This window comes from Rissa tridactyla, chromosome 13 (genome assembly GCF_028500815.1).
Source record: "Rissa tridactyla isolate bRisTri1 chromosome 13, bRisTri1.patW.cur.20221130, whole genome shotgun sequence".
NCBI classification, from domain to species: Eukaryota; Metazoa; Chordata; class Aves; order Charadriiformes; family Laridae; genus Rissa; species Rissa tridactyla.
The window spans coordinates 9,706,067-10,859,499 of NC_071478.1; the positions used below are offsets into that span (position 1 = coordinate 9,706,067).

At 44.2% G+C, this 1,153,433-nt stretch overlaps 7 protein-coding genes across 46 annotated transcripts in view; 4 read left to right on the forward strand and 3 right to left on the reverse strand.

Moving 5' to 3' along the window:
• The first annotated feature begins 323,394 nt into the window (after nucleotides 1-323,394).
• FBRSL1 (fibrosin like 1) lies at nucleotides 323,395-867,249 on the forward strand. Of its 27 annotated transcripts, none has more exons than XM_054218996.1 (20): nucleotides 323,395-323,767; nucleotides 469,656-469,856; nucleotides 563,758-563,859; nucleotides 575,088-575,123; nucleotides 684,902-684,931; nucleotides 767,013-767,066; nucleotides 808,446-808,491; nucleotides 838,939-839,335; nucleotides 840,859-841,112; nucleotides 845,073-845,560; nucleotides 847,708-847,758; nucleotides 848,690-848,785; nucleotides 852,190-852,261; nucleotides 852,836-852,874; nucleotides 853,762-853,833; nucleotides 855,143-855,275; nucleotides 859,315-859,392; nucleotides 861,184-861,267; nucleotides 862,268-862,508; nucleotides 864,271-867,249. In XM_054218996.1, exons 1-20 carry the CDS (start codon nucleotides 323,471-323,473, stop codon nucleotides 865,502-865,504), a joined length of 4,005 nt encoding a protein of 1,334 aa, XP_054074971.1. In that variant the 5' UTR covers nucleotides 323,395-323,470; the 3' UTR covers nucleotides 865,505-867,249. The 27 variants fall into 27 exon arrangements, with proteins under 27 accessions (XP_054074971.1, XP_054074977.1, XP_054074972.1 ...); XM_054219002.1 differs by having other exon boundaries at nucleotides 845,073-845,233; nucleotides 864,271-867,248; XM_054218997.1 differs by having other exon boundaries at nucleotides 845,325-845,560; nucleotides 864,271-867,248.
• Nucleotides 867,250-905,750: 38,501 nt separating this feature from the next.
• Nucleotides 905,751-934,100, forward strand: CHFR (checkpoint with forkhead and ring finger domains). 2 transcript variants are annotated; one of them, XM_054219533.1, is made up of 18 exons: nucleotides 905,751-905,819; nucleotides 906,286-906,436; nucleotides 908,601-908,700; nucleotides 915,678-915,787; nucleotides 918,218-918,277; nucleotides 918,433-918,645; nucleotides 919,639-919,854; nucleotides 920,423-920,579; nucleotides 920,830-920,984; nucleotides 921,544-921,706; nucleotides 922,606-922,748; nucleotides 923,156-923,275; nucleotides 923,577-923,660; nucleotides 924,391-924,461; nucleotides 925,461-925,548; nucleotides 925,725-925,832; nucleotides 926,924-926,996; nucleotides 929,315-934,100. In XM_054219533.1, exons 2-18 carry the CDS (start codon nucleotides 906,298-906,300, stop codon nucleotides 929,355-929,357), a joined length of 2,043 nt encoding a protein of 680 aa, XP_054075508.1. In that variant the 5' UTR covers nucleotides 905,751-905,819; nucleotides 906,286-906,297; the 3' UTR covers nucleotides 929,358-934,100. The 2 variants fall into 2 exon arrangements, with proteins under 2 accessions (XP_054075508.1, XP_054075509.1); XM_054219534.1 differs by lacking the exon at nucleotides 905,751-905,819 and adding an exon at nucleotides 905,822-905,946.
• A 1,966-nt stretch (nucleotides 934,101-936,066) lies between these two features.
• Nucleotides 936,067-970,805, reverse strand: LOC128917033 (mucin-17-like). Its single transcript, XM_054219532.1, has 7 exons — nucleotides 970,706-970,805; nucleotides 951,532-952,526; nucleotides 945,227-945,278; nucleotides 945,024-945,126; nucleotides 943,583-943,746; nucleotides 939,382-939,627; nucleotides 936,067-938,723 (listed from the first exon to the last, which is right to left on the reverse strand). The coding sequence occupies exons 1-7, from the start codon at nucleotides 970,781-970,783 to the stop codon at nucleotides 937,986-937,988; spliced, it is 2,376 nt and encodes a 791-aa protein (XP_054075507.1). The 5' UTR covers nucleotides 970,784-970,805; the 3' UTR covers nucleotides 936,067-937,985.
• A 7,790-nt stretch (nucleotides 970,806-978,595) lies between these two features.
• GOLGA3 (golgin A3) lies at nucleotides 978,596-1,007,935 on the forward strand. Of its 5 annotated transcripts, none has more exons than XR_008469082.1 (25): nucleotides 978,596-978,749; nucleotides 980,622-980,977; nucleotides 984,401-984,682; nucleotides 985,253-985,365; nucleotides 985,693-986,384; nucleotides 987,660-987,771; nucleotides 988,392-988,698; nucleotides 989,322-989,524; nucleotides 989,900-990,037; nucleotides 990,999-991,160; nucleotides 991,961-992,329; nucleotides 993,508-993,585; nucleotides 994,521-994,784; nucleotides 995,296-995,390; nucleotides 996,052-996,268; nucleotides 996,969-997,112; nucleotides 997,764-997,961; nucleotides 998,520-998,636; nucleotides 999,134-999,273; nucleotides 1,000,059-1,000,191; nucleotides 1,000,417-1,000,539; nucleotides 1,000,962-1,001,126; nucleotides 1,002,119-1,002,282; nucleotides 1,003,274-1,006,034; nucleotides 1,007,821-1,007,935. XR_008469082.1 is itself a non-coding variant. In XM_054219090.1 (25 exons), exons 2-24 carry the CDS (start codon nucleotides 980,848-980,850, stop codon nucleotides 1,003,479-1,003,481), a joined length of 4,554 nt encoding a protein of 1,517 aa, XP_054075065.1. In that variant the 5' UTR covers nucleotides 978,596-978,749; nucleotides 980,622-980,847; the 3' UTR covers nucleotides 1,003,482-1,003,517; nucleotides 1,004,236-1,007,754. The 5 variants fall into 5 exon arrangements, 4 of the variants coding, with proteins under 4 accessions (XP_054075065.1, XP_054075063.1, XP_054075066.1 ...); XM_054219090.1 differs by lacking the exon at nucleotides 1,007,821-1,007,935 and having other exon boundaries at nucleotides 1,003,274-1,003,517; nucleotides 1,004,236-1,007,754; XM_054219088.1 differs by lacking the exon at nucleotides 1,007,821-1,007,935 and having other exon boundaries at nucleotides 1,003,274-1,007,754.
• Nucleotides 1,007,936-1,008,740: 805 nt separating this feature from the next.
• On the forward strand, nucleotides 1,008,741-1,029,823 carry ANKLE2 (ankyrin repeat and LEM domain containing 2). 2 transcript variants are annotated; one of them, XR_008469083.1, is made up of 14 exons: nucleotides 1,008,756-1,009,005; nucleotides 1,013,395-1,013,883; nucleotides 1,014,691-1,014,882; nucleotides 1,016,120-1,016,313; nucleotides 1,017,321-1,017,509; nucleotides 1,017,807-1,017,929; nucleotides 1,018,302-1,018,368; nucleotides 1,019,022-1,019,203; nucleotides 1,020,677-1,020,783; nucleotides 1,021,663-1,021,856; nucleotides 1,022,783-1,023,491; nucleotides 1,024,068-1,024,199; nucleotides 1,026,740-1,027,066; nucleotides 1,027,424-1,029,823. XR_008469083.1 is itself a non-coding variant. In XM_054219092.1 (13 exons), the coding sequence occupies exons 1-13, from the start codon at nucleotides 1,008,756-1,008,758 to the stop codon at nucleotides 1,026,975-1,026,977; spliced, it is 3,066 nt and encodes a 1,021-aa protein (XP_054075067.1). In that variant the 5' UTR covers nucleotides 1,008,741-1,008,755; the 3' UTR covers nucleotides 1,026,978-1,029,823. The 2 variants fall into 2 exon arrangements, 1 of the variants encoding a protein (XP_054075067.1); XM_054219092.1 differs by having other exon boundaries at nucleotides 1,008,741-1,009,005; nucleotides 1,026,740-1,029,823.
• Nucleotides 1,029,824-1,030,596: 773 nt separating this feature from the next.
• PGAM5 (PGAM family member 5, mitochondrial serine/threonine protein phosphatase) lies at nucleotides 1,030,597-1,040,302 on the reverse strand. 2 transcript variants are annotated; one of them, XM_054219094.1, is made up of 6 exons: nucleotides 1,039,978-1,040,302; nucleotides 1,037,268-1,037,446; nucleotides 1,035,736-1,035,861; nucleotides 1,034,437-1,034,525; nucleotides 1,033,992-1,034,122; nucleotides 1,030,597-1,032,087 (listed from the first exon to the last, which is right to left on the reverse strand). In XM_054219094.1, the coding sequence occupies exons 1-6, from the start codon at nucleotides 1,040,256-1,040,258 to the stop codon at nucleotides 1,031,937-1,031,939; spliced, it is 957 nt and encodes a 318-aa protein (XP_054075069.1). In that variant the 5' UTR covers nucleotides 1,040,259-1,040,302; the 3' UTR covers nucleotides 1,030,597-1,031,936. The 2 variants fall into 2 exon arrangements, with proteins under 2 accessions (XP_054075069.1, XP_054075068.1); XM_054219093.1 differs by having other exon boundaries at nucleotides 1,033,992-1,034,125.
• An 8,506-nt stretch (nucleotides 1,040,303-1,048,808) lies between these two features.
• ZDHHC8 (zinc finger DHHC-type palmitoyltransferase 8) overlaps nucleotides 1,048,809-1,153,433 on the reverse strand; it is a 122,818-nt gene continuing 18,193 nt past the window's right edge. Inside the window, exons 2-14 of one of the 7 annotated variants that reach the window (XM_054219372.1) lie at nucleotides 1,110,905-1,110,961; nucleotides 1,110,788-1,110,815; nucleotides 1,106,258-1,110,261; nucleotides 1,082,044-1,082,165; nucleotides 1,077,662-1,077,819; nucleotides 1,074,309-1,074,481; nucleotides 1,073,548-1,073,650; nucleotides 1,070,130-1,070,221; nucleotides 1,068,341-1,068,473; nucleotides 1,067,340-1,067,457; nucleotides 1,066,508-1,066,617; nucleotides 1,062,508-1,063,544; nucleotides 1,048,811-1,059,566 (exon numbers count right to left, since the gene is read on the reverse strand). In XM_054219372.1, coding sequence (XP_054075347.1) covers nucleotides 1,059,395-1,059,566; nucleotides 1,062,508-1,063,544; nucleotides 1,066,508-1,066,617; nucleotides 1,067,340-1,067,457; nucleotides 1,068,341-1,068,473; nucleotides 1,070,130-1,070,221; nucleotides 1,073,548-1,073,650; nucleotides 1,074,309-1,074,481; nucleotides 1,077,662-1,077,819; nucleotides 1,082,044-1,082,110 — 2,163 coding nt within the window. In that variant the 5' untranslated portion in view covers nucleotides 1,082,111-1,082,165; nucleotides 1,106,258-1,110,261; nucleotides 1,110,788-1,110,815; nucleotides 1,110,905-1,110,961 and the 3' untranslated portion in view covers nucleotides 1,048,811-1,059,394. Of the gene's footprint in view, nucleotides 1,059,567-1,062,507; nucleotides 1,063,545-1,066,507; nucleotides 1,066,618-1,067,339; nucleotides 1,067,458-1,068,340; nucleotides 1,068,474-1,068,785; nucleotides 1,068,828-1,070,129; nucleotides 1,070,222-1,073,547; nucleotides 1,073,651-1,074,308; nucleotides 1,074,482-1,077,661; nucleotides 1,077,820-1,082,043; nucleotides 1,082,166-1,106,257; nucleotides 1,110,262-1,110,787 lie in introns of all 7 variants that reach the window. The other 6 variants (XM_054219374.1, XM_054219373.1, XM_054219371.1 and 3 more) reach the window with 6 other exon arrangements.

Consider the following 1,153,433-nt stretch of genomic DNA (forward strand, 5'->3'; position numbering starts at 1 on the left):
GTAAGTATTTTTTTCCTGGCAGGTTTTTAATTCCTTTTCTTTAGCTTAATGATAGTACAGCTGTTGGCATCTGGTTTAGATGTTCAGCCAGTTTGGCCTCTATTATCCCTTTTCCCACTGTCTGCACATTCAGGTGTTTTCATTCAATTGTGTGGTGTTTATTCAGCCAGACCCTCAGCTGGTGTAAATCAGCACAATTCTGGTAACATTAGGGGAGCAGTGCCAGCTCACACCAGCTTCAAATGGGCTTCTGAGCTTTTGGAGCACTTGGAAGCAGGGAGTCAATGAAGCAAGATAACGGGAAGAACATCCTTAAGGTGTCCAGTGACCTGTGTCTGCACTCTCTGAAACTGCGGCTTGAACTTCAGCCTTGAATCATGAATTAGGAACCACTCGCAGCACATGTTTTTTCTTGTCAAGCACCGCATGAACCCTGCAGTTTGCGGGCAGCATGGACGTCTCTACGCTGCTCCACTCGTGCATGCTGCTCACACAAGCTTTTGAAACCGTACAACTGTGCCAGCACCCAGTCCTCTCCAGAAGGCATAAATAATCTCAAAAATATCCTGGTTTATTGATATTTTTCCAGCAGGCTGGTCAGAGTATTTTAAAAGTTACAAATATTTTTAAGCACTAAATGGGACGTGGCTTAACGTCAGTAGAAGTACAAGCACAGCGTTACCCGGAACCCTGGCAGGAGGCAGCAAATGCTGCCTATCATGATACAACGCTATCTTACCTAAGATGACAGGGATCTTCCTTGAGAAGTGGTAGAAGTGAGAGAACTAAACATCTATGTTTATCTATAATATTTTTTTTTTATGTGTACATCAAGTATTTGGTATTTCTGGCCTTCTAACCTTAATACACATTTTGTGTCGTTACTTTCTATAATACAACACTTTGTTAAGCGTTATTAAGTCTTTTCCTGAGGTATCTAAGTTAGAAGTGTAATCATCCAAAACTCCCTCAAGGACAGGGAAAGAGAGAGTAAAGATACAGAAACAGCAGCAAATTACAACTTTGGCATTTTCTAATACCTGAGCCAGATGCCCTGTAAATCTGGCATAACAGACGCAAAACAACCTTGTCAGATAGGCCCAAAGGATTACTCACTCTGCTTGTTCACTTTGTACCTGGGTACTTTCCACCACGTGAGGGATCACCCAAACTGAAACGACAGGCAAGGAAGAGCAAAGTTGGCATTAAATCCCCATCATGTGCTCCACTTCTTAAAAAGGAAATGAAAGCACATGCCCACACCTGACTGGGGCAAGACGATCTGGCAGGGCACAGATCTGATATTAACGGCTGTGGAACCACATTTTTCATTGTAAAGGAAACCTGAGAACTGTTACAGGTTTAGCAGTCGTGGATGGGATCCTGCTTCTTCAAGAGCCCTGCTAAAAAGAAACAGAGAGATTAACATCTCTGGTGGATTCAGGTTGCTGGGAAGCCTCTTCAACAGGCATAAAAATGACTCCAGAAAGCGTTGTTTAAAATATTTGGTTTACAGTCCATTTCTTTCTATAGATTTAAGAGTGGATGGAGGCACAACAGGTACCCAACATTGGCGTCGTTCCCCAGAAGCCTTTTGAGGATGTCAGAGATCCACTGGCTGTTAATGGCAAAGCATGTAATTATTTCCACACTATTCTGAAATGCTGTGTTACCAGGATACGTTTCCTATTACTTTCGTGTTACCATCTCCATTTAAGTTCTTAATTGGGCAGAATCATTTCACTCAAGCATGGAGAAGAAAACCCACACGCGTTCTTTTATTTTTTTTAAACAATAATTAAAAGGCAGGGCGAGCAATCCTTCAGCACAAGCTCAATACAACAACAACAAAAAAACCATATTACAGCCTTTCTTGAAAACTACCCCATGCGTCGGAACTGCCGTATGAGGTGTGAGCAGGTCCCACGTTAGGAGCCTGCAGGGTGGGATGGGGAGGGAAGGGAAGAGGATGGGAAGGTGTTGCACAGCCCCGCTGGCGAGGTGGGGATGCTAAGCGCCTCGGTGATGGCTGTTAAGAATAATGAACTTGACCTTGTCAAAGGCCGTCATTATTGATAATAACAAAGTTCAACAGCATTATTATAGGATTTCACAACTGTTAACCTTTATTGCCAGAGGGCTAATTGTGACCTTCCTTGTGTCTCCTTCACACCTAATTAGGTTCCCATTGTAAAGAGATAAAAGAGTGTTTGTATCAGTGGGGCATCTTTTTCTGCAGCTGAACAAATTCATGAAAGAGTGAGATTGTTACGAGAGAGACAGAGAGGGGCGGGGGGAAATACAGAAAAAGGCAGGAGGCATTAATAGACTTCAGAATAAAATCCTGACAGATTCAAATTGATTCTGCTGCCTGAGAAAATTGAGTGCGGAGGGAATTAGATTTATGCACTGTTAAATGTAACTGCCTGGCAGTATCCATACAGAAAGCTGTTAAAATGGTAATCTTTAGAGATGTATGAAAATTGTGTGTGAATAGACCAACGAACCATCACTCGGAGCATGCCTCTTCTAGCTGAATAACACAAGACAGTATTATTATTATTAATAATGTATTACAAACACTATGCATTATGTATGTAATTTAATCACAGTATCTAAATGTATAAACAACAGCACAGGCACCCAGTAACTTTTTTTTGTGCTTGCAGTTATATATATATTAACTTTCTCTCTTCTAGGACCCCCTGAGGAAATGGAAAGCGCTGCTGGAACCCGGTACAGCTTGTGACCAGCTGAGCCAGGGTCCCCTGCACCCCACCTGGGTGCGAGGGGCTGCCCGTGATGGGTGTCCACGGGTGTTTGGTCCTGCAGCCCATACTCGGGGCAAGAAAGCAGCAGATGGCCTGGGAAGGGGCTCCTTTCAGACAAGACGACTGGGCAGATGTGGGCAGACAGTCAAAGTACCTCTGATGGGATTTTTTTTGTTGATGTTTTAAACTTCTCAGCTAAAAATACCTGGTTGATGAGCCTCCTAAAGGCTAATTTCTAGAAAGAGGCATGGACAGCACACCAGGTCAATGGGAGTTTTGAGTTACCACCAAGGAAGCTGGGAACAAGTTTCTAATAAACATATCCATAGCTCACATTGGGGAGAAAAATCAAGCTAAAAATAACTTCTTGATTCCCCCATTTAAATTCAGATCTGTGGTTCTCATGTCAGGCTTATCTCTGGCATCGAGGCAACTCAGAGCAAGAGGACGTTATCACTGATGATAGGGACAATCGCTGATTGATCTTTCAAGATCTGATTTAGATTAGATGCTGCCATAGGCTCTTTTTATAACTCTAATGATTGTAACTTTGCTCTACCCATATTTGGAAGTGCACTTGGTAGTAACTCAGCTATTTCAGAACATTGGTTCTTGCTTCATCCCATCAAGTACAGGGGAGCTGTGAGAAGTTGTAAATCCAGAAATACTGCCAGGTGAGTCAGATAGTTACTTCCTTTAGACGTCTCTGGTGCCAAGCTCGAGCTCCTCACATACTTTCTTCTATTGAGAAAATTTAATTTCTACACAGAACTATTAATTTACTGAAGCTTTGCAAAGCGGCATAGCCATTTCCCAGGTCCGACCCAATAAACCATCAGCTAGTGCCCAGTGCAAGGGTCTGAACAAAGCCCCTCACATTCCCAGCAACTCTCTTTGCCAGCTGTGTGGTTATCTTGAGAGGCGCGCTTCATGTTATTTCATTAACTTTATTCCAGTTTTGTTCCAGTGCAGATACCAACAGAGTTAGTCATGTGGAACTTCTGTTTTTCAGTCACCCTGATGATGGCACTGATGCACTAGTCAAGAAGTGAGACAGCGTTCAGTGCTCCAGCCTGAATGCTGTGTCCCTATCCCTGCCTTGCACGTAGGAGCACGTTGCACTTAACATTCACAAGGAGTTACACTGCCAAATGGCTTCTCCTGAGACAGCTGGTTGGAGTCAGATGGAATCCCCCTTACTTACATCTATATCTCGCATCACCACAGCAAAACACAGTAAACTGGCATTTGACCAAGGCACTGAGGGGGATCTCAGCATCTACCCGTAGGGCCACCACATCCCACATGTGCACCACACCGGTTCCTCTGTGCTTTCCACTCTGTTTGGTGTTGGAGGTTCACCTCCATCCTAACAGTGAACAGGTACCAAAAAGTAGAGCATAAAACCACATAAACAGGGCATTTGATAAAACAACATGGACCAGCTGAGGGCGGTTCACTTGCCATGGCTTCCCAGACTGCCTACCACCAACAGCATAGTGAAGCCACACAGATGTGCCCACCGCTGAAACACAGGACTGCGGACAAAGTTTCAGCTAGCGTGACATCATTTTCCCTCCCTGGTTGCTATAAGTTTCTCTAGTTCTTACCTTTGGTCTTTTTGAGGCAGCACTGAAAATAACTTGCCCAACTTGTAACTGAGTCACCTAGAGCGGTTTTCTTCTGTGCCTTTGAAAAACAGGTGTAGCCCTGAGCGTTTAGCTAGGAACGTAATTCATGGGTATCTTTCCAGCTGAGCTAAAACGTGATTAATCTGTGTTGAGTTCACACAAACTAGTAGAGGATTTAATTTCTAGCAGACGGGTTTTTCATTCTACTGTGTCTTAGTAAAGGACAATCCTCTATGGTTGCAGAGTCGTTGCAATATTGGGAATTCCTTTTATGAGAGCTTTTGGAAGCTCTGAATGTAGAAATATCATAAAAGCCACACATTCATTAGATATGAATTGAGACACATTAATTTTGAAAGGAGGTTCTTTGTTTTAAACTATTCAAAGAGCTTGAAACAGTTAAAGCACTCACCGATTATCTGGGAAAGCAAAGCACCAAGACTGCGCAACAGCCGTCTTTTCTTGGAGAGAGTTATTCTCCCAGGCTGGCCCAGCTCCTCGTAAGGGAGTTTAAAGTGCAGGAAGAGCCCGTGATCCTCCCATATTTGAATGCCATACGTCATACAGGACTTCAAGAAAATCTGGTCAAGACAGCCGCATGCACCTCTGCTTTTGAATTCCCTGAATTTAGGTGTAAATCCCAGGAAAGCCAGTGGGATTATTATCTATGATGATTGTAAGCAAATTCATATTTATTCTTAGACACAACAGGAATCAAAGAATACCAGTTCTGGAGTATTAGCATTGCCAAAATTGACAATGTAGGAGGGGCCTGTGTAATTTCATGTCTCATCTCTGAAAAACGCTGGCGTAAGGAACTGAACAGACGGAAATAACAAAAATTATAAAACCAGGCAACCTACAGAGGAAAGCCATTCCTGCCCAGCTCCCACCCTAAGCAGCGGCTGGAGTATGCCCTGAAATAAGGTTGTTTATATCGTCCTCTGGGAGATAAGATACCTTATCTACCACATCTGGTTCCATTCCAGTAACTCCAGAGTCAACACACTCCATCACACTTCCTGAAGCTGCTAAGCGAGAGAAACAGGAGTAGACTATCCACACTTTGTCAGATAAAGAAAGAGCTTAATAAGCAAACAGAGAAAGAGTTTTGTTTTCAAAGATCTTGGAGAGAGCTACTAAATGCTTATTATAAACATAGAAAACTATCAAAAACTCTTATCGGTTTCTTACTTCAGAAGTACCCGAGATGCTTTCCTCGTATAAAAAGCTGGACGAGCTGATAAAAGTCTGTCTTTTATGGGCTATAGACTTTACTAAAGATATATTTTCATGCATATTTGTGGAAAAAGTTTCAGAAGAGCACAGAGAATTAGGGTCACAAGTACTCACAATTACTGGGATTTTCTGCATAGGGATTTTTTTTACTCTTGCTGTAGACAGCAATCAGGTGTTCCCCACAGCTGTCCTGGTTACACCTTGGGGGAGCACTAACCAGGTGCAGTGTAGCCCATCTGATGACGGGTCTAGATATGCAAGTTCATTGTCTTGTTTCATTCGCAAATAAAAGGGAAAAAGTCCCAAAACTAATTGCATTAACAGTTTTTTAAACAATCAATAGCAGGGACCTTTTAAATGTATTTCAGATCAGCAGCAGAAGGATGGTTTGAAGGAACAGCTGATACAGATCCTGGCCACACAGTAGGATTCAATTTTGAAATCTCAATGCTCACTGCCGCAAAAAAAACCCAAACCGGACAATGGGAGAAGAAACTCAAAATACACAAATGCGAACTGGAAGTAGGTCCCAGAACTGAGGTTAAAACCAACACATCCACTAAAAGAAAAACTGCCTCCACAAACAGGGTGATGGAGTGCTCGCTCAGAGGGCAGCATGCACCCTTTTTCAGGTGAAAATGCCACTGTTCAGAACAGCTTAGGAAAGGAAAAGGGAGTCAAAACCAAGGTCAAAACATGACTGTGAAGTCACAGTGCACTGAAAGCTACCCAGCCTCTGGCTTACACCGTCCCACTCCAGCGCGTAGGGCTGGGCACGGCACAACACGGCAAACCACCACACAAAGAGCATCTGCCCTGTAGGTACCACACCGGTGCTCTCACCGGGGGCGAGGGCAGCCGCCCCAGACCTTCCCGAAGGCAGGCACGGCCAGATGAAAACAAACCACAGAGGGGGTCCATTGTGTTTAGTGTTCCATTTTTGTTGAGCAGATGTTTTCTGGGCACCACAGACTCCTGCTTTAATTTGCTTTGTTAATAACGTGGAGCGGAAAGCTCTGATTAACAAAATAATTAACAAGCATTTGAAGTCTTTTTTTTTTTTTGGGGGGGGGGGGGGGGGGCGGGGATAGCATGTTTCATTGTAGCAGATACTATAGGTTGATGTTGTGGTTTGGGCCGGGTTGGCCAATGTCAAGACAACAGACACTCTCCCCCACCTCTCTCACTCCAAGAAGAGAGAGAAAGAGATTTATGAGTTTAGAAAAAAGTAAACTACTTTAATTAAATATCAATAATAAAATAAAAAGGAAATAATGAAATAGATACAACATACATAAATACACACAAAACCATATCAAGCTCCCAGGGGGATGTCACTGGCAGGCACTGGGGAATTTCCAGACTGGACTCAGAGACAAATGGGAACTGGAATACACTGACCAGGATCAAAAGGCAGATGAGTTGACAGGGTCCTCCTCAGACATCAGCCACTGAAGAAAGAGGGACATCAGAGAAGCAGCCCATTGAAGAAAACATCGGAGAAGCAGCCATCAAAGAACCAACCTATGCCCTTTCATCCCTCAGCTTTTATACTGACCATGGCAGATGGGATGGAGCACCCTATTGGTCCGTGTGGGTCACCGGACCTGTCCACGCCTCCCCACAGGTGCGACCCCTCCATGGGGCAAACACCCAACTCAGCTGGCCCTGGTTGCCACAGTCACAAGTGTGAGCAAGAGCCTCTCTCCCTGAACAGAAAGTTGTCTCTGCTTTACCCCAAACCAGGACAAATGAGCCTTTGAACTGGAGGAAAAATTGAAGTATGGTTGAAACAATAATATGTCTTGCTCAGCAAAGCTGGTGATGCACTTAAAGATGTACCCCTAAAGTGGGGAACCCCTCCAAACTTTGCTTTCTGCTTCCTCTGCATCAAGTCCAGTTGGACTCGATGATATTAAAGGTCAATTCCAACCTAGACGATTCTATGATTCTCCTCCCAGTCCATCCCAAGGGACCCATGCTTTTAATGCCAGCCCTGCACGGGCCACACATCCAAAATGAACCCCAAACCCATGCTCTGGCTCCCAGGTCTCCCATCAGCTGCTCCACAGCACAGCTCACCCAGCAGGGCCATGGCCGAGACTGGCCTCCTCCATCTCCTCTTACAACCTACCTGCATGACCCCACAGGCTCTGCTGCTGCCCCATAGAATCATAGAATTGTTAGGGTTGGAAGGGACCTTAAAGATCATCTAATTCCAACCCCCCTGCCATGGGCAGGGACACCTCCCACTAGATCAGGTTGCTCAGAGCCCCATCCAGCCTGGTCTTAAAAACTTCCAGGGATGGGGCTTCCACCACCTCTCTGGGCAACCTGTTCCAGTGTCTCACCACACTCATGGTGAAGAACTTCTAACGTCCAGTCTGAATCGTCCCATCTCTAGTTTTAATCCATTCCCTCTAGTCCTACCATTACCCGACATCCTAAAACGTCCCTCACCAGCTTTCTTGTAGGCCCTCTTTAGGGTACTGGTAGGCCACTATAAGGTCTCCTCAGAGCCTTCTTTTCTCCAGACTGAACAACCCCAACTTTCTCAGTCTGTCCTTGTAGGAGAGGTGCTCCAGCCCTCTGATCATCCTCGTGGCCCTTCTCTGGACATGTTCCAGCATGTCCATATCTTTCTTGTAGTAGGGGCTCCAGAATTGGACGCAGTACTCCAGGTTGGGTCTCACGAGAGTGGAGTAGAGGGGGCGAATCACCTCCCTTGACCTGCTGGCCACGCTTCTCATCCTGCAGGAGCAGTAACCTTGGTGCTTGGTCCTCATGCAATGTCTGGAGAAGCGCGCCATGGCACGAGGGTGGACCTGCCAGCGCTGCCTTAGGCAGGAAGAAGATTTGGTGCCAGTGGGATGGGACAGAAGCAGCCTCTGGCCCTGCATTGCCACCAAGACACCCAGCTGAGCCTCTTCTGTGGGGTGGGGAGCACCGCTGCACCATCTCGCACACACCATGGCCTGAACCAGCATGAAACAGCTCCTCAAAGCTCTTGCCCTGATGCAGTTCAAGGACTTGAGAACCCAAGCAGACTCTTGGGCTGCCTAGGAATATACGGGGAATAAATTTCCCTTCTCCCCTGCATGTTCCCCCCTGGACTTTGGGGTCAGGAATTACCCAGCGCTGCCGGCTCATGACTTCTGTAATCCCCACCGCAAACCGATAGGACAACCAAGTACTCTGGGAATGTACTCAAACTGGTTTACTGCTTAAACAGGCATATGCAATAACATGTTGACAAAAACGTATGGGGAAAATATTCTTCAGTATATTGCTCTGTGGAGATAAGTATACTAGCAAAAGCAAGCGTTATGTTTTATTTACCACGTAGCCTCATTTTCAGACTAGCTTTCTATAACAAAAGAATTTAATAATATTGTTGAAGGCAAGAAAGATACCTATAAATAGGACCAAGACCTGCCTGTAGAACTTTTACATGAAACTTTAATGGCAAGAGAAATAGCCTTAATGTATCGCACTTGGCAAATTCTTTATTGCATTTCTGCCTACACTAATTTAGTGTGAAAGTAGGTAGCAGAATCAAGGAAAGATTTCTTTATGTGTTCATGACTCGGTTTTCTTAAGGCTTCTCTACCCCAAAGCCTGGGTACTAGCCCCTGTATTACCCATCTTGCTCTGCCCTTGGATTCTGGGAACGGGACAGTAACAGCATTGCTCTCCAACACTGGCAGTTATCTTGTTGACTCAGTTCCCGTCCTTATCCAAGCACCTCTGCCTTCCCCGAGATCAGGGACAGTCAGACACTCCAGCCAAGCAAAAGGCAGTATTTTCTTCAAAGAAAAACAAAACAAACCAAAACAAACCCCAAACAGCAAACAAGCCAGCTCACAGCTTTCTCTAGAAACCTTCGCTCCCACCACAGTGACCAGCTGTAGGGCTCACCAAAGGTCTACCTCAGGATGAGGTTTCCAGCAGGATGAAGGATGCAGCTGCCCTATAGAAGTATAAGTCTCAAGCCCAAGCCATCCACTATTTCTGTATGTCGTCAAACTTTGGCCACACACAGGAACTCTTGAAATAAACGACCCATTCATTTCCCTTCATCTGTTCAGGTGGCCTTTGCTGTATCTATTCACTACCGAATCTCCAGTCTATCGAAAATGCAATCTATCTTCCAAGACTTTAAAGATTTTATCTACGTGCCCTCTACACATATACTGCTACATGAAAACAAGAGGGATTTAATTCTAGGCAATGCAAATGTTACGTGTAGCCCATTAGGAATTTCAGATGAAAAAATATTTTTTCATAAGAAATGGCAATTTCTAGAACTAATTTCCATTTTAATAATTTTATTTATGTACATTACATACCAATTACCAAATATGGATAACCAGTATCACTGTTTTAATTACTTACGACTAATAATTATTTTAAGTGTGATATTGTAGATTGCAAAGCCCTTTGTCTCTCCTTCCTCTTCAATCCCTCCCGCTTGAAATCTTTGCAGTGCATCTAATAAAAAAAGCAGCGTGCCCAGCCTGAGATTGCTCAGAAAGAATCCAGAACTGCATTTCTATTACTGGCTGCTGTGCATGTTTATATGGACATCTGAGAAAGATTATAAATATCTCTATCTTTTAGTCATTTGGCTTCCTAGAACTATACAGGAATATTTCTGGTTGGTGCCACCGCTCATCTGTCAAGCACCTCGGTGTCTTTATGGTTTGTGCGCCTCTAGTCCCGCAAACCTCCCAGAGGTTTTATTTTCCTTTAGACGCGCCCCTAGAGAAGGCAGGAGAAAACGTCACATATCACAAATTGCTTTTACTACTCCACAGTCCTGTAAAAGACTGGAATTTGCAATGGGAGTCTAAGGGAATTCGGTACCCAAATCCTATCGATTTCACATGGGTTTGGGACACCGCATTCACAGCCTAAAGGAAGACTGCGGTGTTGCTGAATTCCCAAACACTTCAGAGCAGAGCCAGTAATATTATCATGTCAATTAATAACTAGCAAGGGAAAGGGCTGGGCAAAGCATGTTTTCAGCTGGAATTTAAAAACCACTGGAAGCCCATTGCAGAGGGGGTGGGAGGGCTGTTCCACGCAGGAGCCGCAGGTGTTACACTGCCAGGGATTTACACTGCCAGGGATTCGCGTGTGAACAGAGACACCGGGAAAAGGCCAGGGAGGGAGAGTATGCCCACCCGGCCTACGGAGAAGAGACTTGCAACAGCTAATGTAAATGTTGACGATGAGAGCTCAGATGAGAATTCCTCCTACCTCTCCCTCATTCATGATCTTATTTCATGATCAGAATTACAGACTGTCACTACGCCCACAGTGTTTAAAAACCAGCTCATGTTTCAAGGAAAACCACTTCTACAGCAAGTACACAAACAGACGCTTTGGATCGCACGCAGCCTGAGAAGAGGCAGCCGATGGTGATGGCTTGCTTAGTTCCAGAGGTGCTTGAACCTTGTGGCCAGAGAAACAAACCCCTCGGGTGCCTCTCTGCAGCATCCTCCGCAGAGTTTTTCCTCTCAAAGATGACTTCATTTTACAAGTGCAAAATCACCTGGTAGTTTTGATGTCCTCGCTCTCTGAGGACTATGCCACTAATGGCTGTTTCCTTCTGCAAGGAAAACCAGCATTCCTGCTCATTTTAGCAACACCGCTTATGCTAACACCCACCCAGTTTCATTTCCCCAGCCGTTCAGTTAGAGCAAAACCTCATACTCCAACTCTCTGTCAGGTCCTGAACTCATAGAATCATAGAATGGTTTGGGTTGGAAAGGACCTTAAAGCCCACCCGGTGCCACCCCCTGCCCTGGGCAGGGACACCTCCCACCAGACCAGGTTGCTCCAAGCCCCGTCCAGCCTGGCCTTCAACCCCTCCAGGGATGGGGCAGCCACAGCTTCTCTGGGCAACCTGGGCCAGGGGCTCACCACCCTCACAGCCAAGAATTTCTTCCTCATATCTAGTCTAAATCTCTCCTCCTTCAGTTTGAAGTCATCACCCCTCGTCCTGTCACTAGAGGCCCTGATCCAGAGTCACTCCCCGTCTCTCCTGCTGCCCCTTTAGGGCCTGGAAGGGGCTCTAAGGTCTCCCTGGAGCCTTCTCTTCTCCAGGCTGAGCCCCCCCAGCTCTCTCAGCCTGTCCTCACAGCAGAGGGGCTCCAGCCCTCACAGCATCTCCTCGGCCTCCTCTGGCCCCGCTCCAACAGGTCCATGTCTTTCTTGTCCTGATACTCCACCTCCACCGTTGGTGGGTATCTCCGCAGCACTATAGCTATAGCGTTTGGTATAGTCATAGCTGTAACAGTCCTACACCCGAGCGCATCCCCAGCCGGTGAGGGTAACGGGGCTGGCTGCTGTCCCGACAGCCTCCCGCTTCCACGGCTTGACAGAAACGCCTGGCTGGAAACCATCAGCCGCTGCTGCACACCAGGGCCAGGCGGCCTTTACCTAATCTGCAGACCAGGCACATCCACTCCGGGAGAAAAAAAGAAAATCACAGGCAATTTGTCAGAGCATTAGCTGATAATTCAGACAGAAATGTTAGATCTTGAGGCACAGCTCGGGGCTGCAGGGGAAATGTTATTGACTCTGACAGATCCCTGATGACATCTCCACTCCCTCTCCCAGGGGCAAGGCTACATTTAGATACACTTAACTTTTCATTCAAATTCCAGATTAACACAGCAAGTGGACGGCAGGGAAAGAAAGGGAGAGAAGGTTAGCGGAGGAAGAGGGAGCTTGCGTGGTTGGGGTTTGGCTTTTCTCCCCACCTCTGTAATCGTGGCCTAATTATTTCCTTTAAAACTCATTGACTTCACCATGGTAATTATTACTCAAGCTTAGAAATAAATATTCCTTCTGCTCAGAGGCAGCCATTCCTGCCTACTTAATGCTACTTATTCGCCGTAATAGCTCAGAGTCCAGATTTAGACAACACTGAATTCTTTTGAGACTTGATCAAATGTTTCACAGCTATCTTCCCATCACCTCTGGCTTCCCAGCCAGCCGCGCTTATTCATTGTCTCTCAGGCAGAGATTTTAAGCGCCTTCAGGTCATTTTTTTTTCTTTTTATACGTACTCACAGCATCCGGCACAAAGCTGTCCTGAGCCTTCAGTGACAGCTGTTAAGTAGCAAATAATAGTAATAATTGGAGCATATCTAATGGGGCTGCAGTTTTCAAATTGGGGCGCCTAAGGAGGTGCATTATGGTTGAGCATGGCTCTGCTCCGAATTCACTCGAGTTGCCTTGAGACTGCCACACTTGCAGTTGCATTTAAGCACCTAAGGAAACATCTTCATTTTTGGAGAGGCTGAATATTCGTTTTGGTAGAGCTTGGGTCTGACATCTCCAAGCATCAGGATAACCTCTACCCATCTTTAAGTGTATATCCTCAATTAGACGGCTTTCTTGGACATCTGCATACAAAAATATCGACTGTTTCTACCTGGAAATGATGTTCATGTGTTTCATTTCCCTTTATCCCTGTTTCCACACCGTTCAGCACTAACCCTCATTTCTCCGAGTGCATTTAGTATTTCTCAGCTTTTGCTTAATGATTTACTTCAGCCAACCATTCTGCTTCTGCGTGGCAATGTGTGTGATCCCAGATTCAGCTGCTCGTGCATCCAGGAATACCCCTCCGCAGCCTCCTGGGGCACGGCGTTCACTCGTGCCACTGGTCCTCGCTTGCTGCCCGCCGGCAGCAGGAGCAACCCCCCAGAGATCAGGGCAAGGGCCGAGTTTGAAAGCACACACCTCCGGGGAGGGCTCTTCTCCTGCTTTCCCTCAAGACAGGGAGACGGCTGCGTAATTTCTAAATGGCTCCTCAGCTCTTCCACATTGTACTAAGCCCATCGGCTACTGGGTTCATGAGGAACGTGGTTGTCTTCGCAGTTCTCACAGTGGCTTTCAGGTGGCTTCTTCCTCAAAAATTAGGGGCACCAGTAATTTTTTTATTTGACGCCTTGGAGAAAATCTTCTTGTTTGATTGTGGGGTTTTTAACTGGACTTTCCTTTCTTGATTTATGGGTTCTGGGTTTACACAACACCAATATCTTAGTGGGGAAAAAAGCACGTGTCATTTGACTTTTTATCAGAATTGGGCAAAATTTTGCACACAATTAGTTTTTCAAACGCATGGTTTGCCCCTCAGTTTGTCAAAATTGAGCCTGGTTATCACCAAAACTTTGCAAACTTTAGCATGACCTTAACTAGGCTTGCTGCACAGTGGTTCTGGTATCACTGAAGGCACCTGCCTTGCCCCACCTCACATTTCATCCCTTCCCATAGACTACACTACCTTTAAGTCTCTGTATTCCTCTCACTCCTGCCCAGGTATTTCCACTGACTTTGGGAATGCTGTACATGGATTCAGCTAAGAGCCGCTTGACTTTTGGCAGGTGACCAGACCCAGCTGCTCCGGTGGCTATTAGTGTGTTTACAATGGCATAAAGACTCTGCTGAAGCAAGCACAACTGCTCCCAAAGCATCATGTACCCGATGAATCAGGGCCACAATAAGCACAAGGGAAACAGGATCCCATTTAATCCTGGACACGTGCAATAATTTAAAGAAGACCCTCTTACGTCCCGGCTAGCATACAGGATGCAGCTGTTAACTTCCAAGATGCTAAAGGCCAAAGACAATGAAAAATCCAGACACTGCGGAGGTTAAATCAGTGCATCATTTGACAGGGAACTGTGAGCCATTAACCTTTCCACTGGCACTCGCAACGAAGAGCTGGAAGATAAACACGTTGGGTAGGAAACAAATTGGTTCATTCGAACGCTATTAACGTGCGTGCCCTTGGAGGCCACGTTTATGCTTTTGGAAAATTACACGTTCATGCATAATGAAGTGAGATATAGCTCACCGATTACCAACAGGGTGCAAAGCCCACGATAAGGATTTATAGCAGGTGCCTAATTCTCTAAACATTTGCAAATTAAGTATTTACAAGCGCAATGCTGGCTATTTTATTGCCAGTTTAAGTTACCATCATTTGAGGTTTTTATTTCGCACTGAAACTGAGCTGAGCATTTAATATCCGTGATGTGTAATTTATTCAAGCATAATTTGGTGATGTTATAGAGGGAATTAGGGCAATACCCAGAGACACAACTACACGTAAACAGGAAGAAATCTTCTCTCCTAAAAAACTTGCCGCCAAAACCAGATAAAGATTGTCATACACACTGCAGAGTGGAGGAACGTTGTAAAAAGAAATTGAATGACTTGCCCAATGCCACATGAACTGTCTGTTATAGCTGGAAAAAAAATCCAGGCCTCCTTCCCTACGCACCTGCGGCATAAAAGTAGATTCTTTTACCTGCTCATGGATGACGTGCAACTCTCCCAGCCTGGAGACCCTGGGCCCGTGTTGCTGAATACAATCACAAAGTACCATCCCCAGCTATTGAAATAACTTGTTTCCTTGGGAAGCTGCCACAGCTTACAAGTGAGCAAATATAAAGATTTCAAGGAATACTGAATAGAGAGATCATGCATAAGAGGTGAAAGCACAGCTAAAAGAGAGTATGCCGGCTAAATATTCCTATTGTAGCTATTTCCCATGGAACATTCAGGGAGAGTACAGGGATTTGCGCTGTGTTTAGTTCATGAGAGATTTTGCACAGCCACAAAGGAACTAGATTTCATGGCCCAAGAGATGCCTTTCAGGCTTATGTTACTGTGAAAACACATTTTACAGTCTATGTAAATGAACATAAGCGTTTCTGTAAGTCACACAAGCAATTTACACAACTTTTTTCCATAGAAAGACTGGTTTTCATACTGCACCATTTTGCTAAGCGATTTCAGTGGGGAAACACTCCTGTGACCTCTGCTGAAAGACCACCCCCAGGTCAGAGGTGAAGGATCAACCCAAGGCAACTCGTAGCCCCTCCTTGCAGGTGGAACAGGTCATAAACAGCCCAAAGCCAGAGAGATGTCGCAGCCACCAGTCTGGATGATGTATGGTGATATTCGTACCCTCATTCATTCCCCACTAGTTGGGGGGGAATATTTCGTTTAACCATTTCCTGCATGCCACACCACGTGCGGATCAATGGGCGTACTTGGAGGAGCATCAGCTCATCCCCAAAGAGGAACTACCAGTGCTCTACCAAAACCCAACTTGATGTCTTTAATATTTCCCTGCTCCCACCTCCCACCGCAGCTGCTGCAGCCTGGCTGGGCCACGGGAAGGGGCTGTTTGCTTTGGAAGGCACCCAATTCCCCCCGCAGCTCCGTCTACAGCCAAAGGAGAGGATGGACAGGTGGTTGAGTTTCAGTCGTGAAATGCCTTTAAAATTCAACATAAATGACTCCCAGGGGCAGGAAGGGATGAAATGATTCACATTGGTATTCTCCTCGCAGGTGGAGGGAGCACATCTGTGTTTCTGGAAGGGAAGGAGCAGGATCTCTCTCCCTGCCTGAGCGGCCGGTGACATATTCAACCTGTCAACCAGAGTAGGATCCTCCTACTCTGGATTCACTGGTCAGCCCTCCGGCTGGAAGGCAAATAATTTCCCTGCCTCTCCCCTTTGTGTTTTGAGGAGCTAACAGTTTAGAAAGAGAGGAAGAGAAAAGATTAGTCATTCACTAAAAATGTGGCTTTGAACCAGGCGTAAAGTGTTATTCCAGGACTCTTATAATGAAACACGTAAAGTCCACTGCTTTTTCGCTCTGCTGAGCAGCCCTGGCGTAAGGAGCTATTGCTCTTCAGGAGATGTCTGTGTATGTGACAGACACCACTGCACGTCCAGAGAAACATTCTGCCCTGTGGCATCTAATTTGGCACCTCTGGTGTAGGTCATAGCAGGGACTACACGCCATTAGGTATGTGGAGAATGAAACTGCAGTGCATTTCTTGGATACATAATTCCCCAGTTACGTTTCTCTCCTTAGCGAGGTCTCCACGTGCCCACAGGAGTTTCCCTGACAATGAACACAGGTTCTGGGATGAAGTGGGCTGTGTGAAGACACTTTCTCAGGCAACATTCGGAGGACCTTACTTGATGTAAGGCCTCCTCCCACCAACTCCCATGCCAGTACCCACTGCTGCTGGATGCCAGCAGTATCCTAAGCAAATTAACTTAAGAGTGATGACTTAAAGAATCAGATCTTGAGATAAGAAATTTCTCTTGGCCAAGTCACCTCTTAGTCCAAACCAAAATAGCAGTTGCCTTTTGACATTGCCCAGACACACGTGAAAGGAGCAGACTAGTCTTTGCTGCACGTAAATACAGGTCCCGTGAATCAAGATAGAAAAATCTCACACCTTGCCTAAGGTAAGGTTTTTAAAGATGAGGATCAACTAATCCAGATGAATTCATGCCATACCCTGGGAGCCACTAAACACATTAAGTATTTCTGGTCTGCTGGAAAGTGGATAAAATGATATCATTTTGGGAAAACTGTTAATGCACAGTTCAATGGTTCAAGAAAAAGGAGAGGAGGGGAAGAAACCAGATAGGACTGGAACAACTACGAAGTACTTAAGCTGTTTTCCAGACAACACTTATTGAGAATGTATTTTCAAGTGTAGCAAAGGATGCTGTTAATAATTGGTGGGTAAGGCCTGATGCTAAGTGCTGCATATAGGTTTAGAACAATTGACATTTGTAGAGGTTAAAATGGAGATTCTTCATCCATAAGATGCTACTTCAGTTTCTTCCGGAGATGGTGAATGAAACACACATAGGTACAATGACAGATTCAGAAGAGCTGTTAACAGCAGAGCAGCATTTGAAAGCACCTATTTTCGCGCGAGAAGCTAAGTGGGGAAGCACACATAGGTCTCTAATTGTTTTCCTTAAACCAATAGTGCTGCTTTTCCGTTCATTCTCATCAATTCCCCTCTCCCAGGAAAGGCAGAAATAGAAGGGCAGGCAGAACTCGCAACGTTTGAGTTGAATTTGGTGACAAAGTGAACAGGTCAAGGCTGTGTGACTTTGAAAATCCCATCCTTTATCTGGGGCTGAAGCAATGACAGGAAAACAAGGGGAAATGGAAGACACAAAGTGCTGTTCCACTCTCCTGAGATCAAAACATATCTCCATCCACTAGCAGAAAGCTCATCACTATTAACAGGCCTCACGCACCTTTCCATATTGATTCAATATGAAGCGTGTCATTCCCTCTCTTTAAATCATTCTCGGTTTGAAATTGTTCTTACATTACTTCTTCAGACTGCTTGTTTTCCCTTCTGAAGGCATTGTTCTCATCTTCCTCTCATTTTATACATATGTAAGCTTGGAATGGTAAAGAGCTTGATTTTTAGCTACAGTGCGCTATAAAGACACAGGGAATTCTCTTATCTCCCCATTTTTTACCTTATTAATTCAGATTTTCATGGAACTTCTGTATGAATTTGTGAAATCATCTCATTAAACAACAAAACATTGATCTGGGGGAAACACTTGAAGTTAGAAGTGTTAAGTGAAGTATGGGCCATGCATCAGTAGAAGAGTTCTTGCAGCTCGTCTAGGTCAGGTGCGACAAAAATGAAGGATCCATAGCAGAAGTGCTCGTGATGGAGTTATCTTCACTTTCAACATCTTTCTTTCATCCTTGTGATGTTTGAGGATCTTCACAAACTGAGGACACACTGAAGTCGAAGACTTGGTTTTGGCATTATTTCAAACCACTTTGCTTGTTTTATTTTCAGGGTAGATACAAGCCAAGATAACCAGCAGTACCCAACGATTTTGCATATTTTCAGTTCTAAAAAGCCTTATTTGTCAGAGACAGGGTGCTCAACATTTGTGACATACAACCCTGACAAGATGATTGAGCTGGGCAACTGAAATCACAACTACAAATCATATTTGAAAAGGGAAGGAAAATCTTACAGACGACACCACGCTAGCAAGTGGAGGAGGAGACTTCCTTCCCCTCTAGAGCAACTACTTAAAACTGAGCAGCATATTGATGGCTACAATCAGACATTTTTATTAAAGCTCTCCTCCCTTCAACTACATGAGTGTGCGGTCATGGCCTATCACCTGTACAAATATTATTTCTGAATGTAGTTAAGCCCATGCTGGGATTCCCTTGCGAAATAAGCCTAGAGGAACCAGTGATTTGTCACGCATGTCCTGGATTTATGTGTTTATAGGGAGTCTACACGTGAAACAAAAGTCATGAATAAGCACATGATTTTCCATACAGATCTGAGAAGATGTGGCCAGACACCCATAAAAACAACACAGGATTGGAGCAGACAAGCACTATAAAACTTCTGAGGAGGTAAGGATGCGATCTTGGAAAGACTGACAGAAAACTGTCACAGAAAGAACCTTTTCTCCTAAAATACAACTTATTTGAGACTTGTGACCATTCTAACCTTCCAGACTAAAAAGATGGGAGCTTTGAGGCTGGCAGAAAATGTGGTCTACCCTGTATTATTCTTTGCAATACAAACCTTTGCCTAGTGAGAAAGATACCTTTCTCAGAACAAGGAGAGATACACTTATTCCCAGTCATACTATGTACTTGGACTTTTCTTGTGAATTTGTTAAAGAAACCTTCGTTGTAAATTACAAAAGCAACCTGAGTGGAGGAGGGACACTCATAAATCAGAGTGAGCACGCATTGAGGTGATCAGACAGAAAATACCCTAGGCTGAAGATAAAACAAATGATATCTGGTGATCCATCCCCACGCGGTTCTGGACCGTGATCCATCTGTGGGCGATCACACAAGAGAGGTTATTTGTCCTGCCCATGGAGGGACACAAATGCCTGTCAATCTCAAAAGCTGAAAACAAGCTTCCCTGAGAGCAGAGGGAGAACAGGTGAGTCTTGACCCAAACATCCAGCCAGGGAATGCCAGCTCCTACCACAGCCTGCTGGGATTTCTCCATTAGGAAGCAGTGCCCCAGTTCAAACCTGCTGATGGGATCCCAGCACCAAGCTAAACACAGAGCTGCCCGGGGCCAGGACAGCACGTGGAACCTAAGTGTCTCCTCCTCCTTAGCATCATCTGAGATGAGGGCCCCATCACAGCCCTCTCCGGTGGCCTCGTTGCCATCAAAGAAAAGCATTTGCTGTCAAATTGTCAAGAACCGAAACCAGCATTGGCTCACCTACCATCACCTGGCACCCCCTCCCTTTGGCTGCTTCGTGCTTGCCCCCACCCAGCACACTTCAGCTCAGGACACGGGTGTTGTTTTTAATTGCCATTTTCATCCTTTAGTTCAAAAGCAGCTGAAGGAGGAAGTACAGTGCTGGGGCGTGCTTCCTCCGGCGGGTGCAGGTCGCCAGCCCTGCCCCGGCACAGCCGCCGCCACTCGTCCAAAACCCCTCAGCCGCGCTGTGACGGTCATTCTGCAGTGACGCGCAGAATGCAGGGATTCGGTCAGGATGCCGGACAGCACGCGGGAGCGCTGAAAGGTGCTACTGACAAGTGGGGGGACCCCCTCCTCTCCAGCGTGCACGCTCCTTCCCCTCCAGCTGAAAAACAATGGAGGAAACCTGTACCAGCCTGAATACAGACCAACCCCGCGCCGCTGAAACAAAGCTGGATGTGTTCCTGTGAAACCCAGACAGTCGTCAGCCCAAGCGAGGCTCACGACAGCAGAATTACATCTCTTAATTATTACCAGCCTGGCTCCCCGAATGTTCGCATTTTTTCACAGTTACTAAATAAGTTAATCACTTCACGAACAAGGAAATCTGCAGATGCCTTTGAGGCTTTGTTAACATAGTGCCTAAGCCAGCTTTACACTCTCTTCTAATCCTCTTTAAGACAGTATGAGGCAGTGAAGTAGCCTATAATCAGTTTTTAAGGTTATAGACAATATCCCCACTCAAGCTGGTTGCCTAGAGCAACAGTGCAGGAACTGAATGCTAGCAATGAGATTGGATCACTTGCCTTGTTTATTCATCCATATATATTTATCCTCTGCTCTGCCTACAGCCGAAGCAGGGATTTTTGTAGCCTGTGCCATACACGTCCAGATGCAGAGCAGAATTTATGTAAAAAAATGCAGACAGGCTTCAAGAATTAATCTCTTTCCATTTCTGTTTCTCTGCTTTCCCTCTCCACCTCAATACCTGAAAGTTCACAACGCTCCCAGAATTGAGATTGCTCGCGCTGCCTCGGCAGCAATAACAGCCTTCCCACTGCTTCGCATCTACACGGAGGTGGAAAGCCCTCTTTCAGGAGTGCTGGCGTCACCAGCAACATTTAGGCACCCTGCACCGCCTCCCCAGCAGGCAGGAGCTGCTATTTCACCCTCGCCGAGGAGCCGTCCCAGCCTGACCTACGGGAAGCCCCAGCTACCGTTTGCATAAAGCAAATTGCTCTGTATTTGAAATCCACTGACGAACACTCAGCCCACGTCCCTGTTTCTCTCAATTCCAAGCATTCTAACTTCATCTTCTTTCCTTGAAAAGCTGGATTTTTCCTCTGGCCAAAACCCACTTCCCTTTTGTACGTTAAGCTTAGGAATAGTTTTAACCGGAGTCAGAACAACTTGTCTATCTGTTCTTGCCTGCAGTGGTTCTTCAGATTGACCCGATGTAACTGGTGTTAAATCCAGGCTCTTCCTTAGAAAACAGGGTGATACAAAAACCCCATTACAGACACAAGACTCCTAGCAAAGACACTAGGACTGCAGTCAGTGACCGCCCAGTTGTTACCAACAAACTTCAGAGCTAGCAGATGGCCAAGGAGAGATTCCAGCAGCATCCTGAACAGACACAGCCCATGGGCTTCCCCACACCTGAAAAAAGGTACAGTGCATGGGTTTAGAGCGACCTACAAGAAGGTCGAATCAAGCTGCTGTGTGTTGGCTTCAGGAAGACCTACTACTCCTACTGCAACAATGAATTTCAGTGGGGTTTTGGTATCCCATCGGCCTCTGAAAATCTCAAAGTGCACAGAGAAAGTATATCCTACAGCTGCCACACTTCTCCTTGTCTGGCTCTTCTTGGAGTTCACATCTTCTGTATCAAACTTAACCAGTTTCTCTTATGCATAGGCAAAAAATACCTTCTTGGAGCTTTCTCTAACCTCAGCCAATATAGAAACCTCAAGACCAGACATCAGCAGTAAAGCTGAAAGGATCTTCTTAACCTCTCGCATTCCAAAACTTCCCTGGAGCTCGGCTGCGTTCAGTGGCCAAACCGACCTACAGAGCTGACCTCTGCTGTGCAGTGAACATCATTTATCAGAGCAGCTTCTCAAAGAAAAAATAATTCACCCAATTTCCTCCCACAATTGGAACATCGCATCCTTGTGCAGCCCCGTTACATGACAGCTATGTTTTATTGCACGTCAGCTCGCTGGGGCGCTGGCGCTTCCAGCTCTTGAGGGAAGAGGGGCTGCGGGAAGGTAGGACGGAGAGACCGGGTCTCAGGGGAACCACCACACATTTTTTAACGTAATCTGGGAGATGTCACTTTGTAACTCAGTTCTTTACCAGTAAAGTGGTGTATTCATTCAAGAAAAGAGATTAGAGGCTTGACAGATAATAAATTTGCTGAGAAACTGAGTTTTAAAAGATCTAACTGAACAGCAGATGAACTTGGCAAATGGTTGTCACTGAAGCAAAGAGGATGAGGGGCAGGAAGGTTGCTGCTAGGGGGGAAAACCTAAAAAAAGAGTTGAAGATTCAGCATTTCAGGACACCATTAAAATGAAAGGCCTCATTTTGGGAAGGATGAAGTGTATTCCTTCGATATTTTTAAGAAAAAAAAACTTTCCAGCTTTTCAGTTTGAAATGTTTTGGTTTTTATCACATTAAAACTCACCTAAATTAAGAGGAAAGAGGAGAAGGAGGAGTTAAATGACACCAAATCAAACCAGAACATTTCATTTTGGATCTAACGGGACGTTTCAGGTTGACCCAAAATGAAGGTTTTGTGGGTTTCATTTCACTGAAAAAACTGAAACCAAAAAACACTGGTCTCAAACTGACACAGATCATTTCCCCCCACACCTCCTGCCTTGAAACCCGTCTTCAGTTTCTCAGCTAGCAGAAAAGACCAGTAATTCTCACATATTATTGCTTGATTTCTTGCACCGTTCATCCAGCTGGTGATGGACAGACTAATCTGTTCGGGACACTCCACTGTGTGTCTGTAAAGTGTCTCCCACGGGGGGCTCCTATGTCACATGCAGTCTTCTCTGCTTTTCCCAAATCCTCAGAAAATGAGCATCTAATGGTGGGAGACCCCCTCTAGCCCCAGCCCCTCCCCCGGGGCTCCCTTGCAGATGGCACTGCAGGAACGTCTGAGCCCCCCGCCGCCGGCAGGAGCCTCCGCTCCCCGTGTTATCCCCTGCCCTCAAATCATTGCCTTGGCCTACTTTCTACTTGGTGGTGGTGTTTTTTTTTTCTCCCAGAGAAATTATTTATCGTAGGGATTGCCAGCGCTTAATAAACATCCCTCCAAGAATAAATTTGTTTATCTAAGGTATTTTATTATGCTGCCTCAGATAAAAGAGAGGGGGGTGGTGAAAAAGTCCTCCCCAGAATATTTTTGACTGTGCAAACAGTGGAAGAGCAGTGTCCTTGAGCACAATTTTCAAAGGAGAGATTTGTCAGAAGCCATTTCGGCTGTTAAGGAGTGAGTTATCTTCCAAATGAACAAAAAGAGGTGGCGGCGTAGGCCCTGGCAATTGATCCGGTGCGACAGGGACAGATTTAGGAACCTCAAAGCATTTTGTTCCAAGGGCTGCGCTGGTTGTCCTCCTGTTTCACCTTCTGTTGTCATCCAGACCGGGCGGCGGGGGGAGGAAGATGGAAGCATTTTAAATTCAGGTTGCGCAGGTTCGAGTAGCAACACAAGACAGCAGGTCATGGAAAATCAGGGCTTCTGTCACTCAGTCCCACGGCGGTTTCTGCCTCTGCCTCATCCCCCTCCTTTCGCTGGTGGAGCAGCCTGTGTCTCTGTGCTGATGAGCATCGCACGAGCGCGCAGATCCGCTACGCCAGCCAGGCTCCCCACGCCACAAAGTCATCGAGTAACACCAGCTGGGTCCCTGGCAAGAGCAGCCCTGGGCTGTGCGAGGAGATAATCCAGTGAAAGGAATGCTTATTAGAAGCAGGAAGCCTGGCAGTAGGATTTCTCATCCCAAATACGAGGTTTGCAGCAATATAAATAATGCATGTCAATTGCCAGCATCCTGAAAATTAGTTAAAGTAGGTTAGGGGGGAAAACAAAAGAAAAAAAAAAAAATAACCACACTCCAATGCTCCCATTCAAAAGGAGTTAGCTGCTCGTAATGGGCCAGTACAGAAAGAGGGGACAGTAATGAAAACCTCAAAAAACCCCTTTTTTTGCATGAGACTGTGCTAAGAAGAGACAGAATATTTTCCAAGTTGTTAGACTCAACCCTTCAGCTTCTGGCCCAAACTGCATGGCGTTGTTCTGCTTGTCACACGTATGGCAAATCACCTATGTTGGGTTGGAGCTGATCACCCAAACGTGTGCCTGGCCCTCCCTCCAAGAAGACACCTGGAAAACTGCTGCCCACAGCTCCTCGGGCTCCAGCGCCTGCTCAGGAACAGGGCACTGCTGGCCCCTTTCCCTGAGGATCCACCCTGCTTCGGGTGCCCAAACCACTCACAAGTCACGGTCAGGGAGCAGGAGGTGGTCTTCCAAAGCTCCAGAAAGTCTTCACTGAATTGGCCCTTTCAGCCTCCAAGGTTTTGAAAATTTGCCATAACTGGACACTTTTCCCCTCGGTATCCGAAGGAGGAGAGAGCCCTCGGCTGCCCCCCGGGGGACTCCCGCCCCAGCCCAGCACTGCGCACCAGCGTCCCACAAAGCCAAAAGCCAAGGTGACAAGATTTGCCAGTGAAGTCTTCAATGCCCGGAACGTCGCTGTTAGGCATCGACTTTACTTTCCGCACGTTGTTGCTCAAGTATAACCAACCTACAGTCTAAGCAAAAACAATTAAGATGGAGCCTTTAGAATTTCCTAGCTCCATCCAATAGCAACCTGAGCACCGCAGATATAATCGCCTACCGGACGCCAGCGGCTCCCTCTGACTAGTCAAAAGCAATTTCATTACCAGCAGCAATTCAAGCAATGAGTCGTCCCCTTCAGATCTATCCAAATTCCGGCTCCCATTGAACTCCCCCCTCCCTCAGCTGCAATCTTCTTCCTAATCTAATAATAATTCCACCAGCAATAAAACACAGCCACGCTGGTAGAATACTTCCTTGCTAAAATGCCTCTGTGCACATCAACGATGATCTTCGTGAAACTGTTACAGTAAAAAGAATATCCTAAAAAAAATTCTGAAAACCCCCACATCTTTTTCCATCTAATTTTGATCCCCGTGCCTGACTTCCAGCTCCCCCGTCTAAGTGCCTGGGCCTTTAGAAAACAGCAGATATCATGAAAAAATGGTCCCCAAGGAAAGCTAAGCATTAAGCCAGTGATTGTCTCAAATAATCACCCTATACGTGAAAGCATACATCTTCCTACATATGGCACCAAACCTTTCACTCCTGCTGGACCACACATATGGCTTCACAGAAGTTTTCCAGGAATGAATGCCCATCCAAACACGCAGGATACCACTGTCTGCTCCACCAGGCAAGAACATGTCTTCAACACAGCGGCTGGTAGATCTGTCAGCATTACAGGAATTAAAAGCTCTGACTCCATCGCAGCTGGGGTCTCCAGAGACTAAAACTCCTTATAGCATGGGAAGCAATTTGACGTGGAAAACAGAGAAACATCCCCATCTGGGTTCCTGTCTATCCTGACCCAAACTTTGGATGCCGTTCAAAAGCACATCAGGGATTCAGAAAACTGCTGGGGCTGCCTCTTTCACATTGAAACAAAGCATCCATTCAAAACACGGTGCTTCCAGTGCAGATCCTGGGAAATAAAACATTTTCCACGTTACTCCTAGAGGATAAAGTTCCATGAAAAACAAATGGGACCCAGGGAGCTTTTATTTAAATGAGAAACCTATGGTTTTCTTCTTCATAACCCAAATGATTCGGCATGAGAGAGGAGAGAAGATGTGCCACACCTTTCTCCCAAACTAAGTTATCACCACTTTGGCTTTTTTCCTGGCTGTAGGTGTTCACTGGATCCCAATCCTTTTTGTAGCCAGACTAAAAGCATTACGGTTGGGAAGCTCTTTTCAACTGAAGCACATCCTCTGTGGAGTTAACCCATTCAGGCTGTACTTCGCTTAAAGACCAAGGCACTCTTAATGAAGACTGCATAAAAACGGGGCAAAGCCCCTCCAGGTTTTGCTGTACGTTTCCAGCGAGAAAGGAGTGAATAAGTCACAGAGTCGGAGGATGCACTCGATGTCGGCAGCGTCAGGCAAGGGTTACAAACCACCTTGTACGTATTTTTGAAGATTAGCTGGACTCTGGCATTAACATAAGATAAATGTCTAACGAATGTGGTCAACAGAACAACCCAGCCACGCCAGTGTGAGACATCGCAGGTGCTGGTACAAACCATCAGCAGAAGTACTAACTAGAATACAATAAAAACCCAACAAACCCCTATGTATACAGCTAAAGAGAAGCAGCTGATTTAGTTTTTTCACTGAATCAAGCCCTGTAAGACTAGCAAGACGAAGGCATGTTTTAGGATGTATTCACTAACTTCCCTAGATGTTTAGATTAGTCCCGAACGTGCTGCAGTTCCTACCCTTCAGGTGAGGCTGCACTTCCATTTGTATGGCTTGTGTCACGAAGCAGAGCTCCTGGACCACAATTAAATCCACACAGAGTGCTTTGCAGTCATCTCTCCTGGGGCGGGGGTGTGTGTGTCTGTGGGGACGGGGACTTTGCCTGTGTCTCGTTTTTGGACGGCACTCAGCACAGTGAAGCCTTTTTCCAAACCGGAGCCTTTTCCCGGGGAGGAAAGCACCTGGATCGCATCTCAGGAGGCTGCATTCAGTTCCTGTTGTGTCAAGCCTCAAAAGTGGCTGTGAGTAATTGTATGTCTATGTTACCTCTCAGTAAAATAGCAATAATAATTCCTCCTGTGTCCTTTGCCCGTTTCTGTTCAGACTGAGCTGTGCATGGCAAAAAGCATCTCTCACAAAGGGCAGATTCAGCATCTGCAATAATTCGCCTTCCCCACTTCTCTGTTGAGATGCTTTTAAGATAAAACTGAATCACAACAGCATAACTGAGTTCATTTTCCACTTAAAAGAGAGGTCTCTCATCACAATATGGTAAAGTTTTGTAATGAATGTGCTTCCTATGCTGTTTTTATAAGAACAGGGAAATTCATATCATAATAAACACATGTTAAAATGCCATTCATGCCATTTGTGACAAGTTCAAAAGCAGAGATCCTAGCGTTGGGAGCGGACACATTTCATAGCATAGACTATATTTAATGCAGTTGTAATCAGAAGATAATTTTGCGGGATTTGGAACAGAATACAGTTTACCTCCTACAGGTAAAGAAGAAACAAGACCAGCTTAGTCTGACCGTGCTCCCCATTGCCAAGCAGCCACTGTGAGCTGAGCAGGCTCTTTTAAGTTTTTTTTCCTTATTTGCTTAGGAAGCCTGGTTTGAATTTTTGATTTACAGTGGTCAAGTGCAGCTTTTTTTGCTTAAGCAGAACAAATAAAACAGTAATACGAAAATTGCTCAGCCAGTAGAGTCTCGCAGTCAGCAGAGGTGTAGGATTGCTCCTCGCTGGCTGCAGACCGGTTGCCTTACGTGCCCCTACAGTGCTCTGTATTGAGTACAGTAATTACACCACTTCCTTCCCATCTGGGACTCAGGCCAAAGACATTTTACCAAGTAACAATGCTTGCTCTATTCGCCCTCTTCAGAACAGAATAGTATTGTTTAGTTTAAGTGGGCTTCCAGCCAGAAGAAGGTCAATCATAACAAAGCACTGACATTAAGATAAAGGCTAAAACTATGCTTTATGAAAAGTATCCAACTCTTGACAGTTGGCACTTGAGTGACAAGTTTGCACTGGGGGCGTTTCATGTACTTAGCTTTTGTAATGTGGGTAGTGTTCGATTTCACATTTGTGTTTATTTATTGCAAACCACAGAATCACCCTCCAGGTTTTCTCAATTTTCTCTTAAGGAAAATACAATGTTCTATTGCAATTAAGTAAACAAAGTCGGTTTTAACATACACTTTAAAAAAACATTGGTTTTTAAGCCTGCCAGTGGCTCAGCTTGTTTACAGTTCGCGGTCTCAGGCATTTTCCCTGTGGTTCTCTATATGGTAATTTTGCTGTAGAAAATAGCTGGCATTGTCTAGTCTCCTTTTTTGGTGATAATTCCAAGGAAAGCTGTAAGGGTGAGAATATCTTCCCAGCTACCACACACCTACAGATAAATACTGCTTCTTTTATTTCTATTTTTCTCCCCTAAACCAGCCCCCCTTGACATTTGGTCTAAACAACCCCCCGCGTTTCCCCTCTGCGCTTTGATCCGCACTGCTTTCCTATCAGTGCTCCAGCAAGTCTCTGATATCTAGCTCGTATCCTCTAGAGTACTTGTTTGAAGTTTTGCTGTGTCTCATCTTTCAGTCTCTCCATAACTGAGCGTTTTTTGCTCTTTCAGTGTAGGACTAGATAACCCTTCTTGGGTAATTTTCCATCCACTTTAATATAATGGCTTTCAAATTGAGATCGAAGAGGGGAGGTCAGTTATGCGTTTAAGGCCCTAGACCAGAGCTGGAGAGATGCACAGTCTCTACTTTCTCGTTCAACTTTATGATCAGCACATGACGACACCATGCTTCCATTCCCATCTATAAAAGAGGACAATCCTTTCATTTTTTCCACTTTTTTTTTTTTTTTTTTTGTTTTCCTCTTTCCTGGCTATTTAGAAGGTGGGGGTTACACAAAGCCCAGCGCAGTAGAGCCCCAGGGCGATCTGGGGTTTCCAGCTGTCAGTGCAATAAAACTAAGACAGTCCACTTGCCTCTTGCATCCTTCCACTGATGTTATGTAGCAGTTATGCTTTCCGATAAACACTCCTGCAGACAGACGGAGCCTGTGTCAAGTTCAAATGTTCACGAAGGACGCCTTCACTGGTTACCACGTTGTCACTGCCCCCCTACTGCCAAAAGGGCTTACATTAAGAACGAGAACCTATTTTTGAAAGATGAGAAGGAGATTTTGTGATACACAACATACTGGCCAAACATTTAATAGATGCCCCAGGCAAAAATTCCTCCCTTGCCTTTCATATAATCCACATTTAACTACTCCCTACGCACTACATCGTCTAGCTAATTTTTAGTTAGACATCATCTAATTAATTTTTCCCTCCACAACCAGTAAAGGAAGAATTAACATCTCAACATTACAGTCGAAGACACACTGAGGTTGCTAAAAAGTTGAGGGGCAAAGTCCCACTCATGTCAACTGCCTTGCCCAAAAGCTGCAGCTAAGCAAGAAAACGATAACAGGTCCCAGGCGTCCCCTGGACTGTCACTTTATGAACATTTCTCCTGCCCCTAGCTAGTTCTGCCTTGAAATATTCCAGGGTCTAGTACTCAAACCAAAGCTGTTAAGGAGAGAGAGGTACTGCTGCTCGTTATGACAAGACAGGAGAAAACAAACAAACTTCCAGGCACCGAGTCTGTTCAAACCTGTCAGATAAAGACATTTTTGTGAGCTTGTCAGATTTTGGTAGCTGCTGTCAGCTGATTTAATGTAGGACGGTATGTTTCCCCACAAACCTTGCATCTCGTACGCGCTCAAACCAGTGTACTAATAATTCATTTTTAATAATTTATTCCTCCCCCTTCCTGGAAACCTAGAAATATATTAAAATATTCATTTAAAGCATGTGTGCTGAGGGAGGAGGGAAGAGAGGAGAGGAGGATGAACACGCATGCACTGGGGACGTCAGACAACCCTGGGAACTGCAGTCTTGGGAGAACTGCACTTAGATTCTGTCTTGCACCCCCCTCTCATCAGCCGTCTCATTATCATCAATAGCCATTGTGCAGCCTGCTGCGCCACCAGCGTTCACTGGTCTCTGCTCACTTTCAAGCAGACACAAACCCTCATCACAGAAGTCACCCTCGTACTAACCAAAAGCCCTGTTGACAGCATGCGCTATATGCAATCTGGGGAAATTAAATCACCCTTCATCTCTGCGTGTGGATCCCTCCAGAGGCTGGGCAGGAGAGCGTTAATGAGGCTGTACGTGATGCCTGGGATAATTGCAGCTTGTGGCACGCTGTGTGTTGTCTGCTGGCTTTAGTCTCTAAGCTAGTTACACTGGTTTCATTTGTCAGAACTAAAATTAACTCACGCACAGTCTCAATGTTATCTTAATTTGCTAAATTCTACAGTTCAACCTAGATTACCCAAACTTCAATTATCCAAAACTCCCCGGTATTCAAAACAGGGTCAAGTCTCTTGACATCCATTAAGTACATTGAAAATTCCCTCAGTTATCAGAGACCTCATTTATATGAACATACTCCATATCCCCAATGGTTTTTATATAATTGAGGCTGAATGTCAGTAAGGTTTTGATTTCAGGATATTTTGACTGATAATTGAAATTTCCAGAGATAGCACTTATTTCACCATATTATTTTTTGCCTCTGGTTTTTTTTTTTCCCTGTCCTCAGAAACTTATTTTATTAAACGTTCAATTTCTGACTAAAAACTCCTTCCGACACCCCACCACCAGGCACTTCCAGACCCTGAACATCACCTGATTGCAGCACGCTGCACTGCAGGAGCTCCCCGAGGCCCCACACGAGCTGGGAGTGAAGCAGAAGACGACGGCGCCTCGAGGGTCTCCTCCAGTGCTCCTCCTCCTCTGGGCAGCGAGGTGGGAGTTGGGGGTGGGCTCAGATCGATCACAAAACTTACAGCCGCGCTCGAGCTCAGTCTAACGAGCTGATCGCACGCGGAAGCACACCTAGCAACGTCAGCTAAGCACCAGGGACATAGTTAAGGTCTCAAACATGGGTTTGATAATTGGACCTCAACCCCAGGAGTATTAGGCCAGTGCCTTGCCAAAGACCACTCTTCTCTGTGCTTAACTGAGAGGCTTCCCAGTGCGAGCAGAGGGTAACGGCCGGCTCCTGTGTCACATTCTCTGGAAGAAGAGGTTCCACAGATGCCAAAACAATTTTTTATGCAGCTGAATGTGGACAGAGACCACCTCTGTGGTTTTGACCAGTGAGACAAATCGCACTGGATATACATCAAAATGTGTTCAAAGCTAAAATCAACAGCAAAAAAAAATTCAATTAATATGAAATTCAATTACTTACGACATATGAGGCTGACATAAATATTGCAAGTCAACTACTTCGTATTACATCTTCTTAAAATTTACATTCCATACTTATTTAATTAAAATAAGATACACTGCAATCAGTAAAGGTAATGCAAACTGTACGTTTTGCGCAAAATTCAAATGTTTTCAGCTGTTTTAGCATTTCACTGTTGCAAACAATTTGCATAATGTATGAACTAGAGATATTGATGTGGCGAGCGCATCCCTGGCAGGACTTTTCTGCGAATGTGAATTTTGGAGCCACTGGCAATGAGCAGAGCACGTCACTCACTGAACCTGCCCTGCTCCTCGCACGTGATGCCATCAGGTCTGGAAGGCGCCTGCAGAGCCGGGAGTGAGCATGGTGACAATGCTGGGGAAGGGTTATGTGCAGGTTTGAGGGGCGCCAGCTCTTCACCATCTCCTCATCTATGTGCCTAGGAAGGAATGGCTGTTCTATGGATCTACCAGAATTAGAACGTGCACTCCCTCTCAAACTGGCTCATGATTATGCAGGCAGATGTCTTTCTTCATAACATATCATACAATGTTTTTAGGCTTCCAAAGCTTAAACACACCAGCTGTACATCTCTGAGTGAGCAGAAAGGCCGTTTGACTTGTAACACACAGAATAATTACAAAGAATAATCTCACAGGTGGTACGATGCTGACCTGTAACCGTTGAAGGGATTAGGCTGCACCCCCGGTCACCATGCAGAGAGTTTGTGCAAGCCCACCAGGTACACACCACACACAAAGGACATGCAAACATTGTACAGGAGCGGTGATGAAACACTTGAATACACTTTATAAACTATTCATATACGGAAGCATAATCTAAAGCACTAACAGAAAACGAATGGCTGCACTAATAAATTCAGGTCGCAAGGCAGAAGATGCAAGAGGTTGCTCATCCATTTTCCTTTCCCCCTACCTGCTCCTGATGCTTAGAGCACTTGCATTGCCTTATCTGTAAACATCAATAATATTTCTTAATTGGTTATTATTCCATCCTCACTGGAACCTTTAGGAGTGAGCTTAAGTATTTGGCGAGTGAAAGATGCCTCCACAGTTATTGGGATGGAACTGTGCTCTGGAAACTGCCTTTTTCTTTTTATAGCATGCTGTGTGCATGAAAAATATGTTCCACAGCAAACTGAACTACGGCTCCAAATACTAATCCATACGCTTAAACACACACATCTGTGTACTATTTAACTAAGGGCTAGCTTTGGCAAAAGCAACACAATATGAAGATACAAGAGCTGGTAAGAGAAGGTGGTGGTGTCTCAGCGTGAAACGACTGGATGTGCAGAGCACAGACTGGAGGTGATTGCACAATGTGACAGAACATGTCACCACCCCTCGCATCCTGATGCTCGTTATTTGTTTGCCCTGTATCCAGGTTGAGAAGGGATGCGAAGAGCAGAGCAGCAGAGCTGTGCTATCCATGAGCAGTCCGGGCTATCTTTCAGCTCACAGCGATCCCAGTTGATACGAAGTTAGTACGCACTGACAACCACAAAAATGTCCTCGTTAGCACTGTCCTGGAAGACTGATATTCTCTTGGCTTACAAAATCTTTGGTTAAAAATGGCTGCCTCGTCTAAGCAAAAAGTCTTGGGATTGTAAATTTGCTTGCATTGTGGGAGGACAGCTCATCCTTCAGTATAAAAAAAAAAAAAGAAAAAAAAAAGAGAGGAGAATGTAGGAATGAGAAAGGAAGCAATAAAAGTAGAATATCAACAGCAACAATAAAAAACAGACAAGGAAGGTTGAAAAAGATCTCATGAGGGAGCCAGGCCCAGTAAGTTTTGTGAAGGAGAAAAAAGGACTGTAAGAATCAGACCCCTCTTGAACATTGAATCAACCAGCGTCAGAAGAAACAAACCATAATGCGTCCTGCTTCTTGGGCTTCAGGTAGAAGGCTTTGGGGTCTTCTGTGGATTTGTCTAATTATTGTATTTCTTATGCTTTAAATAAAACTGAGATATATTCAGAAATTCTGGGAAGGTCCATGAAAAGGATCCCAGAGCTACACCTGCGAATTCACTCCTTCAGAAGTATTGCAGGAGAAGGTACGTGTTTTGGTATTATCCTGAGGAGTCAAGCCTGGGTCTCTGGGAGGAGGAAACACCAGAAATCAAGTTCTCGTGCAGTTCTAGCAGCTGAGAATCCAGACTTCATCATGTACCCAAAGTCACAAATTTCCAAAAAGCAAGCGATACAGAGAGGAGAATTTTCCTAAATTTGCACATTTCAGACAACATGAGACATTCATTACTCACAGGGGAAAAAAAGCGTTCTGGATTATTTTCAAGACGTGGTGTCAGGAGGGGAATCCCAATCTGTCCCTTTCAATCGGAAAACACCCTTGCACTCAATAGCGCTTGACTACAGAGAAAGGATTACAGAAACAGATCCTGGCAGACCACGAATCTGGTTTGGATACAAATTACACAGCAGGGTGGCCGGGGAGGCAGGGATACTTTCCTCTACCCTAGGTCAGTCTTCAGCACGTTACCCTGATAAAGCTAAAATATACCTTGAATTGCCTGCTTTCATAGGCTTTATCAAGCAAAGTTATTTTCCGCCGATCCGCAGCTGCACCAGCAGGAAGTGAGCAGCTCTCCTCACCGGCCCCATGTGCATGCCTACGGTAACCACATTAACCGCAAAGCATGTTTTTATCTTGTTAAGCCGCTAAGCTCTGAAGTGTTCCGTTTAGTATGGTAATAACAAGGGTGAGTGATAAAGCTTTTAGTGGGTAGAGAAATAGCAGCCAAGATCTCCTGTGAAGGGGACATGCAGTTTGTTTTCTTTACATGGATTCTTCTGGACATGCCAGCACAGAAATAAATCAAATTCCATACGCTAGATAACACCCTGGCTATGAGAGAGACCAACAAAAGCTGGGAATTCAGCACTAAAGAGACGCTGTTAAGTAATTCAGGCCAAGAAGTTGACCTGCCAAACCTGATAAGGAGTGTCATCTAGATATTAGCCAACTCATAAAATAAACCACACTATTTAGGTACTCGGATGTTTTTAAATAAAGCCAATGTATTGTCAGTATCTGCAGAAATAAGTTATTATTTTCCTGTCTTGGTTCTGCATCAGTAGTCCCCTAATGAACATGGGAGCAGTAAATGCACCCACCCAAGGTTCTGCCCCCACCCTGCTCTCTGCCGCACGCAGAAAACAGTCACTCCCTCCACCCAAAATACTCTCATCATTCAAATTAGGAGACCGTTCAAGACCCTCTCACTAATGATTTAGACCTGGAATGAGGGTCATGTGAAAGAGTTCAGGGCTCGAATAACCTCAGTGGTGTCGCTGCCTTTCCCTGCGCTTGGGCAATCCACATCAGTTCTCTGACCCTCGGCTCCTCTTGCCTCCCAAAGATCCACCTCCACTTTTCTTTTCTCCAACAAAGCTGGAGCAGGTTGTTCTTCAGGATTCAGGTCTTTCTACTGGCCGCATCAGTGTAAATTGCTTTTTGTTTTTTGGGCTTAGGCCTCACTGATTGGAAAGTCCCAGTATAGATCAAAGGTGATGTTCATTTGCAACCCAGTTTAAACTAATGGAAAGTTATTCGAGTGTCTACAGATGAAAGAAACCAGACTTTAATCACTTGAATTGCTATCGCACCCCTCCACTTCAACCAGCCTGCTTCATCCCGAGGCAACTACTCTCAGACAGCTGTAGTTCAGCGGTTCGTTTTTCACCACCACACATTTCTGCCCTCTCTCCAAAAGGTAGTTTCAAGTCTAGCAGTCTGTTTGTTTACGACCATGTCCTGCACTTACAGAGCCGTTTCAAACGAAGTTTAAAAGAACAATTTTTGCAGTGTTTCTTTGTTACGATCACTTACAATAGAAAAACAAAACAAAACAAACACATGGAAAAGGCTCTGGTTGCCAGCTCCTAATCCTTACAAGCCATGTGAATAGTGCTCCTCCAGGCTGCCGTGCAACAGGACCCAGACCAGCCATGTGCACGGAAAGACCAAGCTCACCGTCAGCCTGCTATTAGTGATGGGACAAGCGTGTGCAGTGCCTGCGCCACGAAAAGAGGACCTCATGAATATGCCCCTTGGCAAAGACCCTTCTATTTCGCACATCTGAGGACCATCATGGTCCCAAAAAATGCATGATCTTGCTTCAAATTCCTGCTGGAGTTTGGGTAAGGAATAAGATTGCAAAGAGTGGAGCTCTTAGCACTTGGAATCAGCTCCCGGTAGTCTGCATTTTGGTTCATTATTTTATTGTCTCGCTATCTTGTCACAAACAGCAGCATCAGTTGCTAATTTGCAGATAACTGTTCCTGTCACAGAAGCCAGTGCCTTCCATCTCCAGTATCACTGGCCTCTGCCTTTTAAGATAAGAGAATTTTATTTTTTTTTTAGTTTAATCACAGTGAAACAGTCTTTTGGAGACATACTTTACACCACTTCTGACTTGCCAACTTTCTGTTCAATGCAGTTTTGCAGCAATGCACGTTTCCTCCATATCACTACTCCTGCAGAAAACAGACGTTCAAATAACACAACGGTAGAAATATTTTCAGATTTAAATTAACCGTGTTCTCCTGCAGACAGCAGAGCTCTCATCAAGTATATGGCCTACTGCTTGTATGAACGTGCTTCCCAGAAGTTGAAGCTTTGCAATACCAGAGAGTGAGGCTTATAAATTCAGTATTCACATCCTTAGAGACCAGGAACAAAGGAGCTGAGATCCGATGCCAATAACTACACCTGTCCCTGCAGACAGCATACGCATATCTGCAGAATATCATTCATACAAACAGTGTGAGGTGCTTGGTGGGAAACTGGAGTTCACATAGTGGGAGACCTAAGTGAAGAAAAATAAGTCTCATGTATGTGCTTCTGCCTGATGCTTTTCCAGACTTTATAAAAAAAAAAAAAGGAGGTTTTACAGCCCCCAGCAGTCTGCCTGCCAAGACAACTGCCTATTCTGCCCATGCCTCGTGCTGCCTCTGAATGGCAGGGACAGACCAGAAGGAACAAAAAGGGAGAACAGGAAAACATCAAGTAGATCACCAAAGCCAGGCTCTTGCTGCAAACGCATGCCGTAAAATTGTCATGGCTCTTCAAAGACTAGCAAATCTGGGGCACGCTCCAAACCAAATGCTCCAATGGTGGCGCGAGGCTTGGGGACGTCACCGCTCTCTGCCATGCCCAACCAAGGATTTGGCTGCTTTGCAAATCAACAGGATGAAAACACTCAGAAGGGTCAAGTGCCTTCATCTTGTTTGTCAAGTGCCATAGGATCTTTGGCTGAAAGCAAAGGCTGGGATGCAAAGAATAAAAAGAGCAAAGAATAAACTAGGCTTTTAAAAATTATTTTTTAAGGAGAATTGGGGCCCACAACCCCCTTCAGAAAACCCATCGATACTGCCGCCCCTCAGAGCTGCAGGTACTTGACTGGGAGAGCAGCAGCTGGTGTCGAACTCGCTAAACTTGAATTATCACAGTCTGATCGGCAGATTAGGCTGGATCACAGCTCAAAGCCGTATTTGACTGTTAGTGCTCGCAAGGGGCTGCATCTCTCTAAGCAGCTCCGTATGGCACGGCTGGTACCTTGGCCGCAGACGGCTGTGGATTAAACCCTGCAGAGTCCACTCAGCTACCTAGGAGATACTTTAATCTTTAAGAAAACTGACTAAGCACTTGGAGCGACCGCAAGGGACATTGCTTGGTGGTAGTTTTGGAAGTGTTTGGTTAATGGTTCGACTCGATGACCTTAAAGGTCCCTTCCAACCTAGAAGATTCTACGATTCTAAGAGAGGCCTGTAGCTTGGGCTCTGCAAGGAGAGCTTTCAAGCCACCACCCAGACGCAGATGTGCGTTTCCATGTGGAAGCAGGTGGGCTCCATCCTGCTGCAAGCCAGCTGGGTGAGGAAATGAATCTCCTCGGTCTTTAACAGGCACAAAGAGTCAAAGTGATTTCCAGCCTCCCCCCTGCATAATTCCCCATGCAAAACTAGAAAAATAAAGAAAACCACCGGTCAAAACACTAGCAATTCTCTGCTGCAGCTGCTTTAAGCCACCACTTTTGCACATGAAGAGTTCAGCAGGAACATGGCAGCTCGCTGCAAACCACCCAACGGCAACTTCTTCAGCTGTACTAACAAGTAGATTTGAGGTGTCTCAGCTCCTTCTTCACACTCACGACTGCTCTGTTCAAACACCATTTAGCAGACTGTTTCACTTCTGCTCACCCAACAGACTTTCCAGCACCCTGTCTGACTCCACACTCACTGAGATGGGTGCAAACACGTGGTGACCAGGTTCTGGCCATAGTCTGTTCCCTGATACCCAGTGCCTGACATTTCTGGTAGTTTTATCAACCAGCTCTCTTTGCACGTGGCTTTTTAACTTCATTCCCCACAAATATTTTTGTTTCCATTCCCTTACTATTCATCTCCATATGACATACTTACTCTTTCTGACCTTACCATCTTGCACCCTTTCTTCTTGACATTTTTTTAAGCATATACTGCTCTTCCCGAGGCTGCGTTTTAAAAAGCTGTGAGTTACTAACAGTGACCTGTGCTGAAGTTGCAGAGGAGTTTATTGGCATCACCTGGTGAGTAGCTGACAGCCGATGACAAACTGCAGAAGACACTCTGAGGGTCTCCAGCACAGTGCCATTCCAACTCCTGCCCAGACCAACACCTACCCACTTAGATTGGGAGAGCTTATAGAGCAAGGAAACACATTAATCAGCTTGCAAAAACAGCAGCAACGCACACTCCTGTCTCACATTCCCCCTTCATAAATGATACCTTGGAGCTTTCTGCCCACTCTGTGAACAGGCGAAGGCGCTGAGGCAATGACCAGTAACAACCCCTCCATCACCTGCAGTGGGCTTGGATAAGGACTGCCCTGAAATAACAACCGAAATGTGAGTAAAGCCCACGGGTATGTTATAAATTCTTAGACAAACAGTAACTTTACAGACTATACAAGAACATTTCGGCGCCTGTAACTTATGAGGCAGATATTCCAGTATTCTCTTTTCCATAATATTTTAACTGCCATTTAAGCTCACCGGAATGCCTACCCCGCCAACGCAAAGCACAGAAACAAAGGAAATAAGCAGTTAAGTCAGTCAAGCCCCAAGTCCCACACAGTCACCAGTTCCCTATCGTAACCTCAATTACCTCCCTCTCACCACCCACAGCCCACATCTCCCCACCCTCACCCCGAGGAGCCAGCACGCACGCTTCATTCCCCTCCCGACTGCGATTGCTCCCTCTTACAGCTGCTTAGATGCAAAGGGGTTGATGTGGCTTTCTTCAGTTCGGCTGTAGAAGATTAGGGTTGCCTCACACAAGGGTGACGCAGAACTAGGGTTACTGCTCAGGTTTGCCCTGGTGGGGATTGGATGGGGTTGGACGTGGACAACCCCTTCAGAACAATCTCCAGGTGCAGCATGTGAATTCCACCAGGAACTTCAGCCTGAAAGTAATCTTAAGCCTGTGATTTTGGCTTGGTCTTTTTGCAATGACTGGGCTGCTGCAATCCAGTAGCAGTCTGTAGGAGTTCAGCTGCTAACTCTTTTTAAAAGATGAGTGTCTAGTGGGCATTGCTCTCCTGGTCGAAGCCTTGCACAAATCAAGCACTCGGCTAAGCCTCGGGGGATGCGCACACTGCAGGCCACTGTGGATTCAAGAACGAAGACAGCATGAGAAAGTGGAGAGAAGGGAAGAGAGGAGGAGAAATTAAGATCTTGGGCATCAAGATCTGACTAACTGGATGAGACAAGATTATTAAAAAAGGGGGGAAGGCAGACAATTTTCCCTAACCTGCCCCATCCTGCCATTAACATTTAAATTAAAATGATGAATTGCTGAAATAGCCGTGGTCAAGGCCTCCGTATCCTCCCCCATAGTAAGCACCATGATGCATTGTCATGTGCAAACAGGTCCTTCATGAGACACCAAAGGGCTCTTAATAATGGATATTACACTTCTGCAATGATCGCAGTGGAAAGCACCCAAAATTACCAGCTTTCTTTGCAGAGTAATTTGTTATTTTAATGCTGTCAACCTGCAGAAATAGATTTATTGTTATTAATAACAGTGATTTGCCACATTTTGCTAGTTAAATTACAGTGCTGTATAGTTAGTTCCACAATAAAGGACTGGAAGTGTGCCAGGAGATTGCTCATAGCTCAGTGTTACAGCAGTTGGCACTGTTCCCATTAAGGCATTAAAATTTGAGTCAGAAACATAACAGATGCAAAACAAAACATGAGGTCGCTCGCGGGGATTATATAAAAACAATTAAAACAAATTAATTACCAGTTATGTTAGTGTTGCTCGGTGTACACGTAGAATGATTACAAATCCATGCAGAGGTCTTTTAAAGACCATAAAAGTCAATAAGGATCCCTGAGGGACTACGAGGGAACTTTTGGTTTCCAGCGTAGCGGTGGGCTTAGGGAGATGAAATCCTGGGAGGCACAGGCTGTGGGACAGGCACAGCTTCCCAGGAGCAGAAGCAGCTTCTGGAAGCTCCCGAGGAAATCCCAGCATAGGGATACAAGTGGAGAGCTAGTCTCAGTCCCTGGGTGCTACAGAGGGTAGAGGAGCCCAGGTGCACGAGGCTATGAGCTCTTTGGGGCAGCCCTGCCAAAGCACCTCGACCCCAGCCCAGAGAAACAGAGCTGGAGCCAGTGGGATAAACCAGAATCAAGGGGATGCTCAAGAGCACGCAGCAGGATAGACTTCATATAAATGAGCCGTTTGTTGAAAGAGGCTGCATCGATTTTCTCTCCATCTTCCCCTAAGCAAGCCTGAAGGTTTCTAGTCCTTGCATAAAACTCACTGGAAAGTCCTTATGGGGAATCTGCCCATCGCTGTACTTTGTTTTCCAGCCATGTGTGCCTCCCTTTGCAAAAAAGGGAAATTGCTTTTAGTATGTTACTACTCCTCATCATTACCCTTCAGTCGGGGGGAGAAGTTACAGTTTCCCGTAGAAGGAGGGATCAGCCACTACCATGTACTGCTGAAGACCTTCTCCAAAGCACTCCCTGTCCTCTTGCTACTTCAGAAATAAAACAGTAAGGGAACCCTGAGGGCCTCAACTACTTCTTATACCTGTACAGCCCCACCGACTTCAGTATTGTCGCTCCCAGCAATCACTGTCGATTCGCTCCCTCCTTACCGTCTCCCCACATCCCACCTCACCAGCAGACCAGCCCAGCTCAACAGAACACAAGTGTCAGAGCTGTTTGGCTGTCCTTTACGTACTAAACCTGTGACATGGTTGTTATAATCCTTGCCTCCCTGAAATCAGTGGGGAAAAAATTGCCTTTGAGTTTTCCATTAATCCTTTAGTCCTTGGGCAGTACAATCTCAAGTCATGTCAGCCCCCTCCATCCCAATGCACAGGCAGAACATGCCTTTTCTCAAAATGAACAATTTATCTGGCACCACGGATTTATTTGATGTGGTCTGACCAGCACAGAGTCATTTTACCAAAATCTAGCAGCTGGGTTTGAATAAACTGTCTCTTAAAAACTAAAGAGTGTTGAACATGGTGTATACTTCTGGTTTCTCAATAGGATTCTCAAACCACTTGTCCATCCATATGGATGTGTTTTTACCGACGGGGTATCTTGTCTACTTCTTTTTGGCACCATGGGGATTATCTGCTTTTCAATACATCCAAACCTAAGCTTTTCCTCTGGAACATTTACTGGTATTTTGTGAAGGTATAAAACACAGTGTCACATCAGAAACTCCAGGCACACACAAACCAGAGAAAGCGGCAAAGAGGTAAAGATTTCCTTAACAGAACCAGGACTTTCTGGAAAAAAAACATACAGCGGCTGCCACTTTCAATTATACCAAAGTTTCCAAAACTGAAAGAAAACTCCTTGGGCAGCATACGAGGTGTTACCCTCCTGTTTGATTGTTGTTTCTAGTTTTATATTACCAGGGAGAAGAAAAAGTGCATTGGTATTTTAGCATCTGACTAATGGTGTGAAAACATTATCTCACTATTACTCTCCGAGGGGTGATTCAGTTCATATTCTATCCTTTGTAAAGAGACAGGTATGGAATAATCACACTGACTCTGCTTATAGCGCGTGTATAATACCTAATATTAAAGAAATCAAATTGAACCTCACTACAGGCCTCTCCCTCTGTCCCCCATGTTTGCACATGCGAACCATCATTTTTCTTATTAGTTCTTTGTTAAGCATCATTTATATGTTGATGCGGCACAGGAGAGTACCCAGCCCCTGCCCCAGCAGCACAGCTGTCTCCTTCCACGGGACGTAACAGCAGGCACCGAGTGTTCACGTAAGCACTGATCCTGGGACCTGGTCGAGATGCACTGCCAGGATTTAGGCCTAAAGCCATTTCTAATCCCTTGAAGGTGGAGAATAACCTGATTTCTTCCCACCACTCCCAGTATTTGAATTAATCTATAGAAACCTCTTTTTCTGAATTGTTTTAATCGGCAAGAATACTGTGGAGGAGGGGGAAAAAGAGGCAAAGTACAACTCTATGGCACTACAAACGCATATTTCAGGGTCCCGAGCCAAATCTTCCAAACACTGTCTGTTTTCCCCCCCCCCTCCTGTCTCTCCTCTCTTCCCAGCAAACACACAAAGGTCTGAGCTGAGAAGCCCTTTGCCAAGATTCACCTTTATTACTCATTTCCTGACTTGAATAGATTAAAATACCCCAAATCCCTCATCCTACTCCCCTTCTTTCTGCTTTCCTCTTCCATGAAAGAAGGCTGCTAAAATAATGGCTGCAAAGCTTTTTTTCCCTATAGTGGGGGTGAATGACAGGTCAGCAAACGTCCTCCACCACCGTTTAGTGGAAAGGTGCCCTTTTCCCCCAGATCACATCCCTGGGTGCAAACCAAGCAGCAAGGCAGGGAGAGACCGCATGTGGAAAGGTACGTTATCACCTCCCGCGGGACATTCAGGAAGGGAGAAGGAGGGAGACCAGAAGTGATGGTTCTTCTCCCTCTTCTCTCCTTCACCGTGAGGAGGCTGTGGTCAGCAGACAACCTGCCCGTGCCAATTCCCCTGATGACAGAAGGACCCACAGGGAATAAACTGTGGCTTTAGCCATACACTTTCTGCTAACGTTTCGCTATTTGACTTTGGAGCATTGACAGAGAGATCGGCAAAATACGCTCCCTTGATAGAGAGCATTTTCAATCTCATTTAAACAGATTTCCCCTAAGGTTGAATCAGTTTGGATAAAAGTAAGGCCTAACCAAGACTCGAGGTCTGCAATGAGAATAACGTGCTTCCAGCAGGGATTGCAATCCCTGCGCGTCAGGATGCATTAACGGGAGATGCAAGAGGGGCTCAAGAGGAGTCATGGAGATTTATGCCCTTTCTTCTCACCCGAATAGCACAGGGCATCTTGTCACACAACCCACACAGCAGCACGGCACCCTTCCCTGCCTGAGACATCCCTCTGCATCCAGCCTTTGCCCACCAAACCTCAGCAGACCGTAGCAGCGACATACCCAAACCAAATGGAGCAAGCTGGCTGCCAGGCGCAGCCCTGGCAGGTCTCAAGTCGTATCCAGGTGCTTTGCTCTAACTTACTTCTCAAGAAATAAGGGATTTGCAGGCTCTAACTCCACCCTCTTAAAAAACAGGTGGAAACAGTAAATATTGATGGGTATCACCAGATGTCACTGTTGTACAAAGTCATCCAAGTTGCATTTCTTGGAGAGCTCATGGTAGACTCGAAAAGGCGCCTTGGGCTTTCCCCTCGCCTGCCCCCTTGGCCTCTCCTTGCCCGCAGCGGTCCAAGAAAAGCTTCTACAAGAGGAGCAGCAGCAAAATTTGCTCTCTGGCATGGATAGTTTTAAAGCCAGTTTATTAAAACAGAGGCATGCCAGGCTGTGGTTCGGGGAAGGAACCCCAGTGCACCACGACAGCTTTTGTTTCAGGTCTGATATGTTTATATCGAGCTTTATTTTCTAGTTTTGTTCCAATACCTTTCTTTCTGCTGGAAAGCTAAATTGCAGGGCTGCAACCACTGCTATCAGCTAGCAAAGAGATAACAATAATTAATACTTGGTAATATTGAGCCTAGAATGTCTTTTGCATGATGCTGCCTTATTAGTTTCAGCAGGGATTCTCTGAGATAATCAAACCCAGGATTTTAGAGTTCATTTGCTTAAAGTCTGTTTCATACAGATTTTGATGTGCTGCTAAGATGGCTGGGATATGAGCATTTGCTTTCCACTAATAAAGTTTTATTCCCTACCTGCCAGATATCTATCGGAAGAGCGGAGCAGTAGCTAGATGAGCTTAGGTTTGAACAAGATATGCACACAAGCAGTGTCCTTTCAAAAGCAAATCTGTTGAGGAAATAATTTCAGCTAAGAAAATAAACATAACTGGCATCGCATCAGAAGAGCAACACAATAATGTTGATCCGCTAAAGGAACACATGATGATTTAAAACAAAACAGATCTGCGCAAGGAAGTGCTTGCTTAAAATATGTGTGTATTTTTATTCTTCAAGACACATTTAAAAACAAAAAGAAGACAAAACACACGCACATAAAGCCCTTCAGCCCAAGCGTGCTGCTGCTGGCTTGTTATGTATCGTTAGCTATTCCCAAGGTGACAAGTGTTATCTGAACGCGGTTTGTGCAGTAATCCAGAACCAATTATGTATAATAGTTCTTCAGCAAAGTACATTGAAAAAAAATAAAGAAAACATGCTGATTGACAAATGCATTTCCCAGCACTCAGGTCGCACAGTGGCACAGGCTCATCAGTTCCCTGCTTGCCCCCAGCTCATGAGCAAAACCCGCAGCCGCAGCTCGTGCTGGCAGCAGGGACGAGGAGAGGTGGCACCAAGGGGACCCACCACCAAGGAGCAAGGGGACAGCAGCGTGTCACCCCCCAGCCTGGTGACAATCTCCCCCAGCCCACCAAGGAATACACGTGCTGGTGTCTTGCTGAGGAGAGGGTGATGTTAGGAGAGATGGGGATAGAGGGTCCCCACCGGTGCCGCCGGGGCACTGGCCAGAGGGACTAGTCACGGTATTCCTAGGACAAGCAGTAATGGCAATTAGCCAGGGCGCTGCTTTCCACTATCAAGGCATTTAAAAGACAGTTCTGTCTGCCACAACTCCTGCTGGGAAATTCTCTGCCGAGTTTGACTTTGGCACGGTGTAGACTGTACAGTAAGTACATTTGTGGTTAGAGGCAACTGCTAATGAACCTTCAGTTATCGTCAGCCCTCACTCCGGTACGTCAGCTCCGTGCTTCTTGCAGCAACAACAATTTTTTACCAGTGTAAGGCTCCTCCTCCTCCCCGCAGCTGGGCGGTGAGGGATGCACACACCTATGGCTAAGGTACCCCGGCACCGGCCGGTCCCACACCTCGCTCTGGCTCCCGCTGTCACACCATCCCCGTCTGCTCTGTGCCACCACAGCGACTTGCAGCCAGTGATCAAGAGACAGGATTCGCTTAATCCAAAGATCACAGCATCCGAGATGCGTACCTTCAGTACGTATCGACATTAACATCAGCCGTCCCCTCTCCTCACAGCTGGGTTTTCACAACATCAGGCTATTTTACCCCGCTCCTCATTTCACAAATGTAGAGCAATTTTTTATTACTCATCAGCTTCCAGTTTGGCTCAGCTATACACGCCTCCATCCCTGTTTAATGCTGCCTTAAGCGTAATGAACAAAGGAAAAATAAGGACTAGAAATGCATCAGCTTGAAGGAAGATACTCATGGGATACTACAAGGATTTGTCTGTAGCCTAGTACAATTTATATTGTTTTATTAATGTGCTGAAAGTAGAGCGCAGAGCAAAAGATACAGGAATTAAGTTCAGATCATTCCAGAATGAAAAGCGTAGCAAAGAGAAATAAAAGAAAAATAGCAGACCTGGAGAAGTTCACAAAATACGGGCAAGAAGTAGCAAAATGGTATTCCAGCCAGAAAAATGCAGAGCTAATGTGTACTGTGGAGGCTGGAGAAATAAATCTCACGTGCAACAGTTTGAGGAGAAGGAAGATGCTGGTGAGGCACGATAAGGGCGATGCTCAGCCCCTTCTCCCCAAGGGCCAGCACAACACCGCTGCTAAGCCCCCTCCCTCTTCCCACCGCCCCCAGCTTTTCTAAGGGTCATATTGCCGGACACGGAGGCAGTTCAGACTTTTAACGAGAAAGCATAAGGCAAAGGGCTTTGGGAGAAAGACTCCTTGTTTCAGGATATAAACCAAGAGCAAACTACCCGAGGTTAGGTGGTAGGCAGCCTGCCATTGGACTGTAATTGCCTGCTGCAGGATTTCTGACATTTTTGTCTCGTACAGCTGGTAGCACAGTGGGAGACAAAATATTGTACTCTGATCCAGCCCATGAGTAGACTTAATCTCTCATGCTCTCTCCCCCTGCCATCCTTCCACAGTATTTTCTAATAAAATGGAAGCACTTGTGCCCCAAGTACAAAAAACCCAATGCTTATTTTTGAAAGTCTCAAGCTGAAGCTCAGCGATGGCAGCAGCAGGGTCAGCTGCAGGAGCTAGCCCAAGGTCACCCAGGCAAGCCAAGGCTAAGTCAACAAAGCAATCTAGACCTCCTAAATCCCAGCCCCACCTGCCTGAACTTTTGAAAACTCTGTCTCAGTCTGACTTTTTAACATCTGCCGAGGGCTCGCTGCAGGGCAAGTTCTGCTGGGACCCTGGGTATCTTCCCCCTTCCCTCCCTGGAGAGCAGAACCCATGCGAACCCAGCTGGCAGGGGGGATGCTCAGGGCTGGTGGCACTGTGGCTGGATGCTCTTTCTCTAAAAGCATGTCAGTCACACTCGTCTTGCTGCCTCCCTCCTGTCCCCACCTCCAGCCTGCTTCTTCCTCATACATCCCGCATCGCCAGACGCACACAGAGCCTTTATCCTGCATCACCAGACACACACAGAGCCTTTCCAGCTGCCGCCCTGGGAAACCACCATCGTCACCGTCGCTAAACACAGGGGTGACCTCAGAGCCGTCCTGCAGATTCATAACTTGAGGAGGAACCTACCAAGCGTGTCTCAGCCCAGCTGCCTCCCACTCCCACTGACTCACTGCCGTCTCGGTTGCCAGCTCTTGGCAGCAATGACACCAATGAGACAGGGAAGAAAAAAAATGACAGTGGAGGAATGGAGGAGAGCCCAAAACTGAAGAGGAACAAGCCCTTTGGCATTTGCTCTTGTGCATCTTGCAATGCATCAGTCTGCGAAGGATGGGGCTCACCAAAGCCTCCGTGCAAAGGGGAGAAGAAAGAATGTGATGAGGTGCCCTGCATTAATTTGTAAGCCATTTTTGGCTACTTCTCCGATTACAGCAGCATGAAGGGGTCTTAGACTATTAGATCTCAAAACGCAGCAAACACAAAGCAGTGAAAGAGCGTGCTGCATTTTCACTCTTTACACAGGCAGAGGCTCTTTCAAAAGGGGTACAGTTAACTGTAGGGCCCTAAAGACAGAGAACTGGGTTTACTCCCTCATATCCATACGTTCAGCTCCAGAATCGTTAGTGCAAAGTACGTTCTAAAAAGCTGGGCAGAAATATGGGACATCACGCACAAAAGCTCAGCCATAACATGCAAATTGGTCCTATAGGAATCAACAGAAAATCTCATAGGCTTTGAGAGGATGAGAGCGTACGCTAGACTGCAAAAAATCCCCTCTTTCAGCCATTACCAGTTCACAGGCAGGTATAGGACTGACAGGGTGAAGGCACCACATCCAAAAAACTGTGAGACCATTTGCGGAGACTTCAAATCACTTCAACTCTCAACTAGGTCACAGGAGGAGCCTGAAAAATCCCCCCAGATTTTCCCCAGCCCACCAGTGGCTCCAGCTGAGGGCTCTCCCCAGCACTAACGCACCGGCACTCACGGCAGGTTTGGCTCTGCAAGAGCGTGGGCCACTGCTGGCCAGCAGGGCTGGGGGAGAGGGCTTTGAGGCTGTTTGCGTGGGAAATGACAATCTGGGACAGGGGTAGGAGGGGGAAAAAGAGAGGAAGAAAATTCCCTTCCTGAACGCTTGCACACATAGAATCATGTAATTGTCTGGGTTGAAAGGGACCTTTAAGATCATCGAGTCCAACCATTAACCTAATACTGCCAAAACCACCACTAAATCATGTCCCTAAGCACCACATCTACCCATCTTTTAAATATCTCCAGGGATGGCGATTCAACCCCTTCCCTTGAGAACAATGCTCACCTGAAGCTGATGCTTGAAGAAATTTCCCCCCGGCAACTGCACAGATTTTATTTTGCTCTCAAAAGAGGCCACTCAATGTCAGTACAGATGAGCAGCACAAGTTAGAAAAACACTAAACCAAGAGGCACAGCAGCAATGCTGCCGGCTCCAGCTGCACTGGAGGGTTCCTCGAGACAAATGGGTGTTACAGAGCCCAAGCAGCTGCTTGTCTCTGCTCCTGTGGCCTTAACCCCTGCAGCAGGTTGGAGGGCAATTACAGACTTCCAGAGCTGGTGGTTGGACCCTCACTCTGCTGCCTGCCTGCTCCTGGCCCCCCACTCCCAATTCCCCCCCGACTGCAACCAAAACAGCCCCTCCACAGGAAACCCCAGCCTCGCTGTTCTTAGGAGGCACCGGGGACAGCTTGGCCTCGGAGAGAACAGCCAAGTGCTGCTGAACGGCTGGAGCCCTGACACTGGATAAACGCTGTCACCCAGCCAACAGCAGAGTCATTGGGAGCTAAAGAAAAGAGCAAATGTTTGTCCTCAGAGCTGCTGCAAACTTACTGGGTCCTTGCTAAGCCCTAAGAAAAACAAGGAGATGAAAAGTTGGCTTCTGCTCTCTTTAGTAGGCACTGGAAATGCCTTGGCTCGGTGCGAACCGATGGTGTTTACACAGGCTCCCCCTTGCCTCCTGCCTGCGTTCCCTCTGTGAGCGGCTTCTGTTTACAGGCAGCGGGGAATGGCATCTCTGTCCACGAAAATGGATGATGTCAGGGTTAATTAATCCGACCTGAGCTGACACAGCCAGGAGCAGCCACTACGTCTCCCGGCAGGGAGAAGCTATATATAGTGCCGTGACACGATGAGACGTATCAATCACAGAGCAAAGAAAATAAAAAGGCACTTTGATTTAACAGCAGATTCTGCCTTGCGATCCCGGGAAGGCTGGCCTGCTGAAACGGTGCATGACAGTCGACTACAGCGCAAAACGTATTTTCGGAAGTGGCATTTACTGGTAGCGATTTGCACCTTTGCAAGAGGAGACGGTTAGAAGATCTGTGCATCTCTAACAGGGAAATTTCCTTATTAGTCTGGAGGTCACAGCTGTGTAAAACACCCAGCGGCTTTGCTCCCCGAGGGTGTGTGAACATCGCGACCAGTTCAAGCTGCAGACTCTGCCTCCCCCTAATTTATCTTGCAAATCTGCCTGAGCCCAGAATGCAAAGCAAAATTCAGTCAAATACCCAGACAAAGCCACACACGGCCATGAATTTCCCATGGATCTTGTTGGGAAGCTATAAATCCATCTAGGGTTGCCCCCAAATGTTTCCCAAACCTTCAGGGGACTTTTCAGCCATTTATTTCTGGGATTTCAAACACAGGTCACAGCCGAGCTAAGGTGACTCTCTGGGGGTGCTGGGATTGCTCCTGAGCCATTTTCAGAGCTGAAGGGGAAAAGCAAAAATCCTCTTCACTTTCTCTTCCCTCTCACCAATTCCCTGACCATAAATCCAACTCGCCGATCAGTGTCTGCAGGGCCCAGTTCAGGAATCAGTTGACGTTGTTGAACAACGCAACAACTAGAAGAGGTTGAAATTTCCCTTTAACGCAACACAACGTGATTTGAGTGCGTGCATTGTAGACATACCCAACAGCCCCAGTAGGTACCATCAACAAACACCAAGAAGAGTTGACCACCGCCCTGAAAACCTACGCTCCAGCATCAAAGGACCAAAATTAAATAAATGAAAAAAAAAAAAAAAAAAAAAAGGCAAACAGGGAGAAAGGGCTGGTGGCAGTAGAAAAACAAAGTCTGGAGAAGCAATAGCCGCAGTATAAGGCAGGGTAAGCAGATGTTAGTTTTCCATTCCAAAAGTATCCTTACTGGGTGCACCAGTGCATTGGCAGCCATTTGGCTCAGCTCATAATGCGCCGGACAAGAGAACTGGGAGTTCAGATGTGGTCTTTAGCCCCCAAACTGAGCAGAGAGCCAATGTGAGGTGCGGGAACAGGTGGACCAAAGAGTGGATACTCAAAACCGAGGGGGTCCTCACGAGGCAGCGACTTTAATTTGGCTGCAGGTCATTGCTGCTCTCTGGGAAGAGTTAGCAGCTCAGAGCAGTGTTGGGACAAGCAGCCTGATGTGGGATGCTCCTGCAGGAAGGCAGCTTGCCTGCATCACACCTAGGGCTTGTAGGCACCTTAAATTCAGAGATATCCCACCAAGGAAACACCTGCCCTTGTTGCTGGTTCCTGCTCCGATAAAGAAACCGATCCCTGTGCCCTGAACTGCAGTCAGGATCGACAGCAGGTATGATTTTGTTGGCACCGCCTGCAGGCACTGGCAGACAGCTGATGCTGTTCTGCAGCCTACGGAGGACAGAGCGGATAACGATAAACGCTCCCTCTTGGCCTTCAAACAGATTAATCTATAAATATTGATAGCCCTGAAGATTTAAGTGCTCTGTTTATCCACAAAACAGGTGAAATCTTGGCAACAGCCAAGTATCTTCCTGGAAATGGCTCCTTTTTATGTGCTTTCCCAGCCTGGGGAGAAGAAATCTGCAGCGCGGTGCATTACCGGGCTACCCAGAGATTGCCACCTAGCACTAACAGCGCTGCTGCCTGCTACAGCAAATCCCAAATGAAGAGCCAATTTGTGTTACAACAAAACCAGAGCTGTGGGATGAGGGATTTTTCTGCCTTAGCTCGGGGACAAGAAGGAAAATTATAAAAAAAATAAATAAACTCAACAACCCTCTGTCTCTGAAGTAAGACTCAAGTGACTGAACACAGTAATGACATAGTGCAGGTGCAGCAGGGATTTGTCAATGACAAACACGTGCGAGAAGACTGTATGTTTATCCTGTACATACACTGTGAAAAATATAGCCCCCCATCGGTACCACGCCTGAGCGCAGCCCTGCTCCGCACAGCCGCGGATCCGGACAGCCTGACAGCTGGGTATTATTTATGGCAGCTTTTCCAACTAGGTAGACATTTACAAATCAAAATAACTGTCATCTGTGTTGTCTGAATGCAATTTTTGGTGTGTTTTATCCTCCGCTTTCCCCCACCTACTGTATTATTAACGGCCCTCGGCCTCTCCCTGCCAATCTCTTTGTCTCCCTACGGATGTTTTCCCAGCACGCCGCAGCCCCCGGAGCAAAGCGCCTCACCCGGCAGATGGCACTCAGCGATTCCTGGGAAGCCCACACGCTTCCAGAAATCCCTGCCCGCCGAGCAAATGATGGGGTAATTGAGATTTTGTTCTGGTTGACACAGTCTCAGGGATGCAAAGCCCGAGAGTCCCCCCAGGGTTATCCAGGGAAACCTGGAGTGCAGCCCCCTCCCTGGCCAGGAGTGCTGCTGGATGGGATGGGTGCTGTGCAGTCATCCCAGTGCCTGGACTAGGAGTTGGGCACAGCACCCACATTTCCAAAGCACGTCAGCCCACGGCGTGCGGCTGCAAGGGAAGCAGCCTTCCAGTCCCTAAGGGGCTCCAGGAGAGATGTGGAGGGACTCTTTGTCAGGGAGTGCAGCGACAGGACAAGGGGTAATAGCTTTAAACTGAAAGAGGGGAGATTTACATCAGATATCAGGAAGAAATTCTTTACTCTCAAGGTGGTGAGCCCCTGGCCCAGGTTGCCCAGAGAAGCTGTGGCTGCCCCATCCCTGGAGGGGTTCAAGGCCAGGCTGGACGGGGCTTGGAGCAACCTGGGCTGGTGGGAGGTGTCCCTGCCCAGGGCAGGGGGTGGCACTGGGTGATCTAAAGATCCCTTCCAACCCAAACCATTCTATGATTCTATGAAGGAATGGGGCAAATTTTGTACTGTCCTTTAAAAGCTGCCAAGAGGGGAGGGAGGTGTTACTGATGCTTAATTACTAGGAGGGCTGCAGGTCCAGCCCACAACCACCTAACACTGCTTCTTCCCTCTGGGATGTTTTCCCTGCAAAACCAAGCATGGGGCAAGTCATGGTGCAAACCCGGAAAACACCCGCAGGGAATGTGCCCCAGGAGCAGAGTTTGGGCATCAGCTTCTCAAGAGAGGGAACAACTTCCACCAGTGTGCGGCAGCTGACTGGTGTTCACCTTCTCCCCGGGGTTTTCTGTGCAGCCACACAGGAGCAAGACCTGGTGATAACAAAGCAAACTCTGCCCGCAGTTCTGCTTTCCCCCGTGGCAGTTTCATTATGGGAATATAAATAAATAAAAAGATAAATAAATTAAAACCCCTCCTTACTTCCACTCTCCAGAATAATAATCACCCAAAGGCTGCATAGAAAATTTATTTTTATTCCTTCCCTGCAATGGGGACAGGCATTTGTTTCCTAAAAAATTGCATCTCTTGCATCATGACCTGCCTTTAAGCGGGTCCCTGCCCCGAGCGGAGCGTGGCACAGTGGTACGTATGGCTGAGGAGCTGCCGGGGGTGGATTAACAAGGGCTTAAGGAGGCTGCAGCCCTCCCCATTAGCTCTCTATCATGTGCAATAAGAGCAGCCGTCCTACCGTGCAGCCCTTCCCATTCCCATGGAAACCACTGGTGCATCCAGCCAGGAGTATAAATAAACCTCTCGTATGAACTTCATCCTGTGTGTTATTTTACAACCGCAATGTCTAACAGCCTTATCTGGGGACACGGGTGCCTCTGTGTTTGCAGTGCACGGGCACACTGCTCTTCCCCCTGGTCCCTAAATACAGGCCAAGGGAGGACAAGCCTCTGCCTAGACGCATGGGAGCCCAAGGAAGTGAGGGACCATATCAGGGAATATAACAAGATGTGGTCAGACACCACATCTCACAACCATGTAGAAAAAATAGTCCTACCATTAATTTTAATTGCCCTGTGTGAATTTTTAAAGTGTCAACAGAGAACAGTGCTAAGAGACACCTAAAATGCATACAATTAAGGAGCCGTGCACGAAATAGCCCAGCATCTTCCATTCCTACTGTGCTCTTTTGGTAGGGGAGCACAGGCTCACCTCGAACATTACGACTCCTGTCGGATACTCAAGATGGTTGGGAATATCTGCTCTGAACCCACTCGCAAAGCAAGCCAGGGACCTTCAGGCAGTGAGTCCAGCACTCACTTGTACAACTGTAGCGCTCAGCGAGCATTTTTTGTTTCATTTTAAGGGTGGTTGGAATAACTTGCAGATGATTTTAAAAAGTCAAGTCCTGCGGGACGCACAATACCCTTAACTCTAGTTACAGTGGTCCATCTTTTATCTACACACATCACCTGCTCACGCACACCCCCTTTCCTGTCTCTCCATAACCATTTTTTCCAGGGAAGGAGGTCTGTCCAACCAATTTCCGTGTTTGCTTTACAGCAAGGATCAGACACTGCACAGCATAAGATCACCTGCTGCTGCACCTCAGCACAAAAGCCATAAGTGCTATCAGCTGCCAGGCGGTACTCCTCATCCAGACTCTACCCCTTACACACAGGCAGAATTAAACATTAGAAAGAACAGCGGCAAAGAAAACATCAAACCTTTCCAGGGTTTTTTTTGCTAGGTCCCCAAAGCCTGCTGCCACCTCTACTTTATCACTTATTATTATTATTATTGCTAATAGTTATCAGATTAAACTCCATGCAGAGGAACTTCTCCAATTAATTACAGCCCGAAATAGTAACAAAAGCATCGCCAGACCTAGATCGAACTCCTCGATGGCTCTGTGAACCTGTGTTACAGCAGTGAGCCTCTGACAGCAAGGGAAAAAGCCCTGCTTGACTTTGTTGGAGTAATCTTATTAACTCTGGCTGGTTCTGTTAGTTGACAAAGTGACAGGATCCTGGGGAAAATTTCTGTGTGTGTTTAGTACATCTTTGGCAGGTGTCAAGGTATATTCTCTGGCTTGTCACTCACTGTGCTGCCCTTTAGATAGTTATTATTTCATGTAATTATGATTATTACATACTGAGATGCCACCCTTATGAATAGCCTCTGGTTGCTGTCACTCACTACAATGTGATGCGGGAGGATGAGTTGTCAGGAAGGAACTGCAGGCTATGAAATTGCCACATTTCTCTATTTTAAAACGAATAACCCCACGCTTTTGCTGGTCATCCCATTCCACTTACGGAGCGGCACGCTCAGGACAGAACCACTTGGGCAGCACGGACAGAGAATGATCTGCTATGAAGTACCCGTGCCAGAGTCACACAGGAGCAGCCGCCACAGCCCACCCACAGGATACTTGCGACATGAAGCCATCAGGAGAAGGAAAAAGGATAATAACCCTCGAGCTGCACACCACCGCTGTCTTGTGAATTCTCTGTGGCATTTCTCTTCCAGAGATGCTTTCTCCTCAGCTGCTTAATTCGAAATAGCTTCTGCAGTTGCCCACGCCTAACCTCCGGGTGGGATGCAGTAGGGCATCCCAGCTTTATCCATCCCAACTCCATAGGCTTATCTGACAGCTGAGCTGCCTTCTGGAGGTGGACCCACGTTTCATTTCCTACAGAGACGGCAAATCACACAGGATTTCACACCACCTCCCCAAAACTCAGATAAAATCCTCAGTTTTGCAAAGGTGAAGAGTCTATAGCAGGCATACGTAACGTTTACACCAACTGCCCATAATTCCTGCTCTGGGACTGTTTCACACAAACCAAAGCATTTCATTTGGACTAAGTCAACTTCGATTCTTTCCCAAAGCCTGCTACAGGCTCTAGTTGACCTTGGGCAAGTCATTTCGTACTTCTGTGGCCCTGCTGTAAAATGGAAGTCACGCTATTTTCTGACAACTCTTTGGACCAAGTGTTCCTTCATGCAGTAACATCTGAAAAGTGCAACGCAAAAAGTCTGTAATCGTGACTAAAGCCTTTTGGAGAAACTGCAATATTAAAAAAAGGCACTTTTTCAGTCTATTTCTGATACCTAACACTTTGTATGGTACACAGCTTCCACAGGGAGATATTCACAATTACAAAGGGGTCGATATTCATAAATCATCTCCCTACAACAGCTGAACAAATCATTTGTAATGATTCATTTCCTTGATGAATTTCGCCTCTTTTTCTGTTTGCAAATTACACGTGAACAGAGTGGGATTTTCCCAATGGATTTTTTCCAAGCCTTTTTCCATCCCGCGTAATTTCTGAGAACAGCTTTCAACCCGCAGCCCTTAAAAGAACTCCAGACCCAGCATCGTTGCCTGCCCAGAGCTCGCAGTCAGACCATAGCCATCGTTAGCAGCGACCAACTCATTACAGCCACGGTTACCCTAACTGCAAAATTGAACTTGGCTTAAATGGCTCAAATGCTCGTGCTTCTTGCCAGAATGAGTGCAGCAGTCACCATCAAGTTTCTAGTGCAAATACTTAGAATATCTAGGTTTGCGGTCCTCTTGGAGATTAATTTGAACAAATATTTCCCTTCCCCATGAACACTCCTGCCTTTAAACGTGCTCGCTAAAATACTCACAGAAAGCTAACACAAAAAGGACAAAGCAAAGGTAATGCTGAAGCCAGGCCTGCTGAACGTTTGCTCAACTTAATACCTGGTCCAGCTCGGACACAATTCTCTTTTTCCGTATCTGGAGCGACGGATGGCACACTAAGCATCCCAACTTGTGGATGCTCCCCTTGATGCCATCTCTGTGCATCGCTCCCTCCTCCCCAGCGTGCAGAGCCATCACTAGCCACACCAGAAAGGACGAAGAGGCATCTCTTAGCGCTGCAGTTAAACATTTGCATCTCATCCAGACTTACCGCTTGAGCAAGGCCTGCAGCCTACAACCCAAGGAGCCATCGGCTTAAAAAAAAAAACACGGAAAAACACAATCAGCTACAATTCCAGTCCGAAGTAGCACAGATAAGTCCGCAGCACAGATATATCTGCAAGCACAGGGCAGGGTGAGCTGCCCTAAGCCAAGCTGTTTGCACGGATGCTGGGTGGAGCCCTCCCGGCCCTGCCTGCCCAGCCGGGACGTCAGCACGGGGCACTGCTCCAACGCAGGCTCCAGCCAGTGTGGGAAGGACCCCTGCAACGGGGGGATGGCGGAGCAGATGCTTGCAGGTGCTTACAGCCCTCCCTACACCTCGGCTGCCTCCATGTCCATGCACCTCGACACCACGCTTGCTGATAAAACAAAGAGCAGCAGCAGCACAAAATTGCAGGTTGTGAGCCCAGACAATAAGTCTCACATCTTCCTTCCAGTGCCAGGAGCCATCTCCCTCCCCTGCTTAGCGAGCCCACCTCCCTTTCTCAGGAGCATCCTCGGGTTTATTTTAAGCCCTGGCCACCCCAGCCGTGCTGCTGGGGTTACCCGGCTCCCCCCAGCTCAGGGACCTGCTCTCTGGCCACCTCCGCACCTCCATGCTCGCCCCCCGCAGCCAGCAGGCATCCTGGTTCCACTTCACCGGCACCAAGATCTGCTCCGCTCCACAGGGGCAAGGCGGATTGATAATTAAATCCGCTATTGAGATATTCACATTCTGTTCCCTTGCCATTTAAGCAGACATAAAACATTTTATTATTCTGCTGATTTAGGAACCTGAATTTAAATATTAGAGTATTAAAGCAATACTTAATTAGTTGACTGAATGTTCTCCCTTTTATCAGTGTTGACAGATCTTAATTATAGCATGGGCTGTGAAAGCTGATAGAACAGCTGATGGCAGCAGCACCGCCAGGAATACTAAAGTGTGTCAGAATTACTTGTCTGTGTTCCCTCTTCCCTCTCGCTCTGTTCTTCAGGCACGCTCTGAAGTCCTTGGCAAATAAAGCCAATGCCGCAGCCAAGCCTGAGCAGTTTGGCATTTACTCTCAAGGACATGAGAAACTGCTCACCCTTGAAAGCGCCAGGATAATCCACAGGCCCAGACTTTCAAAAGAAACCCCAAATGATGGGAAATTATCTCACAGTTAATCACTTTCCTATCCACTAATCAAGCGGACACGGGGCTTACCGTGGAACAAGAGTGCTCAGGTTACTTTCTCACTTAAGCCCCGCTTTAGATACGTGGGAACAGTTCTCCCAGTGAAACCTGACCTTAAGATTTTTCCATTGTTGTCATCCATGGCAAGTCCCTGCTCCAGTGACAGCAGGGGTGGCTCTGAGGACCAGCCATGGCAGGTAGATCAGCGCACACCCCTGGCTGCTATCACCTCTGCCAGAGCCAGCCCTTCCCGTCTGCCAGCACAGAGCCACCGCCTTGGCACTGCGCCGTTTCGACGCCACCCAGAAGAGGCTGACAGTTCAGTCAACCTATTCACAGCCAAGGGCTGTGCTCCATCCTCCGCCGTGCCGCAGGGATGGATGGCTCTGGCAGGAGGCCCCCACCGGGGTGAATTACATCTCACAGTAGCACATCCTTCACCTTCCTGGGATAATAACAAATGTCCCACCTCGGGGAAGGTGGCTGGCAGCAAGCGCGCTTTGAACAACATATATTTTACCTGCCCCCTGCAGAGGCCAAGCCATTCCCTCTGAAGCAGCAGTATTGAGCACCGCTTTGCAGCAGTAGCAGTGACAAAGCACAGCACAGGCAAGAGGAGGGAAGAAGTTGTAACTTGGTTTTGGGCTACAAGCCCATGAAGTTGGGCTAGTCACTTGTCCCAGATTCCCGACTCACCAACCCACCCTAGGGCAACACCAGTGTGTGACTGACTTCAATTTTCTTTTCCTATCTTTTTTTTTTTTTTTTTTAAACACAAATTAGGAGATCTGCAGCCTTGTTTAGATCCTGGTGTCCCACAAGGCACTAGCAGAAAAACCCCACGTCACCCAGGAAACTACAGGAAAGATGAGGACCCTTTATGAGGGAGTGGAGTGATAGGACAAGGGGGGGACGGTTTTAAACTGAAAGAGGGGAGATTTACATTAGATATCAGGAAGAAATTCTTTACTCTCAAGGTGGCGAGACCCTGGCCCAGGTTGCCCAGAGAAGCTGTGGCTGCGCCATCCCTGGAGGGGTTCAAGGCCAGGTTGGACGGGGCTTGGAGCAACCTGGTCTGGTGGGAGGTGTCCCTGCCCAGGGCAGGGGGGTTGGAACTAGATGGTCTTTAAGGTCCCTTCCAACTCTAACCGTCTATGAAAGACATTCAGCCCTGTTCAGTCCCCAAAAGCTCTGAGTACATCAAATACTGTCCCTTAACTGCTCAGGCAGGGATGGGGAAGGACCACGGTACTCCAGCCTCATTTCTGCAAGTCTGCTCCTTAGGAGCTAGCGTACTAGAGTCTGCTTATGTTATGTTGTTTGCAGAAAAAATTGGTATGAAAAATGTGAGGTAAACAGGGTAGAAGCAATGTGTTGGAGCCAATTGTCTAATCAACTAAAGTGACAATCCTAAAACAGTCCCTAGGCACCAGCGTGGTTCTCCAAAGTGATGAAGAACGCTGACTACATTTCAGCTCTGCATCCCCACCCAGAATACTTAAGGATTGTTAAATTATCCAGATCCAATTTTATTCTGGGAAAAAAATGTGGTAAAAATAGTGAATAAAATCAGTAATTTTCATCAGTTTGTGCATCCTGCCTTTCACTCCTTCCTTTTAAGGCTGCAGAGGAGGAGAAGTTTAAATCCCTGTGGTACATTGATGCTTTATAAGTTATTCCAGCATGAATGATCTCAACCTCAGGAATGATGTGTGCAAACCCTGCCAGAGCGGAGAAGACAGGCATGGAAGAAGAAACCCTCTGTTGTCACGATTCAAGCATGTGATGGGTTGCAACACCTTTTCTCCGAGTACCATCCATCACTCCCAGATGTTCAGCACAGAGCCATGGTACCTCCTCGCCAAAGGAGCATTTGATTTCCACTGCCAATTACAGCCTGAAAAAAGCCCTTTTTCTTCCCATTATCCAATGAGGTAAGAAATTACTTGGCACTTAGTATGCGCATCACACTGGGCAGGCAGAGGATCTCTGCACTGGCTGAAGGCTCCTCTCTGCTACCCTATGTCATGGCCACTGCTCCTTTGAGTATAGCCATGTCCCCATGAGGACAGCAGGACACTTGTCCCCTCTCCTCCAGGAGCTCAGTGGGGGATGCTGCATGCAGTCTGGGCTCCAGGGGATGCACCATCAGCAGGTTCCCGTAGACACCCATGTCCTTTACCAAAGTAACGGGATTATTTTACTCAGGCTGGAAAAGAGACGAGGCACAGTTATTGTAAACAGCTACAACAATCCAGCCATTCCTAAGCCAGACACCCAGACCACATCCAGGAAAGCAGAGACTGGGAAATCTGGGAATTAGCATCAGAAGGAGAAAAAACAGGCGCACAGTCACTTCCATAAGACTGTTTTCCATTTAGCATCCAGCCCTAATAGGAACACTAGTTCTTCCATTACTTGTGCCACAAGCCCAGCAAAGCAACAAACACTGGCTGTTCTTTAGGAACAGCTTTACAGCAGCCTAGCCAGGCAGTCGGTTTTGCAAGAGTAGGTGTTCCTCAGACATGGTTTCTTACTGCCTTCTGCCTCTGATGGGGCTGGAAACCCAACTTCTTACCTTGCGGTATCGTCAGCATTTCTGCTGCTGGCTGGTACCCAAATAAACTAGAAGATAATGGCTTAGAGGGGAAGGGTGGCGTTTACTCAGCTTCTACTAATAGTCCCCAAAAGTTCAAGTGGCAGCTTTGACTTGAAGCCAAATGATTTTTCCAGACGGGGCCTTCCTCCACGAAGGAGCAAAGCTGGCGTTGCCATTTCCCTCCCCTCTGCCCACAGCTAATTCCAACCTCAGCTGGGGCTGGGCTGGGAGAACACCATGATGCACTCAAACACCACACAGAGTGGTTGATACAGACACGTGGGTTTCTTTCAAAGTCTCCTTCCCACTCTCCCAAAACCCCTGCTGCTAGTCCCTTTAGAAAACCTAGGAGCAGGATAGCGGGAAAGGTTTTGTTCTTGCCAAGGCTGGGGTTTTTTTCTCCAGTGTCACCACATCTAATCGCTCTGGCCTTTGGGCCAAAGGAACACTGAAACCAGAGCAAGTTCATGAACTTCTGAGAGCAGGTGCTGGCTCCCTTCAGAGCTTTTCCACCCAGATGAGCAGCGCCGAGAGCCCATTGTGGAGCACGTTGTCCGTGTCAGTGGCAGCAGATGTCAACAGCAGCGTGACAACAGCCGGCAAACTGGCTGCCGTGCCAGCTCCCAGCTTCCCGGAGCACGTGCTGTGCGGAGCAGCCACGCTCGGATCCCCAGGAGCCCCCCGTGCCGCTGCTCGCTGCCCACCCGGAGAGCCCGCACCCCGGCGCTGTGGCTGTCTGTACAGCAGTGCAAAGCCTCTTGCAATTAATTTAGTGGAATTAAAAAAAAAAAAAAGTTATCCTGGTAACAGTTCAGTCTGCAGCACGGTCCATGCTAAAGGAAGGATTACTCTGCAAAGGCTGCTCCTGTCAAAGACCCAGCGCCTGCCTGCACCCAGCTCCCCAGCCATCACATCGCTCTGTGCATGAGTGGGTACTAGCGAGGACGTTCCTGTCCCCAGACCCATCCCTCCGCTGCAGGGCAAGTGGCAGCTCTGCTGCCCTGGGGTCGTCCCGGGGCAAAGCACCCAACCCCAGGGAGGGGAACCCTGTCCCCCTGCCCACCGGGCACAACACTCTGGGTCACCACCATGTTGCGGCCAGCAAGGCACGCAGCCAGTCCTCGGACCTGCCTCGCATCGGGCATTTTTAGTTTAAAAGTTAATCTAGCTGGGAGCAGAATTCCCCACGCCGCATCCCCCTGCTGCTGGCTCAGCTACAGCAGCTGGACTGGATCAGTGGGGCCCTCCTGGCTCCTGGCCTTGCCTTTATAAACACACTTAATGATCAGCAATGATGGCTTGGCGGCTTCACCCGCTTACACTAATGCCCATGTGCTAGAAGGGCACTTTGCCTGCTCGCAAACAAGCCAATCCCGTTTAACAGGGCAGAGATTTAAGAGAGGCAGCCTGCACGGCGCAGCCGAGTGCCAGGCAATGCTCTCCCCGCAGCAGCCCGGCTCCCCGCTGCCACAAAGCTTCTGCGCTTGATGAACCTGCCTCCGCCGAGGAGGGAAAAGGCGTCAAGGGGAGGGAGCGTTTCTGGAGCTCTGCCGATGCCGTTTCACGGCAGCCCTCCCGGGCAGGCGAGGAGACGCTTTGCTCCCCCATGCAGCGACTGGGACACCGACCAGCAGGGACAGGCAAAGAGTTAATTTATCTAGTTGAGGTCTGCAGGGCTAAATGCCACGGTAGCATCCTGCCCAAGACGATAAATCCGCCCGTGCTTGGATTCAACACGCCGCGTAGACTCTCCAAGGCAAGAGGAGACAGGCAGGCAGCGAGGGCAGGGGTCTGCCTGCCCTCCAGCCCCCCTCTCTCCACCAAGGGTACCCTAGTGCTTAGGTGCTATTCTCCATCAGCTCCTCCGTGACTCCCAGCCCCAGACCGGTAAAAAGGCAGCAGGAGGCTGTTACACCTGGGCTGAGTTTGTTGGGCTGTCACCGGTTTGCGCCGCCAGCATGGGATTTCTGTTTCTCCCCCACCACTCCCCGTGCAGCCCCCCTGGTTTCGCTCGCGTGAGGGCAGCCCCCGACGTCCTGCCTGGAGGGTGCTCAGGGAGCGCAGCTGCTACTCAAGGACTTCCTTGAGCAATCCAGCCCTGCGCGCTTCAGAGGATAATGTCATTTTTCTCCAAGGTAGCCCATTACACAGTCATCCAAAGCAAATCCGGCATGTTACAGAAGAGCACGTTTCAGAGGTCTGCACACCTGGGCAGCTGCCCACAGGGGGAGGGGGAGAAAGAACCATCTCAGAATTGGACCGTGCTTGACAAGCCATCTCTCATCACTGACCTCAGCAAGCTTTTCTCGCACCATCAGTGTTTTTCTGCTGTTACAATTACGCTGAATGAGTTGTAGCATCTTCCTGGTGTATATTGCCTTTCTTTGGCCACCATCCAGCGCTTGCCCCATGAGTTCCCTTTCTGTCTCCAAGAAGCTGTCACAAATGGAGCCACAATAAACGTAATACACAGACCACAGCTTTCCAAAGAGTTGGCAGGCACAGCCAGCAATGATAAAAGATCAACAAGAATTTCAAGTGTTGTTTTAAACGCCTGTTAGGCTGCGAGCTCCCTACCTTTGATCACCAGCCACACACAGTGGGGAGTTTTTTCTTATTTAATTTACATGCAGATGGTGGCCAAGAGGTTTAGGGTACCACGGTGACAAGAGCACTAGAAACAAAAAGTGCTGCCCATGGAGTCCTTCCCGCAACCATGCACAGCCTGAACTGGAAACACGGAGTGGGCAGCTCAATGGACAGGCATGGAATAAATAGGCTCCTCCGTGAACCCCAGGAGAGAGAACCTCTACTGAACAAAATACTGTCACACGAAAGAAACACAAATGCCTCTTCCTCCAGATTTCTTTGCATCTAGGACAATATTTTTCTTGAATATCCATCAACAAAGAGGAGCTGCACCCAATTTTCTCAGCGCACAGCCTGCAAGTGTGTCGTGTTAGCGCAGGGGACTTCTCACCCCGCACAAAAGGGGCCAGATCCCTCCACCGCAGCACGCCAGGCCTGGGTGAACACCAACACACGTGGTGCTACCCTGGCTTACGCCAGCTGAGGCTGTGACCCCTTCTTTTTGATTGCAGCTGGCATTTCTCAGCCTCCCGCTGGCATCGCTCTCGGCGAGCAGCGATAGCTCCTGCGACACCGACGTTACGGCAGCGCACTGCCAGAGGATGTAAACCAGTTTGCAGCCAGCTGCAATATCATTTCGGCAAGCAGCACAATAAATCAATGGCTGTAAATTAAGCATTTTTTTTACGCTCTACACAGCAAGGCTCTTCCCTGGACATGAAGCCAGCATCAAAGAGCGCTGCCCTTGGATTTCATCATATCCAGCCTCAACCGTGCCCAGAGGAGCTGCCTGGCACGACGAGCTGGCGAGCAAGCTGTGCCACCCTGCGAGCTATAGCGACATGGAGACACACATCCAAGGGAGTGCTCCCGTCCTGCTCTGCTCGGGCTCCAGGCAATTAGCAGTTTGCTGATGGCTCATGCCTTTTTCAGCATTGTCTGTGCCGGCTGGAAGGCTCCCAGGGACAGCGAGAGGTCCGCTGCTTCCCTGCCTGCCCCCAGCTGCCCCTGGGAGGTGACAGGAAAGCACGCAGGATCCCCTGCACGTGTCAGTGGGACAAATGGAAAGGCAAAAGGCGAGAAGCTTCTGCCATCGAGTCCCAGGCTCGCTTGCTGTCACTGCCGAGGCTGCGACAGACAAGAGACTCCCTCACCATCACCCCCAACCCGGTCAGACGCAGCGGGGACGCTCCAAGCATGAAAAGGAGGAGAAACAGTGGAGACCCACAGGCTGCACCTCCCACAGCCTCCACACTCAGCTGTCCGTGGTGCGGTGGTTGGCACGAGGCTCGCCTGCGTGGCATCCACCCCCAACACTCCTAATACTGGTACCAATGAGTCCGATCCTCCAGCCGCCTCCCTGCTGGCCCAGGCATTGCTGTGTGCCGCCTCTGCCCCTCACACCCTGCTGCCACCTCTTCCTGGGACTAGTGCCCCCCGCCTTGGGCCGCTCCCCACAGAAAGACCTTCAGCCCCGGTTCAGCCCGCACCATAACGATGCTTCCCCTTGCTCCCACCCTCCTGATGTGTGAGCAACGAGCCCTTTATTGGCGTTTTTTATGATTTCCTGGTAACGTGTATATGTCTCCCTTTTGGCACTTTACTGCAGAGGTGAGACTTCAACTCCTATAAACCACCAACACCAAGAAGTCGAACAAGTCCCTCTCCCCACACAAACGGCACAAAATAAGCACGGCAATAATTCACCCACACTTTCAGGGATTCCCCCCACCACCACCTTTTCCTTTCATCTGAGCTTCTGCTTTCCCCCTCCCTCCCTCCCAGTGCCCACTCCCCCTTGTCCCGCCTGTGCTATCCATGGCGTTCCCAGGCAGGCACTGGATTAAGGGAAAAGCACGTCAGGAGCTTTGCTGCTATTGTCTGTCTCACAGTCTGTCTCTACACAGTTTAACCATTCTAATCCCTGCTTCTGGGTCAGAAGTGGCTCCAGTCACACAGGAGACAGGTTTGAAAGATCTTACGTGGCTGCTTTAAGCTACAGCTTTAATAGCGCTTGGGTATCAGGGACATCAGAGGAGCACGGTATGAGATGCTGCATTGACACAAACAGGGGTAGCCCCAAAGACGCACTGTACAGGTGGACACAGGGACAGGCTGGGAGAGGAAACAGAAGCACAAAAATGAGGAGGGGAAGCAATTTACATGGCAAGTCAGGGGGAACGACACCCCAGACACAGCTTGGCCAAAAATCAGCACATCACCATCCTGTCCTTGTTCGGTGAATGAAAGAAAACATCCCAAACCAAAGGACCAGCGATCCGGAGGACAGTGCTACAGCAGCAAACAAAACGCACACGTGCACGCACGACTGTACCTTATTGCCAGAATAGGTTGTTGCCTGGAGCAACGAATGGCTCCGGTGCAGGCAGCGGAAGGACGATCAGAGGCAGATGCCTTCTGCCTTGCCAGAGGCAAGAGAGGCTGCGCAGCCTCCTGGCAGGGTGCTGTGGACAACCGGAGTTAGCATGGTGAGAGACTTAGGAACCACACAGGGATGACTCTGCCTCCCCCTCCCTCCACAGAGGGTCTTTTGGACATGGGCCCCGCAGGCAAAAGCCCTTCTGCTCCATGGTTAACACTCGATGCCCATGAAAAGCAGGCCACTGCAGCTTTCCCGCTGAACTGTGGGCTTATCTCTGGACAAGCAACCCTGAAAATATCAATGTGTGCGATTTGTCTTTCCCCTGCACGTTGGTCCAGGAAGCATTACTTGTATCCTTCCCCAGACGTGCCTTGAAAGTGACCTGAGCAGCGATAAATGTTATTTCCCAAATCCCAGGCTGGGGAATTATAGGGTTACAGCTAATGCCCTGGCACACAGGGCTGTGCCAGCCATTTAGATCTGTCTGTTCCACCGCGTTGCCCTTGTCCCCAGGCCTGCCTTCTGCCCAGGAGAGCGAAGGGGATCCCTGTCTGCCTGGGACAGGACGGCCGGTTAAAATAGGAGAGGGGGAAATGAGGTTAAGGGATCTAGATGCAGCCTTTTTCTTCTGAGTGGCCATCCCTGAATCTGCTGGCAGTGCCCATTAGGATGGAAAGCCTGTAAAAGGAGTTGTTTCTCCCATCGCTGACCAAAAGCTGATCGTCTCCCCCAAGAAACGGGCAAAACAGTGTTTGCTGGTAACTTAGCCATGCAGCTCCTTCTCAATACTCAGGAGACACTTGCGTTTTTAACAGCAAAGCAATCCTTGCACTTATTTGTAGTTAGCACAGTTGTTGCAGACCCTTTGGGACTGGGGACATTACGTACGTGAATGACAGCAATATTTCAGAGGATGACAGTGATAGCCAATACAGACTGCTGAGCTCCCGGTGAGGAGGTATTATGAAGCCCATAAAAGCTGCAAAGGACTTTGCAATTGCCATCAATTTAATGGAGAAGATGCTGCGGTGATGGGCAACAGGCAAAAACCTGAAAAGAGATTACCCAGCTGAGCCAGGAGGGAAATGGAGCATCTCGGCTAAAGACCACAGGAGGAAGGGAGCGGAGCTGAGGATTGAACGCTGATTCCTGCATATCGAATCATGGCCATAGGCTATAACATGATAGGATTTCCAAGGGAATTCATTCAATAACTTACTGTGAGGGCTTTGTGGGGTGTTGAGTTTTTTTGTTTGGGTTTTTTTTTTGGTTTTGGTTTTGTTTCTTTTTTCCCCTGTGGACTGTTGAAAATTGACTACTATATAAGTATTTGTGAACACATCTTTTCCACATTTTCAGCCAGCTCCGGCTCTGAGAAGGCGAGAAAGCTATATTTACTCTAGTTCAAGGGCTTTGACTCTCAGCAGAGCGAGTGTGGAACAGGTCCCCAAGCCTCCCAAAGGGAGTGCGTGGACCACGCTGAACTCCTCGAGCCCTCTGCAATATTAGCCCTCGGTTGCTCCTCGCATCCCAGCCCCAGCAATACAGCTACACCGCTTCACGCGAGCTCAGAAAATATCTGGGAGCCTCTAAACCTTTGCTCATATCTCAGATAACGCTTTCATTTCAGAGTGAGGTGGGCACAGGTACCCTGGGATGAATTCAACTGTAAATATTCAGAGTGATTCATTGTTTGGCTTTTCTCTCCAATCTAAATAGTCGGAGCTGTCAAAATTGATCTGAGTTTTTACGGTACAATACTTTAGAGAGAGAACAAACCGTGGATTAAATTTGCTGTTGTGGCCCAAAATAGCTTTCAAATATCAACACAGGCTAGATACACATAAAAGAGACTATTTCCTTGTGAAGCAAGGCAAGTCCTCACATCTCCATTTAACTGCCTTTCTCCCTGGAGGCGCACAGCGGAACACTGAACATTTGAGCTGCCTCCCTCTCCCCTTCCCCATCACTGGATTAACTGGAGCCATGGAAAAATCTCTTTTACTCATGAAGAGTCCCAGCTTGGGCCCGGTAAGCTGTCCAGGGTGGGAGCAGAGCTGAAAATAATGAAGAGTGGCCCTTACTTTCTTATTATATCATTAATGTAGTGCTTATCAGAACAAAAGATTATTTTTCTTCGGTGCGTATAAATGCTTGGACTTCTATTTCTGTACACTACACCCTCCCTACCCCCCAGTAAAGAATAAAAAGGAGTATGGATCATCCACCTCTCGGGTCCAGGGATGTTCGCGCACCCCTTTGCAAGCACGCTGGCCTCCTTATGGGGTCAATGATCCTCTTTCCCCCTTCCAGTAGAAAGAGCCTGACCCTGCTTCCCCCTCCACTGCAGGGAAGCTGCAGGCAGAGGAGACTGATGGCATGTTGAAGATGAGTATCCATAACAAGATAAAAATTAGCTACTTAGAAAAATAAAGAACAGATAAGATCTTGTCTGGTAATTCCCAGATCCCCAGAATCTGAAGATCTCTCTAAATGATTTTCTTCTGAGGCTGCCCCAACACCTCCAGTAGATGTGTCAAGATACACATAGATTGGCCTAACTGCCATATTCTGATGGGATGTGTCACTCATCTTGGGGCTTAATCCCAAGACCCTGCAGATGACAAAATGCTGCCCCACTGAGCCTGTCCGGATGGCGTCCATCGCTTGGTTTCCACCACCTTTCTTTGGGGTGACCCTTTCTCCACGGACACCCGCTCCCACCAGATCCCCCTCTGGCTGCAATTCTGCTACAGGCAGACAGGATGCAATTTGTCGCTTCATGGGGAGAAAGGAGCACAACAATGAAAGAAAAGCCCTGTCCAGAGCGGAAAAATGTTCTAAAATTAAAAAGACAGAAGAAGAAAACAATTTTTTTCCAGCTGGAAAAAATCCATGGGTGCTCATCACTAAAGCTTTCTAAACGCGAGCTATTGCTGAGGTGAGAAGCAGTCAAAAATGCAGGTGGATACTAGTTGTAATTCAAGGCAGTCCACATCCCACCATGAGCACAGAAACATTCCAATTACACGAAGTGCTAGAGGAAAAGATAACATTTTCTTTTGTTGGTTTCACTTAAAAAAACAGAACACGGCAGTTTCTTGAAAGAAGGCCAGCTTTCGCAGGAGGCACCTTCCAGCGTTTCATGCAAAAATCACCAAGCAAGCCACTGTGAGGCGATATTATATTGGAAAAAGTAAAGAAAAAAACGAAGAAAGCACCACTGGCAGGTGAAATTTTGTGGAAAGGAAATTACGAATTCCTCACACAAAGTTACCGCCATCATCAGCTCAGGGGTTGTGGAAAGCAAAAAAAAAAAAGAACACAAGAAAAGAAAAAGCCAAAGAACACTCTCAGTTTTTACAACTAGTTTTCATTGTTCTGTTTGGACATCTAGAAAAGCTTTTTCTTTGTTTGAGGACATAGTGTAGAAGTCACCAAATGTGTATTTTGACCTTTTAATTCAAAAATTAAGCTCAGTGTTGGAGTCACAGACTCCACTGTGTGACTCACGTACTTGGTCAAAGCAACCACGCTTTTAAATCAGGTGAGCACGCCGTGTGCCCACACACAGGTTAGGGACAGAGGCCGAGGCACACTCCTTGGTTGGAAGCAATGACTGTTTCAAGATAAACAGAGAAAGCAATTAGCATTCATTATGGATTGGAGATTTGAAATAAATTTGCTATCACCTACGACACAACCGTATTGTGGGTCAGACCAAGAATTATCTGTGCAGCCAACGCGATCTACTAAATACCGGGCGCGGGAGCAAGAGATGGAGCAGAAAACCTAGGTGACAACAAGAAAAACACTGACCAAAGAAAGAGCTCTGTTGGCTGGAAGAGGCCTGGAGCTGTAAGCAGGGAAACAGTTTCCAGTTTGAAAGTGTGGTGAAAGAACCGGGACATGGTGCATCTCTGCTAAAGAACACACTGTGACAGCGACCCACCTCCATCTTCAGACTTCCACCCAATGACCAGGATAAGCTCTGGCTGTAAGAAATGCTATGAGAAGATTTTTGTTGCACTTCCGTGGCCTTTTTATCCTCTGTGCCTCAGTTTCCCCTGCACCGGATGAGGCTGCAGCCTTTGCTTTGCCCAATTCCTCTCTGAGGCGGAGAGTGCCTTTTACTGTGGGTTTTTGCACTGTGATGCACAGAGCAGGCGAGGTGCTACAGTGACACCGTAAATCAGGAAAACTGAACAAACTCCCTGCCTCGAGGCTGCAGCGCTTGTGACCACAGCCACATGGACACCACACTACGAAGAGGGGTTTCCAAGGGAGACAGACACATTTATAAATGAGAAATCTAGAGGCAGGAGGAAGAGGCTGCTTCCCAAAGCACCAGGCTCCTCTCCAGAAGCCACGCTGCATCCCGCTGGACTCCCAGCAGCAGACAATTAATAATGCAGTGTCTGCCTGCTCCTGCGAGGCACCCGGGGGAGGCAGGCCAGCAGCTGCCTACTGCTCCATTATTGAGCAGATCTGAGAACAAACGTAATCTGTTTTTCCATTTACTTTCCAGGGATTATTGCATGCTGTCTTTGTCTAGAAACTGTCTCCACCTTGCAAGCCTTCTTCCATCCATTTGCATATCCCTGGTCAGTCTCTGGCTTCTGAGGGGCTCCTGACTTCATGGCACATCTCTAGATCTCAGACCTTGTAGCCAAGCCACGCTGCAAAATTAAACTATGACCGTCCAAGAACTGGGAGAGGAGGACCCAGTTTCGCTGGGTTCCTCTGCGGAGCAGGTGAGGAGGAGAGGAGCTGTGGGTGCAACAGTCTGGGGAAGGCTTAGAGATATAGTCTCATGTTCTTTAAATTAAAATCAAACAACCCAAAAGACACTGATTTTTATTTATCGTTGGACCGCAGCCACCTCTCCTCACTACCAGTAACAACCGAGAGGAGACGCTACCACACCGCGGGATGCAGCCAGGGCTCCAGTCAAACCGGGGCAGATCGGTCACTTTACTCACTCCTGCTTTGTTGGCTTTACAGTAGCATTACCTGAGTCACCAAGGAAAGACGAACATTTGCCTTTTGATTCACCCAAGACTACATGCTGTGGCAAAGGTTCTCTAACAACCCTCAGATCACAACCGCAAAGTAAACCCCATCTCTGCATGTACCCAAGAGGGATGGGTGGAAGACAGAATAACAGGATCCCTCTGAAGTGGCTCAGACCGTATCTCTAGCACCAAGAAGAGCAAACGTCTTCCCACAGATCATCTTCAACTGGATCCTTAGGGCTGTCCCACGAGCAGATCTACAGAGCGGTGCCACTCCTACAGTTTATAAACAAGGTTGGTCAGAGCAAGGCTCAGATTTGTTATTGCACTAAGGACAGATGGATGATAAGGGTGACTAATCCCTGATCGCCATCCAAGAGGCTTTTCTGCAAGATCTGGAGCAGAAACATGAAATTACCGTTCCCCAGGCTATTTCTACACAGTTCCCATTTGCGTCTGTCAGCAGGTGGCACGGGAAAGAGAATCTCATCTCTGCTGCCAGAGGCAAGGAGACCATGGATGACTCTTATGGATACAAGATTTTCTGAAAGCAAGCTGTAACTTTTAGGTCTACTGTTTTTCCCTCAGTCCCCCAGCACTCAGTATACCTTTTCTACATGAAGAAACAGCTTAAAGTGTTGTCATGAGCTAATAGACAAGTCTTAATGGGTCTGCACATCACTGCCCAACCTGCAGGCAAACGTTCCCCTGCATTAGAGCAGGGCTATTAAAGGAAGAGACACCCTTTGGAGTATCAGCTGGCACTTCCAGCACCACATAGTGCTTTCCCTGCAGAGAGATGAAAACTTAAGAGGAGAGGAGGAAGACAAGCAAGATGAGACAAAAGAGAAGAAAAATAGATGGAGCCTGCCAGTGTTGCAAGATGTGCTGGCGAGTGGGGTCTCAACTTCTCTCTGCTCGACAAAGGACGTGTTATCACAAGTTCAGGCCTCAAGAATTTGGTTGTTGTTTCTGGTAAGCACACGTTCACTTTCTCAAAGTTACCGGGCTTCTCTGTAATCACTGCTGGCTGCCAGTGTTTCACTACAGACTTAAGTCTCCATCTGAGCACGTGCTGCCCCAGAACAGGACCCCGGCATTACAGTAAGGTGCTGTTACTTTCAGGTCTAACCTTGGAGCTGAAGGAGTCAGAAGAGCTTGTTTGCCAATGACACACCAGAGACCATTTTAAGAGCAACTCAAAGAGGCTTCGCAAAGGCCAGTGGTGAGAACAAAAGCCCTTTTGGTAAAAATCGGTGACAACACTAAGGTATATTAACCCACGGCACACAAACCCCTTAAACAGCATGAAGAAACCATTAAGCAAAACCCATCAAAAACATATAAAACCCGTGCTTGCAGAGCAGGAAAGGGATGGAGGGAAACGTACAGTGCTTTGTGAATGTCTGGCTGGGGAGGAAACGTTTGCAAAAAGAATGCAAAGACCCCAAGGAATTCATTAAATTCAGCATCACCAGAATGCATTGCTAGTGTGGAAGGCCTAATTACACTCTAATCATAGCCTCTAAGCCAAAGTGCAGACCTGCTTCACCGAAATTTGTAGCTGGAGAGGATACGCGGTACTTCTTTTCGGAGATATTTGCCTGCTACAAACTCTTGCTCTAACACAAGAGGATATTTGATGTCCACATGCAATGCACTGAACCAAAATGCACTCCCATCTCAGCATCTTGAAATAATTGAGAGTCCAAACACAGAAGTGCCTTAGCAGCCACAAGACAGTAGCACTTTGCTCCCACGCTGTGTTTTCATATGAAGACCTCAAAGCTCTTTAAAAACATCCCAGTTTCACAAGGACCTTGATGGAGCCATTATTAAACTCATTTAGCTAGTGGGTAGACGGAAGCCCAGACAGGATAAACAATCCTTCCACTCAAGAGTCATCAGCTCTGCAATGGCAGCCCAAAATGACCAACTCTTATTTTCCTTACTTATCCCAAACACTTCTCCCTTCCACTGGTAAGGCAAGGGGACGTTATTGCAAACTTTTCCCTCTCCATCCTAATTCACTCTTCACCCCCGTCTGCAGTGAAACAGCAGTGGCAAGAGAGTTACCATGGCTGCTTTTACCTCTGTGCTACTCTAACAAATGCAGTCACAACTGGAAAACTCTACTTTCAATCTACAATTGCCATGCGCAGAAGACCAGCCTACAGCATAACAACAGGTTCTGGTAAGCAAGAGCGCTTGCCACACACCCAAGTGCTCGGTTAGCAAGGCTGGGTACATAGAAGTAATGAAAAATTTGAGCCATCCTTCTGCTACATTAAGGACACTGATCAATAAAAATGCTATATTGAACAGCGTAATAGAGTTGTTAAAGATCATTGCTGCTTTTTTAGCTACCAAGTCAGCTTCTGAAAAAAATCAGTTTTAGATGGAACCTAAGAAGATCTATAAACATTGGCTGAGATCACCAGCAGGTGTAAATTGATGTAGTTCCACAGATGGCAGTGGAATTGCATTGATTTAAAACCAGCTCAGGACTTGAGCATGTAGTATTATGCAGTGGTAAATAACACCCATAAAAATTAGGCAGGACCATGAACCGGGGTGGGTGTAGGTTCAAAAAGCAGGGGTAATTTGTGAAGGAAGCGCCTGCTAAGCACACAGCATCAGCGATCTGCAGAAGCCCTAATTTGATCAGCTCAGATTAAACCCAGCAAAATCATTAAGATTAGCAGGATTCCAAGGCGTAACATCAAACTGACTTCCCACGGGAGTTCGTCAACTCTTTGATATCTTTCTCTTAGGCTCAGGCACTATATTTCAGCTGCCGCAAGCAAACAAAACCGGAGAGAATACAATCAACACAATAAAAAACAAGGTAAAAAAATTGAACGATTTCCTGCAAAAGTCCCCCATATACTTTGCCTGGAAGTGGATTCTGAGGACATGAGTAATACCAATCCCAGAAGAATAAAAGAAAAGGCAACGCGACTGCAGCACAGGGAAGGAAAGCATCTCCCATGAAACACTGCGGGGAGGGGACCAGCATCCCACGGAGCAGCGCCCTGCATTTGCCAGCATGCTGCGTGAGCACCAGCAGCTCTGCCCATGGGTAGCTGAGCTGGTACCACCCATCCAAGGCAGGTACTTTGGTACCAGCCCAGAGGTGAGAGTCCGAGATCAGACTCCTGCCCCCAGCCTCGGCCAACTAAGCTGTGCGTTCATGGCTGGTCAGCAGGCTCAGGAGCTGAAACTGCCCTCACTTGACCCTTCGGGCACCATTGGCTCTCAAATATTGTCCTCTTTTAACCCCATGAGCTCCAGAGCTCAAAATAGGCTTTTTCATCTTCCAGAGGAAACCACTTCACCACAGAGGCCAACAGATTAGAGGGAGTTCTATCAGGGTCTGACCCTTTATACCGAACAGGTAAGCGGGGAGAAAGAGGTCTCCCATCTTTCCTATCTATTTACTTCTCTAACCACAGCAGATGTGTCTTCAGACTCCTCTGTGGCCACCGAGCACAGCAGAGCAGCACGCAGCCTTTGCTGGCATCGTTTGCTGTGCTGCCTTCCAGGTGCTTGGCACTCAGCAACTTCCCCAGACCATAAATCACACAGGACTCAAAATGAAGTCTCCTGCCTCCACTTCTGGTTTATTAACCCCACGAGGTGTTAGGGGACCTTTTAGAAGCGGAATGGCAGATAAAGGGAAAGGTAATAAAGCAGGAGTGGCTCCCAGACAAACAAGCTTTACTCCTCACAAAGATGCTCTTGGTCATACATTTGAAACATTAATTCTAGGTATGGCTCTGCCACCAGCCTGCCTCATCTTCACGAGCTCTGCAATAGAAATGTTCTTCGTTACCAGCAGCCGATGATTTTCTAAAGACCCTGGCATAACCACGAGGGAACAAGCAGCAATGCACCGTGTCATCTTCAGCAAGATGTTTCAGGAGCATTGGCACCTTGCCCACAAAACTCAACTCACGTCTGTCTGGTCCAACAGCTTTGAACACCACTCCAGGTGCAGGGCTGCCAAAGAAGCCCCTTCTCCCCGGCTTTTAGGAGGAAAATCTCCAACAACTTCACAGGCAGCGACTTTTTCACCTTATGTGAGCAACAGCTGCGCAGGTGCAAAACAAAGATGCTCATATCAGCTGATATCACTTGGCATAAAGGACAGCACATGGGAGGACCTGGTGTCGCTTCTGTCTCATTCCAGCTATGGTCTCCAGGCAGAGAAAAGTACCGTGACACCCAGACCGGGGCTCATCCACCTCCTTAGCACCAGAGTCCTGTCAGCACAACAACGACAGGGGATGTTACGGCGACCTGTATCACTAATAAGCTGCAAGGTCTCGGCATTTCTTCACCGTGCTGCCCCCGTCTAGTGAGCGGCATCGCACTAATCTGCTTATTTCACCTCGCCTCTGCCTGAAGTTTCCTGCCAACAATGACAAAACCCATTCTGTGTATTAGGTACGCCTCTGATCGCAATCACCCAGCCCCGTGTTACATCCCGCTCCCTGGAGAAGAGAGCCTGCCGTGTTTTCCAATTCCGTGCCCCAATCTCTTTAGACAGATTTCACAGTAATTGTAAAGCCGAGCCGCCCGGGTTGCACGCAGCGCCTTTGCCTCAATGTTTATCCAAGGTGCCACACATTTCCAGCTGTGATCTGTCAGCGATTATTTCCATACCCTTCACTTCACCCTTGTATGCAAGCATGTACTGAGGAGCGAGCAGTAATTAAAAGAATTGGGGCCTATTTAATTACCTTCTGACACAACAGCGCAACGGCTGCCTTCAAAGCAGCGCGACTCCCAGCAAATCGAATCGAGCGGCAGCCGAGCCACAGCGTGGGACCTGCATCCCATTAGCGCAGGTTGCCTCCGCTCGCAGGGCGGAAAAAAAGCTGCAAGCCTCTCATTTCCAGTAACGAAAGGAATGTGCCACTTTCAGACCAAAACCTATCACAGAAGCCAATGAAATTCTGAAAGGGAAACTCTGAGCGTGGCCTTTAGGCTGTGGCAGCTTTTGGCCCCGGCAGGTTCGGCGGGCAGCAGGCTGGGGTTGCTGCAGAAAGGAGGTGGGGGTTGCCCACATCCACCCACACGAGCCAGAAAGATTTGGTTTCACGCAGATTCACGGTAACTCATTCCTCCAGCAGAGGAAAGGTCTCGTCCCACACAACTTTCCCCTCACTCCTTAGCAGCGGTGCCTGTTTTTAAGAAGTTAATAGCAGCCCAGGAAAGCAATGGGGAGAGAAGGTAAAACCCGCGTCTCCTCCAGCCCAGATACCTTTAGAGGGCTCTGGGGAAGGATCCAGACTGTTCACCCACAGCCTCTTCCATGGGAGAGATGAATTGTGAAAGTTTACCACCATGCAACCTCAGGCGAGGCACCTGAAAGGCCCATGGCACGAGTAGTCCCTAAAGGATGCTCCAGTGGCCTGCAAGTCCCAGTGTGAACACACGCATTGGGATACTGGGACTGAGCAATTCCACCTCTGCCTGATCCCAGCTTGCCTTTGTGTCAGGACGTAATCGCTTCTCCTCGTCACCCTTTCACCCTGGATCCCATGGGCTGCGTCTACGTGAGTTTGTACTTGTGAAGGTCACGGTCCTGCAAAAGGCGTCTTATTTTTATCTCCAGTTCAGGCAGAGGGCACGGAGCCTCGGGGAAGGGTGCCCCGCTGCCCTGCCTCCCAGCAGGTGACCGCAACCCTCCTGCTGAAGGAGATGGCTTTTAGCAGCTCTTCTTCCCTAACAAGTGTCACCTCTGAGCTGTACCCTTGATCCTTTCACACGCTTTCTGCCTTAGGGGAAGATATAATTATCTTCAGAGATCTTTGGAAATTAAGGAAGCCTGAGTGATGGCTCAAACACCCCTGTGCCGGGACCACCGCAGCAGCTTCAGGCTCTTTCAGTCCTGCCTTTGGGGCTGCTGGCTCCCCACACCGATCCGTTACAAACCTGCGGTGAAGAGACAGGATGTAGAACCCACAAACTGTTCCTCTGCAGAAAGGAAATGAAAACCAAGTAGAAAAATCTAACCACACGCCCTCGAGCTTGTCAGGAGACAACGAGAAAGCGAGCAAGGAAGGGAGATCCTTCAAGTCCGTGCCACCAGCCTGATTCACACCAGCTCCAGAAGGAGCCGCAGGTGCAGAGCACCTCTGAAAACAACATGCTTTTAGTGTTGTAAGTCGCCTAGGAACTCACAAATACAAGCCAGATGTTCCTTGAGAAAGACATGCTATCATTTCCTCTTTAACAGAAAGCCCTTCCAGAAACCGTCAGGATATTAAGAGAGGCTTTTTCATGACAAAAATTGAGTTAGGTGAAAATCTCTTCCCAATAAGCCATTAAATTAGTTCTGTCCCCAATTCTTTTTTGTTTTCACTAGTGCAAAACAAGGGAAGAAGATGCCTGTCTTCTCCTAAGCTGTTTGCTGGACATAGTCAAAATACAGGATGTTCTGGTTGATTTGGGATGTAAGAATCGATGTCACGTCTCTGTTCTGCAAAGGGCAGTTTCTCTCAGAACCCAGTGAGAATATTCACATTTATGACTTGAAATTCATTCTCTGGAAAAGTTCTCCACGCTTTGTTTAAAATTCATTGTTTCTTGTAAACTCATTCTCTAGAATATTAATAGAAGGAAAACATATAAAAGGAAGAAATGCAGCTGACAGGGATTTGGTTAAAAATTCAAACCAGTGTTCACAGGACTTTTCAATTTCCCAGCTCTGGGTTGCATAATTTTCAGCGCACAGACCCTGAAACAGGCCTGAATTCTAATGCTATTTTAAAAAGAAAAGACATGATGAATGCTTTGGCAGATTCTTGATTTTCTTTTTAGCTCACTGTGAGGATACGATTGAAAATGCAAAGAAACATCACGAAAATAAGAAAGAAAGGAGAGAAAGGACAGAACGTTACGCAGGAGGAAAGAGCCTGCGTAACCAGAGAGGCCAAAAAATTATGTTTCTCTTACTACAGGTTTGGGTCCAAAGTAACCACAGTCAAGACCGAATGGCGCACAAAACCACTTGCCTTTGGGGGTGCTCCACAGGGGTGAGGAGACTGCTGAGGGAGGTGATTGATAAGACCAGTAGCGTGGAAAACACCCGTGGGCTCCTCTCACATAGCTGTGATTTCCGTTTGACTCCGCACTCCGGGGGCAACTGTGACTGTCCCAGTGACCACCCCATTAAAAGCATTCAGCTCCCGTAACCAACCTGCATACCTTTGTATATATTTCCCTTAGACAAAATAAATACTTAACGACAGAGTAATACCACTCTAAGTTGCAGAATAAAAGAAATTGGTGGGGAAGGCGGGAGGGAGAAATGACTGAAGTAGTTATTAATGAGCAACTAGCCTGTAATTACACAGATCACCAATACCTCGTCAAAAGGCAGCAAAGCCACATTGAATTAGCACCCGAACACTTCCAAGAGGCATGAACTATTTCATCGCCGGAGCTCTCCTTACCACAGACTGCGAGCAGCAGAAGAGCGGGCCTCACAGATGGCATCTGCTCTTTGTCCACCCTCTGTTTCTCTCTGGCCTTAATTGAGAAAATCACCAGCCATCCGAGGAAGTCAGCTGCTCCCAGCCCATAATGAAAGGAGGGCCGGAACAGCTGTGCCGCATCTTTTTACAATTATCCTTCCTCACTAACTAACAGCAGTTTCGTGCAGAATAAACCTTGCTACACCTGAAATGCTTCAAGATAAAGGGATGCCCTGGCTCTGCTTTGTCAGTAGCAATGAGGGGACAGCACCAGAGCACGCTGCCTTACTGGATCCACTCGATCACCGCTACGGGTGTTAAAATACCACCTGTAAGAGGAGCTGAGACGTGAGCTGGCAGCACTGGTGCAGGGGAAAATATCGCATACCTAGGGAGACAGAAAAGAGCATTTGAAGATGCAAAGGCAGCAAGGTAGAAGCAAAATGAGAAAGGCGACGCACCCTACTCTATAGGAGACATATACTCCAGGGCGTCCCTGAATTATTGCTTGAATTAAAGGTGGGTGGAGGGGGGACATTTAAAGATATTAATAAGGACAGAAGTGAAACAAGCAGTGTACTAAGGCTAACTCAAGGCAATTTCATATGTAAGGAAGACAAATGGAGGGAAAACGGTTGCCAAAGGGAACTAAATGACAGTGTATAAAGTACTAGAAGGACTAACAATGACCAAAAAACATGTTGTGAACTGCAAATAGAGGCTTTAAAATAGTTATTTCTCCTTCTGCACTGTGGAACGTGAATGCAGAGGCTTGATGTGACCATGTCACACCAAATAAAGGAAAGATGGTGAGGGAGAGTATCAGGTGTTCCACACACCCCCCCACAAGACCACACATAAGACAACCTGAAAAAACCCTACACACAGTAAACAACAGTAACCAAGAAAATAGATAGCAGAGGATATTTCACTCAAACAACAGTAACCAAGAAAATAAGTAGCAGAGGATATTTCCCTCGGTCCTTATGCAAGGACAAGCGCTTAACCAAGATCACTGCAACTGTTTTGGGGCTGGAACATGACCTGCAATAATTAAGCTCAGCAGCATAGGCCAGAGGAGCGAATATCCCTCGTGGAAATTGCAGCTGCAATTTCAAATGAGCAGAGCACCACCATCTGCGCTGGACTCCGGCGGTGACAGCTGCCTTTCAGGACTTCTTCAGACTTCCAACGTCCTTTTAGCCATCTTTTGTCTACTGTGCAAATCCCCTCCCAGAACTCAGCCCCTTGTGAGAGCGCAGGAAAAATGGACTGTCGAGCATTGACTTAATGCGGGGAAAGAGTGGGGCCAAATCCAGCACATCCTCCAGGCAGGGCACGACCAGAGAGGAGCAGGTGGAGGGCATTTGGTGAGCTCCTGCAGCAGTGCTTCCCCCACTGTACAATTCAGAGCAAAACTGGGGACCACGACAGCCCTCTTCCTTGCTAGCTGTGGTCCCTCCTTGCACATGGGCATCTTGTACCATCCGTGCCCTGGCATCCTACTCCCTTTCGGCAGCATAAGATGAGCACAAAGAAGTAAAGGAGGAGTTCACCCATAGAAGAGTGGGCCACTGGTGGGCAGCCGAGGCTGGGGCTAATCCTCGGTGTGTACAAACAGTGGCTCACGGCGAGTCCTGGCATCGTACCACACTAGCGATGTACGGGTCATAGCTCCCAAAGGAGGTCACAGCGGTGTAAAATACCCCCCGGAGCACTGCTTGGTGGTGCTACTGAATTAGCCTTTCAGCGCCATCGCCACGGTACGTGCCTGCGCTACCCAGAAGTCCTCCCTGCTGGGCTGACGGCAGCATCGCTGCCTGGGTGCCAGGGGAATCCTCCCACCAGAAAAGGGACCTGAACCCCATCCAGCCCGCTCACTCCCCCGCGCTGCTGCAGAAGGCAAAAGGCTCTTCACGGAAAACCCCAACATCGCTCTCACTTTAGTTGTGCGCTGGGAGGGAATTCTTCACTGGTGAGAAGCTTTTGCACAGACTCTTCCCAGGATAAAATTTTTCCAGCACAGGGCGCACGCTCCCCGGCAGCTAAAATCCCCACTGCCGAGCACGGTGCAGCGCCGAGCTGCGCGCAAGCAGGATGGGCCCCGGGGTACGTGGCTGCACCAGCAGAGCGAAGTCTGTATAAACCACAGAGCCATTATCAGGGGTAAAATTAGCTCCTGTTACTGACAGCATCTATCACTCATTCCTACTCTAATCTCTACCAAGGGAAGGATTTACAAGCAACAATGATGAAAGAGAAAAGGGAAGGGGGGGCGGAAATCAAAGCGATACAGAGGGGAGAAAAAAAATCAAAGCAAAGATAACAAAAGCATTTGTGAGGCTGGAAGAAACAAACTACATTATATTACAGGGACCAAGGGATCCTTATCACGCCCAGATAAGATTTTCATTCAACGTGTTGGGAATTTTTTTTTTTTAACAGCTTAAGAAGATTCAAATACATTGCCACGTACCTCCAGCGCTATAAGGGTTTTCTTTTAGCCATGCACTATTGCAGCAGCTTGCCTCAATAAAAAAACATATACAATGGGAAGCACATCAAAGGAACACAGATGTTGTAAGAATCTTACCGAACAGGTACAAGAACTAAAGGTGGGAAAAAGATATAGCTCAGATTTTATGCCAATGTTATTCTTTAAGAGGTTTATTAACCCCTTAAAATGGGTTTATTAAAAACCTATGAATCACAGAATAATTGGTTGTGATGAACCTAACCCACAGATCAATGAATAGCGTGCTATCAGATAGAATGTAATAGTAAATGACTACATAACGCAGAAATTAATGAGCCATTATGAAAATTATTCTTAAAATAAAATATGACCAAGAGAAGAAAGCCAACCACCAACAGTGCCGCTTGCTAGCTCTCAAATAATCTTTGCTTTGTTTGCCCTTAATAAACCTCTTCATTTCTTGGGAGAATTAATCACTGCAAATCAATGAAACTTCTGGATGCACTATTCACTGAGGAGCCTACGGGACAGCCCTCTGCCTCCCCTGAAAGCACGCAGCTGATGCTAACTCCACCGGAGTCAAAGGTACCTCAGTTCCCCGTACCAACATCCTCCAGAAGAACAGCGTGATTAAAATGTGCCTTTTATGCGCAGGTCTCAGAGCACCTGATCAGGAATTATTAATGGAGCCGTACAGCAGCCCATTCACACGGCTACTGCTGGAATTATGCTGCTCCTTTCGCCATCGCTGCACCAGAGGGAGAAGCCAGCCCTGAACTTCCAGCCTGACTTAATTTCACGTAGCCAGCTGGAGGTGTCAGGGGCCTGTCTGAATCACATTATAAAAGAGAAGAAAAGAAAAAAAAAAAAAAAACAGAGTGAAGAGCCTGCCTATCTTTAGAGCTTCACCATAGGCAAGCCTCCCACAAGGTTTCTCTAGCGTTATATGGGACTTCTGCTCCTGAGCACCCATTTGGATGGGAATGCCTGTAGGATACAACCTCACGGGAGGTAGGAAGTAGAGCCCAGCGCTCACAAACCATACCCGCTGGAGCTGCTGCCACGCAGGGCCTCACGATGAAGAGCAAAGAGAGGACGCGGGGCTGCCTTGCCTCCCAGTAGCGTTCCCCTCGTTCTCTCCCTCCCCTCCTGGAGAAACGGGAGGCAGCAACATCTCTCTTGAAACAACATTGAAACGAACGTGGGGAAATTACCCATTTGCTAAGAGAGGCTCTATGTATGTGTGTGTCTTTTGGGAGGTCTAATTTGCATTTCTGGGCCTCAGAGTGCCCCTAATAGAATTTACAGTGGGTTGTGAAGATTGCCATCCCAGCTAATCAAATATAATAAATAGCTCTGACTGAGCAGATGACTCTCCTACAGCACTGTGGTTATCAGAGGGATCGGTCTTAATTTGAGACTCCATTCATCAGCCCTGCTAACAGGATTGTGCAGGGAGTGATATTTGACAGAAGCGTTTTCGAAATTCCTAAATGGAGAGTGCGCATTGAGGGAGACAAGACGGATGATTCCATTACAGTGACCGCGCAGGATGTCTCACCGCCCCCCGCTTCCCACCCAGCAACCAACTACTGACGGACACATGCCATTACGGTCAATATGGTAGCCACAGATTCCTTCTTGGTTTGTTTATCTAAAGAAAAATAATGAATTCAATTCTAGGGATGAAGGGTGGCAGGAACCTGGTGGTAGCTTGTGCTCCCAGCTGTACATCACACTGACACACAGCTCTCAAGCTCTACCTGGAGAAGGCGGTGAGGGCAGGAGAGCCATGAGCTCCTACAGCACCTTCCTGCAGCCCTGGGCAAAGGGGTTATCAAGGATTAAAGGCCAGAAAGGACCTCCTGATTTAGAGGTCCGTGTACGCTGCAGGCAGAAACATGATATAATCCCTTTCTCCAAGTTATCACGTATCATCTTAAAACCACTCTCACCAGACACCCTCACCACTCCATGTTTTGTCTTCATCTTAGCCCGCAACAATGGTTTTCCCCCATTTTTTATCCTTCTCCATGTGTTCCAGGAGCAGCAGCAACCCCCCTCAACCTTTGCTTTGCTAGGCTGAAAGTCCCAGTCTCTTTAACCTCCACTCATAACTAAAAACCCAGTGACTTCTTGCATGCTCACCTCCCCTGGTCACCTGGGGCAACATCTTTGTACAGCGGCATTAACGCATCTCTGCTTCTACTAGAAACACGACAGTGGATATATTTCAGATTTGCATTGGCATATTCCCCGCTTTGGTAACTCTTCCCTACTCGTCGGTAATCCCCAGTTTCTCACATGGCTGTGGCAGCGAAGGGAGGGATGCCAGTCTGATTTGGACTGCAAGAGGACTGGGGGTGCGTGGCAGCCCACAGCCATAGCACAGCATGGGTTTTGGCGCAAGTCCTGCTGCAGGTGGGTTTATCCCTTACAAATGCTTGCCCTTCCCCACCCTCTCAGGAACCTCCAAGGCCACCGAAGCTCTGTTCAGTTTGCCTCCACTTCACAGGGCCACGGGGGGAATTAACTCATGCTGGGAAGAGCTGTGATGAAACAGGCGGTTTAACAGGGAGAGGCAGAACTGGCCACAGTAACGCCAGTTACGCAGTAACCTATTTGCTTTGAGAAGGCTCTCCCACAGCAGGTTAAGCCTGTGATGAGGGGGTAATGAAAGACGCGTTAATTAACATCACCACCACCCCCCTAGACCCGCTCATTTTTTGAGATGGGGCTGAGAATAACTTTCGGCACAACAATATGCTCTTCCACTTCCTGGGAGAAGGATAATGCAAAGCCATTTTCTCCTTCTGTCAACAGCACGGGCTGAGGGGCTGATCGGACACAGCAAATTGCTGAAGGGCGGCGTGAGAAACCCTGTCCCTGGCCCGGCCGTGCAGCAGGCAGGTCCCCAAGTCCCCATGGCACATTGGGGGCAGCCAGTGCGCCTCCCTGCAGCAGCCTCCTCCCTCAGGCCCGGGGGGCTGTGGGGGTTGGTGGCTCCTGGCAAAGAGCGGGGCAGAGGGGCAGAAAGGCGCAAGACAAAAAAAAAAAAAAAAAACAGAAGGAAGAAAAAACAGGAATGAACAAGTTATCTCTGACCCCGCCATCCAGGCAGAATATTTTGCCCCACGTTTCATAAACAACACAGTAGAAAATGGTAAATCATAAAATTTAAAGTGATCCCCTGTATTCTTCCCACCTTCCTTTTCATTCTCTTTATGTGGAGCCATTTCCTTTGGCAGAAACAAAGTGGACATGAAACACACTGGAAAAGGCTTCTCAGGTCATGCCTGCTTGTTCCAGCGAAGACCTGGAATAGCCACAGGGCTGAGAGCTGCCATCCCGGTGTGAAACAAGAAGAACTGTGAATGCTCAGAGCCAACCCCATGCTCGTGGGACAGGGGAGCAGGGACAGGTCAGCAAGGAACAGGGGAAGGAAAAAAAAAGAATGTAAAAAAAAAAAAAAGGAAAGAGGGAAGCTTATTCTGCAAGTCAAAAACAGTTTGGCATTTCCAAGTTAAATACAAGCGAAGCCTCTGTCCGCATGCTTCATTGTAACACTGTTGCTCTAAATCCCCTTTTATCCCTTTAATTATGCATGAAAAAACCACACGACCTCCCTGCTCGTACGCTCAGCCGAGCGGTGGCTCACAGTGCAGAAGGCTCATTATACAGCTTTAGCGGGGCTGAGTGCTCTGAATTATTTAAATCTCCATTAAGCCTCCACTATGGCATATCTATGTGATAAACGGATCAGGTGCCACTGGATTTCTCCCCTGGCCAACCCGCTCTCCCTTCTCCTTCCCCCTCTCTCTCCTTCCTCCTGCAAAACTCAGTAGGAAGGGAGATAATTGCCAAGAGGGAAGGAGTTTGCACTCGTGCTATCAAGTGTTTCGTTGTCATTTAAAAAAGGCCAACTGAGCCAAGTAATAAAGACACTTAATCAGGATTAGTGCTAGAGGGCATGGTAAGGTGGTCAATGCATAACTTGTTTAATGGCCATTTTATTGTTTAAATTAAATAAAACTTAAATCATTATGTTTTACTTAAGCAGCGTGAATGCACTGTCCCTGTTCCCACAGCAGCAGCACATGGAAGAAATGGTGCGTTACCGGAGACAGGGGTGGTTGTGATGATGGGGCTCAGTGTACGGAACGTGGGGGGTCATCTCTTTTGTCCTCCCCATCCCTTTTTCACGTGCCCACTGTTCTACAGGCCAGTATCATGAGGAGAGCAATGGTCCAAGGAGAAGCTAGGAAAGGTGGACTGAGGGAATCTCAGAGCACAGCCAAAGTGTGCGGGATTTGTGGAACAGTCTTCTAGCTCCAAAAAAGGGGGAAGAAAAAGAATAATCCCAGGAAAACATAGCAGTCCCTGCAGCTTCTCTTGGAGCAAGGGAGGTCATCCCAGATCAAGGAGAGGCTCCTAATCCCTGTGAAGCGAAGGGCAAGATCATTTCTCCTTAGAGAGAGTTTCCTGCTGCCACAGATCTCTTCAAGCAGGAAGGGATGGGGGAGACAGAGGCAAAACAATCTTCATACTGCTATTCAAAACACCTCTTCACGGCATGGGCAGACCTATCAAACAGCACCCTAAGGGCCACAGCAGGGAAAGCTCAGGTTAACACTTTTATTTTCCTTGGTTTCTTGCTGCCAAGGACAAGCAGGCACAGGTCATATCGAGTCTGGGCACCTAGCTGCCACAAAGTCTGGAAAACAAATAACAGAAGTCTCGTGTAGAAACAGTTTCAGAATACTTTTGGTTTGGGGTGAACATCCTTTTTCACAGAAAACATTGACAGCCCCTTATATACTTCCTTGCCCGTCTCAACACTGGGAAAGAGAAAGGATGCCATGGTCCTTCCATCGCATCCCATCACTAGGGACCAGGACAAGTGGATGATGAGCTTGGTAACCACTGGCCTCAGTGCCCCTGAGAGTTCATCACCATGGCACACGCAGCTCCCCAAGAGCTGTGTAGCACCTATGCACCACCAAAAGCCACCTGAGGTACAGACAGCCATACAAACACAGCCCAGTAAAACAAACCTTCAGAGAACATCAGCCCACAGCGGCTGGTAAGGGAAGAAACAACCCAAAAATACAGTTATTACATCAAATTCACAATTCCCTACCCCCCCAAAAGAGTGAACTGGATTTAGCTCCTGTTCAACCACAAGTTTCCTGAATGAGTGTGAATAAGTCCCAGATCTCCACAGGCTTTGGCTCCTTGGCTGCAAGGTGGAGATAAGAGTCTATCTGTTATCCCTCATGGCTGCGGCGAGGCCGGAGCATCGCGAGGGGCTTTTGGAGGCTGCGATAAATGGGTAGCTCTCCCCACGGCCTCAGGAAGCACTTGCTGATGGGGGCAGGAAGCAGGCGGAGAGAAGGAGGTGCATTAAGTTATTTATTTGTGAAAGCAACTGGAGAATGTGCTGAGGAGGAAAGAAAAAGTCTTTGGTGTTAAAAATAACCTCTGCCAGAAAAAAAAAAAAAAATTAAAGGCCTCTTATTTTATAAGTTTGTCTCCGTATTTACTTGAGATAAATGGAGGCAGCACAGTGGCAGCATTTTCTTAAGACTTGAGAAATAGATGGCAGGACTCTAGAGACAGGTTTCGCTCATATATCATTCCCTTCCCCTCCCAGTCCCTGGGGGACACGTGTTGCTGTGACATCTTTTACTGAGATTTACAGAGCAGTCATCCTGTCAGGGATGTGAAGGCAGCCTTGCTGCCACAAAGCCGCTGTCAAGCCTGCACCATGTTCAGGAGGCAGCACTTAACCTTGCTCCAAGCCATGGTTTCTACCTAGAGAGGCAACAGAGACAAAGCCCAGTCTGCCCCACTTCAAGCTGCTTCTGCAAGGGGACTACTTGCTGTCTGCTTAAACCACCAGTTTTTAAAAACAGTATTTATTTTGCTGCTCTGGCAGGGCTTATCTCTTCAAGATGCAGGAAAGCGATTAGAGCCGGGCATCCTGTTCCTGGCTCCTGGTTCCCTCTGTGCTACCTTTGGGGACGGCGGCGGGGGAGAGCCTGACCTTGTCTGCCTCAGCTGGGCTGCCCTTGCCCTCCCTCCGTGCCTCAGTTTATCTCGCTCTTGCCAACTCCCATCTGTACTTTTAAAAACAGCATGAGTCAGGCATGAGTCAAGGTCCAAAAATGTAAAGGAACCGGCTTCAAATTCAGGCTGCATTTTAAAGAGCAAGGTGCCATTTTTTTTTTCTTTTTTTGTGTGCGAGACCTCCAGCAATGACCTCTAGGTGCTGATTTTCTTTTAAAAGTCTGAGATTGACAGTAAATATACAATATTTACAAGCATGAATCATCTAGGTTTACACAATAAGTGTCCCTCTTGCTGACAACTCTCAAACTAACTTAACTATATCAAGACGACCTTTCCCAGGGAAAAAAGCATTGCCTCTCATTAATCATAAAGCAGGATAATAACGATCAGGCGAGGAGGGGCATTCAAGCCTCAGGGCTTCACTGGGTGCCCCCATCCCCGGTGGCTGCCCAGACCAAAGCTCAGGGGCTCTGCCAAGGAGAGGGGCCACCTCGGCAGCCTCCCAGCGTCCCCGTACGCCCTCCTGGGGAGCCAGCGCGCCCATGTGCTGGTCCCAGCAACTGATGGCACGTCAGTGCCTCGAGATGGATAACCAGAGAAACTTTCAGTATTAAAAGAAAGCCACTATCAGTTTCTAATGCAATTAACAGCCCCCTGCCAAGAGAGCCAATAAGAGCACTTCATCAGACCATTATAACCCTGGAGGGTATAGAGAGGCTGCCACGGTAACTTCTTTAATTGCCCTTAATGTTTCATTAAACACAATTACATTTAAACCTAAACTGTGCCATTTGTTGTGGTTTTAATTAGACAAAGGGCAAGATAAAAGGATTGGATTAACCCTCCTCTTCCCTCCTCCCCTCCACCAGCGGCTGGCTAGTCTGAGACTGGACTGACCCAGGGAGAAGAGCAGAGAGGACCGACCGACGCACATCCACAGACCCGCACACACGGTGGAGAACAGCTGACTTCACGGAGGGCAGAAGGTGACACTGGACTTGAACTCATCGGGCTCTCCCTGATGGATATGGCGAAGCAGTGGACGTGCCCCTCCACAGAGCTCGCAGCCCCCGTCCTGCTCTGCCACCCGCCTGCGAGGGTACAAGCCGCTCCTGACACCCCTCCCGGCCGTGCCAAGTTGGTGCTGACGTTAGAGATCAGAGATTGGCAGGTAATTAATCACCTTTGGTTAGTGCAGCTCAGGCTGGGTGTGGGGCTCCCGCTCCAGCTGAACCCGAGCTCCTGCTGGGGCAGAGCGGAGGAGAGTCTTGGCATGGGTGGGAGCTCCAGGCGGACACTGGCCTGAAGGAAAAGCATCCTCTATTTCCATAATCACATTGCTAAAAGCCAACAACACACCATGAACTTGTGTAGGCTGTATTTCCCCATTTTATCCATTTGAAATCACTTCAATAATTTCCCTTATGTATTCCCCAGTTTACACCTCTTACACCATTGATTAAAGTCTCTCCAAGATTACCAGCTCGTTTCCATGACCTGCTCTGGTAGCTTTGGAGCTGGCAGCACTCCTCTGCTCTGGCCTTTCTTCCACATCCAGTGCTCCTTGCTACAGTTGCAGACTTTTCTTTTTATTTTTTTTTTTTCAAATACAATTCTGCAGTTTCTTTGGCACAATCAGTAATTCCCATGGCCACGTAGCCACACTCCTTACCGATGCCCTTCCCCAAGATGTGTCAGCCCAACACTTCTAAAGGGAGGTTACTATGCTGGGTGTACACTCGGACCCAGATGCTTGTTAAGCCATTCTTGAAACATACACCCCAAAAAAAGCATGCAAACACCTATTTCAGCCTAATAAAAAGGAAAACCATTTTTTTCTTTAAGAATATATTCAGTTCTTGCTTAAGTATTGCTTTTAAATTAGGTCTAAGGCTTAAATGCTGAAACTCTGTACCCCTGTATGATGTTGCATATAGCTTTGGCAAACCGGGCTGTCTCCCTCCGTCTTTTCGGAGCATTTCAGTGGCTTAGAGGAAAAAGAAAAGCAGATTCAGCTGCAGTGCCACACACCCAAATCAGAATAAACTACCGAAATGCTGCTCTGTTCAGAGATTTATGACACAATTAACATTTTCGTTGGTTTCTAATGACTTCTTTCTTCCTTTTTGAAGCTGACAAGAGAGTAGGAATAGCCACGGGGTATAATCAGACTGTCTGCGAGGTGGAAGGGAAATGAAGCAGAGCAGAAAGGGACCCTCTGAAGCAGGTGGGTATCATTATTATCTCTTTGTGGGAGCATTAGCACCATTGGAGGGCACTCAGGCACCACTGGAACAAGAGCAGCATAAGAACTTGAATGGAACCGAGGAGAAGATGAAAAGAATGAAACAGGCAGTCGGTGACAGGTCTGAATAGTCTCCTTTGTGCCACAAGGCTAGCTGACATTGTGCTATCGCTTGACAACTGCCAAAACTCCACAAGTGTTATCCAAAGACTACATGTGTCAACAGGAAGCCTCCCATTAACTCCAGGGAAACTTAGCCCAAGCCAAGGTGTAACCGATCATGTACCACCATTACAGGGAAATAAGTGAAATCCATCTTAGAATTCTCACTGCTAATTCTCCGCGGTTTTTCACAATATATCTCATCATCACAGTGTCTACTCACACAATAAATCAATGCTTTTGCAGAGCTGTGAGTAAAATGAGGGGATGGGGCAGATGGGAAAGTTAGCAGGGAAAAATGTGTGCCATTGCTGAGGAGGAGGTAATTGCAGCAAGAACAAGCTCCCCGTTGGTCCATCGGCCCCATTAACACAGCTAACTACATGGTGCAATGGCACATGGTGGCCTCACCAGTCGTAGAGACAAAGCCTTATCATCCCCACTTGAGAGGGAACCGAGGCACGGACTAGGAGGTTAATCAACACTGCAGGAAGGCAAGAGCTGTACACGCAGACGGGTCAGCTCATATACAAAGCAGAGGTGGGAGACGTGCGGTGGAACCTGCCTGTGTAGAAAAAGCCACCGGTCTTACTAACTACTAGGAGAAAGAGCGTCATTGCTCAGCGTGGGGAAAAAGTGCCACCAGAAGGAAGGGAAACCAGTGTAGCCCAGAGACGAAACGCTGGACTTCCACTCGGAGGCTGCGGACAGAGCGGAGCACATCAGCCGGGGAACCAGAGTGCTACGGGGTAGAAACACAGGACTTTGAAGCAGTCAAACATGGCAGAGCAGATTGCAAACTGGCAACTATCTGTTACTAGATGTGCATTTCAGAGCTATTTAAAAAACAAAACAAAACAGATTCACAGGGGAAACATATTAAGATATGTGACTTCCAGTTTACTCCACCATTCTTTCAATTCTCCACCCAGCAATAAAGCTGCAAGTGGTCCAGTCAGAGCAATGCTGCCTCTTCACCTCTCTGCAATCCCCGCGGGCAGCTCCTTTCCTCCCTGCCGAGGTACAGAGAAAGGAACACCTCTTCTGATCATCGCCGTGGCCAAGACAAGCCAAGATCAGCACAATGCTGCTGCTCAACAGGAAAAATTGTAGGAGCAGGGGACTGCATCAGTGAAGGCTGCCTGCCTACAGTAAAGCTCCACCTGGGAAAGCACACGCACATCGCTGCTTCTACCTCCAGAATTAAGGGGTGACCCTTAGGTTTGAGCTTTGGGGAGAAAGAGGGAGGGAGGGGCAGGGGGGTACGAGGGAGTGGGGAGAACAGCTGTTAAGCTCTTAGAGATAATAAATTGAATAGCTCTGAAATTGGACCCACAAGGATAAAAGTGTTTTTAGTGCCTATAAGACCGACTATAAACTCAATCTGTCAGACAGCAGCAGCTGTTAAAGATAATGGTCCTGGTAAATTTAACTTCTGAACTGCCACAAAGGGACTAGTGTGATGTTAAGTTTCTCCCTTCTTTAAAAGGGGGTGGTGAGAAAGAAAAAAAAAAAAAAAAAAGGCATCAGAAAACACAAGATCTTAGACATGTATCTCCAGTCAGCTAATCAAAAAACCTGCTTTGAAGAGCAAGGATGGGCTGTGCCCCCACGGGGGAAAAGAGATCCCCCAGAGGCTTTTAGGCAGATGAATACCTCTGGGCTGCTTTGATAGGATTGCACAAACGATACCAAATATTTGCTAATCAGCCAAGGTCAGCAGAGAAAGAAATGACTCTCTGCTCCAAAGCCAGACATCTCCTAATTATTTAAGTCCACGCTGTGACTTTATTATAGGCTCTAGGCAAAGAAAAGCATTTAGCTGGACTACCCCTGAGCAGACGGTGACTCAGAAGCATTCCCTGTCCCTCCGTCCTCCCTTGCCCCGGCAGGGAACGGTCTTTCATCCACACCAGGCCCCTTTGGGACTGGATCCTTCCCTTGGGAGCTGCCCCCGGCACAGGGTGCAGCAGAGAGCGTGAGACCAGCCCCAGCCCCTGGCACCGCACAGGCAGGCAGCGCCCGCCCCGGCTGCTCCTTGCCACGGACGCACATACCAGCTCACAGCAAAGCGTTGCTTGTACCAAACGTCCCACCAAAAACGCAGGGAATTTAATCATTGAACCCAGCGGCGTCAGGGTCCGGCCCACAGAGATCAGATAGAAACCTCTGGATCGGCGGTGTAATTCTTCAAAACCTCTTTTCCCTGCCAAGCAGGTAATACAGCATGATTGAGAACGCGTCTTATACAGACCACTGTTCCAAATAAGCCGCTCGCAGCAAGTGTTTTTAATATGCCAATCAGAACTACTTACGCAATTTTGAAAAGGCAGCAGGATTTGGCTACAAGAACAGAAGACAGTCGAGTTAACTTCACCTAACAACGCAACCATTACAACCACATAGCCATCATCGCCTTTCTATAGAGTAAAGCAAATAAGACCTGAATGGTCGCGGTGAGAAGTGAGGAGGAGGGCTGGCCTCTGCACCGCCTCCTCATCCCTGCTCAGCTCCATACGACCACACCTCCGGCACGGCTTGCAGCATGCCCGCTTCTCCAGCCCCAGCCCTTCCCAGGGCACACTGCAGGGCCATGAACCTTTCCTTAGCACATATTCCCAATATCCTGCTTGCTTCAGGATCAGAGGAGGGTTTCATCTCGAGAGGGTTTCTTCACAGCTCATTTTTCAGCTGCCTGAGTGGTACTCTTGGACTCTTGCCACTCTGAGGGAAACCTATAGGTGACCTTTACCAAGGAGACAGAGAAGAAGTGGGTCCTTTGGAAATGTTTTTACCCCAATGGGGATGAGATTTCTCATGTGCTTAGCATAACATCTGTGCCTTGATGGATTTGGGTTTCAGTGGAGTGAAGGATATGGTGTCAAACACAGCAAAGCTTCCAAGCAAGTCCTTGGGAGAGGACCATGCAACTACTTTGGAGCAATATCCAAAAATTACTTCCCAAGACAGGGATATTTTTCAAGGGGTTGGAGGACTGACTCCTTTTGGATGCATTTCAGCAGTAATCATTATTTCTAACCAGCAGTTAAAGAGCACTGAAGGTCTCGAGTCAGGAGCAAATGCAAACTAGCTTTAAGCTACTTTGAGATTAAGACTCCCGATTTTATTCAACACTAGATAATTTATCATTGTTATTACCCAAGGATGTAAGAAGAGTCCAATCAAACTTAAATACATAGAATATCTGGGAGGCATTTACATATACACTAATGAAAGAAGAGAGCAACCCCAAAGCCCAGTGTTCACACATCGCATTGCCACCAGAAAGCCCCGATTCAAAAGCAGCTCCTCCAGCCTTTATCTCATCAGTGGTATGTAAGGACAGTCCAGAGAGGATGTAGGATTAAGCCCTGTGAAATGATTTGTCACTGCAGCCATGTGCTATACAGTTTGTCACAGTTGTCCGTCGCTTCCCAGCAATGAACCTGGGAACTTTATTCCCAGGAATATCCAAGTTTGCAGTTGGAGTTACCCTAAAGCGATTCCCCAGTCATCAGCAGCCCCGTGCACATGGCACACACTGGCCATCTTCTCCCTCCCTCCCTCCACATTTCTTCGTGCTCTCAGAGGGGAAAGAAAGGAAAAAAAAAAAAAAAAAAAGGGGGTGTGTGTGTGAAAAAAAAAATAGCCTCTCCAGGCCTCCAGGTTAAACTGTGACCTACTTCAATCCACACTGCTGTCCATTACTACCAATCCAATTATTCCAGACAGGTTAACTCAGCTTTAATTTATGTCAATCCAATTACTTTTTTTTTTTATTAAATAAAAAGATCACTTCATGCTTCAAATGATTTATGAACACTGTGTCAGCATCCAAAGGAAAGGACTCGGGAATGCTCAAGGTCAAGGTTGGCCTCGTGCAGGAAATCCCTCCCAGCATTTGTGGGGAGAGCTTTACTCACCTCAACTCTCTTTTTTTTGTATTTTAATTGGATCTCTCACACAAGAGCCTATGGCTTCCAGGACTCTGCTCAGTGAGCAGGAATGGTATTCCGATTCCAAACATGTTTCAGCTGAAGTAAGAGGCACTTAAATTAACTAGATCTCCTTGTCTGCTGCGGTATAATGGGACAGCTGAGCACAAAGCTTTCCCCTTCAGGGGGAGAAAAGGAATCCAGGATGGAGATTTTTCAAAGGCACAAAGGGGAGACGGGTGTCTAATTCCCACAAACATCCACTCAATTCCCTTTTGCCAGGGTTCTGGCAATCTTCTCTGAGCTTGTACTAGAGTGGTGTTAAGGCACACTCAGCAGCTCCTCCTCAGCTGGCTGCAAAGCCTCAGCCTCTGCCACCAGTGCCAGGGCTGAGGCATCACTGTCTGCTTTATTACACCCTTAGAGCTGAGAGATATTCCACCTCCCACCAAGAAAGGGCTCCAGACAAATCAGTTCAACTCCCACTTCTGCCACTAACCCACCTTACAACCGTGGCAAACTCCTTTTGACTTACGTGCCCTGGTTTCCTCTCCCACAGAGCCACCCACCCACTCTGCCTCCTACCCACCCACAACTCAGGCCGGTCACTACAAATGAATTTGAGACCCAACGGCCTTTTGACAGGCTATCTCCCTGGCTCCTAGACAGGCCACAAGCAGAGCTGGTTAAGTTTGTAACATATATTTCTCAATTATTTTTCCCCAGTGTTTCTAATTAGGACCAAAAAAGTTTTTCTTCATTTTTTTTTTTCCTCTCTCCAGCTAAACTTTCCAGATTATCTCAGCTGCCATGGCAGCAGAGCCAGTTCTGCAGATAACTTGGATTCCAAACCACTTCCAAGGCTTTGAGTTAAACCTTGACAGGTACCTTGAAGAAGGGACAGCTGCTGAAGTTGGTGAGACCCAGCTTGCCAAGCCCAATTCCAGGAGCTAGGAAGACACACTCTATAAGGGATGGTGCTTCCAAGGGAGCCCTGGAGCAGAGCACCAGGGGTTAGGGCCACAGAAGCAAGCTGAGTCACGGGAAAAGGATGTAAAGCCTAACTGCATCCAGATGGGGAAATGAAGGGAAGAGAGATTTCAAGGATGAGCACTCAAATCCCTTCCAAAAAATCATCTTTCTTTTGGAAGAAGAAAAGGGAAACAGCATCTCAAATCAAGAATGCAACTATAACGGTCTCCTCAAAGTGCTCCCTTCACCTCCTTACCTGAATGAACCAAGGATTACCTACATCTCGGCCTTAGCCAGGCAGTTGGACAACAGGGCTATCCAAAACCATCTCTGTCAAGAACAACACAACAAATCCCCTGCCTGAAACGCTGTCCAGACATCCAAACACTGAGTCACTTCAGTATCCCAGCCAACGTGTCCTTAAGGGAGAAAAGCCAGACACTCAGCTGGGACACCCCGCAATGCCAGACACCCTCCTCGGGGGCAGAGTCACTTCAAAGCAATGCCATTCAGAGTGAGGATCCCTTGAGAAGAGGTGGGATGCTGCCTCACCCTTTCTCAACTTCTCTCTTGGCTTTTCATCCCCACACTACCCAGCAGTAACTCCAACAGCCTGGGCAGCATCTGTTCCCCATCCTTCCCGCATTACCTTGGGAATGGGAACGTCCCTTTTCCTCCAAATACAGCTTTTTATCTATTATCCTAAGAATAATCATCTGTGTGCACACATAACTTGTTGACTAGACATTACCACCCTACCCCAATTTTAGATGAGGGCACAAGAACCGGCCAGTAGGCTACTAACAGGGTACTCGGTTCCCAAAGACGCCAACATGCACAAGCCTCTGACATTATTCCTTTCCTTAGCCTCAGTCTCTGCCATTAAGAAAGTACATGAGAAACTGGAATTTTGCTGTACGGCTGTAATAGATGTCCACATGCTTCTCTTGAGGACTTTTTGGATGCTGTTTTGTGGAATGCACAGCCCAAATTCATTACGTTCTGAAGCAGTTGTTGAGTTGTCTGAAAACAGACAAATGAAAACACAACGCCAACCAAAAATAATAGCTTTTGCAAAGAGGGATTGCAATTCAGGAAATGCATTACTAAAGCCAGAGAACTTAAAGCTCCCATTTTGCATGCCACCAAGGCAATGCAGATGGGCTTGCGGAGAGAAAAACAAAACAAAACAGAACTAAAAAGAAAAGTCCATGCCCAACAAGTGGCTGTGAGATTTCCATCCCAAACACCAAGGTGACCCCTTAGGCTGGGACAGCATTGTTTCAATTAGTGCTGTTCTCTAATTGTAAGGGTTGGAAACAGCCAACATTCCCAAAGGGCCACGAGCTCTTTCCCCTATTGTTTTAGGCTCAGCATCGAGAGCAAGTGAAGGAGGACTAACAGTGACAAACACGAGGGAAGCAGCTGTATTCACTTTCCCTAGGGCTATTTCTGCCAAGTCTTAAAATAACACTGAGATCCTTCACCGTCCTCCCTCTGTGCTTTCTGTCACGGACACCAGGTTTCTCTCAAGTTGTCTGTGACCTGGCACTGTATCTCCTAAATGGGAGCCCTCCTGTTGAGGGCAAAGTCTAATATGGGCAGGTGAAAGAAAAGAAGCCTCGTAGCTCCTGCTGTGAGAAGGCTGCCTTCGGATGAAGGCGGGGGAGAGTTTGCTCTCTGCCATCAAGGGCTGGAAACACTTTCCATTCCAGCCTGAGTATGCGCTGAGGGGAGCCAGTCTTTCAGGATCCCATCTCTGCCCTTCGTTTTGAAACCAGTCCCTGAGCAGGCTCCAGCTCAGCATGTATTTTCATTTCACTCCTGACACGTGCTAGTGTTGGTTTTCTGCCCAACCTCTTCAAAAGCAAGAAAGAGAAGAGGAGACAAAGGAAAAAGTACGGCAAAAAATGATGCCACTCTCAAGAAATGGCACTTTAGGCAGTCTCCACTACATCAGTAATGACAGTCAATAGTGCCTCCAAGGACTTGCTTTCTTCACGTCAATACTACATTCTGACAGCCAGTTTATTCCTGGGATCCATGAGCCTCTCTTCCAGATTCAATCTCGCTCAGACAATCATTCCTCTGAGGCTTTTATCCAGCTTACGGATAGTGCAGCGATACAAGAGCCAAACAGCGAAGAAATCTTCCTGCTGCTCTGCAGAAATGCACTTCTTCACTAAGTGGCTTTTCGTACCCGCCAGGGTCACCCGTGGCACTACGGAAGTCAGAGGTCATTAGAGATAAAGCAGAGATGCTTAAACAAATACCTCATCCTGGATTCTGCATGGCTTAGGCTTCAGGCGATCCTCTTCTACAGCTTTCCCTCTTAAGAGATTCACCGCTGTACTGGCTTGCGTACACATGCACAAGAGGGAAGTCAGGCAGAGAACGTGACCTTCTAAGAAGAAACCACAATTTAAAGTCTGCAAAAGCTCATTTCACCGACTTGGCTGCCTGAGACAGAGCTGAGATGGTACCCACTGACATCTATCACCAGTTTTGGTGTCTCAGCAAGGAATCCATCTTTGTTAAAGAACTGCCCACCTGCATCACTAAAACATCTTTAGCGGGCAGTCCTTTTCCTCAGGCACTAAGGAATAAAAACATAGTCATCTTTAAAGTAGGCTTAGAGGAGTGAAACCATGTACTAAAATAATTAAGTTCACTGCAGCAAGCCCCTGGCCTTCACCTGCAGAGACACAAGTATAATTGCAATATTAAATGGGCACATGAAAGGCCTCCGGGACATAACCGGGTTTTGCAGAGATCAACAGCAAGGTCTGTGCCTTGGCAAGGGCAGCCTTAGCAGCTTCCGCACCAAAAGGTAGGTGCTTTGTGTTCATCTCCATTGCTGTCCCAATTTTCCTCACATCCTTGTATTGCAGGAAAGCCCATCTCTGCTGTAAACCCTGGACGGAGCCTTGTTTTTAAGACACACTCTGAAAGGACTTGTTCCTGCAGCTGCAGAAGTCTGTTTTCAATGTGCCTGCCTGTTGTGGGAGGGGATTCCTTGCCAGCTGGTGAGCAGCACGGGCAAAGAGAGTCACAGCAGGTTAACCCGCTGCTCCCAGCTTTGGAAGACCACAGTGGGAATGTCATGCCACAGTTGCAGCAGTGTCCTCGGGGTGCTACTCCTTTCCTTTCTTATATGCCAAAAGCCTTAGATGAAATGAAAGCTGTCTATCAAAGAGTATCTCTCCCATCAGCTAAACTTAGCTCTGCTTTACACGTCACCATAGCCCCTGCCCTCCTCCCTGCACATCCGATGCCTGCAGTGAAGGCGTTAACATGAAGCTCACGTGCGTTACAGCGAAGCCACGCAGTTGGTGGCGTTCAGTGAGTAGATGAAGACAAGACTGGAACAAGATTTTTTCCCAGCACCCTACACCTTACGCCTACCTCTGGAGCACCAGTCACAGACCATTACACTCCTCAGGGCAAAACCTTCCAGTGTCACAGAAAGTTCACCAGTTCGACCTGAGAATTTGAGGCATGGTTGGTGACTAATTAGATCCAGGGAGGTATGGATTACTGCCGTTTGTACAGCTTTATAGAGGAAGCTGTAAGAGTGCTCTGTGATGAAATCAGTACATATTTGCACATTAACGTAATTTAACCTGAACTCATCCTACCTTTTAAACCTCTGGAGTGGCAGGAAAGACCCATGAGCAAACAGGCAAAGGATGTCTTTATTACAGAAAAGCTAAGGTGACAGTCGATAACGTGTCAGACAACTAAGGCTAGCAGGAGGCTGTAGACCCAAGCAAGAGCAAAGAAGATTGCAGCGAAGAAATACCTCAAAGGTCTTCTCCACTACACACACAGAAAAAGATAATTTTGCCTGGTATACACAGTTAAAGTGGTGTAAACCTACACACTCACATATAACTTGTTTGTATGGCTGTAGTCTTAGAAGGAGCTGCTTTACCAAAACCAGATGTTTGCACAAAATATCCAGAGGCTTCTGAAAAGGCCCTGCAGTTAAGAGCTGTCGCAATCAGCATTTTTTATAAAATAATGCCAAGGACTGGTCAGTTCCCCACTGGGCAAGGTAACTCTTTTAGAGGCTTTTGTTACCTCAGCCCTCTTCTGCTTGTTCCGCTGATCCAGGACAAACTCACCTTGCTGTCCCAAAGCAAGGGTGACAGGTTGACTATACTGCTTGGCTTCGTACCATCTCAGCCTGTCCTTCCACAGATGGTGCAGAAGCTCAACAAGTCACCTCCAGCTAATTCATCAAATATGAATATAGACTGGGTGAGCTTGCGGCATGCAGAGCCTCAAATACCAACTGTGGACCTATGACCCCTCACAAAACCCCCATGGAGGTGGCACTTCAAGTGCAGTGTATTTCAGGCAGGCTTGTACCTCCAGCCCAGCCATGGCCACCCTGTAGCATAGTCACACCCTGAGCTGGCTCACACACCAGCAGCAAGACGGGGCTCAGTAAGGGCTATCCGTGCAACCCAGGCAGGTGTTCCCAGCCATGCTGAGCTCCTTCCTGTCACCCCTGGGCAAATCCCAACATCTGGCCCAGGTCCCCCCCCTGCTGTTATCACAGCCCTGACAGCATGACTCCAAGCCTAAACCTGCCAGCTTTGCCCAGCTGGAGTTAAAGAAGGTCTTTAAAAGTAATAATGAACATGGGAGTCCCAGGAAGGGACTGAATCAGAACAGACTGAGTAGTGGGTAGAGCTGAGTCAGACTGGATAAACTCGTAACATAACCCACTTAGAAGCCAGTTTCCTCCCGAGCGCATCTTCCTCAGCAAGAAGAGGAGGAGGAGCAGGAAAAACAAAAAAAAAGTATCCTGGGAAGTGATTAAGGACATTGCTGAGGAAAGTGTCATGAGTTGTAGGATTTTCCATCACACCTTCAGGGTGAAACCGGACCAGGCAGGATGCAGAGCTCTCTCCTACACAGCCCCTTTATTCTGCATGCAGGGGAAGCACTTCTCCCGCTCTTGTTAGCCACAGGACTACTGTTACCCAGCCTTTCGAACAGAGCTACCCAAGTCAGAGAATTCAGAAACTATCTGAACCTTATGTACATGTTGCCTGGACCCCACCAGACTCTCAGATGTGTGGCATATCCCATACGCTTGTGATCCTGCGCTGCTCCCCTCGTCCCAGCCACAGTTCCCTCCAGCTGAAGTACAGGACGGAGGCCAGCTGATCCACCAAAGCAAGGGAAGCACGCTGCTGCCTGCCAGGCTGAGCGCAATACAATTACACAAGGAGCTTCAGTGAACACAAGCAGCCTCTGGTAAATACCGCACAGGCTTGTTTAGCCTGTGGCTCTTTACACGCACCCACCACACTCTTTCTATGTCCCAACATAGTGTTTCTTATGGAGGATAGTGTTATGCAAGGCTGAGCAGTGAAAGCAGAGATTGTTACCAGCTTTACCAGGCTTTGGATCCTGCCAAGAACAAGTCCCACTCTGTTTCAGTTGCTTCAGTATGATATCCCACATCTTTTCTATAATAATCAGATGCTCCTACACTGCAATCGGGAGCAGAAGAGAAACGACTAGTAAACAGACAAGCAACAATCGCTTTAGAGAGCTGACAGTACTGCCAAGAATATTTGTAATCTGATTTCATCCCTGCCTCTTCGCCTTCCCTGACCTGTCACTGGGCCCCAGTGTGATCTACCCGGCGGTTTTCAGGCTGCGGTACACAGATTACTTCTGAGCAGACCAAGAAAAGCAAACTGATTGGCAGGCTGAGATTCATTACAGACCTACATCCCTGACCTACACCAACCCATTAGCTCATTTATGAAGGAGTTTCGCTTTGTTACAGGTCACTGAAAAAATTTAGTCTAGACGGGTGATGTATTTATTTTAGGAAACAAATCCACTTAGTAGACTTCTGACCTGAACATAAGTTCCCTGCTATCTACAATGCCAAAGACATACTCGAGACTGAAACAAACTTCTAATCGCTTCTTTGATGCGGAGAGACTTCTGTTGAACAACATCCTGGTGGTGCGGTCCCCTCCTGGGCAAGAAAAAAATAAAATGTCTATTTACCATTTGCTGTCGGACGTAGCAGAGATGAACTGTAGGAACACATCGTGCCCTGCTCTGTGCAGGAGAGCGAGAACTGCAGCCACTTGTCACCTCCTCCCCTGCTAGCTGCAATTCCAAAGTGACACATGCAGCAGATTTCTTTGAGGCAGGTAATATAACACACGCAGAAAAAAAAAAAAAAGCAAAAAGCAATCAGTCTAAGAAAAGGGCTTGAACAGCATACCTCGCTGGGGAACAGCAACCCTAGGATCTCAGCTTGGGGACCGAGAGTAATTGCTAGCGCATCAGACTGACCCGGACAACATAATAGGTGTCACGCTACTACCCCACACGCCTGTGAACAGCCATCCAGGAACCCAGCTGCTATCTGCACCCCTCCGCTATGTCCGGCTTCACAGATAACCATCCAGGTTTAAAGGTGCCCAGCTATAAGGGATGTAAGTTTGCAGCGGCATTTCCGCTACCCCCGCTAAAATGAAATGACTCTGGTTCTGCAGCTGAATAAGTTCGCCCCCACCCTAATTTAGTGCTCCAGGCTGCTGCTCTTGGCAAGCTGTGCCAAATCCACCATTTCCTTTGAGTTTTTCCTCGGGCTGACTTAGCTCTCTTTCAGAAACGGCCAATGGAAAAGGAAAGAAAAAAGACACTGCCCCCAGATGCAGCCCCAGTCTGAACAAGTGCTGTAAAAAATAAATGATGTGGTTCAGCAGGTTGCCTCCTGCTCTGGCACTGCTATTAAAATAGGTATGGTCAGGGTGGGGAGGGAGCTCAACAAAACAGCCCCTGTAGTCACACCAGTTAGTTCCTCCTACAGCGCTCAGCTACAGCCGCTGCACACTTTGTACCTCCACCGAGAGTCCCGGGAGCGCGCAGCACAAGGCAGCTTGTGGGTCAAGGGGGAGGAAAAGTAGGAGGCAGAGGGCAAAGGGTTAATTTACACCTTTCTGTTGGAAAATAATCACTGGCTTTAACAGCTTCCTGCAGAAGATGGGGAGGAAAAGGGAAACCTACCACAGCCCATAGGACGCCTAACAACTCCTACACCTCAAAGGCTCTTTCTAATATCACTCCAAACTCAGCCACATCCACGGACTGATAAATACAGCAGCAGCAGACAATTAAAGTACAATTAGAGGAGACTGCTCCCTCCCTGAGCACTACAGGACTCAGACTGGGTGGTGGTACGCAGCTGTGCATGAGCAATCCCCAACACACACACAGCGAAGCCATAGTGTGACTCCAGTAAATTCTGGCAATAAATTCCTCCCCTCTTACCTCTGAGGAAGGAGGTCAGAGCAGCTGGGAGAGAATGCAAACGAGATATAAGCATTGCTCCGGGTCGGGAGGGATTAGTTAATTAGGCAGCACTTACTACAGTGAAACACAACTTAACTTCACTTGGCCCAACTGCTTAAGGCTTTAAAGGGACAAGAAGACCCATCCTCTTGGGCAGATTGCCACAACCACACAAAACAGCCGGTTTCAGAGGGACTCGGCACTAAGCCAGCCACGCAGCCACAAAAAGATTAAGCAAGAGCAAAGTCCCTGCCTCTGGGGTTCTGCTGTGGGGTTCGGGTCCACAGGGAGAGACGGGTGTGGAGCTTCCATCAACTGCCCCCTCTGTTCTTCCAAGAGGACATGAAGTTGGGCTTGCCGCTCCTTTTCTGGCATGTAACTTGGAGATCAGTTCAGCAAACTTGTTCAGTTCCTCCAGTTGTCCCTCATGGGGCTGGAGCAAATGTTTCCTTGGGCCTGGCCTGACACTGCTCTTCAATTTAGGCATTTCCTCTTTGCACATTTGCACATGGTAGTCACCAGGGAAATATATAGTTCCAGATGAGGCAAACCAAAATGAAAAGATTCTTTTTTTTTTTTTTTTAAAGTTAAGTTAGAAGAAAAAAGAAAAAAAAAAAAGAACTACCATGATGTACTCAGTTTTGGTCTTACTGAGGTTCTACATTCAATTTCAGGAGGGATAAACTCACAAATGAAAGGGCATAAAATTAAAAATAGAGTCTGTGAGCTGTGGCTTACCCCTGAGTAGAAAATGGGGCATTTCTTTCATTCCTACAGACTGGTGGATGCTTTTGTCCCTTCTCTCTTCAGAAATGAGCAATCATCCCACCCCTTGAGCACACAGACCTTACTGTTAAGAGGAGACAGAAAATGGCATAATCTTCACAGAGATGCAAGGGAATTGCCGTGTTCAAAGAGATGCAACCACCCCAGGAGGAACATCAGAGAACCTCTAGAAGGGCAGAGCGGTCAAAAGAGCGCAGGGCTGGGTATCCAGAAGCACACACATTTCAGAAAACTCCCAGCCTTCAAAGCCTCCTGGAGCCCTCTGACTAAGCACAAGCCTGTGAGCAGGTCCCAGAAATTGCCTCTCCAGGCCCTTAGGCTGCTTCAAACACAGAGCCAGCACAAGACACCGACAGCACAAGTCTTTCTTCAAGCTCTCAACCAAACCCCACCATTTCTTCAAGTTTCTGCTCCTCTACTCTCTGCTGGGGAGCTGTCAGCAGCCTCCTGAGATTCATGGCAGAGGGCACCCAAATACATCTACACATAGGACAGCTTCCTCCACACAGGCAAGCCAGAGAGACAAAAACCAAAGTGTTCCTACAGGTAGATTCCCCTCCGACCCCCCAGCAAAGCTACAAGATCTTTTCCATGCTGCTTTCATCTTTAATTCTGCTCACCACCACTTTGTCCAACAGGTTAAAAAACAAAGGTATTTATTAGCAGTCAAATGGTCAGACTGCATCATCATCATCATCCTCCTCCTCCCCTAGATTTACATCTGTAAGCCTATTCTGTATTGAATGTTTGTGTTTACTTCTTTTTTGTTTTTAAAAATCTATTTGTAAGGAAGCAAGAGACCACAACAATGACCAATGGCTTTCTTAAAGTATTAGAAGAGAGTAGGCAAGCTACATAATGAACTCATATGGCAACACAATTCCAAGCCAGCAGTCACAGTACTTTACATTTAAATTGGTATTTGGCAAAGAAATACTCCCTTAGTCAATGTAGGTCATCAAGTTGATCAGGCCCCATAAAACGCCCCATAAAAATTAGCAGATCCTGGTTCCCAGGAACTTAGAAAAAAACATCATCACACACTAGAGCAGACATTCAAAAATTTGTTATGTATCAGTACAAAGTGTCCCTCAAACTGAAGGCAGAGGGCACACAAGACAGAGAGAGTCCCTGAACTTGTCACTGTGGCACATCACGCTCTGGAGTCAGGACCTTATTTTGGAGCCAGGGACATGCAGTGGAAAGCAACCACCTTGCTAAAGGAACATCTGCACCTTCAGGTTTTGGGGAAATATTTCACCTTAAGTGGTCTATATTCACTTAGGACTAGCATGAGAAGGGGTGTGTAACTTTTGAGTGAGAGATGCCCCAGTGACAAAGGGCAGGCTTGACATCTGTTCTTTGGTCTGCGCCATCAGGCAGAGTAAGTACATGCCAATTAATAAAGGAGAGCAAGCTTTCCATAGCCTTATCAACTAGCAAGGCCCAGAGAAAATTAAGGTTTATCTAGTGCTTACTAGCCTCATAAGACCTACAGAAGAATGAAAGTCTGGTTTATTGAAGACACGCCATGATCTCAGTGGCAGCACCGTGGCTGCCTTGCCCTGCACAGGACTCTTCTGCTCAGCCAGGGACCTGCTCTACAGGATGCAGAGTAAAACAGCTGCAACAAGTGACTCGATGCCTTCAGAGGGATAATATTCCTGACAATAAAAATATGAAACCAGCACAGTTATTCATGCTCATTTGCAAACAAGACACTGCACTAACTTACGCTTGTTTGCACGTGAAAATTACTTAAGCAGTTACTGTACATTGGGGTGATCAGAACAGCTTTGGAGCTGCTGTTCTGTGGCCATCATACCGTACAATTAAATGCATTTCATTACTCATTTCAGGAAAAGCAACTGCAGTTGCAAGGGAGAGGCTGAAGCGGATGACAGGAGCGTTACGTAAATGTTATTGATTTTGTATCTCCCAACGCTTATGAAATAAGCCAGATAAACACGCCAACAGGTTTTGCTCAACAATATAATGCATCGTTCAGCTTTTCAGCAGCACGTATCAGACATCAGCTGTGCATGGCGTGTACACTTGATGCTGCCACAAAGGACTGAGGAAGGGGGAAGTGGTGATCAGATAAAGGGCGCGCTCGCTCCTCCGGCGGCGATGCTGCAGCAGCTAAATTGCCCAGAGGGGGCAGAAATATAGCAGCATTTCTCATATAGACCTAACATTTAAAACTATATCTTAAATCAGCCTATTTCTTAACAACTTCTGGAACAACACAGGGGTCCTGTTCATCAACACAGCAAGAAAAATCTCCCCCCTAACGCTCGAACCAAAAGCAGTCACAACAAAGGATGAAGGAGAAGATATCTTGTTCTTTCCACTTTACAGATGGGAAGTGAAAGATCCAAATGCTTAATGTGGTCACACACACGCACAAAAAAATCTTAGCATTTTTGTGTTAGAGGCAGAAAAAACAATGTTGGGGAGGAAATATCACCAAAAAGCGCAGCAGATACTTATGGGCAGATCATCTGCAAGAGAGGGTGTTCCAAAAAAACAAACCAACCCATGCGGCCGAGTACAGGGATAATGTTGTCCTCATTTCACCCACACCTTCTTTCCCAATATGTCTCTTTCTTCATCAGCTAGAGATCCGATAAAAATTTTACATTTAAAAAAAAAAAAAAAAAAAAAGAGTAAACCGATGTAACTCACAATTCTCCCATCTGCTCAGTGCCTGTTAGCTCACAAATCATGGAAGTGTTTTAACAGACATGTCAAGGGGTGGAAGGACACCAGAAAAGCAACTACAAAACCCGGTTTTGGTATGTAGACCCTCTTGGTGATGATGAAGTCTGCTGCTACGTGTAATTAGCTTTTAAAGCCTAATGGTTTACCTTTCTTTTTTGGACAGGGGGGAAGAAGAGGGTGCTGAAGACATGAAATACTAACCGCTCTAATCTTTCAAGGATTTGGGAACAGAGTTTGCTCTTTGATACATCTAGTCCCATAAATCTCAAAACACGAGGACGGAAAAATCAATGAGTAAGAGAGATGGATCACTCACCTGAGCTGAGAGAGATGAGTCAGCTTGTATCCGATCTGCCGACGAGGCCCAGGCAATCTGTCAAAACGCATTTTTCAGGGGGAATAATCCCTTTAACAAGGGGAGAAAAGCCACAAGTGGTAAGAAGGCGAAAACTTGGTGGGGGAAGGTAAGAATTCCCAAAACATTTTAGGTGATTTTTTTTATTTTAACTCTGAAGTGTTGTTCTTAACTCGAGTCTCTCACTGCATTCAAAAAGGACAGGACAGCACAGACAGGGCTTCTCAGCTGTATCAGCACACACCAAACGGATCCCCCACGGTTAACCAAAAAAACAGACCCTTGCATTTCATCTGTTACAGCAGGTAAAACTCAGCATCAGTAAACACAAGATCAGAACCAGCATCAGGGTTTCAGCTCTTAATTTCAAGAGCTTCCTATCTGAGCCTTAGGGTGGGACATTCATAAGCATTTCATTTGTTCCCATTAAAGTCAGATGCAGTTTCATTCATGTATTCAGAGTGTTTAACTTCAGAACAGACCAAACCCTTGTCCTGCTCTGTGTCTACTTAGCAGTTTTTGGAAAAACAGAACAAACAAAACAAATACAAAAACATACTGGAAGACCCATCAGGTTCCTCAGGTCAAGCCAAGGGAGCCCACAAAGGAAGAAAGAAAATGCCACACAAGCTGCCTGGCCGCCTGCAGCACCCATCTCCGGGGGCAAGGGCAGGATGGCATGTGCTACAGCGCTGCCACCCAGCCACACCATCCCAGATGTTACCAGCCCATGGAGAAAGGGAACAGCCAATGCTTTGGCAAGTCACACTGAAACCATTTATATTCAATCTTCTTCGTGGACCACATGTATCTCAAGTTTCCCCCCTAGTGACTCAGCTGCCTCACCCTCATATATTTTTAGCAAGCTTAGTTAAGACTTTTCTGCTGTTTCCTCACGCTGGAATTTCACCTGTTGCATCAGTCTGGGTTGGCTTTTTCTTCTCTCTCATTTTCCTATCAGTGCATTTTGTGGGCAATTACTTCGGTGTCGGATGGGGGCTACAAGGAGGGAGGAGAAGCAGGTGGTAAAGGAACTAGAGATGCTTCTTCCCCCCCCCCCCCGCCCGAGTTTCTTCTGTGCTGGCAACAATTACTGAAATGCCACACCAAAGCCACCCTCTCTGAGAAACTTCAGCGGGTACAAAGGCAGCAGCCCATCTGCTTAGCAACACATGGTGCCAGCAAACACTGTTTCCAAGCCTCAGGCTGAGCTTTGCGGATATGGCGAAGTCACATTGGGTTCCCAACCCCAAAGACAGGCATTTGGATAGGGATTAGGGCAAGAGTGCCCTTCCCTCGGTGCAATCAGCAGGACACCCCTATCTTCCCCTGCTGGCAAAGGGCAACATCACACATGAATAACCACCTGCTTTAGGATTTTATACCTTTTGTAATGATATTCAGATGCACCCTCTTCCTCTGGTCCTTCAGTACAAGGATGCTCTGTGAAAGCACACGCTTCCTAGAGCACAAGAAAGTCTCTAATCGGACACTAGCTTCTCCCTCCTCTCCTCACTGGCTATCCAAAACGTGCCTTCAAATTTTCCCAAATGTATTTTGACACCCACTCTCCAAAAACAACTCTGTAAGAAAGGAGTCTCTATGGCAGGAGCTACACCTTGCAAACCCCCAGCTGCTGGGGTGCCACCTGATTTCACGTTCTCCTCCTTCCCATCGTCCCGTGAGCCCCTTTTGTCTTTCTAGTGTCAAGCTGTCCCCAAGTGCTCAGCTGACAGCAGCTTTACATCTCGTTCCCATAGCTTCTTTGCTGTGCTGGGCAAGGGATGAGACTCACTGGGTTGGCCCACACCGGTACTCTGCTGACCTGACACGCTCAGGGGAGCACTGGTCACGGTCACGCGTGGGAAGATGATGGCTCTGCCGTGTCAGACAGGTGGACACGTGTATGGAGAGGGGCACAGCACAGGGTGACAGCACTGCAGAGAAAGAGGCACCCAGTGGCTTTATGGGACCTGACTGGAGGATTTCTGATGCGTGTCATCCTTGATGCCAGTAGCTGCAAGAATTCCTCGCATTAGCGAGACACAATGAAAGCTGCCCTGTGGGTCACCCTGCAGGTCAGGGTATTGGAGCTGTCTCGCATGACATGAGTCAAAGCACTCCAGGGGAACCTAGTAGAAGATTAGCTTCGTTTGAAGACATGCCTTAGATAAAATCCCACCCTGGGGACTGGGTCTGAACACTTTGCTCAAAAATCCGGCCCCAGGACAGATATCCCTGGTGTAGCCCAAACATAGTATCCCATTGCCCTGCTTTGGCCTGGGAAAATGCAGGACAGGTGAAGCTCTTGAGCAAAAGAAACCCTGATTTTTGACATTTCAAGTGCAGAGAGGGATCAGTCCAAAAATCAGTATAAATAGATGCAAGTGAAGTCAAAGGAGCTACGGCTCCTCCAGCCAACACCAGGCTGCTCTGCGTGGTGACAGAGTTCTAGCACTTGAATTTCTTTGTGGGTCAAACGTGACTTCAGAGAGGTTTCTAAAAGAGAAGAAGGAGACACTTGGTAGAGAGTTAACCGAAAACCTGCAACAAGCACTAGAAACTCACACAGAAGGCCAGAGAAAGTCAAGAACAGGCAGAAAAAAAGACAAAAGAGACAGTTAGAAATGCTTGAGTGATCATAAGAAAATGCTGTTTTGTTATGTGATCCAAAGCCCTCTGCCATGGGTGCCATATAAATAATTATTAATTATGTTGTTGATTATCTGTGTGAGCAATAGAGCTAATGAGCTGGTTCTTACAGGAGATAAATACGGCTTCTAAAGAGCAGGGCAGCCATTCTGCCAAAGGCAAGTAATTAGAAGCATTTCTTCTCTGCTGAAAGTTTGCTTTTTTTTTTTTTTTTAACCTAAGGACAACTAATACACACTGTAGATATTTGCTATTAAAAAACCCACTCCCTTCACAGTCCCAGTAGACATAAACTGAATTTCCCTTAATGACTGTGCCCAATTAACTGGAACCTGGAGCTCCACTTTGTAAGCAGCAGGGTTCCTCTTTAGAGGCTTGGCCCCGATGGGCAGGAGACATCCAAAGGCTGAGGATTAAAGCTGCTTTGTTTCACTAAGCGTGTACACCATATTGCAGGGTGGTTGGCATGGGAACACAGCGATGGAGGAGCCTGTAGTGCACAATAAACAGTCTCCATAAAATACGGAAGCAAATAACTGGGGAGATGAAGGGTAAACCCTTCACCTATCATCTGGGAGAGCTCAGCAGATGGAGGAAGGGGGCAGCCCTTCCAATTCACAGTTCTTCATCCATCTGAGAAATGCCTTCTCCCAGGATTTTTGTTTTAACATTACTGCTTTAAGCCTTCAGCTCACACGCATACTCAACATATTTCACCGTCCAGTGTCCAAACCATGGGGATCCAAAAGGAAGAAGTTCCACTTTAGCTGCTGTCATCATTTATAGCCTTGAATTGCAATGTCTCAAGGTGCTGGTTAATCCCAGGACAGAATTTGAGAAGGGCTGGCCTGAAGGGGCAGGATTAGACCGTCAATATTACATGGGTTTCTTTGTGAGAGCTGTCAGCAAAATCCTAAAGCTACTTTCTGGCAGTGGATGTTCAGGCCCTGATCCAGCTAACTAATTAAACACAAATAGCTCTATTCTAGTCAACAGAAGTGCTTCTGCAGGTTAAGGAGGTACATAAATACCTGTTTGGCTCAAATACTGAACAGGCAAAGCAAGGAACAGTACCGGTTAAGCTGCTTGATCAGCAAACGCCACGCGTCAGGTACCTAACCGCAGGTCCATAGACCTCATTGCATCCACTGTGAGTTTTTATCTGGACGGCTGGGCAAGCACCACATCAGTCACGGCACCTCACACACCACCACCTAGCTATGTGTTCACGAGGTGACATGAGATGGCCCATCCAGAGGCACCGGAGAGGACAACCACATGTTCCAGCAGGGAGAGCGGAGTGCGCTGACCCACCGACCTCAGCCCAGGTGCCCCACAGGCAGGCTGGCATGCCTCTGGCAAGACCAAGTCCTCACTGCCGTCGCCTCACCTTACCTTGCAGACCCAGAGACACCTGTGCGAGCAGCGAGCACCTTACAGCCAAAGCGAGGGGCTTCAGCTTCGCCAGCATCGCAACCTCACTGCGGGCAACCACCCAAAACTGGAAAACCTGGAGACATTCTAGTGCCTGTCTTATGAACTGGAATTTAACTCTGCCAACACTGAGCTCTGGGAACGATCTACAAACATGTCTGGCTGCACAGACAGCCACTGCCGCCGCCGCCTCCTCCCCGGGGCTGCGAGGCGGCTCCTGGAAGGCTCTCCCAGCTGTCATCCTCACCAAAAAGCAGCGTTAACCCCCTTCACTTCAAACCGGGCTGCGATTCATTCTCCCACACAACCCAAAAACCTGACGCTCATCCAGCCCTCCTAGTACATCTTTAATACAGTTACATAATGATTTAAGAGACAATTCTGTTATTTCACATGGAAGAGTTTGGCTATTTTACATGTTTAAAACGATCGCTACACAGTAAGTAATAAAAATGGTGTTGTCTCAATAACTGGGAAAGTCACCCTGGTGCCATCTTGCTGGTGCAAGACAAATTCTCCGCCCTATCTACCTTTCTAGCACAAAGCTAGTTTTCCTTTACTTTCTGGACATCTCTGAACATCTATCAATAACAGGGAAAGGGTAAGTTTCCTCTACAGAAAAATACTCCTTTTTCTCAAAGTCACAGGTGTAAATTAAAAGTAGCTGGACCCCAAAGACACTGAAGTGTCCCCTGCCAACAAGTGCAGCAGCAAATCAGAAATAAAACTCATAACCCTGCTTCTGCATAAGAGGGGAAACAGAGGGAAAGGGAAAAGAGGAAGACGATCAACAAACCTTGGAAACCTACAACTTTTCTCCTCACACTTCATTTCGCCTATTCTTTTACAGCAACATGATCTGCAGGGGAAAAACTACAAGCATCTTCTGGAAGTTCCTCCTTTTCTGATCTCATCCAGGGCTGCTGTTCCAGCACGCTGACCTTCAATCTGTAGAAATGTCCTGCTCCCAGCTGAAGCACTAGATAAAACTTACAAAACGCTGACCCTGGGGATTTGCTCAAGAGGCAGGAACGCAGAGAGTCAAGTAGGCAAAGCTGAAATTTATGGGCTGGCTGGCAGTCTGGCTGCAGGACGGACACTGGTCTTCTGCAAGGGCTGCGAAAAGGCATTCTTTGTTATATGCAAGACAGAGCAGAACAGACAGGCTCTCCTGTAGACCCAAAACTGGGAACTCTAAATACTTTCTGTTTCCCCCCCACCCCCAGCAAAAGCAGAGACACCTTATGCCAACCTAGCCTGAAGGCCTTCTGATACAGCTTTGTCCACGGATTTGAAGTGTGCAGTAAGGGATTAGTGTGTATTTAGGCCTTCAGGGAACATTTTTTTCTTAGTCTAAAGAAGAAAGCCCAAGGTGCACTAAAGTAGGAACTTTAAAAATGTAGCTTTAAAAATTAGCACCCTGGGCACTGACCTACACAAGCTGCTTCTCTCAGCCAGGCCATCCACTGCTTTATTAGACGTGACCCAGAGCGCCTCACGTATTCCCCTACGCTTTAAAGGGGTCAGACGAGCTCCCAAACAGGCTCAGAGCTGCCAAAGAGACCTTGCTTCTTCCTCCTGCTTTTGTTCTTCAGTAGCCGCGTGCTGGGAGCAGGACTGTGCATCCTGAGGTTATTACACATTTCTCTAATGGATTCCCATGCATAGTAGATTAGCTCATTAACGAATTGATTTGAAAGAAGAGTTCACTGCAGGGGCCAGGAACCCAAAGGCACACACCTACAACCAAACAAGTCAGTCGCTTCTGCGATATTGCATCGTGTGTCCTGCTGGTGAAGGTCCCGTTAAATCACCTTGCACTCCTGCCGCTTGTTCTCCATCCCTACCATTATTAAAGATTTATGGGAACTGCTTTTGCCCTCACAGCTACTTATTTGTGGAGGTCTGGTCTCATTCCTTACAGGCCTTTTCCATTTGGGACCGTCATGTTTGTTGTTCACATTAAGGGAGTTTGTGATTCTAGCAGTAACTTTTGCAGTGCTTGAATTATTTGGCTTGCAGCTCATTTGGATGCAACTGGGGACTGAGGGTTATTACCAGTCTGCAAAATCCCAAGACCATGGTGTTTGCTTGCTATTGCTGTCCACAAAGAGGGAATCGAGTCTGGAAACAGCTGCCCTGAGCTGCTAACTGAATATTTCCAGATGAACCCAGGAACGTACCTCCATGCTCCAGCACCCAGCGCTACCTTGTAAACAAATGCCCTTATATAGGTCTGTGTGGGCAAAGTTAATTATCTCCAAATAGCTTCCAGAAGCCTCAAATCAATTTATGAAAACAAAAATTAACTTTCCATATAAACATAATTACAGTGAGACAACAGTATCCAGCCTGGTGCTAGTGCTGTTTTGGGAAGCTGGGCAGAAAGCCAAATGAGTTCATTAGGCAGTGTAATTAATAATGGTTTTCCCCTGCTTTAGGAAGCCATTTATGGTCCTAAGAGGCACAGGTACTGGGGGAAAAACCCACAGCTGACAAGTTTTAAAAGGCGCTTCTGCAACAATGATTTATTTTAGAGCCTCCACGTGAACGTATATCATTTAATGAACATAAAGAGAGGAGGAAAAAAAAGAAATAACACTGCAGCAAGATTGGTTCACTCTGCTCAAAAAGGTGCCTAGGAAGACTTTTCTTGAGAAGGAGCACCAAGTTTCTCCTCATGAAATGAGCATCTCCCACTTCACAACACAAGAGGAATCAATGTAGCACCACATAACTGGCCTCCCCTGTTCAATCCCTCACCTCCACTGTGCCGTGAGCCTAGAACAACGCGAGATCCTCAAAATGCAAGAGGAGCCCACAAGCAAACGCTGTTTCATGGTTCTGATCTCAGCAAAACACTAAGAAGTCGTTTCTTTGGGTTTTAAGCAAATCTGCTTATTTCCTGTCACCTCTGGACTTCAGTCTCTTATTCTCAGGCTACAGACAGACATGCCTGTTGCAAGCACTGATCATTTTGTCTCCCGAAGGGCTTACTGGCAATGTGCAATCTGAAATGGAGGTCTTCCATGGGTGAGAAACCCACATCCGTCATCTTCTGTCTCAGTGAGCCCAGAAAGCTCCTGCTGATGCTACCAAGAAAGTGCCAGTCAGTGTTGATAGATACTGCCCTGGATGATAAAGATACAAGAGTACAAAAGGCGAGCCGTGTTTCAGTGTGCAGTCATTTCCGTGGAAGCAGAAGGTCGGCCACCAGACATCTAGTTAACAGGACAAATTAAGAGCGGAGAAAGACAGCATCCATCTCAACCTCAATATCTAAATATCTGGACTTCTCACAGCACAGCCTAAATGCTATTACCTTTCTCTGCGTTTCTCTGACCAGAGCTCCCTTGGAGCCGTGCACAGCTTGCAAACCAACACGCTGCAGCAAAGAGGTGCTGCCTCAGCAGCCGTCAGGTCACCAGCTGCTCCGCTGTCACCCATCGCGCAGCAGCAAAGCCACAGGAACCCACTCATGCAACGGAGCCGCAGGATCTCCGAGCGGCCACCCTCACTTCCCACCTGCCAGCTATCCCTGGCACTCCCTCATGGCCCCAGCTCCTGACGGATGCAGGATGCGTTTGGTGGCTCTCAGCCAAGGGAATATTTGGGCATGCGTGCCCTAAAGCCAAGCAGGTTGCCAACTCTCACCCTCCAACACCCCAACTCAGCTCCTTGCTCGGTTGCTCCACTTCCCTAGAGCAGAGGGGAAAAAAAACCCCATTCTGTATTACCTGGTGGAATACACAAACCCACCGCTCAGTCGAGCGGCCCGCCTCGCAGCACAGCAATGTAATCTGTTTATGAATGGCAGCGGAACCCCTAGATTGAATTACAAGGCAGGTATTCAATCAGGCAGGATGTGTAGCTGCTTTCTCACAGACTGGAGGATTAAGAGAGCGATAGAATACACGCTTTCCTTCCACATGACAGCATCTCCCTCTTCTCCCCTCCCCAACCGAGAAACTAGCAGAGCCTGTACTTAAAGAGAAGAGGATTTGCAGCGCTCAGGACCCACAAGAAGGATTAGAGAAAGGTTACAGAGAACATGCGTACAAAGACAACTCTCCTGTATCATCCCCAGCAGAAGGATTATACAACAACCGTCTGCGCAAGACAGGGCAAACACACCTGAGCCGCCAGGAGGAGGAGGAGAGGGTGCAGCTGGAAGAGCTGGCAGCTGCCGCCGCCGCGCAGCCAGGCATTCGCCCAGGGTCTAGTGTAAGACTGCAGCACCCGCTCCCAGCGGAACTCGAAGACAGGCTTCACAAATTTTAGGAGGCAACTGCAAGCAAGGGAGGCTGCAGTCAGCTATTTTTTATATTCCAGTAGCACCCAAGGTTTATTATCTCCAACTGTGCTAAGTCCCGCACACGCAGTAGCCCCTACTGGAAGGAGCACGTCCCGTGCAACGTAGCGATTCCCACTTCACCCATTGCTACCGTTCCTAGGGCCAGATGTTGTAGCAGAGCATGACAGGGAAATAAGGGAGTTTATTGCTTTGAGCCTAGAGAAGAACCACAGTGCGCGGCTGTGAAAGTCATCTGATGGACAGAGAGTGCAGTCTAGCACAAGAAGGCAGAGGACAACATTTCACGTGATGTAGGGAAGAAATTCTCTATCTGATGCAGCAGGATTACATCATGTCTGACGGCAGAGGCCCATTGTGCTCTCACTTGTAACGGAGGATTACCATATATCTGATCTGCAAGAAGGATTATTGTGTTTGAAGTGGGTTGAGTACAATCAGGATAAACTGAAAGACAGCAGTAGGCTGGTGGAAGGTTTCACTGGATTTGTGACGGGGTAGACGGAGAGCAGCGTATCACAGGCACTAGCAATGGTGCATCCACACGTTGAGAGAACACCCTGGACCTCCGAGAGATGATTTCAGCGTGGGACACAGGTCCACTTCACCACCAGCCCCCAGCTCACTTGACAGCTTACTGAACAAACTCATGCCTGAGTTTATAACAGAGGTCCACGCGGGACTCGGGGAAAAAAAATGCCAACCTCTTTTAATTCTCCTCGTGGTTTCAGCTTTTTTCAGTCCCATCTGACCCAGTACCTGTTTTCAGCCCTTCCCTTGCACATGCTTTCCTGTGCTTCAATGACCACTTCTTTTTATTATAATTAAAAACTTAATTGAATGTGACAGTGATAAACATGCAATGTATGCTTTAATGTCTTACAGTATATTAACTCTGGGACATGTACCTATTGCATTCTCTGTTATCAATACTCCAATAAACTTCCCATTAAACCTTGTTAACAAGAAAATTGAGTTTTCATTGAAATCCACATTCTGGTCTATTACTGCAGGAATCATATCAGGGAAGACATCACAGCCACCCTAAGACAACACAAGCCAGACAGCACTTAACGCACCGGATGGCATTTATCAAGATATTGACCGTAAATCATTGCAATTGGAACTGCAGGAGAAGGCAAGGCCTGGCTGCCTGCTGGCATCACGCAGGCCTTATTTTACTTTATGCTGGGTCATCCCTAGATTTGTCTTCAAGAATTTTTTTTATTTATTTTTAAAATACCATCCCATCAGCAGGGGAGAGCCCTGTGTCTCATCGCCTGACCTAAAGGTTTTGCACTAGACAACACTTTCAACTGAGGAGTAACGGCCACGGGGATTTGGTGAGACTCATGCCAGCTGCAGAGTGTGCAGCCTACAGACTGCAGATAGCCCACATGGCTCCTCATCTGACCTACGAGGAGGTTCATACCCGGGTTTGGCACAAAAAGGCACCTCTTGATTAATGTTCCCCCACAAAAACCACATTTCATTCTTTCCTCTTTCTCACCAAGTCCTCCTGCTAGAATCCATCCTTCAGGAAAAAAAAATAATACTCTGCCGCAAAGCAAGCAGATTTGCTGCACTCTCAGTATTTGACAGACGGGAGAACAGATTGGGACTCCATGAAGAGTGACTCATTATCAGCAAATAGTTTTAAGTGATGATTGTTTCATCACCACCCACCCAGCTCTTCCCTCTGTCTGCAGGCTAGAGCAAAAACTCACTGCAAGAGGATGACAAAAAAGAAAAATTAGGCAGACAACCTTACCTCTTGCTTCCTCTCCCAGGATCAAGACCAGAACAGTCTAAAAAGGGAACGTGCAACAGGCTCTGAAAACCTTGGGTTACAGACTGGGGGCTTAAGGGTTTTCTTTTCTTCCAAAAGCAGTACGTAACATCGTTTCCCTTCTTAACCTATCCAAGAAAATGCTGAAAAACACTTTCAGACATCTGCCCTTTCCCTGCGCAAACATATGCTGAGCTAACCCTTAGGGACGCTAACACCCTTGCAGTCGTTTAGCAGATAAGCCCTTGCTGTAGGATCAAAGCTCAGTTGCGATGTGCCAATTGATGTTGCTGTAAATGAGCATTAGCGCATTTGGGATCCAGCAGGACTGGTGCCTGAAGGTGAGGAATCCTATACTGCCAGTCAAACACATCAAAACTCTATCAATAGCAGGGTACAGAAGGTTACGGCAGCAAAAATGAAACCCTTGCCGTATCACGTTGCTCTCGGCAACTACTTCCAGCAGTGAGCCACATTTATGAGAATAGCTGCAGAGCAAATCTAGAGAGAGAGAGAAAGGGAGGAAAATAATCACACACACTCTACCTAGAGAGGATTTTTGAATCAGGATGGCTCGAGGGCAACAATACAAGTAAAACGGAGTTGTCTTGTTCCAGGCATGATACCCTGGCTTCTCCTGGCACAAGGCAAGGGAGAAGGTTAGAGAGAGAGGGAGACAAGACACAAGAATGGAGCAAGCCCCTCCATGGCGTTGTTCCTCCCACCAAACAGCAGCCTCTGAGCAGAGGCGGCAGGTTCATACATTGGGCTTTCCAGGACCACGACCCCTCTTGTCCAGTTCTCCGTACAACAAAAAGCTGCTTCAAGTTCCCAATCGCCCTCAGAAGGATCCTCTGCGGGGGAACCCACTCACCACAAAGCTGTGTCCACCACCTCCCCAACCCTTGCCAGGCAGAGAGGCGCATGGGGAGTTTTGTTATCAAGAGATAATCACGTCCCCGGAGCATTACCAAGCATAAAATACAGCTGTGCCTCTGATCCTCTGCGTGCAGTCACCGCCTCATAGACCGTGCTCCCACCTGCCCTAAAGCTGCCTTCAGTGCTATCATGGAATTGTTTGTACTCTACATCGCTGCAAATTATTGAGCAGTACCTGAAGCCCTGGAAGGCATTACTTCATGTAGCCAAAACAAGTGAATAAACAAAACCACTTTCCATCAGAACATTCACTTAGACCTGGATATCCCAAGAACAACCAAAATTGCCACAAAGTCTTAAAAAATTCCTTGCGATATTAAACACAAACCCACACCATGAAAAATGGCTCACAAAGCCTATCATTTGAATATCCAGATGAGCCTGCAGGCATTTTGCATCTCAGCTACCAGCGTGGGTTGTATTTTGCAGGCTTCACACAGCTACCAAAGCTGCAGACAGCCATCATTGACTAGTTTGCCAAGCAGTCATACAAACTTCCAATGTTCTTCAGTTGCTCTTTTGGTTGGTTCTGAGGGCTACTAGCCTCATCCAGTTCTTTTGCTTTCTTCCAAGACTCTGAGAAATATAAAACCAGGTACAGTAGAAAGGAAGAATTCTGCATACAGTTTCTCCTCCAGAATTCAGCAGTAGGAAGAATTCAAAGCCAGATGCATTTTTGAGATGATCCCAACTATCCATTGTCAGGCAGGAGCAGATCAGGTGGTGAGTTCCCCCTCCTCCCATGACCTTCTTCAAGATTTGACCAGAAAAAAACCACACTGCCATGCTGGCACTTGCCACCACTTTGTCCAAAGGGACTTTAGAGGGGAACGGAAGATTTAATGGCTTTCTGTTATTAGCTCTCTGCCACTATCCCTTAAAACATCTCTACAACATGGAGGTAGGAAGTGAGGAGAGAGAAAAACTTCAGTCAAAACGACATCGCTGACCTCCCTGTCTGACAGAGGTAGAGTCTGAAAGTCTCCATTATCCAAGAACTCAACCCCTATAGGATCATGCAAATCACCACACAGGACAAGGTCACCTTTAATCGCCATTAACGTTAGCCCTTGTTTATTTTCCGACCTTTATTCCCACGAATTTGAAAGCCCAAAGCACGGTGAGAGATACAATTCCTTTCACTGGACATTTACTGCATTATTAAACATGGATTTAAACAAGGTTTTCTATCTGTATGCCAAAATGCCTTTTTTTTTTTTTTTTAAAAGACAACTTTGCCTGGGGGAAGCCACTCTTTGTTTTGGCTTAACTGAATACCCATTAATTTACAAGAACGGGAAGGGGGAAGGGGCTTGTGTCTCTACAGATTTATAGCCTTTTCATGCCAACTGGGAAGGAAATTCTCACATGCTCGTGTAGCATCAGACTTCTCCCACAAAGCTCATATTTACAGAAGAATGCAGAGTTGCCCAAGGGAGTCTGGGAGCTGATGAGACCATGAGGATCTGTTATTTATATTATAGCAGCGCCCAAGACTTTTGGACATTGCACACATTCAGGGGAAGGCGCAGCCCCTCCCTGACAGGGTTCACGCTCCCAGCAAATTATTCACTTTCATGGAAATCAGCGGGAGTTTCACGTGTTTTTCTGGAACAGGACTATTAGTTCACACAACCCAGAGGCAACCTGATGCCTACGCCTGGCCACTCCAGCAAACAATGAGCTACTCATTCAGATCAGAGCTGCTGTGCCCGAACTTGCCAAACAGGATTGTGGTCGAGCAACAGAAGAGCCAGGCTGTGCCAGATGCACCATGATACCCTGGATGCAACTCCACTGAAGTCACTGGAGCCGATTGTGAAAGAAATTTGTGTGTAATCTGACTGATTTTTTACGAACTTGTTGAATTCCTGAGAGGACGCTGAATCAACCAGCTGCCGACAGAGCTGGTGTCATCACTTCTCCTTCAAGCCACAAGTGATTCATCGTAGTTAATGAAACCCATTTTCCACTGTCTTATGCTGGGGGCACAGAGCGAAGGAAAGCTGCAGCATGGTTTGCCCTAAAGCCAGAGAACACTTTTTTTCATAAGAAATCTTTTACCGAAGGGGAAAAAAGTTGTTCCACACACCTGAAGGCACCCACTGAACCTACTGAGCCTTCCAGAATGAAAAAGGCTTATATAGACCTTAAATTTCCTTTAATTCACTTTGGATTTGCCCAGAAGCATCTGGTGCAGGTATAATGAGAGCTTTCTAAAATGTCTACCTAAAGAGAAGGAAGGGGGGAGTGTGGGGAAGGGGGGGACAGGGACGACCACACAGACTATTCACCCTAAGGAAAAGACCGGGATGGGTGTGGAAAGAAGAGAAAGGACAGTAAGAGTCAAATGCATAACAACCTGCTGCAGGCTGGAAAGTCCTTATCCTATCTACAATGCATCTACAGAACGGAGAAGTGATGGACTTGCAATTAGAGAAAGAAAAACGCGGATTAGAATTAAGAAAACCCTTTCTACGAGAAAGAAACAAATTTGTGAGTAGGAAAGACCATGGCACCTCAGCTTTGGAGGGCTGCAAAACATTGCTCAAGTGCAGATGGCCCCACACAGGCTGGGAAGAAGGACTAGACAGCTTCGTGGGATCCCTCCCACTCCTACAATCAACAGGGAACTCCTGGAAAAAAAAAAATAGTAAAGAAATTTGAAATATTTTCTGACGGTAGAGCTCTGGGCTAGGCAAGGGGAGTGTCACCACTACATCCAAATCCCTCAAGCACATACCAGACAGGCTGCATCCGAATGATGGAGCTCCAGGAGACAGCTGGAGCCCGCTCAGAGGACCGGCAGCGCCTTCCCATCCTATCACCAGATTTGAGCACGTCTGTGCCTTGAACACGGACCAGAGGCAGCAGAAGCAGAAACAACTGTATTTTCCAAATCTTGCCCAGGGCAACACCACGCACAGGATTTAGCTGCAAGTGCTCTCGCTCCCAGAACAAATCTTCACACGGCTCAGGTTCTCCTGGAGGTGATCTGAGCATCTCTGCCCTCAGGGCAGCAGGCGAGCGCCTACCAATTCCCTTCCCACATCAGTTTTGACTTTTTCTTATTGCTTTTAACTTCTGATAGGAAGCAAAGCCTGTTGTCATGCAGAGGTTTGTAAGTGATGAACATTTGTCTTTCTGCCTACGGAAAGCTGCCAAATCATAAAGCTCCATCCTGTTTGTAAAGCAAGCCCTGGGGTATTATTTTTCCTAAAGTCAATGATGTCACAGAAATACTACTTGAAAACAGCATCTAAAATTACACTCTTGAGTGCAACACATTCTGGAGTTTTTGTTGGCACTGCTAAAATTGTTCTGTTGTGTTTTTCTGGCACAGGCCACAGTCAGATAATTGCTTGGGGCTAATCTTGAGAAGGCAAAATATACACAACCAGCACAATTTCATTTCTGCTCCATCTTCTATTAAGAAACAAATATTCTCCACAGCACGAAGTCGGGTTATCTTTGCCAACAAACTCTACTAAATGGAGCAGAGTGAATTTGGGGAGTGGGGGCAGAGAGTGCAATTTTGGCAGGGCCAAAAGCTTTTGTGAATTATTGCATAGCCAAGTTGTTAATTTTTTCTTTTTTTTTTTTTTTTTTTTTTTTTAAGGGGGGAAGAGAGGCTATATCAAGAGGTCAAACAGGTTTGTTTAGTCTGAATGATTTCTGATTTTTTTTCCCCCCAGAAATACATGTGAACGAGGGATAAAAGGGGATACCTAGGCTACTTACCCTGCTCTGGCTCCAAGCAGAATTTCATAACTGTTCCAGACAAGTTCAATCAGCAGTTTAAAGACCTTTCCACCTCCTAAATTTTCAGGGTTATAAAAGATTTGCTGCCCAGCATTATTCCACCCTATTTCCAGTAGGAGAAACTCGGTGCCGAGAGCCAGAGCACACGAAGTCACCGTGGTGAGGTGGTAATAAGCAGTGCCGAGTCTTCCTTTCAAGAATATGCTTGCAACACCACCACCGTGATTAGGCCAGATATTGTGTAATACAACCAGATATTCACTTTACCGTGTCTGGCAGAAATAACCGTTGTTCCCAGAAGGCTGGTGTTCTCCCCCCGACTTTGCTGTTGAGTGAGCTACAGCAACTTGCTTCACCTCCTGTGAGCATCCAGATACTCGTTCACATGAGTGTCTTAAGATACATGGTTGAACAGCCTTGCTTAAGCAAAGCAACACACGCAATTTGATTCAATATAATGTTTTCAAAGGTCTTCCAGAGGCTAATACAGCTTTAAAGGCATAGTTAGCCTCTATCCGTAAAGAATAAGAGTATGGGAAGAACAAAAAAGCACACATGACCACCAAACCAGGATATTGCAAGGGTCAATGAATTTGAGAACCTGAGCACCTAACTTGGGTCACAAAAAGTCATCTTTAGTATTTAGTCTGTCAAAACAATACAAGCTGAGACAGCTATAACAAAGGCCAACCTCCTGGACTTGGGGTGAGAAAACCAAAAAGTTTGGCAAAACCTGGCAGCTTACACCAAACCAGTATTTCTGGTTTTGCATGGCAAAGTTCACATTCATTTTTGAACAGAAAGCAAAAGCCTGCAGAGGAGAAAAGCTGGGGAGAAATACAGAGGACGCCACCTCCCTTTGTGCTCAATATCACAAGATATTTCTAAATCGGTGCATTTAATATCAACGGTCATCTCAAACGTAGGATGCTAACTTGCTCCAGCTTCTGTAAGTAAGCACGCTGAACTAGCCGGCGAGTCCCAAAGCTGAGCAGCCCATTTTCCAGGTGGTAGCCAGCAGATACCAGTCTTCGGCATAACCCAGCTTCCTACCTCTGCAGCAAGACACTCCCGTATATACCAGCACAGTAACTAACAAAATCCTATAGGGGCAAACAGCAGGATGTAAAATTTGCTTATTTAGGTGCACTGCCAATGCTTCCAGTGAAACTGTCCCATCCTCCAGCCAGCCAAGATTTCTAATTAGAATATGAGGAAATTCAGCTTCAGCTGACAGCGAAATGCTTGAAATAGCCATAAGCCATGGTAGTTTGGGATTCTGGTTTCTGTCATCCCCTGCAAAGCTGACACTACGGTATGCAATTTCTGCAAAGGAGAAAAGTTGAGTTTGTTCAAGATAAGGCCCTAACACGGTTTATTTATTTGCAGTCTTTAGGGACTCTTTAGCAAGTTCTAGAAACAGACAGAATAGAGAGTTGTATGATGGATTTCAATGATTTAGTCCATCAAGGAGAATTTGCACACAAACCCATCTTCCCAACACAGCACTCTTCAGATAACGCTAGTCAAGGCACAGCCAGTGGCGGGGGGGAAAGAAAGTCTGCTTAGGGGCCCAGAGAAAAGCGAGTGAAAAAGCTGAAAGTTCTTTTTAACTCTAAGCACTGAACTAAAACCAACCCAAAAAAAAAAAAAGTCAGCTTCCTACCCATCAAGGGATGCTGTTATAATTTAACCCAGAGAAATGTTGCTTTTCTTTATGGCATTTTGTTTGCAAATATTCTAGTAGCGCAGTGATGTATGTTTCTCGAATGCCAATAGCTATTATCGAGGTTTCTCCTGAGCAACATCTCTCTGAGCTGGGATCTTCCTTGGGAGCCACGACAGGTGACATCTCTTTCAAAGCAGTACAACTCAGTGGCTATTTCAGTGTCTCTCCAGAGAGAACGAGGAAAAACAGATCTTAATGTGCACCTTCCTCAGCAATTTATCTAAGGGGCCCAATGCCTCCAAGACAGAGATTAATATTTCAAATAAAGCCCACTGATTATCCTCACAAAGCTTCCCGAAAGGGCTGGAAGGAAAAAGATGCTCTGTGCTGATCTTGACCGCTGGATTCTCTCAAGGCAGATTGTTACACCATGAGGTCAAAAAACACTCCAGCTAACAACAGGCCCTCTTGCTTTCTTATTTTCTTTGTCAGGCGTGGAAAAGCCCAAAACCAGCCACTCCTGCTTTATTTTGGCACCTTCGCTATTGATCCCAGCTGCAGCCAGATACCACAGAGCTGCGGAAACGTTCAAGAGAACTGCACCGCACTTCATCAAAACACAACCCCAAATCTTCACAGTTTGGGCAAATACTCAAGTCAGTTTTGTTTCGCCTAAAGGTTGATCCCGACTAGAATAAGCAGATGTGTAAGAGAAAAGCCTGAGTGTGCAGACCCTGGGGGAACACAGAGGTCAGACTTCAACCACGCACTCAATCACTTATTTATTTTTGCCCATCTTACCCTTCTGGTTTCAGATTAGGATAGGAACATGATGCTGAAAATAAAAGTGAATACCTGGAGCTCAGCCTCAGCTCAGGAGCAGAATTTTGAGGAGCCTCTCAGGAAAGCCAGAGCTCGCATGCTTTGGATTCCCACCCTCCAGGTTCAGATCAGCCTCTGAATTTGATGCCGATCCAAACAAGAATCCCAGGCCTCCAAGGCTAGCTCAGATCTAGCTTATTATAATAGAGTGCTCATCAGCTGTATTCATACATGTAGGCACCTAAGAGTTGCTCTGGTGGAACTTGGTCAACAGCACTCAGACTTGACATTATTTAGATTATTATGGCATCAAACCAAAGGGAAAAAGGCTCCTACAAGTGTGGAGCACGTCCCTCCTTCTCCCAGCCTGTTAAAGGGTACAACCTGATCTTGGTCTAGCATGTGTTACTGTTGGTCCCCAAAAGCCAGGGCTAAGTACTCTAGTCAGTGCTGAGAACGTATTGCCACAGCAGCACAAGCTGGTAAATCCCAGGGTGCTGTAAGTCTCAGTTCCACGCTCAGCAACGTGCTGGGCAACAAAGGTTTCCAAACAGGAGGCTGCAAATCCCGAGAGGCCACACATCCCCTGTAGCACAGGTTGCAGAAGAGGAGTATGTGGCAGTTTCAGGGACGCGGAGCATCTGGAGGGCTCCCCATCCTCACTGGAATGGTTTTAGAGATCCTCAAAGAGCATGAAAAGGTGAAGGGAATACTCTAGTGTGGAATACCCATCTCAATGAAACTGGGAAAGTGAGTTGAGCGTCCCTGCTCCAGCAGCTCACCGATATCCAAGAGGCACAATGAGTGGTCACAGCCAAGCGACAGCCCTCCTGACAACGCCGGCTTGCCTGGGCAGGGAAGGCAGGGCAAGCAAGAAGGGTTTGCATCCCACAGCTGGGTTTAATCACTGCCCCGAGGCCCCATGGCATAGATAAGAGCCCTGTTAAGCCTCAGGCTATACAAGTACAAGACAGACAGGTAGCTCCAGGCCCAGGACACAGGTTATTTCAGCTAAAGATGAGGCAACAGGGGAACAAAGTAAAAAATGAAAGTGGGTAGTGTGAAAGGAGCAGTCCTAGGATACCAGCCACTTATTTGCAGATTGCATTATCTCAAGAATAGGTTTAAATCTGAACTCTCACTAGTGTCGGAGATCCTGGCCTTGCTACATCCCTTGAAACAGCTCTAAGGCTTGTGCAATCATTCACCGAGCAAAAATAGACTCCAACTAAACACCCACTCCCTCTTCTAGCACCAAAGTAGCTGCCAGAAAGGGACCAAAAATGCAGAGGCTTGCAGGAGAGCAGGAAAGCTGCTCTTCTGGTTTTGGCTTTAAGATAATACTGTGGACAAGAGAGGTCGTCCTGCAGGCATTCATTGGCTGACAAAATTTTGTTCCTGAAAGCAAATGGTGAAGATGTTCTACTTAAATGTGGCAAACAGGCAGTGAAAGCTGCAGCTCTGACCGGCAACGGGGAACAGAAGATGTAGAAGAGGGGTGAGAAGGCAAGCAGCTTATGATAGAGGATTGGAAAAAGACGAGGCAATCAAACAGTGACTCTCAACTTTTCGCAACAACATCTGGGCACACATTTGTGGAATGCACTGGTGACTAGTGTGGAAATCCCAGGAAGACGCAGGGAGCTGGAGCGACAATGGAGCCATGGTGCCTAATCTGGGGTGACAACTGCCTCTGGCTAGGGCAGCGAGATTGTTTTGGCCACTACTGGAAAGAAGATTGCTGTAGTCAGGAACAGGGCTGCTCAGGGGGGGAGAAAAAAAAAAAAAAAAAAAAAAAAAGAAGTAGTGTGGAGAGAAAGCAGAATTCAATATTTGGAAAGCTGAGGCACAGATTAGACATGGTCTGAAGACAGAGTAAAGAAAATGCTAGACTGTGATCCTCATGGGTTACACATAGCGACTAAGGAAGGAGGGACATGGTTTGGGGAGAACGGCCAAGTACCTTTAGTTTGTCATACTGCTATTCAAGTTGTGGTAAGAGCCATTTGGCACAGATGCCCTCCCGAAGTGGGAAGATGCAGCTGCAAAAACTGGAGACCACTTCCACTAACCCAACGCGCAGAGTGTGAAATCAAGAGAGAAGGAGGATGGGCACAAGCAGAGGCACAGAATTAGTACGTCAGATCAATTTGGGCTTAAAACGAAAGACACCTTGGAAAGTCAAAACGAAACATGTCTGTTTATTGATAGATCTTTGAGACGGAGCTAAATTTAAGAACCCTCGAAAATGAAACATTCTGCAGAGATGCGGTTATTTGTACAGCTTTGGTTAACACCCTTCCTGGCAGTGAAAGGTGCTTTAATGTGGTAAAGGCAGCGCAAGAACATTGCTCTCTTCTCACCGCACCTTGCACAGGTTAATCTCTGCAGATTTTTGCCTGGTGTGTCTCCGTGCAGCCCCCACCCCCACAGTCAGAGACCCTAGAAGGTCACCCAAGTACTAGAAGGTCTAAATCATCAGTTGCCAGCACTACGTCACATCCCAACGGCCACCCAAAACAGAGCAACCGGAGCAGTCTGCGAAGCACGGAGACAGACAATCGCAGAGCTCCCTCGGCAGCGCCCGAGTCTGAAGAAAAGAATGCCCCTTTCCAATAAATCCCAAGCCTGTCATTGCAGAGGGTCAAGACAGACTCCTGAGAGAGTCACAGGCTTCATGCTGTCACTCATATTAATGATGCAATGCTTTATTAATTGGAGTTTTCCTGAACAGCATGTGTAGTATCAGTGACACTCATAATTAAATAGGCAGGCAGCATTTTTTTTTTAAATGAGCAGAGAGTTAATTGAATTCTGGAGTCCCTGTGATCAGCTGTGAAATTTATACCTGCAATTTGTGCAGGCAGCAAGAACTAGAGCCTTTGGGGCCTTGTTATTCATCAAAAATAGGCTGATTTATTTGTGCCAAGTATCTCTGTAGGAGGCTCTTGGGCCCGATGTACAGTCACTTTCCTCCAATTAACCTCCCTGGCCTAGAGGGAAAAGAGAATTAGACATCTGTTAAAAGCACAAACCTAGTCTTGAGAAAGTAGGCACATTTCGGTGGAAGCCAGCTCTCATCTGAGTTAACCTCTGGCCACCAGGAGTTGAGGAGTTCCCAGCATGAAAAATGTCGAGAGCAGCCGAGACAAACTACAGAGCGAAAGTTACTCACAGACGATGGGAGGTGGAAGGGACCTGGCATGAGTCAGCTGGACCAGTCTGCTTCAAAGAGAGCAGGCTTCACACTCATCTTGGCTGTGAACATCTCTAATGGATGTTTCAAGGCTTCTGCTGCCATTAGTAGCAGTAACTGTTACCCCTCCAAACATCTGATTTTCCTTTCTCTTGACTGGCCCCACAAGTAACCTCTGCAGGCATACCGCTAGTTTGTAAAAATAGTTCTTTATCACCAAGATATATGTTGCTTCTCCTTTTATTTTTAGCACCGGTCGTGGTTCACAGCTTCTGCAGCCCAGAGACCTGTGTGCCGCTCCAGATTTGGAAAGTCAGTTTACATCCCAAGTACTAAATTTTGGGTTGAGTCAATAGGTCACATCAGATCCCAGCAGGGGCATGAAGGAGGTCATGGAGATAAACAGAGTCAAAGGCGCTAAACCCTGTGAGCTCACCAGCAGGCAAAGAGCCCCAGGACCCCAGACCTGACAGGGCAGGGAGTCCCTGGCTCCTGAGACCCCTCCTTTGGTTAACAAGTCCTACAGTGCAGGACACTCTCCTCACATTCCTCTCCTGTTTTATCTCTCATCTGTGCAAAATTCAGTTCCCAGAAGACTGTGCTTTGGTCAGCCACTTTTCATGCCACCTTTCTTCCAGTTACTTGCTCGATTTGGGTAAGTCCTTGTAAAAGGGCTGGAATTGCTTCACTTTTTTAGGTCCCTTAGGTTGGGGTGCAGCACAAAGCTGCTGAGCCTGGTGAAAGTAGGCATTTCTTAGCGTGAAGAGTTTGTATGCGCTTTCAAGAGACTTTCCAGCTGCAGGTCGCTTCGTGTCAGGATCTCAAGGACCAGACAAGAAGCTGAGCAGAGGTCTCGAGGACTGCAGCTGTGTCTCCATGCTGTGTAAGGCCTTTTTGGACCTCCTCTTAGGACCAATCATCACTCAAGAGCACTCATGAAGCCTTACGTTAGAGCCAGGAACCAATAATATCCTTGCTCAATGGAGTTTCCAGTCCAAGGCTAACTCTGCCAACAACATGACAACATTGTTCTTCATCACTGAAGCACTGCACCAACGTGCGTTAGCTAATCCCCCCTCGGTGTGTGGGAAAGAGTTTGGAGTTCTGCAGTTGGCTTTTATAAAATCTTCTGTCAGAAATGGCTCCAAGGCCTAGACAGATCTGCCACGTGGACATTCTGGAGAGCCCACAAAGTAACTAGTTTTGCATGGGAGAAAAATAGGCCAGCATTTGTTTAATAACGTTTGCTTTTACAGAGAAAATCTGAGATCAAAGTGGCACCTGCTAGTCTCAAAAGTACACCAGAACAGCACAGCCAAATTTTCCACCCTGCCTTTTTCCAGAGTAGATTGCAGCATCAGGTTTTTATCTTCACCATGCTGTTTATAGCTGTAGGACCTGCGACTTTGGGTTGGGGTTTTTTGATTGTTGTTGTTGTTGTTCTTATTTGGTTTTTTTTTTTTTTAAGTTTGATTTCCTTTAAAAGGCTGGAGTCTGGTTTCCAATTTATTTTGACTGTGTTGGATATAAAGTTTGCTCTGTCCACCAGCCAGGAAAGACTATTACATACCCAAGTCTATTGCAAATTGTGGGTGGCCAACACAACACCTAGCTAGAACATTTTTTTCCTCCCTCGTCCAGTATCACTGGTTGGGTTTGGAAACAGTCATCCAGGGGGTAAACAAACAAAACCTGAACACACAAACCACAACACATACACCGTATTGACAGCCCAATTAGCTGTTAAAAATCTATCTTTCCTCATGGCTAAATGCAGCCATTTAAAATGAGCAGTCAAGACTTGTTAATAGCTCTTGTAAAGATCTTCAATGATGCCCTAGGACATCAACACGACAAGAATCTATGTAAAAACTGTTTGTATAGAAACTGGTTTCAATGCAAACTGTTTTATAAACAGTTAGAAATTCCTTTTTGCATTTCAACTGGTATTTCTTTATAAACGAGCTCAAAGTCAAACGCAACTCAACCACCAAGCAGCTTAGGTGGCTGCTTACAAAAAGGCGGCAACGGCAGTGGCTGCTCCCAGAGGCTATCCTGGGAACCTCTTAACAAGGACATTTAGTTCCCTAGGACGCTCATCCCTTTGCAGAAATGCAACTGCCATACAATAGCTGTAGCCTGCCTGCATTAGACAGGATCTCCAGTACATTAAGAATCGCTCCAGTGATTCTGGAGCTCTGCAGCGATCTCACGGCAAGAGTTTCTCCCAGGAGCACTCCACAGGAGTTGAACCATGCTTTAAGGCAGGCTGCTTTCAGCAGAGGTCTCAGCAGCTACCTTTGCTCATTAAAGCAGACAACAACAGCCCAGGTTATTTTCGCTGATCCAGGAAGTTTCCCGTTGGCCTGCTACTACATATGTGCCAATCCTCAGGAGCACATAGCTTCACATCTAACCACCACCTACAGTGTGCAAGTTCACCGAGTGGTGGAAATGCCACAGTGTATTCTCAGGAAAAGAGAGAATACAAGTATAACTGCAGAGAAATACATGACAGGAGTCAAATGCTTAAGAACACGAGATTCCCAGTTGCACGATTAGGTAAAATAAACCCCCATAGGAAGCAACCTGCTACTGCCCAGACAGGGCTGCTAACAGTCTTCGACTTGAGGCATTTAAGCAGTATTTGAATGCACTTGCCTTAATAAAGCTCCATTAGTAAACGTGAGCTGTTTGCACCAGGGAACTGGGTACCGGTTATCAGATTCTGCCAGCCAGGGAGAGGAACATGCCACCCATGAGTCACCCTCCCACCCCAAGCCAGCCGGCTGGGACAGCAAGCGTCACTGCTGGCACACAGAGCTCTCCTGGATCTCTACAGACAATAGGCTGGAATCAGTTTGGTCTTTGGAGCTGCCTTCCAGAAAGCCTCAGACAGCTCATGGACCACAGGCTGAATAATGCACAGATACATTTGCTACAGTCACTCCAGAGAAGTCAGGGCACAGCTGCAAAAAGCATAAGGTTTTCAAAGCAGTTCACAGCACAGAATCCTCAGGAAGATTTTCATTGTTTTTTTAAAAAAAAAGTATATCTACACCTACATGGAAACACACTAACAATGAAATCAGAACATTTACTATGAAGTTATTTATGCAACCTCTGTAGGTTTAGTCATAGACAAAAAAATTGCATCCATCTGTCGTGCTGGATCACATAACCAATCCATCAAACCTAATAACTACTTCTGGAAAGCAGGCAAAAAACACACTTACTTAATTGTGCTTCTTAAAGACACAGCCTCTCTTCTCACTCTGGGGGCTGAGAGGAGCAATCAAGGTCCAAAAGGCCTACAGGAGAGCAAAGGTCTGCTTCAGGTCTCTTGAAAAGTCTCAAGCAGCAAGAGTCATAGAAGGATGAAACTCCAAGAGGCTCTCCTGGTGAACCACCCAGAAGTCAGCCATCAAGAACTGACCTTAAAAAGAGAGGTCATCTCCAACGCAGTTCTTCGTTCATCATCCCAGATTAGTGATAGCACGGCAAAGCCTCTCCAGCTCTCTCCCGGAGCACTGGGCAGCACCAGCCCCAGCACAAGAGCAGCCCCAGGGCTCGTACCCCCAGCACAAGAGCAGCCCCAGGGCTCGTCCCCCCGAGGTACCCCGCATCTGGAGTACGCGCATCTGCCTCCGCGCATCTTCAGCCCGAGCGAAGCTCCCGGCGCCTTCTCTCGCCATCAGCTCGGCAGCGGGTGGCTCTGGGGGCAGATGGCGCCGATGCCCTGCATGGCAAAGAGAAACCCTAAATCTGCTTTTTCTGGGTATAAACGTGCCTGCCAGGGAGGCAAGCTCCGACAGAAACTGCGCTGCAGGGGGAGGGCCCCTGCCACAAGTGCCTTCGATGCGCTCATTAGCCAGCGCTAATGGGGCACAGGAGCGCAGGTTGACGGGGGTTAACCGCCGGGGCGAACCTTTCGGAGAAGGGCAGGGGAGTGTTTTGCAGCCGGGGGGAGAGGTAGGGAGCACCCCCAGCCCCCTTGCACACGGGGCATCCCTGCTGCGGGCGAGCTGCGGGGGGGAGCCCTGGGGAAAGGGACGGACGGACGGACGGACGGACGGACGGGGGGGTCTCTCCAGGTGCAGGAGCACACACACACATCCCCCCTCCTTGTTCTGGCCATGCTGGTGGGACCCCCCCCAGGCTGGTCCAACCGCCCAGCCCTGCTTGCACCCTGCAGCAGCGCCTGGCCCGGCCTGGCTCGCTGCCACCAGCAGCATCCCATGCCTGCTTGCCCCCCTTTCAGCATCCCATGCCTGCTTGCCCCCCTTTCAGCATCCCATGCCCGCTCGCCCCCTGCAGCAGCCCCCCCTCCACCCCCAGCCCGCTCGCTGCCGGCAGCAGCGCCTCAGCCCGCCGTACCCGGCTCGCTTGCCACAAGAGGGGGACCGAGCACTGCTCTCTGTGGCCTGGCCTCGCCGTGCCTGGCAGCCAACACACCCCTCCTTCCCCCCCCCGAGCCCGTCCCCACGGACCCTCACTCACTGGGGTCACCAGTGCCAGGCGGGATGCTCCCAGGTGCCGCGTTAGTTCAGCCGCCTCTCCTTCCTACCCTACAATCATCGAACTGTCCAGGTTGGAAGGGACCTTTAACGTCATCGAGTCCAACCATCAACCTAACGCTGCCAAAACCACCACTAACCCATGTGGTGGCCCCTCCGCTGTGACCCGGAGCCAAGGGGAAGGATAGCATGAAAGCCGCTGAAAGGCGGCGAGGAGGTTCTCCTTGCTCCCCCCACTGCCCCTTCCATATGCTTGGGGACGTTGGATGTAGGGGCTGTCCCCTCTGTTGGCAAGCTGCCTGCCAGCTGCATGGGCTGCAGCGAGGTGGGAGAGCATGGTGTGGTCCCACACATCACCCACAGCTGCCCCCAGTCCCGGCCTCTCGCTGCTCCAGCATGGCACGCTGCGGTTCTGCATCGCCATCTGATCAACCACCACAAATAAAGTTGTTCGTTTAAAAGATATTTGAGCAGCTCTTTACCATAAGTGACAAATCATTATTTAATTCCTTCGGTACTCATGGAAATAACATCAATCAAAATGAATGCATCTGCTAGCTAAATATGAATGTAATCATCCATTAAAATGTTAACATTCATGAAAACTGTTTATTAAAATAAAGTGATAAGAATCTCATTGTGATTTGACAATCAGCTAAAGTCCCCTTAAGGCAGAATTTGAACGCTTGATGTTTGGAACCAAAAAACATTTTAAATGCCCCATCAGTTTATAACTCCAGTTATTCTAAAACATGATTAAGCCTTTGCATTGCAGCCCTAGAAATGGATATCCTTTTTTATCCTTGTGCACATACATTGTGACACGGGCCTTCCCCTCCAGCCAACCCAAATTCAGATAAACAGAAGAGGTGAGCACATGGGCACAAACTGAAATCAAAACTGGGTGGTTTTACCCTGCGTGATCTCGTAGGGCTCATGTGACAGCAAGAATTGCTGGAGTCAGGAGTCAGCTTTCCTTCAGGTGTGGTGATACTGGGGAGGGTTGACAAAGGAGCATCCTTGGTACCCAGCAGTTGTGCCCAGGGAGACACTGATGGGACCAACAAGCCATCCATCTACCCAAGTGTCCACACAACGTGTGGCCCTGCAGCCTGCACGCTGTTCTTGTCCTTGTGTACATCCCAGCTGGTACATCCACCTGGACACGCGCGCTGGCATCCTCTACCTCAAACCCAACCCTTTTTCCTTTTCTAAGAAGTGAGGAGTTATACGTGTAATTAGATAACATTTTGCTGACAACTATAGGCAGGTTTCAATTTGAGTCATACTTTTAATTAAGCACGTGTCGGGTCTGCTGCCTTGTCCACAAGCCTCAGCCCCCCACGCAGCTTGCGGCGCGCCCAGGCTGGCACGCAGGAGCCATGCAGTGCATTCGTGTGCGCAGAGATTTTTGGCCTTCCCTGTTCTGGTAATTCTTCAATTTAGATTCAAACATGACTGCGACAAATTCAGTTGGCATCTGTTTGCTACATCTAGCATTTCACCAGGCAGCTCTGAGGGGATCCAGGCTCTGAATTCCTACTGTGCTTTAATCTCCGGACTCGCGCTAGCTCAGGCCCATCCCCATAGAAATCTCATATATGCCGTTGTCCTTTGACAGGTGCAGTTTCATCCTAAAGTACTATTTCCACCGCAATTAATAATGAACCATAACACATATATCTTGCGAGAACGTACTCAAGGACTAAACTATTTCAGCTGTCCACAAAATTGGTAAACTTAGTCATAAAGTTCTATGTTGAAATATCAAATTTCCAGTACTGTGTGGGAATAAGGGGGCTTTGTATCCTCATCTGTTTTGCTCTGTACTCTAAAAATCCGGAGGATTCTTAACATATAAATAAGGACCTTCTCTACAAATTTCTGTATTTTAGCTATTTCAATTGAATATAGTAAACAGTGGTTTCATACTTGCCAAGCAGTTCAGCTATAAACCCCCAGTCACCAGCTATTCATCGCGTATTAGCTTTAAAATGATAGATCCAAATTCCTTTGATAACCACAAGGAAATTGTGAGAGCTGTCTTTGTCCTGGAGAATTTCCACTATCATTCAGCATTAGTCAATCACTAATGGACATTAAAAAATAAAGAATTGCTGGAGACTGTAAAAAATACATCATTTTGACTTTCCCATGTGACTGAGGCCTTGAGAAATTGACTGGCAGAGCTATAACAAAATAATTATCCTGTTACAGCTGTGCCTGTATAACTTCTCCACATGGACAGTCTATTCTAAAATTTAAGTGACTTTATTACAGAATAATTACTCAAGGACTTTAGTCCAGAATGAGGTTCTGCACAGGAGAGTTTTGTCAGCGTGGCTCTGGTGATTTAAATTCACCATACTAAGCAGGTGACTCTCAGGAGTGTCTGCCAGCAGTACTAGATAAGACATCCCAATTCCGTATTATCTGAAAATTGAACTTCTGCAGTGTACAGGGCACAGCATCCTATTTTGCACGGACTCTCAAACAGGCAGGGCATTTGCCTCCCAGGGGAATGTCCTCTCACGGCTCAGAGGGAAGGACAGACAGACATCTCGCAGTTGTAGAGAAAGAAGCGGGATTTGGTAAACCTAGGGTTGCATTTTTCAAGTGCACTATCAGTTCCATTTGCAAATACGAGCTCTGGACATCCAGCCTTCCCACCCACTTGCCTATGCTCTTGGCTAGAAAAATACACCTCAGATGCCAAATTCGCTTTCCTGACTGGTGTTCCACTAATGGGCTTTCAGAAGTATGCAGACGTTGCATGGGTTACAGCTGACCTTTCGAAAATGCTATGCTCTTAGCACATGCTATCTATACGTGCCGTCAAGCCTCTGCCTTCAGCAGCCGCCTCTGACCAGCTGCTGGCTGCCTGCCCGATTGGGCTGACTCACCCCGGCCACAAATCATTCATTAAAGCCACCGAGGATCATCACAAGCCGCATTCTTTTACCGAGACTTCACATGCCTCTGTTAACAAACGTTGTCACGGTTTGGAGACACAGGGAGAACCTCAAACCTGGAATGCACAAGGGACTTGTAACTTCCTCATCATCCTCATCCTGCTCCTCGCATCAACCAGCTTCCCGAGGACACGGTGGGAACGAGGAGCTGTGTCTTGCCTGATCTCAGCAGCAGCCCCGGTCTCTGCAGAGAGACCACCCGGGAACCTCGGGTGCTCCAGGCGCAGAGTCATTTACCACGTGTTTGAAATTGAACTAGTGGAAAGATCTTGTTCAGCCCCAAAACGCAGCTGAGCTAACACACAGGAATCAAAGGAAACAAGCAGTCCTACTAACAGCAGAATCAGTGAAGCCTGCTTTGCTGCGCATTTGTCTCTCAAAGTTGAGCTCCTCTGTGGATTCCCTCATGCCTCAAAGACTGAGTTTGTGCCTGTTCTTTGATGGACAAGGGTTGAGCCGGGTCTCCTTTGCCTACACAATGCGGTACATTTTCTTAATTGTAAAACCTCCGCCCCTCTCAAATCGAATTTGCGCAAAATTAAACAAGAAGCTGTGTCTCTGTTGGAAACAGTAAATGTTACCCATTGGTGAAGGCAAGCAGACTCAGAGGACAAGAGCACAAAAAAGGACTGATTTATACAAGTTCAAGGCCTTTGACTCATGCAATTCCTGGATCAAAGACTTTCCAGGTACAAGGGCAGGTGAATTATAGGCTGTTCTAGCATTTCCCCATCTGTCAGACAAGGATGGTATCGTCTCACTGCACACCAGTATCATGAAATTTGAGTATAATAATCATAAAGGCATCTGCAGACCAAGCTAGGCAATTTATGTTCAAATCAATTTTTAATGGTCATAAATCTTCTCATTTTAGCCCCATTTGAGAATGAAAAAAATATTCAGGGAAATGTATGTCTCCTTAACAAATTAAAGAAGTAAATAGCTCTACCTGTTTAGCAAGAAAAACTTTGAAATTGCCCAATTGCTTGAATTCGGAGCAGGTGACCAGTGGTTTTGTTTGCCCTTCAGTAACACACTGTCACCTCTGTTGCTCTACAGAGCAACTCCAGCTGTGAATGCCCTTCTCAGGTCATTCGGAGCCCAGTCGCTGCCCCACACTTTCTCTGAAAGCCATCTCTGGTACTCCAGATGAAGTCTGTTTGGTGGGAAGAGCATGGCCGTGTGCTGTCCCAGGCTGCACGAGAGGGATGGAACCACTCCAGCGGGCGGCTGGGGAGAGGATTTGGCTGGAGGGAAGGGATGAACTGTTTTTCTGCACAACTCCCTTCTTAGTCTGAAATCAAGAGGAGTAGTCATACACGGAGCTTCTGATTTCTAAAGAGCTTTCTTGAAATCACTCCCATTTTCCTCAGATTTTTTGACATTTCCCATTCTGGATTCCAACTCACACAATAACTGGGTTTTATTGTCATGGAAAAAAAGGAAAATGCAGCATTAGAAAGCAAGGAAATAGTGACTAGTTCAAGCCTTGCAGCTAAGTATGATCCAGGCTCCAACGCAGACAGAGCCAGGAGACACCAGCGGGGCAAGGACTTCACTCCTGGAGGCTTGGTTTTTATTTTGTGTTAGAGCGCCTGGGAAGCCGTGCTTGATAAGGTCGAGCAAGCCTAGCAGGGGTGACACAATGCTCTTCTCCCCTTTCAAATCGCACGCCCAGCCCAGACCACGGCGTGTGTGTCTGCGCCTGAATTATTGAACTGCCCAGCTGGTTAAAAATAGCGCACCAGCAACTCCCTTTCCAGCCTTTGACTGTTAAACGGACCGTCAGAGCCCAGCCAAGCGCCGAGGTCGTGGCCCGGGCTGCACATGTGGATGGGGCGAGCTGGGTGCCAGAGGGAGGGAGAAGCATGTCGCCACAAAACCTAGTTCCAGCACGATGATATCAGCCTGCGAAAGAAAAGCAAGGCAAACTCGGAACATTATGAAGCTGCCAAAGAAAATACTGTCTTCACAATGAACAAAAGTCTGATTAATTATTAATTGCCTGCCAGCTAATTAGCATTCCCTTGGGCAGCTGTCTACAGAATGCCTTATATTTCCAACCCACCCCAGGCCAACATCATCTATGCAAATGGCTTCGGAGCAGAGTTAGCAACTGATTTGTTGCCTGAAACAAGTTGTTCTCCTCCCCTCTCCCCATCTCCTCCTGTCACCCCTCTTCTCTCCACCCAGGGACGTGAGCTCATTACGGTGTCAGCTAAGCAGAAAACATCCCTTGCCGATGAATCTCTTTCCCTGCTCTGGCGCAGCTTTTCCAAGGAAGCCGGCCACCTCCCACAGCCACCCGAGCGCGCAGCCCTCAGCCTGCGTAAGGGGGGGGACGGCTGCAGTGCCCCAGCCCAGGGAAAAGCCTTGGTTTGTGGCCAGAGAGGAGGGGGAGCAGGTCCGGGCTGCCAGCAGCTGATTAGCTGCAGAGGCAGGGACCGAATCTTGGCTTTAGAACTGAAGGCAGCATTTAGGGAATTCGTCGTCAGCTAATGCTTGCGTTCAGCTCCTATTAACGCTAATGGGACTTACGCACATGCATCAAGGGCAAGCAGACCCCTTACGAGAGCAGAAGCATAAATTACAGCTAAGTACAGGCAGAGCAAGCCTTCAACTTGCTGTTTTACCATGCTAAGAAAGATGCACTTTCCATTTTAAGAACTCAGCAGCTTTAATTTTATTTTTTTTTTTTTAAATGGAACAAGCCAATGCAGTTGGTGAAATACTGCAACAGAACACGAAAGCATCTCAGTTTACCATCACGCTGCTCCGCAAAGGCTATCCACAAACCTATGCAAACTAGGATACTAGTTTAGGATTACTAGTATCCCTAAGATGCACCTCTCTGAGACTTAAGTATGTCTCATGCTATCCCTGCAGTACAGGACAAATCCCAAAGAGGGTTTGCTGTTTTCCATAAGACCTTCACCCGGCCTCTGTATTTCACACCTGACACCTGAATGTACCTGTCACACTTATTCACTAGATGAAAACGTGCTTGAGAACTTAACACGAAAGCAGGCAAATTTTCTAAGGAAAGATGGTGAAGGAAACAAGGATCAGCTCCAGAGTGGTCTCAGGTGTCAAGTCTGACCAAAAGCAGCCAGGTGTACCAGAGAAGGTGAGCTGAATCCAGCAGTGGTAATGGACATCTCTCCAACAGCTTCACCAGAGCTCAGACTGATGCTCCAGAGATTTCAGAAAAGATCACTTCCCTTGCAGACAAGGCCAGGGGGTGAAAGCTGCCATGGTGATCAGAAAAGCCCTCATTAACAGGAGCACAGGATCGTCAGGCCAAAGAGCAGTTTCCTGATCTGTTGACATATTTTCTAGCACAAGGAGTCCTGCGTCTAAGACTATGTGTCCTGGCTGTTACTGCAATATAAACATCATAAATGGACTGTTTTCCTACCCCAAAGCCATAAGACAAGTGCTGATGCAGCCACACAACTGAGATAAGAAGAGTTGTTTTCAGAGTGGAGGGACATAATCTGTGGGAAATTCTTTGTTTTGGAGGAAGGAACTTGATCTTCCAAGTGAAAAATAAAAATGCCCCAATTGCCACACTCAAATTCTTATTCTCATCCTACAGGTTTATGGTGCCTGCTGCCTAGCTCTAACATGCCACCGCTCCAAGAAGGTAGCACATTAGTCAAGTATGAGACCGTTAAGTTACATCTCTATAGATAAGGGATATAACCCCTTGAAATATATACGCACTGCAGAGGAGCAGAACATGGTTTTGTAGTACCCTGGTTAACAGTTCTGCAAAGAACTTGCAGCCACGATGCACAGCCAGATATTTTATTAGACTACATTTTCTCGCGTACAGGAGTCATATAAAGTACATAAACTCATGAAGTCCGACTAAGACTAGCATAAATCAAGGACACCACCACTGGAGCCAATAGAGTTGCACTGGGGTGAAAGTGGCATAAATCAGAGGCTGATCAGGTACACATTTTCTTTAAGGTAGACAGACCATTAAGTGGCTTACATAGACTCCTTATCACATTACAGTTCTGTAAGGTAAGTAACAGTCACCATTCACTGTATATAATGAATTGCAGCCTGCAACATACAGCAAATGGCCATTTTTCTCAGGGAATCTCTCAGCTCAGAGCTCTGGGACCAAAAATAATGGGCAATATTCTCCAGCATTCATGTGTGACATTCCCATTAGCATTAACAGGAGGTATGTGCCCAAAGTCAGGATGTATTCATCAGCAATCTGAATTGGGTATTACTGAGGCTCCCGATGAACATTCCGGTTTCATCCCCAGCAATGATCCTCCGAGGGAGCAGCCACGGCTCTCAACTCACCTTTGCACAGCACTGGCACAGGAAAATATTTACTCAGTGGCAGGTAGGGCTGGAATCGGAGGAAGCAGGGCAGTCCTGTGTCGCTTACCTCGAGCATCAACCCCCAAAGCAGCCCTTGCCCAGCCTCACGCTGATGGCCCAGCTCAGGCCAGGGCTCACTGGTGCATGCACTGGGTGCCCATCACCGCCCATGGCCCATCAGGGCTCGAAGGCTGGGTGGCAGTTGAAGCCTGAAGAAGGAAAGAGAAGTGAAGTGACCACAAAGTCACAGGGCAGATGAGCAACAGAGCCAGTGAAGGCAAGTCTCTGACCTTGTAGTCCAATATTCCACGCTACCACCTTCCTCCATTTGCCCTAAAAGGCTGTAACACCTCTCTCACTTTCCCATAAAGCTGAGTCTATTGACTTCAGAGAAGTTTGCACCAAGCTTATATTGGAGAGGTGGAAAAAAAATAATCTGATCTTCAAAGTGCAACAGAAATATAATTTAGTAAACTTACTGATGAATTTTACAAGATAAATTTCTAACCTGACTGTTTTCCTCCCAATGAAGCCTACCTTCTGCCTACGTACACGTGTTTTACCATTCTCTAATTTTTGAATTACATTTCGAGACGACTTGAATACAGCGCTAAAGCTGGTTTAACAGGCAACCAAACTGTAGCAAACACAGGCAGCGCACGTGTACACAGCTTTGTTAACAAGAACAAACTGCTTCCTGCCCTGAATTGCACCTTAGAAGAGCCATAAACTGGTTCAAAACGAAATATACACCACAGCCTATGTGCTTGCTAAGAAGGTCATTAGAACAGAGAGCCTGGGGAGAGCGGTGTGGCAGGGGAAAATAAATACAAAAATAAGATGCAGTGGAATCTGCGCAAGAGAAAAGCAGCGAAGGACACAGAAGGCCAGGGAGCACAGCTGCTTCAAATAATTCTTTAGAAAAGAAACAGTACAGCTGCACGCCTTATCCTAAATCCCTGCCTCTGAAAGTATGAACCTTGACAACGCTATTCCTGCCCTACCCCAGCGTAAGGACCTGGCACCATAGAGCACCATACGGAGAGCCAAAGGGGAGCCTGACCACCCAGCCTAAAGCATTAGGGCCCAAGGTTTTGGAAGTGTTGACTGTGCAATTTAAAAAAACCCTGTGTTTTGCAAAGACTTTCTTCACTGCAGTAATACAGAGCGCTTGCAGGCCTAAACGCAAGGACTTAATCCCAGAGTTACTGGCCTGTAGATAAAGCGTCCAAGAACACCGTCCATACCTTTGACATGCTGTAATTAGTATAATAGAACAATGTAAATAGTACCCTGACTTAAAGATGACTGACAGCGATACAATAGAGGGGTCAGGGGGAAGCTAATCCAGAAATTCAGCGTGCACCCCCTTAAGCAAGGAATTTGAGTGCAACTAAAAATAGGAGGTGAGACTATCTGACAGCTAAATTGCCAGTGGTAGCTTAGCATGGATTCAGTTACACTGCTCAGCGACCCTCAGTGAATTAAATAGATTGAAATGCTAATGATAGAGTGAATTCCCAGTACAGAGGTAGAATAAAGTAGTCAGATTAGGTTTCAGACAAGGTGAGTTCAATGGCAGCGGAGAGATCAGAGTTTGTTTAGATCAAGGCACAAAGGTAATTTGTCTAGATCAGGGTAGAGAGATGCTTCTTTAAAGCTTAGGGGCTCCCCCATGTTAAGTAACACGTCGAAAACAGCGCAGGACCTGACAAGCTATTTCAGTGACTGTAATTTTATGTGATTTCTATCAACATTGGAACATTTTTCACTGGTCTCAATATACTCTTAACGGCATTGTCATTTATCTCCTAATTAGTTAAATGCTACTCTGATGACAGATGTGTGACGGGTCACCTGGGCTATCACTCAGACAGTACTCGCTTCTTCTCATCGGGTACTCTAACCGGCGTACAGCTTCCGTGAAACCATAACTGTGGCATTTATTCCCTTTGGTATTTACAGGCTCACTTACACCACGGCATCGCAGCTTCAGAAGCACCCAGGGGTTCATCCTCACTGCTTGTCCTGAAGCTCAGGAACCAATATTGCCACAGAAAGGAGACACAGCACTGATCAAGTGTCTTACCTGCCTTACACAGACTGAGCCCGGGCCACCTGCTTAACAAAATTTAAACCCTAGGCTAATGATACTGCAAAGCAATACCCACAAAGCACACGCAAAAAATAAGAACTGAGACTGAAACTCCATCCAGGGTTCACCCATTTAAAACAACCCTGGAGGCTCTCCAGAGTGGGTATATTACTACATAAATTCCAAGATCAATTTAGCCTTAAACAACCGATCCATACCTTCTCATCCAAGGTCACACAGCAAGTCAATGCCATTAGATTTAAAAAAAAAAAAAAAAAAAACAAAAAAAAACCAACACATACACCTTGAAATAAGATGCATTATCCTAGCAGTAAAGGGCAATTAAAGACCTTACTTGACAAGATAGGCTCACCATCACTTCGAGCTTTAAAAATGAGATTAGGCATCTTTCTAAAGGATGTGTTTCAATTCACTACCCTTGTAATACGGGATAGTTATTCTCGTAAGAAAGTGACATTGCAACTTGTCATTCGACTATCAATCAGTGGTGTCATAATACTTCAGTGTCAGTTGTCTGTTTCCATTACAATAAATAAATAAGAATTATGTATTCTAGTGAAGAAAAAGCAATGTAAGCCTACATAAGGTTGGAGGAGGCATAACATGTCATGCCTATAAGAGGTTCTTTTGCTGTAGTGCTTATGAAGCTGCAAGCAGGAAATCCGAGCTCTGACACCCACGTATTTGGTCCAAGCACCAGACCTCATCATCTGGTCATTGGGTTAATTACTATATAAGAAAAAATACAAGAAAATAAGATTTTTCCAGAGTGATAATTCGATTTAGGTTGCTCTGTTCCAGTGCTGAGATACAAACAGGACTGGTTTTGAGACGGCAGCTGACTCCGCGGGAATCAGTCCCTCAGCCAGACAGGCTGCATTTTGAGCAGTCAGCTTCTCAGACGCCGCATATGGGATGGGACTCACTTCTGCCTTCCTCTTCACTGAGGTCAGTTCTTGGTTTAGTCTCAGTATTACTACAGGAAAAAGACCATGTGGCCAGTATTTGGGAACTGCGCGAGACAGCTTTGATGACTGCCCACGAACCATCATCCTCAGCATCAAAGGTTAACGTGAGCCTGGGACCAATTCTCCCCTGCTATACCAGTGAAAAGCTGAGTAACTACAGTCGCTCAAGCACAGAGAGGTTGACAGCAGTCTCACCCCTGGTGGTTCCAGGCCTAAATGAGATTCAGCAAGTGGAAATAATTCTTGAGACGCAGAGCCCCGATGTGCTCTCTCCATTCATAGTAACAGTCCACTTTATGCCAAGTGACTCATTACCATGAGTGGAGGGAACATGATTCAACCAGAAAAGTACATGTAATTTGCATAGATTACTTTCCCACTTGGTTTCCATGCTGTGGAGTAAGAGCGACTGCCTTCAAGACAAAAAAAAAAAAAAAAAAAAAAAGGATAGTCCCAACAGTAATACTTTGCTTAAGTATTAAGAGATAATAGACTAAATAGACATTTGCATATGGCAGTCTAGAAAAAAAAAAACCCACACATTGTGAAGAAGGAAGCCTTGTGTTCCAGTTATTTCTAGCGTTGTGGAAGTGATATGAAACTGGTGTTTGGAGGATGCGTCAAACACCACTTGCAAAGTAAGGAATAAGTGTTTCTTTGCAGCCCATGGAAGTCGGTGCTGGAAGAAAGAAAGAGGAGGCGCCTCAGGCCTGAGTTGGCTGGATTTCAAGATTTGGTGGGTGCGGCTTGTGTTTCTGCTCAGTGGTGACACCACCCTCCACATCCTCTCTGGAAAGACACACCACTGCAGAGCTGGGGGCTCACTTCTGAAGAGGAGGTGGGCTGCCTCAGGCTCGCACCTTGCTCTGGGTGCTGCAGCATTTCACAAGACGAAACTCAGAGAGAGCTTTTGGCATTCATGTATCAGACCGTTAACCTAAAACGAGGATGTGATTTCACTTATAACTCTGCAGTAAGACGTAGTAGCTGCAGTGGGTAGTTTATCACTTCTTTTGCTGAAGCACTTGCTGGCAGAACCATGGTAGAAATAAGCAACTGGTTCCAGTAAAGTCAGAAGGACAAACCCAAACTGCTTACTTTGTGCATAAATGGTTTAATGTGACAGGGCATGGGGGAAGCAGAAGATCCGTCAGGGAAAATAAACAGGAAAGAAAATATTACTTCAGAATAACTCATCCCAAGTAAACTGAGCTTTCTGAAGAAGCAGCATGCAAACTTCTGGGTTTCAAGGGTTTCATCCTGGCTCCAGGCAACGTATGATGCTCCACTTGACAAACAAGCCAAGCTCAAGAAAAATAACCTCGGTAGATTAAGAGAGCAAGGAGGGGTCGGGAAGAACTGAAGTGACACACGGCTCACCAGATACAGAACTTATTTTCCTGTAAGAGAGCAGTCAGGCTTCAGATGAGGCAGATAAGCATACAGACCTGAAACCCACAAAACCTTTGCCCACACTTTGAACCAACTGCAAAGTCAATAAGGCTATATTTTAAGAAGCGTGCAGAAGCAAAGTTGCACCTCCTTACAGCAGCACAAAGCAGACACGCAAATCAGCATCCAACTACAAACTTGTGGCTTTACTCAGCTTTCCGTCCAAAGGCTTATATCTCATAAAGTCTGCTCCCTTTGCCTTGCATTTCTTGCCTTTCTGACCCAGGGGCTCAGAGGTGGTTACCTACCTAAAATTGTGGCAGAGGAAGAGGAGGTTCACCTCTGCTCTCCTGAAGGATGTGTCACTGCAGGGGTGGGTGAAATTGCACCCTCTACAAGGCATTCCCTCAATCTTCCAAGTCACTTTTCTTGAACCACATATAAGAAACCAGCTGGAAAATAAAGAGGAGACAGGTAATAGGAGGGCACTGCAAAAATAAACAGAATTCAGCATTACAAGAGCACAAATTAAATCCCTGTGACATGTCTGAAAATCAGCTTCACGTTTTGATGTGGTTCAAGGTAGGGATGCATCACGTTACTAGGAAAACCAGGACTCAGGAGAGGATAGAAAATACCAAAGTCAGGAGTATTCCCAGTTCCCGCAGCCCAGATAGCCCCAGAAATCCTATTCCTACCCTTCCCGTTCTTACCACGTAGTTCAAACTCTTTTGCTTTCCCACAGCACTTTGGCTGTGCTCCCAGCCATACTGGACATGTTTGTTTGTAGATACAGTCCCATGAGCCCACTCTCAGCAAGAAACCTTACCCAGGACCCAAGCACAGAACTAAGACATGGAAAGAGCCACAGCTGCTTGAGAGCTTCCTTTTAAATGGGAGAGTGACGCCCATTCTGGGAGACCTTGCAGCAGGAGAGACCACGCAGGTGACGAGACCATTGCTTCCAGCTGACACCAAAAGGGTGCGGGCTCTCTTTAGGAGCTGGAAGAGGATCAACAGCTGTTTGGGGATCTGCTTCATTCTGGCTGCAGGTAAATTTCAGCAGACCCACTTCCAGAGTGTGTTTAATAGCATGCACTAAAACATCAGATGATCCACATCAGACAAAGCAAACTGGTGGACACGGGCTATTTTAATGTGAAATAAACTAACCTGCAACTAATTCCTGGTATAGGTAATCTCTGCTGCAACCACCTCGCCAGGATTTTGGGGCCAGCAGATCCATCCTTAGCAATTTGCTCCCATGTTTTGGCCTCCTCCTGCTTGTTCCACCTCCCATGCCAGGGAGATGGCCGATGCTCAGGGTCCATGGGATGTTCTTGCCCTTGGGGGTCCTTTTTTAGAAGGGGGATGAATCAGGTCTGTCCTATCTCTTTTGCAGAAGGGTGCTATGGGGTACTGTCAAACAAGCACATGGCATTTCTTGTGCTACAGCTCCTTAGCTTTCCCTAAGGAAAAGGTTTGCTAGCTAATATTTTTTTTTTGTCCCTTTCAGAAGAGGGGAGGGAGGAGGGGAAACCAGCAACAAGCCCTTGTAAGCACTGATACGGCCCTAAGGGCTTCTCCACATTAAAGCCGATACAGCAGTGTAACTCCTACAGGCTGCTGTTGTGGTTTGTGTTTGCACTCTCTGCTCTTTAATTACGACTGTTGCCGACAACTGTTTACAAGACCACTTGCAGCTCTGTCTTGGAAATCAATTCAGATGTCAACAGTTACACCGTGAATGGGCTTAAAGCAAATGGGTAAAGGCCATAAACTTGACACCAGAAAGCGTAAATGTCCAAAAAAGGAAGAGCTGGACTTCTCAGTGCACATGACAGGGGCCCCTGTGACCAGAGAAGACATCGGGGGACACCAGCGCCTGGTCACCGAAGGGGTGCATACAGAGCGGAGTGCGTGCACCCAGCGGGTAGGTAGCTTTATTTTCTTCTGCAACAATTATATGAACACATAACGTTAAAAATAATCTGCTTTGTAGATAGGATTAAACCCTCCAAAACATCAAAACTGTGGCTTCTCAGCACTTTCCAGGGTCTTCTGCGAGTAGGACATGGTTACAAGTGGCAGGAGCTGGAGAGCTTGTCTACAACCAAGACCACCTTGTGCAGAGCTCCATGAGGAAATGGGAGTTAAAACGTACTAGGTGAGAGTTTACAAATGGGGAACCAAGGCACAGGAAGATTAATAATAATGATACTTAGCATTTCTTTATTGCTTTAAATGGTCCCCACCCTTTACAGACGTTGACCCTCACAATACCCTGGGGAGAGCTGACTGACTATTATTATCCTGTTTTTCACAGATGGGGACAAAGAGGCTAAAGTGTGGCATTCCCCTGGCCAAAAAGTTACAACTGGTGTACATAATTCTGGGCTTCAAGTCCAGCTCAAGCACTCCACATCCCTCATGAAAGAAAAATATCATAGTAATTCTCCTTCTGACCAACCTTGTCTTATTGCTCCCCATAGCTGCGGAGATGCAGAGCATCCCTAGCCCCTTTGTGGGAACAGTTGGTTCGAGGCCAAGCTCCAACAGTTGGTTCGAGGTGGCTTCACCCGGCGAGGAGAGACGACTCCTGTTCCTCGGACAACCCTCTCCCACATCCCTGCCGGCCACCAGCGCTCCAAGTGTGTGTCCTTGCTGGGCTCGCTCCTCATACACATTTCACCGCACCACCAATTTTATTGCTCCAGTGCTTCCCATAACAATCTCCTCCGTTTCCAGCTGAAGGGGGACCACACAGGGCTGGGAATGGGGCTGAGCAATGATTTCTAGGAGGATAAATAGAAAGAAGGGAAACAGCTACCAGGCAATGTTGACATAAGACTGAGTGGAAATTAAACAGTTTCTCACCAGCAGAGTGAGCTTCTGGAACAGACCGGGAAGAGCAGCAGAGGGGGGTAAAAATCAAGGACAAAAAACCCACGCAGCCAACCTATGTAGTTTTAAGATGGAGCTTGATGAATCTTTAGGGGTGACTACCTTGGATGCGTGGGATCAGACCTGCTGATGGAGTAGGTCTCTCCAGCCTGGTGCTCCCTCCAACTTCCTTGAAAGCACTGAGCTGTTCAGCTCGCAGCTGCCAGGGTTCATTTCTTTAAAACCTTGTCTGCCAAACAAACAAAGCTGGGACAGTGAAGTGGTAATCAAGAAAATTGCCTTGCAACACTCAGCTCCAGCTCTGGTCCTGACACTTTGGGATTTTGTGTCTCTATTTCCTGACGGCGTGCTCCCTTCCCTGCTGTGGCAGGGGCTGCACTAGGACAGTCCCACCTTACCAAGGCCCTGGGACACTTCGCCGTAGCCGGCGGCCCCTCGCTCCAGCAGCACTCAGCCTGCCTCCCTCTCACACCCAACTGCCCCAATTCATTTGGCTCGGCTGCCGAAATAAATTAATAGCCAGGGTTTCCTGTGGTCGGCGTGCTCTACGGACATGGATCACGGCCTCGTTTTGTCAAGCTCGTGAAGAAGGTTGTAACGACAGCCATGGGAGTTGGTGCGACTGAGTAAAATGCTGGGAACTTCAGCTGAAGGAGGCAGACCTTCCTCATCCCTTCCTGCTTTCCCGGGGGTGCAGACAGTCCTTGTCCCCCCCCAAAATTGGTGTGGCGGCGGGCACGCTTCCAGCCTGAGGGGATGAAAGGGACGGGTCAGAGGCCAGGTCCTCCCTCCTGACCCATGGGGTGTCAGAGGCAGCGAAAGCCCATCCATCAAATGTAAGTGCTCGGTTACCGCAGAGGGAGCGCTTGGGGCTTTGTCTCCATGGGAAGATTGCATCGGTATCGTTCAGGGTACGAACACAAATTGCTGCAATCCCTTGGGGCCCTTCTTCACTAGAAAAATGTGAGTCCTTAATGCCCATTAATTAACTCAAAGTAGGCTTTGCGGGAAATGTGTAGTTTTCACATGAATCAGTAGATTATATTAAAGACCAGCTCTGCATATTTTATTTGCTGTATGATTCAGCAAAACTCAAGCATGCACTTAAGTTTAAACATGCTTGGAGCTCAGTGAAGTCAATGGAAAGCTGCTAAAGTGCTGCAGTGAATTGGAGCTTATTTAGACAGCCTGTGATTTAGGGATAGGCATCAGCAATCGAAAATTTCCAATTCTTTACCTTGTACTGTAGTGCCAAGTATATCCTCCTTTCCTTTTGGGAAAACTGCTAGCACTATAAGAATAAATAAGACTCCAACTTATAGAATATTCGAGTTCGGCTTGCTTAAAACTCAGTAGAGCTTTGTGGTCACGGTGCAGAAATGCGTCTTTTTTTCTGCAGGTCTAATTCAGCCTTTCTACAGTAGGGACCAATATCCTGGTTTTCTGCTTTCCTGAAAGCTGTTGCACCAGCAGACGGAACTGCTTTGTGCCAAGAGGCTACAAGGCACTGCCCAGATATGTTGGGGAGCTTGTGAAACTGCTGTGTGCTTTTGGGAAGCACTGGCAGCCTCGGAATGACAAGCTACTGCTATAAAGTTGAGAAGAGCATCTCCGGATCATCTGTGCTCTTCTGCCTGGAATGTAGCAGGCATAAGGCACGAAGCACAAGGCGGCAATCTCCCATAGCTCTTTTCTCCCGTCATAAGAAGATGATATAGGAGGGTCCCAGAAGCAGGGAACACGCTGTCCTTCAGGCTGGGGCTGCCTTGCAGCTGGGGCAGCAGATGCAAAACTCAGGCTGTTCCCCATTCTCTCCTGCCCCACCGAGCCTGGGAAAGGGCTCCCCTTCCTCCATGCACACAGCGTCAGCCACCAGTGCCTAACGATTGCTCTTTAACCTTAAAATATGACAGTGCTGTGCCGCACTTACGTGATCCTATAATCATATCTTCCTGCAGACGCCCTTTTCATGCAGCTTAAATATTTTACAAATACATGTCTAAGTACAAATCTACCGCATTAACTCTTGTATAGAGGGTACTCATTTTCAGCTAGGTGGCTGGGATTCCTGTAAGTATAATTTACCGTGCGGTATGACAGAGCTGGGCTAGAATGCACAGCTTTTACTAGCTAAAATACAATAAAATATGCTACACCGTGTTTCACAGATGAATCACTTCTAAACCATGCCTTTAAGTATTGTCTGTCACTACAGTTCCTTATTGTAATACTTTGTGAGAGCTAAGAAAAAGAGAGAGAAATTGCCCTTTAAATCTCCACAAAGCCTACCATCCAGAAGAAATTAGGGACATTTGTTCTTGGAGTCAGATGGGTTATGCGAGAGAAAGCTATACACAACAGGTTTTATTGGGGTGGAGGTAAGGGGAATGTGTTTTCCCTTATTTATTTATATTATGTTTTATTCGAGGAACGTTCAAGGACCAGCTCATGAACAAAACGGCACCCAAACTCTATAAAGAGCAGCTGTGGTCCAACGGGTACAGACAATCATTTCACCTCCGCCCAAGCTGCCGGGCCACTGGGGCAGAGATCCCAGTAGAGCAGTTGTTCCTGATAACTCCTTTGAATTAGCTCCCAAGAGGAGAGTTAACAGCATGTGGACAAAGCAGAGGAACAGGTCAGGCAAATCATATACAGACAGTAAGATGTTCCCATATTCAGTAGGTGCAGAATGCGGTCCTTGCTTCCGAGAAGGACTGTACTGGAAAGAGCTACTTAGAGCACAGGTCCACAGCAGTCACAGACAAGCTCAGGAGGTCAGACAGTTATTTGGGAAACAGCTACACAAGATCCGTGCCAAAGACCTTTGAAGACTTCCCAATACCTAAAATGAAAGTTAAGTATAAAACCCCTGAAGCTACACAAAAGAGAGCAGTAATGATCTCCGATGAGACGCCTAGAGTCTGGCCAAAGGCTTTCTATACCTGGTGTGGTTGGAAGGCACGTGCTTCATTTCTGCTGCTAAATGCATCTCCACTCGCCAGAGCCCCAGGTTTTCCAGCATTCCCTGGCTTGCCTGCGAGGGCCCTGCAGCCAAGTGTCGGGTCATCCCCTGGGCTGCTCAAGTCCTTCACAGACCCAAGAGTTTTTCTGTAGATTGCAGCAGGTTGTTTCTAAGCCAGACTCCCCATGCGATCTTCTCTCTCTTCTTTAAAGCTACCACTGAAATAATGTAGTAAAGGCAAAGCTGGAACAACAGGGCTGTCACAGCTGGTAGCCGCAGCTGCGAGTTTGGGCCAGAACACATTGTTCTTCCTTCTGCAGATGCTTTCTGTTAATAAGACACTACTGAGATATTTTCTTCTTTGGGGATCTAGAGCACAAACCAAAAGTAAGGTCAAAGAGAATTTTTTCATTTACCATTTTGGCAGGATAAACAAGAAACCAGGAATGCTTCCGTCCCATCCGACATGAATAAATAATGCCCCTGTTATTCACTGCCTGTCAAAAGTTTCATCGAGACACAAGCTCAGGTTCAGAAAGATATCCAAAGGCCATTAAAATGCTGCGTGGTAGAAGAACACTTGACCTTGGGGGCAGAGCAGCTGGGCACCAGCTCAGGAGTGATGTGCGCCTGGTGCCAGGGCGTGCACACACAAATGGCCCCATCCCTGCAGGGACCGTCATTAGAGCTGCGAGCGCCAGCTCCCACGTGAGAGCTCCACTGAAGATACGATCCAGCACGACTGGAACTCCAGCAAGCTTCTCCCCCTCCAACACACCGAGGAGAAGCCTCCTCTCCCAATTATCTGAAAGCAAGCGCTGCAACTATTTCATCCTGAACCACAGCATTTGGTTGAGGTGAAAAGCCACTGGATTGTGCCTCACTGCCTTTTGTTCGCGTATAAATGAAAATAATGTAATCAGAGGAAAAAAAGTGAGTATCAGCTCAGTGCCAGTTTTTTTCTACCACCTTCAAGGAGAAGCATGATTTGGAATCATTGGAGATCTTTTTCACACCCAGCGCTGGTCCCAGGCTTGCTTGCAGCTCTGCGTAGCTTGGTGCAGCTTCCCGCTTCGCCCCACCCACAGAAGTTTGGGTTTCTGTCTCGGGCTGCACAGCTGAGTGTGTCTCAGTACCAAAAAAACATTATTAAGTTAGTTGGACTGATGCCTTCCTGCACATTTTGTAAACAGTTTGAGACCACGGAGTTTCACTCTGTCTCACGACTTCTCCAGAAGGCGGGTGAGTCAGAACTGGTCAGTGAAGAAAGCTGTTGCGTCTGGGACCCCCACTTCACGTGTTTCAGAAGCTGGAAGGTGTACATTCCGCTTCGCATGCATTTTTAGTTCACTTTCTTTAGTCGCCCTGGCGACCTGGGAAGGGGAGGCATGGGGAGGAGAGAAATTTTTCTTTTCTCTTTTTGACAAAACCAGAAAAAAGACCCTAGAACTCAGAAGTACCAAGTCTCGGTTTTATTGTGAGAACATTCACAAAGCTCCCCCAGGCATTTGCGTCCAGAATAACTCTGTCTCCGCGAGACTGTAACACCCACTGACACCACTTTCCGTCGAGCATCACCAGGTACCACCTCACCACGTCCCCTGTGGTCCCTGCGGTCGCACCCTGGTCCCGACACACGGTGTTTACACCAGCGCCGGGTAAAGCTGCTGGATTTGCCTCCACTGGCTCCTCCGTGCCCGCCATAAACTGCGGGCACCTGAAGGCATTCAAACCTCCACCCTACAAGCCTGACTCTGCTCAGCCTCTCTTTTAGCCCCAGAGATTTATGTGTCCCTTCCGTTTTATGTAAACTCTTTTCCCAGAGCATGACTGTAAAGGTAAATTCAGGCATAAACCCGTGTAAATTATACAGTTTGAGCTCCCCAGGGATTAGCATGGTTTCTGCAGTCTCTCCACTACTCAAGCTCCCCCGTACACTCCGTAATCATTTCCAGATTCCTTCATGCTCCCTGACTCAGGGCTATAACTCAGACTGTCGCCCTCTGTGCCGGAGAGGCCTCTCTGCTAGCTCCTCGGCTTGCCTGGGGACCAGCCGTCATGCGGAGCCCCGCATCCCCGGGCGGGAGGGACGAGGTGCCGGTGCCACATGGGGTGGCTCGGAGCAGCGCTGCCCTCCGAGATGCCAGGACAAGGGCTCTGCATGCAAGATCCCTCCCAAGAACAGAAACCAGGAGGCAGAGGTCAGACCCCCATCATAGCCCTGAGGAGCCCCTCCCTCCCTGCCCACGGACTGCATCAGGGCCAGCAGAGAGAGAAAAAAAAACCTGTCCTGAGCTTTTATATACCTTGTTCTGGAAAATTTGTGCTGGTTTATTTGGGGACAAGGGGCCATTGGCTGAGGAGGTGTGTGTGGTTTTTAAGACCATCTATTTGACATCTACATTGTGAAACTGCATAAATTTTGCCCTTGCTGCAAACGACATCTATAAAGATCAGAAATGGGCATTGCTTATTGCCTATTGATTTCATGAATGAAGAAAGTGCACATGGCACAAGAACTGAGCGTTCGCACTACAAACACTTGTATAATTATGGGAGAAGTACGCATTAATGAGGGACCAACGATATTTTCCGAAAGTGCAAAGTGTATTTAAAAGGAGAAGAAGGCTCCTAGAGCTTTTGAAGTGAGAAGCTGTTAAACAGCCAGCGGCTGGAAATTTAAAATTCCTTCACATCAGGACTCTCGGATCTGTGATCAATAGGGATTAAGTCAGACAGGACTTTTCAAAGCCTCTAGCTTTATTAACAAATAGGAAACTGAAATACTGAGGCACTGCTGGAGACACCTGTGAGATCTCGGTGCCAGGAGAGAGGCGAGGGGAGAGGGCATCGCCCCTCCAGTGTTGAGGCAGCAAATGAGCATCCTACCAGGCTGACTCAACTACAGCCGCAGAAATGAAACCTAGGTGCTAATTTCCCTTCCTTTGATGCTGACCTGACTCTCTCCTGGTCGCATGCCAGCCTGCAGAGGAGGTTTCCTGCCAAATTTCTAGACACCCTGCTCCTAAGTGTGCTATTGTGGTACGCGTTTCCCGTCAGAAGCTCTCCATTCCAACAGCGTGGCACTCGGTACACGGGGTTTGGCTTCCTCGCTGACGACGGTATTTCTCTCCTTTGTGAAGAAGAGCCCAGCCGGGCACCTGAACAAACTTTTGGCAGACAAACTTTTGGGGACAAACGTTTTAGCAGGGCTTCTTGTGACAGGACAAGGGGCAATGGCTCCAAAGTAGAAGAGAGTAGATTTAGACCAGAGAGAAGGAAGAAATTGTTTTATGCTGAGGGTGGTGAAACACTGGCACAGGTTGCCCAGAGAGGTGGTAGATGCCCCATCCCTTCAAGCCTTCCTGGTCAGGTTGGATGGGGCTTTGAGCAACCTGATCTATCCGAAGGGGGCTGAACTAGATGACCTTTAAAGGTCTCTTCTTTTTCAGAGGCTGCCGAGAGCCGGCATTCGGCCCTTGCCCGCGATGGAGGGAAGCTCCCTGGCCGTTTGCTGCAGCTCAGTCACCAAGTTAAAACCAGTTCTGGAAGCAAAAACACATTTGCAGGCAGACGGAGGGCAGGGAGGGCAGAGACAGCTACTTTGCATTTCCTCCATTTGCAAACATCAATGTCCCTGGTTTCGTTCTTATAAAACCTGGTCTGATTGGTTTTAATTTATTTGTTTTAAGTTTAAAGCCTTTCAAATCTTCTTTGGGGACCTCAAGTGAAAATGGAGTAGGTCCTCTTCAAAGCTCTGTCTGAGTCAGGGTGCCTTCACAGGCAACTTCTGCAGGCTCTTCCAGAGCCTTTTGCGGGACTTGTTTCTGCTGCTACTTCAAGCCCTGAGGCCTTTGAGTTATAAAGGAAGCAGGTTTCCCTCTGCTACTCCTTCATATCACAAAACAAACAGACTGATTTGTAAAAAGAACCCTATTTGTTTCATGAAGGTCAGGTGCTCAGATTTCTAAATGTTTGGACCCATCTGACCGCTTGCAGATCTGCATTTTCGTGTTGTCTGGTCTTTAGAGCACTATGCAAAATGGTTCATGAGGCTGCGCCAGACACGGGTTTGCTCACACACATCAGCTCAGTATTTGGGCGCACCATCTCGACTCAGTACGCTGCATTTTTTGTAGTGGCACCACTTAACTTGAATGCTGTTGGTGACACTCCATAGGCTGTCCTCAAGGTCAGATTTGCTGTTCACATGGTGAACCTCACCCACCTGAGGCATACGTGCATGCTAGTGACAACTGTGCGAGCTGTGCAATTAGCAGCAATTTTTTAAGTGAGGTTGAAGAGCTGGGTGCATCACAGAGAAGGCCAAGGGCTGCAGCCTCCAGGACAGGAGTGAAAGATGGGACCTGTGTACATCACCAGAGCCCCCGGGACCAATCTAAACCTCTCCTCCACCATATCGTCTTCAATTCTGCTCGATCTGGCTGGGATTCGCACATTGACACTCTGCTTAAAACTCCCAGGCACACAGAAGAGCGGTCGGAGGGTTGTGCTCATCTGGGCCCACTGGCAATAACCTCCAAACCATCATCCAGCAGCTGGAGCCCGCTGGGGCCAATGGCTCTATTGCCCCTCTGCGTAACCCCGTACCGCACCTTGCCCTGCCCTGGAGCAGGGACAGGATCAGGGATCCCATCTCCCTGCTCTCTGAGGAACGCTGTTAACAAATGCCCAGTTTAGGGGTCACAAGACAGTCGTCACTTGCTACTGTCACCTGAGGAGCACAAAAAGCAAAGGAGAATAATTGATCCAAATATCTCTTTCTTTTTTCTTTTTTTTATATCAAGGAAAGAGAAAAGAAATTGGGCAAGGAAAGAGAAAAGAAATCGGGATTCTTTCCCTTTCCTGGCACTTTTCCATTTGAGTATGGACTGAATAAAGTGTTACTGAATAAAGCGTTCGGTCCTGGGCCCATAGACGCAGCATCCAGGCAGCAATTCTATAAAAGAGGAGCAAAGATTAAGAGCTTTGCTCTGATGAGATGCAGAAATCAATTTCTTCTCCTTGTAGGGTTCTTTTTATTCAGCAATCTTTGCAGTTTTCCTAAAGTTACAAATATGCTGCCTTTTGAGGAAAAAAAACCCAGACTTCTGCAAAATTAAGAAATCCAGTCCCTTTCTTTTTATATCTAGCAGGTGCAAGCTACCAAAAGAGATTTCCTTCTCAGCAGACACTGTATCCGAATACTGCGGTTTCATTTACAATATTTCCTGCATGAATGAGCTAAGCCCTGTTGTTGCCACGTCTTTGGATTTACGACGTGGTCAACAGTTTGTTATTTTCTTCTCTGCCTTCCAATTGCCTTTGTCTCGCTCGGGTGACGAGCGAGGCTGAGGTGAGTCATCTGGCCAGTGGAAACTGCTATGCGTCTTAACCAAGGGGCAGCTTGAACCTCCGGGAGCCCCAGCAGCGCGTCTCAGCCAGAGATGCATTTTAATGACAAATCGCTGAGATGAGCACGACTCAGAGCCCGAGTCCGCTGTCCTCGGCACAACATCATCGCATCGACTGGCGGAGCAAAATGTTTTATGTTGCCGTGAAAGGAACCGACACGGCTGGAGATTTAATCATTTTGGATTCATCTTGGCATGACGCCACTAGTGCGTATAAATGGAGCGTTTAATGTTTAATGTGCTCTTCTGACTGAGCTGTGACCTTCTCGTGCAACTGCATGTTGGGGATTTCCGATGCCATGTCACTACAAGCAGCTTTGCCACTTACGCCGTTTCAGGAGGGGGAAAATCATGCAGCCTGACACAGCAGCCTGCCCGGCCGAGGGCTGGGCGTTCAGTGAGGGCCTGGGACCAGCGGGATGGCCAGAGTCTCCACTGGTGCCTTCTTGACTCAGCAGTGCACAGCTGCGGTGCACAACGTGACACTCCAGGGTGTGATTTCACTGACCACGTTGCTCTGCACCTATTAAATAACTGCAGAAGTTCAGAAAGGACATCCCTCTGGTAACGTGTCACTTGGCTTGGGGAAATACAACCTGGAAAATAAGGTAGCACCACCCGCAGGAGCCTCCTCTTCCCCCACTTCACTCCAGGTCAGCTTTCCACAGCTGGAGACCACAGTAAGAGGAGACTGGAAGTCCTGCATCCCTGTCAAAGCATCAGGAGACCTGGATCTCTGCCTCGCATTGTGCAAAAGTAGAATAAGTACTAAAATACTATGGAAATCAAATCAAAAGGGGAAATGCTTATTCTGGGCATATATTTTTCTTCCATTCCTCTCCCCAGCCCAGCAAACTGACAGACTCCTACAACATGCAAGCTTCCCGAGGATGCCTTTATCAGCCAAAACAGGGATTGTTTGCAATGTTCCTCTCTTTCCCTCTGCCACATCATTTTTATTGGCTTGCTCGGTTTCCGCTGCGTGTGCTTCTCACTTCTCCACCAGAGGAAATGAGCAACACACAGGCTAGGCGTGAGAACGATATTAAAGAGATAGAATTGAAAAGCACTTAATGCAAATTAACCGAGGATCAGATTGAGCCTCACCACTGCTCCCTATCTAATATCATTATTGTTTTTTAAGAAGTATCTAAATGCCAGGAGGAAATTTGAAGTGTTGTTAGTATTTTGCCTGGGCAGAACACAAAGCAAACTCCCACGTGCTCTGCCCCAAGGAGACCGCACTCCGATTTCCTCCTCTCCTGAGAACCAGGTATAATTTGTTGCTTGAACATTTCAAATCGCAAATGTGGCAAGATTTGCTCTAGTCAAACTCAGCACTACTGCTGAGAAATCAGCTCTGAATGTGAGATATAGTCTTTTCTTTGAACGTTTCCTCTCCATTGCTAAACCTTACATCACTTTCAGTCTCTGTTGAGTTTCTTGGTTGGGTTTCCTGGGACTGGAATGGACCTCAGGAAACTTTGTAGTTCATCTCCTTCCCCAGGGAAGGACTGGCAAATAAAGTCGTCCCTGGCAAATGTTCACTGTTTTTAAAGACCTTCCCAAGGTGGAGATCTTATAGCCTCCTCAGGTGAGCCATTCAAGTGCTTCATAATTGTAGGAAATACATGACACCTTGTAAAAATTTCCATGGTATTACTACAATCCCACTCTACCATCTGCTTCAGTTTTAGTAATGACATCTCTTAGCATCAGTGAAAATCTCCAACTCAGTATTTGCAGGACAATAGCACACACAGGTATCATTGCAGTGAGCGAGCTTCCAGGAACAAACGGATTTCAAGAGATTTGCGGAGCTTTAGCCGTAAGGTTAGCTCTGGATGTAAGAAAAAGACACAGAGGGTTTGTAAGATACCAAGAGAAGAGCTGGGTTAGAAAAGAGGTGTGGAATGGTGTAAGAGCAGAGAAGATCTGTCCTGACAAGCATCATCATCCAGTGGGAGGCATGCATGACCTTACGCGGGGCAGCTGCTGCAGTCAAATAACAACCTTTCTGGTCAGAGTTACAGGATGGGTCTTTCTACAAAGCAGGCATCAGCCTACTAGGAACCAGACAGGGATTGGCCACTCATATCAGAGCACTAAACGCCATCAGATGAACAAGGACATTTGCTCATTCTTAACATAGGTTGATCTTGAAGCTACGCGATGGAAGGGAAAACACCTCTGAGTTATCCCAACTCAATAAGTGCTGAGAAGGGAGCAGCCTCCCGGAGTGCCTCCTGCCACAGAGCCACAGGGCGACACTTTGCAGATTAAACAGAAAGGCTGGCTGCTGCGGCAAGGAGTTTCCTAGTGGGAAACGGTTCAGAGCAGAGCGAGGCTCGCTGTGGTTTCAGTTTGCATGTTCCGTCAGCTTTCATCTCCAGCAAGTGCTCGTGCGTGCCCAGTTCTCGGGAACATACGTGTTATGATACATAATTTAACTTCTCTGGTAGGCAGTTCAGCTGGGTTCCTCACTCGAGCTCTCAGCCAAACTGCTCAGAAAGGTTGTTGCACCTCATTCAACAGCTTCCAGTCCCAGCTGTTTCCCTTGCTGAGAAAGGCAGTTGCTGCCTAACAACCTTTCTTGTTGCTCAGGTCTCCGGGGCAGAGGACTGTTTCTTCTTTCCTCCTGAGCCACTCACCGAGCCCATGGTCTGCTCCCACGTCCCTCAGCCCTCACCAGCTCTGGGTGCAAGGAGCCGAGTCTCACAGAGGTCAGAGCTGGACACGTGGACCCAGGGCTCGATCTAACCAACTAAAATCAAAGTCAATACCACCGAGGGACAAGAAAGCATAGGCACATCCATGTCCTACACAAGGATGCATCTCGCCTTGCCTGCATTTGAAAGTATTCCCAGGTTCCAACACGTTTTGTTTTTTCAATATATGTTTTAAAAATCCTCTCACGCAGAGAAGATTTTTTTAATAAAATACTATTTGAGAAAATAATAAAGTTGGGATTTTGCTGAGGCCAGAGGGCCTAGATAACACTACTGAGAAATGAAACAGTGCTCAGCTAACCTGACTAATGGGCTTATCTGGATGGTCTGTGGGTTTTCCTTTGTCTCCCAGCCAAAACTTGAGAAAACACCTGGAGCAAAAAAATCTTATCTGCACTCTTCAGTTTTCTTCCCTTCCCTCCCTCCCATCTCCTCCACCATGTGTTATGAATACTTTCTTTCCCTCCTCCCCCTATCCCATTTATCAGCACAGCACTGGTTTTGTTAAAATAATGCTACATTTCTAGGACTAGGCTCCAAGCCTAGTTGGAAGGATTTGGAACTCTTGTACATTTCTTTTGTTTAACAAACAGCACTATGACGGGAGCAAATCGATGAAGGAGGTTCAGGTTAATACCTCTGACCTCCCAGCTGAGACCGTGTCTCAACACAAGTCCATTATGGCAGTTCATCTCAGCAGTGGGGACACTAAGCTTCTGTGAGTCCCTCTCAGTCAGGTGCCAGTGCCCACCCCCAGCAGATACAACAGAGATGGAAAAAAGCAATAACCAAAGCGCAGGTGGGGACCCTGGCTGCTTACCAGCATCTTAAGGAAATTTTGAGCAAAGCAGAGCAGGTTGTGTTGGCCTAGGGAACATGAGGACAGCTGTAACGTTTGCAGATGGCTCATGTGGAAGGACAAAGCAGTGCATGTACCTGGCTGCAGGGAAAGCGGGTTCCCCGGCAGCGTTTCACTGGAGAGGGAAAAGGAGGGATGCACAAGAAAAAAGCAGAGCCCCAGCCACAGCCATAGGTTTGGAATAAAAGTGACTCCAGTCTGATGACACTGAGGAAAGGGGAGAGGCAGGTGCTTGGGACTCCTCCTCGACATAACTGCAGCGGAAGCTACAGGGACAAAATGACATCTCAGTCCCAGGTTAATTTATAATGGGAAGAGCAAGAAGTGGACGGAGGATGTCAGAAACGTGCAAACGGAAGAGCAGCTGACTACAAGTACCCAGAAACATATCTGACATGGGATGCATCTTAATGTACTTTAGAGATATCTCTCTGTTCCCCTCAGCCTGGTGACTCTGGACTCCCTTTATAGTCACAGGAGAGAAAGACGACCATTTACAGAATGATTCATCTGACCTATTTTAGACATTTACTCTAGCATACAATGACTCATGTCCTTGGGGTGCCCATTTCTTTCCTATAAACAAGAGTCTAGACAAGTAACTCAGATGTAGACATCCACAATTAGATGTCTACATTTGGACAGACAAATTCTGCCTCTAATGTTCAACCAGAAATCAACCTACATGCTATGCCAAAGACAGCTCTGGTTGATAGCCATGATAGGGAAGAGAAACAGGGTCATTCATTCTTTTTGATGGTGCGTAGCTCCCCGCACAAAATGCTTAAAGCACTACCTAAAAGATTAACCATCCTGTGAATGGCTGCGATAGCACCACTAAAACAGCAACAAGGACCGGTAAAACAAGATTCATTATTGCAACTATTTTTCTAACCTGCACCTGTGTCTAATTAACTGGTGTCAGATCCCTTTTCAATCAAAGGCATTTGGCAAAAGGAAGCACAAATCAAACCAGTTTGTCATGCAATCTCCTCTCAGGGTGGGTCGGTAATGGCACGGATGGGCGTCTGGCCACGGGCTTCCATTCTCCCAGACTTTAGAGGCGACAAGAAAAGCTGGTGGCAAGCCTCTTACTAATCCCAAGGGTCCCTTGTACTATCAGCACAGCTGGTGCTCTGCTTTCCAACATGGGGATCTCAGGAGTCCCTGGGGGCTGGGGTAGCTGGAGACGGATCTCAGGAGGCTTTAGGAACCAATAATCTGGACAAAAAGTCAAGTCAGACCACTGGGAAGGCTTTTTGTTTTGACAATTTTAGAGTATTTCTCATCTCAGTCTGTCAGACTGATTTCCTATCGCTCATACATTCACACTGTCTGTGTCTCCCTCAATAACTTTGAACTCATTGAGCAATTTCAGCCAAATTTGACAGAGAGATAACAGCCTCAGAGACGATTCAGTTCCTCAAAGCTTTGCAAAAACAGACATCCACATGAAGGAAAGAGATGTTATATGAGTAACTTCAACTGAACAAAAGGCTGCAACATGTTCTCAGCCTTGATTAGACACTGGAGAATCCACAATGGAAAGAACCATTGCAGATCCCTCAGACCCCAGCTCTGGGGACAGTTTTCCTGAACTCCCTGGCAACCCAGACACACAGCCCCAGAGCAAACCAGGCTCAGCTTAACCCAGCAGCCATAGAGCCCCTGGGTTATTCTCTAAACGCTTTTGGTAACAATTAACTGAAGTTTCAACGCACAAAGTCATCTCAAATTAAAACAAAACAAAACAAAACAAAAAACAGTTCTGCTTTTAACGTTGCAACTGCAGTTTCAAATGTGTAGATTCAGGATATTTATCTCACTGAGCTGAGTTTTGGAAAGGAAAAGTATTTTCTGATGCAAAGTGTTTGATGGGTTCCCCAGCAGCATTTCCCAGGGAAGCACCATCCCTCATGGATCCTGGGCAGGGAGCACGCCACAGCCCTCACGGCTGGCACTGGCAAGCCAATGTCCCTGCCCTAGATGGGGATCCAGGAGCTGCTGGCTGTCCTTCCCACACCCCACGGATCAGTCAAAGTTGGGGGCTGTCACCTGGCTCCTGGTGCCACTGAGCTTCAGCTTTGCTTTGGGTCCCTCAAAGCTCTCTGTGTGCTCCGCCAGCAATTTGCAGTGATGGCGGGAGATGCCACCCAGCTCAGCAGAGGCCCCAGGGGATCCCTCTTGCTTCCCACTGATAAGGGGTGAGGGGATGGGGTGAGGGAGCCTTGCAGAGAGGAGAAGCTGGAAGAGGGGTGCAGCTCTCGGTCGGGCTGGCACCACGGGAGCCAGGCTAATCGGACTCATAGGGATGCTGTGGTTGTGGATGAAAAGGAAGAGCTCGGTGGCAGCAGGGAACTTCACACATTCTGGGCCAAGTTCTCCACGGCCTGCTCCCCAGCGAGAGCCGAGTGTCCGGCTGTACGAGCAGCGCTGCTCCGGGAGCCCAGGGATGGAGGGACTCAACTCTGAGCTACAGCTGGGTGCTCCATGCAGGGTGGCTGGGTGCCATTCCCTCTGCACGCCAAAGGGACTTGCCTGCAGGAAAAGGGCAGCTGAAGAGGGAGTAACAAATAAATCCTTTCCTCAGCATCAGACAGAGCCGTGGGTACTCCCAAACTAAGGCTAGGAGACAGCAAAAAAATAAAAAGCTTTGTGTCTTCTCCTCCTGGCCCAAGTGGTGGGATTGGCACCAAGCCTGTCAGGCCAGCGTCAGGGTTTCATTATGGGGAAACACGATTTTATCAGCCTGTACAGAACCTTGTAACATCTGGACGCAGGAGAGGCAAGAGCTGTGAGAATGAGGACTGGGAAGGAGGAAATCTGCAGCACCGTCTGATTTATGGGTTCACCTCCCAACCCTCCCCTTTCCCTTCCCACACCACCCGAAGCTGTAGCACCTGCAAAAGCCCCCGAGCAGCCCTGTTGTCCTGGAGGACGCACTCGCTATAAAACGGCAAGCACGGGGCTCCGGCTCCCTCGGTTGCTGCCCCTCGCTGGAGCGCAGCCATCCAGCCCTGCACAGCCAATGCCTGGGAAATTCCTCCGGTCTGCCCCTCTGGTGACCCCCCCAAGCGATGCATTTTCATTCCTTGTCTGACCTTATCACTCCCACAAGTGGCAGAAGCCGGAAAAGGCCAGAAATATGTGCTTGCAGTGGGCTGCCACAGTTTTGGCAAAAAACAAAACAGCATCAGAAGTAGGGGGGCTGACTCTGAAGCGCATAAAAAGTTCCAGACATCCTGAAGTGCTCAGACGACGTGAAGGCAGGCTGTCGGCCACCCTGAGAAAACACAGATAAGCCAGAAACCCACATCTCGCGCTTGCCAGAGCTCTGCGAGCTGGAGGAGAGCTCCAGCCGCTCTGCAGCCAGCGCTGCCTGGATGCCAGAAACTCCTAACCAGCAGCTAGGGGAACAGCGGGTCGGGGGGAGATGCTCTTTCTAGGCACCACCTATGTCATTAGGACACACACCAACCACACAGACAACACCTTGTTTTCAGTACGTGTGTTTTCCCCCCAACACGGCTTCTCCTGCAGTTCAAGTAGCACGAGTGGCGCGTCTAGCTACCTCGTTTATTTTAAACGAGCTCTATGCTGGTATCACAGAAACAAACCTCTCCCCCTTTCACAGCCATCACATTAACAGACAGGACCAAACCCCTGAAGAACACCGGGCTCCCACACCAGCTCTACAGCAAAGCTGTTCCACCCCAAGTGACAGGGGTACCAAAGATCACAGCCAAGCTCTTTCAGATGGCCACCCTCGGCCCAGTGCTCCCACTACCCTCTGTTCCCAGATGGCATCACCACCTGATGACACATCAGGGCTACAAAGCATCCTCTAAAAACCATATGAAAAATGGGTTTTGCTCAACCAGGGGAGCAGCGGTGGAAGAACCTGCTGGTGGGGCGCAGAGCTCGCAGGCGCGCGTGTGTGGGAGACTCTGCGTTTACAACAGTGGCTTCTGATGGTTTCTTACACGCTGTTGGGCTGATTGATAGCTTACCACAGAGCTGTTAACGCAGCAATATCCCAGCCCTATTTACAGACATCTCTGCGCATTTACTTTGTCACAAGTAAACTCTGCACACGGCAATAAAGCTTAAGGTAATGACTTCTTCAGCACAAAGCCAGCAATTTCCTGTCAGCTTGGCTTACAAATGGCTAACTCTGGGGTTAATTTTCAGCTGTGGCTCCAAAGATGGCTATGCAAAGTGAGGACGAGGGGAAGGAGAAATGCCAGGCTGCACCGCTCTGAGCTGCGGCATCCCTGCTCTGAAGGATGAACGCTATGGGGCAAGTCCACCCTGTGCTCCTGCGTCCTTGCCCACAGACACACCGTTTTGTTCTCTTTCTGCCGGCAGGACAGCAAGTGAACGTCAACCGCAGGTCTTGGGCTAACTCCACATGTTAGTGTTTTTATGCATCCTTCTGAAAACCAACTTTGCCGTTACACAGATGAGAATATGGTGCCGTGACACGAGGGGAGACCACAGTGGGTTTCTGCATCAGAGGATTTCTGGGGGAGATGCACAGAGCCAGGCATCTCCGCTCACTGCCTGTGGGGTCACGCACAGTGCGACCCGCAGCCCTCCCGCTGCTGGAGGAGGCACTCCAGCAACCAGCAGCTCCACCAGCCCCGGTGGCCATGCGCAGGGGGTGCAGCGTTACCAGCAGCAGACACCAGCAGCCTGACCCAGCCTGCGAGTGCCCGTGCAGGCTTCAACACCCTTCTCTAGAGCATACGGAAAGAGCGCAGTGAGGCTGTAAACCAGGGAGCTGGGCTGCGGATAACCTGCACTGGCTCCAGCCATCTCACTCCCCGCCTCAAGGAAAACAAAGAGGTTATTATTGCTCTCTCCCCTGCATGCATCAACCTTCACGTGCTGAAACTAAGAGCTTAACATCTCCAGCCTCCTGCTATAATTAGTGCAGAGAGAGGATGTCTGAGAACAGGAGTTTATTTTAGGTGTCGTGAGTCACCTTCCAGAGACGCGTATCTTTTTTTGCACTGACCATATAGAAAGATCTGAAAGTAGACACCTAAAATAGATGGCATAAATATGCAGTGAAAGCTTGGAGTACACTGCCCTTTAACTGGGTTATGATGTTCTTCCTTAACAAGGGTGTGAAAACACTTTGTCACACTGAAATCTAAACCGCTGCACCTAGGAGGGCTGTCAGCAGCCAACGCAGGCACAGAGGGGACAAGATGATGCCGGTGGAGTTTTTGCAAACCGTCTTGGTCCAGCATCCTAATCCCACTGGAAAACAGCAGACTGAACTGCCCTTGCTTTGGTGTGAGCCTGGCTTGCTTTCGGGCATGGACACTGAACCATAAGAAAATGGCTTTAGTACCACTGAAGAGGAGAGAACAGTTAATATAATTCCATTTGAGGAAAAAAAAAAAAAGGCCAAAGGATCAAGAGTTCCTCTTGGCTCTGTCTCCAAAAGGTAGGTCTATACATAATGCTTTCATTTTTGGCCATGACTAAAAGAAGAATAAACTAAAGATGGGGAAAGGCATCCTCTTGATGCAGTCCTGCATGTTTGCAGAGGACACTCCGTTAGGGGAGGGGCTGCAGTGGAATTCAGAGTTTATCCATACTACAGCCCAAGGTTCGGGGGCTTCTCCTTTCCCCCCTCATCTTCCTAGTTTTTCTTATATTTTCCACTGAATTTCACTCCACCCTTTCACAACAATTTTAGAAACAAAACTTGCATTTTTTAGAGGAATCCCTTCTGCTTGCAAGAGCCCAATCCTTCACCTTTTTTGCTTATTCTTATTGAGACCTCGGCTCCCATTGTTTCACTTCTGTCTAGAAACCCCTCAATCTCCTGTTTCCATTATGAGCTGTTGTATTTGTACCCTTTTCCCCCCATTCCCCATTTCTCCTACAGCAAGATCCCCCTTTACCCTCTCCAGCTTCCATGAAGGTTTCCTCAGCCCCTTCTGTAAATACTTCAAAGCTTTAGAGAATGAACTACGCTTCGGCCCTGCATCCTCTTAAACAGCTCGCTGAATATGCTTCTTGTTATTTTTAAGAACCTGTTAGAATTAAACTCCAGTAAGAAATCTGCCACCATTGTGGGGGATAGCACATTAATCAAAGACGCAGGCCGGTCCCCAGCTGCCTGGGCAGAGCCTAGCCTGGGATTGATAAATTGCACCTGGAGGTAACTAATAAATCTGAGAAGTCATTTGCTTTTTATGAACAGGAGCAGTGGGGGATCCAGCTGCCGAAGGAGTTTGGGTGGAAGGAGAGCAGTGCCTGGAGTTCCCTACATGTTTCCCTTCCTATTCCCCCTCTCCCTGTTGCACCTGATGTCCACCCACAGACCCACCACCAAGCAGAGCAGAGCCTGCCATGCTTGGATGGGAAATACTTAAATTAGGCTCTGTGTTGGCTTTTTTCTTTTTTTTTTAGGAGGCACATGGCAGGAGCACAGCCCATGCATCCTTCCGCCAGCAGAGGGGCAGTGGTGGTGGTGGCATGGCCAAGCACAGCTTCAGCCACCTGGGCTGGCAGCGGAGGGAAGGATGCACTGGGGTTGTCAAACGTTGGAACAGGCTGCCCAGGGAAATGGTGGAGTCACCATCCCTGGAGGTATTTAAAAGACACGTAGATGTGGTGCTGAAGGACATGGTTCAGGGGTAACTTGGCAGTGCTGGGTAGACGGTTGGATTCAGTGATCTTAAAGGTCTCTTCTGACCAAAACGATTCTATGATTCTAAAGCACTGTCCCAGGACCCAGCAATGCTGCAGTCCTACCGGGGGCTTTGCGAACTGGAGATGCTTTCCCCATCCATGCCTGCCTGTGCTGGAGAAGGAATTTCACTGTTCTCAGTCTCAGTGCAGCAGGGAAGCTCCTCGCAAGGGGCAAAGCTGGACTCGGATGTGGTGTCCTTGGACTCCCCAGCTCCTTCTACCCAAACATCGCTGCCTTCCCCCGGACCAGTGCCCTGGGCAACCATCCCTGTTCCCATGCTCTGTTTGAGTGTTATCTCAGAAGTTTGGAAACATATTCCCCATTGTCCTTGGTTGGAAATGTTTTTGCAATGCCCACATCATAAAAATCTGCAAAAAACAAGATAAATCATTAATTATGCATCTGGTCCTAGACAATACTGCAACCAATTCCATTCAAAAGCATGGGGTCAAGACAAACCCATCTGCTGTAGTACTGCCCAAAATATCATTTCCTGTTTTCTCCAGGTCACAAACTCCCCGTGGTAAGCAGCCTTTCATACCTATGCACTTCACTAAGCTGAACGCATGGCTGTGAGCAAACACACACCAACCACCTACACTTCAGATATTTGGAAGGGAGGATAAGAGACAGGACGTGATCACAGGAGCGATCGGGCAAGACATGGCTTAAAATGTTTTCCCCCTCCCCCTTCCTTTTCTTTTCATGTGAATGTCATTGAGCAGCCTGGAAGAGCTTTCCTGACAGTTTCTCCAGAGATCCAGGAGCACGCGCAGGCAGCACAGCTCAGCTCCCGGTGCAGGAGCAGCGGTCTGCTGGCATCCACTCGATCCACCATGGGAAACAAACTCTTTTCCCTGATATGGGATCTATTAGGCATTAGAGCACAATTCAGACGCAGAACTTCAAGTCACGAAGCTGCATTAAAGCCTGTTTTTCCCCACCAACCTTGCTGCAACAGAGGAAACTCACTTGGAAATTCGGAAGTGGTTGGGGTTGAGCACTCCATGCCCAGAGGCAATCGTGATTCTGCTCTGGCTTTGCTTGGCTCTCCCAAGGCTCTGATTCATTTGTACCAAAAAGAAACCGAAGATACCAAAAAGGACCTCTGCTATCTAAATGTCCCTTTTTCAAAGCCAATCTCTCTCTGGGCAAGGAGGATGAAAGAAGAGTCCCTCCTGTGCCTGTCAGTGCCACGCCGGAGGATAAATCTGTCCCCTCCCCTGGGGTATCACATACAGAGCTGTTTGGGTGGTGTGGCCCTGTCATGCCTGCCATCAACGCAGAGCATCCGGGCTAAAGCACCCACAGGGGATGAGCACTTACCGGTAGACACCAGTGAGATGGAGCATTTTGATCCCACTCTGGCCCAGCTCAGGGCAGTGATGGCAGGAGTCATCCCGGGAAAGGATGGAGCAGGAGAGGTCTCCTGCTCTGACCAAAGAGGGAATGCACCTCTCACGATGGGGGAAGCACTGCAAAGCCAGGACATCCCTGTCCTCTCCCTTGCACAAGAAACCACGGCGGTGCTACGCTGCCAGTCCCCCCAACCTCATGCTCCGAGGATGGCCATGGCACCAAGCAATACACCCTGCTCATTTGGAGCTGCCAGAGATGGATCAGATCAGGATGCCACATCCAGCGAGAGGTCTCAGAGCACTCCTGGTCCACCCTTGGTGTCCACAGCATGTTTGTCATCATGGAACATCAACCCAAAATCCACCCCCTTGGCCATAATCAGCAGCTGTGACTTTTTTTTCCCCTTTTGTAAACAAGGCTGCTCTGATATTTGTTCACAATATGGGCTGCATATAGCATCAGAGGGAGATTACTTACTGCCAATTACTACGTTAAAGTTCAAGTGGAACGATGTACTAATTGCCTTGTTATAGCTATTAAAGCTGTGTTATGCAAGCAAGGCACTCTTAAGAGTATCTGCGTGCTGCATGGTGATACATGAGGTATAATGTAATCTGCTAAGAAATAATTGCTGATACACTCATAGCCTCTTTAATAATGTATAAATTATATATTTTTTATATAATTTTATATCTATATAGATATATAAAGAATAAAAACACTCAAGGTTTGGCAGGGGGATCTGCAAACCACTGAAAGCAACCGGTCACTCAACGCCTAGCCGCCAAAACAAAAGCCTTTGCACCATACTGAGCAAATTCAAACTCTTACAAAGCACCAAACACAGCAAGAAGTACCTCTCCTACAAAGAAGGGGAGAGGAGACACCTCATCTCTTCCCAATAACATTACAACTGAGGGCTGCCTTACTGGCTGGCAAAAGGCCAGTGCAGGCATTTCAGTGATCCTGGCCTTTCCAGGGACTGATCCCTCACTGGAGGGTTTCGGACACACATGTGTAAGGGAAGCCCAGTGAGATTTCATGGAACTCTAAGCTCTGTCTTGCATCTTTGCAGGGAGTTAATTCACTGCCCTCTTAGAGGGCTTACAGGCGGACAAAGGCGTCTGCTGGGGGGATTTACAGCTGTGGGGGAGCGAGGTGATGTGATTGCCACCATAGCTTTCTGCTGCCAGGGGAAGAAAATAGCCCTCTGTCTCCCTGCCTCCCACCATCATGACTCCTGGATCACAGTCAGATGCTCAGCTGGGCTCACCTCTGCTGTTTGGGAATTGTAGGAAGGTATCAAACTATTGATAAGACGTAACTAAATATTGTCTTTGGGCAATGTTCACGAAAGGCAGGATGACAGGACAGAATGAGATAAAGTCAACTTTAAAAGGCAGCTGTAAGGTTTTATCCTCAGTCAGGCTCACTTGCAAGTTCCCTTGTAACTGCTTATAATGTTTTTCTGCAGCTCCAGTTACACTCCTTGCACGATTCCTGTAGACCAGGGAAGGCCATTCACTGGCCAGAAGAGTTTTACGGCTGAGACATGAGTCCAGCTTCCAAAACCATGGTTCAAACCCTTAGACTGGGGTCTTCCCTCAGACTGGAGGCCATTTTGACCCGGAAATCTAAGGACATGGAGCAAGATGGAGATGAAGAGCATGAAGCTCCCAGCCTGAAGGAGTGGGTACCTCCATCTCCCGCTCTGTTCACCAGGTACCTCTGTCCCCTGCACAGCTCCCACTGGCAGGAGGCAGCGCTGCCTCTCCCGGTCCTCCCTGGGGTGCAGATGTGCTAAAATCCCCACAAACCCTGGTTGCCGCTGCCCCGCTGGTCTCCAGGGGATGCTGTATGGCCAGGGAGGTTTCAGGCCCCTCCATGTATCAGCAGATATCTCGCTCGCTATTGTGGGACTGGAGCAAGGACAGAGATCTCGGTCTTTATTTCTTGAAAGGCTCCTTTACTGGTTCAGGTTGAGGACACCAGCAGAGCAAACGCTGTGGCCAGCACCTTCCATTGTGGGTGGCTGAAAGCTTTTAGAGGTTAAGGGAAATAACACAGAGAAAGAATCTCCTTTCTGTGCCAGAAAAGCACACAACCTGGAGCTTCTTTCACTGTGCAGAGGATGAGGATTTGGGGGGGCCTATTCTAACACCCAGTAAAGTTGGTAGAAATATTTCTGATTATTTCTAGCGGGCCCAACTGAGGAAAGAGTAGTGCTTAAAGAGTCCTTCAACCCCAAACTCAACTCCCTCAGAGCCAATCTGCTCAGATTTCCACTTCTGTGTTTTTTCTGGGGGATTGCTCGGGAAGAGGAGGCAGATAAGAGCTGGGTTTCAAAGAAATAATCATTGTTTCCTTTTGACTAGTTAAAACTCTAGCTTCGTTTTATCAGTAACTCAGGCTGGTTGAGCAGCGGTACCAGCTCGCGCTGTGCAGGCCGGCTGGTCTCACCACTGAAGCGCAATCCTTTCAGTTCTTATAGCACCGCGTCAAAGGGCAGAGCAATGAACTCACCCAAGCGTAATCTTTAATAGGACATCTGAGAACAAGAGTGACAAGAAAGCAGCGTTTTACAGGGACAGTAATGAGAGATCCAATAATATTCAGGTCTAAATACGACCTCCTCTAAACTATTCAAGTTAAGCGCCAGTCTGGATATGTTTTATAGAGACTGCGCACCATGCTAGACATAAATTACAACTATAAATAGGCAACTTTTAACGAGGAAATAACACTGCGAGCTAACCAAACAAACTGCTTCCGCACAACTTCAGCTCTAGCTTTGTCCCATGTTAACCATGGCCCAAGCTTTGCCTGGGTCTCCCTGCAGCACACGGAGACCTCTAATGGCAGCGTGACTTAGTGCACAGGAGCCCACGCCTGCGTGGGGCTGAAGCTGACTCCCCCCGCGCCCCCTGTAACTCCGAGGTGACCTGGAGCAGGTGTTCCTGTGGGCTCGCAGAAGGACAACAAATCCACCTAGAGTCAGCAGGACTCACGCTGGCGCCTCTGCGGTCCGTGAGATTAAAGCAGTACGCCAGCAGGCCTTTTATAGCGCATCAGCGTGTGCTTTAAAGCCCCGCAGGGGCACACCAACTCAATTACCACGCGATGTGGACTCCTCACCAACCCATCCCCTAATAATGAACAGACCTGCAGGTTCCAAATCTTTAAGGGGAAGGAAAACACCACCAAATAGATTAGCTCCACAGTTGTGCTGTTAATTATGGGTCATTTAGTTCAGTTAATCAATAGGCAGACTTCTTTAACCGGCTAATTATGCCAAACTGCTTCCACAATGAGCAGGTTTGCTGCTAGTTGTTAACCATGAAGGGATAATATTTCACTGTAAAGATAAGCATGGTACCAGTCCTCAGACAAATGCCTTGCAGCCCCTGAGTTTGCACAGTCACTGCCTGTGATTTAACTCTTTCCACACCAAACAGAGACGTACAGCTGGGACATAAATGTATGAGCATCATTGGCTTCTCCGTGCTAAACCATCAGGGTAAATATCTGGCTATCTCCTCGAGTAAGTAATTTGGATCATTTATTCTCCAAATCCCTCCTTGCCTGGGCTAAACAGGAGCTAAAAATTATCTGTGCAAACCAACCAGCTGAACTTCTTGGTGGTAGCCCAGGTAAAACCAACCAGCCTGCTTTGGGGATATCGGGCTGGGGATACAGGTCCCTCCTTTGCTTTGCCAGGCAGTTGCATGAGACAACGTGTCCCAGCCAAGGCAGGAGTCTGGAGAGCTAAGCCACATCCTTCATTTGGACCCTGAAAGAGCAGATCAGCATGTGGAGGAGGAGGTCTAGGCCCTCGGTTTGTCAAAACAGATAAAAGGTCAAGACAACCTCTTGTTACTTGTAGTTGTTTAGAAAAAAAAGAATGGATTTTGTTGCACACTTGAACTAATTACTGGATTCAAGGCCTCTGTTGAGGTCATCAAATAGTTATTGCAATAGAGCAAGATAAGAGCTGAGCAATAGCAGAAGTCTGTAGCTGAATTTCCTGGATATTTGTTTCAACAAAACAAAGCAATCCATGCTTGGGTATTGCTAGCAAATTGCTTTGTCTGAAGAACAGATTCATAGAATCATTTAGGTTGGAAAAGACCTTTAAGATGTTAAGAATCCAACCGTTAACCTAACGCTGCCAAGTCCACCGCTAAACCTTGTCCCTAAGTGCCACATCTACACGTCTTTTAAACACCTCCAAAGATGGTGACTCAACCACTTCCCTGGGCAGCCTGTTCCAATGCTTGATAACTCTTTCAGTGAAGAAATTTTTTCTAATATCCCATGTAAACCTCCCCTGGCATAACTTGAGGCCATTTCCTCTTGTCCTATCGCTTGTTGCTTGGGAGAAGAGAGCGACCCCCACCTCACTACAGCCTCCTTTTTTCAGGCAGTTGTAGAGAGTGAGAAGGTCTCCCCTCAGCCTCCTTTTCTCCAGGCTGAACACCTCCAGCTCCCTCAGCCGCTCCTCATCAGACTTGTGCTCCAGACCCCTCACCAGCTTTGTATAAGAAAATACATATGTTGATCAAAATTAATACTAATAACACTAAACAAGTATGTTTGTTTATTGCAGAGTCATGACCCAAGATGACAGCTTTCTGAGCGAGCATCCTCAAGAGCGCACCCTCAGAGATGCTTCCTCTGGCAAATTGGGATCTCTGCTCCCACGGATGGGGTTTCAGGCAGCAGGCCCGGAGGATAACAACGGTGCTGGCACATCAGCTCAGGGACTGTCCTTAGTGCTTCCACTGACTTCAGAATGACTGGAATGCAAGTCACCGTTCCCGTCCTACTTGTATCCCCATCTTATTTCCCCTTTTTAGCCCTCATCTACTGGCAAACCAGACCTTGGCTTTTGCTGCTTGAGAAAGTTCATTAATGGAGCATTACTGTAATAATGAAATGCAAATGCAAGCCCTGGCGGTAAGCGTTTTCTAAAAATGTACCTCCACAGAAAAATTAGTGCTGTAACTACACCAGGATGACTAATACAGTTTGATGCTGCCGTAAAAACACAACTAAAGACAACAAATGAGCTATACCAGCAGTATCAGCCATCTTTAATAGAGGAGAGTTCAAGGTGTCAATATGAGAATCCAGAGAAAATTCAGATGAAATCACTGTATGTCTAATTCAGCCCATTACATCAGCGCAAAACTTGCATTTCTCCAAATCTTAACAACAGAGGAAGCTTGAAATGCACTGCCTCGGGTGGCACAGCAGCGCATGGCCCACACGCTGCCTCTGCCACCTCTGTTCACATCTCTGGTGACCTTTTTGGGCCCACTTCACTGCATTCTCAACCACAACAGACCTCAATAGCTACAAGCAAGAAGCTTCTTGTAGGTAGAAGTTTTATCTTTACTCCCCATCACCTTCTTTTTGACACGTGGAGCCGTATTGTTTTAAAAGGGAAGCAAGGCTTAACTTCAACATTTGTCTGCAATCCGCTCTTTCTAAAATATATTGTTGAGCATAAGCTTTATGTAAGCTTTTCAGTTTTAGATGCTATTTTCTGACCTCACATGTTTACTAAAACATTAAAAAGATTGCAGGAAAAAAGACTGACTGGGAAAAATGGGACACAGACATACAGAAAAAAGGGGGTTGCTAAATCGCAAAATCATAAAAAAGTGATAAGGTTTGTATCCTGAGGTGGCTTGTTAACCAGCTGCAGCCTTTTCTTGTTGGAAAGCAAGGTGCTACAAGAAAGGGCTGCAGTCGGATTCCAGGGGAGCTTGGGCAGAACCGCAGGATCAGATTCCACGCTAATTCCAGGTTTACTCTGGAAAAAGCAGGATTGAGATTTGAAACCACTCCTTGGTAGTACTATAAAACATCATACATTCCCACATGCAACTGATTTACTAAACTCCAATGCATCTGCCAGGAGCTGGAATTTCCACCTAGAAACTGGGAAACAGAAGCTTAAGATCCTGTGCGTAAAGGAAAAAAAAAAAAAAAAAAAAAAAAAAAAAAAAGACTGTTTTCACCCGGATCACTAGAAAACAATGGGATAAGGAGTATTCCTTTGGGACACGTGGTGCTAGATTGCAGATGCGATTCACAGAGACATTCAATCAGATGGCACATCAAAAGCAGTGGTAAATTACACACCTTCAATAAAAAAAAACCAAACCATGAAGTCATAGACACTTGGCCATGGAGGAAGGCAATTAGACTTCAGCATTGTTCGTTAAACAACAGGCACAAGAGGATACATAGTGAATTTTTTGCAATAACAGCCATTCCTGGTCATTCATTTTGAAGAGAATAAATCTGTCACTTGAGTGAAAACAATTGACAGCACCATTTATTACCTTGCATGCTTCAGAATAACAGCACAATTTACATGTTGCCCTTTGGCACCGGCACTCTCAGCCTGCTTAGAAATGAAGAAAAAAAATATCTACAGACCTGGTAGCAAGGATTTACGCAGCAGCTGACCTTATGTGGTTTATTTAAACTTCTGTAACGGTGCACTCTTGTGCAGCCCCTGGTTATAGGAGAAATAGGTTCTTCTGGAGAATCCACAGCCTCGAGACTCTGAAACACAAAGGGCATGCAGAGGTCTCTGCAGCTGATAGTTCAGAGAGTAACACGTTAGCTCTGATCCTCTGAGATAGCTCCTGGGAATTAAAGATGGTTGCTTTCCTTTCAGAGGCTTTAAAGGGCTGGGTCCAGCAGAAAGAAGGAAATTTTCCCCTACCTCATGAAGATAAATCTTTGTGCTGAATCTTAGCTTTCTTTTCCATACAAAGAAGGCAAAATCCTTGGTACATCCAAGCCATTTATCCCACTGAAAAACAAGCCAACAAAACCTAAGGAAAACACTGTGTTGCTAGAACAGAATCAGCCAAAAGATACTCTAAATGTCCTAAGATTCCACCCTTTATAGTAACATCTTTGCGGTATTAGCTGTTGGCTGGTGTTTCTTTTTAAGAAGGTTAATAGATTTCCTATGGCACCTGTTACAAATGCATGAGACATTCAAATTTGGGATCAATTGTAACAGAGGAGGAGTCTGCAGCTATTTTTGGAAAGGCATTTTAAAGAGATATTTAGCTTCTTGAATCCAACAGAAATATTTTGTTTGAGAGCTATTATAAACCTCTATCAAGCACTTCTGTATACATCAGTGGCAAAAAGCTGTCCAGAATGGATCAACTGGGAAATACTTTACACTCACCCTTACAGGATTAAATTGGGATTTCAGGTCTATAAATGGATGCTCAATACAGCCAGGCACTGGCGAGGCTTTCTCCCTGTGCAGGGAGGTCTCCACGACTCCAGCACACTGATGCAAGAGCCAAGATACACAGCTTTCCCCACCACAAAACTGCTCTATTTAGTGATGTCCATTCCAGATCCCGCAGGTTCCCGCTTCTTTTCCCTTTGGCGATGGTTCCCCGAGTCCACAGAAAGGGCAGGCCAACACCTTGTAACTCTCTCTCTCTCTCATTATACTTAAAATTTAGAGTGGGCTGTTAAGTTTATTTTACCTTTCCCCCTCACTGTTTGATAGCACACAGCAAGGTCAAGAGACTGGCCATTTACTAAGAAGCTGTATTATTCCCACACGCTATTCTACACACTGTAAAATTCTAGGGAGATTAATTCAGCCAGTGGCAGCACTTATATTCTTAACACTTAACTTGTGCATTTGTGCCTCCCCCCACAGCACCCTGGTCTTTGTAGAGCTATGCAGAAACTGTCATTCTGAAGTGTCCTATTCTCAGAAAGAGAACGAGATCTTGGGTTTCGGGTATCTTAACAGAAGATTTTAGCCCTTTGCTGTTACAGAATATTTGCAAAGATCTAGGCTATATCTGGTTTCTTAGTTTTTGTTTGTTTTTTTTTCCTTTCACCCCCTATTCTAATTCCTGGAGATGCTAACATATAATCAAAATGTCTTTTTTTACTTTTTCTTTCTTTTTTTTTTTAATAGTTGTCACCAATCTGTAGTTATGTTGTCAAATAAACTGCTGATACAGGTATATCATTTACTGTAATTTCTAGCAATGCTGAGAGTGGAGTTTCATTTTTTTCCCATTAAATGCCACAGCATAAAATTCCACCTGACTCACACATCAGTTCAGAGCTCCAAAATACCCTATGGAATCACCACATTAGAATCATAGAATTGTCTAGGTTGGAAGGGACCTTTAAGATCATCAAGTCCAACCTTTAACCTGACACTGACAAAACTGCCACCAACCCATGTCCCTCAGCACCATGTCTACCTGTCTTTTAAACACCTCCAGGGATGGCAACTCCACCACTTCCCTGGGCAGCCTGTTCCAATGTTTGATAACCCTTTTGGTGAAGAAATTTTTCCTAATATCCAATCTAAACGTCCCCTGGCGCAACTTGAGGCCATTTCCTCTTGTCCTGTTTCTTGTTACTTGGGAGAAGGGACCGACCCTCACCTCTACCCTAATCTAAAACCTCCATTTGAATGAATTGAATGACCAAGACATACATCAGAGGGACCTAGACGATTCAGAGCCATGAAACCCCCTGTCCATAGCAGCAGACCAGAAACCACTGATGAACCACAACCCTTTATTAAAAACAGCAAACATCTGGAGGTTTAAACCTCTGCCTCTCCAGTAAAGCAAAGAAATAAAGACTCTAGATAGGGGTTATTTAACCATTCACTCCAATAATCAGAGGGTATAGCTTCTCTTCAGAAGAGCCAGACTAAGATACTGTAGACGGTTCTTGGTTTTACACCGCTCTTTGCACAGCCAAATGTGCAAATGTTTGGGAATTCCATGTGATGGGATTTTTGGTTTTCTTTTTTTCCTCCAGGCCAAAAGTGTTTGTTGTCTTCATCCGGTCTGACACAGGTGTCCTGAAGAGGAATTATACCTAGTCTGGTCATAGCTTTATAAGGTGGAAGCTAGATCTCCTCACATTTAGAGTTCTCTTAACTAGGCATTCCTAGTTTCTTTATCCTGTTCCCTTCCTGGTCTCTTGCTCCACATCTGCTGCCTTCTTAAAACAAACAAAATTTGGCAATGAGTGAAGCAGCACAGTACCAGGCTTGTGGGGCAAACAGAGGTCACACACCCTATCTTTGTCTAAGGAGTCTGAAAGCAAAGTACTTAGAGTTATTAGCTTTTCTGCATGAGTGATCAATCCCAAATTGGACATATGGGTGCCGCAGCCAGACTGATAAAAGGAGCATTTATTTTTTCTGAATGGGCTATTTAGTACTTACTTGTGACTGCCGTAGCAGACTGCAAGCTACACTTCAGTGATATTCTGCTATCATACTTTGTGATAAGGCTGAAACCATTAGGCAGACAATAAATAAAAAAATAAATTTTAAAAAAGGAAAAGTGCTCATGTAAATGCTTGGGGAATACTTTAAGGCAAGCTGGACATCTGCTTAGAGAGATGACACCCCAAAATCGCATCTTTGCTCCCAGGGCTTCTCCTGCTACTTCTCTGCAGGGATATCTGAATATATACAATACTTTTCTGCCTATCTCAGGTAGGTATCGTATGACCCAGCTCTACGCACAAAGACTTCACCCAAAAGGCTTTACAACAGAGGCACTAAATGCTGCTTCCCTTTCTCAAACACTTTCAGCAATAACTAAATGTCCACTTCTTACACAGCTTTCCCTCACAGCCCTCAGTGAAGGATGATATCCTTTATTTCACAAACAGGGAGACCAAGCCACAGCCGTGCTCTGCCAGGCAGCACAGCCCAAGTTTCTCCAGGTACTGCTGTGGGGATTTGCTCACCAGCAGAATTAAAAAAACCGAACCACCAGATGAATCACATTAAAGTTCAGATGACCTTCACTGCAGTCTAAGAAACTAACTCTGACACTAACACCCACACACCCTGTAAGGCAATAGGAAATTATTGCCTGGCTTTGACAGAGCCTTCTCAGGGCCTTTGGCTGTTCAGATCACCTTTGAATTTGAAAAGTTTGTGCTTCCTGAGGAGCGGGGTAGGCACGTGCAACAGGGGCTCTTCTTAGCAGCTTGGGGCCAAGCAGTTGTTCCTGAAGGTGGCTACGAGGCCCATCACAGCCTTTATCGGGGCTTCCCTATTCTGGAGTGTCTAGAAGGAACCGAAAGAAGTCATGTCCTGGGATCGGGGAAATCAGAGCAGGGCACTGCCTCGAGGCCGGTCACGGCCTCTTGCAGCATGAGAGCCACCCATTTCTTTAAAATACTCTCTCAGCTTCTTTTTTTCTCGTTTCACTTCCCTTCTCTGCCCTACTCTGACACTGCAGACCTCACGTCAGGACTTTAAAGCCAGGATCCAGCAGCTGGACAAGCTTGGGTCACTTCTCCTACGCATGTCCCAGCAGCGTGGGCACACCTGGGTGGCTGCCTGGCCCCGGGGCTTCTGCAGGAGCATCCGCTCCACCACAGCGGGTGAAGCAGGGCATGGAGAGGTCTGAAACTCCCTGCTTTGCAGCTGCCCAGATAATTCCCTTTGTAAGCAGTGCCCTTTTCACGCAGCAAGCCTGCTGAGGTACACTAAGTTACTTTGCTCCAGAAAGGTCTTCCCACACCTCCACCAGGAAACCATCCCACGGAGGCTGAGGGTCCGTGTCCCCTCTGAGCACAGCAGGCACCAAAGGAGCAGCACAAGGGCCAGACCCTGTACAAAACAGGGCACAGAATTTCCCTTCACCAGGAGCTTAGATCATCTTGAACCCACTGAAATCACAGCCCAAGCCAAATAATACCCCCTTTTAACACCAGGAGAATTTTTTTCATTTACAGATTAACTTGAAAAAAAAACCCACTATTGAAAATGAGGAAAAATATTTCCATTTCAGATGGCTTTACAAGTTACTCCAAATCGTTTACAGCCCAGCAATTTGAAATGTCTGCTCTTGCAAAGTTGTCTACGTTTTTTGGCACAGTTTAGTTTTCCGCTGCAAATACCATGCGATTAATCTGCTCTTCAGAAAGTGAAAGGCAAACGAGGAAGCCCGGTTGCAACAGAAACCTATGGGAATCTTTTCATGAGTTTTAATAGTAACTGAACTAAACCCTGGGTTAACTCGAGATGTTGGAACAATCCCTGGCTGGAGACAGACATGGTAAATGCTTGGGATGCCAGACATCAGGAATGGACCGTAATGATCGACCTTTCATATCCCCAGACAGCGATACCCCCGGCTCTGGCTGACTGGCGCGGCCGCTCATAGGGCACCTATAAACGCGAGCTGTATCCGACAGACCTGGGTCTCAGGGTTTGGTGATGGTTAATTATCGTGGCTGCTCCTCAAGGCTGATCAATAAAAGACCACAAACTGGGCATGCACACAATGGCCGTATGCGCAATGCATGTTTTATGGGAGGCACAAGGAGCGGTGTGCTGGGGTCTGCTGAACGCAGCCCACGTGCGACCACCCAGGCACTGCAGCCCCCCGGGCTCACACATGCCAACGAGGTCGGCTCTGCACCAGGGGACAGTAGGAAATCACCACCCGTCCCTCCCAGCTTCATCCCCAACTGCAGAGACGGCATAAACTATAGGAGATGGTGTCAAGGGAGAAAGTATACCCCGGTCCCGGATAAATCACAGGAAGAGACACCTCGTGGGTCACCTTGCTCAGCTCCCTCGACAGCTGCAGCAAGGCTTTCACCTCACTGGTGCAACCTCCTCCAGCGGCCATCCTGCAAGAGCTTCTTAACAAAACAAGCCCATCAGCACCGCCATTCTCCAAGCCAGACACTTGAATCATGAGACCATAAATAGGGTTGATCGAATCATAACTAATGCGCGTGACAGCCTTCGCTGCTCACTCGCCTTTTGTCTCGCACAACAGGGAGAAATGAGGACTCGGGGCTGAAACAAGAAGCCCACGACACATTGTCACAGCCTCAGAGGTGTTACAGGGCAGCAAGCGGGCTTCTTGTGGTGCGATGTAAAACAAACTGGCTGCATCACATGCTGCGTGCCCAAGCACGGCAGCGAGGGATGCGGTGCCTCCGAGCACCCGGCAGGAGCCCACCTGGGAAAGGGAGGGGGACAGGATGGTGCAGCCCAGCCCATACTGGGCTGTTCAACTGGGGGTAGATGAGAATCATGGTGAAAGCATACTTTTTGTCTATAACCAGAAAGTGAGACACATAGTAAGTCATAAAAATTAACGCAACCGCTAAAAATCAGCAAGAGCTAGGAACATATGCTGCTTTTCTTCATTCATAAAACAAGGATAACAATATTTCCTTACCTGACAGGTAAAGCATTGTTGCGGGTCTTCAGTTATCGGGTCAGGAGCATCTTCTGAGACTCAAGCACCAAGTCAATACTCAGGGAACAGGGCTCTCGCCCCAAGGGGTAGCGGGCAGGGCAGCTGCAGGGGCAGCCCCAACCCTGGGCAGCTTCATGAGGATGGGTCAAGGCTGAGACAGACCATCAGCCCACGGGTGGTGCCTGTCTCAGCAGGGCCCACTGACAGCCAGGGCTGTGGCAGACCTAGAGCCACCCTACAGCATCACTAGGGAGGGAGGAGGGCCCCAAGCTGAGCTGAAATTGGCTCCTGGAGCCCCAGGTGGGGCCCATCAGGGCCATCAAGGCTCATTAGCACCCAGCAGTCAGGTGCAGGTGAGGCTCTTACACAGTTATCCAAAAGCAACTTCAGTGAAGCCAACACAGCCATGCGAGAGACACCCCAGCCACAGCAGTCCCCGTGCAAGACATGAGCCACAGGGCCACTTCTTCCCTTTAGCATGTCCCGTTGCGCCCAGCCCAGGCTTCGATTCAAGGGGCAAGCCAAAAATGCAAGTGGGTTTGTAATCCCATGAGCAGTCTAACCAAAAGGCAGAGATGAACAGCTCTACTACATCAGGTTGTAAGAAACAGGCCTGAAACAGCCGATGAGGTTATTTTTATGAATAGCAAATTAATGATAGGTTTTTGGAAGGGAAATTGATATGGGAGAAAACGGAGTTTCCAAAATGTCAGAACATTTTGTTTCAACATTTTTCAAAATGAAAATGTTGACATTTTGCAAGAAAAAAAAAACAAAACTAATTTAGATTTTAGTTTAATGTTAAATGTGGATTCATCAATAGGAAAACTCAAGAAAATAATCCATTTTATGTCAAGGATTTTGAACTTAGCTCAAAATTAATTTGGGGTTGGGATTTGTTTAATTAATTGAACCCTTCTGGAAAGTACGGGTTTCAGATGGCCTGAAGTGATACAGCCCAGTTTACACATTCAGGCATTGAGACAGAAATTCTACACTCAAATTAAAGGAAGGTGGGAGAAGATAAACCAGATTGAAGGGGCGGCACTCACTGAGACACAGGGAGCAGGTTGGGGGAGGGAGTGAGATGTACAGGAGTGAACAGTGCAGATCACAGGGGAGAACTTTCTAAGCACAGAAAGTGATGCGGAAACGCATAGACCCCACTGGAAGGGGGTAGACGATTTGGCATCATCTGGGATGATGGGGATGCAGAAGACGACACGGGGCTTTGCAAACATGTCGTAATCCCCATGCATCCTCAGGCTAAGCCCAGCTTCAGACGATATAAATGCTTAAATAAACATGAGTCAATTTATTATTCCTCTGTGTTTCAGATCTTCCTCACCTTCTGCCTGGCTCATTTACTGCAATTAAATGCTTGTAAACAGATTAAACCCTGAAAGCTACATTTCCCTGGTAAGTGGTCACCTTCACCTCCTCCGCTTTGGCTGTGGCTAATATTCCCCAGGTCACACTATAATCACTGAGTAATGGGACCAAAGTGAATTGCTAGGGCACTTGGTTCAACAAACCTATCTCCAGCATCCAAACCACATACGTGACTGTGCTTTGCTGATTACTGTGACAAGCACTGCTTACACAGTCAGGAAAAAATGACTAATACCATAATTCTTAAAAATCTTAACAAAACTTGCCCTGAACACAGAACGCACGCTGCTGTATTAAACTAGTAAGTGTAATAATGAACTCTACACTCATCTAGTTTTGCTTTCTTGTTGGTTATGGCGTTGTACACATTGTGAAACCAGCAAAGTGGAGCCTACTGTGAAATGGTGTAATTTTCTGGAAACACAGATAACCTTCTCCAAGCTGTTCTAAGAACTGGGGTTCAACTGCCTTGTTTTTAACTCAGTCCAAAATAAGCTTCATCACAATCTATCCAGGCAGGGGGGAACTGCATGAGCAGCGAGAGGAACCGTTAACAAGACTGACTTTTTTAATGCTTTGTTTGGTTTTAGTGGCAAGGTCTGAGATGAAATACTACCGACAGGGATAAAGTTTATTATGGCCTCTCAGAGGAGAAGCAGGTTTTGAGATGGTGTAGATGAGTGTAACTCCCCTGAATCAAGTGGGGTTGCCAGTTTACAGTAATTGGTAGGCCTTAGTCTGTGTTTTCTGTCCCCTTTGACACCAACTCTGTCAAACTGCATTGATTGTCTCTACCAAAAAAAAAAAGAAAGAAAAATAGTGGAGAATAAATATTCCTTCCACACGTACGTTAGAAGATTTTGCTCTCTCCTGAATGGGATTAAGCAGATCATTTCTCTCCTGTATTTGTATATCACTCCTCTCCAAACCACAAAATATCTCTGCAAAAATGAGAGCGAAGCTGTCATGAAAAAGAAATATGTTGCCTAAACTGAGCTTGCGGCATGAGTTTCACAGCTAAGTGGTGTGCCCTCATGGGATGATCTCTCTGCTTCCCTTTGGAGAAGCAATCTGAAAATAAAGACCTGTGCACTCCCCCAAGCCAGCACACCCGCCTTTCCCTGACTGCCCAAACCTCAGCGGCAGAGAGGAAAAAGGAGGCTATTGATTGCACGCAAGTCACTACAGGAAGCCAGGTCTTTGTTTTTACATAGTGATCTCTATTCTGAGCTTTATGAAAAGTTCATAAAAGGGAAGGAACAGAAAGTTCCACAGTGACAATGCAACCAAAACTCAGAGATGCGGTGCGGTGCTTAGCGGTGTTTACCTGCTCCAATAATTCTGATCCCAGGACAGAGCGCTGAAGATTAGCTCCAGACCTCATTAGGCAAGATAGAATTATGTGGGTTAACAAAGTAATACTCTTGGCTTTCTTTTGCATTTTAAAAGTGGCTTGAGACCTATAAAATCCCTTTGAATTTTATTAAAAGTCTTCCGCAATCATTTTTCATCCTGCAGCCCAGTTGAGCCGAACTAATAAATTAGCGTGTTATCTGTGTGGATATACATTAGAGCTTCAAATGAAGATTATTAGAGCCAAAAACCTAACAATGCTGGTTACAACTGGGGAGGAAGCAAGCTGGTCCACCGAGCAACGGGCACCAAGGATAACAAATGAGGGATACACCTACCCCCTGAGCCCACAGGAGATGAGCAGCATGACGAAGAGCATCTCCAGATACCAAAAGGGCAGGCTTTGGGCACCCTGAACAGGCAACCAGAGGCAGGGAAAGCCAGGCAGGAGCCCACTAGAATTGAGTATGTATGAAAGCCTCAGCAAAGGCTCATCAGGTTTATCCTGACTGCACAGTCTGGGTGAGTTTTCGTTCATCCTGGACCGGTACCGGTTGCCCACATGGAATTCCTGGCCACAAATAAACTCTGCTTTTCCGTTGAGTTGTCTGCCTCAGCAAAAACCCTGCTAAATGCAAGGCGGCCACAACACGAACATAAATCACACAACTTTCTAGCTGCCACAGCTCCCGGCAGCGTAGTGGCAGACACGGTTTGAAGGTGGAGTGATGCATTCATACTTGGCATCAACTTCCCCCAAGTCTTTTGCTTTTCTTCCTCATGGGCTTTGGAATTTCTGACCAAAATGTTAGTACAGGTAGAGTGTAATACTTTTTTTTGCTGTTTTGCAAAGCTCATAAACAGGCAAACTTAGAAAATGAAGGTGTGAAAAATGAGTGAAAAAACATGGAAAGCAGATGCTGGGAGATTTTCTCTCTAATGAGCTTCATGAGCAGTGCCCTTGGCCCGAGTGCTGTTTGCTGAGGGAAAGCGGGTGGGATGCTGGCTACATCTCTTGCTGCCCTGAGCAGGGGGCGGAGGAGGGCGGTGGGTGGCTGGGTCTGAAGCCCATCAGGGTGACTGAAGCACGTTGCGAGGGGAGAGCTGCCGCAGCCCCACGCCGGTCCCCGGCAGAGCCAGGGCTGCGCACCCTGCCACACGCTGCTCCCACTCCCCGAGGGTTCCTCAACAAACCAAAGGACCTGGAGGGGTCACAGGGAAGAGGGGGTTGAAAAACCCCAAGCCAGGCCACCAAACAGGACCTAACACCTTCTTTGACGGGAAAGCTTCCATTTTCTTGTCCATGCTTCCTCTACCCTGCCTTATCACCGCAGGACTCAACTTTCTCCCTGCTCACCTGCCTTCCCAACTTCCTCTGTTTTCCTTGTCCTGCTCCCTACAGATTTGTTTCTGTCCCCTCTTGAAGGAGCGTTTGGGTCGCTGGTCGCCTGTGTGAGCAGGAGCCTGAGTCACCAAAACCCTCCAAGTCTGCACTCACCTGCCTGCACAAAGACAGGTTGATTTACTTTCTCTTCAAGGTATTTTCCAAGGATTATTTTCAGCTCTCAACTGCTCCAATTCCCACGACCCTGTCTCCGAGAGGACAAGCAGCCGGGCAGCCCCGGTGCATCCCGCAGGATGCTGTGCAGCCAGCGCCGCTCGGGTGTGAGCCGGCGGCGTTTCAGCTTCCCTCGGAGCAAACTAATCACAAGGCAGGGATTTAAGGGCAATGTCATCACACGCTGCCTAGTTCACTGAACCACAGCAGCTTGGTCGTGCTTCCCTGGATTCCTTTTCTTTACCTTAAACAAGACCTGGCTTCCCTCTTCCAGGGGACACTCACTCCTGCAGCCCCCACCTGCATCAACACCGCCCCAATGTTAATGGGGACATGGGTTGTTCTTCCCCAAAAGAAAAAAGCTCCTGCCTGAGCCGAGCCTCAGGATTTGCTACCCAAAGCGAATTTGAAGATACATCTCCAAGCTGATGCTCCTTCCCTGGGGTCATACAGACACCATTTTAGTATGTCCTTATTTCCAGCCTTCTTCCTTTTCATCTATTTCCTTTTCACCTGCCACTCCTATCCTTTATTACTCTCCTTCTATTCTTTTTTAAGAGGAAAACGTTTCTTTCTGCTCTCAGTCTCTGTTCCTTTCCTCCTATCATTCCCTTCATGCCTCATCCATGACAATATTTTCATTCGTGCAATAACTGGTTTGCTCTTTCTCCTCTTCCCACTGGGCTGCTTTGATCTACTGTTCCTGCGCCTGTTTTACACATTCCTTTTCCTCCCTCCAAAGACACATCAGTCTATTTCCCGTCCCCTCCCCCTTACTCATCTCTCTCTTCCTGCTCTGATCTATTCTTGCTGCACCAAACTTGTTTCGTGTGTAGACGGTTTTAAAACCTGCTCTGCTGCCCCACTAAGCATTGCAGTAAGCGCTGGAGGATATGGTCTGTCACTCCAGCCACCCTAAACCAGCGCAGGGTGACACTTTAACACCCTGCCTTAGCCAGGGTTTATTAAGAACACCCGACTCCCAAAGGAAAACCTAACCCAGGGAGCGCTGAGGATGATAATCCCTCGGTCACCCAGTTCAGCAACAGATCACGTTGCAGTACAAACCTGGACCCGTCCCAGTCGCTGCCCAGATCTTCGGCAGGAAGGGTGCCAACAACCAGGAGTGGACTTTTCAATTGTCCGTAATCAAGAAAACTCCCTGAAAAATGAATAAAACTCACCTGCAGCCTCTTAGGACTGTGGAGAGGGGAACTTTTAGAGCTGCAGGCTCTGCGTTACCATAAATCACAGCAAGACGTGGTGTCAAGCAGCAGGGAGCCTGCTGGCCCCATGTAACGGGAAACCTGAGGGTGAAAATTACTCTTCCCCTCCACATGACAGCCATTTACTAACCTATCCCTTGCCCCGAGACTCTGTAAGCAAGGAGAAAAAATAAAAGTCTAAAAATCATGCTTGTCTACCCTGTGCCAAACAAGACATCGGTGCTTTCTGCAAAGTCTCCTCCGGATGAAAACTCGCTTCTACCTGACCTGGCCACTTTGGGGAGAAAGCAGGTAAACGGCAGGAACAAACGGCATGGGAACTGCTGCAGCATTCCCTCCCGAGGCTGAATAACATTTCCTCGGGGGCAGGCACCGTAAACCAGGGCTTTCTGCAGCTGGAGCGTTTGGACGCAGAGCACAAATGCCATTTGGTGCCCAGCACGTGTCCCCTGGGCGTTCGGGCTCGCTGCCAGGCTGTTTGCCCAGCTGCCTTACCTCCAGGGGCTGATGAGCGGCACTTAATCTGACGGTTACAACAGAGCGTTTTGGCCACTCCAATTCATAGAGCGTCATCCAGTGATTTCATTAATGCTGCAGAGCTGTGGGACTGGCACAAACGTACCTTCTCTGGAAAGGAGAAGAGAAAAGAGGCTTACTTCATTTTTGCTTGTTCCAAAGTGGAGAATACGGGAAAGAAGCGATGTGCTGCTTGTGACAGGACCAGAAAAGTGAGTCCAAGTTAAAAGACCCAGTTGATAGCAAATTAAACATACTGTTAATTTACCAGAGCATTTGCAATGTCAGTCACAGAAACCCGGCGTTGCTCTCTTTTACCTTACACAGCCACGCGAGTCAGTCATTCCCAGGATGATAACTGCAACGAGAGCCACGACAAGACCAAGTTTTCCTCCCTGGTTTCCATCCCTGAATCCTCCAAGTCTCGCTAATGACAGCAACCTGCGAGTGAGCCCTGTGTGCACTTCAGCACCCATGAAATAATGAAGTGGCCGCCACAATCTTTATGTCATTGCAAAGGGTAGGTGCAGGCTGCCCTCTGCATGCCCCGGTTCCAAACCTGGTCTGTGGCTGAGCAAAAAAAAAAAAAAAAAAAAGAAGATAAAAAACCAAGAGGAAGCAAGTCTCAGCGATTGCTTCACACGCGCACACATGGTGCGTTGTTCAACAGTAATGGTCTGAAACGTTATACTTCCACAATGCTATAACAGCATCACTTAGAGTCATTACACGGGCATAATGCGGTTCAATTTGGCAGCATGCAGTTTGCCTTGGTTTTTTTAGTACAGAAAGAACAAACGAGAAGCCTCATGAACTTTTGTGAGCCCATCCTAAATAATTTCACTTAAATATAAAGTCAGCTCAATCTCTGGGAAATTGAATTAGCCCGTTTATTGCATAAATATAGTTATTTCTATATACAGGGGAACAGTTTGAGTGCCTGCCAAGCATCTAGTGCCACTTCGACATCCAACTGCGTGGGATGCAAGTGGGCGCGGGACTCCTTGTGTCCAAGATGCCAACGGTATGGCTGTGTTTCAAATGCTCCAGGGCATTTAAAATGTCACAAGACACCTAACATTTGGGCACCTGAATCACTCCCACATCGCCCTGCAACAGCAGGTGATGCAACACGATAAACCTCAGCATGGAAAAACCTCTCTTCTGAACAATTCCCAGCCCACCTTTGACCGGGACGTCCCCAAAGCCTCAGAAAATTGCCTCTTGGTACCAAGCCAGTTGATTTAACTGGAAAAGCGTAGTAAGTATTAACCAGTGTGTATACATGTGACATAGACACAGCATATATTTGTGCCTCCACTCTGATGTTCTCCTTACCAATAGTGACCAAATTCTGTCCCTGGAGGTACAGTAAAAACCTGTGGACTCAAACCAGACTATAGTCAAGGGCAGCATTTGTTCAGAAATTGAAGTGACACAGGTTAGTGGAGAAGAAAGATAATTTCATTACCTGAATCTGAACAGATCTCATCACATAAGGAAAAAAAAAAACCTTAATGCAGTGCTGATGGCAAATATAAGTAGATACCTTAACAGCTATCATCACTGACTGAACCGTGCGAACGCCTGACACAACTGCTGTGCGAGAAAACAGCTTTTGACCTGCCGGTAACATTTCATTTTGAACTCAGCCCTAGCCACAAAACCCCAGTCTTTTGAACTTGGAAAGACGCGTACACTGCACATGCAGCGAACTCCTAGCCTTGAGGGTAAATGTTGCCTTATTTGGTGAGAATTGATTAGATTTGTCAGGTGAATAAAATTCTTTATTAAATTTGCCTGGTTGAAAGTATGCCTGTGTATTTTAGTTTTTTATTAGAGTGCCGCTGAATTTGTCTGAAGTAGTTAAGAGTATCGTAAGTGATACATCAGCAACAATTGGACCAGGCCACAGCAGAAACCCCCCCAGGAGAACATGCTTTGCCTATGAAATCAAAGTCTAAATGCTGCTGGTTTCAATTTCTGCCCACCAAAGGGAAATAGAAGAGCAATTAGGCTAGAAAAATGTTTTGTTTTGGTTTTCTTTTTAAAAAAAAAAAAAAAAAAAGAAAAGAAAAACCTCAAAACCACCTCTCCTCACTCATACACAGACACGCACAAACACTGCCAGGAGGGACAGCACAGATACTTTGGAATTAGAGGTGAAGTTCAGCGGCAAGCGCTGGGGCCGCCCGCTTGCCTCCCCCACCACCCTCCTGCGCCCAACGCGCCCGACACCCCGCACCCGGGGAATCCCTTGCAGTCGCCCTGGTCTGATTTCTAACTACAATGCAGGAGGCACGGTGATAAATTTCCTATGGGATGCTCATTATATAGAGCATATGAATGTGCTGTAATCAGGCGTGTTTGTTGCTATGGCAAAACACAGCAAGCATGCGGAGCCTTCTGTGTGGCATCTTTAGTGCCCCTGCACTCGGAGTGCTGGGATTCCTTGGCAGCACGCGGCATAGCAACATGTTATCTGGCACAAAACCCAAGGACGTTATAAGTTTCAGCTGAAAAACTTGCAGGGCTCGTTAGCCTGTTGCATCTTCAAGGGGCATTAGACTTAATGATTTTGCATTATTCCTTTTTAAAGCAAAGGGATCAAAGAAAAGTGTGACGGGCAGCATGAGGTTGAAAGTGTGACCTTTCCCTCCTCCTTCCTAAAGCCTGTTGTCTTCTTGTGTATACTGACCGCGTCCATTTTAGGAGGGGAAACAGGACTGTTGGAGCACGTATTCACGCAGCTATATGCCATGGTTAAATAGGGCTCAATGCGGCCATCCCTGTCAGGGCAAGAAGATATTGGCCTGAACACCACATGGGGCAATGCCCAGGTAGGACACACTGTGCTAAAGAGAAGGGAAAAATAAAATAAAAAAAAAAAAAAAAAAAGATAGTCACCACGCTTATTATTAATCAAATCCCCTGCTAATCCCTCCTGCGAGCGGCTGGTGGAGGTGGGGAGGGTGCCAAAGTGCAGTTCTCTCTACGCGACCAAATTAAATGGAGCTCGGTGGCACATGGAAACACTCAGACCGTTTGTTTTATGCCTCCCTTATTTTAAGACACTTAACCTGCGGCCCAGGCTCACAGCACATTCCTCGGGGGCTGGCGCAGTGTCCATAGAGAGGCAGGAATGGCCGTGAAGCCGTCTCGCTCCGCAGCCTGCTCGGCCGAAGAGGACAGACGGGGAGGTAACGCTCACTTCCATCATCTTTAAACAGCACTCAGTTCCGCATTTCTGGAGGCCCTGACCCAGAGAAAGCTTTATCTGACACCACGCTTGAGGTGCAAAGGGAGATGGCGTAGCTGTGAAAGCTGCCGATTGCCGGTATCGATGGCTGGAGCATCTGCCACAAGAAACAGCCGTCAGAGGTGCTGAGCATCGTGGCTGCCAGAGTCTGGGTGGTGAAGCAGGCATCGTCCGCGGCGCACTCCTTATTCCTGCAAGATAATTAGTTCAAGCTCTGGGAAATTCCTATACCTCCATTTGGGGCAGGCGCATTAGAATATATCGTCTGGAAGTAAAGAGGGACAGGCAGGCTTAAGCTGCCATAATAACCACCTCCACTTAAACACTTAAATGTTAAATACAGATGTAATGAAAAGCAGCATGTTTTTTTTCTCAAAAACACGAGTTTCCCCATATCGTGTTACAGCAGCACCCATGTTTCTGTTCACCGCAGGCTGGAGGAGAGATCTGATTTGTACTTGTTGGCTCAGCCCTGCTGTCCCTATGCAAAAAAATAGAGATGGAATGAATTAATCTATTTTCTTTTTTAAAGCGGCACCAGTCGGTTGGATCGAGTGGCGCTATGCAGGGCTGCCACCAACTATTTCTGTGATTTTTATCAAGACTAACAACTCCTACTTCAGTAGAAGGATTTTGGAAAAATAGAAGCGTGTGTGTGCGTGAGAGGAGGGGTGTTGAAGCCGTCAGGCTCAGAGAGACGCTCTGCCTTCTCTGCTTTCTCCTGCTCCCATTTCCTCACCTGAACTCCCTGGTGGTAACACCATGCTATGAAATCCAAGGATGGGGCTGCCCAAACCATGATAGCCGCTTCTGCAAACAGCAGAGCAGGACCCCACCGGCCTGTTACAGATTTCCACTCACTTTCCCTCAAAATGAATCCATCCTCGTCTGATTTCCCTCTATGTAGGAGCCAAGATGCCTTCAGAGGGCTTAGGCATGCGAAGGTGGCACCAGGAGCTGCAGCAAGCTGGAGATGAAGGAGACATGTTCCTATGCACACATTGGAGATGCGCCAGCCATGCAGCTGTCAACCTCACTGCCAGGCTTGGCTAACGGAGCCAAGAAACCCTGTAATGTAGCGAGTGAGTGAGTGAAAAATGGAGACCTCCACATCCACATGGTCCACAAACCGTTTACCCAAAAAGAACCGTCTTTCCAGCAGTCCTCTACCGGCACGGCCAAGAACCCACTAGAGGGATGAGGGTCTTCCCAGATCCAGCAGGGTCAGTCCAAACTGGTGCTGCTGGTCGACTTTTGCTAGCCTGCGTGCAATAAGTTGGGAGCGTGCCAGTTCTCACGGCTAATGCCATGCAAACAGGTTCCTCGCTGTGCAAACCTCCCATAGCAGCCTGAGAGAGGGGCTCGGCTTTGCTCAAAGTCTGGCTGCCCAGAGAGGAACCCACAGCTGATGAGGGACACAGGCGTTCGGGGAAGCCTGCGACATCACCACACCTTTCTTGTGCTTATTCTCATCCAAGCATCTCAGGATACTTCATAAAAATCAGATTAATTCCACCAATCCTATTGCTTTTGAAGACTGGCAGCCAGGGAGGAAAGACTAAGAGGGTTCTTCCGAGTCATAAATGTGGTAGTGAAAGAGACAGGGCTCGGTTCAGGCTTGCCACCCACTGAGAGAGGTGGTGTTTCCTCCAGCCCATGCCCTCCTAACCACAACCTCCCAACCCATCTTCTCCAATTGCAGAGTGGGAGAACCACTGCAACACCGGGCATGCAGACAGCAAACTGAAGGTGAGCAGGAGCTGTGGTTGATTGTCAACTCCCATCATTCTGAAGGAATTTTCACTCACCCAAACAAGTTGTGTTTCATTTATGTGCTAGCTCTTCCAATCTAGTGCATTTTGGGGAGGCATCATTGCCCATATATTTGTACAGCACCTTGCGCTATGCCAGCCCAACATCCTAGATGGTATAAAAACATAAGAATTCTAACGTCACAAAAATTTACCAGCATCTCAAGCTCATAACTCTCTCCAGAACAAGAGCATTGATGGAAACTAATGTCTCTGCAAAGAGGCGGTGATATAAAACCAAGCTGACAACAGACCAGTGACTGCCACGCTGCCAAGCCCCTGGAAAGCGGGCAGGTTAATGGTGAAGTGTTATTCATCGAACTTGAAGGAAAACCGTTCAAAACATTCTTGGTTTTGTTAGTGTAGCTTTTCACAATGCTTATAAAGGAGAAACTTGACAAGAAATGCGAATACAGAATTTCTCAAACAAAACACACACAAAAGAGTGAAATTCCCCTCCCACTTCAAGGGAAAAGTGTCTCATTCGCTGATGCCAAATACTGATTTAAAACACTGACAGATACAGACCACTAAAACTTCCCGTAATGAACTGTGGTTTTCAGTGTTGGTAAGAAACCTCAAAACACAACAGGAAATGAGGCAAAGGTTTTGTTTTGTTTCCCCTACTGTTGCTTATATAAAGGGGAAATCGTTATCGTTTATTGCTAAATCCAGAACTCGGAAAAAAGACCTGATCTTCCCATCCCTCTGGCCCCAGCACAAAGCCCTCCGTGCTCTGCGGACACACAGCACCGAAAGCGGAGCAGGTCTAGGCCATGCCAGGTGTAAATGAAAGCAGAAGCTCAGTTGCTGATTTAAGGTCTGTCAACCGCTGCTTTTTGGGGGGAAAAAAAATGAAAAAACATTTTTCCTCTGTGTCAGTTGTGTCTTGCCAACAGCGCTGCCATGGTTTTATCATTGGGGGCTTTGGTTTTAATAGTTGGGGGGGGGCTTTTTGCCTCTCTGCTGAATTTCTTTATTTCTTTAATCTCTCTGCTGAAATGTTTGATAATCCTTATAGGGTGTTTCTTTCCTCAAGCAGAGGGAACTCTCACCTTGAAACTTTTGGAGAAGTGATCTTTGTCTTGCCTTTTTTCTGCACGTGCAGCCTCCCCCCACTTCTCATCGCCCCCTTCCCGCCCCAACAGCCTGATAACGAAATTGCACAGAAGCCAAACATGATGAAGCGTAGAGAGGTCAGAGCTGCTCACAGCCGTGCAGCCCCAGGAGGCAGAGCTGGAGAGTGCCGCAGGTTGCTGTATTACTGCAGCCCTTTCGCATGGCGGATAACTGAGCATCAATTCACAGAACTGAAAAGAGCTATTGCGAGTTCTCTTATTTCTCGTCTGAGTGTGTCCATGGCGGCAGCTGTTGGGACAGTACCAGTAAATAACTACTTAAAAAAATACCCAAAATGATGACCCTCCTTTCTGCTTTTAACTTCTGGACCATGCGTCAAAACTTCCCCAAATTCAGTGCTTAAAATTGGTGACAATTTCAGGATTCTTATAGATTTCTTCAACTCTGAGTCGAGGGTGAATACAAATACTTGAGGTTGCACTCCTGGTCTTGAGGACTGATCACACTTCTGGGCTATCTAAGCTTGCAAAACCCGAAGCATAACATCTACTTTCTGCAACGATTTGTGCCTGGAAACTACAGGCAGATCTGTTTTAAAACTCCATGGAAATATTGCAGACAATATTTCCCCAACTGCATTCAAATTAGCTATGAAGCCGAGCTATTAACTAAGGCAACATTAGCATACCCGTGGCAGCGCAGCTATTGGCAGCACCAGTCTGCCTGGGCCACGCTGCAGATGTTCTCGAAGGAGAGCAAACACACAGGACCAGCTCTCCGAACCGAGGGGGAGTGTCGCTACCCCATGAATAGGATGAAGCCTAAGCGGTTGTAGACAGGGAAGGAAAGAAAAGGGGATGGGGGGGTGGGAAGGGGAAAAAAAAGACCTTGCGTCACTTTGGTAATTCAGCCAGAAGGTGCCATAAATAAGGTCCACAGGCCAGGATGCATTAAGGAGGCATGAAGACAGTTTTCCCAGGGATAGAGATGGTAATCTCTGCTCAGCTGCAAAGGGCTGCAGCTGCTGAATAATTGCTTCAATACCAGCGGTCTCAGAGACAGCTTATCACCCTGCCCTGTCCTGCCCTTGGAGGGGGAGGTTAAGGTCCAGGGACAGAGACAAATATAGAGGGACAAAGAAATGATAAGTAGAAGGAAGAGGAAGGCCCCTGTTTGCTTCCCATTACACTTCCAGTTTAGGGAGATAAGGATCCTTTTCCTTTGTGTCGGAGCAATAAAAGGGAAGTGGATTAGCTGTTGGCCAGGATTTTCCTCCTGGATCCCGAGCGATCAGGAAGCAGTGAGCTTGGGTCATCTTACTCCCTCTCCTGACATCCGACTCCTGCTGTGATACTGGCGATACCAACTGTCTGAGAGGTGAGCAAAGCCTCTTCCAAATGGGGATTCACCCCAATGTAGCTACTCCCTATTTAAGGTGAAAAAAGGATTGGTTTATATCACTTTTTCTTCGATAGGATGGGAATTTTTTAGCAAGAAATAGCACAGATTTATTGGCTGGGGCACAGCAGAGAACTGATGCCACTCTACAGCTTCCGGATAGCAATAAAGCAATGCCCAGCAGTTCAACGCACAGTTCAACTGTGTCTGTTCCAGCCTGAAAGAAGATATCTCGAAGGCATTAAAAATAAAAACGCTTTTTAAACCTGTGAGACAAAAGGCAGGTAGGTGGGAAGAGCGAACCCAAAAGCACTGACGAAGAAGTTGACTCTCTTTGGTTTACAAGAAGAAAATAGACATCAGTATACTACGCTAACCCAGCGCTACTGTACTTAGACAGTACATTTGCAGCAGATTCTCCTCTCTTGGCAGCAGGACTGCACCCTGCTTCTGGGCTAAGAAGTTTTGGAGAGATGGGAGGCTCCTGCCTGCAGGGTACATGGAGCAGGCAGCCCCCGTGCCCTCGCCCCGGCACCTCCCACCGAGCTTCACCCCCGGGAAGAGCACCGCAGAGGGGCACGGCAGACACCTCAGAACAACATTTTTCAGTGGTTATCCATGGTTACACTTGATTTTGTCAGACCGTACAGCACAATGATGATGTCACTCCTTAAACCACAGTTTAGTATAATTCTTGGGTGCCTTGATAAGTCTCATTGAACTCACAGGAAATTAAGCAGATGATTATCTAATCAAGAGCACAAACAGCAATAATTTTCCCTTATCTCCCCATCAGCCTAGGATCTCAAAGCAATTTGCAGAATGAGTAAGTCAAGACATGTAGCTAATCTCCAAGGGATGATATTATGGCCATTTTACAGGTAGGGAAACTGAGGCACACAGTTTCCAGGAAACGAGAAGCTTTCCCGTTACACTGGTAACAGACTCATTGAAACCAAGGGGATGACTGTTGAAATTGGAAGATTTATCTCATGAATGAAGGGACTGGAGATGCCCGCGTTAAGTTACAGATGAAAGCATGGATCAGACAGGCAAAGACCTAAAAAGCATCAGCTTCTCAGTGCGGTGGTAGGTCTGCCTCTTACAGGCACCTTCAGAAAGTCACCCTCTCTTTATGAATAAGTACATATATATGTTCCTCTGAAATTCATTCTTACATTGCACTGTTGACTTACCGGCCCTCTGCGGCAAGGGAGGGGTGATGGATTCACATCAATGTGCATCCCGGGAAGCAAGCACATCCCCAGGGGAGCAGCATGATTCATTTTTAATGATACTTCCCTGAGTCCGTAGGCCCCATAAGCCAAGAATTACAAGCCTTGAAAGTCATCATCGCTGACTGAGCTGTTGTTGGTGAAGGAGGGTTTCCAGCCCAAGTGGGAGTTGTTACAGCAGAAGGATCATTTTAAACTAAGTGACAAGAATATATTAGGGGAAGGAAAATTACACTTTTCAACAACTGAAGAAAAGAAAAAACCACTTCCTGCCAGAAATTCTGATTCAGAAACAAGACAAGAAGGCAAATTGCTTCCCCCTGTCTACAGTGCATGGAGCAAACCTACACACGTAGGTCAGAGGCCTAGCAAGAGCCTGAGGCTAAACTAATTATTGTGATTTGCTCGTCTTTCGTAATTAATCTAGGAAAGGCTTAAGGCTGTTAGCAGCTTTAAAGAAGTAAATCTGAAGGACCAATTAATTAAAAACAGCAGTGCTTAATGAGGACCTTTTGGTTCTCTCATGTTGATTGTTATATTTGTTGAAAGTTAAGTTTCCGCTGTCTGTCAGATCTTGTCTGGTCTTGTAAAATAGATCTTCTTACTTGGTGCTTAACCACTTGACACTGGAACAAAAGCTTTCGATTACAAAGCAATTTGTGGGGATTATAATGGAATGAGCTACACCCACGCTTTCTGATTTAACAATCAATTTGAAGCAATGTTCAGTTCAACCAAGAAGCCTTAAGGACCCTGAAACTACAGTTTGGATCTTCTGGTTCCTATCCTCCAGGCTGGACCCACAGGTGTTAATCGTGGAGGTAGGTTGAAGCATGCACCTCAAATCTTCTTTTGAAAACAAAAACACAGATGCACTTTTCCTTACTCGCTCGTGTTGTAAGTTGGCAATTAAGCACCCGGCTGTCTTCACATTTTCTGCGCAAGTGTAAATCTAGTGTAAACTAAGAGAATCGTGGCTTGCTCTAGCCCAGAAGGGAAATTCAGCTGAGCACCACAGAGACAGAGGCATGGCTTTACCTTCTCACCTTGGACACACCACAGTTAACACACAAACCATGTCCTGAAAGCGAGCTCGCACCCATGGCTCTGCTGCCACTAACAGAGTCCTTCCTCTGGTGCGATGCAGGGAGGTGCTGGAGGCACAAGGGTGATGTTATGGAGGTCAAGGTCAGCAGCTGAGGGAAATGGCCGATTCTGCCTCTGCTGCGCTCTTGGGCCTGGTATTTTTAGGGCATCTTATGCAATTTTCTTACACATGTGGAACAAGGCTTTTGATGCTTTAGTTTATTCAACCAGGGGAACAAATAATTCACGCCAAGAACATCCATTTTTTGTTTCTGTTAAACTGGACTATGAACCAAGTCCTAACAGCAGAGCTCTGCCACAGGGAAAAACCTGGACCATCATGTTATCTAAAGGCCCTGAACATCTTAGAAAACAACAATATTATTCACCAAGTGAATGAGGCAGCTGTCGTTGGCAAGGACCGGGACCTCTGCCTGTTTGCTGTCCTTACACAAGACACACAAAAGTGGTGTGTGCTGGAAAAAAAAAAAAAAGACTAGGAAAGGAGTAAACAAGTATGAAAGGAATAAAGATCAGATTACCAACTTAGCCCCAGAAACAGCCCTTTGTGAACAAAATTGGACTATTTTGCTTGGCAAGATAGAGGAAACATATCCATGCTATTCTCTTTCAGACACCTTCTCTGTCATCTGTCCCCACAGCTAGCATTTTTCACATGCAGCAAATTAATTTTACATTCTCAGCAGGCATCCCTTTTAGAGACCAGCCAACTTCCTGATATTTTGTGTTCAGTTTTTATATCAGCAGATCTATTTTAAATAAAAAGCTATGTGTTTTACAAAACATAAGTGCCAGTAACACAGAGGAAGAATGTGACATTTTTCTCCCCAGGATATTTTGACTGACACATGAAAAAGTCTATAATCTCACATAGGCTCAAGCTGCTCATGTTGACATCCAAATGTTTGGTGAAAAAGAGCTCGATTGCCTTCCACGAAAGGTGTAGGCTTCTGATTTAGTCCCTCCATCCCAGAAAAAAAAAAAAAACCCACAACTGACCTCAAGTTCTTTCTCAAGGTATTTTATTTTATTCACCTGTCACAAACGCAATGGGTGAATTGTCTTTCCACTGCTTAACTGAGTCTCCACACAATATCTTGTTTATTTTCATCACATTCTCACACTACTAGCTGCTCGTGCAAGCCAGCTGAGCCTGTCCCAAAAGCCATCTCAACTCATCACTCAGCTTGGTGGAAATGCTCCCTAGCTTTTATAATTACTTGATCCTGAGCTCCATAGCCTCCATAAAAGCTCCGCAGCTGCAATCCCTCACCATCCACAGAGATCTACCATCCTCCTGGAGAATCTGTCACCCCCTTCAAAAAGGAAGTATCTGACTCATCTGTGGAAGCAGCAAAGCCTTCTCCATCCCACACAACCACTGCGCTGCCTCATCTCAACATTATTCAACTTTAAAATCCTCCCAGACAGCAGCACGCAGATGCAGTCTCCTTGGAGCCTGGTGTAAACTCAGTCAAGCTCCAAACAAGAGACAGAGCAAAACTTCATTAATTTCTTGTATCCTTATGTACTTAAGTGAAAGCACTCCAACACCAAGAGAAAAAACATCCCCCAAGGGTTTTCCCTCCCCCGCCGCCTGCCCCCCCCCCCCCAAACACCACAGTGGAAACTCCATGAGCTTTGAGTCATCATTTTGGATTGATTGTTTCCGCAGTGGTTGAGAGAAATGGAGGCTGAATGGGGATTCACCCTTGGCACCTGCAGGGCATGGAAAACCTGCTGGAACTGGGTCTCACTGAGCAGAGACCCCAGAAATCAGCCCTGCCTCCCACCAATGTACAAGTAGACATGTTACATGTTACCAGCCTGAACGAGTAGCTGATCTCTGCCGGATTACGGGTGAACACAGATTTCAGACTGACCCTTGTGTACACGTATTAGCATTTGTGAGTTAAGTTTATGGCTAAGCCATATCAGAAATTAATACATGAAAGTGAAAGGGCTTATTTTTCAGTGTAGCGAGAGGTCATCTGTCCATGCTTCAGAGTAGGCTCACATGGATCTAAATTTTGGGATTGGGAAAGCTGGCAGTTCACTGCTGCGTTCATGGACTCAAAACGTTGGCTGCGTATCTGTGTCAGCAGGCGTTAATAGGCTCATACTTCACTTCTGAGTCAGGCAGGAATTTAGGCAACACTGTGGAAGAGGGAAATTTGTTTCTGGTTCTTCCAGATACAGAGAAGTTTACTGAGGGAGCTGATGTGGGGAAAAACGCCCCTCTTCTGATGCAATGGGGTGCAGGTACCCACCACCAGCTGGGGCTTAGATGTGGGGTTTGGACATGGGTAAGGCAATTCTGAAAAACTGGAGAACTGCAGAGCTAGAAGAGATTGCTACAGAGTCACAGCAGGACTAGCGCTTGAAAGGACCAGGGCCCTAGGATTAAACCCTGAGCCTCTCATGGTCACTTAGCTGTGGTTAACCTTGGATTTTGATTTAGTTTATTGTAAGGAAAAAAAAAAAAAAGGGGGGGGTGTGTGGGAAGGATGAGAAAGGACAGTTCACTGCTGAGCTTTTGAGAAACGCAGCTAGCCTGAAGGACAAGGCTGGCAAAACCACGCTGTTTCTATTTAACGTTAGTACAGGCACAGGTGGGCATTGCTGGACCCAACCAGCATCAGAGCTGCAAGGGCTGGTGCTGGGAAGGGCTGGATGTTTATATGTGCTCTGGGACCTGCTTCTTGCAGAGCTCCTGGTTTGAGAAAGAAAATATTTACACACAGTCTTTTCCCTGGTTAACTCCACACCCCGAGCCCAGCGCTGTGGGGCTTGGCTCTGACCCATCCAGGCACCCACGGAGCCATCCCCACACCATGGCCAGGCTGGGGCAGGGCCCCCAGAGCCGCCTTGCTCCAGACCCCGTGTCTTTGTCAGCCCTCCCAGACAACAAGAGCAAACACAACCCACCTCGGAGCAGATAAACGCGCAGAGGTGGAGCCAACAATTTTCATCTGTTGATATTAAATAATGAAGCAGGCTGAATGCCTCCGCCACAATACAAACAGGAGCCCTGCCCTTCGTTTTAGCTTCGCTTTCCAAGGGAGACGTGAATTTTTTCAACTCAGAAGCGTGGGGGGGAGTAAGAGCTATTTAGCTGAGCGCTAAAAATTAAAGTCGCTTTAAGATACTTTTCTTCTTGGCATAAGGTTTTCCAGATCCCAGTTTCCAGCAGATCTCAGTGTGACGCTGTCAGCAGCTTTGCATACACACACACCAGCCTCAAAAGCCTGGGGAGAAGCATTTTAGACACCCGTGCCTGCTGAGCCTGTTGTGAGGGTAAAAGGGACTGACTGCCTGCGCTGTGCAGCGCTGACCTTGGCATTACATCCCACATGGCCCCCCATGGCTGTGACCACCACCAGCCCGGACATGGCATCAGACTCCTGAGGAGCATTTCAAGAGGAACAGGCTGAAGAACCACCATGGCAGCCTCCCCTCATTAAAAAAAAAAAAAAAAAAAAAGAGATCAGGAAGATCTCTGAAGCCAGGCAATGGCTAACCCATCTTCTCTTGCTCAACTGTTCAAGCTGAAGATCCCAAACAGGCAGGTTCAACCACTGCAGCAGTTCATACCGCTACCATGATTGTTTCCCCCTCTGTTTTCTTGCAGTATAGGGAAAAAGCAACATTTCTAGGCACACATGGATCCACAAAGTGTTTAAACACCTTGTTCCCATTTATTTCACCTGTGTAACCATGAGTGTTTAGGATTACAGTCACATGAACTTCTGGTGAGAGCCATAACTGCCTCAGTTACTTCCTAGGAGATGGTCCCTGTCTTGCGAGGAAGACCTGGGGAACCTCCTTACCAGCCAGGGTGAGCCTGCACTCGGCGCTCTGGATTCTGCCTTTATTTACCCTTATAGCACCACAGGGCATCATGTTGCCCAGGAACAAGATGACATTTTCTCCATGTTAGATGCTCAGGTGATTACTTAATAACAACCAGAGAGAGGAGAGCCCTACGGAGGAATTCCCTCCTCCCCTCAAAACCCAGCCTGACCACATACATGTCTCCCCAACAGCTGTGCCAACACTTTGTGTGTCCATGCAGTGAGCTGGGTAATCAAACTGATCCATTATAAACTGTACAGACAATTTTGGAGCTTTCTAAGCATGACTGCAAGACAACAGAAGGCTGGCAAGGTGAAAATCACTCTGGCTAGATGGCTTAACAGCCCCTGTCCACGGTGACTGGAAAGGGAACAAAAGATACTGGTCCAGTAACATCAGTTTGTTGTTTGTTTAGTTCAACCTGGTAAAGACCGTGAGAGCATCTGGCTGCTTTTAAACAGAGGAGTCAGAAGCATATATCTCATTAGCTGAGTATTATCTCTCTGGATCTGGACCTCGGCAACTCTCTAGGATGGGGATTTTTGCGTATTCACTTCAGAATGGGACCCTACTGGGAATGAGGGAATCCAATGGTTACTGGAAATGTTGATCTCAGAATCCCTGCAAATCACAACGCAGGGAAAAAGTATATAAAAATCTAGTAAAGTATTCAGGAAAGGAACATCTAAGTGTTGTCTGTCTCACGCAGGACAAGAACACTTGCCTGGAAGCAATCAGAAGATGCTTGATAACGTGTTTGCAGCTATGTCACTAGTGACCTATCAGTCTCCTTACATATGAAGATAGATGTCAAGGCTGAGCCATTGTGTATTCTTGAGATACAGAGGAGAATACTTTGAAAAGTAGTCCCAGAGCACTCCAGTCATCACATGAGATGAAGCACAATAAGACATCTGAAAAGCTGTGGCAGTTGTTTTATGTCTGATATGTGTTTTTGTGAATAGCAGCTTCAGTAATTTATGTTCCTGGTTGAAAAGCTTTTTGTAGCCTTAATACACACAGTGGTTAACCCTTCTACTTCTCAGCTCACAAAGCTGTACAAGTCACTGAAGACAAATAGCACTATCCTTGGCTCCATCTCCAGTGCCCTTTTCACATCTATGCACTAACATCCCATATTTTCCATGCATGTAGACTAGCTATATCCTTAAAGCACAAAAGATACCCCAAAAGAAGTATCAACACTTGACTTTCTCTACCCTGCTGCAGCCTCCCCTCCCTCAGCATCCTTCAGTTTGTTCCTTTGGGGCTCCCTCCTCTCCTTCCCAAGGAATTTATCTTTTACCTTTGCTGCCTGTACAAACACTGCCGTCCAACCCTTCCTGCAAACTTTTTGCAAGGGATCTCTAAAGACCAATTCAGCACAAATTCCAGTCTTTCTTGGGAAATACAGGTTTTGCAGAGTGACCTCTGCAAATCCTTCCCAGGCACAAAGAAACCTAAGCTGTACCCAGCAGCGACCAAGGCTTTTTAGCTGGTAATTTTGCACGTGTGTGCACATGCATAAAATGCAGGAGGTTATTAAGAGAACAATATCATACAAAACAAGAACAGAGTGGGTAATTCCTTATCACAGTAATACCAGTAAGACAAGAATATTTAGACTTATATGCTGGAAATCAGGAAAAATATCCATGCCTTGTAAAGGATCCTATCTTTTTTGTCTACATGCCTCCCTCCTGCATTGGCCCATCCCCATCTCTGGAGGCTTGAGACAGGCAGTGAAACCCTCACAGACGGCTAATGCTGAGACACAAGATGTACCAGGACCCTCTAGATGTTCCAAAGTTGGTGGAAAGAAGTGATATAGTAACATGTTTGTATGATGTCTGCAGCTGCCTCTGTTGCATCGTGCTGCCACTGCATGTCACTGTTAAGACAGAATGGCAATGAATGACAGGGATTTTAGGGAAGACCGTAAAACTCCAGTGGAGGTGGACCCCACAATCACCAAGAACTGCCCCCAGTTGTAGCTTAGTCAGTCCCATTCTCTTAATGCAAGTGCAGAATTGAAGACCCGAGGCCTCATTAGCATTTGGCCAAAGCTGAAAGCAGCAACAAAATAAAATACATGCTTGGAAGAGAGAAAAGATGAGAAAAAAAAAAAGATACGAGAAAAAGGACGACAGAAGGAAGGGCAATGGTTAAAGATCACTTGCAAGCAGAGTTGAGGCTAAATCATTACTTCTGCCGGTGTCTATCAACAATGAGGTCCTTCTGAATTTCATAGAGAAATAGATCGTGTTATATTTCTAACGACAACCAAAAAAACCACCACGGTTTGCTCAAAATTAATAGGAGCTGAACAGGGTCCAGTTCTTGCTACACCTTGCTGGTGTGCTGGCAGCCTCGCACAATAACAACTCTCTCAAAAACGCTGTACCAGCATAACCTAAAAAAAGGCAGTATCAGGATGGTCCCTCTCTGCTCCCGCCCCTGCAGCCACAGGGGACCCTTTGCTGAAGGACAAGTCCTAGACCCTCTTGTGGTTGGTCTTCCGTGTCATCCTTGTTTCTAGTTCATGAGATTGGGGAGACTCGTTTGAGATTAAACAAAGGGCTAAAGATTAGGTGTTCTGTAATTTAGTACTTCCTTTGCCTGCTTTATGTTTAGCAGCTCTTGGCAGAGAACAGGAACAGCAGCAGCCAAGATGGGCTCCCTCTGTGAATCCACATGACCTAACCAGAAACAAGAGCGTGTCACTTGACTCTAGTTAGCCAGACCAACTTTTATCCAGGGTCCCCTTCCAAACACTACACTTGTATTCATTCTGCCATCGAGCCATGTGGGTTGTTTAAATAGACTCATGGAAAACACATTAAAAAATAAACCATAGAGCAGATCCAGATGTTTTAAAATGCTAAACTTAGTGCCTCACACTCTTCCCTCCTCATCCAGCTTTAAAAAATTCCTAAAAAAACTCAAAAGCATTCCTGAGCTGGTTTGTAATGAGCCATTACTTCATGCTAAAAAGTATACTCTAACACAGACTCAAATAATCAATCTTTAAGCCATAAACACAATTACCAAAACACTTTGAAGGTTTGGATCAGCTTCTTGAAAGGATAAAAATTCTTTACTCTCATTCTTATTTAAAATAAGACTCTTGTTTCCAATAAAAGCTAGTTTTCACATTGAAAAATGTATACACAGAGGCAAGATGATATCCCTGAGTACTAATCTCACGATGATGCGGTAGGCAAGGAAGGCTTGCAGGAAAGGAGGCAAAGGCACTTTGCACCTGATTTCCAAGGTGTTACGCACAAGGCAGGAGAAACCAAGCTCAACAGAACTGCCTCACTCAAACCACGCAGTAAGCACAAGCACACTTGTCCCTCAGCAGCTCAATCAGCACACCTCATCATCCATCTTACAGGCACAGGTTGGAGCTAGAGGGCCATAGAGTGGCTGTAGAGCACAGCTATTCTCATATTTGAAATCCCTGAAGACCTTAACCTCCCATACAAACCTGCATTTCTTAAAACCCTTCTGGTTTTGAGAACCTCACGGTTTCAAAAAGTTAGTGCCTCCATTACTAGACCAGTAGCCACTGCATCAGACAGCCCTCACTCACTTTAAATCAAACAAAATTTCATGGCCCAAAAAAGAGCCAAGGAGCTGCTGACAGAGCCACCTGTCCTGCCAGGCAGCCAGAAGCCTACATGCATGGTTTCCTCCTGACTTCTGCAGAAACATTCACAAGCTTCAGTTCCTTGAAAGAGAAGATGCAAAAAGCTTAATCACCAGCAGGACCCTGCTGTAATACCACAACAATGGCAAGGAAGAAAGCAAACCTTTGCTAGTTCTACTCAGTTACGGAGTCAGCTGCCATTTGCACATCACTCCTTCCTCCCACTCCTATGTTTTAGTTCCAATGCAAAGATTTTAACCTGATCTTGTTCCCTTGGGCTGGCCAGGAACCTCCTCATTCCCTCCCCGTACCACAAGTCAGACTCACGGTTAAATAACTGCCAGGCCAGAATCAGTTACATCATTTTTCCCCCTTCTTTTCCAGGTGTTCTCTAGTAGTTCCCAAGCTTTCCCCCTATAGTGTAGCCTCCTATAGCTTTCAGGCAGGCTGAGAAACAATGGAGATCATGATTTATTTTTTATAATCCCAGACACAGTAATTGAAGCCTTGCATCCCTGAAAAGTAGTTGAGGGTTATTCACTGGATGAATATGTCAAGTGCATTAATATATCCAGCCTTACGTTCAGCCGTGAGAAGCTTTACCGGGAAAGACACTAAGACTAGGTCACCAGGATGAGACAGTTGAAGTTGGTGGCCATCCTCTGTTTCCCCTCGGGCTCTGTTTTCGGGTATCTTTATGCACAAATACCAAGAATGAACTAGTGAGTCAGCATGCTCAGGTGTGTTTGAGAATCCCCTTAAGGTACTCATCACCAGCTAGAAGTGCTTCACTACCTTTGAAGCCTTGACCTACAAGCTCTTCTTCACATATGGAGCACAGAAACCCCATAAGCCACCTGAACTTCTAGACAAGAAGGTGTTTCTAATCGATGAAATGGCCTTGCTTCAAAATCATCCACTGAGATACATTAAGATCTAGACAGACAGTAGGTTTTATGCTTTAAAAAGAAAGGGAACAATTATATTTTTCTAATAAAGCTTGCATCAAAATTGTCATTAAAGCGTTCCTAATACCCCAAGTTTGGTCGTGTCTGTGTATCCTCTCTGCATCTCCTCTCCCTCTCTCCCCCAACCCACTCAGGGGTGCTGATTTATCTAGACCAGTTTGTGGCCAGTGTAAATCTTCTCAGTGAAGATTTCCCCGACACATTTTACGTAAGAAAAAAGAAGCGTCCCAGCCCACCGGCCAAAGCATTTCTTCAGAATCTGGGCCTTTGAGACTTATCTTAACTATACCTTGTGGATCAGCTTTAAAGCAGCTCCAAAACATTTGGAAATTATTACAGTCCCCTAGCTCTGTAATTATAAAAAGCTGAAATTACTTTGAAGCTTCAGTTAGAGAAAAACTAATGCTGCGGTTACTCGACAGAGCCATTTGCAACCTGATTATCCATGAGAGTCGTATGTTCATATCTGTGCGCAAAACCGAACCGCTGAAGGGCTGGACACTACAAACCACATACCTCCAGGCATCTCTTGTTAATATGCTGCCCCATAAAACAGTCTTCTATAAACCAAGAAAATAATATATTGCATGCTGGTTTAATTGTTACTTACAGTTTCCTTGTAAAGCAGCGTATATAAGAGGGCACTGTGAGAAGCTGGTATGTTTTATAGAGGAGGCCAGCAAATTATGGCTCAGCTGTATGGAAATGATTAGCACCTGCGTATCGGTACAAAGCAGCAAAGTTTAGAAACCATGATCTCAGCTTTTGGCAGAACAAAGAGCCTGAAAGGTCTTAAGTTTTCCCAGGCAATAAATCCAGCGATTACCGAGACTGTATTAACTTAAATTAACGTCCATCCTTTTTTTTTGTAGCAGCATAAACAATCCTACTCAGATCTTGCCCACTCAGGCACAAGCCTTAAAGGTATCGCTTCTTGTGGACAGGACAGATGAGTCACACAGGAAGACCTGACCCTGTGACCCATACTCACACGAGTAGACCTTAAGTCTGATACATGTGCTGAGCAGTCAAAAACTGTCAAATTTTAGAAGTGTTTGTAAGGAGAACAATTTATTCAGTAGAAATCTATTTTTCATTAAGAATGGCAACTTTTCTCCCCTAATGTTTTTTCTTACAATATATATACACACACGAAAGTTAATTCACTCTGCCAGTAGAGAAAAACCTTTCAGCAGTTTACTGAGAAGCAACTATTTTTCCCAGACATTCTAGCAAAAAGAAAATACAGCTCAAAGTAACTCCTGTGTAAAAACTGCAGTTTGTTTTTTGGAGTGTTTGTTTTATTTGGGGGTTTTTGATGTTTTGTTTTTCTGTTTTGTTTTTCTTTTTTTTTTTTTTTAACTCTGTTGGACTCCTTTTGATTACTATTATTTGTGTGATGGAATGTAAAAACCTAACTATGGGAGTAAAGATTGCAGAATTAAGGTCCCTTGAGTGATTCAGTGCCTTTCAGCTGAACTCTCTGCAATCAAGGGGGTATTTTTCCCAAGAGGAAGGTGCTGTGGAAGCACCACTGTGAGCCCTGATCAAGAGGGCTAGTACCCAGCTCACACAGCCTGCGCAGGAGGACTATTCACTGGGAAATCTTCTGGGTCACAATATTCTTTAATTCTCCATTCACATATGCTCTAATTTAGAAAAACCAGTTGCTGCTGTGTTGAAAGTGCTGCCAATAAGCAGGCAGGACCACAGGCTGTAAAAGCAGGCAGAACCACCAGTCTTTCCCACAAACACACACGCGGTGAGGAAGAGGAAGGCGACTTCCCCCTCTAGTCACTTCTCGCAGGTTTGGTTCCAGTTCTTCTTACAGACATGCAGCCCTTTCCCATCAGGGGAACTGCATGGGCATTGCAAGAGGGTCCTAAACTCTTGTGTATTGTTAATATTGATCACCTTGGGGAGTGGAAAACGTCATTCTTAGAATCATAGAATTGTTTGGGTTGGAAGGGACCTTAAAGATCATCTAGTTCCAACCCGCTGCCCTCGGCAGAGACACCTCACACTAGACAAGGTTGCTCAAAGCCCCATCCAACCTTCTTCTGCCTGCCAGTGCCAGGGAGATGATGAGCTTAGTAGGAAGCAGAACAAAACAGCAAAATAACAAGACACCTCCATCTCCCACCACCTGCGGGGACCTGGAAGAAGACCTGGCATCAGCCTTGGAGCTGCTCACTGGGGCCGTCAATGCTCTTTGCTCCCCCTGAACCCATGGCAATGGTGGTTGTTTGACTCCAGCCCGCAGCCTCACTGAGCTCAAGCAGGGTTCACAGCGCCCAACCGCTCCCCAGCCTAAGACGCTCTCATGGTATGAAGGAACCCACCATCGCCCCAGTGCCATCACCACCATCCCTTCACTGTCACCTACAAACTCCTTCAAGCTCAGAGGAGCCCTCAGGCAGACAGGGCGTTACTGCATGCCTTCGACTAGACACTACTTAAGAAAGAATAAAAGACAGTACGTTCTCCCTGGGTAATACTGCCACTTTCACTTAATTAAAATCTTTTAATAGGCGCCTCCCTCCCTCACTCCTCCCTGTTACCAGACATCTTATTCAGAGCAGGAAAATTAACAGTATTTTAGTTACTTTGATGTTACACAGGACAAATTAAAAATTAAATGAATCTAGTTAGTCAATTCTAGAGTACAATGCCTTTTGTGTTACGTTACCATTGGTATTTTTTCTTGTAGCCTGGCACCCAAGCCAGAAAGCAACTGGATATTTGTATGTTTTACAGCGTTCAGATGCGTTAGTGTAACCCTATCTTAAAGCTTTGAATCAAAATCATGGAGTCACAAGTATTTGAGGAGGGAGAATAACGTCTCCCTATTTTACGTTGGTATGCAAAGTTGTCGAGATCACTGCTTTACAGCTCCGTTTATCCCAGAGGCTTATTTCAAAGCCATGTCCTGTTGTTTGGTTGCTTGACTTTGAACCAGAACTGATACAGCATCACAGATAACACAAACTCAGCAGCAGCAGTCGGAGAACCACTCAGATGTGTCACTAAAGCAGACTGCCAGGTTAATAGAGGCTTGAAAAATTAACATGTTTTTAGAAGATTTTGTGTGTGGAAAATACAGAAAAAGATGGGAACAAGAGAGGATAAGAAAATAAGCCAAAACCAAACAAAACCCATTCGTCCTGGTTTGCTGGTGTTTAAAAAAAAAAAACCAAAACCAAACACACACACAAAAGCTTCAGAGGTGCTCCTGATTTTATCCCATCTTTTCATACTGTCTGAGCATTTCATCACCAGTCACAAAACAACTGCACACTGAGAAAGTTCATTTAACCTCATTTTACACTGAAAAAAAAAAAGAAAAAAAAGAACTGTGAGCTTGATCCATTTTAAGTCCGTCCTCATCAGAAGTTTAGCACCTGCACCCAGACCTTACCCTTGCCTTGACTTGCCCTGGCTCAGAAGAACTTATTTACTGTCAGGTTAAATCAGATTCCCACATCCACCTAATCGCAGCTCTTGTTCCTGACCTTGCGTGGCAGGACGTGCCGCAGAGAAGAGCCAAGGACCCTGTTGGGGCAGAGGGAGAGGCAGCCGCCCTTGCCAACACTCCTCTGGCAGCGAGACTGCAGACCCAAAAATCGCTCAAGCTGCTCCAAATCGTAATAGCCTAAACGGCAGAGCCAGAGCATGGCACGGTAAGGCAGTGACCAGCTGGAGGTGCCTGGTCCAACCCTCCTGCTCAGAGCAGCTCCAAATAGATCTGGCTGCTCAGGACTGTGTCCAGGTGAGTTCTGAGCATCCCCGGGGATGGAGACCCCACATCCTCTGCGGGTCCCAGTTCCAGCATTTGACCATCCTTATGGGGGGAAAAAATTAAAAAAGTAGCAGCACATCTCTAATATCGTAAAGTCAGTAAAGGGGTTTAATCGTTAATTTTTTATCAAATGTGCAATCTGAAGAAGCGGTGGTGTAATTGCATTACTGCCTGAACCCCCTGACCTCTGCTGAGCAGGGCTGCCGAGAACATGTGCACGAGAGGGGAAGAGAAACTACTTGGAGAACATCTTTGCTTGCTGCCCATTTGGTTGCCGAGGGCTAGGTTGTTCCTTTCCCTTCCCGTAGAAGCAAGCTGTCGTTCCACTCCTCCGATAAAGCTGTTGGCCTGGTAAATCCCGCCTCGAGACCCAGAGCAGTGCAGCAGCTCAGGGAGCGAGCTGTGAAGCACACCCATCAGCGGAGGCAGCTCCCGCACAAGTGACTGCTCAACCCGTTCCTATTAAAACTATTCCCAAGAGCTGCTCCCTGTCCACGTGGGTATTTAGACGCTGCTTTCCTCCCCATAGCTCAGAGCAGAGGATAAAACTTGTGAGGAGGGAACCGCAGCTATTCCTGCTAAGAGGTTTCTTACTGTAAGTTGAACCCCACTGTTCCTCTTTGAATATTTTATCTGGTCCTAGCAGTGGGGGAAATTGGTTCCTTCCTTTTTTCCCCCCTCTCATTTTGAATAGGAAAAAAAATAATGAAGTAACAGTAAATGAAATACCTCCCGCCAGCAGCAGCAGAACCACAGCAGCCTGAACCAAGCCCCCAGGTTTAAGCCCTTTTCTTTTTTCTTTTTTTTTTTTTTTTTTTAAAGAAATCAGACTTACAGGCTCCGCAGGTACTTGTGTGCCCATGTCTGCCTCTCTCTGCACCCAGACAGGATACCCAAGCACGGCAGGCATTGGTCCCCAGCGCCAATGGCCCCCCAACACTGCAGCTCATCACCCACCACCTCCTGTGCTCCCCCTCATGTCTCTGTAGAGCATCTGCCCCCAGCCGGGGCCATGAAGCAGCACCTCTGCCACTACATTTTCTCATCTCTAATAAAGGCACGAGCTCTCCCTCCCAAAGGTAACCATCAGACTACAGCGATGCTTGAAAATGAAAAAGCCTATAAAAGTTACAATAATTAAAATTCCATTTTAATTCCTCTGCACAGAGGAGGGGGAAGAGGTCTCCAGCACATGTTTTCCCGCTGCCACAACAGTTCGTGCATTGTGTTATAAAATTTTTCAGTGCCATTTATTTTTATTTGGCCTGTGAAATACTTTGGGGAAGGCCTCCTCGTAAATGGCCCATAAAGTTTGACAGGAACTAAACCTCCCACTGTTTTTGTGACTGATATAAAAAAGAACCAACTTAGTTGGCACCCTTAATGCGTGTTTTATGGGAAAAGGAAGACTGTCGCTCTGTACAAGCAGCCGATTCCCGAGCAGACCAAGTTCAGTCCTGTAAGCATCTTTTGTGGCCTTTTACAAGGTAAAGCTTTCCTTATAAATTTCTGGCCTCACCACAAATCCACTTCCCTCTGGGCTCATCCATTAATAAGCACTTTCATTAAAATTCCACCTTTCTTGGGGAAACAGCCAAGTTAATTTAACAGGAAATTGACTTTCTCCATCACCCTCGTGTCTTTGACTGCAGTGACACAAGCCGGCGTTGGCCGGAGACATCCTGCCCATCAGCTTTTCTCCTACATGCATCTATTTGCAAAAGCTACGTGGTTCCTTGCACTGTTTGGGGGAAGAGGACACGTGAAGGGTTCAGGACAGTCACCTGGAAGATGCAGTTGCTTTCAGAGAAACAGCCAGAAGTGATTAACCTGTTGCTTCTTCTGCTATCACCAGCCTCCAAGGAAGCACATGGCCCCAGAAAAGCTCAGGAATAATGATGGAGCTTAAAAGGACTGGGAGCAAATAGCGATGGCACTGGTCTGAGGGTTACGGGTCCAGTCAAACACACAGAAGATGGACAGCAAGAGGAGACCGCTTCAGAGAGATTAAGTGAGGGATGGGGTCACACAGACTGGTGGCAGAGATCTGGCTCTCGGTCCACTGCACGCAATCATCATCCTCCCGGAGGTGTTAATCTATCACTAGCAAAAGATCAATCCTATAGAAATAAAGAAAAACCCCAACCTCGTGACACGGACTGTATTCCAGAAAATAAATTTCATCAGCATGCCAATACTTTATGAGCAGAAAAGGAGGCTGAGTTCATCAAATACATTATCTGCATCCTGTATATTGGCAAACTTATAAGAATTAAGAACTTTTTTGGCTTTATTGTAGAAATCCTTTTTATTCTCTTTTGGCTTCCAAGACAAGCTTTCAGGTGGAAGGCTGTACATAACACCACTGTATTTAGAAATGAGAAACCAGAAATGACACTGACTCCATCTGTCCATAAAAAAACATAGCATAAAAAATTCCATATGAATTTATTTTGCATTCCAGTGACGTATCTCTCTGCATTTCACAAGAAAATGTCCAGGAAAAATGACAGGTTTATTTTTAGCCTTTCTTTAATCTTTGCAGAGTATGGCAGCAGATTGCAACTCATCACGAGTGTCCCAAACTAGGCTGAGATATGCTGCTCAAAAAGAATGGGTTTGGATTGACTGTCACACCGCAAAGATATGGAGATGTTCTTAACAACCAGCCCCACTCCAGCTATAAGAAATTTGATCATATGCATTTCATTCTCAGTGTCACATATAAGTGGGAGATACATTTGTCACTGGATAATACATTCAGAATTAACAAGAAGAACTTGTCAGGTTTTGGCTGCAACCACTGAAGCTAAAGCCTAGAGCGAAATAAACTGTCAGATCAGAGCTTTGTTAAAAGGATTAAACCCATTCTTAAGGGTGGAGCTGGGGAAAAGCTTTTAAGCTTTCAGCTTACACCTGAAAGGTTTTAAACCGGGATTCTAACACAGACTGACACGAAACAAATATTTTAAAAAAATAACAGCTAATCTGACCTCGCGAGCAGGACCATCTCCAGAATCAGCTGCGTTGTGAACCATGCCCTCAGCAAGCGCTGCCGGGAAACCCTGGATCCGTCAGGCGGTCACTAATTATTGGCCACATTTTTTGGCATCTGCTCAAAGTTGCTGTAGAATCAGTAACTGTTTTGTAAGTTAGTCTCATTACAGACCTACTACAGTAATTGGTTTGCACAGTGGCCATGTGGTAACTCATAAAACTTTGCACAGGGGTCCCAATTCTGCAAATATTTCCTCCTGCACTTAGGGGGAACAAAGCACCCTCTGGAAGTCAACGAGTTCAGCCACGCTCCCAGCCTGCAAGCAAGAGTTGGGAGGGATCAGACCATCACATTGCAGCCTTTACACCACAGAAAAAAAAAAAATAATGTTTTCCTACATTCAATTAATTACAAAATTGCACCGCATGACACCCTTGTGAATGAAGTAGGTGTTACCGTACGACTCATTTTGCAGTTGGGGAAGCAGAGCTATGACTCAGAGGTGCAGTGAGCTGCTCAAGGTCACACAGTAGCTCAGTCATAAATAGCACCCAGGTGCCCCGCTCTTGCCCAACTCGGAGCTTTCTCACACTGCTTCAACAGTATTTTGGCAGCTTGACTTCAGCTTCAAAGAGGTTTTGAACCCACTCAGTGTCTGGCCTCTCCTGCATCGTCTTCACCCACCCCATCACCTAGCCTGTTCTGAACGATGGTGTCCCATGGTTCATCACCCTCCTGCCATCTCTTGGTCCCCAGCTGGTCAAGCCAGGCACAGGCTTCTCCTTACTGGCACCGGGGTAAGGAAACACGCAGTAATAGGCACCGGATGAGATGCAACAAGCAGCATAGCAACACAAACACGGCAATGCATAGCAAATAACACAAACGCTGCAGCAGGGAGGCTGACAGACACCGAAGGAGCCCACGCTCATGGGTGGCTGCTGCTTGCTGGGAAGATGCTGTCAGCGTCCCCCTACACGGATCCAAAAAAGGTGCATCAAGAGGGTGAGCCTGTACCTGCAAGTCAAAACATCCTTCTACATCTCTAACAAAAACACTCCTACCAAGGACGCCACAAATCCAGTTGTCAGATGAAAGACTCCACTGTCACATGTAACCTGGAGGCAAAAGCTTCATAGCACTTTGGTAACCTACAAGCCTTTTACATCTATATCATCCACCAATAAAACACAAAGCTGGGTCATTCAAATGCCTTGCAAAGCCCAGGCACTCAGTTAAAGATTTTCAGCTAGCTGAGGGTCAGCTTTTCCTCACCTGTTTGGGCTCAAGGCAAGATTTCTGGGCTCCACAGTTGTGGGAGCCTGTGGGAGTTGAGCTTTTCAGGACTGGTCCCCAAGGAATAAGAGGGCACCAGCTGCAGACCCTCTGGCTTTGCAGAGGCTACAATCCAAGGGCAAAGCAGAGCGGGAGCAAATCTGCATCGCACAAGTCAGACGTTTTCCTAAAAGTGCCATAAAATGAATCCCCGATAAGATTAAAATTTAGTGATTCTGAGAGACATCAGACTCTAGTAGAGCATCAACGGTCTGGAATCATGAGAGCTGAAGTCTAATCTCATTGTGGCATTGCCATAGTCATCTAGGAATATGAGCAAGTCTCTTAAATTCTCCATGTCTCTGCACACGATAGGATGTGTCTCTATTGACTTCATCTGCCCAGGTTATCAAGCCATCAGAGCACAGCCTGCTCCTCAGCAGTACAACACACGCCACAGCTGCAAAGCCTGTAGTAGATAGCCTCTGACAACAATCTCGTCTTTAATGCCGGTCTTTATGTAGTGTAATAGACACCACTAAATCATCTTAAGAAATATGTTTGGGGTTTTGTTTTTTTTTTTTTTTTTTAAAAGCAAGGAATCCTTGTTTCATATTTGAAACCAATTTTGGTCCCAAAGAGGCTCATTTGCCCCGCCTGGGAGGAAAGGCACTGTGTCATCACATCTTTTCTAGGGATCAGACCAGGCTACGAAGAATTGAACCTCCCAACACCTTTAATAATGATGTACCACAACTGCACAGTATCACTGCTCATGCGAAGCTCTGCTGTTACCCCTCCCTCCTGCTTTTTACACCAACCTACCTGAGGGCTGGGGGAAAGGGGACACCTTTTTTAGTATTTGAACTCAGTTGTGCTAAGTACTGTACACTCACTGAAACATCAATACACCCCTGGTGACCATCCCTGCCAGGTAATTAGGTTTGTTGCTTTCACAAAAATGAAAGCAAATAAAATATATATATAAAAAAGTGTAATTACGGTTTGGAGAGCACTGGTCTCAATTTTTCCTTTCTCAAAATCCTCTAGGGAAACAAAGAATGAGAGCTACTTATTGATTTCATCCTCCTGACGCTCACACACAAGACTTGCTGGAAAACAGGACCCCTTGCTAGAAATCACCACTGTCCTCGGCTCCCCCAGGGAAACAGGGAGGGGAAGCAGAAGCAAAGGCACTTGAGTTTAAAAGGGAAAAAAAAAGTAGAGAAGACAAAAAAAAAAAAAGAAAAGGAGGGCAACAGTTTCGGCTTTCATTATAAGCACTGTTATATCAACAATGGCTGGGGAACAAAGGAAGCCATTTCCACTAGTTCCTGCTTCAATTAGTTATTTGAACTAGTGAAGATTGTGCCACTTTATCTCCCCCTTGTAACATAATCATTGTATTTTACATCTCATGAGAAAAAAGGCCTGCCAGAGGACATTATCTGGCTCTGGGTCATACATCACAGGAGATAACATCGTTATTCATGTCAAAAGGGATGATCAAGGTCTTCCTGTTTTATCAGCGATTAGCCAGGAAAGAAAAGCTGCTGCTGCTGCTCTTGGCAGGTAGCCAGGCGCTGTATGAGTATTACCATCGCCGTGCAGCCGTGCTGGGCCTTCCAGCCACACAGAAACGGCTCTCACAAAACCATTAACGTCCTGGCTGGTAGGGAAGGCGCTGAGCGTCCATTAGCTGGGCAGCAGCAGGAGATGGCCTCCTCCAAGAGGGGTCTGATCCTGCTCCCACCTGCCACACTTGTGCTCCAGCGCCCACCGCCCTCTGCCCTCTCTGGGGCGAAGGCGGAGGGAAGCTGGCAGCCGAGCCTGGCTTTTAGCAACTTGGGATGGTCTGGGAGGCACCTAAGTCCCTTGGGCTCGAGCCAGACTGCCCTATTCATCCCCAAACACCCTCACTTGCCTGTTGCCGTCTCCCTTCCATCCGCTGTTTGTACCACTCTTTCTCGTTCTCCCCCGAGACTGCATTGCGCCAAAGCTGGGGCAGAGCTCAGCCCTTGGCTCCGCCGCTTGCTGAATTATTCCACTTCCCAAGCACCTTCCCTTGAGCTCCGAGCTCTTCACTCCTGAATGCTTAGCATATTCCCAATTTAAACATCTCAAGCAGTTTACCTGCTATCTGAGAGCAACAGTAAAACCTACCCACCTTATCTCAGCTACAAGCCCAAAGGGAGTTAGAACTCAGTGCCTTATGCCTCGAACACTAACAAAAAGAAGAAAAATGCTGCTATTTGAAAAATATACCATGTTGAACCACAGAGGTACATTCCACAGTGTCTTCCTGAAGTTACTTAGCTTTATGTGGCTGATGCAGGGTTCACTGAACCAAGAAAGACTTTCCACTCACTCACGGAGCTCCAGCACTGCATCCTTTGGCAGTAACACAGCACCATGGAAATTCAGTGCCCCGAGACTCATCTGAACAGGTTTTTACTGCCTTCACCCACCCAACTGACAGTAGAGAAGTCATTCACCATTTGTACTGTTGTAAACCAAAGCACATAGAAGATCCTTTGTGTGAACTGGATAATTCAAGACCAAATCTGTACAAGTTTTGAATGTTGCTAAAATGCAAAAGTCAGCAGTATGATTAACAAGCACAAAAGCACATAAGGGATACATAACCTCCTGCTTTGGGGGAAAAAAAAAAACCAACAAATTTCCTTCAAGTGCACATTTTGGATCGATCCATGATGTGGGGTTTATACCTCTCCCCAGATCATCTCTCACTGACCAGAGACTGAGGAAAGACAGACAGGAATTGCTGTAACAAACCACTACAATAGTTATTCCAACAATTTCAACAACAGTTACTCCAGCTCAGAGCCTAACACGCAATTATGCCGTTGCGGCAACTAGCCTGAAACTGGAAGAGTGCTAATAGCAAAAAATAAAGTGTGAAGCAAAACTTATTAAACCTTGCGATACGTTAAAAATAATAACAAAAGAGATCTGAGACCAAATGCCATTTCCCTTCAAAGGGAGATAAAATTAAAAATGACTCAGCAACTATGAGTCAGGGCAGGAAACTTGTCACGGAGCCAGTGATTGTGGCTCCAGTGGAAGCGGGCACGAGGGCCCCGAATTGCTGTCGCTGGCGTGTTCATCATCACTAACGCTGCCAAACACGAGACGTGACCTGTCTGCAAAGCCACACAGGACAAACTCACCATGAAGAACTTGAGAAAGTCAGATGTTCCTCCAGATGAGTTATGAAAAGGAAACGTAACTGCTCAAACAGACCACAAAAATAAGGCAGGTTAAGCCAGCACAGCCGGGGCTCTTGCAGGTCACACAGTTAACCAGAAAAACAGCAAGAATTTGAGGGCAGAGCTTTTTTAGAAGGGGTTGCACTGAAAGGCTGGGCGATGACCTGTTCCTGTCGCGGGTACCGATCTAAAAGTAGTGCTTTCCTCCTGCCCACCCACACGGCTAAGGCGGTGATATAAAGCAACGCTCCCCAGACAGTAGGCAAAGGGTACCCTGAGCCTTCCTGTCCTTTGGAGTCTGGACACAAAAGGACTCAAACTGCAGGACGTTTTTGTGACCAGCTGACAGCTGAGTCATCCCAGCTCTCTTTCAACAGAGCCATGGCTTGGGGCTGCCACAGAGCTCATGAAACCAAGGCTGGGAGCAGCACCCTGGCACCCACTGGAGCCTGGGGTACCCAGCGCAGCTCAGTCCCTCCTCCAGTGCCCCCTCCAGCTCCCCATGGCACCTAGCACAGGAGGTCCTTACTGCCTCTGCATCTCGGGGACACTCCATGCCCAGAACCAGGACAAAGCTCCACTGGGGCTTTGCTCAACCCTCAGCTGATGTCCAAGCTGCTCATCAGGCAAACTATGGGAAGCTGAGCTGTACAGAGGGAAGGCACCTCCAATGTCAATCATCGCGACTAACTCAAGCTGACAGTTGGGCTTCCACCCACAGACATCCTTGGCAAAATATTCAGTCCTCATGATCTCCATTTAGTAGAAATCATGGGATCCAAGCTGGGAAAGTCTGGCAAGTAAACTCATGAGTGGTTAGCAAACCCTGTACTGCTCTTTTGGAGAAAGAGCCAGGAGATCACTGTCTAGATAGAAGAATTCATAAAGTTTTACTACAGAGATCATATAAGCCCTGCAACCTTTAATAAAGCAATTGTAATTACAGAGGATTATTATTTTTTAAATCAAACGTTTCAATTACCAGGTATGTAAAAACACAGTTGCACAAGCTGCCAAAAAGGAATCTAGCAAAATATGTAACTCTCCCAGTAATTAACATTCATTAGGGGTAATTTGCATGCGATCCCTCATCAGATCTGAAATGCCAACCCTGAAGAACTGCCCAGTTTGTCCTTTGGGCATACTAGCCTTGCTCATATCCTGTCAAACTTATATCCAAAGACCTCAAAACACCAGCAGAAAGGCAAGGTACTCGCCACCACAGGAGGATTCTTATCAAGCACGTAGCAACCTCCTTAAGGAGCACGGCAGCAGAAGCTACAAAGCAAAACCCATATCTGAGCTCTATTAATTAGCTGATATATCACAAGTGTACTCTAATCTTTCTTTTCTCTTCAAAGGTGGTCCAGATCATCCCTCTGGTAGAGTCCTTCCAGGAAGCAAAGCCTCTCTTGCAGGATTTCCCCACCGCCCCTCGAGCGGTTTCCCACGGCCTCAGCCCTGCATGTCCCACCAGGAGCACCACCGCCCACAGAGCTCCAGCCCTGCAGATGGGGCCCACAGCCCCCAGTTAACTGGTTCAGCATGACTGCTGGGGTCTCTCCGGGAGAGAAGCCAGAAGCACTGGGTTGGATCCAACCTGGCAGGGCCAACCTGAGCGCAGACCAACCCCTGCTCTAAGCTGGAAAGGTCTGTCACAGATAACGACTTCTACAACTGCCCCAGAAAAGATTTTTGGGGTTGTGTAATGGATATTCAAATACCAGGGAGATGAAATCCATCTGCAAGGGTTTCTCATGGAAGAATTGTGCACTATAGAAACTGTACATACTGCTCCTAGCCAAAAGTGTTATTTTGCATGGGCTGCACCACATGGATATTTTTATTACTACACTTCATAAAATATTTCTGAAGTTTCCTGGAAGATACTGTTTCACATGCCACCAACAAACACAAAGCTTGCTCCAAGCAACTCCTGACATATATGCAGAGAAAGAAGGGAAAAAAAAAGAGTCACCTAAAGCATTTTCAAAAGCGCTATCTGCTAGGCCTCGCAGAGATAAGAGCCATGACTTGCAGTGGATGGGGCCATCACCGGAGTTCCACTCATGCAGAGCTTCCCCGGAAAACCACACACACACACTCCATCAGGGGGTTTTCTTGGATCTCCAAACCTGTGTAGGGCAGTTTCCCACATAAGCTTCCAGATACACTCTGCCAACCACAAGGTCCCCTCTGCTACCCAGCAGCCCTCACCTTCTGTCATTCTGTCACTGCTGTAGCCAAAGGGGAACCAGAAGAGGCTCTCCAAATGGAGAAAACATACCTCAGCGCGCCGCCCAAAGCCCTCATTGGTAATCAACCCCCTCTGCTCGCACTCCTCACCCTGTGGTTTTCACTCCTAGTCCTGCAATAGTTGTACATCACCAGGAGAGACCCCTGTTATCTGAGCTCCCAAACCCTCTGTTCCAGCCCAGGCTGCTTGCATGGGCATTGGTCACCACCGTGGTTTCATAGCCCGGATCACAGCATCTCCAGCAACTGACGTTGGTGTCCCAACTCCAGGCCACCTCTCCACACCACACCAGCACTGTGAGGGTCAGCAGCGATAGGGTTAGCCCAGCAGCTTCAGCTGGTAGCTGAGGGGATCCGGAAAATAAAAGCAGTATTTTAAATAAGTGCAGAGCAACGGCTCTGCTCAGAAGTGCTGCTATTAGGCAACGGCTTGAAGAAAAACAATGTTGGGTGAAAAAGCATTTTAAGTGGTACTTGTTCATTCACTGATTTCTTAGGTGATTATCAACTTGGCATGGGCTAGCAAGGTGTATCAGAGCTCTGAAAAATGACTTTTAAGTCTCATACTGTGACAAAATAATAGCTGGCTAATAATGCAGTGACTTTTAAACCACGCTTAACAGGGTATATTAATGAAGATATTCCCCAACTTCTAAATTACTGATATTGATTATATCTGCGCAACAAGGATGGATAGGATTTCAATTTGTGAGTTAACCCAATTGCTGAAATAATTGATTGGAGATGAAAACACTTCCAAGTCAGTTACCTTTTGGTTCTTTAGAAATGTTGACTTCGAAACACTTTAACAAACTACTAAGTTCTTAGAAGAGAACATCCCAAATTCCACCTTCATGATTCAGTGTAGCAGATATTTCCTCAGTGATTTCTTTGTAAACTTATTACAAGTGTTTCACACATAAGAGTACAGATCAAATATCTACATCTGGGAAACTGTTAATTTTGTGAACCTTAATTGAAATTTTTACCACTGAAAATGTGAGGGGCTTCAGTCAGGATCTAACTATAGAAAAAAATAATCTACGATTACTGTATTTCCTTAAGAGCCGAATGAAGACTAGAAGAGACCAGTGCTAAAAGAAATAATCATCATAAGCATAACATAGACATGCAAAATTTCTTTAGTCTGTTATTAAATGATTATTTCACTTGAATCCTTACAATGTCATAGAACAAATTAGTAGGAGGACAGGGTCATTGTCCCATTGTTGCTGGATAGTGCTGCCAGCGCAGTTAATAACTCCCTCACGGATCTGAATGCAGATACTAGAAAAGAAGAGACTTATCTTTGCAAGCATACAAATGGGGGGGAAGAAAAAAGTGCTTATCCATGTCTCTGAAATAGAAGCACAGATTTATCAAGCCCTTCTTCTAAGAATGTATTTGCCAGAGAGCCATAATGCCTTCAGATTAATTATTCCGAATAAAAATTACGGAGGACAACACTAAGCAGTATTGATTCCCTGCTCAGTTACTGCCCTAGCCTTATTTGTTGCTCCTGCATCAGATCCCCTTGCCTTCTCCTTTGCTCTGCTTTCACCTGGAGCTCATCCACAAAATAAATGAGTCTACAAATACTTAACTCCTAACTTTCTATTTTATCCGAGTTCCCTATTATAACTTGAAAATAGCATGCTCCAAAAATGACGATAATTTCCTTCTCTCCCTTTACTGGTCTGACATGGGTTGTGCAAACCTCTAGAATGTTAATGTTTGGGAAATCAGGGCCACGAGTGATGGGAGCCACAACAGTGGCCACAGGCAGCCCAAAGCCCGCAGGGGTAGCCATGCAGAGCTCCCCGGCGCGGAGCAGCCGTGCAAAGTGCTGCCCAGGGCACAGGGGCTGTGCCACCCTGCCAGGGCAGCCCCTCCTCATCTCCCAGCTCGCAAAGAGCATCCCCCAGCCCACGGGAGACCTGGGGCAGTGGAGGAACAGGCAGCTATCGGGCAGGAGGCATTACAGCCCCAAATGGCCTCTGCAAATAGCTGCTGGATGGAGCAATCCAGAGCAACCACATGGCCCCATTCAAAACCAGCCCAAAACCGGCCATGGCTTCCCACAATCACATTCCTGCAAACCACAGGTTTTAGGAAGATGACCAAGACCAGAAGCTCCATGACTTTCCATTCAGTGCTAACAACCTTGGGTTATCCAGATATTTTTACTCTTTTTTTTTTTTTAAAGGAGATCCCAAAGAGCTCTGCCAATATTTAGGGGAGGAGGGGATGTATATTGGCAAGGGAGGTGTTTAAGATAAGAGCAAAGATTTGTGGGGCTTTTTTTGCTTAAGACTTTGCATATGCAATCAGTAGCCAGGGGATAATTTATTGACAAAATTTGCGGCAGATCAGACAAGGTGTTTGTGAGATATGGGACTTTGAAAAATGAGGCGCAATTCAGCCTTTGAAATATTCCTCTAACAATTTATCGTAGAGCCATATCTCAAAACCTACTTGGCCTAGAAACTTCAAGTTTGTTTTATTCAAGAGTCCTTGGCTAGATTCAGTGCACAGGAATACTTCAGATAAGGTCAGACTCTTATTTGCTATAGGTTTCCTCCCCCTAGTCTTTATTGTTTTCCTTCTTTAAACCATCAAACATTCCTTCAGTCTGGAAAGAGACTGTAAGACAGGCTTTGCCAGGATTCTGGCAGGGGTTAGCTGCTACGTGGGGACAAGGAGACAGACACACTACCAACATTTTTAAGGTCAATTAGCTCAACTTCCAGCAGATTAATACTTGCTTCCCAACTAGCCACTAGGATCTGCACACACTGGTGTTTGGTTCATTCTTGCTGGGACAACACAGACACCAGTACAGACCAATTTTGTAAACTACTGAAGCCAAAATCACTCGTGTTCGGATCACGTAGATCAGCCCAAGCAGCAGCCCCCACACACATAGCGGGCGGGGGGTTCTCCAGGACCAGGTCAGGACATTTCCAGGCAAATCTCATGCCATTATAAGGGAAAAAAGAAGAAATCTCTTGGCTGCAGCATTTGTTATCAAGGTTTCCTACATGGCTCAAGAGCTCAACTCTTCAGCTTCATCTTGAAAGCGTCCCAGATGTACATAGCAGCAAGTCTGCCAGAGCCAATGTTTAGAGACCTTTGCTAACTCAGATACTCTGGTTACATTCAGGGTGTGCCTAGGTAGGAAAATTTATCAGCATAAACAGAGCATCACTTCAGCTTTATAATTACACAGCAGGACAGGTTTCACCCAGAGCAGGAAAGGAAACTGGGAGCAGAGTTTCTAGAGCTCCATTTCATTGCAGCTATTTTTGGAAGAATGAAAATACAAAGCCTGCAACTGCTGAAAGCATAACTTCATCCCAGGTTTATGGAAGTTAATTTAGTTCATTACAGTCTTTTGAAAAAAACAGAGAACTCAGAAGTTCTACAAATTCTCCTCATCACATGACATCTCCACTTAATTTCTAATATTTAGACAGACACCTTACCTCAGCTCACCTCTCTGATACCAGTGCTGGTTTTGGGGAGATAAAAGGCACTCAGGCTCCTGGAGTCAGGGTGGCAGAAGGAGAGGGACAGCAGCCAGACCCTTCTCCATGCATCAGAGAACATCACACAGATTTCCCAGACAACACTATGGCTGGGAGCCAAGGCTTCAGACTCCTCTCCCCAGCCCCCAGCACCTCCTCTCTGACCCTTTTTATCACCTGCTGCTTTATCACTCCCATAAGCAGCCGTCTGCCTGCCTCACCTGCCCCTCATCTGTATTTGCCCTGGACCAGCATTGGCTGTAAATTGCCATGTGTGGCAGACGGATTCAATTTCTTTTGACCTTCCAATTTCAATAATCAGGTAGGCTTCTCACCTGTCAGCCACTTTGACAAGCAAATTGATGTTGCAAATTGGAAAAAAAAAACGCAAGGAGGAGGGGAAGAGAGCAGAAGGAGCGAGGAATGACAAGCCTTTCCCCATTTTACCCCAGGTGAGTGTTGCAAATTGGCAGCAGCCGTACGGGAGTCACCCAGGATTACCATGCAGTGTTTGGAGTATTAACAAGCATCCTTGCATTGTTTTCATCTGTAATGTATAATTAACCCCTTGGAGCCAACGAGTCTGGCACTGTCATTGTTAGGGCTGATGTAAAAGGCAGCGTGGCATGTTGCACTGGGAATTCCTAACAGCCCACCATCAAAGGTTTAATCATATGCAATTTATGCCTTCACGGTTTATTATATATTGGAGCTCGCTGGAACCACTCCTGTGTTTTATCATGCACCAACATGCAACAAATCTGTGTAATCTCCAGTTGAGTGCATTGTCTCACAAGTGCCCTTTCCCCATAGAAAAAAAAAGCAGTAACAAGATATTTTTAAACAGTCTAGACTGTAAATTGAATAGGAGGAGGCGGAGGCTGAGAATGAAAGATATGAATGTAGCTCCTTTCATATAGGACAGCACATATACATAACTTTAACTCTTGCGGCTGTTTTGAAGCACCCAGAGGGAAACCTGAATGCAGAGGTCTAACTTTTCTGGGCTTTAAAATGCTTCTGTTAAATATGCATATATTACTTTTCCCGGATGCTATTTCTTAATACCCAGTATATGCATTGTGCTGGCAGGTAAACAGATTGGGTAACAAGAGAGAAACATTTATTAAGATACATCCTCCATAGCAGCAGGCTGTCCAAATGAAACTGCTGGGACTCAGGTTTTATGCTGATAGTGTCAGGTCCAAGAAACTCTGAGCTCCGAGTCCCTTGGTGCCAAGTGCTGCACGTCTGCCCCGAGCGCATCCCCCAGCGCTTCCTCCCAGGCTTCGGTGGCTGGTGTTTTTGGCAGGACTTTGTTGCTGTTGGTCGGTTCGTTGATGACTTTTTTGCCTCCGCTGTATGTTGAATGGGTATATATAAATTTTGGCTGCTCTGCAGACAGGAAAAGTAGCTTCTCTCCTGGCTCCAGGTTCTGCACGGGTTCATCCCCATGCACAAGCCTGATGAGTTGAGCCTGGGGAAATTAATGATATTAGCCCACACTTCTTCATATTTGAAGAAATAATAGATCCCAGCTATCTGGGGACATCACCCTCTGGCTCTTCTTTGCACTGGTGCTAGTGATGTACCTTTAAAAGACAACACAAAAACCCCCAAAAAGCCCCAGGAGACAAGATTCACGCATAATCAGCCAAGTCAAGAAGTTGTGTTTTAAATATTGCAGAAAATCTCACAAAGCTCACAGCCCGGTTAGTAGCAAAACGGGGGAAAATTAAATACCTTTAGTTCCAAATCCAGAAGTTAATCGCCCAAAGTGCTTTATTGGGGTTTAAAACAGTCTGCTGAGACACTTGCACCCGAGGCAGCCCTGCCTGGACCACCACCTGATCCACAGAAAGCAGGCAGACGACAGGGAGGAAAAATGCAGTATTACGTTACAGATGAGTAAAAAGACAATTAAGTGGCTTGCTTTAAATCACAGGCAATATATAACAGGAATAGAGACTGAATTTAGACCTCGTAAACTGTCATCCAAGATTATTGGCATAAAGCTGGCACTCAGCGCCAGACAAAAGCACAGAAAAGTCACCCAGAAGTCACAGTGTTAGAAACGACAGGACGGCTCCCAGATAACATATGTAAATAGATCTTCATGGCAAAATGTAGGATGTTTTTCATACTATCACCTTTCAAAGGTAAGGTCTCAGTACAGACAGGGATGCTTCCAAACAGAGCGGATTTAGTGACGCTTGTTCCGCAGCAAGCACTGAGCGGGGAGTTTATCTTTGCTGTAGCGATGTGGCTGGAGGAATGGGACCGCGTTATCTTCATTCAGGCCTTGGAGCGACACAGTAGTTCCTCCAGCAACGACTGCAAGAGATAGCAGGATCGCACGGCAAAACAGCTGCTGTGGGAAATGTCTTCTCCGGGGATGACTCAGCTCTTCTGCTTTCCAGTCTGCGGAGGAAAAAGGAAGAAACCTCGGATTAGACCTTTAAAGGTTAACATGTGGAGAAACCACTGATACACCGTGGTCACATGCCTGTCCTGGGCAGGTTAAGGGGATGCTCCTCTCCGGGTGCCCCTGTCCAGGGGTTGGACAAAAGCCCATTGGAACAGTCTGGGTACAAAACTACTTCTGTCCAAGAAGAGGGGGACAGGCTAAAAGACCTCTCCAGGCTTCCTCCAACCTCACTATTCAACAAAGGGACCCTAATACAAAGATGACAGAACAAGTCCATCACAACCATTAGCCATTACAGAAGACCATGCTGAAAAAGGCAGCGACTGGCCAGAGACCACGTGGGGTGGGGGGGGTGATGATGGTTCATTTGGTGTGGATGCTTTCTTCTCAGTGTCTGTTCCTATTTGAAAATAGCAGAAAAATTCAGAGCTGGGCTAAACGTGAACATCCCAAAAGTGAAGGTTTGCAAAGTACTTCCCCAACCTCTGTCACATCCCATCTCCAGGGCTGAGAGCGACTGCCCCAGTGTGGGGAGCACCAAAGGCATCCTCCCTCACACAAATCCTGAGGGGAGAGAGCTGCTGTGCCCTGCAGCCCCGCTGGATTTTTGGCACCCAGGGTAAAGGTGTCTTGAAATTCTGGAGAACCATCAATACTGTTGAATGCTTGTAGCTAAAAAAAAAAAAAAAACAGTCACAAAGAATCCAGCCAAACAGGCATATTGCTCAGTTCCCACTCAAAATCCTTCTCACACATCCCTCCTATAGGGCTGTGCATCATATCTTTAAACCTTGTACAACCACCTCCTTTCTTCCTGCAATATTGTGCTGTGGATTTCTGTGCCGTGCTACCGGGGCATTCTCCCTGGTGGGTGGGAACAAATTATGTATTCATTGCTCCACAATGCAAACTCGCGGCAGAGGAAGCAGAGGTCATGGAGACATCATTTGCCGCTGCTAGCCCTCGGCGACGCTTTCACTCAGGAAGGTGGGGTTCGAGCAAATATCCTCACTTCCCACCCCAACGCGCCTTCTCAGCTGGATTTACATCAAAAACGCAAGAGGCGAAACCGCTTGGTGTAATCAGGCAACAGCTGTAAAAGGAGAAGCAGCGGTGGGCTGCTGGGGAGCGCTGGAATGCCATTCATCTCAGCTGGGGCTGTAAGCGAAGCCAGCTGCTGCTTAGAGGTGGTCTGGAGGGTTTTGTGGGGATCAGCCCACCTCCCCAGCGTTTTATCCACCGCAAGTTGGATTCCAGCCTCAGCTCTCATCTTCTGCTCCACAGCCAAGCGTGAAGTCCTTTGTATCCCTTCTAGGATGGTCAGAAAATGGGGGAAGCTGCCGAAAGGTGGTGAGGAGCTCAGCAATGCAGCTGTGCCCATGTCTCCTGCGCCCTCAGCCGCAGAGCACCGTTGCCCCGCTCACTGCAGGGGTGCCCTCCCCACCCCACCGAGACCACAGCGGCTCGTCCCCAGGGCGGTGGGAAACAGCAGGATCTAGAAAACCCAGGTTCAGTACCAGAAAGACTATCCAGCAAGGAGTTTTTCAATGATGGCTTAGTTTTCACCATAGCATTATTGGTATGAATGAAGGTAATTTAAGAACACGGCAATTGCTTCAGGCAACAAGCAGTCATTTTTCAGTGGGGTGTTCGCTTGCTTTCCCTGGGATGTTAGGAACAGTCTAAATTTCTGGCCCGACATCTCCCTCACTCTTTGCACTTCAATTCTCTTTCTAAACCTGGCAATTTAGGATATTCCAGCAAGAGAAGCAAAGAAGAAACCTCAGCTCATCCCTGTCCTACATGTAGTTAATTGCCTCTAAGAAGAGACAACTCCACCAAGAGAGAAAATACAGTCTGTAAGCTAAAAACCCTTATTCTGATTTTTGCAGACTTCTCACACATCCTTTTTCCACTCCTTTGAACAGCTACTGTCACATCAAAGTCCATAACATCAAAGTTCATAACAGAGCTATCCACCCAGGAGCTAATAATTCACATATCTCACGACGAGGAAGCAATTTGGGCTTTAACCTCTCTGTTCTGGGATCCATGTTAACAAACCACTTTTCCCAGATCATTCCTTGCGTATCCAAGCCGTTTCCCTTTACCGCGAGAAACGCCGTGGTTAGTGAAAGAGGTTCTAAGAGGAAATAAGTCATTAAACTCAAAACATTAAAAAAAAAACCAACCCATATTCAGTTTAGGATAAGCAGAACTGTTGTAATCTCGATTGCTTTGGTTTCCGTTGCCAGCCCTGCAGACACACACACCCAGAAATCAAACATTCCTCTGCACTTCAGAGGAGGGATTGTGACAGAGCAAAAGCGGGTTTTGTGGGTGTGTTTCACTGTCTCCCCTTAAGCCTATTCTGTTGGCTTCTATTAAGAAATCGCTGCACATTATTAAGATATCTCTTAATTAGCACTAGCTACATTACACTCCAATTTTTTCATAGGCGAAACAGATTTTCTTTACAGCTGCATAATGTTAATAATTGCTCTACAAGATGAACCTCAACCTCATGTATGTTCAGCTTAGAAAGAAGTGTAGCTTCAATTTGAAGTGTCCGTCATGCAGAAGGAGACCTGACACAGAGACTGTACTTTTCCATCGTGTTCTGGCTGCTCCCGAAACGTGAGTGCAATGTACAGACCTTCAGCTGAGCAGAGCATCTCCTAGGAAAGGGTATGGAAGCTATTAAAGTTTAAAATGCAATCATGTGCATGAAAGAGAGGTCATTCCTTCACACCACTTTGAGTTCAAGTAGAAGAAGAAAAAGGGAAAGTATCTCAGCTGATTAGAATAGGTCAATGGAAAAGGAATAGAAAACCGGAGAGGTGTGGCGGAAATCCCAAAATAACTCGGACTACAGCGAACGTCACTTGGTGTCCACACGATGCCCAGCAGAAGGAGCTGGGCGATGTGGTCATGCCACAGTGACCACTGGCACGTCACTGACCCCCTCCCTGCCTCAGCTTACCCGGAGAAGCTGGGTGAAGGCAGGGCAGGGTTACACACCAGCTTTGTGCAGGCATAAGGTTTTCTTCATGACCGTTTGCATTTCAAGGTAAAAAATGGAAGATGAGAAGTAGCTCACGTGCAATCCACCGGTCAGGGGCCGACCTCTGTGCTTCCCTTGTGCCGAGCTGCCGGGACGGGGCAGGGATGCAGAGGGACAGGGGAACGGGGTGGGAAACGCGTCTCCCACCTCCCACCCTTTCCGCAGCCTGGCCCCGCTGCACACGCACCCCCAGCACGCCTGGCCCGTGCATGGCCCAGCAGGAGGAAAGACTAAAAGATGGGACCAATAGAGGTTACGCCTGGGGTATATGTATTTTTTTTTTAATTCTACAATGCACTCAGATGAATTATGCGTGTCCCTCCCCAAAGGTGATGAAAGACAGGGGAGTGGAAGGAGGAAATCAAACTCCCAGCTATTCCCCGTGTGCAGCTCAGACGGAGCAGGTCAGAAGAGGCAACCTGCTATATATAACAAGCAGGACAAATAGTGACAGAGGTGAGGGATAGCATCACCCATGCCCCTTCGCTCCCTCCCTCGCCCTCCACCTCCACGAGACTTTTCCACAAAGATAGGCAAGTTTGGGGTTTTTTTAACAGCAAAACTCTGGAGAAATGGGAGAAAATGGTGAACTGTGACTCTCCAGCAGCATAAAGGTCTACACGTAGTTTTCATAAAATAATTCATTCTTAACGTGGGTCTCTGTCAAGCTCCAATGTTGGTTGAGACTTCTAGAAGCAATAATTTGTAAATTACCAACAGTAGCAAACAAACATCTTTTTCAGCATCTGCCATTGCTTGTGAAAGAAATATATGCAAAACCCCAGGAACCTCAAGGTGTCGAGTGAAGAAACTTGCCAGTATGAGTTGCCCCATCAATCAGAGTGACCAGCGCGTCTAACCACAGCTCAGAGGAGCAGAAAAGAAATGCTTCCAACAAGCCGCTCTGTATTTGCTCTGGTGACTAGCAGCTCAGGGGGAAAGAAAGGTTCGCAAGCAATTTATGGGTGGAAAAAAAAGGTAACACTTGAATATTATTCATTGCAAATTATTCATGCTCTTTTTCATGCAAGTAGTCTGCCCATTCATCAAAATTTTTGCTCCATCCAGGGCTGGGAAACAAGCTGTTACTCATTTTTATTTTCTTGTATTGCACTCGAGGTATAATATATAAGGAAAGTCATACTCTGCTGGTACACGGGCAAGGGACAGAATTGGAGAGAAGCAAAGCCGCAGGGAGCAGAGGCGCGGGGCTGCAGGCAGCTCCCCTGGGGAAGGGGACAGCACTGACGGGGGGCAAATTCACCGAGGAAGGGCTGCTGCGAATGCAACGGGGAACGGTGAGGCTTCAGACGGCACTCCTCATTCAATCACCGTGACTTCTGAAAGGTGGTCAGTGGAAAGCGGGGTGCAGCAGCGGCACCCTGCCGTCACCCCCAGCCCTGCAGCACCCCAGGGAGACTCTTTGCATCCCGCGCTCGGCAGCCCAGGGCAGCCCGTGGCTCAAAGGCCAAGGGCACGATGCCTCCTCTCTGCACATCCCGGGCACTCAGCCTTGTCTTTGGGGAGACAAAACTGCGACATGGTGGAAAGAGCTGAATTTTCCACCAGGTGGTCAAAAGCACCTTGGCCCAGCGGGGTGAGAGCAGCAGTGGGCGGCGTGCGCAGAAGGCAGAGCCATGCACCTGCACACAGATTGAGTCATTGCATGTGGCAGGTACCAGACGGGTCTTCACATGCATAATTATTCAATCTGCATTTGTGATAATTGCCTGGGCGAATCCAGCACGCAGGCAGGTGTTATCCTGGGCTTGTTAGACTGCTGATATAAAAAAAAAAAAAAAAAAGTAGTCAGACTTGCTTATGCATTCCTGTTTTGCTGTTTTTCCATTTCATTGATTAAAATGTGAGAGTGAATTTCACCTTAATGAATGTCAAGGACTCTCTCGCTGGAAGTAAAACTAGTTGAGGTGGTGCTCTGCAAACTTTCCACGCCGGGCTGTGTGTGCCAAGGCAGAGCATCCCGACTTGCCGAGCTCCCTGCCCCGGCCAGCGCTGCTGGCGGGACGGGGCGCGGGGCAGGTGACGAGGACACCGGCTGCCCAGCACTGCCGCATCCCAGCCTGCTTTGCCCCTGCAGGGGTGACGCCAGGTAGCCCAACAGGCAAACAAGGCAACCCAGGCTGGCACGGCGGTGTCCCTTGTGGCCCTCAGTCTGCTCCCCGAGCTCTCACCCAGCACGACCCGGCCAGAGGCTGGCAGCTCCCGCTCCGCTCCTGCAGAGCAAAATGTTTACCTATAGCCCTGCCTTCCTGCAGCAGCTGGAAAGTAGGCTGGAATACAGGAAACATGACATCATTTGCCTTCTCCCAGCACAAGATAGATTAGGTCCTTTGTAAGGGGAAGCAGCGGTGAGAAACACACACCCCCAGCAGTAAATTCCACTATAACAGAGACACATTTATTGGGAGATAACAAAAGAAAGCTGCTTCTACAGTGACTTTTTGGATAGAAAAAAGGAGACATCTATTTTATTCTTTTGAAGTAGATACTGTGTAGGAAATGGCTAGCTTTTTACAGCTGGCTGTGTTTTCAGCTATAGCTTTCCCCAAACCTGCTCCTGAAGCGATGTGCTATATGAGTCACTCCATCAAACAAAGAGCAATAATAAGTTATTGTGAGCACCAGCCTTTAGGTTTCTCAGTCTCCTCATCTGAAGAATAAAAATTACCCCCCTCCTGACTTCTTAACTTTGCTGGCCAAACTTTAAAGCTGTGGCTGAAAACCAAGCAAAAGTACCGAGCGTGCTACTGTAGTGCAACTGGTTTCATGTAGTTCAAAGTCAGCATTCCTGGGTTCATTTCCCAGCTCTACCATGGCCCTTCCTTTTCCTTTTTATATTTTATTAAACCTTCAGCAAGTCATTTGATGAGTTTCTCCTCTGTAAAGCAAGCCTGTCCTGAAGGGTGCCAGAAGGTGCAGAAATTCATATGAGCAAATTGCTTTGAATAGTTCTTTGCTTGCATATAAACCCAAATTAATAATGAAATTAGTTGGTTCTTCCTGAAGAGATTTAAGGTAAATGTAACCCCTCCATGGCCCTCATATCCAGGAAATTTTTAGGATAGTGTGGGAAGCCAGTCAGATCAGGGCCTGTGAAATGTCAGGTTGGCCACACCAAGGTGCTTCGGGTCAGCCCGAGTTAGTCAGGTTGAGCTCACCGTAGAAAGATTTAACAGATTTCCTTCATGCAGGCTTTTGCTACACCAGTTTCCGTGTTTTTCTGTTTCTTGTACCAAAATCTCCCTTGTATCACCCAGCTCCATCCCTGCACCTCCGCTCCTCGCTGGCCTGCATGGCTGGGGAGAGGATGAAACATCCCATCGGTGCCTCTGCAGAGAGGACGGGTAATTTTGGCGCTGCTTTGGGCAACGACCAGCTGACGTACCTCCAAGCCTTGCGCTTCACACCCGCAAAGAGAAGGGAAACCACCTCTCCCGGTGCCTCTGCACACACCTCTGTGTCCCACAGAGCCGGGGAGCCTGCCAGGAAGGAGTGTTTTCAAGAGAGCAGATCCTAGCGAGGTCTGATTTCTGGCTGGGAAATGCATTATGCATCTGGTACCTTGGGGAATCTGTGGAGAAGGCTGCAAGAGGCTGGCAGTGGGTAGCTATTAAATATATTGCAGCTGTTATTATTATTACTGTTGAGAAGGCAGGCACTAGGATATCATTGAGGGAGGCTGAAGAGAAGGAATACAAGCAGAATACAAGCAAAATACAAGCAGTACATAGGAAATTAAACCATCTTCGGAAAGTAACCCAGAGAAATGCAAAACCAAAGTAAAACAGGTAACTTTTTTCTGCAAATGTTTCCACATTCACCCCATCGCCTGCTCCACAGCCACAATCAGAGGCTCGTTTTGCACTAGAGTGGGGTGTTTAAGCCTAGCAGAAATCCAGCAAAAGGAAAGGTTATATGTGCTCAGTGTGAGCTTTTGCAGCCAAAAGAGCAGGTCGGCTCCAGGGGTCAGAGGGACGCTCATACAGATTTGGATGGAGCTATTCCGGGAAGGACGTTGGCTTGTTCTCGTGCAGCCCTGCATGTTTGGGAATACAGGGGACCACGATAGCCTGAACCGTGAACGTCAGTTCGCGCAGATCAAAGTTGCCACATCCCTGCAGGACTGCAGTTTGGCAGAGGGAGGAGGCGGTCCGGGGGCAGGAGCAAGCAGACTGCAGAGCAGGCATTCGTTCCCTGGATTTGTCAGCAATATTGCTGTATTTCCTTAGAAATACGAATTAGTGCTGTTCTAATAATATCCGTTTCAGAGTCAAAGGCTCCATCCAAAGCCCACTGAGGAGGAGAGAGATTCCCAGTGTGCCTGAGACTCAGCCCACAGTGCACGTTGCTCTCCTGATTTATTGGAGACTGAAGCTCACGCTCCCAAGGGATCCCCATGAAAGAACAAACCAAATAAAGGCTGCTACCTTTGGAAATCAGATTTCAAGACAATTAACTATTCCAAAAAGATTGCTGTTTGCATCACAGTCCCTAAAAATTCTGCCTGTTATTCCTCAGAGGTGCTGCGGTACTGCACATTTCTGTTAATACAAATAACCCTTTCCACCCATAAATACCCTTCTAGCTTTCAGACACCCCTCAGCTCTTTCTGTCAGTGTCCTAGATCTGCTAGTGCTCTGAGAAAAACATACACCAGAAAAGCATCCGTATTATTCCTCCTTGTAAAGATAGTCATAGGAAAGCAGACACCACATGACCTAAACGCTGTGCTTGATGGAAGTAAATCACTACATTCTCACTTAAAATATGACGGCATTCAGGGGGTCATGTCAAAATCTGGATCTGCCTGTGCACGGGGCTGCGCAGACTTCCAGCAGATAACCCCTGTACAAAAAGCAAAAGGAAATGGAATAAAAGTGTGTTGAAAGCACACCTTTATTCCATTTTGTTGAAAGAAGAACTTTAGATATGCTCCGACTCCTTTCTTCTAAGGAAATCAATGGGACTATTGTCACCATTTTCAAAAGAAGCAAGATCAGGCCTTTCACCAAACGCAGCAAAACAGAAAGAAGCACGCTTTCCCTTCCCTGGAATTCCGCGTGCTGCTCGGCCAGCCCAGCCGCCCGGCGAAAGGCAGGCGAAACAGCTGCCAGCTGCGGCACGTTGGGAACACACCACAAAGGCCAATTACACTCGGAAAATTCAATGTAGGCGACTTTCCAGCAGTCGGGCCCAGCTCAGCTTTCTGGATGTGACCTTTCCCCACGCCGGGGGGGGTTCTGTACCCGTCCCCTCTCGCCATGGCAGAGCTGAGGACAAATCCCCACTGCACTCCTAGCAACAAGCAGGTGTGCAGAGGCAAAGCTCTTCCCATGCTTCTTTTCTTTATCAAAACTCTATTTTGATAGAGTTTCAAAACAAAATTGTTTTTATTCCAAGTTAGACTGGGAGTTTCCAACTGGAAATTATATTTATGCTGAAATACACGCCAGGTTTGGTGCAGTCTGGCCCTCGGCAGCTGGATATCTGGTGCTGGTTTTGCTGGGGCAGAGCATCTTTTGTTTCACACAGCACATCACACTGGCAATCTTGTATCTGCCACCTGCTATTATTTTTGCGGGCTTTTGATGAGTGAACTGTTGCCTACTTTATCAGGTGTTTGCCTCCATGGGAGAGCAATGTGGGCTTCTGCTGCAGCTACTCAGGGAGGTTAACACACTGCGTCCTACTCTGGAGAAAGGCAGAATCCCGAAGCACACCAGAAGCAGCTTCCAGCATGCAAGAGATGCAGTAGTTCTCCATCTCCAAACCACAAACACGCCCGTGCAGTGAGCGGGAAGCTGTGGGCTCTCCCCCAGGGGAGACACTGCTGACTAGGTGTCCGCAGCAGGAGGGTCCCGCTGGGACCCCTCACACAGATCTCCTCCCCCCTCCCCATCACAACATTCACATGCAATCGGTCGCCAAGGTGTTATCAAAGCTGGTGGGGAAGGGGCCTGCAAGCTCCATCATGGAGAACACCCATCCCCTGCCAACGGCCCCGGCTGGGCAGAGCACCACTTGAACCAGCTGATGCCTACATCAATGGCCATCTCCATCCCGGCCACCCAGCGGCTCCCCAGCGCTCCCACCAGCAGCTCCCCCAGCGCAACCCTTCCTCAGCACTCCTTATGCTCAGCAACACAAATTAAACTTTCTTTCATCAGGCTCGTCTGGCCCCGGGCTTGGTTTGTGGGCAAGTCAGGGCTTGTGAAAAAGACAAGCTAATTGACTGCCGGGTATTCGGTGCTGCCGCGTGGCTTGTTAAATCAGGCGGGGATTTCATCTTCCCTCCAACTTCCTTTGAAAAACCCAGCCCCGAGGTTTCTCTTTCCTGAGCTCGCACAAGGGGAAATCTGGGAGAGGATCTGAGGCAGATTTGCCTGTACGGGGTTGGAGAGATCCACCTAGTCTGTACGGCATCCTTCTCTCTACGACGCGGGGTGGAGCGACGTTCCATTTGGTCAAACGCTATTCCCTTTTTATCTTTTAATTTCCAGCCCTGCAAACAAGTACATCTGCCAGGCTGCATGTAAACAGAATAATGGGTTCTCTGGCCAGAGGAAGGTATGACTCATTAATTGCTTTACACCACAGTCTAGAAAGCCATCAGTGTCAGCTATGGCCAATCTCCTTGTAGAAAAGACTTATATTTGGATTATATTTTTCAAAAGAAGCTTCTGTGTGCTCTGCCACTGTTTGCTATGCAAATTTTGGTGTTAATTGCACCAAAATGAGAAACATATTACTTAAATCAGTACACTCTTCAGATGGGCATCAGTGCGTGTGTGTGATATTCTGCCAGATGTTATTTTATTACTGCAGTTTAATACCTAACCATCTGCTTCCTTCTTATTTTGTCATGGTTTGTATTCTCCCTGGGACCTCTTTTCTGTTACACTGGCTTTTATCATCTGCATTATGTATTAGTACGGCCAAGGCTAAAGGCTGGCAGCGTCCCGAGCACAGTATTTGCACAGAGAAGCAAATGAGCAGCAGATCATTAAAGTAAGAGCATGGAACTGATACTCCAATTGGACCAAAGAATGAAGCTGACCAAAAGAAAAAGAAAGATAAAATCAGAGTTGATTGTTTGGGGTTTAGCTACAGAGATGCCAAAAGAGACAGAGCATGTGACATGCTTGCAAACACCTTGCAACTCGCACCACTCTGTAGCTTAAAAAAACATAATGTTTTAAAGCCTATGAGGGATGGACTGGACAAAATATGTTTTATTCATTTATTTGAAATTAGGTTTTTTGCTCCTTTCTCTTTCCAGACTGCTCAGTGCTGCAAATACCCGGACACAGACAAAAAGAAGAGAAGAGGAGACAGGAACAGGGATTTTAGCTCAACTTCCCCATTGCTCAGCACCGTCTTACCACTTTGAGCCCGGGCAACTTGAGAGCATCACAGCAGCAGCGCAGCTCTAACACTGTGGTCACGTAAGTGCAAGTGAGAACACGAGGCAGTGAAAACGGAGGAGAATCTATGAAGATGAACGCTTCCACATTTCAGGAGGATAGTACTACTAACAACCAGGAGAATGCCAAACCCCTTTGAACACGAACATTCCCATGTGTTTGCCCAAATGCAATGGACAACAATTAGAATTACAGGAGATTTGCCGTGATTGTACCCGCTCATATCTGAACTGCTTCAGTACCACCTCATAAACTAAATTCCTCACTGATTGAAAATAATGTAGACAACGTCACATAGCCACCCTGCAGAGAACTTTATCAATCTCAATTTTGTCAAATAGGGCCATATTTGACTGCTTACGATGTTAGCTCTCAACCTCTTCTTGCTATACTTTCGAAGGAACTTCAGTGATTCTCCCACGTACGTCCAGGGAAGGGAAAATGTTGAGCCAAGGGGGCACAGGGACATAAAAGTGAAAGCAGCAGTCAGAAAGAAAGAGAATCTCTTTCCTATTTCGCTTTCAAGACAAGAAGAGAATGTTTCTCATTTTTTTCCTATCAGTTTTACCGGGACACTTTCAAGGGTTTAATGGCTTACCAAAAGCCAGGAGCCCTAATTAGCAGTATGGGGGCTGGCCACCTCTCCCAGGCTCAGTCTAGGTCTCGGAGGCATTTCAACATTCCTGCTCCCATGAGGGAGTGACATTGTTCAGATAATTCATTTTACCAACACATAAAGCGATATTTTCAATAATCTGTCTAGTCTTTTGCCATTGTATTGTCTAGTAAGAGATAGTGGATAACAACGACCTGACCTTTTGTTAGTAAACTTCCACTAAGCTACACGTAATATTACCTTGCACTTCATCTCCTCAAAGCATCATACAAATACTAAGCAATGGATTCACCTGGTAATTGTCTGGTACAATAAAGAGCAAAGAGCACAGCGTTTACAGCAAGTACCAGGACCGCAAGGTTTAGGCCTCTCCACAGTATAAATCACACTGGTTTGGGGGACCGTGTCCTCGTGTGACTGACGCCAGGATTGTGTCCTTGCCTTGCCACCCCAGTTTGCCCAGTGGTGTTATAACTGTGCTGTGAACACAGCCCTGTAAAGGCCATAAACCAAAACCAGTTGTGTAACAGTAACCCGTTTCAGGCTCCCTTTCAGTTAAGAACGAAATTAACTTTCAATTGATTAGGAATTAAAAGCATGACAGGGAATATAACCCAAACGCGCTGCAGAACGGACAACGGACCTGAACAGCAGAAGCTCCTGCCTCCAACCTTTAAAGCTATTAACCCTGGCATGAATTTTTATTTAGTGTTAATTAGGGGACTGACAGCAAAAATCAATTAATTAATTACATCTCAGATCCACTGGAAAGCATAATGGAAATCAAAGAGAGCTAGATTATACCTCATCCACAGAGGAAAGGCTGCTGCAACGGCTCTGAGTGATGGCACTCCCTTTTTCTTTAGCGGTACATAGCGGAAATAACATTACTTTAGCGGAAACAAGTGTTTAGGCAAAAAATAAAAAGAATCCGAACAAGATCATTTCTCCTAGCTGGAAACAACAAACCCTTCCTTCACTGGGCACATACGTCAGCACAACATCTATCCCTGGCTCCTGCTTTCATTTTTGCCTCTGGAGCTCTCTGACCCTGGGGATTCCTTGCACCAGTCCTGCGAAGTCCCCCTCCTTCTGCCCGCTTACAGGGCACCATCCCCAAACCACCCCACACGGCCAGGTCATGAGACCTCTGGAGACAGTCCAGAAGGTCCCCAAAGCAGGACTCAAAAGGGGATGACAGCACACATCGCCATCTCCCTGGCCACATCCCTCCAGAGAACATGCACATTTTGCCATTTCATCTCTTTTGACAAAAATTATGTACTAGGTTTGCGTTTGCTTTGTTTTTTAATGCCCAAGGTACAATTAGCTAACTAACATTACTGACAGTGATTAGCGGGTGCTAATTACAATAGAATTTCTGTCAAATTACATGGTGCATAAATACAGCCTGACAAACTAGTCCGCGTGGAGCAGAGCGGGAGCGGGCAGCGGGGCTGGCAGTGCCGGCGTCTCGCGGCAGCGCAGGGCACAGCGCAGTGTCAATTAACAGCAGTGTCAATCAACGCATCGCCCATCTTCTGCCGTATTTCAGGCGAGCAGCTCCCACAGAGGGATTTTTATTTGGGCAGGACAATAACATTTGGCCTGTCTGGTTTCAAGCTACGAAAACGAAGACCTGAGTGAGCACACCTGTGTTTGCGGTGGGTGTCAAGAGCCGCCCAGCTCGAAAACCTCCCACTGCTCCAGCTTTTCTGCCATGGAAAATGTTGAATCTCATCGCCCGGGATGTCTGAGAACAGCTGGTTAACAAGGTCTTGCGCATGTCCTAATTCAAAACATTTTGATGGAGTTAATCGAGAGCTATGGCCGCTCTAATTGCAGCCCCAGCCTGCCTGGGAGCGTGCCGGTGCCGGAGCCGCTCGCTCGGGGAGGACGAGGCGAAGGGCAGCGTTGCCGCAAGCCTCCGCCAGTGGCCCTTTTGCTCAGCCCATTTATCAGTGCCACCACCAAGAATAAATATTTATAAATGGTGTGTCAGCTCTAATGTGATAAATTATCTCCAGTCATCACATAGATGGTTCAAGATGTGTTAAGCCGGCTCTAAACATTTGGCTAAGAAAATGTCTGAGAGGGAAGTTGGAGGGGGAGAGAGAAGAAGAAAAACCACACGTGCCAAAAAGAGAAGGACGAAACATTTACCGGTTTGACTTTGCACCGTACTTCTTGCCCTGGGTTTGTGAAGTGCAAGTAACCTGCCGAAGTACATTAAAACTCTCTCGACTAACCCCAGTTTATTGTAAATATTACAGCAAATCCATTGTAAACAGCAGCAAGAGGCTTTTGGGAACCCATTAATCAAAATAAACTGCTCTGGAAAATGCCTCTGCTCAGCTTGTTTAACCAGCGCTGCAGCTCCATACTGCATAGCTGATTTCGAAATATACAATTTATTGCCTTGGATGTCTTTGCTCAGAGCTAGATCTAAATTCCTCTGGGTACTTTAACATACAGTTAATCAAAGCACAATGCCACCCCTATCATATTTACAATCTGGCAGGCAATTAGTCAATAATAAATAAAATGCATTGGAAAGACAAATGATATTACTGTGTACGTATCAATGGGCTTATAGGCTCAAAAGATTTATCAGTACCACTGGAGAGAATAAATATTTATAAATGGATGTGTCACTCATAAAGTGATAAACTATCTCCAGTCATCACATGAAGAATGCATATTTTCAAGTTGACATACTTTATTATCTACCTAATCATTTTTCAAAAGGTGTTTTTCAACTTTATTAGCTGTACTTAACAACTGGAGGAACTTACTATCATCATCACTGAATTGAGGTTGTACAGCAAAGCCCCACTCTGGATTCCCACTGCAGGTTGTACAAAGCAAATAAAAGATTTTCTTTCTCCTTTGTTATCCTTTGGCCCCACATGAGTACTAAAAGTCCTGCAAACCCTATTTCTGTAAGTAGAACCACTTAAAAAATTAAAAAACTTAACCTTCCCCCAAATGAAAATGTAAACATTCAGAATGTTTACATTTCAAATGCCATTGATATACAGATATTGGAAACCCATCAGGATTCAAAGCGTGTCAATTATTTCTACCACGGGTCCATACCATGAGGGAGCAGGATTTGAAATATCAGTACCAAAAAAAAAATAAATATCCTTAAATCCTTTCCCTATGATTTGTTTCTCACCGTCTCCAAAAGTAGGAGCCCTGCTCATACCTAGTCCTGCTGCTTTCAATGAGTGACTTACAGTGTCAGAGCTAAGTATGTGTTTTAAAACCTACCAATTTTTTGTATAAATATTTAAATAGGAGTGCTTTTTAGGAAAGTAGCTTGTGTTCGCAAAAGTGTGAATGAAGTTCTGTTTGTATAAAATGTTTACATTACAGCTGTATTTGTGGAGAAGATTTAAACCAGCATAACTGCACCCGCACCACACACGTGAGAAACGTTCACAGCAAGAGCACAGAAAAGAGTAATTCATTTCTGCTTACATCCTCAGAAATAGATCATTAGCTAATGATTAACTTGGCCGTGTTTATTTACAGAACCTTGATTTTCTTTTTATGCTATTATATTTTATTGACTGAAAAGCTAAAGCCATATATTCTAAAACATCTATACAACAGTTTTAAGACCGTTAGTAACCCAACAATTCAGCTTTAGCTTAGAAGAAAGACAACCCAACAACACAGGAGCTGGGCTCCTGAATTAGTCCAGCAAGGCACCACAGGACAGGCGTTTCCACGTTTGCCTGCGCGCGGGGATGCTGCACCTCCGGGTTTCCCTGCCCCGGGGCACGGAGCCGTACTTGGCTGGCACACTGAAGCTTGTGAGTAAGCAACGGAAACTGGATATTCTCCACATTTGCAAATCTACCACGCCAGTTACACCTGATAAAATTTTAAATGCTCCCCTGAATGAAGTTTTTTTTTTTTAAATGCTGCTGTTGTTATCCCACTCATTTTACATTTGAGTTTGGCAGCGGATGCCATTAGTGAACATTCAGTGTCAACAGTGTCATGATGTTGCTCTCAGAGATGTGTCAAGTACTGTAGCGTGATCTTGTTGCATTTAAAATTAACCACAGCAGTAAGACTGTGCCAATTTCTTGCATTAGATCCAGAATGAAGCCAGGAAACGTGTCAGGTCCACAGAACATGTTTCAAGAATAAACAAGGAACAAAGGAAACTCCTTTCTTCTGCTGCTTTTTTCTTTGTGCCACGTCTTGTCACGTAATCTAATTATTAGGTAAAAAGCCTTTCTTCTGCTCCGTTGTATTGAACAGCCTGCCTCTGCGAGGAGAAAGCAGAGATGGTAAATGGCCCTAGACCTCTGGGAATCCTGTAAGACAACCACTTACAACCTGGTTTTAACTTGTTTCTCATTCAATTATCCTTCAAAGAAATTAACTTTGGTGGCAGGACAGGAATTTAGATAAACCACACAGATTTGTTTACCTAGGAAAAGAAAAAAAAAAAAAGTAGTGTATTTTATAAGTGTGTTGCCCAGACTGTGTTAGTTAACGGATCTCAGGTAAAACGCGCTTTTTTTTTCCTGATGTAGTCACAGAGTTTTTCTCTGCAAATCATTTCTCAGTCTAAATCTTCAGTTTCTTGGAAACCACATGACTGATGGTCCTCAACGCTCGAGCTCGAGATAATCTATGGCACTTTAGCTGCAGAGTTGCCCACTCAGCATTATACGTGGCTCTAGTTTGCACCTCTTGTTTTATGGGGTATCATACCAGCTTTACATTCTTCGGAGCTGAAGCTCTGACAATTTTTTTTCCTCTATGATTCAGACCAGGGGAAAGAAATGCATTTGTTGAATTGGAAAATGCTCATGTTAAACTATTTTCAACTTGCTTACAGGAAAAGATTCAGGATGGAAACCCTGAAGTGTGCGTGCAGAACCAGGGTTGCAGCAGAAGCCTGACACATCAGAAACCAAGAGCAGTTTGCCCAGGGCCACCCCAGGGCCGGCGGCAGGACCGGTACGAGACCCAGCGCCACACCAGCCCTCACCCATGGCACCAGCCGGGTTTTGATGGAGCGCTGGTAGGCTGCAGTTTCTATCGCAGTAGTTAAAAGGTCCCAAAGCAAACACAGCATTCATCACAGACTGCTTTCAGTTTGCCTGCGTGTTTCTAACAAAATGCCTTTATCAAAATCTGGGTTGTGTGAATATTCTTACACCCCACTTGCTTCTTGGCAAGCAAACCATCTCCCAGCACCATGCTTTCCAGCTGCATGGCAGATGGGAAGGTCCTCCACAGGGCCTTGTACGTGTGTTGTGCTGGGGAATATGTGCTTCTGCCTCGCTACTCATCCAGCTTTGGTTCTCCACCGCTGCACCCGCGAGCGCCTACCCTGTCTGAGGAATTGCTCTTCAGCAGCATCCATGCCAAACATCAGACCCAGCTCTTCTCCATACCATTCCCTACATGTTCTTCCTTGCATTGCTGCTGGCTGAGACAACCCAGTTTTTTCCCTGGGGACACAGCTGGTCCCGTGGATAACTGCTCAACCCCACATCCCCCATTGTCTGCTGAGTCCTCCTAACTCATCACACCCACAGTGACAAACCTCCCTGTGATGCTCAACAGCCAAGTGCTTCAATATCCTCTTACAAGCAGCAGCTCCAGCTCACAGCGGTGCTCCTCAAGTCAGCGAAAGTTTTTAGCAGGATGAGTATTACTAAAACACCATCACATCTGACAAAACTCCTCCAGCTGGTGAAGCAACCCAGCAAAGAGAAGGCTCTCCACAAACAGCATCACTGCCCACAGCACAACCTTCCGCAAAAGACTTTGATTTGTAACAAGGAGGCTTTGGCAAGTCCAGCCACCTTAAAAAACTTTGGAAAAAAACCCCAACTTCGCTCTTGTTTCATAGCAGAGTGCCAGAGACCAAGCCTTCCTAATAACACGTCTTGTGCAACAGGGCTGTCATTACATCATCAACTGGCAAAACTGCCGGAGTGGGGTCACCCTGGGCCTCGGGCCCTGCCCAGCTCCCGCAGTCTGCATGCGATGGAGGAGCTCACCCCGAGTTAAACCCCGCTGCCTTCACCCGCGGCACCCAGCCAGGCTCTGGCGGGCTCCCCACGTAGGACAGGCACCGCCACGCGTGCCAGGGCCTGCCGGAGCGGGGCGAGGTCTCCTGGGGCCAGGTCGGCCCCGCTCCGCCTGCACGAGCAAGCACAGCCTTGTTTTATACTGCAGGGAAGAGGCTCATCGCTGTCTAACCCAATGGAGGCGTTTCCTAGGGATGAGAATTTTTTTGAGGGCTTGCAATAAAACCAAATGCTGGAGGCAGAATAACAAAACGGGGAGTCTGAGCTCTTCCAGTGGGTCATCTGAAGTTAATTCTTTGAAAATGGCAATCTTTCATCCAACTGCATCTCACCAAGACATTTCCAAGACTGATATCAAGCGATCTGCAACAAATCACCCAGAAACTTAGGTTAGAGATGAAACTCCAGGAAAATCTGAGCGCAGGGAATGGTGCCTGAGCTTATCCATGGGAGAGGAGACTACTTACACTGTAAAAGGTTATTCGGGTGTTTAAGTAACAGACAGGAAATGATCTTTCAAGCTAAGGACTTCTTGGCCAAAGATGGCTGTTGAATAAGCCAACGTCAAGGCTCAGAAGGACATTTGAAGGAGCTAATTCCTTACAGCAGCGTACTATGCAACTGGCATTTTACTTCTAGTAGTTGAGAAAAATTGCAAACAGCTGGTGGATTGTTGGAAGATTTTAAAACATTTCTTTCAAGGTACTTTATTACTTTCTTAAAAATAAATACACATGCCACACATTCCCCCTTTTGCAGACACAGGGAATGTGTATCCCAAGGACCATTTTTAGTGGTGAGTTTCTTATTCATCAAAACCAAAATCTCTGCTCTGATTTCTCTACAGCAGTGGGACACAATTTTACTTCTTCTCCCCCCCACCCTGGTAGTCCCTCTTTACCAGGTGAACAAGCACCTTCGTATACCCATAAAGGAGGAGAGGGTGATCACAGCGCACTTATGTTATCATTGTGCTCACATCTCTCCTGGGGCACAGCCCCTCGGCAGAGCATCCCGGCTCAGCAGGGAGCTCACAGGGGTTTTCTGAAAGGTGAGTGGAAAAAACTGATTACTTTATGCATGAGGGATTTGTTTCTAACGCTGCTGTGAGGGCTCCCCAGAGGTCCTAAAAGCTGAGGATAGATTTTGAAAACTGCGTTCTTGCATGTGGAGGGATGAACTGATGACTGCAGTGTTCAGTTCCCTACAGCAAAGGTCAGGAATAGAAAGGCAAAAATAAAAATCTCAGCTCACAAACTGTCTCCCCTTGTGAATGTCTTGCCAAAGAACTCTTACCAGAACTGCTGCCTGCTCCCAAATCCTTCCTGTCTCTCCCTCCATTTGGCATCGTTGAGACCATAAACATCCTCCCCATCACCCAAGGTCATCTCCATCCTCCAAGCAGGACTGGAGCAATGTTCTGCTCAGCCTCCCCTAGATCTGCACTGGTACCAGGTAACATCTTTTACCGCCCAGTCTGCAACGCCTTAACTGCGGTGAATCAACAGTAGGTACCAGATGGAGACAACCAAAGTCAAGGTGAAACGACCCTCCAAGGCGAAGGGCATGGAGTCAACAGCACACAGCTGCTGGCAACGCTGCGACCGGTGGGGGATACGGTGCTGCACACCATGCATTTTAACACATGGTTTAATTGAATTCATTATGAGAACCACATCCCCACATTATGAATACCATACGGTATTTTGCAGCTGTGGTCGTAACTCAGCTTCATCAAAAACCTGCAGTGGCTAGGAACGAGCAAGAGCAGCAGCACACAACTTTTTCAAAGAATATAGTACAATGTATGGCTACAGGCGAGTACATGCAAAGTCAAGAATAAAGTCCGGGGCTTCCATTTTCTTAATTTTAATGGCAGTTTTCACCTGTCACAAGCAGAGACTCTTTTGACCATAGATAAAATAATATAGATATATAAAAAATAATTAGCGAATACAAGCACTGAAAGTACAAGGTCAGTGCTATTAACGTTCCTATGAGTGTGTGTTACATCGATGACAGTTCCCAGATGGAACGGTTCCAGGATCTGCTGTCGCCACAGAGTCATACCACACTCAGTCCCCCTTGTCTTCTCTCTTCTCCATCCTTTCCTCTATCCCCAGAAAATGACTATATGCAGCATCAGAGACACCTTCGAAACAAGGAGCGAGTCCTCACAGTTCGAGTGTTTTGCCCCAGGGACAGCCGTAACCTTGGGAACTTCATAAAATCATCGTTCTGTCTGGAGTGACACGTGAAGACAGCATGACAGACCTTGTGCAGATTTGGTACAACATGGGACATATTTCCATGGATTTTGGTAAACTAAGGCCTTACTGAGTTCTCCTGCATCCATGTGCCCAGGCAGGGACCTTCTGGGGACTTGGGGGGCTGTCCCCCGGCTCACAGGGGTGAGCGTGTGGCAACTCCCAATGAGCACCAGAAGGGGCAGGTACGTGACTGTCATAACGTCCTTTACTGGGCAATGGCAACGCTTTCACTTTTCCATCATACAGCAACTAAATGTTTGTATGAAGTTGGTGATGAGTATCTTGTATTTTCCCTCTTTTCTATGATATCAGTCTCTAGAGACCTCCCCTGTGTTACGCACACGGGCACACATGGACACATTCATCTACTTAAAAAAAACTCCAGTTTGATCCACACCACTTAAAAAGCATTACAGGCAGTGCCCAGAAGTCCTTTCTTTCTCTTTGTCCTATGATAAAACTTTGTTCATCAAGCCAGAGGACAAAACCCTGAAATTTCATCTCGGCTGATTATCCCTCTTTCTTTACAGCCTTTTTCTTCTCCCTGTTTCAGAAGTGCAGTTGCTTCCAGCAGCTCTCTGCTGCCTCACGTTAGGTGAGGGTCTCTGGGAGGTAACCACAGTCCCTTTAAACTGAGATGGGCCAGAACCTGAAAAAATTCAGAGGTTTGGTGGGGCTTAGAACTGAAGCATTAGCATGAGACTCTCTGAAAACTGAGAAAAGGAAATTTCACAGAAAGGGTGTTACAAAAAAAGAAAAAAATCTGTAATCAGTCTAATTTGATAACCAATTTGTCTCAGCCATGCTCTTGCCCTGGCTTTCAAAATGAACGTTCTTTGGAGACAAATGTCAGCGAGCCGGGCTGGAGTGTGAAATTCATCGCAAACACAGCCGCCAGATGCATCTGCTTTATGAACTTCGGACTTCCTGAACCTCTTGGTTAAAAAGCGTGCTTCTCTATTACTCGAGATCACGACCAGCGAATTCAGCAGCTAACGATCAAGTCATAGTTATTTCTTGAGACGTTGCATCAGACGAAGTTACTCATCATGGATTACATGCCCAATTCAAGCAGTTTGAAACGTTCCAACAATTAATTGGTTCACAGACTCACTACCTGGATGGAAAATAATTTAATATGGTTATCATTTTCAGGTGTAAATGTTCAGTAATGAACCCAAACTACTGTTTAAGTCTCACAGCCGAGCCTATGGGACTCATTAATCTCAAGAAACACAGACATCTAATGCAAACTATAAAATTATCTGTTTAAAGCAAATCCTAAATCCCTAAGCCTCACACATGCATCACAAAACACTTAATTTATATGGTTGTAAAACTCTTGCAGGAAGCACACCCTCTTTGACTTATAAAGAAAGCTGCAAAGAGGAAGCCCGCTTCATTTGCAAATTCAGCGTGCAAGATCGCGAGCGACGTTCTTGTCTTCTGGCTTCCCTGCAAAACGATTTTTAACATCGTTGTGCCAAGCAACACTGTGTATGTGCCCGTATTTATAGGACTTGCTGGTATTTCCATCGCACCAAGTTTTAAACTCAGTATTTTAGCCACCTCTTGCTCGCACGGCACAAGCCGGAGATGCCTCCTCCCCTGGGGGCTCATAGCCCCCCACAAAAACTCTGGGGTGAGCAGCTCCCTGCAAAGAAACGTTGACAAAGCCTGAGGTGATGCCCCAAACCCAAGTTCTGTACCATATTTGCAAACTTCATATATCTAATTACATGCTATAAACACACATTTTTACTGAAAGTGGGTTGGATCCATGCAGGATAGGAATCTATGATTTTTACACACTTTGCTCTAAAATCTCTCTGCTGGGGTGCAGACAATCGTGCTGACCCGCTCATCCACGCTCCCTGATTGAGTTCCTTAGGCCTGGGACGGGGGCTCATACAAGGCACGTGTTTCACATCCCCTCATTTCAGGGCTGGATGCATTTCTCCTGGCGGAGGACACGCTCCGGGGAGGAACCTGTGCGGCAGCACAAACACCGCTGAACCAGACCTAGGCTGGGCACCGCGACTGGTGCCACAACGGTGTTCCCAGCCAGCTCCCCTGGACAAGCCCCTGCCTTTCCACTTATCTCTTACCTCCTTCCCACCCTCCATAGCCATTCCCACTCCAAAAGGCAAGAAAAAGACGAGGGATGCTACTCCTTCTACAGCTTATCTGAGAGCGCAGCAGAAAGGCAGCCCATGAATTTCCGAAGCAACCTCAGTGTAAATTGATGACCAGGCAATAAACCTGTCTTTAGATAAGTAGAAGAGTTTGCATATGCTTTTGTGCATGCACCTGCCTGTTCAGCGAGTCATCACTCACTCCACAGCTCATTTCGCTGACTGTGGTCTACGAGTTTTATCTTTTTAATTGGGCAAACAATACACACCTTGCCTTTGCACATAAAGTCCAGTGCTAACGTGCTTGACTCCTACAAGTTGGTGGTTTGTTTTTTTCAATCAGCTCTTAGTAATGCTGGATATTTAAGGTGGATGTGTTCTCTTTTTTGAACAGTTCCCTATCTGCAATGCAAATACTCATATTTCTGCAAAGATTTTGATTCTGCCCGAGGCAAATCTTCAAGGGCTCACATCAGCGTCCATTAAAGCCCAGGGGGAGAGTCCCTTTGATTTTGATGGCTTTGGGACAGGCCCAACAGCGCTAACAAGAGGAGACAAGAAGTCTCAGTGCCCCCTCACTCCCGAGCAAGGAGTCTGAAGCAGATGAAGAGCAGCAGAAGTTTAGCAGTTACCCTACTTCATGTGGTTTCTCTGGGAAACGATTGGGGTTTTTTTTAAATACAGAAACAGTGCATTACACAGAGGCAGGGTTTAGCATCTCCCGCAGAGGCCAGCAGACTTAATCTAGTTTGCACCAGCCACAGTCTTGGCCTGAGGGAGAAGCTAGTGCAGAGAGCAGCCGAAACTGGCTGAGCAGAGCATGGTCCTCCAGTTGTGTTCTCATCTTCTATGCTTTGCATCGCTCACTGCTCTTAGGGTTTTAAATCCCATCAGGCAGGGTCAGGCGGCAGGGCCCAGGCATGGGGATGCCCACAGCCCCGCTCCCACTTCCCATGGCTGCTGGGGGATGCTGATGGCTGCTCCACCACGCCCCAACTGGTTCTGCACAAGCCAGCTCTGATCCAGGTGTCCTACTTGAGCTACCAAGACTCTTCTGGCATCAGCCCAAACACAACCAAACCTCAACCGAGGCCATCGCGGAGAGAATGAGCACCCATCCCTGCTGTAGCTCTGGCCAACCCCACAGGAGAGAACCGCTCAAAAAAAACAACCTCCCCTACACACACACACACTTTGCAGCACGATTAGTTTTTGGCGAAGACACACACTGAATGTAGTGGGGGGGAGAAGTGCTGTCTTTGTTCTAGGATGCAAATGAGCATCTTTTTTAGAAGCTGAGAACGAGCCCCAACTAACAAAAATTGCGCATTGACTGAAATAAGCCAGGCTGCCTTTCAGATGTAGACTTCAGACAGAAAATGAAACATATCAAAGTGTCTGATTTGACGTGGCTTGCAGCTGCAAGGCAAAGCGACTGTCCCATTTTTTCCCCCGAGGCGAACACTCAAGATTTTCTTGATCTTATCTTTGTCTTTCTATAAGTCTTTGAAAACCATCTGTAGAGATTCATAAAGGGTATTTGTGTTTTAAGTAAACTGCAGAAGTGATCTATACCGAACAGATGGAAACAAATCAAAAAGCTTAACGGGATGCAGAAAAACAGCAACACTTAGAAAAATACTAGATATGAATGAGTAGGCAGGTTGTCTCCCATTTGTATTAGATTTGGTGTGGCATCTCTTTCCTCTAGCATCCTCTGCAGCCTGCATGGTCCGCTCTCACCGCTCTTCTCCCACCCTCGTTCCCGGGCTGCAAAATACTTCCCGCTCTTCTGGACGAGCATCCCTTCGATGGGAATTGTTCAGCTCCTTGGCAGAGCCTGAACACCCACCCGAAGCCCTTAACGCAGCTCCCTCGGAAATAGATTGCATTTGACAGCGAAGGCCTCTGATTTTTCACGGCTTGCCAAAACATTTTTGAACAGATAAGGTGGGAGAGAAAAGTGCTACAAATCAATCTGCAGCATGCTCGGGGATTGTGCGCTTGTTTGTTTGTTCGGGGTGATGTTTTTTTTCTGACAGACGATTTCAAAGAAGCACAAGACTGCTTCCTCAGTACCGGCTTTTCATAGAAGACACAATAAGGTGCAAAATGATGTGTGTTACTGGAGTGAGTGGGTGTTAATGGGACTTCCTGAGCGTACTAACAAAACCCACAGAGAAAAGAGAAAAACAAAACTTTACCAATTTTCCCCGGTGTTTCAGCTGCAGCCCTGCACGTTTTCCCCTCTCCCCATTAGTCAGAGCCCTGCGTGCCCATTTCGAGGTGGCTGGCACCGTACCGCTGGAGAGCCTCTGCCCTAGTTCAGCTCGGTCGTTGTAAGCCCAAGCAAAAGCCGTGCTTGGCCACATCTCCACCGCAAAGACAGTTCGTATATCAGCATAGCTCTCACTTCGCAAAATTCCCAGCAGTGGGTCTGCAGAGGCCGGTCCCTGCTAACACGCAGTCCGGGCCGCATAATCCCCTCCATAAATTTACCAGCCTCCATCATAAAACCTCACAGCCTCCACATGTACACTCAGACACACCGTTGCTGCACAGCTGTTTCATAACCTCACCCCTCCGGTGGTAGCAATGCCTGTTTTATTTCCAGCTTGCATTTGTTAATGGCCAGATTGTAGCTTTCCCTCCCGCCGCTTTCTTTTCTCAAGTCCCTAACAGGCCCAAGGCAAAGGTTAAGGTAAACCCCAGATGGGAGACCTGGGGATGGAGAAGGCTGCTGGAGTTACATCAAAGCACTCCTCCTGCTTTGTTTCTGTAGGATGTTACATGACAGAAGTTCAAGATAAATGTGTGTTTCTGTTGAGCTACTTAATTTATTATGAAGCCAAGACACGGGTTCTGCCTGAAGCATCTCAGGAGGAAAAGGATCTTATCCTGCAGTCCCGTCTGTCCCCAGGATGGACACTAAGGACAGTCCTGTCCCTTTAGACTCTGGGAACACACTTTGGTTGGGGTCCACAGACACACAAGAAGGGCACAAGAAAGGACGACTTCAAATGAAGAAATGACAGGGTGTGCTCCAACCCCACACCGTCCTTCCCCCACCAAACGAAACTCCAGCGCTTATAAAATACAGGCTGGGCTCGGTGCAGACCCAGATGAGTTCCCACTGCTGTCAAAGGGAATTCGCCTTTGACTTTGCAAGAGCTGAGCAGGACAATGCCAAAAGCATCTGAAAACTCTGTTGCCCTCTCAAGGCCAGGAGACAGAGAAAATCCTTGACATCCCTCTTCTCCCTTGGCATGGGGCTGGGGCCACAGGGCTCCAGCATGAGCAGACATGGGGACAGTGATGTATGGGCAGCTGTGGTGGGAAAGGCCCTTCACCTGACCACATCTACCCGCCAGCCTCCAGGGAAATCACCATGGTGTGTTACACACTGTTTCTCACCAGCTCTCTTCACCATCGCCCACAGAAACGAAACATTCCTACACATTTCTCTGCTCCTCCTAGAGGGACTTGCTGCCCCCTGCTTGGCCACACTGCCTTCTCCAGAATGGAACAGGCAAAGACTGACTTGTCCATCAGGCCACATGTCATCCACACACGTTCTCATGAATCTAGGGCATCGTCAGCCTGAATATATCTTTTTTCCCCCCCGGCCTGGAGCTTAGCCATCTTTGAGCTCTGCCTCCTGAGCAAAGCCCAAGGCATCCCACGCTGCAGCCCTGGTGGACCTTTGGTATTTGGATCTGTGTGAGTGCAGATTCCCAGTTCTATCCACCTACCAGCCTGGAGAGCCTTGCACACAAAAATAGAGGCAATACAGTGACTGATATTTTTAGAAAGGGAATGCATATGTAAATTATTCCCCTGAAAACGTCTCTGTGCGTCAGACTCTCCCCTGATTCAGAGAACATCCCTTCTATCTTTTCCTCAAGTACACACTGCGTACAGCAAAGCTTAACATCTCTGGGAATCTGGTGGCGGAAAAGGTTGCTGCAAAAGTGATTCATCTATCACATCTTTCACAGCTTCGGTAAACTGGAGCGGTGCGAATTTCTCTGCCCCCAGTCTTGGCTGCTCAAGAGCTCCCCGACTTCTCTCCCATTCATAGCTTCATGCGCACGCAGCAAAAAGCTAGGAGCGTTGCTGGTTTCCTCACCTCCACGTCCTCAGCCTCCTGCCGTATGCTTCCTGCTGAGGATGCCATCAGAATCCAGACAGGCCCATCTGCTGGGAACGCTTCCCTGCTCGGCGGCTCAGAACGAGGTGGCTCCTGGCTGGCGCGGTGGCAGGGCGGTGAGGAGCACTAGCAGCCCTCTGCACGCACAAGCTCACCTGCGATTCCTGCATCAAGACCATCCCACGGGCAAGAGCTGAGCTTGCATCAGGGCTGCTCAGCCCCAGGTAGACCAGACATCCCACCCACACTCAGCACTGGGGAAACGGAGCCTCCCCAGAGGAGGTGGCACCCACAGGACCAAAAGATGCACCCATGTTCTTCACCCCCTCACATTCACAATCTCCATCGCTGTAACCTGCCCAAAACTTCTCCGGTCCTGGAAGCCACTCGCAGCTAAGGCAGGGCAGGAACGCATGCACCAGCAGGCATCTCACTGGTGCCCCGCGCTTTGGGAAATAAACAGTACAGTCCCTGACATTACGTTCGATCACTGTCCAGAAGCTATTAGGAAGCTAATTAAAATGAATAGATCACTTAAGTATTCAGGGTTCATATCGCATTAATTCAACAGCACAAGATACAAAGACAAAGGCTGAAGAAAAGGCCAAGGACAGTACAGCAGTGTTCCTTGGTGTGGATTTTCTTCCCTTCCTTTCTTGTAATACAAAAGATAAGTCTGTCTCCTGGCTTATCTAGATACATTTGTAAAGATTAAAAACACACTTCTTTGCTTTTGCATTCTGCTGTAAATGATTAGCCCGTGGTACCGTTAAGCAGGGCACTCTGCCAGACTTAAGGTTCTGATTTAAGCCACAAAGACGGGGAAACTCAGAGCGAAACCTACTGCTGCCTGCTCAGGACCAGGCGGGTAGGCAGGACCCTGCCCTCCCAGGCAGATGGGGAGATGGTGCTGCACACGAGCAGCGATACAGCCTCAGATCGACAGGAACGGCTGGCCCCAATTCCTGTGCCAGGAGCTGGGGGGAAAAAAAGAGCATTTTCTTTCTTAATGGCACCATTTGGGAATAGGGAGAGCAGTAGGCAGGCACGGGGGTAATTCAATGATCTTACCTCCAAGAGCCAGCTCATGCAAGGCTGCAAGATGGGAGCAGCAGTGTCCAAAGCCTTAGGCAGGACTCTAGGAGGTGCCCCATGGAGAACCCCCTGTCCCCAAGCACATCCCGAAAACCCAGCTCAGCAGGAACACGTGGGCTGCGAGGGGGAGTCAGATAGCTCAGAGGGTGGGAAACGGGATCAAAACACTTTAGAAAACACACTGAAAAATATCTGGTGGGTATCCCCAGAACAGTCCCACAGCTCGTAAGACTTGGATATTTCTTGGAAGTGTTCAAGGCCAGGTTGGATGGGGCTTTGAGCAGCCTGGTCTAGTGGGAGGTGTCCCTGCCCATGCAGGGGGGTTGGAACTAGGTGATCTTTAAGGTCCCTTCCAACCCAAACCATTCTATGATTCTCTGTTGCAAAGATCTGTTCGCAATGGTTCAACACAGGCCCAAAAGAGAAAAAAAAATTCTAGAGCAGGTACGGTCCAGACCTCCACTTCTCGCTGGAGGTTTAATCCTGCTTTATCACTCTGAAGTCCCACTCCTCGTGTCTCTCTTTAAAACTGGCATTGCAGACACCTCAAAATCCTCTGTATCTCCGTGAAACTATTCCTGGGTCAGAAAAACGCAGCTACAGGCAATCTGCTGGAGACCACATGTGTTTGTATCCCAACAGCCTGTGGTCACAGTCCTATGTTTTGGAGCTCTTCCAGCTTAAGAAAACCTAACCCAAGGAAATGTGTTTCTTTGTCACATTCCAGACCAATGCAAATTAATGTATCGGCATTAAAAGACGATGAAAAATGGGGTTAATTACGAAACTATGACCTTTATATACAGCAGCTCAGGCATGGGCTGCTATCATACATCATAATGTTAGGAAGAGCCACTTACTGACACACAACAGCAAATAATAAATAATAAATCCATCAGCCTAAATTGAACCTTGTGTAATGTACGCCTGACAAACCATAGATTAATTTGCCTAATCCATCATTTGTTAATCCCTCATCCCCAAGAAATGCATGTAAGTGCTACAACTGTGACATCTGAGCCTATTCATACAGGCACAGTGACTCAGGTACAGTCATCCAGAAGTCCATCAGCTGAGTTTCCCACCATTAACAAATACTGCCAAAGCTTTGCAGATTCCACATTTCAAAGATGGATAGCTGGAGCATCGGAAGTTCAGTATTTATGAAACCACAAAAATAACTATCAGGTTTTTATATCATCAGTAACTAAGACAATTACACTAAACTTCACACACTGTTTGCACTATATAAATAATAAATGCTAATATTCAATGTTAAAGGAAACTGGAGCTGTAATCCATGCTAGTAGGTTTGTACAATTAAGCTCATTGGATAAAAGCTTGCATGTTAGGGGGAGGCCCTTGATAAAAGGAGAAAATTAAGATGATTTTGAGGTTTTAAATGTATTTTACCCTGAGTCTGTTTTGGGTTTTACAGCTGTAGGAGAGGAAACAAAGGAGACCTGGGGAGCTGTAGGTGGAAAAGATACAGTGGAGGGGGATGTGCTTACCATACTAGAAGTATTGGAAAATGGCACTGTATTTCCATAGCCACTCAACACAAAATGGTCTCAGAAAAGGATAACTGCTGGAGATGAAGAGCAATGAAAGTCTCCAAAACTTTCTGTGGCAATGAGCAGCTGCTGCATCAAACTCAGCCGTGTCCAGCTCTGCCCCAGGGCCCAGGAGGCGAAGCTGCAAACCAGCAACCGGTACCGAGCTCTGCAGCAGGAGAGCATCGGGGGAGCGGGCAGGACGGAAAGCACTCCCCAGGCACCCTTGCAATTCAGAGCCGTCCAGCTTCCCAGGACAGGGGGAAAAATTTGCACAGGATCCTCAAATATTAGAGAAACCCAGCAAGTTTTCCCAATTCGTACTGAGTGACAAGTTCCATAGCGGTGGTACCTAAAATACTCAGTTATTAAAACCATTATTAGACACACGAAGTATGTCTACTCCCACACGAGAGCTGGAAATCTGTGTCTAGTTTTAAAGAAAAAGCCAAGAAGCAAACCATGGAAATAATATTTTCGTTCCCCAAACATATTACTCTAAAGTTACATTGTTTCCCAGTGCTATTGTCAAATCTAATTAATCTGTTCTTTGCAACACCACTTGCATTTGCTTTAATTGTTGAGTGACACGATGAAGTGACAGTGCCAAATTTGCCCAAGAGCTGCAGTGGGACCCCGCAGCTCTTTTCCATTCAGAATTAACCCCTCTCATGTTTGCACCCAGCCGGCGCATCGCTGCTACTCCATCCTCACTGAGCGGATGGGTGCGAGTGTGCAGGGCCGCAGGGGCTGGCGCACCCTTTCCGGACACAGGGACGAGGAGTGTTGCACCACGCGGATGCCTGTTCTGGCATCAGCCCAACAAAAACAACTTGGAAAAGGTTCCAGGACTGGCAGGAGCGGTGAAGAAAGCAGGAGGATCACGTTTTGCTGCTGTATTTGGTAGCCAAGAACAGCAACTTGCATTGATCCTGCCCCACCACAGAAGTCTCCATCCCTGAGTACTGAATATAGTTTGAAGGAAAAAGCTTTCAAATCAGCAAGGCAGGAGGGTTGGGTGGAAGATGGACACCACAAGCAACGTAAATCCAACCGAGGCAGGACCTTTGCTACATCTCAGCAAGAAGGCAATGCACTCCCAACCGAGTCTCTAGGGTAGAGCTACAAAGTATTAACATGTTTGTGCATAATACATGCAGTAATGGCTGAAAGCTAGAAACCATGGGTTAACAGAAGAAACCACCACAGTCACCTCTGTCAAATGCATATTTAATGCTCTCAGAGGACAACTATGCCAACTGCTCAGCAGCCAGGAACTCTTTCTTAAGAGCTACTGTCATAAGCTTGTGATCTAGTTCATAAATAATCATCAAATGAAATGATTTATGGATTTGCTGAACTAAAGCTTTCCTATTTCTGTTCTTCCTCCAGCTCCTCCTGGATGCTGGGAGAGGAGGGCAGGAGGGAGGGGTACGCAGCAGAGCTGCAAGAGTTGGGCCGAGGTCACTGCATGCAGGTTTAAGGGTACGTCTCACTTCGCAAAGGTCAGCATGGACAGCTGAACCTGGCACGTGGGTACCAGGGGACTGGGTTGATGGGGGACGCCAGGACCCTCCTCGGCTCCCAGTGGCCGTGCCCACATCTGACACCCACCCCAGGCTGGGCTGCTCCCACCCCACACAGCATCCTTCCGGTCCTGGCTTGTGCCAGGCTGGGAAAACACATCCTGAGGTGGTGATGGTTAAGTTTATTATCTAGATACTAATCTCAAGAAAAGCCAGACCAAATATAAACTGACACACTCAAGTGTTATATGATTATCGCTATATAAATAAATGTCATCACATTTAAATCACGATCTGATTTAACTTTGAGGTCAGCCCTGCTTTAAGCAGGAGGTTGGACTTTGTGACTTCCTGAAGTCCCTTGCAACCTAAATTATTCTGTGATCTGGTGAATTTTCCTTGACAGAAATTTTCCATCTCTTTTAACAGAAATAACTTATTGCGAGCCACAAGAAAAAAAAGAAGTTTAATAACAGCTACCTCCTGTTTTGAGTTCAAAGCTTTAGGGGAGGCAAATACATTTAAAAGGGATTGCAGCCTTTAAAGGATGGCGCAGGATGCCTTTGCACAAGGCAGGCGCCCGGTTCCAGAGCTGGCATGACTGCCTTCATGGCATCGCTATTTGATTTATAATGGCATCCAATTACTTTTCATAGCATGGAAGACACAGACTTAAAAAAATGTGCCATGATATATTTTTTTCTAGTTGCTAAAGCCCGAATTTGCTTGTAGTGATTGGCAAGTTGCCCTCCTCTCCCTGGGAGCACCAGTCAGCTCCCAGCAGCATATTTATGTTATATTTATAAAAACTTGGGGTCAGGTCATTATCATTACTGTGGTGCAGAGAGCCCCTTGTAAAGAGACCCCAAGAACTGCCTTTCTCTTGCCAAAAATCAGAGAGGTCCCTGGACCTTGCCCAGCACTGTGTACCCATGGCCCCATCTGCACCACGGCACGAAACAACCCCGGCTGCTGGGAGGATCAAGCCGTGCTTGTGTTGGGCTTTGATGTTCCCAGGTGGAAGGAGCTTTAACGGTGCGGCGGAGTGTTGTTTTTACACAAGATTTATCAGTACAGTTAACATACCACCACAGAGCTGCTATTTGAGCATGCCCTGAATGTTAATAAGCGCGCACAAGACAGGCTGCTCCTGCAGGTACACGCTAACATTCACCTTCAAAGAGCTTTACAAACATCAGCTCAGCGGCTCTCACCTCCGTCTCCCGAAGGAGAGCTCAGCCCCGCTCCACGGGGAAGGGAGGGAGGCACAGAGGTCACGGACGGGCTTTGCGATGGGCTTGGGAGAGCAAGAATTCAAAAGAGATTTAAGTACCTTATTTTCACACAGACATTTATATAGGGCTTATACATTGTACCGCCTGGAGGAACCTCGTACTTCAGCGTACGAGACTTTTGGTGGGTTAGGATATATTTTATCCCGAGGTGTGTAATTTCTCAATATCCAAGAGGATGAGCGGCTCTGTAAAATAGAGTTCTCAAGCAGAAGCTTTGTCGAGTTTTAACAGAGGCACATCAATGAATCCCCACTGATATCCTAGGGAGATCAAACAGCAGGCTAAAAAAAATACAGGAGAAAGCATCTGGGATCCTTGGGGGGAAAACTGTCAAAGTATCATAGGAAAACATAAAGCTTGATTGGGTATCAAGAGGTCATCCAGTCCACTGTTTCTCAATCTTTAAAAATCACTTAACTCCATTTAGAAGTCACAGACTACCCTGCGCACTGTTGGCACAACTCTCTTACTTGCAAACCTAACAAATATTTGGATTGATGCTGAAACTTTTTTTTATTCCCCTTCTCCCATTTTTTTTTTTTCCCAATTCCTGCATGTTTTTTTTTTCCTGGTTGTCTTATGAGCTGCCCTGTGGACACTCCTGGACCCGTTCCCCTGGCTCCTTAGTAAGGCCTCGCCTTCCAAAATCCTGGGTCCCACCAAAGCCATCTGCACCAGCCCAAGACAAAGTGCCATTCCCTTCAGTGACCCCCCATCACCTCCCTCCCTCCACCCAACAGCTCACCCAGCCACCCAAGTTCAGGGCTCCTGTGGTTTGCCTGCCTCACCTTTATTGTCACTGCACACAGACATCCTCTCACGGTGCCTCATTATATGCTTTTAAAAATAGAGCATCCCTTAATATACTACTCGTCAAAATATTCCCAGTTTCTTCTGAGCAAAGCTGGGGTGAATAAGTCTCACAAAAGCAAATGGGTCTTACTCGGTTTGCAAAGAAAGATTGCTCTGAGACACCAGAGTCATCCTCAAACCTCAGTGGACAGCGTGCTTTACAGACCCAGCCGTGCTGCCAAACTGAGAAGCCCAACAATTCAAATAAATACTATGCCTCTAATCCTTGTAGTTTACTATCCTGCCCAGATTTGACTGTTTCCTGGGCTACCCTTTGCTGTAGGAAAGGCTTATCGTTAGCAGACACAGAGACAAGGTAATTTGTGCAGCCTCTGCACAAGATCCTTCTGGCCTCATCCAGAGCGAATCCCACCCAACTTAAACCTCAGTCTGGGACCATGGGTACAAAACCATCCACCCATCAGGATGTACAACCTTTGGGATGACACCAAGTGGATATTTTTCATATTTGGGCCGACAGAAGGGAACATTTCCCACACCTTTCCCACACCTCCTCCCTGGAGCAAACCCAGCCCAACTTCTTTCTTAACCACAGGAACAGCGATTCTGTGTGGCTTGTGTATGTAACTAATGCACTGAGGTCTGTTTTTTGTTTAAATAGCTGTGAAAAGCACTCTGTGTGTTTTACCCAGAGATATATTACACTTGATTAGGCGGTGCGCTGGAGCGCGAATGGTACAACAGGAGACGGACGTGCTTAACTAGCGGTTTCAGCCTGCGCTCCGGTATCGGGAGGTCAAGGGAAAGATTAACTATATCTGACTGCCGTGTCAAAACACTCAATTGGAGCATTTATAAACCCACAGAACTAGTTGCTTCAGTCGGCAGAGCAGATTTATTTCCCTCCACGTAGCTCCCGCAAAGCAAACCAGGGCAGTTGCCAGGGCCAGGTTTGCTTTCGGCTCCTTCCAAAGAGCAGAGAGAGCCGAAAGGTTCCGAGGGAGGCGTGCAGGTTTCAAAGTCTGGCTGTTATCTTCAGCCAAAAAGTAAATCTAGTAGGAAAGATGGTGATTCCCGGTCACCTCTGCTTATAGGTGACTTCCGCTCTGGAAGTAGCCTAGACGTTATTTTAACAGAGAAATTAAAAAAAAATAAAAATCCTATTTCCCCACAGGTGTGACATAGACATAGTAACTTCTGGTTTACGCTCAGAAGCCTTTTGAAAAAAAGTCCTACTTTTCACATGTTCGGGACCTTTGGGTTTTATTGTTCTATGGAAATGTCTTTCTGTGCAAAATAAGTTGAAGATGACGCCTGACGAGAGGTTCCCAAAGGAGCCCTCTCATTGTCAACATCAGCACCTTTTTAGGATACCATATTTTAAATTCACAGTTAGATTTGGAACTGTACATACAGCTCTGGGGCGCAAGTCTAGTCCTTTTCATCGCAGTGTACATCTCACACTCGATGTGAGCATATGACTGCAGCGTGTGGCCACTGATGATCAGAATTTGGACAATTATGACCACCATTTAGAAAAAAAACAAAACCAAAACCACACATAGCCTCAGCTCTATGACATACGCATGACTACGGAAAAAGGCTTTCCTTCCCTCCTGCTCCCAAACTCAAGAATACTTTCTCAGCCTCCAGACTCAATTCTATCCAACTTGTTGTCACCTCAAATCGCCCCCCTTTTCCGTGCCAAACTCAGTGGTCACCATGTGATGTGTAATGACAGCTTATTCCTCCCTATTTCATCTAGAGTTTCAGCATCTAGGTCAGGACTGGAGACATCACTAGCATTTGAAGAAAAAGGTGCCAAACCTCTCATGTTAGCTTCTCAAGAGCCCACCTGTTCTGCATCACACTGCAGGCACTTTAAGGAGCAACTTTTATGTATTTCAAGCCTGTAAAGAGCAACTTTGGGTCCAGGGGTAGGACCAGCACATCCAAGAGGTACCAAACCTAGAAGAGCTCATCCTGCAAACCCTCCTATGTGTTTCTTAGCCTACTCCAGGCCACATGGACTCCTCAACTCAAGGGTTCCTGCTCTACATCCAAGTGCACAAGGCAGACGTGTCCCTGTTACCCTGGCAGAAGACAGCAGACGAGACTTCTCCACTCAAGTCACAGGAATGTTTCTGGGTTGAGACCGTCTGGATAAACCAGATGCTTCAGCACCCTGAGCTACGCTGCAGGGGGGCAATTTTGTTTTTAAACTGCACTTAGCAGCGTTCTGACTTGCAGGTTTCACTTTTTAATAGTAAACACATTTTGTAGGTGCCAGAGAACATTTCAAAGCATTTCAGTGGAGTCCTTTTACCTTCACAGCCTGGGGGCACATACACTGAAACAACAGCTGAAATCCAATTACTGAGGAATATTCTCAAGTGCATTTCCATAGGTAATTTGTTAGTCTGTTGGAACATGCAAAGTGATTTTTCTCCACTTCTTGACGCTGTACCTCGGGCTCCTTGGTTGAAGATTTCTATCCAAATTGCATAGTAACTACCACGGAAAAGGAATCCACATGACTGCTGCCTTCTCTGGGGGAGCAACCTGCCGGCATCTTTCAAGACCCAGTCCTTACCTATGATTTGACAAAAAAAATTCATCAGCCAGCCACACTGCGATGCTTGCTGCCGTCCGAGCTTCTCGTTGCCCAATCAGCTTGATGCATAAAGACATAAGAAGCCTGAAAGTATTTTTCCTTCAGCATCCTGTTTATTGATTTAGCAAAGAGCTGACACAGATGTACAGTTCTAGAGACAAGCTGTAATGCAATCCCTTCATCTGCTGTCACTCAAAATCACACAAGCTGGCTGCTGCCATAAGGGGAGGAGTGGCCACCCTGCTCATTTTGGGACTGATAAACAACCCAGCCATGAGCTTTGTCCTTGTTAGGGAGGTACCCCCATATTGACACCACATCCACACTGTATGTGCCATCATGGTACATCTAACACTGCCCAGGAATGCCCCACGTGCTGGGTACACAGAGCCAGCCATGATGTCCTTCCCTCTTCCCTGCAGCTGAAGAAGAGGAACCATGGCATGAACCAACACAGGTGCCACCACCATGATGGCCCTGCTCGGGTTGGCCTCACGCCCTGTTGGTGGGTGCCTACACCTTCAACCCAAGTTTACCTCCCAACTAAGTCAGTAATATACGACAGGTTCAAAGCATGGGCTGGCCTCCAAGGGAGTAGGCTTAAGAGAGCATCATCCCCTCCATGCACAAGTCAGAATCGTTACCACTGGTGAGATATTGTTGGAAATGGGGCTATTTTCAGAAAGAGAAGACAAAAATTAAATAGACTAAGTTTAGGTCAGAGTGACAAGGAACATAATCAGAAAAGAGCATAGATGAACTGCCTGTGAGTTCTACAGATAATTCAGGGCAAATTAAAGCATTTGAAATCCTACTGAGAGCCACTGATTTAGAATTATGAAGTTAACTTACAGCAATCATTTTCTATATGAAAGCAATTATGGATGGGTTAAAAGCCTCCGTTATTATGGATTGTGTATGGCTGCCACAGAGGGTTCAGTCTCCCAGGATGAAATTTTAGCCTTCGTGAAAGCCTACTACATCCTGTATGCCAAATCTTGTTCACCCATCAGAAAGCCGTTGAAGATTATCCATTTTATTAACCAATGCAAATTCAGACAGCCAGGGAGAGGTAGACGGGGAACATCCTGCTCGCCAATAAAACACATCCACACAAATCACCATGGTTCACTTCCCAAAATAATCACACAGGCTCAAACACACAGCTGTGATGAATGGCAAATTTCCAAGTCTTAATGCATCAGAAAGCAGAACTGTTGTTTGAAGTGGTCATCTCTTGAAGGGATGGGAAAAGTCAAGGGAAAGCTTGTGAGAAACCTGCAAGCGCAGGGCCATCCCCAAGAATTACCTTGCAGTGCCTACAGGAAGGCCACCAGCTGCAGTGACAGTGGCCTCCTCCATCTGCTGTCTTGCTGCTACCAGAGCACAGCCCCAAAAGCACATCCAACGGCAGCTCGCGGTGGGATTGCCCCTGTGGAAGAGGTGATGGCAGAGAGCAACAGCCTGGCTCATCCCCACCAGCAAGAAGAGAGGGACCGGTTGGGGTCTGGTGGCACAGCCCCTCCTGGGAGAGACAATCCACATCTCCTCCATCACCCCCAGAGCTGGGAGCCAGCAGCCCCTCAGGAACGCTGCCTGCACCTAAGCCAGCCCCGGTCCTGCAGCAGGTTCACATAGCAACAGCTTGCAAATGGAGCTGACGAAACCACTTACCAAAACAATCTATTATACTGAGCCTCTTCCTTCTCTTTATTCTTAATTGGGCTTTATTTCTTGTTTGGTGTTTTCTGTGCAGTTAAACAAGTTGACAGACCTTTTGTTTCTGGAATGAAAATGAGATTTTGACTGTGACATGCATGGCAATGAGCTGAGCACGCGAGGGTACCTCCATTATGCGTCTTTCAGGGATGACATCTTGAAGAGGGGGGAAAAAGGGAAGCCTGACCGAGACCTGGTGGAAACCAGACGTTCACACACACGTGATCTGCCAGTAGGTGCAACAGCGTAGATATTTGGATTTCTCCTGCTGCAAAGGCTATGAGAGCAGGAGGGGTGTGAAGTGACAGCCAGCCTGGCCCCTGTGCCGGCCCCTCGGGAGGCAGGGAGCAGCCCTGGGGCACTGCAGGCATCATTGGGCTAACGGGGCACGGAGGCACTTGCTCCACAGGGGCTAGGAGGGACTCCATACAAGGGTCTGATGGCCAACATGGATCCATAATTGATGCTAGCTGTTACAATAAATGAAACTTCATAGCTAAATTGAGAGAGTTATAATAATGGCACTGAACTCAGCAGTGTTGGAACAGCAATGAGAAAGCAAGGCTTGCTGCATAATGCATGAGGGGGAAACCCACAGTATTGACAGTAAGAGCTAAATGCTGGTTACAGAGAGGTCAAAGGCAAAGATCCTCACTGGATTCAACAGAGCCTGAGTCCTGACAAGGAGTGAGGGCAGCTCATTCTCATTACAGCTATCCTTCACTCCACCTTTCTTGATGAGACCCCAGATCCTGCTCCTCTTGCTCACCCTGAGGGAGAGCACAGGGATCCTTCGGCAGAAGGGCTATAAGCCTGCAAACAGGGATCCCTCAAAGGTATTTCTGTACCTTCCTCCTAATTTCATTAGGGCAAGAAAACCTCCAAACATGCCACGCACAGCCAGCAGTGCTCCTGGGTAAATGAGGCTGAAGGTCCTCTGGTTTCCCCACTGCTGTGCAGAAACTCTACGGCAAAGCACAGCTCCCAGCACTGTCTGAACAACGTAGCATCCTTCCTGCAGCCTTTGGACAACTTTAGGGGCTGGCTCCTTGCATGGGTTCCTGGCTCAAAGGTAAAGGTGGTAAATAAGGGAAACACAAAGGTTTGCATTCTTATAAATGCCCTATTAAGGTAGATTTGGATTCAGGATTTCTCTATTCCCACCTCTCCCTTCAAAGAGATAGATAGCTTTTGGGGAAAAATCCAAAGCTGGCCATGAAAATTGATAAATGATCCCTGCATTTATCAGGGATCAAGAGAACAAACTCAGTCCTTTTCCCTTTCTGCTCATCTTTTCTATGGAAGTTTTCCATGGCATAGCCAACACAAGAAATTGCACCTATTTAGCACTATTGATCCAGCTTACTTCAGTAACAAACCACATTAAGTTAAAATCAATACCAGCCACTCTTAAACTGATTTAGGAGTGTCCACACAAAGGGGCTCGCTCCAATTTAGACAGATCTGTTTTGTGACCTATTTAGTTAAAACATGCAATCTGGGGGCTGAGCTGCGCTCAGAACAGCCCAGAGGCATTAATTCCCAGGGTTCAAAAGCATTAGTTCCCAAGTCTCATCAATGGCTCCCAAGGGACAGGAGACAACAGGCTAAGTGTCAGTGACCAATGTCCAACTTTCTTGGCAAAACATACAGCTCTCCGCAGCTCCAAAAGCTGGAGAGCTAGGGAGAAACCCAAAGACCTCAGGGTTAATTTATTTTTGCAGCTCAAAGTTTGCATTAAAAAAAAAAAAGACCAAGCTAAAGATGCTGGAGACAAACAAATCAGAAAGCTACATTTTATTTCTCCCCCTGGAGTATTTACTCCCCAAGATATGTACATTGCAGACAGCTTTGCCCACTATAAATCCACCAGCACTGTGCTTTGCAGTTCATTTTGCTGCAACATCCAAGTGACCAAGGTTAGGAAAGGTAACACAAGAAAGAGTTTGAGTGCGCTGTATATCAGAGAGCTGGGCTGTGTTTTGACACCTTTTGTGATTTTTATATCTAAGGGTCTATACGCATGCAGAAGAGGCTTGAGGTGAGCACTGAGGAGCAGAGCACAAATTTCATCATACGCCATGACATCATGGCATCACCAGCAACTCTTTGAGCTGGGCTATAAATCTCCTTAGCCAGAAGGAGGGGAAAAAAGTATTCTTACTTCAAAGGAGATGAGGCTTTAACGTTAAATCAAGTGCAAGCTATGGGGTCTCCATCAGACAAGCCTTGGCTGCCACAGAAAGGCCACAAGCAAAAGGTTTGCTGTTACGCTTCCTGGCCAAGGGGAGGGAGCCTGTGAGGTTCTTCCACTCCTGTGCCTCAGCCCCAAAAAAGTTGACACACCATAAGGAAATCAGTAAAAGTTAACTTAGGCTTGAGCTTCAGGGGGAAAACTTTATCAAAGGTTTGTTCAGGACTTGGGGATTTTTGGAACAAATGATGTTGGGCTGGAGCAATGCTGGTGCATCTATGGCACAAGAGAGAAGAGGGAAGCAGGTTCCTCCTCCTGTGCTTGTTGTCCATGATATGAGAAAAATATGAATCCTGTTTGGAGATGTCCAATGGTGATCACGAAGTTAGTGATTTTCAGACATCATGAGGAAACAAGAAAAGTTGAAAAGAGGAATTCCCTGAAGTTTTACCAAAAACACCACAATTTACCTCTTCCGAGAGGCAGCAAGTAAAGCTCAGAGCTTACATGCTGCTCTTCCCGTGCCAGCTAATAGCACAAGGCCCCTCTGCCTCCAGAGAGGGGAGGGATGAGCCGAGTGCATGAACTCCCACCACACAAGGACTTCAAGAAATCCTTCAGGAAAAAGAGATAAAGCCCCAATTCTATTGCCTTGCAATAAAGATAAGCAAAACACCTACTTAAAAAAAAAAGAAAAAGCATAGAACCCAGATATATTACCTTCAGGGCTCTTTGATACCTGAGAAAAAATGCAAAATGGTACAGGGCCAGTATTGTTTGTTTGGTTTAAACCCAAACCTTTAAGTTTCAGTTGTCCCTGGGTTCATGGTGGTAACCGGATGGTCTCCAGAGCACCTACGCAACGCTGTCAAGCCAGCAGAGGTGACTTCCTACAGAGTCCTTCAACCACAGGAGCTACAGTCTCTAATCCCTGCTCATTTATTTCTCCTCCTGCCTCTTTTCTCCCCACTCCTTCCTCAGAGCCTCAGGCGTCATTTCCCATCCTTACTCATTACCTTGGGAGATCGGGATCAGCCAACGCACTAAAAACCCTCCAAAAGGCAGGAAACGCCACACTTCGTTGCTGCTCATCCACCTACAAAATACACATGTTCAGGCATCTTCTCACCTAAACTGCTTTTAAACCTGCCATTCAGAAGTGGTTTGGGGTTTAAGTTTCAGGCTGTAATTCTGCTTTGTGATGTTCTGGATACCTGGAAAAGGTTTTGAAATCATTTTCCCTGCTCTTACCAGATAATAATTTGTTTCAGAGAAAGATTCAAAAGTCCTACTTGGGTTGCTGAATTAAATACAGGAATGTTTTGGAAACAGAATTAAACCTTTTTCCTTTTTTTTTTAAATGTTTATTTATTTTACTTTAAAGCCCCAGGCACTTAGATTTAACCTCTGTTGTTCCATAAAAGTACAAGGAATGGGTCTTTTCCCAGAGTAAACAAATAAGGTAAAGAAATATCACTGTCCACGCTTTGCTGCTGGGTACAGAGCATCCCTGAAGAGGGACAAATCCCACCGAGATGTCCTGCCCGGGGCCTCCAAGGGCAACAGGCACTCGGGTCACAGGAGCTGGGCAGGGTTTGATACTTGCACTCCAAGCTCCAGGGCAAAGGAGTGTGTCCCTGAAACCCCGCACACTGCCACGTCTCCACATTAACTGCCCCAACCGCCACCACGAAGTGCTGGACCCCATCCTCATGCTGGAAGCGAACACATGGGCCATCGCCTTTCCCCAACGCTACGCTGAAGCCCTTATTTAGCCGGCAAAACGCTCATGATCCTGCTCACTCCAGAGACCACAACGGAGCTGGAAGCGCTGGCATCTGTCATCAGGTTTAATACTCCAGCTGAAAGACTGAGCCAAGGCTTTGTGAGCCGTAACGCGCGATGACAAATTTCGGATCAAGGACACTGACCACGTGGCCATGATTACCATCAGGGGTTTATTGGCAGGGAAAGCCAGCACACAGCTCACACAGCCATTTAAGGCCTTCTCTGATGCAGAGAAGAAAAGAAAATCCCATCTGGTAGGTGCTCTGATGCAGGGAAACACGGATTAAGAGGCTTCCTCTGGTGAGCAACTACTTTCCAAATCACCAAATCTAAACAAAAAAAAGCCCCACACCCTTATCAACACAAAGCCCACATTTGTGAAAGCTTCTGCCACCCTGAAGAGCATCCTCTCTGCCAGATGCTAATGCCAACTGCATTGATGGTGGCAAAAGGTGACATTTAGTCCTGTCGCTTCCGTTTGAGCCTGTAAGTACATTTTTGCAGCGTCAAGTGCTCTTTGCAACAGGAAAACTTAAAACCCAATTGCAAAATACACTGCATGTAGTGATAAGAAATTCATCTGTTTTCACTATCTAATCTATGCATGCGGCACAGCTCCAGCCACCCAACTGGACCCACTCTGGGCTAATCTGGAAGAGCCCAGTACACTCTGAACAGGTCACTCTGTGTCTGCTTTCCTCGGAGCTGCCAGAGCAGCTGGAACGGGAAAAACCTGAGCACTCCAAAACAACCCCTCCAAGTCCAGCTTCTGAACCCCCCACTTGCCTTCATGGTATTTACAGCCAGACCTTAATTCAGTCTGATTCTCAGAAAATGCCACAAGCCAAGTCATTTTTGCGTTATCCCAGCAAAAGTAATGATGACAAAAAAAGAAAAGAGAGACTGGGGTTTGTGGTTTCAAAAGAAGCGTTTAAGTGCCTATTGACCACATCCTCACAATCCTTTCTGCTCTCCCTTTTGGATTGCGGTTAAATACATTTAAACCTTCCTGCAGTCCCCATACAGCAGAGTCTCACCCGAGGGCTCAGGCTTGCTCAGGACATCGCAGGGGCTGGTGCCCCCCATCACTTTCTTTTCCTCCTCCGCTGTGAAGGTCTAGTATTTTCAAAACTCTCCAAGGCATCCCTTACACATAGCCCATGAAACCGCACTTGCCTCTGGTCAGACAGCCAGGAAGAAGTTTTTACATCAAAGGCTAAAAGAAGACACTGCCAGGCAAAGGAGGGGAGAGGGATGAATACCCCTTTCTGCTGTGATTCAGGATGACGGGGCAGGAGAGACAGAGGCTGTGCCTGTGATCACAAGTGCCCCTGCCCACTGTTCCTGCTCAGCCCTGCGCTCACCCCCTCAAGCTGCTGAGCATCCTTGAAGGCCGTAAATGCTCACATCTGCCTTTAAATTCACAATGCACAAGGAGCCATCAGCCTTGAACCCACTCCCCACACGTGTGTACCACGCAACAGGGCTCTCAGCACCCAGGAGGAGCCTCTGTTAGCATGAGCTACCAGCATCCATGAGATTGAACCCAAGAGGGATGCAGTGGTGGACTCCCACCTCTCTCCTGCACTGTGGTCGTTTGCCAGCCTGGAGAATAGGGACAAGCCCAGATCACCACTCTTCGATGTCAGCACACCACCACAGGAGGCTCAGGCCAAGCCTTGGGACAGAAACAGGCCTTGGGTCTGTGCAAACTTCATGAAGTTCAATGAGGTCAAATGCAAGGTCCTGCACGTGGGTCAGGGCAATCCCAAGCACAAATCCAGGCTGGGCAGAGAATGGATGAGAAGGACTTGAGAGTGTTGGTGGATGAGAAGCTCAACGTGAGCCGGCAATGTGTGCTCACAGCCCAGAAAGCCAACGGCATCCTGGGCTGCATCCCCACAGCATGGCCAGCAGGGCGAGGGGGGATTCTGCCCCTCTGCTCCGCTCTGGGGAGACCCCCCTGCAGCGCTGCCTCCAGCTCTGGGGCCACCAGCAGCAGGAGGACACGGAGCTGTTGAAGCAGGGCCAGAGGAGGCCATGGAGATGCTGGGAGGGCTGGAGCCCCTCTGCTGTGAGGACAGGCTGAGAGAGTTGGGGGTGTTCAGAGAAGAGAAGGCTCCGGGGAGACCTCAGAGCCCCTTCCAGTCCCTAAAGGGGCTCCAAGAGAGATGGGGAGGGACTTTTTACAAGGGCCTGTAGTGATAGGACAAGAGCTAATGGCTTCAAACTGGAAGAAGGTAAAATTAGGTTCAGAATCCTAAATTTAGATCAGGAAGAAATTCTTCACTGTGAGGGTGGTGAGCCCCTGGCCCTGGCTCCCCAGAGAAGCTGTGGCTGCCCCATCCCTGGAGGTGTTCAAGGCCAGCCTGGATGTGGCTTTGAGCAACCTGGTCTAGTGGGAGGTGTCCCTGCCCAGGGCAGGGGGGTGATCTTTAAGGCCCCTTCCAACTCTAACCATTCTATAATTCTATGATGAAACCACCCCAGACCTTGTGCTGCATCCATCCATGGCCATGAGTCAGCAGCCGAGGGCAGTGATCACCTCAAGGGTGCCTGCTTCTATTTGCAGCGCTACCATTGATACAGCAGGAGAGGTTAAGAAAGTGGCTTTACCACATCCTGGAAACATGATGATTTAAAAAAAAAGGTAAAAAAGCTATTAACCACGGTTTGTTTAATCAGGATTTGCAAAGGACTGAGAGATACTCAGGTACCATTAAGTGCAGACTAACATCATCACACGTTAAATCACCCAGTGTCAAAATGTAGAGTTTCCTATAGATATAAAGAGGCACCAAGCCATACAAGAGCCCCCCAACAGGCTCAGCACCTCATCTCCACCTCCCCGAAGAGTTTCATTGCTCCTGGAGGTACCTCTGTGCCTCTGGAGCTGAGCATGCGGGTTGGATGTATGAGGAGATGTATGCCTCCAGATGAAAGTCCAGGGGCTTTGAACACACCCGGGACGGGGGCTGCGGCTGGGTAACAACCGACGAGGTGAGGCCTCCATGGGGCATCTTTGGTTTCTCAAGCTGCTTTGGGCGCTGAAACAGAGCACCTTGCCTTTGAGACAGAGCACCAGAGGAAGCGGAGTTTCTCCAGCTGTCCTACCTCAAGACTAAATCATGTCTTCTCTTTTCCTTACCTTCAAAGCAATAAATGCAGGAGAGGATTTATTGCTTTTTAACAAGTGCCACAGAACATCCATTTCATTAATTTACACGGGAGAGGGGGGGAAGGAGATGCCAGTTCAATAAATTCTCCCCGACTATTGCTTTGAAACAAACAACTCCACAGATCCGGGCTGTGGATGTCACAGCAGAGGCTTTTATCCAAATGAGCTATGCATTCTCAACAGAATGACTAAAATGCTTCAAGAAAACAAAAAAGAAAAAGAGAGAAGAGGGTGGAGACAAAGAAGCTGCTCTCTACAAAAGGCAACGTATCACTGACATGTTGTTTGAACTCCCAGTGGTGTATTAAAAAAATAAAAATAAAACCCTCTGAACCACAGCTGCATCCTTAGCTTGCACTGCTGTGTTGTTTTAGCTTGGAGGGAAAAAACGACATTTTCTAATGCCTCTTTCTTCTCTCTTTCCCCCCCACCCAGAGAGGAAAATATGTTTGTTTTTCTTACGCCCAGTGTTTACCATGCGGATGGTGCAGCTCCGCTCCCTTGGGGCTGGAGAGAAAGGGGAGAGTGTTTGGAGAGGGGTAGCTTCAGGGAGGGATCCTTCCCATCTGATTTACTGGCGAGGCTGGAGCAAATAAAAGGGATCGTCTTTCCCCCACCCCGAGCACAGCAGGGCTGCAGATGTGAACAGTGAATACAGAATCCCGCCTAAGCCCACAGCATTTCTGTGACAATAGAAAATAAATAGCTCCGTATTTGTTTATTTAGTTAACTTAACTTCTGAGGGATTCATTTTGTGCTACTGAAGAAGAGGAAATGGGGATGAGATGAGGGTGACCAGGCGGCCCCACGGACTCCGCTGCTGTCGACACCGATTGCCACAGAGCTCGACGCTCTACTGACTGCATCACCCCGGGGAAACCTGCAGGGACACGGCGCTGGCCCTTCGCAGAGCCACCTCGAGAGGACCAAACACATCCCAGGTGCGATGTCTCATGGGGCAAAGCACCCCAAGCCAGGAGGCAGGCAGTGCTCCTTGGCCACCCACGTGCTCACAGAGGACCCGAGGTCCAGGGGTTGCTCCCAGCTGTGCCTGTTGCACAACCGAGGACCACCACACCCGTTAGCACGCCTGCACAGCTATACGAGGTTGCATTGTTCGACAACTTGTCAGTGCACAGGGAGGTTGGGGGGTACCTAGCCTCAGTTCCTCAGCATCCAAGGGCACCCCAACACTTGTGCTGCTCCCTGCACATCGCCACTGTAGCAAGGGGAGGGTGGGCTGGGGATGGGATGCAGGATGGGACAGGGGGGTGTGATGGGTGCCTCTCCACATCACGATGGGAACCTCCCTTCAGCACACAAACAGCTACACAACATCAGAAACTGTGGCACAAAGGCACCAGAGGAGCAGAGGCAGGAGGATGGAGCAGCGAAACGTTGATCAAAGTTACCCAGTCAGTCTGTAGCAGAGCCAGGACAAGAAGTTTTATCTACTGGCACCTACTGTAATGCTGTTTTCCATTAGATTATGGCATAATGACTCGTGCTTTAATTGCACAAGCTTCAAGCTTCCCGGTTTCCATTTTGCCTTTCCATTCCCTATCACTTCTCTCTTACAGAAAGCAAACCAGAGGCAGACAAATACCAACATGTGCAAACACATCCTTACCCTTGCCATCCAGAAGAGCATATCAAACAAATCTGACAGCAGTAGCTCACGCACATACTATTCTCTCTCCATGCCATTTCCAACGCATTTTATCAGGAGCAAACCTTTCCTTTGCACGCCTATCTCCGAGATCCAAATCAAAGACATCATCTTTCCTTCTGCTAAAAACAAACCAAGAAAACAAAGCAAAAAAAACCACAGGGAAGGCAGCTGCCCCTAAGCTGGAGACGAGCAGACAGACTCCCTGGGATCCAGGCCCATTTGGGGCTTGTTTCAGGATTAGGACTCGAGGGGAAGAAAATCAGTGTCAGATTTATTGAAGGTATCAGTGTCAGGAGCAGCATCGGAGCGCTGAGGGATCGTCCCAAATAACCCAAAGGAGGGACACCCCAACCTGCTGGGGAGGAACGTTCCTGTAAAGCCTTATGACACCCCCATCAGCATTTTAAACATCCCTGTCCTCCACCAGCCTCTTGGAAACCAGTTATGTTTCCTCCAACCTGATATACCCCATTTCATGGGTTTTTTACATCATTACCAGATAGTTATCTCCATTTAGACCCGTACCGGAGGCATTTTCCATTCCCATTCAGGGCCCATGCCTCTTCCCCCAGGCCAGCCTGGCTTGTGGGCACAGGCAGCCACTGTCCTCGGCAACCTCTAATGGCAAATATTGAAGGTAGAGCTTGCAGGCGTTTGTTTAAACAATGAGCAAATACACGACTCTTATCAGAAAGTGTTCAGCTTGATCTGTTTTGCCATCAGATAAGGGTAAAAGCAGAGGGCTTTATTAAAAAGTGTACAGAAGTATGACTTTTGTGGGCCAATAATTACTTTTTAAGTTTTCCGATTATAAAAAAGGGAGAATTATTCTTTTTATTTTTAAGAGATATTTTTCTTATGATTTCCAGACTGGTTTTTAAAAATCTTCCCACATTTCTACCTCCAATTTCTACCGTGCTCATCACCACGGTATTGAAGTGCCTCACAAGTCTCAATTAACCTCAGTCATCCTGGGAGGTAAAAACATATTAATAATCCTGTCTCAGATATGGAAAGGCTGAAGCAGTGAGTGATTTGGGGAGCGGGGAGGTAAACGGGAGCTTGAGGGCTCCGCACCTTCCCGGCAGCGCATCAAGAGCACACGACACAGAGAAGCAGCTCCAGGAGGTGGTGGCAAAGCCAGTTCAACTGGAATACGAAGGCTAATTACACCATAGTATCCTCACTGAAGTATTTCTGCTCAACAAGATGGAACGCCTAAACCACCAGCTCAGTTTTTCCAGAAGTATTACAAGCTTTGAACCCCCAATTGTTGCATTTCAACCACAAACTCAGTCCTATTGATTTGTTTCCCCCTCAGAGCACATGCTCCCCTATGCTCCGATATGGATCCCATCACCACTCCCTCATAACTTTTACTGGGCTGATCTACACAGGATCTGCAAGATAACAAACTGCTGTTATTCTAATTTCACAAGCAAGGGACTGAAGCACATACAAATTAGTTTGGTTAGCTGCTATCATACACATCTACAGCACAGTGAGGAGAGGGACACCCCGAGTCAGAGGCTCAACTTAACGCCGGTTCAGCTTTACAATTCCTCTGAGATACCAGCTGGGTTTTGACCTTGTAGCTACTTGAGCAAAGATAGGGAGCTCTAATATAACCTTCAAAGAGACAGTATTGTGTGGCTGCTTCCTATATCATGCAAAGATAATACTAACATATTTTTAAATTATGCATTATAGAAGAAGTCAACACATGATTAAGGCCACTCATGTTTTCCCCAACAGAAAGCTTCAGTCTTTTTGCAGCAGCTTTGTCACAGAGTTTAAGGCTCACAGAGTTATAGTTACTCTGCTTTATTCCCCTCTGACCCTCTCAAAAGGCAATTTCCTAGGTTATAAAGCCACCTAAAATGTAATGCATTTTACCTTACTCCTGTCTTCCTAGGGGCATCAGCCCATGAAACACAACAGCGAGTGGTCTCCAAAGCCTCATCCGCAAGCAGGAGAGGTTGGTCTGTGACGGCTTACAGGCCACGTCCTCCACTTCTGGGGGACACGCGCCTGGATAAGACATCACCATGCAGCAGCACAGAAAGTCCACCCATTTACCTCCTGCAGACCAGGCTGACAACTTCTTCTGCCACCTTAAATAGGAGACTGCCAGCTTCTTTTCCACCAACCACAGCCTCCCAGCCTTCCTCTCCTCATCTGTTACAAATGAGATACATCCCAGCTAATTAGCTAATAATTAAACCTAACTTCCAAGGCTCTGAAGCTTTTAGGGCACCGGCTCCCAAGCTAAGACTAAACCTCTTTCCAGACGGTTTCCCAGGTGCTCCAGCACACTGTACACGTTTGTCTCCAAGCAGCTCTGCCGCACTTCTCGGGGCTGCGGGGTGATGCCTGACGCGGGGGCTGTGATTTCCCCAGCCCCGTGCCCGCCTCAGTTCCTGTTCTCTCTTTATCTCTCCTTGCTGCAACAGATAAACACCAAGGCGAGGAACCAGAGTTCTTGGTCCCCTGCCAAAGTCCCTTCCTCTCTGCAAATTGCCCGGAAGAAGGTTTGTGACACTAGCTTTTTGCGCTGCCTTTTTTTAAATTTTTTTCTTCTTTTCTTCTGGAGTCCTCCCTTCCTCCGCAGCTCAACCTTTTTGCAGCTCCATGATCCGTGCTCCATCGCATCTGCTGCCGTTGCAGGCGCTGCCCTCTCACAGGGTGTGCGGTTCCCCTCACCTGCGCGTTTGACACGCTGTAAGCCTTCTGTTTGCTAAGCTTAGAGATTATTCTGCCAGCCAGGAAACCATGTGAGACTGGTGGCAAGACCCAAACTGAAAATAAAACTCCAGACAAAAGCATTCAAAGAGACTGCAAAACTGCTCAGATTAACAGCAGGAGACAAAGAGGCTTTTCCAGGCAGGCCCAGTAGCACACGCTCTGCCTCCCCTTAGCTGTCACTGCAAAATGAGTTTGCTGATCTCAGGGGCCAAGGAAAAAAAAAAAAGAGCTTGATCCAAAGAGAAAAAAAAAACCTACAAAAACTGTCCTTCGGCTGGGGCAGGATGGGGTGGGCTGGCAAAGCCAGAGCTGCCCTCCCCAGCAGCAGCCGCGGCAAGAAGCTCAGCCCCTGTTCTCCATCCTCCCCCTGCCCCGGGGATGCTCATTTTTATTTCTCCCTCCGGAGCACCACGTGGACCCGTCATGACTTATATTAACTGCCTGTGGAAGAAAATAAGTGTTTCCCTTCTCTTTTTCCTCCAGCTCTGGGGTGGGATGGCGGCAAACGCCAGGGGGCTGATGTCCCCTTGGCAGCGGCGGGCGCCCTGGGAGGCGGTGGGAGCTCAGCCCAGCACACGCGGCCTGGGGTGGGACGGGCAGCTCACTGCAGACGTCGGCCAGCAAGATGCGACTGCCTCAAGTTAAAAACAGAAACATTTTAATAAGAAATGTGCCTCTGAGTCACGATGCTCCAGGGACCGGTGGTGTACTGTCTTATCCACCAGCCTTGCTCGGGGACTTCCTTAAGGTCAGGATCTGGGCTTAAAATTGCCCAGCTGTGAACAGAATAAACACTTGGTCATGTTTGCTCACTCGAGCTAAAGGTGAGTCACTCGTAATAATTTTCAGAGGGAAAATTATATGAGTAATACTTTGAGAAAAAAGGTATGAAAAATACTGAGAGGGAGATTTGCAATGTATTTAATAATCACGAGCCCTCGCAGAATCATGATCCTTTCGGAGAACCATTCCTAACGCTCACCATCGTTTGCTTGCACTGCTCGGGAGCGTGCTAACCCTAAAATGTTCTGCAAATACATTTGTGTCGCTCAGCCCTATCTGTGTTTAGAGAGTGTCTTGGAGAACACATTAAACACTTCAGCTGCTAAAGCGAGTGTCAGCGCTATCCCAAGAGCCTCTGAAGTAAATGATGTTGTTAACCACATCATGGGAATACTTGTATTAATCTCCCGGCTCTGTGGAAACCTGCTTTGCTACACCAGAGCCACAGGTGTCAAAGTCGGTGCGTTGGCACATTTTCAGCGGCTCAGAGCAGCCAGCAGCGGGGAGAGCTGCGAGGCCAGACCCTGCTGCCGGCTCCCGCTGAGCTGCAAATGGAGGAGCAGGAGGGAGATCCTGGCCAGCGCTCGCCTCTCCGCCCGCTAGCATCTCCCCGGCCCCACCGGGCTCCTGCGGCCACCGCACTTCCAGCCCTCCAGCCTGCGGCTGAGCCTCTGCTCATGAGACCCCCCAGCAGCGCTGCCTCCAGCTCTGGGAGCACTGACATCAGAAGGACACGGAGCTGTTGGAGCGGGGACAGAGGAGGCCACGGAGATGCTGGGAGGGCTGGAGCCCCTCTGCTGGGAGGACATGCTGAGAGAGCTGGGGGGGCTCAGCCTGGAGAAGGGAAGGCTCCGGGGAGAGCTTAGAGCCCCTTCTAGTCCCTAAAGCGGCTGCAGGAGAGATGGGGAGGGACTCTGGATCAGGGAGCGTAGTGATAGGATGAGGGGTAACGGTTTTAAACTGAAAGAGGGGAGATTTAGACTAGATATGAGGAAGAAATTCTTTGCTGTGAGTGTGGTGAGCCCCTGGCCCAGGTTGCCCAGAGAAGCTGTGGCTGCCCCATCCCTGGAGGGGTTCAAGGCCAGGCTGGACGGGGCTTGGAGCAACCTGGGCTGGTGGGAGGTGTCCCTGCCCAGGGCAGGGGGGTGGGACTGGGTGATCTTTAAGATCCCTTCCAACTCTAACTGTTCTATGATTACCTCAGACCAGGCAATTGGAGTCAGAGAAGTGCCTACTGCTGGGTTATTCCCCTGTGGCTTCATGCAGGGGAAACGCATAGAAAACCTGTTCTTTTTAAAGGGAAAGACCCCCCAAAAGCTGTTTTTTTTCAGAGAACACATTCTCTGCCACAGGAGGAAAGTGTGAAATGTGTTGTATGGGGGTCAGAGGACCCATGACACCTCCAGGAGGGCAGCCATGTCCCCAGGGCGAGGTGTGCCCCAAAAGGAGCGCTCAGGAAAGAGAGGGGACCGATGGCACGCAGCATCTGCTCGGCTGGTGCCGAGAGCCCGGCTCAGGGCACGGGCGGCATCTCACTGCACGGCCCGGGCACTACTCGCCCGCTCCCCGCAGCGGCGCTGCCTTCACCTCCCTGGCACCCAGGATTACCCCACCGTATTTGCTGCTGCCGCCTGGACGAGCACCCAAACCGTACCGGGACGTGACTCCGCCAGGCGGGCTCTGCATTGCTGGTGGCAGCAGAAATGGGCAGAGGTGAAGTGGGGACATGCCCACAGCTACGCCTGGCAGCTCGGGGTCGCCTGCGCACCCCACAGCTCCCCAGGTGCTAAGCTCAGCCCTGTGGGAGGCAGTGCCCCAGCGCTAACAACTGTTTTGACACACAGCTCTATACTAAGCCCAGCAAGGCAACGCTATCGCTGCCAAGAAGAAAAAAAAAAAAAAAGGTTTCCATGGCTATTGTATCCCATCAGCTCTTCTAACCTCTTCAAATGGAAACGTTCCTTAGAGGGTTTATTGTTATTATTAATGTATATAAAATGCATCCTTCTGTCCTATTCCTTGTTTCATAGATCAGCCCACATTTTGTGCATTTTCTGCAGAGATACGGAGAGGTGTGCTGTACTTCCAGCAGGCACTCTGGGAACTCTGACAAGGGCAGCAAGCTCTCTGTTTCCCTGGCCACCATCCCCAGGTTAATGTGTTTGCAAGACAAACAGTTGTCAGAAACATTGGGGGCAGTCCCTAGGGATAACACTTTGGAAGTGAAAGCATTCACTCCTGGACGGACAAATAGAAACCAGGCTATGGACAACCTTGAGAGCGAGCGGAGATCTGCAACAGCTCTGAGAGCAAAACCAGGAGTTGGAGCCATGGGAAGACTGAGAGCAGGTGGAGCCGTTTGTCTTGCTGAGCGGTGGAGCCCGGCCGCTGAGCCTGGGAGTCCTGGCTGCTCCTCTCGTGCAGCTCTCACAGTATGCCATGATCCGGTCTTGAACGCTGGCCAAATCCCTGGAGAAGCTCAAGCGTCAGCCCCGCACATCAAGCCGTGAGCTCGCTGGCATGTCTTCAGTTTGGATTTGCAGCACGTTAGAGCGTCGTGGGGGGCTGAGGGAAGGCTGAGCTGCGGGCACACCATGAGTGGAGCATCTCCGGTGGGCGCCCCAGCGTGGTGCAGGCGGACCCCGGCGCACAGCCCTGCCCGGCCACCGCAGGTACGGGCTGTGCGCAGCAAGGCGAGGCGCTCCGCTCCACGCCATCGGCTTCTCCCCGCTGCCCTTGTCAGTGTGTAGCAGGAGTCCCGGGCAGCAGGACTCCTGACACGGCTGTAATGTAATTTTGCATGTGTTAATTTCATTTCTTGGCTTTGCTTAATATCAGTTAGTATTCTGCTGAGAACGTAACCAGGAACGGGTGAAGCTGGTTCAGAGAAAATAGCCAAGCCCATGCCTTTCATTTCCCCTCTCCTCCCAGCTGCCGTGACCTTTGCCCATCATTAGAACCAAAATTGAAATAAGCCTTTTCTTTCTGAGGCTGTGAAATACTCAGCTCTGAGTCAAATTCATGGAACAAGGGAACTGATTCAGATGGCCACAAGCTATTGTTTCAGTTCCACCTTAAAGCAGTTCCAGCTCTGTCAGCTCTTTTCTTTCCTCCTTTTAAAACACAGCTGAGAGCAGCCCAGTAAGAGGCCAGTTGACACTGGGGATGGAAGCTCTGGGCTGCCCCTGGCTCCTTCCAAAGCCCCCACACCTCCAGAGAGCATCGTGGCAAGCAGCGGCACGCATCTCCCATACCATCCTGCCCAGGCATGGGCTGCCTGTCGCTCAGGGGACAGATCCTGTCCATCGCCACCCTGCGCGATGGTAAATATTGGGTGGGTGGCTGCTGAGGCATGAGCTGGTCCTTTGGAGCACAGGGAGATCACTTCATGGTTTTACTGGCTCACAAAAAAGCCAGCAGCTGGTACTTTATCCCTTGGAGAAGTGAAGAAGTCCCCCTCGAAGGACTGCTTGGTACAGTCTTGCTCCGCTGTAGCACACCTACCATTAGCCACCGCGACAACACTGGGCTTGGATATCAGCGCAACCTGCGCAGTTCCTGCACGAAGGCTAATTGCATCAGTGTAAGCATTTTTTCCAATCTTGCCATGTTTCTGAACCACAGGTTTGTACTGGTACAGCGACCTCGGTCTATCTACACCCATTCTCAATTCTCCGGAGTAGGTAAGCCAAGCCCCTAGGAAAAAGGCTATTATGGGTCTCTGAGTCACCGTGTGCCTTCTCCAGTTGTACTTAAACCTGATACCTATCCATACTTTTGTTGAAAGCAGAAATTAAGCAGATGAACAAGTAGCTGGGAAGGCACTTTAAAGACTTTTTCATCAAAGGTGATTTCAAAATATTTTCCAACTCGGCATTCTTTACCGAAAATACACCACCTAGGTTTCCAGGGGCCTTTGGGGTAAGATCATCAGTGTTGTAAGGAAGCATCTCCTCTGCCAAAGGCTGACATTTGAGGAGCTCCTACTTGCAAAATAACACAGGCACCTGTTGTTTGTTTTGGCAATTCTGAAATTGCAGTGTTCCCATGGACTCCCCACACCAGCTCTGGAAGAGCTCTAGCTCTCAGTACTGGAAGAGATTTTTGAATTAAAAAATCCTTAAGGTTTCTGGGTGGTTTAGCAAAGATTGAATGGAAAAATTACTGTGCAACTGTCAAATAGCTGAGATTCAGGCCCAAAGGCCACAGAAGTTGTCCGTTCTTGTCTTCATTGGAAGGAAAATGTGTTAGCCATGACCGCGGCTGAAAACAGCTGCCGGTAACAGAAGCACTTCGTGACAAGGAAAGGTGGGATTTGCTTTTGGATCACAGCACCCTTTGCTACCCATTGCCATGGAAGTCTCCCAAGTAACATGGGACCTACCTGTCCCCTTGGTGTTTTATGGCCACCTACACATGGGATGTGATTCATCTCTAGGCCATGATGAGCTCAAGTCAGAATGACGAGGCAGATTTGGACGCTCAAGGGTGAATTCAGAAAGCTGAGCGTCCTGCCCAGCTCTGGCGATGCTGTGGGAGTGCTGGCAGGTACAAGGGCTCAGGGAGGCAGAGCTGCCGCCAGAGCCGGGCAGAAAACCCTAATGCAGCCAAAGCTCAGCCTGACCCTGGAGCACAGGCATGGGATTTCTCCTCGTCTTAGCACCATCCATGGGTCATAGATCAAAGCCAGTAGGAGATGCACCCACACAACCTTTAAACCACTGTAAAGCTTTAAAACCACTAAAAGCTAGTACTGGTACGCACGCAGGCAGGCACGAAGGTGCGTTGGTGCAGGACCCCGGATTAGGGGCAGGCACTGGGACTCTCAGCCCCACAGTAGGTAGGATGGGACAATGTCTACCATGAGACTTTATGTCCTCTTCTAGAAAAAAAGCAAACTCACTGTAGAGTTGTGTGTGAAATGACAACCTGTTACCTTAATGCCCAGCTTCTTGCCTGAAACACATTTGTTTTGTACAGTGTTTATGCAGAAATTTTTTTTCAGACACCCAAGACAGTTGCGATTACTCCCCTTAATGTTCAGCATTTATCCATATCTATCTCGGGGTAGTTAATATATGCAAGGCAGCCAGGCTTAGCAAATCTTTGCCCTTTTCTGCATTATTGATCTGACATTTCCTCTGGAGTATTTCAACTGAGAATTAAATTAACACCGTATCTATGGACATTACCTAGTTAAAACAGACCAGCTGCATAGACTGGCACACCCTTTGTTTAGTCAATCACAATCTTCCTTTATTAATTCATGAAACCTTGTTGTTATTTCTTAAAAGTGGAAGATGCCATTAGTAATGCTAATGAAAACTACCAGACTCATTACACCTGGCGCTCTCCAGACAACCCCAAAAGAGCTCTCTCCATCCTACGGAGGCCTCGCTCTGCAATTCCCAGGCAATAATAACACAGTGTTTGCTTTTCGTCAGACATGTTCTCGGGAGGAGATACGCCTAGCCGTTAACTGTGTCCTGACCAGACGTACCAGCCCACTGCTGAATTTGTGGCATCTCCAGAGGTCCCCTGGAACAGCCCCTCAATAGCCCTGGCACCAAGGAGAAGACAGCGTGGGTGTGAAAGGCATCGGCTCAGCTCTTTCCTTCACTTCCCACGTTCTCTTTTCAAGCTGAAACGATACGGTTATTTCCGTGGTTAAATATTCATTTTCCCTTTTGCTTTTATGTCACAGAAACACCATCGAAGGATCAGCAGGAAAAACAAATGACTTAGAAAAGACTGTTTGGCCTGAGGAAGAGGTGTCCTCAGCATAGACTCAACTGCCTTCCCGGATTTACAGGGCTTTCTTTGGTATTTAATAAAGATTGCCGTTCTGACAATAAAGAGAAACATCTGCTGCCTTCTAAGTGTCTGGCCTGCTTTAACAGCCTTTATTTTTCCTTCTTAAGAGAACGGTTTGGACTGATTAAGACTCAGGCAAGTATTTCATACTTTGATACTTCCCAAGCTTGTTGAAATCTTACCTGAAATCTTAAACAAAAACAAAACCAAAACCAACACTCTACCAAAACAAAATACTACATTAAATGAAAGTCTGGAGGACACATGAAGGCCCAGAGACTTCAAAGAAGCACTTTCAAGACTAAAGACTGGTTCTAAAGACTTTTATATTGCTCCAGCCACAAAGGAGGCCTTCAGATGGGGTCTGCACAACGTGCTGCGCTCAGGCGGGGGCTTCGCTTGCACAAAGCTCTGCTGCAGCCCAGGGGAGTCCCGGTTTGTGTGCGCACACATACGCACAAGCCTCATGAAGACTAAGCAAGGGTAAGATCTCCAAGCTTTGACTCTGGCTGATCTTCCGCCCAGCCGAAGAGCAAAGCATCCACGAGCTAGGTGCTGCCGGACAACTTAGAGATGTCATGGAAGAAACTGAGGGTGCCCCAACCCCTGCAGAACTGGGTCTTCAGAGTGAAACAAGATAAGGTTTCAGTTTGAGGAATGATAGTAAATACAGAATAAAGAAAAATCTGAGCTGATGCTTTTTACCACATAAAAATCTCTGAACAGGAATCAGTGCAGACCTGTTGGCTCCAAGCATGAAATACCTGCAGGTAAATAAAAATCCTTATGCCACATGTATTGCCCTAGGTTATTCCTCCATGGAATACTGAAAAAGAGGCTTCTTTTAAGCTTTTTCACTTTTCATTGGCATAAAGGAAAGCTGCAATTGAAGATGATAAATGTTAATGTTGGTAAATGCACTGTGCTGGGCAAAGCCGTGTACTACTCAGGCAGAGGATGGCTCTCTGTAAAAGCCTTTCAGCAGTGGAGATGAACCCCAGCGGAGACCAGGCTTAGGGCAGGTTTGATGCTGGCGCACGCTCCAGCACCCCATGGGGACTAGTCATGGGGCAAGGGATTAAGCACAGGCAGCAAGCGTGTGCAGCCGCTGAGCTGTGGTGAGAGACAGTCCTCACGCTAAAAACCCACCACCTGAATATCCCTGCTCAGCAAAAAGAAAAAAAATCTTCTCCATTTCAGAGATAGGGAAATGATGTGCTGCACTTCCCCGCACAGTTTAGCCGATGCAGTTTAGGAATAATCCGCCTTGCTTCTGCTAGCAAATAAAAAAAATAATAAAAAAATCCTTGCTTCTACTTAACCAGAGCTTCCAGTTGCGGCAAAGCAGGTGGTACATTTCGCAAATGTGCACCGGGGATTAGGCTGGGACCACTAAACTCCTTTCACTTGTATGATAAGAGATAGTTAATGCTCAGGTCTCCAGAGGTACACAGCAGATGCATTCCCCCCCACCCCCGTTGCCCAGCTACAGCCCCTCCAAGCTGTGAAAGCCCCAGGCACATCACCCCCCCCACCACCGGCACCTCCTGCACCCAGGCCCTCTACGTTTTCTTTCCCCCAGTAAAGGTCCCTGTGTTAGCACAGACATTTAATTCATTCCCGTGCTATAGTTCAATTGCTGAAATCATGTGCCAGGACTGGGAAGGACACAAAATGTACAAACCAAACCCCTGTCGACGTCACATCGCCCAACCACAACCCACTTCTCTTTGCAAAGAAGAAATGACTCCAGGTCAGCTTCTGCACAGCTGGTTTATTCAGCCAAGAAAGTTGTTAGAGCAAATCATTAAGAAATAATACGATAAAAGACAATATTAGCAATAACTGCCTTTACCAATGGGCCTTTGAATGAGACGTGCTCGGTGTGCTGCACATGCCCCACTTGCTGTCATTTTCTTGCTCTGAGCAGATTTGCTGAAGATTTGAGCCCTAATCTGTGCAATGTAACATTATCTACAGCGTTTGTGTTTGTATGCTGATCTTCTGTGGTTAGACAGAGGCTTTGGCTTCCGGGGGACTCCCTAACACAATTTGATTGTGTCTGTTCCAAATAACTGCACATTAGTTTTTTACATAGAGAAAAGGTTTTGTTTTTCTTTTAAAAAAACAGTAATAAAACCCCCGACTGATTCTTGGTGCCTGACGCTGATGCTCGCCCTGGATTTTAGAAGAGCAAAGCAGGAGAAGCATCCACCGACTTTGCCAAAGGGCCTCATCCAGGTGCCCAAAAGAAAGCACACAATGTCTCTGGTCGCTGCTGTACAAGCTGCTCGAGGGTGTCTGTCCCGCAGCTCTTCTCTGGCGACACCAGGCTGGGGGAAGCTGCCCCGGCACCATGTGAACTGCGAGCCACCCCCGGCAGCGCCTCCTCACACCAGCAGACTGCACGGTCAGGCCATAATTCATATACGATGATGGAGACAGTCAAATTACGCCGAGCAGGGAGCAGATCCTCCGCTGATGTAAATCAGCGAGAGTCAACAGGGCCCATTCACACACCAGCCCAAAATGAGACGTCTCTGAATCGCTTTGCGCTGAAAATGCAAGCAGCCAAGCGCAGACCCTAAACTGTTCCCAATTAATGTTGGGCTTCTAATATGCTCAAAATGGAACAGTCCTTGTCTAGGAGCGTTACCCTGAAAGGGAAGACCACCTGCCACTCCTATGGTCACAGTCTCCCTTTTTCTTTATCTTGGGCTTCTGACTCCTTAATCTGTTGTGGAATGTCATTTAATTAAGCATTTTCAGGGTTCACTCTAGGCCGTGGGATTATGCTGTAAGCAGGCAATGCTGGCCTGAAGTTGCGATAATTAAGGCCACGAAGGACAGCTTGGCACATTGTCTAATCAGGGAGCCAACATAAATATGCCAGAGCCGGTACTAAATATTTCCATGGTAGAAGCACTCAGACTCACTAGAAGGGGTTTCCCCTAATTGTACAAGGAATAGAGAAATCAAAGAGAGTGCATTTTTCAGTTAAAATAAATTAAAAAGGGAAATAGAAGAAAGAGATTAGAAACATCTCGACACTACAGCTCCTGCCCAGGTTTGTAGCCTGTTAATAAGGGATTACTGAACACCAGAAATCGGAAGAGCTGGCCAGTGCATGGCACCGCTGTCTCTGCTCCCCAGCTCCAAACCAAACCTCAAACCTCTGGACCCGTGAGCAGCTCTGCAAGGCCAGACCCCCCCGCCAGCAGGACTTCGTGCAGTTGTGCTGACCAGGGGGAGCTGCCGGCGTGCCACCGCAGCCAGCTGTGCCCGTCCCCTAACGTGCACCCAGCTGAAGCAGAGCCTGGGCCAGGGCTGCAGCTGGTGCGCGCTGGCGCCTTCCCACCAGCTCCACAAAGCAGCCACTTCCTTCCAGCGCAAGGCATCTCGGTGAGCAGGGCAGCTGGGTCCTTAGAGCACACCTTGGGCAACCTGGGGGAAGCAAAAGAAGAAACGGCCTCGCCAGCATGCAGCTATATTCACTTGCCACACTGCAGTCATTTGCTGCCCATCGATGTCTCTAGGAGGCTCGAGTGCATTCAGGATTCACACAGCAAAACCACCTCCTCCCCCCGCACTGCAGATGTAGAGGCGTTTCTTGTATTCCTGCCCTCACTTCTTACCTTCAGCTCCAGCTGAGTTGCCCAGACTGCTCCCTGGGCATCACCTCTTCTCCTAACTGTTCTCCAGTCTCTCCTTCCCACTCAGTCCTGCGCTCCACACCATTAGATCGTGTGGATTCAGGCAAATGCCTGTAGAAAGAGACAGAAAGCCTCAGCATGCGAGCACTGCCCACCTGGCAGGTTTCCACGCTGGTGATACCCAGAGGCCACCCACCACCCCATGGTGATACCCATCCACTCCCAGCCTAGAGTTCCTTCATGGGCAACACCTTCAGGCGTTTTCCCCTGCTCTCTACTCCTCCCGTGGGATGGGAATTTACACAACGTGATGTTTCTCTTACTGATAATCCTGTTTGCTTTCCCAATTTGCTTGGGCTTCTTATAGGCTGACAGAGGTTTGTTTTATCCGTCAACATGCTTAAACACAGCAGATGGGTACAACCAGCTCAGCTACCTGCTTGAAAATCTGTGTTATTGTTATACTATGAATGTTTACAGAAATTTCTTTGAAAATTAAAAAGTGTGACAGTGTAGTTTTGGTTTCAAGAACTTCTATTGTTTCCAGTATTGCTGAACAGGAACAGCTCCTATAATAAAACAACAGAGGTCAGGGCATTAGAAAGGAAAAGGGGGAATGATGCATTCAATTAAACCAACATGAATACGAAAGGAAGCAAAAAAGCCCGGTTTTAAAAAAAAAAAAAAAAAAAAGAGACAAATAGGAAAGAGCTGTATATTCTAGGCCTAATTTCAGGTAATAGTCTGCCCTGGCTGCTACACTGCAAGTTTTCCGGGACAGGGAGGAACCTGTGTGTCCCCTGATCGTACAGCACCTGGCACAACCAGGGCTTCGGTCTCTGGTCAGATGCACCAGCAGATCGCACAGCTGCAATCCAAACGAAGACTTGCAAGAACCAGGCCGTTCTCCTCCTTTTATGTGCACCTGAGCAAAACACAAAACAGACTTGAAATAAGCAATATTCTTCCTTCTTGTTTTCTGCCGAGCAGGCCACGGAGCCGATAGCTTCAGGGCTGCGAGAGCAGCGTTTCTTCCCCCAGCGCCTTCTCATTAGAAATGTCTCCTGAAACACGCTCAGTGTCATATCCATTTAGTGTCAGGTGACAGGCATTTTCTTCTGTAACATTCCCTTTAACAGTGGTATTATTACTTTTACTTGAGTGCTTTGATTTAAGCCACAGGAGATGTCACAAATTAGTGTTTACAAAACTTAACACGAGGGGGCTGTCAGTACTTGCTTGAAGACAAGGATTTAGACGGCTGAGACCCCATTGCAGAGGTAGCAGACTAATTACGGGAGCCAAGGTACAGAAGGATTCCAGACCTAGGTGCCATCTCAAGCAGAAGTGAAATTAATGATGCTCAGAAGGCAGCTCAGAGGTACATTGGACCAAACCCCCCCCCCCCCCCTTTTGTAGTTTTTTTTTTTTTCTTTGTTTTTCTACACACAGTGCAAAAGGGATTTAAAAGAACAGAGTGAAAGAATGCAGCTCAGCTTGGTAACTGCCCCATCTGCTTACAACATCCTGACGCTGCCCATTAGATACATGGACACACTTAAACCGTCAGCATCTCTCAGCTAACCTTACTCATAAAACGGTGCTAGAGTTCTGCGTTGCAAGGAAACACACAAGATTCCAAGAGGGCTTGAATAAATAAATTGCCTGGTGATTCAAGAAGAAGATACAAATTCTTCTATGACCAAAGAATTAACTGATAGTACCTGTTAGTTGGGAGATTGTTTTCTAGCGGTTAGCTATCCAAGTGGAAGAAATCTGCTTTGCATTTGGGAAAGTCTGAAAAATATGTTTAATTGCTATGACTAATAAACAGTCAGGAGAAATGCAAATTTTATAAAAGTGTGATATTCAAAAATCCTTCAAAGTAGAAGTACAGCTGAGATCAGTGTGCAGAGGAATGACGAGTATCCCTTAGAAACAGAGCTCTCCTAAGAGGCCCTTCAGCAAAGCAAAGTATACCCGTGTTCACCATTAATGAACAAAAACATGCCACTAAAACCATGTTGGCATTAATTCCCCAGCAATGAGGGGTTTTATACAAGTGCAGACTTCTTTGTGAAATGAACACACCATCTCAGAGCCACCGATGTAGCGGAAGGTCCCATCAGAAATCTCCTCTCCAGCCTTTCATCATGATTCATTGCACCATTCAGTGCAAATCACAAGCTACAAAACTGCATTATCAGTACAGCTCTTTTTAATCAATTGAAGGTACTGATGTTTAAATATCTCCTGCACTAAAAAGCAATTGCTGTTTAGACCAAATTCTTTTTTTTTTTTTTTTAAGAAATCATTATAACGTTCTCATAATTGCTTATCTCTCAGAGGAAGATAACACAGACACAGCTGCTATTTCAAAGGACATTTTGTACATGTAGCTCAGCCATATCTGAAATACAGCAGAGATTCTCTCTAATTCAGAAATCTATTTATTGCTGACTGTGTCGTGTGACAGCGTCGTGGCCTCAGTTACACTCCCAGCAGAGGTATTTATACACCGTGATTTGCCTAAGGACTGCTTCCTCCGCCAGGCCCCCAGTCAGCAAAACATTGCAATAGATGCTCAAGATCACGCTCAAGTGAGTTACCGGAGAGGGCTGAGCATCTCTGCGCTGCCTTTGGGGAGATGTCTTCCTCTAGATGTTCCTCCCCTTATTTCTCCCAGCTGGCCACACAGAGCACCTCATACCTGCCCCACCAGCCACCTCTGCCTGGCGTGGGTGGGATTGACCCTTAGCATCGCCCCCACACTCGCGCTTCAAGCCACAGGCCTCCCTCTCTAATAGAAACCTCAGGAAAATCTCTGTGTGGTAGATAAGGTCACATAATGCTGCTGGGGTCAACAGCAATCTCTATCTATCTGGATTTTAAAGAGGAAATATGACCTTGCCTTGAAATTGAATATCTCCCTTGTCCGCAGGTAACTCAGCGCTTCCTTCTCCTATAGCAGGGGATGTTTTCCCCACCCAACAACGCCACGCAGCGAGGCCACTTCTCTGGGGTGCTCAAACACGAGTGGCCAGGACCAGGACAGTGCCTACAGATAAATACACTCAGTCTTATTATCAGTGGGATACTGACTCCCACAGGGTCCCCGAGAGCATCTCCCCCACATTTGCATCCCTCTTTTCTGGGTCCCTGGCCCCGTCCTGCCTCTCAGGCTGCACCCCTGTATGCAGCAGCATCCCCAGAGCACCTTCCCTCTCCCACCTCCCCATGGTGCAGGCTAACTCCATATCAGCACCCTTTGATGCAGCATCCGCTCTAGCAAGTACACGGAGGCTCTGTGAAATTGCAATTCATGTTTCGACCAGTGATTAGGGACCCCAGAGCCTTCCAGGAGCCACAATTACCCACCACTAAGGGCAAGCGATTCACTGCCCTTAGTCTGATGTGACCTGAGACACAGATCTCCAGCTCTGTAGTACACACTCCTCAAGGCATGGACCCTGCCCGAGTGACCAAACCCTTCCTCCCATCCTTTCCTGCACGCAGGAGCAGAGCTAAACGCAGTGCCCAAGCACCAAATCTGGGAACTCCCAAGACACAGTGGACCATCAAGACAATCCATCTTCCATGTAGTACAGGCCATAGAGCTTCCAAAAATTAATGCCGGTGGAAAACCGGAGGCATCTCTTAAGAAAACTTACCTCCTGACACTACTATTGCTAGTACTGGAGAATCCACCAGTACTTGTGTTGTTCCGATGGTTAATTACTGTCACTTTTAAAAATGTGCACCCTTTGTCCCCTGACAGAAAGCTATGCCAACAAATTAGTCAAGCTAATCAGTGCCCTGACTCACTTCCTCACATCTAAGAACTGGAGAAAGATGAGATAAAATACATGGGTAATACAGGTTCTAGAAAGCCACAGATAAAAATACCCTGAAAACTAGGTTAAATTACCAGGACGATAAAGCACATTAGAAAACAGGAGAGTATGAATCAATAATTCACATTTCAGAACAGTTACTCAGACATTTACAAGAGCTTTCAAATGCCTGTCTCCCTCATCCCTCTCCAAAATCTGACCCTGACAATGAACCCCAGCAATTTCCTCAGAACTGAAGTAATTCTTACAACCCCTTGAAATTTTGCTGTACAGGAGCACAGCAAGTGAACGGAAAGAGAAAATATTGTGGGGAAGAAGGGAGCCAGGATCTCACCTGATTGCAATTGTTTTCACCAACACAGTATAGTGATTTCCCACCACGTATAATTTAAATAAACTCCTAATGCAGCTCTACTGCTAAACATTGTACTTAATAGCACAAAGGCTCCCTGACGCCGTTAACACAGCTGGACTGCCAGCTCTGAAATGTCAGCTTTCTTCCCTACATTGCGAAAGCTCTACTGTTAATTTTGACATCTGGTTTTTAGTGAGATGTATTTCTTGCAGAGCAAATGCACACTGACAAATCTGGGGCCCTCTGTGTATTTTGGTAAATTGCAATCCATTATGAATATATATCTTCCTATAATGAAATGTTAGCTTTGCAGTTGTAATGCAAGCTGTCCAAGTATCTGGTGGGAACATTTAATAACAATAATATTTTGCTGAGGATAACACAGCTACCTCATCTAGGTATTCCTAATACACTCTCCTGGATGAGTTTTCCCCCCCGATACATTAACAGTTTAATAGTACACAGGTGAAAGCGACTAGGTGATATTGACATAAAAAACTGCCCTGGCAGCTTAGAGCCTCTCTGCAGAGGAAGGAGAACATTGACATATCTGCAGCGGTTCCCACAGGGATCTTGCTGACAGCAAACATCATGGATCAAGACAGCCCTGAACAGACACATGGCTCAATTACTGCACACCGCGCACCTCTGAGTGTGGTTGGGGGGCTGGGACATATCTCCCGAGGATCAGGGCGGCTGTGATGGGTGCACTGAGCGTGTCCTTCCCGCGGGAAAGTAAACAAGGCTGGTGGGAAGCATTCCCTGCACTTGCTTTTCAGCACTGCAGAGAAAAGTCCGCAGTTTTTTAGATTATAAACTATTTTTTTTTCCTCCATTTAGCCCAAAAGATTCTGGACACAAAATGAGCAGATCCCGACTCAAAGGATCTGTCCCAGAGGGATTTGCTGAGCATGTGAATGGCATGCTTGAGACAGGGATGCCACAGGAGCACTGCACGCCCAGGGCAGCACCGGGAGCCCAGGACTCTGCCTTCACAAGCTGCTGCCAAGAAATTCCCCACCAGCAGCCAAAGCGCTGCTTGCCCTCAAGGCAGGAAAAGTACTGTGGGCTGCATTTAGGCCTGACCTAAACCGAGATCCACTCGCATCAGTTGGCTCAGTTTGACTTGGCGCTGGATATGTATCCCAGTAAATCATCTCCTGTCAACAGGACAACCTTCCAAAGGACTTAGTGGCAGTCTGGTGGCACACTCCCCAGCTCCCTCCTGTTTCAGTGGGGCTGGCTGAGTTCCGCTGACCTAGATGAATATCTGGTGACAGAGACCATCAGCAATGCTAAAGCGCAAGCCTCCAGCAAGCAGCGGGTCAGCACAGAGCTGCCCTCCCCAGCTGGAAACGCTGCTCCCCCCCGGTCCTTGCCCAAAGGTAGCGGTGGCCAAAGTCCCAAGCCAGCATCTCACCTCCACGCTTCAGGAGCTAGTCAAGAGCACGAGGTCGCGGTGGTGTACTTCGGAGCTGGAGGAGAGATGATAAAAACCAGAGTTGAGATCCGTATCGTGCGCAGACCCAGATAAACCACCGCGCGCAGGCAGCGCTGGTCTGGGGTGCACACACAGCAGCCCAGGGAGGGGGAAGGAACCACGAGAGCACCCCGGGAAGTCCAGCTGACTCAGCTGTTCAGAGTTAGTCAGAAGCTCTCTGGGCACAAGCCAGTCTGCACATCCAAAAGCAAGCTGCAGCACGGCAGATGCAGCTCTCAGCGGCACGCTGGACGCCTGGCTGTCCCCTCTATTTGGCATCACATTCTTCCGCTGTGTTGCAAAGTTATTTAACTTAGCCCAAAAACTTCAGGAACATCTGACTCTACCTGATATCAAGGATTCTGTCAGGAAAAAAAAAATAAAGAGATAACAGTTGAGTAAATCATAGCAAGTTATAATAAAAAAAAAATCCACAGTGGGGCCTAGACACCAGATACACAGACCAAAGAGATATTTAGACACAAGCATAATTTGTAATCCCATTCATTTCACAAGAATTGCTCTCCATTTAAAATTACATAAAATAAAAATAAATTATAGCATCTAGAAAGAGAACCTCAAAACTCATTAAAACTTTTGCTGCTGGTTATAATCAAGAAAAACGCACATACGTAGCAGGGAAAAGGCAGCTCAGCAACACGGGGTGCTAGAATTACCTAGGATTTATGAGCAGTCTTGGCGTGGGGCAGAGGGGGGCTTCCCCCAAAGCTCCGCATGCAAACTGCGTACAGCAGCCATGCAGAGTTTCACGTGATGGGCTCAATGCAAATAAAAATCACAGGTCCTCATTTCTTTTAAATTGCTTACCGTGTTTTGCTCTAGCACATAAAATTTTGAGTGCTATCCAACACGTATCAGGACTCCAGATATTTAAGTGTAGAAGGAATTAGGTTCTGGGCTTTTTCATCTCAAATTGGTACCTCATCCAGCTACTGGAACAGTTCTGATCCTAGTTTGAAAGAACTCTGCACCATCTGCTATTACTGTCAACTTTATTATACTCTTTAGTTGTATTGTATTTTAAAGAGGTACTTCATAGGAGCGATGCAAAGCTCACAGTGGAAAGGCTTAACTGACATTAGGGATCTGGATCAGGCCCCGAGTGAGTGGAAGGGAATTAATATTAATTCTTAACGTTCCTCTTTGAGCATGACGTGCCCCCAGGCTTGCTGCTTGTCTTAGCAGAAGCACTATCTCCCGTTTAGGCATGACAATATTTGTCAAGTGTAATGCTCATTAGTCTGCTGTGTGGTCAGGCGAGCAGTGTATAAACACTCTGAAAGATCAGGTAGGGACTAAAGGTCTGCTCTTTGTGGTCAATTATAGCCATCAACATTAATGATGCCACCACGGAGAGCTATGCAGGGAGAAGAGAGAGAAGTGCTTTTCCAAGCACAAGACAATGTACCTTGGCTACAAGGAGCTGGCAATGAAAAATGTAGCGTGAACCTCCAGCCTGCGTCTAACGCTCCCAGTGATTTATTTCAAGAATAGTCTAGTGGCTTCTTTTTTTTTTTTTTTTTAAATACCTGAATAAAAGACAAGCTTTCCAGCCTGAAGTGCATTCTCTTGTATTCTTCAGAATTCACATTGTTGATGATACTTAAACCTGATGTTTAATCAAAGAGAGGAAAAGCAGCACAGGGGCTGATGAAAGTTCCCCATTTCTGCCTTCGTTTCTGACTCTACATTTTCCCCCAACCCTAGCATTCCCCAAGCAAAGCTGAGATTTTTGACTCTGTTTGCTTGGAGAGAGTTCTTGTCACAGGTCTTAATTGAACTGAGAAAAAACAATAAGGTTTGTTTTCCCCCTTGAAAAATTACATGCTTTTTTTTTTTCTTTTTAGTTATTATTAAAATGGGGCTTTAGGTTTGCAGATCTCAAAAAGAAAAGGGTAAAAAGTTCACTTTAATTCTTACATAAGCAGAAAGCCTTGGCAATATTTTTAAAAATATTCCCCAAAGCAAAAAAAAAAAGTCACTATTACAAAGCTAACGATATGGATAATCGTCATCAACTGGCAACATCCCACTTACTAACACGGGAGAAGGACCACTCGTCAGCCCTTCACTGCCAACCAATTTCAGGGTAGAGCTTCAGCTAAAGCATCATCAATGAAAACAGAAATAGCATGAGCTTTTGAAATCCCTATATAGATTCCCGAGCCTGCTGGAACACTATAAATACAAACGAGCGTGAGACAGCAACAGCATGTCCTGAAACCCCAGTGAAATTTGGCACATGCGTAACTGTCTCAATGAAACCTATCCATAGAGAAGTAGGTAAGCATGGATGTTCCCAATTAAAAAAATAAACCCAAAAATGCATGGTCCAGCCTTTCTCTAAGGAGGAAATTACTTAAGCACGTGCTCATTTTTAAGCAGGACTTAACACACATGTATTTGACTTTAGGACAGGTTTAATGCTTTGCTGAAGCACCGCTTTGATCAGAAACATCATTTGTTTAACCTATGACCACTGATTTCCATTTAATTGGCATCCATCATCTTTGCCAATGCAGTGTAAGAGAGCACTAATATTGGGGTCCTGGCCATATTCCATTCATTTAATTGCATTTGTCGGCCTAAACAGAAGCCTACATGTAAGGTTATTTATGTACTTGTCGACGGAGCAGACTGCGCAGCAAACAGTCGCATTCAATATTTGATGCCTTCTCTAAAAAAGAAAACCACATTTTCTGTAAGTGAGGTGTAGCTCAGTCAGTAATTCAAACTCTCAGCATCCATGAAATCCTGCAATCCATTTATGCCTGCTTTGTAGAACTGACGTTTGCTCGGTGGTCTAAAACCCTTTATTTTTCTCCTTTCCTTTCCAGCATGTGCTCTTGTACTTACCGGAGCGCTTACAGTATTATTTAGGTTGCTGCCTGCGATATTTTCAAGCTACTAGAAGACAGTTTCTTAGACATTTTCATAATGTTTTGAAATGCTGATGAGGATTTAGCATTAAAATTAATGGCAGCCAGCCGTGGTCTTTCAGATGTGAAAGACTGTGCAGTATTTTCTGGGAAAAAAAAGGGGGGGCGGGGGGAGAAGAATGGAGATATAAATAGCCAGTCTCGCTTTTCTCCAGGCAGGATCCTTTTAATCATGTAAAATAGATTTTAAAGATTAAAGACTCTAGGCTCTGTTCTGCCTTTGCTCATGTCTCGTATCACCAATTTTTTTTATGTAATTTGAATGAAGAAGGACACACATGGTGTTTTCATTTGCATTACCCCAAACTGGAATTCCCCCTTGAAGAACATGGCCCCTACCTCCTCTGTAGTGTGGAGAAAACCACCACACCTGGGTGGAACGTCACAAAACAGGAGAAAAACCCATTCCAAATCATTACCCTACTTCTTGGACCTGGAACCTCGTTTTTCTGAGATTCAATTTAGAGCTATGTCTTATGAGCAGAAAAGGAGACAGAAGAATTACTGGTCCAGCAGCTATATCTGTATATGTATGAGCTGCAGTGCCAGATTTCATCCAGACATCATCATAGTGCACAAGGAAAAACCTGCAGTAGTGGAAACAGGAGCATCAGCACTGGGAAAACCGGCTGCACTAGGGGGGATGAGAGATCTCTATGTCCTGGTCAGAAGTTCGGTGATACCAGGAGTGTTCTGCAAGAACTGCCAAAGGTGGAGGGCAGAGAGGAAAGGCCCATCTCCACAGACAAAAGGTGAATCAAAGTTCTCCTGCAGGAACAACGTGGCCTAACAAAAGCCAAGGGAGATGCTGGGAGGACAGAGTAGGCCAAAGAAGTAAAAGTCTGGGGCAGAATAGAGTGCCCAGGCCCACCAACGGTCTGTTCACAGAGCTGGAACCAAGAGGCTTCCTTCTTCTGCCACTTGCACAATAAACCCCGTTTTGCCACATCGCTCCCACTCACCAAGGCACACAACGCAACAGGAGTTGCATCTCAGCACAGGTCAGACTTCATTCTTAAATTTACTGTTGTAATGTAAGTTGCAATTAATTCCTCTCACACATTGACTAAAGTATCCTTTCTCCACCTTACGCTCCTCAGACTTGCAGCTATAGTCCCTCCTGGCTTCCAGCTGGGACCTCCTCCTGGAGCAGGAAGTCCCTCATCTCCTCCATGATTCCAAGGCCAACAAAAATCAGTGTTGGAATGTATTGATTTTATTATTTGTCCTTAGTTGTACTTCTCCAATGAAGTACAGGACATCTGGATAATTCTCCTTGATCACATTTATAAATACCCAGAGCGTCCTAACTTTGTTCCGTACGCTAAAATATCAATGGCGTGATCAGCAAAGAGCATGGAGCCTTCCTTAAGGGACCACCAACAGTCAACCGCTGTGAATAAGTATTCTTTCCGCTAGATATACTTCCATATTCAGAAGGCAAAGAATAGAAAGGAAAGAAATGACACTGTTCATCAGATACAAACCAATAAATCTTTCTAATGACATTTGGAATTCACCTTGAAATCCCATCCAAATCTGAGACTGTTTTCTGGTGGGCTTCATCTCCATGGGTTTGAAGAGTAGAGTCCTGTGTCCCACACAATTACGCTGCCATGCACGAGGCCTACGGAAAGCAAGAGAGATACGCAAGAGCAGAAAAGCAGCATCTGAATGTAAGAAGTTGCCTTCATTCTAAGTAGCGCCTTCTTTTTGGGATAGTATGGTTAGAGTGAAAATAAATGCGTGCAACTCTATTACAAGAAAATAAAACACGTCTGTAATTGCAATGAAAGACTGTGTCTTGACAGCCCTGGAAATGAAAGTTCACAAAGCACATATAGTGTGGGAAGCATCAGCACAAACCTCCCACACATGCCTCCACCAGTATAACCGGGGGATAAGGGCAGCTTGTTCCCAGTCTCTCTGCCTGCTTCTGCCGCTCTGCTGAAAATGGCCACCAGTGTTTTCAATTAATTCCAGGTGGTTTTGTACCGCAGGCACTGATCCACTTGGAGCTGAACCAAAACCGCTCCCCGCGCTGCAGAGATAGCGCACATACTCCGCTCACTCCCAGCCTGCAGATCTGTTTCAAGGTCCTGACCCTAGTTTTTAAAGCCCTTAATAGGCGAGGGCCTAATGAACCTTGGAGACTGCTTCTTATTCCACAGTCCAAGGCAACAGCTGTGATTGCTCTGGGTGAGCAGGGCTGAGCGAGCGCAGGGTGAAACCCGCCTCGCTTTCTGCATCCAAGCCCCCTGCCACCAAAATCTCAGCCCTGTCTTTCAACAAGAGTAATGTCCTCACACCCTCATCTGCAGTCCTGCCGCAGCCTGCTTCAATATCGCTGCTGCAGTAGTCATTAGAAATTAGCACAAGGTAAAGAAAAAGCTGCATTTCAGAAAAAGTATGACACTTCTTCAGATCTTTGCAGTAAGCCATCATTCTGAGACCGTGTCCCCGAGAGCAAAGGGAGAGGGACACTTTTTCTTAAATTAGAGAAAAGGAGGGTTGGAAGAGAACTTGAGAGGCCAATAATACCTGATCCCTGTTGGGGGACAGCAAGGGGAGCTCAGGTACCAGGGCTCCGATGAAGCAGCTCTGCAGTTAACAGGACGCGTCCCCTCCGTGTCTGGAGCAGCACAGCCAGAGTCCTCCCAACATGACCCTCCCTAGCAAGTTTTGGGTGAGGCTGCGGCAGACGAAGCAAAGGCAGCAGTGTGTACGGAGACCTTTATGCTTGGTTGGAACTGACACTACATGCAGGTGAAAGAAGAAATTCCCCATTATGGATGTATTTATGCTCTATCAGCCTCCTCTCACTCTTCCACACGCAGCCTGTGCTTTTTCTGCTATACAACTATGAATAGAAACGCAGAATTAGCCTGCGCCTCAATGCCGGTTTGAAAGCTTGTCTGTATCTCTCCATCCTCCATGCCACACGCTATTTCATACTTTAATATCAACTTTAAAATAGGTTAGAGGCTGACGAGATGAAACAAATCCAGATCATTGCTCCTACAGCACTAGCACCACCCTCCCTGGAGCCTTCCTTCTCCTTCGTATCCATCCTCCCTTTGCTTCTGTCTGTCCTCACCACCTGCACTGGCCCGTCGGCGTAAAGCACTTGCTCAGTGTGCTGAGCCATAGAAGGGTGCTGCGAGCAGGCACCTACACCTCCCCGTAACCCACCAAGCACAGCCCTTGTCTTGCCAAGGAACTCATCCCGCTGTCCCGAACCTTTGAACTTCAGCTGGACACACTGGGTCCTTTCAGAGAGCATGTTCATCTGCTTTCATATCCTGCTCTGTTTTGTAAGTGCAGGTTCCTTCAAAAAAATTACGCAGTAATTACTGCAGCCACACCTATACTGGAAATGCCTGTGCAATGATCTGTAGTTCGTGCTCACAAAGAAAACAAAAGCTGCAAAAAAATAAGCATCCATTCCCTTTGAACTTTGGTATCTGGTCCCTTTCTGCAGCAGGGACCTGATTCTTTGAAGCACTGAGCTGCCACAGGCCCTGAGGGACTTGAGTTTCTTCTCACACATGCAAATATAAATCAGAAGTTGCTCTCTATTGAAGCCAAGTGAATTATGCAGGTGTAACCTCAATGTGACAGAGAGGGCTCATGGATGTCAACAGAGACTAGAACAGGTGCCCTTTCATTTTTCATATGGTGATTTTTCATTTTCAGCCACTTGGTTTTGCACAGCTACAACAGCACATACACAGCTGTGATGCAATAGGACAGGATGGCTGATATTTAGGAGAAATCACACGCTTAGATCAATGCACACTGCAGGTATTCAGCTGGAACCAAATGTGTTGGAAGCGATGTAAACCCCAGGGGGCTTGTTTGCTAATCAATAAACACAAGGAATGTATGCCACTGAGTTATTGCTGCAGTGTTAATTGTAGCTATACAGGATATTTTTTTTTGCATTGCTAAAGAAACAGACATCTTCAAGAACTACAGCTTTACAAGACAGACACAATATGAAAAACACATTTCTATTCACTTCTCTGATGTTTTCAACTTTAGGAAAACATACAACCTCATTAGAAGCTCTCAGTGCTGCCTCATGAAGGAGAAAGGGAAGTTCTGCAGTGCTTCCAATCCCCTGCTTTACCACAAGTGACATTTAAGCAGTCACCTGAGGAAAAATCCCAATGGGAGCACTGACAAAGCTTACCATTTGAAAAAGGTCAGACCTTCTACTCTTGCTCTGAATAGATGGTGCTGACCTTAAAAACCTCCCAGTCCAGTCCCCCTCCTCATAAGAGCATGATGGAGTAGCCAGCTAGGGCAGTTCTATCCAGGAGGAGATGCAGGGCATCATTGCTCTGCAGAATTTTCTTATTCCTTGTTTTCCTCTTGACAAATTACAGATAAATCAACTCCTCCGCGAGCAGGTGCTCAGCAGGACAGGCGCCAGCGCAGGAGTACCAGGCAGGACACAGGCTGCAGCAGGGAAAGGGTTGCCTCTCTCCCAGGTGACTGCCTTGAATACAGACAGCAAAAAATGCAATAGCATTCCAAACCCTGGTGAACAGGGTGGAAGTGTGAGAGAAAAAGGGGAATTCGCAAAGACTAACTTTAACCAAGGCAATTCAGAGCAGGAATTGCCATTTAGCAGCTCTGATTCAGCCTCTGGAAGAGCCTATTAGATACAGACACTACAAAAACTAGTCTTATTCCGCCGGTTAGCTTTGTGAGACCCCTCTCTTCTTTCATGGGCTGAAGACCCCTCCTCACTCATCGTTTATGTAGAGAAACAAAGGGCAGGCAGATGGAGAAACTGTATTTCCACCCTGCAGATGAAAAGTAAACCTCTGGTATGACCTTGAGCACAAGGTCAGGTGAGGATCTCATGGCAGAAATCAAACCCATATTCATGAGGTTCTAGCTCAGGACCTTAATTATGAGTTTATCCTTCCCAACGGGACCCTCTTAGCCTGAACCTGTAAGCATTCAGAGCTACACATGCCAGATCCTCACCTCAACTTCACTGAGGATTGTCATCCTAGCATCAGGTCATCAAAGCAAAACCTGCACCATGCCAGGCAGCTCGATGCAGATATAGCTCCCTCCCCCTCATTCCTATGGCTGTCAGAGGCTGATCCTCCACACGGGCTTCAGAAGAGTACGCTTCCGACTGAGTCATCCCATGGGACGAAACAGGACAGCCCACAGCGGTAATCCCAAATGCTGCAGTATGCTAGAAAATCAGTCCCTAACTGCTGCAGTCACAAAAATACAATAAACATGCCCTGTGATTCCATTTTTAGTCGCTTTTCAATGCGGCGCTGCAGTTTGTCAGTCTTTCTTGTCCCAGCTGGAATAGATGAATTGCTGATGCTTTTTAGGACCATTGGCAGATGAGCACAATAGAAACATCGCTCAGATATTGATGACTAATGCACACAGAACGTTTCCAAAAACTGTGTTGCCATCACAGCTAAACAAAGTGAACTAAATTCACATCCACATGGAAGGAGAGGAGCTCATTTCCACATACTCAGCATTTAAATGAACTTATGGCACCACTGCAAAACTCGGCTGAAACCAAAAACTGGCCGTGGTTCTCCTGAAAGTTTCATAGAGCTCCATAACCCTAACTCAGGTTTCAGGTTGGCAGCAAAGCCTGGAATATCTCACAGGGTTTGGGATTTCATTATAGAATTTTCTAGCAGGTACTAGGAGAGCTTCTCTTGGGTCACAGACCTACAGGCCTCTAGATACCTTGCTCGCTTTAAATTATTGTTGCCTTGCTATAAAAGTGAGATGCGTTACTTGTAAGGCAGAGCCCAGCACATTTCAAAGCTCACAGAAGTCTTTTACCAGCTCAAATGGATTAGATCAGCTTCTTCATGGGAAACCTCCTAGACAGTTTTCCCTTTAGCACTGGAAGTAATCTGCTTGAGTACAGCACAAGCCAGGGCTAACCTGCAGAGGTAAAAAATCCTTGCAATGGCTGAAAATGCCCCTACCAAAAGAATTGAAAGCACAAGAAAAAAGAACCTAATTTAGATAGAAAAAAGAAAAACCAAAAAAAACCAAAAAAAACAAAACAAGAAAGCAACAACCACCACATCTAACAGCAAGACAACGTCTTAACAGACTAGTAAAGCCAAAGGAAGAGCCCTCCGTCTGGAGCAGGATTAAGCAGATGACTCACGGAGGAGTTCTGTTGCTGTCATCTCTGACTAAGCCTTATACCAAAGTCCAGATACAAAACGATCTGACTGGATGGGGAGTTCGAGCAGTTGGAGGGAGGCAGCACTCCCAGCTCTAGTTCCCAGCTCGCGCTGTCATTTGAGCACTCCTACACAAGCCATTCATCCACTTGTAAAATAAGCAAAAACCAAAATTCTTTCCGGCCTTGTGTGCTCTTAAACTTCCTATTATGACAATAACAAAACTTATAAAGGCAAAAGCAGAACATAGACCACTTCAAGTCTGAGATACAGCACTGCTTGTTTTGTAGCTGAATTAAGTGTCTAAACATCTGCTACCTCTTAGACCCTTTGTGAAGACTGATGTTTTAATGCACTGAGAAATTGCCTTGAATACTTTTTTCTATGACACTTTTCTTTCAAGAAAGAAAAGTATTCATAGAAAGTGTTCAAGAATATTTTTTTCTTTCAGGTTATAGTTTGTTCTTCCAATACAGATAGACAAACAGAGATCTCAGTATCTCTGGCTATGTATTCAATGGCATTAAACATCATCACCCTTAGAGCACCTTTTTGTAAGGATTTCAATTATCTTTATTCATGTAAAGCTTTTATTGACTCACGGTGTGCTTTTTGCAATGCCAAACAATTAAAAACCCTAGATACTGACTCGTACTTCATAGATAAATACCTATCATTCTTCTTCAAACAGGAATATCACCTCTGTGCTCCTGGTTATCACAACTGCCAAAATCCAAACTGGGTGGATATATTTTAACAACCTGGCCTGACACACACTGTTTGAAAGCTCCCTTCCAGCAGGCTGAACCCATATTCATCAAATTAGTGAGGGGGAAGAGAGGAGAACAGGAAATGTTCCTGAAAGTAGGAGAATAATAGAATGTTTTTATACATCTCATGGATTTCTGTTTCATTAGATTAGGGAGCAGTGCCTTTAATGTAACTAACATGTGGCAACCACAGGGTAACCACAGTGAGTAAATCTGTCCTGCAGGAGGAAGCTAAAATGCAGCCGGGTTTGCTTCAACTGCTAGGAAAGAATCAAAAAACCTTTTTAGTACTGGTTGCAACTGGGGGTGGAGGGGAGGAGAACCGAGAATACACTAATAGTGACAGCTGAAAACAGAAATATCTCAGCATTTGTGGGCGGGGGAATCAAAGAGGTCCCAGCATCGTGGTGTCAATGCTCATGCTCCAGATTTCTTCTTGTTGAAAAAAAGAAAAAAAAAAAGCAAAGCAATAGATCTGATAGTCTTCACTCTTCAGGGCAAGGCTTGAGGTGATCTTAAACAAGATAAATATATTTAATAACAGCAGTTAATCACAACATGTTCAGAGATGCACACATTTATGTGCAAAACCCATGCAAGCTAGAGGAATTTCAGTAAGGCTGTGTGGCTCAAATTACCCTATTGTTGGGAGATCACAGTCGGTTTCGCTTCTCTCCTTCAACATTCCCACCAGGACTGCAGCTCCCTTGCTTTGTTCCCCAGACAGCCCAGCATTTAACAGATGTCCAAAGTAAATCATGATCATTTGGTAGGTTTGGGGAATAGAAGCTAGATGGAAAAAATCACAGCCTAATAAAAGAATCAAAAGAGTACCAGCCCATTATGGGCCATTTCAAAATAAATTAGGGTATCTTTTAAATCTCTACACAACAGTTTGTATTTCAAATCAAAAGACCGTATGTCATTGACTTTCCCCTGAGTAATCTAAGTGACGGGGCTCTCTGAGGTGCAGTAATAGGATGTAAGGGAAGAAGTGGGTATTATTTTACCCGTGCTGTGATAATCTGAATGCATCACTGCCCAGCATCATAAACAGTGAAGTGAGAAGTATGAACAGCACTTTCAAAATCCCCATGCACATGGGGATCGTAGGAGGGGGTGGGGGACCAGGTCTCCAGTGAGAGGGAATGTAAACATTTAAAACTGAAGCAGAAACATAATATTGTTTAAAATCCAAAGCAGAGGAACACTACAAAAGCTTGCTTTTTCACCTCTGCAAGGAGGAAAAAAAGCAAGGCAGAAGTAATGTCAAGAAATAATATTGCAAGCAGAGAATGCAGTTTTTAAATAATCAGCAGAATTTTAAAGATCTTCTTGAAGTTTTGCACTGAGACACTACAATTAAGGAAAGAAATCAAAGCTTAGCACTTACCATCTGTCTGGAGCAGGGAGGGAGCCGATACTATAGGATCTCTTCCATGGAGTAATGCACACTGCAGAAGTATCAGGAAAAGAAAAAAGTGAAAAAATCCATTACAGACAACAACGGATACACCATAGGTCACACACTGTCTGCCTTCTCTTTTCCAGCCAGCCAGAAGGGTTTCCTTCGTCTTCTTCTCCCCGGGGATGGATCCCTGGGCACACCCCCTTCCCGCAGCAGGCTGCTCGCAGGACAGCCACCCCTGGGACCGAGCCCGGCCGCCTCTGCCCGGCATCCCACCGCCCCGCTCGGCACAAGGCAGAGAGGCTTCATATTTAAAGCATATCAGGAAGGGAAAACCGAGCCTTTAAACTGCCACTCACAGAGATTGGGGTGAACAATGCAACCAGCTGAGAGCTGGGTTATTTAAAGGAAGACTCAGCTCAGTGCCGCGTTGTGCCTGAACTAATAATAAGGACAAATAAACTATTTTTAAAGCATGAAGACAGATAAATGGATCATTATATGTAGTTATTTTTAAGGACTGTTTTAACATCCTTTTCAATGTGAACGGTGCGAGTTAATGCTACACAAACTGAGGAACCCACGGAGGTGTCTCGTTCTGGGAAAGAATTCTCCCACACAGAGTTGTTTCCCAGGAGCGCGCTGTATCTGCTTCCTGACCCGCATCCTCCCAGCCCACCTGCAGATGAGCAGGCACTGCCCAAACAGGGCACAAAGCTCCCTCCTCCTCCTGGTTTGCAAAACTATGCTGTGTGTTGGCCCACAGACAACTGGGACCGAGGAGCAGGAGAGTCACTGAACACACCATGGAGGGAAGATGGGTCTGTTCCTCCGCACCAAATCTGGAAAACAAAAAGGTGGCAACTGATAATCACATGCAACAGGTTTTTTTTCCACTTTTAATTTACCCAGCACAACAAGTAGAAGTGCTTTCACAAAAACTGCACCAACAGCATGTTGCCTCATGCAAAACTCCTGCTTTTCTCCAGAACACCCCTTCTCTGCTCCTCACTTTAACTCACAGTACGATGATCCCATGTTGCAGGATTACATTTATTTGCACGTCTTTCCCATTTAATTTCTTTTGTTTGACATTTTTCTTACGCCTTCCACAAAGAAGGTGGATACCACTACATAGAACTTATGTTCCAGCAGGGCCCAAGTAAAAAAAACAGGTACAGCTTCAGTAGGATTTATACCCGTACTGAAAAAAACCCTTATAGACAGGGCTGCGAGTTGCTCCCAAATTACTCAGGGTGATTGGATCTGGGAAACATAATAGCTTTGTACACCAAGCCAGTCCTCCTTTGACTCCAGATGCAAAATTACCATTTTTCTGCTGAAAGGGTGATTTCATGCCATAACTTGCATGACTAAGGTTTTCAGAGAAGACTTTTGTTTAGATAAGGACAAGAGATGCCCTGAGGCTTGTATTGTAATGTTATATGGATATATAGATAGAGAAAGAAATTTTTTGTTGAGCGGAGGGAGTGGTGTGATTTTTATCTGCATGATTACTTACTGACAGACACTGGGAACAGCGAGATTCTTCTTGACCTTTTTTCACCCCTCCCTGGTCGCAAACTGAACAGCCAGGCTGCCTTCGCAGCACCTGGGTACCACGGGCAGCCCGAGCTGCAGCTGGTTTTCCTGTGTGCCCACCATCATTCCGCTGGATACTGCGCTGTCTTTAAAACAGAGCTGTTGTCTGCCTGAAATGCAATCTACAGCCCTCGAAAAAAAAAAATAATCTGGGACTGAAAACGGTCCCAAAGGAAGACGGCCAACAGAAAAGCTTCTTCTGTGCTGGTATTTTTAAGAGCTCCTGGGATTTGCCCTCCACTTGCATTATTAAATAAGCTTGCCCTTGCATTGCTTTCGATATACTTTCAACCTCCAGCTAGAGTAATCTGCATTACAAAGCAACCTGCACAGCTCTGGGTACAACAGTGTTGAATGGTCACCAGGAAAGCACCGTGTGTGCCGATGCTCTCCCCTGTTTGCCCCTTCCACGGCAGGTGTAGTCCCTTCCTTAATGCATGACAACTAGTGGTTTGATAGCAAGCGGTCCTGCAAGTCACTTCATGAACATTGCTGGAAATTTCATTGTGTGTCTTCTCTGAGGCTATTCACTACGCTTCTTCTTGTCTTCTACTTCAAACAGTAGATAATCTTAGTTCAGATTACTAGATAGATAGCTGTAAAACGCCGCATAGCCTAAAAATTAAATTCTCAGCAATTTTTGAATTCAAGAACAAGCAGGAGGTGGGGTGGTTTTGATTCAGTAAATACTGGCTAAAATAGATTCACTAAAAGGATAGCTACTCACGATAACTATGCTGCCTTCCCACCCACAGATCTCAAACCAATTCAGAAAGTGAAAAGATGTTCCCATTTTACGGAGAAGAAAGGACAAATGAAGTAACTGGCTTTCAAGGTATGACATATGACCTTCAACTTCTGGCTGAGGAAAGCTGCAATAAGACAACAGAGAAGGACTGTTGTGTAAAGACCCTGATCTGCTTCCTCTTCTCTAATGCCCCCGTCACAGCTGGAGCCAGTGCGCTGGCCCAGGGCCGCAGCAGTTTGGTTACACAGATAAGCAGAAAAAGGCTGGTCTCCAAGTTTGCAGCTCCACACATTTTTCCCCCCCCACTTTAATTGATATCCCAATTCAGAAGCCTTGAGCTTGTCTTTAAACATAAGCATAATCTCCGGCTCAAGGAGGAATAAAAAGACAGACAAGTCAGCTCCTTCAGTGAACCCGAGCTATGAACAAGTTGTGTAAATGGTACGGTATTTCACAATATTGACTGACATTTTTTGGTGATATATGATTTCATGGAATACTCTGCTTCAGCCACCCATCTAAGCTTCAAAAGACTAATTAAAGTTTTCTTCTAGCCAGAAAAATATCAGTGAGTGCACCAAGAGTATAACAACTGTAGAATAACGTAATTCAGCAGAACCATTAAAACAAACACCTTGTAGCTGGAAAAAAAATAACACCCTATTAATTCAAGTAAACAGCGTAAGGAAGTAAAAAACAAATATGAAATTTGTTTAGAGCACCTAAAATGTACTCTAACTCTGGAAGCTCCAAAACAGTAAAATATTTTCCATCAAGTTCCTTTGCTGACATCATCTACAGAACACTATTTCAGCAAAAGTTGACAGTTTGAAAGGTTTTGAAGTGTATTTCCACCACCACTTTTGCTTTTAAACTATCCGTGATCCAGCACAGCATCACAGTGACACTGTGTTAAGAGGATCAAATCTTCTGTTACTTCACACTTTCAGCCTTATCCTTATTCAACTACAGGACGGGAAATGATCTGTCTTGGATTTTATTCCACATTTCAAAATACCAAAACCATCCAAACAAGAACTGCTTGTGTACAGGGCAAAGTCTTTGTTTTGACTGGCACCCAGGAGGAATTATGACATACTATCATCAAAGCAAACTCTGCAGATTATGGGGTAAGCAAAACAAGTTTTCTCAGTTTTCCAAGTTTTCTCATCATACAAATATCTTTGTAATTAAACAGGTAAAATATATAGGAGTTATAACCTTGGAACCACTGTAGTAAATTGGTTAAAAAAATTTACCATCCCCACAGAAGATGTTTCCTGAGCATATGAAAAGCATATGCAATTTTATTATGTATATACTTTTAAATAAAATTCTATCTCATTTTGTGGACATGTATACACGTAATAGAAGTACTTAACACTTAACGTCCACATCACAGTCACGTATGTGCACAAAGGCACCGTTCTGAGTGGAAGAATGCATTTCCTTTGCACATATCTCCATAGGAAATATTAATCTGTCATAAGATTCACTTTAGCTTTAACTCGCATATTTGTGCTTTGGAAGGAGGTGCAGGTCTGAAGCTTCAAGGTGTTTGAGAACCAAGTTAAACTATTAAAGGCTCATTTAGCTCTAACACCGCATGGAAACCTTCAGGCTGATTTTCGGAGAGATGTTTATTCAGGGGACAAAAGATGCCACAGTTATACAGTTATTAAATGCAGGTAGTAAAAGAATATCAATTTGAAACATTCCTGTAAGCTGCCTTAGAAACTTACAAACATTTGGAAGATGCAAGATACCAATCTGAATCAGATACCACAAAACAAATACTGGGCACACACACTGAAACCAAGGTCTTTGTGAAAGCCATCATCTCTTTCCACAGCATAATATCATCTTGACAAGATGACTAGGGCAGTCTGATACTGTCACTGTATCTCCAAATGAATACCGTAACAGCCAAGGACAAAGAGTTAAGATTTTTAGCCAAAATGCAAATAAGAAATTCCATATTTTCAAAAGTCTGATTTTCATCAACTTCAACCACAGTTGGTTTCTTACCTCTCAAAGATTTGCTTTTCATAATCCCATTGTTCTAACAAAGCTCTTTTAAAGACCTCTAATCGATGTGTATTTGTAAAGCCATACAGGTCCTTTGTCGAAGCTTCTATTCTAATCTGGGAACTTTAATTTTCAGAGAAGCAGATTCCTTAGTTGTGCGGAAGCATCAAGATGAAGGTTCAGTGAACTCAAGGTCAGTAAGTCACGCGTTTCTTTTGACTAGTATTTGTTCTTGACAAGCAAGCTGCTCACAAATCCCTTTTGCAAGTTTAAGGCTCTGTGTAGCCTGCAGAGACAAAATTAGAATATAAACATCTACTCACTAGAGAAAACAAGGGAGTTATTGTCACTGTAAAGAAGGAGACATCTAAACCATACCCCCTCTGCATTAATTCCATTATTGTGCACAGGCAAGCTGACAGTTATACCACCGAGTAAACTGCAGTTATCTAGTCAAATGATCATTTAATGTTCTTTATTTTACTTTTTTCTAAAGAAAATTGATTTCTTGCTATTTATGTTCAGGGTATTTCATTGTGCTGTGATTATAAACTAGACTGAATGCATTTTCCACTGACTCCCTGCAAAGTGTGTTTTACAATCCTTCCTGTTTGTACAATGTAAGATGTCTTTTTTAATTGCCAGTCTTTTTTTTTTTTTTTTTAAGTAGGATGCATGCTTGCTTGTTTACTCAAAAGCTCTGAAAGAGCTAGGCTGGACTCCAGTCTTTAGACAAGCTACTATTAGATATGGAAGGAAATATCCCCAATAATGACGTTTGCTATGGAAAGGGCAAAACTGCCTACAGCCCCTTGAGCTTCATCAAGGCTTTGCAGACACTTGAAGTGTAAGTTGTAAGGACAATTCCTCAGGCAGGTTCTGGGTCATAATTGTCACTTGTGTCACATCAGGTGTCTTTTCTGCTCTGTTGCATGATACAGCACCTGGAGGCCGGCAGCCAAGCAGGGGACATGAAGGCAGCCAGGAGGGTGTCCAGCCTCAGTGGACAGCCAAGAACGTGCTGTTCTTCACCGCTGGAGTCAGCCAAGGCTGCACCACAGGAGCACTGGGATGGAAACCCACATTCCCAGAGCCTTTCTCCCACACGTCCCATTATCCCCATTACCTCTGCACTACTCTGCTAGTGCACAGAAATAACATGAGGTGACAAGAGAGGGAGTGCTACAGCAAACGGTGTTTGAGCTGATGAAAAAGTAAGGCATGGCCAAACTCGTGCAAACGCAAGACAGCACTGCCTTGTGACATAGACACCATGCTCAGCAGGGTCCCGGCCACCGCAGTCCCACCGCCCACACCAGGACACACAGCTCCTGCTGCTGTTTAACACCACCAGGAGAAACATCCATATTGCAGCAGTAGCATGCAGCTTAGCAGGGGATTTTCAGGGTTTTTTTGGTGCATATGACTTCATCTTTGAGGAAAAGAAGTGATCCCTTACTTGAGAAAGTGCAAACTTTCCAGCTCTTCTCAAGTACTGCTAATGTAATTAGTTTAATCACCCCCAGGTTGAGAGCCTTTTAGGGACAGACATTTAGGCACAGGTTTTGAAACACATTCAGCATCCTGTGATTACTTTTTTTTTTCCCCCCTTTCCTTCCCACATCTCAGTATGTAAAACCTTATTGCTGTGGAAATAAATGCGTGAAAAATCAATCAGGGACCTTTGCAAGCTATTAAAAACCTAACACAGCATTACAGGTTTACCACCAGCAGTTAAAAAGAAGCTCTCTCTGAAACTGTGTGGGAAATATTCCACATGACACAAGGATTTTGACAGACAGAGTATTTTGAATAAGCCAGCAACTATTTACCTGGAAAATCGCAGTCACTTTCACAAATACATAGCTCTATAAATATTATTTTACCACTGATGTTTTACTATCCTTTCTTGGTAAAACCATGTCATGTAGAAACATTTGTTTGAAGGGAGGGGCTGGACTTCATTGTAAATATCAATTGTTAAAAGACAAACAAAGAAAAATGTAGTGGGTTTTGTTTCCACCCACTCTTAACTGCCTGTTTGCCTTGTCTGTGAAACCATTCATCGCTCCTCAGGTATGAAGAAATACCTCTCTCCTGCTGTTGTTCCCCACCTGCAGTGGGGGAGCAGGCGAGGAGCCCTGGCCGAGCGTGGGGCAGGCAGGAGGACTCCCCTGTCCCCGCAGCTTCCCCTCTCAAGGCAGCAAGCAAGAACAACATACTGTGCTTTCAGTGCAAGTTCCAATTTCCGCCTCCTCCTCAGGCACCAGGACACCTTACCCAGCTGTGGTCCCTGCTCTCCAACACTTCCCTGGCCACCATACCCTGCTGTCTCTTCTCCATGCCTTCTGCAGGTACATAGACTGAAAATACAAAAAATACAAGCCTTTGTGTTGCTCTCCTCCCTTGTGTGCAAGGGTTTGTCATCTGCTCCCTGAGATACATATTTCAGGTTATGTTATTAAATGCTCAGAATCAACAGTACCAACCATTCCCCTCTGGTATCAACCCCTGAATTTTTAATGGCTTGCAAGGTTAAAATAACCCTCTTCCACTGGTGCTACAGTAGGCATTTGCAGATCCATGTACTGTTTAAGACTGTGGTGCTAAGAGTAGATGCTAACCTTCAGTTAGGATTCACGTTTGAGGAACTGCGAGAATTGTTTGAGGAGCTGTGGGCATTTTGGAGGCCACACTCAAGCATAGCTGTGTCTAACTCCCCCCCCCCCCCCATAAAGGACTGCTGCACAACTGAGAGCAATTCAAGACCTCCTGAAACAATGCTGCCATCCAAACACCCAGGGACATTTGACAAAGAGCAATTCCTATGCCAGCATCTTACCCTGGCTTTCAAAGAGCACAGGGATAGTTTGGATTCTAATATTACCCCATAGTACCATGAAGACTAAAAGACCTTTCCTACTTGACTCCACCGTGAAGCCCTGCAGAAGGCATCCTTTTGTCCATGGCAGAGCTGGATGCACAGTGGATCCTCTATCAGAGACGCTGCTCTCCTGGCCACCTCCAGCTTTCCCCACACCCTGAGACTCAGAGAAACACTCCATAAAAAGAGGTATCTTGCAGCTAAAAACTTGACAGACCCTCTCCCCCAGCTACAAGAAATTGTTGCCTTGGCTGCCCATACAGAAAATCCACAAAATCTGCAGTGAATAGCGTGGGACAGAGGACAGCAAAAATACAAGAGTCACTTCATCGGCACAAGTGTCAGCCCTCTGCCTACAGTAAAAGAAGTTCATCACGGCTTAACTTGACAGGGACAAATCTACACTTGAAAGAATGAAAAGGGAATAAACTCACCTTAGTCCAGTCTTGCAAAACTCTACTCTCACACTTCCCAGCTGCCCAGACAGGAGAGTGTTATGACACCTCTGCAGGATGCATTTAATCAGTGGCATGACCTGACCTGTTCTACCGGGAGAGCCCTTTATGTACCCTTTCCAGCTCTGACCTGTGCTGCAGCATTGCAGGAGCTTACTCTACCGTTACAGCACACTTTTCCGGCAGAGAAGTGTATCCTGTGTGCACGGGCCATTAGCTCCCTCTGAGCCCAAAGCAGCACTGGTTAACTCCAACCACCTCCACCACGTTCCTCTTTTGGTTTGACAGAAGCACACTAGCACTCCAAATAATGCCTTTCAAATTCCCAGCTATGCCTTTTTAATGGATCCTCCCTAAAACAACAACAGCTTCTAGAAGCAGGCTCTTTGCTGGTTAGATGCATTTCCCAGCATTCTCAAAGGCAAATAGCCGAGGAGGGGGTACACTAGACGAGCACATTAAGCTCTGCATGAATCTGTGCATGCACTTTATTTTGCAGACAAGTCATTAGCAGAGCTATTTTCCAGTCGGGTTAAGAGGAAAATCCAAGGGCTGTAAAGTTGAACTTGCAGGGCCTGATTCTCTGCTGGTTTGGGGAATTCTTGTGAAAATTTCAGCTAAAGTAAGCACAGGACAATGCTACATGAGAACCAGCCTCGCCAAAATCACCAGGACCTTGTCCATCAGCTTCAAAAGACCTAAAGAAGACACCATACCATCTCATTTAATCACCATGCCAGTGGAACTATTCCCAGGAGTGGTCCAATTGCAAGTGAGAACTATAGGGAATTGTGGGAAAATGATTCCCCCAGGCTCTGGCTTGTCTTCAGGAGAAACCCTCACATCTCTCTTGGCCATAGCTCCCTTTCTTCCAGGTCTGTGAGGAAGCTCACATCGCTGATGGCACTGAGCTCATGTAAGTGCCAGTTATTTTGGAGTCTCTCCAGAGGGAAATATTTTGACAGTCATATTATGTTCATTATTCTTCCAAGAGAGGAAATACGCATGTCGTTATCTAAAGGAATACAGTCAGCCCACCATGCTCTTGCCTGACTGGCTTACTTATCTTGATAAATGCCGGCTAAGATCAGGACTTAGTGCCATTAGATGTGTCTAAAACATGAAGCTGTCATTACCATGTCAGCACCAAGGATTGTTTCCAACCGTGATAATAGTGGGGCCGCATTTTGAACAAAGACAGATTTTAGTCCGAAATGGCCTACCACACCAGCTGGTTCCCATTACAGCACAGAGACCTTTTGCTCATGATTATGAGCTTCGCCTTTTTTTTTTTTTTGATGGGAAACCAGAAATATCCTCCTCCCCGTCTATGACTCATATTGGACCTAGCAAACGGTTACCTCATGGTTGGGGGCTGGTGGAGTTGCAGTCTGCAATAGTTCAAAGATCTATTTGATCCCGAGCCTGGAGAACACTTGGTTAAGTAGAGCTGCAGAGTGCAACCAGCCCTGCCACACAGATCCCGCATCCCGGTCCCGCACTGCCAAAGCGCCATTGGCAGCAGCACATGCACCACGTACGTAGCGTTAATGACACACAACGTTGATGCAAGAACACATCTTCTCTGTACCACCTTCTTGACACTGGTCTTCAAAGCCCAGGTTAGCTCTAAGGTAAGTAATTCCATATTAACAGTGAGACGAGAAGAACTCGAATTCATGTCAACCTGACTCAGCCCAACATTTAAGCAAAATACTTAAGTACTTCCCTGTCCAAAAAAGCACTTAAGTATGTGGTTTAATTTATAAAAGGTAAACAAGCATTTGTGTGCTTTGGACTGTCGAACTGGCAACTATTATACTAACTGCTACAGATGTATATATAATTATAGATAGACAACTGGTGTTAAAACTATATCTATAGCTGGTTTTAATCTCAGGTTTTAAGGATTCTCAGTGGGTTTGTAGAAATTACATAGCCCTGCAAACAAGCATAATTACATACATCATTCAAGTTGCTTTCCATTTTCCCTAGCAGAGATCTGTCCCTGCAAGGCAGCAACCTGTGCTTTATTCCCCTAAACTGGCACCCGAAGCTGTGTCGCGTTTCTGTTCCTATCAGGCTGACTGCAGAAGATTTCACATGAATATAGATTTATGACTTGCTGCTTGAAAATGTGCAATGTCAAGTGTCCCACTGAGTTATATTGAGTTAGCTGTGGCAGTATCCACTACCCAGTGCTGTATGATCATTTCAGACTTTAATCCTGCCTAATCCTGTTCTACAGGGTTTATTTCCACCCCCCATCCTCTTTGCCTGACAATTTTGGTGTCTGAACCACACACACTATGTTATTTATATTGAAAATTAAGAGCAACTGGACATCTTAAAGTTAGGACTTTTGCTGACCACAGGGCTTGTGCAAGACCCAACAGTGCCTTGTGTTCTCACCTCTGAGTTCCATCCAATCTTCCCTCAAACCACTTAGATTTGGCTGCACTGAAAGCTCCCTCCATTTTCCTCAGTTTACACTTCAGTTGGTGGCATCTCTTATTTTGCAGCTATTCAGCATAACAATACAAAGATTTCAGAAGAAGCAGAAATCATGTGCCTTTTCAACCGATTTTTCCCCCTTTAGCAAAGCAACAAGAGTTAACTTACTTAAGTGCCTAAGATAAAAACAGTTTGAAAAAATACTGTAATTAATTTGACGAATCATCTCACTGGCTCTACAGGGTTAACATCAGGTAGAAGTTTGCCTTTTGCTTCAATAGGAACTGCCAGTTTTGGAGCAGGCGCTGGGCATCCTCCTCCCCCCTGGAAGGGAAGTGCTTTTTAGGTGCCCAGCCACCACAGAGGCCACAAGCTTGTTGCAACTCTCTAGTTATCAAGTTTAGCATTTTTAAATGTTTTCCTTCCACAAAGGTGGCAATTTTACCTGTATGTCACCTAAAAACAGGGCAAGAGATGAACCCACAAGAGCACGAGAGTCAAAGGGGAGATAGTAAGACAGTCTTGTAAACAACTTCCAGTGGAGACAGTGTATTGCACACTCCTGATATTCCAATCCCTAGAAAACCAACAGGGCCTCCTAAAAACAGCTATGGGCACTGCAAGGTGATCATGAACTTCAGAGACTGCAAGGGCATCATTCAAAAAGCTAACGTATCTTAAAGCTGTCTTCAGGGCAAGTATAATTAAGCAAACCAAAGAGAAAGAAATAACCACAGAGAACCAGCTCCCTGTTCACAGTATGGCAACTTACATTCCCAAGTGGGCAGCAGCAAGAAAGGAAACTGTTAGGTACTATCCTGGCAACACCTGACAGCTCCTCATTTAAGGCAAAGCATCTTAAGGACCAAGCAGAAAGTTTCAAATGGAAAGTACCTGTGTCTGCATTTGGTAAGAGCTTCCTAAGCCATGAGGCTATCAGCCAAAGGCTTTTAGGGTAAAGCTTTCGAGGAGCCTGTAAGACAACTTGACTCCAGCCTCCCCAGCGAAGGACAAGAAGATCTGGCACTTCTCTTCTTTTGGTTCTGAAAACCGTAGCTCTTCAGAGCCTTTCCATTAAGCTCAAAGGGTTCAAGAGATCCCCTGGTAGTGGTTTTGGAGCAGTCAGATAAGAATCTATTCAGTAGGTAACACCAGGTTTTCTCACACCTTCCGAGCCCTGTTTGGGGTGAAGCACAGGAGAGAGGAGAGAGTCCCAGCCTTCGCTGCTGGCTGGGACTGGGGAAGCCAAGGTTCATTTCCCCAGTCTACTACCGGCTACAAGTCATGCTTCCTCCTCTTGCTTCGATAGCTCATCTGTGCCGTTAGAGAGACTGTGCTAATAGTAATCCTTTACCTTCCAGACTAGTTGTAATTAGCTACTGCAAGCTTCCCAGGCCCACAGAGGCCTCAAACTAGAGGTGATACACATGACAGATCAGAGTAGAATGGATTTTGCCATGAAAGCAGCCGTGTTTATCTTAGACAGGGGTTGAGTGCAGTTAGCACACTCCCAAAATCATTCTGTATCATATGTTGTCACTATTCAATAACTAAAAAAACCCATAGATACATATTTTTATGCCTTGAACTTTCTTCTTTTGACAAAGCACTTTTCCTGAGAATTTTGGAAGGTTGCTACACTACTCTTACTTTGTTCAAGTGTCCCCTGTGACAACCATATCCTGGAGTGTATTAGAGTAAAAATACAGCAGCAAGATAAGCAGTGGCAGGAAGATAGAGGAATTCAGAACTTCGAGACTCAGAAGAAAAGATATGTCTAATCTCTGCTGAAAATATAAGACAAAGTGGATAAGGCAGACAAGCATGAGGAGGCTGTTACAAACAGGAGAGGCTCAAAAGAGGGAGAGGAGGAAGGGAGGGGGGAACTTCTCACACCAGCAAGTGAGCTTGATAGCAAGATGCGAGAGAGGTCACAGCAAGACAAGTACAGCAAGCAAGCAGAGCTCCAGAGAGATACCGTCTAGAAGACAGGTCAGGGCAAGCCTATGCCTATGCTTTGCTTTGTTCTTATTTTTGGCTTTCCACATACCTTCAAAAGGAGAGATTATCAGATAAGAATTGATGGGACACCATTAAGACAGAAGGTTTTTCCAGCTCTATTGTGTGCATGACATTCCTTCCCCTCTGGTCTCCAGAGTTCTCATACATCTGGGGATGTAATTTGCAAAGCACGCACAAGAGCTACCCAGCAATGCTGCCTTTGGGTAGGAATTTGATCAAAGGTGCAACTTAAAGTGGGTGTTTAATAGCCTTATAGTGTTTCTTTACCATGGGATTGTGCAGCCCAGCCTGTAACACACACTTTTGTGCTATCAACAGGTGCTGGGAATCATGCCAATGTCCCTCGTCTCACAAAAAGCTTCTGCCTTTCCTGATGGTGTCCATGCACTCCAGGGCAAAGGAATTCTAGACCTTCAACTGCTGTAAGGCAGGAGATTCAGCCACCTCAGCTAAACAATAATTGGTACCAGATGCTGATTTCCTGAGGGCTAATTCTACAAGAAGATAATATATTGGAAGCAAAAAACCCCCAAACCAGTCTATATCATAGCAATGCCCTGGGAATTCAGGAGAGATATAAATGGAAAGGCTGGTTTCCACAAGTGCTTTATTTCTAAAGGTCAAGAGAACCTGCATAATAAACACCAGGAAAAAAAAATGTTGGTGCGTTACAGTTGGAAAAAAGAATCGGCAACCATAGAGCTGTATAATACTATCAGCAGTAGTGCTGCCAAGGTGAAAGAGGACCTGATGTTGTTAGCTTGCTGAATAGGTATTAAGACACTAGCAGAAGAGATAGGGGTTGAAATAGGAGGGAACTGTTGTTCTAAGATTTCAACTGCTCTTTTTACCAGTTTCTCCCTTCTCTGTACTTTCTTTCCATTCACCTCCACACCAAATGATCTCCAACAGTTCCATTCCCAGAGCATTTTCCAAGTTGTCCAACATATTCACTAAATTTTAACCATTTATGCCTTGCATCAAAATTACTTTAGACTGCTCCATTGTAAAGAATCTCAAGCCCTTACATTGCCACGCGGACTCCGGCAGACAGTACTGAAAAATTGCTCGCCACCCACTCTCTTGCAGAACTTCTCCAGCTGACACACGCATGGTACCCAGCCGCTCGGCATACATACTGCTCCCACCAACCCACACCACGAGCCGCTTCCCTCCCAGCAGTAGCCGAACAGAGGACACAGGATAAAGGAGAAGCTATGACGTGGCTAACCCTAAGGGGCATGGGAAGAAGCCAGGAACATGGCAGGGAGATGCATAAAGGTGGTAGAGGGAAGTGGCATCAGGGATGTAGGGAAGATGGGAGAGCTGAGGGTACTGAAAAGGAAAAACGATAGGGAATACAAAAAGGGTGCTGAGATCACTGCAGTGGAGGAACACAGGAGAGACTGGTCAAAAACCCCTTGCTCGTGCAACAGCTCCTCTCTTATCATTTAATATTCAGTGCTATTTTATAGCAGCAGGATATCCCTGACTCTTCCTCTGCTCTGGAATGTAAATAGCAGCTGTCTCTGTATTTTGCTGGTGCAGAGGCATGCTGTAGGCATGCTCTGCCTGTGCTACCAGCAGGGCCTCTCAGGAGGCAGGCAGGAGAAAGCCTGGTTTGTTAATCTTGACAGGGCTTAGGAAAGAGATCAGATTTGAACAGTTCAGCATCAACAAGACTTGGATAATTCTAGACATACAGGGAAGAGCTTTAAGTACCTAAGGAACCCTCTTGGTGGTGATACTCAGCCGCTTACAGAGGTAGGCAGGAGCAGTGAGGATTATCCTTTAGGATTTAGGTACCTAAATTCTTCAAGTTCCTCCTTAGGCACCTATTCCATCCTGTAAATCCAGCACTCAAAAAAAATCACTGCTCCTTCTTTTCCCTATCCATGGAGCAATGGTTAAAAATACCTGACTATCCAAACAAATCCGGGCATCCTGGAGCCTCATTTGCTCTTTGTATGCTGGCAGCTGACTTCAGTACAGTAGGGCAATATCCTACAGAAATAGGCAATGGTGCAAGGAACAAACAACTACAGCAGGAGAACTCAAGGCAAAAATAAAAAAAAAACCAAAACAAAACAACAAGGACCAATACACCTCTGTCCTAGTGAAGTAAATCACATCATTGCTGCTGACCCTGGGATCACCTCTGCGTTCCCATCAAATTGACCGCAACCACACAATTGAGGTTTAGAGGGCTACTCATCATTTTTCCCTTTTTACTGTAATTTAGCCCCAAGAATGCCTCACGGGAACCTTTTCTAGTATCTCCTCTCCTTTCCTAATTATAAAATAGAAATATTAAGATCCCCTTGCTAGGAACCTGAGGATTCCTGCAGAGCTTGTTTCAATGTAAATCTCCTTAGTAACAAAGGAAATGGAGGGGGGAAGAGAAAGAAGAGTCTGCACAGCGTTTGCAGCCTGTCTTTCTCAGGGGGGTTGCTGCCACGCTGCTCCAGAGACGATTTAGCCTCCCCCCACCCCCCGTCAGCACCCCTGACTCCTCCCAACTTCTGGCAAGGATCATCCAAGAAGAATGTGGTGTTTTCAAAGTTCTCAATGAGGTATCAGCTGCTCTTTAAAGAGATGACGGTGGGAGCGTTCCTAGCACATTGACTCCACTGTGGAGCCAGCCTTGCGATTAAACAGCTCAGCAAAGGTGGTTTCCAAGGATAAACCGTGCCAGGGATGACAACATGTCCTCACCAAAGAGGGGAGGTTCTAATAAAAAATAAGGATAGAGGAAAACTGCTCTAGCTCTACAGCTATTATTAGTGTCTCAGAGCATTGTCACTGCTTTGCCTGTGTTGTCAGATGTCACTTCGCATCAGTTCTGGGCAATGCTCCGAAGAAAAATGGTGGAACTCATTTAATTTTGCAATGCATGACTGGACTCCGCAGCAGGGCCGCACAGAGGGTTAAGTGACCTCTTAATGCTGGTGGGAGCCCTGCTCAACAAGTTCAAGTGGGCTCTTCAATAATTTATGCAAACACCTTTTTTGCATAGACTGGCAATTTATAGTAATTTATACCTTCTATCCAGCTGTTCTCGCAAAGCATAAAGCAAGTGCTTACAAACGAGTTCCAGCACTCAGTCCTACTGTCCTCTAAAGCAGCTCCCTACTGAAGAGACAATCCAAATGAGGGGAAAAAAAAAAAGACAACTAAGGCAAGTACATAATGGATGCTCACACTTTGGGGCACAAGCTGCGCAGCACTTGAAACCCAAATCTGGGCCCATGAGCACCATACATAACACAGCAGCAAACCCAGCCAGCGACAGTACAGCTAAATCTCTACATGTACCCCCTCTGGCAATGTGCTTTTCCTTATTCCTTCAGCTTATTGGAGGATCACCCTTTTCATCAGCACTTTTTTCCCCCCTCCATTTGTTTTTCAGGGACAGCTTCTTCAGATAAAGCTGAGCAACTTTGTCTCAATGAAGAATTCGGCACCCAGCAGATGCTGACTGTATTTTTTTCTACTTTGAGGAAACGTGTTATAACCATCCTTTGCACTCTCTCACAAGCGATCCAGGTCATTACATGCCCCTCCCTACAGCTCAGGATGACTGCATGGTTAAGTTCGTTTTTCTGACCACGTGGCAGTTTAACTTTGCTTATACATATAGTTCAAAGTAATCAGAGTTGACGTGAGACCTACGCTCATCCTACAGCATTCTCATTGCACACTTTTAAACACCAGCCTTTGCTCTGAACTGAAAGCCACATCCACCAAGAAAAAAAAAACATAACTAGTTTTTCTTCTGATCTTAGTCACCTGCCAGCTCACTTGGTTTGCTATAGAAGAACACAATACTGTTTAACGGCTAGCTAAATGCAAGTTAAAATGGCAGCTTCAGGGGGAAAAAAAAAGGAAACAAAAACCCCAGGTGTAAGTGATTTATCAAAGTGGACTGAAATCACACCTTAACATCCAAGCTGTAGACAGATCCTATATTCTTGAGGTGAATTTTGGGAAGCTAATTCCACTTGTCCTTTCAAAACATCTATTAGCTATTCAACACACTTGATGTGACTGGGAGTAATGTCATGCTGACGGCTGCAAGATTTCAGCCAGACTTGTAGATCAGAGTACTGATGGATTACACTTCTAAGTACCTGCATAGCGATGAAGCTCAAATGGACTGTCTGATAGTATTCTTTCTGCCCTACTGCATTGGAAAGCTTGGCTTTACAGAAACCCTTTCATTGTTTTGGCCACAGCGTCCAAATCTCAGAACATAAAGAGCTCTTCATTGAGGAAAAAGGGATATTTTTTTTTTCCTGAGGACAACAGAAGACAGCTGTGTACACACACATGCCATGATGTAACATTAGGAAAATCAGAGATAAACTGAAGTCATCATCTCCATATGCAGACACATACCTGATTCACCAGGAAAAGTTCATGCACTGGCATGAATTCTCCATGGTCATCCTAGAGGAGGAAGACAGCTGTGACAGTTGCTTGACAAGACAGATTCCACAGTTCCCATTTCATCAAGGGCCCCATCCTCTCCATCTGTTGGGCACTGCTCCATTACAAGTTTATTACTGGCTTGTTCGGCTATTTTGAGAGTCAAAAGCTCCACTAAGCACCCTTTTTCTGCTAGACCAAGTCAGGAACAACCCCAGAACTACAGGAGGAGGAAAGAAAAAAAATCTCAGGCATAAGTCTTTGAGCCGATAAGTACCACCAGAGAACTCTTAGGTTAGAAAGCACAAACAAGATTTAATGATCATCCAAGGATGCAAGTGTGGAAGCATCTGAAGTCCAACACTAGGAATAATTCTTTGAGAGTCAGACCCCTTTGTTTCCAAGGTCTGAATTTGTATTATTTTTTTAGCAGCAATGCTACTAGTAATGCTTTTCCCTTCCCCCCAGAAAAGTAGTAATGCTGTCTTTAATTTGTTTTCTCTTAGTTGTTGTCTTTGAGCTTTTCGGTGTGACACGGAACCCTAAGTAAAGCTTCACTGACTTCAGATCCTCTTCCTTTGGTTTAATCACAGGTAAGAAAGCTTGAGCAACAAGCACCCAAAAAGCTACTTCAATCCCAAGTGTAAAAAAAAAAAAGTGAAAAAGTACTTGAAGTGCATCAGAAGTCTACCAGGCAGAAAGCACACGGCTAAATTCACAGAGGTGGTTCCTGCTTACAGAATAGCTGCTCAGCCCCAGCTATTTCATTAGCATCTCTCTAAAGGGTCCTAGGGACTTTCGTTTTGAGGTGTAGGCAATTCAGAGAGCTGAAAAGATCACTGTAATTTGGCCTATGAAAAATGAGTAGGTGTTCGCAGTTCATTTCCCAATAGAGAAAGTCATGCTCATCACAGAAGCCATCATCACGCACAGAACTAATAGCCGCCCCGCTTGGCAGGCACACCCATGCACGTTAAGGAAGCCTTGCCGTGCACTAGCTTTTACCACATATGAACAAGAGACTTTGGTTAGCAAAGCTGGCAGTAAAGCACTTTTTTTTTTCCAGATCTACAATCAGGTGAAAAAATATAATGATCTTATAAGTAAGTAATACAAACAACCGAAAATAGACTCCTGGAACCACAAAACAAATCGAAAACTACGAAGTGCTCCCAAAGAAATCCCCTGCTCCCAGATGAACTGGAATAAACACACACTGGAAGAGTCGCAAACACAAAAAAACCTCGAGGATACGGGGAGAGGCTGCAAAGCTAACAAAATGTCAATTAAAAGGAATAAAACACACTGCCACTTATCTGAATGAGTAATATCAGGTGCTGTCAAAGGGCAATGGCTAGATAGGACTTGATATTTTCCCATTCCTGCTGTAAGCAAACAAGAGCGCAAGGCTTGGGAACAACAGAGCTCCAGATCTTGGGACTCCAACAGTCAGTTATGAGCCTTGCGCAGGGACTCTGCCTTAAACCCATGCAAAGTCTTAGGAAACCTCAGGGCTCCTCTAGAAGACCATTTAGCAACTGAGTTCTGCTTGGATATTGCCAAAATAAACTGAAGTCAAAATTAGACATGGCTGAGTCCAATTTCACCTTGATTAGTATTTACATAACGCAGAGGGAAACGTGAGAAGAGCACATAAATAATGTACTGTTTGTTGCAGACCTCTCAGGAGGAGAGTTCTCAGCTGTAGTATTGATCCTCACCCACACACCAGCTCACTGTGCAGAAAGCCCAAATCATCTTTTTATGCACGGAAGTAAAATTCCAGAAGCTGAGACACACCATTGGGTGTCAGACTGGTGTTTTACCACAGCAGTGGGTCTAGCAGTCAGAGCACTGTATTCTGGGTGAGAGCCTTGTATGGGAAAAAAAAAAAAATAGTGATGGGGAGTTTCCAGATCTGGTTAATTTAGAAGACGTCCTCCATTTCCTTAACTTCTTTCCTCCTAGTGGACTTGACATTTCTGACTACACTCCCAGGAAATGTAAACTTGGGAGATGCTGGTGGTTGGATTTTTCCTCCTGTTAAGGTACCACTGCTTATCCACCCAGTCTTAATAAAAGTTGGGGGGACTCCAAACCGAAACTGTTACCCAGGAATGACTCAGTACCATCACCTTCTGAGGTGGCTGCACAATACAATATTACTCAACGGCCACAAGAAGTCCATGCCACCTGTGAGAATAAAGTGAGAATAGTTTCTCTTCCCTGTTCTCATTCTTTTCTTCTTGGAGGAAGGGTTTAACTTTATGCCGTGTGGGTAAAGGTGGAGGGCATCTGGACACTTCTTCTTTTCTAGCCCTTGGAGAACATGTTAGGAAAATAATTCTGATACTTTCTTTGATTTGAAGAGACATTTCCAGTTTTACTTCACCTTACTGAACTTTTTTTTTTTAAAAACAAAACCAAAACACACCACAACCCCTACCACACTGCTCTCCAAAGCACCTCAGTCAAGCAACATCTATATCTGATCCTAGTTTGCTGCTTGTCAGGCCCTGGTAAGCCATCTGCAGACCTTCAGCCCACCTGATGAGAAATGGTCAAGTGGCAAAACTAAGGGGTGGTTGGAACCTATGGCGTACCTCTGCTGGTTTACAGCCGCAAAGCAAAGTACCTGAGGATATTACTATTGGCAAAAGAGGCATCTAAAGAGCCCAACAGAGCAAATACCCTCTGATAAGAGACTCGCGCTGAGCTAGCAAGAGACGTGGCTCAAAGATTCGGCGTTACTATTTTCCTGATGCATCAATGTCTCATAAGTTTGCAGCAAATGAATGTCATTCTCAAGCACACTGTTAGGAAAGATTGCTTAAAATTAATTAGCTTAGTAACAATGGCCTGTCATTATGCTACTAAGTCACCAGCATGAGCACATAAGTTACAGTGACAGCTCAGGGTATAAAATAAGTGCCTTTATATTGAAATTTGCAAAGTGCCTAGCAGTCAAATGCCAATCTATTCACTTCTGGTAATATTGCATAGTTTCTTCTTAATAGACTGTTCCAAACTCCCACACAAAGATATGACTTGCTTTACTACAGAGAAGTCTTTTTACTTCATACACTGACCGTGCCCAAATTTAGAAAGCTTTTTAAAGTGTATTTATTTGTACAGCGCTGATTCATTCAACTTCAAGTTGAATGTGAGATTTGGAACATGACATTAGAAAAAGCTGTAGGTACTGGAAAACAAAAAAAATCTCTCTCAAGTGACTTACCTAGGGATGCATGATAAACGAAAGGTAAGGAGCGAATTCTGAGAGGTAAGAACATCAGCAGTTCCCACATTCAGCACTTTACAAGATTTCCCCAGTAGAGAAGGAAATAGTTATTGCTATAATTATTTCATAGTTCCAGTCAGCCGCATTCAGTTGTACTGTTATATTCCAATGGCAGGAAAATGGAATACAGTAAACTATAAATATCTGTCAGAATTCCTTTGAAAGGACAACAGTTAATTGCATAGCTTGATCTCCCGCCGTGCAGAGCTTGCATTTCAGGTTAGAAAGGTACAGATTGTTATTGATTTAATTCTCTTGAAACATGTGTGGTATAAAACTGTTCAAAAGACTTATGGGGGAGAAATATATGCCTCCAAAGGAAGTCCTATAGCACAAGATTGTGGCATGCTTCCTTCTTGTAAAACGCTTTCTGAAATCCAATACACCTCCTTCCAAAGGCCCGCACAGTCCCCTCATAAATTGAGGCTCCTTGCTTCCTTTGCAGAAGTGAAATTAAATTAGTGAATCAGATGAACAACAACAAAAAGATTAGCAATAGTATGAGGCGCATGCAAAAAAATAGTCCTCTGTGTTAAGAATAATTCAGTCCTTATTACACACTCACTCTAACAGCAAGTGATCCATTTCAATCCTTCCCGTTTTCCTTTTATTTAGCTTCCAGTCCTGCCTTTCTCTTTGCAAAATGATTCCAGGCAGCCAAGCCAATATTTAAACTATTATATTCTCCTAAATATCTTTGAATCCACTTCGTATTTGTCTTATGCAGTTGGTCTGACACCCAAAGACCTCAGGACATGCAACTGTGCAGTAATTTGTTAAAGCCTTGTCCGTCCTGGGAATAAATTCCCCATTATCGCCATCAACAACAGTGAGGGTGAAGCCCTGTTTAACACTTGTCCAGCTCACCTACTTTCCACACGACGGGTAACTTGACCCAGTATAAATTATGTATCATTGTGATTTTGCCGGTCTCCATTTGTGTTTCGCCTGCTGCTGGCACACAGAGAGCTAGAATCCCCACTGCAGACTAGTTACATAGATACTAGTAAACTCCTCGCTCCCAGATACTGTAATTAAGATGATGCATCTTCCTGATGGTTACTTTAAAGAGACAAAATATTAATGGAGGAAATACTGCAGACACGTTTTAGCACCTGTTTATCATAAGTAGCTGACCACATGTTAAGTTACATTTTCACACCCTCCCCAGCCTTTATTAGGAGAGCTCTGGAAGCTGTAGATTGCCAGATAGATCTTCCCTGAGTTAGTTTTTAACTAGCTTTCCCCCCAGCTTCCAGGCTTAGGACAGAAAAACATATTTACAGTTTTAACTTTCAGGTTTCCCAAAGTGGATGTGTGGGGGTTTTGTTTGTTCAGGGTTTTGGGTTCTTTTAAGAGTCTTTTTTCTTTCAACTATTGGCTGATTGATAACATACACTGAGAGATTAAAATGAAACTTATTACTTTTACAGATTTAAGAGTAAAAGGAGCACAACCATCAACACACTTGGGAACAGAAGCAACTTCTACCCAAGGAAAATTTCCAACAGTTGCAATGATTGCACCCAATAAAGCTGATTGAGAAGATTTTCACTTTTATTCACCCCTAAATACTGCAGCACCACACAACACGTTGAGCGCTGAAGGCGGTGGCTATAGACTAGCAAGTAAAAGAATCATTGACTACATCACTGAGCCCAACAGGATTTAGGCATCCCTAGTCAAGCAAGACAAAATATTAGCTACCGATCGTGCTGCTGCAGGGCCTGACAAGAGAGAAGGCAGTTTTCAGGCTTTACAGCCACGAAGCAAGAGGCAGCCGGTACCCAGCAGAGCTCACAGCCTGCTGCGCTCTGACCCACGCGCATGCAAATCCCCGGGCAGAGAGCACCAAACTTCCCAAGGCTGCAGGCAGGAGCCAGAGCCTGCCCACGTGGAACAAGTTCGACAGCTAGAACCTGAGGGAGATCAGACAGGCAAAAAAAAAAAATACAGGCAACGACTTAGGTAGGAGAAGGGTGGGGAAAGTTTTACTGAGATGAAGTAGGCAAGAAAGAATCTCTAGAGGAGAAAAAAAAAGTTAGAGAGAGATTTAAGATAACAGTAAGAGCAGACAGGATGCAAATGAGGAATTCTTCCAACAGTTTTTTACCACACAGGATCGCAGGAAGCATTTGCGCTCACCACTGCATAGGTAAGGAAGGCAGTCTCCTGAAGAAGTTATGGGAGAGGAATACTGGGGGTTTGTCACTGTATTTCCATTCCCTGGTTTAAAATAATGATAAATATAAAACCACACTGGCCTAGAACAGTTTCAGAAGCTAAATAGAGTATATACAGTCAAGTAAATTTAAGCTGTTGTTATTAACCATTACCTTTTCTCACCCACGATATCAGATGAAAAAGATGGTTTCTCTGAAGAAAAAAGAGCATCATAAGAACTACCATTCCCACTACTGCTACCTGTAAAAGCATGAAGCATCAATATCTGACTATTACAGATAGACTTGAACTACTCCTTCTCCTTACTAAAATTCCCTCCCCTCTCCTTTGTGCACTTGGAACAGAGAGGCAATTCCTTTCTTACACAGTGGCTGCACCACAGCTGAGCCCCCAACTAGGGAAGGCTGAGCCCCCCCCCCAGGATGCCCCCACTGGCCTCTACCCCCTCCTTTATGCCTTCTCAGCCCAGCACAGTCACCCCGATGGCAGCACATGGAAGCTGTTAGTAAACAAGGGGAGGGTCAGATCCAGCCCTCCCTCATTGATTGCAAGCACATACTGTCTCCCAAAGGCAAAAAAAAAAAAAAAAAAGCTTACTTGAACCCTTAAAGCAGACAGGCTGAGGCTGATTTATTGGGGTGATTTAGATCTGTTAAAACAAATTTAATTTTGAATACAATTTTATATCAATTAACAGAGTCTCACAAGTGTAGCCATTAAGGAATCTCTTTCCAAAACCAAAGCCAAATATTCAAGATTTATGAGACTGACTTGCCATATTGGAAGTAACTAATTATTCGTAATGATTCTTTGTACTCTGACAGTGATTATGTATTTTCAGTGCAAATGACCATGATGAAGGCAGCCCATGTTTGTGAAAGGGATACCAAGCAGTTAAGGCCTGATTGTTTTAGCAGAGTATTGGGGCAGCAGCGGGAGAAACAACAGAAAACAGCTAAGCCCCGCGACACAAAACCAGCTTATTTAACATCTTGAGGTATGTTCTGGTGCGTGCCAGAACTGCAATGAAAGCCTGTGGTCTCTTTTTATTGCCTTAAGCAATTTTGTACTCAGTTTATTTATTCTGACCTTTTGGTTGTCCTTCCACCTTGGAGATGACAGTCTTTAACAGCGCAGCACCTCACAGGCTGAGCTTGCAGTGTTTGCAACAGATCGCCGAGCAGGTTTGGGGTGAGAGGAACACCAACAGATTTGGGGCCTGATTCTCATTCGCACTGAAGTTTCTTCACCTTGCTCTGCCGGCACAAGGAGTGCAGGAGCAGCCCCGCTTCCAGCTCCACAGGGTGAAGGAAACATCTCGGGATTACTCTGCTCTGATTAAAGTCCCTGGGAATCCGAAAAGGATGGTTAGATAAGGACTGGGTAGATTTTCACATCGCCTCAGGCTTCAGAGAATACAAAAGCACCGCCTTTTCTCCTCTTTTCATAACTTCCAGTCCTGCCCCTGACACAGGACTAGAGTAATTGAGAGCAAAGTCCCCGTTGCAGTGAGGTGTCCCGGTGCCAGCGAGGTTAACGTCCAGGGGCAGACTGGCAGCGAGAGCAATGCCACGTTGCCTGCGATGGCAGCCGCGGTCCTGATGCTGCACTCACTCAAGCTGCAAGTGAGGGTCTGGTCTCTGATCCTCGAAAAGGAAAAGGATAGCAAGTTGGTCATTAAAATCTGCAGCAGCGTGCATGTGATTAAAATGTTAATGTCAATATTGTAATCAAGGGCTGACTCAGAGGACAGCTGGTCCGAGACTTGATCTGTATTGCTTAGCCCTAGTCACCTGATGCAGACCAGGGGTACAAAAAGGTTGTGCCCCATCACATGGCAGGGACTGGCATCTGCTGGCTGCTGTGGCTAGCTGGAGGCTGGGTGCAGAATGGGGGAAAAAAAAAATCAGATCGAACACAGGCGCAATATTGATAAGTTCAGCTATACCTGCACTCCAGCAAGAGGAGAGCTTTTCTATGCATTTCCATGGTATCACCCAAGCCGCAGCTCTCTTGCAAAGGTACCGGACTGTCTCCTGCCAGGTTGCCCTCCTTCCTCGTCTCACTGGCCCACCTCTTGCTTCTTTTGGCATTTTCTGTGCTAGTTTCTATCTAGCTGAGTTTTATCCATTTAAGCCTGTGGTAAATTTTGCCTGGTGTTGTCTAAGCACCAAAAGAGCTATAGTCTGCAAAGCTTCTTTTCAGTAAATTCAGGATTAATGAAGAAGGCCTCTCTATTGTTGGAATGTCTAATACAATTACGAACTGAATGAAGGAACTAGGCAGCAGCGAAGGGCTCCCAGGTTCATGGCAGGGAATTGCCTGTTTTAACATCCGTCTGTTTTCATTCCCTCCGATCCATTATCATTCACCTGGAGTTATAACATGATGAATATCATCGTGTGGAAAGCCATTTGATGCTGGGGGGGGGAAAAAAATCACTGTAGGTCTGCCTTCTATTGAAAATGTGAAATTGCCTCGGTGGAAGGAAAGGCACGACTGATGCAGAGATGCTGTTTCAAATAAAGGCATCCTTGCACGCGTGGACTCTTTGATTTTGTTAATTCCTTCGGATGACCCTTCTGCTGCATCTTTCAACAAAAATATACATATATATATAAAATTGGGGATAACTATAGATAACTGTAGTGCTGCCAAATCTGTGGATTTAATGGAAAAAAAAGCCTGTATTCGCAACTTTCCCCAGAAGGCACCTTCAGTTTACGTTCACAGTGACATTAAACTCCTGTACGTAAACACGTAAGCCGGATGAGAATCTTGATGACCCTGCTGACAGGAAATAAAGAAAGGAACTTTACAGGCAATTTCCACTGTCCTTGTTGGTCAGCAAATTTGGAAGTGAATGAAAAAAAGACAACTAGAAATGCATATTAATGATGGCAGACCTAAAGCACAATGGAACTGAAATGAGTGTTACCAAGAGAATCTGTTATAACTTACCCAGTTTATCTTTTTTAATGGCTTACCCTTATGATGTACTTATAAGCAACATAGAAATTACCTTGTAAATTAAAGGACAGGCTCAAAAATGTAAAAATAGCTTACTGAACTCGGTGTAAATGCTCTTTTCTAGAAAGTGCCTCTTAAAATATTGGTAAACCAAATACAGTTGTTAAGATCAATCCATTGTTTAACTGGGTGTATCTAAACTCCAGATCTTTCATTAAAACCATCCCCTGGATCTTGGTTGTAGCTTTAAAATACCATGCATCTAAAAAATTATAGTACTGTCCCTTAAGGAAATAGGAGAGAAAACACCCTGTTGGAAATCCACAGTCCGGCAAAACCCACGGCAGATAACTGACTCCACACTAGGCTGCAATTACCCACGGCAGCGGCTAGACTCAGCTATCTTCCTTGTTTAATTGGCACGCAGAAGATTATAGGATTTTATTAGGACACAAATGACACCGACACAAGTGTGATTGAGGCATGCAATGCATGACTGACTATTTGCATTAAGAGGCTTTGTACTACACATGGGATTTCTACCTTTGGTTTTAAATTGCTTAAATTTAAATGACGTTTTTATTCTGCATTTTAAAAGGATGATATTTATTATAGCTCGTGTTTAAGTAAGGTAGGGAAAAGCTGTCGCCAGACACCAGAAACTCTTCGAAAAGAGCCTGCTGGGGCCAGGTGGGAGGAGGATCATTTTTGACGGCTCCGTTATTGCAGTTAGACCAGGAATGTAAGAAAAGCAAGGAAAGGTGGGCACTGCAGTCCCCACGTCCAAGCCTTTGATGGGTGCATTAGGCACCCAGCTACCAGCTGCTGGGGACCCGAGGAAGCCACCATCCCTGGTGGTGACCGAACGGGAACGTGAGTGGGAGCAGGTGGCAGGAGACTTTTTTGGCTTCCCTTACTTCCACGACTCCTGCTAATGCTGTGTCTCCTTCATGGAATTTTCCCTGCTTATTTATGAAGCTCGGTAGACTTCTTTGGGTTTTATTTCACAACATCCTTCTAACTTCTCTCACATCTGGAACTGGAGGCTGTCCCCGTGGCGAAAGCAGCTAAAGAGGTAAGGAAGGAGTGGAGCCAGTGGAGCAAAGCCAGCCACCGGCGAGACTTTTTACCCAGGAGTGATGGCAATGTGTGGTAATATCTGACTGCCTGCAATAAAAGATGATAACAGGAGGATTAGGTCCTGCTACCACTGCGATACGTGGGACAGCTGGGGCCCCGATCCAGGCACACCTCCTCAGCTCTGTCCCTGGGGCCAGGCACTGCACAGCTGCTCCGTCCACCACCAAGCTGGTCCCCTTTCCAGGGAAGTGCCCAGGGACCAAACCTTGGCTAAGGCCACCCTGGAGAGAGGAGAGGGCCTGGAACAGCAGGGCAACGAGAAGGGAACTGCAGCCTCCTCCTGTGTCACAGAGCCCGAAGAAAACCTCAGCAAGATGGATGGATGGGGACCAGGGGGTCATGAATGGGAAGGGTCTCCTGCCTCCACCTCCATGACCCTGGCCTTCACCCTCGGCCCCCTTGTGCTGCTTCATGTCCCACCTACAGCTCCGGAATCCCAGCTTCTCTGCCCCTGCCCACTCTTCACCATCTTGTCTCCCAACTTGTTCCTTGGCTCCCAGATTGATCCCTGGGCTCATGCCTCAGCTCTTCCCATGTCCCTCAGCTCCTCCTGTGTCCCTCAGGTTGTCCTCATCCCCCAACTCATCCCTCAGCCTGTCCTTCAGCTCATTGTTTAAACCCCAACTCATTCCTCAGCTTGTCTCTTGTCCCTGGCTCATCCTTTGGCCCCCAACGTGCCCCTCAGCCCATCCCTCCTCCCTCAGTTCATCGCTTCACCCCCAGCTCATCCCGCAGCTTGTCCCTGGCCCCACTGCTTGTCCCCAGCTCACCCCTTCTCCCCAGCTTGCCCCCTCATCCCCTCTGCTCGCCCCTTGGCCCTGGCCAGCCCCTCTCGCTGCCCTGCAGTTCTGCCAGCAGTGTCCTGCCCCCGCCATTTCCCAAGCACAAACACAGGCTGTGTGGAGAATAGACGGAGAGCAGCCCTGGGGAGAAGGACTTGGGGGTGTTGGCGGACGAGAAGCTCAACGTGAGCCGGCAACGTGTGCTCACAGCCCAGAAAGCCAACGGCATCCTGGGCTGCATCCCCACAGCATGGCCAGCAGGGCGAGGGGGGATTCTGCCCCTCTGCTCCGCTCTGGGGAGACCCCCCTGCAGCGCTGCCTCCAGCTCCGGGGTACCAACAGCAGAAGGACACAGAGCTGTTGGAGCGGGGCCAGAGGAGGCCGAGGAGATGCTGTGAGGGCTGGAGCCCCTCTGCTGTGAGGACAGGCTGAGAGAGCTGGGGGGGCTCAGCCTGGAGAAGAGAAGGCTCTGGGGAGACCTTCAAGCGGCCTTCCACTATCTGAAGGGGGCCTACAGGAGAGATGGGGAGGGACTTTTTACAAGGGCCTGTAGTGATAGGACAAGGGGTGATGGCTTCAAACTGAAGGAGGAGAGATTTAGACTAGATATGAGGAAGAAATTCTTCGCTCTGAGTGTGGTGAGCCCCTGGCCCAGGTTGCCCAGAGAAGCTGTGGCTGCCCCATCCCTGGAGGGGTTCAAGGCCAGGCTGGACGGGGCTTGGAGCAACCTGGGCTGGTGGGAGGTGTCCCTGCCCAGGGCAGGGGGTGGCACTGGGTCATCTTTAAGGTCCCTTCCAACCCCAACCATTCTATGGTTTCTCCGGGGCTCCATGAGCCGAGATCGGAAGGGGGGTGTGTGTGCTCGCCGGGCGGCGGGGGAAACTTTTCCTGGCGGCGGGGGCGAGGGAGGCCCACGGCTCCCCCCCCCGCGCTGGGCGCTGAGGCGAGGCGGCGGCGGGGCGGGAAGGAGGAGGAGGAGGAGGAGGAGGAGGAGGAGGAGGAGGAAGGGGGGGGGGCCGGGGGCACGGCCGGGCCTGCGCCGGGGAATGACGCGCAGCTGGCAGCCCTGCTCATGCGCGGCCGGCCGGGCGGTGCTAGCGCCGCGTCCCAGCTCGGGGAGAATGGGGCGGCATCCGGGCAGCGCCGACTGAAAGCAGCTTCTGGGGGCCGGGGCTACGCCGCGCCGCGCCGCGGGCGGCCGGGCTGGGGCTGGGGTGGGCGAACGCCACCCGGGCAGCGGGCGGCGGCGGCGGCGGGGGCCCCCGCGCCGGCGGGGGGCTGCGAGCCGCCGGCGGCGCCCGGCGAGGAGGGGTCGGCGGCGGCGGCGGCGGGCGGCGGCGACGGGCGGCGGCGGCGGGGGCTGCCCAGGGATTGTCTGGTTCGCTCCGCGGCAAGAAAGTTGGGCGGCGAGAGCTGCGGCCGCCCCCCCCGGCGCGGAGCGGGGCCCCGGAGCGGCGCTGCCCCCGGGGAGGGGGCGCCGCGCCTGGATTATCCCGAGCTGGGTCGAGCCTCCTGGATCTGCCTCTCTCTTCCGCGCCGAGTGAACCCGAGGTGTCCTCGTCCTGATCCAGATAGATTCCCCCCCCTCCTCCTCTCTTTTTTTTTTCCCCTCCCCTCCTCTTCCCGGCTCTGCTCTTTTTTTTTTTTTTTTTTTTTGGGGGGGTGGGGGGGGGCGGGGGGTGGAAATTTGTCAAGGTCATTCCGTGGATTTAATATTTTTTGTGTGTGTGTGTGCCGCTCGCCCCACCGCCACCCAGCCTTGCTCTGTGGATTATCATCGCCCTGGATCCGAGGGTCTGAACAGCAGGATTTTTTTTGTTGTTGTTGATTTTTTTATTATTATTATTATTTTTTAATTATTATTATTATTGTGTGTTTTTTTTTTTAAGGGCTCCGGGGTTTGGAGAGGGGAAGCGGTGAGTTGGAGGGGGGCGACTTTTCTCTCACCCCCCCTCCGCGCCCCCCCCTCCCGCCCCCACACCACCACCACCCCCCCCGCGCTCGGCCCTTTTTTTTTTTTTTTAATTTTTAATTATTATTATTTTTAAATATTTTTTTTTTAATTTACTACTTCTTCGGCGATGGATGGGAAAATCCGGCAGAGCCGGAGGTCGAGGTCGCAGCGGGACCGCGTGCGGCGGCGGGAGGCGGCGGCCCGCGACCCGCGGAACCAGAGCCCTTCCTCGGGCTCCGAGAAGGAGCCGAGCCCCGGCAAGGAGAACGGCGGCGGCCAGAACTGCACCGCCCCGCGGGGCCCGCCGCCCGCCGCCCGCGCCGCCCGGCCCCCGCGCCGCCGCCGCCGCGAGTCCAGCTCCCAGGAGGAGGACCTGATCGATGGCTTCGCCATAGCCAGCTTCAACACCCTGGAAGCGCTGGAGGTAAGAGAGGAGGGGGTGGGATGGGGAGGGGAGGGGGGGGGGGCTGTTCCCTCCTGTGGAGCGAGAGGGGGAAGTAGGTGGAAAAAGGAGGAAAAAAAAAAAAAAACCCTAAAAATTTAGGGGGGGAAAAAAAAAACCCCAAACCCCAACCAAACTGAAAAAGGAAGCGCGGCGCGTTCAGCCTGCTGAATTTTGCAAATAGCAATTAATGTGCATTAATCCTGGTGTCAGCCCGGAGGGAGCTTGGGGTGGCGAGCCAGCCCGGCTGCTGGCAACTTGTCGTCCCCCCCCAACCCGCCCCTTCACTTCCCCAGTCCCCCCCCTTCTCCCTCCGGCTGGCGTTAACTATCACTTAGGGCAAGTCAAATGTTTGTTTGGGGTTTTAATTGGCTGGCGGAGGGCTGCAAAATATTCCCGGCGTGTTGGGATGGTCCGGTATTGTGAATGGTGGAGCTTCCCCCTCCCGCCCTCCTTCCTCCCCCCCCACCCCCCCCCGGCTCGGGGAGTTTGTGTTTGCATTGCCAAAATGTTACTTTATCTGTCTCCGGAGATTGTTAGCAAATGGCTAGTGTTTGACATTTTGTGGAAAAGAGATGTTTAAATGGATAATAATCCCTTGGTTGTAATTCCCATTTTTGAAGTAATTGAACAAATTCTTCATCTCGTGTTGACTGTACGTATTTTTCTGGTGTTAATAGGCTGGCAAAAAATATTGCTTGTCTAACTTATTACAAACAATATTTGCTGAGCAAATACCGCCTGCCTTGTCTGAGCTAAGTTAAGCAGAGCAGGAAATTTAATATTTTCAGAGGGGCATTGACAAACTAAGACTTTGGCTTTTGATTTTTGTTTTGTTTGTGTACGAGGGGAAGAAGTGAGTTGTCGAAAGAAAGCACCTAGCAAGTCGCTTGACGGGTGTAATAACTTGAGTTCCTGGTAGACATGAGCAATCCTGGTGCCTTTGCCCACTGTCTTTGACACACCATGGTAAAAATGTGGGCAAAGTTTTGGGTGCTCTCCCTGCTTCAGATTTCCTGTCACTCGTGTACCTATTGACCTGCCTCACAGCGATGAAGGCTTCTGTGCAGGCTAATGAATAATCTCAGACTTGCCCTGGGATCTCCGACATCTTTGGCGAGGGCTTTGAGGTCCCATTTTGTTTGTAGGCTTTGTGTCCCCCCCAGCTCACCCCCCTTGCCATGCAGGCCTCCCGGCTCTGGTAGCATTGTGGTTATTGGGAGTTCTTTGCCGATAGAACCAACTTCTCAAAGTCCCAAAGATGGTCCCATGGAGGCGGCAGCAATGGCCTTGGCCATCTACCCTGGTGTCAGGGCGATGAGACCTTTGCTTGGGGACCCTGGGCTTCCGCTCGGGAAGCGGGGGGACACTGAGCCTGGCCGTCCCCAAGCAGCACGAGGTGTGCAGGTGCCAGAGTGGTTTGTGTTTGCTTGGCCATGGCTGTTCTTTGGCCTTTCACAGTATCGTTTGTGGGGTGTTGTCCTAACAGGAAAGCCAACTACTTTGTCTACGCAGATAATGAGTGAGCAATCCGCTTTCGTGCGCCTCTAAAACAAGCCATAGACCTGTCTGTACCTCCTTTTTTTTTTTTTTCTTGGGCATGTTCTTAGTCAAATATGCATCAGCAGATAGGTCCAATTAAACCTCCAAGTCTCTACCGAGCTGTCAGTGAAGAAAGTAAAATTCATCTTCCTGCAGAAATTTTCTACCATGATGAGCACATTATCAGGAAATAGAATTCAGATGATAGCGCAGTCCCTCCAGGGCTGATGGGGAAAACTCTGGGCTTTTCAAATGGGATAAGCCTTGTTATTGAATCAACCAAACCGTAACCTTGATAATAGCGCGCACGAGGATAGAAGGTGACCTTAAACTTATTCCACCCCAAAGTTCATTTGTCTGTGGAAGCACTTCTGTTGTTTCTGTAAAAAAAAAAAAAAAAAAAAAAAAAAAAAAAAAATTTATAATAAATTATATACAAGTCTTTGCAAAACCGTCCCCTTTCAAACTCTTGCAAAACACATTGGTACCACCTGAAATTATTTGATTTCTACTATGCTTACCAGCACACAAGAGAATGTGTGCACCTCAGCATCTCGGGTGGTAGTTGGCACCTCGGAGGGAATAGCGTGAGCAGAATTCACCTGGTTCTTTCGGGTGCTGAATGACTCGAGGTCAGTGGAGAGCCCCGGTGGTGGTGTGCCTTTCGTAAATCCCAGAGACGTTGGCAAGGAGAAAATACTCTGCCTTGTGTGGATTTTCCCATGCGGCGCTGCCTCTGACCACGGGTGATGTCTGGCAGATTTGATGCAGCAGCAAGGGAAGGGGATTATTTTAAGGCAAAACTACTTTAAAGCAACATATGTCCATATAAATGACTGAGAGGGCAAGGTCATTTTGCGTGGCGTGGAGCTGGGTTCTCTTGGTGAACTTGACTGCAACAGGTGGTTTTCTTCTGCTTCGCAGGAGATTGGTATTTCAGCGTGTATTTGTTTTTCAAGAGTGCTTAAAATCTGCTGTGATGATATTTTGAAAATAAATAAGAATTAAACCCCTCTATGTTTGTGGGGGTGGGAGAGAAAGTGAGTACGCAGCCAAGGGACAGTACTGAACTAAGAAAGTCTGTTTTATTTAATTTCTAATCCTAAAAGGAGCTTTTGCTGCATATGTGGTAGTTTGTTGTGATCCTTCCTTGTGTTCTTCTTGGAGGTTTGTTTGTCACTTGATGTTGCAGTGATCTGTGATTACGTTTAATAGGCTAGCTAAGCTTTGGGCTTCCCCTTGGAAATTAAATTTCTCAACGGTTAGGCAGAACTTAATGGTAGAAGCATCTGGGAGAGGCAAGGTGGTTTTTTGTTTGTTTTTCTTTTCATCTCAAAATATTGTGAATTCCCCTTCCCCACTGAGGAAAATTCTCACCACCGGTGTTCCTGTAAATAAAGCGTACTTTGTAGAATAAATATATATATAGTTTTCCTTCATGTTGACCTGGGAGTATAAGCAGTTAAGGTTAATACTGAGGGATGGCTTTATGAAGTCTCCTTTAGCTCTTTGGTGGGAATCTTAAGCATTCTGGATTATGATTTAACTCATGTGGCAATGTTTCCTTCAGCAGTTGTCATCTGAAAATACTGCGTCTTGTTTCTGTGATACTCACTTGTGACTTAAGGATCCCACCATCTTTCATGTGAAGACAGATTTGATTACATGTGTGTGTATATATATATATTTATTTTTTTTTAATTAAAGACAGGGGGGGAAAAAAGCCCATAGACAAAGCAGCAGCAGCCTCTTTCTGTGTGTGAGAAGTTAAAACTTCCCCTTTCCCTTCCTTCCCCTGGATATTCTTGTCTAAATCCGGCTCCAGCACAGGTTACATGCAGCTGATGTGTGTGTAGTGGTGGTTTTGGTGTTTGTTTTTTTTAATACCCAGCCACTGAACACAACTTCGGAGTTAACAACCTGGAAACTTAGTTTGCCCTGACCTGCTGGCTTGGGTGGCTGCTGGGAAACTGGAGAAGGTGATGGTGCTGCCCAGGAGATGGTTCTTGTGCCGGGGGCGGGGGGCGACAGAAGAGCTGGCGGGCTGAGAAACTGGGGGATTTCTTGCCACCTTCTGAAATGAATGGCATGTATGTGAGCATGTGTGTATATTCATTACATTCAGGCGAAGCTGCTAATTATTCTTGAAGGTGATTGGTGAATCAGAGCGAGAGAATCTAAATGAGTGAGTTGGTAGTTGAGGGCTCTCTCTGATCATAGCTGTTCCTTTCAAGTATGAAAAACAGCGCTAAAAGGGAACTTCATCAGAATGTTAATGAATGCGATCTTTGAGAGCAATTGTTCTCCCAAAGTAGTTGTAAAGACAAGGGGTTGTGTTTTCTTTTTGGCTGTTGTTTATCATTTTTACAGATTCCAGCAACGCTTTGGAACGCCGTATGGAAATTTTAACTTTCCTGGTGTGCGTGCATATGGGTTTTTTTAGGAATGTTTAACCTATTTATAGAATCGCGTGGAGAAACCTGCTTGCAAACGTGTGCGGAGCGAGGTGTTGTGCAGAAGCAGATCCCTGCTGAGAAGAGGCAGACCTGGGCTCTGGTGGTGAGGTGGTTGGTGCTACAAAACTGGGCTGCATCTGGTCGCAGAGGCGAAGGAGATGAGCGCTTTCCCCGCTCTTGCTTTTGTTCCTATCCGGGGGTCCGGCAGCGCTGAGTCGCAGTCCCTTCTCTGCTCTTCGCACTCGGGGTGTAGCAGAGTTTAGAAAGCCTGACGGTGATAGACTTCTGGACACAATCCATAAGTTCTCCAGCTGTTATCTTGATAAGGCTGTTTTCACATGTGTGTTGTACACTGTGCTGTTGCTCTGATCTCGCATTGATAAGAAAACCAGTGTATTTAACTGCAGCTTCCTGTTCCAAAGGTTCTGTGCTAGTTCCACTGACCTAGCTATGTAACTTCTCATTTATCATCGTATCTCTGTATGTGTACTTTGCAGCTCAGTTTTTTTCCGTAGCTAGTCTTATGTTTTAAAGCAGGTTTCTAGATTTTTAAGAATTTTTGCCTTCTGCTTAATTGTCAAGTGATGGTGTATCAAGTTAGTGTATCTGATGGCCGGTTATTCCTTTAAAAAAGCGATTTTAACCTCAGGAAAGCTAATGATTTTCTGGATGGTGCTTTAAAGGCTCTAAATGCCTTTTGGTTTTCCCGAAGGCTTGTTAGTCTCCATTGATTTGTTCTCCTGGCTGTTGATGTTTTGGCATCTTGTCTGAAGCAGGTACTTAAGGTATTTTTGTCCTTGTTAAGGAATAAGAGGTGGTTAATGGCAGAGCTAAAAGACCGGGGAGCTGGAGATGTATCTGCTCGGTCGCCCAGGAACCAAGGGGAGCTCGGTGCCCGCAAACCGCCGGCAGTGATGAGGAGGGATCCAGCTCTTCTGGAGGAGCCGGAGTTCTTTACCTCACCAGTGCCTTGCCCAAATAGTAGATGATACTGTATCCACATTAATGTTTGCTTGCAGTGGTGCGTTTAACTTCTTGTCTAGTAAGTACTGAAAACTTTACTGCCCTCCCAGTGGGCTAATGAGATGCGCTTTTTATTGTTTATCTCAATTATTTCACAGAACACAGCGTTACTTTCTGTGAAAGTAAGAGTGAACAAGGTAGGGTGAGACCAGCCTGGCGAATTTCACTTTGTTTCTGTGATAGATTCCTGCTTGCTCTGCAGAAGGGCTGATGTACTATCACACAACTGTACCTCTTTCATATGCGTACAGAGAACACAGTACCCGGGCTGGAGACAGTTACACTGATATAAAGCTTTTGGGGTGGTGTTTGTGTGTGTGTGTGGTTTTTTTGTTTTTTTTTTTTTTTTTTTTGTATCCTCCTGTTTTCTGTTTCTTGGTGCGAGGTGTTGAATTCCCCAGGCTGCTCCCCCCGACATCAGGCTTAACTGGACCTGGGGGGCTTTGCATGCGTATAGATCCTAAACCTCTGTGGGGAAAATGCTACCAAAATGTGCTTATTGCTCCGGCTTCTCTGGCGTCAGGTCTTTGTCCCGGTGCTACGAGTCACGGGGAACATCCTGCAGCCAGTGCCTGAGAGCGAACACTATCAGCAGAACTGAAACACTCTGTCCTTCTCCATGCAATAATTTTTTTTTTTAAATAAAGAGTTGAAATACAGTACGTAGGACGTGTGTCTTGGTATCAGCTGTATGTGAACATCCAGCTGTAAGTGAGAACAATTTCCAATTCACTGCACTTTAATGCCTCCAGTTTATCACAGTAAAGGTATAAAAGAGTTTTATGTAGGTGAAGTGGCTCTTGCTGTTTAAATATCTTCTGGCTCCGCGGCATTCAGCGCAGCAGGGGCTATGACCGCTTCAGCCATGCTCCTCACATGGAGAAGAGAGTCAGAGCACTGTTTTACCAGCCCTGCTCCATCTCCTTGAGAAATAGGCTTTTTTCCAAAACTAGCAAAGAATACTGTTCAGGTGCTTAAAGGAGAATCAGTCTTTGTTATTAATTGAAAATGTTTAATGTGGAGGAGAGGGTTAAACGGCTCCTGAGCTGCCTAGGCAAAAACCTGTATTTAGTTGTCGGTCCAGTTCCTCTGGTGTGAGGAATTGTGAAAGCTGGGCAGGAGGGAACAGCCTGGCTCTCCCAGCCAGGCCAGCACATGTGTTGTGTTGAGCCCTAATGACAGGCAAATGGGTGCATGTCTTTTTTTTTTTTTTTGTAGCTTAATTATTTTGCACTGAGTGACTGGATCTAAAGTTCAGAAATACCTGGTGAGAAGGAGCGCAGGGGCAGCTATGTACTTGCGTGATGCAAGACGAATGGAGAGCGTTTCCTTTGTAGTTCTGTCTTGCTTCGAGCCAAAAAGGGACTAAACTTGAACAAAAGTTGCATCTGCAAGGTCAGTGGTTGGCATGGATAAGGGGATTGAAGGGATCAAAATGATTTCCCTGCACTACTGGCTGCAAAACATGGGCTTATGGCACCATTCCTGTCTCTCCCTTTGTGCTCAGAGCAAAGCTTTTTTAATCTCGCACTGACTATCTATAGTGGTGCCACACAAACGTGGCAATTTGAAGCTAAATGTTCTATTTTGGGGACTGCCGGGCACTGTCGGCAGGCCGGGGGAGCTGCGCAAAGCCTGCCTTACTGTCTTCTCAACGGGTTGTGATAGGGAGGTATTCAGAAAAGACATACATATACACACATGGGGTGCACTGTAGTCTAAACGTGATGTTTATAGTGTTGGCGGTTGGATACCATCACATTATCATCTTCTCCAACAGATGTTCTTTCTAGCTTTGTAAAAATACAGCTGTAATTGTTTGGTGAGTTCCCCCCCCAATTTTAAATATAGATTGATTTACTCTGCTGCTGGCATATCCCTGATCTAGCCTGTACTTAGTGAGGAGAGACTTAGGTTAGGAGGAAATGTGCAGCCCGAGTTGGGAAACAAATGATCATTTTTGGGCTTCTGGCTATTCAGCGGCTCTGGCGCCCTGACAGACACCAAGGTCATTTCTGTAACCTCTCCTCTTGGCGAGCGAGGCCGTCGTTTCTTTCCTGGTGGCTCCTATTTCTACAGAGGAGCTAAAACCCCAAAGAATTTTAAGGGAAGCAATGTCTCGAACCTTACAATGACATCAAGTGCCTCAGCTAATAAATGTATTATTGCTGTTGGTTTTTTTTTTTTGGTGGATCATAAACGTCTCTTGCAGTGCTGTCGAAGAGGATGTGCAGCCTCTTTATTCCACTTAGCCTGAGCACATACTTGCACTCAGGGGGAGCGAGGCTCAAGATAGTATGCGGCTAAGAGATGTTTATGGAATCAGTCAAACTTGATATAAAATAATTATGGTGTTTTGACAGCTTGTTAATAACTTGCAACCATTGGAAGAAAAGGACTTACGGAGTTCTTGGTCCTTGGTGGAACCTTGGCATTTCTTTCAGATTGTAAAATTAAAGAAAAAATGTGAAAGCCATTAAAATAGTTGGACGTGGTGCCTGGGAAAAATGATGGGCTGCTTAATTGAAAAAATGCTTCATTCCGGTTGCAGTTCATTGCAGTTCAGTTCTTCCCGCTTCCCTGTATCCATAAGGGGGAAGGAAGAGGGCTGATGCCCCCGAAATCTGTCTAGGAGAGGGGTTTGGGTGTCACTCGGCTCTTCATCTTATCTGTGAATGAAGTGGAAGGAGATCCTAGTGAGTATTAGACATGAGAGGAAAGTCTTGTCACCTGTAATGACTAAAATCCCCTGAAGTGTTGCCAGCGTGTACTTTAGGAATCATATAATTATATGATTATTGAAAGAGACATAAAAGACCTCATGGCAAAAACCTTAGAAAGGGGGAGGGAGGGAATCTGTATGCAAATGAAGATACACAGAATTTGCTGTCTCTCTTTTCTAGTTATTTTTCAGCCCAAAGCTCAGTAATTGCTTTTATGGGGATTACTTAATAAAACTGGGGCATGCAAAGGAGGGAGAAAATTGTTTATGCCGCGTCACAGGGCTGGCTTGCAATCCTACGGAGTTGGAGTAAAAATGGATTTTTAAAAGTAAAACTGCAAAGTGGGTTTTCTGCTAACGGAAAATAGCTATTTGTTGTAATGTTATCCTACAATAAAAGTGTTTTGTGGTCTGGCGGTTAGCAGAGGGGTCCGGAAGTCGAGATAACGGGGTTTTCTTCTGACTCCGCCACAAGTTTCCTCTCTGAGCTCCAGGCAAGTCCTTTCGTCGCTGCCTGCCTCACCTCGGCCACCAGTGCCATTGCTGGGGTACCCGAGGGGAGGCTGGATTTGCCTCTCGGGGAAACTGGTGTCATCCCTCTGGCTTGAGGGAACTGTCTCTCGTCTTCCAGCCCTGGTATGTGTGACTTGGAGCACGGGCTGTGTTTGTGCGGGAGGTGATGGGAGAGCCTCGGAGGAAGGAGCTGCTGACGCTGTCGGTGCTCGGGAGCTGTGGCGGTCATCCCTATTGCTGTGTTATGGGGTGGGGATGTGCTTGTCCGTGGTCGGGTGCTCCCAGGGATGGGTTTTGTGTGGGTGTGAGCACAGCAGGGTGCGGCGCTGCTCATGGGTGTGTGGTGGATGTTATAATGGGGAGCGGGTACATGCATCGGTGGCCGCTGGCCTCGCTGGTCACTTGGGTAGCTCGCAGCCAAAGGGGAAATCTGCCTGTGTGAGCTGCTAGTGGCGTGTTTCCCCTCTGCCCCACCTCCAGTTCATGTCTGGTGTGTGTCTCTCACCTGGCATGTACGGGCCAGCGTGATGCCCTATGGAGCATCCTTGGCTCTGGGTACCGCTGCAAGGGTCAGCTTAGTGTGAGATTTTCCCCAGCTTTAGTTCTCTGTCTCGTCTTAGAGTTAATATCCAGGCCTTGATTTAGGGCTTCTGAAGTTCTCCTAGGCTTCCTTGGGCCTTACTGATGCTCTGGATTTATAATCTTGTTTCCCATAGAAGCACTCATTCATGCATGTACTAGGGAACTCTCCTGATGCAGAACAGACCCATATCTCAAGAGAGGTTTTGTTGCAAGATAGGCAAAAACCTCCTTCCTTTTTTCTCAGAGTTAACTAAAGCACTTGGTGCATTTAAAAAAAAAGAAAAAAACCTCCACTGTACTGCTGTTAGTGTCGAGTTACTGAATATTTTGCAAGATCTCTGGAGGAAAAAAGAATACCATTTACTCTGGTATTCCAGTTTGAAGCTAAATAGTACCAAGTTGTGATATGCGTTTGTTAATGTGATTTTTAGCTGAAAATGACAATGGTTTTCCAACCAGATGGATTCTATAACTCGCCTGCTATCAGCTCATCCATCAAACTCTGCAGATGTCTGTTCGTTTATTATAATGTGTACATGGTAATGTTGTTGATTACATCAAACAAACTGATAACCCTGTTCAAGCCCTATCAACGCTCTCGGGGAAGCCCCTGCCGTGTGTTTGGCGGGGAGGGAGGGTGTGTTTGCAGGCTGGCCCCGCAGGTACGAGGTGGGAGCTTGGAGTTGAGCTACCTTCTCAGCTCCTTTCCATTGCTATGGAGATGGCCGTATCTGCAGGGTCGCTGTAACTTGTGTGGAGAGAACCATTTTGAGACGACTTTGATACAGGCGCTGCAGTTTCCGATGTTGTTTGTATCGGGAGGAGGGTTAATGAAACAGAAACGAGAGCCTCTGGGCTGCACATGGGCTGTAACTTGATTTTGTACAGCTCATGACTTTTCTTCCACATCATTGGATGACACTCAGGCACATAGGGTATGTGACTTAGAAATTAAAATTTTATCTGTGTCTGGGCAAAAGTGCTTGCAGGGCTTGAGCAGAAGAAGATTCCCATGCTTGTTATGAAGTCATCTGTACAAGTTTTCGGGTTTTGCAAGAAAAGATTATCTTTTTAGCAGCTGTTGGATGGGAGGTTGTGTAGGGCCTTGTGTCAAACCTGGTTGCCTCAGTTAGAAAATGAGCTTTTGCTTTGGCAGGTGTGGGACGTGCCGCTTCCAAACCAGAGGTTATGAACTGCTGTAAAGGGTGGGGGGCCTGCGTAAACTGATGTAAACTCCCAGGTGGTACCTCAGATAAAACTACTCCATGTAGTTTGTTTTCTTGATAGGTTCCCAAGAATTATTTCTGAAGTTGGTCTTTTTAAAAAAAAAAAACAAAAACAAAAAAAAACCCCAAAACAACAAACAACCAAAAAACCACAACAAACTGTTTACACAAGCTGTTCCCAGACAGAGCATCTTTGGTTTCTTAGCTTTGGCTACATTGTGTCCGGAGAAATCCATGGCTGTGAAGTCTCCAAGCGCATTGCCTGGTGTTCCTCACCCTGGGAGAAGCTCGGCCTTGTCATTGCTGGGCTCGTGAAGTTCCTGGTCTCCAGGCACGTGCTGCTCCAGTGCTGCAGCTCCGAGGCAAGCCGTGCTACTGGGTTTTAAGATCTTAAGTTTATTTCTCTTTATTATTGAAGCCTAGTGTGTTGCTCGGCTGAAGCAGGTGTGCGTGGGTTTCCAGGGGAGGGTGTTCCAGCCCGCCCCTTGGACAGGAGCGAGGTCTCTGCTGGTTTCCTCATCACCATTTCCTGGTCAAAATATATCAGTGGATTTTCTTTACCACTGCCAAAATAAATGCTGCTGACAATCCAGGGCCAGGACTGTCATCATCGTCGGGTTACTGAGTTTCTGCCTGAAGGTCAGCTAGCTGTGACTGTTACTAAATAGCTGTTTGCTGATGTGTTTGTGGTCCGCACTCATACACCGTGTCTGGTTGCCTGCCTTCAGTGTAGTGCTTGGCATGAAGATATGTGGCTCAGACAGGGGCATGTTTTATGATACTTCTCTGTAACTTTCTTTGTAAGGTCGGTACAACCTGTAAGGTTATTAATTTGACCTCCGTAAGGACTGGATGTAAGTTGCTGGCATTTATATCTGTGTTAAGTACAATGTGCTGTTCATCTATAATCAGGTTATTTGGTTTATTTAATGGTTTGTGTGTATTGCCGGAGAGATTGGTCCTTTCATTTTAACACTTATATAGCAATTGGCAGATTTTACTTCCACCGCTTGCTGTGGTCGCTTGGAGATGAGAGACCTGTGCTCTGTACCAGCAGGACCAAGAGACAACCCGTTTGTGCCGGGTGGTGTTGGGAAATGACAACAAGTTGCAATAAAATGGATAAACCCAAACTTCTGTCTCAGACTTCAGCCCAGCTGGGGGTGTCAGATCCAGGCTGAATGGGAAGAGGCGGCAGACCCCATCGGGAGGCTGCTGGTGGGCTGTGTGGCCACGGGGCTGGGGACAGAGGGGTCGGTCTGTCCCCCTGGATGTGTCACCGGGGGCTGGGTGGGCATCTGCCTCCCCAGCATGCCTGTCCTCCAGCGGCGAGGTGGCCGGCAGCTGGGGAGGGTCTTGTGAAGCGTGGTGAGATGCTGTAACGCATTGAGGCTGGGGAGTGGGCAGCTTCTGGCCGTGTGTTTCCTGAAAGTAAGTAAAGCTTGCTGTCACTTGGGGGTTTTCTCAGTTTGATTTTTGTGTAAGTCTGATTTTCCTGCTAATTAGCAGCAGGTGAATTTTCACTGTTTCAGTGTGCTTACCTGGGCAAAAAGGAGCAGGTACCAACGAGGGGGAATAGATTTTTGTCTCAAGCGATAGGTGAATTCTTCTTTCTTTTACATCTCTCTCCTTTTGTGCATGTGTGTGTTAAAATTCCCATTCCCTGTTTATAAATGTTTAGCAGATGAAGTCACTGGTGTTTTTCCTAGTATTACCTTTGTGATGTTCAGAACATAAGCAAAATGTGATTCTTTGCTCAGTCTCTGCTGAATACTGGAGGAATAATGAGTCTGTGCCTAGAGCATAAACCCAGACGCAAAAACCATGCCAATAAGAATACAGACCTGGGTGGGGGGAGGGGGGGAATACAAAGTGTAGCTTATTTTACCAATTCTACTGGAGCATCCTTGTGCATATTTGGGGGTTGGGAAGGGGTTAATCATGGTGTCAGACTGGCCTTTCGGGTGGCAGGGAGCAGAATGGGATCATGGGGGTGTCCCTTCCTCCATGGTGGAGAGATGCGCTGGGGAGGTGGCAGCTTGTAGCAGCGCAGTGTCACCCGTGTGGTTCTGGAAGCAGCGCTGGAAGGGAAAAAAATAAATAAATCAGCTGGCTTTGTGTCTTCATGGTGATCAAGCCTCTTCGAACAGAGTAATGCAATGCATTCCTGATGCTGGTGAAAGGAACAGAGATAGGCTGGGGGTTTTCCTGACCGGTGAATCGACATCCCGTTGCTTGTGCTTCCCAGGCAGCTGCCAAACTAGAAACATTCGAATGTATTTTTGCTGCAGACACCTTTCAAGAAGGTCAGAATTTGGGTTGCAGCTGAATTATAAAGTAAAACCTTTGCAGTGATGTACACAAATATTTTATTTTCTTTCTAGACTTTTTAGTCCTTCTAATAATAGGTTGACAAGCTTTAAAGATGAATGAACTTTAAATATCATCTGTGTTTAACAGCACTTAATCTGTCTGTTTTCTATTCTGTTCAGCCTGAGCAAAGGAATAGCGTTGTGTTCTCTTTAGACTATGGTCATAGAAATGGTTTGTCTCTATTTTTAAATCAAGAATGACAACTTGGGTGCCTAATTACTTAGTGCTACTCCTTTTAATGTTGAAAGTTCATCCTTTGCCCCCACTCTTCTTAATGTAGATTTTTCTAAACAGCCCCTAAAAAAATTTGTGTCTAAAAGACCTAATTAGTGTTGATATTTCAGTATCTGGGCTTTTTTTAATAGGGCACCTGGGTATCAGCGCTAAACGTGAAGAAAATTGAACCTATACCCAAAGTGAATACGTGTATTTTTAATTGCGGGTGGGGGAAGAAACAACCCTGAAACTTCAGACTGAATTATTTGTTGGTGTGGTGCTTGCCCTGTGTTCCGTGTGGCCCATGGAGGGAAGGGGGAAAATGGCATTTAATTAGTGCTTAAGTAATGCCTTACTCACTTAGCTTTATGATTTTAGAAAAATCTTCCTAGGCAAACACATCCTGGCTGGGGCAGATATCTGTTTGGTGGATATTATTTTAAGTCTGATACAGCATTGTTCACACCTTCTTGGAATGTAATACGGGAATAAACGGGAAACCCAATCTCCTTAGCATCGCACGTCGCGCAGACGGGCCGTGCTCCGACACAGGGATTTATTTCATGCATGGTGGCCTAGACACGAAACAAATGTGCAGAAAAGGGAGTTATGTAAAAGTGAAAGTGACAATTATGCAAACATTCCAGTTGAGGAAGAAGTAAATTCTTCCCTCTTTCCATGTGCTCGGCTTCAGAGCTCACGAGCAGCCTGGTGTGCTGTGTGTGTTTGTATCTGTCCTATCTCTCATCTCAGCTGCTGCTTGTTTCATTTTCTTTCTTTCTTTTTTTTTTTTTTGACCTTATTTTCCCTTTTGTTCCATGGAGTCATTCAATCTTTGTACTGCCGGGTTTGTTTACCTTGCCAGAGAAAACGTTAGCACCCTTCCATTTAGGAGCCCCGGGCTGCTGTCCTCGGCCCCTTGCAGCACAGCACCGTGTCCTTTGGGGCTGGCAACATGGTGGCTGATGGGGTCCAAACCCCTTTATTCAATTTTTTAAATTTTTTTTTTTAAAGGGTGGGGAAACTGGTGAGAGAAGAAACGAGCTGTGAAAATGGCTCTGTATTTAGACAGCCACCCGTTTGCGAAGTTAAACGACTTGATTTTCCATACTGCTTGGTAATTCCCACCCTTGCAGAAATAGGGAGAAGGAACTGGGGCTGTGACCACTTTTAATCTGACAGAAGTATGTGTTTTTGCTGAAGGGGATGGTCCTTTCCTGCCCTGGCTGCTTGTCCCGATTCCCTTCCTTGTGCCAGTGCTAGCACTTATGCTGCCAGGAAAACTGATTCCCTGGTTCCCTAGTCTGGCTCGCTGCTCGGCTGCGCGAATGCTCTTCGATGCAGGGGAGAGGGGGCTGCCGAGCAGATCCCTATGGATTAAGGAAACCCTGCAAATATGGCCTGAGCCATTGTAGCAGGGTAATCGCTGCATGTTCTTTCCGTGTTTTAGGTCGTCTTCCAAGTCCACTGAAATGGATGGTGTAAAATGGTGATGGTGCTGGAATGACTCTTTTGAGCTTGTGAAGTTGGGATGATTTGGTCAAATATGGGGAAGTGGGGAATGACTGAGGGTAGAAAGGATTATTTGGGAAGCTAAAACCTCACTGGCAATTTAATTGCTCTGAAACCCCAGTTTCTACCTTGTTTTCACTGATTAGTTTCAATGTGACAGGGAGAAAGAAGAGACAAGCTTTTGTTTGCACTTGGTTGGGTGCTTGGAGTGGCTGAGGTATCCAACCCTATTGATGGCAGAGGGTTAAAGGTAGTTCAGTCTGTAAATGGTCTCTGTAGCTCATTTTACACAAGAATGCTTTCTTTTTAGCCTTCTGTTCTTTTTTCTCCTTTCTTTCCAAACTGTTTCCTGTGCCTGTGTTGTATGAAGGAGAAGCCCGTATTAGATATTAAATCCAGAGAGTGGGGGAAGAAGCAGCTCTTCTCATCAGTGTCGTTTTTCCCTGCTGTAATCCCACGGAGGGATTGAAGAAAGTGTCGGGAGGATAAGATCAGCATTGGAGCCCGGCTGAACGCTGTCTCTGCGGCTGAAAATGGTTTTAATGGAGGCTGGTTCTGTGGGGAGGGTGAGAAAATTGCACGTAAATTGTGCAAATTTCTAAATAAAAAGCATTTAATTGCATTAAAAGAGGGGGAGGGATCCTCTTGTGTGCACGTCGGAGACTTCAGTGAGCATAAGTAACCTCTGTGGCACAGTAGTCATTGACCTTGTCAAATCATGCCATTGGAGGTCATGTGTGGTGAAGTGCGTTGCCACAGGGGATTAGCACATCTGGGCAGAGGGTTTTACATCTGAGCGTGCATGCCAAATCCCATCTCCAGCAGCGCATATGGATTCATCAGAAAACACAAGGCGAGAGAAGATGGGAAAGCACCTGCCAGAAAATGTATGGGAGAAACCTGGAGCCGGGGGCTGTCTTAACCAACTGTCCCTTCCCCTGGAGCTGGGGTCATGCCCTGGACTCCCAGCTCCAATAAGAAGATGGATTTGAAATTTAACTATAAGAAACTTACAAGTTTCCCTCGGTAATCTCATAATTAGGTAGGCTTGGACACAGGACTGTCGTCTTGCCCTGATTTCCCCTATAGTTTCACATGTACAAACATTCTTTTACATCCTGCCCGCAGCTGTTGGTTTGGTATGAGCAGGTACAGCTTGGGGCAGGTGGGAGGCTGACGTGCTTATGTACTTTTTAAGGTCAAACACTTGCATTTTGGGCTGAAAATACGAATAGAAGATGATGATTTATTATAAATCTCAGTAGATAAGAAATGAGATGACAGTGGTATATTGACTCCTATATAGGATTTAACACTTACTGTCTAGATTAATGAAGATAGTAGGCCCATTTCACAGATAGGAACGCCTGAAGCGCAGGGAAAATGAGTAATTATTAGCAACTGATCCATTTGCTCTGTGCCTAGAAGGGAGAATACTCATGGCTTTAACTTCCCTGCTTTATTGAAGTGTTTAATAGAAAGCTTGCTGGTGTGGCATCCTTGAAGTGTGAGGTTTTTATACAGACCTGTTCTGCTTTGCCTCCTGTATTCTTCTGCAATTCTGCCTTAGCTGATTTAATTTCATATCCCACAAAGGCGGCATTAAAAGAAAATTATCAATACTTCCAGCAGGAAAATAGTTGGCATCTCAGTAGGTAAAGTGGTGTTAAAGTTGAAGCTAGCCAGTCTTTGTGTTTGCCAATAAGGGAAATAATGTGATTTCATTGCCTCCTGGATGAAGGGAGAAATGACAAATACTTTGCTTGTGCCGTAGTTGTGGGGACCTGGAATGAAGCTGGTTGTACTTACTAACAGACAAAATGGGTTTTTAAATGGGTGATGGGTTTTCATGCTTGTGCCAAAATTTTGCTAGGCAGGAAAACATGAGTTCTGCGAGTTATGATTTTTAGAAAGTACTGTTTGAATAGCATCAGAAAAATGATGCTGAAGGCTGGTTGTTGAAGGTACTCTGTTTAGGAGAGAGTACCTGTCCTCACGGATGGTCGGGCTCACAAGTGGCGTTGGTGACACACAGCAGAGATGGAACCCATGCTGGGGTTTTCAGTGCTGGTGGCCTCTAAGGCTTCTTCAGAGGATACAGAGTTCCCTACGAAGACGTGTTTAAGACTGCAGGGAATAGGTGTGTTTTTCATACCCACCTTCAGAAGTTGTCCCTTGACTTCCTGCAGGGACTGTGGTGCACAGATGAGAGTTTGGACATGAGTCGCGGCAGTGGTGAAGCCCTGACGGAGCCCGTGTTCTCCTGCATCCCACTTCGTTACAGTACTTACCGTATTGCATCCGAAATACTAGGTTGGACTTGGAGAATTCAGTGGCGCAATTATGAAGTGGATGAAAAAAACACTTATGTGGTGGCTGTGATAGATTAGTCATTTTGTACCTCCAAATAGCCAATTATTCCTCTGACTGGCTTTTATCCGACCAATTTGCATGTGCAGTCATGGTAACTGGTTTGCAGATCAGGGGCAGAATTTCACGTGGATCTGATGTTGCGTTTTGGTCTTGTATGCTTGGAAGCAAAACTCACGGACAAGGGATTCTCTGTAACCAATTACCATTAGCTGCTTTGTATTTTTGCACTTTCAAAGCCTTTTCACACTCGAAGGAAACAAGATGGCTCACTTTTATTGTAGTCTTTTTTTTTTTTTTTAATATCTGACAGGCCGATGTAAAGTGGTCCCAGCTCTGTAGAAGCTGCAGCACAGATTTCATTTGTATTGGCGTTCTCGGCTGCGTAGTTTGAGAACACATTGTTCGAGGGCTGGGAACTCGGTGGAGCTGCAGTGTATTTCAGAAGAGATATGAAAGGCGGGGGGGGGGAAGAGCTGGAGGAAAGAAGGAAAAATAAACTGAAGCAGCATGGAGTGACCAAGGGTGAAATCCTGCCTCCCTGAAGCCAGCGTCAAAACTCTGTCTTCCCTGGCGCCGGGTTTCCATGTCTGCGCTCTGATTTTGATCTTAACTCCACTGGTGTGCTGAAAATTAACAAAATGGTAATAGATTTAATATTGCACACCTAGAGAGCGAAGTGAAATCTTAATTTGAAGAATATTAATTATTCAGGTAGCTGAATTTTGCTAGTGGGTTAAACGTAAGCTCTGTTTCTATCAGGGATTTGTGTCAATTTAGCGTGCTGTGGACTTTGTAGAATCTCTGATACGAACAGTCTTTGAAGTGAAGAAATGGTCTAAAATATTTGCCAACAGCCAGCTAGCATTTTAAAAGCTTCATTTGCTTCAAATAAGCAAGTCTTTTTTTAAAAACAAACAAACAAAAACCGGTATGAAAGTGCAAGAATAACAAGTTACTTTTTAAAAAGCCTTTCTTTTTTTTTTTCATATGGGCTCCAGCAAGTCAGCTGTAGTTACCTTGGTCTCCAGCGCTGCTGAAGACAAATTAAGCTAATAAAACAGTATCTCGCAATATCATAGCAAATAAATTAGCTAATCTGTATGCAAGTTTCTTGCTATGCCAAATGTAAACTGCTTAAGCATTTCCTCTTTTGATGAGAGGTAGAGGTTTTCATAAACGTCACCTTTTCAAGGGTCTGTAAAACAATGCCGTGTCAAGAATTGAGCAGTCTTCTGCTGGGTTCATGGAATAAAGATTGTAGGGTGAGAAGTATTTTAAGGAAATGATGCATTTATTTTCTCCTAAGTGACAGCATAATATTAAATTGATAATAAGTATGTACGTGAGAAGGCGGGTTCCAGGGAGGTGGTTGTATCCACCTGCCTTCCCGTGGCATTGCCCAACTCCATCGGTGGTTGGAGGAGTTTCTTGTTTTGCATCATACATGAGCTATAACAAAGTGTGTGTGCATGCACACGCATGCATGAGCACAGGTGTTTTCTTTCTTCCATGCACTTACAACAGTTGGGTCTGTCTTAGGTTTCTTGTAAGCTCCTGTTTGTTCCTCTGCCTGTTCTTTTGGGACTGACCTCTGAGGGCACCGTACACTTTTTGACCAGAGCAGCACCTCTGAAGTCTCCTGGTCTTGCATAAAACCTACTGTTCAAATAATTACAGGTGCACAAGAACCTAGTTTTAAGTTCTCTGAGCTGTTTAAACTTGCGAGGCTTTTCATGTCCTGCTTATTGAACATAACTGTGTAAGTTTTATTAAAACTGGGGGTCAAATTTAATTTTTGCAAATATTTTTCTCTGCAGTAGCTGCTCAAGAGCCCCTCCAAAGTGGTTACAGCATGGCTTGGGGCAGGGCTGGAAGAAATCAGAGTTGAAAATTGGGACATGTCACTCTTTTCCCTGTCTAGATAAGTTATTTAATCTCTGTCCCTCTGTTCTTCTGTAAAACAAGGATAACTTATCTCAGAGTACTTCTACTGCTTAGTAGTTGTAAAGCTGGCATGCAGGATCTTTTTGATAGGAAGTACATTAAGATTAAAGTACATGGTGTTTTCTTCTGAAGAGTTTGAGGATGAAATTTATAGGCAACCGTAAGCTGTGTGTTTTTTTATGATAAAATTGGGAGATGAAGTATAAAGGAACAGACACTGGTACTGGCCGTGTAACTTGCAGCTTTACATTACAAACAGGCTCTTGTTCGTGGTGATAAAGGCAAGAAATCCACTGTATTCTACTAACTACAAATAGCTACATGGGGTAGAGCTTTTCAGTCTGTAAAAATGAGCTTTTTCTCATTCTCAAATCAATCTCAGCTGTTTCCGTTAAAAGGCCCTTCTCTCCACCTGTTTGGTAACTGTGAATTTTTGCTACTGTAAGAGTGAAAAGCATCTTTTGCTGCTGAACATCTTTCGGCTGTCGCTCTTCTCTCCTCCCCCAACTTTTTCTATGTTCTCAGGATTTAGTTTGTGAAATTTTCCTTCTCCTTGGGTGCTGAGGCCTGTGAGAGCCGTTTCCTTCCCCTGCTGCCCTTGGGATTCCGGCATCTCACCTTCCGGAGCTCTGCCAAGTGCAGTAGAAACCCTACTGTATATTCACAGGGGTTTACTCTTTTACTTTTTTCTTTTTTTTTTTTTGTTCTTTTTTCTTTTTTCCCCCACCCCCAGCTCTTCTGGATAATGTGTAAATATTGGGGGGGCGGAGGATGAGGTTTGTGTGTGGATGCTGAAGAATTTTGGAGTGGGGGAAATTGGCTTGGTGGCCTTGGGGTATGATTTTATAACCTATAGCTGGAGATGGCACTTCGCTCCGCTCTGATGGATCCACTGTCTTAAAGCTTTTTGGTGACAGGATTCAAAATTGATTTTTAGTCTTCCATGAGGGGAAAGATACAAAACTGAAAGACAGTTTCTCCTCCAGACTGCACACGTGGATATTTCGGGATGTGTCTCAGTGGTTGTTCCTCGTTCCCAGCCCCTTCCACAAACACAGCTCATCATCTTGTGTGCCATGGATTGTTCCCTTGCGGTTTTGAGACAGAAAATCTCAAAATCTTTTCATACCTGTTTAGGGGACTTGTTAATAATACTGGGCTGCTGGGGACAGATGTCCTGGAAAGCTTTCCGAGAGTGGATCAGAATTTTAAAAAAATGAAACAAAGCAAACCAAACCCGAAACAAATAAAGAAAAAAAGCCCAAACCCACCCACATTGCATAAGGCATATAATTAAGATTGTGAGCAGTTTGCTTCCCCAGAATTCAGACTGGTGCACTGTTTAACCCATGATGTGGGTTAAATGTGCACAGGAGAGAGTGTGCTAATACAAGCCTCAGATCTTGGGAAACAAGAGGAAATTCTGGTTTAGGCAGCCATGTGAAAGGCTGCCTCAAAAAGAGCAGAGGGCCGTATTCCTAGGGTCATAGCTGGAATAACCAGGAGAATTGTGCATGGAGGTTCTATAATAATTGCTGCCAGGGCCGGTCCAAGTCCCTCTGAAGTCTTGTATTATAAGAAAAAACAAAAAATAAAATTACACACATAGCATGGTATTAAAATGTTTGCATCAAACCAGTGCAGGTCTGGGCTGGGACACGGTCTCCAGCCCCTGCTGGAGCAGTAAATCACGCCTAAAGAGCGAAACTTGCAGTGGCAGAGGAGCAGCAGGGAAAAATATTCCTTTTGGACTTCATTCCTATTATTTTGCTGATACGTTTTTAATAAATCCCAACAAAGCGCGGCTGAGTGCCCAGCCGCAGAGAAGCGGGCAGTGGTGGCTGGTATGCAGGTCAGCGTGTGGGATGTGTGTGTGCTGTGTATTGTTCCTGGTCATTTTGTTCATCCTCTGAGTGTTGTCGAGTTCTCCGTCTCTCTCTGCTTTCCATGTACATCATAGATGGGGAAATTGCAGGGAGAGTTGCACAAAGCTGCCTTTCTTGTCATTTCTGCTTAAATCTCACGTGACAGTTGGACAGAAGCTGTTTTCACTGCTTGAAGTGAGGGGGAGGTGAAATGGGTGGTGGATTTTTAAAGAAAACTATATATACTTATTTTTCTGCGTGCAGGCGGCTTGTGTTTGGGGTGGTGTGGGCAAGGAAGCACCTCCTTATGCAACCTATATCAGATCTATAGCGGAGAGAACTCGATTTCCTCCTGAGTGCAGATTTATCCCCCTTGTCAAACGAGTTTGAATGCCCCTGTGAGTTATAAGCTGCTTCTGACCAAGGGGATTGATTCTGCCTTTTATTCCTGACCGGCGGCTGCTGAGGGAGCTGGCTGCAGGGGGAAGGAACACGGGGTGTATTTTGCGTTTTTATTTCTTACTTTTTTTCCTTTCTTTCTTTCTCTCTCTTTTTTTTTTTTCTTCTTTTTTTCTTCCCCCCCCCCCCCCCCTTTTAGTGGGATGCAGGGCAGATGGGTTTCTAAATTGCATTGTTTGTGACACTACTCTGGGCTCTCTCCAGAGCCGACCAGCCCAGGCCAGTCATTGCCCCTCCAGCATGGCCAGACCCATCTGGGCTTGCCTTGCAGCCTGAACCGCTTGCTCTCATGAGAATTTGAAAAAAGCCACAATTTAACTGACCGGGATTTCCCGGCTTGACCGTGGGAGCTGCAATCCTGCACCGGGACTGCTCCTCCTGCCATCATGGCGGGTCCTGGGGGAAATGGCAGGGCTGCGCTTCCTCCGCCTGCTGCCGCCTCCCTCTCACCCTCCCCACGGCAAGAGGACCATGCCGGGGGGTCGGGGTGTCTTCGGAGGTGGGGTGGCTGTGCCAGGGTAGATGCGGACCCGCCACGGCTGAAACCAAAGGGCTGATGTCCTGGTTTGAGGTAAAACGGAACCAGTTTTCTGTTCAGTAATTTTACTTTTCAATTAAGTTCTCTCTTCCTCTCACTTTCTCTCCTCTCCTCTGAAGGGAGATGCTCTTCCTTCTCTGAAGGGGAGAGAGGTAAAAGAGAGCATCTGATGTTTGTTTTAGTGGCCAGTCCAGCCCAAACCAGATGAATTATGGTAAATATTGGAACATAGAGAACTAGCCATGCTTGCCCGCCATCCCCTGCTTCCCCCTGAGGTTGGGTTGCAGGAGGGGGGCTGGCTCATGTCTGGTTCCTGTTGGGCATCGCTCCAGAGCGGGATGGAGACGAAGGAGCCTGAATAAAACATTCAGGCCACAGGCTGGGAGCAGAAGTGGAGCTGATCCCGGTGTGCCCAAGCTCCGAGGAACCTCCTGGCCAGCTCTCCCGGTGGAAGCACGGCCCTGCTGCGCGCTTGGTCGGAGCCATGCTGGGCCCGGCAAGGTAAGGAAAGGGCTGGTGGCCCGATGGTCCTCCAGCTGCTGTCCCTGGGCCGTAGGCAGCAGGTCTGTCTTCAACATGTCACTTAGTGCTGGGCTGAAGCCAGTCAGCCCTCTGGCTATGTGTCCAGATTTCCTGACGTTGTGGCCACAAAGAAGTTAGAGCGGGAGAGCGGGATCATGGCTGGACTCGGGGCTGGCCCTCCTGTTGCTCTTCCCGAGGCCATAAAGGAATTAAAATACAACCTCAAGCCTGAGTTTTGAAATTGCACGCTCTTTGCAATGGTGGTTAGGATGGGGATACTGTGCTGTGGGGGGGGAAGAGAGGGGCAGTTGACAAAGGTGTTTCATATCAGGTTCTCTTCAGTGTGATAGTCCTGCTGCACGGTCTCTAACTGTAAATAATTAAATAAATTTTAAAAAATAAAATTAGTTCCTTGTTGATTTAGATCTTCACATCCTGGACTTTAGGCAAGTTCAGGTCTAAAATTGTGGGTTTAGTCTGTTGCAGAATGTTATTTTCTTTCTCATTTCTGGCGCTTCTTGCTGGCTGCTGCCCCTGCCTGGGCTCTTCCCCTGGCTGCCCCTGTTCCGCTGCCGGCTCCCTCCGAGGGTGCAGAGATGCACGGCCAGGCTGGGGGACAGCGAGCCTGGCTTTGGGCAAAGGCTCCAGCAGGCTGGGCTCAAGCGGGGTGCAGCTGGCTGTAGGGGGGACAGACAGGAGAAAGAGCACCATTGTTGGCCAGGGGATAATGTCTGCACAGTGTGAAAGTCAGATGGAGACTTGACATGGCAGAATTACCCATGCATGTGGGGCAGGGGGCCCTGGGGACAGCCAGCGTGGCCGTCTGCGGGTCTTCTGGAGTGGTCTTCCTCCTCCGCCTGGGTGGGCGTCAGGCACGCTTCAGCAGGTCCAGGTCTGCTTAGTAGATTCGGCAAGTCTGACTACGGACACAGAATCTAATATGATATTTAATGGGAAGGATGGACAATCCCTCTTACTTTGGTTTATTTTAAGTTGCTTTCACGCATGCGTAGAGAAAAGAGCTTACAAGAGGAGAAGAAACAAAGGTCATCTTGCACGCACGCCAAAAAAACCATGGCAAAAATACATTGAAATTGCACCGATTTTCTTTACCGCTATGGCTGTATTGGACAGGAGAGGAAACGGGAATCCGCTGGTGGTATATTAGAGAGATGAACTTGTGGGAAATGTCCAAGGGAAAAATAATTTGTCCAAAAGTTGACAGTCACTCATTAAAAGTTGTCACCTTCCTACCCCTCTCTTCATATCTTGTTCCTGTTGTGGTTTTTTTGCATCAATTTTGTAGATGGTTTCCCCCCCCGGCCTGTTTGCTGGCTGTAGATGTGTGGCACTTGTCCGTTCTCTCTCAGTCCTGTTCTCCCTGTTCTTTTAAAACTTCCTTTGGCAGGAAGGAGCATCGAGCAGTAGAGACACAGGCACTTGATAATGAATGGCTTGTATGTTGTTGCATGTTTTGAAAAATGGTGATCTTTCCCCTGAAGGATTGAGCTCTCTACCCTGGATCTGGAAATCCCCCTAAATAGGACTCGGCTTTCTCTGGGAACTATAAAACCAGCAAATTTTCAAAACCTTTTGCTAATGGCTTACTGAGTGAAGATCAATAGCGATGCCGAGAGGAGCCAGGCCTGGAGAAAGAACACATAATGCAAGCTGCCTGATTAATTTGCTCTAGAGAATAAAAGCCTTCAGAGATGAGAACAGGGTTTAAAATAAGCTGTTACAGACTTCCTATCCACTGAGTAGAAAATGTTAACTTCTTCAGTCTGGTAAAGGATTTCCAGCATTAGTTTTGTAAGGACACAGTATATTTAGTGTCAGAGGGACCAGTCGCGTGGACGAGGCCCCTGCCTGTTCCTCTGCCACCCAAAGCCACCTTTACTTCTAATCCGTGTGTTAGACAAGTGCTGGGAAGGAGATGGGGTGGCTTCAAAACCAGAGTATGTATCTGTTTCTAATCCTCAGATTAGGTTCACGATTTCCATTGTCAGGGCAGGAGTTCAAACAGTCCTGACTGTAAACAGCGAGAAGCTCTTTTCTTCCCTTTTTGGCAGTTTCAGTCTGTATTTAAAAGTACTGTTTCTTCAGGAGAACTAGAGAGTCCTTTCTGTTCTCTGAGTCATGTTTAACCATCATGTTGCTCCATCCCAGATGTGGTTGCCCATGTTGTGGGTGAACGGCTGGGTCCTGCAGTTGAAGATGGATGGTGACCAAAGAAGCCATCAGAAGCACGTGCATGCTTCTCAAATGCTCCTGATGCAGAGGACTGCATCCTTCCCAAGCCAAGTGACTTGTGTGTTCGTGGTGTTACTGCAGTGTTGTTGTATTTTCTTCTTGATGGCTCAGGTTAGAGAGAAGTCAGTTTTCCAAAAGAAAAGAACTTCACGGAGGCTGTTTTCTTGCACACTATTCTCTTGCTGTGATGCTCGTGCTAAGACCACTGCTGGTAAAGAAGGGAAATCAGGAATTTTCCCATATGGATTTTGGCCAAGGGACTGATGTTAATGCCTTCCCTCTGCTTAGAAAGGTTTCTTAATCCCAGGTGTCCAGAACAATTTATGTCCTAGTGGTACTTCTCCAGCAGCAAAGGTTGAGTAGATCCTGGAGTGATTACCTGGGCTTCCTGCAGGACTGTGTTTCCACTGAGAAGAAAAATGTTATCCTAAAATCTTGTTTTCGTGTTTGTTCTCAAGCTACTTAACATGCATGGTTTATTTTTGGAGAAAACAATGTCAGCCAGATTTGTGCTAATTGTTGGCAACAGTATGTTAGCCCCTCAAATGCTGACAGGGAGACAATGTTTGGTGATTGCAGCCATGCAAAGCTAAAAATGACTTTAATTAAACAATCACGAAGTATACTTTGCAATGTAGGAGTTGAACAGTGGGGTTTTTGGTTTGGAGGTTTATTTATGTAGTTTTTTCACTCAGCTGATTGCAGGTGTTGCATGACAAATTGGATCTCGTTTGTGTTCTGCCTTTAATTATTATTCCTGAATATATGAAAAAACCAAAAACTATCATCTCTGGTGACAAGTTTCTCTCCTCTTTGCTCCTCCCCCTTTGCTAGCATTGTAGTTACTCTATATTTTAATTGCATTTATTTGTGGGTTTTGTTTCCTTTTTAATTTGCTGTGGTAAGGTTTTTTGGTGGCATTTCTTTGGTTGCATTTTGACAGATCATTGTTGTTTTTTGTTTTTTTTTCTTTGAATGTTCGAAGACCTGAGCTCGCTTCATAGCGCTGGGACTCAGCTGAGTGACAACCACTGGTTTTTCTTGCTTTGTGTGTGAAAGCAGGGCGTCTTAGGTCATAGCTTGTGGGGTGCAGCACTGATGGGTCCCTCACCTTCCTCATAAACTGCCCTTCCTCCGTTGAGTCAGGGGGTCCCTACAAGTACATGTCCTCTAGCTGCAGGAACGTCACCGAGTCCTGAGAGTGCACTTAATTTTTTCTTTTTTTTTTTTTTTATTGTGGGAAGCAGAAAGCAAAACCCGTCGTTTGGACTCACGCTCATGGTGGAAACTTCAGGGCCAAGGATGTGGTTGGTGCCCACCGTTTTTGTATCTCACTAGAACCCTGGTGAGGTGCATGGGTCGTTCCTGAAAGCCCCCAGTAGCTGTTCCCTCCGCAGACCTGAGGCAGGGGACCAGCGGGCTGCCTGAGTCATTAGGATGCTTTGAAGATGCTACGGTAGGAGTGGTAACTGCGCTGTAAAGCAGCCAGCCTGTGAAATCAGCCTCTCTCCAGGCTGTGCTTGTAATGGCCTCGGGCTCCAGCTCCTTTCAAGATAGAAATCAGCCTCTTCTCTCTTTTGCTACAACTGCAGAGATGTTCGTGGTGTGTCAGACATGCTGCAAAGAGAAAAGGTTTCTGGCTGCTGCCAGCCTGCCCGTGGCTCTGAGTGCCACCAGCTATTTGCTCTTTTTGTCCAGGATTGAACAGCACACTGCATTGTTTGCCCCAAAAGTATTTATTTTCCTATATTTGCCTTGCTGGCAAAAGACGACAAAGGTGGTCAAACCCTTTAAGCTGGGGAAAGCGGAACAGAGAGGAGGAATGATGGATGGGGGGTGGCTGGAAGGCTGTTTCTGGCTGTTGCCTCTATTTCGATTTTGGACAAGTCGCCTGTAATTCACTGCACCGTCACCCAGCTTTGACTTCCCTGTAGCGGTTTGTGGTCGTGGCTTTTCAGCTGCTGCACGATGTCGTGTGCAGGACGGCTGATTTCCTCTGCTCTTTGTGCAGTGAGATGGCTGCTCAGGTATATAACAGCCTGTATATCCTGTATATAAATTGAGCAGCAGCCCCTCAGAAAAAGATACTCGGTGAGCGTTGAACGGATGGATGGTTTGGCAAAGAAGGGGGGTTAAAACTGCTGTGGGCTGCCTAGCTCCAGCAAAGCGGGGGTGTGTGTGTGGTAGGGGAAAATCAGAGCAGCTTGTCCTTTTTGGGCTGCAAAGGTGGGAGCAGTGCAGCTTTGGTTGCCCTCACTTAGTGTTTAAGGTGGTGTTAATGCTCCTGGCTGAAAGTTCAGTTTAAAGTAGCCCTGAAGGGGTAAATCTGTGTGGAGGGCTGGGCTGTGTGGCTGTGGACACATGTGAGACTCTGTCTTACAAAACTTGAAGGAGAATAAATTAGTATTACTGGGGGCCCACAAAGTGGAGAGTAATCATGATATTACTGATCATTGTGTCTGGCTAGTCTTGCATACGTACAGTAGATTTATATGGTCATCCTTTTGAAATTTATCCTCTGTGTCTCTACTTCTTTTTTCCTCCAACCAAACTATTTTCAGTGCTGCCTTTTTTTGTCTTTTTAACCTAATGCGTGACTCAATGAGCATCTTAACTATTGTTTTCCTGGCTCACAAAGAGTGAGGAGAGCGCTGTGCTGAGCAGTGGGATGGCGCAGAGAAGCTCCACGGTGTTTTGCACTGTCTCTGTCTCGGGGATGTTCTGAAGCCCCCGAGAGCCTGGCTTGGCCTTTGGCGGAGGAGGAGCATTTGCTGTCTGAGGACACACGAATACCTGCTGTACAGCCAGTGGAATTACCAACTGACTAATTTGGAAGTGTGCTTAGGCACCATGTGGTTTATTGTCAAGTTTCATTATAATTTCGCAAAATCTTAATAAGGAAGTTTGAAATGGGAAAAGAAAAACCGCACTCAGGAATGATAAATGTTCTCCAAAGTAATATTATTAAATTTATTTTTAATTTAATTTTTCTTTAAATCTGTATATGCTTGTAGAATTTGATGCTTCTGACTCTAGGGAGGTTCTTGTTAACAGCCCTGTGGTCCTGTTGATGGCAATTGTAGTAAATGAATTTTAATAAATACAATATTATGGTTCTATTGCGGTTCCCTATCCCTGTTGAAATACAACCGTGATTTGGCCTGAAACACACCTTTTTACTTTCGTTCTATAGAATAATGAGGCTTGTGGGGCTGTTTTTTTCTCTTTTTCTTTTCCTTGAGAAATCAATTATATATTCTATGCGATGCCAGAGTACGCAGTGCATTCCAGAACAGAGCAAAGAGCACAGCAGCTTGACTCCGATTCCAGTGTTGCATCTTGTCTACCTTAAATCTCTAGCCATTTTAGAACCACTTAGAATTAATTATCTAGGCTTTAAAGCTCCCCTTCTCTGGCTCCTGCCTGCAGTAGCCAGCCACAGAAAAGAGGACTTGGATATAAATAAATGGTGTTGCGTTGCATTCTCTGGTTTGAAGACATCTTTTTTTCCCTTCATTTATAGCCTTTCAAGTGGAATTGCCTATTGAAATGTGACTATTGGTGTTGAATCAAGTGGCAGGGCTCCATGAGGCTTCAGAGCGCTGTGCAGTGACAGTGCAGAGGAAATTAGGTGTTTCAAAGAACTGAACAAATTAGAAGGCAGAGAGCGCTTCTTATGGCATATTAAAATAGCACAGTTTTAAAGGGCCTTTGAACTTATTTTTCAGGGGCTGGGTCATAAACATGCTGTTTAGCTTGACAAAACTACTCTTTCTTTTTTTGTTTGCTTGCGTTGCTGGGTCGAGGGGAAGCAAGAAAGGAGATTTTGGATAAAGCAAGCTGGCCCAAAAGCTTAAACCAGTTGGGTTTATTGCTGGGGTTTCCTAAATATTCTTTAGTACTGTTAGCATTGGTCATATATGTCGTAATTCTTGCTTTGCTGTGCTGGTTATTAAATCCTTTTGCCAGCCACAACTCAAAGCGCTTTTGCTCCAGTGTGTGCTGTTGGTCACGGGAGTTTCTTCCAGAAGGTAAATGTATTTGCATAACAACTTTAGAGCATCTTCATCACCTTTAGCAGTTTGCAGTTCAGTTTGTCATTGCTATAAGCTGTTTTTATTGATGAACGATGGCTCAGTTACCCAGTCCTACCTCTGTCCGCCGGTATCCATTTTTAATTCAAAAAGTGTAGGCCAAGTGCTCTATCAGGAGGCAGAGTTAGTTCCCTGTTTTGCTTGTGCATGAAAATGTGCTTAGGAAAGAAAGACGACAGCCCAGGAGAAGGGCTTGTTGGTAGTTGGAGGAGCCAGCTGTGCCATGCTGTGGTCCAGCTGGTGATGCAGGTCTCCAAGGGAAGAGGCAGCTGTGGAATGAACCCTGGCAGTGGGCAAGACCAGTGACCCCTGCCAGTGCTGCTGGCCCTGGGAGCCTGGCGGGGAGGCGTCGTACCAAAACTGGTGAGATGTGGTTGTTGGCACGGGGAGTTGGGGAGAAGGTGGCTTATGCAGAGCTAAAGGGATCAGGACGGTATCAGCGGGAGTGATGCCTGTCAGTCTGCAAAAGAAATAAGGGGATATTCCTAAATTTGTGGGACCCGAGTCCCTGCAAGGGAGCTGTGGGTATCTATGGGCTGGAGGTGATTTGAGGTTCACCTGTGTTTGTGTGGGTTGTATAGTAAAATAAAAAACAGCCACCCACTTCAACCCCTAAAAACCCCCACCGGTGCCTAGTGAAGATAGGCAGCTTGAATATTTTGGCCCGTATTAAAAATAGCTGACGATATTGTTTGTAAATAGATGATTCCCCAGTAAAAAGGGGAGAGCATCGGAGGGAGAGTAACAGTGCCAATGGCAGGGGAAGTTGCTGTGTACCTGTTCTAACCCCTCTTATCCTCCTCCCATCTTTCCACTAAAATCCCGGGCAGCCTGCTGTGGCCGACTTTGATCAAACAGCTTTTATTTTCATTCTTTAACTGTGAGAAACTGCTCCAATTTTAGTAATGTAGTGGGTAGAAACAAACTAAGGAACTACTTGGTTGGAGGAAACGTAGCATATCCCAATTAGCCAGAAGAGGCAAGAAGAAAAACATTGAGAGCAAACCCAAGGAGGCAGCCAGGAAAGCCGGCACTGTTTATTTTTGGCAGGAGCTGCTGAATGGAAGCTGCTTGTAGTTACTGCTGTGGTGGCAAGGCACAGCCAGGGTCAGGTTACAGCTCAGATACAGTGACCAGCAACTGCTTTTCCTCTTTCTTCCTCCTCGTTTCTTCCCCGTCTCCTCCTTTTGCATAGACCTTTGGAGAACTTCTCCGTTCCTGGGTGCCCTAGGAGGAAGATGCTGGGGTGGTGAAATCATTTCCAGCAAACCCAGCAGCTTAGAGGGTATTGCACATCAGAGACGGGGCTGAGTATGCCCTGGCACCAAGTGAGCTGCTTGTATTTCATTTGTATTTGTATTGCATTGCATTGCAGCAGCAAGCTGTACAGGGAGAGCCAGTGCAGTGAACTGGGCCAGTACAGCTTTGGGAGGGGGGGCTGGAGCTGCTGAAATGCCTTCTAGCAGCAGATTTATGGTGTTATCCAGAGCCTGTATGTGGATCCAGGCACCAGGCAGGTACACAGTCAGCATGCGTACAGTGTATGAAATAGGTCATGTCTTATAATGCCAGACTCCGATCACAGCAATGCGTGGAAATAAAGGCTTTCGATATGAATGCAATACTCTGAAAGATCAATAGAGGAATTCCTTAGAAAACAATTGGGAGATCTGCTGGAAGGTAGACAATGTATTTGCCGGTGGGTGGAAAAAGAGCCCTTTCCTTTCCCTGCCATGTGTCTCCCACCGCCGGTGTCTCCCACCCCTCTGCTGTCTGTGCCGGCTGGGTGGCCCGTGCTTTCCATGGGGCAGAATTAACCAGGAAAGATGAAAGAGCTTTCATCGCACGCCAGGGCTGGCAAGAGGGATCTGGGAAGCTCGGACTTCCTTCCTCACATCAGAAAGTGAGGGTTGGATACCTTTTCTGTACCGGCTGTGATTTTTCCCATTTTTGCAGCTGGCCTCAGTGCACTGTTTTCAGGCTGTGGTATTAAGCTCTTTTCTACCCAAGTTTGCAGTTGTGTGTCCATTTTTTAAGCCACGCCACTGCAGAAAGATGCAGACCACACATCCCGGGGTGCCTAGGGCAGCGTTGCTCCAGGAAAGGCTCTCGATAGCTCTTACTGCAGTTGTTGCAGTCGGGCACATCTTGGGCAGCCTTTTCAGAAGTACAGCCAGAAGCATGTGCAGTAGTAGAAATCCCAGAGTAAGGAGTGGAGCTGTTGCATCTCATCCCGTTGGGAGACCAGCTGCTCCCCCTGTGCAGCCATCTGAAGATGGCTTTATTCTCTGTGCCAGACTCCCACTGTCCAGGATGCTGAGTGTGGGCTTCAGGGGGTCCCTTGCCCCAATGGCAGGGGGTGTGTGTGCGTGCCATGGGGCCAGCTGAGAGCATGGACCTGGATGGGAGAGGGCTTGTCACCACAGTGTCCTACTGTCACACCAGAAGGACTGCACCTCCAGGACAAGGTCTCTAAAATTGCCATAGGGTGCAGCAATCTCAAAGTAGCTTCTTTTTTCCCCCTGGAATCTTAAAAGGAAGTAGCAGTCAAACTAAAAAAACCCAACCCAATAACAAAAACCAACCAACCCCCCCTCCCGAACCCAACCAAACAAAAAACCCCAACCACCCACAAACAACAAAAAACCCCACCCAAAACAATTTTAAAACTTAAGTTTTGTTATTGTATCCATCCCTCCAGTTGCTCTATCGCTTATTTTCTTTCAAGGAGGAAAAACACCAAAGCATAATTTGTCTACATTTGTAGCTTACAAGAGACTTATTCCTCTCAGAATATGGAGTAGACGTTTAAATATCATTTTGCAAGGTAAATAGTTTCCTTTAGTCTTACAGTGCAACCACTTTAAATACCTGCATTCCCCGTTTCGCAGTTCCTGGATTGAAGCAGCAAAGAAAATTCCCCCACCAGCTTCCACTGAAATGTGAGCAGAGATCTATTATCTAGCCCACAGCCTGGTGTTTTTATTAATACCTTTTGCTACAGTGTTACAGTTCATTGACACCAAGTTGGGAAGTTTTAAATCCAGACAACAAATACTTGCTAATTAGAGTTAATGGATAGCTTGTTGCAGCTGTAATCTTCTGTTTTGTTTTAATGGCTTAAAAAAGAAAAACAACCCACGTCTGAAGAAGTCCCTTTTTGTGTGGCAGAACTGTTGGAAAATTGGTCATCTGCTGGCAGGGAATGTCCATGTTGTTATTCTTTCTCCTCCCTACAAATCAACGATTATAACTAGTTTTCTCCTTATGGTTCCCTTTTTTGGCAACTGCGCAAGAGTTCAGATATGAAACACAGCATTTATATTTCTGTGTGAAAGCGCAAAATTGAGATGCATTGGCTGTAGCGCTGGAGAGCCCTGCTGCATTTTTCATATTCCCATTTAGCGAGAAGCAAAGATGAGCTGCAGCTTCAGTCATCTTGCAGCATTTCTGGAAGTAACTGAAAATCCATCTAATTGCTAAGCCAAAAACTAATAAAAAGCACATATGTGCAACTCTCACAGAGGAAAGCAGCTAAAGATTGGAAGGCTATTGTAATCTTATCTCAGTGGGGAAAAAATTAAGGATTTATTTGGCTCAAGTTATTCTCTTAGTCTGCTTAGCTGTGTCTGATGAGAATCAATAATGACCATCTTAGTACAAAACTGGTGTTTGATTAAATTCTCTCCTCTTTCTCTTTGGGTGCTCGTTTGTGCTGCTGGGCTGGGCTCTCAGTAGGTGGTATGGGTGAACTTCGTTAGCCCAGCTGGCTGACGAACCCTGGTATGTGGGATGAAGCTGGAACTTGAGAGCCGCTCTTCTTGGGTTTTAGCGACCTGAGCAAGACGGGGGTTTGCTGGAGGGTGGCTGTGCCAGAAGCGCTCTCGTATGCCCCAGGCTCACACCAGCCGAGCTGCTGCTGCTCTCAACCCACCTTTCGTTACATCTACTGAAAGGTTTAGGTTTTCCAGAAGGGGGATGAGTTTTCATAGAATCATAGAGCAGTTAGAGTTGGAAGGGACCTTAAAGCTTATCCAGTTCCATGCCCCTGCCCTGGGCAGGGACACCTCCCACCAGGCCATGTTGCTCCAAGCCCCGTCCCGCCTCGCCTTGAACACCTCCAGGGATGGGGCGTAGTGTCCACATTGTATTAGTGCTGGGTTAATAATGTGCCGTTTTCCTAAGATTAGGAGCTCTGACCTTTTGAGTGATACCCTTTAAATACTGGAGGCTCTTGTGTTTTGAGGTCAACCTGAATTGACTACAGTCACGCAGATGCTGATAGAGTTACACCTGTTTAACACCTGCATTGCTGACTTAAACTGCTTTGCTAGTAAACTAAGGGAAGGAAGGGTAGAGAGTAAATATATTGGTATGTTTCCTTCAATACACGTATCTGAGCCAGAGATGAGTTTCAACAGCGGCAACTCATTGAGTTGATTGACTTCATTCAAACGCATTGGCAGTGCCCTCCGTAAGCGATGGGACTAAACACTAACTTGAGAATTTAAATATTGAAACAGTCGCTCTTTACTACTGGAAAAAAAGTCTTGCATTATTTCCTTTTTGAAGGAAACATGTTGAAGCTCTGGATGGAAATGGTTGGTGTCTGTTTCTGGAAAAAGCAATGTGCTGAGCGGTAACCAGCAGCTACATGTGTTCCTTCCAAAGCGTCTGCTGGAAGGACTGACCGGGGAGAAGTGTGTCGGAGACACTTGTGGGAGGGAATCTGATGCTCTGAGCTGGGCCCATGAATATTCACCTACTTAAGAACTGAGTTTAAAGTTTAGTAGGCAAGCGTAACTGTTGAGAAAGCAGATGTACTACTTTTAGTGCAGTTGTGCAGAGATTTCTCACATGTTTACAGTTGAGGAAACAGGAAGTCCCATGGGAAGGTGGGGGAAGTACTTGGAAACATGTTGTGGCTCTCTGCTGGATCAAGGCTAATGCCATATTCTTTTATTATTTTTTTTTCTACTAATATTTTGTTAGCCGAAAACCTAAAGACTATGTAAAAACTGTACAGCAGTGCTTCTAGTTGATTTCTTATTCAGAAAGTCCTGGCGTGATTCCTAGATTCCTGGTAAGCTGTGGAAATGACTCTCACTTCACTGCTGCTAATATCAACCTTGCTACTGAGACAAAACGAGGATTTGCTTTACCCAGAGCTCGGATGGACCACCATAGTGTTCTGCACCTCCTGGCCCCAAACCCTGGTCGCGTGTGCCAGTTGCCCATTCTCCCCATGGGTACATCGTACTGGCTCTTGTCTCTCCGCTTGCCTGCGGCGTCCGTCTGAGCTGAGTCAGGGGTTACCCATCCTCCTGCCTACAGCCCACAGGAGGTGCCAGCTTTGAGTGTGGCTTGCCTTTTTTTTTTTTTAAAAAAAAAAAAGTCAATTTGCCATATATTGCATCTATTCTATGAAGAGGAACGAACCGTGCTACAATAATGTGTCCTGTAAATGAGCCTGTGTAATCTTTTCATTCCCTTTTACTGAGCTTCACCGGCTCCTTGGAGCAGATGGGAGATGGCCTAGCAAGGCTCAGGGAGGGTTTGTGCTGGCCTCTGCTCAAAGCACTTCTGGGCCTTTTGAAAGTGGAATTAAGACTTTAAGAAATGGTGTAGTTTGTTGGCAGAAAACACAATGACGTACTGCGTTTTCTGTGAGCACCTTACCTCATTTCTTTAGCGGAGATTCCAGTTCTAGAGCAGTGAAGCCTAATGAAGGCGAGCTTTCTCCGGTTTCATGGTTTTCGGGTTACATGCAGTAACTGTAGAGATGGAGATGTCTGACAGCTGCTCTAAACACTAACTTCATCATCTGGCGTTAAATTCAAAACAGTGTGTGTTGCTCTGAAATACTGTTTGTCTGGGCACTGCTTGGAGTCAAAAGTAGATTGAAAGTGAGCTATTAGAGCTGAAATAAGTAGGAGCAGTTATTTTTCATTTGCAGCAGGTAAAATAGAACTTCAACAACTCTTACTTGGTTTCTTGGGGGTTTTTGTTTTGGTTTTTGTGTGGTGGCAGTGGCACACGTTCTGGAGGAGCAATAGGGAGCGTTAATTATTGAGGGGCTTCCCTAGCTTTGCTTTCAACTAAGCTGTTGACGAAAGGCCTCGCGCTACGCACGGATGGCACAACGTGTGTGGGGAAACGGAGGGTGTTGAACTAAGGCAGAAAAGTGCTGTTATTGCTGGAACTCCTCGAGCAGCCGTGACCCAGTCCAGGGCCTTGCTGTGCTCGCTTTGCTGCTGGAGACGGGACAACTTCTCCCCCCGGGAGCCTGCAGCCCCCCTGGGAAAGCTGCGGTTCCTGCACCACTAGAGGCAGCTCAGCCTTCTGAATATGCTTTTTACCAATTGCAATTTTTTTTTTTTTTTAACAGCAAAATATTACGGGGAAGGCTTAGTGGATGAGGATTACCATGTACGCAACTCCTTCAGGCTTGTTTTTGGAAGTGTGTCTGGGGGGGTAGGGGAAGGCAGTGAAACGCGTCTCGCAGCGAGGATTATTTCCCTCCCGCCTGCCTCCAAGCGGGTTGGGTTTGATGGCTGAGGAAATGACAGTCTGACTTGTCTGTAAGGTCAGTGGGACCCGGGCGCTTTCTGTTAAATCTCTGTTTCTCATATTTTCTGAAGTTCTTGAATTCGGTCCAGCGCTCATTTCCTAGTTTGTCAGGAAATTGTTTTGCTGCTTTATTGAATGAACTGCAAAATAATCCCAAGGAGGGGAAAATGTCTTAAGGAGAGTCTCAGCAATGCTTTAGCTGATGGTGCCTGGTAAAAACTGCGTAGATCAAAGGTATCTGTCTAGCTTTTTTATCCTTATTGCTTTCAGCAATGATATTAAATTGATTCTAAGGCAACTGGAAAATGCTAGGTTGAAGTCAATCAATAGATGCACAGCAATATCTCTCCATCCGTACCAGCAGGACCCTGGTAGGTGGAGGAGCTGCTTTAGGTCCATCGAACTCCAACTGCAGCAGAGGAAAAACTGCGCTGAAGTTGTTCTTCCTCAGAGATTTGGTGGATGGTTTATGAGCTGGGTTTTGATGATCTTTTTCTTAAGCCTCCTGGGCGGTGTTTTGATGTTGGGATACGTCTGGGTTTGGTGTTGGCCTTCTGGAGCGTGCTTTCTTTTGGACGTGAGTCTGGCCTTCCACCTCTATGGCCCGTAAGGAATTTCACATTTTACATCAGTGTAAATGACTCTTAATTTACGCTATTATGGAAACAAGATCTCTTAGTTTTCCTCTCCTTTCATGGGTCATACTTGGTATTTACTTTATTATGTGTTCTCCGATAGTGTCCCACCCTCTTGCTGCATAACTTGTTTTCCTGGAGGCTGGACCTGCCTCTAGTTGAAAATATTGCCAAGCAAAGACTAAATAGCTGGCTCAGATTAACTGCTAGAAAATTTTTCTACTAAATCTGTGTAGGAGGAGAGAAAGGGAGAGGCTATATCCTGGCTGCAGAATAATGCAGAAATCATAAGATAAGTAACTTCCAGTAAAGTGGTATACTTTTGCACTAAGTTGATATTAAGAAATGTGAAAAAGTGACAAAATAATAGTGCACTTTCAGTATTGTCCTCGTTCTCCGCACTGGCCAGGCTTCTGCTGTGCCTGCCAAAGCCCAAGCTTCATATAATAGATGCTTTCTTAAAATAAAGCTGTATTGAAAACCAGTGAGAGGCTTTAGTGATACTAAACCCCCACCCAGATATGAAATGCTCAAAGGCGTTTTTGTTTTTGGTGGTGGGTTTTTTTTTTTTTCCTGTTGCAGTAAAACTCTTAATGTGATTGGGGAAATTAGGGAAGGGTTGGAACTTGAAAAATTTTTTTTTTTTTTTTTTTTTTTTTTTTTTTAGAAAGACACAGATTTTTGATGTTTTGATGTTTTATCACTGAGGTGAAAGTGGTGCTTCTGAAGTGCTGCTGAGGAGCTGGGTCCGTTGTCCCATCCCCTCCTGGGCTGTGTACGAGTCCAGAGCAATATGCCAGGCAGGTGCCAGCAGCCTTTTAAGGGACACCCTGGCTGAGGACAGCCCAGACGTCCTGCACCAAAGCCCCTCCAAAGGGCGAAGTAGTCTCCAAAGAAATCTGCCCTGTGAGATGCCAACGTCTGACTGAGCCACAAGCAGCTGCGTAAAAAAACCCAGTGTAATTTACCCAATTGCCCCAGGGAGGTTTTTGGGTTTGACGTACGACCTGGTGGATGCCTTGGGGAGAGTGTGAAATTCCCTCCTGACAGCAGTTTTGGAGCGTGAGGGAATGAACTTTGCATCAAGGCTGGTGGCCCGCACAACGAAGCAAAGCCACGTTACTTCCCTGAAGCCAGTGGAAACAACCCTGAAATAGAAGCTCTAGGTGATTAGATAACATATTGTAATAATTTTTGCCAGAAATGTGGCTCATCCTGGGGTCGTTGGTGCTTAGCATCCCCCTCCCGCTTTCCCCTCTTGACTGGCGGCTCGTCGCAGCCCTGGGTCGGGGCTGGTACACGTGGGGGGTCAGCAGAGCTGGATGGCATCATCTTCCACCAGTGACATTTGGAAGGAACGCCTGTGTGACAGTCGGGTGCCCCTGGTTCCATCCCGCTGTCCCCTGGGTGATGCAGCTCTCTGGCGAATACAGCAAGGTGGGGCTGGGCAGGAGAGCCCTGCTGCGAGTCCCTGCTCTGAGTCTGTGCCAGGCAGTCCTGATGCTGTTAAATATTCCTGTTCATGAAGCGCTGCAGCAACCCAAAAGCCTGTGCAGTAGCTTTCCCTAGTGCTATTGCTCTAGGTAAGAGCCCTCTCGAGGCTTATCTCTATCCCCCCTAAGCAGGGACGTGTCAGACCTTAATTCCCTTCGGTCTGTGTCATTGAACCGCAGCATCTCATTTTATCCCCTTATACAGAGACTTAAGAAAGATAGAGCCATTGGAGTGCAGCAGGAGCGCTGGGGCTGGACACGAGTGGTGTCTGAGGGTGGATTTCTGAGGCGGATTTCTGGCATTTTTCAGTCAAATGGGTTCCTGCTCCATCTGCTCACAGGCTTCTCTCTGAGCTGAGGGCCAGTGCTCGTGCTCCATGAGGAACGAGCTGCCGTGTTGCTTCTGGGATCGTTAATGCAATGGTAGGAGCTGTCTGCTTTGTCTTTTACTCTTGAAATAATTCCCCAAACTTTCAAAAGTCTGGAGTGCAAATGTCATAACGAAGGAACCTCATGTGTTACACAGAGCCCAGGCGGTTGTGCAGGAGGAGTTCGTGCTTTAGCTTCTGCAAGGTCTTGCAAAGCAGAGGAAAGAGGGGTGTGTGTGTGTGTGTGCGTATATATGTGTGTGTATATATATTTTTTATATATATTTATCTATCTGTGTGTCTGGTGGGATGTGGATGCCCCAGGTACCTCGGGATGCAGCAGAGGGCTGGTAAGCTGTGGCCTGAGCCGGCGTGCCAAGTGTCTCAGATAAGAGGGTCCATGACCAAAAGAAACATTTTCTTTTCACACCTTTTTTTAAACTTTAAAATCAGGTGAGCTGGGTTTTGGAGCTGACTTGGCCATCTCTCTAATTGTGCAGGGTTTTGTATTATTTCTCATGCTGCAAGGGGAAGGAAGCCACTGTTGTAAGGGTTAATTGTTTGATAGGGTTAATGGCTCTAACTATCAGTTTGCTTGACCCTTGTGGTCCCAGCGGTTGCCAGTAATGGTGTAAATGAACTTCTCACCTGCAAAGAGTCATCACATTAATTCTCAATGAAAATAAATGGATCCTGCCACTTTCTGCCCAGAATGCATGCTGTTAGCTGAGGGGGAAGGAGTTGTGCTGTTTCAACATCGTGCCCTTTCATCAGCCCGGGTGTCGCAAATATTAATTCAACCTCCAAGGAATGTTGGAGGAATTTAGAAATCTTTTGTTCCTGATAGAAAGCCCAGAAAAATTTCAGTGAGAAGGCATGCTTGGTTGTCCTCCAGCAACAGGACACACATTAGGTCCCACTGTTGCTGCCTGCGGTCTGTAAACATCTAGAGAAGTTGAATTGTAATAAGGAGGAGTTAGGCTTTTCTACGTGTGCTCAAGAAATAACAAACATGACATCCTTCTCTTCTTTCTGTTTCGTGGCTTGGATATCCAGCTCATACATGCCTGATGAAATTACATATATTATTGAGTGTATCAGATGTTTTTCTTTGCTTGAACTCCGTAGTAGGAAAGATGGGCACATATCCTCCTCTCCTTTCTCTTCTTCTGTTGGGGAGAACAGTATACTAACTAACTAAAGTCAAAAATACTCTTCTCTCAGGCTGAGAAGCTAGATCAGTGCAGATAAAAATAATAATTTAAAAAAAAAAAAAAAAAAGCCCTACCATTAGAATTGCGGTGGAAGATGTGGCCCAGTCTGAATTGCAGCTTGCTTAGGAAAGGGCCTTGCCGTGGGAGAGGCTTTAAAGATCAAGTCCACTTCCAGGTAGAGATTTACCTTCTGGGTTTCCTTTGACCCATGGAGCAGTTCATAACAGCGGATTTCCTTCATCTGACTTGCCCTCGCTGTCCATGTGCTGTACAGTATGCTGCCGGACTGTAATTCTCTTGGTAATAAAATACTTTGTCATAGAAATCTTCACACGAGCGCTGGTGCAACGCTGCTGTGGAGCTGGCAGACGTGGGCTATCATCACTGACTCTTTTTTCTTTTTTTTTTTTTTTTTTTTTTCTTCCAGAAGGCTGAAAGAGAAAGAAACTGCTAATATCTCTCGAGGCAACGGCCAAAACCCAAGGGAGGGAGACTAGAGGCATACACAAATGTCATAGTTAAACACTTAATGGGATTTGGGGGAATTTTATTATTTTTTTCCAGATTGATTGTCTTAATTTTTCTGCGGTCTCTGTAGAGCAGTGCCATTCTTCAGTGAAGTTAAAACCAATTAGGGCAGAAGTTCTGACTTAGACTTTGAATTTTCAAGTTTAAACTAAGTTAAAGATAGCTTTCAAGGTCAATATGTGGCTGCATGCTATGAAATTTAATTGATATTTTTCTTCCCTAAAGCATCGACATATTAGCAGGCAGCTCATCACTTGCATAGAATTCCCCTGGACATCATTAGATTTAACCTGGGATGCTTTATCTCTGAAGAGCTTGTATTCAAATTTTAAACACTTTCTTTTTCCAGAAATAAGTGATAAATTCTACTTAATATTTCCAAAGTAAAGTAGGCACAATGAGAAATAGAGGAGGAAGAGGGATTTAAGTGTGGGAGTGCACACACATAATACCGAGCAGAAATGTTTTAGAAGGAAAAAGATCGGGGAGCTGAAATTAAAGCTTTTAAGAGGAAAAAGAAAGCAGGGAATTTAAGTGCATAAATATCGCCAAGTTAGAAGTAATTTTATGTTAAAATATTTTAATGTAAAATAACAGCATTGTCATTATTGTGCTTTATAGATGACAAAATGCTTACAGATCAGTCCCAAGAGTATTAACAAATGTATAGAGAACAAGCACTGTTTGTCCTCAGAAGAGCACGTTTGGGGGAATCATTTAAATCATGTAAGGGTAATATGCAAAAAGTGCTTGCCCTCTTCAGAGGTTTGGACTCTTCAAGTTTTGCACTGAGCATCTAAGCAAGGCATTCTGGATTATTAATCACCTTATGCTTAAGTCCAAGTTTTTCATAGCTAATGGGATTTTTCCAGAGTGGACAGTACCTGAGCAGTGCATTTAGTATAATAACATATAATAACAGAAAAATGACGTGCGAGCCAAACGTTATGTGATTCCTATGCTGGACTCTGTCCTATTTATTCTTGGCAGGAGATCACGTACCATAAGGGAGCGGTGATGCTTCCAGAAATCTGTGGCACGTGATGTGTTTTTCTTCACCAAGGCACGAGGCGATGTGCCATGAAATGTCAGCTCCCTCTCTGTTCCGTGAGCGAGTTTGTTCCTCCAAGGGAGACGGCAGCATTTGTAATTAGGCAGGTGTAATTGCTAGGAGGAGCATCCTGTGCCCCTTTCCAAATGCAGGGCAAGGTTTTGTGTGCGTAATCAAATACATAACGTAATTTGTGTTTACGTTATAAGTTAGAGCGAGCAAAAGCCTGGCCTGCGAGAAGCCAGAGAGCAGAGGGGTTTTATTTTCGTACATAGGCAAGCGAAAGGAACAATATCTCTTTTATGTTGATAGCCAGGATTAAATTATTCTTGGACTCATTATTAAATGAAGCATATGATTAAATATTGAAATGAAGACTATTATTTTTCATATCTGCATTGGAATGAGGAAAAGGGGAAAAGAAAAAAACCCCATGCGGCTGAGTCAGTTCCTGTATGCAGAGCGGCGGGGGAGAAGGGAGCTGTTTCCGTACAGCCGGTGGAGCCCGGGTTTGGAGCCTGGGCTGGAGGGGATGCTCACACATGGTTTGGGGGCTGGGGGGGATGTGCATTAGTTACTGCACATGGCAGCTGTGCAGGTGGAAGGATGCACCTTTTGTAGGTGCATCGCGGACCATCGATGCTTGGCGTTATGCTCTGGGAGCTGGTGCTGTCTCAAAGGGATCCTGTCCCTGCCAGCGCCGAGAGAGAATCATCTCCCAGAAGACCCCATTTCCTCCTGCTGGCTTGCCTACGGGTAAGCCTCTTAAAGCAGGTGCTGGCTCAAAACGCAGATGTAGGTGGGTAAATAGGGTACTGGTTTGCTGCTGCTGTGGTGGGTTGTTGAGATCCCGGAGGGGTTTGTGCTATGCTAAACCGTGCTCAAAGGGTTGTGTTTTACTTGGCTGCCCCAAGAGCTGTGTCCCAAGGGCCGGCAGAGCAAAGGTGATGGCAAAAAGGAGAGAATGATTATTAACCCTGAACTGCAGGAGCCGTGCTTCAGGTCCTCCGTTGAGGTACAGTTTTCTAAAGCCGTGTGAAAGGCTTCCCAGAGGTCTGAGCTTGTCCTCTTGTTTATGGCATGGTTATGTGTGTGCACCTAAAACAAACAAAAAACCCCCAAACCACCAGATCTTGCAGTGTGTTTCTGCTCTCGGGTGGGAGTGAGTGTACTCCTTGGCTTGCAGGTTATGGTGAGGAAGCTCGCCGTAGAAGTATGCCTGAGAGGGAGATGTGGTAGTTCTAGAGAATTAAGAATATCATAAGGAATAGAGATTGGGAGGGCACGTGAAATTGTCAGGCATCATTATGGGTCTGTTTATATTTACTGTATATGCCCAATGGGGGCACTTGGGGACCCAGGCTGACGCACACACACACACACCATGCCCGCAGTTCTTGAGGAGTTTTCCTAGTGCAATTACTGGCCTTTTTCACATGATTAAAAAAACAAGCGTTTGAAATGGCAGAGGAAATCTGCGGATCAGAAATTGTCTTATTTGAAATTCGCGCCGTGTTACGTTATGCGTGACAGCTTGCAAGGCAAGTGGAGTGAACAGAAAAACTTTGTTTTGTGGCAGCGTACCATTATCAACCTCCATCTCCAAAGGTGTGTCACTCCCAGTTCTCAGCAGCTGGGGCTTCAGGGGAGAGTGGGGGGAGAATTGGTCTCTTTTTTTTTTTTTTCTCCAAAGGTTAGGCAAGTCAAGCTCTTGCAACTCCAACCACAGTAAAGCACATGAAAGTTTGCTTCTTAGGAATAATATCCTCAGTGTTTCTATTTCTGCCAGATCTCAGAGGTGTGATTTTTGGATGCTGTGACCCTGTGGTGGCTCAGAGCTTTTGATTTCCATCAGCACATCACTGTCCCCTTCCGCGCCTCGGAACGCCTGGAACGGGGGGAAGGAGCTTCCCAGATCATCACAAAGATGATTTCAGAATGAATGAAGCTGTATTAATTGCAAGAACAACAGAAGAGTTAGTAGCACGACAATACGTGGTGTTTCATAAGGCTTCTTTTTGCAGCTATGGTGTGTTAAAGTGTGCTGCTGCTCTTGCACAGTTTGTGGCTTGTTTGGTAAACTTTCTAGTACAGCTATTAAAAGTATTTAGTTTATTGCTGCATTGATGGTGCTATTAATAGTCTAACTTAGTAGGAATGAGTGGAAGTTGGTGCAGAAATACAGATAGGCCTTACCCAGGCTCCATTTTGTTATTTTTATTAGTGACAGATGTATTTTGTTGGCATGCTGTCCCACACAGCTGAATTGCATCAAACTCCTCATGCTCTTGGAACCATACTTTAAAAAAAAAGTTAAAAAAAAATATTCGGACTGTAGAGCCGAATTTTAGATTGTCTACTGGATTGTTTATGTAATTACTTAAAATTTTATCCTCAACTTGCTGAGCAGTGTTTACAAATCAGATTTCAATGAAGTTTGCAGTGTCAATAGACCTCACGAATGATTTGGCAGTCGGCTTTTGAACTATTGGGGGCGGGCAAAGTACAGAGGCAGCCGTTCTTGCGTCACGAGCGTTACCGAAATGTCCTATTAGACAGGTGTGGAGAGTTGCAGCTTTCTGTGTGTTTTCCCGTGCCTCACACCTCTGCATTTTTGTAGCTCTCTGAGGACCATCCACTGCTGTGTTGATTCACATCTTTAAATAAGGAAACCCGCCATGGGCTGATAGCATCGATTCCAAACTGGCAACTAATGGAGCAGATCAAATACACCAGGGATGCTCTGGTCTTTCAGAAGTTAAAGTTTTCGTTATAGAAATGTGGAAACGGGAGACTATTAATTTTGTTCTCTAGACAGTTGTTATTAAATCCTACTTATTTCATGTGGTCTTAAGTCCTCTCAATTTTGAGGTTTCAGTGCACAGGAGAGCTGTGCAAAAAAAAAAAAAAAAGCCCAGTCACTCTGGAATTTACTGATAGATCTGAAAGCGCTTTAAGAGGGGGGAGATGTGGGTTCGTTTCTGCTGCACCTAATGCTGAAATGTCCATAACGAACCTACCACCGGAAACCCGCACCTTTCAGCTTCCCTGCAGGCTGGGGCAGACAACATCGTGCTGCTGGTTCTGATGCTTCCCCTTCTGAGGTTTTCATAGCTGTAAGTAGCAGCAGAGTGTTATTGCTTACGGGCGTGCACCATTTCTAGGTGGAAAACGGTGTGAAAAGGAGACCTTTAATCCAGGTCTGCAGTGGGGATTTCCTAAGCACGTGTAAGCCTGGGTTAGGAAACCGTAAAGGGGAAGGTCTGGAAGATAAGACCCTTTTGCTCCTATTAACGCTTAGAAGAGGCTTCCCAAGATGCTTGCAGTGATGAGCATTATGGATTTTATTTTAAAGCTATGTCACATTTAACTTCATTGCTCAACTGAAAATATCCCAGTGCTAGATCAAACTAAACTGAATTATTTATTTTTTTTCTTCCTGTTTTTGCATTGCTGGTTTGATTCCTAGATATAGATGATCAGTAGAAAACCCCGACCGTTTAGAAGGATTAGAACTGGCTGGTGAGATTTTGGCTGTAGAATTAGCTGGTGGGAGCAGTTTTATAGTAACAACGCACAGGTCAAACGCGTGGATGAGTTGTGCGTTTCTGCATCGAGCAGACAGCAAGGTGCTCAGTCCTTCAGCACGTTTCTCTAGTCTTGCCTGCTCAGAATGTGCTTTTATACTTCTTGTTGGGCTTCATGTTTTTGTTAAAGTTTCCTTCTCGTGTAGCACTTGTATTTCAGTTACTCATATTGCCTTGTGCCTCCTTACTTACCTTTCTCAGCCCGAGCAGTCCCTTTCTTTCCAGGCGTAATTCCCCATCTGCTTTGCTGGTCCTCCCTCTGGTGTGGAACCTGTTCAGCGGGTGATAGTGATTAATGACCGCACCAAGCCTGCTTGTCTAAACTCTTGTTTTCTCTGGCACGCATGCACAAATTGAAAGGCTGAGGGGTCTGGCAGGCCTCACAACGGCAGGTTTTCGCTTTGCAACGCTGCCTGCCACCACTCTCGTACTTGCAAAACTCCCCTGTCTGTCGTGGAGCCCTGACACGGTGCTTATCTACCACGGTGTGGTGATGGGGAAGGGAAGCGTTTGAGCTGTTGGGGATGTGGCTGGCTCTGGTTAGCCAGGAAAGAAGAGGTGCTCAGCGCCAGCAAAAGGATCCCCACTGCTTATTTGTTCTTCCAAAAGTCTGTTTTCTGTGTGGCATTGCCGCTTTCCCCTTTGCGAGGCAGTCAGTGGAAGGAGAGGTTGAAAATCTTGTGCTACTAGATCCTGCTGTCACAACTGGCTGAGTCTGATGCTGGCAGATTTGGGAAGTCAGTGGGACTTGACTGTTAAGTTTGGAACTTAATTTTTTTTTGTTAGCAATGGAAATGAACCTTCTGGGTTTGATTTATTTCCTGCAAGTCTATCTTTTTATTATCAGCTAGTGTGATAACTTTTTTTGGTACCATCAGTAGACCTGACCAAACAGTTCCCTTATATTAGTCTAAGCTATTTTGGACATCGGTATTAAGCCAGGATTTTTAAGGAGAATGTCAATCAAACTGACTTTGGACAACCTTTGTCCTCCTGTGACAGACTCATTCTAATCTTTGCTCTGAAGAGGACTGTGACCACTTCAGCGGGTGATCTGTGGCTCTGTCCTGTGGTGGCATTGTCTGGATCCAGGTGTTGGCTGCCCATGACAGTAATCAATGTGTGTGCAGCATCCTTAATTTTGAAGGGTTACAAGGATGCATTTTCTGCAGCACGGTTCTGGATGTCAGAGAAACTGTTGGGAACCGTCTGAGGGAAGTGAGAGAAACTGAAGTGGAGTGAGTTTCCTAAATTAAGTGTAGGCTTATGTCACTGTGCCAAGGGGTTGGAGACCTTCTTCTACAAGGGTGAGGGCACCCGTCTGGCTGTCCCTGCAGTTAGCATGTGAGCTCTTTGGAAAAAATTCAAGTTGGGAACCCATCCAGATTTCCATCTTTCAGAAAGTATCTTGCAAAACTGGCTCCTGTTACTGTGTTTTTGGGGTTGGCTTCTTGTTACTCTTGGGGCAGGGGAGGTTGGTTTGGCTTTTGGTTTGGTTTTTAATTCCTAATCATCTGATATAGGGCTCCTAACCTCCACTGTCCTTAAAAGTGTGTAATTTTCTGCCTCTACTTTGCTTACTCTATGTGTGAGCCAGAAAGAGCTCTTCCCTCTCAGAAATCCAACAAGCCATCTGAAGAGTGAAGTTTCTGGTGATTTGAGTGTCTGTCTCTTGATGTATGTATTGAGCCGAATCTGGAAGTGCAGCTTTTTCTGTATAGCGGCAGATTGATGTACACTGGTTTTGTCATAGATGCTGCTGTATTTAGAGATTGGGAAAGGTACATGCCCGTCATATGTAATATTAAATACCACTTCTGAAATAGGATATTAATTTGGGTTTCATAATTAATGTTAGGGAGAGAAATCCTTCTAGTAGTGTTACACACTTAAAGAATTGTCCTGAAGTGACTAGATCAGCAGAGATTTTCATATCCAAAAGTATGCATAACTATTCATTTTACTTGACTGCAACATTATTTTTCATTTTTAGAAATGGGGTGTTTTGGCTAAGGCATGGAGGTCGGGAGCTCTGGATGCAGTTAGCATTATCAGTTAGATTTTACAGATATGGAACTGAGGCAAAAAGTACACAATTTGCCTGAGATCAAATAAGAAATATGTGACAGTTACTGGTGCCTCCTTGTTCTTTGCTTGCTGTGCCTGTGTAGAACTTCTCAAAGCTATTTTTTTTCCCCCAACCTTTTCATGGCACCCAGCACTCTGGTTTTGATTTAAGCCTTTAGCCTTTGATTTAAGAGTACGGGAGCTGCTGTAACATGGTAATGCTGAGCCCTTGGAGTCTCCTGGCATGTAACGATCATCATTTGGACGGAAGTAGCAAAAGGATTGCAAATACTCTAATTCCTTTTCTCATGCTGTCTGCTGTCTTGCTAATAAATTCACAAAGCTTATATGATTAAAAACTTGAGAACCTGGCGCGCTCTATGCGCTCTAATTAAAAGTGGTGGAAGACTTCAAGCTTTCTTTGAAGGGCCATAAAAATCTGAAGGTGGCTTTGAAAGCCGGTTGCCGGCAGCAGAGGCCGAGCCCGCGGCGCCGTGGTGGGGTTTGCTGCAGGGGCAGGATGTGGTTCGGTGCTGATGGTACCTGCCCACTGCCTCGGCAGCTCCAACCGCCGTGTTCAGATTTCTCAGTACAGCAAAGGTCTTACTGGGTAAGAAGCATCTCAGTTTGACCGTGTATTTTTGCACAGTATGGCAGTGTGTCACTGACTGTGGTGTGGTTGAGTGACTGAAGTGAACAAAAGAAGTGTTAGTAAAAATTAAATGCTTTTTGCTCGCGTCCAGTCCATGGAAGTGGTATTCTTGCATAGTGCGAGTCCTCATGAAGTTCAGCAAGGCCAAGGGCAAGGTCCTGCAAGTGGGTTCAGACAATCCCAAGCACAAACACAGGCTGGGCGGAGGATAGATGGAGAGCAGCCCTGAGGAGAAGGACTTGGGGGTGTTGGTGGACGAGAAGCTCAACGTGAGCCGGCAACGTGTGCTCACAGCCCAGAAAGCCAACGGCATCCTGGGCTGCATCCCCACAGCATGGCCAGCAGGGCGAGGGGGGGATCCTGCCCCTCTGCTCTGCTCTGGGGAGACCCCCCTGCAGCGCTGCCTCCAGCTCCGGGGTACCAACAGCAGAAGGACACAGAGCTGTTGGAGCGGGGCCAGAGGAGGCCAAGGAGATGCTGGGAGGGCTGGAGCCCCTCTGCTGTGAGGACAGGCTGAGAGAGCTGGGGGGGTTCAGCCTGGAGAAGGGAAGGCTCCAGGGAGACCTTAGAGCCCCTTCCAGTCCCTGAAGGGGCTCCAGGAGAGATGGGGAGGGACTCTGGATCAGGGAGTGTAGTGATGGGACGAGGGATGATGGTTTTAAACTGAAAGAGAGTAGATTTAGATTAGACATTGGGAATATATTCTTTACTGTGAGGGTGGTGAGCCCCTGGCCCAGGTTACTTGGAGAAATTGTGCCTGCCCCATCCCTGGAGGTGTTCAAGGCCAGGCTGGATGGGGCTTTGATCAGTGTGGTCTGGTGGGAGGTGTCCCTGCCCAGGGCAGGAGGGTTCGAACGAGATGGTTGGAACGAGATCCCTTCCAACCTGAACCATTCTATGATTCTGTGATATTATTCTATGAGTCCGTGTTTAGTGGTTCCAGGTTTAAAAACAGTTTTCATTAGAATGTACTTCATCTTCCTTCTGTAAACGGATGTGCTGCAGGAGTCGCCCTCCTCCTCTGTTAGCTCTAAGCACCAGCTGGTGGCTCAGGGCTGTCCATGCTGCAGTGAGGGCTCTGGGTCACTGGGGGAATGTGGGGGCAGGGGGGAAATATCTAATGAAATGGGGCCGATGTTTAATTAGGAGCAATGGATAGCTGAAATCTTCGCTGTGGCTGGGCAGCCTGATCTCTGTCCAGAGGCTGGATGATGCTGTAGCTGTGGGTGAGGTGATGGTGGCGGCTGGAGGCCACTGTAGTGTTCAACGTTGGCTGTCACCACTCGGTGAGTGAAAGTCATCACTCCTCCTCGTGCCCTGAAGAGGAAATTAGGGTAAACCTATGTCAGGCTGTGCCCAGCCCTCCAAATTTCACTGCATGGCTTTAACCACACTGCTGCTGTCTCTCTTAATTGGGTCTGCCCTTGATTTACTAAAAGAGATAAACAGAATTTCGGCTTCAAGTTGGTGCACAGCCTCCTGGCTGGGGAGAGCTGTGTTGAGGAAATCCCCTGATAAACTCTGGCTTCTTGGCCGTTAACCTGAGCTGACTAATGCTGGATGGAGTCATCTCGTACAGCAGCAGCCTGGGGAAAGCTTCTCCTCCCAGGATGGAGCCTTCAGTTTGGTTAGCAGCACAAAGTGCGGTGGCCGTGGCACGTACGTAGCTCGGGGTATGGTAGGGTGACTCTTCGTTAGGGTGCAACACGCGGTGCTTAAAGGAACACCAGAGTCCAGCTGTGAGTGCTGGTGCTTAGTCCTGCCCTGGATCTCAGGGAACCAGGAGACAAGTACCCTGATCTGCTGGAAGCTTGATTTTATTAAAGAGTAATCAGCAGCGGATATGTGAGCGTAATTTACTGGGTATCAGAAGGTCTCTTTAAACCTTGCACTGAATTAAAAAAGAAAAACTGTTATGCATGGTTTTATTGTTTCTTTATGAAATACAGCTGCTGAATTTGTATTTTCCCTTATTGTATTCACTGTCCCCCAGCCATTCATCATTACAGCTCTCTGGAGTCATGATTGCTCCCCAGTCTCCTGTATTAAAAACCCATCAGAAGAGTCCGGTTGGAATTTTCCAAGCACGCCTGGCATCTCAGCATCACAGCTCTCATTAATTTTTGTGACATTAAGGGTTGGGATCCCACAGGCAGTCTTTTGGAAATATTTAGTTTCCATGAAGAAAAAAGCGGTGAGGGAATTCTTGCGTCCGAACTCTTTTCTTTTTCTTTTTTATTTCTTTTAAGTGAATAGAAGCAAGCACATCTGTGCCGTCAGACCATTTGTGGAAGCTCCCCTCCAGCAGTAAATGGGAGCTGGTGGTGTGGTTGGGAGCCCGTAGCTGGCACACTGAATGCTCGAATTAAAGCAGCATCTCTGCAGGTACATATTTAAAACTAAAATATTACAGCAAGTTAAAACAACTTTGGCAGCGTGTGCAAATTACTTGGCAAAAGTGTTAATTTCCTTGTTAAACGTCGTAGCAGAAAGGGCCTTTGATCCCAGCAGCCTGTTGGGAGTCCTTCCTAATTGTTATCAAACTATCCTGTAGCTTTAAACAGATAAGACCTAATTAGCTAAAGTGGTGTTGCGTTTTTCAAAATAAAGAGTGCCCTCTCAATGTTAGGCACCTGTGTTTCTGCTCTTTCAGCTAGAATTACATATTTGGCGCTCTGCCCAACATATGACTGCAGGCGAGGGCTGGTATCCTGTGGCAGTCGGTGCCTTGCATTTCCCCCGTGGCCCAGGCACAACCTACAAATAACCCCCTTCAGATGGGAGGCAGAATTTTAAACATTTTTAAGGACAGGAATATGAAGGGCTGATGTAAAAGTCTTTTTTTCTGTTTGTTTGTTTTTGGTGTCCTTTGCACTTGTGAAAAGGAAGAGAGGAAGATTGCGTCGATGGAGTAAGGTCTGACTTCCTTGCCTCAGTATAGAGAGTCTTCTCCACATCAAAAGATCACTTTAATGATTAATCTGAAATCTCCTTTACTACTTTTAACCTCAGGCTATTAGTGAGGCCACCAAAGAGGAGGAGGAAGGAGAGAGAGATGTTGGAAATGCAATATTCTTCTGTCTCCTTTACCCATCTGCTTCCAATGGGAAAACTGAAGCATTAAGGATTTGGTTCAACACCTGTTCCGTTACTCGAGGAAATACAAAGACTTTACCAGATGTTTAAGAAGAAACATATGGCAGGCAGGGAAGGAGAAACTGTGCCAATTTGTCTGTTTAATCAATCAAACTTGTAACAATCAATGCTATTGTCCATACCCTTAATAAATAATTGTTCCCATGAAATACCGTTCGATGCAGTGTAGGACTTCACTAATGGCCCAGTGCAGTGGGCAGAATGAAGGACGCCATGGGTTCTCCTTCCTTCCCTTGCTGATGGTACAGGCCTTTTGGATTTTTATTGCCTCATGTTTTTAAGCCCCAAACAAAAAAAGTCAATTCTGGGAATAGATCTAAACAGGATTCATAACCACCTGCGCGGTTTTCAGGGGTCACTTGAAATTTAGTTACAATGGGTATCAGGGAAAGTAAAGGATATAGGTTTAGTTTTGCAAGGTATTTTGTGTAGGTGGATGTTGGTTCCTTGAAGCTCTGAAGCTTAGGTTCCTTCTTGATTTATTTTTTTTTTTTAAATATATAAGAGATATAAAAATACCAGCTTTGTTTTCACTATAGGCTACCACCGGTTGTGGTTTATCTAGAAAAATATTCTTGCTGTAAATCCAAAGGAGCTCCTCTAGTGGTGTGATTTGGGTGTAAGAAACAATGGTTTTAAGTGGTTTCCTGCAGAAACACTTTACACCAGCTCCCATCAAAGATGATTTTAGTGTGGGCACCTGAGTGTTTCACCTGCCCACCCGTACCCTGGCTGCGTCCTTCAAACTTCGGCCGTCGGTCAGAAGGAATGAGAAGTCGAGGATGCTTTCTTAGTTACACAAATGTGGAGCATGTTAGGATAAGCAACTTGTCATTAGAGGCAGGGCACAGTTCAGTTCCTGCCGTTATCTCGCAGTAGTACGCCTTCTGTCCCATCGTAATGATTAATCACAGCCTCGCACCATGTGTTACCAGGCAGCCTGCATTTGCTTAGCAGTCAGTAACTACTATACATACTCTGCTGGCTTAATCCCTAGTGACTGTTTTCTAATGCTAACAGTGCTGAACAATGGGATATCATGACAGCTTGTGATTGATTCTTTTTTTTTTTTTTCCCCCCTCCTTTGCAAAGAATTGGGAATTACCCTGTTTGAGATGCGTACTTAGCTCCCTTTTACTATCAGTGGTTAAGCACTGTGCTGGTTGCTGCCATTATTGAATAACTTTTCTCTAATTCAGTATTTGGCCAAGTTGAACTTAACCGTGTGTTTGCAAAGTGGTTGGTAACTAAGTACTAGGTTGAACAGGGGGGAACATTCGGAGCTCAAGTTTGCTTCAGCCTCCCTCTACATCTCATCCCCCTTTGGGTACTGGAGAGGGTGAGGGAGGCTGAAGGACCTTGTGTCTGTAAAAAAGTCTCCATTAACATCCTTGGATAACAGCTCTGCAGTCTTTTCTTCATTAAAATGTAGATGGAACTCGTTTTATTCTGTTTAGGAAACAAAAAAAACAGTTGTCACAGTGAGTATACAGTTTGTAAAAGGGGAGTCAGGGTTTGTCTTGGTCTCCACCATGCAAGTTAGACAGGAGAGCTTTCTCCATGGGATGTAGGAACAAAATTATTTTTAAAAGCCACTAAAGTCAGCTGAAAACAATATTTTTCTTAATTTGTACCTTTTGCTGATGCCATGCAAAGCATTAAAGAAAAAAAACTTGTTTAGACCTGGATCACTCTGTACTTTAGCTGTCAAACTCTTCGTGAGCACGGCGATTATTGTTAAGTGAAGCATATGCTGATCTGGGTCTAAATATGTTTTTCCTCCGTTGCCTGACACTGCATTAATTAAAGCATCCCTTTGCTGTAGGGGCTGATGGTGGCAAGTGCCATCTCGTCTCCGTGGCGCAGCTCTGCTGGTGTTGGGCGCCGCTGCCCACGAAGGGGTGCGGGACCTGGCTCCCCTTCCCCTGTGCTGGCTTCTCGCGTGTGACCAAAATGGGATTATTCATGGAGAAGTTGGCTAAAAACCCAGCTCTTGAGAAAAACCGAAGTTTTTGGTGGAGTGCTCCAGTCTGAACGATTTAGGGACATTTCTTCCCTACCCTCTGCAGTACTGTAGCTTGTTTTTTTGGGAATGAAAGATGCCAGGAGGTGGAAGGAGAAAGGACTCCGTGGCCTCTCCTTTTTTCCCAACCTCATATAATCGTCTTAATTTTCTTTAGATAAACTGATTCTCGTTTCCTGGTATTTCCAAACACCACTTTTCAAACTGCTGGAGGCATTGCGTCCCCTGAATTCCATTCTGGAATAATGAAATTTTATGTTTTGCACTATGGACTAAATTATGCCTCTTTAGAATCTTTAATTGTTTGGGTATTTTTATTCCCGACTTTCTGGGTGTCTGAAGTAGGCTTTCCTGCTTTAATCCAGATCACTGAGATTTGGTTATATATCAGATGAAAATCTCTTTGCATCCATAATCCTTCTTTATAAACTGTTGCTGACTTTTGTGTTGATTTTTTTTATTATTATTTTATGCCCTATCTCAATGGGTACATATGTTCTGAGGTTTGAATTTTTGAAAAGTGCATCCCGAGTGAGTTGTGAGACAGATCTGCGCTAATATGGCTTGGCAGTCTGCTGTGGCGTTTGGAGCAGGATTGCGCTATAATATGGTATCTACCCTGTCTAAGCTCCTGCATTTACTCAGACACGTAAGGATGAAAAGTTTGTCCCTGCTCTAAAGCCTTTGTTTTGGTTGTTCACCAGACTTTATTTGAGACCTGTGGTCTGAGATCATAAATACTTGCTTCTGTATGCGCTTGCTGCAGCAAGTCTAAGGTGTCTACAGCGCTTGAGGAGATGCTGAGGATGGGGGTGAGGAGGGGCTGGGCCCAGGATCAGCTTCTGCTTCGCTTCCCGGGCTGGGGGGTCCCTGCTGGTTCTGAGGCTCAACTGGGTCGTAATGGGGAAAAGAGGAATTCTGGAAATGAAATTATTCTGAGGACGGCTGGATTTATAATAAGTGTATTACGTAATTTGTGAGGCAGTGGAAAACGTCACTTCCGTGGTTGAGAGGGGAAGAGCAGAGATGATGTCTTGGAGTCTGATTAACTTGTGATCTGATGCTTTGCTGCCCTTTGCTACGGAGGAGAAAAATCCCTGGGATGTCTTATTAAATGATTAGTTTTATCTTTGTGTACTTGGCTGATTGCAGTACGATAAGTAATTTTGTTACTATTGCTGTTTAAAATTGCCGTATGATCTGGAGTAGAACAGAAGTATAAGAGAAAAAGCATAAAACTTAATAGCACCAAATACCATGATTAGAGACTGAAAATAAAAACAAGCTGAGGAATTATGATATGTGGTGAGACAGAAAAAGATGATTGTGGTAATTGATCAGGGATGGCAGGTCCTCTGGGATGGTGTGGGTATGGGAAAGGCAGCAAATAGTGCCAGGAGGTATCTCCATGGTGGTTGGGAGATCTCAGCTTGAACATTGTGCTCGTCTGTGACAAAAATAAATAAAAATAAAGTGGCGTAAGTAAGAATAGGCCCCCTGAAGTGTGTGGAGGTAGTAGAAAAACAGAGCATGGTAATTCCAGAGTGTGAAGCAGAGAGGAGACACCATCAATGGAGGGGATTTGCTGGAGATAGAGGTGAGCCTGAAGAACAGTCTGGAATTTCAGGCTGTGAGTTAACTTTTGGTTGGAAGTTGGATGTCTTAATCTGAAGAGGAAAGCTGGGCAGTGGCAAGGTGATAGGAGCAATGCAGCAAGAAGTGGCCGATTGAGCTGTGGAGGTGGAGCTGGACCTGCTGCCGAGCGTGGTCTGGTCTGTGGGTGCCCTGCCTGGCGCACCGCAACGTTGGGTTTGAGTCTTGGGCCAGGAGTGGGCGAGGTGACAAAGCGGGGGGCTCTCCAAGTTGTTTAAAATTCAATGAAATGTTTATTACCATCAGGTGCCTGCTCGTGCTGCCTCCTGTCTTTCCTTGAGAGGTTTCCTTTAGGGTGCATCAGTCCTTTTCCCTCCCTTTTCATTAGGATGTGTTAAAAATTATTTCTTATTATTAAAGCATTTCTGGGGACTGAGGGTGGCCACTCATGATAAAATCTTCCTGCTGCTATAGGAAAGTTTTGCCTCTGCTTCAGACATTGTGCTGGACAGTCCCTCCTGTGCCTCTGTGCTTATGAAGATGCAGTTTGATTAGTTCGCCTAATAATCCCGTTTAGTTACTCCTAAGGAAAAAAAAACCAACCTCTTCTAACCCCAGGTGTCCGTGATCCTTGTGACTGATTCTGTTTCTTGAAGTAGGAATAGCAATATGGCCAGATCTATTAACAACTGCGCTTAACAGCATCTTCTGTCTTTAGTACTTTAATAATAGGAAAAGAAAGAAGAAGAAAAAAAAAAGTAACATATTTTTATATTAACTAGAATGCACCTAATTAAAAACAAAAAAAAGACATCCAGATTGTAGTAGCAAAATACACTTTAATCACAGTGTGACCCTTTTATAATGGTTTTGCTCTCATAAGTGTAATTGCAGACGCTTTGATACTTCCACCAGTGTGGCGTACAAAAGTTGCAACGCAAATATAGAAAGGATGTGTACAAAGTTGTGCAGTTTCAAAAACATCAAAGCAAATCTATGACATTGATTTCTTTTATTTTTATTTTTTTTATCCTTCTGTTGTTCATCTGCGTATTCTTGCATCTATGGGGAAAGCAGGTAGTGACTAACGGCTTGTGCATGCTTACGAGAGTGGTCTGGGGTCAGTAGAAGGTGAAACACTAAGCAGTTACCCAAGATCTATTATGTATTTACAAGCAGCTGCTTACCTTCTAAAGTAAGAATATTTCAAAGCTAACTTTTGCTGTCACGTTGTTGTAGGACAATTTCCTTGTGTTGTGACAACAGCAGGAATGTTGTCGGTGGATTTCCATTGCTTGAGATGCTTAAGCAGAGCCGTGGGCTCCTGTGCCGCTGCCCTGGCACACGTGGCTTCGTCCCCCTCTGCCCTGCAGTGGCCCAGCCGCCTTCCGTCACCTCTGTCCTGCGAGGTGCTGCACCGATGGAAGGAGGGTTACTGGTAATAAGCCTAGCAGGAGTTTATTTTTTTTATTGCCCAGGTGGTAGGAATTTATTATAAATATAATGAAAAGCTGCTCCTTGGTGGCATTGTCCAAAAGCAACCCCGAACATAAATGCATGCAGCCTAATAATATGCTGGGGGCAAGATGCGTTAGTTATCCCATTTCCTTGGTGAAGAGCTTAAATGACGTTGTTAAGAATTCCTTTTCTAGAAAGTGTGACTCTTCCCACATATTTATCACTGTTCGCGTGAGGGAGCAGCTTCCCAGCGCCAGGGAGTTGCAGCGAGCGGGCTGTCAGTTTGCGAGGTAGACAATTGAATCAAAGCACTAAAACATGCCACTCTATAAAGCTGTTTAAATCATCGTAATGTGAATTATGAATTTATTACAATGCATATTACCTCGGGGGACAGAGAGGGAAGGGAGATCTGAAGGGGCTGTTTGTAAACATGTAAAACAATAAGCATTTCCTGCGTTGCCACTGCAACAGGGAGCTTGTCTGCTGAAAAAAAAAAATCCCCTAAATAAACGAGGAGACGGGCAGTGGCTCACCTGAGGCCAGATGGCTCTTGGTGGGTCAGGTAACAGACTGCTTAATGAAAAAAACCCAATGAACAACAGTGAAAAGCCCTCTGTAGAACTGAAGGTCATTGATATTTTTTTGTAAATCTTATTTTTATTTAAGAGATTTCCCAAAAAACATTGGTAGGGCTTTCAGCGGCCCAAATTGCTTCCCTACGAAAGGGGGTTTTGGTGCCAGGTGAGCCACTTACAACCGCGCACTCTGTTGTCCTCCATCATGATGTTCTCTCGGGCTGGAGGAGCTGAAATCCGAGTTCCTGCAGTGAGCCCTGTGTCCTGCCAAGGGGGACAGATCTCTGAATGTCACCGCACGCTGTCTGTGGAGCAGAAGAGCTGTGCTGGTGGAAGGCGTTAAGGTGTCCTGTGCTTTGGACAAGCTGCCCCAAACAGAAGAGGCAGCTGAGGATGGAAAACCACAAATTCACCAGTGCTTCCTAAGGGAGGAGAAAAGAAGCGCATACCTCTTGGGGAGCATTGCAAAAAGCACATGGAAGCTCAGTGTTTCCCTAAGCAATGCTTTTGAGGGTATGTAGTGGTTTTGGGGTTGTTTTCCTTTGGCTTTTTAGCTGCAGGTGATGATCGTTGGTGTCTGACAGAGGTAGCCTCAGCTGTGACTTCTCAGATGCTTTGAAAGGTGAGCAGATAAGTAGCTGCCTTCCTCACCTGCAGGTCTTCATTCCATCGGTGGTCTCTCTGCTCAAAAGAAGATGGCCATCCTGCAGTGGTGCAGAGTCCTACTAGCCACCCTTGTACAATTTATCAAAAAGCCGTGGTGGGATAATGAATCTTGGTCATTACTGACCAGGAGAACATAACGAAGGAACCAGCGGTTTAGAGGCATGGCTCTGTGTCCCACTGTTCTGCAGTTTGAGAAGCAGTGCGCTTCAGGTGAGCTCTGGAGGGGTTGGCGCTGAGGGAGGTGGAGGTGAGGATTTATCGAGTGGAGAACCTAAACCTGGGGAGGCTGCATTGCCAGCGTGCTGCCTGTCCTTAAAGGACTCCGGAATGTGCTGCATCGCAAGACTGCAGCGATTTGGCTGTAAGCTATATTTAGCCTATTTATTCTTTGTTGGTGTATAATGTGCAGTTCAGTGGAAAACTTGGTCTCTCCAGAAAGGGGATTTGAACTGGAGTCAAGACAGGGAAAACACCATCTGTCTAGAAAACCTTTTTCTGAAGTGATTCAAAGGGGAAGGCTGTATATGTAAGAGATATGTCTGTGTTGCTTGGTTTGCTGCTTGTGTGTTTTTGTTTAAAGTTGGGTTTTTTTTTTTTCTTCAGTGGTCTTCCATCCTTTAGTTTAGTTATTAAATTCTTTTAAAAATACAGACAGAAAAATTCCCTTTGTAGTTCAGCTTTTTAGAGCAGTCCTTTAGTAAGAAAATGTAATTTTTTTTTTTTCTACTTACAGTGAACAACTCCAGTGCTAGGGCAAAAATCAACTGTGTTTTGAGGAGGAGATTATTCATGTTGGAAGTACCCTTAAATGTTGAACAAGGCTTAGTCCTATTGTGTTAAGGAACAGAAAAGAGCAATAAATACTGTCTCTGTCTTAAAGTGCTTACAGTCTGGATTAAAGGTTTGCAAACTTAATTGGTCACCGTGAGCAGTACCAGGCTCTGCGGTGGCTCCCAGCAGTTCATGCATGCAGGAAGTATTTGTGCTCTGCCTTGCCAAGGAATGTGTGCCATCACTTTGAAATTAGTTCAGGAATTACCTCTGGGAAGTGTCTGTAGCCGGGATGTACTCCCCTGGGATTTCCTGCTTTTAAGAGACATAATCTGGCCGAATTGGGCAGCCCCCAGCCAGGGGACTTGCTTCCCCCGCTTTGTCCCAGCGAGCTTTGGAGCACAACGTGAGGCTTTGTCATGGGAGTTTTGGTCTGGAAAGGGCTAAGACCATGATTTTTTAGGTGAAAAAAGCTCTGTGTGTGTGTGTGAGTTTCGGGGCTTTTGGTTGATGAACTGTTGATATCAATTGGGGAAAATGGATAGAAAAAAACCTACATTGTGTCAATGGCATAGGGATAGAGAGAAAGCAGCATCTTTTCATTCATTAGCTCTAGAAATAAAAAGATTTTAAATGCCATTTGATCTTAAAAATCAAATCTTGATTTTTGAGCGTGATTTGACTAATTGGGAGATGCAGTCAAGTGTTGATTGACCCATCGTGTTAACCCAACTGGACGTGGTCCTGAGCAGCCCGCCCTGGCTGACCCCGCTTCCAGCGGGGCTGGGGCTGGATGGTCCCCAGGGGTCCTGTCCCACCTCCATCCACCCTCCGCTGGGTAGAGCAGGTACTCAGTGTTGGAGCCCAGTCACCTTTTTAAAGAGGTAACAGAGAAGGTGTTGTGGTGTTGGCTAGTGGGGAAAGATAAATTCTGATAGCTTTATTATGTATTATATTTTCAAAGTTCATGTGGTGTGCCTGCACAATGATACAGGTATCTTAAAATACTGTTGTAAAATGACTGTACAAATAAATTCTGGGTAGACCATACACAGAATAAAATTCCACCTGTTCCTTATGAGTTTAAATAGGCAAGAGTCTTTATGCAGATAACATTTTCTTAGTTTTAATAATGTTATATATGAAATATTGCTTTTTATGGCTATGCAGTGTCTTTTTATTCTGTTTCTTGGGTGTCTGTTCATCTGTCTCCATAATTATATTTTACTTCCTGGAATTATGCAATCCATCAATGTCGGGAAGGGCAGGGTGGTTAAGGGTTGCTCTGAGACTCATCAGACAAATGCAATGCATTTCTGACAGTTAAAATTGTATCCTTATTAAAACTGAGAAATTTCTTCTCCCTACCCCTCCCCAACTTACATGATTTAAAAAAAAAAAAAAACCCTCATAAAATGGAAATTCCGATTTCTTATCATGGTTTTATAAATTTAAAATTGAATTTAAAACAGCCCGTGGTGAATATATTTAAATGAATTGTTCTTTGGCTTTGATACAGCATGCAAATATGAAAAGAGTGGCCGTAATGATGTTTGATCGCTGCCTGGCGTCTCTGGCTCTGGAGACTTTCCGTGGGCGAACTTAGGCGGTGCTTGGGGAAGGTTACAGCAGCGCTGGCTGCAGGGAGCTCGGCAAGTAATCGGCCCCCCAAATGCAGGCGTGGATAAGGGCTGCAGGCAGTGCCGCTGTGCTTAGAGGCGAAAAGCAGAAACCAGAGCATGCTATGCTTTTTAAACAGCCTGAGTTGTACATGGTGGCTGTTAATCACCAGCTTTACAAAATAAAATTAAAAAAAATTATCCAGACGGATTTCTTACCCAAAAAAAAAAATAAATATATATATAGTATGTGTGGGAAAGGCTGAATTAAACATTTTGTGTATTTAAAATGGAAAATGCAAGGAGATGCAATTTTGGGCTGCACTTTGACATTTTATGGCCTGCGTCCATCTCTGTTTTCTACCAAAGTGAATCCGTATCCATATTGGCCTGGCAGGTGTTGGGAAAAGAAGACGTAATTTGCTTTTGATGCAAAGGATGCTTTTTGGAAGTCAGCGTGAATTTAATGCTGCTAGAGAACCGCAATTCATTCAGGCGATCTTACAAGTTACGTTTTTGTGATTATTAATCCACCACTGCAGAGCCAGGTGCCTGGCTTGCCATGGAGCCGGGCTACTAAGTCTTAGGAAGAAATATAAAAAATGCTTATGGGGAAAAAATAAAAAAAAAAAGGCAGGGTCTTGACCTCACTTGTCGCTTTGAGAAAGTTGTGGGGTAAAGATGAACTGCAGGAATGCTGTGATGCCGGGTTTGGTGTAAATCTGCTCTGATGAGCTTGTGAAGCCCATTTCAAGGTCTGTAATCTAGATGAAGCCGTGTTTCACCCCAAAGAGTTCAGTGTTTTGGGAGTGTGATGCATTTTATTCTACTGGGGGGGTGGGGTGGGTGGGGCAAAAAATAAACCCAAATTTTTAATTTGTGATGCAATGGTGGCTTTTTACCCCACCTCTTTTTTTCCCGGGCTGGTGAATATCGGGCAAGCAGGTGTTCTCTGACTCACCTTCAGCCTCTGCCATGCACAGATACTCGCGCATCAGACTGGGTATCAGCATAAAGTGCAAATCTATAAATTATAAAGGCACGGTGATAAATGGGAGAGACTGCAGGTGCACTTCATCGCTGAGGTCTATTAAATCCTTGTAGCTGAGGGTTTTCTCCTCTTCCCTTTTCTTCCTCAACTGTTAAGCATAAAGGCCTTGGGCTTTGCTTCCACCTCCTTGAATTCTTCAGAGTGCACATCACAGTGTCTTTAAACAGCGTGAGAGTGTCGGGGAGCTGAAGGCATTAGCGGAGCTCTGGGATTTATTGGCAGATTGACAACCTGATAGGCACGCTGCCTTTCTTCTCTGTTTGTCACTCTTTGATACTTCCCTTTTCCCTCTCCAAGGGGAGGGAGGGAGTCCCACTGTAACACTAAATGTCTTCAGGATTTCTGCCCTGCAAAACGCTTTATCTCGGTTTAAGATTTTTTTTTTTAAAGTCTGAAGTTCACCTTATCCTTAAAAGTGCATAATTTACCAGGCCTCTTGTGATAGCTTTGTGTCTTGCAGAGAAACTGAAAGGGGAACTGAGCTCATTAAAATGAAATTAGCTTAAAAAAGCAAAAAAGTTTCTCCTTCATGGGAATGCTTGTGACTAATATGAAAGCCTAAGATGGTGCTGCTTTGTTATATGAGGATGGAAAATGAGATGATATCTTGGGAAACTGAGTATCTCTCACAATCTGCGTTGAGTGGTGCTCGGTTTCAGACTGGATAAGCTAGAGAGAGGTAGATTATGTGTGTAAGATTGGGACTTGAATTGTACAGTGGTTTGGGTTGGAAGGGACCTTAAAGACCATTCAGTGCCACCCCCTGCCCAGGGCAGGGACACCTCCCACCAGCCCAGGTTGCTCCAAGCCCCGTCCAGCCTGGCCTTGGACACCTCCAGGGATGGGGCAGCCACAGCTTCTCTGGGCAACCTGGGCCAGGGGCTCACCACCCTCACAGGGGAGAATTTCTTCCTCATATCTAGTCTACATCTCCCCTCTTCCAGTCTGAAGCCATCATCCCTTGTCCTATCACTGCGCACCCTTGTAAACAGTCCCTCCCAGCTTTCAGTTCTCAGCTCGGATGTTTCACAGGTTATCTTAATCTCCCTGCACCTCCCTTCCCAAGGTTTTCAACAGGAGTGAGAAAACCTTTCTCTGCTGCTTGCATCTGTTCTGCCTTTTTCCTTTAAAAGCTATTCCAATCCAGGGGTGCTGCCTGTATGTTTATATGTATGGTTTTAGTGATTGCATCTACACATTACTGTGTGCAACTGGCCTGCATCAAAGTTTTCAGCCCTAAAATGGGGGCATGTACCAATCGGAGCAATTTATTTTATTTATATTTATTTATATTAAGATGGCACAAACTGTTGTATCAGTTTCCTCTTTCTCCATCCTTGCCCTCCCTGGTGCTGCAGCAGCGAGGCGAGCAGCGCCAGCCAGCATTGCTGACCCTGGGTCCTCTGCGTCCAGCAGATAATGCCTCAAAGCTCCTTCCTCCTGGGCATTTAAAGTACACAGCCGTATTAGGAGATTAAGTTACTTTGAACACAAACAGCTCCCCGTATTGTAACTCGGGCTGGTTTTCGCTTTGTTCCACTTACGATATTGCCAAGGCTTGCTGTGACGTTTTTTCCCCGTGAAGTAGTTTAAAAGCATGAAATTGTTCGGTGCTGGATAATACGGTAACCATGGGGCTATTGCTGTTTTCTTTAATGTATTAGGCAGATGTGATTTTCTTTTTTTTTGACATTTTGGAGTTCAGGTGAGTTGGTTACTGTGGGTTTGCTTGTTTGGGTTTGTTTTTTTTTGGGGGGGGGGGGGGCGGGGGCAGGGGTGTTATTTCTGCTACTTATTTTTTTTCTGGAGCTTCTTTCCTGCCTGGCTTTGTGCCTCCCCCAACTGTCAGATGGGGAATGAATACATTCGGTAGAGAAATTAGACCATTAATTCCGCAAGATGTTTTTAGTGATACTTCAAGATCTCAATTTGATAGGAAGGACTGGTTAGAGAAGGAAACCATCTGATCACTTCAGATTGAGCAATTAACTACTTAACAGCTGGAAAAAAGGTTGCAAGTGATGTGATTCTTCACACCAGCAGCACTTAGCTATTCCAGCCACAGCTTTAAAATGCTTTGAACAGGAGATTAGTATCTTGCTCATTTTGCAGATGAGCAAACAGAAGTACAGAGGGGAGATGAATAGGCTCAAGCAGCAGGTCAACAGCAGAGCCAAAAGAATGAATCCCGGCCGTCTAAATCCGATCCGTTAGAGCCGAGGCAATAATGTTTCCCCTGGGATTACTTCATCTGCCAGTAATGACAGGGCCAAAATTTTCAAGTTGTTGTTTTTTTATGGTTTTTGAATTTATTTTTTTCTTTAGTGTGTGGGCGTCTATGAATGAGGTCCTTGGAGAGAGAAGTATACGTCCGACGCTTTCCAAAAGCATCAGGCCCCTGATTCAGGCTAGAACGCAGCATGTGTTGTCTTTGCAATACCTGTTGTGTTGTTGACAAGAATAAAGAGCAAAACCAAAATGCTTCTTGGCACGCTTATTTTAAGAGAACTAGTTGATGGAGCCATGGACCGTTGCTGAACCCCAGGTCAGCGTGCCCGTCGCCTGTCCGTGCCCTTGCTGGTATTTTGCAGCAGGTCCCTCAGGAAGGGGAGCAATGGGCATGGGGCTCTCCTGCTTGATAAACCAGCAGCCAGTTGTGCATCTCGCAGGCTGTGAGAGCCGGGAAACTTCTCATTCTTCTCCTGGCTTTCATCCTGCCCCTGCTTGGGAACGTTAGCCCAGTTTCCCCTGCCTCCCTGCTCCCGGGGCTCTGGTCTGATGTAGCTGTTCCGTGGCACTGACTCACCATTAATCATGGACCTGCGGCTAATTTGGCGTTTGAGTTTGGCTATGGGAGTTCATCCAGGCTCACTCGAGAAGTCTTGCTGTTCCCCTTGCTCTGTTGTTCTTTAGCTAGGTTTAAAATATGTATTGTTGCTGGCGTTCGAATCCATATCTGCTCCCAGCATATGCTCTTGGCACAAAACCAACAGATGCTGTTAAGTGGTATCAAATCTTATAGCGCAGCTATATTCTGAAGTGCGACTGTGAAAATGGCACTGTAGGGTTCCTCCTGTGCGTCCTGGTGATTTACACATTAAGTTTACCCTTAAAAAGTAAAAGATGTCGATTGTTTGTTTTTAACAGTCGTCTTGACAAACTAAACCTGTAATTGGATTTTGGGTTAAGGGAAGGCTGGGCGTCTTGGGGCTGGTGGGTGCCTCTTGCCCCCATCCTGCTGTCCCAGACGGGCAGCGTGGGAGCTCTGGGCACTGGGAGAGGGGTGGGCGTCAGTGCCATAGGATTCAGGATTCTCTGGCAGGTTATAAATATTTCCATTTTGCTGTTTAATAAGTTGGTCATGCTCCATTTGAAACTCTCTTAAAAGTGCAAAATCCATTTCGGGGGCATAGATATTTCAGAAATGTCAACAAACAATCAGCATTGTCAAGAGTGGGATTTTATTTTTTTTAAAAAAGTGAATGAACGCTCAGTTAATATTCTTCTTCCCCTCTTTCCATCCTTATTCTTCTTTCGTTTGTTTGAGGTGAAATGATTATAAGCAAACTTACTGCACAACTGACTCTTTGCTTATTGTTCTTCCTCTTATGAAGCGCGGTGCCATCTGGCACATGGACAAGTGGGGAAGATTGATGGCTAACAAAGAGCACCATTCATTTTCTCCTACCAGATTTGGACAGAAAGCAAACGTTTTTAATCAAATCTCTATGTTTCTAAGGAATATTGGCTGATGAACATTTGCCAAGAGCTGAATTTCCCCCCTTCCCTACCCCGTGAGAATTCCATCCTGCCAGGCTGATTCATGGATGGGACATTATGGATGGTTTTCCTCTTGTGCATCATTTTTTTTTTTTTTCCTATTATTGAGAAAGTAGTGAGGTAAAAGGCTGTTGGTTATGTGTTGTAGTGCAAATAATCTTAAAATGTAAGAGTATAGTTGTTTTAATGGCCTCGCAATGAATCATGCAAGACAACTGCCTGAACAAAACACACAGTTGCTTTCAATGAAGCAACCAAAACATCAGTGGAAAGTTTGCCTGCAGTGGTTTTTCAATTTTCAGGGAAAAACAAATGATTTATGGATTCCCTCTACCATTCCATCTTCTCTCGATGATTACGCAGGCATGGGATAATACAGGAATTTAGGTTCCGTGGGTCAGAGGGAATTCAGCCGTGATGCTCAGCTGAGAAAGGGAAATTCAGCTTTTTCTGGGAAGGAGGAAGGGCTGACTGGTGGTATGGAGCAGCTGAGCCGCGGTGTGCCATGGAAATCCAGACCCTTGGCTTAGGGAGCTCGGGGGAGGTTCTGGGAAGTGGTTTGGCTTCCCTGGAAGGGAAGGTCATCAGCTGCCTGACTGAAGAATGGAGGAGGATAAGGAAGAGCTGATGCACGTCTTTAGGCTTTGAGGAATATTGTCCCTGATGTTTTAATATTACTGCAGGTGCTGGGTGGGTACTGGCCTTGCTTAGCTGTGTTTCTTCACTAGGCATAGATAATGAGGGACTTCTGCTTTCTGCTAAGATATAAAAAGAACAAAAAAGACTTGGCCATTTGAATATTAAATTCAGATGCCTTTAATAATACCTATAAATTAATAGGATTTCATGCACAGCATTCAAAAGCATTGTAAAGAGGATATGGGATATGTAAAGATAAAATGGATTTTGTAGCACTTCATAGCTGTGGAAAGAAAATGATTTTCATTTTGATTTTTTTAATATATTTTTTCCCTTTGAAGTCTAATAATGGAGTTAATTAGCTCTAAGCACCTGGATTTGAAGCTTTGAAAATGATCCTTTCATTGTAGCGTTACTGAATTTTCTGGAAAGATGCACCCACAGGTACACAGCCTTGTACAACATGCTCCTGTGTGCCTGTGGAGATGGTGACTGCAGCTCAGATGCCTGGACTTGCAGGAGGACACGCTTTTTTTTTTTTAATCATTATTTTAATATTGGAAAGCTCCTGCTGTTATAAAACTTAATGTCTCTAAGTCACTCAGGTCCTAGTTTCCGGGTTGGGAAGTCTTGGCAGTGCTTTCCCCTGCTAGTTCTCAGCTGTGACTTGAGTAAATAGATGATGATGATGATGCAATGTGGAAGTGCTGGCCCTGGGACTGATGAGTCGAGGATCAGATCCTCTGGGCAGCAGGAATATTCTCCTAGTGTTTACCCTGCAGCGAGAGCCCTGCCACCTCCCTGCTGGAAAGGGACACTGATGTCACCTCGCTTCGGATGGTGCTAATTTTGAGAAGAGTTTACTGTGTTTTGTGTGGTTATATTTTTCTCAAATGTCATCGCTCCTTCGCTTCTCCGGATTGAACACAGAGTTATGGATACTTGGCTGCGATGTGCCTGAGGGTTAATCACAGCTTGTTGAAAATGGTGCTAAAATTGCCCTCTCCCTTCTGCTTGGCTGGTGGGAAGCACAGCTTTAGACCCTGCTGCAGGTCGGAGCCCGGGGTGGCCCGGGCCAGCACTGGGGCTCGGAGCCGGGACCCCGGCAGGGGAGGGGAGAGTGTGTCTGGGGGCTCGAGGAGGAGGGACGGCTCTGCTGCGTGGCGTTTGAAGGAGAAATAAAACCGAGGGAGGGAAGGGAGTGACCATGTTGACACAGAAAGTTTCCAACTGTTATATTTATATAACAGTTCAGAGCTTAAATTGCTCTAGAAGCAGGCGGATTTATAGCCCTTCCCAGCCTTGCTGCATACGGTTCCCCTCTTCTTTTCTTACTGCCACTATAAATCTGGATGTTCTTGTTGATATAAATACTCTGTCTTTTAAAGAATTTTACTAAACTTTGTGGGCACTGAATCAAGTCTCATGGGCTTTGCTTGGCGTTGGGCGATTGTTTTTCCTTTATCAGTCTTAAATTTGCTGCCTTTCAAATATTTCCTTGCTCCTTTTTACATGATAGGAAAATGTAAAAAGAAGCTGTATTTTGCATATAGGGACATCTGGCATTTGTGTTTGAAAAGAGAAAGCTTGTGTTTCTCTGCTTTTAAGATGGCTGGTGGAACAAAAGTGCCTCTGAAGAGAGTGGCATGGCCAGGAAAGGGTTCGGGGTGAAAATGTGCATATTCCCTTCTCCCTTAAAGCACGCTGATGTGGCCTCTTAGCAGGACAAAAGCGAGCAGCAGTGGCAAAACTTGGAAGGTTTTATTTTTGTTCTCCTGTGAATCTCCACAAAGGCTTTAATAAAGGATTCCAGTGATGCTGATAAATGCCCGTGGTGCTCCCCGAGCCATTCAGTCCCCAGGAGGGCACAGAGTCCCCGTTCCCTGGGTCCAACAGCACTGGGCCAGGCTGGGGACAGCCCTGACAAGTGCTCCTTGGGGTAACCTGCAGGACTGTGGTTCACTGTGGGGCTTGGTTTGATGTGAGAGAGCTGAAAACGTTCGAGTATTAGTGCTGTGAAGAGAGGGCTCTCGTGATCTTTGTGCCCGACAGAAGCCCCTGGGTGGCTGAGGAACCAGCATGGGGCTGCCCTTGGGGCTTGGTGCTGGGGTGTCCCTCTCCTGACTGGCCTTAGTGATGGTTTTCATGTCTTAAATGTGTACTTAACCAGCAGCACCGCTAAGCGAGCTGATGCGCAGCCTATGGAAGCAAAGGGGAGGCTTTCCATTGTCTTCAGTGGCTTGTGGATTAAGTCTCGGGAGAATAATAACATCATGGTTTACTTGGCAGTAACAATGCTAGTGGTGCTGTCTGACTGCAGACAATAAACTGAGCAAGTTATGGAAAACATGATAGTCCTCTCCTGAGCAGGAGAGTCACTCAGATGTGAAAGCAATCCGTTTTGCATACTGTTTCTGTGGGAACTTCCAACGGGGTATTTTGACATATGGCTTCTATGTAGATGAAGTGCCAGATCTTAACTAGATAAAGATATAATGAAATTTTCAGTGAAATCACTCCGAGTGAAGCATGTAATCTTTTTTGAAAGTTCCCAGCTATGTACCTGTCTGCACCTTTGCGGTGCAGAGATCTGGCACCAAGGTGCTTGTTCCATGTGAGATGCATTAGCTGGGAATCACGAATTTGCTGAAGTACGAGAGGCTGGGCACCAGAAACCTTCTTGCTGTAAGATTCCCTCTTGCTCTGAAGCGGGCAGTGTGGTTTGTCAAGTCTGGGGAGGGATGTCCTTTGATTATTATTATTTTTTAAGTTGTTTTATACAAATCTACTGCACCTTTTCACCATTATGGGTGTGCTCTTGTTGACTAGACCTGCAGTCATCAGACATCTCCGAGTATCGGCTGGGGAAATGCTCTGGGTTTGATGTTGAGTTAATGAAGTGGACTCTCGAGCATCAGCACGCTTCCTGCTGAGGGATGGAAGCACAGCGGTGTTTGAATATTCATATGGGTTTAGTTTCCAGCATAGCCCCTCCTTTCCCATCCGATGGGGGAAGTCTCCTCCCTCTCTTTGCTGAATCTGCTTTTCCCTGATAAATCTTGGGCAGCTTTGTGAAGGAATCAGAAAAGTGAGGGACACAGGGGAAAGCAGCAGTACTTAAGTAATACATACCTTGAGTAACCAGGCCAGCTACATGTGAATAGCATGGATAACAACTGCTTTTATTGCACACCACAACATAGTCTCTCTGGCATCTTGTTTTAGTATCACTGATCGGAGCTGTTTGATGTAGGGGAGGTCGAGTTTCTGGGTGCTGCCTGCTCCATCCCAGGCCCGCTGGCAGGGCAGACCTTTGGCTGGCACAGGTCCGCTGGGGTGCCTGAAGGAGTGATGCGCAGCAGAGAGGTTTCAGGGACGTGGAGGAGAAGGCAGGGACTCAAGTCTTGTTTGCTTCATATCCTTTGACAGAATTGTGTATTGATTCTTTAAAAGAAAAAGCGGGGGAGAACAACCCTCCCCCCCAGAAAAAAAGAAAAAAAACAACCAACCAAACAAAAACAAACCATACAACCCAAAACTAGTAGAAAATACGCCTTGCTGCAGTGGCTTACAACTAACGTGTTTTCCTGGGTATTAGTGCAGCTCCTCCCAAGGCAACTGACTGGGGAAGAGCGAGCGCAGCTGAGCAAAATGCTATTTCTGTGCCACGGATGCAGGTCTTACGTCGCCTCTCGTTCGCTGTAATTCGGTGTTAAACAGTTTGAGGCAGGAGCAGAAATTCCCAAGTTGTCTGTCCTCAAATGGTCCATTGAACATTGTCTGCGGAGGACCCCCGAGTGCAGCCTGGGCTGGGTCTCTGCAGCAAAGCACGAGCAGTCGGGGGTTACGGGGAGCGGATGGGACCGGGAGCTGCCCCAGCAGCTGTCTCCCACAGCTGAAGAGGCAACTGGTGGCAGGAGGATGAAGCTCCCTGTCACCCAAGTCGTCCAGTCCTGTTTTCTTCCTTTGCGGGAGAAAGTCCCTTACCCAGCAACGCCAAGTATTCTAGTGAGCTCACAACAGGGGAAGAATCTCACTAAGCCTATGAAATTGTGCAAAAGGCGTGATTTTCCTTATTTGAGCAGAAATGCTTGATGAATTCGGGAAGAAGAGTTCTTGTGAGCCAGTGATCTTGGGACTTTGAGGGGACTTAATGTAGGTCTCGGCAGGAGACATGGGCACACAGGTGGCTGGTGCTGACCCACTGACTTGGTGTTCGCCCAGCTGGCGTCCCGAGCGTTCGTGGTCCCGTTTGTTGGTTTCTTTCTTTTGTGGGTGGCTATCTGAAATATATAGCTGCTTTAAAAAAAATGAAAAAGGAAGCAAAAAAAGACCATTATGTTGTGTGCCTATTTAAAATAAGGTGAGGAAGACTGAACAGAGAGTAAGCCAGTGTTTTTAAACTGGAGGAGTGCAAATCCTCAAGGAACCCAGTGGTCTGATCCTCAGAGGTAATTAGTAGGTAGCCCTATTAATTTTAATGGCAGCTCTGAGCCGTTAAAGCCTGGCTATTGCCTCTATATTTTAAATATTATTAAATACTACATACTTTAAGTACTTTATTGCTCTCATTTAAGAAAAAAGCCAGCTTGTTCCTTGGTTTCCTCATTTAATTTTTTTTTATTTTTAGTGCCTGTTGGAAAATGGGTATGCTCTTCTGGGAGGAAAGTTGCTGTTAGGATAATTGTATTCCTGTGCTGCTCACAGCTTCAGGGAAATCCCTTCAGCCTGTGCTTGGTAAGAGGCACCAGGTGATGAAGATGTGTGTTGATAATCCTTGGCCTCGAACATTTCTCCCAAAAACAAAGCTGTACCACAACAGCATGTTTGAATGACGGATGCTGGAAGCATCATGCGTTGCCACAAGAAGTCATTTGACACTGGCGCGGGGATAAGTGGCTCTGCCAAGTTTTAACAGCCTTTTATTTCTCTGGCTGGTAGGTCCAATTCTTGGGTGGCAGAGGCTGCTTTGAAATGATCCCACTCTGCATTCCTAAAAGCTCTCACGTTGTCGCATGTCGTCTTGTCTCCTCTTTCTCCCTTGCTCTCCCCAAGCAGAACCTGGCATCTGAATAGAGCTTGTGACGCATGTTAAAAATAAAAAAAAATTAAAAAAAAAAGGAAAATACAGTAGTTTTGAAGACCTGATTCTGCGTGGGGTTGTGGCAGCAGCTGCAGAGGTTTGTGTGCAGGGGGGGCGATGCCCTGTGGCGGGAGGGGAGGATGGTGTGGCTGTCAGCCCTTGGGCTGGTGGCGCGCTGCCTGGGGAGTGGCTGAGGAATGGGGGTTGTTCAGCCTGGAGAAAAGGAGGCTGAGGGGAGACCTTCTCATTCTCTGCAGCTGCCTGAAAGGAGGGTGTAGAGAGGTGGGGGTTGGTCTCTTCTCCCAGGTAACAGGCAATAGGACAAGAGGAAACAGCCTCAAGTTGCACCAGGGGAGGTTTAGATTGGATATTAGGAAAAATTTCTTCACCAAAAAGGTTGTCAGGCATTGGAACAGGCTGCCCAGGGAAGTGGTGGAGTCACCATCCCTGGAGGTATTTAAAATAGGTGTATATGTGATGCTGAAGGATATGGTTTTGTGGTAGTTTGGCAGTGCTATGTTAATGGTTGGATTTGATGATATTGAAGGTCTTTTCCAACCAAAATGATTCAATGATTCTGTGACCTCTGTCTGGGCTGGGGAGTGGAAGCGAGAAGTGTTAACCTTTCCAGTTAGAAACCCCAAGTCTGGTGATTTCTTCAAGGAGGCCCTGGCAGCCTCTCAGATCCCAAGGCTATTTGACATCCACAGTGCAACATTAATTGCTTTGCAAGTGGAAGAGATTAGAGTGTTTCCTAGGCTTCTATTTGCTTTACTCCTAGTTTATTCAGGGTTGTGTTGTGAGTGGAGCTACCTGGGGCCATGTCCCAGAGACACCTGGCTGCCTTCCAGCTTGCCCCTTCGTGCAGCAGGGTGGCTTTGCCATGGGACCCTGCGTGAGGAGCTGGTTGGTATTTTGCAGGTGCTGTTACAGTGTGGGGTTAGTCCTGTCCCCTCCTGGTGCGATGCGGGTGAGGTGTTTGAGGGCATTGCTGTGTGAAAGGCAGACGGGCATGGCGGGAGTGAACATCCTTCCAGGAGGGAGGGAGAATGAATTGTGGTGGCAATGCGTAAAGTGTTTCAAAACTTGCCTGTTCTTTCTATATTGAAGGGTTGGGAAAGGGGGTAGTAAAACCAAGCCACTGCTATTTACTGAGCAACCTTTCTCATCTGGTGCTGAAACTTACTGCTGCTTGGAGTTTGCTGCCTTTGCAAATGGCTTTAAGAGCAAGAAGTGAGCCGTCTCGTCTGCAGCTCTGGATGTATGTCTCCCTTTTCCTCCCACCCTTTGGAAGAGGCTCCAGGGTAGTTTACGTGTATTATGCCAGCCAATTCTGTATTAGCATAAACGCCCAGCCACGCTGTTATCTTCTGAGGGATGCGTTTTGAAGGTAGCTAATACTGGAACATCTTCACAGGCTCACAACGGGATGCTGAGTTACTCCAAGATGCTGCGCTCGGCGTTTAGCTGGCACTCCACCGAACACGGTGATTTTAGTCAAGCAGATGTCTGTTAATCTTTGTGAGAAGCTACCTTGCCATTCTATCGAGCACAGTGTAGAGGACAGATGTTTGATGAAAGCACTGAAATATTTAACTAGGATATTTTTCCCCCTGCAGCCGAGATTGCTTGTTGTGCCTATTAATCTTTTACAAGACTTGCATCTGCTCAGAGGTGGGTTGTTTCAGTCTTCGGATGAACTTTGTATGTATGTGCATGGTTTGAAAGAGTGCTGTAATGAACAAACATGATGTGTATATGAATAATTTGAATGCATAAAGCAGACGAATTAATCCCTCCGTCGCTGAAAGTCTCTTCCAATAACAATAATAAAAAAATACTTTAATGCTCTTTCTGCTGTAGATATTTACTCCTCTCTTTCAGGGGTGTCTTTACCCTCCAGTTTGTATAATTAAGATTTCAATTGGCATGTCTTTAAAGAGAGCTTGTCCTTTCGTATGCATGGTCTTGTAAAGCCTGGCTGCAGTATTGCAAAGTCGTGCCGAGCTCGCCTGTCCTGCTTCCTGCTGTCTCTTTCCTCCTGGTCTCATTAGAAGGACGTTTGATTAAATCTGACAGTGGCTGAAGCCCTTACTGGGTCAGCAGAAGGGGGAAGAGGGAAGGCTGAGAGGTAGTTAACCACTCGTCCCAACTTAGCAGCTCTCTTGTTTATGAAGAATTTATTTTCGGCTAAGACAGTACCTTTCTGTAATGCTTAATTCTTCTGCATAAGCTTCTATCTGAGCCACTTATGTTTTCATTTCCTCTTGTTACAACAGTTACACTTTCACCGTAGCTGGTGACCGAAACACCGTAAAAGGCTTGGATACCATTGAAAAAGCAAAGAAACCACATGCGTGCAAAACTTTTTTTTTTCCTCTCCCCCAAAGGAGTAGCCTTGTTGGACAGTATTTTATACACTGTGTTGGCCTTCAGAAAAATAGCCCTCACTAATTAATAGTTAATAAGGATTAGTACTTGTAAAGTAATTAAAAAGCTCTCTGAAACACATTTTTTACCTTTGCTGCTGCTGACTTAATGGCCCACAGCTTTTTTTTTTCCAGTCTGTTCTAGCCCGCTTTTCTTTGAATGTTGCAATTCTGAGCTTAAAGTCCATCATTGTCTTTTAAATCTCTCATGGATGTAATCCAGTTTTTGTTTTCCTTAAAATTAGTTGGTTTATGAATTCCCCTTTTCTTTTCTCCATGCGTTAACTGAATCGAAGTGAAATGGGAAATTGTCACATAGACCCATCTGACTTCCCCCCTCTCCAAATAGATGATAAGTTATTCACTCTGTATTTTTAGAAGAAAGCGTAACGCCAGTTTGAAAATAATTTAGCGCGGCTGGAGTTTTACTCACCACTTTGGGAACACTTCAGGGCAATCCCATGAGGTGAGGGTGTATGATGATAATTATGCTTTAGCAGAATAGGCCTATTCGATGCTCAGGCTCAGACACTTAAATCCAGTCTGTGCTTAAGGTCTGGAATTAATTCAGTGTTAAGAATTAAGTTTTCTTCTTTGCATTTTCATATTTTATGTGCAAGATTAACTTGCTAAGTCTGTAAAATTTGCTAGGTATTTTCTGTTTGCGTGAAGCTGCCAAGTTTGAATGATCTTGCTCATGTCAGAAAAAGTGACTACAAAGTCCCAGTGATGTCTTTTCTGAGTAATTGTTCTCAGAAAATGTTCTCACTTAATTGTAATAGAAAATTAATTGTTCAGCTGTCTGTCTTCTTTTTTTCGTGCCTCACGTATTCTGCCCAGTAACATTTTTCTTCCATATGATTCATTAGTCTTCTGATTGCTTAAAAATATCCTGGACGAGGAAGACATATTAGCAAAGTCGTAACTATATTGGCAGATGAAAATAATCTCTTCTCGAGTGTCTACGTACGTTCCAAGATCACATCAAGCATATAGAGAATAGATGAGTGGGCTGGTGAATGAACAGGCTTTTGAAGGGCTTCCTCTGTTAATCACTAGCAGAATTGGTCAGAGAGCTTACAGACTTTAAAGAAATATCTAATGGCCATTGTTCAGAGTTTTTGTCACCTTTTACTCATCACCATGATGCTTTTTTAATATAAGAACTCCTTGTTGACCACCTGTTCCTCCTGTGAATTCTCTTTCTGGACCTCAAATCAGATGTCTCAATGCACATAATAGCTTGATGGCCTTAAATCTTGAAGGCTGCTCAAGTTAAGTAAAATGTAGTAAAATCTTTGGGACTATTTACAGAATTGCTACATCAGTCTCACCAGATCGTTACAAATTTGTTGTGGCCTGATTACCTGACATACACATATTGCTTATGGCAGTGCCGTGGGGCAGCCCCTGAATGCTTGCTGTGTGAAAAAATAAGTGGGATTTTCAAAATCACTGGTGTTGCCCGAGATAAAAAAAATCCACATTAGGGAAATCGTGATCCTTATTTGAAGCATGATTGTTTTGTTGTGATTTGCCATGATTTTCTTGTTTTGCAAATCAGGCCCAGTCGAGGGAAGTGGAAGAGGGATGGGAAGAGAATCCCAGCAGCGATCCCATTGTGTGTTGCTGGGAGGCTGACTTAGCTCCCTTCTGTCTGCTTGGGAATGACTTCTGCTAATGGTGTTTAGCTGTTTTTATGATGGATGAAATATGGGGTCTTGAGTTTAGCTTAGGGGTAGAAGAAATGATGGAATTTGTCTTAAATGGTGAATGTGGCTGTGTGTGCTATTTATGCAGGATACCACACAGCTTTAAATACAGTAGTTTTGCTGCATGGGAAGAGATGAAAAAAACATCTCGGGGACCTGAAGTGTGACCTCAGACCTCTATTTATGTGTGTTAGGTCTCCATCTGCTCTGCAAACATTGACGAGGGGTGTGAGTCACGGCTGGCAGTCGGCAGGACCGGCTGTGCCCGGGTGGGTGGGTGTCGGTGTTTGCAGGGTATTAGGCTTTGGGTGACGTGACTGGCTGGTGGATCTCACTTTGGCAAAATAATGGTGTGTGTCAAGCTTTCCTTTTGGTTACCTTCATTGGTTATTATGTAGGACATCCAAACTGTCTTTCTAAATGTGGTGAGATTTAGTACAAGGAATACTAAAGGAGTACAAGGAAATTAAAATGGAAAGCATAAGCGAGGCAGGCATTTATAAATGATTGAACTAAATTATGCTCACCAGAACGAGCTGCAGCTGTGACAGCGATGTTTCTTTCTTCAGGTAAATAACATTACCCATCATTATTGGTTATGCTAAAAGGCCATAATTCCATGTTAACATGCCTTATTGCAGCCTGATAAGTCGTAGCCTAATCTCCATTACCAGACTGCCCATAAATATTAGAGACATGAGGTACGGGGAAGGCAAGGAATGAAATCTGGTTGTGATGCAGCAGTATCAGTGTTGGCTGGCCTCTGATGGGACAGAGCTGAGTCATTTTAGATAGAGCAATTCCTGTAATGCACAAGATGAGTTCTCATTTTTATTTAAAATAGACAATAAAGTTGTATTGTCACCTATTCACTTAATTTTTTTTAAAGGAAAAAAAAATATTGTTTGTTCCAAAAAGCCTTGGTGACTTTTGCACATGAGGAAATACAAACAAGTTTCAGCTTTAAGGTTGTGCGTATGTTGTGGTGTTGTACCACAAATGCAATACCACTGTTGTTTTCACTTCAGTAAGTTACTGCTTCTTGTGGACAATAAAACCACAGGCTGTTGAAATTATATGGTATAATAATGGAGTCAAATCCACACGCTCAAGTGATCCTGTGTGTTTTTGACATTTTATTAAATTGATGAGTAGGTAAAAGGTGGGATTTTTTTTCTCCCCCTTGCTGCTAAAGATTGAGAGAAAATAGAGAAAGACAAACCTTTCCAGTTAACTATGCCTAGAAAACATAATTAGCATTTTTACTATTTCTTGCCAAAGCAGTCAGGGATGTACATCCTTTTGGTTGGGGTGGAAGTAAATGACACCGTATTCTCTTCAGCTTGAACTTCTTAACTTTTGAATTCTTGATGAATTTCAACCACCATTTGTTTATTACGGAAGCATTTAGGCTGAAGTTGAAATCGATGGATTAGCTTTGTTTTGTGACCCTTTCAAAAACATCGCATGCCAAATCCGCTGAAACAATTTCCATTGAAAAGCTCAGTGCATTTTTTTTCTTCCCTATTCTACGTGGCAGAATGTGCAAGAGCGGCGTTTTTGATATTTTGAACTAACAGGAGTGTCAAAGAAGTTTGATACTGTTACGTGACTAACAACAGGGGACTGTCTTCCCAAATCTGCTCTCTGTTCCTTAGAGTTATAACGGAAAGGATCGCAATGGAAAGAGCAGCACATAGATACCCGTCTTGGAAAGCCTCGTACCTGGGATGGGGTGGGAAAGGGAGTGCTCTGTGATGTATCTAAAAGGTAAATAATTTGGGGCTCCAATGGAGCAAAAGCTGACTAATAATTGGAAAAAATCCTGTCTGGGGGTAGGGGAAGAAGAAACTTGAGGCACAGGTGTGTGCGTAAATCAACGTGGGCAAGTCAGGGCTCCCTCCAAAAACATGTGTGATAACTGGTGTGTGCAGTGAGGCAGAGGAGGCTGTGCGCCTTCCCCTGTGGAGATCCATCACTCTGGATTTGGGGAGGACATCTGCAGACACGTAAGGACAGATACACTTGTGGTATTTTCCCTGGGAAAGCAGAAGTGGCATTGTTCTGAAGACAACTGTAGTTTTGCAGAGATAAGTGAAATTTAATTCTATCACTCTTGTGTGTTTTCCTCTGATTCAGGTTCAAATTTTGCTGGTTTTTTTCACCGTTCTCTGTTACCATTCTGTGCTTTCAAAGCTTGGTGTCCCTGCCTCCGATTTATTGAGGGAGCATGAGGGAAAAATGAAATGAAGCAATATATTTTGCTTGTCGTCGTCTTGCTGTCAGTTGAGTCTTAGTGGTACCATTAGTCATTTTATGACACATTACCTTACCTGGGTGAGTTTTGCTCCCCTCTCAGTGTATTTGGCTGAATCTTTAAACATGTTTTTGTGGGTTGCCATACATCCTGAGACTGGAAAGTGTGCTTTTTATAAATTCAGTTACTTTTTGAGCTTTCAAAGCTTTTCTCCCCTCTCTTCCCTTCTATCGGTCTGTATTTGAGAGCTCTCCAGGGCTGGAAGTGAGCTTTATCTTCATTGACACAATTAGCTGGTGAGTGTGACAGCAACTGTATGCAGGTCTGGTGGAATGCAATTACAGAGCATCCACAAATCCCCAAAGAAAATTGTAATAGTGAAGATGACTAAGGAATCTTTATTTCTGCAGAGCTCTATGCTGTAGGGGTGCATGTGACAATCCCAAACCCCATTTTACTTACAGGAACGTTCAGAATGGTTGGCTTTGTTACATTTGTCTTGGTAGCATCCAATTCTGTTCCTAACCAAGATGATTGCTGTCGTAGATGCTCAGCGAAGCTACCGGTGAAGTCCAGGAGACTTCACTCCAGGTGGCTGGAGCTGGAGCTGAGCACAGTGCTCTCTGTGCTTTCCTGCTCCTTCTTTGCAAACAGTTGAAGTTTTTCGTGAACTTTATATAGCTTCTTAAGAGAAACTGCAGTTTCTTGTCTGTGTGTGGAAGCTGTGGAGTCCTTTGTGTGTGTGCACGCAGCTTATGATTCCTATTAATAACAATTGGTTTATAAAATGTGGTTACTGGAATTGGCAAGCGTGTACTGGCAGCAGGGGAACACAATAGCCAAAGAGCTGAATGCAAGCAGCAGGCTGTTAATGCACCCCTACAGTATCCTTGTTCGTGCACTTTTAAATGATTATTTCTGGACTGTACTTGCATTAATTGCTTCTTGGGTTTGGCTGCTAGAATTATGAAGACCCTGACAGCAAATAACTGGCTGACTTGATAGCTGTATTGGTCAAAACAGAAGTGTTAAAAATATTTTCAGTGAGAAAACTTATAGCTGAAAACTAAAATTGCAGTTTGCAAACTGGTTCTAAAAGCTGACCGTGCTGGTTAGAAGAGTGTTAAATATGTCCCTAGTCATAACAGTTTGATTTTGCGCATTTCATACTGTGATGGCTCATCTGCAGCCGAAGACTGAGAACTGTCTGTGTAAAGCCTTTGGTAACTCACAACTGAAAGGCAGGCAGTGAAGAATTCAAGAGCAGAGAAAGAGAGCATATGGGTCACATGAACCGTCTTTTTGCCCAAAGTGAAGTTGCAGGCCAGGTTTTTTGTCCCCTTCACACACCTCCCAGCTTCTCTAAATGCCACCTTTCTTGAAAGTAAAACTTAATTTGTTTCCCCCCGTGCTCCTTCTGACTGCAAACCAGAGCCCTGTCTCCCTTGGCGTGAACCAACAAACTCTGTCTCCACAAAGCGCAAGATCAGACCAGTCCGGAAACTTAGGCTGTCAACTTCAATTTAAAGAAAGAGGATTTTTATTTAGTTTGGTTTCTTCAAATGCTAACATCAGGAAGACAAGCCAATGGCATCTACCGCATTATTGCGATGTTGTGTTTAGGGTTATAAAGCTTACTGTAATACTAACACAGACTGGCAGCTGTTTTGTTTCAGCTTTAGTGATTGAAAATTACCAAAAAGCTCATACTTCTGAGCCCAAGTCAGATAATGTGGGGGGAAGGGTTTAGCCAACAAGCCCACTCAACATGGGACTGTTCCCCCTACTAAAATGTCTCTGTGGGTGACTTGGATGTTGTTAAGGAACTTGCATGTTGGTTTGGAGGAAAATTCTTTTAAACGTAGACAGTAATTTCATAATTAGCCCTTAAAATTACATGGTAGTGAAAACTTGGGGAACATTAAAGATCACAAACATTAAAGCATCTGGTTTATATTTTAGCTATTTTTGTCTTGATCCTTCTTGCTGCCCTTGAAAAAAGAAGCGGAAAAGATAGTGTGCTTTGAGTTAGTGTGAGGACTAGTTAGAAAGGTAAAGATGATTAAAAGCAGCTACCGAACTGGGCAAAAGCGTAGGCTGTGGGGATGCCCTCAAAGGAGAGTGAATTATTTTTGCACAGTCAGAAGTGTGCGTGCGCTGAATGGGCAGATTTCATCTTCACTATCTTTAATATTCACTGATGTAAAGTTTAGTCCAGGTAACATCATTTTCAGACATCCATTGATACAACAGTGATACTTGTACAGAGCAGAACTTTCCATCTCTTAGTGTGAGCCTCCTGAGTTCAGGTAAGACTTCCAGTGAAGAGAATTCACAACTTGGAAAAAAAAAAAAAAAAAAAAAAAAAATCTGAAGGCTTGTTAAACAGGATGTAAAACTGTTTCCACTGTTGTTCTCCACTTAGATGATTTTTTTTTTTTTTCATTTTCCTCGTGGTGAAAGCCTGTTGCTCAAAAAGAGACAGAAAATGATGACAGTGGAATAAACTGTTGTACCAAATTACTAAAATGTAATCTTGGTTCCCCCAAGGGAACCACCACCTTGTTTTCCTTACTTAGAAGCTAATAGTTGTTTAGAGGTAAATCCATCTTTTTTTGGCATTCCAGTTGCCTGAGTTGCACATACACAGCTAGTTTGGGAACACGCAGAAATCCTTCTTTTCAGACATGGGCATTCTAAACCAGCTCAGTCCCTAATTATGAGGGCACTTAAGCTCAAACCGTTTGAGGTGTTTTTAGAGCTTGTCCACTGGAGACTGCACCTATTTACTACGTTATTCTAAAGTCCCGCCTTTCTGTTTAAGTAGGTGGAACCATGTGGCTGGATCAAGCCTTATAATTATCCTTCACCTGCCAAGAACGTCTGTGTCCAAACGAAGTTACAGCCCAGAGCTCTGTAGACTGGAGCTGTTTGGGGCTTCCTTTCTGGCTCTGGTACTTGAGCAAAGGCTTCTTGTCGTACAGGCAGAGGAAGCGCTTTCAGCATCCCCATTGATAATTGACTGGAGTGACGAGTCACGGATCAAAAAAATTCAGGGAAATCAATTTAGCAGTCTTTGGCTTTGTATTGTAGAGAAGGAAGATACAACTTAATAGCTTTTCTGTAATAGTAGAGGTGTGTTTAAAATTGTGTTGAAAAACATTTGCATTAATGTTTAGTCTAAACAGTGTTTAAAATATTTTCTATCTAATTTCTTCTGCCTGCATAGACTTTATTTTTAAATGGCAGTTTGCTTTCCTGTAAAATTAAGTGTAAGGTGATGACTAACTTCACAGCTTTACCCAACAAGTTATGCATTTGCATATTCCTAGGGCCTTCATTCAAACAACAAAAAAAAGACCAGGTAGGAAAAAATCTTTTTGGGGAACGCATTAGTGAAAAACTCGTAGGATCAGTAAACATGTTGTCTTCTGAATTGTAATCTTCCCATCAAATCCATGTGGGTTTCTTGCTTTTGTTTGGGTTTTTGCCTCTTGGGAGCATCCATGAGAGTTGGAAGCCCAGATCTGCACCAGCTCTAAGGGAAAGAATGGAGTCACTGCCTTCCTTCTGCAATAGATCTTGTTCATGGAGAACCCAGGGCCATTAAGTCCTTGTTCTGGAATACCTAATGGAGTAGGCAGGTTCTGGCACTGAAGAGAAAAATGCAAAATAGCACTTTTCCTTGGTCTGTAATTGCACACACACGGTGATTATTCATGAGAGCGCCAGAAGTGTTGAAAGTTAGCAGTGGAAGCTGAACCTCTGGCACGCGGATCCTGCCTGGGCTTCGTGGTGCCAGCACTGGGCATGTCCTGAACCCAGTGACATGGCAGAAAGCCACCTGGTTGGGTTTGAATCCATTTGCTTTCCGGCTTGGACATGGGCTGTGTTACCTGCTGAACGTGCACTCGGGCGCGCCGGGTTTTGCTGTTTTGCCACGAAGCTGGTCGGTATGGTGGTCAGTGCGGCGAGGTGCAGCCAGGGCAGTGGAAACTGGATGCAGGGTACGGACGGTGCTGAGACTTGGCTGTGTTTAACATCTCGTCGGAAGAACAGCGAGGTCTTATAATTATCGATCTTGTCATAGGGGTACTTTCCTGCCTCTTGTCACCTTTCTGCCCATTCTCCTTACAGGAGTATTTTAAAGCTCTGAAACATTAACACTTGTAGTTTAAGTATCTCTTGAAAACATAGCAGCAAAACCATGTGTTGGTGTACGACAGTTGAGCAAAACTAGGCTAGTTTTGCTCTAAATCTCCAGCCTAAACTTTTGTTCTTACAGACTTACTGTATTCTCTTGGGTCACACAGTGCTTAAAAACCCCACGCTTCACAGGAAGCTCTTCAGTTTACTGGACACTGCACCTCGTACCAATTCATCGCATCTGAATTGGTCGCTGGCCACTGGGATGCTAACACGTTGAATTTATCTGAAGTGGGGTATTTTCTGACTGCTGACGCTGTTCAAACCTCTCAAATTCACAAACTCCTCTTCAGGGAAGAAAGTGTGTAACAGATGTACCTCATCTTTTGCAGGGTGGTCTAGACTGTCGTGGTGGTTTAGAAATAAAATGTATTAATAATTTATGTCCATAACACAACCATTATTATTAGTGTTATTTATTCACAGCTGCTTTGATCCTCCTTTCTTCAGTCTCAGCTGCAGTGCAAGGGGCACCGTAAAACTCATGATCTTGAAGCCCTGGTGGGGAGGGGTGAGCAGGGGCAAAGGGGCCGTTCCTCTGCGCGGAACAAACACAGCACGTGAGGGTGATCTCTGCTGGGAAAAGGGCGAGGGAAGGGAATGGGGAAAAAAAGATAAAATATCTCTGAGGCCAAGAGCACCTCTTTGTTTAAACAAACTTTTCTAGTTTAAAAAAAAAAAAAAAGAGGGAAGGGTATGGTGAAGGGAGCTGGAGGGTGAAATTGTGAATTCGGCAGCACCGTCGTGATGGTGTGGCAGTCTCAGATGGGGTGGAATTGCTGTGCGTCCGGCCCAGGCAGCAAGGTGGAGGTTTCAAACTTACCCAGAGCCATTTAGCTGCTGTGGCAATACCTGATGGCTGCCTGGGATAAAGCCTGGCGGTTTTGGTGCATCCCCTGCCTCCTGAGGGCTGCAAAGATCCCAGCTTGCGTGTATGCCGGGAGGGTAAGCTCTTAAATGAGCTTGCAAATAGAAACTGTACCCCAGCTTCAAAGGGGCAGTAAGCAGGGGAAAAAAAATGCCTGAACTGCTGGTATGAGAGAGCTTTATTCCAGGCGGGCTTTTAAAATACATATTTCCAATACATATTCCCAGCATTTATCCGAGAGCATGCCCTGAGCCAAGTTATGATGTTTCTCGGGTTTTTGTTCCCAGGGCCAACCCACCCTCAATGTTCATTAGCAAATAAAAGCGCCGCGTGACCCACACACTTGGCTAGCAGTACCCCAGCCATCTTGTTAGCATTTGAAGTAATAGTACAACTTGCATAGATTTCCCAAGAAAGCTCAGTAATTTTATGCTTGGAGAGCGTGAGCCAACTGGTCCTACTTCCAAGAGAAACACTGCGTGTTCACGCGCTTTACCTTTAAAACAAAAAAGAGAGGAAAAGGGTTCATATGGCTTGTGTTTCGTAGTCTCTCCCATGGGGCTGCGTAACTGCCCCCCTGAAATTTCTTTTATGTTAGAATAGTGGCTTTCAACTTTTTTTTCTTCTGGAGTTCCCTTAAAAAAATGATAGTAAAAAGAAATCGCTGAGGTGCTAGTCCCAGTGGAGAGAATTGAACCTTACTGAGTGATTGGCTGGTGTTGTTCCTAGTTACCCTCTGCAGACTCTTCTAGAAGTACTCAAAATACTACAAACTGGAAATCAGTGCTGTAGAAACTTAGATGACTCCTGCAATGCCATGGCTTTCATACCTCAGGAAGGGGATAGGCTGTCTTCTACCATCTTTTCATCCATCCCATCTTTGGATTTGTGAAAAGGCTGGGAGGAATCAGAGGGTTGCCGGTAGACTTTAGCAGTTAGAAAAGGCTAAGGGGGGAAGTGAATGTGCTTGAAGCAGCCTCTGGGGATATCAATGATGAACATCTGGTAAAAATTAAGTATTACTTACTGCAATAAAAAAGTAAAATGCAATGTGGCTAACAGCCAGGAGATGGCTGATGATATAGAGTGGATTACATTCTGCAAACTGCACAGAGGTCTTTCTTCCTGCCTCCGCCTCGAGCCCTGAAAGTCTATAGACAGCACAGGTAGGACTGACTGCTGTTTCGCAGACTTTCCCCAGCCCCATTTGAACAGCTCTTCTCTAGATCATCAGGCATCTGCCGTCTAAAGTCCTGACCAGTGCTGTGAAGTGACCTGTGACTGTGACAGGTGATTCATAAACACAGGTACTTTTTTTTAGGTGGTCAAATTGTGATGCCTTTTAGGATGCTGAAATTTTCAGAAAATTGGCTTCCGTGATTTTTAAAAGGGACAAAGCTAAGTTTTAAAACTGGTGGAAACAGCCATCTGGTATTAAAATAACTTTCCTCTTAAACACTGTGTCCTCAGCTGATGGGCCTGTTCAGTTTCTGGCTTGCAGTTTGCATGTATGAACTTTCTTGATGCTTTCTTTTGTTTTTTGGCCAAATTTGTTTCAAATCATGATGCGTCTATCTCTGTATTTACTGAATTAAGGTAACAATTCTGTTTACAATGCAGCAAAATTAATTGTTAAGGAACCAGAAGGTCTGGGATTCTAAGGAACTTCAGAATTTTCTAAAGAGCTTAATAAAATAATTTTGGTAAATTGACAGTATTCTCTTTGAAAACAAATTAGAGAAATCATGTGTTCACTGCTGTCAAGTGTCAGCAGTGGCCTGATTAATGCAAAGTAATGTTGTCTGGCTGATTGTTTGTAGCTGTCCATAAAATCTTGAATTTCAATGTGGGGTTGTACATTAATGAGCTAGGGAGCATTTTTCACTCTTGACGATGGTCCAGCTCCAGATTTTGACCGCTATTTGAGGATTTGGAGAAGTGAAGGCTTAAATGATTTGATTTGGATGTGCTGTCTTTGCAAGGGAGAACACACTGTTCTTGCAAATGCTTTTTAGAAAGAGGGTTTGCTTTTGCCTGGTGTCTTTAGAGATGGCATGTCATGCTTCAGCCTGGGGCTGACACGCCACCGCTGCCCCTTGGCTTAACCAGTGCCCCATGCTTCTAGCTCGGTCCCACCACCAGTCTAGAAGACTGGTATCTCAAGAAAGGTTATACGAGTTCACGCAAGCCTCTGTTTCAAGATTATTCCTTTACAATATAATGGCGAAAACCCATTTTGATGGCAAAAGCAGACGTGTGGCTTATGGGCATACTTTAAACTTTGGCAATAACTTTCGGCGTGTCTTTCGTATACTTTTCTTTTTTGATTAATCTGCAGAGAATTGTGACTACTTTTAAGCAGGCATAGAGTACTACAGAAAGTAATGAAATGTCGTCTTTGCATATAGCTGTACAGTTGCAAGACTATGGTCAGATTTTGCACATATGTGTAATCCCTGTAGTCGATGAGACTTATTTTGCTGGAAGTTACTTCTGCTGAATGATGGCATTGGATATTTTGTATATCATTCTGTGCTTATCAGAAGGACATTCTGTTTCCCGTACAAGGTGGGAGTTCTGCTTCATGTGAGCAATTTTGTACACTGTCACAGAATAAGCAAGGTTCATTTGCAGTGCTTGGTCATTGACGCATCTGAGCTGACTTCTACAAACCTACCTAGTAATTATTTGAAATAATATTTAGTGTGCCCCAAGTGTACAATGTGCTTGCCAAATACAGGAAAGAGTATTTTCTCTGTAGAGCATCTTTCAGGTGTACTGTGTGTCAATCCCTAAATCCCTATTTATTTCTGGTCTTTTTCACTTTCCAGCTGATATTTGACCAATTTAAATAAATTGACCTTTGGGGTTTTTGAGATAGAAAGGAATAAAGATGCTACTAAAATGTCATGAAAACTACTGGGTGGACTCTAGGGATCTCTACACCATGTTATCTTTCCTTTTATCTAAAACTCTGTTCTGATGTGCTTTGATCTTCGAGGATTCTTAAAACATGCTTTTTTTATGTGCAAATGTCCACTAAAAAGTTCACAGATTCACAGCATGTGTGCGGTGTAAGGCGCTCTCAAGACTGCATTTAATATGTGTCCGTATCAACAAAAAAATCGGTGAACCCCTAAGCAATTTTACTTTTTATGATAATAACCCAAGTCTTACGCTATGTGTTCTGTCTCTGGGTATCGAAGCTTTTTGAGGATTTGGTTCCTCTTTCCTCATTTTACAGGTAGGAGAGGGAATGGGAACTAGGAAATAGTTGTTTAGGCATGGGAGTGGGGAGAGAGAAAGAAGGAATAATTTTAATTTCCCAAAGGGAATGGAGGCACAAATAGCAACTGCCTTGCCTGAAAACCCAGTCTCGTGCTCCATAGTATTGCATACGTGTTTTATCCTGGGCATGTGGGCCTACAGCTGATGAGATATGTGATGTCTGGTGTTTGGTTTACATGAACATTTATTTTTATTTTGCAAGGGTTTTTAGTATTTCATGAAGACATGTTTATTGTGCCTTAAAATCCAATTTTCCCTTGCATAATTTTCAGCCTCTGGAGGACTTTTAATATCTCAGTTGAAACGAAAGCGTGGTCTTTCCATTTGGCTCTGGCAGATATTACATAGGCTAAACAAAGGAAAAAAATGCCTGTGGAGCTCTTCTGTTTGTTTATACCGCAGCCTTACTTGGGTTCTGGTGGAACAGGGCTATGTTGTGAGACTGCGGTGAACGCAGTACAAGTTGTGTTGGAGGAGGAAGGGTATTACCTCTTTCTGATTGCACGTTGTGACTATGCCTTCTAGTACCTGAACGCTTTCATGTGCTTAACTAATTTGTTGTAAAGCAAGGCTAGCTGACATCAATATTCTAAGGAATCTTAACTGGAAATGGTCATGCAAATTACTTGGCACCTTTCAGTGACCAACAAAGCCATTAGTTTCCTTGGAGAATACTGGGAGGAGTGTTAATTAAATCAACAGGAATGGACAGGGAAGCGAGTGGTAGATAAGCAGCTGTTCAGAGAGAAGAAAAAAATTTCATCAAGCAGGGCACAATTTGCGGGGAAGAGGGAGATCCTTTAAATACTTGGATGGTGGCATTCAGTAGTGAGAACCCCCTCTTCCCGAATATTCCCAGCAGTCTCTGGAAAAGCAGCTGAGATCAAGGAAGGGGGGAGCACTGATCTTGGTGACCCTTCTCTGCTAATGCCTTCCCTCCCTGCCACCTCCTGAGAACTGGCACAGCTTTCCGGCACCAGCAGGCGCGTCTATCCTGCCATCTGTACTGCATGCAAAGAGGCAGAGGTGCCAAATTTCAGCCAGGGTCTGGCAAGAGACTTGTTCTCTTTGGGGTGGGAGACTGAGCAGAAATGGAGCTCCTTCCCACACACCTTCCAGCATCCTCTTCTGGAGCGTGTCTGAGTAAGTGGAGTAGAGGATGGCGCATGTAGTCTGGAGCCACTGCATGATTAGTGTGTGGGTCTCTGAGTTAACTTATCGAGTCAGGCAGAGAAGAATCGTGATACAGTGAGGAGATTTACAGTCCTGATATGTTCTTCTTTTGCTCTTCTTCACCTGCTAGCGGTTGGCTCTGTTTTTTCCCAGCGCACTGCTCAGAGCTGCTGTAAACTGCAATCTAACTTGATCTTGCCAAATGCAAGTTAAAATGTCGTAACATTTCTCTCCACAACTTCTAAGGCACTTTTCCCCCAGTGTTTTCTTCTCTTTATTCTTTCATCTCCTGTGAGTCATGAAGTGACCCTGTGCTCCTGTGCATGAAAAAAAATGCAAGCATTATGTTCATAATGCGTAAGATCACACGGAGCTACATTTTGCTGGCACATTTGTACAGGCTCTTATTCTGCATATTGGAATATTTTCATACTGGCTTCCAAAATTCATGAGCAAGGGCAAGCTAGGCATTTGTGTTGGACAGAAATCAAAGGATCTGGAAATGTAGCCAGTGACTGTAGAATAAAAGCAATTATCACGTGCAACAGTATGTAAATGTATTTATTAGGAATGTGTATGTTGCTTGTTAGTGTGTATCTTAGTGCCACAGTGTCTTTGATTCTGACAATGGTCTTGTGAAACATAATGGCACTGTTTTTCCCATTTTGCAAAGCTTCATCCTAAATAACTTCCCCTTCAAATTAATTCTCTTGGCCACCCTTCAGACATACTATTCTTCTCTCTTCTTACCAGCCGTTTAGTGATGGGGTTGACCTTGGTTTTCATATCCTGCAGGCCAGATCAACTACTTCCTGAAAAATATTTGACCAAGGGGAAATGCAAGGCAGGAGAGAGATTTCCGACATGTTCTGCTTTCTGCGCACAAGCTAGATGGTGATGAGGCAGGAGAAGCTCGTGGAATAGCCTTAGAGGCAGCGTTGGGGATGATCAGGAAATTCTCTTCTGGAAATCTTTCAGTGCTGCCTCTATGTTTAAAAAACCAAACACCTCCCACCCCTGAAAAAACAAACATAAATAAGATAGTGTGTATGTAGTGGGCAAGGGAGGTTTGCTAAACCTAGGGAAGAAACAAAATCTGACAGCTGGTTAGACAGAGGCGGTACGGTGCAGGGGTGCTCCACAGGAACATTTTCTGAAGCACCGGGAGAGCTTTTGTTGTCGTCTTTACCTTGAACCACATCTGTGCAACATCTGTTGTTTTAAAAGCGCATACATGTCATTAAGTATACATAATTAAACTTAATTTCATCTGAAACTGTTTAATTTCTTATAATGACTGCACAGGCTGGTTTTCTCTTCTGTGGGGAACTTTGTTTAGGAGTATGCTTACAGTAAGCGAGTCTGTCCTAAAATGTAAGAGCAGCAAAGCCTTTGGCCTTGAAAATAGGGTGACGATTTCTGAAGAAACACTTTACGCTTGATAATGTGTTTCTGGAAGGAAAGATTTCTTCATGTCACAAAGTTTGTCTGATCCAACCAAACATCCCATTCACGTAGCAATACTTTAAAGGGAATTAAATAGAGCATCTGTCTCGTTTGCTGCCAGAGGCCATGCAAGGCGAGGGGTGCAGGTCAGCATCTCCATGCCTGTCTCCTGTGGCCACTGGACCGTCACCACTGAAATGTGGCATCTGCCGAATTTGTCTCCTTTCCAACTTGTGAAAGCCATCCTGAAGGCTGGAAACAGGAGAGCAGTGAGTGTGAGCCAGGGTGGCTTTGGGAGAGAGGGGAAAGTAAATAAAAAGCACGGACCTGCAGCTCAGGATATAAAAATCCCTTCCTTCCTGTAAGCAGTGGGGCAGGGGTGGGGATCGGCGCAGCGACCGGTGCTCACCCACTGGTGACTTTCCCAGCAGCTGTCATAATGTTATTCTTTTCGGCAGCCCCTTTTGTTTTTGTTAAGAAATTATTTCAAACATTTCAGCCCTGATCCTGTGAGAAGGAATTAAAAGTCTTGGCAGCTGGGCTTCATCCGCCCCTCCCTTCCCTCCCCCCAAAAATGCTCCTTATGGAGCTTTGGCTTTAATTACTGTCCGCAGCGTTCCGGGCGCTGGCCAGGCCGGGGGCTGAGCGATGCCTGGGTGAGTGGAAATGGCAATGCCCTGTGGCGAAGCAGCTGTAATAGACTTTCCTGCTGTGAGTGAGGGAGCTCGTAATGAGAACTGAAGGCTTGTTCTTGCTGTGGGATACGGTTCAAAAGCCAGCATGGGTTGTCATGGGGTCTTGTGCTGGGGATGGATGCGATGGTGCCATGGCAGGCGCTGGGGAAGCGGAGGCAGGAGCGGGTACCCTGTCCCCTTGTTGTTGCCCCTTTAGCCCTTTGTTGAAAAAAGGAAAGGGTTAGTAGAAGGGCCCTGAAGACTGGCTCACTGTGTGCTTTCTTCAGTGTTTGTGTCTGGCAGTGGGTGGAGGGCCATGCTGGTCCCTGGTTAGCTTGGCCTGGCTTTAGCCTGGTTGGCAAAGTCGAGGCTGAGCCCTCCTGGCCAGGCTGAGCCTGGCGGGTGTCGCTCACCAGAGAGGAGCCGAGGGCCAGCAGCCCCTCAGCCTGAGGAAACCTCCCCACAATGGGGCCTCTGGCTCTGCATCGCCTTCAGGCCAGGGAGGGAGGCCAAGGGCCCAGCCTATCCTTCATCCCTCCCCGTTGGTTGTGGCCCTCGGGGGACAGCTCGCAGGTCCCCAGCCCCAGCAAACAGGGCTTGGATTCTGCACTGCTGCCTCCCTTCAGGGGTCCTGCTGCTGGCCTGTGTCTCTGGGCCACCTTGTCCTGGAAATGCTGTGATTCTGTGTCCCCACCTGCCAGGGGGCCGCAGAGAGCGTGCGGGGAGAAGAGCAGTGAGAGGTGAGACGGAGCGGCGGCTGGGATGAGATATGAAGTTTGTGAGGAAAAAGTTGTCAGGTTTGTTTTCGAGGATGAAACTTGGAGCGTGGATGTGCCTGTGGGAGGGGAGCGTTGAGAAATGAAGGCCTAAAATGGTGGTGGGGTGAACATGGAAATGGGCAGGTGGAGGCGGGAGCATGAGGTAAAGCCCTTGAGCCAGACAGAGAGGCAAATGCTGCCGAAAACACAGAGCCAGGCAGCTCGGTGGCCCTGGCAGGGGCTCGGCGGGGCGGTTTGTCCCAGAGCTGTCAGGGTCCCATGCAGGTTGGGAGGCCATGATGCTCTGTGGAAGGGAGCAGGTTTCAAACCATCTCTGTCCTGCGAGCTGTCAGCTGCAGACCAGGGGAGCTGAGGACTGGTTGATGAGAACAAAAGCACAATAAGAACACTCAAGTCAGCTGGTACAAAGTGGAAAAAATCAAAGAGGGAAAAGAAATGCAACCAGGAGATGGAGGGTGTGTTGTTTCTGTCAGAGTGGTGCAGCTTCCACAGCATGTGTGGGGGATGGACGCGCTTCTGTGGCACTTTGGGGATCATCAGTCTTTGGAGACTTTTTTTTTTTTTCCCCTCCAGTTAATTTCACACAAAAGGTCATGGCCTTACTTGGTCACGGCTGATTTGCAAACCCCTGCCCAGCCTTTCCCTGGTCAGGAGGGTTGTGGATTGTTCTGCTGTCCGCACTGTTTGCTCAGGGCCTCGGTTGGACTCTGGTCCACCTGCTTGTTATTCATACTGGCAAAAACCGTTCTCTGCACTTTCGCCTGAAGTTAAGCTGTGATTTTTTTCTTGTTTTTGGAGTGATTTGCCTCTTTCCTGATACAACTTAGACAGGGAAATGTAATCAATCAATCAGCATAGTAATTGCCTGTTTAGCATTGATGACACTTGAGAGATTGCCTTGCGTTTAACAAGTCCTCTCTGGTGGAGGCAGAGATCAGAGGTCAGCACCCTCTGACTCCAGGGATCCACTCCCTAGGGGACATGTGGCTCTTTTTTGGGGGCATACGGGGGGGAAGCAGTGCAGTTTAACTTGTATATCTTCTTGTACTGGTGTGGTGTCATTGTAAAGAGTGGTAGTGGTGGGACTTTGTGGGATCATGGCTGGCTGCTTGGCTAGCACATCATCTGTCTCAGGTTACTCAGGTTACTCAGACTTCTAAAGGTGGTATTTGCTCATCTTTGGCAAGGTAGCGTGGGGGATGTCATCCAGAATTTCAGATAAGGGATCATGTTTTGTAAACTCTCTCAAATATGTCTCAGAAGAGGAGGACTAGTGCATTGAAACAAAGGGTAGGACACGTAGAAGTTAAGTGGTAACACCAGTTGGTAAACAGACTATGAACATGAAGGTTATTCGAGGTACAGTTATGCTTCCTGTGATATTATTTTCAAATTCATTGACTTTATTTTGTCAGGTAGTGGATTTTGGTCAACCTGCTTTTGTCCATCTGTGTAACATCTTACTGCCTGGCAGATGTTTGCAGCACTGTCCCGAAGTCCCTTGTCAAAAAGCAGTAATCCAGACAAATGGCAGTTCCTGCGGAGAAGCCATTTCAAATCATTGGTCAGTGAACCACATAGTTCTGCTTCTGTAAAACCACTACTTCTGCTAGTTGCAATGCTAGAAACATGTTAAAAATGTATGGCTTTGTCCCTTCCCCCTTTTTCCCTTGACAGCTGCTGTGTGGTGATCCTAGACAGTTAACTTACACTGCCATTATCAGTGGGAGCTGGCTGGTTGTGTTCAGCAACCACCAAAACCTCTTATATTTTCCCAACAATTTGATTTCAGGAGTTCTCACAATACAAAGCAATAACAAAACATGAAATCAACAAACACTGCTTGAGATCATGACAGAAAAATAAAGTAATGAAAAGGTCAGTAAGTGGCATTAAAATGTAAAATCTGAGAACACATAAAAACAAACAGGTTTTTGGACAAAAAACATCAGTGGATTTGAGCACACCAGAAACCTGAGCTCCAGTCCAGATGCCTGCAGTTGACTGTGTCCAATTAAACCGGGGGCATGTCTCCTTGGTGAGCAGTTCTCAGTAATACCGGTATGAGCGGTTTTGTGTCTCATTCCCACACACATGATGTGCCGTACCAGTGTAAGGTCTCTAAGATGGCTGAGCTCTTCCACACAGGTGGAAGCTGTCTGGTTACCCTCCCCTTCACCAGTTCAGGCAATTGGTTGATCCCTGGATGGCAGTGAGCTGTTTTGCGAAACTTCAGTGTCAGTTGTGCCAGCACAAGATAGTCTCCTCCCTGCCCGATTTTTTTTTTTTTTTTCTTTAATGTGAAATGGGGGTGTTAATCCCTTCTGCCATTCTCCATTTCCTGATCTGAATGGATGTTGAAATAGTTGTGCTGCCACAACTTGCAGCGGGGAGCATGCAGTGGCATGAGGCTGGGCATGGGGTGGGCAGTAGAGGAAAGGGAGAGAGCGTGACAGGAACTGCTGTAAGCCACTGTTACTGCCAAACACATCACATCACCGAACCGCAGCCTAAGTGCTACTGAAAGATTCAATAAATATTCAACAGCAGAAATATGTCCATTGTGAATTAAATCGAAAAGAAAATAGTTAATGCAGATTTGGACATCCGGTAGGAGGGTGTCTGCAGCTTGTTGCAGAATTGCTCTTAACAATTGAATGTTTTCTCTGCTTATTGTTCAAACTTCCAGTGGAAGTTTGATATCTGGTGCGGAAACCTGTTTAAAGACAGTCTTTTGACTATTTAACACCTTAAAAAAAAATAAATATATATGTATATTTACATTGCAGTCAAAACAGAGGAGATAAGCACATCTTAAACTATTGTCATTAAAAAACACCTGATGAGGATTTTACTGTGCATCTTTGCTGTTGTTATGGTCATTGTACAGTCATTTTATTGGAGTATAGGGGTACACGTCATTAGGTAGTGTACAGAAACTAAAACAAGCTGTGGCTCTAGAAATTACACTGAAATGCTGCATCTAAACCAGCCAAGAAGAAAAGGATAAACCTTGTCAGGTCCCTTTTTTGAAGAGCCCTGGGTTATGGAAGAAAGGAGTCACCAGGTTTCCTACCTTGCTGGCTCCTGCTCTCATCAGCTTGGGCACTTGCTCTCTCCTGCCCATCACCAAAGGCTCTTCCTGAACACCAGATTGCAGAGCAGGTGCTATGTGATTCCCGCTCTCTAGTGAGGTGATGGAGTGCATTTGCTTGTGTTTTGCAGCAATAGTTCATCTGTGTTATAATGTAAGTAGCTTGCTTGTTCTCTGAGAAGGTTTAAAAAAACCCAAAGCCCCAAATCAAAACCCCACCCTGTGTCTTATCCATCCGATTTTCGCTACTGTGAAGTAGCTGGCACCACGCTGTGTGGCACTATGAAGCCATGCATTGCCAGAAGGCTGGCAGGTATTTTTAGCCTAGCCTGTCTGGCAAGGAAAGAGAAAAGTGTCCCTCTTTCCCCCCTGAAAGGAACAAGGACTACAGGCTATGGTGTGGTTGGATAGTGCTCAACTGTAGCTTTTGAAAGTCTTATTGGGGTAACTGGTTGCCTTCACCTATTGTTTGTAAAGAAATGTTTAATGCATGGGTACTCCAATTGCCACAGATGTCTTAGCTTTTGCCTTTCCCTGTCTGTCTCTCCCTATTTTTTCCTCTTTTTGTCTCAAATTAACGCCACAATTAAAGTGTGAAGCCTGCTGGCAGCTAACTAGTAATTACTGTACAATGAAAGAGAGGAACATCTGTCAAAGCTAGGACAAGATAACAGCTGTAATTGATTGCCACATCATGGAGCTTGACCACCAGCAGATGGCTGGGGCCAGGTTTTAATAACCGATCACAGCAGTGGTCCCAGGGATTTGCTGTGACTCTTCTGAGGTGACTGTCTGCGAATTACACCTGTTCAGAAGCAGCCATGCAAGACTCCATCCTTTTGCTTCCTTTATTTGGTTTTACTTACTTATTTTTAAATCTAGGCTCACCTCTGAAGCCCTACCGCAGAGCAGCATATGCTGCTGCTCTTGCTAGGCAGGGAGTAGCAGGGAAGAGCGAGTGAGGCACTGGAGCTGCGAGCCGTGGCTCAATGGGAATTGGCAACCCTTGGCGCTCTGCGGCACAGGAGGTGCCTCCAGGCACTGAAGCACTTGGGAAGCACAGAAGCAAGTTCAAACTCACTGTGAAATAGAGGGATCCCTTCAGAGGCAGCCTTTTAAAAAGCAAATGAGGGGGGGAGCCATTTACTGCAGAACGTGGGGCTTCTGCATCAGAATTAAATAGCTCTGAGTGCTTGCCCTGTGATTGGGGTTGGTTTTTTTCCTTCCCCCCTCCCAAATTTCACAGCTCCTGCTCTCAGCTCCTGTTTTGTGTCTCTGTGGCAGAGTTGACAGGAAAAGGTCTGAGTTTATTACAGCATCACAATTCATAAAACCTGCAGACTAAGACTAACCAAGGAACTGTCATTGTTCCTATTACAATGTTGGCCCTCTGTTTGACTGCATTGTTAGAGCATGTTTGTGGCACATTCTCTCCTGCAGCAGAAATGTTGCTGAAGAGGTAGAGAATGAATAATCTGGAGAGAAGGTTATAACTTTTAGTACACATAATGACACTTGCTTTATGGTAGCAACAAGATAAGGCCTGAGGAATCGGATCTGTCCTTATTCCGCAGCTTCCTTCTCTAGTCACATACATATATACAGAAAACACATGGGATTTTTCTTTTCCAAAGTCTTCAAACCCAAGGGAGTAAGTGTGTATGGTGGGGGGGGGTAGGGGGAATCTTACGTTGTTTTCCATGAGAAAGCAGAATGTCTCAACGTAAATGAATTGCAGAGACTGGATGTGAATCCCAAACTCTGTAGAGAGCCTGAATAGCTGCTGCCATTCTGCTCTTCTGGTGTTCAGTCATAGGGTTAATTGTTAAACAATTAGTGTTGCATTTCAAAGGCAATAAGACAAATTAGCTCAGGTATCATGAGCAGTTTCACCTTGCACGCTCCCCTCCTCCCATCCTTGCAGTGACTCAGTTGGACAGAGCTTCCTGGGTTATTGTGTAAAACAGCAGCTTGTTTTAAACAGTGCAATCTGTCATTAATTCAGCTAATAAATCACAGCATAAGAACAAGAGTCTTGCAAGATTAACATCTACAATCAATTGGGAATTACAACATTGGCTTTCATACGCAAAGCTGATCGTTAAGTCATGGAAAATTTATTACCTTACAAATCTGCTTATAAGAAGTGTTGATTTGAAGCCTTTATAGATTGTACTACTTATTATCAGATATTCACAGTTTTTTGATGAAAGGTTAAATAACTACAGTTGTAGTGCTCTGCGTTTTCATTGAATGACAAAAAGCGATGGCCAATTTTCTAGGGTAGAATGAAATTTTTGTGGAATGATCCTATTCAAGTATGCAGTTCTTATGAATCTCAATCCTTTGAGCATGACAATACCTACGTTAAATGTCAGAGGAGGCCAAAAACATCTTGTTAAGTGTTCAAACAAATCTTCAAACCATTTTTGCTGGTGCAAACTGAAGTGAGATGTGTTATTTTTCCTTTGTCTGGAATGGGAGAATTCTGCTGGAGCTGTATCCACCACCATTTTCAAGGCTTTCATATCCTGTAATCAGAAAAGAAAGTCTGTGGATGTTTCCTGTTAAGAAAAACATTGGATATCTATGCAAAACAAAACACAGTCCAAAGAACATATGGAACAGTGAGTCCTGGATCTGTTGTGTTAGTTTGGAGCTTTCTCCGTCCCTAAAATTAAGCACCTGCTTAAGTGAGAACAGGGATTCTGCACATTAAGTATCAGTGTAATTTCTGTTCAAAATAACCAGAAGGTAACAGGACAGTGTGTACATGATATTAGGTTTTTGTGATGTGGAGAACATGTAGTCTTAAATTTAATTGAAAATGTTACTGGATATTCTAGTGGCAGCTTACCCTGAATGAGACTGAACAGCTGAATCCTGGAGATAACTAACAAAGTTTCTGTTGTTCTTTTTTATTTTTTTTTTAAGCTATATTTTTGATAGCTGCAGCATTTTTTAAAAAACATGCTGATAATACAGATAAGATCCTTGTAACCGGGTCACATAGCACCTGTTTAGGTATGTAGCAGTCATTTCCTACCTTGTGGACAGTGTGCTTATCTGGGCTGGAGTGTTTGTGAAATGCAGGAGAACAGATATCTAAAGGATTCTAACCCCCGGGTGTTTTTGTCTGTCTGAACTTGATTTGGGAAGACCCTTCCTTTTTTTTTTTTTTTTGTTTTTCTTAATATATGTTGTCTCTTGCTGTATAACCACCCTATTTTTTAATAACAGAAGAGCTGCAGATTAAGCTGGAAGCTGGTGCAAAGGCAGCAGTGAGTGAATTAGATGCTTGGCGTTTTAGGTGAGGGATCTGGAGCCCAGCTTGGTGGAGGCTGAGGGCGGGAGGGGAGGCGATGTCAGTGTCTGGGGCGCGTGCCAGTTTGGTGCCATTCATGCTGCACGCTGGCCGCGCAGCCCTGCTGGCAGCAGTCGCCCGAGAGAGTGCAAGGAAGTGAAGAAACAGAGGGGGAGGGCAGAGGGGAAATAGCTTTGGAAAAAAAGAAGAAGAGAGAACAAATGTGGGAATCAGTAAATGAAGAAGAGCCTTTATGTTGTGTGGATAGGGTACAGTGCCAGCCAGGACTACCTGAAGCCCTTGTGCAGCTGCAGAAATCAGTTCCCCATCCCTTCACCCCTATGCCGTGTTGGTGGCACCTCGGGGTTAGTGTCCTTTGCATTTATATGCATTCCAGAGTGGTGGAGACGGCAGCAGCCAGCACACTTGACATGGAGAGCCCCTTTGTGCTCCCGACTCCCGCGTGAGCAGCAGGTCAGCGAGTGAGCAGAGTTTGAATAAGCAGCCCTTGTGTCTTCATATGTCTCTCTGATCCCTTGAACAAAACTAGCATACGAAAGGCAGTAAGGCAATGTGAAGGCCTCCTAAATGTCACCGTAATGTCAGTAGCACTGGGAGCAGAGCAGCCTCCAAAGAGCAGAAAGCTTTGTAATATTTATAGAAACAGAATTTGTTAAAAATACATTTGACTGTTACAGTTCAACCTTTTGGAGTCCTCACTCCTTTCAACTCTGGGAGTGGGTGGCGAGTTGAGAGTCTCTGCATGTGTTGGGTTTAAGTTGTTGCAGTCAGTCTGAGATCCTAGCAAATGCTAGAAATCTGAGACTGGTAATTTTGTAGATGAGGGAACAGGTATGGTCCTTCTACTGAAAGAGCTCAAAGTCTTTTGAAATAAGCCTTTACTATCTTTCTCCATGTAAACAGGAAGGGCCTCAGGACTCATTTTGCATTTACAAAGCAAGAGTAAATGTGGTGCAAAGCAGATAGTGACTTGTCTCCCACTGTGTTGCGAGTCAGTGGCAATACGTGGGATACCTGGCACCCAGGCCTCTGTCCCTGGAAAACCCTGTTTTGTCTCTTGGTAGCTTGGACTCTGGAACTGACTGCCGAGAACAAAGCAGAGCTGCCTGCTTGTTTTTGCAGAGCCTGCTGTCTTTAGCTGCACTATCATCATGGTATGTCTTGTCACCATGATCACAGGCACGTAGTGCTTTTACAGCATAACAAAATGGACCTGGAAAACAACCAGGAAATGGAGGGAGAGAATGCTGTGAAATTATCATCAATAAACCTGTCTCTTGCCCTATGTTGTGCAGGAATCCCAGCAATGGGTCTTCTCTTCCACAGTGGTGGTGGTGGCAGCAGGCAGGCAGCGTCACTGACCCAAACAGTCCGCAATGTTCCCTGGCATAGCCCCAGCCTGTTCGAACAACTGGGAGATCTGGTCCACGTGTTGCGGGGAGCAACATTTGCTGTTAGCGCTGTTGAAATCACTGCCACTGAAGGGCATCAGCCTGGATCCTCACCTGAACTGGTCACCTGAAGTCATGGGTGCCTCTGCAACCAAAAAAATTATTTCCTTTAGCAAGGAAGAATTGCTGTTTTTCCTCTTGGTTGTTTATTTTTACCTTGCTCTTGATTTCTTGCCGTTCCTAAAGGTCAGCGCTTCTCCAGATTAGGGGAGCACCCTTTTAACATGGTCAGTCAGCACCACACCCATGACTGCTAAAGGACAAATTACAGCCTAGCAAATGCTGTGAATCCCTCTCCTTTCCCTGCCCTTTCCCCATTCCAGCTCTTAGTTGTTTAAATTCCTGATGCTTCTGGCAAGCCGAAAGCTGGAAGATGCATTGATTTCTGATTTCCAGCGTGGTGCTACAGAAACCTGGGCTCGCTGTTGCCGTTTACCTGAGTTTTGTTTCAGTGAGGTGGAAAAAAATGTCTCCATCTTACTAAGTCTATGTTGTTTGGATTGATCAGACAGCTGTTGTGTTTTAGAGCGCAATGTAAGGCTAGATATGACATATTCCATTGGGGGAGTAGGAAATCATTCTTTTGTTCTGTGTGTTTGACATTACACAGCATTTCCTGGTACCAGATTTGCTACTGTGCTGCCCGCCTCTCACTGATGTCTTCTTGTGTGTAGCAGCATGCTGGTAGAGCAAAGCACTTATTGCCCCTACTTGCTGAAACCATATGTTTTGCAAAGGCATTTTCTCCCTCCCTCCTCACTGTTCTGAGCAGGAAAGGTCCAAGAGAACATGTAATGGCTCCTGCTCATCTCCCTTCCCTGCATATTATAATAGTTGAAAGACATACCACTTTAATATAGTGGACTGAAAACTGCCGGAGGTCAAACCTGAACCCTGTTTGTCCATTGCTGTCACAGCAGGCAGCTGGCCAAAGGTGGGTAATCGCACAAGCTGTCCTGGGTCCTGGTTAAATCTGCTGTGGTCCATGGGTTAACACAGCACTGTCTTAGCGTTCCTTGCTCCCTCTCATCATCACCTCTTGCACAGGAGCTGAAAATCCAACCCAGTGAGCCTAGCTTTGTTTTACTTGGTTGGGATGGCGGCAGAGTGAAGGGATGGAGCCGTGCTGCTTAGTGGATTAATAGCGTTTCTCAGCAGTTAGCGGGCGCTTTGATTACAGTGCTTTTTTTATAATGACCACTTGACTGCAGGTGGTGAAGGATGGCTTTAAAATGTCCTTTTAAAATTACTTTCAGACTCCACAGAGAAATACCAAATTGTACTTTTCACCCTTCCAACCGAGCTCTAGCAGTGCTGTGTTACCTACTTGTGGCATATAGGAATACATGCACCTTTTTGGTGTGTCTCTCTTATCAGCCTCTTCTTGTATGTTGTTTTTTTTTTTTTTTTTTTTCCCCTGTGGGCAACTAAATTACTCTGGAGGGAGGAGGAGGAGGAAGATTAGTGAAACGAATGTTTATCCGTCTTAATTAGTGCTCTGTTGACAGAAATTATTTTGAGTATTTGCTGCACAGTAGTTACTGTTCATGTAAATTTTTATTTTTTCTTACTTGAATTGACATGTTTAGTTCTTACACTAAGTTACTGGTGACTTAGCACAGCTGGCTACTGATTTCTCTTTGTGACCAGACACTTGGTGATTTTTTTGGTCAATCACTTGCCCTCCACTTGCCTGCAGGGTTCCCATAGGCAGTACTTATAGTGCAGAGGTGGTAGTTTGAAGCAGGGGAGCTGAGCTCTGGGAAGAAGCTGTGCTCACCTCTTTTTGAGCCCCACTGACAGAGGTTTGGAGCTGCCATTGCAGCCCTCGATCATGGACATAGTGTGACTATACCCAGGGTGGCTGCAGGAGGCTTCAGAGAAAGAAGGTGGCAGCACGTGTTGTCTGCGGAACTAAAGAAGGAACCATTTTCTGTCAGGGCCTCAACACTGTATGTTCTCTAAAGGTAGAAAAGAAATGCTGGGCCAGAAAGGCTTGAATGCTGAGCAAAGGCACTCCTTGTTTTCACTGTTTGGTTTTTTTTGGGGGGGAAGATTGCACTAGCTTGGTTTATTAATCCTCTGATGCACGTGAGAGATTTTGTAGCAAAGCACAGCTGTTCTGCAGGTTGGAGAGGAAGTAAAATATCTCATGGGGTTTGAAGGGATTTGTGGATTTGTTTGGATCTTGTACTGGGTAAAAAAAAAAAACAAAACCAATCTAGCTCTTCTAGGCCATAACTTTCTGGAATATGTGCTCAAAAACTACTGTGAAGTTCAGCAGGGGACTGACAATATACTTCTCTAAGAGCAGTATGTATTAAGGTGTGGTATGCATTTATGTCCAATGCTGAGCATGCTGGTGCTCATAAATATCTCCCCTTCGCATGCTAGAGATAGCATTCAGTGTAAAATTCTCTGCAAAAGCCCTTTTGTAGCATTGTAGCAGTGTTAAATGGTGCACCAAAGAAAATGGAAATTCATAACATGATGCAATGTTAATGTGTGAAGAGGTAATTTTCTCTGCACGCTTAGGAGAAAAGGTGTCCATGTAGTGTCATCCTGGGTTTAAGTTGTCCTGGTCACTAGTTTAATCTCAGGGCTTTATTTTTGTGACTTTAAGTGAAAATAACGCATGGCCATGGAGGTGGAAGAGTGCCATCACCGATGCTTGCAGAGTGCCTTGGAATCCTTACATGGAGGATACTATAATAGATGGTCCTTTAGGCTTTGTGGTATTGCACTAACAACTTCCGATGACAATCCCCGCCTGTCCTGTTCTCTCCCATCTCCCTGCTCCTCTGCCTTGGGTTTTTAAAGAAATGTGGCAGGACCCTTTCAACTTTGAACAGAACTTTTTAAATCTAGTGTGAAAAACTGCCTGCCTCCATGGTTTACTGACTCCTTGGGTAATGTCCCTTTAAAGTGGCAGCTGCTGCCAAGGTCTGGACGCTGTGGTCACTAAATCATTTAGAGCTGTGCTGTAGCTGAGGGCTTCCAGCTTCGCCTTTTGTTACTGTCACACAGTGGGACCTGGAAGAGAGCCAGGGCTGCAGGCGCCTATTGTGCAGGAAAGCCACACATCTGCAGTAGAAGACGAAAACTGGATGTCAGCTGCCTGAGCAAAACTTCTCAAAAGTGGTGTCGTAAGGCCCTGAAAAGGGGGCCAGCAGTTTTTTTTTCTTTTTTTTTTTTCTGCTTCTTCTTGGTGCAGCCAGGCTGTTCTGGCGTGTTTTGAATCCCGATCTGTTTCTGTGTTTTTAAGCTCTACCTTTCATTTTGGTGGAGGGGATGGTGGTGGTAAGGCAAGCGTGGCCAGAATCTTTATAACTGTAATAGACTGCAACAAAAGGTCTATTCACTTCTTGATGAACCAGGGATTTACGTGTATTAGTCCCCACTCTGTACGGAGAGGGGAAAGCTGCCTGATGAATGGAGAAAATTCCTCTATTCTGTGTGCCCCTCACATCGCCCCCCTGCACCAAGTCAATCCGTGGTGTCCGACAGGGCTGTTTAGTAATGGGGAATCGGCGAACTCTGTGCTTGGGTTATGGGGGAATGAAGTGTTTCCGTTCTTGGCTTTCTTGAACGTTCACACAGAGCAGCGGGAGTTCTTTTATTTATTTTAGCTTTCTATTAATTTTAATTTTCAGTCCAAATGTGTGTAAACATAAATTAAGTAGGGATGGGTTTACATCACAGCCAAGATACTTGTTAAGTGAAATGTGTGTATAATGTGTATATATAGTACAGAAACAGCATGCTTGTCTCATTAGTGCAGTCAGAAGTAATTGCTCTGAGTCTGAACATTTAGGTTGTAGCAATGCCCACAAGATTTTAAAAAAAGGTCCATGCTGCTGGATTGCTGTATGAACATGTGCAGCCTTTGTCAAGGACAATATTTGCGATGGTAAAGCAGTGCATGATAACAGGGTGGAGTAAGCAAAAGTGAATGAGTTCAAGAGCCTACTCAAAAGTTCCAAATAGACCTGGATTTTTTCCTTAAGTCAAGAGAATAACTATTTCCTACAACATATTTCTCTACCCGTCCCACCGCCCAGTACTTCCTCAAAGACACTTTTTCCGGAGAGATCCTGAGGTCAGACATAATCACCGAGTCTGTCTTCTCTGTGTAGTGAATGGGTTGAACCCATATCCTGCGTTTCAGGGGGAGCACTGAACTGCAGCTCCCGCCGGCGGCTGGGTGTCCAAAGCCATCGCAGGGCAGTGCGGTTATGGTGGAGACTTAGCCTGGGGCTTGGCCCATTGAGGAGCTGCTTGTGGATCTCTGCCTTGAGCTCCTGATCAACGTTTGAAATAGCTGAAGCTACTGGTGCGAAAAATCTCCTGAATAGCGTGGAGGCCAAATTTGCTATATTCCGGACTTCTTCTGAGAGCGTGTGTTGACTGTGGAGGATTATTCAACAGAGCGATGCAACTGTATTATATGTGGTGTAATACAGAGGAAAACACCAACTCTTGTGGCATCCAGCCCCTTCCTGTCAACTAGTGCTGAAGAGGTCTGACCCTTGGCCTGTGCCGCGGTCCTTTTGTACTTGTACAAGTCTGGTGGGGGAGGATAGGAAGAAGAGCGGCTTTCCTTTAAAAACAAAGCGGAGGACAGGAAGGAACAGCTGGCTGGTAAGCAGACTTCTACTGATGCAAATATATTTTCCATTAAGACACAATTGGGAACTAGGTAGCCTCACTAAGGGAAGAGCCGATGCTGTACATGCTTTGTGGATGGAAAAGTGTCTTTGTCCTGTTTCCGTAGCACTCCACTCTGCTTTGGGACCTCCCTCATTCAGGCTCCTGCATGCTTCCAAATTACAAATATATTTCTAGGAACATGGGAAAGAATCAAGTTCTTCGTTCCTACCAAAAGCAAGTTCTCTGAACCGTCTGCTTGGGCAGGCGTAGAAAGAACCGCATTTTTCTTTCTTCTTTTAGCATTTAAGCATGACCCTGTGCTACAGTTCATGAAGTCAAAGCTGTGAATCCCCACTCCCCTGAGGTTTTGTACTAGCTGTCTTCATCTCCGGGATAATACGCCAAGAAAACTCTCTGTATTTATGAAACTACAGCCTGACTGGATTATGCTAGCAGTATATTTGGAAATGCAATTGGTCTCTTGAAATTAAAAATAACAGTGTGCTATCTTTCATATGGCTCTCATACTGCTGATACAGCTAATGATTAGAGAAGATTTGGGAGGAGTTATAGGAAATCATAAAAATAAATCTAAACTGAGGTAATAATTCAAGAGGAACCTTTGGTAAGTCTAGGCACATCATGTTTTCTTGATTAGAGGTCACTCAGCCTTCATACTTTCTTGCTATAGTCAGTTAATTCGGTACAGCCTGCATGTTAGTGTCCTGTATCTGTCTAACCATATTGAACCTTCATTTTTGAAGGGATTATGTTTTGCAGCACTCTGACAGTCTACTTTTATAGTTACTGACAGCTGTAGTTGAATTTTAGAAGGTGGATTAGTCCTCTTCCCTTCTTTATACCTTGCGTCAGCATAGCTCACCTGCAGTACAGATGAATATAGCTGTGTTGGGTATTGGCAGAGACATCGCAGAGGCACCAGGGAATCCAGCACTGATCGCTTGGGCTCTCGTCAGTATGATGGTCTGTTGGTTGCAGACATGGTGCCTAAGACACCAAACAGAAATCTGCCTGGAGAATGAGAAGATTGATGCTAAAATTGGGGATAATATAGTCTACAGTGGGGGTTTGTCTTCTGAAAGAAATAGCCAAGTTTCAGTCTTAAAGATCATCCTAGTACTAACAATGCTTAAATGAGTCTTAATAGGCAGGAGCCTGAAACAGGAGCCCCCATGAATTACTGGTGTGTTCGTCTTTGTAATTGCTGGCCATGGGAGGGGGTGCAGGCTGTGCGTGTTGATGGTTAACAATGTGATGGTCCATAGCTGATACTGGCAGCCAGATCTTTAGATTATGCAAATGAACAATGCATTATTAGTGAGTCACTGTTCAATTTTTAATGTAGTACATGGAAGCATAGTGATATTACTGCCATTATTTAATTAGAAAGTTGTCTGGGTAACCATTGCAATCCTACTTTGAATTTTTTGCATGTTAATAACTGCTTTATACAAAGTTGGGAGTGCCCGGTTTTAATAACATCACATGTGTAAATACTGTTGTCTTCAGATCGCTAAGACCTTTTAGCAATACTGAGGGGAGCGAAGCAATCTGTGTACAAATGTTTAAACTTCATTCTGACCTTGTAAATCCTGTTTTCTCCCCAAGTGCAAATCTGGTGCAATGCAAACAGCAGTGCTTCAAAAATAACCCTAATTAGCAATTAGCTGCAATAAATCAAGCTTGGATGGTGTGCTCAGTGCTGTTGAATTTGATACTATATTATGGCACAAGTTGTGTAATAGACATTTAACTGTTTTAGCTTGTAGCGCTGCTTTTCTCGCATTAAGTGAAATATCTAAATGTCATGTGAGATTCAGCAGCAATTTAGTTGATCGTATGTACAGTTCTCATTTAGTGGAGACATGCTTTCTGCGTAAAGATAACAGATAATCTTAGATAGCTGTTTGCTTCTGAGGTACCGATGTCTTTATTCAGTATTAATAAATACAAAAATTCAGCCATTCTGGTTTCTTTCTGAAATGCATCAAGTTTAAATATAATGATTTCTGATACCAACCAGAAAAAGCAAGAGTCATTAGAGGGATCTGGGGGCTAACTGGGCTTATAAAAAGGCAAATGGTGTTTTGATGATGATCTAACTAGAATGATGAGAAGTGCATTTTTATGGCTCTGGATACATGAATTTTTCTAAGGTCCTTTAGAAGTAACTGGAAAGCTATTCAGCATTTTATAATGTGTCCCATGCTGTTTGTAAGTATTGGAGATGCGACTCTTTTCTGAAAACGAGAATCTGTGTTTTTGAAGCAAATCTTCAGTGGTTCTGGGTCTGCTGGTGGTCTCAAGTGTGGAAAGATGACAGTGGTCACCACAGCAGCAGTGAGAAGCCTCTTTAGTATGCGATTATAAAAACGCTTTTAAATATATTTTTATAAATTGCTTTTAATTTTCCATAGCAATGGAGGTTCAACACACCTTTTTATATGGCTGTCGGGCTCTGGCTGTGTGACTCCAGCAGTGTGTGGGGTCTGTAAGGAATGGCAAAAGTAGTTCTGCCCCCAGACCCTTGGGCAGGGGATTGTCCTACAGCTGTGGATGTCAAGGAGGCAGCTGTGAGTCAGCCCACACCGGTACCTTGGAAGCTGAGTGACTAATGGGTACACGGCACCAGCAGATTTTCGTTGCTGTGATACCAATTTAAGGGTGGGGTTCTTTGCTTTCAGTGGGGTTTTTGGTTTTGTTTTTGTCTGGCTAGTTTGGACATTTATTGTGCAAGTTACTTCTTATTTACTCACTTTGAATATGTCTTTGAAACTCTGTATCACTGTTAGATTGATGTTTTGATAATGCAAATTTGGATTTTGGGGGAGTTTGCTGTAGGTTTTGTCAAATTAAAATGTCAGTATAATGTCTAAAAAGTAAATACTGATGAATCAATGTCTTTAAGAGCAGTGATATCAGTAGAACTTTGTAGTTTATAGACATAATATTTTACATAATGTTTTTGTTTTGTTCAGCTCTTCTGTAAACTAGACAAATATTGCCATTAGGCATCTGGGTCAGGTGCTGAGACCAGGACCCTTTTCCATCGATTCCCAGTCTCATCCCTCGGTTAAAAGATTACATTGGCTGGATTTATCTTTATTTAAATTTGCCATAATGTGAACAGTGTGGCCTGATGTTACATTCAGAGTCTCTAAAATGGCTATAATTCATCTTCTGACTTGGTCAGACAGTGTGCTTTCTTTTGTTTAAAAAAGTCAATATTATATTATTGTGCAGGAAAAGATGACTTTAGTGTCTCTTAGACCTCAGTTTAGTTGAAAGGGAATGTAATTATTGGTACTAAATAAGGTGGTGTATCCCTAATCTATCACTAGCTGTGTTCTTGGGACAGTTTACCTAATTTTTTTCTTGATTTTTTTATCTATGCCTTACAGAATAATAATAATGCTATTCTTATAGATCACTCTTCAATTTATGGTTGGGTTGTGCATTGCTGAAATTGTACGGAGGCGGGAATTGTGCTGTTGTGTAATGAAGGGGCAGAGAAGAGCAGGTGACCGCAGCTCTGGTTTTGTTTGCAGTTGCAAGAACTGGTGACTCGGTGCTCTCGGGGGTGAGGAACAGCATTGTGTGTTGCATGATCAAGTAGCAACACTGATGTTTTCTTTTTGTGACTTCATGAGCTTTGGGGAGTAGGGAAAAAAATCAAGGTGCACTTGCAAGGTAGTCCAATAAAAACTCTAATTCTAGATGTAGTTGTGGGAAGGCTCTTTTATGGGGTGAAATCCATGAATTGGAAAAGCAGAATGGTTTATGGGTGATGATTTAATCCATGTGCCAGAGAGACCGTACATAGCTTTTAATTTGAAGTAAGTGCTTCCTCTGGGACTGTTTTTAAAGCTTTTGTTCTTATCATTCCTTATTGTTTCTGCTGAGCTTTCCTGTATGTCATTGCTCTGCTGAGGCCTGTTGTAACTTTGAGGGCAGGCAGCTGCTTTTAGGACAAGCTGCTGATGTGCTGGGCCAGGAGGTGCCTGTGATACTGACTCCAACAGGGCTGCCTGCTTGGCAGGGCACCAAGGTTGCCCAGGTGTGTTCCTACCCTCTGGTGCACTCTTCCATATATTATAAGGTAGGTTTGACTGAATTCGTTAGTCAAATTATATTCTTTGCAATAACCAAGCTTTAGGATTTACACCGAACAAAGAGGAATGTCATCTTTCTCTGCATGTTTTAGGTGTTCTGTTAGCGTGCTTTGAATTTGTATGCAAAGACCTTCTCAGTCTATTTTCAAGACAGGTAGTTTCATTTTGAATACTGCTTTAAAGGATGCTGGCTCTTATTCAAGTAATAAGTGAAATCCCTTAACAACTCCAAGCTTAACCTGGAATTTGTGTTGTCTTCTCCATAATCTTACTCCACTCATAACTGACTGTATGTCATGTAGTAGCAAAGACGCTGATAGCGTTGTCAGCACCAGCTGTCCCTCTTTGCAGCCGTTTCTTATACTGAATTATTTACTACTGGGATTTATGCTATGTATGTAGTGTAAAAGTTTTATCACAGCAATTGTGCATGTAAACTAGTACTGGCTGCAGAGATGGTCTCCAAAGTGTTAGAAGAATGCTAAAGGGAAGGAAGGACTTTCATTTAATTGGTTTTATCTGTGGCTCCAGATTCATTCATCCTTCCCTTTATCTGTAGTTTAACAAATAATCATTCTCCATAATTTGGCACATTATATGGCTGAGTAATTATGTTCTAATTATGGAATCCCTTAACTGCAAGGTATAGTTTCACAAAAGGTTTGGATCTTTAGGCAAATTTCCATGGGATCTTTTTTTCAAATGAATGTAAGGGTTCCCAGTACCGGAAAACCTTAGATTCATAATGTGTTTCTTATTGTTCAGGCAGTGAAACAGCAATGAGTAATGAAGAGAAGAATGAAAGGATTGAAGGGCAGCTCTTAGCCAAAAATCTTAGGTTAGTGCTTTCAGTGCAGCCAGCAAGGATCACACTACTTAAACTTTAGCTGAACTGAAAGGGAGGAGGGTATCTGACTCATAAAATTACAGCATGATATATGATACATTGAAACGTAAGTAGGAGATTTAAGTAGTTTAATGTACCTGTGACTAGCATCTTTTTTTTTGATGACTCTTTTCTGGATATCTATCTTTAATTCAAGAAAGCGCTAAAGTGCGTCCATTAGGTGGCTGTTAGAATAGTTCAGTACTTCTCCAACGTGAAAGTCAGCAGATGACATTTAAAAAAAATAAATAAAAAAATCCAATTTATTAAAGGCTTAAAATGTAGTGAGCACAACCCTAGCCAGGAGTGTCACTGAAAGCATGGTCACCATGCCCCTTGGGAGTGCTTTTGTTGCAGGTTTAGGGGGCCTGTTCATTTGATGCCTTCCTTTACCCAAAGGCTTCATATTGTCTTACTAACTGTGCTTAATTGCATTTGCCTCCCTTATATTTGTACAGATTATTTCCAGTAATTATGTTTGAATGTTCATTTAGGTGACAATCTCGTCTTTCCACTGGGCAATGAGTTATCTGGCAAGACTGAGAGTGCTCGAAGAAAACACTGATGTGCGAGTAAAACCAAAGGTGCCTGGTGTGTTAGGTCATTTTTAAGGAGTTTGAAAATATTAGCAAATGCACAAACCAGCAGCATTAGATGCTTTGCCAAAGCAAGCATTAGTAGGTTGCCAGCTATTCCCTTCTATATTTGAAATCTTCAGGGGAGAAATGCCTGCTCCTCTGTCCTCCTCAAAAAGGCTGGTGTAAGGGGCTGCGTTACCTAATATCATTAAAGATAATATATCGCAGAGCTTAATATTCTTCTAAAATGTATTTCCTAAAGATGATGTGCCCCCATTTTATTGTAATGTTAACATCTTGCATCTAGTAAGACCTGAACTTGTTACGAGATGCTGGATGCGTTCCCAACCATGTAATTTGATGCTGTTTTGTTTGACAAACAAGAGTATGTAGGTCGCAGTTGCCACGGTGCAAGTGGTAAGTGATAAATCACAGGTGTGGTGCTTAGCTGGGGACTGCTGAGTTGTTTCCAGTAAATTTTCAGAGTATGCGGAGGTGGTGGTGGAAAGTAGACTTTCAAATCTGCTTTGGGGGGCTATGGGATTTGGTGGGGGAGCGAGGAAAACAACAGAGAAAGAACCTTAGTGCCATACCTCTGGGTGTGCATCGGGGCTGGAAAGCCAGTTGCATCTTTTCACCTTTATGGCAGTTAGACTTTTTTGTTACGTAGGATAATACCACTTTTCATTTAGCTGCCTGGATAAATTTCTAAGAATTGTACTGCCTTCAATTTTAGAGAGGGATGAAGAGTTGTTTTCTTGTACTTGAGCCACGCTAAACAGTCATCAAAAATTCAGCTTCTGTCAGTGCTTGGGACAAGGTGAGGGCAAGTATGTACACAGCCTTGCATGTATACCTGCACAAACTCAGGATTTTGTCTAAGTATGTTTGCCAGGGTAATCTTTTAAAGAGAAATGTGTGAGGATTTATTTATCCAGTAGTCTTCAGGCAGAGGTACTCGGAGATTGGTGTCACGTCCTCCTACCGAGTCCATAAAGAAATAGCAGATCATGGGTAATAAAATATTCTGCTCTGCCGGAGGAGTTCAGAGTGGGAAATGCATGATCTGATCCAGAGGTGTACTGTCCTTTGGCTATCAAAATTGATGTAAAGAGCCCTGTATGCAGTGAAGTTGTCCAGTCTGAGTTTGGATGTAGGTATTATTTCTGTTTAAAATTCTGTGGGAGGGGCGTCCTGGGGAAGAGTCTGTTACTGCCTTGGTTGTTAATGGGAATTGTGCTTTACTACCAATGGGTGGAATTTGGCTCTTTGGAGATGTCCTATTAAATACTTTAGGGAATAGGTCATACATGATGTGTTCATTTCCTTAGTATAATTCCCTATCACCAATGCCATTAAATGCACCATTACCAGCTATCTTATGTAAATGATTTTTTTTTCAGTCTTTTCTCTTAGTTCAAAATACCCTTTTAGAGGGCTCTTGATTAGTTGAACTCAATTTGCTCAAAGGTTAGCATGTTAAATTGGTATTTGGTTTTCATTAACCTGTGCAGTAGTATCTTGTCATTAGGAAAGGCCTTTTGCAGGATCTCCATCATCATTCATTTCTTGTAGCTAGGTGCTTTGCTTTTTCTTCTTTTCTATCCGATTCATGCTGTCAAGGATGCTGCCTTAAAAAAACCTTGTCCTTTGTATCATGTAAGAAAAAACTTCATGGCAGCATGTTAACCCAGAATTGTACTGTGTATTGGGTTCAGTTAGCAAGAGCATCTGTTTCATTCTGGAGTTTTTTTTCGTTAGTGTTCAATTAGGTTTTAGTGAGGTGTTATCGTTACGATTCCTTAAGAGTATTTATTGCTTTGTTGACCAAGGCACAGTTGAGTGATCAAAAATAACACTATAAAGAAAGAAATCTGAGGAAACTGGTCGTCTTTTCTGCAGCGGCAGACTTTTAAGAGACACAGACTAGAAAATTCAAAATGTACTGCCAAGAAAGGAATTTTTTTCCCCCCATTTTAAATAATGATATCTTGCATGTAAATCTGGAGGAAGGAATGTAAAGGCACAGTTCTGAACATATGGTTGCAGTAGACTTCTGAATAATGCTTGGACTATCTATTACCCTGTAATTGCTACCTATCAAAACTGCATTGTATTAATATGACTGATTATCTTAGGTGGTTCAGGCATCTCCTGCTCCTGTTCTGCCCAATACCTCATTTTGAAGTACAATCATGTTTCTTCCTCCTGATGCATCTCTCTCCCTCATACCAAATTGATAAAAGCAACGTATTTGAACATAAATAAAATTAATGGAGCAATAAAACAAAAGAAATTGTATTGTACTAAATCCTCACTGTTTGCTTTGCTTAAAAAAACAATACGTTACTCTAGGGATAAGGCAAAGCAGCACAAGACAAGCTTTGAATCAAGCGAGTTTCTTATGCACTTTCCATCTCCAGAGAGGGAAGCATTCATTGAAACGCTTGCTGTAAAAAAGCAAAACTAGCAAGTTAATTTTTGATGCCCAAGACTGACAGTAGGAGTGAGACTTTTTCCAACACTGCACAAAAGTCAAAACTGTTGGAAAGGAAAGATGGCAAATTCCTATCTTCCTATCTGTTCCTATCTGTTTTTCCTTTTACTCTTTTTAATCTCACTTGTGATTGTTTGTTCTGCATTTGCCTTTATGCTCCTAAGAAAGGTTTTACTTCTTCCATGCTAGTACTGGTGCTGACAGAAAGTGCAGAACTGGTCTTCTGTGTCGCAGAGGCCTTGTGCTGTCTTCATCCAGCAGCTTAGCTTTTCTGCTCAGGCTGGGCAAGCAGCTTGTTCCCAAAACACCAGTTGAAACACCAAAGAGGATGAGGATACTCTACCCCCAGCCCCCCTCCCCAAGCACGTGCTAATAAAAAACTTGGCAAGCAGTTCTAAACCAAAGCCCAGAAAAATACTGTCTTCAAAAGCTGACTGCTCCCCTCTGGAATGAGGCCTGAGTGAAGCTCTGAGTTTCCTCAACCTCAATCAGTTTGAAGCAAGATGTCATAAAGTAATGGGGCTCGGCTTAGAGGAATTGCCCGGGATTGTTTCAGGCCAAACTGTCAAGAGCTAAGAGTGGAGCTTATTGAATCTAAAACCAGAGCTCACCTTTGATATATTTACATTCCAGTTTAAAGAGCTCTTCAAATTGCTTTCTTGCGTGCCTCTCAGCAGCACTGTGTGGTGGGCGAATATGTTCTCTTAAAGAGTTTGCTTAGGGATGTAAATATGTGCTTTTTATGAATAAAGCAGTGCGTGGCTCTGTCCCCTGTGTCGGAGGGCTGGCTGCAGAAGCCCAGATGGCTGCGTCATCCTGGCTGCATGGCTGAGAGCACAACAGGGACTGGGTCCTCGAACTGGGTTCCTGGCTTCTCTAGTAACCTGAATAGCAGCTGACTGAATGGGAGTCTTCAGGGAGGGGCGGGGGGAAATGTCATGTGGAAAATAATTTGCTGAGCAGATGCTATGCATCAGTTTTTCCTGTTGCCACGCTCCAAATTCACTGAGTCTTTGGGTGTGCGTTTTGTTGTTTTTTCTTTTTAACGTTGCCTTTTGAGAACACAAGGCTTCCTCTGGCTGAGGAATGAAGCTAGGTCAACTTAAAAAAAAAATCAGTTGCTAAATATTAGGCCAAATTATATTAATATGTGGTTTAGATGAATCTGTCTTGCCTATGCAGTGTGCGGTGCGTCCTTGGTTAGCCATGTAAATAGGGCCTTTATTAGTGGGCTGCGTTCTGCTGTCTCCCCACCCAGGTCTCAGGTGCTGGAGCCTGTTGGGAAGCACTTGGCAATTAATGCTGACCCTGGGGCGAGTGCAGCTCCCCTGCTCCCCCTGTAAACCCATGGAAAATGGGAGTAACTTCTGGGAGAGCAAACGAGGGAGTGGGACATGCAGGTGTTGACAGCAAGCAGAGGGTGCGGGGCAAAAGCTGGAGTTACACTGCATAAGCAAGACTTGGCACGTATCTTAAAAATTTTGTGTGCAGGTTGTGATAAGGATTGCTTAGAATAAAGGTGTGCCATCACTCTTTAGCTTCACGGGCAGGAAGGTATACCAGATCTTGGGTGCTTTTATTGGTTTTATTCTCCTTTAAACCACCTTTGGAAAGGCGGAATCAGAAACTAACTTGAGAGAAGCCAGGAAAATGAAGCAAAACAGTTGCAGGCTTAAGCTTTCAGCAGGAACATGTGGCACAGGCAGGTGATATCTTGACTTGGAAAAGGACATGCCACTTCTGGTTGGGGTTTTGTCGGGATCCTGGGGCCAGTCCTGAAGTTTTGAACCCTGCGGAAGTTCCTCTGATGTGAGAGCTGAGCTGGGCAGGATCCAGGATCCTGTTCAAACAGCTCCGTCTATTTCTCTCCCCTAGGGCGCTGTTTTCTTGTCCCTGGAAGAGAGAAGCCTGATTTTTTTATTATTTTTTTTTTCCCTTGCCTATTTGGAAGAAGAGGGGAAGGACAGGGCTGTGTGGGAGAAACCCAGGTCAGGAGAGAAAGGCTTGGTACGTGTGATGATACAAAACGACAAAAGGGAACCCATTGCAGTGGCAGCAGAGCTGCTTATCTGTAACTGTGCTCCTGTGCCTGTCACCCCTTGTGATCAAAATTTTCAGCCACTCGCTGCAGAGTGAATGAAAGTGGATTTTCCCTTTCCTGCATGTATTCAGCGCAGAGCTATGATTTTGTCATATTGGTGTACTTGATGGCATATCATTGTGCTCGATATGTGTGTAAGAATTAGCATATGAAGGTGTGCCTTCAAACACAAATGTGCTGGGGACAGTTAACAGTACGGGTGCTTTTCAGCAATGATATGTCATAAGAAATAATTTAATCTGGGGTTTTCAGAACAGTACCTATGGATGAGGCGTATGAGCATTGCTGAGAAGGCAAGTAGGTTCTTGATTCCTTTGGGCCTTTGCTGTGGATTAGTTATACGGCTTTAAGTATGTTGGTGAATTTAGTAGTGCAAACTCTGTGGGATCCATGTGTGAATTTGGTTGTACATTGCAGTATCACTATAAAGCACCTTGTTACTCAGTCCTCAGTAACCTAAGTTTTACTAGCAAATTCTAGTGTATTTTACCAAATTTAGACTTGCCAAAACTGTGTATGCTGAACAGACCGTGTTGTAAATTGGAGTTTAAAAAGTTGTAAAACCAGATCATTCATGTTTAAGACTTTCTTGTTTTGCGTAGCTGTTTCATCCTCCTAAAACTGGTCTCTCAACCATCGCACCTTCCCAAGCCTTCTTGATCAAAGCTCGCATCCTCCAAAGCACTGTTTTCTGTTTTTACCAGGCACCAATGCGGATTCTGTTTCTTCCATGTAGTGCTGTCTCGGTATCTGGAAGAACGGTTTTAGCCTTTTTGGTCTAGAATCTGTGGATAATCATCAAGGGTCCATGGAAGTTGAATAAGAAAAGCAAGCTTGTGTGTGCTGTAGAGCAGTGGATGTATATGAATATTCTTAAGGTGTCCACTGGAAAATTAGCAAGAGGTCACAGTTTGCAAAGACTGTAAATCTTTACTTTATTAATCCATTGGGCCCTTTGTTTTTTTGCAAGATTTCTGGGCAAAAGTGAAGGAATAAGAATTGGCTGTGTTAGGAACTAAATAATCCCCTCTCCTCACACGTGCTCTCTGTTATGGATTTAAACTGAACCCATAATACCATTTGTATTTCAGATATGTGTTCACTTCTCTTATTCTTATGTTGACCAAAAAAGAACCTTTCATGGGGAGTTCAGAGAATTTATTTTAAATGATGTATTATTTACACAGTGGTAATGGCTGCTTTCTAAAGATGTCTTTTGAAACTTTTTAGCATGCATATTATCATTTAAATTCACACACAGAGACTATTTAAAATGTGTATTACAGTGTACATGTGTATTTAGGGGCTTGTGTATATTATTTTATCCTAATGGGTAATCCATCTTTTTACTGTGTATTTAGGGACATTTAAATCCATGGATTATTCAGCAGTTGAGCGTGCACATTAGCTTTGCAAGCTGAAATTCAGAGGAAATGTCACAGTGTTTAAAAAGAAAAACGCACCCAAAAAATGAGGAGTAAGTTAGCTTGCCTTGCGCTGGTCTTGGGCAGGTGGACCCTCTAAGAATCAGTTCATATGTATTTTTTGCACCTAGAGCAATTTCCTTGATGTCAGAAAAAAAATTAAAGAAAAAACCCTCCTGGTAAAAAGTAGCGCTCTTACTCCTTGCCTGTGTTCTCTTTGCATTCCCTTCAGTTCCAGACAAACAGCGAGGAACCTAAATAGTTTTAATTTAAGAAAAGAGGAATTTAGGAAAGAAGGTTTCTCTTAATAGAATGGTAGCTCTGCCTACTAGGAAAGCAGAATAGCATCTCAAAGCTGCTGTCATTTGAAGTAGTGGGAATTGGCAGGTTTGGAAAACGCTACTTTATGAAGACCTCATTTTCAGGCTTCAATCTGGTCATCTTTTGGATGGAGGGACACCAACGACAAGCTTAGTTCTGGTCTCATGTTTTCACTGAGACCCAGCAGAAACATGTTAAGGCTTGTTTGGTTTTTTTATTTTTTTTCTTTAAAACAGATTATGAAAACAGAACTGCTGACACTTTGGAAAGCTTTGCTGTCTAGAAATAATACAAATTCTGCATTTCTCTCCGTTTACTTGTTTACATCCACAAGTGCTAACATGAAAACAGAATCTTTCTCTCTGGAGAATTTGTCTGCTTCTGGGGCAATCTTGAAATGTAGATAATGATCAATGCTGCTTGTTCTTCAAGGAGCACAAAGCAGCAGCTTCCAGGTAATAGTGGGCTGATCTTATTCGTATTTAACAAGGCATATCTTCCTGTTTGAGGTGGGTCAGGCTTATGAAACAGAAATGCACAGTCAGGGAAGCAGACTCCCGGCAGCTTGCGAGGCAGCTCTTCCCCTTGCTCAATCATCCTTCGCACAGAGCAGCGGCGTGTTCTCCTCCGGGTGCTACCTGAGTAGCTGCTTGTTCTAGGCTTTCAGTGGGTTTTTTTAAGGGTGCTAATCCATGACAGCTGCGACTGAATTCATGACTGGAGTGGTGGCTGTAATCCACTAATTTTTCTTAAAACAACTGTGACTATTTTTGCTCCGAAGTGCCTTCAAATATTGGGTAAGCGTGGGAGTGGTACAAAAGCTGGTGAGCAGCTAAAAGAACTGGAGTATAGAAATTATTTTTGTTCAGTTGTGGTAGCGGAACTGAAGTTGAGAAGCTGTGCGCAGGTGCAAAGGAGCATTTTACAAGCCTTGGGCAGCAGCCTCTGTGCATCGCCGGCAATCCTTCTAAAATCAGCTCTTTGATATGCAAAAAGGAAACGGATTGGATTCAACCATCCGAGACAAGGCAGTTCAGGCAATGAACGCTCAAGCAGAGAAAGCAAGCATGTCCTGAAGAATGAGCCACTTGTACCTACTGAAGTCAAGCAAGCAGATGTCTTTCTGCTCACTTGTACTCCGCAAATATGGTATTTGCTGCTGTATAAACAGCTATGCAAGTCAGTTTCTAGGGTATCTTTTCATCAAATGACACAAACCCGTTAATCAGCGTAATCTATTTCAAGGAGGAGGAGGACATCCAGCAGAAAAAAAAGCAAAGCAGTCGCTTTTACTAGGTCTATGGACTTGGGACACGGCCTCAGCCAAAAGTTTCTGTTGGCCCTCTGTAGATGGGGAATTGCAGTTGCTGCCATCTGAAACATTGGAACTTGTGGCTGTGTCTTTTTTATGGGGGGCTATTTTTTGTCTGGGATATTTTTTTATTATCTTTGTGACTATGCAGTTTTCTAGTACTCAAGTGCACCCAGAATTTCTGTTGTTGGCAACAGGGCGACTGCTATCATAGCAATATTTTTCAGCTCTAGGCTGGTACTATTAGTCTGCTGTGAACCATGGATAGAACAGAACAGACCATCCGTCCTGCTAAGCGCAAATGCTATTCCCTTGGAGTCTCACTTGCTGGAAATAGCTGAGTTCAGTGAAGGGGACGCCCAAACTAAAAGTCACTGTTCTGCTCTCTTGATTTTTGACATAAACACTGGAATTAACTTTTGATCACCATCAATTTTCGTATGCCCAATTCCACTTAAATGTTAATCTAAGATAGCAAAGGCATAGACATTTATCAGCTCTCAACCTGCAAAGTGCTTTAGGGTTTTTGACACCAATGTGCTATTTACCATTTTTCCAAATATCTCATAAAGCAGTGGTGAGTGAAGAGACAATGCATAAAGTGTCAAGCTTTTGTCTGCCTTTAATGGGTCATTTTGATGGCTTTTTTCAAACCCCAGCTGTTCTGAATTAAATACCGTTAGGTAGATGTTACAGAATTTGCCTTCTGCATGAGCAGGGGGAATTTTTCCACCCCCACTTTTCAGCCTGCTATTACCACTACAAGAGGCTTGTCATCCTACACTTCTTAAGGAAGCCAGATTTTTGGCTTGGGTTCAAACATATGTTTCTCTGCTGCTGCCTGTGCGCTCTCTGAACTGCCATTGGATACCAGTTTCAACTGATGCTCTTCCCCAAATTTCTTTCCCCCACTCCTGAAACGTTGCAAGCATGTATGAAGGGTGACAAGAAAATTCATGTCTCCTCAGACCACTGAACTTTTGTATTTTATGGCCACTTAATAGATTTTCAATCTGTTAAGAAAAAAAGATAAAAAAAATAAAGAATCTATAGCAAAGTTATCCTAGGCATCAGGAACCTGTACTAAAAAAGAAAGGCACTTTTTTTATTAATAGCAGTATTATTATTATTATTATTTAAAGATTTATTGGAGAAATGATAGACTGTTCATTGGCTGCAGTGTGTGAGTTTCAAGGACCTGAATTCCCATGTTAGCAATTTGTACGGGTTTGTGATGCTTTCTAGTCTGTGTGAATGTGACCTGCATCTAAATGAAAGCAGCTGGTGGAGGCATGAAGTGGAAAGCAGGGTGTTTAAATGTATAAAGACTGGCTGCACCAGTGGGCAGACAGTGTCCTGGGACCTTTGTGTTCTCAGCTTTTGGAAGTTTTAATAACCAATTGGGGGGAGTAGTTAAAGCAGCAGACGCTTTGTCCTGTGAACTTGTAATTGTGCCGCGCTCAGATTGTTTCAGCCTGGAATGAAGTGTCAGTGTCAGGTTTTCAATCTGTTAAAAAAAAAAACCTAAAAATTTAAGAAATCAGTGGGGTTATTGGTGATGTGTTTTTAAAAAGTACCTTTATCTGAAAAAATAATGCAAAAAAATAAAAAAATACACCCTAGACTTTGTCCCTGGCTGTGTGAGAAGAGGCTTAAACTTGGACGACTCCCAAATCAGCTAGCTGAGGTGAGGGACAGAGAGTAATTAGCACTTTGTATTTACCCAGTTAGGAAATATTAGAGGATTTAGCAGCTGCTTAGTTGTGTGAAGTCAAGGTTTATTATAAAGTTTGGGTACTCCTTTTTTTTTTTTTGGTTAAATTTATTATGGGTAACTTCAAATATTGTATTAAAGAAAAAAGGCCACTTCCAAAGTCCCAATAAACTGCTCTATGAGTATTTTTCTTTTCCAAATTATCAACTCTTACAATCTCTCTTTATGCAGGTCCTGCCTCTATAAATAAACCTGCTGCTTCTCCCTATTAATTGGTCATTGCCACTTGCAGTTGGTGCTGCTGGGATTCTCACACTGCCCATTTATCTTGGATTTGAGGCAGGGCTTTGCCCTGGCATTTCGCTGCCAGCCCTGCGAACCAGCCCTCTTGGGGCTGCTGTGGGAAGGCTTTGTCGCTCTTATTCCTTAGTGGTGATAAACTCCTCCACCTTGGATGCTGCGTTACAGTAATTGCAGAGGACTCGATCCATTGACTAAGCTCACAGTGACTTTACTGAGCCATTTCTCACCCTAACTTCTCTAGTCCTGAATCCGCACCTTTAAATAGGAAGCAGCTATCAAATGAAAAAAAAACAACCACAGCATAGATTCAAGGAAGAGTTAGTTAAAATGTAGCAGTTTTAAATCTAGATCTTTTCCCGAGTTTGGGGAGTACAGAGAGGTATTTGGGACACCTCTAGCAGCTTTTAGTGGATTTGTTCCAGCAGTCAGAAGAACATACCCCCTCCTGCTCCAGCAGGTATTTTCCAGGCTGCGGAGTTCCCTGGAGCCTTCGCCTTACCTGTTCTGGGCATCACCTCGCTGTTCCTCCCCGCTACCTGCTAGCGGGGGGATCACAGCTTCATCTGCCTGTAGTGGCTGAAACAGCAGGAAGCATTTGTGCCAAAATGAGGCATTTAAAAGTATTTATTTATTCAGGGCTAAGGTTTCCAAGAAGCCATGTGAATATACAATAGTGGATGTAGGTACATTGATATGTTTTCATAATGCTTTAAAAAGACTTTTGTCAGTATATGTTGAATGACAGTTATGTGCTTTGTTGAAAGTATTTGGGAAATGTTGTAAGAAAACAATTATATCAGGTTTGGTTTTCTGGGGTTTTGTTTTGGTTTTGTTTATTTTTTTGGTTTTTTTTAAGGGATATGCTTTATGTGTCAATTAGCAAGGTTTGTTCATAAACTGATGCACTTCCACAGTATTTGAAATTTTCCCAACAGAAAAAAAGCTTCAGTTAGCTCTTCAGCCGTTCCTTCAAGTAAACAATAGTGTGCATAGCTAAAAATTTTGCTAGCAGGCAAACGCCTGTTTTCACTGATGGTGAGACAAACAATGTTAATTATATCAAAGAATCAACAGTGTACGCTTACTCCAAATGTCCGTTTGAGAGCTCTCAGACTGACTGGGGGGGCATTGTTTGCAAATACGGCACTGTTGTCCAGAGGCTCCTGCAGTTTAAGGGGTTTCACTTATTCTTTTTCGATCACCACTTTCTCCTTTTTTTTTTTTTCCTTGTTTTTGTTGCTGTTGGTGTTCTCTGTGGCTGATGTGGGTACGTTGATCTAAGGGAGGATTTTTGAAAGAAATAAGGATGAATATTTTCCAAATTATGCCAAAATCTGATATGTTTTTCGGCAATCTGACATTTCAGGATAGAAGCAGGATGGAAACATTGTGCTTCAACAGGCTCACACAGTGATTTATGTAATGTTATCCTTGCAGTGAAATGCCTAATCTGCCAGATGATGCATTTGCATGCTTAGATTTGTTTTCCAAAACCTTAAATTTTTCTGTTCTGAAGGAATAGTAATAACAAGTTGACTGGAAAGAACAACAGAAAGAAACACCCATTAAAAAAATCCATGCTCTCTGAGTCCTAGGAGGGAGTGTGGGCAGGGCCTTGGCAACTTTTTTTTTTTTTGGCAGCAGCTTCCCACGGAGTTGCCTTGGGCAGTGGTCTATCAGATTTCCAGGCGCAGCAGCAGCTCTAACTGGCAGACTTCACAGCTAGTGCATTGCTTAAAGTGAAGGGAAGACTTTTCAGGGAGTGAAGAAGGTGGATAATCCTGAAGTCCTCAGCAGTAATGAGGGGTGTTTATTACTGAAGAAACCCATGTTGGGATTTCTTTGGTGCTTTTTGTCTAAAATTGAGGGCTAATTTAAGTGTAGCTCCAAAAAGTGGAAGGCTTTGTGGTTGGAAATGTGGTTCAGGAGGAAAATGGAAAGGACTTGTTCAGGAACTCTTGCTCTTGACTCTGACAAACCCTTGTCTTTTTGTTCCACTGACCCTCTCCAAGCCTAAATACTAATGTTTCTTTCTTCCAAGTTCTTCCCCTGACTTGACCTTTCTGCCTGTACTGATAAAACACTGTCCAGGTCTTTCTCATCTCTTGGTGGCGTCAAGGTTCTCATTGCTGACCTCTTTGGCATAGATATTATACCTTTCCTTTCTCTGCTCTGCTTGCACTGTTGTTCACAATGCAATTTAGAGATAATCTGTCTGGCTCGTCTCTGGCTGTGCTATCCCTGGAGTTGCTGCATTTGATTAAAATAGGAAGGGGACCACCTTCAGAATTCGTGAGTGTGAGTCGCAGGCACGAGGGTCGTCCTAGAAAAGTCTGTGTATTTGCTGAGTGGAGAGATCTCGGCTGAATCACTTATTCATTCGGTCTTCCATTACCTGGCCTGCCTTGGCTGCAGGTGTTCCGATATCAAAAAGGCTGGTTACTCTACTGGTGGCAGTACATGTTTGCTTTATCTTTAACCTGACAAGCCATTTGTGCTCCAGGGCATGTGTAAGAAGAATTAAATGCAAACAGTTGGAGTCCTCTGCAGGTTAGAGACAAGAAAGATAGTGCAAAGGGATTAAGGATTAAAGGGAGAACAGCCATAAGCGGGATGGAAGGTTCATTTATGCGCTTGGCTCCAACTAGATAAATATTTATGAGCAAAGGGAAAGGATGGTTGTAAGAATGTCTGGGCTTTGTATGAGCAGGGCAAATGTAAAATTCTTGATGGTTTTGGCACTATTGATGTTAAGAGATTTTTATTTTTTTAGTAGTTTGAAAGAGTTAGGAGCACGGATCCCATTAAAGCCCTTATTAGCAAGTATTTATGGCCACTCCAATTCTATGCTGAAATTTGAAATACTGCGTTTCCCGGTTGAGCTGTACTTGATCTGCTTTTGATATTCTTTTCACTTGCTTCTCTTCAGAGTAAGTTTCCTATTCATGGATTTTCCCTGTAGCATGTATATAATGTGCTATCCTCACTGCACAGTATATTTTCAATTTCTTGTGTACATACTTATAGAATAAGTAGTATAAGGTGAGAGGGCTCTCTGACCTGGCAGTTTTTTGCTTTGGCTTCTTGACTGGCAGCAGTCATTTGTGCAGTCTTGAGTGTCTAGGTTGGATTTAACCTTGCTAGACAAGATAAAGACTTTACACTGATGTCGTTAAAAACATAGTCAAGCATTAAGAAAGCTCATTTATATAATTTTTGTGATAAGTTTTCTTATTAATATATTCAAGACCTCATTTTGCAGCGATGAGTCAAATCATCATTGCAGGAGTGTTTAAACAGAAACTTTGCATGGGGCAGACATGCAGTTGTAGTGCTTGGAGCTATTACTGGAGCTGAAAGGAAAATGAGGATCTTTGCCTGGTCCGTATCGCAGACTTGCTTCAAGAAGTCCTTGTGGTTGTTCCTGTCAGGCAGGATAAGGGGCTTGTCAATTCCAGTGACGCAAAAGCCACTGAAAAATGACACAGCCAAACTTGCTAAGTACTCTTCTTGGTGTTCCGACAGTATGGTGGAGAAAATGCAAAGGAAGAAAAATTCCCGTTGAGCACACAGATTTCTTGCAAAGTTGTGTGAGACTGACATGGGAGAGGTGTCAGGTTCTCCTGGGCTAGATGATGTAGTAAAGCTCCCAGTCGTTGCTCCAGGACCTCCTCGCCTGGGCTGGCTGCCTGCTCCCTGCCTCACTCCAGGCTATTCCTGCCAAGTACAAAGAAAAGCAACACCCACCTTCGACCTCGCGATGTGCTCAGTGGTGGGGATAAGGTGCTATTCAGGCTCTTGCTACTGTGTAATATGCAATGTTGCCCATGAAACTGCCATTTTATATTGATTTCCTACATCCCTGTATGAATTTATCATTAACAGCTTTATTATGCTGTTCTCATGTGAAATTCCAGATTGTTGCCCCTGGGAAGTTCATCCAGGGCTATCTTTATAAGCTTTAGGAAGTGGGAAGAGGAATCTAAGCAGGGATTTAATTTCTCTAGATGTGGGGGAATTAGAGACACCTGTTCTGCAGCTAATCTTAGGGTTTTTTCCTGCTTAAGTTTAATTGCATGCCTTTTATTTCCATCCTTAGTATAGAATCTCATCACTGACAAAGACCAGTCAGTCACAGCCTCTCTATCTTGTAGGCAAAGTTGCTTTTGTTTTCATGGTGTCATTGATCCATTAATGTTACCTGGATGCTGTAATACTTCACACTTCAAAGGCACAACATTTCTTCAGCTGGATTCTGCATCAGATGGGTTTTTGTGCTGTGGTATAAACCTGTTGAAGAATTGGATTGTTAATCACAAGCATTCAGGGACCCCAGTTTGGGTCATCAGTCATCACAAGGAAGGACAAGCCCCACTAAGACAAAGAAGAACGTGCCTCGTTACTGAGTCATCCCTGTCTTTGTGTGCAGGTGAGACTTCACAGCAGACTAGAAATCCTTTTAAAAATGTCTCACTAGTGCAGAAAATAGGCATCGTTCTTCATAGTATGCAGAGGCAGCAAAAATACGTTTCACTTTTTTTTCTTACACTGGCTGTTTAGACCCCGAGTAGCATTTAAAGTATGTGGTTTCCAGATCTTAGGTTTGGAGTGGCTTAAGATCAAAGTTACCTTAAAAGTTAAGCTACATGTGATTTTATGCCATCAGGAGCATTTCTTAAAGAATAAAATTTGCTTTGATTGAGAACTAGCAGCAATCCAAGAGGCAAATGGTAGAAATTTTCATTGACTTCTGTGCTGCGTAAGTGTGGTCGTGCTGCTGGGAGCAAGAGCAGGGCAGTGGCAGTCACTGGTGTCACGAGGATGAATTCTGAGTTTTAAACCTAGAGGATTCAACGATGAATGTTTAGATATTGTGCTGCTTCTTCAGAGCATTCCTTGCATCCCTTTTCTCATGTTTGCTTGTCCATCAGGGACTTACCTCTAACACGGCTTGTGGAAACACAACGTTGGCTGGGATTGTGGCTTTTCTAAGAGGCTGTGGAGCAGCAGAAAGAGTTGTAATGATGATATTTTGATATTGAGAGGTGTAATTTAAGCACAAAATGGGGCTTGTGAGGTCTAGTTGGTGGCATTTCATCCCTGCACCTCACCATCTTGTCTGGATGACCTCCTGCCCCTTCTCCAGCAGGGCAGCAAGCCCTCATTTACAGTGTACAGTTTTGTAGGATTTAGAATAAACTATGGGATAACCCCAGAAAATAACTTGTAATATTACAGGTCGGCAAGCATACTCTTAAAACGCCTTATTTCCTTCAAGGAGGGCTGCAAAGCACGGTTGTCCTGTGCAGCTGCGTGCTGTGGGTGGGGTGGGGCTTGTAGCTGCGTGGTGGAGCTGGCTGAGCTCATGCTGGGGCTGCTCAACGTAGTATAAGCAATGGGGCACGTCTTGCACGGTCTTGTAACTCTGCTGTCATACTCATTTGGAGAGCGTTGTTCTCACTGCACTTAAATCTCCTTGCATTACAGATAATCTAATTCTATCATGTTAGGATTAGGGGACCCCACTGAGAAGAGTTAAGAGGACCAGCTGCTCTGTGCTTCAAAGGCACAACCCTGGTTTGTGTAATCTGGAGAAGGCCACCCTACGTAACCCTGAGGAGTTTCTTCTGGGAGCAGGAGCTTTCCCTTCCTCTGCTGGACGTGCTGCCAGTGCTCCCCCCAGGCAGGCTAATGTGGCAGGCTTGTGACAGCATCTCCAGCAGCAGCCACCAAACCTGCAACTCTGCTCTCCAGAGGGACAGTGGCAAAGCAGGCAGCTGGATGTGGACCCTTGGATACATCAAAATAAGCTTTAAGCTATCCGCATGGCAGTTGGTAGCACTTTTTTTCTCTGAGATCTGTTTCTATGAGCTGTGAAAACCCCAGATATTTGATTCAATATATTTTGAAGTTGAGTGGTTTTGTCCCAGCTTTATTATTTTGTTAATGCAGGTTATTTAGTTGAAGCAGCATGGGAACTGGATTCAAAACTGCCAAACTGTAAGGTTTCAAAACAGGGCAGGCAAAAAAGAAGCAGCTTCCAGTATGTTTGTAGTAGGTCTTTAGCATAGCACTATTTAACTTCGTTTAATCAGTGACCCGGGGAGGGGGGGAGAGTAAAACCATTACTCATAAAGTCCTCAGATAACATGCAGATTAGGTGGAGTGCAAGATAAGGAACGGGACCTGGGTGACTGGGATTGTTTCATGAACAGTGTGTTCTGATGCAATACAGTGCCGTACTCTAGAGACAATACGAGGGCCCTTCTTGTATAATGAGGAGGGATAGCTGTCTCCTGAGAAATGGCTATCCTGAAAGAGGCTTGGGTGTCATGATGGATAACCATTTGAACTTGAGTTTTCACAGCCTAACTGTGCTCAAGATTGGAAGCCTTGTATGTGTAAACAGGGAAATATGGAGTTGAGTAGGTCTAAAGTGGTTATATAGCCCTATATTTGGCATTGGCACAAGTGTAACCTGAATACTGCATCCCGTCCTGGTGCTTGCAGTTCAAGAAGGGTGTTTAAAAATTGGAGAGGCGTCAGAAAAGTGTCATGAGAATTGTTAAAGAATCAGAAAATTTGTCTCACAGGGAAGGGCTCCAGGAGCTTTGTCTGTTTTACTGTAGGAGAGTAAGGTGTGACATGATTACAATTTATAACAGCCTGTATAGGCAAGAGAAATTTGATAATAGAGAACTCTTCCGCCTGGCAGTCACAACTGTAACGAGATCCAGTGGCTGGAAGACTATAACTCTGATACATTTAGACTAGAGATAAGCTGCAAAATTTTACCAGGATGAATAATTAATGACTGTAGCAGTTTTTCAAGGGTTGTGATGACTCCTTCCTCTCTGGATCTCTCTGAACTGAACCTTTTTAAACAAGAGGCTGTGTTCCAATCTGGGATTAATTCAGACAAGTCTGGTGGCCTGTGTTGTGGTAGTGTACCTGCAATGAGGAATTTTGAGGCAGTAGATTTTTCTGTTAAAAAAGTCTGGGGATGAATTCTGTCCTTATTTACACCTGAAGAGTCAATGCTGCTGCCAGGGTAAGTGAATTTTAAGAGTGCTTTGTGCCCTTGCCATTTTTCTATGTTGTTCTCAAAGGTTGTGAGCAGTTAGAGCTTGCAGGTGCTGCTGCGGCTCTCACTAGGAAAAGTGCATTTCTGTGGTTAGTTGTGTACCAAAGGGAAGTGGATCTCTCTCTCCCTGTCATGCTGCTACTTCGCAAGATTCAAAACCATTGGGGAAGCAGCGTTTGCTATTTTTTCCAGCATCTTGCACTTGTATTTTTTAGCTGATGGATGCTCAGTAGCAACTTTTGAAATGGGAGAGATGGGGACACTTAGCGCCTTTGATGCATTGGTCCATTTTGTTTGCAGTGAGGAGGGTCTGTATTGAACTACACTGATGTGCTTTGGTGCTGGAGAATTATCACTTTTTACCTAGCTATAGAGGATCCTGCCTGCCTCCCTCCCTACCCAGCATTTCAGGGGAATATCTTAGCAACTGACATCAATGTTGTTGAGAAAACATTGCAATTTAGGTGCATTAAAATTGCTAGGGCTCTCAGCACTCTAATCTCTTACTTCTTTATGAGGTTTGTGCTTGTTTTGCTTATATGTCACCAAGTGGGTCATGACTCAAATTTAGCCAGCGCTGTTATTAATGCTGAAGCAAGTCTTCAGCGGGCTATTTTTAGCAATCAGGGCTGTTGTTGAGAGCTTGCGATTGCTAAAAATGCCTTGGAATGATTTCACAAGCGATACTGTCTGTGGTGGAATTTGCGCACCAGCTGTCTGTCTTCAGGCCAGTTGATTGTGTTGACACGTATTCCCTGTGATTTGTCATCTCTGACTCCTGCTCTACGATGGCTGTGACAGGCGTGCTATCAGTGTCTGATGGGAGAGAGTGAATGAGGGGGTAAGTGACAGCAGCAGCCTCATTACTGACAGCTTGGGAAACACTGAGATCGCAGAGAAGGCTTTGGCCTTTGCTGATATTTGATTTTTCCTTTACCACCCGGTCTGATGAAGCGCGTCTCATTGCTGCCATCTTCCCCGGGAAGCATCCATTCCCTGGCTGAGGCCTTTTCTTAGATCCCCTCAGCAGTGTTCTAAACATTCTCCTGACTTAAGTGGCTTCCTCCAGGCAGAATGGTTGCTGAGCTTTATTTTGTTGCTGACGGTGGTCTTTTATCCTAAGGTAGTGGTTCTCAAGTAGGCCAAATTCTTGGAGAGTTAATGCCCCAAGAAACAAGGCTTAAAGGTGGGATCACTGAAAACTGTGATTGTGGGTTTGACTTGGCTACTGACTTCTTGTGTAGTCTGACCATGTTTGTTTCGGTTTTCCCATCAGAAATGACAGGATAAAGGCAATGTATGAGAATCGTACATGAAGTGATTAAATTATTAAAATTGATTACCTACTACATATCCTGGGTAGCTTTTAACCTGCAAAATAAAGAATACTTGCTGATAGTGCCTTCACTCCCATAAACATAATACACATAGATGTGAAGCTACACCGGTGACTATTTTCTTAGTGAAATTGCTAGTTCAGTTGGTGAAATAAAAGGGTGTTAATTCTTCTCCAGGGATCTGAAGGTGTTTAAGTCCTGGAAATACAGAATCATGGCATGCCTTTGTGTTTTGTGGCTGAGAGGTGAATCAAGGCTGCTGTGTTGAAATTAATCCCTAGTCATTTAAGTTTTTCTGTTTTACAACAAATCTGCTGATGAATGCAAACTGTACAAAAGTTTCAATTCACAGACCTTCAAAGCAACCATTTGCTATTGTCCTTTGAATTATAATCTGAAATACTCCACCAATTTTTGTAATGCTACACATATGTGGATTTCAAATAAGTGTAAAAATATGCAAGGAAGGCAAATAGGCAGCCAGTAATGATTTATAGTGCTGTAGTCTTTTTTTGCCCCTAGAGACCTTGATTCAAATCTTGGACCAAGCCTGAAGAGGAAATGAGTTTGGTTTTAGCCTAATTCTTAGTGGATTTTTGTCCATGTTACAAATCATGCGTGGCTTATCTGGCAGTTCGAAACCTTCCTTAAGCAACGGCTGAATTAAGGAATGTGTTTTAATAAGGCTTAATGGGGCAATGTGTCTTGTCTGCGTGAAGCTCTTACTAGTTTTGCATCGCTTGTCTTTATAAACACTAAGTTTGCCAGAAATATTTTAAAAAAACAAAACAACAAAAAAAGAGGACACACACAAACTGTTAGTAAGGGGTATATTTAAAATTTACTATAGAAGAAAGCAGTCTCTCGTCACGAGTCTGTAATGGTGTTTGTTCCATCTTGTTTTTTATATATAGTATTGTATTTCTGTTCTTTAGCTTGTGAGTTTTGCCACATGAGAGGGCCTCTGTTCTAGCACAAAGGGATCTTTTTCTTTCCATGTCAATCTGAGCCAGACACAGAGTTGTCTGTCCCAAAGGTGAAGGGACTACACCAGCAGCAATAAGCAATGCTTGAAAGTCTCGTGCACATGGCTCCTAAATAATGCAGTTGGCAGGTAGCTTCCACTTCCCCTCACTCTTTAGAATGAGTGCGTTATCTGAGAGCCTGCTTGAGGCTTTTTGGTTCTGAATTCTTGGAAGTGATTTCAGAGGAAGGTATTTCAATTGTGCCTAAAATAATCTATGCCAGAAAGGGCTTTTGGGACAAGAAATGTTTGAGACCTTAAGCCATGGGGGTGCTGGTGCCTCACATCGCAAAGGCAATGTGGAGGGCTCCCAGCCCCAGTCCCTGCACAGGGGCTGCTGGGGACCTGCACAGGTTTTTTGTTTCTGGCTGCTCAACAGCTGGATTTCCTTATGGGCAAACTTGCTGGAGAGCCCACATCTGTTTTCTGTAGTGTACGTGAAAACCGGGGGGGCGGGGGGGGAAGGCATAATATTCCTGCACTACCCTCAAAAGACATCTTTCCTAGCCCAGCTATTTGAAAGATTATCTTTATTTCCTTCACTCTTCCCTTCCCGATACCTATATTCTCCTCTTCTCAGAGCTTCCCTTCCAGTGATTTACCCATTCTTACCATGGCTGAAGGCTGAGATTAACTCCATGTGTGTGGACTCTGCAGGCAGCCTTAAATTAGGTATTTCAATATTAGGGAGAGGTCTCAAATGAAGTATTGTGGGGAGCAAGCAGCAAGGCGGGGAGGGAAGGCAGGCAAGGAAGGTATGTTGGACTGACTCACTGAGCAACTTGTCAAAAATTCTGTGATACAACTAACCCTGCTGCCAGGGAGGTGAGCACAGAGCTATTTTCGGGATTACCCTGGCTCTTTTTGTCACTTTGTAAATTAACCTTGTGGTGTGAATCCAGACACTCAGTGCCAGGGAATGAAGAAAAAAAAGCAGATTTAGGAAGTTGCTTGTTGGCAACTTCAAGTTGCAGTTTTGCAGCTGGCTGACTCTCTGCTCTGTGCTGGGATCACAGTGGTCTGAAGCTGTTCAGATGGTTGGTCATGTTTAATTTTTAACCTGTTAATATGACTAATTTCTGAACTAGGCATTTGTGCGTGCTGCCTCTAATTTTTGCAAGTGTTTGTGGCCCAAAGGTTTGCTTCAGATACGTGTTGCTGATCTCTAGGAAGTGACCTACCGGGGTTTTTCCTTTGTAGTTGTTGGACAGAACAAATTTGAATCCTGTGTTTCTTGATGTTGGATATGTACTGGTTCATTTATTTAACAGGTTATTTATACTCAGTGAGTTTGTCTATTAGAACTGGTGTCTGTGATGAAAAAAGAAAACGCAGTAATATAACTGATGAATGTGAAGGCAAGTGAATTAGGCATTCTAAAGCGAGTGTATCTATTGCTTCTAAAACAGTGTTGGCTGTTTAGTTATCACTGTGCATCTCTGAGTTTGTGCTAATTTATTAGTTAATCCATTTAATCTGCTATAAAGAGATTCAGACCCAGAGTTTTCTGTATCGTTCTTTTATCCCCCCTTAAAATTAGCATCTTTCCATTCACTCAAACAACAATTCACCATGGCATATTCAGAGCATCAGGAGTTTTTGGTTCCTTTTGATAGAAGGAACTTTATAAAAAGGTGCAGTAATAGGAGTTTCTTACTCAGATTTCTAGCCACATGATACAAGCTCTGACTGATAAGAGTGACTGGAAATAAGCATGTACATTTTACTGCAGTGTCCTTAAATATCCTTAACACTTGAGCAAAGGCCTATGAGTTTATTTAAAGAATATGAGAGCATTTGGATTTGGTGACCTTTTTCAGTCAAACTCCAGTGGAGCTTCATCATCTCCTCTGAATGAGATGATTTGACCTTTATCAGGAATTTAAAACCTCTGGACCCAAAAGAAGAATTAAAAAATATCTACTTTCACAGTAATTATAAGTATGTAGATAGATATACCATTTCTTTTTTAATTGGAGTAGTTCACTCTACCCAAATATGTGCAGATTCTCAGCATTATTAAAGCAGACTCAAGTGAAAGAAAATTCCTGGTGTGGTTCTTGCTGAAAATAGTTGCAGAAAGTGCATTTTTCACAATGTACCAGTTTTTGTCTTTATTTTCTTCACAGTTACAAGGCTTCCCTATGGAAATGAGATTGGGGGCTAGCCACCATGGCTATTTACATAAATAACTTAAAATGTGCATCAGAAGAAAAGACAGTCTGTGGCACGTGCATTACTGTGCAGAATCAAGCTTTGCAGGCAAAGATCCATTTTTTTCCCCCATGAGGAAGTTACAGGGGTCCTAACACAGTGAAATCCTGTTTCCTCACTGTTTTCTAGACCTGAACACAAGGTAAATCAGCTACTTCTGCAAAAGTATTCTTTGGGGGGAAAATGAAATCCGCACTGCTGAGTGAGTAAATTCAGCTGGAGTAGAAGATTTCTTCTTCCTCTGCTGCACACAAATACTTTGCATGCGTGTTTTAAGTCTACAGCCATTAATAAACCCCTTAAATTTTGTGTGGCTAGCTTTAATTCACAGTTCTCCTTTTTAATTTTTTTTTTTATTTCCTCCATCTCTGTAATCAACAAGCTGCATCAATCCTTTCTGTACATACAGATTCATAATCTGTTGTTGAAAGTATTATCCTTTGCTTTTAGGGGTCAGATGTCAAAAGCATAGAGTTTGGGATTCTCCCTTTTTCTTCACATTTCTGTAGTGCTGGTTGATATTGCGTGGGGTTGGTTTTTTTCTTCATTGGAGGCAGGATAAATTGCTCTTTTCCTTTAGTGCTTATATAGCCTGTCTGAAAACTCTGTAGCCCAATATAATGATTTGAACTTTGTAATGAAGGGTTACTTTTAACAGATAAGAAAGAAAGGCAGAGAGACTAGGGATGCAGAGTCATTATCCCTGGGGGGGGTTTGCTGCAGCAGCTGAAGGTGATTCAACTCTGATCAATTTAGTTTACAGTAATCCATCAGGTTGTGAACCATAGGGGCTGTGGGCTGGATAAGCTCTATTCTGTCAGCTGGACTTGCGGAGTGGCAAATTCCAGCAGAAGGGCAGGGAGGAATCAGAGGGTAGCTCTTTTGGCCACTGTAATTAAATGTAGCAGAGCTCACAGATCAGAGCATTAAGGACACACCTGTGCATCACGCAGTGCTCGGACTCCCCAAGCTAAGGGAGTAGCCCAGCTTGCTCGGCGTGGTGGCGAGTAGCTCAATTGTGGGAATAACATGTGGTTCAGGACACCTGCATTGCTGCTGCAGTGCCCCAGAAGTGTGATTTTTTGCTGTGTGAATTTTGCACCTTCTGTTAACACAGGCTGTTGTGGTGGTGTCCTGTGGCCGTGCATGGGGTGGCCAACTTGAAAGGAGCCACTGCACATTGCAGTCCTGTGGTGCCTGCCAGCAGAACCAGCACCACTCATGCCAGTCTTGGCTTTGTCCCAACCAAGCCCCAGACTTGGTGCCTTTCAAATGCTGGTGCTCCAGAAGCATTGTACCTGCCTTTCTGCTGGGTGCTTGTTCTGCCTGGAGCCCTGGGAGGAGCTTGGTAATGGTTTTCCTCTGATGGTCCTGAAATTTCAAACTCAATTACTTTCAGCTGCACTTCTCTGAGAACTGTGCTTCCACAGTACATGCTAAATTGTTTGGAAGGACTACATATGCCTCAGGATCAAAATGCAACAGGAAACGTCAGCAGCATGTCTAAATAAACATCTCTGTCTCTCTTACAAGAGAGTTTAGCAGCTCTGTTGGCAGATGTTTCTATAAAATGTTAAATACTATGCTTTCCAAACCTCCAAAATGTTTGTAATGCAGTAAATAGAAAAGGACAGGGAAACCAGCTGAGGAAGGTATGTCAAAGAGCAGGAGAGCACTGAAGAATTAGTGGATCTTCAGAAACAAAAAGTGAAATTGGGTCCTAGAAATTAGTATTTCATTGATAACACTGGGTTTTAAAATTATTTATTACTGGTGCATTGTTTTAGCTGTGTAAAAGTACAAAGGCACTAGGGGTTGGTTTAATGCAAGTAAGGGGCTTTGTGATTGTTGTCTGAGTTCAGTATATCAGGAGTTTCTACATGCATTTTTTTTTTTTATCAGTAACTTGGTGTGTTTATCTACCAGGTTTTAGAAGTGCAAAACCCGAATAGCACTTAGTGTGTTTTGTTTTTTTTTTTCTTTACTTGTGTTTTCTGTCTCTTCATTCCTTCATCACACCATGTGTTTCAACTCAAGCTCAGTGTATCATGTGTTTAAGAACTTTTCTGTGACTTTGCTGACTTGAGGCAGTCATGGACACCTTGTCATCTGCTTCCCAAGTTGTGCTGTCTGCTGCGTGGTGTCAGTGCTGTTCCCCAGGTAGCCACAGAGGCAGCAGTAAACTGGTCTGGTTCACCATGCTGATTCCCAAACGTTTGTGCTGGTGCTGCGTCAGGGACTGCTAAAGCTATTTTGAGTTGTCCCACGGGTGACTGCATCACCCCTTCGTCCAGGAAGGAAGGAGGAAGGCTTTCCCAAGGTCACTCTCGAGGCACAGCCAGGAGGAGCAGCAGGGATGGGGACCCAGCCAGAGCAGAGCACTGGCCCTTGCACCAACACCTCCTCACTGGCCAGCAGAGACAATTAGCGCCTTAATTCTAATCTCCCTGGGTGCTTATGCAGTCTGTTTTTCTTTCAAATGCTTTAAATGCCAGACCTGTGATACTGTGAAGTACCATAAAGTAAGATTAGATAAGGGGAAGTAGCAAGTGCATGGTGAGGGCAAAGCTGGTGGAAGTTGCCTAAATGAGACCTTTGCATGGGGCCAGTGTGCAGTGCAGGCTCAGCGCTGGGTGGGCAGCAGTGGGGCTGTTTCTCCACCTGTCTGTCCCTGTGTTTCTTGGCTCTGGAAGGAAGCACCACACCACATGTTGTGGGTTCATGCTTGAGGCAGGCACTGGGATGCTGAAAGCAGACATCAGGCGTTAGGGGCTGGAGATGGGAGAAGGCGCTTCACTGGGAGTTTTATCACCTGCAAAATTGAGGAAGGGATAATTGGCTCATTCTGTAAAGCCAGGTGATCCCTGTGAATGAAAGGTCAGGCTCAGAACAAGGTTTGACTACTTTGTGTAAAACGCTGGGTTTTTAGAAGTGTTTAAATATTTCTTTTCCCATCTGTTTTACAGTCACCAAACAGATTTGCTAATGGCTTAAAATATGAAGACCAGAACAAGGGGTTAAGTCCGAAACTCATGACTCCTGTTAAGTTTGGCCTGTAAACCTTAAGGCCCCTTTTACAAGAGCTTATTATTTGTTTCCTGCTAAATGTACTTAATTACTTATTTGTTTACCTGAATTGTTGGAATAATAAGAAAAAAATCAAGGTTAATTCTTTGTTGTATGTAATAGATGTAACTGGGACCGATTAGCCAATGAACTTCCAGCATTTTAACGCATATGTGAAACTTTCACAATGAGTTCATGAGGGAATTTAAAACAATGATGAAAGATTTTCCCTGTGGCATCTTTGGAGATGGCATAATAAACCATTCTATCTATCAGGGTAGTCGAGAATAGTTAATGCTAAAGAAAAATGATGTTTTTATCTTCAAAGTTCCCGAGTACTCGGTTCTTATTCAAAGTTTCTCATTCACTTGAAACTTCTTCGTCAAATGCCCTTTTTGTGCAGAGGATGTGACTTTTTGCTGTGCCTGGTTAAAAACTTCAGGATTGAAAACCTCACACGGTTTATCTGCAGTGTTTTGTACCGTAATGCCAGATAGGAAAGAGTCAGAAGGACTTGTGTGATACTGTCAAGTATCGCAGCAAAGAGGAAAGACACAAAACCAACTCTTAGATGCCTTCACTCTTTAAATGAAAGAACTGAAAATGGTATGTGGGAGTCTGGTGGGCATCAGTGTTTGAAAGTGACTACCTTGCTTTGGACCATCACTCTGAGTCACCCCTACTTGGCATGTTGGCGTCTGTTAAAAGATGCGTTCTGGTCTCCGTGCCTTTGAAATCTTGGATATCCAGGGAGGAGGAGGAGGAGTTGTCTCTCTCTTAATTGTGTTTGTGGCAGTGCTTTTTGTTTCCCTCAGCTTTCTGAAGCAACACTTTAATGTGCTCCAAGGAAAAAAATCATTTACTGCGTGTGAAAAAATATTGCTGTGAGGCCCAAATCAATGGGAGGACCCGGCGGCATGGACAGTTTAGAAACACCTTTGAACTCATTTAATAAAGGAATTGTTTAGATTTCAAGCTTGCTGTCTTTAAATGTAAACCAAGATGATTTGGGAACCTTTGGTCATGTTTTTGGGGATAGTTTCCTCCCAAATGACAGCTAAAATTTTTTAAGTCCCTTTTAATCCCCCAGCCTTGACACAGCTGGGTTTTTGGTGTATCAGAGGATTGCCCATTTGAATGGACCCTCCTGTTAGATCCACAGGGTGATCATATCAGGCTAGCTTATGTTCTCGTGTGTCTGCTGGTTTTGGGACGCTAACCTTCAGGAAGACGACAAGGTGGAGAGGTAGGTCTGCGTTTTCTTAAACTGTAATAGCCATTTTGTTGTATTCCTCAATGATTTCTGGGGTTTTTTTGAGTTGGCATAAACTGAATTTGTGATTGTTCTTTCTTCTCCACCACTGTGACTCCTTATCTCAGCGGAGTTAACAGCTGCATAAAACCATGTAGGTGAATGCAGAATTGCATGTTAGATGTGATATGAGACATCCCACTTGTTCTCTGGGACAGATTGCTGTTTGTGCTGCTACCTAAGTATTCTCTTTTCCTTACTGCCAAATCATCACTTAAATGCTAGAAACTGAATCTAGAAGAATCTGTGCATTGTGTCCTGGTAGCAGAAGGAAGGAGCGGCCTGTGCCATAGCTGGGAGGCCAAGCTTTAAGAAGCTCTAAGCCATGGAATAACATGTTGGTTTTGACTGCTGTGTGATGCCAGGAGAGTGTCATGCAAGAGTGAATGTGAAAACAGAGGTGGAAAAATCAGGCTTCTGAATGTAGGGATTAGCTTTGGGGCAGGGGAGGAAATGTAATAACCCTTTGCTTCAAATCTACAGCAGGAAAATAATTTTGCATATTTTTGTACCATTGGCAATGGTTTCTACAAATGAAACAAATGTTTACCCGGATCTCATGTGTATGAGAAATTCTCCCTCCTTGTATTGCCCTGAAGTCATTAACTGATGTTGTGTTTCCACCGTGCTTAGCTGGCTTTGCAAACTCTGAAGAGCTTTAAAGTCCCTGTTGCTGCACTGCTATGTCACTTTATCTGTCAGCCAGGAGTCTCTTCTGTCCTCTTTGTATACATATGGCCACGCTAGCCAGATGGTGCTGGGTTTGGGTGCCATCCAAAGTAGCGCATTAGAAAGGCCAGGTTATGTGTCATATTTCAGAAGCCAAGAAGAGCTGCCAGTTCTACTCTTCTGGTAACAAACAGCTTGACTTAATGTATTGATCATGTTGTCCTTGCTATTCTCAAGCTGATTTTGTCTAAGACACTCAAAAGGATAGAAGGTTGAAGCTGTACAAATCCCACTTGTTGCCTCCTTTGTAGCTAATATCTGTGTTTGCATTTACTGTGTGTCCTAGAAAAATCTGCTCTCTGCCACCAACGTGAAATCCTTCCCTGAGAAGGAAATGTCTGTGGTGTTTGTTGGTTTTCGTGGAGCACAGTATGATCTAAGAGCTGGGAGATGTAGATTCTTCTACTAGATTTGCCAGAGGACCGATGGTTGATTTGGGACAAGTTGCTTTGTATTTGTTAATTTCTCATTCTGTAAAATAGAGGTCAAAATGCAGATTCCCTTTGTGTTGTGCTTTAAGAATTGCTAATGAAAAAGGCCTGATAAAAGCCAAATGGTGATGTTATTTATGAATTATGAAAGAACTTTCCCTCACCCTTCTCAGCATGCTTTTTTGTATTTTATTTTATTTTTTCGTGAGAGGAAGGCTTTCCCTAATGGGATGTGAAAGCCACAAACTTTATCTGTATCAATAACAGCAGTGTGTGGATGGGAAGTGTACTCAGTGTGGAGAGAGAGATGGGGGATGAACTGCTGTTAAGCCACCTTAATTAACATGGCCCTGCACTCCCCACGTTGCCGCCTTCTGTGGGATGGGTGGATTTAAGCTGGTCTTTCTGGTTTTTAAAGCCTTTACATTGTCGGCCTGTATCTGTAGGGTTTGAGAAGACATTTGCCTCTGGCACCATTGCAAAAAGGGTGCTGGTCTCTCAGTCACCTGCTTTTAGAGATCCTGCTGAAGCCTGAGAACTAATGCTTATAATTTTGCTTGATCACAGTGGGGACCTTGGGAAATCCATATCCTTCACTGAAAACAAATACCTGGAACCTCCTGTGTTTTAAACCCCTTTCTGCTTTAGTGAGCCCTTCTGATCTGATGTGTGAAATTTCCCCTTCTGCCTTTTTATCTGCTTTTTGAAATGTAGTATTCTTGATACTATCTTTTTATCTGCAGTTTTTACTATGATAGGGCTCCCTGAATTCCTTGACAAAAAGCTGCTTTACATATAAAAGCAAGATTATCAAGGGCTACAAGAGAGACACTGTGGCCCGTTGGGTGTTTGGGAATAGGGCTGAGGCACGCTCTGGGTGCAGAGCCTGAGGATTTTGCAGATATTGGTGGCACTTTGTCGCTTAGCAACAGCCTCCTGGGATGGAGGTGGCATGGGGGGGGATGGAGGTGGCAGGGGTCTACCCTGCTGCAGCCTCAGCATCTCCCTGCTCTGCCTGGCCGGGGCTTCAACGCTTGCACATGGGGTCATGCTGCTCAGGTGTGATGTGCCATGGGAATAAGTGGGCACAGAGAGTCCCCTGGGTTACAACTGTTGATGGGGATTAGAGATTTAGTAATAAACAGTTGTTGTGAAATGCTTTTGTAACTCTTTTTCATTTTGAAAATTCTTTGTATCGTAACACTATTGAGAGAGATGTGCTGCAACTCTTACCTGGTTTTATGAGTGCTTTTTAAAACCATTTTTAAACTAGGTATCTCACATGTGGTTGCGGTGAGAATTGGTGTCAGACCCTGGATGAGAATTCAGGACATACTTGTTCTTCGTTGCTCATGCTGCTGTAGCAGTGAGAGTTGTTAGGTGTCGTGTGTGTATATAATATAATTGCCATGTCAGCTTTTCTGTTTCTGGTTATCTACATAAGGAAGCAGATAGCTGGTGGAGATGTTAGCTGTGATGTGGCTTATTAAGAGCTACAAGACAGAAGCAATCACGAGAAGCCCTGCTTCCATGCAGGCTGTTCTCCAGAGTCCCTGGTTGTATCTGTTTTGTCTTAACCCTTCTTACATTGACTGGATTTTTCGGTTCTTGCCAAAGAGTTCTGCCCATTTGAACAAATAAATACTGTGCGCTACATCTGTATTTCTCGCTCTGTGATGTTTACCATTGACAAGGTGCCATGAACAGTAAATGAGAAGCAAAATTAAGCCCTTGGAGACGTGAATCATGAGATGTACAAGGGCTCTTAACTAATTTGAGTGGGTTAGCAGTGATGAAAGTTGCTGCTCTGTATCATGTTTGAATTCCCTATTGCATTTCAAAAGCGAGGCCTAGCAGCACACTGAAAACTTTGCATGAACGTCCCTTTCTCTAGTCTCTGACTGGTAAAGCCTTGTTCCAGACAGGAAGAAAACAGGTCCTACGAAACAGCCAGCCTTTGGTTTCAGGTCTGTGAAGTGCAGATAGAGGTTTCTGGATCTGAAAACTAAGCATTAAGAGAGACTTGTAATTTAGCATAGGTTGAGGAAGTTGTTGCAAAGAGGGCCCAGCTTAGCACTGCTTGGGTGGGGGAAAACCCAAATCCTCTAAACATAATGGAAAGAGAGCGGCAAAGCCGATGAAGACTCACTCTGGATTTGGTGAGACAGCGAGGAGGAGTGATTGACAGTGCCTGCTCTGCTGAGGTCTGTCTCTGCAGCGGGTTATTGTCCTGTCAGCTCTGCCTGCCCCAGGCCTTATTTGACATGCTTGGATAAGTGAATCGCGTCATTTTGATTCTGCACATGTTCTCCTCTCTACAGCTTGCTGGTTTTGTTCGCTCTTGAGCTTTAATTGTCTACCATCCTGGTGGAGTGTTTGCTTGGTTACTTCTTCCTTAGTGGTGAGTGAGACTAACCAGACAAAAGTACAAATCCTCTTTTCTCTCAGGAACGTTAATGAACGTGCTGATTTATCTGTTCCTTCTTGTATCACATGTTGCAAACTGATGTACCCGAGAATTGGTGTTGTCATTTGTCAGTCCCATAAAAGTCTGTCTTCCCATTAGCACTGCTCTTGCCCCCTGTTTCTTGCTTTCAATTTTGTCTCCCAGAGGAAACTTGGGATGGAAATGAGAATGAAATATGGGTTTCCTTTTTAAAAAGAAAACAAACCAAACCTTAAGGGCTTCCTATTGGAATGTGATGGGATTGGACTCCTATCTCTTATCCTTTGAAAATCCCAGCTGGAATTATTTAATGTCAAAGCATGGAATTTCCCAGTGTGAAATTCATTGCTGGCTAAGGATGCACTAGGGATTAGAGAGACATCAGTTTGCCAGGGTAGCGTTGCTGTCACCACAGGAGACCTCTCACAAAGGGACGTTGCTGGTCTGTCCTGCTTCAAAGCTGAATCTTGGGGATGAGATTCTTCAATTCCCATTGAGGTTCCATGCTGTGTGACTGACAGACGGATTTGGGCGGAATAAACCAGAGTGGGTAACAGTTTGCACTGCCTGGGAATAGAAAGAAGAGAGGCAAGAGCAAAACATAATTTGCTGATTTTTCTTGTCTGGTAATGGGGTAGTTTGCTAGTACACTTCCAAAATTTCCCTAAGACCACTTCACAGTTCAGTGATTTTGTTCATTTGACTGCATGATAAAAGGATCAGATGATTACAATGATTTCTTCTGGTCTAAAATTAATATAAAATAAAATAAAAATCTATGGTATGGAAGCCTGATGTCTTGCAAAGCTTTAGCTTAGATAACAACAGTGTCCTTAGGAGAAATCTCTTAAGTTTTGGAGGGTGTCTTCTCAGTTTCAAAGTAGTTGTATAAAGAAAAAACAGGAGCATATTCAGACAGTGTACTGGGTAACCACTAAATATGCTTTCTTTTTTTCCTCTGATCAAAGATGATTATTTTAAGTAGGCATCAATGTCGATATGTTAGGGATCTATAAAGCACTTAAGCAAAATCTGGGCTGATAGCTCTATGTGCACCGACTGGTGTGGTGTTAACAAGGTGCAGCTTTGTTTCTGAGCCTCATAAATCAGCAGTGGTTTAGGTGATGGAGGGAGAGAGAGGAGCAACTCTCTGTCACGTTGAAAGAATAACCTTTCTCCCCTCTTTTTCCAAACTGTTGATCTTTTTATAAAAGAGGATTTGCCCTGCTGTTCTAATAACAGTTGTAAAATAATATATGTGTAATTAGAATTTAATAATGATTCGTGCGACTGGATCTACAGCGTAAGCTGGTTCAAATGATTGTGTAACCTTTGCATTGTGTTCATTATCTAATGTTGAAATCACAGCTGGAAGTTGAGAGACTGACATGCAGTTTTAAAATTACAGAGCTTGAAATTGCTGCTGTCTGTAAACATATGAAAATCTATTAATGACCTTTGAGGTCTCTGACTGAAAATGTTTTGTAACATAGAATACATCAAAATTCCTTGATACTATAGTGTATGTTTCCCCTGTCTCAGCAATTGCCTAGGATATAAACGAATGTTTCATTCCTGACACAGATATCAGAATATTTGGAACTAGTCTAGGAAGCCCTAAGGATATATGGAAACATTTGGTTGCTTGTTGTTTGTTCTAGCAAACCAGTTATAGATGAGCTGCTCATGAGCACGTGGTGTGCTAAGCCACTCGACGGGGGAGAACATAGCTGCCGGCGAGACTGACAGCTGTAGACCTCTGTGGTACAGTACATTTCTCCAGCAGCGTGTTTGGGGAGGAGTGAGCGTGATGAGGGTGGCACAGATGCACTGTCCTGGACTTTTCATTAGTGTATGTGACACTCAGACATTTTGGAAGGCATTTCTGTCGTGCTAAAAGTCACCTCGTGCAGAGTTTTCCCCTTAGGTTGAAGTAATATGCTATGGGCAGCTGTTTCTGGAGGTGGCTGGCTTCTACATATTTCTTGTTGGATCACTTATATTTCTTCTCATTTGCTTCCCAGCCAGAAGAAACTACCAGAGGACTAATTATTTAATGCACATTCCAGACCTCATGACAGCTGAACTGAAAATTGTTGCCTACCACTGAAGGCAACTGCAGAGTTGGTAAAAAATGCCCCTAGTGTCATAGTGTTTAAACATGAATTAATTTATCATGCAGCACCAGGGATCAGGATATGGCTGGTTTTTCTTCTGGAGACACTCCACCCCTACAGTGGAGTTGGCAGAAGTGAATTTGGGAGCATTTGTCTCCTTCAGTGCAGTGTTTGTTGGCTTTGTGTGAGCTGTGTCAAACTGCAGTTTAAGCTAAGCTGTATCTTTTAAGTCTCCAGTATGAAGCAATTCAGATGGTAGTCAGTGCAGTCACAATGTGGTTTTTAGATAATTCACACTATGAGGATCGAAACTTTAAATGCACAAGTATGCATGGAGGAGACAAATTTAGGCCCCTGCCTTTGGTAAATGAGCCGTATGCCCGGTCCATCTGCCCAGCCTTAGATTGGCTCAGCTCCGTTTCAAGTCCAGCTCATGGAAGCATGACATCCCCCTCTCAGCAGAGGCTGAAAGAATTGTGTCTTCTCCTTTTGTTATTAATTTTAAAGAGAGAAACAGTGTTTCTAAGCATTCGTGCCCATAGTGACAAATAGGTTGGGGGCATCTTTTACTCAACAGTGCTTTCCTGTTTTTTCTGACTAGTTTAGCTGAAAATTGGTAATGCTGGAAGCATCCAGCTGCCATACTGGTTTGTGCTGGTGGGACCCTCGTGCCTTGTCCTTTGGCAGCTTGGGTCCAGCTGGTGCAGCTGGAGGCTTTGGGTTGTGTTGCCTTCCTGGCAAGACTGGAAATGAGTGATGAAATGGCCACATCTGGCTGCAAGCAAGGAGGTGCTTCTTCAGGTCCTAGTTCTGTCACTGGATGGGAGCTGTTTGAATTCAGTATGAGTGCCTGTTTAAATAATCTGGGGAGGAGGGGAATTAGTTCAGATTAAGTGTTTAAAGGCTGCTCTGCAAACAAGCGTGTGGCTGCTGCCTATCAGCAGCGTGGGCCCAGCGGTGTCAGTGACTATTGGCACACTTCAGGAATATCTTCCCAAAACACTGGACCTGGAGCGCATGCCTGACTGCGCCACTTACTTGCTGGATAATTTGGGAAGTTAACTGAGATGAATGTCCCCCAGATCACTTTAAAATGGGGGCGTTATGCATAGTCTGTCACTTGTGAAATGTTGGGCAGTGCGAGGGCAGCGTGTGGGGCTGCCGCCATCCTAATTTTCCCTCTGTTCCTGATTGTTCCCTCTTGGGAGGAGGGGACTCACTGGGATGGTGGGAGTTTGCAGCAGCAGCACTTTTTGTGTGGTCGGTCTGCGCTCAGCATCGTACCCAGCAGTGCCACCGTGCAGCTGAAATAAGCTGAAATAGGTGCTGTCAGATAAACGCAAGCTCTTTTGCAAATCTTTCGTAAACTGGGCAGGCTGAGCTCCTGGTCCTGGCTGAAAGCAGCTTCAGCAGAAAGGTACTGTGAAAGCTGGGCAGGTTGGCCTTGCGGTGCAGGAGCAGCAGCGCCTCTTGGCACTCCTACAGCCTGTGAAAGCCGGGCAGGCTGGGCCTGCAATATGCCTCATTTCATCTACCTGAAAATGGTGCCCCAGCTTCCCTTCAATCATTTAAGCTCCCCTGCTCTCTGACACACTTTCCGCTGACAGTAATTCTGCGAGCACTCGTCGGGCATTTACTGCCATCACTAGAGGAAATACTGATGGCTTAAAATGGGATCATTTCCTTTCTGATGGACAGCAAGCACCTGTGGGAGTTTTAATAGCCGTACAGCATGTCTGTTAGTAGGTAGCAAGGAAGATGGGTACAGCTCTGCAGTGAGCGCCCGCAGGCTCTGCGGAGGAGATGGCAGGAGAGGAGAAAGCCATGGCTGGCTCCCTGTGGAACTTGTGGAGTGCGGCTTAAAACAGAAGACTTTGTGTACCCGTCTCCCGGACAGGTGATGGTGGAGAAGGGTTTATACTAAAAAAATGGACAACCATATGTTCACATTCACGCAGATTTCCTTGACCTCTTACTAAAGAGAATGTATTTGCTGTACATATTCTTGCTTTTATTGTCCCCTAAATTACTGTTAAACACACTGTTTCCAGGTACTTGGTGCTACTGTGGAGGGGAGAGGACTGGTTGGTTGTTTTTTTTTTTTTTTTCCCCTCAAGAACAGTACCAGCTCCCTTTTTCCCAGCTTGTTAAAAAAAATTACTGCTCAGCACTTTATCATTATTTATTCAGGTCTCGTACAAACAAAAAGAGCAATTGAAGTGTTGTAAAATCATTGTGGATTGAAATGTATTTAAAAATAGAGTGATACTGACCTTCCCTTTTGTAATTTTTGGTTACATTGTGTTGAGATAGCACTTGTCCAGAGTGTCTCTACTTGGTACAGTGTCTTCAAGGTCCCAGCAGCAAAGGGCTTAATTCGTGGGAGACTTAACAAGTGGGCATTTAGCAGAGTACCAGCCACTTGCTCTTCAGCTCTTCATAGGTGACAGGAACGCAGCCTCTGGTAATAAATTTGACTGTTTCAATTACAGTGAGTTTCTTGGTTCATCCACTTTTATTTTTAAGTTAAATCATGTATCATAAACCTGCAAACCAGTGGCAGCTTCAAATGTCTTAACATTTTCCAAAGCTGTCTTGTCAAAAAGTCATCTTACTCTTGAGCTAAACATGTGACAGGGTCGGAGCAAATGCGATGCATTTTAAAAAGCAAGACCCAAACTCATCTGGAATATGTCAGCTATGAAAGGAGAATTGCAGTCTAAGGTTAAACAAGCAAGGATTTCATTTGCAATCATTTTAATTGATATTGATTGCGTTGCTTGAATGTAGGGTCAAAGCAGGATAGTCACTGCAAATCTAGACTCTTTTTTTGCCTTTCAAAAAAAGCTTTAGTGGCTTTGGCTGAAAGACTAGGGGCTTGAGTTACATTTTTAGTGAAGTTCGCAATGGGGGAGAAAAGAGGGCGGGAAAGTAAAGCAAACAAGTGTGTGTTCTATTACAGGAAAAGTGAGAACTTCCCCATCCATGAGAACTGCAGCTTCCCGCCGGAGATGCCAGCAGGCTGCCTGCCGGTGTGCCCTGACCTCCGGGGAGGGCGGCGCTGGGCTGGCCTGCTGTGGCAAGGGGCCACTGAGCCAGGCTGCGGGCCAGTGCTGCCTCCGCTGCTCCCTCCCCTCACTGCCCTCTATACCTGTGCTTTCTGCCCTGTAGCTCTCCAGAGCAGAGCTCTCAAACTTCTCCTCTTCTACCCTTAAAGTGTGCTCCTGCTCATTTGTAAGATCTCCACTTGCGTTTGTTGCCTCTTCACCGTGTTGAGTTCTAATTCAATCACCTTGGTGGTCCTACCTGATACCCGGTGGTAGTTACCTCTTATCCCATTCCTTTTTTCTCTCCTTTTTCTTCACCTCATTTCATTTGCCTGTTGGCTACTCATCACTACTTGTGCTGGCTCCATTCTTGCAGTGGCTTCTCTCTTTACGGACCCATCTTCAAATCCGTGCCTTAAAGTTAACTTCTGTCATGTACGTTTCCCATGTATGTCTCCAATATTGTCTTTCCATTTTGAATTACTGTCTCTTCTGTCACCTTTATGCAACTTAAAGGACAGTAGATTTGCCTTAGTAGAGGCCCTGACTGTATTTGTAATGTGCTTTGTCTACTTAGAAAGCAAGAGAATATTAAGTCATCATTTGTTTCTATGTTGCTGTTCTACAAACTGGATATAAGGTCAATAAGAATATTTTAAAAGGAACCTAATTAAAAGTAAATCTGTTTCAGTTCCTCTCTGAGCCAGGATCTCTCCCAGAACTATTAAACAAACACGTTTGACAACCCTACTGCTAATTGCATGATAAAGTTGATATAAGGATAGATGGCGCTTAGATCCTCGGGGGCTTTTCCATTGCAATTTTGCTGAGAGAAGCTGGAGGCAGCAACAGGGACAAGCAGAGTCAGTTTTAGAGACAGCAGTGGGGTTTTTTTATTTCCTTTGTGTGGATCCTTCTCCTGTTTGATGTTCAGTGGGATATTTCACGTTCCCCAACTTAAGGCATAAGTGCTGCAGTGAAGAGTTGTGGAGAGAGAAGCTGGAGGCTGTTTCCCTTCTGGGAAATCAGCCCATATAATCTTTTAAAGTCGGCAGGGACAGTCTGGCAGGAGCGGAGTGCGGCCAGTCCTTGGCTGCGTGTCTGAGCCGTGCAGTGTCTGATGGGCCCTGGGGATGGGGGATTGCAGTGGACTTGATTTTTGCACTGGGGCTGCGTTTCGAACTGATGCTTGAGGGCTGAGGGTAGTCATTTTATTAACTGTAGGTGTTATTTTTGTCCTCTGCACCCCAGCAGCATGCTTGAGGTTTTTCATCTAGCTGTGTGGGTTTTGCACCTTTTTCAGGTTCTTTAAGTGTTCCCTCTGTATGAAAGGTGTTTACAACCCCAGCCTCCCCCGGCATGCTTTCTGAGATCTCAGAGCTGTGTAAACTCAGAGGATTAAGGCAGAGTTTGAGCTGGGCTGAGCAAACACTGGGTGATGACTCCAGCCAGCGGCTGGCTGTGGATGTGAGCTTGCGCCAGGGTCCTCCAGGGCTGATCATTACTTCCTGATCAAACAGACAACATGGAGTCCACTGTGCAGAGGACTCTTGCTGTGGCATTTTAGGGGTAAGAACAGGCTCATTCCAGAGTCGAGGGCTGTGCATCCGTGTTATTCCCAGCTTTATAAGCTGAGCGGTGTGCACCTTGAGTGCCTTTGGAGATTGCAGCTGTGCCTTGGTGACATGGAAAAAAAGGCTTTTCAGGAAAGAGTGTTCGAAGTGATTAAGGGTGTTGCCAGCTCTGCTGCAAGCAGAGGTGCAATTGCATAACTTTGAACTAGCTTGGGCCAAACAGCAATGGGGAAAAAGAAAAACCCACCATAGAGATTTTTATTATGGACTCTCAAAATCTGTTGCAGAGTCTTAAATTACATACTTGGGTTGCCAGTCTGTGCTGAGGTCTTCACCAGTGGATCTTCACAGCCACTGGTGTGCAAGGTATTTCAGGTAGAGCTGGAGGGAGGTACCGCAATAACAGTTTTCAGCTGAAGTGTTCTTTGATATCTGTACATCCAAATAAGCAAACGGGGAGATAGAATCTGTATGTTTCATGAAGTGACTGCCAGGAAAGAGGCACTAAAGAAAGGCCTAATTCTTCCTTATCTGTAACCACGCAGCCAATTAGAACCATCTGTTCTCCGTCTGCAGCCCAGACAGACAAGGGGCTGCAGATGGAGAGGCTGTAGCCTGCCCTGGAAGGTGTGAGAGAGATTCCTAAGTGAGGACAGGTAGGAGACAGCCCTGGGAGCAGTGAGTAGTAAGGAACAAAATAGTTTTGTATATTCTGGAACAAGATTTGGCAGTCTCCTTCCTGGAACCAAGAAAAGAGAATGGGCCTGGATCCACCAACCTTCCCCGCACAAGGGGATTTACTGGCCCTGACAGCAAAGGTAGCCAGGTCTACTGACTCCTGGGTTGGGCAGAAACCCCAAGCCTGGATATGAAGACCTTTTGGCTTCAGGGCCTGACTTCAGACATTGTTGCTGTGTGAACACTAGGCTTTACATGATGTGCAAATACCTGCTGGTCTGGGCTTGTCTGGGGGGAAGGCTCCAGTGGAGCAGTTTGTCAGAAGGCCAGTCTCACCTGCCGGCTGGGATTTCTGGACTGAAGTCAAGGTACATCAATAAACGTTGTTCGCTGCAGCGATGTACTGTATATTCTGTACGTGCTTAAATTTTCCAGCAACTGCCTATGTGCAAGCACAGATTCACATCCAAAAATAGTAAGCCCTTGTGCTAAGTGAGGTCCCCAACTTGGAGGTCGTAAACTTTAGTAAAAGAGCAATCGCTGGAAGGCTTTTTTAGTAGAGTAAATAGAAAGGAAACAAAGGAGGCAAGAACAGAAACCCCATTAGCCCCCTCCTGCTCTGCTCTCTGCCTGAGGCTGCAAAAAGGTCTGCATTCAGCAGCATAGAAAACAGCCCGGCTGTCACCCGCTGTCAGTAAGGAGAGGCTGAGGTTGGTGTCCTGCGTTCCCAGAAAAAGCAAAGTCCTGTGAGTTGCATCCTCCGCTGGAGTGGGGAGGCATGGGACTATGGCGTAGGTTTTCTTGTCACGGGGTCGAGAGACTTGGCATCTTCCCAGCGGCTGCCCCAGACGTGCTGCGGAGCTGAGGTCGCCTTCTTCCTGCCGGAGGCAAGCGGCAGCCTCGGCTACCAGAGCCTGGGGCTTAATTCCTGGCTGTTTGGAAAGTGCTTGAGATTCTTGGACGCAAGTGGCACTACAAGTGAATGCATTATTTCCTTGGCTTTGATCCAACTATGACTGTATTCCCTGAATTAATTTTGCTAGTAGCTCAGTGATGCGGCAAACCTGAAATCTCCAAACAAAATGGGGATAAAAAGCTAAATTTCTGAGTAGGGAATTTTGTAGGAATTCAGTAAGGGGAAAAATGCAGCTTTCCTGACTAGTTGTGTGGGAAAGGGCATCTTGTAAAACGTGTGGTGAACGTGCCGTGGGTACTGAGGGAAAACTTTCCCTAAGGCATTAACAGAGGCCCAATCCCCATGTTGAAGCCAGGTAGAATTTAAACCAAAACAGCCAATTGCTGCCTTTGACCTCATCCTTAAAAATGAGTATTACATGCTGAGCCAGGAGTGCATTATTTGCTGGTGCTTTCAGGTAGTGGCATTCCCCTGCCACAGCCTCCTTTCTCCCTTATCAGGGGCCCCTGTCAACCTCATGTGGCGTCTTCATGCGTCTGCCGTCACGTTGCAGCTGCATCTGGCTGTATGAAGAAGTGCACATTTTTAGTGACTTCTGTTTCTAATATTTTGCTGAGTATCAGTTAACAGATGTCATTTCCATTGCACTAGTTTCTGATTAGTTACTGAAGCTTAGCATTTTGATTTCTATCTCAGCAGCTTCCTAGTAAATAGGATAATGTGATCTTCTTTAAGTGGCATCTCAAACTGCTGCTTTAGAGTGTTATCTTAAAACTAAAAACCAAAGTGAGCAACTAAATACTAATTTGTATTCCTTATTTTAGGATTCATGGAGAACAATGCCAGACAATCATTTTCCTTGCTCTTTCACTAGTTATGGACTTGGCAAGCTGAGCTGTATTCTGGTGTGTTCTGCGCCTCAAAGACAGTGCTACTTACTTTAATTTTGGGGTGGGGCATGTATCTTCGGGTGCGGGTTTTGCTGTATATATGTGTGTTTTAAGAGGAGCTTGCCAGCCACATGGGACCCCTGTGTAAGGTGTGTAGAGATTAGGTGCTGGCTGATTGTTTTTGAGCCTGGGCTGGACTAGGAAACAGCTGTATGTATTTTATCATCGTGATTCAAATTTCAATGTCTCTGTGACCCTAAAGAGTCAGTGCATCGTCTCGCTTCATGGGGAAGGGTGACTTTAGGCAGTGAGTGATTTGGAGTGGAATCAGCATGTTGCACACTGAGGCAGTCAATTCACTAATTAAAGGAGAGGGGGCGGAAGTAATCTAGAGCAATCAGCAGGGCATTTCATCCCAATTCCTAATTTTCTTTTTTGTTGGGCTTTAGTTTTTGAGAGACTAGAGAGCTAATGATTTTCATGAGCTCTTCTGCAGTACTAAAGGTGTGTGCATCGATGTGAGCAAGTTGTATTTGTACCCATTCATGTAGGATACAAAATCCGTGATGTAATTGCTTGAGTCAGAAGCGAGGCATTTAGAAAAAGGGGGATGAGGCATTTAGAAACATTTCTGTGACTGAAGCTGACAAATTTTGTCATGGTGAGCAGTGCTTTTAAGGTATCTCCTAGTCTGATATATGTACCTCACACAAAAAAATAATTGTGATAGAGATTCTGCAAAACGTTCCATAAAGAGTTTAGTTTTTACCCTTGAACAGTTAATAAAAGGCATTGGGGGAAAAAAAAAATAATCTATCTGTAGCGAAGTAATGTCATGGTGATTTGGCATATTATTTCTTAAACTCTTCCTCTGTGTGGTGTGCGTAGGGGGAGCGGTCGATACGTTGTCACCAAGAGTTCAGCTTTCAGTCCTCAAGGATGCCGGGGATAGCAGTAGTAATTCCCTTCTCTGATCTCACTTCCGATATTAATCATTATGACATGACATACCCGCTTTTAAACTCTGCTTAGATTGTATGTTATAGTTCTGATTCAGGGCAGACACTTAACAGTTAGAAGTGTTCAACCTCTGTTATGTGTTTAGATCCCATTGATCTCAGCTTGCTTATTGAATGCACGGTAGGCTTTAGAAGTGCGTTTCTCCATATGAATGCTACTGTGAATCAGAGACTGTCAGGCTCAAGGGCGGTCTGATACGTTGCTTTCTGAGATCAGAAACAAAACAAAATAAAAACTACCTCTGTTTCAGTTGAGCAGTTAAAGGCGTTCCTCCAGGATGCTGATTTCTTCGTGCGCTGTTGACGTATGATTCCTGAATTAATCTGAAGCAAACTCATTTTCATAACCAGTTCCAGCATCTCTGAAATTAATCAAACACATAGCCTGGAGAGTATTCATCCTAATCTAATCTTAAATTACTGTTTGCGTTGTGCGTGCCTAATTATTCATCTTAAGTCATCTCTGGAAAGAACATGCTGTCTTGTTTGTGTTTTTATTCAATATTTATGCTGCTTAATGCTTAAAAGTAGTCTCAAACAACTTTTTTTTTTTTTTTTGCTCCTTTACAGAAGGACATGTCGCTAAAGCCTCAGGAGCGGAAGGAGAAATGGGAGAGGCATCCAGGAAAGAAACCTAGAGAATCTGAAAACTGTGTGTCTGCTGAGCCGAGTGAAAACGGCCATAATAATGATGCTGGGAGCTCTGAGAGAGAGGCAGAAAGAGGCAAAGAACGGATGAAGAAGAAACTCCCCTTGAAGCTATCCAAGCAGGTAGGGAAATTATTTCTCATCTGAAGCGACTGTATGACGGCATTGGCCGCTGTGAAATGTTGTCCCGCTGGTAGGTTGGGCTTGTTAATGTAACTGGCTTCTCTGGTAACTTGTGCTGGTGGAAAACAATGTCTCTTACAAGACTTCTGGCCAAGTGCACAAATCCTGTGTTGCGGGCAAGTTTCATAAGCTAAAATGGAAGACCAGGTGTGTTGGGTAATGTAGGAAGGAAGGAGCAGACCTCCCTTGTATCCCACAACTTTGAGAGAGTGCGGTAATTCACACCATAGGTTTGTGGCTCTTATCAAACTTTGACACAAATAGAAATCATCAATCAGATCATAGCCACCTTTGGGGAAAATGTGCTTGTTAACATGCACCTGGAAGTTGCAAACGTTCATCTTACGAATCACGTTCATGTGTCCCCAAAACGGTATGTTGAAGAAGAGAGAATATGCAGGTATTTTAGAAGTGGAAAGTCAGTTACAAGGACGTTGTGCTTTGCGGAGTCTTTTCTCTGTGCCCTTCTAAAATGTGATAGAGCGTTAATGAATTAAGAGTTGCGATGCTGGAGGGAAGGATTCTGGAGACTCCTGTCCCAGCCACGGTGTGTACAGAGCCGGGAGGTGACAAAGGAGAGGCACTGTGGCTGGCAGGCTGTTTATCACTTAGCTGCTGCTCAGCAGGGAGATTTGTTGGTGGCTCAGTGCTCATTCATCAGTTCGAAATTCACATGGCACAGCAGCCTGTATCTACGAACAAACACTTTCCCTGTTGTCCCTTAACGTGGTGCCAAATGGCAGCCCTTGGGAAGACCAGTGTACTTGACCCTCCAGTATTTGTTTTGAGCTAAGTAGTACACTCCAACGAAAACTATTTTTTATTCTTTGTGATGCAGAGAAAAAGAGCTGTTTAACCCAAGCACACCTTCTGTTCTGTGAAACTAGTTCTGTGTGTGTGCCAGACAATGAAAGATTGAATTGTCCAGTTATTGGAAGTGTTTTTTCAGACTTCCAGTATTTTAGGATTTGAGAGGATCTTTAAGGTTATCTAATGGAACCCCCAGCATAACTTCTCCACCACACGGAATCTTTTGTGATTGTTTTGTAGCATATTCATTCAGAAGGGCTCATCACGTTTTACATTAGAAATTCTAATGGTCTGCTCATGGCCCCAGTCTTCTGGTGGCTAATTGTTCTCATTAACAAATTAGCAGACTTTTATTTTCTTCCTTTAAAAAAAAAAAAAGTTGAAATAATTCAGTACAAATAGTTATGCAAAGATGTTAGTATTTTTCTGCTTGCAAATGTAGCAATCATGTAACCGCACTCCTAGTAAAATATTTGCCAGGTTTGTTTTCTTTTAACTCCCCAAAGTGATACCAAATGTTTTGGTTTTAGACTCCTCAGTGTATATGCAGTTAAAATACATCAAGTTTCTTGTTTGTTTTTGCTAGTAGTTGAGTGATGGGGTTTCAGTTCCCCCCTCTGGTTACAGGTGCAAGGAATTTGTGCACAAATATTCACTCCGTGCAAATTAAAATGACTTTTTATTATGGGTGAATAGATGCACATTTTAGTTTTGATGAAAGTTTGAGCAACCAGGATCCTTTTCTTGGCATCTGAACCCATAAAATGCTAAGTGTGTATTTCACCAGAAGTCCCTGGCTTTGATATAAAATGTTCAGAAGTAATAGTGCTGGATGGTATTCCTGCTTACACCAGGATTGCGGCTCTGTGCTTCATCAGCTCCTCTGCCTTTCTGAAGCTGCTGTTGTGTCAGGCTTTTTTATTTGCGTGAAAAGGCCCCAAACGCCAATCCAGCGACCATTGCAAAATACATATAAAACTGGCTCACTTTCTGCTCTGGTCCCCGGAGTAACCTTACAAATGCTCGTGTTGATGCAACTGAGAGTGGTGCAGTGCGAGCGTGGAAACACGGAGCACTGCAGGAGGACGTTAGGTCTCGATTGCCACCAAAATCTTTCTAACATGAAAGCTTGGCTTCAGTAAATACTGCCCGTCTGAGGGTGTGGGAGTTGTTCCTTCAGGGCTAAAATTACGCTGGAGAGAGTTCGGTGTATTTCAGGTGTTTAAACCACTGTGGATGTGCGGGGCCGCGCTCTGCTGGGCAGCGGGGGAGGTCCCCTCGTGCTGGGGGCAGCCTGTTCCTCACCCATGGCAGAAGAGGAAGGGTAGTTAATAGTGACACTTCTACATGGAATTGAAAACTGAGTTTCAAGTAGTTGTGGCCACTAGGGATTTCATGACACTTCCTTAGAAACCTTTTAGGGTAAGAGGTTTTGTTGCGCTGGCCAAATTCCAGTTTCTGTGATGACATGCTGCTGCCTTAGTTTACCAGATGTTTAGATTATTTGTATTTCAGCTTTGAAAAAATTGAGGATGTTGTTATCTGGTTCTTCTGGCTAGTATTTGGCTGCCATCAGTGATTAAATATGGTATTTGCTGCCACATTCATGAAAACCTGATTCATCTTTCATTGTTTAATCTATTTTTTCCTGTAAGTATAAGTAACAAGATCCAAAAAGAGCGAGGAGCTTGCACAAAGACTATAAAATAAAACCTGTGATGAGTGACTCATTAATAGCCTCTTTAAACAAGTCACAATTAGAATTCATCTTTTATTGAAAAGGGATTTTTTTAAATACCTTTTATTATCCTAGCTGATAGAGTTGTGAAAACCAGACAAGTTTTCAGGTCTGTAAGGTTGATGAAAGTAGCAGCAAAATCTAAGCTAGATAAACTAGGCTATTCTTAGTTCAAACTAATTATGCAAATGATATAGACAAGTTCAATAATTTTTCCCTTTTTTAATAACCACAAAGTTCACACCTAGAATTCTGGCATTTCCTGCCAAGCTGTCTAGACAAATTGGCTGTAATATCAAGTTTCCTGGAATTTGGGGGTGATTTTTGCATGTCAGGGTTATTAAGCATAGGTTTATACCTAATTTGGAAAGCTTACTCTAATTAATGCTAATTATATTGAGATGTTGCTTAGAAATTTCTGTTCAATTTGAAGCTTTCCTTATACTCTCATCCCTTCTCTTCACAATGCTACTGAATTGTCATCTTTTCTGCGCAGCCTCCTCTAATAAATCAAATTGGGCATTATAATTATGGCATTCTGCTAATCCTTGTAGAGAGGTGCAAAAGTGGTAAGCTGATTTGAGTGCCAGGTTGTCTGCTTTGTTTAGAAAATTAGATTAATACTTCACTCCTTTTGACAAAGCATCCGGATTCCTATTTGCTCCTGAATATTTGGTTCTTCTGTACCTCAGGGCATGGGGAGAGGGTTGCAGGAGCCAATCTGTGTTTTCCAGCCTATTACTCCAACTGTATATAAAAATCATTCAAACATGTTTATCTCCTGCTGTAGCCAAGCAGAGGGAACAAAGGGCATTTCAAATAGTCGTAGGTCCTTGCGTCTACGATTTGTCAGGATTTGGGGCTGTTCTCGATGCGTGTGCGCAGGGAAAGCTGTTGCTCTGCGGTGGGAGGCCATGACACACTGCTCATGGTCATCAGGGGTATGTCAAGGAATGAGAAAATATCTCAGTGTAGCCAGTGTGGCCTGGAGTAACGCATGCCTCTTGAAAGTGTGTAGTTGCCTCCAACGCAGGAACATTTGTTGGAAATTGAGTCATTGCCTTTTTTAAAAAGCCATCTGAGTTTGACCCAGTGGGTTGTGGAAGGGAATCCCCTCAGCGGCTGCAGACAGTGCCGGTGGCGGAGGGGAGCCCAGTGTCCTTTTGTGATTGGGTTTATAAGTCACTTAGATGAAAAGGTAGATGCAAGATGAAACCTCTTGGTTCCAGTTACGCTTCCTTGTGTTGTCCTAAGTCATTCTTCTAGTTTTTGGAGAGTCACCCCTTGAGTCTGTCTTTCATTAGCCTTAGCTGAGCTGTTTTGCCCTTTGCTGGGTTCGTTTTTGGAGCTGCTTATTCCTCTGAAGGTCTGAGCGGCCTGGGGCCACTCTGGATGCAGAACAGTGGGGTTTTTCCTGAGCTTCAGGACCCGTTGCCGTTTCTGTATGTAGACTAAAAATGGGTTGACCTCCCTCTGAAGAGGGTTGGTGCTAATAGGAAAGAGTTGCGGATGTTTCAAGTTAAGCTTCACCTCAAGCTCTGTGGTTAGTCAGCTCTGGAGCATCACGGTGTGTTGAATGTGTTTAGATGTTAAATGCGGCTGTGATAACACTCTGTTCTGCAAATAGTCATTTGTCATGAAGATGAGTGTCTTACACCTCCTCCTTCCTTTTCTCACCCACTGTTTAAATCACCCGAGATGAGGAAGAGTCTCAAAGAAGCTGAGGAGAACAGGGTGGTGTAGCACGTATTTAGTGCTCATGAATAGTGTGCTGGGTTTGGAACATGGGAGGAAAGGGCAAGAAAGCTAACGCTGTCATGTTGCTCTGGAGGTGTGACATCTCTGTGACTTCAGCAGAGCCTCCTGGAGGGAGGGAAAGAGGAGTTAATTCCTGTGCCTCATTCACTCCCCAGCCTTTGTCAAACTGCTGAGCGTTATTGATGATTAATGTATATTGTTGCTGTGGCTCTTACTGGACTGGAACTGCTAAATTACATTAACATGTTTGATTACCTATTCATGTGATTTTTCTGTGATGCTCATCAGCTCATTATCCAACATTCATTGATGAATGTAACACCCTTCCCTGCCCCCACCCCCTGCAGAACACCGGGCTGGGTTACTGCTGATCTGAGCTAAAGGTGATACGCTAAGTATCGCCATTCCAGCCAGGATGCACATTGTTTCTTCTGACGTCTAGGTGAAAACTGATACCTTGTCTTCAAACCAGTTACATCCCCTCATCCGGATATTGTTCGTGGGTGGTGGTATGGAAAGGCTATGGGACTTGTAACAAGGTAGAGTGAAACAGTGTAGAAACTCGTCTGGGTAATGAAATATCTTGCATGGAATAATTCCTTTGGCATCCCACCGCTTGCGCTGCTGGTTAGACAATACGAGCATGTAGCTGCTTGATTTTCATTTGTATTTTTCCAGATAATGATAAATGGTAAATCAGAAACTTGGATGTGCTTTTGAAGCCACTGGTGGGCTGGAGGCAGAGTGCTTGCTTAGTGACGCAGAGTTTAGAGGCTGAAATGTACCTTTCTTAGCTGAGGTTCAGCAGCCATGTTGGAGAGTGAGTCTGAAAAATAACTTTTGGAGTGTTTGTCTGTAGGCCAGAAGACAGGTATGGATATGCCTGTCCTTCCATGTCTTAATAAAGCAGCATTTGGAAGCTGAATTGTGTCTGAGAGGGACTAAATGTAGTAGTAACTTATTCTGTTACCTTCAGTATCTCAAAGGCAAATGACTTATAGGCAGCCAACTTACCAAAAAAAAAAAAAAAAAAAACCAAAAAAAAAAAAACCAAACCAAAACCAACAAAGGTTGCCTTTAATGTGGGTTTTGGGGATTGGTTTGGTTTGGTGTGTGCTGCTTTGGTGTTTGCACTCCACTGCTTTTGAACACTGAAATTATACAAACCTGTTTCTTTTTGTTTCTAATTGATGTTACCCTTTTTGTTAGCAGATATTGTTATTTAAATTTTCTTTGAAACTAAACAACAAAGCAAAAGGGGGAAAAAAAGTCCCTTTTCTTTTAATCAGGAAAATGTTGCTTCATGTATTGCTTAAAACCAGGATCCATTTCTACCTTTGTAAGTACAAGAATTTACAATTCGAACATGAAAGCTCTCTGCCAATTAGCTTTAAGTGTGCATTTATGATTGCAGGGAGAGCTGGGCTGTTAACACAGCCCATGTTACCTGCATGGAGTCTCTCTACCCCTGAGCCCAGCCCGGCTGGATGGAACCCCGAGGCAGGTGGCTTGGGCTGGGGCATGGGGTCCTTTGGGCTGGAGCCAAGGTGGGCGGTGGTGGCCAAGCCACGGCCACTTGGCGAGGTGTGCTGCTGCGGCGTGGCGAAGCCTTGCCGAGCATGTGCTGGCTTTTAAACACGCGAACAGCCTCGCTGGCTTCAAAGCTCCTAATGAGGTTGTAGTGCCGGGGGCCCTATCCCAGGAGATTTCGGAGGAGGTCCTTGTTTCTGGCTGCGTAGGGCTGCCCGGCAGAGGCACAGATGGCCTTGCCTTGCTCTCTCACGCTAATCTGCAAGTGCAGAGACTTCACAGCTGCCTGCAAAACCACTGGGGAGTAACGGTGCAAAGTACTGAAATGGGCAATACAGTATTTAGTCATTAGGTTTGCTAATCCGAGGCCTAAAATCAGCCTCATTTCAATCAATAGCAATCTGTTTGCACTGTCAGGAACTAATTTAAAAATCTGCTTTAAGTCCTGGTTAGGCACTTGGTATTCTGTTTTCTGCATCAAAGTAGAGGGGAAGCAGTGGGCATAGCACAGCAGTGGCAGTAGGAGGAAAAATCCTTTGTAAATAAATACTGGATGTTTATTTCCCAAATGAAACCCTGCTATTACAAAGAAGTGCTGCTGTTTTTGCTAAATTTATCCAGGAATTCATCGAGATTCTTGAAGAGGCTGCAGAGCCCAATCCGTAATGGAGAACTTCGTAGAGCATTTAGTTTGTTCAGTGTTTCTTTAAAGTGCTGTATGAACCTTAGACAATTAAGGTTTGTGTTGTAGCTGTGACACAGGTAACTTTGTGAAGGGAATACAGCCACCATTTGAAAGCTGCAGCACAGCTTCTGTAACAGATCCCTGTATAACATCCTGTGCTTCAGGAGGAGTAGTGCAAAGTAGTGCCATAAAACTGGGAACTGTGACAGGAGAAGGCCTTTACTTAAGCTGGAAAAATGTATTTCAAAACCCGCTGCAGTTCTGGTAGGAAAACATAAATGGAGGAAACCATGTTTATTAGAAATGGGGAGGGAATCCAGCTGTTTTCAGACTAACACTGAAGCATGAAACAGGAGCGTATGCTGGATTTTACTACACTGCAAATATTTTCTGAACAGAGGGATACAAAGTGTGCTTTGGCTGCTGACAGTATCATATGTAGGAGAACGTGGCTTTGTCTTTGTCACTGATGTAGTGAAACACTGATTCACTTGCCTGGACCAGTGGGTTATCCTTTTGTAGCTGACTATCACTTGCCAGTATTGCTGCTCCGTGTGCCCCACTTGTCCCTGCTCCTGTAGGACTCCCCTGATCCTCCTGGAGAGGCTCGGCTGCCTCTGAGCACAGCTCCTCGGTGTGCCCCAGCCCTGGAGTGTGGCGGGGGGACGCTGGCTCTGTGCTGGGTCGGGCAGGACTTGCTCAGCTGGACCACCACCTTACTGCTGTGGGCTTCCCTGGGGTGGGCATGTGCTCGTTGGGGGGCAGAGCAAGTGGAGGTTGGGTGGCTGTGGGGATGGGGATGCAGTGTCTTGCCACATGCACTCTGCTCCCCGCTTTGTATTTAAGGATCATAACGCTGTTACAATGTCATTGACCCTGCTGTGTTCAGAACCAGACCCCGAGGCTTTGCCTGTGGCACTGTTTCCTACCTTCTTTGTCCCTGCTTTTCCTCTTCTCCAAAATTCCCGTCTGTCCCCATTCACCTCTCCCACTTAGCAGCATTTAGGCAACAGCAGTGTGTTCAGGTCTCCAGATGGCTGCTGGCATTTTTAACATGTGTTAGAGCAGGTCTAGAGAGCACGGTGATTAAAGCACTCGATGCTACCAGTGCTTTCTGTGCACTGGGACTTCTTACGCTACCTCTAGTGAAGCTGAACCACAGCATCTTCGGGGGCCTTGCGTCTCCCTCTCAGTTCCCCTTCTGAGAAGACGCGATAGCTGCAGGCCCAGCAACGTGTGGCTTGAACAGACCTCGGTAACTAGAGACGCGCACAGACATCTCGTAAACGCAGCAATCTGGAGGAAGCCAGAGCCGCTCTCTCTCTCGAGACTCATCCCTAGCAAACAGGGAAGACTTGACCTGGCATTCCTGGTGTTTTCAAAGTTAAAAAAGATCAGAAAATTTGAGCAATAGGAAGGTGGTTAAGTTGCACTGCTACAGGGTAAGAAAGTTACGTTGTATGTATGTGAAGAATCAAATCAGTTATAAGCTCCATGTTTTAAAACTCCTGCAGGTCACCTTTCACTTCTCTGCCTGCAGTTCCATGACTGGTAAGGACCTTAGGTCACATTTGCTTAAATATAGCCTCAGACAAGAGCAGAAAAAAGAGAAATAAAGTAATCCTCTCTTCTCGCTGATGCTCTGTAAGTAGCTGTGAATGAATCTCATTACAATGGCTTCTTTTGAAAGGGAGAAATAAAAAGGAAATTTCATTGCTAACAACTTATGTGGCATCAGACGCTATAAAAAAGGTTGTTGGTGGTCATTGGTTACATTGTTATAAGAGAAGAGCAAAATGGTTTGTAATTTAGAGAAGGGGATTTAATTACATGAAGTAATTTACAGGAAGCTATAACCACTTGTATCTTTTTCTCTGTTGAATTTAATTGGTTGACACAATGCACAAAGTCTTCTTTGTTTTCCTTCTTCCCTTGTCTCATTTTTTTTTGTTTTATTTGTATATTTCCTTTTGGAGAAGAGAAGGCACCAAGATAGAGCACTTCTGTTGTATCTCGTGATTTTAGCAAATTGAAGAAGGGAGAAACGCAGTACTGCTTGAATGGCGCTCTGTCTCCGACTAGTCCTGCTAGTGTGTGCTGTTTGAAGAGATTCAGAGCCTTGGCTGGAGGTTTTTCTTGTACATCTCTTCATGGCGGTGAGATAGGGCACGTTCTGGGTGTCCTGGGAGCTGTGTAGAGCCCCTTTTCCTGGGTGTAATGCAGACGCAGCAGAAGCAGCTAGGACCTAGAAGCAGCTGAAGCAGCCATGGCCTTTTTAAGCATGTTGTTTTTTCTGGTTTGGACAAGAAGTGCCTAAAGGGTTATTCCATCTTGATTTAAGTACTAGCTAACTAATATTTTAGCTAGCTTTGCACAGGGCTTTGGGATCTGTTACCTAATTGGAGCCCCCCTTCTTGGGCTTGCGCCAAATGTCTGCAGTAAAATACAAAGCCTTTGAACGGCAACAGGTAGAGTATGGTTCCTTATGATCATCCCTGTAATTCTGGGGGTGATCACAGGTATTTTTTTTTGCATGTGTGAAACAAGTGTAGTAGATGTAGATGAACAATATTCTTCCTTTAGCATGCTTATCAGTGTAATAACTAAACCATCTGCGCAGCTCCAGTCTAAATCTGAGCTGATTTAAAACAAACATAAAAATGACATCCCAATGTCGCTTGTGGTTGAAGCGGAATAAATGTCTTTTTCATGAGATACTGTTGCTTTCAACATGCAGACCTCATCTTTGCATATTGCTGGCCATGGATCTCCATTTCTGCAAGAGACTGCTGGGATCGGTGCACCAGGAGCTGTAGCAGAATCACTCTGGCAGTTGCCAGTCTTTGCCTGAAGTCATTTAATGGCACTGGTCCAGCTCACTTGGCTTTCCTCATGGAAGCGTATCAAAGATGATGCTGTTTTCCACCTCTCAGTTGCTCTCGCCTCACAAACTGCAGCCTCGGGCAGTGTTAGCCACATCCCTCGACCTCTTTTCAACGTGGATTCTTAAGGGAGCTAATTTTCATACTTCTGCCTGACTGATGGTTTACACAAGCTGTTGAGAATATACACAGCTTGAGTAAGCACGCCTTTGGTTTGAAGGCATCTCTTAGGTAAAATAAGCACTTATTTTTTTCCCTTTATCCTTCAAGCAAGGTTACTAGTAGCTCTTCAGGTGAATGCCATTGCACTATTTATTTGGCAAAGTCAGTCCATGAAACCCATGCTATTTTCTCTAACATTTTGTCTAAAAGAAACTGAAGAATTAAATAAAGCCAGCAGGGTTTTGTGATAGATTTAAAGCTCTTCCAAACTTACTGGCTGAGGGAGTCCTAAGGCACAGTTGGCTATATATGTGTCTTTTAACTCAAGAGTTGAAATATGCCCTGTCTGTATGGAGGGTTTTCCAGCTGTTAGCACTGTAAATTGATTCTAAAATTTTTCTGAAGTTGAGCCTTGAAATTAATTTATTTAAAAAAAAAATCCCGGCAAGGAGGGTATATCAAATGTTAAGTTTAGGAATTATACGTATAAACTCTTTATCGTTCTATGCAAACGGAGTTTTTTTCTTTAGTTGGGTTTTTTTGGTTTGGTTTTTGTGGTGTGGTTTTTTTTTTTCTTTTCTGGTTGCTTCCTCTCAATTTTGTTTCTTTGCAGCTGGAGTTGTTGAGATTACAAAGCAAAGTATTATTTGGGTAGCTTCTGGATTCTGAAAGTCAGTGTCTAAAGTCAGTTATGTAAATATGTGCAGGTTTTGTAATTTAAAAACAAATCTTTAGTCTTCACCCTTCTTTCCACATTCCACTTTCTTCTGGTTAAAGGCTTTGATTTCGGCACTAGGGAAAGGAGCACAGGCTTGATTCTTCCTTCATCTGCAGATCCAGCGCAAGTTAAAAGACTGGTAATAGGTTTCATTTTGCACTCTCTGATGTTTCCTCTCACAGCCCTTCTTGACTCATTGACACTGAATAGCAAAAACAAGAAAAAAACCTTTTTCAGGGAAATCTTATCCACTGGAGTGATATTGCTAAAAGAATGGAAGGACAAGGTAATGGATCAAGTAGTGGATGCTGTCCAGGGCAGCTGGAGTAACGGTGCTGTGATGAATAGCCCTCTGGTGCTGTAATATTGCAGCCTCCTGGAAGGTGGGGCTGGATCTCATAAAGTTGTCTTTCTGTTGCGTCTCAAAACTTTTGAGTGGCCACAGGGCAATATTTTGTAATTTAACATGACGTTTATTGGCTGTAGTGTCAGTCATAGGTATCTTTTTGGAGTTAATCTCTCAGTCCGTTAGGATAGAAGATGGAGATAGTTCAGGTGGTCAAATAGCTCTGCTGTGGAGTACCTCGGCAGCTTTAACATGAAAAAAATAAATGTGCTTTCCAGTTAGTTTTCAGCTTGTAGGGAGCAATTTCAGTGTATAAAGGTAAACAGGGATGACACAAAGGAACAGAGTCATATTGCAAATGTTGCCTGAATTGAGATATTTTAGCTTGCTCCTCATTTGTACATGTGCTCTTTTTCTTCCAGTTGCATACTGCCAAAACTAATAATATAAAAATGAAAAAGTTATTCTTTGCTTACCACATTGGAAATAATCCCTACAGCGGAGAACAAAGTCTAGATCCACAAAACCTGAACCCCACTCTGAAAAGCTGAATTCTGTGTTTTCCCATTACGCGTCTGTGCTCCCCTGTAAGCGGGGCTGGCAGTTCGGCCCCGAGCGTCACTGGGGGACGTGGCGGCGTAATGGCCGTGTGCCATTTTAGATTGCTTCCCCATTTTCGTCTCTTGCTTTCCTTGTGACTGGCTCATTTTGTTCATAAAGCAGCTTGTAATTGAGTGTTTGACAAAGAAGTGTTTACAAGCAGTGTTTCATGTGCATAACTGCCTAGCTGAGGGGAATGACAATTTGGGCCTGAATTTCAGCCTTCCTTTGTCACTGTCGTATCATTGTCGGTGGCAGTGCTGTCTCTGCTTAAAGGGAAAGATGGATTAAAATTGTTTCAGGGTATGTACCGGAGTGGGGAATGCATGCTCTTTGAAGAAGGTTGTGACTGTTCCTTGTGGCCTGCGCTTGTTCTTTGTTCATGTCTTGGTTTTTGACCACACCAAGGTGCACGCTAATTACCATGCGTGGTGACTGCTGGGCTTTTAGTGGTGGAGGCTGCTGATTTAGAGGGAGTTTTATTCCAGTCCCATGAAACGTAAAGGTTGGATTTTTGCCAGGTTTTAAGCCTTCTCTAGCCATTGTGGGGGGTGATATGGCGTGGGCTATAGCTGTCCTAATCTGGGAACATGCTTGGAGTTCCCTCTTCATGGGTTGAAACCTACTGTGTAGACAGGGCTCGTGTTACCAAAATAAAAGTCTCATTTAGCTGTTGCTCAGAAAGAAAAGGGCTCTAGGATCAAGCTTTTTAGTTCAGGCAGCATGTGGGTGTTTCAGTTGTCCATGCCAAAACCCTTCTGCAAATTATGCCAACTGGGCAGGGTGTGGAGGGAACAGAAGCAATGAAGTTATGCATGAGTAAGGAACAGCTCAGGCTTTATTTAGACTCATTATAGGTCATTTGCAAAGAGTACTCTTTTTTTTTTTTTTTTTTTTTGGGGGGGGGCGGGGGGGAGGTAGTGTCATTTAAAGGGGCTGCTCATTCAGTGTTTGTAGGAATAACCCTGTTTGATCAGAAGCGATGGGAATCAGTGCATAGTGAATAAGCCAAGACAATCCCAACAATCATTTACTAATAGCTGGAGGCACCTGGAGCTCTCGTCTGACTCCCAGTTGTGGGGCTGAATAGGGCAGTTCCCTTAATGTCAGTACCAATCTGTGACTAAAATCCATGCTTAGAAGTGAAAATAAATCACAACATATGAAACGAAAGTCATGCAATTGGGCACGAGTAAGAGCAATACTCAGCCATTTTGGCCAATGAGATTAACTCCTTCTCTGCTGCTTGAGTGCAAGCAGGAAGCAATTTCTGTAGCAAGTCTACTAGTATCAAGTCTGCTTTTCTGAGTATAGTCGTTACTTAATGGTCGATACTGATCTGTTGAGCAAAGATACAACAGTCACAGCTTTACTGACAAAGTAGGAGTAGGTTAACACGATGGCTACACTGTTGGGAGCATCTCTGTATTAGTGTTACTACTTGTCACGGTGCTTTGACTGTAGCAATGTACTGAATTGTGAAATTCTTGTATAAAGACGACCACATGACACTCACATCCAGAGTGCCTTTTATTTGTCCTTATGCAAAATAGCTTTGCAGGTGTTTTGCTAAGACATCTTCCCAATCCCCTTAGCCTTGTTCTGAATCATCCTCATGCATTGAGTAGCTTGGTAAATAAACAGTATGTTTTTCTATGCCTGTACAAATGCTGGTCTCTTATGGTCCTTTGCAGCTAGATATTCCCTCCCTGTTTACCTGACTTGTCAAGAGCAGAGGGAGAAGAAAAACGTCTTTGACAGCTTTCTTTTTTTCTTTCCTTACAGTGAAGCAAAGGAATAAAGGGATTATTTTTTCCCCCAGACAGTCTACCCACAGCAGCAGCACCAGGGACCTCTAGTAAATTGATCAAGGGACACATTTGACCTTAGGGCTGCTTGTTAGAGAACATTGTTATAGGCACGTTGTAATAGTAGATGTAATAAAGTCTACGTTGTCCCAGAGAAAAAAAAAAAAGTAGTATGTTTTGTGGGGTTTTTTTGTGCGTGTTATTTAGTAGGAACTGAATTGTTGTCTGGCAGCCTTGGGTCACCTCAAATAGGCATAAGCCTAGGGCAAAGCCAAAGGGAAACGAGTTACAGAATAAGTTGTATGGGAACTTGACAAATCCCTGTGCTCTCAGTTTCAATAAATAACAACAACCAGGTGAGAAGTGGGTTTATGAAAAATTATTTCAATTGCAAAATGAAAAAGAAAGCATGAAGTGTGTCAAGAAATTAGCAATGATGTAGACCCTGGAGGCCCGCACTTCGTTAGCTCTGCCATTATGTGGAAGAGGGGCATTCAGGAATGCGTCGCCTTTGGTCCTGAAGAGCTTGGAACAGCAGCTGTTGGATGTTCCTCAGAACCATCCTGCTGATGAGGGCTGGACTAGGAGTGTGCAGAAGTGGGAGCTCTTAGAGAATTGTGAAGTCTTTCGGTAAGAGCCAGCTCTGTTTAAAAAAGAGAGTAAGCTCTCTGCTACTCAAGTCTTGTAAACACAAATAAAAAAAGATGCTCTTACAAGAAGTTACCACCACAAGGATTCAATTAGTTGAGAGCCTAAGTCCCAGTGAGTTCTTGATACGATGTGCTCCTCACTCACTTAAGCGTTTACATAAATCCCACTTACCAGTTTACTCTTTTTTCCATTTTTGTGTTCTGATACCTCTTACCAGCATAAATGCGTTTCTTCTATTTTGATAGATTGCAGGCAAATAAAATGTGCAAGCTGTTGCAAGATGTATGTTGTGCTCCATTAATGGGACTCAAAATAGGATTTCTGATCATTTCAGAGGCTTCCTTCTGTGGCATCATGTGCTTATTTTCCTAATGGTTATTATTTATTTATTTAGGCAGAATGTCTTTAACTTACATTGGTAATGACAGGAATTTCTACTGCTTCAGCTGTATTCATTTGCAGGATGGAGAAAAGAGAGACTTTTTTGCAGTATTCAGCACCATGTGACTTACATTGATCAGGTATATCCTGCCGTTCAAAGAGCTGTTGAGATGTACTGTAATTGCTTAAGGTGGTGCTGCTAAAACAGCTTAGGCTGAAAGGCTTTTTTAGTCATTTTATGCAACAGTCTGTTAACACAACTACACAAATGAGAGCCCTTAGTTAACGCCTAGTTAAGTATCGATATACTTGTTGACTTCAAGCTTGTTCTGAAAGAATTAAGATTTAATCAGTAAAAGTCAATCTTTTCCTTCTACCTATCAAAAAAATTAGCTATTTCTAATGCTGAACTACATAGATTAAAATAAAAATGTAACAAGTGATATGTTTTTTTTCACTATCAGGTGCTGGCTTTCACCTGGTAGTCACTCCATAAGGTATTAACTTCTATGTACTATTTCTGTTTCTGAATTGAATGGGAATCTTGATCTCTAGCACGATCACAGTTAGTATCCGAGTTGGATGTTTTCTGTTTCCAGACACTGCAGACACGTGATTTTGAAGCCCTTCTCTTCCTCCTCCTCCTCCTCAAAAAATAGCTCTCTCTGGAAGAGGAGAGGCTGTATTCTTGCCAATAATGCTCACTGGTGGAGTAGTTGAGGTTAAAGGATTTGTGCTACCAAGTTCTGCCACTAGATTGTTGAGCAATGGGGTAAATTACTTAGCCATCCATTGTCTGGTTGCTTATCTGTAACGTGGAGATAATAATTTTTACTTCCTTTTTAAAATGCTTGCAATATACGGAAGAAGAGTAGCAGGGGACATGATGATTATTTTATTACCATACAGGAAAATACAAGGCTGTTTTTTCAACCTAAAGAAGGAAGGGAGGAGGTCATTGCTGTAGGAGTCCTGGTCTTGCTAGTGAGATTTAAGGGACTGGTCTTAAGTTGTGAGACAGCGTACAGAGATTTGACTGGATTTGGAAACAGCACTGCTGCATCAGCTGAGAGCTGACCCAAAGCATGATGAGTCGGTTCAGATACAGAGCATGGGAGAAGTCACTCCATCCAAGCGAGTGCTTCTGCATCATGCCATGTGAATGTACCACATCAGGTGCCCAGGATGGATGCCAGCTTCAGTTTCCAAGAGCTTGCTTAGAGGTGCTGAGGCACCGTTCAATAATTCAATCCACCAAGAATCTTGCCGAAAGCTCCGGCAATTGCTGAGGATGATCTAATGCTGGTATTAATCATCATCTCATGATTGAGAACTAGGTGTGAATACTGAGGGTGTTTCCACGGTCCAAACCCAGGGAAGGATCTTGATAGCAAACTCGCTGTGCGAGTTTTCTAGGCTAAGCATTTTCTTTTCTTAATTATAAACCCTCCAAAGGTCTTCTAGGGTGAAGAGCTGGTTAGAAATACTGAGTGTATAATTTTGTGGTTTTCTGTCTTTAGTAACTGGCTTCTCGGGAAGCTTTAGGAAGGAATAGATCCACTTATGTATTCTTGAGAAAGGGCTCAGGTATCTATTACTCTGAAATAGCCCCACTTGATTATGCAGCTTAGAGTATGAGATGTACATAAAGCTGATTGCAATGGGCTAAAAAGGTCTGGCAAAGCCCTGGCTTGCCAAAAAAAATATTTTCTGCAGTGAATTCATCCCTTTTATTCTTCCCAGCAGTGGGATTTGTTTACGTACTGCCCTTAGCTCAGAGACCCAGACCTTCACCTCCAGTGTGGTCTTCTGATCCTCCCTGGCGTGACTTATAGGAGAACTTTGCTCTTCCCTCACTGACCTCGGGTGGGAAGAGGCAAAAGGAGTTGTTAAGGTCCCGCTAGGTGTGAGGGTGGTAGCTCTGTGCTTCGGGGGGTTGACATCCAAAAGATTTTCCCTAACAGAAGACAGGAGGGGAATAGCAGCTGCCAGTGAGTTGTGTTGGCACCTCCGGTGTTGGTGGGGTTACATTCCGTTTTCTGAAACTAACTGGAAAATATTCCAAATTCCTAAAATTCTGCCTGCCCAGCAAAATCAGGGGGGAGCGTGGCATTACTAACCATGTGAATGATTGCTTAATTTAGCAACAAGTTATGAATATTCAGTGGCATAGGCTTCAGCAGAGAGGAGGAACAGGAATGTAAGCCCACGGGGATCCAAGCTTGTTAACCTCTGCTGCCTTGGGCTCTGCTGCCCTGTCTGTGTGCTACCTGGAAGGAAATCGTTGCAGGTGCATTCATCCATCCCACAACTAAACCTTCATTTTGCTTTATAGATGTTCCCTTGGAGCTGCTCATGTGGAAGTGGGACAGTTGGGCTTTGTGTGAGCGCGAATGCATGTGCATGTCTGTCAAGTTTACTCTTGCAGCTTAACCGTAATTCATTACATAAAGCCTGTTTGTCACACATGACTTTAAATGTCCACAGGCCAGCCTTGTGTGATAATTCCAATGTGGATTTCAAATACAGCGAGGTAGGGGCTGCAGTTTGCCGAAGATCTAAGCACAGAGGGCGAATGTGGCTTATGACAGGAATCTTGCTTCTAACCCGCTGCTGTAGCTGCCTCGATTGAAGCACCAGGAGGTCAAGTGACTTGTCAAAGGTTGCGCAGTAAGGGAGCAACTCCACTGACATTTGATACCGGAGCCTTCTGTTTCCCAGTCTGCTGCTGATTTACACTTTCATCCTCCGGTACACATAACTGCTGCTTGAATTAAGCTGTGACACATCTTCGCATCAGTGTAAAATTATTTCAAGTTAGACCTTGCAAAGGGAATGTCGCTTCTTCTGCAAATGCTGCGTAGGCTTAGTCCGTTCCCACCTGGTTCATACACTAGTTCAGCACCACTGACTAATAAATTACAATTATTGAGGTATCAATTCATCATGTCTCAGCGATGGTGTTGCCTGTTCCACTGCATTGACCGAAGCCCTTTGCTAGCCGGCTAATGTACTGCAGTTCTACTCTTTCTTGTCCCGTAATGATGGGATCCCTTGTACCAATTTTAATCTTATTAGATTGCAATTAATTTCTCCCTACTCCAAACTGAGGCTGAGTCAAGTGCTGTTCAGTGTTGAGCTTTACCATGCTGATATATCAAAAGGGTGAAGTAGTACGAGAGAACCCGGCCTGAGCAATTTTTTAATCTGTGCCTTGTGTTCCCCATCTCCCCTGATTGCAGTAATTAGCAAACCAGATTCATTGCTTTGGGAGCACCAATGTGAGCAAGTGAGGAGATGAATATAACTGGATGCTTTAAGAATGAATATCAGAAAGGGGAACAGTTGCAGTAAGTTGTGCTTGTGGGGGAGGGATATCTGCCTTCAGATATAAAAGGTTTTTATTTGTGCTGCAGTGAGACGTTCTACTGTAAGACTCGGTGAGCTGTCTTTGTTTCACAGCGACTCATTTAATGCAGGGAAAAAGTCCTGCTAGTCTTTGGGGGAGCCCATTCGAGCTTTGCTTCGATGTTGATGGTAGGAGAGTGTCTGGGCAAGGTTAGTGCCATGTTACCGTCGTTCTCTTACCAGCAGCTCCGGTGCAGGCGGAGCACAGTGGGCACAGGCATCCTTACACTGGGTGCGTTGCAAATTCCTCTCCTGTAGGGAAATATCTGGGGCCTAAGTTAGTGGGAAATCTGTAAATGTTCTTCCTAAACTCTGACTCTTTAAATGTCCTGAGAGTGCCAATGCACAGTGCAGTCACCTAGAGTATAGTAAAAAGTAAAGTTGTTCCACTGAGGAAAACTGAAAAAACAAACAAACTAAAACAGCTCGGGGTGAGAGCCTACATCTGCCCATCTCACTTGTCAGTGCAGTGCTTGAACTATGCATGCAATGCTAGAGAAATATTTAAATGTCAGCGTGCAGCCATAAAACAATAGTTTTGTTTTATGATTTAAGCTCAGATTTCAGAGAAGGAACTTGACTGCACCATCACAATGCGGTTTCTACTGGATAAATTGATCCTTGGAGGCAAACTAGATTAATACGAGAAGGAGACAGATTTAGAATTTGCCCTTCTCTGTGGTTTCTATAAACTGAGGAATACTTCTGGGCTCTTTGTTGCTCTAGCAATTTTCTCTCTGTTGGATGATGACCCTTTCAGTAAGTGGTCATCCACATTGAATTTTTCTGACTCAGAGCTTAAAAAACAGGGTTTTTTTATTGACTATAGAATTCCCATACCGTAGCTTGACCTCGCTGTCGGCTTTCTTTGGAGACTATACAGAGATTTCAGCTAATGCCAAAAGAAGCCATTCACCTTTTAAGCTTGCTTTTCCCTGGCTCATAATCTACATCTGAGTGAAATATAAAGTATTGCTTATCTCTTATCTGCAAAGCTTCAGTAAGCTCTGGGCTATGTGTGCGCTACCCGACAGCTGGGATGCTGCTCTGCCGGGGAACTGCTGTGCGGCTTCCCTGCGACAGGCAGTTTGTGGGGTGGGCATGTTTTAGGTAAGTTTGCTTTACTTTTTCTTTCCTTACCTTACTTTATTTTTACTTCTAACCTATTATGGTCCATAGGGATCTATTTCTTGCAGCAGGTAGTACAAAAGTTCTAATCAGATTTGTTTGTTGTTACACATTTGGATACATGTTCACATGTATGCTTAAAAAAAATAAATAATCAGTTCAGCCTTTCTGCTCCCGCAGACTGCTGAAGTAGCTGAGACTATTTCAAGATGAAGGTGATACTAACTGTCCAGAGGGGAGATTTAGGTTAGATATGAGGAAGAAATTCTTCCCTGTGAGGGTGGTGAGCCCCTGGCCCAGGTTGCCCAGAGAAGCTGTGGCTGCCCCATCCCCAGAGGTGTTGAAGGCCAGGCTGGATGGGGCTTGGAGCAACCTGGTCCAGTGGGAGGTGTCCCTGCCCAGGGCAGGGAGGTTGGAACGATATGATCTTTAAGGTCCCTTCTAACCTGAACCATTCTATGATTCTGTGATTTAGGAGTTGTATTTTGTATTAGCAAGAAGTTAATAGAAGTTTGTAGGGTGTTTGGGGGCATATTGTGTTTGCTTACCCTTACACACTGCTTCTCGTGAGCTGTTCTGGAGTATTAAATAGGTTCAAGCCACTAAAACAAGTACATACATAGTATGTTCTTGAGAGCCACGCTGAGGCACACTTTCAGACCCTATTTTGAAAGAGCATTCTCCTTGAGGAGAGATGCCCATCTTAATTATACTTGCAGAATATTTTGTATTTGCATGTGTGCTTTGAAAAGTTACTGTCTTTCATTAACTTACGCTTGCTGTCACATATTACGCTGTGAGCCTCCGTGGTGCAGTAAAACCTTCAGAAAAGAGAATGGATAGAAACTCAACATAAATCCAAATAAGGGGGAAAGTCTCTGTTACAAATGATTTAGAATTTGCATTTGAAATCTCACGTTTTATTTATTCCAATTTTTTGTTGTGATTTCATTGAGAATTTACAGCTCTCTGGGGATATTAGCACACAAGGGTTACTTGAGGTTGTGTATGAAGGAGAAGGAATGAAGGAGGGGAGGGAGAAGATTTTGGCTGGTGTAAAGAAGTAAGAAAACTTCTCAACTATAATTCTAGCATTTAGTTTGCCAAGTTGAAATGGTTTTATCTCTGATTTTGAGGCAGGTGCTCTGGACACCATGTGCTGATTTTTTTTCTTTAATCAATTGAAGTCATTTTGTTCTACTGCATAGATTTAGTGTGTCTTATTATGGTAAGTAAGTGGCTAAAATAATACCTCTAAACAAGGCTTCTTGAAATTACTAAAAGTTGATGTTTGTATGTAGTTGCGGTTTTGGGGTCTTTCCACTGGAAAGTAATGTTTCATCCCTAATTTATACTACATAAAAATCCCCTTTTGGTGCTAACGCAAACATGAAAGGAAGCAGGGGGGGTTTCTTGATTACACAGCTCAAGTGGGTACAAACGGCATGGGTCATTTATAGATTCACATATGACCTTCGGCAGGTTATTTAAGGTACTTTGCTCATTATTTCATGTCTGAAACCAGATGTATTACGTGCAGAAGTTGCAAGTTGACATTTGTGACCATTAGTTACTCCAGTATTGATGAGGGGCTTGGATAGCATATAATGGAAGCCATTCTAACCTGTTGTGTGCCAGCAGCAGGAATTTGACTTTCAAAGGCTCCATCAGAACAGACCTAATATAAAGCTATTAAATTGACGTCTCAGACTGAAAAAAATGTAAGTGCTCTTGATTTTGGGTTAAGGCAGTATCTGGACCCTGTCAAAGTATAAAATCAAGCTTGAAAAAATGAAGGGTTTGAGAGCATCTTGCTAGGTATGTTCGTGTGGGGATGTCACGCTGGACTTCTGCTTTGGATTCCTCAGTGCTGGAACAGTGCTGGTTAGCAAAGAAGAGGTTCTGACTCCACAGCTCTGTACATGGGCTGAATGCAGCCTGCAAAAAGCAGAGACACATTTTGTCTGTGCTTGAAAGATATCTCTGGATGATGGATCCCCTGATTTACTCTTTAAAAAAAAGTAATAAAAAATAAAAATGCAGGAGGATTAGGTCCATCAGGCTGATGTGCACTGAGCTGTGCCCTCTTGGGTGAGCGGTACTTCTTGGGAAGCGCAGCATGGCACAGATAAGCACATTGAGACGAAGCTGCGGGAAAGTGGTGCATGGCTGGGGCTCCGTTCCGCTGCTGGGCTTTCTGTGACGTATTTCCCCACCTCGGCTCCATATCTGCCACCTTCTCCTCCTCCTGAGAATTGCTTTGCCTTACGAGTTGCCCCAGTGACTTCAATGAGTATTTGAGTCTGACTCCGTGAGCCAACTTGCAGTCGGAGGAGTTATATTTTTACAGTTTACATTACTGGAGGATCTAGGCTGTGTTCCTCTCTGCAGCCGTGCCTTCCCGTGCTTCGCCGGGGATGTGAAACACAGAATGTTTCCCAACGTGCCCTTGATGGTTTCTGCCTGTCTCTCTCTGGCTGGACAGGGTGCGGGGGTTGTCTGCATTGATTGCTGACCCTTTGAAAGGCTTGGCTCTTCCAATTGCTTGAATTTTTTATAAATATTAAATCTCTCCATAAATGATCTTGTACAACTTCTACAAAGCATAAAAGAGGAGAGGTTAAATTGAAAATGAGGTATATTGGACTTCAGAGCATAAAGATAAATACATATTTAAGTTGAAGTTTAAATGATTAGTTCCTGTGAATATGTACTAGTGGGTTCAGAGGGTAATTTTTTTTAACCTTAATGTATTCCATTCTAGCTGTGCAGATCTAATTAGTGTTAGCAGCACTGAAAGGACTGTGGCTCTATCAGTTGTGTAGGCAAACTGGGGGAGGCAGAAGAAAACCAGATTTGATGTCGTTCTGGTCTTTTTCCCCATTTGTCATTAAGCTTCATTCATCTAAGTCCTGTCAACTGGCTGATGTTTTCTGTCAGTGGCCTGGCTGGGGAGGCTATTCTATATGCTGTATAAAATTGAGACATCGATGTGAAGGGTGGGCTTTCCAAATATACTGCAAGGAAGTAAAACTTGAATTTTTCTTTGGGTTTTTGTTTGTTTGTTTTTGTTTTCTTTATGACATCTCCTGAGGTAGTGGTTCTTTGGGTAAGTGATGCATGAAGAAAATAAGTGATAGCTAAACTTGTTTCGTCTGTAGGTTTTTTTGCTAATGCATCTTCAAAGGATGTTACCATCTCCTTTTGTTCCTCTACAACTTGACATGTCCAATTTTGTTTCTTACAGAAGTAATAGATTTTGCGTAGATCCATTTGCTCTTCTAAGGGGGCCTGTTTGGAAAACACATCTTCCAGAAAGGAAATTTTTCAAGAATACTGCTGGGTACTTTTACAGTACAACGCACCTTGCGAATATCCTCAAAGTACAGAGGTATTTTCAGGTCAAAGACTGCTTAAAAAAGTAAAAAAAGGCCATTACATCATGTAAGAATCAATTGATTATGATTGCTACATTATTGTAACATCAATCACAACCGTTTGTGAGTCAGCACAATTATGTAGCTGTAAGAAAAATGAGAATTAAGCCCATGGCTTTTGAGAATTCCAGTGTCTTTATTTTGTAAGTATCATAAACTGTCTTAAAATGATAAAGCAATTAATAATTTAGGTTTTGATATAGGGATAAGAATCAGAAGTTGTTATGCTGATCTTTCAGAGTTACCAAATCTGATATTCAGAATCATAATATTGCCCTGAAAATAGATGTAGCTTCAACATAAAATTTTTAAATCTTTATACTTGCTTTTTAGGTAAGCAACTTTCAACTCCTGCAGTTATGAGGTCCACTAAAAATGCTTTATTAAAGGAATAAAATTTAGATTTTCAGATCACGTGATTCCAGGAGGTCGAATTTGAGAAAAATCTACTAAATATCAGACTGCCAGCTCTCTTGAGTTAATGAATGTGTTCTCCCATCACAATGGTTGTGCTTCATTTTGCATTATAATGTTGTCTAACAGCAAGTGGCACTTCTGATTCTTTTGTAATTTCCAAGCAAAATGCTGTTTGCAAAATAAATGTGCTGAGAGTTTCCTAAAGCTAATGCCATCAGCCAAAGTGAACTGCATAGCTAGGTCAGTTCTTTAGTGGAACAGAGATGGGTGCCTTGGTTCGTTCTCCTAATAGTTGCTGCGCAGATGTGAGCCCCAAATTGTCGTCTTCCTTCCTTAAGCTTGAGCGGACTGCAGCTGGGCTGTGTCAATTTATTGCTATGCGGTGGAAAATGAAGCAAAACTTTTTCCTACTTTTCTTGCTTTTCAACACAGTTGACAGTAAGTGAAAGCAGAACCACTGTGCGGCTGTGGCTAGAGCACTTCTCTGGTGGAACGGCCTGAGGACGGCTACCATGAGACATGGTCCGAGCACTGGCTCAGGACAGATCTTGTAAACGGAATTGAACATTTCTCCTTTGTATCAGCCATCCTTAGGGAAGGGAGGGAGGAATAAAAGAAAGGGTTAGTTAACCCCTATTGCTGTGGACTAATGTATTATATAATTAGAGCAATAAGGGTAATATATAATATGAATATATTATATATTATAAAATATAATAGATATTTTTCGATTAGATATTAGGAAGAATTACTTTACTGAAAGAGTGGTCAGGCACTGGAACAGCCTGCCCAGGAAAGTGGTTGAGTCACCATCCCTAGAGGTATTTGAGAAACGTCTAGATTTGGCACTTCAGGGCATGCTCTGAAGGGCAGAGATTGTAAGTTGTTGGTTTGGGTTTTTTTTTTTTGTGTGTGTGTATGGTTGGACTTGATGATCTCAAAGGTCCTTTCCAGCCATGAAGATTCTATGATAATAAATGGGGGGCAGTGATCCGGCATTTCTCCATGTCTTTTAAAGCTAGACCAATTCAGGCCAGAAATTTACATAACTGTAGCATCGAAGCTTATATAGCAACAGGCCAGCTTAATTGGGATGTGATCACAGTTTTCTTTAGCCGAGGTTGAGTTTCTTGTTCAGAGAAGCCTTCAAAATTTAAGGGAAAGTGTCATTAATGAGGGTGCTTGCTCTGACCTCTTCACACATGCTGTGAAGTTTATCTGCCTTGTGTTCATGAAATACTTCCCTGCGTTAGATGAAAAGCTTGAAGCTTGAGTGCGGCACCGAATTGTTGGTAATGATTAACTAGCCACAAAATTTACCTTTTGTCACTGATTTCTTAGAATTATTATTGCAGTGTTGCAGATGGGAAAACTGAAGGCAGGCTTGTGATGAGTGCTGGATTAGTTGTGGGCATCCAGCAAGCAAACAGAAGGATGAGAAACAGAGTCCAGGTCCCCTCTCTTCTGTTACTCTGATGGACGACTGCGTTTCCTCACTGTTATTAAGCCTGCATTACAAGTGAAGATAACTTTCAAGAGGGAAACCACAGGAGAGCAGTCAGCCACATAGTGGTATTTGAGTTTGTTCCTACACATGGGCGATAACTGCTGGTAGTTAGGTAGCACTGTAGGAAAACTGCGGGTAAATGTTGATTCATGTTTTCAAGGGTATCTGCTGTGCAAGCGGGGGAGGTACTGAAGTTGTCTCTGTGCATGTATGTAGGAGGGATATTAAAGATCCAACTTGTCAGGGTGTAAATTCATGCCAGAATGAAGAAAAGAGAACACCCAAAGTGGAGGCTCATGTTATGGTTAAGTTCCCGTGGTGCATCGGTGAGACAACGAAGATGATGCAAACCTAATACTGAGGTTGTGTGATGCAGAGGAACTAAAAGGAAACCACAAACCCCTGCTCTCAGTGCAAATGAGAGCAGTCGCGGCAGTGAAGATTGATGTATTTTGAGAAAGCTACAGTCGTAGGCAGCATAGAGGGAATCTTGTGTACTGGTCAGGATGTTGGACCTGGCAGGCTGTTGGTAAAATTGATCTAAAACACAGTAATGAACCATCTTAATAATTTGCATGTAATGTGCTGAACTTTCTTGGAACAGAAGTTGTAGAAAGAAAAGGGAACTAGGACAAAAAACTAGTTAGCAGCTGTCAGCAAACCCTGACAGAGTGGTGCTTGTGTTTTAGGCTTCTCTTGTTCTTGTAGAGCACGTGCCCGTGCACATCACCAGCATGTCCCGCTTGGAAAGAGCAAATGGTCCAGGCACTTCTGTGTGCAGTGTCTGCCATTGGCACGCAACCGCTCCATGGTATCTTTTGGTGACTTAACTAAATATTTATGGCATGAACCACAAGCCAGTCAGACCCAGTCTGGAAGAGCTGAAAATACGACAGCATGAGTAAGTACTATTTGAGAGTATCAAAGAGCTATAATAATGTGGGTAGCATTACATTAGAAAACCAAGGTGGGAGGATTACATGAAAGCAAAATACACAGACAGGCCCCAAGGGGAGACCATCCACCACAAAGGATAATTTCCTACGGGATTCAGACCCAAGAGCACATTCCTCTGAGGCTGCTTTAAAGCATCCAGGCAAGACATCTAAAGAGAGAGAAAAATTCATAATGATTTTTTTCTAAACAACTGTGTGTAGCTGGAGCAGATGCAGCGATGCCTGGTCTACAGCTCTAGCCTTTCGTCTGGACTCCTACGTGTTTTTCTCCCTCTGATCTTCTTCTCGGCCTAAGAAGGATGTATTATTATTTTCTTTCCTTCAGGGAGAGAAGAGAGGAAACATCTTTCATCTGTGTTTTAGTTTTGCTTTTGCTATGTAGGCACTGCTGCAGTCAGATCCAGGATGTCCTCTGGGAATTGCTGTGACTTTGCAGGACAACGTGGTGGTGTTACCACGGCTTTTGCAGCAAAATGAGGTGGCTTTTCAAAGTGTGTTCAGCACTTAATCCTGGTGGTTGACAGACCCAAATTCAATAACTAGTGTTTTTTATCTTCTCCCTGCCCCCCAAGTTAGCTGTCTTGAGTGGAAGCTGTTTACAGCCCTTTCCCCCAGACGTCCTTTGGAGTAACTGAATCCCACGCAAACATGTGTATGTGCCTATACACGTAGCGTATGTAGAGGATAATAACACAAAGGATAACATACAGTCTTGGATGAGGCAGGTTCAGACTCTGCAAAGCTGTTATGCTGCTTTGCCCTTTAGGGTTTGTGTGAAGGGCCAGGAGGGGAGTGCTAGCTGGATTTTCTCAATGCTTTCCCCAGGTCCATACTGGAAAGGCAGCAGGACTATGAAGTTCCGAGGTGCTGCTGTCACAGACCTGGCAGGAGCAGAGGGAGGGTTGGGGGGTGCGTGTGGCACAGGTTTCTCACATGTCAGCAGAAGACAGCGGGATCCATGTGCGTGGGTTTCTGTGCAGAGAAAAGCTGTAGTGCAGCTTCAGGCCTCTGGGAACAGAGAGACTTCTATTATGGGGAATGTGCTGGGGAAGGAGCAACAGCATTTCAAAAAAAAAAGAAAGCCCAGTCCCTCTGTGTGACAGTAAAATATTCAGAGAAATATGTGCTCTTTATGCAGTAGGCATCCTGAAACAAGGCACTGGCACCTCTATAATACAGAAACTGAAGCAAGATGTTTGGAAAGGACAGATAGACAGCTGGTTTGTGCCCAACTTGTGGTTGTACATAATCCATCACTGCCAGGCCTGAAAACAAGCAGGAGCTCACAGGCACTGACTTCCTGGCACCGCGTCTATTCAGCAAAAGCTCAGTGGTGGCACGAAGCTTTTCAGGGCTGTAGAGAGATGCAAACAATCCCTTCATTCTCCTTCGCTGGGGAAGCCGCTGGTAGGTGGGAGCAGCTGACGTCTTTGGACTGCTGCAGTCCTGCAAGAGCTGGAAGTCGGATGTATTTTTCCTTGTGATAAATCTGCAGTGGCACGTTGGCTGGCTGGTTGGATAATCGGTGTTTTAAGGGAAAAGACGAATGAAGCAGGAGGCTTGGCGGAGAAGGTTGTATTGAAAGGTTCTTGCATTAAGTTTGTTTGCTAGCTTTTATTATTATTATTCTTCCAGAAGCCTGTAATGTGATAAAAATTCTTTCTGGCCGTAGTGCCAATATTGATAATTCCTGCTGTGCCCTCAGTGGTGATGACAAAGCAGTTTATGGGACCACGCAGTTGAGAGCTATGTCTGCGTAAAAGTATCCATCTTTATGCCACGAGTCTTGGGACCAGTTTTCTCCTTGTTACCTCATTTGTCTGAATTACAGAATTCAGATATGGCCACCAAGCGTTCTCTTACCTTGTGTGAAGGCCATAGCTGAAAAACGGTAGTTTAGATACTGATATTCATGCGGGAGGGTGTGTGTACTGAAATCGGTGACTGTGAGGATTTTCTGGGTGGTTTTTGTTTTCCTGATGACCATAATACAGCCCTAGTGCCCTGTGGTTCAAGAGCATGCTGAAGGCAGTAAAAGGTGCCTGTGGACTGTGGAGGATTTGGAATCCAGCCAAATGTCATTTTATTGCAGATTTCATGTATTTTTCTTAAAATTATTGCTACTGAATGTATGTTCAGGCCTGCTAGTGATTAGCAGCCAACAGGGAAATATTCCCTTTTCCCAATATTCTTAACGATTTACAAGGTAGTGCTGATGTGGGGAGGCGTTTCAGTGCTGGGCTTTACACAGAATAGGATTGCTGTGTGATGTTAACTTCTAGTGTCTGGTATCAACAGTTACAGTTTCTGTAAAATAATAGACATTACAAAATCATGTAATTAAATACCTTATTACAAGCCCTAAAGGCAAAGTACAGAACCATAGAAAGGGCCTAATTCCACATATTTTTTTTTTTCACTTTTGAGTCCAAACTTCAACTTTTAACACTGTACTTTTCTGCCATATGCAGTTCCTCTCGGTGCCTTGCATAGGCTGAGTAATGTGCCTCCTCCCTGCAACAGATGAATAAAATACTTGGGGAATTATTGTGTAAAGTGGCTTGGCTCTGTTGCCTTCAGTATAACTATTGACGTATTTGGGGTTCGCTCTTTGTTATTTCAAAAGCAAAAGTCTCTGGAATTTGGGGTTTGATTTTCCCATAACCCTCCTCCCCAATGTACTATTACACAAATATTGCACAATCCCAGTTATCTTCAATGACTTCCTTGCATTTTATTTAAGCATGTTTATGACAGCTTCTCCTGGTTTGGGAAGATGGTTGGTAATAATGTACGTTCCAGTAAAATTTGACACAAACAAACAGTGATTCTGCAAGAAGCCCTACTCAAAAATACACAGTAAAAAATAAAAAGCCTGTGATACAGTGTCTTCTCCTTTGGCAGTAATTGTTTTGCTCTTTGTATTATCTTACACAACATGACCACACCACCCGCTGCTCTGACTTTTGAAAAAAACAAAACTCTTCATCCATGAGCCAAGAGGAACCAGAGTGATTCTAAATTATATCATCTGTAGAGAAAATGACTTCTTTGGTTGGTCTGCTTCCTACTGAACGAGCTTCTCTTTGTCTGCAGTATGACATTGATCAGCCTCTATGAGATTTCTATTACCCGCAGGTGTCCTCAGGGCTTGGTAGAAGCTGAAATGCCACCTGTGGATGCTGGGGTCTGAGTGCATGCTGGTGGGCTCTGCTGAGTTGTTAGTCTCCAGGATGGTGCCCTGGTAGGCACAGGTATAGGCTTTCATAGCAGGAAAGCCGGGGACAGGACTCCTGGCATCTGTACTGGCCTAAAATAGGCTCTCTGGCCCTCGGTCAGCTATGGGGCTGCCAGCCTGAAAACCACATCCCAGCTGTATGCAAACGAAGCAGAATTACGGCAAAACTGTGGTGCTTGGTCTTCCCAGTGTTTTAACTTAGGACAGATGTGTGTTCTAGTTGATTAAGACATCCTTTTTTTTATTATTGCTTTTTATTTTAGTGGTTAAAAACAGCTCAGTTCCCAGGGCTTTTGTTGGAAAATTCTCCCACACAGTCTTATCACACGTCCTCTCTTATTCTCGCTTTGCATCCACTGTGAAACGACAGTTTCCCAAAGGGGAATTCACCTTGACGGTTGCTAAGTTTTTTATTTTGCTGGGTCCCTAACACCCCGCAATATCCCTGCAGACAACTGGAGGGTTTAATTTGTGATATGTCTCTGGTGGGCTGTGTCCTGCCTTTGTAAGGGACAGAGCGTGTAATCTAATAGGTGGTTTGTTTGCTTTCCTCTCCAAGTGCTATAGTCATGTTTCTGTTGGAATATGTTTTCAGTTTTTGAGGATAATGAATGTTAACAAATCACTGGAAGTGAAAATAAAAATAGAGAAGGAAAGTAGGTGAGATACCACTGCAAGCTTGGCTTGTGCTTTGTGGATCTTTTTTTAATATCAAAAAAAAAAGTGACATCAGCTCTGCTGCAGGCATGAATTAAAGATGAGAACTTAATAAAACTTGTTGGAGGGGAGAGGGAGGAAGGAAAGTAGAGCTAAAGCAACGATGTCTTTATTTTTAAGCAGACAGCACCACCTCTGCTTCAGCTCTTTGAGATGGCAATGGAGAATAACAAAAAGCAGCATCTGAAGTGGTCTGTGAATCAAAAGTGCCCTCTGCTGGGAAAACCCTGCATGAAGGAGTGTTTCCAGTTGATCCCCAAATGCTTAATTACCCTCTCTTGCTGGGGAAGAGGCTGGATACAATCCAGGATGCTCTCAGCAGTTGCCTTTGCCATTACATGCCCAGTAGGGATTGCAGTCTGAACACGTCACTGGGTATTGGTGGAGTCTGTGATTTTATTAGGGTTTGACATCATGCGTGCATGGTTGCTCAGTCACCGCTCTGTTCCTTGCGAACAGAAAACACAAATTTGCATTTGCAGTATTGCCACATGAAAGATAAGAATCTGGGTGCGAATACTCTGCAGATAACATCACTCTTGGCAAAGAAAGGAGTGATAAAAAGGGGATGGAGCGAGGAAGGAAAGTTCAGTAGCCCTGATTTAACTCTTGTTTGTTTTATGTGAGCAGCATTGGTGAAACACACAGTGTTAGTGCCACACTGCCTGCTCCTCCAGCGAGCCCTTGCTCTTCCAAGGCTCCAGACCTTGAGCACAGGCACCACTTGAGTCTGAACCTGCAGGCGATTTGGTTGTCACAGCAGGAATATTCATGTGATCTCTGCTGGTCAATCCAGTCGTTCTTGCTTCTGCATCTTCCTTCATCTCTTGCATGGGACTGTACAGAGCGGGCTTCAAGGGTGGAGAATGAAGGGCCATGGGGAATATATTGGGGTGAGTGACCATAAGGCATGGCAGGAGGTAAGCGCTCAGAAATTTCCCTGCTGCAGGGGTTCTGTGGGTGTCCAGCTTTCCTGCCAGCATGGCTCTTCCTAAGTTGCTTGCAACCTGGACCTCCTTCAAATTTAGGGAAAGTCCAGGCTCCATCTGCATACAGGTCCCATGGCACAAACCCATTACTCTGTGAAATGAACTATTTGCATGCAAAACTACGGCTCTCACCAGTTAGATCCTTGCTGTAAGTTCAACTGCGGGCCGCCTCCAGCTAGATGTTGCTGTTCTGATCCCTCAGTCTGGTGCCTCTGAGGAGTGTGTAGAAGCACAAGTGAGAAAAGTCAATAAAGAACAATAAAAATACAACTAAAACATCAACTTAAGTGTTTAAGGTTTCAGTTGTTTGGTTCTCTGTTTGGAGCATCTTTAGCAATTTTAGTGACGAGGACTGTTTCTTGTCTAATTAAAATAATTTATCTTTACATCCAGAATAAAAAGGAATTGATCTATCTTGTTATTTGTCATCACAAAAGACTGTTTTAAAAGGTGAATAGTCAGAGATATAAAAATAGCAGAAATCAGAGCAAATAGATAAACTGAACTTAAAAATATGGTTAGTACTAGTATGCTGTTCGTGCCCCTTGGGAAGAGAAGCTGCTGTATGGTGCATTGTGTTGATGTTATCTAGCAGCAAGGAGTTGATATTGATGAATTCTGAAGGAAGAGCTGGCCAGGAAAGGAGGGAAATAATCCTTGTGGCTATGAAACAAGCTTGAAATCCTGAGGGATTTGTAACGGAAGCCTTTTTCCTCAAAGGAGCCGTAGAGCTAGTGTCCCAGGTTTCACTGTGCTGGCAATGGTTGACTTTGGCAGGCAGGAGTTTTTCCTCTAATTGTCCTTGAGAAGCCTTTGATTGTTCTGCCTGCGCTCGTGGGTGGGAAGGCAGCTTTATTTAAGGAGGAATAAATATTTATTCTCTCAGAGCGCTTGCCACAGCTGCTGCTTTGCAAAAAGATGGTGGTTTCAGTTAGAAGCAAGTCATGCAAACTCGGTGCTTTTATGAATTTGCACCTGCTGAGCTGTGGTTTGGGTTTGAATGAATCTAAAATCTCAGAGGTAAAGTTCACCAAAAGTTGTAAGCTTTGACTGTCTAAAGCCAGTGAATTATTCATTCCTTTCTCCCAGTACCATGAAATTACCACGTCAAGCTCCTGCCTGCACTCTGAGTGGATTTCTTAGTAAACCTGGCTGATGCTTCAGGTGCACAGCAATCATTTGACCTGTTTTCAGATTTGGTTTCAGGAGAATTGTAGGCTAAGTCTTGTCATCCATAATACCTGTGAATTCAGACACAGGGGGTTTTGGTGCCTACTTCAAGTAATTTATTGAATTGACAGGGTTATTTCTGTCTGTTTCTATTTAACGCTTGAAATGGTAGTTCTGAACTATGTGAAATGCCTCTGCTCTGTGTAGAGGGCTGTTATCTCTGAAACCTACTGACAGTTAAATGTCATATTAGCTGGTAGAGTGCTCGGTGTGCTTGGTAAGATGGTGGACTTGAGTCAAATGAGGATTGTGCAGGAAGTATTTGCATTATACACATGCTCTTAGTGGCATTTGGTTTCTTAGTTACTGGATGTTTGTTGGCTGTGATTGCTGCCCATATTGACACTGAATGCTGTCGGTGACTTTTGGATCCAGAAATTCATGAAATATCCTTTTAGGAGTTGTAGGAATAGAGAAATGTACTGCAGACAAAACACGAGTTCAAATGTTATGAATGCAGGATTTATGAAATTGGTTTCCTTCAGAAGTGGGGGAATTCAAGTGACTTTTTAATAGTTACGTTTTAATTCATTCCAGTTTCTTCCCGTGTCTCCATGCATGCTTCCCTGAGGGTTTTTTACCTCTAACATAGAACTTAGATTCAAGTCACTCCCTCCAGGTAGTGAATATGAATCAGAAAAGTGTGATTAAAAAAAACAAAACAAAACCAAACCCAAAAAGCCCCATATTGTAATAATATAATGCTTATTTCTAAGTAATAAGTAATATTTGGTGCATTCAGAAGAGGGACGATAATGTTTTCAGAGGGATTTGGTATCGGTTGAGAGCCAGGATATGGTAATCGTGTAATGGAGAGGCTTATGCTGGGCTGCTGAAAAAAGGCACCTGGTGATGAAAGCCTCTCCGGTGTGGTGTCCTGGGACCACCCCTGCTCTTCCTTTTCCCTTCTGGAAACTTTCTGGATAGCCTGTGTTGGTGCATGCAAGATAGATGAGTCATGTCCGCCTCAAAAAGGGAAAAACACAGCAGCTGGCAGTGCCCGAAGGGCGATCCCGGCCTCATGTTCCTCCCAGCAAAAAGCAGAGCTTTAGCAGCTTAGTGCCCTTAATTGTCGGTTAATTGGGTGCGTGCTTGGGTGGGTGGCCTTGCATCAGGAGAGAGCAAAGCAGAGATGGAGAGGAATGGCTTTGTACAAACTGTGTCAGAGGCTGCTGATGTGTCTGTGCTGTGACAGAATTTGGTTTCTTAATGCACGCTGGAGTTGCCTGGAAGAGGTACGGGGACTGCTTTTAATCACAGCACAGGCATCAAAGTGGAGGTCTGCACCCGGTGATGAGAACATGCACAATTGAAAGTTGTTTTTTTTTTTTTTTTTTTTAAAAAACAGATTTGTTTCCTGTGGTCTTCTCATCTGGAAAAGCAGCACATTGCTTTCCCAACACCTTAGTGAAAGGGGATATGTTTCAAGGGATTGATCCATTCGTTCAGAATACGTGTTTAGTTGACAAATCAAAGGAAACCCAGCTGGGAGAACTGCCTTGCAATCTCAGCATGGGTCTGACGTGTGAAGCAGGATCTGTAAAATGACTCCTCTTGTTAATCTGTCTCATTAGCAAGATGGGGGGCTGTACGTGATGGAAAGTGTTCCCTTTCTGTTGTTCCACATGTTGGTGATTTCTAAATATAAGAAAGAAAATACTCTCTGAAGAGAGGGCAGCCTGCAGCTTCGAGGTGTGTGCTTGCTGAGGTCAACCTTTCCTGTCTCTTCCTTCCAATGCTTTTCCTCTTTCCAGTTTCTGATTAAATGAGGCCATCCTGATAGAAAAGAATGCCATGTACTCTTGATGTGTCTGGTTTGTTTGTTTTTTTAAAAAACTGTTGAACATTTTTCATAATTCACTAGTACTTTCAAAAGGAAAACAAACATTTATACAGCGGTCTTCATTATTTCGATCATCATTCTTTTCAAAGAGTTTTTTCTAATAAGAGGTCCTGCTATGTACATGGAGTTTAATAGTGTTTGGTCATTAAAAATAAACTTTAAGAGGAAGTTAAATTTTAGGAATTTCCTCTTATGGGGAGATAACAGGTTTTGTTTGTGATAGAGCATTGCCAATACCAGTGCTTTCCCGCTCCTCCTCAGGAGTTGTCACCCCAGGACATGTACATTGGTCTGCGGCAAAACGAACAGGTGGGTAGGCAGAGGGAAGGGAGACTGACATGTTTGGTTGCTTTGTGTGACATTTGAGATGGTGAGAGAGCGTCCTGAAGTCTACGATGGAGATCTTTTTGGTTTGGACATTCAGAAATGAGCGGAACGGAGGTCTTGCAAAATGCACTATAGGTCTCCTACTAAGCTACGCTTCTATTTGCAGACACACTGCTCTTTCTGTCCGCACTTCTGACCCTCTCTGTCCCTTGTGTCCTCCCATCACCCTAAGTTCATCCCTCCTGGTCCCAGCTCTGCTCCCCAGCCGCTTCTTTTTCAAGCGTACTGCCCTTTGAGAAATGAAGCATCTGATTGAACATCAGAGGTGTGCAATCAACTGATCTGGATCAAGCCCCGTTACCCAAACAGTGTCAGTGGAACAGGAGTTTGTGAGAGTGCCCTGGAGTTTTCCTGTGCATAGAAAACCTCATGTTTTGGAGGAACGGTGATCATTAACCAGAAGAATCTTGGAAAGCAGCAAATGTAAGACTAAGTTTAAGCATGTCTGAGTGTGACACCAATTGAGAAACTTTTGCTGCTGCCTTGGAACTGCAGCACACGGGTGAAGTGCTTATCACACCTTCTTGGGAAGGATCCTCCCTGTCAGGGCACAGTTAAAGCAAGATGCTTAAACCCTTCTAAAGATGCTGATTATTGAACAGAAACCTGAGCTCATGAAAGCTATTAGTATGCTAAACTAGACTTGTTCTCTCACTTAATTTTAATGCGAATAACTTTATTTTAAATTGGTGCTGGTAAGAACTGGAAAAAGCTTTCTGAGAGAGGCTTTTTTTTCCTTGCTGTTAGGATAACCTCGTTTCAGGCTCCGCCATGAGACTTTGTGTGGCAGCTCCTCTTCGTTGGAAGGTTGCCCCAGGTGACTTACGGTTCATGCACTCTTGTAAGCGCTGTTAATTTGCGAGGTTTCAGTGGTTAGACTGAGCTGCTAAGTGGGCTCTGAGCAGATAATGAGGTCAAGAAGGGAAGAGAGGGAAGAGTCCTGCAGGCTCCCGCTTGGCATTTTTTCCCAGGTTGCACGTTTTATGAAGATTTTGTCCTAAAAGCAAAGTTCCTGTAAAGTCGTCATTTTGCAGAGCTGATTTGCAACACTTGTCCAAACCTGGAAACAAACCTAGTTGTTCATGCTCAGTGCATTGCCACTGTCGAGATCACTGCTGTCACGCTCAAATGCAAATTTGCTGGTGTTTGCTTTGGATCATTTTGTGCTGCATTAGAATGAAGAAACTACTCGAGTGCTGATCCTTCTTCTCTGAGGGGTTTTACAAGGTAAGCTGCGTCATTAGTAAGGTGAAGCAGCATTGTGGAATAGCACTGCTTAGAACGTTTTATAAAGAAAGCAGATTAATGAAGCATAGGAAGGTGCAAGACCAGATGTAGAAGGAATGTTGTTGTCACGTATTCAGTAGCTGGAAAGCCTCAAATACGATAGTTGGAGCAGTTTGCAAACAGTTGTCTTCTATATTTTATCCTTATCAGCTCTCTGACTTTGACCTTATAATATCTTCATATTATAATTATATTGCTGAGGTCCCAGGTTACGCAAGGAATTTTATATCATTTCTGGGATTTGATATATCCATTGCATTCACTCTGAAAGTTTCAAATACAGTCATTCAGCATATGTAAGAAGGGAAGGTAGCTATGAATATCTCATGAGAGGCCCTCTTTTTGTGTCTTGATACGGGTGCATGACCCTACATTCTTCAGAGTTGACAGGAGTGGAGCCTTCAGTGGATGTTAAGTCAAACCAAGAGTTTAAGGGAAGTCCCTCTGTTTCTGGCAGCACGCCAGCACTGCTGCCCATTGGAGCTTTTCACGTAATGCGGGATTCTTGCAGAATCATAGACTCATACTCTACTGTTTAACTTCCAGGCAGTAATTTCAGTGGGACTACTGATAGTGTATAAAGTTAAGCACTAATGTAGGATCAAGATCATCTTTAAATCTGGACCCAAAGGGAGCAGATACAGAGTATGCGGCAAAAGGGAACTGGTGACGCTGGCTCTGGTCTACAGGCAGCTGCTCATTCATAGATGAATCAGAAGTTACTTGAAGAAACCAGGTCTTGAAAGAATCTTTCTTTATTTCTGAAAGCATGATATGATTTTAAACAGCTGTCTTACCCAAGTGAGTAAAACTTCTGTCTTCTTTAATAGACCGATGAGAACATGCCTATTCAGTAATGCTGCAGATGGCAAATGTTTCTGTACTATGCAAAGTCTGTTGGGCGAAGGTGACCATGGTAGTCATAAGATGTTTTCTGTAATAGCATACCATGGTTTCAAAATATGCTTTTATGCTCCCTCAATGCTTATTTTTTCAGTGCTTAGGGTTTCATTAACATTGTAGTGATATCTTCGCTTGGATTTAATTTGCATACAGCATACTTGCTTAAAAAGGGGTACATGGCTGAGTCTTTTGTTGCTTTTTGGCTGACGGATCTTTCCTCCTGAGTTGCACGGAACAACGCTACCCTCAGCTGCAGCTCAGTGCACAGCAGAGAAATTCAACTTTGCACTGTTTCACTTTCCATTAACTTCTTTCAGAGAAATTTCAGAGGATTTGCATTGTGACAACCTCCTGTCCTGTAAGTGCAAATACACATGTAATAAATGGATCACGTTGTGACTGTGGGTCTTGCCCAAGAAATATGCTGGCTGATGGTATAATTTGTTTTTATAAAACATGAACAAGTTCACACTGGGAGACAGGGTAGTCGGTGTGAGAGCTGAGTGGGGTATGGGAGGTTGTGGAGGTCTTGAAAGTGAAAAGAAGCTGGTCGGGTTTGATGTGCTTAGAAACAGTTGACATGGAGCAGTTGAAGGGAAGGATGCTCAACTCAGAGGGGGAGGCAACAGGGAGCTTTGCAGCAGCCCTGCAGTGACAGGGGAGGTAAATGGCACTGATGTTGCTACAACGAAGGATGTGCAGTGCAAACGTTTCACCTGTGTGGAAAGAAAAGAAGGACGTTAGTACAGTGAAGCAGAAAATGTTTTAGAAACACCATGGTTGTGGGAACAGAGTGTGGGTCTTAAGTTGAAGACAGTGTTTTGCTTGTGGACAGGCTGGTGCTGGAATTCAGTGTCAAAGAGGGATGCAGAAGAGGAAAAAACATTATTTTAGCCATGGTGAACTCCAGACAGTTGCAAGGGACATAGATTGAGGCATGGTCTCCATTGAAATGTTAGCTGAATTTTGCCTGCACGTGAAGTTACCCAGAGACTGAAGTAAAGAAGGGGCTAGAGAGCAGCTTTGGGACGTTAGCACTGTGCTAGCAGCGTGTGGTACTCTGAGATGGCTTTGGGGTCATCCTTTTGGGTTTACAGGGCACACAGGTCTGCAGAGGCACAGTCTCGCTTACCTCACCAAGGCACAAATGTGTGTCTTCTACCACAAGTGGTGGTTCAAGTGCCCCATTGAGCTCTGTGAGGAATGCAGCTCTCCACTCTTCACCCACTCTGGGAAGAGCTTGGAGAGCAGCAAGTCTCATGAACCACTTATTCCTGTAAGCCTGTCTATATGTCTGGGCGTGTAAGAAAGTTTTGCCTGGGAACCTGGGCTTAAATAGAGTGGGAAAGGTTGATTTTTTTTTTTAAAAAAAGTATAAATAAATATATCTATATATGTAAAAATAATTCACCCACCCTGCAAACACCTTTACTGTCAGTGTTATTTATAGGTAGTGTATCAGAACCCCCCCTTAAGAGATGGCAGCTGATGACACTAAGGAAATTGCAGCCTATTGCAGGGTTTTTTTTCTTCTTTACATTGAACTACTGATGCTGGAAAATAGAGGAGGAAGCTTAGCTATCACCAGCTGAAGTCATAGTGCTTGTTAATACCAGGTTTTGGATATTAAAACATGTATCACAAAAGTAAAAATGTGGCAACCTTGGGTTTTTTGCCTCATTTGTTGGCTGTTGCCAAATGTTAGTCATAGGCTACTATAGCAGTAAACTCAGACAGGAGTTCCCTCTTTCCAAAAGTATAACAACTTTCTACAACCTTCATAAGTTTTAATTAAAAAGAGCATGTAATGATTTTGGGATTGAATCCAATTTCATATGCTGTTTAAATCTAGAAATAAAATTATTTCCATCAGGCTTTTAATTCAAGGTTTGTAACTGCTGGATCATTTTCTTTTTCATCAGTTTCTGAGTTCTAAAATGGCTTATGAACTTTAGTAAAATCATTTAGAAATGGATTTCATGCGGAATAGTTAATAAATGAATAGCACAGCCATGTAGTGAAATGAGTCTTGTTTGCATCTCAAGCAGCACAAATTTAAATAAAACGCAGGGCTTTGCATAACAGCATTTGTTTTTAATGTCAGCAGTGTTTTTTCAAGCCACCTCCAATATCCTTCATTTTTCACAGGGATATCTTTGGCAGCAAAGGAGGATTTTCAGGGGCTGATTTGAGGTACATAATTGGAGCAGTAAGACTACACACACAAAGTGTCACTTAATGGATGAGGCTCATTTAATTGTAGGCTGCTCAGAAATAACCCAAGAAACACTTCACTGGTAGCTAATGCAGAGGTGTAATTAGACTTCTACATAAGTGTAATTAGGCTGATTGCATAGAAAGAAAGAGAGTTCATAAGGTTTTCTAAATGTGTGCAAAATCATTTTGTCTCAACTGTCTTGTCCCTAAGCTTCTGCTGTATTTGTGATGGACTTAAATAAATAGGTACATTGCTCTTTAGCTAGCAGTTACCTGTAATCTTCTGTCTTTCTATGGTGGGGGTTTTTTGTTTGTTTTTAAGTAAAGCTCGATCACAGCCGTGCCCAAAGCAGGGTGAGCTGTGCCCTGCATTCAGCTGTGGGCCTTCACAAATAGGGTGGGTGTAGAGAGTCCTAGGGAAACAAAAAAGAAAAAAGCTGCGTATCTTTTGGGCAGTGTCCTAATGAGTCAGTGGTATTTTTGGGAGGAGATGGCACCCTGCTTATTTCTAGCTTGGTTTTTCTATGGGAATTTGCCTGGTGCGATCATGAGTATGTGATTTTTTTGTTTTGTTTTGTTTTCCTTCTACTGTCCAGTAACATTTAAGTTGGCTGACTAGAGCCAGGTGGGGAAAGTCTGACAGACCTTTTAAAAATGAAATGTATATAAGTGTCCGAGGGATAGAGAGAGATCCTATATATGCTCCCCATAAGAAACCCTACGCGTAGGAAGGAGCCTGCTGGCACAGGTTCACTGGCCTGTTCAAGGGGAGAGGGACATCTGAGCTGATGGCTCAGCTTTCCCAATGAAGAGCAGCTTCAGCTGGAGCTCCTGCAACCTGGCAAAGTTACTCTGCAACAAGTGATTAAGGAGCAGGACACTGGTCTGTATGAAAGTAGGCACCGTTGGGTCTGGGGCTCAGCGCGAGCACTGGGTGAAGGAGGAGTTCCTGTCAGCTTCTCTTATCTCCACGTATGTTGCAAATTCCAGTTCAGTTCACTGTGTAGTTATTTCCTGACCTGAAACCAGTCACTGTGGGCACTGAAACTGCAGCTGAACGCCTACATACAAACCAGGGGGACTTTGTAAATCAGAGTAAAGGCGTGTGAGATGCCACCAAACTCCTGGTCACAGCTGCCTCACTGAGGACAACTCATTTGCCTCAGTGCATCGCCACTGGTCTTTGAGTTTGCTTTTGTGGGGGATATGAGTAAAATGAGTGAAAAATCAGTGCTTCTAGATCTCTTTCTGAAAATTTTTCATAATGCTTTTTTGCCTTCCTTTTTACGTTTATCGAGGAACGTGCTGTGCAGCTAAATGGAGTGGATGTCAATCAGTCCCTTACTAGTTGTTTTATCCAGTATACCTCATGGAAGCCTAAACTAGCTAATAGTATACATTCAGAGAATGTCAATTTGTTCCTTATTTTCTTCTAGTAACACTTAAATATTTTTTCATAACAATATTTTATTCTAATGTCTTACAATAGCAAATATAGAATGTAGAAAAAATTATCTATTTATTGTGGTTTTTTTCTTTCAAATTGTTGAAATAACCATAAGCATTGCTTGTGTGTATATATATGTATGATTTATGTGTCTATGTATATACATATATATTTATATGACTGAAAGTACCTATTTAAATGTTCTCAGAACTATCTGTGTATTTTTATCTTGTCCTGGTATAAAAGTGCATCAGTATGGGAAGGCAAATGTAAAATATCAACCCAGTTAGCCCTGCAATGCTGGCACTTCATTCTTTGCTGTCAGAAAATCGCCTTTTGGCAAGTTGTACAATGGGAGGGAGGTTATTTAAAAGATTAGCACTCGTATGGAAGTCTCTGTATTTGCTTTGAAATGCTTCCCGCATTGAGAATTTTCTTGCAGTTGTTATCTTTAGATGGAGTTGTTCCCTGGGAAGTAGATTGCTGTACGTAGTCTACACAGCACTGAGATAGGATAGCTTCTGGTTTTAGCAGCCTGTTTTTTGAGAAATGCTGTCTAGGATTTTTCTACATTTGTTTAAGTAGCAGTAAAGAAAAGGAGAATGTTTGCAGCAATCAATAATTGTCGCCAGTTGGAGCATATAGAAACCCAGAGGAAATGTAGCTCTGAATTAGGAGCATAAAATACAGGACTATTTAAAGCAGTATCTAACAAGGGAAATGATTTCTACTGTAACAAGCAAATGTGCTGCACAGGTGAGAGACACTGAGGGGATGCGATGGATTCCTTGGTATCAGTATGAATCAAGAAGTGAAAAGGCTTCTGTGACTGTATTACATGTTCCCCGGATTCAGCATAACTGATGAATGGAGATAAACTGGCAATGTAGAGTGCTTATGAGCTGACGCTTTAATGCAAACATTTTAATCAAACATGCAGGTTGGGTCCTTGCTTCTCCTCCCAGCATCCCGGTGCACGGCTGGCCTATACCCGCTCTTTGAGCTAAAGGTCAGATCTGTTCTTAATCTTAGCTTTGGAGAGGATGAATTAGAGACAGATGAATCGGTAGAAAAGACAATTGTGGATAAGCAAGTGTTCATCCATACTTCCAGGTTACTTACTTTCCTGTTGTGAAAAAGGTTAGGGGAAGTTCCAGCATCATTTTGCTAGGTATATTCTTATGTAGGTAAATAATGTGTATGGAAAATGAGTCCTGCAAAGAAGTATCTTAAGTTCGCTAATTTCTATTTCCACACTAGAGTATCTCTGAATGCTTTTGTGGAGTAACCCCCCAACATATGGCTCAGAAAGTTGATTATGAAATATAGACGCTTTTGTGTAGGTATCTGGCTCCATTCTTTCCCTGCTTGGTAACGACTGTAACTGTTCTAACAGCTGTGGAGTGACTGTACAAAATGAGATGGTGGATCCGGTCCAGCTCCCAGAGTGCCAGCATCTGCACTCGTTGGCTCCATTTTTCATTCGGCCAGTCCTAACTGAGAACCCAGTCGTTAATTCAGCAGAGAGAATGAAGCTGAAGTCTGACCCTTGGAAGAGCTGCTGCTTGGTCAGTGGAGAGGCACACTGGTGTATGAGGAAAGTTCACGCTTTCAGGTCTCAATGCTGGGTTTTTCTGTGTGTAAATGTGACTTCAACATCCTAGAACATCTATGCAAGAGCAGGGTCACTTCCTCTGAAACGTCTGGATGTGGTGGTGCCCTGCATCATGTTGGAATGGCTTATAGGCTTGGTCACATGCAGCTTGGGGAGGGATCTGAAGAAGCAACTGGGGAGGTGGTAAGAGGGAAGGAAGAGGAGAAGAAAATCTCCTATACCCTCATGTTCTTTGTGGTGGATTATGTGCCTGTTGCTGTCTCCTGCTAGTCCAGCTTGCTCCTATGCAACCCTTAAATGCCAGTGTTTCCCCTCTCCACTTCCATTTTTGTTTCTCTTCCCAGTTGGGAAGCGTGGGTTGTACTGAGTGATGAAAAAGTGAGATGACATACGTGCTTTGATACTGAATAGTATTCGTACCACGTGGGCTCAAAAAACGGAGCTAGGGGTTTTACACGCCTTTGGTAAATATTTATTTTCTGTCCTGAATTGGCCACATTTTTTAAGCAGAAGATTGGTAACCAAATCCTTGACTTCAGTGGTTTTCAGAGGACACTTGACTCCCAGTTGTTTCCTTGCCAAAGATAATGTGAAAGAATAGAGAAAAGGGCTGTCCTGAGCTGCTGGTACAGGCTGATCCTCATAGCTGTTCACCTACCTTTGGCTGAGGCTCCTGAGCCAAATGTAGCTTATTCTGTAAGTTTCTTAAGTGGCAGCATTTATTATCTGCCAGGTACTGGTAAGTTGTGTGATTACAAATGCTTGTTTGTCTTTGCCCTCTAGCTCAGATGGCTCTTCTAGCCCCCAGTAAGTGCAGAAATGCTTGGGAGATTTCCATCTTTCAGATCTTGAGAGCTGAAGTCTTTTTTTTCTTTTTTTTTTTTTTTTTTTTCCTTTTCCATTTCAGAAAGCCTAGGGACTCTTCCAGCTCTGTTTTCCCCTTGTTTCTTTCTGAACTGGAGAATGTCTTTTACCCTCCTATTTACAGCAGCTTGCTGCAGGCGTGTGTCGGCAGAGCGGGAGGTGTTCAGAGCTGACAGAGCTTTTCAGGGTTGCTGCCTCCCCAGGCTCCCGGTGGTGGGGAGGAGAGCGTCCTGGTGGTAGCTCATGGAAATGTCTGACACAGAATTGTTTTGCTGAAATGGATGCAGATGTTACCTAGCTCATCGAAGCGAGGTTCTTTATTTCCCCGACACACAGTGCATGTAGGTCTGTTTTCGAGAGGAAAAACCCCTGTTTGATGAGGGGGGTGCACGTCAATTAAGAGCTATGTAATCGAAACTCAAATCTGACCAGGCTTTTGGGTTCAAGTTAATATTTATACCAAGAGGGCGAGAGAGAAATAGATATCATTGCTTTTACTGTGGAGAGCTAAAGGTAGCAGTGAGTCAGCTGGGAGAGCAGCAACATTTGAGCAGGTCGATCCTGGTCTCTCTAGGTGCTCTGCAGCTGCATTTAAAATGTTTTTAATAAAATATCTGTTCTCAATCTAATGAGGTAATGTATCCATCCCTCTATCTATAGCTGCCTTAATGATAGGCGGTGAAACTTCACCAAGCAGATGGAATAAGATAAACGGGAAAATTGCTCAGGACGTAGGGGTTAAGGGTGAGCTCCGTGGGTGGGAAATGTTTGTGCTCTTCGCTGTGCCTTTGTACAGTGTAATGGGGCCTGCAAGCCACCTTCACAGGTTGCGTTTCCCAATCCACCCTCCCAGTGGGGAAAAACAGGATATTATTTTCCCTTGAGAAATGTCAAGTGCTTGAAGCCTCACCCATCTCCCTGTGTTAGAGGCTCGTGGTGGCACAGTCTGTGGAGGAACTGGATGATGAACTTCCAAGAACATGCTTGAAATACAGCTCATGCTGTCCTGGGCAGAAAGTAGCTCTGGCTCTGCTTCCAGGCTCCTGTGGTGTGAGGATTAAAGCTGGCCTGGAGAATGACAAATCTGTTTTGTTGCAGTTTCTGCGATTTCAAAGTTTGTTTTGGTTCAGTGTTGCAACAAAAGGAAAAGCTTTTGAATGTTGTTTGCAACATAAGCATGTGTTGAAACACCTCATTTTGGACAGCATCAGTGAGGATCAGCCAAGTAGCTATCGGTACAGAAAATGGCTGAAGACAGCTCTGGGTTAGAAGGGAAGAGAATGTGCAAGTGCAGATTGTATTTTATTTGTCTGGCCTTTTTCTTTTACATAGCAGTTTTGTCATCAGAGAAAATAACACTCTTGCTTTGTTGGCCAAAAATAGCCACCTAACAGCCACCTTCAGAACGAGTTTGTTCCTTAAAGCTATATGGGGTGCATTTATTGCATATACTTTTGGAGGAAGGTTTTATATAGGCTGTGAGCTGGCGGGGCTGCAGAGAAGCCCTGCTGCCTCTTCCCAGCTGGCTTTCTGCCTATCGCCTGCTGCTCCCTTGCGGCAGGACAGCTGTGGCCAGGGTTTCGGTGAGCTGGGGGTTTTGGATTTGGGGGTTTTGGTTTGTTTTTCATTTTTGGGGCAGTTTGTTTTTAGCCACACCGGTTTCCTGATGTGCGACCACTTTTGCTGGGGTGCAGCAGCAGCAGTGACCCAGGGGAGGAAGATTCCACACTTCTGGCCGCTGTTTTGGCTTCTCTCTCATTGAAATCTATGTGAAATTATCTCCCTAAGGTTGCAGCGCACACCAATATTTTATACTCATTAACCTCTTGAAGTTGAGAGATTATTGATATGAATAAATCTTGGCAGGATGGAGGATTTAGAGGAGAGGAGGATAAATTATATTTAATAAAATAATCTCTCTCGCCAGCCAGCCAGCCCCAGTATTGTGCTTGGAGCTGTCTTGTCCAACCACGACAGTTTACAAGGGCTAAAACAATCACAGGCTGTGGTGTGTGATTGCAGGTTTGTGATAGGAGGATTTAGTTGAGCAATACTCTTCCACTGCTTGTGGACAAAACCACCTGCAATTTTAGCAGCACATTAAAGAGTTTTTCGTTTTCAGGCAGTACAAGCTATGACAAATCATGACTTCTTCAATTAAAATCAATAATGGTGCAAGCTAAATAAAAGATTTAAGAGTGGGTGGGTGATCTAGCTGGTAAATTGATTTTTCTTTGGGTACAGGTGAATGTGTGCGACAGTACCTCCATCATTAAATAATTTCTGTGATGAGACACACAATCAGCTTTATTAATGTGACTATTCCTGTAGACTTCTAACATAAATCAATGCCTGCTGCAAAATGTCGCATAATTGGTTAGAGAGATACCAAAGCAATAGATTAGAAAGCAGTTTACTAATCCTTGCCAAGTGGATTAAGAAGTGTGTTGACTGTAGAGGGGTAGTAAGAGTTCATACTCTCCTTCTCAGAGTAAAATCAAAATAAAAGTTTACATGTTTAACAAAAACAAACCCTACAGGATTAACATCTTCACTGTGTTGGTGCCCTTGTAGCTTGAATGCCTGATCAAAAACAAGACTGTATTGTTTTAGTAGCACAACTGAACAAAGTTCTGGATACTTCACATTTGCTAATTGTCTTCAACTGTGGAAAGATCACAAAGTGACTGGGATATTGTGAATCAAGCTGGTTAATATTTCACTAGGAGAGATAAGATATGAGACTGAAAAGTCCCTGAGTCTTTACCTTCCTTATCTCTTATCACTCTCCTTAATAGTTATAGTTTTAGATTAAATAACCTCTCATATCATAAAATAATTTACAGTTTATTGGTGCATGATACAATTTTGCTTCCTATTGTCATTTATTGAGCTTTCAAAAATGTCAAAGGTCAGTCTTTTTTATGTCGCTTGTGGTAAATGCTTTTCAGTTCACAAATAAGAATATTGCTACTTTAAAGATACTGATTTCCACTTTCCTGATCAAGGTTTGTAAGAGAATAAAGCAGAGGAGAGGACATTAAATTGTAACAGGCGGGATTAGAAGCCAGACGCACTTTATTCAGGTTGCTGTGCCTTTCTCTGTGGCTTTAAGAGCTCATTCCTCACTTCAGTTTCCTCCTTGGCAAAATGGAAAGAAGATTCAACCACAGTCTTTCCTTACTGTGGCTCTAACTGCTAGTTAAACATTTTTAAAGATTTAGGGGATGGTAAGTCCTCAGTGTTAATAATTAACCTGTCTCTATAACAGTCCTGTACTGTAGCTTTCACTTCACCGATTTCTACATTTTTCTTTTGTTGTTAATCTTCGTGGCTTTGATCACTTCTTGTTCTCATTGTAGCGAAGAACAAACTTTCACTGTCCAGTGGCCAGTGTGGGGTTGTGTTAGCCCAAACAATTGTGGCCTCTGGTGGTGTGGGAACGTCAGCCAGACTATGTCTGGGCAAGATGGGCTTTCTGTGGCAGTCAGGGACAAGAATCCTGGTGAATTGTGGCTGCTTGTAGCTGAAGATGGGAGATACGAGGGAAGTGGTTCTGGTCCTGCCTTCCTCTTTAGTTTCTCTGTTGCGTGAGTGCAGCCAGCATGTTCTGACTGCTTGATTTCCATTTGGTGGGGCAATGGAAGGTTAGAACTACTTTGATTTTTTTATTCTATTTTTTTCTTATTCTTTTCCTTATTTTCCAGCTTTCTTTGGTTTTGGTGAGGGTGGTAGTTGTTGTTTACAACACTGTGCGGTACTTGGTGGAAGTCCCAGTTCTGTTTTCAATCTTTGTGTTACTGAGAAACCACTCTGTAGTTATCTTACTGGAAAATGAAAATACCTTGTAAACTCCTCTAATTGCTTAGAGCCTGATTCTTGCGTATGGCAGATCTCCATCTGAAGGAGAAACTTAAAGTGCTCAATGACAATAGACTCACCCTCCAATGGGTGTTTCTGCACTGTAATGCTAGACAGAAAAAGGGTGCTTCATTTTTCACAATATTGATTAAATCTGTCTTTCTCATCTGGCACCTACTGAGTGCAAATGTCAGCCCTGTTTTTCCTTCACTGCTGTCCTAGCCATTACTGAGTGCCAAACTGAGTGTTGGATCTCATGTTTTATCTGACTGCTATTAAAGCATAGGGAAGCCTTCTTCCTCAAATTGGAACAGATGCTGCTTTAGTTTCCTTTGCAGTCTTTCCGAATTCCCTCTCTGCCTGTGGAAGCCATGCCACCAGCTCAGCTGGGATTATTCCACCTTCCCTTTTGCCCTCCTTCTGTATCTTCAAGTAAAAAAAATGAGAAAAGCCAAGTCCAATGAAGTTAACAAAATGACACAGTTCTTTACTGCAAAGCTTTGCTGCCAGTGTTACGTTGCCTCTTTAAATTGCAGGCTTAGGTCTTTTCAGGGAAGGGTGTTCTCTGCTGAGATGTGCCCACCATCTGGTGTGCGTCTGTCCCGATACTGGCCTTTGTAGGCTGCCGTGCTGCACACGTTAATAATGGTAACAAATGAGGCCGTTCCTCCCTCTCCCTGTGCTCGTGGGCTCTTGATGGGCTATTCTCTGCCGGATCTCCTGCTGCAGCCGGCGGGCAGTACTGATGGTGGTGGTGGGGCTTTTGACATGGGTCATCTGTCTGCTACGAACTGGAGAGCAACTGGCTTCACGTGAACGGCTCCACAGCTGTGCAATACCTGCCTGGAGCCGGAAGGTTTTAGGTTGCGTTGGCTGTAGCTCATGTTGAGCTGCTTCATCTGTATTCCATTCTCCTATTAAAGCATAATAAGCCTGTGTTACTGAAATACCAGCTATATTACACCCACTAGCGAATAGAAATGAACTAGTTAACATTCTCCTCTCTAGAAAAAAAAAATTAAAAAATTAGCCTCCCTATAATTAAGGTCTTAAAGATTTCCAAAGAATAAAATACAAACCGTATTTCCGAATCCTCTACCAATTTGTGAATCATGTTACTATTGATCAAGAAATGTGGTATGGTACAAAGCATTGAGTGGGGGTTTAGGATGACGATAGTGGTGTGTGATTCTCTGAACACAAAATTTGTGTTAATGAAAACATTTCTGGAGCCTGCGGAGTTAAGATCACAAATGGGAACAAGAGTTCTGATTCTCAGCTGTTCCAACATACAGCAGATGGTTAACTCGCCTTCTAAATCTTTGCACAAATTAGGTAAATTCTCAGGACTACCCATGATCTTTCAACCCATTTCCAATTTTTTGAGCGCTAGTAAAAGAATAATTTGCAAATCAGTTCCAGGCTGTGGAAAGGGAAGCATTTTGCGATAGTGGGAAAGCATGAGTCAGAAATAAGACCTCAGATTCTGACTTGCAGCATTTTGCTTAATGCAGGTTTTTTCATTCGAAACTGGGAATCCTGTCCTTGAGGCGCCCGTGAAGTGAGCTGTTTAATGCTTATTCTCTGATAGTCTGGGGTGAAGTGCAGTACAGAAATGCTTAGTCTTGACAATCTTCAAATTATCCCAGCAACACTGTGAGAAATAACGTTATTCAAAGCTATCCTTTCTTGTAATATCAGTACTAATTTCAGTTTCTTTTAAATTTTTTTGTTCTCTAGTCTCTCACAGAATCTGAGTTTTGCTTCAGCATTTCTCAAGCATTTTCTTTTATTTCCTTCATGAGGAATTCAATTTGCTGCAGTAAAATAATCTTAGTACTGAAATAATAGATATATTAAAGTATGAATTACCTTGGTGGCAATAAAGGACAGGCTTTTATTGCTTGCTTATCAGGGAGGGTTTGTGTTTGAGTTCACTGAATTCTAATGTAAGTGCATTACATTAGGACTAAATTTAACCTGGTTTGGTAACAGCAGCATATGTGAGTAATCCATGAAGACAGTACAGATTTATATGGCAATGATTTAAAAAATAATAATAAAAAATTGGAACTGCTTCCATGTTTGGTTTTTTTTTTGGCAAAGAGGCTGTCAATAATATTGAAAGAATAGGTGAGTAGCTATTTTTAAAGGTTTTAATGAAAAAAAGACAGCAAATCAATAAGAAAGTTCTTCTAGATTGAGACCATTCCCAGTCGTCCGAGGAAGACCCCCAGGCTGCAGCACAGGCAGGAGGTGTGGAACCAAGAGCTGAGGCAGCAGGATGCTCCTCAGGGCAGAGCTGGTATCCCGTGCAGCATTTTCAGCAGCCCCCAGAGTTTTAGGGCTTGTTTACAAGGAGAATGATGTGAAAGAGCTCACCACGTGGCTGTCTCAGCAGTTTAATTCAGTGCATTAAACTGAACTGGAAAAGGCTCCTTGTCTGTATCACGCTTTGAATTCATATCCTGCCTCAGTTTGGAGTCACTTTGTCTTTAGGAATTGTGAGCAGCAGTGGCTGAGTTGCACTTGGGCTTGGCAAAGCTCTGAAGGAGATCGTGTGCTTGGCTGTGTGGCAGCAGAGTCACAGAATGGCAGGGGTTGGAAGGGACCTTCAGAGATCATCTAGCATGGATTGACCAGAACTGTGGAGTTTAAAGTGGTGACTGAGTGGTTTGGCTGCTTCTATTGTATTTTTTAGGTATCATTATTTGTCTAGTCTTGTGATAGTACTGACAGCTGCTTTGTAGTCTGGAAAACCTGATCTGAACAAAAAAATAGAGGGGGTCTCTTGCTTGTGTTGAGTAGCTCTTTTTTTTGTTTTCATCTGTTAATTTGGTTAACCAAATCGCCATCTGACAGTAGCAATGGAGATGGACTCTGTTGACAGAACTGGAAGGTGATTCCAGCGACGGTGCACACATCCTCATGCAGAATTGCGCTGGGGTCCCTTGCATTGCCTCTGCCCTTGGGTTTGTAGCCGAGGAGCTGGGGCCAGGCGTGAGCAGGGCACGGGGGCTAGAGCAGGGTGATCCCTGCCATGGCGGGCTGTCGATCTGTGCGGGTGGGTGCGAGTGAAGGGCCTCTGATGGCAAAAGCTGGGTCAATGGGATATTTGTCAAGTTCAGCAGCGTTTTGTAGGGAGTTGTTTCCATGGGCCTTGCTCTGAAGGTTGGATTTTGCTCTCAAGGGCAGACAAGGAGGAAGCAAGTCTGCAAAGCCTGAGCAATGTAGTCATACGTCTCGATGGAACAGAGGTAAAAAGGAGGAGACCATATGGTGTAACCTTTATTTTTGTTAGGTTCCCTGATAAGCCGTTGATTTGATAAGAAATGCTGCTCCATTGGCTGAGCTCACAGGGTGCAGTTGTTCTCTGATAAGCATGTGTTTACCGTCTGCCATAAATGCCTGAAGTGACAGTTTATGGTGGGTAGGATTGGATGTTTTAAATGCTGAGTGGATGCAACATAACCGTGCTTTCACAGGCGAGGTTGCCATGTACTCAGGGGTTGGTTGAAGAAATGGGCTGAACTGTAATGTTCATTTGTTCTTGAAGCAGACCAGTTGGACCCCAGGGGTAATGCACAGTGCAAAAATTATACAATAGAGATCCATTTGAATACAATATCCAGCCTCAGTAACCTCCTCAAAAAGCCATGGAGGAGGAATGCAAAGATGATGTGTATTTTGGTACAAACCGCACATCTTTTTAGAACTAGATGATTGTTTTGTTCCTTTGTGTTCAATACTCATGCTGTCTGGATCTTGATTTAGCCTCCTTTAGAGCAATATTCCAACACATCAAGATTTTCAAACCCGGTAAATCAGTTAACTTCTGGTGGGTTTCCCAATGCCAGAGGCCCAATAATGTCCCAACTGGAGGTATTCAGGAACAAAAAAATGGTTAGTCTTCATATGTAAGAGAAAAGAAATAACTCACCGTCTTTGGGCTAGTGAAGGGTGCCATGTTATGTTTATATGTGCTGTTGCTACTTGAGCTGGGTAATTTTTCTGAAACCCAAGATATATTTTTTCTGATTAAAATCTGAAGACACTCTATTATTTCTATAACCACATTTAAGTCTTGTAATTTAAACAAATTAGTTTGCATTTCACATATCAGGCACGATGATTTATAGAGGAAAATGAGTTTTTGCATCTGTTTTGTCTCTTAATTAATTAAGTTTTGATTGAAGAAAGTTTTTGAAATAGGGTGTGAAGGAATTTTCCATCCTCAGTGAAGAGATTTCTTGGTTTTTGCGGTATCTGGTGGTTTTGTTATTTTTTTTCTTTTTTTTTTTTCCCCTGTGTGCGTATGCCAAGAAATCTTGAATTCCCTTTCCTGATTTTGAAAGTTCAACCTGAGGGAATTGAGCAATTTCTGTAGTTTGCACCGTTCACTTTCTGTTTGTATGAAGTCAACGCCTCTGACAGAGTCAGTTACGGCACCACCGAAGGGACCCGGTTGCAGTTTACTCCAGGAACTTTCCTCTGGTTACTGGCGTGACTCGTGTAGCCCTGGCTGCTGGAGCCCGTGCAGATGCTGGGTGTGCCGGGGGCGATTGCCCAAGAGCCCAGCTCTGCTCCCTGGCCCCGTGCGAGCTCTGCAAAGCAGAGGGTAAACGGGTGGTTCTAAAGCTGCTCTGCCCTCTCTTATGTACATAAACACTAGGTGATATAGGCAAGTGACTGCTTGCTTTGGAGACACAGGAATGTGTCAGTAGCCTAATATTGCTTTTCTGCTCCCGCATAAGGAGAGAAATAATTAGGAATTGTGTCAAGGCAGTGTCTGGTGTCCAGAAGAAACTGCGTCAGATTGACTGATCCTACTGTCCAGTTGGGGGAGCTGGTTTTGTTTTGGTTTTGGATGTCACTTGCCAGCTACATTTAGCATGAATAAGTGCTTTCAGATGTTCTGTAAATCAAAGTCTGGCCTGATCTAAAAGGTCTGTTACGAGCAAAAATGGAGAAAAAGATACTGGATTTTTCTGGGCGGTAAATCATTTTGGAAGAGGAGACATTGGGCTAATAGGCTCCTGAGCTAATCCTGTCTTGCGACATGTGGGTGAGATGTTCCAGGTGAAAATCCCACAGGGCTACAAATAAAATGTTTCTGTCGTGTTACACCAAATTACAGCAGGGGTGAGGCTGGTCCTGCGTCCTATTTGCTGCCTTTGATTTCCCTCTCCTTTCCCACACAGCAGCTTGTGGCAGATGTAGCCACCGCTTTTAACGATGGACCTTTGTCAAGCCAGGGAAAACGGCCACTTGAATTCAGAGAGAAAATAATGATCCTTTTGATTAAGCAAGCTGGAGGTGGTGGATGGGCTGTGCACGCCGAAGGGGAGAGCTCAAAGGGCACCTGCCCATAACACAAGCGATGGCAGGAAGGGTGCCTGGCCGTAAGAGAGAAAAATTGGCCTTGTGTTTGGAAGGAACAGAGGAAGAGAGATTAGAGGTTAAACTAGAAAGAGTGTTAAAATATTCTCGGTGTATGATGGCTGGAGCTGCGGATTTAAATTGCTGAAATTACCTTGTCAGGATGCCTTATCAGCTGCTGTTCTAGTGATTGTTTGGTTTAGATAAGAACTCAAGTGCGATAAAACCTTGATAACAGTTTAGAGATTACAGCTCTTTTGAAACTGCTGGCACTTGCTAGGGGCTCACTGGGCTGCTGAGAAGCTACGGTTGGATTTATTCCACTGCATTATTTTTTTTTTTTTTTTTTGTCCTCCGCCCCCCTTCTCTTCTTTTGTTTGGTGTTTTCGTTTAAGTGCTTAAGCTCTTGTTTTGGATCGTTGTTGTTTTGAGATGAGCAACCTCTTCTGGGCACTTTCTGGGAACCGTGCATGTGCGTAGAGGAGGCGAGCCATGCTGAGAGGAGTGGAAAGTGGATGCTGAGGGGAAGAAGAAAAACAAGGTACTTCTGCACCTTTTGCCATCTGATCCGATTTAGGTGCATTGAGCTGCGTGCTGAGCTTCAGAAGCTCCGAGGATACAAAAGGCTGCTGGCTCAGCATGCTTGGTAGCATTCTCCATGTACTGCCCAAAATACAAAGTTCCTGTAAAAAAATCTATTAGTTCATGACAGATCACTTAATGGAGATGTAAAATACCAGTTCTTAAAAATCTACCTGATGTTTGTGGCAGTACATTTGTGTCGCTTATACTAGTTTTGACTGCTAAGCTTTGGGTTTTGTGATTATTTTTTTTTTTTTGGTGGGTTTTTTAGTAACAAACCTCCAGCTGAACTCATCTGATAGTAAGTGAATGGGTCAGGGTTACTGAAACCAATGTGGGTATCTTTGTCCAATTCTTACTGAAAGTGATTTATATGGTATGGCAATATGGCCTTATTTCTTCTAATAAATTATGCGCTCAGCAGCTCTTGCACATCTGAAAATGTATGCTGCTTAGTTTTTCAGAATAGTTTAGATTGATTTGTTTTTCATGTAAATATAATTTAAAACGAGGAAGCAGAGGAACTATGGCACTTAGATGAACAATACGGAAAATATTGAAGTTGTAGGACTACGGCTAGAAAATGGAAATTCAGGATAAATTTTCATGGTGAAAACCCTTTTTAGTATTCTTTGCTTTTAGATGTCTGCTCATGCTCATTAGGCTTAATAGTAAAGCAGTGCATCCAGGCATTCCTTGTCTACAGATGTGTTTTTACCCTGTCCAGCCAAAGGATAAACTTAAAATATTATGAAGTCAGCATGGGGAAGAAGTGTCTGCTGAGATAATTACAGATCTTGTGTATAAATTGTATTTACAAAACTCTGAAATAACGTGTGACTGGTCACGCTTAAACTTTCCTTGGTTTGGGAGGCAGGAGAGCTGTTTGCATTACACCACTTGGGTTCTCCTACCTAAAAGCGTTACTTTTTTAAACAACATACAGATGACTACAAGGTATTGCACAACAGAACAGTTGTAATTCTCATACCAAGCAGTATTTGTAACATACTGAAGTGTAATAAATACTACTATTATTAAGTGAGTATTAAGAGGAGTGTCTGATTGGTAAGACTGGATCTCCACCTTGCCTCTTACAATGCTGTGCTGCCGCATTAACCAGACGGCGTATTTTTGTCCTGTGGTTACAAGGGTGCGGCTCCGCCGGGAGCCTGTGGCAGGCAGGGCATCAGGATTGCCACTGCTGAGCCTGGCGGAGATGTAACTGGTGAGTGTTGATGAGTCGTATGTTTTTATCTTGTATCTGCAAGAGTGGAGAAAAGAATATTTGGGACAGTATGTGGAGGAAGCCTTAACTACAGCTTTCAAGTACATTTCTTTACATTCTGGGCTAAAATATGTGATAATGTGTTCAGTGTTGAGCCCTTGTATTGAAGTTGTTGAGAAGCTGGATGGTGCAGAGCTGGAAGATGCTGGTTACTAGTGCTGTTCATCCGATCAGAGTCTCGAGATGTCAAGGTGGTTGCAACTTGTACCTACTTCTTGTAGTGTGCTTGAATCTGCTTTTCCGTTTTGTAGTGGTTTTTTGACATGGTGTTTGTGATGAGTTGATTTCATGTAGCTTATTGATTTTTTTTTTATTTTTTTTTTCTTCCCCTTTGGTAGCAAATCTGGCATATCGTCTGTTCCACTCTGCAGTCTGATAACACACTAAGTGTGCTCCAGTTGGCACAGACACGACATGTTCCACAAAGTCCACAACAAAACTTTGGACCACATTAGTTTGACTATCTGGGGATATGTAAATAATTGCAACACAAAGTACCAGGGGAAACTGTACTCTGGAATAATGAGACTTTGCTTTGTTGGTGGGTTTTTTTTTTTCCTTGTTTTTAACCCGAAATGCTTCGTTTTTTTCCTGTAACATGGGAGGAACCTTTTTGGCAGTTGACTTACTGAATGTATGCCTGCGTATGCTTGCAACTGCTGAAACGTGTCATCTAAAAGCACCGGTAAGAGAAATTATCAGTTAAGAGACTGATCATTCTGTATGTTGGATCACTGTGAGCTAAAACTCAAACTTTATATGAGGATGATAGCATATACATGGCGGCAAGTTTTTAATGGGACAGCGTTTGTGCTGGAGATCTGGTTCCTGTCCAGGAACAGATTAATTCTTGAGATTGTGAAGGTTAGGTTTCTGATGTGATGATAGTTTGTTGATTTTTGTATTATTTAGGTACTGATATCAGAAACATACTGAGAGGCATGGTGTAAACCATCTCTAGCCCTAGAAGAGATGACACTAGGTAAATAGGAGAGTCAAAGCTGAAAGAAAACAAATGATCAGACTCTATTTTTAGAAATACTGGACTGAGGTGTAGGGTGACTGCGTGATTTTTGTAGGGTTGTACAGGAGGCCTGTCAAAGAGCAATTAAGCAAAAGGTGAACCACAGCAGAAATAGAACTCCAAACTATTTATCTAATCAAATAGTAAGAATGAACAAATAAGCTACCCGGCAGCTGAGATTACTTAGTGAGTACTGGGTTAGATGCTTCTTAATTGTGTTCAGGCGCTCATGGGCTATATTTTCAAGTCTGTGTTTATGACTTGAGATTGTACGGGTTTTTTTTTTCCCCCCCCTCTTAATGAAAGCTCAACATTTCTTTTGTTCAGCAAATTTCAGAACTTGGAGGATGATGACAAATTATCACTTCCTCACAACAAAACAAGGAGCTGGCAGCATTGCCTTTCTCTGGAAAATGTGGAAATATCCCAGGCTCACGCCAGCCATACTCTAATTTGAGGTTTAACGCTCTGTTAATATCAGCCCACGCTTGCATCGCTTGAGTAGATGTGGGCTGGGACTGGTAAGAGCGAGGAGTCCCTGCGTGGCGTGGGGATGGTCAGAGCCTGGAGCTTGCAAGAGAACTTGCGAAGGAAGAGTTGGGTGGCTTTTACTAACCGGGTCAAACTGTGCTTGAGGTTTGCAAACGAAGCCTAACGTGAGCTGCCATGGCAGTTTGGTCTGTTGTGGAGTGACTGACAGCTGGTTAATCCTCTATCAGCAGATTGCAGTCAGTGGCTTGGGTGAAAGTAGTCCTTGCAGGTGTCCTCTCTTCAAGACGCACAGTTTCACAGAGCACCTGTGGATACAGTCTCACCAATTCCTGTGTGTGAAGAAGTTACCAAAGCTCTGGCAAGGCATTTCAAAGAATTCATTGCAAAACTCAGAGGTTTCGCTTTTTACCCTAAAGTTTCATTTTGAATCTCAGCTCCATTTCAGGTGATGCTGAAAGTGAAACTCGGCTAGATAGTTACCAAAGAAAATCTCACAAATCGTGTATAGCTTACATGCAAAGCAGGTAGGATAGGGAAGACAGATGATAGATCATTCTTTTGGATCTTGAGAAGCATCTTATGGAGACTTACAGTTCTGCAGCCGCAAGACCTACGTGTCACTGCTATATCCCACTGTTGCTATCTGGATTTTTCAACTTGGGACTCTTACAGTAGACATCAGCTTATTGTTTTCTTCATGACATTCTGCTTTAGCAATTAGGAGGTAAACTCTGCATTACCTCTTCTGATTTGGTGCTAATAGTGACAGGACAGTGCCCTCTCTTCCTCTAGAGCCTGACTCTGAGTTACTTTTATACTATTGAAAATATTTACATCTCCTACATGCAAGTAATTCTGTTACTGTTCTCTACCACCAAAAATGCAGTAACTTAAATTGCACGGAGGAAGCAAACATAAAGGTTTTAATGCCAATCTCTGTTATTACTGTGGACCCTAGTAGCGCACATAGCTGAAGGAAAGGGTGGTGACAGAACTGCATCCCCTCAGCGTGCACATCTTCCTTTGTGTGTGTGTGAAAATAGAGCATAGGTACGAAGGCGGTCTTACTAGTTGAAACCACAGTGCTGTTCCTAAATGCAGAAGGGGCAGAAGTTATGACTCTAAAGATCTGGTTTTTGACCTGCTGGTCACCTTTCTCATGTCTCTTAAGACGCAGAGTCTTACATTAAAAATTAAATGCAACTACAGTGCTCGGAACAGCTTCAAAGTGGCCTAGGTAATTTTGGGTTTGCATTTGACCCCAGAAGCACTTCAGTTGCATGGGATGTCAGGCTTACATCCTGGAGATCATGACTAAACCACGGCAATTTATTTAGCTACAGTGAAGAATTTGAATTATTCTGGGTTTGGTGGTTTGTTTTTTTTTCCTTATAACCTCTCAAGAAAGACAAACTTTAAACTACCACACACAGCTGGTGTTTCTAATAAGACACAGATGAGTTTTGGGATCTCTCCCATCTCCTGCAACATTTAAATGTAGATAAATAGAACTTAATCAGCTATAAATAACAGCGTGTCATGCCTGTGGATCACTAACCTTCTCTGGGACTCCCACAGGACTAGGGTTAAGCTTAATTACTTCAGTCTACTACAAACAACAGAATAATCAGCTGTTAGATATTGCATGGGGGAAGGTGGAGGGGAGCATGAAGAAGCAAGTCAACATCCATAGCCAGTGATGTGACGCCCAGGCCTTCAATGTAGGATATTTTTAATGTTTCGAGACCAATGGGATTCTTTTATTCCCTGTTTTGGATTCAGTGCACTGGAGGTTTAATGTCACTAGTCCATCTGTGAGTGCTGTTTTAAAAACATTCTGGGGGCACCTGTGGACTCTTTTTCCCTCCCCTTAGGGATATTTTCCACCCCTTAGGTAAAACTGCTCAGATTTGCTGGAGTACAAAGGTGGTGATTGTGGCTCTTTGGCTCTGTTGTAGATGAAGAGAAGTTATTCCTCTGTGGTCATTGCATATTGCTAATTTGGGAAGGCAGCTTGGTATGGCTGGTCTTGGAGTATGGTGACCATCAGCCACAGACGATTCTCCTAGGGCTGGGGGAGTGAATGTCTCTCTGCTTCCAGCACTGGGATCTGTGTGTCTGGCCAGGCTGGCCCGCATGGGAGCGCATTACTGGGCTGTTCCTTTCCAGCAGCTTTCTGCTGAAGCAAATGTGAGGCAGATGCTGGTGAAATCACTGAGACCCATCTTCCGTCGCTGCCAGGTTCTGCTCTTCCTGCCCGGGCGTTACTCAGCGCAGCACTCTGCTGTCACCTGTGCGGTCACCAGCTGCTGTACATCCCATGGTGCATAAGTGCCATAGGTTACCATGGATCAATAATGAAAACAGCTGCTGTAGGGGCAGCGCCCCATTTGTATGTGGAGTTGTTTTTTTCTCCTGTAGTACTATCATCTTTTGATCCTTTTTGAAATGTAGGCTTTCAGTCTCTTGTCTGCCTCTGTGTGATTGTCATACCTCTTGAGGTTGTACTTGACCTGAAATATCCACACTATGCAATCACTAATAAGTTGTCCTGAAGTATTTCATATGTTACTACTGAGGTGACATGCCAGTTTGAACAAGATGTCCGTAGACCTTTGTTCAACACGCAGCCTGGTTTCCCCGGTTAGCCATGACCATTACCATCGCACTTCCAAATGGTGAGCCATGATGAGGGAAACTGTAACGTCCCAAATTTCTTAGTTGTTTCAATTTGTATTGGTATGGGTGAAGTACATTTTTGCTTAGTAGTTTATTTGTTCTCTAGTACAGTTTTTGGTTAATTGTCACTTGTCTCTCAGAGAACTGGTGAGAAGGTATTTCCTAGATATTTTCCTCTGTTAGCTTCTTCTCTTTCATGATGACAAATGTAAATGGCCCATGTGATTTGCATAACCTTTTCCCAGCTGCAGTGGATTTTTTTTTTTTACAGTATACTTGATTTACAGCAGAGTTGTCCCTGCCCTGTGTCTCCACTATATGGTATGGCGAGTGGCTGGCAGGTAAAGCCGTGGGTGATTCCGTCAGGAGCTGAGGGCAATCTTTACAGCTCTCCTCAACAGAAGGGCCTCGCAAAGGCTGTCTGAAAGGAATCCGGCAGTGCTTCGGCATTCAGGGTTTGATTTGTGGTGTGGATTACATGCAGTTCAGCTGCATGGAGCCTGGGTTGGCCTTGGCTCAGCGCTGCGTGGGTTTTGGTGTTTGCTGCTGGCCCTCCACCCCTTTTCTTTTCAAAGCAGGAGCAGGTATTGGGGAGTACAGTTAACACAACATTGCCTGTTTGTCTTTTTCCCCTTTTCTTGCATCCCCATAAGCTGCATTTACTTCATGGAAATGTAATGAAAACGTTGATGATGGGGGAGAGCCAGTCCTGATGGGCTGCAGCCCGGGGGCCGCCTGGCTGGGGGCGAGCTGGCCGGCAGCAGCGCTGTGGCCCTGGCCTGCACACAGCCCCTGCTTGGGTGATTTCCCCTGCGGCGGGCTGGGCGCAGGAAGACAGGGGAATATTGATTTATAAGCTGTCTGTACAGATGTTTTCGTTGTGGTTTGCGGTGCATTGGTGCCACTTAGTGGGGGGAGAATTGAATTGACGGCTTTTACCGTGCAGGGGAAAATGAGGAGAGCTGGGTTTCATCTTCCAGCCCCCACCTCTAACTCTCCAGCCGTATTTCTGCTGTTTAAATACTAATTCAAGCCTTCTGCTAGCCACAGAGCTGCTACGGGTCCTGGAGGGGGCTCTCGGCAGGGCGGTGTTGGCAGGCTGGACATGCACCCACTCTGGTCCCAACAGAGGAAGGTGGCACTGAAAGCATTGCTGACTAATTAGGCAAAATAGTCTGGCTTTGCTGATAGAAAAAATTAATCTAGCCATGCCTTGTGTCATGCAAGGTTTTGGCAGGCTTAAAAATCATTCTTCGTCTGCGTTGTGATTTCCACTATTTTAGGTGCAATGGGAAGAATGATGCAATGGGATGGCGTTAGCTCTGTTTTCAGTTTTGGAGGAGCCAATCTATACAAAATGTTAATAGTGTTTATCCAAAATCATTGAACTAGATTTTCTACTGATTTCCCCACAGAAAGGCCTGTGGGGAAAAAGGGAAGTCCTGTGTCGTGGTATTTGTAAGCAAGCTGTTCTGCTCCCCCAAAGAAATGCTTGTGGTTAACTAATGGTACCTGCCGTTCGCAGCTATAGAAAACGGCCACCAGCCACAGGCCTCCATGTCAGCCTGGGGTTTCACTGTGGGGTTGCAGTGGGGCATGTTGTGCTCAAAATGCTTTGCAGCATCCTCTGTTTCACATGGGGGGTGTGCAACTGTGGAACTTCTGCATTGTCAAGGTGCTTAAAAATACCTTGTGGTTGATGGATATCTATGTATTTTTGTCTCATGTAGGAAAGGACACCTGAGGGTGGTTTTACCTGGAGTTGAATTTAATTTTGTATTTTTTGCATGAACTCCTTTCCTTGTTGAGTTGTTTCTCTGTGTTCCCCTGCTGGGCGTGCGGTGCCCCGGGGCTCCAGGGAATCTGAGCCTGGCTTTGCAACTCTTCCATGTGGGGAACTGCTTCTAATTTTAGTGAAGTTTCTGGGGATGGAACAGTTACACTTTCAGTCCTTAAGAAAACATACACCGACCAAGGATTGTGCTTATTGGCCTTAGTCATGCCTACTGTAGCTTTCATCTAGCCAGTCCCATTACCCTCAGCAGGAAAAGCAGCACTTGGCAGGGGGCGGCAGGTCCCACCTACAGAGATGTTCCCCGGAGCCCTGGGTAGGTTCCTTTGGGCGCTGGCGTGGGTGCGTGTCCTGGCGTCACCTCTGCGTTGCCCTGCAGGCAGCCCTTCCTTCTGCAGGCTGCCCGCGGCGGCTCCCCAGGCTTCCTATTGCAGAGCTGCCAGGCTGACGGCTCCTGGGCCATACGCGCGGGGCATCAATACTTGCATTTTCTACCTCAGTTTTGAACCCGTTTATGTCTGTCTTGCGCTCTCACCAGAGGGCACTGCACAACATGTTGCAGCCTAATAAATAACCTCTTAACCTGCTTAGCTGCTTTATGCTCAGTGGCATGTTTTACAACGTTACCTGGAGTCCTTGAATGCTGGTTCCCATGGCAACCTGATATAGCATTTTTATTCTTTATTACTATCACTGTTTTATTGCTGCCTTGTTCAAATGTGCTGTCATCTTTATTTTGCCTTGGTGTGTGTGTGCCAGCCACAAATCTGTTTCTAAAAATTATATTATTAAACAATTTAGTGAATTTGGAAAAAAAGTGATGATCTGTCACTGTCGATTTAATATTAAATGGAGAAGCACACCATAAATGGAAATGAACTCGAAAGAAAAAATAAACCAGCAACCCAAATATTGATACAGACAGCTTAGGATGTTTGATGGAGGCACAAATAGTTGGGTAAAAGCAAATTAGTAGGAGAAATACTGCTTCTGTAAGGGAACATTATAGTCTTAATTTCCGTGAGAGGGCATGCTGACAGTGTCCAGATGTTCTTAGGAGTGGGTTTTGGCCAAAGATGGTCATGGGAGCAAGGACCTTAATTATTTTTAAGTGAAGCTTGAAACATTTACAGAAGGAGCTGTATGGCCCAATATGGAACAGCCGGAAATTAAGCTGGTAATATGGATCCTTAATACGGATCAGGTTGTGGATAACTTGCTGTTTGCACCATATTTATGTTATTCCTATGGCTGATGTGTTCTGCTTCTCTGCAAGCGCCAAGAAAAATTTCTTCTTCTCTCGGTGATAACTGGGTTTCAGGAGTCAGGGCAGGAGAATCACCTTTGCTGAAAGACTGGAGGTGTTCTGGTCCTCACAGCAGATCCTGGTCCTCCCAGTGATGCCACAAGCTTCCCCATGCCTAAGATCAACTGTTGACAGATTTGGTGTCGAGAAGGAAGGTGGGCTTCCTGCAGGTGGGATTAACAGGGACCCTCGGGGGAGAGGGTTTGCCTGCATTCCTAGTGCAGGGCAGTCCATTCCGTAGGATCCTTTGGGGATTCTAAGTAAAAATTATTGGGCTTTTTTTCCTGCTGCAGAAGATAATAGCTGATAGTGGTGGAGGGGGTGGGTATTTGGAGGAGCTGAAATGCATTCCTTACAGGCACCCCCAGGAGAGCTGCCAGGACTTAGGCAGGGCGCTAGCAGCTGGCTTAGGGCAGGGGGGAGCAGTGGGTGGCCCGTGGGACATGCCCTGCTGAAACCTGGGCGGCGGGGGCTGTTTGGGGCCAGCTAATCACAGCCGGCAGCAGGAGGGGATTTTTTCTTCAGGGTAAAGAGTGTGTTTCTGGGAACAGCGAAGCAAACAGAGTTAAAGGCAGTGTGATCTTATGCATGCAGGAGCCAGCTGGCAAACCCCAGATAACAGATATCTTTCTAAGCACATGTTAGAAGCAGTGCTGTTTTCAATAGCTCCCTTGTACGCGCTGTCGTCTTCCTTCCCTACTCGAAGTATTAGGGGGCTTCTATAAAAATATTTGTTCTTTCTTAGCTCCTCTAACTCACTCTTTGCTATCGACTGCTACTGTGCAGCTAAGCACGGCAGTAGGATATAAGTATCCCCTGTGCAGAGGGAGGATGTTGAAAGGACCGGGGTCAGGGCTGCCTCCTCGAGGGTGATCTGCCTTATTTAAGGAATGGAGAGGCATCATTTGGAAAGGTATAAATTATCTAGGACAGCACATAGAATTTTACAACCTGCACTTAAATCCTTCATTATATCTTTGTGCCAGCAGCAAGGTGGATTCTGCAGCCTTTTCTAAGGACGCTAACCTAGAGATTCAGATGCTTTGGAGAACGTGTGTGTCCTTCCAGAAAAGTCTTAAGATAATTTTTCCCCCTGCTTCATTCTTTGCGAATTCCTCTCTTTTGGGGTGATGCTTTGTAGCAGGACAGGTTTGTCTGTGAGACTTTGTCAGGGAAGTTTCTTCAAAGTGCCTGAAGCACACCCTTGTTCATCTCTAGAACACAAAGCTCCCAAAACAGATATAAACGATCTGTAACTGGAACTCAGTCCTTAGTTGGGAAATAGGGTATGACTCTACCTGGGCAGGAATAGCTTTTCTAAAATTAAAACATTCCTAGACTGCCAGACTGCTGATTATTAAGAAGAAAAGTAGGGAGAGCAGCATGGGGAAGACAATGGCTTTCAAGGAAGCGGATTTTGGTCAGCTCAGAGCGATGGTCTGGGCAAGCTGCTGGGAGAGAAAAGGAAGTTTAGGAGACTTGAAAGTTTCTTAGAGAAGTGAATGTAATGGCGCAAGTATGAACTCCCTTAATGGAGAGGACAGATGGGAAACGTAGTAAGAGATTACTTTAGCTAAATCATGGGCTCTTTAATGGCCTGAAACTCAAAAGCAACATAAAAAAATTGGTCGAACTGTTGAGAACAGTTTCAGCGTGAACATGCAAAGAAAAATGAGAGGGCCAAAGTCCAAATGAGCTACAATTGGCAAAAGACATAAAGGGCAGCCGGAGGGGTTTCTATAAAAGTATTTGTAGCAGGAGCTGGGCCAGAGAATGAGTTAGTCCACTGCTCCGTGGAAAGGAAAAGCTCTCAAAAGATGGAAGTGAGAAAGCAGAAGGGCTGAATGACTTTTTTTTATCCTTTTAGTTCTTCCTGAGAGGGTCAGCTGCAGCCAGCGCACTATCGGGAAAGAAGGAAAGAATAGGTTTGAATACTTAAGTTAGCAGAGCCTGGAGGAATTCAGCTCTGGGTAGTTAGAAAACTGGCTGAAGCGATTTCAGTGCCATTAGTGATAATCTTTGAAAATCTGTGGAGGACAAATGAGGCTTGAGAAGACTGGAGAAAAGAAAGCTCAATGGGGTATCTTTCAAAAGGGGAGAAAGGGAGGAGCTGTAGGCTGGGAAGCCTTATAAAGCTGAGAGGGTGGTTTTTTTCAGGGAAGTGTGATAAAGATGATCAAGATGTTTCTAAGCACGTAGAAGGCAGCAGTCCCTCGAAGAGCTGGAGACCTGCCGCTCCTGCAGTAGTCACTACTTCCATTAATACTTGGATGACATACTAGAGAGCACGGTTGTTTACTTTGCAGATCATGCTAAGCTGAGACAGGTACAAGCACAGTCGAGTTCAGGAGTAGGATTCAGGGGGATCTGAAATAATAGAAACTGTCTGAAAAAAATAAGTTACAGCTTAACAGTGCTAAGCAAAGGAGGAATGAATGACTGTAAAAGGCAAGAACTGGTCAGGTACCTGTTCTGCCAGAAATGATAAAAGAAAGTGTGCATCGAGGCTTTTGGGTTTACAGCAGATCACTAAATATCCCTGGATCTGCAATGCCATCTTAAGAGCAAAAAAAAAAAAAAAAAATCATTAGGACTTAGTAATATGGTTTACTATAAAATGTGCAAGGCATTCTGTTCACTTATTTCTGTTCTGGTGATGGGTGCAATATGCTTAGTTCTGAATGTCACTGTTCAAGGAGGGTAGTGGCTGTCAGAAGAGACATTAGGAAAAATTGCAATGAGAAGGCTAGTTAAGCATGGGGACCGGTTTCCTTGGGGAGGCTGCAGCTGAAATGAAGCAAGAGTACCCTCAGGTGACTTCTCAGCCCAAGATAAGATTTATTTATTTTTTAAAAACCATCCTTTTGCCTTGTAGCAGAAAAGCTGAGAGATTTATTCATGCCCAGGGATTAGTAGCGGTAAGTAGATGAAAATACAGAATTCCAACTTAATTGGAAAAAAGAGAAGCTTTTTTGGACATGCAAGTAACCAGGTAAGACACCAGCTTTTGGCCATCTTATGAAAAGATTTTGTACCTGGAAGCTGCTTTTTCTTTTTTTTTGCCCCCAGATAGCCCAGCTGGATAATAATAATAAAGGTCCAGCTTCTCCCGGTAACTTTCAGTTGCATTGGGATCCTTAGGTTCTAACAGTTGAAGCATCAGCAAAGCTGTAGAATACTCTTCTCTTCTTTGTGTACTTGAAATTAAATTTTCTAGTTTCATACTGTGGTTTGAATGTTAGTGAGACAGATCCCTAACTTAAATATTGCTGTTTTGTATGAAATGCTTAAGTATGGTGCCTGGAAATTCTTCAGTCCATTGTTGATTTTTCATATCTCCCGACTAGCTGTAAGGGTGCCTGTAGACCTATAAAAACATGAATAGACAGAAATTAATACCAAGTTCTTCAAAAGGGAAATGGAGAATATAAATGGTGTCTGGGGTGACATCAACACTTGGATCCCCCTCTTTCAGTCTGAAATCAGGCTTAGGATGGAGATGAAATAGCATCCAAGAGTTTTCATGACAGGAAGAGTCTTCAGACATCAGAAGACTCTTTAATTATGGGCAGAGTGATTCATTCAGTGGTCGGCATCTGTATCTCATTAAACTATGAAATCCTTCACTGTTTCTCCTTTAAATATGAAGGTATCCCTGTTTTATCTTTTTTGGCTTAGCAGAGTTATATTTTATGTCAGATCATTGCAGCGTACCTTTCGAGTGAGCCTGAGTTATGTGCAGATTATTTAATGCTGAAAATGTTGAGCAAATGTAATTCACCTGTGTCGCTTTCTCTGGAATCTTTTCTCCTTCAGCAACCAAGTGCAGCAGAAAAGCATCTTGAAATGAAATTGGAGGATTAATTTCAAATTATTTGGGGAATGGGTGTAATCAATAAAAATAAGCTGCTATTTGTATTTTTTCCCCACTGAGCCCTAATCAACAAGTGAGGATTTTCCTGAAGCAAATGATCTCAACCGGCCCAACCCAACTCCTGCTAAAACTGATGGGGGAAAAAAAAATATCTCCCATGGACTTCAGTGAGAGCAGCCTGCTTTGAACTGACTTTTATTGTGGTGGGGAAATATGCATTTTTGTCTGCAAGACATTGACCATAAATACCTGTGCAGATGAATACATCTGCAGCTTGGTACAGCCGTATGAAGCTGCATGAAGGTCAGGCAAGATAATCACAGGTGAAAGCCTTTCATTACGCTTTTCTTTCCCCCACCCCACCAGAAATAAATTGTCAGGCATATTTTGGATCAATAAGGAGGGTTCTCAGGCTAAAAGGATCATCATAACTTGCCAGAATTTCCTTATTTTTTCCACCATCTTGCTCTGACTTTTTAGATTTTTGGAAAGAGATGGTGTGCACATGCACAGAATTTTACAACAAATTAGAAGCAATTAAGTATTTTCAGTTTTCTTACATCAGTTGTGATTAGTGCAGGGCCTTTCTACTCTACTGCCTCTTTCCAAAATGCATTAAGGCTGTCAGATGTAAATTGGGGGCATCAAAGCACTTTCTGCATAGGGTTCTGAGCTGGTCTGTGGTGCAAATTGCTCTGAATTCTCCCAGTGTGTTCAGTGCCAAGCACAAATTGCATTTTAAAAGCAATATTTTGTTTGGCTAGCATGTATTAATCTAACTGTACTCAGCAGCTGTGAGGTTAAATGCTGGCTTGCCAGTTGGCTTTAGGGTTTGAAAGAGAAACAGCAGCAACAGGTTTCTGAGCCTTGCCTGTGATAAAGTGATGCTGGAAAGAGTGGGAGAGGAGAGGGCGTGGAGATGCCTTAATTTATCAAGGGCAAGCACTTAGCCACGCAGCCATTTGTCACTCTTCAGTGGGTGTTATGATCTGCCCAGAAATACTGAAAAGAGGGAGAACTAGGTGGAAAGTTGGGACAAAAATATATAAGGAGCTGGAAAGAGGGCTGGCTGCCAAAATCTCTGGTGTTACAGTTGGCCCCCAGCTTTGCTCCTTGCTTGTCTTGGCGCTCTAGTTGCAAGACAAATATATTTAGTTTACTGTTGTTCGTGAGAGCTGGCTGGCTGCGTCGCGACTGGTGCTAAGCAGTAGGGAGGCTTCATCTCATGAGTCATCTGTGAACGGGGAGCGGGACAGGAGGGTAATGATTTAGGTCGTGCAGGCTGGGCTGCGAGGTTTTGGATGCTCGCTCTCATAAGCATTTCAACAGTAAGAAATGGCCACAGGATGAAGCCTTCTGTCCTGCGGCTTGGGGCAGCAATACTCTGCTGGTGTGGGTTGGCTGATAAAGCAGAGAATTTGGGCTGAACCATGAGTAGTTTCCTGCTGCCCCAAGGGGAAGCAGGTGTGGGGAGTTAAGAGGAAGAACGGTCTGGTGGTTACAGCATCCCAATTCAGGAGATTTAAGTCTCCTCGAAGCAGCAAAGAGCTGAATTCAGTCTCCAATCCTCGTTCTTTATCTGTGTAACAGAAATCATGCCGATGCCCAGCTCACCAGAGCACTGTGAGGATAAATCCACTGAGGACTCTGAAGTGCTCAGATAAATACCTGCGAGAGCACAGGGAGGCATCTGTGCTTGTATGGGGGATAAGTGCTTTATTAGTAATGACCCGGAAAGGGACAGAGCTACTTGCAGGTATAGTAAGCACAAGCAAGTACCTCCTGTAGTTGACAGGCTCTTGGTACAAATCATTTGTGGAATAAATGACACAAGAGAATTCATGCTTCCTAGAAGAGAAGGAAAGAAGTCTCTGCTGAGCTTAATAAAAATGAAAATTTGGTAATGGATAATACAAGACTGGAGGCGGGTCAGAGCCTGCTTGACAGGAGCTGTAAGGTCACAGATAAGTAGGTGCCCGAGTCGGTTGCAGCAATATACAGGAGATTGTTGAAGGAAGATGCATCCTGGGAATGTCTCCCACAGAACAGCAAGATCTGGGGTAGCTGGAACTGTGGTTGTGCACAGCAGAATTCAAAGGAATTATTCCAGCAAAACCCTAATGGTGTATTTGACATCATGCCTTTAAAACGGCGGGGTGGCTTCCAGGATCCTTGTCTTTTGAACTTTTGAAGGTCCCCATAAAACAGGGCGGGAGGAGGTTGCCCTGTGCTGCGCCAGCCCACAGGGTCTCTGAGCCCGAGGCCGTGCTTCCAGCACGGTCCCAGCTTACAGGGAGAGGGGCTTCAGCTCCCTCCCTTGTGCGTCTCGCCACATCTTCCCTTTCCTCCCAGCCGCCAGCGTATGTGCTCGTAACTGCTGCAGAAAGCTCAACCAGCCAAAAGCTAACATGATTAAAAAAAAATAAAAAAATTAGTTTCTTTTGGGCTAATTTCCTGAATTGTCTCACCACTTAGTCATGAAGGTACTGGTGCAAGAGAGAAGGTGGGAACATATGGCTGGGGGCAAAGGGAAGAGTGGGAATTGGTTAGCTTATGACTTCCATCAGCTAAAGCTGCCGTGGGACTGTCACGTCTGGGCTGTTACGGCTCTGTCTCCTTGAAATGGAAGAAATGCATCAAGCCGAGGTCAGGAGTTCCTTTCGCGTGTGGCAGCACACAGACCGCTGCTGCGGCGCGGTGCCGCTCTGTCTCATCTTTCCCCGTGTGTCAGCGCTATCAGCATGCTTTGTGCATGGCGTGTTTCAGTAAAGGAGCGTTGGAGGCAGCATCCTTCCTATGGTCTTCCAAAAAATGGGTTGTCTGAGGAGCGGCAAGCAACTGTCGCTGCATTGCAGTGGGTGCAACCTAGAAGAGATACAGGAACATACCTGGACAGGTTCTGTTTGTGAAAAAGCATGAATTTTAGCTCATTAAACCACCAACCCTCCAAATGTTGTAAACTTGAGGTCAGGAAGCAGCTGTAAATAGAGTGAGTGGAAAGGAAACCCAATTAGCTGCTTGCCATTTTTCCAGAGTTCCTGCGTGGAGGTCATGCAGATGTTTGTCACAGCAAAAGGCCTCCAAGTTGGTGCAGTTCATCTCAATCGATACAGGCTTTCACTTGCCTGCAGTGATGTTCCCTGGCACTTACCTTTAACTGTAAAAAGAAATTATTTGAGAAAAGGCCTCTCTTCTATATAGCTATTTTTTTCCTATTATAATAGTTCAGCCTTCTTCTGCTAGTCTAATTCCTCCTGCTCTCCAGGATTCACATTCTTCAGGAATATAACAACTGCTACCCATTATTTTCCCCACTGTGTTCACTGCAGGGCCAAGTTATACGTCTCACATTTTAGACATTTTCTTTTAAAAATACGTTACTTACTAAGCTTTTATTTTTTCTTCCAACAACTTTATTAGTGTCTAAAAGACAGGCTAATGTACAGAATTGAGACGCACTCATACCGGAGGGGTGCTGTTCTCTCCCTTCTCCATGCAATGATGCCTTGTCTGTATCCAGCCAAAATTTTGCTCACCCGGGCACTCCACCTTGTCATGCTGCGTACCCCTGCCTAGATTGCTGATTCCCCTCACCACCCCAGAGGACTCGTATGTGCAAGATGCACTTGTAATTCTTGAGACACAAAGCCATGACTGGCTATCTCTTGCGTTACTTCTCTGTGTTGCGGTGTTGGTAAGATGCTTGCGGGCCCGTTAATCTCAGAGCTAAGCCCAGGGGTTTGCCATTCACGAAGGAAACTTTCACTATTACCCTGAAAACAGAAGCATAGGAGGAATTAATTTGGAAAGAGCTTAATGGGAAATTTTTATACGCCGTCCTGCTGCCAAGATATTGTGCCAGTTGGGTGGTAGTAGCATGGTTTTTAACTTCTCTCTCTGTATACAAATAGGATGACTTAACCTCTTCCTCTTTATCCCTGAACAAAAGAAAAAGCTAACGATTTGAACAGATGTTTTGCAAATTGGTAGCTGGCTCATGGTGCAGTAGGGAAACAGTGTGGTCTTTGAACAAAGCTGTATGTCATTTGCCTTTGGTGCTTCCTTTGTTTGCTACCTTGTATTGTGCCTAGACAGGTCCCTCTTCCAAAGGACAGAGATCACAGAATCCAAAACAAGAGAAGTTCACAACAGGAAAAGCTGGTAGATTGTGCCTGATTGAGCCCTTGGGAGGATGGGAGAAACAGCATCACAAGCCAAGACCTTGGGGATGGCAGGGGGAGGAGATGACTTGGGTACTAACGGTGGGAAGGTGGCGATGGAGAGAAGGAAAGGGTGGAGATACAGGGACTTGGAAGTGTCCTGGCCACGTGGTGTTGCCTGGACAGAGGGGTGACATGGAAAGCTCTTGAATGTGCACCAACAAGTGAGAAGCGCGAAGCCTTTGCTTTGATTGAATGGCTCCTTCTTTGTGCGGCGCGAGGAGGAAGCCAGGGCTCTCCTAGGCCTCCTTAATCCAAAGAAATTGCAGCAATTTAGCTACATCATTTTCTGCGTACACATAGTTAAACTGGTGTAGTCCTTTAGCGTGAACGCTCAAATTAGTTTAAGAGTGGCTGATATAGATCAAATGTATTGGAACTAGCTAATTTGAGAGTGTCTATGCAAGGGGGTTACGCCAATTTAACATCATCAATTTAGACGCCAGTAGATGCATTAGTGCAGAGTTTGAATGCAAGCTAACAGGGAGAGCAACTAGGAAACGGCTTGAAGAGGCTTTTTTCACTGAAACAGCGTGTAAAGCTTCTAAAATGAATAAAATCTTTGAGTTTTTATTTATAGCAGAAAATTGTGGTATCATCTCACAGGGACATGATCTTTCTGGGGAAAGAAGGGATCTTAATTATATTTTCTTTTTTTAAAGGAAAGAGGGGAAGTGCATAACATATGTATTTTATGCTTGTATCTCCTCAAATCTTTCAGAAACGTTCTCCCAAAAATGCAAATCTTTAAGAGTCTAAGAGGTAGATTTGGGTCTGGATGACAGTCAGGTGTCCCAGCACATGGTATTATAGTCTAAAATGAAAGATTAAGTATAATATTTCTGCACACATGAGTGGTTGACATCCCTCAAGGTTGCTATCACGCCTAACTGAAGTTGGGGTTTTGTGCAATATGTTTCTTTCTTCCCACACTTGAGATATCTCTTCCCTTCCTCCCCCTGCTCCATGGTGCTACTCTGCTTCCCGAACTACAATTAAAATGTTGACACCTGGCTTGGCTCTGCAGATTAGGATTTGATTTTCTGTAATTATACGTTATCGCTCACATTCAGTAGCAATTTTACCTTCTGTACAGTATGATAACACTTATTAATTCAATAAAAGAAATCAATTCACAGGCAATTTCAAAATGTAACACCTTGGTAACTGAGTACTAACCAATCAGATTATGCATCTGACATTGTGCCTTGTCATTTAATCAGTAATGGGTGATTGCAAAAGCAGATATATGTCAGATGTTAATTAAGAGTAACACAGTTTGGGACCATAATGTTAGCAGCGCCTGTTTTGTTATGATGCTGTGCTGAATATAGCTAATATTTGACTTGCACTTAAGTATTATTTACAGTAAATGGAACGATAAGGATATTTATTCTGTCTCTGTGTTCCAACAGATGTATTAAATTTTCTTTTTAATCAGTGGAACATACTGAGTGTTAATGGACTGCTGCACAGTACGTGTCTGTGTGGGGTGTGGAGGTGGTTTTGTTTATGGTGAACATGTGCCATCTTATCTTCTAGAAAGTTATATAGTCTTGCTTTCCCATGGCATTTTTTATCTTCTTAAAGTGTTTTACTTGGCATCTGCCAACCAACTGTTCCCATCAGGTTATTGTTATAGTGTTGAAAAATAAATGTGAAGGCCTTGGGTATGTACCACCTCCAAATCTGCTGAAACCCTCCCCACCTGCCCCTCCTCGTCCCTTGCAGCAGGTACCGGGTGAAACGCGCTCTCCTTCGCCATGGCCCAGCCTGGACACTACTGAACCGTGGGCAGGTAACTGGCATTGTCTTTCACTCCATTTACACCTCCCATTTTCTCCCCTTCAGCATGTCTTGAAGCTCATGGTTGGTCACAAGAGTTAACCTAGGGCTTGTTGCCCTCCTGGGGTCCGCTGGAGCAGGATTGACTGCATTGTCACCCTGATCTCAGCTGCAGGTCAGGGTTGCTCGTTGGGCGCTTGGTGCCACTGACTTCCAGCACTTTCACTGGTGATGGAGGATATGCAGGACCTGGCCCTTAATTTTATATCTTTACTTTAAAGACCCGTTTGTTCTGTGTGATTAGGACCTATTAGTCCAGTTAAATTAAGATGAGAACAGGTGAAGTATGCCTGAAACTGACATTTCAGCTTAGCCAAATGTTATCATGCTAGACACAACCTTGCTTTCTGATTTGTAATTAAGTTAGAGCCAAGGCCACCAGCTATTAAACTCTACAAAGCAAACATATAAGATGTAAGGAATCTCCAATAAAGTTGTAAACTTCAATTAGGTGGCACCAGCCCAGGGTCCTGAGCTTTCATTGGACACTTACCTAATTTTATTATAACAGCAGCATCCTAAATGAGCAGCTCTGGGGCATAGTCTATTCATTTAACAGTCTGCATATTCATTAAATCTTATAAATTGGCATCAGAGTTTTGTTTTTAGCAACTTATTCATTGAAAGGAGGAGGCCTGTTCAGTGTTAGATCACTTATATTTTCTGTTTGGTAAACCATTTTCATTCAGAGCTTGCCTAAAATGTGGCAGTTCCTATGAGCCAGGGTAAATTTTCCCGTTAAAGTGATTCATTAATGGCTGATAAAGCAACATGAAGCTTGTAAAACCATTTGCTGTGTAATTTCAGCAAGGAAAGAGCTGTCTCTTTTGCCCCAAGATATCACTGATTTCAGGGAAGTGGAAGGATTGCAGGTGGAGGTGGCAGCAGTGGAGGTTTCCTACTTTTTTTTAAACATCAGTCTCTTTTTCCCCTCTTCCCATTTTACCAGCAGACAAATGCAATAGTACTTTGTCTAACTTTATTTTTAAAATCTTACTTAGATATTGCCATATTTTATTCTGTTATGGTTTCCCAGAAGAAAAAGATACTTCAAAATCATGTTCTGTGTAATTCTCTACATCGTGGTTTCATGCTCACTATTCCAGGGTGGGCACTTGTTTTGGCTTCTCCTTTCATTATTGTCCCTCTGTATGACTGAACCAGTCAGAACTTCAGTGATTTAAGCAGAGCTCTGACAGCTCATCTCCTGATGTGTGAATCTTGGCTTGTTGCTTGAGCGTGGCTTTCTTGAACTTCTAAGGAAGCAGAGTGTTTATTTTCAAATCTGCATGCCAGTAATGAGGCAATCCTGTATTTTGCAATAACTAATGAGTATATCTGGAGAGAGCCCAAACCTTGGAAACTGTCAGTTTTGAAACTGTCTCCTTAAACTAAAGTTTAGGAAATACCTTGTCCCTTCAAGAGGTCTTATTGTGCTGCTTTGTATTTCTATGTGTATTTACATGTTTTTATGTATTTATGTAATTACAGGTATTTCTATAATGAAGCATAATTATGACCTTAATTCTAGTCTGAAAAAGGATAACCTAAACTATTTTAGCATGAGAATTTTTACCTCTAATTTGGATCTTACTGCAAGTTTTCTCAGTGTTCTTAAGAGAGTGAAAAAAGGTTTCTCTTGAATAGCTGTTTTATTAGTTTATGTTCTGCTGATTATCCCGTCTGTGCAGGGAATGTAAGACAAGTAGTGAAGAGCCCTCAAATTGTCTTTCAGCAGAAAGAAAGTGACGCTTACAAAATTTTGATGGATTGATCCATTTATCAAAATAGCCACAGAGTCCATATCCAGAATGGTGAAATGATAATAAATATTGGGTGTCAAGCTAAGAATGTAAAATTATCCCCCAGTAAATGTTTTTATTAAGTTACCTTAAGAGCTTTGCTTTTGCTCTCTTGCATTTTCTTAAGGGGAAGAAAAAGACCACAAAATATCGAGTTGCTTCAAGCTGTATTCTTTGTCATAGAATCAGATCATTAGTTCTTTCTTCATCAGCTTCTTATTTTCACAAGTTAAAGAAATACCCATTTTCTAGTCCACAGCATGGCAACATGTAACAGTGCTTGTTTTTCACAGGGTCTGCTGCTTGTGATGTACTTTGTAACCTGTACTGTCTTCAGAGGCAGCTGATAAAAAGAAGGGACCTGTTATAATAACGGAAAACAAACACGTTCTTAACCCTTTCCTTGGTGTTCTGCTTCTACTGAGTAGGAAAATGATCTATAACTTGAGGGAATCAGGACTGAACACCCAGTAAATGTGTGAAATAATTCATCGTATGGGTGCAGTGGGCAGGGTGAATGACTGCCCCGACACCCGCCCTGGTGGTGCACCGGGAATGATGATAGGGCTTTGCTTCCCCTGGTTCCTCCTCTGAAACAGGACCTTGAGTGCAAAGCGTGACCCTGGTGTTTTCGTGGCAGGGTGTAATTGATAGATAAATTGATACTGTAAATAATATGGAACGACTGAAATTAGGTCAAGCTGCTGGTTTGTCTGTGATATGGAAGACTCCTGTTTGTCCTTTAAAAAGGGATTTATAATGGGATTCTCTGCATGTTTGTGCATATTGAAGGAGGAGCAAATCATGGGCTGCAGGGTTTGATCAAGCTGGGACAGAACAGTGATTTTTAAAAGGCAGTGCTGGCAGAAGCAGTGAAAATTTTATGAATGCACAAGTAACCTCACGTCACCCGGGGATTATTCCTTTAATGTGTTTATGCCTTTATCAAGGACGGTATGGCTTTGTTGCCTAGCTATATAGCATTAACTTGCTACTATCTGAGAAATAATACCCATTAGTAAGTTCTGACTTAATGTATTTATTTCCCATGTTCCTTATCTGGTGTTAAGTTGATATAAATCCTTCTTCCGCCAAATCAGAACATGGATGAGTTTCCTCTGGCAAAAACTGATACTGCAGCTTGTCCTTTAGCTCTCAGGCCTCACGGGTTTAACATCAGTGGTTTGACCTCTTCCGTTCAAAGGATAACGTGAGCATCGCTATCAGTAGAGATGCGTGATGACAGAGTAATCATACTTCGTACTGAAGATTACTATGCTTTTGGCAGTCACAGATAAACTCAGCCACACGAACTGAGCATAATGACATTATGTATGACTGGTTTCTAGTTAAGAAAAAAAAAAGGGGGGGGGGAGGCAATAGCAGATATAAATGTGCCTGAGGTCAGAGCTAGGGGTACAACTTGACTCCGTGTCGTGTATGCTAACCCCAGTGCTGTCCTGTCTGCTGGGCGACTGTCTTGTGGTTTCCTGGATAAGCAGATGTCCTGGAGAATTAGGGATCGCTGTCAAGGGGCCTGATGGCAAGAGTCCAGTCTGCTCTTTGACATGGAGGCTTTGCCTTTTATGTCTCCATATGCGTATATTCCTGCCCAGGGGTTTCGTGGAAATGACTGCTAGACTTTGAGATAAGTGAACCTCCTCAAGGTCACTTTCTTCCATGTGTAGGTAGTGTCACGTTGCCACCCTTGCAGCTGGTCACTTACCAAGCTTTCATAAAGCCACATGGTTGAAAAACATAAGGATTACAGAGCTGAGAGTCTTCACCCAGCAGGACCTGTACATGCCAGTGAAACTGGAACTCAACATAAAGACATTTAGAGAACACTATGAATAAAGACATATATTCCTTTCTTATATTTAAATTTGACTACCATATATCACAAGTTTATCTCTGTAGTTTCATGGCCACTAAGAAGGTTCATGGAGTTTGGGGAACTGTCTGTCCTGTAGCTGTTGTACTGACTTAAGTAACACACGTGGTGAGTTAGAAGGCAGGTAGAATTTTGACCTGTGAGATAAGCTCTGCACTTCAACAAATAACATTTCAAAACTTCAGCATTTTCAAATAGATTTGGAAGGATACAATATAGCTCTTAAAATGCATGGTTGATTTAGTTTAAGCTGTGATATTAAAGATGGATAAAACCAGAAATGAGCTCTCACTTTCAAGGTCATTATTTCTGAGTTCTAGGTCATTTGATGTATTTGCCAGCATACTGCAGGCTCTGAGAGCCGAGTAGATGCTTATCCATGGTAACAGTTTTACTTTACTCCACCCAGTATTGCTGCTGATTGGTAGAGTAAAACCTGGCTTTCAACCACGACACAGGGGCACAGAGACACTTAATGGCAAAACTGGAATCTCTCTGGTGAAGCACGGGATTAGTCAAAGAATACTGTAAATTTTTACCACACTAGTTCAGATGGGCTCTTTATCACCTGCTTTCTCTATGGGAAATCAGAAATCCATGATAGCACCAAAGCAGTTCATTTTAAGGCACTCTGTAGGTCTCTTGAGCAGTTGGGAGAAACTTGGATTGAATTAAAACGATATTGTGAAAGGTGGTCATTGTCCTGCTCTGTATGCGTTTCCTGAATTTACTTAGGAGGATGTTTAGGAGAAGAAGGAAAGGACTTGATATCGTACGTTGACATCCTGGGAACACAATCACTGGGATGCTGCTTTCTTTAAGGGAGCTGTACTCCAGAGTTCATCAAATAATTAAAATCAGTCCCCAGAATGCTGACCATCACATAACTATTCCTGTCTCAGCCATGCAAGGAATCTGTCTCCTGCCTTTCTGCCAGCACCCCTTCTTCCATTTCACTTACCCTTCCTGTCTCGTGCCCTGCAGCAGTGTGTCATCGCAGAGATCTCAGTGTGTTGCTGAGAAGATAAAGGGATTCTGGAAGACCCTGGGGAAAAATGCCTGGGGATGCAAAATGGTATGGTGCTTGGTAGGTTACAGCAGTAAGTAGATTACATGATGGGTCATTTGCTGTGAAGTACCTACCTGCAGGATCTACCCCCTCCTTGGGTCCCACTTACGTCTTTACAATGAGGCTTTCAGAGGTCTTAACCGTTGTGTAAAGCTTGTGCTGGTCCTCTGCACGCAGCTCTAGTTAATCCTGTGTTCCAGGTTGTTCTTCTCATCAAAATGTGGGGACGAAGCAGTGTTGTGGGAAGGTCAGAGAAGGCTCCGCATTCCGAAGCGTGAGAGCAGCCCTGCTGTTTCCAGGCTGTGTGGGGAAGGAAGAAGGGTAGTGGCTGGGGGAGGTTTAGGAGATCAGCAGTGAAGTTAAATCACTTCAGCTCTGCTGAGTGCTGTAGCTAAACCTTTGAGATTTGAAGTTTGTATGACCAATCTGAGAGACTCTTCTGCCAAATTATGTGATGAAAACCAGAGCAGATGATGTCAAGGCTCTCCTACAGATGTGCCCTGCACAACCACCACCACTCTTAGATTCATCGTAAGGAATTAAAGAGCCTTCGCGGTGGCTAAGCAGGGGTGTGCGTCTTTCATGGTACCGTGAGCTGCTTACGTGGTTTATGTTTCCATGGTATATCAGGAACAAAGCAGCCCAGGTACAAAGCCTGTTTGAAAACTGATCCTCAGTGAAATGGGAATTTACAAATGTGGCATGTTCTTCTCAAAAATAAAATTGAGTTTTACCCATATTACTATTAAAGTATAAAGCTTTAATTATGCCCTAAACCTACTCCTTTAGCTGGGGGGCTCACATGATTAGCAGTGAGAGGAAAAAAAAAAAAAAGGCATCTGGAGAGGCTGTGTGGTGCCGTGTTTTCCCATATGTGAAATTTTATACAGTACAAATTATTAAACACTAAACCTCCGGAGAAAGATTGTAATGAAAAATTTAGCACTCCCCCATCAGGCTGCGACTAATTTGCCTTCTGACTAGATCTGAAAGAAGAGAGGGCTGTGCTGGGGGTAATCCTTGATGAGTAGCTGGCAAGAGGAAACAAGTATTATTATAATATAGCGCAACAGGAGCAGCAGTGTGACACTTCTGCAGCTAGCCTCACTGAGACACAGCCAAGGTAAAAATAAAGTAAAAATAAATCCCCGTTTTCAATAAAAGTCTGTGGGAGCGTATCCCATTCTTTCTGTTCTGATTTTGGCCTCAAGCTCCCAATCTTCATCTCGCAATGCTTCTTTGTAATAAAGATGTACCCTGGAGAGGAGAGAGGAGACCTGGAACGGGTGCTCTCTGGCTGGTATGTTAGGTGGTCCCGTCTCCTTCATGCATGTGGGCATATGTGCATCATCTATCACGCGTGGGCTTGCATCTTCCCCCTACCCTTCTGCCACTTGCACCTATTCCCCAGCTGGGGGATGTTGCCCATAGCACACTGCGCTCAGTCCCTGAGCTGTGCACGCTCTGGGGCTCCAGATGTGAGAGCTTGAGCAGCTGCTCAGGGACCCGCATTGCACCTAGTGCTGGCCCAGCTGGGCTGCGGGATCCCCTATCTCAGCCCCTTGCGCTCTGAGCACAGAAACATGGGAGATGGGTTGGTGTCTGGCATGTGAGAGCCATTATCTGCTCGGGTGGGATGCTCTTCTGAAGTAGACCATCAAGCCATGCCTGAGAGGCGTGTCAAATCCATGCCACTGCTTGTCCTGACCACAGATCCAAGTGGTCCACTCAGTAGTGCCAGTCACTGTCCCCCAGGAGATGGTGGTGGCGTTTATAGAAATATGTAGCAAATTGTGGAATGTGCCCGTACCTGTTTGACACTTTGGTTTGTAGAAAAACATTAATTAGCAGTCTTTTTGAAGTTGTTTATCAATAGTTCCCGTGTTTATTTTGCAGGCGTGTATTGGCTCGAAAGGACAAGAAAAAGGATGCTAAAGCTAGCCTGAAGTGACGGAGGCACCCATTGCGTGATTCTCTGTGATTACCATTGTTCCATTATGCTAGGTGTTTATTACAATTAAATACTCCCTTGCCAGAGCAGCCGGGGTCATGGTAATTGTCACTGTGGGAGAACTGATGCTGTTGCAGCAATAGGCTGGGTACTTTGAGGACACCCACCTTTTTCTTGTCTCTTTTCTCCATGTTTCTTGCTAACAAAAGAAAGGCCCCATGTGGCCTCATGGGCAGTTTATAATGTCTAGTCATAGCTGGGACATGCTTTTAACAACAGAGAAGTAACCTTGTCACCTGCACCACGTCCGCTGGCTCAGAAAGCCCCCAAATCCCCAGTTTCCTGGAGGAAGAACTTCCCTCACCACCCATAAGTTCATATTTGTCCCTAAAAGCCAGGGATCGGTTTTGCTTCGATGCTTCAGAAGGAAAGGGCTGTAGGCGCAAAACCCCCTCTCCCCACCAAGTCAATCCAAAATCCAGATTTTACAGTTTAAGTCCAAGAAAACCCAGCACCGGCAGATTGCTCTTAGCCCCTGCCTGGCAGGGTGTTGATTAATAATTTGAACCTGCAAATCCTCTTTCAACTTCTGTGAAATCTAAATTGTCCATCTGAGGCTTGCTTCTTTCAAAACAATTCTACTGTGATTTTCACTGCCAGCATAATTCTTTGTAAAATAGATAACCCTGTCAGTGGCAAAGCTGCGCCGCACACCTGGAAGGCAGCACAGCTGCCTGAGTGCTGGCGTACAAATGTGGAGAGGAGGCGATAACTGGAGAAGATCAGAATTTAAACTGAGTTCAGTTCAGATATATCCAGCTGTATTCTGCTTCCTTTGTGCTGTACCATGTATATTTGTCTGTTTCAGGAGATTTTTTTTTTAATTTTTTTTTTTTAAAGGCTGAAATTTTGAGGGTAGAGCATGATAGATTAGAATCTCAACGCGTTTAGGAGTCGGGGTACCTGAGACACTTCAGAAAATCTCAGCTTTAGGACTCACCAGAAGATAATGGTGCAGCCACTTGTTCACTGAATAGAAGCAGGTCACTGTTAGATCCTGCTCCTGCCGCTGCATTCTCCCTGTGGGCAGGAGGAGCTGAATTTTTGGGATAAAACAAAAGAGGTTTCCATGAGATGAGTTACGGGCTTTTCCCCAGGTAGGCTGCGAGGTGGGAGCGTGCTGGTGGATGGTTTTTAGGAAGGACAATACCGAGCGTTGACAAACACGGCATAGTTTGTGAACTTACCTTGTTGTGAGATGCTTTCATGTTTCACACTTAGCTATTCTGTTTCCATTTTGGCTCCTTTTTTTTATGGTTTTGGGAAAAGGATATCATTTTACTCTTGCATCAGTGCAAATCCATAGTAATTCTATTAATGAAAGAAAAAGAAATGGTTTTAGAAACCGTGAGAAAAAGAATCACCTCTGGTGTTTTTGAAAAAGGACTTTGTTTGCCCCGTAATTCAATATTGCTCTGTCGTCTCAATAATGAGAGTTCAGCTCGTAATGGCAGCACATTACAAGAAAGGCTGTACAATTTAAACATGTTGTAAATCCAACTAATAAGTATAAATTGATTTTTAAAGGGGAAAAAAGTGCACAAAACTAGTCTTACACCATATGTTTCAACTCTACCAGAAACCTTCCTTGAATGGTATTTCAATGTGCTTTACCTATTGTGTTGCAAACTTTTTCAGGCTCTGTCAAGTTGTAGTAAAGCTTTTAAAATACAGATGGTGGTAAAATCCCCAGTGGAAAACAGACTTCTATTTCAAACTTCAGTTCTGTTTTTTTCTCTTCTAGTTCATAGCAGATTTTGACAGATCAGAAGAAATATTCACAGCTTGATGCAGCTGGATTCTTCTTTGGCATGAGCAGAAACATCTGGCCTCAAAACAGTGCATTTTACCAAAGGACCAAAATACATGCACATGCATCTGTTGTGCTAGTATATTTTCCTGTGAACTCAAATATTAATTGCTTTGTTTTGCTGAGACAACAGTGTTAGTTCAGTGAATAAGATTGTTTCCTTTAGCCCTCTGTTAATGTTTCCTTTAGCAGTAATATTGTTTTAAATAGGAAACTGTCAGGTACATTGTGAATAGCAGCAAGGTAAAGTGTTTTGAGCAAGGATATTTATAGTGCAATGGTATCTAGACATGTACTGTTATACGGAATTTGCATATCAACTGAGACAACTATTAGCGCAAAAGCTCCACGTGAGACCGGTTTTACATCTCTAGGAGACTCGTTCAATTTTTGCATCGTAATTTTAGAGGCTTTTGCCATTCCCATTTGCTACTTCTGCTGTCCTCTTGCTGCTCATCCACAGGCAGCAACAGGGAACATTAAAGATCTGAATAATTACTTGACTGTCTAGCTCTACCTGTAGTTCCGCCTTGGTGAATTTTGTTATTTTAGGCCTTGTTTCTTCTCCCACACTCGCTCTTACAGAAAGAGCTACAGTTCAGAGAAGTCCTTTTGCTGGCTTTTGGTCTCTGGATTGAGCTTTCTGTTTTGTTTCCGCTGGTTACAGCGGTTCTGGGCCCCACTGCTGCTTGTGACAGCCCGTGGGTATTGCCCAAATCTGTATCTGAGGTACGTCGAAGCCTCCTGCCTTCGGGCAGCACTGAGGCACAGGTCTTTCTGCCCAAAGTAAAACCTCACCGTCCCATCTGTCAAGAGCAGTCCTGAATCCCCTTGTGTCTTCCCAGGAGCAAAGGCGTGCTCCCTTATCCCTCTTCCACAAAGCCTTCCCATCTCGTGGCTTCATTTTTTCACGCTTTATCTCTGTGCCTCTTCTTACTGAAATGTTTCCTGTGGAGGTGTGGGGTTTCCATGCACTATCCAAAAAAGCAACAATTCCTTTTTTTGCTTTCTCAGCAAGCTCTACTCTGTTAACGTTGTACTTTTTTTCTAAGAAATATTTGCTTACGCATCATCCAGGGAGAATGATCTTGTGGTTAAGATGCAAGATGGTTGCTATTAAAAGCTGCAGTGCTAAAAGCCATCCAGTTTTCTCTGCAGTTGTAGTCCTAGCCTTATCCCAGGTCCATTGCTTGATGTTCCCAAACTCATCGGATCTTTTCATTCCATCTGAGAAACTGGGACGATACTACTACCCACTGCATGTCCTTGCTGTTTAAACGTGATGGGTGTTTGCAGAGTACTTGGAGATGCTCTCAGGAAATATTAGTAGAATCATTAATAAATGCATCTTGCTATTATTGTGTTATCCTCTAAGGTGCTGTTTGTGTAACTCTAGACTTTCCCACTGAACAAGTAGAGAAAACAGATGCTTGTTACTGTTTAAAATACCTTTCTGCACCAAATGTGACAAGGAAGATAAGTGCTTCCTGCAGCTAAGACCATTCTTAACGGGAAGGACTGTAGCAGTCTAACTTGACTGAGCTGTTACCTTAATTTTGCTTTAAAAGCTGCTTCTTCCAGGTCAAGTTAGACTGATTCATAATTTATTTAATCTGGACAAAACTAAGGTTTGGCTTAAAGCTCAACAAGCCTGCTATGCATCATTTACAGCAGTTTAAGTTAGCTTCAAATCAGGCTTTTAGTTAAACTAGGGGACTTGTTTATTTTGATGCTTGACAGGCCTTTGTGCCCTCTGTGAAGCGACGCGGACGCAATGGCTCGCATTTCTTGGGGGACTGCCTGCGGCAGGTTTCCCCTCCTCTGACCCTGGCTCAGCACAGCCAGGCTCCCTTCTGAGAGGGAGGATGTCTCGCCTCACTGGGAGCAATCCAGACCAGTGGCTGACCTTCGGTAGCTGGTGTGAGTGTCAGCCTCGCAGTTACTTCTGCAGTTTGTCCTTTCAGCTGTATCAGGATGCAGTGTACGCATCTGGAGGAACGTGGCCTTCCAGCTGCAGGGAGAGGATTACTCCTCAGCAGGACATGCAAACGTGGTTTTTTCTTTTTTCTTTTTTTGTCTGTAACCATCACAAGAAGAATAATCTGAGCCAAACAGTTTGGGGTTGGATTTTGGAGGCGTACTAGTAAGGAAGAGCACTCAGAACAAGGACACTGGAGTTAGCTTTTTTTTGTCATGACAGTATGAAAACCAAATCCTGTTTCTCACTCTAAGCTACACTGTTTCAGCCCGTCCATTTGTGTCTTAGAAATTTTTAAAACTATGGCTGTAGGGAAAATGTAGTTAGTGCCAAGCCACTCTTGTGCCGCACATCATGAGAGTACAGTATAGGCCAACAAGAAGCATCTTCCTCCGCTATAAATTGATGCAGTTTATGTTATCTAGGAACCTTACGTAGGGCAGGCTCCCAGTCCATCTTTACTGAGCTTTCTATGCTTTTCTTTGCTTCTTTCCATCTTTTGGTAACGTGCTGTGTCCCCTGATGACAAGTGTCAACCAGCTCTTTCACAGAGCTCTGGACTCTGCGCTGCTTTTGGAAGAGCTGCTTCCTGTTCCTCAGCTGCGAATGTTGATCTCAAAGTTCAGTAATCATTAGCTAAAATAATTGTCACCCCTTTTTAGTTATCCAGGGCTGAAAATTACCAAAGGGCTTCACCTTAGTCGCTCTGGCTGTAATTATTCTTAGATTTTTGTTTTCCTCAGGATGTCAAGCAGCAAACAGGACGTCCCCTGGGCATTTAGAGGAAATTGCTTGTGTTGCTTTGTGGAGCTGGCTGTGCTTGCTTGGTAATTTAACACTGTTTTCTCAAACGAAAAAGCTTGCTGTGGGGGTGTAGGATCTCATGGCCTTGCTCAAAGTTTCCTCAACAACAGCGATGTCTTCACCGATCACAATGGGTCATCACAACCGGACAGCAGTGATGTTTCACGTTGGCTCTGCTTCAAGTGCAGAGCCAGGGGACCCGCTTTCCAGACCTGCAGAGATGTAACATTTGCTCTGATTCTTGCCAGAGTAGCTTGGGTCATCTGCTAGTGCGGGGAGCCTGAAAAAAATGGCTCTGGTTCTTTTTGGGACTTACTGAAGCAGCTGTGGTTAGCTTTCCGTTGTCTGTGGGTGAGGAGGGACAAAGATGTCTGCCAGGGAAAGGAGAGGTCCCAGGAGGTCTAGACAGAGGGCAAGGTAGGGCCTTGGTAGAGTTTAAATTAGTGATAAAAGCAAGTTGTAGGTCTGACTAGAACAAGGTAGAAGTTGGACTAGAAATATGTGCAGGGTGTGCGTGGGGGTTGTCTCTGCCAAATTCACATCATACCACAGCTCATGCCAGCCATCCACCAGTTCCCTCTGCTTTGAAGTGGTGGTTCTCTTGCCTTTAATGCCAGCTTTTCCCCCAGCTGCTGCTGTGCCGGAGCCTTGCTCCTAGAGGTTTTACAGGGTTGTCAGAAATAACACGGGGAGGTAATGAAGATCAGTTCAGGGACGTGATTGTGGGCTGGTTGCAGAATGGCTGGAAACACTCGATGTTAGGCCTGATCCCGTGTGTGTGAAAAACTGTCTGTTATCTCCTGTGATTTAAACTATGCCACTGTAGCTTAACCTTACGCCAGTGCTGGCCAAAAAAACTGGTTGGGTCTCTGGTTGGCATCCATTTCTGCTACACTTGAGCTCCCAGATGATCAGAGGACAGGGTGTGACCATACTGCGAGGGTATGGGACGAGCTTGTGGCTGTGGCTCTGTCTGCTCAGTGCTGTCGTCTTTGACAGCAGTTTCAGTAAAATTCATCATTCCCTGGGCAGCCTTTGTATTTATTTATTTACTTTGTTTCTTTTCTTTTTTCACTTTAGTTCATTAATTGCATGTGTGGCTTTATCTGGAAAAAATTGCAAGTAATTTATGCATGCCTACAGTAGCATATGTTTTATATATTGGGTTTATAGGGATGGTACTGATTCCTGAATTAATTTGAACTGCAAATTGTTGTTGTATCTGCACACAGTATGTCTTTTCTTTTTTTAACATGTATTATATGACACACATCTGCTGGTGTTTTAATTGTGTTATTGTGGTGCCTCGGAGTCCTAGTAATGAATTTGAAACCCTACTGTACTAAGCACGGGTTTTTCACATGGGACGCTTGCGGGGTTTGAGTGAATTGTTCAGCGAGAACGTGGATGCTTTTGTCCCTGCCTTGAGCTACAGACAAGAGCCCACAGGGTTTGCAGGCTGCCGTTACAAAATCCTCCTTCACCATCCATCAGCATCAGGATGGTAACTTTTGTTCCCAGCTCTAAGTAAGGAGAGATCTGCAGCCACACTGGGATAGCTGCTGGCAGTTTTTGCTTTTTTGATGGCAGTTTGATTGATCTCTCTGGTCCACATAAGAAGGACTTGGATCAGTTCAGGACAGCTCTCCAAGTTTGTACCACAGCTTAGACTGTAGCTGCCATGGGTTGTCAGTTCAGAAGAGCTTTGCCTTGCTGTCTCCTGGGGAAGGCTGTAGACCAAGCCAGCCTGTTACTTTAATTAATTCTCATCCATGCTGTATCCAGGAGAAGGTGGCCTTGCTTTCCTTGCTCTGGGGTTGGATTAGTTCCCTTTGGTTTCAGCATTATGCTGGAAGATCATATGGACGTGCTTGTCCACTGTGATGCTCCCAGCTTTTCCCGAGTGAGCGGCTCTGTTTGGCAGGGTAGTCTCTCTTCTATAGTGGCTATAGGTGGCCACCTTCGTTCCTCCTAACCATAGTGTAGCTCTGCTTTGGGATATGTGATTTGTAATCAGGTGTGTTTTTCAAGAAATCCAAGCTGCTGCCAAAAACTGCCTTCCCCTCCTCTTCCTTATTTATTTCTAAGCAGGTGTTGTTGGCATCTATGCATTGTATCTGCAGTGGCCTCGAAATATTTTTCTCAAATATTGATGGCACTACTGAATAAAAGCAAGCCTTGTTTAAAACCTTTTACCTTCTGTAGCAAACACTGATGATTATTTATTGACACTACTTTTTGAGAATTTAGCCAATGTGTTCCTCAGTAAATATATGCTTTGTTGATATTCATATAGTGCTAATTTTTATCTGAATGTCTTGCAGTACGAGTGCATCAGGAATCCTGAATGTGTCACATTTATCCAGTACCCTTTTCAACCAAACTTATCAAAGAAATGAAACCAGGCTTATTCAAGAAGATTAATTTTCCAGAAAAACCTGGTTGACTGAAATAGTTTAATTCAGTCAATTGAATCCAGTATTGGCGTTTTTTCTTCTTCTGTTCAAGCCTGGTATCGCAGCGATGTGCCTATAGCTGCCCAGCCAGTCCTGGTTGCTCCTTTGAAATGTTTCTCCAATATTTTTTTTTCCAGTTTTCTCAGTGGCTATTCCAAGATCTATTAAAACATCTGCATGCACGTGGTCTCCATTCTAGGGCTTGTGCAACAGATCTGGACTTTGTTCATAGCAAATGTTGTCTAATACATTCCTTTTGTTATCAGAAGACTGAGGAATGAGTCTGTTTTCCTCCGAGGACAAAGCAGAACTGCATTGAATATTTTTGCCTGTCTGACATCATTAGTAATGTGTTTACCTTGCTTTTTTTACCGTCTCTTACTAAAATCACTTTTGAAGGTTATCATCACCTTTTGTCTTCGATTTATCTTTGATTCAAAGCCCTTGCTTTTGGTGGGTAAATATTACTAGAATAGCAATACTGTAGTATACAGAAAGATTTTTCTTGGTTGAATTTCCTAATATATTTTGAAATATATTTTGAAATATCTCCTGCAGCTTTGGACAATTTAATGTGTATATTAAATCTACTTTTGCTTTGAACATCACAGCTGTTGATATTAGCCTTTAATAGATGGTATCTGTATGCGTAGATGGCAGCAATGTTGAAGCTGTCAATTCTGATTGCCTCCTACATGGTGTTTAAAAGCATTGTGTAAACTCAGCCTAATTTGGTCCGTTTGCTCCAGCTGAACACAGCTCTTTCCTTGCTAAATGGATGCTTAGTCAATCGTACCTCCTTCCTGCTCAGAGTTACTTCCCTCGCAGTGGTCCTTTCGATATGGTCAGCTGCGCTGGGGTTGGTAACACTTGATGCATCTGTTGTAAGAGTCCTAAGCTGATCTTTAGCGTTTCCATTTCTTTCCCATCACTGAAAAAATGTGCAAAATCAACCTCTCATTTGATGCATATTGGATGGCATTTTATAACCGAGAATCACAGATTCGAATCACCTTAATGGGTAACTTGAAGCTACAAATCTTATTTAGTAACTTGCTCAGAGGCTTTCAGCTCTCTCATCATATTTATTGGATGCTATTCCTTTAGCCCTGTTGCTAAATTAAAGTGTAGTTAGGGCATCCGACTCTGGCTGAGCATTACAGCTGGTAAAGTAATTATTAGGTGCTGCCTTTTTGTTGGTGGTGATTATGTCTGTCCCTTGTCCAGCTATGGTTTCATTGTCATCTCCCAGCTTTACAGGCTGCTTTTCTTCAGTCATCAAGTAGTGTGTGTCTTTTTTTTTTCTTCTTTTTTTTTTTTTTTAATTTACGTCTACGCATGCCTGCCTTTATTTATAAACACAGATTGAGGTGCCCCAATAAGTTTATTTGATTTCTCAGGGTTTTCTTCACTGAGGGAGTGCGGGGGGTCCTGACTTTTTTTTCTCTGGCAATTGCTTATGGTCTGCCTTCCACAACAGGACCTGAGATAAGTCATCACTTGTGGTGGGTACTATTTTGATACGTGTTGTGCTGGTTTTGTGCTGTAGCCCATGAATCTCAAAATCGTGTTACCCCTTTATCGCCTTGTCTGCCTCTCCAGGCGGTCCCGAGGGCCCATAGGTGCCCCTGCGCGCATCCTGTTGTGGAAGGCAGGTTTTAGCTAAATTGGTTAGGAATGCTATTTACCCTTCACCAGTCAAAGTCTCACTCCTGCACACACGCTCGCTTGCTGTAACCTAAGCAGGTCTACACTGACACAGTTTATCATTGACGTATGTCAAACCCAGATTTTCCCAGCTGTCTACTACCATCTGCCAAGTACGGCTGGGGGCATGCAGAGTGCAGTTTGCTATGCAGGCCTGATGGCAGCTGTAAAATCGAGCAGTTTTGCCTGCTTAAGCACCAGCTCTTTTCCAAAATAAGCATTAGCTCTCGCATCGCAGTGAGCCGCCCGATCCTGAGAGCACAGGGAAGCGGTGCCGGCTGTGCTCCGCAGCCGAGGCCACCTGCCAGCTGAGAAGCTGTGAAAGATGTTTGTGGTGGTTCCAGTGCATCGGTTGAGCTGCAAAAATGCCAACCCTGATGCTCCTCATGGCCTCTCTGCACCGGGCACTAGTGAAAAAGGCTTCCCCAGTCCCCAGCAGCACTGTCCCACTCTTTTGGCCACACCGCTTAAAAATTGTGAGGTCAAACATAGTTTCTCTCTAGTTAGGTATTTAGAAAGGCAAAGCAAGTCAGGCAGGGTTTAGTAGAGTCTGCATGGGCACTGCAGAAAGCCTCGGGCTGCACGCATCTCTGGTCCTAGCCTGAGACTTGCGTTGCATGGCGAGCGGTACGTACGGGAGCGCAGAGATGTGGGAGCAGACCTGGAGAAGTGTCTCTGGGAGAGCTAAAGCTGAGCTCAATGTAGGATGGTACTCTGTCGAATAGGAGCAGCATGTAGCAACTCATCCAAAAGCTGCAAAGGCAATGGACCACACCAGATGAGCTTGGTTTTCATTGTTTTTGAAAATGTAAGATGACCCTCATGACTAGTTACAAGATTTAAGATTAAAAGTTAGGCTATTAATGAGTAGTTAACGTTGCTCAAGCAGCTGAGAAACAATCGCTTTTAAGTATTTTGATATTTTAATATTACTTTTTATTACAGTAAGATGTTGTACTTGCCTTCCTGTAGCAGCCGACTCTGACAGCTTCTAAGCACGGAAATCCTTTGCTAACATTAGTTCCATTTCTTTGCGTCCCAGAGAGAGGTAAAAATTAACCAACATGTTACAGACTGCAAAACTGCAATACAGGTTATTTAAGTAACTTATCCAGAGGAAGCAGATAAGCCAGGATTAGAACACAGAAGTCTGCATACCAGTCAAATGTATAAACTCTAAGCTTCTGAAAAACATACTTTCTGAATGAATGTGGTTTGTTGTTTGGTGGTTTTTTTTTAAAATAAGACTATTTTCCTTCTGTATTGTAACTTAACGCTGCTGCTGTTTTCCTCTTCATCACAGTAAGTAAAAATGGACATGTCATATTTAAAATGAGCTATAGCTAAGATAGCCGATCACAACATCCACAGCAGCACCACCCAATTAGAAAATCTACTCTAATCTAACCTGATGCTACTGTCATTTTTTAAAATGAGTCCTGCTTCAATCATAAAATCCTTAGACCATAACATTGCTTTCTACGCCATATGTCCTTATTTAGAGGAAAAAAAATGATTGCACCCTTAATTCAAAGGGAACGTTTCCCTCTGAGCCAGAACTCAATAAAATGTATCAAAAAAATTGTGGAAAAGGGCAAGCAAAGAAAATCAAATTGCAGCGTGTGAAACGATTTAAGGAGGGACCTGGGGAATACATAATCTCCAAACTGCCAAGTTAGAGCAAGTATAAAATATACAAACAAGCCTGATATTTTTCCCAGTTGATCTCATTATGAGGTATGCTTGGGATAGATAAATTTTGTTAGAATGCATTAAGGCTGGATTTTCAAGGAAACAAGTCAAAAGTAATGTGTTTAGCCGATTCCACCTTGTTTTGATACATGGGTCTTTTCAGGCTTAAAGAAGTACATTTTTAAAGCCAAATGGTTTGTTTTGTTTCAGCATTAAAACCAGAGGCAACTGGGTGACTTTTTTTTCCCCACTTTCTGGAAAACAGACGTTTATAATTCCAGTGTGCTCTTTAATCATTGGGGTAGAGCTCTGTGCAGTATGTTTCACTGCCACTTATTGTTGCCGGCTTAAAATACACTGAACTAGCCTTGAGTGCGATCCCTTAACAGACTGTTTCGTCCACAAATAGTACTTTTTCCAAGTCTCCAATATATTTTAATTAAATTGTCCATTTGTATTTATTAAGGCAGTTTACTGTCTCCTGCTGCAGAAAGCTGCTACTGCTGATAGTCTACCAAGAGAAACATGAGCTTATCTGGGAGTTGATAATAAAATGCAAGCATATGTTAGCAAAAAGGTCTTCCCAAAATGTTGTTTAAGCATCATTTCCATGTTTGTTGGGAAGGGGACAGGCCATACAATTAGTTTTGATAAGGCTTTGGAACAGTTGTTCTTAACAATTCTTGTAGCCATGGGGAATCATAATCTTCGTTAGTGTGAATGTTATCTGCAGAAAATTTTTCTTCCTTAGATTGACCCTAGAGGAAGAGTCGAAAAAGGGTCCTTTGGCAGAGCAGATGATGAAGCCATTACACACTGATGAGATGTAAAGTGGTGTTCAGTTTAGATAGATGAGCATGATAAGGTGGATTCATCCCTATCGCTGGTGATCTCAAAGCTTGGACCTAAACTCTGGGACTTGGATGCCTCTCAGCTGTACCTGCTTATCTCCAAGTAGCTTGTGCCAAAATAGATTTGCCATGAAGTCAGTAAAATTCTAAATCGGAAGGTTGTGTTTGGTCTGTCCTTTCTCTCAACGCCAATGAAAATTGATTTTTCCAGAGCTCTAAAAAGGAATTAACCTTTTTTTTTCTCGAGGAGTTAACGTGTTCCTGAAAGGACGGACCTTGGCTGAGTGCCCTTTGCCCCTTCTGGTCTGGAAGGGCTTCTTTGTTTTCATGGGACCATTCCCAGCTCCCAAGCGTAGCACAAAGTAGGTGGGTGCCATTCCTGCCAGTGCTTGTCCACTGGCGGAGGTGAGAGGATTAGTGGATTAATAGATCCATCTGAGCCACCAGAACAGGCATCTCTGAGATGAATATTTTAATTATGTCTCTCCCCGAGGGCGCTGCTTTCTGTCTTGCCTTCAGAACAGCACAGAAGGAGGTTGTTGGGAATTTCTTTTCCCATCATGTGTGTCTGCAAGACCTGTTTTGTAGAAAGCAGACACAAACCCAAGCAACAGCAAGAGGTTTAAAATCAGACTGCTGTGACTTTAAGAGAAAGAAAAAAAAAAACTGTTAAGGAAGGAAAATAAAAATCCCACAGCCTGTTGTAGCAGCTGTAGCTTCAGATCGTGTGGAAAATGAAGGCAGATGATTCAATTTGGCCTGTGCCCCGAGTACATTTCCAAATGCTTCTGTGTGTGCGCAAGATAATGAACAAATATATTGAGATGGCACAAGATCAGTCCGAGTTTGCCGCTGCGCAAGCCGTGGAGCTCCCAGTAGGAGCGCACTAGCTGTGCTGGGTTAATGGGGGTGAGGGTCGGGAAGCCCAGCACCTTTCAGAACAACTTAAGAAAAGAATTTGTCTCCTTTTGCCCCAGGCTCCCCGTGGCACTCAAACGGAGCTTGTGATAAATCGAAGTGTATTTATTAATAATGAGCAGGGGCAGCGTGCCCGTGATTTGAAAATAGGTGTGCCAAATAAAAATGTGCTTTCCTCTGACATCGGAAAAGCTTAAGTAAATGGAGAGCAGGCTGATCTATTATGATTAAAAAGCGGGGGCTGAGAGCCAGCAGAGTGGTAATGAAAAAGCCCTTTTAGGGAAGCAAGACCTGTTCTGCCCATTCACATATTCCTCCACCCCCGCCCCGTAAGGAGAAATAGGGAGGGGAAAGTTGGATGGGGGAGATGAAAAGGCAGCAGCAGTCCAGGATGGCAGAGCTGGACTTTAATGAGAGATGGAGTTATTACCGGAATGAGTTATGATATTTAATCATGCTACATGATGTCCAACCGTGCAAGGTTCATAATTCTTGGCTCCAAACGTGGCTTGGTACTGTCGGCAAGCACCTGCAGCATGCAAATTGATCGTGGCCTTACAAACCCACCGTACCTTGCCCCAAGCTGTTCCTTGCCAAGCCAGCCCGGTCTGCAGCGCTGGCCTGCTCCCACAGAGCTGGAAACGGCATCCTTCATCTTCTCACACACAGACTTATAGTTTCTGGTAGAAACTGAACCATAGCTATTGGGTTCGCCTACCACCAGCTTTTCTCTGGGGTGTGTGGTGTTGTCAGGTGTGTTATTTATCTTGCGGGAGCCTGCATTGGTCTGGTTTTTAAGCAGCCTTGGGTTTAATTAATGCTTTTGGAGAATTCTGTTAATTTCAGTGATGAAACAGGAAATAGGCTCTGCTTGAGTAAAACTTTGCCACCTATTTACTGTTTCAGTGAATTCATGCTGATGCAAACAAACATCTTGCTGACTTAGAATTTGGATGAGGACAGGATTTGGCCTTTGGAAGAGATAAATTACCAGAATAACTTCAGTTGTCCCCTTTTTGCTCCAGCTTAGCCGTCCTGAAGTGACACAGCAGTCAACCTCCGTTTCAGCAAAGATTCCCTCCCACCCCCAAACCTGCGGAGCCCAGGCGGAGCAGCACCTTTCCCAAACACTCTATTGCCGAGCTTTGGGCATTGGGGTTGTTTGGAGACTTTTTGCTTCTCAGATGACTCCTACGATATTTTGAACAGACCTAAAGGCAATGCGATCAAACATACTCAGATTTGGCCCACATATGCTTCTACCTGCTGTTTCCTGAGCTTCTGTTTCGGCTCTGTTACGCTGAGTGGAAAGCGCCGTCTGGCAGGGCTGGAGAGGAGCCGGCGCTGCCGTCAAAGCAGAAAATAGCAGCGGGCTGTGTGGGTACTTTCAGACAAGCAAAGTCAACAAGCTGGAGAGCAGAGTCCTTCCTAAATGCTGCTTGTGAGCGATTTTAATGCTTTTCTGTGACAGCAGTAGGGCAGCTTTATCCAAGTGGAAAGGCAGCTTCTCTCGGTCAGCCCTCCCCTTCCCAAGTCTATGTTTAGATGGGTTTTGGCTCCTCTACCCTGAGGTATTTAACAATGGTGGCTGGTGTTGCTCTAGTGTCTGTGTAAGTCTCTGACAATGTGTTGTACAAGAAGACGTAGTGTGTTTTGTGTGTGAATTTGGGGAGTTGCTTATTGGTTGGGGCCTGTGTTGTGCTGAGGCGGTCATGAGGATCCCAGGCTGGGGCTGGGGCCCACCTCGCCTCAGGCCCACTGCGCCTTTGCGGACTCTAAAAAAGCAATAACCTTTTCAAAGGGAGAGGAATACTAGTTTTTATAGCAAAGCTCAATCAGGGAACAACATGGTCAGGAGGAATTTCTTCATCTCAAGTGAAAACACCCAGAGAAAATCACTAGAAATCAAGCAGCCAAGCCAGAAGCAACTTTGGGAAAGAAGCTTTTGACCAGTTTGCTAATACCCAGATCTGTAGAGAGTGCCTGTGAAACCAATGCATCCATTTAGCAGAACAACTTGTCCTCCTAGTTGGGTCCTGCATGTGGCTCATTAGGGTAATTACTGATGAATTAAGGCAGCTTGGCTCAGTGCTTGGGCTGCGGGTGTGCGGGCTCCCCTGCTGGCAGGCAGCAGGTGTAAATGAACAAGATCTGTCAAAAAGGCTGATGACCCTCTTAATTCACAGCAGCAAACTGGGGACAGAGGTAGTGCAGCAAGTTTAATAATTGATATTTACTTGGAAAGGTTAATGGCAGCAGTGATGCTTCTAATTTGCTTGCCCGTGCAAGACCTTGTCAGGTCAAATTGTCTCAATTTGTTACCATGGGTGTAGGTGTAGTTTTCCTTTAATGAAATTCGGAGAAAAGAAACAGGTGGTGTGGGGAGCTGACTGTAACTCAAGAAAAACAGCAAAAGGTTGGAGTCTGGTAACAGGTTGGGTGAGCCTGTGCTAACTTTAAACAGCTGGCAGTTTAGTCTTTTTGAATTAATTCTGGTGAACATTTGCACTTGGGAAGGTGAAAGGATTTGGAATGGTGTAATTTATTTTTCCCTTAATTTGCAGCTGCCTAGGAGTTGTTTGGGTTAAAAGTGTAATAATTTTGACAGGCTTTGATGTGTTCCTAGGTGGGAGCAGTAGGATTATGGATCAGAAATCAGAAAGCCACAGAATTTGATGGGTATTTCTGGAGTGTATTTAGGGAAATTGTAATTCTATCCTTAATAGTTAAGTGGTTCCTGTTTCAGGGAGAAACAAAGCACCTGCTGTGTCTGGAAGCTTTGAAATTGGCAGGTCGGACACTTTACATCCAAGAGTTTCAGAAGAGCTGGCTGATGACTGGGAACCAGTAGAGTTGGATTTTGAGTAAGACCCAGATGATGGAAGGAAGCTGGTGTGCCGATGTTTTGAAAAGGCTGTAATTAATGGGGTACTGTCTTGGCATCAATCCAATCAAAGCAAGATAACCGGATAGCTGAAATTGTAGTTGGTTAATAAAGACCTAAAAAGAATAAAATAAGTGACTAACAATCATTTTATGTATTTAGAAAAAAAATCGTACCAAATCTCCGTAATTACATGTGGGGTTAAAGATTTGATGGATAATGGCCACAGTAGTGATGTAGTATAGTTGGATTTCTGTGCTTGGTGCTGTTGGCCTTTTTATTAAGGAAACAGACAATGTGGATTGAACATGACGAATTTCAAGTGGATTATTCCCTGCCTTTATACCTGATGCTGGTAGTTGGGAATGCAGGCTCACTGTCGGTTGGAAATGCTTCTAGCAGATCACAGCAGGGATTGCCTCTTGTTGCTGTGTTATTTGAACATTTTGACGTAGGAGCAAAGGTGAAAAATGGGTCTTGATAAAAGTTTGGTAGGTGGGCAACTTACTGGGGAGGTGGTTTGCGATGGAGGAGTCAGAACACTGATGCTGAGAATGGTTGTTGTGTGACAAGGTGGCCGTGAGCAAATTTGTATTTCTCACACTTTGACGTGTCTGAGTCTAAAAGTCTAATCCTAAGGAAGAATGTATATTGATGTAAGGCAGCAGAAAGGCATGCAGAGTAAGGACTTTAACCAGAAATATACTGTCGCTTGAACATGAGCATGATGCTTCCTCTGTATTCTTCCATACAAGCCTGTCCAGGTCTGTATGCTCCAGACTGGATGAGTACTGGAGTTCATTCTGCATATAGCGTCTTGAATATGGTATTAAAATATTGATAGACTGTGTGACACTTAGTTGCAGCCATATCAAACGTCCATGGGAGTGTAGTGATCGGTATGCTCCCGGGTCCCAGGTGTCAGTGGCTGCATGCCCACCGAGCACAGTTCCTGGTGCCGCAGCGACAGGGCTGTTCAGACACGCTGGGGTTCTATCAGAGCACCGTGAGCAAACCCTGCTAGCTACTGAGACTGCAGTGAAATAGGACAGAAAGAAACAAGGGGATTTTATTGCCATTAAAAGTACCAATTTGTACAAGCCGACATTTTAAATAGTGTAATTTAAATGGAACCAAACTGATATGAATAGAACCTATTAATAAATTAAACACTTCTTTCCACCCAATATTTCACAAGGGAATTAGCAGAATAATTTGTTAGTAAATGAGCCCAGGAATGAAGCTGTGAATGACATATCTATGCTATCCTTCTCCTCCCTCTGTAACACTCTTCGCAGATGTAAGCGGAAAGTTGCTGTGATTTCAAACATTGGTGCCTCTCAGATATATACACACACAAGCACAACTTCCAGTGAAGGAAGGATGATTTAATGCTTAGAGAACCATCCCTGGCTGTAAGAGTTAATCACACTCTACTTCAAATCTTGTGCGTTACCTCAAGCAAGTTGTTTGAGGCCAGTATCTGTCATGGTATTTAGGCACCTGGCCATCATGCTGGTACCGACCTCTCAGTGCCATCGCTGGCGGTAGCCCGAAGGCACATCTCCAGACTAGCAACCGGAGACCCGGCTGTTGGGTCAGCGGTGGCCCAGCAGCAAGCTGCACTACTGACACACCAACGTCACAGCCGGGGTTTGCTGGTAGCAACGAGTGAAGGGGGTTTGTCTGCCCGCTTCCTTCTCGCATCAGGCCCTAGGACTTCGGCACAACCTTGCCTGCTTCCAGGAGTGCTAAAAGCACCCCTTCCCTCGCATGTTAGCAAAAGGGAATATGGACACAGGTGGTCAAGCACAACTTCAGAGAAGCCCCGTGCATTCAAAAGCATCCTCTCTAGGGTGCCGTGGACGTAGGAGTGAAACTGAACCGCTGTTGGCAACCTCGGGAACAGGTGGCAGAGCAGTGCTTGAAAATCTCCTTTTTCCCCCTCCTTCTTCTCCCTCTAGATGAAGGTCCCTACAAGCAGAAGTGGCAGAAATAGCGAGGAAGACAGCATCAGGGAGGCCACAAGCTCTCAGCGGAGCAGCTCAAGGGACCGTCTCAGTGATGTAAGTACCATTCAGGAGAAAGCATCGCTTCATTGCAGCAATTCCCACTGCTGACATGGCTTTTCATAAATCTTGCTGAACAAATGTTGGCATCCAGAGGTCACTGTGTAATAACTTTTTTTTTTATATCATGATTGAGTGTTATGGCATAAGTGGTTGAGCTGCCTTGCAAACACTATAATCATGGTGCAAATAATACGATAAGCGAAAGATCAGAGATGGGAAAACAAAATGGAATTGTTATTCCTCGGGGAGAAATGGCTTGATGTTTTGTTTTGTTTTCTCAAAGAAGTTGTGTTAAAAAGCTTTTTGCAGTATCTTTGGGTTTAGCTACTGCACATAATCACGTAGTTTGGGTGCAAAGTCAGTGCATCTAATTTTATGCTTCCTGCCTCCAAGATACGAAAGGTTTTGGGGGGAAAGCTGTCTTTCTCTCTGGAAATTCGATGGTACATTGAGTGAAATGTTATGATAAAACAAAAGCAAACGGTGCCTTAGTGTGTAAACACACAAATGAGCTTTTGAGTCACCGAGAAATCAATGGCAGTGCTGGGATAATTTTATATGAAGGCTTTTTGTGTTAGCAATTAGCATTTCGCCTTCATTAAAACATGATTTTTTACTAATTAGGACCTTTCCCGTTAGGAGAGATTTAAATGAAGAACAATAATCAAACGCTGGCACGAGCATGTCTGAAATATTAAATTTGCCATTTCAATGGCAAGCCACAGAAATCCCAGAGCGAGTGGTTTTCATGTTGAGTTCTATTAATGTAAAATATGCTTCATAACTAAAACCTGTCACAGAAAACGGCTCACACCAGCTAAATTCAATTGGACAGTTAATTTAGCTTTAAAATTGAAAACACTACCTCCGCTTCAGGATGCAAAAGGAAGGAGGGGGGAAAGCCTTTGATAAGTGTAATGTATTTGCTATTAAGGCTTTCAGAGCCCATTCTACAGGAGGAGAAGGGAGAAAAAGGGGAAAAAATGGCTCCCACAAATGTGTTTAAAAGCTGAAAGTATTTATTAAAAATGTCAGCAGAAAAGTGCTTTTGGCAGATTAAAGCGGGATTCAGCTTGACAGCTCTGACAGGGAAATGTGACGGGGGAAAATTCTCTCTACATGTTTGGAGTGCGAAATGGGGCGCTGTAAACAGCCGACGCAGTGGGAGGAAGAGAAAAATAACATGTCCTGTGATCTGCTTCCAGGATTGTGAACCCACGCGCTGCGGTGGGGGAAGTTGGCAAGGGGGGGGCCCTTTGGACAAATCCCCTTGCTGCAGGGCGTCTTTGACTGTGTTATTAGTCAATAATGATCGTAATTTTATATATACACGTCTATTTATGCGATTCTCTCCTTCCCCTCCCCTTGGCCACTCTTGACAGGTATGGGAGCAGGGGCGCCTGGTAGCATTGCTGTACCACAATGTGGGGCCACTGGAGAGGAATAACATATTCAGATGAAGCGATTAGCTTAGGTCAAAGCATTAAGTGGTCTTGGAGACTTTTCTTGTTAAGCCGATACAATTCTAGTTTTTCTCCTCCTTTCCCTTTGCCCCCAGTGTTGCAGGCTGAGCCTGCAGGAATTGAGTCTGAGTGCCTAATTCCTGTAAAATCTTCAAAGCTATTTCAGCAGCCAGTGAAATTCAGTGGGAAACAGGCACTCCGTTCTTTTTCAGTCAATGGGGACGTTTGGGTAGTGCCTGAAGGCCGGGGCACACTTCAGAGGTTTGCTGAAGCTGCTCTCATGACCTGGCAACCCATTGCAAATGAGAATTTTTCAAATTAGTAATTAAACAGTTTGAAAAGTAGGGTTCATGAATCACAGAATGCTCTTCGTTCGTTATTTGACGAGTGCAATTTAGCTTTAATTACGTATAACACTTCCTCCGTACTAGTAAATGTTCTGTAGTCTATTAGTGACTGTCAGAAAGTCTTGGAAAGTCCCGCGGGTGCAATCAGATGTTTTTCCCTATTTGTGTGCAGAGGAATAAGGCGGCAGACTTTTTCTTTTGTAGAGAGGGAGCAGGGAAGGGGAGAGAAGACGACGACATGCTGCTGAGTGTCAATTCCTGCAGGATTTTCTGTCCAGCCGTGCCCGGTCCCTGTGCAGCTCTGAAGCCGTCTTTCCTGGCATGCTGTTTAAATAGCTGGTGTGCAGCCAGGCTGATGCACCCCCTTATGTGTGGCACTGAGGATTGAAAAGCCACTGGCAGTAAGGATGTAAAGGGACGGCAGGGACCGTTTTTCTTTGCGGCCAGCAGTTACCCATGGAGGCTCCAGCCCACGGCTGTGCTGGGGTGGCCACCCCTCCTGGCACCTGGGCTGTTTCTTGCTCTCCCCTGAGTAGCTTTCCTGCTGTTTTGTGGTGCATTTGGTCTTCAGGACCGTTTTTCATGCTGCCTTTCCCTCCTATGTCTTTCCCCATTAACTTGGGTGAACAATGGAGTAAATGAGGCGGGAGGTGGCAGGTTGGGCTGCTGTGCGGCGGCACACAGCAGGTGTGGTGGGAAATGTGTGTCTGAAAGTGTTGGCTATAGCGTTCAGCGTTGCCACCTTAGGAGCGCTGGAGTCCTCCCTCCAGCTTCATTGTCAGTCTCCATTTAGAAGGCGCTATTATGAACAGCTTAGCTCCTCTGTGTGATTTGTTTCCTTGAGGTGACTTGTTCAATGGGATGCCAGCAAGTTGTTCTTTATTTACATTAATGCATGTCCTTAGTCTCTAATGGACCATGAAGTCAAGAGGTGGCCTGCCCTGTCGTGAAATAATTGCACTCTACAGAAAACTGAAGCAAATGATTGATTGTGTCTTACACACACACACACACACAGCCATCGGTCTGTCCACAACAAAACCCAGAGCATTTTGCTGTTTCTTTGCCACAATGAAACTTCTGTGGGGAGAAAGTGCTACAACTTCATACTAAGACAGCAACTGTCTGTCTTGTGTAGTATATCTTTCCAGACATTACACGGAGTGTTGTTTATTATGGGTCATTGGGGAAAAAAATCCTTATTATGATCTAGTGAAATCATCTCTGGCTGCAGAGGTTTGATTTGTTGAGGCTGGTCTCTTCCCTGGGATGATGAAACTTCGGAGCAGAAAAGCAGAGAAGTTTTAGCCCAGGTTTGCACACCAGATGGTGTGCCGAGGGGGAGAGGGGATGGGAATTTGCCACTTGTTTATGTTCCCAGTGTTGATGTAAAATTCCCTTAAAATCTACTACAAAGCTGACATCCCTATTACACGTGTACTCTGGGGTCTTCTACAACCAGCTCAAGTCAACAGCCTTTTTCCAAAATGGGATTTTCCTCTGCTGTCTTTCATAGTGAGGTAATTGGAAGTTGCCAGAGAATTAAGAGCCAGCTAAGCCATATTGCTATTTTGTTGTGTTGACCCAAGTAAAAGTGGAAGGCTTGAGCATTTTGTTTTGGTTTTTCCCCATGTTCCATAATTGTCTTAATCTTTTCTGGTGTCCTGAACAGTCCAAAAATCCACACAGAGCCTTGTATAATGGCTTTAAAAAAAGGTTTTTATCTTTTTCTTGACCCATCAGCTTAAGAACTGCCTGCTTTTTAATGGATTTTCTCCCTCGCTAAATTGAATGGATCGTCCCTCATTATCATTTAAATAGAAGCCTCACTCCCTGTGAACATGGAAAATTTGAATGTGGTAGTAGAGCTGTGATAATTTGAAATATTCGGAAGGTGGGGGCAAGGAGGGGGAGCAGGCGGCAGAGTGCAGAATTGCTGAATGTAATTGTCATGGATTCTCAATTTTGTTGCCACAAGATGGGAAAATAGACTAATAATTGTCTTCCAACCCTAGTAGAATAGTTGCCCTAGTTAGCCGGAGCTAACACTCTAATTGTCATGGGGGCACAGAGATGAATGAGGATGTATGCAGGGCACAGCCAGGGCTAAATTGAGTGATATACTAAGGCAAAGAGCAAATTGGCAATTATTGGCCCAGCTGAAAAGGTTGGCAGGTGTGCTGCTTTCTCACGAGCCCTTAGGGGGAAATTGGAAATATAAAATATCGACCATAAATACTCGCTGATTAGGAAATATGTTGCAAGAGGTGCTGGCCACTTAAGAGTCAAAACTCTCCTTTTCAAGGGATTCACTTCAGCTGTGCATAAAACCAGCAAGCGCTGCTACTAAGTTGATCAGAGCTTTTTCCTCTCATCCCCCATCCCCCAGGCTATCTTTTCTAATTTTCCATCATCCTAGCCTCATATGTTTGTTTGTTTTTCTTTAAACATAATAAGCGAAAAGCAGTCTTTTAGGATATGCAGAGATTTTCCTCTTGCTAAATGTTCTTTGATAAGTGTGTTTAGCATATTGTATAGACTGGCTATAAAATTCTCTCTCTGGTAGATGAATACAAAATAACGTCTGTGATTTCTAATTCAAACAGTTCACTGTGATCTGCTTTTCTTTGTGTGCCATCACAGGCACTATCTCCCCCTTCCCTCCTAATTTCTGTGCCACGCTTCCCCTCCTGGGGCAAAGGGATTAAAGCAGCAGCAGGATACAAAGCTGCAGGTCTGTTACATGTGCCTCAGGCTGAAGTACCTTGCCAGGAGCATGATCAAATGAGCCTCTGAAGTGAGAATTTGGACCACAGTCGGACCACAGGTCCATATTTATCCACTTCACAAACTTTGGCACATGTGGGACACCTGGTCTTGGCTCCGGGCAGGGTGGCAGTGGGACAGCAGAGCTTGGCATGTCTCAGGCCAGGAACACCTCAGTGCAATAGTCAGAGATATTATTGAGAGCACTGAAGGAGTTTTTTGGAAGGCCTGCAAACTCTTTGTGGCACATGCTGTCTGTTGTTTCCCATGTATAACATGCTAGAATCTGATCCCCTATTTGAAGAGTGGAATAAGAGCATTTTAGAACTTAGAGAAATAAAGGTTGCAACAGGATAGTTTTAAGATCTCCTCCTCAAACCATGAGTCTTGGGAAACTGGTTTGAATATACATGCAAGGATTATGAAACTTCCCAAGTCATGTTCTTCTGGAGGCAAAAATTAATGTCTCTTCAGCGTATTATCTGCTTTTATCTTTGTGTCCCTCAGGATACTGAAAGCTTGCATTTAAACTGCTGCAGCAGAAATAATGAGCAAAGTTGTAATGACTTGCACAAAGCTTCAGGTAGTGGACGATAGCTAGGAAGAACGAAAGTCTGGAGAAGGTTTTGTGAAGTTGGCCGAGGGGTGATGGTTTGAATGGGAGCAGCACTCGTGCATGTTCCATGTGTTTTGGAAATGTGAGGTTTTTTCATATTATTTCCGGCTTCCTGTGTGCAGTTCATTTGTTCCTGCTCAGCACCCGTCTTTCCTTAGCTGTCTGTGGCCATCAGCTATAGGAATCTAAGTGTCTTGGTCGGAAAGTGTTCTGTAGCTTATCAAGCCAGTTACAGATGTTTAGACTTTGTGTAGTTTGATGTCTTACTGAACTGGTTTTGCAGTATTTACAAGCATAAACCTCTTTGTTTATCCAACATAATAAAATAAGTGAATTAAAAAAGGAACACATTCAAGTTTTGCATGACATCCAAAATCATTCATCATGTATTGTGGTTATCTTGACAGGTCCTGGTTTCTAATCGAAGTGAGCATCAGATGCACTCTGTGACCTTTTCCAAGTCAATTGCACTCATTGTATTAACAGACAGGAGTGTGACTATGGAAATTAGTTGTGTTTAAGAGTCTCTGTGTTAAGGTCTGGGATATCTTCTGTCCTAGGCCCTCTTTGCCCTCCTCCACACTTACCCCACTCCATCTAAAACGGTTAAGTTTTGTAAAGGACTTGCTTGGAGAGCAAGATTTCTCCAGTATTCAAAGCTGAACCAATATTCTGTTTTTAAATGTTCTGTAAATGACCAAGTGGATGGGTAAACCTGCGTGCTTCCTTGTGCCTCAGTGCTGTCTGACTGCAGAATCGGGCTAACTGAGAAATAGTGGAAGACAGGAAAAGCTGAGGTGAGTTTTCAGCCTGAACAAATGCTATAAAACATAATTAAAAATTAGTTCTCTCCATATTATTGATTAACCCTGAGTGCTAATCAACCAAATCAGGCTTACAGCATTGGGCAGTATGATAAGTTTGAGCCTGTGATTCAGTAAGGCACTAAATGTGAGCTGGGAAGTCTGCCTCAGTTCCCTCCTCTGCTGGGGACTCCTTGGGTGACACTGGCCATGTCTAAGTCTCTCTCTGCCTCAATTTCCACACTAACATGGATGTGACATTCATAGTAGTGCTAGGAGGTTCTTTTTGGGGACTGTCCCTTGCCCATGTAGGAATAGCTATTTGCCAAAACAGCTATTTCAACAGCTGACTTACAGGTACCTGATATACTTTTGGTTTCAGCCAACAGAAATAACACATTTCAGAAAAGCTGGAATGAACGTTTCTGGAATATGTTAATTTAGGTATTTTAGCCAAAGAGGAGGGAAGTGAATACCAAAACCAAGAGCTAATTTTGTGGTTGTGCTGCCGTCACCTGCTTTTATCAAATTCCCTTATAGTGAGTTCATACATCAAGAACACAAAAGATCCAAGTTGAGACCTGCCTGACCCATTGACAGTGGGGAATTGGCTTGTGGTGTCCTGTTACCTTAATTATTACTGGATTTTAAAGCCCTTCCTACTGTCTTTCTAGTTCAATAACTGCAACCCAATGGCTTTCAGAAACTGAACAGAGGGTGTCTTGATTTCTTTTGCATCGTGAGAACAGTGGAAGGCCGTGCTTTTATTTATACAAGGGAAATAACTTTTCCTGTCAATTAACAGACAATCTTGGAAAACCTGCTGAAGACTATTGGTGAGATTTTGTCATAGTTTTCCTTTCTAAATTGCAATCACAGTGTTTATCAGGAATAAAGGAATAAATCTTTTAAATACAATTGCAGATTGCAGTGTAACTCAAACGCTCAAGGACATTGGTGGGGGGGATAGTAGAGTCTTTCAACAGTAAGATTTTTGTCTTTGCTGCCAGAAAGGTGTATTTTTTTTATATCCAGTGTAATTAACACGAGAGCTATCCCAGGGCAGAAATAATTCACTCTGTGACATAACCGAAATGTCTTGTCTGTGCTGTCTGGTTTTGTTTTTAACCTTGGGCTTAAAAGGAACCAAAAATCTTTAGTTGTAAAAGAGCACATCATCTGCAAAATATTATAAGCCATTTATCTTTACGCACAAATGCCATCTAGCACTGTCGTTCCACTTATGCGTCATAAAATGCGCAGACCACACTCATTTTGCCCCTAACTAGTAACAGTCTCCCTTAGAAACCTCGGGTATTGCAGACAGTGCTGAAAGAGGCGTGAGAGGCACAAAAGCCGGTGCTGAAGCCAGGCAGAGAGGGCCTCTGCCCCCCCCCGGGGGTCTGCTCGGGATTGCTTCACATGGCAGCCACAGCCCAGAGGACCGGCGTCCGCTAGATCGGCATGGCTGTGTCCCCCGCAGTGGCTTTGCTGGAGGGCTGGCAGACCCTGCCCGCTGGCCCTGCCTGCGCGGAGCGAGCAGCACTTGGCTCGGGTGGGCACGTCGCTCTCCCCATCTCCTACTTCTTCTGCAGTCTTGGGTTCTGCAGATGTGAAGGCTTTTGGAAAGGGATGCCATGGCAGTTGTTCCTGTGTCTGGCTGCAGAGAGTTGGCCAGGTGGGGTCACGATCCTCTGTCCTTGAATTGTGTGTTTAGTTGCATCTTTCCTGGCTGCGGTGATTTCTTCAGACGGCGTTTGAAGACCAAAACTGAGCCTGGCTTGAAGCAGTCAGAACTGGCTTGGGTTTTGGTCTTGGGTGAACCAACGCCATCAGGCAGGTGCTGTGCTAGTTGGTGCAGTGCTAACATGAATGTGGCTATCTGGGTACCGTGGTGACCATCACACCCTGCTGCTTGAGGTGCCTTCAGATGAGGAGAAAATTGACCAAAATAGCAAATAGACTACTCTAAGAATAAGAATTTCACGATAGCCCTCCATGTAAGTGCTCCTATCCTGTAGGTAAGAGCCTCTGTAAGTCATTCCAGATGAAGATTTGCCCCAGTAACTGCTCTTGCCAGACAAGCACTCCTTCATAGTCAAAGGAGGTTTCTTCAGCTTTGGGTAGATGCCAAGTTAAACTTCCACTAAGATTTCTTATATTTGCAGCCACTATTGATAACTTTTCTCATTATTTGATCTTGATATAGAAACATATGGATTGAGCTATGTTTATATCAACCCCCAAAGATTTTTTTCTTTAGGAACATCCATCACAGTTGCACGCAAACTGCTCTGCTCTGGCATTCATAGATGATATTAGCGGGGGCTCTCAAAGTTTCTACATGTGGCAGTGTGGTATGGATCCTCCTAAAGAGCCCGCAGTGTTCCCACTAACCAAGAAAGCAATAGCGGTTTGTTAGATGTGCAGAAAAATGCATGCAAACAGCTCTGGAGAGCATGGAACATGGCTGTGCATAAACCTAATTGTTGGAAAGGATTTTACGAGTTGAATCCAAAGTATTCACTAGTTACTAACTTTATATGTGCAATAAAAATTCCAAAGGGAGGGGAGGAACACCCTTTTTCCCCCCCTGATTTCCAGGAAATTTAATGGTAAAACTTGTAAGGGAGAAAGAAGTTCTTAGATGTGAAAAAATGCCAGAGTAAATTGCCATTCAGTTTTAATTATTTCTGATGTAACACTTTATTCAGCAACTGGTTTTATTGTTTTCTACTCAGTAGTTTTAAATCAGTGGTCTGCTGATTCCTAGGGTTCTTGAACAGCTTGGGATGCCTGAAAGTTATCTAAGAAAAGCAGGACTGTTGTTAGCGTGTTTGAGTTTCTTGTCCAAGGATCTGCTCCATCCTGGGAAAATACTTTGGGCATGCACAAGACTCAAAGATTGAAAATAACTGTTGAAGTGAAAATGCTCTGAGCGGCTGTTTCCCTAGAGAGAAGCTTCTAACGAAACCTCTTGTTTCTGTTTTTGGTTATTATTTCCAATTTGTTAGACCTTGTCAATCTTTGTTAAATCTAAGTTGACGGGGGGGAGAGAGAGAACTGCCGTGTTTTTTCCTTTCCTCTTCCTCCTGCCTCTCCAAGCAGGTAATTTGCCCTCTCTCATTTCTATGTGTACTTTAGGTGAACCGCCTGATCAAGCTATCCAAAGTGTCAGAACAGATAATTGTGTTCAGCTATTCAACATAGTTATGTAGATAGCAGGATATTGTTATTAACCTTTTTTTCTATACAACGCTGAATTCCATGAGTTGTTTGGGATTTTTTTTAGAAGTATTTAGAGGGAGGAACAGGTTTCTCAAAAAAAAAAAAGAGGTAAATGCTACTGCCCTTCATTTCACCATTCTGTAGCTTCATTTCTGGGCAGTTTACATTAAAGAGGTATATAAATCACTCTCTACTTTTTTGTAGCGTTTGAAGGCAGAGGCCAGATTGATGTGCAATATGCAAAAGGCAGAAAGTTAAACGCCGGTAGTGGTTTGTTACAGCTATCTCAGACTGCCCTACGAAAGCTGTTCTTTTCCTGCAGAACAGAGGTCTCCTGAGCTACAGCAGGACAGAGGTGCAGGCATCACATGCCAGGGTTGGGGACTGGCACCCAGTCACACGTTGGCTGCAGACTGGTGTGTAAGACCTGGGAAGAGCTGTGCCAGGGCTTTCCTTTCATCTGGCACCCTGGTTCCTGCCCCTCCCGGCGAGAGGGTTAAGGGGGAGCCCTCCATCCTCCAGCAGTACACTTGCTTAACTCTAGGGCATTACTGTTGTCTCTTCCTTGCTTTGGAAACTTTCCTCCATGGGCACGTGCCTGGCAAATTGCTTCTCTGGTGTCCAGGGCTGTTGCAAGACAGTGGCACAGAGTGTGCACGGGCAGAGCAGCAAGAGAATTGAGTCTTCCATTGAGTGCAGGAGCCTGGAAAGGTTTCCTGCATGTATCTAGGTATATTCTGATCAAAAGGTTTGCAAACTAGTAGTAGAAAGGAACTGTTATCTTACTAGTGGAAAATTACAAGTATTTGCAGTAGCCTGCAATCGGTTTGCATCAATCTCTTTGGGGATATTGTGCTGTTGTGGTGATTTAGTAATGCGGTAACTCCTGACGCTGCTCCAAAAAGGCAAACAGTCCTCAAGATCAGCCTGCGACAATTTGATATTTTTGTGCAGGCTTTGGTACCCACTAGAACATCAGTCTTGGAAACAAGACTGCTAAGACTCTCTGAATCCTGTTTAATAAAATCACATAGCGGGGGCATCATGATTATAAATCACACTTGGAAATTGGCCTGCAGAGTACTTGCTGGGTCATGTGGTGTCATATGCCACCACTGTTTCCAGCTTCTTTTCAATTTCCGAAAAGAAGGTGGATAGCAGCAGCTGGAGATAGAGGTGGAATTCATTTAGCTGCTTTGAGAAAACCACTGCCAGCAAAAACCAGCAGCTCGACAGTTTTGGGTCGTAGAGAGGGGAAAGGGATCCAAGTGACTGGAGATGGTGTAATGAAAAGGAAAAGAACCAAGTGATTTGGCAGCGTGTGAAAGAGGTAAGGATGTGGTAGAGAAAGGAGCAGGAGGAGCTGAAATGAAGAGCGGGAGTAAACAACATAATTTAACTTATTCAAAAGGGACAGAATGCTTATTAAAGCTCTGAGAGATGATAAATTAGTGCTTTGCTGCTATTGTTGTTTCAGATAGAGTTGTCATGTGGTAATACTGCAGCGGTGAAGGCTGGAGGCTCACGAATTCATAGAGGGGAATGGAAGGTGGGATACATGGTTACATGATTGAAAGTTGGAGTTGATGAGGCAAAATGTGCAGCCCTGATTCAGAGGAGCATCCTTACACAGCATGCTGTTCCTTGCAAGCTACCGTTCCCTACTGAAGAGGGATGGTTCAAAACGCGTACTCTGCTGCTGTGAAGACGTATCCCATGCTGAGAGCTTTTCCCGTAGTTGGGACGTGCTGTCAAAGCCCTGCTCTAGCTTCTGAAACCCTTGTCTGAAATAGCCGCAGAGCCCTCACCTGGAAATGCTCTTTTGCTGTTACTCCTGTGGCAGCACGCAGAATGTCAGAAGATCATTTGAGGCACTCTGGTTGTGAAGTTTTCCCCTAAGAAATACTGGGCTGGGGGAGGGAATCACAAAATGATTCTTATCTTACATTACACAGAGTCTCTTGCATTACTTACTGTGGCATATTGTTTCCTCCCACAGAGTTCTGCTCAATCGCTTTCAGGAAGAGGCTACTCCGTAAGTCATTTTACAGCTAATTCTTTCACTTCTGTTGATGTTGATGGCAGAGGTTTACACTACCTGTTGCATATCCACTGACATGAAAGAAATGCAGAATGTAAGAATTAGGGTTAGAGTACAGGACTGTCATGCACCTGGCAGGGGACAGCCCTGACACATGAGAGCACATCAGGAATCTGGGGGCTTCTCCAATTTAATTTTATACTTGGGGGGGGTGGGGGGGGGGTTGTTGTTTTATAGTGGATTTCAGCTGATAGTCACCTCCTGAGAATTAAAACATATGAGCGGGGAGAGTTTTCAGCACTGGTGGAAGATGCTTCCCTCCTCTCCTCCCTCCCACATAGAGGTTTTCATTTGTGCGTTAAATACAAGAATCAAAGCCAAAATTACTCTATTTTAAGAAGAATTATGACCCTCACCAGTGTGAACAAAAAAAGCCAATATTCTCTCAATTACAAGCTCTGAGTTATAAAACAAGCTCCCTTGTTTTTAGAGGAGGGTGTTGCTGGTCTTTTCTTCACAGGAGTGCCATACGTACCAGTGGTCTAGGGCTGGTGTTACAGGGCCAGGGTGTCTTGCATATGTGTGCAATGTAACAGTGATGTTTAATTGACCATTTCTGTTCACGAGTACCTTATTTGTGTGTGCAATAATGACATTTCTTCATGTAGAGGTGGTATAATTATTTGTTTATTTTGGGTACCTTTGCTGCTCAGCTGTCCAAAAAGGCAGGCCCATAGACCTTCTTGTATATATTAATAAGGAAATAGGAGAGGGTGCGAGTGGCTTAGCAATGTCAACATGAAAATTCCTGGAATCGCATTATGTCTGACTCTCCTAACAAATGTATGGTGTGTAGCTATCTGTTACGATACCCTGGTTGTTCAGCCAATAAGCCATGAATACCCTCATAGCTAGTGCAAAGGTTATAGATGAAGGCGTATGCTGATCTTGTATGCAAATCTGAATGCGAATGTCTCAGTCTAGCTAACAACTCCTCCCTACGGTTATTGGCAAGAATCGCTGTTTTCACAACCTCTGCCATGGTAAAGTTTTGCCTTCTAGGTGAATGGTCCCAAACTCTGTGTCTTACCATGAGCTTAACTGCTCACTTTTCATAGACCAGAACAAGGGTGGATTTTATATACTTCAGGAAGTTGATGTGGAGACCTGGTATGCATTTTTTTTTGTGATAATCACATGAATGATCTTCTTTTAATAACTTATGTTGTATGTTTAGAGTTATATGATGCAACCTGTGAGCTCCTGCCCAGTGCTGTGCACGCAGAGAAAAAAATGCTAGGCAGCACAGAATTTATGGTCTGATTTCATAGCGACGCTGTCACATGCTGTCATACATATTACCAGAAATTCATAATACAAGACTAAGTACGTTTTAATCATAAACCCATTGCAGAATAACATACGACTCAAAGTCTTACAGTTTTAATGAAATAATGTCACAAATTTTTAGACAGTAATGACACGTCTCCTAAGTATCCTTCTGTCTAAATCTTTCCAGCATCCCAGGTGAGTATCATTACTTAATTCATTGAGTGACGAGGAATGTTTGCTCTAGGACCAGTTGAGCGCTGCTTCCCATACACGTGAACAGCTGGATTCACCTAAGCTTCTAAAGGCAGATGCTGTATCTTCTATTTGTCTGTAAAATGCCATGCATGCCTGTGGCACCACATAAATAATAATGAATCATCTTCACAGATTTTATGACTGAGGGCATGGTTTGGGAATTAAACAATTTCCCACTGGCTATAACGTAGGTTGTGAAATCTTAATGGAAAAAGGCCAAAGAATTCTTTTTTAGAGTCTCAAGGCCAATAAATCATAAGACTGTTTTCCTCCATTGCTGGCTGATAAGAAATTTACTTTTGTCTCTCAGAGAAATGATTTTGAGACAATTTCTAGCTCCTTCTTTGTGCACGTGTGGGGACAAGGTTCTTTTATTTAGCTAACCCATAACTTCTCAAGGGAGGTAAGAGCTTTCTGTGTGCCAAGGCAGTATTTTGAGATCACAAGTAGTGTGAGATGGGGTTGCTTTTCCTTATGGGTTGTCATTTTCCCTATTAAACTGCCTTCTCCCTCACCATGTACCAGCTGTTGAGGCTGACCGTTTCCCTTAAGACTCCAGTGCTGTTCTAAATTGATTTAGCATAAGGCAGAGACTATCACTTCCATCACTGCCAGACCTCGCTGGCCCAAACCTGCGTTGGAAGCTGATTCTCCCAGGTGGCAGAGAGATGTTCAAACCATCGGTTCAAGACAACTGGCCCCAAACCAGCGGTTGTCCATAATATCTTGTAACGGTTTTCATTTTCTCATCAAAGCATCAGTATATGAAACACTAAGTCAGTATTTCAGCTCTGCCCCTGTTTACATCAAATAGGTTGTTTGCCAGACATGGTGAAAGCGTGATAAAAAAACAGCACTAGCAGGAGGCACGATGGAGACACCGTTCTTGTATTGAGTGTTCTTCTTGATATCTGTGCACGGCTTGTGGTGTGGAAGACTGTCACTTGCAGAATGATGATATATATCGTTACTCCGTGAAGTTCTTGTACTGGGTTTCATAAGCAGCTGTTTAAATACCACAAACTATTTTGTGCATGTTCATTTTTAATTAGCTCATTTCGAATCTGCACGCTTCACCATTCACTTGCTTCAGCCGTCCTCGCAGAGATGGTTGCTTTCAGAAACATTTGTTGAAAATGCACATTTTAAGGAAACGTGCATTTGTAAAAAGAGGACTTAAAACCTGTAGTAGTCATCTTACATGAAAAATCTCACTCCAAGATTCAGCTCCTCCAGCTGGGCCGCAGAGAGAAGGCAAGGCCTGCCTGTGCAGTCAGGGGAGGCTAACATTGAAAACCTCAGCAAACTGCTCGTATATAAGGTGTCAGAGCTAGAGTTAAGAAGAAAACTAAATGCAAGTGTCTGAATAATAACTCCTGAGTGTTGAATAATCCAACAACTTCATTGTCCTCAGGCTTCCCATGGAGCGTTAAGTGTCTAAATAAGGACCATGCTTCAAATAACTGTGAAATTCTGGTCACATTGAAGTTACCAAATAACCTCTGGTTAACTTCTGTTTCACCTAGATGTAAATTCTATTTTTGAAAATTGTAGCCTCAAAACCAGCATTACCGGTGACTTGGCACATAGTTTCACAGTCTATCTGTAGATATCGCAGGCAAAATTTCTTATAAATCTATTTCCCAAAATATAGTTTTGAATGGTGTTTACTTTTACTTGGATAACATGAGACATATCTATGTCTACTGTTTCTGCAAGCTCCTTATCTCATCAGCAGCATGTGTTTCATATTCTTATCTTATTAAATGTATACTTCCGCTGTGCTGAGAAATAGAATGCTAGTTTGTTTGTGGAGGTTAATATCTTATTCCCTTTATGACTTGATGGTTACAGACGTGTGATAAACTATTCTAGCCATTTGTCACACTTCCTGCACACACAAATGAGATTAGTGATTTTAGTCAGAAAGGTCTGTCTGTCCTTTGAGCAGACAAAACAGATTTTCTTCTTGGTAACAGGATGAGAGGCCTGTCTACCTGAAAATGCACTGATTTGTTAAAAAATACGCAGAGAATTAGAAATTAGCTCTATGTTGAGGTTTCTATATATCACTGATATATATCCACCCCGTGGACCATTTTTCAGATCTGTTTCTGATAGTTAAGTCAATTTAGGACATAACATAGTTAGAAAGTAGTTACAATGAACTTAAACTGTCCATGCAGTTTGTTATTAATGACTATAAAGTTGCAGTTGTTTGTCAGGTTGCGCATATCGTGTAGACAAACCCAAGCTGCAGTTGAACTTGACTCTGTTTTGTAGAGACCATGGAAGAAGATAGAGCTGGGAATATGTGGTAGCTTAATAAAATAAACAAAAAACCTCTTCCAATAAATTATGTAGTTTATTTATAGAGCATCTGTGCAGCTGTTCCTCTTCTGAAATGGAAGGGGCTAAAATATGGGAGTGAATAAAAGAATAAACTTGAAAGCATATGGCGTGTGGCTAGCTGGTGAACCAACCTGTCTGAGTGTACCTTGGAACAAAAGTACAGGAGGGAGGAGATGTCTTTGTTTGGTTTTATTTGTTCTTGGAAGATTTTTTTTTTTTTTAATAAAAACAGTAACATACACTTGGCAACAGCGGCAGCTGATTTTTATTCTGAGGTTCTGTAAAATATCAAAGTCTTGCAGCTTAGTCAAATCCCTGGCAGCTCATCAAAATCTGTTGATTTTACATCTTCCTTGTTGAGCGCCGGAAACCGGTGTCTCAGATAACTTCGGCTGCAGCTCATGGATAGAAAGAAACGTGCAAAACACCATAAGGCTTGCAGAGACACTTGGGTCATCCAGAGTCAACAGTGCTATCTGCAGCCTTCTTTCCTTCGACTTGGTGGCATAGCCTGAGAATGATTGTCTCGTTACCCAGATGAAGCTGGAACGTGAGGTGGTATGGGCAAGTACTGGGTAGGCTTTGAGCACCCTGAGCCCTTCTGCACCATCTGCCTGTACCCCAGTCTGCTTCTTCCTGACTGTTTCTCTCAAATTTTGTTGTTGATTTTTGGAACTGGCTTTCTAGTTGCTTGTGCTGATCTTTACAAACTTCTAGGACTCCTCTCCTGTGCAGTTGATGCGGCTGTCGCCCAGCACAGCTGCCCATGACCGCCCTGCCTCACGCAGATCTTCTTAGCTCCTACCCATGGGTACACTTGCTAGGACTGCAAGTACTGAGCTGTAATTCACCTGATCTACAGCATGGAGGTAGTGCCCAGCCCAGCAAGCTCAGTGGGAAGGAGGACAGATAGGAATGACTGCAAAGTGGCTAGATAATCATCAGCCTAGGAACTGTTGACTCTTTGCAGGTTTATATACCCTCGTATACCCTGTAAAGTTCTTTTCATGGCCTGTTGTAGTATTGTGCCAGCTCAATGCAGTTCTGTGAAACCCTGAAACAGATGGTCCCTGCTATGGAGGCTGTTCCCATGCCAGAAATCCTCTGTGCATGCACAGGCAGGTACACTGTTTCAGTGTAATGGTTACAGAAGCTTGATGAAGATCAGCAGCATTCCCCTGATCTGCTCCGTCCTTCAGGGATGCTCTTGTGCTCTTAAGATGCTAAATTATCAAATTTGGAAAAGCACCTTCAACAGCATCTTTTCTGTACAGAGCTCAGCTCAGTACCGCTTCTTACATGGAGCATGGTCCAAGATGCCAGATGATGATTCTATACCTTGCCATCTTTGAGATTGCCATGGAGAAACTGGTGTCCTCAGAAGCATATATTTTTATATAAAGATCAACAAAATTATTGCTATGAAGCATATACTTCTGGTTGGGAATTCTTGAGCGTGTGCTCATGGGTGCGGAAGCATGCTCGGTGACCAGAGGCAAACTTGAATTGTAACTAATGGGGTTTCTCCACCTGCTGATCTGTCATACACTGGTGAAAAATCTCTCCTTTGTAGGTAGGTAACATTTCTTAGCTGGGCTGGAAAATTCATTGTATTTTAGGACCTCTGATAAATTAGCATTTTTCCTTGCCAAAAATCAATATTGGAAACAGGGCTCTTGTTATGAATCTAAAACTCCTTGAGCTGGAGCCAAAGTTAAATGATAAAAGTGAATTTAATATGTATTTCCTACAATAGTGTGCCTGTGGGCTGGCAACGTGAGCAAGACTTTCTGGACAAGATTTATGAATAGGGGAGTAATAATTCCAAAATAAGTATCAATCTTGTTTTGCCATGATGCCAAGTATAAAAGAGGGACTATAATTGTCTTTTTCTTCTGGACAAGAAAAGGAATGGCAGATAGGTCCTCTTCAGGTGGAGCAATACTCTGTCTTCTTTCAAGACAGATGCTCAGCTAGCAAGAGAAAAGAAAAGGGACTATAATAAAGTGATGTGTCTTGTAAGAGCAATGACAGCACAAAGCCTTAAAAAGAAAAATAGAAAAATAATAATAGGTAATAGAAACATAAATATTTTTGAAAGGAGTTCTCCCTCTAAGATAGCAGGAATTTTAGAGACTCAGGAATATAATGGTGGGTGTCAATCCGAAGCATTTAAATTCTGCTGGTTTTCTTTTCTCTTGTTCCTAAATAGCCTCACTTTACAAGAACTATCCCCACGTTTGAATTCACCTGGACATGCTGAGTTCACTGAATAAATAGTTTGTTTGCTCTGAGGGTCATGTGGGATGGAGCCAGGTTGCTGAGAGCCAGATGAGGAGTTGGCCCCTTGGCTCCGGAGGCTGTCCCACACCCCATGAGCTCAAATGCTCTTTAGTAATTAGTGCATATATTATTCCAGATCCGTGGGAGCTCTTGAGGGTTTTTGAAATGTCCCATGAAAAGCATAAGCAGAAGTACAAACATAAATAAACTGCATGCTTCAGCTTTACAAGTACTGAAGTCCATGAACTTCCTTACAACACATTTTCCTTTAGAAGTTCTCTTTTCTGAAAGTCTGTTTCTTCTTAGATGACCTCTGCTTTTAATTAGGATGAGAAGTCCCATAAATTTTCACTCATCTCCACAGCCATAAGGAAGCACAAAGGGCCCTCTTTGGCTGCCTGAGCCAGTGGGCCTGGCAGAGGGGCTGCCCGGAGGCTCCCACGCAGCTGGGGCAGCAGCGGTGCCCTTTGTCCCTGCACCCGGAGCAGGACAGGATGATGCCGATTTCCATCATCCCCCAGCTGCAGGGCAAGCACAGCCAGCTGACACCACGAGCCCTCACGAGCCCCTTGAGGGACAGGGCATATGACTTCTGTGTGATTTTTGCTTGCGTTTTTAATCTCCCCTGCCATTACCCTCGGCTCGGGGTGGTGGGGGGAGACCACGTCTCTAATCTGACTAGAAACATGCTATTGTTATACAGACACATCCCCCAAAATTCCCAGTGCTCCTTGGCTTTTGGGGTAGGATAACCTCGCTGTCCCTGGCCTCATACGCTAAAATGAAGAGTTGTTCTAAATCCATCTTGAGTTCACCAGCCTGGAAAGGATTACATCCTGCTGAAGAGAAAAGGCAAAGGATTTTTGAGAATATCTGGTCTTTATTTCTGGACTTTTTTGGTTAAGACTGTCCTGAGGCAGTTGTGTCATAGGTACGCTGTAGCTTTCTTTGTGCAGTAGGGCAAGGTGTTTGCTTCTCTGTCTCGGCTGTTTTCACATTGTTATTTGCTCTCATGGCTCTCTTTCCTTACAGTCCATTTCCTTGTTTTAACTTTCTTTCCCTTCCCTTTACCAAAACAACAAAAAGATGATTAAAACAGACAGTCGATTAGAGTCAGGGCTACTTACCTGATGAGTACGGTGAACAGGGATTAAGTGTGGGGCCTCTTGGGGGATTTGCTTTTGAATTTTCTTTAATTCTTTAATTGGCAGTTCTGGGGTTTTATAACTAGAGAAGGGGTTAAAATAGCCCGTTTCTGAGGGCTGCTGGAGCGCGCTGGTGTTTGTTGTGATGGGTGCTGCGGTAGGTTCCTCAGAGGAAATTCACGGGGGGAGGAACACAGGTTCACGCTCTCTTGTTTTATCTCATATCTTAATATGCCCTTGCAGAAACGTGCACCCGAAACCACGGAGTGTAAGGGGAGCAGCAGAGAAAATAACAGCACCGCTAACTTAGGCTGCTGTTGTAGAAATAAAAGACGAACAACATGCTTTATTGACCTTAACAGTAGGTGAACAAGAGAGAACAGGAAAAGGGATCGAGTACGTCAACTTTGTGGGCGTTATTGGCATTAGAAAACACCTTCCATAATCTTAAAGTGTAAGATTTAAAGTAATTAATTGTGCGGCTCAGTGGAATACCCTGTTGTCCTTACACTCAGGGAGTGATTGCTTATTGGTCCCAAAATTATTTTCCCTGTGTTAAACTGCAGTGAAATAAGCTAGTCTAAAGAGGGTAAGTTATTTGGGTTGGTGATGAAAGTAGTCACTGCACATGCAGAGCGTAAGGAAGGTTTCCTGGATCTTGGTGGTCTTTACTTAATTTCATCACTTGCATTTTTTCCTTGCCCTTTGTTTTGGTTGCTTTTTTTTTTGAACTGGGATATGTTATTAAAGGCTAGAGAGAGATCTTCAATTTCTTCCCTGTCCTAACGGAAGACAAAGATGCAACTTTAATTTAACAAAAAACCAGATGTAATCCTAAATCAGATCTCACACCAAAGAAAGCTTTTAGTAACATGCGGAGGGTGTGGTGGCTCTGCTGCAAAAACTGCACATGGGGTGAAAATCTGCTGTAGGCTGAGGTTTCTCTCGTTCTCGCTTCATGTTTCAGCCTGGCTGCAGCATGGCTGGCTGCTAAAATGTAAGTACACTGGGGCAGGTAGTTGCGTCTGCAGTGGAAAGGCAGGGAGGGAAAAGGCCCCCCTCCATCCCCAGGGCGGGAGAGGACAGAGAAGCGGCACCATGCTTACTTCTGCAAGAAGGTAGCTCAGGGAGGAGCCCAGGGTTCCCTTTGTAGGAATGGTTAAGCTCCTGCTGCAAGAGTGAATTGTTGCTGAAGAGATTGGATTTCTCATCTGCAGCACTTGCGTTGCTGGAAGAGGAGCGTTCAGATGGAAACCCTGGTCAGCCATGCGAAATGTTTCTTGCACGGGCTCAGCGTTTTCACTTCTCACTGCTTTGGCATTTCAGTGTCACAGTTCCTTGTGGTCGGCTCCAGCTCCAGTCACCATGACGTGCTGGTAACACTTTAGAAAGGTGTCCTTTCTTCTTTTTGTAGTAAATAAAGAAATGAAACTGTGAGAGACTCCTTACATGATGCAAAAGGGCCAACTGCAATTCTAGAAAGCCAGGGAAAGCGGGGCAAGGGCAGAAATGTAAATGAATCCCTTGTGTGTAACTCGTGTGTGAGATACGAATCATGCAGGGGTGGGGGACCTTTGCAATACCATTTGGCAACTGGTATGGGCAAGTACCCTCTGCTTTTTCCTCAGCTCTTTGTTTTAGTAAATGGCTTTAGGGAGGCAGTGGTATAATTTTGAAGTTCAGGCATTGCCATACCCCAGAGTTGATATTTGTAAGTCTTGTTTTAAAACCCATTGATCAATGAGACTAATTTAATAGAGAAATTTTTAACTTCCAGTTCAGAATACCCAGTGTTTCAGCTTAGTTTTCAAGTGATTGTAGCTGTTCTCTCATTTTTCAATTCATCACAGGTCAGGAACTCAAAGGCATTGAGGTTGAGTAAAACAACTGTTCATCACTCTGAGCTCTGCTTTGCTTTTGTGGGAATTGTCTGCTTCTGTAGCACCTTCGGTTTCATTACTCTTTTTTTAAAGTTTGGTTTACTAGCCTGCTCTTGGAACAGATACAACCACCAAAGCTGCTTTTTAATTAGCCCTGTGGTCCATCCGGTGTGTATGTGCTAACGTCTTGGCTGTACAAGGTACTTCCAATGAAAGGGAACAGTCTGCCATAGAGTCTCGTAACCTTGAGGTCAGTTTTGAGCTCAAAATTGCTTTTGATTATGGTGTTAGTATGTGTCTCAAAAGAAATAATAAAAAATCCAGCGAGTGCTAGGGTTCCTTACGTGATGCTGCTCGGTTACGCACTCAAATGGTATCACATCTAGATTTTAACAGAATTAACAGCTTTATTTATAGATTCTATCCAGATGCATTACTGTGCTACTGGTTGTGAATATTCAGAGTTTTGCAACCAGAATGATGGAAAATTGGCATACAGTTACATCATCGTGGACACGTCTGCAGTGGTTTCTACAGGAATGTAGCCTGATTCATACCTTTGCTGTCTGCATTTCATCTCTCTGCTACATGACGGATGAGACTTTATGTGCCTGAACACTTACAGCCTAGATCTGTAGTATCCTGAGGAATTTTCTTGTCTGATTAATTCACCACGTGTGTCTTCCAGAAAGCCTCATGACATTGGCAGTCCTTGAGAAACATGTTAGGACTGCATAGATGCTAGGTGTTTGCAAACCTCAGTTCAGGTTTTTTACACTGGTACTTCGCTATAGCAAAAAGAAGTTTTGGAGTTGATTCAGAAGCTACTGTATGTGGTTCTCAGGTTTTCTGGACTTGGTCATACTAGATGTTGGGATGGTTCATGCTACCCTTGGAATCAGTTAAAGCAGGATGATTTTTGGCCATATTGTAGCAATTAGAGTGCTGAGATGGAGGTTGGTATAGACTGCATAGTGTGTTCTTTTAACTGATGCAGCATCATGCTCAGACCAGTCAGTAATTATCAAAGGAAGAAATTACCAAAGGAAAGGTGGGTAAAATATATACACGTTTTAATAGGTTGATGAAACTGTCGTCAGCTGCAGTGGGGAACTGCTTTATTTTGCCTTGTGTCACATACACTTTACAAATAGCTAGAACTGAGCAAGTAAAAACCTAACTGTTGTCTGTGGAGTTTCACCCTACCTTCAATTGCAGAATATGGTTTAATATTACTTTTCTTCAAAATTATTCTTGGTGAACTGATTCCCTTATATCATCAGATCATTGTGACAACTGTTAGAGTGCCGAAAGCGATGTCCCATTGAGTGACTAAAGCCACGTGCCCTTCTTTCTGCCACCTAGTTAAGGACACCAAATGGTGCCAGTGGGGGAAACGTCTTACTGACTTCACTGCGTGAGGACTAGGACCTTCAAGGCTCTGGAGAGCAGCTGCATGAACAGCTGAGAAGTTAAACTTAGTGGGATACTTGTAGTGAACCAAAGATTCAAAATTTGTTCTCAAAATCACTCATTTAAAAGGCTTTTCTCTGAAAGCGTTCTTCATAGCAAAATACAGGCAGGTGTTGACACAAGCACGATTATAAGGCTCGTGATCAAAGTTAGATCAAACCTCGTCTTCCAGTTGGCAGAACACATTTTCCCCACTGCATTCACGTTGCTCTTCCAAAGCTGCTCAACAGCATCTAGGCCAAGTAGCACACAGGTTTAAGAGACAAAGAGCTTGAAGCATAAAGTTTAGGATATCACAGTGAAGACGCCCGAGGCCACTAAGCACTGTGTAGCTTGCAGGCATCGAGTTGTAACGGGTGGAGGGTGGTCACAGACTTCTTCAAGTATCTTTCCCTCCCCCCAAGGACTTGCTGTTCTCTGAAGGGCCCTGGTTCGGTTCATTTCTAGAGAGCTGGCGAAGAGGGCAGGAGAGAGTAATAAATGGTCCCTTGAAAACAAGAATCAGTAATAACATGTGGCATGACAACCTAGACAGCCTATTTAACTGCAGCCAGTTTCCTGCTGAAGATTCATTTCTACGAGATTGTGAGCGCGCTCAAACAGGAAGCTCAAACTTCACTAAACGGTTTCAGTATCAGTGTGTTATCTGTGGTCATTCCCCTCTACAGCTTGCGGCCAGCTTCTGGTTAGCAGAGAAAGACACTTTGAGCTGAGCTGGCATCAGTTCCCACCTACTTAATCAGTTAAGCTGTGAGCTGTGTGGTTAGCTCGAGTCCCTGGTTGTCTTGTGGATTGCCAGTGACAGGAAGGTGGAGATGCATTGAGTGGTTCAGACAGGAATAGCTTGGTTATCTGATGGTCAGCCCAGAGACTGATAAAATTATGTGAGCTCTTTTCTGAGAAGACATCAAAAAAGCAGAAACTGTTGTCTCTAACCACCTGAAGAGTTTACAACGTCAAGGGAAATTTTGCTTATCTTAAAAGCCTCAAAACTGTTAACCCGTCTTCACCACTGCAGACCACAGCAGTGCCTTAGACTCTCGATGCACAGAACAAGGCTAGCAGATGGTTACGTGCAAAGCTGTAAAATCTTATTGAGGAAACGTTACAGCTCAGATCTTCCAAAATACTTTGGCACTTCAGATTCGGAGGTGAACAACTTGAAACATATGAGAGGAACCAGCCTTTTCTGAGGGAGCATGCTCTGTATTTTTAGAAACCTCAGCCTCTTTGAGGCTCTCACATTGTCAGGAGTTTGGGCATGCAAAGTGATGAGTCACTTTTCAAAGCCTGTTTGATGAGCATGGACTGATCTGAAGCCAAAATGATGGTGGCTTGGTGGCTGTGACATGGGCTTGCAAAGGTTAAGACAGAGAAGGTGGTTCTATCCTTGGGACCACTTATGGCACTTTGTTTTCATCATGTCTTTGCTGAGCAAACCTCAGGATTAGAATGGACAAGCTTCAGAGGGAGACCTTGAGCAAGTGAGGTTTTAAATTAGTACTTTGAAAGAGGCTTCGGGCAGTTTGCTCTGAGCCTCAGTGCCTGAGTTTCTGTAACCTTAAAATGGGGTAGTGGTATTCGTCTCCTTTGTCCGTTAAGATGGAGAGTGTTTTACTGACTATTTACTAAAATAGGTAAGGTAGTTCTGAACAGAAGGTCCTCCTAATTTTGGTGTCTTGTGCCTGGACTATAAGGAGCTGTGTGCTGCTTGTCCCATGTCCCTGTCTGACCGTCCCTCTCCTCAAATCAGCTCCTCCTGTCCCCTGGCCGTGCCTGCAGCCTGGCTCCCTGCACTGCAGGTGCCTGTTGTGGCAGTGGCTGATGTCCTGTGGCTGCTGCTGAGCTGGAGCAAGGGGCTGGGATGGCTTACACCCATGGGGCAGAGGCTCCCGTGGGCGGTCCAGAGCCCTTGCCCCCGTCACGCCAGTGCTGGGGCTGCAGCACAGCCTGGCCTGTGCCTGCGCCACCTCAAAACTTCAGCCTGCATTCGCACAGCCTGATGCGTGATTTGTAGCTGTAACGATCGCCGTAATGAAATCCTGCTTGTCTGTTGGTTTTGTTCGGGTTTTGAAATAAAGCTGATGTGTTTGTTAAGGGCGTGTGTTTGTACAGGAGGCATGTAAGGTGCTTTTGTCTGCTTACGTTGCTTGGCTCAGCCTCTGTCAATGACAACCATAACAATCAGAGCATTTTTGACTCAAAGCTATTTCCTTTCCTGGTGCAGATTATGTCTGGTATGCATAACGTGTTAATTTAACAAAGCAGTTCTTTTGATACAGCTTTAATTTTTTAACAACAGCTCGGAGGCAATGATGTACAGATTATATAGTGTCAGTTTCCCAATTAAAGTTTTACAGGAAAATACTCTGGTTTTGCTTTAAGCCTGCGTTCAATTCTTCCTTCTGGCACTTGTGCAAATGGAAACCGTGCTATTGCAAAGCATCCATTTGAAACCTTGAAATATTTATTGAGGCTGCATTGAATACTGAAACAGGAATCTTCCTGTAGGCTTGTTGATGTCTGTCATACGCATATATTTTGTAATTAAATGTCTGGAAGATTGTGTGTGTGTGTGGTTGGTTTCTTGTGTTTTATTTTTTTGCAGGTTTTGTTGTTGTTAGGCTGTTTTTTCTGAGAAATGTATTTAACACATCCCTTTTAAGAGTTCCTATGAAATCTTACCCAAGGCAAGACCACATCTTTGATGTATAGCATAATGAATATAAGGCTCCTACTAATTGTTGTGAAGAACACTGAGGAGGTGGCTAAACTGCTGCCCTTCCTAGAATGTCAGACCTTGCGAAGACTGTTCCTGCGGCATAACATGCCTGTTTGTAGGATATGGGATGGACAGCACCTGAAGGGACTAGAAGAAAATATTCTTAAAACAGTACCCACAAACCGAACAACTTTATATATATAATTTTTTTCCTTCCCTCTCTTTTCCCTTCTTCTTCCCAGCCCTTTGGCTCGGATAATATCAGGTCAGTGACTTTTCCTATTTGTATTACCTGGAAGCAACCAGGACTGACGATATCCAAACTTCTTTGCTGGTCTAGGAAAGCCTGGGACCCCAAGTGTGCTCTAAGGGATGTGATGGTGTGGAGCATAAGCTGAAACTCAAAGAGCGAAGCAACGTAGCGCTGGCATGAGACAGGACTAGGAGTCATCAGCTTCAGTGACAGCAGAATGTGCCACCGTGAAGCTGCAGAACCAAATACCTGGTGGCATCTCCCTTGTGCCCAGGTCTCTAGTGTCCTGGTGACACTCTCAAGGTACTAGCCAGTGCTCAGTCCCACCAGAGGCATGTCCTGGCTTGGAAGAGTCTCACACACCTCAAAGTTGTGCGATGACTAGAAGAACTGGAGTATCAGATACCTAATTTAGATTAACCTGCAGGCAGCAGCAGCCTTAGTTCTTGCCCAGATTTGCAAAGATCTCTGCAATTGCATCTAAATCCAGCCATCAGTGGGGAAAGTACAGCTGCTTTTACTGGATAGTGAGCATGATCTCTGAACCTGAGACGACCCAGCAGGCTGTGGCTGGGGCAGGCAGCTTCTCCGCCTTTGGAATGTGCTGAGAGTCTGAAACAGTCTCTGCTGCCAAAGTGCCAAGGAAGCCACCTGGCCCACTTCAAAACCAAATGCTGCAGTCTCATGTGTTTATCACTTTTCTTGTTTTCTTTCTTTTTCTGTTTCCAACCAATCTCTTTGGATTAGTCCTACTGCTAGATAATTATGACTTTCATATCTACATCTTTTTCTCGAGCTTGGCTGCATTATTTTTGGACGGCTATTTAAGACTTTTATTATTTTTTAAAACATACTGTGTCCTTATTTGCATTTCAGAACAAACAAACAATGATATTTCTCACAGTACATCACTCTTCAAACGTTTTTCTTAACAAGCAGAACTTTTTCAGGCATGCCAGAATCAGCTTCGTTATATGAATCCTATTTATGGGTCTTATTTAGAGCATTGGAAGGGAGGGAATTAAATGGGCTGTTCCACAAATACTGTATCTGGTGTCATGTGACAACGTAAGGTGAGAATTGGTTAATATTTCAAGGGAATTACAGTAGATCCCTAGAAGAAGGACCTTTCTTTGTTCTTTCTTTCTTCTCAGTGTTTCTTCTTAAATTCCCTGTGTTATTTCCCCTCATCAGACACTGGAACAGAGACTGAGGACCTAAGCAGAACGTCTGCAGGATGAGGGGCACCATGTAGAAATCCTTATTAGACGCTAAACAAGATGAACACACAAACCTCTCGTGTTGCTGCGGTATGATGGGATCTTCATACATATATGAAAAAAAAATAGGCATTTATGTGGGAAATAAAATGCAAGGCCTTCATTATCAAAACCAGAAGAAATTGATTCTGTGGCAGTGTTTTATTTCAGTGACTTTATTTGTATAGTGGCCAATGATCGACGCAAAGTGAATCGTTTAATCTGAGGGATGTTAGCGCAAGCTGACAGTCTCTGCATTGCTGATGGGCTTCACTGTGGTTGGTGCAGAGCGCAAGTATTGTGGGCAGCGTCGCCTGTCAGGCCTCGCTTAATCCATAAACTCCATAGATTTCAAAGCATCTTGGGGGAAGGGAGGAACAGCAAACCCACCCAGGGATTTTGGAAAGTCTTTCTGTTGAGTTCCTCAGTTGAATGATGGCCACTGAGCTGTTGGGTTGGCAGGACTGATGTGGTAGTCGCCTTTTGGAACTGAATGCTAAAACGTGAATAGTCTTGCAAATATAAAGGAAATCAGTTCCTCAAAAGCTTCCAGTACTATTGCAGCGTTTAATGAGAAAGATAGTGGACGTTGTTTTAGGAAATGTGCTTTAAATGAAGCGTACGTGTTCGAACATGCATGAAGAGCAATGCAAATGAACTTTAGATTAATCTAGTGTTTACTGAGAGGGAGTTGGGCATGTTCTTAACTAAAGTGTCCACATGCTACCCATCTTGTTGGCCCAAAGTGCTCTGACACACTGTGCATCAGCGACTTGCGCTTTAAAGTTTGTGTGCAGGTGGTTGGGTCAGCAATCAAAACAGGCTCACTGGGAAGATCAAAGAGGAGGGCAGGTCCTCAAAAGAGAAAGAAGAATTGGAAGGGCAGTTTGCAGTTTCACATTAATTTTCTTCATTGCTATACTGGACAGCCAGGGAAAGTGAGTAGAAGGTGATTGCGTGAAAGGGTTGAGTAATGTTGAAACGTGCAGAAACAAAGCTGCTGTGGGGGCTGCCTGCCAGCTCTTGGGGGCGGGGCGTGTGGGACGGATCATAACCTCTGAGGTGTGCAAATGATTCCGTGTCTGAACAGCACATTTGGGACCACCTGGTTTTATCTAGAGGTTTTTGGGGGCAGGAAAGAAGGCTTTGGAGTTTTTTTGCTTTGTTTTACTTGAGGAATGGAGTGCAAAAGCAAGCTCCTCAAAAGGACTAGTTTCTGCTTCACTTCAGGGATGTTTTACACCTGATCTGACCAAAATCTTATCGCTGATCTGTCTTTGCCTTGGGCAAACATCCTTGTGCGTGTTCTGTTCAGGTAGCTCTTTACCTCACTGGCATTGGACAATGAGTGGGAGAACGGTAGGATTTTTTTTCATCTCTGTCTATGACAGCCAGTTTTAGTGGCCAGTCCAGCCCAAACCACAAAAGTAGGAAGTTGCAGGAATCCCAAGAAAGCCCCATGTATAGAGGGAGTGGGTCTCTGCTGGCCAAGCAGGACCACAGCGTGGCTGTGGCTTGCGGCTTCACTGAGCGTGGTGTTTTTCACTCACCAGTACCTTCTCAAGTTGATTGATTTTGTCAGAATTTTCTTTAAAAGAAATGAATTCTTATCAGTGGTCGTGAAGCCTAAGGCAAACGTGTCATTGAAAATAAGCTTACAATGGCTTGATCAAGATCTCATGACTTGAGGTTTTCAGACATTTAAATGTGTTCAATTGCTGTAAAGCTGGAAGCACAGGTAGGAAGGACTCAATTAAAGTTGCATTGTGAGGAGCAGATTCAGAACTTCATGGTCCCTTGCTGTTGGCATTTTCTGATTTCAGACTTGTAGTAATGCGCTTTTAAAGTTTTTTGGGTTTCAATTTGCTCAGTCAGTTGCCCTTTTACCCAAACCTCCTAGGTTTCTCTCATACCTCACTTAGAGTCTTGCTGGTGGTTTTCAACCTCTTCCAATTTGCAAACACTGTAAGACAAACGCTAGTAAAGTTGCAGAGCCCGGTATTTTGAATTTCAGGCCATCTTGACCACAGGCTTGCTTTTCTTAGCTACCTTTTTACAGCTCATTTAAGAAGTACTCAGCAAAGCCGGAGGTCTGATGTCCCAGGGCTGAAAACTAGTGGCTTGATGCGGTGGGGCCCTGTTTCTGGCCCCTGCCTCTAAGCACTGCTGTAGCATAAATACTGACTGTGCAAACCAAGTTTCACAGATGTTTTGTTTGATGTAAGTGTACCTTTGGTGTCGGTGCAGACTCAGTGTGTCTGTCCCTGTGGGCTTTCTTTCTTCTGACTGGAGTTGGGGTCGGATTCGTTTGGATATTGTTGTGGTCTCTGACGCCTATTTAATTTTGTTGGAGTGGTATTTTTGTGACACCATGGTGCCATGAGAGTTGTAAATGATCCCGTTGCTCAAGTAGACCTTATAATTTGGTTGGAAAAATTGCTTTCCAGTGAAACTCAGCCTGAAAGTTAGCGTCTTCATTAGTCACTGAAGTGGCCTGCAGTAGTAAGACTTACAGATTATTTTACAATATGTACTTTTCTGGTTGCTTGCACAAATGTAATACAAAAGTTGCTTTTATATTAATCTTTAAAGTTGCAGACTTGAATGCTTATAATTTCAGCATCCTGAATGTTAACCAACAAAGGAAGCGTGGTTCTGTGTTCAAAGCGCAGGAGGAGGAGACAGAAGGTCTGTGCTGTATTCCCAGCACTCCCATAATCTGGCTGTGTGATCTCGGGCAGGCTGTTTGCTGTGCCTTGGTTAACTCATGTGTGGGGCGGGGAGACCTTCAGGGTGCATTGACAGGCCTGGTTGTGTCGAGGCTTTAATGGGATATGCTGGCGGAAAAATGTAGTATTGTTCAGAGTGCAGGAATCCGTGGGTTTAAGAAGTTACCCCAACGGTTAAAAATGGCATTTCTTCAACTTCTGTCCAGGGGTGGCATCTGCCATGAACATCTTCATCTTCAATATTATTTCCCCCCGTCATATTTTTATATTTTGCGCACAGGGGCTCGAGGAGACAGGGAATTTTGGAATCAGTACAAGCACAGGTGATGGTTTATCCCTGAATCCCGGCTGTTTCCTCTTGGCTATCCCAATGTGTAAGGTTACCTCTCCCTGAAAAGTTCCTGCAGAAGCCCGGCACGTTGTTACAGATGGCCCCTTATTAACTCTGAATTTCCCCAGCTTCTTTGCTTTTCCAGGTTTGAGTTAGACAGCTTGATGTTACTTCAGAGCCGTCCTTTTGATGGCTGGAAACGATAATAGCCTGTGTCATCTGCCCTTTAGATGGAAGGGTTATGCCTCGTCCTTTATTCCCCGGCTCTCCCTGCAAACCCCATCCCACAATGCACCTGCGCCGCTCGCAGGTGTTCCCGTGGATCTGCCCTCTCACATGCACCGCAAATTAGTAACAGAAGCTAATGGCCCAGCATGCGGCCATCAAAGGGCTGACAATTCCAGCCTTTCCAAAGGGCCCTTTATGTCAAAGCCCCCCACGAGACCTGTCCGGCTGAAAAGACTATTTGTCTGTCCCTGTGTGCGGGCCTGCCGCAGCGCCGCGGCCGGCTGCTGGCCTCACGCTGCGCCCCGGACTGTTGCTGCTAGCAACAGATAAAAATCACTGTTAGCCACAGCGGGGCCCACAGCACATCAATCATCTGGCCCAGATAAAGGCCCCGGGCCTTTGGCCCTATCCTTTGGTTGTTTCTAAATAATTTCCAGTGGCTGAGCATGCTATGGTGTAGGCTGGGTAATTCAGTCCAGAAAACTTAATTTCACTAAAAATGCTTTGATTCTTTTTTTTTTTTCTTTAAAGACTGTTTTTGTTCAAATAGATGTTTGTTTCGAAAGGGGGAATTTAACTGATGAAAGGGATGCCGTGAAAGTTCATAGTGAGAATAATAAATAAAACTGTGTGGTTAAATGTAAAGTACAACCAAACGGGCAGCAGGAAGAATTAGCATTTACCAAGAGCAACAAAGCAACTTCGCACATTAGAAGAAGCCTCTCTCGGCTTCAGCGTCGTTCATCTTCCTGAATGTATATATATTTAAATAGAGATTAATCTTTATATATGGATAACGTCATTTCCACCACACCTTTATTAAAGAGATTTATAGCCGGGTATCAAATTACACTTTTAATACAGCCTAGTTGATTTTTTGGTAGCAGCAAATCGTATTTGTAACTCTGAATAACTAAACAAATTTGACAGTAGCAAATTTTCTCCTTGACACAGCTAATTCTTCATCCTGTCTTAATGTTCTGCTGTAAAGCCATAAGAAATTGTGATGCTTAGAGCCTGACAGTCATAGGTTTTGTTCTAGCCACTTAGCAATCCTTCAAAGAAGAAACCATTGCAATTTAAATTGAGGGACATCACAGACTCGATAGCAGGGAAACGCTCTCTGTAGATAAGCCCTGCTTTGCAATCTTGCTGGCTTGTGCTGTAAGGATAGGGTAGGTAGGATATAGTGGAATATTGAAGGTAAAATCAAGTGTTAGGTCACAAATAAAATCTCTGTGGAAACCCTAAAAATTAAATCTCAGTCAGCCTGCCTTCTGCACAAGCATCTTTGCATACTAATTGCATGGGCCTTTGTATTATTGTAGATACTAATTACCACTAGTTCTCAGTGGGAATTGGACACCTAATTCTCTAATGCTGCTTTTAACCTCCCAGCTTGCAAGCCTTGCATTTCAAGGCACCTCAATCCTGCTGGTGTCTTCCAAGTACAGGCTTGATCCAGCATGTGGGCACTGCTGCTGTTTAGGTGACGAAGAATCTGGCAAAATTTTGCAACGTAGGCAACATTTCTTGGTTGGATATGATCATGGACTTCAACAACAGCTGGAAAGGCTGGCTGAACAGCTGGAGTCTGCTGGAGTCCTAACACAGAAGCTGGTTTGCTTTACCTTCTTATTGTTTGTCTGGCTATGTTTAAGCTAAAAGCGACAATCAAAAAGAGTTAAATTCTCACCTGACTGGTATTAGTGGGAGCTTCCAGCTGGACAGGACTTCATCCAGAGTGCCCTAACAAAGCGCTGAGCCTCTGAAATGTGACTTGTTGCTTTGTGGAACCTGGTGTTGTGTTTCATACTTCGCTGGATGAATGTGATATCTATGAAGAATTTGAGAAGTTTTCTGTAGAAACAGGAAAGACATTAGCCTGACAAAATACACCTGTGCAATATGTCCTTCAGCATCTTCTCTGAAAACAAACCAAATTTTAAGATTGATCCTAATGGAGTTTGAAATAGGTAACAGTAAAATATTTCTCAGCCAGCAAGGTCACTGTAAATGCTGGCATTGGATCTGGATGATGTGCCTCTACCCTGTTTCCCCTTCTGCTTTTCTTTTTAAACTCCTATATAATATTGCGTAAGAAATAATGCAGGGAATGACAGAGAAGGGTAGGCTTAAGTAACCCTGAGGGTGCTTATCTTCCTTGGCATTAACTTCATATCCACATTCATTATGTGAATGGGCCAGGGAAACTGTTTCTGTGACAAATGGGAGCGCAGGGTAGGTTGAACAGACTCCATTCAATTTTAGGTAATGGTATACAGTCATCTATATGGCGATGTGCAATGCATGGCGTAGTCCCTCATTTAGAGAAGTTTGAATGCATAAAGCCCTGTAAGAAACACCATGATAACTCAGTTTCTTATTTTTAGGAAGAGTTGCAGTGCATGCAGTTAGCTGCTCCATTCTCTCCCCTCCCTTCTTTTAATACACCAGTAGAACTTCCCTCCATCCCTAGTACTGCCTCGTCAGGCCTGAACTTCCAACGTAGCTGCAGTTGCGAGGGGGATGGGGAGTGCGAGAGAGATCCTCAGGTAGGAGATCGACAGGCACATTGACACGGCCATTATTATTCCATGGCAGATGGGATGGGTTACTCTTCCATCACACCGCTGCGTGCGTATATCAGACAAAAGACAGTTTCAATTTGAATGGGAAGATGAGTGGAGTTGGTACTTTGCTGCAAGCTGTGTGATACTTGGGCAGAGGGGCCTTCAGAATATTAACTGACATGTCTGATCCTTGCTATGCAACATGGCTGGTATTTTGCTGAAAGGTTACTTGTGGAAAATGTAGCAGCACTTGTTGATAAATGTTCTTCGTGCTAATTGACCACCGTGTTTGCAGACAGATGCGCTGACCTAGAGCTTCCCACATGCTCGTGCAAATCCCTAAGATGGGCTAATTAACTTCCCCGTCTTCATTTCCATGGCAAAACCCTCTAAACAGAATTATGCAAAACAAGTGAAAGAAAACATTGGGCCACAAGGAGGAGGAGACCCAGGTTGCATATAATTTATGTGTTAAGAAACAGCCAATATGGGATATCTTCCTTCAGTGGGAAGACACAATATTTCCTCTTTAATGGGTAGGTGAGAGTGCAATAAACAGTGAGGAATGATCAGAAAGTCAAGATGTTGTTTCCCCTACCAATTTTTACATGATGTCATTTTATGGAATCGAGGAACTCAATTCCTTAGTAGTAATGGCATTTTTAAAATTTTATTTGCCCTCAGTAAGCTGATAAGCAGTAGTTTTAACCTAGACTTAGGATGGGGTCTTGTTTGAGCCAAATCTAGCAGATGTTAATCTTGGAAATAGTTCATCTGAAGCTGAACAAATCACTCAGGTGAGCAAATGGAGTAAACACTCACCGTCCTCAGGAAGCTCTCGTGCCTTGCTATCCAAAGGCATCCTCCGGTTGCTCGATGGAGGCCATGCAGGCTCTTCACAGGGTTTTGGATCATGTTGGAGGTCTGCAACTGTAAACAGTCATGAGGTGTTGAACAAAAGGCATTTCCTCTTCAAGTCTAAGCTAATATGTAAGACAAATGCTCTGTGATACCAAAAAAACCCATGTTAACCTTGTGCCTTAAGAGGATGCCATTCCTTGGGATGGACAAAAAGCTCTTTTTGTAGAACTTAAAAAATCTAAGAGCATTTCTTGGTTTTCTACACAAACCAGGCTGTGACTTTTGAACAGCATTGTGAGTTACAAATGGCAGCTACTATGTGTTGACATAGTCTATTGCACACAGGCCTGTTGTAGGTGTCGTGCAAAAGTGTGCTCTGACACACACCCCCTATTGGTTCTATTTTTCATATATGGCATACTGTCGAAAGACAGTCCAGAGCCAGTCCCCTTCGGGGAGCCCTCTGAAAGCTGCGTCTGGGCATCAGCAAACCCAGGAGGCTTCATCCTGCTTTTTAAGCCTTGTCTTATAGGTACGCCATAGGAATAATTTTAATCACAGTGACTGCTGCTAGGGAGGGGGAGGTTTAGTTTAATTTTTTTTAATTAGATACAGATCTGTTGGCAACACTTTCTTCCATTTGTGTTAGATTGATGCCTGACTTGACCTAAACGGTTCATAATTGTCATAACTTTCCGGTGTTACTGCCTTAGTTTAATGGTGTCCACTGGTTATTGTACGCCATGCATTACCCTATCGATCGCCATCCTGCTCGGTGTTTCTAATTACACAGGAGGATGAGACGAAGTTGTTATACCTGGCATCTTTCCAATACGGGTGTGCTAACATTGCAGCCTGTCTTGCCATGTCTTTGAATGTGGTGTTGATCCCACCACCTTGTGCATTTAAATTATTGCTAAATTGCAGTGTTTTGAAGCCACAGGAATATTGCTTAAAGAACCCTTCTCATAAAACAGCTCATTAATATGTGCGCTATTCAGGGTTTGCCAAAAGTTTTGTGGGCTGTCTTGCCTCCTCCACTCTTTGCTCCTCTCTGCCATCAAAATGTCTGCAAGGAAGTGTGGGCAAAATTGATTCCCCTGTGGCTGTTTCAAACTACACAGTTCGGGCTCATCCTTTGATCCCTCCTCATGACTTTATTTCATTATCCCTTAAGTATAAGGAGGAAAGTTAATGACATCATAAAAACTAGAACTCTATAAAAGATGTTTCTGCTGATTTACTGCCAATGTACTAGCAGCATGTCATATAACTGCCCATTAAAGATGGTGAGTTGCTCTCCTGCCTGCAGCTTTCCTTATCACCAGCCCTTTTATTTATGACCAGATTATAGGGATTGGGTGTGCACAGTAAAACATAAAACTTATTTTTATCATGCATATAATTAACCCTTTAATTATGGAATTAAGTTGCATCCATCCTCCTTTTTTATTATTATTATTATTAAATATTCCTGTTTGTCTTCAAAGAGCTTAACGTGTTGCTGCAAGAATACAGTTTGTGGTTTCTGGTTATACCGTATCTGTCTTTCCCTTTCCAAGCATTACCTAAACATTTCTGATCAGTGAAGAGGCCGGAGAGATAATAGGAGCTTTCTTACTTAGATAAACGAAATCAAAATTTTCCTGTCCAAGGAAGTTGAATTTGGTCCATGAAAACCCTGATCTTCCTGCTTGCCTACTTAAACTCCCAGCTCTTCCTCCAGCTTTCCTCCAGCCCCTTAGGATACATAGTCAGCTTGGTAAGTAGTTATTTGACATTTCCCATCACAGAATCCATCACCAGTCTCACTGTGACGGCTGATTGGTCTGGTCGTGCAGCTCTGGGCTCTTGCTTTGTGCAGCATAATGTGTAGTTCTGTAATACCCTTCCAGTGGACTCGGTGCCTGCTGTTTCCAAACAAAGCTTCTCATTTTGGCTACCAGTAACAATTCTGGATGCCAAACACCCCCTCCCTCCCGCCTACAACTCTAGATACTTCAAGATAAGCTTCATATTCTGAAAGCAAAGCTTCTCTTAAAGTATCTCGAGTTGTAGACGGGGGTGGGGGAAAGGTTGGGTGTTCAAAGTGATTCATTGCTCCTGAGAACCTTGGCCAGGGAAGTTACTCGTTTAAAACTAATCGTGTTCCTTGTGCATCAGGCATCATCTATTAATGCAATCACAATGGTTTGTTTGCTAGATACTGGCATTGGATCTCAGTCTTGGGAATGCACTGTGATCAACTTTATACATTATTAAAAGCTGTTTGTCTTTTTGTCTTTTACCCAGTTAGTTGTTCTGATTTCATTTTGCTGATCATGAATTGCTGACAAAGAATAGGGATTCCTCAAGTGAAAAGCAAGAACAAAGCTTTCTATTTGTACCTTTTCTATTACCCAGGCTTTATATTAATACCTACATAGTTCTTGAGAATGTCTAAGAACAAAAGTTCTTTAATAGCTATTTTCCTGGGGTTTTCCTTGGCTGTAGTATGAATTTAGGATTTCCACGTGTAGTGCTGATAGGCTGTCCTAGGGAGATGACAGCGAAAGGGATGCTGTGCTGGCTACGCAGTTGTCACTTGTCACAACTGGGAAAATCTCCCTGATGGTTTCAGTTGTTTTGAGCTGGTTTCCTCCCTCTCCTTCCAGGAAAGAGAGCGAAATGTGATGTATGATTGCATAAGCTTGTTTTTACTTGGGTGAGTGATGGAATAGGAGAAGTTCCAAATGAGGAAGTCATAAAGAAAAATAATAAAGGAAGGAAGAAGTGAATTAAACTCCGAGTGCTGTGTTGTGTGGCTGTGATTTATAAAGAGGTATTTATTTATTTCTTACAGAAAAATTTCTGCATAGAGTAAGATTAATAATAATGTTTAAAAATAAAGTATTACTGTGTCCATACTGGACCCTGGCTGCCTGTGTTCAGCTCCCATTCATTTTGTTTAAGATAGGGTGGATATCTCTACACTGACAATAGCACTGATGCTGAAAGTCTAGCCAATAGACAATGGTTTTCATTTTGGTATTATCCCCATTTTATGAGGAGTAAAGAATAGCAAATACCACACCGTTCTGAGGAAAAGGTATTGAGCGTGAAATACATTCTTAATTACAAAACTGCTTTAGTTGATCTGATGGCTTTAAATGATGCGGTACGGCCCTGTTGCCTTCGAGGCAAACCTTGATACTTGTATAACTCCATAATAGGTGGGTGTTCAAATTGAACGGAGACTTCCCATGTCCCTCGATGTCTAAGCCTGGGATTCAGAACCCGTTGAACAGGCGAGGGAAGCCTTTTGCGTGAACCTGTCTACACATACGGGTTTTAAGGGTGATGGTATCCCAGTTCGTTGGCTTAATGAGAAAAGGCCTTCTAAATCATGAGGGTTGGATATTCCATGTCTGCATTGAACCAGGTATTCCAGGAGCTCCCCTCCCCCTTGTCTGTGCTTCCAAAGATCCTGTGCTCATTGAACGCTTAATTAATTAATGAGTAATCAGTTTTTAGCTCTAGGGTATCAATTTGAAGGAAAAATTGATTTTCAAACCCAAATGTCTTATACTTAGACTACTTATATTCTGAAACCACTGTGCATGTCATAGTCCTATTTAGAAAAGTGTCCAACTCCACTCAAGGGCAGGCAGCCCGAGGAATGAATTTATTCTTACCCATCAGAGGATGAGTATAACAGAGGAGCTCTGAATATCAGTGTGCTAGTGAGAAGGAAGCTTGTGATTCTCGTACCTGAATCGAAATTGGCCAAGTATTTAAAATGCACATTTCATTGCTGCCAGACATTTACCTAGCATGAACATTAATAGAATGAGAGGGAAAAAAATTAGTGGTTCAACAATAATTTGAAGTTCTCTGTTTATAATGTGAGAAATCATCAATTAATTCCATACCTGGAATAAAACATGCCCTAAGGCCTACCATCTGCCCACATTTAAACTTGAAGATAATAGATTTGGAAGAGAAGTTTGTAATTATTTGCTAGGTGGTTCTGATTAATTTACAAGGAAAATTGCTAATACCGATAGTGTATTACCCTGGGGCCAAGTGGAAATCACAATATTGCAGAAAGGGATAACACGTAAATGATGGCTTGTGCATTATCTGTTAGGCTGATTGGACAGTCTGATTATTTTTCTTAAGCCACTAATAGATGCATATAAGATTAGAGTGTGCTTTGGACAACATGACTATAATTCTCACCTAACAGGCTGTAGAAAATAGGAAGTAAATATACCCCTGTGGCATTCTTAGAAATTGAAAATGCTAAAGGCTAGATTATGAAATTATAATAGATTTACACCAGCATGACTGAGATCAGAATCTTGCCTTGTAGCACTGAAAAATACATTTATGGAGTGATCTATACTAGAAGCCTTGGAAATTATCATATAGGGAATGCACGCGAGCAGTCTGGCAAGTACTCGAGCCCTTTAAAGACGTGCTGAAAAAGCCAGTGTGGAGTCTTGCATTAAATTCAAGTTGAAACAGACTTTACTGGACTATAGCCCAGTGGGTATGGAAGAAGATAATTTAGCTGGGACTCTGAAATATTTAGTTTTGGCTGCTATTTACTTGTGTTGGAGAACACTGTGGACCTTCTGTGCACCATTACGGTTAACGGCTGTACAGCTGCATGATTAAAGACTGACCTTTAAAAAGAGTGTGAGTTCTGTGTTGCCAAGGTACAACTGGTGGAGCAAAAGGCATGTGTAATGTAGTCCTACAGTAATAGAAGAAAATGGTAAGGTGAACCAGAAAGCCCCTGTCTCCATGTCTGCTGGCCGGAGTCACTCCATTGTCTTTGCTGCTTCTCCAGTTCTGTTCTGCCCCTATGTGGTTCACTTGGTGCTAGCAAAAGCCAAGTGGAAAAGGATCCTTAAAGGATTATAGGTGGGTCTTTAAATTTGGGTAAAACTGCCTCATCCATTTACACCAGCAACAAGCACCCAAACAGCACCTCCTTCCCTCTGATAGAGCTCTCTGCCCTTGTGGATTTACCAAGAACGTGTCTCCCTGCAACTCCTCATCCCCTGCTGCCTGTGTGTCCTCCACTACCCCCCAAAAAAAATCTCAGCACAGCACTCATATAAAAAAATTAAGAAGCATAAGCCAATCATTACCAGAAGGTGTTCATTGCCTGGGGGCGGAGGTTGTAAGCAGTAGTCTTGCTATTTCTTTTCTACAATCTTTATGCTGGTTCATACTTAAATGCTGTAGGGATCATTAGCCCTAGATGTTATCAGTTGATGCCTAACAACTCTATCGCATATATGATTTTAGAGACTTTAAATTTTCACTTAATGGAAAAAAAGTGTTGAATGTATGTGTGACAGAAGGTTTGAGGCTTTATGCTGGTATTGAGTAAATAGGTCTGAGATTCACCTTCATGTGATAGGGAGAGGAGTGGTTTAACTCTCTGAAACACAATGTAATTTGATGCAGCCAGTGAGACACCCATGCTTGGAGCACGAGATGGCTGGACATGGATTACAGCAATGGATGCAAGCAGATTCCAGTCTTCTCCAAATCTCCCTTTAAATGCAGTAATGAGACCTCTGCACCATGGTAGGGTGAAATCACAGTTGCCAGATGAGGTGTGCATTAGATTTTGAAAAACCTAATAGTTTTTGTTTTCATTTACACAGAATGTTTTTGTATTCTGAAGTGCAGCGATTTTATGACCAGCTTTCAGTAAAAAACAGCTCTTGTGCAGCACCTCTCAGCATATTCAAAAGAAATATTATTATCACGAGCAACATTTTTGCTGGGTATAGAAATTATCAGCTTTGAAGGAACACAGTAAAATTTTAAGGCCTTGGTGCTCATTCTCAAATTGACATCTTGTCCCGTACCATCAAGATCGCATGACATTCAAATCAAATAATAAACACACACAGTGTGTTTAGTTAAAATACAAAATAAACGTTTCCTTCAGCAATGGAGCACCTTGCTAATTTTTCATTGTAAGTGATAATTGAAATTCTCGTGTTATCCTGGAGGATTCAAGTGATTATTGTCTTAATACTAAACACAGGTCTGTGTACATCACTGGGACAATGTCATGTAGCCGGGACCGAGCCGGGAAGCAGAGCGTGTTGGATCCATATGCTCAGCAGCTCGTATGCATACCCTTGTGGCTGGCGACTTATACAGCATCTCCCTCAATTTCATCAGACCAAATAAGTTATGAGACTTAAGGCCCTGACAGCCTGCTGCATTTTTAGAGGGAAGAGGTATCAGTCGTAACAGAGGAAACAACAGATTGGAATAGGTTCTTGTTTTCCTTTTCTGTTTCCCCATCTTGTGTTTTCTCTCTCATTGTTGAACTTTCCCTTACCTCATCCCTTCTGCTGTGAGCTCTCCTAGCTGCCACTCATCTTTAAATAGTCTTGATAACTTGCAATATCAGTTTTGTGCTGGTGGATTGTTGCCATACGCCACTGTAAGTTGTCAGTGAGCATTTGAAGCTGTCAGTCGATCCACTCTTCCCAAGCCCTGCTGCTGTGTGAGCCAGAAAGCCTGCCCGATGCCCGTGCTTCCCGCGGGACCAGGCTTTGCCCAGGCTGGGTGTGCTCCTGGGGTGCAGCTGGTGGGCAGGGACAACCCTGCTGGTATCAGACCTTGCAGTGATGCTGGCAGGGATCTGGGAAGAGTTTATCTCCATGGTCAAGTGCCTAATTCAGAGAAAAGCTGGAGGACCAGAGCGAAGAGAGGCCTTGGCAGTGTGCAGAGACAGGCTCCAGGGCACGGGGTGTCCCCATGCCATGGGCAGGTCCAGCAGCTCCCTGGGCTCCTCCTTGCTCTGTTCCCACCGCGGCTGCGGGGCAGGGGAACTGTGTCCGCCTGGCAAAATGCTTGGAAGATGAGGGCATCACGTCTGTCTCATTCTGCATAAACTTTGGCAGTGGCTTCAGTAATGATTTCCCCTGATTTAATTGTTCAGACAACTGTCCATTTACCATCAGTATTTACAGAGCTTTTATTAAAGCTAAACAGACATATGCTCTTTGTCACTGCCACGGTGTTAGGAAAGTTGCAGACACTTCATTTCCAACACTTCCTTTTATTGTCCAAAAACTCTTCTGGAGAAACTGGAAAGGGCTACCTGCCACTTGCATTGTCTTGCCTGGATCCACTTAGTTACGCTTGAGCCCTTCATTTTCAGAGAGTTGTATCTGAACATAATGTAAATTATTTTTTTTTCCTCTGGTTACTTTTTAATTAATATCCTGTAACTGCTTCAAACTTGTGCGGAAAGTGTTTTTTGATTTCTCTTTCATTAGGTAATTTTAATTATTCACACCATTGACTTCATTAAGTTAAAACACCGCAATATTATGTGTGAAACAATGATCTTTGGAACAAGAGAAAAATGATTCCTATTTTTGGGGGAGCAAAATGGCTAAAGTGCGACTGAAGCCAAGTGGACAGAGAGATGCTGGGCTACCCGGGCCCTGCTGTGTCCTGATGGGTGATGCCCGCAGTCTTCCTTCCTCTGCACTCATCCAGAGGATTAGATACAAATTGATAATGCATGAGTTCCTGCTTCTGTTTGTATTTTTCCATTTCTGTTCCATAGCTATGAGACTAAAACAGAGTGTTGAAAGGCACAAAAGGGGACACTGGAAGCAGCGTGGCAAGTTTGCTGTGGGATTGATGTTCATCATCCTGTGGCATCCTGAAATGCCGGTCACTGAGAGATCTTTGCTTCAGCAAAACACTTTTAGCTTTCAAACTCAAGTATATTAATACAGAAGTCTTGTGTCTCGGTTATGTCTCACAGCATCAAAAATCAAAATCTTCTAACTAGCAGAATTGTAACCTCCTGCCTGTTGTTGTGAAATTCACGTTGTTGGCAATATTGCAAATGAAAACAGGAAAATACGGTATGAAGGAGCATTGTTCCTGCAACTTCAGTGCTCCTTCAGTTGGATTTATTTAGACGTTGCCTGTGGGTTTGGTTATTTTGAAGTTCCTGTTGGTTTTAGTAATTAAGTTTATTGTGGCAATGTGTAAGAATCACACTAGTGTTAAATGCTAGGCCCTGTGTTCAGGACTGTGTTGTTCAGTTCTGCTTAATTTCAGCCACTGGGTCATCGTGTCATTTTTCAAACTGGCTGACAAAATCATTAGCGCCTTTTAATAATTATTTGTATAGGTGCTTATCATTCTAGATGTACCAGCATCTACATTCCTTGTGCCAGTGCAGATGGGGCACAGATGAGATGCCAAAATTAGCGTCGTCCAGGAACCGAATAACCCCTGGTCCGTGCCAAATCCAGTTCAGAAGTGATGGTCCAGAGCAGTTCTTGCAGCCCTCCCAGGTTGATGTGCACCCAGTGGGCAGCTTCATCTCTGCCAGTGGAGGAAGAGCTGACGGTACCAGTTGTGGTCCGGGCCAGCGGTGGGCGAGGTGCGTGGTGGCCACAGGCCTCTCCTGCTGATGCAGCCAGGAGGGCACAGGGCTGCGGTGCTGCGTCTGCCGGGCAAGCAGGGACCTGCTCCGAGAGCCACGCGCGCTATTTCGGAAATGAGCATCTCAGTTTAACTGCAGCACTGTATCAGCAGATAATTATCCCGTAGTACTGCTATACATTCTCACAGTTATCTATTCCGACTAAGTAGATTAAAATGTTTTTAAAAAGTGATGGTGGGAGCTCTTGTCTTCACTAGATGTGTTTTGTCTTTCAAAGTAAAATAAAACTGAGAACTGCAAATTGCCTGTTAGTCATATAACAGGTCTGGCCTGAAGTGCCACTGGGTCCTGTGCCCTGAAATCCTTTCTCAACCAGGACAAGAAAATTATACTTCCAAGCTAATTCGACATTTAAAAATATATATATAAACAGGCAAGTATGTCCAAATCAATCCTTGAAAAGTGTGTTTTGAACTACAGAACATTTCTGTCCTCACAGAATGACAGTTAAAACATTGCTGGTAAAGCAGTAAACTGAAATTTCAGTTGCTTGTCAAAACAAGCAGCACTTTCTTTCTACAAAGCATAAGATGCCGAACAATAGGGAGCACCTTTCAAAACAGCATCTTCATTATACAGTCAGGTTTCTAATGTAATCTTTTCATCCACGAATAGTGTATTATTTCTCCATAACCCTTTATAATAAGTGGACGTTAAATTAATGCTACATGACAATGGAATTCCTGCAGAGTTATGTACTACCCCGAGATGAGTGCCAAAGGAATTTGGTACAATTAAAAGGAGACAGTGGAAGTGGAAGGAGGGGGGTGCTGATGGCTTATTGCAGGCGCCTCCACTGAGCTGAGAATAACGGGACTGTTCGAGGGTTGCAAGCCTGAGGGAGGGCTAAGAAAATCCACAAGCCCAAACCTGAACTGGAAACATAAGTGTTAGGACTTATTTTCTGGCTCAGGTTGTTGGGAAAATGATTAATATTCTCTGCTACATTTTTGCAACTTTAATCATTGAAATACCTTTGTCTTAATGGTAAGCAATGGTAAGCAGGATGCTCGCATGAATTTTGCTCCGTGGATCAAAGCCGTGGGAAGCTGTAGCCAAGGGAGGGGTTTGGTCCTGTGTGTCACGAGAGGGTCCCCAGCCATCCCTGCCAACCCCGACTCTGGTCTGCAGAGACCGGGCTGGCTCCTTTCCAGAGGTCATCTGGGCACAGTTGACATGACAGGTGACTTCAGCGCACTCCAGCCCGATAGCATTGGGCCTTCTTCCACCAGGTTTGCTTCCCGCGCTGTCCCGGTGTGCCCCTCCAGCCCAGCAATCCCGCCCAGGGCCCAGCGTGGGCAGTGCCCACCTGCCTCTTACGGAAACACCGCCTCGGTAGGCTGCAACGTAGGTCTCTGATTTTCATCCACTTTGAACCGAAAAGGACTGGAGAAAATCATAGTTGTCTGATGTCCATAGGGAGATTGTGTTGATTGCTTAGGAGGTCTGTGATGCAGCTCTGCCACATGCGTAAAACCTTTGCTGGCACGAGATCTGCATTCCTCCCCTTCCTCCTATCCAGGGTACTGAGTTGTAGCATCCTGATAAAATGTAATTTTAAGAGGAAATAAGAACCAGGCATGAAGAAGAAAGAGCAGCAGCAATTTGCTGTATTCTTTAACGTGATGGAGTCCCTTGGGCTTTGTTGCTGGAGAGGACAGGAGGGAAAACTTGTGTTTGTCTTTTCCATACAAAGCTGAATTACAAGTAATGGGGAGTCCTGTCTCTCTGCATTCCCGTTGCCCATCCCATTGTGCTGCTTCTGAAAGTACCAATTTCAATCCAAGTGAGGACTCAAGAGCAGCATATTCATGAAAAAAATAATGGATGTCTTTCTGAGTATTATTAACAGTCAGTGGCAGTCAGTAGACGTTTTTCTTGTATGCTACAAAGCAGTAGCAGATAGTTAGCAGAGCAAGCACGCTGTATCATCATCCCTGCAGAGAACAGAAGTAGCAGACAGTTTCCTTCCTTCATGGCAAACAGCCTGTAAATGAAATCTTCCCTCTGAAGACATAGCAGAAGCCAGATGGGAGAGGAAACCTAACCTGGAGTGTAAAAGCGGCATCCTGCTGCTGACTTCTTGGAAGACAACAAACAGTCGGAGGCAGCCTTTGACCAGCTCAGTCGGTGGTAGGTGCTGATGAATAATTGGGCAAAAGGCAGCAAGTGCTGCTGTTTCACGCCACCGAGATGTATTTTAGTCTGAAACAGGAGCCATTTTCTCATTGGTGCAGCAAGAGCTGCATATTCCAGTGAGCATCCTTTTCTCTCCTGGGCTGCAGTGACACTGGCCCTAGGGGAAGCTGCAAGGCTCATCCTTTCCACTGAAGAAAGCAAGAGTTAATAGTTCATTCCAGGGAGCCACAGCCCTATTTGTCTAAAGGGATGAGGATCTCTGTTCCCAGCCCCGGTTTATCCCCAAGCCTTACAAGAAGGAACTGGCACCATGCTTCCGTGCAGCCTGAGTGCAGGCTGTGGGAGCAGGAGTATGTGTGGTTCCCCATTTTGCCGAGCTGTGACCTTCCAGAAAGAGTCCCTGCATTAGTGCAGCACTTGGTAGTAGTTCTCAACCTCAATCCCAAAAATCTCACTTTGGTTCAGAGTAATCATAAAAATGAGTTTCTTTAAAAATAAATAAATAAAGCTCATCCTTGTTAGCAGGTGCTACCTGAGGCTGTCAAAGAGCTGCGCTGGCAGGATGTTCTGTTTCCACAAAGCTGTCTGTATTCCAGAGGGTAAAACGTGCAATTCACAGGCTTGGCTGCTGCTTTCCACCCTTTCCTAAAAGAGCTGCAGTCTCCTTGTGAGCAGATGTTACTAAATCAGTCTACCCCGAACCCTTTCTAAAGTCTTCTCAGGGAACTCATCCTTCTGTCTCATTTTTGATGCTCTGAAATACATTTTTTTTTTCAACACCCACATTCAGCCAAGAAATGCTACAAATAATTTAGGTAGCATAGAACTCTTTCTTCTTGGTGCCTTAAAGTTAACAATACCTGCCAATGGTGTACTCGTGGCAAATAAATATCAAAAATAGGAGAGACTAAAAGGATGTCTCAGAAAAGGAAACACAGATAGATAGAGATCCAAAGATAAGTAGGTACAAAGAAACATCATGAGCTAATTATTCTCAGTGCATTATCAGAGCTGAATTGCACATACGTCATGTACAGAGTTACCTTCCTGTGAACCAGAAAGTGTAGATTAGTAGCAGACGCATCTGGTAAGTCTTGATGGTCCGTTGGGCTGATCAATAACATCAAGTCCTATCTTCCTTTTCTCTAGATTAAAATAAAAGTGCCTGGCAGTTTGGTGGGCCCCCGAGCTGGTGCGAGAGCAGGGGCAGGGTTTGGGGCCAGCCTCCGTGGGGAGTGTTAAACACTTTCTGTGACAAGTTTGCCTAACTTCTCTAGCAAAGTATTAATGGACAAATAGTAACAGCAGGAAACATAACAAACATTACTTGAAAGGGTTGGGATCAGCAGGGTTTTTGTTTTTAACCACATGGTAGTAAATGCAACATATTGTGAAGGAAAAACTAGCAGTAGTTAATACGTACCTGCTAGCAGCTATTTGCTGTGTAATCTCATAAAAGGACAGGATGCTTCTGTTTAGGGTTGCAAGAAAAGAAAAGTTCCTTCTTCCCCATGTTTTCCTCAGGAAGTACCTTTGCCTTTCATGCTAAATTATAATATTTTTGTTTCATGCTGAAGTCTGAGCTATGTCTGTGGAATTTTCCAAGCCTTCCTCACTCCCCGTGCGGCTCAGCCCCGAGCCTGGGGCAGTGCTAGGGCTGTGTGCGGAGCAAAGCCTGGGCGGTCTCTGAGCCCTGTGCCTGGCCTGCCCCTACTCTGCCCACGGTCCACCTTACCTTCAGTGAAGAAGGTGCCATTCACAGCTTGTGTTGTCTTTTCCATCAAAACACAGGTGCTTCTCATGCTCGTAGTTGATTTTCTTCCCCTGTACCCACTCTTTCATCTTCTGACATTCCCATGTCCTGGCTTCCATCCTTCCAACCAAGGCTTTCTAGAAGGATGCTTTTATAACTTATGGTGCTGAACTGGGGTTGACGATGCGTGGGTGTAGTTTCTGGCTGTTCAGTGAAATCTTTTGTTTAATTGTAGATAAATCAATTAACTTTTCTGGTCTAGATCCCCAAGACACTGAGCTGATAAACCCCCAGTGGGTATACTTGCTTGTCCACCCATAAAATGGGTTGAACTTCCCTACTTGAGCAGGTGACATTGGGATAAATTCTTCATAGGTGCTGAAGAATTTTGAGGAAAGGAACTGTGAAAGGGTAGAGACAGGTGAGCTAGAAAATAGGCTGGGACTGGGGGTCTGGGGTGTACGTTGTGTTTCTAGCTCTGCTGCTGCTTTACTAAGATAACTTGGTGACCAGATTTTGTAAAACTGAGATTTTGAGCTTTATTAAGTGAGGTCTTTGAATTAGACTGGGTGATGAACTTTGTATCAGTTGCCAGTGTCATTAACGCTGAAGTGGTACAGGATGTTGTACCTATATGGCTCCTAATGGGTTGCAGAAACTGCATTACTACATAGCAAATGTGATCCTGGTGTGCTAATTCTTCTCCCACCCCTATTCGGAAATACAGGTAAAGTAAATTACGAGCACAGTTGCTTCCCCATTGCCTTATTCTGGCCTGTGCTCTCTGGTCTGTGACTTGGGAAGTGAAGGTCAGGATGGTTCATTGCCTCTCTCAGTCTTTTTTGCTTGTAAATTTATGCTGTCTTCCTCCAATTCTGCTTGAATTTCAAAAACCAATGGGCCAGACCTTTAGTGGGAGTAAATTGTCATAGCTCCATTGATTTCAACTGAGTATGTCAGATTTCACCAGTGAAAAATCTGTCCTGTAAGCTGAAATGATTAACTTACAAAAACATTTGATTATCACATTTGTAGTTTTCTATTGTTTTAATGTACTGTAACAAAGCCTTTAGAAGGATGATAGCTCATGATTGAATTATCTTTTTGTCCTTTTATTATTTTTTGTTCCTTAAGGAGAAAGAGATCTCTCTCTATGTTCAGAGTATTTGTTTCATAGTGGTGATGCCTTGCAAAAGAGCTGATGAAGTCCTAGCTCCGTGGGAATCAAACGGGACCTTCTCCTTTATAGTTATCACTTTAAACCTCTCTGCATAAATGACTGGGTTGTGATTTGTGCTGCACCTGGGCATTATTTGCAGGTAATGCACAGTGATGTGGGAATGCTTGTGAGCTTTGCTTTTTCATACAGTAGATCTGGTCGGCAGCTGTGATAAATGGGCTCCGTTGTCTTTGTTTCACACCAGTTAAGAATTGGGACCTACCTATAAAAATGATTGGGGAAAAATTTCGATGTAACATAATCCTACCTGTGTGTCAAAAGCGATTGGGCTGATTTGCTGAAAGCGATTCCAAAGCACTGTGTAATGGTAGGGAGTGTGTTGTTGAAGGAGGCTGTGTCTCCTGTCAGTCTGTGCCACGTGCAGCTCCAGCCACATCCCTCCAGGGATGAGGTGGTGTCAGGAATGACAAAGGAAAATTTGGTAATTTTATGCTTGGATTTCTTGTTCGCAGGGAAAAAAATAAGTTTTGCCCTGCGCTTAGTACTTGGAGGAAGTAATTACTCTGGTTTTATGTAATACCTTTCCCCACACCGAGTGACACAGGGCATTCGTCATTTGCCGTTTGACCTGGTTTTTATAGAGCATACTTAAATGCAGTTTAATTTCATCAAGATTTATTCACAGTAAATTTCCAATTATTACTCATGTCTTAACGGCTTCATCCAGAAAGCTTGAAGCTTTTCCCCAGCATATCATCAGATGTTCTTTAGCACTATAAAATTAGTTAGAAAGTAATTTTCTTAATTTGGTTTCTTGCAACCAAATAAATGAAAATCCATCTCCAGCTGAAGCTGCGGGATTTAGGGTTTTCCTTTATTAAAGAGAAATGATAATCTATAAAGTAGGGATGTGGCTGGGGACGAATATTAACTACTAAAAGGCTTATCTGCCATAATATCTTAGAGATGCTTTGGCAACTAGCGATTCCCCATTGACATTTTTTTATATATTTTGCTTGCAGCAGGAAATAGGACAGCTCTTATGTATCCTAAGGAAAAAAAGGAAGATTTGGTTAAGCACCATCTCTTCTGCATGACTCGTGATGTGCTGGAATAAAAACAGCAAGGACCCTGATTTAATATAAGTTTGACACCAATTCAGGGAAGCATTTAAGCATTTGCTTAAGTACATTCTTGTTCAACAAAGCACTTAAAACATGCTTAGCTCCAGGCACTTTCGTTAAGTCCTGTTAATGTTAATGAAATTTAAGCATGTGCCTAACTTTAAATAGATGCTTAACAGCTCGGCTGAGCGGAGTGCTACATTTTAGATATGTGACACTGGTGTTCTTCCTTTTTCTGGTGAAAAGAGAAATAATAATTCCCCATGGATATGATTACTAAAAGGCATTGAGAGGTGTCGTGATTGACTGCAGATAGAGGGAGCAAAATGACATACCGCAGGTGTTGCTGACAGAAGTTGAAGTGAAATGAGACTCCACCTTTCAATCTGCTTATGAAGATTGCTTGCCGTTTCCATCCTAAGGCAGAGAAAATTGTGATAGGTAGATATGATACTAAACATACACCAAACCTAGAGCTGTGCTGGAAGTATTTTATCTAAAAGTCAGTCACTGGTCCATCCTTTGTTGGCTAGCCCAATCCAAAACCTGGGGAAGCCTTTAGCCCTGAGAGTAAACAGTCTAAGCTTCTAGACAAGAAATTAGAGAAACCGCTAGGGTTCCTCCTGATTTTAGACATGCGACTTCTGTTTTTACGGGGATATGCTCGCCGGTCACTAGGATTACTGCAGCAGCAAATGTGTGAGCTCATCAAAGCCTGACCCCAGAACTGAAATCCCAAACTCCTCCAACGCCTTGAGCATCTTCTATCCTGTATGAGCAAGGCTCAATTTTGAACTCTTAGTCTCTCTCCCGATGTCAGCATTCACAGTGTGCACCCTATTCGCTTTGCTCCATCATCTGTTTGTCAAATTTTCCATGTTTTGCTGATTGACAACATTGTGTAAGCTGTCCTCAAGCCATTTCCATAAGCACAGCCAATTATCGGGGCACCCAGCAGCCAACGTTAACCATGCCAGCTCCCTGTCTTCTGCAAAGAAATACATAAAATGTGATAATGAGTAAATGAAGCGTGAAGGCTTTCCTTCCTCTGATTTATGTGCAGAAGTGTTTCTAATTTTCCTGATGTTATCTCCCTTTACAGGATATAATTACCTGATTTACTTGATTGCCTTCTGGGAATATTTTTTATAAATTGACTTAAAATTGTTTATACTGTTGCAAACTGATAATTTCATAAAGTGCCTGCTAATCTGCTTGAGTTGTTTGTTGTATTTTATTTTGTATTTTTCCTCTTTGCCCTTCATTATTTCTATTTGTAGTTATTACGGGAAGTTGATATCATGCTTTGGACTAAGCTGAAAGTGTAGGATAGCTTGTCAAGACTTTTCATGTCGCTGTCTCAACGTGTTACTAAGAATAGACTCCCTTACTTCACTTTACCAACCAAAACCAGGGCTTTAACTTTTAATATACATGACAGCACCTCAGGAGGTCTAAAGAAGAGGTCTCCTTGTGAAATGTGGTGTATAACAGCCCTTGTATCATTACTTTAGGTACATTCAAACAGATGTTGGTGAGAAGTCCTCTGGCTTCACCTGTCTTCAGTTCCTAAAATCTGAAGGCTAGGACCAAGCAAGAGAATGTGTTTCCACTCTCCTTGAAGACACTGAGGAAGGACCTTCAGGAGCAACTCTTAGGCTTCCTTTAAGTTCATGACTAGACAATAATCCCGGGCTTTTTTATATCCAGTCATTACGTGGACACAGGGTAGTGGTTTATCCTTTGAAACACATAAAGCCATATTTGGGAAGAAACAAACAATCATGTTGAAAAGCATCAAGTATTAGGTTTGTATTTTACATTTCCAAGTGGCTTGTAGATGTAATCCTTCCGAATGCCTCAATGATCTTGGTATTTTCAGAGAAGAAAGCAATTTCTGGAGATACTTTGTGTGCACTTTATTCTGCTGCTGAGGACTCTGCGTTTCTCCTCAGTGGTAGCGATGCCTTCCTGGTACCATGGCAAATCGGTCATTTGGCTCAGTATTTCATCACGTCCTGGCTGGGATCTGTTCTGGGTGGTTTCAGCTCTTCGCCTCTCACGCTAATTACCGTTACCTCTCACGGTAACGGTGCCCATTACCGTGGTGTGAACGCACCTGCGCTAAGGAGGTGCCAGAAATAGAGATGCTTCCGGCTATCTCGGGGCCAAGCTTATGGGAAGATCCCCATGGTGAACATGTAAATGGACACACTGCAAATCAAACGTTGGTGATTGCGGTGGTGTTTCAGTAGCTTTTAGTGCTTTTATTTTGCGTTTGTGACTTCAAATGTGTTACAGTTAGAGAAGACCTAGCGACTGCTTGGTGTTGTTAAAGAGAGGGATAATTATGATTTTATTTAATGGCTCCTCTAACATGCTGCTCTATCTTATTACCATAAACTGAGCACTAAGCGAAGTGAAGAAGCCTCTTCGTTATTCCACTCGCTGTGTTTATTGTTATTGTGCACATACCCCCCTGCCAGAGATGCCTTTCGGTTGATAGCTTGCATTTGTTCAATGATACTTTACCTCCAGCACTCCCAAAATGGCATCTGTTGCCCGGAGGCCACATGCTCCTCCCGTATAGGCAATTGTGCGATCTGTAAATAGCTATTAGACTGGCATGGCCTAAATTAACTGCAAATTGACAACTCAATTGTAAAACAAAAAATGACCTAGTAATTAACAGGATATTTCCATAAAGGCGTAATTACCATTTAGCAGGGCGCTATTTGTACTTCCCTTTATTCCAATAAACCTTACTCCTTTTTTTCACTCTTCTGCCACAGAAGATGGTATTGTTCCAATCTTTATCAATTTTTCAAGCTGACTTTAGAGAAATAAAGGAGGATGAGCGAGTAGTCAGTCTCTGTCCTCCCCTTCCCTCTCCTGTAGGGAAGAGAGGAGTTCATTTGTACTGAGCAACCTTCCCTTAACAGGGGTTTGGTTTCTTTGTTTTAACTTGGCGATAGCATCTTCACTCCGCTCGTCAAAGTTAAAGGCCTTCCTCCTTTTGTCACTTACAATCAATGGCGTGTTTGGCTCTCCCGGCAGCCCAACCCCACCCCCTCGTCCCTTCTCCTCCTCCAGCCCAGGGAAATAATGGCACTGATGAGCTCTTCTCTTTTTGTCACACTCCTGCCAGCAGAGGAGACAAATTGATTTATGTATGTGGCATCCTACTCCTGATAGTGCCATAATTTACCACTAAATATTGCTTTGACACAATAGTTTTGTAACAAATACATAATGCATATTGCTCTACTTTCCCTCCACCTCAATCGGTTTTTGAATTAATGGAGTGAGACTCCCTCAATTCAGAGGAATCTCATGTCCAACGCCTGCATGGAGCCTCGCAGAATACCAATCTGCCGCCTCTCCTCTTTCTCTGCTTAGTGTCACCTTGAAATGAAGCTGGCTCCCCCATTAGGTTTTTTTCCCCTTCCTTGCACTGTCAAATGAGGCGGTTCTTCACTCCTTCACAAGGAGCGATGCTTTACTCAAAAAGGCCTGACTTGATTTATTAGATAAAGAAATAAATTGTGTAAAAGGCTGGAAGGCTTTGCATGTCCTTGCACAGAGCTGAAGTGTTACATGGCAGCTTGCAATCGCTGGTTTCATTAAACTGGAGGAACACACTTGGAAATGCAAAATCCTTTTTGAATAAAAAGGACAGGCTCTTTCTGTCTGGCTTGATTGATAAACTGTTTCTGCCTCCCGTCCTCGCTGTCAGAGAAGAACATATCCCACAAAGGGGATTCCGCGTCCTCAGTAATTATTCGGGCAAGTGAATGGCTGATTCAGCGCTGATTTTTTTTATATTTTTTTTTTGAACAATAATATCCATAATGGTTATATCACTAAAATCATCCTTGTGTTTTCTCATCAGATGATTTAAGAACAAAGCAACAGAAGCAGAGGTGCAACTGGGAGGTGGAGGAGTTGGAGGGTTTTCAGAATGTGTGGTATAAAATGCATGCTTGAGCTGGACATGGGACAAACTGAGCCTGGGTGACAAGCAGGAGGGGTGTGATGACTTTGTCTCCGTTTTGGGGTTTTTTTAACTCATTTTGATGGTGTACATCAGACTTAAGTGCAGTTTTCCTCAGTTAACCTTATGGGTACTTTTTTTAAAAAAAAGGGGGGGAGAGAGAAATTTCTTTTTCTGTATTGCTCTGTAAATAGTTTGAAGTGCAAGGGAGTCTGTGCCCCAGTGACAACGCTGGAAATTATTCTGCGTTTGTCTGAGGAGCAGGCTGGTTGGGCTAGTGGAAACCATGGAGCTTTGCCCCACGGAGCGGTCTGTAAGTTGCTGCGATTCCCATAGCCTGCAGACATGATGAAAGCCCTGGTATTTTTATGTTTGCCTGTTTTCTGTGTTGCCCCTTTTCTCTGTTTCATACTTGGTGTTTCTTCTTTACCAGCCAGGGGGGTGGACAAACCTTGAAGTACGCAGAGGTGTGGGGAGCAGCTGCTTACCAAGTCCATTGGTAACACAGGGCAAGCCTGGCAGGGGCTGAGATGTCATATTTAAAGCTAAGCGGTTTTGCGTCGGTTGCTGAATTCAGGTGTCCTACCCCACCTCCCTCACCCCTTCTTGCAGCTCAAAGCAACCATGCACCTGCTTTGTGGCAATTACCCTGCACTTACGTGCTGCTAATAATGGATGTTTGCTCCCTGCAGGTCTCATTTTAATTTTCCGTCAAGCTACACTATTGAAAGAGAGGAACTTCTGAAATGATTATGGGTTGTAAACTGTCTGGCAAATTACTACATATTTCTAGCACAGTTTCAGTTGTCAGAGATACTTCTCAGCCTGTATGCTTCCGAACAGTTCTATCAATTATATTTCTTTTGACGTTTGAGTGGAGCTACTGTCAGCTTGCTTTGCAGCAGTTTCTCTTTGCTTTTGCAGCTTGCTTGTGTAACCAAGTATGAGAATCCCAGGGGAGTCTGAATCCTAAAACAGTCATAAATGAAAAGTTCTGTTTTGTATGATATTTTATTTTCTGGCTGTGAGAGAGGTTATTTACAGGCAGGTCAGATTTGAATTTCAAATGAGCGGGGAAAATAGAGATGGAAAAGACAGTTTGCCTAAGTTTGTCCCCTTGCAGATAACTGGATTGTGCCCTGCCCTGTGCGTGCAGCCTGGCTGCCGGTGGCCAAAGCGGCAGCAGCCATTCTCTGTGTCCCTGGGAAGGTTGCTGAGCTCTTGCAGTCACTCTAAATTGTCCTTTGTTTAATGAACCTCCTTATTTTTCCATTATGCACAGGCCAAAATAACAGCCTTAGTACTTCCCATTTTTAGGTGTCTACATTATTCAATATATTGTTAGTTGTAGTTTTTCTCGGCATTGTTTTAATGACAACATACTTCCACTCCACCGTTGCATTCTTGCATGGCTATTGCTGTCAAGGCCGCCTTGTTCAATCCATTCTGTCATAAGTCATGAGCAGATTACTTCAGTTCCCTAATTATTTTTGCTGTTTGATTCTCTCCAGTTGAGTAACATCATTGTAATTCAGGAAGGTCTGTTGCTGACCGTGGTCTCCAAGCAGTGTCAAAGCTGTTAGACACAGAATGATGGATTCTCCTCTGTCATGTAGTGCCTGGTCATACGCCACAGTGATACATCATTACTGTAAGTTTTTTAAATCAGTGTATTGAACTGCAAATGTATGACCCAACCAGCTAGTCTTAACTAAGACTTATATTAATGCTTGTGGTTTAGAAAAAGAAGACAGCGATATTGCAGCATTACGTGTATAGGTCAAACAAGTTATTTGTTCTGGATGAGCGAAGTAACAGAATTTGTTGAGGCTACCGAAGCTGTATGCTGAGAATGTGGTACTGAACACAAACCCGTCAATGTTTTAACGGGCCTTTACTGCTGCCCATTTCATGGTTTTATTGTCTCTTTTTCTTTTGGGTTTAGGTCTACTGCAGCATCTTTGGTTTGTAACACTTTATTACTTGACCCCAGGAATTGTTGTGTTGTCAGATGGTCATGCATTTTGGGAGGGATGCTATTTAGATATGATTCCTTCAACAAACTCAAGAGCTGGTAACCTGTCATTACATACGCCAAGAAAACTGCTTACCTGAGCCCAATAGCATTTATGGATGTGAGATATTAATATTTCTTTCAACTTCTTCATTTATGAAAGGCAGAAAGCAGTGCTGATGAGAATTACGTGCAGTGTTTAACAAAAACAAGACTGTCAAGTACCGGATTACTGCAGTTTTCTTGAATCTCTTTTCTCCTTGAAAATCGTACATCAATTTACTATAAACATTGCTTAAGTAACCAACACTGAGCAAACTCCTTCCATTCCTCTCTTGTCTGAGAAATCCCTTCTTAAACTGATCGCTAAAATTATAGCATTTAGGGAGAGGGAAATAGCCCACAGTCATCAACATTATCTCTTCAATCTTAAGAATACCAGTGTCTTATCACTCAGGCAGTTGTTGAGCAATTCATTTCTCTGCCTCTATGCAAGAGGAAACAAAACAGCTGGGTGCCTATGAGAAACATTCATTATAATGCCAGAGTAATTAAGAGGTTCTCTTAAATGATAACTTTGCTGAGCTTTCAGATGTTCCTAAAGCAGGATGCCTGTTAAGGTTGAAACGTACAGGCTACATTATTGTCAGAGTCACTTAATTACTGTCCTACAAATCATTAAAGTTTAAAGGAGGAGCAGTGCTGGTTGCTACTAGTTTGTGTGTGTTTAGAAGTACAACATCACGGACAAGAGCCACAGTGAGCGTTTGGTACGTTTTGGGGTGTTTGATAGGATCTACACTTCTCACAAAGGAAACGATAAACCAGTTGCTTTAAACCTTAAATGTGTCTGTATCTCCTCCTCCAGTTACGTTTCATCTCCAGGAACTATGATCGAGATTTGATTTTGCCACAAAGGAAAGAGGGAAAGTTGGAAACCATTGTTTACTAAGCGAGTGGTTCTAACTCAAAGGATTACTGCATGTGACTGCAGGTAATCCCCAGTGAAGCTTTTAGTTGAGCTTGTCAACTAGATCCTTAGCTGTCTGCAGAAGAGGAATATGGATGGCATTTACTTTTGTCGTTAGAGTTAAGGATACATACATGTGCTAGTCTCTCTACTTTCTTCAGTTTTATCACTTTGTGCTGATAAAGGGAAGTCTAGAAGATGTTTTCCTACCCACGTGGTTGTGTGAAATTGTAATCCAGATTACAAGATTATAAAATCTAATCAACATCTTTTAAAATGAATAGCTTTCTGAAACCAGCCTTTCCCATTTCTCACAGTAAAGATCTCCCTCCTTTGGTATGGGTAAGGTAAACCAGCTTGTTCCTTACAAAATTCTCCAGAATTTGGCGCATGCCAGGAAGCTACTGTGCCTTCAAAGTATGGACAAACAACAGCTCAGGTATTTGTGCTGTGGTTCATGGCCACCTTAATATTTCCAATCAGGGGTACTGACAGTTCAAGTACAATGCAGCCAAGTGCACTGTCTAATAAGGTTGTATAATTTTGATATAACAGCCTAGCTCTGTTGTACTATTAAAGCTTTAAAATATTAATGCTCGTTAATGGTGTCACTCAGCCATTTTATATGATTAGTTTTAAGTCTCTCTTGGGTAGGCAAGAAGGGGAATTTTTAATGAAATGTTCCCTGCTCATCTGACCTGCTGTATTACTGCATGAATGCCATTTTTATGAGGCAGGTTTATGACGTTCATTACTCTGCTCCTTGAGCCACTTCATGGCTGCTGTAATTTTTAAAGAAGAGATAAAAATAAGTCAGTTCTTTCTTTGCAGTCAAGAAGCTCTGCATTCTAGCTTTGACCTTTAAGCTGTCATGCATGGATTAATCACATTTCAGCTGGAGATTGTTTTAGACTTAATACTAGCAGTGGACTGATTACCTTACTTGCCTTACTGGCTACTTCTTAAGGAGGTTTGTCAATGATTTAGACAAAAAAGACATATTCCGAATAGTTCCCTTGTTTGTAACCTGCCAGCTTTGTGTATGTATATGCGTTCACATAGGTATACTTGCACATGTCGAATCTACATGATAACGCATATATTTTGAATGTAGATATCCTTAGTACCGCAACCACAGGTTGTTAGCACAGAAAATAGTGAGTTGAGCAGCACTGGAACAGGAACTAAAATTCCCAACTCCCACTTCGGAGCTGTAACTATACAAGTTTTTTCTTTGGGAAAAGAAACTTAAAAAAAAAAAAGTTACCCCAAAACATCAGCACTCGCACAGCTGTTTCCAGGTGAAAAGGTATTGTGTTGTTATCTACCCAAAATGGGATCAGAAGTTTAACTGCAGCCAGCAGCTGCGTACAGAAATTTGGCAGAACAATAGCACGAAGCTGCTGCTGTTATTAGCAGCAGCGTAAGGCTTGTGACCTTTGATAAGCAAATCTGGTGGGAACACTGCAGTGAAGTATCCAGGACTGGCAAAACCAGGGTATTTCATGATTCAGTCATCATTTAAAGAAAGTTCATGAAGCAGAAAAAGAAAAAAGTGATGCCACATTAGGATCGCGGTGCGGGAGCAGGAACTCTGCCGTTGGAAGGTGCAAAGACATGAGGAAACCCTTGAACATGCTAAGTGAGAAATTAAAAAATCTGAGTAGTCCTTAACTTTTATAACAGAGCAGTTGTTTTCCTTTTGGTGTCAGACAGTCCTGTACGCACTGGAAAGTTTACTTGCTTCCTAAACCAGATGTTTTGAAGGATGTAGGTGAGAAATCACATTATAAAATCATCACTTACATAGTGAGAGCTGTGGTGTTAAACAGCAAGTAAAGTTTTTAGCCAATATGTAAAGTTTGCACGTGCTTTCTTGTTAAAAAGATCCTGCCCCTCAGTGTAACGTGGCTCTTTATTAGCCAACTGGGTAAAGACCATGACTTAGGTCAGCAGGAGCTGGTGGGAAGAGACAAGAAGGGTGAAGTCCCTTGGTGCCCCTCCTGCTGCCACTGTGCAAAGCGTCAGAGAGCTGATAGTAGCACCATGGCAAGTGTTCAGATGGAGAAATACAGAGATGAGAATGACAGAAGAGACTAGAGAGTCACAAAGCCCAGTCTGGGCAACACCGTTGCGATGTGCTGTAGTGTGAAATAAACAGAGACCATCGCTTGTCAAACTGCAGATAAAAGGCTCCCTTTTACTGGGGGTTTCGGGGCGATAAAATAAATGATGACAGCAGAGTCAAAGTGGTTTGTGCATTCAGCTAGAAGAACCCAGTGATAAAAATAAAGCTGCATAATATATATTATATAGATGTACTTTACTCTTTGATACTTGTATATCAATGAAAGGTGAAGATATCTTATTCCAGCTTCTAAAATTTCTGTTTGCAAATGCCTGGATGTGCTTTTTCCGTGATGCCATGGCATTCGTGTGACCTTCTGTGAGCTCCTTTCTCTCCCCCGGTGCCCTGCCACCTCCCTCGTATTGTAGTGATTCGGGCTGGGAGTTTAGAGATACACTACTCCAATATAGTAGCTGAATTTTTCTTAAATATTTAAGAACCCAACTTTTCATTTGTGACAGCAATTTGAGTAACATTACAGTCTATTATTGCAGTACACGGTATTACTTAACAAAATATAAGGCTCTAAAATACACTATTTTAGAGTCCTCGTTGAGAAACAAATGTATTAAGTGTGCATACATCTGCTTTTACTAAAGTGACAGGTACTAACTGTGCTGCTCCCCTCTTCCATTCACCTTTTTAATGTGATTATCTGACTGTTTCAACAGAGCATAATTTGAAGAATGGGTTATATACTGAGCATTCTTAATAAGACATGATAAAAGAGCAATTCATTTACTCCTCCCCTAAGTTTCATATGAGACGAGTGAAATTTCTACTGGAGCTTCTTTTGTGAAAAAAGCAAAAATCATCAGTGCTGGGAACTGGTCTCAAGCATCCTGGTTTCTTACTTACCTCTATAGGTAATGAGACAAAAGCATGTTACAAATATTATCACATCAATTAGATTTAAAGGAGGGATGGTAAGATTAATCCGATTTCATAGACAAATTGAGTTGTTCGTACATGTGGCCTATTATTATGGAAGATAAAGTTGAAATAGGAGAGCTGCAATTCCCTTACCTTGGCCGCTTTCCCCTAAGGAAGATGTTGGGTGCAACACGGACTGCCTTGGCGCAGCTGAGGTCAGGAATATGATACTTCTCCACTCAGAGCACAGAGCATCCTACCTGTCATTGTCCCTTGATGATAACATTTAACCACATCAACTCTTGGTTTGCAGCCCTGCCAGCATAATCCTGACCTTTTTTTTTTTTTTTTTTTCCCCTGAAAATGATGGTGCAGTGATTTCCTGTAAAAGTCAGTAGCTGTAGCTTTATCCTTTTCTCACTTTACCTACCATTGCGATCTCTGTAAAAAGCTTTCTCAGGAAAGGTTATGGAAGAGGTGAAGTACCTAGACAATCTTTTATTGGACAAACTGATGTAGCTGGTGAAAACAGACGAGCCCTTCTTGAGGTGCGGAGCAGAAGTGCCAGACTTCACGCTGAGTGCAGCTTGGGAGCAGGTAAATGGGACGAGCTTATTGTGTTCTTCAAGCACCTCTAGTCTTATTAAAAAAAAAAAAAAAAAAAAAAAAAAACACAACAAAATATGGGGAAGCAAAAGCAAATCCAGTTTAATCCATCACGTGGAGGCTCAGGATATGGCATGTTTTTCTCTTGCAAGGTGGCTATATGCTCTCGGAAGGCATTAGGTATTTCAGGCAAATACTAGGCAAAACATGTGCCAGACTGTTCAAAGCTCTCTCAACTCAGCCTCGATCTGTGAGGGATCAGCTCTTCGTGAAAACAGAATAATTATCTTAGCATGGACAGGGAAGTGGCTTAGTGTTAAGTGACCCAGAAAGTACCTGCTTTGCATGCTGAAATACCTGTTTTCCCTCAAAAATGCCTTTTGACCACACTCCTCCTGTGATAGCTTCTTCCTCCCCTTATTAGTGGCATGGGATCTGTACGGGAGTACTAAGCCTGATGCCGGTAGCACTGCATTACAATGCATTTAAAAGTATATAGTTAGATACATAACGATATCAATTAAATGGAATTATGAAATTGATAAAGTAAAGGTGGCCATGCAAACCAGTCGAACACTCAGTGCTGCATACACAGTCTTTATCTGCACGTTCACTTCTGTGTTTCCCCAGTTGCAAACATTGTAAAATCATCCCGGTGTGACCTCAGAGAGGGTACTTGCCGTCTGTGCCCGCTTACCTCCTGTACAAATGCAAACCCTGACAGTATTTGCAAAATGCTTTTTGATTCTTGTTGGGAGCTTTACAAGGGCAACTTTCTAACCGTTGTTTTATGTGACCTACGTTCTTTTATTTGTACGTTGTGCTCTTACCATGGTGTGAAGGCTCCTAAATACCTTGCGGCACATTGTATTCCCTCTGCAGGTACCAGATCAGAAACGTGTGTCTGTCTTATGTTGTGTATCACTCTCCCAAGAGAGTTAGGCAGTGCAGGTTTTTACAGTATCATGGACAACAGGAGAAAAGAGTGGTAATCCTACAGCAGCAAAATTGGTTTTTAGAAAGACACGTGCTGTGTTGCAGTCCCTCCCTTGTCCGGATCCTGGAGTCACGCTCTCCAAAGGACCCTCCCTCCACAAATGGGTTGCCTGTGTGTGTACCTTACACTTGCGTACGCTCGTAAAATGATTCTAAAGACAGACTTTGTTCTCTGTTGCTTCCCACTTTCTAAACAGTGCCTATGACCCCCTTCCTCCAATAAAATAATCCTGGAAGCCAGGCTAATTGTGGTGGCCTTCCCCTTGAACTGTATATCATACAGCTGTCTCTGAGAGAGCTATAAATTCCAGCATTTATGTACCCTGAGCTTCCAAGTATCTTTAACTTTTATTGAAAAAGACAACATTAAATTACATAGTCTGAGCAGATCTCCTCCTCTCCTCCCATCTGGCAAGAGACTGCCCAGCGTTTCCATGTTGTGTGCTGCAGGCGAAGCTTGCACGGACCTTTGATGAATTCCCAGTCAGTCTCTTGAGGTTGCATTTTCTTCCATGATACATGTGGGACCTTCATTTACATCTGCCCTATTGTTTCTCTCATAAATACATCCCGTATCAGTACCTTACTTTGAAGGAGCGGTGGGAAGCATAGTGCTCTGTCGCAGTAGACGAGCTCTTGTGCTAAGGCACAAAATGCAGAAGTGTTGTCTTTGTGGTGCCGGCACCTATCAGCACACTGCTAATTAACTCGACGTTATTTATACCTCACTTCTTGAAGTCTGGAACACAACCCTTCCATTTTAATTTGAAGCCTAATCTTGAAGCTGAAAGATAAAACCAAAACATTACATTTGCATGTAGATATCTGTTAGGAAACAATTTGGGCAACAATTAAGATACAGAAAGAGGGGGGGAAATTCCTCATGTGGTGTGTCCTTAAGGAAGCACCAGAAGATAATTTTTTTCAAACTTACAGTAACTTTCTGGGCACTCTGTAGCTGAAACAGCAAAGAGACGTGGCAAGCAGCTAGGGCTCATTTCATCCGTGTTTCCTGAAGTCTGTACCGCTGTTGTCTTTCATGGCTTTCCTGCTCTGGCCAGGCATTGTATACTTTGGATTAAAAAGGACTTAAATGTCTATTTGGCAGCATCCAGAAAGAAATTAGCCTCTGTGGACTAAATGACTGGAAAATCATGCTCATGCTGCTACCAGTTGTCATTCACCGGTGGCTCCTCGTTGCCAGTGCCTCCAGGTACTGGAAATCTTTACACCAGTTTTTGTCAGCGGGCCGTTCTCTCCTGTATGGATGTCGGGAGAGACCTTGGAGACATCCGTGTGTGCCTCCGTAGGCCTGTACCTTGTGTAGCACCATGTCTGGGGACTTCCTCTTTTGCCCAGTGACCACCCTTGGTGGAGAAAACCCACACAAAAGGTGGGGAAAATGAGCTTGACCACTCCTGGAGTGGTGATGGTTTTTCTGCCTGCGATGGTTTTTCTGCCCCTTACTCTATGTCACCAGAGTTTTAATTTGCATTTTATTTGGAGTTTTTAAGTTGTAGACCTTATGAAATGCGGAAAGCGCTGTAGAAGAGAGTTCACCTTGTTAACTGCTTTTCTCTGAGTTTTGTTAATGTTCTTAGGATTAGTCTTGATTATAATTAACTAAAATTTAAATTGGATTATTTTTACAAGTAAGTAACATTAATTTTCTTAACTAGCTACTGGGCAGTGTTGTTTGTTATGCGAGGTGACCTTTTTTAGTTACTAAAGAGGCAGAGTTTGTGTGTGATGGCAGCTTAATAAAATTTTCACTTGGGCAAATGGTGAAGTTTTTGGGAAGACACGCAGTTCAAGTCGCTTGTGCTGTAAGAGCTGAGAATATGTGCAAATCCATAATGTAAAAAAGCAAGAAGGTGCTGCGTTGGGTAAGGCAATGAACTGTGCCAACACACTGGGATTCTAGAGGTGTTTTAATGCATAGAAAAAAGTTTTGCCCACACTGGTGACAACCTGTGTGACCTCTCAGGAGAAGGAAGAAGGCTGAAACAAGGGGACATGTTTGTGTTAATGATAAGATTCTTAATAGTACAATGAAGAAAATGTTATTGAACATGATCCTCACAAAAGCGATTATCTGCCTGGGATTTCCGTCCTGTCAGGGTCATCTGAGTCTGTCTGCAAATGCCAATTTATACACCCAAAGAGGGATGTGGTGTAGCCTTGTTTGGTTCCTGTAAGCTATGATCATTGTCCGTGACGTGAGCATCAGTCGGGCGTGTTCCAACTGCCCCTTAGCTGGAGTCTGCAGCGGGCGTGCTGCTCTCCGTCCCCCCATACAGAGCCCTGGCTTTGCTGCAGCAGTCTGTGCTGGTGGTTGCAAAGATTTCTGCTTTCGTTCCTGGGATATTGGCAAAAAGGGCAGCAGGACATTCCCAAACAAGACTTTGAACTAAAATGGAGGTGGACATCCGTCCTGCCTGGGGACCTCGCCTGGTGCGTGCCTGTAGAGTGACTTCTTCCTTCCACAGCCGTGGGCTCCCAGTGTTTCAGGAACTGTCTGCTAGAACCACTTTTGTTCCCACAATGTTAAATTGTTCCGTGTTTCAATTGTATTGCTAAATCATGTAAAGCTTAATAATTAGCCTCCTGGTTGAGCTAGGTGTTTGTAGGTCAGCTGCACGTATTAGAAGAGAGTACCAGTCGTAAATGTGTCTTATTTTGTAATGTGAAATTCTGCACTCCACATGCAAGTGAAGAATTTGCTGTAGCTGCTTATTAGTTCTCTCTAAGCGTTATATCGTTGCTTCATAATTACATTTCACCACTCAGGAAAGTGGATGGGCAGAGGAGTCAGAAAATCCTCCTTATCTTCTTTCCCAAATAATATTTTAAAACTAGAAATCGTAAGTTAAACTGCATCTTCAGCTTACGTTACTGTTCTCCTATCAAGTATGCGGAAGATGGATCTTTTATTTAAAGGGGTTACAGACAGGTTAACTGACTTCTGACTTAGTAAAAATGCATATTTCTCCTGGAAGTCCTAGATTCTAAAACTGATCCAATTGTTCTAAATTTGGAGGAAGCTGTGCTCTGTTTTCCCTTTAGAGCTCTCCCATATGCTAATGCTTATTTTATATCATAAATATGCAGTGACAGCACTCGTGGGTTTTCTCTTTTTTCACACCATACATTATGTTACACGTATGAGAGCAGAATTCGTCATTTACATTTGGAGCGACTGGAAGGATGCTCAGTGCCATGCACAGTTGTTTGGGTTGTCCCTCTCAGATACTGGTGGCAAATGCCGCTGCGGGATGGAGACAAAGGCTGGCTGTGCGGCTCTTGGAGGATCTGCTTGATTTGTAGTTTATGTTTTCTGACTAGATTTTAAATGTACTTCAATGATTACATATTCTCCACTAAAAAAGCAGGGGGGGAAAAAAAAAACAAATACCAAGAAAACCAGTAAAGCCGACAGCATGGAGTGAGAGTGTGGTCTAGAAAGTCACACCAGGAGGCAAGGAGAAGGAGAAGTGGGAATGGCCAATCTGAGCAGTTCGCTGCAGCTTCCCTTTTATTTCCAGTACAGCAAGCCGTAGGTCTTCCTTCCAAAGCAGTTGTTTAATTACAGCTTCAGGAACATAAAGCCTGTTATTATTTTAATGGAAGGAGCTGAGACTGAAATAAAACTGAGCTGGGCCCATGTCTTTTCCTGGCAACTTGTAATTTCATGGATGGAAAAAACACCTGTTCAGTGGGGAATCCTTATCATTATGTTTTAGATTTCCCCATTAATTTATTTTACAGTCTTTAAGCACATATACAGATGGAAAGCAATCACGTTTAAGGCCGCTCATCATTCTCTCCCTAGGAATTATGGTGGGGATGTCAGTTCTTCATTAATTTACCATGGGCAGGCTCAAGATTTACTTGTGCGGTGAGTGCTGGCTCGGGAGCAGGGGGACACAGGAGCACGCACTGGGAGGGCACTCGGCACAAGCCGTCTCCATGCACGGGAGGAGGTCACCTGCAGCTCAGGGACTGATAGTGCCCTGGGGTTCTGCACCCTCATCAAGATTAAAACACTGATCTTCAGCTAGAACCACCTACCCAGAAGTTATAAAACCTGGGCTTTTTGCTGAAACCATTCAAAAAAGTTAAATTTAAAAAGGGACCTTTGTGTCCTTGTAGGCTGAATTAAGCAGCGGTTGGTTTTTAGGTGGCTGCCTTAGATCCAACCGCCAGGGCAGGGTTTGAGGACGCGATGTTCCCCTGCCGCTGGCAGTCGTAGGCAGGCAGTGTCCGCCACGACTCGCCGGTGAGCTGTGCCCCTCCGGCTGCACAAAGTGTGAGACTTGGAGCGTAAACGAGAGAATTCCCTGGAGCAGGCGGCTGGAGCCGCAGCCATTAGGCTGGAGTTGGATGAAAGCAGCAAATCCATGAAGCGCTGCAAATGGGGGTTTGGTTCTTTTCCTATAGAGGAATATATGGTTATATTTTGATGTGGTAGAAGTAGCATAAGGCGTGAACATTGAACAGGAGCGACCCTTTGCCAGGACCAAAGACAGCATCTGGAGATGAAGGCTGAACGCAACTGGAGTGATTAGCTTTGTATTACAAATCACAAAATATGAGATAAGGTGATCATGGGGTCTCCCCAGCTTGGGGAACTGCTCATGAGATACAGAGATTTCCCCTTTCACTGACCTGATCAAATCGGTATCAGTTAAAAATTGATGGCTGTTGAACATGCAAAGCGAAACACGGTGGGTGATAGCACACCGTGTCCCAGCAGTTGGGTGGCTGTGGTTGTCCAGAAACCTCGCAGTGGGGCTGGCCCCGTGGCGGCTGGGCTCTGCTCTTGCTCTGAAACGTGCAGCTTTGCACCAGCCAGAGCGGGGAGAGCAGCGGCGAGGAGCAGCTCTGGTAGTCCCAAGCTAGTTAGCACGGACGTGACCACATGGCAGCAAGGGAGCAAGAGCCTCCCATGGGGTGTGGTGAATTTTGTGCCACTTCTCCAAGTTTTGGCACTAGCAACGTTAAAGGTACCATGTGGGCAATAGGTTGTGGTGCAGTCACACTGGTGGTACCCTTCCCCGAGCGGGATTTGGTAAGGTGGAGGATGGGGCTTGCCATAGGCTAAACCGAAGTGCTCCGATTCCAGCAATTTGCTGTTAATAAATATGCATAAAAAAAAATGAAACAAAAGAGTATCAATGCTATGCGATGATCATTTGACTCTACATGAAATCCCTGACAAGGAGGAAAGTAATCTGTTGTTGGGGGAGAGCTGGGAGGCTTCTCTTATTTCATCCTCCCCTCCTTCGTTCCTCTTTTAATAAAGAAAATCACTTTTCTTTGTCACCATTTTAATGATTCCCAGGGCGCTTCACAGCACAGACATAAATCTGGAAATCAGCTCTCAGAAAGAATGAGAGATTTCTCTTCTCTAAATCACAAAAGTATGCCGAGCTCTTTGTAAATCCCCACAACAATGTAATTGCGGTTCTCCCATCATTATGTGGAATGTTTTTGGTGGCTTGTTTACAAGCTAAATAAATAGCTGCGCAAAACATCTGGAAACACAGTATGTCTTAAAAGGCTGCTTTTAGCAGAGCTTAGAATCTCAGTTATTGCTGGTCTTGAGTCTTTCTGATCTGATTGGGATATATTAATACACTGTATGGAAATATTTGCCTGAAATATGATGAATGCTCTTAATTATTCATGGGGAGTTAGAATGATCAGTGCTTTATGGAAAACTGCATTGATCTTTCTGTATATTAAAAAATCCTTGTGCCTGGATGGTTCCACTGTCCAGTTGATGTCAACTCCCTGCAAGGACAGGGGATTAAGGCAGAACCGGGAGATGTTGGAACATTTGTCAAAATCCTAGGAGATGCCCGCAACCGGTAAACTCTTGGGATCCCAGTGGTTTTGCCTGATAGACGCTTTGTACTGTGGAGCAGTGTTGGGGGTTTTTACCCTGCAAATACATTTATAAAGAAGAGAAGCTAAACTTTTTAAAATTCAAGCTAATCCATTGAAGTTTAGCGGATTGGTTTTTATAATAGTAAATAATAATAATAGACTATGGCAGGCAGCTTAGTCTCTCCTGAAGTCCTGGCCGAAGCATCATGAGTGACCCTCAGCTGCATCCATCAGCTCACAGTAATTGAATGTTTCTCAGCTACAGAAATCTTCAGTACTGATTTTGAACTCTGCACATGTATGGTTTTGAACCCCGTGTTTCACATCCCCTTAGATTTCTGCAAGCCGAGTGGAGCAATCCCATCTCAGCAAACTGTTTAAGCTCGGTGGGAAAGCACATGACTAGGGAAACATTTTCTTTTGTTTCGGGAGGAACATGCTAATTTTTCTTAATCTGTGATTCACTTGATGACCTTTGTGTGGCCCTGTGTGTTCCAGGCTGTTGGGTGGGCATTTTGGATCGGTAGGGGCGAGGGTCTGGAGTGGCTGCTGTGGCCGTGGCTGTGGTCTGGCTCAGCTGGAGACCTGCCCTGCCCTGGGGATGTCCCCGTGCTGCAGCCTGGTGGCTCTGGGTACATCAAAACAATTATAATTTGAGTTCTGCAACATCCAGTGTAAGTTTTAGTTCCGTTGCTCATGTAAGGACTTAGTAAATCAACATGAAATGTATGATAGTTACTGTACTGGTAAATCATGTTGCCTGGGTCACTGCCCACATTAGCCTAACACAGTAGCTCTTGTGATTTGTGTGGGGTTGTCAGTGCCATGCTGTATCTGGTACAGGTCTGTGCGTTGGTTTGGGACCCAAAAAGGAATCATGCATAGGTTGTCCCAGAGCAAAAATTCTCCCCTGCGTTTTCGGAATGGTTGTTTTCATCTAAAATGGCTGTTCAAACCCAGAGGCAAACCAGAGTGCAAAACTACATGAGGACGCTATGAAAAACTTTCCAAAGGTAAGGACAGTGACATGCTGGAGCAGATCACTGTTCTTCCAACAAAGAGCAGGTGGTAGCTGGTCCTGCTAGGAGGAAGGAGGGCCTGGGTGGTCCCATCCAGGGCTGTGATGCTGTGAACACTGTGGGGGGATGACGTCCTTCCCAAAAATCCCAGTTTAACTAGTCAAAAGCCAAAGCTGGGTAGCAGGGCCTGGAGGCTGGTACTTCTTACTGAGTATTGCCTCATTTTACTAATTTCTTGTGACTTCAGGAAACATCTGGGATTCTCCTCAAAGGATGGACAGTTCTCTACTGTGTTCTTCCTTTTTTTAAAAAAAAACAGGTTTTTGTCATTGCAGCTCTATGGGGGTTTCTTTTTTCCCTAATGCACAAGGGGATGGTGGCCTCTGAGAGCAAGTGCTGCAACAGCCAGGAACCTTCCAGATGACAGATTCATGTTCAGAAGACTTTGTACGGCTGTGGGCCATTTGCTGGGGTTACCAAAATGTTGAGGGGGGGGAAAGTTGGCAGATTCCTGTCCTTGTCACATGCAGTGGAAAAAGATTGACCCAGAAACCTTAAGTACTTTTCCCCATAAGGTATTTGGGAACTGTTGTAGCCTGCTCATGGCCCTGTGAAAAATTAATAAACAGAATAAAAACAAAACAACTGAGATTAATATGTGATTAAAACAAGCTTTTCTAGGCTTAGCGCTAGTTCTTGTTCTGGTTATTGAATACAATGGAAATTGCACCGTAAATTTTACATGCAACATTGAGAAAATAATACTAACAGTATGTTTGATGGTCTTTTACACTGCAATTAACAGGGAAAGAATGCTTTGGGGAAGGGTTTTCCCTTTTAAATACAACATTTCAGGATGGAATAAGACTTTGTTTACTAGTCTGGTATTGAAATGATTACTTTTAAAGCGTGACTTGAGCAATCATGATTGCCTCCTGCGATGAAGGGGGAGAGAATGAAATTCCCATTTCTAGCAGAGGAAATTCTCTTTCCTTGTGTCGCTTGAAGGATCTGTTGTGCTCGGCCGCATTAATTGAGTCCTACTGATTTCAAAAGTTTTGCTTTTCAAACTTGAGACAAGCTGCACCAGTTGTAAGTTTTATGAGGAAAAAATCTGTTACAGAATAGGCCTAAAAGGGAAAAGAAAACATGTCTGTCCAGGCCGGCCAACTGGCACAGGCCTTCGTAGTAGTAAAACGGGTAATTTTCAGCCACATGGGCCAGGGAAGATCCAGAGCTGGGCTTTTTTCCTTCCTTCTTTCAGAAGACTTCGGAGACTTCTAAAATAAGCTATGGTTCAGTCCAAAAAACTAGCCACTTGAAAATCATTTCCATCCGTGGCCGGGGGTATGTCATACTCGGGTTTACTGGAGCTCTGTGCAAAGCCTATGCACTTGTCAAAAAAACAACAGAAAAAAGAGGGGGGGATCTACCTCGTCTCCTCTTTCTTCAAACCACCCCTTCTTTCATGCGCCTTCCCAAATCTGTCATAAAAGGTATCCCAAGGTGGTTGTTAGTGAGCTCCCCTCATGAGAGATGATTAAAGCCATATGAGACGGAGCCCCGAAACACAGTCCCTTTGTTAGAGAAAACAAAGGCCTTGGTAATTGGATTCACATTGAGTGAGGCACTTAAAACAGCAAAGTAACAAGAAAAATCTGCCGGGTTATGTCATAACTGCCAGGGTGGGTGTTTTGTTATTTTAAAAGAGCATGACCGTCTCATTTTTTTACTAGCTTAGTCTGGTATATTGAAGTGGAAGATTAAAAAAAAAAATAATATCCCCAATTGTAACATATTTTATACAACCAACAGAGTTTGGGACGCAGAAGGCAATGGGACGCGAAACAGGTCACTGCACCGGTGCAATAACTATAAAGCAAGGAGCTATTTTTATCTGTTTGCCAACGTTGCAGCGCGTCGTGTAGGATATACCCTCCGCGAGCCTTCGGCAGGGGCAAAGAGTCAATCCCAGCGCATCAGTCATCCTTAAACCTCATTTGTTTGGCTCATGTATAAACTATTCAGCTTCCAGTTGGCCTATAGAGTCATTTTCCATAGCTCAGGAGCAGGCTTTTACACATGGGAACTAGTTGTCACCATCTTCTGCTGTGTTTGGGGAAAAAACTAATAAATACCAAATTGAAGGGAGACCTGAGCTGTCTTATGGATTTACTGCAGAAGTGCGTGTCTTCCAGACCTTTTATCATTGATTTTGCTCTGAGCGCTAACGGTACAAGGAACAGCTGACTGTGCCAGGTTATCGGGTCTCCAAAAAAACAGGTTGGTGTTACTTACGGAGGTGCTAGTGAGATCTTGCAGGAAGGATGTGAAGTGGCTTTCAAGAATTGCTTTTCACTGTGTCATGGCAAACAATTTTAGATTTAATATGCAAATGTCTGCCAAAGAAAAGTATCTGGTTTGGCAAAGACTGATTTATTCCATCACAGGCTCCAGAGTAAAAATAAAAACAACTACAGAAAAAAAATCTGCTCTGAAGATCCCAGTGCCTATAAAAGATTAGTCTTAAGAAGAGTTAGCAGAGTGTTGAAAAATGTCGTGTCTTGTTTTCCATTGAAACTTGGCTGGCAGTCTTGGACAGAAAACCCAGAATCACATAGTCTAACACCCGCAAAGCTCAGCACTTTTCAGCTCAGATTAAAACACTTGTAGTCGTCTGCTTTCTTGTACCAAAGGTGTGATACAGCTCCTAGGAAGAGTGAACATTTGATTACCAGGTCAGTCATTAGGTAAGGGGTAAATATTCATTCCTCGCTTTGGAGAGATGGTGGAGAACTCTTTTATTAAAATCTTTCAAAGCCCTCTGGGGATTAAGGCACCCAGTTTCTATTAATTTGAATTAAGCATTCAGATCCCGCTGCTAGCTTTGTGAAAACACAGCTTTCCTGCCTCACAGTTAACGTACCTGTAGTTCAGAGGTTCTGGTTTGGATCCCAGCATCCCCAGCAGGAGTTGTAACTCCCAAGCCAGGGAGGAGAGGTTCAGCATGAGGCCACAACAGGTTTTGCAAATATAGTCAAACTCATTCGCTTTATCAGGCCACTGAGATGACGGATAGCAGAATGACAGTTTTTTCCCTTCCCCCCCCACCCTCTTTTTTGGGGGTAGGGTTACTCTCTCTTGAAGTAGCTGAATGTGCTGCAGCTTTTGTGCTTCACAGGCTGGCTGTCTTTCTCTCCTCGGCAGCAGGTCACTTGTCTGAGCTCTTGGTGCTTCTCCATCATCTCTCTTCAGACCTGAGTTCTTCTGGAAATCTGGCAGCAGCAGCCTTTCTCTTGGTTTTCATTCAACCTCTGGGTTTAAGCTCCCAGGAAAAGAAAGACAAGGTGTCTGTGTAAGACTAAAGAGTTCCCATTTCATTCTTCACTTAGATGGGAAATGACCAAAGGGATTTAATTCTCTCCTTGCCCTTCGTGACTCTGAGAATGGAGGGAGAAAGCTGCCAAAGCTTCTGTTTGGCTGAGTTGTTCCAGGATTTAGAGCCTAAAGCCACGTCTCATTTCTATAAGGCCCTCATGCTCTGCTGATAATCTCTGAACTGTTTCTTCAGGGATGAACAAACCTCAGTCACTGAGTGTGAACTGAAAAAAAAAAAAGTACTGGGCTGGTGCTGATTTTGCTGGAGCTGTGAACGGAGGCTGGTGTATTCCACCAGGGCATAGAGGTATTTCGCTCCTACACATGTGGTGTTATGTCTCCGCTTTTGGTCCAGCAAAAGCATAGTATCCCAAGACTCTTCTGGAGGGAACAATTGTGAATACAACCCTTAAGTCCTAACTGAGCCCTTGTATCTTAGGTCTTGATAGGGTTAGTATGATACAAATTAAGCCTAACCTGTAAATGAGTTTGACAGTTGCTCAAAATTGGCTGGGGATAGCAGTTGAAACCCACTTCTACAATGGGTGCAAGTGACAGAGTTGCAGAAGCTCGTGCATTTGGGGAGGATGGAGGGGAGAACAGGGAGATCAGTGGGCTCTCATCTGAGATGGAAGAGCAGAACCAAGTGCCAGCACCTTTGGACAACCTTCCCAGCCTCATCCCCTGTGATTCAGGTGTATCAGGCAACCCCTCAGTATGTTGAAAGCGGAGGAGGCATGACACATTTCCATACCAGCCCAATTAGGAATACCAATAGCAGGATAATAAGCAGTTCAGCATCTAGAATCGCTCTGGGGAGGAGGGAGCCACAGCGCTTCTCATTCCTGCAAACCCATTCCACATTTGTCTCCAGTCAGGCTTATTGCTCACAGAAACCTGAACTGCCTGTAATGCACCAGATGTGCAAAAAGAGCAGCCGTTCCTCTTGCTATCATAGGCAGCCACACTTACAACAACAGCGACTTGTGCTTTGATTGCTTGTCTAAAACTAAAATTCAATTATGCAGTGCAGGCAGGCTTTGCTGTGACACAGAGGGTTAGAAATTAATGTTAACACTGTTTCTGGTTAAGACTTTTTGTGTTGATAAATAATTCATAAGGCAGTTAGCTCTTTGAGTCTGACAACACAAGAATATATTAATACAGTAGACTCAGCTAAAGGTCAGCCCTGAACAGTGAAGCATCTGAGCCATCTTTTATTCATTTTCTGACACAGACTCATTAATTATTACCGCATTTGAAGGTCTGCACGGGAAAAGTGCTAATGAGAAAAAGGATATTGGGTTTGATATCTGACGCTCACTCTTTGAAATGACTTTAGATTAAAAAAAAAGAGAGCGGAGAGAACAATACAAAACAGGCCAGGTAAGACCTTTTCTTTAATAAAAACTAAAATAAAAAAAATGAAAGACTAAAGATAGAGTCGGGAGACATTATTCAATCAAAACCAGACGCTGCTGGGTTGCAGATTTGAGCGGCTGGTGGATGATGAAGTTTCTAAGAAAGCATTAATATAGACATGATTAAAAGATGTCCCTTTTTAGGTGTGATGTAGTTGCTTTCAACCTTGTTTGTTGCCTTCAGGTTTGTTTTCCACATTTTTCATCTTGGCTGACCGTTTACCCTCCTACGCTGTTTAAGATCTCCAAATGAGGATTGCTCTAGCTTTGTGCTTTTGTCGCCTGATGTTTTTCTGTACCTTTTCCATGCCACGCTGTTTTTAAATACCTTACAAAACCTACCTTGATACACTCATCCATGTACCATCTAGCCCAAAAGGCTCCTTTACCCTGGTTTCCTAAAAAAACTAGATTTTTGCAATCACATGTCCTTGTGTGTCTGTCTGTGCTTCCCTCATTCTAATCATTTTTTTAAGCCCATCAGCGAGTTGGTCCATCAAATTTGATGGAACAATAAACATTTCAGAACCAGGAAGTTCATTCAGTGTTTGTGGGCAAAAAAAGAAAAGAAACCATCTTCAGTATTTCCACTAGGGAAAATGTTGAAGCTTAAGTTTATGCCATATTAGATACCAAAGAATTTACACGAGAAGAAACTTTTAAGCACAAGCCAAAGGCAGTGGGGCCTCATTAGCAGTTCTGCTTGGGGAAGTGTCTGCAAGGTACGGAGTGGGAGCAGAACTCTGTTTATGTACAAGACAAATGAGAGAGCGGCGTGCTTTCGAATTCATTAACACAGGTGTGTCTTTATATTTATTAAGGAATGTACAGGAACCAGATCTTTAGTGACTACTATAAATCAGTGCAGTTCATGGAATTCAGCGGGACTGTGGTGATGCCAGCTTGAAGGTTTGATGTGTGTATGCAACTTGAAAAAATATATACTTCCAGCTCCTGGACTTCCAAATAATGGCTTATCTTTAATATCAGGTTAAAGTCAGGCCACCAACATACCCCATAATCTTTACTGCTTAACTGCGCGTTCCCGTGGAGTTACTGGGGAAATACAGCAGGCTTGCAGAACTGCACTGCACGTTATTTTGGTCTAGGAAACGTTTCTTATTTACCTAGTGCAGCCTGTGTTTTGAAGTGATACTATGCCTGTGAAAGGGGTGAGCTAAGTTTTTGTGTGTGCAAGTAGATAAATGGAAACTGTCTTGTATGGGCAGAAATAAATGATCTGTTTTGAGTTTCAGTTAGTCTTGCTCAGAAAAAATACATTTTCTTTAACTAAGATGAAATGGATGCTTTAAAAATAGAGTTTTTTCTCCATGCAATCAAAATTGCACTAAAAGATACACCCATTATTGATGCGAAAATTCTGAGACACCGAACCACGCTGAAATACAGTTATAATACCGTGGGTTTGACATAATCATTGACAAGAAGAGAGCACAGGAGCTGAGCCCAAAACTCTGCCTTTAGCTTTCATGCCACTGTGTCTTGGTACTGCTCGATGTGTAGGAGGGGAGAGCCCGCTTTAGTACTGGACCGTAATTCAGGGCTGCCATGCTTCAGCACAGTAATCCCATCTGCGTAGAGGAGTTTACAAAACCATCTTGTGTCCTCAAACAGTAAAACATGCTCACCTTCGTGACCTGATTGCAAACCTAAAGCTGCCAGTACAAGTCACCTGCTGCAGAGAGAGTCTTAGACGACTCCTGCAAACAAGTACATTTATTTGTTGAAAATGACTGGACTATGATTTCTTCCTAAATTAAGGCAAAATTTAAAACTTTTAAGGTCATGTTACTCACCTTGGTTAAAAGTCACCTGATTTTTCAAGAAGGCTTTGAAATACAGAGCCCCCTTCTGTTCTGCCCATGGGTAATAGCTGCTGGTAAAACGTGAGAGACCTTCCCTGTGTCAGACCTTGGCTGAGTAAACTGGCAAACTCTATTCACTAAACCAGCGAATGATGTTTCAAGGCTGTGAAAATATTAGCATGTAATGTAACATCTCTGGAAATGTAATGTTTGCTACAGCTGTGTATAAATTTGTTTAATGGGTCTCTAACTCACCATCAGACTCATAAAGGCAGCCACTGTACAGGCTATTAGGCTGCAGTAACTTAATTGCTCGTTAATTGGGTAATTAGTGCTTTGTTTTGCTTTAAAGCCTAAACACTCATAAAAAGTGAATTAGCTGAGTAAACAAGAATGGAATTTTCATGATATGCTGTCCCAGTTATTGCACATAATTAATCAACCTTTTATTATCATTCCTTTTTCTTTTTTTTTTTCCCCTCCTGGTGACTGCCTCAGGTAGGTTGGGTAAACATCCCAGTTCAAACCCCAAGGAAAGCGCCCAAGTATATCTCATTAAGCTGAGGCTGGTACCTGTGTTCCACGGTACGGGGTGGTTTGTGTGCAGCGCCAGCGGCTGAGCTGGGGTGCTGTGACCCCAGCACCGCGCTCGCCTCTCTGTCCCCAGAAGCAGAGCGGTTCATGGGCAGCTCAAGGGGCTGGGACCTGGCAGAGCCAGGCGGCTCTTCGGTAGGAAGTTGTAGAAGAAAGGACTACTTTACCTTTTCCTGTTTCCCGACGTACGTGGTGTTCAGTTCCATAGCTCAGGCTAATCTACCAGAAATGTAAATGAAAACCTAGCAGCCTGGAAAACTGGTTTATTTAACCAAGATGTGCATTAACATGAAACTATTGCTCTACTACCTCAGGTATTTGGGCAAGAGATGGGCCTGGAAATGAACGCACTTAGCAGAAAATGTTCCTCCCAGCTTTCATGCAGGTAGTTAAACTAAATATTGGAAGAGGAAAAAGTAAATGGAAAGCCTGTTTGCACCCAACTATTGGAGGCTCAATTTGCACTCCCAAACAGGATCGCAGCCTCCTCAGCCCTGCCAGGGGCACACGGAGTCTTGAATGCTAGAAGGATTGCAATTGCTTGCGCTGCTTAAACAGTGAGTGTCCTTAATTGGGATTACGGCCTTTGCTCTAACGAGCGGTTGCAGTAGTGCTGTAGGTGCTCCATGGTCCTCTTACTTACCTTGCTGGGCCTGACTGTTTAACGATGTCTTAATAGGCTTTGAGAACTCCTCAAGAGGCGGAGAGCAGGAGACAAAGGAGTTGGTGCATATTTTTTTATATTTATTCTTGCTTTAGAGAAAATTTTAAAAGGACAACTGATGTCGAATATTACTCTTATAGTGTAATATTACATGTAGAATTTTACACGTGAAGGACATCTTGGTTCCAGTCTAAAGCGATGGAAGTTAATGCTGGATTTCCTCACTGAAGGGAGGTTAAGTATTTACTGGTAGAAGTTAATGTCATAGTTGCCTGAGCATGCATTGAGTAAGGCTAAAGGATTTGGCTCGCAAAGAGCACAAAATGCAATTAAAGTGAGTCCCAGTAACTTTTATATTCAGCACTTGTGGTCAGATGTTGATACTAAATATAAGCAGAACTTTACTGTAAAAATTAGACCTCTTTTATTGCAGAGCAATTGAGGTTTTACGAAGAATGGCACTGATCCACGGAGACTTTTTCCTAGCAAGCTGATAATGGGAACAGCTGCGAAGTTTGACACGTAGAAAGTTTGTCAGAAATCTTTGATCTGGTTGAATATATGAAGTTAACCGCTTCTTTCATGCAGCACGTTTTCCAGATTCAGCACTGTCTATGGTTGCATTCTTGGCTGTGCTCTGTACGGGCGTCAGTTAACGAAGGGCTAAATGGTCTGTGAAGGAGAGCACCAGGCTGTTCCCTCCAACGTCGGAGGTCGGCTGTGGACGGCTCCTGGCAGCAGAGTTTCTTAGAGATCTGGTTTTGTGTGTGCTTTCATTTAAAACCCATCTGTCAATAACATGCAGAAGTGTGCCACGTAGATGTTGCTGTATTCCAAGAGATTAGAGCATGGTGATGGTTAGCTGGTGGTGCGACTGTGGTTTTCTAGTGTTCAAAATGCCGGCTGAATATGGTGAAATCGTTTCATTCATCGTGAGTACGGCTGAAGCAAAAGGAAGGACTGGCCAGATTCAAAAATCGGGGGCCTGCAGTTATGTTAGTTGGATGAATTCTGTGTTGACGGTCTCTTACAGACCTGGCATTTCTTGAAGTCACTAATTAAGGAATAAATACTCCTTTTTTGTTGACTACAATAAGTCCACTAGACCATTGCTTATTGTTTCTACTTCTTGAGACATGTGACTATACAAAACCTATAAAAACTCAGGAAAGAGACTGGCTGCTGTTATGTAAAGAGTTAGAGGAAAACTGAATGAGTGATCTTAATGAAAAAATTGAGGCTATTTGAAATACCTTGTCTCTCTGCTGCACTTTTATTATGTATGCTGCAAAATTCCCTACAAAAATGCTGACTTTAAAAAAACACATGTGAAAGGTGTGTGATATTTTCCATGTAATCTTATACCTTGGCCATTTTTTTAAAGTAGCATTCCAGTTAAGTTTTGGAGAATTGCAGAAAACGTATTCTGTAATTTGTACTATTCATGTACTTTGAGGGTTATTTTTCCCTTTTGCAGAGATTTTTCCAGTCTACAATGAAATATTGGCTCCTCCAAAACTGTACTGGAATTTTTTAAATTGGCTGAAGGTATAAATGCCTGGGATTAACAAGTTTCAGCCTTTTTTATGAACATATATTAAGCTATGTGTAAAATATATATTTCTACCAAATAGCGATTTATCATCTATTAATATGCAGGCTGCAGCGTCTGGCACATGCTGCAGCGAGTAGACGGCAGGTTTCCCGTTAACCGCTGCTTGCCCCTGCGCGTGAAATACATCCATCCACATTCATCCCGAACGGGGTGCAAATTTGTAAAGCAGACTGCTGCCGAAGTGAGGCAAACTTGATTTATTGTTTCACAGTTGTGTAAGTTCTGCTTGTGTTTTGGAAACTTCACTTGCTCAGTAGCTGTTGAGAAGGAGACGGGGGGAAGGAGGAGACAACCTGGTAAGCACCGATGCTCGGCGAGTTGTGCACTTTCCGCCTCTCTTGATGTGATAGTCTATTAGTAGCAGTCAACAACCAAATTGGAACCCTTCCAACGAAGGCAGTCTTCGGAACTGAAGCTTCTTGTGTTTCTTGCCTTTGATGAAGCACACAAATACACACGCTCACACACGTATCTTACCAAGTAGGTTTCACGTTTAACCTGTAATCTATTGGCCAAATGAAAAACCCTCTCACTTTTGCTCAGGAGCTTTGTTGCCACTCCATTTTCTCTATTTGTCAGGGTTATATTTTCCCTTTTTCATTTGTGAATCACCTTCCTTGAAAGCACAGTTCATAGTGGAAAAACTTTCTAGCCGGATGCCATGTGTTCCTTACCAAAACTGAGCTTGAGAAAAAAAGGGAGCATTGATAGAGCTGGGGGTTTTTTTGTTACCTGGAAGCTGGCACTAACTTTTTGTCGAGCGAGTGCTCTAACGGGGATCAGTGAAGTTCCTGGCAGGTTTGTTATTAGATGTGAGCAGCTACTAACGAAACCAGAGAGATCGCAATGGGGCGCAGCATTACTGCGGGACAGTTATTGTCAGTGAGTCACCCAGATGTCACACAAACGATGGGGTGGGATTCTTGTTTTTCAAACATCCTCCCCTCAACCTTTTGGACCAAACCAAGGAAGACAAAAAAGACAAGTGTGCAGACATTTCTGTTCCCTCCCGGCTCTTCTGGTGTGATAGAGTGGTTCAGCTTGATATTTATCATCATTATTATTGCTAGTATAATCATAAGGGTGACAATCTTGGCACGGTGGGGATACAGCCCTCTGCAGAGAATCCCACCCTTGGAAGGCTGTGACGTTGTTTGGCAGCTGCCTCCATCTCTCTGTTTCAGGGAGTTTTCAGAAGGACTGTAAGGGATGATAAAGGCTGACGCAGAAGATCAAACTGATAAATAGTCGGAAAATTTTCACATCCAAAACCCAGCAAATCTGAAAGCAGAGCCACGGCAACAGGGAGATTTATGTATTATGTATTGAAAAATACAAGCACGGCATGCTTTGTAAATGCTGGATCGCCAGCTCTCCTGAGCTGGGGTTTACAGTCTATTAAATTACTCTGGGCCGCAATCTGTTATAATAAATTGTTTGCATAGCACCTTTGGAGCACACTGCCAAGCAGAAAAAAAAGAGACGACTTTTCCTCTGAAAAGCTTGCAGCCTGACCAGTGAAGAGTCGCAAATAGGGCAGTGGTTCAGGACAGAGGAGGTGGAAAAAATATTAGGAAGAGGGACAGCAAAGAAGGCTTTCCAGGGGGGTTGTTTTTTGTTGTGGCTGCGGTAAAGGACAAGAGTTGGGGCAACTAGAAGAGGAGGAGGGAAGATGCTGGAACGGATTAAGAAAAAAAAGACAAGAACAGGCGAGGGGATTTCCATCTTTTCCATCTTTCAGACTGCATGGGATCAAATGCATTGCTACTCTGAATAATGCCCTCGTTTAGCTCAGTTGTGTGATGGATTTGAAGCTTCAAAACATAAATGAAACTAAGGGCCTAGATAGCCTAATGCCGTTATAAATTTTGAAGACTTGGTTTCAAATATGATTCAGGGGCCTTAGCGAAATGCGTTTGGGGATCTCGGCTCCATCCCCGTTGGGTAATTGTGCGCATCCCAGAACCATCGCATCTTGGCATGCCGCTGGTGCTCTGCCAAAGGGAGGCTCCAAGGCTGCAATAGCAAGGGCAGCTGCAGGTTGTGATTTAGGAATGTTGGCTGGGAGATGTGGAGGCAGAGCATAGGAAGTTTCTGCCTAGAAAGCATTTAAAAATAAAGGAAAGAGAAAAAAAAAATCTCCAAGTTTATTCTCTCTTATGGAAAAAAGCATGTTGGAAAAGAGGCGAGTGCTTTGTGAAATTGCCAATGCCCCATTTTCCTGGCTTATAAAACTTTTGGCAAATACATCAGCTGTATTCCCCTCCCCTTTCAGATTACATGTAGTGTGTTTGAAATGTTTTTTTAACATTCTCCAAATCACAACATTAAAAGGAGGAAAAAAAGACTGAATAAAATCGACTAGGTCAAAGATGAAATGCTGGCCTAATGCATAGCAAAAGTAGCTGCATCCATTAACGTTGCTATTCTAAGGCTCCTGGGCATTCTCTGTTTGTGCCCACCGCTTGGGATTACTGACATTTTTCTCTGTCATCCAAAAACATAGAAAAACTTAGGTTGCAAACATCCTCAACTCTGTTTGAGTAGCTCTAATTTACATGACTTAGGTAGGCGTAAAAGATGAGAAATGACCTTTTCAACATGACTTCAGATATTAAAACGATCTTACAATCTTATTATCATGAGAACATTTCGCAGAGTATTAAGCTCAATAAATTACCTTTTCCCCAAGCTGCTAACCCTCGATCCCTCAGGGGCAGCTGCAGCAACGATGTTGGTTCACGGCCTTCTTATTTTAGCTGAATTGCTTAATTGGTATGTGTTCTACATCCCCGATTGAGTATTTGGAGCACAAATGAAGGTTAGAACCTTTGCGCTAGTTATCGACTGGAAGAAAATTGATTCACGCTCAGGAGTGCAGTTGGGAGACAATTCACAATCCTCCTTAGGAAGGAAAGATCCTGCTCTTTTCTTTTTCCCTGGATTTCTTGCAAAGGTCACTCCAACTGAACATTCTCATGTTTTTGGTTTGGTGGTTGCTTTTTTTGACACAGCAGATCACTGTTTGAGAACCTGAGTTTTCTTTCCCAGACATGTTTGTAGCTGAGCTTGAAATCGTGGTACTGTGGATGCTGTCCTTCCCTCTTTTTGCCTCCCCCTCGTCTTTGCAACTGCATTTGTCGTTTTCCAGGAGACCCTGCTGGGTGGGACATCCTGTGGAAAAACAAGTTGTTATTCCCCAAGTGTTCTCCAACTTTCTTGGGTCCAAGAGAGAGGGGAGGAAAGGGCTGTCAAAGAACATCACCGTGTCAGCTCCCAACCTCAAGATGTATCCCATAAGGTGACTTTCCAAGGATGTGTTTCCGTTATGCTGAACATCTTCAGTTCAGTGAATGAAAACAAGTCCTTAGCTAAAGGTCATTCAAGAGGAAGTTCAGGAATGCCAGAAAGTGACAGCAAGATTTACCAAATTGCCGTGCTGAACAAATTTAAACTAAATGCATGTGCCTTGTATTGCCTAATAATTGCTCTTTTCTTTGCAAGATGATCAAGCCCTTCTGTGCATCAACTGCTACAACTGCCTTTGTTTTTCTGTGATCTTTGTAGCAGGAACCTGAGCTTTCTTGTGGCCTGTATTAATAGAAACATCAAAATGGCATAGATTCTACTTTCTTTTTAATGTTCATTAAAGGGCAAACATGTGACTTAGCCAGCCTCAGCAAGATTCCCTCTGGCGCCGTGAGCATGCCAAAACGAGAGACAAGGCAGCCAAAGCAAGAGGCATTCCTGGACTACAGTGCGTGTTACACATAATCCAGAAGGGAAACGGAAAGAAAAAGCTTAAAAGTCAGACAGACACGGAGGGGGCAGCAGGATGTCAGCTCAGCATGTTGACATGCCACAATCTGTTAGCTCAGTCTCATTAATATGGAGCCCAATGAGTAAGGAGATAGACAGGACTGGAGGAGGAAATTTGGCAGCGTCAAATAAACCCAGATACAGGCACTGAGATACCGCGAGGTGCTTCCTCTGAGGAGTGTTGTAAAATCTGAATAGAGCTCAACTCCTGAATGCATCCATGGGGAGTCTGCAACCTTGAGTGTTTTGTTCAGTGGGTGGTAACTAATCTGAGAATTGATGAGTTTTCACCATTGTACCAAGGGACAAAAATACAGTAGAAATTGTGACTTTTGTCTAATACATGACTGGGTATTATGGGAGAGCACATTTGCTGTGACAGGTCTTGCCTCCCTAATCCATTCAGCCCGTGGGCTCTGCAGAGGTTGGATGGGGGTTTGGATACCATCCAAGGGCCAGTAGTTTTCCCAGGCCCTCCCTGCACAGGTTGAATGTTTGTAGAGGCTCGAGCGAGTGAGACTGCTGATACCTTAAAGGTGATTTCAGTGTTGGCCGTTGTCTGAAGATATTTAATTGCCATAGTCTGAAGGAGCATATGGAAAGGCTGGAAGTTTTTTTATTTGGCCACTTGCCTCTATTTCTTGTATTTCGTAGCACTCTATGCTTTGACTGAAAGCCTTTTGATGTCATTGAGAGTCTTAAAACTTGTGATAAGCATCATGATAATTTAAATACATAAATTCAGATTTCTACTTCTGGTAAAAGAGTTAAGTGTGTTAAGTACTTGCATACAAAGTCCTGTGGAAATCTAACAGAAAATGATCTGCTGCGTGGAATGTAATGCAGAAAGATATTGCTGTCCTAGAAATCTGTAAGGTAAAAATAGGAAACACAAATTTCTGTCAGCATTTATAGATGGCAACAGTCTGTAGGTCTCTTCAAGTACTGTGGACGTCTCTGTCTATTTGTGGATTTACCCTGAGTGAGTTGTGTATTATCTTTATTTTAACACAGCTAAGTTTTCAGAGCCAAAGTCAAATATCAGCATGATCAGTGACTGACCATAAAAATAAGTAAATGGAGCACTCCCCTGATTTTTGGCACTTCTGAATTGTTTTTTCTTGCTATTGTTTGGAAGAGTCTCTTGGGAGCTTGAAAATGAAAATGTTTCCTTATGTTTTCTCTTCCCTTAAGTCTGGCGCTGAACTGGAGGGTTACTCTTGACTGTCAAACTGTTAGTGTTTGAGTTTTTTTGAGAAAATAAAAAAGCTTTAAATCATTTAAATTCTCTTGCGTCCCACACACATACAGTTAAAACAAGAGTTTAGGCAGATCATGGCTTAAGCAGAAAAAGCAGTATTTGCTTCATATGTTGCAATACTTATCCATGCTTGGCTTGTGGTACCAGGCTGAGCTGATAGAAACAGCACATAGCTAAGCAAATGCTTTCTTCCTAATATGACCATGTTGTAGGTTGGTCCAGGTCTCCTTTCTCAACGGAGACACTCCTCCCAGGGAGCAGTAGACACAAGGGCCAGCCATGCTTCCCCAGGGTTTTCCCAAAGGAAATCCTTCCCATGTGAGTATGGTCGGAAGCGCAGGAGAGTTGCAGGTGTCTCATGCTGGAAGCACACACGGTGAACTGCCCCAAGCCCACGCACGTGTCCCCGGCACATGACCCTTCTGATGGACCATGCGCACTCCTGTGTTGGCTTGGTGACAGGAAAAAAAAATTCAGCTCTGATCCTTGGCCTTGCAAACTTCTTGTCAGATTCTCTCCTTCCAAAAGAAAAAATACACGCATACATGGATTTTCTGTGGTGTAACCATATTTATAACTCTTCTAATAACCTGTAGGGTTGTCCCGACTGCGTCTGTGCTACAACATGGCTGCGGTTCATTTTGCCATTCTGATAAAAGCAGCATAGTCCTTAAACCACTTGAGATCTCTCTTCCCAGAAAAGAAATATGTTTGTTATTAGGCTGTGTAGGGGAACATAAATAATTGTATTGGGAGTGAGATAATATTTGTAGCTTTTATTTATATTGTGAATGCCTGCAGCGAAAGGTCTAAGGAGCAAACGAGCAAATACCTTCTTTTTCCAGTGTCTGTATCATGCACACTGTCTGTGGATATCAAACATCAATTCTATAACTTACAAGTTATAGAAAAGCTAACTGTAAATATGTCAACATTTTCTTTGTCATCCCAGAACACTCAATAATCTCTTAGATAACTTGGATGTAAGCCGGGGAGTGCCGTAGCAATAAGGTCCAAGGCTTTGAACTTGATTCAAAATTATATGGAAACTTAGTGTCAAATGTGGAGATTTTGATGTTCTTACAGTAAGTTCTCTTGCCAAAGGGACAAAATCCAATATTTGATATTACTTAGGATTTTTTGAGTGCTGTACTTTTCATGCCTAACATGCTGTCAGTTCTGTGACCTACGCAACAGCGTTGCAGCTGCAGCCCACGTTACCTTCCATCCTGACTCTCCTTGGCGCTGCCTCGGTTTCACCCCAGATTTTTTACCTTTTATACATAGATCATATGTACATATCAAGAGAAAGTTATTGATCTATGACGTTTCCAAGCTTTCTGTGCCAGCGGAAACACCAAAGTTTTGGTGGTGGTCATGGCAACTTGAAGGTCAAGTGATGGTGGCATGGGACACTTTGAAGACCTTTTGTGTTTTTCTCCACTTTCTTGAAACTTAGCTCATTCAACAGTGATGAGTCTTCAACTGCCTCTTCGGGGCAAGAGCCACCGTTGTGAACTTAAGTGTCTTAGTGGAGGGATGAGAACATGTCCCAGATTTCTTGAACACATTTTTTGCTTGTGCCTCACAGTTTGTGTGCTGCTCTTGTTGAACAGAAAAGCCAAGTTATCATAGAATCATAGACTGGTTTAGGTTGGAAGGGACCTTAAAGATCATCTAGTCCCACTCCCCTGCCCTGGGCAGGGACACCTCCCACTAGACCAGGTTGCTCAAAGCCCCGTCCAGCCTGGCCTTGAACTCCTCCAGGGTTGTGGCAGCCACAGCTTCTCTGGGCAACCTGTTCCTGAAAAGACAGGAGTTCCTAAAAGACAGGAGTCCTAGTTGTGCCCCAAGAGAAGCGGGAAAGCAGAGACGCCACGGTTTCTCGAGTGCCTTTGCAGCAGTGCCTCGGCTGAGCCAGGGGCATGAGCTCCATGGGGAGACGGGAGCGGAAGCATCCAATTCTCACCCTGCCAGCTCCAGGCTGGCAAACCTCCCTGCTGGCAGCCAAGCCGCTGGGGACAACGTCTGATTGAATTTCCCAGCCTGGAAAATCTTCTAAGAAAGGAAAAAAGAGTTAAAACAAAAATAGGGAAAAAATGCCAAATGGCAGCCAGGAAGCAGAGTGCAGCTTCTAGGCCAGAGGCCAGCTGAGTCTGAGTTGTCTGACACGCAGTAATTAGTCGTTACGGGGAAAGAGCCCGCTCCCTCGCAAAGGAACAGCAGATGTCGGCCAGTACTGGTGGCAGTGGGGTTTTTCAAAAGGAAAGAGCCCTCCCAAGTCTCCTTCTAGGAAGAGCATGCTCGCGGGGCAGAAGGGATGACTTTTTAGGAAAAACAAGGCAAGTCAACACAGAATTGGCAAGTGCGTAATTCTGGTTCCTCAAGCCATTTTGTCCTTCTGAATGATTTCTTTTTATCATCCTTTCATGTCCCGATTTCTAAAAAAAAAATTATAATTTCAGGATGAAAGCGGTGCTTGTGATGCAGAGAGCAGCCACGGAGGCGTGATGTGGGAGGGTGTGGGCACGAGAGCAGGCTGAGCATGGGGAGGGCGCTGGGGGAGCATGGGGAGGGTGATGCCGAGCAGTCAGACTGCAGGTGATCAAATATACGTGGCTAAAAGCTCTAGGGAGTTTTAAGACAACATAGCAAAATACAGACTATTATTTCCAAAAAAAGCCATTTTTAGGGCCAGGTGGAACCAGTTCCTTCAGTCACACCTTCTGTATAAACCAAGCCAGGTAATTTTATTCTTTCAGTCTTGTAGTGAGCCCGGTAGCTTGTGTTTGACCAGTTCATATCACCCAGAAAGTCCCCCAGTCTGGGTGAGAAGCCTTTGAGCAGTGACGTACTGTAGTAAATAGGCCAGTGGCTGGGGCAGGGAGTGCTCTGGGTGACACCTTAGGGGGAACGGCTCCACAGGTGCCCTTGGCCTCCTTTCCCACACATACTGTGTGCCACAGCTGCATCCAGCCTTGCTTCAGGATGGTGCAAATCCACCGTTTTTCTTTCTCCTTTTTTCGTATTTTGTCCGCTGTGGTGACTCAACAACATTTTGCGCCAGATTTCTAAATTTGTCCAGCTTTACCATCCCACCATTTCTTCTTGTTCTCTGTTCGTGACTAGGAATAAAAACAATTATATTATCAATAAATCCCTTCAAACCCAGTGAAGGAAATTTTGAAACAACAGAGACTAGCTTATAATTGTTGTGGCTCTAGCTTTGGCTTAAAGCGAAGAAGCAGTTGGGTCTGGCATATGAAAAGGTACACAATTCTAGTTTCTGTCTTCTGAAGCTCCTGAATCATCAGTAGGGATTCCACCCAAATTTGAAGGGCAAGTATGAACTCAAAAGCTGTGGGATTCTTGGATCTCTCTTTTCTTGGGAAGGGTGGGAGCAAAAAGAAGGCACAGAATGTTCTCGTAAGCTTTCCCAGGGAAACTGATATAGTAGCATTGGGAAAATGCACACATGACAGGAACTAGTCTTACGATCAAGGCAGTAGAGGTGCAGCTCTTGGGTACAAGGTACGTTTTCCCAGTAGATTCTCATTTGGTGCAGTTGTGACGGAGGGACAAAGGGGAACGAGTATGAACAAGGCGTGCTTATGTCTTCTCTGCTGTACTCTCCTGCAGTGCACCCTTTTGTTCTGGGTTCCTCAGCTCAGACCTTCACTCCAGCATTAGCAGGAGCGTTGTGCTTTCAAACTGCCCAGGCTCCTGCGGGGTGATTGTGGCATCACTTTTCTCATGAAGTTACAGTTGTGCAAAAGCCATTTCTTTTCAGTGAGTTGAGCAAGTTTCCTCCTCCTCTTTCTTAGGAGGATAACGAGAACCAGACAATCAGGTTGAAGCAGGAAGTTAGAAATGTTTATTAATGCTTGCTTTGAATGTGTTTTACTGCAAAGAATCAATAATATCTTAATTGCCACTAAGGAAGAAAGAGTGACTTAGTGTCTGTGTTGGGTGGAGTTTTGGGGTTTTTGGGGGTTCCTGTTTGTTGACATTAATATCTTTTTAATTGCCAGTTTTAATTAAACAATCTGACGCTAGGCAGAAATTTTGTTTCTTTAATGCAAAAGAAGACAAATTTTGCAAAATTGTCTTCCCCATTAAGATCAGGATGTAAGAATATCAGATTAAAAGAAAAGCACGCTTGTCTTTGTTCTTAAATGGAGGGTTGGTTGTTTTGAGCACGTAGCCGTCCCAGGTCACTCAACCACAGAAAGTCTGTTCAAAGGTATTTAAATTGACAACACAGCCTAACACAAAGAACGCGCTTTTGTCTCTGTTTTCATGACAAAGAATTACATTAAATGGGGGAAGTTATCAGGCTGAATCTTTGTTATCCTAAACTTCTGTTTGGAATAGAATAAATTACTGGATCAGGTTCTTCTCTATTCATTGCTGGATTTGGTAATTGTGTAACTGAATATGAAATTATGACCTAGTTTTTTGGAAGTGGTAGAATACATAAATACAACCAAAGATTTCTTTGATGTGGTCCTTTTTTTGCAGTTGTAGTTTTTAAATACACAACCAAGCTTTTGCTAAAAACATGTGAGACGAAGGTGAGGATTAGGAACCAAAATACTTGCCTGTAAAAGAATATTTCAGACCTACATTTGCTTGTGTTGAGGAGATTTGGAAAAGAGGGAGTGTTTGGTGGTAGCTTTTGCTTCTTGTGACGTACGTCCTTGCATGGCAAAAGATGCCCCATCCATATAGTGTGAATGAGATACATGTCAAGAGGGAGCTGTAGCCTCCCTTACAGCTGCAGTTTCATTCCTCTCCCAGACTCCATGTTTTTTAAATAGTTGCATTGATTTCTCGTGTTTGGGATGCTATTTGATACCTGGACGATAAGATTTTTCGGGTGCGAGGACTCTGTTTACTCTAGAGGAGCTTGAAGTGACCAAGAAAGAGAGGAAGAGAGTAAACAGTTAACGCATTCAGGAAACAGACTTCAAAGTTTGTTGTGAGAGTAACATTCTTCCTCCTGGAAAGTTCAAAATGCCAGAGTCTAAAAGCCACTCAGTACTTCAAAAGCAAATGTATCACAGTAATACATAACCTTCTAGATAAGGTGTCTCCTGCCAGCAGGAAAAAAGAAAGTAAGAGCGAGTGTGTGTGAGAGAGCCGGACAGAGAGGTGCAGGGTGCGGTGGGCAGGATCTGGGCTACAGCTGCAGGGGTTCTCCTGGGTGGAATCCTGAAGCGGGGCTGGAGGGGGAACCGAGAGCTCCCAGGGGCACTTGGCTTCATCCCATCTCTCCATGTTTCTTGTGGCAGGATGTATGACGGAGCAGGAAGCTGGTGCACCCCACTATACGGCTGCTCCTGGTCAATCCGGCAGCCTGACAATTGTTCTTAGCTACATCAGAGACCGTCCGCGCTCTGCGTCCTTCACATTTCTCAGTGCTTCCAGTCCTGTTTCCCAAAACTGTGTCTGCAGCAGTTTCAGGATGCTCACCGAGAGCAGACAAGGAGCATTTGGCAAGTGTATTGCTGCATGCAGATTTTTTTGGAAAGCAAGTCAAAGCGGGAGTAATCACTTTCATGAATCATTGTGGTAATAGAAAAATTCTCTTCTTTATTGACCTGTGCAGCATGGCACTGATATCAATCAGTACTCTGTGCGGCTGTGGGTAGCCTTATGAACATCATTCATTCAAGCGATAAAAACCAAAAAAAGCATCTAGGCTTCATTTTGTTCTAGTTGCAGCCTTCTTGGCAAAGGACTTCCACTAATCCATTGCGACTGTTTAAAGTCTCGTACATGTATTCATTATTATTATTATTCCCCAATCGCTGCAAAGACATTTTAACTGTTATTTTCACTATTAAAAGCATCATTCCACTCCTACAAAGAGAGTAAAGCATGTTACCAGCAACTGGCTGATGGTCAAGCAGTAGCTGTGCGCCAGCAAACCCTATCCATTGACTCTAGGGTGGGAGAGCAATTTCAGAGACCTTTGCTGTGAGGCTGAAGGCAGTCTTGCCCTCTGACGCTTAGTACACCAGAGGATTAAGCTTCCTTCCAGCCCTCTGTAGCTGGTTGTGTTGCCCATAGAGGGTAAAGAGCTGTCTCTGAAGTGCCAAGGGTGAGCCTTGGGCACGAAGTGGCAGCAGTGACAGCCAACATGGGGCCTCTTGGAAGAGCAGGACTTTGCCTTCAGCTCCATGTCCAAAGCTGCTGCAGCCCTGGGCAGAGGGCTTTCTTGCTGCTTCGTTAGCTTTGGAGCAGCAAAAGTCTTTTATGAAGTGTTGGTACAGCACCTAGCCAGAGCTTGGGGAAGGGCAAATGATGGAGAACTCTTTTTTCCTGCTGTATCACCAGGTAGTAGATAGGTGGATAAGGATGCAACTGAAAATATTTCCTCTGTTTCAAGCTGTAGCAATTAGACTGCGCGTCCCCGCTGATGCGTATCAGATAGATGCATAAAACCATACAACTTTTTTCCTCAAAGGCCCTCATATGCTTGAATATTTTGTACTGTTTTCAATAGCAGTACAGCTGCACCAGGGCTAGCAAAAATCAAATGCTCATGTAGACAAGGCCTATTTTATCAGTGCACTCGCAGGTTTTTTTCATGACATTGTAGTAAAAACACCTGAGCCCTGTCTATTTTCAGATACACGGCTGTTGAAAAATGAGTGTGTTTTGTAGCGTACCAGAGACCACAGAGACCGAGCTTCTTGGTCTCTAACAAATACCGCTGGAGAACATTAAGCAGCAATTCGCTGTTTCATTGGCAGGAAATAGGATGTTTTTGAAGTGTGACAACGTGTCTGTTTAAATTTTGATGAGACACAGGTTCACCAAAGGTAATAAGGGTTTGTTGGCCATCCTGGAGTGCTCACTGCAAAGGTAGGTGTCTGTTTTCAGTGTCAGCTGATGGGAAAGGACATTTGTCAACCAGTGCCATGAGGTGTTGCTCATTCATTGTATCTGTTCCCCACCTGTTGAGGGACAGAAAAGTGTCACTGGCCACTGAGCACTTCTCATGGCTAACTGTTACTTTTAAATAAGCTATTCAAACCTGCTTGAGGTATGCGCTGGAAAGAGCCCTTAATTAAAACTCGGTTGGAATTAGAGCCTAATATGGGCCAGGTAGCGGAACAGCACCGCAGGGAGGGGAGACTTCTGGTATCTTAGATGTTAATTTGTTATAAATGCTATAGGTCAGGTCCTGTCCTTTCCTACTTGCCAGGGACAATGCTGTTAGGATCCGCCATGGGCTTTCTGTGCACTAATTTCCACCTGGCTTTGTAAGGCCACTATCCTGGTGTTCGAATGGTCCCTTTGGAGCAGATCTGTGCTTCAGGAGTACTGTGGGATTGTCGGAGTCTTGCTGGGTCATCTCGTGCTCTTATTTTCGCAAGGTAGAAAGCGAGTTAATAAGGTAGCTCCATTACAAAGCCTAGGTGTCTTTTTCTGCTCCTTGTCTTTTGCTGGGAACTGTTAGCAACGTTCACCTTCTTCTTTCTCAGATGTCTGAGATGTACTTTGGACTGTTCCACATTTTCTGTTTGTGTAAAATACAGTAAAAACTGCAAACAGGAAGGATGTATGTGATTGCCTGCTGGTTATGAAAGCTCCCGTAAGCGCCAGCTTGGAACAAAGGAAGCACTGAAAAAGGCAACTGTAAAGAAGCAAAGGATTAATTTTAATGCAGTTTAGAAATTCCAGCAACTTTTTTCTGAGCGTAGAATAAACATTTTAGTGAATCGAGTGAAACAATCTGGAGGAAACAGGGATTTGTGTTCTTCTTGATGGAGTTGATCCAATTTTTAGTGGAAATTATCCTTCAAAGCTTTGCTGAGGCCCAGATTCAAAAAAAGCAGCCCTTCATATTGAGCCTGTTCAGATGAATCATTGTTCATTATTTGTGTTATACATTAATGCCTAGTTGCTTCAATCGAGATAGATGTTCTGCCATATGCAAGCACATATTAGAGAGTCTTTGCCAAGAGCCTCCTAGATAGCTGAAGCGGGGAAGGAGCATGGGAGAGGAGGAGGAAGGGAGGGTGGATGACGAACCAAGCATCAACAGAGAATGTGATTTCCAAAAAAAAACCTCCGCTGAAAGTCTACAGCAGAGCCGATGTAAAACCAAGGTTGCCTCCCCACACATCTCCCTCTAATAGCCCATCATCCATGGACTCCCAAGACATTTGATTGCACCTACCTCTTCCTTGTATACATTTCCTTAGCTGGGAAATCACACTGTCTCTGAGCGTGATTTATTAAGGCTCAAATTGAAATGTCATAAATAATGGGATCTGACTTGGTGGAGCTGTGCTGCTGTCCAAGGCGCCAGCATTAAGAAGGTCACAGCGCACGCAGAAGAGTGTCACCTTCACAGCTCGGTTTCTTAGCCATTATTCCTGGACTTAGCAGTAGGCTTAGGAGGAGAACTAATGAAAACATCACGCCAGTAGTGGATATACAGCAGCCCAAATGCTCCACATCTTCCTTTGATTCAGCATAATATACAGTCTACAATTTTTATCTACATCTCCTCAAAGAAAAAAAATAAATAAAATACAGATTTTCCCACCTGCTATGCATTACTATACTTATCCTGTGCAATTGAATCAAAAAGGAGATGAAAAGAGGGTTAATTACCATATGTCAGTGTTTCAGATTCCACAGATTCTGGGAATTATGACACTATTCAAAAATTGATGAAGATTCAGAGATAAATATTTTGTTTCTCATCAACAAGAAAGTTCGCTGTCTGGAAACATCCCATCCCTCCAGCACACGGGATGCTGTACCCAAGCAGCGTCTGTGCGTCGCACCCTGCTCTTGGGTGGGAAAGAGAAAGCGTTTGAGACCAGAGTCGTTCCTGTAGGCCTGTTCCGTTTCATAGACTCAGTGGGCCAAGCTCGTCACTGGATGTTTTGCAATTAAGAAATTAAGACAGCAGAGATTTTGGCCCATCTCTGCAGGAGCAAGAATCATTTATCATGACTCCGTTGCCTGGTTCCTGATGTGCCCCGGAGGGGTCTGCACTCAGCCAAATGTGAAGGTGTGTTGGAGCATTAGAAATAGTTTATCTTTCACTAAAACATCCAATCTTGATTTTCAGTTGTTTCAAGATATTACGGTGTTAGTGATGGACTGCGACATTTAGACACTTGCCTTCTGAGTTCGTCACGAGGATAGATTTGCTACATCATCTACTCTTTACTTCTTTTTACTCGTATTAATGATTTAAGTTATTCCCTAATTTCTGTAGGTAGTTATAAATAACCGCATAGTTTTTCTTTCTTTTTTTGCTACTTATAATTAGATGTTACAGTGACTTTATATTATTGTTCTTACAACTTTAGGAAGACAAGAATTCTGTAACGTTTTCATTCCAGTTTCAGAAGACACAACAGTGGTGAGTGAACGGAAACTCCGTCACTCCAGCAACAGGGAAACTGAGGCACAGCTGAACTGGGTGATTTGCCCAAGGCCCCAGTGGTCTGCGGCACAGTTAGGAGCAGGGGTCTCACCTCTGGACCTCAGAGTCTCTCAGACAAACTGGGAAACTGTTAGGTACTGCAGGCACCCTCAGAGTTTTTCAAATCCTCTTTTTACCTTTCTTTCCTCTTAGAAAGGTGTAGAATAGGATTGCTTTCACGAGATGTGCATAAAGAAGGCAGCTGTTACCGAGCTGTGAATAGACCTGATTAATCAGATGTATCCACACTGGGATGTTGTAGGCCTGGTGTGTAATTTGGAGTTGTATGTTTTTAACTCTAGCACACCTTAAAAACCTCTCTGGATAATTCTCTGTAAGTCTTCTCCATCGATCATATGGAATTTTTCAGCTGAAATCTGCTTTCCATTTACTTTTCACCTTCAAATTGCGGTTCCCCAAGGTCCTTTATAGAGAACTATAAATTGTAGATAGACGTTTTTGATTCTTTTTATTCAAGCTTAATATCTTGCTCAGTTAGTGAACCCTTAGGAATTGCCGTGTGGCCCCTTATAACCGGGGTGGTAATAAAGTGGCGGATTTGCAGAAACCCTATAAAAATGTGTGCAACGGTAAATTGTATTTAGGCTACTACTGGGGAGAGAGGCATGAATGTACAATTATGAGAAGGATGTCCCTGAAGAGAGATTTCAATCCGTTGCCATAGTCCAAATCCTCTATCTTGTGGTGCACAAGGTAATTCAGGCATAGAGCAGAGGATTTTTTTTCTAAAGAGATTATATTACCCATCTCCTCTGTTGATGGATTTTATTGCACAGGTTCACTGAGAGTTTTATTATTGCATTACTTAATCTGTTTTTGAGGTTCCTGAAACATTTTAAATACAATAATGAGTTCAGCTGTGTGCCCGCGCTTGGCTCCGCTCGCTGTTGCCAAGGCTGAGCCGGCCGGACCGGGACCCTGCCACCGCCAGCGCTCAGCAAAGCCATCCCTCTGCGCTAGTTCCCTGGAGAACGGCATGAATGTTAAACAGACTCGTCGGATATCGTCTAAATAACAGATTCCAGTCCTTTGCCTTCTTCCAAAATAGGGCAAGGGCGAGTTGTGACAGAGCTGGAGCGATGGCTGCGGGATGTGCCCGTGATTGGCAGCCGCTGCTGCCGCTGAAGTTCCTTGTGCCACATCTTGTTTTAAAAGCCAGCTGCTCAGATAACGAAGTGTCATTAAGAGGCGTGACGCTTGTCATACCATTTTAAAAGAAGTGTTGTGGTGTTATTAAAAAAAAAAAAAGAAAGCATTCCCATGTGGAAGTCATAGCATAACATCCTTCTTAGTAGTGTGGCAGTGGGGAGGACAGGCTTATGTCTCTTCAAATAGATAAGAACTTTTTCCTAATTGATAAGAGTTTTTATAGTGTGTTGATAGGCCTAATTTTTAAATGGGGCTGAATCCGGACCCTTTAAAAATAAACAGTTTTTCATGACAGGTTTTTTTTCATACAGATAACAGGATTTTGCCTGCCGGCCTGCATCATTTTTTTGTTTGGTTGGTTTTTTCTCAGAAGAGCAGGAGTGGTAGATATAACCGTTGTAATAGTTTAGCGTTTATATATTCTGTTTGCTAAACCAATCTGAAAGCAGCGTGGGAATATAGATCACTATTACAGTGAGTTCCCATACTGCTAACGTCAGAAATGATACAATGTTTTGTTAAAAGCGCTGCTTCCACTACTAGCAGTTCCAGGTTTGTGATGCCAATTATAACATAAGACAAAAATGAACAAAAAACCCCTTGATTTTGAATTTTAGTTCATAGCTCAGGCATTGCTAAAAGTACTTTTCCCAGCAAACTTCCTCTCCTCTTCACAAGATCAAGGCAGATTGCATTTGTCTGATAGATGTGTATGTGTGTGTGTGTGTTTATATATGTAGTAGAAGCTTAATAGAAAAACTTTGGGTTTGAAATATGCTAGAAAGTTTGAAAATTGCCTGAGTGTGGTGAGCTCCTGAGGCTCTGTTGTGTGGCAGAGTTAGGTGGGTACAGGGATTTCTGCAGAGGCCGAGAACCTGGGATGAGGCACCAAGCCTCAAGCTTTGGAGTTCTCTCAACAAGAAGAGTTTTCTGCACACTACAGGGCTTAATGAATCCAATTTGCAGCCATTTTTTCATTAATGGAAGCCTGTAGTAATTAGTTAGAATGCTTAACATGAGTAAGGCAGTAATACTGGATAGTCTCTCCAATTTAAATCTTTCTTCCCATCTTTTCCTGAGTTCTTAATGCAGTGAATGAGCTGGATCTAGCATCTGAATGGGGGGGTGAACTGGAACCATTTATCCTACATGAAGATCATCTAGCAGCTGGATTATAAAGGAACCGTGTCTCTAAACTCTCTAAAGTTGCTTTATTTTCCAGTACATTGAAAACAAATCTGCTTTGTTCTTAATCTTTTTTCTTTTCTGTTATCACCAAGGTGCGGCTTCTTTCTTGTGTTACCTGTGCCTTGCAATGTTTCTGATGCTGGTGAAATAGCAGGTATCAGACTTCCATGTTCAAAAATTGCTTGGGGATTACATTCAGTACAACCAAGGCAGCCCGCCTGTGTCTAGTAATCTCTGTCCTATAAGCCACTTCCATGAATGAATAAACCCCTGGATAGCCAGCTGGAGACAAGGAAAATGTTCTACTGTTGCATGGCTGAGGACAGTTAATCTGGCAGCCTTCGTTAGTCGATGCTTAGCTCATAATGAGTCTCGGCAAATGGCCTGCATTCAATACAAACTCCTCTGTGTGTTTGAATGTTTCACCAGTCCACAATATAGTTTAAACTTTATGCTTCTAATTTTACTCGATGGAAACCAGATGAAATGAAAACAGGAATAGTCAAGAGAAAACACAGTGTTTGAAATATAGGCCTGTGAGCAAGGAAAAACCCTGAATTTTTTCTAAACCCAGATGAGTCACTAACCCACTGTGAGACTTGCCTAAATCACTTGAGTACTCTCCGTCTTTTATTAAGCTCAGCAGGAAAAGAGCTTAAGTCATGATAAAACTGACCCTGCAGCTGCGTTACTTTCTTGGGCGAATAAGCATCGGATGGAGGATGCCGTAATTTCAAGATCAAAATGGCGGAGACTTGTCATGAGGCCGTTTCATGCAGCGGGTTAGTCGCTGTTCTGGTGGCTTTGCCTGGTTATATCCCTCCCCGCTTAACCATCAGCCACGATCGATTCGGCTGCATCTATGTAGAGTTTCCTCTTTGTGGTGGATGTGTAGGAGGCTGAATTTTGGTTCTCATGAAAGCGAGAGAGTGAACGGTCGCCCAGCGTGGTGCACGCAGGTGCTGTGCGAGTCATCCAGTCATAACCCCACTCTGCGCCTCAGTTCGGACCCGAAACTGTCCTGGCTATTTAAGGTCTGACTGCACCCACCACGGCTTCAGCAGTACCGAGGTGTCTCGTGGTTTGGGGATAGCGACATGCTTCCACAGAGATGAATCTGTGGTTATGAATATTATTTGCATTACGAGTGGAGATGGATCATTTTTTAAACCTAGATCTTTAAAATGTCAGGATTAGATCTTAGCGGAGTAACATATTAGAACGTAATAAACAGAAATAAACCTCTAAAATGAAAGAATTCTGGGAAGAGACATGCTTTAAAACTTCTCTTCTTCGATGAAGGATTTTTCCTTTCTGAGTTCTTGTCTCTTTGATCAGACTTTATCTTGTAGATTGGACCCAAACCTGAAAAATAAATATACTGGGTAATAATTTAAAAATACATAAGCAAAGAGAGATGTCTCAAGGTATAAGGGGAGAGAAGGGAGTCTCTGCAGTTTGGTATCGTGAAGTTTCCCCCTTATACCTAAAGCAAATGCCTTTTTAAATGGCAAATGGTATACCAGCTTTAAGTTCCCTGTTTACTTTTTGAATCCTGGGACATTTTAATTTTTTGCAAAGCCATTTCCAGCACTGTTTCAGCTCAAACTCTCCGATTCCAGGAGTACCTAGGAAAAACAGGAGGGACCCTCTGTCTGAATATGTAAGTTATACACAGTCATTACGCCTGTCTCGTCCCTTGGAGGTTTAATTACCGGATTTCTGGTAAAGTGGAACCCAAATTGGTCATGCTGGTATATAGACACTTCCATACTTAAAACTGGAGCAAAGGGGTACGGTTTGCTGTGTCTGCAGCTCCAGCGTGATAAATGGTTTGGGCTAGGAACAAAGGACAAAACCTGTCCTGATTTACCCCATAATGTTCTCAGTGAGGTGCCCCAGGGCAGAAACCAAGCTACAAATTGGTCAACCTGAGATACTGATATGAAAATCTACAGGGCACTTTTCTTCAGTCAAAACTTCTCCTTTGTTGCATTAGCTGCTCTGTGGTCTAACAGATTTCACCTGCAACTTTGCAGTGATGTGAAATGAAAGACAGCGCATCCTACTATGGCAGGAACAAAAAGGATTGCAAGGGAAGAGCAGGCAGAGGAAGAGACAGCTTGCTTTGATTTAAAACAAACAAAAAAAGAAGGCACTTGGCAGGAATGAAAACTTTGAAAAAAATGGTTTGCAAAGGATTCATGCTGGCTGATACTGAAAGCAGGTGGTGGAGCCCAGACACTCATTTCAGAAGGACGCTGGTCAGGATCTCAGTAGCCCTGGTGGGAGTCTGCCCCAGCGGGAGGAAAGTCAGCATCAGTGTGGGATTGATTCCCGAACTCTGCTCCGTTGTTCCCAAATGCAGAGTCAGAAATTATTACACAGGTATATTTATTTTTTGTTTTTCATATTGGGGTCACCACAGTGTTGCATTATGAAGAGGTGCAAGCTAAGCTCACAGGAGCAGCAAAAGGCTTTTGAATTCTTCTGGTTTTTTGTCAGGCCAGGTGTTTTCTCAAGAATCACAGAGTATTGTTCTGCTTGGGTCATGCTGGAATCAGGCTCAGACTGGGACCAGAAATCCGACTTCCGAAATGCTCCACACCCAGCACTGAATTCACTGGCAGGTCCACCAAGCACTGAAACAGCCATACGGGATGGGGTTTCCCAGTGTAGTCTGTCAGAAAGATATGGTGAGCACAGTGTCGGTCCTGGGAAAGTAAGAGTAGTAATTTTACATCAACTGTCTGTCCCCACTCGCAGCTCCTAGCAGATTTAGAGTGCAGCTGAGAATCCATCCTCACCATTTTGCTGGTAAGGCAAATCCTGCAACAAAAATATGTGTCCTGAGTAGAAGAGAGTTTGCTCAGAGAAGTACAGCCAGAGAGCGAAGCGTGGACAAGAACAGCTGGGAAGGGCAATGTTGTGCCTTGATGCGCCCAGAAGAGTGGCAAGGGGCTGGCTGAGACGGCAGCGCTGGAAGGCTGCATGCCTCGGCGCTGAGATGTGAGAGCTGAGAGCATACGGTGGTCACAAGCGCACAGAATAGTGCGGGTACTTAAGAGAAGCATGTTGAGGCTAAATGCACTACATCTTTCTTTATCACCAGTCTAAGATACAGAGTTGATGAAACCAGTGTGCTTATTTACTTCTCCTTTGACTTTTTGTCTCTTGTTTACCATGTTTCCTCTAAACATCAGCAGATACCTCTCAAAGACCAAGATGGCATTCGTCAGCAACAGCTTATAAAAGAAGAGAAAGAAGCTGCTAGCATTTTTTCCTGTCACTTGATTGTAAAACAAAGACTTCATATTCCCAATAACTTTTTGCTTTTAGAGTAGAAGTTGAATCCCATTGCTCTTCTAGGCAGGGAAGTGGTGGCAACAGTTGAGTGAAATCTCAGCAGATGTGAAGGAGAAAGTATTTTGACTGGAGAGTTTGCTGCTTGTAAGGGTTTGTAGCTGTCAGGAACTTAGAACTTCTTGATTTTGGTGGTGAACACTTTGGGGAAAAAGAGCCCTAGTTACAAATTTGTCTACATCACTCATCTGAGAGTGATGTGGGTGTTCAGGGTCTCGTGCTTTAGCTGATGGGCTGCATCTTTAGTCCTAAAGGCTTAGTACTGGGAAACGTAACCAAATTTTGCCTATCAATTCCAATGTCCTTGTTAGAAAATACTGGTAAGTACCTCTGTGACTGCCAAACACTTTTGGGTTTAGTGGTACCAACACTAGCAAGAGAAATACCTCTCAGCAGTGTGGTGTTGCATATGAAACTAAGCTATATGAGCTAAACACAGGTATAGGAAACACCTGCAAACCATCCAGACTAGAAAATTTTGGTTTTAAAGAAGAGTCTTGTTTCAAAACACTACTTCAGGAGAGACTCAGTGTACCAGCATGAACTTTTGGCTCCACTGGGGTCTTAAACACTGACACGATTACGAGACTGTTTTCCTTGTTTGTTAATATTTTTAGCTGAAGGTTCTTGCCTAACTTCAGAGACTTAAGCATATGTTAAATCTGCCTTCTTGCCAAAAAGGCTTTCTGGGAAGGGAGATTAACTCAAAAATTGCCTCAAATTTACAATTCAGGTTTCTGATCTTGCAGCGTGTTCTGTGCTGCTGAGTTGCCGTGTCTGTGTGAAGCTCAGTGCAGACAGAGCACACGGACTATGCAAGTGACTATTACCTTGTCTTTGCCCAATAGTTTGTATTCTAGAAGCGGTGGTATGCTGAGAATTTTGATGCAGAACAATTTTTAAAAGCGTGGGGCCACGGATTAGGGAAGTTTTTGATTTGAAGAATGATTCTTAGTGACTCACCTGAGGGATTTCTCGTTATTAAACTAACAAAGAAAGAAAACATTGAGCGGTTCAGACTTCGAAGACCTCATCAAATTCCTGCTTCTGCTATGGTGAATTTGATTAGGGAAGGGAAGGAGTTCCACATGATCCCAAAAGCTTTTGAGTTATACTTGTTTCTTGTTAGTCCACTAAACGGCCTTATTCTCCTCACACTTGATCTATGCCTGACCTACATGTCAGCAAACAGCAGCTCCTTTTTGTAACCTTTAAAAAAAAAAACTCAGCTGAGTTTTAATAAAGGTACAGCTAACTTGCAAAACATCCGCATGGCTAAAGCCAGTTACTTGAAAAGAGATTTTAGATCTTCTTCGAAGCCATGCCAGACGTAGTAGGATCTTTCTTCCCAGTTAAAGTGTGACATTTTGGACTGCACACAGTCCTCGTAGAATTTCTGTGACTGGCAAAGTTGCCCTGGAGCCCGGTGTCTGATTGGCAGCACAAAGGTACGTTTGGACTGGTTTTGCAGTGATGTGCAGACGTCAACATTTCTTGGCTTCAGATGAACCATCTTAGTTCCTATGTTATGGACAGACTGATGTTGCAAGTGCTCTGTCCTTAAGAGGACAAGCATTTTAGTGTTCATTTTTGATTGTAAACTGGGTGAATGGTGCTGGAAGACACTGTTGGCCAGTGAAAAAGGGTTGACAAGGTCACATGTAGCCTATAAAATTCCTGTTGCTTTTAGATCCAGCTGACAGGCATCCTTTAGACTTGAATATTGCTGTGTAACCTTCCCAAGGACCTCCGGAGCTGAAATATTTGACAAGAAAACTGAAGCTCAACACCAAGGTCTTCCCTGCTCATGAATTTTTCATGTCTTTGTTTGAAAAATGCTAGGCAGTAAAACCCTCTCGTTATCTCTGCTGTAAGGCACAGTAATTAACATTCACACTGGAAAAAAAAAACCCAAAACAAAACAAAAAGAACTGTCTTGTTTCTGTTGAAGCTTAATTGCTTTGTTGATTTTATCTTTTGGGTTTGTGTGTGTTAGTGAATTGCCCCCACTCCCCCTCTCTTTCTCTTCCTTCTGCCTCCCTCACCCTTTCTGTTACAGATCCCGACATCCTTCTCGTGGAAGTCAACAAAATGTAGGCCGTGGGCTATGGTCAGGTCAGGATTCGGCCTTGAATCCTATATCTTCCCATGAAACAGGATCAGTTAACTAACCCTGCAGGTAGTTGGCATTATTAACGCTCTCCTTTGCATTTAGGTGCTGATAAGCTATTTTGTCATGATCGGTTTAACAAAAGCAATGGTATCATATACTTGGCAGCCGAGGCTGAGAGAGCCCTGCGCAGAGATGACACCATCCTGCAGTGCTCTTCCATCCTGGGTTTGTATCAAATTGATACCCTGTGTTACAGTTCTGTTAAAATCTTCATATTTGATGTTAACAGTCAGAACAGATCTTGTGTCAGAGAAGGGTGGAGTAGACTGATACACGCTGGCACATATCCAGACATGGCTAGATCTCACACTGGTATCCCAATAAAATATTGCCAGCATGAAAATATATCTCAGGGAATTGTCTAAAGTTTATCTAAAAGCCCTTAAAATATGGAAGAGTATTCCCTGTCCTTAAAGGGAATCACCTTTATCCAGTGCGAGCCTTGCGTGTTCCACGTATCACTTTTCTCAGGAAACGAGACCTGATGCTTCCCAGGACTGCGCTTCCCAGTTCCTTCTCTGATCTGCACTCGTTAATAAATAAGACCAGAGAGGAGGCACGTGTGATCTGTGTTCCTCAGTCTTTCTACAGTAGCCGAAACAAACATTTCATTAACTACAGCCCATGACAGTGGCTCTGAGTCACTTAAGTTTTGGTAGAGGATTACGAAGATCAAAACCTCTGTGTGACTGTTGTCCACTCCCGCCAAGCCCACCATCTCTTTGTATTGAGCAAGAGAGAGCTCACAGTCTGAAACCAAATAACAGATGAGTTAAGCTTCTTTGTACTATGTATTATTGTATAGTTACTAGGAGTCTTATTGAAGAGAGGCGTGTGCGGATCAGCACACAACAGTAGTTCTAGACTATCACCCCCAAGTAAAGCAGAGTTTCCCTGCTCGCTGATGGGACTTCATTGGCTTAGGGGGTGAGGAACTGGGCATGGAGCAACCCTTCAAGGTCCTAAAGCTGGCAGAGTCTGGGAACCCACCCTGCCATCCTCCTCCCTGCTGACCCAGAACCATTCTCATCCCACACTACAACTTCATTCCCTGCACTAGACTTCAGTTTCCCAACAAGTTCTTAAACTTCTTAGTCCTGAGAGTTGCTTTTCAAAAGTGCCATAAAAATTGCAGTGACTCGGTTGAACTGGAGCCTGAGACACTGTCTCTCCCCGATGAACTGAGGTGGTGCATGCTGTATAGATACACTCCCGCTGATCTCCAGGCGCGCTGGTGGTACCTATTTTATGCACTGTGGGCAAATGTGTGATTGTAAGTGTTAATGGAAAGAGAAATGTAATATCTTGACTTGGCTTTTTTGGTGCAAAAAGCTATGTATTGTGCACAAATGACAAATCGTGCATTGTAAAGTAACACAATGGCTTTAATGCACTCATCGATATGATAGCAGAGGTGTAGGAACAGGTTAACCACTATTCAGCTCGCTGACAAACTTTCCTAACCCCTAATTATTAGCTGCTTTATCAATGAATATCTGAGCACTCCTTTTTTTTTTTTTTTTAAATGGAAAATCCTAAATCTAGTCCTTATTGCTGCTGAAAGGGAAATGAGTATGCTGATTACCTACATGCCAGTTGCTCCATCAATTCAATGTCGGAAAACAATTACGGTTTGGAAAATTTGCAGTTCATTTGCATTAAGAGAAAAAAAAAATCTTTATTCAAAGATAATTATTGCTTAAGAACTAGCTACAAAAATACCAATGGATTTTTCTTTTAAAATATTGTTTAATATTCATAATATGTTACAATGAAGAAAAGTACATATACCTACCTATCTGTCAAAGGTAGGACTCGTGAACAATAGATACCGTTCTACATGGGAAGTGCAAAAAGCTTTAGCTCGGATAAGGGTCATTATCGTCATTAATATTATCATTTTATTCCTCCTTAAACTCTGAAATAAATTGAACTAAGACTTTTCAACAGTTAAGAACCTGAGGGAGTTTAATTAACCCGTTAAAGAAAATTCCACTACCGAGTTTAAGACTGATGAGGAAAAATTTAACTTAATGTATTTTAGTTGATCAAAGCACAATCCATGGAACAAAAGCTTCTGAACATAATTTTTTTTAGCCTCCCCTAGATGTTGGAGAGCATTAAGCCTTTTAAAATTATCATTAATGTATGTCAACTCCCCCAGTTTCATTTTCTAGTGACTTTGAGCAGATGTAGTTCACATTTATAACCAGCATGATCTTCACCATCTGAACATTCATGACTTTATGAAATAAGACCCTTGAGACATAATGTTTTATTCCCTCAGGGTGAGATGTACCCATGAAGTGACTCAGACAGAAAGCCGGTATCTGTTACACTGACTAAACTTTCTCTCTGTGGTGGCACCCAGGCTGTCACATCAGTGGGCGGCGTGGTTTGATTGGCAGTACCGTTTTGAAGGTCGTTTTGCTCAATGTATTCAAAGTGAGACAGATGTGGCGCTTTTTTTCAGTTCTTACTCTGATTAATTGCCTCGTTCAATTTCAACTCTATTGCAGTTAAACATTAATTCAGTAGGACTTAATAATGTATTCATTTATGATCTTGCTTGTGCATTAATGACAATGATTTGCTGTTTTTTTAATTATAGGGATCCATGCAATGCGTATTTTACATCCACTTACAGGAAAATGCTATACACTCTTGTTCTTTTATGTCAGATAAATTAAACACTCAAAGAAATGCTGAAGTACTTTATGAAATATTTCATTCTAAATATTTGCTGCAAAATATGTATTGCTACAGACGCTAGCTTTAAAACCACTTGGAAAAGATTTGTATATACCTAGGGATTACATCTTTTCATACATTGTGTGAGTGATAGTCCTAGACCTCTACAAGAGCACACTACAGAAAAACGTGCATCCTGCTTAATAAAAAAGTGCCTTTGTTTTATTTTAACACTAATTAGGAGGTTTGCTTTATTTTGGCTTTCTTATGTTTTGCTTCTTTCCAGTAGTTCAGGCGTTGAAGGATGAGGGGTTTCATGTGGCATCATGACTATGTGCCTTCAACCCACTGGGCATCTCCAGCAGACCCCTCTTTTCCTGTCCCCCAAATACTGGTTTTGAAGTCAGCTCACAAAGCATTTGCCAAGGCTGAAGTGTGACTGCATTGCATCTGTAGTGGCTTAAAGTCTACGTGGGTTTTGAATTACTGGGGACTTTCCTTGGTCACGTTTCTTATTCCATAAAACATAACAGTAGTACAAAACCCATTTTTGTTCTCTAGGCCTCCACGTCTATTTCTGCATTGTAATGGAGACCAAAAGTAAATATTCGTACGCTGAGTATTCCATTCTTTTGTGCCTACTCTTTTGGTACATTTAATCTTTATTGTTATTTCAAACTGAAGGGTAAATAACCATTGCACGCAGTCTCTGCTTCCACAGATAGGGTTATCCAATTCTACTTAGTACTTACATGGATTTAGAGCCACACGTCTTCTCTGCCTGGCACTGGGCATGGCTACCTACTGGGGCTTTTGTCTCCATTCAGACGTGCCTGGAGCTGGAACTACTAGTTAGCCTGGTAATCCTTAGCTGGTTACCAGACTGCGTTGACAGTACTCCTAACGGCACGTATGTGGTTTTCCTATGGTCGCATTAATAGTACACATGGTTCCTGCTAGCATAATTACTTACTGTAGCTTGAAAGGTCTGATCACCTACCGCTAAAATGACACTCTAATGGGGATTACGGTTTTCCAGCTCAAGTGTTCGGTAGCTTTAATTAAGCAGGAAAAGGCCAGATCAGTAGCAGAGTCAACATCTCTCTGTTGGGTGGCATTCTGTTTTGATCCCAAGCCGTATATGGATCCAAGGCAAGTGATGTATTGGGATGGTCTTTTTGCTGTAAATGATTTTACGTATTCTGCTCTCTAATACAAAAAAAATTCAGATGCCGTGAGTCACATATTTTTCATCTGCTGCAGGTTTCACTCTTTCCCCCCCATACTGAAGTCCAGTTTCAAAATTTCTGATGAAAGCTAGAGAGGAATTTCCTTTTTCTCTCTTTTTCCACTCTCCAGTCTGAGGCTGCATCTTTTTTTTCCCTTGCCTATGTCAAACTAAATATTTTTTTCATTCTCATTACTGCAGACCTGCTCTTGGGAAGACGCTTGTTTACGTTCCACTGAGGTCATTAGATTTTAAGGTTTTGGTTCAGCAAATATTTATGGGTTCCTGAGCTAAGATATCTCTATATCTCGTGAGTCAATGAGAGTATTTCTGCTGATGGTAGAGGGAGGTGCATCAGTGTTTTTCAAATAATTACCAGCTATATCTTTCTGTCTTAAATATCTTCATCTATCTGTCTTAAATATCTTCACTGGGGCATTGACTTCCCCTTCTCTCTCTCTTTTATACATTTGTTTATCCACTTGAAATTTAAAGCATTTCTTAGCGTCTCATGGGTTCTTCAGTCTTTGGGCAGTTAGTTTAAACTTCTGCACAGTTTTTTATTTACTGATCTGGATTGCATTGGGGCATCGACCAGCCTAATCCAGAAATTTTAATTAGCACTTCACATCTTCAAAGCATTGTACAAACGTGAACTAATCATATATTAATCATGCTGAATTTTATGTTGGCTTATGTATTCTCTCTCATGTGCTGTGCATCACAACCTGTCACATGAGCCATAGTATTTGAGAGATGAATCCAAGCTCTTCAGCGTTGTGTTCTTCTGAAGAAAGGCATTTGTCTGAAAATAGCTCCTACTCGTTTTCTTCATTGTCTTCAACATTTGGTACTATCATTAGTCATTTGAAAAATGACTGTCCTTATTTCTATGGATTGTCCAATGATGATTGCCCTAATCTGTTTACTCTGATTTCTGCTTATACTGATTGTTGACTCACTTAGCTGTTTTCTGTCATTATGTGGGTTCTGGAGTTGCTAAATAGCATGTAGTATTGGTTTAATTTAAAAAAAAAAGTAAAGTGTAGTGTTCATGCCAAAATTGATTCTTCTTCTTCGCTAAGCCCATTTAATTAATTTGGAATCTCCCCCTCTCTCCTTGCTGTTTGTTTCTAAATAAAATAGTAAGATGTTGTTAGGATACCAATAGCGGGTCATTTAATAAGCGCATTAGCACTGCGCTAGGGCTGTCTGTTATAAACGCGACCCTGTTGCTAGTGCAATGGTTCTGATTCACATCTTGTCAGCCGTGACCTAACTACAGGATCTACTAAAAATAAAACCACAGTAGGTTTATTTTTAATCGTCACTCCTTGAGGAAAATAAGCAAATTTAATCGTGAGGAAAATTAGCAAGAGAGCATCTAATAAAGTGTCCTGCTCTCACACTGCGGGTAAAGATTTAGAACCTGGTCCTATGGGATGCGAGCTCCAACATTTCCCACCATCCTACAGCTCATTGTAAAAGCCGTGCCTGAGCGATTTCCAGACTTCAGGCAGATCCTTGTGGAGCCACATGAAACACCAAAGGTCGGTAAGGAGCAGCAGAGCATCTGAGGTGCCTGGCTCTTTGGTAGGTGCTTCAGGATCCTGTAGGTTTTCAGGTTGCTGAGCGTTATACAAACTTGTAATTCACACGGGCTGTGCTCAGAGGATTATTTCTGATCTGAACCTCGATTAACTCTAGCATGATGTAATTTGCTTAGACATTACCATGCTAATTACATGTTAACTTTCCATACTTACTGTGTACTGTACCTCCCAGAGGAAAATACTGTATTCAGAACAAAAAAGATTTAAAGTTCATACACTTAATGCATAAAACTTTGGCAGGAACAGAATATTAAAGTGATATATCTTCCTAATAACCAAAATAAGCAGTATCGTGTTGTTGCTGTAGGAATTTTTCAGTCAACGTTGGTTAGTTATTTGAAATATATTAGGATGATGGTTCCCACTCAGATATTTCATTCGTTTGTCACCTTTTTTAGAATGGAAAGCTTCCAGAACAGATTGTGCTGAAAACTTCCATGAACTAATTGCAGAAAGTACAAAAACGTGCGTGTGAACTAAAGTTACAAATAAACTTACACTTCAGAGCAAATTATACTTTTTGTTGGTGTTTAATGGCTTAGTGCTGCATTTCTTGACATTACATTAAATCAGATCAATACAGTAAATGAGGAAATACACCACACTGTGCATTTATCATGTACCTCATTGTCCTTAGAGGTCATCAGATAAGCAAATAAGAAAGTGATTTCTCATTTCTTATTTTCAATGAGCAATTACAAGTAATGTTGAAGTATATTATGCATCATTACTTGTTCAGTGTCCTTTATTAAAAAAGGAGAAGTGTAGAGGTTTAATGAAAGGTTTTTAGCTTACTAGGAAGTTGTAGAAATAGAGGGAACTCACTTCAAGCAAATTTTTTACAAAAAGTGACTATTATTACACATTTTCTTCATCAATTTGTAGCAGTGTGTTCTCAGAACAGGACTGTGCCATGAAAGACGCGTCATTGCTATCCTTCAAAAATCAAGAAAATCGAGACCCAGAATCACAGAGCAAAATGGTTGTTCAAGTTAGGAAGGAAACTCAGTCCTTGCTTGCACTCTTGTCTGCTGACCACTTCGCTGCTTTCAAACCCTCCAGTGTATGAGCAGCAGAGAGAAAGAAAAAGCGAATATTACTAGTAACATTGGTAGTAAAGTTAATAGGAACTATTTTATTAACTTCTGGTGCAGTACAGGAGTACCTTCATACCATCGCTGGTGGAGGAATGGCCAGGGTGAAGAAGCAAACATCTAGCAAAGGTGGCTTATGTGCAGAGCCATGTCTCTTGTTCTGCTTCACTAACGGTAGCTATGGCAACCTCAGGACATTAACGTATGCAGTGATTGCAAGCCGTGAGCATCAAAGCAAGTAATTAGGGAGACAAATGGGAAGTCTTGATGGATTCTTCCATCAAGATCAAAGCTTTATATAAGTTTTTCATTAATTTGGGAACAAGCACTGAGATGATTTGTATGTTCTATTAGGCTATCAATGAAAATTGGGACCAAAGCTGGATTGTTTTGTAATTTTTCAAGGAAGGGCCACTCAACCCAGTCAAAAACCATTTTAATAGCAGCGATAGCAAATCAGGAGTGCACTAGTTGAATCAGGCCATTGGAATATTCAGCACACTCCTAGATGTTTTCAGCAGGTATACAATTGTGCTAAAGTTAGGTTGTCCTCATCATTACCAGGGCCTTTAACTGTAACTCCAAAATTTGAAGAATGCAGTATTTAATCCACGACACATGCTTCTAAGGTTTCATAGGATTAGGAGATTCGCTCTCAATATCTTCAAATCACGAATGCAGCGTTGCTGGTTGAAATTTAATGCCATGTGCTGTATAGATGCTCTGAATGGATGGTCTGTGGTCCCTTCTGGCTTTATACGCTAACCTGTCTTTACTAATGAAAGAGACCAAGCAGCGTAAACCATGTGGACAGCATGAAGCCCTCAAATAACAGGGGAGATGATAAGTTGTCTGAAGCAACAATGAGTAATTGTAATGTAGATCTTTACACAAGCCTTTGGATGGGCAAGTTCTCTCTATATAGGGAGTTTAGAGTGAATTTTCAAATACCCTATTTCATATTTTCACCCAATTGCAAGCATTTCAATAACCATAGGCTGTATTTCCCTATTTCCAAGATTTGCTTTCCTGAAAGGTAACTTCCCTAAATTGAGCAGGAGTTTTCCAAGTTAGTGAAACTTCCACATCACTTCATTGAGTATAGAGCTTCATGTAGGATGCAGCAATAGTCCCTAGAGCATCAATAACTTCATTTTGTTGGAATTTTGAGGCAGGCATTAATTTTTGGGTTGGGCTTTCATTTTTAATTGATGAGGGAAAAGACTATCTGCCTTTCTTTCCTTCTTGATAACACAAGCTTCTCTTTAATAACTTCAAACACCCCAATTCTTCAGTTAAAGGCGAATTAAGTTTTCCTGTATTTCAAATTAGCTCTCTGAGGGTGGCATCAGCTCTGTTTCTTTTATGTTTAAGTCCCAGTTCTTTAATCTGTTTCTAATACATTCTGTTCAGCAATTTTGCATTTCTGTTTTAGTGGAAGCAATGCTGATTAATTCCTTCTTATGACATCTGTGGCTGCATCCTAGATTAAACCTACTCTAATACAGAGCCTATCATTAAGTGTTAAATATTCTTGCAAGGCTACTTAAATTAGATTCAACATCAGTGGATCATTTAGTAGAGAGTCGTTAATTCTCCATCTTACGGCAAGGCCACATTCTGGTGATGCTTTTAATCACAAGATTATTGAGGTATGATTTGAAAGGGATATGCTGCCCATATTTTGCCTTTGGGCAAATTATGAAAGGTCAAGTTGCCAAGGAAACAAAACTAAGATAACATTACTAATTCCTGAGTCCAAGAGTTGTCTTTCCTGATCGTATCATTTGCTCACCATACATGCTTAGAAAAGATACTAGCTAACAATATCTTTGCCGTTTAGTTCCACAGAAAACGGCTTTATAATTCTTGCTCTTCTAGATAGTGTTCGTAGTGATGACAAGGCTCACCAGAATACTTTGCCTCTCTAGAACTCACAGATTGGTTGGTTTGATGGTTTACGGATATGGTAAACATTATTCCTAATTTAGAAAAAGGAAAAGAAGGAAGGGAAGGGTTAGGATTTACATATTCAAAGGTAGCTGCAAACTTAAGATTTTACCACTTTTGACAGCCTAATTTACAACTCTTTAGAGAATCCTGATGTTCATAAAGTGAAGATAACGCAACTTCATTAAGGCACCTCAAGTTAAACACTCGGACTCTCAAAGCCCTGATATTTTTCTTCTGGTCACAAGTCAGGCCAGTGGCAGAGCCAGAAGAAGCTCTCCAGTATTTGCTGCTGTCCAGGCTGTTGTGCTTCCTCTTTTTCTGTTATGTTCTTTTTTAATTTCCTATTTCAGGTGGGAAGCAGTAGTATAGGATTGACTCCAGTGCAGGAAAACCTGTATGGAGTAGTAGCATGCTATGATGAGTCTCTTCCTTCTATACACGTGTGCGTGTGTAATACATTGTGTGCCTTTGTGTCCAGTTCCTTGTCCTTCCTTTGGACAACTCATGAAAAGGAATCGTTTTATTCCCTGAAGTATCAGCATCTGAGATTGTGGTAGACTTTGTCCTTAAATTTCCATTCTGAACTGTGTTGTGTCGTAGGGCACTGCATAATGAATACGACCCTGCCAATCAAGACACTCTGTTTTATATCACTTATTACTAAATTGAAAATGGTGTTTTACTACAGCAATAAAGGGCTGGTACAGCATGAGGTACATTTTTATACAACTCTATGAACTTTGTCATTGAAAACATTATAGCCTTGAATTTGAGAGCACAGTGGAAGGCAATATAATTTGATTACCTATATTAATCAAGTAGAGTACAACATATAAAACCAGTAATGCATAAGTCTGACTGGAGCCAGATAACCCTCTTGTGCATCTTAGAAAGATTTATTTTCAGTAATATAATTCATTTGACATGAAAGTATCATAATTGCAGTTGCTAGGAAGGATTTCTTTCTTTCCTTTTTTAGGGAAAAAAACTATCATACTTTCAAGAGCAGCTTGTTCTTTTAAAGCTCTGCTTACTGAAAATTGAAAACAAAGATTTGTTTTTGTAATTGTCACAAGTTTTCATTAGCCAGCTGAGCTAACAAAGTTATTTGTTTTCAGTGCTATTTCTGCTTCATAAACAAAAGTGTTAGGTGTGAATTTAAAAGTTTTTTTTTTAAAAATATACACTGATTAGCCTGAGACCCTGTCATTCTTGACCTGTGCTGCTAAAAGCTGGCCAGAAGCTCTTGAGCTTTCAGTTATCTGTGCAGGTACTTTGCATAAATGCTGAGGAGGACCTTCCCACACTCTAGCTCCATGAAAAGGCTTTAAAGCATATTTAAAGACACCTAATTACTCTGCAGTCCATGAAAACCCATGTTGTTGTTGTATGTGCAGTAGTGGCACATACCAATAATAGCGTTATCATGAGTTGCTGTTTATGCATTTTATTGCTGCGTGTGGCAGCAAACCACACGTGAGTTGGTTGGTGCATCACAGCTGAGACAGCAAAAATCACAAGTGAAAAAAGCACTACTGGCTGTGCCGCACCTCCCGGTGGAGCAGGAAGACCAGAGCACACAAACTGAGAGGAGTTAAAACATTGTGGTCAAGGTATTTTCCAGTTTTTCAAGCAAATTTCACGTTCACCTTTGTTCATAATAACGTATTGGAAAATTAAAAGTTTCTATGATTCAGTGTACTCTCACTCCGTGACAAATATGTAATAGTTTGTTCCATCTAATTATTAGCAGCTTTATAATCATGCTAATAATAATGGTTAGTGATTGAAGATGATAGACTTCATTCCCAAACAGATAGTGTTTGTAGTCCCATCTCATTATTGGTCCACAGTGCAGTAAGTTGTTTTTTCCATTCTTGCCCTTTAGTCTTCTGTTATTTTTCTCTTATTTCCCCTCCTGTTGAGATGTTTCCTCTTTCTTTTATTCTCTAATCACTCCAGCCTGGATTAGCCATACAGGGGGGTGTCACTACTGAGGAAGGAGTTGGAGCTTCTATTCATAAATGACATCTATCCACACAACTGAGCATTTCCACATCAGTCCAGGAAGAAAAATACAGATAAAAAAATAAATCTGTTATGACAACAGAAAGGATAAATGTCCTCAAGCCTGTTCAGAGAGTTTCAGGGTACTTTGGCTAAGGATACTTGCATTCCCACCTTTCAACGTGCGCTACCAGCCCTTGTCTTGGTCTTTGAGGTCAGTGCTGCTCAAACTACCTTTGCAGTCTGAAAGCAGAACAGTGAGGTAGGAGGCTCCATCTTGTAAGTCATTACATTTACATCAATCATTGACATTTGGGGGGCTGACAAGAACAAATGAGTATCATGGGGGGTCGGAAGAGAGGAGCAGATGTAGTAAGCTAGTGGGGAGCCTTTACAATTTCAACTGAAATAGCAAATATGTTTTTTAAAAATTGCTTAATCTTTAAAGGTTTGTCATTTATTGGTCCAAAGAAGTATTTTCCAGGTAGTGGCGTAGGCCTCAAAGCTTTCATATTTCGCTTTGCTAAGGAATAATTCTGTAAGAGTGAATAATCAACTACATTATTTTCTTATCAAATTAGCTTGCAGCCTCTGCTATATTCCTTAGATTATATTGGAGACACCCAAATGTATGCCCTAGGCAATGCTTGTCCTTCACTTCCAGGACTTACCTACTTCAATATTTTTAAGATCTAAATGGAACGAAAGGAAAAAAAAAAAGATTTAATTTGCATTGTATTAATGTTAATGACTACTGCTGGAGATTTTTGGGAGGAGAGGGTGTGTTTTTACTTTTCGTATTTTAAGGTGTTTTTTTATTTTTGTCTTGGTGAATGTCTTTGTTCCTTTGTAGCTTCCCTGTGGCAAGTGGGGCATCCATCCCTCAAGGTTTATTTTAAAAGCAGTGGTTGAAATCTGTAAGCACGTGCTCTGAGAGTTTCCTTGGAGGAATAGGTCTTCTGTGGATGTCTCAATTCTTGTGCTAAATCTTTTACCGGATTTGAATTTTAACGTTCAATAATGCAGACGTTAATGGTAGTTCTTGTAAGCTTTATATTTTTTAGCCACAACAATATAAACCTTGCTATTAGTTTAATAGCAGTGGAATTAAATAATATTAATTATTATATTAAATATGTATAAGTATTGTAAACGTTGTCCCTGACAGCAACAGGGCCTTCCCTTCTTAGTGGCTAAAGGCATTCAACAAAACCAAGCAGCTGATTCACATAACCTTCCTATATTCCTTAAGAATGAACTGCACTTCATTTTATTGTATTAATGTATGTTGAAAACACAGTAGGTGCTTTAGATTGTTTTCCAAGTCCAAAGTTCCTAATTGAATAGTGTGTTAAAATATTACATATAGCATCATCATAGTATATTTCAAGGTGCGTAGCCTGTCGTCCCAGCCGAACTCAAATTGGGGCTTCAGCACACTCATCCTGCCAGGTCCAGAATAAATGGTTAGAAGGCTCAGCGGAGGTTTGCCTTCATACCTAAATGACGCCCGTGCTGATTCTGAAATTAATCCCCACTTCTCAGTGCTCATGCTGGAAATTTTTGGGTGTCCAGGTTGCATTTGAATGGAAACATCAGTCATAATACTTGGGGGGGAACTTCAGAGTCATCAGGTGGATGTCTTCATGCATAGCCTGGTATGTTCTTTTGTCACTGCACCACTTGGACTTACAGGGAGAAGTGGGGAAGAAGAAAGTTGACAGCATAAGAAAAAGTGTATGTGTGTATATATACATATATAAATGAAATGTATAAGTGAAATAAAATAAACATTCCTGTGAATCAGCTGTAACAAACCACAGCAAGTTTCATAACCAGAAATCCATCACCCTCATTCTGGAAGGTGACAGTTATTCAGCAGGATACTGAGGTATTATGAAATGCCTTTCCTCCTAAGTTCCATGCTGAAGTCCCCTCTAACAGCTTCCTGCAGCTACTAATGGTTCTGCACTGAGGGAAGACAGCCATGCATGTTCTCCACTAAATAAATATGTAAATGAAGCTTCCAAACAGAGTCATATGCCGTGGAGTCAGAGAGCTGAGAATAACTAAATGCTTTCCATTACAGAGGGGGTACTTTAACAAATCCTGTTATTTTGTAGTGGCCGAGTACTTTTTGGTGACTCCATAATGACGTGGACATGACATAGTAATGGACTAGATTTGCAGTCCAAATAGAAGAAAAAAATGATGTTTATACTAAGTGGGGAATTACTAGACAGATCATTATGGTTAAAGTGGCTTTTGGCTGTAGCCATATTAGGTCCTAAACTCCTCCTTAATTTTAAAGAAGGCTTATAAACCCCCCCCCCCCTCCAAACTGCAGCAGCCTGTCATTGTTGTAAATAATGGCTTTAAGCCACTTTTCTTCTGTAGGGCACATCCTGTCTAGGCATCCTTGCGTTAAACAAAATTAGAGTTGCTCTGTGCTGTGAGTCACTGCAAATCCTCTCTTGGTTTCTGCTCCTCCCTGGGGAGTGTGAGTGACCAAAGCAGCTGGGGCAGGGGGGGTCCAAGTAACTCCAAGCCAGGAGGCTCATGGTAAAGGGGAGGCAGCAAAGCAAGATGTCTCTTGCAAGCAAATGGTGTTAGTCATAGCTTAAAACTGTAGAATAAGAAAGTAATGGATGTTTCTCTGGTTCCTTAGTGAAAACCCATATACAGCAGTGAAGCTGTAATGTCCCCAAGAGTGTCTGTCTAATGAACAGAAAATGAGTGACGGGTGACACAATGCCCAAGCGAAGGGAGAATGAAAAGAACTTGTGAGCACTTCAGAAGAGAAACAAACTGCATCTCTTTTTTTGTCAGAGTCTCCTCCATTTCGTAAATTGGTGAAATGCAGTATCAGCCATTCAACTTTGCGTGCACTCTCCTTTCAATTACCCAAGCATGGCTGTAGGGTCGCACCACCGGAGCCGTCTGGAAATGAGCTGAAATAGGAAAGAGCTGAAAAAGCTTCAGTTCATTATTCGTCCTCGCAAATGCTGGGCTAAATTTGGCCCGTAATTCACATTACCCCTTGGTATAATCATAGGTGTTACAAGTGAAAATTACCTTCTGCGTTGTCCGATCTCTCGCTCTCTTGGCAAATATGGGCTGAAATTAAGCATAAGATTGTATGTATGCAGCTGGCTGTCTTTGGGTTTCCTAAAGCATTCATCCCAAAGGTATCGAGATTCCGCAATTATGGATATGAGTCAATCACAATCAGTAAATCGACTTCAAGGCAGCTATATCAACCTACCATTAAATGCTCAGAATGAGTCCAAATAGTAAGAGAGAGGGGGAGAGAGAGATTGTATATGGAAAGAGATTTATTATGTAGAGATAGATGGATAGATGGATCAATCAATCAATCAATTGATCTACTTTTTTTCGAACCATAGAGTAGAATAGATTGATTCTGGAAAAGACATCGTTAAGTCATCCAACAATTATGGAAAAGCATTATACTGGTATATTAAGGCATAAAGTAGGAGGTGTAATATGGTAAAGCAGCCTGAAAGGCTCTCTTGAATATGTGGTACAAGCATTGCTGTGTAGATGGCATTGGATGCTGACTTTTCTATTTTTAATGAATGTGTCTTTGTTAAACCCTTATGTAGCAACACTTATCCGTGTAGGCTCCAGTAAAAGATTGCATTATGGAAAGATACTTCTACCTTTCCTATGGGGAGGAAGGGCAGGGATGTGGGAAACCGAGAGAAATCTGGTGGCGCTCACAGCTTTCTCAAGATGGATTGGTCACTCTCTCCCATGAACTAGGTCATTTTTAGACTTGGCTTGAAAATAAGCAGCTGTATATCTTGGTAGATCTCTAGCAGTAATTTTTGATTGTCCCTTTTTTTTTTCCAAAATGCTTTCCTGTATATAGGTGTAATAATAAAGAAAAAACTTTCAGCATAAAATATGTGCTTGTCAAACCACAGCAATGATTTTCCAGTTGCTGGCTTTTTTAGTTGTGCAGCCTTCTAATATTTCTGCTTGAATTCTTTCACGACAGAAGCAAATGAAAATTACACCGTGGTTTTTAGGTCTCTGTTCCCTGATTTTTGCTTGTCATGTCATGAACTTCTTCGAAGCAGTGAAATGGCAGCCCATCTCCCTGAGAGCTCCAGACAGATTTCTAAAGTTGTCTTGTTAACAGCTTGTCAGAAACCTACATTTCAGTCTCGCTGAGTTTATATCATGCAAAAAAAAAAAAAAAAAAGTTGCTGGAAATTATGATTTTTACAGGTTCTGACATTTTTCTAAAGAACTGAAATGCTCAAGGCTGCTGTCTCCCTTAACAGGCTGTGCTGTTTTGGGTAATATTCTGCGTTGCATCAACTGAACATCAGAGCAACATTCAGTTTCTTCCCTTTAACATGTTCTTTGAATTATTTAAGGTGTTTTGATGTTGGCTAGAATTTGTAACAAAGTCCTCCAGCTTTTATCCTAAAATATCAAAAAGGTTGAGATTTTTTCCTTCCCCCCTCCTCTTTTCTCCCTCTTCCCTAACCCTTCCTTCCTCCCTCCTCCCGCTTTTAATAGATCCCTGCATGGATCATCAGGGGACTTTCTTTTATGTTGTACAGCATGAAATGACTTAGTCAGGGTCTTCCTGATTAATTTATGAGTGCTAAGGAAAAGGGAAGGGGGGAAAAAACAGTCCTTGAGGGATTGACCCTAAGCTGCAGCAGATCAACTCAATTTTATGGAATGAAAAGAGACTTAAACAGTATTTTTAGCGTCAGTTCCTCAACCCGCAGAGGTAGGGAAGCTCCCTGCGTCTGGCAGGCTGAAGCAGGGTGAGAGGTACTGTCTCTCCGGGTGACTGATGGAGTGGAATCCAGCTCTTCGGCAGCACCGAGCACTTTTAGAGTTAAAGCTGTGGCAGATTGGTGGATTAATGTGCTCTGCCTCCAAGGGACAAATGCTCTTTTTTTTTTTTTCTTTTTCCCTCCCCCTTGCTCCCTCCTTCCCTACCCTGGGCTTGCAGATGACAGCTGTTGGTCACTTAACAAAATGTCCTCTTGATTGCTGCTTCACAACAGGGGCCCCCTCAGACCAAACAGCACAGAGCCCGTACAATGCATCACTGCCCCTCAAAATTAGTTATAGTGCTCAGGGCTATTCTCGGCTGCCATAGCTAATACTCTCTTGCTGTTCTTCTCTCTCTCCCCCTCGCCCTCCCCCTCCACAGACAAAGGCTCAGCCTATACATCTGTAGTGCTCATAACCTCCCCCTTCCCCCAGCCAAATGCTGAGGAGAGAAAGGGGAAAAAAAAAAATAAAAAAATTGCTGCCCTGAGGCTCAATCTGTTTCTTACAGCTCTACCCCGGCACTTGGAAGCCGGAGCTGGTCTAGCCATAGGGAGGCCCTGACTCATTTCATCAAGCTGTCAGGGAGGCAGTGGAGCTAAGAGGACTCTGCTGCCTGGGGCAAGTTCAAGTCAACATTCGATTTCCGTCCTCCCCCCGGCCCCCGCCTTTCGCTTGGACACTTTCTGTGCTCTGGATCTAAACTTCTCCCCGAGCTGCAGCAGCTCACAGCTTCTTGCCAGGAGGAAGGACTTGTGGGACCTTATAAAGGACACAGTGGCAAAATTGCTGCAATAAATCAGTGGCCCTCTGACACTTGGCGGTAGCTTAATGTTTTGGCACTTTCTTTCCTGTGTATGCCTCAAGTCCCATTAGCAGGCTTTTCTGTCAGTCTGGCTCATGATAAAACTCTCTCTTCCTATCATCTTAAGCAAGCCCCTGCAGACATGAATCCGATGCCAGACTTAATAGGAAACAACACCCTCCCCCTGCACACACAAGCGCGCATCCATATGCGCCGCTGCTGCTGCTGCGAGCGGCTCCCGGGAACTCAGCTCGGAGGACAGGGCGAGGGGGAGGGCTCTGAAAAATAGGCTTGATTTTCCTTCTTCCTTTAAAAGAAACATTAACAGCCCGGGATTTAAGCCTAATGCTTCCCTGAGCCTCACTATTAAAAGAAAATTCAGTAACTAAATATGGTTGGAAATAATAAGATAGCAGTAACATGGCCATCCTCTGGGACTGTCTGAGCAGGTATACAGGTTCCGTAGGTATCTACACTGTTCATATATTTTGTGCAACTTCTTACATATATATTCTACCCTGCCAGCTTGCATTGTAATTTTATAGACTGTATAATTAATATTTTGTCCTCCTCTTTTGTCCTTATACTTCCCCACACAGTTTTAGTTGCAGGTAGACTGCTTAGATTACATATCCCTCAGGGCTGAGATCTGTTTTTTCACCCAGACGGCTTAGATGTCTATCACTGTCTGCTTAATCATAATATAAATAATATCTGTAGGTATGTGTGTTTGTGTGCAAAGGAAAACAAGGCTTTCTGTCAGCTGTTTGGGCAGGAACCTGTAACTTCTGTGCCGTATAGTGCTGGCACAACAGGACCCTGCAGCCTTGAGGCTGTGTAGGCACAGCCTGGATTGTAAACCTCCGGGTTTGGGTGGAATAGAGGATACTGGGTTTATGTGAATAAGCTGAGGTGACTTATATGCAATTCTCAAAAGCTTGGAGGATGTGGCCCCGTTTCAGATAACAGTGTTTCTCTGCACCTAACTCACGATGTAACACCCAAGTGTTGCCAATCTTGTTGCAGTCTTGTGAGTTTTGGGTTGGTTTTGGTTTTGTTTCTTGGAGCTCTGGTTCCTGGCATGTGGCAGTTTATGTGAGAATCAATAATCAATGTAGCGCTTTTATTATGTGAAGAAAAACTGGGTGATCTGGAAGTTAAAATGTTGGGAATAGGCAAAGAGTCAAAGGATGTTTTCACAGTTCTTAAACTTACCAGAAAACATCCAGAATCACAATACAAACAATTTTAATATAGATCCTGCCACTTCTCGGACTAAATGCCTTTGCGAGGAGCCCAGTGCCAATGGAGGCGTCCCGGAGTGCAGAGCCTACATGCTGCTTCTGCGGATGCTGCTTTTTTTGAAAACTCTGTGCACAGCTTATTCCAGACCTGCTCCCCTTCTGCACTCCAAAAAGCTAAACTTAACGTGGCTCAAACACTCTGCAGCTGAGCTAATTGAACACCTCTGACTGTAGGTCCACCAGGAAACCTTTGTAGTGGAGATCTGGCTTTATCTGCAGTGACACAAACCTCTGCACTGTCTATTGCTGTTATGTGGAGTGGTCTGATTTATGCTTGTACGTCACGTGAATCACAGCGAGTAATGTTTGTATTTCCCGTTTCAACCCTAACTTTCTTGGGATGAGGGAGGGGTTAGAGGATTATTTCCAGTTCACTGCAGGCAGGTGTGCTGCTGGTGGCGTCTGCCTTTCCAGGTAGTCCCTTCTCCAAATACGCCACTGTCTGTGTTTTACAATAGACACAAGTCCATCTTTATCCCCGTTGAGATGATTTGTACAAGCAAGTACTGGAACACATCATGACTCCTTGCCTGGTGGGAAAGGCACGATGGAGGGGGGTCTTGAAACGTGAATTATCCACGTCAGCCGTCGAAACAAAAAAGAATCCGCAGGGCCTGGCCTACACGTACAGGAGCTCTGTCTCTCATTCCTCAGGTCTTTTGGGTGCAGCAGCGGAGCAGGTGCGATGGAGGGGATGGTGGAGTTGCTGCAGGTGCTTAGGTGGGGATTAGGAAAGCACCATTTATTCTCACCGCTTCATGCCCTGCTTCAGCCGGAGCCTGAACCTCCCTCCACAGCACGGTCAGGTGGCAGCAGCCGGCAGGTCGTGCCCTGTCCCGGGGAGCCCGCGGCCAGTTCAGTGATCTTTTGGTGCTGGGTCATGGCGGGTGGAGGTACCACGTCTGCCGAAGCGGGAGGAGGAGGGAGAGGCGAGGCCTTTTACGGTGCACTGAGCCCATTCCACCTGAATTACGTGTTGTTTCTGCTGAACTTTGCCTCACGGGAGGCTTTTTTCTGACTGGAATCTGTCACTGCAAGAAATTGTTTCCAAAAAGCGGCACAATTAGGGGTCGGCTTTGCAAACATTCTTGGTGGAATTGAGAGGCAATTGGCACAACCCAGTGAATAATCCTTTTAGGAGCCTTTATGAACCCAGCACAATGGCTGTTTACAGTTTCGCTTATAGACCAGGAGTGTTAACAGGCCTTTAGAAAAATCCAGGTAATTGAAGCTTTTGTCTTTCAATGAGCCCCCGTAGCTGTCAACAGTTGCCATTCTCCACATTTTCTTTAACTTTTTTGTTTTGACAAGGGCTTTTGTCCCTCTGACAACAGCTGCGTGGGAGGTGAGCGGAGGAGCCGGGCAGCCTTGGCCTGCACGGCCTTCGTAGGACCCGCCGCCGGCCTCCTCCTCACCAGGCCGGAATAAGTTGTCTTTTAAGACGCAGAAAATCCTCTGGGTCAAACCAAAGTTTCTCCTATGACTTCATTATTCGTTTAGCCATCCCAGCAATGAAATGCACCAGCCTCGGTCTCTCTTTGTCGACCCAGAGCTCCGCAGGGGCGGAGGCTGGAGAAGAGCGGGTGTGCGGAGGCTGGAGGCTGTTACCACAGAAGCTGAAACAGCTCATTGAAACTGTGTTTTTTAACACACCCCCGAAGGGAAGGGGTCGACAGTGGTTCTGGTTTTTCGCAGATCTGTCTGGGCGGGTTTGGTTTGCTGTCATCATTTTTTTCAGTGCCATTGCGTGTTCAGCAGCCTGTGGGTTCCTGTTTCTCAATGCGAATGTGGGAGCCTGTTTCTTTAAAAAAAAAAAAGAAAACCTAAGTGAATTCTGAAGCTTGGGGCTTTTTTTCACCAAAGCTGGCTGTGTTTTCTTCAGAAGTCGGTGGGAGATGAACGTGGGTTGGTAGCCATGAGTCTCAAGCTCTTACTTTCCAGGATGCTGTATGTTGAGCAGAAGTGCAAATTTTATAAATAATGGTGTGTTAATTCTTCCCCCACAATCTCTCATCATCTAGACTGCTTAGTAGCTTTGGGTCAGTTTGGGACTTGATTCTCATGTGGATTAACGTGTTGTATTTTGGTGGTTTAAGAGCCACACAGTAGGAATCAATACGGGGACAGTTTGTGTCCATGAGTGAGTCCTACGTGGCTGGGAGGGGACAGCTATTTCATAAGGCAAACAAGAAATTATGCAATTTGCTGTCAGAAATGTGGTTTTTAAAGCGCCCGTCTTGCAGTCGCACGGTGGGCTCTGTGTGCGCACAGAGCCGTGTTCACCAGTGGATCTGCATCCACAGCCCCTCCGGCTTCTTCGGCTGCGAGACTGGCGTGGTCATGATTAAAGTAAGGAAGACGTAAGCTAAAATTAAACAAAATTCTTTGCTGTCCTTTCCATTTTAAAAACAATTAATTAAGGAGTATTTACAGATCCTGAATGGGGAAAAATGTATCTTCAGAGAGCAGATGTTTGCTTCATTCGTACCTTTGTAAAATTCAGCGTGTGGATTTGATGGTTCACTGGCTTTTTGCAACTTTCACTTATCTTCATGAGACAAAGTTGCATGTTGATACAAAGCAAAATTAGGCATCTAAATAAAGCAATTCTGCACCTTTTAGTAATGCAAACCATCCGTAGTAGGTTTTTATACTCACTATAGGCATACAAATTTTTGAGGTCCTATCTGCTTTCAACAAGAAAAAGCCTGTCCTCTTTCTTTGAAATATCATAATGCAGTAAGAAATAGGAAGACAAGTTTTGTTACAAAAACAGCAAGACCAAAATACGCTGTATTTGAATAATAATGGTTACTAAAGTTCCCCAAAATTGTTTACATCTGCTCTCAAATATTTTTAAGCTAAATTTATTAAGGTTTACAGTACTGTGGTTTTATTAAACCAGGGCTCATAGGCAAAAGTGCCTGAGTTTTAATGATAATTTTGAATGTTTTCTAGTTAATAAATTTCTGAGTTTAATTTATTTGATTTTTTTATTGCTTCAGTGTGTCATTCTTTAAGTCCCTGTAAGAATTAAAATTTCTATTGTTGCTGCCTAAGCATACAATTTTAAGCAACACAGGGCTGAGTGTACTAATTTTTATGCCATTTTTGTGATAGGTGTAATTCCATTGTAACAAGCTTTAGTCTGAACTGTGCAGGTTGAATCACATCATCAAAATATTCTGCCTCTAAAATATAAGCGTGCAGGTTGAACGAGCACAATGATTAAAATGGTAACTTAGGATGCTTTAGAGTAGGCCAGGTTTAAAGGGTAAAATAACTTGGTCTTCGTTACCCACTCAATTATGCTAGTAAGTTGGGGGAATGCACACTCCCCGTAGCACGCTGACTTGATTTCAGCCCCCCCAGGTGGAGGTGAAAGACTTCCCTTGAGTCAGCCGGCATTTCTCAAGAGCGTGTAAATAACAACAAGCGTACTGCTGTGACTGCATCTTCCACACACCCCCCACCTTGTTTTTGATGAATGTGTTGCTTTGTCAGCATGAATTAGCACTGTCCTGAGCAAGCGCAAATGCAGCAGGTACTGGGGCAGCCTTTGCCCAGCAAACCTGTTTCAGCGTGTCTCGGTGGTGATAGACAATTAGTGCCCGGAGCAGGGACTTCTAATAGTTCATGGTTACATGGCATGGGTTTGGGAAAATCAGCAAATGGCTGCTGATGATGATTTATCAGGACTGATTTTAGCTTTGATCTGAGTGTCTGTTTTGTGAAAAAATAGAAACTGTGTTTCCTATAATAATTTTCATAAAGCTTAGTGATGGAATAGAAGTCCCCAAAAAAGGCACAAATGGCTTATGGGAAGGTATTTGCTAAAGATGTGGCTATGTGATGTTCTTGCCTTCCACGCACAAAGTATTTGTCTAGGGCTTAGTGCAGTCTGCTGGCGTTAACACTGGTTATTCCCGTAGGACGTGCCCACCCACTGCTCCCCGGCCCCTGCAGAGCATTGTCCTTCCTGCCTTCCTGTAGCTTCTTCCATTTTTGCTTCAGGTTCTGTTTTTTCACCAGAATGGCTACAGATACAGTTAGATCTGCGCGCGTCCTTCTAAACAGTGCCGTGGATTACGTGGGGCAGTGTAACACAGTTTCATTTTGAAAGAGAGTTCTGCTTAGTCAAGACTATAGAAAAACAGAAAAATAGGTGCCTTAAACCAAGCATTTCCACTGCAGTTAAATGGAAATGAGGAGTCAGTTGGAAAGCTGAGCAGTCTTCACTGCAGAATCGCCATGGGAGACCCCTCTGCTGTTTCGTGGTTCTTCGTGTGCTCAGTGTATTTCAGAGAATTTAAGAGTAAAAGGTTCCTCAAGTGTTTGGGGTCAATCATTTCATGTGCCAAGTAGAAGAAGAAGAGATTAAATAGTCTCTCAAAAATCTGCGGAAAACTGAGAATGTCACAGCTGAAATTTCTGCTTTGTAACTTTAGGATAGATAGTTGTGACAGGAAAGATCCCCGTTCCCTGCTCCATGAGGAGCAGGAGCTGGAGAAAATGACCAAACAGATCTATTCCTTCCTCTACATTCATGACACCGAAGCACATGCATTTTCACGGACCATTTCCACATTTGTAGCTTGTGTCATTGCTGGCTTGCAGAGTCCCCTCTTGTTGAACCAGTGAACTCGAGAGGGTGCCACCAGTTACGGAAGTCTACCCAGACCATCCCCGTCAGCTGCTGGCTGATGGAGAAAATTCCCATTGGACACAAAAGTTATGAAACGCACTGGCCACTTTTTGTCAGTATGACAGACACCAAGAGATTTATTTTTGTTCCCAATTGTAAATCTTTCTCAGCTCCAGCCAACAAGATGTGCATGTCCTGAAATGTTCAGTGCTCAAGTTATCTTTCCATCATTTGTGCTGTGAAAATAGAGCATTTCATTTTCAGAGGCTGTAAGAGATTACACTCTAAAACTCTTTAAGTAAACACTTCCTCCTGGGATCGTGATCTCGTTCAAACTAAAAAATGTACCAGAATTTATGATGTATTTTAATTACTATTCTTGGTACCACTCATTAAATTAGAAATTGATTGCCAGTTTCACAGTTTCCTTGTTAGATGACAAAGTGCTTATCAAGGTGAAGCAATGCAAAACTGTTACTATATATTCCACAATTTGGGATGATAAAAAGGCATGCTTTTTGTTGTGGTGTTCATCTTACAGTTGTTATTATAATGCATTGCTGATTTTCTTTTTTGTTTAAAGTTCACTTTCCCACATCCAAGTAAGAGTATACCATATTTTTGTATAAGAGAGAAATTGGCTTTGTCTGGTTTATGCTAGCAATCTAAAAGGCATTACTGCAAACATCAAAAGTGTGTTTCATTGAACTGAGAACATCATGAACAGCTATCCTAAAGATTTAAGAGGATGATGCGAAAGATCCCTATACATAAAGGTGTTTCTCAAAATCTTTTTTTCTCTCTCTAATCCACAGTGTGACAGCGAGAGTGATATTGACGATAAGGTAAGACTGAATTTTCTTCTTTCATGTGCGTTACTAGCTTGGAAATTCCCTCATAGTCAAAATAAGAATGAATTTGAAAATAATATTTTTCCTCCAGTCTTCATGTCAAATTTAAAAATATCTATAATTGAATGAAAAAAACATTGGATCAGGTATTCTGTGATCTGCGCTAGTTTTTGTTTACAGAAAAGAAACTCCCATTTGAAAAGAAACATAATAGTCTGTCTTGATTATTATGTGAGCATTTGGTGAGACCCGAGTCATAGCATTAGTGCTGTTTCAGAGGAACTCTCCACCAATAACTTGTCGGGAGCCTATATTTTATTTATAGTAACCTCCGAAGATGTCAATTTCGTAATCAGTTTAGAAATGGAACAACTGGTACCTACCCTCAAAGGCAGTGTGGTAACAGAGTGTTTTGTCATGTTGCATGCATATTTATCACAGAGCAATGATTTTTCTGACCTTCTTTTGGATGCAGAGGTTGGTTGTTGAAAGGTTGTAGTTGTGTGGTTTTGTATAGGGATTTCTTGTTTCACCTTTGCAAGGAAAACAGAGAAGGCCCAATACATAGCAACAGTTGCACCATGCTTTTGAGCATCAAATGTATAAAAGACCAGAGTATCCCTTGCTGACTTCTGTTCTGGCAGATCAAACTTGGCAGTCTCAGGTTAGATCTTCATCAAACTTTAATTATATTTTGGCTGTCCAGTCTCTTGCATTCATTCATGAGAAGCTGTGGCATGCAGGTTTCTACCGGATCAGCATTACAAAAGTAAAGGCTGACTTCAGATAGCCCCATCTCCTTGGCAGCACACTTGGCTGCAGCCATACATCAGAGGTTACCATGAGTTCAAGAGACTACACTAAAAGCTTCTTCTGGTTAAGTCTTTTTCATTTTTTTTAGTAGGGTTAGCGCTTGGGAAGCATTAAGCTTTCTTCAACTTCTTTTAAAAATCCCATCAGATACCAAATATCTCCAGAGTGTTGCAAAAGCTGTGTTTTGAGATGGAGGCTTGATCGAAGAAAAACATTTAAATCATAGATGTTGAATGAAAGATCCTGTACATATTTTGTTTTATATATGTGTATATATGTATAAAGTCACTCCCTGAAACCATGACAACCCCCCCCTTCTTACAAGGTTACACAGCAGCAGAGCTGATGGCAGAGGTGGCAAGGGTGAAAAATTATTCCCTAAAAGCTTAGATACCATGGGGTTAAAACATTTCTTAGACTGCCCAATCAAAGAAAGTAAAAGCAATCACTTAGAAAACTGTTTAAAGATCTGCCAGTCAAACCTCAGATGAAGTTGTAAGTGACATGTAGTTTTATTATACAGCTATGCTATTAATGATTATCTAAATTACACTAGTAGACCCAGCTAGCAGCATTACATCTGAGACTGACATTTGTTAGATTAGGTTTGACTTCACCTTGTAGAGAAGAAATTGAAATCTGAACAACATTGATTAGCTTTCAGATTGTGGGATCTGAGGTTACCTTCAGAGGAAGCTGCATTGTGTTTGGCTGGTAACCTACTGTCCTTTACAGCAAATGAAAGGCTATTATAGTGTTCCTTATATGGCATTTCTTTACATATCTGTAACTGTAATTTGACCTTCTAGGCTCACATATTTCCCAGATACCTGCTCCTTAAGGTGACTCCACCTTAATAATAGCAACATTTCTTTTCTTCATAAGGAGAGCAGCACAAGATCATCATCTTTCTATCTCTTGCCTGATCTGTAGAGACATATGACATCGGTTCTATTAAATAGGTCTCTGGAATTAAGTAGGATTGCTTTTCTTGTCAGCAAAGACGTGTGCACATGCATGTAAACTCACCAAGGTTGAAGTGAAGAGGCTTCAAACGTTTCACAGCCATAATGTGTTCACTTGGGGAACACGAGGGCAGCCTGGCTCTCTCTGTTGATACCTGACATACTCCCCTGGAAACACGCGAAGTATTTCTCTAAAACTAACCTGGCTGGTGCAACTAGGAGCTATAAAAATACTGGCATGAATGTCCTGAGGGATTACACTGAAGAGAGTTTTTTCCCCCTTCCATGTGTTGGAAAAATGTATCTTCCAATAACACTCTCTGGCTATTGCATCCAGATGGAGCATTCGACGTTCTGTCTAGCCCGGTATCAGGCTTCCCAAATTATGTGATGGGTCGGCTTCATTTCACAGCACCACAGAACAATCCTGCTTTCCTGCTTGGTCAGCAAGAAGCAGCTTTCTCTAGGTACACCTACGCGCGCTGGCACTAATGAAGGGCAGGGCAGGAATTACTAATGTACTTTTGATTTGCATAACACTTTTTGTTAGTCATAAACAGCGGATCACTGTCGTCTGTATATAACTCATGAGGAATGCACAAAAAAAAGAAGTTCACGTAGAAGTACAAACCGAGTCAGTGATAGAGCTAGAAGCAAAACTGAAATTTTCCACCTCCTACTTCTCTCTCTGTACCATGCTAATAATTATCCACTATTTATTTAGTTCATAGGTATATGGGCTATTGAGCTCTTAATGTTTTAAAACATAGGCATTAGAGTAAAATTAATGCTTTACCCTCACTGCATTGAAAAATATAAACACACTCTTGATGGTTTTGGTTTTTTCCTTGTACAGTGCTGTGCAGGACTCCAGGGGAGAAAAGTAATTGAGCATAGTCAGTCATACGTACAGTATATCAGAATTGAAGGAGCCATTACTTTAGTGCAAGGTAGAGTTGAACAGCAGATTGTGAGAGTGTTTCCAAACAGTGCGCTGCTGATTTTAATAATCTGAGAACAGGAGCTCAAGGCTGGGGACTTGTCCATCCCATCTACTTTCTTAGAACTGTCTCTGGCCAAGTATAGCCTTTCACTTCTGCATCACTGCTGAAATCTCAAAGGAAGTCAGTGGGATGATACTTTCTCACACCTATCATTCTGTCACCACACGCTTCTCGAAGAACTGTTCGAAATACCCAAACTAATAAAGTGAGCCGTCCAGCCATTTAACCAAGCGAGAAACTTAGCAAATCATGCGTTCCCAGAGATGGAAATGCAAATCCTGTTTCTGTTACTGTGTGTTCATTGAAGGACATCGGTTTGGACTCTGCAACTGTTAGGAGAATTGCGGGGTAGTTTGTTGAAGCTGTGGAAATGATACTGTGCTTTTGTGAGGGAGGCGGGAGAGAAAGGGAGTTAGTCTGATAATCGTGTTACACCATCTCCGCACTGTGCAATAGCTGTGATGTGGGGCTCACGGTCCATAAACATTGTTACTGAAAATATATACTTCCTTTAATAGCAACAACAGCATTAACAGATAGCAATTACCCTTCATTTTCAGGAACTATAAAGTCTCCATTAATTCAAGATTTATGTAGTTATAGCATTTAGCACAGGAATAACACCACAGAGAATTGGTTTATACACATGTAATGAGAGAGCTTATGGCATACTTTAGTGAACATTAACATAATAGAGTAATATAAACCATCAACAGTTCCACTTATTGTCTCTTACCTGCTTTAGCATCACTGTGAAAAGTGGCTAGCAGCTTGGTAATGTGCTCTGTTAAATGGCGTTCTGCAGAAAGCCAAAAGTCAACTTGTGTAAAACAAGGGAATGAGTAATCTCTGCTCGTTACTCCAAAATGTTGCTCTCATTTTTTTTAATAACAGTGTTCAAGATTGCATTAAAAAAAAAAAGCCTATTTCTTCCTTTCAAAGTAATTCAGTGTTCATGTTCTTTCAGTCTTGGACTTCTGTCTGCTGTGTGCAAAATTGTGGGTTGTCAGCTTAATTACATGGCCCCGCAGTGTAAGTGAGCTCTCCAAATCAGGGGTTACATATCAGGCATTCCTTCATTTAATGTGGTGCTAAGTAAGATGTACAAAAAATGACTCTGTATTTCTAAGCTGAATCGCTATTTACCATTTATTTGTTCTGTAGTTTGTGTTTTAGCTATAGCAAGCAACCTTTGAGACTGGTGAAGCTATATCCAAGGTGGAAGCAAAAGATTTGGAAGTCAGGTTTCTAAAACAGTGTTTTCATACCACTTTCTGCAACAGCACAGTGAGTTTATTAGGCCCTGCTTGTGGCGATGTGAATTCAGCCTTGCCGTGCTGTTGTTTCTGGTGCTAATTTCCGAGTCCCAGTAGGTGCCTGGAAGCGTACGGCAGTGCATGAGCAGGTGCAATTTAGGACTTGATGCATGGGAGAAGAGCAGCACGGTAGTGCTACGATTGCTCTACCACAGGCTGGGTTCCCATCCTGCCACATGCCATGTTGATGCAGAACAGCTCATCGCTTGAGGATGAGATTAGAGACAGTGAAGGGACCCAGATAAATGGGCCGCACAGTGTTAACAGCACCACTGTTTCAGTATGTCAGCAGCCTCGGTGTTGTCCAGCTTTGGGTTTGTAGGTGTTAAGGCAAAAGGGAAGGTTTTAGGAGGCATTTGAGTGGGAAAATCAGGTGGCTTTATGGCTGTGAATGGGGAGGTATTATCTGTACTGAAAGGCACAGTGGTGAGTAGTAGGGAGGTGCTTATTTGAAAGTTTAACAAGGGTGATCAGGTCAGACCAGTGAGAGAAGAGGGTTTACATCGATACTGAGGATAGTGTTGGTGTTGGGAAGAAGAGATAAGCTGTGAAAGAGTCAAAACATGAAGAGTGATAGTTTGCAATTCAGGAAGTGGAAAGCTGTGTAGGGAGCAAAGCCACAGACTAGGAAAATGATCTTGCGGCAGCTTTTTCCTTGGCACAAGGACACAATTACATCTGCCATCATCAGGGGAAAGGATAAAAAGGTAAATGAAAGGTGAGGTGAGAGCTTCACCAAGAACTTGGTTGTGTGGATGAACAGAGGATGCTCATTATGTTACAGAGAAAAAGGATAGACAGGACTTAAACATAGGTTGGATATCAAGCTGTAGGGCATGGTGTGAGTCAAAGAGCGCTGAGAACTATGGGCTTGAGTGAGAGGTGGAAGTGATAAGAGTGGAAGCAATGAGGAGAGTAAACTGTGTGGAAGATCTGGGGAGTAAAATTATCACTTCTATTTCAGCTGTGTTGACCTTGAAAGTGTGTCTACAAGCCCACAGGAAAAATCATAGTTTAGGCAGCAGGAGAAAAGGATGAAGTAATGAAGAGAGATCTGGGAGTCACTCTAGTGGAAATGGTCACACTGTGTATGTGTATTCGTGTATGAGATTACCCAGAAATAAGATAAAGCCCCATGACACCAGACGAAAAAGTTCGGGGAAGATGGTCTTAACAATGCTTAGAATTACAGCAGCAGTTACAGAGGCAGGAGCAGAGTGGGCAAGAGCTGCTGCAGCCCAGGAGGGAAGAGCTGTGTCAGGTAGCTGGTGGTGAAGGAAGGTGAGATCTAGGGAAGGGGATTGTGAAAGACTTTGGAAGTTGAAGTGCAGTTCAGTGGGGGAAAGGAAGCCAAATTGTGCAGTGTCCATTCCCAAAGATCCTACATCGATCCAAATTTCTGTGTGTTTTGCGTCATCTTTACACTCCTGCTCTCATGGCCTCATTTGTCAATGCACCAGTTCACCAGCAATGTGTTGTCTCATGGGGCTGGAATCAGCCTCAGTCCCTGGACCCCTCAGTGCTACACATTTGAAGTCCACAGGGTGTATTGTTGGTAGCACTATTGCTGGAGGCTTCTTTTTCCCTGCTCCTCGCATTTTGTCTAGCAATGGAAAAAGTGGGTTCCATCTGATATATCTGTTGCTTCAAAGTTTAGTTCCCAGTTCAGGTAATCAGTTATTTGCTATTTTTGAAGCCTGCCCAGCCCAAGGTCCCCAAATTGGTTTTGTCAATCATCAGATGAGAAATGAAACTTGGTACTTTTCCAGTGATCCCAATTCTTACTGGCTGCAGCAGAAGGGAGAGAACAAATGTGGAATTGAACCAAGGGCTTTCACATGGCAGTATTTGCACTTCTGTTTGCATTACACTTGAGTCTATGACAGTTTTCAGCTGTGACTAAGAATGAGAAGTCTCCATTTGCCAGTAACTTCCCAGCTGGGTTTTCAGGCAGTGTGTAACTGGTCCTTTTACCATAGGATGCTCTTGCTTACAGACAGCAATGCTGAATGCAGTTGCAGAAGCGTGTGCCTGGGCTGTGTTGCCGGCTTAGCAGTATGCAGTAGTATAGCATATACGCATGTGTGTGCACAGAATCAGTGTTTCTTCTAAGGTTTAATTCTTACAGACTTAAAACCCAGTGATGAGAAGTGAAAACCAGTGAGAAATCTGACTGCCATATAATAATAACTGGGTAAAGGTGGTTAGTTCTCTTAATGAAAGAAAGTCTCTGTTTGACAGATGAGCTGCATGTTGTTATTAAAAACAGATCTGCTTTTTAAACAATATGAAAATACTGAATTTAAAATAACCTTGTAGCCCTTGAAAGATTCGGGTGCTATAAACAGGCAAACGTGATGTTGTTGCTAGTATAGGAAGACAAAAATTCACCACTCAGTGAATTTATTTTGTTTCATCATTCTCCATGAACAGATTTACCAGCAAAATAGCGTCATGCAAGCCCACTGCATACCCAGTTCACTCAGTCGCTCTTTGGGAAACGCCAGATGGGGGAGAGCCTTGGCATGCCCTCGGCTTCTGTCGTTCCACCCACCATGTGCACGGAGCAGACACAAGGGTTCCCACTGAGACTTGGGGCAATTGAGTTACACCCTGTAAACCCTTCCAGAGGGAAAGATGACCTACAAGTTGTCCTTCCTAACAAGAGGGTCTGCAATCCAGTAAAAAGTATTAGTAATAATGGCCCTTCTTGACCTTCGTATTTAAGTAAAGTAAGAATGCAATTTTAAAACATAAACAGACTCAAAGCTTCAGCACTAATGTTCTCCCCTCCTACTGAGATTTTGTGTTTTTCTTTTATACAGACAAAACCTCAAATTTTAAGTGCATTAGTCTGTATATGACAAGCTGAGTCATCACAGTCTGTGGTGTCCATATTCATTCTTGAAAATGTAGAAAAAAAAACCTTCAGAGCAAACAATGAGAAGAGCCTTCTAGTTTGCTGACAAAAATCCATCATTAACTCACATAAAAGGACTGAAGAGATCTTATGGAGAGCTCTTGGGCAAGACAGGATAATACCAGTTCTGTTGCTGGCAGTTGGCATGTCCCTAGCTCTCTGCTTTCTCTATTGTTTAACGTCTCCCTGTTCCAGTTCCTCATCCATGAACATTTTCTTATCTTGCCTGGGACCTTGTGAAGGTACTTTCAACATCTGAGGCAACAGGGAAGACAGCGATCTTGTACAGCTGTCTGCCCACATCAAGAAACACCACTATAATGTATCCATAAATCCAAAGAGCTACCTGTGCAATGGCAGTAACTCCTTGGAAGGTGATCAGATAGAACATAACATAGTAGGCAGGTGATAGGAATTGGCAATTGAGTTAGGCAATTCAATTAATTAAATTAGATTATTTAGTTAACCATGAAGATACCAAGAAGATGAGAATTTTGGAGGATTGCATACTCCAAGAGCTGCAATTGCAGGCCCCCATTTGGCTTGCAAAGTTTCTCATTACTGTATTTGAGAATTGTTTTATCAGGTTAAATAATACAGAAGAGCATAGTACACATCACTGTGTGTCCCGTGCAGGCGTAAAGTCAACTTCAGGTTTTGTAGCTTTCCAATGATTCTTGCTTCTGGGTCCTATTTACAATAAAATCCAAACTAGGTTTCACTACAGGAGTTTTCCAGGTATGTAAGAGGCAGCAACAACACGTGAATCAGTAGTAAAGACTACAAGTAATGTCTGCCTGACCTTGCTTGGGAATTCACCCTTACCTAAAGCATCGTGATTGAAATGGGTATTCTTTTGCCTAGGTGAGTCTCCTAACACTTATCAGCTGCTGTTTTCACTTATCAGCTACTTATCAACTGCTGCTTCTGTCTGCAATGTCAGGGGCTTACCATGGCACCCTGAGCCAGGGGAGATGTTTCAGCTGGTGCTGCCCAGCCTTTGCTGTACGTCCTCAGGGGCAGGAGTCCCTAAGAGCAAGAGTCCCAGCTTTCCACAAACACAAACCAAAGTGAGACACTTTCGAGACAGAGAAAACTCAGAGCGAAAGAGATTAAAATAAATGTTTGTGAATAAGCCTCGCTCTGCTCCCTGCAGGGTCACCCCTTAGTTCTAGTGCTGGCTGCGGTACAGACACGCTGGCTCCAGCAGTTCTTCCCAGGCAGCAAGGAAAAGTCTTGGTCTTTCATTCACCTGCAAGCCTTCAGCTCTGAGCCTACCCAGGGTTGAGCCAAGCATTTTTCCTGGTGTAGGTTGGCTTCCTCCCGCCTCTCCCACTCTCTCCCAATCCCTGCAGCACTGCAGAAGCTTCTGCCGGCGGAGTGGGCTCCGTTCTTCCCCTCGCTCCACCTGGGATGGGAAAATGAACCTTCCTCTGCTCTGCCCACCCTTGATGCTCAAAGCAGTACATGGCACATGTTACCTGCAAACACAGCAGTTTTCCCTCATCACGAAGCTCCAGCTAGAATAACACTCCGGTTCCATATTAGTGATTATTAATTTCTCTTTATGTACTGTAAAGATTGTGTAATCCCACTTAGTATTTTATACTTTTTAACCTTTCCTGATGGTCTTTAGTACGGAGTTCTACCCAGCTTCCTTTTTCTTGAGAAGTAAGGTGTTCTCCTTAGCAAATGGCTCACATCTGAATTTGTAGTGCCTGAAAATTCAATCTGAAAGCTTCACTTGATTTCTTTGTTTTTTATATAGTATTCCATAGTTTCTGCATTTTGATGGCTTTCGTCTAATTTTGTATGATATCTGTATGATTATCTGAGGAATGTGATTTTACGTTTAGTCAAAGCTGTGCATAAGTTCAAAACAGAGCAGTGGCTTGAATGAAGCTTTTATTCTGTGTAAGTTCTTGTCTGTGTAAGACAAGACGATGAGTCCCAGCAGGATTAGTGCAGGTTAAAGCAAAGGTAAACTGCAGTTTGGGCTCTGCAGTGCATGGTTTCCATCAACACTGTGTCTGGAGTGTCAGAAGCATCAGCAGTTCTGCTTAATCGTATCCACTGATGCCCAGTCTTCCACTCGTCGATGGGTCAGATTGAAGCATCTCACACACACACACAAAAGACGTGGTTTCCAAAGCATACAGACGGACTTGCGGCCTCTGTTTCCGTGGCCTTTCCCACACCTGTGTCAAAATTAGTTGGAGATCTTTGCCTAAATCTTTGGCAGCAGCTGACTTAATTTGTGGTTTACTACTCCTGACAGTTTATTGGGGAAGCAAAGCGCGCCTTCATCTCCAATAATAAACAGCCCACCCGCCGACACTTTGACAGACTTAATGGTTTTTTATACAAAAATGGACAGACTTAATGTTTCGACTGTAGCGATCATCTGTCCTGATCTCCTTAATGAAATTAGATTAAGTGCACCTGGGAAAATGCTGAGACGGCACATTGCCTTCATCACCTTCCTTAATTTAAAACCAATTTGCGGGGAAAATATCCTCTGAAGCTGAGGGAGGCAGGGAGAAGGGGGAGGGAAGGGGATTTTAAAATCTATCTGGATAGCTACTGGCAGTTTTAATTCCTTTCCCTGCTGGCAATGTGAAATATTAACAGCCTTAAGAACTGGGAGTTTAAAGACTTGCTAACCCTTTTGCCTTTCTTAGGGGAAAAAGAAACAAAACAAAATCTTTACCATCAAGATAAAATATAGGGACAAAGTCTGGTACATGCTGGGGCTCGGAGGTGGGGCTGGGCAGGGAAGAAAGATCTGGCTGAAATATGCAAGTTTCTTGTTCCAAGAGCTAGACCATGTTTTCCTAAAATGCGTTGTAACTGCTATATGTTAGTGATGCTACTGTCTGCTGTTACCTTGATAATGATTTAGTTGTGCAGAAAAATAGTAATTTGCCCACATAGCTGTGAAATCAGCTGCAATGTGTACATTATAATGTGACCTGAAAATGATTTAAAATGTTTCTTGGGCTCATTCTGAAGAGAGCAAGAAACATGTCTTTTTAATTAAAAATAAAATGTTGCAAAGAATAACCTTAACTTTTTTTTCCATGAAGGATGATTCCTATTCTCTCTCTCTGACTCCACTAATTGAAAACACACTAACAGTTAGTTCAAGGTCTTCCACTGGTGAGGTGGTCAGAGAGCATAGTAGTCTGTGATAGTCTCTTTACAGCAGAGTTTTAAATGATTACAGCCTTTGTCATTTGGACTATTACAGTCCAAGCTCAACAGTGCAGTTGATTTATCCATCTCCTGTCTCAGATTTTAATGTTGCTGGAACAGCAGTATTCATACTAGGGATGGGCGGTTTCTGATGCTTGGAGATGCATTTCTTCATTTGCTTAGAGCCAGCTTTGCTCTTCATGGAAGCTTTCATAGCCCAGGTTCTGCAGAGATGTCCACCTTGTGTCTGGGCACTGTCAGGAACGCCCTGAACCCACACTGAAAAGGAAGGTCCCACGTAACTTGGTGCTCTAGAAATGTCTTGCAGCAGGCTTGGGTTTTGTTATGGTAATCAGTGCACAGTCACTCATATTCCTTCAGCTACTAGTGATCACTGCTCAGAACTTTGGCCATGGTAACCTTTGAAGAAAATGTCATTCAGAATAACCGTGTTGAAAGTCCCAGTTAAATTATATTTATCAATGAAGGTGGGGCTAGATTTTCAAAAGTACTCCTCACCCTAATCAAAGTTAGCAGTATCTGTGGGTGCTCAGTGCATCCCAAAATCTGTTCAGCCATCTTCATCCACTTGACTGGTCCTATCACTGGGACTCCTTCTCTAAGTGGGAGTTTGCATGAGTAGCCCAATTGCTGTCAATGAATAATTTAAATGATTTAAGTCTCAGACATGCTGCTTAATAATGAGAGAAATCAGCCCCATATGTCCTTGTCCATAAATACTAGAAGATGGGGACAAGTCACTTTTAAATGGGATTCATTTATTTTTAAATGGAATCGTGGTAAGTGTTTTAAAGGTAATCAAGCATGTGTAGCTATCCTGAATATTATAAATATAAAAGAACATTAGCCTAAAATTGAAAGGGATCTCAGTCATATATAAATTGAGTTAAGGGTATCATGTGAGGATAAAAGTGCAGAGTAGCCTTTGATAACTGACAAAGATTTTGAAGTGTCTGTTCTGTTAAGGGTATCATGTGAGGATAAAAGTGCAGAGTAGCCTTTGATAACTGACAAAGATTTTAAAGTGTCTGTTCTTTTTATTAATTGCCACAAAGGTGGCTGAAGTGACCAGTGTGGGTTAAACATGTCACTATATATTACGGACATGCAGATCCTGGTTACTGAGTGACTGCAGTCACTTTTAACCCTCTTTAAATCTATAGATAATCTCACCCTACCCACAGAAGGTGAAGTTGAAGAAAGTAGAATTTCTCGTGTCGTGGTTGTTGAGCTTGTCCCCATAAAAAGACATCGTATATCCCACCAAAAAGGTTTTGTCTCCCTCCCATCATTGTATTTTTACTCCCCCGTTTTTGTGAAATGTGAGTTTCTTGTCCTACTTCTCAAGATCCTGCATCACACTACCTTTCTCCATCTCTCTGTTTTTGTCTGATGGCATCACTTGCACCGTGCTGCTGGCCTCTGGGCTGTAAGCCAGCAGTCTCTCATTGGTGGTTTTCCCACGAGATAGGCTGCCTACAAGGGTGAATCTGTGGTTCTTCCCCACGACGTCTACCAAATGTTGTACATAGGGTGGTGTGCATTTAGTGGTAGTCTGTATTTACTGCAAATGCTACATTTTAAGATCCATAAGACAGGAATTGTGTCCTCCCACGGAGAAGATGACCTAGCATTTCATGGTCACTCCTGAAGTACAAATAACACACAGAAATTATTTGTGAGCATGCTTTATCCAAACTCTGTTGGGAAATCGAAGAAACAACATTATTAGCATGTTCCACTGAAGAAACTGAGGCTCAGAGAAAATGCAACTTACCTCTAGGCCTGCAGGTAACTTCAATCAGAAGTGTTGTGGGACACAAATTCCTGGTCTTGTTGTTTAGCTCTGTGCTCTAATCCCTCTCCATGCGAGTCTGGATGGCAGACTGTGCTGTCTCAGCCAAAACTAACCCTTGGATGTTTGCCTTCTACACCCTAACTGTCTCTGCTGGTGATAGACAATTCCTGAAAAAATAATTACCTTTAGCTGAACTGGAGTATGTTTTGGTTTTGCTTTGTTAAGAAGTCATAAAGCTTTACGTATTACGTTGAAAGTCTTGTTCTTTCTAAGGCATTAGAGCCTATTTTTATAACTTCATCGGAGAAGTGTCTTTTAAGGTGGTGGAATATCAAGATGTTTTTTATGGATGGCTGTTTCCTTTGAACTCTTAACACACAGAGATCATTTGTGCAACTGCAACAAATTAAAAGGTGGCTCCGGAGAGGGAGAGCAAGGTTGGAAGAAGTGACAGCTTCTTGGTGTCTATGTCTGTGTTTAGTCAAAACAATGTTCTTAGTTATCCTCAGCCTTTCGAAGTCTTTGCAACTCTGGCTTTGTTTCTGCTTCATACATCATCGCCACCAGCCATCAACAGCTGAAACATTCAGAAATTGGCTCACGGCAGGACAATAGGTGATGATGTACAGTATAAACCAGATGGAAGGGTGAGTTGCCTTAAACAGATGAGTAAAAGCTTGTTTCCACTTAAGAGTCAAAATAAATCCAACGTAAAGAAAAATTGGGAAGGAAATGGAAAATAGGCTGCATATGGGAGGAGGACAGCAGTTGCCTTTCAGAGTGCCTGTCCGCAGAGCAGGTCACAGACATGTGCTCATCCCAGCATGGAGAGTAGCAGCAGGGATCCGCACCAGTGGAGGCGGAAGGAGAAGGCTTCCTGCATCTTGGCCTGTGTGGCACGGTGTGGGGTACCACTGGTAGTTGTACAGGCTGCCCTGTGCCCACCACAGCCCTCTACCTTGCACTGTCCGCCCCAGCCACGCACTGGCATGAGAAACGAGGAGCACTTTCAGGATCCCCTCTGCGAGCCAGCCGCTCTCTTGAGGAGTGGGTTACGTGGCACTTGTGGGGATGTAGGAGCAGGCATGCAGGCTGCTGCTGGGGAGCAGCTGAATTTTACCTTGTGGCAGCCTGTTCATTTCATACATGCGTCTGGGAATGGCGACATAAACTACAGGTAGCTAAATTTGTAGGGGTGGGGTTTGCACCAAATAGCTTACTTTTAGAAGGCAAATCCCAGTGATCAGCAGCACTGCTACCAGCAGTGGACAGTTGTTCACCAACCGTGCTTGTAGTGCTCGCTCTCCATATTGAGACGGGGGGAGGGGAGAAGCATGCCTGCCAGCTAGATGAATAGTTATTTTTAGTAGCACTGTAAAATCAATTAGAACTAAAGCAGATCTGTATTAGAAGTTAATTCATATTAAGAATAGCACTACTCTAGCTGACACTTTCATCTGGAAGCAGGTGCAAGTCCATCTGCGCTGTTTGCTTTTAATGTGGTCCAGGGCAAAAAAAGGATGTTTTTAAGCCATCTTATTAGCTTCAAAAGTTATTACATCCCATCTTCTTAGCAAGTGTGCAACGTCACTGGTGTTGAATTGATTTGTCAGTGCTGCCAGTTTGCATTGCTGTGGATGTAAAGGATGCAGAAGTGGTACAGTTCTTGCCTGGGCAGTCTTACAGTTTCCAACTACAATTCTTGGCTGTTCAGCTGCTGAATATATTCTGTATAATAGCTGTGCTTGAAAACATTTCAAAGGGGACTGTAAGTCGCAGTGTTCATTAGACCCATTCCGGATGTTAATTTCAAACTTTCCTCCTCCCTCCTTGCCCTCTCTCCTTTTTGCCTTCCCTTTGCCCTGTGGTCGCCTTTCAAATCAATACTGTTCGACGTAGATAAACAACACAGAATGGATTGAATGGAGGTGCACTTACTTCTCGACACAGCACTCTTCTTCCCTCTATTCAGCAGAATGACTGAGTAATGCTAAAGTCTAATTTTGTACCTAAGTCTTCCCTGCATCAGGTTAAATACATGCTGAAGTGCTGTGGGACAGCAGATGAAATGTGCCCCAGTGCCCTGATAAAACAAGACCTCAGTTTTCACTCGTTCCCAAACAGGCAAAACCTACCGGCGTTAGGAGTGTGTTTGGAGTCCGGGGGGTAGCGGCACAAGCCACCATTTCTTGTGGCTGATGGCTGAAACTCGCTGTTCTGTGACCTTCAGTTGTGGCTGCATCTCAGGCTTGTACCTTAGGCAAAATTCCCATTCATCGTGCCACTGTAAAGAGCAAACGTTTTGGGGGCAAAATAACTCTGCAGTGAGAATCGGATAATGTAGTTCAAGTCCACGGCCTAATTCCTCTGATGATGTTGTTTAAAACATTATTTTCTCATTACCCTTTGTGAGCTGAGCTTCAGAGCTCTCCATTAAAAATAACAGCAGTGACTTGAATTAATTGGTTTGAAAACATTTCTTCTTTCAGCCATGTTCCACAACAAAACCTGGGGAAGCCAAGAAAAATGCTGGCCCAAATTTGGAAGAAGTTTTGTTTAGAGGCCTGAAGCCTACACGTTGCTCTGCAGACAAACACACACATACGTGGGTCTGTTGTAACTGCCTTGGTTTTACAGGAAAAGAAGCCAGCCAGGCTGCAGGGCTCAGCAGCAGTTGCTCCCCAGATTCTGATTTATTTGACAGCCTCCGTAATAAAGTAACTATTTGTCTAACTCTTCCTGATTAGTCTGAAGAGGTCTGCCAATCTGAAGAGGATTGACTAGTCAGGAAACCACTGGTATTTTGGCTTTTTTTTTCCTTCAGGGTTGTGATATTATTTGCAATAATTTCTCCTTTATTAAGTTTGGCATTTCAAAATAATTCACTGCTGCAATGTGAACATTTTCCACATCAACAATAAGTCTATTACAGAGAAATTTACAAAAACAAAATGACTTCATATTGCTTGCAGATGTATTCTGTAAAAATAATTGTTTTTCACTAGATTTTAATGTTTCTAGGCCTTTGTAAACATAATGCCTAAATACTTTTATTCAATAAACGAGACCCATTCAGTAATTGCTTGCACATTTGAAGTCCAGTAAATAAGGAGCAGATTTTGACCAAAATCTGTGTATCATTTAAGCTGCTTAGGTCACAGCCCTAGGGCGGAAAAGAACTGGTGAGAAACTTGTGTTTTCAGAAGTGGAGAGAACTGTGACTTCAGAAACCAAGACAAATAAGCCCCATTTCTCTTTAATTAGTGGATTCCTGCTTATGGGCCAGGCTTTCTTTATTCTTGGTTCAGTAAGGCTGGGAATTCAAAGGAGGCTGGAGATGTTAAGAATTCTGTTCTCTGGACTTTCTTTATAGTCTGAGGTTACCGAAGTCCTTCAGGCTCCATTGGAAATCCCATCACACAAAACCATATTTTTTCCTTGAATGCATTGTTTTCAGGTTGGAAACACCATTGTGCATAGATAGAGAAAATGCATGCACGACTGTGGAGGGGAAGTTGTGGCTGATGTCACTAACTGTGTACTTCGGTTTTGTGTGTATTTGGTTTAGTATGTACTAATTTTTAAAAGCCAGCAGTATGGGAGACCTCATTGAAGCTTGGAGGACTGCTCTAGTAAGCATCTTGTGGTCTTAAGATTGGGCAAAATGTCAACTTTAAACAAAACAAAAAAGGCAGTGCATGAATAATTGGATATTGCTTGTCATGCAAGAAAAATAACTTACAAAGCAAAGTAGAATCCAGAAATAAAATTGAAATAAAAACAAAAACAAACAAATACCACATGTATTGTAATTCCTGTGTGAGACATGCTTGGTGGAGTCCTTAAATCAACCAGCTTACAGACTGCATTGATGAGCTCTCATCATGCCTTATGAAAGTTAATACCAAGTGAAGTATTCTTTGTGGTGCTTTGTTTTCCTCTACAGATATTTTGCAAAGCACGGAGACTTTTTAATGGAATCGAGGAGAGCAAAATATCTCAGACAAGGTGGTTTAAAAGATAATGTGGAGTTTTCCCTTGGACTTTACTACCTTCTGATCTCCAGATACTGTATTCTCATGGGTGGAACTCTGGCCTGTTTGAAGGCAGTAATAAAACTCCCTTTAATTTAAATAAGACCAAGATTTCAACTAGTATCAGCAAGAATACACCTTGCTTCCCCTTAGGCCACCATGGTCTCTTAACACGGAAGTATAGGTAAATAGTGGCAAAATAGCCTTTTCGTTTGATAAAGGGTGGGTGCAGGAAATGAGCGGTCATCTCTCGTGGCACTAGGAGTGTGAGAGACGCAATGGGTCATGCTGACCCCGTTCCAGGTGACAAGTCATGAAAAGCAAACCCTTTGAGAAAAACCGGCTTTGTATACATCAGTCCTTAATCTGTTGCTCGTGTGTGTCTATGACAGTGTGCTTCCCTGCCGTCACAGGTCGGCCCCAGCCAGCTTGCTCCATGCCTAATTCCTTCTCCTTTCCCCCCTCCTATCTAAAGAACAACAACCCTAAAACCCCAAAGCTTTGCAGGTGTTTTCACACATAATTAAATTGTCGTAGGTAATCCTTGCCCAGTGGCCTTTTGTACAGTGGTGGGGGAATAGCATTGAAGCCACCACCATGATTTGATTACTGGGATTCCTGTGCAGATCAGCTGCTCCACGAAGGCAGCTGTGATGTTTCCAGGGCTCAGTAAAGCTTCACACAGGAAAGAGCCATTCCTTGGAGCAGCTGCCTCTGCCTGCACGAGGTGAAGGAGACACGCAGCAGGGAGAATGGCTTTGGACTCTGTACCTGGCTGGTGCCCATGGCTTGGATGATGTCTGGCTTGTAGCAGACCCTACATCCAGTGGCACCACCAGGCACAGAGGACGCAGACAGTGGTTCCTGCTTCTGTAAAAGCTTCCTGGGATGGGCGTTCTCATGGGCAGAGGTTTATATGCATCTTTGAGCTGGGCAAAGGTTGGGAGTGAGATACTAAGACACAGCAAGGTGAAAGGTATAAAGTTATACCACTACAAATAATCCCAAGCCCAAAGGTGTAATCTTATTTGTGTTCAATTAGAAGAAAGGAGTGAAAAACTAGGCAGAATTGGTCAGAAGCATGACAAAAACTCTGTGTGAGTTATTACAAGCACTATGGCGTTTCCTCTACGTGTAGCTGATCAAAAGCTTTAGCTAATGAAACAGGTCTCTTTAGCTAATGAAACAGCTTTGTATTTTGCATAGGGAATTGTGTCTATTTGAAGTGAACCCTGCCTCGGATACCTATTTCTCACTAATACAGCACATTTTCCTGGTTTGCAAACTTCATTGGGTTATTAAGCAGCAGTGATTACTGAGTTACTTATGTTGCACCAGAAAGGCCCTAAGTGTTTTGGGAAGCACAGGCTGACAAAGTGTCCATCCCTCAACATTTTGGTTCCTACACAAATTTAATGGGCTGTGTTCCACAACAATGCCAAAAAAATAAGAGAAGTCGATTGTTTTAATGAGAAATCTCACCCGTGAACCCTTGCCTGATGTACCTCTAATCAGACTACTGTGATCCTTTGCATTTAGAAACTCCATTACTGGTTTTGGTGTTATTTATCATTTTCACATGGCCATAGATGTGCCTGCTCTTACACATGCACGCCTTCATCTCTTGTGCCGTAGCTTTTGGGACTTACTTTATCAGATGGTTTGTGTCAAAGCATAGTATGAAAAGCATTAAAGAGAAGAAAATAAAGGGTGTTCAGAAGTGATCCTTGAGCATCAAGAACTGCAAGTTTCTTCAGGAGTCTGCAGAGGCTGTAGCATTTTTCAGAGCAGGAGAGAGATGGAAAGTATTCGTTACTCCAGGAAAGTCAGGAAAATCAGTGTAACAAACAGGGGCATACCAAAGCCTTTTTTTCTCACTGGGGAATCTCTCCAGGGAATTTTATATACTGGGTATTGCCATGATACATGCTCTTTATTATGTCTCTCAGCACACAACACCACTGCCGAAAGCAATTCCATTCACTTGTTATCTAATCTCTGTCATCAGAGGTCAATGGATACAGGCCAAGGTCCTCCCTTGGCATAATTCCAAGCAAAAGCCCTGCACCCCTTGAAAGAACCTGTTTCAAATGGAGTGTAAACTGGGATTTGCCTCACCCATTGGCTAGGAATCCAGGTCCTTCAAAGTTTCTTTCCTGAGTCTATTTGCAAGAGATTTTTGAACCCTTGTTGCAGAAGAGGCTGTGGCTTAGGTGCTTTGATAGTCAGTCTTGCAACTTTGTCATTAATTTCCAAAGAAAGCTCTGTTGGATGATGCTGGAAAACACCCTTGTATTATTTGCTGTATCAAAGACCCCAGGAGCTCCAGCCAAGGACCGTATCCACAGTAGGCTATATACTTCTCAAAGAGGCTGTCCCCACTCCAGGGAGCTCATGTTCCAGGGAAAAAGCAGTAGAGATGATGTGTGTGCTCTAAAGAGGTCCCATAAGCCAACATGGTAAACAGTGGCCTCGTCATACCCAAGAGGCCTAACTGCCATCAGTGGCGTTGCTGTAAAGGAGAATTATGAAGAAAATAATGAGGCAGCTCTGTAGATGTTAATGGGGAGCTCCTCCCAGGTGTGAGGGCAGGCCTGGAAGAAAGCACGGCGCAAGAAGTGGGTGCGGGAGACTGGTCTCAACCTGTTCTTCTTTGCGGTTGGGCATGTAATTCCTCTCTAAACAACTGGAAAACGATGAGAGAAGGGGAGATGCAAAGGAGATGCGATGTTTTGTGCAGTAGCTGTGTTTTGTAATAACCTCTGTTATTAGAGGAACAGAGGTTTGCATCTTAAGAAAAACACCCAGGTTGATAGGCTATCCCCGTAGCCTGACTAGACATAAATGCATGGAGTAAGGTCTCACCAGAGTAATTGGATTACCTAATAAATAGCTGGATGTGGGTCTGTTACAAACAGGGAATGCTTGCAGAGCGCTCCCACCTCTTTAATTGCAGCTTTAGCCGGCTGGTAGGAATGGGGAGGTGTTGGGAAATGACATTTACAATAGCAGGTTCAGAGGTGTTGCTCATGAATCAGTGCTTCAGTGCATCCTCTGCTCCAGTCTGTGTCATGCAGCGAGGGGTTTTTATGAGTATTTTGTTTGTTCCTATGATTTATTCCTAGTGTTCTGAAGCTGCCAAGGCAAAGTAAAAGATGCTTGTCTCTTAGTGTGTTTTTTATAAGAGTAAAGTTCAGGGTTATTTTCTAAAGGCGAGAGATGAGTATGGAAAATCTTGTCCAATCTCAGCACAATTTTTTTCCTTGAAATGGCGTTTGTCTCTGTCACGTGCAGCTGACTTCGTGCTCTGCTAGAAGCTTCTTACTGACACGCTTTACTGTCATCCTGGATACACAAATTATCCTTGTTTATTTTGGGGGAGCTTGAAAGACGCGTTCTCTTCATTCTTCTCAAAGTCACAAAACATAGAGGTCTTTTCCACCCTCCTGTAAACAGGACAGGAAGGAAAACCAGATGTTAAGGTTGTCTTACAATTTATACCACAAGGCTCTGCTTTTGTGTGCTTAAAATCTGGCCAGACTTTGTCATTGTGAATTTCTTTGTTGAGCGTCTTCTTCAGACTGAATTATTCGAGTTAATTTCAGCTGAAACACTTCAGCCCAGGGTGCTCTTCCACTTATTTCTCCTCTTTGCTGCCAGCGAAGTTCAGGAGCGGAGAAGATGGGAGATGGCAAAAGCACGTCCCATTTATCCCTGTAGCTTTTCCTCTTGGCATCCAGCAGTGTGCAGATGCTGCAGGGTGGAGGTGTGGGCCTGATGTGGTGACAGGGGAACCAGAGCCTGTGCGGGGACTTGCTGGAGGGGACTGAGGAAACAGGGGGAGCCAGATTTTGAAAACAAAAATGCTTTTACGACACAGCTAAAGCATGCATGCAGAAGGAGAGCTTAATTAAGGTTGTGTGGACAACTGTAAGTATTTTTTCCCAAAATTTTTAAAAATTCTTTACGTTGCATCCTTAAGCATTTATTTTTTCATGCCTGGCTGTATGACACATGAAATGGGTGAGACTGTTTAAAAAGTAGTGTTAAATTTTGTGTGAGCCAAAGAGCAATCCTAAAGTGAGAAGAAAGAAAGTGTTTATCAAATGCCTGTGTATGTTTTAGGGTGCAAACAGATGTTCTCTGTGTGAAACTTGGATAGAAACACAGTTTAGCAAAGCCTTCCCTCCCCTTTTGCTGCTGCTTTTAGGGATATATCAGCCCTTCAAAGATCAGGTTCTGCAGATTGTACAAACCGTTGTTTTTTGTTAACAAGGTTTGCCAAGCTCGTCCCTGGTTCTAAACCTTTATTTCCTGTAATTTAAACAAATGATGCATTTCAGAAGTGACTCAGTTCCTTAAAATAAAGATGTATTTCTGCTAGCTGACTAAATGGAAGCCTGGTTTATCTATACTGTTGCCTTTCCCAAAGCCAACTGCATGGCCCATAGCGCTGCATTCAGTTCTTCTCTCAGCTTTTCTCTGAATACTTCTCCAATCTCTAGGAAGCACAAACTGAATCTGAAGAGGTAAGTTTTCAAACCACCAATCTTTGAATGGGTTGGAAGAAAGGAAAGCAGTTTTTTCTAGGAGTGATGCTGCTTTCTGCTTTCCAGAAGAGCAGGCACGTGTTTGAGGTGATCGCTGGCTTTGTGTCTGTACCAGGGTACTTACAAAAATTAATGCAAGTCGACTAAAATGATAAAGCCAAAAGCCAAGTTAAAACATGTCCACATGGAGGTTGCCTTTTGAGCATAAGTGGCTTTTCATTGCTGAACTGGACTGTAAAGATCTAAAGTTGTTTTGTGTCGTAGAACCATTTTAACTAATCTGCCTTGTCTTTGAACCTTTACTTGCCTTCTCTAACCTTTCTTTACTGTTCCTGTGTTTTGGGTGTCGTAGTACTAGTCTGAAGCTCAAAGAGCTCTGTCTGTTGCCTCCAGTTAACGTTCATTCTTCTGTCTAACCTGTCTAACTTGCTGTCTGATGACCCACTAAGCAATGGTTTTTAATTAGCAAGCTAACTACTAGTTTGCATTGCAAATATTAAAAAAAAAAAAAAACAAAACAAAACACTTCATTCAACTTCTGTAAAACATAGGTTAAATTATTTACGATACTACTTGTAAACTTCTTGAGTATACTTATTAAAAACGTGAAAGTTTTGTAACTGGCAGCTTCTCGTCTTGTACTGCAGTGGCTTTGGTAAGCAGTGAGAAAGAAGATGATGTTTGCTTTTGTTTGAAAAATCCCAGCTTGGGCAAATTATTGGCTGGAACAGAGAGTTCATCAGATACTTGTGGTCAGCCAGAGAGATTTGCACAGGCCTCAGACACCTGCATAAGAAGAGTTGCAAAACCTGTTATTGGAATGAATGACATGCGGGGACTCTACCAAAACTCTCCTTAGATTTCAGCATAAGTGAAAACAAATGTTCTGCTGTAAATATCCCCCAGGTGAATACGTTTATTCTCTTCACAGCTTTGAAACACGCTTCAGGCTAGAGAGGCTCCCTGGAGAGGGAATTTAGCGCTCTGAGCCAAAGGTCAGGGTCAGGTCACTCTGCTCCATTTGAAATTTGGCACCTAGGTACATATGGCAACTGCATCATCCCAGGGGCTAATTTGCCAAATCAGATTGCATCCTCTTTCATTGCTGTGTGCCAAGCTCTTATGTCAGTCTTCTCCCTGCAAAGCTGAATGCCGAACATCCGAGACCTGCTTCTAATACCAGCCACTTTTCAGCAGCTGAGCTCTCCTGGAAGAAAACCAGAGCACACCTACCTGATAATAAGAACAACATTTACATAGTGCTTTTGATTTCAAAACTTATATTAAGCATCAAAGGCAAAGTTGTGCTTGACCCTTGGAGGCATTTACAAGGAACTCTCTTCCTTGCTAATACACAAACACAGTGGGATGAGTGGACAGAAATCATAGCCTCCGTAGAGGCTAGTGCAGACCCTGACTCACAGCCTCTCTGGGGAAGCCACTGTCTCCCAGGAGTTCCCCGAGAGCTTATAATCAAAGCACAGATGCGTTAGAGAAGGAAACAGAGATGCTGGAGAAGGTAAATGGTAAGAAAAGAAGTATCCAAGTACGCTTCTTTAGCCAAGTGTGGAATCCACGGTGCTCTCAGTGTTACCGTGCTTGAGTCAGTCAGGTTATTACAAAGCCCCACGTGGGATGTCATGGTTATCTTTACGCTACAGGTTCTAGCAGCTTAATTACGTTGGTCTGGTGTAGGAGGAGATTGGCAAAAACCTTGCTGCACATACAGTTATGCTGAGAAACTAGTTTTTCCCAGTATAGCTTTGCTTTGATAGGTTTTGTTACTGGGATGAGTTGCATGCAGTGTTTTGCTGATACTGGTATTGATACACGTTGTTAACGGCTCCTAAACCTTGATGTTCTTTGATGTCCTTTCCTAAAGACGGAAAAAATGAGGCACGGAAATTAAACAATGAATGAACTGTAGCGAGTTTCTGACAGTGATCGTACTGAGATTTGGAGTGGTTTATTCCTGCTCCTGTACCCAAGCAGCTGTAAAAGGCATCTCTGTTGTGTCAGTCACCTGGATGCACTCGCTGTAGCAAGGGCTGGGGCAGGGAGGCCGCAGGGGAGGGCAGAGGAAATGCTGAGACAGAGAGGGAAACTTTGGAGAACCCAGAAGGTGCTGGAGGCTTCAGCTTGCTTCAATTAGAGGAAGTCAGTGTGTACCTCCTTCCCTCGCTGCCTACCTTTGATCTTTCTTAAAGGTGTAACGCTAGAAACAGATTTAATCATGATACAAAATACCTGGGAAATGCGGTCTGTAGCATTTATGATTCTTCTCCGAAAAGGACCTTGGAGATTTCAGCTTTTCTTTTCTTCTGGCCTTGGAGATAGACATGTTTGTATAATGCTGCTGTTTTATCATTCCTATCAGTAATGCGCTTGCTGCCAAGATCCGGCATTTTCTGATACAAAATCGGTGCCTAAAAATTGCCAACTCTGAGGGTTTTTCAATTATGACGATTGTTCTCTCTGCAGACGCCGGGTGTGAACATTGGTTCTGGATAGTGTGTTCCCCACCGGATAATGGTGCACACACCCTTTGCCCTCTGTTTCTGCTGAGCAGTCAGTTGGCCTGATTTGTAGTGCTCTCCTCTGCCTCTGCTCTGGTTTCCTCCCCTTTTTCTCGTCTTTTAACATGACAAAAGGTTCATGTGTTTAACCTTTAGAGGCATTCCTGCTGGTCTCTATTCCCCTTGCCAAGAGGATGGGAATGTTTCTGAGTAATGAAGTCTGGGACCGGGGTGGGACTTTAGACCAGAAGGTTGTGTTTATCTGCTCCAGCATCCTCACTGCAGTCATGCAGTTAGGAAGAAAGATAATGTTGTGTTTCCAGTGACTGAAGTACCTCTCAGAAGAATCGCCAACTAAACACCCATTGGTATTATGCTGTGTTCAAACGTCAGTGAAGAGTTTTTAGCCCATCAAGCTACTGAGAGCAAATGTGGGCTGTGTTTCACCCTAATTCAGTAAAATAAAAACCAAGCCAAAATGTTTTGTAAAAATTAGTCTTTGATCTTTCCTAATGCGCAGCCTGTGTTAGTGGTCACAGCTGTCCAATTCTCTCAGCCTGTTTCTGTTCTCCCTGATGCCATTTTTACATCGGTGCAGTTTCAGTGACGTCAGTGGAGCGGTTCCAGATTTATACCAGCAGTTTGGCAAACCTCTAATGTTTAAAAATCATGAGTCAGGCTCCAGAAAATAATGTGATTTTCTTAAAAATCATTATTCAGAACAACACATTAGATTAGGGGTATTTTTTTTTAATCTGCCTTTTAATGTTTCTGCTGACTGGTGCTTTTCAGGGTTTTTTTAATGTATCTGTGAGGTTTGGAAGATTAGTTTGCAGTTGCTGGTGAAAGCCATGACTCCTGCTCAAAAAATGGTCTCCTTTAAAACTTTTAAACCTGGAAATTTTAAAGCAGAACTTTCATCAGATATTCTTCTTGCTGTCTGGGCAGCACTTGGAGGGAGGTCTCTCTTCTGGGCCATGCTCTGAGCACCTACCTGTATTTGAAATGTGATAATTATCAACACAATCAATAACCATTGTTTTAATCAGCATAATCATCAATATAACAGTCATTGATACTTCGTATTAAAAACCTGAGTGTTGTCGTCACTGCCTCTCAGCAACAAGAGTGACGTTGATTCACCTCTTTGTTAATGTATTTTTACCAAGTCTATAGGCAGAACACAAAACTTCCTACCCTAAGTGAGTTTGGGTTTAGCTTGAAACCGCAATACCAAGGCAGCAGCCAAGTGTTCAAGCTCACAGCAAGCTAGTATTTTATACTGGTGGTTGGATTAGTTAAACTGCTCGGCAGGAAAGCCTATGTATGTATGCACTTGCACAGATCTAAACAATGCTTCCTCATATACATATAGGAAACCAGCCAGCTACTCCAGTGATTACGGTTTTGTCTTTCTGTTACCCATGCCTGTGCCTTTTATCATTTATTTGGAAAGTTAATGAAAACAAGCTTAGTACAAGGAAAAGCGCCCAGCAGAGCAGCCATCAATGCTGCAGAAGTTTCTTCTTGCCTGCTTATAATTAATGCCTCTTCCAGCAGAGAGAGACTTCATGCGGCATAGCCAGCCAGCGTATGCATCAGGCTGCTGGAACAGTGATTATTGATAATGGCTGGGAGGGAAGGCTGCCTTAGGTGGAGAGAAGCCAGCATGTCTTACCTTGTATCAAGGAAAGTGTGAAAGCCATCATTTTTTTGAAAATCATTTCAAAACATGAGTGTTTCTACCTCACCTTCCCTGCCACATCCACACCAGCAGCCCTGGGTGGCGTCAGCTACGCAGTACGGCTGTTGTGAAAGACTTGAGATGGATTAGAAGTCCGGTCTGGTGTGCTTGTGCACAAAGGCCGTCTGTGCTGCTTAAAATCGGTGAGCAAGTGTATTTTGGAAATGAAAGATGAACTGAGTATGGTGTTTTTGCTTAGTGTAAAGCATGGACTGCACAAACTGGAATGAAATATGTATTGAGCTTATTGAGGAAAGTTGTAAGCAAAGTGGAGGAGTGATGGATGGTGATCTCCACAGAGGTGGTCACACAGGTCTCCTGGAGTAAGCGTGGTACAATTCGTTCATGGCACCAGACTACTGGAGGCTCCTGTGGGTCTTGGCCTTGGGCTTTGGAGACACTGTCCCACACATAAGTGCCTTCTGCTGAACTCATACCAGGGCCTTTCTGCTGTGAGATTTCTGTGTAGGCGATGAGTTAATGACCCAGCAAATTAATTGCTTCATGAGGCTGTATTAGTAATAGACGTTCTCTTACCCCATTTCATATTATATACAAACTCCTCACTCAGCATCTGAACCTAAAAGGAGCAAAATTATGAAGTTGCACGCATTCTCTCATTGAGCATGCTGCTCTGACATTAGGGACAAGTACGCAGTTATTAATTTTAGTGCTGTACTGATGACATAAATTGTATCAACAGCAACTGAAGTTGCTGGAAAACTTTTTGCCCAGTGACTGAGAACAGTAGATGATAATGATGAAGCTAAGGGCTAATTGTTTTTTTAAAAAAAAGTTTTAAAAATTGTTTTTAAAAACTTTTTCAGATAAGGGGTTATGCTTTTCTTCAAGAAAGCCACATTTTAGTTGCTACCTACATGGTGTCTGGAGCAAAGAGCATTAAAAGCTCTGATTTAAATCCCCATCAGCAAGAGGAGAGCACATTTGACTGAGGGGCCTTATCTACACAGAGTATTGTTGGTTGTGTGACTTTATTTTCTCAATACGCATTTCTTATTCTTGCAGCTCTGCCTTTGGGACCCCCCGATAACAAATCACTATGTCAGTTAATTGTCTGGGCCTTTTTTCTTTTTGCAGATTATTCAATGAGGTGGTTAAAACATTAAGCGCAGGATACCACTGATGGGCCTCTGTTAAGCTACTGCACTACTGGGAGAGATAGAGAGAGATATAGATATATCTGTTTTCAAGAAGAAAACACAACACGTTTCTAGGAGGAGTTGGATTTAATAGTGACTGGCATTTAACCGGGTGTGAGGTTCAATGGCAGTCGAGGCTGATTTAAACTGGTGCTGCTGTGGCCCCTCAGTCTCAGCCACGCGTTCCCCCTGGCACTCACTTGTGCAGTGAGCTGGTCCAGTAAACCCGTCTACCTGAAAAACTGGGGATTTGGCGGTACTTTTGTGTGGCTTCTCTTCAGCTGGGTCAGCTCTGGATTTCTGTGTTATTTCATGAGTACTAGTTCTGGCACTGAGGAGGAGCTGGGAAGATGCAACCAGGGAGCCCACACTGTTTTAAGCTCCTGTGGCAGAGCACCTAGGTATCAAACATGCAGGAAGTTTATTTCTAATCAACCAGTCTTACATTTCAATCAAAGAATTTAAATTTATACACATAAATAATTCATGCACTTATTATTCTACACATTCAGAATGCGGAACGCACATTAACTTGTCCTTGTCCCACCCTAACAGATCTGCAAGTGTGATCATCCCTGTTTTATTAGGAGAAAATGATACCAAAGGTGAGATCCTGGTGCATTAAAATTGTCAGCAAAATTCTTACAGACCCCAGTGCAACTAAATTTTCACTTCAAATAACTGAGATCACTGGCTGTTGGGCTTAAAATAGTGGTGGCACTCTTTCTAGCTCCAGTGCAGTGATTGTGTCATGGAAAGCATATTAAGGTAGTTATGCAGCAGAAATGAGTTGAGTGTGGCATTGCCTCAGTAGCCCTAGGAACGAATAACCCCGCAGGGATTTGAATGCAGCATACCTGCAATGCCATTTGTAGTCCACAGGGCAATGCCACCTCTCATCTGAAGAAGAGGGATCAGTGTGATCACTAATTCTTTATGCTAACAAATAGATCCTTGCCATTTACAGAAGGGTAAAATTTAATAATAAGCTTGATTGTGTTCAATCTTCAAAAAAAAATATCTTTGGCTAGTTCCTGAAAGAACGTTTTTTGCAGTGTACATGAGTAAGGCTTTGGCTCGGGGGAAGGTGTTGGGCCTTTCCAGTTGCTGCTCGGTTTTGTGCTGTTCTAATTCATTTTCTTTGTTGGATTTTTATTTTTGCAAGGTCTTGACTTGTTATTTTTTAGTTTGAGGAATTTCCATTTCCTTTTGATTGAAGATGTAATTTAACATTATATGTAAAGATTGTATTGCAGCAAGTATCACCTGAAATGTCTGAAGCAGACTACAAATCTGTATGAATAATGTGTAAGTCTTTCAGTGGTTGATCCATCTTCCTCTACTATGAAGCTCCCCAGTTGTATGGCTGTGCCTTCTTACATTTCAGCCTCTGTGTTTTGGTAATCCACGCACAATACACACCACAAATCGCTTCTCCTGGGAGCTGCCTGGGAGAGGGCATGGACCTGCGACAATGTCCGTGCGTTCCTGGCCATGCTGCAGGTGGAGCTGGAAGCCCTGCCCGATGCTGGGATTATCTGGCCCTTCTCCTTCCAGGGCTGTTGTCAATTGTTTGTAGCTTTGCCAGACTTAAGCTCTTGGAGCTGAAATTTTCCATGTTGTGTGTCTGCCTACAGCAGATTTCCTTTGCTTTCAAAGTTCAAATAACAAGATTTGGCTCCCGCAAAAAATAAGTTGGGGGGGAAATAAATTGGTTTGGTCAGGTTATAAGCACTCGCAAGTAGTTTGATAAGAAACTTGCACGCCTCCATGCTTTGGAGCAAGGATGTGAAATTTGGCAGGGGTTTAGCCTCATGTAAGACAGATGCCTTTTGCTATCTCTACAAAAGTTGCATCAAATCCAGCCAAGTCAGATTACTCCTAGAAGTATCAGTTTGCACGTTCTCAGAGTTTCAGAAAAACAAAGTCCCTGTGGTTGCACAGGTAGGCTTTTGAAAGGAAAATACTATTTCCGAAGTAGTTTGCTGGATATTCTGAATGAGGAATTTCCCAAAAGGCAACCCCATAAAGACATGTCTTCCATCAGGGAAAAAAATGAATGCTTAGCAGTCAAGATCACAAGAAACCCCAAGTGTACTTAAAGGGCACCTGATAAGATCAGTGAAAAAATACCCATTGCCGCCGCTTGCCTCTGGAATGTCATGTAAATCTGTCTGCACTTGCCTTTCACACTTTTAATTGAAAACATAAAGGGGTGGGGGGAGTGTTGGAGCAGATTAGCTAATTGATTGATTGATTATTTACAAGGAGTCAAAATTAGAGGGACAATCGTGTCTTTTTAGAGAGACATCAAGGCAAATTATATGATTATCAGGTTACCCAAATGCACGGTTTGACATGCGCAACACAACTGCGTCCATTTGTGCGCAAATCATGCATCAGGTTTTTCCTAACACATTTTAAGAGAATTTAGCATGCCTTTCTCAAAACCTCAAAAGCAAAGCCGTAGCACATTAAGAATGAAATATTTAACTCTGGCAGCAAGCACTTGTCTAGCTGGTGGATGCCAGCGGAGGTTTCGATGCAGTATGACCGTGGTTTTGCTGAATGTAGTGGGGCCAAACCCCTCTCCTGCTTATTTCTGGGCCAGAGACACATGAAGAATGTGTGTTAATGTGCACCATATTCTCAGCCATCTGTTGACCCCATCTGACTTGCTCTTGCCTGTGCCTGTGGGGCTGCTCTCTGGGGAGAGCCAGCAAAGGTCAGGAGGGCACCAAAGCCTTGTTGCAAGCTGCTGAGTGGCAGTACCATCTGTAAGGCTTTCTTCCTCTGCCTCTGTTCCAAATCTGCCTTATTTAGGGCGGTGGGCAAGTATGTTGATATAATTAGTTTATCCTGAAAAAGCCAACCCCAGCCCCCAAGACTCAGCAGTCCCATCCTGGCTGGAGCAGACCCACCAAAGGGAGGACCTGCAAGTTCATTCTGGTTGTGGTGTTTGCTGACAGCCCTCTAAGCCCATGGGGCTGCGTTGGCCAGAAGTGATTTCTTGCAATGAATGCTGTGATTTGTGCCAAGTGTTATGAGACTTTTTTTTTTCCTTTTTTCTTTTTTTTTTTTGAATATTCACATATTTAAGACCTGCAAGTATCATTGCCAGTACTCTTGTCTGGGGATGGGTAGCTTACCTTTTGGGTACTTCGAAATTTAAGCACCTTTCTTAGTAGCAAGGGCAAATTCTCAAATGTTTCCCCTGGTAACATTCACTCTTGGAAGACTGTTATAATCTTGGCAAGCAAAGATGAAGGATCAAGCACAGAATCTGGCCTCCTCTCCAAATTGCCTTGATTTCTTATCTCAGAAGGAGAATTATTTTGCACAGATCTTGCTGTTTCATATGTTTCCCTTTGCTTTCACGGTGCTATTTCAGTTAATGCCATCCTGGGGACACATGAGCCCAGTGTAAAACGTCATCACGATGTTTGAGAGTGGTTTTGAGAGTCTGTTCTGCACATATTAAAAACTGTGTCAATACATAGTCAGGCTTTTTAAAGTGGTGTTTATAGCACCATAATGACCCTGTATCTAGGTCTTGAATCAGAACAGGGTGTGGGCCCTTTACAATGTGAATACAATAACGTGTATTAAATAACATTAAGAAGTTACTGCCAGTACACAGTAGCCAATTTTCCAATGTTAATACCTGAGAACAACAAATAGCGAGTGAGACTGGCCGGGCTGGTGGCCTCGGGCCAGCTTTTCCCAAAGCAGGTCCCTGAAGTGGGCCTGGCTGAAGGTGAGCTTGCTGCTCAGTGGGGCTGAGCCTCTGCAGCACCCAGCACCCTTCTCATCCCCTCTGAAAGCGGGAACCCTGGCTGGGCTGCCTGCTCAGCGCCCAGGGGAGCCTGGCCTGCTTCCCCACCACTGCCCTTGGGTGGCTGATGGGCAGCCGGAGTTTAGAGACCCTGATGTGAAAGTGTTGATCTAGATCCCCAGGAAATCCTGTTAAGCAGCAACAGAAATGCCTGGGGCAGGGGGGAAAAAAAAAAATAATCTGTCTGCTCTAAGCTGTGGCCCTCTCATTTGCATGCAACATATGTCCTCTTCGTTTGCATGTCAAAATAACCCTGCCCCAATTGCCTCAAGCAAAAAGATTAGATCTGGGGAGGAGGCTTACACCAGGACAACTTCTAGCACAACAAGGAAATTCTAAAAGAGTAAAGATAATTAAAAACAAGAGATGAAAGCTAGCTCAGTCAGCTTGCTTGACTTAGCCAAGTATCTCCCAATAATTCAAGAAACCTCTCAGTATCCAGAACTGTCCGTCATCCACCCTGTTCTCCCCTGCCAGCACGATTTGGCATTTTGAAATTAAAATTGTTGTGCTTGTCCTGCTGACTCATATGTTGTGCATCTCTCTTCTGTCCAGATTTGGGATGAAATCTTGGCCCTGTGCTATAAGCCTGTGTTGTGCAGGAGGTCAGAGCAGTTAATCAAAATGGATCATTCTAGCTTTATAGCATAAAAGTCAGTTAAGCCATTGGCAAAATTCCCGCTGATGCCTATAAATGCAGAATTCAAACTATATAACCCCGAGACGTCCAAATGACTGGCTCCATGATTCTCTCTCCGAGTCCAGCTCTTCTGTTTAGAAGTCCAGAGGCACTCTGCTTATTTACTTTCCTTTTTTCTGCATGCGTCCCATGGATTTGAAGTGCTGAGCTATTTTAATTGCCAGAGCAAAGCTTTATTTCTTAGGAAGAAAATGTGGTTTAAATTTATTATTTTTGGAGTGAAAATGAATGACTTGAAAATACCCCTGAATCATTTGTTCCCTTTTTCGCTATGAATTTTCTTTTACCTTTACAATAAAAGGAATTTATTTTTAATAGGATCAAGGGGAAAAATTCTAGGATCGGTTTGCACCATATTTCTGCCTACAGCTAAAATCTCAAATCTAAACCATAAACCCTTATAAATAGTGAGGAGGAAAGATCGTTAATAACCCTAAAACTAGTTGTGAGGCTCACCATAAGAACATTATCTGTAAAGGCAACATGTCAGTTACACTAACTTAGCAACAATAAACAATAAAAATAAAACACACTGTAGGGCTGAAACAAGCGTGAAAGCCCAAGATGTGAATTTTAGGATGTTCTGTTGTGACGCAGCTGTCCAGGGCACGAAAGGTCACTCTACTCAGGGCTTCTGCATGAAGGTACCCCTGCTGCTCAGCACCTCACCCCGGTACTTCCCTCTGAAGCTCTTGCTCCTGATGAGCCCCATCGCTAGGAATGGGCTCCTGCAGTCGGGCTGCAGAGCTCATGGCAGCACGGAGGACATAGCTGTTGATGGATCAGTAAAACAAAGGGCGGTTTGCCGTGCGCAGGTAACCTTCCAACCTTCAATTTAGTTGAGTCCTAAATAAAATGAAAACTAGCCTTGGATCAAGTGCCCAATTATCTTTGCGTCTCTTCTGTGGGCTGGGAACTCTCCGTGGGACAGACGGAGAGAGAGCTCAAGTAAGTTATGCAAACGCTATTGTGTTAGGCTTGTGTAAGGGCTAAATCATTTTAGCCTCTGGGCTAAATCGTTTGATTGGATGGAAACCATTTAAGATGAGACTATTTTTTTTTCTTGAAATAGTTTATTCCCTGACCACATTTAAGTAGCTAGAATGTTTTGCTTGGTGGAGAGTGTGACTGTGGGGGGTGGAGAGCAAGGGAAAGGGAATTGGGACTCATTTTTGTGGATATCCCAAAATAACCCAAATGAAGACAACCCAACCTGAAATGTAAGAATTCCCAGAGGCTGCTTGGTCACAGGATATATTTCCACATTGTATTAGAGCAATTCCCTGAACTGGAGAAGACAGAGGCAGTGCTGGCTGACTTGTAGTTTTACTGCCCGGTTGTTTATTAGCAATCCTGCTGTGCAAAAGCATTGAAGAAATGGAAGTTACTCAGAGGCGACTCTGAGCCAGACTTGATTGTTAGCAGCTTTAAGGATTTGGCTATTAGCTGGTGCATTCTGTGATAATGGAATATTGTAAAAATGTTTATATAAAAAAGTGCAAATGTCAAGGCAGTGTGTGTATGTGAATGCTTCTTCATACAGTAATGGTTCTTAGAAGCAAAATTTACCAGAAGTGTAATAGGACAAAAAGTTGCTCTGGCAGATTTGCTTGGTTTTTAATTTACTTTGCTATGAAACAAGGTCCTTTACCCTACACTGCACACCAGGCCCAAATTACAGAGTTTGGAACCCCAGAACTGTCTGACCTGACTACTGATGCTCAAGTCAATTCTTTTTATTATTGCCATGAGGTTTGCAGCAGGCTGCGGGATTGTGCATTGAAAGTACATCAGTGCTTTTAGGGTGAACTGGTGTTTTAGGTCGATCAGTAGGAGATAAATTGGAGCTTTCAGCACCCACTAAAGAGATGGAGGTAATTTTTTTTCTCTTTTTCGTCAGCAATTTGCACAGCCATTTCCAGTAATGGGGATAGGACACATCACAGTTTGGGGGCCAAGGGTGACTTCAACGGCAGAGCGTGAATGTGGAACCCTTTATCTCCATCACACCAACTCTCAGCTTCACCTGACTGCTGTGCTGCTCCCGTTTCCCAGAACAGCCACCCTTTTTGGACAGTCATAGAAGCATACGTTAATTAAAGCTATCGTTACACAGTCAGCCAGTTGTATTCATCTCCAGCCTGTGCTTGGTAGGTTTCTGAATAAATGCCCACTCGTGCTGTCTCAGGGTCACTGTTTCTGCCTGTTTCCAGGCTTGGATAGCTGTGGTTGCGTCAGCTTGCACTCTGAAGGTTATCTACCCAACCAGTAGGATTACAAGGGCAATATATTTCTTAATGAAAATGTTGATTCTGGAGTACAGTTATAGGGTCATTTACATTATTATGCACATAATCTCCGCCATAATCTCTTTCAGAGCAGGGGGTCTAGAATGACCTTTTAAGGTCCCTTTCTGCACTGCGTTTCTATGATTCTATGAAGTCCTTGCTGAAAACAAATAAATGTTATCAACATTCTTATAAATTATTCATTTTTTAAATCCACTGGTCATTATAAGATGATTGGCATAAGTAATAATCTGTGTTAGGGATGCGAAGGAAAGCAAAATGATAAAAAGCCTCCTTGATGTTCTGCTGTTTGTCATCTTTTCGGAGAGAAAGAGGGGTCTGACAGACCTCCAGCTTTGCCCTCGGAGGACCTGGGCTCCAGTCCCGGCCCTTCCACTGCTTCCTTTGTGGTCTTGACAAGTCATGAGGGAGAGACTGAGACACTGTTTTTGGAGCACCTTAACTGCGCTTCAGCTGGCTGCCCTCCTGCTCCCATCCCCAAACTGCCCGGACTTGCAGACTACATTAATCACAACTGTCCATAGGCATTCAGCCAATTGTATCCATCTCCAGCTTATCCTGCTTCTGTTTGGCCCATAAATAGTTTTTAAATGTGCTTCTTAGCTATATTTTGATTTTTCTAGGTTTCTGTAGGACCTTTGCTTTGCATTTCTGCTTTCAGAATTTGATTGTAGAAAATAGTTATTCTGTGCATAAATTTTGTGCCCCCAGATCAGCTTTCTTCTCCCTCTGCTCACTGTCATCTTCCAGTGACAAAGGGGCGAGTTGAGCTGCTTTCCAGTAAGCTGCCCCATGGCTCGAACACGTTTAACCAGACACTCGGGGCTGCAGCTTCGTTCCGCTGGTCTCGGGACAGTGCAGTAACCACAAACACGGGGCTCCGTTACTCCCTGGCTAACCAAACTGCTGTGTAGGGACGACAGTAAAAGAAAAGAATAAGAAATAAAGTTGCTCATATTCAATTGGCTGCAATAAATGGGTTTAAACCATAATTCTTTGGTTTCCCCTGTAGACACTTTCAAATGCTATCCTTACAGTTATTATTTTTTAATCCCTGTGAACTCACAGCGTGGGCTGGACGCTGGTGACCGTGGTGGCGTGGGTTACACAGCTCTTCAAAATGTTGATTTTGAATCTCACTTTAACTTAACCAAATGTTGCTGGTGGGCTCAGATACGTACAATTAGCTTACTTAAAATGATGCCTCCGGTGTGCTAAGACACTTAAAATTAGGACCAGAAGTTAGGCAGTTAATCTGTAAAGCTCAATAAAGCCCCCTGTTTCATCCAAGGGTTGTCAGAAAATTCGTTCCACATCTGTACAGAAAAAAGCGAGGTGTAAACTGCCAAGAACCATTTTAATGATGGCTGGAGAAAAAAGCAGCCAGATGGCAGGCTCTGCTGTGGCTGCGGTTGGTATTTAACTGCTTTTTTATTGGAAAAATATGGGGTGAAAAATTGTGTGGGACTCATTAGGCAGCCTGCTGCGATTCTGATCAGCTTGCCAATCTGTTCAGTGTGGCAAAGATCCAAACAGCCATAAATTTTTAGCAGCGGCTTATAATCTATGACTTGGAGCTTGTTAAACCTTCTCTACTCCCCCCACTTTTGTACGCTGCTTGGTTTGGGGTTTTTTTCCCTTTTTTATTTTTTTAATAAAAGCTTCAGGGCTCAAGCTGTGCTGAAAAAAAAAAGGTGGGGGGGATAAAGTCTCTCACAAAAAGCTCCAGTGAATAGCACGTCTCTTTGGTCCTTCTCAAAGTAAGACTCCATAACACAAGTTTAATTTTCCTGATCCTGCATATTAACTAAAAAATTGGGTGTGCTGCAGCAACATCTAAAGCAAGAGAGTGAGTAGCATTATCTTTTCATTGGCATAGAGGAGCAGTGGAAATCCTCCTCCTCCTCCTCTTGTCATCTTCAGAGGGAGGAAGGTTGTCCGAGGAGAGGGTTGTTTTTGTGGGCAGGGAGCTCCACAGTGTTTTACCTTTTTGCAGAAACAATCCTGAAGTGAAGAGTATGCAAATTTCAGAATTTCATAGCTTGGAGCAAAGTGTTAGGATCACAGCGCGACTGGCGCTCAGGGGAGACTGTAAACTGCTGGCAGGGTTTTAATTTTCCGTCGTCGTGGTGTCTGGATTCTGAAGGATTCACAAAGGATCCTAAGAGGAAACTTAAAGCTTCCTTTTTCTTAATATTTGCATATTACAGAAATCGATTTCAGACAAAGGAAAAAGAGGTTTTAGAGGCTGCTGTGACATGTTTCCAAGTAACATACACAGCACTATTGATCTGACCACTTTTACGGAGATGGAAAATAAGCAGCCAGCACTCCTTCATGGGAGTATAAATATTGGTTTTGAAAGATTTATGGAAACCAGCGGCCAGCAGCGGTATATATGGTCTCTCGTATATGTGCTATTAAAAATACTACAGTATTTCTCAGAAACTGCCCCAAGTAGTGAAGTAAAATTATAAGCTATGGAGTTTTGATGCTTAACTGAAGTATTACTATACTGTAATCTTTTTATAACGGTAATGCTGAACTCGCACGTGCATTTATGTCTGTGCATGTACACTGCATGTGTGCTGTAGGTTCAAGGTTATTTCAAGGAGATGCTTTAAACAGAGCAGTGAGCCAGTTACAAAAACGTGTATGCAAATAGATGGGTGTGCACAATTGCTGTAGAGCCGTATGTAAGTTAGATTGCTGTCACAAACAGCGAAACCAAAATCTTTCTTGCTTGGCCAAGGCAACGGTGTTAACTTGACTCCTGCAGAAAGTGAGCGGGACTTCAGCTGATTAACTTGGATTTTATGTGCAATTTTGAATATGGCAGGTACATTAAAAAGAGCGTATGTATAACCAAAGTGTCAATAATTTAGGTTTCTTTTTATTTGAACTACCATTTCCAATAGCGTGTCCCTTCTCATTATCTTTTGGGACAACGGTGCAATAGAAACAGAGAGAGAGGAGTTAGCAGACCTCCTTGCAAATGCCATTCAATTTGGTTTAATGCTGGCCAAGCCTTCTTTAGCTAGTGATCTGCACCAAAATCAGAGCCCACATGGATGGATGCTTCTCGGTTATGTCCAAGCCTTCTCTCTTTCTGTATACCTATTTCCCTCACCTTCTACGGAGCACTATGGCATTTCTAGCTACTAGCTGATTTCTTCTAGCTATTGTCTTTGTCTACAGCATTCATGTAAATAGGGATGATAAAAGGTTATTTCTTTCCTTTCAAAGAATTTATTGTAAAGAACAGAAAAAAAACAGTATGAAAAAACCTAGGGAGGTTGTCTCATATTTTCTATAAATATAATACAATCAGGAAGTCTTTATGTTGTGAGAAGAGGATAAATGAGCAGATAGTGCTAACAAAATCCAAGAGTGCAGGGATCTACTTGAAGTCTTCCTCCCCTTTTTTGTTCCGCCAGTGGGAATATTTGTATTTTACTGTTCAAAGAAAAACTGCCTGTTTTCTTCCTAAAGTAATAATTTATGATACATGAAGGACACTTTTTATTCACATTGACTTGTCTGTGTTTAGAGAAAGTTGGGTTTTTCCTTCTCCTAGTACAGGACTTAGGGGGTTGGGACTGGGGCTGGTTGTGGGTTTTTTTGGACGTTTCTGCCACTTGGAGTGGGTTTTCTTTAAACAAAAAGTTGAATCACGCCTCTGTCTTCCCAGCTGGCCTCAGACTTCGCAAAGACAGCCAATTTTTCTTCACTTCCAGGAAACTGGTTTATTCCTTCCCCTCCCCACCTCGAAATATATACATTCATAACACATGAAAAAGCTCCTCTCACCCTCCAGCACACGGCATCTCCCCAAAGGTGCCGAGAGGACTGTACTCTCCATTACCCTGCCTTTCTTATTTCTCTTTCTGCCTGTCTGTGGGGTGTATAGCCATGAAAACAGCCTTATCACAGCCTGTCTAGCAATAAGATCCATGAATACTTTGGCTCTTCCCCAGGATGGTGTGAGCACAGCGTGCCTGTCACTCACAGCGGAGCGGGGAGGAGAGCGGCAGGGTGGCAGCCGAGCTGCTGAATTTTATTTGATGTGGGAGGAGGAGGCTGAAGAGGGACTACTGTAGTGTCACCAAATCTTGTAATTTTACTGCAAAATGTTTCCTTAAAGGCACAGCTCCGGGAATTCTGCAATGAGATAAGAAATTTTGACTTTCATGAGAGAGAAAAATTAACCCATGCAGTCAACTAAGGAGACTTGGCAATGGGAGACACTCCACAGTAAAGTCAGCAAGGAAATTAAAGGAATGCACACTTCAGTTAGGTTTTCATCTTACTATTTTGAAGACGATTTTCTGATTTGGTCGGGAGAGAGGAAGGAAGACAAACGGACACAGATGGATTTGGGTTTTCTACCCTTTGGCGGTTCACTGGAAACAATTGCCAATGCATATGACTCCAGTAGTTTCCACTGGGAAGAGCTTTTCCTCCTTGTTTTGAGAAAGTAAAAAAATAGGATGAGACAGGATCTTCCCAGACATCACTAATCTTGCCTCTGTCTCCAGAGGCTTCCAGAAAAGGCCAGCTGTGATTTTGTGAGGTGAATGCTGCATTTGGGGCAGATTCTCTCTTGATCACCAAGTAAGCATCAAATAGGATGTAGAGGCTGAACTCAATTTGGGTCAGTAACCTGGAAAGGGAGGACTAAGTTCTCCAAACAGTGTTTTTTCTTATTGCACTGTATAAAGCAAAGCGTCCTCCTAGCCAGCCTCTTCAGTGCAGAATGGTGTCTGGAAGGTGGTGCTCCTCAGAGCTGTGCCCGTTGTTGCGATCACGGTGGCGGGCTGCCAAGCCCCACGTTGGGAAGGGGAGCCCATGTGAGCTCAGCGAGGGTCCCAGCTTGGCACAGCCGCGCTCCAGTCCAGGTGCTCACCAGGATCATCGTCTGCTGCACAGGCTGTGGGTGAGCAGTGCCGCTCTCGAGCAGCATCTCCAGGACTCAGTCTTTGGCTTAACAGATGGACAGGAAAGATTTGTCTGTAGTTGCTATTATTTAAAGTGCAGCGTGCATACCAGCTGGCTGTATTTAATCGGTATCTTTTTTTTCTGTGCATCATCAATGTACAGAAAACGTTTGCCTTATCTTAAATGCCTTGTTTCTATATGCAGCGGCTGTGTGGGGTTACAGTGCCCTCACCGATGCTGGGGTCGGCAGCCCCTTCCCCATACCACCTGCACCAACAGGCTGCTGTAACAGCCTCACTTTATAAGATGCTCTTTTAAATAAATAAAGACAACTCCCAGCTGATACTAGCCCTTTACTTGCTAATAACACTCAAGTCCTTTTGGCTCTCCAAAACATCCCTTAAGAGAGGGGATTCTGCATTAAGCAACTTGTTCTGTCAGGAGCGATTCGCTCTGCGACAGGTCTGGCCCGCGGAAGAGACGGTCGTCGTCTGTGCAGTCTCTGCCTGGGGAGGAGGAGACACGACAAATGAAACAGATTAGTCATCTATAGGAGGACTTGATCGTCTGTCTTCCCAGATCTCTAAGCTTCCAATGGAAGATCTAATTTTTCAATAAAGATAATTCAATTAGGAGGTTTTAATTAGGGAGTTGAAGCTGATTCCCCCCACCCCTTCCTGTAGCTGTCAGCCTCTGCACAGAAGCATCCGTGCCCCTCCATACCCGCTTCTCTTTTATTTATTTTTTTTAATTCCTAATCATCCTGGTGGAAGAAAGCAGGGAAGGGCGAAAGATGATGAAGGGAGAACAGGGACATAAAAAAATAAAATTAAAAAAAAAACCCCACAGCATGTTGTGTCATTAAAAAGTGCCTTGTATTACCCGGGAGCTTCTCCATCTGCTTTCGGTGGGCATCCCAGGAGGACTTGGCGATTATGAAGGAATTCTCGGAGGCCATTACTGGGAAGAGGAAAAAAGGCTTGCTGCAGACAGCTTAATGGACTAATTTGTAACTGTGAGAGCAGGAGAAATGAGTTGTTGGCCACGTTTTAATTTGACAGCGAGTGGCAGAACGAATGCGAAATGTGATGAGTGAGCAGGCGCGTTCATTTTCGCGGTGCACTTTGCAAGGGCCTCTTGGCTTTCCCGTGGGGGCTGTCACTATTATTTTGTGCCTTCCCCACCCGAGCGAGGACAGTGGGGGCGAAGCGGTGGGGAGGTGCAGGGGGTGAGGACAGGTTGGAGGAGGGGAAGCGTGATCAAGCAAACAAGGCTCAGGGTCCAATTTTATGCCAGCACTAGGAAGACAGGAGAGGACAGGCTAAAGAAATTAGCAGCGCGTCTTAACTCTTTGTGTGATCAGTGGGAGGAAGACACCTTATGAAGAGCATTTTTTCTGTACATAGTGACTTTGTTACCATCTGACATACGTACAGCCTCACCTTTTGTGACCCACTTGACCAAAGGTGATAGATCACCAGCCAAAGCAAAATTTGGCAGTCTTTCCAGGGGAAACTGGAGGTCCTAAATAGGTTTATCAAGCTGATGTGCGGTGATTGACCTTAATCCAAAACTCAGGTCCTCGCTAGAGCCACTCAGAGGCCATTGTCCTCCAGTGTTAGTGCTTCTACAGATGCGCCACGTCCCAGAGACCTCACCACTCTGATGCTGCCTGGTCCTACCCGTGCTCATTGGTTCACGATGTTAATTTAGGTGGTATCTGACATGGGGCCAGGCAAGTGTAGAAGTTGCCGTCCCTGCTTGCTGCCCCCATATTTAAACCCTGATAGCGATCTGATGGGTGGCTTCAGCACGCGGCAGCCTCCCCTTGCCTTCAGGTGCCTCTGGGCACATCTCTCACCCTTTGGACTGAGGCTCCTGCCTGAGGGCAAGGGCAGCGTGTTGCCCTCCCTGCATCAGGAGGGTTCTGTTCCACACTGACATTTTGTCAGATCGGTTGTTCTTCAGCTTGTGATGTTTAAAAATCGATGCTTCCCCACCCAGAGGCTATAAAAGAGAAGCTTGTATGAACTGAAAGATAAACAAATAAGTGTGGTCCTGTAGATGCTACCTTCTTGACAGCCTTTGCTCACCATAGTTCCCCCTCATACACTATTTTTCTACGTTATGTGTTCTTTACTGAAGCTCACATAAGGGGAAGAAAATCCATTTGGCTGCTGTGTTTTCCAGTGGGTTCTCTTCAATGTTAAGTTGTATGATTAAAAAGGGAAAAGACTAATTCTGCCAGAAAACACACATGGATTGGTAATAGAATAAATTGATATATATGAGCCAAGATGATTCTTTATGGCTCTCTTCCCAGGCTGCAGTACCAAGGTATGATCATGCCATAAATTGCATGACAGTTTCTTGCAAGACAGCAGACCAGATATCATCTCACACCCGTGATCAGTTAAAGGGTGGTCTCAGGGAGTCTGTATAAAAACCAGACAAAATTCCAGTTCCCTCCCTTGGACTGTCATTTCTCACAGCTACGTGCTGTATCGAGGGCTCCTGCATGGGGTAGAGGATCCACTGCATGGCCCCTTTGTGTCGCGTACTGCCCGAGGGACCACCTTCCAGTGCCTGTGAAATCTAACAGCTACAGTTCAGAGGGGCCATAAACTTTCCACATAGGTTTTACAAAGCATCTAGAAGGAAAATGTTCTGTTCCCTGGATTATGGGAATAGCAAATGAGGAGGAAGAAGGTGGAAGGACCTTTCTTCTGTTTTCTGCAAGTACATCAGCAGGGAAGCAAACATGGGATGTGAAGAGGGGCATGTAGGGAGTGGTTTTGTTGTGCAAATACTTGAGTGTTTGGGTCTGTCAAGGGGTGGGTTGTCTTCTTGGAGAGTGTTGGCTGGAGCAAACTGCTGTCAGCAGTGAGTGTCCCAACACTGTGCCTGAGGAGAAGGGATCCTACTGGATCCCAGCTCCAAGCATTGCGGGGTTAGGCTGGGAACAGCTGCCCATTGTTGCTTCAGTCCGGGGGAGGATATGCTGAGCCTGGTCCAGACCCGACGTGTTAGCAGGAAAAGTCCCACTGGCTTAAAAATTTGTATTAGATCTGAAGATTTCAGTGAAAAGCAGCAGGGATAGGGCACTGAACTGGGACTCGTGCTGTTGACTTGCATGGGAATCCTTGTGCAAGTTTCTCTTCTTTTTTTGCTAGTCTTCATTCTTAGATTTGTTCGGGTTTTGTCCTTTTGAAACCTACACTTTACTGCTTGCGGGAGGGGAGAATGGGGAACAACATTGCCATGTTAGTATTTTGCGTTAGTATTTGCATTAGCATTCCTTGTTATCTCCTTCAGGCACTGCCATGTTGTTATCAGCAAGTGGCCCGAGCACAGGAAGGAGGAAGAGCTCCGAGTTCCCGTCTCCTTTCCTCCTATTGACTCGCCCTGTAGCTTCAGACAAATTACTCATGTGCCCTTCTTATTTTTCTCATCAGTAAAATAGGACTGAGGTATAGCTTGAACGGGTGTTATGCAGTAAGTGGCAAGTAACATCCTTTCAAAACGTGCAGTGGGGCACTGACACTGCCTAGGACACACGGAGAGCTTTTGTTGGGGTGCAAGAACCACCTACAGGGTCTGCCACCCCACTGCGTGGTGGAGCTGGGCTATGGCCCAGACTCTGCCCTATGGACTCTGGGTGTCGCAAACGGGCGACAGCTGGTAGCTGAGATGCTACTTTGAACAATTTTGTCAACATACCGAAATAAGATCGTCTCATTTAAGTATCTGTAGCTATAATATGTGTTGAGTGTACATACTTCCCAGTTAGGTAGGTGTGTATGAGCACGCACATGCCCAGTGTGAATTCTGATTTCATGGGTGCTGATTTTGCACTGATGTAACTCTATGAGGCTTGAGGAGGAAGGTGAAGTTGAATTTCATTGTGATAGTTGTATATCATTTCTGAAAGTGAATATGCAGCAATTAACCCATGAGCATGTAACTGGGGATAATATTTGTTTTCTTTTTCCTTTTAACAAAAATACAAGGTACATTCAAACTCTTCTTCTCATGGCTTTCTCTTTTCCCCTTTGAACTTTCTTACATTAAGAAATATTCTTTAAAAAGCTTTCTGCTTTTTTAATTAAAATCATATGGCATGTGACTTTAGAAATGTATACTTACCATACCGGACTGTTTTCTGTTTGTTAGGGTTTTTTTGGTTTTTTTTTTTTTTACAAACATCCGCAAATTTTTACAAACATCTCTATACATGAGAACAGACAATTCTCATGTATAGAAATCTTACCAGCAGGTTTATAGTATTGGTTTGTGCTGCAAGATGCAAAGGTTCATCATCCTCCAGTCTGGCCATCTGCTTTGAGAGACACTTGAGTGAATTTGACACCACCTGAGTTGGATTACGAGAATGTATTTTTATTATTGATGATGGCAGGCATGCAACATCCAACTCCCCTTGATATTTCTAAACATTTCTTTAAAGATAGATTAAGCATGTTTGAAATCTTCACATTATTCACCTTAATTATATGTAACACTGGGCTTTTAAAATGGGGTGGGAGAAGACCCAAGAACATAGAAGCGTACACTTGGTCATGGCATGCAGAGGGGATGACAAAGAGGAGGGAGATGATTTTCACAATCGGAACAAAATGTTGGCCTTGTGCCTCCTTAACTCTTTAAGCCTCGGCTCTTGCTTTGCTGTTTTGATAGAAGGTGTCAGGCAAAGGACCGTTTCAGTGCTTATTTTCATCTCACCTACTTGCCCGTTTCATCTCTGTCTCCGAACACTGATCTCCAGAAGAGGAAGCATTGGGATTTCTCCAAGCTGTCACCCAGCCCCAGGATGTGATCAGTCTGGGGCAGCAAAGAAACTAAATATAAGGAAGACAGATTGTGTATGGCTGTATTTATCAAGAAGACTAAGTGAATGAAATCCATGTTGCCTCCAGGACTTCTGTTCACACCTCAACCTGTCCCTTTTGAATCTAGAAACACAGCCCTCTGGTTTCAATCCTGAATGCACAGACATGTGAATGGAAACTGAAATTCCTAGATAGCAGCAGGCAAGACCGTTCATTTACCCAAGAAGTGATCTTACGTCGGGGCATCCCGCTCATTTTGGGCTGCAAAGTCCATTGTAAGCAGGTTTGCGGGGCTGGAGAGTTGGGATTAGGGAAGTTTCAGTCTGTTTCAGTCCCAGGTGAAATTTTTTAAGGCTCACGTAGACTTCTGAGGGTCCTGTGCCCTGGGTCTGTGGTACCTCAAAAAGCAGAGATGGTGGTTGTCTAAATTCCTGCCTTAATGCAGCTTCCCTTCTGAAGACAGCAAACCTCCCGCTGCTGCCACTGCCGCTCGCCCCCCCTTTTACCTTCCAGCTCACTGCGTCTGTTCCTGGAGGCCCCGGGAGGCTTTAACAACCACTAGATTGTTAGTGACAGTCAGACACTTTAACACTTAAAGTAGAAGGTTTGATTTAATCGCAAGGCTGTCATTTATTATTTGTCTGCTGTGTTCCGCTGGGGCGCCCGCTGATCAACTGCCTGCTCCCAGGAGGGCATTTTTTTTTTTTTGTTATGTCTAAATCCTCAATACAAATTGCAGCGCTCCTAGATCTCCCAGCGGGACCCATTACCGCCTGTGGGGCATTAAGGATCATTAATAGTGCTGTCAGCAAGCTAGCCAGTTGGTTAGCTTCTCATAAATAGGAAATTAATCCATCTACTTCATTAATAATGCCGAGTGTAGCTATTTTGTTGCACTTGATGTAAGGGGCCTTGTGTTTGTCTGTAATGCGATAAGACAGGACTCCAAATTAGCATTGAATGTCTGATACAAGAGTGCAGACTCAATTACTTAGTGGAAAGGTTTTTGTTTTGGTTGGGGGTTTTTGTTGGTTTTTTTCCCCAAACGTCTTTAAAGTTCTTAAGCAGCAAGAAAAAAAACCCAACACCGATTTGCTTCATTATTTGTATTTTACAGGTTCTGTTTCCATCGTTTGCTTCTGCTTTTGAAGAATAAATTGTTGGGGAGGGAAGCCAGTGAGTGAGAAATGGGGACCACACCTGGCAGGAAAAGCAAAACGCGTTAATTAGAGACAGGGCTAACTAGCTGTGTTCATCTTGCCTTCTATGCCGAGGGTTTGGGGGGGTTGTTTTGCTTTTTACTTGCATCTATAGTTAAGGAATCGTTACAACGCTGATGGGTGTTATATTTCACTTTGTAGGAGGAGGAGCAGTAATAGGCTAAAGGAGAAAATGAGCCATGATAAGAGTTGTCCAGCTTTTTATGAGAAAATCATTTGCCTACCCAGCAAACACAGAGTCCCTGATGGGTGGTATTGGAACCACTCAGAGGATATGAAGAATTCTGAGTACATTTATCTATCGCATTTCTAATTAGGTTTACTCAATAATATCTAGGCACCAGAAACAAAATAGAGAGTTACATGGCAATTATCCATAAAAGTACTTCATTCTGTGCTTTTGTGCTGTTCAGATCTTCCTGTGTTTCCTTCCTTCCTATAACTTTCTCATCAGTGCGTGGGAAAATACAAGTAATTTTTCAGCCTTAATTATTAAAGAAAAGCTTTGCAAGAAAGGAATGGTTTCCCTCTTGCCCTTGAGACACTGTACATTTGCCTTTTTGTACTTCAGCCTTGTGAGTTTGTTCTCAGCCAAACAAACAAAAAATTCAACTAGGATGACCGACTCTTGCTAGAGTTAGTTTGCAGTATGGGGAACCACTCAACCTCTTGGGATTTTTATCCAAAGCTTTGGGGAAACTTTGCTGGCAGTCTCCTTTGTGATACTTGAAGAATTTGCTTTTACTGGCTTTCGAGCAATATGCTGTTAAGTAGCACGTAGAGGAGGGATTATAAACATATGACCATATCAGGTCCCAGCCTATGTCTGGGGCTCCAAGGCACTGCCACAACATAAATAGTAATCATTATAACTAATTACTGTTTGGGCATTGGGGAGGGAGAGCACTTGTATTTATTTTTATAATGGGAGGCAAATAAATTTCTGAAATATCAAGAGGAGGGAGGAAAGAGCTTCTACGAAGTGAGGAGATAAATAGATTTGGAAACATTCCAGTTCTCAGAAGGCAGTAGTCTGGAATGGATATTTTCTGTTGACAAACTCTTCAAACCATGTGAGTTGTGCTGTATTTATTTACATCATTCCTGCAGTAGAAATGTGTTTTCCAAAAGCGGTGTGTGACGAAGAAGTACAGTGCAGCAGCAGGGATGATCCCAATATTCAGAGGAGCTGCAGAAAAGGATTTTGGGAATTTCCATCCCAGGCAGTGGAGATGCTTGCATGGTTTGTCTTAGATGCATGTTGCACTACAGTGCCATGTGGGAAATGGCCCTGAAGGGCAAAGTATACAAAGAATCACAGGAGGCATAGACCCTATCTCTAAAAATCTCACTATGGGCACCCTCAAACTTTGCAAGTATTCATTGTCCGAATTCCAGTGATGGTTCTGAGTTTCACAATTGCCCTCTAGGATAAGCAAGAACAAAAGGACAAAACCAAACAACTTTGAATGTAGAATTGCACTGGAGGGGGAAGGAGGGTTCAGTGTTGGAAATTCACATATATGAATTGTGCAGATTGCCTCTGTTTCCGGACCTTATGTTTTCAACTGCTGCCGTTTCCTGTTTGGAACTGTTCTGCAGCATACAGTGAGTAGCAATCACAGCAAACTGTCCGTCTCCGTGTCCCCTCACCTATGTATTATTAGCGGCAGTGGTGCCAAGAATCCAGTGGCCGTAAAAAGCCCAGCTGCAGCCAAAATCCTAATGCACTTCCAATTCCCAGTGCATTAAGCTTGGAGGAGTCTGCTGTGTATTATCCCAGGCTCTGTCCAGTTTCTCTAGAGGTTTTCTGGTGCTAAAATCTTTGCAAGCGTTTTTGTCAAATGCTTAATGCTTTAAAACTTAACCTCATTACACTCCAGTCTATTTCTGTATTGAAGGAGAAGGGAGCATGGGAAGGATCTTTTCCCTGAAAATAAAAAGTCCAGCCAACATAAGTTAGATGCTTTGGAGGTTCTTTTATTGTAAACTACAGGAAAGGACTTTGGCAATGTGTTGAAATTGTTAGATTAAAGCTTTCCCCTCCATCACCCCCCATTCTGCCATTAAAGACCAATGCTGCTGTAAACAATTTATGGCTTTCTTAAAGGAAGTCAGATAATCCTGCCTGATTTGTGGCCATTCCTTTATTGCCTTGCCAAACTCTGCTTTGTCATTTCTGGTTGGAGGAGAAAGCACACGCAGCCACATATGTTCAAATTTCTGACCTCATTTTGACTGTTATGAGAGAGTGAGCACATGTGTCTTTGGGAAAAAAAAATAAAAGAAAAAATCCTGGAGTAAAAGAAGAATGATTTCTCTAGTAATTATGTTTTTTAAGAAATATGGGGTGTAAAATATACCATTAATGATTTTACAATCACTTGGCCAGTCAGGCAGGCGAGCTGGCTGACCCAACCTAGTAGAGAGCACCACTCCGCATTAGTGTCAAAATGGATGTTTAGTCGTGTGCAGCCATGGTGAAATTGGAAGTGGAAAGGAGCCAATGCCTCTTTCAGAGAGAGGGGAATGAAAAACCCTCTCTCTTGTTTTACAAATCTCTCCAGGGATGATGAAAATGGCTCTCTTCAGGATCCATCTCCTTCTTAGTTCTAGATCAACACATGTGGTAGGAAAATGTGTTCTGCAGAGATATGTCATGGCTTCAGAGAAATTGTGAAAATAAAAGGGGCGCATTTCTCCCCTCTGCAGACCTCCTCCTCCTCCTAGCATTTTGAATAATCATGTTACCAATTAGCGAATATTTATTGTTATAAGCAGAGCTTGTAGTTGTGCATATAATGACAGTGACCTGGCACATTTCATGATTAGGTCTGGTTTGCAGTAGCGTGTGTGCATTGCCCCTGTCTGTTTGGTCTGGTGTGGAAGTACAGCCTAGTTGGAGATTAAACTACTCAAGTTTTAGGATGGCATAGTTGTGTCAACAACAAATGTAGGGAAAGGCAGGGATTTAAAACAAATAAAAATGAAAGACCAAACACCGCATAGACACAATTTCATCAACAAGAAATCCTGTCATTGGTTCAATTTGTTAGTTTTTTTAGCAAACTAATATTCTCTGGTCAGCAGAAGCTGGATCTCCATCCTCAGCAAAGGCTTTCTTGGAAGCCCGTTTTCAGCGTACGCCTAAGCTGCAGGTATTCATAAAATTGGAGTTGGGGAGCATGTGTTAGGTCACTTCATCCATCCTGCTGACAAGATAGTATTTTCTGTTTAAATATATTTTCCAGTTCTTGCCCAATTCAGCCCTAAGTGTACCAAATGACAGCTTCTTCAGCCCCGCTTAGGAAATCGTTCCAGAGCCTAATAGGTCTCACGGTCAAACAGACAGCTCTTTTGCATGCAAAGCCTGGTTCTCACTTAAACTAAAGGTCATTCATACCTACTGCGGCCCTGTGAGATAAAGTATAACAGAAACTGTATTTGTACTCATGTTACGTTCTCCTGGGCAGCCAGAACAGCATTGGCTAGCCTGAACATAAATACGGATAAAACCAATAGAGCCTAAACCGCCCTGTTAACTCATTTCTTCTTGTCTTACTCCCATCATCTGTGCACTTCAAATAAACATCCCACCTTAGTTGTCTCTCCACCAAACTGTACTTACAGCCACGGGTTAGAGAGAGGGATTTATGACTGTAGAGTAGATCGTCATCTGTGGGGATGGTTTTCCTTCTGCTGGAAGCAGTGGAAGCATGACAGTATTCAGTAGTTGAAGATTGTTAAAGCATAGAACTTCTTCCAACCTGCAATTGCAAAGTGTTTCTTAGGTATTAATAATGTAGAAAATCTCATATCTCTGATGTGACCTATATGAGCATTGCCATGAAACAGATGATGCGAATGAGGTACAGAGACGATTTTCAAGAACTGTCCTCTGAAATACCCAGTGCAAAAGTTGTTGGGCACTCAATACTGCTGTGACCGTAGGAGGGTTTGCAAATGCTCAGTTCCTCTGAAAGTTGGGACAAAGAGGTTTCAAAAAGCATATCTAGAAATTCAGGGACACAGAATTACTTTGCCTTTTTTTCTTAGGAATTGTGATTCAGAGATTTGTGTCCAGAGCCATATGACAAGTCTTTGATGAATCCAGACTCTCCACTTCCAAGAATCTGCGTTCTTGGAACTTTCTAAAAAGTGAGAATATTGAGTCTTGTACCATAGTGGTGAATTCCTTCAGGAAAAGACTATCTGTCCATTCCAAATCTGGAGGTATTTTGAAAAGCTGGTAGTGAGGAGATTCTGATTTATATTGTTCAGAAAGGGCTGCAATGGAGGAGGCCTGCGCTGGTTTTAGTGCCACAATGCTGCTACATACTGCTTACATACCAGCTTCTTCTTTCTTTCTTTCTCTCTCCTTCTGTCCAACCTAACAGTGCATGAAACAGCAGACTAGACTGGAGGTAACTCAGTTGTAAAACATCGTTTGACAAACTGTTAAAAGCTCTCCTGAATGGAGCATCATCCATGTTTGTGGTGGGGTTGAGATGATTATGTTATGAAATGGCATTCGATGCAGAACAAAGTGTTGCCACAGCAATAATTTCCAACATCCAGCTCTAACAATAAGTCATCCCCAGATCCTTACCACAGAGGGCCGGACTCTTTGTTTACAGTCAAAATGAGAATTGTGAGACTGCAACCCCACTTGGCTTAAGCAAGAGCTGTGGCATCTCACCAGTGTTGTGTTAATAAGGGAACTAGTAAGACCCTTACTAGGCTGAGTCATGGCGCCGACCGCCCTCCCGAAAGACATTGTCTGAGCGGGGCTTCTCCTCAGACAGTGTCAGCAATTCTCAGCAGCCAGCCAGAAGATCTGCCCCCCAGGAGCAAGACATGGGGAGGGAGAGCTGTGCTGAGCTCTGCCACATCGCAGCGCTCACTGTGAACACCTCAGATCGCTTCTGTGAACGCACACTTAGAGGTGGCTCCTTTCTCCAGTTTCACCATCAAACTGGAATTGCATAAGCCCTGGGTAATACAGGTAACGCCTCCATTTTTTTAGAAGGTCATTGGTACATGAACTGGTCCTTTCAAAACACATGTAACATCTGTTCGTTCTTACTACCTTCCTTATTAATAGAAGGCTGGTGAATAGGCAGGAGTTCTTAGGATGCACCCTGCCAGGTGAAGAACGCAGCTGCCTGCACCTCAGGACTCCCTGGTCCCAGGTTCTGTGATCAGCCCCCTGGACATCACCTACACTCCCATGACATGTCTTTACCCTATGGCAAAAGAATTTTCTGTTCTTTTCGATAAGTATTGTGTAATAAAGAGACTATGTTGTTATAGATTATTAGTATTAAACTTGTCACCCCTTGAAGTATATATACTTTATTAGCCTCTTCCTAGCGTAGTCTATTTTTTCAGCCAGTTATAATTTCTCCCACTTATTCTTTCCTTCATAAATTTTAGAAGACTTAATACATGCATGCCTGCAGTAGTGAAAATAGCCTTTGAAGATATGTGTACACTATTTTTCAGCTTATTTTCTAAAAATGCTTTATTTTCTATTTAGAACAAATGATTTTATTGTTAGCAAGGCGGACTTTTGGGGGTTTAAAGTCATAATCAATAGCGATTGCAGAAGAGCCCAGAGGACTCTCTGGATTTGTAATGCCAGGGAAGCCTAGATAGGCTTTTGAGCTATGATTCATTGATATCTGATGATGGTTTAACATAAATGATAAAGGCATTTTCCCTATCACACTGTGTTTTGGTGATGACGTTCCATTTTTCCTCTGGCTTTTAGCTGCCAATTTCCACTATCCACAGAAAAAAGAGAAACAGTAAATGCAACACCAACAAATAGGTTTTTTTCTGTCAACTGCCAGCTTCCACGGTGGTCGTTAGATCTCTTTAAACTGTGCAATCTCGAGTGGGAGCATAGAAACAAGGGTTTGACGCCGTCTTGGAGCAAAGCTGTTGCACCACTGCGTGCTCTCTACTGGCGTCCGTAGCCAGAGGTTGTCACTGACCCCGTTTCCCCTCGTTTTGGTTTGAAATCATTGAACAATCCCACACCGACACTTCTTTATTGACACTCTGGATTTATCAAGCTCATAAAATTCAACTGGATGTGAAATGCTGCAATTAGGCTTCAGTAATATGTGTGGGTTTAATATGAAATAATTTCTGGTTTTAATCCTGTCCGTTTGTACTTTTTCCTATCACTCCGCTCCTCATCTTTGAAAGCGTATCCCGTGCATCCGTGCGGCGGTCAGTTCACTTGGCGTGGGGTGGGAGCCCTGGGTTCCCCTCCAGGCCCGACCCGCTGCAGCTCGGCCAAAGCAAACCCTGTCTGGCTAATTTATGAGCGGCACTAATGGGTCCTCCAGGGACCTCACCAGCAGTCTCATCCAGGACGCGATGACCGTGACACAAACCTCCAGGGGAGAGGGAGGCGGGTTCTAGGAAGAAGCTGGGGATGAGTTGGGGCATGGGGAACAGGAAAGCATGGGGTGTCTCTTGGCGGGTGGGAAAATTATAACCCCCAGAGCTACCTTTGTTCTGTCTCTCATGAGCTCCGCACAAATGTCTCTGCATCGTCAGGTCAGAAACCTGCACATATAAATTTGTGTGACATGTTTTTCCTCTCCCATGTTTAATGTCTACCCAGTCGATAAATAATTATTAAGCAATGATATAAGAGCTGCACTCTCAGAAAATTCAAACTTTAGTTTCAGGAAAATGAATTCATCCAGGAAAAACACCTTTGTGCAATAAAGACGTGAGAAAGTAAAATGAGATTGTGGGCTTTCTTTCCCCAGGCTTGGATATTGCTTTATCAATACAGTTCTGTCAATAAGCTGTGAACAAACGCAGGCCTTGTCAGATTTACTAACTAATCACAGAAAAGTGTTGGCAGGGCTTAAAGGATTGAGTGACCAGACATAGTAACTCATTTTAAGTGTTCCTGCTTGCTGCATTTTTTTTCTTCTTTTTTTTTCCTTTCCTGCTCCCTACTTTTGCTCTCTTAAGTGGATAGGACAGCAAATATCTTCATCTGGCACCTTCTGTCAGGCAGAAAAGAAAGATGTGCAAATGCCACAGATTTTGCTTGTCTTCAGCCTAGTTCGTGAGCCACAGCCCCAAAAATATGTATGTGCATAAATAATGTCACTCATTTAGTGCACCCGAATCTTTGCAAGCAAATACACGTATTATGCATACATTTACTGTCTGTGTAAGCACACTGTGTGGTAGATTTTTAATTTAAGGCGCTGTACTGGCTCTGAGTGATTTCCACCCGTGGCTTTCGTGGGAGCTGTTCATTTGGCCACTTGAGAACAGGTTTTTCTTTAACTGAAAAAGGTGAAACGAGTACATTGGAAATGCTTTTTTCTCTCTCTCTCTCTCTCCATAATTTCTGTCATGAATTCCTCTGTTTTTGCTGTTCGTTCCCTGCTGGCAGTTGCCATCTGTAGCAATTTTTCTTCTGCCAGGATTGGCAAGCAACTCCCTCCAGTGCCCGCATCAGCAATGCCTGGGCGACAGCCCGGGTGCCGGAGAGCTGTGCTACCTCCACCTCTCCCCCATCCTCCCCAACCCACACGCTCATATGCACACAGCCTCAATATTCTGCTTTTTGAACAAAGCTTTGCTGCCGGTGGCCTGAGATATCTGTCAGCCTGTCCGGGGATGCCGCAGCCCAGCCGAGGTGTGCATCTCCCGCGGCCGGCGTGCACCCCGGAACGATAGGGCTGCGTTTATCCTTCACCTATTTGCAGGCATGGGAGGATTATGCTCCAGTATCGCTTGCTTGAAAGACACTGCTTGGCTGAAGCAATACGTAGCTACAGCTCAAATTTGCTTTCCATTGGGAGATTCAGACCTGAAGTTATAGTTAATTAAGTCGATAGCCCCTGTTAGAAATGCCGCAAAGCAGTGATCGTGTGAGGAGAATCCTCCCTCTGAAAGACTGGTTTTTAGGTTCAAGGCATTAATTTTTGCAAGAATGAGGTAAAGAAAGAAAGAAAACGTGATTCAAGGATGGACTTTTTTAGATCACGAGTAAAAGACAGAGTGTTGTCATGAGAGGGAGCAGATCCTCCATTTTCTGGAAAGTGAAAAAAATTGCAAATTAAAAATATTTCCATATGTGTGAAGGTTGTAATGGTCATGAATCTGCTGTTTTGCTGATGTGATTTGAAGGATGGAGGCGGTGTTCTTTGTTTAGAGGCAAACTCTAAATAATTTGTTGTAAAGGAACGGATATATCTGTGTACACAAGATATATGTTTGCATGTAGGCTTTTGCTTTGTTTAAAGCACCAGTTCTGTATTCCTAACATCTGAGACTCTGCATCATCTTGAAAGAAGTTCAAACAAAGACAACTCGTAACTCAGTGCGGCGGTGGAAGTGATCTGGCAGTGAGAAGATGCGTTGGGGTTATCGCAGCAGCCATAAATATCTCTGAGACCCGCGAGGAGCTTGGTGCAGGGGCAGGAGGGGCAGGCAGGAGCCATCTCTTGTTGAATTTGTCTGAGTTGGGATGAGCAGGAGGGATGTGGAGCGTCCTGCTGCCAGGTACAGCCCTGCAGCTGGAGGCACCCTTCGGTGCTCACCCCAGCTTTCCCACAGGTCGTGCCAGTGGAGGACTGCCGCTACAGTGCAGCTTTGGCAATGGGCAGAGCCCTGGGCAGGTATTAATTTCTCTGCATGTAAGCACATGCATATCTACCTTGGTGCAATGACAGTGAAAACAAAGCGGTCTGTTATTTCCGAAGTTGAAAGAGTAATGTATGCAGGAAAGTCTGGGATCTCTAGTAAGCCAGGGCTTGTTTTTTGTGGCTGTGGTTGTGCCGGTCTCGTGGGACCTGTGTGCGTCAGGCCTGGCTGCGGTCCCCTGCATGCCTATTCCTCTGCGTGACTTGAAGGGGGGATGCGGCATCGCAAACCCCATCTCTCCCTCTGCGCTGTTCTTCCTTCCCAAAGCCCCCGAGCCCTGGCTCTGGCCCTGTTTTCGGTCAGGCTTTTCCCCTCGTTTCCCTCATGGCCGCCCAGAAGGACCTGAACTCGGCTACCTAACAGCACCGACCAGAGAGAGCACGGCTCCTCTTCCACCCGGCGCTTGGAGCTGAGTGGCTTTCCCCCAAAGTCTCTGCTGGTGCGAGAGCGGTTTTGGTGGCTCGGGCTCTGGTGGAAAGACCAAGAGCCTCTCTCTCCCCCAGCTGTCAAGGAAACTCGAGGAGGCATTCAAATGAGAGACACATGGATGTTTATAATTCACAGTTTTGCCATTGTTGTCACCAGAGATTTGTTCTTCCTGCTTGGTGAGGGGAAAAAAGGAAGGATAAAATTGGTACCATAACATGGCCAGACATAACTTGTTTGAAAGATGGGCCTCCAATTATTTACTTAAGGAAATAGTGGGAGATTTATTAATAACCTCTGGCGACTTAAATAGCTCTAGTGATTTCCATGTGTGACCTGAGGCCTCAGCCTTCCTGGCTGATTAGACACGAAACTCAACTAAAGAGCTGACCTGGTTGGTTTCAAGTGCTCTGCTGGTTAACTCCCAGATGTGAGGCCGGGGAAAAACAACGTCTGTCAGAGCCATTACGGAGCGCTCCGCTACAACAGATTTAATCTTGCCCCTGATTTCAGAGGAAACAGTGCAGTAGGAGGGCTGAAGCTGTAATGAACTCTTAACACAAAAAACTATTCTCTTCCATGCATCTGAGAGTGAGCAAAAGTCCTCATCTGTCACTGCCTGCGCCGGCAAGTCTCCGCTGCTGTTTATGGATAGTTCGCTTTTTTTTTCCTTCTTGACAAAAAAGGACTTTTTTCAAAAATAAACCCCGGAACACTGTATTTTTTTCTAGCCGTATGTACCAGTATTTCCTGGGCCTGGTATCCATACTGCGGCTGGATGATTTTGCCAGATGTTGTCTACATAAGATAGCTGGTGACCCTGAAATATCTCTTAGGCTTTACGTCACCACAACAGGATCTGCTCTTTCTCTTTGTTTCCCTCCTCATAGAAGTTGCCATAGGTTGGAAACAAAACCTTTCCTAAAAAATCACCAAAGAACGCTCCTCCTGCCTTCCCATCGCCTCCAAATAAATAGGAAACAAGTGTGCTGTGAGGGGATAAGAAAAAAGAGTAGATCAGAGGGAAAAGTTTGGAAGTGGGGACGACTGCCACTCTGGGGTTTTGCTGGGGTCACCACACTGGTTTCAGATGCTTTTGAGCTCAGGGTGGGTGACTTACCACAGTTCCCAGGATGTTGGCAACTGACAGGGATGAGAAAAAATGTTAATGCCATAGCTTATGGACTTCTCGTGGGACTAAAAGACAAAAGCAAATTAGGGAAAGACAACAGAAATGAAAAGGGCTGGAATTGCATTAGCATCACATAGCTCTGATTGAAATTAAGGAGGTGTTTGATTACCAAATGGCTGCTGGTATCTGACCTGAAAACAACTAAGTCTGATGCAACAAATTGGATAAAGCAGCACCACTTAAAAAGTATTCTGATGGCGTGGAACTCGATGCTGTGTTAGCATTCACCTCGGTGCCTGTCTTCAAAATGGCTTCAATACCCAGGTCCTGCTCATGCCTTTTCTTTAATTTTGCAAAATTTATGACTAATAGAAATTGAAAGAAACAGATGTTTGTGTTGACTATAGGTGGTAGCTTTAAAAAGGACAAAAGAGGCTTACCTACTTCTGTGGGATTTATAAAGACAGCTAAAGGCTGACTGGGGAAGTTAGGGAGCTGGTTTGTTCTGTAAATCCTGGTGATTTTCTGCTAGACGTCTACTCGTGCATTGTCCAGCAGGCTCTTGGGGACTTACAGAATCCATGAAATTACGTGTGCACGAAGGGTCATCAGATGGAAAGCTTGCAAGAAGAAAATGTTTTTACTCAACCTGTTTAAGCTTTCTGCTGCTAAAGTTTATTATGTTAGAAATACAGTGGATAAAATCTCAGTAGGTATATACACATACTGTTCAAGAAAATATTTTGGAAGGTCCTTGTACAGCACAAGGTAAAAAGAAAGGCACAAACAAACATAAAAAAAAAAAAAGTATTTTCTAAGAATTACTTTTACAAGTGCTAAGAAGTAAAAAACTTTCTGACCTAGGCATTGTTTGTATTCACAGTTGTACTAGTCCGTAACTAAGGACATGATTGAAATCATTGAGCTCAAACTATGCAAAACCCAGCGTGGACATTCTTCTCTCTTTTTAAAACAGGATTAAATAGATTTATCTTGATCTTAATTTATATTTGACTAGGCTTAAATCAAATTGAATTTTAAACAACTGATGTAAGTTTTGCCACACGTTAGCAAAATTGTTTTTTAAACCAGTGGAAATTTGTACATAGTCAAGACGTTATTGTGAATTAGGCTAGTTAATTAATTAGATGTCTCTGGCTAATGGTTAACCAAAGATTTTGGTTCATGACATTTTTGTTACGTCTTGCGACAAACTCATACAGGTTAATTCCAAATCTGTGTCATGCTCTATAATTGAGATACGGGACTAAAGAACGCAATGAGGAACTTGTGCTATTTTGGGGCTCCCAGAATATGAAATTTAAGCTACATTTGGGTGCTTGTGATTTGGGACTCGGTTGTATCTAATAAATAGATTTGACCCACGTCATCGAATATCATGGGTCTCAGAAAAGGTTTTGGTTTTAAGGGGGAGGTCTTGTTTTTTAAACGAGGTCTTTTTCGCTGCCTTAACCCATCCTTTGGGGGATGAGGGAATGCATTTAGATCACATTTTTAAGCTTGACAGTGCTAGAAATTTATCATTTTCTGTTTCATCAAACACCAAGATTCTCACAGAATTACACTTAGAGACAGGCTTCAAGAAAAGCACCAGCAATCATAAGGCTTAAGAATTGCACTGTAAATAAGTCTGAGAAGGAGCTCTAGATCTCAGAGTTATGTCCTTCTGCCTCTGCACCCGTTGAAGCAACTACTCCTGCACACAACGCCGTAATAATTCTACTTGTGCTAGACAGTCGGGCACAGCATTGTTTAAATTACTTAAAGGAATATAAGTCAAGAAACTCTGCTGAATATGTTCAGCTGTTTCACCAGAATTTGATCAAAAGAATAAACCAATAATAGTACAGCTGCATGAAACCAATAGGAATAAAGAATTTATTCTGTTATGTTTAATATATTCTTTGGATCTCCCTTTTAGATGGGGGTGGTAAGAAGTCCGAGACATCTTGTCATTGAAATGATTAGTAAAGCTTGGTTTTTATTGAGAATCACGGAAAACGTTTCAAGACGTGAAAAAAAAAAAAGCAGCATTCTACATGTTACCAAATTTTCTGTTTTGCAGCAAACGTTAGAGCTTTGTTCAGATCCAAGTGTTGCAAAGACCAGAGGAATTAGCACTTGGGGACAGTTTGCCTAGCACAGAAATCCCTGCTCCATCAGTGCTCAACAGGAGATGGTCAGGAAGGAATATAAGAAACAGGATTGTACAGGGTGAACCTTTCCCTGGTCTTATCCTTCCCGCGTCTGGCAATCGGCACTTTAGGAACTTCCTGAGCCAGAGGTCGTATCCAGACCATTGTGTTTAATTGCCACTGGTGGACTTATCCCCCGTGAATTTGTCTAATCTTTTTTTTGAACTCATTTATATATTTTTGGCCTCTGCAACATCCTGTGGTAGTGAATTCCACAATTTAATGACATGTCATGTGGAAAAACTGCTTCCTTGTGTTTGCTGTAAAAAAAAGTTTACAGGTTTCATTCAGGAAAATTGATTTCAATTCAAGTTAAATGTCAAAATTAAGCACTTTTCTGAAGTGAGGTCTTGAGTCAAAGCTCTCTGAAGTCAAGAAGAAGCTTTCCATTATTTTATTGCAGAATTAAAAGCATTTTAAGTCTCCAGACTTGTTTTATGCTAGCAACATATTTTTCTGTCACTCAGGCAAATTATGTGAAAGAATTTGGTCGTACCACTCAGAGGATGGATTTGTGACTCTTACAGCTAATTCAGTTTGCTGTTATTGATGGTGTTAGTAGTAAAAACCCACTAATGCCCAGCCTAGGAGTAGAGTGATTGCCAACATACGGCACTAACTGAAGTCCCTGAGTTTCCTCAAAATTTCATCGACAGCAAAAAGCATTTGTGCTGGAATTAGCCAAGCGTTATTTGTAGTGGAGTATGTTTTACTTCATTTTGACCACTTCAAACAAGCACGTTGGATTGGCTTGCTCCAGTTCTTGGTGACATTTCAAGATTTCAGTCAATCAAGAATTGGCCCAAGAAGTACTTTGGGGCTGGAGAGGGAGCAGATTTGGAGCCTTTCAAGAGAAAAGAGCACACTTCTGTTTCCTACTGTGTCATCCTCCCAGCTCAGCTTCCTCCCCTCCTGCGCAAGCAGAAAGGAGAACGCCTGGGAGTCCTCAGCGAGCTGCTGGCTGCAGCCGGGAGCCTGGAGCTGGCAGGCTGAGCACTCGCTTGGAAGTGGTGGGTCCCTGACAGCAGGCGTCCTTTCAGAAAGGAAAAGACAGGGAAAACACAGCGAATAACCAAAATAACACAGCGATCCCGAGTGTGAAATGGAACATCAGCCTCCTGCTTCACTGAGGGGATGCAGCAAGGCAGGATGCGGAGGGAGGGAGAGGGTGCCTGGTGTTGGACCAGCAGATGGAACTGGGGCAAAACAACAGGCTTTCTGGCACACAGCCCTTACAAAAAGGCCACTGCAGAGGCTTCTCCAGGAAGGATCGGTGCATTTGGCATTTTGTGTTTTATCCGACTATTTAGTGTAATAAAAAAAATTACTTCTGCTTATACACCTCACTCTGCTTTTATGGTGGTACAGAAGGGTTAACTGGGCAACTGTGGTAAAAGCGATAAGGAATCGTCATTCATCCAGTGGCTCTCCGTTCGTATTGGCAGGTAGCTGGTATCTCCACATGGGGCTCTTTTGGCTTTTTCTAAAACGGAAGTGGGAAAACCCATGCATCTTTCCATAGCTTTTTCTTAAATATTCCATCTCCTAGTCTCTTATCTCTTCATTGTGGAAGTTTTTTCTGCAGCTTCAGGGGCTACTTGAAGACGAGTGGAGTTGCAGAGGGCAGAGCTGTCCCGCAGCTGGTCGTCTCGCTGCCCCACTGTCCCGGGAGAGCCAGAAAGCAAGCAGGTGTTTCCAAAGCAGGGATCTCGTTTTAAGTGTTAATATCAAGAGATTTAGTTAAATCTTTGCCTATTCGGTAGATTTGTTAATGTAGGTGCCAAAAGCTAAGTACCAAAATCCATTTTTGAGTTTTCAATTTGTCTTGATTTCCAGAGCTCCTTATCTCATATTGACTTAGGTATCTAATGACCCAATTCATCAAGTAGTTTAAGCATGTCGCTAATTTTAATCAAGTGCGTAATCCCACGTTTAGTTAGGCACACGTATAAGTATCTTGCTGAATGAAAAATGTGTATAAAGCCTAATTTAAGGCAAATCCCCGCTTGAGCATGTTTCCTTTGTTCTTCGTGAGGAAAATGAAAAAAAAGGAGTATTTTCATAAGAAAACATTTTCGGGGCAGCCAACAGATCTTCAGTGTGGAGCCGGGAATCTGCAGGTGAGCTCTTCCCCTCCACGTGCCGTCTGTAACGCGCGGTGGCTGAGTCTCCTCCAAGCTCCTCCTCATGTGCTGACCCTCGCCTCCCTGACATCCATTCCCCTCGCCTAACAATGACAAATGGAGTTATAATATTGGTTGTTGAACCATAAGCTGTAGATAAATGTGCTTCTGAGAACCACCATTAAGTCCCTAAATGGATTATATATATTTGGTTTAGAAACCTAATATTTAATATTAGTGTACTCTCCAGCGGTTGGCTTTATTTCTCTTGATAATCTATTCCCACTCCATTTCCTTTTAGATTTCTAACCTCATTAAACCTTTCATATCGCAGTTATTTTCTGTTCTAAACAAAATTAAAGACACACCATCCCCAGGTTTTTAAGAGTCTAATTTTACTCCCGAACTGGAGAAAACACAGAGATAAACATTCTTTTCAGTGATGAATTTTAAAACCGCCTTACGAGTCAGCTGGAATTGCTAACCATATTGAGGATTGTAAAAGTCTGTGAAAGGCAGCATAATAAATGATGCTTGAAATGGCATTTGTTGTACGGGAGTTCAGATGCTTACATGGTATCTTTCCCTTCTCGGTTTTGAATAAAATGTGAGGATGTATCTCACATCATACAGTACCTTAAGAATTTATAACGTTTTGCTTCTGGTCTGATTGTCTGCAAAGAATCTCAGTTACCAGCAGGGGTTCCTTAAATTCACATGGCCAGGAGAAAGCGGTATCTGTGTAATACTCTGCTCCCAGCGTGCGCATTAAACTGTTTTTTCTTGATCGAGGACACATTTCTTCCTTATCATCAGGCACTTTGGCACATTGCTCGTTCTGATATATATATAAGTATTGCACTCTGCCTTACTAGATACATTAAAACTGTGTTTGACCATTCTTCTTGGTATACAATGCTCTGGCCCCTACAGAGGCTGCTTTAAGAAAAAATGCAATATATGTGGTGTTGAAAAGAAATCTGCAGGCTGGAGGAAGCTCTAAAATACATCCTGTCTTTGTCCAAATCCATTTCTCTTTCCCTTTTTTTCCTGTAAGGCCTCAAACACCTCCGTTAATTATCAAATAGCATTAATGACATTAAATCAGCATTATACACCTCACAGCCCATCTGTTTCTCTTTCCATCTCCGCCAGAGTCATCGGGCTGAATGATGACATCACATCGACGTGTGACATTTCCATTGCAGCTGATGGTGATCTCATAAGTACAGGATCATGCCTTCACTGCGGGGTCAGCCAGGGCTGCAGGCAGACTAGGTTTCTGTTCAAGGAGAAAACTCGTTGGTAGTGGCACAGTGTTTGTTTTGCATGTGAAGTGAAACCTTTCTGTGAAACAGATGAATAAAATCCCACCCGCCCTTTTTTTTTTTTAAGGGTGAAGTCTCTGTTGCAGTTACATTTGGTGACTGCAACAGTAGCTTGTGTAGTTTTGCTACTTCTAATTCCAGTGCCAAGACCTGCAGTTTGCATACTAGCAACTAGCACTTTGCGTCTTAAAAAAACCTTAGGTTCCCTTTGCCTCATGGCAGGGGAGATACTGCTATTTTCCATCCCTATTCTGCAGGCAGGAAGGTTGAGGCAGGAGCAGGGTACCCAAGATAGTTGCGCTGCACATCAATAGCCAGAATTACCACCAGTGGCTCCTGGCTCCCTGTCCTTTGCTCATCTGTTAGTCTATAAGGTGAGAGCTAATGTTTTAGGGATTTAAAATCAGAGACAGGGGTCTCTGCAATTTGCAGAAGCTCTCAACGTGCCACAGGAGCAGGCCCGGTGACAATAGGCATTTGTTTGACATAGAAAAAATGATAGTGAAAATTGGCTGAGCGGTTTCTGATCACTGAAGTCCCTGCTGATAGCTTTGTGCTACTCTTGTTCGAATTCACAGTAAGAAACAGCATGGTGCTAATCGCTGCGAAGTTCTGGGAGAAGGCTGGTCAGCAGGGTGCTTATATGAAGAGTAATGTGATGAAATGATAGGGAAATAGGTCTTTATCCTGACCTTTTTCCTCTCCCTTCCAATTGTGCAGAACAGTTAACGATGACCAGAAGCTTTCCTGGCAAACTCTGACTAGCAGTTTTGCTAATTTGCATTTGTTTTCAAGGGTTCAGCATCATTGCCTTTAATAGGATGCTCTTGTCCGGGACTTGGTCGTGGCTGTTTATGAGGTCCCTACATTTATGCTCCCCTTCTGTTTTCTTCCGCCATACATAATGTCATTTTGATGAGGACAATGTCCTTGAGTGCACTGCGTTGCAAGAGGATGCATTGTTACCACAAGTCTATTTTCAGCCAGTTTCCACCAGGTTTATTACACCCTGTGAATTCATTACGCTCCTGCTCACCTGTGTGAGATGCATGTGACACTGTTATCATCCTCCTTTCAGAGAGCAGGAGCGGACGGCTGAGCTGCTCAGTTTTAAGTTCTAATGGCTGCTTACTTAATACAGTTTTATCTTCACCCACCCATAGCAATCGTCACCTTAAAAATCACCTCCATTATATCCATTTTGTTCTCCACTGCCGAACAAATCAATGCACCTCTGACAGTCTGAGGTGGTGTGAGTGTGCGGGAATCCTGAGGAATCAATTGCACCCAGGTGCATCGGAGGGGATTAGTGGTTTTCCCCAGGGAGAAACGGCAGGCGATGCTGGCCCCTGTTCTCATGACTCAGCAACTCCACTCCAATTTCCCATTTCAAATAGAGAACAGCAAGCTCTAAATCTTCCATGCCTGAGTGCAAAGTGGAGAGCCCAATACAAAGTTACATTTCACTTTGTACTGACAGATGGAAGGCCGTAATAACGTCCCTTTCTTCATGATGAGTGATGGGTTCCCACGACGCAGGGTAGATTCGGAGTGCCGCTGCAGAGGCACAGGCGGTGCCAGGAGCTGGATGGCTGTGGGAGAATCCAACAGATATTGTTTGGTGTCTCACGCTAGGTGGGATAGTTGCCATCTCTCCTATAGTTGTGGTGTCTCAGACTGTTTGAAAATCCGCTCCGGTACCCCAAAAATGCTGGGGATTGAAGCAGGCAAAGGGAGTGAAAGCCTTTAAGGTAATCGTTCTAGGATAGATTTCAGGTGATGGGAGGTGAGGGTGAGAAAGCATGCTTCTACTCTACTGTGTCAGTGAAGGAGACAAAGGATTTTAAATGCGGGGTTGTTTTTTCTCACCAATATGAAATTTACTCTTGGGAGTTTATATGGGGCACCTGAATCAACTGACACTAAGCAGCCATCAGGATGAAAGAGACAGATCCTTGTGACTGCAAAATGGTGATAATCCCATGCTTTAATGTTAATGAGCCTCAGTTTTTCAGGCTTGCCATATGCAGCCCCCCTGTTGGCTTTAGTAGACACTTCCATATGTGTTAGAGGTCCAGAATCAGGCTCTTTTTTCCATTTCTCATGTTGGAAGAGACTCCTTTCTACAGAGAAAATCTGCAAGTTTCCCTGTAGGTCAAAATAAAAAGCTTTTCCATCAAAGGAGCAAGTTTTCTTCCCTTTGAGCTCACTGGTGCTTTCAGAAGCTCTTCTCATTTATGTCCAACGTGCCAAGTCAACTCTTGGTGTTCCTGTGTCTGAGTGCAGTAGACACTCAGCATGCCTCGGACTGACTCCGCGAGTTGGGAGCAGATGTTGGCTTCGTGACAGGTCTGTGTCAGCAACGTGTTTTGATAAGAACAGACTATTCCCAGCTGGTTTCTGAAGAGTTTTTCTCTTACTCTGCTTTCCTCCTCTCTTGCTTTGAGCCCTTCCTCATCAGGCTCAGAGTGCACGTTCTGAAAAGACGCGCCCAGCTCTTTTCTTGATGTTGTTTTATTTTCTGCATCATTCGTGTTTTGGGGCTTTTTTAAAAGTGTCCTTCACATGCTTGGGAATCCCCCAAATTCAGCTTTTTCCTCACTAATTTCCCTGGAAGAAAAGTCTGCATTTCTTTCAGTCTGGCAAGAGCATGGAAAGATGCAATCCCTGCTTAATGTAGTTCTGCCACCAGAAACCCAATAAAAATCCAGATTTAACACAGTTTAGCTACATCCATTCTGGGAGCTCTTGGTCTGCAGCCCAGGGCTGAGCTTTGATATCACTAATCTGGGTGTGCTGTGGGAGATGGGCACAGCTGAGCCCAGGGAGTGTCAGCGGTGGAGAATCACGTCCAAACGGGAACACATTCCCTGCCTGAAGCCCAGCAGTGCTGTCAGCCAAACCATGGTTTTCTGTCAATGTGTTACTGGCCTCCAAATAAAGACTTGAAGAGGCGGAAGCTTGTGATGTCTCTCTAGATTAAATGTGGGAACCGAAGTTCACCCACTGCTCTTCTTATCTTCGATCAGATTCAGTGTTAGATTAATGTTAGAAGACCATCAAATGGGTTGGGATAATTCTTTATTCCACCTCCACCTTCATACATCTGCTTACCTGGTTAGTTGTGGTTGAAAAAATCCTGCAGTCCCTTATTTTAAATATATATGACATTTCTGCTGCCTCGGCAGGGCAGGAGCTCTTTGCTGTGCCCACGCTCATAGAGGATGCTTCAGAAATAGATGGATTCAGAGAGCCACTAGCTGACTTCCAGGCACGATAGTGAAGCAGCGTGTGATTGTGAACTAGTTACTTGACCTCTTTATACTGTAGATCTATAAAACCGGAGAAAAAGTAGAACCTCTCAGAGCTCCAGACAATTCACGTCTGCTGCATTCTCTTGGGTTATGGTGATACTGTACAAGCCACGCTGGCACAAGTAAATAACACTCCGTCGTTAGCAGTTGTCTGTAAGAGCTGGTTGCCTGTTCACCTACTTTCTCCTGAAGTCTCGGACTCCCTGCAGCAGTTTTCAGGTGAACAGCAGGTTTGGGGACTGTGTTGTAATGGGAAACCTCCGTTCCCCTTTTAACCAGGACTTCAACCCTGCAAAACAATCAGCTCTTCCCTTTCCATTGAGAGGCAGCAGTATCTAATCAGGTTTCACTCCTTTGTTGTATCTATTGATCCTCAACACTGTAAGATGCAAATTGCCATGCCTGACAGGATTCAGGGTGTTTTATCATCAATGGAGAGTAATTATCCTTGGCTGCACCAATATTGGATTGTTAAGCCCCAGGATAATGCACAAGGTAAAGACATTTAGAAGGCAGTCCACCTTGGGGATTTGTGTAAATGTGATGGATAGAGTGAGAGCAGGATCGCTGAATTACAGCCCGCAGGGACTGACAGCTGCATGGGGGTGTAGCCTTGGTAATCCTTACAGAGGAGATAGCGCTGCAGTTGGCATTGAGACGCAAAGTGGGTCTAAAGCTGTAAGTTTCCCTTTCTGTTTAATCCTTGTAATGTGTATATGCTGAAGAAGAAAACATATGCAAGATTTTGAATGGATTCTGTGTGCTTGCAAGACTGGCCAAGTATCTTCTTCTGTTCATTTATTTATCTAACTATAATTCAAGCTTTTCATGTGAGTGTGTTTTACAGGCAAGAGGGGTTTGGGTGCTTATTTCTTTGTCTGTGGATTCCAATTCAATACTAAAAGCAGAATTATAAATTAACAAGTAGGAGATACTTTTCTTCTTTGAAAGTATCTGGTTAACCGTTGCATATTCTGGTGTATAAAGTAGTTAAGCTGTCTTAGCTGTGGGGAGAAAACGTATGTCGACAGAGATGCCATGTTAGCTGACTAATCCTCGACTGATAGCAGCAAACCGGAAAGTAGACTCAGAGAAGAAAATCTCTTTTTCCAGAGTTATCCATATGAGCTGAGTCTTATACCTGTCACTTTTGTTTCTTTTTTAACCCAGACCATTTCTGTAGTTGCAAAATAAATAAGAACAGAGATATAAAGAGGACAAGGAGTTTGGGTGCCTGAGAACCCCTGCTGAGATTAATGTTGAGGGTAGTTCCCCAAGACCATCAGGCTTCAGATACAACACTAAACTTGCGAGCTGTGAGTTCTGTTAACATTTTTTAATGGTTTTAGTTGCAGTTCTTTCTTGTCAAGCAACTCCTTGTGTTTGACCAGGGCCGTGACTAAGATCAGCCAGCTTGCTTGGCATGCAAAGCATGCTTTCTTCTTGTTGAAGCTGCTAAGGACACTGAGGAGTAGATGCCAGAAACTTAAGCAAGTAGTCCATGCTCTACCAGAACTGCGCCAGATTTTGCAGCCATGTGCCGCTTTGTGCTGGCAGCATGTGCCCTGTGCTGCCATGAAGGTGCTGAGGTTACTGTACTCCAGTGGGATTTTTCTGACATCCTTCATGAGCGCCCCTGGCTGCTTCATTTCACACCTTATTATCAAAGTGTGCAACAAGCTCCTTACATTGCTCCATACCTTCAAACAAGCAGGAAAGGGGTTTGCTCCTCAATCAATTTTAACTGCCATTTTGAAATAGGAAAAAATTGAGAAAGATTAAGAAAATTGTCTCGCATACCTACGCTCTGTGTCATGCTTTTAAAAGGCAGTGAGTCTTGCAGATGTTTTCATTGCCAAGTCACAAACACATGCTCGGGAGAGTGGAGACCAGGGGACGTCATATCAGGGTGGCATCGGCACTGCTGTTCCCTTTCTTCTGCCTGTCGAAATAGCCCCCCCACCAAGCCAGGACGGGGTTCTGTGAATGAAGAAAAACGATGCGTAGGAGCTGATGCTGGTTTGGGCTTCTCCCCCCTGCCCTGCGCTGCTGGAGCAGCCCGGAGCAGTAGGGATGTCCTCCAGGGCCATACATGCTGCTGGGGGAAAGCGGCTCCTGCAGCCCCAAGCCCCATCTGCCCTGCGCCCCAGCACGCTGCTGAGCTCTGCTGGCATCGTCCACCGCCCTGCAGGTAATCCTGCCGCCGGCCGCGAGCACAGGAGCCCTGCAGCCACTCGGGCAGATGCTGCGAGCGAGCAGCCCAAAGCCTCAAATCCATAATTGGCTCCCTGCAGCGCCACGGCTCCCATTTCACCCCATGTTTTCCCTGGCAGACTGCAGTGCTGTTCCTCACGTGGTGCCCTGCCAGGCCACGGGCAGCTCGGGCACAGGACAGGCGTGCAGTAAATCACCCGAATGTGTTAGACATGGACAGCCTCGAGTAGAAGCCTTCACAGATTTCAATATGCATCTGCTGCTTTTCTGCCCGTGCTCCTCCCGCACTGCAAGGGAACGGTGGAGCTGCTCCAAGCTGTCCGATTTCTGGAGAAGTCAGTGTATGTAGGGCATTACCTTTGAGGAATTATTGTTGCATGCTCCCTCTTCCCCACAATCCCTCCTTTTTTCCTAGAAGTGACTCAAAACTGTGCAGTTCTGCGTTGAAATTTGCCATGGCTCTTAGAATTCCTCGGGATGCAGAGAAGCAGGTTTCTGACCAGCTGACAGGCTTTCTCCGCAGTGCTAACCATTGCTCTCGGCAGGGGACACTAAAGAAGATCCATATTGTAGCTTCTAAAGATGAACCACTGCCAAAATTCCAAACACAACAATCCTGGAATTTGAGGAATTCAAGATCTGAACCCCCTTTTTGTTGCAGGGCCTGAATCTTAATTAGACCAAGCCAAAAAAACGCATGAGCCGAGAGGTTTGGCTCTCAGATGGGGGAGACAGCGGTTCAGAACCAGAGTTCAGGGCTGGGACCTCTCGTGCCCCACGGCATTGTACCGTAACGCAAAGCTTGCGGAATGCCGTTGTCAGTACAGATATTTTAGGTGATGTATATGTGAGTGGAGGATCAGTACCGTATGGCATGCGTGTTAAAATAAAAACATGCGTGCACTCATGGCTGTATTTGCTATATTCCACCCGAAAGTAGTTATTTTTTTTTTATTGGGAAAATTGTTAGATTTGATGGCGGTATGTAATTAGTAGTTTGCCAGCAATAATTATAGGGCTGTGCTCCAGAATAAATGATGTAGCATTCCTGTGCATATAATATGGTATACCACAAAATAGGAGTTGGAAAATTGCAACATTGCTGGATCATCATATATCTGACATGTTGAAGGGGTTTTTTTGCTCTGATAGTTTATGAAAAATAGTAAGTATGGTGCACTGTGAACCAAAAGGCTTTCTTTGTTAAATTAACCACAATTGCAACCACAAATTATGGCTTCACAAACTATAGATTTAAGACTGGCTTTTCATAAATAGACCTTCTTTGTGTTTTAACAAAACATACATAAAAGAATGGAGCTGTACAACGATGCCAAAGTAGCACTTTGAAAATCATCAGCCCATTCAAGCCTTTGGAATACAATCATAATATTTGTTTAAAGATTAATATCCAGAAAGGGAATTCAGAGAAATCCCATAAGCTTAACACAGTTCTGATATAATTTCTGCGTGCCTTAATGAAATAATATCAAGATAGTGACCTTAAAAAGATCGGTTTGTGTACATTTGAAAGTTTGTGTACATTTGAAAGTTTCACTTAGATAAGTGAATAATTGGTCACGAAGTGACAAAGCAAAGGTTCTGCAAAATGAAACATGACGGAAACATCCTTTTTACGCATAGCGTCCGTATATGTGAAGAACCCAAATATTTCAAAGTAGAAGGAGTTATGCCCATTTCTACTAAAGGTAAATTTGCTGAAAAAGAGTTTTCTCCAATAGCAGATGATTGCTGTAGATTCCTCCAAGTTTTAAAATATCCTGCAGATCATTGGCATGCTCATCCCAATTTTGAAAGGCATACTTTTGGCAGCAGCAAACTGAGGAGGGCCATGTGTTAACATCCTGGTTTAGCAATATGTATTCCCACATGCTAAGCTCTCGTACAAATGCAGTTTTTATTGCTGTTGACTTCAAACAAAGATGCTTTGACATCTAAAGTTGTATATGTTACAGATGCAATGCCTAACCATACTCATGCTGTATATTTTCGGATGAGCTGGCTGCGGTCCCAATTATACAATCAAGTATAAACACTCCTAGGATACAGGGCCCCATACGGAGAGTCACTTATCTTTGTTGTGCTGTGTAGTGCTGCACTGAAACATCTTGCCGTGTCTGATATTTTGTACTTCAGCTCATTTGCACGTTGTTGCTTAACACAATATATAAATAACTTATACGAGCAGGCAGCATCGCTTGTCTTCTGACTTGGAACGTGGTACAAGTATCGTTAACGTATTGTGTAGACGCTCCCAAATTCACAGTCCACATGTCTCCTGTCCAGGAAATAGCCTCTCTGTGACTTTCCCATTCTGTATTCTCTCATCCTTACACTAACAGTGAGAAGGAGGGTAATAATCCAGTTAGGAAGCATTTCTAAGAAAAAAAGTGTATTGGCCAAAACCTTTTGTGCTAAGCAGAGAAACTGAAGTTTAAGGCTTGGTATTCTGAAACGGTGGTTGGTGCTCAGCTGTTCAGCTTTGCAGCTATAGGTTGGCTTTCTGGGAAAAGTCCTTAGAAAGTTGAGTAAATTGTTCTCCTTCCATTGCTCTCCTCAGAAGGAAACCAGAGTTCTGCTTTACTTCTGCACCCGTCTTTCTGAGAAACCTGGGCCTGTAAGGGCCAGACGGGGCTATCGTCTCTTCTGCTGTCTTACAAAAGCTCTGGGGTTTGGCTGCTGTAACAGCGGAGCACTTGGGGTGGGAGGAACTTACGCACCCGCTTTCGCTTGGATTCATCCACTGCCTGTTCCATTTAGACTTTCCCCAATGAGAGAAAGCCTGCCACTCCGTTCATTTGCATCCAGGAGGTAGCTGAGGAGGCACTTCTGAGGTGTAGAAGCACCCCGTCCTCTCTCAGCACCATCCCTTTGCGGTCCTATTTGCAGGCTGACTGCAGGGGGGGTGCTGGGAGGGAAGTGTTGGGGGGATGACAGGCCTGTGGGGAGACAGGTGGCCCTGGGAGCTGCACCACCCTGGGGACCACGCTTGGCAGGAGTCCTGAACGCAAGTCTTGCCCATCTCCTTGTGTTTGCGTTCTTCAAAGGTAACTGGATTTGTGCATAAGGTTTTCACTCCTGTAGCTGGCAGTGCGTACAGGAGTTCTTGTAATAATAATTAGCTGTAAATATTTTGCATCTAATTCTGAAAGGTTACTTCAAAGAAACATTTCTTCATATCACTTGGGATCTTTTCTTCTGTTGAAATACACATTCATGAGTGAAGCACTGCAATTACAAGGATGTTTAGAGAATCACAAAGGTATTTATTCTTGTCCTGGCTAGTTTATAGTAGCAAAAATTGCAAGTGGAAAGGCTAAGAAAATGTATTCTAAAAACAAATGTGTAATTGTTTTGTTGAGAGTTAGAGTCAACAGTGTTTATTCATGAGGCTTAGCTGCCTCAGGCGAGAGCAATCAGACTGGAGGTACCACCTCCTGTATCCTTGTTCTCTTTAATTGGAGCCATAGCCTTGGATGCCCCGAGGCGAAGGGCCGTCTCTAACTGTATTCTGTTTGGTTTATGAACATTTGAAAGTGCAGTGGAAAAAAACATTCTTTTGTTTAGACAGTTTCAGGCTTCCCCTCCCTTTTCTCTTCAACGAGTGAAAATTGCATGTCAATATTAAGCTCTTGAGCAGCTATAGATTTTGTATGTAATGCGATACTCCAATGGCTAAAGAGTTTTGCGGCGCGTATGTTTTCAGGCCTGGGAGTGGGGCTGTGCGTCACTCACCACCAAACCCAGGGATGGAGAGCTGCAGTCGAGCTCACGCACCATCTGCAGCCAGGGACGCCGGGGCTCTCGGCAGCTTCAGGTGCCCGGCAGCAGCCTGGCACGCCACGATGTCCCTGCCGCACTCCCTCTCCCGCGCACACGTTCTTTTAAAGCAAATCAGAGCATATTTTAACAGTTTCACTGCAAATTCCTGTGTCACTTCATTTCTATTTTAGGCCCTGGTGAGGGTACCTAGTGCAGCTACCAGCCTAGAGACAGATTCAATAAAAGATTCAATAAAACTTCTCTCCGGCTGCCTCGCAGCAGAAGCCCAGGTGGGGGCCCGCAGTGCAGGAGGCGGCTGGCGTCTCTTATTGAATCTAGCCCTGAGTTTATCCAAGCTCTTCCTGAGTGTTTTTCTACTCTCTCTGCTGTAAAATCCTGATTTCCTCATGACATCTTTATGCAACGTGATGGTTAAGTGCTTTCTCCTTCTATTGTCAGCACTGCCAGTCTCAAACTGCTTGAAGCTTTTAGCTCCAAAATAAGCAGCGTGGTCTGGCTTGGGGGGTGAGAAGACTCCTCCGCACTCTCTTCAGGCACCAGTCTAGTCTGATGGAGTCATGTCTCGAGGGAGGGCTCTCCGCTTGGGACAGATATCGCTGGTAGAGCGGATGGTTGTGATCCTGCAGCCTTGAGTTAGACCTGAGTAAAAATGATAGCCACAGCCCATCTCATCTCATCTCATCTCTCTGCGAGCACTTACACTGTCCCCACACCCTGACACCCCAGCACCTTCAGCACCGCAAGCTCGGTACACGATCCCTCGTGTGGTCTGCTCCAGCTGCCTGTAGGGTGTTGGTGGTCGGATAGCATCTTGAAAAGATGAGAAAACAAGAGTACACCCCATCTAAGCTTCGCTTTCACGTTGCACCAGCCCGACACCTGACCACGCTGCTCCGAGAGGAGAGTTCAAGCAAGTAACACCCGATGTTGTCATCTTGGTTTGCATGTTCAAGGGCTGAACCAAGAACACTAAATAAGTATCTGAGATTGCACCCTGTGTGCACCACTTACCCATCAATCCCCTGCCTTTCTGGAAGGGCGTTAAGTGGTTTCCGCTGCCATTGACACTACTTTAGGTTTCTGCTGTCTCGCTTCAAGCCAGCTTTGTCCCCCGTTGTGGCAGGCTGCGGTTGGAAGGAAGCAAGAAGCGAAAGGGACAGTGTGACAGGTGATGGATGGGATGAGTCCTTGGCTCTGGCAACACTTGTCCTTTGCTCACAGTAGCTCACCGCTGGTTCATCCTCCTCTGTAGGTCCATGCGAGTGGAGATTTCAGGCTCTTCAGAGACCCTCCAGGGGAATGGCCTTTCATTTGCCATGTCTCCTTAAAAGAGAGTTAGTGAGTGGTTTACCCAGTATCCCAGATTGTCTAGGGCATCGCTCCAGTCGTATCTTCACTGCGGCAAATACCAAGGCTTTAAAAGGCACCTCTTTAGTTATTTCATGCAACTGGCAAGGCTTAAGAGCCGTCCCTGAATGATATCGATTGTACTAAGAAGTATGTCATAGCTCTGGAGGCTTTATCTAAATAATCACATGCTTTTTGGAGTGTGGTTTTCAGCTTTGAGTTATTAGATTTAAACTTCTGGTCATCTTAGGAAAACACCTCCCCTTCCAACCCGTTTTATTGCCCCCGATGCAAGGTTGGACTGTCTAGAGGATGGCATAGAATTTGCTGCATATTTGCCTTGACAAATGGCTCATTCCCGCTCCGATCCGTGGGGGTTTGCTGTGCACCAGGGACAGCAGGCTCCTCGGCTTCCTTGCCGAGAATATTTGTTTAAATGCAGCAAGTCCTTTCTCCAGTGTTGTCTTTGCAGAATGTGGAGGGGTGAGCCTTTTGATGTTTGTATTTACAGTGTTTTCACATCTGGATGTCATTTGTGACACAGGCTCTCCTCCTTTTTCTATCCCTGTGTCTTCCTGTAAAATTCATTTTGAACATACAGGCTCATGTGGCTTTAATGTGTAGTAGTCGGCCAATGTATTTAGCAGGCCTGTAGTAGGCCAATAAAGAGGTACCTTGGGTCATGCTGTGCGCTCTTGTAAATTTATCCCGAATTAACCCTGATTGGCATCCAGCTCCCCTGCTGTAAAGATACAGATGTGTGCGCTCTCCAACATCTGCTGTTTCATGAGGAGCTGTGCCATAAATCCCCGCACCCCGGTGACCTGGAGTCTGGGCTGAGGGTTTGGGGATGCTTTTGCTCCCGCGCTCTGCGGTCAGGAGAGCTGGCTGGGATGGGTGCCTGCAGGAGGCGGGGTGGCAGCGGCAGGCAGCTCCATCCCTGCGTTTTCACCCAAAAATCCTGTTGGTGTTGCAAGAGGGTGTTCTCCCTGAGCAGCAGCAAGATACGGCCTCCGGTGTAAATCCTTCTTGTGGCTCCCCGTTCCGTGCAAGTGGTTTGAACATCCTTGTCCAACAGGTTTCTTTGGGGCTTGTATTAATTCAGCTTCATCTTTTAAAATGCAAACTTGGGCATGGCGGAGCAGGCTCTTTCCGCTGCCATTGCTTGCAAAGGAGAGCAGGGGAAGGAGATCAGTCGGAGCAGCCGGAGCGTCGCTGCAGTCCTGCAGTCAGCCAGGATGCAAAAGGAAAAACATACCCATCAATTTCTAAATGTCAGCGGAGATCCCCTGAAAATTATTTATTGCGTCTGCTGTCGTATTTAATGATTTAACAATATACTAATAATCATAATATATTAACTTTGTGTAGTGATATACCAATCAATATAAAATAATGAACACATCTAATGGATTTAATAGTATACAGATGTTTACTGCCTTTCTCCCTGAAGACTGTCAGGCCGTTTCTCCGGGCCAGCTGCGGGCTGTGCTCGGCCTGTTCCCTTCCCTGCCTGGGAGGCAGCCACAGTGCTGGCCCGTGGGGACACCCTGAAGGCGCAGAGCCGTGGGTGGGGGCGCAGAGCACGGCGTCCGGATGCCGGGGAGCGCAGGGGGCTGTGGGCTGGGGAGGGGTACGGGGAGGGCAGGGGCTGACCCCTCCCCAAGTTGTGTTTCCTGCGGCGGGCAGTAGCCAGGCGTGTCGGCAGCGTGGATCCCCGGCCCCTGGGGGCATTGATTAACCATTTATTAAAGCACCTATGAATCATGGCAAGAGTAATTATATTTTAAATACACCTACTAACAACTGTTTTGCAATGTGAAGGTTAATCACGATTAAACGTTTCCTTTTCTCCCCCCACCCGGATCCAAATCCCCCGGGGGTCTGAGCGCATCGCAGGGACATGGCAGGGACACGGCAGGCTGTGACTGACATGGAAAGCAGCGGGAAAGGAGTGTGGCCTCGGCCCATTGAAAGAACGGGGTGGGGGAGGAGGTGCGTGCACAACACGTACACACACCCCCCCCATGCGTGCACACACACACCCATGGCCGCAGAGCATTAACACATGCTACATGCGCTCTCTGGCTGTGTGTGTATCCACACAGAGCACACACCACCAGGTACACAACACACACGCCCCCCCCCCACCGTACACCGTGGATGCCCACTGTGGCCGCACACCCTGATACAGACTGCGCGTGCATGTCGATGCCGTGCACACAGGCACACACTGTGCACACACGGGCCACGCACACAGACACAGGCGATGCACAGACTGCACAACGCTGCACACCACACACGCACAGACCGCACACACACGCAGATCACACACATGCACAGATCACACACACGCACAGATCGCACGCGCAGCTCATGCACACCTGCGCACACTGTGGACACGTGGGCCATGCACAAACGCGTCCCATGGTTGTGGGTTTGGGCACACAGTGCACACCCAAACCGTGCACGGGGACACGGGCAGTGCACACACAGGCTGTACGTGCATACACACCGCCCCACGCCCACTCAGACACCCCCCCACACACCCACCCTCACATGCACAAGCCCAGGCGCGCACACACACCCCACGCACTCGTGCACATGCTCTCACACACACTCGCGCCCACACAAACACACGTGCACAATCACACACACACTCGCTCACACACACACACTCACACCCGCCCGCGCGCTCCCGAAGCGCGCTCCCGCCGGCCGCTGCCTCCCCGGCGGGGCGGGGCGGGGCGCGCGCGGGCGCGCGGTCGGCGGGGCTCGCCGTCTCGTGGCTGGATTGGTCTGGGCTGGCGGCGGGCGGGCGCGGGGCGGGGGGCGGCGGCGGCGCGGAGCAGTCGCGCCGCGGAGCGCCCGAGGAGCGGCACCGGTGGCGCGGAGCGGAGCGAAGCGGGGCTGCGGCGCGGCTCCTCCTCGTCCATGTTTGGGAATAATGGCTACCGAGGCGTGAACCACAAAAAGAAAGAGAGAAAGAAATCGGCCGCCGGGGGCAGCCCCTGGATGGGGCCGGGCTGGGGCTGCCTGCGGGGCTGAGCCTTCCCCCGCGCCCTCCGCGGATGCCGGCCGGAGCCGCCCGGGTCGCTTCCTTTTGCTGTTTTTTGCCTTTTGGGGATTTTTTCTTTTTTTTTTTTTTTTTTTTTTTTTTTTTTTGGTGCGTCCGTGAGCTTTTCGCCCCCTCGCGTGCTTTTCGCCCCGCCGCGGCCCCGCGGGTGATGGACCCGTAGCGCCGTCTGAGCGGCGGCTGAGCGGGCGGGGGGGCCGCGAACTTTGAGCCTCGGCTTCGGCCAGGGGGGAGGAAAAAAAAAATAACAAAACACAAAAAACCTAAATAAGGGGTGAAAAGGGAGAAAAAAGAAAGGAGAAGAGACGCGCTGCCCGCACCCCCCGAAAGAGCAAAGGAGAAGGAGCGGGCGGCGGGGGCCGGCGGGACCCCCGGGGCACCGCCGGGCCGGGCGGGGGGGCCCCGAGCGGCTCTGCCCCGCTGGATCGTCCCGGGGGGTCCGGCTCGCCGGCGGGGTTCGCCATGGTCTGCGCGCCGCGGGGTAAGTACGGCGGGGACACCCCCCACCCCCCCCGGGGCGCTTCTGTGCCCCCTCCCGGCCCGCTCCTCGGCGGGGGACGCGTCTTTCAGCCGGGGGCTCGGCGGCTTTGCGGTCAGACGAGAGAAGGAAATCGCCGCGTTTTCCGCCCGGTGCGATGGTTGTGTGCGTGCGGTTTTTTGTGTGTTTCTTCTTTTTTTGTGTGTATGTGTGTGTGTGTCTTTCAGCCGACGAGGTGGTTTGATTTTTCCGGCCGCGCTGTTTGCTGCCGTCTCCCTACCCCTCCCGCCCTAGCCCCGGTCTCTTTTCGGGGGCGGTCGCGCCCCTCGCTCCGGGCGGGTGCGGGATGCAGCGGGGAGGCTGGAGCTGGTCGTTACCCATCGCCGCGGGGCTCTCCGTACGGATTCATGGAGAGGGGGTTGGGGGGGGGGGGGGGAAGACTGGGCGTGTTTAAATAAAATCAAAATTAAAAAAAGAGACGTAGCAGCGAGGAGCTGCCGGGATGCGATGTGCTTCTAAGCAGCTTTTTTTTCTTCACCCTATTTCGCACATTCCTCCAGTGCGACCGCATCCCTCTTCCCACCCCCACTTCCAGGAAGGGGGGGGGGGGGGGGGGGGATAAATACTGAATTGCTGCCTTCATCGGGCAGCGGAGAGCGCGGCCGGGCGATTCCCGCCCCCCCCCGTCCCTCGGGCTGTGCCGGTGAGCCCGGGCTGCTCCCACCCCCGGGGGACCGTGGCGGCGCGACCCGGCCGAAGAGCGGCTTTGTCGGTGCTCCCCTTCAGCAGAATACCGCGATTCGGCTCTTTCGGGGTGTTTTCGGGTGCCGGCTGAGGATGGGATTTGCCGGGGGTTGCTGGCTATTAAAAACGGTAACAAACTTAAAAATCTGTAGCCGGCGGTTAACCCCTTCGGTGCTGGCCAGAGTCCCTGTGCTCACAAAGAATAACAAGTTTAAAATGGTCTTCGTGGATTTTTATATTTTTTTTCCGTGTGTTTTTTTTGCCCAAGAAATAAACTGTCTGCCTCCCCGAGCCGGGGGAGCGGATTGCGGTGGCCACGCTGAAACGCGGGGTGCGGGTGGGCTGGCCAGGCGTTGTCCTTGTCCCTGCGTCCGCTGCTGCGCCCCTCTGCTTAGCATGGAAGAAAAATTTAATCCAATTAAGAAATTAAACCTTGTGTGTTTAAAAGTGACAAATTTGAAAAAGGGAGCTGGGGGGTGAAGTAAGGTTTCCAGATCAGTGGTTAACTAAAGATGGTTTGGAAAAAGAGCTCAGGAATAAGGCGAGGGCAGAGGGAAGGGAAGAGGGACCTTTTTAAATGGCAAAGGCTTGTACGTCTCTCTGGAATTTAAACTGTTTTTTAGGCTTGTAAAATCTTCTTGAAGTTGCGTATTTATCTCGGGAGGCTGCTTGCTAGCTAATCTTCTCAAGGCATGTCCTGATTTTTTGTAACATTATGGTATCTGAGGTCCTTTTAACCTAATTTTATAACAAAGATAATTTCTTGTTATGTAAGTTACTGTTCTGAATGATTGCTCTGGGTCTTGGAGATCGTCCTTAACCGGTCTCCCCTGTGCTGCAGAAACTGGAATTATTTACTTCGTTATCAATTCTTAAAAGAAAGCCTCGCTCAACTGGAAAAGGCTGCTAAGGTATTACAGGAAAATAGAGTCTTCCCGTTCCTCTTTCTAGAGAGTTAAATCTCTGGTCATCCCTGATCAGAATTTACTTCAGAGGTTTATGTTTATGTATAAATCCGATTTTCCCCACATGCAGACTTACAAGGACGAGCTGCTTGATTTATACACACAGCATTAACTTCCTACAAGTGGCAGACTTCTAATGCTCTCTTCAAGAATTTTCTTCTCTGCTGACAACGGTTCCCTAAAACTGCTAAAGCCAAAAGGCACTAGCTTGGGCTGCCTGATTTTCTTCTCGAGAGGAGATTAATGCTATACAACAAGGAAGGCAGTCTTTTATTTGGTTGGATACCGAGTTTTTGCTTGTACAGAGTGAGCTTTTTATTTGGTTTGATTTGGAAGGTGGGTTATTCTGAGTGAAAGCGTAAGCCTTGTTTATCAGAGAGGGGCAGTCTGTTCTCATGAACAAATGAAGGAGCAAAATATATCCCGGTGTTATTCTATCGGGGCGTGCAGTCCGTCTGTTGGACCCTGTGGCCTGTGCTGGCTAAATCAAATAGCAGTGTCACGAGTAGCTTTGGTATTTTTAAGTTAAAAAGGGATTGGAGTATGCTTCAAATTCCAGTGATATGCTGCAGACATTTAGCAGGAGTTGATATTTATTTTGCTCTGATTTTGCAAGAATGTTGCGATTTGAAGTGTTAACTTTAAGTAATGGGTGCAAATGTTAGTGTTTGCTGTTGTTGCTTTTTAAACTAAAAACTGTGAAGATGTTTAAGGGTGATATGTTGACAAAAGTGGCAGTGAAAAGGGCTGCATTCTTCAGTGAGCCAGCCTGTGCTGTACGGTACTTTTGGAAAGCACAGATGTGTATGTCATTTTCTGCCTTAAATCTTTTCTTTCTTTTTTTTTTCTTTTTTTTTTTTTTTTTCCTTGGCTCCCAGCATCCTTGTGTTGACTGACCCATAATAGCTAGGGATTGTGGTGTCTGGGTATATTTGAATATAAAGCAGTCTTTTTAAAGCCACAGAAGATTCAGTCAAGTAAAATTATTTGTATTATCGGAATAGGAAATGTAAGCTGGTTAATTTTAATGACTTTATGAATTTACAAGATCTGAAGTCAGGCAGGTACAAGAATGTGTCGCTCCTCACTTAATAGCGTGTTTGAGCAAAGATTGGCATTCTGCATCAGAGATGGAAATTTTAGGGTTTCTTGCAGTCTTTTATCCTTCTGAATAAAGATGGAAATTCTGAACTAGGTAAAGAAACATATGGTTTTATCCAAAATGATTTCCTAGACTGATCAATTACTAGGAGCTGTAATGAGAAATATACTCCTTGGGGAGAGGAGGGAGGGATTGCCATTACATAATATCCCTTGGGAGAATTCCTGTATCACATAATGAGGTTGGTGATGGAGCATTTGGGGAAAATGCCTATGGATAGGAACTTGTTCATCAGATTTCCATAAGCAAAACATATTACTGAAAAATAGGCTTGTTAAAAGTAGTTCTGATATGTTCGTAGGTGGATGCTTTGCCTCTATACACATTTCTTTTGTTCTCATAACTGCTATGTAAGAGATTAGGGGACCGTAAGATGAAAATGTCCACAAAATGAGAGATGCTAGTGAATAATTTCTTTGCCTATTTAACACCGAGGGTAAGGCATTAAAGGCTTGTGTTCTGTTCTTGGCTTCATTAAATTATTTCTGTTTATCTATTGAAAATAGGTCTTAAGGAAAAGAAAATATTTGTCTTTAATGGTGTAAACAGGAATGACCTTAGCCTCATGCTGGCGAAAATGAAATACACAGAAATGCGTATCTGTGATGATGTGGGTTCATTAAGACTTGGTAGCTGGATACGTGTTTTCAGAGCCCTCGTGATATCCTAAGGATCACCGAGGAGCTGACTTTAGATGGAGACGGAAGCACTTGTTAAAAATGACTTAAATAAAGCCTTACTTTTTTAGTAGCAATTGCCTTAAACCGGGAAAATAATTCATTTCCACACACCTGCCCTGTGGGGTTTTCCTGCTGGGAGTTCAGAGCAAGCGGAGAGCCCCTGGGAAGGGAACGCCGAGGTGCCCAGCATGGGCTTGGAGGTGTCAAAACCAGCAGAGGGAAAAGGGGAATGATCTTAACACCTCTGTCTCTGCTGGGGAATTTGCCTAATTTGAGTTGCTCATTTAAAATCTGAGTGGTGGTGATTCTAGTAGTTTTTCAACTGGCTTGCCCAGCTTTTGTCCCTGCGGATTCCGGCAGCCGAGGGGACGCAGTGACCCCTGATGGTGGCTCTGGTAATCGAGGCAGGTTTGCACAGCTATCACTATTTTTAGGAAGTTAAAGGTGCAATGGCTGTTTTGAAGTCCAGGCCCCTATTTCAGCGTTTCATTGATAATATTTTGTAGTATTTTGTGTGCCACCGTGTGGCTGCTGGGGAACATTGCAGTCGGTGAGGTGTGGCTGGGTTTTGTAGGACAGTCCCAATTTTAGTGTCTTCTGGATGGTTTTATTTTGTGTCTTGGTTTAGTGTTGGTTATCTGTTCTGATTCACCTAACGCTGACCCAGTTGTGAGATCCCACTCATTGGAAATGCAAACCAGCGTGGTGGCCGCTCACTGCTGACCAGTGTGTTGCTTCTAGAGTTTGTGGCAGGGCTTGGCTTTCCAAAAAGGTGGAAAATGGTGCTGGATTTAAGCACTGAGAGTTTGCATAAAGGAATTAGTGACATTTCTGCACCCTGTAGAAAAGGTGGCCATCAAGGAAGGTGACAGTACGGGTGACTGATACTGGTGGAGGGACTTGGTTGCAGATGGTGATGCTGGGGTGGCAATTTTCCCTGCCACCCTGTCCCACTGCCCCTCTGGAGCATTACAGATAGTGACCCCTGTGCTGAGCATCTCCCCAGCACGGTTTAACATGAGAGCATCTCTCAAGGCGGCTGATGTCATTTTATATGGTGACAATGGCAACCTGTGATGGTTGGTTCTTGTAAACTTAAACTAGGATGGTGTTGTTGACACAGATATAGAAAAACAAGTTCTCCAGAACATCCATTTGTACCTTATGTGGCTGCACGGAAAGGGTTAAGGATAAATAAAATATGTTGTCTTTAATACTATAAAAATAAATCTTACTTTCTGGTGGGTGGTAGGAGAAGAGTTGGAGTTTACACCAAGACAGCATTTCAAGGTGGCTGTTTGTGCTGTTACCAAAGGTATTTCTAGCTTGCTTACAAAATGAGATTTTTTTTTAAAAAAATACTTTTAATTTTGAAAGTACTTGGTCTAGCTTATGTTCTTGTGGAAAAAATGTTACAGTTAAATTGCTGTGGAAGGTAGCTGCAAGATTTTTAATATGAGTTAAAGCAAGCTGGGTACGCTGTTTGCCATAATGTTTCTGTGGGGGGTAAAAAACATCTGTATGTGGATGCTGTTTCTGCAGTAACTGCTATACCAAAGGACATAGTGGGAATAAATCTTGGGGATTTTTCCATGGAATAATCAACAATAAAAAGCACTTAGGCTATTAAGATACCTTCAAGCAGATCCGTACTCCAAAGCTGTAGGTTATAAAGTTATAGTATAGTCTGCCTTCAAAATGGTTGGAAATCCGTCAGAAATATCTCTTTGCCACATACCTTCTATCTCCCTGGATGATTGGCTCTCCAGCAAAGCCTTCCGTAGAGGGTGTACTGTAATCCTTTTATGTTACTTCTTCAGTGCAGATTACACAGCAAGAAATAATTAGGAGATTAATTTTCACCTGTCACTGCCAATAATAGATAACCTTGATACAGTGGCAGGGCTCGGGATTCGGGGAGCGGGAGAGCAGTTAACCCTGTAGCCATTGCTGCAGAGACCGGGCAGAAAATGGTTGCCAGAACGTGACCTCCCCGCTCGTTGTCAGGAGGAGGGAGAGCCGGCTTCGTCTCTCGGTGTGCTCCCCTCCCGCGAAGGCTTCGCCTCCCTCTGCCGCCCTGCGCCCCGGAGCCCGCTCTGTGCCGCAGCCCTGCCGCACGCTCAGCCCGGAGACCTCCGCAGCCCCCGCGTTTCGTTCGCACGCAGTTCTGTTGCTTTTCATGATTTCAATTCCCAATCTGACTGGAATTCCTAGTCTGCTAGGGAGAGGAGCAAACTAATGAAGATGGCTTCATTAGGCAGAATGCAATTTAGCCCTCGCCTCTCTCCAACAAATGCAGCTGAAAAAACATCCCAGAAGTAACTGTGCTTTTGGTCTTCAGAGAAAGCAGAGCCGAGGTGTTTCTGTTCCCTTTCAAAATTAATTACTAGCTCACATCAGGTGAGCTTAAAAATGTAGCCTGCGCTCTGAGACAGTGAAGGTAAATGGGAAGGGGAAAAAAAAAAAAAGCCGCCCTTCCCCCTCCGCTGCTTTTTTATTTTTTTTTCTTTTGTGCTGAAGTTTAAATCTACAATCTGTTGAAAATGTAATGGGAAACCAGCCTACAGAAAATGCCATTATTCATATCATCCTGAGCTCATTTATTTTATCTGCAATAGTAATGATAAGACAGGCTGCTTGGCAATGCTGATAAGCTGAGAAATATCTTAGAGCTATTTGTAAAAGTTAAAGCAGATCTTGGTACTGAGAGATAGGGAAACTGATGAGCCTTTGGGCAATCTGCAGAGCTGAAAGCTAATAAAGATTTTAATAGGAAGGCCTCATTAGGATTAGGGAGAAGATCTATTATCTGGGATTTACACAACACAAACGGTGGGGCAACTTCCATTTTTGCTTCTTTGTTCATTAAATGCTATTGCTGAATGTGAAGCCTTTTAACTCTGATCTGGATCTCTTCCGACGTTTGAGGAGCCATCACCGGCGGTTGGCTGAGCAAAGGTGGAAGGGCAGTTTGTGTGGGAATGCCTTTGCCACACGTGGGAAATGCCAGAAAGCCATTGTATTCCGGGGCCAGTCACTTTTTGGAGGTGCCTGTGTGGGAGGGTTCTTGGCAGTGTCTCTCTTCTGTTGTGAACAGTATTTCTATCTTTTGGCCCCAACGAACATCTTTAGAAAGAAATTAATCCGCTGCTGTTGTGCTGGTTCTCTTGGTGGTGAGACTGAAATACTATTACTGGATAGCTCGTCTGCCCAGTTCAGCCTAGTGGGGTGCTGACTCCCAGCGCCACAGTGGTGGCTTTTTTATTAGTTGTGGTCACCATCCAGATAAAACTGTTCTAGCAAAGGAACCGCCTCCAGTGCTGCTGGAGTTGGTGCTGTAGGAGTCCCATGCTGCAGGTGACCTGATCGAGTGCTTCGGTAGTTCCACAACAAGACTGATTTTAGCACCATGTGCATTCCTATATGTGTGATGTACGAAATGGTCATTTTTTGAGGACCCTTTGTGTGTGCAAACACCTATCACCTGGGCTCAGCTGCTTTATTCCTCATAGTTAGCACAGTCTGTAAGGTGCTTGTAAGCTGCTGAAAGAGCATTACTTTATCCAGGATTTACAGATGTATTTAATATTTTTTCTCAAGGACCATCCAGACTTTTTTTGTGGTTGATCTGGATTGTAAAGCAGGCGGAGAAGCCATGCTGGAACATTCTTTGGTTTGCCTCTGAGGTCCGAGCCATGTTGTAACCTGATTCTGCTAACCTACAGCTTAATCCATTTTTACACGCAGCCGATGCAACCTAGTTGAACCTCTAATGTAGGTGAAGGAGTTTGTTAGGTGATACCCACGCTGGCTGTGAAATGCTGCTTGTGTGACCATATCCATGTTTGGGACCTGTCTGGTTTCTTCCTCGTGTGGGGCACACACGAGCACAGGAGTCTCAGTTTCTCCCCTGTTTTCATGGCGTAGACCAACTTCTCTCCTGCTGTTGGATCAAATAACCCTCGTGGTAACTACAGTAACATTGCTTCCATGGAAGAGTAATATTTGGAAAGTATGTTCTTGTATTTTCAGTTGTCTTTAATACAACATAGCAGCACCACAAGCCACAGAGAGGTCTTATTCCAGACCGTAGTTCAGGATCTGCTGGTTTAACCCAGTGGTTTCGTAGGGCCTACAGAGGACAGTGTAATGATAGACTTAACTCCAAGTATTTCATCTTCTGTGTGCTCAAATAACTTATTCAGAGCAGCTCAGCTGTGATGGCCTCCCCTGTGCCCGCACCGTGGGCAGGGCTGGGAGGAAAGCGCCTGCACCGGCTGCCCAGGACAAAGAGAAATTTCTCATAGTGGGTTGGTGTCACTTGATTGCAGCTTGTTCGTGACGAGTCACAGTTTATGTCAGCGAACCAGCGTGGCCTCCTAAAGAACTAGCGCTATTTGCACGTAACATGTTGCTCCAGCAAGGCTGCCATTTGAGAAGTTTCTAATATTTATGTTTGATATGAATGAAACTTTTTGTTTTGTCTGTAGACCGCAACGGAACTGGAGCTGACTCGTATCAGGAGTGCCTTGATAACAAGCAAGGTATGAGATCAAGTCTCTCCAACATGGGCACTTGGGACTGATTTAGCTTGATTTCTTGCAGCTGAATTGGTTGCTGTCTCTGTCTCTCTCACTCTGTCTTCTTTTTTTTTCTTTTTTTTTTTTTTTCCCTCCACTGTCTCCAAGCCAATTCACTGTTAACAGTTCCATGTCAGCTAACCTATTAGCTCAGGGTCTCATGACGCATTTGTGATACGGCTTCTCATTTCTAGCACCCCAAACCCTCTGTTGCTAAGGGAGGAAATGGAAAGGTTGTAAAACAACAGTAGCACGTGCACTTGCTTGCAGTTATCTTCTTCCTTGAGGTTTAGTTGCACAGCCAAGCAGAAAAATGTTAAAGTTGAGTCAGGAAAGGCATGTGCTAGGCTGGGTTACCTTAATGCCAGACATCCTGTGAGAATTTGCGTGCTGACGTGCCGACTCAGGCTTGTCCAGCCTGCTGTCTTCTCCTGTGGCAAGGTTGGTAAGAGCTGGAAAAGTCTCTTGTGACTTAGAAGGGAGAGAGGATGGTGAGGGAGGAACCTGTTATCCTTTTCCTCTAAGTGTGGAAAGAAGATTCACATCACTAGAAATTACAATTGTAAAAGTATCTCAGAAACAGGACCCAGGGGCAAGGCTATTGATTTTGTATTTAGAAGAAGGTTTGGTGTATTATGTTCTCTTCACGTGTCCTCTCTGAGAACTGCAATCAGAAGTGCTACTCCATCGCCATAGCCGTGTAGTGGGTGTTGAACCTTGTGGTAATTGGGGAGAACAAGCACCCTTCAGTCCTGAATCTCATTCATTATGAGCTACAGCAGAGATAAGAGGAAATGCTTATCCCAACCAGGTTATAGGCATCGGTTACATGTCAGCTTTTTACCCTGCTGTTGACTCAGATCTGTTACAGTAGCTAAAATCATCATTTGCTGAAATTCTGACCCTTCTTGCATCATTTTCTAAAATAGTACCAAGAAACACAAAAAAACCTGTCCCAGTTTTGGTGCTTGGTTGGGTTTAATTTTCCACTGGTGTCTTTGCTTTCAGTATCCATCAGTCAGTGTTACGTGTGCTTCAAGTCAAGGCTGCCGTGAAGTGCATTCCTCCTGCTGTTGTTGGGTTTGGGGTGGGGTTATTTTGGGGGTTTGGGATTTTTTTTGTTTGCTTTGTTTCCCTCTCCCCCTCCCAAAAAAAAAGTATGTTGTCTCTCTGGTGACCTTTACGCTCATTTTTTTTTTTTTCACTATTTATCTCTACTGATTGTGGTAAATACCTAATCATTGCTAAGCTTTCATTTCAGAAGTTACAGCTGGAAGACTAATGTGGAAGAACTGTAATCAATAATGGCTTTTTTTTATTAGATTACATTTAAAAGTCTTCCAGACCAATGTAATTCAGGATGCTCCTTTCATAGATAGATAGTTTGTCATCTGGGAGAACGGTTTTTTCCAGTAACGTTTTTCTAGTTTGCTGGGGGAAGTTGTTCCACTTGACATTTTGTAGAAAGCAACTGAGTTTCAGGTTTTAAAAAACCTGAGTATTCTCATTTTTGGAAACCAGTTGCAGCCCCTTTGATGTGCCAGTTACCCTGGTTTATCTGACAGCTATTAAATGGCGCTACATCCATCACTTTCATTTGTCTACGGTACCCCAGATTTTTTTGTAGTGCAGTTTTTGGTGGGTTTCTTTGACTTCATTGTTAACATGTGAACAAGCTGTATCATTATAAGCGCTCTCAATCCAGTATGAATTGGATCTGGTTTGGGTAATTTACTGTGTCCATGCTACATCATGGTGTTTAAAGCAACAACCTTTAAGAATGCAGAGTTTTAAAGGTAAAAGTATGCACAGTAACTTGTAGTCAGTCCCTTACTGTCCAATCCCCGTTATGTTTTGTGATCATGCAGTAGAGCTGAATCCACCATTTGCAACAATTTACAGAATATAAAATAAATAGCTGACAGTGGACCCATAATTCTGGTTGCTTACTGTTCTGTTCAAAACAAAACACCCCCAATGGCTGAAAGTAGCAGTGGCTCTTTAAAAGTATTAAATCTTCAAGCCATGTGAAATGCAATTGCCATGGCTTCTTTTTATAACAGCATGCTTGTCTCCTAGAAATTATGCTATAATGAGGTTTGGTTTATATATTTTGCCCCTTTCCTCATTAAAGTGCTATCTCTCGGAAGAAGCGCTTTGTGTCTTGAAATACTGCGCGGTTAAAATGAAGGCAGGTTTATAAGGATTTAATGTACTTGGGAGCCAGGGTTTTGCAGCTTTATGGCAAAGATGTTTTAACAAAGGGCTTTATGGTAAGGGTGTGCTGTATTTTAGTCAGGCAGTTGCTCAAGGGAATATTTTCAGTGTGAGCACATCACAGCAGCAAGGAGAAATTCAGAGGGAAACAGGCTTCTGAGATCCAGTCGCCGTCTTGGCTGATATTAAGTCTTATTTCTTTTCAATTTCAAGACCTGAAATTTTTTTACCTCTTGGATCAAGGAAGACAAAGTCTTATGCCATGTCATGCAACAACATGACCAGGCCATTTAGGTTTCTCATTTTAATGCTCAAAGGTAGGGTGGAGGAGAGCACGCCCGGGACAGCCACAGGTGGGATTATTCACACCATCTCAGGACACAGCTTGTTTTTTCAGCCTTTTATCTCTGATATTCGTTATTAAAATCATACCCTAAAAGCAAGACTTTCTAAGTGTTTGGGGTTTGGAAGTGAAGAGGGCAGCAGTTGGGAGCAGCTGCCCATCCACCGCGGCAGAAGACGTGTTCTGGATCTGCCTGTTTCTCTGGGATACAGTTAATACCCCGTGGCTTCCTGAGAGCCAGGGGGTTCTGCCATGGAAAACAGGTATAAAATTACAACCAGACACAGTTGTTGCTGGAGCTTCTCAATAGGAACTTGCTGTTATTATAAATAAAACAATTTTATTTTCAAGGTTAGCCAACAAAAAGCACTTTAGCTGGGGCCTTGGTGGCAGCCAGGAGACATAACCTCAGATCCTTGAAGCAGTGCATAGAGAGATGGTCTTGGAAACCAATTCTGAGTATTTCATGTTATCATTTGTAGCACCTTCTCTTATCCATAGAAAATTTTGGTTTACCTTGCTTCATTGATCTTTCCATCTACATGCCCTCAGGTTGGCTGGTAATGGGTATTTCACCCTGCTGGGCTCTAGCTTTCCAAGCAGAGCTACAGGTTCCTGCTAGAGGAACTCAATACCTTTCGCTTTTCCAACTTCCTCTTTCTTGCGAAGTATCATGGTCCCATGTTATTTCCCCACAGATGAATTAGTTGATGAATTTCCAAGATGAACATGGTTTCACCTTTCCGATGGCACCACGGGCCTCCTAGGACTATTTATATTTCTTTTCTGGTATTTTACACCATCTCCTAAATTCAGCGCTGCTTATTGATTTTGTTAGCTCACCTCTAGAGGGAGGACGAATGTAATTTGGAGGGTAGTTAATCTTGACAGTGATCAAAATTTGGCTGCAGTCGAGGCAATAGCGGTGCCTCTGTGCTGAGGTTGTGGAGAACCGAGTGCTCCTGCCGTGGGTTTGTGCTGTGGGTGGGTCTCAGGCAGGCTGCTGAGCAGCCCGTGGAAGGATGGAGTGCCTGTAGGGTCAGCCTTGATTTTGAACTCGTAGCTAGAAACTGAAGACTTTTCATCCTGTTACCAGTCCCCTGAGCCATGCAGTCCCAGTGTGTGTCGCCTCCTATTAGTCTTGATGCAACCAATGACCTTGTTTGTGCGAGCGCATTAAGCACAACATTAGTGTCTAATTTGACTACTTTGAATTCAGGCAGGCTGTAATCAATCACCTGAGCTCTCCTGACAGTGAATATGGCTGGACGGGGTAAGGAGAACAGATAAAATGCGTGCTTGGGCCAAAACTCTAGGAAATTGGAAAACTACTGGTGAACGTGTGTAGCTGATGTAACTGTAGCTGTGGCTGGAAACGGGTTCTTCACCGGAAAGTAAAGGCTGCAAAAGCAAGAAATCTGTGGTCTTTGTAGAGGTCTGTTCAGCTCCTTCCTGCCTGCTAAATACTGGCGCGGTAAGTGAGACCGCCAAGATACAGAGGCACCTTTTAGAAGATGTTATTGGGAGAAGTTCTAACCTATTGCAGTTTTTGGATCCCTTTTGAACCCCAGCAAGACTAGTTTTAGGATGGCCAAGATGAATTATGAGGCAGATAAATAAAAAGGGCAGACTGGTATGGCTGGATTGAAAAGTGCGGTCAAAACAGATCTGTCACTGAAGATGTTATTTCCATTAAATGTTTTGAGATTTAATATTGATTTCAGTGAAATTACCCTTGAAAAAAGATTTCCTTCGAACCTTTATTTTTATATATTTGTTTTGGAACTACTTTAGGAGGCAGAAAAATGAAACTTTTGCTTCAAACAGTTTTTATGTTTTGAAATTGGCTTTTTTCACTGTAGGAACAGTTTTAAAAATATTATTTATTATTTGTATTCCAGTCATGCCTATGCACTCCAGTTATGGGTTAAACATCATTTTGCTAACCACAGCGCAGACTTGGGGGGTGGCGGGATCGGTTTCTGCCTGAAAAACCTTTGGGTTTGTATTTCTGACTGGGGCTGCAGTGATTGCCAGTGCCTATTTTAAAAAAAAAAAAAAAAAAATCTCATTTTACAATATGTTGGCTGCCTTTTTGTTTAAAGAATTATAAATACATCAGCAGATTTTCCACAAAAACACATATGCTTTCTTCCTGATGAGCATGATGACGCACTGAGAATCCTTGCAAGAGGCCTTGAATCTCCTTTAAGTTGAGGATAGTGCTGAGGTTGAAACTGAAATTTTAAATAACTCTCTTCATTAAAAAAGATGCTGGTGGGGCCTTGTTAGCAGAAGAATTGCCACTTTCTGACTTAATTTTTTTTTTGCCAGCATGGGAACAAAGAAAGAAAGGAGGAGGCAGAATAAAAGCCTGTGCGAGCGTACGTACCGAGGCTGCAGCTCTCTAAACTGGTAATGGTATCTGGAAAGAGTCCAGGCTGTTGTAAATATGAACTTTTGTCAATATTCCCCAAGCTTCTGTGGACTCTAGGGTGGGCTTTATTAGCTGAAGGTCACACCATTGTGCTGGCTCCCTCTCCTGAGACCTCTGATACCTTCCTGAAAGGACAGCCCATTATCCCTGGGCTTAGAAGCCAGCTTTCTCTTCAGTGGCGCTGAAGCTGATAAGCTTAAGAGGCATATTTCATCCCCCCACTGCTGCTTTCGGGAGACAAACAGTGTTTATCGTTCCTGATTAATTCCAGTTGAACAAAAAAATAAAATAGGAGGCATGTGTGTGTGCACACGTGCGCGCACGCACAGAGACACAGACTTGACATTTTTTTTTAGGCTGGTCGTCTTGAGTATCATCAACTCGCGGGGCTGGCCGCAGCCAGCGGCCTCGAGGGCTGTCGTTTTGGTTTTCCTTGGTGGTGCGTCTGAAGGTTGATTTAGTAACATGAGAGGATGCTGGGCTGCAATCAGTGTAAAGACAAAGGGGTGGAAAGGGGGACAGGGTAGCCATCAGCCTGAGCATCCAGGTTGGAATTGATTTGTGGCAATTAAGCATTAAGGTCTGGGAGAGCAGGACCACCCGCTGGGAGAGCAGCTTTCCATCACCTGCGAAAGATGAATGGCCCGAGGAGAGAGAAGGGCAGGGGTTTTGTACTCGGCTACCTGAAAAGAATCATAAAAACACTGTGTCTTGCTTCTGTGTCTTGCAGCCCTGTTCATCACAGCTAAATCCCTTTGCTGGGAATTGTAGGCAAGAGCGTTGGAAGATATAAATGCTAGTTGCTTCTACTGCTTTGGTTTCTCCATTTTTCTCTTCAAATCTGGCTTGAAATCTGTCAGGTGGTGTCTTGCTGATCTTCTTGTTACTACTGTTTCAGTAGAAATGTCTTCTGTGCACTGCTCCTGGTTTCCTAGGGGTACTTTTTTCCTTGTACTGAGATTCAGAGTATAGAATGAATAACAATGATGCCGTGTGCAATGAATGCCGTATTGTCCCTCTGGCGCTCTGTGAAATGCCCAGGTAGCGTGTCCCCATGGCTGGGGCATCCAGGGCAGGAGACCTCTGCCCTGTGCTGCCCTGGGCACTGCCGGGCTCTGCAAGGCACCTCGCCTGCTTGTGCCTCAGGTTTTCTGAGTGGAAAATGAGAATATTTGCACTGTGTAGAGTCTGTTTGTTTGGACGACCATGTAGGTGCAGCCCAAGTAGGGTCTCTTTTTGCAAAGGCCTCTGTATTTCCTTCAGTTTTGTTGTATTGTACGTGCCGAGGCTGAGGAGTAGAAGCAGAGATCGCACGTGGCTGAAAGGAGCCTGTTGAGTTCTTGACCAGAGGAGATGATATTTCGCTCCATAAAACTCAATATTTTTTGTCCTTTTAAAAAAAAAAAAAAGAAGATATTGGAGTGGTGTGGTGTGTGAACTGCTTTCTCTCATTTTGCTTTTTGTTCCTACTGAACAAACGGGCCGCGGTAGCAGGTGAGGAGCTTCGCTGCTCTGCCCTGCCTCGGGTGCGGGGCCGAGGGGCAGCACCCGCGGCACCGCACCGAAGCACATTGGCTACTTAATGTACATTGCATCGAACCTTTATCTCACTTGCCACGTGGGCCATGTTTAAACCAGATTCTTGGTACTCAGGTTACAACTAACTTTATTTCCTTTGCCAGAACAGACAGAGATGGAACAATATTAAAAATAATTGTACAAAACTGTGTTTACGTCTTGCCAGTGAGAACCATGTTTAAAGATGGATTTTGCTATTAAGGCTCCAGCGCTAGTGTAAACAGAGTCTAATGGGAAAGGCTGTAAAATAATAGGGCTATTGGTTATCTTCGGGGGGAAAAAGAATTTCCATAATGCATTTCAAACGGGAATAGAGCTGAAGCTTCGGCTGACCAAACACAACTAGCATTTCTGTTTTAAAATGTATATAGTAGCATGCTATGGGAGTGGTGGGCCTCCAATATTATTTTTTCAAAGGTAAACTGCACAAACCTGTGTGAATTTGGGGCATTTATTTACTTCCGTTTTGTGCATTTGTCTTAAACTTGTCATTCTTCACATAAAACAGAATACAGTTAAGTTCTAGATCAGACCTTCCTTAAATATAGCACAGACTCCTTTTTAAGGGCTAAGTAAAATTGAGGAAGAAAATGACTTTGAAATCAGAACCTTAGCAAAAGGTTCTGAAGCTACGTATATGGTTCTTTCTCCAGATCAGTTAAAGTGGTGGAAAGATTTTTATTAGTCCAGCGGTGCACCATAGACTGCAGTAGGATACGTACTTGCTCAGACCCCGAGTTTGGTGATAATGAAATGTTAATATGTGCTTGGCAGAGCAAGGTTTTAATTTCCCTTAAAATGGAGGGGGCAGAAATGATCTCATCGGACAAGATTTCTTTGGGCTACTGCCCACCGTTAGGTATGTCCTAGACAAGATTTATTTACTCGGTGTGAACAGCTTATTTCCCTTTCCCTCCCTGAATCTGGCCTGGCGTGGCTGTTGGCAAAAGAGCTTTCCAGCTCCTGTATCGCAGGAAGCATTTTAGCTCTTGTTGAAATATGAAGCTCCTTTCCTTTATTAAAATTAAGAACCACTTTCTCACAGGGCAAAGTGATAATAAAGACTGAAATTGGATCTATAACTTCATGAAAAGAAAGAGAAATTTTTTTAAAGACAAATCACGTATGGTAATACCTCCATTGTTCTCTCGCTGTGTTCTTTGTATTGCTTAACTCCCTGCGAACAAAGAACCCATAACTAGAATTGTAAAAATAATCCAGGCGTTTAAGTCAAAACTCAAAAGGCCCTTGGGAATCTCATGCAAAGGTGTGCCCTTGAAATGGTGGCTTATGGATTGTCTGAACAGGTTTGAACATCCTGGCCCTGAGGAAATCTATGGGAATTTTGCCGCTGACTGCAGCGGGGTCAGGATTTCACGCTTGGTGCTTCGTACGTACTGCCGGGCATTGAGCAGAGCCGTATTTCAGGCTTTGAGAAAGTCTGACTCCCTCCCCACAAGTAGGCGGGAGATTTTCTAGTTGGTTGCACTTCTGAATTCTAGTGAAGGAATTGCTTTTGGTCCCCCCATCTTTGTCACTTACTTAAAACAAACATGCAAACTGGAAACAGGCACTTGCTTGAGCTTCAGCGGCGAGTGCCTCCTCAAGATCTCTTGTTACTGATCTAGAACTTAAACTGGTTGGGAAAGTGGTTTTCAGCTGAGGTTCAACCCTACTTAAATGAAACAGTTTGAGCAGAGAGATGGGAAATGTTATTCCCGGTGAGCATCCAGATGTCTGAACCCAGCTAGTTTAAAGTATGAAGGTTCGTTCTCTGAGCTTGAACACAGATCCGTATGAAGGCTGTATTGTAAATTGAAACACCAGTTTACTGCAAAATAATGTATTTTCTAAAAGTACAGGTCTTAAATGAACAGTGAGGGAACCAGTCCAAAATTTTTCTGCGGATTCAGCTAACCGAGGCTCTTTGAAACCCGCTTGAACGTAGAAGTTAGCCCTGTTTAAGTAGGAGGTTGAGCCAGATGACCTCTCGGAGTTCCTTCCACTTGAGTGACTCTATGGTTCTCTGATGAGATGTCTCATGCCTGCCAGGGTATTTGAGCAGACCACTGGATTGCCTGACCCCGGTCATTGTAAACATGGACATCATATTCCTCTATCGTGTCACGGTCCAGGGGGAGGAGAGGAGAGTCACCAGAGTTGTAGCAAATTCCCCTTTGTCCTCAGTCTTTCAAACTGATGGTGCAGTGGCCAGTGACATAATCTGTTGTTTAAGGACTGCTATTGATGGAGTAAGCTCTGTATCTAATGAAAAACAAAACCCAAATAAACCATAATCCCCCAAAAAAATGATCCAGGGCTCCAGGAATATTGGAATACTTAAGTTCCCTAATCGTGGTTCTCCATCAAGAGAAATGGTTTAGGAAAAATTATTAGGAAAAAACCTTCTAAGCTCTCAGCAATAATATCCCACAGACTGTTGTCAATCCAAAGTAATCCCACGAAGCTCAACTGGTTTCTAGCGAACTTGTTTCTAATTACTATTAGTAGAACTTAATAAAAAAAGTGGGCTGTGTGCCCCTCGTGTTTCTATCAGTAGTTGGAAGCTCCATTCTGTGATCAACAGGAACGTTTATTTAGGCTTCTCTGCCACTCAGGGGATCGCAGAAATGTTTCAGTGGCTGAAAGATTGGCCGTAACTTTTCCGTGTTTAGCTGTAATGGAATGTGCAAAAACTTTTTAAGTTTTTTTAAGGAATTCTTGATTCCTTGAAGGTGCCTGGAGAGACCCACACAGCATGTCAGGGGGAATATGTGTTGAAAGCCACTCGAGAGAGGGATGTTTCTCAGAATAGTCTGCAAAAAGTAACGATCACAACCCAGTATGGACAGCTAGAAAATGTTAGAAGTAAATGGTTCAATTTTTCCCAACTTTTTCTTGCCCAAACACAGCTAACAGACACTTTTCTTAAAAAAAAAAAAGCTTGGTTGTTCCTCACTGTAGCTGTGTCTTGAGGGCTTTCCTTAATGAGCTGTCTCCTTCCGTCCAGTGTGGAAAGAAAAACAAAAGAGTTAGAGACCTTCCTTTGTCCCCACGTGATTTTAATCTGATTCATTCATTCCTAATCATTTTGAAGGATTATAAAAACAAAACCTGTTAAATCTTGGTTCTTACTTCTTTTCTTTCCCAAACATCATCATTTGGTCTTTTATCATGTTGCATTTCTTTACCCGTGAATCAGCTGCCTTTTTATTTTATTTTTTTTTTCTGTATAGTAGAAGTCGGGCAGGGAGGGAGGGGGGTGACGGGAGTGCTGCTTTCTTTGATTCGTTTGACACACAAGTGTTCCTTGGCCTTTCATACGGAGGAGTGGATGCGGCTCTTCAACAAATTGGACCTACTTGTTTGCTGGCCTAGGCCATCTTGTTATCCAGCCAGCTGTGTTTTGATCTTGCAGGGCTGTTTGAAGATTAAATTGAGACATCTTTTGTTACTATTAAGTGCAGTAATTAAATCAGCTCAGTGTTATTTAAGTGTGGAAAATGTCGCTTCGCTGGCCCATGGGTGCCTGAAGTTGCCATTAGACAGCTGTGTTGCTTCCAGTACTAGTGATGAAGAGGTAGGAGAAAAGAGCCAAGTGCTCTCTAAATAATTCTCAACTCTTTCTGGGTTACGCCGGGTCTCCTCCCCACCTTCTTGCGTGACGTTTCTCCCCCGTCTCTTCTTAAGTCATGAAGAAGAAGGTTTTTTGAGAGGGGACTCAAGCTATTGTGGGTAGGGAGCGGGAAGCGAGTGCCCTGTGCAGGGCTGTGGGGTGGCGTGGGTGGGATGTGTGGCAGCACAGCCGAGTTCCCTGCATCGGCCATCACTACTCCATCTCTGAGCCTGCAAGTTGTTGGCTCTGTGGACAGCAAAGGAGGCTGAGCTAGCAGGATGGATGCAATAAATGAGCAAAGTTGGCTGTTTCCCCCGCTCCCTTCCTCTGTCAGGGGGAGTCTGCCAGTCAAGTCAAGCATGGCCACTACGTTTGTTCCCATGAGGGTTGTTGTAATACAATTTGCTGGTGAAAACTGGCCTGACTGTGAAGTGGTGGCACCTGGGAGATGTGAACTCTGGCTTAGGCCAGGGCTGGTATCACTCAGGGGTCACCTGGGGCTTAATGGGGTGAGAGTCAGTTGCCCTCACCGGTCCCCTCCACCTTCCGCTTGCCCAGCAGAGCGCTGTGGGAGCAGTGGCTGGGGCAATGACTGGCAGCGGGGAGCGAGCGGAGAGGCGCTGGAAGAGAAAGCGAGACCCTCGGTGGGAGAAGCAGCTCTTCGGAGGTCGAGTATGTTTTAACGCCGGGTTAAGTTGCACAGTAGCGTTGTTCATCGCTGCTGGCAGCGCTGATCACTTGAGCGTTGCCTTGCTCTTTCCTATCCTGCCCTTCAGCAGCCCCGTCTTGCCTCCTGTCACAGCTGAACGTACACCTTGCTGCGCTCCCGGTTCCCCGTTCTCCATCGGGGAGCAGCAGCCAGGGTCGGGAGCAGCATGCCCCCCTCCCTGGGACCCCCTCCAGCCCTGCCTCGGCCCTCTCCTTAGTCTGTCCTCCGGGATGCACCCGCCTCCCATCTCCAGTAATTGCCCAGCAACATCTATTTGCATTGCTTTGTACGCTGCTGGGTTTTATGGAGGGGGAAGTGTATTTGCACTTCGCGAGTGTTTTTGAGCTGTGGCAAGGGCAGAATATGGCAGATGGGTGGGGATGAGAGAATCAGGAGCATGATGAATCTGTTTTTCTTACCTTGTTTAAAATTGCCTGTTAAAATTCAGCAGCCGCACCTCCGATCAGCCTAATGGTGTCTGCCATGTTGCGAATACACAGTCATTAGTTGGTCCAATTCATGCATGCTGAGGTAGGAGGGTGATGTGAATGCAAAGGAGCTGGAGAGAATAGGAGCTGGGGGGGCAGAGGAAGGAGGGGGAGAAGCTTGGTAATACAGTGACAATGAAACATACGGTAGTCACACTGGAAAACTTTCTCCTTCATTAGCAGGGATCTGTTGAGTTTCTGCTCACATTAGGGTAATTAACACAAGTACAGATTGTTGAACATCTGTGCAGTTTAACTATATGGCCGGTTCCCAGGCTTTAAACAGGGCTGTGAGGAGCCAAATGCAAAGCAGTATGAAAAGCCCACACACTATTCATTTTACTGAAATTAGCATTTCTGGATGAAAGCTGATGTTGCACGTCGGCTATAAATTTTCTCTGGGCTGTTGCCAGGTTGGCTAATGATCTGAGGTTAGTGTTTGTTAATAATTTTTTAAAAATTTGTTACTTTTAATATTCTGGAGGGGAAGTTTCCATCTCGCTCTTCTTTTCTTAAAAGGCGAAACAAAAAACAGGCAAAACAAAGCATATGGGTATATTATATCTAATGTGCTTCTAATCTTTTTCCAGTGGAAACCCAGGAAGGAATTGCTGCTTCAGCCTCCATCGGGGGCTGTTGGCTTCGTGGAACCACCAAGGCTTTTTAATATTTCTGACCAAACTGCGGTTTTAATTTGCTAGCCTTGTAAATACCTGGGAGGCTCCGCGTATGGTGTGTTGTAGATATGAGCTGTGTAAATAAAATGCAGAGTTTGGTTTGCAGGATGGTGGTTACACAGGTATTGCTTCTCTGCGCATCACCGTCCCGTAGCTGTGTGTGTGTGCACAGCGTTACCAGGATAAAGGTATAGCTGTATTTATGGAGAGCCTTCTGCCTCGATTATCCCAGAGGACTGTTGCTTTGCCGTGGCATCTTGGAGCTTCCTCCTTGCTCGTTTTTTTTACCTCACCGGCTGAGAGCATCTGGGACACGAGGCTTGACAGGCTCTCGAGCGTAATGGTTAGCAGCAGCAAGTTCTCTGTAGAGGGCCCTTCACGCCACCATTGCCTCTTCAGCCTTGGTCCCTCAGAGCCAGCACTTGTTGGCCTTCAGGATATGTAGCGAGACCACTTCATACTTCAGTGGTTTTTGTTCTTTTTCCCTGTGTGGGCAGGGACAGGCCAGTTTTTCCTTAAATGGATGATTGGTGAAGCTTTCTTCATGTGGGTTCCCTGACACTGATAACTCATGGTCACGTTTTTCAGAGTGGATTTTAAGCATCTTTTCACTTAGAAATTTCCACTGGGAAGTTCAGGCCAATGGTTTCAACACATGACCATCCGTTATTTTCTCTTCTTGATGTGATTCCCCTTGTGAGTTTTTTCTAGCCGTCTTCTGGTGTTTTGCAGTGCTCCCAGTTGTGTATTGACTTGGGTGTTCTGGCTGTACCTATACTTAAGCCTCTGAGCAATATAACTGCATACCTGAATACACGAACACACCTGGTTTTGTATACAATTCAATTAAACAAACTTGTACCATGCTGGAAACCTTTTTGGAAAGTGGCTGAGCATTTGTACCAAAGTGTGAAGGTGTGCCAGGAAACATAAAACTTTATAATTCGAAAGCCCAGTGTGCATAGGTCCTGTATCATGAAGACATTGACTTTTTTTTATTAGTCCTGTTAGCGCTTTCAGATACAGGTTTTAACATATGCTGAAATAGAAATTTAAAAAAAAAACCTGACCAGATTTTTTTTCCACAAGCGGAATTGCTGTAAGGCAGATAGCCCTTGTAGCTGGGACAACAATTAGTGCACCATGTGTGTCAGGGAATTTTATTTTAATGGAGAAGACATTCATGTGTGAAGATAAAAAGCCTACCAATGTGCATAAAAATAATAATCCTCATTAGGACTATTTTGTCCCTGCTGTTTTCACTAAGCAAAAAAAATTTGTTCATGGCGGATATTTTTAATGTAATCCCTGTGGGCTGATGTGAACAGAGCTGACCTTTGCAACCCTACTTAAATTTTAAAAGGTTTATATTTTTTGTTGTTGTTGTTGTTGTTTAATTGGGAAAGGAAGGGACTTGGTGGCTTGGAGGAAATGTAATTCTTGCCAGGAGTGCAGCGATTTGGTCCTTTAGTTCACCTTCAGCTCCTGCTCTGTAATGACTTACGCTCCGGCCCAGAATTTAGCTTGGCATCGCTTAAAGTTGTTGGTGAAATGGTTACCGTCCCACCACCGGCCCTTCCACAGCCTTCTGACAAACATCAGAGCTTTATATTCTGTGTGACCAAAAAAACCTTCTGAGACCAAAATTCAGGCTTCAGATTCATTCCTGCAAGTGTTTATCTACATTTGGTTTCTGACCCTCTCCATAAAGGATGTCAGAAGGTGGTGCGTTGTATGGTAACAATGGGGGACACATACAGCTCGGAGAGCATCTGTTACAGGAAGGTGACAGAGGGCATCTCCCCTCTCAGAGAAGGGAGGAGTGAATAGAGCATTGAGATTTCCTCTGCAGTAGTCTTGCCAAAAGGGTCCTGACCCTACGGTTAAGAAAAATTTGTTTAAGCCTAAATTAAAAAAAAAAAAAATAATAATAAAATCAAAAGAATGTAAGGCATTTTACCTGGTTTTATACAATCATATCTTAAACGAATGAATTAGCCCGATGTAGACAAGTCTGAGGAGAGACCAAAAGAGTGAAAGGAGAGTTGTTGGAAGGGACTGGATTTCACGGGGGTGAGAGAGAGTTTCATCGGGATCCTTGTCTTCTTGAGCATGGGTTATAATACTGCAGAAGCTGTGAAACTGAAGAATGCAATCTATGATTGGCCTGGGGGGCTGTTGACATTTTGTGTTAAAAAGATTGCTCCAGCAGTTTAGGTATTTGGTATATGTAAATGCAAATATCAAGATATTCTCATACATTGTTTGTCGTTCTGTGTGCTGATGGCAAGAGGGTGGAAGAGGGCCACGCTTACAGGGTTTTGAGACATCTTAGCACTGCCTAATGCAGGAAAGTGCAACATGAGAAATTGTTTAAATTAATCACAGTGTTACTGTGTTAAACAGTTGGGGTTTTTCCTAAACTTGGTGATGGTGTTTCTTTGACTGTTGTCAGAATTGTGTCACTTGATGAGGATGTTCAGTCTTAGCAAGGCTAACAGTCTCTGCTCCCTAGATTTGTACCCCATGTATCTCTGCTTGGATTTTATTTGGTCTTGTTCTACGAAAACCCAACTCTATACAGGAAAGTCATGCTCAGGGGGAAACAAAAATAGTATTCCTATTAAAACAAACATGGAAACCTGGATTATTTTCACGAACTACTAGGCAGAAACCAAGGTCACCTATTTGGGTATGTGGAACTGACCATGAAATTGAAGGGCTGATATATCTGTAGATACACTGCCAAAATGAAACAAGATTTTCCTTTATGAATACCCCTGCTCTGCCTCAGCCCTACTTCTTAAGAATATTTCCCACAGACTGGACTTAAAATGCCTATTCTGTTCCTGAAGAGCAGAAAATGACAACGCATCCAGAGAAGTGGTTTCAGAATTTTATAAGATAGCAAAGCTGCGGCGGGTAAAACAGAGCTACTGGCCTTAAGTTACGTGGCTCTATCTGAGACCACAAATACAAATTTAGCTTGTGGTGGGACTACTTGTAATGATTTTTTCTAGCTGACTTTTCCAGCATGTACACTGTGTATCCCTCCCTGGCTGGGATGCTGTAGGGCACGCACTGCAAAACCCAAGGACATCATTTTGAAGGACTCCCAAAGTTTCCTTGGAGGTTTCATTTCGTTCATCACTTAGCTAACGTTTTAGCAGCAGGTTCTCTTGTTCTCCTACCTGATCACTTTGACCGGGTAGTTACATTTATTTAAATACTTCAAATTAGCTCAGAGAACTCGCGGCTGTTGCTTTAGCTAGGCTGCACATCCTCAGCCACCTCGCAGACCTTTATCAGACCCCAGACTGAGAGCGTCTCCCTAACCTTGCAGTTGCATGGTTGGAATTATCTCCATTGTGTAGATGGGAACACTGAGGCAGATTTGAAATTACTTGCCCCAGGCCACCTAATGCTGACAATAGACCGCACAGTCCCTCTATCTCCTTCTGTGCCAGAACCATTCTCTTGTGTCTGCATATGGAAAAAACAGAGTAGAGCAAGCGGGGAGTGGGATTTGTTGTGATAACAATGTGCGTTCAGTCCCTAAAGGCCATCGGACAGTGATGGATACTTTGCTGTGAAATTAAAATCACCAACAGATACATGGAAGGAAAGGCTGAAATGGTCATTGCCGTGCATGTAGGTGGACCCGGGAGCGCGCAGGCGGCGAGATGAAACCAGCGGCGTTAGCCGGGTCCAGCAGCCCCTGCGCCAGGAGCCCATTTGCATTCATTCCTCTGTCAGGGAGCTGGAAGCTGCCAGGGAGCAGTTTATACTCCAGCCTGCTCTGGCCTTGAATTATGCATGACCAATTTATCATGCCCCCAGCTGAAAAACTAATTGTGTCCCTGGGATATATTTACTAGAAATTGTAGTTCGCTGTGCTGGGGTCCCCAGAGTGTCCGGCGGAGCAAATGACTGGGAAGTCAGAGCGTGTTCAGAGCAGGACTCCTGGCTCTGCTGGAGCCACCGTGCTGTTGATAGATTTTTCACTTCGATTGCCTTTCCGAGGGTTTCTCCCCTCCTTCCTATTTTTCTTACACTGCATTACACTTGATCGGGCTGCAGGAGTCCTTCCAGTAGTCTCCAGTATTAAAAAGCACACAGACTTGCCTGAAAAAAAGGCAATTTATTCAGGAAATGCCAGCCAGGTTGGGGGGGAAGAGGGCTGGTTTCTTCTGTGTGCAGTTTTTCTGGTTTTTTATAAGCACAGTGTGGCTTCATGTAATGTCTCCAATTACCGTGAACGTCCCCTCCCTCTCCAGGTCTAGAGTGATGAGATTCGCTAATTACTGTCATTTGAATGAGAGGTTGGGGAGGAGAGGATTTCTTTTCCTCATACAGAGCTCATGGGGTGGGCTTAAGCTTGCAAATGGTATTACCACCGGGTCTGGCAAAGGAGCATGGGATGCCCCGAACTGAATGTCTCAGTGATGAAATGCCACTGGATCTGGCTGTAAACCCTCTCAGAAGGTAGAGCTGAGCCGTAAAGATCATCGGTGGGGGCGAGGTTTGAAAGGGAAGGTGGTAACTCACTGATAAATTAATCACCAAGTTCAGTCTGTCCTCCCCCACTTGTCACGGGAGGAGGATGTCAAGGAGTTAATCACAATAAAGGAGTCAACAGGAACACGACTTCAGAGGCAGAAGAGCCCTCTGGAATCCTGTGCTCCCTTTTTATTATCCTCCTTGCCCTGTCGCGTACAGCTCTGCATAATGCGGTTGGCAGGAGGAGCCTGCCCACGCGGCTTCCCTGCTGGCAGCGCAGGCAGAGAAACCAGGAGGCCTGGGGGACTGGGAGCTGGGACTCGGGAGAAAGGGATTACTCCTCTTCCGCAGTGGGCAGGAGCTGCCCCTATGGCCGGGCTGAAACGGACTGAACGCTCCATAGCCAGGCTGTGCTCTCCCACCGCTTTAATGGGATTCAGTGTGTGTCCTCTTGGGAGGAGAGCTGCAGGAGGTTAATTGGGCTGGAAGAAGGGTGCTGGCAGAGGTGCTTTCTTAAGTAAATTCAAGAGGTATGAAGTAGTTTGTGGAAACTATTTGCAGCAAGTGTGTTGCATGGGAAGTTGAAAGAAGTGAAGGTAGTTTTATTTTGTTTCTGAATGTCACAGATCCGGATCAGCTTTTAAACATTCAGCGGCTCTTTACAGCTTGCTTCCTCCCCCCAAAGTTCCCCAAATTTGTATTCATCATCAGTGCCCCAAAAAGATGTGGTGAAAAGATTTTATTCAGGTGACTACACGTCTTGCTGCAGAAAAAGTAGAGCAGATCTGCTGTATGATGAAACCATGCTCTTTTTTGCTGAAATAGGTGGTACAGCCAGCGTTAAAGAAGATCTGAAGCTTGTAAAATCGTATTAGAGAGAAGGTGTAAACAGGTTTTTCCCTGAATGTAGCTAACCAGAGCAAAACCAAGCCTACGGAGTTCAAGGTTGGCATGGACTACCAAATCAGGACTACCCATACTGTATCTCCTCAAAGTCTGGTGAGTTGGAAATAAGCATGAGTCTGGAGATAACGTCCTTGTAGGACCCAGCGCGGTAAGGTTGCTTCGCTCCCTTTAAGCTATTGCATCTGCTGATTTCCAAAGAACAGCGGAGCGGTCACGGAGCCCAGCGGTTCGGTGGGTCTCTGTGCAGAGAGGGAAAGGAAATTTTTAAGCTGAGTTGTGCAGAGTATGTTACAGTCTGTTTTTCTGGAGGGTGTTGTAGCACTTACGAAATGACTGTGCTTTTTGAGCAGTGGGGAGAATGCAGGAAAGAGACTGAGAGACAGGATGGAGGCTACTTTTGTGTATTGGCAGTTGTACCATTAAGGAAAAGGCAGAGTAGGAGACAATGTGAATCACAGCGTCTTTTGTTAGTGTTTTTACCTGCAGCGGCTCAGTATTTGGGTGCTTTTGCCCTTTTATTATTCAGAATGAAGCATGTTAGTGGGTCCAGGTTATGCTCCTTTTGCTGGTGGTTCTTATTAGCTTAGTAATGATCTTCCTAGGTTTTAAGTCCTTACAAATGTGAGTTCTCGGGTTATTTGGGTTCAGGGCAGCCATCCTTGGCAGGGTATCCTGATTTCTCCTATCAAAATCTCCCATGTTCTGTTCTCTTTCAGCCCCTGTTAACTTGTCATTATAAATGGAGGAAAAAAAACACTGGCACTGTGTTGCCTTCTGGATATTGCTCTTCTCTGGACCTGCCTCCTCTGCTCTCTCCAAGGGAGCTTGTCTGTCTGGCAGTTGACAGCTTTTGAGTGGCTCTACTGGTTTTTCTTCCTCCGTTTTATTATTCAAGCCCTTTTGGCTTTGCTGCTTTTTCTCAGTCTGTTGCTGTGCTGGAGTTGCTCGAGCTGTTTGTTTTTTGCCCGTTTGCTTTGCTGTTGTGGTGGCCAAGGTGGGCCACAGCTGCAGCGCTGCGCGGGAAGGGTCGGACGCAGAGGAACCTGCAAACAAGCCATGGCAGTAGCCCAGAAGATAAAAATAAGGTGGTGGAATTGGGGTAAAACAGAAGTCAGCGTCTGCTTTATAAAAGGCTACATGACACAAAGTGACCCTCCCCTCACTCTCTTAGAGCTTTTTCTTATCCAAAGATCCCATCCTTCGTGCTTTCCTTCTTCCCACTCTCTCCCTCCTGTAGCTGGGGTACACTTCGGTGTCGGTTTTCATTTACTCCTATGCTTAAAATTATGTAGTTAGAGAAAAAAAACTTGTGATCAGCAAAGAGAGAGGGGGTTTACGTGCCTTTTCAAGAAGGGGAATTTTTTTTATTCATGCTTAAGGGTTAAGGGAAATTACGCTAACATCAGCTACAACTTAAATGTAGTACTTGCTACCACAGTTTCTAATCAGTGTGAACACAGTCAGCTAAAACACCGTTCTGGCTTGGGAATTTTGGGGGGGAGGCTTGAGCCCCATGTCCTCAGCACAATGTGTTTCAAAGTGTCAGCACGTTCTTCCCAGTCAGGAATGAGAACTGACAAAAATAGATAGGGGAAAGGGAGCAACACCTTTTTTTTCTTTTTCTCTCACGATAAAACCGTGGTAGCATTTCTGGAGACGTGTGCCCATACAGTGGCACATCCGTATCCCTGGCTTACAGAGCTGTGGAGGAATTTTGAGAGGGATGCAGGAGAATAAACCTCGCCGCTCTTAAGAAATCCTGAAAATGTCCATCAGAAATGCTGCGAGTATTCGGAGGCTGCTGGAAGCGTTCCAGTATCGGAGTCTTTGTCTCCATCCATCACAGGCACTGCAATCTTTGTGCCCCCAGCTTCAAACAAGGGCTTCACGCTGTCCTCGCAATCTGCCTTTATGCAGCGGAGTGTGGAGGCTTCTAATTAGGAGGCCGAGCGGCGCGGCGGGTGGGGAGGCGTGCTGTGCCCCACAGCCGCGTACCTGATTATCCGTTGCTGAGGTCGTTAGAAGGGTTACTCCTGAGTTTAAGCCTGCTCCGCAAGACCCCTAATTATATGCTGCTCTGCAAGTTGCATTAAAAAGAAATTGTTGAAAAGACAAAGGACAGAATAACATTTCCTCCCTCGTCCTCCCCTCTCTCCCCCCTGCAACACGCACAGACACACACTCCCCCACCTCTCCCTGCTGGGCCCAGAGCTACTTTTCACGCTTGAGTTGGTGCAAGCTCTGATAAAGCCATTGAAAGATGCAGCAGGGAGACAGAGCGCTCCCAGGGACAGAGGGGAGCAGGAGAGGAAGCCGAAGTAAAATGACCCCCTCCCAGGTAGATACAGCCAGGCGCTGCTTGCTGAAGGAGTTGTCCCACAGAGCAGAATTAGAGAAGAGATTAACCGTCCTTTATTGTTTTGTTTCACTTCCTAGGGAGCAATGTAATGTGGTTTCTTCCATCGTGAAAAACCTGCTTCAGCTGGAGCTCCGGGAAGCCTGAATCACTATAGATAACGCATTCAAAGTGCAGTATCCCTTGCACATGCTGCCAGTTCTCATTTTAATCTCCCCAGACATCAAAAAAATTAAAATGTAAAATTCTAAGCTATGCAGTTGAGTGACGTGAAGGCTGCACTCGCTGCAGTGCAATTTCCAAATCTGGGACATGCACACGTGTCCATCCCTGTCAGAGATAACATGTGCTTTCCATGAGCCCATGAAGTGTACCACTAACAGAGATGGAGAATTGAATGGGTTCTTCGTTACCGCATGTCTGGACTACTAATGAAACTAAACCCAGGTTGATAACAGTAGCACTAAATATTTCCAGCGCTTCTTGGTGCGATGGTAACATTTTCAATTTGCGGTGGAGATTATTATAGGGGTATTTGCGGTGCCAAGGGTAACGTTTTTTCAAGATTGCTATTTCAAGGGATGGGTTTTTTTATTACTATTTGCATTATAGTAGTACCTGAAAGCCTGAGTGACAGACCAGGATTTCACTGCACAGGGTGCTGTACAAACACGGAGGGGAGAAAAAGGATTCTGTGCTGCAGAGATGGGGTTTTTTGAGACACGGCTGTGGGGTTTTTTCATTGCTTTTGTAGCTGTAGAGAAACTCATATTTGAACAGGAATTTCAAAGTCAAAATGTCCAAGTTTGAGTCACTTCTGTACTGCAGAAGCTTGGCGACTCTATCATATTATACTTTGCTGTAATCTGTGAGCTTTAAACCTTGCTCAGTCTCTTGAATATCTCAGTTGTAGTGCTCCATTGTATGCTTCTTATTTCTTAATAGTTTGCCTTCATTTTATTCTGGTGTGCAACACGATTCGCTACCCACCCAAGGCACTAACAGCAGGGAGACTTCTGCTCCTCCTGTCTGGTGTGATTTTTTTCCCTCTCCCATGCTTTCATGTATTCAGTTTGTCTCTATGTAGCGAGGAAGGTCCCTGCGGCAGTCTTGGCTGGGGCTCTGGTTAGCCTGGCTGAAGAGAGGCAGCACAGTACGGTATTCTGGGCGTTTGTTGGGGCTCCTTCCACAGCACCGCGTCAGGCACCAGGTGGGAGGTTGAATGCGCTTCTCTCTTGGTCACCTTGTGCTCACCCACATTGCTCCCTCCAAGGCAAGATCCGAAACCACCAATCGATCACTCACTCCCCTTGTTTTGTGTGTTTAATGTGAACTCATAAGCTTCTCTGTGTATAAGGTGAAATGAACCCAAACCTTGAACCTGATAACCCAAAACCTTCTCTGTGCATCGGCTTAATGTACCCCTTTGCTTTCTCGTGTCCTGCTTTTCGCTGCTGTCTGTTGAAAAATGACTTAGGTGTGATTACTGTGGGGCATCGTTCCTGGCTACCTACCCAAGAGCAGGCTGAAGATGGCCCTTATCCCACTTGCAATTTTGTGTGGCTTTCATGTTTTGGCAAGATGACACAACAGAGTTATCAGCTGCCTTGAAATTACTCCAGAGAACAAAATCTTTGGTTCAAATGGTATTTGGAGATCTTCCAGTCAGGCCTCATATTTTCATGGCATCTGTGTCTAAGATAGTTCAAAATCTCTTTGATTTAACTATGTTGTATTGCTTGAGCTGGGACTGTAATCTTGTCTTCAAGCAGGGTGCAGAAGCGCTGGTACCTCTCCAGGAGTGGTGGTACTTTCCTTGTCTTGCACACTCTTCAGTTAGCCAGAGTCTCTTGTTGGTTTTTCGGTTTTTATTCTGTGGTATCTTTAAAAGGTGCAAAGAGCAATCACGGGTTTTTTTGCATGCATGGTTTGTCGCTTTCTTCAGCCCTAAAGTCCCCAGAGTCTGCAAGTTGAGTCATTTTTCTGCTGGCACAGACCTGAGCAAGAGACTTTACACAGAGATGGCAGATAGTCTTGAGGCTTCGGCCATGTGTTGTCGAGCAGTCTCGGGAGTGACTGTCTTGCTCATTTTATCAGTTTGGAAATAAAGAACTTGAAATCTAGAAGTAGCGAAGATAAAAGTGAATTTCGTTGTAGTGCTTTTCAAAGCCCTGAACACATGCAAGACAGTGAAGCAGGCAGCAGGTTCAGCTGTAGCTCGCTTAGAGGTTTGACGCCGTAACCCATTGCGTTGAGCTGATAAACACCAGGCATGAGCAACTGCTGCTCTTGAAAGACAGCACTGTGACTTCTGTCTGGGCATCTGCCAAGGAGGGGTGGAAGGGGCACAATGCTAACATCTCACTTGGGCCACAACACCTTTAATGCGATCATTTTCCCTGTCTTGGAATCAAAACTGTCTAAATTCTTACCTCTCCTCTCAGAAGACCGACTTTCTGGTTTGGAGGCTAACTAGATAACAACTCAGACAAACTGAATGTGGCTCAAAAACTTACAGATTGGGAAAGGATGGCTAAGTATTTGTTATTTTTTTTACCATGCATGTCTTTCCATTGTGTGTTGGAGATGGTTTTTAGGTTTTGAAACAAGTAAGCACTGGCTGAGATGAGGTACACAGTCTGTACTAACGGAGGTTAGCCAAGAGTGCTTTGATACAGCAAGGAGCCGTATTTTTTTATTAATTACTTTACAGTTATAAAAACAAGATCTCCTAGCTGTAGCCCAGGTAGATATGAAATATCCATGACTAGTGATGCAAAAAACAGTATGCTTGCATTTATATGAGGCGATGATAAACTGTGCCCAGGAAAACATGTATGCTGAGCTGATGCAAGCCCCAGTCCTACAGCTGGTGCTGATACGCAGGGACCTCGCGCGCTGGAAGGATGTGCTCCATGCATCGTGACACTGATCCCCCCCGGCCTGCTTCATTTCAGCACAAATTAATTTAATACTTTATAATGGCTGCTGCACATGTATGTCACGATGTGTTTGTGGCAATGGCCTACCTCCGCTTCAGTTCATGGTGTGGTGAAGTGTATTGAAGCAACCTGGTCTGCGAGGACCTGGGGAATCGGGGAGCAAAGGAAGGGATGCAGGCAAGACGAGGAACGCTGGTGGCTATCTGAATTTAAATGAGGCCTCTTAGCTGCAGCTTCCTGAGTAGTTGTGAATTTTTCTATTTGAAAAACTCAAGGCAAATCTCTTCCACTCTTCTAAAGCTTTTCTTCTAAAGAAAACATCCCCGTGCTTTATGGAAAGAGAAGTCATAGGTTCAGTGGTCATGACTCAAGAGTTGAAAGGTTATGGTGTGAAAAAGCAGGGAAAAAAATAGACTTCCTTATTTGTGCCTTCTAGGTTGTTGAGCTTTCTGGCCATCCAGCTGCACAGCCTTCGGACTGTGACCAGATCTGTATATCAAAGGTTTCCTTTTCTAACATGTCATCCAGTTGCTTCCCCAGTCTGTCCCATCCACTCTCTAGGATCGATACTAGGCAGGTACATTTTAAAAATATTGTCAGTGGCTGCCGCTCTGCACCTTGTCTTCACCAGCACTTGTGCCGTGGCTGTGCCTGGTGGAGCTGGCCCAGCAGAAAGCCGGTACAGATTGGTTCAGCAGAGATGAATGCCAACACGATTGTCTGCCGCTAGCGTGCTACAAGAACCCCCTGCAAGTGGAGCAGTATTAAATCTGAACCTTGCAAAGATGTTTGAAAACCAGCAGAGCGGGTGGCTGGAAGATTAACTCTGCACGAGGACACTTTGGAGAGCAGAGCGCCACAATAGCAGTTTCAGTGCCAGCTTTGTCCCAGCTGCCAGAAGGGACTTTGTCAGGGGAGCCCTTCACCATGGTACTGGTCCCCCGGCTGCTGGAACAATTGCTTGAGACCACTGGCAGTCAGCATGATTAAAGCAGCCTTCAGGCTGCTTTATTTTACATGGGCAGTTATCCAGGTCCAAGGATTGGCTCAGCCTGGAAAGATGTAGAAGGAAGTTTGCCATATTGTACCCTTCCGCGCTACATCTCCTCTTTGTCTGCGTTGAAGGATCAGGCCTGGCTTTGTGGTTCATCTGCAGTCACCTCAGGTTGCAGTCCATGAAACGCTCCCAGTACCTCTGGGTATTGATTGATGTGACAAGATAGATCATTTTTTTCTTTCAACATAAAGGAGACATTTAACTGCATTAATTATCTCATTTATCGCCTGCCGAACTGGAATTTTAGCTCTATGAATTAATAATACAAACCAAAGAGCACCCTTAAAACTTTAACCCCTTTCCTTTCTCTTAAACTGTGTTGCAGCTGTTAGATCACATTTACAAACAATAAGTAATGCGACTGCTGTAACGGAGTTACTAATTTCGTGTCAGGATGGAACTGCAGGCACCAAACAAGGCTGCTGGCTCATTCTTTAGTTTCTTCCTTAGGCCAGGTAGAGTCTTCCCTTTGCCTTTGTATTTTTAAAAAGGGGAGCTAGGAGGTATGTTTTCCAAAATGGATTTTTGTCCCAATGGGAATGGCCGTCTTTTGCTTTCCTCTGCTTTCTTTATGTGAGTATGTAAATATATGTAAATGTATACAGGGGCTTGGATTTACCCTCTTCGTCTCCCCCTCCCATGTATAATGTATGTGTTAAACACGTAATCATTAATCAACTTTGTGGGGAGTGGAGACAAGAAGGGCTCTTTGATGATAGATGTATACTTGTGACTGTGCTCGTACGCGTGTTTATTAGGCAGCACGGTGCTATCAAAAGAAACCCCAAGTCCCCGAGGATACGAAACAGCGAAGGGAACAAATGAAGAGGAAAAAAATCCAACCCCTTTTACTGTAAAACCCTCTGTCTTCTACCATCTGTCTCCTTTTTTGGAGTGAAATAAATCAGGGAGAGATCTTTGAATGAGTTGCTTGTTTGTAACGCACAGAAACGTCCATGTAGAGCAGGAGCAAAGTTATGGTTAACATTCCTCTGATGGCTGGGAGTGTTGGAGGCAGGATGACATTATTTCTTTTGTCTGTACATGCTGGAAGTGGTTTAGAGCAAAAAAGCCTTCAGGTTATCATGCACAAGCACAACTGTTTCTTAGGTTTTAATATCATGTTTGATGTTACAGAAGGCACAAATTAAAGGTGGTCATTGCCCTGAAGCGTTCACAATAAAGACAACAAAACCCACACTGGTTCTTTGTGAGTGCTCAGCTCAGAACGTGCTTCAGGCTGCTCTGGGTTGCTGGAGGAGGACTCGGGGCACAGGAATTACTTGTCTGGAGATTAAGGTGGAGGTGGAGGGATTGACTTCTTTCCATTTCTCTTCCCGTGAGATACGGCAGTAAGTCTTGGGACCTGAGAGCTTGGATTGGATGTAGGAAACCCAACGTTTCCTTAGTTGTGTTAAAGGGCACCCTAGTCAGTCTTGTGGGGCTGTGCATATGCTCTTGTGCAAAATTGTGTTGTCCAAAATGATAAAGTTAGAATAGCCATGTTTGGGGGGGGGGAATTAAAAATACAAATTATTTAGGTGCATTAGATTATTTTTCTCTGCTCTTACTCAGCTTGTGCACTTGCAAGTGCCTATTTTGAGAAATACCTAGCAAAATACATATTTTAAATGAGCTTAAAAAGCGTCTCTGGCTCATTGGGTACAGAAGTGCTGCACCTTTTCCTTTGGGTTCTTGCACAGCTAGGCAGGAGACACCGAGGTCTGATTGGAACCGCTGAAGTGCATAGGAAACAGCAGTCCCGGCTCCATCAGCCATCTGCTGAGTCCAGCAATCAGTCACCAGCCAGGGGAGTCGGGGAAGGAGTTGCAAGCGTGTTAGTGGGGAGCGGCAGCAACGAGACTGGGAGGCAAATGGGAAGAGAAAATTTCCATTTTCTGCAGTCTGCCCGATGCAGAGAAGCGGATGGATTGGCTGCAGCGTGCCAGATTTGTCAAGGTGTATCTGGTATTGCTTTAGGAAAGTAAAAAAAACAATAAGAGCAAGGGTATACCCAACAAAAGGTATGTACGTTTGCTTTGGACTAATCTAGGCTATCTTTACAATAAGATAGCAGCTTCATCCACTGTGGGCTATTTCTCTTTATTTTCTATTTCTTTCCTTCTCTCATTTGCCAAAGTCAGCACTTCCAGATTGTTTTACAGATGAGCTGAAAGCCACAGAAATTCAGAGCCTCATCAGAATTTTCCTAGACTGTTGACTATTCAAGTCTACATTTTTAGTTTTGGAGGCCTTTCCATCATTTTATTTTTCACAGAATAAATAAACAAGGCGTTGGTTTAGCTAAGTGCTTCGGCTACAGTGAGATTAAGCACATACATGGAGCTAAGCGTTTGATCAAGTGCTTTTCTGAATGCACTTTCTAGAAAATTGATGTCCTTTTTACTGCTCTTGCTAAGCTAATCAGAAGATGCTGGGGTCTGATCAGAGCCTTTTGTGCATTTTCAAGATAGTGTCTCTGGAGGATCATTACACACATCCCTCTGCAGTGAGTACAAGGAGATTGTCACCAGGAAGGTGTTAGTCACTGTGTATTAACATGCAGGATTATTCTGCCTCTTTTTTCACTGTAGGCTTTTCATCTCCTTACTAAGCAGGCACAGTCATGTCTAGGCTAAAATTGCAAAGGCTTCTTATAACACTACATTTGTGCCTCCGGTTCAAGAAATAAGCTCCAGTGAAATGAGCTGTTAGCTGTTGTGTGACTTTCGCAGAGCGGTATGGAAAGGGCGCTGGCTTCAGCCCTTGCCACGAAGCATCCGAGGGGAGATAAGCCAGGACCAAGCCACGGAAGCTCAGCACTCGGCTCCTGAAGGCACAGTTGTCTGGGGGGGTTAACAACCTGGCAGCTGAATAGAGTTGTTGCTGTCTTGGTAAATGAGCACATGGTTAGCCAAAGAGAGGTCAAGTACAGCTTGCCCTCCTGTTCCTTCCAAAAGCATCTCCTGTGCAAAGCTGGTGGTTGAACGCACACACCCCGGTGATGCTCTCCCTCCTCCAACTGGGCCAGCTTTCTTCTGCCCAGAGCCAACCTGGCCCTTTGGCAAGCCATGTGCATGAGTGTCCTGGAAACTCTCCAGTTGGTGGCTGAGCATGGCAAGCAGTACCCAGTGACTCAAAAAAACATCACCCTTCAGATGTCACCATGAATGGAGAAGAGCAAAGCTGGGTCAGTGGTGCTCTGCTTGTTCACAGGTCCATGAGCAATCACAGTAGAAGGTTTTAGAACACACAACCTCTGGCAGATATCTACTATTCACCCCAGGCAAAGGGAACTTTACGGGCAAAATCATATTAGCGCATATGAAAAGTAAACCTAGTAATTGCCCTGCGATTATGCCTTATGATAACAGCTGCTGTTAGATGGACTGTCCTGCTAGAATACACCACCTTCCTGGTACGAGGCATGCTTCTAGAGTTCAGCTTTCCATCCTTCTTGAAATTCGCCAGACACCCAATCTAGTAATTTTTTGCACGCAGAACCATGTTTTTGTTGAAAATAGTTGGTTACTGATACAAGCCAATAACTGGGAGGTTTCTTATGGTTTCTGCATGAGGAAATGGCCTGGTTTTGTGGTCAGCAGTTGGCATGGTATATATTTGACTGCTTTAATGTTTTTTGCAGCTCCACCCAGATAGTTGCTGTAGTACAAAAGAAATAAATTTGGAAGAGCTGCCTGGGTGTAGCTGATCACATTAGCTTCAGCTGGCTTGTAGAGTTCCTGTACCCAGGACACTGAGAACACAGAGCTTTGTGAAATAAAACTAGCTGTTCCCTGTCAGATCAGTTAATGTCTGTGCAGATGGTTTCTCAACTGGAATTGCTAGTAACATCATTGGCAAAGGCTCTGAATGTTCGTTTTGGGGGATTTTTTTAGTTTGTGTCTCTGATTGTATTCATAAAGGAAGAATTGCAAAGAAAAGAGCCAAAGGAAAGTCAAGAGACATTGAACCAGGAAGGAGAAGATTATTGCAGGGAGGCATAATGTATTGGAAGTGAAAGACCATTCCCATCTATTGGGGATTTTCTCAAGAATGTGAATGTACACGTCTGTGAGAAGAATGGGAAAAGGAGGGCTGACACTTTGTGGGGTTCAGACAAAAGAATATAGATTCTTTTCCCTTCGCGTCGAGCGGTCCATGGAAATTAAATTGTCCTCTCAATGCAGGGGGGAGTTCCTGTCCAGAATGGATCACAGCTTGATGGTGACTGCAAAGAGGTTTTCTCTTCTACTACCTTGCTTCACTGGGCATTTACTTGAAGAGCATAATTAGGATATGCATCTGGAAAAACACACCGCCAGGCACAGATACAGTAACACACGAGAACCCAAGTGTATTTTAGTCTACTGCGGATGATAGAAAAGAAACTGAGACGAGCAGCATCAAAACTTACTTCCCATGAACTTTCTCTCCTTGCTTCTTCACGTACTTTGGCTTATGCACATACAAACCTCTTTCTGTGAGAGCTATTTAAATGCTATGAAATAAGTTTGATTTAAGAGGAAACTTGAGAAAGAGAACGAAGACCTGGCTGGTGAGGACAGGAAAGATTTCCGTGCTTTGGAGGGAGGGCACAAAGAGGCTAGGCAAATCCCCTGGCCCAGGGTCTGTAGCGTGGCTGTCGGTGCTGCAGCTGATTTCTCAAGGAGCTGGGAGGTGGTGAAGAAAGTTTGTTGTTGGCCAAGTTAGTCCTAGATCGGGGAGGGCGGTGAGATGCAGGAACTGAGAGTCTTTTAGGTTTCTGGAGACAAAGATGAGAAGATTGTTTGTGAAAGCAACTGGAATGGGGCATGGAAAAATCCAGGAAGGCTGTTTTACCCACGGGGTGAAACTCTCTCTTTGGTTTGGACCGTAGCCAGTGGCATGGAGTAACAGAAACTTTCAAATTCGTGCATCTGCTGCTTGGCCAGTCCTCGCTGGAGACTGTCAGAGCAAATGGAGCTGCCTGTTCTGGAACCATTTTAGCTAGAATCAGCTCCCAGAAGACGGTTGTTAATAACTCATGTCTCACCAGCCCTCTCCTCCTTCGCTCCACTCCCTAAAAACTGGGCTGAGAGACTCTGCAGGAATTTGGGCTCTCTCGGGTAGGCCAGCAAGAAGGCGACGGGCTCTTGCTGAGGTAATCTGCTAAAGCCATTGCCATTTTGCACGGCAGCCACAATTCAAAGCGCAGTCGTGTTTGAACACCAGACTGACTTTTCTGTCCATTTTAATGCTTTAAACAGGGCTGTGTGTTCAGCAGTTATTTGTATAAGCGTTCTCCAGGCATTTGAAAAAGACTTCTGTTTTCCAGAAAAGAGGAGGAAAGAGGCCGGAAGGGACTACGTGGGGCAGAGTAGGGGCAAGCGATAGGGGAGCAGCCAAAAAAAGAGGTTTTTGCCTGAGGTGATGCGTGGGTGACTGTGGGCAGGCACGGTGCTGCACGTAGACTTGCTAGGGCTCCCCCACACCTGGTATTAAATCAGAAAAAAGCCTTCCACCTTCTGTTCCTGGGAGTTATGCTCTTTAGAGCCGGGTTCGACAGTTGTTATTGCAATTTTGTGGTGCTCTTTTGATTTACAGCTGTTTTTACGACCATTGAGACAGCCACAAATCGAGGAAATCTCATAAAACAGAGAGTAAACGTCTCCTTCACAACCCAGGCAGAGTTTTGGCATCCGTGCTTATTCCATAGAGCAGGATGTGTAAACAATATTGTGTCCCCTGAGTGGCTGATATCAGTACAGTTAAGTGGTAACAGCTTGAAAAATGCATTTCTCGTATATTAGCGGTAAAACTCGAAATGGGCCCCCAGGCTAAAGTAAATTGGTGACATTTTGCAGCAGAAAAGGAAAAAAAAAATAAGGGCAAGGATTGGAACTGTGGAGCCCCAGCTTTGAAAGCAGTGGGACTGGAGCCAAAGTTGGATTTATCTGCATTATTGCAGTACAGAAATAAATGGATCCACCACACTTGTTGCAAAGCATATCTAATTGGAGAAGACAGATTATATGTCGGCTGCAAACGGTGGACTGCCCCCTTCACCGCCTTCTTACACAGAAGATGAGGTCAGTTAATGCCATATTTAATCAAAGTATAATGATGAGAGCTTCTTTCTTGACTTACTGTATTGCACCGGAGAAATGCTTGGTGCCCCTTTTCTGTAAAAAGTAGGTGAGTGCACTTCACTGCCCTTGAATGAGCAAGGGGTAGGAAGCCAAATGCTTTGCAGATGTGAACCAAAGTCTGTCTTCCATGGGTTTTTTCTTTCACAGCCTCCATTTAGATGCTGTCCTGGCTCCCTCTTTTTAGGTGTTCCTAACCCTGTCTGTTGGGTCTTTAATCCCCACTGCTTCCTGCGGTGCGCCTGCTGTTGTGGGTGAGGGTGTCCATGTGTGGGAACGGAGCTGTGGGGAAGAGCTAGTCCAACAGGGACATTTCTTCTCTAAAAGACAGAAACACAAGACGAGAGAGAGAGAAGGATTGATGGGCAGAGTTGATAATTAAGTTAAAAGAGTCGATCTGATAAAGACTGGAGAGACAGCTTCTAAAATTTCATCGTGTTTCGGGATTACTGCATTCCTATTGTTTACCTAATGAATATTTGATGTTTCCTTCATGTATAGAGTTGCTGTTATCTCATTGGGGTGACAGGAGATATCATCGCCTTGTAGCTTCCTCGTTTGATTACCCATGGGTCTGCTGAACATAACTCGTGGTGGTCCAGCCCAGCTCAAATTAATCTGGTGTCTGTGTGTGGAGGAGAGCTACAAGAAGGCCTTCTGCAGCTGTCTACTTCACAGAGCCTGGCAGGGAGTTTTCAACTAAAAAAGCTGTCATTCCTTTATGGGACTAATATTCAAAAATTCCTTGCCCGTTTCTAATTAACCTAATGGATAATGTTAAAATTTGGGCATCTGCAAGGCTTCATAGAGCCATAATCCAGGTGGTTCAGGAAGTAGTTTTCTCGTTGGATCAAGGGAAGAGGAGAAGGCGAGTGATCATTCATTTTTGTTTGATTTTGCCTTCCAGTGCTGTCTGAAAAGAGGTAGCCTGAAGTTGTTCAGTAAGGCCGTGGCACTCTTGTTCTGTGTTTTTGCAGTTTCCTTGGGCAAAATGGGAACAGACATTCCCCAAGATCTCGTGCAAGCCCTGCGCTGTTGGCAGTAGAGCTGCAATGAATGACGTTTCTATCCAGAGGTTATTTGTTGAATTGTTTACTGGTGTGCTAGTGGAAAGGACTGGGCAGGAGGTGGTTGCAGTATTTGCTCATGAGTGTCTTCATATTGGTAACGTAAAACATTTTACCTTCTGGAGTCGTGTTGCTGCATGAGAATCTTGGCTAACATATATTTTACATTTTAAAGGAAAAACCCAACAGTCTTGGTTGCAAGAATTAAACTTGAAAACTTAAAAATACAAAATGAATGTTGGCAAATGTAGGCAGATCCCCAATTTGGTTTCCTTTAAAGACATAGTAGTTTTTAAATTTCTTTAGTGGGAGTCCCCTTGGTCTTTATCATTATTTCACATTGTCCTGGCACGAGGATGAACCTGGAAGGCTGCAGCAGATACTAGCACTGAAGTAAAGGAAGAGCAGTGCCCGAACCATAGTCCACTAGAACAGGCAAATCTCCTAAATCACTGCATGATTACGATGGATGAAGTGCTCGGAGGCGGCAGGGCCAGTGCTGCTCCAGTGCGATTCACACGACTGTAATATTCATCATGTAATAAGAATCTCTCCTACATGTAATTCTGGTGGGATTGAAAATTTCCCAGTAAACCTCTTAGCAAAGCTGCTGAATTAAAAAGAGAAGATACTTAGGTGGTGAAGCCTGCCCGAACCATGCGATCTCCGCAGTTGCAGTGGGAGCTGCTCTGGAATGCTGATGCTCCGGCACCCAGCAGCATCCTCACGCTGGGTATTGGGTGCGGGTGGGTCAGCACCCGCTGGAGAGCACCCATCAGAGCTCTCCGTCTCTTGGGACTTGCTTGGGGTTTACCTTCATGTTCGGTAGGAATGTACCCCGCTTTGGGTGAAGCCAGGGATGTGTTTTTTGTCCAAACCTGTGTTGTTTTTTGCATAAAAGAGGAGCCCACTTCAGAAGCCCCATCCTCCTCCTGGACTGCACAGCTGTGAAAGGAGTGGACCTGGGAAAGAACGGTGCTTTTGTGCAGCACAGTTATGTGTTTAACATAATAAATGTTTATTGTCCTCTGGAGCAAAGGAGCAATAGGCTAAATTATAGCCTGGGGAGGGAAAGCTAGAATCATGAGGTATAGGCTGTTAATTATCTTTTTTTTTAGCTGTCATAATGTACTGGCGTTTGCCTGCAGCTCACCCCCTCCCACTGCTCCATTACCTCCACCACCACTATCTCTTAAATATCTGCCTCCCCTACCACTGTGCCCTCCTCCTCTCCGGCCTCCTGCTCTTTCATTTGTAAGGCATCTCCGGTCTCCGGAGAGATTTGTGACTTCTCTCCCAGCAGCCGCTTATGGTGATAAAGGCCCTCAGACTGCCTCTCTCTGATTAATCAGCCCTCGTGCAGCCTCGATAGGGTGTTAATTTGTAAACTCAGTGGACAGGCAGCCGTGATAAGCCTCCGCAGCTGCTGTGTGTCTGCCAGGGGGATGGGCAGATAAGGCTCCAGCCCTGGGATGCAGCCAAGAAATATTTTGGAGCAGTGAATTAGAAACAACAACAACAAAAGAGCCTTCTGCAGAGGCACTCCTTTGAGGTTGCTGCGGGTAATACAGCGAGTTTCAATAGCAGCGGACAAGAGCCGCCTTCCTGATAAGCTCCCTGAACCCCAGCCCTGGAAAGGGCCACGTCAGGATTGCATCCGTAACTGGGCGTTTCTGTCGGAGGGATGGCCGTGTGTCAGACATCATGGTCCTGGGCTAGGAGGACAATGAGGTCTTCTCTGTATCTCCTGTATTTATTGCAGTTAGCCTGATCCTTTTCAGAGAATTTGGTGGTGGTTTGTCAGAGGGCTGCCTGGCAGGTCATGTCACCTGCAAAAAAGGGGTGGACACAAAGGGCATCCAGAACAACATCGGCATCAGATGCTTTTTGAGCATCCCCAAATGTTTGCTGTGATGTGGTTCACTTAAAGTGCTATGCAGTGTCCGCTACATATCCAGTGTACGGATTAAGAACGGGAAGATAGCATTTCCCCTAAGCAGGAGACTGTCCTGCATGCTCTGAGACCATGGATTACTGTGGTGGTCTGAGAAATAGCAAAGCGTTGTGTTAAGCTTCGAAATACCTAGGCAGATTGGAGCAAGTTGCAGTCACGACAGGCATTTATTTATTCTGTTTACCTTTTCAAGATGGTTGTGTCAAATGTTTTTGGTACGCTCATGCAATTTTCCCTTTTTTATTGAATCGATTACGTTTTCTTCAGAAATTGAAAGGAGGAAATATTTCACTGAATTTGTATCAGCGCTTTGGTTCAGCTGAATTCTAATGATTCTGCCATTGTTGGCCTCCCTAATTGTTCTAATATTATCTGACAACATGCAACAGACTATGGAAGCGGTTCCTTCCCTGTCTGCCAATGCAGGTTGTTACTCGGTGCGTTTTTGAAGTGCAGCAATTCTCAGGCAGACAGTGACCTTTTTATGAAATCAAATGTCTTGCAAAACCCTCTCGGTCTCTGAACTGTGATTTATAGCCATTTGTGTTGGAGAAGGCTGCAGGTGGGATTTGGGTGACACATAATTGCTTAAAAGATAAAATAAAAGGAAGGTTGCCCTGCTGGTACAGTGATGGCAGGAGCTGCAGGAATGAATTGCTTGGCAGTGCAGAGCCCGGCCCTCCTCCTCCCGCCCTCCACCGCCGGGTGCCAAGCCCTGGCTGGCAGGCCATTACAATGATAAATGCAGGTAGCTGGCAAGGATCACAGCTGAGAGTTTGTTCTAGCGTGCCAAGCCCTGCTTGGCATTCCCAGTTGGTGCCAGCATTTGCACTCTTACTCAGTTTGACGGAAACCAGGACATGAGGTGTGAATTTATGTCCGCATCCTTCCAGGAGAGAGTCGGGATAATGAAATGCCAAGGCAGCCCTGGGAGCAGCAGAGTAATTTGGTAGGTACCAAACAACAGTCTGCCACCTGTCATTCGCAGCACAGTCCCTGCTCTCCCCCATCGCTCTTCCTACAGTGCAGCCTTTGAATTATAAGAAGTTTTAGGTAGTTCTGCAAAGAGCACTTGCCATTCCGTTTGATTTAGTGCAAATAAAAACCTGTATCCCAGCCAAATAGATAGTCTGGCTAGACAGTTTCGAGCTGTAATGACAATAATACAAACTACTATAGTATGTTACACAGTGTTCCCAACCTCTCATATTTGTAGGTTAGTTTTCCCTTACATCAGTAGCAAAAGCTAAATAAGCAATCAGGTCTGTGGTTGCCTAAGTCAGTGTCTGGGTAATGGAAAAATTTTAAATGTGGAAGTCTGGGCTGAAAGGCCTGCCTGGTTGGGAGGGGGATCGGCTCTCAGGAAAAGGTATGAGGTCTCTGTTGTTTGAGATGTTTAAAAGCAGATCACACAAAGCCCTTTTATAAGTGTATCATGGAGAATTGGTTTTCACTGACTGGGACGTCTGTCGGTTGCCCCTGACATGGACACGCTGCTGCCTCTGACCTACGGCGGGAGGTGCAGCCTGATGCCGTGACACCGGGAGAGGACTGTCCTCTGGATGCCATGCATAGACCAGGCTCCCAGAAGCTAACTCGATGGTGTTGTCCAGAAGTAAAAACAACCCAGTGTGGGAAAAAGAAGAACATCTACTTCACATTCTGCTCTTTCTTTTTCTCATGCTAACCAGAACTGGCACTTGCGTGGTGGGAATAAGCCAGGACATGGAGCAAACAAACATGTAGTAATGGAAAATAGCCAGGAGTGTAAGATCAAGGTAGGGTTTGGTAGCAGCCTGGGAGCTGAGGTTTGAGGGAGGAGGATACTGAGATATGGACCAAGTGCACCTTTTGCAGCTGTATGACCAGCCTTGGTGAGGCCCAGGAACTCCCCAGCTTACTCCCTTCTCCTCCTTTACTAATTTTTTTTTTGCAGCACATCTATCTATCTATTTATTTATTTATTTATTTATTTGAGCTGAGCTGTGAAGGAGAGGGAGTTTGATCTTTTTCCTTTGGGAGACAGCTACTGCTCAGAGGAAGATGAATCATAAAGCATGGCTAATGGAGGAGATAGGAAGTGGGAAACTCTGGGCTATAGCCATTCTCCAGGGGCTGGAGGGATGGTTTGAGAAGAGTAGGAAGAGGAGGTAGCAAGCCTGTGCCCGAGGCTGTGGTAGCAGACACGCTGTAGGTCAGGCGTCCCGCTGCTTTCAGAGCAGTAGGTCGCCCTTCGGCACGGCAAGAGCCGCATCTGTGCAATGAGCCAACAGATCGCAGCAGCATATGCTTAAGAATTACAGTTGCTGCTTAATCTAAACTAGTTTGTTCTGTCCCAAAATGGTTGTAAAATGATGAGGAACATGCTCTGGATTCAAAATAGTGTTATTTTAAGCTTATCACTGTGGTGCCAAAAGAGAGTCCAAAACAAAACCATAACGTTGAACTTGTGGGGGAGCAATGGGCTTGGCTCCTCATTGCCCTGCGCTAACTGAATCAAACTGTACAAGATTTCCTTCCGTGCCTTCCAGTCATCATCCACTTTGCCTTGCTTTCCGTCTGCCGTCACGTAAATTCAGTGTAATTCAATGGTGAATTGGGACCAGTGATCTCTGCTTCTAAGCTCTCTGTGGCCTAATTTAGTTCTCTGTTCCCAGACTTGTGCTAGCTTCTCAAAGGGGCTGTTGCAAAAAATAGTCACGGTTATATAAACTGCTGAGAGAAATAAGTGTTCTTGGAAGAAAAAGTGACGAAGAGAGGAGCGTGTTGGGAAAGGTCCTTCCCAGGACCAGTACTGAATATGCATGTGCTAAATGAATGCGAGGTGGGAACCTGAACAAGTATGGTGCTGTATGAAAGTACAGTCCTAGAAGTTTTTTGTTTCTAGTGGACCTTCTGTAGAGTGAACTTTGATGCAAGATGTGGAAGACACATCAGTACCTCCCAGAGATGACCTTGAATCAAAATTGAATTAGAAGTATCTGGGGCATTTAAGGCATTGCCATTTCAATAAGTAGTTGCCTGTTGAGGATGTTTGTGCTGCGTGTTTCACTGTGGCGTGTTATGGCGTAGCTAAAGGCACAACTGAAGTTTTAAGATTGTTGCTAGAAAGCTGATCTGTCTGGCATTCATTCTTGCTTAGGGAATATTATTTGTTACTAGTCCTTATTTGCGCTGGACATCAACAGCCATAATTTCATAAGTCATCCTGACCATAAGCTGGAACCACATTTTTCAGAACAACCTGGTCACCGTTCAAGTATCTAAAAGGATTTTTGGAAGTGCTCCACAGCCGGTAGCTCCGGTCGGGTTGGTGCCCCAAGGGCAGCTGCTGAGTGCTGAGCCCTCTGAAAGCCCAGGCTGTAAATTCTGCACGAGGGTCTCGGAAGGGAAGGGGACAGGAATGGCTTCGCTGTCGGGAGATAATCACTAAATGCAGTGTGGATTTGTGGAAGTCCAGTGTGTATCCTGTTCCCTCTTGCTTAATCCCTTGCGCAGCTGGGTTGCGCTGCCCCGGCCACCCGTGTACCACAGTGCTGGGTTTGCCTAGAAGGTGTCACAAAAAGGTAGTTCGTGTACTTCTTACTCCAGCTTTTTTTCCTGGGATGGCGCGTGAAAGGACAGACTTGCAGGTCTAACTTTTTTTTTGCTGTCTTAATCGAGCTGTGATTTCCCTCACAAATATAATCCTGGGTTTGAGAAGACCATAGGTTCCCTTGAAACATCCCTCACAATGCAGTCAGTGTTACCCGTGGGTTGCTTCTGTGTGCTGGAATGTGTTGAATACTTTCTTGGTCTTAGGGGTGAATTTCAGTTTGGGTTTTGTGTGCATGTGTGTGATTTCTAGGCTCCTCTCGCACCTTTCCATATGTATCGATTTCCATTTCCTATAGAAGAATCACGACCCAAACAATACCTTCCTGTTTTAGTTACTGCTCTCGTATTACTGAATGAAGGGGGCTGGTATGAATGACGTACAGAATCAACTGGGAACTAGTAAGGCAGTACTGACATGTGCTGAAATTCCCTGCTAGACGAGTGATCAAGTGGCATCGGAGTGGTAGGTATAAAGCAGGGGAAACAGATCAAAGGGCAGAACGAAAACCGACCCAGACTTCTCAGGTAGTGTCCGTGCTTTATGCTGAAAGTTTTTCTAAGCGTATCCAGCACTTCTAGTTTGAAAATCTCCTGGAGAAGGGTTTTCTTGAGAGCTTTTTACTGCTTGCTAAGTTCAGTAACAGTGTGAAAAGAGTCTCTCTTGAGATAGGCAGCTGTCCAGAGATAAAATGTAAACTGTATTTTATTGCCTCCTTTTCCTTCTGCCTACTAGACTGGACTCAAATTTGGAGGGAATGCTTGGGTTTTGCCTGTACAGAACATGCGTGCCAGGTCCTGACATCATGGGGTCTTGCTCCTTGTGAACCAGAACTGCAGCCTTATGAGCAACTTCCCAATGTCTTGTTGTCAGGCGCCTGAAGTATCAGGCTCGGATCTGGTGTTGGGTGCTCCAGGAGACTGCTTGGAGATCCACAGAGCTTCTGGTGTTGATGATAAGGAACGATTTTATTCCCTGTTAGCCATTTTATAGGCTGCACAGAAAGAAAAAAAAAAAAGTAATTAGTGTGAGATCTGACATAGTTTATAAAGTTGTCTCTGTCTGATGTTGTTCTGCTATATATAATCATTAAATTATTCATCTGTAAGAGCTTTTGCACCTTTCAGCTGCCCTGGGTTGGTGGGAACCAGGATGAACGAGACAAGGCTTTTGTTATGCCTCGCTGTTCACCTTCAGAGGAGAGGGTGTGCTACATCTTCTGTGGTTACCACCTTACATTTTGAGGAGAAAGCTGCCTTTGCAAAGCTTTTAGTGCAGAAAATGGAATTAGTGTTTATATGCACTAGGTTCAAGGGGAGGAAGCATGAGGGACTGGAGCATCACTCCTCTGCTTGCTCTTTGCAAAGCAGAAGAGGGTAGAAATGTTGTTTTTCTCTGCAGCGTGTTCAGCGTGGTTTCAAACGGTCACAGAACTGGGTGGAGACATTTTACCCTTTAGATCTGCTGTAGAAAATAAAGAAAATCAAAATGGGGCAGAGAATTGCTAGCTTTGTTGAATAGACCACAAAGGGGGACCTGCAAGGCTTGGTGCAGATCTCAGCGCGAGACTACCTCGAAACCGAGCTGCTCTCTGAAATCACTTGTGTGTGTTTCACTTTTGGGGCGTATGTTAGATATGCTCCAAATGCAAAGGTTGTTATTGAGGATGAGGGTGGGACTTGGCAAGCAGCAGCTTTTATGAAAAACGTGGCTGGCATGGGCAGTGCTGTGGTGCTCCAGGGTGGTGAGATGAGCAGCACGTGTATGAGGAAGGCTGGGGGTGTCCCTTGTCCCTTAGCTTCAGGCAGCGGGTGTCTCTCTGTCTTGTTCAGCAACAAAAAGGGATTTGGGGGGGCAGTGAAGGCCCAGAGGGGTCCACGGCGCTGCTCCAGCTGCTCTCGTCCCCGAGGTGGTGCTTCAGGTGGAGACGGGCAGGAGGCAGTGAAAGGGGGGGAAAGAAATCTCTAGTTTCATTTTCTAATTGAAAAAAAGTGTGATTTCCTGGGATGGCTTGAACCCATCCACATAAAGGACTCCCAACGCCTGGTTTTGCTCACAAGGAAAGAATTCCACTTTTTCTTTTTTTTTTTTTTTTTTTTAATCCCTTCTTAAACATATGCAAATGATTTGCTTGAAACAGCAGAAAATTTGGGAGGGGACTTGTCTTAGCAGATGCATTGGTTTGCTGGATTTTTTCACTCATTAGTGGGCTCCCTCAGACACACAGGTTTTATTGTATGATTCCTTTAAAGGGTGACTGATGGAATTGAATGATGTATTCAGGCTCTTCCTCCCCCAGCTTCCCTCCTGCCTTCACGGCAGCTCGCAGCATATCCTATAGCACAGGCATTCACTGTTTCAGAATGGTGCTCATGCCAAAAACTGCTCAGATCTGGAGCTAGAAATCACCAGGAGTGAGAGCAAAAGTTACTGTAAACTCTAGGTGTGAAGGTTTGTGTCTGTAAACCGTGGCTGTGGTGATGAAAACGCTGCTCTGCAAATGTTGACTCCGATTGTTGAAGGTGGTGCCGCACACTGCTATCAGAAGACTGAGCAGTAATCCCTGGGGCTTTCTCTTAAAAGTGTGTTTTCTTGCTTGACTTCCTTAAACATTGTTTTTCTATAGATTGGAGCGTAGCACTGAGGTCTTTAGCTCGTGATTAAACAGTGCCAGTCTGTATTAAATCCTCGGTGCTGAATGACGCAGAAGGGAGCGAGCTGGTGGTTGCCCTAAGGCAGTGTCGGCGGGACCCACCTTGGCAGACCAGGCGAAGCACGGAGCGTCTCCCAGCCGGGACACCCCGGGAAGGGCAGCTCTCCCAGAGGGCTCCTCTCCTGGGCTGCACACCCCGGCCTCGGGAACCAGCGCTCGGGATTTGTGGCTCAGCTGCCCATTTCCTGCTGGGGCTTTAGCGCGAGCCCCGCCGAAGTTTCCTTGCCTATAAAATGGGGGAATCTTATTTATCCACCTGCCACGTGTCCGAGTGCTCTGAGGCTAGGCCCTGGCTTTGTGTAAGCTGTTGGCATGGGCGAGTTCCCCGAGCCTGCAGATGTGTTCTGCATCCGTGGGGACTTTGTGTTGATTATAACTGAAAAACCTCTTAACAATGGCTTGTAAATTCAGAGTTGGCTGTCAAACGTTTTATGCACCACTGTTGTTGCTGCTGTGTGACGCTGTTACACTTTCTTTGCAAACCAGCCGAGGCAAAACCTTGTTTAATCCTGGTTCTTCCTCTCTTTAATCCATGCAGTGAGGGGATCGTGCAGGTAACTGATTTTCCCTAAGATTTTAGGATCCTTTTGCTGAGCTGTGTAACGATCATACATGCCACAGCTACACGTGCAGCTTTGTCGTGGACATGATTCAGAATTTCTTTCTTATGTGTCTCAGCCTCAACCTATTTTTCATGTTGTTTTTCCCTCTCTTTTTTATGCATTTGCATTAAGTAAGACATTCAGTGCTTGCAGTGCCACTTTCCTTAGAGATAACATTAATAGATCACTCTTTCTTGCTTCTTACTATATCTCATGCAGATCTTCTTGCATTTTACAATTTGTTTTTTTCCTTCAGAGTCGTCATTTAAAATACATAACAATGTAATACAATTCATAGTGCTCTTTATCATGCAAATCTCCCAAGGCACCTTAGAATAAAATCAATAAAATCAAAAAGAAAATCAACGTAGTTTAGCCATGTGTTGAATTAATTCATTGTTTTTAAAGCAGAACCAGGGGAGAAAGGCTTTTTTCACTTCCAGTGTCTTTTGCTCGTCAGCTTTGTACTTCACCCCATTTTATTCGCGCAGCAGCCAGTGCCAAAGCGTTGATGATATTTTCAGCTATCTTGTAGATGGAAGTAACGTTGATCGTGCTCCCTGCTCCCAGACCAGCTTTGATTCTGTAGGGGCTACTTGCTATTTTATCAGATAGCGAGGAGGAAAAGCTTATGCTGAAATAGGTTGGCTGTTTGATATCAGTGGGGGAGGGAAGGAAGCCATCAAATTAACTCATAAAAGCTTTATTTACGATGAATGGACTTTTTTTTTCCCTGTCTGTCATTATCGTCTTGTCTGTAACCCAGTGACCCTGATTATCATGAAGCTGTTTACAAGGTTTAGGTTAATTGGATTTCTTTAACTATTTCCCAGAGCTGTGAGGAGCACAAATACACTGCCGTGGAGTTCAAACAGCATAGTGCAACCCAGTTTGCAAGGAGACAAGAGGAAGTCGTTTTATTTCATACTCAACTAAGTGCATAGCAGCATGTACCTGTCATTTGGCATAATATTTATTGTATAACACCCCCTTTCATACAGATGTGTGCAGTTGCAACTTGTGTTTCCAACACACAAACTACATTTTGCATGTTCAGCAAGAAATGAGCTTATTTTCAACGAGAGAGGCTTTGAAACGTTTTGGTTGGTGTTTTTGTTTTGTTTTGTTTTGTTTTCTTCAGCTTGATAGCTGTTTCACTGGTTTTGTTTTTATATGAAGAATCATGGATAAAATAGCTGTGCATTGCATGGCTGCCTAAATAAACGAGACAGGAGGATGTAGTTGGGTGAGATCAGGACAGTCCTTGTATACGCTTTGCTTTCATCTTCTTAGGATGCATGCTTATTCTTTAATGGCACAACATTGCACCCTCCAGGTGCAATGTGTAATTGCAGGTCTACAGATAACCGACTTGTTTTATGAGCTGTGTTTTTGTGAGCAAGCCTTCCTAAATTCTCCTTCAGTATTACTCACCCTCTTTTTCTCTTTCTTTTTCAGGCTTCTGTAGGCTCTGAGAAGCTGTTCTCCCCTGCAGCAAATAAAGGTAAGTGATCTGGAGAAACGCTTTCCTTAGCAAGAGATTTGAGTTGTGAATGTGTATTGTGCAAATAACAGGGCATCGGCTTTGCCAGCGCCTTTTTAATTTTTGTCATAAAGATCAGCTTTACAGGCTTGTGATGATTAAGTTAAAATTTAGAGCTGCATTGTCTCAGTGTGGGGTGGGACTTCTTCCCTACCAGTCAGATTTGGAACAAATGTCTTAGGGAGAGGGATTACTGACAAAGGAGAAATCAGCCTTTACTGTAGGGGATATGCTTTTCCCTCTAATGCAATCAAATCCTCATTTCTTTTAAACAAAGCAGTATTTCAGTGTTATCTGTATTATCCTTACAAGGGCTTGCACATCCCTTTTCTGCCGGTGTGCTCAGAGCATTTGTGTCTGTGCGTCTCGGTTCTCCAAACGGTGGTGGAAGGCGCTCAGCGTGTTGCAGGCTTTCGGCTCGCAGCTCCCACTATTGCTATTAATTGAGGGTTACCTGCGATACGCGCTGGGTGTTGCTAAGAGACTGCGCCGGTTCACATTCCCCTTGGGAGGTACAGTGACATATCTCGAAGTACCGCCATAAAATAGGGCTACTCGAGTTTCATGTGTTCCCAGGGATATTCTAACTGGGATGGATACTGGGCAAAACCCCTGAAGAAATAGCCTTGGAGGGCAAAGTGTGGTACGTGATGGAAGACTTTATGCTAGGCATGGTTCCGCTTTATTCAGGAGGTTGGTGGTGTGGCTCTGAATGAATTGTCAGGACATGTGGCTGTTCCGCAGCATTCCCAGAAAGGAGCTACAGAATAAAATCAGTTCAGAGCAATAATGAATACTAGGGACGTGCAAATACCCCAAAGAGGGAAGATGAGGCCCATTTATTAAAAGTGATGAAATAACCTTCTTGAATTATTTCAAGAGGGCCAAGAAAGGAATAATTTGCAGTCGTGTAGGAGTAGGTGCTGGCCATAGAAAGGCACTTTGGTGGTTGTGTGCTCCATCACCTGGAGCCAGGCCCGGTTTATAGCTGGGCTCTTTAGCAGCGGTAAGTATTAGGAATTTTCCTTCTTTCCAAGCTTTGCAGATTTTCAATTCCAAATGCAGAAACTGATGACAAGCCCATTATGTTATTACATTTGCAGATATTTTTACAAAAGTATGCAGCTTTATCTGGGGGAAGGAGGGAAGTTTAAACAAATGGTGAAGAGCATTCTCTCAGCCTTGGCTCGCTGATAAGGCAAAGCAGATTGCCCATACGGCACTGCTTCAGCAAAACAAAAATCTTGCCATCCTGCATGAATGGATGGCACAGAGATCTGCTGGAGAGGCTTCTGTTGAAGCGTTAGCAGCTTTGTTGGCTCAACCTTGTGCCGAAGCCTGAGATCCCCCACCCCTTCCTATCACGGAGCAGCTCAGCAACATGAGTTTTCAAAATACCTCCCTATCAGGAAGTTAAATGTGTGACCAGCTGTGAATTCGCTGTCTTGAAGTCTCTGTTCAAGGCTGTTTATATCCCTGTAACTGTTCCTGTTTGGTTTACTGTGGGTGCAGACGTTGCCAGCTTTGGGAAGGTTTGGGTTTCAGATCCTGATTTTTGTCTTGGACTTCTCTTTTATCCTGGCCCTGTACCTGGTGGAGCTTTGCTGAATGGCATGGGCCGCGGTGGCGGGCGAGCTCTGCCGGGGGCTGCCTCGGCATTTGGGACTTGCGGTGAGAGGTGAAAGAAATTTGCCTTGGCAAGATTTTGTGCACAAACCCAAACAGCACCAAATTCTATCCCTCGCCCTGTTACCGCTCCTGCGGCACAAGAGCCAGATTTGTCTCTGGCACATGCAAATGAACGCCGCTCCGACAGGACCGGGCTCCGTGATGCCATATGGCCGGGAGAAAGTGACTTTCAAAGCGTTGTGCTGAAATTCCTTTTGTGAGATAAGGGCGTTGATTTAAGGCCCATGTTCTCCAGGGCTGGAGCCACGGTGGCTGTGCGGGGAGGGGATTAGCTCAACACGGTTTCCTGATGGGCACACGCACGGCGTGGCACATGCTTGGCCTCTCCCATGGGCATTTGCACTGTGCCCTTCCTTTGTAAACACTTGCGGCCTTTTTGGAGAGATATTAACTAGCAAACCTGCAGCATCCACGCTACAGCCTTTATTGAAGGTAACCAGGCTTTTAAAACACAATAAAGGGGATTCGTTGCCTGGTGCAACTCCCCCCGTTCCCACAAACTTTCCCTGGGGATGTGTTTGGCCCAGGATATTTGTTTTATGCCATCCTGGTTGATCAGCAGCTTAGCAATGCAATTAAGTATTAAGATAGACGGGTTTCGCTTATTTGAGGCTGGAACAGCTGTAAAACGTAACCTTTGACCGTATTTCACAGCTCCACAAAAGGCCTGAGGAGCAGCGTCTTTTGTCTGGGGCACTCGGGGTGAGGTTTGTCTTCACCCCCTCCCTGCCGGGGCCGCGGCGGTGCTGGTGCTCCTCCTTTTGACACCAGTTCATCTGCAACAACAGATGCATGGCGGAGATGTCCACTTTGGGGACCGGTCGCTATTATGCGGCGGAGAGAGGTGTCCTGACCCGGGTGACCTCGGTAGTCACAGCTGTGAAATAGGCTGAATGGGGCACTTTGAGCTTCTAGGAGAAGAGGAGATTAAATCCTCTGTGTAAGGAAATAATAATTAAAAATAAAAGCAGAGAGTCCCTGATCTGCTGTGCTGACAAGTCTTTGTTTTCTGACGCAGAAAAGCGTTTGTTTAGCCAACTTGTCGCTGCAGCACACAGTTACAAGGGCATTTGCTGCCGAGGGCCGGGTGTTACATCCTCCTGGTGAATAAATCGATAAACAAATAATAAAGGTCTGTTTGCCCTCTCATGCAGCTCCTTTCTCACAGGAATCCCCTAGCCAATCCTTTGCTTTCTCTGAAGGGCAAGTGCCGTGCGGGGCAGGGGAGGTGCAGGCGAAAGCCGGATCCATCCCTCCGGTCCCTCCGTCCCCAGGCAGGGGCATGTGGCAGAGGGAGACACTGTGGCTGGTGCCACAGTGGAGGGCAGGTGCCCCATTGGTCTGGGGAGGTGAGAGGGACGTTCACCCCTGAGTCTCTGGAAGGACCTCTGTCTGCCTGCTGTGGTGGTATTTTTAAGTCAGGGGGCAGGGGGTGGGATGGTTTGTATTTTAAGGACCTGAGTGTTGCATTCCTGCAGTTGGCTCCCTCTTGCAGCTGCTTCCCTGGTGGGTCTGGCTGGAGGCGATTGAGCCTTCTCCCACCTCTCCTCGCCCCAGACCTGCTGTGTGCCGGGGAGAGCAGGAGAGGTGGTGCCTCTTCTACCACAATGACCTTGCAGCTGCAGCCCAGGAGACGTGCTTCAGTCCCCAGTGTTTGAACCCAGGGCCACTGGTGGGGTTAGAGTGAAATGGGTATCTTAAAGCAGGTGTTTCCCAAACGGCTTTAGCAATGGTCAAGGGTCCTGATGAGGAAGATCACCATCACGGAGTAAGTGGAGGCTGGGCAGCAGCTCAGGTGTCTCTGTTCGTAGCCCCGGGCGGAACGTGGGTGTGGAGGGGAAGATGAAAGAGGTGTCCAGGAGCTCCCAGGGCATCTGCCCAGACACCCATGGAGGAGCCAGACCTGCTCAGCCACGTCTGACCTGTGGCCCCAGGGGACACTGGGCAGCAGCGGGGGGACAAGGGATTTAAAGTTTGAAGCCAAGTACGTTGCACCTGTCTTTGGGTCAAAATCAAGCTGGACAGGGAGGGAGCAGTGTAATCCATCTGTCTGGCAACATGGAGCAACTGGCCAGGACCCAGCTCTGCCCCAGGCTGGTTGGGGGCTCATTGAACTCCGTGCCTCGATTTCCCCCTCCTGCAAAACGAAGACTAATGCTTGTCAGCCAAGTGCACTGAGAGACTTAATTAATGAATGTTTATCAAGCGATTTATCAAGAGATCCTTTTAATGAGAGATTCCATGAACAGTGCAAGGCTTCATTTTCATGGCAATAATAAATGACAGTGAAAATAAGTCTTATCCTTCCCCCGCATATGCACCCCCCAGGAAAAAAAGATTGCTTACCCTCTGCTCTCACTTCTCCCTGGGTTTCTAGGCGGAGGGCTTTGAAGTGCTATCTTTCATCATGAACTGTACACATCCTCAAAGCTCTAAAGCTCACAGCCTGTGTCTTATCCCTCTGACAGGAGGGAGGCAAGCTTTCTCGGCGTGCAGGTCGTAGTTGTCAGCCATGGGATGTGCCGCAGCCACCCGCCCCAGCGGGCTAATGCAGCTTATGGTTCTTTGAAGTTCCCTCCCTTTATTTTCTGTCCTCTTGACCACAAAACTGTGCCTTGGGCCAGCAAGAGAGATTTCTTGTTCAGAGACGACACTGAGCTCTGACAAGCACATCTGAACCAGAGAAGAACCCTTGTTCCTCTGAGATCACTGCTCCATAATGTTGTTGCCTTAAGGGGACTGTCTCTCCTTTTTCTCTCTGCTTCTTCTCTTCCTTTTTTTTTTTTTTTTAATTCAGCACTAAACTGTCACACTAAATCATTTTAAAAGCTGGAACTACAGAACCTCCAGTGTAGGACACGCTGTTAAAGACTGATGGTTATTACTGTGCGATGGGGTGAGAGAGGCAAGGAGGGGCAGGGGCAGGATGGGAGGGCAGCAGGGCAGCTCTCCAGGAGGAACCTGCGAGTGCCCGGGGAAGCAGAAAACAACCTGAACGCAGCTGAGCTCAAAATAACATGCTTGGCGCAGGTTTGCAGCAGCACAGCTTGATGGTTGCTCAGCACCGACAGCGGAATCGAGAGCCCAGTGTCTCCTGCGCTCGCTGTGCTGCCTGCCTGCTTTGCCCTGCCTCTGGTCCTGGCCCCTGGCCCTCTCCTGTTGGCAGGGACAGAGACACCCTGTCTGGGCTGGGACAGCATCTCCTGGAACCACGTCCACCTCTCCTTCAGGGCCTCTACCTTACCGTGCTTGGGGGGTCCATCACGAGAAGGTCTGCATGGACACAGGGCACACAACTCTTACAGCCCCCGCTCAGGCAATTAGCCATGTTTTACATGAATGGAGGTCAGGAGCGATATAAATTTTTCCAGTTTCCTGCGTGGGGTCCACAGCGGGGTCTGAGATGCAGGAGAAGCAGAGATGCCTCCTGTCTCTTGATCTCAATTTTATCCCAAGGTTCTGGTTACATTTTGATGAGGTCTTGCGTGTGATTAGACCTGCACAGTCAGTGAACTTGAGGGGGATGAATCTTTGGACGAGAGTCTGCCGTAAATACAGGCCTGCAAAAACTTCCACAGCAGCATCTGTAATAATAAATAAGTAATGCACTTACTTAGATAGCAACCACATTGCTGTGATTTATACAGTGCTCAGGATGCTCTGCAGCTGCTCTACTCCCGGTGTTGCATCTCTTGTGATTTTATCACAATCTTACAATATTCTGTGTTTTTCACGAAACCCAGGCCCTCAGAGAACTGTACAAGAATGTAAGCTTTAATTTCATTTTTTAAGCAAGAATTTAGTCTTCCTGGCCACAGAGAAAAGCCTGTAATTTTGATTTTTCTGTGCTTCAAAGCCAGCAGGTAGTCAAAAATAAGCCCAAATACTTTGTTTTTAACCTCATTTTAAAGATGGTTTGTGATTTGTAACTGCTTGGGGGGTTGGCAATACTGGATGCGCCGAACTACTGCTAAATCCAGTGTGTGAGCCCATCCCAGCATCCTCTCTTTGAAAAGTTCTATCTAATTCTGTCACTGCCTGGATGAGCACATTAGCTTTCTTGCATATGCATATATATAATTACACAGTGGCTTGTGAAGGAGCCGGACTTTGATTTGCAAACAATGTGGGTAACCAAGATAATCACCCAAGTCACAGCCAGTTAGCCACATTTCAAAACAAAAGCAAACACAGAAATAGTGCAGTTAAGTGCAGCCTTTCAGTCTCCTTGCAGTTTTCTGATTTTGCAGGCTCTGGAAAGCTCTCGGCTTTCTCTGTCTCCCCTGTTAGCTATGTTCTATGTATTTTATAGTAGTAGTTCAGGATATAACCATCCCTATCCATAGCAGCTGCCTGTGAAAATATGATGGACAAGTCAGAGAGACCATTCACCTTAACTACACTGACCGGTCAACTTCGTAAATCTCAGGCTGCAAAAGTGGATAATTTATTAACTTCAACACAAAATGAGTGATACACGCTTCCCAAAGTTAGAGCTGCCTCGTGCACGCGGGCAGGTTTTGTGGTTTGCACAGCTATCTCCGGGTTTGCCTCCTTCGAGGGAGCCAGCATAGAGCTTTCTTTGTAGCTTCAGGCTGCAGCCAAGAGAGTTGAAAAGTTGAATTATAAACATTTCCAGGCCTTCTGGTTGGTATCTTGTGTTTTGTTTTGTTATTTTAAGGATGTGGGGTATGTTGCTGCATTCCTGTCAGTGGGATTAGAATGAATAGAAGCAATACTGTAGGAGATAAAATGTGTTTAATTATTTATTTGAGAATTACAGACTGAAATTGCTTTTTGATTTAAAGCATCCAAGTCATGGATATGTTTTTGGAGTAGAGAGAGGCACGCAGAAACATATATATGCACAATTACCTAGGGTAATGTAAGAAGTCTCTTTGCTCAACTGCCCTTCCTCCGCAGAATTTGTTCATTTCCTTAAAGATTTTAAATTTCAAATGTGGCTTTGTTAAGTATCACGGAAAGCTAACTGCATGCTGTGCCTTGCCCACCAAAACGTAAATAAAATAAATAAAGTCTTCGTTGTATAAATGTTATGAAGTGGGTGGTTTATTTTCTTTAATTATACTTTTTATTTAAAATAAACTATAAAAGCAAAATAATATATATCCCTGAATGGGCCAGCACAAACTCATAGTGATGGAGTAGGCACATTCTAGCTTTCCTCGGTTCATGTGAAAGTAGATAAAAGGACCATCAAACTGTAAATCAGAAAAAAAAAAGAAGGAAAAATATAAAAGAAATTCCTTCCAAATGCCTAGACTTTTAAAAGATGTTTGAAAGATACCATCTTTTTACTCCTTGTTTATAGTTTGCTTATCTGTTTTCTTGAGCAGCAAAAGCCGAGCGGGCAAGTCTTGGTGCGGTTTCCCGCTGCTGTCCCCGGTTGCAGGATGCTGGTCCAGGTTGTAGCTCAGCGCCAGAAGGATGCTGTAGGGCGCTGATGTTAAGAGCAGCAGTTGCAACCCCCACAAAGCTGTCGGGTCTTCTCGATTCTGCTTTTAAAATACCTCGGAGACATGTTTTATTCATGTAAGATGTCGTAAAGCTTCAATTTCGTAGAAAATTAAATGCTGGGTATAAAGCTGATGCCCTCTTCATAGGGACTAGCACTGCGGTGCAGGGCGAGGCGGGGGTGTCTGGACCCCCGGTGCAGGTCTGAGCAGGCTGCGGCCACCATGTCCCCATTTAAATCAGGCTCACAGAGGACAGTCCTCTTTGTCTGCAGCCGCCCTTTTTTTGAAGCTCTCTGCTGCTCCTTTCCGTGCGGCTCTCCAGCCCATGCCCGGTGTTTCTGTTTCGGGGCAGCTGTTTGGCAGGTTGGGGATGGACGGCTGTCCTGGGCTGTGTAACAGCCCCTTAGGGACCCCCGCGGATGGGGTAACCCCCGCCCGGCGTGGGTCACCCGCATCAAACAGGGCAGCCAGCCGATGGACAAGTCATTTGCCAAGGCAGTCGGGGCGGGGGGGAAGCTGTATCCGACCCTAGGTCAGCTTGTGTTTCCTTCTGGGTGATCAATGGGAGTGATCAATGAGACCAGGGCGTGCTGTTTAATTGCAAATGGGTCTGGTTACTCTTTTGTGTGCAGCGCTGGTGGGGTCTGTAAGTCCCAGCTAGGCCCCCGCCTCCAGCAGCGGAGAGTTCAGGAAAAGAGGATGCTGGCAGCATCTTGCGGCTTCTCCCTCTCCTCTCCCCGTCCCCCAGGGACCAAGGCTTCCTCCCGGGACAGGGGCCTGCCTGATGAGCAGGACCCTGCTGTCCCCATCAGCCTGCGTGGCGAGCAGTAGTTCATGCTATGTTTCCGTATTTATTTATTTTTTTTTAATACTAGCTTCATTTGAAATCGCTGTTGTAAGTGATGTAGCTCTCTGGTCCTGTCCCCTGGGAGGGGGGAGGCTGGGTTTGGGGCTTGCTTTCAGCCCACTACGTTCCTGCCATTTTCTCCCTTAATTCTTGCACAAGCTGTGCACGCTTGCGCTCGCCACTTTGCCCACTTCCGTGCTTCGCTGCCCATCCTTCCTGCTAACAAGGGCTGAACACAGCTCCCCGTGGAGCCTTGTAATGTTGCTGCCGAGCTGCCAGGGACCCGCAGTGTGAGGCTTTCCCTCCATCTCCACTGCTCCGTGCTCTCGGCCCCGCTCCCGGGTTCAGCTCAGCCCGGTAAAGCCATACTGACTCCATTGACTTCACCCGAGTTATTTGGGTTTGCACTGATGTACAAGAGAGCAGGACTTGGCATAGCGTTTGTGTTTGCCTGTCTGTGTTTCTGAAAAGGATACTTGTTCTAGTTTGTTGGGTTTTTCTCCAAACAGTAAATATTTTCTCGTAAATCGCTGGGACAGAAAAGTGACTGCAGTGCTTTTAGTTCATTTATTTGCTTTAAATTGATGGCAAAGTCTTACAGGAGGTAATAGGAAATTAAAAGCTTTCTATATTTTTTCTTTAACCGTCCTGCAAAATTTATTGCAGAATTATATGCTCACTATGGGATTCTGTCGGACAGTTCAAAAAGCCTGTGGAAAGGTTCTCGTTTGCCATTAAATTTTAAAAGTTATTGAAGTAATTTTTATGGAACACTATTAAATTTCTGAAGAAACATACTGGTTTCATCACTAATAAATTCTTTAAGGTTTGTCCATAAGGGAATAGTCAGACTTCCAGATCTCTCTCCTAGGAAATAGACGTTAACTTTTTGCCGTGTTGGAGATAATATTCTTAAAAGGTATCAGGAAAGCCAGGAAAGCTTGATTGCACCCAAGTACATCTTCTATCTAGCACTGTGAGATGGTGAATTCTTTGCCAGTCAGCCCACTGGAGTTGGGGTGGAGATTTTAGAAGGAAGGAGGGCTTTTTTTAAAGATGAGGAAGAAGCAGATTGCGGATGACTCTATAGAGATAAATCCTGGTGCAGGGTTAAACTGAGACCCCAGGACCTGGTTCTGAGCACCATCATGTTTGGGAGAGATGCAGCCTTGGAAAAACGGGAGGATGCAGCCTGGAAGTCCCCGTTTCTCAGGCAGTGCCTGGTGCTTTCAAAGTAGTATAAAATAACGTGTTCACTGTGCTTTTCCACTGCATCCAGCAAAGCACAGGGAGACTTCCTCCCAGGGAAGGGAAAGTATCAAGCTGGCTTTGTGCTTAACTTAGCGCTCACAAGCGCCTTTCGTATGCGAGCGCAGAGCCACCTGATGAAAAGTGAATGGGCTAGGAGGGAAATAAAATTGTGTAATTGCCAGTTTCCTTCAGTTCCGCTCCCTCTCCCGTTTTGCATAAAGGAGGCTATTTAAGTCTCAGCTGGAGTGAGGTTTGGTAATAAGCAGACGTCTGTGAACCTGCATCTGCTGCTGGTGTCTGCTTAGTTTGTTCTATATTTCCCTGTTTATTGATGATCCAGTTTTGAGAGAGATCTGTCTCCTGAACGCTCCCTGTCTGTGGCGTGAAACCCATGGAAGAAGAGTTAGTCCCTTCACGCCCACGAGTCCTTGTGACATTTTGGGAAGCGTAGGACCAGGCAGCGTCGCCAAAGATCACGTCGGAGTTTGTAAACCCACCTCAAACTGCATCGACTCGTGAATGTTAAACTACAAAAGCAAAGCCAGAGCCTGCTCCCTGGGAAGCTCTCCACAAAGCAGGGTGGCAGAAAAGGGCCAGCCTTGTTGGATGAAGCAGCTACCATTTTAATTTTCTCAGTACTATGTGATCTGGCGTCCAAACAGCTAAGCTGTCCCCAGCCAGTTGCTTTCCTACGTGGCTGGCCTTCTCTGGGCACAGTGAGAGGCGCTCGCAGTGCAAGCTCTGCAGAGACAACCTGATTTAATACAGGCTTAATGGCTGGGGGAAGAAATTTACAGTGTGAGCACTGAATGTTTATGCAATAATGAACATTGTCATTATTTTTATTATTGAAAGGGTCTTTAAAACTCAGCTAGAAACCTGAAACCAACAACTAGAATATGTCCATTACATTCTGTACCGATCGATTTAATAACCAAAGTGGAGCAGATTACTTTATACCTTTCATTGGATCAACGAATAAATTCTCTGAGCATAATGAACCTTTTGGCGTGAAATATTTTAGCATTACAGGCCAGTCTCTGGACCCTTTATGTCATTCCAGCAGTACGCGCTGTAAAGCATCCTTAAGCAGACGTCCGAGGAGTCCCCGCTGAGAGTGGCAGTGTCGTCAGCCAAGCTCAGTCCTGAGGCCAGGGCAGAGAAGGGCCTGGCTCCAGTGGCCATGAGCAGCAGAGCACCCCTTTGCAAGCCCTGGAGGTGGGACTAATTCAGAGGTGCTCTAAAGATACTCCAAATGGTGGCGTGAGCTGTACCAGGGGCTTGGATGCCCCTGAGAGCCTGTGTCAGTCATCTCTGGGCTGGTCCAGAGATGCCCGGGCTACACCACTTGCTGTCTCCACCGTTGTCTCCACCATTGTGTTAAACTAAGAATAAGCCAGCATGGCTACATCCAGACCTGGATTTTGAAAATATTGCCACAGAAGCTCTCCTTTCCTCCCATCCCTTCCCCTCTCCTCCCAGCAGTTGAAGAGGACTGGGTCCAGGTTTTTGGCTCAGACCTGTGCTTGATGCATACATTTCCTCCACCAAATGGGCACAACCATAAACCTCTTTCTGCATCATTTCCTGCAGGCCTGTACTAAACATGCCACCCAGGTGTCCCCGTGCAAAGCCACGTCTTGCTGAGTCTGCTTCTGTTGCTGCTGGCAGGCTTGCCTTCGCGTGCTCGCAGCAGGGCTCCCATCACAGCGTGTTAATTTTAAACAAACAAAGAGTACGTTTTGATTTGGGAGGGTCTTTCCCATCAGGTCGTATCAGAGTTTCTCTTAAAAGGAAAGGCTGGGTTTTGTTTTGTTTTATTTTCCCTTTTTCCCTCTTTTAATATGATCCCTGCAATTTTGTTTTCACTGAAATATTGACTGGCAGCATTGCAAATTGCCTGCATGCAGACAGGGGCTTGCCAGCACTTTCTTACTCAGCTAGCCGTCAAGGTTGTGGATTCCACCACAAGCAGTGCCAGGAAAGCTGTTGATCAAAAATATTCCTAACATCTGTGAGTCCTCTCCATCCAAATGAGATGTAGTTACATTCTCCTTTTCCCTACGCTCCTTCCAAAGTGTTGCTTCAGACGCCTAGAAAGCCCTGGTTGCAAATCATAAGCCGATCTCTGTTTGATTTGCAGCTCCGTTTCCAACTCTGTCGAAATCCAGTATAAACTCCCAAGTGCCCTTCCCCCGGTCATAATAGGTGAAAAATGTCAGCCTCCAAAGGCAGCGCAGACAGGGTGCGATTCTTTGCCCCGTAACTCATTTGATCCAGATGCCGTCCCGTGCTGTCTATAGCCGCTGTGGTCACAAGCCAACAAGGAGGGTGTTGTGAGCGTGGCGGCGGGAGGACGGGGCTGGGAGCAGGGTCCCCGCGTGCCTGAAGCCTCGCACATGCACACGTGTGTGCACACACACGCTGTTCTGCCAGCTCCAGGAGGGGACGGGGGGAAAAGCCTGATTTCCCTTCCACCCTCTTCCTACCACCACCACCAATTCGCAAGCCAACTATTAAATAATTAACGTGCCCAGTGGGGCAGGAGGAATCAAAAGCTGTTGTGTTCCCAAGTTTTCTCTGGCTCCGAAAGGCACGGCTCGCTGTGTATTCTGGCACCTCGGAGCGGGTTTTCCTCCCTCCTTCGCCTCCCCCTTATTATCCCGTATGTGTGCTGGAGAGGGAAGTGGCGTTCCCAGCCCAGCGGGGGATGACTGTTATTTCAGACTAGCAACAGGGGAAAAGGAACAGCCTGTTGCCTGATTGATGTTTGTTTTTTGTGGACGGACACCAAAGGTTCATTAGAGACGGAAGGCTGGGGAGGAGGGGGGCGGCGGCGGGGGAGACGCTCGCTCTTAAGGAACTATTGTACCCCTGCGCGCTAACCTGGCTCTGCACTTTCTTTGACTTCTGTGAATGTCTCAGCTGTACTGTTTTGGCCCTGGCAACTTTAGGAAAATATACACGCCACAGAGGTTTCAGTGAAAGCTCTGCAACGAGGGGGTTAGGGGAAAAAGGAAGGGGAGGAGAGAACAATGCAGTAGGTTTTGCTGTAATTAATTTCAAATGTGCTGCTCATCTGTTCTCCTCGGGTTTCAAAGGGAACGAGGGAAGCTTGCAGGGCTTTTCCTACCACATCTGCATCTTTCCAGAGGTGGGGATGGAAAGGCATCTTTCCTTCCATCTGTGGGTTTGACCAGCCTGGCGACATGGATGCCGAGTGCAGCACAAAGGGGTGGTGAAAATGCCGTGCTGTCGGAGGTGGAAGAGAGGGAGAGCAGGGAAGGTGCGGAGGAGCTTCTCTTCTTACCACCTTGGGTAGATGAAGCTAGAGAGACCGAGGAGGGAGGTTGGTATTGGTCAAAGCAGATTTCTCTGCAAAGAGTTGATAGAGCACATTTATTTAAATAATATATGTTGTTATTTGCTACTGTCATTGGTCCTGAAAAGCTTCCAGGTTATGGTGCAGGTGAACTGTGTGGTTACAAGGCTTTTAAAGATTTGGGTCAAACTCTCACTTAATCTCCTGCTGACTTGGAGCCTTTGAAAAATCTCCCTTTGTATAGTTGTGTCAGGAACCAATAAGTTAATACTAAACCTTTGGTATTGTGGCATCTTCAGTAGAAACGGTTCCTTCTGGTTGCCATTTCTCAGATCTCATCTGTTGGACTGTGCTGTGTGACACGTAAAACAGGGGCTTGGCATCTGCCGTAGGGCATTGTCCTTGTGGCCTTTGCCTTCAGGTCTGTATACAATTGAAGTCGTACGATCGCAGCAGTAAAGAGACATGAAATGGGCCTGTTAGATTATTGACTTTACTCCCTCAACAAGATATCCGGATGCTAATTTGATAGCCCTATGAATCTTAGCCAGAAAAATCAGTAAAACTACCCTAAACTACTGTTAGTGCTTTAACAGCTCTATTTTCAAATTGCTCTTTGCTTAGAAGCTTGCACTGAACCCTGGAGCTGGTGGATAATGACCTCTTGTTTAAACACGTGGCTACTTTATGATCCTTAGCTCTTAGAAAAACCAACCTCAGTATCGGGTGGTGAATATTTCTGAAGTTTGGCCATAGGGAAAACGTTTCTACAGGGTGATTGAAGAAAGTGTTCTCTTTTCTGGTCAGAAACTAATTCAGTGCAGCCACAACATGCTGAATACCCCAAAGGTACTTGAGGTGGGCGCTTGTTTGTGATACGGTCCTTCTCCAGGACGCCAGTGCTGGTATGTGACTCACAGAGCTTGACCATATAGTGATAAATGTTTCTGTGGTTCTTGGGAAGGGATGTAAATACTGCAGTGGTGTTTCAGACTGTGTAAAGGCGTATGCCAGTTTTTGTAGGCTTACAAACTAAATAGACTTTCTGGCACTGCTGTGGGACTGGCTGCTGAAGAACTGTTCAGTGGTAGCATGTCACCAAACATACAGGCAGACATCACCATCTTATGCGGGGGGAGAGGTGGGCATGTGCATCTTGAAATGACTTCACTGCAGGTTGTGAGCAGGCTAAATTGATACGGAGAAAGAAAGAGATGAGTAAAAAGCCTGGAGCTCCAGAATGTGGCCTATCTGTAGAAGACTGCAGGGACTTCAGACCTTTTTCTCTATAAATTACTTGTGGAGGAAAAGGAAGTAACATGGAGAATATTCAAGCCCACTGCCACCCCCTCCTTGTGGAGAGAAACCCGTCCAAGAAAGAAGGGAGATCTGAGTCAAGTCCAGGTTTAATTTCCTGGTCCTCCTCCATAGGAAGAAATATCCCTTCCTTTTAACTCTTGAACAAACAACTGCATTGGCCACATCACAGCAGAGCGTCCCTTAGATCCCATTGAGATGAGCCTGGATTCCAGCATTTGCTCTCAGCCATGGATGTTTCTGTACCTCATGCTTGCCAACTAATACAGAAAAGGAGCAGTGCCTGAGGTCTTTGCAGAAAGCGCATCTATTCCTCTGCCTCCTTTGCTCATCGCTGGATGGAGACCATATCCTAATTCCCTGCACACAGGGAGCAGCCGTAGCAGCACTTTGGAGCGCGGCAGGGGTGCTTTGAGTTCTCACTCTTGAGCTTTGGCCATGCCTTTCCAGCTTGTCACCTCTCTCTTCCTCACTTTTGACAATAAGGGGGGCAGAAAGGCAGACGGCATCGGTGGAGAGGGGTGGTGGGGAGGGAGCTGCGGTCCCGCAGCTGCAGTTTTTCCCTGCCTTCGAGGAGAGCTGCTGTCTCGTAGTGCTGCTCAGCAAATCCAGCTTTGGCCAACCGTGCCCTGGGGGCCCTTTCCTAGTTACACTCTTTACATGTCAATTACAAGGCAAGAGATTAAGGTACATCGTTAGCCTCAGTATATTGTGATGTTTCTCTCAGAGACTGAGGATCAGAAAATCGTTCTAGGGGAGGGTTTTGTTAAAGACTAAAAGCAAAGCCCCAGGGATGGTTTCGTGGGTCCGACTTTTTGATCTAGCACAAAACTTTGTTCAAACATTGGATGGTTTCTCTATGTGCTCTGTATGTGGGAGAACAGAGGCTTCTCCTGGTTTTGTAAAGCGGAAGATGGGCTCGCCCCTAGCCTGACGCCGCATTCATAAAATCCCCGGTAAAGCAGGCAGAGCCACCCCACTCCTCAGCATCCCGGGAGGCGGAGGGTGCAGCTGCACGGAGGCCCTTTATTCTCTCCGGTGCTGGGGCGCCGAGGGAGCTGCCGAAGCAGCAGATGTGCCTCCTGCCCGAACGACTCCCGCGGGTGCTTAATAAAACCACAGGAATCAGAATTTTGTTCTCTCTTTATTAGTTACAAATGATTTTTCCCTCCTTTAAAGGATTCCCACCACCTGTTCCAGTCAGCCAGCAAGGTTTGATTTAAAAGCCTGTCTTGCTCTTAAAAAGGGAGAGGGCAGTGCAGGAGCCTTGAACCGCTGAGTTTGCCTTTGGAGATTCACAAGGGAAGAGCAGGAACAGGGAATGCTGTAGGGAGGTATTAAATGAAGCCCTTTTATTTCTCTCCTTGTAGAGCATAAAAATGCCCAAGGCATGAATACTCTGTTCAGATTACTCTTGAACATTTAAATGTCTGTTCCGGTAATTTATAAAATGAAGGGGTGGGAAATGCCTTACACAAGGAAGAAAAGGGAGACCTTTACCGGCATCCACCGCTGGTAACGGGGGAGTTGTTCTGTGCTGCTGTGGGAAGATGGGGAGAAGGTGGATTTATCTCATGGATGCAGCAAAGCTTTAGTCCCTGGAGATGTGGTGTGGCATCGGAGAGGCCAACTGCTCCCTCGCTGCCATTTTCTTCCTTTCATGATGGGGAATATCCAGGCTTCCTTCATGCCACTCTTGGTGTTTGGTCTTAGAAGAGGCCAGGATTTTTCAGAAATGGGGGACACCTAGTGTAAAGGAAACCTGGCTTCAGTTTTAATGGGTTAGTGGGAAGAAACGTACTCATTCAGAGCAGCTACTGCAAGCTCCGCAGCGTGATGGCTCTGGGGAGCGCAGGGGCTGTGGGAGCAGCCCAGCTCGGAGCCAGCCTGCCTGCAAAACAAAGGGCTGGGGAGAAGTTTTTTAAAAATGCAGAAACACCTACTGTCTGCAAGGGGTTACTCTATAATTTTCCTCGCTTCCCATGTCTATATATGAAATAATGGGTGCTCTGTCCCTCCTGGCCTAATTTCTGTTTGTGGAGTGATCATAAGGTAGGGTGTGATAGTCCAGTCATGCCCATTAGCCATGAGCATAGCCTTTGTTACCAAAACCACCATTGCTTGTGGTTTTCATGCGACAATTATCCTACTGTGAGGTCCACAACTCCAGCATGGTGCTGTTTCCCATCTTCTGGGAACGAGTACATGCCTCTGTGTAAGATGGAGAGATGCTGTTGCAATAGCCAAGATAACCAAAATGGATATGGCTGGGAAAGTAAGAAGGCAGGGCAGCGGGATGAGGATGCTGTGCGGCATTACGTGCACCCCAGCCCAGCCGGACAGGTCTGTTCTCTTCTGCAGTGCGGTGTCCCAGTCCTGCGTTGCTCTGGCGTAAGGGCCCTTGGTCCTCCAGGTTCATCTGTGGTCCTTGTTACAACTGCGTCTGAGAGCTGAACGGGGCTTACCGTTTCCCTTCTTGCTACATTAGTGGAAAGGCAAAATGCTGGATTTAGGACTAGTATCCTTACCTCACGGCAAGGGAGGAGGAAGCTAAAACTGAGACATGTTAGAAACGGATGCCCCTTCCATTTTGTCTGTTATTGTGGTTACGTATCTGTAGGTTCCCCACTATTCACAGTGCAAAGGAAATATAGGTCTGTTAGCATGAGGGATCAGGAGGATGGCGTGGATTTTATTACTTTCACATATTTGGGCTAGAGGCTCTCATGCTGTCTGAGCTGCATCAAACTCTCAGCCAGTTTGCACGCAACATATGTGATAGATTTTGCAAATGAATATGTTAATGTGGGAGGAGGTGGTTCCCTGAAACAAACTGCTGGCAGTTTGGAGCGTTGTCCTCAAAAACAAAACCATATTGTGTCCTCAAAAATAAAACCAGTGGCACCAGAACTTGGATTCCTCCCATTGAGAGATGAGGCATTTCATTTGTAATCATTGGATTGATTAATGATTTTGGGTTCATTAGAACAAAGGCTTTTTTTAAAAGAAGGAATCCCGTCCCTGCAAGGAGGACTCTCCAGTTAGTTTAATACGAGCAAAGGCGCCTCAAACCATTGCTGAAAGGCGAGTTGAGGACCTGCACTATCGCTACCACTCTCTTTGTGAGCCTCTTTGGTGCGGAAGCTATAAATTGCTTCTAACTGTGCTGAGATTTCCTATCAGTCACAAATACTTACTATTTATGAGCCTTGCCTCATGTAGAGGGCAGCACTCCTCCAGCCTGTGTGATCTGGAGTTGATGGGGAGCAGGTGGCTTTGGGTAGAGATACGAAGGCTCAATTTCAACGTCACAGAGAACTGCTTGCAGGGAAATACAGACATAATGAGTGAAAGATGTTGTTTGCTGTGCTAATGTGGAGTGGAAACTCTCAAGAATTAGCTTGGACCCCACTTTCCCCTCCTAATGTGCAAGAATCTGGGATTACAGGAATTTGCCAAACCCGAGTTGCTGCTTAGCGCTGGGCTTCTGCTTGTTCGTGTTTCTGCTGCTTGGAAAAACTGTGACATGGAGAGGACTTGAAGGAAAAACTTACAGCAAATTCAATAGGATTGTTGGTACACATGGCAAACATGTGAAAACAAGAATATGAATTATGCAGCAATTACTGTCTCTGCGGAAAAGTATCCGCAGGCTAAGCCCAGATACTTGTCTCTCTCTTTTACCCAATACTGAAATAAAAATGTGCAGCAGTTTTGTATGAAGCAATTCCTGTGATTATCCTTACAGACGTCTGAGTCTGTACTTGTTTGCTGCCTAGGACGGAGGTTAGAACCATGGCAGTGCCTGCCCAGTTCCTGCTCAGAGGGTAACGCGGGGATTGTGGGAGTTGTGGCTCTGCCTGGGAGGTGGGAGAGGACAGTCAAGCTCAGGGTCCCAGCAAAACCCATTGTCAAGAAAGCCAAATACAGCAGTTAGTAGGGCAACGAATGCTCTACTGAACGACTCTCCTTCACTACAGTGAATAGTCCTCATGCATGTCAGAATCACAAGTGTCTCCCATGGCCTCAACAACCTGCAGCTGACGGTACCACTTCCATCCAGAAGCCTTGTAGAAACTGTTCTTATGCCTAACAGCCATCGCAGGGCCGCCGCGGCGGATGTAAGGGGACTCCAAGGAGCTACCGGGAAGAGGAGTGACGAGCAAGCATTTGGGTTTACAAGTCTTGAGTTATTGTTTCAGGCTTTTTGCACGTTCAGGCTGGCGTCACAGCAGCCCATGCAGCCTTGCATCATCCAGCACTCTCCAGCCTTGCGAGATTTCTTCCCACAGCCATACACCCTCATGCAAGAAGAGATTCAACCTTTTCATTAATAGGGTGTGATCCATTGCAATGCACAACACAATGTTCCTCTGTTAGGTCTTATTAAATGACAGATCTTACATTATCCTCAAGCATTTCTGGCACCAAAGTCTTTCCAATATTTCTGCTGCCCGTTGAAGAATTCACGCTTCATCAAAGGAGAAAGCTGGAAGGAGCTTTGTAGCTGCATTTCACACACTCTGAGATCATGCTGAAGGAGGTTGCCTTCTGCGGTGCAGTGAAGTACTCTTTTCTTTTCCTTGCGGCATACCAAGCCACTCTTCCTGTTTTGAAGAAAAAGCCAACCATCCCTCACATTTTCCTTCTTGGGCACGCTGCGACGCTGTCCTCCACATGCTGTTGCATTCTCAGAGTTTGTTTCCTGTTGAGCCAGGTGAGACGGAAAAGGTTTTTCTGAAGATTTTGATGCAACAACTTCCAGTATGGGGAGTGGAAACACAGTCACAGTTTCTCGAAGACTGAGAAGTTAGAAACTGAAGAAAATCTTTTCTATTGTAAAACTTTTATTAGCAGTAGCTAATACATGTGATTCAACCCCCCTGCGCAACTGTCCAGTTTTCTTGATCCTTACAGTGGGTGTGTTTAAAGGAAGAGTGGACTTTTTCAATCTTAAAAAGCAAAAGGCCATCTGTGGCTTCCTAATGCTGTTTACAAACCTTTTTTGCCTGTGCTGTGCTTGTCAGTAGCTGTATTTATTCCTTGCTTACTCTATGAATTAAAACGTTGAGGCAGCTCCTGACATGCTTCTTCCAGCACATCCTTTTGGAGCGAATACTCGTTGCCATAGGGACCAAATCCAAAGGGCACACACCATTCAAGTAAATGTTCCCTGATTAACAACTTGCAGCTTGTCCCTTAAATATTTTAATTATCCATGATGCAACTTGAAATGTTGTTGAATGTATTCAGTCTGTTAATTTTAATATCTCAATTTCTCTTAAGATGCCATTCCAGCAGCTCTAGAGCTGGCTTTTGACCATGTGAATAGGAGTGAGGTGGGAGACCTTATTGCTCCTCAGCTTGCAGGAAAATTCTTCCAGTTTTTCTTCATCTTGACGCTAGATCCTCAACAAAGTTAATGCAAAGAGGTACTACTGCATAACTGCCAGCAAAACGGAGGTAATTCGGTAACAGCTAAAGGTGTTTTAGGGTAGTAATGTGCTGCTACTGAATCTGAGGGAGGGATCTGCCTGGAAGGTGCCTCCTGGTGCCCGGGAGTGGGGAGAGAGGCAGTGGGAGGCTGCAGGGTCTGGGGAGATGCTGCTTGGAAAAGTGCTGGCCCCACTTGACAAGCACTGAATCTCAAGCGTTGTTTTCCCAAATTATAAGCGTATTAGCACTAATGTGACAGCAGTTACTGAACTGTGAGGGCTGGGCTTAACAAATAAATAAGACAGGATTTGGGTAATTTGTGCGTGGTCAGTCACTCCTTTCAGTTCCTGTTTAGCAGAGAATAAGTCACCTTGCAGCAGAACTTTCCATTCTCACAACTCCAGCCATAACATCGGGTATGGAAGTTAGTCAAGTTACTGAGACAGTTTCTAAACAGTTCTGTTTGCCAGCCTTTTATATCTTTCAGTTCTGACTTTCCTGGGCCAGAAAAGCAGCTTTGCCACTTCAAATACTGATTGCATACAGGCACAGTAGGTCTTATTCTGCAGTCTTCTGACATCAAGCAAAGGCCTCTGCATACTGAAATCCATTAGAAATTAATATTGCTGTCTGTGTTATCCCTGAAAATTTAAATGGCAGAGTTTAGCACAGAGCCTCCTAAAGTAGGATGTGCTGAAAGAGTGGGTCTGGTAGGCACAAAGCCCTTGGGGAATGGGCAGGTTTTGTGGCTCCTTAGCTGTAGCACAGCTCTAGAGGTGAGCTTCCTTCCGTGGCATCTTCAGTCCTCTCCACCAGAGCCACAAGTTCGCTCTGCAGACATGTTTTCTGCACATCCCTTTTGCCTGGTCCTGTCGAGGGTGTTCACGGGCTTCCTAGGCTGTGTAGCCAGCTTGATGCCGCCATTATTTCCATGAAACAGGATTTGCCTCTGGCAGAGCCTGCAGTAGCCTTCAGCTGAAACACTCTTCGCTCTTGCTAGCATTTGCTGAAGTTTGACGGTCTTTCCTGCTTTACGCTTGGAACTGAGGAGGCCAGGTCCATCGCAGCTGGTTTCAAGCAAATCTGGATCCCCTTGCTGCTCTACGTTGAAGCTCGGTGATTTTGAGTGGTGTCAATTAGGAGCCTAAGAGAACGTGTGCAGCTTGGCCTTTGAGATCTGGAGAAAGGGGATCCCACACACTGTTACAAGCAATTCTCTGCTCTAAGTAATGCTCACACATTGATTTAAGCGGAGAGATGTGATTCTTTGTATCCTTATCTATAGACTCAGGAAGGGGTGAAAATGAAAGAGGATTCTTTCCCTTTAAAATTTTGGTTTTATATAGGGCTCTCCTCTGCCCTGAAAAGCGAGTTTGAATCCATATGCATCTATCCGGGGGCTGAATTTGGATCTGTGTGCTGAAGGGTCTGTCATGTGCCTCCGTGTTTCCTGTAAAAATGTTTGGATAGCCAACCAGGAGTACAGAATTCGATGCATGTGGTCATCTAGAGACCAGAGATGAGCTTTCAGGAGATGGCTGTGGGATGTTGGATTTTGAGTTCACATGAGTAGTGCATACCACATTCCAGGAAAGAGATCACAACATAATTTGATCTTTCTAACTCCAGTTACAATCTCTGACCTGTAGGGAGGAAGAAGGCTGTTGTCTGGGCTCTTCCGGCCTCTGCTGCAGTAGGGAATAGATGATTTTTCTCCCTCCCTCCCTCCCTCCCTTTTGTAAAAGCTACTTGTGTGTCTGGCGGTGGAAAGCCATGGTGAGATCCCAGCAGTAGCGCTGCCCCTCTACCTGCTTGTTTTCTTGTGTTGCCTGATTTGGTGTCATCTTTCTGTGCGTCTTATGAGCCTTGGCCAAGGCTGTTACCCGACAGAGAGGCGGCAAGGGGAAGAAGCAGCAACGTGACACCCATCATAGGCAGGAGCCAGTGCCTACAGCCTGAAAGGTATGGTATGAACTCATCTTGATTAGCTTCAATGGCCTGGGTCCATCAGCACTTAATTGGCTGCCAATAGTTTCCCTAATGAAGGATGATGGATGGCGCTCAGGGGCCCACTTGAAGGGGCCGGGCCCTCAGAAGCAAGGATGCGTGCAGAAATACAGCTCTCACCTGGAGCTGAGCAGCACGGCAGCAGTTGGAGAGCCTGAGCGCGGATGGTTCCTCTTTTCATTACATCAGGACAAGAATCAGTTATCTTCCAAGGCAGATATGGGAATTTCTGTGACCCTGCATACGCTTGGCTGGTTAGGGTAATCATCCCCTGTTCCCAGCAGAGATGATCTGGTGTTTGAGAATGTTCTTTCTTCCCTTTTTCTGGTTTTGGTTAGCAAGTGTGCTTTCTCAGCCAGCCGTTGACTTAACTTTTCTGGGCTGGAAGGTCTGAAAGGTCATTTGCACTCCTCCGGAACAGTCTCACTTTCTGATTTTACTTCAAATGATACTTTGGGAGCTTGGAGTTCTCTGATGTCATTTAAAAAAAAAAAATCAAAAACCTTCATAAGACTGTGCAGATGAAACAAAATTGTTGTCTTAGCCCACACAGGGTATTATGCAGCCTGGCAGATCCCTTCCTTGTAGCAATAAGAAAAGGATTTGGCATTTAACCTCTTGAAATTAAACCAGAGTGTGAACTTCAATAGTTCAATCTTATCAGGGCTTTGCTAGAATAACAAATTGTGAAAAAATGTAATCATGTCTCCAACGTGACCTTGGCAGATCTACCTCTGTGATGTGAGAGAGATTAGGTAACTCTAAGCAGATGTCTGTTTATTTTGAAAATAATAGTTATAAAATATTTTTCTTCCCAGTTTGTGTGCATTGCGTGTGAAAGATAGGACAGAGAATTGTGGTCTGCGTGGGGCTCTCTGTAACAAGCTGCTCTATTATGCTGAGCAGTAATTGCTCTTGGAGGTTTGAGTTATTGATCTATTGGTGGGGGTTCAATTTCAGTGTAAAGACCTGTGTTCATGATTTAATTGGAGTGATTAATAACTCACTTGCAGGCTAGATGGGAATCGATACGGATTTCAACCAGCAAAAGTAGTACATTTTCTCCTGTAATGTAGTGGTTGACGGTTTATTATTTGGCCTTGTTTGACTAATTAAAATCGTAAGATTCCTTGGTATATAGCAGTTTTGTCTGTTGAAAAGCTTGCATCTGGAGTTGAGTATTTGTGCTTGCTTGCATTCATGGCTGTCTTTCTCATAGCTTATTTACCTTGTTGCTCGTCTGTCACTCAGATTAGGTGTACAATATGCCATTGCACAGAACAAACCAGAACAAAACAAGACAAAAACACCTTTAGTAAGTAACTACAAGAAGCTTTAGTAACATTTTGTGGCCAGGGCAATGGGGTAGCTCCTGCATCACTGCTTTTTGGGCATCCGGCATCTGCTTAGGAGCAGTGCTGAAGAGATTTAACCCTGCAGCGTTTGATCCACCATTATAGCCCTAGATTAAAAGCCTGTATGAAACTTTCAATCTCATTACAACGCCAGCATCCACAGTAGGTGCTTTAGCTGCAAATCCAGTTTCAGCTTTGCATTGAAATGTTGCCAGAAGCAGCATTGCTAGGAAAATGCAGTGTGACTTACTTTGGGGGGATTTGAATGGTGATCCTCTTTCTTTATGCTCTGGCCCCAATCCTTGTGTTTGGCACCCATTTTCATTCAGCTCCCGCAGCTTTGGCGTGTCGTCATGCATGCTTACAGCTAACATGCCTGGATAGAGCATGGAAAGCTCACAAATCTCTAGGAATAAAACATCCCATTAAAGAACGATAAAGCAGCAAATCAGCGTCAAGTCCATAGGTCTTAGTGCTGTTGCTCTCAGTTTCCAGGGGAGGGGGTGAAATCTTTCTGTGCTGCAAGCTTTCACAACAAAGGCTCTTATCTGCGTAGCTGGCTAAGGAAAACATTTACCATAGTGGTTTTGAACCTTCGTTGTGATTTGCAGAGTCCAATAAGCTTTGTAGTGGAAGTGCAGATCCCTATATGTCAAATTAATCCTAATGACAGTAGACTACTACTTTTTGGTTAACATTCACAGACATCATGATGTATACGTGAGCCACAAACTGGAAACACTGATCTGAATGGAAGCTTTTTAATTTTAGATAAATGTTTCTTTAGGAAATCTCTCCTACCTGTCCTGAAAGTACCAGAGTAAATGTAAATTTGCCACGCTTGAGTTTCCAATTGGGTGAGAGACTGTAACGGTGCTGAGAGTGTACGGACCAGGCTGGAGTGGTGGGTGCAGAGCCCTGGAGGTGGTCAGGGCATCCTGAAGCCCTCGGCTGCATCAGCATCACTGGGGTGGACGTGAGGGACACACAGACAGAGCCGGCGCTGGGGAGCACCTACGAGACGTGTCCATGCGGGTGTAAGAGGAGAGGGGAGCTCTCTCTGCTCGGGTGTGCTCCTAACATGAATCTTGTGGAAAATGACAACCCTTAACTCTCAGGAGTCATTGGCTTTGTGTTAAAAATGTGAGGTGCTTTCTGTGTCATGACATTATGAAAGTAACTTGAAGATACTTTACTTTTAAACTTGGGTGCTTCAGAAAGGGGGGGTGGGAGGGGGAAGACACCCTTGGAAGTTAATTCTGAGGACCAAGCTGACAGCTTTTTGCCACTGTTGCTTTCTTCTAGGTTGAAAAGCTGAAGGCTTGTTACAGCCCCGGCATCCAGCAATCTAGCAGGTTAAATGACTTGGGCAACACAGTTTATTAAAACTGGCAAGTGCTCGCTCCAGTTCTCTTCCTGATAGTCAAGGCTGTCTGGGAGAGTAATTGCTAGTGGCAGCTGTTCGGAGGGTGTTTCAGATTGCGGCAAGACGATTTGACTTGACAGACAGCTCTGTACAAATGAACTGAGTGATAGGGGCCAAATCCAGACCGGGTTGTGGAAGGAGCCTCCTGCTGAAAGCCGTGGGGACGGGCTGGGGGAGCTGCGCTGTGAACAAAGACCCGCTCCCCCCACACAGGCATCAGGGTTTGTGCTTACCCTCGGCTTACTTGAAAGTGCTGCAATTATTTGTGGAAAATCCACCAGAGACCTATGATGGTCTGAGGACCCCGTGTCACAGAACAACATTTTTTGACGTGACCTAATGTATGCAGTACACCGCTGTCATGATGGAAATTTGGCCTCTGCTTCGCAATAGTGTTCGTGTTACATATCACAGAGCCTTGCAGACTGGTTTTATGTGCAAGTCCCAAGCCTTTATACCTTATCTTAAGCTGATTTGCATTAAAATGGGTGGAGGAACTTGGTGCACCATGTGTTGGTTTGCTTCTGTGCTGTAGCTCTGCTTGCCTTACCTTTGCAGGCCAAGCTAATCGTCTCATGTCTTAAATAGCACTGCCTTCCTAGCACAAAGAAAAAGCCATCTATATGAAAGCAAAAGCCAGCTGAGGATAAAGGATTAGCACTTAAATATTGATTTTCACTTGTAAGTGCTCTGCCAGCATCAGTGCTATCATTGTCAATGCAAAATGCTTTATTCTCCCTTGTGTTTATATGTGTTGCATATTCACAATACATAATGCAGCACTCTAAAAGCTCCATTTAAAAAAAAAAAAAAGGTTTGCTGAAGTTCATTGGAGAGCCTCCTTTAGTTTATTCTTTGTTTTGTCCTGCTGCTGTAAAACCATGCTCTTCTGTACTCGTTCCCTGTGCTGATGGTTCAAAACTCGTCTCTGGGACTCATCAACCAACTCTGAAATACTCAGCTTCTTGCCACATATGTCCCTGTAATTCCTGTGGTGATACTTTTGCAGCGTATCTCGCTGGAATTATAATGTGGAGCAGGGTTCGTCATAGCCAGCCTGGCTTATGTCTGTTTTCAAGGATGCGTACAGGGTGGATAGATAGGCTGCAGATGGCGATGGTTGTGTTTCTTGGGAAATTGCCATTGGTAAAGATGTCATTGATGGATGTAGGAGAGGAATTTCTTTCTCATATCACCCCATCACCCTTGCTGTTTGAATACAACAAGGGAGACTGCAGAAAGACGTCTGAATGACTCCACTTTTCTTTTTTTCAAGAGACAAAGGAAAGGCGTGCAAGCAAGATTAGATTATTTCCAATCACATTGTATGTGTGTTGACAGTCCCCTTTCAGCAGCAACCAGCAGCTTGCAAAGAGCAAGAGGCAGGGCTGGAACTGCTGTTGCCCTAAGTACTGTTTGTATAACACAGTAACTGCTTATTGGAGTTCTCAAAGCAGCCTTTACATGTTTAATCCCTTGCACTTGAGCTACTCTTAATCAGCTTGAAAGCAAATTCCTGTAACAGAAAGGTTTAATTTGTGTCTGGGACTTTCTGTATTGTATTAAGCCTGCAATGCTGTGTAGTTACACGCTGGCAAGCATGTCACCCCGTGCAGCCGTGGGGATGGGCGTTGCGTGCTTATTCCAATCACAGATTTTGAATTCACTGAAGTTTTGTATTGGATCCGTGCTGATGGTCCTTCAGGTTCAGGTAACTCCTTCTGAAACGCACTTTTCGCAGCAGATAAAACTATAGTTGCCTTTGGGGTTTCCCTTACACTTCAACTCTTGTTTCGACAGATTTCCAGCAGCAGTAGCTAAAGCTCTCTGTGCTTTTAAAAGTTGTTAAAAGTTTTCATCTTTACCAGGTTAAATTGGAATGTGATGTAGCCCAAGGCACAGAGAAGCAGAAATTTTGCAACACTCCAGATGACAAATTAGTTGATCAAGGAGGCAGGAATTACTAATCCCAGGTTGTCGTTATTTTTCTTGTTAGAGCAGTTTCTGTCCTTTCTTCCCTGTCTCTCGCGCTCAGTCATCATTCATCCCCGTGAGATCAAGACATGTTTCACTGTCTGTTCATTTAAGAAAACCTCTCAATGGAAGAAGTCCAAAGTGTTTGGTTAGAAAATAAACAAAGTTGGCATGCTGAAAAGGGGTAGCGCTCTGCATGGTGGAGAATGGCAGATGTGATCCAGCCTTCCCATAGCATGGCTGAAACATGAATCATTGCAAATGTCAGATTTCCTGTGAAGGGACGAGCTGAACTGACATGCGTTCAGGTTTAATTAGGGTTGAATTATTGGAGCTGACTGTCAAGTCTTAGGCAAATTGGCTCAGCCTGTTATCATTAAGCATGAAAATTACTCTAGGACTTGGTAAAAATAAACACATTTTTGCCTCTAGAACATTGTGGTGTGGTCTGGTGGGTCGGTGCGTTTGTTGGGACAGTTGTGCTTAGCTCCGTGGGTCCATCTGCTCGGAAGGACTAAATTAGGAGCCAAAGTACAGGAATTTCTGAAAGGATCTTGATGAAACCTGATCCAGCTTGCACAAAAGGGTATATTCCGTTGCTTTCCTTGGGATATTTCCATATGTGACCAGCAGTCTTGGGCGCACAAAATTGTAGTTCCCTTAATAGGACGTTCGAGCATCCTACAGAGAAACTGCAGAGTCTGAGATCCTGATCAGAATGGGCAACATCTCCCATTAAAATCACTAAAATTAATTTTCTGAGGAACTTCAGGGAAGGTAGCTCAGAGACTTTCATGCGAATGGAGAGGAAAGTCTTGGAGATTTTTGTGGTAGGTGTCATGATAAGGATTTTGTTAAGTACCTAAGCAAGCAGGTAATTATAGCCTTCAAAATTCTTTTTTTCTTTTGTTGCACAGGGAAAATGGCCTTGAAATTGTCGGAGACCTCTGGAGTATGGTTAGCTAGTGACTGGGTACTGGAAACAGGCACTGAACAGGTAGAAGTAAGTGTTGGTAGAAGAATGTGAAAGGAGAGAAAGAAACCAGGACGTGTGTATGTTCTTCAGTGTCAGAGTGCGAGGACGTCATGGGGTGGCATTCCATGGAGTCAGCTGAAGTGAAGCATCTTAAGTCTTTCCTTAGCAGTGCCTTTTGTGTCTTCTATAGCAGTGAGACATATGAATGAGATGTATTTCCATTTAGACATCTGCTTTCCATTTTGTCCAAATCTATTTTACCAGAGACTTAACTGGAACGCCTAGATGTGAGAAAAGTTTCCTTTTCAAATATCAGGCAGGTCCCAGTGCCTGGCGTCACCGTCTTCCTGTCATTTCTCCCCATGGTTTGTCCTGCCTTTGTTCACGTGTGGCTCCCTTCCCTTCACCCATTGCAGTTCACCCTCACGTCAGCCCCATGAAGCAGCTTCTCTCTCTTGTCCTGTATTGCGGCCATCAGAAGGGGAAACAGGAAAGTCACCAAACCAGGATTCGCCCACCATCCTTCCCATGTGGTGGCCGGGCAGGCTTGGGGATTTTGCTGTCTCTCACTCACGTGCTCCTCCACGCTTACCCATGAATTCACACCATATCTTTCCCTTCTCGGGCTTCTGCTGTTGCTCAATGTGGCTACAAAAGGAGGGAAGCTCACAGTCATGCCTGTAGTTTTTCCAGAGGCGGAGGGAAGTGTGTCTTTTCATTGTTGATGAATGACGGGGGGTATTTTCATTGTTGTCGAGAATGGAACACAAAAACGTTTCAGTACTGCAACCTGAGAGGTGCGAGTTGGCAGCAGAAATCAGTCGTGTACCCCTAGTACTAACTAGTACAACCAGGCTGGCTGGTCAGTTCCGGCAGCAAGGGAGCATGAGCTTTTGCTTTGAGAAAATTGCAAATGAGAACTAATGCTGAAACCGCGGGGAATCAATAGTTGTACATAAAACTGGTCAAACAGCTGCTTTTAATGCGGGACTTTATTGATTTGTTTGGGATCTAATTGACTTTTTACTCAACTAACTTTTGTGGTGCCAGTGTGTTTTGAATATACACCATTAGTCTACATTGCCTGTAATTACACAATATGAAGTTTAGCTCTGTAGGAGGAGGCCTGGTGGATGGAAGGAGCTAATGGGCTCTCAGGAAACCTATGGTCAGGAATGAAACCCAATTGCTTTTAATGGGTAGCTCCTGGAAAACAGTGGGATCTACAGCTGTGAATATACTTCCTCCAAAACGCACAGTGTGCGGACCCCTGGCTTGACTAGTCAATTACAAATTTTGAATTGTTAGTAATAAAGTCTGGGGAAAATTTACAAACCTGGGTGGCATTATAAAAAATAATGGTGCACAAGAGCAATGAGAATTTGATTTTAGAAATAAATTCTTTGTCACTCTAAATAACATTGGAACCAAGTCTAGTTACATCTCGGAACCAGGGTACCTGTGATGCATGAACTCATATTTGAAAAAGAAATTCACTGAAATGAGAGTTAGCCTTATATTTGTTGTAAGGAATAATTTAGGACCTCCAGACATTGTGTCAAACCTGTGAAGATGTATGAGGTGCTGGAAAGTGCAGAGCTGATCGTACTTGCTGCCAGCCAAAGCACTGGTGTTTGGAAAGGTTTCTGTTCCTGTTATTTGTGGGTTTGAGGTAGTTCATATGTTTCCATTCGTTCTCCCTTCACATTCTGAATTTATATATATGTAGTGAGTGATTGATTGATTGATTGATGAAGGAGATGGTGCAATGGTGAGAGCGCAGGCAGAGCCAGCAGCAGTGTGGGGAGCTGCCTTTTATCTCAAGGAAGGAGATGCCGTCACCACGTGGGCAGGCTGTGACCCATCACTGTCCTGCTCTTTTCTAATGCTGGCGTGGTGATGCTCAAGTTGTGGACGCCATGGCAGTGAGGACTCTGGCCTCACATAGGCTGCGTTCGCAAGCACCTGGTTAAGAGCGTCTGCATGGCCAGAATTAGCTTGTGGTGTGTGTTGTGTGTTATTTCCACACCTCCTACATCAGGAACTGGCTCAGTCCTTTGATGAGACGGGAAAATTTCAAAGGTGGAATTTGTTGGTGAGGGTGTCGGGAGCATGTTAGTGAGTGTAGGTAGCATCTCCTGCGTGTCTGCAAGCCAGTTAAACGCAAACAGCCCCCAGCGCGTTCTGGTGAATGATAAAAGCATGTATCCTAAAAGTCGATTAGAAGTGCTGTGTGTGCATGGTGGGGTGTGTGCGTGTGAAACACATGGACAACACTAGTTCTTGTAACCCTTGAACAGTTTTTCCTGTAATTGTGGGTGTATGTGCACTCAAGGATACACAGATTATATCAAAAAGGGAGTTACAGTGGGAGTTGAATCACATTCATGTTGGTCGTTTTGGTTGTCTTTGACCTTTTGGATGCTGCTTGATCTGAAACATCTCTGCTTTCCTCCCTTTTTCCTTTCCAGCCTTTTAACTCTTCGGGCGACTTTGTTTAGCATAATTTGGAAAAAGGGAAGTACTTGCCATCATAGAAGGAGTAATTCTGTATGGAATTCTCACCATAGGTGCATTTTGCAAGGTTGCAGCGTTCCTGATAGTTTTGACATGCCGTGCATATAGGTGCATGCAATACTTAGGGTGAGCAGGACTACACTTGGGTGCTCACTGCGCTTCTGACTGGCGTTTTCCAGCCTTCTCCGTTCTGTTCTTCCATGCAAGTGGGTGGCCAGGGAATGACAATGTCCTAGCTTTGCTGCAGCACTGTCCCATCCTTTGCTACGCGAAGATCCCAGGTAGCCTCCTCCTAGAAGCCAGGTGGGGTTATCATTAATGATTAGTGCTTGGGTCGCGGTGTGTTGTAGCTGGAGTTGAGCCTAAACACAATGTAGATTATCTTGAAAGAGCATTGAGAAAATGAAATGTCTTAATGATGAGGCTTGTGTTCATGGGTTTCTTTATCAGCCTTAAAACTTAACATTGAGCAGGAAATACTGTAGCGTAACTTGAGACATGTTCACACTCCTACTGTATGTAACCTTGGGGCTCTGTAGAAGTCACAAAGCTGTATGTTCCTTGTAGTATGCATTCATTTACTGACAGCTAAGTCTCTTACACACACGCTAACAAGTACTGTAGACTGGCCGGTCAAGGACAGCGGAAGGACAGACGCACAAACACACATCCATCTTGTAGCAGCAGTGCTCCCACGATGCTCCCACGAGCTGAAACATGACTTGTTTTTTCTCAGGCATATGTTCTACCGAGCAGAGAAACAAACGCAGACCTTTCAGCATGCGCTTTGTTCTTTTTCTCATTGCTCCATAAGGTCCCACCTTGAATGACAAGCCAGAAGCGAAAGCAGCCAATGTCCCAAAGGTGTCTGGGCTAGAGCGGAGTCGGGAACTGAGCACCGACGTGCCCTTCGCCCTGCCTATCCCCAGTCCCCAGCCAGTAGCTGCCGTTGTGACTTCGACTTCCTCAGCGCCCACGTCAAGCGCCAGAGCAAGCCCACTGTTGAAGAAGGAGCCAGTGATTTCAGCACCAGCACCACCAAGGCTCACGCCTCAGCCCCAGCCTCGGCCGCAGTCACAACCTCAACCTCGGCCGCAGTCGCAGCCTCAGTTAATACCTGAGCTTCGGACCCAGCCTCCGAGTCACATCCCTCCACCTCTCAATTACCAAGTGCATCACCAGGTGGCCCACAACGGACTCAATAATATCAGGTAAGGGAAAGGGACACTCCTGTCATCTTTATGCTACTGCTGGGACAAAACTTCTTTCAAAAGCAATAGGAATAGCTGGGAGGTGACACAAGAGCACTCTTACTGTCTGGGTAAGATGCTCCATGTTTTGAATATTGGACTTTCTGTGCTGACTCCAAAAGCTGGGGTTTCCAGCAGTGGTGGATAGTTGCATTTGAAACGCGGTGGGGAAAGGCATGTGTAACTGTGGGGTAAAGTTCCTTTAGGTCCACTTTCTATTCTGAGCCAGCCAGTTCTTGCCTTAAAAATTTAAGGTGGTTTGAGTTTGAGCAACTCCTTAATTTCATATTCAGAAAGACTTCCATTGAAGTAAGTTTGTTCATGGTTACCACGGGTTTTCTGGTTCACCAGCATCAAGAGAGGGGTATCTATATCAGAAAGTGGTGTGTCCCATAGAACAGGGCACCCATGGAGGCTGAGAAATCTGCGTCAATCTGACATGGTGAGATCCAGCAGGAGACTTAGCTCCAATGTTTAAATTGCCTCCATCCAGTAAGTAGGATGGATGAAAATGGTATGGCTAAAACATTTCTAGAGAATAGAGTTTAGACAGTCAGCCGGAACCTGTATAGTCTTTTTGCTGGTACAGAAAACATGCCTTGCCTCCCAAACCAGAACTAGGCTGGTTTAAACAAGATAAGAAAACTGATTTAAAACATAATATCTGGCTGCACAAGGGTCAAAATATTAATACAGAGAGCTGCCATTAATGTCTATTTCATACTATCCTGCATACTGTTGTGGTTTAACCCTGTAAATGCCACCACAGTATAAATGACTAATAATATTTCAAACTATTCAAGATATTGCAGAGGTTTAGATTGCAACGAATATTAGTATTGTGGGAATTACACTAAAAAATAACTGCAGTGATACTGCCTTTCACCCCACAAAACTTATATCATTTGCAGTGGAGTAATAGTAATAGAAAAAGATTGAAAATACAGGATTATTAAGAGGATAATTGATTAACTTGGCATGTGTCTGCATGCTTGTGTGAATATAACTACACAGCATGCACAGCAGATACGACTTGGTCCCAAAGTCACTCACGTTATGCAACTCTGCACCCAGAGCAACAGAAAAAGGAATTAGGGTAATTGCATCATTTGATCACAAGGACGCACATGGCCACTGCGAGGTCATCAGAGGCTAAATAAAGGTGCAAAACGCAGCTGCCTCTGTGGCCTTCATCAGTATCTCGTAGATAGCTCTGAGGATTGTAACTTGCTCAAGCAGCAGAGGAAACGTTACTCCAGAGAGCCTGAGCCCCATCCCACCCTGCTGGAGAAATTCATTAAGATTCATTATTGTCTCCACTGCTGTTAAGAAAAATATAAGCTTGGGGAGATCAGTGTTACATAGTTGTGTTGTTTCTGGTAGTGTATTTCTCGCGCTGTTTCAGTTTTGTATTGTAACACACTCTCTCTCTTTCTCTCTCTGTCTCTCTCCCCCCTCTTCCCCCCGTCTGTTTCTCTCTGCAGCCGGAGCAGCAGTGCTAGCAGTGCAACGAGCATCAGTCTCCCGAAACACCTTCCCCTCTCTCCCCAGATTCCTCCGCACCATTCCTCCGGCCCAGCTCTGCCCCTCTCCATCTCTAATCTTGCTACCTCGCACTTCTCTCTCAGATCGCAGACCCAACACCAGCACCATCCGGCCATGTTCGCCACCCCACCCACGCTGCCACCTCCACCAGCGTTACCTACCAACAGCCTCGTGATACCAGGTCACCCTGCGGGTAGGTCCCCTTCTTCTTCCAGGGCGGATCTGCTGTGCATGCACTGGAGGGTGTTGAGAGATGGGCTGGCTGGTGGGCAGGTAAAATAAAGTGATGCAGACCCCTCCGCAGGCAGTGTGTGCTGGAACTGTGAGATTGCTCCTGAAACAGGTAGGAGACATGGACGTGCTTTACCAGATGAGAGATTGTGGAGACAGCACTGTAGCTTCCTATAAGAAGTCTTCGAAACAAATTTTTCCAAAAAAAAATCTCCTTTCCAGAGTATGAGTTGTCCAGTGTGGTGTTCCACAGTCATCAGACATCTTTCAGATTAACAAAGGATTAATGTACAGTGTGCCATTCTCCCCCTTTTCTCCCCACTCGAATGAAAGCTGCTGCTGTTAGAACTGACTCGAAAAAAACATTTCTAATCATCCCAGAGGGTTGTTCTAACTGAACACCTATCCCTGGCTTTGATCCTTCATCAGGCAGGATCCTCCGCCTGCGGCAGGACGGGCTGTCTGTGTGCCCATGGCTGCTTGGCCTCTCTGTCTGAGGCAGACAGCCGACAAGCTCTGCTATTCGGCTCTCACTATCTTTGCATCCTTTTAAAAAGTTTCCTTTGTTCACCCTGGCCCCCATTCTATTGTCACTTCTGCCCTAAATGCCCTGTTTATAGCTTATCCATTAGCCTACAGCTGTCCCTGGAAGAGACCCTGGCAGCTGGAGACTTCCCTGCAACTTTCACTTGCTGGGGCCTCCTTTTGATCTGGCATTTGACTCCACAACTAACTCAGCAGGGATTAAACAGGACAAGCTTTTTGCAAAAAAACGCGCCCTCTGTTTCCTATGAAGCCAGTTAAAGAAATAAGGAGAGGGCAGATTTGCTGTGGAAAAATCTGATGGCCTTGTGTCCCCTTTTTTCCTTCCAGGAGCTAAATAATGTCCCATTATTTATAACTGCTTCTTTAAATGAAAGAAAAATGTGAATTGGTCCAAAGTGAGCTCTCAGAACGATGATAGACAAAAGTGCTGTGGGTTCCTAGCCAGAAGCAGGACCACATAGGCCAAAGCTGCCGGCTTTGACAGACCCTGGCACCATCTAGAATTTCAACCACATGGCTGGGAAGATGTTGGCAGCACTGTGGGAGACCTATTCATTGCTTCCCCTGTTTAAGGCAAAGGACTACTGTGATGGAGCCTTTGAAAGTCTTGCAAAAGGAAATAGCAATGTGCTCACTAAAAGCATGATATTGCAGTCACTGAAAGCAAGTATGTTTTCACCATTAACTTCAGGAGGTGCAAGATCAAGTGACCTATTCACATTGAGCAGCTTGCCAGGAAACGGTAACAGTCTTGCTCCTACTAAAAGGATTTCTCCTGCAATTTGAGCATGAGAAGCCTAAGTCAGTGGAGGGAAAGGTCTGGGCGTCTAACCCCGCAGACAGTGAAATGCCTCTTGTCTGCATTATGTGAAATGCCTGCAAACTGGCACATCATAAAATCGATACGGAGTGCTGCATAGCCAGAAGCTTCTGTTGTCATTCGCATAAAAGTTTCTTAAAAGCAAACGATATTGCTGAGCAGCCCTGAAGAGCTAGGATCCGACTGCCGTAGCAGCATAGTCCTTGCTGTGCCGTTCAAGTGCGTGTGTGCTCTCAATAAAAGCACCAGCTTGGAAAAACCGTCAGAGAGGGTATGGCCCTTTGAAGTCTCCTTTTTGTCATCTTTTTCGCCTTCCACTTTGGAGGAAAATGTGCTCCTCCTTTAAATTTACCTTGGGACGCTTGTCACTGTTACCGAGCAGAGAAGCAGAACTCAGAGCTCCTGCATTCACTAATGGTACAAATAGAGGTCTCTGAATAACAAGAATGCACTTCTCGTGGCATTTCTTCCCTTTGAAACATAAAGCTTATGCCAGTAACTTAGGAGCAACCCTTGTGTGGGCTGCTGCCCTCTGCTCAAGGGCACCAGGGCCTGACGTAGGATACACAGAGGAAATGGCGGTCTTTGTGTCTTCTCTTCTAAACGTGAGGGTACGTAGCGACATTAGCAGGACTGACCATTTTCTGCCATGCCCACTTCACGTGTGCACACAGAGCAGTAGCGTTGGGGCATTCAAAGGGCTGCTCAGCTAACTCTGCTCCTAGGCGTGTTATCATGTGGGTAAATAGTGTCCCGGTATTTATAACCTGTGGGACGAGGTGTCACTGGCAGCCACGAGAACTTAGCTCTGATCCCGACGTTGCCCAGAGCCCCTCACAGAGCTGGGTTATTACTCGTCAGTCCCACCCTTACTGTGAAGCAGCCACTCCTCCGAGTGCCACACCGCTTCTCCAAACATCTCCAGGCCTTTTCTTTTCCTGACAAAGGCCAAAGTTGTGGTACAGGGCTATGGGCTGGAGCCAGCTGCAAATCTATCAGTCTGACTTCAAGTCTCTTAAAGAAATTGGATATCAGAGCACTTACAACTGCCAACTCGCTTTTATCTCTCCCTCCAGAAAAGTGGATTATCTTGATGCTAACAGAAGGATTCAGTTTCTTTAAGTCATGCCAGATTTCAATGCATAAGCGCGCGCACACACACACATAGGAAATCATACTCATTTTCTCTGAAGAGGTTAGGTTTTTGGACTAAGTGCTTTCAGCCTAGTTTTCTCTTGTTTGCGTGCTCCAAGGAGAACCCATTATAGACTCTTTTGCTCCAGTGCCTTAGGCTTCAGTATCACAAGTATATATACCTTCTGCTTTTGTATTAATGATTATAAAGATTGTAGCAGTAAGTAACGATCTTAGCAGTACGTTTATTACTGAAAAGCAAATGACCCAAAATTAGCTTTCAGAAGTGACTTTCAGTAGGATGTAGACTTCTAAGTGGTAGTAGAGACTTTGAAATTCCCCATCAGAGTGCCCAATTTTAAAGATCTTAACCATGTCACTTCGTAAAGTGATTGATTTAAACATTTCTAATGTTAATCCAGAAAATTTAAGTAAAAGAACTGCCTGCAGAACATGAAATAAAACTTTAAAGTGCATGTATTCTTTTGCCCCTTTATATTCAGTGCTGTATTTTAAAAGGGGTGTTACACTCAAAGAAGTGGATTCATGTAAATTCAGAAGCGAGTAGGTCAGTCAGGGCTGGGTGGATGTCCTCCACAGCTGGTGACACATGTTGCTCTCAGCTTAGAAAATATCTAACATCTTTGGTGCTGATTTCTGTTTTAAGTTCTTAGGCAAAATCACAGATGGATTTAATTCATACCAGCAGACATTTTAGGGAATTGGATATTTGTCCTTACTGTCTTCAGTCACTTCATTTCTAAAGTGCTGGTATCTTCCACTGCCCTAAACCACATTCAAATTCAGTGCAAGTTGTTCTTCCAAAGGAAGAATTGAGGAAAGGACTGCTTAGTATTTAGGATCTAAAAAAAACCCTTACTGCTAAGAGGACCTCAGTTTGTAGCATGGATGTTCCTGGTCACTGTGTGCGTGTCCAGGGGCTGAGGAGGAGGAGGATGGCATGGGGATCTGTTGAGAAATGGCCATCTGAGCAGGTAGTTTCCAGCCACCCAAGCCCGTGGTTCTCTTGTTGCATTGTAGACCTCGTCAAAGTTTTACCTATTAAGTACATAAATGTTAGAGTGTAACGCCCGCGTTAGGCCCGCCATCCATTTTGAGTGCATGCCCATGCTTCCGAATTGCAAACCTCCGAAGGAACCAGGTGGGTATTACTCCGATCAAAGCGAGCCATTGTCCTCCAGGGTGCACCCCAGCACCTGCCTGGTGCCGGGAGGTCCGGCCAGAGCAGGAGGTCGGTTCCCGGTGCCGTGGCCGGCCAGTGCCGGGGCGGAGGCGTCGCCGGTCGGCTCGGCGCGGCGCGGGGGTAGCGGGTCTGCGGGCGGGGGACGGGGCGGGTGCTTGCTGACGCCCCCGATGATGTTTTCTGCTGTGATGACTCATGGTGTTCTCTCTTGTCTTTAGATACCAGCCTGTTGATATCATTCAACCAACCAATCATGTATTGCCAGCCTCATTCGGGGATTCTGATTGGTACTTTGTCACAGGCATCTCTCTTACCTCCACCAATGAGTCCTCACGTAGAAAACCACCACAGCATGACCTGCAGAAACAGGGAATGCCAGGTGAATATTGACTCTTTCTCCTCCGTCTTTGTGGTACTCACAGGCCCACGGGCCTCTGTGTCTTTTTTTTTTCTCTCTCTCTCTCCTCTAGATCACGAACTGCTCAGGCAAGAGCTGAACAACCGGTTTTTGGTTCAGAGTTCGGACCGGGCCGCTGCCTCACTTGGCCCGGTGCCGCTGCTGAGAGCGGAGTTTCACCAGCACCAACACACGCATCAGCACCAACACACCCACCAGCACACATTCACTCCTTTTCCATCCAGCTTGCCCCAGACGCCGCTCATGCCGCCCTCTGCACCTCCCATGGTGCGTACCCCAGCCCAAAATGTGAGGATAAGTAGAGCATCTCTGGTCAAAAAGCCTAACCCGCTCTTGTCAAACAAAACCCACTCCTGTCCATTTCAGCCAGGCGTGCTGTCCCTGCCCCTCCGACCTGGAGGCCTGGAGAGACAGTCCCAGCACTCCTGAAGGGACCCCCTTTCCATCCAGAGCCTCCACACCGAGCCTCCAGGTCCCCCACGCTGCGACCGAGGAGCAGAGCCATGAGACAAGTCCAGAGTCCCTTTAGTTTCCCTTTTCCTGTGTCCCGATGTGTATTTTGATTCCCCCTTCCCCAGAGGCAGGTGCCATGACACACCAAAACACACCAACAAGGACACCACAACAGCGGTGGCCTCCGGGACCGAAAGCAGTCCCCACAGCTGCTCATTGTGGGGCAGATCGTACTTCCTTACCCGGAGCTCTCGCCATAGCACAGCATCTCATCTGATACGAGTTTTGTCCCTCTTCCTCCTAATTGCCGAATCTATATCAATTTTGGCATTTATTATTTGGTTACATCAACAAGCACTAATTTGTGTGTGGCTGGTTTCTCTTGCGGTAGAGATGCTCCTGGCCATGTAATACGTGTTAGTGTTTTGCCGTTGAATTTGCTCGTAACACAACGGGACTTTGCTGCAGCTGTTACAAAATTGTTAGAGATCTGCTACAAATGGATTTTGTCAGTACTTTAAAATGCACTCTCTCCCCATTTCTGGCAATTACTTTGTGGGACTGAAAGAACAAGATTCAGCTTTTTTTCCCCCCTCTCAGTTTCACACTGTGTCCAAAATGTAGAGACAGCCCTCTTCTGCTAAGGCTAGCAAAAGCCAGGAGTAACGGCAAAAGCAGCATTTGGGAAGAACTACCAAGAACTCAAGGAGCATAACGTTTCTCACTTTTCTTTCCCACTGCTGACTGCCCGATGACATTCTTGGGTTGTAATCTGCTTAGCAGCGAGACAATTAAAAGTAATACCATCCGCCCAAAATCCAGCCCCAGGTGTTTGCTCAATATACTGGTGTGTAAATACCTACCCCTCTTTTCTTGGTCTGTGTAAAACAATCTTGAAACTTTTCTCAGAAACCTCCTGTTATTTAAGAATCCTGAGATCTGATCCTGCGAACAGCTCCCTCCCCTCCCACCCGTGCCCGTTGATGTCAGCCTTCATAGCAAAAACAGCTTGCAAGGCTCTTTTGTTGTATTTCACTCACATCTTCTTATATTCCACTAGATCAGGTCTGCTAATCCCAACACCAGAGAAGAGTGTTGAAATTTACAGCTGCATGTGTTTGGTAATTTATGGTATTTACACTGGAGGGGACATGGCTCCAGTAATAACTGTAATTAATGAAATTACGAACCTACTCTTCTGCACAGAGGAGTGTGAAACAGCAGCTGACTTGCCAAATAAGCAGCTTTTCGTGGGGTCCTACAGCTCCCTTCCCTGCCTTCATCCCCGCTCCCTCCTCCCCAGCAGAATGTACATACTGTTCAAAAATGCAATGTATATATGCTTTGGTTTTGCTTCCAAGGAGGTACAGGACAAACGGGCATAAAAATAACGACGGGGCACAGACTGCACACATGGAGGTGTTAAAACCCCATGCTGGAACGGAAAAGGTTAACAATCAGCTTTTCTCTGGGGCACTCTCTCTTTTGCAGGGGATGGGGAATATAGAGAGATTTGTGCTTCTAAAGCAATTAAGCCCTTTTCCAAACGATTTTGGCACTTAAAGGAACCCAGAAAATGGGGAGTTGGTATTGGTTGTCCCTCAGTAGAGGTTGGAGTCTAATGGAAAGCCTACCTTCTAGTCTGTGATCTAGTTTAGTGCTCCGGGGGCAAGTCCCAGGTGTAGACCTGGAGCTGTCGGGACCGCTCTCCTCGGAGTGACAGGGCCTCTTCGCCCGGCGCCTGCAAACGGGGCTCTGCAGTCAGACTCGGCAGCCCGGGGGCTAGTGCTGTCCCATCTCTGTTAGCTTTGGGCAATCAGTCAGCTCCCTGATGAGCGAGGATGGAATAACCAGTCAGTTCTGCTCTGTTAAATGCTGTACAAATGGGACATGATTATTTGTCTGTGTTGAAATCCTGATGTGTCCGCTACTGCCGAAACCAAACTCACCTGTTTCCTTTTTTTTTTCTCTTTTCTTTCCAGTTTGACAAGTACGCTCCCAAATTAGACAACCCTTACTTTCGACATTCCAACGTGAGTGCTTACCTTTCTAGGTGGTGTCTTTGTTAATGGTTCTGCTTGCACTTCTTTTGCTTGTTTTCAATCGATCGGTAGTGTTTTGATTCATTCGTTTCTAAAGCTCTTTTTCCGTCTCGATTATTTTTTTTTTTAAGATACAAAATTTTCTTTGGGCTTTTTTTTTGTTTAAACCTCTGTCTACTGCATTTTTGCTGCAGCGGCTCTATATTGCTGTGCCTGGGATGGCAGGGAATGCGCAGAAATTGCTAAATGAGTGGTCATTGCAGTATCTTTGCAGCTGGTGCTTCTCACAGTGCAGCAGCCCGGAGTGCATGGCTCTTTCACAAGATTTTGCTCAGGTCACAGGAGTAAGTCAGACTGGTGGTTTCTTCCTGGTGCTCCCCACTGCTCCAAAGCACAAAAACTATATGTTTTGGGACTTGTAAAACTGCTGTACGTGCTCAGGAGAGGCCTAAGCAAAACTTAGCCCAACCTACACAGCTACAAGGTGGCGTGCATGTTGCCTGTGGTTAGTGTGCAATGCAGCACCTTGTGGTTCTTTTTTGCTTTGAAAAGTAAAGCAGGTCACATCTCAAAACGGGATCAATTTGTTTGCTACTGCAGAAAAATGCAAAGTTAACCAAAAGTGAACATAAACCCCAAATTATTCTGATTCTTCTAAAAATGGTGAATGCTCTGTGCTTCCTGCAATAGTTCCACAAATTTTAAAGGCACACTTGTTCAGCACTATCTAGAAAATTCATCAGATGAGCGCATTTTCCGAGTTTTGGCTTTGCTCTTAAAAATTTTGAAAGCAAATTTAGTGAGTATTTTCACTGTGGCACTCGTTCAACACAGTACTATTTTTGTGTGTGCCAGGCTTGGCACCTACCTCCATTATTGTTCAAGTTGTCCTGTGACATAAGCATCTCTCTTTCTTTTGTAGTTCTTTCCAACCTATCCTCCAGCAATGCCTGGAATGCCACCCATGCTTCCACATTCAGGTCCCTTTGGGTCACTTCAGGGAGCATTTCAACCGAAGGTACAAACTTCTTCTTCTGAAGGCTTTGTTCTTTTGCTGGGAGAGAAACTATCTTCAGAGTCGCGTCTCTGGTGATTTTGTAGCACATGATTTAACTAGCAGGAGAGCAGCACGGGGTTGGAAGCGATCACCCCGCAGATCTGTGAGCATCCTCTGCACAAAGCAGCCAACACTTTAGCAGAAATTTTCTCTTGGCACTACAGATTGTTCCTTGGAAAAGGATATAGTGGTTCACTTGCGAGGTCAACTGAAGCCGGTGGAGAAGCATACAGTCAAATGCGTTATTTGATTGAAATATTTACAGCTAATAATAGACCGATGAGTCCCAAATCATTTTATAAATTTAACAGTCTGAGATTGCAAAAGATGAACTGTGTTTATTCCCGGAAAAAAAATGAGAAATTGACTGTACAAGTGTGGGAACAATAGGGAGAGACTGCTGTAAATGGGTAGAGCAATTTGAAGGAGCTGCATTTTTATCCCCAGTTCCGACACTGTCTGACCTTGGGCAAGTCGCTTAAATCTTCTGTTCCTCAGCTTCCTCATGTATGAAATTATCTTGCAGTGGGTTTTATAAGGGTTGATTAATGCCTGCAAGCTTCTTTGAGATCGTGTGTTTGAAAGGTGCACTGCAACTGTAACGTATCATTACAACTAGCACTGATTGGCATTTGGAAATATTGCCAGGATAACCACCATTTTTGATGAATTCTGTGGTGTGCACTGCTTTTTTTTCCCTCCCTGGCTTGTTCTTTTTATTAACTGTTTTTAAATGTACAGAAACCATTAAATCTCTCCACGCAAGAAATGCGCATTATATCTATATAGCATTTGTTTGAATATGGAGCATTTACTCCATTTGTAAGTTCAGATGTGTTTAGCTTCCTTACATACTGTGATTGTGGAGATCTCTTATCTTGAACTGCATTTCCATAGAGCTCTGCTGCTGTGTTAGAAGACTTAAAGGACCAGCCCTGTAGCCAGACCATTCCTGTTTGCATTAGGAAAGTCATTTCCATAGCCATATGGAGCAGGGCTGCGGGCTGTGCTTCCCACAGCAGCCTCACTGACATTGGTGGACGTCAGTAATTAGCAACTGCTGCAAATAAGGCCTCTTACAACCATCCCGCTTAATGTTTTTTAATGGAAGCTGGAGTATTTCCTCAGTGCTCATCGAATCCCTTACGTTATTTTATTTTACGCACACGTTACAAGTAGCAAAGTCTCTAAAGTGGCTGTTTTCAGCCAGAGTTGTGTGTGTAGTGGCTGCAGGCATGGAAGAGGAGCAGTTGCAGCTGAGCAGAGGGAGCAAAGGCACGGAATGTAGCTCTCCCTTGATGGAGTTTGTCCCCCAGGGCTAATTGTTGCTGTTCTTGCAAGGGATGCCGGGGGATCCCTACAGACCCCAAGCTGTCAGGGTGTGAACGTGACTTCCCAAGAAAAGGCGCTACACAAATAAGGTGGAATTGGCAACATTTTGCTAATGTGAAGATAGGGTTCAGTTTCGCCATAAGGCTACTGTTAATTAGGAGCTTCTGATACGCTGGTAGCATGCTCTTCTGGTTTCCATCTTCATTACAAGCTTTATAGATACCATCTCATTGTAAAATGCCATTAGACCAAAGAGAAGCAGTTACATAGCAAGAAAGAAAAAGTGAGCGCAGACCCTTTACATTTTTAAACAGTTTTTAGTGCTGTATTATAACTAGCTTTTAATTCATTTTAATGATAGATACATAGAAATTTACTAGCTTGAGTTTAAGCAGCACAAGGTCATACTCTGGTGCCATGGTTAATCGCTAACATCACTTGATCTCTGGACGGTGCTCTGTTTACATGCAATCTAACATCTGAAAAAAGAGGGATAGGTTGAAAAATTAATCTGCCACTTTGGCAGATTATTTTGCAGTTTCCTAGAGGAGACAGAGCCCAACTGCTGGGCAAAGCCACTCTAGTCATCGTTACCGCATCATTTTTCCATGCTCTCTCCCTCCCAAGCTGTTTGACTAAAGCCTTCATAATCACTACAGACCTGATGATTTGGTTTTGGCACGCTGAATCCTGCACTTCTTGCTTTCCAAAGCAGAGGTCTTGGTTTTGTTTTTCCCCTTCCCGTGTCAGTTGCCTACAGCTGTGCGTGTAAATCCACTGCACATAAATCCAGGCTGACGGTAAACTTCTCAGTGAGTTTCCCGAAGGCCGTTTCTCACAAGCTAAGAACTTGAAAAGGTCAGAAGTATTCAGTTTACTTTGCTGGAGGAAGCATTCACATCTTTCTCCAGGGGACAAAGGGACAGGATGACACCATGCTATTAACATGTTGTGATCTTAAAGCTCTTGCCTGTATGATAGCTGTAACTTATTTGCCACCTTATATATACCTCAGCTGTCAGACAGGCCCTGAGAGCACAGATCTGCCTGGGGAGCTCTTTGACTTACCTACACACACACGAGAATTCTCTTTTTAATGAGTCTGGAAGTTACGTAGCCTTAGACAAATTAAAACCTATCTTTCCTCCCACACCCATGATTTCACTCATTCCTCATACAGTTTGACTCTTTGAAATCTACTGTAATTTGACCTAAAATATGAGTCCCTGAAATAATCTCTTGGGGAATAAGGTTTAACCCCTCTGCACTCAGCTGCGCGGAGGCACCAGGTGCAGTTGTGCTGGGAGTGGGAGATGGAGGAATGCCAGAGTGAGAAGACGAACGAGTTCTTGGGGATCGTCTAGGACAGGGCAACAGGTGGGATCCGGAGGAGGAGGAGGAACAGGGATTCATTGAATGAGGTGTTTAATTCTTGCTGGAAAATGATGGAATAAACAATGCAAAGCTATAAAAGACCCACAAGCACCTTCTAAGGTTTCTTATTTTGCCTTGTCGATGCAAATAGATGGGCTGTTGCCCTTTTAGCCATTGCGTTACCGAGCCCCAGTCGGAGAGCAGCCGTGTTCCAATAGGTGCAATATGGGACTGGGATGCTTGAGTTGTTCTGTTCCTGACCGCAATACCGGTTGCTGCCTGAAAGATGGAGGGAGTCAGTCCACCTCTCTCATTCTCTTTCCTACTGCCTGCCTGGTTTGTCTAAAGAATAAGCTTGGGGGGCAGGGACTGTCTCTTCCCATCCACTTGCATACTGCATAGCACAATGGGGTTAGATTTCAGCGGGGCTTAGGGGTGCTGCTGTAATACTGTTACTGCCGCTAAATAATAATAGATGACATGGTGGTTAAATGCTGTTGGCTGTCAGTAAGAGATAACATTTAGTACTAATGCAGCAATATGCGTGTTCAAACCACAGTACAAACATGGACTAATTAATGCCGTTAACATCAGATAGAGATGTTAAATGTACCGCTGGTATGATACAGTATTGTTCATGCTCTATTCTTGTCTTTCAGACTTCAAACCCTATTGATGTAGCAGGTAGACCAGGCACAGTCCACCATACGCTGCTGCAGAAGACTCCCGGGGTAGGCAACAATAGATAACCTTCCTTTCAGCTTATCTGGGTTTACAGTAAACACAGTGATGACTCATAAAAAAGAAAAAAAGAGAGCAGCTGGTGAGCAAATTGGCCTTCTAGACTCAGAACATGCAGTCAGGACAGAAGTTTCTTTTCCTGGTGAGACAACAGCAGCCTCCACCCATCGTGAATACAAAGGGATGTATTGACTGCTTTAAACAAAGTCAGAGGGAAATGGGGCAGAAAACCCCTTCAGGGTCTTTCCCCTCAGTGTTGCTTGGAGAGTAATTTTATGTGCTCCATTTCAGAACGATTATAAAGTTTGGAAAAGCACTGGCACTGTTCAGTTGCTGGCATGAAGCTGCCTTGTTTATCATAAAATTCTGCTGAGTTTGGTGCAAGGAATGAAAGAGAAGTTTTAAGCCTCCTTTTAGCCTTTTAGATTTCCCATGTCACAGGAGACTTCTCTGGAACATTGCTTTCTAAATGTTTTTATTTGTTTGGAGGAAGGAAGTTCCCCACCTTTCTGTATATTGGCTAATTTAGAAAGACTGATTGTTTTATTTCTGCTTTTCCCATAGGTGTCAGACCCTTATAGGCCTCCAGTAAGAGTAAGTAAGGTTTGTGGGGGATTTTATATACATATATACATATACATATATATATACACAGTCACACACTTCAAATACTGTGCATGTGTTTCTGAAATTTAGCATGTCCACTAGAGAACTTCACGTTCATCCTTTATTTAAAGCAAAATGTTTTAGTTAGCTCTTAGCTGCTTCTGATTAATAACGTTTAGGTTGAATCCCAACCTTCTTTTGCATCCATTTATGTGCATTAGTAGTTCACAGTACGGAATAAGGGTCACGGAAATAAATGACTGTGAGCATGGACAGACATTCACCAGTGATCATATTCATGCTGGCTTAGGTCAATGTGTTTTATTTGTGCTTCTGATGTTCCACAAAAACACCCTACAGTGAGTACCGCAGCTCAGCTGAAAAGCTGTGACTCGTTCATCCCTGCTCATCCCTGGTGATTGTTTGTCCGTACCCTTTTCCCCCCCAAATGCAAGCAGCCATAATAACCGTGCATGACTTAGCCTGCAGCGCGGCAGGGATGAATGAACAGGGCTCTTTTCAGAAACAGAGCTGTTAACTGTTAGTTGCTTTCTCTTAAGCATGGCATACCGTGCTTTGCTGACATTTATTTTCAGTTTATGAGGGAGGGAGCGCAAGTAGGAGAGAACAAGGCAGAGATCTCAAGTCTCCATGAGATGAGGAAGACATCCCACATCCCACATTCTTCCTGTTTGATTCCTTCTTAATTTAAACATCATCTGCTGCAGTACAGAAAAAAACGCTGATCACCTATTGTGCTGTTTTAGTAATCAGCCTTTCTCATTGCTTAGCTGCCTGCTTGACAGTAAGGGAAATGAAACGTTCTATCTGATGTAGATTGCTAACGTATAAATTAATCTAAATTCTTGTGCTTTCCATTGCAGAAACCCGGGAAGTGGTGTGCGGTTCATGTACAGATCGCCTGGCAGATCTACCATCACCAGCAAAAGATAAAGGTAATACAGACAGTTTCTGGAACAAAGCCAAGTCTTTTGGCTTACAGATTATATTTCAGTGAGTAATGAGCAGGAAGCAGTTACTGTTGGTGATTCTCAAGCTTGCCTGTATTGATTAACTAACACTTTCAATCCTTTAACATTTATTATAGCAACCATAAAGTTTATCTGAGGGCAAGGGAGTTGGGTTGAAGGGTAGCAAGGGGAGCAGGAGATACTAAATGCACAGGCAGAAAGAGAAGAAGAAAGGGAGGGGGAAGGTAATTTTGCCACAGATCCATCTTTTTTACAAAGCATACATGTTTAATGCCACTTCCCTGCTGTACTAGTACCTCCTGTGGAATATAGAGTATTATCCCGTTCCTAATGAAATGACCGATATGGTGCAGAACATATGACAAAACATAGAGCAGGGGAGTAGATTGATAGTTACTGTGTTGGGGGTTGTTGGGCTTTCTGCACTGCAGTGATGGCAGGCAGAGGGACGGGGTTTCAAACTCAAGAGGTAACAAGGTGTAGGTACACTGGGGTGCTGTTACAGCTTGAAGTTCCCTGTGGCAGGCAGAATAGCCGATAATGGGACTGCTGTAGCGTTTATTTTTTCATAGCTCCTGCTGTAGTTTTTTTGTCCCATTAATGAAGACTATTCAGTGCTTAAGTAGGTGCACTGTAAGTAGTGCCTCTGTAAGTGGTGTATGTCTATTTTTTTAATGAGCAAATATATCATCTTTAAGCTATTGAGAGACTTACATGACTTAGGTGCAGTTGTGACCATGCTCACTTCTGTAGGAGAAGGACGAAAATAGCCTCTGAAGGAACCTCATAGTTCCTTTATGCTTCGCTCCTTGTCTGCATGCTGAGCTGTCTAGCTGCAGGAAGGGCATAGTCTAGGAACATCTCTCTTCCCAAACTGGAGAAGCAAAACAGTGAGTCCGTCACCCAGCTCACATGACTTCTGTCGGCAGCTTTCTGCCTGCAGAATATTTTCTGTCAGGCTGAGAGCGCCGGCTGATGCTGGGGTGCCGCGCGCTCGGTGTATCACGTTGCATGCTCCATTGTGTGTGCTGAGGGGCTGAGCACTCGCTGCAGACCTTATCCATGTGGATGAGGCAGGCAGCTGAGAGGCTGCGGAGCAAAATGGCCTTACAGATGCTGTCAGAGCATGACTGCAGTACGTGACCAGAGATGCTGCTGTCACTCTCGCTAACTCTCCCTGGCAGGGCTAAGCAGGAGTGAGCCTGAACTCTCTCTCTTTTTCTCCCATAAAAAAGGAAGTGCATAATGAGATTGTTTTTATATCATTTGACAGCAAATGCAGCTGGATCCCCACAAGCTAGAGATAGGTGGTAAACTTGACCTGTTCAGCAGACCTCCCGCCCCTGGAGTGTTTCCAGGCTTCCATTATCCACAGGATCTTGCCAGGCCTCTGTTTTCTACCACAGGTAAGGGAAGATCATCACTTGTTGCAAAAAGAACTCAAACAGTCAGTATATGTAACGTGTGTCTCTACAGCGTACATATGCCTCAGAAATGGAAGCAGGCAGGATGGTTCACAGGGGTGCAGAAGCACCGGCCACTCCTGTCACTTGGGCTCACGGGGCCTCTGGGCTGGGCTCTGCCATGGCCTCCAGTGTGGGGTCCTCTGCACGTCACCGACCTGCAGCACTGGCTCTTACACTCCTGTCTGTGCAGCTGGTTCTTATGTGTCCTGATTAACAGGCTGTAGAGTGATTTTAAAAAGTGATTGTGACAAAACGCTTGAAAATGTTTCCATTGGACAGGATTGGAAGACACCCTGGTCTCTTTCTTGCTTTTATATTTGCCACATTGTTCTTCTCAGCTCCTCCACTCACCAAGTTTCTGATTGTTTTCAGAAAAAAAGGGGTTTTTGTAAAAGCAAGACTTCAATAACAGCATTGAAGATATCACAGAAGGTGTATTGGTGAAGTGTTCAGCTTTTAAATACAAAATGTCCCCATGTGTTATTAAGTCCAGCAATCTCTAAGGCTTAAAATGGCATATTGAACTAAAAAAAAATTAAATACAGTTTTCATTGATCAATTGCTTTCCAATCTGTTGGAGAAGTAATTACAATTAATGCAATTACCAAAGTGCAGTAAGCTTCACTGCACTGTTCTTGATGGCTCTGACCACTGGACACTGCAACTCTGACATTCTGGTTTTGGAGGTCACTGGTGCTATTCTTGTTGATTTCCATCTACCCAATGTTGGATTTTTTCTCTTCCCAGGGCTTCGCTTCCCCCCCAGACTTTTTCAGATTTTCTTTCTGTGTTTGAAATGCCAGAGTCTGCCTTCTGTATGTTATTAGTTGGAAACTAATGTAATTTTCTTTCCAAACTTTACTCTGGTTTTATGATGCAATATTGCACTCTCGTTCTAACTCAGTGTAGACATGGTCATATTCAGCCTTGGTTCAACCCTGTTGAAATGAATGAGGTTAAAAGTGTTACGAATTCTGTCCCAAACATGACAGAAAAGCAAGAGATGAGAATCAAGCTGAAACCTCCGTGAGAACTGAGTTTCAAATGCAGATGTCGGATAGCCTTCAGGAACTCCACCAGTGGTTCAGTTTGTCTTTCCGCCCTTATCTGTGGATGGAAATTCTTAACTATCAAATGCATGTTTCCACCACATCTAATCGGTGCTGATCCTAGCTGTACATTGTAGGGTGCTACCCTGTATTTTGGTGTCTAAAGGTACTTTCATAGTACAGGGCCAAGATATGTGTTGCATCTACTTGGATGCATAAGCACAGCTGATTTACAAACCTCTGACTGTTTTCCTATGGCAGCTGTTTCCTTGTCACTGTCTTCAGTCTGTCCTGTGTTGTCATTGCAACAACCGTGTAAGGCTATATTTGGGCAGAGTTTACCCTAACAGGCAGAAAAGCACCAGTCCAGTTGGTATCTTGAGCTTTTTCTCTTGAAGATGCAAGCATGGCTTGCTTCTCCATTCATAAAAGCGAGAGGGGAAGTAGTATGGAATAGATACATTAAAGAAGGCAAATTAATAGAAAACTTTCACTGGAGATAAACAAGCTTACAGCAACTTGTCCGTGAGTATATTAATCACAAGAGCCATCACACGGTAAATCTAGGTAAAGAGTGCTATCAAAGTGAACAAACATTGCAGCAGTAATATATAGATGAATAAATCTTTTACTCTGCAATATCCGAGGCATTCTTTTCACCTTATCGAACAAGCGCGCAGTTGATGTGAATCATTGGTTCTGCTGCATTGCCTAGTTACTGCGGGAGACATAAGTTATCTTAGGGCCACCTGTCTTCAGGACGGATGTTCGGCTGCCTGGCAGACGCTATATTTAATAACTACCTGACAGCCTGCAATGCCGCTCCTGGCTTTCTCTGGAGGATTTTTTATTATCAGCCCGTGTAGTTGAGTTTGTAAGCCGTCTCCTTGGAAGAAATCTCCCATCCATTATACACCTTCTGAAATCTTAAAGGATTAGAAAGATGACAGTCTCCATCCGTCTTGAAGCATTGGAGCAGTCAGAATGTTTATAGATAACTCCAGGTCTCGTTGCCCTGGTCTCTCTTAAGTTTCCTCAACTCATTTTCTGGCTGCTTAGGTTTGTGGTGCCCAAGCTGGTGTGGGACACGCAGCGCTGTCTCCCTCTCCAGTTTTATAGTCTGCTCGTGTTCTGGACACATGAGTGTGTTTTACAACAACCGTCTGTTGTTGGGCTCTGTCACCAAGGAAGATCAGGTCAGGGACTGACCAGCACCTCCATAAAACGCTGTTTGTGCTGTGTTTGGCGTGCGGTTTCTCCTGTGCGTATTAATTTCTGTCCTCCATTTACCCCACTTCTGCTGTGACCATTATCAGCACTGATGATATATGGTGGAAACATGCATTTGATGGGGCTTGGAGATGATGGTCAGGAACAACGTACCAGAGCAGGTCTGCCACTAGTGTGAATCATTCATATGGGCCACAGATGAGGCAGAATTCTTTGTGGTGGAGGTGACAGGAGAGCTGGAGTGCCTGGTGGGAGGAAAAGGATCATAATCCTCTTTTCTGTAATAGAAAGTTATCACTTGAGAAAGCAATGACTAAGTGAGCTGTTAGTAAAGAGCCCGTGTTCCTGCCCAGTGGGGCTGCTGATGTTTGCTAGAGCTGACCTGTTACTTCTCAGTATTAAGGGAAGTTAACTTTCTACCAACAAAATATACGAGACGAGCACTGAAAAGCTTTATTTAGGTGTTGGTCTATTTTGCACATGACTTAACAAGTCCTCGGGAAAGTGCTGCTTCTGTCATTGTCTGGAATTACTAGTTTCTAACAAAATGAGACAGTTAATGCACAGGTATGGCAGGTCTTGCCTTCTGCAAGGGAGGTGGAAATTGCGTTTGCATCCAGCATCTGAAAGTTATGACAGTTGCTAATTCTGCTTTGTCTGCAGTAGTGGAAGTATTGGCAGGGAGGGGGCACCGAAAGGACATTCACAGTCTAAACAGTTGGGGAGGGCTGCTCTTGCCAGTCTAATACTAGAGACATTTTGTCACACACATCTGAAACATGAATATTCAAAAGGTGATTTCAGGTGCATCCTGAAAATCATCTGTACTAATCTTAGGGGACAAAAGCCAGGCCTGTGGGATTACGCAAACATACTGTCATTTGCAGGATACATGGGAGTTAGTGTTCCTCCAAAAGCCAGGTATCCTGTGGCAGGTGACCCCAGTGTTTTCATGCTGCGGTTGCAGGCCTGTTCAGGTTCGCGTGTGTCTGCCTGTGAAGGAGGCAAATCTCTCATTTTCTGCTCTGAAAAGAGAACAGAATTTTCTGTATGAGCCCGGTCCACCTTGAAATACAGGGCAGACCAGCTTGTTTCAGCCCATTCTGCCCCTTACCTCAACCTAGTGCAATCCAGCGTGCTCGGCAGTGGTGGTCCTTTCCCACGAGGTAGCGTGGCACCGTGGCAGTGAGCAGTGTCTAGCAAAGGGAAAAAAATATGGCAAGGGGAGCCTGTGGATGCAGAGACAGATGTGAGAGCGAAGACAGAGCTCTCATGGGAGAGGCATGATTGATGTTCCCTTCGTGCCTGTCATTAACTGATCTTTCATATAGACTCTAATCAGTCACTTCCAAGCACCTTCTGTCTGGGCCCATAACCTGGGCTGACCCTTTTTAATGTAAACACAGAGTAATGACTGAAAATGGCAGACAAAGAGGTTCACTTCCTCATTACTACAGGTGAGCGACAATGCTGAGTGCAAGGTCTCCTCCTGCCTCCTAGTGCCCACAGGACCCTTAAAGGGCACGCAGAGAAATCCTGCCTGTAGCTCGCTGGGCTGGTGTTTGGGCTGTTCCCTGGCCTTTGCTATGTTTAATCTGGCCTGGGCCTTTGCATCTCGTTCTTGAATGTGGTGGCCAGGACCTCTGTGTATGCAAGCAGTCACTTGCCACTGAACTAAAAAAGGGACCTTGTTCTCACAGGTGCGACACATCCCGCCACCACCCCTTTTGGTCCGTCACCTCACCACAGCAGTTTCCTGCCCCCTAACCACTTGGCAGGTAAGTGTAAGTAAACCCTGCCTTCGCCTTTACCCCTCTGACCCATTCCTGGCTCTCCGGTGTGGTCCTGCCTTGAGGCACTGTAGCACAGGGGGAGGGAGAGGCTTAGGCTGAGGAACCAGAAGCTAGCCAGCTTCCCGGCCATGGCAGCTTCCCAGCACATCCCCTCTGCTCTCCTCCAAAGGAGAAGGGCAGGACTAGCAGACCCTCTCCTGCAAGAGAAGAGGGCACTGCAGAGCAGGCAAGTCTGTCACTGCTGGGACGCTGCACAGGAGCTGAATTGTGACCTGTAGAGCCCTTCTGTGCTGCTGAATGTGCCCAAGGAAACAGGGAAAATTTATGCAAAGTTACCTCAAACAAGTCACAGCTTAAAATGGGTTCCTCCTGTACCGTTTCCCACCTATGAACGTTCTTGACTAGGTTCTTTAATAAAGTTCAGTGAACAGTTCCTGGCAGATAGCTGTTCTGCACATTTTGCCAGCCTTTCAGTTTCCTAATTGGCAGTAAGTAGAGCCTGATTTTCTCAAATTTCCTCATTTTAGAAGCTCACAAGCAGCTCATTGCCAATTAAAGTTCAAGCTCTGTTGATTAATGTTTCAGTAACACTCATCCAATCAGTAAATGTGGCATGCCACATGACCTAGTAGACTTTTTTTCTGTTACAAATACACAGATTTACATCAATTCCTGAACATTCTGTCAGAATTAACTGTATCTCTACAGAGTCACGCAACTACTTAATATCAAAGGGGAAGGGCAAGAACAGCTATTTAAAAATAAGTAAATAAGCAAATAGCTGTTTGCTTAAAGATCCAACCTATTTGCCTTGATATTTTAAAGATAAGGGTATCCGTGAGGAAGCGGAGAGCAACACATCTCCTGTAACATGGCAAGTTGAAGACTTTAAAGGGACAGTGAAAAAGCCAGCGGGCAGAAGGAGGAGTTGTTTAGAGATGCCCAGTAGGAAAGAAAACAAGTACACTGGTGCTGTTTAAGCCATAGCCATCTCTGGAGCGCAGAAACCTGAGTCAGGCTATATCCGCTCAGAGAGGAACCTCTTCTGATGATGGGTGCCTTTAATGGGGAAAAAAAAAAAAAAGAAGACTTTTTATAAATATAAGTGCCAGTAACCAAACAGTCAGGTACTTGACTAGGAAAGGCAAGATTCATCTTTTGCCTCAGAAGATACATCCCTTTGTCATAGTAGCTCCTCTAAGACTACGCTATCTTTTCCACCACCACTGGGATCAAGGAAGGTATTATGGGAAAGGATTTTGGCACAAACAGGCCAAAATTAGTTGGTGTAAGGATGGATGTCCGTAGCAATTAGCCTTAGGACTGTCTCTAGGCACTGTTACAAAGAGGATAGAAAGTTGTGCACAGAAACAAGAGAAAAAAGAAAGGATGCATCCCCTCAATATGCTGACCCAGGAGCCTGCCGAGGTTCTTTCAAGGCAATTGCAATGCTTCTGCTGTTAGTACTGATAAGGAAGGGGAGTTATAGCTCAGCAGCAGCCACCCTAATTTCAGCTATTAGACCTTAATTTCTAGCTCCCCTCTGACGGGCATACAAAAGTTTATTACAGCACCTGTTTGCAGAGTGAGCACTGAATCCCTTCTCCATTTTAACATGATGGGAATTTTCTGTGCAAAGAACCTTGCAATGAGAAGGATCAGCTTAAAGTCTGGCCTAATCCTACTTGGATTCAGACCGTTAAGAAGGGGAGGGGTGCGTTTCATTCTCCAACATTCTTGGCTAAATGCCTGCTAAATCCCTGTTTGCCTTTCCAGATCCATTTAGCAGGTCAAGCACCTTCAGCGGCCTTGGGAACTTAGGCAGCAATGCCTTTGGAGGATTAGGCAGTCATGCTCTGAGTAAGTACTGGCTGGGTTACTGCAGACAAACATCCCTTCCAGAAAAGCCACATGCTAATATTTACAGCAGCTGGTGGTAGTTTTTAAAGACGTTTCATTCCTAACCTCCATTCTCCTATCTGAAAACACTGCACCTAAGATTTCCAGGTCTCTGCGGTGGGAGCTTTTCTGCATGTCACAGACATCACTAGCTGGGCTCTGTGTCTCCTCACCGCTGAGGGCTGGTACCTTGTGTGCTCCTAGAGGTGCTAGAGCTGCCAGACCCCTCTGAGCTCTGGGACCCTATGGGCATCTAAAGTAACACCCTTCAACGGCGAAGATGCGTAGTGGAACAGCTATTGATACTTCTCCTAATTCAGCACATAGAATTGCTCTGTAACCGTTGTCTGAAGTTTAAATTACCTGTATATAATAATTTTACTTCAAAAACATGTTACCTGTAGGCAAGACATGCTTGAGAGCCACACATGAGAACGTGCTTTTGCATCTCATGGTGCGACAGGAATCAGCTGAAGATCGATGGAGGAAAATCAAGTGACTGTTCCGAAAAGCCTACAGTCAAGCTCTATTTTTACACACACGCATACATACCACCATATAGTCTGGTTTCTTTGACAAAAAAATCCTTGAATCCTCAGCTGCAGGCAGCTGATTGCTTGTAACTACCCCCAAATTAAAGTTTCTGCCAGTGAGAGGAGCTGAGGAAAAACATTGCTTTTGTGGTGGAACCCTTGCCGGGGTGGGGGGAGAAGAGGAGCTGGGCATTTTCGATCATCCCTAAGTTATTTCTTCCACCAACAGCCTTAAAAGAGCTGGTGGATCTTACGCCCAGTGTTGGAGGTATCTGCGTCCACCTGCGAGTAGCTCCCCCTCGCCGTTAGCTCCACATTAAAAAGTCTTGAAAGGACAGTTCTGGTTGTGATTTGCATTGTGAGAAATGTATATGCAATTATTTGGCTTGAATTATTTTTAACTCTTCCTCCCCCTGCCATTATTCTAGCTCACAACAACATTTTTACTCACAAAGATGGCCCAAACCTGCAGAATTTCAACAATCCCCACGAGCCATGGAATAGACTGCATCGGACCCCACCGTCCTTCCCAACACCTCCACAGTGGCCCAAGCCCACCGACTCTGAGCGAAGCTCCTCGGTGACAAACCATGACAGAGACAGAGAGCGGGAGCGAGAGCCCGAGAAGAGGGATCTTTCTCTGAGTAAAGACGACAGAGACAAAGAGAGGTAAGCAGTGGGTGCTTTTGAGCACTTTCTTTTCCCTCTATTATTTTTTCTAATTTTTCTGATAGTAGAATAATCAGTGCAAAACATTGCTTGTCTTTGGAGCAGCTGATAGGCCTCTCCCTCAGATTAGCACAAGCACTGGCAACACAAAAAAAAAAACCCTCTTTGCCTTTTAGGATTTGTCCTCTGTGGCAATATGGTAAGCCCGTCCCCGCTAGCAGGTTAATAAAAAGCACCAGGCTGAGGAAATGAGTGTGTCGCTGCGTTTCCAGGGTATACTCGGCTGTTTTCAATGCAGCTGCTTTAGGATTGCTGTATATTCTGAAATCATGAAGGTAGCGTTGTGATGGGTCCTTTGGAGACAGTCATAGTTCTCATTAATGTACAGATATGCTGATGAATTCAAATGTTAGCTGGACATTAACGAGATAAAAATGCAAATGCCTGTATCTGGAGCAGCGTGCATGAATCCATTAGCAAAACTGATTTTTAAAAATTGCATTGTAGACAAACCGTTATTAACGATGACACGAGTGTTTCACCTGAGCTATAGATACTTCATTAGCTTCCAGTTATATGATTTTGGAGCTGTAAAGGCCTTTATATTTCAGAGCCCAGTTGTCTCCAACAGGTTACTTTGTAGGCAATAACAGCCTGCAAGTCTTAGATGTGTGTGTTTGATTAGTGATAGGGGGTTCATAGTTTGCCTGGAGTGCTTTTAACGAGATCTTCAGGCAGTGCCTGTGAATGAGATTGTATGGAAGCAATACGCTGAAAATCGTCTTGCTGTAAATGTTAAATTGTCTGACACCCTTGCATGGATAGTCATTCAGCTAGGAAGCTCCCTTCTTGGCTTTAGTGTAATTCATTTGCAAACCAAGGTTACTCTGCTCTCAAGAGTGTTCACGCAGGGGTTAACATCTCTATGACGTTTCTATTAATTCAGCTTAAGCTGTCCCCAGCATCCCTCTTTGGACATTTTTTTAATAAAGCGCATCCTTGACCAGCAGTCAGGACTACTGCAGAGGAAGAAATCCGGGTTAGCAAATGTAATCATAAGGGATAAATACTTACGGAACTCCCCAAAACACCTCCAGCTTTCAGCACTCAGGTCTTACAGCTCTCGAAAGCAAACCCGGCATAAAACTTAGGCATCAGTGAGCCTCTCAGCTGCATAATGCAGTTCTCTCAATCACACCATCGTATTTTCCATTTAGAGAGTCTCTCATTCAGAGCAAAGTGCTTTTAAAAGGTGAGTATTATTTATTCCCCTCTTAAAGAGGTGGGAGTAACTGTGACTAATTGGCTTGCTCAGAAATAGAGGTGCAGTTAGAAATGTAAACCCTCATACCTCTCTTCTAAACCATGGACATTGTCATCAAACCCCTTGTTCTTCATAGCAGATCCTCTTGAAACAGAGGTCGATTACTCAGTTTCGTGGCCTATTCGAGGATTTTTCCTTAAGCACCTACCTTACCTGACAAATCTGCCAACAACAAAAGCTCTCCTGCAGCTCCATAGGAAAATAAGCATCGTGTTATGGCTGCTTCCAGTCGACATTTTTTTTCTCTGTAGTATGTAAAGGCGGGTAGTGCGTATCTTTTAGCGTAGCGTCACAGCTACAGCTGGTGCTAGCAGAGCTTTGCAGATCACCTTCTGAGCAACCTCGAATTACACAACTAGAGACAGCACTAGGCACGTCCAGCATCACATGTATGTTTGTTCACACAATACCAAGGATGTGTGTTCTCTTTTTTCACAGAGACCTCATGGATAAAAACAGACATTCAAACAGATCCTCACCGGCATCGGCTCCAGTGACACATCAGATAAGCAATCTCATCCGCAGCAACAGCCAAACCTCCAGTGATCCCATCAGGCAGGTTAGCCTCGGGGAAAGGGAAAGGTCCAAAGAACCCGAGCGAGAGCACCCTGACCGGCTGAGAGAGCCGCCCATAGCAGAACACAAGATTAAAGAGAGCCGTTCCCCAGTGAAGGAAACTCCAAGCCATGATAAGAGACCCTCTGAGGACAACACAAAGCCAGTAATCCAGTCTGTATCCCCATACAGCAAACCTGCACTAAGTGAGAGCTTGAAGCTTACCAATTTAATGAGCAAGGACATGGAGAGAAAGACAGAGCTTCCCAGCGACCTCCAGAAGATTAAGAACGACATCAAAGTCAAAGAGGAGAGGAAAGAAGACAGTGATGTGCTGGTGGTAGGGTCAGAGCCTTCGCAGCACTCCCGATCAGTGGAGCATCCCCCACCACCTACTTTGCATGGATTATCATTGCCTCACTCGATGGCTGCCTCTATGCCCATCTCCATGGGCAGCGTGCACCAGATGAACAACATGAATGTTCTGGACCGCAGCAGAATGATGACCCCGCTCATAGGCATGAATCCTTTGTCAGGAAGAGAGAGGCTGCCGCATCCTGGATTTTCTTGGGACCCAATGAGGGACCCATTGCGAGATGCCTACCGGAGCTTAGATCTGCACCGTCGAATGGACTTCCAGCTCCGGACAGATCCTATCCATAGGTTCCCTACCACCTCTGGATTTTACGACCATGAGCGTTCTTACAGAGACAGGGAACCACACGACTATAACCATGAAAACCTTCTTGAAGCCCGCCGAGAGCAGGAGCGGTTGCGGCAAGTGGAGGAAAGAGAGCGCTTGCACTTACGGGAAGAACTTGAGCGTGCCAGAATGCACCACTTGCACTCGTCCCCCATCGAAAGTCACCTGGCACACGTGCCATCCTTCATGCCTCATTTAAGCGGGATGCATTACCCCAGACTGAGTCCATCCACTGCCATGCACAACGGGATTTTAAACAGGAACCCACCAACCGCCGCGCTGAGCGCCCCACCGCCTCTTGTACCAGCGAGCAGCACCAGACCTGCCTCCCCACGCAGGACTACTCCACTCACAAACTCAGAGTCCAGGGACTACTCCCCCTCTAGGAACCCCAAAGAAGTAGAGGCACGATAGTCCCCAACATTGAATTTTAAACTTGCCTGTATATAAAACAAACAAACAACAACAACAACAACAAAAAAACAAACAGAGAAAAAAAAAACAAAAAAAAACAAAAAACAAACCTTTTACAAAATGCACTGCTGTAAACTTTTTTTTTTTTAAATGTAAAATTTGTAGAAGTTAAGCACATTTCCATAAATAACGGGGTCGGGGGTGCAGACTTTCCAACAAGAAGGTTGCTGAGAATGGGAATTTAATATATAGGTATGGATTTTTGGTTTCGTTTTTTGTTTCTGTGCTAAAAAAAAAATGAGTTGAGAATATCAAGTTTGTACATTTTTTCCCAAATGTGAGAAACATTTTTAATGGATTTGTATTTTTTTTAATTTTGTGCTCTTTATTCACTTAAAAAGAAGAAATTTTGCTTTTGTTTTTAGTTAAATTTGCATTTTAAAGGCCTCAGATCCTTAAGAAAAAAATACCCAGGGTTTCTTAAAAGTATTATTTATGGAAATACTGTAGTTTTACAGTCCACTGTGAGGTTCCCTTCTGAGGCCAATTGATCACTTACCTTGGTACTTTGGAACCGAAGTTACAGATATATATTAAAATATTAATAATAATAATAATAATGTACAAAACTGTTTGTTTTTTGCCTTATTATATTATGCAGAAATTTAAGAGGAATTTTTTTTGACTTCTTGTTTTAAACAAAAAAAAAACAAAGAAAACAAACTGTAAATATTCTGTTAATATAAATGTACACCAATATTAAATTCTTAACATAGGTAGACTTTATAAAAATGGTTTCTAGAACCACTCTGGTTATTTGTTAACATGGTTACAACTCATACTCTTGTCACAGTCAGAAATTCACACTCAGAAAGCTAAGTACGGCATATATACTTCAACTATGCAAGAACTTGGAGGCAGGTCTTAGTGGATGTTGGGGGGAGGAAGGTTTAAAAAAAAAATAAAAAAAAAAAACAACCCAAAAACAACCAACTCGCAACTACGGAGACAGAATGGAAATGGCATGTGAACAGGAAGAAGGATGCTTGTGTTTAACAAAAAAAAAAAATAAATAAAAATAAAGAGAGACTGAATTTTTTTGTACAAACACAAGGGACAGTTCGTCAAGGAAAGAGAGAGACACACGCTCCTGGAAGGGAATTTTGGTTTCCTACTTTTCAAGCTGGCAAAAGCAGATGGAACTGGCACAGTACCATGCGGCAGACCCTTTCCTTATTTTTTTTTTTCCTTTTTTTTTTCTCTTTTTTTGTGTTGTGGGCAGGATCGCTGGCAAGCAAGGACAATTTTCCGTGGACCCCTTGTGCTAATTGTGCAGTGTTCTTATTGGAATCTGTATACAAGACAAAGTAGAATTTTAGGAGTGCAAAAAAAAAAAAGTCTAATGGTTGATTAAAAAAAAAAAAGAAATTCTGATATATTATCTATAGTACATGAAGACCATAAGCAAATGTTTGTTTCAGTGTGGTTCTGCCTTGAACTGCTTTTTGGCATGATTTATTTTTTATTTCCGATTTTACTTTTCATCCATATGTAAATTTTGCCATGTTTTACTTGCTGTACCATCCCCCCTCCCTTATTTTATTTTTCAGTGTCCATGTTTTATATATCCTGGGCTTTTTCTCTCTAGTTAATTCAGCCATCCGCTACTATTTTCTTGGCTCTGTAACTCTTGTTTCCCCCCCCTCCCCATCCTCCCCCCTGCACCCCCTGTAATTTTAAACATTCAGTTTCCTTGTAGATCAATGAAGATAAATACAACATTGATTTTGGATGAAAAAGGCAGTTGAGTGTTTGTGTGTCGTAGCCCGCGCTGGCTCTCGGAGGCTAATGGCTTATCGACGGGGCTTGGGCGGCGGGGAGGAGGCGGCTGGCGAAGGGGTGGGTGCTGGGAGAGGGATCGGATTGTGTTTGTGACTCTTTCCCGGCAGAAGGATCGTGGCCCGTCGGCTGCGTCGGAGGCAAGAGCCGCCGCGGCCGGGGCCTGGGGGGGAGCGTGGGGTCCCCGGCTCTGCAGCAGCTCTCCCACCCCTGTGCGCCTCCCGCCCTCATCCCACAGCCTGCGGCCGGGGGAAAGGAGGATGGAAAAGGAAGCACAGCCTCCGTGCAACTGGCGTCGCTCCGGGAAGGTTATCGCCTCGAGCGCTCTTCGCCGCGGGCCTTTTCTTTGCTTCCCCAGCTTTTCCCGTAGGCTGAGAGCAGACATCTGTGGGGGGATGGAGAAGTGCTCCAAGCCCCCTCGCTCTCCGTAACTGATTTAACAGTGGGCGACTGTTGCTTTAGCAGCACGTTACAGCTTCTGTTTTTAAGTTTACGTGTGACTAAATTACTGAGCTTAAAAAACTAAAATGAAATAAAATAGCAGGGTCCTTAATCTGATGAAAGGAGGCTTATAACAAAATAGGCGTTAAAAATTGGCACCTGCTCTCCCAGCTGAAATCGGAGGAACACAGAACACATGGTGGAAGTGAAAAGCGTGGACTCGGCATAAAGATACTGGTAACGCCGGCTCAGGGGGTTGTCATTCTCTGCCGGTGCCATCGTCCAATGCAGCGTCTCGCTTTACACCCTCTCTAGCACAGACCTGCGTAAGCGAACCTCCCTCACCTCTGCTAGAAAGACTCCGTAGCTGCGTCTTCCCCATGCAGATCAGTGCGAGCGAGGCGGGGGTTTAGTGTATGCTTCAAAAAAAATACGAAAATGGACCGTACCCTTCGGAAGCGTTTGGTCCATTTGAAAAGTGAGCATTAAATCAATGCTGTGCTCCCCTGGCATTCCTGAAGGATTGCTTATTGCAGCCACACCGGTGCCGGAAGAATTCATCACGACTGATGCTGCGGCAGTCTGAATGTCAAAAGAAAATCAGCAGTTTGCCCTGGACTGTGTTGGGAGGTGTTGCTCGTGCGCTTTCGGGGGATGACCCATCAATAATGCTGCACTACGGCGGGATTCCTGCGGAATTACGCGGTGCCAAGTATCAGCCTTCTCACAAAATGGTTCATCATGATTAATGGTATTATTACCTACATGGAGAAACTAATTAATTCAGCCTTATTCCTTTAAGCCATCCCAGCTGAGCCGCCTTCTGATAAAAAGAACTGGTACAGAAGGACTTCCTGGGTTTTGTGCATTTCTACCACTCTTGAGCTTTCATTTTGTGCAGTTTTTACCATTTTTATTCTCCTTCCGGCCATCTCCGTAGAGGCTTCCCTCAGTCACCGATGAAGGGAGGGATTTAGCAAACAAATGACGGTGGGAGGAAGAGGATGGGAGGTGGGAGGTTCATCGCTTGCCTGGGGCAGCCTGTTTTCACAAAGATGCTCAGGGAAGCGTGAGGGGGGAGCCCAGCTCTTGCACTTGCATTACCTTTTGTCTGAAACGTGATGCCACGTGCCACCATGGCCCAGTGGAATGAGACTTGGTGTGCACCATCTTCAGCCGGTCTCGGCCTGGTCAATAAAACAAATAACCAGGAGAGTGGGGGGGTGCAGGAAGAAGCCCAACTGTAACACAGTGATAAATCCTCAGATTGCTTGTCAAAAATATTAACTGTTTTTTAACGGAAAGATCCAGTACTCCCCTAAAAAACAAGCTTTATTGCCTACAATAAGCATATGGGGAGTCTCCATTCCAGCCTTTACAGATACCATAAATATGTAGTTTTGGTGACCCCAGGTTAGATGAACAAAGGGCCGATGCAGGGGAACCGGAGGACAGCTGTCACCGTCCCACCTGCAGCGCCAGCACCGCCCGGCTCCAGCGGAGGGGGAGCACGAGGAGCCACCCAGACAGAACTGCGACATCCTGAGAGCTTGGGCGAGAGCAAGACACATCGGCTTCGCTTGGGGCAGGCTGGCAAGCGCCAGGGCGAGAGCAGAGATAATCAGTGCCGCGCAGCTCGGGCTCGAGCCGAGGAGCCCTCGGCAGCGGGGAAAACAGGCGTTTATGTTTAATTTGGCTTGTACCAAGAGAAAAAAACCAAGACCTTTCCTTTACCTCCTTCAGGAGATCCCTTTTTGTCAAAGTCTTAGGAAAACAGTTGTGGTGCAGTTTTGGGGGGGATTTTGGTAACAGTCCTGTGACCGACTGAACTGGCGTCACCCGTCGCTGCACCCTGGGCTCCCCATGCCGGGCCTGGGGTCTGTCCCCCCACACCCTGACGGAGCTTCCCCACTGCTGCGGGGTGTCCCTTTGCACGAGCACTTCACTTCAGGAAGAGTCTAGGCCAGGAAATAAAGAGAAATGGAGCTTTGGCAAACAAATTTAGCATTTTTATTCAAATCCTGGGGAGGCGGTGTCCTGGGGTTCAGCCCAGGAACACGGAGCTCTGGGGAGGGTGCGGCAGGTTGTGGGCATCCGGGGGACCTCAATCATGTCCACCCGCCTCCGGCACGACGGCATCCCCTGGCTGGGGCCACAGCTCCTTCATACCACCGAGATTGATGCTGTGTCAGGAAAACATGTTTCCCAGTAGCGCAATGTATTATGTGAAACGGAATAAAGAGCAGGGAGCAGGGGAGGGCTGCGACGGGCCTGAATTACAGGCTGCCATTTCTGATCACAATGTGGAAAAAGGAAGACCAAATGGTGTTTTGAAGTTTAACTTGGAAAATATTTTTTCGAGGCATTTGCGGAGAGTGTCTGTGAAGGCAAGGGGTCGTCACCCCCAGCCCCTGCTGCTGCGGCACAGCTGGAGCCCTCCCCCGGCAGCGGCTGGGACCTCCTTGCAGGTGTCCGCACAGCAATTTCTTTGTCTTCACACAAAAAACCTTCTGGTCCATTAAGCTTCCTTAATTGCTGCATTTATCATCAGCCATTTTCTGCTTGTTCTCCTCCTCATTCAGCGAGGATGTGTCAAAATAGGGATATACCCGGCCGGCCGGCCCTCCCGCCGAGGACAGGACGCTGCTTGGTGGCACCGGCGGCTCCATTGGCCGCTCAGCAGAAGGTCCCTCATCGCCACCTCGATGGTGACTTGTGCGTGGCACAGATCACAGCAGCAGGACCGCGCTGGCCGGGTGTCTGGCCCTTTGCACTGAGCCTTGATAAATAGCCGAAAGGAGAAAAATAGAGGGCTTATTTTTTGACGCAAAACCCAACCAGCTTCATCCTCCTCGTCCTCCCGATAGGAATTCACGCAGTGAACTGCAGCTGCCAGCAGCGGGGTGAAGCCTTTCATCTCCCCCCCAGAATCATAGTTTGAATTATAGAATCATCGCCTTGTCTAGGTTGGAAGGGACCTTTCATGTCATTGAGTCCAACCATCCACCTAACACTGACAAAACCATCACTAACCCATGTCCCGCAGCACCACGTCTGCCTGGCTTTTAAACACCTCAAGGGATGTGATTCCATCACTTCCCTGGGCAGCCTGTTCCAATGCTTGACAACCCTTTTGGTGAAGAAATTTTTCCTAATATCCAATCTAACCCTCTCCTGGCGCAACTTGAGGCCACTTCCCCTTGTCCTGTCGCCTGTTACTTGGGAGAAGAGACCGACCCCCACTTTGCTACAGCCTCCTTGAGGAGCAGAGGGTGCAGGAGACACCCAGAGGAGACAGGGCCCAGCTCACACCCCACGCATCCTGGCCAGGAGCAAGAGCACAGCCGCAGCTGGGCCGGGGCAGGCAGGTTTCTGCTGCTGGTTTGCAGAAGAGCCGTCGCAATATAAGAAGTCATAATTAGCTCTTCTGCAGCATTCGCTCACCGTTTTGTTAATAAATATTGTTATTTCAGGAAAAGGAAAACACCGTTAGACACTGAAGGAGGTGACCAGCTTTTCATAAATGCTCCGTTCCCCACCGCAGCCTCTCCTCCCGGCAGCGGGGGAGGAAATTGCAAACCAGAACTCTCTGCAAATCCAAATCCAAAGCGCCGGCCAGTGAGAAACGCAGTGGTGAGGAACCACTTTGGGAAAGCTTTTAGGTTTCATTATTCAAAAATCTTTCATTTTGAGTGCTATAGTATAGCACTCCAAAAATATTTGACTCGAAAAACCCTGAGACGAGAGCGATTTTTGAGAGAAAGGCAGTTTGTTGAAATAAGAAAGGAATGAATAATTTTAACTTGAGAGGGAATGAGCCCAGCTGAGCACCACGTCGGAGCCTTGTGCGGGGTGAGACCAAGCCTCAGGGGGTCGGGATCCCTTCCACATTGGCTTAATGGTACCAGGAGAGTGGAGATGCTGGAAATTCCTTTTTTTAATTGTACCATGAGGCAAAAGTCCTCTTTGTCACATGTCCCTCTGTGGCTTGGAAAGTCCTTTCATCCAGGTCAATGGCTCTTAAACAGAAATGCAGGAAGCACCATCACCTGTAAAATCCTTCCTGGGGGCTTGATAAATTACTGTCACAGACGTGGGGCCAGTGCAATGCTTTGGCAGGAGGATGAAAGGATTTAAGAGGGTCTCCTTAATGGCTTGTTGAATGAAAAAGCTGGAAAAAAAAAAAAAAACTGACCTAAAGCATTTTAGGTTCCCTTCTGGAATCTGTGTTATTCTTTGCACTTCACCAATTCGAGCTGCAAGCTGAAAACCTCCTGCCTGCTTTTAAGGATGCATTCAGCCCCTTGCGTGTAGAGTCCCACAAAACCCATCAGGATGCAGGCAGCCATACCTTGCCTATCAGCCAACAAAGGACTGGCAGAAAGAGAGACAATAAGTGAGCAAATTTCCTGCCATATCTCAGTAACACACAGCAATACACGCCACCATCAAGGCCTCTGTGAATATCAGCTGCCTTTCTACCAGCCCGATAACACTGACGGGTACTTGGTCACAGGCACTGAGAGCTTCTACGCCCACTGTGGAGCAAACAAAGGAAACGGGAGGAATTTCATGGGGTATTTTTCAAAACTAAGATGGCTCAGGATTTTTGGTTTGTTGGTGGACATCTAAGAAACTACAGTGTGTGAAAAAATGTCTGACAAGGGAACCTCATCTGATCGGTGGTTCATGCTAAGCCCCTTTGGACAGGGGAGGTGGTACTGCCATAAAATATACTGTTATGGCTTCCATTTAAAAAAGCACACCTTAACTCTCGGCACATACAACTGGTAGCCCTGAGAAGGCTAAAAGCCGTGGACTGCTGCTGTGGGGCTGCACAGGCTCACCATGTGTCTGCAGCCGAGAAAGCAGGGGCCGAAAGCAGTCCAGCTATTCCAGGAATGAATTCAGCTGGCTCTGGAGGTCATGCACAGCCAGATTAGCCTTCCCAGGAGCTCGGCATTTACTACCGTGTCCTATGGAGTTTCACTGATCAAACTCTGCGGAATTTAAAGGCTGAGCCTCAGGCAGGACCCAGGTACCTGCAGGTCAGATAAAGGATCGATATCTCGTCTCTGGCCAGCAAGTCGGGTCACTGGGCTGCCAGTGGCACGTGCCCAGGGCTCGGTGGAGCAACGGGAGGAACCAGCCCCCCTCCCACCTTGGTCCGCAAAATCCACGCTGGCCTATTTGGACCATTACTGACGGATCCTGTGGCAAAGACACGGTACGGTTTTTCTGCACCCTGCTTCCAGTGCGTTCACTGGATGATTTCACGCAGCCAGACATGGCCAAAAATATGCCTCTGTGAACTAATGAATTGGTTTAATTGTCTGCCAAACCTGGGAGCAGCCAAAAGTAACAAATTAAAGTTTACAATCCTGTGGTCTCATTTACAAGGGGATAATACAGCAACTGTTTATTTTGTGAGATGTTGGAGTGAGTCGGGAGAAAATTACAGCCCCTATATAATATTAATAATAATCATCATCATAAAAATACTTTTAATAGGAAACACCGATGGTTGTTTTGCTCCATTAACTTGCACTATTGTTTCAGCCCGTCTGGCTGCCGACTCAGCAGGGCAGGGGGTGTTGATTCCCCGGCGGCAAAACCGGCTCCGCAGCCGCAGCAGCGCACAGCAGCCTCACGCTGCGGCGCGGGAGTTGACCAGTCGCCACGGCTGCAGCCCCCACGGGAGAGCCTGCGGGGCCAGGGGATGCTTCATGGGGCCGTGGAAAGAGCTCCAGGGGAGGAAGGAGATGCCTGGAAGCTGCCGGGAAGACTTTATGGCCGATGTCCCCAGCCCGTCCCCCAGGGGCTGGGGAGGGATGTGGGAGCAGCAGCTCCGCAGTTTTTGGAGGACGTGGAAGCTGCACCCTCAGTGAAGGCAGCACGGTGCCTAGGGACGGAGGTGCAGCATCAGCGCGGCCTGCGCCACCAGCAGCCTGGCTCCCGCCGACGGGGACGAGCCGGGCAGGCCCAGGGCTGCTGCTCCGGCCCATGCCCCAGGAAGACCCCGCTGACAAGCGGTGTGAGCGCGTGGCTCCGTTCCTGCGCCTGCCTGGCGGGTCCCCGCGCTGTGATGCTGGGGAGGGCTGAACGCCCGGTGCTGCGGGCGCTGGCAGGGGCCCACACGCCATGAGCCAGTGAGCAAGAGAAGCCGGTGGCAACGTCTGTGCCAAGCACAGGGAATTTCAGGCTTTCAGCCTATTTCGAGCCACTGCATCAAAAACCCAGGCTACAAATTCCCTCGTGCACGGGCTGCCCAGCGCTGGGGCTCCCCAGGACTCCGGCAGCCCGTCCCATCCAGCCACAGCTCCAGAGAGCTGGGGGCTCGTGAGAGGGGTTTCGGGATGGGGAAGGGTCCTATATATGGGAAAATTGCTGTAATGGACTCTTTTTTTTCTGCAAAATAGATGAGGCCCATAGGAAGCTCGGCAGCTGGGCGAACGGCTGTGTCGCCAAAGGCAGCTGAATGGGAATGCGAGAGGGGGAAAAATAAATAAATACATCCGTACATCCCCATGAAATGAATCCCTCCCCATTCAGCCATTTCCCTTTATTTCTTCCTTTTAGAAGCAAGGTTATCGGGTCTAACATCACATCCAAACATTTCAGCACTAGCATTATACGGGATGCTCCAAGGTCAGCGCCTGCAGCTGTAAACTCATTAGTCTTGTCTTTTGTGAGAGAAGAAAGCCTCTTCATTCCTCTCTCGCCCCCTTCCCCCCTAATTAAAATTAAAGTATTTCCTGGCCAAAAGTCATTTCTGCATTCATTCATCTCAATTCTTTTCTGTTTGGATAAACCACCCTCTGGTACTCCGAGGGTGTTATGTATACAAACTATAAACTCTTAATGGTCCTGCAGTGTGTTATGGCTGGCCTAAAGAGCTAAAGCAGGCTCCGAAAAAAGTGGTTCTTGGCAACGCCGTGTATGGGGTTCAGGCTCATCAGTCATATGCAATTAGAGATTAAAAGTGCTTGATGGACTATAGGGGAGACCAGCACGGAGGGAGATTAGGAATGTAGGAGAGAAAAGGCAAACAAAAGCTTTTATCTCTGCGCAGCAGTTGCTACTACAAAAGCAGCGGCGAGAGGACAGGCCTCGTGTTTCCCAGGCGCCCGCAGCCTTTCCAGGCTGGAGGGCCGGGATGTGCTGGTTGCGGTGCCCCATCTCCACCCAGGCGACCACCCACGTCTCCAGCGGGGCGACGCGAGGCTTCGGGGACCCCCAGGGCCGGGGCTCGGGGGGAGCGCGGGAGGAGGCTTGCTCCAATGCACAGGCTTTCAGGATGTTGTCACCAGCTTCCCAAGGATGCAGTGCCTGGCAAATCCCTCCCCAGCTGCCAGCAAGGGCCAATCTGCCCAAAACAGAGGCACCTGGGGGGGCATCAGGAGCCTGCAAGGTTTATAGGGGAGGGGAGGGAAAAGCATGCCTTCTTTCTGGAGTAAAGGAGTGCTTCCCAGTTGGGGTCCTGCTGCTTTGAAGCAGAGGAGGTTGGTTGGCACATAAGTGCTTTTGCAAGGTTTGTGACCATTTATCTGCTGTATTTTGCCAAGTGCATGGGGCCTGCTCCACGCTGAAACAGGCTGTTGGAGCAAGGCAGCTCCCTGCTGAGCCCCTTGCTGCCCGCGCACAGCCAAGGACAGGCAGGAGCAGGACACAAGAAGAGGTGAGATAAGCAGTTGGGACTGGCAGGGATTGTCTTTTTCTTCTCCTTTCCTACTGTCTGTCTACATAGTCTCTCCAGTTCGGGGCAGGTTTAAAACATTGGGCTGATGTGAGCTATAGTGGGGCACAGAAGTGTTTTTTGGTTTTGGGGTGGGGTTTTTTTGCCAGTAGAGGAGTGTTTGGGTTTGCAGTCCAGAAAAGATGAACTTTTTTAGGCTATCCAGGGCGAGCTCAGCTAGAAAGCCCAGCTGATCTAACATTGAACACACCTTGGATGGGCCTGCCACACAATGTATTTTTCCTTGCAGTGAAACACAATTGTTTTGTTAACAAGATTTGTTTTGAGCTAAGAAAATGCTTGGCCCTCACTGGAAGGGAAACAAGCTGGGCTGGGCAGCCTTCATCCCAAGGTGAAATGTAGACCAGTCACCAAGGATTAAGCACCTCTGTGCCATCACTGTACCTGTGCTGGAGGCTTTTCTGGCAACCCTCAGGACTTGGAGCACCTTCAGGGCTCCAGTACCCTTTGCTGGGTCACTGACTCAGCAGCAAATTAGGGGACGGGCTCCATCAGCTGAGCTGCCGATGTGGCCTGGCAGGTCTTCTATGGAGGCAAGGACACAGCTTAGCCTGCAAAATTGCGTGAGTCTTTCTTCTCTGCCTCTTCAAACACCTTCGTGCTTTGTGTGCAAGGAAGGTGTGAGACAGCTCTTCAGCACACAGTGGTCACTGCAGTCCAATAAACTCTTTCCTGTGGTATCAGGAGACACAGGTGAGACTCAGCACTTTGTGACCTTCTTGGTGAGGCTACCTGAGAGTGTCAACCCATGGAAAACCAGGAGGCTTCCCTTCTTTCTTCCCGCAGCACATTCATCCTTCCATCCCTTTGCTTTTCCTACCCACAGCGAGCAAGAGAGCCAGGGAGGCACTTGGCCTGCCCAGCCTGAAGGAAGGAACTGACTCTTTATGGAGTTTCATTATAGAAGTCTCAATCAGCCATTAGAGGTTCATTTAAATGGGTTTTCTTGAGCATTAATAGGTTACAGTAGTGCATTCACAGCCAACTTTCCTCAGGTTTTGCAGAAAGTGGCATAAGTGGGTTCCTTCAAGTATGTGTGATTGCTCATAGCTGCTGAAGTTGATTTGAATCACTTGCTACCAAGCTCACCAATTTAGCCTGACAAATTGTGCATTATTAAATGGGGGAAGGGAACAAAGCTATGTTCTCCCAGGGAAGAAAATGCAGGATTTCTCATCAGTGAAGAATGATTCCTCTCATCAGCACCATCTGAGAAAGGCCATAATGAACCATTTGCAGCTGAGAGCAAAAGCCTTCAGTCTTCTACATTCCTGATCAGTCCTCGTGCTCTGAAATTCTGCCTGGAGCCAGCCATGGGGACAGGTAAATCCAACCAATAGTGCTACATGTGCAGCTAAGAGTGTGCTTATATCAGTGCTCCTTGGCCACTCTCATGAGACATCAGTCCTGTCCTCCGTGCAGCTGACGGTGGCTCTGCCCGTCTGTTCAGGAGCACTTACTGACTGCAAACTGTGCATGGAAGAGGAATTCGGCCCCTCGCCCTGAGCATTTGTACTTGCTAAAGTAACAAACATATTTGGAAGGTTTTTATCTTTGATGTGTTGGATAGAAAGCATCTGCCATGCAGGAAATAACTGTCTGACTCTTCGGGAAGCTGGTCTTACTTTCACCCACACAAGCTGCTCGCCGCTCACCTGGCTCACTGGAGATCGTGCATGAGGTCATGGTGCTGGTGCTTGGAAAGGGACTGGTCTCCATTACTGCAGTAATGAGATTACTGCTTTGCATTATATTCTGAAATGCATTTTAGGTGCTTTCAATCCAGACACCCCAGCCTCCGACCCCAGCTGCAGCAGTGACTGGGTATGCAAACAACACGCTCTATGTCTGGATGACACTGGAGTATAATTAGTGTTTTTAACGTAGTGCATAAGTAGAGGGCTTGCTGGATGCCACTGCTCCATCAAGCCTGGCACCCTGCTTAAGTGTCCCAGCTTGCAGGGGGCTGTGTGATCAGGTGCCACGCTGCGCTCGCAGGCAGGCACGGGGGTTATTAATGCACTGCTATGCGACAGCCCAGCTCCGCGCGCCGGCTGCCGGCTCAGTCCTGGGGGACCGTGGGCACCGTGCGTCTCGCTCTCAGCCTCGTGGCCTGATGGATGGACCCGTGTTAATGAGCTCCGAAGGGAACCGCGTGGAGCCCTCCCTGCTGGAGGCACAAGCCTCCAAGGGAGGGAGTTAAAAGGGGGCAAAAAAGAGCAGTAGAGAAAAGGGATAGACTCCAGATAGCTCCTTGGGGGATGTGAAGGTTGTGCTTGATTAAAAGCAGTGCTTTATGAAAATGTTATTTGCTATGCTTGGAAGATGACATTCAGCGCAATAAGAGTGCACAGCAAAACTAATATGCTCCCTATGGAAAGGGCTGGTGTGTGTGCCTGTGAATGCGTCCTACCCTCTTAGCTTTGATCCCTCGTCTTTAGCAGCTGGGTTTTTCCTCCCAGTGCTGGGAGGTTCCACTTTCTCCCAAATACACAGGCATCCTTCTGCCGTGGCAATGTGCAAGCAACGACGCAGAAAGGGTCTTTGATGAGAAGACTGACAAGAGCACAGAACTGTGACTGCCTCTCTGGGACACATGGGTGACCCGTATCAAAACCTCGGCCCTCAAATCCCGTCCTGAACTCGCAGGGTGTATTTGTTTTGGACGCTGTCAGCTTGGCTACACCAGCACGGCTGGAATGAGCCTTTCAGAAGGTGATGCACAGATCTACTTCCAAGTAGTTTGCACTAGACTTTGTCTGGACGTGTTTGGTTTTTAATGCTTTCCCAGAACACTTGTAAATTTTTATTTCTGCTGAGAGCAGGAGAAACTAGCTGCTGTGCACAGAATAAAGTTGATTGTCTACAAAGTTTAATGCTGTTTTCTTGCTCTATTATTTGGCCATTCTGTGTTTGTGCAAAACTCTGTTTTAAAGCTCACTCAGAGCTCCTGGGCTGTGCAAGGAAGAGAAGGGGGGAAAGCTATTTCTCTGCTTTGCCAAAATATACAAAAGTTTTATGTACCATGATGGAAAGTTAAGGTGAAAAGGGCTGGATCTGAGACAAGAAACATTTCTTTAATTTTCTCTACTTTTTTTTTTAACAGGATTTGCTGTTGCTTTGAAAGCCTCCTGCTATTTTACAGGCAATAAAAAGGAGAGACTGAAAACATTTATTTCCTGAGACTTGCTCGTTTCTAAAGCTCTGTTAAACTGAGCATGCCTAGCAAAGGGAATGGGACGGCATGAGCCCAGCGGACCCTTCATCCAGCTGGGGACACCAAAGTTTGCCTGCCTGGCCCTAATAACCGAAAGCTTCGTTCTGCTTTGCAGCCCTCCTCCCGTCCCGTGTGTCCCACGCAGCCCTGGCATCCCCCAAGGACGGGACCTGCCTCCCCGGAGCCGCAGGAGGTCCTGGCTGCCAAGACGGCTGTGCGGGCAAGCAGGCTGCCACCTCGGTTTCTACACCGGTGACTGCTCTTGGCTCACAGGTAAGCCAGAAGATTTTGCACGGACAGGTGCTGGCTGGTGGCAATTGTGTCCCCCTGCTCAGCCAATAATGTCATCTGGCGCCCTTCTCACGGGCTGACAGGTTACAGGTAGTGACAGATCCTCCGGTCTGGCCCGTCTCCTCAGCCCAGCGAGTCTCCCCCCGTGGCACAGCCCGCGCCCAGGGCCCCAGCAGGATGTTCACCCTGCCCTTGGCTTCTCCCAGTGGGTCCTCGCTGGTGGCAAATCCAGGCCATGGACGTGGAGGCCAAACCTGCAGCTGCATGTCAGGGGTCACAGACCGTCTCAGGAGCATGTGCTGTAAATGAGAGGATGTATGAAGTCAGAAATCTTTTCACACGATTCACATAGAGTCTAGCCTTCCTTTGGCCTACAGCTTTACTTTTACTTACTGCCATTGTTTTTGGCTGAAAATTACGAAGCTAAAAGAGCATCTGTTCCAAATAATGCCGGTCAGGCTTCTGGATAACAGCTCAGCAGCTTCCTGTCAGGAGCAGTTGCTGTGGCTTCTTGATTACTCTTAAGATGTATTCAATGTTTTGGGAAGGATAAGGGAGTATAGGAAGATAAGAAATATTTGTTCATAGAAAGCCCAGATACCAAAGGCCCAAACATCTTAGCTAGGGTATGTTTAAAAACAACACAGTTGAAGTGAAATTTCTCAAGGGGAAAGAACATAGTACAGCTTCTGAAGCGCATTAAACAAAGACGATGTTTTTTAAAGTCGGCTGTCAAATACAATGTGAGTACAAAACAGTCTCAGTTGGGGCGAATGTACTTAAAAAATCTGAATCTAAGAACTCTTAATATCTAAAGATACCATCTTTATTTAAGTTGCTGCTCTCTAGGCATGAGACACCTTCTTTATTTGGTTTTGATAGGAAAATGTCCAAAAACGTGTTTGCTTCAGCTCACACCAAGGCAGACATTAATTAAAAATTTCTGAGCTGTATTTTCAGCTAGGAAGGTAATCCTGTTTGCCTGCACACCTGAACCTCAGAGGATTTTTTTTTTTTTTTTAAAATATCCTGCAAAGCTCGGGGAAATGCTGTCACCGCAGCAGATCCCCTCTAGCCTGCCTGCCCTCCGCCTGAGCGCTGGCTGGCGGCTTTGGTTCTTCCACGGCCGGTCTGGCTGAGCTTTGGTTGCCGTGGCCCGTTTGCCTGCGGCGCAGCCTGTCCTGCAGCGCGGGCAGGGCCCGTCAGGCAGCAGAGGAGTGCCCGCTGTCACCACACCAGCGACTTGTCCCCGTCTCCCTGGCTTGTTCACAAGGTCACTTAAATAGCAACACGCTTCTAACTTTTCTCTCTTTAGACTAGCCAGCAGTGGGATTGGTGGCTTCGTTTTCCTCGCGGTGGTGCCGCAGGAGAGCTGCTGGGCTCCTGCCAGCCCCTGCCTGCTCCCCCGCTGCTAAACTCCCCTTGCTGGCCGGGCTCCAGCAGCACGTCTCATGTTCAGCCAACCCCAGTCCCTCCTGAATGCTTCGGTACGATGTTTTTCTTCACTTCTCCTAAATTGGTTGAAGGCTCAACCTCATTTGTACCATTCCTCATGAATCCACCGGTGGTGTGGACCTGTGCCCATCGGAGGTGCATGGCTCCACTCAGACCTCACATGGCATCTGCCTTTCTTTTTAATGAAGTTTTATTTTGGGCAGAGGACAGGGAGGCAATAGCTGGGCGACTACACCCCTTCATACAAGAGGATGAGGCACGTTCCACTCCTGGAGAGCGGCTGGGGCTGGCGTGTGCCTGCTGTCCACCCCCACCCCCCCATCCCAATCTCATCCCTATCTCATCCCTTCAGGCTGCTCCTCAGTTTTACTGGGGGCTACACCAAAGCTCCCTATCTCCTCACCTTCATATTCTTTTCACCGCAGACTCTACATTGTAGCAACTCAGAGCCTTACGATGGGAATTCTCTATTTGAAACGTTGGACTTTAATTGGCATCTTTATTTGTGGCTTTGATTTTAACAGGAGCAAAAGGGTGGCTTTGAGCACGCATGTGAGTGGGTGCCCTGTCACACAAGCAGGGCAGGGGTGAGATGTACGCCACCATGCACACCTGAACTTTTGTCAGCCCTGAGTTTCAAAAATGTTAGTTTCTTGAAATTTCTAAAAATACAGAACAAAGCCACAACCTGCCCTCCCCCCGCCCCTTATCCACTCCAAGATATTTATTAGCAAAGACAACAGGTAAGTACAGCCACAAATTCTACAAAAGATAAAATACTAACTTTTAAAGAGAATAAATGGGATGTCAAAGTCTGACCCTGCTCCTGCTAAATTCTTGGCTTCAGTGACACAAGATTAAATCCCAAACTGAAGTTTTCCTTCTAAGTAGGAGGGGGCAATGGCAAGAGCTGCACCTTTGTCACAGTCCGATGGCTCATTGCTGAGTTTGACTTGAACTCCCCACAGCGATAGCTGAGACTGGGGGTTACCGCGTCTGCAAGCCTGGGAGGTTATGGATGGGACCTTGTGTACCCAGATCCTGCGCTGGTCTGCATCGCTGCCGGGTGGAAACGCACAGCAGGTTCCTCGCGTTTCCTGGGGTAAGGTAGGAAGATCGGGTTTTGTCCTGATTTACTTCCCTCCTGGTCTCTCGGGTGACTGTTGCTCGTGAACATGCCTGCATGTTTTGGAGCACTATTTCTCTCCTTTCCTTTAGTTCTGATTATTCCCTGTCTCACAGTACTCTTCTGTTATCTGTTCAGATGGTTAAACTGGAGATTAAATGGAGTAAAAAGTTATTACATTGAAAAAATGAAACTTCTAATTTTTTTTGGCTGAATTCCCTTGACTAAATTATGTGGGTTTTTTATTTGCTATAGCAGGTCCCCAGGCTCCTGACTAATGTTACAAAATGTTAATGGTTTGGGTCACTTCCCTGCACTCCCCCACCCACCCCCCAACCAATATCATGGTCTGTCCACCCTGAGTGGTTGGGATTTTTGTGTTTGATTTTATTTTATTTTTTTTTAAAGTCTCTGCTTCCCCACTGTAATAATATGAGCGCAGCTCCGTTAGTGCTAGCACACATGGGCCCCGTAGTTATCCCTGGGCTGTCTAAATCTGTACCCTAAGCTTCACAGTGTGCAGATCATCAAAGAAATGGTAAGAGGGAAGTGCCAGATTGCCACAGTTGTGTGACAGGGTCACTAATTTATACGTATCTGTAAAGAATAACATTTTCTTGCAATCCCGTTGCTAAGCCTGAAGGTAGACAGCTGAGTCTTTCAAGGATAAAACTGGTATTGCAATGTTGGGCTACAGAACAGCACTGCAAGGAGTGGATTCCTGGGATGTCATGGGGGAGCCGGCTGAGGCACGCCAAGAGGCTTTGTCCAAGCTGGAGGCTGAAGGTTACAACCTCATCTGGAGTATGGGAATAACCAGAGCTTCCATGGCGGAGACCAGCCCTGAGTTAGGGACAGCCACAGGGTGGGAGAAACGCTTCGTGAGACACTTGCCCGAAGCACGATCCCCCATTAATTAACAGGAAGGTTTCCATGTGCTGTAAATTCCAAGAGGCTTTGCTTGGCAGCCCTGTCAATCATTCCCAATGCACTCCAAGAAGGGAAATTTGGCCCGTTTAATAATTCTTTGTTGCCTGCTGTGTATTGAGCACAGACCTTTGCATCTGCCCTGCTGCTAGCGTACCAGGCAAATGCTTTAGGGGGGCTGTTTTGCTTCATTTGTGGTGCCGGCACGTGAACAGCTGGCAAAGCTAAGCTGTATCCCTCCTACTCCCATGTGCTGGAGAGGTTGAAACCTTGCTGAAATGTTCATTTTTCTAACATCCTGCAAGATACGACACAGCCCTGCGTTCTGGGGCCCGTCATGCACAAGGCAGCTGCAGGCAGCAAGAGGGCAGATTACAACAGCATCAGTTCAAATCTTTGTCTTTATTCCCACACCAAAAACAACCTACAAACAACCCTCCCCTGGGTTTTCCATGAAATGAAGCTCAATATTCACAAGGCAGTGAAAAGCAAAAAACCTAAAATAAAACAAAAAAAAAATAATATAAGGGACTTGTTATTCCCCAAACCATGCATTATAAATGCAGGAAACCCGCAATTAGAGTTGCACTTTCTAGACACAGCTCAGAAAAGCCTAAGCAGAATGTGTGCAAAAAAAAAAAAGGTGATTGCATGGGTATGACATCCAAGGCAACCTCAACCTGACCCTGTAGTGACCTACATAATGACCACAAATTTGTGATTTAGGCCTGATTGCTTCAAAGAGCTAACAGAGTGGTAGGGGATTTTTTGTTTTGTTTCCTTGTCCCTTTGCGTCAGTGCTGTGGGCAGCTTTGGTGGAAGCGGCTGGACAAAGTGGCCTGGAGGTGCTGTGCAGCCGCAGAACACTTCCATGGGGACAGGGCTCTTAGCAGAGCTAAAAGCAGGAGTTTGCTACCACCATCACAGGGTGACCTCCTGCATGCTGTGCAGCTCCTGCGATGCAGCTGGTACTGGGGGGATGGGGTTCCTGGAGTAACTGGGGTGCATTGGTGGACATGGAGCCAAATGTGAGGTTAATTCAGTGATTTACAGGCTGTGCCGGACCCTGCACCGAAGGCTTCTGTGCTTTATAGGAGCTGCATTCCTGCCTCAGCTTCTCCTCCCTACATTAAAGCTGAGCAAATGGTGCAATGGCAAGCCTTAATGTTCAGATTTTGGGCACAAGGTGAAGTTAAAGACGGGGGCAGCTGAGCCAGCTCTGCTACCAAAGCATCTCCTGCCTCGTCCCAGAGAACAGCCTTCCTCCGTGCAGACCATCCGTCACGGGGAGGTGGCGGGTGCCTGAGTTCTTGTGTCACAATAACTCCACTTTTGTTACTTGAGCTTATTTGTAGTCTATATAATCATAGCAATTAGATACAACCGCTCTTAGCTGCATAGCTTAATTACAACTAATGCACATCATTTCAATTAATTTTAATTATATGGAAAATGTGAAGAGTCTGTTACTCCATTGTTAAAATCATTTGGGACAAACAAGACTAAAGTGCTAAATTTCATAAAGGACCTAGTTATTAATTTTAACTCACTAATGAATGGATGTGTCTCTAAACTCTCCAAAGATGTAGTCTCTACTTGAAGAGTCACTGCTGTAGACTTATGGATATACTGAGATTTTGTCCCAGCCTTAAATGCAAAATGGAAATGCCCCATACTGCTGTCTCAAGCAATACTTCTACAAAAGTTATTTCATGTTAATTAAAAGTAACCACCTTAAAATTAACATGCACTGCTGCTGAAATACCACTGTGTGGACACTCCTCTGACAAAATAAATGTAGGCATGACCACTTACTTGGAATAATTTTAGCTTCTAATTAATCCAACAATTTTCTAAGACATTGAAATCTACCTCCTACTAGCTCATTTCTATTTAGTCTTTGAAAGAAATGTTTAATGCTCCTTGGGCAAGTTTGGAAAGTCTTATTTATGCTATGTACTATTTTTATCTGCTTTTATAAATGCCACTCCCTTAGAAATAAAATGTTTCTGGAGTTTGCTACATTAAAAGGAAAAGAAAACATAGCAGAAACTTTGAGTCCTGTTTTAAAGCATAAAGGGTTTATCTTATCTAGAGCAACCGGTACAGGATAACCAGTGTTATCTTATCACCACATATTGATGTCAGGGTTTAAAAGGACTTGAGGCTGTTATGCTACACGGAGCAGAACTCCTACACTGATAAACACTGATAAAGCCGCAGTGCTCTAATCTAAACTACACCTTCTTTCTGCCCCAAATACACATGAGAAGAGCCAGAAGTGTTTTTCCTAGCACAGCACAATCCTCTGAGCGAGGGTGGGCTCCTTGGCCCGTTGGTGCTGCCGGGGACGGGCCCTTGGGGTTCCTCGAGGAAAAGAGATGAAACCCACCTCCAGGACGAGCTTAGCCCATGGCCATTGCTGAGCTCCAGCCTGACAGGAATCACCTGAACCAAAGGCACAAGGTTTTGCCAACGGGCGATGTTCATGTGAGCAGGTAATGTATGGGCTTAAAACTAATTACCTTCTTCGAGTGGTAGCAGCCCACACTTGCAGCGCTGACTGTACCAGCTTCAGCCCTTCAGCAGCCTGGCTGGAACGGTCTGTAATTTCTTCAGGCAGGGACGTGCCGCCCTAAGGCCTGCACTTGGAGAAAAACAGACACCCACGGAGTGAAGCGGGCCTGGCAAAGTGAGAGCCCGTCAGATGGAGGACGCAGGCTAACAGTCCAGGTTGTATACGTGGTTTCTTCTTGCCTGTATAACGTGGATGCCAGTGATTGATGTTAATGTAATTTTCCTATGTTAAGCTATTGAATCAGTTACTTCCGCAGGAACAACATGGTTCCCAATTAACAACAGACTGATGTGAGAGTGCCCATGCATGGTAACGGCCTAGGGGTCCCGCTTTGCCCTGCTGCGCTCCAGCGTTGCTCACCCACAAACCCACCAGGCTTTGGGCACGGCCCGGGTTTGCCTCAGGGAGGGGGTTTCTGGAGAGAAACCCTGTGGTAAAGGCATGAGAAGGCAGTGTGACGCTGATGGCATTGAGCATGGTGGAGCCAACGGGAAACCCAGTCATGGACAAGGTCCCTGCGTCACTTCTGCCTGCACACAGCCTCTCAACGGGGGTGGTGCAGCGCGATGAGGCAAAGGGCAGAAGGCAGAAGAAATCCGGATGTACAATACCGGTAACCAACATGAAAGCTCATGGCACGGACCAAAGTACAAGGCTGAGATAGTCATGCTGCAGAGGTTCGAAATGTAGTAGTACATAGGACACCCACATAATCTATGCATGAACTCAGAGCTTGACAACTCTTGCCTGCTTGTGCAATTCCAATTAAATGTCTGTGCATTAATCTCTCTATTAATAAAAACTCACTTGCTTGCTCTCTCTCACCTCCATTTTCTGCCAACTGCAGATAAAACACCCAGGCAGCCCTCTGCTTATTTGATCCTAAGGTGAAGCGATCAAACAAGCTTGCAACCTCACCGACGGATCACACAGAATGAGAAAGTGGGCTGCAAGGCAGATTAGTGAAATCGCTTCCATTACAGCTCCAAGCACAGACATATGCTATCTTGGCAAGTTTCTTTTACAACAAGCCTAACTTTCCTCCCTTCTCCTTCAGTTTTGCTGTGGTGTTGAAGTCCCTGTCTCTAGGCGCTCGGGATAAAATCCCGCACTTTGGAAGCACGGCACAGCAGCTTCAAAAGGCCCAACGTTGTGCTACCATGAGCTGCACGGGCTTCTTTTATTTGAGCATAGCTGCCCCATCCAGATGTAGATGTCACGCTGCGTATGGTACAACATGCATCGTCTCAGTGTTGCCTTGAGCTGACAGAGTGTGATTCCCAGCCGTGTGGCAGCAGAGCCACTGCTGCTACAGTCCTGGGGAACAGAGATTCTGCTCACTCTTGCCATGCTTTTTTATAAACAATAGGTGGCAATTTTACCAATTAAGTGCGTGGGGAAGCAGTGAGTTTGGATCAGATGCACACAGCAGCTGCCACAGCATGACTACACAGCACAGGGAGGCTGCAAGCACTTAAGCAAGACAGAATTATCATAGCACAAGATTAGTTCAGATATTATAAAGCACTGTTCCACTTCCAACAGCTCCCCACCAGGAAATCTCCACCCATCCCTGCAGTTAAGATGTGTATCTGTCTTGCAGTGTTAATTGTGCTGGCCTGCCACTTTGCCATGGTTTATGTAGGCGGCCCAACTTAACAAACCCGGACAGTAAGGGCATTCCAGTGCTGGGGTAGATAGTCCAAAAATGAATAAATGGAAGTCATGTAGTTCTGCTGAACCTGTGGTTTAAAGCTTCTAATTGCTAACTTTCATCTTTTACCAGCATAAATAATAAATGTGGCATGTTCCCCATTTTCCATCACCACCACATTATTAAAGCAATAAAACAATTTCAAAGGTGTGGTTATCATAAGTTAATGGCACCTCTAGGGGATTAGCAACACCCCAGGAGACTTCTTAGTCTTAAAAAACCCAATACCCCCTGTCAGTCTCTATTAGCTCAGTCGTGTGAGAGTGTGTGCACAGAGCTCCCTGCTCATGCTATGCCACTCAGCACGCAGGCCGAGTGAAGCGACACAACTCCAGGCATAATTAGGTCAGGAGATGCTTCCAGGCAGACGATTAAATAAAAGAGAGGAACCCTGCAATCACAGGCAGCTCAGATTAAGTACACACGCAGGTAACCCAGCTGCCTTCAAGCCAGCTCCAGCGTTTTTCAGCCCAATGCAGTGCAAAGGGAACATCTCCCCTCTTGGGGAAGGCATGGGGAGCAAGCGCTGCCATGCAGAGCACCGCAGCGCGAGTGCAGGGAGCTCTCCTTGCCGCATGCATGACAGCATGTCCTCAAGATCAGGCTGGCGGGGAGGGAGCAGATGACTTGGAGGTGGCCAGTTGCCTGCCTGGAAGCATCACTTCATGGGGTTTTGCAAAACCCTGCTGAGAGCAGAGCTGGTTGTGAGGACCAGCCCGCCACCTGCCACACCAGGTGACTCGGGAGCAGTCCCTACACACAACTGTCCTGTGGATGTCCCTCCTCTACCTCTTGCCTCCTGACAGTCTCTGTAATCTGGGCGTGACATCATTGGGAATTACGTTAGTTTTAGTATCTGCTGGGGCGTGAAGACCGAGCTATTTAGCACACCAAAACAACAGTATTAGCAAACAGACCTTCATTTAAGGTAATTACACACGAAGGAGACTGCCTTATCTTTCATCTCCTGTTTATTTTGCTAACAGTCACCCAGGTTCTTTAAGTAATACCTTCCCTGCTATCAGTTATCAAAGCAATGATGGAGGTGGAAGACAGCTGAATGCACTAAGCTCTAACACAGCAGAAGCCTCACAGGTGGAGGGGGAGGAGGAGGTGGAGGGACAGCTGAATAAGGGTGAGAGAGGAGGGCTGTCTAGCTCTGCCTTTGTCTGTCTGTCGGTAATGTTAAGCTGGAAGCCCTGATCCTACAGGGCTTTGTACAGCCTGGAGCAGGGATGGGGTGTGGAGGACATGTGCTGCACTCTATCATGCCATGGAGGCTTCAGGTGAGCGGGGGCATTTGCTAATTGCTATTGCAAATGATCACAGCGACTCTTCAACTCCCCCTGTGCCCACACTTCGCTATCATCCTCGATAAAGATAAAGGGTGCAAGGCTGGGAGGATCTAGAGAATGGGTGTAAGCCAAAGCACAATGGCCTGGAAGATCAGTATCAGGCTGAGCAAGGTCTTTAGATGCATGGTTCCATCCTCACCCATGCGAGGGTGGACCCAGTGTCTGTCACAGTCAGCGGAAGGCACTGGTATGGCCACTGCCTCAGCCAAGAAGCACACTGGGAGCTGAGCTGCTTGATCCCACACTCAGCTTTAAAATAATAACGGACAAAGAACTCTTAGGAACATTTAGATGTCTCTTTCTGTCACAGAATGGCTGGGGGCCAAAAAAAAAGTGAGTCGTGTCACAGTGATGGTGAAGCAATGGGGTGCTTGAGTTTAGGGAAAAGTATTGAAAACTGGATAGTCTTTGTTGTGATTGCTGTGAGGACTTAATCAGTCAATAGGCCTGTTGTAGACGTAAAAATCCTCTTACTGTGACTCATCAGAAGGATACACTACCTGGGTCCTGATGCTCAAGTGCATTCAAAAGAAAAGGGCGATGAAATGCCTTGAGAGCACAAGACCTTGGAATAAATCATATTGCCGTGCTCAAATTGCAAGCCTACCAGGAATAAGCGTGAACATAAGATGTAGGATCTGTCTCTCTCTTAAGAAGAGAAGAGCAGAGGGAAATGGAAGTAGTTCTCACTGAAAGCAATGCTGGGTCATGAAGTAGAAAATAATGCGTGTGCGGTGTAGCTCTCATTGCTTTACCAGCAGGGAGCACGGCAAGTCAGCTCTGAGACTCCTTCCTCTCCTCGTTTCTTGGCCAAGTGAAGCTGTATACACCAGAAACAGAGTTTCTCCTGCAGTCCCTGGGATGCACTGGCCGGGCACTCCGGGATGTTTTACCACCTGTATTGTCCTTCAGTGTCACCTTTCTATTATGCTTTGAAGAAGGTGAGCTTCTGGGCTGTGGTAGCCCCAGCTGCTGGCACAGCCACAGCCTCCAGCTCCGTTGTTTTTTCATGACAGGTTGCGTAGTATTTGACCTCAGAGCATCAGGGTCAAAAGGAAAAAAAAAAAAGGGGCATAGCTGGATGCAATACAGGAATCCTGACAAGGGGATGTGTGTTTTGGGGATGCGGTCTACATACGCTTTCACCCTGAATTCAATACCTGACTAAAACAAAGGGCAGAAAACTAAACTCTTTAAATTCATTCACAGTCTCATTTCTTTCTGTTGCCAGATGTGATTGTTGCCTTTCAAAAATTTTTATTTCTTTTATGGGCATATTTATAGAGTTATGTCCATGAATTAAAGGAGAAGAAACATTTTCTGCCATTTACAACTAGGCAATGGAAAACTGATTTTGCACAGGCAGAAAATTAAATATCCAAACAATCTTCGAACAGGAATCAATAGTGGTCTGGAAGTTACTGTAAGCTTATATTTAGTAAAATAAAACAGATACTAAGAGGAAAGTCTTGTAACATTCAGAAGTTAATGTAACTATGACTGATAAGCAGAACAATTGAGTGAGTTATTTTGGTATTTATAGCTTTTTCATATGTGTCTGATGGAAACAGTAATTTAAATCCTTTTGGATATTAGCACAATCATGCAGATGACAAAAGCATGAACTGTAAACAAAGGACTGCAAGAAGTGAATGCACTGTGTTACAGAAGGACATCCAGGAATGTGTAATTCATTCATAGTCTAACACAAAGAGTAAATTGGGATACCAGAGCACTCTGCTGACTCCACTAAATGGGAAGGTTTTGAATGCACCTGGAGGAATAATACCAAAAAAGGACCTAGATAGACTAGAAAGCAACAAAATACAGAGATTTAATGTGGAAAAACTGTAAGTAAATCTGTCTAGGGAAAACTAATCCAAAACACAGATGTTCTCCTGGAGAGAGAAATCTTGAAAGCAATCATGTTAAAGCAGACAAGGAATGACAACGGAGTTAATGGTAAGTCCCTGGTGCAACAGGCAGCACAAATCGGAGTGGGGAGTTTGTGTGCCTGCGCCGGCAGCCCACCGTTCGCCACCGCTCACTCCTGCGGAGCGCTGCTGTAATCTCTGACTCGTGAAACGCTAATTCTAGCAGTGTGATCGGCAGGGAGATAACACAAAGTGGACGCAACTCTAAGCAGTACAACAGAGTTACTACAAGTTCAGAGGAAACAACTCATCTAACACATACCACCACTGGGGTAAGGTGTAAGATAGGAGATAAGCCCATTAATACTGAAACTGAAATATTAAATGTTCCATTGCATGGCAGACTTAAAAACTAAACAGAGAACTAGAAACCCAGTGGCAGATCATCTCTGGGTTGCAAAGTTCAGGGTGTCCTTTGCCATTCATCTTAAATTTTCTTCTTAAAATCCTGCCCATGACTGACAGACAAAACTCCATCCAAAGGTAAGAACAGAAAAGGGTCTGACTGACACTTTCTTAAGAAAAATTCTCTCTTCTTAAGAAAAACTCACTGGATTAAGGGTAATTAATAAAATGCCCAGATACAAGCTCTCAGAAATGTTATCCTACACTCAGGAAAGGGAATGTAAACCTCTTCTGGATGGAAAGGCTGCAGGACCCAGCCAGTGTTGGCAGCAGTGACAAGACTGGTGCTTTCCTACCAGTACTGCATGCGGAATTGCAGGTGTGGGTGGCTTGACAATGCCTTGGGCACAAATGCAAAACCAGCACATTTTGCTGCCTGCAGATGAGGTTTCACATCCCACATTGTCTCCCATGGATACTGTGAGTCCCAGCAAGGAGTGGATTAGGCTGGGTTAGGCTGCTGCTCCCCATCCACAGGAATACATGTCCTGGCCAGCACTAGCCAGCCCTGCTGCCAGCTGCAGCTTTTATTTCCAGAGATGGTTAAAATCCAATTTGGGAAGCAGTTGTTGGAGGCACAGGGCAACGACAGGCACAGGGGAGCATTTCTTTCCTAGACATTGTGTCTAGGAGACCGCCTGAGGTCTTATGGGGGCTGGGGGAGGGATGCAGAGGGGTGTGCAGGCATGCGGATTGATGCTCGGGGTACCCACCCCCCGGCCTCCCCCAGGGCTGCCTTCCCACAGCTGCAGAAGACCCACATTGCCATCTAGCGCCAGAGCAGCACAAGGACAGCCGGGAGGCATCGCCTTCCCGCCGGGGCCGGCCCGGGGGCTGAGCCGGGGTCGCCCCCCTGCAGGTCGCGGGTCCCTCTGGAGCCGGCAACTCCTTTCACTGCGGAAGCCTAAGGCGAGGATGTAAATGCTGTGCTGTTCTGCCGAAGCACGGCAAGTCGCCTGAAACCCTGCCATAGATCCTGCTTTGTCCTCACGTACGCGCAAGGGCTTAAGAAACATGCAAATAGCTTTGTTTAAGCTCAAAACATTATAGTTACTACTGAGCTCATCCTGAAAAAAAGGTGCAACTAAAGTAAGGTTCAGCAGCGATTGAGGTATCTAATATTTATATATTTCCATAGAGGTTTACATGCTGATACACCTCCCGCCTGCCTGACCTTCAGCCTGGCGGCCGCGGCCCTACCCTGCCCCAGAAGACACGCAGGATGGGGGGGTGCGGGCTCGGTGCCCCCAGGAGCACCGGGATGCTGCAGAGGGATTTCGTTGGGTATTAATAAACTGTGACAGTTCCGGTGAGAATCGGGGTGTTAAACTTATTGTCCTGGCCAGGATCCAGCCGGGACAGCTCGGCTCTGCCAGCTGCGGTTTGCCCGCAGGGAGAGGGCGAGGGGAAGGAGGGAGGCCAAGCAGGCCGGGTCCTGCCCCTGTTCCCGCTGCAGAGGCTGGGTGTCGGGGCTGGCAGCGTGATGCTGGTCCTGCGCGGGCTGGTACAGCTGCTGATTTCCACCCAGAGGTCATCACGTTGCTGTAGTAAATGTCTGCCTCCAAAAGAGTAGGTTGTAATTACAGGATATTTTCTGTGGCATCTTTTCATGCCAAGCACTTTTATATACACAAAGGTAGGTGTGTACTAAATATTTTTCAGGGGACTTCCCACCATAAGAGATTGAACTGTTAAGAGTTGTTATTATTATGTGTGCTATAAGAAGACCTAGAAGCCTCAGATGAGAGAAGGCCTTGACTGTGCTGACAGGCTACACGTTTGATACATCTGACTTGTCGGTGCAGAGCTGGCAATCTCATTGGGACAGGACAGAGGAGTGAGCAAGCAAAGTGATTCGCTCCACACCATAAAGCAGTTCAGTAGCTGACCCAGGTCTCCCAAGTTTCAGCTTGCCAGCCAGTCGTTTCAATTAAATGTTGTACGTGGTGGAATTTGTTTATTTTTTCAGACTGTGGTTACGCGCTTGTAACAAAGGGCTCTCAGAAAAAACAGCCCCTTCATGGTTTCATGAGCTCACTGATAGAAGAGAGACACTGCTCGCTCGCATTCCTTCCCATGCTGTAAGTAGGAACCCTGAGCACCACTTGGCAAAGACACAGAGGGCTGTCACACTCAGCTGGAAGGATTCGTTAGTGGATCCTGAAAACTGCACCAAGCAACTTGATGAAGTGGCAATCCAGGACCAGCAAGAACTTGTGGCCTTCCAGCAGTGTAGGTACAACTAAGCTTTGCCATGGCGAAGATGCGGTGCAGAGCAAGGTCAGCCTGCTCTTGCCACAGGAAGGGTGGCTAGAAGGGGTAAAGCTTGAGGGCAAGTGTCCTCCTTGCACATCTTGGTCTTCTGTCAAGAGACCTCATAAAGAAAAGCACCCCCTGATTGCGATCAGCTGCTCAGCCCTCACTCGAGCGTAAGTGCTCTCAAGGTCACTCATCAGGTGATGGGGAGAAAACATGCTGCTTTGGGAGCTGAAAGTTTGTGCGTGTGTTCCAAGGATTGGAAGAGCATTTCACCTACAGCCCCTGAAATTGCTGCTGCCTGGCAAGACAACATCCACTGGATCAAACTGAGGCCCTGCAAGCAGAACATCCTTTTGTGAAGGCAGGCAAAATTTTACATACCCTGTCACCGTAAGATCTTTTCCCCCCTAATACTAAGATCTGAGTGAAATCTATTTATTTTACGTCTGCTGTGTCATAACAGATCCAAGAGCTGCATTTTCTCATGGAAAGAGAAAGGCTTTGTTTAAAAATATTAACTTTTCATGACATGTAGTCTCAGTTTCTGTACAAGCTTTTAAACTCTAGCTCTCCAGTGCAGATGAAGGACCAGCTTCTACCTCAGTGTAATTCTGCCTAAGCCCATGCATTTACACTGAAGGTGAATTTTGTCCATAAGGTTTGTGGTTCTCAGGCAGAGAAGCACTGTGCTGCAGATATTTACATTCAGCAAGGCTCATAAGCCACTGAACATCTGTTCTCTTGTTAGCAGCCTCCTCAGCATTTGCCCTGTAGGCAATAATCTACAGGACAGGTTTCCCGGCACCTAAACTACTGTAGGATAATTCTTTAACTAAATGGAAAGCAAAGCCCAAGGCCCTGGGAATTCGCTTTTGTACAATAATCTTTTGTGTGCGTACAGTGGAAACCAGAGGATTATGGAGTCAAATCATGAGAATTCAGGTCAAGTGAGAGTTGGGGGCGGGGGGGAAGGAGAAGATGACAGTGGGAAGGTAGTGATCCCAGGGGAAGTAACGTGACGCTTGCAGATAAGCCTGTTCTGCTGTCATGGTTTAATTTTACACATCAGTATTAAAATTTCTGAGCATTGCTGAACACCAACTCTCCCTTTACCGCATGAGGTTCTTTTCGTTGGTGGTTTTTTTTTTCCTCTCCTCTAGCAGCTGTGTTATTTTGGAGTATCCCTCTGTCGCAGTTATTTTCTTCTGCCATGCCTCCATCTTCTAGCTCTTTATTTTTTTGCAATCTGAGAGTTTGTGCATTTAAATCCCCTTCCTCCATTCAGCTCCCTGTTATTTTTCTCGTTCCTGCACACTTAGCCTGGATCAAGGATTTCAAAGATCCTCTAGATATACAAAGCAATTCATTTATCTCCCCTGGACATTTGCTTAATGGAAGGAAGGAAATGTCATTAAAGAAAAGCACTATGAAAAATGTGATGCTGCTTTTTCTCTTTTTGGCAAGGGATTGATCTGGATATCCAGACTGACACCCAGAAACTGCATTCAAATGCCTGCCTGCTCTTCCTACAATGCAAAAAGACCCAGCTGAATCCAATCAACTATTTAACATGATCTGGGCTGGTGTAGGCTGCTAAACTGATGGGAGGATGTGCTGTTGGGCGATGACTGCTGAGAAAATAGTGGAATAGAAGTGTTAAATGAGACATAGGAGTAAGCAAAAGAGAAAACAGCACCAAGGAAAATTCACAAGTCTTCTGCAAAACCGAGCAGCTGTACAGCTCATCTAAACGCGAGGATTTTCCTTATCTTTTTAAGAAGGCAGACAATATGGCAGAAAGGTTATGTTCTACTTGTGGCATAAAATCATGTCTCAGTTACCACGTATGAGACTTGGAACAACACACCTTCTCTGCTGCCTTTGCGAAATCTAACATGCCAAGCAAGGCAGGAGTAAGCCACTGCACAAAGCAGCTCCGCTTTCTGCTCTGCAGGGGTGGGGGGAGCAAGGGGGGTTTGAGTCTGTAGGTATTTGTACAGTGAAAGTGCTGCAGGCTGGGAAATGCATTTTGGGTGTTTTTGGGCGTGTGTGTGGTTCTTTTGTTGTTTGTTTTGTTTTGTTTTTTTAATTGTCACAGCATTTTACCACTTCCAGGAAAAGAGTATATATCTGCCCAGACAGGAAATCTTCATTTTATGAGAGTTACATGTGATGCTGATTATGAATTTATCCTACTTGGTGTACATGCAGTTACTCACTGTCAGGCGATTTCCATAGGTGCTATGTCCTAAGTCAGCTCCACACACAGGCTGTGCCACTTAAGAAGAAGAGCTAAGCACTTTGCTTCCCAGTCATCCTCTGCAAGAGAATATAAACTTAAAGCCTCTCACAGGCAAAAGCAGAAAATGCTTTGTTAGTGCTTGTTTTCATTGAGATTGCTTTAAGGAGTGACACAATCTTGATTGTTGCAAAGTCATATATGTGTCAGGGAAGTCCAGAACTCAGGTTGTCCAAGGAATCGTAATTCAGTCATCTTCTATATGTGCTATGAAAGTTCTGAGCTGCGTGCCTACGTGCTGTTTTTCCTAATACCTTTGAGAGATTCTGTGTTCTTGCTATTTTTCCTTTGTGTCCCATTTTCAGTTGGTTAGTTCATATGTTCCAGATGAACACAGACTGCACGAAGGGACAGGGAGGGAGACAGGAGGGATAATGTAAGTCTTTGTGGGAGTAACCTACAGTTTGGACATCATATTTAAAAAGCACGGTACAGAGTACAGATGTTATGGGTCGTATTAACTTGGTCTGCAGGGAATTACATCCTGCATTGGATGAAATGTTTTGACCTCTTCTATTGAAATGCTAATGTTTGACCATTTCCTCCAGCAAAGTGAGTCTCATTATTTCTCATTGTAGCCTACATTTACCCTTCCTCCAGTCTACGCCACCCTGACCCCACAGTTTCTGCTTTTCAAATATGCGCCTAAAATTTGTCTGCTATGTGATCGTTTTATGAGGTGATATCATGAAGTATAAGTATGTGTTCCAGCTGTGTTAGTGACCCTGACTATAAACCAAGGAGGTTGGCTAAGCACACTCTTGCCCTCCTGCTTAATGTGACTCAAGACAAGAAGATGCAGTGATCCAGAGTGCAAAAGTGAAAGAGAGTGAAAAATCCAGATTAGACCCTGGAAAAAGGAAACTCTAAGTGAAACTGACTTTTTATCTCTTTGTGTCTTCATGTTGACACTACATTAGGAAGGCTGACATCAGATACCCCCAGAGGCCCAAATCCAATTTTGAATCAAATGTAAAAGACCAGCTTGTAAAGGCCAACGACGAATTGGTTCTGCCAGAAGAAAAAATTAGCACAGAAACAAGCTTATTTCCAGAGAACCCACTGAAATAACTACATGATGCCTTAATAGGGATTGTCCGTGTCTGATTTTTTTTTTAACCTGGTGAAAGTGCAGGCTTTGAAATGACCAATCTGTATAAGGAACACATCGAGCTCCAGATTTGTTACATGCAGTAATCTGTAGTCAAGATTACTTTAGTTAGCACTGAGATGGGCTGGCCTTTTTATTCTCTGAGTCTGTTTTAATGCTAATCCCCGAACAAATACTTACAAAAGCTAAACAGATATGTGTCTGTTCTTCTTGCTTCCAGTTACATCTGTGAGAAGCTGCAGAGATTTTGTGCCGCTTAACTGTCATGTTATTTCTTAGTGCCAAGTTCTCATATTGCTGCAGTTCTAGGCAATTTGCTGTTGCAGGAGAAGATTTAGGTCAGTGGTTTTTCAACCTTTTTTGATTTGTGGACCCCTAAAAAAATTTCCAGCAGTAGTGCAGATTCCTTTAGGAATTTCACATATGTAGAGTGTTGTCTGGCACATATGAATTTGCTTATCCTCAATCACTTTTTGCAGACTTTTTAGAAGTTTTCCATGGGCTTGCCAAGCTCTGCAGACCATAAACTGGAAACCAATGATTTAGGTGATCTCTTGAACCATTACTTCTCCACATATACACTGCTGTAAAAGATGAGAATGCCATAAAATGAGTAACATCAAGGCCACTGTTTTGGGGATATTGTGACTTTCAGTGCTTTACAGTCTGTCAAACTCGAATGCAGGGTGTTTAAGCAACCAGTGTTCACATACGAAAAAATACATGGTGATGGGGTACCAATACCCATGTTGTCCCGCTATCTCAGTGGCTTTGGATGCTGAGCTGTGGGTGTTCCAACACACCTATAAATCATAACCGGTTTCCTCCTGAGCTTTAGCTATAAAATGATATATGCTTTTTTGGCTTCTCTAAGCATAGCCCAAATACGTGTCTACAATATTATTTCTTTAGATTGAGATCAGGCGTAGGAGGAAATGTGGGATAAAGTCCACGCATAAATCAACTTTCTCCCTGCATCACTTTATGCACCATGCCATGAGAACCGTTACTTCTTTAGAACCCATCAAACCCTCTCTCCTCGCTGACTGTTATTAGTAAGCAACAGCATCCTTACGGCAGCAGGCTGAGCTCTTTAGCCTTTCTAGTGCCATTATTTATACAACAGCAGAGTATTGCATCTTCTCCCACTCATCACTTTGTGTTGGTGAACTGGAGGAGAACAATATCCTTCAGCTTAGAAGTGAGGAAAGACTGGTGTTAATTGTTTGCACTGCTATAGTCCATACATGTCCCTACATGCTGCAAGTATTGACCAGGTCCCTACTATAGACGGGTTCAGCACACGTGTGAAACAGGAAGAGGGCCTATATGCCAAATATCACTCAAGCCAAGCATGTGACAAGAGATAACAAGTGGGTATCAGGGATAGGCAGATGGAACAGTATGAGAAAACAATATGATAAGATAAAGTTAGGGTATTAGCCTATGGTCTGGGCATGCCATCTAGTCACCTGGTGACAGGTGCTTTTGTAGGTATCACAGGAAAAAAAAAAAAAAAGCTTTGAAGGATGATGATTAACTTATTTCTGTAGCTGTTACAGAACATTCCTTGAATGGAGGAATGGCAGTTTCGGGACAAAAAAGCATTTGTTAGTTGTCAGAAAATGTAACAAAGAGGTGATACAGACTGGCAATGTGGCTAATCAGAGGTGAGCTCTGACTCCTAAAAGTGAATTTATGATGATAGGCTGGATGGACATTGGTCAAAACAGGTCTTGGAAATGAATCTAATACCTTTTTCCTTGCCGCAATAGAGAATGGTAAATCAAAGGAGGAATGTAAATAGAAAGTGATCTGGTCAAAGCAGAGCACCGGCTAGGAAAAGAATGGAGTGAGACATCAAATGACAAAAACAGAGGAGAAAATAATGCAGCAGTGGAGATGCAAAGTGAAGAGAACCCAGTTAAGAGTTCCAGCTGCATGGATGGAGAAAAAAGATTACATATATGTTTTGTTATACAGGAAAAAACTAAAAATGTGGACATTTTTTGACCAGAAGGGCCCAGAACGAGGTCCAAGTTGAAGATGACATCTGACTTGCATTTCCTCTTCCTCTCCTTTACTTGGCATCTGTTGTAAGCCTACTGTTCCCTAGCCTGAGACCAATCTCAAGGTCATTGTTTTGATTCTACTTTTATCCCTCCCACCAAGAGGTTTATAGAGCTTGGTGTTCTTTATAATGAAAGTATAGAGCCCATCAGCCGATACTTCCAGATTTTCAATTTTCTTTTTGGCCTCCTAAGGCTTTAATATGAAACCTTCCATCTCACTGTCCATCAGAACTACTGCTCCTGAATTATGGGCGATTTCCTCTTAATATCCACAGCAGGGATTTTTAAGAAATCAAATAAAAAATAAAAAATGCTGCCCCATCCCCCAGTGTCAATGGATCTAACTCCCTGCCAATAATAAGCCAGACAACATCTAATGGGACCTTTTGTTTTTGCACAGGATGAGAAGACAGACTCTTCCCTTTCTCAGGAGGAAATTCAGTGTAAACCAGGTTAGTGTGCAAGCCTGCATCTCCAAAGGTAATGCAAAATAAAAATAACAACGTGTGTCTAGACTATAGCATTGAGAGAAAGCAAGGAACAAGATAAAATGTTCCATTAATCCCAGTGTCTAGTCTGAAGATGATGCAATTTAGGGTGTGCTATCATTTACAAAAACAACGACTAGACTTCCAGGGTATGTACTGCAGGTGATAGCTAGTTCCTATCTACTTGTCTCTAGTTCAATGCCTACACCAGACAATTTACAGATCACTACACTGTACAATATGTAAAATAAAAATAACTATCACTCCCATTTCCTTCTGTTACCTTTTCTGCCCCTACATTCCTTTTCTCCATATCCGGCTTGAAAAGGGATTTGCCCCCCTTGTGCCAGGGACAGTATTTCCTGGGGCTGCTGTACAGCAAACGTACAACCCATTACAAAGATGTTCAGCTGAGAGGGGCAGAGTACCTGGATGGGTGAGCTGCTTCCCCCTGAACTCCACCAAAGCGTGCTCTCCATCCCCAAGAAGAGCTGAAAACTTTCAGCACCTACTGTCCAGGAGGAAGACTAGGGAAGTCTTCCCTCTGGAGCCCATTGCTACAGCTCCCTACGTGCTCACAGAAACCACTCCCAGCACTCAAGGTTTTGGTTCATGAATTCATTGTGCTTCCACAGCAATCCGAAGCTTCGCCTGGTTTAGACAAGTGCTCATATTCTCAGCTGATGCAAAGCTGCTTATCAGCGACTGCAATGGTGCTCCACTGGTATATGCAGCTGAAAATTCAGTGAGGTGATTTTTTGGAATAACGAGCATGCCTTCTGCATCTCAATACAGCATTAACTGATAGCCCTGGATCTGAGATTGCCCTAATAATGGATTAATATAATATTTAGGGTTTTTTCATTCGAACAATGTCCACACTTACATGATGTTATGGATTAATTATACCGTTTTCCCTGCTAGTGTTGGCTTTCATTGCTAATCTTAAAGTAAGAGAAGTAAACTTGCATTTTAAAATGAGAGGACAAAGTAAGTATATATTGGGGAGTTTGTGTTTTAGCATTGGAGATTTCTACTTAAATTATCATCCAGCAGAGATTTTACTGTCAAGTAGAAGATAACCAGGCACTCTTTCAGTAATATTTCTGATGTGGTGGGTGAAGGATCCAGAATATCTGGACTGTGTGATTATTTTAACTGCTGTGTAGATGAAAGAAAAACATGAGCAGTGAAATGTGGAAAAGGTATATGTATTATTATATTACTTCTCAACAATTTATTTTTCTCTTGCTCCTTTGTCTGGAAACAGTGATTAGATCGATTTTCTCATGTAGTAAATAGACTTCTCGAAGAATAAAGTGGTTGCTTGTTCAAAGCAAGGTTTCTGTTTTAAGTGATAGATCTCTATTTTCTGAGCCAGTGAAACTTCTCCTCTGCTTTAATGACATTTACAGACATCGTACTTGGGGCTGACATTCCCTGCAGACCTGTAGAAAACCTGATGACACTCCTGACCATCTTTCCTTCAGCTTTTTCTGAGTCATTTTAGTTCTTGTGTCCAGGTTTCTGCCCTTATTCATAAGCTGGTTGAAGCTACATCCAGCTGTCACTGCATTTGTAACTTCTCCCCTCCCCAAGTTCTCTCTCTTTGAAAGGCTGAGATGGATGTATTTCTCAGTCGCACTTAAAGCTCTTTTCTGAGGGATGTGTCCTGTCTGAACTCGGCAGGGAATGTGCATGACATTAATTGCAGGACTAGTTGGCACTGTTTCTGACTTCAAGAGAGGCTCACAAGTGAACGGCTGAGAAATTTCACTCTAAAGACTGGTGCCTTTGGCTCAGGCTGGAGGGGTGCATCACTCGCAAGGTACGGTGAAATGTACAGTATGGACAGTTGTTATGTCCTTGATGTGGGTAATTTATACATTTTTACTTTCCAGTGGTGTTAATTTGGCACCCCCTGGAGGAAATATGTTTGAAAACACTTAAAGAAAGGAAATATTTTAAAAATCCCCTTTGATGCAATCGTTTTAACTAGACTGAAAATTTTCCCAATTATCTATGGAGAGGGAGTCTTCGCAGAAATATTCATGTAATTTTTCTGTAGGCAGTTTTTCATCCTGAGATAATACATGCAATTTTTTTCTTCTTCCTCAGACTAAACATGTCAATCTAAGATTGTGACTGGGGAAGTGCTGGAGAATTTCTCTGACATGAATTAAACAATCAAAAAGAAAACTTGGAATGTCACCTATAAATGACAAGAAGAACCATTAAAAGGCTCCATTTCAACCTGGTCCAATATATCAGTAAGAATTAGTATACTTTCTTATTCTCATGGCTAGGGTGGGCTCATGCCAGGTAAAATGGGGAAAGACCTTACTGTAGGGCTGTGCCTGGATTTACAAAACAGAACAAAACCATGTCTTAGAAAGCCTAAGGCTATTAGAAATACTTCCATTTTGCTAATCAAGTGGAATTCTTTGCTTTCTTAGGCAGAAATGACCATGTGCTGGGCTTGCCAGCTAGCTACAGAGTTTGATGCTCAGAAAGTGAAAAATGCCAAAGGCAAAAATTTAAACTGCTTTTCCCCTCCAGACTGCAAGAAAAGGAGGATGTAAACAATGCCAAATGTGTATTTACACAGCTTTAAAATTCTATTTGAATGTAACTAAATAACTGGATGTTAGTGGTTTCTAAAAAGAAATGTCAACAAGGTTTTAAAATTATTATTGTTTGCTAGGTCTCATCGTGAAATACCTGGCTGCATTTACAAAGGGGTTTCAAAGAGAAGTGGGAATGTTATCTATCAGTGCTGCATCCAGTGAAGCTAACCTCTGAAGTGTGAATAATAATTGCATTATTTCTGATCTATGTTTGTCAGCTGGGCACAGAGCAGTCTCGTCATTGCTCCTTCTGCCCCAGCAGCAAAGCTCAGTCATGGTCCCTGCCGACCGGACCTTCTTCCTGGCAACTGCATTGTTTCATTAGCTCCTGTGTGCATGATTTTGGTGTGTTGGTTTTATTTGTTTTCCTGGAAGGTCCTTTGCATTTCCCAGGGAGTCCTTCCTTTTGACATACTTAAACTCAAACTCATTGCTGCTTAACCTTGTAACTCGTGGGTAATTCAAAGGCTTTGCAGTGGACTAGTAAGGCCAGAGAGTCACAACACAGGAACTGCCATGCTAGTTTCCCCTAGATTAAAGGTTTCCCAAACACTAGCAGTGGTCAGTAGTGGGTGTCTGGATAAACAGCATAAGAAAAAGGACATAAATGATCCTTTTCCTGTTGCTTTCCCATATGATGTCTCTGGCTGTCTTCCTTTCTCTACCACATAATAAGGAAGAGATCTGGGGCTGGCCGCCTGATTCAGAAAACCCCTCGTGTTAATAGTCCACTCTCATTTACAGCATGGCAGGAACATCGATTATCTGCAGGACCAGGCCATCAGTATCTGGAAAAATGCTTGACTAAAAGGCTGTCCTTGGCATGTTTTCTTTTGCACTACAAAGTTGTTTTCCCTTACCCACAGACAAGCTGCCAGCAGTAGAAAACCACAACTGAAGATGGCTGTATGATAACATTACTCTTGCTGGCTTAGGATGATCTTTAAATACTTTCTTTTCCATGCAGAACACACAATTATTAGTTTAATCATGAAACGTGTTTTCCATGTTGCATCTGCCGGATCTGATGTTAAGCATTTAATATTAACTTTCACCAGACATGAAAAAAATTGCAGAGAAAATTAAACAGCATCAGTGTTTCTGAATGTTATTTATCACAAGGTGATAGAGGGCTCCAGACGTTAATGCAACACAAATACATTTGAAATTTTACAGCAGGATTTGAGTAGCTGCCTTCAGGTCCTTTTCAATTGGACTGATTTCTATGTTGGTCTTTATCAGGAACTCCTAAATTTCTTTTGCTAGAACCAGTATCGGAGGTGGCAGTTTCTGGCTTGTATGCATCTATGCATCATGGAGTATTTTGAAACTGCTGCTATGTGTACCACTATAGGTAGGGGAAAAAAAAAAAAAGCTATATTTGTAGCGGTTTTTTCTCCTGAATCTAATATATGTATACCCACACAATTCAGAGCCTGAAAATTAATTCCATCTAAAATGACCTGGGTTCTAGAAAAAAGAAGAGAGGGAGGTACATTGCTAAAAAAAATATTATTTGATGGATCAGACGGGAAAGACGGACTCTAGAAAAAGATCCTGTCCGTTCTGCCTAACTCAGGAGGGTGACAAGTGAAAAACAGGCCTGTTGAGGGATGGCTTACTTGGAGCATCATATAAAACTACCCCGAGCTGGGAGGGAAATGTCGTCAGTGTACACTGAAAGCAGTTACAGCAGTCTGCTGTTCAACTGCACATAGCAGCAGATCAGTACATCTCTAATTATTATTTGTCTGGCTGGCTAAGCAGCGCAGCATTTAAAACCTAATTTGTTGTATAATTTAATTTTAATTGAGTCTCCTATCCACACAGGACTCGTTAAGCTAGCTGTATGTTTCACTTGCTGTCTTTTTACATGGATACTATGGGAGAGCTGCAAGAGCTGAACCAATCGTTTGCTTGCACTATGCTATCACTGAGGTGCAGTAATTCCTTGGTGTGATTGCAGAGGGATCTCTTGGCAGGAATATTTGGAAAATATGTTTTCTCAATGCCACAATATAACAAAACAACTTCCTCCCTCGTCTAATGTATGGTTTACACAAAAGATTTGGTTGTTGGGCTTTTAGCTGCATCTCCCATGTGCTGGTATTTTCCTCTGCCACTCAGAGATAACAATTACTAGTCACTGTGAGCAGTAATAAAAATGAAGCACCATGACAATGCTTTCGAGCGATTGTAACTTCTGCTGATGTGCCTCTCTTCAAATGTATAAAAGGCACTTGTCCTCAGTGAGGACAAAGTTGAAAATAAGCAGGGTATTTTACAGACAAATGCTTTTGGAGGAATGCAGGCAGTCAGGCCTCGAAGAACCATTTTTTGGTTGTATTATTATTAAGGGAAGACTTACAGACTAAGGACAATAGCGCAAAGCTCTTAAGTGTGTGCATCAATTTTGACTTAACACGTGTGCTTACATTTTCTCCTGAACTGGGGCCCACGGACTGAGAACTGTGAAGCAATACTGTTCATTAGGTATCAGCTAAAACTGCAGATCCGAAACACTTTTGTATTTGAATAATTTTGCTTGTATCAGTAGTCCCATGCAGCTCTCTTGCACAGGCTGATATTGCTGCGAGATTCATGAGGGGATCTCCAGGGTTTCCAGGAAAGGTTAAGATAAAAGCAAAATCTGAGAGCTCGAGCCTGTGAACCAAGTAGGAGTATCAAAGCAAAGAATTGCAAATGGTTTTGGTTTCAGTGTTTTGTTTCTGTTTTCATGCCTTCTGATTTAATCCAAACTTCAAAATCATTCGAGTGAAGGGGAAAAAAAAAGAGGTTCGCTGCCTCTGTCCATGTTATATGACTAATTTAAGAAGCTAACCAGCAACGAGCAGGGAGATGCAGGATAGCTCAGCTTCTTCCTCCTCTGTTTTGATGAACATAAAACTACTTGAGTCCTTCAGATGAATGTGATACAGTAATTCACAACTAAGAACATTGCTACTGATGTTGTGCAAAAGGACTACAATTCATTTGCCTAAGAAGGCACTTGAAATGGGGTTCTAATTGGCCTAAAAAGATTGTGGTGGTACAAATGTCCCACGAAAACAACAAAACCAATATAGAGAAACAAGCAGACCAACAAGCGGGTAGCAGTGATCACGTTTCACACAAAGGGGGAAGGGACCATCAAATTTCAGGTACTGGCTTTTTGGTAGCCTTTGAAGGAGCTGGCTTGTATTAGCTGATTTGGGTTAGGTTGTGGGATTCTCCAATGGACAGATCAAGGGAAGAAAGACTGATGCATAAGAAGTCTTTCAGCAAACCGTGAGGAAAAAGCTCCAACTATTTGGATGGGTCTGGCAGCAGGAGAACGGCAGCTGCCGGCTGGAAACCAGGCAGACGCGAGGGGCAACTGCCTGAGGTAGCCCGGCTGTGGGGCCAGCAGGCGAAGGCGGCATGGAGTGCGTGGTGGGGAGAGATGGTGCCGCTCCGCCGGACCCCAGACTGGCCTAAGGTGGGAGTAGATGTAAGCAACCGAGGGAATCGATTTGGTTTTGGTCATTTTAGCTCTCTGAGGTGGCTCCCAGTGGGATGGAGACGGTGGGAAGACATGGTGGGGATTTGGGGAAAGGAGGATGAAGGTGATGGCCCCACAGAGGCAGGCTTGGTGTGATGGGCTGGGGAGCACAGGCCCGGCAAGGCTGCCGGAGATAGGGCTGCTGTTGAGGAATTGAGGAGATCTGCCACTTCCTGATCCGTTTGTGGGGTTTTGTCGCTGTTTGGCATCTTCTTTTTTTTTTTTTAGCTATTTTCCAACAACTGTAGAAGAGGGCACTGAAATGAGGTGGTCGGTGGGGCAACAAAGAGCAAAGTGATGCTTCTTAAGGTGCAGAAAGCTCTGCTGCTTGCTCTTGTCCCCGATAACTGAAGGTTCTGGTTTGTAAGAGCCTCCTGATGAGAACTGGGGCTGCCCCCTCCGGGCGCGAACCCCCACCAACGCGCACCAACTGCCTCAGCGTGAACTTTCTTTCCACAGCATGCCCCTGGAACAGCAAGTATGTTTTTATTTAACGGTTACTGCTAAACTAATAACTCCTCAACACCGAAGAGTTAAAACTACGAGTATTTTTCACTGTATGGGGCCGACTAAGAGAGCTCCCCCGGCTGCCGGCACACGTAGCTCGCTGCGAGGCCCTCGATCCGCCCGCAACAAAGATGGCGGCGAGAGCCCTGTCCCGCCTGCTAGCCGGCCCACACCCAAGATGTCCGCCCCGGCGCTCCAGCCTGGCTATGGCGGAAAGCGCGACGCTCTAGCTCGCCGGGCTCTGTGGCGGTGGCCGGAAGGCCCGCCCCTCCCGCCGTGCACCGCCTCCAATGGCAGGTCTGGCCCCGCCCCGCCCTGATCAGCTGATCGGCAATGTCTGTTGACAGGAGCCGCCTGGGCCGCGGGACGGGGTGTAAGGGCCGGCGCCGCGGCGAGGGGGCGGCGGGCCGTCGGGGGGGAGCGGGGGGCGCCGCACCCCCTGCCCGCCCCTCGGCGCCGGGGGAGCGGGGCGAGCTGGAGGCGGAAAGTTGGGGAGAGAAGTGAGCGGAGGGAGGGGAGGAAGGGAAGGAGGGAGGCCGCCCCGGCTCGCTCCCCCTCAGGCCCTGTGGGGTGGGGGCGAAGGGAAAGGGGTGGGCAGGCGGCGGGGGGCCGAGTGGCCTAGGGGGAGGGCTTCCCAGCCCAGCTCCACACAAAAGGAAGCGGGCAGGGCAGGGGCCGGGGGAGCCCCCGGGGGTGTGAGGGGCTGCGGCGCGCAGGGCCCGGCCCCCGGGAGGCGGTGGGGGGGCGGCTGCCGGCCCCGAGGGAGCACTCTTTCCCCCCCCGCCCCCCGGGTGCTGTGTGACGGTGGGGTTTGGGTTCGCTTTGTTTGTTTTTGTCAGATGTGAATCCAAATGGAGCAGTCGGAAGGAGGCGAGCAGAGCCAGCGGCGGCAGCAGCAGCCCTGGGGGAAGCTGATCCGGCTGGGTGCTGATGAGGCAGAGCCGCACGTCCTGCTGCTGAAAAGAGAGTGGACAATTGGTCGGAAGAAAGGTGGGACAGGGACACGGCGTAGGGCGGGGTTCGGGGGACAGCAGCGGTCCCCTCTCCTGGCCTTTAAAACAGTGGAAGGTGGACTGAAACTAGTTGGGTTTGGTGGTTTCAGCTGTTGGATGTGTTTGCCAGACCATCCCTTGTGCCTGATTTACCTCTTGGCTCTGTGTGATGAGGAAGTTTTACACTGACCTTTTTTACCAACTTGTGCGTGTTTAAAAGTGAATATGCGTTTTAAGTTGTCTGTGACAGTTTGTACAAATAAGAAAAAACAATTGTTGATTCAGAAGGGTTTCTGTGTGTCAGTCCTGTTTATGTTCTCATTTTGTTTCTGTGGTTAAATAAGTTGGAACTGCAATGCAAAATGCTTGTGCTTCACAGAAAAGCAAATGCCCACATAAAAGCCCTTAATTCTTCTGGCCATGTAAAGATTGCTAACAAATGCTGAAAGTTTCTCTGAGAGTGTATTTGAAGGCTTTATTCTCAGAGTCTAGGGCTATTACTGCTTGCCTTTATTTTAAAGGATTTAATGCTTACTCTATTTAAAACAATCATTGCAGTGTTTCATTTTTTTTTTACTCTGCCATGACAGCGCTGATTTTCAGTTTCCTGTTCATCAGTTCAAGGTATTTGACTGACTGGTAACATTCTGTAAATAGTCTCGAACAAACACCAGATGTTAAAGCTCTATGAGAAATTCAGATAATGCATTGTAGGAAAAACGTTTTGCCTGTGTCCATTTGTTAACATACATTTAGATTGCTTGTCATTATCTAAGCTGTAGGTGAATTCTTCAAATTGCGGTCTAGTTGGGGGTTATCTTGCAGAAAAAGATAATTTTTTGTGTGTGTTCTTTTGCTTCCATAACTGTTTGCTAATGCATTAATAAAATAAGTGGTCACAAGAATACCAAGCTTTGGGTCATAAATATTATTCAGAAAATCTTCAGGAGCACTAGAAATGCTTGTTTAGAGCATTTCATCCTTCCTGCTCTCATGTGAAAGTCCAACTCCATAGAATAGAATGGAAATGTTGGCATGCTCCTGAATAAAATGTAGTCTACTTACTTTCAGTACACTTGCTAGCATCACAAGTTGTGTGGCAACGGTTAACTCTCTAGCTGTTGATTGTTCCTTGAGTATCAGGAGTAGACTAGTGATAAATTGTCACCAACATATGTAGTGGCTATTACTTCTGGATACATTGCTCTTGCAGGCTGAGATACAGTGCACCGAAAGCATGAATGGGTGGAAGTGAATCATGTTTGTTAATTATAACTTCTGTGTAAACAAGTACTTTGAGTCATTTGTGAGACAGATTAGTGTCTTAGACAGGGAACCTTGAGCATTGCCTTGAACATTCAATGTTAAAAGGAAGTAAAAATACTAAATTTGCTCAGAGCCCTGGAGTCGCAGGTAGGAAGGTTTCGGTCATGTCAACATTGTCGTTACACTTCTGCTTATCCCTGAATCTTAGTCCTGGATTCTTGATCTCCCTTCAGCTTTATTAATGTAATAGCACTGTCAACAGAGCTGAGGAAACTTTTCCTATTTAAAAAGAAATAGAAGAAAAATACTTTAACATAGAAGGGTGATATTCTCATATTCATCAGCTGTTAATTCCTTCTACTTCCTCCCCATATACTGTGATGAAGCAGAAGTTAAATCCAATGAAACTGTGTTGCAATGATGTGTAGAAAGAATCACAGAATCATAGAATGTGTTGAGTTGGAAGGAACCTTTAAAGGTCATCTAGTCGAACCCCCAAAAAGAGCTGGTTGCTCTGTGGTGTATGCCTCTAGAATTTAGATTGAACGCTTCAAATATGTGTGAAATTATCTCTGTGCCAATCTAGAACAGAGTAACTGGGATTTGATTTCCATCTGTAAGGACTAGGATTGGGGGGTGGGGGGAATGGGCAGAAAGGGAACTAAAACATCTTGAAATGGTTGAAATAGGCTTATAGCAGCCCATGGAGCTATCTCACTGCTTGTATTTATGTTTTGCATACTAGACTGTATTGCTGCCTGTATGCCAGTAGAAGTTTTGAACTATTGCAGATGTACATGAGTCAGTTTGTTGTGCATTTATAGCCATGTAGAATGCTGATCTGTCTGTGTAATGTGTATTTTTAAGCACACTGGAAAATCTGCTCTCTTTTTAAGGTTGTGACTTATCTTTCCCTGGCAACAAGTTAGTGTCTGGAGATCACTGTAAAATCATAGTGGATGAAGAATCTGGTCAAGTGTCATTGGAAGATACAAGGTTTGTTCTTCTGTGAACTTTTACTCTTATTTTCTTTTTAGTCTGTGAAGTAAAATCTTGTGTATTGCTTGAGGTACCAATAATAAATCCTTCTCTTTATTTGTTTCTTTTTTTTTCTCCTGCTTTTACATCTAGGTTTGGAGGTTTTTCGGCTCTTTCTATATATTTTTTTTTTCTCTGCAAAGGAATTCATAATCTACTGGATGAAAAATACTGTTAATGTAATAGTTCTGTAGCATATTTCTTTAGACTTGTGAAAAAAATTATGCCGGCATTCTTAAGAGCGTGCCTCTCTTCAGACACTTGTGTAGGGAAGAAAATACCTGCAGTGATGATCTCGGACCATAAATAGACGTGGAGTAAAAATCTGTACTTGTTATGCATTTTTCTGGTATTCAAAATATCAGTAGTCTGCATACCATAGATACTGTAGTAGCCTAGCAGTTGTGGTGCGCATGTCAGATGGAGATTGGAGCCTATTCAATCCAATTTAATCATAAAAGATGTTTGCTAAATTTCTACTTTTGATATTTTAGTTTTGTTTTCTTTTGTTTAACCAGAATGATTATTTTCTCTTCTGGGTGTTTCTGTGTTAAGTTAGGGGTGTGAGAACTAAGGCCCTTAATGTGGAAAGATTTAAGCACATACCTCACTGTAGCTACTGTTAAAAAGCTAACAATTTAGTGGAACTACTTTATATACTAAAAGTTAATTACACACTTCGTCATACACTGAAGGCCAGTGAACTTGCTGTACTGGTGAGGCTATTTCCTGTAGAGTTCTAAGGCTACTGTGGGAATACAAATAGCACTGCAGGGGTTGCGGGTGTTTTCCAATGGACTTTAGTTTGTTTTCTAATCTCCCTTATAGAATTTGAGACAGGAATTTGAATGGAACGGTGTTAGGAGGAGATTGTAACCCTCTTCAAATTCTCATCTGCTTCATTTTTGACAAAAATTTTTTTCTAAGATTGCAGAAAGCTTCTGGTTTATTACATTTCAAGAACCTGTGACATTTGAAAATGCTTCTGTAAACGACATTATTTTTCTGCCAGGTTATTGCAGTCAGTAAAGAAACTTTTCTGCCAGCTCCCCCCATTTTTCATGTCTGGAAGGTATTTTACCCAAAGACAACACTTCAAAATATATTGATGTACATAAGTGAAGAGGAAATTTCACATTTGAGGTTATGAAGGGTATCATGCTGAATCCCTGCTCCAGCATCCTAGAATGCAATTAAATATATTGTTCTGGTAGCTCAGGGTTAGTATCAAATACCTGCTGAGCTGTTGACAAAAATCCCTCCAAGAATATTCTGAAAAACCTTTGAACTATCTAATTGAATGGCATGCACATTTTGGGTGGGCACTGGCAGAATGTATGAGCTCTAGTTGATGTATTTCTTGCAGTAGAATTTTTTCAAGTCCGTTCCTTTTCTGTCTCTTGATCAATTAGTAGCTATGTTGCTATTAAAAGGAGTCTTTTCAGGGTGAGGAACTCACTTCCAGAGATTTACTTGGGCTATGCATTTCTCTTTATTTCCTTGAGTAGAACAGAACATCTAGAATTATTCAGGTTGGAGGAGAGCTCAGGAGGTCGCTTAGTTCAAACTCTGTCAAAGATGGGCCACCACTGGATTTGGACTAGGTTGTTTAGGCTTTCTCTAGTCTGGTCATGAAAACCTCCAAGGACAGATATTCTGTAGCCTCTCAGGGCCCTTATTCCAGACCATAATTATGCTCATAGTGATTTTTTTTTTTCTTTTTTTCCCCCCTTGCATCCTGTTTGCGTCTTCCATGTTTCAATTTATGACCTTTGTCACCTCAGCAAAGAACTTTTCTCTGTCTTGTTAACTTCCTTATCGTACTTCTTCTCCCAGGCAAAACAAGCCTGGTTCCCCTAGCCCCGTAGCTTATGAGTCTTGTGCTCCAGCCCTCTGGCTGTGACAGTGGCTATCCACTGACTTGCTCAAGTTTATCAAGACCTTCCAAGACTACTAGGTGACCCCAAATGTAATATTTTAGATGTGGACTAATGAGTTCCAAGTAAAGGAAAATAATAATCACTTCACTAGAGTTTCTGACTACACCCATGTTAATACAGCCAAGTGTGCTGTAGGCCTTCATCGCTGCCAGGGCATGCTGCTGACTTATGCCTAGGCATAAGTCCAAGGTGTATGATCTTATGCTTATTCATAAGATCCACCAAAAACCCTTGCCGGTTGGTCTCTAGCCTATGCTGTCGCAGGTGGTTATTTCACCCCAGGTGCCAGACTTAGGGTTTGTTCTTGTTGAATGTCATGATGTTCCCATCAGCCCATTCCTCTAGCTTGTTCCCTAAGTGCCTCTGAATGGCAGCCCAGCTCTGCCCCTGCTTTGATGTCATCCACAAGCTCGATGCGGGTGTATTTCCTCCCCATTTCTAGGTTGTAGCTAGGGAAAATAACCAGGGTAACTCCCTGCATAGATCCTTTGAGGCCTTATACTCCCAGAAGCTGTGGGATGGAATGCTCAGTTTTGCAGAAAAAATATGAGGCCTAGCTAGGATGTCTAGGAAATGGCTTATAATTGTCATTCTCCAATGCCATCCCAAATTTCAAGACATTTCAAACAACAGATCAAGCCACGTTTGCCTATCATGGTAGTCTCAGAGCATAGCTGTAAATCTAAGCGTGAGAAACTGTCCCTAGTTTCAGTTGCATGTAGCTGGTAGAATTAGTTTAGACCAATATCATGATAATACAAGCTAAAGGAATTGTAAATGATGCACAAACATTCCTGCTTTTTTTTTTTCTCCTACACACGCACACTCCCCCTCCCCCTGAGGCAGAAGGTGCAGACAGCAGAAAACTAGCAAAGCCAAATTAAAGTTAATTTTCTATATGATATATTCATGGAAAGGTGGGGCTTGTTACCATTTGCTGAATCAAGGGTCTAAATGGGTTGATCTGACTACTTGCAGAAGACTGTCTTTTATTGTGTCTTCCAATGTTTCTGCCAAATATCAGATGAGCTCCATAAAATCAAGCAGGCTGAAAAAAGATTTTTTTGAATGTTTGAATTGGCAGTACAGATTCCCAGAGTCCCAGAAAAATACTGCAACGTCAGCTTTTTCTTCTCTGAAGTGGAAAATAGTTTGGAAACATTGCTGTGGTCAAGCTCAGATTTTTCTGGTGAAGAGGAATGCATTGAAGGAGGCGGTTAGTGTGGGACAGTTAAACTGAGTGGACCTTGTTTCTGTGTTGTAGCTAACCCAAAGAATATCATCAAACAGCCAACATTGGTTTTTATCTCCCTGGTAGCATAATGAGTTCTTGGATCTACTTTGGAAAAAATAACCATAAATTCACAGGTGAAAGAAAACATGTAGAGAACTCAAAATTGAGTAAATAGAAGTTTGCAAGTAACAAAAGCCAAGGGTTTGCAAATAGTACAATAAAATATTCACAGACCCCACCCTTTTTTGGGATATGTTTTTGCTTTACTTTCCAAACCATGTACTAGTTGCTTTATGCTGCTTGAAAGAAAACAAATAATACAAGCTGTCCCAACAGAGTGGAGGCAGTAGTTGACTTGCCCTAAGTAAAAACAATTGTAAGATTCTTCATTTTGAAAAGTAAATTTTAAAGTCAACCAAGTTAATTTTTTTTTAAAGACCTCCTCTTGTTGTCTTCTAGGATTATTCTTTTAGGGATTCTAAGTACTAAGTGATGTTTCAGAGCAGGAAACTACACAAGGCTGATACTCATGTGATAGGCAAGCAGATATTCCCTTTCTGTGGGTAAATCAGAGGCTGATCTTCAGCTGACGCTGGTGGTCTGTCTGCTACTAAATTCTCCACACCCTGCAAGTCAAAACTATTTCTGTAAACATTAGAAGAATGGAGACTGACACAGTACAGAAGAGATTCTCTAGCTTAATGGAATTCAAAACTCATTTCAGTTTACAGCATATTCAGGGTAATATGTATTTAAATAGCAGATAACTAGTAAAACTATTAGCCCAGAAGCTTTACCATAGCTTTACATTGTTTTCCTGGATGGACACTAGTAATTACTAAAAAGTAACAGACTGGCATTTTCTCAGAAGGATAACCAAGGTATGTTGCAACACATAGACTGTTCACCTACTTCAAAAGCAAGCTTGTTCTGAGGGAAATGTAGCTGTCCACATCAGTTCTGCCCAATGGTCGGGATTGGGAAGTAAAGGTAACGTACATTCATTGATCAAACTGTGGAGTCATCAGCCACATCGGAATTGAGTCAAGGCCTGACTTTTTTTTCTTCCACTCTTTAGAAAAGTGGCATTGGGACCTTTTGTGACATTGTTTCAAAACACAAACAATTTATATCCAATAGTATCATTTTGTCTTCACCACCTCAAAAATTATACAGCCAGTTGGTATCGATTCAATATTTACTCCTAATGACTGGCCTTCATATTTGAGATTCTCATTGTGCCTTCTGCTTATTTTATGGAGACCTTGCTTTAATTTGAAACATCAGAGGAGTGTACAAATGCTGTAATTTATCCTGTGTGTCTATTTAAAAAACACCCACAACATTAATAGGATATGTTACTATATCTGCTAAATGCCTCATGCTAAATCCTGCAACTGGACATGAAAGACTAATACAGTTATCTGGGGGAGGTGGATATTTTTTCCCCTTTGATTGTTGGCTGAGATATAAATACAACTATTTCAGTTTGCTAAAGTGTTTAAGAAAAGCTTAATGGTTTTCTGTGTTAAGTGGTATCAGCTTATTCCTACTTCATTTGGGTTCATGGATGCCAAATAATTTGTTAGTCAGCTGTCACTGAAGTCTGTATAACTGTGCAGAACTGAAAAGATTTGACTATTTGTAGTCAATTTGACAGTTAGGGTCTTGGGTAGCTATTTCTGCAGCTTGCCTTGTGAGATCAAGTATGACCGGTTGCTAGATGTGTAGTGATATTTATTTTTCTTTTATTCTTTTTCCAAGAATACCTTACTTGTGTTATTGTCCCTCATAACCATCTTGTGCTTGGCAGTCATGACAGAGCAAGTCATAAAATACATTGTCGTGACATTTTTTTCCCTATGTTTAGTGAAATACTGGGACTAGGAATTGTCTGTAGATGTTAAACCTTAGCTGTTTTCTTACAAAAGAAGGTCTAAACCACAGCAGATGGGAGATGCATGCTTTGTTTTGCCTTCTGGAAAACTAAGGAGGTCAAATTTGTTGTTTCCTAGTTTTGTTAAAGAGCCTCTGACAGGTTTCAGGGATTGTTGTAAGCTTTGCTGTTTCTTTGACAATTGAAGGAGGTGCAATTTTTGCTTTTACATAATATTTTTAATATATTATCACTAGCATCATTGTTAAGTTAAAAATGAGTATAGTTTCTAACAGGCTGACTAGAATTCTTTTTTTCCTCTTAATTGCTAAACATTGTAATTCTTTTAGTAATGTCTCTGTTCTGCTGGTTGTTTGGTCTTTATGTCTTTCAGGCTACTTAACATCTGTATGCCTGAGGTATAAATGGCAAGCTTAAGATAGTTTTGCTTATAGGAGAAGTTTGAAGATAATGGAGCAAATATGAATGTCACCCAAAGATTTTTGTTTGTTTCTTGATGTTTATAGTAGCATTTTTATTTTTTTTGTATCTTGTTATTTATGTTGGATTAGTTGATTCAACCATGTAGATAGTGAAAGCAGTTGCAAAGGTAGGAGCAAGAACTCATACCTTGATAAAGACTTGCTGTAGTGATTCTAAAGGGCTTTCTTTTCCTTTTGACTTTCTAATGTAATGCTTTTGACCTTGTGTCCAAAAAAGTCAACAGTAGGAAGTTCTAGTTTTATTTCGCTGTTCATTTTGCTAAATGACAAGAGATTTTTCCAGGTGGATTTTTAAAAGGCAAACAACGAGAAGGGAAGGTGCTTATTTCTAAATAACCATCCCTCTCCTCTACAGAGAAAGTGGTCTGTTTGAGGAAGGCTGTGTTGTGTAGGCACAAGTGGTGACCTCCAGGAGGTGGCGGCAGAGGTTTGCTGTTATTTCATGCAGCAGCTTGTTTTGCTGAGGGAAAGAAGCAGATTTTCTGTTCTTCTATATTTGGTACTAATTGCTGAGAATTTGAATGGCAGAAGTCTGAAATTCTAGAATGCTGCAGCTCTGAAAGAGGCTTATTGCAACTGAGCTGGAATTATTCAATACTTGAATAACTTCACTCTGTTATAAAACACCACCCATAGTGAAGGAGCAGAGATACTGCCATTAATCAGCAATGCTGTGCATTTTCCTCTTCCTCAATTTAATTTCTTCCATGAGTCTGGGAGCTTTTATCAATATCAAAATAATTCATTCCATCTCCTCTTTTAATTGTGTATAACTGTTTTTCCACCATACTAACTTCTCACCTTTGAGCTGCAGACAGTTTAAGTAACCTCAGAATTTTAGTTTTTTTACTGTTTGAAGCAAGAGGGGAGAAAAATTAATGTTGTATAACATCCCTGACTGTACAGGAAAAATTCCTTCATCACAGAATGTCTTAGGAGATTCCCAGTGTTAATTGTAAAACATAACCTAGATCTTTTTGAATAAAACTCCTATTACCCTTTCCTGTTTTATACTTAAAGGGTGGAAATTATTGTACAGAAACAGTCATCTAATTATTTTGAGACATTGCCCAAATGTCAGGGATCTTTTGTCTGTCTATCTATTTGCCAGCTACCATCTCTTTACCAGTGGCTGCAAATGACTTTGAAGCCCTAGTAGCTCTACATTTCTGACTTTGGGACAAATTTTTTATTTGTTTCTGGATGTTTGGGGGTATTTTTTGATCCTGGCTTGCATTATTTTTTTTATTTTTTTTTTCCTTAGAGCCAGTGGTTTGATTGAAAGTATCTTCATTAAAAGTATCTTGTGTTTTCCCTTCCTGCTCGCTCCTATGTAATTATGAAAACATTTATGCGAAGTTACCTTTTCTTTCTCTTTACAGTACTAATGGAACAGTAATTAATAAACTGAAAGTGGTGAAGAAGCAGACATACCCTTTACAGACTGGGGATGTGATCTATGTTGTTTACAGAAAAAATGAGCCAGAGAACAGTAAGTAAATGCCATTTAAAAAAAATCATACTTAGTCATTTTTTTGAGTCATGACAGAAAAGAAGTACCAGTACAATTAAAACAGAATTACTCAATTTTAAGACAAATAATTTGTTAATGTTTAAAAACAAGTCTCTATAGAAGACGTCATGGATGTGCCATTTTTTACAGGAACAAGTCTGGGCAACTGTCTGAAATTGAAATGTGCCTAGAAGTAGTTTTGGAAGAATTAATGTGTGGAATGGTAACTAATGAGGTCCAGATCATATGCCCAGTGTTTCTTTTAGAAGTCAAATTGCAAAGGTAGTAAGTGATATGTTATATATCACGTTGAAGCAGTTTTTGGCACCGGAAGGAAAGGCTGCAAAAGCTTTTTGTTTTGTGTTAGTTTTGGTGTTTTTTTTTTGAAGGGGAAAGAGGCAAAATGAGGGGCAGGTGGGGAAAGCCCTGGAGTGAAAGTAGAAGTAGTAAACCTGGAAAAATATTTGTGTGGCCTTAAAGACGAGTCATGCCTTGCATGCCTGTAATTCTTTTCAGGATGATGCAACTGAAATAGCATAATTAGGTTTTAAAATTAATAAGTAAATAAAAAAAATAACGGGGGTCGTTCCTCAAAGGTTTGTAAATAAGCCAAGCCATTGTTAGGCAGGAAATAATGTTTTTTCATGTGTTAACTGGTAGAAGTCAGGGGACGAGGTTTAGGTGTAAATTGCTCGGTTTTTGCAATGGAATGAAATTATTAAGAGATTTCATGAATGATCCATGTTGGCATCTGTCTTAAAGATGTTCATAAATGATTTGGGAAATAATAACTCTTGAGACTTTTGAGCAGAATTTTCATTTCATACCTTCTCATTTCATACCATTTCATTCAGTTATACAGGGTCATTAAATCCAACACTGACTGAAAATATTTACAGAAAGAATGTAATTACTCATTATTATGAAATAAGAGATGGGGCTCAACTTTGATAAATGGGGAGAAAGGCAATGGGCAAGCTCTGTTTTTACATATATATTGTTGTGCCCCAGCCAACTGCTCTGTCCGTTAGCATGCAGTTCTTCATTTAACTGTGAAATGTGTAATATTTAAATTTTAGTAGAGAGCACTCGCTTTCTGGAAAAGACTTTAGATGAAAGAGGCATTTAAAATGTTAATTCTCATTAATGTATTTGATAGCTCTGATGTGGAACTTTAAGGTGAAAAGACAGTCTTTGTATGTTCACAAGCTCCGCTATTATTGTGAAGATAATTGCATGTACTGGGAGATAGGAGGGTGTAATATTAGATATGTGTACAGCATGATATTTAATGTAAAACACAAGAGTATTTACAATTTTCGTACAGTAGTAGACATATGAATTGTTAATCTAAAAAAATTCTGGTTATGCATATACTCACTACTGAAATACTTCCTTTATGAAATTATTGTTAATTTCTATACAGACAGATGAAAATGATTTATGCTGTCTGATGTAGATTTTAAAGGAGGCAGTGATAAGCTCTATTTGTCTGTCTGTATGGCTTGTTTATCTCACAAATCCTTTCTAAGATGGCACTATCACAGTTGATGCTATTTGGAAGAACTCATGTGAATTTTCCCGGTACTTTGTAATGAACTGAGTCACTATTTCTGTTTGGGTTAACAAGTATATGAATTGCCAAGCCTTCAATTTTGCTTTTTCAGCTTCTCCATCTTCCAAGACAAAGAGAAAATTTAGATTTGGCATGCCTATTTGGACGTTCTGAGTAGTTTTGAAGGAGACAATACTCTTAACTTTTCATCAGAAGAAGGGTTGCTACAAACTAAGGAAGTCTCACTTGCTTCTAGGTGGCTGGAGACAAAAAAAAAAAGTAGCAAGTTAGGCGAATCTTTGGAAGTGTATTAGATTGAAGTAGGATGGAGAAGAAAAGGGATATTATCCAGTTAGTTTTATTAATAGATACTAAATTAGTTTCTGAGTGAAACTTATGGCATATCTTAACCTGTATTTTTGAGAGTTCGTGTATCTCACAAAGGAATGAAATGAAATTGATCGAAGAAGTTGAGAAGCGAGCTCGGAAATAATAAGCTGCTTCAAAGATCTTTCATTGAAGTATCAGTAAAAATACAGTTTGTTCTGACACAGAGCAGATTTTAGGTTTAAGAAATTATTAAGCCTCTGGTTCCATGGCTGGCACAAGTTAAACGTCACGCAAAAGCTGCTCTGCCTGATTTCCTGAGAAGAAAAGATCTTGCTGTGCTGTTCCTAATTGCCTCCTAAGTAGGAGAATTAACACTGTATTATAGAGGTGACCCCTCGTTTGTCTCTTCCATTGTCAGACACTTTGGGGAAGCAGACACTTTTGAATAGAAGTTGTTTATGTGAGATTAAGGCTAGTGAATTTTTGTTTCAAGATTCTAATCAATATTTTTTAATCTCTTTCAGATGTTGCTTATCTTTATGAATCCTTAAACACAAAGCATGATGCAACTCAAGAACCAGTAGGTAAGGAAGTAAATCAAGATCAGTGAAGAGCAGCTAAGCTCCAATGGATAACAGTAACCCTCTTGAGAGAGTTTGATTGCTTGGAATTTTGAAGCCATGATGTGGTGACTGTCACACAGATCTTTTTTCTTTCCTTTCCCCCCTTCCAACTGTAGAAGTTAATGTAGAAAACCAATGCCATGTGACCAAAGATACCTCAAGTACAGGAAGAAGTAATGATGAGACCCAAATTACCTCATCACCGTCAGCTACTCAGTCTTGCTATGAGGAACCACAGCCATCTACTTCTACATCTAACCTCTTTAATGCTTCTTCTACCTCTCTTATTGAGTCTGCGTCTGTTCAGCAGGATAATCCTTCTACATCTGGTAAGAATTGTGTCGAGTATTTAAAGTTTGATATCCCATCAACTGTTACTCTAGTTTTGAATTTTAACAGATTAATCTTTTACCCCTATCTGGGTCTTTAGCGTTTGCTTTGTTAAGTTCTAGTGAAAATACCAGGTGGATGTGTGCATTTTAACTTTCCCTCTGTGAGTAGGCAGGGTAAATCCTTGTGGATGAGTAAGGCAATTGTGAGAATTGCTTATGCTCAGAGGGGCAGAAAATGTACGTAAATCCCAAACTGTTCTGTCGTTACAGTATGGTTTGGTAGTGGAGCACTGGTGAAAACTTATCAAATCTATGTGGCTCATGTAACAAAGTAAGTAGATATGAGTGCTCGTGCTCATGCAGTCACCCTGAGAAACTACTGTAATTGTCACTGTTACTGCTGCCCATCACCAGTCCCCTTTCCCTTGCTTAGAGCTCTAAGGCCAAAATATACCACATTGGATTCCTAGTCTAGTATCCTGCATTAAGTTGGCAAGTGTAATACGACAATGCTGTGTAACTCTTAAAATAGAACTGGAGCAAGAACAGCTGTCTAGAAAGTGGCATTTGTCAACAGTTCATTGGGGCTTTTTAATCATGCTCCTATGAAAACAAAGCTTTGCCCTCCACTGTGATCCTGACCTGTTATGTGGGATCAACGTTGCATAAATCCTCTGCCTGGCATCTTTTTCAGGAAGACCTGGTGTGGATAATAGTCTTATGAATAAATACTCCACAATTTAAAGAGGAATGGGGATTTTAAGTAAGGTTACACAACTAATAGCTTGTTTTCCCCCAGGTCTTTCCAATTAGTCAGATTGGCTCAGAGTGCACGTAGTATAGCTATGCAGACATTGCTTTTTTGCTCCACTTTTTCCTTTCAGCTGGTTGGATTGATGTGTGTGCATCATCAGTGTTTGAGTACCTGTTGTTGTCACGTGTCCTGCATCTGTATGCAGCTATGTTCATGTTTCTGTTTTTATTTTGCAGGATCACAATCCTCAGTTTTCGCTCCTGTGCCTGCTTTCCCCATCTTAGAATCTGTGTGTCTAAGAGCACTGCATGACGAACATGAAAAGCTGGATATGAATACTGAAACTTCTGCAATCGCTTCAGAAATCACTGACAAAGAAAAAGCAGAATCGGATTCTCAAACAACAGGGGAGGAGGAAGGTTTGGAACCTGCGAAGAAGAAACTAAAAGGAGGCTAGTATACAACAGTATTGCACAACTTACCCTGCACACTATAACGTTACTGTCGAAAGTTGGTTTAAAAAAATTAATTGGAAACTTAAAGCTATGTCCATTTTTCATAGAAGCCCAGTGAGATTAATAGCAACATAAGGTTCTGTGCTTATTTTTCTTCATTAATATGAATAAATTCAAAATGCATATCAAACTTAGAAGGTTGTGAAAGGTTATGTTAGGAGGGGATAGGTAACATTTTTTCCCTACTCAAAATGTTATGATTTAGTACTGTAATAAATAAGAAAAGCAAAACTCCCCTCTTGCTCCTTCCCGCCTCAAATTGAGTCAGGTCAGCTGTCATCAGTCCTTCTTCAATTTGTTTCTTGCTTCTTACTGATTTGATTTCTGGCCCAGTGAAAAAAATGTCTTCAGTAGCAGAAGCTGTTATGTGTGAAGCAAGAACCTTCAGTGGGACCATTACCAGTGAACACCGAATCAGTATATATCTTTCAGGTTTTTTTAACAGTTAAAAAAAATTAATTTCAAAAAGCTTCAAAAACTACTGTGGAATCTTCTGTCTTTCTAGATGAAGATGCTTGTCCAAATCTTCCACCAGCAGCTCCAAGTGAATGTATAATTAAAATTGGCTCTGAAGATGCAAAAACATCAAATGTGAAGCCCGATAAGATGGAAGAAACACTAACGTGCATTATCTGCCAAGAACTGCTGCATGACTGTGTAAGGTACGTATGACAAAAGCTGTAATCATGTGGTAATAATATATGAAGTTCAGTGACAACTGTTTGAAGCGGCCAGAATATTTAGGGTTTTCACAAGCCCTTCTGAGTCCGTTCCCTCCCCCCCACTCCACCCCAATCTATATGGTCAAATCAATGCTAAACAGTTTTTTGAGCATTATGAATGTGTCTGATAAATGAAAGATTTGTGGTTTGACTCCTTTTCTTTCCTTGTTTTCATGTTTGTGTTTTCCAGCTTGCAGCCTTGCATGCATACTTTTTGTGCTGCCTGCTACTCAGGATGGATGGAAAGATCTTCTCTATGTCCAACTTGTCGTTGTCCAGTAGAACGTATTTGCAAAAATCACATATTGAACAACTTGGTTGAAGCTTATCTGATTCAGCATCCAGGCAAGTTGAACAGTGCGTGTAACAGAATCTGACGTATTTCACAGATTAGCTGCGCGATTGATGGATGCACAGACTGTTGTCTGTTAAATTTCTATATATGTGTTATTACTCTGCTGTCTTCTCTGACGCAGCTGTAAGAAAACAAGTGCATTTAATATGACATGATAACTTGTAATGTTTCAAATACTGGGTGAGGATTGAACGTGATTTAATATGTAACTGAATATGCTAAGAAATCTTAATTTTATTTTCTTGCTTAATCATGAGAAGGATATCAGTTTTATCAAATAGGGGACACTGACTGATTAGGCCATCTAAACTCAGATACTTCTGAAAAATATACTTGAATATAGATTTAATGAACTTTGATTGTGGCCTCTTGAAAACAAAACTTAAGTTGCCTGATACTATACTTCCATTAACTAAGATCTTCTAGAACTCCGTTATCCAAAAATAAATTTTATGGAAATGAAAACACAATAATTGTAACTATGCTTATAAAGTAGGGTGGGGACAAGGGATGTGAGCTCTTGAAGTTTGAATTTGGTTCTCATGCCAGATAAATGTCGTAATGAAGATGATGTACGTAGCATGGATGCTAGAAACAAAATTACTCAAGACATGTTGCAACCTAAGGTGCGAAGATCTTTTTCAGACGAGGAAGGAAGTTCTGAAGATTTGTTGGAATTGTCAGATGTAGATAGTGAATCTTCAGATATCAGGTATGTCTATTTAAGTTGTGCACTGAATTAGATTTACTTATGTTTGAATGCACAAACCCACAAACGGAGCTAGTTTCACAAACTCTGTTACTGCTGGTAGTGTTTCCATCATCGTTGCCGGAATGAATCTTATTTTTGTTTTCAGGTAAGTTCATTCTTATTGGTAATTATCTTGGCAAGTCTATTGGCTATCCTACTGAATTTTGAGCAGTCAATAAAAAACACAATTAGAACTTCCTTGGGGTCCAGCAAGATTCAGTTAATGACCAATAGTTCTATCTGAACTGTGCAACAGCTTCATGTGAGATATGTGAAATTACCTTTTCTAATTACAAATTGGCTGTTGCTTTAGAGAAAACAGGTTTCTGATTAGAATCTTGTCGGGAGATAAAGCAGTCCATGACCCTATGAGTGCTGCTGCAATAATTGTACTTATGCATCTGGAACACTGCTTTCACCAGGTGTATAGTACTGAAGCAGCTGGTGCTTAACCTAGGGATTCCCAGGCACCAAAATATCTCCCCTTTACTTCCAGCAGCAAACATTTTTTGCTGTATGTGTAGAGGGGAACAGAAAAGCTCTTCCAGTAGATAATTATTCATAATTTGTTCCTCTGTCTCTTGTACATCTCACTTCCAGTCATACCACTCTTTTTTTTTTTTCTTTCTTTTTTTTTTTTTAACTACTTGGGGAATACTAGAAAATACAAAGTTTTTATCTGTTACAACTACAGCGATCTTCACAGCTGTTATGAGTTATGTAAATTTCCATATGTTACTGGATGAAGAAATTCCAAATTTAAACTTTGAAAATATGAACAACGCTGTCAAGCATAGAGATATGAGTTATATTTGCATTTGTTGTGTGTGATTTCCTATGACCTTATTTTATTCTTTCAGTCAACCATATATAGTATGCAGACAGTGCCCAGGGTATCGAAGACACTCTGTTCCAACTCTACCTGGCACAGGCCAAGAGACAGAAGCAGGAGGAATGCAAGCGCTGGGAGATGCACCATCTACATCAGCCAACTTCCCTGCAGGTCAGTGTCATGAAATCTTCTCAGTAGTGCGATACCAAAATACCATAACTCATACACCCGTTATGAACTGAGCAAACTCACTCGCACAGTAATGTGAGAGTAACACCACTTCATATAGGTGTCCTTGCAAATATGAGATTTGACCATGGTGGTCATCCAAAATAGATTGCTGATGGTTGATAGTTTTTAAGCTGTTCTACACGTTGAAATATTTTACACCACCGAGTAGTTTAGAAGTCTGAATGACATTTTTCTGCTCTTTTATAGTATCTTTGTCAAAATTATATTGCTTGCTTATTACTTTCAGATTTTTATGTTGCTAATATTCACTAAGATTCCTAGTCCAGATTGCAGTTGTGTATATTGTTCAGTATTCTTTTTTGTTTGTTTGTTTTTAACTTATCTAGCTGTCCAGGAATACGTGTGCCCTGCTCAAGGAAGTCATGTAATATGCACCTGCTGCTTTCAGCCAATGCCCGACCGAAGAGCAGAGCGTGAACAGAATCCTCATGTTGCTCCTCAGCAATGTGTGTACTTTTTTGATTTTGGCTGCAGAACTAAATCTTTCCTTATTTTTAGTTAAACTTAAGTTTACCTTGAAGAGTGTTCTTTGTTTGAATATTCTTTATCTGGACTCTTGTAGCGACAGAACGAAAGAATCTTCCTTTATAAAATTTATTATTCCTCTATAAAACGTATTTTAAATAAGAAAGTTGTACTTTTTTAAAGCAAGTTTCAGGGTTCCGTTGTTATTGATTTGTAAGAACAATAACTGTTGAGTTTTGCTGTGTGCAGGTCCTTACAGGGGTTTTCTTTGTTATTTTACAGGTACAGTTTGTCTGCAACCCTTCTGTCATTTATACTGGGGCTGCACTCGGATGGCGTGTTTTGGCTGTTTGGCGCCATTCTGTGGTATTGTGGACTAATATGTTTCTTATGAGTCTGCTCACTTTGCGATAATATCTGTCTGTCTTGAACTTTAGCTAATTTAAGAAATGTAATAGATTAGTTTGTAGCACAGTCATGCAAAAGGAAACAAAGGCTGTGTCCTTACATCACAAACATAAAAAAATTCTTGAGTGGTAAGTGTCTTAACTTTGAGAGGAATGAACTTCTTGTCTTCAGACCATACTGGCTTTGAAAACTACACTTTTAAGCACAATGTTTTGCCATATAAAAAAGAACTGTGGTGTATTTCAGCCTGGTAAGAGAATCATACAAACCAATGCAGGAGCACGGAACATCTGGTGTTAACTGATTAGAAAAGAACCTTACCTTTTAAACATGTGGACTTCTGAAATTCCAGGTTTTAGACATTTTAAAAAATAAATTAGAACAGTTGAAATGATTTGGCTGCAGTTTGAAGCTAATGGAATGTGCTTTAATAGTAGCAGCATTAATCTGTGCAGATTAGTAGTAGTGTTTGTGGAGTGAAGGTTAAATTGTAAAATCTCGATGTCTTGGTTTTGCCACTGGAAGTTATATATCACATGCTTGAGAAAAGTTGAATACAGTCATTTACTTGGTGCCTATATGAGTTTGTGCACGTTATTTCAGGAAACAGAAGAATCTTCAGGAAATGCATGAGGGCTATGGGATTGGGGCAAGAAATAGTAACTTTTCTTCTTCTTGTTCTGATTAGAAATAAATCTTGGTGATAAGTGTTTAGATGGAGTCCTAAATAACAACCACTACGAGTCAGATATCCTAAAGGTACGTTTAAAAATAGTTATGTATGTTGTGTAATAATAAATGTACAAAGTTTAAGATGTACTCACTCGTGAAATGATAGTGATGTGCTGCCTAACAGTTACAGTGGCAGCACTGTATCACTTGCAGCACCTGATTCTAAAAGGCAAATCTAATGAGCCCCAAATGTTCAGCCGGACCAAAGTTGTAGTTGCTGTGTCTAGACTGGAAGTATCTGGGGGTGATAATTTGGCCCTTTCAGTCTCTGAGTAAGAGATCATTGTATTCTAGAGATGAATTCCATTTAGCATCAGCTCTTTCTGTACCATCCAAATGAACAACAATAACAAAAAACTTCCTTTCGTGCAATCCTGATGTTTAATTTCTCCGACGTGTATGTCTGACAAGTGCCAATAAGGCCAAAATTCTAGATATAACTTCTGAATTTGAGTTTAAATGACTGATAGACACACTGTAGAATTCAGATGTGTTTGGTTGTTAAATCATCAAAGACTTCTACTTGTATGAAGTGTTTGTTAGGGAAGCCAGTTTCTACACGCTAAAGTGTAACATAAAATACTAATTAAAGAGAAAATTAATTCACTAAAAATATACCAAGAAAACAAGATTTGTCAAATATTTTTCCCCAGACAAGTTAAATTTCACGCTAGGTTGCATGGAAAGTATTTTGCCCATACTATAATGGTGTTATCTAAATTAGGTAAACTGGATGTAGTCTTGATTTAAGGTAAATAAGTGTGACTGAAACGCGTCTATTTGTGTTCTTTTGGCAAAAGTATGAGTCTTCTGAAAAAAAAAAAGATATTGAGTAAGGTTTTATCAGTGATCTGAAAGTATCATGGTAATTAAGTTAAAGGTATTTAATTTTTACTTGTAATCGGCATCAGCCCATTTTGAAAACCTAATTAGATCTAGATTTGGAAATATTTGAGGGTGAATGACTTGATCACTCTTCAATGTTGGAGATCTTGCAAGATTAAACACTGAAATTGCTCTTTTCAGGATTACCTGGCATCCAGGGGTTTGACATGGAAAAATATGTTAAATGAAAGTCTTTTAGCTCTTCAAAGAGGAGTTTTTATGTTGTCAGGTATGTGTTATGTATATTTGATTTTGTTGATGTGTAACTCTGTCTCTATATAACTCAGTAATATTATCAAGAGGTTTAAGTTTTGGGTAAATAACCGGTGCCATCGTGACATTCTTACTAAATCTGATTTCTCAAGCCTTACTCTGACATTATGTACAAACCGGTTTTCTCTTCAGATTACAGAATTACTGGGAACACAGTGCTTTGCTACTGTTGTGGCCTTCGCAGCTTTCGAGAACTTGCCTACCAGTACAGGCAGAATATTCCCGTTGCTGAATTGCCAGGTGGGGATTGCTTCGCACAGTAAGAGGGGAACAGTCGTTTAAGGGAGTTAAAGTCAGTTTCATCCTTGTATCCTTGGATTTTTTTAGTACCTTCATGTAGCCCAGTGCGAATCTCTTTGCAGGGCTAATATCTTATGCTGATTGCTTTACTTTTCAGCCGCTAAGTTTGCGTATAGTTACTGTCAGGCTCCCTAATGCAGTCCTTTCTTTCAGTATGTTTTCTCATCTGTAGAACAATCTGCATAGTGAAAGAAGAATTCAGTAAAATCCAGAATATAGTCAACAGGAACTAGTTGCTGTAATTTGATACATTTTCCCATTTAAGTACGTGAAATGATGCGCCTCCTGAAAAATTTCACATTTTACCCGCTCTCAGCAAGGAATAAGAATGTTTTCATAAATTAATTCTAAATCTGTTTGCATTTACAGTTTTGGTATAAAATAGCATGCAAGCAGCTGTGCCTCCTTCAATCCTAAATCTGTTGGGAACAGAAGCTCTCCCAACAGTCTACTTTTAAATGTTACTTTTGTTCATCCAGTTCCTGTTGTTAGCAACAGCTTCCCTGTCTTTGACAGTTGAGAACTCTGCTTCTGCTGCTCTGCAGAGTGACAGTCAGTCTTCCTTGTTTCTCCTTAGTATTGCTTTTCATTTTAGCACAACGGCTTCCTGGACAGATGAGTTATAATGTATGTTAAAGTGGGGGACAAACAACAAACTCTACCCAAACTAATAAATTTTTCTTTCCTATGGAAATGTATCTACACATATGCCCAGTGTCTTAAACAGTGAAGTCCATCTCTGTTAAACTAAGTGGTAAAATTGCAGTTGACAGCACTGAGAACCAAAGCCTTTCATCATAAGTCTGCATGAACCTAATATTCAGAATTATTTTTTTTGTCCTTCACTAAGCGTTTGCTTTGTTTCTAGAAAGGTGAACCAATATAGTTTACAGTCATTACTTGCCAATTGTGTCTTGTTTCTCTACAAAGCTTGCTCTGACGATTAACCACCATTAGTAGTGGTTTAATCTGTGTCACCTTATTTAATGACTTCTGTAATAAATGTAGCATTTCATTTTCTCTTTTTGTAGTGACTGTCACATCACGTCCTGATTGCTACTGGGGGCGCAACTGTCGAACTCAGGTCAAAGCACATCATGCCATGTAAGTTAAACAATTTATAAAGTGCTTTTGAGTTTTGTTTCTTTTAAAAAAAAACCAAACAAACAACAACAAAACCCCCAACCTTTGAAGTGCCAGAAATTGCATGAGTAACACTGTCACAGCATAAGCAAACTGGGTGAACTTTGGGTTTTTTGGTCATTTTTGTTTTTAACACAACTTTGAAACGAGCCTTTTGTGCATATCAGAAGGGTACCACTAGCACTTGTAAGGTGATGTAACCCATTGCTGACATTTCTTGAGTTTTGTTTTCCACCTGCAATTCCCCCTTTATTCCTGTTCTTCTCCCACTGAAGCAGCTTCTCATTTGCTCATGTCTGGGTGCTTCTTAAAAACACCGTATACACAATAATTAGCCCCATGCAATTTCCATTTGAAACTGTAAGAGAGATTCTCCTATTGAAGCACAACGTACTTTGAAGGGATAAATTGGTGGGAGTAATTTGCGACAAGAGAAGCAATAGAAGTTTGGAACATGTAACATTAGGAACCTGGTGTGACTCAGCAGCTCCTGGTTTTGGAGGAGTTTCTAGATCTTATGCCTCTGACCCAAGCAATCAGACATATGGTGAAAACGAATTACTGAGCCTGAAGAGAGATGAACACTCTACTTATCAAGTGTTTTAATACATCTAGGGAACATGGGCTTCTGGTATCTGGTCATTTATGAGAAATGTCCGTCCAAAATATATCAAGGTCCTTGGTTACAAAAAAAAAAAAAAGGCCACTAATAACCGATGCAATTTCATTCTTATGAAAAGATGCACATGTGGTAAGACAAATATTAAAGACTTGTAAAACAAAATAAAAATTAACTACCTAAGAGCTAACTGGTAGGGTAGAAAAATCCTTCTTGCTGTATGAATACTTCTCTAAATTCTCAGTGCAATTTAAGATAGAGGAGCTGTTACCCCTTTTGAGAAATTGCTTTAATGAATGGTAGATTCTGCAGTATCTTTCTAACGCTGCAATGAACATACACACTTAGCATAATTCCTTTAATATTTCAGGTACCATGGGTTGAAAATAACCAGTCTGTACAGCTCATGCAAGAGATCATAAGAAAGACTTGTAAAATATTCATCCCCTGCCTCTTATAAATTCAGAGGGTTTTACCAAATAACTTTCAAAAATAATTTGGGATTTAAGTTGCAGAAGTAATTTAAAGCACCACTGCTATCTGTAACTTCATGTTACAGGCCTGTCTGTTTTCCCAGAGGAGATTTTGTTTTGAAATGTTAGCGAGTTAATTCAGTATCAAAGCACTCACCAGTTGTCTTTGTTCATATTGTAATGGGATAATTCCATCTATAATGGAAATGACTCAGAATTTTTTTTTCCTTTTTTGTTTCTCCTTTTTTTTTTCTTTTTTCTTTCAGGCATTAGCTGTTCCTAGAACCTTACAGGCTGCTGCTCTTAGTTCCTAAAATCCATAAAAGCAAACAATCCTGTCATATCACTTCTAGATATCTGGGGTTTTTTAATTGATCTAAACTGTTTTGCTAAGTAGTTTGGTTTTGTAAGCAAAGTTTCTTTCTAATCTTTGATCTAATTCAGCAAGAGAAAGAAAATTCATAGTCTCTCTTGCATCATCTCTTCCACATGTATACGTATATACACACCCAACACCCCAGCTCCTGTTTCAGTTATGTATTGGGGGATGCATAACCCACGTAAGACAAAAACAAAGAATGAATAGTGAGATAATTTTTAGAATTGGGAAGAAATGCATTATACAAAATTGTGTTATCTGTTTGATTTGGGAAGATGGGCTTGGCGTTCCCGTAAAACCTAAATAATACAGAATGAGAAAAATTTACCTTTTTCTTTCCAGAAGACGATTCTAAGCCAGTGAAAGAACATGTTTATGTATTATCAGCCTGGTTAATTCTAGTTCCTAATGACTTGTGTAATGCTGTCTACTAAAAATTAGCAGTGTCTTACAGGGCAAAATTAATTCACTGGTTCCTGTTTTTAATTGCCTTCTGGGTTTGAAGTATGCAGAAGTATAGAGAAATGCTTTTAATAACAGGTTTTGTGTGTGCATAATAAAACGAACAAGGGTTAGGCAGGAGAGATGTTGAAAATCTTGTTGCAGATAACATGGTGGTAGAGTATGATCTAAACAGGTTCTGAAAAACACCCACGTTAGAGTGTAAATGTTCTGCTTTAAACTGTTTAACATTTAAAATACAACATGAAAAACACTGACAGTTTTTTTGGTTGTTTTTTTTGTTGTTGTTGTTGCCTGACTTCTGAGAACTTTGTTACATTTTAATGCTTTTTTTTTTTTATTTCAGGAAATTCAATCACATTTGTGAACAAACACGATTCAAGAACTGAATACTTGTAGTCGTAGAGAGGGGACAAAAACCTGTTACATGCTTGTACAGTTTAAGGTTTCAGGGGATCTTCTCAGTTCCCCCATAGCAGGGACTCAGTAACTTTTGCATCAGGTAATCTGGTGTGAACTTTTTGATTTGTAGAATTTTACAGCTGTACATGAATAAGGTAGTTTTTCTTTTTTTCCAAGAAAGTCCAGCAAGCATTGCATTCCATCCTCATGACTACAGTGTCCCTGTATCACTTCAGTGAAGAACACAAACCGAAATCACACACACAAAAACCAGCCATATCTTGGGAAGACCTAAGAATAAGGAGTGTATTTGCACTACTTGTGAAGAAACTAAGAAAAATCCTTAGACTTAAAATAGAAATGTTTTGTAAAAGTATCTGATGGATATTTCAAGAGCCATTAATATTTAAGAAGGAAATTGTCAGTGTATATTTGTAACTGCATTTTGCGGTAGCCTGATATTTTGTCACTACCCTTTGCGTTTGGGCTAGAAACCACATTAATACTCACTTAAAAAAAAAAAAAAAAATCCGTCCATTAAACAGCTGTTTCAACTTAAAGCTCCTACCATATGTGCAGTGTTATACTGAAAGGAGTACAGTTTCTTTTCTTAGTTTAGTTGTGTTGATGTTTTTATTCATATTAAATTACAAATGTAATTGCACAAAAATTTGAAAATCACCTTTAAAGTTGGGGTAATACTTGAAGCAGAACAGACTTCTGCTAATATTACTTCTTTTAGTGTTTTATATCAGAAGACCAAACAGTGCTTTTGACATAGAGCAGCCAGTAGGACACACTGGTTCTTTTTTTTTTTTTTTTATTTCTTTTTTGGTTTGATATTGTATGCTAAATATGTACCTCTGCCATGCAGCTGTTCTCTAGCATGCAGACACTGGTGAAAATGTAGAAAAAGCTATAACTTAAAACAGAAAATAGCAGCCTTACTGGAAGGAACAATCTTACAGGAAATGATTCAGTTTGGACAAATTGTAGCAATATGGAGGCATTTCTGGATTGATAGAGGGATGATGAAGGGGAACGCTGGTGTCGCTGACATTAAAAAAAAATGTAGATTTTATTTTCATGCCTTCTGTGGAGCTCGTTCAGGAAATGTCCCAAGCATCATTTAAAAAAATAAATTAAAAAAATCCCAGCATAACCCACCACCCCCAAATTCACATGATCTGATCTCTCTCATCATATTCATTATAATCTGTTAGCTAATGTTCACAAACCTCGACTGGGACCAATTTTTCTTTTTCATCATACCTAGAAGAGCGAAACAGAATGAGAAGAAAGCATACAAAGTTACCTCTGTAGATACCATGTTGTTTTTACATATGCCTTATTTTATGAGCAGGATTTATACTGCAATGCTAAAAAGCGTACACACATTATCTTGTGATATAATGGAGCACAAATGATGCAGCACATCGTGTCTACTGGTGTCAGTGAATCAAACAACTATTTCCAGTAATGCACATCTTAATATGAATGCTAATTAGAATGATGCATTTCTGTTTAGATTTTTATTTTTTAAAAGAGCTGTCGCAAGGATGGGTCTGTTGACCATGCCCGTGTGCTATTAAAAATACACTTTGGTGTGGACTTCTCTTGTAATCTCTGGGCATTTTCTCCTGTGAGTAGGATTGAAATTGGATCTGGAATAATACTTGAAACTTCTTTTAACAACAGCAGTGTGTTTCTGTCTTTTATATTATTAACAATGTTCTGTTGCTTCTGTATTTGTATTTTATGTTTAGATTTTTTTTTAATGGTTATTGTATCTTCTCAGGACAACCATTCCCAGCTGGTTTTGATCTCATTTTCATCTCTGGCTGTGCATGTAGCAAATTGAGTGCAGTTGTGGAGATCAAGCCTTTGCACATTATATGCAGAAATGTGCTTTGCGTTCTCATTCACCACTTCCCACACCCCAGATGGGCTTTCAGCAGAGACTTGTCACTGTGCTAGTGTTCAAGCCTCTTGTGCTGAATTTTTTTTGATGGTCAAGAATAGTGTGTCTGCAGTACTATGTACAACCTTGCTTGCACTTACTCAAGTTATGTTTGTGTAGGGATGTATTATGTGACTTTAAGAAAAAAAAAATTGGGGGAAAAAACCAACAAACAACAAAACTCATGTACTTAACATCTTAAACTACCTGTGCAGTAGAGGGTCTTGAAATTCCTTTTATAAACCGCTCTTCCTTTTCCCTGTTACAGATAATTAATCTGCCTTTCTATGCATATAGGGTTGCGGTAGTGCAATGGAACGAAGGGATTTTTTTGGTCATTTATATTGTACCAGGAAGAGATGAGAAATTAACTGGTAGATGGGGAGGGTGAGTGAATCCTGATCTTTATATGCTCTTAAGTAAGTAAGAGTATCTGTCATGGGTATTACATACTCTATACATTAGACCTTTTTAAATGTATGGTTACCAGGTGATAGTTAATGTGATAAATGTATGAACTATGCTTGGTGTAATTGTTTAAATACTGTAAAGGTGCAGCATATTTTTAACCTGTCTAAAGCACACCCCCACCTCCTTTATAAGAGATACTTGGAAGCTGAGCATGAAACGTGGTAGAATAGATGTTGTGAAAACCGAGGTGATTATGGTAGAGTTTGACATAGTGGTGAACAAGATATATAGTCTCTCTCTTTGAGAAAGCTCTTTTATAAAGAAGGTGGAGCGTAGTTCTTCCAGTTCTCTTTTGTGATTTATTTTTTTTCCTGAACTAAGAAGTTATTAATTAAAAAAAAAAAAAAAAAAAAGATATTCACTGAAGTTGTCTGTTTGTTCTGTGGCATATTCTGTCACCACAGAAATGGATCTGTGCAACGCTTTCTAATGCTCGGTCAAGCTATTGGTTATTTTAAAGTTGAGATTTTACAACTAAATATCATCCTTGAATTTGTAGTATCTGAAAATGACAGGAGTTTTTCTGTCATTCCAAGAAATTCTCTCCAACTTTCTTAAAAGTGTCAGCTCACAAAGGATCATCAGTATCTCTGCAGAGTGATATAAGCCAAAAACTATTAAGTAACAAGATGATTTCAGAGTGCTGAAAGCCAAAACTATTAAGTAACAAGACGATTTCAGGGTGCTAGTAAATAACAAAAGTTTACTACTCTTAAAAAAAGTGGATACCATTTTAATTTCTTGCAACACCATAAACACTGAAGTGAGAAGCATGATAGCACTATTGATTTAACAGCAGGCTGGAGAAAATGATTGTTACATTGTGTTCGTCTTTACAATGATCTAATTTGTGTAAATGATAAGATTTCAAATGGCTGCTATTAATAGAGCTTTTTCTGAATAGAACTTTTCCCTTGCTGAGTAAATAGGAGGACTTTTCTGCGCCCCATTCTATCTGAGGTGGAAGACAGCGATGCCAGAGTTGTTAAGCTCCAAATAGCAGCTTAGCATCCCAGAATTTTTGTGCTGCTGCCGTTCCCACAGTTGAAGCTGGATATCCTTTAATGTTGTGGCTAATCCATGTTGCTGTTCTTAAACCGGCTGTCATTTGTTCTGCAGACTAAAGTTAAGAGAAATTCAAACTCGTGGTTAAGTAATGTATAAGTGAAAGTGCAATGTTTTTCTGTGTGCCATAAAGACAAGCTGGTAGCCCCTAAAACTTGTAATGGTTTTGGCTTGCCCAGCACTTATATTGGTGGGTTTAAGTGTTTTGTACTCCATTATGCCAACAAATGGCTTGTAACTAATAGAGTTTGAGGAATCTACTGATCTTGGATTTATGCCCCATCAAGTGATCAGTACTGGCACAGCCTAAGCTCTTCCGGGCACTTCCTCCGTAAAGAATAAAGGAAGATGGTAGCATAATTGCGAGAAAGAGAATACAATACATGGCCTTTTGCAGCTGGAATAGCTGACAATATACTCATCTCAACAGTCAGTGTTAATCCAAGAGCCCTCAGCGTGTCTCAAGTATTTGAATCAGCAATTGTGTAAGATAATTTGTGTTTAAGCTCTGATACTGTTTACCTTGAAGTTAATAGAAAAATCTTGGTATTTGACACTCAAAGATCAATCATTAGCTCGCTCATTCTGCAAACAAAATACATCCATTTTATATCAATTCCTGGTCTTTAGTAGAACCGTGTAGTGCAGATGGTGTAGCCTACAGCAAGAGCTCGGGGAAATAAATGGATTCAAGTAAAAGGAGTTAAGCATTTGAGAAGAGAATGCTCAATTCTAAATTATGCTCTGAAAATCTGGTTTCTTATGGCTTCTTTAAAAATTTCTGCTGGAAGGGGGCCTTATTTTCTACAGTCTGCCCTCTAAAAATAAACCAACAGTCACTGTGTTACTGGAAGTTAGGAAAAGGAGCTCTTGGTTTTAAAAAGAATGTGTGGGGATCTTGCATTTTTTCCACCTATTTTATCTAACATTCTTTCTGCATGATGTTTGGGAGCTGAAATACCACTTACACAATTCCAAGGAATAACTTTTGAAGAAAACTAATTATACTATTTCCCACAGCAATGCTTAATATGCAAAGATTGCTTCTAAATCTGCTTTTCAGGTCATCCCTCTTTTCTTCACACTTTACCATTTTGACTTTCAATGAGGTAATTTCACCCTTAAGCTCATTAGTTTCCATAGGAAATGAATTATAAAAAATGCTAAGTGTGCCATATGAGGTTTAACATCAAAGACATTTCTAGACAGACCATGAATATATGTTGAAGCTATATTTGGTCTCTGTTGGGTTTCTTTTCAGTGCTGCTGAGTTTCAGTCGCTTGCTTTCGTTAGGTAAGTGTTGGCTTAGGACTTATCTTTTTCCCTTGCAATCCAAATTAATCTTTAATTGTTTAGAACAAAATCTAGTAGCTGACTGGGCTAGTTGAGTCAAATGTGTTTTGTTATGGCTCATGTGCCCTTTTCATAGGAAAAAAAAAAACACAAAAAAACCAAAAACGCAACAAAACCAAACCCAAATAGTTGAGTAGGATGCTTTGTAACCAACTGCTCTTAAAGTAAAGTTAGATTTCTGAAAGGAAGCCTCAGTTCACGTTTTTGCTAGGAAGTTATAAATGGATTTTTCTTGCTACTTTGAGTCCTCAAAGTTAGGATGCATTAGCTGCGTGTTAAATCTTTTGGATTGCTTTCCCATTGAGCCTCTGTTCTCAACCGTTTTAACTACCTGACAGCAGGAAACCTGGCACACACAATTCTTGTCAGGACTCTTATGTAGCTTCACAGTTTCATTTTGAAGCTGTGTTTCAGCAATGGAAAAATAGGGATTGCCCACATATGTTTGTCCTATTCAATCCATCTAACACATTGGCTAAAGGGATTGCCTACTGTATTCCAGAATAATAAATTTAAAAAAAAATGTGAACGTTATTCAAATCTGGTTTTACTGAAAATAATGCTCCTCCTGTTTGTTAGCTCCATAACGCTTTTGGACATTTTTTTCCCCATGCAATTGTGATTGAAATGATTTTCCTCCTCTTCAGCAAGTGTTTAGCATGCTTATCCCATTTGCTGCCTGGTTACAGTCTGCAAAACAGCACGGGAGAGTGACTGCGTTACCACAAAGGTGCGACTGCAGCCAGAGCCCCAGCACGAGTTGTGAGGTTTTCGGTCATTCAAAAGTGGCAGCATAGCTCTCAAAAGTTACATAGCTGTTAGGAACAAAATAAATGCCGTAAGTAATACTATTTAACAACTTATCACAGTCAATATTTACAGCTAAGAGTATTAGGGTGCTTTATTCCACCCACAGCTTTCAGAATCTCTTAAATTTGTGCTATGACGCTCCTGAAGAGTCTGGGTGGAAGCTGTTTCTGTTCTTGGGGGGGGAAAAGAGGAGAATTACAAAACGGTTCCTTTTAGCTTTAAGAGGAGGAAACATCTTATACATTTTTTGAAGGTAAAAAATAAAGCATAAGTACCTCCGTAGCGGTTGAAAAAATAAGGGACCTTCAAAAGGCAAGTCAGGAATTCAATTCTCGTGTGCGTTTTACTCCCAGCAAGGGGCTGGTTTGTGGAGCTGCTGTGGGCACCAGTTCGGCACTGGGCTCCAGTAAGTAGCCTCTGGTGGCAGGAGATCTCACCTTTGAGCCGTTGGGTGTATCGGCCACATCTGCTCCAAGAATAAGCAGCGTTGGTCAATATTGAGTATTCTTCAAGAACAGGGCCTCTCTCGACGTACGTATGTATATAGTCTGTGCTGAACATACGCTGTCTGATTTAGTGCCTGGTGTTATGATGGGCTACATAGTGCACAGCAGGCAGTGACGGAAGAGGTACACCGCGTTAAGATATGCGGAAGGAAATCCAGACTGCCAGAGAGACCCGCCTCCGGCAGCGGTCTTCACAGGGCCAGAAAAATCTCCTCTTTGGTTACACAGGTAGCAGAGGAAAGCAAGGTAAACAACCACCTCGTTATCTCGCTAGGTTAACGAGGAGAGATCACCCAGCATATAATCCTCGGGAGGCTGCTGACTGAATGATTCAGCAGCTTTTGTGCTCTTTCCATTGCAGCAACTGGTCATGGGGCTGCTGTACTGGTGCGCACCTCGCCATGTACTGGTGCTCTGAGGCAATGGCCATACAACTTCGTCTTTCAGCAAAATAAACAAAATAAGTGTTGTTACGTTGTAGAAATGCATAGTTAAACACGCTTTTATTGAGAAAGCCACCTTTTCCAGCCCTTCAAATGTAGCTATTGTCAATAACTGAACAAGAGTACTTTTCAAAAGTAGATTTTAGTACTTCAGTCTTTAGAAATGTGGTAGGTAACAGAACATTGATATGAATTTAGTGCAGTGGGAGCTGTTATTAGAGTACTGAAGTTTTCTAAATATTTTCTTTAATCATAAATATATTAATTCTTCCCTTTGAATCATGTAGCATTAATTTAAAAAAAAAAAAAACACCCACACAAAAAAAACCCCCACCAAACCAAACCCAACAACAAGAGCAAAAAACCCCAACAACAAAAAAAAGCCCAACTCGGAGCCAGACTTTTGTGCTTCAAAACTGCTCGACGCAGTCTGGTAATAACGAATGCGGAGACTTGTTTGCTGTTTGTGTTTGAGTCAACTGCTGAAGGGCATCTATGGTTTTGCTTCCCCTGCTACAACATGCGAGGCTTCTGTGTCTGCCTAGCCACGTAAACACACGCGCCAAATACAAGGCAAAACCTACAATCCTGTGTTGCCTCTCAGACATTAATGAGTGGCAAATGAAAGCTGTAATAGCAGGTGATATCATAAATAATTCAGTTAAATATTTCAGGAATCAGAGTTAAATGCCTTCACAGAGAAGGATTAAGATAACTTGATGCACACTGTAGCTGATACAGGGGAGGATTTGTACGGAAGATTTCTTTCTGACACCTGTTTTATGACATACTATTGCTTCAGAACAATGTGCCGTGTCGGCTGCAAAATACAGCTTCGTAGGGATTTTCTTTCATTTAAGAAAGCAAAATAACGCTGAGTTTTGGGCTGAATACGCAGAGTCTTGCAAAGATAGGACAATATCACCAGGAGGCAATTAAAATACTGATGGGGTTATTAAAGGCAGTAGGACTAGCAGGCTTCCCTTTGGTTCAGTGTTCCATTGAATGCCCTGGATTTGTAATCAGGGAGGCACAGCCACTTAGTATTTCATTGCTAAAGAACGTGAGCCCTCAAAGTTTGCCCCACTTAACTTTGTCTTTTAAGTCTTGCCTGCTAAAGGAAGGGAAGTAGCTCTCTAGTCAGTGTGCGTTACCAGCAATAAATAGCTGGTGGATATAGGATCAGAGCAGCTGCAAATATCCAAGTGTCGGATGCTGGAGACTATTCCTAGTATTTCAGTGTTTTTGTACACGTGCTCCTGTTGCCATGAGGAGTCACTTAAAAATGTAGTGGACTGAGGTGTTTTAAGCCTATGGAGATCTAGCAAAGATAAAGCTACACCAGACTTTTCTAGAACGAGCATCCAGTATTGGGTTGCTCAGCTTGTCTGTACGCTTCTCTAAAGAGCTAGCATATGAGATAATCGTGCTCTTTAATAGTAGAGATGCTAATGCTTGGCAAACTTTGTGCTAGAGCGTGGAAGTTATGAAATGCTTAAGTTTACAAAACTGTACGCAAACATGCATGATTGAATTCTTACCCTTGGCTTGGCAAGGCTTGGATTGTCCAGGCATACCTACAAAGAGAATTTAACTCCTAGCTCCCAACAGAAAGGCTCCAGCGATACCACAGTGACAGAGGACTGTCAGATACAGGACGTTTCAGATACCAACCACAATGTAACCATCTCGGATGACTTTCATTCAAAAGGTTTTCTGCAGTCTGAAGTACCTTTTCAGAGAATACCTTTTCTTATATAAACCACATCAAAATTCCATGCAGAAGAAGAGAGGTGAAGTTAGTGAGCGTAAGGGAAGATGGCATTTGTGCTGTGCTATGGTATGTGTAGTCGTAATCCCAATCCCAACAAGTGGGAAGCAAAGACCACTCTTAAAGTTGCATCCACCTATGACCGCCACGCTCAGCTACTTGGCACAGCTCCCACTCCGATCACCGTTGCCTCTGTTTTTGTGAGCCGATGGATGTTTCGGTCTTTCTGAGGGCGTTACTGGACTGAAGCTTGGCAGAGCGTAGGAGCAGCTAGGGTATCACAGTTCTGTGCGGTCTCAGCAGTATTAGCATCTACCACTGAGGAGCTTTGCTGGTCCCTGGAAGAGCTGGGGGCCTTCCCATGACCTTTGTATAAACCAGGGGATTTTGCCCAAAGGGGCAGATTTGACGTGAAGGCGGCAGAGCTGTTCCCCTCAACAGTCAGGGCCACCGGCTGTTTATCTGGCACAGCCGGAGCGTACACAGCATTTTGCTCTGACAGATGATCTCCACATTGACTAAGGTGCTCTGCTTGGACCAGAGGTTGCTGATCATCTCCTTCTTCAGAAATAACAAAAACTGGTTTGTTTTTGTCTGTTTCTACCATAAGCTCCTTTGTTTTCGACCCATTAACCAAGCTGATTTTCAGTGGGTTGGAGCTCTCTAGAGGATTTTTGGGGCTTTGGCTGTTAACTGGAGATGCTGCCCCTAGATGTCTTGAGGGATCCAAGGACTTCACGTGTTTGCTGTCAGGGGAATTGGCTAAAAATCCAAAATAAGGATTCCCAAACCTGGATTTCTTCAAATTGCAGGAGCTTAGCTTCCGCTGCCTTTGTGCCGACAGAGTGAGGGGGTAGGAGGCATTACTGGCAGATGAGTCAGAGTACACGGTCTCTGATGCTCCCTCTATCTCGGTGGCTGAGATTACCTTTCTGGTTGGGACACCTTGGGATCTCGCAGCTGGAGGAAAACCCTGCAAAAAATAAAAATAAATTAGTAGAGATGCTGTGAAAAGCAGCTGTCGTGAGAAACTTTCATCCCAAGAGAACTAAGAGCTAAAATTCCTTGTTATGTTAGAGGTGAGATGCATTTTTTTTGCAAAACACTATGTTATTACCATAAAAAAAAAAGAAGAAACATCCTCTATTATCTTTGTAACAAGCTGTTGGTTTGATGATTACAGTCAGTGAGACCTAGATATCCCTCCCACACCTACAGATTCCTCACCATGCAATAGTAATACGTCAACTGAAATAAATTTAAGGCATAACCAGCAAAAAAAAGGTACATGTCGGAATGTTCAATGATCTCATCTCATTGCTCATCTCATCAATGATCTCAACCTAGTCTGAAGGCATTTTTTAAATGTTTTTCTGGACCACAGATCATTTCTTAACCAGGTGTCAACTGCTAGGAAACACAGCTTCTTCAGGAAAGCCTGAATGAATTACAACAGAGCTGGGTAAAAGAGTTTCCCCCACACCAAGCAAGATGGACTGAAATGTCTATCACGTTTGCAGGTTGGCAAGGCAAAGCAGGAGTCCACGGGGAAACGTGTCCCACGGGTGAGCAGCCGGGGGCACCGGGGCACGGACCTGCCCGCCACGTCCTCCCCTCCTTGCAAGACTTACGCTGTTGTCAACCAGTTTCGTGAACGGGCTGTTGGTGGTCCAGCTGCACCATTTTTTCTGCAGCTGTGGTATGGGGGCCAGGAAGTCGTGGAAAGTGCGGGCGCTCCACGTGCGCTGCCTGGGACAGTGGGTGTCCAGCTGGGCGTTCCCCTTCTCCGCAGCGTCTGCCCCTGCAGCCGGGTGGGTGGAAGTCAGCCAGTCAGACACAGAGGCTGGGCTTGTGACACTTCTTTTTAGGTTTTTGTCCTGGAAAAGAGTAAATAGAGACCGGTTATAGCCTCTTTCGTTGAAAGGTTTTTAAAACACTTTAAAAATACGCTGTTAGTGCAAGTGACTGATTTCTTCAGTGGTCCTTTTCTCAGGCCAGGACACTGGAGTGCGGCTGCTCCTCGTTGCTCCTCCAGCGTGCTGCCTGCAGGTCGCTGGCGTCCCCGGAGGGTGGTGTTACCTGGCTTCCCCAGTTTCAGGTTTTACACTGAATTGGGCCATTTCAGTTGCATAAGAAACAAAAATCCTACTGCCCTCACTAACCAAACACCTCAAATACCTACAGCTTTATTTTACTGGAGGTATCTGACAGAGCACAGTAGCAAACTTCACTACAAAGCATAGTAATTTGGTAATATGGTAAAACATAATTCTTCCGCGCTGCTTGGCTCTTGGAGGGCTCCAGATGTGTCTGTCTGGGGAAACAAAACTTCAGCGGGGATGGGGCCCACTGAAAGAAATCCAGAAGCAAGCAATGAAAGAATCAGAAATCTCAAAAAAGTATAATTCGGAAGGGAAGACTGAAGTAAGTGGTGCTCTTTATCTTATGTTAGGGAAGAATTAAGAGAAAAACAAAAAGAAAGTGAATAATCTGTTCGTGGTGTCTATGGTGAATAGAACAAGAGGCACGAGGCACAGATTGGAGCCAAGGAGATTTTCATTGCACATAAGAAATGCTTTTCAGCAGGAAAACATGCTTTAGCAGTAGAACCAGATATCCAGACAGGTGTAAAATTGGCATCATCGGAAGATGAGACCACATTAAACCATTGTCACCCACTGTGTGTATAAGCAGAGTTGATGTGACACGGGAATGAGCTGTAGATGACTTCTAAAGATCTCTTCCGTATGTACTTTATATGTGTTGATGTTGCATTTAAAATCACAATTTTTGTCTTAATATTGATGTGGGTTTAGGACCAGAGAAGTTAGAATCCCTGACTGTCCTATGAATCTCCTTTTATTCTTACTAATACATCACCTGTTATTTACATAAGCCTCCTATTCCACAACTCTAGATGTATTTTTAATTTTCAGCTGTGCGGATATGGCTGTCATGAGAAGAATGCAAAATCCACATTCCCAAAGTTTACATAGTCTTTAATGAGGGTCTGAAATAAATCCCACACTGCCCTGGATTTAAAAGTCCTGAGAAACCAGAAACTTGTCATTTGATATTTCTCTTAAACGGAATCTCTCAAGTTTCTGCAAATCAAAGAAACTATTTAGTTAAAATGTCATAATGGAAACGGATGGGCAGAGAGACAAGAAATTAGCTACTGCAGCAGAAAAAAAAACCTCAGTAGGAAGCTGGGAGAGGCTCCAGGCTCTGGAAAAGTTTGTCTCAATATTAAACGCTTAGTCTCAGATTTGATTAAAATAATAATCTTTATTTATAAATTTATAATCCAGCTGTCTTCTCCTGAGAAGCCTCTTCAGCCTGCCTTAGGATTTATTATTCTAATGTTATTATAATTACCTCCAAACTGGTGTAAAAGCTAGCCACTGGTTTTGAGACAGATATACTGGAAGTAACTATGAAGGTGAATAATGTATTTTCCGCATTTTTAAAAAAAAGTTGTAGCAAAAAATGTTTCTTAAACCTCCACGGTAATGCTCTTTACTCAAACCTTTGCATCTGAAACTTGTCATGTCTGACTAGAAGTCAGAGGTCAGAGTTATAAGTTAGCCAAAGGTGAGACGGTGACTGAAACCAAATGAGACTTAGAACTCCGCAGCCCTCCTGGAGCGCACCTCAGAAGCCATCTGAAAGCCATCCTGCCCCCGTTTCCTCCCGCTGGTCCATGCACAGAGACGTGCGTTTGCTCTCCCAGCTCTTGCCTCCTGACAGGGCACCGATTTCTTCAAAAGGGTTGTAAAAGCTAAAAAGCAGAAGCCATTTTATCCCTGGCTCCTGCCCAGCAGAGCTGAGACTCACGCCTACTGGGGGGCACAAGGCCACCATTTCTCAGTAAAAAGATCCAGGTAATTTTTTTAATGAAAGCTCCTTACAGCTTGCTTTGCCCAGTCCAGCATTTTGGGTGAGGTGAGTCTGACGGCGTTATTTACTGTACTGCAAAGGCTCAGGATTTCACGTGGCTTTTCACACAAGGATAACTTCTCGGCTCCTGCCAAGGAGGCGGCTGCGCTCCAGTGGGTCGCTTGTCCGCCCTGTCTAGTGCTGGGCCACAAAAGCAGCGCTCCGTACCCGCTGCGGGCCTCCCAGGCTAAGGCAGGAGCTGGCCCGCCAGCAGCATTTTACACCCTAAAAATACACATTCAGAAGCGAAACTGCAAACGTGGTTGTATTTCTAACACCCAGTAACTCAAGTGGCCTGGAGAGGCGCCGTTTGAGTGCAGGTTTGTAATTGGCCTCCTGTGCCCAATTTCCACCCTCCTTGAGGAGAATAGTCTTCAGCTGGGGGGAAAGACCCCGGTACTTTTAAAAGGTCCGTTTCCCCTTCCTGGGTAGGCTTTCTGCTCCTTAAGGGATTTGGTTGAGAGTTCTGACTGCCTTGTATGCAGTGTGGACATCATTGAGAAGGAGGTGCTACCTGAGCTAATAATGTGGTAAATCACTTTAATTCTTTGGGTTACCTTCACTTAGAACTGTTTTCACACTAAGTATTTTATTTATGTATATAAAAAAAAATCTCCTCTGATAGGTTTCTTGTAGAAGGGATGGAAGGATAGAAATGTTTTTCTTTAAGTGTATTTGTTCATTCTGACTGGAGTGGAGAAAAAAGGAAGGGAAATGGGTTTCCTCCTGTCTAGAAGCTGTATTTGTATGTGATTGCCACCAGGTGAAGCTCTCTCCACTGGAAAGAAGGACCAAGGAGTGCAGGTGTTCAAGGGTACCCAGTTTGGGGACCAACAGCTCTCTTTGTCCTGCTCCTCAAAAGGTGATGTGTTTGGGCAGGGGAATGCATCAGAGCTGCTCTCCCTTTCCCTTTTTCTGTTAATCAGTGTGGCCAACTGGAGGAAAAGCTTAGCATGTGTCTTACACCGGTGTAGGAAAATCCTGACCAGCCTGGCCTCCTGGCTAATTTCCTAATCAAGTGCAGAGATAAAAACTGCTTTTTTTTTTGTAAACCATGATGGAAGCATTACACGGACTGCCCTGGGACATGTGAGTTCCTTGTGCTGGTTGTTTCCCCTCTCGTGGGGAAGAAGAGAGAGGGCACTGGACAGGAGAACGTTGACTTGGGGAAGGCTTTAATATCGACTTGTAATGGATGTGCTGTGTCAGTCACTGGTAGTGTTGAAGAGATGGCAGCCAGACCTGAGACTTCTGAGCTGTCATCTGTTTCTAAACAAATAACTGATGGGGAGTGCAGGGAAAGAGCTAAAATAAGTGAGAACTTATTGAACTGATCCAGGTTTCTCTGTGTGTATCTGAAAGGACCCCAGTGCTTTCACTTGAAGAGCTTGATTTTTTTGGAGCATACACTGTTAATTTTCACCAGCCTGACGAGAGGGTTAAATAGCTTTCTGCCAAGCTGAGGAGGTGTGTGACTTCCCTGACCACTTGGTAGTGGCGGGCAGGAGCAGGTCTGATTCCCAGGTCCTTCCAAGGGGAGGGATTGTTACAAGTGATGTTTTCAATGGAACATCATCTTTGCCAATTACTATCTTTCTGAGGGCTTGGTCCTACCACCTGCTGATAGACCTCTGCATTATCGCCTTTCGGATCCAAGGTAGACTTCTGCACTTGCTCTTCTCAAAGCTGGGAAGACACTGGCTCAGGGGATCACGGCCCAGACCATTTGATGGCAGCTCAGCTTGAGGCCTAGGAGAACTGCCTGGCTCAGTCCCTGCCCTTCTTGCAAAGTGGGCAGTAAGCATACGTGGACAGATGTGACACATGCTGCCCAAGAGGGGCATCCTGTAGCTCGCTGGGCTTCTAGAGATGCCAAAGAGCATTCATTCCTACCTGTATTCTGTAGGTGGTAAAGCTCAGCCCGCTGGCTCCAGGCCCAGCAGAAATAATAAACACTTCATCGCTCCCAGTCTCGGTGGTCACTGCAGATGTGGAGGAGGGGACGTCTGGGTCAGTGTCCTGAGGAGACCGTTCTGTGCTGCCTCCACAGGAAGTGACTAAGAAAAGAAGAAAATTGATAAAGGCTGCCTGCAAGTGTCCAAAACATCTGTTCCCAACTCCTCCATAACAAACCCTCCTCCCTCTCTCCCCAGACAAACTAGAGCAGGCTCTGGCTGTCACACCAGCCAGAACAAAACTCAAGCCAATAGTTTGCTCTCCTGAAACTGCAAGCTTTTAAAAACAAAACAAAAGGGGAAGGGAGGAGCACCCTTGGGTCTGCTTTCTAATAAAGACAGACCCAAACTGAAATCACTCATACTAAAATCACTCATACTAAATGCGCAGCGATGTGCTTCGGATCAGAAACTTGCAGACTTGCGCAACTCATTCTTTATTTGTTTTTACTCACCCCTGTCAATGTTGGGAGCTGTGCTTTTTGCTTGAACCCTAGCAATGCTACTCCCACAGGCAGCCTTACACTCCAGGGACCGCTGCAGGGCTGTGTGTGTGCACGTGTCCCCAAGGCCTGTCCATCTGGTCCAGGTCAGGAGGTCTCCTATCCTTATCCACAATCTCCTCAATGGCTTTTCCAAAGAAGGAGATGTGGAAACTGTCATGGTTGGGAGCACAGAACTAGCTTTTCAGGAAGATATCCTTTCGAGAGTTGTGTGTAATGGCTGATGGTTTAGTGGGAAACTGATGGTGTATAGCAACACAACATGAAGTACCTCCCTGTTGGCCTTCACCAACCAAAAGGGGCAATGGTACAATTCATGTGTTGTGACTCAAAACTGCAGCAGGTGACCTTATCTGCAGCTTGGCTGGGGGGGCTCTTGTTCTCAAAACACACTGTGAAGCAAACATCCTTTAAAGCAGTCTCATCTATAAAGCTCTATAGAAAAAGTTAGCTGCAGGAGTCAAAGTTGCCCAAAGCCAATGTCAGCACTGTAAAACCCATCCTTTCTGGACAAGGTTAGGCACAGGGCAGGTGAAATTCTTCCACAACTCATGGATCTTTACAAGTTGTCTGTAGCAGCCTGAACCAGGCACACTTGCTCTGCTAACCCAGTGTCTCTGCAATGCCATGTGCTGTGACGGCTCTCATTGGCAGCGTCCTGGAGCTGTGCTTGTGCCTGCTCCTTGCCAGAGGAATTACCCTACCAGCGAGGGGGGAGAGCAGCAAGGGATAGTTCCCACAACAAAGGCTTTCTGCTGTGAAATGGCTCTCCAGCTGTGCATGGGCGAGACAGCAAGGAGGACTGCAAGGAAGAAACGATCTGATTAACTGGCCCTGGGGTGCCCTGACCTGCTCCTGCTGCTGCCCTGCACTTACCCGCCTGCTCCCGGCTGACAGAGTGGTTGTTGTTTTCATTCTCCCGACTTGGCACCACCAGCTGGAGCTCATTGATATCGACAGCGGAGTTCTGGATCCCGTTCTACAACTCAGAACATGCCCCAGTAAACATCGTCAGATAAACAGTGCAAGAGCCAACGTGAAAGAGAGAAACAGAAATTGCTGAAGCCATTAGCACTAACCTCCTGGTCACTGCATGCGTTGGATGAGCTCCTTTTGGGGCACGTTCTCTGCCTGAAAAGGAGAGACAGCAACAACAAGCCCACAAGTGAGTTAAAGATCTACAGAAGGGAAGGTCTCAGCTGTGTTTGTCCTGCAAGGAGGGGGATCCAGCAGGTTGTGGGCTCTCCTGCCTACAGGAGCATCCAAAACACTTGCCAAGACTCAGGGCAACAAGGCCTGTAGGCCAGGGGAGAAAAAGATAGGCTCATCTAGTGGAAAGAAAAGAAGGACCTGTCGCTTTCTTCCCATGATCACTGCAAAAGCAGGAACAGAGTTCAGACTTCTGCCCAGGCTCCCCCCCACCGGCTGCTCTTGCACGTCTGTAACTAAATACTGGGACCAAAACTGTGCCTTTGGTCTGGGCAGTGAGAGCCTTATCCTGTTATGCAGGACATTTCATCTGCACAGCCGATACTGTGTGCTGGATTATATTTAGCGAGCAGAGAGCATCAGATGTTGGTCATTGGTATGAACACCTTATTAACAGAAAGCGCTCTGGCAGATGATTACTGGGTAACTGTGCCTGTTGGCTGAAGGGAAACAAAAGCATCTTCTTAACCATTTTTTTCACATTTTTTACTAAAACTGACTCTATGAAACAACTAGTGCTGTTTACTTTTGGATGAATAAGACAAAGATGTCACAAAGAAAGGCTGGCAGTAATACACTTGATAATGACTGAAGCAAGTGTGTTTCATCTTCGTGTACAGCAGTTCTTCACGGGGCACCGCAGAAACTCATGGGAGCGTTAAGGCACTGACCAGATAGGATGGGCCCCATGTTACTCTTTTCCCTACTGTCTGTGCTGTTGGCTGGCATTTTTCTTCTTGTTGGAGGTGTTGGTTTGTTTTAAGGCATTTAATCTCCTCCATACAAGTTTTTTTTTCGGTAGTGATGTGTTGAAGCCAAGATTTCAAGTCTCCAGTCACCATTTCGTGACTGTTTATTTTTAAGAATGGGGACTGAGAGGCCACCTGATGAGGCTGGCTGGAAGCCGACATCTGCTCTGTCTCGGGCATGGTGGGTTTCATTCCTTCACCATATCATTGGATCTCTTGAAAAACGCTTATTGACTGACAACTGAATTGAGGGGAGGAAAAAAAACCCCATGGTGCACCCCCAGCGCCGTTCCTAGTGAATACAGAGAAGACTACAGAAAAAGGAGAGAGCAAGTTGGCACTTGAGAATTTAATCCAGAAGAGGTCCAGATGGATAACTGTTACCCCAGGAGGTACAATGGCATTGGCCACCGCTTGAGTTTCTCTGAGGAACTTGGGGCTAAAGCAGGGAAAGCTCTTCCTTAATGCACTGGTTCTGGGAGGGGGAGTAGGGGGAGGCCTCCCAAGCAGGAGTGGTGTTGCCTTAGGAGGAAGATCAAGCCAAGTAGGAAATACTTCAGAGTGGAAAACGTGTATGTAAATATTCCCACACACACCAGAGCTCTTATTGGGCACCATTATTCAAAATAATGGATGAGCATTGTGGTCAAGGCGTTCAGGTAGACGGTGGGAGAATGATGTGCAATTCCCTGCTTTCCCCACATTGCATTCGGGGTTTTTCTTAATCTCTTCCCCTCCTCCCAGCTCTTTCTTGCCAAAACCCATGACAAAAATTCAATCAACTCTGATACATTCCTATGAAATATTCTTGTTTCAAATAACTGGCATGCTACAAGAGAATTTGTTAAAATATTCTCACCCAGGGATTAAGGAACATGAAGGAAATCTTCTCCTTTAAGAAAACAAAACTTAGCACATACTTCTTCCTCGCTGAACACCAGGCATCAGCAACCCAGACTTGTTAGTTATCTGGATGGTCTCACTTTTGGGTTTGTTACTTGAACTTTTAGCATGACTTAACAAACAAAATATTTGAGTTCTCAGAAACACAAATAAAAATGTGTTCCTCGGATTCTTGTATACAGCTATCCCACTTATAAGGTATTCATATTCTCTGGGACAAAGCTGAAAAGATGAAATATCCATTTGAAAAGTCCCAGCAACTGACAGTTATGATAAACTAGGATGGACAGGACAAGTTCTGCATTAAGGAACTGAAGTACCTTACATTCATTTGGCCCTTTGCCTTGCCATTCTTTGTAAATGTTGTGCCCTATGATGTTTAGCAGGCGCCATCACTACCTTGAAATCCAGGCTGGAGTTTGGCAGAATGAACCAGAGGGAGAGTAGAGTAAGGTGCCCCCAGCAAATACAGGTTTTCTGTGCCAATATGGTACAATAAGGGGAAATAAGTCCCGAGGTTTAAATTAGGGTTAAAAAATGGTAACTGGCTGCAATGTCCCATTTTAACTTTCTCCCCTCATCAGGCTTTGGGTACTGGGTGTCTGATTCCCACTGAGCAATTTGATTTACTGTTAAAAACCAACACACATAAACATTAAGAGTTTCTAGATTTGGCCAACAATTTTTTTTTTTTCTTCTGTTTGGAGTTACTGCCACAGTGCCTGGAGAGATGTGCTTGTTTGCAGGACTTTCTTTATCTTATTCTCCAGTTGAACCACATCTCCTGTGGCATGCTGCAGTGCCTTGCCAACAAGGAGACCAGTGATTTAGATTAGCGCACAGCTCGTGGATATAAAACAGTCAATGTACCAGTTCCCATCATTTAAAAGAAGTTGTAATTGAAAAAAAAAAAATAATGCTGAAAACTTTTCAAGTAAATGAAAAAAATCAAGTCCGTTGGAAGCTTTATGAAGATTGTCCTGTGCTCCCCAGCAGGCAGCTCCAGCCAGGTCCAGGTCTCTAAACCAGCCTGATGTGTAGAGGGAGAGAAATGGAGGACACAGCTACAAACAGGGGGAGGGATTTCTGGGTTGTGCCCAACACGATGATGGCAGAGGAAACGTCTGGTTTTAGCCCAGCAGTGACGGGGATTCTCTAGGAGGGCACTGTGTGAGGAAGGAGAAGTTTCATCCCCAGGTGACGCTGGGGCTGCGGGCAGGGACTGGCAGGGCAGCATGGAGAGAGATAGCAGCACGCGATGACTTGCGGGAATAGCTGTCCATGTAGGGGGTGTAATTGGAAACAGGTCATTGGCAGGCTGTGCAGTCGTAAAATGCAGTTGCAGTCCGTGTGTTGCAACCATTGAGCAAAAGTCTGACTGCATTGGACAGGATTAAAATTAAATAAGGTGGACATGCCTGTTGTTCTTGGGGCTTGGGAAAGAAAATAAAAAATACCCCATTACTTGAGCCAGGCCTCATGGCCAAAAGTAATTAGAATTATTGGCCAACTAACAACTGAAGCTTTCATTCCCTCCCCAAACAGCAAACAAAAGCTGCAGTGTGGCAGAGACTTGGAGTTTCCCCAGAGAGCTCTGCCCTGGCTGAATGCAATGAGCCCCAGCAGACACTGCTGACGACTTGGTGCATTGGAGTGGCAGCGGGTGCCAAGCCCATCCTGGGCCATTTCTACCCCTGGCAAGGCAGAGCCTGCTACTTTTAGCTGAGCAAGAGCAGCAGATAGAAATCAGGGCCGGGGGCGGGGGGGGGAAATACAGCTAAACGTACTACCAGAAGAACAAGTAAAGTACAAAGAGAAAAGAAAGTGGATGGCGAGTTTATGAGGCCAAGAGCTCGAAGGTTGCTGTTGGCACCCTTTGCAATGGCATGCTCCAGCCAGGGTGAGTGTTGTCATGCCTCGGAGAGCCGGTCGCATTTCTGAGCATGCTGTGTTACTAAAGCGTCTTCGTTTCTCCCCCCAGCCCACCCCTTGCAGTCCTGATGTTTTCTGCAGTGAGGACAGGCTGTGGCTAATACACATTTGACACCTGATTTCAAGCCCTTATTTAGGGCAAAAAGCATGAAATAAAGTTTTGTGGGCCCAAACTAAAAAGTTTGGATGTGCCTAATGCAATCTTATTCTGAGCTGCATTAAAACTCCATAGCAGGGAAGTGTAGGCAAGCTCCAACCGGGGCCAGACCAATATCCTCGAAGCAGTCAGTGCAGTAAAGAGAGGAAAAAAGACTCTCCCAACGCAACACAAGCAAGGTTACTCAGCGCAGGTCATGGCATTGCTTCCACATGTATCGGATCTCCCTTAAATGCTTTAAGTCTGACAAGAAATAAAGTATTGTCATCAAGACCTCCCTGGAATAGCATGCAGGGAATATAGGCAGCTGGGATAGTAAATGGCCTTTCAAGAGGCTAAAGGACTGGGGATAATCTCTCTTTATATAGAGTCAACAGCTGACTGAGGTATGTCTTTTTTTTTTTTTTTTTAAAAAAAAAAACAACAGTAGTAGAGCAATGAAAAGGCATAAACACCAGTGTTAAAAGAAGTGAGTCTAATCCTGGTCCTGCGCCACAGGACCCTGGTAGGATGTATCTGCAGTGACCAGAACATACAAACATTTGTATGTGGGGGGTGGTGGGGGGGAATGCATTCAGTTTGTCTCCGTTGGTCATCAACAGCAGAATATTACTTTGTTCTAAAAACATCTGACAAGGAAAAAGCCAAATTGTGCATGTGAGCAACATGGCCTGACTTTCTAAACGGGCTATGCAGAGTAAACTTCAGCCAGTGAAATCTCAGACTGCCGGTGTAATTTTTGGGTTGAATAATACTCTACTTCATGGATAGTTACAGTGAAATTAAATAGGGGTAACGGAGCAAGCGCAGCGTACTCAACATGTGTATGAGCCCAGGCTGCTGCCACAGCGAAGGGAGTGTGTGTGTTTGTCTCTTTTGAAGATTGGCAATGGTATAAAAATAAAGTATTTGGTATCTGGAAGACATTTTACACCAGACGTTTTCCTTTAGAGCTAGCAAAAAGTTGTGGTCTAAATTAGTGTTCTGCAAGCTTGTTAAAAAGGAAAAAGGTTAGTTAGATGTAACACATGCAAGTTTAACTCTTAACTATGAAAAGCTCAGACCCTGAAAGCAGGAATTTCTATATACAGCAGGAGGGATTATATTTAAGCTTCACCACCTTGCCCGCATTCTCTTATACCCAGTAAGAGAATATATTTTGTATTTATCCAGCAAGAGCTAGAAATGCAGCCTCCAAAAGGACAAGGAAAACAAAGCTCCTCTATCAAACCAGCCTCGCTGACTGTGAACGGCCGGGCAATCCTGAGACCTTCTGGGTTGGAGGATGCACAATAGATGAGGCAGGGGATGAAGGAAGAGAGAAGACAGAGCAGTTGCACGCTGCCACTGGGAAATGGATGCTGTTACCAACACCCAGCCACCACAGTGGAGCCCTGCAAGGGACAGTATTTGTTTCAGTTTACCTGATGTTTTCGTTAAAGTCAAAACATCTGAAAAATACTGTTTGTTTTGACAAAAACCTGGGGAGCCTGGGCTCTGTTTTGAATTTGTTGGAAGGCGGGAACAAAAAAAATCACTGTTTCTACACAAATGTTTTCACTAGGGAGTTAGTAAGAAAAATGCAAACATATGCTGGGGGTGGAGAAGCTTTCTCCTGATAGATATAGATAGATGAAACAGATAAAACAAATGCAATTAACTGCAGAGGTATGCTTCTGTCACTGGCTAGTTTTAGCCATTTAACTAGTTAGCATCAGGACCTGGAGATCAGCCACACAGCGTGACCAGCAGCACACTTGACTGTGCCATTTTGGATGACAACTGGGGACGGTCACAGGTACCACAGCATGGCTCTCGGCTCTTCCCTAGCAGTCAAAGGGATGTGCAGGCGACTGCTTAAAACATCACGTGCATTGGAATTAAAATGTCTGCATAGTCTCCTGGATAAAACATGCTACTGACTGGAAAATATTATTTAATCTTAATTCTAAGTGGTAATACTCTTGTTCTTATTTACTTTTCTGCAGAGCTTAGTGATGGTTAGAGTCAGACTGTGGTATCGCTGTGAAAAGACGCAGTGGCTGTCAGCTCAGCCTGCTCGGGAAACGTGGGGAAAGATGATCTTTCTGTTCTGCATTTGTCCATTGGCCAGTTAGTGTCCCAAAACTGAGGTTCAAAGGCACCACTGCCATTGAAACAAAATAACGTCCAAGAAAGTCCTCACCCTTCAGGTATTTCCGCAGGGAAAAGACAACAGATTGGAGGCACAGGAGCTGTAGAACTAGGAAAGAAAACTGAGGAGCCTAGGGCAGGAGTAGTGACTGGCAGTGATCTCCTCTCTATCCACACACTTTACTACGTTTAAAGGACAGCAAGCATTAGCAGAGGAAAGGAAACATAATTTTGTTTTCTGGTCTTTTTCCTGTATGGATAACATCAGACACTTCAAAGGCTCAGATATGCATCATCTTACCTGCAAGCTATGCAGAGAGCAGAGAGCAAAGCGAGTACAAAGAAGGCGATGCCTGTTACGATTGCCAGTATCATCATGTTTTCCTTTCTCTCCTGCCTCACAGCATCTACAGTGCCAGGGTCAGTGATGTTCTTGTATTCGAAGAGCATTGCAAAGCCTCGGCCCCGGTCTGTGGTGGTGATCAGTTCCATGATAACCTCAACCATTTCCAGAGATGAACCAAAGACCATGGTCTTGTTTAAAGGTGAATTTGGTCCACAGAAGCGAGAGGAAAACGTGATGAGATCGGAAACGTATAATACATCATGTGGACAGACATCCACTGCTGACTGTGGGCTGGAGGAGATTTCCACAGGCAATACTGTTGTGGGAAGAGTCCAGCTCTCTACCGTAACTTCTTCTCTCTCACTAGCAGCTAGGTGGGCAAGCAAGATTTTCCCTTTCAAATCTTCTTCTGTTTCCAGGCCACTGGTATTTTGCCTCCGCATTGTGGCACTACCAGCCACAGGGAATGGCAGCTCTTCTGGTTGAGCCTTGATAATCACTTTGGGTTCCTTCATCTGCTTCGACTGGTTTTCTTCAGATGCTTGTTTGGCTTCATCTTTTTTTGAGACAGCTCCTGGAAGTTCATCCAGGTGACTAGCAAGGTCCTTTGACTGATCTCCTGTGCTGCTCAGATTCTGAGTCACCTTTGACATCCAGGTTTGGAGAGAGGGTTTTGTAGTATGGAGAGCAAAGTCCAGGTTTTCTTCAAGAGAAGGCATGTCCTTATTTCCTGCTTTAGCAGGGGCTGAAAAGCCATCCCAGGGGGTTGGAGTTTCACTAGAGCTCTCAAAAATGTCAAAGTCAAAAATTTCCAAGATAAGATGGGTTCTCATGGGAATGAAAAATTGCCAAACGCAGTGTGTCCCCGGGTAGTAGTTGTTTGGAAAACCCGGTGATAAAATCAGGCCTCTTTCCATTGATTCCACCACTGCACCACAGGAATAATATACCTGGGAAACAAAACAGATAAGCTTACAACTTGACAGAGATGATATACAGGGTGCAGCCTGCTAGACCTAGTGAAGGTCCTACTTGTTTCTTGCCCTTCAAGGACTGGTATAAGATAACCTCAAAAAGGGGGAATTCATTAAGCTTGTTCAAGTCTATCTTGTACTTTCCCATTTGGAGCATTAATCTAGTATGTCTAACATGGACAGCCAGTCTTAGAGGCTATGGAAGTGTATATGGAACAATCAACCTCCACAGAAATATAACCCTGATGAGTAATGCATATAATTATCACTTTCTACTACTGATCATAGTAGTATCCATTCGTGTTGCTGACTAACGTGCAACTTTTTGACCATACAGGTGTGCTGTCCTAAACAGTTAGTTGTGTGATTAAAATCTTCAGAAGTTAAAGAAAAACTGTGTCACCACAGCATCTTGAACTCTGTGTTACTTTCATTACAAAAACCTTTTAATGTAAAAAGAACCCCAACCTTGCATTGATGATTACCCATGATCCATCCACCCAACTCATCTGTTTCAAAGACATTTGGTCTTATTTACTTCAATAGGCAGTAAAATCTAGGTGGATTTCATTGGGTAAATTGCCTCTTCTTCAAATGTAAAGCCTCTCAAAATAGCGACAGCAGATATCAGCTCTCACTAGTAAACTAGCAATCAACATGCACTTTACATAACCCAGCGAGAGTCCCGTGTGAAATTTGCTATTTCTTCTTTCTCTATAAATAGCCTGCAGAATCCAAAGAGGAAGGAAGTCCATAAATGGTGGCACCAGCTACCATGCTGCTGCTTCTCTAAAGGTACATGACTCTGTTTTCACACATTGTATTTACAACTACCATCTCCCAAAGACTGTCGGAGCTTTTTCTCAAGATTTTTTTTCCACAAATTTGGAGAGCACTGCACCCTGTCTGCACCTTGGGCAATTTTTTTCAAAAAGGAGGAAAAATAAGTCAGAAGTACTTAAGGTCACAAGCCCTGTCTAGAGGCATGCGTTTACAAGCATTAATTGGAAAAGAAAGGGAATGCTTTGGGTTTGGTGGGGGGGGTGGGGGGTGTTGGAAATGATTAGTCGTCTTGGTCTGTTATCTATTTAAACACAAAGGAAGCTTGGCAGTAGAACAAACAAAGCTTATGAAGTCCATATAAAGCCACAAAGATCAAAATACTACAGACTTTTCTTTTCCTCCTAGTCCCTCCCCTTGGCTCATATTGAAATGTAAAGGAAAAAAAAAAAAAAAGCAATGCCAAATGTTAGAAACCTTTAAATAAAAACAAAAAGCCAGACCTGTTCTGCAAGGCATGAACTTTGTTTTCCAGCAGGTGCTTTTTGTATTCGGAGTGATTTCGGGGTGGATGGCAGGGTGGCAATAGAAAAGGACGAAAACAGCAGCGTGGGTGGAAATTGTATTCAACTTGAAATCCAATCTTTGACTTTTAGAAGTGTCATTTAAATTAAAGCTTATGTTAATTACAGTGGAATAAACTACAGGCTTCTCATTTAAGGCACCTGGGCTGGACTGTGCCTTGAAGTCTCAAGTGGAAAAGAAACCACATTCATGTGTCAAAAATATATTATTCTCTGTCTGATGCCTTAGGAGTCCCACAGCGTGTAACACCAAAATAGGTTAATAGAAATTCACTGATCTTTTCTCTAGGAGGTAAAATTCAGGGGTTTAGTCTGAATTAGCTAATTAATGGTAAAAATCCAGGTGAAAACAGGAAAACATTATGCCGCTTTAAGAAGCTATAGATCCTAACATTTACATCCATTTGCTAATTCACATCAGAATTACAGACACATTTGTCATCGCTTGGATTTTACTGAAAACTAGCTGGTTTCCAGTGAATATGCTCCTCTTCCCTCAGGGAGAGGATTGCTCCTACACTTGGAAGAAGCAAAAGGGGCTTTCTATGGCTTCCCTCCATCCCAGAATATCAGTGCAGACTTGCCTTTGTCCCATGCTCCTCTCTTGAGCTCGCATTTCAATAAGATATTTTCATAGCAAAAAACAGCAAATAATGCCTAACTTTTCAATTCAACTAAAAAATGTACCCAGTTTTGGAGCCAGAAAGTGCACCAGATCTGTTGCTATTGCAGCGTGGTGCTCCTGGATGTGGGAGGATTACAGATTGGCCCAAACCTCCTTAAATTAGCAATGATTGAGGGTTGAGATTTTATTTTGAGGAATATGTGAACTGATCTCGTTGCTTTCTTTCAGACCCCGAGAAGGCGCCTGGAGGCGTTCACCGTCCCCCCTCTACTACCAGAAGACTTTGTTAACACCCGAAAGCAGCAGCCATCAGCTCAGTGCATCTTGTGGGATTAATCACCAAAGTGCTGAATGGGTAAGTGCATCCCCCCCATAAATCCCTCACCCCCGCTCCCCAGATAGGCTCCCTTTCCTGCCCGCATTTTCACTTGAATCTGGCGTCATTTGGAGAGAAACATCTTGCAGACTCTGTGCCCGTCCAAGGAGTCTCGGATTCAAACTCAAATGCCTCCTGTTCCCCTGCGAGCCATGTTGGTGGCAATATCTAGCTGCATCCCAACAGGTACCCTGCATCCCTGAACCCAGGCCAGGGGGGATTTGTGCCATGTGTGCATTCCAGAAATATGGCTGAAAGGTCACGGCGGTGGGGGAGTTGTTCATTTATTACGGCTTGGGAGCCTGAAAAGATTCAAGACTTGCTCTGAGACCAGGGAAAAAAAAAACCACAAGGGACAGGAAATACAAGACAGATCCAAGGGAGGGGAAAAAGGATTTCTGATGAATTTATAATCCACAACTGAATGACTGACAAAGCTGTTCAGTTCATTTGAATCATCCATTACGAAGGCTGAGCTTCATGAATTAGACACAGATGTTCCCTTCTGCAGCAAGTTATAGACTCAAGGGCTTTTGACAGAGGCATGCAAAAAATCTGGCACATTTTTAATCTTTGCGAATGATAGGTTGTTGGGTTTTTTTAAAAACAACACTTGATGTATGCCCACACCAATTAGGTCAATTATGAGTAGGGAGAACCAGATTACCGGTCTTGTTCATCTGCTTTTCAGTACTTCCTGCTCTGGCGAGGAGTCTCAAATGTTTAAAACCAGTTGTGTTGAGCTGAACCTCCAGCCCGCTCTGGTCAGGCGTATCCCACCTGCCCTCTGAATTAGGATAACCGGGGAACGGCATTTAGTAGGCTGCAGAGAAGGAGAAACTCAAATCCCAGCTATTGCTTCCTGGGCAGAAATACAATGGTTGGATATTTGAGAACACGACAAGATGTTGCATTTCCCCTTTTCACAGTACACAACCAACTCAGAAGCTTAAATCTATGCCCATTACTAAACCTGCCCCATGGTCACACATGCACTTACCTCATCCTGTGCTAACATTTGGACTCTCTAGAAACGAGCAGTTAACGTTGGCATCAGCTTCGAGCTACTTAAAAAACACACATGTAAGGAGTTATAAGGCCTCTGCACCAGGAAACATGGGAGTAAGGAGTACGGGACAGGATCTCGCGCTAGTCCCTCATAGGTGATTCTGGCAGCGATGCCTCGATGGTGGGACAAATGCTCTGCTGCCCTCTGAAGCGCAGGTTTGCAACAAAGCCATGTGCGATGCTGTCATAGAGAGCCTGCGAGTTTTTCTTGAGCAGCCAGCTATGCTGGATTGGAACAGATGTGGCCACAAGTGACTGCAAGCCATTGTTCAGAAATCTCACTGCAGACACCAGCGTCTGCTGCCCAAGGAGCACCATCTCTCTCCAAGAACGAGCAAACCCTTGATATGTAGGGGTGCAGCACAAAGCAAGTAGTCGGTTTCTTCAAATTGTACACTACACCAAATTGCTCTTGACAAGCAGGTGGCACTGGCAAAAAGCAGAATTTTAGTGCAGTAAAAGGGGAAAATAATTGTTTTGGTCAGACGGGAATTTATTATAAGGCCCAAGCAAGTACGTGCACAGGAAAGAGTAGTTATCATCATCTGAGTAATACAACCCTCAAGTCTCTCTCCACTCACACAACTCCTATAACTATATCTCTGGAGGCTCTGCATTATTCCAGTAGGAACACTGTCAGGAAATCAACACATTCTAAGGGAATCCTGCTACGAGAATAATTTAATTAGCACCCTTTCTTTAGTCACAATTACTGCCAAAGAAGTCACCAGACTAGAGCTAGAGCAGAGGCATGCATGGAAGCAAGCTCTTCGTTTTGCCAGGAGAGGACAAGTTCCTGCGGCACTCTACATCAAAGCCAGGAGACCTTCCTGGCTGCTTCCACCGGAGTGAAGCCATGCTCAAAACCTGCAGGAGGGTCTTGTGAAAAGCTATGAATGGCAAGTTGTGGCAGCCTCTAGCTGGCCCACGACAGCTCTTTGGGGTACCAGCCTCTGCCTGAATCACTAGAAGCAGGCAGGGCTTGGTTTCTTGAGCTTCTCTGACGTGCCTCCAAGAGAGAATTGCTTCTGGCATGAGATGATGCTGGGAACCCAGAGGGAATGTGGGCAGGATGCTGTGACATGTAGGTGGTAAGAGAAGGTGACATGGCCATGTGGTTTAGCTTGTAAAGACACAAGCCCTGCTGAAGAGAAGTCGAAACAAAGTGATGCAAGGTCCTGGCTAGGGAAACCCTGCGCCTGTTTGTGCTCATAGGTTTTGCTGAAGCCCAAAAAGGTGAAGTAGTGATAAATTTTCTTCGTTTGTGTTAATGTTAGCTGCAAGTAGCTGCTGTTTGCAGCATCCTGGAGGACGCCGTCCTGCTTGCATCCCATGCACAATCCCAAAGGCTGTTTATTTTTAAAGTGTGTTTATTTCAAAGAAGAGGAAGGAGGACATCCTGTCTTGATGTTTGTCATTCCTCTGTGAGCACAATCTCAGATTCTCTGGCTTGGGGCCTGCTCAGTGTAGTTTGTTTTCTTTTATAACATACTCACCCAAGAAATATCAAGTTTTCTTTGTGCGTACCCAGCGTCAGAGTGAAAGCCTCAGCAGAGGAAACTGGAGACACACAGCAGAGCCACTAAATTTCCAAGACATCCTTGGGGGCCAAGCCACTCACTTAAGAGAGATACGCAACTGCAGGCTTGCAAGGAATTGATGTGCGAAGATCATAACCCACTTTGCCCTTGTTCATGCCTTATGCACATCTCAGATTCTGTGCATTCCTTGCCTGTATTTCCAGTTTCAGGCAGATTTAAAAATGTCACTTCCACTTCTTTTCAGAAATGACAGAGAAGGAATAATCCACTATATTTCAAGTGGACTGAATATTTAAGAGGCGCTGCATTTATTAGTCTTTTCAGGAACAGACATGTATTATCTCCTTATCCAAGTTAAAGGGCTTTTTGGTCTTTGCTTGAAGACTGTACTAGAAAGATTTAAAACTAGAGTAATGAGGCAAGGTGAGGACAGAAGCTATTTATGCAGACTTTAGGCCCTTAAAAAAAAAATCACTCTGAAGTCAAAACACTTGGTGATGATCCTGTGTTTTGACTGAAAGTTTCTTTTATGTTTTGTCCCTTCCTGCAAAAAAGAAAAACCCACTGTATAAATGATCCTTTACTGATTATTTGTTTATTTATTTATTTTTAAGAGTAGGAAAGAGAGATCCCCTCCTCAGGTAGATTTTTTGCTTAATTTAAAACACAAAATCCACTGCAGCTGCCTGGTGCCAGACCAGGACTGCAGGCAGTATATGGCAGTTCTGTAGTAGCCTTATCTTGTCAGCTTAGAGCTGATTCAGCAGCAACCAGAGAGATACGCAATTAGTTTCTGGACAGAGATGGATGCAGTCTTAGAATCCAAGATTGTTCAGTCTGGATGGCTAAATTTAGCCACCTGAGCTCACCATAGTATCAGTGGGGTGAAAATCCAGCAAGCTTTATTTAGGATCCCTCACCCCTCCAAAATTAAAAACATCTTATGTGCACACATGCACGCACATGTGCGTTTCTTTCAAAGGGCTGGCAACGCTTGAGACTACCTCACCAGCTCCTTCACATTTTATTCTGCCCCAGGGACCCCTTTAAAACTCTGGCTCCACCAACGTCTCTGCAATTGCTCAAAACATGCAGGGTGAGGTATGGTATCCCGGCTACTTCCCCCTTCTCCCCTCCAAACACAGGAGGTTCGTTCCGAGTTAAAGATCACTCGGACTCACTAGGACATTTGAACAGAGCCAACCACCGGGGATGAAATATGAAGTGGCCCAAACTTTCAGCCAGAGCAGAAAGAAAATTCTAAACCTAGGGTTTTAAAAAGAAAAGGAGAAGGGCAAAGGGAAAGTGGCCATTCCGCACTCCCAGCTTAAGGGGGGAAAAACAAAATATAGACAAGACTTTACTTGCTGACGTGGCTGGAACTAGCTGCAAAGCTACCAGAAATACAATTCTTGTGGTTCCCAGTGAAAGTCCCAAGTTCTTCTTTCACAGTATTTCCAAGTTAGGGAAGTCTGAGCTTTTTGGATGCTCGTCAAATACAGGATCTGAGGAAAGACTATCCCAAGAGTAAGATATAAAACTCCAGTGTGTTAGTTTAAGAAGTGACCACATTTACTTCACTAGCTGACTGATCTAGAGATCAAAGCTGGTAGGACTTTTTCCAAGTGGAGGACAAAGTTAATCAGAGACTTTATAAAATTAGCGCTCTACTTAATTTTGCATTTTCAGCTCTTCTTTGCATGCAAGGTTTATTTTCTTTCATTAGTGTGAACTAGATACAGCAGCAGCACATATAACCTATTTTTCCACCTGGCAGCATAAGAATTCCTGGAAGTGCCTTGGAATCACCATTTCCCCCTCTGCCAAATTGTCTTTGTTGTTTAAAGCATGAGACAACAGCAAAAGGAGACTCTCTTGTCCTGTTTTAGGACATCTCTTCAAGTATCTCTGGATGCTTGGAAATAACAGAGCTGGCAGAAGTAGATCAGGAATATAACAAAATTTATTAGTTATTAGGAGGGAGTTGTCCCTGTCTCCTTTTTCCAGTCTTTGGGTGTGATTTTTTTTTTTTTCCATATTGATCTCCAAAGGAGTTATCATCAATTAAGGGTATCCTGCTTGCTAAGGGGTCTCCCTCGCCTTCCCAATAACCCTGACCCAACACAAACCCATGTACCTGTGCACACACTTTGTATTCTCTCCTTCCTCCCTGAGCAAATTCATATAAACAAGCCCTGAACAGGGCTCAGCTGTGGGACTCTGAAACTGGACCGAGCGTACATTTGCTTTTAATACATTTCTGGTATCAGAGCAGTTGCGCTCACATGTTTAAACAAGGGTCTAATATTTCTTGAAGTGAGTGCGACCTGCTGGATTTAAGCAAAACCAAAACTGCATTTTTTAACAGCTGCTCTGTTATTTCAGTGGTGGGTAGCGGCAGTTCCACCACATGAAAGTGATTACGGATGTGACATTTCCACTCTGCAAATCCCATTTTCAGGAAAGAACCAGACTCGTCTTATATTCCTTCTTGGCACACGTCAGAGAGCTTCATAGGGCCCTGTTTTCACACCTATCACCAAGTTTTCTATTGTTTTTAATGGTTTACAGGACCTTTGAAGAGAACAAATACTATGCAGGTAGAAAGGGAAGGGGACTATGAAAGCCTATTGCTGCAGGAGACGAGGAAAATAACAGTATTGTTAGAAGAGTAGAGGGGGGAAGCAGGACTGCAGTGCAGCAATTAGAGCAAAGAATGCAAAGTCTGAACGAGACTTCAGGACTTGGAGGCCTAAATATGCCTCAGACTGTAGGCATGCTATTTTCTCTTATTCTTTCCATATGTGACTTTGCTGCAGCTGAGCCCGGAGCTCAAGCATCACAAGGAGCTTGCTTGGAAGGCACTGCTTTATTTTAATGGAGAACAGATAACCTTCTCCTTACTTTTTTGGGGAAAAAAACTACCAGGGCAGATGGTAATGTTCACATACCCTTGGACAAAGGCTCTGTCCAGGGCTGGCAGGGCTCGGGATACCCTCACCCGTGCTGGGTTTCCAAGGCCAGCTCCTGGCGCCTGCCTGGAGATGCAGCATTAACGGCGGCAGCTTGCCAAACCGTTAGGCAGACCATTGCCACAACAAATCTCTGTGAATCAAAGCAGCTGCAGAAGAAGTGGCAGGAGAAGGTCAGGGATCTCATTAGAGCCAGGAGGCCCCCCCCAGCCACGGCCAGGTCCCAGCTTCACAGCTGCACTGTATTTTGATACCTGGCCCCCAAGCATAATTGCACCATGAAGTCACCATCCCTCCTCCTCCTCCATCCTCTCTGAGAACAGGAGGTGGGGAAAAAAGGATCACAAAAAACCCAAACATGGGCACTCCGACAACCGCCAGGCACAGCAGCGCGCTCCTGGTTCTGCAGAGAACAACAGACCTCCTCATTTAACTCCAGAGATGCAATGCCTTTTTCTCCTTACAAAAAAATGCTTGTTCCCAGAGACACAAACAGAGGCTGTTTTCCGAACAATCACCCATGGAACGGCGCAGCTTTCCACAGCATGATCAGCAGCATACGCAGTCTGTGCATACATTCTAACTTGACATTTTGCACTTGCCTTCGGAGCAACCAGAGGAAAGGCAGCCTAGTGCTCTGCTGCTGTGGGGAGGTTCAGGTGAGAAGCAAAACCAGCTTATCCTTATTAGGCCAGAGATGCCAACCTACACTACCATAATGAGCAACGGGCAGAATTTTCTGCAGTAGCCATAGATATTTTGAGCATCTGATGCAAGATTCCTACGTAAGGCCATGAATGTAGATCACCCAGCTCTGGGAGCGGGGCTTTGCTGGCTAATGTGGCTTGTCTCCCTCTGCAGACAAAAGCCAGAGTTGTTTCCTGCAGAGGGAAATTCAGAGCAGGAGCTAGAGATGGTCTCAACAGCCCTCTGAAAGAATATCTTCCCCTCTCAACAATGGCAGGAGTTCAGAAGGCTCAGCTACCTAAAGCGTCATAGGTGAAGTCTCAGGATATTGAAAAGACAACAAAACCATTCTTGCTCTTTTTCCCCATATCGTAAATAGGCAGAGGTTTTAGTTCTCCTCTTTCCATTCTTTAATTGAGATTGAATCGGATTCACTTACGTCCTGGTTTGAGGGCCACAACAACTTACAAGATGTCTTGCAAGTTACAGCTATGTAAGTCTGGCTAAGCAGAGTTCTCTCTCCTTATCTGGTTCTTTCTTTGATTTACACTTTTAAGGCTAGACATTCTTAGGATGAATAGCCTTTTCTCTGGGGTTGGCAGCAGCCTGGCGGTTTATGGGTACTTCTGCTACCTGACAGTTCCCCAGGTTGAAGTTACCACCACAGGAGTAACCCTGGCATTCACTGATTACTCGGTAATTGTTGTATGCCAAGGTGTAGACATGATCCTGAAGCAGATAAAATATTTGTAGGAGTGTGAAATGCAGGTAGAAATGCCCTGGAAGAGACCTAGGCCAAGGCATAGGACGTTTCTAATTTTTTTCTTTAATTTCATTGATACTCTTACATCCGGGTGCTTTTACTAGAAACTAAGTGGTAGGTCTTGTTCTGAAATCCTCTTCAGCTCTCATTGTAATATTCATTTCCTTCTTCTGATCTTGGTCTGAAAGGGACAAAAGCCAGATTGTTTTTCTACAAAACGGTTTGAAAAATCTATTTAAAATATGCAAATCCAGTGCTTGGAAAGACCCACTGAACTAGGCAGCGTTCCTCTGGGGACTATAACTATTACACTTGTAAAGTAGAACTATTTTAAGCAGAAACCTATCATTAGTATCTCATAAATTTGTCATGCCATGTTCATGCAACAAACGCAAGTGAGACATGTCATTATGAGAGCAGTCTGAACATTGGTTCTCCCCTTTCATCCCAACATTAGCTTCTATGGCTAAGGAAGCATACACAATATCTAAGAGAACATCCACCAGGGAGTGCTAGAATTCACATCAACAACCAGCTGCTTCTTGTGGACTTATCAGACTAATCCTTGGAGGGGGGGGAAAAAGCTAACTCTAGTGACTGGACACTCAACAGACAAAGAGAAATTCTCCAATACAGATGCAAGATGCCATATCAAATAAGATCCTACATCTATGCAAAGCTGCCATCCCTGTTCTAGGCTTGGTTGTTTGGGGTTTTTTTGCAGAAAATGCCCTCATTGAAACATACAAAAAAATGTAAAGCTTTAGAAAGAGAAACAAAGGCATCATTTAGTGTGTCTCCTCAGGCAAATAATCATGAATATGATGGGACCATCATAAATAAGAGTAAGGCAGTGTAACGAAGAGCTCAAGATGCCATGGCCATTTGCTTCAGGGTTTAATAGGTCAGCATAGGTCTTTTTTCTACTAGAGCAAGTTCTCAGTAACAAAGAGTACAAAACACACCATAGAAAAAATTAACAGTAAACGATAGGGCTGGTGGGAACTGACAGGGGTGATGAGGGAGTTTCTAGAAGATCAATCTGGTTTTCACTTTCTATAAATTGAACAGGCCCAGGCAGTTCAAATTAAAGAGTAGAAAACATGGTTAGATTGTTTGAACTGCTTGGTAACCAGAAGAAATATATCACAAAACAAAAGCTATAGCACTGCAGTAAAAGTTTGCCTGTAGAGTTCAGTATAAAAGTCCGTTGAGCAAGTTATGTATACTCATAGGAATCTGTAAAACTAGCGTTTCTAAATTAACTTCATAAATATAACCTCCCAAATATGCGAGGGAGATTTAAATAATGAAATCCATATGCAGCTTAGGTGCCCAAAACGCTTTGCTTGGCTTTGAAAGTACCAGAAACAGGAGAAAGGGGAACTGAAAGGCAATCCCATGCAAATTTTGCTGGCCACTTCCCAGGAAACAAATTTGGATCTTTAAAGGCCAACAAAACACACACATGTATGTGTAAACTGGCCTTGCAAAAAAGAGAGTTGTTTGTGCTTGGATTTCCAGCTGCATGACCCTATTGTTTCATCCAGACACATCAGATGTTTCACATGTTGGAAGTCTATTGTACAAACAGATGGAGAAGGAAACATTCCACATGTGAAAGCCAAAACCTGCAAATATTCCGTATCGCCACTAGCATGCTGCAGAGTTGTTACCACAACTCTTTGAGAACCAGGTTGTTCTTTCACTAAATGCAACTAGCAGGTGTGAGGGCTTATGCAGAAGACAGGGATAGTGATCCTTAAAAAGCAAACAAAGAAAAAACTCTCTCCCTTTCAGGCAATATTTTTAACTAGGCTTCTAATGGAGCCATTGCTGCAGCTGAGGCTGGCCATTCAGAGGTCTGTTACGGTCTGAACGCGCATCCCTAGTTTTGGATGGTACACAAACAGCAGCGCTTCTCCCCACCTCGTTGTTCCAGGATTAGTCTCCTCTTGTGCACTTTGCAAAGGGAAATTTCCAAGACTCCGCCTTTGCCAGGATTTCAGAGAGCAGGATGCTTGTAAACTTTACTTTACTGCCTACACATAAGGAGAGACCATGAGGGCACAGCAGGGAGGGTGTAGAAGAAAGCAGAAAAAAGCATCAGATAGTGCAGCCAGAGAAAAAAGTAAGCACTCGGTTTGTTGTTACAGGGTCCCAACCAGTGAGCAGTTTATTTTTCCAACTAAATCTGCTTTGCAGACATCCTTTCTTCTTCCCCATTCAAGTTTCAACCAGGAAACCTGGAATAAGTTACTGTTGATTTTAGAGGCAAATCAAAGTGTTCAGCCTGCTAAGCTTGCATTTAAAGTTAGTCTTGATGAGCAACTCCTTGGGGCCCTCGTATTCAAATAGAGAGGTCTCGGATTCACCTGAGCTGCCCATCCATGCAGATCTATAATACAGGCAGGGAGACAAGGGAATGGGCAGCCTGTGCTTCAAGCCTCAGCTTCAACTAAGTCAAATCCAGAAAAAAAATCCCTTTAATAAAAACTTAAACAGTCAAAGCAGTGGAATATTTACTAACCAAGACCAGGAGAGGGCTGGATTTAGGTAGAGTAAATGGATTAGATCTCCTGAGATGTCCCGTTGCTAATCCCAAACTAAGTATGGTGCAGAGCAGGCACACCCTCCTTGGAAAGGCTGAGAAACCAACTTTCTGGGATTTGGATCAGGTTGGACGGTCAGAGGCGTTCCAACCCAGACCTCCTGTGTTCAGGAAGCTGTCCTTATTGGCATCCTTGGCACCTGACCCTTGCTACAGTCCTGCTACTCCTTAACAGAATAATGAAACACAAACACTACGGAAACGGGTCAGTAAGAGATGAGCAAACTTCCAAAAGTCCCTTCTTCAGAGCTGACGGTAGTTCTGAATGGACGCTTGTACCAGCCCATTTTGTTTGGCTGGTTTGATGTTGCAACCTGGCTGCTAATATAAAGAAATGAGAAGAATAAAATCCTGGATGAAAATGAGATAGCGCAGCAGGTTATGGCTTGCATAATTTGCTTTTGTTTCGCCCCTTTGAACACCACCCACCTCTACTTTATATTGAAGTGTAATGGTGCTGCCTGTACTCCCCCAGGACCAAGGATTTCACCTAATTTAATACTTTCTGTAATTAGATATTTGTGAAACTCTAAAATCCTCTGATGAAAGGTCCTGTAAACGTATTACCAACTTTTCTACCATGAAAGGACTCCACCCAAACCCAAATACAGATGTTGTCCTCAATGTACATCATTACTAATCCAAGCCAGCAGTACTTATGGCCTGATTTAAATCCTCCTGAAGTCCCAGATAACTTCTGTGAGATCCAGTAGGGCCCTAAGAATTCTAGAAAGGAAATATAGGCAAATTAGCCTTTTCTCCTCTCAAAGTTGGAACCTCCTTTTCATCAGCAACGACATCAGTAAGGATATTCAAAATGAACCATAAGGCCATTTGCCGCTGAGAGCTTGTAGGAGGAATTGTAATGTTCTTACATTGAGTTCGAGAACTAAGGCTGCCAGTAACACTTTTCCGTACTGCTGTATAATTGTTCCACATATTAATATAGGACTCTACATTGCCTTGTCCCTACTCCACCCTCCTTCTGCCATGGAGTTGTACAAGTAGAAGAGAATTCTTTTTCTATGTAGTACTTCTTATAGTCAAGGAAGTACCTAACCCCCAAGTTGGATATTTATTATTTATAGACCTGAGAGATCAGTGCATAGAGAGACCTTGTAATAACAATAGTGTGCAAAGGGAAGCGTTGCTATACCAGACCCGCTCTAGCTACAGTACTGCTGGGTAGATGCTCTCTGGTACCAAACATGCCACAAGTTTTTGGGTTTTGTTTTTTTTTTTTTCTAAGAAGAAGGGGAGGCAGGAAGAAAGCCACTTGAAGATTTTACCACCATTCCTGGTCTGTCATGCAAAGAAGCAGATGGGGAGAACAGTAATTGTTTGTTGGTTACCGCAGGGAAGTTTGTTTGCTGGATCTTTTTAAACCAGTGCAACAGGATTGTTTGCTTCAACCTACTTAGATAGTAAAGAAAGAAAAATGACTTCAGCATTTTCATCCCAAGGATGGTTGGCATCTCTAGTGGTACTGCGCTCTTTTAGCTCCTTCTGCATAAAGATTACCCACATCTTCTGCCACTGGCTCACTTCTCTTACCTTGGTTGCTCCTTCCATTGCTGGCCTTGGCAAACGAGAGAACTATGGTTCAGCTCTACAAAGAGAGAGTCCCATGTGCTGTGCAGGACTTGAGGCCAGCCTCGTCCATCTTCCCAGCTTTCAGCTTCTTCAGTGCGTCAGTAATTAGAATTATCAGGACTAAAACACTGTGGACATTATTGCTGCTTAGCGTGAAACTAACAAGAGAGCGCCAGATTTATAACATTCTGGCCAGACAGAGAATTAAAAAAAAAGTTACAAATCATTGCCCAGTTCCAGGGATACGTACTCCAGGATCTTACTTCGCCAGAGACTCCACGTGAACTTCAGCCTCTAGGAGAAATCCGCCTGCATTTTTCTAATTGAAATACCAGTCAGACCAGTGGCGGGATGCAAACTAACATGCATGAAAAATAAAGGTTCAATGACCCAAATCAATTATGTTTTAAGGGCACTGCTCTGGACTCAGTAGGAAATATTTTAAACAGGAAAAAGAACTAAATAGGATCATTCATTGAACTGACCTGGAAATGAGACAGAAATTTGGTAAATAACAAGTTCAGTGCAAGCCAGTTTTATGGACCAAATGTAGTGGATTAAAAAGAAAAAAAAAAAAAGAAAAACAAGCCCAGATATTTCTTAGGCTCAAATAATGTTTCAGATTTCTGGGTACTAACGTGAACAGTGCAATAAAACAAAGCAAATCTCATGCCTTCCTTGAGCACAGGCAGTGTTATACAGCTTACTTCCAGACATAAAAAAAAAAAAGTAGTTTATAGAAATCCTGAAAATGCATCTTTATTAAAATAGGGCAACCTGCAGATCTTCTGTATAAAATACAAATAATAGTTTAAAGCAAAAACAACTTCTGAAGATCAGAACCAGCTACTGTGGCTGGATTTTTAAAGCACATATGCACGAGCTAGGGAGAAAGAGCTCTACTGCTTCAGGATGTGTCAATACAGCTGCTCCCCAAACTGGCCAAGCATCCAAACTCTCCGCACAGTAAATATCTGCCAAGGTACATTGTAAACACAATAGGAAGCAGCTATGGCAATTAATCAAGATATAAAGAAAATAGAAAAGACCTATCATTTTTCTACTCCTAAAGAACAAACAGTGGAGAGATTAATAGATGTTAAGCTCATTGCCAACAAAACTTTCAGGTTCTTTGAAGGTGTCTTATTTGTCTTGATTGGCTTAGTTTCTTGAGACATACATAGTGTTTTACAGTGACCTATAAAGCAAAAGCTACCTGGACCTAAAAATCTCATTAAAGTGTTACTAAAATAACGCCCACACCTGGCAGCAGCTGGGATCGGAACCAGATGTGCAGTACATCTGGTAAAGAACGGTGCTGCTACTAGCAGACACTGAGCTGATTGAGGGATGTACTTTTCCAGTCCAGCATTTGTCTGGAGAGACTTGATAAAAGTTATATATTTTGCCTCCGCTTTTCTTAAGGCAGAGGTTGACCAGTACCAGACTATCGTGTGTCAATTTAAAACATTAGAGAATTTCCATATCCTTCCCCCCCGCCCCAGTCAGAAGTGCATATTTTGCTGCTCCAGTTGCATAATTCACTGATTCAGTTGCATGCTTGGTTGATCTGGCAGGAGACTAGTACAGGAGTTGAGATTCTGGATACGTTGCCAATTGTGCAGCATGCTTTGTTGATCGGGGCCGTAGAATTTAATAGCTGAAATTTCATACACTTTAATAATCAGGCCACATTCTTTGCTAATTGAGGTGCATATTTTAGTAGTTGTTTGTGTTTTTTTTTTAATCCTTCACTGATCTTGGGAAGGATCCTTCTCTGATCTTGGGAAGGATCCTTCTCCCTCTGAAACCAGCGGGAATTTTGCCACAGTCCTCACTGCGAGCAGGACTAAGACTTTCACTAGAGGGTCTAGGATTGCTAAGATTTCTTCTCTTAAAAGGAACAAGAAAGTCTTGATTTTTTTTCTTTAAGCCAGCAAGTGAACAGAAGAATACCAGATGAAGAATGGCACTGGCATAGAGACCTCCTCCATAGGGATTGGATTAAACAGATAATATTTTATGGACATACAGAGACATAATTTTGACTGTGTTATTCTTTCATCAGGCTTACATTCTTCCTTCAGGATAAACAAGCTGCTTATCTGCACATCTCGTTCCATCTGATACAGACACGCAGGAGGAAACATCACACACCTTATCTTCAAATTTTCTTTCATTTGATCTAACTCCTATTTTTATATTGCTGTAGCAGTCAGTGAAGGATTCCAGAGAGAGCTCTGCTTTGCCACAAAACATGTTTCAAACATCCACACTACCCCACAGCATCCCAAAGTTCCTCCGCTCTGAGTGGCAGAGACCACCTTCCTGGATTAAAAGTGCAATTCAGTTTCCTACACCTTGTGCAGGCTTTGCCCTTGCCAAGGGAGTTTATGTTATGTTTTTATACTGTTAACTCTAAGCCAGAAGACAATTCATTTCTCATAAATCTTTGAATACCTTTTCTTCAACTGCTAAACTGGACTACATTTGAACCATCAACTTAGAGTGGGATGTGTGTTTTTTTTACTAGCATAGCGACACTACCAGAATGTAGCCAAAAAAGATAAAAATAATGAAGCCTACGCAGCATAGTGCAGTCCTTGATGAGTGAAGAGCAAGTGCAACTTACTCAAAAAAAATAACAAAAACAGGGAGCTAGAGATGTACACACGTGTCTGTCTGCACACACAGATTTCACTGTCACATTTAGGAAGATAAGCAATAGAAAATGCCTAAGTTTTGCTCTGCAAAAGAAACTGTCCGGTATGTCAAGAGACTATAGACAACATGTGATCAAAGGAACAATTGACACGGCAAGAAGTCAAGTCTGGGAAAGCATGCAGGAGGCTGCTGCTTCTTCGTTAAGGAGGCAGTGTCTTTTCTATAGCGCTGTTGGTCAATACTTAACTAGTTCAGATACTGCCTGATGGGAAATCAGAGAGTCCTGATTTCAGAGTTAGAGAACAACAGAAGCTGTCTAGGAAACACAGAAAAAAAAGGAAAAGAAATCAAGCAAAAATGATACAGCTTGCTGATGCGTTCAGCGCCCCACCATCGCCACTCACACCCAAAGGCACACCACACAGCTAACATTTGGTCCTTCATGACTGTACAGGCAAAGTTGGAACACAACCAGCACAGGAAGGATGTCATAACTTAGGGCAGCAAGCAAGTTATGTAGTTTAATAAGAGAAGTATGCGGCTGGATGTCAGAGTTGTTCATCTCCAGTAACAAATCCAACAGGAAAGGGTAAGCTTGCAGGTTATGCGATGCAATTCTGAGTTTAGAGAAGCAAAAGACAAAATCCCACAACTCAATAGGTTCAAGTGCACACCTTTGTAAAGTTGATAATACTTCAGTGCCAGAAACATGGCTTAATTAAGAAGTTCTCGCTGTAGCTATCTTCACTAGCATAACAGAGCGAGATAAAACATCTTCATTTCAACCACAAAGTCATTGCTGTGTTCACATGTGCTGTGGCAGGGAGTTGGTGTATCAGGCAGAATTACAATGCTGTTTTCCACCGGACAGAGCAGCCCCCTCCTTTTTTTCTTTAGATATACGTATGTATGTAACATCACTTTCTTATAGCATAGCGGCTCATGTTTTATAGATCTGAGAATCTCTACCAGAAGTGTCAAATCTTGCTCCTATCAGAGTCCACAGGAAAAGTCCCACTCTATCAGTGGGACCAGGACTGCCTGCCCTTCCCAAAATACAAGCTGGTCTGCAGTTGCTCCTAGTTGTGGGGTACTCTGAGCTTCTTCGTCTGCCTTTCCATCACTGCCCTGGTTCCCCCAGCGCTCACCCCGTGGCTCCCAGCCTGTGCCAAGATCCCTGCCCTGAGAGCTGGAGCTGTCACTTGCACTGTTTACCTGCTCCCCGGACTACAGAGGAGGTGCACAAGACCGGCGAGCGTGAGGACAGTGACAGAGCACAGGGTGTTTTGTTTGGGCTCCTTACGCCAGGCTGGCCCTCCTTAGGGATGTCTTTGGGCGAGTGCTCTGATTTCTGCTGGAAACGCTGTTCTACCGGTTTCCGCGGGGCTTGCACCGGATTTCGGGTCCGGCTGTATGGAAGCGGAGAGGGTGATCCGAAGACAGCCCCCCGCAGCACCGTGTCTCCCGGTGCCTTCTGGACTCCGAGGCGAGTCCCCAGCAAGCCCGAAAGAGGCGCACCCGACCCCCGCCGCCGTGTGGGCCCGGGGGGAGCCGGTGGTCCCGGGCAGCGCAGTCCCCCCGCCCTGGCAGCCCCGCTGCATCCCTTCTCCCGGGACCCGCGGCGCATCCTTCGTCCCGGGAGCCCCGCTGCGTCCCTCCTCCCGGGACCCGCGGTTCATCCTTCGTCCCGGGAGCCCCGCCGTATCTCTCGTCCCGGGACTCCCGCTACCTCCCCTCGCCCCGGCGGACCTCCCTGCCCGACGCACGCCGAGCCCCGGGGCACCCCCTCCCCGTCGGGTTTGCCGCTGTCCGCGCCGCGCCGGGAGCCCGCTGCCGCCCTGCCCGGTGCCGGCGTGGGCGGGCAGGGGCTGCCCGGTGCCGGGGGGGTTACCTTGCCTCCCGCCCCGCCGAGGCAGAGCGCGGTGGCCGCCGCCAGGACGAGCCCCGCGCCGGGGGAGCAGCGGAGCATGGCGCGGAGCGCTGCGCTGCGCCGAGCCCAGCGGAGCTTTGCGCTGCCGAGCCGTGCCCCGAGCTGACAGCGACCCCCCCGAGCCCGGCCTCCCCGCCCCTCGCCCCCTCCCCCGGCCGCTCCCGGCCCCTGCCCTCCCCCGGGGGGTCACCTGCGGCGGGGAGCTCGGCGGGGAGCCCGGTCCGAGCCACCCCCCGCCGTAAGCAGGGTCAGAGCGGGGTGCCCAGGGCTGTGTCCTCTCCGGGCTCGGGAAGCGCCGGGGATGGAGGCAGCCCGACCCCTCCGAGCAGCCTGCTTGAGCGGACTCCCGCGGAAGACGCGGTGGGGAGATGGGGCTGCTGGTGCACCGGAACCAGGGACCGCAGCGAACCCGGCCGGGGTCCGGTCTGCGGCCAGACGCCGAAGCCCAGCCAGGGGAGTGAATTATCAGAGGAATGGGAAATAGGAAAAGGGTTCAGGTGTTTCCAAAGAGGAAAAATCACCCCAGCTTCATCTGAGCGTGGAGCAAAGACAGGGAAGGAATACCATAGAGAGCTGGGGGTCGGTCTCTTCTCCCAGGTAACAAGCCATAGGACAAGAGGAAATGGCCTCAAATTGTGCCAGGGGAGATTTAGATTGGGTATTAGGAAAAATTTCTACACTGAAAGGGTTATCAAACGCGGGAACAGGCTGCCCAGGGAAGTGGTGGAATCACATTCCTGGAGGTACTTAAAAGCCGGGCGGACGTGGTGCTGAGGGATATGGGTTAGTGATGGTTTTGTCAGTGTTAGGTGGATGGTTGGACTCGATGATCTGAAAGGTCCCTTCCAACCTAGACAATTCTATGATTCTATCTCAGGGAACCCAAAGAAAAGGAGCTGCGCAAAAAACTGGTGGTCAGGGTACAGCAGCCACTTAACCTTTCTGGAGATCATGGGAGGGCAGGGGACACTCCTCGCTTCTGAGGTAGTTTTCCAGTTTTCCAGATGAGACCCTTTCCTGTACCCCGTCCAGCCATGCCACGTGCTGCAATGAGGGTCAGACAGCCCCGCGGTCCCCAGCAACCCAAAATTATTGTGTCCTTGCAGATGGCAGCAAACAGACATTGCTAGCTGCAGGTAATTCTTCTATTCTGTAGGAAGAGTTGAAATAATCTCTTTGAAAAGTAAAAAAAAAAAAATTGACAAAATACTGTGGTTTTACACCTGGAGCTGCTTTTTTGTAGCTCAGTTGCCCCCTCACAGTAAGCAGCACAAGGAGCCCTCAGAGGTCCAGCTCTAACTGTCTGGCATGGCGGGGGGAATCTGCCAAGTGTCAGGTTGTTACAAGTTTTCTTACACCTTTCCCAGAAAATTCTTGTGTCGGACACTACAGGAAAAGGGACAATGGACTAGCCAGGCTGTTGGGCTACGCTGGCATCCCAGTTCCTGAATTCCTCTTTCCCAAAGCGCAGAGATTAACCTGGGTTTCACGGAACAATGTAATCAATGGGGAAAAAAATGGATAATACCTTCACCCTTGATAATACCTTGATAATACCTTGGTGTCCAAGTGGGTGCATATGATAAGCATGAAGTTGGAGGAGTGGTGCCGAAGAAAACCTTTTTTCTTTTTTCATAAATGTATGAATGTATTTTGTATGTGACTTCCCATATTGTCTAAATTGGAAGTAATGTCTTGAATTTATACTTTTTAATGAAAGTGGGAGAGGCTGGGCCCAGGCACGGAGGCAGCAGTCTGGGTTGAGTGCACGCTGGCACTGAGCTCCTGTGTCACCCAGGGCTGGTCACCCACTCTGTGGGTCTGATGGCCTGCCTATAGAAAATAACGCTTGACTCCCAAAGAGGTGATACAGATATTCATGTAATTCTTGCAGTGCTTGTGAGATGAAGCTGCCTGTTATCCTTCATTGTGCAAACTGGGGACACCTGGAAAAAGTAATGGCATGATTAGCTCATGGCTGAGAGGGAACCAGGAGAAGACTGTGGCTGCACACTGCCCTCCTGGACCACGCTGTCTCCCTGGGGGATCTGCATTTCTGGTGTAGAAATAGCCCTTCGATGGAAGGACATGTAAGGAACATCTTGATAGCTTAATCGGGTTGCTTATCCTTTTTGCACTGAAGGTAGCAGATGCAAATAATTCTTTGTGTGGCCAATTTTTATTTCACCCTTTTCTTTTCAGGGCAAATTCTGTGTAAATGGTGTTCCTAGGCTATGACCTTGTCAGTTATTTACTGTGATTGCTCATGTTCAAATTTACATTTTGCTCCTTCCGGGTAATATTTTTTTGAGTTACCTGTCAACTGAAAAAGCATATATAACTACATTATGTCTATTCTGGGTAAACACATAACCCAGGAGACTCGGTATCTCCGGCAGGAGGGTTTTTTGAGAGGGAAGGGATTTTTCCAAGCAGAACACTTCTGCCTGAAGGGCAGTCTGGTCTCTGTAGCATAGCGCTGCGGTGCATTGCTTTTCTTAACACTCACAGTTAAATCTCAGGGCAATGTCACCGTAAACGCGTGTTAAGCTTTGAAAAATCCCTGAAACAAGACATCTACTTTTTTTCCCACATGAGGCTCAGTGTGACAGAAGTAAATACAGAGATTCCATCTGCTGTTTCCTTATGTTAATGCACAGTTGTTGAGGATGTAAGTCAAGGACCAGCTAGCAGAAAAGGGTATTGAAAAAGCGATTTTTCCTTCACTTGCACAGGGCTGGAATAACAGTGTCAAAATATCTAAATGAAAGAGAGAGAACATGCCCAAGCCTAGCAATGCAGCTCTCTTTTTAAGGATCTTACGTTGCTGTTATTTGGATTCCTTTCCAGGGGTCATCTGAGTGCAGGCACCCGTAATCCTTTGGAGGCAAAGCGGCTGCTGTGAGGGCTATGCTGCTGTTCCAAGCTGTAGACCTTGAGTGTGTAGCAGACACAAACATATGCTGATTTCTCATCTTTGTGTTTACTCCGTTCTTGGCCTAGCAAATTCTGTCAATATGTCTTTGTTCCCTTTTCTCAGCATCCCTCTGCCAGCAGGACCTGTCCACACAACACTTCATCACTATGGCTTCACAATGACTTAGCATCTAGAATTAAGGATCAAACACTCAGCAATCTGCTCGTAAGTATTTTCAGCTCAGATTGATGACTCTTTCAAACCGTGTTTTTTACGAAGGTTATGTTTTATATTTATGAGCTCTTTCCATGAGCAGGCAGTTGGACTTTGTATGGGCATGGACAACTTCCCGCAGCAGGCAGCATGGAAGACTAGCTCCAAAAGGTGTCTAATGGCCCATGGCAAGTAACAGTCATGAAGCCAGGCTCGCGGGTGGTGCACTGAGCCTGCAGGCAGGGCTTCTAATGCCCCTTCCAGGCAACATCTAGCTGGTGAGCTGGCTTCCCATGGTGTCTGGCCCAGCTACCCATGAGACATCTGTGCGAGGCAGCTGGAGGTAGACCAGGGATAGGTCTACTGGAAGAAAGGACACAAGGGTAAAAGGGACCTTGCTTCCTGCTTACTCTTTATTCCCTATCCTACACTTTCTACAGCTCCACCTCTCACATGCTTGCCCCACAGCCCAGATCAGTTGTGCCCCATTCCCACCACGCATCGGGAAGGGAAGATGAAGGTGCAACTGTGCACATCCCTCAACAGCCAAGGCCAAGCTTCTTTCACAGTCACTGAGATACCTTTAAGAAAGCAAACGTTCTGTTCTCTGCATTGGGCTCCCTGTTGAAATTCAAGGTTTCCATGTTCCCTCCGAGGACAGGCCCATGTTACCTACTGTACTGTGCCATTTTGAGGGCTCCTAAAATGCTGAAGCAACTGTTCCACGTTTCAGTGGAACAGTGACATTTATGAAGTTAGTGGATGAGACTTGTGTGTGTCGTGGCAGCACTTTCTTACTTGTGTGTGTCGTGGCAGCACTTTCTTAACCAGTAGCCCCAGGCCGGGAAAGTAATTTCCAGGAAAAAAAAAAAGTAGAAACTTACTGCTTCCAGGCTGGCAGCAAAAATCATTTATTGTGGGAAAGCTAAGCTTAAATCCACTCAAAACCAGTAACTTCCGTCCACTCTCACACACACACTGATACATGGAAAGAGAACTTTCTGATTTTAATTCTAATTTCCTTAAGTATGTAAGGCATGCTGACACCAAAACTAACCCTCCTTGCCCAGGGAGACCATAGTGGAACGTCCCAGAGAAATGAATGCAGCTCTTAGCAGTTTCTGTTTTTCAAAACAGCTGGTGTGACCAAACGGAATCCAGCTTTAAACAGGAGGAGGGTATTGGCAAGATACTTTCAGTAACAAGGCCTTAAATCTTAGTTTATTCTCTGTACTCAAGAGTTCTCATCTGCAAACCTTCTGGTTACACAACACGGCTTTTTATGCTTTCCCAGCCTTCTCTTATGTAGAGGAGAGGTTGATTAAATCCATTCTGAGCAACGCTATTGTATCAGACATGTCACACTTACATCTGCATGTCTCCCTTGTTTATAGAAATGAGTCAGGAAAGTAACATTTTAAATACTTCTCTACGCTAAAACAGACATGCTAAAAATTGCTTAGGTAGAATGCTGTATAAATGTTTCACATATATAAATAAAATTTATCAGTAAATAAAATATACGAATAAAATATATAAATAAAAAATATAAGGCAGTCTTTAATAAAGCATTTTTCTGAAGACTCGAATTCTAGTTCCATAGACTGTATTTAACATAAAATTATTTTTTTTCTTTGGTGGCTGTGAGAGAAGAGCTGGATGCCTGAGCCTGATTGCAGGCTGCCAGTAATAGAGTTATTTATACGTGGTTAGCACAGGTTTCTTTTTTAATGCAGTTTTCACAGACTGAGTGACACCAAATAATGGAAATAAGCAAGCAGAAAAACATGCAATAAGCACAGGGAATTGGAACATGGTGTTGTCAGCAGTTAGAGGAAAAGATCTTTGCTAAGGAACTATTTAGAAAAACATGTTTGTAGCTGTAATAGCTGTAACTGGAAGCACCACGAAGGGGCTCTGTGCTGTGCGGAGAGTGCCACCCTCCGCTTCTGCAGAGTATGGAGCCTTTCTCGGCTACCGGACTTTTCCTCTTTCACTACTGTAATTCTCACACACACAGAGTTACAAAAATACCCTGCTGGATGGGTAACTCTGCAAATGGTCTGTCATTTCCTGTTAATTTTAATTGTTAGCTCAGCTCTTTAATATAGCATTATACGCTTTTTCTTTTTTTTCTTTTTTTTCAGTCTGAGCAAAGATGAAAAAATTTGCCTTCCCCTTTTAGGGGTGAGGCCCTGTGGGTTCCTGGAAAAGGCAATTCCTATTTAGGTCTGAGAGAGCTTACTTGGAGAGAAGGCAGCACAACAGCTCCTGCACCCAAGCCTAGCTGCGGGGTGAACGAATGCTGCGGCTGGCTGTGGTGAAAGGACCCGTTGTGGTACCTCTGATTTTTATATTTGAAGAACAAAAGAATGAGAGAGGAACTTGAACAGACTTTGGGACAAGCCATGGGTTCTTTCTCTGCTGCAGACAGACTGCAGTTTACACAAACTGGTCTCCTGCAAATTTACGGGAATCCTGCACTTAAAGGCCTCATTTGTGTGTTTGACACTTTTTCTGACTTTTTAAACAACTACCACAGAATTCCCCTGTTGTGCCAAAACTGGTGTTACTGATGATAGCTATCTTTCAGTATGAAGGATTCTCCTTCTCGTCCAGGCAGCCCTTTTAAGCCTGCTGCAGCTGCGTGCTGTGCTTGGGTGGTAGTCTCTGAACAAGTGGTTATTCCTGTAGCTGGGGGGCTTGGTGCCGTGTCTGGTGGCAGATTAATAAGTAAAAAGAGATACTATGGAGCTTTACCCAAGCCTTAAATTGTCCTAGAGAGACAGGATCAAAGCCAAGATTAGCAACTCATCAGTTTTGAGTTCTCTGGGGGAGGTGAAACTGCAACTTTTTACATTTTTACAGGAAAAGCAAAGCAACAGATTGAATAAAGACTAGGCGTTCAAGTCTTCCTCATCATATTGTCCTTGACATCTTCCATGGAAGAGTATCCAGTGAAAGTTACTACTGAAGAATTTGAAACATGCATTCATACACACGCGTTCTTGGGGATTCCTCTCAAATCTCACCGAAGGCCCATTTTGTTAATGGCCCTTTCAGCCCAGCTCTCCTTCGCCCGTACAAACCCCATAGATGGTTTACAAGCCCCACGCCAAACATGTGCGTCCAGCCGAGAAGGTCAAACTTCAGTTCACACTGGTGCTGAGCCCCAGCCCGTGATTGTCCGCTCATGCATGCATGGGGCTCACAGGACAGCAGGAGGCTGCTGGTCTCCGAATCCAAGTATGCTTTCTCCAGATACTTGTGCAAATCCCTTAGTGTGACCGTGTTTGTGAAGTTGGGAACAGTAAAAGGTGTTTCATCCAGTGAAGTCTCTGAGAAGATTGCGCTGAGGCGCACGCTTCCCAGTCCTTCCTCATCACGCCCATCTCATCCCTATCTCTGATGACCGGGCTTGCTCGCCTCTCTCAGATCCATGCATTTTCACTTGCAAATAAATAGTCCTCCTCCTGAATTAGCTTGTAATGTTCTCTTCCAAATCATGCCTCGAGGGCTACCTCTGCATGATGCACGCGGGAAAACACCCAGTTACTGTCATTAGCAATGTGCCAGGAGCTACAGGTTTGCAATTTAAACAATTCAGGCACGCTGCTGGTTTGGGTTTAACTATCTTCCTGACTTGTTGAGCAGCCTCACATCTTCCTACAGAAACAGCTCTGTGGGTTCATGTTCATATTAAGGATAATTTGGACAGGCTGATAAAAGCAGAGAGGAATACCTGGAAAAGCTGACTACACACGTTTAACTGGCAATTATATTTAGAGTGACAATATGATGTTAGAAGGCATTTTCATTATGAAAATAAAAATGTTCAGAGTTTTCTGAACTCTGGGGGTGGGGCTGCAATGCCACCCTTCACAGAGACGTCTGGTTTTCCATTCCCACTCACTAAACAATATTCTGATCCATATGGAGACTCTAGCAAGTAAAATCTACCCAACCAATAAACTCTCCAGGAACCCCCAAATAATCCCAGTGTAACGAGATAAGCTACTATACTAACGGGAAAAAAATAATCTAGAAAAGTAAAGCCCACCAGTATGAGTGTAGGAGGAAACAGTTGTGTGGAACATCACCCTGATGGGATGGTTCCCAGTACCCCAGAGGATTTCTGGGATGCCAAATGACACGAAGGTGCCAAAACCACGAGGGACTGATTTATGAGGAAGGGCCACGGAGAGGCTGGAAGCGTGACACGAGCAGGACATGTCACTGAGCTCCCCCGACCCTAGGCCAGCCCCTGGTGACACCAATCCAGTGAACGATCAGATGATGACGGCTGCAAGCGGTGCATCGCTTGCACAGACAGATTTAATTGTTAGTGTAGGCACAGATTTAATTTTAATTTACGCAAGCCGGGGTCCTGCACGGAGGCCCGAGGGAGCCGGTGAGTCCCGCCCGGCCGGTCTGGCCCTGTCCCCGCCGCGGGCTCCCCTCAGGGCAGACGAGGCCGCGGGCTGGCGCTGAGGGCAGCCCAGCCCGGGCGGCGGCGGGGGCCGCGGCACGGAAAGCCGCTCCCCTTCCCTCCCGGAAGGGTCCGTCTGGAAAAGCCGCCGCCTCTCCGGCGGGCCCGACGGCACTGGCCGCCTCTCCGGCAGCGCTAGGCCGCCGCGGTCGCCCGCCGAGGGGCGCGGGGCCCGGCCGTGCGGGGGCGGCGCGGCTGCAGCGCGGAAGATCCGCGCCGGGCCCGGCCCGGCCCTCAGAGGCGCCCGGCCGGCGGGGGAGGGAGAACCGTGTTGCACCGCCGCGCCCTGCCCTCCCCTCCCCTCCCCTTCCCTCCCCTTCCCGGCGGAGGCAGCGCCACGTCTCGGGCAGGAGCCGGACGCCGGGCGGGCGGCCCGCCCGTCCCAGGTCTGCGGGGGTCTCGCCGGGAAGCGGGGCGCGGGGGCGGCCGGGCGCGGCTGTAGGCCGGGGGGATTGCGCTGAGGGCTGCCGTCCCTCCCGCGGCCTTCCGGGGTGCCGGGAACCGCCGGCCCGGCCCGGCCCGGCCCGGCCCGGCTCGGCTCCGCGGGCTGCGGCCCCGGGCCGCCGGGTGCCTCCGCCGGCGCCTCAGAGAGGTGTCCGGGACCCCTCGGGTCTGTCTCCCCGGCGGTGCCTCCGGTCTGCGACCGGGCTCCGCTGCCCTCTTGGTTGTTGGTGTTTTGAGCAAAGTCCGTTGTTTTTGTACAGCTCCTTTCCCTGCGAGGTTATTGCTGAGTTGCCGTGGCGTGTGTGCGTCTGTGTGTGTGGGGTGTGTGTGTCTGCCTGTGCTCAACACAGAGATACAAAAGGGCTTTGAAGCCAAAATACTCTAATATTTGAGAATGGGTTGTACAGGAGAAAACCATTTGTCATGACCCTGATTATTAAAAGGTGTTTTATGACAAGGATAACAAATCATCCGATGTTGGCTGGATTTTGCCGCGGTGTAAGCAGTCTAAATTGTTCTTGCCTTTTGTCTGTAATTATTCTTTGTGGCCTGTAGTGTAGTATCTATTTGCTGCACAGCGGCTGTTCTTCCAGAAGTTTTATTGTAAGCTTTGTTATACAGAAAAGCTTTTAAAATCAATATCAAATCACAGCGAAGGTATTAATCTTTCTGTTTGGTGGAGGTTTCTCTTTTAGAAATGCTCCAGGTTTCTTTCTCCTTCCCAGCTCCCCTACATAAGGGTCACCTACATAATTGTCAGTCCTGCGTGTCCTGGGCCATTAGCAGCTTCAGTAAGGTTTTGGAGAGGAGTGGTGGTGTTGCTGGGTGACCAGGGCAGTTTGATACAGCAGCAGTTACACAAGTACTCTTGAGATATGGAAGGAATGTTGCTCAAAATGTTTGTGTTCATGTAAAAATGCGATTAAAATACTCGTGGCTTGACATTTTCCCCACAGCTCCCCCCTTTTTTGTTAACTGGTGGTCGTTTCTTTAGTAAATAGGAACCATAACATTTCATAAGCTGAATTCAGCTATCGGTAGCTGTTTGACCAAAATTTAGATGCTTGAAGTGACTGCGTACAACAGCTTCTGTCAGATTGTATTAGATGGCTGGGTCTATACCCAAAGGTAGGATCTGAATGCCTGGAGAATCATTTGCAAATTCCATAAACTGTGTTTGGAAATCCTCCTCCTGACTCGCCATAGGAGAAGGCAGCGTTGAACTGCAGCCCAGGCCACGTTCCGACTGCCAACACATACTGTCATCAGTAGTTCAGGCTCTGTACAGTGATACATACTTGTTGCTCTGCAGAGAAGTAAACAGTAATGATGTAATTTAATTAAAAAAAATAATATCTGAATTCCATGCCGCATTCTAACTAAAGTTATTGAAACTTAAATGGGAGTAGGTCCTTCAAACAAAATGTATGGTATGAAAGTCCAGACTGTAATTTACAGAGCAAAATGCTCCTCTGAATACTGGCTCGCTTATTAAAGCAGAGGCCGAAGAGGCATTTCCATTAAAAGGGACCATGATCTTAAATCTGTTTTCTTGATGAATATTATCTTGTTCCATCATTATGCTGGTGTATCAATGCCACTAAAAAGTGATAATAAAAAAGCTGTTAAATAAATCACTTCTTATTCACAACAGCAGGATACATGATTGTGTTTCACTGTCTCTCCAATTATCCCATGTCCTGGTTCTGTGTGTTGAAGTTGGACTGGTGGCTTCTGTGGACACTACTTGCTTTTTAACTCATGTTTTCAAAGCTGTAAGAAATGTTTGAAAACTTACTGCGCTTTGTTTCTAGAGGATGCATCTCCTTGGTGATTACAACTTTGACGGCGAGCTGTTTTCATGATCTCCTGGAATTACTGGCTGCCTGCTGCACACCAACAGCTGGAAAGCTCAGAACTGTGCTCCTGGGTAACATATTGATGCTGCTGTTGCTGATGGAGAGAAACAGGACTTGGTAGTTCACTTGACAGCAAATTATTCAGAAGAAAAACTTTCCAGGGATCTGGATCACCTTTACCATGGACTCATCTGTCCAGCAGGATGTTCACTTGGAGAACAGAAACAGTAATGGGGCCCCTAGCAGCTCTGAAGAACTTCTGGATTGTAAAGCCAAGTCAGATTTGCCAGTTACAGCAGATGAAATTAACAGTAAGTTACTTCATATGCACCAAATAATTTCCTTGCCTTACCCAGGCTTCTGTACAATGCTTACTTTGATGTTCAGGTGATGCTGAAGTACTTTTTTTCCTTGAGATCAGGAATTTTTTGTACAGCAGTTTTAGGCAAGTTTGGTGAAGGCTATGGCTCTGTGTATGGGAAAACTGTCTTTTGTTTTAAAACTTATTCTTTCAAAACAAAACCAAACTCTTAAGTACTACCCGCTATCAGTTGAGTATGTGCTGCTCAGGGTGTTACTCTGTATTCTGACTATGTTTCCATGAGTATATACCTGAAATTCACTAGAACTAATAGTTCTGAAAGGATTGTTGTGGAGTAAGCTCATGACTGGAGTACTTTATTCTGGCAAAAGCAGTTTTCCTGATAAATCAAATAGGCAAAAATCAAAATGTACTCAAAACGTCTCTCTAAACTTCCATTAATGGAAGAGAGATGCTGGCATGTACTCCCCAAATTATCTCAAAATAACTTTTATATGTAGACAAGCTCTATAATAAAATAATTTTGCAGCTGTTTACAAGAAACTTAAGAGAGCGCTGATCTGAGTAGATTGGAGAATGAAACTTAGGTTGTGAGGGACCTCTATGGGTCATCTAGTCCAACCTCATGCACAGAGCAGACCTAGATCAGGCTGCTCAGGGCCTTCTCCTCTTGAATTCTGAAAATCTCCAGAGAGGGAGGTTCAACAGCTTCTCTACCCATTCCAATATTTAACTGCTTTCTTTGTGAAAATCTTTTCCTTGTATTGAGTTGAAATCTCCGTGTTTCCGCTACAGGTATCTAAGCATATGTTGGTACATAAGGATATGGTGGTAGATGGGTGGAGTGGGTGTATATGTTGCGACTGCGTAGATACACAAAAGTATACAGGTTCCTTACGTAAAAGGAGGTGATCATGTGATGAAGTTGTTAGCCTTCCACCCTCCTCTCATACCGCAGATTTGTCATCCTGACATGAGCAAGAGAGTGGAGTCCTGAGACTTTATTTGCTTTTCTGACGCTGCCCGTTAGCAGACTGGTAGAGTGTAGTTATATGATGATTCATTGACCTTTTATGAAGCTGGAGATCACACGTTCCTGTCTTCTGCTGTGCTGGACATTGTCCAAACAATTGAATTGTGGCTTACAAATAGGTGCTATGTCTTTCTACTGTTTTCAATCTAATTGCATCTCTCCCTCCCCTGCTCTAAAAAGACCGCAGTTGTATTGACACTACTGCAATTAAATTACCTTAATTCAAGGCAGCGTTTAGATTCTGAGTGTCTCATGGCTTCAGGAAGTTGCCAGGAAACCATTCCTCCAGAATTTTGCTTCAGCGTCGCTTTTGTGTATGTATACCACTCACAGTTGTGAAGATAAAAATGTAAATAAAGTATAAACTTGATTCAGTAATAGATGCAGTTTCTGAAAGATGGGCAGAAATAATATTTCTGAATGTGTGAGGTATCTTCTTATTTTCTTGTGGCTATTCTTAGCAGTAACTTCTCTTTTAAATGTAGTTTTGACAATCTTTTTGTTTTAAAATGCTCTAAACTCTGACTTAGGTTGGTTAGTCATTAAAAAAACATTCCTGTCCTCTGTCCTTCTTTGCATCCTTGTTGCACCCATCCCTTCCATCGTGCCTGCAAGTGTTTTTTGTGACCACATGGTAAACTAAATCAGAAATCCTATTCAGGCTAAAATGGCCTGAAAATCTCTGCGTGACAGATAAGATACTGGGAAGTGTTTCATTCAAATCTTAGAGAGCTGTTGGGTTTTGGCAACCTAAGGCTGAAAACTTTTTATTGTCACTCATATTCAGTTTCCTCATTTAGTTTCCTCTGAGCTGGTTCACCGTGCAAACATCTGTGCTGGCTTAAGGGAGGATGTGCCACAGAGGTGGGAACAAATGGTTAGGGGTGGAAATTTATCTTTTCTTCTTTGAATTACTCTGAAGTGAAATTTGACTGCACTTAAAAGGAAACCTTCTGCTTTCTTCAATAACAAAAGGGAAAACAATTAAAAAGTCCTATCTTCCTACCTATAACTTTTTCCCATGTGGCTTATTTAGTTTCAGGATGCACTTTAATGTTCACCACATACATGAATGATAATAGCTTTATTTTTGAATTCCTTTGCTTTCAGATGTTTGTAGTGATTCATTATATGGGGGGGCGGGGGGGGAGGTTTAATAGCAATATGTTAATGGGCAGGTATAAGTCAATAATTAAAGTTTTATTGAATCATTGTAATCAGTTTCCTGGCTGCAGAATATTTCTGTGTATAAATCTTAGAAACACTTAATTTTGGGAGGATCTGTTTCTCAGTTCTGGTTGGTTGGTTTGTTTTTTTCTTTCCCCCTGCATCATCTTTGAGCAGACTTTAAAAAAAACAAACGCTAAGTCTTTAGCTCTAAGAGGAGGAAAAAATAGAAAGAGGAAACTTGGTTTTTCCAGTTGCAAATACTTTGTGATCATGAATGTTTATTTTTTTCATAAAGATGTTTGAAAATATTTATGAAATCTTCCATATTATCCCAATGAATTCCAGTTACTCCAATGATACATGGTGTGGGAATGAACACAAAGATGGTGGCTATTTCAGTACCCCGCTCTTTTGAGAGCTATAATAATGCATTTAAAGTTGGATACATAGTTTTGTTGCAACAGCAGTTTCATAAAGGTAGTTTCCAACTGAGCGAAGTAGAAATGTGTGAGAAATCCAAAATATAAACCTGTGAAGTGTTTGAACTGGTTTTGAAGATGCATTTTCCTGACGGAAAAGAAAAATCCATTATTAGTAAGTGGGGATGAGATTGGTATTAAAATGGTTGTTAAGTTTCCTTTTAATTAGTAGGTTTGTTATATTGATACATGTGAGCTGTGCTACTGTACTTTTGATGAAGACATCCTATTTGAAAAAAATTTAAACTCAGTTTAAAATTGAGAAACTCTGCTTGGCCCAGGCTGGAAGTGTGATTGTGGATGCTTTCTTCCCAGTGCCCAACAGCATACCAAATAGCTGAATCATTCAGCACAGGCCTGCAGTTTCTGAGTCTTATTTGTAGTAGGTTGCCACTCAGTGTGACACAGATCACGTTGCTTACATTTGGTGTTTCGTGCTTCTAAACCAAACAAGGCTTAAAAACCCATGTGAAGTTTTGGAGATACGTTATGATCGCTTTTGAGGTCCTGCTTGAAGGCACTGTAGTAAAGCAAATTAAAGGTACTTATTCTGGTCTTTTTAAGTGAAGAATCAAAATTTCTTTATAAAATTCTTTCTGCCAGTTGCTGTCATTAGCAATTTCTGTATTCTTACAGTCTAAAGGCAATAGTGGTAGCATTGTATTTGGGTGGAGGTGTAAAGATAAATGGGGTGGCTTGCAGTGTAGCTCACAGAAACTTTCTTTTCCAGCAACCAGTATTGACATCAATGAAGTGCCAAATGAAGAGGGAAGTCTGGAGATAAACAGCAAGGTGGACACCTGCCAGAATGGGCCAGAGTCACTCTTCCCCCACTCTCCTGTATCTTTTGACCCCACCAGCAGTGCGCAGGGTCAAGAGTCGTCCCCAGGTGTGACTGGTTTCCATGACAGCCTAAGGAAGTCTCAGGGAACTAGTGCTGAGGGCATAGTTCTTAGAAAAGAAGCTTTGCAGTCTCTCAAACTAAGTCTTCCCATGCAAGAAACTGAATTGTGTAAGCATCTGTTTACGGTGGTGCCCCTGCTTTCTCTTGCTGCATAAAGCTTTTTACTCTGAGCCTGGCTCTAGAATCCTATAACATCATTTAAGCTTGGACTAAACTTCATTTTTGCAGTAAGCTTTTACTTTGATCTACAATTAATTTTCTTGCAGTAAGCCACCCTCTGCTGCAGCTAAAGCACGTGCCTTACCGTTTAAAAATTGTTCTTGCGCTGGAGAGGAATTTATGCTTTCTGGGGCTGAAGCTATTCTAATCTTCTTGATTATTAGGAGTAACAGGTGACTTCTTTGTGAAGCTTTGTTCTTGCGCATAATCTCTTGTATGTACATGGAGAAACCACAGCATTTGCAAACTGAACAATGGAAATATGCAGTCTTTATCAGTGCTTACACCAAGGATACATTAGAACAGGGTATTCTGAGGTGCATGCCAATGGGCTTTCCTTGCATTCCTTGCTTAAGCATGAAGCATGTTGCTGATGGTAGAAGGGGCTTTTTCCTTTTGCATCAGATTTGCCTGTGTTGGAGTTTCCTCTTTGACTGTAGAGACACCTTTCACTTACAGGCTCAGTAGAGTCTTCACTCCCATTGGAGAAAGAAGAACAAATCAGACTTCAAGCAAGAAGACGGCTAGAAGAACAGCTCAAGCAATACAGAGTGAAGAGACATCAAGAAAGAGTGAGTACCACACAGCAGATCTTCTACACTCAGTGTGTTGTTGATAAATTTGAAAACTTTATCCTTTTTGTGCTCCAAATTACTGTTTTCTCTACTTTGAACATTCAGTAGTTTTCTCAAATGTGAAGAAGCATTTTTTTTTTCTTCTGGACATGCAAAATTTGGTTTTCTGTTACAGTTTACCTTGTTCATGAAATTATGCATATATTTAAATATTAACGTAAAAGTTTAGAGCTTTACATATAAAGTTCTACAGCAAAATAAATCTTTGATGCTAGTTCAAATGTAACATTCTGGAATTTATTGTTGACTCTTTGCTTCTTTTAGTCTAACCAGTCTACATCCAAAAACCGGCCCTCCAGCACCCTAGATCCTGAGCTGATGTTAAATCCAGAAATCTTGCCAAGAGCTAGCACTGTAGCAATGACAAAAGAATACTCCTTTATGCGGACCAGTGTGCCCCGGGGGCCAAAACTGGGTAGCTTGGGACTTCCAGCATCCTCAAAAGAGAGAAGAAGTTCAAAATCTAAGCACAGTAAGATCCGGTCCTTGTCTGACTACAGAACTGAAGATTCAGGCTCTAGAAATGCTCCTGGGAATTTTGTGGCTACTGATCTATCTGGTGGGACTCTGAAGCAAAGCAGAAGTGGTCCAACATCGGTTGTTTCTGAGATTAGTCTGCCCTCTGACATGGATGATCGAATAGAGAATTCCTCCTTGGCAGGAGACAGCATTTCAGAGATTGATGGGAGTGAAGTGGGAATGAGGCTGGATGGAAATGAGAGCGACAGCTCTACCTACAGCAGCGTGTCAGGAAAAGGGCTGTATAACAGTTTACAGAATGCAGAAGGCAACCACGGTATTCCATATACAATAAATGGTCAGAAGATACATCCTGATGCAATGGGGCAGTTTCCTTCCATCAGTGAGGTGCTACAGGCTGCGGCAGTGGAGCATCAAGCCCAAGAGCAAGAAGTTAATGGAGAAGTACGGAGCAGGAGAGACAGTATTTCAAGCAGGTAAAAAAGGTCACCGTACAGTGAGGCCATTATTAGGCATTATACTTTCTTGGAATAGGTAGGCTATTACTCTTACCTGCTGCTAATTCAGTTTTAACTTGCATTCACTGTGATCAGATCTGTTGTTAACTTACAGATTCTAAAAGAAACTGCAAGGTCACTTCACTGGAGTACCTGTTTACTAAGTGCATCTTTAAAGAAAGATATTTTTGCCACTGATTGTGTTTTAAATGTTCTGCTAGCAGTTGCTTCTGTTGTATTTACTTGGGAAGCAGGTGTTTGTTCACTGAATCACTGATGTGGCATTGGTCTTTAAAGTCTGAAAGCGTAGCTGTAACTGACTCAGATCAGGAAAAGGACGATAATAAACATCACTATGGCACATACCTTTCAGACTTCAAATGGTTATGAAACGCCAAGAGTTTTGTCCTAGATACACTTATCCTCTTCAGCCCTTCAGAATGAGATTTACTTAGTCTCACAACCATATGTGTATATGGTGGGTATAACTGTGATTCAGCAAGTGAGTGGATGACTGCTGAAGTCCCTAACAATGCAGTTGTGGTTTTTATCGGTTGTTTTATATATGCATGTTTTATACAAGCTAATTGAAAATACCTTTTTTGTTTTATCTTCATTGGAATAAAGTGTAGTACCCTGAGATGTTAAGGTAAATCAGTTGTCAGCAATTATTCCAGCTTAGACTTAATTCTTACAGTAATGAGAGAGAGGAGAAGATCTTGCCCTTTTTCTCTAGACTTCTTGGCATCAGGGAATGCCATCTTGACATCAGGGAAGGAGCATAAGGAATCCTTTATAGCAAATACCTGGTTTTCCTTCTTTTGCAGAAGCTGTTGGTATTTCTCAGGCACATTAAAGCAGACAGTTGCGGACAACAGTTGTGGAGGTTTTGTGCTCCCATTATGTCTGTTTGTCTGCTTATAAAGGGATATTGCAGATACAGAATATAATTGTCAGCCATGGCGCTTCAGTAAAATAACAAGTATATGGGTGCCACACTAGATTCTAGTTGCTGCAAATACAGGAAACTAACATATAAAACCTTCACGTGAATATAATTTCTTTATCTCTTTGGATGGTAACAAAGGTTGTTTCACTGTGTTCTGGATCCATCATAAAGCCAGAAAAAATGTCCTAAATTCTAGGTCACATGTAGAGTCTTGAGTACCTCTTAATTTCAGCTTCACTTTTCTTCAACTAGCTGAGTGTTGTATTCTAACCCTTTAACTGTGTATGTGATGTCTCTGTCTCCAGTGTTTCTATGGAAAGCTCTATCGCAGGAACTCATGACGAAATGTTGCAGGTTCTGAAGGAGAAGATGAGACTTGAAGGGCAACTAGAAGCACTCTCACTAGAAGCTAATCAGGTAGAAAATGAATTTGAATTCCTGTATTTGGCAAATCATATTAATATGTTAATTTTCAAGAGGCTTCTACCCATTACTTGTGGGAATTGTGTTTTGTAAAAACATTGTTGAATAAGGTTATACATTAGGAAACTAACATATAAAACTTTACAAGGTACTTTACAAGGATGCCCAAGAGGATAAATATAAAGTTAGTAAAGTCTTGAAAGGGTTTTTTAAAAAAATGTGCTTTTTTTAAGAGGGAAGTCAAGTTAAGAGAGATGATATATCCAGAGTAATGCTAGTGATGTCTATATAGCTGTATTTTTCTCTTTGTATTGATGGATGGTATGACACTTACAATAGAAAGTGTTCTTCCTGAAGTGTGGAAACATGTCTTATTAAATATCCTAACATGGTTACTGACATATAATACTACACGTGTCTTGTCTGTACTCTCCTCTGTATTTTCTTTGACTATTTGAAATACCTGCTAGGTGAGATGTCACTTTAAAAAATAATTTTTTACAAGCAAGTGTAAAAAAGGCTTTGCCTTAGCAAAGGCATTTTGCTCGGCATCTTCTTTAGTCAGCCATTAATGTATTTTCTCTTAAAACTTCCGTATGATTTTTGGGACACAGGCTCTCAAAGAGAAGACTGAACTACAAGCCCAACTTGCAGCTTTGAACATGAAGCTTCAGGCGCAGGTGGAGCACAGCCAAAACAGCCAGCAGAAGCAGGAATCTCTGAGCTCAGAAGTGGCCACATTAAAGCAGTCTTGCTGGGATCTGGAACGAGCCATGGCTGACCTGCAAAATACTTTGGAAGCAAAGAATGCTAGTTTGGCTTCTTCAAATAATGATTTGCAGTTAGCAGAGGAGCAGTACCAAAGACTCCTGCTGAAGGTTGAAGATATGCAAAAAAATGTTCTCACCAGAGACAGCACAGGTGGGGTGATGTAAATGTCAATCTTTAAAATTTGTTATTCTGTAAGTCATTTTATTTCAACATAATTCTGAAGTCCTGGAGCAAGAAGGAATTTTAATTTGTGTTTTATTGATGTCATACTAATAAAATGGTTTGACTTTTAAGATCATTGGGTTTTATTTGTTGTCACAAAAGTGCTGCGATTTGCAATCTCCACTGACAGCCTGGAGAGGGAAGCATAAATATTTAGTCTAGTAACTGTTTGAGAGTGGACTAATGGTTTTTAGAAAATTGTACAAATATTGGTTTGTAATGATGACTCTACGTGTCAGGCTACCTGCTTCCTGATTTTTAATTAGTTCATATTTTCTGCCACTTAAGGAACTTTGAATGCTTTAAGAAGTGATTAATTTATTTTAATTTTGTCCTGCTTATGACCTGGTACTTTGGATTCTAGTGCTTCCCCTGGCTTTTGCAGGAAAAGCCAATCTTCATGTAATTGGACATAGATGTTTTTGTTCAAAAAGAAAGGAAGGAGAAAAAAAAGAAAAAACTATGAATATAGCAGTAATCCTTGAAAATGCGTGCATAAAAATAGAACAATGGAGTGCGCTAGTCCAAGTTCTTTATTTTTCTTTTTCTAGTTCATGATCTGCGACAGCAGTTGGCTTCCTTACAGAACCAGCTTCAGAAGGTGCAACTGGAACGGACCACACTGACCAATAAGCTAAAGGCATCTGAGACAGAAATCACATCGCTCCAAAATGTGCGGCAGTGGTACCAGCAGCAGCTTGTGCTAGCACAGGAGGCCCGCGTCAGGCTGCAGAGTGAGATGGCCAATATACAGGTATTATGCTTTACTTGCATATGGAAGGACTGAGAATATGTGCCTTTTTTATGTTAGTTTTATCCAGAGGATGTTGTTTATGGGCTTGGACAAGGGAGCCAGTCTCACTTGGGTAATCTTCAGGTGGAGAGCAGACAGGGATGGTGTTTTGTTTTTCATCATGAGGTGTTAATTCACATTAAGGCTGAGGCATAAATTTAACCAAAGCACTTGCTTTTTGTGGATGAAGATCAGTAGTGCCATGAAAGTCATAGTTGAGATAAGGCACAGGTAGATCCAATGTGATCCCCCCCCCCCCCCCCAAACTTTTAAATTTGTTGGCCAAATTATGACTGTTGGTATTAATTGGTGATTTTTTTTTTTTCCTTCCTTTAGGCTGGGCAAATGACCCAAGCAGGTATGTTGGAACATCTCAAACTAGAGAATGTGGCACTGTCTCAGCAGCTGACTGAAACCCAGCACAGATCCATTAAAGAAAAGGAACGTATTGCAGCACAGCTCCAAAATATTGAGGTACAGTTGTAGGTGGTCTTCATGAATTACGTTCTGACTAGTTTTTGTATTTAGATTTTGCAAACTCAGGGATATTCTTGCAAAGTAACACTGAATTGTTATGAATTGACTCAAATGCTGCGTCATAAAAACAAAGTATTTCAGAGCAAATAAATTTGCATGACATTATGAACAGTAAGAGGGAGCAAGGCCGTATGTTTCCTGTTCCAAGGTGATACTTGCATTTTCAGCTCTGGTGTTTGTTTTTAGTTTAATTTTAAAGATGGATGTAAATGTTCTGCTTTGCCCGTTCAGAAACGTTTTAAAGAGAAAACATAATTGGAAGTTGAACTAAGTTAGCAAAGTGCTTCTTAAATGTGTGAAATTGCTCAGTACTGAGGTTTGTCCTTCCTGCCCTCCAGTAAGAAAAGATGAGTAAGATCTGAAGTGCAGTACGCTCACTTTCAAAGTACTTAAAACCTTAAATCCCACTGAATTTCACTGATGTTCCTGCTTCTAAGTCTCAAAGGGCAGTAAAGCAGCAGGTTAGTAGCAGCACTCGCTCTCCGGTGTTACTAATAGCAGTCGTCTAAATGACAGGAATTGCTATTTCACAGAGTAGCTGCAGCATCCAAGGAATCTCTTGTTTCAGAATTTTCCAAACAGCTTAATTTTAATAAAGATTCATTTTATTTACATCTTGTTTCATCAGTTTAAAAAGGACATGGTGTTACTTAAGAGGAATTCAGATTATCACAAGTATATGACATTCGCTGTTATTCTAAGGTCTCTTATGTATATGAATGGGTGACTTCAGTAAAGACATACAGCTGTCTAAAGGCAGACATCAGAATTCTTTTTGCTCGTGTCTTTTCTCTAGAAACTTCCTTGATAATTTACCTTTTTCTTTTTTTTTTTCTTTTTCCCACCTTTTCCCTTCCACATAAATTCTAAAAGTTGATTCCTTGCTTTTTCTGTGCAGGCTGACATGTTAGATCAAGAAGCTGCCTTCATGCAAATCCAGGAGGCTAAAACCATGGTGGAAGAAGACTTGCAGAGAAAGCTAGAGGAGTTTGAGGATGAGAAAGAACAGCTTCAGAAAATGGCTGATTCTGCAGCAACATTGGAGCAAGAATTGGAACAGGTAGACTGTTGTTAGGCAAACTTCCAAGAGTTTCAAGGGAAATACTTATTTGGCTGAAAAGGCAATAGAAAATAGATACTGAGCTCTAAACTTTTTTTTTTTTTTTCAAAACCTGAAACATTACTGTGAAAAAGTCCATACCAAAGTCACTCTGTCCCATGTGAAAAGGCTCCCTCTTTTTCAGCCGTCTTAGTAACAGTACTTTTTTGAAATTTCAGAACTACCGTCTTATAGATGTCGGGTTTTCTTAGTGAATTCAGTTTGTGATTATTCTAAGTATAGACAGGAAGCATAGATCCACATTCAAAGTTGTTAGACAGTCAGAATACCATTATATACAACCTCAGTGTAATAAATCTGCACTTCTCTATGGAGTCCTGCTATAACCTTGTAACATTACGAAAGCAGCATGTCAAGGACTGGAATGAGATGAAGTATGTGATAGCTCAGTATTATATTCCATGTAATTACATGGCATTATCATTAATAATACTGAATACACCTTATATTTCTACTGTGTACACATTTTTCAAATAAAAATTTAGAATACTGTGAATCTTACTTCAGAATATTTTAGGTTTGTCATTCTGGTCATTGCTTAGCCTGTAAGATTACAGATGCTGCAGAATGCAATTAATAGAGCAAACAGAAGTGGCCTAGGAAAGTTAAAAAATATTTTCACCTTCTGCTCTTTTCTCCTATAAGCTGAAATATTAGTTAAAACATTTTATTTTTATTGGAGTGCATTTGCAAAGATAACATTTGTTTTGTATGACTTTTAATCTTAAAACACTTCTTAGGTCAAGTTGACTTTGCATCAGCGAGATCTGCAGCTTGAATCTTTACAGCAAGAGCACCTAGACTTAATGAAGCAATTCACTCTGACCCAAGAGACATTGCACACCAAAGAGCAGTCCCTGGATGACCTGCAAACACAGTATGATGAACTGAAGGCCAGATTAGAAGAGTTCCAAAGTGATGCTACTTCTAAAGATGACATGATCCAGTATTTGCAGAATGAGAAGATTGTCTTGGAAGTAGCTCTGCAGGCAGCAAAAGCAAGCAAAGAGCAACTTGACCAAGGAGCAATGCGCCTTGGAGAAGATACAGAAGTAGCATCAGAAATCTTGGAACAACTCAGGCAAGAAATGGCTGTCAAGACAAGCCAGGTAATGAATCCCTGAAAGTATCATATTTAAAATAGCTGTTGCAGGGAAGTATTGCCACAGGCACATGATAGAGTCAGTTACATGAGAGGAGATTGGTACACGTGAGTTTGTGTACATCTGTAGTTGCGAGATTCAGCTAGTGGGAATATTTTAATCAATTCTCTTATCTTTCCCTATTGGTAGACTATTAGACTATCTTTACATCCTGTTACGTCATTGATGAGCTTACAGTTTAATATCCCTCGGTATTTATGCATTTGCGTGGTATGGGATGGGAAGCTGAGGTTACTTGATCTTGTTCTATCTGTTTCCAAGAGCCACCATCTTTCTAAAATCTACCAGTTTTAAAAAGTAATAATTTTGAGGACACATCACATTTTTGGAAGTAATTTTTTAGTGTGCTCCTTTTTTGTGGCACTGTGGGCCAAACATCTTCCTTATGCAGTAATTTGGTCGTGTTTAATTGCGCCTTTTCTCTTGAAACAATATACCAGGGTTTGCTTTTGTGTATTGCCATATACCAACTGAGGCTTTTTTCTAGTCACTGAACTATTTTACAAGAACAAGCCTAATGCACATCCTTATTCTCTTTGTGGCTGTTTCAAATTATGGTGACTCTTCCTCTCACACCGTAGTTTGATAGTCATGTTTGCCTCTGTATCTTTCAGAGCATCCAAGCTCTGTAGCAAGAGCTTTCTTACTTAATCCTGGTAATGATGAGTTCCTGGTAATCTTTTGAAGGTAATAATGGACTTGATAGTATTGCCAACAGAAGTATTGAAGAACTATGGAAATATATTTAACATAAAGATTGTTTGTTTCCTTCAAAGAACCAGCTGGTTTCTTCATTTGATCATCATGTATGTGTGAATGGGTGCCATCCAGATAAAACATATACACTAATGATGCATACTAAAACCTTAATGGCAGAATAAGGGGACTTCATGCATTCCTGAGGGCTGACAAGACTCACTGGGTGGTGACCTGTGTGAATGTATTTCTGTATAGAATGTTGTGTTATCTAACAGTGCCATTGAGATGCCTACTCAGAAACGGGATCCTCATTACATTAGGCATTTGGTACCACCATAGCAGGAGATACTGTCACTGCTTGAAATAATGTAGAATAGGACATTTGTCATGTAAAGCAATGTGTTTGCTTTTCTTTCCTCTGGCAGGTAGAAAATCTGCAACAAGAAAATGCTAGCCTTAAAAAACAGGTTCAAAAATTGAAGGAACAGTACCTGCAGCAGAAGGTAAGGAAAAGCAAACTATTTCAAAGAAATAAAACCAAGGAATATACTTTTTTTCACAGTGAAGGCATGTACATCTTAGGGGTTTCTGAGGACACTTGAAACAATTTTCTGTGTGAAAGAACTTTGTGACATAATTATATAGTTTTTGTATTTCATACAGTTGAATTTTTATCTGCAACTAAAGTAAAAGCAGATCCACCAACCAATTCATGCTTTCACTGGACTTCAGGGAGTTTGCCAAATGATCCACCATATAAAATCTCTCTCGTTTGTTGATGCTAGGTTTGCTTTTGCAAAAGCACTTATGAAAATCTTCAAGTGTCCTCATTTTCCTGTTTTGAAAAATCATAGTTGCTTCAGTAATTAGGGTGAAAATAAGTACTTTATTGCAGATTTTATTCTGAATTTACACAGTTTTGAGACAGTAATTTGAAATTGATATGTCATCAGTGTCCTATGTTACTGCTTAATTGCTGACTAAGCTAATGTGAAAGGTTGTTTTAACTTGTTAGGTTTCAGTTTGGGAAGGCTCTTCAAACTGTCAGTCACAGTTAAGCCCTCTTCTCATGGCAAAAGTTATTAATTATGCACATGGGATGGTTAATTTTTTACAATTAGTGTAGTTTAAAAAAAGGGCATGTAATTAGTGCAGTTCCATAAAGAATGTGAAGAAGAGTATCTTGTACTGCTGTAAACACTCTTACTCAGAGGTTTTTTATGAACTGATGATACATAGTGGTATTTGATATCTGAGCTGACATAAAAATCTTTGAACCAGAGTAAATATGTTACAAAAGATGATGCTGGTGTGTGTTCTTTGACACCCTCCCCCCAAACTAAAAGAATATCAGTAAGTACTTTGTAGTAAATTACTCTTAAATTTGTCAAGCTGTAACAAGAGGTGACGTTGTCCTCCTGAAACCCTTGTGTCCAAGGTGATGGTGGAAGCTTATCGAAGAGATGCAAGTTCCAAGGACCAGCTGATTAGCGAACTGAAAGCTACAAAGAAGCGGCTGGACTCAGAAGTGAAAGAGTTAAAACGAGAGCTACTGAAAATTCAAGTTGAAAAACAGTCACTTGAATCTGAACACTCAAAACTACAGAAGGAAGTATCTCAGGTTCGCCAGCAGATGGTGGATATAGAAAATCATCTTCAGTCAGTGCAGAAAGAACGAGACGATATGGAAACACGTCTACAGGTATGGAAGGTATTAAGCTTTGGACTTTGAGAGTGTTATATCCAGGATACATTGCTATTTCTTTTTACTTTGGAAATAAACAGAATGACCACCTGCAAGTTAAGGTTCTTGGTTACGTGTTTAATATTGTCTACACCTTTGAGCGTATACCTACCAAAATTCTGTAAATACATGACTGCTTATTAACATTTCATGTAAGTAAGTGGGGAGAACCACGCTACAGGAGTGGTGGAGGTGTGATGTGGAAGCAGTTTCTTTGGTCCCAAAGTGAACTCTGAGAGCAAAGACCAAAATAGAACTCTCTTCATACGTGTTATGGTGGTGGCCACAGAGGGAAGAATTAAAGAAGAAGAAAAAGGGAAAGAGAGGGGAGATGGAGACCCTTGGAACACTTTATATTTATAGATGGAAGTAATTTTGAAAATTCATGCTTATTCTTTTATAATCAAATATACAGCAAACATGCTTTTGTTCTTACTCTCATGTGTGTTTTTCTTTCCTTCCTGTTAAGTCTTTGCAGTTCGATAAGGAACAAATGGCATCTCTTGCTGAGGCAAATCAGGCATTAAAACAACAAGTAGAACAAATGCAAGAAGAAGCAAAAAAGTAAGTCCGTTCTTTTAGCACAGACAAAAGAACTAGAGCATTTGTTTTTCATATTCACCTTTTTAGCAATCGCTGTTTTCCTGTTCCCTGGTCTTTCCTTTGGGAAATTTTAAATAGTCAGAGCCATAGGTTAACATCCATGGCAGAGTGTTCGTTGCATGCTACACAGGAGTTGCACTGATTCACTTATGCATTTAACCAACAGTATATGCCATACCACATGCATATTCAAGCTAATCTTAATTACCATTCACTGGATTTTAGCCCTGACTGGCTTGAATGTTGGCATTAATGAGAACCACTTTTTTTCTCTTCCACTGGTGATCACAGGGTTTTTATGATACCTGACATAGCCACCAAGGATCTCAGATTAGATTAGATTGTTACTCTAAATTTTGTGTTATTTTTAGAGAGAGTAGTATGTATCCCTTCATATTGGAGTTTTAATAATTCTGACAAAGACCTCTTAATTATCATAAGTATTATCTTAGAATGTACCTCACCAACCTGATGGCCTTCTCTGATGAGATGGGTGATTCTGGGACAAGGGGAGAAAAGTGGATGTTGTTTTTTGTTGGAACATGTTAAAAATTAATCTTTTAGTACTGTTTCCAGGCAGTTCTTGTTTTTACCTGATGTTTTGTTTTTCCTTTCGCTCCAGGGCCATCACTGAGCAGAAACAGAAAATGAAGCGTCTAGGGTCAGATCTGACGAGTGCTCAGAAAGAGATGAAAGCAAAACATAAAGCCTATGAGAATGCAGTTGGCATTCTTAGTCGTCGGCTACAGGAATCTCTTGCTGCAAAGGAATCTGCTGAAGGAGAGCTGAGCAAACTAAAAGCACAAATCACTGATAGTGGAAACAACCAGATTGCTCAAGTATGCAGATGCCTTTTAACATTTTTGGTACAAAGATACAGCTATCTTGTTATTAAATTTAGGTCTTGAAATATTATTTTACATTGAAGTGATGAAAATATTAGGAATATAAAGCTAGATAAGAACATAGTATCAGTGTTCTGAGCACTGAGAATTTCCTTAACTACATTTGAAAGAGGTGATATGGCAGGCGTTAGTTTGGTTGTTTTTTTGTTTTTTTTTTTAAATTTTACTTGTCTTTCAAATTACCAATTGTAATCCAACCTCAAGAGGATGATGAGCCTTAGTGCTAAATTTACTGATGAATTTTTATTGTTGGTTTGGGGTTTTTTTGTTTTTGTTTTTTGAAAGGCTCGGCATCTGAAGATTTTTCCAATATTCTAACTCTCACTGCTTTTTTTCCTCATTGAGAGCTAAAAGTTCTTCAGTGTAGCCATAACTTACTCATATATGTTATGCCTGTGATAAGAAAATTCATTTATTGGGGGAAGCTCCAATTTCTTAGACCAATGGAGCAAGATGTCAAATACACTAACAGCAGTAGCTGGATGCAAGAGTGAAAAGCTCTGAGCAAGACCTTTACATTAAGCACTAGCATCTCATTTAGTATTTGCTAGAGAAGTAGACTTCTTAACAAAACCAAAGTTACTTCTGTAGATGGGTGATATATTAATCATGCTTGTGATTCCTTTGTCTTTAGGAAAGGATTCAAGCTCTGGAGACAGAATTGCAAGCTGTTAGCAGCAGTAAGTTAATGCTGGAAAAAGAGTTGCAGGAGGTGATTTCACTTACCAGCCAGGAGCTTGAAGAATACAGAGAGAAAGTGCTGGAACTTGAGGATGAGGTGATTGTTTGAATTTGCACAGTAGGTGGGAAGGTGACAGTAAAAAGTACCTGAGAAGCAGGGGAGAAATTTTAGTACCATAATTTTATTCCAACAGTGCAGGAAATCAGAATCTAACAGTGTTTCTTAGGAAACACTGTGTCAGTGAGACTTGCTAATTTTGCTGCCCCGTGCTGGTTCTTCATGGTTTCATGAATCATTGTTGTACAGGGGAAGAGATGATGAGAGAGAAAAGTAGTTCCTGTATTAGATACCAGCTGTGTCTGGTCATGAGACGGTGAGGATGTATGAATCACTATCTTTTAAAACTATCTGGAGATGTGGACGCTGAGTGATTCTGAGGGCAGGGTGGTGGTGTTCAGTTGTAGAGTTGCATAAAAAATAATACGTATCTACTACTCTTGATCTGCACATGAACGGTACTCCTGGATTCTGCTTTCTAGCAAGCATTTTAGTCTTCCAAAAGGAAAAAATACCTAACTGAGCTTATTTTGAAGTGTTCATTTTAAAAAGAAAAAGGGAAAAAAAAAAAAAGAAATCCCACTCTGGGAAAGCAAGACGTTTAATGAGTTTAGCTCACAACTTTTGTGTGGTAGTAATCTGGAATTGTTTGGCTTTGTGTGCTTGACTTGTTTTTTTCTTTGGCTATAGCTTCAGGAATCTAGAGGCTTCAGGAAGAAGATAAAACGTTTAGAAGAAATTAATAAGAAGTTGGCCCTTGAACTGGAGCATGAACGAGGAAAACTTACAGGTCTTAGTCAGTCCAACGCTGCTTTACGGGAGCACAACAACATCCTAGAAACAGCATTGGCAAAAAGAGAGGCAGACTTGGTACAACTGAATCTACAGGTATTTGACCTTTTGATATGATGCCTTAAGAAAGGCAATAGCTCATATTTCTGATAACAGGATGAAGACATCTTCACTTGTGTGATAGAAAGTTGGTGCATTTTCTCTGGGTCTGAGTCTCCTGTGTGTTGTGTAACAGCAGTAATACAGGGGGCTAAACAAGAGATCAGAAATGAGACTTTGCACTCAACAGAGCTGTTTCTTTCGGGGAAAAAAACCAGATCACACTAAAATATTTGCAATAGTGAAAGTGTGGCTTTCTTAAGTTGTTTGGAACGTACCAACTGTGTTACATATGGATTAATTGAGATGAATGATTTTTATGCCAATAGTAATACATTTGTGGGGTGTAAGCAAATGGGAATATAGGCAATGAGCTACCATTTAACCATAGCTACTTTTAAGGTTGAAGGGTAACATGGGGAAGGAGTTATCAGTGAACAGCGGAGAGAAGTTTTGCAGTCCCTGCATAGGCTTGTGTTTATATTTCCTCCACTGGCATTTCTGGTCTTCCAGTGAGCCCACAAAAAACGTGTTTGTTTTTGTGATTTGATACAGGTTCAGGCAGTCCTAAAGCGGAAAGAGGAAGAGGATCAGCAAATGCAACAACTTATTCAAGCTTTACGGGATTCCTTAGAGAAAGAAAAGTCAAAAGTTAGAGAGCTTAAGAAGCAGGTAAAGGCTCATCTTTCATTTTATTTACTTAAAAGGTGATTTAAATATAAAGTATTGGAAAAGTAGCTTGAAACAAAATCTCTGCTTTATAATAGACTGCTTCCTGCAGGATCTCTGTCATGATGGCCAGTGGCTGAAAGATGAGTTGATGTCTTTTCTGTTGTGCCCTGTGTTTAGCATACTCATTGACTACCAGGAAAGTTCTATTCTGACTTGTAACGCATGAGACATATCCTGAAGTGATGATACTTCATCCAAAAAATTCACAATGAAAAAGCAGTCTAGCAAACATGCTTCTTCCACTATATATAGTTATTAACTGCTTTTAGCATTAATAAGGATAACACCACCAATAATAAGTTTTGTAGACAAAAAGAGAAGTGTTAACAGCTGTCCAGCTTCCTTCTTGATTTGTTTTGTACCCCTTCAGTCTAGCTTCCTTTATGATGCACCTACAGTGATAAAACAAAAAAAAAGCTTCTTTTTTTTTCTTTTAGGAAGCAGCAGCCAAAGCAGACGCAGCACACAACCGCCGTCACTACAGAGCTGCTGTGCTTGAGCTCAGTGAAATCAAGAAAGAGCTACATGCCAAAGAACTTCTTGTCCAAGCCCTTCAGGCTGAAGTAGACAAACTGCAGTAAGTAAATGTCTGAGTTCTTAAACAAAAGTAAATAAAACAAATTCTCTGTCAGAGACATACATTAATGAATTCTTGGTTTTGCCACTCTGGAGTGGATTATGCTGAAATGTACCCCAGCTGAGTATGACCGCAAGATGGAAATTTGGACTCTAGGCGAATACTTGCATTTTTTTTATGTGTTCATAATTCAGTTAGACCTGAAGTGCATGCTGTATTTTTACAGTTTCAGCACAGATTTCTACTCCTTAATGTTACTAGTAAGGATTAACACTCATATATATCCTGTTATTCTTCCCTCTTTCACATCTCTGAGAAACTACATACAGGATAAATTCCATTGTTGAATATATTCCACAATACATTCAAATTCAATTTGGTTTTTTGTATAGAAGGTATTTTCTTGCATTATAAGAAATTATCAGACCTACACGAGAATGGATCTAATGTTAATTTTATTCCTCTTAAAACAAACGCAGAATTGCTGACAGATTTTGTTTGTTTTACTGTGTAATCTGTTGTTTGTAACTGGACTATACCAGTGCTCAAAGATATATATATATTTTTTTTTTTTAATATTTAATAACATGTATCGGTCTCATATAAAATCTTTTTTGTTATATAACTCTTGTTGTGAATGTGTGGGCAAAGCCTTCAGTCAAAGCTATAACTAAGCAGGTTCCATGGACTGTCATGTCATTTATGGTTACGTAGCTAACCCAATGAAGTACTTGTTTCAGAGGACAGATTGAATAACTGCTGTGTCTGTTAATCCTGCTGTGCAGGGTGGAGGATGAAAAACATTCCCAGGAGGTATCACAGTTCCAGCAAGAGCTGGCAGAAGCCAGGTCTCAGCTCCAACTTCTGCAGAAAAAGCTGGATGACAAGCTTAGTGAACAGCCTGTAGTAAGCCAAGAGGTAAAAACTGCACTTTTACTGTGTTTATCCTTAGTTATGATACATTGTATGCCTTCATTTGTCTTTAATTCAGCATTTTTTAATGAAGTTTTGCTAGGTTTTCTTAGAACCAGGAAGGGCTCATGAGACATAGGTAATAATATATCTCAGATTTTGTGGTTGATTGCACATACAGAGAACTCCAAATCAAATACTTTTTTTTGACTTTTTTTTTTTTTCTGGTAGGTGGAAGACCTCAAGTGGGAAGTAGAACAAAAAGAAAGAGAAATTGAAACGCTTAAGCAGCAGCTGGATATGAGCGAACAGCGCAGCCACAAGGAGTTAGAAGGGATACAAGTTGTCTTGCAGGTATTTAATCTAGCTGGTGGAGATTCTGATGGATAACTGTTATTGCTGTAGAGGGATAATTAAAACAATATTTTTATTGTTTAAAAGCATACTTACACTTTTCTGATATTTTTGCTCCAAATTTTAATTCATAAAAGCTTATTCACTATGTGTTTTGCAGTGTCTTTACTTCTCTGTTTCACTTTGACTGTGCTGTTAGCTTTGTATTTCCTTGACCTTACACCATTAAAATAGGCTACTGACATTTTTTTTTAATCTAATTTCTGATTTTCTGTCAGGGCAAATTGGTTTCAAATAGCAGTGTTATGTGTTTCTTTTTCGAGTTTCCCCTGGAAACTGAAAAAAAAGACAAAAACATTAGTTGATGGTAATTTTTATACCGTTTCCCCGTATCACGTTGATTCTCTTCTTTTCCCATTTAGAATATAAAGACTGAGCTGGAAGTGGCGAGGGAAGACCTGTCGGTGACTCAGAAGGATAAGTTTATGCTCCAGGCTAAAGTGACTGAACTGAAGAACAGCATGAAGTCACTGCTGCAGCAGAACCAGCAGCTGAAATTGGACCTGAAGCATGGCAAGATGAAGAAGGTATTTAAATAGGAAGAATGCATATTGTAGGGTACTGAAAAATACTCTGCTAAAGTACCAGAACATACTCTGCTGCAGGAAACCTGGTGAAAACTCCAAACTGAAATGCCTGCCTGTGATAGACACCTACTGATGTTCTGATACTTAAATGATAAATACAGGACAATATGCAGGCAAATGTAACTGTACTGATCTTGACTTCACACCTTTTACTTCAGAAATCTGTGTGTTTAGCATATTATCCTACATTTACATTTTGACTTATAACAATAAAGCAAAAAAGGTAGCACTTAAATAATGAATCATGGGCAAGTATGGAGTTGATGCCTTCTTATAGTTAATACCTTCCTAATGTTCATGTGTCTTTCCTCTCCATACTGTCTAGTCTTTAATTTTTCCACAATTTCAAACGGTGGTTTCTTTGAGTTTTCTGATTTGCTACTGCCACACAGAAAATGCAGTAATAGTAGATCTCTTGCTCTTTCTCTCCCTGAAGTGATATTCTCACTTAGTGAGACAGAATTTTGTGTGGAAGCCTGCATTTCATTCTTTTAGACATTGGTCCTGATACCTTACGCTTCAGGTTCCAGAATTTCCGAAAGGATTTCTTTGATTGCACTTATTTTATTTTTTTTTTCTGAATTGTTCTTTTAACTATACTGAAAGAACGTTATTAGAATTTGTGGTGAAGGTCCAAGTCATTTGCTTTAAATCCTTCCTGTTTTATTTCTTTAGTAGGATGAGTTCTTGATTATGTCCTTCTAGATGCTGTTTATTTATGAGCGTGGCTAGCAGATGACATTAGGTTAGGAACGTTTGCTTGTGACCCATGAGACCTAACATGAACGTGCCTCTGTTTCCTGCTCTATAATGCAGATATGTACCAGTGTGTGATGTGAGACTCTTTCTATGTGGTAAAAATGACATTGAGGAAATAACTTAATTGTATTTCTGGCTCTTTTTTTTTTTTTTTTTTTTTTTCCTTTAACCAGAGGAAGGAACTGAAAGGAGAAAATAACTCTTCAAATCCTGTGACTCCAGTCAAGATTCCTGATTGTCCAGTGCCTGCTGCCTTGCTGGAAGAACTGTTGAAACCATCGACAGCTGTGAGCAAGGAGCCTTTAAAAAATCTGAACAGCTGTCTCCGGCAATTAAAGTATGACCTGTTATTTTAAACCATATTAAATAATCTTAAAAATGTTTCCAAGAAAGCAGCTGCCAGCCTAAGGAAAAAAAGATTTCCAAAATGAATTTTTTTCCTCTTACTGGGACTATATTTAGGACAGCAGGATGATTCTGTCATTGTAAATGCTTGCTTAATATGGTAGTGAAATAAGGAAAGAAGCCTTTACCATAAACTAGACAAAATGTCCATCCTAAATCATACACAGGATTTAGCTATTTCTGGTTGTTCTTGCTGGTGGAAAAGCTGGTGTTTCTCTCCCTTCACAGCATCAGAAAGGCTGCTTGTGATAGGAGCCCAGTCCATGTGTTAATAAGAACCCTTTACAGAGGAAGTTCATTCTGCCAAAAATATGTGCCAGCCTTACATGGTTGCACCTGAGATTCTGAGCAGGAAAGCTACAACTTCAGGGAGACAGGGAGTTCAGGTTATTAGGAGAACTGAGCTGCTATTATCACCTCAGTCGATGTTTGAGGGGAGTGAGCCTGTGATAACGTCCTGTGATCCGGTACTAGCAGACTAATCGCTTTGCTAAGTTGGTGTCTGACTAAAATCGTAATGTGTTTATCTACTTATTTTTCTGCGCTGCTTTCCTTACCTCTACTTCCCATGTTGTCTTTTGTACCTGCAAGAGTACCATGTTCGTCAGGTTGCAGTCACTTAAGTGCCTTTACTGAGGAAATAGTGCAGCATCATCCCTGGCAACGAGTATGTGCAGCAAAAGGAGCTGCTCCATTGTTGGCCCTTATTTTTTGAATTAAGCGTCTTATATTTGTTTTGCTCTTAAATTTAAGACAGATACTTCCTAAACTTCCTGTAGGCGTCCTTCTTTTGTATACAACTATAGCTTAGATAGTCTTGGAGAAGGTATCAATAATCAGAAAAGTAATTTTCTGATCTTGCATTTAGCAGATAGCTTTCTGCATGTTAATTTTGGCTTTTTTGTTCTCAATATTTTCAAAAGGCAAGAAATGGACAGCCTTCAGCGTCAGATGGAGGAACACACCATTACAGTACATGAATCAATGTCTTCGTGGACTCAGATTGAGGGGCAGCTAATGGACCTTACCTCTGCCAGTCCTGCAACTCCATCAGACCAGCGGGAGATTCCTACTGCAGATGAAAAGGAACAGAATTGTAGTGTTAGTGACAAGGAAGCTTTGACACTATAACCTCCTTATCAGTTGTCTTTCTTCCTATTGCTTTAAGTATGTAAACAAATCTTTATCAAAATTATTTATTTATTTCATTTTTAAAAATGGTGTTCAGAGTTGTGCTTTTGCCTGTAGAAGCAAAGGGCACGGACTTGAGAAACTGGTGTAATATTAAATGCAGAATGTGCTATTTCAAGGGTTTGTTTGAAACCTTACCATAATAATTCTGTCATGTTGGGGACTGCCAAGTGGTAAATATGGCTTGTTTTGGGGTTTAGTAAGAGATTCAGATGAAGGTTTAAAATGGAGTCAAGAAGAGCATCTGTTTCCAAGTCTGTATTTGTTCAATCTGGGTGAGTTTGTGAAGGAATGTCTGTTAATTATGTAACATCAGGGTTTTGGTGTGTTGTTGGGGTTTTTTTTATCTGGGGGGAAGAAGGGGTGTGTGTTGTTTTCCCCCATCTTGGGTTGTATCTAAATCACAGGGCAAAATAAGTTCTGTTCACGTTCAGCCATTAGCAGTGGTTGAGAACTGGATGTTCCGAGCATCCTCTCTCCTCCCTCCTATAATCTCATACTCTTGAAATTCAGATTACAGACGCCTGTATTTAAAGGAAAAAAATTTCATTTGAAGCCATTTCTAGTTACAAAGATGACTTCTGACCTATAGCAAAAGAAACAAGACTGTAAAGACAAGCACTGCAGACCAGCATGTGTCTGTGGCAGATTTGCCTGGGATGTTTTCTGAAGTGTTGCAGTTTTTCTCTTGCAGTTGCAGGCCAGTAGGGAGCTTTGCTTCACTGCACAAACACTTCTTGGCACCTTTTTAGTTCAACTTTTGAAGTAGACACCCTTGAAAAAGGTATGCGTGTAATATATATATATATAAAAAAGAAAAAAATCATAATTTTCTGACTTTGAATATCTGTTTTAATATGCTTATATACTGTAAGTTAAGGCTGACACGAGGGTTTTTTGTTACTGTCATTGTTTTAATGTTACGTTTAAGTTTGCTGGTTTTTGACATACTGTACAAATGGCTTAGGGAAATTAGCCCCCAAAGCCAGAGCTTTTAGAAATGTAATTATTTTTACTTTAAGAGACAAGATTATAATGCCTATAAAATTATTATTTTTATTAGCTTTATCTTCTCCCATACACTTCCCCTACTTTTTGCACCCTCTATCGCAAGGTGTCCACCGTGATGGGAGATGTTGGTACTGTGGCAGCCCCTCTGCAGAGCACCTTGACTAGATTATTATTAAAGCAGCCCATGTCAGATTCCTTCCCCTTTGGTCCCGTTGCTCCTTGTGGCTCGTAGTGCAGTGATGAGCCTGCCCTTTCCTCATTCAGAAATTCAGTGTGGAGGTGCTGCTTTGCCTAATGTGCAAAGGGCTAAAGCAGAAATAAAAATATTAGATAGATTACTTTCAAGATTTAGTCACAACTCATGTACTAATGTGTTTTTGTCTTTAAAACGTAAAGAGAACAGGTCAATTATATCTGCTTTAGGTTGGCATTTAAAAAGCAAAAAAATAATAAGTACAAGTAGATTAAGTGGCTGGGGGGAAAAAAAAGGTCTAGTTCATGTGTTTTTCCAAAGAGACTGTTGCTGCTTTTGGATGGGTTTGGTTGGTTGGAGGAGAAAATAATTGCAGTTTGCTTAGCAGTAAGACAAAAAACAAGCAAACAAACACCACAAACTCACCCATATTTATCCGAAGTCTGCTTTCTTATAACTACCAATTCAAGCTCTAGTCCAGTTAAACACTTGGCACCTAAAGTATCTGTACTAACTGATTTCGTGCCCCCCCCCAGTTACTGGATTTTAACTTATATTTTATTGGGATCAAAGTCGAGGTTTTGAAAGTGGTGAAGGAAGAAATGCATTAGCGTGGCATTAGGTGCCCATCATACAGAATTACCAAACAAGTCAAAAGTCAGAAGCTTTACAGACTAGCTTAGACATGTTAATGTCTGCATACTGCTGTAGTCTGCTATGCCAAGTATATGGTACTGATTATCTCGCTGCTGTCATGTTCTTGAAGTTGCCTGTATATTAAGTTCGAAGAAGAAATAAATACACAGTATTGTTAAAGAACAAAATTAAAACTACGTAATGAATAATATATTCAGTATAAAAAAGTTATCACACGTTCAGGATTTTAAATAAAAAAAACCCACACACTTTTGCAGCATTAATGTTGCTATTCATTCTGGTAAATACATTGCCTACAGTTAAGAATCCATTATGTTTTAATCTCTTAAATTTGGCAGCAGTTGTATGATTAAAGGTTTTACCTGGCATCTAAGAAGCCAGACTTGTTAGAAACCTTCATAGTTCTTCAGAATGTCTGCTCTCCTTTTTGTATCAATAATATACTGCGTTCTGTTTTTCAGTGCAGTGCTGCATTTTCTCACTAGCTCCTTCTAAAGACATCTGAGCTTCTACAGTCGAGTAGCCTTAGATGCATGTGTTTCCTTTTAAAGATCGGGGAGCTGTTGTGAAGTGCTCAGATTAGATTTCTGCATTGACCCACCTGTCTCTCCCTGAAAGCACCTGGACACTAGGTATTTTGTTTTATATTCACCATGTGGGGTTTTTTTCTATAAGCAGAAGCACCATGCCATTTCCTTAAATGAAGGACAGACGATGAGACTCCAGGGTCTAAACCTGGTGAGGTACTAAGTCAATTAAGTTGCGTAAGTCACCAGGAAGCCTTCTAGAAGGAGCACGCAGCATGCGATAAAAGCAAGGTCTTGTCTTTGAAGCTCATCAGCTATGTTTCTTAATTATCTAGAGAAATAGTTGCTGTTTTATTAAAAAGCCTCACCCTGAGGCTGAGCATGCTCCCTCTACAAAGCTTCAGGTCTCTGCTGTCTAGGCAATAAAACAAACTAGTTGTAGGAATGAAAACTGCCTCCCCTCTGCCTGTCACAGCACTGCCAAATACATCATAGGAAAATCAGTGCCTCAGTAACACTGGTGTGCTTACAGAAACTGAAGAGTAACTTCTAAAAAGATTTTTTTTTCCTTTTTTTTTTTTTTTTTCCCTTTTTCAAGCACTGCAATAGAATGTATTTTTTGTGTCTGTTTCCTCGGTGGTTGCTACTTACTAAACCAAGGCTTGTTGATGAAGGAGAAATGTCACTGTAATGTGAGAATGTTTCCCAAGTGATGGAAGCTGGTAAATGTGGCAGCATTACTTTTTCAGATGCTGTTGGGTTTTTGAGGACTCTTGAAAAACTGTGCATTTAAAAAAAATAATCAAAAACCCAGCAAACCCTACAATGGAAGGAAAAATGTTAGTTACTGAGTCTCTGGTGTTGCTGAACATTGCATAATGCTCCATTCTATTGTCTTCCAGATTTCTTGGAAATATTTGTGCACTGTATTGGGATCAGCTGAGCCCCTTATCCACTCATGCGGTGGGAGGATCTGATCCCATACCGTTTATTCAGGCAATACCCTGGCTGAAATCTGTGAGGATTTCACAAATGTAAGGAGTAATACCTAGAATGAAGGTCCTAGTGCTCTTATTTTCATGGATTACTCATTCCCCATTAGGGGAGTGAACGGCAGAGGCCTGGGTGTTTTATTGCGAGTTATGACAGCACTGAAGGGGCGCTGGGGACAGGCAGTACTATCAATACAATTTTAACTTAAAGATGGCAAATTTCGCTACTGGTGATGCAAAAGCTTGTCATGTATGATTTAACTTTGCTGGGGAAGTGTGAATAGTTGCATGTAACTTGCTGTGACCAGAGTCTTTAAACATTTTCATGTGAAAGCAATTACAGTCCAAATTAATTACTAATGCTCATCAGCTGTCATCTGACTTGTCTCCTGCTAATGTGTAACACTTCAGTCTTGGGCAGTAGGGCGGCCTAACTTCCAATACAGATGCACAGATTTCTAGGGGAGGGAAAGGTGTTCTGGATATTGTAGAGGAAATACTGTTACGTTTTATACATGACATTCAATAATGTCTGCTTAGGCTGTATTTGTAAAGATAGAAGTTCATCGTTTCATGTTCTTGAGTGGATAACCCAGGGGATGGAGGAGTTACACTATGTACAATTAATGTTTATGATCATACAAAGCATGTTGATTATAAAAATAATGTGCATAGGAATTCCTTTAAAGGTTTTGTGCAATAAACTATTTTTGGTAAAGGGCTCCATCTTGTTTTTACTTTTAAGGAGAAATTGGTATTATCTTCTCTTTGGTTTTGGACAGTAATTTTTATGTTTAGGATTCTGAACCTGCTGTATAGCCACCTTTAAGGAGAAAAAAAACCACAACGCGTCTAATGTTGATTGTGCTTTTATTTCCATTACATTTCCTTTTTCTCAGTGGGGTGAGCATGTTAGGAAAGAAGCGTAATGAACCTTATCTCCCTTGGCCTGAATTTGCCAACACCCGAAGTTTGAGTGTACAAAATGGAACAAGGCGGAGATGTCCTATTGATTCTAAGTTAGCCGATTCCCATGATGGGGAGAGAAACGGCTGCACCGTGCCTGTAACATTAAACGGGGTCAGTTGAAAGGATGTCGTCAACCTCTTCGCGAAGGCCTGACATGTTGCCTCGTCATTTAAACCAGCGACCAAGGGGCTGGCGGATGGCACAGGTAGCTAGCTGTACGGGTAAGTGGATGATGTTACACCTCATGGGGGGATGAGTTCGGATCTGTGAAGCGTTTGTTTCCTTTTAACGCACCAGGGCCTTTTGTCTTCATGGTTTTCCACCTCTGCCGGCTCATCTGAGACTGCTGCAGCATTTGGTGTTTGAGGTTTAAAGTACAGCATCATCTTGACAGTACCTAGCATTTTTCTGCCCTGTAAATGGAAATTTTGAATTTCGATGAACACTGTATGCTGTAATATATGTAATATTCCTAATACAGGTGTATTTACAACTACATTTACCAATACTTTGGCGGGGGAAGGGAGGGAGGTGCTCCTACACGCCCGAGTCCTGCCTTCTTTAAGGCATCTCTCCGCGCAGTATCAGTGCTTTCTCCCCACCCGCCCCGGCCCGAAGCCGCTGTTTTCCCGAAAACACGCCCCGCCGGCGGCCGCTGTCCTGAGGCGCGGGCCGGGCCGGGCGGGGCGGGGCGGCGGTGTTTTTCCGTCAGGCAGCGGGCGGGCAGCCCCAGCGCCGGGCGGGGCGGGGGCCTGCGGGACGGGGCGGGGCGGGAGGCGAGAGGGAAGCCGGGAGGCCGCTGAGGTACCGTCCCCGAAGGGCCGGCGGGGAGTGTCCGTGCGGCGGGCGGGACGCGGGCCGGGGCATGGAGCGGTGGGTCGGGGCCGCTGGGGGCTGGGGCTCCCTCTGGGGAGCCGGCTGGGGCCGCTGGCCGGGCTGGGAGCTCTTGGCCGCCTGCGCGGTCATCGGCGCCGTGGGCTGGCTGCTGCGGCTGCTGGAGAGGAGGCCGGGCGGCCGCGGGGTGCCGGCGGCGGCCGCCATCTCCTCCCCGGCGCCGCTCTCCTCCCCGGCGCCGCTCTGCGCTGGGAGCCGGCGCTGCAGCGGGAGCCGCCCAGGTGAGAGACTCGGGGGAGGGCGGCGGGAGGGAGCGCTGCCTCTCGCCGGGCGCCGCCCGGGTGGGCCCGCGGCCTCTCGCCCGTCCTGGGGTCTGATCCCACGGGCGGAGCTCTGCCGGGCCCGGCCCGCCGCGGGTGGGGACCCTGCCACCCCTGTCCCTCTTTGTCCCGGCGGCCCCCGGCACTGCCCGCCCTCCCGTCGCAGGGCCGCGGGGCCGGCTGCCGCCTTGCTTTCGGTCTCCGCTGGCGAACCCTCTCCCGGCCCAGCCCGCCTTCCCTTGCTACCTCTGGGAATAGATCCGCGTTTCTCCCTCCCGGGAAGTCGTCCTGTTCCCTCCCCCCCCCTCCCCCCGGCTTTTCTTTCAGTCCCGGCTTTCCCGTAGTTCATTCCAAGTTGGTTTTGCGGTTCTGTTTCTGCCACGTTGTTCGTAACTGTGAGCTAATTTGGCAACAGGCGGTATAGGCAGAATAGGCAGAATATCTGATTGTATAGCCACAATTAATCTGCCGTGTGCGGTTCCTAGCAGGCGAAATATAGCCAAAGGCAGGGTATGTCGCTCATTTAATTCCTGCATCAAAAAAAAGAAAGGGGGGAAAAAAAAATCTGTTTTCTTGCACGGCTCACTTGCTGAAGGATTTAATGAGTAGTGGAATAAAGTAATATTGCCATCCTTAAAAGTCAGTCATTCATTCTCTCTTGGGAGTAGTCTCAAATTTTTTTGAAACAGATTCTGCGCTCTCATTCTGATGCAGTAAGACAAGGGAAGACACATCTCTTGCCCGTTCTTCTTCCAGATTTTGGTTGATTAGGAAGAAGCCTCAAACATGTCTTTGTTGCTAAAGCAGTTATTCATATTTGTAAAGCCACTAACAGTAACTTGCAAGACCTTGCGTGCTGAACTAGAAGAGGTAGCTGCGTCCGTGCTGGCTGTACTCTGGACCATTTGGAGCTACGTAAAATGCATTTTAAGGTTCAAATAATCACCTTTTGCACCTTCGCGTAGCAAATGATCAAAGGATTATCTTAAAACAGGCAATTGCTGTTTCTCAGGTTTGCAAGTCACACCTTTTGTTCTGGACAGATCAAAACCGGTGATGCACTTAAAAATTAATAAATGCTCATCCATGTTAGCTGAAAGCTTAATGTCAGAACGCAAACCTATTTCATGAAAGTTCTCTCTCTTATTTTTAAATAAATTTTGGTGTTCTTTAAAATTGATTACATTCCTTTTGAAAGGGTATTACATGTGCTGTGAAACAGCTGCACTGTGTGACAAAGTGTGCGTACATTTTAGCATGCTGATGATCAAAAAAAATGAACCTCTAGTGCTGTAATAAATCGACTGCCATGGGATTTCAAACAACTATGTTGCTTTGAGAAACCTCCTGCTTCTGAACAGGAAAACAGATGTTATCATGAAAGAAGTTGGCAGGTTAGTTGAATGTCATCTCTTTGACAGCTGAGTGACTGTTGTCATTCCAACAATGTTTTTCCTGTTTCCACAGCTAGCTTATTGTGGAAAACTCTTTGTGCTACCAGTAGATCTTAAACCAAAGATTAATTTCTTCACTGTTGGTCTGCTTTGTCATTTCACTCTCTGCCTGAGTTATAACAGACACATGAAATAAATACTTTTTCTTACATAGATCAGGAAGAAGATTTTAGGTGCTAAGTTCTATCAATACATAAGATACCAGAGAAATCATTCCCTCCTGACATTTTTTACTTAACCACAAGCCAAGAAGAAAGATTTTGCATGTGCCTGCATATTCCACGTACATGAATTATACATACATAAAAGTCTGCTCTTACACAGAATGATTGTGCTAGTTCTGAACCCTAAAAATAGGAGCATTGCCTGAGTTAATTCTTTAAGGCATTATATTACGTTTGCTCTTTTAAAGTGTTATCATTGAGTTGTTTCTACAATAAACTCTCTAACTTCTGAGTTTCCATCTTTACTGTGTTTTTTTCAGTTATGCAACCTCAAAAAGAAAATCCTTAAAATAGCAACTTTTAATATTCTTAAAATATGAGAGGACCACATTTTATCTCTTGATTACAACATAATGGCACAAAGTTTATTTAAAACAAAAAAGGGGGAGATTAAGAATCAAAAGTGAGAAGATCTTTCACATCTGTCTTTGCAGTCTTGTGGGCAAGTCAGATAATCTTAGCACTGAGGTTGCTTGGAGGTTCAGAAACCATGAGGGAACTAGAATACTTCGGGGAGGTAGCTCAGCAGCATCCACTGTGGGTTTGCTGCAGTTTGGGCTGGTTTTTTTAAGCTGAAATACTCTCATTTCCCTTTGTTTCAGTGAGGTTCCGGTTAATATTTGTGAAATATTCAGGGACTGAGGTATGTTCTCTAATCACAAGATGTTTAAAATTGGACATTCAAAAAAAAAAAAAAGAACTCTCAAAGGAAATGGGCCTCCAAGAAAACAACCCTTAAACTCACATGACTATCAAGTTGTAATTATACTTGAAAACCTACTTCAAGTTTGGCATTAACATATTTTTCCACAGTATTTGCTAGTATTAGGAATGTAATAGTTTTGAAGTCAGATTCCAGTGAAAATTTTACTTGGCTATATTGACTACTGCTAAAAGTGACGAAAACTGCTATGTGCGTTTGGTTTTTTTTAATATATGAAAAGTTTGGTTCTTTACCAGTTTAATTCGTGGGTAATTTAAAAAGCAAAATTGTCATGTCTATTTTGTTAATGTGTTTTGTGATGCTACTATTGACAATACACATGGAGAAATAAGGCAGTTTAACTATACTGCAATTTGATGATGATACAATTTTGGAATTACTTCTAAGTTTGTACACTTTGACAAAATGAATAATTCACTTATGAGGATTCAGTATTTAGAGCGCTGCATCCCTGCTACGTTAGGGTGCAGCCATTCACTGTTCAAGCCTCACATTAGTTTCCCAGACGAAGGTTCTTGCCCGTCAGAGCACATGTTCTGACTCTTGTTAAGGACTGCTTGCGCACCCTGGTCAGAAAGCAGGAGAGCTCATGAATTGTGGGCATTTCTCATACTGCTGTGTGCATCCATAAATGCTCTTTTGAGGAGATTTAACTTAAAATTACAGGTGATACTGACCTCATACCCGGAAGATTGCTTTATCTCTAATGGAGGAAGAGCATTATTAAAAAAAATAAAAATCAATACCTGTGTAAAAGCTGCAAATGTGTATTCTGATAGTCTTAAGTTTCATAAACTGAGGATGAAACCCGGAATTGAAAATAAAGTACTTAAAATGCCATACACACCTTTCCAAACGGGTATAACCCATAAAATGGCTAGGCGGCAAAGGAAGGGTCAATGTAAGGAGGGAATGAAAGCAAGCTGCAGGAATATGACAGCCTAATCATTTCTGTCCTAAAGCTATCATTTCTGAATTGTGTCCAGCAGGAAAACGTCACAGTCTTTGTGGAGATACATGGGCACAGTATCTCATGAAATAACCTTAAAGCTTCTTATGTTCTTGAGCTGCACAAATCCTGTATTTTTCAGCTGTGTTTTTCACGGCAAGAAATTTGTGTTGACATTGTGTTGGTTTTAGTATCTTCTTGTTGACTGGTGCAGAAGCTGTAAGTGTGTGGATTGCACGGAGGGACTTGTAGTATCATATTAGCGGGAATAATTTTCCTTGGGAAATGGAGAAGTTCTTCCAGCTCCCACTCTTTGTCAGAGAGGGAAATCTGAAAAGATCAGTTGTTCTTGACTTCTGGCTCTTTGCTTTCAAAATGGGGGCTGGGAAACAACATGTTGTGTAAATAGTTCCAGCCTTGCATCATGGCCAGAGATAGACTCCCCTGGTTGCTGCATCATGCTTATGCTTTATACTTTTTTTTATATATTTCTAGCTTTCCGTAAGCTAGAAATTCTTACGGAAATAATAGAAATGGTGGTGTGCTTGTAGCTGTAGGTGCTCCCTAACCGGAATCTCTTACTGGGGCTAACTAGTCATCACGTTCTTGTATTCTGTTACATACACAGATTGTGCGTTTCTTGGCAGGAATCAAATACTTCTCAGCCTGTCATAAATTTTCACTCATAAATATTCTGGATTGAATTTTCACTCCAAAAGAAATCTGAAAAGGACAAACAAGGATAAAACATAAGCTGTAAATGCTTTTTCAAGTAGTTGTGAGCAGAGAGGGAATAAACTCTTGGTATAAGTCTGATACCTTAAAAATGTTTTTATTGTGTCGAGATGAAAAATACTTTGTCTTCTTTGCAACTGTGATAATCTCATCAAAATCCAAAATATTGTTATGGGCCACTTTTTTGCTTGGCTTTAATACAGCAGAGAAAAAGTTGTGCTGTTCTTTACAGTTTATGTCCTCTCTTTTTTGCCTTCCCTATAGGTGAAATAACAATGGATGCAATATTATCCCGATTGAAGCAGCTCAGCCCTGATGAGCTTAGAGAAGAAATTGTAAGAGCAGGACTGAAATGTGGGCCCATTACCTCAACTACTAGATTTATTTTTGAAAAAAAATTGGCTCAGGCATTGTTGGAACAGCAAGGAGCATCAGGAGAAAAAGGATCTGCGCTGTCAGAGGAGGCTGGTGGAAATGTCCCATCTGAGAGCAACCGGGCAGAAGCGCAAAAGGCTTTGAAAACCACAGCGGTGAATCACAACGGTCATGGAAGTGTGTCTGAAGAGGTAGACTTTGGGTACTGCGTAGGTCTGAACCCTCCAGAAGAAGATGCTGTGATGCACCTGAACTGCTCAGCTCCAGTCTGTGGAGCAGGATGTGTTGATTCACAAATTGGTACTCAGGCACCGTCCAGAGATCCTCCACTGTTCTATGGTGTTTGTCCAGTTTATGATGACATATTGGCAAGGAATGGTAAATATTCGTTTCCTTTATTTCCAGTGTCTAAATAGACCTGTTTCTATATAGCAAGCGATATGAACACCACTGTATTTGTATTTTAAGTATTGCTTGAAGTATTTCTTTGTTTCTGTATTTATTGGATCTTCTGAGGCGTAGAAACGCAGTTATAAGACATCCTGGGTGTTCTGGGATCACAATCAAAAACCTATTTATACTGTCATCAGTTGAAGCTTAAATGTTCTCTTCTAACAGATTTCATATTTTCCTTTCTATCTTAATGCCAAATGGTATCTAAAAGTATCTGTCATTTCTCATAAAAAGAATATTCATATATCATGATTTGAAAAAATTAATGTTAATACACACGGAGAGGAAGGAGAAGGATTTGATTAATATCTAAGGTTCTGTGTAGAGGTCTTAAAGTTGTGACTGGGTCGCATACGTAGTTGATCTTTCTGAACAAGAGAACATGCAGAGTATTGCAGGGTGAATAAGCTCTGGGTTTGCTTTTCAGTCTGCATGTGAAATACTCGCGTGTTGAAGCTGGCCCATCTGTTAAAACGGGTGTTCACATCCTGATTGATATGAGTGGCCAGACCCTGTACACACACCACCTGATGTTAGCTGGAGCGTGTAAAATTCTTCTACTCAATTTCTGAGAGACAAAATTTAAAAGGACTTTTGATTCCTATGCCATGTTTTTTAGAGAAACAGTTTGAGACTAAAGCCGAAAGGATGGTCTGAGAATTTTGTCATCTGTTTCTAGGAACAAATCTGAGATGATTGAAATAACTCAACTTTGATTGTACTTTTTTGCAGAGAGAATACATGTTTATGAAGATAAAAAGGAAGCTCTCCAAGCTGTTAAGATGATTAAGGGTTCCCGTTTTAAAGCTTTTTCAAACAGAGAGGATGCTGAGAAATTTGCTAAAGGAATCTGTGATTATTTCCCATCTCCAAGCAAGTCCTCTTTATGTTTGTCTCCAGTGAAAATGGGATCGTTTAACAGAGGTGAGGGCCTTCACCTGTGAACAGTAGGTGCAATATACAGTTTGTTAATTTTTTTATGAGAGAAGAAGCAACAACTTCATAACCAATATACTAATAAGAGAAAAAATGTCAAAGGGTGAAGCATCTTAATAAACTGAAGTCCCTTTAGGGTGGTGGTGTTTAAGATAAGCTGTAAACAAATGTTAGATCAGAGCTCCAGAGCTTGCTTACCAAATAAAGTAACTGTGTAAATAGATATGACAACCAATATTTAATTACATTTTTTTTTCTGTGAAATAATTTAGAAACGGGCAATAAAAACTTATTTTATTTTTTTTAATTCAAATCTGGTTTTACTTCTCTATAAAACAATTCTGTCACAGGAGAAGTCATCGTTAAAGTTAATTGATACTTCTCCAAGAAAGGCACGCCAAAGTTTATGTACAGAAATAAAAAAAGAAGTAGAATATGTTGGAATCCTGCGATTTCTTTTGTAAAGAACTACCACAGAAGTAAATTAGAGCCCCGGGAATCTATGGAAAGACTGCTTTTTCTGTTCTAAACATAAGTTTCAACCTTCAGTGTATGGTTTCTATGGTCTATGTTACGATAAAGTAAACTGGCTACTTTTAAAAGCAATCATCGAGGTTCTGGTTCCCATGAATGTTGCTATTCTTGCAAAGCTGAAATGTTGGTAATGGCCTGCATAGATGTGTTGCTTAGTGGTCTGCGGATATATTTGGTAGGATTTGATTTTACTCATGGACTTCTGGATTTTCAGGTTTACTAAGACGCTGATGAAATTACACAGTATGTTAAAACTGTACTTAATTGTTAAGTAAGTTCAGAAATAAAATAGTAAACACTGACCATACTTCACAGTTTTCCCAGTTGCTAGATTAAAGGGACACAGAACTGCAAAAGCAATTTTAATATTCAGAAAATTCTTATTTATTGTTGAATTTTTCTTTTAAGTTTGGATGGAAGCAGATTGGTAATTATAAAATTTACCAGACCCTATTGAAGTCTGAAACAGTTTTACAAGATGATTAAGTCTTACTCTCCTCCATCCCTATTACTAACTGCTAGTATTTTTAAATGTCTTGTCATTGACCTCAATTTTTTTTTACTCCTGTACATTAAAGATGCAAAGTTAATACATATTTTAGATTAAAAGCTTATTTTCATTGTCTGGATATAAAAATAGTGATCACTGAAAAGAATGTGTCTAGAAGCGTGTTAACTTGTGTTTTGACAGATGGCTTATGCTCCCCTGAGACCGAATCTGCCAATAAGGAGAGAGCCAACAGTTATAAAAGTCCACGTACTCAAGATCTTACTGCTAAACTGCGGAAAGCTGTCGAGAAAGGAGATATAGCAACATTTTCAGAACTTATTTGGAGTAACCCTCGCTATCTGATTGGGTCGGGAGACAATCCAACAGTGGTACAGGTAAAAAAAATAAAATAGAAATAAAATAGAAAAATCCAAGTTCTGGTTTAGTGATTTAGCTTTGAGGCCTGATAAGCAGAACTGGAAGAAATGTTGGTTCCTACTCTTCCTTCAAGATACCACCAGTGCAACGTTTTTCAGTGTTTATTGATTCTAGCTGAAAGCTAAGAGAAACATGGCAGTTGTCACTCTTGCGTAAGTCACCCGTCATAACTCAGAGCTCCCTTTGCTCCAGAAGACCTCAAGTAAAGAAACTGAGTCTGCAGTTTTTTAGGGGAAGAAGAGTTTTATCCAGAAGTGAAGGAATAGACTTGTCTTCATATAGTATTGATCTCCTCCAAATAATTCCAATCTTTTTTAAGTTGAAAGGTTTTAAGGAAGGGGGTAGTGCCTAGGCTGTAAGTAGGTGTTCCTACAGCAGATGTTCCTGCTTACCTAGGCACCGCCATCAGATTTCAAAACATGCTCTGTATCTAAAATCCACGTATAAGGTACCATTTAGCAGATGCTGACAATCTTACTTTAACAAATTATTTCTATCGGACCAGCTTTGTGAAGTTATTGAAATTTTGCATGTAATACAATACAGCAAACTGAATTTTATATATATATACACACCCATTTTCCTGCTCTCTTTATACACTGAACTTCCTGTCTCCCATTATTATGTGAGGTCTTAATATACCTTCTTTGCCACATTTTTGCCCTAGATGTCAAAAAAGACTATAGCTGAGTGTAAGAATAATGTCATTAATTATAAGAATAGTGTGTGTATAAAGACATGTAAGTCTTTACAATATCATATAATTTACTGCAGTTCCGAATGTTTATGCACTGTTCTGGAAACATCTTTTCCTAATCAAATATTAAGAAACAAAAATCTAAATATAAGACTAATGTGTGGGAACCTTTGTATTTTCACAGTTAAATCAGTTAAGCGTACGGGTGTAAGAAAGCTGTTTAGATTTCAGTTCATTCCAATAGTTTGTCTTTTTTTTTTTTTCCAGGAAGGGTGTAGGTACAATGTCATGCATGTTGCTGCCAAGGAGAATCAGCCCGCCATCTGCCAATTACTACTGGACACTTTGGAAAATCCTGAATTTATGCGGCTCATGTATCCGGATGATAATGATATGATGTTGAAGAATCGCATCCAATATATTGTTGACCTTTACCTTAATACACCAGATAAAATGGTAAGATTTCAATGTTTGCCAATTTCTTCGTATTATGGAAACAACCGAGCGGTGTTAAGGATGTGTAAGGGAGAAGGAAAGAGAACAGAAGAGGACACTTCTAGCAAAATGTGCTATTCATGAGTTTTGTGGGGTTTAATAATCATTATTCTACAGCATGGTGGGAAAAGATCTATTAGAAGCCCTGGTAATTAGTCATGGCATTTATTTACTTTTCCCAATCTCAAAATTAAATACGTGGGATTGACTTTATCATGTTTCCAAATGCATGTGCATTTTCCCTTTTTCCCACTGCAGGGATTTGATACTCCGTTGCATTTTGCCTGCAAATTTGGGAATTTGGATGTTGTTAACGTGCTTACCTCACACCCAGCTATCGTAAAAAATCCAAGAAACAAATACGATCAAACTCCAGCAGAAGTAAGTCTCTCCATGTCCACAACAAAACCAAAAATGTTAAGCCTAATAAATATTTTTCAAGTTCAGACATTTATTAACTACTGTAGATGGAAAGCTAGTAGTAAGGTAATAGTGTCATGATTGGAGTGTAAATCTTTGATAACATTAAAAATCTTTTGTGTTGATTGTATTTGGGGAAAGGTTCCAAATTTTGTGATTGACTGCCTTTTCTTTACAGTATCCTTTGTATGGATGTGGCTGTTTTAGTGGTTTGCTCTCCTGTGAATTAACAGTACCGGATGAGATGGGTAGAGCCCAGTAATTTGACTATTCAACATTGCAACTGATGTGATCTTATGCTTTACTAACAAACAACTAAAATTATATTAACAGGTAGTTTGTGAAAGAAGCAAGAATAAGTCTGCAGAATTGAAAGAAAAACTAAGAGAGTACTTGAAAGGTCTGTATTCAGAGTTTTATACTATATCAGGCGTGTATTTTGGCTCTTTGCTGTCTTCCCTTCTGTTTGCTTTCTGTAGCGTTTCTGTTCGCAAATGTTTCTACTGTACAGTGCTGTGAAAACCAAAAAAAATCCTAAAACTGACAAGCAACAGAAACTTTTCGTCTTGTAAATGACATGGTCAGAACTCTTACTGTATGGGTCACAAGGTTATCCTCATTGCTCTGTAACACAGGCGGGGCCCTCATTTTATACAGCTAGCCCGAAGCAGAGAGTTTAATCTAAAAACAAGCAAAAGACCTTTACAAAGCAAGAGATTTATTTGTCACACTGGGGAGTCGTGTAATTTCTTTGACATAGAACTTTTCACTGTTTGGTCACATGTGGGTTTAGGCATTTGCAAAAGGAGGTTTTGAAATTTGTTGAAGATCCTTAGGGAAGGGTTGTATGTATCCATGGAGGTATTTTTGTATTTGGGAGAGAAGGGAGCCTGTACTAAAATACAATCTGTAAGCAGGCAATAAATAGTGAAACAGTGAGTCTGAATTACAAGTCAGACCCATTGGGTATATGGGTGTATTGATACTCTAGGAAAAAGCAGCAGGCTAATGTGACATAAACTTCTTAAGAAAGCTTTTTATTATTTATTTTAGGTCGATACTATGTACCACTCTTGAGAGCGGAAGACAATTCGTCAGCTCCTATAATTGGTGCACCGTGGTCACCCGATCAGACAGACAATGGCCCCCAAAGAACTTCCTCTAAATACACTGGCAGCCCCAAAGATCCAGTGTTGTCGATAAGAGCTTTCGCAGGCCCCATGAGCCCCTCGAAGGTAAGGAGAGAGCTTCATATGACTCTAATGCCTATTTTTTTCCTTTTTTTTAACAAAGAACCATTAGAAGATCCACCCACAGTTCATTGTGTGGTGTAGCTTCCTCCTGTTACAGATTGTGGCTCTCTTTTTCTTGACAATATGGATCTTCCTCTGTAGAGAAGGAGAAGCACAGAAAATTCTAAATATTTTTTATTGATGAAAACATAGAAATGTGTGGTGTAAATAAGAGGAGTGGAAGTTCAGTCAAAAGAAAGTTATTATTTTCTTTTTCCTATTGGAATCCATTCAAAGAGCACTCTTTGTCAAACCTTTAATTGTCTTACGGATAATCACTCTAACTTTCTAGTCTGAAACAAAGCTTTTCAATGTGTCTACGCAGCCGTTTTAAAAAATCTTAACTTCATCTCATTTCTAGACATTGACAGTGGATGTTAGACGCAGTTTATCACCTTTGCTTGTTTAGTTAACATTAATATTTTTTTCTAAATGGAAAAACCGGCAACCAAGTAGTAGGTTTTGGGATAGTTTTGGAAAAGTATTGATTGTATAGGAGCAAAGTGAAGTCTTCAGTTTTCAAGAAGAACACTTAGATATCAGTTAAACATGTTATAAATTTACAGGTATTTCTGTGACTCATCTGTTTAATATGAACATCCTGGAGGTATGACGGCTTTAGAAATAGTGAATAAATACAACTGAGGACCTTCTGTCATCTAATGCTCAAATTCTTCCAGGACTGACTTTTACCAAAATTCTTAATGCTTTTTCTTCTAAATATGTTTATTGGTTAATTTTTCTGTTCACCTGACAGAAATGTAACTATATTTTATATTACCTAGTGTGTAAACAATGCATTGTTTTGATTACTGTCGGATACTTTTAATGTCTGAATGTAATTCTCGGTCATTGTTGCTGATTTGTGTCTCATAAAGGCATAAACTTCGCATTTTACAAAAATCCATCCAGTCATTCCCTTTAGCAGTTCAAATTCAAACTTCAAAATAAACAGCAAGAATATATTCTAATAATTGTAGCAAGTCTGTGGAATTAGATATATACATATAAAAATATCACCTTCGCCTCCTAGAAACCAGTGACCAAGAGAGCATTTATCATTAAATAAAATTATAATGGCATGGGAAAATTAGAAGACAACCTGTTTCCTGCTGCACACAAATGAAAACCCGGCAGACTTAGTATCTATACAGTTTACTTTAAGGTGGTTACACATTATGGTCCTTACTCTTTTAATAAGCAGTTATGAGATCAAAGGAACCAGTAATACTGGGAGGAGTAACTTTAGATTCAATCTGAGATTCTTCATGGCTGGAGTTGAGCAATGCTTGTGGCAGAACTTGAGTTGTTTACAACTAGAGAGAAAACAGACCTACAGGTAGACATTTAGCCAGCCCTGAGAGAGCTTCATATTGTGGGGGGTCGTTTTTTAAAATTAATTCTGTTTTTTTAAAGGCTGAAGAATTTCGCAGGCTTTGGAAGACTCCACCTCGAGAGAGAGCTGGCTTCTTCCACAATGTCAGGAAATCTGATCTGGAGAGAGGTCTCGAAAGAGTTGGAAGGTATCTAAAAGAGTATCAGTATAACAAATTAGCAATAGACACAACAATTAAAAGCAAAAGACTTGTCCTGAGTGTACGGTTATTACTTACTGAACAATATCTTAGGGCAAAAGCTACTGGCAGAAATATTTATGAAGTGTAACGTGGTTGGATTTTTACTGTATTTTTGTGTAAACAAAATAGCTAAAAATGTGGCTTTCTTAGATTTAGAAATAAAAAGGTATTTTAACTATAATTGATGGTATTTATAGAATGCTTTTCTCAAACATTTACTTGCCTAACTTGTCAGAAGATCTAAAATTACGCATGGCCTACTTTTTCTGTAAAATTGAAGGATTGTTAAAAAGGTAGCAGAATGAAGAGGTCCTAATACAAATGTTCTGCTTTATAAAAGCTGTGGGTTGTAGTATGTGGCCTTGCTGTTAAAATACCTTGTATCAGCAATATGTGAAAAAAAATTACTTTGTTAAAAGCCGATGAGATTTTTTTTCTTTAAAATAACCCCTCACTTCCTCCTACCTTCTCCCCATTCCCAAATAGAGAAAGCTATTGAATGGAATATCATTCAAATTATGCCTACGTCAGTGGGATTTCTCTCTATCTGATGTCTAGATACAGTCAGCTTAAAAATTGGAATGTTTATGGTGGTGACTTTAAGAATAGTAGATTAAATTTGAAAAACATCCTAGAGAAAATTAGATGATACTATGTTTGCTAAGGATGTGTATATCGCTTATGCAAATTGTTGATTGTTGCAGAATTGTGTTGCCTAGTTGCACGTTTATACTATTAATAGCTGATATAATGTGTTCAGAAAAGTTATTGTCAAACTAATATTTATGTCTTCACAAATGATTCGTTTTATTTTATTTATTGCAGGGAGTTAGCTCATGAACTGGGGTTCCCGTGGGTTGAATACTGGGAATTTCTGGGCTGTTTTGTTGATCTGTCTTCCCAGGAGGGGTTGCGAAAATTAGAAGAGTACCTGAGTCATCGGGAAATGAGCGAAAAGGCTCAGCAAGAAACAGGGGAAAATGAAACCTGCAACAGATATAAAACTCCACATCCTTCTGGTAAGAAAAGGGCAAATGCTACAAACAACAGGTTGTACCTAGGGAGAAGAGGGAGAGAAAAAGCTGGGTGCCCAGGGGAAGCAGCATTCACCTGTTGTGGTTGCTATTATTAATGTGTTATCCGAACAGTCTGATTATAGAATTGAAAAAGTAGCTAACAACACTGTGAATGAAGGAGAATTAGCACAGACCTCATTAGATGTTCGTTATCACATGAAGTACTTTATTTGATTGCAGCCCCCAAATGAAATTCCTGTAAGAAAAGCTCTATTTTCAGTATGTTTTTACTCAGAGCATTTGGGAATTCATCTCAGAGTAGAGAATTTTGTAATCCACAGATACAGAATAAATAATTTAAAGGACTTAATAAATTAAATATTTATTAAAATAAAGGAATAATTCTGTACTGTTGAGGGTGAAAGCCACGCTGGACAAAACCCAGGAAAGCTTTTGTACCTTCTGAGACCGCTGCCTGCCATGTGTTTATGGAACGTACACACTAGACCCAAATCTTTGTGCTCCTTCCTCCTCCTCTCCTGTGTGATCAGAGATCTGAAGGGGCTCTGGCACTGCGATAAACCTGGGCTGAGAAACCCTGAAGGATAGTTGTTGGATTAGTCATAAGCCTTTGTGCTTTGGAAGACACGAAAACTGAAGCTATTCTATATTAGTAACATTGTCCTGCCCTATTCTGCTTTATCCTGAGTTTATATAAAAGGTTGTTTGCAAAAAAGACACAGCTGTAAAGTTGTCATTTTGCATTTGTAGCTTTAGTTAGGTTAGTTCATGCTGTTGCATAAATAAAATTCGAGAGGGTTTCAATAAATAGAATAAGGCATAAAGATGATGTATTTGTTCCTAGTTTATTTGGTTGGTGTTCTGTTGAAAATCTTTATATGTATTGCTCTTATTAAAATTGTTCACAGGCAAGAGTAAAAAGAGCTGCAATTCTATTTCTGTTGGAGCATTTTTGGATGAGGATGATGATGACATGAGCTTAGAAGAAATTAAAAACAGACAAAATGCAGCACGGAATATCAGCCAACCTCTTGCGTCCAAAGAACCTAGCATTGATGCTCTTGGAGAGGCCGAGTGTGATATCTTGTCAATGGAGCGCACAGGAAACATTATAGAAACAGCAGATCACCCCAGGCACTATGAAAAGGCAGCTTCTTCCAGCAAAAATGGATTTTGTAATCCTGTGTCCAGTGAAAGGATAATTAGTGACAGAAGGCATTTGCATGGTGGAGAAGAATGCCTTGTATCGCCCGTTTCCAATTTAATGGCAGAATTTGAAAGCCTGTCATTCCAAGGACAAGAGGTTGCAGGAAAATCAAATAAAATCACTGAAAAAACTGGGAATGAGAGAATTCTGGCTGAAGGAACAAGTCATGTGAGAATATCCAAGGACCACCTGGATAAGACCTGCTATGCAGTTTCACTGGCGAGTTCTTCTGAGCCTGGAGAGACCAAGTTAAGGACAGAACACAAAATGCTATCGGAAAAGGAGAGACGGTCCATGGAATCTGGAACTCAGACTAATGAGGCCCAACAGCGTCAACAACTTTCTTCCCACAAATTTCTTTTGAAGGCTTCACCTACAAATGACGAGTCTAAGAAGTTATTCCTGCTTGGGTAAGAGTTGTCTTTTGTAACACTTACTTGTCCCCTTTGGTTTATGTGTGCAAAACAAGATGCTGTTTATAACATCACCGTCAGGAAGGTTGAGATTCAGTGATACTAAGCATTGCAGTCAGCCTTGAATGATCATCTTAAAGTGCTTCAGTGCTTGTACAGGAGATGTACAGTTGTCTTGTGGCTCATGCCCTGAATACTAGATCTAAACCACAAGGAAGAAGAAGAGAAGTCTTTGTTTCCAAATCAGTTTCAGTTAACTTCGCTGTTTACCATTTATCCCACAGGCTTGTGACTTCATGATGTGCCTGACTTGGATCAACAAAGTGTTTACTGCACTCTTGGGATGTCCTCAGATTAAATTTTCAAACCTTTTATTTTATGAGACTGCTGTGTAATAATGGACAGTCACTTATGTGTGGGCCTGCTGGAAAAAGTTCATACAGAAACTCTGTTTATAGAGGAGCACGGGCAATTTGTTTGCTTATATCGAAAATAAATGTTTTGGAATTGGGATGTTTTATTGCCTGAACAAATACGTAGTTCTCTTTTCATCTAGTTCTGTTTATATTCTAGGGAGCAGCCCTCGAAGCTGGATAGCGATGTCTTAGCGGCTATAGAAGCGGTAGAGATTGATCCACAGAAATACCCGATTACTTACAAATGGAAACACGCGGTGCAGTCATACACTTCATCTGACAGGCAAAGGTATGTCTGCAAATATAATCAAATGAGTTGAAATAAAATTTTTAGCGGGTCAGCTGCAGAACAGCCTGAATAGCTGGAATTTCAGGCCTTGTTGCTCACAAAAACCTTGCTTTAAATCTCCAACTGTATTAACTGTTAGTGTGTTTCTGAGATTAATCAGCAAGCCTTTTGCGCTGCTGTCTGCTCATAAGGAAAGTTTACTGGTGCTGCAGTCAGATTCCTTCTGTTACACTGCAGTCCCAAATAACTTCAGTGTATCTACAGAGACAAATCAGAAGAAAACAAAGGTCTCGAGAGCATCAGCGTTTTCCAGTTGGCAAATGTCTCGCTTTGCTGATGTGTTAGTGCTTGGATCCTTCATTGTCCTTAATGGCTGTTGTGACGTCCAGTGGTAACTCATCCCTGCTGCGGATGCAGAGCAGTGATGTATTGCTGTGAGGTACTGAGGTTGTGCAGAGTGATGTTAAAATGATTTTTAATATCTTCAGCCATGGTTTTATTACCGCTTTTTTTTTTTACCCTCTGTTACCCCAGTCGAAAGGAATCGTTGGTGTGAAGGATGGTGCGTGTGAAGCTTTTAGAGAGAAAGTTTTGCTACACAGATAATGGAAGCAGAGTGCGTTTGTTGGGATGCCTGAATATATGTTAAGCCATTTTTATGTTTTATTTTGAATGCTGTTGCTTTTGGGGACTCAAAGTGACAATTTTCATACAAGTGGCTGCTTCTGGTAATTGTGTTAACATGAAGACTTATTTCCACTGTGACAAGACATTGGTCAGAACACTGAAGAGTCCCTTGCTCAGGCAGGCTCCAGTTTATATACAGTCATGATAAAGTTCTCAGAAAAGAAAGAGATGAGCCAGTGCCACTCAGCAGATAGGAAAGGGGTCAGGAACAGAAAGCCATCAAATGACCTGTACCGACTTCTATGTTTTTCTTGTTTCTTCTGGCTTTCTAAATGCATGAAATTCCAATTATGAGAACTATTTCCTCTAGGAAGCTCTCAACATAGGTATTAAACATTACTTTTTCAAAATATGCTTTAAAGACAGAAATTTTAAAGCTCTGTCAGAGCCCGTGAGAATTTAAAAAATGTAATTGACTGGCTTTATTGGCCACAAAATTCAGAGTAGGAGTTGGGAACCAGCAGCTGAGAAGTGCAGCTGTGTTAAGTTAGCAGAGCTTGGAGCAGAGGAATGTTGTGGGAAGAGCTGAAAGAACCTGGAGCAGGGCTGAAAGAAGTGCAGATGGTGAGCGGAAGGAGAGATGCTGCCCAGCCCGAGCACCGGGAAAGACAGAAGCTTTCTTTTGTCTCTCTTATTTCAAATAGTGCGCTCGAATAGGGCCATCAAGTATAGGTTTAGAAAAAAATATGAAGCTCAGTAAGATTTTTTCTGTGATTTAAAGTGGAGTAGAAACAGGCAAGTATTTTCATACACCTGATGGATACGGTGTCCTCGAACAACTTCACTTTTCAAAGTCACGTTCTCTCATTCCTTGATTTTTTGAAAGAAATAGGCTAATTAAATGGGTTTTTTTCATTCTTATTCCACTGTCTGAAAGGTCCAAAGTGTTCTTCTAAAGTGCTAAAATTTAACACAAGATCTTTAAAAGTGTAATCACTGTTCTATTACTGTAATTATTTGACAATGCCAAGGCTTGCTCTGGCCTTCGTTTTGCAGCGCAGCCTCTGCTAAAAGCAAAGAAATCACCCACTAGATCACTTTGTCTTTAGATATGTAGGATTTTGACAGCAAAACTAGAGATACCAGTAGGTCTGTCAGAAGATTATTTTCTAAAGGTTGTAGCTAAGCTGTGTGCGTACGTGTCTTTCATTGTTGGGGGTGTGTGGATGTTGTTTATTTACGTATTTTTAAAAACCTTATAAAATAGCTTATAGCGTGTTTTCTGTAGTGGCTTATCTTAAGAAATTGCCTGACATGTAAAAGAACGAACAGAAACGATTCACAGATGCTAGAATCAACCTTTGGTCATTCTGCCTTGCTTAAGATAAAATTTAGAGAAAAGGGAAAGGATTTTACAGAAAATGTTTTTTAATTTAACAAAGGAAATATTTTGCTCTGCTTTCAAAGGAATTTTAGGTCCTAGTTCTCACTGATTTAAGAACAAGTCTGACCCTTACTATATAGAAAAATGGCATTAACGTCTGTGGCATCCAAGCACAAAGATTACTTGTAAAAGGGAGGGGGAATCGCGCCGGGCCCCAGCAGTAGCTGCGGCACTGACCAAGAGCAGGTCAGTTTGCATCGTGTGCCCTTTGCTAATGGGGGCATTGGACTAAAGTTGCCCAGCTGCTTTACAAGCTCCCGGTTTGTTTCTTAATGGCCATTTTGGAGCAAATGACACCTTACGGATGAGGCAATGTGTCAACACAGAATGTATTATGCTGTCGCTGTTTCTTCTCAGACCTGTCTCTTACCAGTTACAATTTTCTCTCCGAGCGCTGCTGAGTAGAAGTACTGCTCTCCTCACTGCAGTTTTCTGAACAAAACGCAAAATTACTTTTTCTTTCTTTCAGTTGGCCAAGTCCAGCACTGAAGGCAAGAGTCAAGTCCCAAACCATCGCTGCTGGCCTTCCAAATGCTTCAGGCTATTCCAATTCAGGAAGAAATAGCCCCATAACAGGAAGTCCAGGAAAATACGGCAATGCCGCCTCGTTCTCTCCAGAGCCGGGGAGTCCTGGGCGCTACAGTCCAGCTGGTGTCAACCATGCCCTGCGAAAACTGCGTTATTTTTCAGAGCCTCCTGCCCACTAGAATATGATTAATCTTCCTGGGACATCAATTATATTTTCATTGTTAGAGTGGAGGAAAAAAAACTACAATGTTACTAAAGTGACATGAGGGTTTGTACTTGGCTATTTATTTTTCCTCAATTGAGGACAACTGTATGTTAAAAAAAAATGAATATATGTCTTTATGCCATATACAAGATAGATTACTGGTGACATGCAAGAAGTTAGTGACAGTGCAGTTGTCCAGTAGCTATGAATTAACTCCTGTTGCCAGTAAAGCGGTGAGCTCAACCTTTACTTAGACGTGGTGGTATTTTCCTATCACCAGGTGTCATTATTGTAATGAACCTGTTAGCCCTCAGCTGCATTTCTTTTGCTTGGGTAGGCTGGAGGAAGCACAGCATCAGTGAACAGAAATCCTAGGAGGGGAAATTGATGGCAAGAAGTAAAATGTTCTTCTGCTTGCAGGGGGACTACTCAAAGTGAAAGGCCTGAGACAAAGCCTGGGGAGTGACCGCTTTCCCTGCCGAGGATGAACGTGAGCCCTGTGTGTAAACGTGTGTGTTTGTAGGCGGCAGTTTGCTCTAGAGGGTGGAACGCACACGCACTTAGATCTCTGTGTGGATGTATGCACCTATTTACACAGAAAACCTCGAGTCGTTGCTTGTTCTGAGGCTGTTAAAAGCACCGTGATATACTGTGTTTTAGTAAAAGGGGCACTATAGAAACTACTGGTATTCCTTTAAATGTTACAAGAAATACTATAAAAATTAGCTGGTTTTTTCCCACAGAAGCTTTTAACATTAGCAGATTTTAACAGTTATTACACAAAAGCACATCAGCAATAATTTCAGCAGATTTACCAGCAAGATACCTTAATGGTCTAGTTTGTGATATATTAGAGTGACCCAGTGACCCATGATGTGGCTCCTTATTTCCCAACTGTAAAGTGAGAGGAATAAGGACTAAAAATATTTTTATTGAAATCTAAGTTTTTACTAAGTCTCTAGTCTTGATGTGGTAATAAGGTTTTGTTACAGCAGTCAATAATTTTATTCTTTAGCCTTCTGTAAGAATGACTTGTTTCGACAATACGACACTGAGATTGAAATTTTCTGCATGAAGCTTAATGGTTGTCAAGTTGCTTGACGGAAGGCTTCCAGAAACAGAGTTCTCCGGTGTTGATAGCTCTTGAGTTAAAAAAAAGAAAAACCTATCTATCCTTACACCATAATTCTGATCAGAAAATGAAAATCTGCCAAGGCTGTGCTGGTAAAAAAAAAAGAGATGGGTTTGGAGTCACTGGTGCCACACAGTCGGTGAGACAGCACGGGACCACCTTGCACGGCTGCGAGCCAGGCTCTGGTTGGAGCTGGGCTGGTGCAGGGCAAGCCGTGGTGGCCCATAGGCCGGGGCTCAGCGCTGCAGTGGCTGCGGGGAGACCCTGGAGCGTGGTAGGGTTGATGGCTGTTTGACACTGCAGAGCCACAGACTGGACACCCTTCACTAGGTTCACAATTTGGTACAAACCTAAAAAAACCTGCACTTAATGCTTTTGCAAGCTTAATAGTGCCTTTTGTAACTTATTTTTTTTTAAAATTAAATTCTTGTTCTTTTAGAAGTTTAAAAAAAAAAAAAAAGAAGTGGCATCCACTTACTATGGGCACAGAAAATACAGTTGTTTTCTTCTGGGCTTTCTGAACACAACATATTTTAACCTCTAAGTTCGATTATTTGGTGCGGTAGCTCTCCGCTGTGGGAGAGTGTTGCTATTTTAGAAAGTATTCTTAAAAAAAAGTCTTATTTAGCTCTTTCTTTATATTTAAGCCTATTTCCAATGAGCTGGCCATGAGCAAGAGCTACTTTACACAAATGCCTGTCATTCAGTGATAGTGCAGACAACCAGCTGGGGGGCTGCGGTGTCATTTTTTAAGAGACGTTCAAAAAAACCAAACATAACCTGCTCTGGTACCAGGCAGAGTAACTGACTTTTCCATAAGGTTTTATTGGGATGGGTTTTTCTGATGCAGCAGTCGCCTTGGTCTCTAACAATTGTTTTAGGTCCCAAATTCCTACAGTTTTAATTTGAAGGGTTTGGGGTTTGTTTTGTTACATGTTTTGTTTTTTTTTTTTAAGGTTAGTTTTGGGATTTTTTTAATAATTTAATGTAAATGCTGTCTTTGTCATTCTGGAGAAATTATTCAGAATGAGTAATTGCCCAATACCCTGTGGGCAGCTGCTGTGTGCGCAGCGGCTGTTCTGCAGCCTGGCCCCTCCGGAGCCGTCCCACAGACCGGCGTCCTTTTGGTAAGAGGCTGCTCTAGAGCCAGAGACCGAAACTAACGCTCGACTAATGTTCCTTTTTGTACTTTTTACCTTTGTTATGCTTTGCTTTCTTTTTTTTAATATTTAAATGTATATTACTGGTATGTACATGTAGACACTGACACCCACCCCCCCACACACACCCCCACACCCCCTCTTTCACTTTCTAATTTTATTTTGGTGCAGTTGAGAAAATATTTTTTAACTGTTATATAATGTGCATTAGTCCCATTGTACCACATCTTAAGAGGTCATTTTTCTAACAATGTATTTACTTGGCTATTAAAAGAAAAATAGCAATTTATGTAGCGAATTGATCATTCATGATTGTGAGGAGAGCTCCTCCACACCGAGCCTGTGGAAACACTTTAAAAGAGATTGCTATTGCTTGAATTACGTTTTCTTGGCCAAAAGTTCACTTTTAAAGGTGCAAAAGACTAGTTGTGGGTTTTTGGTTTTTTTTTTAATTAGCCAACTGTCATGTTAAAAATAGAGAGTTACCCCACTTTCTATTAAAAAATAAATGAGTAGCTACAAGTGTGACACTGTGTTTAGTTTGTGGAGCACGGTGAGAAGCAGCTGGGCTGATAACCATGACATGGCAAAGCACTAACTGGTCCAGGCCTTGCTAACACAACTACGGGCATCTTTTGTGTGTGCTTGCACAACGGCATTGGGTTGTGCCACTGAAGACTTGAAGAAGAGTCGCCAACTGCTTAAGACAGGAAGTCTGAATACTGTAAAAAATTACATACGTACTTAATTTCAAATTTCATACTCCCCACATATGTACACAATTTAAATGCCACCGAAAATGCTGTTAATATTTGTAAATGCGCAAAGCAGTGGTGTGTGTCCTCTGGCTGCCCACCAAGAGCCTATTTATTGGCATAGTGCAGGGCTGGAAGGGCACATATGTGAGAGGGTATGTGCACATACCCCCCCCCCCCCAATAAAAATACACAGAATTTTCATCTTACCAGCTTTGGTGCTCCTGTGCCACGTGACGGTAAGTGCCCTGTAACTCCCAGGCTGCCAGGAGCCAAAGGGCTGGGACTAGCACACAGCTGTCCCCTCTTGTACACTGCAGGGCTTGCACTTGTTCCTGGAGAGGATGATAATTAAACCAACTGCTATCTCAAGTTTACATTTCAGCTATTTGGAGTTAAAAAGACAAAGTTGGTAAAATGACTTGTTGCCCAAGGCAACAAAGGCTGCTCAGCTGGCAGAAACCCACACAAGTCACCGCCCAGCACTTCAAGCCACACACTCTGCAGCAGCACGGCCTACAGCTGTTCAACTGAAGAGACAAGAAAGAAAGACTGACCAGTCATTTTATTCAAAACTTTTAAAAAGTTAATAGACAAAAACTGATAAATTATTCTCATTGCATGAATGAGAGACATCACCATGGTTTCCTCTTGCCCCCACAATTAGTACTACACAACAGTCATGTTTTGTTCCCTACTAGCCCCATTTTCCTTGAAATCATCCTGACGTAGCAGCCCTGCATCAACCACACACTCCGCACACCGTGCCTGAGGGCTGTACTATGCCTGGGGCTGAGAAAAGCCATCCCACAGACACTTTTCCACCATTCAGGCAACAGTAGTTTTAAGCAGCAGTTTGCTCCAACACTGCAGAACCTCTGACCTGAAGTATCGCTACCTGGAACTCAGTATTCTCTGCTCTGAAAGCAAGGTATCGCCAGTACATATCAATGGGAGAAAGCACTCAAAAATGTCGCAGTCAGTAACTGGAATCAATAGGAGAAAGCACTCAAAAATGTCGCAGTTGGTAACTGGAAGTACTTGTGGAAGATGATTGCTGCTTTCCTTCCATCTTACTGCTACAAACTCATCCCTACATCCTTCTACAGACCAACTTTTAGTTAAAGGCTTTACAAGACAAAAAAGCATCGTTCAGAATAGCTTAAGGTACTTCCTGAGGATGGAGGAACACTTAATAAAAGTAGTAGTTAATTCTAGCACCACAGCTCTGAGGCAAATGGGTTTTTTTAACCCTCTTTTTGCTTTATGCTTACAACCTCCAGGCACAGTTTACATGAGCTTTTTTGGGGGGAGAGGGGAACAATGACACAACATATAAACATACATCCTCAACAGCTTACAGAAACTGAAGCCTTATCCCTTTGTCCTTTTAACAGCAGAATACCCTGTTTGTCACGTCTTCTACAAGAGTTGGAACAAGCTGGCTCATCTTCAGATTTTAGTTGCAGTGTGATACAAGGACTGTTCCTTCCAGTTCCCACACCAATTGCTTTCCTGCACACGAAAAATACCCACAGGAGCAAGCTTTGGTTATAGAAATTCAGGGGCCGGGGGGGGGGGGGGAACTTCAGTGCTCTTGCAACTGCTGAGCACACAGACATTCAGTCTCTTTGTATTCCACAGCTCAGCCTTGGGTTTTGGGGAATACTTGAGAACTGGACAGTGTCAGGCTCACAAAGATTTCTTCTTTTCTGGACTGAAAGGCAGATATGAATATGTATGAAGGAGGCAAAGGGCTAAAGGACATTTTTTTAAGACAGCATCACACCCCAACATAACCAATAAAAATGTAGTGGTACTGTTGCTGAATGTACTAGTGCAAAGAGACTAGAGGCAGCTCCTGGACAGCCGTCAGTTTTTCTCATTCAGGTGCGTGTGATTTTTTCCGGAGGCATGAAACCTGTGTCACCCAGTGTTCGAAGTGCCACCCTTCCATTCGGACGTATCACCAAGTGAGTTATGCTGCCATTGTTAAGAGACATTCGCAGCCAGCCTTCTGGGGGGAACTGCAATGCTCTTAAAAAAAAAAAAAAAAAAAATCATTTATAAACAGTTATATTAAAATGCCACTCACAGCATCACCTTCTGCTCCAGATAAGGACAAAAAAAAAAAAAAAAAAAAAAGAAAATTGTTGGTCATTCTGCAGCCTGCATGCAAATGCCCCCACCATCCGCCCTGGAAAAAAAATACTTTTCTTGTGCAGTTGATATGAAAAGGCAGCATTGATAACTGGACCAGTGCCAACAACACACTTGCATAAGCAGAGTCCAGCAGATGGGTATGATTATTGTAGACAGGATTAATTCAAATCGACAGAAGGCAGAAGCTCTAATGTAGTCAGGTTGCTGGGAGCACTCTGAGCAGCCTCGTTACAAACGAGACAATAGACAGCATAGGTTGAAGTTGGTCAGTGAGCCGACAGCAGCAGCAGCATAGAACCCCGCGTGGTCCAGGACACACGGAGCAGACAGCTCACACCCCAACGGTCTCCTCCACAGACCAAAGGCGTAGGTGTCAAACAGCACACTTTTACACACTCTTTTAGCCTTATCAACATGGGTAGGTATGTAACAACAGCAGAGACGAGGCAGTGAGACAGGATTTGTTCTACTTACCTATATGTGCCTATGGAAGAAATTCACCAGAGCTACTTGCCATCAGCTGTATTGTTCCCCACAAGTGGCAAGAAAAAGTACCTTGTGCATTTTGTATAAACACAGTATCACAGCAAGTCTCCAGCTATTCTAAAATTCCTAACTGAACAGCCTCAGCAGGTCAATCAATTGTAGTAAACAGCTGGAGAAAATACAAAGTTGTCTCAAACATCTTTTGCATCAGATACTAAAGAATAACTTGGGTTTGGCTCTATGACAGTCTTTTAGAAAGGCTAAGAAATTAAGTAACAGCTACAGTCAAGCTAGATTCAAAGGGAATGCTACATGGATTGCGTTATCAGATAGCCTGGAACAAAAGGCACAGGGAGAAGTTAAAAAGAGGGAAGAAAATGCAAACACAAAGAAGTAGGCCGCTACTTCAGAAAAAGCCTAGGTAGCAGCAAGAAGATCTCTTTCGGCACAGGAAAGAATATTCTGTTTACCTGATCAATATTTTTAAGTATAGCAATTTTGAAGAGCTCTAAAGCAGTCCACAGAGCAGTCAAGCTAGCATTTACCTAGCTCAGCTAAATAAAGCTAACTGAAATTGTTGTAGGTATTGATCAGATTAAAGTTTAATCACATATGTCCCACTCAAGACAAATTATCTTACAGACAGGGCTTTGTTGATAGGGAAGAGGAATAAAACAGACTCAACTGACTGGATATAGAGACAGGCAAAGATACGGAACTGTTTTCTCCTTCATGAACAACCCTAATATTAGTGGAAAGATCCACTCTCCCCTCTAATCCAATACTGCGTGTTACCGCAAAAACACACTTGAAATACAAACACAACTTGAACATAATACAAAAACTTCCATTGGTGAAGAATTCCCAAAACTAAATCAATCTTTCATTATACCAGATCAAATTCACGTCACCTCAAAAAGACGCATCCAGTCAGATGTTCTATTTGTTGTCTTTTCCAACAGTCCACACGGGTATTGTCCTCAGGCTTATGGGAAGCAGAAGCTTATGATACTAAAGAGACTGTTCAGATGTAAATAAAAGGTTTTGAGCCTCACCAGTTTAGCCACTTTCACTTTAGAACTAGAATGAAAGTGTTCCAATTTTCAGATTTGTCCTCTATCTGCAAATGAACGCTGTGATGAAGTTGCAGAAGCAGCTGCTCACATTGCAGGCCCTGATTTCCAACCACTTCTAACAAGCCAAATCAACCCAGCAGTGTCATACGCCAACAATATGCCAGTAAAACTATGACCTTTCAAAGCACACAGATGAACACACAATCCAAGACGTACCTGCACACGATATAGCGGATCACGTTGGCATGGCAGACAAAGATCTCGTAGCTGTCTTCTTCCTGCTTTGCATCAGCTCTATGAATGAAGTTTCGAAAAGCAGCTTCAATTCGAGCTCCATCTTCGTAATACTGCTAATGACACAGAGTTCAGAATGAAACACAGCTCAGAGTAGCACATGCCATCGTCTGCATGTGCCGATGGGCTGCGTCTTCTATAGAGTTCTTTACAGGGATGCGCATTTGAGGCTGAATTGATACTTAAGGATTTTAAGTTATTTTAACTGTTCTGTACACTTACTGGGGAGGAGAAAAGTGTGCAGTTATCTAAGGTCTATAATGAAAAACATCATCTCAGACACTGCAAGTCAATATAAAGTATATTAAAGAAAACAAAACAAATACAGAAAAAAAAAACAACCACCAAACTTTAAGTAAAAAGTTACCACAGCTTCTGGTTTCCAGTGAGAGACCGGAGGGTCTGGTTCTATAGGTGCTCCCTCTCTCAGCAGGTCAGTGCTAATTTTTTTGACTCCTGAAATATTAAACAAACATTCAGAAAGTTGTTGTTACTCCACCTACCACTGCAAACAGACCCACAACTCTACAATCAATACATTTTTCATATTCTTTCTTCAAGGAAGTCTTCCTCTCCTTCCTGAAGGCCATTTAGATACACTTCCTACCAAGGTGTGTGAGTCTCTCCAACACAACTGTTCTGTCATCAGCAAGACAAAGTTTATTCCAAGTGAGAGCAGCCAGATCAGCCTGGCACAGGAAGTTGAGTCTCCCCAGTCTGCTGCACTTTGAAGAAATACACTTGCAAGGATGTTAATCTAAATCTGTACGTCAGTTAACGCTTACCGCTAATTAATGCTAATGCTGCACTTTTGATATTTAATATTTATATTAATATTTTGATCTCTTACTCTGAGGAAAGAAAGATGGTGTAGATGGGGTGGCATTGTGCTTGTTTTGGGGTTTGAGGGTTGTCTGGCATTTTTTGTTTTGTTGTTTTGGGATGTTTTTTTGAAGCAGCACATTTAATAAAACAAACACAGAATGGTTAAGAGAACTCCCATTCAGCTAGTCATACCTGAATATCTGCTAAAATACCAGACAGAATTATGTACAAATACCTTTAGTTTAGATCCTAGTATGTCTGAACAGCAAGAGGAAAAAAAAACCAAAACAGTAAAACAAAACAAAACCACCAAAAACCCCACAACATCCCCAAAACGCACATAAATAAAGCACGCCCATTAAAAAATCCCTACACCTTTGTGAGCATGCCACATCTTCCCCTGCTCACAGAACAGCACAGAACACAAGGGCCTGTTAACTAACACAGCAAACATCACTACAAGAACTGCAGTTCACGATCATCTTCTCTCCTGCGCTATTGCCCCCCGAGATTGAGGGCTGAGCCAAGCGTGATGACCTGCAAGTCTTTGCTTTGCAAAATGCCTAAGTGAAGAGCAACCAGCAGAGCTCTCCTGCACAGCAGTAGGTACAGGTAGCAGCTAGTCACTCAGAGGGGCAGATCCCTCTTGTATTTTTAAAGATGAACTGGAAACATGCAGCATTAGGGTTGTTAGTTTCTTTGTTAGTTTCTTCTATAGACATATTCAGACAGGGATGGAAGTTGACTAAGTAACATTTCAACCTTAAAGACAAGCTTAGAATTCTACTGGAAGGAGTTTTAAGGATCAGAAGACAATGACAGATTAAGGGAATTCACTTACCTGGGAGATGTTTGCTTATAATTTCAGTTGTTTCAGTTGCTCTAGTCATGGAGGAGTGGATAATCTGATCAAATTTTAATCCCAAACTCGCCAGCCTGTGTCCTGTCAGTTCAGCCTGCTCTCGACCTTAAAGATGATATTCATTATATAAATTGGTGACGCTCATCTAAGCGCCTCACACAAACCACTGAAAAAGTTGTCCAATAGACATAAAAGGTCTCCATCAATGTCATTGTTTTTCCTTTCAAAAAGTAATTGGAAAACATTTTTATCAGAGTCACTACTTACTCACATCAAGCTTATTAGCTGGACAATTTCAAGTCATATTTCCATCAGCAGGGTTGGGTTTTTTTATTAAAAAAAAAGAAAATAATCAAAACTTACTCAGAGACTTTCACTAAAGTATTCAATATCCCTGGCTAGCCCCATCCCCAGGGAGCCACTTCCAATAAAAGATAGTGCTGACCCAAGCCATCTGCCACCTCTGTCTTCGGGAAGCACAGAAGAGAAGACTGTGTCAAACTCAGACCCAACAGGGCGTTTTTCATAAAGGTAACGTCAGCTTGGAACAGTTAAGAACCACAGCACTTAGATACCCCAGGGAAGGCTTTACTCCATCTTTCAGGTAGGTAGGTGAAAAGGCAACAGTTAGTTTAAGTAACTTAGGCAACGCATGGCATGAGACAGAATTAAGAATATACTTTGTTACCACTTTAAGATAGCAGCTTCGTCCTGAAGCTACCATCTCACTCCTGTTTGCACACTGGTGATTAAGACTTGGGGGGGATGAGGGGAGGTGTTTACACGAAACATTTGTCACCAGACTTCTAAAACCTCAAGCAGCATTGCACAACAATAATCCTCCCCCCCTCAAAGTAGTGTTGGCATACATATAATCAAGAAAGTGTCCACTGTTTTTTAAGTACGCTATTAAGATAATACTAATTAGCATTTAAGACCTAGTCACAGGATCAATGAATTAAGATCAACACAGACAGAGGTTACCCTCATTTCATGCAACTGGTAAGCAGTATTCCCAGAATCAGTGCTTAGTAGCATAAGTGAAATGTATTTAATTATAAATACTCCAACTGAAAGGAAAGTCAGGGGCAATTTTATTTTTTATAAATCAGCAAATTAACTAACAGGAATAGCTTTTAAAACGAAAACTATCCCAAACTTAGGCATGCAGCTAAGTTTAAAAGCTCAGCCTTGAGGAATTATGTAAACTAGCGTGAAAATTTGCTCAAGGAACCTTAAGATAACTTGGAAGTTTCCTTTGTGAATTTTCTTTACAACCAAGTATGTTTAGAACTCTGTAAAGCAGATTTTAATGTCTGGATTTAGAGGATCAAAAATGGAAAAACCAAACATTCATGACATCTTTCTGCCACAAAGGATCCAGAAAGTGGATTAAGGTTTGGCAGTGAGACCCAGAACAGAGGTGAGTTACTGACCTGTACTCATCCGACAGCAGTAGGTGAAAAACAATTTTCTCAAAACGCAAAGTACGATGCTTCTAGAATACATACCAAGTGGGGTCAGAGTTCTGTCTTTATCAGCCCGGCCATCCAAATTATATTGAGAATGACGGATAAGGAATATGTGCCTGGTGGCTTTTGCTTTGCAGTGATCTAAGCGCGAGGCAAGTTCTTCTTCCCCAGTTTCTTCGTTTTTTTTTTTGAGGTTGATAAGAGCCAGTGGTTCACGTCTAAACAAACACATTTAAAACATAATTTTTAGATAGGGGAGATTAAAAGGCAGATAAATTTTACAGATTTTGGGTTTCCTTGAGGAATTTTACAGTCTTGCCTCAGTTCTAGATATAACTGACATACTAAAATTGACTATTTAGCCATTTATATTGCAAAACTGATTAAACCATTGTTCGAGAGATATAAATAAAAGCCTGCATTAAAAAAAACAAAAGTTAATGCTGTAGGTTAAAAGGTGTATCTGACACAGATAAATTTGCTGTTTGGCAACAGCCACCCCTCAGTTAATTCTTGGGGGGAAAAAAGCAACAAATGCAACAGAAAAAGTTAAATCCTAATGCAAACAGATGGTGTACACTAAAACACATGAAAGCTACAGTCTGTCTGGACAAGAAGATTATAAACACTAGCAGAGATTTTATATTAATTCCTGTTAATTCAATAGTTGTTCATCGGATTTTCACTCAGTTTCAGTCACAGTAGGGTAGGGTTTTTGATAAGAAAAAATAACCACGAGCGATATCCAGGAAAAGGGGAAGAGGTGCTGACTGAACATAAGGGAAAGAAAATGTTACTCCAATTTTCTGCAGTGCATATTGAGAATTATTTTGTACTTTAAACCGGGTCATATCAGGTCTCTCCAGTAACGCTTTTTTGTTGTTCAGCCTGGCATGTTTATTTATCCTTTCATCTTCATCATTCCCTCCCCTCATGCCACTTTAATCTTTCTTCCATCTTGTCACACTGCAGACAAGTCTCCCTTTCTGCACACCATAACCTTCCCTCTTGCACATCACCCAGTTGATCCGGTTCTGCAAGATGACAGCAGGCACGGAGGCTCTTCCCCTCCCTCCCCCAGTACCACAGACCAGTGCCACAGGTTTCTTGCTGCCAACACTGCACTATCATCATCAACACTGTCCAAGCCTCCCATAGATTGGTTTTCTGGTCCCCTCTCTGCACTGATCCTCTACCCCATCAATACAAATACTTTTGCTATGTCTCTCCACCTTAGAGGGTAAATCCTTTCCCTTCACCTCATACCTAAAGAACAGTTAATTTATTTAATTTGTATCAGATCTCACTTCTTCCATTATTATAATTAAACTTGTTTCTTTATTTGTTTTTCTTTTTTTTTAAATCAAGAATATAATTTTTATTCAGTTCGAGACAAAGTAATCTGGTCACAGAAAATTGCTGCTTCACATACCTATTTCTACAGTTCATAGCAAGATTGGCTTTAAAAAGCCTTGCATCCACTTTGCTTTAGTAAAAACCTGATTTCTATTAAGCAATGAGGCTCAACACATTCCTCAAGCTGTTGACAAAGTTCAGCAAGGCAATAAAAATGAAACAATAGTCTAATAACAAGAAGTTCCATTGCTGTTTCATAGGATACTTCTTTTGGTTCAGTAGAAACTATGTTGCTGGAAAGGTACATTAGGAAAACCGAAAAAATGTCTGAAAAATCCAAGTACGTTTACATACATTTATAAATGTTATACACATTTGTGTATTTATAAGCCATTTGACACCTTTACACGTTAGAGCGTTTCTGCCAATGTCATCCAAAAATCAAAATTAAGACTTCAACCAGGTATAGCCAAAGTCAAACCACACCGACTGGGAGACACCAAGCAGCAGAAAACTAAAGCTGATCTGCAATAATGTATTTGCATAATACACTTCCACTGTTTGCACACTATGATGGATGGTGATATAGTACACTATCCTTAACTGCCATTAAGTGTTATCTAGCTATATTTGTTCAGGCAATTTTGACAGTGACATCAGTTATAGCACAATCTCTACTTCCTGAATTAGTTAAAAAAAAAAAAAAAAAAAGAAACGTTACAAGAGTCTGAAAGTACTTTAGAATCCCTGAAGAAAATCAACCATTTAACAGCACCACAAAGGTCTGGATCTGCAGTTAAACAAGTAGCTTTAGTATCTCCCTCAATGTAACTGCGTAACCAGATATACCTTCTTTAATGAAGGTTTTATTTTTATAATTAGGTGTACATAGCCCTGTTTATATGAGCATTTGATTCTGTAGCATCTCAAAACCCAAACCAGGCTGAATTATACAATAAAAATCTGTTGGTGCTTAAGTTTGGATTTACTGCGATTAAACTTGAGCCTGACAGAAGTCTCCCTGGGGAGACAATTCTACCAGACGGAAGCTAAATGAGTCAAAGCTCAATACAGATCTTTGCACGTTCTAATTAAAGATCAGAAATATGTAGTTAACCCTAGGGTGATTGCATTTCAACACCATGACGAACACAATTAAGTTAGGTTCAAGGCAACATTACCTTTACAGGGATTTAAGAACACTAATTGCAGTTCCATGGCCAGCACAAGCACCAGCAGGCTCCTCAGAGCACTCGGGTGCCCCAGAACGCCAAGAATTTCCAAGAATTTCCAAGAAATTCCTCTCTCTTCTGCCCTGAGCAGCCCACCCGTCCCCTCGCGCCCCCTTCCCTCACCACAGCCGCCGCCAACAGCGGGTCCCCGCCGCCCCTACCTGTCCCAGTTGCTGTCCCAGTAGCCGCCGGTGCCGGCGGGTCTCTCGATCCAGCCGGGAGCCGGCGGGCAGGAGGAGGCGGCGGCGGCGGCGGCGGGCGGCAGCAGCAGCAAACCCGGCGGCGCGGCCGAGGCGGGGGGAACGGCGACGGCGGAGCCCCCCGTCCGCGGCTCGGCTTCGCCGCCGCGGGCCGGCTGCTTGCTCACGGCAACGGCGGAGAAGAGGACGGAGCCCCCGGCCAGCCCGCAGGCTGCCAGCGCCAAGGCTCGGCGGAACGACATGGCGCCGGCGGCGCGCCGCGTGCCCCCTCAGCCCCGCCGCCGCGCGCCCCGCCCAGCCCCGCCCCTCCGCGGACGGAGCGCGGCGCGGGGCAAGATTCCTCCGCGAAGGCGGCGGGCAGGGATGGGGCGGGCGGTTCCCAGGAAGAGACGGGGGAAGCCGGCATTTAGGGCATGCGGACGCCCGGCCTACAGCGTCGGCCTCCCCACCTCGCCCGCCCGAGGGCGGCTCCTCCCTGCCCCCATTCGGGCCATCTTGACCGGCAAAGGGTGGAAGGGATGGTCCTGGTGGTCCCTTCCAGCCCGGGGTTCTGGTCTGTGACTGACGAGGAAGCTTCTTTCAGGAGCAAGATCTCGGTTTGGCTCCAGCAGCGTTGCGTTGCGCAGGAGAAACGATGTGGTCAAAGCGGAACATTAATTACCTGTAGACCCGCCATGGTACTTACTGTCTTAATAACCCCACGACAGAAGCCTTGGGGAAAGAGAAGCGGAACAGAGCCCTTTTTTTTCTGAGCTGACATCCAAAATTCAGCACTGATTGCTACCTGTTAAATTCAGCAGTTTGCAAACAGTGACAGAAATGCTGCTGAACCTGGATCTCGGGATGCTGGTGTATTTTACACATTCTATTATTCAGCCTTTGCATATTTAATTACGCATTCTTATCATGCCCGTGCACCTGTTGAAGCTTTGCCGCCATACCCACACTCCCCACACTACAAATCCAAGTTACTCCACTCCTGTGCCCGCTGGGTGGAAGGTTTCCAGCAGCCAGGTTTCAACCAGTGCGAGGGCCCCCAGAAGGATCACAGAGTCCTCCCACTCCCACAGGCACCCAGCCGCCCGTCCTGCTCCTGCTCCGCCATCGAGACAACAGGCCCTTGGCTTGGCTGGGCTTACAGCAGAACGACGAGGATGCCGTGTCTGTCACAAAGAAAATGGTCCTTCTGCTGAAGAAGGCAAAGCACTCTCCAGCTCTCCCAGCTGAGTGTCTTTCCCCTGTCCACCACTCCGTGTCTCTGTCTCACACACACATGGTTCAGATGGAGATATCCATCTGTCTCCAGTACAGGTCCTTTGGCTCTCGGACGTTTTTAGATCAACAGTGGCCCCCAGGGGCCAGACAACTGAATCAAAGACCTTGATGAAAATTTGCTACAGACTAGATGGTTTTTTCCCCTCCTTTATCCTCCTTGCCTGCCTCACTCTATATTTAAGCTACTCAGCCTTCTGTTTCTTCTTATACAGCTTTAAAATGTTAATTCAATTATTTTGCTTTAGTTTATCTTGGAACTATCAGCCCTTACAATAGAGGCAGGAGTGTGTATTTATACTGTGTATGTTCCTTCTTATCAAGAGCCCAGAAGGAAAAAATTTAATTTCGGAACTTCACATCCAGTTCCTCATAAATAGCACAGTTGTTTTTCCCCAGTTCTCAGTTTCCTAGCTTCCTGCAAATGACTTCTAAATCTTTTCCCCCATAATACCTTTTCTCTTCTATCCCTCATAATTAACACTCATTCTCCATTAACTGTCCCGCTGACCTCTTTCCCAGGAGCCTCCCACTAACCTGAATCCCAGTTGCCCTATTTGACCTCCAACGACTCACGGAAGAAGAAAAAAACTGCACCAGACGCCATCGTCCACTTGGGGACAGGCTGAAGCCGGACGGGACAAATAGCGGAATTCCTATAAATCTCTCAGTTGCTTGAATTGAATTCTAAAATCATGTGGTTCAGCTGAAACTTCAGTGCTATTAAAGGTGCATCAATTGGACAAATATCCGACACTTGAGGTCAAAATCCCAGTATAGACAGAGGCGAGTTTGTCAAGTGCACAACAGTGGCACCAACTCACACCAGGGCTGAACTCAGCTCACCACCACAAAAATTTGAGACTGTTGTTAAGCAATAGTCAAAATTGCTTCCTCAGCAAAAAATGTATTGCTGAACATCTGGGCAATCTCATTGTGCTAGAAAATTAAAATGGGTAATATTGATTTTTTTGCCTCCATGCTGCATTTTGGATGTCATTCTTCTGTGATAACACTTTACCATCAGAAATCTCCTGTGCATATGCTCCCATTCTGCAGTTTATTTTTGCTTGGTTTAGGTAGTAACGCATTTATACAATTTATACGTAAAAGTCTTTTGAGATTACTTTAGATTTTACTCAGTAAAGCCAAAAATGTTATTTTAAATTAGATTATGTTTACCGGTTTTGTAAAAATTGCAATTCAATTAGGTTAAAAAAAATTTCTAAAAACAATTTGTCGAACATTACCACTAGCTTGAATATAGTCCTGCATTACATTAATAACTATTTAACTTCTTGCTCTTTATTTTTTTTAGATACATTCATATTGCTACTATTCTAATCCAGTTTTATTGTGTTGTATTTCATCTCTGAGCAGAAAATCCACCTAAGAGGATAACAACCTACTGATGGTACCCACTAATGGAATTGTTCTATTAGCTAAAACAGTAAACGCTTGTGCTACTGATGCCCACTGGTCCAATACTCAGGGATGGTTCCCAGGGGTTTATCCCATGCCAGTGCTAGATGCAGAGATACCCTGGAGCAAGGTGCGGAAGGTTAGGGTGGCCTCTTAACTATGTTGTGACCAGAACAATGCAAACCAGAAATTCGAAAGCCAGTACGGTTGGCAGAAAAGTCGGTACAGATGTGGCCTGACAAAGGGTGCTGCTTTCCCCTGGCAGGCAGAAACACCTTGCGGCAAGAGCAGGAGCAACGCAGCCCTCGGGGTTAACTTCACTACGTGAGGAATACCAACAACTTCTGTGTTCTGTATGGGACCTGGATCGCTACCTGGATGAGTCAGTGTTTGGATGTTTTACCATTAGCTACAGGGAGAGCAAGGGCAGGTCTCTAGCCTACAATTGGCAAGCAAAATTTATGAACTTTCAGGCATTTTTTTAAACAAAACAAAGGACATTTGAAATGAGGAAAATGTGGTTTTAAAAAGCCTTTTCCATGACCCCAAGTGCATTTACTCACCATGTATCACCTTTCCCAATGTAAAAAAAAACCCTAATAAATCTGTAAATTTATTCTCAAAAAGAGACAGAGAAAGAGAGAGAGAAAAAGGAAACATTATGTCATTTGATCCAAATGTATTCAGACATATACCGTGGACTTACTCCTGGCCTTCTTAAAGGAAATACTGATGTCATCCTGGCCCGCTTCAGACCCAGCAAAATTTAAATGATACACTAGTTTAAGCTTTTGGGTTATAAAATGATGTTACTTAAGCTCACTTAATACATTTTTTTATAGAGCAAGAGAAAATACTGCTTTTAAGCAACTTTAGTTTGTGTAACTTGACCAGTTAAAAAAATAAAAAATTTTGAAGCAGATACCGGCTTTCTGACCACATCAGTGAAGGGTAAGCACAACCACGCAAGTCCTGTGTTGGTTAAATACAGCACAAAATTTAGGGAGATTTTGGCATGAAAGAAAGTCTACACATATATATGTTAGCAGTGATTCAGATCTTGAATTTAATCTAAGTCTTGTGAATGACCCAGTAGAGGACCCTTCAAATCTCTTTTGGCCAGAAAAAAATGAGAGAGAAACTCATTTAGGATGAAAGGCTTGTCCCCTTCCCCAGACATACTCTCTATAAGCATATTTAAAACTAGCCTTCACCTTACCTAGAGCACAGAAAGTCTTTACATCACAGAAGAGTAATCCATTTCATAATTTTACACTCACAGTCACCATCTTTCTATCTGAAATAGACTGCAAAAAGTTTCTTTGTGCTGGGCATCACTGGTAAACTGAAGTATCTCAAATTCAGCTGTAAGGAACTGCTCTTCTTTCCTGGGACTGAATCTCTTTCCTTATTCCTTACTCCTTACTAAAGAGGAGTAAGCCTCTTTAGTACACCGTGACTAAAGTCTCATTAACACTGAACTTTTTTAAAAAATCTCCTTGCACTTCTTAAATTGTCCCCAAATGGTTGAGACTGGAGTGACAGGATAGCTCTAGGATAAAAATCTGTCTTCTGCATATTAGTGTTCCAAAGCCTTGCCTCTGACGGAAAGCATGAGAAAAGAGTTGCTACAGAGGGCAAGAATAAGAGCTTTTATAAAACTCCCTCTGGGTGGGGGTGTTACCTGCCAGGTCTTCAGTGGCGTTAGAATCACTGGGTGTGTGCCTTGAATGCCACATGGCATTGCAGATTTCTGGCAATGGATGTCACCCCATGCCCTAGAGGCTATCATGTTTTCAGCTTTAGGTGACTAACGGTTTATTACCAACAAGTCCTTCTCGGTATCTTAGCTTTCTGTTATCTAAACCCAGAAGGTTTCACTCTACCAAGCACAAACATTCAGAGTTACAAATCAAAGGACACACCAAAAATATGTTTGTGAAAGAAAAGACCAAAAAAAAAAAAAAGTAATTTCTGAACTGGCAAACTGGTTTTATTAACACAGTCTCCAGCCCTTTCATTAAGTAAACACATGCAGTTCTGCCCCTAAAGTCATACTCATGAAACTAAGGGTTTATAACAGCAATACTAACACTACATTATCTAATGTAACGCTCTAATAAATAATGATGTATCATGCCAGAAGGGTTTAATTTGAAACAGATGGTCTAAGGAATGGAAACATAAGCAAAGTATTTTACTGTAATCACTATCCAGGAAACAAAAGGGGATTTGATATTATTGCCTCAAGGACTGCCTTCCCCCCAGCGTTTTTGTCTTAGGTAACAGTAATCTTTTATTTTGCTAACAAAGCACAGGTGCTGCTGAGAGCTCACAACAACGAAACAGAACTCAGGCATTTCTCCTAATCCTGATTAGCAACTGAGAATTTGCTTTAGCAACAGCATTTCAGCATTTGCTGCTTTTGCAAAGTTCAACTGATCTCTCTCTACAGCATTTTCTTTTTTTTTTCTGTTTTAGAAAAGAAAATAAATTTGTAGTTATTACAGACTTGAAAGTGTTGGCTTCTCTTGCATTTGATAGTAACAGTCACTACAAGGCGCTTAATATTTAGGCGCTGCAGTCTATGTCCTAAACCAACCTCTGCTTTTAGGGGCACTGGCTAACCATTAAAAGATGTGATCTGCAAAATTCACTTAGCAGGAAACAGAGCACTCTTCTTGCAAAATCATTTGAGGTACTGTGACATACATAATTACAAAGCTTAGGAGATTTCTGGTTTTAATGATCCATTTAATGCTTTACAAAGATATATAAAGGCAAAATTCTAGCTCCCCCCAAGTGGATATCCTTTCCTATTTCTCTGTCAGGAGCTGTTTCAGATATTCCCTGCTTTACTTCAGAAAAATCACCCTAGGGATGAGCTTGGCACAGGCTGTTCCTTTTTTTGGAAACAAGCGTTTAAATGCAGTGTTTTCACATACAAGCTGCATTGAGGCTGTGTAGGCAAAACCCTGGGATGAAATAGTTTTTGGGGAAGTGACACTAACTACAGGTCTGGAGAACCTGCAAGTTAGTCAGCCAGATACGTGACATTCTCTGCTGGCAACAGGGCAGAAATAGCAGCTGCAGCTCAGATTTAGCTAGACGAGCTTTCCAAACACCACCCCCGTTTCAGAGAGACTAAGGCCCAGACCGAGAAAAGCACTTGCTTGGACTGCACCTACCTTTAAATACATGAATAATCTTTCTGAAGTCAGCGGACCTTGTCAGTATTGTGCCAGTGTTTAAAAACCCACTTTTCAGGAGAAATAATGAGCTTAACACTTACTTTTCTCACGTACTTAACACTTACTTTTCTCTGGGGACTTTTGCAGAGGTAGCATTTTTGTATTGGGGCCTTAAAAATCCCAAGCATTGTGAGATCAGTCCAAATAGCTTGAGAAGTAAAAAAAGTTAATGGGATATTCAACTGTTTAAACACAGATGTGTGCTTACATGTCTTATTACACATTAGTCGCACTATCTAGTAAGCTTGGTACAAAGCCAGGAGCTAAGAATTCTTTAATATTAATTGCTATTCTCTGGAATTACTATGTGACAAACACTTCAGTACAAAACGGCCCAAGAACATCGTCCTAGGTGCTCTGCAGAGACTGTCTGAGCACAGGCTCCTTTCAGACCCTGTGTGGAAGAATTTCACACTGTGATCGCTGCGTTTATACCCCTAGGGACAATACCAGTGGAAAGATTAATTTGTCCCATTGACAGTATTTCTCAAGAAAAAAAGGGATGTAATGTACATCTACATGACTGATGAGACACAGAAATAGCCTTGCTTCTGCTGACAGAGATAATGAGTAGGGCATCAGACTGAGCAGTGCTGGCTCCTGACAGCACGGTCAAGAGCCATTGCTTCCAAATAAGAGAAGTTAGTGCATTTCCTATGTCTGTTCAGGGTTTATCTTTGCCTGAATACAAAATGCAAAGTTCAGGACTGAGGAAACAGTCTCATCTCAGTTACAACAATCAGCACCTGGCTTTGGTGGAAGTATTCCAAATTTGCATTAGTATAACTGAGACCTGTCCTACAGCATAACACACACATTCCCACAATTTGCATCTCCTGACTAGGAGCGGCACATCATGATGCTACTTCACCTGAGAATGTATTTTATTTTCTGATCAACAAGTAGAAAACCATGGAGAGCATCTTCTCATATTACAGTACTCATTACTACACATGTCGTCTTTCTGTCTCATTCCCAACGCTAATAGGCACAGGACCTAATTATCCCCATTTATAAATAACTTTCTTCATCCTATCTCTGTCCAACAACGTTTTGGCAGGCATCCTCAGCAGAAGATTTGAAATTATGTCCCTGCCAAAAATTATTGCTGCTGATGAATCACAGCACACACAATTGAAAGGCTGTGGTTGCTTTTATAAGTATCTGCACACATAGATATAGATATGTAAATGTATGTATACATATGTGTGTGTATAGCAACTTGGAAACTGCTGTACATATAGATCAAGCAAAATGGCACGGTGGCTTTTTCTCCCTTCCAAATGATGTTACTGAGCTCATCCAATCAAATTTCTGCTAACGTATTCCTGTATTTCCTAGGGAAATTTTAAGGACTCTCACATGAAAATCAGCCCTCTGCATTGAGCTAGGCTGACCATCACATTAGTTTAAGTTATCAAAATCACCAATTGTAAGACTCAAGTGATGAATTTATTCTTGAGCATAGAATCAGGCAGTCATAGAGCATCCAAGGAACTAGGCTTCAAAAACCTACTAATGTCAGCCCGGACTAAGGAGAGCATTGCGTATTGCTTTCCCATCCCCATGCAGGGGATTGCTACCAACAGTAGCAGAGTTAATGCTGTGCTCAAGGATACCTTTGGTGCTCTTCTCCCGGCCCAGTTTTGGGTTTTCACAACATCCTGTGGCAATTTAACCTGCTTCCTTGAAAAATTCTGCCTTGTGTTTTCATTCTGCTTTTTGGTAATTTCATTTGGTGCTCACTGTTTCTTGTACTGTGGGAAACCGAAATGCTCATTCCTCGTTTGCTTCCTCCATGGCATCGATTATGTCATTTATTAGCTTTAAACCAACTGGATTCAAGAGAGAGTTCTTGATGGGAGATGCTCTAGAGAGAAACTCTTTGAAAAGAATTGTTTTTCTATCTGAACTGACTTGCCACTAGCACTTTATTGTTATAACCTGGTGTGATTTACCAGTGACTTTTGCCTCAAAAAGAAGAATCTATGAAAACTACTTCGCTAAAATGAACTACAGGTTCATTAGCTAAAATAATTGTTACTGTAAGCAGGAATTTATGCAGAATTCTTTTTACAATATTAGCAAAACCCACATTCAGCAGCTGTTGATGTAGCAATAGGTGAAATACACAGTATAGATTTTATGCAAGTTTTTTTGAATCTGCATCTCAGATCTTGTATAACATTTTATATCTGCAAAATGAAGCGTAATAAGCAATTTACTGTTGCTTCAGATTGAATTTATATTTTGTAATGAATTTAATATGTCATATAAAACATAACTTTGAGCTGCAAACTGGCCTGGAAAAAAAAAATCACGAATGTTTTCTTTTTGCCAACTTTGACAGTTTGGGGAGGGGAATTACTTTTACAATGCTTCCCTTTAGCTTTTTTGCAGTGCATCTGATAGGCACCTGGCATTGAAAGACTTGCTGCTGCTTAAAATTAGAAAATACATTTTATACTAAATGTGTTCCTCCAAGATGAGTGCAGAGAAATGTGGAATTGCCAAAAACTAATGGCTATCCTGTGAGGACACAGCTCTGTTTGAACTTTTCCCTGCTAGCCTGCTTTCAGTCCCCAGCCAAACCTGTCATAGAGCTCTGAAGATTTATGTTATTACTCTGCCTTATACCCCTGCCTTCATCAAGGCCCTGCCTACATTATAACCTTCTGTCTTTCTGCAAAATAATGGTGGGAATCTGTCTGGAGCAGGAAGAAGAGATCTTCTATGTACTTAACAGCGTGCTGCCTGACCCAGCCAATCAATCCTTCATGCTGATACCGTGTCACCGTTGCCCAGGTCCATGCCTCACCCCCTCTGGGTGGCAGGTAATGCATCCCAAGCGCCAAAGAGAAAGACCACAGAAGAGCTCACTGCTTAGATCTGCCCAGTGTTTGAGCTAGGAGGGAGCACAGACACGCTGTACCCAGAAAGACATTTCACAGGTCTCTGCCTCAGGCAGGCAAAGCATTTCTGGATGCACAGGTTGTGTAATGAATCCATCCAACAGCAGGATGCTCAGGTTCCTGCTGGTGATCAGTCTCTGTGGGTATATGTATAAATAAACCAAAACCAAGGATAGTACATTTCAAGTCTCTTGTACCAAAAAAGACTTTCTCCATCATTTTGGACACAGTGCTGAAATGCGCTTCTGCAGCATCCAGGGCTTTAGATATATATGAAGAGAGTCTGTATAGATATCTCTAGAATCTGAGTAGATATAATGCAAGAAAAAAATTCTTTTAAAAAATAAATGAAAATACATAAAGAGTGATATAAATTCTGTAAAAAAATACTATGGTATATTTTCTTACGAAGCTTTTACGCATTTGGAAAAATGTAGCTATTCTGTACTTCAAAATAAGTGGAAATAAATATATTTATTTTGTCTTTACAGTTAAATAAACTCATGCAACTTCTGTTTACACATACACACACCTAATCTTCCTATCTCTTAAAGCAGCATGTGTTTTCCTGTGTTAAAAATCCCAATGATTAATAATTTCTCTTTCCTGCCCCTTTATTAGAAAGGGAGTTATTGAATAGAAGACCATACTAAGAAAGGAATTATTTTGTGCACCAATAATGTTATTCCTTCTTTGATAATCTTCGTGTGCTATGAACACGGTGTTGTAAATAGCCATGTATTTCTGTACAACATTAAAACAGGCACAAAGAAGACAGGAATTCATACAATTTTTTCATGGCAGCATAGCAGCCTAATCCTTGCTCTCAAGAGAAAATGTAAAAGGCTGCATGTCAATGTCGATGGCTGCACAACTCAGCTCTTACTGTGATCTGTGCCACAAGAGCACACTGCGGTGTCCCCCCTTTTTGAGGTCACTCCCAACCTACAGCTATTTCTTTTACTGTATTTCTGCTCAGTAATTTTAGTTATTATTATTATATATATACACAACTATTCCAATAAGCAGGTAGCAAAGAGCGGAATTGCTGAAGGCAATGAAGCATATGGTCTCTTGGAATGAGGATAGTGCTGTGTGGGCATTATACAGAGGGTTTGGACTAAAAGGAAATAATGCAGGAGGTCAAGGGAAGGATCAAGGCAGAAACGTCTTTCATATATTTACTAAAATACCTTTCCAAAGTCAGCATGAAAGACCAAGACTACTGTCAGCAACACCGATCACACAAACACCCAACACCTTTCTCCTCAAGAACATGACCTGAAATCATGCTTTCATTTGAGGTTAAATATGCCCCAGATCTGCCCTATTGCTCCTGGATACCTATGGGATGCATCTGCTTGGCTCCAGCTACACAGCTCATGGCAGAATGATAGGGTTTGAGCCTCTCACAAACACAACACATTTGTGAGGTCAGGAAGTCACATCCTGGTCTGACACGGAGCAAGGGGGCACGTAAATTGTAGAGGAGCCAGGAACCAGTGCCAGAATGCCTGAAGCCCATTTCTGTGCCTTAAGTGCAGCCCGTGTCTCCAGTTGAACATCTAACTGGTACATCTCTTACTGCGAATCATAGCTTAACACTGGGAAAGTGCCAACAGGATAGCAGTGTAAAGCACGTGCATTTTGATATAGAAGACTGTGGGCAACAACAGAGCAGTTTGTACGCATTATTTCATAGTGCGTCTGAAAAATTAGTCATAGCCAAGTACCACCTATTTATAACTACTTACTTGTCTGTTTTTAAGTCTGTTTTTTTAGATATCTTTCAATGCGACAGTAAAGGCTGATCCCAAGGCCAGATGGATTCATAATATTCAGGCTGCAAAAATAGGATCATGCTGTTACTCACTGAATTTACTCAGACACTGCAGTTTCTATAAGGTGAGATTTTCGTAAGAAAAAGTAGCATTGGTTCGTATTTATAAAAAAAAAAACCAAACAAACAAACCCAAAACCCAACAAAACCCCTTTCACCATCTGTTCAAATGACTGTACAAAAGAAAAAGCTGACAGTGAAGCTGTATTCTGCTAAACCACCTGTGCCCAGGACTAGAACCAGATTACAATGCCATTTTCTGAGCTTCCACAATCATCTCTGATCCATCTCTGATGCACAGCATCTGTACCTCTGCACCTACATAACTGAAAGAGGCTTTCAACATGTATGCTCCGTGGCAGGGAGGCGTGCTTTGCAACTGGCACACACAGGAGCCATCCACCTCACATCCTTTGAAGCAGTGAACGCAGGAAGAAACCACTGCCCAGGAGCCACTTACCTGCACGTTGCATGAAAGGACAAGCCAGAAGGCAGAAGAGCACCACATTGCTGCTTCACTAGTAAACCCAAATTCCCCCTTGCTGCCTGCCACTCAAAAATGCCTACATGAAGACTAAGTTCTCCATAGTAGGGACAGAAGCTCTATTAAAAACAGAGTTGGCCCAAAACTGAGATGTGGTTATGAAATTCTATTTTCCCTTTTGTCCCCTGTTGTGGGAAAAAAGATGACAAGTATTTGATTTGCTCCAAGTCAGAGGCTTGAAGAAGTCCTAATGTCAGTGAACTATAGCAACGAGCTAATTCCTGTGGGTGCCGCTCCCAGTGGCATGTTGTCTATGAGGTTCCATCAATATTAAAGGAAAAACTACCATAGGTTTCAGGGGAGCTAGGCGTGGCAGTCATGAGCTTAATGTGCTATTGTGCCACTCTGAAAACAGGAATACGCATTTTAGGTGTCCATCTCAAGTATTCAAGGCTTGTGAATTTGGCATTGAAAGCCTTACATTAAGTCCCCATTGCTGACTGTGTGTAATGACATGATTTATTGAACTCAAACTCACAGACACTGGTTCCAAAAGAACAGTGATAACCAAACAATGGTGCTTCATTTGTATGGCAGGCTCCATTTCCCTTAAACAGTTCCAGGACTTTCTCCAGTTAATTAGACATATCCTCCCCATCATTTCTTTCAGTTACCACCAAGTTCAGTGGGAGGGTTTCGCACAGACAATGCTCAAATACATCCTGACAATCCGGTTCTTACCCCATATTGAAGAAACGGATAGTATGAGCCCTACATGGAGGCTAGGAGTTTAAAGCTGTGAAATAAATTTTAGGAGGAAGTATGTCAACCTCATGGATTTTACATGGCAGATACTTCCCAAAGTCTGCTGAAAGGAATGGTTTTTAATTACTTATATTTGTAAAATTGTTTTATTTCAGAAAGGCAATACTTTTTAAAATACGGTATTTTTTAAAATACAAGACTTATCTGTGGTACCCCTTTTATTCTAAAATGCAACTAAACTCCTAGAAAAGCTCATGAACTGGCAGGATCAGCTGCGTAAGTTTTGGTGTGCACTTCTGCCATATAATCCGATCAAACTGGCCTATGTCCACAAATCCAGAAATTGCTTCGATTAACGTGGACTGGATAGACAGAGTATCTTAACGCAGTCTAGAAATATTGGTAAACCTCAGCATTGCCCACAGTGCTCGCATAGCTTCGTATGCTGTCCATCTCAGGCCAGACATATTCTAGATCTAATACCATATGGATAGGCTATGTCAGTGCTTTATATTCCTTGCAAATAAATGGCAAAATTATACTGTCTGAAAAAACTACACAAGGGATGTGCGTGTAAAAGGTGAATAGGATGGCACCACAGCATGAAATAATTTGTAAGGGAAAGGAAACATGAATAATCTTCCTTACAGTCATGAGATGAGAGTCTCTTCCACAGAAGCCTTTTCTCTCTCTAGGTAAAATCCACTGTCTGAAGGTTTGCAAAAGTCCCTGTTCCATATCTAGCTAGAGTCATGAGCATTGCATCCCTGTTGGCAGAAAAAAAAAACACAACACTTTTGGGGGAAGGAATCAGTTTGCCTGTTTGAAAGAACTGGTGAAATACCATCAGTGCCAGTGGGGCTGAAGGATTCTTCTTGTCATGGCTAAGAGCCAGTTTTCTCAAGGCCACCCGTTTGAGGCAACTTCTGATGGTTCGTCTAAGCTCTCAGCTTCCCCTGAAAGACAGCTCGTCCCCTCCTCCTGCACCTCTCCTTTACAGGTCTGAACACTGGGGTGCTCTCAGACATCCCATGCTCTTATATATTCTCCATTTTCTCCAAGCTTCCATCACTGCTTTCCCTTCTCTCTGAATATCCCTTAAAATGGTGGGGCTACCTACCAGTCTTCCATGGCCTGGAACATAACCACTGGCAGAAACACCATTTCCAGTCTATTTTATTTGCTTACATTTTAGTAAGTATTTTTGGTTTTGTAGTTTGCTGCTGATATAACCATTTTTTTTCTTCTATCAACACCGATGGGTTCCATTTAAAATACATCAAATAGGGACACCTGTAACTAGTTTTACTTGAATATATGTACACAGTTATGTATACACTATATACATATGGGCATTATATATATACATATATATACACACATATGTAAGGCACTGTAAAACGTACCATCACTTCTCTAGGACTGTTTTTAATCTGTAAAAGTAGATCACATTCCTTCATATAATTTGAAATGTCTAACCAAGACATTTTTAAAATGTTTCAGGGTTACAGAGATATCAGCTGTGAAATAAGCCTTACTTTAAAATTCAAGTTATTGTGACAAGATGAACAAAACCTATTTTGACAGTAATTCTAATCCATTTATTATATAACTGCTCCTCTTTTAAAAGATATAATCACCTGTATAAATAGTTTCCTTTGTCTCTCCTTATATTCCAAAATGTGAACTGAAACTTGTCCTGCAGAATAAAAAATAACAATAAAAGAAACATGAATACAAACTTGGATAATTTATCTATTAGTTAGAGAGAGGAAAGCCAAGATCACTGTAAGCCAAGATGTCTTTAAATAAAATGTACTAAAACAGATCATGAGCTCACATAATTCTGTTTGATGTAGCCAACATCAGTGGAGCCTGGTGATTACGTTTTTGGCCATTTTACATATAAAGTAATCTCTGCCATGTGAAGACATGGCAGCACACAAATATGACTGGCATTTATAATGAATATGCTTGAATGGATCCTTGCTTAATGTAATTAGCCTATATATGCAAATTATAGCATCAGAAATCCTGCAGCAGCTGCTGTTAGGAGGGCTTGGCAACTGTATGTGTTGTAAGCCAGTCTTACAGATCAAACGGACATATTTTCAAAGACTAAAACCAGATATATAGATGAAGACAGACTAAAAATTGTACATCTTTGGGATATATAAATCCAGATATCCTGGATAGAACATTGCAACAAATACCTATACAACATTTTTTTCCACAGTTAAGTCTGTAGAATGATTCACAACTGTGCTGGACCGCAGGATCCCTATTAACCCCATGATTTTAATAAAAAACACTACAGGAAACTTCATTTAGTGTTGTTTTATGGACCACTTACTGTGGCCTCACAAGCATCATCCATCGGTCACAACTACGAGACACTCTCTTAAAGACTCAGCATATTTTCTACTCTGCCATAAGCACCTTGAAAATTAGATTTAACCCGCAATCACTTCTTTTAATATTTTGTCACCTGCAGATTTTGCACTGGAACTGGCCTTTCCAGTTCTACTGCTTCAGTTCACGTTTTGCACAAGTGGAAGTGAAAAAGGGCAGCGCACCACGAACCACCTCGGCAACCGAATGCATCTCAGGTATAACTCATCAGGGAAAACCAGACAATTTAAAACACTGAAGTGACTCAAAGTTTTAAAAAATATATATGTATTACGAGAGCCACAAAAAAGGTTACAGACAGAGCTCCACAAAGCCTGCACGGATACATTCCAACAATTCAAGGTGGCAGAACAGGTGAAATACAGACCATAAAAACGGTTCGACATTAACTTTCCAGACTGTCAGAGACAGCAACCTTGACCCCATCTTTCCCACACACAAAAAAATATTGAATATATATATATATATCTATATCTATACCTCTAGTCTGGACCACAGATATAGTCCAAAGAAAACCACATTGCAATTTCCACATTAGGCTTATAGGAGAACAGGCATCATCTGAGAAACGTCCATTGTAACGCCCATGAGGTGATTATCTTAGGCCAAGTTGACATAACATTATGCTTGGTTAGCAATTTTAGAACAGCAACACAACACAGTTCATTTGCTGCACATGGCTACTAACACATAGCTCTGTGCAACCCTTGGAGCTGACTTGAACCAAACTAAGCAATTACATTGGTTTTGTTTTGTTTAATTTAAAAAGAAAATGCAAATGTAAGATATTAGGGCAGTTCCTGCTATCACCTTTCTTAAAAATTCAAGACTTGAAAACTTCTTTACCATACTTGCTTACAGACACATTTTGAGACTGTATTAATGATCTTCAGGAAAATATGCCACCCTGAGGCTTTTTCCCTTGTTCACTTCAGGTTATGTCTGCATCCAGTTTTGACATCGGGGGCCAAATGCTGGTTGTATATCAGTGCAGTATTTGGCCCAGAGTTTCAAAGTCTTTGCTATTCAGACTTTCCTATGAGGTCAACAAACAAAGTAGTAAAAAAAAGAAAATATTAAGGCTTCAAGTAAAAATATTTCCTCTCTCTCCCACCCATGTAGTAAGGTACATTTAATTTCATAATACTCAATATATTATACAATTAAAGATACAGAGATCCAACTTTTCAAGGCAGATTGTACTACAATGAAAACCTGGAGCCTAAATGGGAGTGCATGAACAGGGAACAAACGGCTAATAAAATGCAATATGCAATGAAAATTGATGCATAAACTAAACAAAAACTATTGCTGTTTTTTAAATAGGTACTACAATCCACAGCTAAAAATAAAAACATGTTGAAAAGATTTAAGACTTCTGAAACATGAAATAAACACAACAAAAATAAAGAAGGTACTTTACAAGATGTGCTAACTTGTGCTGGATTTTCATGGCTGATCCCCACCTACTGTAAATTAGCATCACTTAAATGAGCTTTGATGGAGCCACACCAATTTACAGCAGCTGAAGATCTGGCGTGCAGTCTCTGTGAAAACTGAGACTATCTGGGCAGAAGAACCTTACTGCTAGTCTGTAAACTGCTTGAAGAACTATACTTTAACATGGGCTGGATTCTGGTCCAAAATTAGACTTAGTAAATAGGTCTCCAGTCCCGCAACAGGAGCTATGGAAGCAGACATTTACATTTATGAGAAAATAGCTGCAGGTTCAGTGCCTTGGATGGAAATGAGTCTGGATTTGATGCATGCAATCTCCTGTTAACAGTTCTGCTTAGATTATTCTTTCAGAAGATTTGAATAATTTACTCCAGGCTATGTGCACTAAATTATATGCAAACCTCAAAATGAAAAAAAAAAAAAAAAAAAAGACTTTGGTACCATTGTAAACCTATTAACAAGTTGAATGTCTCTCAACTGTGGGCAAAACTACTCACAAAATATATAATCCTCACATCTGAACCTGTAATGATGCGATGCATTCATTCTTTCCTCCCTTACCCTTTGTGAACTATGTGAAAATAACCCTGGATATTAGTGCTTTATACACACAACACTGTGTTTAGTCTTACTGAGAAATTATCTCATGAACTAATGTAGTTAACTTCAAAGGCTCTTTGGCCCTTCAAGTTCCTCAGTAGCTTTTTTTGTTTACAAATGCCGGAGAAAGAATGATCCAAGTGGAGCATCACTGGGATGCAAATCTCAAATATTACATTGGTGCAAATTTTCAGCCTTGTTTGCATGAATTTCATGTACATATTCAAAGATACATGATAAAATGTGCCCTTGTCTAGCTCCCTAGCCCAAATTCAGTGTCTCACGTATCTCCTCTTTTTCAGGGCTTACATATGGCATACATGATACTTTAAAAACAAGTAAGTCTTGTGATACTCTATGCACCAGAGTGAATTCCAGTCCTTGAGGAAATACTGCATCTTCCTGAGGAGTTAACATCAGGGTAGAGTTGCAGATTAATAACAGTTAAAGATGGAAGAAATCTATAAGGCCATCTGGTCTAGCCCCTTGCCCCTGCAGGCTCCCCTCTTAGAGAAATGTTTTTGACTTGTCCAAATATAGTCTGACTGTGCTAAATAGTTAGTCTCCAATACTCTGCCTTGGAAGACTATCCCATTGCCCTTTCCCCTCCATGTTTTCTGCCGCCTTCTAAATGTAGACCATTGGTTACCAGTCACAACGCTTTGATTTACCTTTGGTTTTACATCTTTTAACTAACATGTTTGTAAAATGATGATACTCAATTTCCACTTCGTTGCTTAGCCAGTGACATGATTTTAGCCCTTTAAATCTTCTCATCAGCCAGCCTGTCCAGTCTTTTAATATATATTGCTCCGTCTGTACCTGATCCAGTTTGCCAGCATCTTTCTGGTACCATAGTGCCTCCAAATAAAGACAATATTTTACATGCCAGCGAGCAAATCTGCATAGAAAGACACTTGCTTCTCTGCTCTGCAATGTCCCTACAGTAGGCATTTAAAATATCATCAAGGCAATAAAAAACACACTGATTTCTAGTTCACACTCTCATAACTTTAGCCTATTGCAGCTGCACTGCTTTCCAGGTTTCTCCCTTTAGGCAACATAGAGCATTACACAGAGAGATGATTAACTTTCTTATATTCTCTTCAACCTTCCTCTCCAAAAAATGATGTGATATACAAGGGACATAATAAGTGTGTATTGCAGCAGATTTCAAGATTTGTCAAATCAAAAGATAAATTTTAACCAGGCAAAACTGAGGTCAATATTTGCCTCCTGGAATAATTAATCTCATCAACATACATGGAAACAAGTAAGACGTTATCAACACATCCCGAATTGCTACCAAAGATCTGGAGAGCTCTCCATTATAGTCAAGGACTGAAAAAGGATTCAACCCCTAGAAACAAATATCCTGAAAAATGACAAATTTAGCTCTCTAGTCAAAACTATTCACCAGGAAAACCAGGTGGGAAGTCGAGGTTTCATATGCTGACTGGCTCAGTGATAAATAACCATTTTTAGTGATTTTGGCAACAGTTGTTCAGGATATTCTTAATTGCACAGATGATCTGGCTAGTTAGCATTGTTCCAGATCTCAGTACTTTTGAGGTGGTAATTGAATGGGAAGGAAAAGGAGATAAGGAAAGGAGCAAAGAAAAAAAATATCCATTTGTCCCAAAATTAGCTTTGCCAGAGTCCTCATATTTGTGACAGAAGTAATGCACCCCTTTCTTGCTTTTTATAACAAAGTTGTCTTTAAATCCAACAAAGTAAATGTAGTTTTCTGGAGAAAGGAAAAGGAAATCTCAGAATGTTAAAAAGATTTGATCGACATTATTTTAAAAAGTTGTTCCCTGGGGGAAAAAAACCAAACCAACCAAACAAACGGAAAATCCTTTGTCTAAAAGTATTGAAGACCAGAGGGAATGTGCTAGTAATTAGGCAGACGGAAAATTTATATCCTTTAGATGTATGCTTGGCTCAGTTACACACACTGTAAATTGAACAGATTATGACAACCTTGCTGCAGGATTACACAGACGGCACCAGGGCAAGGCAGTAAACCATGTTATTGCCTAAATCCAACAGGTAATAAGGAGGGTGCAGGGAAAGCAGCTGACAGCTGTTTAAAATATGTTCCCATCCAAACATTTCCTTTTTTATCTGTTTGGTTTTGTTTCCGAGTCAGAGAAGCCTTTAAAAACCAGAAGGAGCAAGAGGTCAGAGTGGAAGATCCTTACTGGTGCTGCGGTCCTTTTCCACGAGAGACTAACACACGCGCGCGCACACACACACACACACACAATTTCACACACAGGGAGGCGAATGGCAGACAGTGAGAAGCTGTTGCTATTCTTTCTCCTGCTCCCACCCAGGACCAGGGAGCAGGGACGCTTTTAAAGATGACACAGCATTCGTGGCCCAAGTGCCCTTGCCTTGCTCCTTCTCAGGAGGAGGAACCCGACCTGCAATGCCTGGTGGACACAGAGCAGTTCTCGCACACGCAGACTGCCCAGCACAGGGAGCCTGCTTTCCATGGCAGTGGGAAAACAGCAGTTGGGCCTCTTCCTCCTGCCGGACACAGAGCTCGCCAGAAGAACTGGGACGGGGCATGGGAAAAACTGAATGATCCTGGACTGACCGTACTTTTTCACAGCGCAACTGGTACACAACAGGTTTGTTGGACAGACGCACGCACAATGGCTTTAGCGCTCTCTTGCATGAAAGAAATCCGCTCTGTGGCTGTGGTGTTAGGTCATAGCCAGTTCCCGCCAGTTCAGGAAAAGTCTGATGGACTGTACAATTTTATTCCCTCAAGAATAAGGCTGCAGCTGGTTTTTGGCCAAAAGAGAAAGATGAAAACAGAATAAACCCAAAACAAGAAAAGGAGAGTGGCCGGCTGCTGCTGCTCCTTCTTTGTTGTTATTTGAGTCTTCACAGTGCTCCTAGCTTCATGGCTGGCTGAGTGGATGGCTCTTTGTTTTTAATTAATTTTATTTTACACTGAAATTTCATAGGTTGTTCCACCAACTCCAGACACCTTCTTAACGTTTGAGTGTCTAGCAGGGCTGACAGGTGTCCCCTGCGAACTTGATGTTGAACCCAACCTGGATATTCCTTTTGGCTGTCCATTTATTTTACTGTGAGGTGTCTTCAACTGCATGTCATCCCTGCATCGAAAGAAATATCAAAAGATGCAATGTTAGTGACAAAAGTGTGATAGCAGAATGGCTTCATTCAGGATAAACAATTCTCCCTGTTACCCTGAGTCCCAGTGTTGCAAAATATTCAAGCATGGGAGCAACCTGGTTGAAGCCAATATATTTGATGAAAAGCCACTGAAATGAGAGAATTCATTTGGCCATTAGGTTAGTGGATCAGACCCCAGTAATGTTTGCTCATTTAATTACTTGCTTAAATGCTTTGTTGAACCAAATTAATTGCATAAGCATTTGTAGGAAGCAGGAGGGTTTAACTGTCACCACTGTTGACCTTAAGCCAAACCGTGTCTTACAATCAGAAATACAACACTCAGAAAAAACACTTCCCAGTTAAATATCCAGTTAAACAAAATTATGTTGCTCATCTCTCAAAGACCTAAGAGAGGTGAAGCATAAAACTTCGTTATGACAGAAGACACAAACGGAATCGAGTCAAAAAGCACTCTAGGATGCCTGTAATTAAAAGACCATATTCCGGATGGACTCTTTAAAATAATTTGCTTTCTTATGACCTACTGCCAGGGAGCACAGACAACATGTTTTCCTCAAAAGATCTTTTAAATCTAGGCCGCTTAATGTGTCTTGTCCCCAAGACTCACAAAGATAAAAGCCTACCAAAGAACTGTTCTGGAAGTGCCAGCACAACCGGGGCGTGCTGTATTCTCACCCCTTACTCCTGCGCACTGGATGTCTGCTTGGGTTTGCCTCAGTCTGAAGACTGGCTCATGCCAGCAGCAGTGACCAGGGGCTGAAACACCTTCCAGAAGGGAACATTTCCTGTCTGCCTGCAAACCAAGGCAGCCTGAGCTCTTTCAGACCACCCTGACTTTTTCTGGAGGCCAGAAGGTTTGATGAATTAACTGTATTCAAAAAGGCAATTTCTTTCTTTACATCTGTCTGCAAAACAAACCAAACTACCCTGGACTTTTACACAGCTCTTGATAGGCTCAGAATAGCTCCAAAACTAAAAGCACTTTTTATGTGGCAGCCTGGTCTGACAGCTATAATCTGGAGCTGAAGCAGCAGATCCATCAACTGACACCAGCCTGACTTCTGCTACATGTTTAAGCTGCGCTTGCACTAGAGAATAGAGTTATAGGTGTCTGAACAAGCGAAACACACATACATAAATATAAAAAAAAAATATTGTGTGGTTTCATAAATCACTGCTGTATCCCCAAAATATGCTGGAACCAAATTCTACATTTACCTCACTGAAGTATTATAAAAGCCCTGACTCAGTGCTGAAATTCTCCTGAAGAACAGAGTCTGCCTCCTGAAACAAGTCAGAAAGGAGCTGGGGCGTGTTAGGGGAAAGGGGAGATGGGAAAGTCATTTGTAATGTTACTGACAGAGAAAACGTGCTAGGTTTACAAAGCACAGAGTGCCTGTGGGAGCTTTACTTCACTAGGTAAAAAACTTCAAGATTATTAAGCTATTTCTTTATTTATTAATCTAGGTACTCGACTTTAGGAACTTCAGTAAAAAAGATCCTCTGCAATGGTATCACGTGTCTGCAACCTCCGCTAACATCTGATGGGATCTGTGGCTATTTTGATAGCTAGACCACTTTTGCCAGACACTGTTTTTCATTGTTTCAAAGACCTGAACTGAAGTGAATTTACAGGCCCTATATTTTAAACAAGCACAATATAAAAGCAGTGGGACCAACAGGCTGACAGCATAACCAAGAACCAGAGACTAAGAAGAGGCAAAGAGCTTTTCATGTTAGCATCTCTTCTACAGCAGCAGCTGACACATCCACGTCTCAAACAGAGGGTGGAAAGGCAAAAGAAGGTCCACATGTCTTCTCTCACTGAAACAGACTCATTTCTTTAATACATATGAAGAGGAAAAAATATCTGTCTACCTCCTGAATGTCATGTCTTCCACCAGTAGACAAATCATCTTAACAACTACAGTTGACTTGGAAACATTGAGGAAAAACTTGCTGGCACTAAACTGCACGAGACCTCCCTGTGGTTCTCCCACGTTTCAATAACTTTCCCCAAAATGTTGGGCAATACTGGAGTGAGAAACCTGGCACCTTAACCAGAGGACAGCATAGTGCAGTAAGTGCCAGATGCAAAGAAAACCTAGATGTTTCTGATGAGCCCTCCAGGCCCCAACTTGGCTGAAATACTGCATCCTCGACAGGCTCACGTAGCTCTTTTCAGACTTTCCAAGCCCTAGAGTCTCCAGAAGAAAGAGAAAGAAAGGTAAGTGCAGGCAGAAGCTGCAGCTGAGGTCTTGTTCAGATGCCACTTACTCAGGCTCTCAGCACAGCAAATCCTCTCACTCCCTACATTTTCTCACAGAAATGAAGGAGGCAGTGAGGCCCTAAGGCAATGCCAATGTGGTCTGTGCCTGTATCGCCAGTTCTGTACTATGGGACGCTCAACACAGCTAAATACACAGCTCTCTATGCCAAGCACAATTTCCAGGACTGGTCTCAGCCTCTGTTTCCCTTAGTGCAGGATATGCTTGAACACGCTGTGACCCCAGCTTTGCCTCTGTGTCCAAGCAATGGCTGGGTCCAGCCACCCTTCAGGCTGCAAACTAAAACGGCTCCACCCTTTTGTGCATAATGGGAGGGATAATCTGCCTCATATCTTGCAAATAATTATGCAATTCAGCTAAGACACTAAATCACTATGACTTTTACAATTTAATTGACCACTTCCAGTCCAAGTTACAGCAAAAGTGCCGACATATTTGTCATGATGAGGTTGCTATGAGGCTGTCGCAGAATTGAAGAGTACCCACAAACCTCCCACCCTCGCTCGCCTACAGCAAACGTGTCATCTGGGTTGTGCCTCCAGCGAAGTGCTCTGCACTTGCAGTTGCAAACGGATTCACCTTGCTAAGCAGCACCTAAAGCAGTACATACCTTTGTGCTCCCACTGATTGCACCTCTGTAATTTCCACAGTGTTTACAAACGAGACAGCCTTCGGGCCTCCATAAGAGGGTGACCTAGGCATCCCTGTGGGGGATGACGGGACCTGGTGGCCTGGGGATTTGTAGGAGCCATTGCTCACCCTGCCCTGTAGTGCTTGATGGGACTGGACATTATTATTGGCTAAATCAGCTTGCAGAGAGGTTGTGGAAGTCCTTGGTGCTCTTGTCATTGCACTTGAGAGTGAAGACACTGAGGACTGCAGTATAGGGTTCCTTGTGCTAAAACTGGTAGCAGCCATCAGATTGTCTCTAGATCCATATCTCATTGCCATGCTGCGTGGGTCTTCAGAGAGCGTGCTGACTTGCTGAAGGCTGTAAGAACTAGGGGTGTCATAGACACCTGAGTCTGCAAACACTGAATCAGGGTGTGAGTGGAGGAGCTTCTCCCTCTCCTCCATCTCTTTCCTCTCCTGGATGGATGCCATAATGGTTTTGGAAAGGTTATCATAGCGGACTGGGGAGGGGTCTCGCTGATGTGGAGCTGGACCGCCCAGCACTGGGCTGAAGCTCTGTGGTGGTTGGCGCTGCAGCTCGCTCCCCCGTAGATGGCACATTTTGGCTGATAGATATGGGGAGTGGTACCCAACGGAGCTGACCGCAGAATGGGTGATGCACTTCCTCCCCGAGGGCGACATGGGGTTTAGCAAACTGTCATATGAGAGACTCCCATTTCTGTTTGACAGGGAATTGGGAGAAAAGATGCTTTTGTAAGGGGTGGAAGCTGCCCCTTCAGACTTTATTGGATGAAGGGGCACTTTCTCTGTCCCTCTCCTGCCAGCAGATTTCAGGCTCAGGGATCGTGAATTGATGGCAAAGGAATCTATCTGGAGCGGGGAAGACTGATAGGTCTTGTGGAGGGAGCTCTTCCGATAGCTGGGGATGTCCAAGCTGGGTTCAGACTGGTAATCAAGGCTCCTGCCATCCTCTTCTATCAGAGCCCCTTGACTGTGTCCCTCCTGCATGGTGATCTAAAACAGAGGTGAATATGAGAAACAGAAGCCAATAATAGGTAAGTACAGGTTTGCTCTCCACAGTAAGTGCACGGGAAGAAAAGAGCTGGAGGTCTTCTCTCAGACTGTTAGCCCAGCTATGACACAGCTGTATTACAAAGAGTCTCCTAACTCCTACTCAGCATATGGATAAGCACCTTAGAAGCGAGGAAGAGTTATTCATAGTAAGTGCTAAATAATACTGACAGTAATGGATGTGCCAATAAATGGCCATTGAGAGACCTTCTAAACTGAGACTCGGGTCTCAGTCGAGGTAAATCAGATTGTAATCTGATAATATTGCCCTTGGAAAAAGCACTTCAAGTTTTCCACAAATAGTTCTTGAGTTGAGGGATGCCTGGTTTTGTATGCTGAGTCAGAAATACTTTAGGCTTCATTTCAACACACTGGGGACCAGCACACTCTTATCCACTTTTCTCAGAGCTATGAATGTTCAGTAATTCTGAATTTCTGGGCATAGGTCTTCAAAATTAAGCACCTAAGCTTAATCAAAGCAGAGAGGCTCCTTCCCACCATTTAGACAACAAAATGAAGCAATTTTCTCTTTTTTATTGCCTGTGTAGGAGAGGCCACATCAGAGAAAGAACCGTAGGCCATAATTTATTTGCATGCATTGAAAAATATAGGACTTCACTTTGTTTTACTCTGTGAAAGTTTGCTTACAGTTCTGTTCACTTAAAATGCCATTCTGTGCTAAGCAAATAATTTTTGCTGTTATTTTTAAGGAAGAGTTTGCCGTGTTCCATAATAAATAGGCTACATTGACTCTGCAAACAAAGAATTATTATCAGTAGCATATTTAACCAGAAATGCAGTCAGTGCAGTTAGTTCTTTATCTAATTTCTTTTAAAGGAAAAATTATCTAAAAAAGCCTAACTGGAAAAAATCTATTTTACTCTGAATTTTTCTTCAAGTTTTTTTCTTTGAGCTAGAAGATAGGGAAATATGCAAACCAGTTCACTATCTTCTAGAGCATGGTGCTAAATTTGGCTTTCTCTGGAAAAAGGAGACCAAGTGACAGCCTGTAAAAGGAGCAGGAGAGAGCAATGACGTAGCTTATAAGTATATTTGTGCTACTTATCCTTGTGCTCCGATCCCTCTTTCCTAACAGCTTTCTCTGCTCAAAAGCAGAATTACATTGACAGGCTGAAGAACTGATACAGAAGGGACAACATGATATTCCTCACACCAGCTAGTCTCTTTCCCTCTGTACCTTATACTTAGATATGGCTTGGCAGACAAATACATGCTATCCTATCGGCTCGCCAACTGAAATAATTTTCATAGTATTCCCACTTGACTACTAGAAAGTTGTGACTACTATAAAATTGAACAAGTCCACAAAGCTGATTGTATGCACACCAGTCAGCCTATAGTAACAACATCTTTTTAGGTTAGTATTGAAACAGAAACCCTCAGAGTGAAGATGCTGTACCCCATTACCTCTTCATAGCACTGCCCAGTCTCCTGGCCTAATCGGAACCTATCCTTTATCTATAGCACATCTATAGCTATGTACTCAATGAATAAGACAAGCTTGCCTTCCATGGTGCTCTGACTTTTGGCATCATGACACAAAATACTGTTGCTTACACAGCTCAAAATTGCTAGCCGATGCCTATAAATAAACTATTTCTAATTTGATGTCAAGCCATTTTTCATGTAATAAAGTGAAGATGATAGGATATTAAACTTTTTGGATACAGTGAATGCACTGTTGTTCTTTTGTTCCCTTTCATAAGCCAATCTTTCCTTCATTAAGTGGACAAATCCAGAGAAAAAGATTTACAATTATTGCAGTAAGACTAAAACCCAAACTTGGTGGTAGCTGGAATTCCATAGCCTATCACCATTTTCCTTTTCAAAATGAGAAGGATACTAGAAAAGTTTCCTTCACCATTTAAGAAACATTCAGTCTTACTCCAGTGTTGCTGCAGTCAATTATATAATTGAAAAGGAAAATACGGTAGAGACACATCACCCCCTTCTTGTTATTGCAGGGGCGATATTGGAGGACCTGGTGAAATTAATTGTAAGAAAACTGCACTGTGTGTGGTATGTGTGTTTTAAGGGTATCTCCACTGGCGTGTGAAGACTTGGATACATATTGCAAATACACAAGTTAGACCAGTGATTTTCAAACTGCTGTTCTCAGGTCCTGAGGGGCTAAGGAATATTTACAAGAAATCCATGAGAAATAAGTGAGAAAAACAAGCCTATTAGCAGTGGGCTTAGTTTTGCACTCTGCTTCCAAAGGAAACAGTGTAAATTATTTCAAAACTCCTAAGCAAAAGAGAAAACAGGCAAAATTCCAGAGCAAGTCTCTCTAATTGCTTGGACCTCAGTTTTCTTGATAGGAGAAAATGATGCCAAGTGTTAGGAAGCAGTTTTTTCCATATAACCCAAATGCACTGAGAAGTTGCTAAGGAAGGTCAAACATGAGGAATCTTCCATTAATTTTAACTAAAATATCTCTTGGGATGCGTTAAAAGTTCTTTCTGTTTTGCAAGCTGACACCCTATGGAATCACTGAGTGTGTTGTCTGTTGGCTAAAGGGTCTGATCCAGAAAAGCGCTAAGCATGCCCAGCTCCCTCTGAAGTGAATGTGAGTTGGCACCTATATCAGGACAAGCCAATGGGAGGTGACACTTCTCAGCATCTCAGGATCAGGCCGAGACACGGGTAAAGCAGCAGTGCATGCCTGTCAGCAGGACAGACGTGTCAAGCTCAACAGAGGAAAGCTGCGAAAGCAGACATGTTTTCATAAGGAGCGCAGTGAAAATATACACTATCGCACAACAATGCCAAGTGTTGTTATTTACTTTTACACTCTGGCATTTACTAGAGCCCTGCGGTGAATTTATCTTCTGCTCCATGTTGCCCAGTGTTAGCTGACAGCAGATTCTCCCAGGCTTGCTCACCTGCTCAGCTGTGGCATGGTAGTGGACTTTGGGATTGTTGCTGAAAGCCGGTCGATACTTGTACATGGCAGGTGTAGGAGGGCTGATAAGTTTGGGTGAAAGACCACCTTCTGTAAAAGAAAAAAAAGAAAAAAGGACTTTCTATTAAAATGTGTGGACAGAAAGCTATCATCCCTAATTTCTTTCTACCCATGATCCTCTGCAAACAGATCTCTTCTGGAAAGAAGTATTTCTGCGCAGAATTCCACCAAAATAAATGGGGCCCCTGTGGAAATAACAGTACTCTGCTGCCAGATCAGCAATCTAAAGAGAAGAAGAAACAAGGTATAATATATTAAGTGGGGTGACATATTTTGGTTAGTAGTAATTTTGCCATAATTTGAAGTACTAGATATTAGGGTTGAATTCAGCTACCAGCTTTGTCTGAAAAAAAGTCTTTTTAATAGTATCAAAGCTTTCATTTCACATTTTCATAAATGAAATAATTCAGTTCAAAATGCCTAAGCATTTCATACTAATATTTCTGATTCCTTAGTTCAAAATGACATTTTTCATTTTAAAATTAATCAAAAATTTAAGAAGGGGTTTAAAACGGTTTAAAAAAATCTGCAAAACAGACATGAAATATCCAACCTAGGCTTGAACGAACCACTTCAAACTGACTTTTCTCCCCCTTTCCTGCTGTTTTTCCCCTAGCTCAGAACTCCTATAAATAGACAAAAACCACTTCACCCAGATCCCATTACTGTTTTGAAAGACTACCAGAAGCCTTTTAAAGAGGCTGAAGTATTTTCTTATTAATAAAAATAAAACACTGATCATGCAACTATACCTTCACTGGTCCCCAGCTGCCCTTTTAGCTCCGAGTACTTGCTTGGATCTCCTTTGGGTGGGAGAGGTGGTTGCACATCTATGCTTGTATCCTCCAGACCTTCCAGGCTAATTTTAGACTGAAAGTGACCAAAGAATCAATCATTACCCACAACTTGGTTAAATAACAGCACATGTCAGAGTGCTGGATGTACCACAGAAGAAGAACTACCTATACTTATAATGCCAAACATGATTTAGCATCATCCACTGCAGACAAGGACTGTCATGTGTAAAATCAGCATTGTCGTAACAAGCCAGTATAATTTTAAATGCACTGTCCTAGTCTACTTGGCATGCTAAATAATATTATCAGCACACCAGTTAATAAGTGGTAGAAGACAATGGTGTTTTCTAGCATTTTCAGCCCCTTTCCAGGCAGTTCTCAGCAAGTAACTATCCAAATTGTGTAACGTTTAACTATCCGCAAAAATCTTGCAAGGTGGCTTCTTTTGTATTCACTGCTTTTTATATGACTAAACAAATCCTTCTCTCTATTTCATGCCAGGACAAAGAAGAGGAGATAAGAGAACTCAGCTTCTGAACCAGTATTCCTTTTACTGGACCACAAGCCTTCCTGCAGTATGGCAGCTCAAAACCTTCTCTGAAGAACAGCTGACATGGTGGTACAAGGGTTCCCGCACAGTGTTAGGTTGGCTAAAATTAGTTTGAACACTAAGAGGTGGTGACTCTTGAGAGAGAAAGTAACTATCACAAAGAAGAACCACCTCTTCCAAAAGATGCCCAGAGACATTCTACTATAGAGCTGCAAAAAGGGCTGTTACTGGATCAAGAGCTGCTGCTGTTACTGAACCTGGCTTACTTTCAGAGGACAAAGTATATGACAAGGACTCAACCTCTACCATTTTCCCCAAAAAGTGCATTATCTCAAAGAGACAAACTCATTTCCAGACTTGATAATGCTCAATGCTCTTCAAAAGTAGCGCTTGAAGGCTGCCTTACCTTGCTGCGGTTGAGGTTGGCTTGGATCCCATTGTCACTGATCTTCACTGTGATCTGTCGCTCGGTTAAATCAGGTCTGAGGAAAGGAGGCTTCACACTCACAGCTTGCTTTTTCTTGGGTTCAACTATGTACCTGATTAATTGTTCAACAGTCATCATTAAAATAAACAATAAACTAAGAACAAGGCATAGAGACAAGAAAATCTTCCTGCTTCCAGGCTATGATTTAAGAATGTGTCAGAATGTAGGTAGGTTAACTACACTTATTTCAATGGATGTAATAATTAAAAAGCAATAAAAAGATCAATGGGTTTTTTTCAGTGAGCAAAAGGAGAGGATGCATTAAAAAAACCCAAGCAATTTTTGAAGCACTGATGGACAAGAGCGCAGTTCACATGAAGAGAGAGAGGCCTACCACCAACAGAAGCGATTTACTAGATCTTACCTAGTTAACATGAAACAGCTTCCCTGTGGTAGAAGACGGTGACTGGGGGAATAAGACCCAGCACATGGGGAGTTAATGAGGAGAAGATGATGTGCTGTCAGTTCTAGCTTACCACACCATGACTTGTTTCTGTAGCATGTTTACAGTGTTCAAAAGAAACAGACAGGTCCATAGGAAGCAAGAAATCTAAAGGGAAATGGCTGACTTTAGATACCTAATTTCTTTCCAGTGGACTAGAATTCTGTAAGTGCAATTGGGCAGTGGCTGTACAATGCGTAAATATCAACACACACAAAAGCTTTCTCTGTTTTATCTAGTGAATAGGACATTAGGAGTGATGGCTCAGTGACTTTCAATATAGAGGATAATTCGGACAGGTCTTCACAAAACACAAACGTTATGCTTGCTGGAAGTCTGAGAATAGCCATAATGATAGTACTCATACCCCTCTCCTTACAGGAGTGTCTCCCAACTTCTAAAATCTGTCTCTCTTAAGTATCTTGACCTGATTTTCACATTTTGGTAAGTTTGAGAAGCAGCTATTCCAGAAACAGTCTTTTAGGACTTATTTGTTGCATAGCAAAGAGGAAAAAAAAAAAGCAGATAATAGTGTCAGGGTCTGGAATTGCTCAACACCCTGAAAAGGCTCAAATAAGTCATCTCGGAGCACGATTATTAACATGTTTGCAGGCTGGACAGCTCAGCACCTAGGATATTTATACTCCATCTGATCTATTGCATTAAAATCGTGATTTCAAGATGTGAAACGATAAATCCATTTTACCAAAAATAGAAAGCCATAAATAAAATCCCAAGTTCCATGATGTAGACCTCATTGAAAATCTGTTTTATGATAATGAAAGTGCCAGTGAGATTGAAAACCACAGCAGCCTTAAATTACATTTAAGTCTTAAGGAGAAATGCTGATTTTGGATTCCTTCCTTTGACAACTAGAATACCTGGACATTGACAGTACAGTGCAAAACGTTGTGTTGGGAATGCAATAACATACGGAAACTTACCTTGTTACTGAAATCCACTGGATAAACAAGTTGGTGAAGACAAGGGTATCAGCTCTTGATATAATTTGACATGCTCATTCCACATAAACATTTCTGGGATGAGGTTTACAAATTACACGAAGAAAGCAACTGCTTGGACAGGTTACAGCCGTGCAACAGTGGAACAGCTATCACAGAGCTCTGCCTTGAGGAGTGTTTTGGTTTACTTCCCTGTTATTTCATCAATGGTCTTTCACTATTGAGCCCAACCAAGCACATTTTCTCTCTCTGTCCCAACAACTACTCTACCTCCCTCATTCCCACTTGAGGGCACTTCTCTTACCTGGGAGCCAAGGGGCTGCAGAGCACATGTTCCACATTTCCGCAGCATCCTCGGGTAAAAGGATTCACTCCCCCACGGAATTTACCTGTCACCTGGAAACATATTCGGGACAGTGCTCAAACCTCTGGTTATATAAAAGTCATCATCCAACCCTCAGAAAGCCAAGAGCAAGTATGCCTTGCTCTGACCCTACTGTCCTTCCCAAACAGATTGTTTTGCTTTGAATGCTGCACTTCCCCTCTCCTGCTCTATCAGCTCCGCCACCTCCATCAGCTACTTCTAGCTAGGAGGCACACCAACTACAGATCCCTTCCCAAAAGGGCAGTGAGCTCAGTGGGACAGAGCTCCAAAGTGGCCATGTTCACCGCTCCATGCTGCTCCTGCATTAGATTTGTGCCTGCTGCCAGCCAGACATCCTGTTTTGGTCCCTTTCATTCCCCTGTCACTTCCACTCCTCTGCCTTGGCAAGTTCCCTCCAAACAAACAGGAATGTCAATTCAACATTCATAATGTTGGATGAGAGCAATGTTTCCTCTCTATCAGCATCCCATCCCTAGTGACAATCAGTACGAACCACTGCCTTACGCGGGAGGGTGCCAGGAATTCCCTAGTGATTACGATGTTTGCTTGGAAATGAGCTAGTTTAATAAAAGACAAGCCTCATTAGACTGGTGGGATCCATTCAAAGCTTCATAAGCATTATAAAGGCTTTGTGCTCTACAGGCAGATACTTGAAAGTAACCATATGGGGATAAATACCAATAAAGGCAGAGAGATTAATAGTGGTTGCCATTAAAAGCATTGCTGTTGCTGTTTGCAAGTAATGCATTTTAATCAACTCATAGTTCTGATCTAGCAGCAAGTTTATAGAGTACCAGAAATACTTTAATTACTTACACATAAAATAACAACGATTAAATGATTTTGCAATATATTATGCTGGCCTCCTCTTTGATATAACATAAAACTCTTTAAAAGGCCAAGAAAGAAACGTTGGAAGTTCTGAATGCTGGAAGAGTAACCTGATGACTAAAACATGGGCCTGGACATTTGGCACATCTGCATTCAATTCTGGGCTTCAGCTGACTTGTGCCAGATGCTGGCAAAGAACTTCATATCTCTGTGCCCATTTTCTCAAACACAATATGAAAATAAAATTTCTCTAACTCACAGATTATATTACTAATTATACCAATTACTAATTATATCAATTACTAATTATATCAATTTGGTTTCTAAAGTACTTTGAAATCCACCGATAGAAAGCAGTCTCTGAAGGAAGGATATTTATTTACTCTATTCAGAAACTAAAAACACCAGGATACGGGCAGATGTTGGGTTATGGGTTATTTTGATTCCATAAAAGACTTTCAGAAGCATTCAGAAAGTTCACAAACATCTAAACTCAGGCACTATGCACTCCTAAATCACAGTCTGCCTACTACAAATGCTCAAAACCTATGAACTCGGGAATGAACAAATACCAAAAATTTACAGTAAAACACTAAAAATGTCTTATCACTAGCCTATAAAATGGGAAAAGAGGACAAGAATAGTTGAGCATATTGTAATCGGAAAGCTGACAGCAGATAACTAACTGTGAGAAAAGAGAATCAATACTGAGACTGCAGGAGAAAAGTGAATGTTTTAGAACAGTGGCAAAGCCAGGAGCGGATCTCATATCCATCACTCCTGGTCTGGTGCTCTAATTAGTTAGATATGCTTCCTTTGAAAGGGATCTGAAGGCTGGGCACATCCATCCTCCAGTTACAGATAGGCAGTACATATGACTAAACAGAAATTAAGACCATATTATATTTAATTTTCAGAAAACAGCATGGGAAGATAAATTAATCTCAAGTGGTTTGGTAGCTGAGGAAATCAAACCAAGCTAAGATGCATTTTTACAATAGTTATTTCAATCAAGTTAAGTGCAAAATTCTCAACCTTCCTAAATGTTAGTGTAGCCACAAACACAATAAGTTAAATTTTACTTTTTTTATTTACTTAAATTTTTCCTTCCTCCTCAACCTAAAATTTTCACGGACAGTTTTCATCACTGCACAAAGACAAGCCTAAGGCAGACACTGATTTGGGCTATGAGACTGAAATGCCCTGGGTTTCATGCTACTATTGTTAGCACTATCAAATCCTATACTTGGCCAAAATTAATTTTAAAATGAAGTGCAGCTGATTCCAAGCAGGACAGAGAAAAGCATTTAAAGATCTGCAGCTATGGTAAGTCTGCTTTGTTCAAAGGCCATGTTAAGCAACAATTCAGGATGACTTCACATACTTTGCTTATGTAAACCTCCCACACTATTCTGGATAAAAGTTTTATTGTCTCTTGAGGGATAGGAGACAATCTCATCCCAGTTTATGAAGGCCTGGCTTCAGACACATGTTTTCAACTCTCACAGTCTGCACAGCAGCCGTACAAGCTACATAAGCATGAAGCCATCAGCCTGCCGGGCAGCCAGAAGAGCACGCTGCTCCGCAGGAGCTAGAGAGCGCCCATAGCATGATGTGGAAAAACCCAGGTGTGTGAGGGGTGCTTTGGAGCTGGGGCTGTGAAAGCACTGGAATGCCCACAATTAATTAGCCTTGGGAATAAAGCTGAAAATGCTGTGTGCAGCCGACTGGCACGCTGCGTGACCCAGCATCAAGCTTTCTAACTGAGCTACCCCTTACGAATGGCAGGGGTATGCTATAGATCCCATGACTAGAACTCTATCACCTATGCTATTGATATGCACACATATATAGGTCTGGAATGCGCACATAGTGGCTGTGGATTTTGAGTGGCTGTGGCACATTTGAGTAACTGCAGGGGAACTAAAGTTTTACAGGCTTTTTGGCACAAGATATCATTTTGGCACTTGGTTTGGAGAAGCAAAACAAGTTAGGTCCAATAGGCTCTCTGTGTGCAGGTACAGATACGCATGAGAACAAGAGAGAGACAAAGACTGTGAGACAAAGAGCTAGTTCAGACCTTATTACATGCAGCGTGGGTTAGCTGGGGGAGTTCAAAATATCAGGAGACAGGGCAAAAGCATGACAATCTTTTCCTTTCTTTCTTTCATTCAATCTCATGGTTTGTTCAGTCTGACTTACAAAGTTTGAACTTCTGGGGTTGACTGTACTCACCACATAAAACCTATTTCAAGGCCATGAGTGGATTTTAAATGGTAAATAAGCCTGGGATGATCCTTTGTGGTTAGAAGGGGGAAATCCTTGCTTGTATGCATTCAAGAAAAATATCTGAAAATAAAAACTAGGCAATCTTCCTAGATCTTCACAAAAGCTCCAGTAAGACTGTTACTGCTAAGATTTGGATCATTTTTTGATTTACCCAAGCTGACTTTGCTTCCCAACTCAACGTCTTAGCCACAAACACAGAGAAAGGATTGCCTCTTACCTGTTCATTCGTTGTGCGCCCTCGGGCCACTAGAATGATATGGAAGCCAGTGAGACCAATGACTGGAATAAAGAATAACCCAGCCACACACATGACAGCCATTCTGTAACCAGGAGTTAAAGAAACTGGGATGAGTGAAGGGAAAAAGAGGCTATGAAGGAGAGGAAGAGGAAAAGCAGAGAAAAAAAATATATCTTGGAGATAGGGAGGGTGTCCCTCACCTTTAATTAGGCTAACTAAATTTTATCTCAAAGTTAAGTCCATCTGCTCCTAGCCTGGGTCCTTATCCTTGAGATGGTTAAAAAATAATGTGAACTCTCTGATTCTGGCTCTAACCATCTTGTAAAGACCGTTCTGCACTAATCTATCACTAGGGGCAGCGCCCCTCAGAGCCAGGAGTTCGTGTATTACCCTAACCTGCAGGGGGACTGCTTCCAGGGCAAACTCTGCTTTAAAATACAGTAAGAGAGTTTTACAGTCAATAGTACCCAGCAGTTTAGAGTTACACCCTTTGGAAGTAAAATTTGGAGAGGCAGCATATCCTTCTGCTGGGTTGTCATGGCAAAGATTGAGATAGACAAAAGGTCAGCTGTAGTTTTGGGGTAATCGATAGCTAGACAGGTCAGATGGGTACAGAAGAAAACCTGCACTAAGCATTTACAGGGGAAGAGCAATGGGGGAGTCAGGAGAGGAGTAGGTCTCCACCGGTTCCAGGAAGACAAATCTTCAGATTCATTCTTTCACATTTTCCTGAAGGATACGTAATGGTGGTATGAGCTGCTCCCAGCTTTTCCATATGGTTTAATACAAAGATGAGCCCAAAGGTGAATACTCCAACCATGTGCGTACTTAAGGACAGCAAGAAGAGAAAAAAATAGCGGTAGTTCCTCCGTCCTATGCAATTGTTGACCCATGGGCAGTGATGGTCAAAATCCTTGTAAAGAAAGGGAGAGGCAAGGAATAATATCCAAACGGTGAAAGGAAATACATTGTCTTAGAGAGAAATCTGAACCATCATCATGTAACATCACATCAGGCCAGTTCTGCAGCTTTACAGCATGCTACACTCTGTTTTAAAGGCTCTTCTTAGGACCAAGTGGTTCCTTTATCTATGGATAGAGAAGGTACTTGAGTGTTTACAGGGTTCAAAGAAGGATATAAAAAATGAAAGACAGGCAGAAGCACTCATTTTTTATCATCCTTAGCATGAGTCAATTACAATGAAGTTCTCATAACCTAGAATGTTTTGAAAATGCAATACTGCTGCTGAATTCTCTGTCCCACATTTCTGTATTTATACGCAGATGAATAAATCCACTTTGAACAATGGACATCACGAAAGATACTTTTTTACCAAGCAGGTTCCCAAAGAAAGGCAACATCTGGATAAGACACAGGCAAAGTTCTGCACAAGTTTATGAATAGTTATGAACCCAAACCTAACTATTTGTCTCGGTTAAAGTTCAAAGTCCTTCATAAAGTCAGATCCATTTTAACAGGAGATTGAACAACGAGGGCAAGCCACAGACACCTTTCAAGTGTCTTTACACAGTTTTATAAGCATGTGAATCCACTGTCTTCAATGGGATTATTCTTGACGTGAAGACAAGATGAGGTACAAGAAATAAATCCTTCTGATTTCTGCATTCCTCAGAGCAGATATTACACACTCACAACATCAACAAATGAACTGTTTATTCTCTGTTTTGTGGTAATCCTGTTCTTAAACATTCCTCAATGGTGACAAAGGGGTTTTTGTATTTTTAAGTTTTGTGCAATGTATTTATCAAAAATTTACAAAATATAAGAAAATGGATCAGAGCTTTCTCAAAGCACATTAGAAAATGTCAGGGGCAATTCAATAAAGATAATTTCAGGCTATGTCTGAAGTGCTGACATAGTATGTGTCTATTGTGCAAATCTGGTTGTATGCAGCCCAAAATATCTATCCGTTATGAAACTATTTAAGTATCCACGGCAAACACTTCAGGAAAGAAAACAAAAATCTGCCTACTTTTGTCACAGATTCATTTTTGGGTCCCTCTGGTCACAGCAGGCTTTAGGTTTTAACTGATGTTATTTCTGCAAGTGGTGTTGGCTTGTGTTGTTTGTTCATTTTTATCAAATTAGCTCAAAAGTTTTATATTTGGGAAAAGAATTTTTATTGCACGTTCTAGACTGAAAGTGAAAAGGTGTGAATTACAACCCTGAATGGATTCCACACAGCAAAGCCAGCAGAGTCACTCCTACCGCTGTCTCCAAGCTCTTCTAGATTAGACAGGTGAGTGGGAAAAAAGCATCACAAGAATCAATACAGCATGCTGTTTAAGACCATGATTTATTGATTCAGAAGTCATTAATGCTTTTTGCCTATATTCCTCCACAGCAGTCATAATTTAATTAGACAAGCAGAGCTTCTTACTTGCCCACCAGAATAGTAGAGAACATTCAACTGATCTACCAATAAAACTTCTAGAGAGCTAGACAGAGTCACCTTGCATTCTGCTGTTTTATTTAGGTTACTTTTGGATTCTCTCCCATTATCATTTCTGCTGCAGAACTGACTCCCATGGAGGCCTTATGGCAGCATGAAATTGCAAGTGTTTATACCAGTGAGTTTTGAGCAATCTTTTTATGAGAAAACTTCATTTGTTGAAAATGAATTTTCATGCTGAGCCACTGGGGAGGGCAGAAGAAAGAAATTCCATGGGACAACTGAGAGTTTACCATCATCTAAACAATCCTCAGGATCTAGAATTAGTGAAAACATTTATGTTTTAAAACTAGGAATATATGACTCAGGTTTTCTACAAAAAATCCAGCTCTATTCAACAATTCACAGCAGTCTAAATAAATTGTGTGACACAACTTATGAATAGCTGTGGCTATTCCCCTCTACTCAGGGACCTTGGCAGCTCCTTGCTCTCCATCTTCTCAAATCCTGCATCCTTCTAAGGCCTTCCACAACACGATAGCCTTGTCCTATTTATTGATAGTAACTAGGCACAGCACTGCTTCCAGATAATTATAACTTAGATATATATTGCCCTGAAGGAGAAAATGACTGACACAAGATAAACCCAGGCAGCCTTTCTCTCACACGTAACTGTGCTGCTTTCTTTGGGACTATTCCCTTGCTTATGGCAAAGAGGATTAGGACAAAGATGGTGTATACAGCATTCCAGCTGACTCTGGTATTTTTTTCCCTTTCTGATTACTAATTCCTTTCATTTTAATGGCACAGCTGAATATATTCTAGACGTATTAAAGATTTAATCTTTCTACTGGAAAAAAATAGACCTTGCAGGAGAAATGATCCTTAAGAAGTGGAATTTTTAGCTCAGCAATAAAAAAAATTCCCTCTGGCAATATACTGCTGTGGATACAACACTCTGTACTTCCAAGTTTGGGAGTTGTTTATAGCCCAAAAGCACAACTTACTATTTGGGGGTTATTTTTTAAAAGTCCTGTGTGCCTCACCAAGACCTCGGGGCTATCAAGAAACATGGAAGTCCCATAATTCAGAGCGACCAACATTAGAAACATGAACAAGTTCAAGCACTGAGCTGGGGTGTTGAAACAAACATGGGGTCCTTCCATTGACTAGAGAACCACTTGCTGAATACCGAGTTTGGTTTTCCTAAAGCTCACGCATCGTTCTAGTTTCTCTGCTTGTCCACTAATGTAGGCACCAGTTTGTTACAAATTAAATGATGAGCCCTAAGCTCACACATGACAAGTTACAAAGGTTCACCCTGAATTTCCTGCTCTCATGAACTCTGCCTCTGCATCAACGCTTCCATTCGCCCCTTTTTTACACTGAGGATCCCTTAGCTAGTTCAAGGAAGGCATAGCCAGCATTATAAATTTTTATTCTAATTATCACTGGCAAGAAAGATGACATCAAACATTATCGCATAGGTAGCATACATCATTAACCGAGGGCTATGTTTCAAATGGTACTAATTAGTAGCAGTCCATCAACAAGGCTACAGCAATTCAATTCTAAGAACTGAAATATTGGGGGAACCACCCAACCACATGTTTCCAGTAGTATGTGCAATCTCATCACTGAGGCAAAGCCAACATATCACGTTATCAACAAAACTGTTACCTCAACACAGTTGTCACAGACGCTGCAGTGAGAGCAGCGTGGAGGACGGTAGAAGTGGCAGGTGGCACACCATTTCATCCGTACTTGGATTCCTTTAATCTCCACATTCTTGTAGAGTGGAGCTCGGAAGTCATCGTCTTTATCTTCATCTTCATCTGCTGCTCAATGCAAAACTAAAAGTTAGTGGAAATAACAGAGGGTAAAGATAAAAGAGTTAATCCAGACAGTGGCTTGGATACAGGGGCACTGCACATGCTCTGGGGCTTGTCAGAGAAATAAGACAGTGGTGGAAGTGACGGACTGTCAGAACGGGTTGTCCGGGCAGCAGAACACTTCAGTGATCAGGGCTCATTTTAGCACCTCACATAGGAGTGCTGTGCAGCCTCACTCCCCAGCCTCTGGACAAAGAGAGGTGTTTGAGTCTTAGCCAGCTTTTACAACCCAAATGAATAAGATGAGCTGCAGACTAGAGTCAAAGAAGGGATGGAAATCACCCAAGCCCTTGCTGTGAGAAGTTCTGCTCGTGCATTTGGGATTAATTCAATGCTAGCCTACCAGCACACAAAGTGAAAGAAATAGCATTGACAAATACTAGAAGGTTGTGCTAGCTCAAACCCCCAAAATCAACCCAGATGACCCTAAGTGACAATGATTTGTTCAGCACTCTAGTGTCAGCCCACAATCAACCCAAAGACCTGTTGATCCAGGGAGCCTGATGCCACAGCGTGTGCCCGTGAAAAGTCCTTACATCGGTGCTTACTTCTTTACAGCATATCCCGTGCTCACCTCTTCAAAGCATACCCAGAATGCTCTTGCTTTAGTAACAGTACATAACTGGGAAGATCTCACCTCTCTCAAAGGCAGCATGGTCTACTGATCTGAGCACAGGACTGAGAGTCAGGAAGTCCTGTATTCTAATTTTCTCACTCTGTGGCCTTGAGCTAGTCAGTTAGCCTCTCTTTGCCATTAGTAAGATGAGGATGACAATATCGCAGTCATCTTATTAGGGACAACGCGGAGGGCACATGGTTTATCATCTCAGCTAAGCGCTGCCCTGTTTAAGAAAAGAGGCCATTTAAAAATAAATGCACAAAATAAAATCCAGTCTATAATAGACAAATATATTGGGAAGAAACGGAAAAAAAATGAGAATGACGTTCATGAAAGTTCATCTTTTATTCTAGATTCCTGTGAACTTTGTTTCCTTTTGACAGAGAAAAGTCTAAGAAGTTCACATCTATTTAACACCTGGTTAAACATTATAGTGCAGCTGGCATTGGCTGACTGGCTCCAAATTAGGTGGAATTCGATAATATTGTCCCAGTGGGACATCAATCACTGTCATTCAGTCTATATTAAATCTTCTCTAGATGTGTTATCAGGATCCAATTTCCATTTACTCCCTTCACTTAGATGAGTTTGGAACCTGGCTCAGCTACAGTATTTACCTCGCAAGACTATTCTCTGGATTAACGTTTGTGTGTGGAAGTAGAGTGCTGTACTGGCACCACTCTCTGTAAGTTTCCTTCATAGTCAGTGGGACTCTTAGTGAAAGCTAGACTCTAAATCCCTTAGGCACTTCTATAAATACGATCTGTAGGTTCTTCGATACTATTATAACCTAGCCCATGCTGTATAATACTTGTGGGCATATGAAAACAAGACACTAGAACAGTCACACCACTTAAGGTCTTATTAAAAAAGACTATGCAGACAAAAAGTCTGTATATTGTCTATACCTACATACATATAAACACATTAGTCTTGCAGAATTGACACACACTTGATGACTTTGTATAAAATAGATTCATATCAAAAATACTGGAAGCCAGTTTGTAGTTGGTATCTATAATTAGCCAGCAATGAACATTGCCAGTCTCAACCCAGACTGTAAATCAGATTTGTTGGGGTAGCCCCAATTTCGGTGACTTAATATTTCCTTTCCTTCTCATTCATTTTGGTGTATTACTGACAACTGACTCGCACAGAGCCAATCCTGATTCATACCAAAAACATTCAGAGAGCCAAAAAACTAAAAAACGATTAAAAACGAATAACGGATCTGGGAGTTTGATTCAGGCCCTCTTCAACAATACAGAAGTGAGCTGGGTTTACTTCACCTCATAGCCCAAGTTCTATCTGCCAGCAAACTTGTAAGCTTATACGATATAGCTAGAAATGTGTTTATTTCCAGCTTTCAGTGATCTGAGCAGAAGAATACATTGGCAGAGGAATGTATCTTACTACACAGATTCTCATACTCTAATCACTGACACAGGGCAGCCAAGTCTTGTGGTTTTATAACATATCATATGATTTTCGGTGGCTTCCTTAAAGGAATCATGTGATTTCATTAGAATCTCAGCTTTTGTATTGTTTATTTGTTGTTTTGGTTTGGAAGTAAATTTGTACCAGAAATGTGCTAAGAAGCTTGAAAACCAAGAAGACTAAACCTAATTTCAATAACAGAAAGCAAACAGGTCTGTCGTACGTTCATTTTAAATCACTCCTACAATTTTTGAACTCCTTGCGCTGGCAGCTCTGCAGGCGGCGTGGGGTGGTGATAGCTTTTTTTCACATGCACACTTGTCATCTGAAATAACATCTGCTCCTCTTTCCTCCCAGCACCGGTATTTATAGTCTTTTCCATCTTTTCTTTTCCTTATCATTTTGCTTCCTTCACACATGTGAGCTCCTACTCCACGACTTTCTTCCAGGATGGTTTCCATCCCTTTTCTCATCCTTTCCCCACTCCCCTTGCTCCCTGCCTCCTCCAGACCAAGCACATACAGAGAATAGAGATATAAGGCCAAGGCCACAAATGAAGAAAAAGAGACAGAAGGAAACTCCTCCTCTTCCTGCTTTGCTCCCAACTCCCTTGTATTAAGGGAGACAGGAAGGGAGGGTAGGTGATGAGAAGCTTTCAAAGCTTCTATTTCATCTCCCTGTGTGTTACTCCTTGAAATGCAAAGTCCGAAATAAAGAACTTGTTTGCAAAAGGAAGTTAGAGGAGGCAAAGGAAGGTATGAATTTACGATATACTCAGTACTGATCACTCATAGGGTGTGGTGAGTGCCCAACTGCAGGCTTTGGTCTGAGGGAACTACATTTCACAAAGATACTAGATTCCCAGACTGAGATTTTCAAAACTGAACAACTTTATTCCAGCTCTCCTCCTATCGAAGGCAAGGAGCATGGATGCTTTCGATAACCTCACACCCAACGCATGTTTAACCACTGCTATGTCTGTTGAGATAGAGCAACTACAAAGCCCAGGGAACTCGTTAAAAGCTCCAAGTGCTTAAGCTGTTTTGAAAAATCTCACTAGCACCTATTTGTACCTTTAAGCACCTAAACAGTGCATCAGTTAATCTCGCACAAATGACGGAATCTTGCCTTTGCCTTAGTTTGCCTTTACACATAATTATTTCCTTAACTGGAGTGCTGCAACGGTTAATCAGGGGTTCAAAAACTTCAGCTGAAAGGAATGGCAGACAGACACTCATCATTAGATCCTGCTACCTGGAGAAACCTGGCATTTGCTATTCAAGGAAGCCAGCAGGACAAGTGCCAAGTTCTTGTCAGGTAGCAATTCAAAACAGATATTGAATTCAGTGAATAGAGGTGAGAAAGCACAGCCTGCAGAGAGCACAGATCCGCTGGTTTAGCAAGACTGCCTAGAGCAGTCTCTGCTGCAAACTGCATGTGAATAATTATTGGAAGAGGGATAAAATGAGGTGATAATTAGGTTGTGTTAAGAGAGATAGCTGCACTGTGGTTCCAATTACCAAAGCTGAGCGATCTTTATCCTATTTAATCAGCTGTGAATCAGTACTAATTTAAGCAGGCATATCTTTCTAAATGTATACATTTTTAGACACTCTAAGGCAAGCCTTAATCATTATCTTCTTTAATGTTCAAGGCTTTTGCATTTGTTTTAAGGCTTTTTGGAAGGTCTGCTTTGATGAAGCTATTTCAGAAAGTTTAGCCTCTCCCCTCCACTATGCTCTGCTACCTATTGCAAAGACAGTGACTTAAATCCAATGTGCCAGCATGACACAGGGGATGGCAATTGCAATCACATCAGTCAGGAGAGCTACTCAAGAACTATTCTATGCAACCCTGTGCCCTCAACTGCCAGTCTGAGCAACTGCAAGGACAACTGACACCTCCTAGCTTGGAAGAGAGATGGAGGATATCCAGCATTCCGCTACCATCCCACCTCTACTGCCAGCTGAATAGAATAAATATATAAATAAAGTCTCCAAGAAAGACTGCCAGAAGAAAGGGGATTAGTCAGCAAACAGTGTATTTGGATACCTGACACCTCCTTCGGCTTGTGTTTTCAATCCCTCCCCCCCAACAATCCCATTCTCTGTTACCTCGTGGGAAAACTCCAGGGTCCATGAAAGTTGCCATGCTGAAGTTTGCCAGTACAAACAAGAACATGAGCCCATTGTACACTGGGATAGCTGGGGAAATGGCTTTTGTCAACCAGGGGCACCTGTGGACAAGAAAAGTTACAGGTAAGGGCTCTTTGGGCTGTAACAGGTAGTTTCTTCCCATTCACCATCATCACATAGAGAAGCAGTCTCATCCCCTCCCACCAGCCATGCAGCAAGGCTGAATTTGCAATTTAACAACAGACATTTCCATAGAGCCAGTTTCAGTGAGCTGAAGTACACTGCAGACACCCTTTCAAAAGCTGCTTTGTTCCATAGCACAGAAAGCAATTGTTCACGTGGCTCATAGGGCTTTGCAACCCTATTGCCTTATTTGCAACCTGGCATTTTGCTTTTCTGTGTAGAACCTTCATCACATTGTTGCATTCCTGTTTACCTTCTATATAGCCTTGCTGCAGTTGGCCTTACTTTCAATTTTCACTGGTGTAAAGCAGAATAGGATTCTTAAACCACTGCTATCCGTAGCAGGTACAAAGAGAAGCACATTCACTTCTCACTACGCTTCCCCGAGTGGTTTTCATCTTCAAATAACACTCCAAACCAACACTACAAAACCTCCCCTTGGGCTCTGCAGGTGTCAGCAAAATGTAAGAATGCAATATCGAAAAGAAAGTGAATGGCATCTGCCATGTGAGCACTTTTCAGAAACACTAGAAAGGCTTGCTGCCCACCTGGCAAATCTAACTGAGAGGAACTGAAGATAAAGGGTAAAGGAGAAAAAGTAGGAGACTTTGGAAAGAGGGTGGAGAAATGCCTGTTATAGGAAAACTGTTCTAGGTGCAAAGAACACTTCCCACCAGCAGAGCAGGGCAGGACCAAAGCAGAAAACAGCCTGTCTTACAGGAAACTTTACCCAATAAAAAGCAGTGTTCATTCACTCAGCCATTTACAACCTCTCTACATCTTATCTCTAAACATTAGACCAGATCTACTTCTCTGTTCTGCATAAAGAGGTTTGGTGTGATAGGATTGCTGAGGGGAAAAATCTGATCAAGCTCATGAATCTTGCAAATATAAATAGGGAAAAATGTGGGACAAAGAATCTCTTTGAAAAAAGTAAGACCCCTGACTGAGTAGCTCCTTAGATTTCCACCTGCCTTGACAGCCAGGGACTCCTCCAAAGTGGCTGAGCCGACAGCCATCCAGCAGCAATATCTTGCCACCATTAGCATAAATTATACATTGGCCCACATATTCTGGATTGTATTTTGCCTGAATTACATCTACAGTTGAATTTGATTGTCTGACAGGCTGAAGCCTGCGGAGAGAAAGAAAAAAACAACAACCACCAACCAGCCTTCTCCCAAATCTAATTTACAGTGGTTTTGCTACTGATATGCTGTTTTGAACAGCTGAGAATGGTGTTATTGACCTTGAGGAAACACTGTTAAACACGCTCTTGTGGCCAGCATTAGAAGGGCACCATGTTTTCTCCTCCCATTTCTTTGTGAGCAGGCAGGAAGAGATTGTTTTGCAGCCCCATCCTCTTCACAGCCAGGCTTTTAACACGGCACTGCTGCAAACTGCTTTTAAAAGGACCTTGCCTTATGTGCTTCAATCAGCCTGGCCTGGAGCGGGCAAAAGATGGACAAATCCCACTCAGGGTGAATGAACTGTAAAGCTGAGAGCAAGTATGTCTCTGGCTGGGACCAAACCTCCAGGCTGAGTAGGGGAGAAGGGAAAAATATTTTTACTTGAGTAAGGATGCTTTGCTACACCCACAGAAGGGGGAGCAGAAGCATGGAGTTTCTCCTGGGACTGGTCTTATGCAAGGAAAAGACCAAGAAATTAACACCTATTAAGAGAATAGGAAAGAGCTGAGAGCTCAGTGAAGGAGCTGAATTTCTCTATGTTTCTTTTGCATTCAGGATCTGAACCCAGGTGGTTGTGGAGCTTGGGTGAAGGAGCAGGTCTTGTAGAAGAGAAAGCTGATGAACTAGCTCAGACAGACACAACTGTAGATAGCTTGACTCCATGATGTACCTTAAGACCCTTACATTCCCCAAGAGGTGGAACTTCAACGTGCAGCTAGGTCAGACTGACTTGCTGCCATACTCAGCTTTCTTGAAAGGAACTGCTGATGACCAAAAATCAAGGCAAGGCAGAAGTTTCTCGCTTGCCAAACAAGCTGCAGGCCTGTAACTAACACGAGTTTCTGCCAGATACTTTGGAGGAAAGCAAAAGAAATCCTGAAATAAGCAGTTACAGAATGAATTCTACCCAGGGAAGGGTTCTTCCCTCTAAATTATAGTAAAATTAGATTCAGCAATGGTCATGACTGACTTCATTTCTTCCCATGAAGTAACTGCCTACACAGAGAAAGATTATTAAGTTACCCATTGCTTGTCAAGCATGGAGGAGAGATTTCCTTGGCAATAAAGTCAAGCAAGTTGGCAAATCAAGGGACAGGAAACTCTTTCTTACAGATAACTAGCTACTCAGAATAAGATTTTAATAAGAGAGATTGTCTCAGATGATTAATGTAAGCATTTGTTAACGTTCCCATTTGTGAGGTACTTTGCATGTTCCCAACAAATGCATCAAAATACTAGGGAAAGCTTTAGCCATAAGCTAAACTAAACAGCTCATTTAATGGGTAAATAGTGTATCTGAAAATACTTCACGGAAGTTGAAATAAAGGATAGAGTGAGTCATTGTACATATTAGCCAGAAGGTCTGTTCACAGTCCTTCTGTTTTTTCTTCCCAGAATCTTTATGCAGCATCACAGATTACATAAAATTAGATGGGACAAAAGGGGCCTCATTTGTAAACTAGACTGACTGATAAAAACAGATGTGGAGATCAAGTCCTGGCTCATAACTGTAAAAAGGTCTGAAAAAGAAAATAAAATTGCTACTAGGATTCCCAAAAAATGATGCGTCCTCCCTGTCCCTCTCCCCTAATGCACACATAATTTTAGACAAAGTAACAAAAAATTCTAATCCAAGTCTGGTAGGCTGTTTTATCCCTAATCCATCATGCAAAAGTCTGGCTTCTGACCTTCTGCACTCTCTGCCTAGAGAAGGAAGCTGCAGAAGTGTTTGAGCAGGACCTGTAGTGCGTTTCTTCTTACTTTGTACACATCCGCTCTCCCGGAGATCACCTTCCAGCAGCAGTAATGCCAATCTATGGGATAAATCTAGCTGAAATTTTCATTTGCTTTTTCTAACAGAAGTTGTTCTGTATCTAGATAAACACCACATGGACTCAAAGCTTTCTTTGGCTGATGAACCCAAAATTTCAAGAGGCTACAGTCTTTGTGTCTTCAACTCATCTCATAGGGGAATTATATAGCATGAAGGTTACCACAAATTTTATAGGGTCATATAAAGTAAGTAGAGCCAAGAGCAGTGTATAATCCCCTAATGGAGCACCAACACCAGATTCTTCTAAGAAAAAAACTAAACCCCAAAATTTCTGATGTGCACTGACACCTAGGAGCAAAACCACCAAGTCCTAACCCAGAGCTTTTCTATTACAGTTTAATTATTGTCAAAGAAAGCTGCACCCTTTCAGTTTGCAAGAGCACCTGCAGAGTCACAGTCATTGCAGAGGTCACCGGCAATATCCTTGGACTACCAAAAAGTTAAATGATGGAACACAGCACTGGATGTGCTATGATTTGCTTTTTGCATAAGCAGCTAGATATGTTTGACCTGGCCCACTACAGCTCAGAAGACTCTTTCTTCCCCATGACTCAATGCACAATCAACATTTACATTCAAAGCAGATGTGAAAACAAGTGTACGATGAGTGCTCTATTCCAAATTACTTTGGATCCCTCACTTAAACCAGGAGACCCGAAGGATAATATTGCTACTGTTGTGGGTACCAGCCATGCTACATCAAGAACTGCTCAGGAGAGAAACCTTCAATGGTTTTGTTTACGGAAGAAATTAAGAGCCAGCACATGCCACTGTGGCATACTAGAGATAATTATGGATCTCAAATTCTTCTGAACGAAGCACACAATTACACAGGCAGCATTTTCCTCATAATTATACTTCTCCGACATAGAGTGACTCTGCTCATAACCCAGAGGAGAGTAATTCAGGGTGACAGATTTATTCTCATTTATTCTATTTGCTCTTGAAACCCTATCCTAATAAAATGGAAAGTTAAAAAGATTAACAAATAGGATCACACAACTTGCTAGGTGTCAGATAGAGTTACACATCATTAGCTGCCTTCCTCTGCTAAATTAAACAACAAATAAATCCTTTCTGCTTTTTTGCTTGGTGCTTTCTAGCAAGACATGTTTGTGTCTTATAATTATAGTTCACCTATAATTAAGTAATTGAATAGGACGTTTCTCTTGAATCCTGCTCTAAATTAAGTTTTAGTGTTTTTATTAAAACCTTACACATGCTTAGAGAGGCAGTAGGCCATAGAGGATGGAGCCTGGGATTTCAAAGACCGGATTTAGGCTTGGCTCTGACATTGGCTTGCAGACTGACTGAAAGCCATGTGCTTCTCCCCTCCACCCCAGTTAGGCCTTTTGCAAATGAGACATGAACTACTGACAGACCATCTTGCCCACTGCAGGACAGAGAAGGGCTCACCTTTGATTTTGCAAATTTCAAAGCGTCTCTGTTAGGGACAGGCTGGCAGCCCTGGTGTTCACTTCGCTGGAGCCCAGCGCCGGGCACCCACCATCCTCTCCTGCACTGGGCAAGGGCGAGGCACACCACTCCTGCTGACGGGCTGTTGTGTGAGGATGTGTCTGTCATTTACCAAGCAAACAAGTCCAGTGGTTCATTTTTCACCCTGCTTGGAGCACAACAAGCATGTGTGCACACAGGCTCCCTTGAGGTGCTGGGTGCTTGGATGCCAGAGACGAGGAGCAGAACATGAAGCAGGAGACTACAACCCTTCTCTTTCTAACAGAAAGACAGTGAAATCTACTTGTGTAGTGCACAGAGAAGAGGCAGGAACCTCAAAAGTACAGACAGGCACCCAAACTTTGGATACTTACCCATACCTAATAAGAAGGCTCCAGGGACTCTCTGTTCAGCTGCTCAGCTGCACCTAATATTTGATCTGAGCTTACCACACATCCTTCCCTTCAGTCTCAAACATATGGCTGATATGCAACAAAACAACTTATTTTTGCACAAATCACAAGGCATGGGTTTATAACACAGAAAAGACAGCATCTCGTAATTTGAATCAACTTATTCCACCATTAAAGCGGTAAAACAGTAACAGGAAATAGCTGATTCAGTGCATGCAATAGAAGCAGCTCAGTGAAGTAGGGATTAATTAGATAAGAGGGGTCAACAAGCAAACACAATCTGACTAAGCACTGGTACTATTTTCACTGAAAACTTTCAAACTGTGCCCGTAAGTCTGTAGCAGCCTATCCTCCTTTGATTCCTCTCCAAGAATTTCTAGACAAACCCTGACTGTTAAAAACACGTACTAACTTGTGTAAACATCTAAAGCATGTAAACAATTTCTAATCATCACCAGATCTGACCAAAGATTTAACATTTCTAACATTACCCCAATATCCAGCAACCCTGGGAGATGGACCCAGAGTCCTGAGCTGCCCGAAAGTTGCCCTGCCCTGAAAGGCACAACAGCCTGGATGGCTGCGATGACATATCAGAGGAGAGACAGGTACTGAGAGGTGAAAGTCCTCCTAATCCAGCACTGTACCAACTGGACCATAAATGAAAGGGCTATCAACTGACTGATAGCCTGACTCAACACCCACGTTTTAGAAGAATTTGGAATCAGATGTAAACGTTCTACCTTAAAGCCCATTCCACCAGCGCATACGTAGGACAGAAAAGGTACAACACAGCACCCTGAAGGCTGTACACCGCCCAGTCTGCACCACACAGCAGAGAATGGCAGAGCTCTCTTAGTTTTTAGCAGTGAAAATATATTTCTCAGATATCCCAGTCTGGGCGAGATTTTTCCATTTATATGCTCTTTCCTACCCTGAAATCACAGAAAAGTACCTTTCTGGAATAGTAACAGAAGTAAAAAAATTGCTCATTTTCCATTCTTTGTCACTACCGAAGATAGCTTGGAGATTACTGTACATCTAAAAATATTTTCCAAGGTGCTAAGACATATGTAGGTTTAACAAGGCATCACTGGAAACAGTCAGGAGAGAATGTATCTGAGTGTCATAACCAACATGAAACAGAACAGCAGGTCTTGTGAAAATAGCAGGAGGTTCAGGGTAGCCAGGTCCTTTGCTCAGCTCTGCCACATCAGATTTTGATAAATGAACTAATTTCTGCACCATATCTTACTCATTGGCAAGATTGCAGATAATATATTGTTGCCATAGCACTACACCCGCACTGCGAGTACAGCAGTTGTACTCATAGAAAGTGATATCAAAGTAAAGGATAACAATTCCGAACGTTACATAAAAATGGGAAAAGCAGAAGTAAATACTGGAGAATTTACTACTGAAAAACTGATTAGAGCTGAGTGCCACACAGAGCAGCTCATGCTGGTGATAAGTGGGAGACATCAAAATATCTACCCTGTGTTTACAGGTGCAGTTATCCATCACAAGAGGCAAAAAAAATCCCCCCCAAGCCCACCACCCAAACCCCCAAGAATTTCATGAGCACCTTCCTAATTGAAACATAGCTGAACACTAGAGACAGGGGTTCAAATCCATCACCTGCTTAACTGTGTTTAATCATTCACAAGAAGTGTGCTGGGCTGAAATTCACTCAGGTTTAACAAAAGCTGATGGGGTTTCAGTGGACTTTCCATTACACCCTGGACTCAGTCCAAAGGCTAGCGGTTCATGTCTGGCAACGTAAAGATCAGAGGAGCTAAATCAATTAAAAAGTCAACTTGAGATGTAATGGTCCTTGGTGAAAAGTCTTATCTGGGCTATATATCACCCCAAAGTAAAATACACTCTACTTTTTTGACAAAGCTCCTTGAAAGCTCTGGAGCATGTTCCCTTCCTCCCTTTTAAAACAGTTTCCAAGATTGAGAAAAGATACTATTGTCATGTGAACTGATGTGGGAGAAATACAGAGAAGAAATAAGAATACTAACAACCAGTTCTGAGTGAGACAACCACAGGAAGTAAACATATCCATCATCATGCTCAACTTCAGAAGCCATCCAGACACCCCAGACCTATTGCACAGGCACAGACTGACCCTGCAGCCAATGGGCAGGACGTAGTCTTATGACCTACACACGCAACGTGACTTTACCTCACGTGCACGGTGAGCAGACAGGACTGGATTGTGCTGGATGCAACGCACATGATGCTCTCTGCATGCTCAGTAGCTGCTGGGAGCCTGGAAACCTGGTAGAGCACCCATAAAAGCAGCAAAGACATAGGTTACTGCCGGGAGCTGCATTCAGTTGCTTGCAGCAGCAGGGCTTGGGCAGGCAGGGACTGGGCTCATTTGCAAATACAGATCAAACCAGAAAAATCATTCTCTACACAGTGCTTTGAAGTTTGTGTTGTCCTGCAGTGAACTAAGGGCCTACACAGAGCCAGTTAGCACTTACTGACTGACATATATGAAAGGCCAGGGCAGAGTTTTTGTTTTGATGTATTTGTAAAGGAATATGCTATAATAGTGTAGCATCATTTGAAATGCCCAGCTTTTTATTTGTACCTCAAATTGAAGGCATCCATTGCACATTGATTCTAGGGTATATATAGGCTGGATTTCAGAGTACACAATAACATTTTTGTATCAGAAGGATAACGCTCACATCAAAGTGAAACAGTAGGTCTTCGTGGCACTTCACGCATCTAATGGGCTGCAAGCAGAGTCGCCCTGAACAGCAGTAAACCCTCTGGTGCTTCATGGAAAGGAGCCAATTGCCAGTGCACGGGCAAATCAGAGCAGACTCTGAGCCCAGATTACAGCATGAGTGCACAGATCCAGAGACAAACCCCCTTATATGAAGCTCCTGGGTTTGCCTTCTCAGCCCTGGACTTTGCAAAACCTAAAATGCCACACAAGCTGGAAGAGGCAAGGACAATTGCAATCCAGGGCTTCTCAAACATGCACCAACCTTTTATCAGTACCATGCTGAGCAGCCGGAGTCAAACCCCACTTTTGCCAGCAGCTAATAGAGAGCTGAGTGTATGGGTGGTATTTGGGTCACGACAGAAGGGGAGGACAGTAAGGAGTCACTGCAAAATAACCACAGCAGGAGAGACACTAGTTGCCCTGTCACACTGAAAGTTTTAAATCCATTTGATTAGAAAACGAAGGAACCGTTGCCCAGTAACATTCCTTTGCAGTTCTGTCTGCATATGGCTGGCCACCAGCATCTCTGTACTGCAACAGCTGAATGACTTCCAGCCCATTCCAAAATTCACACAAGGGAATTATCAAGCCACAGAAACCTTGCTAAATAGGAAACCGGAGAATTACCTCCAAAAGATGCTGTATGAACCAATAACTCATAACACAGCTGAGTTCTCAATGCATGTGGCTGCACTGCCCTCAGTCTGTGCTCCCGTGTGCACCATTTCCAGCAACAACCGCAGTCCAGCTGCCCAGCACACCGTCCAGGGAGGTCGAAAGATACTTCACAGTGTCTGAAAGCAATACGCATGCTACACAAGCTGAGTTTTTCTGAGCATTTTCGAAGATGCCATGTGGAATGCAAACTTGTGCTTCTAATTTGTAAACATTAGAATTATTAAATTAATGCCATGTCTACTATAGCAGTGCTACAAAGAGAGTCCCTCATCTTGGATCCACCTGAGTCTCATTTCCTTGAGTAATGAAGAACACAGTTTATTTGGGTTTTATACCACTAGTGACTCTCATGATCTTCTAGAACTCTCAGCAATCTGTAACCCAAGTTATGGTTGGATTGATGGAATTGCACTTGCCATATTCCAAGCCTCTCTGATGGAAAAGATGCACAGGATTGCTCCTCCCTGACCAAGAGCAAAGGCTGTTCCCTAGTGTTTTTCCCTATTGCCCTCATCCTTGTTAACAAGCAACGCAAAAAGGTGATGTGGGCTGCTCCTACAGAGTTGCTTTTTAAAATAAATTCAAATTATCAGCAGCTTAATTCAGACATGCTTGAAGTGATCCCAGCTACTGAAACCGAATGATTTGTACAGACTTTGCTCACCGTATTCCCCAGTCACATACTGGCAAAACATACCTAGTACACATTCAGTGGCTGAATTCATGAGACAGTGGTGTAGCAGAAGGAAGGCAGCTCATTATAAGCATGCTTTGATGAGAGAGAGGAACAGGTAAAGAATATTATGAGAGAAGGAGAGGGATGGTGACGTCAGTGAAAAGATACAGTCTATATTACCCTTGTTGAAGAGTTAATTTGACTTTTTAAATACTCCTTTTCCACATGAGCTTCAGTAGAACCAAATTAGATTTTACAAGATACCATCCTTTTACAGCTACTGGAGAAATTACTTAAGTAGAAGACAGCATCTATTAGATTAAAGTATGTGCCACTTAAATGAACAATGAGCCAATATGCCTAAGAAATGTTCAATATGAGCTCTGAACTCTGCGATCACATCCTCAGTGGATCAGCAGAGAATCAGGTAACATAATGTGCTTTCCAAGATGCATGAAAAAAAAAAAGCAAAGGATACCAGCAGAGACAGCCCAAGTGTCTGAGCTTAATCCCAACAGCTTGTGTGTCAAGGTGCCTGTCATGGGTCTGCATTGGAGAGCAAGTTGCCTTGTTAAAATTCTGCATTGAAGAGAGTTGCAGGGGCTGCTTGGGGTAGTGGATACTAGTAGGGAATATCTTATTGGAGGACCTTATCTAACACGTGTACCACTTGCTCCATGAACTGGCAGTGAAATGCCACTCAGCCCTGTCAGAGGACCATGAAGGACCATGCAACTGCAGGCAAGGTCTGACCCTGCCACCTCAGTTCAGGTGTTTGGGGAGGGCAAGCACCCCAATATCCAGCCAGCCCTGACAAATCTGCCAGCTGCTCTGTGCAGTGCTGGGGCAGCTGGAGAGACTTGTACAAAGGAGGGGAAGGGAAATCCTGCGAGGCTGGTAACAGCAGTTAAATTTCTGCCATGACTTGAGGGAGCTGTTCAGGAAATTTACAACTAATTAAGACCAGAGGTTCTTGCAGACTTGTCTGGATCATGTACTGCCTTTGAAATCTGGAAACAATACCTGTCCATGGCCTGAATAACATGCTTCAGAGCTGCTACACAAGTTCTTCTACCTATGCAATAGCTCGCTTATGCAGGGAAAGGAAGCCAGTCCTAATCTGAACTCTCGTTTGGAGATTTCTAGACACACATGCAGCAAAATTACTGCAGTTATTGAAAGGTTTCCCTCTATGAACCAGAAAGATTAGGGATTTCATATTTCATAGAAGAGATGAACGGAACAGAGATAGAGGTATACCTCTATTGCAAGTAGATACAGAAGATAGTGTAGAAAGTGTAAACATTCTCATATATCAAGTACTGGAGCAAATATATAATAATAAAACAAAAGCCTCTCTCAGAATCTCATCTTTAATTTCCCTCTGGAATATCCTCCTGAGGGGGGTTTATGGAAACCTGAACTGGGAGCATGACATTTATACCTTATTCTCACTACACTGAAAAAGAACGTTTGCATAGCTGGTATAAGGGGGCCCTAATATATTAAGATTTTAAGCAGGATAAAACCAAATCAAAATTACTTTGGCTGAGATTAAAGAAAAGAAAAATGCAAGAGACCTTCACATTTCAACCTATAAAACAAACTTTGCATTTGGGAAGAACATGCCCCTGTGGCTACCTGCTGTAGGACATTTTACCGCTTCTCAAGCCACCAGCTGGTATCAGCCACCTCTCAAGTCAGGACATCGGAGGAGACTCATCAGTGATTTAGTCTATTCTGGCAACACCTTTAAACATAAACTGGAACAGACCTAATAACTATGACCAAAGTAACAAAAGAGAACAGGACACATCATTCAGTTCCACACCCTGCCATCACAGACCCCACGGCGCACCACCTCACCCAGCCATGCACTACTCTGAAACCAAGCAACATTTGATGCACCAGGTCTCTTGCCTGCAGGAGGGATGCCAGCAACCGCAGGGCAGAACTGGGGTCCTCCCAAACCAGTTCACAGCCCATTTCTGCTGGAGGACTGGGCTTGCTTTGGGGCACAAGGATACAGCTGAAAAATCCTTGTTTCTTCCAGCAGAGGGTAGTGGGACACACAAGTCAGCAAGCAAATGTGTAAGATTATATTGCAAGAGATGTATGCAATTCAAAACAAAACCAAGGGTGCAATAACAGTAATAAAACAAAACGACACTGCTTAGCCCAGTGGAAATGTTACAAAACTAAATGCATTCCTGCGTTTGCATTCATCAAAACAAGAAATGCATCAAACTTCAGCTTGTTCTCATTATCTCCACCCCTCTCCAATAGCATCATCATCTTCATTCCCTTTGCTAGTTTTGGGAAGGGACAGCCCGATGCAGCAGTAGGGTCACAACAGCCTTTTTCTGAACATCTCTACTAGAAATCTGTCTTCTCTTTCCCTCTATGGAGCTGTTCTTTCCTTGAGTCTCCCAGAGAAATCACTGAATAACTTTCAGGCTCCGTTTCCTCTTTTCTCCCTCCCATCATCCTGTGGTAACATACACGTCCTCATGCAGCAGAGGAAGCTGGTGCTACTGCTGCTTTAATTTGGGTGTGTGGCAATGCAAAGGCTTTCTCAGGTGCCTCCACGGGTCTCGCAGCCCGTGGGCGGATCTGCAGATAGATGTCGAAGGCTCAGAGGTAAAGGGGACACATGCAGGAGATTCACAGCTGTTCCCATGCACTCTCTCAACGGATACCAAAAAGAGCCACTAGGGTAGACGCACATCCACGGTTTTCTCCAACTATTAAATGATGGTAACCCCCTGGCTTAGATTAAGCATTTCAACTTTAACAGCACAAACCCAATCCAAGTCCGAAGCCGCCCCTGCCTGCACATCAACGACTGCAACGTCTCTGCTTGCCATCTAACAGGATTAGGGCAGGCTTCTGGAGGCAGCTGCTTCTGCAGGCAAAAATCTTATTCCAGGACCTATCAAAAACAAAAATGCTTTTGAGACGCAATTAAAACCTAAAACAATCCATAGTAACTGTCACATTAACAGTCATTTTTTTATTTAAATGATGAAACATAGCATTATCACCTTACGTCTAAACATTTCTGTCAGCTTGTACAAAATACAAAGGGAGTCTTCCAATATTTGTTTGGTTCACAGGTATTCCATTCAGGTTGACAGAAAACAAAATTACTTTGCTTAGAAAACATCCTAAGAGATGACAGCATCTTAATTACAGAGGTGGGGAAATAGAATTCAGCCTGGTATATAGATTTGCTTCTTGCCGATTCCACTCTGAAGTGCAACGAGGCGGGGATCTCACCAGCAGCCATGAGGGCAGGGGGCAGCATCATTGCTTTACGGCGGTATTAGTTGCTCTACCCAAAACCCCATCATTTTTAAAGACAGAAGAGTACCTGTTGACATAGTGCAGTGGACATAGGGCAGCTGTTTTCCCTGCTGATCCCTCAGTATTCACTAAAAGCCTACGGGTTTTGTGATTTTGGGGGGTGTTTTTTTTTTGGAAGAACCACAAAGTTATCAGAAAAGGTACAGTTATGCTCTGGGCCTGATGAATGAAAAATCTTCCAACTCTGTGGCCATAATTCAGGAACATAAGCCTGGATTATAATTACCTGAGATGCATTAAACAAAGCTTAATACAATCCCGAGTCAAAAAGGGACAATTATAGCAGCTCCTGTACCAAAATAGGAGACTATGGACACGGCATGTGTCACCATCTGCTAACAATATGCAATAGGCAAACCAATTCAAGGAAAAAAAAAAAAGAAAAAAAAAAAAACAGTTCCTTGATGGAACTTGTTTCCATTTCCAAGAATCAAAGTGAATATTCAGCTTAAACATTACACTTTCCAGATTCCCAGCTGGGACCAGAATGAGAAGCGTCAAGCATCTTATGATTTAACTGTTGAGAAATTTCCAGGCCAAACTTTCAAGCAAGAGGTTTGGATACAGATCTGAACTGTGGGATGTTTTGTCTGTGGAGCTCTACCATTGCTTCCAATAGCAATAGTTCGCATTACTATGCGTACTTTTTAAATACCCAGTTGCTCCTGAACTTTGCTGAAGTTCATAATTCATGCTTTTTTCCCCTTGATTTAATTTAAAGAGTACGGACCACGATTCTGCTTTTCGGAAAAAATATAAACATTTACTTCTTGCTGAACAGCTGTCACAGTGTAACGAAAATAATTTACTGTTCAGTTTTTCTGAATGAGCCCCTTATCCCTCCTGTCCTTCCTCCCTCGAATATTTCCTGAAAATCTTATGCCACAAGCAAACTAGTTTTGGCTTATACTAGAAAACATCTTAAACTCTGGGATACTTTACTTTCCTTTACATTCCTCTTCAACAGCAGACAGAGTCTACCATAATGGTTAGGGGAAGTGTGGTGCTGCACATCACAGGAGGACAGCCGTAGAGACATAAGCAAAGCTCGCAAAGTTAGAACTGTGCTTTTGTCTCCTTTGATTTGGGGGGGGGGGGGGGGAAATAAAATAAAATAAAAAATAACCAGAGTATCCCAGTCACTGTGGTCCTTTTCCAAAGCTCTTTTATAAATTTGTTTTGTAACACTAACAGCTCCAATCTTCCTGGTCTCCTATGTTACTGTCAAAATTTTTGATAGGAATTTTTTTTTTTTTTTTTACATTACTACTGCAAGATCCAAGCACAGAGCTACAATTCAAATTCTGAAGAACACTTCAAAGGAAACTCATAACTTCTCAAAATGTAGCACACTGTACCTGACTCCAAAGGGCAATAACACAGTAAAAATGAACCATGTTCTGGGAAGTTAAATCCTTGAAGTACCCTTTGGTGAATATGAAAAGCAATTTGTCTTTCAGAGCAAAAGAAGTCCCTTTTTCATGTCTTAATTCCAGGATACACATTTGAATCCTACAAAAAATATTTTTTCACTCACCTACTGGACTAAAAAAAGTCTCTTTTTTATTTACCTGAAAAAGTATAGTCAAGTAGTTACAGTAAGTGACCTGGTCAAGAGTTATTTTTTCACCAGTTTGCATACTTATTCCACAATTCAGCAAATTTTTTACTCTGGAAACACCTCACCTTTAACGTTAACTGCCCTCCCTCAGCAGTGTTGGGAAGTTTTCCTTTTAAAAGAATACAAAGTTATCTCAATAAAAATTAACTGGGAAATGTTATAGCTAGTCTCAAGAGAAGTTTGCCAACTAGGGATAGACACAGATTTACTGAAAGAATGGCTGAAATCAGTGGTTATCAGCAGCAGACTATTAAGTCTTTAAATCAAGAGATTTTCACTGCTGCAGGTGGGGCATGGAGATACAGATGGGGAGTGGGGCCCATGCTCTTCCTCATCTTTTATCACAGCAGCCCTCCCAAAGCTTCTCACTTGTGAAGTTTATACCAAATTTTCTGACACGCTTACGGGCCTGTTTCCATATACTACGGTTAGGAAAAGAGCCTTTTTCACCGTTTGTTCCACAGGCTTGAATGACACTCATTTTATCAGCTCTTCAACATTTGCTGTTCAACATCAAACATAGATATCAGCAGGGTTGTGCTTGTTGGTTTTTTTACAATACCAGATCAACCAAGTAATTGACGAGTAACAAATCTGTTTGCTTTTCATGGTACTTTGCATTGATTTTTTGTAATTAAACAAAAGACTGGATCCTGCCTTTTCCCTCAAAATGGAGCGCTGCCCATACAGGCACTTAAACTCTGCATTTACTTTCTAAAGAATCATATTCTCTCTGCTCCTTCCCCACGACAGCTCAAGGCAAACCACAGTCCCTGGGACATCTGGAGGTTGTGGTCTGAATGAATCCCTTCCAGCCATGAACAAAAGCAATCATCTTTGCTGAATTAATAAATACTTAAGACTTGTTAGTATTTCTGAATTGCAAAACTCCGTGCTTGCAAAGGCCATACAACCTCCTTCAAAAGGTTATTAAAAAGAAAAGCAAAAGCTCCATGTTGGTTGTCTTAACTGTGCAAGATGAGAAAATACATCTGCCTTGTGTCTTTAGTAATTGATACACAGCACCTCCTTTAGTATCCCTTGCTTCTCTTGAATTCACATAACCACGGCTTTAGTTTCTCAAGGACTTTTTGTGAATGTTGGGGAGAAAAAAGGCTAGAGATAATGACACGGTTATGCTAAAGATACAGTGAACACAGCCAGCAAGAAGAATCTAAGTATCCTCATTCTCAATAGTAACAGATGCCAAGACAGCAGAACCCAGCCCTGAACTGGAAATGTTTTAATCTCTTCACAATTTATGCCAGCAATACAAGGAAGGGGTTAAAGTGCATCCAGAACATCTTAACAGACCTAGAAAAAGCCTCTGTACTACCCCTCCCTGAACCTGGCTCCTCCCTCCCTTCGAGGGAGCCAGGGTGCAGCGCACAAGGGGCTGAGGGACAGTGCGGCATCTGTGCAGTTAAACCATTTCAGCAAAGCTGCGCCCTTCTTAAAAGTCAAGCTGGGTGTGCACTTCTGGCAGAAAGGCTGCCTGGGCAGCAGAGGGGAGGAGCAGGCAAGGAGAAACAGATTCACTTTCTACCAAGATTTTGTTTCCTACGTGTTCAACTCCAGTCTGAACGCTCGCCTTCACAAACACACAGGCGTTGAATTGTTCAAATTACACATAATCTTGCGTTGCTCATTTACGACAGCACAACCGGCGACAAAGAAAAGAACTTAAAGTGCTCAGCTCCCTTCAAACAGGAAGAAAGCCCGTGGTGACAGGCTAGAGAATGCTTGACTTGTTTTTCCACCACCCCATGATGCACACATACCACACTCAGTTCAGGAAACTCCAGCAAAAACTCTGCGCACAGGCTCTGAGTCTGCAGGAGAATTAAATCTCCAGCTCCCCCTCCCCGAGTTAGGCGTACAGATTACAAAAAACCAGAACCTCTCTGAAACATCTCTCTTGCAAATTGTTGTAATTTCCCATCCGCCTTCAGCTCGGATGACTTCGCTGGGTCCACAGGGGATGATTTACAGCATTTGTTTTGGATTAAGGCTTCCTAAACTGTGACTCAGGAGACAGAGTAAATGATCTGCAGCTGCCTTGCAGAGCCGTGTTAAATGGTGGAAGTGCCAATCCCATGTGGCTCTGCTAGTGGGTCCTAAACGAGCTTTAGTCCAGCAGTTATCACTTGATGCAAAATTTTAGAAATCAATGACCGTATCAAGTTGATTTGCAGACTGATAAAAAAGTGAAAGATTTGTTAGATAACCTCTATTGAAAAGAACATGGTTTGTCCAGGCACTTGTCTCCTTTTAAATTAGTAAAGTTATTGGCTGAACAAGCCAATGCAATGTTTTGTTCTATTAGTGAAATCTATTGTTTGTCATTTGCTTTTGTGTTGAAAGCTACTTCTAACACCACACCTTGCTTTGTGGGCAAACGACATTACAAACACTTGTGTTCGGCATGACATCTAGTCTAACTGCAGCGGGACTCCACAGAAGTTAGGGAAGGCAAACAGGCAAAAAAAGAACTGCATCCTCTGGGTCAAAAAAGGTTTTCAGAAAGGACATATTCATTTGCTTATTATTTCTCTGGCCACTTCTGAATTTTGGAAATTTCTGGATTTTTCAGGAGGCACAAAGTCCTTTTTCTAGTAAACAGGAAAGGCGTGTTTTACGTTTGTCTTTAATGATGGCACTTTCTGTACATTCACTGAAAGGCAATCATAAAGTACCATACTAATGAGTTACTTTACCTTCCCCTCAATTTTCAGTTTTCATACTGTCACATTTTAGTCAATCAGCTGTTGCTAAGTTGTCTCCAGTGCTATATGAACTTTTCTGTATCATACTGCTCACAAGTGGAGGTGAAACCGTGAGAGTCACCTTGAAATGTTTTGCTCCTTAAGCATACCCTTTCTGCAGAGTGGATACAACCTCACAGATGGATGCTGCCAGCCCGTATTGGGTAATTAGCTGCAGTCTGGTAGAAAAATCGCATTAGCATAGCCAAGCCCAACATCGATCTACTAGATCAGCGCAAATCTGCAATGCAGATGCAGAAGCCTATCCAGCCAGTTCACTTCAGGATTTTAAGTTCAGTAACTGAAGTAACTCTACCAGTTAGCTGCTCAGCACCTTCCGCACTGATGAACATTCTTCATAATCTACCATAATTCTTGGCCACGGGCTGGTCTGCATGTTGAAACACCGTTGTTCGAAACAATGAAAGCAGTTGTGCCTGCAGTGTTTGCAGACTGCTGAGATACTCACAACACAGAAACTAAAATAAGCATGAAGAAACACAGTGCTGTCAGTATTATAATCATTTAGTGCTACCTCATCTCCTACCATCGCAGCTGTGTGAGAAGAAAACGGTTCAAATGAAGATACGTGCTCAGCTTCCAGACACTCCCGGTTATGCTCTATCTTAATGTAGCTCCAGCCCTTCAAAGCTTTTGCAACCAATAGCTGCAGCTCCAGGTCCATTCTGTATTTACACTTAAGCCAAATCACAACACTTACAATGTAGACTAACATAAAACAGACTAGTAGACCAACACCTCTACCTAAGCACAGAGGAAAACAGATTTTCCTGTGTATTAGTGTATTCCTTCCTCCTGAACAAAGACCTGACATGAACAGGAATGTAGTACCAAGTGCAGGGAATCAAAAAACAACCAGCCAGCACAGATGGAACTGAGCACCAGCTGGAGCCTGCTGGTCGAAAGGGAAGACAGCAGTCTCCAATCTTTGCTTTCTAGAGAAGATGGCCAGCAACACTGTCACCAACATCTGCAGGAGATGGCCCCTTCTACAGAGCAGCACCTAGAAAGGAAAACAGGACTTTTACAGCTTTTCCTACAACATCCAATTGCATCAAGGATTGATCTAGTTAAAGCACTGCTCCATGCCAGCTGATAAATTCTGTTCAGAAACCAAGAAAGCATTTTGAAAAAGGTTTGATTAGAGCTGCCTGGGGGCCTAGCAAGATGCAGGAAACTTATGTGACCCACTTGTGTTGCTGATCAGAAGCCTTTTCCCAGCAGACGGTGGGACAGCGCATGAGAACAGCCAGTGAAATTTCAGAGGAAAGCTCTTCACAGAAATATTCTGCAGTTCATTGTCTCCAACTTTCACTACCATCACCATGTAGCATCACAACTTGTTTGAGCTCTTGTCTACCAAGAATACTAAAGCTTCCTCATGCGATTCCTCTAACTTTTGCTTTGAACTTGTTTCCTTCAATGGAGCTTTTTTGTAACTCCGAAAGACTTTGCATACTTCTAATCTGTCAGGAACACTCCCTGTGCATAAAGAATTTACATGCTGTGCAGCAGGAATCTTTTAAAATTGTTCACTTTTGAACAGAAAGAAAGCTCAGAAAGAAGCCCCCGATGGAGCAAAAGTGGCAGTGATGGTAAAGTAGGAGTAAAGTGCTACAGCCATGAAAGAGAAAAATAATGTAGTTGGATCATGAAGTAGATGCTTGGAACATATGTCAAGGCCAGATCAAAGCAGCCAATTGTTGCTGTTATCTACTTAATCTTCTCTGGTGTGGAAAAGGGAGTTAGGAAATTCTGTTCAGCCAATGCAACTGTCTAAGCCAATGCCCAAGGCAAATAATGCTCTAAACAATAAGGCGTTTTGTTTAACTCTGCAATAAATACTAGATTTCCAATGACAGCTGTTTGGTTGCAATCTCCTCCTGCAATTTCCAGTCAATACTTCGTATTTACGTAAATGCATAACCATACCTAATCCCCCCCAACCCTCAAGTCTCATCTCCTTGAGAGAGCGAGCATGGGGTGGGAAATGGGGGGTTAAAAATTTAATCCTTGAAACAAAAAATCAGGCCACTTCCGTGAGAGCTGCCACATGGTATCTGTTTGAAAAAGTGACATTCAACAGGGGCACTGTAGCACAAGAGAGCCATTTGTAGATTTTTACTTTCAAGTTATTGAAATCTTTTCACAAGATTATCCCTCACAGAACAGTTTCATTGCAGAAGGATCTCTAGCGCAGAAAGAATTGACAGAAGCAGCTCCTGTAAAACGGGCATTAAGAACAACTGCAAGTCAAGGCAGCAATCTGAAACCTTTGCTTTCAAAGGGACCTAGCCCTGACAAGCTAGCGCCAGCCGGTGACTGTACCATGCAATGGTCCTTGAACTCTTAGCAGCTATATTATTCATACAGTAGATTAACTTCTTATTGTTTGCCCTACCTATTGATTGAGAAAAGCTCATAAAATGCAATTTGTCTGAAAATGATACATGCAGATCCGTGCCTTTATGCTGAAGATATCAGTAAAACGAGTCAAAGCCACAAACAGTAATCTTAATTTATAGGGACATTACCCTGAAGGTACACTTATCTTCCTGTATGTACAGTAAAGTTCTATCATCTGTCTTTAGCAGCACAGACCATTAGGACCATAATATTCATAGATTACAATATAGACTATAGAAAGACAGGAGTATATTCTTGTAAGTTTTAAAATATTAATAACCCTCAAAATGCAAGCTTCTGGAAGCTCACATATACTACTTTGCCAAGCAGTGTTACCCGCTCTTGCACTTTGCACTCGCACAAAACTCTGCTAACCTCTCATTCCAAGACCAGAGAAGTCCCTTGAATGAGGATGAATGAACATGGTTGGTTGCAGATACAGGAGCTGACAGATCAAGCCTGCCTTTTTCTCCACCACAAGCACTCCTACCTATGACCGGATTTCTGCATGATGGCATAGCACACTAGGGATGCTCACCAGTCACTGCTGCAGACTCCAAGGATAAAAATTTTTGAATCTAGCAAAATCCTTCGGGGGGGGGGGGGGGGGGGAAGGCATTTATTCCTATATGATTCAATGTAAAACACAACCTCTTTCAGTCACTGTGTTCAGCAGGATGAGTACAAATCTTTAGCTTGACCTGGATCTACTACCATCTACTTTTAGAAGCTACTTGCATATGGCCAGTCTAAGGCTAAAATAAATACATTCTAATGTAAGCACAGATCATTAATGGATTGGATCTATAGCTTGAAAACAGGTATTGGACATGCTATTGAAACCATAGATGCTTGAAATACATAAGGAAAAAAGCAATGTGAGCCCCAGTACAGCTCTTATACCCAGGTGCATCTTGCTTCCTCTTCCCTAATTCTTCACCAGGCACATGGCCCATTCATTGACAACTGTGTTTTCCCAGTTTGGTTTCCTGGGAGTCTCTATTGGCTGCACATCAAGCCAAATGTTCATTTTGCTATCAACATAGCCAGGGGGCTTAGAAATGCTAGCCAACCCTTGTTCAACTAGTGTTACTGTTTTACAACATGTCATGCTTGGTGATATTGAAAGGAAAAGCCAATAAAAGGAAAAAATTAATCTTGTGATTAAGCACAACACTTTGGATTGCTGGCTGCTGACACTGGCACCACGCCACCTTCTCTGACGACAAAACAACCTGTCTGCTGTCTTCACCAACAAAAGGATTTTTACAAAATAAGGGTCTCTTGCTATGAATGATCAAAAGAGCAGCTTGGCAAAGAGACCTGGCCAACCATCAATTACAGCTTTGTTCTATCCCAACTTAAAGCTGATACTGTCCAGTTCCAGACTGAGATGACCAAAGTCCTGCTCGTACAGAATTTCTGCGTGCCATGCAAGTTACAGCTAAATTCACAATTTATAGAATTTATAGCAAATTTATAAGAGAAAAAGAGTTTGAAAATTTAAGATATTTGCATGTGTCAATGCAGAGTATGAATTGTTTTGAAATCTGAATCCCCAGGGCTGGCTAAGCACCTGCTCCCTCAAAAACAGGCTTACGAGCCATTGAAGGATTTGTGCTGGTCCTTTGGAAAGGGATTAATTCCTTTTCAACTATGAATATTTGCATAGGATACTGTGTTAGTTACGCCAAAGTCCTCTTTGATGCTTGCACTCAAGCAGAAACTGTAGTTTTTGTGATCAGTTATACAATGTTCATTATTATTCTGGCAAACGTTTAAGTTCGCTTAGAAGGTCTCCCTTAAGGAAATTCACGTATGCAAGTATACTTAGTGAAAACAGGAAAGCTCATAAGCATGGTCAAAACAGAACGCACTTCTGAATGACTTCTCACCATCACTGTGTTAGAGGAATACAACAGAAACTCTGTACTACAAACAGCAGGGTCTGGCCTCTATGTTATTTGCAAATGGAATCCCCCTTCTTCCAGTCCTGCTCTCCCTCCTTCCACACATTCTTTAGTCGACCACAAAATCTCATCACTTTATACATGAAGTATTTTCTTAAAGTTTAACAGCATAAGCGCTGGACAGTCCTTCCTAGTCCAAAAAGCTGTGATCTATGGCAAATCATGTGAATGACCATTACAACTACCATCACCACCAAAACCATCAACAACACCTTCACACAAAGTCCAAACCCAAAAGACTCTACTTTCTTGTTTCAATGTGGTTGCTGATGCTACAGTATACCCATTAGTTTTGGCAGCGTCAAGGCCACTCAGTGGAACAGTGTGATGAATGATGCTTCTTATAAAATAGCTTTCTAAAAATCAGTTCCATCCAGCAGCTACATACGGCTGTCTCACAAGAAGTGCGATGACATAGCTGCTTCCCAGTAATAAATGGTAAAGATATCACTGCTTCCCAAAACAAATGCTATCTTTATGAAAACCTCTCCATTTTTATGTTTTATTACTTTTAGCCATTCATAAACTCCATCAAAGGGGACAGGGGGAAGTCTCACTAAGAGGGTAGTGAAGACACAAATATTTTGATCAGAAGAAACATTTGACCAAACCTTGATGACGAACAGCAAAATAACAGTTTCTGGAATCAACGTCTCAAGCTTCAAATGGTTGTGGCAGCCAAAAATGGTTCTGAGACATAAATCACATAATCTGAAATGGAATATAGCCTGCTCGTTTGTATGCTTCCCCTGCTGAAGTAACCATAAGAAGCTGTTCTTCAGCTCACTAGGCAAGAAAAACCATGTGTTGATAGAAAAGTTGTGTTACCTAATGCTATGAACCTATAAAAGTGATGAATAGCCCTAATGTTGATGCAGCTGGTGAGAAGATGCTGTCAGATCATTAAGCATAGCCAGGTGATTTGTCAGTGTTCAAAGACGTTGAATTTTCTGTCTTCCACTTCCTCCCTCAGGCTCCCTGCACACGCACACGTCCTCCAAAGCCATCTTTCATTACAGACTGAAAATCATATTTTTCCTCCTCTTCTCCCTATTCACCTTTAAAATCCTCCAGGTTTCCAGGGATGATTTTCAGCTCACAGTCTCCTTTCTCAGGGAGGCTGGGTTTGTGCACAAACATTTATTAGCAAGTTTAGGCTAACACACTGGACTGTAATTATCACATTCAGTGTTCTTAGGAAATTCCTTCCTGCTGCAGTAGCGGAATGCAGCCATCCTACATGTGGACTTCCCCCCCCCTCCCCTTCTGGCTACAGACAATAAATACTGCTTATGTATGCTTTTTACAGTGCAGCAGATTGGTGTTAGATTAATTCTAAAATCTATTTTATGAGATTAGTCTGATTAGCTTGGATTTCAGATCTGTTCTACAAGACATACTGAAAATCTCTTTTCAGTTTAAGTTCTGGGGAAAAAAGCAGTGAATTCTCAAATGTATCATAACAGAGAAACAAAGCTCCTGCTAAAAACAAACCCAGAAGTGAGAGGCACCAAGGCCATGAAAAACGGAAATAGTAAAAGTACAAAGAAGCATCAGGAAAGCTCCTCCACTAATACTCTACCATAACCAATGTGCCCTTGAGTTTGCTAAATAGCACTGCAAGATCACATTGAGTTTTTTTACTTAGGTAAGCAATTCTGCTTGGGCCACAATGACTGTGCATATGAGCAACCGCCAGGGATGTTTTCAGCTAAAGAGTTCATGGTCTAATCCCACAGACACAGGTAAGAAAGTAATTGGTGCATTCTTCATGTTGCTCACAGGGTGAGCGTCCTTCTGACTTAATCATAATGCTTGAACTGAAACATCTCACAGGAGACAAAAGGAATAGACACAAAGATTATAGGGTGAGAAAAGGATCTTCAAAAACACAATACGGAGACAGCATTTTTCACACTTGTGCAACTAAGATAATTTCTTCTGGAAAAATCCACCCCTGCTGTAGGCTAATATTTTGCATACAGTGAACATAACCATGAACAAGGAGATCTCAACTATGACACGCATAAAAGCAGATACCTTTACATTCTCAAACAAAGCTAGCTTTTGACCTGCTAGGGGAGGTGTGGAGACACAGCAATCTCATTTTTGTCTCAAGTGACTGCTTTCCTGTAATTCAGCAGCAGCTCTGCACTGCATTAATCTTACTTTGTAAATGCTCCACAACATGGACTGGCTGGGCTTCAGGACAGTCGAAAAACCTCAAGTGGAAACTGCCTGTGTTTGCTCAACACCTCATTTTCAGACCACTTGTCATCAATGGCAGAACTGCAATGGCAGTTCTACCGTGGAACAAATTCCTTATAAATACAGATTTACAAAACTGAAATGCCTAGGTAATAAAGACAGCTGAGAGACACAAACCCACAAGTAGGATCATATTTAAGACTGGTTGCAAAATGTGACCAGACTGACAGCATACAACTCTTCTTAACATCTTTATAAAATCTCAAATATGAGAAATACACATTTAAACAATACAGCAAAGGACAAAAGTAGCATGAGAAGACTCAAATAAATGCAAGTTGCAGATACGTAGAGTATTTTATTATTGCACTACATTTTCAGGCTGCATAAATAATTGTACATATATTCTGTGGCTGTACTAAGGCACTGTGACAACTATGACCTTATTGTGGCAACAAAATGCCAAGAAATCCCCTGAGATTTAGCAATATTTTCTGACACCACAATCCTGCAGCTATCTCCACAAGCAATTAAATGAAAATGCTGCACTGCCTCCTGCCACATTCCAGAGAGCTATATCGGGCAATTCAGCCTAAGAAAAACATTGAAGATTTATAACCAGTGACTGACAACTGCCAATCAGCTCTAACATACTCACTGCAACTTCTTGAAGTGGTTCAGATAGGCTTGCAAGAGAAATATTACACTGTATTCCCCTGAAAATGTGAAAAATATCTTCCAAACAGGTTCATCTTCCTGAAAAGGAAACCTATATTCTTCATGCAGAAAAAACCTGCAGTTGTGGAAGATGCCAGATTGCTTTGTGCTTTCTATGCCAACCCTTCCTGCCACCCCCAGCACATACAGAGAGACTGGGCTGCGCTGTATTGAGCATGGCAGTAGCCACCAAGAACATCCCAAAGGGGGAGATACACAGCTGAGGCCAGTCCGGTTGCTATCAACTACTTGCCTGGCTGGAGGAGCCAGGCGGCTTGAAGCTGGCTAAGACGTGCTAGTGCTGGCATACAAAAAAGCCCTGGGAAGGAAACAGAAAGGATGTGGATGTTTCCCAGGGAATAAAGGCAAAAAAACAGCAGTTAGAACTGACTGCCTCAGATTAAGTGTGTAAAGGAATAGTAAGTAAAAACAGAGGGGGATATTGAACGTAGAAGATAGAGCAATAAGGAAAAAGTACAGAGGGAAGAAAGGAAAACAAGAGCAAAGAAGGTGGCAGAAAGTGTTGCAAGAAAACACTAAGCCTGTTTTCCATGGTGCTACGCAGTGACATACTGAAGACAGTAGTGGTATTTTTTGTTCCAGGAACAAGGGAGACAGTTCTCCCACCTTCATTCCCTCTACTGTGATTCTCACTCAATCAGCCCACAGTAAAAATCCTTGCCTCAGAAGGACTATTGACAACCAACTAAGCTTGTCCTTAAAATAAAGCAGGTTACTGAACATGGAAAGGCTTGGCATCGCACAAGATTGGTCACTGAATGCTGCTAGGAAGAAATCTAGTACACCGTCGAGCTCAAAGCTACCATGGGCACTTCCACAGAAAACATACCAGCGTTTCAGTGGCAGGGGTCAAGGTCAGAAACACAGATGAGTCTCCGAATCATCTTTAGATCTTATAGGTTATTCATAAAAAAAAAAGATAACAAGCAGTTGCAAATTTTGGCTTTTCGTTTTTGGGGTTTATTTCTTGCCTGGTTTTGGCTCTTTGTCCACTAAGAGCTGAGTTAAGCTTATATAGTTGATAGCTGTTCTTTGTCATTCCTGAGCTGGAAGACACAGAGACGCAGCCTGTATGCAGCATCTGTGTGACAGCCTCTTCCCCAGGTTGTTCAGACAACTACTGTGTCCACCAAAGGACACGCTATGCAGGCAGCTGACACACGGGAATTAATTTTAACACATTATTCAGGATTTTGCCTGTTTTCATCATGCTTTTCTAGTACAAGCAAAATCACTTTCTGAAACTATTAAAGAACTTGGCATCAAATAAAGTGGAGACTCAAGTTCCTGCCTGGAGGGTCTATGCTACAGCATTTGTAGACTCCATCAAAAGGCAACGTTTGCTGATAGACAGCCAGACTTTTAAACTTCATTTGCTCAGGCTGTACCAGAAGCATCCAGCGCTAACACAATTCTAGCAAACGTAGCAATCATTTGTTCTGCTTGACAAAGGTCACCAGACATTAACTTCAATCTCCCACTGAAGTCTGTTTACTGAATTCTGCTTTCAGTGGCAGAACCAAAGATTTCACAATGAGCTGGGCCACATTTTTTATAATAAGCAGTCAGGAACATCATGCCTTTCTTATACTCTGCAATTTTAAGTTTGCAGGGTATAATCCTGAAAACCAGGATTAAATTTAATATGCTTTGAATTCATATGATCTCATTACAGGACAAGATGATTCTAGACAGACTATGCACAACTGTATGCTAAATGTACTCAAGAGGCCCAGTACGTGACAACTATGCACATACCAGCAGTTCTGGCTGGAGAGGAGGGTTTGTGTAATTTTATTCAAAAATCTTTTTGATTTTAGTCTTAGGCAAAATCCGAACTAAGTGTCAAATTCTAAACACTGAAGTAGCCTGCCACTTAATGGCAATGCCCCTTAAAACTACTAGATTTTATTCTGAGGCACAAAAAAGGTACACGTTTTTAAAGAACCTTTAGCTGGTCTCTTTTACTATAGCTAAGTATCAACTTGCTCTTATCTTGCAGTAGGATTTGCAAGGTAACAGCAAGTTGATACCTTGTCTAATTCCACAAGCGCAGACGTATGTGTCTTGTGTGTCTAATTTATACATGGACATTTCCAACTTTCAAAGGGGAAAATGTGATTTAAGTACAAGATTGTCTGCCAAATTCCTCAAACAATTACAGATGTTTCTTACATGTCTGACCTAAGAAGGCTGACTGCTGAAACCTAGACTTATCCAAACCACTACAATTTCCTCTACAAGCCATTTGTCTACAGTAAAAGGACAAGAGGAGATCTAGATTTATGGATCATGACACAAACTTATAAATCTCTGCTCTTAGTTTACGATTTTAAAAACATTTAAGTATGGAGTTTGTCAGCCGAAGTAGCTTTTGGTCCTTTAATCATGTATTCCAGTTTAATGGAGCAGAAGCGGCACTTGTGTTTCCCTGCCTTAATGTATGCTTACTGTTTCTGTTCAACGCCAGTATCTGCAGCAAGAAAGCATGTAACCAAACTTCCAGAATATTGGAAATGCAGCTGCCAACTCCACAGTGGGGAATAGCCCAGATGAGATACCTTTTCCTCCCAGCCTTAATACTTCTCAAGCCTGCAGGACTCCCTGTACACCAGAAGGCATTGCTGCTGGCGCACACCAACTATCGCTTATCCAGCCTCATAAAGAGACTGCCTGGCATGCCAGGAACAGAACGGCTATTTACAACCCACCTGTCCAACACACAGGGTCCATAGCGTGTATCGGTGTCACTCAGAATACAGGATGGGTTCTGGTTTTTCAAACAGCTTGTCTTGATAGGTGTGAGGCAACCCCAGAACTGCTCTAATACTCAGTTTCTTATTCTGGATCAAGTTGTCCCCAAATTACGGTTGCTTGACAATTCCAAGATAAAGAACCTGTCCTCACTTTCATACAGTTTATCAAACTTCAACCATTTTGGGCGACTACTCTGAACATGTAATTTTCAATCTCTGTCACATGAATTTTTCAGCTATTTTTTTAAACAAGCGAAAGAAAAACATTTCTTGCACAATTAAATTCCAGTAACTTTATCTTTGTGATACTATTGGTGATGATGTTTTGGGCCTAAAATTTGGCAGTGTTGCCACTGACGTTTCTTCAAACCAAAACTTTTAATCATATATTATCCCAATTTTTTTAGATGGTTCAAAACACGATTTTTACAGTGAATGAGCTATTCAAAAATCCTAATCAGGGGCCCATTTTACTAGGAGCTGTATAAACACAGCTGCTAGGAAGGGTCTGGTACAGATTGTAACATAATGGTTTGAATTCTGTTTGGAGAAGAACCTCACAGTGGCAACTTAAACATGCCAAATATGCTTCTGTGACCCCAAAAATAAGTGTGATGTGGTTTGATTAAAAATAAAGTGAAATTTAATACTCAAATACAAAGAGCAGAAGGTGGAACCAGAGCAACCATGATTTAGTTGAAGTATATTTGCACAGAAGAGCAACACCACATGAGCAAGAGAGGAAGAAGAGCAGTTGAGGAGGAAAGACAGCTCTGAGAAAAGAGGAGCAAAAACAACCTGAGGCAAAACCAGAGCCAAGGTGGCCAGCTGGGACCTGCTCTGCCTACCAGAGTGCTGCTAGCCCTGGCCATCAAAGCAACTTAGGAACCACTAATCCTGAAGGAAGGCTCCCAGGATTTAGCCATAACATGTGGAGGGTTCTTCAGATTGTATTCTGCTTCAGTCGGGTCATTTTCCTTCGAAACTATTCACCGTCCAGGAGAAATCCAGTGTCGAGCCACAAACAGATGGGAAAACATTTAACCACGAGCAGACTGACTCAGTGCCAGGAGAAAGCCCATATGCGGCAATTCAGAGATAAGGCACCACGAGGCTACAGGTGGAGAGGACAGTTTCAGGTGGTTGCTTCCACAGGCTCCTCTGGATGCTGCAGAAAAACACCAAATACTGGTTATACGCTCTTTCCAGTGGTCTTAGTGAGGGGGGTGGGGCACAGGAAGGTTGGTTGGTTTATTTGCTCAATGCTGAAATAGCTCTCAGTTCCAGCTACAGACAGTTATTATCCTAGAAATCATTTTATTGTCACAGAAACATATATTTGAGATAAATTGGCTTCCTTTTATTCAGTATATCTAACAGTGACAAGGAGTTTTCAAAAAGAGTTTGCAGTTGGATTGATGGACATGTAATCATTTTGTAAGGCAAGATGAATCTCTCAAACTAGTTGGGCAGAGCAAAAAACCACACTGAATTCCCCTTAGCCAAGGAAACAAAAGAATAAATTACCACATTCTACATGTACTTTAAGGTATTACAGAAAAAAAAAAAAGGACCAGAAAATTTTGCCAGATAACTGACTTCAAAGACTATTTGAATTTCAGACTGAAAGGATTTCTAGGAAAAATCTTTTTAGAATGGATGCAGAATTTGTTATAACCAACTACATAGCTTACCTTCTTGCTGGATCTTGAATTCTCATTCCTAGGAGAGAAGAAGAACATATCAGTGTTGTATTGTCAGGCTGAAGCTGGGGGGTGCTGTTAAGAGAAATTGCAAAAGTATCTACTTACCTAGCCCAGTGCCTCTCAGGTGAGGAAGGTGCCTATAATTTTGATTCTTTTGATCATCTTCAAAAAAAAAAAAAAAAAAAGAAAAAAGAAGGCTGCATCTCAGATTGCAAATGCTGGTGTCACCCAACTTGAACAATCAGTGTTGGCTGCTGCACTTGAAATTGCCTATGGCAAAGCAAATCATGTTTTATAGCAGATGACTTAAATCTACTGTGAGTCCCACCTATACTATACAAAAAGAGGGCAATATTCATTCAATAACCAGGTTAGGTTGCTTGAGTTTTTCTCTGGATATTTCTGTTGGTTTCTTAAACTATGACTTCCATAGACTGGACAATTTTGTACAGAATAAATAGTTCCTTTCAAAAAATCCCATTATAGACTACGGATTTTTCCCCCCAAATTCTACTTCTACTAAAATTTGCAGTCTTCTCTTGGACTTTACCTGCTGGCAAGGCAACACATCATTGCCTATTCTTTGGATCGGTCTTGCTTCCTTGTTTATAAGAAGCTGTCTGGCCTTCCTAATAGATTGCACCTGTGAGAGATTTGCCCAAGCAGCAAAATCACTCCCAGGGAAACAGTTTTTAACCACACTCCTTAATAATGATCTCTGGGATGTACTGCCTGGACTGTGGATTTTAGTTTGTTGCTGACTGACAAAATCTTTCCATGAAAAGGAGCCTTTAGTCTCATTATGAGGATCCTTCTTGCTGGGATTCATCTTGATGCTCATTTTCTTTATGCAGAGATTGCTAATTTGGAGAGGGAACTCAAGATAGCCAAGGAGAATACCAGGGGTCAAATCAAGGACAGGAGACAGGCCACTTGGTAGAGTAACTACAGATCCCTGTCTTTTGCTGCAGTATATGGATTTGTACACCATGCATTGCATTAAGAAATGAGACACAAAAGCCACAAACTGTATGTTGTGTTCACTTGTGGCAACCTAAGTGGGCTACAAAGTCCAAGCCCATTAGGAGGAAGCCTACGTTTGACATATGTTTGCTCTTAAACAGCTTCTCCTTGTAATTTTATCCATACACTCCAGCATTTGACTGTATGGCTCACTTTTTAAATTCAGTTTTGAAAGGTACTAACAGAAGATATCTTATTTCTATCAAAACAGTTATCCAGATTCTCTGGCAGGACATGGGACAAGTTCATTCCACGCATAAACTGACTACAGTAAAGTTTGAAGAGTTTATTTTGCAGCTTTAATAAGAGACTATTGATGGATTTTTGATGCTCTATCACATTTCTTCCACTGCCATGTAGCTGACATTACTTCAGACCTTTAAGCAAAAAAAAGTTTCAACTGCATTAATAAGTATGAACAAAGAAATTATTTTTGGTGTGCTTAGAGGACTGCTTACATGTCAACTAAATGTCTATAATTACTTCAACCTCTGATCAATTCAACCTCTGATAAATTTTTATCAGAGGTTGAACTTAATTAAGATTTCTGTTGACTATCCAAAGCCTTGGAGACTTCTTAACTTTGCACAATGTGTTTATTAGAGCTACTGACATAAATCAGTTTTCTTGAGCCTATAAGGAAATCCTTCTAGGATAGGTGTCAGAAGTGTTTGCCTCACAGTTCTGGAAGCTGAGGACTCCTGCTTTCCCCAGTGCAGGAAAATACAGATCTAAGTTCAAGTTTTTATACCTGCTGTGACAATGGATGTTTGTCCTTTCTATATAATTTTTCTTGCTAGAAGAGTGTTTGCGTGCATTCTTTTGTATCTGCTGAGATTAAGCTGCTCCCTACCTTAACAGGCAACAATACAAGCAAAATTCAAGCCAGTAGCTTAGATAGATGAGACTGCTTTGCTAACAGGATTTTTCAGGAGGATAATGAAGACATTTGTTTCAGTCTCCATCAGTTAAGAGCAAGTTAAAAGCTTGAAAGCTTCTCTGACTCTCAGCCACCGACAGCACACCCCAAACTATTAGGGGTGTATGGGCCTTTACAATATGATACCATAAGTGGAAAAGATAAGATCGTGTGGACACACACAAGCACCTTTCCATTTTCATAAACTGGACAGAATCTAGTTTGATTGACTCTTTAAAAACTGACTTAAGGAATTAGCTAAAAGACTAAGTTACATTATCTTCTGAAGTACAAAAATTAAATTACAGTTGTGACACAGACTGTGTCAAGTTTTGATTCTCCCTTTGTTTAAATTCTCTTGCCAAATTTTAGTTAAAACATAGTTTAGGTTGTACTAATCTTTTTTTCATAGCAGCAGAATACAAAAATAATAGTTCCCATAGTTCTTAAAATGATGTTAAGCTGGAGCTTAAAAACTTACTTTTAATGTACACCTTGTGACTGATCTTATATTTTGATTATGATCAGCAGTTATTTTTGTTGAAGTAACTGTTCATTTCCAAATTAAAGAGAAGGAAAAGGTTGCTACTAAACAAGCTGCTCTTCTCAGTAATCAAGTTTACCCCATCAAAACTAAAGAATGACTCCTGAATGAATGACCTCTTACACTGAGACTCCAGCAATAACCAGAGATAAACTGACCATTGTCACAACACACAAAGTGGCAAGTCTCAAGAGTTGCCAGATCTCAGTTTTGTAAAGTGCCTCTGCTGCCCCCATTTCCCATAAATAACTTATTTACCACTCCACAAACAGAGAATGGATGCACTGAGAATTCACTATCAAAAGACTTATCAAGTATGAAGGTAATAGGAATAAATCTACCTTGAAATGGTTGTGGGCTAGTTCCCACAGCTGAGATTTATGCTTTTGTGCTGAAAGACCTTGGCTCAAACCCACAAACTCTTCTGGGGTCACTGCATAAATGCTTTAAGTTTTCAAAGAGAAAGATAAGTAAAAGATTACGTTCAATGGTCTGTTCTCCTTCAAAAATAACAATAATAAAAATCTATGAACCATTCTCTCCTTCCTGAGCCAAAGCTTCCCAGAATCATTCCAAATTTCCCTCCCTCCAGCCTTATTCTAATAGAAATCCCTGGTAAAGTAAAATGAGGAAATTCAGTGCTTGTTTGTAAGAAGCATTCCCTCCCACACAGCAAGTGTTTTTCTGCCCTTGCAAAAATACTACTTTACTTCTCTAAATGGGGCACTGCATTAAATAGATATCCCTCTATCTGAATAGGCAGAGGCATGAATTCCTTGTTTCTGGGGAGGAGGGCAGCCTCCTAGTGTGATAACAGAGCCTGACACGGCAGGCGGAGAACGCCGTCTATTCACAACTAATGATTTCCCCAGGTATTTAGTGACAGAAGTGCTGGAGCTGTGCAGCTCCCTGCAAGGTAAGTGTGCAGGCCAATTCCCAGCTAAGTCTGTTCCATGCAAGCATACAGTTGATCTCCTGGGAAACCTTTTTTTGCTTTGGTTCTGATAGCATCTGAAACCCTTAATGGAATATTTGACCCAGCCTTAACATAATCAGGTAAATCAGGTGAAAACCTAGAAAATGGTTACCAGAAAATTATTAATTTCAGCCTTTTCTCTGGTAGAAAACTAGTCAGAAACAAAAATAAGTTTTAATAAGGCTGAAAATGTTAGGGAAAAACATCCCCAAAGGACGAGAGAGGAACTGGAGTCATGAAGGCGAACACATGGTAGAGAATCAGAAAATTCTCCATTGGGTTCCAACTCCTAAATTAACAGTATATTCTGACACACACTGGAGAGAGACAGCAGTGAGCCAATCTAATTGTTCCCTTTATGAGATGGAAACAATCTCTCACCCTTGCTCAACCTTTTACAATAATCACATGAGCAGTCACTCCAGTCCGTCACACAAGGAGTCAGGACACCCACCCAGCTACGTTGCACGTGGCAGGTTTTCCCCACCACTGGTCTCCCTCTGCCCAAAAGAGTCAGTCCATAACATTGCAACTCACTACCCAGCTCTTCCAGGGACTGCAGTGGATTTGTAAGGCACATACTGTCATACCTCCAAAACCACCTGCAGGACTCTGTGACTTGTGGGAAGTGGAGGGGAAAAGGTTACCTTTTGACAGTAGAAAAGAAATGCAAACTTTAATTGCCATATAGCTAGTGCCTAGCAGACGTGAGCAGTGAAGATAAGGAAAATACCTATAGCATTTCAAATTGGGTTTTAAAGAGAATTAAATCACAGGAAGTAGTGAACTGGCACTCTGGCTAAATGTACGTATCCAAAAACAGCTGAGAAGAGAAGCAGGGTAACTCATCTCAGCACAAGTTAGGTGACTTCTGCAATTCATAACTAATCTTTGGACAGCACTAACAGTGCCAAAACTCCACGTGGCCACTTTGAACTGGAAAAGAAGCCAAAAACAGAGGACAGCCGTCCAAAGGGAACACAGAAGCAGATTCCAGCAGCTTTGCTTACGGGCTCTATTCACACTGCTTGACTCTACACAATGCAGCCTGGCAGCACTTGCCTGACCAAATTAACAGCATGTCCCTAATGAGCCTGCCTGACAGTTCAGTATGTTGCCATTAACCAGGCAGTCAATGAGACTTCACAGTCCTCTCCCCACTGCCTGCCCAGATGACAGATTTGCCCCTCTTACTCACTGCCATTTCCTTAAGGACAGATTAGCGACCTGTCACAGAGGCTTGTGATTTTCTTTTTTTTTTAAATGGCATTTTCAGTTTTCAGATGAGCTACAGCCTTAAGCAAAGGGGCAAGGAAGGAGAAGAGCTCCCAAATCCTCCTAGATTTGCTAAAATTACTTCTGTCCAAAGAATTGTGCTTAATAAAAAGATGCAGAAGGGGAATACCACAGCATTGATCTTGACCCAGACACTGCTCATCTAGCAGCCATACAGGACTCCAGCAGCTATATACCATTGTGTCCTGATTCAGGGGTGGAACAACACTGTCGCTTGGTTTGCTATTTTTTGCAAGGACCTCCATACCTCCACCCACTCCAGTTCCCATCTTCAATGTCACACACTAAAAATAAGAACCATCTTACAAGCATTCCCAACAGAAAAGGAAGTGATTGGTAGTTTTGGGCCCTCTTGAACTTGGATTTTTTGATGGACACATGATTCAAGATGGGCTAGCACCACAATATTGACCTTCAAATTTGAACTGCAAAGAGGTTTGGATAGAGTTGCTCAGTATATATTTAATTACAAAGTTTAGTCTCTTGATATATGGTACAATGTAGGTTCAGAATTCTGTGGTCTGCTTCTATTCATCTCTTTCATTAGTGTGTGTTCAAGGGCTCTTACAGGCAAAAATTTCCATGAAAACAGAACAATCAGCCTAAATGACACTTCAAGATCAACTTTTCCAAGTCTCCCTAAATGTGTACAGTGCAAATGCAGCATGGGAAGCTTTCTTCCATAAATTAGAATTCAGCTGGGTTGATGTTTAAAGCAGTTCAGATACAGAGTGTAACCCTGAGGTTTTTACTAGGTTTCATCTGAAAGCTAGCTCTTCCACTGAAAGATGAAGTGTTACGATATTGCACTGCAAATTCAAAAGCAGGGCACAGGGTATAAGATAAGCATTCAAAGTGCCTGCAAGAACCAAACATAAAAGATACTGAGCACATTGCTGCTTTTGGAGATAGAATAAATATCATCGTCATCTTCCCTATGTTAGATTAAAATCTTCAATATTGGGTCAGCAACCACAAGACCTGTGAATACCGTAACAATACTTTACTCAGCCTCTAAACTTGGGTAAGCAATTGCCATAGTAAGGAGACCCTCAGCTATCCCAAACTGTAGCCCCTTTAATCTGGATTAGTTTAACTGCTTTCTAGCCTGTGGTTCTTTCATGATTTTTCAAGCACAGACAGGAGCAAGGCGCACACTTTCAAGTCGGGTGGAAATTGAAATAGCTCAGTGAAATACATAGTGATCCTTGATCATCAAAATCCTTCAAAATAGGACCTGCACATCTGCCTGAAACATAGGCTTCAATACTTCAAAGCAAAAGGTACCAAGTGGTCTTAGTTTTCCAAGAAACAAAGCTTGCTGATAACAATTGCTTTTCCAAACCATGACTGTCTTTCATTTTCAAATCCTTGTTTCATCTCACTAACAAAGCAAATGTTAGTTAAGGAGCCTGGAGAATGTCATGTACAGATAGTTAAGTAGTCTCATGGAGCTATTTTACATTTTAAAAAGGCAGTTATATTCTTACATGTCTAAATGTTATGACTTCCATTAAAAAAAAATAAAAATCACTCAACATTTTTATCTGTTAACACTATGAAAATAATTTTTAATTTTCACATTGGATTTTTTTTTTACTAATATCTTACTTTTGTGACCCTCTTGCACTGCTGGTTCTCCACAGGTAGGACTGCAAACCAAGGAAGTCCAGGCAGCAGTACACATTGATTTCAGCTGGTTTTGAAGTCTTGACTGCTTTTCTACCAAACAAAAAAGCACCCTTTTTTGCTTAAGCCAACTAAACAATAGTTTATTTTCACACAAGCTCAGATAGCTTACAAGAATGTTAACTTGAGTTTTATTTTTTTATTTTTAAAAGTTAATTTCTCATCCCTATTGTTTGGGGGGCAGGGGGGGAAGGGGCAAAAGAAACATCCAAAACAGATAATATTAGTAACAAAGATATCTGGATTCAGCTTTCTCTTAGATTGTCAAAAGTGTATGTGAAGCAGTAACCTAATCTCGCTCTTGCTGGTTTAACTACATTGCTTAGTATTGTCATCTTTATCTTGCAGAGCAAGATGATATGGGGGGAAACGCAGATTTCTATCCCACAGTCTGCCACCATAGACTTTAGACCAGAAAGAAGTCCTATGAGGGAGAGACAGACAAGACATATGACACACATGACACAACCTCATATGACACAACCCAACACCACGCAAAGTGAAACCTTACTTGAGAAATTCAGATCGAAAGAAGACTTGTTTAGCTCATCTGGTTTGTGTTCAGAGCAAAACTTGCTTTAATTCCTGTCCATTTTACTAATTATTCCAAAGTGACAGAATCACACAGAATCACAGAATGGTTCAGGCTGGAAGGGACCTTAAAGATGATCTCGTTCCGACCCCCTGCCCTGGGCAGGAACACCTCCCACTAGACCAGGCTGCTCAAAGCTTCATGCGGCCTGGCCTTGAACACTTCCAGGGATGGGGCATTGACAGCTTCCCTGGGCAACCTGTTCCAGTGCCTCACCACCCTTACAGCAAAGAATTTCTTCCTGATATCCAATCTAAATCTACCTTCTTTCAGTTTGAGGCTGTTAACCCGTGGCCTAACATTACACTCCCTGATAAAGAGTCCCTCCCCATCCTTCCTGTAGGCCCCCTTCAGGTACTGGAAGGCCACAAAGTGTACGTCTGCTCAGTGTGGCTAATCAGAGTGTGCAAAAAACAATACCCACTCCACATTAGAGCCACATTTAGAGGTCTGCTTTCTAGTTCATAAAGTTTAGTGTTTCTATGAATAAGCACAGTTAAGCCCTGGAGAATATCCAGGCTTCAGGATATAATTCCTACACAGAGCTTTTGAAGCAAGACTTTCAGCATCTTTCCTCCAGGAGACAAACTAATTCCAGTGACATAGCATCGTATTTTTTTTCCCTTTAACCTGAGACCTCTTAAAATGGAACATTGTTATTGAGCAGGAACCAGCTCTTCCTCTACGTATTTTGTATGTAATGTCCTGGAATCTATCCAAATCCAACATAAGAAAGGATCCAGAAATAAAACTAGGAAAACAGAATATGAGCAGCCCTAGGCAAAAATTAATAGCAGCTTATCCGTGTTCTTTAAAATCCATCCCATGTACCGCCAAACTGCTGGAAAACCTCTTCCTTCCCAAACCCCGACTTCTCCCTGTCCCATTACAGGTTTCCATTCAAGGCCAGTGACTCAACACCTCAACAGGGAAAACAGTCCAGGCTGAAATTTATACCCAACAGGATGGGATAATCTTAAGCTCATTGCAAGGAGGAAGGAAGGAAAACCCATTAGTAGTCAGAAAGGAAGCACATTTCAATAAGGCTCTTTTGTCTTTAGAAAAGGGAAAGCAAGCAGAGAAACATGTTCTCCCCGCTACATGGTTGTGCTTACATAGGCTTCTTACTTGGAAAATTTTTAATTTCTGCAAAAACTACCCAAAAGAAGAAAAATTTCTAAACTGCTTCAGAAAAGAAATCTCCTAAATAACAATAACACAGATCTGCTCTGGAAAAGATCTAAATATTTGCACCTTTCACGTAAACAGGAGTGGTCGACGACTGCAAGTGCCAGATAAACAATAGGTACCGATTAATTATTAAAGTGTAGAACTTGAGCAATGATTGAACATCAGACTGGCTCTGCCTGAGTGGTTGGGCAGAGACCTGGGACACTGCTTGGCTGCTGGACCCTCTTTTCTTTTCTATCTCAAGAAGAACATAAGAAACACCAGCCCATGGCACCCCAGAGGTTTCTCTGGCTGCCTCTGAGACCCCACCAAGTTACAAGACCTCTTCATCATGCCACTGCCCAGTTTGAAATGGAGAATTCAGTAGGGAGACAGAGCAATGAGGTGCTTCTGGAAGGATGTAAGGGTAAACTCACTAGGACAGGGCCCACAGCATACTTCAGAAATGTAAGACTTAGGAACATGATGAGTCTTTGATGCATTTTTCTTCTACTATAGCGAGCAGATTCTGGGAACCGGCAAGCATACAGCCCTGGGAGCTGGGAGTAACACCAGGCAGGTTCCTCTCCGAAATGGCATCTCCATGAGCAGCATGGGCTGTGAGACCATCCATCCACTGGCACCAAGCAGTGGCCCCGTGTGGAAGAGCAGCACTGTGCTGACGTCCCTGCTTGCAGCACATGCTGGGGTAGCTTTTCCAGAGAAGTTGCAGCACCTCCTGCAGCTGTGCCCGTCCATCTGTTTCCTGCTTTTGATGAAAACTCAGCAGCTTGGTAGACTGGATTTGAGCCTTAACAAGGATTTTTATTCCCCCCCCCCCCCCCAACACTCTGCATTGGAAATTAGATGCTTAAGCACAGATATCTCTCAAGATCACAGAAGACAAAGTATTATGGGTTATCATATTAGCTCTCTTCCATCTGACAATTCCAAGAATAGGAGAATTAGGTACCTATCACTGCCTGTCCCCACTGAACAAAAGCCACAGTACCTTTATGCTTTCATTCACAAGTTTAAGCCAAGAAGAACAAATCCTAAGCACCCCTGACTTGGGCAATCCTACACCACTCAATGGTGGCTGGCACCAGCTCAGGACCAGAGCACCTTTGCGTGCACTGCAAATACAGCTTGGCCACCGTTCATGCCACCACACATAATGTGCTCTTCAGAAAAGGGCCAAACAATAGAAGATTTGTGAGATAATGTAGTGGAGCAGAGGCACACACTGAACAAAACCTTTTCAGAGGCAGACTGAAGCCTGCCCACACATTACCAGCTACTGGCCCCCACAACAAGCATGAACTGAGGCTCGATTGTGTAACGCAGATCAGAGGCTTTCACCAGAAGTCTGGCATACTCAAAGCTCTCTAAGTTTCCAGCAGTAGGGCTGTTAGTGGGAAGCACAGTTCATATGACCCCCCACACTCTCCTCAGGAACAATGATCTTCAGGAAGAAAAGCAACAGCCTAAGAATGCAACAGAGAGTGGGGATCAGCACTCCCGCGATAGCTAAACAGCTCCTAATAACATCTGGTACCCCTTTGCTTTTCTGGAGGAGGCTTCTCCTCTGCATATTTCAACTCTCCACTTTACCTGAATAGTTTTTGGCTACAGGAGGTGTTGTTAACTTATTTAGCCTTATTACAGTAATTATTTCCATTAGACTCCAAATCTCCTTCCTCCCAAAACATGCTATTGCTTGAGCTCAGACAAGCAAATTCTCCTCCCAGACCTGCTCCAAGTAGCTGGCTGTGGCATGGGACTGCTACCCAGGACCTGCTGATGATGAAGGAGCCACACATTCGTCTGAGCAGATTATCCCAGCCTATCCCTCCCAACCTGGTAACCAGGATGGCTTCTCCATGGAGACATCTGGGGCTGGATCTCCTGGCTCCTCTGCACAAGAAGCCAAATGCTGGCAGACTGAGCCCTGGCACCAGCCATACTGCCAGGGCACTCTGCAACATGCTCCATGATCCTTGCTTGACACTGTTCAAAAAAAGACACCCACTGCTGATTTAAGAGCACTCTAGACTGCAGTCATAGGAAGCAGGGAGAATATTTTGGCCAAGCATCTCATCTGGCTTGTTCCAACACTCCTCTTCAGGCAACTGCTGAAGAGGAGTCTGGCTACAGTCAAAGACACAATATAGGGCTAGATGGACCCACTACAGGTGAAGTAATAGTTGCAAGCAAGACACTGGAAGAGGAAGTACAAATCAACACAGACTAAATTTTTTAGGTCTTATTCTGTGAATAATTCGTCCTGCAGAACTTTGGCAACAAGGGTGAAGGCTGAGCATGCCGCAGCTTTCCCATCTGCATGCCTGACAGAACTGCTCAGCTGCAAAGCAATTATCAACAAAAGCCTCATGAGGCTACGGTTTCTCTCTGGTCATTCAGTATTAAATATTCTGTTCAGAAGTAAAACTATTTTCAAGTTAAAGCAGGGTTTTTAATTGAAAATTATTTTTAAACCTAATGCTTTTTGGCTTGAAGCCATAAGTAGACAAAGTTCATTTATATTTATAGATCAGATTACCTCCTCACCATTCACACATTCATCTGTTTAAAAGGTGCACTTTTCATTTATACCTTCTTAGGAAAAGAAAAAAAAAACAACAAACCAAACCAACAAAACAAACACCAAACCTTTTAATTTCTCTCAAGTCTTTCAACGACTATAAGTGAAATTAACATCATCCACTTGCATATGACTTAATTTCATTGCTATGTGGCATATAAGCCTCCATTCTGTAATCACATTAACTTAGATGACAGCAGGAAGTAAGGAATTAAACAGAAACCTGAAGAAATAGGACTAAGCCTGGTATGGGTTTGGGCCATCTTGATTCTGAATGTGTTGGAAACTGAGCTCACGCCTGCAGCCGCTACTGGCCAACCTGTGTCTGTGTGCATGCTTCCCATGCTTCCCCAGCTCCCCTTCTGCCATGGGTTAAGACCACATCACAGGCTGTAAAATCCAAACTATGAAACAAGGAACAGGCCAACATACTCCTTTATGACAAATAGTTGCTTTTAACAAACATTAGCTTGGATGCAGCTACATAGGTGAATTTTAAGTTTGTTTTTTTGTTAAGTAAAAGCTTGTCATCTGGATACAACAGCTCAGAAATAGATATACAACACAAAAAATGTTTGGATAGTTCTCTATTCAGGTGTACTTACGAACAAGAACAGGCTATCAGTATCTCTTCACACAATCCTTCCCCTTTGCAGTTATCTCAAAATAGTTGTTGAAACTGCTGCTATAATAAGTAAGAGGGAGCCATGTCTGAAATGGAAATATTGATTTTCAAAACCATTCATGCTTTGTCCCAGATTTTGGAAGTGGCAGTATAAATGCTGGCCCAAATGTCCCCCTGCTGCCTCCGTTTCAGCCCTGGAGTGTAAGCCCTGGTACACCCTCGCGGAATGGCTGTGTGCTGAGTACACAAGAAAAAGTTCTCTGCTAAAGCTTTTAGAGCTACTGTTGTTCCCCCTCACCCAGTCAGATTAAAAAATAGTTACACTGATACAAAGAAAAATATTTACCTAATGCTGTAATGTTCTCAACAATGATTGTTCTGGAAACACAATTAACAACAATGCATTGATCACTGCAAGCAAATTACTATTTTCCAAAGACAGCCTTGGAAACCACACCTGCAGCTCTCAGCACACCTGCCAGCGGGTTGCAGATGCTTGGTCACCTCCTCAACAGAGCAAACAAACCAGCAGCCACGTCTATGCCTGCAAGTGATTTCATTTGCAAAGTTACAGATGTGCCTACTCAAAAGCATGCTATAAAGGCAGCCTCCTCAGAACATTAAGCCCCTTTGCACCTTCTAAATAATTCCAGCTGCCTGTACAGCAGGGATGTTATTTGTTATCCCATCCTTAGGGATTACAGTTGAATTACTTTGCTGTATATTATCTTCCACCCAAATATTCAAAATCACACTGACTGCTTGTCTGTGCAGGAAGTAAGAGTTTCAGCTGTATCAAAGGGGAGGAAAAATCCAAGCTGTGTCTACAGTGAACCTCCTCTAACATCCCTGCCCCTACATCGTGCTGTGTGATTTCAATGTCAGCACTATTGTAGTTCAGCCAGACTGCCAAAGCCTACTTAAAAACTGAGCAACGGAGATTAGCGATGGAGTGGCTCAAAAATGAAGTTAAGCAAAACCTTTATGCATTTATCATAAAAGGATAGGCTTCATAGTCCATGAGGATATTACTTGGAAAACAATCTGCAACTGTGATGAATTTCCTTAAGCTTCTGCAAGCACAGGTCTGTACAAAATAGGATTAATTCAAAACCTTATCAGCAAAAATTCATATGGCCCAATTCACGGATCCTGCTTTACAGGGTTAAAATTTAAGCTATCTGGCATACCATGGAGGAAAAAATTGTTTTTACAACCACATTTATGATTCTCAGAGCAAAATTCTGCCCTTGAGCAAGTTTGCTATTTCATTGTTAATAATGAAACCCTAAAGGAAAACCTCAAAGGAACTAAAAGGAATAAAAAGAAATCTCAAACTATTTTTTGTATTTGTCTGTTCTGCTGACATTCCCATTTTCCCCAAATAAATATTTATTACACTTAAGCAAAAGGAGATTTAATCCATGGTTCAATTTTGAGATAATACTGGGCACACTATGGATTTTAGTTCCATCCTCCTTTTCTAGCAGTACAAACTGTAGGAAAAAACACCCTGAACAAGTGGGGTTTTTGTTGCTAGTGTAGAAAATAAAGCTTGGGCATCCTGGGGGAAGAGGCATCTTCACACGAAGAAGCAGCATGCTTATGGGCCATCAACTGCCCATAATCCTGCTGCGAGCAGATGGCTCTTCCTCACCCTTACAGCACGGCTACTTTGATAAAGACATCAGTAATGGATAATTCAAGTTATCAGAAGCATGTAAAAGGTGTTGACTGCGTACCAGCTGGCTTCGGGAAGTGATTTTCAACATGAGTTTGCACTATTTTGATTTCAGAACAGCCTTTTCCGATTCTGCCAAAGGCTAGTAAGATTAGTAAAAACAGATTAAGATTAGTAAGAATGGATTTATGCAAAACTAAAATAGACCTGATTTTAAACTCTGTGCAGACCTTCCCTCAGTGTAACAGATTCTTCTTTTGAAATTACAATTTAGTGATATAAATTTGCAGAGGCAAGCCCTTGAATATTCTGGAGCCTCTTCTGTATAATCTTCCAAGCAGAAAAAGCCATCCCATCTAATCAATTCTGCTTCTCCTCCCAGCCCTCAAAATGTGTGATGTGAAGTCCCCTTCCCAAGATACAGGGTCCTGGGAAGCTGCTGCAACAGCTGCTAAACTTCAGAATCTAAAGCAAGAGATCACGCCGAAATCTGCAGTAGCCACAGTTTAATTTTCGACTAGGAGGCCAGGCCAGTTTCTCCACTTGTTAAGGAGTTCAAAGATTTCAGAAATGCATATTAACTTCAGCTAAGCTGTGGTGAGGATTCCTATCTGGAAACATTTATTAACATCTCTTTCTACTAAAGAAAACACAAGAAGAAACCAGACTTGTGAATCAAAGTATAAACAATGACATCAAGTACAAACACTGTCTTTACCAGAGATGCTGACCTCTGACCAGCACTTGGAAGACAGAAGCGCATTACAAGAGTCACCAATGTCTTGATGGAAGCCAGCAGTCTGTGATCTATTTGAAACACTTTCCTCACGCAACACATTGTATCATCTCCATATTTTCCAGTCTGTTTAGAATTTTTAACAGTATGAACAGATACTCAGCCTATAATGAGTTTATTTTTAAACGGAAATCTCACAGTGCAGGATAAACTGGATGCAATTCTCTGTGATACCCAGAAGAAACGACTGCTAACCTCACGCTAACACTTAAAGTAGAACAGCCTTGGCAACTGTAGCCTTGTTTGTCCAAGATCAATGCCGGGCTGAAACCGAAAAATTTGCATAGGTTGCTATTAAAAGACAGGAATGCAACTAATGGCAATTTCAAGGGCTTTATGATACTGATATTCAAACAAACCTTATTTCAGAATTTGAAATCACTGTTTTGGGTGGTAGACTTACTCAAGTAGTTAAGTTTTTCAAGACATATGACTTATACCACATGATATTCTGACTACAAATTTGGCTCATGTGTCAATAAAGCACATGTTAAACGAATTATGGGTTGGCCAACTGACAGATCTCAAAGTAGTTGACAGCATAAAGTCGCTGGGGAATGGAATTGCTTTAGTTTGGTTTTGCATTAATCAGAGCTAGCCAGATGCTCATCCAGATCCATAAAATGCTAAAATCTAGATATAAGAAATTATTTGAAAAAAATGTTCTGCTAACACATAGATTGGCAGAATGATATAAAAAATAAAGACAGATGACCAAAAGCATGCATACATTCAGTTGATATCAGTTAAAGTAGGAAAAGCCAGAGGTAGAGCTACACCTCATACACCAAGCACAGGCAACAGACTGCAGAATAGAGAAGTCTTGAATAACGTCAGCATCCTGGCACATTAAGTGACTCAAGAGTAGCTTGCTTTGTCACTGCCACCACAAAATGAACACATGACTAACAGCCTTCAGCCACCTGAATCAAAGGAGCGTGAACTCAGCAAGTGATTCTGTGGCACCACTGCTGTATTAAATCCAAATCTGGGTATCCAAATTTTTACATTTGTATTGGAAAATTTAAGGTGGCAGAAAAGAAGCCACCATGAAAAGAATTTAAGGGTAAAAAAAAGAAGTTTCTGTAAGAAATCTTAAACACTTTCTCTGTTGATATGAGACAATTATAAACAACAAAATGTAATCCCTAAGGAGATCCTACAGGACACTTTACCTAGTAGGGAAGGCATAACAGGGCTCAAGCCCAGAAGCCATTGCACAGTTCAAGCCAGACAAATTAGAAATATGGTAGAAGTTTAGTGGTGAGGCCAACTAGTTGCTGGAACAAAACTGAAGAAGTGAGACAGGAAACCCTTCACTTGGTGTCGTTAGAGCAAAACCATAAGCTTTGCAGAAAAATGTAGTTTAACCAACAAGATGCTGAATTCCTTGCAAAGATAAGGGTAATTCCCATGGGTTACAGACAGTGAAACAAGAAGGTTACTGCTTACTTATAGCTGTAACTTTTTTGCATCTGAGCCTGATCCTACAAATACTTTCAGGTATACTTATGGGCATACAGGCCTCTTTCATTCTACTAAGGGTAGGGAGATGATGTAAACATTAAGGTGATTTACTTTAACATGAAAGTTAAGAGTGGAATGAAAAAAGAAATTCAATCAAGGCTAAGATGATGAGATAGACAGGAGAAACATTAAGTAATTAAATTAATATTGACATTTTCTAGCCAAAATTAGCACTTGGGAATCACTGAGTTAACATTACAATCTCCCCTGAACAGTATAGGTAAAAAAAGCGATAAAAGCTAGTTTCATATTATGTATATATTTACATAATCTTGCAGTCATTCCCTTAAACCCTTGTCACACTGAACATTTAAACACAAAGTTAAATAGCTACATGTTTTCCAAATTTTACATGCATTTGAAAAGTTTCCTGTACCACAGCCTCTCAATTATGATTTTGCTCTATTCATTGTATGCCTACAATTAGGTACTAAAACAAATAAGAATGAAACAGGAAGGGAAGCAACAGCCACATAGAAGAAAACTACCAGGTAGCAGAACTACCTTCACTCATTCAAAAAACACAGCAAGGCAACTTTAATGTTTAGACTATTTGGCCTCAAATTTCCATTATGAAGTTTCAATTCATAATTCAGGAGCCAATACAAGTAGTCAGGTTTTGTTTACAGATGAGCTAATTCTCAGCCTTTTCTTGGACTACACCCAAACTCTAAAAAGGGCAATAAGACATTTATTCTATTCAGGAACTTTCAAGACCTGTCAATATCAGAGATCATCATACGTTCCTTGTGCAAGGCCTATCCAATATGATCCCTTAAGGATTAATGGAAAAGTTTAAGGCTCAGGCCTACTAAATTCATAGATGTTAAAGTCAGGAACTTTTAGAAATTCAAATTAATAAAGGAGGGGCAGCGAACCAATAAAACAGCAAACAATTTACTGGTAAACCATTATTATTTTATAGTCAGCACCAAGGCTGACTTCTTTATTTGCAATTTCAGATATTCAAAATGGTCACACTTACACAAGTGAGATCTAGCAACCCCCTCAGTGAGTTAGATATTAGACAGATGGTAGATTACAGTCCTAAACTTTGTATACGTAAGTCCTGATCCAGCCTTTTTCACATCCAGTCATGTCTTTCAAATAAAAACAAGAATCTCTGGCTAAGACACAGATTGTTCTGCGAAATTAAAGACAGGAAGAAAAATTTTGTTTCAACGGTGGCGTGTTATGAACCTCCAATCCATTTCTCTGCAGTTTCCAGTTCTCATTCAAAACACGAGTGTGATTGATTAGCCTCTCATTTCCACAGATATTCTTTGATACGCAAGCATGATAGAGGAAGAAAACATTTGCCAAAGCTGCTTGCCTGAACAAATATAAGGGTAAGCGGTTTATGGCAGACAAAAAACAATGTGCAACCATCAGTCCTTTGGTAAAAGAAGGCAATGTGAATGCTTTGCTAAGAAATTGCAGTCCTCCTCCTAGGCCCCATATAGGACGCATTTCAGCAGTCCAGTCATGCAGGACTCCCCTTCTTCCTCTCCTCTGCTTCAAAGGGAGAAGATTTTCAAAATTCTTAAGAAAATAACACTTGTATCATATCAGAGCACAAGTTCAGCAGGCTCGGCCTCCTGTCTCTGACAGTGGCCAACCACAGATGCTTAGGAAAAAAACACATAAGAAATACTCATTCATCACATTTTATCTATTTTATCTGTTCTTGCGTCACTGATGGTAAAGCTCAGGGCAGACAGAGCTAGCAAGATTATAATTTAGCACCAACAATAAAATCTTCCATTCACATTCAAAGCAAGACATCTAAACTATCAGAAATGTGAAGCAGTTCAAGACACAAGATGAAGGGCAGGTACATATCTCAACTGTGCTTTTGGGTTTAATGTGCTTTTTTCATAGGGCTGGATTTGATGACCCATGAAATTCCTCCCTGCAATACCAAATCACACAGCACTTCATTTTCTTTGACTTCAAGCAGTCAGATGAGTCCCAAAGAAAAACAACCCAGGATCATAGCTATATTTCAGAATAAATTTGTTTCAGGTTTGAGGTAGTCTCTTCTCTGTCATTTAGTCCCATTTGACATTCTCAAGGTATTTCTCACAGCTCTTCTCATACATTGCTCTAGAAATATGTGTGTATATAACTCATATATAAAGAGAAAATATAAGTAAAGGCCAAGCATTAATGGGAAAAGATGTATGAACCAATAATCCATTATGCTTGTAGAGATCAGTCTATTCATGGGTGGATAGAAGCAAGTTTCCTAAAAGCTGGTGTTGAAAGAAGTGTGAAACAACTTTTGACTCAGAAATTATGTGTAGATGAAAAAAAAAAAAAAAAAGAAAAATCCTTCCATATGCATGAGAAGGGAAAATAAGTGGGTTCTGTTAGCAACCTCATTTCATAATCACACTCTATTAGATTGCACAGAACAAAACTGAATTATTTAATCCGGTAATAGGGAAAACAAAACAAAACCCACAGATCACTTCACAGGCACAGAAGCAAAGAAGCTTAATTTCCTATTTGCATCTTTTATCCTCTCACCAATTCACCCCTTCCTTCCAATAACCCCACACATCCCTACAATAATTCCAGCAGTCAGAAGACAGCATATGCCACAAGCAGTCAGGAGCTCCGCAGATGCAGACTGACTCCTCATCCGTGCTGGCCAATTCACTGGTCAGCTGCTGTCAACTGATGTGCAACAGCTGAATGCTGCCCGCATGCTGCTTTCTCCTGAGCAGAGACACTAATTTGTGCCACCCTTCTATTTCAGACAGCAATGATTTTCCAGGCTTCTAGCTCTCTTTTCAAATGTGGTTAAAGCTGACGAATGAATTCAGAAATTATTCAGCTGACAGGGCAATCGCAGAAGCTTGGCATTTCCTTAGGAAGCATTCTAAAATGAGTAAATAGCCTTATATAGTATTCAGATTCAATCTGGGCATCTTTGGTTTGAATACTGAAAATAGTAAAGACAGATAAGAAGTTGCCCAATATAAATGTCTTTTTTAAAGCAACAACTAGGAGTTTAACATTTGCAGATATCTGGGAAGTTGGGAAATACTAACATCTGAATCATTCAAACAGCATCCAAGCTCTAACCATAACATTTAATGTTTTTCACTGTTAGACCTCTGGCAGGCTAGTCCTTATCATCAAATGGTATCTAACTGGACACAGCTTGCCCTAACCTAGTAAGCTATTTCAAACCCAAGCTAATAGAATACCAGTTTCATTCTTCTTTTAAGGTGAACTTTGTTTCAATCTTTTCTGCAGAGCCAGATGATTAGAACTTGCTCGAGAAACATTTTTCAGGTTTCTTAGGCTTATTCACATTATACATAAAGCACATGAAAAAATATAAACCAAAACTGGGCTTTCTAAAATAACACCACAAAACATGCTCAGGTATTCACATCTGTAGTTTTCACTTCTTATGCAATTATATAGTGTGCTTTGTATGTTACTAATTAGGCAACTTTACCATTCTATTGCATTTTATGTAAGGCCCGTTTATATAAAGTCTAAATCTCACTAAGCATCAGAACTAAAAGCTCATTATTCCCAGGCAGGAAGGCAATAAAAAGATCGTAGCAGACAAGGCAAAGCCCTCCAGTGTCAATTGCCAGAGGCCCCTAACCAAGTGCCTCGGCTGCTCTCCTCACACCTGAAACAATGCACAGCGTTTTCCGGAAACGGCCCTCCTCATGAACGAAACTCTGCAAGTTCACAAACTGATGGCTGCTGCAGGAACTTGGCTTATCACTTCAGCAGATGCTATTTCTATTCTTTTTCACTGAGATGAAAGCGATTGATGGAGTCACTGATTAAGCCTAGAAACATTTTGTACCGCACAGTTACTATCCCAGGTTGTCGTTCTAAGGTTTATGGCACATAAGCAATAATACAAATACAATGACAAACTATATCAAAGAAACAAAAATCATTCTTAGTGAAGCCTGTGATGAAGCAGTGACAATTACTTTTCTAGGTATGCCAATTAAAAAAAAATAAATCTTGGGTTTTGCCATGAATTAGGGTATGGTTTAACAATACCAAATATTTCCACCTTTTTATTTAAAAAAGATGCATGTTCAGGAGAGAATTAATGTAGGGAGGTATCAGGCACTCAGATTCTACTTTAGCTTACAGCTCAGCAAGGTGGGTATAGGTATGGAGTGAAGTTTGAACCTGGATGTTTGTTTAGATACCTCACTGTAATCTACATTCTGGCATTCTTAAAGGATTATCAGAGATCTCAAATACCCAGACACTGAGCACTCAATCTTGCCTTTCACCCCCCGCCTGCCAACAGACAAGCCACATCTGATGTAACCTCCAGAGCTGCTGTTTATCATATCAGTTTTGAATAGTGGAAGTGAGAAGCAGCTGTAAATAGTTCCATACCTTGACTCCCATTACCAGAAGTGGAGGCACTCCCTCCATCCCCTTTGAGCATCCCTACTGACAAACAATGGCCTTGAAGGATGTCATTTTTGTAGAGTCAACTAGGAAATAAAATAATCACCATGCAATGAAACTTTGCATTAAGAATCTTTCCCACCGCCAAATCTACACCTCAAACAGCAACACCAAACATATTTCAGAAGACGTATCAGCTGTTGTACAGAGAACTCAGGCTCGGTCTCCTAGCAGCATCCCCATTAATAGAATCCATTTAGAATAATCTTCAGTTTCAACCCCACTGAACTTTATGGACTGAACTTCAAGAGCCAGTATTATGCAGCAATCCATAACAGATTCTTCCTCCTTAGTGTTCTGCAACTGGTATATTTAATGTCAGAATTAGTCCAAAGAACAACATCCTCATTAATTAGTTGATCAGTCCAAAAGACAGGAATAAGAACACTTTACCTTGATTACAAATTAAGTGGCCAAAAGGGGATTGTGTTTTTGGGCTATGGTAGAGATATTCAGGGATTGTCTGATTCTACAGAGCTGCTTCTAGAATTTAAGCAACTCTCTAATGCTAGCGTGACGCCTTTGAAATTAAAAATATACACACGTTGACATGTTTTCAAACTTGTCGGTTCCCATCTGGAGCAGCATTCACTCATCTGTCTTCAGCTTTAAAAAGAGCACTGCTCCCAGAATCACAAATGGAGAAGCACTATGTGCACGACCCTGGGCCACTCAGCCCAGCAAGGGGATCCATTTGTAAAGTGCATCTGTATCACATAGAGATGGACTACCAGAAGTCCGACCTCCTTCTCTTTCTTCCAGGCTCCCAGACAAAACTGTCTTCCAGTTGCTCTCTGATGCTCTCAACTCCCAGAAGGACACATGCTCCAAGGTACATAGTTTTTAGGTCTTTGGGAAGCAGAGTACAATTGAGGGGTACTAATAATTGCAAACACCCAGTTTCCACTTAACAATTACAACAGATCTACACAGCTGCTTCTTTCCCCACTAGGTTTTAAAGCACCCAAGCCACTAAAAAGTTTTCATTCCTTACAGCCTCTCTAAGTGTCTATCCCACAGTCTTAATCATCTACGTATTGCTCAAAATTGTTTGTAACATCCCTTCATTTCAGCTCCTTCCCGTTCAGTTCTACTAAACCTCAAGACCATTGATGGCAGCTAAAAATATATAAAGGTCTTACTGTTCTCTGAAACAAATCTCAGAGCTGCCTTTTACCTGCAGTCAAGCGTGCAGGAGACAATCACGAATCTTGTTTTGGCAGCTCTGCTGTTTATTAAGCTACTTTTAATCTTCCTTTAAAGAAGGGGTTTCTTTCCTCCATTCCCCTTGTATGCTGAACCTTGAAATATTGGCAGCCTCTGCGTCAGCATCACCACTAACTTGAAACCTCTAAACTAGCGCTTTCAGGGAGGGGCAGATTCTGACCGTCAATATCTTATGGTGCAAACTGCTTTCATTGCATTGCTTCTTATGCAGATGGATTTTTCATATCTACACTGCGCTGAATATCTTCAAAATCCACCTATTCCACATATTATATCAAGTAATGACATTCTCGTGGCTCTCTGGTGCTTTATATCCATTGAACATTAGACAATTCTTCAGGGCAAGGTTTATGTACTGCTTAGCATATTTTACCTCTTGTAAAGCACAGGATAAATAATGCTTATATTTAAAAAGGGATATTGTCAAACTCAGGCACCCAAAAGTTTAGTCCATTTTCAAATTTTCATGAGCTACTGACAGTTCTTTTGCATCCTTTCACTGTTTTACCCCCTCAATGTCCAACTGCACCAAGCATACGCTCACACATTAAAGACTCTCTCCTGTAAACCATCCACAGCTTCCGTGATGCAGCAAGTCAAACTCTATGAAAATCTTAGATTCTTTTAGCCAGACGCTGGATCACAAATCTAGAAATCTGTTCATTAGTTATTTTATAGTCATCCTTTAATGTAGAAGACAAGCCTTTCTGTAGTTCAATATTTATACAAGACATTAAACAAGCTCCCTAAAGACTTTGGACAGGTTCTTTTAACTTTTTCGGTCAACTTACATAGCCAATATGTGACAGATAGAAGTCATTAATACAAATATAAGTCGATATATATATATATCAACTGCATTTTAGGGGGGGAAATGCCTAGTTCTATGAGACTGAAACTGTAGCTTGACGCTAAAATAAAGGTGTTTCTGATCACCCTCCAGCTAAAAGGCTTGACACACTGAGAATTTCAGTTTAAGCGGGGACACAAATCACTGGTAGGTTTAAGCACTATTTACTTGGCTGCCCTGTGGAATCTAGGAAGTTACATGCTACGAACCACTCGCATGCCTGGTTGCATTGCACAGGCATAGAGGAAAGATTAAAGAGCAGAAAAACACCCCATTACAATCAATTCACCATGCACTTCCTATCCACTTAAATTTGCAGGGCACTACTTTGCTCTAGAGAGGAGGTAAAATAAATCACCAGCCACCTATACAGAATCCTCCTGCTTCTAAGATCAGTTTGAAGCCCAGCAAATCCAGAGGAGAGGAACAATAGTATTTAAGCCGAAGAGTGAATCTCATCCTAGATAAAGCTAATCCACCCTGGCAGGTCTGACTTTTATCCATATTGAAAAGATACTTTGAAGACAGAATTTCTTGTATTTCAAATGCATCTTAATTCTTGTAAAAGACCATGCAAGGCAGGATGTCTCCCAAAACTGCGCAAGAGACTGCTTTTTTTTACAAATCAAAACTGAATCCTGGGATCTGGATAAATCTTCTGTCCAGACAGTCTTGGGGGTTTTTTGCTCATGAGTAAATCATTCCTGGAATACCAGGATAATACTGCTTCCTATTTGCTATATTTTATAAAAAGGGGTTGGGTTTTTCTCCCATAGCGGAGGGAGGAAAGGAAGAAAAGAACCCAAAAAACAGCTGGCAAATAGTAAGAAATGTTCTTACTACTTACCTGTGCTTAGCAGGACAATTTGCTATCACCTACTAGATCTGTGTAAATCATCTGAAGTGCCTTCAGGTGTTTGCCTCTCATGTTTGCCTCAATTTACAGTAGCTATCCCGTAAATTCTGTCCACCTGACTGAACACTGCCTCCCTTTCCAGACCTTCCACTCCTGTGCTTTAAGAGGGGTAAAAGCAGAAGAATGTTTCAGAACATCAACAGTGAATTACCAGAAGCATTTCTTTCAAAAGTGGCATGCTTGCTAACAGCTAATTGAGCATAAACTACTTTATTAATAGAACTACAAACTTTAGCTAGTAAGCAAAGGAGTTATTATTTTAAGAATCTTGGTTTCTAAGGACTCGCTAAATTTCCCATGTTTACCTTTACATTTAGACATTGCTCTTATGGGAAGAGACTTGGTACAGATCACATAAGGCTGAAAATTTTGTACTTCGCAGGCATGTTTCTTGGGAATGAGGAATTAGGTCCACCATTGTCCTCACCATGCTGTCCCCAAAAGGAAACAGCTGGGATAAGCAGAAGCTAGGCAGACTGCATCTGATCACGGCTTAAAGCAGATGTTCTTTAAAACCCCAAATTATTGCATTATTTTGTGACTAGGGAAATAAGGCCTGCAGTTTCAAAATGTAGGCCAAGTTTTCAATACTTGAATGCTAAATTAAGGCACTCTGTTCTATATTGGTTCAGGTATAAACTCCAAAAGTGGAATATTCAATTATGTATATGATCGATATTTAGTGTCAAAGAAAGCCCATCGGGTATTTTGTCAGTTTTACAAACAGATTTACAGTCTTACAGAAATGAAGTACAGAGATACAGATCCTCTCTGGAGAAACTGATGAATGCTCCCAGTACTCCACAAGACTGAAGCACAGCATTTGAGACTAAGTTTCAGAGCATCTGAGATGTTAAAGAGGGTTTATTTAGCCCCTTTCCAGATTTCAGGTCCAGTGAGTAGGGAGGGAGGGGGAGAAAGTAACAAAACACAAGTTTTTCATTTGTCATCTTCACCCAAATGGACATACAATATTCTGTAGAATCTTGCCCAGCCATCCTAATAAATATCACTGGAAAATGGCATCAAATTCACTCTGATCTGCTTTCAAAGTTTAAATCTCTTTATTTACATATACAGCTAGCTAACTAAGTGATAATTTTGGAGTTATGACTCCAAATGTATCACCCACTCATCTCTGCATCACCTGGAATTTCTCACCCTATGCTCTATCTCTCTGCAATCAAACAATAAAGTCAGAGCCTTTGGTCTGAACACATTGGCTGTGGCTGACAGTGATTTACTGTCTGATCAGCTTTTCCCAGATCTAAATTGATAATTTCAATTTGAGGAATAGGCTGAGATGGTTTACAAAGACAAAATAATAGCTGAGCTCTCAAGGAAGCAGAATTACTACAGAGACTCAGAAGCCTATGCAAGATCTTATTTTGTTCAACTGCATTGTAAATCCACCCACCATCCCACAAAAATAACAGATTGCACTATTCTGTTTCTTGGATGAGTTTTTCAAATGCTTTCTAGTTGGCCAAAACATGCTCCAAGACTTTTACTAGCAACTTTAACAGCAGAAAAACTGACACGCCTCTGGTAGCATTGAGGTAAGTCCTAGTATGAGATGTATAATAAAGCACTCAGCTTTTCAGCCATCCAGGCAGTTAAAACTAAACATTGCCAAATAACTATCTTGAATCTGTTAGCTAAAAAAACCCTGGCCAGCAAGTAATCTGCATAGTAAAACTGGATGTTAGCATGAAGCTTGAAGATTTAAAAAATATCCACAGGTATGTTTCAAACTACTAAATTTCACTAAAAGCCCTTACTTTAAGTATAGCACTCCCTGTAGATAAAACCTCCCATTCCTCTATTACATGGTATATTATAAAATGAATATACAACTTCCATTGTGCTAAATCATAAAGCATACATTTTATTTCCTGAACACTAAGGTCTGAATCATTAGAAAGCTGATCAGCAGTCCTAAACAAAACCCTTCCCACTAATACACCTTCCTGTGCTCTTCTGCGGAACCAGAATGAAGACACACTTTCAAAACAGCTCCTTTTTAAACTCATCCTCTGGAGTGCTAGCCCCAGAACGGAGCTGTCCGAAAATACAAGAGTCCTGTCTCTTCCTTGAGCTAGTCCTTCAGTACTATACAGTGTAAACTGTAAACTTCTACAGAAATCTGTTGAAGAAATAACATTACTTGGTACCTAATCAGAACATGTATTTCCTGCTATTGAGTCAGTTAAGTCTTGTGTTTCTCCTGATCAAAAGGCAGCAGCTGGTTATGATGATCTATTGACTGAGATTTGTTTCAAGCTTCGCACACTGCAGCCTCCACGGCCTAACACCTTCCCCTGTTTCATTGCACAATCAGAAGATTAATATAGCATGCAGGGGCTCTGCTAGCTTAGGAAGCTAGAGTAATTACCAGTCATTTACTGCTAATGCCTATACAAACTCTGGGTACTTTACACACTGTCAGAAAAGGTATTAATTCATGTCCTGCTTTTTTGCTAACCAGAGGCCAGCAAGCCTGCCCTGTTACAATGAAGAACTTGCTTAAATCCCACTAAAATTAACAGGTCTAATGCACGCCAAAGAGTTGAGCAAACTGAAGACAGAGTTTGCAAGAAGCACAAGTATTGCAGAGGCCTTCTTTTAATGCAGTTTTTTCTCAGTATGTCATCAGCCTTCCAGGGCAATCTAAAAAGCTGAGTACAGAACAAGACCTCTACAACATCTCCCACCCCTAGAAATCAAGACTTCAGTTCAAAGCCTTGACTACATCAAACATATACAGGAAAGAATACATGGAGATTTTGAGCCATTTCCTATTTTGTCTGCCTTTTCTCCCAATAGATCCCGAGAAGTTCATATGTACTTAGCACCGTTACACATATTGCTTGAAGAAAAACACTCTTGCCAAAGCAGAAAGGATAAATCAATCTTGCAGAAGATTTTTCTCTAGCTATAACTTTGCCTAGTATAACCATTTTCATTGCAGTCTCACCTAAAATTACCACTCGAGAAAAAAATATCCTTTTCAGAAAAGCATCGTACAAGCATACACATTCTTGAAGCATTTCAGGACTCATTGCAAACAATTTGAATCATAGCCAAGAGTGATTCTTTTAAAAATTCAATTGCTTACTTGTCCTGTAGCATCTCGCATGCATCGACTCTCCTTACAACCATCAGGGGAATTTTATCACCAATAGAATATTGAATGTAAGCATAAAGCTAACTACAGCCTGTGAAATAGCCTGAAAGCCAACAGCAAACTATTCACTGGAAAGTGTTAAGGCTAGTTAGCCAGAGAAGGGGAAGAAGAAACTGAAGCTTTTTTGTACTGCATACAAAATGTAGTTCATCTGGGTCTACTTTGCTGCCAAGATTTTATCACGGCTGAGTTTGGGGTTTGTTTTTCTCTTCAAAAGATTAGTGTCCAAGCACAGGAATACATGGTATTTGTTTTGCTGTCAAAACATAAATACCATGTGTTTCATCCAGCAACACAGTGCACTTCAAAGATTCATCAGAAATGGAAGACATATCACAGGCTAAGCCACTTGTCAAGTAGGCAGCAGAGTCTGGGGCAAAATTTCTGACTTCTAGCTCAATCTCTAAAGACTAGATTTTTATACTCCACAAGAAAGTACCGATACATTCTTTGCTCTTCCGTTGCTTGAGATTCACTCAAAGTCTCCCAATGCATGTGTTTTCTTTAAAATTTCATCCCCATCCCTAACTACGTTCTCAAAGGGAAACGTCAATGTGAAGAGGCCCTTATATTTGCTCGATTTATAGCCTTTTATTAGCTCCCCATGCATGTGATGCCAAAGGCGCTTTTTTTTGTCAAGTCTCTTAAGTCCCTGCTTAAAGCAGAAGCAGATGCTGTACATTGTCAGCACAGAAATACATGTTCTGATTTAAGCCACCCTATCCCATTAGTTATAGGTAATTTCAATTCTTGCAGAAGCTTGAATATCACTTTCTCATGGACAGGGCACGAATTGCCCAGAAGTTTAAACTCTCTTGTTCCCAAACCCCCACCTCACCATGAAATATTCCCTCCACACCTACTAGCAGCCCAAAACCAATCCCTCCCATTTCAGGGTAGGGCTGGGCAAATTCTTCAGTGCAGCAGGAGAGGATTTCCCCTGGTGGCACAGCCCAGACCACTACCTCTTCCTACGCTTCTGCTGAATGTTTGGACAAAGCCCTGTCTTTTCATCAAGTACAGCACAATTAAATCATAAGGCCATTGCACATGCTGATAGATTAGAGAATATTAGGAGTTACTTGATAAAGACTACCACTAAAATGTGTTTCAAGTGCACACTTTCCTCTACTCTTTCTTTTACATATATAAAGAGTTCCTACGCTTCTACTACATGTTCATGTCTGCTAAAATTTCTTTCCTTCAGAAGTGATTTCTCAGTCTTTGTAGAGCACAGCCATGATAAACAGCATGTGTCACTCCTCAAGGACACAAGAAGAACAAGTCCCATTCTTTTCCAAATGCTTCAAAATCCTGTTGCCAAGTAAAGCCTGCAGCTTCAGAGCCAGCAGCACGCAGTTCCTGGATTAGCAGTTAACCAGCTCCCAGCCACTGGTAGGCAGCTTTGTGCACATACGTCCCTTGATCCCTTCCTCAGCCAGACAGCAAGTTAACAGCGCATGCCAACTTGGGTACTGTTAATTATTCTTCCTTCCTCCCTATGTCCTCCTCATTCCATGATCCAATTAAAGCTCTTAAAGAACGAGTAATTTACAGCATGATCCAAAATAAAAATATGAAAAACAACTACTGGCTACATCCAGTAACATCATGACCCTATTAGAGATTTCTTAGCTGAGTTTCCTACCCTGCATATTGTTCAGACATCCACATCTTCTTGTACTTCTGAGGACCAAAGTGAAACGGTACAGTACAAAGCATGAGCCCCCGAACACACCTGTAATACTCTGGCATGGCCTCACTTCAAGATTTTCCATAGGATCAATTACAGTAGTTCCTGTTGCCTTGGCATAAGTCTCAGGTACACATGCTTGATGCTTAAATTCAGAAAAAACGGACCTCAGCCATCAAAATTCACCCTAGATATTTTATTAATAAGAGAAAAAAATAATACAGTTTCCTTTTCCAAATCAAACACAATTCTGGAGCAGTTTCAATACTCTGTAAACACCTGAAAAGTTCAAAACACTATCTCCTGTTTGGACATGGCTTTCACTCACACATCCCTCATACGCAAATTATTTAAAAGACCATTTAGGTGCAGCAGGAGGAGGGAACAATATGCTGTGCTGGGTCAACTACAGTAACAGGGAAAGAGAAGGAAAGTAGAGAGAAATCCAGGTCCCTGCCTGATGGGTTTATAACGCACATGAGATGAGGAAAAAATTATACCATTGACTCTTCTGAACAAAGTATAATTGTCCTACTTCTGTTACGGGCTTCCTCGGTGGCTGTGTGTGTATATATATGTGTGTGTGTGTCTGTGTGTGTATATATACACATATGTTAGTGCTGCATAAACCCACTGAAACACTACGGAGAGAAGTTGATTTTCCTTCTTCCCTACCCAGTCACCTTTAAACCCTTACTGAAGTGTCTTACAAGCCCCAGGAAACCGAAAGGCACCCAAAATTACATTTTCTTAAGTGTTCTGATTCCAGCAATGTTAACACAAGAAACTGGGTCCTATTCATAGCCCATTTATACCTCAACCAATGGATCTAACAATCTTTTTTAAGTGACAAGTGCCACAATGAGAGACAGGATCACTCCTCATCTCTTAGTAATACTGAGACTGCCTGGAATTGAGCTCTGCAGCAATGTATTTGAACTGATGTTTTATTGGCACAGCAAGCTATTTAAAGTTTTGACAGTTATGAATTTTGCAGTAATTTTTCCCTGCAGTATTTTCTGGTATTTTCTGCATTCCTTCCCTTTGCTTCCCACTTGCCTCCCCTGAACACCACAGCAGCTGAACAGCAAGCGTACCACAAAGCCACATTCATCTTAAACCTACCTAATAGACTCTCGTGCAAGTTACTAAGAACAACGAGTGGCTCAAAGGCAATAACCTTCAGCAATGTAAAGTAGTGGTGCTTATGCAACAGTTTCCCCCTCTAAGAGCATTATATAAACAGTGCTCACCGGCCCTCTGCATTCAGTGCCTGTCAGAAGAGTGAGGCATCGGCAGCTCTTGACTCCCCAATCCCACACATCTATAAGCTAATTTTACACCCAAGACTGTTTAATCAAAAGTTACGACATGTGTGACAACATACACTAGTGTTCCAGCACATCCTCTGATACAACTCAAACCTTACAAAATTCTAATTTTTAGATGCACTTTGAAGACATGCACTAATTCAGACCCAAACCTACTCGATTGCAGAGAAACTATCAGGAATATGAAATTGGTCTGGTTAATCAGGCCTATGCAGATAAGAAAACATTTTTGTAAAACATGTTTCCTAAAAACGTACTCCCATTTACAACACGCTTGCAAAACAATCTGATATGAAGGAAAAGGATAAATCATTCCCTTAACGTCCTAACTGGGCAAACTGTTTCATAGCTTTTTTCCAAGCAAGGGAGTAAATTGCCAGTTTTGTAGCTACATCTGTGGTGTTCTTTGTTAGAAATGCTCCTCCAGTATCTCAGAAAAACAGCAAGTATGTGAGAGACACAGGAGGCAGATGTTGGCAAAAACAAATTTAAGAAAAACACACAAAGAAATCCAAAACATGCAAAGTTTGGCAGATCTTATCTTTTATACACCGGTACTTTGTCATGCTCGCTTAATGATGGTTGTTCAAGAAGAGGGGAAAGCTGGGAGTATAAAAAACAATAGAAGCCTGGCCCAAAAGGAGCAGGACTGAAGTTTAAATAAAGGAGATGTAAGCTACAAGAGAATCCAGATGTGGCCTTGCTAGAAAGAACAGACAGATGCTTAACTACCACCCTTCATCATCTATTTGCTAAAAATATGGGCCAGATCCAGAAGTCTTTTGAAATGACTGGAATCGCTCCAATTAAATTCAATAGGCTTTGGATCAGATCTTTAACTGGGCCAAAAGCAAGCTCACCATTTGTTGATCAAAACCAAAGCTCAACAAGAGCTTTCAAAATATGTACTTCTCTTGGTAAGGACAGACAATTTCTAAATCTCGTCAGAGTTTCTACTGAGAAAGCAACAACCAGAGCATATTGTTGGCTGATTCACTTATGTCCCTTAACTATAGCTTGAGAACACATTAAAAACTTTGTGTATTTTTTATTTATTGTACTGCTGTCATTAAATTGAACCAATAAATAAGAACTTATTAATACAGAGTTTCTGAATACCTGAAATTGTAAAAATCCTTTTTAATTAGTAACATACTTGGATTATCCCAATGAAACATTTTCCAAGTAGTAACCTGGACAAAAGGCTCCACTTATATATAGTGAGTTTCTTTTTATGTGTTTATAAAGCTTTACAACTATGGTCTGTTAGAGATCTTGAAAAAACAGCCTTCCCATAATGCACCTATTCACTCAATTTACAGTTCTACTAAAGCAGGGCCTTTTTTTTCCCCGCAAACACAGTCTTTGTGCTCCCATATCTAAATAATAGGGTATTACTGTAAATCGTACATGCCATAGCAAGAAACTGTTACATTTCCAACACAAAGTGAAGTGCCAAAGACTAGACAAAATATCCTCCCCAAAAAGAAAATACTGTTTAGCTTCCCTAAGAACACACAGTGAACCTTGCAGAGTGGATTGGCTGGCACAGAGGTGTCTGGTCTCAGTGACACTAACGCATCTTTAGTGTGAAAGTGAAGCTATTTCTTCCACTGATATTGAACAGCAAAGTATTGTACCACCTCTACTCCTTCCCCTAGAGGAAGATAAATAAATGTGAATGTGAAGTTTCCCTACAGAAAATGTTTTTTTAAAGTGTTCTTTTTTAAAAAATGTGCTGTTAAGCTGTCTTATTTCTAGAGCTCTGCAAGAGAAACAGCTCTTGCTATACAGGTCTTGTTCCCATGGACAAAATATTCAGCCTTAGCCTCAAAAAGAGGGACCACTTCTTTCCTGCACAATTTTTGCAGCTGTTAAAACCAGTTCAAAGCTCTCCCATTGACAGATGCAAGGTGAAACAGACTGGCAACACAATTTGTCATCTATACAATGCACTTCCAGTAGAAGAAAGTGTATTCAAAAGGATCCTCAAGCGCCAATGGGAGATTATGCCTACTTTTGCCAACTTTTGAGGGGGATCATTTCACTAAAACCAGAATCAAACCCTTTCCACACTTACGCTGTTGAATAGCAATGCAAAATAAGACAGATCGTTCCCTGGCCTTTGATCAAGCCCTTTATTAGGGATACACTGGAAAGAAGTAAAGAAAGCAGCATGACATTCCTTTTTTTGATGACTAAGGAATTCTTTTGTTGTTTCTCTAGACAAAAGGGTTACAAAAAAGGGTCCAAAGTTAGTCATGCACTTGTATAAAATTGTACAATTGCATCCTAATAAGGCAAACTCACAAGCAGAGAGAAAAGATGAGCTCGCTTTGGTCCACGACACTTTCAGTAACTTAAGGGGAAAAAAAAGTTTCATCAGTTAACCTACAGAGCAGAAACAAGCTACAGAAGGGACGGGGACTATAGGGTCTGTAAAGCATAACCCTGCCAAGTTTAGCTTTTTCTTGGTTCCAAAATATTCCAGTACTCCAGGGTTTTCACTAGAATAACTCATTTCAAATGAAGAATAGCATTCTAGCATTTTTATGGTCACACCTGCACACACATTTAGGAGGTCCATTTCCTGCCTTACTGTATACAAGCACAGTGAGGCTCCTGATTTTTTTATTGCTCTCCAGACAATATTTTTACACTGATGGAGAAATAAGATGTACAAAATGATTAAAAAAATAAAAGAAAAGAAAAAAGAAAACTGAAAGTTATAAATCATCCTAAATGCTGGTAGTTCAGGAAACGTCTATGATTTACAGTTAGGTAGCACAAACACTTAATGTGAAGAGAGCCACCTTTGCCAAGAATTAATTTTATAATCAAAATGCCTGAAGCTCAGACATTACAAGACCTGCAGCATTAAAAAAGTGGCAGTCATCCAAAATACTACACAGCACCCAACAGATCTTATCTTCCAGATGTATGCAAGCATCTTTTGCCTAATTCCTCCAGTCACTCAAGATTCCTGAAAAGAAAACTGGCCAGGGGAAACGCTGGTTGGGATCTTCCACTGCAGACTCCGCCTGGCAGACTCACACACGGAGAAAGAGCCTTCCTTCTTCTGATGGAAGAAGTGCAGCAGAGGAGCTGGACACTGCCTTATGGCTGGAAGAAAGGGGAGGAGATCTTGGCTTTTTTTACATTCTCTTCATAGGAAAAGGGATTTCCCATGGATAGGAACACATGAAACAGCTTGGCAGCTGGGAACAACTGACTGCAAGGAAAAGGGAGACTTTACAGTGCTGGAGACCACTCTCTCGATCATGATGTACATATACTTTAAATGCAGAGAAGTCAACACCATGTAAATGCTATTACTTAGTCTCAAAGCAGTTCCGCTGTTGCTGCCCCTCTATGCTTTCAACCATGATTTCTTAATGCTGCTCCACTCGTACAAAAATGGCCTTTTAAATACACCAAACGTGCATTGCAAACATATTCGCCTTCTACATTTCATTTTATAAGCAAAAAATGGGAAATGGGACTGATCTGTGACAAATGGCAAGACAGTCCATGTTAGCATGCTCTCCCTCCTGTGTAAATTTTTTCAGGAAAGGACGCTATAGATGTAAGGACTTGGGAAAGGATATTCAGCAGAGTGTCAACAGAAGCAGATTTTTGACACCACCAATAAATGAAATGAAAGATCTCCCCATCATCAAAGCTGTCAGCCCCTTCTGAAAAAGAAAATTATTACAAAGACACAGAAAATGTCACAGGAAGACTGGCATCACAGCTCAGCTTTGTGAGACAGTAGCATTTCCTTCTCATTCCTCTTCTACAAACAGGACTGTCAAGTTGATTGAATTCTATTAGATATGCCTCTATCCCCAACTACCTGACTACCATGCTTTAAACACAGTTAAGGTAGAGATCTAGTAAGTTTTCTTTAGGGAGATTCAGCCTCTTGCTTCCCAGATACACTGCACTCTTCTGGAATCTCAGCATTGGCTTATCAGCAAGATGGGATGAAGCCCAGAGTAAAAGATATAGGAAAATATCCTTTGTGGGTGGCTGCACGATTGACATGAGCATCTCTTCACTTCTTGAAATTCTATGATACGTCTCATCTTGTTTCCCTCAAGTTCACAAGCCAGCTTTAAATTGAATTTTATGTCCTTTCCTACTTACACAGGAAACACACACCTGCAGCTGGTTAGTATTAGCCCATTTCCCTAGTTATAACCAAGGGAAATCATTTCAGTAGCGTAGCTGCCTTCACAATAAGAAACTAACCCATCTTAATATGGTTTATCCCTTATGCTATTCTAAAAAAAACCCTTCTCCTCCTAACTTAATTACTTGGAAGTGACTCTAAGTCCAGCTCCCTCCAGCAAGCCTGAACTTAAAAATATCTCAGTCTGGTCATTCATCAGTTGTGTTTCTGGTGCTCTGCAAGAAACAATCAGAAATGATAAACAAAGCTGTTAAGTTAGAGGCTTCTTTAACAGCAGGCAAAAAAGTTTTGTAAATTGAAGTGATGTTCAAGACCCTATTAACATCGATATTCAGCAGAAACACATATGAACTCTATTTATTCTTACCCTCCAAAGTTGCTTTGTGCCATGAACAACCTCCCAGCCAAAAAGTAAAGTATTTACACTTCCAAAGCTCGGCAGTTTCCCTTCTGGATTGCCCACAATGAAGTTCACACAATAAAATGAGCCTTCCTGTATGCCAGAGGAAGGAGAGAAATGTGAGCCCTCCCTTCAGCCATTCTACATGAGATCTGATGAAAATTCAGAACCGTACAAACCAAGATAATTATTTTAAAATATTGAGGTACACTGTTACTCAATGGAAAAAGCCATTCACTTCTCTGTGTATTTGGTACAAGCTCAATGATTATTCCAGGCCGTGAAATTTTTACACTACACATTCCTGGAATTAGTTCTTTTAGAAGTAGAAAATTACCACTTTTTCCGCTAGAAAAGTGATGTTTCCTTTAGCTGAACCACTTTACGATTGCAATAAAACACTTCAGGGTGTGGTAACAAACTGTCCAATAATCACCACACCTACAAATGAATGAAGTCAGTGTGTCCCAGCACAGATTAGGTGTGGCCAGATTGGACATCATCATCATATCCTGTTGTGAATTATTACTTAATAAAAAAAAGTGTAAAAGGGGGTGGGGAGGGTTAAGCAGAGATGAACTTTAAAACAACTCTACATGTAGAGTACACAACATGGAAAGAGAAGGAAGCAGACAGAAGGATCCATCTGCATGCTTGCATTTGTCTGAGAATGCAAAGTAAAGCAAAAAGTTTCTCAAAAAATCCTCTTCCAAGTGCAGAATGTACAGACTTTTTCTTCCCTTTTCCTCCTCTTCCCTATCAAAAGAGATTAGAATATCTTTTCTTTGATGAGATAATTCAAGACTTACTGGGCTTTGACATTTCAACAAACAAATTACATTGGGGCGGGGAGCAAGCAATAAACATAAGAAACTATTATAAATGCTCCTGAATTCAAGGCAATGCTTAGTTTAGTTCAGTTTGGTACTGGAGTTCGTCATGGCATTGACCAATTCTGCTTTTTTTTGCTGAAGCAAAAACAGGTTTTAAGTTTGTATGATATTTATGCTAAGACCATGCTCCGCAGGAGTAATTGAAAAATCCCACAACTATCGAAAATGTGGCTTGGCATCTTACAGAACACTGTGCTTCATTCTGAAAGTTTTCTTTTTCAAGAAAACAAAAGTAAATTTTGAAACCTTCAAAGCTGTCCCACAGTAGAACTATCCTTTCCTGACTGTTCATCTAGCTTCATCTAGCTAGAGTTCAAACAATCAAAACTTGAACTCTTTACACATATTTATACAGAGAAAAGAAACAGGACTCCTACAAGAGCAAGCACCACTTAAAACTTGTGACTGTTTCACAACAGACTTTCTTAGTCTAAATGTTCTTTTTCAATATCCTAACATTTTTCATATGTTTACACTCAAATCAATGCAATAGTGTCATTTTTAACTGTCTACTTTGAGGGGTTCCTTAGAGCAATAATTATCTTTCGAAATAATTGGTCCAAACATTTCTTTCTGCCCTTTGGGGAATTAACAAGCTTTAAGCACATGGTTTGCTGCTCATGCAACTAGGAGACAGAGGCGACAGCCGTTAATACAGACAGAAACCCACAGTTCTTGTAATGCAAACCAACAAATGTTAGGATATACAGAAGTTTAAATATAAAAAAAAAATAAAAAATTTCTTGTCTTCCCAAGCTCTTTCTTGCAATAGAATAAAGAAATTTTGATTACACTATTCCAGACTGGAACAGTAACCACTTTCCCAGCAGCACGTCCTCCCATTCTACTCCTGTCTGCCCTTCCCACTGCTGCCACCAACCCTCATTTGATTCCTACAGGAAGAAAGTACCTTTCTTAGTTATTTTTAAAAATCATAATTTCATCAAAGCCAAAACTTTCAAAATTTTTAACCCATTTAGCCTTCTCACACATTTTATTCTAAAAACCTTTCTGGAGTTCTTTATAAAACATGGGGAATAACATTTAGGCAAGAAATTATTTATCTTTGTCTCACAGCCTGAGATGCATAGAGTTTGGCCTTTCTGGGGGGTTTGGGGTTTGTTTTTTGTTTTATTGCTTGTTTTGTTTTTTAGTTTGGCTAATCCTTAGTTAAAATACTAGAGAAAAAAAGATACCTTAAGTCTGTGCAGTAGGTCTTTTAGGACACAATATCCTCCTTGTTTTATTGTGCCACAAAAGCATGATGATTACTCGCCCCCCCCCTTCCATCAGGGACTGATTTATTTAGTTGATGAATAGCTTTGCATGCAAGAATGTGAAATCCCAGTTATTTCTGTCTCAAATAGTTGCTATGCTTATGATGATTTCAAAGAATAATAATTACTTTCACCCAATCTATTTGAAGTTATAAAAAAATAATCAATTTTTGAACTCATATCTATAAAACCACAACTTATAAAGTCATAAAGGATTGCGAAAGAGTCAAACTTGTGAAATATTAAACATTCATGGAGAATGCAGAGAGGCCTAAGGTTTTGTTCTTAAAATATAAGACTAATTTATGATACTGCTTACTGCTTAATACATCACACAATCCCCTTTTTTAGAAGTGAGATGGAACCATCCAAGTTAGTCTTGCAGAAATGTGACCACAACAAACTGGAACCCATAATTCTACTTGTAAAAATAGGCTGTGTGCTAAGATTAATACACTTCACTGTAATTCCTGGGGAAGCAAGCATTTTTCCTAATATTTCTATATGCAATAACGTTTCTTACTCACTCTGAGATCAGCTGTGATGATTTCGACAATAAAGAGAAAAAAATGCATTGAAACAACCCAGAACTATCCAAAGCAACCCAAATTGCTTAATAACCTTTAAGTTTTTCCACTTTATAGACACAATATTGGATTTCTCACCTTCCTCAAACTAATAATTGACTGAGAAAAAAACAGCCCCAAGCCCAGCTCTTGTTTTTGCAACTTGATGCTGAAAGTTCCTATTCATCATCCGATTTTTAAAATATATTAAAGTGACAACCCTGGCATAAAGGCAAGTACTCAGAAAATTGGACTGCTGGAATAAAACTGTCCATGAATCTTTAAAGTCACTGGCATGCAACAAGAGGGACAAATTTAATATCTTTATTGTATGTATTCCCTAAAGGGATACTGCTACGTTAAGCATGCTCGCTGAGCAGGTAGCTGTTAAGTATTTCTTTTCACTGTACCCAGTCAACGTGTGGCCTCAGGCCATATTTGCTGCATGCTATGCACATTCTGTACTCAATATAGAATTCTTCATCTTCTGGGATGTTCTGTTATAATTAACTTCATATGAACATTTCGCTAACATTAGCATTTATCATTATAACACCCTAGGAGTTGTTACAACCTCTCCATCTTAGTCTGATTTTGCAGATGGAACCCAAAATGCTGTGTGTCCCCTAGAACCTGACTTTTCAGGGACCTTGGCATTTTGAAGTCAGTGAAAGCTGCAACATAGATGCAATATGAAGCTGATAGTGCGCAGAGCTAAAAGTCCCAAGTATACTGCTCTCCAGAAACCCAAGACTGTCATCACTACAAGTTGATCTGAAAACAGCTTACCCAGCTACTTTCAGGCTCTTCGTCCTCCTTCCCCACCTTGCTCCCCGATTGCCCACTACAGAAGCATTGAGAAAACACCTGAGGAAGTGTTTCTGCTCTCATTTCTGACGGTATCAAGATCCAAAGCCTGGGTGAAGAGCCACATATGAGAAGTGCCCACCCTGCCCCATGTCTCCTCCACAGCGTGCAGAGCTGCCTCCTCGGGACAGGGCAGTCCCATTGCAGGTAGCAGAGCTCCCCAGGCAGCAGACCACGCTCCCCGAGGGTGAAAGATGAAGAGACTGTAGTGGTCAGCCACTGAACACAAACCTCACTGTTCTTCGTAGAGAATTATAAACCTGGCCAAGTTTAGGAAGGTCTTCAGGAGGACAAAAAAAAGCCCAGCACAAAAGCCAACCTGTTGTCCCATTTCAAGTCCCTAAGGTTTATTCTCCCTGAAGTTTCTGATAAGGAAAACGTTTTTTTTTTAATATCATTCTGGTTTAGCCTAAGCACACACAAAACCCCTCAGCATGAAGCATATTTCTTGACCCAAATGGCTAGTTTCACAGAATTAAAAACTAAGGTCTTATAATGGAACTGTTGGGGATAATTATGATTAAAGTAGTTTGTCACTGCAACCTGTAATTTAAATGACAAAACAGTGATTTCATGCACAAAGGAGGCTCAGGGCATAGTTCACAAAACCTTTATGCCAACACCAGTCACAACTGCAGAGAGAGTGGTCCAGCCCTCTTTGGTACCAGTTACATAGCAAACTGCAGCGCGGAAGAACATGAGGATGAAAACCAGCACCACTTTGCCACAGGAAGACTAGTGCTGGCACACAAAAGGAGTAAAGGGCACAACAGGGGAGGGGAGAAGGTGCGTTTTCTGAAGCAGCACATGGTAAGCCAGCTTCTGCCAATCATTAACAACATCCAAAAACTGTTACAGCTTTTAGTAATTTCAGTCCTTGCTTCTGTCTTCAACATGCTCAGGCTGGTATCCATTTTATGGCTTGAAGTCTTGCTTTGCCACGGTTTTGCTCCTATTCACATAGTATCCAAAGCGGCCAGGAAAGATCAGAAGAATAGTCTGTATTTTAATTCATTCAGTTTCCCTGCTTTTGGAAGCTTTTCACATGGAAGTAAGGAAAGCAAGTTTAAGAGACAGGAAAGACTGTCTGAGGGCCCGAGAAGCATCTGAAAGTACTTGCTTTTACGTTACAACTATTTTTTTTATTCCAGCAGTCCAAAGCTGGGCAGCTTTCTCCTTCTAATGCAAGCCTTGGTGTCAACATAGAAAGCTTCAATTTGAACAGGTGATCTGTTCTACTTTAACAGAGCAAAATAAATAGAGAAGCTAACAACAGTAAAAAGAGACCTTAAATCATACCATGGAGCTCCTGTCTCCCAGGTTTCTCCTGAGTTCTAAGTGCCAGAGGGAAGGGTTCCCCCTCTGAAAAGTATCTATTTAAAAAGTAGTACGTAGAACAAATAGTGGCTTCCTACAGCTTTAATCATCTGATTTCCAGACAAGCTTGCTACTCAAATGGAGGAATGAACAGCAGAAAATGAAAGTATCACTTCATGCCATTGTTGTGCTCTGAGCCCCAGCTGGAGCTCTGTATTCTGCTCCCCTGTGCCTGCGTGACAGTCCCAGGCCTCGCAGTTTGTGGGCCTGCCAAACAAAGCTGCTTTGTAGGGCACACTGGCAATTGGGGAAGTCCTACCCAAACCAGCGAGTGGAGAGCCAAGGCTTTACAAAAATTGCAAGCTCTTTATTTTAATTAAAAACATGCAGATCAATAGTCACTCTTTAGATATACATGGCATTGGCTTAATTAAACCACTTGGTTCTTTTCTTTCCACAGCAATCAATGAAAACCATTTTCATTGATTAACCCAACAGCATCCTGGCTCTTAAGATTTTAGTATAACACTGAAGCACTGAGCAAGCAAGGCAGTATACATGGGAGAAGAAAAACTACGTGTTTTCCATCCATGGAGAGCAATTATTTAATTTGAAGTCGTATTTGCTTTCCAAACAAGGCCCTGCTGAAAATAACTGTGGGCCATAATATTTTTTTTATTGTTTTCAAAAGAACACTTGGCACAAGAGCTTATCAAGGCTGAGTACTTACTCCCTTTCACCACAAAGCAGATACAAGAACAAACTTCCAGCCAAGTAAATTCATTTTTCATTAAGAACATAACTTTTTGAGGACGTGCCTTTTCAAGTTTTGTGACTAGAATATAAAAATCATGCAGTACATACTAGTGATTGAAGAAGCTGCAAATTACAATATAGAAATCCTGTCTCCATCCATACTAGCACCCACTTAAGAAGATCAGTTGTTCACACAGCCAGAGGAATGAGACTGGTAATCATTGTAGTGCAGTTTATCACTTAAGTTTTCTTTGTTTTTTACAGATACAAGAAAATGGGCCAAATATTACAAAAAAATTAATTTGTGCTGTGCACATTTGTTGTTCAGTTATGGATGAGGTACGCAAAACCACCATATTGCAACTAAATCTCTTCTTTGTATTAAATATCATGACAACTTCAGTCCTTTGCATTATTTGCTTATTCAAGACTTGATAATTCTTTCAGGATGCCACAAAGAAACACACTGGTTCCACTAAAATTCCAAATACTCCTTTGCACTACCTTAAATCAGTAAAACTGCTTGTATAGAGAAAGAACTGAAGTCAGCAACAGATGCATGAGAGTTGCTTATTTTTTCCAACATGTTTTAAAATAGCTAATACAGGGCAGGCTTTTTATATAGTTCGGCACGTGGGTAAAAAATGTTTAAGCCTTAGGATCTGAATTTTGATTAGTCTCTTCTTTTGGACTTCTGACATAGTCCACTTGTCTCTCATCACTCTGGATCATATTTCTCCACAGAAACAAAACAGGATGCAACAGGATAGGCGCTTTCTTGCTGCCCAAGGACTTCAAAGAAAGGTCTCTCAGGCATCATTCCTGGGGAGCAAAATCTCCCTGCCAGCCCCCTGAGCACCTTTCTGAAATTGCCAATGCCAAACGAAAACCCAGAACAGTGACCAAAGCACTCGCCTTTTGCTCTGCCGCCCTCCTGTGCAGGTTTGTCCTATAAGCCAGCAAAAACAACTGGTGTGAGGAACAGCACTGCTTTTTAGCTCATGAAAAGAGCACAGATTAAATACCCAATGGTTCCCAGTCACTTTTCCCAAAAAAATGTTCATTTGGGCCTAACCTGTTTAAGCAAATACCACTTAACAGCAGGGATAGTCCAATGCACCCCAGAATGAGACAACAGCCTCATGCTTTGCCAGGTGCTCAAAAAAGGCTAGAAGCCTGAAATGGAACTTGGTACACAAGGGTCATACTTGGTTGCTTCAGAAAGCTGGAATTTCTGCTTATAATAGAGTAAGTTTAAGGTGCCTATGAGACATCTCTGCAATACTACCCTCCCTTTCAGCAGGGGATGCAGGGTGCCCAGCCCCGTGGCTGTGCCTCGGAGAAGCTGCTGCTGTCTAAGTCATTTCTGTATGTAAAAAGGAAAGTAAGGAGTATTGCAGGGAAGACAAGCCTTTTGCACCATACAGCTAATCACTGTAAAGCCCCAACCAGACAGTAGTCTACTAAAGACAGCTAGCATGCACCCACAGGGATATTCCCTCCCCAAAAACAAAAACTGCAAAAACAATCTTTAACCTGTTAATAAAAAACAGGAATGTTCTTCGAAAGCAAAGGATGAGTTGCTCCAGTAGGGTTTTTATGCTTTGTTAACAAGTTATTGAATGAGCCAAAAAGACTCACTACATCCAATTTGGGCTTCAAATATTCAATATATTCCTGGCAACAACTCTCCTACGTATCGAAAGAGCTACTACTCCAGCAGATATTAGTTCCAGTTGTAATTCAAAAAAATAGTTCATTAAAATGCTGTCGTGGTATGATAATAGTGCTTTCAAAAAACTGTAAATCATTTAAAATGCCTACATTCTGTTGAAATTCAGAAGGATTTAACTACTACTGATATTAAGCAGGGCTGGCCAAAACACTGACAGACAAGTTATTCTATACCCCAAATCAATTATCTTCTCCAGCCAGCCTTAAGAGTTCATTACTAATATTAGCTTTTTGACTGCATGGGATTTAAAAGTGAACATGAGATAGACACTTTTCAGAGGCATGCTGGAAAACATTGCCGTTCAGTTCCTTCCAGCATCACTGAAGCACAATTCTCCATACTCTTATCTACGGTAGCTGCACCAACAGCAAACCATCAGTTGCAATAAAGCTTTTGCAGTGGGTTTTTAAATTTGGGAGAGCACGGGAAGAGAATGACAACTTTTCGGTATCATTCAGTTTCGGGGAGAAAGAGCTGATAAGTCCAATGCTCTGAGCCTGGAGAGAAAAAGGAGAATGAGCACCAACCCCTCACAAGCCATGAATAACTCGGCAACGGGATATTTACACGGGCAGGGAGAGCAGATGTGACACATTGGCTTTTAAAACCATTTGGGAACCAACTGTGACTTCGAGAAGCAAGTTTGACCCAAACAATGCCAATCTTGCACTATCAAGATTATCTGTTCAATGCTTAGCGCAATTTTTGTGTTTCAAAACAAACTTCTATTTTATTTTAGGCTTCAATACTTTTCTCCTTGCTGTGGAAGATACTTCTATCAAAAAGTGCAGCTTCTGAAACTGTCTTCCAGTTAATGAAGTAAGTCATTGTGCCTCAGGCAAAACGCACTTCCTTTTGGAAAAGAAGTGTGAAGAATAACAGACTAAACCCACTGCATTAGAATAGGTAGAAAGCCTGTCAGCATGCTAAAGTGCAGCTTACACCTCACTTAAATTTGCTCCAAGCACTCACAGCAGAGTTATTACTCCAGTCCACTGTAAATAACACTACTTTCTTATACTTGGGCTTCTTGCATGTAAAACATTAACCAGATTTCAAAGTTGACCAGGAATTAGCACTTCACAGGTAGAGAGCAAATTAAAATTGTTTCCCATGAAGTCATCAAGCTTAAGTACAGATGATGTAATATAATTGGTGATGATCACAACACAGACCAGGTGTTGATAAATCTCGCTGCTGGAGAAGTAAATAAATGTCGCAGTAACTGGAAGCACTCTGTATCAGGATACAGGGAACAACTGCTGCTCAAGCTTAGTTTAGGTGGCATTAAATAGGCAGCTTCTTATAGCATTAACTGTTAGTGCAAGCCAGAGTCTGACATAAATACATATTTAGAGAGCATCAGCTTTTTCTATCCAGCCATGAGGTAACTGGAATCTTAGAGAGGAGCCTCAGCTCATTAGACTGTGCTATAAACATATTTCCATCAGTCTGGATACTGTACCAAAATAAACAGAGGCATTAAAAGCAGTTCTCCTGTATTTTTA

What these genes read in the sequence shown, in the direction of transcription:
- GOLGA3 (XM_054219088.1), top strand. Translation starts at nt 980,848, where the DNA reads ATGGACTCATCTGTCCAGCAGGATGTTCACTTGGAGAACAGAAACAGT. An exon ending in TACAGCAGATGAAATTAACA is followed by an intron (nt 980,978 to 984,400) that starts GTAAGTTACTTC and finishes TTTCTTTTCCAG; the next exon opens with CAACCAGTATTGACATCAAT. An exon ending in AGCCTGTAGTAAGCCAAGAG is followed by an intron (nt 1,000,192 to 1,000,416) that starts GTAAAAACTGCA and finishes TTTTTCTGGTAG; the next exon opens with GTGGAAGACCTCAAGTGGGA.
- ANKLE2 (XM_054219092.1), top strand. Translation starts at nt 1,008,756, where the DNA reads ATGGAGCGGTGGGTCGGGGCCGCTGGGGGCTGGGGCTCCCTCTGGGGA. An exon ending in CTGCAGCGGGAGCCGCCCAG is followed by an intron (nt 1,009,006 to 1,013,394) that starts GTGAGAGACTCG and finishes CCTTCCCTATAG; the next exon opens with GTGAAATAACAATGGATGCA. An exon ending in ACGATCAAACTCCAGCAGAA is followed by an intron (nt 1,017,930 to 1,018,301) that starts GTAAGTCTCTCC and finishes TTATATTAACAG; the next exon opens with GTAGTTTGTGAAAGAAGCAA.
- CHFR (XM_054219533.1), top strand. Translation starts at nt 906,298, where the DNA reads ATGGAGCAGTCGGAAGGAGGCGAGCAGAGCCAGCGGCGGCAGCAGCAG. An exon ending in GTGTCATTGGAAGATACAAG is followed by an intron (nt 908,701 to 915,677) that starts GTTTGTTCTTCT and finishes TTCTCTTTACAG; the next exon opens with TACTAATGGAACAGTAATTA. An exon ending in CTGCTGCATGACTGTGTAAG is followed by an intron (nt 920,580 to 920,829) that starts GTACGTATGACA and finishes TGTGTTTTCCAG; the next exon opens with CTTGCAGCCTTGCATGCATA.
- FBRSL1 (XM_054218996.1), top strand. Translation starts at nt 323,471, where the DNA reads ATGGATGGGAAAATCCGGCAGAGCCGGAGGTCGAGGTCGCAGCGGGAC. An exon ending in TTTCAGGAAGAGGCTACTCC is followed by an intron (nt 575,124 to 684,901) that starts GTAAGTCATTTT and finishes TCTAATCCACAG; the next exon opens with TGTGACAGCGAGAGTGATAT. An exon ending in CTTACTTTCGACATTCCAAC is followed by an intron (nt 847,759 to 848,689) that starts GTGAGTGCTTAC and finishes TTTCTTTTGTAG; the next exon opens with TTCTTTCCAACCTATCCTCC.
- PGAM5 (XM_054219093.1), bottom strand. Translation starts at nt 1,040,258, where the DNA reads ATGTCGTTCCGCCGAGCCTTGGCGCTGGCAGCCTGCGGGCTGGCCGGG. An exon ending in TGGGACAGCAACTGGGACAG is followed by an intron (nt 1,037,447 to 1,039,977) that starts GTAGGGGCGGCG and finishes GTGTTTGTTTAG; the next exon opens with ACGTGAACCACTGGCTCTTA. An exon ending in ATCCGCTATATCGTGTGCAG is followed by an intron (nt 1,032,088 to 1,033,991) that starts GTACGTCTTGGA and finishes TTTTTTTTTAAG; the next exon opens with AGCATTGCAGTTCCCCCCAG.
- LOC128917033 (XM_054219532.1), bottom strand. Translation starts at nt 970,783, where the DNA reads ATGCTCCGCTGCTCCCCCGGCGCGGGGCTCGTCCTGGCGGCGGCCACC. An exon ending in TCGGCGGGGCGGGAGGCAAG is followed by an intron (nt 952,527 to 970,705) that starts GTAACCCCCCCG and finishes TTTGTTTCCCAG; the next exon opens with GTATATTATTCCTGTGGTGC. An exon ending in TTACCACCTACAGAATACAG is followed by an intron (nt 939,628 to 943,582) that starts GTAGGAATGAAT and finishes ACTCTTTTCCAG; the next exon opens with GACAAAAACCTAAAAAGAAG.